At 44.7% G+C, this 959,211-nt stretch overlaps 6 protein-coding genes and 1 pseudogene across 11 annotated transcripts; 4 read left to right on the top strand and 3 right to left on the bottom strand.

Annotated features, from left to right (window-relative positions):
• Positions 1–56,769: 56,769 nt before the first annotated feature.
• LOC126035462 (uncharacterized) lies at positions 56,770–269,637 on the bottom strand. The gene is made up of 2 exons (XM_049794075.1): positions 269,578–269,637; positions 56,770–58,291 (listed from the first exon to the last, which is right to left on the bottom strand). The coding sequence occupies exon 2, from the start codon at positions 58,289–58,291 to the stop codon at positions 56,981–56,983; it is 1,311 nt and encodes a 436-aa protein (XP_049650032.1). The 5' UTR covers positions 269,578–269,637; the 3' UTR covers positions 56,770–56,980.
• Positions 101,832–146,315, top strand: LOC126035585 (uncharacterized; annotated as a pseudogene).
• Positions 155,624–586,598, top strand: LOC126035456 (uncharacterized). Of its 2 annotated transcripts, XR_007504936.1 has the most exons (3): positions 155,624–156,528; positions 318,926–320,267; positions 586,465–586,598. XR_007504936.1 is itself a non-coding variant. In XM_049794064.1 (2 exons), the coding sequence occupies exons 1-2, from the start codon at positions 155,806–155,808 to the stop codon at positions 319,607–319,609; spliced, it is 1,407 nt and encodes a 468-aa protein (XP_049650021.1). In that variant the 5' UTR covers positions 155,624–155,805; the 3' UTR covers positions 319,610–320,424. The 2 variants fall into 2 exon arrangements, 1 of the variants encoding a protein (XP_049650021.1); XM_049794064.1 differs by lacking the exon at positions 586,465–586,598 and having other exon boundaries at positions 318,926–320,424.
• LOC126035584 (creatine kinase S-type, mitochondrial-like) lies at positions 337,653–343,700 on the bottom strand. The gene is made up of 4 exons (XM_049794230.1): positions 343,549–343,700; positions 340,925–341,123; positions 339,374–339,469; positions 337,653–337,901 (listed from the first exon to the last, which is right to left on the bottom strand). Exons 1-4 carry the CDS (start codon positions 343,698–343,700, stop codon positions 337,653–337,655), a joined length of 696 nt encoding a protein of 231 aa, XP_049650187.1.
• On the top strand, positions 378,125–441,540 carry LOC126035465 (creatine kinase S-type, mitochondrial). Its single transcript, XM_049794088.1, has 10 exons — positions 378,125–378,165; positions 393,548–393,721; positions 396,148–396,346; positions 397,802–397,897; positions 399,370–399,591; positions 422,798–422,883; positions 428,048–428,171; positions 432,983–433,117; positions 434,600–434,725; positions 441,306–441,540. The coding sequence occupies exons 2-10, from the start codon at positions 393,570–393,572 to the stop codon at positions 441,423–441,425; spliced, it is 1,260 nt and encodes a 419-aa protein (XP_049650045.1). The 5' UTR covers positions 378,125–378,165; positions 393,548–393,569; the 3' UTR covers positions 441,426–441,540.
• An 89,482-nt stretch (positions 586,599–676,080) lies between the features above and the next one.
• Positions 676,081–861,612, top strand: LOC126035501 (uncharacterized). Its single transcript, XM_049794159.1, has 2 exons — positions 676,081–676,226; positions 860,725–861,612. Exon 2 carries the CDS (start codon positions 860,787–860,789, stop codon positions 861,465–861,467), a length of 681 nt encoding a protein of 226 aa, XP_049650116.1. The 5' UTR covers positions 676,081–676,226; positions 860,725–860,786; the 3' UTR covers positions 861,468–861,612.
• On the bottom strand, positions 700,173–911,271 carry LOC126035472 (single-stranded DNA-binding protein 2-like). Of its 5 annotated transcripts, none has more exons than XM_049794099.1 (17): positions 911,067–911,271; positions 886,084–886,156; positions 873,886–873,947; positions 872,043–872,127; positions 771,136–771,225; positions 743,217–743,276; positions 738,008–738,074; positions 737,752–737,822; positions 734,579–734,670; positions 727,092–727,140; positions 725,281–725,316; positions 717,857–717,911; positions 712,477–712,547; positions 711,152–711,230; positions 708,164–708,192; positions 703,182–703,280; positions 700,173–700,763 (listed from the first exon to the last, which is right to left on the bottom strand). In XM_049794099.1, exons 1-17 carry the CDS (start codon positions 911,123–911,125, stop codon positions 700,734–700,736), a joined length of 1,107 nt encoding a protein of 368 aa, XP_049650056.1. In that variant the 5' UTR covers positions 911,126–911,271; the 3' UTR covers positions 700,173–700,733. The 5 variants fall into 5 exon arrangements, with proteins under 5 accessions (XP_049650056.1, XP_049650057.1, XP_049650058.1 ...); XM_049794100.1 differs by having other exon boundaries at positions 734,579–734,646; XM_049794101.1 differs by lacking the exon at positions 771,136–771,225.
• Positions 911,272–959,211: the final 47,940 nt, after the last annotated feature.

Raw genomic sequence — 959,211 nt, 5'->3', positions numbered from 1 at the left:
CTAATGAAAAAAAAAGTATACAAAAAGAGTGATGCACAGTGCAACTGCTCACCACCCGGGACCCGACGCTCCGCCACTTCCCCCACCGAAAAACAGAGACCACCCCCCGGCCCGCTCCCCATTTATATACTGGGCAGGATGTCACATGGTATGGAATAGCTCCTTGGCTAGTTCAGGTCAGCTGCCCCGGCTATGCCCCCACCTCCCAGGTTCCTGTAAAAATTAACTCTATCCCAGCTGAACCCAGGACAATGCCTTAAACAAAAACCTCTCTGAAGGACTCAATGTCTGCTAGTCCTCTAAAGTGTAATACTCTATTAGCCAGAATCTGTCAAATCAGTGGCTCCAGCACTCGCCAGTACCGTGCCAGTTGCCGTTGGGACGATTCCGGACCCAGCATCAGTGCAAAGCCATGGCTTGACCCACTTAGCTGGGATCCAGCGAATGCCTCAATCTGTAGGCAAACACATATACCCTCTCCCAGTAAGTTTTACTTCTGCGGGTCCACACCATTGCCCGGATTCTGGGTCCTCATAGATTACCATGTTTCCTGTACTTTGTTGCATCCTTTCCACCTGTAAAAGATGTGCATGATGCACTACCATCGGTGGGTCTTTGTGATCACCTGTCAATCTAGGATAATTTAGCACAAATAAGGCTTTGGCCAATCGCTCCTCTGGGAGTAAGCCCTGGGGTCCCCCCTTTTGTTTTTGCAGCATGCTCCTTAGGGTCTGGTTGGCCCGTTCAACAATAGCCTGTCCTGTGCGAAGGTGTGGAATACCCGTACCATGGTGAATTCCCCACAAATTACAAAATCGAGCAAATCGTGTAGAACCATAGGCTGGGCCGTTGTCCGTCTCAATTTCTTTAGGCGCACCCAGCACTGCAAAAGAAGCGTGAAGATGTCGTTCAACATGTAAGGCCTTTTTTCCAGTTTGTGCCGTGGCCCACATGGCAGCAGGATAGGTATCAATACACACATGCACAGAATGCTTTGCACCAAACCACGTGACATGGGTGACATCCATTTGCCACAACTGCAATGGCAAAAGACCTCGTGGGTTAACCCCACAGCCCAAGCCCAGCCCCTCCTTTTGACAATTGGGGCATGCTTTAATGATGCCTTGGGCATCAGTGAGTGGTAAGTCAAATTGCTTTGCTAACATCCTAGCGGGTTGGTGCAAGAACGCATGTGATTGCTGTGCTTGTTGAAAGCAATTCCCTGGAGGAGGTTCCCATGCCGCTGCAACCAATTGGTCAGCTCTGTCATTTCCCTCTGACAAACCTGGTAGCTTTTGATGACTTCTTATATCTGTTATAAAATACTCTACACTCCGAGAGCTCAAGAAACGTAGTAATGACAAAAACAATTCAGCGGCTCCTTTGCCCAATGCTGCAGTGCCCAAATCAACGCTTTTAATTCTAACATCTGTAAAGAATCCCCAGGATCTCCCTTTTCAACATGCTCACACCACTGATTGTTAGCATCTTTCCATGTAGAGGCGGCTGTACCTGTCTTTTTCCCAGCATCAGTAAACACTGTTACCCCGTGTACAGGTGTTTCCGACCTCCATGGTTTTTGCTCTAAGGTTTGCTGTTCCAATAGTGACCACAACTTATGCTTTGGATATTGATTACTTATCGTACCTCCAAAGCCCGCTAATGCCACTTGTAGTGCTACAGAATGTCGAATTCCCCATTCCAAATACCATTTTACCAGAGGTATCAGTAACATTTCTGGTTCCGTCCCTGCAATCTCTACAATCCTCGTTCTTCCCCTAATGATCAGTTGTGCAAATAATTCCAATCGAGTTACAATAGATTTGTCCGGTCACATGGCTAAGAAGATCCATTCCAGAATTCTCAAGGGATCTGAGCGCTTTGTGTCCCACTGACAAATTACCGCATAAGGGTGTTGTCTCTGAGAGTCCCCTGTATTAATGATCATCAACATGATCGGTAAATCCTCATTGCATCTGGATGCAAAGCTAGATGCAATTTTCTTTGATATATATTCTGAGGCTTTTTGCTGTTCTCCTGTCATTTCCCGTTTCTCATCTGCACGTGCGCTCGTACCCAAGAGTTCTACCAGAGGGGCCATATCATCATTAGTGAAACCGCAAAGATTCCACACGCACTGGATATCTCCCACAAGCTTCTGGACATCATGCACTGTTGAAATTTCTGATGTTATTTGAACCTTCTGAGGTTTAACATTGCTAGCATCTATGTGCCACCCCAAATACTTCCAAGGTGCTGCCTTTTGCACCTTTTCAGGAGCGATTATTACTCCACGATGGCTTAAGATGTCCTGCAACTGAGTTAAAATTTCATCCTGTGGCAAGTTCCTTCCCGCTATCAAAATGTCATCCATATAATGATAAATGATTGACTGAGGAAACTGCTTTCTTACAGGCTCTAATGCCCAGGCCACATACACCTGACACATCGTGGGGGAATTCCGCATTCATTGCGGTAACACGACCCAATGGTATCTCTTATAGGGCTCTGCCTTATTAATCGATGGTACCAAAAAGGCGAACCGTTCAGCGTCATCTGGGTGCAAGGGAACGGTGAAAAATCAATCCTTTAGATCTATAATTAACAAATCCCATTCTTCTGGAAGCATAACTGGAGACGGCAAACCCAGCTGCAGGGCTCCCATACTGTGCATCACTAAGGTGGCTTGTGTGCCCCATATCCCTGCAATACCAAAATTTGGATTGATCAATGGCCATGATGGAGGCCAAATGCATCGTGAAATAATGGTAACATCAGCTCCTGTATCAATTGTCATCGGTTTCATGACGATAACACCGTCAGGCCCCTCCAATTGCACTATCTTTTCTGGTTTACCTCTTGTTGTGTCCATGGCAAAGTATACCTGTGGTTTCCCTGTGGAGCCGAATTCACCATCTCCACGTTGTACTTCACCTGGGTTTGGAACACACGACCTGAATGGAACTAATTGTGCTATTCTGGTACCTTTAGGAATAGAAACAGGAGGGATTAAAACATGAATCATAATTTTCACAGTCCCACAATAATCTGCATCAATAAACCCTGGGACTACCAGAATTCCTCCTAGAGCTGTTGAAGATCGCCCCATTAAAAATGCACTAAGTCCAAACCCCAATGGTCCCTTTATGTTGCTATCCACCAAGTGTACCCCTGCATCCATCAACGTAATGTCTACTGCGGTTTCCACATCCACTCCGGAGCTTCCTGCAGTGGCGGATCTGGTAGTTGCGAGGCTGCCTGAGGGCTGGCAGCCCAAACCCCTTGCATTTGTGTCGTTGTGCGAGGGGCCTTCACGCTCAATGTAAAGTTTCCCTTCTTCCTACATTCTTGTTGGTATGGTTATCTTTCTTACAACTGTTGCACCATCTTTTTGTTAGCTGAAACTCTACATTGGCTCCTAATGTGTCCAAGTTTACCACAATTAAAACACTTGACCGAGGGTTTCTTACTGGCTTTATCAATAAGCGGATTCTGTTCTGACTCACAGCAGTCTTTAATTTCTCAAAGCCTGTCCAGTGAAACGCCTCCCATCTTTTTTGTCCATCATTTTGTACAACAACTGGGAATGCTTCGAGCATAGTCCCTTCCACAAGGGCATTATTATTAGTCCCCTCCAATGCTTCTCCCTCTCGTCTGCAGCGGCTACTGCAGGCGACTCCGCGTCTATCGCGGGAGCGGATGGCTTCGGCTTCGAGAGCCAGGATGGATTAAAGAGCGGTGGCGGGGGCGCGGACGGTGCTGCCCGGGGTCCGGCGCTGTCGGGGGCTCTGGCGGCGGCTGCTCCATGGCCGGCTGACAAACGCCGCGGCGGGCGGACGGAGGGGAGGGCGGGCGGGGGGGGAGGGACCGGAGAAGGCGCCGGAGGGGGCGGGAGGGGAGGGGCCGAGTGAGGTGCCGGAGGCGGCGTCGAGAAGGGGGGGAGAGAAAGCGGGGCTGGCATACGGCCAGAATCTTCGTTCTCTTGACTTCTCGGCTCACCCTTTCGGGAGGATGAATATCTCCCCCTCACTTGTGGTTCTTCTGACCGTACTGTCAGTTTTTGTAACTGGTTCACCACCTCCGAGTCTGTCGGCTCCGGACCTGCCGGGCGACAATCGCCCCCCCCTAATTCCTCTGCATCTCGCCGAGTAACAGGCAGGGGGATATCTTCGGCGCCAGCGGCCTGGCTGGGTATAGGCAAAGGCTGTGTCTGTGCAGGCGTCTCAGCATTAGCAGAAATGGATGCTCGGGGGGGTATAGATAGTTGTGTAGAGAATGTCCCCCTAACTGCAGCGGCATAGGCTGACGCGGCAGCCGTGGAGGCAGCAGAAGGGGTCACCGCCGCGCAGACAGCGGCGGCTGCCTGCCGTTCCGCTCTCATTGCCTGCAGCATGACTCGAATTACCTTCCAGTGTGCTGCGTATTTGTTTGCTTCCTTTGCCTTATCCCCCCCTGCTTCTAATAGCGTCCCACAGCACCTTGCTTATATCATCCCAGGTCGCTACTTCAAATGCGACATTTATACTCGGAATAAGTTCTCTCTTCCAAGCCCATAAAAGCAACCCCTTTATCACAGAATTATCGCATTTCAGTCCTCTCTCAGAGAGAAAATATCGAAGGAGTTTTAGGACTGCTTCCTGCTCTTTGTCCAACCCCATCTCCTTTGACCACTCACCTGATCAGGGCGAGATTCAAGCTTGCAAGCGTCTCCTCGTCTTCCCAACTCAGGGCGAGATTCAAACTTATGCGCGTCTCCTCGTTTTCTCAGTTCAGCTGAAGCTCACGTCGCGCTTCCCAGCTTAGCTGAAGCTCATGCCATCCTGCCGGGGCAGCAGGAACACTCTCAGCCGGCTCCTCCGCTTCCTCGTCGGTTCAGCTGCACCAGAAATTCCCACAGAGATGATAAAGTGCTGATCTGAGGGTCCCTGTTCAGGTGCCAAATGTTGCGGAGGATCCACAGGGGACATCACACACAGACCAATGTGATCAAGTGAAGTCCATTTACTACAACTTTTAGCACAGTTATATACCTTATGTGCTTGTGCACGCGCCTTATACAATACTCTAATTGGTACAATACCCCGGTTCACGCGACACTATCTTATCCTCTATTGGCTGTGTAAGCTTCTTCACGAGGTGTCCAGCAGTTACTTATCTCATTCTTCGGCATCCAGGAGTTGCTTGTCAGGCACTTCTTATCTTCCTTTTTCCCAGCGTACAAGGACACAGCGTCCTTGTCCGCTTCAGCACTTCGTAAACTTATGCTTTGTTCCCAGCTAAAGGCTGGATTGCTCACATGCCCTCGCCCAGCCAAGAAATCCTCAACATCCATCATTTACTGGATGCGGAGGGAAACATAGTGACAAAGGATGAGGAAAAGGCTGAGGTACTTAATGCCGCCTTTGCCTCAGTCTTTAATAGTAAGACCAGTTGTTCTCAGGGTACCTAGACCCCTGAGCCAGAAGACAGCGATGGGGAGCAGAATGAAGCCCCCATAATCCAAGGGAAAAAATGGTTGGTGACCTGCTACACTACTTAGACATACACAAAAGTCTATGGGGTGGGATGGGATCCACCCAAGGGTACTGAGGGAGCTGGCAGAAGTGCTCACCAAGCCACTTTCAATCATTTATCAGCAGTCCTGGCTAACCAAGGAGGTCCCAGTTGACTGGATCTTAGCAAATGTGACACCCATCTACAAGAAGGGCCAGAAGGAGGATCTGGGGAACTACAGGTTTGTCAGTCTGACCTCGGTGCCAGGGAAGGTTATGGAGCAGACCACCTTGAGTGCCATCACACAGCATATACAGGACAACCAGGTGATCAGGCCCAGCCAGCATGGGTTTATGAAAGGCAGGTCCTGCTTGACTAACCTGATCTCCTTCTATGACAAGGTGACCCACTTAGTGGACAAGGGAAAGGCTGTGGATGTTGTTTACCTGGACTTTAGTAAAGCCTTTGTCACTGTTTCCCACAGCATTCTCCTGGAGAAACTGGCTGCTCATGGCCTGGACGGGTCTACTGTTCGCTGGGTAAAAAACTGGCTGGATGGCTGAGCCCAAAGAGTTGTGAATGGAGTTAAATCCAGTTGGCGGCTAGTCACAAGTGGTGTTCCCCAGGGCTCAGTATTGGGGCCAGTTCTCTTTAATATCTTTAACAAAGATCTGGATGAGGGGATCGAGCACACCCTCAGTAAGTTTGCAGATGACACCAAGTTGGGCAGGAATGTTGATCTGCTTGAGGGTAGGAAGGCCCTACAGAGGGATCTGGACAGGCTGGATCGATGGGCTGAGGCCAATTGTATGACATTCAACAAGGCCAAGTGCTGGGTCCTGCACTTCGGTCACAACAACCCCATGCAATACTACAGGCTTGGGGAAGAGTGGCTGGAAAGCTGCCTGGCAGAAAAGGACCTGGGGGTATTGGTTGAGCCAGTCGGCTGAATATGAGCCAGCAGTGTGCCCAGGTGGCCAAGAAGGCCAATGGCATCCTGGCTTGTATCAGAAATAGTGTGGCCAGCAGGACTATGGAAGTGATTGTTCCCCTATATTTGGCACTGGTGAGGCCACACCTTGAGTACTGTGTTCACTTTTGGGCCCCTCACTACAGGAAAGACATTGAGTTGCTGGAGCATGTCCAGAGAAGGGCAACAAAGCTGGTGAGGGGCCTGGAACACAAGTCTTACAAGGAGCAGCTGAGGTTACTGGGGTTGTTTAGTCTGGAGAAGAGGAAGCTGAGGGGACACCTTATCGCTCTCTTCAACTATCTGAAAGGAGGTTGTAGGCAGGTAGATGTCGGTCTCGTTTCCCAAGTAACAGGGGATAGGGCAAGAGGAAACAGCCTCAAGGTGCGCCAGGGGAGGTTTAGATTGGATATTAGGAAAAATTTCTTCACCGAAAGGGCTATCAAGCATTGGAATAGGCTGCCCAGGGAAGTGGTGGAGTGACCATTCCTGGAGGTATTTAAAAGACGTGTAGATGTGGTGCTTAGGGACATGGTTTAGTGGTGGACTTGGTAGTGTTAGGTTAACGATTGGACTTGATGATCTTAAGGGTCTTTTCCAACCTAAATGATTCTATGATTCTATAATACCCATTAATTTTTAATGGGAGGAATTCTTTATGGACTGATCTATCATTTTATAATAAAACATTGTCCTGGTTTTAGCTGGGACAGAGTTAACTGTTTTCCTAGTAGCTGGTAGAGTGCTATGTTTTGAGTTCAGTATGCGAAGAATGTTGATAACACTGATGTTTTCCGTTGTTGCTAAGTAATGTTTAAAGTCAAGGGTTTTTCAGCTTCTCAAGCCCAGCCAGCGAGAAAGCTGGAGGGGCACAAGAAGTTGGCACAGGACACAGCCAGGGCAGCTGACCCAAACTGGCCAACGGGGTATTCCATACCATGGAACGTCACTTCTTGTTTAGGAACTGGGGGGTGGGGGCGGGGAATTGCCGCTGGGGGACTAGCTGGGTGTTGGTCGGCGGGTGGTGAGCAATTGCACTGCGCATCATTTGTACATTCCAATCCTTTAATTATTGCTGTTGTCATTTTATTAGTGTTATCATTATCATTATTAGTTTCTTCTTTTCTGTTCTATTAAACTGTTCTTATCTCAACCCACAAGTTTTACTTCTTTTCCTGATTTTCTCCCCCATCCCACTGGGTGGGGGGTGGGGGGAGTGAGTGAGTGGCTGCATGGTGCTTAGTTGCTGGCTGGGGTTAAACCACGACAAACATAGAAGAAATGTACAAGAAAATGGTGTCTTCTGAAAGATACTAGAGTGTTTCTCCTTTCTGATTTGCATTTTCTTCGTAAAGATCCAGGAACTTGATGATTTTCTTGATTATGTGAAGTCTTCACATCCTGCTATTTTTTTCCTGAAAGGATTTAATATTCTTTAGTCTTATTTTAAAAGTATGAAGTTTCACAATTATGGTGCTGTATGAGTATGGAGGCTTTACTGAAAAAACCAGGACCATAAAAACAAGACAAAGGACCTTATTGCCCAGAACATTCTGTGAGAAAGATCAGAGAGAGATGGATCAACATAAGTTATTTTATATATTTAACACTAAGCAACAAAACCACAAAACCAGTAGAGCATAGTACTGAGGCACAAAGTACTGAAGCTGAATTCAGAAGTTCTCAGGGCAGATAAAGAGTTCACAGTTACTGCCAGGATACTGTGTACCCAACTGAAAAACAAAATCCCTATCCCCCAAAATAAAACAAAAAATTCAGTAAAGAATTTGCAGCCTTAAATTACTGTAAGACTCAATACATGAACAAGCTCAAAAGCTTTAAATCTGATTTTACATAGTTTCACTGACCATTTAGTAATCCTAATGATTAATGTGATTGGCCTTTACTCTTCTGAGGAGGCATAAAACTTCAGTCTGGATTTCTTCTTAGTTTGGAAAAACTGGATAGTAAAAATTGGAGAATATCCAAAGGAAATATATCATTCAGTTTATTGTTCCAGTACACATTGTCTCCTTTTAAATGAAAGTTTATGCCCTGCTTATACATTAAGATACCATAAAGAAAAGTTTAAAATAGCGTTTGGCAAATTTTAAATCTTCTCACTAGGTGCTCATGTTGTTCTTTTCCACTGTATAACAGGCATGTGAATTAAAACTTTGATGTTGTAATCAAACTAAGTACATCAAAATTACGGGTGAAATATTTTTGCTAAGGTAATTGGCTGTGAAATTTAGTGATCTCTGTAAATCTCCAGAGATTATGTTGTATTTGCCTTGATGTCCCAATCCAATATCGGGGAGGGTTGTTAAATGATCCTGAGAGCGAGATTAAGACACAAACGAGGTCAGATGCTGTACAACCTTACAACTTTTATTTCCTACAATAACCAATAACTGCGATAGAACAGAGGGAGGAAGGAGAAAAAGAGGCAGACCTAAGCAAGAGAACGGAAGAGAGGTAGCAAGACTAGTTACCACCACCATGAAGCCAGCAACGTCCCGCTGAGTTGGTTCCGATGCCGGTGATGGAGGGTCAGGTTCCTCTGCTGCCAGTCAGGTGTCTCTCCTTCAGAGCCAGGTGTCACAGTCCTTCCGATGTTTTCCAGGTTCAGGTCTTCCGTCCATGAGAGGGGAGTACGCAGTTCTTTTATTGTCCCAGTCCCCACAATTTTTCAGAAAAGTCCACCCATTTCCACAGAACTCATTACCCTATCGGGCAGGCACAGCTTGGCAGGTGTGGGTGTGGTGGTTTCTTCAGGGACGTCTTTGTGCGTACTCCCCTACAACAGCAGGACATTGAGGCAGCATCACCGTGAGTCAGCAGTTCAGCACAGTCCCTCACACTTGAGGACCAAAGATTTGTTCAGTAATTACTTTTAGAATGTTACCAGCTGGCCTAGATGCAGTAGGTGGGAGTAAATGACCCACAAAAATTAGTGTTTCATTTAAAAACAGGTCTCTTTTTTAATTTACTTATGAAGTGACTATAATTGCATTATTTATTTTCTGAAGACATACTTTTCTTGCTAATAAAAATTTAGGAAGCCAAGAAAAAAAAAAAAAGCTTACCTTTTTAATTTATCAAGTTTCACTTGAAACATTAAAATAGATGCCAATAGAGAAAGAGCTGTTATTTAAGATTAGAAATCTTAGTTTAAAGTTGCATAAGGAAATGTATCACAAAGCATAAAGGAATGAAATATGAGCCTACAAAAAGTATTTCAATGAATCTTACCAGAAAAAAAAAAAAAGACTGAGAGCAATTTTAAGAGAGAAGCATTCAAAAATAGCCAGAAAACGGATACACTGATGATTTTTAATTAAACATCTATATTCATATTGATTTATCTTGTTCTCTGCAGCCCATGAAATGACACAGTGTTTAGAGAGACACTATTCCCTACATTTTTGTGTGTGTCCAAAGAATTGTAATTTTGTTATTTTATTATCCTGCCCTGAGTTAGGACAGACTGAGGATTTACATTTTAGACTTAGACCATTAAAAACAAAATTGTTCTTCTGTTCCTCTGTGAGTGGTTCATGGAGACATTGTAAAATACATGGTTATACCATGTTACAAAGCAACACACTTTGAAATAAGTGTTTTAAATAAAACATGAGCTACAGTATGTTGCTCAAACTACTTACAAAATTATAGTCTGGAAGTGGTATTATGGTTCCTATTCATATGACTACATTTATATGGCTACATTTTAGCACAAATGTTCCTGGTGATTAATGAATTCTTAAGTGGATTTTTCAATTAGAGATGCAACAAATTTGCTAGTAACTCATATATTTGGACATGAGGTTGCTCTAACTGATGAGGTGTCAGCAATAGATATTTAAGATCCTTCAGTGATTCAACCCTGCCTGTATTTAAACATATGTAAAAGCAATTAAGTCAAAGTCTCACTTTAGTTATACATCATCTATGTGCTGACAACATCATATGATATACCAGATTCTGATCCTAAGTCATGTGAAGGGTGGTCTTCAGTGTATCACACAGTGTTCATTTATTATTTTTAACAAAGTGGTATAAACATGATTGGTGGTCTGTTCAAATTAGTTTTAAAAGAAAGCTCAACTCAGTTGTTGGCAGAAATAACTTTCTAAAGAGCCTCCACTGACTGAATTTTTGGGATTTTCTTCAATTTTGGACAAATGTACACTTCACAGCCTACTATGAATAAGATGAAATAAATGAGGACACAAAATGTATCCTCCAGCCAGTCTGTTAAAACCTTTTAAGGTTTTTTGATCAAAATTTCAAAATGTTACTGTATTTTCAAAATGAGAAACATCAGTAGCACAATCTAACCAATAAAGGAGTCAATGCTAGAAATCAACTGTGAAATCCCAAAGAGACATGAGAGGTAGCAGTGGGTGCTTGGCACTTTTCATGCATCTGTTGAGGTGGCAAAGAAACCTGGTGGTTATGGGATGGATGAAATTGGTATCTGACTTTAAGTCTGAAGAGTGACTCACTGTTTATCTTACAGAGCCAAATGAATATAAATAGTAAGGAAGAAGTTTACAAACCACCAGAAGTTCAGCTGTGCCATTTGAGGTGTTGCATGATCAGTCCCATTCACTCAGTCTGCAGTATTTGAAGTAAGGAAGGATGTCAGTATCTGAAAGGATGATTTGTGACCAAACACTTCTGGAACACAGACCATCTACTGAGATGCTGAAATATGGAAGTATCAGCCCTAACTTACATTTGCTTTGTTATATTGCATGTAGCTTTCAGGTAGGTGATGGATAAAAAGCTGCTGATGCTACTGGTTGTCTTGGTACAAGGAAGGGTACTTCATGGTAATGCAGTAGTATGCAGAGAAACCTAAAGTTGGTATCTTTTCCCCATTGGGCAGGAGAAAGGAAAATGTGCCATCTCTACCAAGTGCAGGTGGAATAACCCACCTTCAGAAGTGCCAGAAGCACAGGAAATTCCCACTGCAAATTTCAAACTTCAGTCCTCAAAAACATTAAGCATTTTGGAACCTTCCCAGCCAAAACAGCTCCTCTGACTGAAAACAAAGCACAGAAAGGTGCAGTATGTGCCAGTCCCCAAATGCAGTCTATCTGCCAGCCTGATCATGAGTCAGCACACACAAACTGCCACCCTGATCCAGAGCAGCTAAATACAATTTTGTTATTATTAATTACAGAGTAGAAAATAATTTGTATAATTACAAATTATACAAATGGCTCTAAATCATAGTTTAAATAGCCAAAAATTACATTACAAATTAAAGTGTAATTAAACCACTATGCTACAGTGTTTATTTAAACCCAGTTTAGTTACTGCAGATTTTTCAGTCAGGTTCTCAGGCTCATACATAAATGTAATTAGTCTCCAGTAATGACAGCATACTTCCTTTATTAATTAAACATCAATATTGCTGAATAAATTTCAAATTTATTTCAAATAAATTTATTTCTCACTATCCTACTCTGTTACAATTCATTGACAATAAATTAAATTAATTTCCCCAAGTCGAATCTGTTTTGCCCATGATGGTAATTGGTAAGTAACCTCCCCATCTTTATCTTGACCCATGACCTTTTAATCATATTTTTTCCCCCTGTCCTGTTGATGGAGTGGGAGTGTGTTCTGGTGTCGGCTGGGATAGAGTTAATTGTCTTCCTAGTAGCTGGTGCAGCGCTATGTTTTGAGTTCAGTATGAGAAGAATGTTGATAACACTGATGTTTTCAGTTGTTGCTAAGTAATGTTTAGTCTAAAGTCAAGGATTTTTCAGGTTCTCATGCCCAGTCAGCAAGAAAGCTGGAGGGGCACAAGAAGTTGGCACAGGACACAGCCAGGGCAGCTGACCCAAAGAGGCCAATGGGGTATTCCATACCACATGACGTCACATCTAGTGTATAAACTGGGGGGAGTGGGGTGGGGGCAGGGGAGTGCTGCTCAGGGACTAGCTGGGTGTTGGTCGGCAGGTGGTGAGCAATTGGACTGTGCATCATTTGTACATTCCAATCCTTTTATTACTACTGTTGTCATTTTATTAGTGTTACCATTATCATTATTCTGTTCTATTAAACTGTTCTTATCTCAACCCACAAGTTTTACTTCTTTTCCTGATTTTCTCCCCCATCCCACTGGGGGGGGGGAGTGAGTGAGCGGCTGCATGGTGCTTAATTGCTGGCTGGGGTTAAACCACAACAGAGTGATAGAGCGCCTTGGTGGGCACCTGGAGACCAGCCAAGGTTAACCCACCTGTATTGGGTTTGCATGGCAAAGTTTTGGTAGCGGGGAGGGGGGGTTACAGGGATGGCTTCTGTGAGTAGATGTGAGAAGCTTCCCCCATGTTCAATAGAGCCAGTGCCAGCCGGCTCCAAGATGGACCCACTGCTGGCCAAAGCTGAGCCAATCACTGACGGTAGTAACACCTCTGTGATAACATATTTAAGAAGGGGAAAAAACTGCTGCACAACAGCAGCTGGAAGGCAGAAGAGTGAGAATATGTGAGAGAAACAACTCTGAAGACACCAAGGTCAGTGAAGAAGGAGGGGGAGGAGGTGCTCCAGGTGCCAGAACTGCAGCCCATGGGAAGGACCCATCCGTGTTGGAGAAGATCATGGAGGACTGTTTCCTGTGGGTGGGACCCCACACTGGAGCAGGGGAAGAGAGTGAGGAGGAAGGAGCAGTAGAGACAATGTGTGACGAACTGACCGTAACCCCCATTCCCCATCCCCCTGCGCCGCTCGAGGGGAGGAGGTAGACAATTCGGGAGCGAAGTTGAGCCTGGGAAGAAGGGAGGGGTGGGGGAAAGGTGGTTTAAGATTTGCTTTTATTTCTCATTATCCTACTCTAATTTTATTGGCAATAAATTACATTAATTTTCCTGAGTCAAGTCTGTTTTGCCCATGGCAGTAATTGCTGAGTGATCTCTCCCTACCCTTATCTCAAGCCACAAGCCTTTCATCGTATTTTTCTCCCCCTGTCCAACTGAGGAGGGGGAGTGATAGAGCGGCTTTGGTGGGCACCTGGCATCCAGCCAAGGTCAAGCAACCACACACTGAAATGTTGCCATATTCTTTTGTGGGTTTTTTTGTTTGTTTTCTTTATGTTTAAAAGAATCCGGATCTGTTATTAAAATCTGCAGTTGCTTTCAGCAAATCCTGTAAACAATCTGACAGGACTTTGAAAAGCCTCGTACGTTGGACAGGCTGGATCGATGGGCTAAGGCCAATTGTATGAAGTTCAACAAGGCCAACTGCCGGGTCCTGCACTTCGGTCACGGCAACCCCATGCAGCGCTACAGGCTTGGGGAAGAGTGGCTAGAAAGCTGCCCGGCAGAGAAAGACCTGGGCGTGCTTGTTGACAGCTGGTTGAATATGAGCCAGCAGTGTGCCCAGGTGGCCAAGAAGACCAATCACATCCTAGCCTGTTGTCCTGGTTTCAGTCGGGACAGAGTTAACTGTCTTCCTAGTAGCTGGTACAGTGCTATGTTTTTGAGATAGGTATGAGAAGAATGTTGATAACATTGATGTTTTCAGTTGTTGCTAAGTAGTGTTTAGACTAAAGTCATGCAAGAAAGCTGGAGGGGCACAAGAAGTTGGCACAGGACACAGCCAGGGCACCTGACCCAAACTGGCCAACAGGGTATTCCATACCATGTGACGTCCCATCTAGTATAGGAACTGGGAAGTGGGGGCAGGGAATCACCGCTCGGGGACTAGCTGGGTGTCGGTCGGCGTGTGGTGAGCAATTGCCCTGCACATCATTTATACATTCCAATCCTTTTATTACTACTGTTGTCATTTTATTAGTGTTATCATTATCATTATTAGTTTCTTCTTTTCTGTTCTATTAAACCGTTCTTATCTCAACCCATGAGTTTTACTTCTTTTCCCAATTTTCTCCCCCATCCCACTGGATGGGGGGGAGTGAGTGAGCAGCTGCGTGGTGCTTAGTTGATGGCTGGGGTTAAACCACGACAGTCCATTTTGGCGCCCAACGTGGGGCATGAAGGGTTGAGATAACTACAAACCTGACCAGAGCTGGTTAGAAAAAATTTTGTTCTAAGCTTTCATTATGTTGATTTATGTGTTCTTAGAGTTGTTGCTCTGGTCTTTAAAGCTCTGTTATGTATCACCTCGCTTGCTGTATGTAGTTCCTCTTCTGCTGCTTATAATCCGTGGGAGGTGGATTAAGGTTTTCGCTTTGATGTATTGTGTAACACTGGTTTATGGTATCATAAAGTCATCGGCTGTGGTATTAATCTGGTATTTGCACTCAGCATTGTCACCTTTATACTGCGGAAGCCATCTGTGGGAAACTATTAATAATTACACCATTTACCTTTCCTCCATGGAAAACCAGTCTATGGGTGGGGTACCTTTCTTCCCCTCTCCTTTCTCCTTCAGTCCAGTTACAATGGTGTTTGAGAATTTTGAAAAATTTGAATACTCCTGGGATGTTGGGACAAGCACGGTCCTAGCCTTACTGCTAGGAATTAGCATGCTCCTGAATGTGGTTCAGCTCTCGTTTAAGGTTAAACAGCTATTTAAGAAGATCGCCCAAAGATCTGCCCCAAGGCTGGATAATTATGAGTGGCAGGGTGTGTGGGGTAGTATGGGCAAGTACCTAGAAAAGTGGGCACCTCCAATGTTTTGGAAATTCACCCCTGAACAAGTGCAGAATCCAGAAGAACTAGTAAAATATTTGGAAAAGGTATGCTGTCACCCCGGCAGCTCCAGAGAGATACAAATCACTGCAACGTGCTGGGGCCTGGCCCATGCCTATTGAGCCCTGTTCGACACAACTCAGTACCCTCAAGGGGAAGAGAAAGTCTCTGGACCTAACAACAAAACGATGAGCACCACGGCCACCCAAACCTCAGCAACGGGCGCTGCGGCCCCTCCAGCCCCGGCAACGAGCATTGCGGCCACCCAGACCTTGGCAACAGGCACCGCGACCCCTCCAGCCTGGTGACGAGAACTCGGGCTACACAAACCTCAGCAACAGGCACTCCAGCCCCTCCATTCCCGGCAATGAGCACAACAGCTACCGAAACCTCGGCGACAGACACTGCGGTTATCCAAAACCCAGCGAATGATACTGCAACTGAACCTGCGGACCAACCCACACCAGTATCAGTTGCCCCCGTACAGAAAAAGAAATATACAAAAAAATCAGTTCGCTTAGCGAAGGATGAAAGTGAACCAGGGTGATCACGGGAACAGGAGGAAGAGGCAGAACCAGAGGTAATAACACGGTCCCTAACCTTGAGTGATATGCGAAAAGATTTTGGCCGCTGTACAGGTGAGCATATTATCACCTGGCTCCTCCGATGCTGGGACAATGGGCAAATAGCTTGGAATTAGAAGGTAGGGAAGCCAAGCAGCTGGGATCGCTTGTCAGGGAAGGTGGCATTGACAAGGCAATTGGAAAAGGGACACAAGCCCTCAGCCTCTGGAGGCGACTCCTGTCAAGTGTGAAGGAAAGGTATACCTCTAAGGAAGATGTTATATTTCAACCAGGCAAGTGGACAACCATGGAGAGAGGTATCCAATATCTGAGGGAATTAGCCGTGCTAGAGATGATTCATCATGACCCGGACAACCCACAATTACCCAAAGATCGAGACGAAGTCCAATGCACACGACCCATGTGGCGGAAGTTTGTACGGAGCGCACCATCATCCTATGCCAACACATTGGCAATAATGGCCTGGAAAGACGAATAGGCACCGACAGTGCATGAAGTGGCTCACCAACTGCGTCAATACGAAGAAAATCTCTCCTCCTCCCTACAAGCCTGCATCTCAGCTGTGGAGAAGCTGTCCGAGGATTTCCAGCAATTCAAAGAGGATATGTCCCATTCCCCACTTGTAAGGACCAGTGTCTCAGCTATTAGGAGTGAGCGTTCTTCTGCCCAAGAGGGAGAATATAGAAGGTACACACCGCGAGGTGCCCTGTGGTTTTACCTATGTGATCAGGGAGAGGACATGAGGAAATGGGACAGAAAACCTACCTCAGTCCTAAATGCACGGGTACGTGAACTGCGAGGAAAAAACACCACAGAAGGGGATTCTACCAGGAAAAATGCCACTCCAGTTTCCAAACAGGGTAGAAGGGCTGATTTTATTTCCAATCCTCTTGAAGGGAATTCTGAGTCAATTTTATGAGAAGTGAATACTGGATACTCTAACCAGAATTAGAGGGGCCCTGCCTCCAGCCAGGTGGAGGAAAGGGATAACCGGGTCTATTGGACTGTGTGGATTCGATGGCCTGGCACGTCAGACCCACAGGAGTATAAGGCTCTAGTAGACACTGGCACACAGTGCACTCTAATGCCATCAAGTTATAAAGGGGCAGAACCCATCTGTATTTCTGGTGTGACAGGGGGATCTCAAGAGTTAACTGTATTGGAAGCTGAAGTAATCCTAACTGGGAATGAATGGCAGAAACACCCCATTGTGACTGGTCCAGAGGCTCCGTGTATCCTTGGCATAGACTATCTCAGGAGGGGGTATTTTAAGGACCCAAAGGGGTATCGATGGGCTTTCGGTATAGCTGCCTTGGAGACGGAGGGCGCTGGACAGCTGTCTACCCTGCCTGGTCTCTCTCAAGACCCTTCAATTTTGGGATTGCTGAAGGTTGAAGTACAAGTGCCAATTGCTACCATGATGGTGCACCGGCGGCAATATCGTACCAACCGAGACTCTCTGATTCCCATCCACAAATTGATTTGCCAACTGGAGAGCCAAGGAGTGATCAGCAAAACTCGCTCACCCTTCAATAGTCCCATATCGCCAGTGCGGAAGTCTAATGGGGAATGGAGACTAACAGTTGACTATCGCGGCCTGAATGAAGTTACGCCACCGCTGAGTGCTGCCATTCCAGATGTGCTAGAACTTCAATACGAACTAGAGTCAAAGGCAGCCAAGTAGTACACTACAATTGACATTGCTAACATGTTTTTCTCAATCCCTCTGGCAGCAGAGTGTCGTCCACAATTTGCCTTTACTTGGAGGGGTGTCCGGTACACTTGGAATCGATTGCCCCAGGGGTGGAAACACAGCCCCACCATTTGCCATGGACTAATCCAGACTGAACTGGAAAAAGGTGAAGCTCCGGAACACCTGCAATACATTGATGACATCATCGTATGGGGCAACACGGCAGAAGTCTTTGAGAAAGGGAAGAAAATAATCCAAATCCTTCTGAAAGCTGGTTTTGCCATAAAAGAAAGTAAGGTCAAGGGACCTGCACAGGAGATCCAGTTTTTGGGAATAAACTGGCAAGATGGACGTCGTCAGATCCCAATGGACGTGATCAACAAAATAGCAGCTATGTCTCCACCGACTAATAAAAAGGAAACACAGTCCATCTTAGGTGTCACGGGCTTTTGGAGAATGCATATTCCAAATTACAGTTTGATTGTAATCCCTCTCTATCAAGTGACCCGGAAGAAGAATGATTTTAAATGGGGCCCTGAAAAACAACAAGCCTTTGAACAAATTAAATGGGAATTGTTCATGCCGTAGCCCTTGGACCAGTCCGGACAGGTCAAGATGTTAAAAATGTGCTATGTACTGCAGCCGGGGAGAATGGCCCTACTTGGTGCCTCTGGCAGAAAGCACTTGGGGAGACCTGAGTATGACCCCTGGGGTTTTGGAGTCAGGGATATCGAGGATCCGAGGCTCACTATACTCCAACTGAAAAAGAGATACTGGCAGCGTATGAAGGAGTTCGAGCCGCCTCAGAAGTGGTTGGTACTGAGACACAGCTCCTCTTAGCACCCCGACTGCCAGTGCTGGGCTGGATGTTTAAAGGGAGGGTCTCCTCTACACATCATGCAACTGATACCACATGGAGTAAGTGGATCGCACTGATCACACAATGAGCTCGCATAGGAAACCCCAGTCGCCCAGGAATTTTAGAAGTGATCACGGACTGGCCAGAAGGCAAAGATTTTGGAATGTCGCCAGAGGAGGAGGTGGCACGTAGTGAAGAGGCCCCACTGTATAATAAACTGCCAGAAAATGAGAGGCAATATGCCCTGTTCACTGATGGGTCCTGTCACATTGTGGGAAAGCATCGGAGGTGGAAGGCTGCTGTATGGAGTCCTACATGACAAGTTGCAGAAACTGCTGAAGGAGAAGATGAATCGAGTCAGTTTGCAGAGGTGAAAGCCATCCAGCTAGCATTAGATATTGCTGAAAGAGAAAAGTGGCCAGTGCTCTATCTCTGTACTGACTCATGGATGGTGGCAAATGCCCTGTGGGGGTGGTTACAGCAACGGAAGCAGAGCAACTGGCAGCACAGAGGTAAACCCATTTGGGCTGCCGCACTGTGGCAAGATATTGTGTCCCGGCTAGAGAATCTGTTTGTAAAAGTATGTCATGTAGATGCTCACGTACCCAAGAGTCAGGCCACTGAAGAACATCAAAACAACCAACAGGTGGATCAGGCTGCCAAGATTGAAGTGGCTCAGGTGGACCTGGACTGGCAACATAAGGGTGAGCTATTTATGGCTTGGTGGGCCCATGATACTTCAGGCCATCAGGGAAGAGATGCAACATATAGATGGGCTTGAGATCGAGGGGTGGACTTGACCATGGACATTATCAGACAGGTTATCCATGAATGTGAAACATGTGCTGCAATTAAGCAAGTCAAGCGGTTAAAGCCCCTGTGGTATGGAGGGCGATGGCTGAAATATAAATTTGGGGAAGCCTGGCAGATTGACTATATCACACTCCCACAAACTCGCCAAGGCAAACGCTATGTGCTGACAATGGTGGAAGCAGCCACCGGATGGCTGGAAACATATTCTGTACCCCATGCCACTGCCCAGAACACTATCCTGGGCCTTGAGAAGCAGGTCTTGTGGCGACATGGCACCCCAGAAAGAACTGAGTCAGACAACGGGACTCATTTCCGAAACAACCTCATAGACACCTGGGCCAATGAGCATGGCATTGAGTGGGTGTATCATATTCCCTATCATGCACCAGCCTCTGGGAAAACTGAGCGATACAATGGACTGTTAAAGACTACATTGAGAGCAATGGGGGGTGGAACCTTCAAACATTGGGATACACATTTAGCAAAAGCCACCTGGTTAGTCAACACCAGAGGATCTGCCCATCGGAGTGGCCCTGCCCAATCCGAATTTTTATGCACTGTAGAAGGGGATAAAGTCCCTGTAGTGCACATGAAAAATATGTTAGGGAAAACAGTCTGGGTTACTCCTGCCTCAGGCAAAGGTAAACCCATTCGTGGGATTGCTTTTGCTCAAGGGCCTGGGTGCACTTGGTGGGTGATGCGAAAAGATGGGGAAGTCCGATGTGTGCCTCAAGGGGATTTGATTTTAGGTGAAAATAGCCAGAATTAAACTGTATGATATTAGTTGCTATATAACCCTGCTACTGTATGTTATCATTACTATAATTGTTATATGCTATATCCATAGTACTATAGTAAGAATCACTTGGATCAAGCAAGAATGAACTGTGATAAAAGGGAGCAAAGCGCAGTAGTGGTGGAACCAGAACTGACTCCAGCCTGCAACAATCCAACGGTGCACACCATCCTCCTGCTGTGTCAAATGTCTCCTGCTCGTCCCACCACACTGAAGCCCAATCCTGCTCTACCGACTGAGAGGACATTGCACCACCCTTCCTGCCCAGACAGACTGGTATGACAGATGGAGCCCAGAGTCGGAAACTAAATGAACTCAATGAACATTTTATGAGCATAACCCATGAACTAAAGGAATGATATCTCTGTGTGTGTATACATATATACATATATATCATTGTTCATATGTCTCAAAGGGATGGAAAGGTGGTGATGATTGATCAGGATGTAACTGAAGGTATGGGAACTGAGCATGACGTCAATGGTGTAGAGTAAGGGGTGGATGCTGTCCTGGTTTCAGCTGGGATGGAGTTAACTGTCTTCCTAGTAGCTGGTACAGTGCTATGTTTTGAGTTCAGTATGCAAGGAATGTTGATAACACTGATGTTTTCAGTTGTTGCTAAGTAGTGTTTCGACTATAGTCAAGGATTTTTCAGCTTCTCATGCCCAGCCAGCGAGAAAGCTGGAGGGGCACAAGAAGTTGGCACAGGACACAGCCAGGGCACCTGACCCAAACTGGCCAACAGTGTATTCCATACCATGTGACGTCCCATCTAGTATCGGAACTGGGAAGTGGGGCCAGGGAATCGCCGCTCGGGGACTAGCTGGGTGTCGGTCGGCGGGTGGTGAGCAATTGCACTGCGCATCATTTGTACATTCCAATCCTTCTATTACTACTGTTGTCATTTTATTAGTGTTATCATTATCATTATTAGTTTCTTCTTTTCTGCTCTATTAAACCGTTCTTATCTCAACCCATGAGTTTTACTTCTTTTCCTGATTTTCTCCCCCATCCCACTGGGTGGGGGGGGAGGGAGTGAGCGGCTGCGTGGTGCTTAGTTGCTGGCTGGGGTTAAACCACGACAACAGGTCAGGACAGGAAGTTTGATCACAGGTCTGTAGGGTTTAGGGATTATTCCGTGCGGGGCCCGGACGATAGAACACCAATATGATGATTAAAGTCACCACTTTATTGAGCTTAACTGATCATTTTTATACAATTCTCTAAGTCGTTTAGAACTTTGATTGGCTGCTGCATGCTAGCATTTGGTGTCCACGCGCACAAGCATAAGCGGTGATTGGTTACAACAATACTGCCCACGCGCATAAACATAAGATAAAGTTAGTTATACTCATTCTATACACGCGCATAAACACTGAACATAATTGGCTGTGTTAGTTAGGGCATGCAAGACTTGTCTTAGTCCAAGTGGTCAAGATAAGCCCCTGAATTGAGGTTGTTTGTGCCCAGTTCCTTTTATTGTGGAATGTGCACCTGTGTTTTTCTAATTGGGATCTTTCTTTTTCTACCTTCTTGTTTATTCTGTTCAAGGCCTTCTAAAGGTGTCGCTCTTGCGACTGTGAGCTACTTTCAGGCCCGATAACTAAATTCCATAACTGAACCCTACACAGGTCACAAACCAAGACTGCTCCTTTGACATCAGGTACAAAGTCAAACTCCACCCTATGAACAGTGTCATTAGCACAGTAAAAGACATAAAATGCATCTGGATTAAGGTTCTAAGTGCTCTGGTCAGGAATTTGAGACAGACAAAAAGGAAAACCAAAGGTCATTGAAGGCAAGTAATTTTCCTTGCATGTAATTTTACTCGAACACTGGACTTCCAAGTACAAGCTGAGACCGATTTTGTTATGTAACATAACATTATATTTTCCTGGCAACAAGATAAAGTTATCTACAAGAAAAATATGCCAGTGTTCTCAAAATGGTCTGTGGTGAGCTATCATCAGGCTTGCAAACACCCTTCTGGTTGGAAGTCCTTCTTCCTCAAGGGATTCTCATCACGTTTGCAATCCCAAACTGGAAACCACTGCCATAGGGAGTCTAAAATAATTTTTTTTTTCACATTGTCATGGTTTCAGCCCAGCCGGTAACAAAGCACCATGCAGTTGCTTGCTGGCTCACCTCGCCTCCCCACCCCCCACCCCCTCCCCACCCCCTCCCGCCACAGTGGGATGAGGAGAAAATATAAAGGCAAGCTTGTGGGTTGAGATAAGGACTGGGTGGGATCACTCACCACTTATGGTCAAGGGCAAAAGACAGGCCCAGCTTGGGGAAGAAACAAAATCAATTTAATTTACTACAAATCAAATCAAAACAAAACAAGGATATTGGGAAGTAAAACCAAACCTTAGAAAACCTTCCTGGCTCAACTCCATTCCCGGTTCACTCTACCACATCCCCCTGGCGGTGCAGGGGAACAGGGGATGGGGGTTGGGGGTCAGCTTGCCACACATTGTCTCTGCCGCTCCTTCCTCCTCAGGGGGAGGACTCCTCACTTGTCCCCTGCTCCACCGTGGGGTCCCTCCCACAGGAGACAGTCCTTCACGAACTTCTCCAACATGAGTCCTTTCCGTGGGCTGCAGTTCCTCACAAACTTTCCTGGTGTGGGTCCTTTCTGCAGGCTGATCTTCAGTCACAAACTGCTCCAGCGCGGGCTTTCCCATGGAGTCACAGCCATCTTCAGGGGCCTCTGCTCCACTGTTCACCTCCATGGGCTGCAGGGGGACAGCCTGCAATCTCACCACTGTTGCAAATATTCTGGTAAAGAAATCAAAATTTAATCACATAGAAGAGTTAGGTTTGATTAAGAAGTAAAATTGTGAAGCATAATGTATAGGATTGTTAAGTTTGAAATGTAGACATAGAAACTTTAGGAACTGTGTTATGTGTGACTATAGGAACCTTAATATTGTTAAAGTTTGAAATAGCTAACCATAGAAACCTCACCAGGAAGTTACTGGTTTTTCTATGTTTTGTTTCAAGAAACTAAGGAAACCGTCATGGACACCAGTTTGCTGCTTGGAAACCCCTTACCCTTCCCATCTTGATTTGAGTATCAAAGATTCCAATCAGTAGAGCTAAGTGAAATTGACCAATGATTGTTTTTAAATAAGAATATTGATAAGGTTATATAATCAAAGGACCAATCATTATAAAGGTTAAATTTAAGAGCGAGCATAGTATGCATTTTTATGTAAAGAGCTTATGTAACAATGACCTGACAGAAAAAGTCTATAAAAACTGATGGATTTTGATACTAAGTTGGACACGCCTTTGGAGGAGCAATCTCCCATGTCCCCAATGCTGCAATAAATGAAAGTGCCTGCTTCTTAACTTCACATTGGTGTTAAGGAGTTTTATTCCGGATTTCAGTAACACCACGGGCTGCAGGGGCATCAACCTCCTCAGGCACCCCTCCTCCCTCACTGACCTCGGTATCTGCACAGGTGTTCCTCTCACATTCCAATCCCCCTACTCACTACCAGTTCCCATTCTTAAATATGTTATCCCAGAGGTGCTACTACTGTCGCTTATTGGGTCGGCCTGGGCCAGAGGCAGGTCCGACTTGGAGCTGGGGGAGCTTCTAGCAGCTTCTCACAGGAGCCACCCCTGCGGCCCCCTCCCCAATACCAAAAAAACCCCATGCCACACAAACACATAACACATCTGAATTTAGGCACTGGATCCAAGAATCCTCCAGATGCCTTTGTAACCATGTAACCATAGCAGCATCCAATTTCTCACTGGTAAAGTTCTCTAACGCTCTGTTTCTGTGCATCCCCAGAAGCATTTCAGTCTTGCCCAAGTTGAACACAAGGTTACCTACCTCTCATTTAAACTCTACAAGGGATTTACAAAACTAACATTCATCTCTGTCAGCAGGCAGTATCTGGACATGCGCTGCCAGCACAGACCAGGTTCCATGTAAAACAAATTGTTGCTGTGCCTTTTTTTTTCCCCCCTCCAAAACACTGGAGTAGGAAGTGCTGCTATTGCTTCTCCCCTTATTTACAGCTGCCCTAGGATGGGGAAGATGCAAGTTCATTTCCATCCTATGCCTCCGAGGATATAAACCCATCTCCCAAGTGAGTGCCCTAATTATCAGTTAATAGACTAACTCATATGGGAAATGTCCTTCTTTGTCTTTTCTATTACCACTCTTCCCAGTTCACATGGTATAACTTGGATCAGAAGAAAGAAAAATGAGCATGACTAGCAGGAGCAAGGACACCCAAGTTCTGGTTTCTACTCCAAGAATTATTTATGAATATCTAGTGACTGCTTAAAATAAGGCATACGTGTAAAATGTCCTTGAAACAGACTTTCTTATAGAAGTTCCCAATGCCTAAATTACAGTTAACCTTTCTCTTCTTCCTACACATTGGTCATACTTCAAATTGTATCCTGTCCAGTAACGAGCTTCAAGACAAGGAGTTGAAAGTGCCTTCCCTATTCCAGAGCCATCTGTTCATTAGGACACATGGTGGGGAGATGACAGTTTGGAAACCCTTGAAAGAAGAGAACAGAATACAAGTATCCCATCTCCTGGGCCAACAAGCTTAACATCCCACATATGCTTCTAAATTTCAGAGAAATCTCATTATGGAAAGTACCCAAAACTGAAATACCTAGCACTTGAGAGGAAATCTCACAATATCTCTGCAAACAGCTTAAAAACTGAGTCAAAAAAAAATAATCAGAGAGCCCACACCATTTCCCTGTCGATATACATTTGCTTCTTACCACACATGTTCTGGGATCTGCTCAGTCTAGTTTCAAAATTCACCTTTCCTGGTAAAGATTAAGCCATCTAACAGATCTCCCAGTCATGAACATGGAGAGATGTGGCAGGTAATTTTCAAGTGCTGGGCAGTCAACTGTTTAACTAGTTAGCATTCAGTGACCTAATAGCTGAGATGGACAGATTTCTGGAGCAATTCAAAAAGCTAAGCTTTCACATGGATAGATGTGATCATCAATTTACTACTATAGGTTCCTAGTTTAGGATGGTGTCCTGGTTTCAGGTGGGATAGAGTTAATTGTTTTCCTAGTAGCTGGTACAATGCTATGTTTTTGAGCTAGGTATGAGAAGAATGTTGATAACACTGATGTTTTCAGTTGTTGCTAAGTAATGTTTAGTCTAAAGTCAAGGATTTTTCAGCTTCTCGTGCCCAGCCAGCAAGAAGGCTGGAAAGAATGGATGGGGGAGATGATTGGGAAAAAAAAAAAGTAAAACTCATGGGTTGAGATAAGAACAGTTTAATAGGACAGAAAAGGAAGGGAAAATACTACTACTACTACTACTAAGAGAATATACAAAACAAGTGATGCACAGTGCAATTGCTCACCGCCTACTGACCAATGTCCAGCCAATCCCCAAGCCGTGGTGTCCCCATGCCAACTCCCCCTAGTTTATATACTGGGCATGACATCATGTGGTATGGAATATCCCTTTGGCTCGTTTGGATCAGCTGTCCTTGCTGTGTCTCCTCCCAGTTTCTTGTGCACTCCCAGCCTCCGCTGGCAGGGCAATATGAGAAGCTGAAAAGTCTAAACACTGCTTAGCAACAACTGAAAACATCAGTGTGTTATCAACATTATTCTCATACTAGATCCAAAACACAGCACTATACCAGCTACTAAGAAGAATAACTTTATTCCAGCTCAAACCAGGACACTCACCCAAACACCAATAGCAAACACAGGTTCATAAGTGATGCCATGGCTCCGGTGGACTGCCAGGGACACTTGGTGTCCAGGTCATCTGGCAGCAACAGCCAATCGTGCAAATGCCTTTTGAATGCAGGTAAGAGTTGTACCACCCCTTGGCTACACCAATGGCAGTGTGATTTGAGAGAATCATACCTCACATGAATAATGTGGGTGGCATCCTGGCTTCGCTGCCAACGTCAGTCAGGGGACAAGGTGTTGGCAGTCTGTCTAAGCTGCCAATATTGGTCAAGGGGCAGGGTGTCAGGAGGCAAGGTGTCACTTCCACCCCTTGATTCTCTCAAATTATCACTTGACATGGAGTTATAGGCTAGGATATTATTTGGCAGTTCATTAGCTATATAATAGCTATATAATTAGCTAGGTGAGGTTGGTGTTCTAACACCCGCAGGGTATAAATTACATAGTCAAAGCTGTATGCTTTCCACACTAGGCACTGATAATGTCCTGAGTCTGAGGTTGAAAGCTGGTGCATCATGAGATGGGTACCGTAGAATCACCTCTATCAAGTATCAGATGTGCAGGCATCTGGGAGGTGATTACTATGGTGTCCTCCCAATTGCTACAAGAGAGGCTGTGAAACAGATTACAACCAGCATCCGCTGGTTATATCTAGTGGCCCCATCCTGGGTCAGGGAGTGGCTTGACCATGACTGGGAAAATGCTTTACAACACAATCTACAACCCCATCCACTGATACAAAACAAAACATAAACAATGACAATAAACAAGATAATTTTAAAAAGTACAGCCAAACTCTTGACATCTACCCTGAGATCTGGGAACCAAGAGGAACCATGACCACAATTCGCCAATTCCCCAATCAATATTTTTGGTTGCCACCTGATGCAAGGGCTTTAGTTGTTCCTGGATTTTCTTAAGGTCGGTCTCAATGCGTAGATCTTGGTTGACATAGACACAGCAGGTATTATTTACTACTGCATAAATGCCACCTTGCATGGCTAGCAAGTACTCTAAGGCTGGATGGTTTTGAATGGTAGTCTGTGGTAGTTGAGCAACTTCTTGCTGCAGTGCTTGGATGGCATTGGTTATTATGTTTTCTATATTTTTCAGGGTAGCAGAGTGTGGTGGGTTAACCTTGGCTGGACACCAGGTGCCCGCCAAGCCACTCTATCACTCCCCTTCCTCAGGTGGACGGGGGAGAAAAATATGACGAAAGGCTCATGGGCCGAGATAAGGACAGGGAGATCACTCACCAATTACTATCACGGGCAAAACAGTCTCAACTTGGGGAAGATTAATTTAATTTATTACCAATCAAATCAGAGTAGGATAATAAGAAATAAAACCAAATCTTAAAACACCTTCCCCCACCCCTCCCCTCTTCCTAGGCTCAACTTCACTCCTGATTTTTCTCTACTGAATGATGTCCCCCTGTCCTTATCTTGACCCATGAACTTTTCATTATATTTTTCTCTCCCCTGTCCAGTTGAGGAGGGGGAGTGATAGAGCTGCTTTGGTGGGCACCTAGTGTCCAGCCAGGGTCAACCCACCACACTTCCCTAACATGATTTTGTATTACCTAACTAAGTATTTTTAAAAATATGAAGTGTAATTTTCACTGCCTCTAATGAAAATTCACCCTTACACAGTAAAAGTATCCAAACTAAAATTAAGACGTAGTGATAATCAAAGGCAATTTCTGTATTTCAAACTTTGTTTTCTTACTGTAACAGTTCTATTATTAAGAGGTTCCCCTTCCCCCAATACAAATTATTATTATTCTTCCACATAGATATTCTTAAGTTACACTGCCACTTTGGTTTTAGTGTGCATTAAGCTACAGTTAGTAGAAAGTCTACTGCAGAAGCTGCTGTCCCAAGAAATGCAGTTGATATTAATGCAAAGCTTATCTCAATCAGACAGCTCTAAACTCCACATGAGAGTACTAGGAACAGTATGATGAAGTTATTTCTACCCGCCTCCCACCAAATGCATGAGGAAGATTAAGCAAGATGAAATTACTGTGCTCTAACTACTCAACTTTAGTCCAAATTTATCATTTGGAAGATTATTTTTTTCTAACTTTGGACTCCAATAATCTTTGAATAAGTTTTACTGGGTCTATAGCTTGATCTAGCTCCCAAGACAAGCAAACTCTTCATTTTCAACTACAAAAACTTTAGATGTGTGGTGGGTTGTTCCTGGCCAGTGCTCTGCACTGGGGGGCATGGGGTAGGGGTGTGAGGTGAGAGACTGAGAGAGATGTGTCGCGTCCCAAAGTTGGAGCGACTCAGGTTCGTGGATTTCCTTTGTCAGAATTAAGGTGAAACGACACCAGGGGAGTTCAAACAACAACCAACATTTATTCAACCTAGCTAACTTTGTCCAAGTACACATGAATTTGTTAGTATGAACCTTGCAACATGTCACTAAGCCGCTATTTGAGAAGAGGAGGGAAGTACAGGAAAATGAAATGGAAAAAGGAACATGAAATGTACCAGAAGGAGAGCCCTCCCGTTGAGTCACGAGGTTCAGAGCAGACCCCCTTGCTTTCTGGACTCCTTCTCAAAGAGGAGCTCAGGGGCGGCTAGGTCCACTCTTAGTCTCAGACTTGGTCAACGGTTTATGTTTCAAAGGATGAGGGACTGTGGAAAAGAGAGAAGGAAAAGAGGGAGAGAAAGAAAGAAAGAAAGAGAGAAGAGAGGGGTTTCACCAGTCCTGGGTCCAGCGTTGGTCCAGCCAGCCTAGAGATCCAGTTCCGGAGGGCGCGCCCTGAGGATTCGTTCTCTCCTCTTTTATAGTGTGTTAGTTGATGATCTCAACATGCGCAGTTCCCACACCCGGGGTTCACTGGAATCGGTTAGTGAGCTTTGGGGAGGGGTGTTCATTGTGGAGTTGCCTCTCTTTTCCTGCTGGCATGACCACTTAAGATAGAAGCACAGTCCCAACTTCCATGGGGCCTTCTTCCTCCAGGAAGGCATAAATTGTGTTCCTTCTCCTGGTCACTGAAGATAAGGAATTGGGGCTTTGGAGAAGTGCGTTCCCACCCTCCGTGGGGCCCTCTCCTCTGTCCACATTGTCCTGTTCACAAAACTCCAGCATTTTTACAGAGGTTGTTTTGTCCACCAAAGCTCTTTTAGCGGATGTTTGAGACATTGAATTTGTCAGACAGTCACAAGATGGTGCAGGGTTCTTTCTGGATCTCAGCAAGAATGGTCCAGAAACAAATGGCTTAATAAAATAGCTGTTTTAATAAGACAGAATAAAAAGAGGAATATAGATAGACAGTAAATCTCATGTCCCTTCAGATGTTGGGAACCCCCCATTCATGCAGCATTGAATGGACCCCGTATGGATTTCCCCACAGCATGATGTGCAGATTCTGTCCATGAAGAGAAACTCCTCCTTTTTGGTCATTCAAGCTATTATATGATTTTCTTATAAGAAAATAATTCTATTCATAAAGGATGTTCGCATGAGACCTTTTTGCTGTGCTTTTAGATAAAGACAAGACTATGCATGTGGCATAATTGCCGGTACCGAGTGGGAGCTGCCTGCAGGCTCCTCTGTTACAATGAGCTGGCTGAGTTTACCCTGCAGACAAGTAATTTGTGCAGCATGAGAGACCTAAAGGCCAAGCTGTATGTGCAGCATAGCGCAGCACAGCACAGGCCTGGGCTTACTTAGGTTAACTGTTATGTAGATCACTAACTCTTTGATGTACAGTGGTCTCCCGGTCAGGATCACTGCATTCTACCCCTTTTTCCACATACAGTTTATCTTTCCCGAAGATTATAAATTACAGATTATATTAATAACATATGGGCTTCTCAAACTATAAGTATGAGGTCCAATAGAACAGATGTGACCTGGTCAAGATCACTAACTCCTCGAATACAATGTGTTCCACAAAGCTCCCAATATGGTCAGCAACTAAGCACCCACCCAGTTGCTTGCTCACACCCCTCCAGCAGGATGAGGGAGAGAATCAGAAGAACAAAAGCAAGAAAAAACCCAGTGTTTATCTTGAGCCACAAATTAATAGGTGAAGCAAAAGCTGTGCATGCAAGCAAAGCAAAAAAGAGGAATTTATTCACTTCCCAACAGTGTGCAGATGTCCAGCTGCTTCCTGGGAAGCAGGTCCTCGGCACATGTAGCAGTTACTTGGGAAGACAAATGCCATAACCACGAACATCCCCACTTCCTCTTCCTTTCCTTGAGCTTTTATTGTTCAGCATGATGTCGTATGGTATGGAATATCCCTTTGGTCAATTCAGGTCAGCTGTCCCAACTGTGTCCCCTCCCAACTTCTTGCCCACCCCTAACCTATTCACTGGGGAGGGTACAGAGTGGGGGAAAAAAGAGAGCCTTGAGGCTGCAACATTCAGCAACAGCCAAAACATTGGTGTGTCATCAACACTGTTTTAGTCACAAATCCAAAATACATCACTATACAGGCTGCTATGAAGAAAATTAACTCCATCCCAGCTAGATCCAGTACAATCTCCACCCCTTATTCCATACCATTTCTGTCATGCTCAGGTCCTACACTATCCAATACATCCTCATTAACCACCACACCCCTTCTTGTCCTTTGACATTCCCTTAGTCTATGGGCCACATCCATCAAATGTCCATCAAGTTCATTCTAGTCCATGACTTGGGCTCCATCTCTTATGGTGGTCACTCAGGACAGGAGAGGTGGCATACTGTGTTATTAGGCACCAAAGCCAACTCACTCCCCCCACAGTGGGATAGGGGAGAGAATTGGAAGAGCAAAGGTGAGAAAACTCATAGTTCAAGATAAAGACAATTTAATAAGGAAAGCAAAAGCTGTGCACACAAATAAAGCAAAATAAGTAATTCATTCACTACTTCCCATTGGCAGGCAGATGTTTAGCCACTTCCTGGAAAGCAGGGCCTCAGCACGTGCAACAGTTACTTTGGAAGACAAGTGCCATAGCTGTGAACATCCTCCACTTTCTCCTCCTTTCCTCAAACTTTTATTGTTCAGCACTATGTCATATGGTTTAGAATATCCCTTCAGTCAGTTCGGGTCAGCTGTCCCGACTGTGTCCCCTCCCAGCTTCTTGCCACCCCTAGCCTACTCTCTTGGGGGGCAGAGCGAGAAACAGAGAAGGCCTTGACTCTGTGCAAGCACTGTTCAGCAACAGTGAAAATATTAGTGTGTTATCAACACTGTTTTAATCACAAATCCAAAACATAACACCATACCAGCTGCTTTGAGAAAAATTAACTATCCCAGCCAGACCCAGTACAAGATTGAAAGAGTAAAATTAAACTATAAATTTTTGAGACCAAGAACAGCTTAATTTTGTTTTCCTACACACATAAAAAAGCAGCTATATTGGGTTAAATCAAAAGTTCATCTAGCCCAGTAGTATGCCTCTTGTCTAGGTGTAACAAGTGAAAAAGCAGGTGTGGATCCCTCAGGGACGAGGCACAACACCCAGTGAGTGAAAGCTTTGGCTATATTGAAAGCGTAGCATTTCCACAGTGGGAGCCCCAGGCACTGATGCTAGTAAAAATGGAGAAACCTGATGCAGCAGAGCTCTGCTTGGGGTGAGGCTCAAGGGAAAGCACCACAGGGGTGGATAATAAAACTTGCGCTGATTAACATATCATACATATGCAATGTCTTGTTTTGCTCATTAGTGAACTTGCTGATGTAATGCAGGTCCTGTTGTCCAAATTCTGAGATCTGCAGCCGACTGCCACGTTGGCACCCTTGCAAGGGTATGTGCAGATGGGGAGAAGCAAACTATCCTGGGTTACCGTGACAAGTTAAGATGTACTTTGGACTCTACATACTTGGATGAGGGTGACAAAGTCTTCTCCCACCCTACACTGCTGTTGTACAACACCTGAGTAAAAGCACAGCAAGCATATAGTCATTTCTCAACACTGTCTTAATAAGTCCTTCAGCTAGGACAATGAAAGTATCTTGGTTTGTAGGCATCTTCAGTGGATTTTTTTTCCTTTAAGCTATTCAGCCTCTCCTAGAAACTGTACAAAATGTTACCATCTATTATACCCAATCATTTGAAATTATAATCTACTATAATAGAGCTACACAGGGCTGCTAGGATAATACAATATTCCTTTGTCTTAGCTGCCATTTAAATATAAGGAGTCTTCCAATACATTTAAAAATAATTATCTACATTGGTAACCAGATTTTTTTTTTCTTTATTATGGCATAATGTCCTAGTTTCACCTAGGATAGAGTAAATTGTCTTCCTAGTAGCTGGTAGAGTGCTATGTTTTGAGTTCAGTATGCAAAGAATGTTGATAACACTGATGTTTTCAGTTGTTGCTAAGTAGTGTTTAGACTATAATCAAGGATTTTTCAGCTTCTGATGCCCAGCCAGCAAGAAGGCTGGAGGGGCACAAGAAGTTGGCACAGGACACAGCCAGGGCAGCTGACCCAAAGTGGCCAACAGGGTATTCCATACCATGTGACATCACATCTAGTATATAAACTGGGGGGACTGGGGGTGGGGGGATCACTGCTCGGGGACTAACTGGGTGTCAGTCGGTGGGTGGTGAGCAATTGCATTGTGCATCACTTGCATATTCTAATCCTTTTATTATTACTATTGTCATTTTATTAGTGTTACCATTATCATGATTAGTTTCTTCTTTTCTGTTCTATTAAACCGTTCTTATCTCAACCCATGAGTTTTACTTCTTTTCCCAATTCTCTCCCCCATCCCACTGGGTGGAGGGGGAAGTGAGTGAGCTGCTGCATGGTGCTTAGTTGCTGGCTGGGGTTTAAAATAACACTCTGTCATGGCTTATCACTGTAAACAAGTTTAAAACAAGAATGGAAATACTGATTTTTTTTTTTTTTTTTTTTTTTTTTACTTATTTAAAGCAGGGCGGGGGTGTGTGGGAAAGACAGGAGAGGTATATTTACACGGGTTTTTTTGGTTTTTAACTTACTTTCTAATCCTCCATCTCCAATTGGACAGTGGACTAAAAAGACACTCTCCAGACGTGAAGTTTGGGCCAAGCCCTTCAAATTAAAAATAAAAAAAAATTAAAGTTTTAATTGGCTTGAAAAAGCAAGAACACTTGAACAACAACAAGAAATAAAGAGACTGACACACCCAAAATGCTCAGAACACTTTGTGCTTCCCTGCAAGACATCAGAGGGGGGAAGTGAACCTTTAAGCTGGTTGATATTTTTAGCATATGAGCCCTAGCCTGCAGGCAACAAGCAGGCACCTCCTTTCCTAGAAGGCACTCATGAGCTGCTTGGTGCCCCACAGCTTCTCTTCTGTGTACGTGTGAGACAAGGGGAGTCAAAAGAATCTTAGTAGACATAATAAAGGGGGGTGAAAGATGATGTTTAGTGCTTACATTGTTGAAATTAGCTGAGGTAGAGACAGTCCTTGATAAGAAGAGCTGGTGCCAAGAACCAGCCAATGAGGTAGAGACAGTCCTTGATAAGAAGCAGGAGCAGGCCCCAAGAGCCAGCTAAGACTGGTCTTGCAGCTTGGGTGAATACCAAGAAATCACTGAGCCTGTGCAAGGAAAGAGGTTACTAGCGGTGACGAAGAGGAGTCATCTATCTTCATCTCTGCGACCACCAGACGACCACCATAAAGAGGCCCTGCGCAGGCGCAGTTGGGAGGGGACTATGGAAATGACCTCTTGGAGCTAATTTTAATATGGAGCGGGGATAGGTCATGCATATGTATAGGCGTATTGTGAATATGTAATACCTGACTGTATAAACCTGAGGCGAACTGCCGAGTCGCGCGCACACGACTTTGGTGGGACTACCCCCCGTGCCGCCCAGCGCTGAATGAACATACCTACTTTACAATCTCACTGATTGTGGAGTCTGTTTTCCGCTTGTCACATGCACAATAGTTTCAGTCACAAGTTGTATTGGGTTTGTGTGGCAAGGTTTTGGTAGCGGGGGGGGGTTACAGGGCTGGCTTCTGTGAGAAGCTGCTGGAAGCTTCCCCTGTGTCCGACAGACCCCATACCAGCCGGCTCTAAGACGGACCTGCCGTCGGCCAAGGCTGAGCCAATCAGCAATAGTGGTAGCGCCTCTGTGATAACATATTCAAGAAGGGAAAAAAAGTTGCAGGGCACACAGAAACTGCAGACGGAGAGAGGAGTGAGAACATGTAAGAGAAACAACCCTGCGGACACCAAGGTCAGTGAAGAAGGAGGGGGAGGAGATGCTCCAGGCGCCGGAGCGAAGTTTCCCCTGCAGCCCGTGGGGAAGACCATGGTGAGGCAGGCTGTCCCCCTGCAGCCCATTGAGGTCCACGGTGGAGCAGATATCCACCTGCAACCCGTGGAGGACCCCATGCTGGAGCAGGTGGGTGCCCAAAGGAGGCTGTCACCCCGTGGGAAGCCCACGCTGAAGCAGGTTCCTGGCAAGACCTGCGGATCTGTGGAGAGGGGAGCCCACGGAGCAGGTTTTCTGGCAGGACCTGTGACCCCGTGGGGGACTCGTGCTGGAGCAGTGTGCTCCTGAAGGACTGCACGCTGTGTAAGGGACCCATGCTGGAGCAGTTCATGAAGAACTGCAGCCCATGGGAAGGACCCACGTTGGAGAAGTTCGTGGAGGACTGTCTCCTGTAGGAGGGACCCCACGCTGGAGCAGGGGAAGAGTGTGAGGAGTCCTGCCCCTGAGGAGGATGAAGCAGCAGAAATAACATGTGATGAACTGACCGTAACCCCCATTCCCCATCCCCCTGCACCACTGTGGGGGGGTAGGTAGAGAATCCGGGAGTGAAGTTGTGTCCAGGAAGAAGGGAGGGGTGGAGGGAAGGTGTTCTGAGATTTGGTTTTATTTCTCATTACCCTACTCTGGTTGATTGGTAATAAATTGAGTTAATTTTCCCAAGTTGAGTCTGTTTTGCCCATGACGGTAATTGGTGAATGATCTCTCCTGTCCTTATCTCAACCCACAAGCCCTTTGTTATATTTTTCTCTCCCCTGTTCAGCTGAGGAGGGGGGAGTGATAGAATGGCTTTGGTGGGCACCTGGCATTCAGCCAGGGTCAACCCACCATACAAGTATAAATTATATGCCTCAAACACATGGCAGAGTTGCTGTAAGAACCTTCTCATAAGCCCTCATGAATCACGGCAAGGGAAAGTTATGTGATTTTGACAAGTTCAGCAAGACTGAACTAACTTTCTCTCTCTCTCTCTCTCTCTCTCTCTGCAGAATCCATCATATGAGGGAGAATACAAAGATGTCTCAGAGAACAGGCATATCTCCATCTGTGACTAATACATATAAAATTGAGTTGCTGCTTCTCTAGGTTCTAAGCATGGTTTCTTTTATTTGTACACTAATATATTCTCACTTTTGTTAAATGTATTACATCTCTCTCTGTCAGAGGCAACTGCTGCACTTCCAAGTTTTTTACTACATCTGATATACTCACAGCCTTTGACAGATTTGCATAGTTGGCTATAGTCAATCTTTTGATCAAATGGCTGGAATTCTCCTTCTAATTTTTTATATCTGTTGTGCTTTAATCCCAGTAAGCAGCTAAGCACCACATAGCCACTCGCTTGTTCCCCCACCCAGTGGGATGGGGAGAGAATCGGAAGAGTTAAAGTGCAAAAACTCAGGGATTGGGATAAAGACAGTTTAATAAATTTTTAAAAAGAGAGGAAAAAAAAGAAAACAACAAAGAGAAGAAAAAAACCCACAAAACAAAACCAAGAAAAACAAGTGATGCTATAAAAAAGCCCAATTGCTCACAACCAAACAACCGATGCCCAGTTGGGGTCAGCTGTCCCAGCTGTGTCCCCTCCCAACTTCTTGTGCACCCCCAGCCTACTTGCCGACGGAGCAGTATGAGAAGCAGAAAAGTCTCTGACACTGTGTAAGCACTGTTCAAAAATAACTAAAACATCCCTGTTATCAACATTGTTTTCATCACAAATCCAAAAGATAGCCCCATACAAGCTACTATGAAGAAAATTAACTCTACCCCAGCCAAAACCAGTATAATCTCCACCCCTTATTCCATACCATTTACATCATGCTCAGGTCTCACACTATCCAATCCATCATTAACCACCACCCCCCTTCCCATGCTTTGATATATATACACAGATATCATTCCGTTAGTCTATGGGCCAATAAAATGTCCATTGAGTTAATTTAGTCCATGACTTTGGGCACTATCTGTTGTGGGGGTCACTCAGGACAGGAGAGGTGGTGTGTTGTGTTGGACTGTTGCACACTTAAGCCAACTCAGGTTAGGTCACTGCTGCACTTGCACTGCTCCTTTTGAGGTATGTCCTCCATTAGTTCGGGTTGTTCCTGCTATAGCGCTTCCTATAACATGCAACTCAAATAATGGGTTACACTAATTTAAAGGTATATCTGTTACAATCTCCACCCTGTTCCCTTTGGACAAATTTATAGGGTTTAACATTGCAATGAACTCCTCCCCTTGCCCCTGCTCTGGCATGGACTTATCCACAGTCCCTCAGAGGAGTACCTGCTCCAGCATGGACTAATTCATGGACCAATTCATGGACCACAGTCTCTTCAGGGGTATACCTGCTGCGGCCTGGGCTTATCCATAGCCACAGTTGCTCTGAGGTGTACCTGCTCCAGCATTGCCTCATCCATCAGCCACAATCCCTTCAGGAGTGTATCTGTTCCAGCGTGGCCTTACCCATGGCCACAGAGTCCTTTCAGGGGTGTACCTGCTGTGTCATGGCCACAGACACTTTGAGGTGTTCTGGCATGGCCTTATGCACAGCCACTGACACTTCAAGGTGTACCTGCTGTGGCATGGACTTATCTACAACCACAGATGCCTTAAGGCATACCTTCTCTGGCATGACTTATCCACAGGTCACAGATGCTTCGATCTGAGTTCACACTGGAGTTCCATCCTGCCCAGTACAGCAGTACATGAAGACTATCAATGCCCTGGCCATCTGCCAGCCCAGGTGCATGGCCATTGCTGTTACCAAAATGTTCCCAGGCACAGCAGAGTAAGATGATAAGCAGTACAGCAAAAGTAAAAAGCAGTCACTAACGAGCACTAGACTTTAATATACAGTAAGGCAAGCAAGCCCCATGGCAAGCACAGGAGCCTGCCAATTAATAGCTAAACAGCTATAACAGCTATAAATTCGGTCTAGCAAACTCCAGTCAAATCTGTCATTATCTCAAACCCTTCACGCCCCATGTTGGGTGCCAAAAAGGACTGTCGTGGTTTAACCCTGGTAGGCACCTAAGCACCACACAGCTGCCCACTCACTCCCCAACCCAGTGGAATGGGGAAGGGAATCAGAAGGGTAAAAGTGCGAAAACTCATGGTTTGAGATAAAAACAGTTTAATAAATGAAAAAAAAAAAAAAAAAGAGGAAAAAGAAAACAACAAAGAAATAAAACAACCAAGAAAAACAAGTGATGCAATAAAAAAACCAATTGCTCACCACCAACCGACCAATGCGCAGCCAATCCCTGAGCAGTGGCAGGCCTGGCCAACCTCTACCATCCCCAGTTTTAATGTTGAGCACTATGTCATATGGTATAGAATATCCCTTTGGTCATTTGGGGTCAGCGGTCTGTTTTGGCTTTGTGTGGCAGGGTTTTTGGTAGCAGGGGAGGGGCTGCAGGGGTGGCTCCTGTGAGAAGCTGCTAGAAGCTTCCCTGGCTCCAAGTCGGACCTGCCTCTGACCAAGGCTAACCCAATCAGTGATGGCGGTAGCGCCTCTGGGATAACATGTTTAAGAAGGGGAACCTTCAGCAGGGGAGGAAACTGGAAGGTGAGAGAAACACCTATGCGGATACCAAGGTCAGGGAAGGAGGGGAGGGAGGTGTGCCAGAGGAGGCGATTCCCCTGCAGCCCATGGTGAGATGGCAGGCTGTCACCCTGCAGCCCATGGAGGTGAATGGTGGAGCAGATGCCCACTTGCAGCCCATGGAAGACCCCACGCCGGAGCAGTTGGATGCCCCCAAAGATGGCCATGACTCCATGGGAAAGCCTGCGCTGGAGCAGCCTGTGACTGAAGATCGGCCCGTGGAAAGGACCCATGCCAGGGAAGTTCATGAAGGACTGTCTCCTGTGGGAGGGACCCTACGGTGGAGCAGGGGAAGAGTGGGGAGTCCTCCCTCTGAGGAGGAAGGAGAGGCAGAAACAATGTGTGATGAACTGACCCCAAGCTCCATTCCCTGTCCCCCTGAGCTGCAGGGGGGAGGAGGTAGAGAGAACCAGGAGTGGAGTTGAGCTGGGAAGGAGGGAGGGGGGTGTTCTAAGGTTTGGTTTTACTTCTCATTATCCTTGTTTTGATTTGATTTGTAGTAAATTAAATTGATTTTGTTTCTTCCCCAAGTTGAGTCTGTCTTTTGCCTGTGACCATAATTGGTGAGTGATTCCTCCCTGTCCTTGCCTCAGCCCATGAGCATTTCTTTATATTTTCTCCTCCTCATCCCACCGGGGCTGGGGGAGAGGAGTGAGCAAGCAGCTTCGTGGTGCTTTGTTGCTGGCTGGGCTTAAACCATGACACTGTCCCAGCTGTGTCCCCTCCCAACTTCTTGTGCAACCCCAGCCTACATCTTTGATGTGGTAGGTATAACATTAATGTCTTGTGATGCTCTCTACCTGTGTTAAGTGCAGCTGAATGAATGCGGCAGGGGGGGGCACATTTTTATCCCCCCCCCCAGCCCAATGTTCAAACACTAACTGCTGTAAAGTTTTCCTCTTAAAACTTAATTTTGTAACATACAAGGTCTGCCGATTGCTGAAAGCCTTGTACACTCCCTGACACAACACCAAGGAATACAAAGGACTACTCCAAACACTATTTACACCCCCAGAACTACTTGTGAGCTTCTCTACTACTGCAATCAGGCATCTAAATTCTCATAACATAGAATAAAATTAGTGTTTCCCTTAATTTTTGCTCTTGCATACCTTATATACTTGTCTCAGTAAATTTAGGAAAGCTCTTTAAGACATAAGTTTTTGTTACAGATTAGTACCCATATAGCAAAACAGTGCTAACTCCCAAGTAGACTCTCTAAATGCTACTAATGCACAGCTATTAATAGAGTAAATAATTCTAGGGCCTCAACAAGAACACTTGTCAGTAACACTTGTTACTGTCAGACAGTAACATTTGTCTCTAAACAGAGAGCCCAAAAAGGTATAGTTGCTCTTAAGACAGCATTAAGTATTCCACACAGGATATCAAAACATTAAGATTCACATTACCAAAATTTTTTATGTTGTTTCAGATTAGGAAGCTTCAATAATCCTCTGAAACACTCTGCATGTCAGCATGGGACAAGAATCAATGGACAAACACAAACATGTGATGACAGCCATTTCTAAGAATATCACTGAGGAAAAAAAAAATCATTTAAATATTTGTATGACTGAAACTGTAGCAACATTGCACTTAGTTCCTCTACTCCTTTTTTATTTTACCTCTCTGATTTACAAGCATTAGATAATGAGAACATTGTGGTCACAGGAATAGAAATAAATAAATTACAACCCAGTACTTCAGATATGGAAAGTGACCCTCACTTGTAAAGCACCACTGATTTAGGTGGTGTAATAGTGCACAACAGATTAGCCTTTCATCTCCAGGGCTTAAATAATACTATACTCATGGTGGATTTTGTTAGAATAAAATATATCATGCCAGATCCAACAGCCCAAGAGAGGCAAGGCTGCTGCTGCTCCATATCCCCAGGTCTAACCAGTAGGGAGGTTGAAAATGTATACCCATCAGGCACATGCACACAGAGCACGCATATACACCACATGCACATGGCTGGCCATATAGATCACAGACAGACAGAGCCCTCACACGAACACAGCACCAACAGCTTCATCCTGCCCCCCTCTCTGGTTGAGGCAGGATGGAGGTCCACTAGTGAGAATATATATACATATGTACAAGGTGGACGCTCAGTCTGCCCACCCAGAGTTGACCAGGACTCCCCATGTCTCATAGCCAACACTTCTGTGCTCACACTTAGAGACACACAGGCATTCTCACACCCAGAGCTGGCCCTTAGAGACCTACTCATCCCCCTGGCTCCCAGGTCACTTTACTTACTCACCAACTAGTCTGGTTTGATCTTCACTAGTGATCACACACTCACTCACAGACCTGTTATAGACGCTCGTGACAAATTGGAGGAGCCAATTTGTATTAAATAAAAAGATTGAATTTATTAGCAAGCGATAAGAGAGCAAAACAGCACTGGGCGGCCGGGGAGACAGTGCTCCGCCAAAAGCTCGCAACTTTCTGTTATAGTTACATTCCTTTTATACAGTTCACGCACCCCTTTCTTGTAAATCTCTGCCTTGTCTTGCTTCTTCTTTCTTCACTCGTGTAGGTTTGTTATTGGGCGGATTCGGTCAATCTTCTCAAGGGGGAGTGTCTTTTGATGTAGAATGTCTTTTCATGTGGAGAAGTGCAGTCCTGGTAGAGTTAATCCCCTTATCTGGTAAATTATAGCTGTTGTCTTTTTCCCTCCTTATCTAGTAAGTTATAGCCGTTGCCCTTTTCTCGTGACCTTTACGCAACATTTAAGCAAGCCTTGCTATTTACACAAAGCATTTGTTCAATCACAATGTGTGTCTTCCCCCTTCCCGATTGGTATGTAAGTCTTATTGTCTTCTTTTAATTCAACACGAATTACACAATGTCAGGGAACAATTTGGTTCCCTGTCGATTACAGACCCACACTTGCTCCAGTTGCTGGCACACAGGCCCTTCAATTTGTGATCTGATTCCAGTTGCTGGCACTCAGACCCCCATACACACATGTGCACACAGAATAGAGAGCACTCACTCAGGAAAGCGTTAGAATTTCATTTAATAAGAAGTTAGGGCAGACTTCCCTGATCAGGCACGGGGCATATCCAGACAAGTATATTGACCGGCAAACTATTTACATGCCATTACACTATTTATCCGTCCCTTTTTATCCTCTTACCCCTTTATTTTCCCACTTGTTCCTCCCCAAGTCACCTCCTCCTCCAGGAGCATCTCCTGGTGGCCTGCAGGGGTGAAACATTTTATTTGACCTGCAGGACCACTGTATGCAAGTAAATGTATGCATTCCACCGAACACACACAAATAAACAACTCTGATTATACCTGATAAAATATTTTATAATGTTGCACCTGCTCAATATTGCCACGTACCTAGGGAACTACTTAAGTGCTCTGTTTCCCTAACAAAGTACGGCATTAAACCAGCATGAACTGTTCACCAGCAGCCACGGGACTGCGAAAGAAGGGACCAGGAGGCAGACGGTCACTTCCCCCCTCCCCCATACGCACTCCCCCCAAACCGCGCGCGCTCCCTCCTTCCCAGGCTGGGTCTCTGCCAGCCCCAGCGGGCTCCCAGCTGGGCGGCCAACCCCCTCCTCTCCTCTCGCACAAACATGACCACGCAGGAACTACCTGCCGCCTCCTCCAGCCACCATGCCTTAGCCAGCTGAAGCGCGCCGCTGGCCTTGGCACTAATCTCGCGTCTCCCCCACGAGCGCCACAGTGAACTCGAACCGTTAAAGGAAGCGGTCCATCTCCACAGGAGCACTGAGACGCTCCTGTGCATGCGGTGGTTTTCCTGGGATCCCAACCATCCCTAGCCCGCCCTCTGCTCACGTAGACCTTAAAACAAGCACCCCTATTGACAACCAGTTCAGAAGAAGATACCCATCTCCCCCATCTAGCCTTCTGCCTTCATACATTCAAAATTGCCGCGCCCAACAGCCACCCCGCCCCGCCACCAGTTGCGCTTCAGGGCGCTGCGAACCGTTTCGGGGGCACATACGCACGCTCCGCCGCTGTAGCCGTAACTCCTCCGTGACTTGCTCCATGACCGCAGGCGCTTACTGGCTGCAGCGGGAGGGAAGCACTGGCAGCCCGCCGGGCGGACTGCCCTCAGGGGTGGTTGTGGCCCCGTAACCGCGGGCTTCGTGTATGACAGGTACCCCCGGTCCTGCCTAGCCCCAGAGACAGCGACGAGCTTCTTCCTTCTCCAGTCCACCCAGTTCTAGTGTCCGAGCGCCACCTGGTAACAGGGGCAAGCTGGCCCCCCGCAGGCTGGGAGTGGCTGGCCGCCAGTCCCGGCTCCTTCTCAGTCCCGGCAGCTGCCAGCCATAGCCATACACCTTGGAAGTGGCCGGCTTGGTTTGCACCCAAGGCATCTGAGGAGTTAATAAGGTACATTTAGTTATTTTAGTCATTATTACCTCATAAATGCTCATGCTGTAGACAGGGTAAGTTTAATATTTTCCCCCTTGTCCCCACATGAACATCATGTGTTTTTAGACCATAGCAGGAAGCCAGATAAGGGGGATCTGGCAGATATTTTAGAAAGAAATTTTACAGCTAAACAGAAACTAATGTTTTCTAAAAAAACTTTGAATGTAGGGCTAGATGAAAGCACATTTACATGACATTGTCTTTTAATAGGTCTTTATAAACACTGTGCATAACTATTATCAGCAAAATGTGTTATACAAATAACTGGCTCTGTAGATGTTGTAATTTTGATTTATAAGAGTAGCTGCAGTCAGCTAGTCTGATCAGTCTTAGACAGAGGAAATAAATTCCTCCTCCTTCACAGCTACATTTCTCATTAGTTTACTAATTTACTATTTTACTTTAGATAGATCTGACTTCAGTTTAGATCTGAGTTCTCATTACCATTCAGTGGGCAGCATTATAAGGTGCACTGTTTAAGGCAAAATGACTCAAATGTAGTCTATACATTGATCCTAGAATTTGCAATTCATTCATGGATAGGGTTGCCAACAACTTATGAAAATGATTACTACTGTATTGGGTCTGGCTGAGATGGAGTTAATTCTCCCCATAGCGGCCCTCATAGTACTGTGCTCTGCATTGGTAGCTAGAAAGGTGTTGATAACACACCAGTGTTTTGGCTACTGCTGAGCAGTGCTGGCACAGCATCAAGGCTGTCTCTCTGTATTGGTTTTGTCTGGCAAGGTTTTGGTAGCGGGGGGGGGAGGGGTGTTACACGGGTGGCTTCTGTAAGAAGCTGCTGGAAGCTTCCCCTGTGTTCGAGAGAGAGCCCATACCAGCCGGCTCTAAGATGGACCTGCCGCCGGCCAAGGCCAAGCCAATCAGTGATAGAGGTAACACCTCTGTGATAACATTTTTAAGAAGGAAAAAAAGAAGTTGGGATGCGGAGAAACAGCTGACGGAGCGAGGAGTGAGAACATGTAAGAGAAACAACCCTGCGGACACCAAAGTCAGTGAAGAAGGAGGGGGAGGAGATGCTCCAGGTGCCGGAGCAGAGATTCCCCTGCAGCCCGTGGTGAAGACCCTGGTGAGGCAGGCTGTCCCCCTGCAGTCCAGGGAGGTCCACGGTGGAGCAGATATCCACCTGTAGCCCGTGGAGGACCCCACGCTGGAGCAGGTGGGTGCCCAAAGGAGGCTGTCACCCCGTGGGAAGCCCGCACTGGAGCAGGCTCCTGGCAGGACCCGCGGATCTGTGGAGAGAGGAGCCCACGGAGCAGGTTTTCTGGCAGGACTTGTGACCCCACAGGGGGACCCACGCTGGAGCAGTGTGCTCCTGAAGGACTGCACACCGTAGAAAGGACCCATGCTGGAGCAGTTTGTGAAGAACTGAAGCCCATGGGAATGGCCCACGTTGGAGAAGTTCGTGGAGGACTGTCTCCCGTGGGTGGGACCCCACGCTGGAGCAGTTCGTGAAGAACTGAAGCCCATGGGAATGGCCCACGTTGGAGAAGTTCGTGGAGGACTGTCTCCCGTGGGTGGGACCCCACGCTGGAGCAGGGGAAGAGTGTGATGAGCCCTCCCCCTGAGGAGGATTAGCGGCAGAAAATAACGTGTGATGACCGTAAACCCCATCCCTGTCCCCCTTGTGCCGCTGGGGGGGGCTTGGTGAAGAAATCCGGGAGTGAAGTTGTGCCTGGGAAGAAGGGAGGGGTGCAGGGAAGGCGTTCTGAGATTTGGTTTTATTTCTCATTACCCTACTCTGGCTCATTTGTAATAAATTGAGCTAATTTTCCCCAAGCTGAGTCTGTTTTGCCCGTGACGGTAATTAGTGAATGATCTCTCCTGTCCTTATCTCGACCAGCAAGCTTTTTGTTATATTTTTCTCTCCCCTGTCCAGTTGAGGATGGGGGAGTGATAGAACGGCTTTGGTGGGCACCTGGCGTCCAGCCAGGGTCAACCCACCACAACTATAAATTGATAAATAAGAGCAATTTGCTTATTTAACAAGTTATGTTTCTAGTCTTGTTATAGGCAAGAGGATTAAAATATAAAGCTGAGAAAATAAACAGGTTAATGCCCTTAAAACATTGGTAGAATACTGTATGTTCACACAGATGTAATATTACACATAATCTTCAACTAACATTAGAAGCAACTGAAGCACTCTGAGTACTGTAATCAAGTGTGTGAGACTTACATCTGAGGCCACCAGCTTTACAAGGTGTTTCACCATGACATTTTGCAAATTGAACAGAAAAGACAAGCAATACACTGGGCAATAATCAAGCAAATGTCAACAGTAGTTGCTGATTTCTTGACTAGAGACTGTATGACAAAATATACCTGCTGCTTCTCATACCACTGGGTGCCACAGACTGAAATCAAGCAACAAGTAAATCTTCTCAAGAAACTTTACTTATAAGATTTGATGTTTGTGATTAGAATAGAATAGAATAGAATAAATAGACCATTTCATTTGGAAGGGACCTACAACGATTATCTAGTCCAACTGCCTGACCAGTTCAGGGGTGACCAACTTAAAGCATGTTATCAAGGGCATTGTCCAAATGTCTGTTAAACATTGACAGGCTTGGGCCATCAACCACTTCTCTACGAAGCCTGTTCCAGTGTTTCACCATTCTCTCAGTAAAGAAACCTCCCCTGGTGCAGCTTTGAACCATTCCCACGTGTCCTATCACTGGATACCAGGGAGAAGAGATCAGCACCTCCCTCTCCAATTCCCCTCCTCAGAAAGCTGTAGAGAGCAATGAGATCACCCCTCAGCCTCCTTTTCTCTAAACTAGACAAACCCAAAGTCCTCAGCTGCTCCTCATAGAACATGCCCTCCAGCCCTTTCACCAGCTTTGTTGCCCTCCTCTGGATGCATTCAAGGACCTTCACATCCTTAAATTGTGGGGCCCAGAACTGCACACAGTACTCAAGGTGAGGCCGCACCAGCGCTAAATACAGAGGGATAATCACCTCTTTTGATCAGCTGGTTATACTGTGTTGAATGCACCCCAGGATGTGGTTTGCCCTCTTGGCTGCCAGGGCACACTGCTGAGTCCTACTGAGCCTGCTGTCAACCAGCACCCCCAGGTCTCTTTCTGCAGGGCTACTCTCCAGTCACTCCTCTCTCAGTCTATACTTGTGTCCAGCATTACTCTGTCCCAGGTGCAGAATCCAGCATTTTGACTTGTTAAATTTCATCCCATTAATCATAGCCCAATGCTCCCATCTATCTAGATCCCTCTGCAAGGCTTCTTGTCTCTCAAGAGAGTCAGCAGCACCTCCCAGTTTAGTGTCATCAGCAAAATTGCTAATGGTGCATTCAACTTCTGCATCCAGATCATTGATAAATATATTGAAGAGAACTGGCCCTAGAACTGAACCCTGAGGAACACTGCTGGTGACTGGTCACCAGTCAGATGTATCCCCATTCACTATAACCCTTTGCACTCTGCCTTTCAGCCAGATCTTCACCCAGTGCACCATGAACCTGCTCATCCCACAGTTGGACAACTTGTCCAGAAGGATGCTGTGAGGGACAGTATCAAAAGCCTTACTAAAATCCAGAAAAACTACATCTACTGCCTTCCCTTCATGCACTAGGTGGGTGACCTTATCATAGAAGGATATCCAATTAGTTAAACAGGACTTTCCCTTTGTGAACTCATTTTGACTTTGCCTGATATTTAGTGATATTTAGTTAAATCACTTTTTAACAAGCAGAGCTATAATACAACTTCACTGCTAGTCCAGATGCATTTTAAATTTCCTCTTTGATTAATATGTTCTTAATCACTTCTGTATTTCTTTCAATTCCTTCATTCATCTCGTTTCTCTGGACAATCTTTTCACTCAGTTAGGATTTTGCTTTTGTACAGAGAGACAGTTAAATACTCAAAGGTGTGAGATGATAACCACATCTTTTATAATCACTTATGGGTAGAATTTGTAGGCATTTCCCCATTTTCTTTGGGAAATTAATCCAAAATGCTTGATATAATATTTCAGAAGTAATATCTCAGAATTAAGCTATGAAAAATAGAAAGCATCTCTGAAGATTCCTGGAGAGACAGACTTGGTGTCTACAGACATATATTGGAGACTCTCCAGTCTTGCATTCTGTTGTCAGCTGTAGAGACTGGGATTTCAAGATGAATTTTGAATCACAGCAGCACTGTCATTGCCATGTAAATGAAGCAAAAAGCTTTTCTGTGTGCAAGTGATTAGTCGTGTGTTGTGCACCAAGAATAAGCCTGAAATAAAAGCAAGATGAAGAGTGATTAGACTGTTAATATAGTTCTTATTACTTGGTAGCATGTCAAAATTATTCTCCATATCCTTTATTAGATATAGCCTTTTAACAGTCACACTACATCTCTCAAACTGCAGGCTGCATATATCATATTTAAGTTACACTCAAAAGGGAATTTGTCTTGTCAGTAAATAGACATCTCCAAAGCTGAAATTCATGATATTGCAGAGAATCTGTTACAAGTTTCTCCCTGCCAAGCTCCTTTTCTCTACAAAATAGTGCTGAGTGAACCTTTTCCTCAATGTTTGATTCATTGTATTTGCTTTGCATTATACTTATTGCTCTAAATTTTAAGATTTTTTTACAACTCTCTTATTTAAATCAAGTTTTGGTACACATGGCGCAGATCTACCAAAAATGCTGGGTGCTGAGAAAGTGTCAAAAGTGCTCCTGTATATGTGAATCATTGTCAGCTCTACATGCAGGCTTTATGAACTAGACAATAGCAATATGTGTAATGATGAGTCTACAGTTGATGTCTCATTCCAGATCCCAATATTTCATCTGTGGGATTTTCACAGTCTACAAACTAAAGTAATCCTCTTTTATGGCCACTGTAGGCTTTGAAAATAGCATAAAGGCTTGCTGATAATTTAATAAAAGGTTTAATAAAATATTATCATTCATGAACGTTTCTAGATGTCCAGGGGAAAAAAAAAACCAAAAAAACATGAGCAAGCATTGTCCACTTCAACAGTATTATGTGAGCTGAGTATACTACAATCTTGCTTGTTTTGCAAATGATAAAATAAGCCATATTATCTTCCTGTCATACAAAAATATTCTATAGTCTTTTATAGTCACAGGGTTCCATATAGTTATGCTAGTCTCTCATTTGATGTAGAAAGAGCAAATATAAGACAGAATATAAACAAATGCATTAGAGCATTAAAGTTTGCCACATTTGAGACTTAAAAAATGCTTATTCAAGGTACTAGAAAAGAAGCTGAATTTTTGCATACACTTTTTGTGATTGACAAGATACTGACACTAATATTGCATTTTATAATAGTTTTCAAGTATTTCTTGCATTTCTTCATTGGTATATATAGGAGCCAAACTCATCAGCAATGAAGAATTCTTTTTTTACTTTTTAATACCTATCCATACAGTTCAGTAATATTTAAATATTTTTAAGCCTGTAATATATATAATAGCCTTATGTCATGGTTTAACCCCAGCCAGCAACTAAGCACCACACAGCCACTCACTCACTTCCCCCCCACCCAGTGAGATGGGGGAGGGAATCAGGAAAAAAAGAGTAAAACTCGTGGGTTGAGATAAGAGCAGTTTAATAGAACAGAAAAGAAGAAACTAATCATGATAATGGTAACACTAATAAAATGACAATAGTAATAATAAAAGGATTGGAATATGCAAGTGATGCACAATGCAATTGCTCACCACCCACGACCGATGCCCAATTAGTTCCCGAGCAGCGATTCCCCCCCACCCCCACTCCCCCCCAGTTTGTATACTAGATGTGACATCACACGGTATGGAATACCCTGTTGGCCACTTTGGGTCAGGTGCCCTGGCTGTGTCCTGTGCCAACTTCTTGTGCCCCTCCAGCCTTCTTGCTGGCTGGGCATCAGAAGCTGAAAAATCCTTGACTTTAGACTAAACTTTACTTGGCAACACCTGAAAACATCAGTGTGTTACCAACATTCTTTGCATACTGAACTCAAAACATAGCACTGTACCAGCTACTAGGAAGACAATTAACTCTATCCCAGCTGAAACCAGGACACCTTGTAAAAACATGTATTTTAGGACACTTGGGTCTTGGAGTAAGCCATTTTGCTGTATTTCTTCTATTCATGTTCAATAATTGCCAGCGTAGCACTCCTGACAATATTCTGACCACATTGTGAAGGCTATTTATTTAATTTTGTCTCATTAAAGTATTAAAAATCGAGACTTGGAATTTTTACTGTAGTATTTTGTGTTTTCTCTTTGACTAGATTTCTTATTTTTATTTAAAATATCCTATATTTTATAATTGTGAATATAACCTGTGGCCAAACTCCCAACCCTGCTGCTCTCTCACTACCCCTCCTCAACAGGATGGGGCAGAAATAGGATTTGCAAGGATACTGCTTACCAGTTACCGTCAAGGGCAAAACAGACTTAACTTGGGGAAAACTAACTTATTGCCAATTAAGATAGATTTGGCTAGTGAGAAACAAAGAAAAAAATTAAAACACCACCTTTCCCCCCACCACTTTTTCCCAGACTCAACTTCACTCCTTCACTCCCAACTCCTCTATCTCCACCCCTCCTGCCCCGAGCAGCACGGGGGGGAGGCACAGTTCCTCTCTGCCACTCCTTCCTCCTCACACTTTTACCCTCCTCCAGCGTGGGTCCTTCCACGGGCCACAATTCCTTCAGGAAATACCCATCTGCTCTGGTGTGGGGTCATCCATAAGCTGCACTGTGGATACCTGCTCCAGGGTGGTGTCTTCCAGGGGCTGCAGGGGTATCTCTGCTCTGGGGCCTGAAGCACCTCCTCCCCCTACTTCTTCTCTGACCTTGGTGTTCACACTGCTGTTTCTCGCTGTCTTCCCCCCCCCCCCCTCCTCCTCTCTCTGTGTGGCATTTTTTACCCTTTCTTAAGTATGTTTTCACGGAGGCACCACCAACTTGGGTGATTGTCTCAGCTACAGCCTGTGATGGGTCCGTTGCAGAGCCAACTGGAACCAGCTCTGTCTGGCACAGGGCAGCCCTTGACCTCTTCTCACAGAGGCCACCCCTGCAGCCCCTGCCTCCCACTACCAAAACCTTTCCATGTAAAAAAAATGTACCTACTTTTTACTTGGGCCCTATCACAAATCTTTGACATTATGCTGGATGCTGCTTCAAAGGTCACACAGCGCAACTTAGTACATCCATCTAATATCTGTAACTATTTAAAACCCTGAAACAGAACATAGTTTTGGATTCACTGAGCTAGATGAAGCAATTGGGAGGGAGCAGAAAATTAAGGAAGAGTTTTATTATTATTGTTTAAGAACCTGGGAGGTGATAAGTTAATCAGAAACAAAAGAAGGTGTTTATTAGTACTTAAAATATATTCAATATAATCCAAATTAAAAAATTGAACACAAAATAAATAAGGGGGGCTTCATCTGTTACAGTAAACAAACTCACACGACTCACTGAGGATTCTGCAATACTGCTTGAACTTTCTCAAGCTTATGGTTATATAGGAAAATGGAAAACAAGGACTTTAGCAATTAACTGTAGTGTATATATGGTTGATGGAATTTAGAAAACACTAAGAGAAACATCCTGATGTCTCTGCTTAAAAAGTAATATTTTTCAAAACTGTAGCCAAGGACAAGAACACTTTCACAACAGGAACATATAAAGACACAATCACATTTGCCTGCCTCAGAAAAAAAGTAGTGTGGCAGTTTGCTAGTTAGCCTTGCCTGGCTGCCAGACATCCACCAAGCCACACTCTCACTCCCCCTCCTCAATAGGAAGGGGGATAAAATAAGATGGACAAGCTTGTGGGTTGAGATAAGGACAGGGAGATCACTTAACAATTACTGTCATGGGCAAAACAGACCAGAATTAACAGAATTAAAACAACAGAAAATAATGTAATTTATTGCTAATTAAAGAGTAGGTGTGCTGGTTTGGGCTGGGATAATTTCCTTCATAGTAACTAGTATGGGGCTATGTTTTGGATTTGTGCTGAAAACAGTGTTGATAATGCCAAGATGTTTTTGTTACTGCTGAGCAGTGCTTACACAGAGTCAAGGCCTTTTTTGCTTTTCACCCCACCCCACCAGCGAGTAGGCTGGGGGTGCACAAGAAGTTGGGAGGAGATGTTGCCGAAATCCAGAATAAAACTCCTTAACAGCAATGAGAAGTTAAGAAGCAGGCACTCCTTTATTGCAGCGCTGGGCACACGGGGGATCGCTCCACCTATTGTGTGCACCTGTCTAGTCTAACTGTGCAGGTTAAATACACACCTTTATACATATTCACTAAATTTCTGGAAAATGTTATACATAATCATTAACTTTCTGATAAATCATTAGCATATGTAAATGTCTCTTCACGCAGGCTCAGTGAAGGTCTCTGGTGGTCTTCAGGAGCCCTCTGGTGGTCTTCCATAGTCTTCCTCACTTGTCCGCTTCTTGACCTCTCAGGTGATTCTGCGCAGTATGATTCTCACCATCATCTATATTAGTTTACATAAAAATGCATACTATGTCTATTCTTAAATGTAACCTTTCTAATAATTGGTCCTTCAGTCACACCATCTTATTAATATTCTTATGTTAAACCAATCATTGGTTAATCTCACTTAACTCTACTGATTAGAGTCCTCGATAATTAGATCGAGGTGGGAAGGGTAAGGGGTTTCCAAGCAGCAAACTGGTGTCCATAACGGTTTCCTTGGTTTCCTAAAACAAAACACTACAAACCAACAAATCTTTGTCAAAGTTTCTGTGGTTAACTGATTTTAGACAATACTTGAATTCTTATGGTTACACATAGTACATTTTCTAAAGTTCCTATGACTACATTTCAAATGCTCCCACACCTGTGCTTCACAATTTTCTACTTCTTAATCCCATACCTATGCTTCACAATTTTCTACTTCTTAATCAAACCAAACTGTTTTATATAACCAATATTTTAATTTCTTTATCAAAATATTTGCAACAGAGACACAGCTGGGACAGCTGACCCCAACTGACCAAAGGGATATTCCAGACCATATGACTTCATGCTCAATATATAAAGCTGGGGGAAGAAGGAGGAAGGCTGGGGACATTTGGTGTTATGGTGTTTGTCTTCCCAAGTAACCATTACGCATGATGGAGCCCTGCTTTCCTGGAGATGGCTGAACATCTGCCTGCCCATCGGAAGTAGTGAATGAATTCCTTGTTTTGCTTTGCTTGCATGCACGGCTTTTGCTTTACCTATTAAACTGTCTTTATCTCGGCCCATGAGTTTTCTCACTTTTACCCTTCTGATTCTCTCCCCCATCCCACTGTGAGGGAGGTGAGTGAGTGGCTGTGTGGTGCTTAGTTGCTGGCTGGGGTTAAACCACGACAGTAGGATAGTGAGAAACAAAAACAAAACTAAAACCACCTTTCCCTCACCCTTCTTCCCAGGCTCAATTTCACTCCTGACTCTTCTACCTTCTCCCCCCCACCCTGAGCAGCCCAGAGGAATGGGGAATGGGGGTTGCAGTCAGTTCATAACACTTCCTCTATGCTGCTCCTTCCTCACAGTGTTCCCCTGCTCCAGCACGGGGTCCCTCTCATGGGCTGCAGTTCTTCAAGAACTGCTTCAGTGTGGGTCCTTTCCACACGGTACAGTCATTCAGGAATGGACTGCTCCAGCACAGGTTCCCCACAAGGTCACAGGTCCTGACAGAAAACCTGCTCCTGCGTGGGCTCCTCTCCACAGGCCACAGTTCCTGCCAGAAGTCTGCTCTGGCATGGACTCTCCATGGGCTGCAGCTTCCTTCAGGGTACATCCACCTGCTCAAGCGTGGGGTCCTCCACAGGATGCAGTGTGGCTATCTGCTCTGATGTGGAAACTCCATGGGCCGCAGCGGGACAACCTGCTTCACCATGGTCTTCTCCACAGGCTGCAGGGAAATCTCTGATCTTGCATCTGGAGCACTTCCTCCCCCTCCTTCATTGACTTTGGTCTCTGCAGGATTGTTTCTATTACATTTTTCTCACTCCTCTCTCTCACAGCTGCTGCTAGTTTTTACCCTTTCTTAAATATGTTATCACAGAGGCATCACCAGCTTTACTGATTGTCTCAGCTTTGGCCAGCAGTGCGTCTTTTTTGGAGCCAGCTGGAACTGGCTCTGTCCAACATGGGGGCAGCCCCTGGTCTCTCCTCACAGAGGCCTTCCCTGCATCACCCCCCTGCTACCAAAACCTTGCCAGGTAAACCCAAAACAAATATTTTCTATGTTGGTCCATTTCAAAAAACATTTCCAGAGCCTTAATTTGAGTCTGTTAATCAAGAACTGCAATAAAGATCATAGAGATGTGTTAACAGAGTTTTGTGTTCATATGCCACGACAATTTTTTATGAACTTTGACTAGCAAGTATGATGCTTAGATGTAAAATTCTGCAGAACTGCAAAGGCATTCATTATGCTGAATTATCTTCTCATTAAAGCCTCATAAATATTATGTTTCATGAGACAACACTTGAAACCAAGGTTTACCTTTGCAATAAAACCATTATTTTGAATACTGAGGAAAGAAGTTGCTCAATCAATAGGTTTTTTTTCCCTTTTCTTCTATATTAGTATGGACAGTTTGATATTTCAGAGTTTCAGAAATATTCAGAAACATGTCCACTGCAAATAAAAAAATACAGCCTTTAAATTGATAATCTACATTAATGCAGGTCATAAAAAGAATGTGTTTTTTCTCCCACTAAAAACAAAGTCTAATCAATATCTCTATTTAGAAATCCTATCTACTGCTTAAGTATCAATAAATAATGAATAGCAGCATAACATTTATTTTAAATATTAATATGTAAAAGTGTGAGGAGTTCAGTATCAACCAAACAGTGTAACCGTTACAGTATACCTGTTATATGTATTATTCTGTGCATATTTGCAGCATGACTGAAGTTTTCTCTGAACTCAGTTTGTACTCCTGTCTAGGTGGTATAGATGTACAGAAATATATGGAGGAAATGTATCCATTGAGAAAGTTAGTTTTGTTGAAATACCTATATTAGCACACAGGGCTTTACATATATTTATATTACAACTACTACCAGTTAGGACTGCAATCCCAATGTACTAGAACAAAATTACAGGAAAAAAAAAGAAATCCACTCCTAAAATATTGATTGCTGTCTATCCACATGGGTTATAAAGTAGATCTGGTATTAACTTATGAAAAGACACAACAGATGAACAAAGCAGCCAAATAGGGCAATGAAGACAAAAATGGAATGTAAGAGACATTAAGCAAATTATAATAACTAGTATCTAGAGTTTATAACATAGAATTCGAATAATAAATAGAACTCAGTTCAATGCTTGAACTAGAAATCATAAAGGTAAAAAGAAAAAGAATAACTGGGTACTTTTGCAGCAGAAATCCAGAATTAAAACTGTAATTAATTTTTACTTTATGTGATATAGGACACAGTAAATTTGTGAATGATCTGAGGTTAAAACCAAATTACTTCTTTATGAATCTTGGAGAGATATCTCTCTAATGAAACCTCAAAGTGGATGTAAAACCCAATATTTTGGTTTTGCTGGTCTATTTTTTCATTAACTAGCACAAATGACCAAACCAGCAACACGATCATTTTGAAAAGAGTGCAAGAAGTTGATATTTGTTGCTATGAGACCAAAGAAATAGAGGTTTGCTGAACTAATTTTAGGATATCAGGTTGATTAAAAAGGAGATTTCATTAAAAAAATTTTGAACTGAATAGAGAAACATAAGCATAAGTACCAATATACAAGATATACTAGAGAATTTTACCTAATTATGGTTGTTTACGACACTATCACCTTAACGTCGCCCATGAAGAGTCTAGGAGAAAATTTATAAGGATGGATATAATAACCATTAATGTCCGAGATATCTAGCATGTTAGTATTTTGCAGCTGTTTAAAATAATGTAAGCCTAGACTCTAAAATATAGCTCTGTTTGTGCAAAGATAGGATAACGGTTTTTTCTGGGAAAAAAAAAAAAGTCTTATTTAACAAAGAACATGCTAATAAACAGAAAAAAGTGCTATAATCATGAGTACTGATTACAATCTTGAACTCAGAATTTGTTATAAACAAATTCAGCAACTGAGATTAAAATTTAGTTTCTGTGAAATGAATTCATGTGAATGAGCATAAGGATCAGACTTTTAAGTCTTAGAGTACTCTTTGTTACTTAAAATTACAGTAAAGCAAATGACATCAAAAAGTAGATTTGAGGGTAATCAATTTATTAGAAATTGCAACCATGTGGGAATTCCCCAATCACTTGAGAAAAAAAATAAATCATGCTTTTTGAAAGCTATCTGGCAAAATAAATGAAATTTATCACGTGCAAATGGACCAATATTTACTGATTTGTATGATGCACAAAATTTCAGACCAACAGTTAGATTAGTTTCTGAGAACTGATTTTGGGGACTGATGGAAATTTATTCTGATTTAAATTGAAAAATGAACCAAGTGCTATAAAACAGATTCACAAATAGCACAGTAGCATTCGTTGCCTCAAATAATGGGAAAATAATGCAACATTTTAAAAAATCTCTAATTCTATAAAATGTTTCCTTTCTGTTACTTCTTATTTGCCTCTACGATATAATTTTACTTCTTCATTGCTGGGTTAGATGTAAAGAACTGACTCACCTGTAGATCTCTGCATTTTTTCTAGCACTTCAAAAAAGCAAACTCATATTATAAAGGGAAGTCCCTAATTCATTTCTAATCTTCTGGTCTTTCTGTTTGCAACTTCCTGTAATACTGCAAAATAATTATGTTAAATGTCTAAATGGACAATTTAATTACTTAAACTTTAGAGCTAGTCGTACTTGAAGCATCTCAACAAGGATTTTAATTTCATTTGATTTTGACATTTGACAAATTTATCTATGTAGAGTTCAGTTTCTGAAAGAATTTTCTATAGAGACAAATATTTCTAGTCACATGGAATTTCTAGCTAAATTTGATTCTAAGATTACAAGCTATTTCTACCAGGTGTTGATGAAATAACTAGGCCTTCAGCAAGAAGCACAAAACTGTGAGTTTAGGTCATGGCAATTAACAATTTTTAATATATTGCTAAAATATTTATATTAAAATACTAAATACTGCTATCCTTATTCAATGACTACTGAATCTTTATTCAGGCAAATTTGATACAAAAGACAATGTCTATGCTCATTCATCTATCTAGACAGATAGATATGTAACCTTCTTCCTCTCTGTCTCTATAGCTCTAATATTGTCCAACATATATGTAGAGTGCCAATTATTCCTCTCTTAAAATCCATATTTGTTTTGTTTTGATCTGATTACATTTAGGCCCTAACCATTAAATCATTTCCTTAAAGTTGTAATTTATGCAAGGGAAACAAATGGTGACATTTTACAAAAATATTCTGTTTGGTCTGACTGTGGGCCTGGTATCAAGTAAAAAAAAAATTTAAAAAAAACCCAACAAGTTTTAGCTTCAGGATTTTCTCTTTGAACTGTACACCGAACATTTTTCTGACAGCTATTCATATACTAAACTTAGTACAATGCTTGCTTAACACATTGGATAGAAGTAACTTCAGAAGAAAAAGAAACCAAAATGCCAATGATAACATATTATAAAAGGTTTAATTTCTCTTGATTTCATCTTTTTTTGTATTTCAGTTGTCCTAGTTTTGGCTGGAATAGAGTTAATTTTCTTTCTAGTAGCTGGTATAGTGTTATGTTTTGGATTCAATATGAGAATAATGTTGATAACACACTGATGTTTTCAGGTGTTGCCAAGTAGCGTTTAAACTAAGTCAAGGATTTTTCAGCTTCTCATGCCCAGCCAGCAAGAAGGCTGGAGGGGCATAAGAAGGTGGGAGAGGACACAGCCAGGACAGCCTACCCAAAATGGCCAAAGGGGGATTCCATACCATAAGACGTCATGCCTAGTATATAAACTGGAGGGAGTTGGCCTGGAAGGGATCGCTGCTCAGGAACTAACTGGGCATCGGTCGGCGAGTAGTGAGCAATAGCACTGTGTATCACTTGTTTTGTATATTTCATTTCTTGTATTATTATTATTGTCATTGTATTATTGTTATTATTATCATTATTAGTTTCATCCTTTCTGTTCTATTAAACTGTTCTTATCTCAACCCACGAGTTTTACCTTTTTCCTTCCGGTTGTTTCCCCATGCCACTGGGTGGGGGGAAGTGAGTGAGTGCCTGCATGGTGCTTAGTTGCTGGCTGGGGTTAAACCACAACAGTACATTTTGGCACCCAATGTGGGGCACAAAGGGTTGAGATAACGACAAACATGACCAGAGCTGGTTAAAACAAATTTGTTACAAGGATTCATTATATTAGTTTAATAGTCACTGGTCACAACGTTGATTTATGAGCTCTTAGAGTTGTGACACTCGTTCTTAGAGTTCTGTTACGTATCACCTCACTTGCTGTATATAGTCCCTGTGCTGCTGCTTATCATCCGTGGAAGGTGGATTAAGGTTTTCACTTTGATGTATTGTATAACACTGGCTTATGGTACGATAAAATTATCGGTCATGGGACTAATCCAGTATTTGCACTCAGCATTGTCATCACATCTACACTTTGGGAGCCATCTGTGGGAAGCTATTAATAATTATTGTCATTGTATTATTGTTATCATTATCATTATTAGTTTCTTATTTTCTGTTCTATTAAACTGTTCTTATCTCAACCCACGAGTTTTACTTCTTTTCCCGATTTTCTCCCCCATCCCACTGGGTGGGGGGGAGTGAGTGAGCAGCTGCGTGGTGCTTAGTTGCTGGCTGGGGTTAAACCACGACAATCTATTTTTCAGTTGGAGTATAGTGTCGCGGTAGAGACGGACACGACAAGTAATAGATCACACAAAATGGCTACTTTATTGTTCTAACACACCTTTTTATACCCTTCTTTAGAGTATGTGTTAGTATATGATTGGTTTGGTTAGTAACTAACAATTCATGATTGGTGAGTTCGTTAGGACGGTTCTTCTTATCACTATCTTGTTTTTGTACCGGTCTTCTCGGATCTTTCCAGACTCTTCAAGGATATACTACAAGCTGCTCGAGGTCGCGCTGTTCTCGAACTGTCAGGAATTCCGTAGATTCGTTACATTCCCTGACAATTCCCCCTTTTTGTATTTGTGCTAAAAATATTGTCCTGGCCGCCCCCTGCAGGGCCCTTTGCAGAAGACTGAAAAGACAGGGCAACATTAGGAGCACAGTTATCACAACCAAGATAACTACCCCCACAGTCTTGAGCAGAGATACCAACCATCCAGACAATCCCCAACCCTTGAACATCTTTGTTAGCCAATCTAATTCATCGCTTTCTGTCAGCTTCCTGACTCCCTTCTTTAATTGTTGAATACTACTGAAAATGGATTCTGAATGGTCGGACAGATTCATACAGCACATCCCTTCAAACTCATCACAACCGTGTCCTTGTGCTAAAAGCAAAAAATCAATTGCAGCTCTATTTTGTAACGCAGCATGTCTAACACTACCAACATCAGTTAGAAGGTTACTTAAAGCTAAAGAGGTAGCCTTAGATTGCTTACTAAGCCAACATCCTAACTTATTTAAAGTTCTTAAGGCATTTGCAACGCCAACTCCTGGTGCCAATATGGAGGCTGTTAAAATCTGGCCTCGATTCCAAAATTCGATGTCATCTTGACAGGAACTGCTAAACTGATGAACAGACCTTTGGACTCGTCTATGCTTTCGAGTCATGTTCAGAATCGTTAACATATTTGGTGTTAATAACGTGAGGCGTCCGAGGCTACACGGGCCTCCATTCAGTTTAGATGGAATGCCTCCCCAGGCATGATCTCCACAGATTAGAAACACGCCAGGAGGTAGCGCAGGAGGAACAACAGAAGATCGCGAAGCATTAGGTGCAGTATAATTACACCATGCAGTTGCATTGCGATAGAGAATACTAGTTGCATTAACATTTCGACCCTGGTGAGCAATATTGCTATAAGAGTAATTAAAGAACACACGAGCATCCATCATTACAGATCCTAATAATTCTAACTCTTGGGGTTCCTGGGTGACTGGCAAAAGATGTGCATACACACGATCCCAGTTTTTTGTACAACTTTTTGGAGAATCACAGAGATTCGGGATCCGCAGTGGGTTCGGCCAGGTGTCCACGGGTAGTCCCACCAAGCATGTAGAGAATGGATTTTCAGGGGTTGCTGTGGCGAGACACAAGGTGTCCTGATGTGTCATGTTTGCTAAAGTGACCCAGACATTTTGTTTAGGTTGTGAGATCACCCATCCTTCACCCTGAGGCAGGTTCCAATACAGGCCGAACACACCGAGCAGGAACCCAGCGAGGACCAGCATCTGTGGAAACACAAGCATAATCCCTTCCCCAGGTTAATAGCTCACATGGTCCACTCCACTGACCAGTAACTAAATCTTTAACATGTACTTTGATACCCTTTTGTAAATTCTGTGTTGAACAGAGAGAAGAGAAATGTTGAAAAAGAGGAGGTAGGGGAGAATTATCGCTACAATGGAGAAAATTAAGAACATAAACTGCTTTATCTAAACATGCCTGTGGTGGTTCCCCAACCATTCCCCCTTTTTGTTTTTGAAGCTGCTGCTTCAGTGTGCCATGTGCACGCTCAACAATTGCTTGTCCTGTGGGGGAGTGGGGAATTCCTGTGACATGAGTAACACCCCAGAGATTAAAAAATGTTTGAACTTTTCGTGAAGCATATGCCGGGCCATTGTCCGTTTTAATTTGGCGAGGCACCCCGAGCATAGCGAAAGCCTTCTGGAAATGCCGAATTACATCTTTTCCTGTTTCTCCATTATGTGCTGTTGCTACCAAAGCATGAGAATAAGTATCAATAGAAACATGAACATATTTTTGTCTGCCAAATTCATTAATATGAGTAACATCAGATTGCCAAATCTGTAAAGCTTGTATACCTCTGGGATTAGTACCAAAATACACTGGAGTGTGAATTCCTTGACAATCAGGACAAGCAGCTACAATAGAACGAGCTTCAGCATGGGACAGACCAAATTGCCTTCGTAAAGCTCGAAAACCTTGGTGAAAAAATTGATGTGATAATATAGCTTGTTGCTTGATGTTAGGAACAGTAGCCAAAGCCATAGCAGAAGCAAGAGCATCCGCTCTGGCATTACCTTCCGTGTAAAAACCTGGTAAATTGGTATGACTACGGATATGCATGATAAAATAAGGTTCTGTTCATAATTGAATACTTTTCCAAAGTTCTAAAAGCACATCAAATAATAATTGATTGTCTGACATGGTCAAAGCCACTTTGTCTAGTCGAGAAACTAGATTAGCTACATATGCTGAGTCAGTTACAATATTTACAGGAGCAGAAAAAATAGAAAAGGCAACAGCCATTGCACGTAGCTCTACTACTTTTGAGGAACCATTTTGATGTACCGCTTTGCTGTTCCAATTGTTGTTCTCGTACCATACTACTGCTGCTTTACCCGTTTTTCCAGAACCGTCCGTGAAGACGGTAGGACCTTTCACAGGTTCCGGCTGGCTTAAATTTTTCTGACCAAATGGTATATCTCGAGCAAATTTCAGGAGCGGGTGCGACGGTAGATGATACGAGATCTGTCCTTGAAAGCCCGCCATAGCTGCTTGCAGCTCGTAATTGTTCGCCAGACACCATTCAAAGTACCAATTTTGAACAGGTAAAACAATCGTAGCTGGATCACGTCCTGTTAGTTCTACACAGTGTTTCCTGGCTTTTATGATTACATCAGCAATAAGTTCAAACAAGCCAGGAGCAGTTTTTCGTGGTCGGAATGACAAAAACATCCATTCTAAAATATGTAACAGATCATCCCACTCAGAATTCCACTGCACCAAGGCACCAAATGGCATGGTTTTGTCAATTAGTACAAAGAACTGCACCAATTGAGACAGATCAATTTGAGAAACAAATTTCTTGTATATACATTGTTCCACCATGTGAATTACATTTAATGCTTCCTTATTTAATATTCTGGGTTCTGTTGGATCATTGGAATGTTGTAATAAGTCCAATAGAGGTTGTAACTGCGAATTAGTCAGTCCAAGATAGGGCCTGATCCAGTTCAAGGACCCCATTAATTTCTGTACATCATTGGGGCACAACCTGTTTGTTTGTAATTGTCATTCCCAAGTATTTCCAGGGTGCTATTACTTGCACTTTTTCAGGGGCAATAACTAACCCATATTGTTGTAGTGAATTCGTGGTCAAATTTTTCATGTCATTCAACTGCTCCTTGTTGTCTGATGCTAACAGAATGTCATCCATATAATGATAGCAATAACTAGTAGGGAATTTTTCCCGTACAGGTGACAAAGCTTCTGCAACAAACGATTGAAAAATGGTTGGTGAATTTTTCATGCCCTGCGGCAGAACTCTCCATTGATATCTTTTTGCTGGTTCTGCATGATTGATAGAAGGCACGGAGAATGCAAATTTTTCTTTGTCTTGGGCAGCTAATGGAATTGTAAAAAAGCAATCCTTAAGGTCCATGGCAATGATTTCCCAATCGTGAGGGATCATGGCAGGTGAAGGCATGCCTGGTTGCAGAGCCCCCATCGTGGCCATGACAGCATTGACCTGCCGCAGGTCATGCAACAATCGCCATTTACCTGATTTCTTTTTATCACAAACACTGGAGTATTCCACGGACTATGAGATGGTTCAATATGTCCGGCAGCCAGTTGTTCCGCTACCAATTCTTGCAGGGCATTTAATTTTTCAATTGGTAGGGGCCACTGATACACCCACACAGGGTTATTCGTTAACCAGGTTAGAACAAGCGTGGATTGTTTAACACCCTGCAGCAGAGTGGCCCCCGTTAAAAATCCGTGGTAATTTTCACCCCCCATTGCGACAAGCAATCCCTCCCCCATAAAATGAGGGGAGCCGCCGCCACATATGGTTTAAGAACTGCCTGTTGGCCCTTGGGATTGGTAATCAGAACTGGAGTGGCTGCTACCTTTGTAGGCGTGGACCCTCCCAGCCCCAGTACTCCCACACCAGCCTCCTCTGTGGGCCAGGTGGATGGCCACAAATAGTCGGCTATAATAGTCGCATCGGCTCCGGTGTTCAGGAGCCCTGCGAGCCTTACTGTATTTGGCATTCTTCCATGATTCGACACGGTGCACGTCATATGTGGTCGGGATGATGAGACAGTCTGGGACCAGCAGACCTGAGGGGGTCCTGTAGAGCCGAAGCTTCCATCGCATCGCAGTCGCTGTTCTGCTTTCGAAACAGAACTCAAAAAGGGAACAAGTTGAGCAATACGAGTACCTTTAGGGATTGTTACTGGTGGATAGGGGGTTGAAATCATCGCGCAAATTTGACCTGTAAAATCAGCATCAATAACTCCCACATGTACAATTATTCCATTTAACGTGCTACTTGATCTTCCCAATAGTAATGCACTCAGTCCTCGTCCGATAGGACCCCTTGCATTAAGAGGGACCTTAACAATGTCTTTCGTGACTAGAGTTACTGTGTCGGCGGTGGATACATCCAGCCCTGCTGAGCCAGCTGTTGCGGCTGACAGTTGTTCACAGAGGGGAGTTGGCTCGTTGTTGGAGAGGGATTTGATGTCATCGCGTGCCCTCCCGCGCTCGTTTTGCGGTTTCCCTGTAGCGGCTGCCCATTAGCATGAAATTTAGAACGACACTGTTTGGCAAAATGCCCTGATTTTCCGCATTTCTTGCAAATAACCTCCAGTGAGTGGTGTACCGGGTGTTTACGTGGGGATGTTTTGTGTGGAGAAGTTACATCGACACGCCCTTCACTGCCACACCCAGAGCACTTTCCAGAATCTTTGATAGCATTGGCTATGGTGGTCACTGTGTGTACCAGCGTCCCAACTTTAGAACATGCAGCTACCATGTCAGGGACAGAAGGATCTCCTGGCAGAGCCTGTATGATCTTTTGACAGTCCTCATTAGCATGATCTTTTGCCAGCTGTTTGCATAACATTTGTCTTAAGACCTCATCGTCTACCTGTTTTTCCAGGGCGGCAGATATTTTTTCTACAAATCGTAAAAAGGGTTCTGTGGGGCCTTGGCGGATAGTGGCATATTTTTGCTTCGGAGCTGCCAAATCCATGGTTCTCTTTATTGCCAGAAGGCCTATATGTTGTGCCTGTTCGAGAGCCAGTGGAGGCCATGTAGCCTGTAGCTGAGGGTTACTATACTGCCCTTCACCAAGCAAGGCTTCCTCTCCCAGGCCCACTCTCGGGTCGTCCCATGGCAGTCGTGAATTATGCAGCGCTGCCGCGCGTGCCATCTGCCTCCAGGTGGATTGAAATACTTGCAACTGTACGGGCTGAAACAGCACTTGTGCCAGATGCATTATGTCATATGGACACAGCAGATCTGTGCTAATTATACTAAGAAGTTGCATCACCTCAGGAGAATTAATTCCGTATTTTTGTACTTTATTCTGCAAGTCCTGCACTACTCTCCAGCCGATTGGAGTGTGCTCATCTTGCCGGTTTGTGCCCGCAGGAGCTTTGAAAACAGGAAATGTAACAAGAGCCCCTGCTGCGTTATCTAGAGGCTTTAGAAATGCAGGTGTTAGAGAGCACGGGCTGAGGCGTTCTACTAGATCCCAGTTGCCGGAGTCGGCAGCATATCTTCTAACTCCCTCCCAAAATTGATCAGGGGATCTCGGGACCACAGTTACTGTGGACGGAAGGAGAGTCCATGGCAGGGGTTCTTTTGGTATGGTTTTATCTGCGAGCTGCAGGGATCACATAGCCTCAGTTAGAGATTTTTCTGCCTCAGTTTCATTTTTGCTCTCATTTTCCGTGCGGCCCTCACATTCAGTTTGAGTCTCACCATCCTTTCGGCCCTCACGTACGTTACGGCCCTGGTTTTCTGTACGGCCCTGGCTTTCGGTACGGCCTTGGCTTTCGGTACGGCCCTGGCTTTCGGGCTCAGTGTTAATCGCCACTATTTTCTCTTCGGGGGGGGCTGATGGAGTCACCCCTTCTGCCGCCGCACCAGTAGGTGAGGAGGGCCCCTCATCGCTCGGTAAAGTGATTAATGGCATAGGAGGAGGAGGTGAATAAGGGTATGATCTAATTTTGCTCGTGAGGGGTTTTCTACCCGCAACTGCTGAAATTGCAGCATCGGCCGCAGCTGTTGCTTGAGCCGAAGCTGTTTCCATGTTACCATTTACTGATTTCTCATCATTCTTTTGTTGATCTTTCGCATCACATTCTGCTTTCCCGTCCTTCAGAGTCTCAGTTAATAAACGCCATATGACAGCCAACTCGCACAGGTCTGTCTGCCCCTTAGAAATCTCCTCAAACATTTTCAAGGCCACAGATTGCCATGCTCCCACACTAAACGCAGTAAGTGTTGTGGCTTGAAAGCCGTGGGTCTTACACCATAATAAAATCCTCCTCAGGTTTTGTTCGGAGGTTTTAACCCCTTTTCTTTTTAACAGGGCTTTCCAGGTAGACAAAATTGTCTCCTCTTCCTTAGTTAATTGCTGCCCCATTCTAACACTTTTAGTCCCCGGTGGCTCACCTCATTAGGTGTCTAGGCTCAGGTCCGGACCAGGCAGATTCTACTGCTCTCAGCTTCACCGGGCTCCGTCTCCGCAGCTTTTTTCTCGCTGCCGGTATACTCTCTCGCAGCTCTCGTCGCCGCTGGTATACTTCTCTCTAGTGCTGGATTTATCGCCGGTAGATGATCTGTTCGCTCAGGCGCATCGGGGTCACCATTTGTCGTGATAGAGACGGACACGACAAGTAATAGATCACACAAAATGGCTACTTTATTGTTCTAACACACCTTTTTATACCCTTCTTTAGAGTATGTGTTAGTATATGATTGGTTTGGTTAGTAACTAACAATTCATGATTGGTGAGTTCGTTAGGACGGTTCTTCTTATCACTATCTTGTTTTTGTACCGGTCTTCTCGGATCTTTCCAGACTCTTCAAGGATATACTACAAGCTGCTCGAGGTCGCGCTGTTCTCGAACTGTCAGGAATTCCGTAGATTCGTTACATTCCCCGACAGTATAGCGGGCCTCGGATCCTCTGTACCCCGACTCCAAAACCCCAGGGGTCAGCCTTGGGTCTCCCCAGGTGCTTTCTGCCAGAGGCTCCAGGTAGGGCCATTCTCCCCGGCTATGGTATAGATCACATTTTTAACATCTTGTCCTGTCCAGACTAGCTCAAGGGCTACTGCATGAACAATCTCCCCTTTAATTTGTTCAAAGGCTTGTTGTTGCTCAGGGCCCCATTTAAAATCATTCTTCTTCCAGGTCACTTGACAGAGAGGGATTACAATCAAACTGTAATTTGGAATATGCATTCTCCAAAAACCCACAACACCTAAGGCGGCCTGTATTTCCTTTTCATTCATCGGTGGAGACATAGCTGCTATTTTGTTAATCACATCCATTGGGATCTGACAACGTCCATCTTGCCATTTTATTCCTAAAAACTGGATCTCCCGTGCAGGTCCCTTAACCTTGCTTTCTTTTATGGCAAAACTGGCTTTCAGAAGGATTTGGATGATTTTCTTCCCTTTCTCAAAGACTTCTGCTGTGTTGCCCCATACGATGATGTCATCAATGTATTGCAGGTGCTCCGGAGCTTCACCTTTTTCCAGTGCAGTCTGGATTAGTCCATGGCAAATGGTGGGGCTGTTTCCACCCCTGGGGCAATCAGTTCCAAGTGTACTGGACACCCCTCCAAGTAAAGGCAAATTGTGGACGACACTCTGCTGCCAGAGGGATTGAGAAAAACGCATTAGCAATGTCAATTGTGGCATACCACTTGGCTGCCTTTGACTCTAGCTCGTATTGAAGTTCTAGCATATCTGGAATGGCAGCACTCAGCGGTGGCGTAACTTCATTCAGGCCGCGATAGTCAACTGTTAGTCTCCACTCCCCATCAGACTTCCACACTGGCCATATGGGACTATTAAAATGTGAGCGAATGTTGATGATCAGCCTTTGTGTCTCCAGTCGACGAATGAACTTGTGGATGGCAATCAGAGAGTCTTGGTTGGTGCGATATTTCCACCAGTGCAATGTTGTGGTAGCAATTGGCACTCATTGTTCTTCAACCCTAAGCAACCCCACAATCGAAGGGTCTTGAGAGAGACCAGGCAGGGTAGACAGCTGTTCAGTGCCCTCTGTCTCCAAGGCAGCTATACCGAAAGCCCACCGATACCCCTTTGGGTGCTTGAAATACCCACTCCTGAGGTAAGTCTATGCCAAGGATGCACAAAGACTCTGGACCAGTCACAATGGGGTATTTCTGCCATTCATTCCCAGTTAGGCTTACTTCAGCTTCCAATACAGTTAACTCTTGGGATCCCCCTGTCACACCAGAAATACAAATGGGTTCTGCCCCTTTATAACTTGATGGCATTAGAGTACACTATGCACTGGTGTCTACTAGAGCCTTATACTCCTGTGGGTCTGATGTGCCAGGCCATCGAATCCACACAGTCCAATAGACCTGGTTATCCCTTTCCTCCACCTGGCTGGAGGCAGGGCCCCTCTAATTCTGGTCAGAGTATCCAGTATTCACTTCTCGTAAAATTGGTTCAGAATTCCCTTCAAGAGGATCAGAAATAAGATCAGCCCTTCTACTCTGTTTGGAAACTGGAGTGGCATTTTTCCTGGTAGAATCCCCTTTTGTGGTGGTTTTTCCTCGCAGTTCACGTACCTGGGCATTTAGGACCGAGGTAGGTTTTCTGTCCCGTTTCCTCATGTCCTCTCCCTGATCACATAGGTAAAACCACAGGGCACCTCGCAGTGTGTACCTTCTATATTGTCTCTCTTGGGCAGAGGAGCACTCACTCCTAATAGCTGAGACACTGGTCCTTACAAGCGGGGAGCAGGACATATCCTCTTTGAATTGCTGGAAATCCTCGGACAGCTTCTCCACAGCTGAGATGCAGGCTTGTAGGGAGGAGGAGAGATTTTCTTCGTATTGACGGAGTTGGCGAGCCACTTCCTCCACTGTCAGTGCCTCTTCATCTTTCCAGGTCATTATCGCCAGTGAGTTGGCATAGGATGATGGTGCGCTCCGTACAAACTTCTGCCTCATGGGTCGTGTGCTTTGGACTTCGTCTGGATCTTTGGGTAATTGTGGGTTGTCGAGGTCATAATGAATCATCTCTAGCACAGCTAATTCCCTCAGATATTGGATACCTCTTTCCATGGTGGTCCACTTGCTTGATTGAAATATAACATCTTCCTTAAAGGGGTACCTTTCCTTCACGATTGACAGGAGTCACCTCCAGAGGCTGATGGCTTGTGTCCCTTTCCCAATTGCCTTCACAATGCCCCCTTCTCTGGAAAGCAATCCCAGCTTCTTGGCTTACCTACCCTCTAATTCCAGGCTACTAGCCCCATTGTCCCAGCATCAGAGCAGCCAGGTGATAATGTGCTCACCTATACAACAGCTGAAATCTTTTTGCATATCCCCACACCTCACTCAGGGATAGGGATCGGGTGATTACTTCTGGTTCTGCCTCTTCCTCCTGTTCCTGTGATGACTCTGGTTCACTTTCATCCTTCACTAAGCGAACTGAATTTTTGTATATTTCTTCTGTATGGGGGCAACTGATACTGGCGCGGGTTGGTCCACTGGTTCAGTTGCAGTACTGCTTGCCGAGGTTTGGGTAGCTGCAGTGCTCATCATTTTGTTGTTAGATCCAGAGACCTTCTCTTCCCCTTGAGGATACTGAATAGTGTTCAACAGGACTCTATAGGCATGGGCCAGGCCTCAGCACATTGCTGTAATCTGTATCTGCCTGGAGTTGCCAGGGCAACAGCATACCTTTTCCAAATATTTTACTAGTTCTTCCGGATTCTGCACTTGTTCAGAGGTGAATTTCCAAAACACTGGAGGTGCCCGCTGTTCTAGGTACTTGCCCATACTACCCCACACACCCTGCCACTCATAATTATCCAGCCTCGGGGCAGAACTCTGGGTGATCTTCTTAAGTAGTTGTTTAACCTTAAACAAGAGCTGAACCACATTCAGGAGCATGCTAATTCCTAGCAGTAGGGCTAGGACCGTGCTGGTCTCAACATCCCAAGAGTATTCAAACTTTTCAAAAAGTTCCCAAATGCCATTGAAACTGGACTGAAGGAGAAGGGAAAGGGGAAGAAAGGGACCCCACCCATAGATTGGCTCTCTGAGGAGGAAAGGTAAATGGTGTAATTATTAATAGTTTCCCACAGATGGCTCCTGGAGTATAGAGGTGATGACAACGCTGAGTGCAAATACCAGATTGATCCCATGACCGATGACTTTATCATACCATAAACCAGTGTTACACAATACATCAAAGCAAAAACCTTAATCCACCTCCCACGGATGATAAACAGCAGAAAAGGGACTACATACAGCAAGCGAGGTGATACATAACAGAACTCTAAGAATGAGTGTCACAACTCTAAGAACGCTTAAAACATACTGACCAGCAAGTATCAGACCAGTGTAATGAATGCTTTTAGCAAATTTGTTTTAACCAGCTCTGGTCAGGTTTGTTGTTATCTCAACCCTTCGTGCCCCACGTTGGGCGCCAAAATGGACTGTCGTGGTTTAACCCCAGCCAGCAACTAAGCACCACGCAGCCGCTCACTCACTCCCCCCCATCCAGTGGGATGGGGGAGAAAATCGGGAAAAGAAGTAAAACTCGTGGGTTGAGATAAGAACGGTTTAATAGAACAGAAAAGAAGAAAATTATAATGATAATGATAACACTAATAAAATGACAACAGTAGTAATAAAAGGATTAGAATGTACAAATGATGCGCAGTGCAATTGCTCACCACCTGCCGATTGACACCCAGTTAGTCCCCGAGCGGCAATCCCCCCCATCCCCAGTCCCCCCAGTTTATATAATAGATGTGATGTCACATGGTATGGAATACCCCGTTGGCCACTTTGGGTCAGCTGTCCTGGCTGTGTCCCCTCCCACCTTCTTATGCCCCTCCAGCTTTCTCGCTGGCTGGGCATCAGAAGCTGAAAAATCCTTGACTTTAGACTAAACACTACTTAGCAACAACTGAAAACATCAGTGTTATCAACATTCTTCTCATACTGAACTCAAAACATAGAGTTGTACCAGCTATTAGGAAGACAATTAACTCTACCCCAGCTGAAACCAGGACAAGATATTGGCAGCATATGAAGTAATTCGAGCTGATTGGTTCGGCCTTGGCCGGTGGCGGGTCCGTCTTGGAGGTGGCTGGTATTGGCTCTGTCAGACATAGAGGACGCTTCTAGCAGCTTCTCACAGAAGCCACCCCTGTAGCCCCCCTACTACCAAAACCTTGCCACCAAATCCAATACAGACTCAAAATATTTATTCACTTTTCTTTGTTTTAATAAGCTCTTGACTATTTATCTTTTTATTAATTCAATTCTCTGATGTGTAAATTATGGGTAAAACAGGTAATGCAGGCAGTAGTGAAGTTGCTGTATCAGGGGTTTTTTTTGGTCTTGAATCTGGTGTAAAGATTTAAGAGCACAGCATGTATTTGCTTTTCTGAACCAACTACTGACAACTTCATTTGGCATACGTTAAGCCCTATATTTTTTGTCTTTAAATTCTTTTTATGTCTTTATAATCAGCAGCATGCCAAAACCTATGTGGGCCCAAAACTTCATTTTTCAATTATGTGCGTAACAGTTATTTTATTAAAAGATATCATCTATTCCCATACACTTTGCCTCTCTGCAGATGCAAAGAATTTAACATGTATAACTCATGTCATTGTTCTTTCTTTTTCAGCAACTACCAGATTCTGAGAAAACTATGACTTGTAGCTTTGAGTGTGAAATATTGCTGTTGCCATTAGAAATTATGTCTGAATGTTGTGGCTTAATTCCAGCCAGCAACGAAGCACCATGCAGCCGCTCACTTGCTCCCCCCCCTGCCCAGTGGGATGGGGGAAAGAACTGAAAAAATGGTAAAACTCATGGGTTGAGATAAGAACAGTTTAATAGAAGAGATAGGAAGAAACTAATACTGATAATAACAATAATAAAGTGACAATAATAATAATAAAAGAATTGGAATATACAAAACAAGTGATGCACAATGCAATTCCTCACCACTCGCCGACCAGTGCCCAGTGTATTGAGTTTGTGTGGCAAGGTTTTGGTAGCGGGGGGGTTACAAGGGTGGCTTCTGTAAGAAGCTGCTAGAAGCTTCCTCTATGTCCAACAGAGCCAATACCAGCTGGCTCTAAGACGGACCCACTGCCGGCCAAGGCCGAGCCAATCAGCAACAGTGGTAGTGCCTTCTGTGATAACATATTCAAGAAGGAAAAAAACTGCAGGGGGCACAGAAATGGCAGCCAGAGAGAGGAGTGAGAACATGTAAGAGAAACAGCCCTGCAGACACCAAGGTCAGTGAAGAAGGAGGGGGAGGAGGTGCTCCAGATGCCAGAGCAGAGATTCCCCTGCAGCCCGTGGGGAAGATCATGGTCAGGCAGGCTGTCCCCCTGTAGCCCATTGAGGTTAACGGTAGAGCAGATATCCACCTGCAGCCTGTGGAGGACCCCACGCTGGAGCAGGTGGGTGCCCGAAGGAGGCTGTGACCCCGTGGAAAGCCTGCGCTGGAGCAGGGTCCTGGCAGGACCTGCGGATCTGTGGAGAGAAGAGCCCACACTGGAGCAGGTTTTCTGGCAGGACTTGTGACCCCACAGGGGGACCCACGCTGGAGCAGTGTGCTCCTGAAGGACTGCACACCATGGAAAGGACTCATGCTGGAGCAGTTCATGAAGAACTGCAGCCCATGGGAAGGACCCACGTTGGAGAAGTTCATGGAGGACTGTCTCCTGTGGGAGGGACCCCACGCTGGAGCAGGGGAAGAGTGTGAGGAGTCCTGCCCCTGAAGAGGATGAAGTGGCAGAGACAACATGTGATGAACTGACCCCAACCCCCATTCCCCATCCCCCTACGCCGCTGTGGGGGGTAGGTAGAGAATCTGGGAGTGAAGCTGTGCCTGGGAAGAAGGGAGGGGTGGAGGGAATGTGTTTTGAGATTTGGTTTTATTTCTCATTACCCTACTCTGGTTGAATGGCAATAAATTAAGTTAATTTTCCCCAAGTCAAGTCTGTTTTGCCTGTGACGGTAATTGGTGAGTGACCTCTCCTGTCTTTATCTTGACCCACAAGCCCTTTGTTATATTTTCTCTCCCCTGTCCATCTGAGGAGGGGGAGTGTTAGAGTGGCTTTGGTGGGCACCTGGCCTCCAGCCAGGGTCAACCTACCACAGAGTCTTAAAGAGGAGTGCTGTATAGGTTGCATCCATGATGTCATGGTGTGAGAGACTGAAAGAGTTAATGTCTCAAACATTGTGGTGGGGCAAGTTCTGCATAAGGACAAACTCTACATAACAACAAACCCCACATAGCAAGGAACCACAGGTGAAAAGAAGCTGAGTGGTGACACATGGTGAGGCTGCTGAGCCTGGTAAATCCTGTGGACTGTCACCCATTCCTGCTATTTCAAGTAGGGTCGAATGATGCTGCAACAAGGCAACTCAGAAATATCAGAAGAGACTTTATGTCCCTCAGAACTATGTTAAAGAGATTGCGAACACAGGTGGTGTTCTCCTCTATCATCCCAGTCGGAGAAGGGGGTTTGAGAAAAAGGAGATGAATTGAATAGGTGAATGACTGACTGCATAGCTGGTGTGATGCTCAAGGTCTCAGCTTCTACAATCTCAGGCGTACCTTTGAGAAAATGGGTGTGTTAACAGCTGACAGGGCTCAACTGACCAAGTGGGGCAAGAGTATTCTGAGCAATAAGCTGTCTGGATTTATAAACAGAGCTTTAATCTAGGTTTAGCGGAGGAAGGGGATGGTGTTCTAAGCGCTCGAGAAGAGCCAGGATCTGCTGATACATTAGGAAGCAACAGGAAAACACCTGTGAATTGCCTCAAGGGAATTAGGGAAACCTCCTCTAAAAAGGTGATGTGACTGATAGCCCAGCTGAACTGCCTCTATACCTGTCACAACCTGGGCTGGACAGACCAGGGAGTTGTGTTGAGTTCAGATTTCCCTCCTGCTAAATTAAGGTGAAACGACACCAAACAAACAGTTAAACATTTTATTCATGGCAAAAGCAAACTGAACTTGGGAGGCATAACAGTAGGTGGCAGGGTTTCTCTCAACAGGAATTGGCATGAAACTACCTCAGTAACCCATGTAACCCGTGGTAACCATATACCTCAATTCAGGGAATAAGGAGATCCCTCCCATTGAGTCATGAGGTTCAGAGTGGACGCCCTTGCTTTCTAGACTCCTTCTCAGAGAGGAGCCTAGGGGCAGCTAGATCCACTCCTAGTCCCAGACTTGGTCAATGGTTTTATGTCTTAAAGGGATGAGGTGTAGGGATTACGGAAAAGGGGAGAGAGGGAGAGAAAGATTTCACCAGTCCTGGGTCCAGCGTTGGTCCAGTCAGCCGAGGGGTCCAGTTCTGGTGGGCGCATGCACGTGGGGCTTCAGTTTGTGTCCTTTCATCATCCTTGCCACTCCTTCGGGTGGGCACTCAAACTCATTAGGCTAATTAGGTGTCATGCACAGGTTTGTGCTTTCAGAACCTTAGGGAAATGGGTCAGTGGGCTTGGGGGTTGTTTGGGGAGTAACTTCTTCCCTGCAGACGTGACCATTGTTTGATCTTTGGCCATGCATGGTGAGCTGTCCTGCTCAGCATATCAGAACAGGATATCAGAACACAGAGCTGTGCACCCCCTAGCATGCCCTCCCTGGTGAGCTGTCCTGCTCAGCATATCAGAACAGGATATCAGAACACAGAGCTGTGCACCCCCTGGCATGCCCTCCCTGTCCCGTTGCTGATGTCCTGTGCTGATCTGCACTGATTGGCTTCTTTTCATCTGTGGTTCCTTGCTATGCAGGGTTGGTTGTTATGCAGAGTTTGTCCTTATGCAGAAATTGCCCCACCACAATGTTTGAGACATTAACTCTTTCAGTCTCTCACACCTCCCCGTGGCTCAAACAGTTTCTATATAATGTTCATGGATTCTCCATAGTCTTCTCCCAGGCTGGTGATATAGGTGTAAAGAAAGGGGAGAGAGAAAAGGAGAGAGACAGAATGTCCAAAGCCTCAAATGGTAGAAAACTTCACTTAGCAGACAGAAGAGGGAGAGAAGAGAGGGAAGAGATGGCACAGGTAATCATACAGTGAACAATTGCAAGGCCAAGCATTAAGAACAAAAATCCACATAACAACATAAGTCCAATGCTAAGAAGCCATTTTCCCCACCCTGTGAGTCCCAAGGACGTTAGGAGAGAGGTCAGCAACTATCCTCCATTAAGCCAGTCTCTTGGTTTCATCGCTTGGAAAAGTTCTTCAATCTTGTCTGTATCTTCTCTCGTCATCTTTCATGCTTCTTCTAAGGAGGTAGTTGTGTTGTGTATGGTGAGACAGCATTCTCCATCAGTGAGATTTAACATCCCATATACCCCATGTCCTTTTAACAATAACATCACAAGATTCAAGGTTTCCTCCTCAGGGAAGAAAATAAATCTTTGAATCATCAGAGGGAGTTTTTTAGAGCCGTGAAAGGTCCCCTGGAAGGGTTGTTCCAAGAGCAATTTGGTCACAAGATTGGTGATGTTTAGGTTAATGAGGCCAAATTGAATTCCTTTGTACAAACACTTTGATTGCTCTCATTCCAGAGGTGCATAAAACCTTGAATCAAACTCCAAGCTAAATCTGGAGAATCTTTTCCCTGTCCTCCAGTGGAAAGGATTAGGATGAGGGAAAAGGCTCCACAAAGCATCTTTCCCTATAATAACAGACAGAAAGTACAAGTAACAATAAACTGTTAACACAAATAACAATTAATATAGTTAGGACTAACAAGGGTCCCTTGCCGTTTTTCTCTGTTTCTCTTTTGTTCTACAAACTGCAAATATAAAGCATACATAGATTAAACCAAGGGTATTATCCATCGTGTCTGGATTCGGTGGTCTTTAAAGTTTGAGGGAGATAGGGCCCCTTTTATTTTGTCCTAGCTTTCACCAGGCCTTCCAGGTTGGGAGTGGGCAACCAGTCCATCACCTCCCTGGGAATTCCCTTTGAGATACCCTCTGTCCACAGTGTATATCATTTATTGTCAGAAGGCCATGTCGGTCTCGTCGGAGGCAGGGGTCGAGAATTGTACAAGGGCTTAGGTTTTATTTCCCCATTCCCTTCTGTCGTGGTTTCAGCCCAGCCGGTAACAAAGGACCACGCAGCCGCTCGCTCACTCCTCTGCCCCCATCCGGTGGGATGGGGAGGACACAGAGGAGAGAAAAGAAAAAGAAACTGGAACCTCGAGGGTTGAGATAAAGGCAGTTTACTGGGACAAACACAAAGAAATTACAACAACAACAACGGCAGTAATGAAAAAGTACACAAAAAGAGTGATGCACAGTGCAACTGCTCACCACCCGGGACTTCGTCTGGATCTTTGGGTAATTGTGGGTTGTCGAGGTCATAATGAATCATCTCTAGCACGGCTAATTCCCTCAGATATTGGATACCTCTTTCCATGGTGGTCCACTTGCTTGATTGACATATAACATCTTCCTTAAAGGGGTACCTTTCCTTCACACTTGACAGGAGTCGCCTCCAGAGGCTGATGGCTTGTGTCCCTTTTTTAATTGCCTTGTCAATGTCACCTTCCCTGGCAAAGTCTCTCTCGCTGCATTATGTTTTTCTTCCCGCGTTTCCCTTTCGCTTGCGGTTTGAGAGAGAGAGCAGCAAAAGCAGACGCAGACACTTTACGATCTGCTTTCATTTCTTGCAGAGTTGTCTTAATCAATTTCCATAAAGTTGCAAGACCTTTAACTTCTTTAGACCCATCACTAATTTCATCCCATAGGGAGGTTCCAATAGCATTCCAGGTACTAAGCTCAAAAGCTGAACCCACACTAATTGAAAGGTTTCTGTCCTTTTTAATATTTGTCTCTGTTTTTTCAACCAGCCTCATAAATATCTTTCCGGCTGCCTTTTCCCTCGCAGATGCTGCGATACCCATGCCGCCCTTTTTATCAACGTAAGCTTACGATTTTACCTGCTTTTCCCAAGCAGTGTCCTGCCTCTCTCGAGCAGTGTCCGGCGCTGTCTTTCAAGCCACCGTGGTCCGCGGCAATTCCCCTGCCTTTTCAGTAGCGTTGCCTCTTGTTCCTCTTCGGATCACGTCGGAGGTCACCAAATGTAGGGTCCAGCTTGTCTGCCTGCTTCTGTGCCCTTGACTTCTGCTCCACTCCCTGGGACTGCCGATATTAATCAGCCATCTGACAGTTCCCAAGCCTCCCTAACCGTACGATTAAAGGAAACCCTACAGAATCAGGGAGTGAGTAAAAATCCGCCTACAAGAAAACAGCCCCCAGATACCACTGTTCAACATGAACAAATTATACCTAGCATATACCCTGATTCAAATAATGCAAACAAGGACTGGGCTACTCTCATAATAGAACAAAAAGAGACATTGTTAGAATTGTTAAAGGAAATGCAGAAAAGAGACGGGGGTAAAGGTGGGCAGCCGTTGACGAGAAAGTCGTATGAGAAAGCAGCAACTGCGATCGTAGAGTTTTTGAGCGGCGGAGGAATGCACATAAGTCGACCCAATATGAGTGATAGAAGTGATTCAACTTTATTTGCACGGATAGCTCATATTTATACAGTTTGCGATATTATGCCTACTAGTCCTAATATGATTGGTACATTGCTAATGTTTATTCATTACTAAAACACACCCACTTGTGATTTGCAGCTATGCGTGTTCCGTAACTTTCTCATGGGAACTTCTTCAAAAGTTACTTATGAAGTTATGCCAATGTCACACCGTCCCTGTCTTTCTCCTGATAACAGCGAGACCAGCTGTTGTTTTTCTCCTGATATCAGCAAAGCCAGCTATTTTTGCCCAAGGCCTAATCTTGCTGCTCAAACAGACATTCTTTCACACAGAACTCTGCTCGCACAACTTTTCTATAGACCCATGTCCTTTTTCATCAAGCCAATTCCCAACTGTAGAGAGCATGGATTCTTTTGCTAAAGTGGTGGGCAATGAGGAAGAAAAATCCCCCAGGGACAAAATGCAAGAACTGATTGACCTGTGTGTACAAAAGGGGGAATTAATGCCCGATGAGGGGAAAGGGTCTGAAGGGAGATACGAGGATAGATACAAAGGAATGCGACGGCTAACAGACCCGCCCTCACGAAACACGGAACAAGCCCGGGCAGGACCCCCACCACCACCACCCAGCGATCCGTCTTTTTCGCCGGGACAATGCTGGCGCGGGATTATCAAACAAGCCACTATAGAAGGAGTCATACTGCCACCCACTATCAGCTCATTTCCTGTGTTCACTGAACCAGGAGGGAAACGACAATGGGCGCCTCTGGACTGGAAAACGGTTCGAGAACTGCAAAAAGCCATCATGCAATATGGAATAGACAGTAAGTACATACAACAAATGATACAACAATTTTTGAAGGCACAAACCTTAGTGCCAGCGGATATAAAGGTTTTGGTGGAGATGTTCTTCGAACCAACTCAGAGGTTGCTGTTTCACGATCGGTGGAGACAGAAAGCAGAGGAAGCCCAGGTGAGAAATTTAGATGCTGGGGCACAAAATCCACTTGCATTTGTCAGTGTTGATATGTTACTCGGCACGGGACAGTTTGCTACTGGCCCCGTTCAGGCTGCATTAAGACCAGAGGTTTTACAATTGGCACAACAACTAGCTCTGGAAGCTATTTCAGAGGTGCCGCAAGTGGGTAAGCCGGTTCCACCCTATTCTCAAATCATACAAGGGGAAGAGGAGCCATACATGAAATTCCTTGACCATTTGAAAGCTGCTGTCGATGCATCACCCACTTTAACCACCGAAGCGAAAGCTGCGGTTGGAAACGACTTAGCTATTCAAAACGCGAATGCAAAATGCAGACAAATCATTGCGTCGCTTCCACGTACAGCTACATTAGTGGATATCATCGAGGCTTGTAATCGCTTACCTCTAATACAGGAACAAAAGAAAGCTAAAATACATGCTGAAGCTCTTGCTGCAGTGCTCGCGGTAGCATTACAACCAATAGTGCAACAGGGAAAAGGAGACCACGGCCCACACAAAGACCCCTTAGCGTGTTATCGATGTGGTCAACCGGGCCATTTGAGATGTGCATGCCCTCAACGCATAGCAACGCAGCCTCGATCTATGCCAGCACTAACTAACAGCAGTCAGTCAAACTTTCCTGGGGTCTGTAACAAGTGCGACAAGTTAGGACACAAAGCCAGTGACTGTCGATCAAGGTTTAAAAAAGACAGAACACCGTTAACACTATATCCGGGTTTGCAAGTTGCGGAAGCCTCTGTTTGTCCACAAAAGCTGTCCCTACACAAAGACATCTGAAATATACGTGATGTACAAAAACTTGTCAGAGACCTACAGTGGATCCGGCCTTATTGTGGTATCACAAAAATGGACTTAAAACCACTGTTGGACTTATGGCGGGGCAGCAATAGCCTAACTTCTGTACTACAACTAAGTGCACCCAGGTGGCAAGCCTTGACAGCAATTGAGCAGAAAATCACATCATCTATGTCTGGCAGATACATCCCTGATTTGTCCATAAATTTGTATGTATATAACTCAGATAAGGAAGTTGCGGGAATTTTGGGTCAGTGGGATGAGCAACAAAAACAAAACCCATTGGTAATACTAGAATGGATATTCTTGCCTGCTAGCATGTCAAAAACGGTAGTCACTAGAATTGAAGCTCTGGGGATGTGCATTCAAAAAGCAGGGGTAAGGGCGATACAAATTTCAGGGAGGCAAATGGACAAAATCATTTTACCTATGTCACTTGATATTGTGAGTAATGCCATGACGAAAAATGACTGTCTTGCAGTAGCTCTGCTGTACTTCAAGGGGGAAGTGGATAATCACTACCCCCCTCACCCATTATTTAAAACAATGTTAACAATGGAACCACACTCTATCTGCAGCAATAAGCCGCTGGAGGCCATTACCGTTTTTACTGATGCTAGCAGCAAGACAAGTAAAGCAGGATTTGTATATCTTCAGGATGGATCCTGGAAATCCAAAGTCATTCTGTCAGAGGGGTCAGTACAAGTGCTCGAGTTATTAGCCGTATGCTCTGTTTTTAAAAAGTGGGATAAAACACCTGTCAACATTATTTCGGATTCTCAATATGTCGTGGGGATAGTCAAACGTATGCATAGGTCCCTACTAAAAACTGTAAACAATAAGCAGCTGTTTATGACACTTTTGAAATTATGGATGTTATTAGAAAAACGGACAGACTTATTTTTTATCGATCATGTTCGTAGCCATACAACGCTGCCGGGATTCATTGTGGAAGGTAATGCACGCGCGGATCAACTGGTAGTAGCCAATGCAAACATCTATTTTAATACACCCAAACCTGATTTGTTTGGACAAGCACTGCTATCCCATAAATTTTATCATCAGTCGGCAAAAGCGCTGAGTAAACAATTTAATCTTCCATTGCAGCAAACCAGAGCTATTCTTGCTGCTTGCCCAGACTGTGCGAATATTCCAAACTTACAATCACAAGGGGTGAACCCCCGGGGATTATCACCATTGCAAATTTGGCAAACAGATGTTACGGAATATCCCAGTTTTGGGAGATATAAATTTATTCATGTATCTATTGACACATATTCGAACCTTATGTGGGCTACTGTTCATATATCAACCAATGCTAAAGCCGTAATTAAGCACCTTTTGGCAGCATTTGCCGCCATGGGAGTGCCAACAGAAATTAAAACAGACAATGGCCCGGGATATCGCTCACAGTCATTAGAAACATTTTTACAGATGTGGGGGGTAGCTCATAATTTTGGCATACCCCATAATTCCACTGGTCAAGCTATTGTTGAACGTGCACATCGGACCTTAAAGGATCATTTAAACATTTTAAAAATGGGGGAAGACACGCGGCATTTTACCCCCCAAGAGTTAATAAGTAAAGCACTGTATGTTTTGAATTGGCTACAGCCACGTGGTACTGAGGATCAGATCCCAATTAATAGGCATATGTGTGGGAGCAAAAATATTGATAAAAATCAGCCGCAAGTTTCAGTATTCGATCCAGTTTTACAGCAGTGGCAAGGACCTTGCAAATTATTTACGTGGGGAAGAGGGTATGCTTGTGTTTCCACAGGTAACAAACAACCCCATTGGATACTGGCGAAATGGGTCAAGCCGTGGATTGAGCGACCAGATGCCACAGACAACTCAGAAGAGCAAGAGCAAGAGACAGCGGAGACATCAGCAGGTCCTGAAGCCCTAGATAGACCGACTAGACAAATTGTGACCGAGACCGACAGTCAATGTGGAGATTAAGAATGTGTGTAAAAAACATGGAGTATAATATCGGTTTTGGATATGTATTTTAGTGCGAGTGGGTAGAAAAGATAGTGAATCATAAAAAAAAAAAAATAAATAATTTTTGTATGTAACCATTGTAACAGACATTTAACTAATCAACTAACCTACTAACCTATAACTAATTGTATAGAGAATAAGCAGTTTAGAATAAGTGCTTTAGAGAATAAGCAAATATATATATGGTTTAATGTTAATCAGCACTCAGCGAAACATTACTCATAAGAGCCGAGTGTGGAAGTAGTTTTAGTCCAATAGACCTGGTTATCCCTTTCTTCCCCCTGGCTGGAGGCAGGGCCCCTCTGTGACAGTACATTCCTGCCCCCATCCTGCCAGCAGGAAACAAAACTTCTCCAGGAAGGGAGAAGGGGAATGAAACCCTGCAGGCTGCAGGTTGAAATTTGAACTGGCCAATCAAGATGTGCCAGGTACACTCAGGTGACCCTCCTAGGCAATAGAATTAAATGACCACAGATCAGATTTGACAGGGGTATAAATGGGGTCTCGCCGGACTACACGTTGGCAGTCCTCCTCAGAGCAGTGGGTCTGCAGTCAGGGACTCCCCTTCGGGTCGGGGCACTGCCCGAGGTAACTCTTCAAGGGAGAGAGCTCTCAGCTTTTAGGTGAGTGATACATGTATTTTGAGCCATTGCTTTAAATCTTGGGGAGTTTTTGAGTCAGCCATGTAGTATTAATCCTCTTTACATCATTGAGCCTGTGGTTTTATAAAATGTTACCGGACTTCTAACTTCTGATGAAGAATAAATCTGAGTTTTAACACCTGTTGGATTTGGTTAGTTGTGCATCCGTAACATGGACTCTGGTGAGAGTATCCAGTACTCACTTCTCGTAAAATTGACTCAGAAGTCCCTTCAAGAGGATCAGAAATAAGATCAGTCCTTCTACTCTGATTGGAAACTGGAGCAGCATTTTTCCTGGTAGAATCCCCTTTTGTGGTGCTTTTTCCTCGCAGCTCACGTACCTGGGCATTTAGGACCGAGGTACGTTTTCCATCCCATTTCTTCATGTCCTCTCCATGGTCACATAGGTTAAACCACAGGGCAGCTCGCAGTGTGTACCTTCTATATTGTCTCTCTTGGGCAGAGGAGCACTCACTCCTAATAGCTGAGACACTGGTCCTTACAAGCGGGGAGCAGGACATATCCTCTTTGAATTGCTGGAAATCCTCGGACAGCTTCTCCACAGCTGAGATGCAGGCTTGTAGGGAGGAGAGATTTTCTTCATATTGTTGGAGTTGGCGAGCCACTTCATCCATCGTCGGTGCACTCCGTACAAACTTCTGCCACATGAGTTGTGTGCATAGGACTTCGTCTGGATCTTTGGGTAATTGTGGGTTGTCCGGGTCATGATGAATCATCTCTAGCACAGCTAATTCCCTCAGATATTGGATACCTCTTTCAATGGTGGTCCACTTGCTTGATTGACATATAACATCTTCCTTAAAGGGGTACCTTTCCTTCACACTTGACAGGAGTCGCCTCCAGAGGCTGATGGCTTGTGTCCCTCTTCCAATTGCCTTGTCAATGCCACCTTCCCTGGCAAGCGATCCCAGCTGCTTGGCTGCCCTACCTTCTAATTCCAAGCTATTAGCCCCATTGTCCCAGCATCGGAGGAGCCAGGTGACCATATGCTTACCTATACGGCGGCTGAAATCTTTTCGCATATCCTGCAGCTCACTCAATGATAGGGATCGGGTGATTACTTCTGGTTCTGCCTCTTCCTCCTGTTCCTGTGATGACCCTCGCTCATCTTCCTCCTTCACTAAGTGAATTGATTTTTTTATATATTTCTTCTTGTGTATGAAGGCAACTGATACTGGTGCGGGTTGGTCCACTCGTTCAGTTGCAGTACCGCTCGCCGGGTTTTGGGTAACCACAGTGTCTGTCACCGGGGCCGGAAGGGCTGCAGTGCCTGTTGTCTTGGTTTGGGCAGCAGCAGTGCTCATCACCGGGGCTGGAGGGACTGCAGTACCCATCGCTGAGGTTTGGGTAGCCACAATGCCTATCATATTGTCAGATCCAGAGACCTTGTATTCCCCTTGAGGGTGTTACAATACAAAAAACAGTTTTGTACTTACGGGTTAAAATTGTAACTATAAGGAATTGGAATTGTGTTAGGTACAATGAATCAGGATGGGGATAACCATAGATACCTCGTATATTTTCTGCCAAGATTTTGTGTTTAGGACCTAACATTATGATTGAAACAACAGACAAAAGTGTAGCCAGGGGACTAGCTAATAGAGGTAATTACAAGAATGTAGTTAAGTGATTAACTAGTATTTACTCCTAAGTTTTGCAGTTCTTTGCTCTTATGACTAGATGTTCCTGTACACTAGAGGAGAACTATGATGAAATTGATCATATGTGACTGAAATTGCGCTAAGCTTCAAGATCAAAGAACAAGGACAAGAACGAGGACTTCAAGGACAGCCATCAAGAACTTCAAATGGGTCGGCGGTCGCAAAAGCAGCCCTTCGACTCAAATGGATCCTTCATTGCGCATGATCAGATGTAGGCATTACTAGTATAATCAGTTGCAATCATTTTATGTATATGTATACTAATCTGATTAATATGCAATTAGTCATTCTATATAACCTGTTAGTGCTAACACTGTGGTATGCACGCTAGGTGGAACTATCCCCCGTGCATCCAGCACTGCAATAAACTAAGTGCCTGCTTCTTAACTTCACATTGCTGTTAAAGAGTTTAAATCCGGATTTCGGCAGCAAGGGTACTGAGTGGTGTTGGCACTCAGTTGGCACAGGACACAGCCAGGGCAGCTGACCCAAACTGGCCAACAGGGTATTGATGTCACATCTAGTATAGGAACTGGGGGAGTGGGGGATTGCCGCTGGGGGACTAACTGGGCGTTAATTGCCAATGGTGAGCAATTCCACTGTGCATCATTTGTATATTCCAATCCTTTTATTATTACTGTTGCCATTTTATTAGTGTTATCATTATCATTATTAGTTTCTTCTTCTCTGTTCTATTAAACCATTCTTATCTCAACCCATGAGTTTTAATTCTTTTCCCGATTTTCTCCTGCATCCCACTGGATGGAGGTGGAGTGAGTGAGCAGCTGCATGGTGCTTAGTTGCTGGCTGGGGTTAAACGATGACAGTCCATTTTGGCGCCCAACGTGGGGCACGAAGGGTTGAGTTAACGACAAACCTGACCAGAGCTGGTTAAAACAAATTTGTTAAAAGCATTCATTTTATTGGTCTAATAGTTGCTGGTCATTATGTTGATTTATGTGTTCTTAGAGTTGTTACCCTGGTTTTTCAAGTTCTGTTATGTATCACCTCGCTTGCTGTATGTAGTCCCTTTTCTGCTGCTTATCGTCTGTGGGAGGTGGATTAAGGTTTTTGCTTTGATGTATTGTATAACACTGGTTTATGGTATGATAAAGTTGTCGGTTGTGTGATTAATCCGGTTTTTGCACTCAGCATTGTCACCTCTGTACTCCGGGAGCCATCTGTGGGAAACTATTAATAATTACATGATTTACCTTTCCTCCTTGGAAAACCAATCTATGGGTAGGGTACCTTTCTTCCCCTCTCCTTTCTCCTTCAGTCCAGTTACAATGGTGTTTGAGAATTTTGAAAAATTTGAATACCCTTGGGATGTTGAGACCAGCACAGTCCTAGCCCTACTGCTAGGAATTAGCATGCTCCTGAATGTGGTTCAGCTCTTGTTTAAGGTTAAACAACTACTTAAGAAGATCACCCAGAGATCTGCCCCGAGGCTGGATAATTATGAGTGGCAGGGTGTGTGGGGTATTATGGGCAAGTACCTAGAACAGCTGGCACCTCCAGTGTTTTGGAAATTCACCTCTGAACAAGTGCAGAAGCCAGAAGAACTAGTAAAATATTTGGAAAAGGTATGCTGTCACCCCGGCATCTCCAGAGAGATACAAATCACTGCAACGTGCTGGGGCCTGGCCCATGCCTATCGAGCTCTGTTCAACACCACTCAGTAACCTGAAAGGGAAGAGAAGGTCTCTGGACCTAACAACAAAACAATGAGCACTGTGGTCACCCAAACGACGGCCCCTCCACCCCAGCGACGAGCACTGTGACTATCCAAACTTCAGCAACAGGCACTGAAGCCCCTCCAGCACCAGCAATGAGCACGGCAGCTACCCAAACCTTAGTGACAGACACTGCAGTTATCCAAAACCCCTTGAGTGGTACTGCAACTGAACCAGTGGACCAACCCGCACCAGTATCAGTTGCCCTCATACACAAGAAGAAATATATAAAAAAAATCAGTTCGCTTAGCAAAGGAAGAAGATGAGCGAGGGTCATCACGGGAACAGGAGGAAGAGGCAGAACCAGAAGTAATCACCCGATCCCTATCATTGAGTGAGCTGCGGGATATGCGAAAAGATTTCAGCCGCCGTATAGGTGAGCACATGATCACATGGCTCCTCCGATGCTGGGACAATGGGGCTAATAGCTTGGAATTAGAAGGTAGGGCAGCCAAGCAGCTGGGATCACTTGCCAGGGAAGGTGACATTGACAAGGCAATTGGAAGAGGGACACAAGCCATCAGCCTCTGGAGGTGACTCCTGTCAAGTGTGAAGGAAAGGTACCCCTTTAAGGAAGATGTTATATGTCAATCAAGCAAGTGGACCACCATGGAAAGAGGTATCCAATATCTGAGGGAATTAGCTGTGCTAGAGATGATTCATTATGACCTCGACAACCCACAATTACCCAAAGATCCAGACGAAGTCCAATGCACACGACCCATGAGGCAGAAGTTTGTACGGAGCGCACCATCATCCTATGCCAACTCACTGGCGATAATGACCTGGAAAGATGAAGAGGCACTGACAGTGGAGGAAGTGGCTCGCCAACTCCGTCAATACGAAGAAAATCTCTCCTCCTCCCTACAAGCCTGCATCTCAGCTGTGGAGAAGCTGTCCGAGGATTTCCAGCAATTCAAAGAGGATATGTCCTATTCCCCGCTTGTAAGGACCAGTGTCTCAGCTATTAGGAGTGAGTGCTCCTCTGCCCAAGAGAGACAATATAGAAGGTACACACTGCGAGGTGCCCTATGGCTTTACCTATGTGACCATGGAGAGGACATGAGGAAATGGGATGGAAAACCTACCGCGGTCCTAAATGCCCAGGTACGTGAGCTGCGAGGAAAAACCACCACAAAAGGGGATTCTATGAGGAAAAATGCCGCTCCCGTTTCCAATCAGAGTAGAAGGACTGATCTTATTTCTGATCCTCCTGAAGGGACTCCTGAGCCAATTTTACGAGAAGTGAATAGTGGATACTCTGACCAGAATTAGAGGTGCCCTGCCTCCAGCCAGGTGGAGGAAAAGAATAACTGGGTCTATTGGACTGTGTGGATTCGATGGCCTGGCACGTTAGACCCACAGGAGTATAAGGCTCTAGTAGACACTGGCGCACAGTGTATTCTAATGCCATCAAGTTATAAAGGGGCAGAACCCATCTGTATTTCTGGTGTGACAGGGGGATCCCAAGAGTTAACTGTATTGGAAGCTGAACTAAGCCTAACTGGTAATGAATGGCAGAAACACCCCATTGTGACTGGTCCAGAGGCTCCATGCATCCTTGGCATAGACTCTCTCAGGAGAGGGTATTTTAAGGACCCGAAGCGGTATCAGTGGGCTTTCGGTATAGCTGCCTTGGAGACGGAGTGCACTGAACAGCTGTCTACCCTGCCTGGTCTCTCTCAAGACCCTTCAATTCTGGGGTTGCTGAGGTTTGAAGAACAATGAGTGCCAAATGCTACCACGACAGTGCACCGGCAGCAATATCGCACCAACCGAGACTCTCTGATTCCCATCCACAAGTTGATTCGCCAACTGGAGAGCCAAGGAGTGATCAGCAAAACTCGCTCACCCGTTAATAGTCCCATATGGCCAGGGTGAAAGTCTAATGGGGAGTGGACACTAACAGTAGATTATCGTGGCCTGAATGAAGTCACGCCACTGCTGAGTGCTGCTGTTCCGGATATGTTGGAACTTCAATACGAGCTAGAGTCAAAGGCAGCCAAGTGGTATGCCACAACTGACATTGCTAATGAGTTTTTCTCGATCCCTCTAGCAGCAGTGTCATTCACAATTTGCCTTTACTTGGAGGGGCATCCAGTACACTTGGAATCGATTGCCCCAGGGGTGGAAACACAGCCCCACCATTTGCCATGGACTAACCCAGACTGCACTGGAAAAAGGTGAAGCTCCGGAACACCTGCAATACATTGATGACATCATCGTATGGGGCAACACAGCAGAGAAGTCTTTGAGAACGGGAAGAAAATCATCCAAATCCTTCTGAAAGCTGGTTTTGCCATAAAAGAAAGTAAGGTCAAGGGACCTGCACGGGAGATCCAGTTTTTGGGAATAAAATGTTAAGACGGACGTCATCAGATCCCAATGGACGTGATTAACAAAATAGCAGCTATGTCTCCACCGACTAATAAAAAGGAAACACAGGCCTTTTTAGGTGTTGTGGGGTTTTGGAGAATGCATATTCCAAATTACAGTGAGACAAGGGGAGTCAAAAGAGTCTTAGTAGACATAATAAAGGGGGGTGGAAGAAGATGTTTAGTGCTTACATTGTTGAAATTAGCTGAGGTAGAGACAGTCCTCGATAAGAAGAGCTGGTGCCAAGAACTAGCCAATGAGGTAAAGACAGTCCTTGATAAGAAGCAGGAGCAGGCCCCAAGAGCCAGCTAAGACTGGTCTTGCGGCTTGGGTGAATACCAAGAAATCACTGAGCCTGCGCAAGGAAAAAGGTTACTAGCGGTGATGAAGAGGAGTCATCTATCTTCAGCTCTGCGACCACCAGACGACCACCATAAAGAGGCCCTGTGCAGGCGCAGTTGGGAGGGGACTATGGAAATAACCTCTTGGAGCTAATTTTAATATGGAGCGGGGATAGGTCATGCATATGTATAGGCGTATTGTAAATATGTAATACCTGACTGTATAAACTTGAGGCGAACTGCCGAGTCGCGCGCGCACGACTTTGGTGGGATTAACCCCCGTGCCGCCCAGCGCTGAATGAACATACCTACTTTACAATCTCACTGATTGTGGAGTCTGTTTTCCGCACGTCAGTTTGGCGAGCCAGCCAGGAGACTCTCTGCTCAACTGCGGGACCGACTGCGGAGCGGACGCCCCTTGGCGCGCCCTGAGCACTTTCCTCCGAGGAGCCTCCGCTGCCAGCCGCTCACTGCGGGAGCAGACAACAACCTCCTGCGGAGCCGCGGACCAAACAGTATGTTTTACAAGGGGAGCCTGTAAAAGTACGGGCCGGGGCAGCTGGTAAATCGCACAGATACATCTGGCGTGCAGCGTAGTCCCCGTATGGGAGGAGGGTAACCTGTATGGGGGGATTTGCTGACAGATAGAGCGGCCGCTAGCGATCTTGGGGGTAGATCAAGCAAATCCGGGGTGACTGCTGCATCCCAGTATCGGGATCCAGGACGGACCTGTCGATGACTGGTATATAAGAGGCAGGAGAAGGGTAAGCGCACCCCCTCGCAATTGCGCTTGGTTTATGGGGTAAGTGGACTCCCTCGCAATTGTGCTTGGTTTATTTTTGCAGCTGCTGAAGGTTGTCAACTGGAGCAATGCTTGTATGATGTGAATGCTTGGAAATTTATGTTAAAGAATTTGTGTGGGTGTGTAGAAATGATATGTTCAAATTTATAGGTGTATGTATGTTTGTTAATGTGTGAATGTCCTTATGTATCAATAGGGGTGATTCCTTGCTTTGTATGTGGGCTTGCAACTGGACTATATAATAATTAGCATCCAGCTTGGGTTTTGTTGAAGTGTAAATCTTGGGGGAGAAGCTGGTACTGTACATCTCGCAGACGGAAACCAAATTGCCTTGAGTGTTTTCTCCAAATTCCACGCTTTTATGAGTGGGAAAGAGCTCACTAAGAATCCGAAATAGTGAGATTGGTGTGTAAAGGAAAATTTAATTCCAGAAATTTGGGACGTGTGGGAGGAGTTATAAAATGGGAAACAGTCAAGGAGGAATATTGAGGAAAAGTCCTCTGGGTTGTGTAATTGCTCACTGGAAAGATCTTGTTGGGACCGGAGGTACGGAAAGTAAAAAGAACCTTATTAAATACTGCAATCAATGGTGGCCTTTGTATAAGTTAGAAAGTGATGCTAAGTGGTCACTAGATTATAATACTCTATTACAACTAATGCTGTTTTTAAGAAGAGAAGGAAAATGGGATGAGGTTTCGTATGCAGACATGTTTTTCACCCTCCAAAATCATCCGGAGTAGCAAAGGGACTGTGGAATGGTACCCCCACAGGACCCCATGGTGCTTGCACTTGAGCGAGAGAACAACAAGGAGCTTAGAGGTAAACTGAGGCGGTGTTGTTCGGCACGTAGTATTGGACAAAGATGTACAAAGACAAATAAAATTCATCAGGTACTAGAACAAGATCTAACTGATTTGTTTAAGCCTCCCCCTCGACCACAGGAACAGGATGCAGACTCGGACAGAACTCCAACCCCCCCGAGCAGTCCTGTATCTTCCCGTACTAGGAAGAAAACTACCTCAACAGCTTTACAAGCACCTCTCCGAGAGGTGGTGGGGCCAGATGGTGGGACGATGTTAATGAAAGTACCCTTTTCTACTGCTGACCTAGGACAATGGAAAAAGGTTGCAAAAGATTATAGGAGAGATCCGATAAGTGTAGCTAAGCATTTCCAATTTATTGTGAAACAGCATAACCCTGATTGGAAGGATATACAGCTATTATTGGAATATATGACTGAGACAGAGAAACAGCTGATTTTAAAAACAGCAGGGAACCTTGCTGAAGATCATTATAAGATCACAGGAGGGGACATTAAGGAATATTTCCCTCTCCAAGACCCAAAGTGGGATGTTAATAGATCTGCACATATGGAAAGATTGCAGGGGTATCAGGAGTGGATTATAAAAGGAATGGAGAGAGCGATCCCCAAAACTATAAATTGGTCAGCTTTATATGCAGTTAAACAGAGTCCTTCCGAGTCTCCATCTGAATTCCTGGATCAACTGAGGGATGTAATGCGCCGCAGCACACCGCTGGATCCTGGGTCAGAGGTAGGAATACAACAATTAGTCTCCCTGTTTTGGGGTCAGTCTACAGGGGATATAAGGGGCAAACTTCAGAAATTACGCCCTACGGAGAGTAGGAATTTAGAAATATTGTTGGATGAAGCATGGAGGGTATTTAGTAACAGAGAAGAAGGATATAGGCAAGGGCAGAGGAAATTAATGGCTGTTATTCAGGAAGAAAGAGGAAGAGGGCCTAGACGAGACTTGCCCTGACTGGGCAAGGATCAATGCACTTTGTGTAAGAAATTTGGTCATTGGAAAAGGGAATGCCCAAGGAACAAGGAGGATCAGAGGGCTCAAACAGGAAGAACGGTAGCCCCTGTGAAGGGAGACTGACGGGAACCTGGGGAATCTACCCTAGCGGATCCACTGGTTATAATTAAGCTAGGGAAAACACAACAAGAGGTAGAATTTTTGGTAGATACAGGAGCAACATACTTGGTTTTGAATCAGGCTTTGATGCCCCTGGGAAATGATTATGTCACGGTGAAAGGAGCGACTGGCCAAAGTGAAAAGGCATATTTTTGTAAACCTTTAGAATATAAATTAGGAAAACAGTGGGGCATTCATAAATTTTTATATATGCCCAACTCCCCAAAGGCACTTTTGGGAAGGGACTTGTTGGAACAATTGGGAGCAAAAATTGTATTCAAAAAGGGAGAAATTACTCTGGAGGTAAAAGATCAGCAATATATTCAAATACTGAGCCTAACCCTAACTAGTCTCCCCCTAGAAGGAAGCATTAACGAGGACATCTTAAACCAAGTGTATCCGGGGGTATGGGCTACCGATGCACCTGGAAGAGCGAAAAATGCTCCACCTCTTGAAGTTAGGATCAAGGAAGGCCAAAAGCTGGTAAGAATTAAACAATATCCCCTAAAGAAAGAAGACAGAGAAGGAATCCAGCCGGTGATAGAAAAATTTTTGCAGTTGGGATTATTAAAAGAGTGTGACTCTGAATTCAATACCCATATATTACCTGTTCGGAAGCCCGATGGATCATATCGGGTGGTCCAAGACTTACAGGCGCTGAATAAGATAACTGAAGATCTTTACCCAGTAGTGGCGAATCCGTATACCCAGTTAACCGTGTTAACACCTGAATTGACTTGGTTTACTGTTTTAGATTTGAAGGATGCCTTCTTTTGCCTCCCTCTCCATGAAGCCAGCCAAAAGTTATTTGCATTTGAATGGGAAAACACCAAGAGTGGTCGAAAAACCCAGCTCACTTGGACGGTGTTGCCACAAGGATTTAAGAATAGTCCTACCATTTTTGGCAATCAGCTTGCGAAAGACACAGAATCCTGGGAAGCCCCGTCTGAGGAGGGGAAGCTGTTGCAGTATGTGGATGGTATCCTGATCGCCACCAAAACAGAGAAAGATTGTATGACATGGACGGTGAGTCTGTTGAATTTCCTGGGACTCCAGGGGTACCGGGTATCCAAGAAGGTGGCACAGGTAATGCAACGCAAAGTGAATTATTTGGGCTATGAAATTAGTGCGGGACAGAGAACTTTGGGACAGGCCCATAAAGAGGCAATATGTCAAACTCGGAGACCTCAGACAGTGAAAGAGTTACGGACTTTTCTGGGAATGACAGGGTAGTGCCGATTGTGGATCTATAATTATGGATTGCTTGTTAAACCACTGTATGCGTTGACAGCCACTGAGCAGAAACACCTTGAGCGGAATAAGGAGACCGAACGAGCCTTTGAGCTACTGAAAAAGGCTTTGATGTCGGCCCTGGCCTTAGGACTCCCAGATGTGAGTAAGCCTTTTCTTCTTTACTCCCATGAGAAGCAGGGCATTGCCCTGGGAATATTAGCACAAAACCTGGGCCCATATCGACGGGCAGTTGCCTACCTCTCTAAGCAGTTAGACACAACTGCAAAAGGTTGGCCTGGATGCCTGCGGGCGGTTGCGGCTGTGATACTGAATATACAGGAAGCCCGAAAGTTTACTCTGGGCCAGAAAATGACTGTTCTGGTGTCTCACACAGTATCAGCAGTACTGGAAGCAAAAGGTGGACACTGGCTCTCTCCACAAAGATTCCTGAGATATCAAGCTATATTGGTAGAGCAGGATGACGTGGAGATTGTAGTCACTAACATTGTCAACCCAGCTTCTTTTCTCAGCGGGAACACAGGAGAACCGGTACATCATGACTGTTTGGAAACCATCGAAGCAACATACGCCAGTCGCCCAGACCTGAAAGACAGCCCCATGGAAAACGGGGAAACTTGGTTCACAGACGGAAGCAGTTACGTCCTGAATGGTAATCGACATGCGGGATATGCCGTCACCACCAGCCAAGAGGTAATAGAATCAGGGACTTTGCCCATGAACACCTCCGCACAGAAGGCAGAAATAATTGCTCTAACTCGCGCCCTGGAATTGGCCCAGGGCAAAGTTGTGAACATTTATACAGACTCAAAATATGCCTTTGGAGTCGTACACGCACATGGAGCAATTTGGAAGGAGAGAGGACTACTGAGTTCTCAAGGGAAAAATATCAAACACGCAGAAGAAATTCTGAAGTTACTGGAAGCTCTCCAGCTCCCTAAGAAAGTAGCAATTATGCATATTAAGGCACACCAGAAAGTGAGCTCAGATTTGGAAAAAGGGAATGAGCTGGCGGACAGAGAAGCAAAACAAGTGGCCAAAACAGAGGTAAAAACAGAAGGGGCCTTAATTCCCGATAGGCAGATTTCCCTAGAAGGTAAGCCAGAATACACTAAGGAAGATCAAAAGCTCATTACAGCTTTAGAAGGGTCATATAATGAAGAGGGCTGGGCTCATACCCCACAGGGCAAGCTAATTGTTCCCTCTTGCTTATTATGGCATTTGATACGGGAGGAACATAGGAAAAGACATTGGGGAACAGAAGCTCTGTATAATCATTTGATAAGAGAAATTGTGGCTAGAAATTTATACACCACGGTGAGACAGGTGACACAACAGTGTGATCTTTGCCTCCAGACTAATCCTAAGAATACCCCCAAGCTGGAAATGGGCCAAATTGGAAAAGGCAATGGGCCTGGACAACAATGGCAAATTGATTTTACAGAACTTCCAAGAAAAGGGGGGTATTGATATTTATTGGTATTAACTGATACCTTTTCAGGTTGGCCAGAAGCATTCTCAACAAGAACAGCTAAAGCTCGGGAGGTAACTAAAATACCAGTACAAGAGATAATACCACGTTTTGGGGTTCCAGCAACCATATCCTCTGACAGAGGACCACATTTTGTCTCAAAAATAGTACAACAAATTAGCCGCCACTTGGGTATAGATTGGCAGCTTCATACTCCATATCACCCCCAGTCGAGTGGTCAAGTGGAGAAAATGAACCACTTAATCAAACAGCAAATTGTGAAATTAGGACAAGAAGCAAATTTGACATGGCCTCAGTCTCTCTCTTTAGCCCTTCTGCGTATACGAACAAGACCAAGGGCGAAAGAAGGACTGAGCCCCTTTGAAATTCTGTATGGGCAACCCTATGGGATACAGAGAGGGGTGTCTCTACAAGCAGGGGATGAAATTATGACTTCTTACATGGTGGCATTAGGTAAGCAACTTAATAAAATCAAGAAGCATGTGGTAGGGACTCGAGGGAGAGGTTTGGATGGGCCTGTGCATAATATACAACCAGGAGATTATGTGTATGTAAAGTCTCTTACAGAAAAAACTCTGGAGCCGCAGTGGGAATTACCATTTCAAGTATTACTTACCTCCTTCACCGCAATTAAGATCAAGGAACAGAACGCCTGGATCCATCACACTAGGGTGAAGAAGGCACCCAAAGGACAATGGACTTCACAAGAAAAAGGACCTTTGAAGCTCAAATTTGTGAGACATTGATTGTTATGTTCCTGAGTTGGACCTTGTCCAAGGGGCAGGCTTGGGATCGAAATACTTACTTAAATATGACAGAGAGTATCTCGAAAGTACTAAATTTATCAGATTGTTGGGTATGTAATCCCCTTCCTTGAGGGAACATGGAACTCCCCTTTTTAGGAATCCCAACCACAAATTGGACATCTCTCATTAAAGACGGGCCAGACAGGAATGGCTCATGCCCTCATGGAAAAGGGAATACCCAGCGGGGACCCAACTTTGATTTGGAGGTGCCCAACCCTAAAGAGATCTTATTTACTGGCCGTTGCTTAAATATTACTGATAATATTTGGGGAGACATGGATAACTGTAGCCTTGCGGAAAATCTGGGAACTTTCGATAAAGGAAAATTAGAACGTCTTGGGCTAAACTTAAGTATCAGTTTCTATTATATCCGGAAACCAAAGGGTGGGCCAGGAAAGAAGGGGCAAGAGCAAGACAGAAGGGAGATGCATCTTGGTCCAAGATGCAACACAGGGCCAGGATACTAGTGGCTCTGTGGGGATGGCAAGGCCAGAAAGAGTTTACCTCAGAACTGGAGGGACACTGTCTTCAAGGATACCTTGTACCTCAGGCCAGTATATTCGAGGGAGCTTCGCCTCCCCGAGGGTTTTTGAGAACACCTTGGCTCCGTGTAAAACGGGCTGAAAACCCACTAGTTATTCGAGGTACTAGGTACCATAGTTTTGTCCGATGGCTATTCCCCTCTTTAGGGGTAAGCGAGTTGGAGAAAGCTATCGTGAATATATCTGCTACATTAGAGATTATAGAAAGTGCTACAGTTGATGCAGTTCAAGGGTTGCAACTGGAAATACAATCCTTGAGTAAAGTAGTGCTCCAAAATAGAATGGGATTGGACATGCTTTTAGCAAAAGAAGGGGGCTTATGTGTAGTTATCAACCAAACTTGCTGTACCTATATCAATCAAAACCAACGAATTGAAACAGATCTTGAGGAGATATGGGAAAGGACTAAAATACTACATGAAGTTTCCCAAGATGACACTTCCTGGGGCTTGACAGGCATATTAGAAAAATTAACCTCCTGGTTGCCAAATTTGACATGGTTAAAGCAATTGTTTGTCACAATAATAATCATCATTCTGTTGTCTGTGGTCCTTTGCATAGTGGTTCGATGTGGCCTTTTGTGCTGTAAGAGTACAGGAGACTCTTACAGTGAATGGAAAATAAATCAGTTACGACGAAAACTCGAGACCAACAAATAGAGGATGCTAGATAGGGAAACAATGTATTAGAAGTACTAGGATTAAATATAGTAAAAGAATTTACTATTTTCTAGAAAAGGGGGGACTGAGACAAGGGGAGTCAAAAGAGTCTTAGTAGACATAATAAAGGGGGGTGGAAGAAGATGTTTAGTGCTTACATTGTTGAAATTAGCTGAGGTAGAGACAGTCCTCGATAAGAAGAGCTGGTGCCAAGAACTAGCCAATGAGGTAAAGACAGTCCTTGATAAGAAGCAGGAGCAGGCCCCAAGAGCCAGCTAAGACTGGTCTTGCGGCTTGGGTGAATACCAAGAAATCACTGAGCCTGCGCAAGGAAAAAGGATACTAGCGGTGATGAAGAGGGGTCATCTATCTTCAGCTCTGCGACCACCAGACGACCACCATAAAGAGGCCCTGTGCAGGCGCAGTTGGGAGGGGACTATGGAAATAACCTCTTGGAGCTAATTTTAATATGGAGCGGGGATAGGTCATGCATATGTATAGGCGTATTGTAAATATGTAATACCTGACTGTATAAACTTGAGGCGAACTGCCGAGTCGCGCGCGCACGACTTTGGTGGGATTAACCCCCGTGCCGCCCAGCGCTGAATGAACATACCTACTTTACAATCTCACTGATTGTGGAGTCTGTTTTCCGCACGTCAACAGTCTGGTTGTGAGCCCTCTCTATCAAGTGACCCGGAAAAAAATGATTTTAACTGGGGCCCTGAGCAATAACAAGCCTTTGAACAAATTAAACGGGAGATTGTTCATGCAGTAGCCCTTGGACCAGTCTGGGCAGGACAAGATGTTAAAAATGTGCTCCATAACATAGTTTAGCAGAATGGCCCTACTTGGAGCCTCTGGCAGAATGCACCTGGGGAGACCCGAGGCCGACCCCTGGGGTTTTGGAGTCGAGGATATCGAGGATCCAAGGCTCGCTATACTCCAACTGAAAAAGAGATTTTGGTAGCGTATGAAGGAGTTCGTGCTGCCTCAGAAGTGATTGGTACTGAAACACAGCTCCTCTTAGCACCCCCACTGCCAGTGCTGGGCTGGATGTTCAAAGGGAGGGTCTCCTCTACATATCACGCAACTGATGCCACATGGAGTAAGTGGATTGCACTGATCACACAACGGGCTCGCATAGGAAACCCCAGTCGCCCAGGAATTCTAGAAGTGATCATGGACTGTCCAGAAGGCAAAGTTTTTGGAATGTCGCCAGAGGAGGAGTTGGCGCATGCTGAAGAGGCTCCGCTGTATAATAAACTGCCAGAAAATGAGAGGCAATATGCCCTGTTCACTGACGGATCCTCTCGCATTGTGGGAAAGCATTGAAATTGGAAGGCTGCTGTATGGAGTCCTACACGAGAAGTTGCAGAAACTGCTGAAGGAGAAGGTGAATAGAGCCAGTTTGCAGAGTTGAAAGCCATCCAGCTAGCGTTAGACATTGCTGAAAGAGAAAAGTGGCCAGTGCTCTACCCCTATACTGACAAAAGCAATACCCTTTGAAACTAGAAGGCTGAAAAGGGTTAGAAAGCCCAATTAATAATTTTTTACAGCATGCCTCTTACTGGAATGTGAATCAGAATATAACACCCCCATATTACCGGTAAAGAAACCGGATGGAACTTATCGGGTAGTACAGGATTTAAGAGGAGTGAATAAAATCGTTAGATTTACACCCTGTGGTAGCCAATCCTTATACTGTACTCACTAAATTATGAAGACATCAGGTATGGTTTACAGTATCAGACTTAAAAGATGCATTCTTCTGTCTGCCCTTGGCCAAGGAAAATCAAAATTTGTTTGCATTTGAATGGGATCGTCCGACTACTGGTAGGAAACCCCAACTTACCTGGACAGTGTTACCCTAAGGTTTTAAGAACAGTCCAATAATTTTTGGAAACCAATTAGCATGGTGTGGTGGGTTGACCCTGGCTGGACACCAGGTGCCCACCAAAGCCGTTCTATCACTCCCCCTCCTCAGCTGGACAGGGGAAAGAAAATATAACAAAGAGCTTGGGGGTCAAGATAATGACAGGAGAGGTCACTCACCAATTACCGTCACAGGCAAAACAGACTCAACTTGGGGAAAATTAACTGAATTTATTACCAATCAACCAGAGTAGGGTAATGAGAAATAAAACCAAATCTCAGAACACCTTCCCTCCACCCCTCCCTTCTTCCCGGGCACAACTTCACTCCTGGACTCTCTACCAACCCCCCCAGTGGCACAAGGGGATGGGGATGGGGTTTACAATCAGTTCATCACACGTTATTTTCTGCTGCTTCATCCTCCTCAGGGGGAGGATTCATCACACTCTTCCCCTGCTCCAGCGTGGGGTCCCTCCCACGGGAGACAGTCCTCCACGAAGTTCTCCAACGTGGGCCATTCCCATGGGCTGCAGTTCTTCACAAACTGCTCCAGCTTGGGTCCTTTCCAAGGTGTGCAGTCCTTCAGGAGCACACTGCTCCAGCGTGGGTCCCCCACGGGGTCACAAGTCCTGCCAGAAAACCTGCTCCGTGGACTCCTCTCTCCACAGATCCGCAGGTCCGGCCAGGAACCTGCTCCAGCGCGGGGTTCCCACGGGGTCACAGCCTCCTTCAGGAACCCATCTGCTCCAGCATGGGGTCTTCCATTGGCTGCAGGTGGATATCTGCTCCACCGTGGACCTCCCTGGACTGCAGGGGGACAGCCTGCCTCACCATGGTCTTCACCACGGGCCGCACGGGAATCTCTGCTCCGGTGCCTGGAGCATCTCCTCCCCCTCCTTCTTCACTGACCTTGGTGTCCGCAGGCTTGCTTCTCTTACATGTTCTCACTCCTCGCTCCGGCTGCCGTTTCTCTCTGTCCCAACTTTTTTTTCCTTCTTAAATATGTTATCCCAGAGGCGTTACCTCTATCGCTGATTGGCTCAGCCTTGGCCGGCGGCAGGTCTGTTTTAGAGCCGGCAGGTATTGGCTCTGTTGGACATAGAGGAAGCTTCCAGCAGCTTCTTACAGAAGCCACCCCTGTAACCCCCCCCCACTACCAAAACCTTGCCACACAAAGCCAATACACATGGGGACTTGGAACATGGGACCCTCCTTCCAGAGATGGAACCCTTTTACAATATGTAGATGACTTATTAATAGCAACTGAAACAAAACCTGATTGTATACAATGGACTGTAAGTTTGTTGAATTTTGGGGGATTAAACGGATATCAAGTTTCTCCACAGAAGGCTCAGATGGTGCAGCAGCAGGTAACCTACCTCGGGTATGAGCTATCTGGAGGACAACGAGCATTAGGAACAGACTGAAAAGAAGCCATCTGCAGAACTCCTCTCCCTCAGATGATAAAAGAATTCAGGACATTCATGGGAATGACAGGTTGGTGCCAATTATGGATTTATAATTATGGAGTAATAGCAAAGCCTTTATATGAACTTCTAAAAAACAATCCTACTCAATTGACTTGGTCCAAAGAGGCTCAAAATGCATTTGAAACACTTTAAAAGGAGCTAATGAGACCCCCAGCTTTGGGCCTACCTGATGTTACTAAACCATTCTGGCTATTTTCTCATGAGAAGCAAGGCATAGCTCTAGGAGTCTTAGCCCAACAGCTAGGACCTTACAAAAGAGCTGTGGCCTATTTTTCTAAACAGCTTTATGAAGTAAGTAAAGGATAGCCAGGATGCTTATGAGCCGTGGCAGCCGTAGTGCTAAACATCCAAGAGGCTTGGAAATTTACTTTGGGCCAAAAGATCACAGTAGTGGTCTCACATATGGTATCAGCAGTACTGGAACAGAAGGGAAATCATTGGCTTTCCCCATCCTGATTTTTACAATACCAGGCCATTCTGGTTGAACCGGACGATGTTAATATTGAGGTAACTAATGTTACAAACCCAGCTTCTTTCCTCAGTGAGGCAACATCTGAACCATTGATACATGATTGTTTAGAAATCATAGAAACCATGTACTCTAGCAAACCAGATTTGAAAGAACCCCTGGAGGATGCACAGGACTCCTGGTTTACAGATGGAAGCACCTTCATCTGGCAAGGCATTCGAAAGGCTGGGTATGCGGTGACAACAGCAAGTAAGGTAATTGAATCCCAACTGTTACCTACAGGAACATCAGCTCAAAAGGCTGAGATTATTGCTCTGATTAGAGCCTTAGAACTGGCAATAGGGAAAAAGATAAATATATGGACAGATGCCAAATATGCCTTTGGAATTGTCCACGCTCATGGAGCAATTTGCAAGGAACGAGGACTGCTAACTGCACAAGGAAAACGGATCAAACATGCTGAGGAAATACTTCATCTACTAAAGGCAATTCAATTGCCAACCAAATACCATTATGCACTGTTAAGGACACCTGAAAGGTAACACTGACCAGGAAAAAGGTAATAGATTGGCTGATAATGAGGCTAAAAAGGCAGCAGAAAGAACGCAACAGATCGTAACATTAATTCCGGATAATAGAGGTAAGAATTGGGATGAACAGGAAAAAACTGAATATTCTAGAACTGATGAAGATTTAATTAATGAAATAGGAGGATAAATTCGCTCCAAAGGATGGGCCCACCTGAGTGATGGCAGAATTATAGTTCCTGCTTGTTACGGATGCACGCATAACCAAATCCAACAGGTGTTAAAACTCAAATTCATTCTTCAGTAAAAGTTAGTTAGAAGTGTGATGGGTTGACCCTGGCTGGAGGCCAGGTGCCCACCAAAGCCGTTCTATCACTCCCCCATCCTCAGCTGGACAGGGGAGAGAAAAATATAACAAAAAGCTTGCAGGTTGAGATAAGGACAGGAGAGATCATTCACCAATTACCGTCACGGGCAAAACAGACTCAGTTTGGGGAAAATTAACTCAATTTATTACCAATCAACCAGAGTAAGGTAATGAGAAATAAAACCAAATCTCAGAACACCTTTCCTCCACCCCTCCCTTCTTCCCAGGCACAACTTCACTCCCGGATTTCTCTACCAACCCCTCCCCCAGCGGCACAGGGGGACAGAGATGGGGGTTTACGGTCATCACATGTCATTTCCTGCCTCCTCAGGGAGGACACTGCTCCAGCCTGCTTCACCATGGTCTTCACCATGGGCCGCAGGGGAATCTCTGCTCCAGTGCCTGGAGCATCTCCTCCCCCTCCTTCTTCACTGACCTTGGTGTCCACAGGCTTGCTTCTCTTACATGTTCTCACTCCTCGCTCCGGCTGCCGTTTCTCTCTGTCCCAACTTTTTTTTTTCCTTCTTAAATATGTTATCCCAGAGGCGTTACCACTATCGCTGATTGGCTCAGCCTTGGCCGGCGGCAGGTCTGTCTTAGAGCCGGCTGGTACGGGCTCTCTCGAACACAGGGGAAGCTTCCAGCAGCTTCTTACAGAAGCCACCCTTCTAACCCCCCCCATATGTCCAGTAACATTTTATAAAACCACAGGCTCAATGATGTAAAGAGAATTAATACTACACAGCCAACTCAAGAATCCCCAAGATTTAAAGTGATGGCTCCAAAACGCACATATCACTCACCTACAAGCTGAGGGCTCTCTCCCTCAAGGAGTTACCTCGGGCGGTGCCCCGACCCAAGCGGGAGTCCCTGACTGCAGACCCGCTGCTCCGAGGACGACTGCCAACATGTCCTCCGTCGGGACTCCATTTATACCCCTGTCAAAGCTGACCTGTGGTCATTTAATTCTATTGGCTAGGAGGGTCACCTCGGTGTACCTGGCGTATCTCAATTGGCCAGTTCAAATTTTAACCTGCGGCCTCTAGGGTTTAGCTTTTTTTCCTTCCCCTTCTCCCTGCCTGGAGAAGTTTCATTTCCTGCTGGTGGGATGGGGGTGGGAACAATCCACCCCGTGACCAGGCTTGGTTTGGGTGATTAGCCTTAAGCCTTATTCGACATTGTGGGCAAGCTGTGAGGATTGCTTCACAAGTTTTCATAGACACTGGCTAACCCTGAGATCAGCATTCATAACAGAGATCTGCTTTCCCTGAGTGGCCTCGTTTGATATGCAACCATTCTGCTAGTTTATCCCAATCTTCCTTCTCACTGGTGACCATCCTGATTTGGGCCAGGTGGTCCACCTGCTCATTCCATTTTGCAGCTGGGGTCCATCCCAAGCATGTCCCTTCACCCATCCCACCTTTAAAGATCGGGATCTCCCTATTGTCAGGAGACGTTGCCAGTCCTCTGTCCTCCACACTTTTGCATGACCTACCTCCCACTTGTCACGGTAGAGACGGACACGACAAGTAATAGATCATGAAAAATGGCTACTTTGTTCTAACACACCTTTATATCCCCTTCTTCAGAGTATGTGTTAGTATATGATTGGTTTGGTTAGTAACTAACAGTTCATGATTGGTGAGTTCATCAGGACGGTTCTTCTTATCACTATCTTGTTTTTGTACCACTCTTCTCAGGACTTTCCAGACTTTTCAAGGATACACTACAAGCTGCTCAAGGTCACTCTGGTCTCGAACTGTCAGGCATTCTGCAGACCTGTTGCATCCCCCGACAATTCCCCCTTTTTGTATTTGTGCTAAAAATATCGTCCCGGCTGCCCTCTGCAGGGCCCTTTGCAGAAGGTTGAAAAGACAGGGCAACATTAGGAGCATACTTATCACAACCAAGATCACTACCCCCACAGTCTTGAGCAGAGATATCAACCATCCAGACAATCCCCAACCCTCAAACATCTTTGTCAGCCAATCTAATTCATCGCTTTCTGTCAGCTTCCTGAATCCCTTCTTTAAATGCTGACTACTACTGAAAATGGATTCTGAGTGATCGGATAAATTCATACAACACATCCCTTCAAACTCATCACAACCATGTCCTTGTGCTAAAAGCAAGAAATTAATTGCAGCTCTATTTTGTAGCGTAGCATGTCTGACACTATCAACATCTAACAGTAAATCAGATAATACTACAAGAGTCTGTATTCAGGGACCCCAGAATTTGTGAATCCTGGGGTGGCAATGAGGGTGAATGCCCGATCCGTGGAAACCAGGCATTCCCATCCATTGAGTCCATGACCTGCTGCACAGGAGTCTCCATCAAGAAGTTCTTAAACTGCGTTGATGTCAGTGTAACCCCCTATTAAACCTGTGAAAAAGGGATTGTTTGGTGTTGCTGTACTAAGGTATAAGCAATCTTGTCCGGTCACGTCAGCCAGGGTCATCCAGATGTTTTCTTTGGTTTGCGGCAGTATCCATGACTACATCTATCTGAGGACTGTGAGGAAGATGAACCATATGTACATTCTTGTGCCGTCTTGCTCCACAAATTCAGCCCAGCAATCGGTAGGTGACAGCTTGTTGGGAAGTGGCTTGATGAGAAAGGACATGGGTCTATGGAAAAGTTGTGCGAGCAGAGTTGTGTGTGAAGGAATGTCAGCGTGGGCAGCAAGAATAGGCCTTGGCTGAAGACTGCTGGACTTGCTGATATCAGGAGAAAAACAACAGCTGGTCTCGCTGATATCAGGAGAAAGACAGGGATGGTGTGACCTTGGCATAACTTCACAAGTAACTTTTGAAGAAGTTCCCATGAGAAAGTTACGGAACACGCATAGCTGCCAGCCACAAGTGGGTGTGTTTTAGTAATGAATAAACATTAGCAATGTACCAATCATATTAGGACTAGTAGGCATAATTATCGCAAGCAGTATAAATATGAGCTATCTGTGCAAATAAAGTTGAATCACTTCTATCACTCATATTGAGTCGACTTATGTGCATTCCTCCGCCGCTCCAACAAATGGCGCCCAAACGTGGGACCGAAGAAAGGGGAATTGGAGCGACGGACACTGAGAAGCACCGGTAGCAGCAACCGGGGGGCAAAAGATTAACCGAACGCTGATCGTCTTGGTTGGTGTGTTAACTCTCGTGCCTGGACCGTCCAAAAGGGGTTTGCCGTCAGTGAGGGCTACTGGAAAAAGGCTGCAAAGACTTTTTAACTGAGGTGCCTTAATCAAGGAGCACCCAGGAGTATCAAGAAGCTGGCCGGCAATGGATCAAGAGGTAGCCCTAAAATTATTACAGTGCTTTTTAGAAAAGCGGGGGGTAAATTGCGTTAAGCAAGTTTCGGGATTAGTTGCTTTAGATCGTGTTAAGGGATGCTTTAAGAATCCGGATTTATTATTTGAGGAGAGTGAATGGCGTAGATTAGGAGACGTATTATGGGATATGGTAATTGACGATGATAAATCAGCTAAAAAACTAATGAAGCAAGGACAGAAACCTTTCAATTAGTGTGGGTACAGCTTTTGAGCTTAGTACCTGGAATGCTATCGGAACCTCCCTATGGGATGAAATTAGTGACGGGTCTAAAGAAGTTAAAGGTCTTGCAACCTTATGGAAATTGATTAAGACAACTCTGTAAGAAATGAAAGCAGATCGTAAAGCGTCTGCGTCTGCTTTTGCTGCTCTCTCTCTCCAACTGCAAGCGAAAGGGAAAAGCGGGGAGAAAAACATAATGCAGCGAGAGAGACTTTTTGGAGCTTGTTCGCCTGCTCTTGTGCCCTTGACTTCTGCTCCACTCCCTGGGACTGCTGATATTAATCAGCCATCTGACAGTTCCCAAGCCTCCCTAACCGTACGATTAAAGGAAACCCTACAGAATCAGGGAGTGAGTAAAAATCCGCCTACGAAAAAACAGCCCCCAGATACCACTGTTCAACATGAACAAATTATACCTAGCATATACCCTGATTCAAATAATGCAAACAAGGACTTGGCTACTCTAATAATAGAACAAAAATAGACAATGTTAGAATTGTTAAAGGAAATGCGGAAAAGAGACGGGGAAACCAACCGCACCCGCGATAGATGCGGAGCCGCTTGTAATAGCCGCTGCAGAAGAAAGGCAAAGACATTGGAGGGGTGTAATAAAAGATGCCATTATAGAAGGGACTATGCTCCAAGCATTCCCAGTTATTGCATCAAATGGACAGAAAAAATGGGAGGTGTTTGACTGGAAGGTCATTGAGAAATTAAGGAATGCTGTGAGTCAGTATGGAATCAAATCTGCGTTAACTCACCAAATACTGCAATTCATTTTTTCTGCTGATACCTCAAGATATTAAACAGCTAGCACAGTTGGTTTTGACACCCACCCAAATGTTAGTGTTTTTCCGTCAATGAGAGACGTTCTGTGATAGGGAACAAGCAACATCACGACAACAAACAGATCCCCTATGGGGAGTAACCACGCAGATGCTGATGGGTACTGGACCCTTCGCATCAGGGAACGCTCAGTTACAATGTGTCACTGAGGTTCATCATCTATCACAGATCTTGGCGTATCAAGCTTTTCTTACCATACCAGACAATATGCACAGCCATGCTTTTACCCAGGTGAAACAGGAGAATACAATTTATGACCACCCTGACATGAACGAGGGCATGAAAGAAAACATGTTCAAACTACTCGCTTTTGAAAATGCTACTGAAAAGACACGCAAAGCATTGTGTCATTTGCCAAAAAATGCAGATGTCGTTGATATGATAGAATACATGGATCGATCAGTGGACTCACAGAAAGTAGCCTATGCTGCCACAGCTCTCCAAGGAGCTACAAAGAAACACAAGGCCAGTAAGACACCCTTGGTCAAGTGTTCTAACTGTGGCAAACGTGGACACATTAGGAGCAAATGTACAGTTACTGCTAACAGTAAGTGCTGCAACAAGTGTAAGAAAGATAACCATACCACCAGGAATACAGGACACCGACCGCGAAGACCACTCATGCGACGACACGAATGCAAGGGGCTTGGGCTGCCAGCCCTCAGGCAGCCTCGCAACCACCAGATCTGCCACTGCAGGAAGCTCCGGAGTGGATGTGGAAACCGCAGTCACCATAAAGGGACCACTGGTGTTTGGACTTAGTGCATTTTTAATGGGGCAATCTTCAACAGCTCTAGAAGGAATTCTGGTACTCCCAGGGCTTATTGATGCAGATTATTGTGGGACTGTGAAAATTACGATCCATGTTTTAATCCCTCCTGTTTCTATTCCTAAAGGTACCAGAATAGCACAATTAGTTCCATTCAGGTCGTGTGTTCTGAACCCAGGTGAAGTACAACGTGGAGATGGAGGATTCGGCTCCACAGGGAAACCGCAGGTATACTTTGCCATGGACACAACAAGAGGTAAACCAGAAAAGGTAGTGCAATTGCAAGGGCCTGATGGAGTTATCAAGAAACCCATGACAAATCAATACAGGAGCTGATGTTACGATTATTTCACAATGCATTTGGCCTCCATCATGGCCATTGATCAATCCAAATTTTGGTATTGAAGGGACAGAGGGCACACAAGCCACCTTAGTAAGTCAGCTACTGGTTACCCATTTGTGTTCCCCGACAGTGAACATGTTACGATGCGTCCGTATATCATGACTACCCCAACTGAATTGTTTGGCCTCATAGGCCGTGATTTATTGAGCCAAATGAAGGCAATGTTAGTGACCCATCCTTTTTAGGAGCGGTCACTGAGGGGTAGCCAATCCTGAAAATTAGCTGGAAAACAGATGAGCCTGTTTGGATTGATCAGTAGCCGCTAAATTCTGAAAGGCTGCTAAAAATACAAGGGTTAGTTGAGGACCAATTGAGGGCGGGACAAGTTGTTCCTTCTACTAGTCCATGGAATACATCAATATTTACCATTCCCAAGAAAAGTGGGAAGTGGAGACTGTTACATGATCTCAGAGCTGTGAATGCGGTGATACACAGAATGGGAGCCCTGCAGCCAGGTTTGCCATATCCAGTTATGCTTCCAGAAGAATGGGATTTGTTAATTATAGATCTAAAAGATTGCACCCAGATGGCGCTGAACGGTTCGCCTTTTCGGTACCATCGATTAACAAGGCAGAACCCTATAAGAGATACCATTGGGTCGTGTTACCGCAATGAATGCGCAATTCCCCCACGATGTGTCAGGTGTATGTGGCCTGGGCATCAGAGCCTGTAAGAAAGCAGTTTCCTCAGTAACTTGCCACAAGATGAAATTTTAACTCAATTGCAGGACATCTTAAGCCATCGCGGAGTAATAATCACTCCTGAAAAGGTGCAAAAGGCAGCACCTTGGAAGTATTTGGGGTGGCACATAGATGCTAGCAATGTTAAACCTCAGAAGGTTCAAATAACATGAGAAATGTCAACGTTACATGATGTCCAGAAGCTTGTGGGAGATATCCAGTGGGTGCGGAATCTTTGCAGTATCACTAATGGCGATATGACCCCTCTGGTAGAACTCTTGGGTATGAGAACACTGTGCAGATGAGAAACGGGAAATGACAGAGCTGACCAATGGGTTGCAGCGCCACGGGAGCCTCCTCCAGGGAATCATTTTCAACAAAGCACGGCAATCACATGCGTTCTTGCACCAACCCGCTAGGATGTTAACAAAGCAATTTGACTTACCACTTAGTGATGCCCAAAGTATTGTTATAGCATGCCCTGATTGTCAAAAGGAAGGGCTCGGCTTGGGCTGTGGGGTTAACCCACGAGGTCTTTTGCCATTGCAGTTGTGGCAAATGGATGTCACCCATGTCACGTGGTTTGGTGCAAAGCGTTCTGTGCATGTGTGTATTGATACCTATCCTGCTGCCATGTGGGCCACGGCACGAACTGCAGAAAAGGCCTTACATATTGAATGACATCTTCACGCTTCTTTTGCAGTACTGGGGGTGCCTAAAGAAATTAAGATGGACAACGACCCGGCCTATGGTTCTACACGATTTGTTCGATTTTGTAATTTGTGGGGAATTCACCATGGTACGGGTATTCCACATCTTCCCACAGGACAGGCTATTGTCGAATGGGCCAACCAGACCCTAAAGAACATGCTGCAAAAACAAAAAGGAGGGACCCAGGGCTTACTCCCAGAGGAGCGATTGGCCAAAGCCTTATTTGTGCTAAATTATCTTAGACTGACAGGTGATCACAAAGACCCACCAATGGTAGTGCATCATGTTCTTTTACAGGCAGAAAGGACGCAACAAAGTACAGGAATCATGGTAATGTATAAGGACCCAGAATCCGGGAAATGGTGCGGACCAGCAGAAGTAAAACTTACTGGGAGGTTCCGGCTAAGTGGGCCAAGCCATGGCTTCGCACTGATGCTGGACCCGGAATTGTCCCAATGGCAACTGGCACGGCACCGGCGGGTGCTGAAGCCACTGATCCAACAGATTCTAACTAATAGAGTATTACTAGCGGACACTGAGTCCTTCAGAAAGGTTTTTAGAACAGCGTGCCTTATTGTATATAGAACTTGCTTTAGGTAAAAAGTGTGTTAGGCATAATTTGATTAAACATAGCGTGATTACGGTAAGACAGTGTGGGGTAAATGTAAAAGTTAGTTAAAGCCAAAATCAGGAGTAAGATCTATTTCCATTAATAACCTGGGAACCAGGTTATGATTGTGTTTCCACAGATACAGGCCCACGATGTACTCCTGCTCAATTTGTACGACCATCATCATCTGGAGCATCATAGATGATGTGGCAATATGAATACTACCTCAGCCGAAAACTAATGTATAGGTAACCTTGGCTAACATAACAGGTCAAGATTCTCTGTGCCTCGCAACTGTATCGTAAAGCCCACGAACCAATAGACAAGATGGCTATGACTCGTGCAGCGCGCCTGGCCAGCGAGCACATGCGTCATAGATTGCAACTGAGGCGGACTTTTGGCACCCGCTGGCCACGTGTGCTAAAACCCGTTCCTCTGCAAATGTATAAATACCGGGATTTTCCGGAGAGCATCAGGCTGGTGTACGGTGAGGCCATCGTTGCCTCTGTGGGGATGCCCACGGAAAGCTGGCACCTACCGATTGCTGGGCTGAGTTCGTGGAGCAAGATGGCACAAGAATGTATGGATGGTTCATTTTCCTCATAGTCTTCATGGTCTGGGTCATTAGGGGTAACAGGTTGGCTCAAAGAATTATGGGCATTATTGTAGTTTCTGTGATTGTAGCTATTGTAATAGTTTTACCTTGTTCAGCTTATTAAGGAAAATGGCATCCCAAGTGATTAAGCAAGCCTGGATTGCTCAAAAACAAAAAGAGGGAGAAAGATTTAAACAGAGACCTACAGTGGATTCGACCTTGTTGTGGTATTACAAATACAGACTTACAGCCGCTGCTGGATTTATTGAGGGGCAGCGATAGCTTAACTTCTACAAGACAACTAAGTGCACCGGGACGGCAAGCCTTGACAGCAATTGGACAAAAAATCACATCCTCCATGTCTGGCAGATACGTTCCTGATTTACCCATAAATTTGAAACCTTATGCTGAGATTGATATGGAACACACTGACTGTAGTAAGCAGCATGACAGTGACACCGGTGATTGATCCACATCGGTTAACGCCATGGGACTGTAAGAATGTTTGGGTGTCACTAGCTAAAGCTATTAATCAAACCTCTTTTTGTGTGCTTATGTATTTTATTAGGTATAATGTTGTTTTTACTGTGCTTAATTAATTGTGTTCACAGATCTTTGCAAAGGGCAATACAGCAGGTGTTAAAATTTTACCTCAATCTATACACAAACAAATAGATTGGCTGAAGAAACATACACAAAAGATCCAGCAAGAAACTAATTGGTTTGATGGGGTGTTACAGTCAATATTCGGCGGGATAACACCACGGCTAATGTCATTGATTAAAGAAGCCTTATGGTGGTTGGGTATATTGATATTAATCTGTGTAATAGTTAAAATTGCATATGGGTGCATGATGAAAGGAGTCTCAAAGCTGACACACCAAGCTCTACTCGCACAAAAAGAAAAAGGGGGAATTGTTGGGAATTGGCTTGATGAGAAAGGACATGTGTCTATAGAAAAGTTGTGCGAGCAGAGTTCTGTGTGAAAGAATGTCAGCGTGGGCAGCAAGACTAGGCCTTGGCCGAAGACTGCTGGCTTTGCTGATATCAGGAGAAAAACAACAGCTGGTCTCGCTGTTATCAGGAGAAAGACAGGGACGGTGTGACCTTGGCATAACTTCATAAGTAACTTTTGAAGAAGTTCCCATGAGAAAGTTACGGAACACGCATAGCTGCAAACTACAAGTGGGTGTGTTTTAGTAATGAATAAACATTAGCAATGTACCAATCGTATTAGGACTAGTAGGCATAATTATCGCAAACTGTATAAATATGAGCTATCCGTGCAAATAAAGTTGAATCACTTCTATCACTCATATTGGGTCGACTTATGTGCATTCCTCCGCCGCTCCAACAGGTGAGGGGTTAGTGGAAACAGTTGAGTGAGGGACTGGGAGAGAGGGGAGGGATCAGGTGAGGGGCGAGGGATTAGCAGGGGGAGGAGGGGCAAGGGACCAACGGAGGGATGAGGGGCGAGGAGCGAGGGAAAAGAGACGGGCGAGCCACAAGGGACCAGCAGATTGGTGAGGGGCGAGGGACAGCGAGGGGCGAGGGGCGAGGGACAGCGAGGGGTGAGAGAAAAGAGACAGGTGAGGGACTAAGCAAGGGGTGAGGGGCCAGGCTAGGGGCAAGGGACCAGGTGAAGGGAGAGGGAAAAGAGACGGGTGAGGGACCAGGCAACGGGAGAGGGACTAGGTGAGAGGAGAGGGAAAAGAGGCGGATGAGGGGCGAGGGACCAGCAGAGGGACAAGCGGCGAGGGATCAGTGAGGGGTGAGGGAAAAGAGATGGGCAAGGGACTGGGTGAGGGGCGAGGGACCAGGTGAGGGGTAAGGGAAAAGAGATGCGTGAGTGTCCCGATCCAATGTCGGGGAAGGTTTTGATATGATCCGAAGAGAGAGGTTAAGACACAAATGAGGTCAAATGCCATATAGCCAAAACAGCTTTTATTATCAAAAGTATCAAAAGTAGAAAATAGTAACAATAGGATAGAATAGAAGAAAAAGGCAGAAATCAAGCAAGCATTCGGGATAGGGTTGCAAGAATAGTCACCACCATGGATCCAGCAGCATCCCACTGTCCTCAGTCTTCAATTCTTCAGTGATGGGTGCACACCACAGCTTGTCTCCACGGTTTTTATAGGGCATAGTCAGATGCATGCACATACATACTGTTCACGCACTGTTCACATGCTGCAGGTTTCGTCTATTACAGGACCTTGGCATCATCAATACCAGAAGCCAGTACCTTATCTCAAGGACAGTTTCCATGAGAATGGTAGTCTCCACATTCCTGCATGCTTCAGGGGCTCCAGCCCATCTCCTCCCCTGGATGCCTCAGTGGCCTGGTAATTGTCCTTATGGACAGAGGAGTATCCTGCTTAAACAAGCCATCCCAGAGACAAATGGCTCTAGAGAAATAGTTCACACTTCAGTCTCTCACAGCAAACAATCTCTGAGACAAATGGCTTGAGATGACAGTTCAGTCTCACAGCAAGTAGCAAGGGACCAGCAGAGGGGCGAGGGGCAAGGGGCGAGGGACCAGCAGAGGGACAAGGTGAGGGAAAATAGACGGGCAAGGGGCAAGGGACCAGCAGAGGGACCAGAACAGGTTTTACTTAGATAAAAATAGAGTTACACTGTAAACTTGAAATCAAGTATCAGAAGCAAATTTTGAACTTTACTTACTAGTCTTGCTTATATCTTTCTTTCTAAAATTCCACGGCATTATAACCAAGCTTTTTCAAGCAACACAAATCAGTGACTGTACAACAATTTCTATTGCTCCCATATTGTTTTATAAAGAGGCTGTTACATAAAGCAGAGGTAGAAGGTGGGTATACAAGAATAAGGATGCAAATCCAGCTAAATAACACTAGTGGCTTTAAAGATTACTACTCAACTTCTATGACTCAATAGCATTTCTCTTCCATCTGTTAAGTGATTAATGCTTCAGTGCAAATGAATACAACTGCACCTTTGCCATATACCTACAGAGAAGTACAACTAGGTCTTGCAAATAAAAAATAATTATAATTATCAAGATGTAAGTAAAATTAAGACAATCACCCTATATTCAATAAGTGTTCTGAATGCATTTAAGAAGGAATCCATTTGCTACTAGTAAAAATGTACTCTACAAATAAAACAAGCCAGAGATATGGTCAATAATATGTTATGTCTGTTTTTAAAAAAGTCTGTAACCAAAGATTCTGAGAACCAGAACTCAGAAACTAAATGACAGACCACAAAGAAATGATACAGTCTCCATACGAAACTCCTATTTAGTATCCTTTCACAAATCAAACTAACAGATACTAAGGGACTGACAGATGACAGACACTAATAATTTGGCTTTTCAATGCCTGTCTGGTAAAGATTCTCAGAGAAAAAACAGAACTTCATCTCAGGTTCCCTAGAAAGAATAGGATCAAATAAATAAAGATGTTCCACTGATCTATGCATCATTATCCAAAGTTTCTGTAGAAATAGTCACCCTTCTCCAGATTATTGATGGAAGCATAAAGCTTAGGGATTTGCAGATAGCCACACTGTATAGATTAGTTAAAACTGAAAGGATCTGAAGAATTTGAGACAAAGCTAATCAACCATGCAACATACTGGCATATACCTATCAAAGCAGACAACGCAAGATAATGTGAACTGCAAAGATCACACAAAACTTATGATTCTACATTAATCATTGCAAGCCTGAGCAAACAGCCATGAAAAAAATCTCAGGCAAGTCAACAGAAACTATTTGCTCAATAAACAGTAATGCAGAAGATAAAGCAACAAACATTAAATTTTAAAAGGCTATTCAGGACAATGCTTATATTACAGCTGTATACTTTTCTCTTCTTCATTAAAGAGTTTATTTCAGGTCAAACCCAATTATCTCTGAAAAAAAATATATGGAGAAAGGAAGGTCTAGATTACTCAGGTTGAAAAAAAAACTACTCAAAAATAAATCAGGGGTCATACTATAGACAAATGCTATAGGTAGCATTCAGGGTATCCCTGAAGCAAAATAGATTTAAATTCTACCTCAGTTTCCCCTGAATTCTCAAACAGGAAAAAAATTCACCTTCTATCGTAACATCAAATTAAGTGGGTTTTTTAATATTAAATTAATTTTATTTCATTCTATAGTTTTACCAATGTTTTAGTGACAATACAGGGCTGCTAAGTAGAAAACACCAGCAAAAACAAAAGACTAAGGCTAACTGGAATTTTTCCACAGCACATAGCCAAGAGGGAATCAATTCCTACAGACTAAGTACATTATCTGGAGGATGTTACTAAACCTATAACCAGCAAAGCAGCTAAAATAAGCATTTTTATAGGCTTTCTGAAGAGCTTTTTGCTTTTTTTTTTTTTTTGTTTATACTTTTATTCAGTTTCACAATTAACCAACAAATAGCAGACCATGTGGAATAAATGTTTTCTAATTTTAAATGGCTTGTGGAAACATCAATATTTCTACCAATCTTGGTACAGCACTCATTGATCCTCCTACTCTCCAAACCCACTCTTGTAACAGTGTGGGGCTTCTTTTCCTCTGGTATTGATATAATTCCAATAACATCCATTCCTATTTCTACCAGATTCTTTAGCTACAGAAATACTACAATAGCAAGACTAAGGAAAACAACGTTCTTTCTAACAGAAGAAAGTTGCTATCCCTATGACAACAAATAAGAAAATAAATACAGGCTGATTTCTTTCTCTACTGAAACTATTAGTTGGCTATAATTTTTAAATTCAGTGCCAAACAGAATAAAAATTATGCCTAGCTAAGTATCTTGAGAAATGCCACATCTTTGTGCATAATATTTGACACCTGGGAAGGGCATAGACCTACTCCACTCATACGTATTGTGCATAGAGTCATAAATTTTTCTGTTCAGTCAGGCATTCTCCAGCCACTGGATGCATTTTGGATAATGTAACTTAGTTACATTTGGGGGGGGGGGGACCACACCAAGAAAACACACCACACAAATAAAACAAGTTATTCACTTACCTCTTATGCAAAATAACCCTTATTTATAATCCTAAACAAGCATTTTCGAGAACTAACTTACCCAAGTTTCAGCATGTTGATCATATCAAAGTTGACTAAATCAAACAAACACCTTCATTGCTTTGTCATCTCCAAATGAACAGAATAATGCCCCCTCCAAACTAACAGCAATACTCTCAATATCACCTATTAGAGTCATGGTTTAACCCCAGCTGGCAACTAAGCACCACACAGCCACTCGCTCACTCCCCTGCCGCAGTGAGACAGGGGAGAGAATCCAAAGAGTAAAAGTGAGAAAACTCATGCACTGAGATAAAGACAGTTTAATAGGGAAAGCAAAAGCCGCACACGCAAGCAAAGCAAAACAAGGAATTCATTCACTACTTCCCATTGGCAGGCAGGTGTTCAGCCATCTCCAGGAAAGCAGGTCTCCATCATGCATAATGGTTACTTGGGAAGACAAATGCTATCTCTCCAAAAGTCGCCCCCTTCCTCCTTCTTCCCCCCAGCTTTATATGCTGAGCATGACATCATATGATATGGAATATCCCTTTGGTCAGTTGGGGTCAGTTGTCCCAGCTGTGTCCCCTCCCAACTTCTTGTGCACCCCCAGCCTACTCAGTGGTGGGGCGGGAAGCAGATAAGGCCTTGACTATGTAAGCACTGCTCAACAATACGGAAAACATCCCTGAATTATCAACACTGTTTCCAGCACAAATCCAAAACATAGCCCCATACTAGCTACTATGAAGAAAATTAACTCTATCCCAGACAAAACCAGCACAGAAAGCTAACATACTATTAAGACAGGAAAGGGACATCCTTCACTTCAGTATTCCACAGGGGAAAAAACCTACAGGGGTCTAAACCTGTTTCTCAGCTGTTTTGACTTAAAAAAACCTACATGATTTAATTAAAAATTTAAAAAAAAAACAACAAAAAAACCCTCACTTTGTATCCTATCACTGTTTAGAATCAGGTACATGATAACAACCTACATACCATCTACATAAATGAAAGATTACAATTATTTTCATTTAAAATGTTCATTTAAAAATTTGAGAACAACATTATGATAGGGTAAAAAATTATATGCTCTTATGCTTGCATCTCTCAAAAGAGAAAAAGCAGCAGAACTCTATAAACTATTACAGGCCTGCTATTAACACACATAATACTCAAAATTACTCTGCAATTGAGCCTTTCACAAGTTTTTCACAATACTTATTTTTGCTTCATAGGCTTTGTTCTCACATTTTGTTTCTGTATGTAATGAGAAGCTGATAGTTAAGATTAAGAACCCACTGTCCTGGTTTCAGCTGGGATAGAGTTAACTGTCTTCCTACTAGCTGGTACAGTGCTATGTTTTGACTTCAGTATGTGAAGAATGTTGATAACACAATGATGTTTTCAGTTGTTGCTCAGTAGTGTTTAGACTATAGTCAAGGATTTTTCAGCTTCTCATGCCCAGCCAGCGAGAAAGCTGGAGGGGCACAAGAAGTTGGCACAGGACACAGCCAGGGCAGCTGACCCAAACCGGCCTATGGTGTATTCCATACCATGGGACGTCACATCTAGTATAGGAACTGGGAAGTGGGGGCAGGGAATCGCCGCTCAGGGACTAGCTGGGTGTCGATAGGCGGGTGGTGAGCAATTGCACTGCGCATCCTTTGTACATTCCAATCCTTTTATTACTACTGTTGTCATTTTATTAGTGTTATCATTATCATTATTAGCTTCTTCTTTTCTGTTCTATTAAACCATTCTTATCTCAACCCAGGAGGTTTACTTCTTTTTCCTGATTTTCTCCCCCATCCCACTGGATGGGGGGGGAGTGAGTGAGCAGCTGTGTGGTGCTTAGTTGCTGGCTGGGGTTAAACCACGACAGAAGTAAAATTGTGAAGCATAATGTATAGGATTGTTAAGTTTGAAATGTAGACATAGAAACTTTAGGAACTGTGTTATGTGTGACTACAGGAACCTTAATATTGTTAAAGTTTGAAATAGCTAACCATAGAAACCTCACCAGGAAGTTACTGGTTTTTCTATGTTTTGTTTCAAGAAACTAAGGAAACCATCATGGACACCAGTTATGCTGCTTGGGAAACCCCTTACCCTTCCCATCTCGATTTGAGTATCGAAGATTCCAATCAGTAGAGCTAAGTGAAATTGACCAATGATTGTTTTTAAATAAGAATATTGATAAGGTTATATAATCAAAGGACCAATCATTATAAAGGTTAAATTTAAGAGCGAGCATAGTATGCATTTTTATGTAAAGAGCTTATGTAACAATGACCTGACAGAAAAAGTCTATAAAAACTGATGGATTTTGATACTAAATTGGACACGCCTTTGGAGGAGCAATCTCCCATGTCCCCAGCGCTGCAATAAATGAAAGTGCCTGCTTCTTAACTTCACATTGGTGTTAAGGAGTTTTATTCTGGATTTCGGTAACAGGGGAATGAAGGAAGATAGGTAGATATCATTTAATCCCTGACTGCAGTAAATGAATCGCAGAACCCCCGATAAGGAGGGAAAAAAATTGAGTTCCTTTATAGAAGAAAAATCAACTTCTCACCTAAGTAGCTACAGAAGTGTTTAACAAACTCAATCCCTTCTATATTTTTCCAGAATTTTACATGCCCATCATGACTGGTTGTTATGATAAAATCTGTCCTACAATTACAAAAGAAAATAAGACAAAAACCCCCACAAATTATGCACTTGCACAACACTTTCCTAATAACGAAATCATTATATATATATGAGAAGAAAGCTGTCTCCTCAATCTGTGCAGTTCTGCTGAATCATATTTTCTTCAGACTCATTCAGTTTCTCTTATTACTGTAAATATTGCACATTGCAATAAGGATTTTAAGAACTCCTTTTAGTCTATTTAAACAATTTTTATATTGCTTCTCAGTATGCCCTTTCCTCTGCAGTTAGTTTTAAAAAAAATCTTAAAATGCCAGCTTTGGACATAATAACTTTCCATTATTAAACTTCTACAATGAAAACTTCCTAGCATATACAAAAATACATCTCTGACAATGAGATACAGTGTGTGTGTGTGGGAAGACACTTAGTACATACTACATGTGTAATGACATCTCTGTGCATGTAACTGCATTCATACATTGAAGCATATGGTAGATTCTCAAGATAAACATGTTCAAATTCAAGGACTAACAGAATAAGAAGAAAAATGAGGATTTTTTTTTTCATAAAGGTGCATCTGTTCTCCCTTAATTACCCTTGAATAGCTTACTCCCATTTTAGTCAAGAATATGCTAGGATTTTGTGCAAACATAATAAAACGGGTTTCCACTGTGGCTTTGTGCTCCGACTTCTAGATTCTTGGTAGACTAAAGCCACTCAAACTCTGCTTTCGCCCATATAGAGGCTACCTTTTAAAGCAACTATTACCTTGGCTTTCTCAATGTATACAAAGAATTTCAGCACAACAATTTTTAAGGTACTGCCAAAAAACAGAAGATCAACCACACCTCATTTTCTTCCAAAACCAAATGTATCCCTATTGCTGTTAAGAGATTCTGTTGCCGAAATCCGGAATAAAACTCCTTAACAGCAATGAGAAGTTAAGAAGCAGGCACTCCTTTATTGCAGCGCTGGGCACACAGGGGATCGCTCCACCTAGTGTGTGCACTTGTCTGGTTTAATCATGCAGGTTAAATACACACCTGCTATACATATTCACTAAATTTCTGGAAATGTCATACATAATCATCAACTGTCCGATAAATCATTAGCATATGTAAATGTCCCTTTACGTAGGCGTGGTAAAGTCTCTGGTGGTCTTCAGAAGCCCTCTGGTGGTCTTCCATAGTCTTCCTCACTTTGTCTGATAGTTGACCTCTCTTATGTGATTCTGCTCAGTATGATTTTTGCCATCATGTATTTGATTACATAAAAAGTACATTCACTGTTAATTCTTGAATTTAACGTTTCTAGTGATTGGCCCTCAGTCACACCACCTTATCAATATTCTTATACTAAAACATTCATTGGTTAATCTTACTTAATTCCACTAACTGGAATCTTGATCAACGTGGGGTTTCTAAGCAACAGAACTAAGGTCCATAACGATCTCTCTTAGTTTCTTAGGACAAAACACTACGAACTAACAAATCAGTCGAAGTTTCTATGGTTAACTAATTTTAGACAATACTTATTCTTTTATGATTGTATACAGCACATTTTGTATGTTCCTAAGTTTGTATTACTACATTGCGAGCTTCAAACCCCTATATTCTACAATCTTTACCTTTTAATCAAACCCAGCTTATAAAATTTTAACTTTTATCAAAATATTTGTAACAATTCAAGCTCCCACTCAGGTATCATAGACTAAATTCTAAGCACTGGCATCTACCTATTTCATTTTTTAACTAGAACACCTAAAATAATCTGTTTTTCTGGGTTTGTCTCTGATTTTTACATCCTAACTGTTAATACCTGTGCAATAGTTTTTGTTACTGAACTGGCAGGCTTGCATCTGTTGAACAGTGTTAAACTCACATCATACCCACAGAGCTTTGAGTTGCTGGACACATCCATATGTGGACACATCAATACCACATGTCAAAATACAGCCTAGAGGCTTCTCCTACTACTCCAGCTTAGGGCACTGATCCAGAAGACAGTTAATTCCACAGCTATAAGCAGCACAGATACAGCAATACAGATGCTGCAAAGCAGTGCCTCTTAGCCTAAGGGTGTCTTCCCAGTGAAGTAGAAATATGATGTCCCTGTCCTATAATTCTACACAGTGGTCAACTGCACCAGAGGAATCTCCCCACAGCTCCACAGAAATCTCACTCATTTTACGTATGAGACGCCGCTTCAGGCAACAAGTTTCCACCCAAATGCAAACACGTCAACCCGTGCCCCCCCCCCCCTCCCCCCTGCCAAGGGGAGCCAGGGAACTGCCCAAGGGTGCTCCAGCTGCCAGGCACCCCTGGACCGCTACATCTCCCATTCCTGTTGGGGCCTGTGACCCCATGTGAGAGACTGAAAGAGTTAATGTCTCAAACATTGTGGTGGGGCAAGTTCTGCCTAACCACGAACTCTACATAACAATGAACCATGCCTAGCAAGGAACCACAGGTGAAAAGAAGCCGATCAGCACAGGACATCAGCAACAGGACTGGAGGGCATGCCAGAGGCTGCACAGCTCCATGTTCTTATATGCTGTTCTGATATGCTGAGCAGGGCAGCTCACCATGCATGGCCAAAGATCAAACAATGGTCATGTCTGCAGGGAAGAAGCTACTCCCCAAACAACCCCCAAGCCCACCCACCCATTTCCTGAAGGTTCTGAAAGCACAAACTGTACATGACACCTGATTAGCCTAATGAGTTCCAGTGCCTGCCTGAAGGAGGGGCAAGGATGATAAAAGGACACAAACTGAAGCCCCAGGTGCCCGCGCCCACCAGAACTGGACCCCTAGGCTGACTGGACCAATGCTGGACCCAGTGTATGGATTGTCCAGCTCATAGTTCACAAGCAAGTTTCACCATGTCTAGTGCACACAGGTGACTCATGGGGGGGGGGGGTCACAAAAATGACCCAGCCTTGGATTGCCTTGAGGCCCTGTCTCTCTGCAGAGACGACTCACTCACGGGGAGCTGTGTAGATAGCTTAGCCCTGGGTTGTCTGATAAACCCTAAAGTAAACAGGGCAGTGGCTGCACCATTCAAAGAACCAAAACCTGAACTGAGCCTTGAAATCCCTTAACAAATAGTATGCCCTGAGTCTCAATCCAACCACTATTCAGTTACCTAAGGAAGCAAGGTAAAGAAAAGCTGGAGGGTTTCAGCTTCATTTTCAAAGGACAACCTTGTGTACTCAAACAATCACAGACCAGCAAAAGAAAGAAAGATAAGGGGAAACTCCATTCAGATATACATAATCCATTTAGGCCTATATCATAATCCACTCAGACATAGTCATACACACCATTCCACAAGTCAGGGGATAAAAACCCTAAGATTCAGGTTGGAAAAGGGGGAGTCACTTCTCCAACTATACAGTTGGCTTGTGAAGGAGAGCCTTCCCCACCTTGATCGGGATGCTGGTCGAGGTAGCTTCCCTGGGATTGAAAGCCCTTACCTGGAGGGGTAAGTGCATATTGTTCATGCTTTAAGTTTGTAAACATATATGTGCTTGTGGTTGTCTGTGAATCGCTTGTGGTTGCAATAGTGTACTACTCTTGCTTTTAGAATTGCAATAGTGCATTACTCCACTGTATCTGTAAAACCTGCAATAGTGGCATGTTAAGTCTGTGAGTGAAGTTCAAATAATTCATTTGCTTGAACCTTGCAGTTAAGTCTGCGAGTGAAGTTCAAGTCCTTTGCTTGAAACTTGCAGTTAAGTCTCTTTCTGCCACACCCAGGACTGGTGAAATCTTTCTCTTTTATCTTCCTTCTTCTCTCTCTGTCTTGCTCCCTTTCTCTTTCCTTTTCCATAATCCCTACACCTCATCCCTGAATTGGCATAAAACCATTGACCAAGTCTGGGACTAGGAGTGGATGCAGCCGCCCCTAGGCTCTTCTCTGAGGAGTCTAGAAAGCAAGGGTGTCCACTCTGAACCTCGTGACTCAACAGGAAGGCTCTCCTTCTTCCCTGAGTTGATGTATATGGTTACCACAGGTTACATGGTTTACTCAGGTAGTTCCATGCCAATTCCTGTTGAGACAAACCTTGCCACCTACTGTTAACACCTTCCAAGTTCAGTTTGCTTCTGCCACGAATAAAATGTTTAACTGATCGTTTGGTGTCGTTAGCCTGAGGGAATTCCGAATTCACCAGGACCCCTCCCTGGTCTGTCCAGCCCGGGTTGGGACACCCTGAAGTGCCCAGTGCCCAAGACTCAGCCTGAGGCAACGCTGCGGATGCCTCAAGGACCTACACCCCAAAGAAGAGGCAGGTGAGCAAAAGCTCCACTCTCTTGCCTCTCCTTTTTTTCACCTGGGTGGCCTCCCCTGGGCAGAGCTGCCATGGTAATGAGCGGGAAGGAGGCAGGAGCAGCCGCAGGCGTCTAGCCCTCAGGCCAGCCAGGTGTCCCTTTCCCGTGTTTTCCTGTCTCTGGCTGTAGTTCCGGGGTTTATGTTAAGGAGAATGGGAGCTCCCTGTCTAACCATTTTTGTGATGTTATTTGTATCCTGCTTTTATTACTCTCTTTCCGAAGGTGAACTCCTGGTTTTCAGTCTTTTCTCCTATCAGTTTTCCCAGGGCTGCTGTTACTTTCCTTTCTCATCTCTGAATTTCTTCCACTAGTCAGTTGTTTTGTATTTTTTGACATGAGACACTTCCCATAAAGCTTACCTATTCCCTTACCTAGTATAGAGCCCTCTTCAATTCCACAGTCTCTTCTGGTTCTGATGAATATAATGTACTCTTTGCACACTTCTTGTTGATATTCCTTATCCATGAGTGGAAGGTGAAAACTTTAAAGAAATTTTGAAACCGTGAAAGAAAAACATTTTTCCCCTTAGGGGGAATTTTTTTTTTCTTTTGCAAACTAAACTTGTTTGCGAGCTGCCCAATTTGTCCCAAGCTTATAATTCTTTAACAGGAGGCCTTGTTTTTTGAAAACTTTTGTAGGAAGGATTTATGAAATGAAAAAGTCTTCACTTTATTTTTAAACTACAGCAGATAAACCTGCTATTTGAAAGTGACCTACAATGCACAGTTGTCCCTGCATGTATTTTTTACCTAATTATGTAGCTCTAAAATGAGATAAGAAGGAATAACATGTTGAAAGTGGAATGCATTAATATTAATGACACGCAAATAAAATGTCTTAAGTTTTCAGGTTTGGCGTACAGATAGAATTCTAATCTTACCATACAGAAAGAGGGAAATTGCAAGCTATAAAGAAAAACATCTGAACAAACATGACACTTTGTTGTATATACTTTATAAGGTAATTAACAGCATAGTATTAGAGACCACAAGTCAATTTGGCTTGCCGTACAGAGGCCTGTAGTATCTCCTCATAATATGTATATTTTGAAAGTTTGTGTAAAATCAATCATGGAAATTTTGAAGGTCAACTATAATCATTATAATAATTTAAACAATTTGGAGTGTTGGGTTTTTTGGCTGTATATTCAGAGATTTATTTCATATAATGTTTTCATATTGATGGAACGTATTATTGGGGGTGGGGGAGAGAGGGATAGGACTTTTTGTTCCACCCCAACACCCCTTTCCAATTTCCAAAGGTTATATTTTCTTCTTTTTTTTTTCTTTTTTTTTTTGGTTCAGGCCCTCTCAGCTCTGCTGCTGAGCCTTTTTGCCATGATAAAAATTATCTGTTTGGGCTTTTTTGTTTGTCTTCTTGTCAGAGGAAAAAAAAAGTACATCGCATCTCAAGACTGCTTAGTTTCTTTATTAGCCTTCTGTGGGGGACTTTGCTGGAGGCATTTCAGAAGTCTTAATGTATTACATGAACTAGTTCTCTTTTATGTTATGGAGACATTCCAAGACTCCTAAGAAGATAATTATTTTCCTTTGCAAAAAACTGTGCTTGTTAGACCTTATCAGATCATGGCAATCCAGACTTTCTAGTGTTCTGTTTTTAATTATTGATGCAACATATTTGCCAGGAAGGCTTAGTAGAAACCTTTCAGTTCTCTAGAATACTTCCATTGTTCAGTGAGACATACTGATTTTTTTTTCTTAGCCACTCTACTATTGCATACTTGAACTTCGGAAGGACTAGTTGAATATTTCACAGCTTTTAAATTATTCATTTGTTCAACATATTTTTCTCTGCCTCATTTTTGTTCTGAAGATGAACAAAAGGTTGACTTAAGAATTTATGCATCATTAAGAAAGCAGAATGTGGTTTTTCTCTTTAGCTTTTTATCATTTTTAATGTCTCCTTGTAATCTCTACCTATTTGGTGGGTTTAGTGATCCATTCAAGTATTTTTAAAGGCTTCCTGCATCTTGTACAGTTAGGAAATTTCTGTTGGTTGTTTTACCTTAAAAAAAAAAAAAAAAATTCCCTTTGAGTGCCATTTTGGCCCTTCTGTTTTTTCCCCTCTTAATTGCTATTGTCATTTATGCATCTTTTTATAGATTTAACTAGGATTGTATTTCTGAATTTGTATGTGTTTCTATTTGATCCAACAGTTTCTCAAACTTTTAAATTTAACCTGTCATGATTTTTCTCTTGGCTGTCCTGGTGCCCTCTTTACTTGGTCACCTGCATATCTTTCAGGTTCTTTTGTTGTTGTTTTTTTCTAGTAACCTCCAGGACACTTGAATTCAGAGTATTTGATTAACAAATGCAAGTTATCATAAGGAGAATAGATTAAAATATTTATTAGAAGACAGAGTAGAAGTAACTATGCTTAAGAATTTGCAGGTATATGGAAGAAAAGCATGGCTTTGTAGATGTGTACTTATTCTGGCATTGTTTCTTCAATAAAGTTGTCAGAAAATAAAAAAACCACAAGTACAGATGATCAAAGAAGTTTTGAAAATTTAGGACTTTGTGATTCAATAAAAAAAAAAGCTATCAGTGTCTTCAAATTTTACCATAGTAATATGGTTAGCTGATTTTACTGAATAATTGGGTACTAGCTAGACCTATAGGGAGTTAACTGAAAACTTTTGATTCAAAGGGATTGCTCTGTTACATATTTGACCTACAGTAGAAGGTATGATTCAGTAACCCATTAATATTTATTGTAGATCTAGATGGTAACTGTTCTATTTGCTTGTTTATAGGCTGAAAAATTACCAGAAATCATCAGTGACACAGTTTGTCCTGTAGATGCCAAGGAAGAACTCTTGGATGAATGTGAGAGTATTTGAAAGCAGATGGAAGAGGTATGCAAATCACAGGTGTTGGACTAGATTTGTTGTAAACTTTTCTCAGCATTTTTTTGTTCATCTCCCCATCCTTCACTGCATGCTTACCTCACCCCTGTGGAATAACTACTGGAGGTGACTTAGAAATTAAACCTATATTAAAGGTACGGCATTGCTCACACATTAAGGAAAGGCATAACATCGAAGAAGCTCATCATTGGCCTTTGAGAGGGAGACAGGAGAAAAACCAGGAACCCGAATTGATAAAGTTGAGAGCGAAAACAATAAACTTGTGTGTGAGAACAGTCATCTTAAGCAAATTTTGGAAAGGGTGAGTCGGTTATTAGATTATATGCAACCTTCTGTTCCCATCAAACAGATTCGTAGACTAATGCGTAACCCAAATTTTGAAACTTACACTGTAGAAATTTGGCTCAACAGTGATGATGATGAGGTCGAAGGAAACCCAGATTCTGATTCTCAATTAATTCCCTTACAACCTCTGGTTAAAACTGAAACCGCTGTTGATGATGATGATGAGGTACACACTTCTGTGCGTACCATCCCCTGGTCACCATCCGAGTTGATGAAAATACAAGAGAAATATTCAAGGCAACCAGGAGAGTCTGAGGTTGAGTATGTGTGGCGAGTCTCTCTTGAGGGGGGAGACCAAATTATGTTAGATGAGGAAGAAGCAGGAGGCTATTGGGGGCCAGGAGTCTTTTTAAGCACCAAGCCAGGAGGTCTTAATTATTCCTTAACTGCATGAGCGGCATATTGGGCAGGTGGTATTGGTCCTCAGGAGAGAGGGGAACCACTGGAGATTAGAGCTACAAGCTATTCTGATCTGGCTGCAGCAGTACAGAAAGCAGCTTGTATACAAGCAATATATGACAGAAACGAGTTAAGGAAATCCCCAATGTTGGCTCCTGGCATGATTAACCCCTCTCATTCGCAGCCTTCCTGACTGTCTCAAGACATTTGTAGCAAATACTCAAGATCATATAAGAGCTGCCCTTAAAGATGCTAATCACAATTGTAGCCAAAGTCAGCACACCCACATACCCACCTGGAGTGAATTTGTACAAGAAATAGATAGGTATGGACGCCGAATCGGTTGGGTCAGTTCATCCAGTGGAAAAACCCCCAATCAAGCCCTCCGAGTTTGCCAAGTCCATACCTAAAAACTTCAGTCTGGTGGGAGGTTCAGATCTAATTCAGAATGGAGTGAATTGTGGCATAAAGCCCTAGATCTGGGTGTGCCTCAACAATTTTTACTGGTGTCTCTACAGAGGATCTCCGTGCATTAGTTTAGTCTTTATCTAAGAATAACTCAGTCGGGGAGAAATGTTTAACTAGAGAGCTCCCAACCGACACAAAAGGTGTGCCTTCTGCATCAGAACAAAACCTAATTGATTTGACAGAACCCCAGCAAAAAAACTTCCATCCCCGGGGAAGGCAGTGAGCCACCCTACCCGGCAGGTATTAGCAATTCAATGGCTTTCTGACAACCATTCTGAACCTGTCATTGCCATTCCTGCCAGATCCTGGAAAATGTTAATAGAATTTCTCATTGATACTGGGGCACAAATGTCAGTAATCACTAACGAAATGGCACAAACCCTGGGTGTAAGACCTGGCCGACGCAGAGTCAAATTCACAGGGATTGACGGTGTGGTAAAGGAATGCCCTACTGCAAAAATTACCCTCTGGTTGCCAGGGGAGTGGAGATTAACCAGGGCAGAGGTATTAGCAGGTGCCGCACATACTAATCTCTTGGGATTTGACATACTGCGTGGGTGAACGTGGAAACTCCCAGATAGGACTGTGTGGAGTTTTGCACAAAATGGAGAAAAATCAGGCACAATGAGATTAAGTCTGTTAGAAACGTCTATACCTTTACCTTCCTCCAAAATCACCAACATTTGGCAATATCTGTTGCCTGCAGCAGCACTCACAGGGATTGATGGGGTGGTAACAGAATTGGAAAAAAGAGGTATCATTAAAAGGACTCATTCACCTTATAATTCACCAGTGTGGCCAGTGAAGAAACCAGCCAGACAATGGCGTTTCACAGTAGATTATCGACAGTTGACCACTGGAATTCAGTGCTCACTCTTTCAATGATACCAAAAGCAGATATTCAGACCTTAAGAAGGGTTTGCTGTCCCTAGTGCAAGTGCTGAAACGAGCAGAACAAATAAGGAGAGAGCAAAGTGTAATCATTCAGGGACATTTCTGCCTCTTAGATATAGCCCGTAAAGGGATGCCGTGGTTTCAGTCCAGCTGGTAACAAAGGACCACTCAGCTGCTCTCTCACTCCTCCCGCCCCCCTTTGGTGGGATGGGGAGGAGAATCAGAAAGGAGATAAGAAAAAAAACAAAAAAAAATGGAACCTCGAGGGTTGAGATAAGGACAATTGACAATTTACTGGGACAACACAAAAAGAGAAGTTACAACAACAACGGTACTAATAAAAGAATATACAAAACAAGTGATGCACAGTGCAACTGCTCACCACCCGGAACCTGACGCTCTACCACTTCCCCCACTGAAAGCCCAGAGGACGCCCCCATCCCACTCCCCATTTATATACCGAGCATGATGTCACATGGTATGGAATAGCTCCTTGGCTATTTCAGGTCAGCTGTGCCCCCTCCCAGCTCCCTGTGAAAATTAACTATCCCAGCTGAACCCAGGACAAGGGACAGCACCACCAGCTGGCATTGTCCAGAAACCCACAGTCCGTAAGTGGTATGCTTATTTGGAAAGCATCAATGAAATTATGCCAATCACCAAGGGTAATATTAAAATGTCTAAACTGAAAAAGGACATAGATGAAACTCTGTTTTTTCAGTCTCCACCAAGCAAACCATCCCCGATCCAGGAAGCACGTCTGTTGAAGGAAGGCAGTAATCTTACAGGGGTGTGGTTCACCGATGCATCATCTCACCAAGAAAACAATGAGCGGAAATATAAAGCTGTAGCATTGGAAGTGGCAACAGGAGAAAGACTGATTGAAACAGGTAAAGGTAGTGCACAGGTCGGGGAACTTAGAGCTGTCCTATTAGCCATGCAACACGGTACTAGCTATATCTACACCAACTCATATGCTGTTTTTAAAGGAGCCACCGAATGGATAGGCCACTGGGCAGCCAATGATTGGCAAGTGAACAGAGTCCCAGTCTGGGAAACCGATAGTTGGAAACAACTGTTGGAAATAGGAGAATAGAGGGACTTACACATTGGTTGGGTAAAAGGGCATGATCGTTCTAACTTGATTGCTGCTCAGTTCAATCAACAAGTGGACAGCCTCACATGGCTGCAGCAAATTGATGTTATAAACGATGATCAAGAATGGGAATGCTTACTCGAATGGTTACATGTTAAGCATGGCCATACTGGACAGGCTGATTTGTATCGGGAAGGCCTAGCCCGAGGATAGCCTGTGTCAGTCAAGCTATGCGAACAAGTGGTGACTGCCTGTTCGCAATGTCACCTATGACTTAACAAGGACGATCTGAGCAAGGCGCCTCCCCTCCATATTTGGGATAAGAAAACATTGTAGGACTCTTAGCAAATTGACTATATTGGCCCATTGCGCCCATTGGGTGGGAAAAAATATGTCCTGGTAGGGGTAGAAGTTATATCTGGTCTTACCATGGCTGCTGTTTTTGCATTGGCCACTGGAGAAAACACAGTTAAGGGACTTAAAAGATGGTTCAGCACACTTCCCCTTGCAGAGGAAATTCAAAGTGACAACGGCTTACATTTTACAGCTACAATAGTACAGGACTGGGCCAAAGAGGAAGGGATTCGGTGGGTATTCCATACTCCCTACTATCCTTGGGCTAATGGCATCCTCGAACGCACCAATGGATTGGTTAAGCATTTCGCAAAACCTCATGAATCTGGGTGGCATTTGCAACTCAATGATGCCATCTATCAGTTGAATAACTGATGGAGTGGGGATGGCTGCCCCAAAATGAAAGCCTTTTGTGTGTCTGTCTGCTAACACAATCATCCCAAAGGTTCATACCAAACCAGGAGAATATCTTACAGGATTTCATACCAGGCAACCTGTACTGGTGAAAATGCCTCAGATTGGAACAGTACCAATGGTACTAACCACACCCAAAAATCTCTATGCATGGGAAGCTAGAGACTGTTCAGGAAAAATACACTGGATTAGCACCCAGTGGATCTCACCTTCTTTTTAACCCTGTTGGTCAAATAAGACCGAGCAGATTTTTTTTGTGTGTGTTTACAGAAACCCTAAATGAACTGCATGTGGATGGATGGATTGACCTACGCTAACCTTGAGTGTATCCAAGGAATTTTGTCTCTCATCTTGGGTGCAGTATTATTTTATTGTTGCATTATTTTATTGTTGTGTGTTGGTACCTGGAAAACAAGTTTTTAAGATGATGAATCAACAGATTGGATTCATGTGTATCTTGACAATGCAATTTTTTCTGATTTACAGCCAAAGGGACCCAGAATGGCCATGGTCCCAAACTTATGTTAGACACACTGGGATTATGGGAATGCCAGGGAAAAATTTACACTTGGCCACCGTAGTTATGCATAGGACCGAAGTGTTTTCAAAACACGAGTGGATCTGGGATAGGTGGTATCCACTCCTAAGAGGTAAAGCTGGAGACAAAATTCAGGCAGGGTGTAGGATGATTAATGGGTTGACCCATGAAAGCACCACACAAATAATAACAGCCAACACTTTTTTAGACCCAATAGCAACAAAGCATTGAACCACCGATGAACAGGACTGCTGGCATAACTTCACTCTGGTGGAACCCACTATTGTGGTTTGTCTTTGGCAACAACACAAAATAGGATTGTCATTCAAGGTTAAAATAGATATGGTTGGACCTGACCCAACTACACTGCCTAACCTAGTCCCACCTCCTCCATCTGAAACACCTGTCAGTACCCATACAGAGACCACACTATTGAGTGGAATTAGAAATCTACCCCTTCACAACATACCTTCTGCTGATGACCCTTGGAACCATGCACTGTCAAGATACACTGCAAGCGTAGGAACACCACAAAACAAGAGAGATTTGAATCTCTCCACTCTTGTTATACAAGGAAACAAGGTATATTCCAGAGGTGAATGGAGTTGGAAAGACTCTCCTCAGATGGCTAAACTCCAAGCCATTCCAGGAAAAAGAATACAAATCAGCTGCCAAGTGATCAATGGGTCTACCTATCGCAGACCAACCAAAATTAAGACAGTCTATGTTGATTCTACCAGACCGAAAGACTATAACACTGAGTGTTATAAAATAACAGAACCAAATTCAGACTGCTGGTATAACTTTACCTTTATCAAACCTATTGTTGTATATTGTCTTTGGGGTTACAGAGGCACTGAATTATTATTTGAGTTTATGATTGATACAGCAACCTCTGTGCCAATTGTAAAGAGTGAGAAACCTCTGTCCCCACCGACTTTTGAAAATGTATCCACTCGTCCTCTTATTAGTCTAACTCCTTACATCTTTAACATCGGTCCTTATATAATTAAAAATACGGGTCAACAACAAGTATTATTTAATCCATCTTATTTTCTCAAATGAGTGGAATTATGAATGCAGATCAACATCTCTGTGACCAAACCCACCTGCTCACCATTTCTGAGCACGTTTTATGCAGGATGGTCAGCATGGTTGCATGGATGAACCCTCACTCCCTCGAGACGATCAAAGAGAGATGTGACTGGAATCTTAGGAACAGGATTAGGAGTCTTAAACAGCATAGACGCTGAAGTGCTTGCAAATAAACTGGTCACAACAACCAGTGATCTAAACAAGTTGAAACATCCTCTACGATATTCTCTCTTAGCTTTGGGAACCAACCAATGGCTTTTGTCAAACATACTACCTCAGTGGGAAAAGGATCATCAGGTGATCATAAATGCACTTGATGCAACCCAAAACAACATTTCCCCGGCTCTTAGTTGTATCCAAGCTCAACTGTGGATGCAGTCAATGGCAGCCACAATCATAAGGGAAGGTGAAGAAGGCACCTTACCTACTGAAATTCGGAAAATAGTGTGGGACAATGCAACTGAATTGGAGAAGAAATTTCAATCCTGTTGTACCTGGTTAATTTCACTTATGATCCCACTGAGAGTAAAGCCAATGCCTTTGTCTTAATGATACGCAATGCTTCGGTATATACCATATACCGAATCATTGCGCTGGGATTAAACCATGATGGAACTATACTCTATCCATTGGAACATAGAGTATGGGCCCAGCAAAATGAAAATAAATGGCAACTGTTGACGTTGATGCCTGCATCACATGAGAACAACAAGGATTTATTTGTGAGAGCAATACCATCAAAGCTCAAGACGTGTCATGACACTGAACAGAATGTTTGTCATCCTGATGAAACCCTGGAAACTGTACTTGTATATATTGGAAAAAGGTGTGTTTGCATGAGAACTTTTTGTAATTTCATATTGGTAGATAACAATACTGTAGATACAAGTAATCACTCAAATATTTGTGTCTGTAACTTTACTAAAATGATGGGATGTGACTGATTATTCAGCTCCGTTTACCTCTTATCAATTGATACAATCTGACTATATGTTAATTTGTGATTCTGGTAGGTTGACCCTGGCTGGGTGCCAGGTGCCCACCAAAGCTGCTCTATCACTCCCCCTCCTTAGCTGGACAGGGGAGAGAAAATATGACAAAAGTCTCGTGGGTCAAGATAAGGACAGTTTAATGAAGTGAAAGCAAAGGTCACGTGCGAAAGCAAAGAAAAACAAATGATGTTATTCTCTACTTCCCATCAGCAGGCGATGTCTGGCCACTTCCTGGGAAGCAGGGCTTCAGTATGCGTAGTGGCTACTCTGGAAGATAATAGTAAAAGGATTGGAATATACAAATCGAGTGATGCACAATGCAATTGCTCACTACTCGCTGGCCGATGCCCAGTTAGTTCCTGAGCAGCGAACCGCCCCTCCTGGCCAACTCCCCCCCAGTTTATATACTAGGCATGATATCACATGGTATGGACTATCCCTTTGGCCAGTTTGGGTCAGCTGTCCTGGCTGTGTCCCCTCCCAACTGCTTGTGCCCCTCCAGCCTTCTTGCTGGCTGGGCATGAGAAGCTGAAAAATCCTTGACTTAGTCTAAACACTACTTAGCAACAACTAAAACATCAGTGTGTTATCAACATTCTTCTCATACCAAACTCAAAAACATAGCACTATACCAGCTACTAGGAAGACAATTAACTCTATCCCAGCCAAAACTAGGACAATGTAGCAAAGGTTCCATGGAGTCCTGCTACACAATCTCGCAAATGACTAACATAGGCAGCAAAATGGAGGGGTGTGTGACTTTAATAGCCATTTGGACTATTTCCTAATTAATGTATATGTAATTTGTGAAAATGTATATGGATCCCTTCATTTTTGCTCTGGAACTTTGTATTTGCAAACTACAGTTGTTCCCCATTTGTGAATATCATTAAAAAACTGATGTGCTTGAACTGGAAATTAAATGAGCAATGCTGAGTGCGTGAATGTGAGCTCCTGTATCCATCAAATTTTGGGGAACGTGCAAAAAGGTAATGCTGGCTCACTGTTTAGTTGCTTGTAAATTGTAAATAGGAACCTTTAAAATGGAATTTATATGAGGATCCCAAATTTGGAAAATATAATAGTTAAGCATTGACCTGGTTGGGTGAAATATGTAGGTTTTATAAATCTCCATTTTGCATGACTTCATTAAGTGTATTCAGATAGTTAATATATTTTACTGATTAACAAAATGAGTACTTTTCTTCAGAGATATATCTGTTGAATACATTCAGATATTTAGTTACTAGTTAATTACTAACAGTCTCTTGCTAGTAATGAACTATGTTCTAAACTATTATTTAATCAGAACAAATAAAAAAAATGTAGATACATATTCAAATGCATAAAATACAATCTTTTTCTCCCTTTAGGACTTGGGATAAAATCCTAAAAGCAGAAATAAATTTTGTATCATTTTAATTGGGTGTAGATTCAGATTTTTATACTTCTTTGCTGTTTTATTGAACCACATCATACCCTTGCAATTAATATTTAAACTTTGGAGATGTGCTTTTCTTGAAAACTGTCATGACAAGACAATGAATCAGTGGATTGCACTTAGTGATAGAAAGTAGGGAGGAGAGGAAAAGGTCATGTTATACCCTCTGTCAGCAACTTTCATGGGATCTTATTTCAGCCCTAACATAGGCACTTGCATTTTCATTGTAGCTGGTGAAGAAGCTATGGGTTTTTTCATTGCTGTTGACCTTGTCACTAATGTTCACTCCTTAATCACCTCGAGACTGTAATCTTGAAATGTATTCTGTGTGGGTTTATGCTTTAATTTTGGGGACTAATTCTGGTCTACAATGTAATAGTTTACTTACTGAGCAGTATATTTTGCTGGGAATATATAGGGCATGAGAGAGACACATCTGGTGTATGTATTTGCTGTATGCATTTGTCTGTTGAAAAGACTGTCCTTGATTTAAGGTTGCTGAATGGTAGTGTTAATTTAGTTATAAGTTTTTTGTCCAGTTACTGGAATATCCAGAACATTTCATACACCCTTTTTTATCAAGTTTAAAGGATCAAAGAATGAGCTGATGGTATTGTCAACAGTAGTGCTCCAGTATTATGAAAGAGATGACACCACCTGATTTGGAAAACAAGAAATGTTTGTCTAGTGATTATTTCTTTTGTTTTGTGGGTTTTTTCCTTTATTTTAAAAGGTTTTCTTCTGAAGATGCACTTTACAAAATTATTTTGAGTAGTGAAAAGCCAAACTTAAGTTTTCAATTCTTGATATTTTTATTATGAGAACTTGGCTGATGATTCTTAGCACATTTTTCTCTTCAATTTTTTTTAGTTGATGAAAAGCCAAATGCAATCTGCAGTGCCTTTTATGGAATGCTTGACCATATAAGCAGTACCTTTTGTATTTAAATGTATGCTTAATTTCTTATCAGATTACTTGTAATATGATATCTATATGTAACTGTCCTGGGTTCAGCCGCTCGCTCACTCCTCCGCCCCCCTCTGGTGGGATGGGGAGGAGACGGAGGAGAGAAAAGAAAAAGAAACTGGAACCTCGAGGGTTGAGATAAAGGCAGTTTACTGGGACAAACACAAAGAGATTACTACAACAACAACGGCACTAATGAAAAAGTATACAAAAAGAGTGATGCACAGTGCAACTGCTCACCACCCGGGACCCGACGCTCTGCCACTTCCCCCACCGAAAACAGAGACCACCCCCCGGCCCGCTCCCCATTTATATACTGAGCATGCTGTCACATGGTATGGAATAGCTCCTTGGCTAGTTCAGGTCAGCTGCCCCGGCTATGCCCCCACCTCCCAGGTTCCTGTAAAAAATTAACTCTATCCCAGCTGAACCCAGGACAGTAACTTAATGTATTTGAAGAAAAATTATAGGTGCAGGCCCCAATTTCAGGAAATGGAATTGTAATAATGAATATATTGTTTCTCCAGAACATAGTAAGAAATTAAAATAAGTACATTTTTTTAAATCTACAGTCGTTTAGTTTGGGCTTTTCTTCATAAACTTTCCTGAACCGATGTTTTGTCTAATTGCTTCTATATTTTCAGTGATTACAGTGTGCTAGAACAATAGTTCTAAAGGATTTCTGTTGAGTCCACAGATGTGGTTTTGATAGAAGATGTATTTGACTACTGGTTTTTTGGAAGACAGTCTTTTGTTTAGTCATCACACATATCAATCACAGTCCATTTAACCTTAAATTTGTATCGAACATACATCTAAGGAGGAGTGAGGATGTGAAGTATTGTCATTGTTTCTAGTGGCTCATCTTCAGTTGTGGTAATTGTCTGACATTGCAGAGGAAATTAGGGGGGAAATTCCAACTCTAACTACTTCCGATTTCCCCCTTTAAAAAAAAAAAAAAAGAATTAAAATATTTCTTGATCCCTGCAAGTGGCTTTTTGAATCCTTTAAAGAAATAAGTGGTCTTTTGCGATAGGCACTCTTTCATTTTGTGTAAACTTAATAATTGAATTTCTATCCCATTCTGTCTCATTTTACTCCAGTGCAACTCAGCACACTTCAAGAGATGCTTCTTTTCTTGTTATATAGCTTTCCTTGGTAATGATGCGAGTGAAAGCTTTAACAGCGAAGTATAATTAATGGCAAAAAAGAAGTCCTGAAAGTAAGTAACTGCTTACATGTAAGGTATACTCATATAAACTTCTGCAAAGTCCCTTTCATCTAGGCATCTTAATCTGTGTATATATTGAATGTCTGCTAAATTGTACTATTATACTGTAACTACTTAAAATTAAATATTTCCCACAATAGCACGTATGTTTCATTTATATATCCTTTTAGCACTTTAGTTCTAAGTTAATAGAGAATTGAAAGTGAATTTTACTATACCTTAATATTATGATTCTGGACAAATAAATGTATAATTTGTATCACCATTCATCAGTCAGAAAAAAAACTGTTAGCACATCTCCTAAAATGTTTTGCCCCAAATAAAAGTTGATTATGCTGTTACCCTCCCTCAGTTTTTTTTTCCTTTCTGTGCTTGCTTCTTCTCCTTCTTCTGCTTGTACTTCCTTTTTAGGACAGAACTACTTTGGCAAAGAATTTTGTCTTCATTTTGTCTTTTAAGAAGCTGATATATTTTCTATCTTTGCAAGCATTGCTAATAAACTAACAAAAAATTACTCAGACATATTTTTAACCATATGTTGTGGTTTAACTCCAGCCAGCAACTAAGTACCACGCAGCCGCTCACTCACTTCCCCCATCCAGTGGGATGGGGGAGGAAATCGGGAAAAAAGGTCAAACTTCTGGGTTGAGATAAGAACGGTTTAATAGAACAGAAAAGAAGAAACTATAATGATAATGATAACACTAATAAAATGACAACAGTAGTAATAAAAGGATTGGAATGTACAAATGATGCACAGGGCAATAGCTCACCACCTGCCGACCGACACCCCGCCAGTCCCCGAGCAGCGATTCCCTGCCCCCCCCACTTCCCAGTTCCTAAACTAGATGGGACGTCACATGGTATGGAATACACCATTGGCCAGTTTGGGTCGGGTGCCTTGGTTGTGTCCTGTGCCAACTTCTTCTGCCCTGGCTGGCCATGAGAAGCTGAAAAATCCTTGACTATAGTCTAAACACTACTGAGCAACAACTGAAAACATCAGTGTTATCAACATTCTTTGCATGCTGAACTCAAAACATAGCACTGTACCAGCTACTAGGAAGACAGTTAGCTCTATCCCAGCTGAAACCAGGACACCATACCGCCTTTGATTTTTTATTATTATTATTAATATTTCACAGAAGTGTTTTGTATTATGATGTATTAGCTGAAACTTTGAAATAAACCTTTAGTGGTAAACCCACTACACTCTAATAAAATATCTAGGTTGGATTTAACAGGGGTCAAGCTTTCAGATCAAGAAAAAGCAGTAAAAGACACTTAAGTTTATTTTAACAGCACAGGAATCCAGATCACTTATTGATCCCTAGAAGCACAATCCACTAAGACAAGTGGTAGCTTTTATAGTTGTTAGGCATTATCAGTGAAAAGGTATAAATTCCTCAGTTCTTCAAAATGCCTTCTCTACATAAGCATCAGTGCTACCTGATTTCACTCTTGTTGCAAGGCTGATGTGGCTAGACGCTGTGAAAATAAAACCATTCAGAATCTAAGCACGAGTAAAGTAATCTGGTCTTTCAGATGTCCCATTTGGAGACTCCTAAAACAGTTTACACTGCACTATCATTAGTATTTTGGTAGCATTAACTGTTATGTCTCCTGTCAAGGACCTGTTGGTACCTTTCAACCCAGTAAAACTTATTGGTTAATCTTTAAAGTGGATACACTGACTCATTTGAATATATTTATGTGAGAAGAGGCTTGGGCTTTTTTAGTGTTTCCACAATGACAGAAATGTGTTGTAGACAGCAAATGGTGATTTCCAATACTTTCTCATTTGGCCAAATTGGAATGCATTTTTAGATGAACATTAAAGTAACATCTCCAGTTTCTTTCCAAGTTCATGTACTTGCTGAATATTGTGATCAAGTAATAGGAGCTGGAAAAAATATTTCTTCTTTCTTATAAATAGATATTGTTGCTCTATTAGAATAAATTCATAGTTCATGTGCTTTGTAAGCCTGTTTCTAAGAATGGTAAGCTTCAAATGCTTCTTAGAGGTATGTAGACGAAGAGTATGACACAATGAATTTGGGAAATACTTGTTCTTGGCTGCTGTTCATGAATAAGCTGCTGGCTTAAAGCAAAAGAATTGAAAGCACTTACAATTTTTATCTGGGTAAAATACCTGGAGATGTTAGCTTTCCTTATTAAGATATGCAATTATTTTAAACTTTGAGCTATTTGCTTAAAAATATTCTTGGGACTTCACCTATTTTTATTGGCTTGCTGAGTTGCTTCGCTCAACCATTCTTACTTGTTCCCAGCTCATAAAATTTATTATTAGAAATTATAATTTTCTACTAGAGAAATTATCTATGTGTACTGTAATGCAAATAATATAATTTTGCAATCAAAGCTTTGCATTTTTCGCTACCTTTCTGAGGAAAGGAAAAAGAAGTTGCTGCTAAGAATTTCAAGAGTTATACTGCTTGTATGAAAATTAAGAGTTTACTGTGCTTACATCTTCTGTGTCCATCTTTCTAACTGTTGTTTCTTTTGAATGAGGAAATACTTAATTGAAAATGCTATCTGAATCTGTTTTGGGTTTCTGTGGTGGGGTGTTTGGTAGTGGGGGAGGGGGCTGCAGGGGTGGCTCCTGTGAGAACCTGCTAGAAGCTTACCCAGCTCCAAGTCTGACCTGCCTCTGGCCAAGGCTGACCCAATCAGTGATGGTGGTAGCAATTCTGGGATAACATATTTAAGAAGGGGAACCTACAGTGGGGAAGGAGATTGGAATGTGAGAGAAACACCTATGCAGATACCAAGGTCAGTGAAGAAGGAAGAGGAGGAGGACTGGAGGAGGTGATGCCCCTGCAGCCCATAGTGAGATGGCAGGCTGTCCCCCAGAAGCCCATGTAGGTGAACGGTGAAGCAGATGCCCACTTGCAGACTGTGGAGGACCCCACACCGCAGCAGGTGGATGTTCCCAAAGATGGCTGTGACTCCATGGGAAAGCCCGTGCTGGAGCAGTCTGTGACAGAAGATCGGCCCATGGAAAGGACCCATGCCGGGGAAGTTCATGAAGGACTGCAGCCGGTGGGAAGAACTCATGTTGGAATAGTTTGTGAAGGACTGTCTCCTGTGGGAGGGACCCCACGCTGGAGCAGGGTGTGGTGGGTTGACCCTGGTTGGATGCCAGGTGCCCACCAAAGCCGCTCTATCACTCCCCCTTCTCAGCTGGACAGGGGGGAGAAAATATAACAAAAGGCTTGTGGGTCAAGATAAGGACAGTTTAATAAAGTGATAGCAAAGGTCGCGCGCGAAAGCAAAGAAAAAACAAATTATGTTATTCTCTACTTCCCATCAGCAGGCGATGTCTAGCCGCTTCTCGGGAAGCAGGGCTTCAGTACCCGTAGTGGTTGCTCCGGAAGACAAAAATGCCCCCCACTTCCGTCTCCCTTCACTTAGCTTTTATAGCTGAGCTGACGTCATATGGTATGGAATATCTGTTTGGTTAGTTTAGGTCAGCTGTCCTGGTTATGTCCCGTCCCAAGATCTTGCCCTGCCCCAGCCTGCCATTGAGGGGAGGGCAAAAATGTTGGAGAGACAGCCTTGATGCTGTGCCAGCACTGCTCAGCAGTAGCCAAAACACTGGTGTGCTATCAACACCTTTCCAGCTACTGATGCAGAGCACAGTTCTATGAGGGCTACTATGGGGAGTATTAACTCCATCTCAGCCAGACCCAATACAAGGGGAAGAGTGAGGAGTCCTCCCCCTGAAGAGGAAGGAATGGCAGACACAAGGTGTGGTGAGCTGACAACGATATATATGTGGTTACGGTTTACTGACGTAGTTTCATGCCAATTCTTGTTGTGAGAAACCTCGCCACCTACTGTTGTGCCTTCCAAGTTCAATTTGCTTCTGCCATAAATAAAACATTCAACTGATCGTTTGCTGTCACTTCACCTTCATTTAGCCTGACGGAATTCAGAACTCACCATGACCCCTCCTTGGTCTGTCCAGCACGGGTTGTGACACTGCAATAACTGTGTTGCCCCCGTTTCTTATGATCTGCACTGTCCCATCACTAAATTAGGGTTAGTGATTTCTTTCCTGGTATCATGGTTTAACCCCACTCGTCAACTAAGCACCATGCAGCCACTCACTCATTTCCCCCCCACCCAGTGGGATGGGGGACAAAATCAGGAAAAGAAGTAAAACTCGTGGGTTGAGATAAGAACGGTTTAATAGAACAGAAAAAGAAGAAACTCATAATGATAATAATAACAATAATAAAGTTACAACAGTAATAATAAAAGGATTGGAATATACAAGTGATGCACAATGCAATTGCTCACCACCCACCAATTGACGCCCAGTTAGTCCCCGAGTGGTGATCCCCCTGCCCCCATTCCCCCCAGTTTATATACTACATGTGACGTCACATGGTATAGAATACCCTGTTGGCCACTTTGGGTCAGCTGCCCTGGCTGTGTCCTGTGCCAACTTCTTGTGTCCCTGCAGCTTTCTCGCTGGCTGGGCATGAGAAGCTGAAAAATCCTTGACTATAGTCTAAACACTACTGAGCAACAACTGAAAATATCAGTGTTATCAACATTCTTCACATACTGAACTCAAAACATAGCACCGTACCAGCTACTAGAAAGACAATAAACTCTATCCCAGCTGAAACCAGGACAGTATCCACCCCTTATTCTATACCATTGACGTCATGCTCAGTTCCGATACCTTTAGTTACATTAGTTACATTCTGATCAATCATCATCACCTTTCCATCCATTTGAGACATATGAACAATGATATATGTGTATATATATATATGTATACACACACAGAGCTATCATTCTTTAGTTGATGGGTTATGTTCATAAAATGTTTGTTGAGTTCATTTAGTTTCTAACTCTGGGCTCCATCTGTCATACCAGTCTGTCTGGGCAGGAGGAATGGTGCAAAGTCCTCTCAGTCGGTAGAGCAGATTGGGCTTGTGTGCGTGCAGGTGTGACGAGCAGGTGACATTGGACGCAGCAGGAGGATGGTGTGCACCGTTGGATTGTTGCATGCTGGAGTCAGGCTTCCTATTCTGATACTCACACAATCTGCAATACTGTTCAATGGGAATCACATACTCAGGATGAGGTATTTAACACTGAAGTGTTAGAAACCAATAGTGGAAATTGAGAATTCCAGATAGTGAGGGCTTACAATAATCACAGGGGGCAGGGGGAAGAGTCGCATGGGTTTCTTCAAACATGCCAGTGAGTCTGAATAAAAGTGCACCAATTAATTTTATCATGTGTATGAAGGATATTTGTGTCATTAAAAATATTTTGCTCTAATAATAATACAGACTGGTACCTCCCACAACTCTTAAACATAAGCTTAATTTGGGAGCACTCTACTCAGATTTTGTGTCAACATTTAGAGACAATAATTCTCTTTGCGAAAAGAATTTTATTGTAACATATAATGTAATGCACTTTGAACTTAGTAGATTTGCTGATTTTCATCTCTGAACTGCTTTTAAAACTACTAATCTCAAAATTTGTGGAGATTTAAAGCTATATAATTTATCAAAAAAAAGTACTTTTATAAAATTATAAAATCAAATGTACTTTATTTAGGAGACATGTAATGCTTTTATGAGAGAGTTAAGGATTTCCTGACCCAAACTAGCCAAAGGGATATTCCATACCATAGAACATCATGCTCAGTATATAAACTGGGGAGGAGCTGGCTGGGAGGGGCAGATCACTGCCTGGGCATTGGTCAGTGGGTGGTGAGCAATTGCATTGTGCATCACTTGTCTTTTTTCTTGTTGGCTTTGTTTTATTTTTATTTCTTTTCATTACTATTATTATTATATTTTATTATTATTATTGTTAGTATTACATTTTATTTTACTTTAATTATTAAATCTTTCTTATCTCAACCCACAAGTGTTACTTTTTTTCTGATTCTCCTCCCCATCACACTGGGAGGGGGGGAGTGAGTGAGTGGCTGCATGGTGCCTAGTTGCTGGCTGGGGTTAAACCACAACGGTACCATATTTTCCCTTAAGTACTGATGTTGCTCAAGGTTGGAGTTAGAATATTGGCCTTGCTGGACCTTTTGTCTTCCTACGTGTTGCTATTCTTGTGAACAGTAAGGATCCTGCCTTGCTTTGTAAATTCTTTACATCTGATAGATTTTACAATCCTGATCAAGCAGTTGGAAGGCTGTTTTACGAGGAATTGGAAGACTGGAGGAATTTGATTGCCCATGTTGGTAATGTTGATGGAATCTCTTCCACTGAAAAATCAGGCTTGCTTATCTTGAAGTATGACTATACTTCACATTTCAATATTATGTACCTGAACTAGCTCAGGTACAAAAAAGTAACACAGAAGCATTAACACCACAGTCTAATTTAATTAGCTGAAAAGTAACAGTAGATTAGCCCAGCAGGACATCACAAAATGTGGTTAAACTGCTGCTGATAGCCAAGCTAGATTTTTAGAGGCTACACAAGTTTCTCTCTAGCCAGGCTGATTTTCAGTATAAAAAAATCTACATCATACAATGCAAAAAAACCCAATTAATTTTATTTTTCATGGTGCTGTCAGCAGTTCAGTCAAAGGATGAAAAAATTGAAGATGACCTGAAAAGGTAATACAATAATTTGGACTTATGAATGCCGTAAGCTTATTTTACCGCGCCTTATTTTTTTAACTGTCCAGGAAAACTTTATTTATCTATTGTGCCATTTCCTACTTCTCATGTTTCAAAGAGAACAGCAGTGGCATGAGGATCAGGAGCAGATACTAGATGGTCTTAATGGAATCGAAGAAGAGATGAAAAAACAAGTTCTACAATTTTCTGAAAAAAGGTATTTCTAAGGTGTTGAATTTTTTTATATTGAAGAATTTAAATGTCAACAAAAGCAACTGAGCAAACAAACTCTTCGTATTGTCTTTGTGTGGCAAGATTTTGGTAGCGGGGGGGGGGTTACAGGGGTGGCTTCTATAAGAAGCTGCTGGAAGCTTCCCCTGTGTTTGAGAGAGAGCCCATACCAGCCGGCTCCAAGACTGACCCGCCGCCGGCCAAGGCTGAGCCAATCAGTGATAGTGGTAATGCCTCAGTGATAACATTTTTAAGAAGGGAAAAAAGTTGGGACAGACGGAAAAACGGCGGCCAGAGAGAGGAGTGAGAACATGTAAGAGAAACAACCCTGCAGACACCCAGGTCAGTGAAGAAGGAGGGGGAGGAGATGCTCCAGGCACTGGAGCAGAGATTCCCCTGCAGCCCGTGGTGAAGACCCTGGTGAGGCAGGCTGTCCCCCTGCAGTCCAGGAAGGTTCACGGTGGAGCAGATATCCACCTGCTAGAGCAGGTTCCTGGCAGGACCTGCAGATCTGTAGAGAGAGGAGCCCACGGAGCAGGTTTTCTGGCAGGACTTGTGACCCCGTGGGGGACCCACGCTGGAGCAGTGTGCTCCTGAAGGACTGCACGCCATGGAAAGGACCCATGCTGGAGCAGTTCGTGAAGAACTGCAGCCCGTGAGAAGGACCCACGTTGGAGAAGTTCATGGAGGACTGTCTCCCATGCGAGGGACCCCACGCTGGAGCAGGGGAAGAGTGTGATGAGTCCTCCCCCTGAGGAGGATGAAGCAGCAGAAAATAACGTGTGATGAAGTGACCGTAAACCCCATCCCCATCCCCCTGTGCCGCTGGGGGGGTTGGTAGAGAATCTGGGAGTGAAGTTGTGCCCGGGAAGAAGGGAGGGGTGGAGGGAAGGTGTTCTGAGATTTGGTTTTATTTCTCATTACCTTACTCTGGTTGATTGGTAATAAATTGAGTTAATTTTCCCCAAGCTGTGTCTGTTTTGCCCATGACGGTAATTGGTGAATGATGTCTCCTGTCCTTATCTCAACCCCCAAGCTCTTTGTTATATTTTCTCTCCCCTGTCCAGCTGAGGTGGGGGGGAGTGATAGAACGGCTTTGGTGGGCACTTGGCGTCCAGCCAGGGTCAACCCACCACACTCTTAAAAACATACTACTTTGTTACCAAACAAGCCGGTCAAAGAAACTCTCTAAGACTTGATTTTGGAGTTTTAGAAAGCAGGCATTCTTTATTGCAGCGCTGGGTGCACTGGGGGATCGCTCCACCTATCGTGCACATCGTTACCGACAGCAAGCAAAATTTATATTGTTCCAGTCATACATATTCATATTATGATTTACATAGTGTCCACGCTTTGGTCACACTCAGTGTGGGTCATCTCTTTCTCCTAGTTAGCTGGCCTTGGCAATTTTTAATTACAAAAACTCATCAGAACTCAAAGCTTATCATCAGGGCCCAAGGCTTCTTGTCTGTTGGTGCCTTTAGCGCATACCATTGACAAAGCTCAATGTTTTTCTTATCAGTACATACCAAAATTTAGAAGTTATTCAAGCAAGCAGAAAGTTCATTAGTACAGCGATACAGTAACGTTTTTCCTTCTCCTGCCTTTGTTCAAGGCATCAACTTGTTTTGTTAAATAGATGAAATAATAACTAAGAAATGCATATTTGAAACATGGAAAATATTGCTACAATCTGCTTATATCCTGTGGTGGGTTGACCCTGGCTGGATACCAGGTGCCCACCAAAGCCGCTCTATCACTCCCCCTTCTCAGCTGGACGGGGGAGAGAAAAATATAACGAAAGGCTCGTGGGTCAAGATAAGGGCAGTTTAATAAAACGATAGCAAAGGTTGCGCGCGAAAGCAAAGAAAAAAAAACAAATGATGTTACTCTCTAATTCCCATCAGCAGGCGATGTCTGGCCACTTCCTGGGAAGCAGGGCTCCAGTACCCGTAGTGCTTGCTCCGGAAGACAAAAATGTCCCCACCTCCGTCTCCCTTCACTTAGCTTTTATATCTGAGCTGACGTCATATGGTATGGAATATCTGTTTGGTTAGTTTAGGTCAGCTGTCCTGGTTATGTCCCGTCCCAAGATCTTGCCCTGCCCCAGCCTGCCATTGAGGGGAGGGCAAAAATGTTGGAGAGACAGCCTTGATGCTGTGCCAGCGCTGCTCAGCAGTAGCCAAAACACTGGTGTGTTATCAACACCTTTCTAGCTACAGAGCTGCAGAGCACAGTGCTATGAGGGCTGCTATAGGGAGTACTAACTCCATCTCAGCCAGACCCAATACAATCTCCACCCCTTATTCCATACCATTTGCGTCCTGCTCAGGTCCCACATAATTTAATACAGATATCTTCTAACCATACTATTGTATTTAATTCTCATTACTGAAATCCTTTCTTACCAACACTTACAACTGAAACTACATACTTAAACAACTTTTATACCCAACGTACAGATTTATACATTCTTATTAATTACTATCCCTTGTCCTTTAAGAGATAGATATTCCAGGGGCTTCTTCCACTCCTTCAGATGTTCACACACAGGTTATGACTTGGGCCCCATCCATCAAGATGAGTGGTCAGGACAGGAGAAGCAGTACGTTCAATCGTTGGGCACCAACGTCGGCTTGGTTTGGGTCACCGATGCACTTGTCTGGTTCCTTGCGAAGTTCACTCCTCTGCAGTTCAGGTCATTCCTGCTACATTACTTCCTGCAACATACAACTCACATCACAGATTATTTTTCCCCCAAGGTTAAATGTCCTTGAGGCACACACTGGGTCTCCCCATCCTTCTGCATTATCCACCAAGTACACCCAGGTCCCTGAGCAAAGACAATCCCACGAATGGGTTTGCCTTTTCCCATGGGAGGTGCAATCCACACTGCCTTCCCCAGCCACTTCCCCATGTGCACCACGGGGACCTTATCTCCTCCCACAGTATGTAGGGGTTTTGTTTGGGCAGGACCAGGACGGTTAGCAGATCCTCTAGAGTTAACTAGCCAAGTGGCTTCTGCTAAATTTGCATCCCAATGCTTCCATGTCCCATTGCCTAGCGCTCTCAACATACTCTTCAACAGTCCATTATATCTCTCAATTTTTCCAGATGCCTGAGGGTGATAGGGTATGTGGTATACCCACTCAATGCCATGTTTCTTTGCCCAGGAGCTTATAAGGTTATTTCGGAAATGAGTCCCATTGTCTGATTCAATTCTTTCTGGGGTACCGTGTCGCCATAAAATTTGCCTTTCGAGGCCTAAGATGGTGTTTCGGGCAGTGGCATGGTTTACAGGATATGTTTCTAGCCAACCAGTAGTTGCTTCCACCATGGTGAGTACGTAGCACTTGCCTTGGCGTGTTCGTGGCAGTGGTCCAATGTAGTCAATTTGCCAGGCCTCGCCATATTGAAAACCCAACCACCGCCCTCTGTTCCAGGGAGACTTTACTCTGGTGGCTCTTTTGATTGCAGCACATGTTTCACATTCATGAGTGACCTGTGTGATGGCCTCCATGGTCAGGTCCACCCCTCGATCACGAGCCCACCTATATGTTGCATCTCTCCCTAGATGTCCCGATGTCTCATGGGCCCATCGAGCTACAAATAGCTCACCCTTACGCTCCCAGTCCAGGTCCACCTGAGCTATATCTATTTTGGCAGCCTTGTCTACCTGTTCATTATTTCGATGTTCTTCAGTGGCACGGCTTTTGGGCACGTGAGCATCTACATGACGTACCTTTAGAGTCATGTGTTCTACACGGGCAGCAATGTCCTGCCACAATGCTGCTGCCCAGATGGGTTTACCCTTGCGTTGCCAATTGGTCTTCTTCCACTGCTGTAGCCACCCCCATAGGGCATTAGCCACCATCCAGGAGTCGGTATAGAGGTAGAGTACCGGCCACTTTTCTCGTTCAGCAATGTCTAGAGCCAGTTGGATGGCTTTCACTTCTGCAAACTGACTTGACTCGCCTTCTCCTTCAGTGGCCTCAATGACTTGTCGTGTGGGGCTCCACACAGCAGCTTTCCACTTCCGATGGTTCCCTACCACACGACAGGATCCATCAGTAAACAAAGCATAACACCTTTCATCTTCTGATAACTCATTATATGGTGGTGCCTCTTGGGCACGAGTCACCTCCTCAGGTGATGCTCCAAAATCTCTGCCTTCTGGCCATTCCATGATCTCTTCCAGAATTCCTGGGCGGTTAGATTTCCCCAGTCGAGCCCGTTGCGTGATCAATGCTATCCACTTACTCCATGTAGCGCTGGTTGCATGATGTGTAGAGGGGATGTTTCCTTTGAACATCCAGTGTAGCACGGGCAATCGTGGTGCCAAGAGGAGATATGTTTCTGTACCAACAACTTCTGAAGCGGCTCGAACCCCCTCATATGCTGCTAATAGCTCTTTTTCAGTCGGGGTATAGTGAGCTTCTGATCCTCGGTACCCCCGGCTCCAAAACCCTAATGGTCGACCTCGGGTTTCTCCTGGTGTTTTCTGCCACAGGCTCCAGGTGAGACCATGTTCCCCAGCTGCAGTGTAGAGTACATTTTGTACATCTGGTCCTGTTCGGACGGGCCCAAGAGCTACTGCACGAGCTATTTCCTGTCTGATATGCTCAAAGGCTTGTTGTTGTTCAGGGCCCCATTCAAAATAGTTCTTTTTCCGCGTTACTCGATAGAGAGGGCTCACAAGCTGACTATAACCTGGAATATGCATTCTCCAGAACCCCACAAGGCCTAGGAAAGCTTGTGTTTCTTTCTTGTTAGCTGGTGGAGACATAGTTGCTATCTTGTTAACCACATCCATAGGGACATGACGGCGACCATCCTGCCATTTTATTCCCAAGAACTGAATCTCCTGTGCAGGTCCCTTGACCTTACTTTTCTTTATGGCGAAACCAGCTTTCAGAAGAATCTGAATTATTCTTTTTCCCTTCTCAAACACTTCTTCTGCCTTGTTGCCCCATACGATGATGTCATCTATGTATTGTAAATGTTCAGGGGCATCGCCTTGTTCCAGTGCCATTTGGATTAATCCGTGACAAATGGTAGGGCTGTGCTTCCACCCCTGGGGCAGCCGATTCCAGGTGTATTGGACACCTCTCCATGTGAAAGCAAACTGTGGCCTGCACTCTGCTGCCAAAGGAATGGAGAAAAATGCATTGGCAATATCAATTGTAGCATACCATGTGGCTGCCTTTGATGCCAGTTCATATTGAAGCTCTAACATGTCTGGTACAGCAGCACTCAATGGCGGTGTCACTTCATTCAGGCCGCGATAATCTACTGTTAACCTCCATCCTCCATCAGACTTCTGCACTGGCCATATAGGACTATTAAAAGGTGAATGAGTCTTGCTGATGACTCCTTGGCTCTCTAGGTGATGAATCAGCTCATGGATGGGAGCCAGGGAGTCTCGGTTTGTCCGGTATTGCCGACGGTGCACTGTCCTGGTAGCGATAGGCACCTGCTGTTCTTCAACTTGCAGCAATCCCACAGTAAAGGGATCTTCTGAGAGGCCAGGCAGGGTAGATAGCTGTTTGATCTTCTCTGCATTTACAGTGGCTACACCAAAAGCCCACCGGCACCCCTTTGGGTCCTTGAAGTACCCTCTCTTGAGGTAGTCTATGCCAAGGATACAAGGGGCCTCTGGACCGGTCACAATGGGGTGCTTTTCCCACTTGTCCCCTGTCAAGCTCACTTCAGCCTCCAGTATAGTCAATTCTTGGCATCCCCCTGTCACTCCAGAGATCCAGATGGATTCTGTGCCCCTGTATCCTGATGGCATCAGTGTACACTGTGCACCAGTGTCTACCAAAGCCTTATACTTCTGTGGGTCTGATGTGCCAGGCCATCGAATCCACACAGTCCAGTATATCCGATCATCCCTTTCCTTCTCCTGGCCGAAGGCAGGGACCCTCTATTGCTGTTCCTCATCAGAATATTCACTGTCCGATCCTTGCGGTACCAGACCAGAAGTCCCCTCACCAGAATCAAGGGAGGTGTTTTCAGTTCTTCTATGCCTGGAGGATCGCTGAGTGCCTTCTTGGGCCTCTACAGCAACTACACTGACAGCCTTCTTCTTGGGTGACCCCTTCTTAACAGCTGTCTTCCCTCTCAGTTCACGTACGCGGGCTTCCAGCTTAAAGGTGGGTTCACCATCCCACTTCCTCATGTCCTCCCCTTGGTCACACAGGAAGAACCAGAGTGTACCACGTGGCATACGCCTAGGGCTCCCTTTCCCTCTGACTGGGGCAGGGGAGAACTGATTTCTTGGAGCATCCCTAACAGCCAAGGCACTGTCCTGTAGGGATGAGGAGACACAGAGATTTTCCTCAAAGTTTTGGAGCCAAGACGACACTTTCTCCATAGTTGGTGTTTCCATATCTGGACAATACATTGCTGCCAAGCTGTTAGAATACGACGCTGGGGCACCTTGAATCACCTTTCGCCACATGGCTCGTGTGCACAGGACATCCTCTGGGTCTTTGGAAACTTCCTCATCATCTAGATCACTGTAGATGACTTCCACCACTGCTAACTCTCTCAGGTACTGAATGCCTTCATCTGCAGTAGTCCACTTTTCTGATGAATTTACAAGATCTTCCTTGAATGGATATCTTGCCTTCACACTTGAGAGGAGCCGGCTCCAGAGACTGCAAATTGCTGCCTCTTTCCCAATTCCTCTTTCAATTCCCCGGTTTCTAGCGAGGGATCCCAGCTGTTGCGCTTCCTTGCCTTCCAGTAGCTGACTATCAGCCCCGTTATCCCAGCATCGGAGCAGCCAGGCAGCAATCCGCTCACCTGGCTGGCGGCTGTAATCTTTCCGCAAGTCCCGAAGTTCTGAGGACGTCAGGGACCGGGTAGTTTCTGCTTCTTGTTTAAGTTCCCTCACTCCTTCCTCCAATTTCCTTATCGAAGGACCAGCTTCTAAATCAAGCCTTTCCTCTTCTTCTTCTTCCCTCACTAATCGATGGTATGGACCCGTTGATCTCCTTGTCCACTGTTTCCGTTTCACTAGTGGGGCAATTACTGTAGTTGTTGTTTGGGTCCCTATCTCGAGCATCGTGTCCTTAGATGCAGTCTGGGTCCCTGCCTCAACCATGGTCCTCTGAGAGTATTGAACTGTGGCTCGGTAGGCATAGGCCAGGCCCCAGTACAGTGCGAGAAGCTGCTGGTTTTCATTGGGATAGGCAAGGCACCCTTCTATCAGGTGACGTGTCAGTTTGCCAGGGTTACTTGTCTGTTCGGATGTAAAATCCCAGATTATGGGAGGTCATAACCGTCCTAGGAATCTGCCCAAATCCTTCCATATACCCTGCCACCCAGGGACTGGTCACTTGAGGGCACATTTCAATATTGCCTCACCTAAAACTTGCCTCCTCTTATACCAGGAAGAGACCAGGTTCCACAATACCCATAATATGCCACCAGTATTAATTATTAGTATTGAACAGCTCACGTAAGGGTGAACAAGGACCTCGGGAGCCTGCATAATAAAACCATTCACATCAATGCCTGGTAGGGAGAGGGAGATGTGTTCCCTCATCTCCTCCACAAGATAGCTCCCACAACACAGCAAAGCCATCACTGCCAGGACAAAGCACATAGACACTATTTGTATTAGCACGTTCCCACGTTCCTTCATTCTCCACACAAGATAACTCCCACAGCACAACAAAGCCATCAGTGCCAGGACAAAGCACACAGCCATTATTTGCATTAACATGTTCCCAAACTCAGCAAGCTAGAGATAAGCAAGCAGCTAACAAGCTCTGTGACCTGCACAGGAGCTTGCCACTTAATAACTAGCTATAGAACGCTTAATGCAAAACTGCCGTTGTCGTGCCCCACGTTGGGCGCCAAAAAGGACTGTGGTGGGTTGACCCTGGCTGGATACCAGGTGCCCACCAAAGCCGCTCTATCACTCCCCCTTCTCAGCTGGACGGGGGAGAGAAAAATATAACGAAAGGCTCGTGGGTCAAGATAAGGGCAGTTTAATAAAACGATAGCAAAGTTTGCGCGCGAAAGCAAAGAAAAAAAAAACAAATGATGTTACTCTCTACTTCCCATCAGCAGGCGATGTCTGGCCACTTCCTGGGAAGCAGGGCTCCAGTACGCGTAGTGCTTGCTCCGGAAGACAAAAATGTCCCCACCTCCGTCTCCCTTCACTTAGCTTTTATATCTGAGCTGACGTCATATGGTATGGAATATCTGTTTGGTTAGTTTAGGTCAGCTGTCCTGGTTATGTCCCGTCCCAAGATCTTGCCCTGCCCCAGCCTGCCATTGAGGGGAGGGCAAAAATGTTGGAGAGACAGCCTTGATGCTGTGCCAGCGCTGCTCAGCAGTAGCCAAAACACTGGTGTGTTATCAACACCTTTCTAGCTACAGAGCTGCAGAGCACAGTGCTATGAGGGCTGCTATAGGGAGTACTAACTCCATCTCAGCCAGACCCAATACAAAGATGTTCAACTTAGAAAAGTAGAAAATAAGGGATTTTTTACTTAAGAACAACTTTTTAATTATTTTCTTGAATTTCATATTCCATTGCTATGTTTTTACTATTACTTTAGATACTAGAGCATTTCAAGAACTGAAAAATAAAATGTTGAAACTAAGGGCATATAAGGAAGAGCTCTTGAATGCTTTGGGTGAATTCCTAGAAGAACATTTTCCCCTTCCAGAGAAAGGTGGAAGTGCTAAAAAGAAAAAAGTAAGACTTTCTTAACTATTAAATTTGGAATATTCAATTTTTATTTAATTACACATAATATCTTTTTAAAGGCACTAGCATAGAATCTTCAGTTATATTTTGAAATAACTATAGTTCTTACAGCTGATGCTTTATGTTTAATTGTTATTTATCAAGTTGGTTTATATTATTTAAGGCTGTTCCCAGCTGGATATTTTCTTTTTTTAATGCATATATGCTTTGCCAAATAAGATGCATAGCAATGTATTGTATTTCTTACTGAACTGCAAGCTATGCCAAATTTGGAAATAGTGAGGGGTTCACTCCAAATTGTTCCACTTTTTTTTTTTTTTTTTTACTGGACTAGGCAAGTGGATTCATATTTTCCTTGGCAAAGAAAATTTTAATTGTCTAACAATGGTTTTGGAACAATAATAAGGACAAGTGTTTATAATTACAGTGTAGTTTAGAATGTTAACCACCAGTTTCTCTTCAGGCAAACTGGGCCAAAAATTATCTTAAAACTTTAGGGAAAATAGGCAGTCAGGGATTATTTTGCATAATAAATTCAAAGACTACTATTACCATTTGAAAGAATAGTTACAAAATAGCTACAAAAAAGGTGGAGGTTGATTTGTCTTTCAGACACAAGAACACAGAAATAGAAAGGATTTCTTGAATCTGGTTTCCTGCTTGCATTGGTTTTGTCTGGCAAGGTTTTGGTAGCGGGGGGGGGTGTGTGTGTGTGTGTGTGGTGGTTACAGGGGTGGCTTCTGTAAGAAGCAGCTGGAAGCTTCCCCTGTGTTCGAGAGAAAGCGAGCCCATACCAGCCGGCTCTAAGACGGACCCGCCGCCGGCCAAGGCCGAGCCAATCAGTGATAGTGGTAACGCCTCAGTGATAACATTTTTAAGAAGGAAAAAAGTTGGGACGGAGAGAAACAGCCGCCAGAGTGAGGAGTGAGAACATGTAAGAGAAACAAGCCTGCGGACACCAAGGTCAGTGAAGAAGGAGGGGGAGGAGATGCTCCAGGCGCCGGAGCGAAGATTCCCCTGCAGCCCGTGGTGAAGACCCTGGTGAGGCAGGCTGTCCCCCTGCAGTCCAGGAAGGTCCACGGTGGAGCAGATATCCACCTGTAGCCCGTGGAGGACCCCACGCCGGAGCAGGTGGGTTCCCGAAGGAGGCTGTGACCCCGTGGGAACCCTGCGCTGGAGCAGGTTCCTGGCAGGACCTGCGGATCTGTGGAGAGAGGAGCCCACGGAGCAGGTTTTCTGGCAGGACTTGTGACCCCGTGGGGGACCCATGCTGGATTCCACCCCTCGCCTCTGTGCATCACATTTTTAAGAACTATCATTAACCCATCACACTGCTATTGCAGACAACCACATGATTTCTTTCATACTATCATTGAGCTCCATTTTAAAACTAATCATTTTTGTTACTACTGTTTCTATTGGAGTTTATTCTAGTGCCTCAGTACTCTGGTTAGAAACTGTATCCTAATTTCCAGTCTAAATTTATTAGCGCCTAACACAGATCCATGTATTCTTACACCAGTATTGTCCTTAGAATAGCTCACTCTCTTTCTTGTGTTTATTTCTCCTAATATATTTATAGACAGCAATCATATCCCCTCTCTTTCTTTGTTTTGCTAATTGAACTAGGAAAACTTTCTTGTTCTCCTCCTGTAAGATATTTTTTCAGTTCCCTGGCTTATCCTGATGTGAGAGACTGAAAGAGTTAATGTCTCAAACATTGTGGCAGGGCAAGTTCTGCATAACAATGAATCCTGCATAACGCCCGTGCACAACCTGTGCTAGACAGACCAAGGAGGGGTCATGGTGAGTTCTGAATTCCCTCGGGCTAAATTAAGGTGAAGTGACAGCAAACGATCAGTTGAATGTTTTATTTATGGCAGAAGCAAACTGAACGTGGAAGGCACAACAGTAGGTGGCGTGGTTTCTCACAACAAGAATTGGCATGAAACTACGTCAACTGTAACCACATATATATCAGTTCAGGGAAGAGAATAAGAAGACACCTCCTGTTGAGTCACGAGGTTCAGAGTGGACCCCCTTGCTTTCTAGACTCCTTCTCAGAGAAGAGCCTAGGGGCGGCTAGATCCAATCCTAGTCCGACTTGGTCAATGAGTTTGTGTCTAAAAGGGATGAAGTATAGGGGTTATGGAAAAAAAAAAAAAAAAGAAAAAAAAGAGGCAGAGGAAGAGAGAGAGAGAAAGGAAAAGAAAAGAGAAATATTTCACCAGTCCTGGGTCCAGCATTGGTCCAGCCAGCCTAGAGGTCCAGTTCCAGAGGTCACGCACATGTGAGGCTTCAATTCGTGTCCTTTTATAATCTACTTGCCCCTCCTTCAGGCGGGCACTCGAACTCATTAGGCTAATTAGGTGTCACACGTGGTTTGTGCTTTCAGAACCTTCTGGAAATGGGTGGTGGGCTTGGGGGTCATTTGGGGAGTAACTTCTCCCTCCCTGCAGGCATGACCATTATTTGACCTTTGGCCATATATGGTGAGCTTCCCTGCTGAGCATATCAAACATGGAATTGCGCATCCTCCAGTATGCCCTCCGCATCCTGTTGCTGACCAGCTTCTTCACTTGCTGTTTGTTATTATGCAGGTTCGTTGTTATGCAGAACTTGCACCGCCACAATGTTTGAGACACTAACTCTTTTGGTCCTTCACATATGGTGTTGCTATGCAGCCTTGCAAGCAAGTTCCGTTCCTTCCCTCAACTGCAAAAGCCAGGCCCCGGTCTCTGTCCATCACGATGGGTGTTTGAGGCATTAACTAAGTCCAGTCTCTCACAGTCTCTTCAAACACTAACAACTTTCCCAGATGCATTTTAAGTAGTTGTCCATTTTTCCCATATATATCATTATTATTTCCTTAAAAATATATTTCCTATAATGAGATACATCAGTTCATTTGCTCCCATATGTGTAATGTCATTGAAAAATTCAGGCTGGAAGTGACCTCTGGAGATCTTCCAATCCAACCCCATCATCAAGGTAGTGCCAATTTCAAAGCTGGATCCAGTTGCTCATGGTCATGTCCATCCAAGTTTTAAAAATAAGAAACAGTTAATTCCTGTGTGTGTTTTGGAATTCTGCAAAAGATTTTATGTAAAATGTCCTGCCCCAGAACAAAATTCAACTACTTGAATTTTCTCAGCCTATGTTATACTGACTGTCAGAACTTCTGATTAGATACCCTGCCTTCATCTCTTTTCCATGCAATTTTCCTTATTAAAATCTAAAAAAATTATCACCCAAGGTGTTTGGGATTAATCTACCCTTCCCCTCCTCATAGAAGCTCACCTTCTACCTTTTTTTTTTACTTAAAATTTGTTTTGATAAATTTCCAAGCAAGGTCTTATCTTGTATTAGTTTTAATTTTATTTATGCATTTCCTGAACTCTTAAACACAGTTTATTTTCTGATCAGTCTCTTTCTTTCTTTTGACTCCTTTTGCATTTATCGCTGCTTCTATATCTTTTGACTCAGTTGGACCTCACTGGTTCAACTGCAGAATCCCCGTAAACTGCATCTACATGATTAACTGTGAAGGCAGAAGAGACAGCCATTTTCAACTATATTATTTTCTTTAATGTGTCAGAAATACAAATTGTAGGCATTAACAATGACATTTGCTGCTACATTGATTCGGAGGAACCCATTATTCGCATCTATTATCAGCTTTGTTCAACACTCTGGAAGCACAGAACTCTTAACTCTGTATGTCAGTAATTTTGCTTTGCTTCATGGAAGCTTCTTGTGCTCTCAGTAGTTCTATGTGACCATGAAAGTGCAGGGCTGAAGCCTTTAGGGCACAGCTCCACAGCAGTGTGAACTGCTCCAAACCTAGCTGTTCTGGTTCCATCTTCCTTTCACCAGACACCTGCATCTGGGAGTGGGAGGGAAGACTGAATCACAGCAGCCCAGGTTAGCTTCTTTTGCCATGGTCCAACACCTTTTGTATAGGTAGTGCTTGAGATAAGAATTATCTTGCATTTGAAATCATAGAATCATTTAGGTTGGAAAAGACCTCTAAGATCATTGAGTTCAACCATTAACCGAACACTACCAAGTCCACCACTAAACCATGTCCCTAAGCGCCACATCTACACGTCTTTTAAATACCTCCAGGGATGGTCACTCCACCACTTCCCTGGGCAGACTGTTCCAATGCTTGACAACCCCTTCGGTGAAGAAATTTTTCCTAACATCCAATCTAAACGTCCCCTAGCACAACTTGAGGCCGTTTCCTCTCATCCTGTCACTTCTTACTTGATAGAAGAGACTGACACCCACCTTGCTACAACCTCCTTTCAGGTAGTTGTAGAGAGTGATAAGGTCTCCCCTCAGCCTCCTTTTCTCCAGGCTAAACAACCCCAGTTCCCTCAGCCAATCCTCATAAGACTTGTTCTCTAGACACTTCACCAGCTTTGTTTGGACATGCTGCAGCACCTCAATGTCTTTCCTCTAGTGAGGGGACCAAAAGTGAACACAGTAGTCAAAGTGTGGCCTCACCAGTGCAGAGTACAGGGGAACAACCACCTCCCTGCTCCTGCTGGCCACACTATTTCTGATGCAGGCTAGGATGCCATTGGCCTTCTTGGCCACCTGGGCACACTGCTGGCTCATATTCAGCTGGCTGTCAACCAGCACCCCCAGGTCTTTTTCTGCCGGGCATCTTTCCAGCCACTCTTCCCCAAGCCTGTAGCGCTGCATGGGGTTGTTGTGACCCAAGTGCAGGACCTGGAACTTGGCCTTGTTGCACCTCATACAATTGGCCTTGGCCCATCGATCCAGCCTGTCCAGATCCCTCTGTAGGGTCTTCCTATCCTCGAGTAGATCAACCCTCCCTCCCAACTTGGTGTCATCTGCAAACTTACTGAGGGTGCACTCGATCCCCTCGTCCAGATCATTGATAAAGATATTAAAGAGAACTGGCCCCAATACTGAGCCCTGGGGAACACCACTTGTGACCAGCTGCCAACTGGATTTAACTCCATTCACCACAACCCTCTGGGCTCGTCCATCCAGCCAGTGTTTTACCCAGTGAAGAGTACACCTGTCTAAGCCATGAGCTGCCAGCTTCTCAAGGAGTATGCCATGAGACACAGTGTCAAAGGCCTTACTAAAGTCCAGGTAGACAACATCCACAGCCTTTCCCTCATCCACTAGGCAGGTCACCTGGTCATAGAAGGAGATCAGGTTGGTCAAGCAGGACCTGCCTTTCATGAACCCGTGCTGGCTGGGCCTGATCCCCTGGTTGTCCTGCACATGCCATGTGAGCGCACTCAAGATGAACCGCTTCATAATCTTCCCCGGTACCGAGGTCAGGCTGACAGGCCTGTAGTTCCCTGGATCCACCTTCCGACCCTTCTTGTAAATGGGCATCACATTGGCAAGCCTCTAGTCCTCTGGGTCCTCCCCTGTTGACCAGGATTGCTGATAAATGATGGAAAGTGGCTTGGCAAGCTCCTCTGCCAGCTCCCTCAGTACTCTCAGATGGATCCCATCTGGTCCCAGGTGGCGTAGGAGGTCATTAACTGCTTCCTCCTGGATTATGGGGGGTATATTCTGCTCTCCGTCCTTGTCTTCCAGCTCAGGGGGCAGAGTACCCTGAGGATAACTGGTCTCCCTATTAAAGACTGAGGCAAAGAAGGCATTAAGTACCTCAGCCTTTTCCTCATCTCTGGTGGCAGTGTTCCCCTCTGCATCCAATAGAGGACAGATATTCTCCTTGGCTCTCTTTTTGTTGTTAACATATTTGTAAAAACATTTTTTGTTGTCTTTTACAATAGTGGCCAGATTGAGTTCTAGCTGAGCTTTTGCCTTTCTAATTTTCTCTCTGCATGACCTAACAAGATCCCTGTACTCTTCCCGAGTTGCCTGCCCTTTCTTCCAAAGATGGTAAACTGTCCTTTTCTCCCCGAGTCCCAGCAAAAGCTCCCAGTTGTCTTCCCCAATGTTTTGTCTTGCGGTGCATGGGAATAGCTTGGTCCTGAGCCTGTCATAAATTGCGACCACAAGGGATCATAATCCAATTAAAATTTTATTGATTATAGCAAGTAGAATATGAGCAAATACAGCGCTGGATGGCAGGGGAGTCTGCGCTCCACCAACTGCCGTACTGAGCAGTTCAAACAGTCCCTTTTTATACACCTTTATTTCCGTGTTGTGAAGTAGTGGAGATACTCTGCGCATGTTTCGGTTGTTGTTAGGGGGTCGTTGTCTGTCTCTTTGAGGCCGAAGTAAGAAGTCTTTCTCCTTTGTCTCATAGTTAATCCCTTACTCATATGTCCTTATATGGGGTTGTCTGTCCTGTTTCTGTGGGTTCCTGGATACCTGGCAGTTATCTTGCATAATGGTAAACGATTGTGGTTATCTTATCTTATCTTACACAGGTGGTGTCTGGTAGCTGTTTGCATGAGCGATTTCCTGACCTTTACATTGAGCTTAACATAAATCTTAATAACAATACCCTAGTCCATAGTTTCTCACAATCCCCCCTTTTTCTTTTTATCCTATTATTGTTTATTAGATGCTACTTTCATTTTCGGCACTGCAAGCAAATCTTTTTCCACAATCCCAACATTTATCATAACACTCACAAGGTAATACTTCACAATTACAATAGGCATAGTTTTCACGTGGCATAACGCATTCACAACAACTTTCATCTTCATTAATAGATACACTTTTATCTTTTACCTCAGACCTCGTAGTTAAAATAAGCAATTTAGCTATGTCAAACCGTTTTTTAATAAAATGTAAAATATAGCGTAATATACAAGGCCCAAATATAAGTCCTAGAATCAACATAGTAAGCGGTCCTGCTAAAGCAGACAACAAAGTGGTTAGCCAAGGTGAAACATTAAACCAGTTTTCATACCATGACCTGTCCGCTTCACGATTCTTTTTACGTTGATCTAATCTTTTCCGGAGTTCAGACATAGTGTTCTGGACTACTCCCGTATGGTCAGCAAAAGAACAACATTCTTCATTGAGAGTTACACATAACCCTCCTTCTTTTAAGAACAATAGGTCTAATCCTCTTCTATTTTGCAGCACTACTTCTGATAAAGACTTTACTGAAGTGGCTAAATTCTGAATAGATTGTTCTATTTTTGTTAAATCCTCATCTACAGCCATCTGCAAACTTTGTAATTCCTGACCTTTTACTAGGGAGGCTATGCCTGTACCTGCTCCAACTCCGCCCGCTATCAGCAGTGTAGCTAGGGTTACCACTGTAATTGGCTCTCGTTTTTGTCTATTCAGGTCTCCTTCAAAGTGGCGTAGCACCTCCTCAGAGGTGTGATAGATTAGAGGAGGAACAATAATCACCTGTACGCAAAACTGAGATTGATTAAACACGTTTAGGGATAGGCAAGGCCTTACTCCAATGTCTGAACAAACCCATTTAGCTCCCGGTGTCGGGATAGCCCATTTGTCATTTTGATTTTTGTGTTTTTCTATATCGGTGTTAGTGATTGTTCGGTTGCACAAAGGTTGATACTTTTCGGGCACTGTTCCTATACATTTTCCTTGACCCGTTACTAATTGAATAGTAATTCTTTGTGTATGATTCTTCTGGTCATTCCATGGACATTCTCGTGGGTTTGAACCATTAGACCATTGAATCTTACCTGGTTTTCCAATTGCCTCAAAATATGGTGGTCTAACATTATAACATAACCAGCATTCTTTAGTTAAATTTGGTTTGCTTTCATTAAGGGCACGATAAGAGGCTTGCATTAGATTCCATAAGGGGTCTTTGGATTCTGACAACTCTAGATCCCTGGATAAGGAGAATTCAGTCACAGTATCATTAGTTGTTTTTGAAAGAGAGTCTGGAGAAGGGGTTACAACAATTACGGGGGCAACTTTTTCTTCAGAAGAAGTGGGTGGATTCAGGACCAGATTTGGTCCTATTGACAAAGGATCATGAGGAAGTTTTTCTTTAACTATTCTAAAGTAACTTCCCCTATCCATTCCATGTTCCCAATATCTAATTCCCCAGATACGGCCAATTAACCATGTGTCATCTTGGGGTTTTTTTATGGTGATTTCAATTCTTTTACAGGACACTTCGACACAGGGTTTTATAGGGTCTCCACTAAAACCATGTGTTGAGGGAGTGCAGCCTGGGGGTCCCCAAGTTACATCTATATATTTATCTCCCTGTGTTTTCCAACTTGAAGCAATAGTTTCACAACCCCAATAGCCACAGTAAAAATGACCTGGATAATTACAATAACTTTTGCCAGGGTTACTTGCTGGACATATATAAAATGCCTTGCATTGGACTTGAAGCATTGCTGCATCTCGGGGGCCCCCTTCTATAGGTATCAGGGAATATAGATGCACGGAGAAGTTCCACTTTCCTGGACCAATCCGAGTTTGAATTAATTTTGATTCTGGTAAATTATATAATTTCCAGGCCATAGGTTCATGAGGGTTTCCATTTGCTTGGGTTATTATTAATAACCAAACTAATGGTATACCAGGAAAAAGGGTGTCTGTCAATTTTATCAATTTAAGTATAGTTTTACCAGTCCTGGGGAAGTTCGACCATTGCTGCTTTTGCGTCCCATTGTTTTGGTTCTTTTCTCCACAGTTTGTTCCTCCTCTGCCTCGCCCGTCGACTCGGTTGCTTCGAGCCACGGGGTGTACCATCTTCTCGGCAGCAAGGGAATTCTTCAGGAGAACAGCTGTTTCGGGCTTTCTGCCTGTTTATATAGGCTTCCCACTTTGCAGCTTTAACTAATGGGGCAAAGCAAGACACAGTTAGTATTCCCCTTCTGTACTTTATAGCCAAGATTTCAGCTACAAAGGGGATTGGTTCGTTGGAATGGTAACAATAATATTGAAGGTTTATTCTTTTGGTAAAAATTTCCCACCATTCATGGGATTCTCGAATAATTTCTTGTTTAGACTCTAATTGTTTTAGTTTTCATTCAGTGAGAGTTCATTGGATTTTCCAACACTGTGTCCAAACACCTATTGGAGGGTATCCATATTCACAGTGTGTCCACCATTTATTCTGGCATACCTTACACCTGAAACAAGCAAATGGATAACAATTGCAGTTCAAATTATTACACCTAATTCGTACATCTAGAGTGCTCAAATTATTTACACTTGTGTATCCTCTGTATTCAATATTGTGTGGTTGTATAAGTTTAGCAATTTCCTTTAGCACACTTTGTATGCTTCCATATATAATAGTGTAGGGATTGGCGCTCGGAAGATCTCGCGATGTACGGAAAGAGAAGGGTTAAGGGAGGCGGGATGACCGACAGGCAGTATATAAGGGCGTGACGCAGTTGAATAAACGCCATTTGCAGCATCCTCATATTGGTGTCAGTGCTCTGTGGCCCAGGGTATGGTGGACCCTGTGCCGAGTCCCACGGGGTGATCAGACGAATGTCTACAAGTGGTGACCCTGACGTGATTGGACATCGGCGGATTACGCGGGGCGTAATCGAAGGCCTGGCCAGGCATGGAAGGAGTCCTGAAGGTGTTGGACTCGTGCTCTAGAGAGGTAAAAATCCCTATGGGACAAAAAGAAGCGAAAGCTTGCCTAGAGCGGCTCCTGAAAGAGGAAGCGATAGAGCGCCCGGGGGACATATTGTCTCCTGAGTGCTGGCCGAAATGCACCGCGGCTTTAGCGGAACGGGCTATGGCGACGCAGCATGGTCCGGAGTTAAAGACGTGGGGGCGGATTAGGGCGATTTTCAGGAAAGTGCGGGAGGAGGGCTTAACATGGAAGGAAGCAAAGAGATTGATGCACGCGCAGGCGGAGCGGGGCGTGCAGGCGGATGGGGGGGCGCGGACAGAAGGGCTGACGGAGGTAGCGGAGCAGACACCTCTGGTGCTCCCAGTGCAGCCGTCAGCACCGGCCGAACCACCGGGATACCCTTGGGAGGAGTTTGAACGGGAGCGTGAACGGGCGAGAGAGGAGGAGCGGGAGAAAGAGCGACAGTTAATTCAGGAGGCAGAGGAACCCGTGGCGGAGCAAAGGAGACGGGAGAAGGAGAGGCAGAGACTAGAGGAGGCGGAGAGGGCGGTGATGAAGGGATCGGAAAAGGAGCAGGTAGAGGAGGGAGCGGTTCCCCTGTATGATCCGGAGGATTGGGTGCCGGGACGTGTTTTGCGAACCGCGCCACAAGCTCACCCTAAGATGGCGCCGACATCCGCCTTCTCCCCGGATGTCTCTCCGGAGGTTGGGAGAGGCGGAGCACGGCCAAAGGAAGGAGGAAGGAAAGTCAGGACACCCCCTCTTACGCGCGTAGCGGAAGAGGAAGAGAGTGGTCCGGACTCAATCGAGGGGTCGGCTCAACGGTTAGAGGAGGCGTGGCAGCTGGTGGGCGGACACCGCTGTCGTCCGCCGCACGCAGCGGTAAAACAAAAGGCTATCTCCGACTGTAAGGCGCAGTCGGCAGCAGCCAGTGAAAAGGCAACGCCTATGCCTTTAATACCTGTGCCCGACCCAGCTACAGATCCGCTGCAGATGCTGCAGCGAGTAGTAGAGGAGATACGGGAGCAGGTGAAGCAACAGCGGCAGCTGCTACAAGCAGCTGGGGAACAGAAAGGAGTTCCCGATTCACCAAAGATCACGTTGCCAGACTGGAAAATTGTAGCAAAGGAATGTGTTATGGACGGCATACGTTTTGAAGGACCCCCTTTAGTTTGCCCAGTCCGAGCTGGTCCAGGTGGTGTGGGGGTGGAGTGGTCTCTGTTAGATAGCAAGCTTTTGCAACAAGTGAAGAAGACCGTGGATGAATACGGCTTAGGACATCCCATGACAGGCTCTCTGTTAGACGTGGTTTTTTTTTTTCAGGTTCACTGACTCCCTGGGATTCGCGACAGTTTTGCAGTATGATTTTGACTCCCATTTTTTTTTTGATTTAGAAGGAAGCTTGGACAAACAGATTACAAGCAGCACTAGTTGAGACCCAACAGGAAAGTGGGAAGGAGGGTGGCGCTTGGTGACACAGGGAAGAGGGTATACTGCAGTACAGTCATCAGAGCACCCAGACTCACGTGTGCGCTGGGTGCCGTCACGGTGGTTGAAACCAGACCTCAGTCAATAACGATTTGTTGTGAGTTATTTTGCAGGATGCCGTTCAGAAGATCATCTGAGTACCTGCACTGTGGTCGTTGTGACCCTTGGGTGCTTGTCAAGTATGACCGCTGTGGACAACAACTCTGGTGACGCACCAGCCGAACATCAAAATGGTGTGACCGATGTTTTGAACACCGCAGATCCACTTTACAGCAACCGCTGTGTGTACCCCATAAGCGGGGGACTATGATATGCTTTTAGACAAAGCCAATCAATTACAGGAGGCAGGTGACAGTGGCTTGACAATCTCCTCTCGTCGACCTGGCAATGGCTCCTGTCTTTGATTGACTGAAAAACGTTGACCCTATTTGGAATCCTTTTGGTGGTGGTTATTATGGTTTGTTGTGGGATACCAGCACTGACTGTTTGCGTGCGGAAACTCTTTATACAGAGTGCGGGTACCCACCAGTACGCGAATTACTATGAGGTGGTGGGATCACTTATACCTGTAACGCCAGTTTGTACCGTCGGTCATCCGCCATAGTGAGGGGGGAATTGTAGGGATTGGCGCTCGGAAGATCTCGCGATGTACGGAAAGAGAAGGGTTAAGGGAGGCGGGATGACCGACAGGCAGTATATAAGGGCGTGACGCAGTTGAATAAACGCCATTTGCAGCATCCTCATATTGGTGTCAGTGCTCTGTGGCCCAGGGTATGGTGGACCCTGTGCCGAGTCCCACGGGGTGATCAGACGAATGTCTACAAATAGATAAAAGAAGAAGTAATTATAGCAAATATAAACAGCAATATACACTTTATACTAAAAGGTAATGCGGCAAAATAATCAAATAAAGTCTCTATCATTACGTTATCTTTTCAGGGTTATCTTGGTGTCACCTGGAGTACTGATTACTTTCCAGTGGGGTCTTGTCACTGGGCCTTTAATGCGACTGGCATGAGTCCATCCACGTTCAGCAGTCCGGACAGCTGTTTCTGTTGTAAGCAAAACAAGATAAGGTCCCTCCCAATTGGGTTTTAGGGTTTCTTCTTTCCACGTTTTAACCAATATCCAGTCCCCAGGTTTAAAATTGTGAATTTTTAAGTCCAACGGAGGTCGTTGCACAATCAGTCCATGTTCCCAAAGCTTGTTACGATGTTCTGCTAATTGTGAAACATATTCATTAATTACACGATCTCGAATCAAAACATTTGTTTGTGGACTTTCAATTCTATAGGGCAACCCATACACCATTTCAAATGCTGATATTCCTACATCTGCTCGGGGTCTGGTTCTGAGAATTAATAGTGCCATGGGTAGGCACTTAATCCATGATAATTTGGTTTCTATCATTAATTTAGTCAAAATAGTTTTGATTTCTCCATTCATCCTTTCAACTTTTCCCGAACTTTGTGGGTGCCATGGCGTATGGTATTCCCACTTAATACCTAAGCTTTCTGTTAGATCTTTAACGATTTTTGACACAAAGTGTGTTCCTCTGTCCGAGTCGATTACATCAGGTACTCCATATCGAGGTATAATATGTTCAAGTAATACTTTAGTAACCTGATTAGCAGTTGCCTTGGAGGTAGGAAAAGCTTCAACATAATGTGTTAAGTGATCCATCATTACTAATAAATATTTGTAACGCCCTACCCTGGGTAGTTCAGTAAAATCCACTTGTATGTGTGAGAAAGGTCTGTATGCTGGGGAACGTCCTCCAAGAGGTTTTTGTCTCATGTTGTTCCGATTAACCTTCTGACAAGTCTCGCAGGCTGCTGTGACTGTCTTTGCTATGTTATGTACGCCTGTACAGGCAAACTGTTGATTAAAATGATCAACTAACGCCTGGGTTCCCCAGTGTGTTTTACTGTGTATTTTTGAAAATATTTCGAGTGCTATGCCCTTCGGCAAGACTTCTCTCCCATCTGGCAATATGTACTTACCATCCTGTTCCTTAGCTCCCATTTGCTCTAATTTTTCCTTTTCTACAGACTCAAAACTCAAATTTTTACTAACAGGCACTTGTTGCATAGTCAAAATCGTACTATAATTACCTGCTACTCGTTTTGCTTCTGTATCAGCTGCATTATTTCCCCTAACTTGATAACTTGTACCTCGCTGGTGTCCCTTTATATGTACAACTGCTATTTTATTCGGCATTTTTAATGCCTCCAGAACTCGCCGAATTAATTCCGGGTGTATCAGTTCTTTTCCCTGTGAGTTAATAAATCCTCTTTCCTCCCATATTTTTCCAAAGGTATGTACCACTCCGAACGCATAGCGTGAGTCTGTATATATAGTTCCATCCTTTCCCTTCAGTGACACTAATGTTTTCCACAATGCATACAGCTCACAGGCTTGAGCCGACCAGCTGGCACTCAGGGGGCCTGATTCTATTGTTTTAAATTCTCCTTTTTCCAATTTAACGATGGCATATCCGGATAATCGTTTACCTTCCACTATTTGTGATGACCCATCTATAAATAATACTTCTCCACATTGTAGTTCTTCTTCTTCTAAGTCTGGCCTAATGCGTGTCTGCTGTTCAATTGTTTGAAAACAATTGTGCAATAGTTCATTGCCTTCTCCTGGGTATAAAAATTCAGCGGGATTAACTGCTCCAATAGTTTTTAAAGATAGTTTAGGGGATTCTATAAGTATTCCTTCATACTTTAATAATCGGCTATCTGTAAGCCACTTTTCTGCTTTTTGTTGTAGCACTCCCCTGATGTTATGAGGTGCATATAAGACAACTTCTCCATTAAAGGTAATGCGATTCGTTTCCTCAAGTAATAAGGCAGCAGCAACAATGATTTGTAAGCAACTTGGCCAACCCCTGCTCACAGGATCCAACAGCTTTGATAAGTATGCCACCGGTTTCTTTTGTCTGGCCCATTCCTGAGTTAATACTCCAAATGCCGTTCCTTCATGTATGTTAACGAATAAATGGAACGGCCGCTTTAAATCTGGGAGGCTTAAAACCAGTGCTTGACTTAGCTCCCTTTTGAGACTGGCAAACTGCTCTTGATCCTGAGGGGTCCACTTGGGTATTTTGTCTTTAGACAGTTGTTCATATAAAAATTTAACTTTAAAGCTGTAGTTCTCTATCCATTGTCTACAATACCCAAATAGCCCTAATGCCTGCCGAATTTGCCTCTTAGTGACAGGCATAGGTAATTCTAGAATTCCTTTAATGCGCTCTGGATCCAATATCTTTTTGCCGTTAAACAAATAATGCCCCAAATATTTCACTTTTTCCTCCACAAATTGTAACTTTTCTTGTGATACCCGTAGTCCCTTTTGTGCAAGAAAGTTTAGGAGTCGAATGCTTTCTTTTCTTACATCCTCCTTATTATTCCCTGCTATGAGCAGATCATCTACATACTGTAACAGTACGTTTCCTGTTTGTACCTGGTATTCTTTTAAGAGCTCTTCCAGGGCTTGTCCAAACAGATTAGGGGATTCAGTGAACCCTTGGGGGAGCACGGTCCATCTCAATTGCTGTCTACGGCTTGTCTCTATGTCTTCCCATTCAAATGCAAAATAATCACGGCATTCTTCTGCCAGTGGACAGGCCCAAAAGGCATCCTTTAAATCAGTCACACTATACCAGGAGTTATGGGGTCCTAGCTTGCTTAGCAGTGTGTATGGATTTGCTACTACAGGGAACCGGGTGATAGTTCTTTTGTTTATTTCCCTCAAATCATGTACAAGCCGATATTTCCCATTCGGCTTCCTTACAGGCAAAATGGGGGTGTTAAAGGGTGACATACAAGGCTCTAAGATTCCTTGTGCTAACAATCGATCAATTTCTGGTTTTAATCCTCTCCGTCCTTCTAGGGATATGGGATATTGCCTCACCCTCACAGGTATGTGGGGTTCGGAGATTTGAATTTTAATCGGTGGGATTTCCAGTTTACTTATTGTGTCCGGAGAGTACCAGACATCAGGGTTAATTTGTTTTTGATCGTCCACGGTTAAAGGATAAGCAGACACCGTTAGCTCTTGATTTTTTACTTTAATTTCTAATTGTAATTCGACAATTAAATCCCGTCCTAACAGATTAAATTCTGCTTCAGGGACGAGCAAGAGTTCACCCATTCCAAATTTATTTTCAGTTTCGAACACCACATTTTTGATTTTGCTTACTTTAAAGGGTTCCCCTTTTGCTCCAATTACTTGTACTTTTTCAGGGGAAGCTTTACATCCCTCAGGTATTTGCCTAATAGTCGATTTCTCAGCCCCAGTGTCTACTAAAAAGGTGAATTCTTGTTTATGGGGACCTATTTTTAATTTTATCAAGGGCTCATGATGACTCCGGTCCCCTAAGATATAGAGCCCCTGACTTTCCTATTCCGTTTTTAATATTTCCTCATCCCTGATCCTTTCTCTGCAATTCTTCTTTATATGTCCCTTCTTTCCACAGTAAAAACAACATCTCTGTTCCTTCTTTACTACTACGTTCTCTTGTCTCGTTCCAGCAGATCTGTGTTCACCAGTCCGCCCTTTGCGATCCTCTCTGACTGCTGCTACCATCATTTTTACTTGTCGCTTGCTGCTCTCTTCTTCCCGCCTTACGTAGACTTTCTGAGCTTCTCTCAATAATTCGTCCAACCCTCTATTCTGCCAGTCTTCTAACTTTTCAATTTTCTTTCTGATATCTTCCCATGATTTTGCCACAAACTGAGTTTTGAGGAGTGCTTGTCCTAAAGGGTCGTCTGGATTTACCCCAGAGTATAGCTGAAGGGCTTTCCTCAGTCGTTCTAGCCACTCAGTAGGGCTCTCATCTTTCTTCTGCATTTCATTAAATGCTTTATTGATATTCTGGCCACGGGGTACTGCTTCTCTAATCCCCTGAATTACTATAGTTCTCAGGTCCTGCATATGAGTTCTATGCACCGGATCCTGATTATCCCAATTAGGTCTTTGGAGTGGCCATTTAATATCTGCTTGGGGTCCCTGGGCATGCTGAGCATCCCACAGTCTCATTCCTGCTCGTCTAATCATATCTCTTTCCTCGGTAGTAAATAATTGACCAAGGATAGATTGCATCTCATCCCAAGTATAAAGGTTTGGTCCCAAAAATTGATCTAATCTTTCTGCCACTCCGAGTGGGTCCTCAATTAAGTTTCCCATCTCGGTTCTTTTAAAATCTCGTAGATCAACCGAGCTTAGGGGTACAGAAATATATCCAATCACAGGTTGAGGTCCCCCCATGGGCATTTCCCTCAGAGGATACATCTGAGCTGCCCCTTTTTGACTTCTAGTCACGCGTCTAGGAGGAGGGGGGACCCTTGTTCCGACTCTGGTGGGGGAGTGGGCGCTCTGGGGACCTCTGGAGGGGCTGCGGGAGCAGGAGGAGGAATGTAAGGGGGGGGGGGGGTTAGAAGGGTTTCGTCTAACTCCTCCTTCTTTTTCTTTTGTTTAGTTTTTACTTCATTCAGTGGGTAAAGTCTAGCTCCCGGTCTTTCTAGCCACACTTCCGCATACTGACTTTCCTCCGGGTTAAAGGGGTTTTTATTATTAACCCAGAGGTTTAATTGCTGTTTTACCCAATCCTCTTCTGACCCATAGACTGGCCAAAAGACATTTTTAGAAATCTTCTTCCCTCCCCATATCTTAGTACAATATTCTATCATTTTCTGCTTATCTTTCCTTAGGGTGCCAGGGAAATATCTCCAATTGTCTAAGATATATGCCAGAGGGGTATTCTTAGGTACAGTGGGTACCCTTCCCATGGGAGTCGAAGGCTTGCTGCCCTTCGCCCCCATCTTCTGGATTATCCACACACACACACTCACTCGCTCCCCTTGTTCCTGGCCCAGTCCCTCGCGGGAGATGGGAAACGCAGTACTTAAGAGTCCACACTCGCTTGGTTCAGTATATCGAACCTCTCATTTGTTATAATCCAGGAAACCCAATCCCGCCCGAACGGCAAACCCGCGAACAAATTCGCAATATACTTACGCGTCCTGCATCTTCGTCCGGACTCCCGTGCACAGAATTTTTATGGGATTTTACCGGTTTTTCCTTTGCTCACTATTCTAGAATTTAGGTTCGTCTGTAAGGTTGAGGTAGGCTGTCGGTCACGGGGCCGCGGATTGCCGCGGGGCGCCTCCCCGGAGGACAGAAGCCCACCGTTCCTTATCCGAGTCACGGCACCAAGATTGTCATAAATTGCGACCACAAGGGATCATAATCCAATTAAAATTTTATTGATTATAGCAAGTAGAATATGAGCAAATGCAGCGCTGGACGGCAGGGGAGTCTGCGCTCCACCAACTGCCGTACTGAGCAGTTCAAACAGTCCCTTTTTATACACCTTTATTTCCGTGTTGTGAAGTAGTGGAGATACTCTGCGCATGTTTCGGTTGTTGTTAGGGGGTCGTTGTCTGTCTCTTTGAGGCCGAAGTAAGAAGTCTTTCTCCTTTGTCTCATAGTTAATCCCTTACTCATATGTCCTTATATGGGGTTGTCTGTCCTGTTTCTGTGGGTTCCTGGATACCTGGCGGTTATCTTGCACAATGGTAAACGATTGTGGTTATCTTATCTTATCTTACACAGGTGGTGTCTGGTAGCTGTTTGCATGAGCGATTTCCTGACCTTTACATTGAGCTTAACATAAATCTTAATAACAATACCCTAGTCCATGCCTTTCTAATTTTCTCTCTGCATGACCTAACAAGATCCCTGTACTCTTCCCGAGTTGCCTGCCCTTTCTTCCAAAGATGGTAAACTGTCCTTTTTTCCCCGAGTCCCAGCAAAAGCTCCCAGTTGTCTTCCCCAATGTTTTGTCTTGCGGTGCATGGGAATAGCTTGGTCCTGAGCCTTTAAGATTTCCTTCTTGAAGAATGTCCAGCCTTCCTGGACCCCTTTGCCATTCAGGACTGTCTCCCAAGGGTCTCTCTCAACCAGTGTCCTGAAAAGGCCAAAGTTTGCCCTCCGGAAGTCCATAGTGTTGGCTTTCCTGACCCCCTTCCTTACCTCACCAAGAATCAAGAATGCTATCATTTCATGGTCGCTAAGCCTGAGACAGCCTCCGACCACCACATCTCCCACCAGTCCTTCTCTGTAAACAGTAGGTCTAGCGAGGCTCCTCCCCTGGTAGGCTCACCTACCAGCTGTGTCAGGAAGTTATCTTCCACACACTCCAGGAACCTCCTAGACTTTTTGCTCTCTGCAGACGTCTGGAAAGTTGAAGTCCCCCACTAGAACAAGGGCACACGATTATGAGACTACTGCCAACTGCTTGTAGAATGTTTCATCTGTCTCAGTTTGTATCCTTTTATAATCTCCTTGCCCCTTCTTCAGGCAGGCACTCGAACTCATTAGGATAATTAGGTATCATGCCCAGTTTGTGCTTTCAGAACCTTCAGGGAAATGGGTTGCTGCGCTTGGAGTCGTTTGGGGAGTAACATCTCCCTCCTGTAAGCATGACCATTGTTTGGTCTTTGGCTATGTATGGTGAGCTGCCCTGCTGAGCATATAAGAAAAGCATATCAGAACACAGAGCTGTGCACCCTCCAGCATGCCCTCCTGCTCCTGTTGCTGATGGGCGCTGATGGGCTTCTTTTCACCTGTGGTTCCTTGCTAGGCAGAGTTCGTTGTTATGCAGATTTTGTCATTATGCAGAACTTGCCCCACCATGATGTTTGAGACATTAACTCTTTCAGTCTCTCACAGAGCCAAAGAGGAAAAGTGGGGACACCTGTTAGAGTGGTTACATGTGAGATGTGGTCATTCAGGGGTTAAAGATCTTGTCAAAGAAGCCAATGGCAGGGGGTGGCCTATTACCTGGGAACCCTGTAATATTTTCATTTCTGCTTGTAGTCAGTCAGACATCCCTTACAAGAACCCCCTCTCCACCTACCGGGAAGGGACCCTGGGAGACTTGGCAAATTGATTATATAGGAGCCTTCAAGAAGTCAGACAGGAAGCAATATGTTCTTGTCGGGGTGGAAGTGGTGTCAGGACTTACCCAAGCAGCAGCTGTTGCAAGAGCAACTGGGGACAACATGTGTGGAATGATTGCTGGAGGTGACTTATTGATATTATCTGCACAGTTGCTTGTGTTATCTTTGTATGCTATAACAGAACACGATGTTTTGGAAAACCCTTTTCCTCGCCCTTGCCATCCTTGGTGAGAGAAGAGGAAACGAGTCTCCAAACCTTGCCTGGGAATTAATTCAAGGGTTTGTGTGCATTTGGAACCACACTGATCAAGGAGTTTGTGTCCCAATCCCTGAGTCTTCAGGAGAAGGTATTTTCTTTTCTATGATTAATCATAATTTCTCTAAGCCATTAGAAAAAAAAATTGCATATGGCCATTAATAACTGTACCACCAATTGCACCTGGGGCAGGGTGAAAGCTCCATTTGAGAGTCAAATTAACAACACTTTTTATTTGAATGGGGCCTGGAGGGTGAACCAAGATGCATTTTATCAAATTCCCCTGGCAAATTGGACTCATCTTTGGAACAATATATGTAAGAGATGGAATGAGAATAATCCAGTACTTCCTATGTTGGGAGCCCTGTTTAAATTGCCAATATCTCCTTGTCCTAAAGATTTGATGAACATACATAACCTGTCAGGAAAGTGGTGAGGCCAGACCCACTGTATTAATCCCCACAGAATATTGTGTAGCCAAATCCCCTATTGGTTTCCACCTCCTGAAACAGAACCTTTAAAAGACCCCTATACAGTTAAGTAGTCTCCTACATGGTGTATACAGATTCCCGATCACCCAGGCCAAGAATATGGCAAAATTAATGGAGCCAGATATGAGTGGGCCTGGTCTATCAAACATGTAATATATCCTGATAAACCCATTTATGAGAAATATGTTGAGAATCCCCTGGACACTCCCAGTTAATGAACTGTACCACAGGTGCAGGAGATCCCATTGAAACATGGTATATTCCTGAACTCTGAACCCTCATACAAGATATGTGTACTTGCTGGGGAGACCCTTCCCAGGGCTTCCAAAATTCAGACAAGAGGTCCAATGGGACCTGGAGAACGGGAAGAACTGCAATTAGGTGCGGTATTTCCATAAACCATGTTCCAGAACACTGAAAGGTGTGGGATAGGGACCTACAGGGTACCTGGGTACCCAGAGACGATGGTTATCAATGTCGTACAGCATGGTACCCTGCCCCACAAAGGACATTACAGGGATGCTCTAATGGAAAATTATACTCCCATCTTAACATAAGGCAACATGCTGGATTATGGTGTGGAGTGGGAGTTCCTACAATGTGCCCTTCCAAGGTGTTCCAATTCTCAATGCCCCCACAACACAGAAGGCGTCGAGAAAGTGAGGGGCCCAAGGCACGACCTGAATGGGCAGTGAATAGAGTCCAAATCCCCAACTATTATACCTAGGGCATGAGAACATCTCTAATGTTAAAAAATATATTTACCCCATACGTGATCCTTAAAAGACACCAATTTTTCTTAGAAAACCTGACCTGGCAAGCACACGTCTTGAGCAACTGGACCAATTATGCTTTCAGGGAAATGAATATACAAATCCAGCAGGTGTCTAAAATGGCTTTACAAAACAGATTAGCTTTAGATATGTTATTGTTAAAAGAGCAAGGGGTATGTGGAATGTTAAATCGCACTGACAGAGAATGCTGCATCAGCATAAACAATGCAACTACCACCACAGAGGAAGCGTGGAAGAAGATGAAAGAGGTGTCTATCCGGCTCATAGTTCACAAGCAAGTTTCACCATGTCTAGTGCACACAGGCGACTCATGGGGGGGGTCACAAAAATGACCCAGCCTTGGATTGCCTTGAGGCCCTGTCTCTCTGCAAAGACGACTCACTCAGGGGGAGCTGTGTAGACAGCTTAGCCCTGTGTTGTCTGATAAACCCTAAAGTAAACAGGGCAGTGGCTGCACCATTCAAAGAACCAAAACCTGAACTGAGCCTTGAAATCCCTTAACAAATAGTATGCCCTGAGTCTCAGTCTAACCACTATTCAGTTGCCTGAGGAAGCAAGGTAAAAAAAATCCATAACCTGGAGGGTTTCAGCTTGTTTCAAATGACAACCTTGTGTATTCAAACAATCACAGACCAATGAAGGAAAGATAAGGGGAAACTCCATTCAGATATACATAATCCATTTAGGCCTATATCATAATCCACTCAGACATAGTCATACACACCATTCCACAAGTCAGGGGATAAAAACTCTTAAGATTCAGGTTGGAAAAGGGGGAGTCACTTCTCCAACTATACAGTTGGCTTGTGAAGGAAACCCTTCCCCACCTTGATCGGGACACCGGTCAAAGTAACTTCCCTGGGATTGAGAGCCCTTACCTGGAGGGGTAAGTGAATATTGTTTATGCTTTAAGTTTGTAAACACGTGTGTGCTTGTGGTTGTCTGTGAATCGCTTGTGGTTGTAATAATGTACTACTCTTGCATTAAAAAATTGCAACAGTGCATTCCTCCACTGTATCTGTAAAACCTGCAATAGTGGCATGTTAAGTCTGTGACTAAAGTTCAAATAAATCATTTGCTTGAACCTTGCAGTTAAGTCTGCGAGTGAAGTTCAAGTCATTTGCTTGAACCTTGCAATTAAGTCCTTTTCTGTCACAGTGTTGGAACAGAGCAGAGAGTTTTTCCAAGCAATGCAGCCAAAAGACTGGTTTGGCGGCTGGTGCCATGGAACTTGGCTCACCTCTCCTGAATTCACTGTGACATATGAGTTGACGAAAATGGTTGTTAAATATTTTTATGATGTTAGCATGTGGATTCTTGTTTATGATAATAGTCCTAGTGATGGGCAAATGTATGATTTCTTGTGTGCTGTCTTCTGTCTCTTCCTCTACTGTCCGCTATGCACGAAGAAGATCTTGAAGTATCACAGTAACCCTATAGCATTGTATGTTGGGTCTGGCTGAGATGGAGTTAATTCTCCCCATAGCAGCCCTCATAGCGCTGTGCTCTGCATCAGTAGCTAGAAAGGTGTTGATAACACACACGTGTTTTGGCTACTGCTGAGCAGTGCTGGCACAGCATCATGGCTGTCTCGCCAACATTTTTGCTCCCCTCAACGGCAGGCTGGGGCAGGGCAAGATCTTGGGACGGGACATAACCAGGACAGCTGACCTAAACTAACCAAACAGCTATTCCATACCATATGACATCAGCTCAGATATAAAAGCTAAGTAAAGGGAGATGGAAAGGGGGGCATTTTTTGTCATCCGGAGAAACCACTACATGTACTGAAGCCCTGCTTCCCAGGAAGTGGCCAGATATTGCCTGCTGATGGGAAGTAGAGAATAACATCATTTGTTTTTCTTTGCTTTTGCACGCGCGACATTTCCTTTCACTTTATTAAACTGTCCTTATCTTGACCCACAAGCATTTGTTATATTTTCTCCCCCCTGTCCAGCTGACGAGGGGGAGTGATAGAGCGGCTTTGGTGGGCACCTGGCATCCAACCAGGGTCAACCCACCACAGTCCTTTTTGGCGCCCAACGTGGGGCACGACAACGGCAGTTTTGCATTAAGCGTGCTATAGCTAGTTATTAAGTGGCAAGCTCCTGTGCAGGTCACGGAGCTTGTTAGCTGCTTGCTTATCTCTAGCTTGCTGAGTTTGGGAACATGGTAATGCAAATAATGGCTGTGTGCTTTGTCCTGGCACTGATGGCTTTGCTGTGCTGCAGGAGCTATCTTGTGGAGGAGATGAGGGAACACATCTCCCTGTCCCTACCGGCCATTGATGTGAATGGTTTTATTATGCAGGCTCCCGAGGTCCTTGTTCACCCTTATGTGAGCTGTTCAATACTAGTAATTAATACTGGTGGCATATTATGGGTATTGTGGAATCTGGTCTTGTCCTGGTATAAGAGAAGGCAAGTTTCAGGTGAGGCAATACTGAAATGTGCCCTCAAGCGACCGTTCCCTGGGTGGCAGAGTATATGGAAGGATTTGGGCAGATTCCTAGGACAGTTATCACCTCCCATAATGTGGGACTTTACACCCAAACAGGCAAGTGACCCTGGGAAACTGACACGCCACCTGATAGAAGGGTGCCTTGCCTATCCCAATGAAAACCAGCAGCTTCTCGCACTGTACTGGGGCCTGGCCTATGCCTACCGAGCCACAGTTCAACACTCTCAGAGGACCATGGTTGAGGCAGGGACCCAGACTGCATCTGAGGACACCATGCTCGAGATAGGGACCCAAACAACAACAACTACAGTAATTGCCCCAGTAGTGAAACGGAAACAGTGGACAAGGAGATCAGCGGGTCCATACCATTGATTAGTGAGGGAAGAAGAAGAAGAGGAAAGGCTTGATTTAGAAGCTGGTTCTTTGATAAAGAAATTGGAGGAAGGAGTGAGGGAGCTTAAACAGGAAGCAGAAACTACCCGGTCCCTGACGTCCTCAGAACTTCGGGACTTGTGGAAAGATTACAGCCGACAGCCAGGTGAGCGGATTGCTGCCCGGCTGCTCCGATGCTGGGATAATGGGGCCGACAGTTAGCAACTAGAAGGCAAGGAAGCCCAACAGCTGGGATCCCTCGCTAGAAACTGGGGAATTGAAAGAGGAATTGGAAAAGAGACAGCAGTTTGCAGTCTCTGGAGCCGGCTCCTCTCAAGTGTGAGGGCAAGATATCCATTCAAGGAAGATCTTGTCAATTCCTCAGAAAAGTGGACTACTGCAGATGAAGGCATCCAGTACCTGAGAGAGTTAGCAGTGGTGGAAGTCATCTACAGTGATCTAGCTGATGAGGAGGTCTCCAAAGATCCAGAGGATGTCCTGTGCACACAGGCCATGTGGCGAAAGGTGATTCAAGGTGCCCCAGCGTCGTATTCTAACAGCTTGGCAGCAATGTATTGCCCAGATATGGAAACACCAACTGTGGAGAAAGTGTCGTCTTGGCTCCAAAACTTTGAGGAAAATCTCTGTGTCTCCTCATCCCTACAGGACAGTGCCTTGGCTGTTAGGGATGCTCCAAGATATCAGTCCTCTCCTGCCCCAGTCAGAGGGAAAGGGAGCCCAAGGCGTATGCCACGTGGTACACTCTGATTCTTCCTGCGTGACCAAGGGGAGGACATGAGGAAGTGGGATGGTGAACCCACCTTTAAGCTGGAAGCCCGCGTACGTGAACTGAGAGGGAAGACAGCTGTTAAGAAGGGGTGACCCAAGAAGAAGGCTGTCAGCGTAGTTGCTGTAGAGGCCCAAGAAAGCAATCAGCGATCCTCCAGGCATAGAAGAACTGAAACCACCTCCCTTGATTCTGGTGAGGGGACTTCTGGTCTGGCACCGCAGGGGTCAGACAGTGAATACTCTGATGAGGAACAGCAATAGAGGGTCCCTGCCTTCGGCCAGGAGAAGGAAAGGGATGACCGGGTATACTGGACTGTGTGGATTCGATGGCCTGGCACATCAGACCCACAGAAGTATAAGGCTTTGGTAGACACTGGTGCACAGTGTATGCTGGTGCCATCAGGGTACAGGGGCACAGAACCCATCTGGATCTCTGGAGTGACAGGGGGATGCCAAGAATTGACTATATTGGAGGCTGAGGTCAGCTTAACAGGGGACAAAAGGGAAAAGCACCCCATTGTGACCGGCCCAGAGGCCCCTTGTATTTTTGGCATAGACTACCTCAAGAGAGGGTACTTCAAGGACCCAAAGGGGTACCGATGGGCTTTTGGTATAGCCACCATAAACATAGAGAAGATCAAACAGCTATCTACCCTGCCTGGGTAGGCATGAACCAGATGGTATGGTATAAGGGGTGGAGATTGTATTGGGTCTGGCTGAGATGGAGTTAATTCTGCCCATAGCAGCCCTCATAGCGCTGTGCTCTGCATCGGTAGCTAGAAAGGTGTTGATAACACACACGTGTTTTGGCTACTGCTGAGCAGTGCTCACACAGCATCATGGCTGTCTCGCCAACATTTTTGCTCCCCTCAACGGCAGGCTGGGGCAGGGCAAGATCTTGGGACGGGACATAACCAGGACAGCTGACCTAAACTAACCAAACAGCTATTCCATACCATATGACATCAGCTCAGATATAAAAGCTAAATAAAGGGAGACGGAAAGGGGGGCATTTTTTGTTTTCTGGAGCAACCACTACATGTACTGAAGCCCTGCTTCCCAGTAAGTGGCCAGACATCACCTGCTGATGGGAAGTAGAGAATAACATCATTTGTTTTCGCACGCGACATTTCCTTTCACTTTATTAAACTGTCCTTATCTTGACCCACGAGCCTTTTGTTATATTTTCTCTCCCCATCCAGCTAAGGAGGGGGAGTGATAGAGCAGCTTTGGTGGGCACCTGGCACCCAGCCAGGGTCAACCCACTACACTTGCAAGGCACTGCAACAACGTAAGTTCTGCATAGCAACACCATGTGACACAGGACACCAGAGGTGTGTCAGAGGATGCACAGTCCCGCATTCTGATGAACTGGGCAGAACAACTCACCGTATATGGCCGAGATTATCCAGAGTTTATTTGGGGAAAGGGCTCACAACCACCCTGTCCTGGTTTCAGCTGGGATAGAGCTAACTGTCTTCCTAGTAGCTGGTACAGTGCTATGTTTTGAGTTCAGCATGCGAAGAATGTTGATAACACTGATGTTTTCAGTTGTTGCTCAGTATTGTTTAGACTAAAGTCAAGGATTTTTCAGCTTCTCATGGCCAGCCAGGGCACAAGAAGTTGGCACAAGACACAACCAAGGCACCTGACCCAAACTGGCCAATGGTGTATTCCATACCATGTGACGTCCCATCTAGTTTAGGAACTGGGAAGTGGGGGGAGCAGGGAATCACTGCTCGGGGACTGGCGGGGTGTCGGTCAGCGGGTGGTGAGCTATTGCCCTGTGCATCATTTGTACATTCCAATCCTTTTATTACTACTGTTGTCATTTTATTAGTGTTATCATTATCATTATAGTTTCTTCTTTTCTGTTCTATTAAACCGTTCTTATCTCAACCCAGGAGTTTTACTTTTTTCCCCGATTTCCTCCCCCATCCCACTGGATTGTGGAAGTGAGTGAGCGGCTGCGTGGTACTTAGTTGCTGGCTGGGGTTAAACCACGACACACCCCCATGATGGCACCTGCACAGAAAATCGAGAATTACATAAGTCCTTAGGGGCAGTGTGCAGAAAACCAAGAGGGGTATGATTGACATGAGAAAAGGCGGGAACTGGACTATAAAAGACGCAGACACAAGGAGCCCTGCACACCCCCATCACTGGAGAATTACCATGATCGTCAGCATCATCAACTGTTAACTTCATCACGGGATCCAAGGGTGGTGATATCTCTCTCCTTTTTTTGTTTTCCTCTCTCTTTTCTTCTCTTTCTCCTCCTCTACCTTTTTAGACATTTCAATAGGAACCATGTCGCCTACTATTACGCCTTCCAAGTTTAGGTTGCTTCTGTCATAAATAAAACATTTAACTGATTGTTTGGTGTTGCTTCACATTAATTTAGCCCAAGGGAATTCTGAACTCACCACAACCCCTCCCTGGTCTGTCCAGCATTGGTTACGACAGGAATCCATATCAATTTACAGGCAAATGGCTTGATTTGTTTGCTGCAAATCAAAACAAGTACTTTTTTAATGGATTTTTGTACAAATATTTTATCAAGGACTTTCTTTTTTTCCTAACTTTTTATTATTCTATTTCTTAAACTTGGCCAAATTTTTAATTAAAGTCATGGTAAGAGTAAACATATTCATTGGCAAATCATGAAAAAATATTAAGGCACTATGAACTGAAGTCTTGAGATGTGTCAACTTTGCAGCTCATTGTAAACATTTTCTGAAGTTCAAGGAAAACATATTTTTTTCCTAACAGAGCATATTCACAAAATGTACATTTATAAATATGATGTATTTGGTTTTATTCAAATGTAAACCCAGATAGATATACTGTAATCACTTAAGATTAATCTTCTTAACTAATAATTAATTCAAAAAATGTTACATTTAAAGCTTATGATATTGAACTGGTGGATGAATGATTTAAAAGTTACCTTGTATTTGTGTCGTGACTGAACGTAAGTAAAAGTCTTCATCTGTTGTCTACTATGCAATCAAATAATTGTGTGATTATTTTTCTTTGTCAATTAAGACTTTTTCCTGACTATTTAGTTTTGGGTTTCTGTTAATATGGCTGGGGGGTGGTTATCCTTCCAGAATTCTTCTGAAGAGTCAGCTGTACAACTGATAACACTGCATGAAGTTTTAGAGGTAAGATAGCATTATTACATAGAGTTTGGGGGGATTTTCTAATACTCAGACCTGATCATAATATATTAATAAGATAAATAACAGTATATGACATACAGTTAAGATGGTTAAATGAAAAGTAGAAAGTTTAAGAATGTTATGTCAGGTTTCTATTTTAATTCCTATCAAATTAAACCCCCAAATTTTTGAGATGTGGCAATAATTTACATACCTAAATCTTCAGTTTGAGCTGGAGAATTATTATCCCTTATTTCTTAATTTTATAATTATTTTATAGAAGTTTTATAAGCCTTAGTGGTTCATATTAGGGTAGACAAATACTGTGCTTAACAAAAAAAATTAGTGTTCCATTTCATGCTATATTTTGTACTGTTTCAATAAAGTAAAGCCAGTAACAAAGCACCACAAAGCTGCCCGCTCGCTTACTCCTCCCCCTGGCCACGGTGGGATGAGGAGGAGAAAATATAAAGAAAAGCTCATGGGTCGAGACAAGGACAGGGAGGGATCACTCACCAATTATGGTCACAGGCAAAAACCAGACTCAACTTGGGGAAAAAAACAAAGTCAATTTAATTTACTACAAATCAAATCAAAACAAGGATAATGAGAAGTAAACCCCAAACCTTGGAACACCTTCCCCCCACCCCTCCCTCTGTAATGAACGGGTTAACTTTGTTCATGAAATCGCACATGGGGGTAGAGACATTCTCCACAATTACCCCTAAAAGTCTTACTGCTAATCTTGACCTTTGGTCCGTGTATTTTAGATAAAAGTTGTAGCCCTTGTTCAAAGCAGAATAAAATCAATTCGGCTAATGGTGTTAAAACAACAATATGATAATTTACTTACATACTAATCGGGAAGGGGGAAGACACACATTGTGATTAAACGAATGCTTTGTGTAAAAAAAACCAAGAAAAGCAGGGCTTGCTTAAATGTTGCGTAAAAGTCACGAGGGAAAAAATAACAAATATAACTTACTAGATAAGGAAGAGAAAGACAACAGCTATAATTTACTAGATAAGGGGATTAACTCTACCACGACTGCACATCTCCACAACAAAAGACATTCTACATCAAAAAGACACTTCCCCTTGAGAAGATGGACCGAATCCCCCCAATAATGAACCTACACAAGCAAAGAAAAAAAAAAAAAAGAGAAACAAGACAAGGTGAAGATTGACAAGGGAGGGGTGCATAAACTGTATAAAAGGAATGTAACTATAACAGAAAGTTTTGGCGGAGCACTGCCTCCCCAGCCGCCCAGCGCTGTTTTGCTCTCTTATCACTTGCTAATAAATTCAATCCTTTATTTAATACAAATTGGCTCCTCCAATTTGTCACGAGCGTCTATAACAAACTTGGTGCCGTGACTCGGATCCAGGTTCTTTGGTGCGGACCCTCACAAGCCGGGAGGCGCCCTATCCCTGGATAGCCCCGTCTTGAGGAGGTGCCGTCGCCACACCCTGGACCCACGAACTCCTTTGAATTACGATAACTGAGCAAAAGAACCTGCAGGACCCCTTAAATTTTGTGCACGAAGACCAAATGAAGACCTCAGGAGCAGGTGAGTATATAAATTGTGAGCCGTTTGGTTGGGGTGGTTATCCCGAGGTGCGACTGTGTGAGAGGTCTCTCTGAGATCACACGAGTGCGGACCCTCCAGTAGTGCAGTTCTCGTAACCCGCGAGGGAGCGAGTCACGACCGAGGGGAAGTGAGTGTGTGTGTGGATAAAGGGCACCTCGGAAGATGGGACAGAGGAAAAGCAAGTCCTCTGGACCCATGGGGATGGGGAGGAAAGATAAGTTACCACACATACCCCCAGATAGTCCCCTAGGCCTGATGATAAGATATTGGGACAGTTCACCAAAGAGAAAGGAAAAATCTAAGGAGAAGATGATTAATTATTGTATTGAGAATTGGGGTGGGAAACCTCTCAGCAATCCTCATGTACTCTGGCCCGTGTTCGGGTCCTCTGAGGATTGGGTGTGTCAACAATTAAACATATGGGTAAACAATAAGAGACCACCAGACAGCCCAGAGGAGAGTGAATATGCTGCCTTATGGATTCCCCAATCCCGGGGACCGACATGCCTCTTTGCCTTAAGGGAGAACAGACCAGATAAACCTCGAAAAGATGATGAGGACCCCCTTTGGCCCCCTCCCTATACCCCTCAGGCCCCTCCACCTCAGGACCCACCTCAAGGCCAGGAAATAGCCCAGGCCCGGGAAGGGACAGATTTGGAACCTGATTCCCCGACCCCGGCACCCCCTCCCAGAAGGTCTACACGTAATAGAATAAGGCGAGCAGAGGAAAGATTGTTTCCTCTTCGGGAAATGTTAGTGCCTGGTGGGGATGGGCACGGGGGACCGGGAACGGGGTATGTGGCAGTTCCCCTTAATACAGGGGATGTAAAGGAATTTAAGAAAGAAATGGGGAGTTTGTTAGATGATCCCCTGGGGGTAGCCGAGAGGCTGGATCAATTCTTGGGACCGAATTTGTACACGTGGGAGGAATTACAGTCTATCCTGGGCATATTATTTACCGTAGAAGAAAGGGACATGATTAGAGGGGCTGGAATGAGAGTGTGGGACCAGCAACATCAGGCTGGCCCGGTGGCGGATCAAAAATGGCCCTTAGATCGGCCAAACTGGAATAATCAGGATCCGGCTCACAGGAATAATATGTCAGACTTGAGAACAATTATAATTCAGGGGATACGGGAATCTGTTCCCCGAGGACAGAATATTAATAAAGCCTTCAATGAACAGCAGAAAAAAGATGAGACCCCGACAGAATGGCTTGAAAGGTTAAGGAAAAGCTTCCAGTTATATTCTGGGGTAGATCCTGCCACTCCTGTGGGACAAGCATTGCTGAAAACTCAGTTTGTGGCCAAATCATGGGGAGATATTAGGAAGAAGTTGGAGAAAATTGAGGACTGGCAGGAGCGGGGGTTGGATGAATTACTTAGAGGAGCTCAGAAGGTGTATGTGAGGTGAGAAGAGGAAACTGAAAAGCGACAGACTAGGCTGTTGGTTGCAGCGGTAAGAGAAGGACAGAAGGGTGTGATAAGGAGACCCGGTAGGCCTGGTGGGGGAGATAAGGAAAGAATCGAGAGGAAAGGAGATAAAGCCGTAGAATGTTTCTATTGCAGGAAAAAAGGACACATGAAGAGAGAATGTAGAAAAAGGATTCAGGATGAAAAAGCGTTCCAGGAGGATTAGCGGGGTCAGGGGCTCTATGTGCTGAGGACCCCTGGTAAGAAAGAGCCCTTGATAACTTTAAAAGTGGGTCCTCAGCGCCAGGAGGTGACCTTTCTTGTAGATACTGGAGCCGAAAGGTCTACTGTACAATCATTACCTTCGGGATGTAAAATATCCAGGGATAAAGTTAATGTAATTGGAGCAAAAGGGGAACCTTTTAGGGTCCCCGTTATAAAAGATGTGGCGGTGGAATCAAGTTGCAGATACGGAGTCGGAACACTGTTGTTGGTACCTGAAGCGGAATATAATCTATTGGGTAGGGATTTAATCATAGAAATGGGGATTCAGGTGGACGTGGAAAAGGAAGAGTTAAAAATCAGGCTTTGTCCCCTTACAGAGGTGGACGAGAAACAAATTAACCCCGAAGTGTGGTATACTCCCGAAACAGTTGGAAAACTGGATATTGAACCGTTTGAGGTGGTTATTAAGAACCCCGAGATTCCAGTGAGAATTAAACAATATCCCTTATCCAATGAAGGGAGAAGAGGACTAAAACCTGAGATCGAGAGACTATTGGGAAAGGGGGTACTTGAACCCTGCATGTCCCCTTTTAATACCCCAATTTTACCAGTTAAAAAATCCGATGGTAGCTATCGGTTGGTGCATGACCTAAGGGAAATCAATAAACGGACTGTCAGCCGGTTCCCGGTAGTGGCAAACCCACACACCCTGTTGAGTCAATTGGGGCCTGAGAACCAATGGTATAGTGTAATAGATCTTAAGGATGCATTCTGGTCACACCCTCTAAAGGAAGAATGTAGAGACTATTTTGCCTTCGAGTGGGAGGACCCAGACACTCATAGGAGACAGCAGTTAAGGTGGACTGTACTTCCCCAGGGGTTTACGGAATCCCCAAACTTATTTGGACAAGCCCTAGAACGGATTCTACGAGAATACCAGCTGCAAGATGGGGTCGTGCTAGTACAGTATGTGGATGACTTATTATTGGCAGGAGAAAATCAAGAGGCAGTCAGAAAAGAAAGCATACAGTTGTTAAATTTCTTGAGCCTTCAAGGCCTCAGGGTATCACGGTCAAAACTACAGTTTGTGGAAGAGGAGGTAAAATATTTGGGACACTGGATAAGAAAGGGGACTAAGAAGTTAGACCCCGAACGAGTAAATGGCATCTTATCACTGAAAGCCCCGAGGAGTAAACAACAGATTAGACAATTATTGGGGCTATTTGGGTACTGTAGGCAGTGGATTGAGAACTTTAGTGCGAAAGCGCAATTTTTTTATCAAAAGTTAACTATGGATGGATTGCTTAAATGGACCCACGAGGATGAAAAGAGATTGGAGAGTCTCAAGGCCGATCTAGTTAACGCCCCTGTCTTGAGTCTGCCTGATGTGAGGAGACGCTTTTATTTATTTGTGGCCACTGAGGAGGGGACATCATACGGGGTTTTGACCCAGGAGTGGGCAGGGAAAAAGAAACCCATAGGTTATATTTCCAAGTTATTAGACCCTGTCAGTAGAGGGTGGCCCACCTGTTTACAAGCAGTTGTTGCTGTAGCCCTGATAGTGGAAGAAGCGAATAAGGTAACATTTGGAAGTGAGTTAAGGGTGTTCTCCCCCCATAATATTCAGGGAGTTCTCCAACAAAAGGCTGAAAAATGGATCACCGATGCTAGGCTTTTAAAATATGAAGGGATCCTAATCCACTCCCCTAAATTGGAGATTGGAACAACGAGCCTGCAGAACCCGGCACAATTTTTGTATGGGGGTCATGAAGAAGAGTTAACACATAATTGCCTTCAAACCATTGAAGAACAAACGAAAATTAGGCCAGATCTAGAAGAGGTAGAATTGGGAGAAGGAGAAAAGTTATTTGCTGATGGGTCATCTCGAGTAATAGAGGGGAAAAGGAAGTCAGGATATGCAATCGTGGATGGGGGGAGCCTAGAAGTGAAGGAATCCGGACCCCTCAGTCCTAGTTGGTCGGCACAGGCATGCGAGTTATACGCAGTACTTAGGGCATTGGAACTTTTAAAGGATAAAGAAGGAACCGTGTATACCGATTCAAAATATGCATATGGAGTGGTACACACTTTCGGAAAAATTTGGGAGGAACGGGGACTTATTAATTCTCAAGGAAAGGGTTTGGTTCATAAGGAACTGATTGTCAAAATTCTACAAGCAATAAGAGGGCCCAAGCGAATAGCTGTGGTACATGTTAAGGGACACCAAAGAGGAACGACCCCTGAAATCCGAGGGAATAATCTTGCTGACCAAGAAGCCAAGGCGGCAGCACTACTTGCTGTGACCATCACCCCGTCGGCAGGTGAAACGCCGACAAGGATCCTAAGCCCACAGTTTAGTAAACTAGAAATGGATAGATTGAAGGAAATGGGAGTAGTGGAAAAAGAGGGTAATTGGGAACTACCTGATGGGAGACAGGTGTTACCAAAAGCACTAACATGGAAAATAATGAGAGGTATGCACTCAAAGACTCATTGGGGTGTCCAAGCACTGGTCAATCAGTTTGCAATAAAATACATGTGTATTGGGGTTTATAATGTAGCCAAGGGAATCGTACAGGGGTGCCTAACGTGTCAGAGGATCAATAAGCAGCATCTTAGGGAAAAAGTACAAGGGGGACGGAAATTGGCACACCAACCATTCGCCAAAATACAGATTGATTTTACTGATCTCCCTAAAGTAGGGCGATATAAACACTTACTTGTACTAGTAGACCACCTCACACATTATGTCGAGGCGTTCCCTACTGCTAGGACAACTGCCAATACAGTAGTAAAAGTACTTTTAGAGCATATCATACCACGATATGGGAATATTGAAACTATTGATTCAGATAGAGGCCCACATTTCGTTTCCAAAGTAGTAAAAGAAGCTCTAGCCCCCTTTGGAACTAAATGGGAGTTCCATACCACTTGGCATCCACAAAGCTCCGGGAAAGTGGAACGAATGAATGGAGAAATAAAGAAACAATTAACTAAGTTAATGATAGAAACCAAAATGTCATGGGTAAAATGTTTGCCAATTGCTTTATTAAATATTCGGACTCAGCCCCGAGCGGATACTGGAATTTCCCCATTTGAAATGTTATATGGCATGCCCTATGATATGGAATGCCCAGTCAATTACCCTACTTTAGATGAAGATAGTATTAACCCTTACATTGTTCAGCTAATAAAAAGGAGAGAGCGATTGTGGAAGAAGGGAATGGTGGTACAGAGGCCACCCCTAGATATATCCATACATTCAGTAAAGCCAGGTGATATGGTATTAATCAGAGCCTGGAAAGAATCCTCTCTCACTCCTAGGTGGGAGGGGCCCTTTCTTGTTTTACTTACCACAGAAACTGCTGTCCGGACTGCAGAACGAGGATGGACGCACGCCTCGCGAATTAAAGGACCTTTACCCGGAGATCAGTGGGAAGTAGCAAAGACTTCAGAGGACTTAAAACTAGTGATAAGGAAGAAAAAGGAGCTGCATGAATGAAGGAATCCTTTTGGAAGAACAGTAAAGCCTAGTTAATACCAGTGGTTCCAGGTATCCCCTGAAGATAATTTGCAGGTGGTGAACTTTGCTCCCTGACGTACAGAACAGATACCTCATCAAACCGGCGGAACTGATATATATATATATATATATATATATATTAACAGGAACTCCTCAGTACTTACCTTTTTGTTGTAGAGACTGAAATCCCTAGACCACCGGAATATTTTAGCAGGATTCCGTGTTTAAAACATAGTAACCACAACCATTGGAGTTGGGTGTTTTGTAAATGTGTAAGGTACGGTCAGAAATGATATTGTAGTTCTAGAAGGAGATATTATTATTGTATGAAGTGTCAAGAGTACCAATTCCCCCGTGGAGACCAATTGAATAGAGTGAAAATTAATAGACTAATTTGTGGGTGGGAATTATTAGTACCCGAAACCTGGGAAGTATATGAGAACGATTGGCCTAAAACTATAAGGCGGGGTGCTATCACATTCGCGTGGAAGCGAGCTAGACATATCACTAGAATGGTTTCTGCTCTTAAATAAAATTTGTGTAAGGAATGCTGGTGGACACACTGTAGCAACAGCCACCCATTCAGGGACGGCTGTACACAGTATACCCAAAGGAGAAGGGGACTAAACACGTCCGCCTTATGGGGGGGGGGGGGGGGGGTAGCTACAGGAAATCCCTAACCAACCCAAAGCTCCTATGACCCTGAGTCCTGCGAGTGTCTTTGCCATTTCCCAGGTAATATAAAATATTCTGCACAGTTCCTGAGAAGGAGCTAAATCCTATAAAGGCCTTGCAGGTGGAAAACGTGCCCTTAAGAAATACGACTGCTGCCGAGAAGATGAGAAACCTCACTGCTCCAGGCACCGGAGTAGGCGAAGTAGGCAGAGGCGTACGGAAAAGGGAATGTGAGTACACCGTGAGATCATTGGCGGGTAATGGCGAGAAACAGACACTTCGAGAGGAGGAATGGACTCTGGGAACCCGACTGGGTATGCCCTGGCAAAGAGATAATCGGGAATTGACATTGACACCTACTGGTATTCCTTGGGGAACTCCACCAACAATCCATGTTTGGATGATGTTGCTATGGTATTTGCTTGTTGGGCCTACGGTATCTGGCAATATCAGCCATCAACCCTTCAAATGGTCACTAATACAATTAGAACACTCAGTTGTCATACAAAACAGAATTACCCCAGGTGCTCCCTCTTTTACGGCCCACTTAAGTTCCCTAGTAAGGTCATACCATGGATGGGCCCCCATGGATGAGAGTACTCGAAAATATACAGTTCAGCATAAAGCCTTTTATATGTGTCCAGCTAACAATCCAGGAAAAGAATATTGCAATCACCCAGCTGAATATTACTGTGCATATTGGGGCTGTGAAACAATAGCATCAGAATGGGCACCGGGGGGGGGGGGGGAAGACCAATTTTTAACTGTGGGATGGGGACCGTCAGGATGTCAAAAACCCACCTATGGGCCTCAAGGTTCGGTCCGGGGAGGCACATGTTGGCATATTTATCTTAACATTTCGAAACCTGAAGATCTAGGATGGACTATAGGGAGAACTTGGGGAATCAGGTTTTGGGAACCAGGCACGGATACAGGGGGAATAATTTTAATAAGGAAAGAGCCGGTACCCAATGAACCCTCCGTTGTGGGACCGAATCCGGTCATAGCAGAGAAAGAAGATAGTAACAGTATTGTACATACTGTCACAATCTTTCCTAACATAAACGTCACTGAAAACAACACCCCGGGCGTATCAACAAAAATCAAACCCTTGACTCTCGCACCCGGAGTCAGCCCATTGTGGGATATGCTTCAAGCCAGTTATCGAGTATTGAATGCCACCTACCCTAATATAACTGAGCATTGTTGGTTATGCTATGACATTCGACCACCCTTTTATGAAGCTATTGGGGTGGACAGTAGATTTAAGAAGGCCAACGGAACAAATCCAGCTCAGTGCTTGTGGAATAAAGAATCTGGACGTAAGCAAGGGATAACAATGTCCCAAGTATCGAGAAAAGGAAAGTGTATAGGAAATGTCCCAAAAGACAAACGGCACCTGTGTAACACAACTCGCAAATCAGGAAAAATAACAGCTGAGTGGTTAATTCCTGCAGATAATACTAAGTGGATTTGTTCCCAAACTGGGGTGACACCTTGTATATCCCTAAAGGTCTTTAATTGAACAACTGAATATTGTATACAAGTAGCTGTGATACCTAGGCTAATTTACCATCCCGAAGATTTCGTTTATGATTTTCAAACTACTCAGGCCCATCACATACAAAAACGTGAGCCCTTTACAGCCCTCACTGTGACAACCCTCGTGGCAGTCGGAGTTGCTGGAGCTGGTACAGGAATAACCTCTCTCGTACAACAAAATCAAAAATTTCAATCCTTAAGGGTAGCAGTCGATGAGGATTTAGCTAAGATAGAAAAGGCCATGACAGCCCTGGAACAGTCTGTCAGGTCTTTATCAGAAGTAGTATTACAAAAGAGGCGGGGCTTGGATCTAATGTTCATGCAGCAGGGGGGGTTATGTGCAGCCATACGAGAGGAGTGTTGTGTATATGTTGACCATACTGGAGTAGTTAGAAATACAATGGCCAAGCTACGGGAGGGGTTAGAAAAACGAAAAAAAGACTGGGAAGCACAACAGAGCTGGTATGAGTCTACGTTTAATTATTCACCCTGGTTAACCACCCTATTATCAACTGTTACAGGACCTCTTATTTTATTGATCTTATTTTTGACTTTTAGACCATGCATTTTCAGTAAGTTGATCGCTATTGTTAAAGGGCGTTTGGAAACTGCACACTTAATGCTACTACGAAAACAATATGAACAAATCGGGGACGAAAGAATTCCTCCTATCCTCGAGCGGGCAAAAGAAGCATTGGATCAATTTAATGAACAAAATCAGGATAAAATAGAAAGGGGGGATTGTAATGAACGGGTTAACTTTGTTCATGAAATCGCACATGGGGGTAGAGACATTCTCCACAATTACCCCTAAAAGTCTTACTGCTAATCTTGACCTTTGGTCCGTGTATTTTAGATAAAAGTTGTAGCCCTTGTTCAAAGCAGAATAGAATCAATTCGGCTAATGGTGTTAAAACAACAATATGATAATTTACTTACATACTAATCGGGAAGGGGGAAGACACACATTGTGATTAAACGAATGCTTTGTGTAAAAAAAACCAAGAAAAGCAGGGCTTGCTTAAATGTTGCGTAAAAGTCACGAGGGAAAAAATAACAAATATAACTTACTAGATAAGGAAGAGAAAGACAACAGCTATAATTTACTAGATAAGGGTATTAACTCTACCACGACTGCACATCTCCACAACAAAAGACATTCTACATCAAAAAGACACTTCCCCTTGAGAAGATGGACCGAATCCCCCCAATAATGAACCTACACAAGCAAAGAAAAAAAAAAAAAGAGAAACAAGACAAGGTGAAGATTGACAAGGGAGGGGTGCATAAACTGTATAAAAGGAATGTAACTATAACAGAAAGTTTTGGCGGAGCACTGCCTCCCCAGCCGCCCAGCGCTGTTTTGCTCTCTTATCACTTGCTAATAAATTCAATCCTTTATTTAATACAAATTGGCTCCTCCAATTTGTCACGAGCGTCTATAACACCTCCTTCCCAGCTCAACTCTGCTCCCAGTTTTCTCTACCTCCTCCCTTCAGTGGTGCAGGGGGACAGGGAATGGGGGTTGAGGTCAATTCATCAGATGTAGTCTCTGCTGCTCCTTCCACCTCAGGGGGAAGGACTCCTCACTCTCCTCCTACTCCAGCGTAGGGTCCCTCCCATGGGAGACAGTCCTTCACAAACTTCCCCAGCATGGGTCCTTTCCATGGGCCAATCTTCAGTCACAGGCTGCTCCAGCACGGGCTTTCCCATGGAGTCATGGCCATCTTCGGGGGCATCCAACTGCTGCGGCGTGGGGTCCTCCACAGTCTGCAAGTGGGCATCTGCTTCACCGTTCACCTACATGGGCTGCTGGGGGACAGCCTGCCATCTCACTATGGGCTGCAGGGGCATCACCTCCTCCAGTCCTCCTCCTCCTTCTCCTTCTTCACTGACCTTGGTATCTGCATAGGTGTTTCTCTCACATTCCAATCTCCTCCCTCATTGTAGGTTCCCCTTCTTAAATATGTTATCCCAGAATTGCTACCACCGTCACTGATTGGGTCAGCCTTGGCCAGAGGCAGGTCAGACTTGGAGCTGGGTAAGCTTCTTGCAGCTTCTCACAGGAGCCACCCCTGCAGCCCCCTCCCCCACTACCAAAACCCCGCTACACAAACTCAAAACAAAATGTAATACTAAAACCAGTTATCCAATGACCAGTTCATGTGTAGTCTCTTGTATTAACTGGATCATTTTCTCATATGAGGAAATTAATGAATCTGATACATGTATTTCTAATTGATTTTATAAGTATGCCAACATTGCTCAGTGTGTATTTTTAATCATGGTGCAATTTATGATTTTTAATTGCAAGGCATAATTCTGAAGGAGAATTAAAAATCTTTTCACTAGCATTTTTCCTTCTCTTTGAAGTGAAATTTCCCATTCCTCCTCCATCCTCACTCTTCAGACAGTTGTAAGCATTTATGTGTAAGACCTCCCAGAGGGAAGATTTTTTCCTGAGAGAAAACTTGATGAATAACAACTTTCTGGTATTAAGATGCTACGATCCGGTCACTATGACATTGTTGTACTTTAAAGCCCAGACGTTGAATTAGTACTTACATCATCAAAATCATTTTACATGCTTCAAGTATCTCAGCATGCCTATTAATGCCAAGTTAGGCAGAGCTTGAAAAGAGATCAGAATCTAAACTAGCCACATTTCCTATGGAAATAAAATTTTAAAGCTCTTTTAATGCTTTAAAATTGCCCTTCATTTTTTTTTTATAATATTAATCTCCTCAAAATGTGAAAACATCCACATAATGTCTGATTTCAACTTGGAAGAACATACTAGTTCCAGATATTCAGACTTAGTTTTAATTTTAACTATCTTGACATAAACTGTGAATGTCCCTTATCTTTGTTTTATGGTTGGGTTTTTTTGTTGAGCAACTTGGTTCTACCTTCAAGTGCCTGTTAAATTTCAAAACTGTTTTCTTAGTGTCGTAGTCTAACCCTAGCCAGCAACTAAGCATCACGCAGCCGCTCACTCACTCCCCCCCCCCCAGTGGGATGGGGGAGACAATCAGAAAATAAAAAGGTAAAACTCATGGGTTGAGATGAGAACAGTTTAATAGAACAGAAAGGAAGAAAATAATAATGATAATAATAACAATAATGAAATGACAATAATAATAAAAGGATTGGAATATACAAAATAAGTGATGCACAATGCAATTGCTCACCAGTCGCCGACCGATGCCCAGTTAGTTCCTGAGCAGCAATCTGTCGTCCCCCCCCCCCCCGGTCAACTCCCCTCAGTTTATATACTAGGCATGATGTCACATGGTATGGACTATCCATTTGGCCAGTTTGGGTCAGCTGTCCTGGCTGTGTCCCCTCCCAGCTGCTTGTGCCCCTCCAGCCTTCTTGCTGGCTGGGCATGAGAAGCTGAAAAATCCTTGACTCAGTCTAAACACTACCTAGCAACAACTAAAACATCAGTGTGTTATCAACATTCTTCTCATACCAAACTAAAAAATATAGCACTATACCAGCTACTAGAAAGAAAATTAACTCTATCCCAGGTGAAACCAGGACACTTAGGCACAGATAATAGTTTCTTAGAGACAAATGCAAAGTCATCTTTGTATTGTGATTACAGATTTAGGATTTGCTGTTGTACAAATGTAATTAATTCCCAGAATTACAACCATTGCATATGTTCCTAACCATGTCTCCTCAATCCCCATGTGTTTACTTTTTAAATAATGAAAGTATACATTGTCAATAAATCCACTTCGATAAGCTAGGTGTATATATTTATATTATTTAGGTATATCATTACCTACTTCATTAAATTAGTGTAAAAGACACACAGCAAGCAGTAAACTCCTTTTCTCATGCAAACCTCAGAATTTTTTTAATACTACTTTTTATTCCCATAATGAGCTGTATTTCTTTTTAAAAAACATAGCAATTATTTTCCTTTTAAACAGTTTGAGGATTATTCTTATTGTCGTTCCAAAACAGGGTTCATCACCTGGTGTGCGAAGAGCCAATAACACACAGAGCCAAGATATTTGTTTATTTCATGTCTGCACAGAGATGGGTGCTAGGTGGTAACTCCACAAAGCTAGCATACACTTGAAAGGCAAACAGGGTCTTATATACACATCAGGATCAAGGAAAAAGTGGTAACAAGATATGTGCTTGGTTACAAACAATTTATATAACACAAGTAATTCTATGCATGTCTAGATAATTACCTAACTCATTATATTAAGGTGGTCTTACATTTACATAGTCATTATGTGCAAGTGGGTGTCATTTTTAATATTAAAATCAAGCTAAGTTAGCTAAGGACACACTTTTTTCTTGACACTACTCCAGAAGTGGGCACTTGTGATATAAATCAGAAGTAAGGCAATAGCATTGACAGAACCTCATTGTTTCACCTCCTTGCTTCAATGGATTCAATGTAGGGACCTTCCATTCTTGTTCCTATGGTTTCAATAACAGATTTTCCTTCCGACATCAAATTCCCCCCTTTGAGACTTATGGATATGTTTCACATTTCCCATATGTCTCACCTTTAGATTCCTTTTCTTCTATCTTTTTAAAAAAGACATCATCCTCTAATTTAGTCACCATTATCTGCTGAGGTTTTCTGATTTTCACTGTTCGCTTACACAAGTCTGTACATAGAGGCAAACATTGGATCATATAGTAGCATAATACTAGGACCGTTATTATCACGATGATTATCATGAAGAGTTGTTTTAGCCAACTTAGATTGGCTAACCAGGAAGTTAATCAGGAAAAATCTATACCTTCTGTCTCATGGAATTGAAATGCTAACTATTTTAATTTCTGAACTTTTTCCTCTATCAATTGGGAGTTATTTGTTAAATTGAAGCAACACATTCCTTTAAATTCCTCGCATCTATGATTATGCTTTAAAAGCAAATAGTCAGTTGCTGCCTTATTTTCCAGGGTTGCTTCTCTTCTTTGAGCCATTTCTGGACAAGCGTAGTTGACTCTGTAACCTGGAAAAGAACAAAAAGTATATAACCCTTCATTTTATGACATGATTGCACAACAATATTGTCTTTAACAGTCCCACTGAGACAGCTCTCCACTCATCCGTAGCTTCTGGTGGAGGGGCTGGCTTGACCTGTGTGTAATGAATCCAAGATCTGATTCTCTCTACCTTCACTGCTGTATAGATAGTCAACAGGATGATGTAAGGTCCTTTCCACTTTTCTTTTGATGGTTCATCTTTTCAAGTACGAATATAAACCAAGTCTCCAGGTTGAAAGTTATGTACTGGTGAATCCAGGGGCAAAGGAGCTCGCTCATTGAGGTACCTGTGCAAAGACAATAAAAGGTGAAAGAGACAACAAATAATCTCTTAACATTCCCTCCCCTTTAATATGCATTTGATCATTCTGAATTCCTATGCTATTGACTGGGTACCGTTTCCCATACAGTATTTCAGAAGGACTCACCCCTTCCCTAACTCAGGGAGCGATTCTAACTCTCACCAAAGCTATTGGTAAGACATCTACCGATTTGAATTGAGTTTCCTGGCACAGTTTTGAAATTTGTTTTTTAAGGGTTCAGTTCATCTTTTCCACTTTTCCACTTGACTGAGGTCTCCAAGGGGTATGTAAATCCGACTTAAATTGAAGGAATTTAGATACTTCTTGGACTACTTCCGAAACAAAATGAGGCCCATTGTCAGAAGATATTCCTTCAGGAGTTCTGAATCTTGGAATTATTTCTTTTAATGGTGCTTTAACAACCTCTCTAGCTCGATTGGTGTGGCAAGGGAAACCCTTGGGACAACCTGAAAAGTTATCAACTAAAACGAGTAGATGCCTGTACTGTGTACACTTTGGTAACTCAGAAATCTATTTGCCAGTGCTCCCCAGGAGTTATTTCCCTCTTCACTTCATGAGCTGGTGGTTGTCTTTGTATTTTGGGATTATTGACACAGCAAATTTGACATCTTATTATTATTATATTGGCAATTGTCTGCATTTTTGGTCCTATGGCATATCTTTTCATGCTACTTATCATGGCATCTGCTCCCATATTAGTTTCTTCATGTAATCTTTTAAGGAGAGCTTCCATCATTTTGGCTGTGATGAGAACCTGTCGATCCAAAGTCATCCACCATCCTTCAGCACTTTTTGAGCATTTTAACTTTTCTGCCAGTTGATTTTCCTTCTCAGAATATTGAGGGGGCTTCATGTTAATTCTTTTATCGGGTACTGTAATGGACAGGGAACCAAATTGTTCCCTGACATTGTGTAATTGGTGTTGAATTAAAAAGAAGACAATAAGGTTTACATACCAATCGGGAAGGGGGAAGGGACACATTGTGATTGACTAGATAAGGAGGGAAAAGACAACGGACCTGATAAGGGGATTAACTCTACGGTGACTACATTCCTCCACATCAAAAGACATTCCACAGACACTCTCCTTTGAGAAGATTGACCGAATCTACCCATTAACAAACCTGTGAAGAAAGAAGCAGCAAGACAAGGCGGAGATTTATAGGAAAGGGGTGCATGAACTGTATAAAAGGAATGTAACTATAACAGAAAGTTGCGAGCCGTTGGTGGAGCGCGGACTCCCCGGCTGCCCAGTGCTGCTTGCTTGCTATTCTCAATAAATTTATGAATTTTATATAGAATTGGCTCTGTTGATTTATAACAATTTTGGTGACCCCGACGTGATCAGAGTTAAGCTGGTGTGCGACCCCAACTTGGGAGGGCGCCCCCATCTTTGGATGGTCCTGGATTGGCAGGTCCAGCTCCAGACTCACTCTGACCTTCATGGACCCAAATTACCTCAGCGTAGCAAGCAAGGAAAGAAAGATGAGCTCTCCTAACACCCTGTAAAATCGTGCACGAAGGTCCAGGCGGCAGAGATACGTAAGTATAAACCGCTGGTTGGGGATGGGATTCCTTGAGTGTGCGAGTGTGTGAGACGCAGAAAACTCTGCGAAACGAGTGCGGACCTCTTCTAGGTGCGGTTCCAATCTCCCGTGAGGGACTTGGCCACCGAAGGAGGGAAATGAAAGGTATTGAGAGAAAGAAGGCACCTCAGGACGATGGGACAGAAAAAGAATAAAGTTTCTGGCCCGGAAGGGGACTCACAGAGAAGTACCCTCAAAAAGGTGGGACAGAAAAAGAGTGAAGATTCTGGCCCGGGAGGGGACTCACAGAGAAGTACCCTCAAAAAGGAGGAGAGCCATTTACCTGATATACCGGTAGATAGTCCCTTGGGATCAATGATTAAATATTGGGATGATTGGCCATCTCATAAAGAAAAAAATAAGGAAAAGATGATACATTATTGTATGGAAATATGGGGGGGGGAAACAGATAAGGGCTGATAAATTGTGTTGGCCAGTTTTTCGGTCTCTTTGTTACTGATTGGTTATTGATTATGTTATTTGTTATTGAATACTTAGTAGCTTTGATTTGTTATTGATTTGGTAGTAGTTAGAATAAATCATGTTTAATAAGAATATAAAATGGTAAGGAGTAGTGTGTTAACCCAGAAGATGGGAAGCTGGAAACGACCGGTCAGATACTTCTCCAAACAACTGGACACAGTGAGTAAAGGATGGCCAACATGCCTTCGCGCAGTGGCTGCAACGGTAATGATCATACAAGAAGCTCGGAAATTGACTTTGGGAAAGACGATAACAGTCTATGTCCCACACATGGTGAAAACTGTTCTAGAACAAAAGGGGGGACACTGGCTATCTCCGAGCAGAATGATGAAGTATCAGGTAATATTAACACAACAAGATGATGTAATTTTAAAAACAACTAACCTGGTAAATCCAGCGGTATTTTTAAGTTCCATACAGGAAGAAGGACAATTGGAACATGATTGCTTGGCTGCTGTTGAGTATGTGTATTCCAGTCTTGAAGATTTGAAGGACGTACCTTTGGAGAGACCGGACTGGGAATTGTATACAGATAGTAGCAGCTTTGTGGAGCAAGGAGTTTGATACGCTGGATATGCGGTAACAACAGACACCACAGTTATAGAAGCAGGAACATTGACGAGTACCAGCTCAGCTCAGAAAGCAGAACTTATTGCCCTGATTCAAGCTTTACAACTAAGTGAAAAGAAGAAAGTGAATATTTGGACAAACTCAAAGTATGCTTTTGGGGTAGTACATGTCCATGGAACATTGCGGAAAGAAAGAGGATTATTGTCCTCTCAGGGATCAAATATTAAATACCAAGAAGAAATTTTACAATTCTTACAAGCAGTCCAAAAACCAGATCAGGTAGCAATCATGCACTGTAAAGCCCACCACATTGGAAACACAAAGGAAATTGCTGGAAATAATTTAGCCGACCGAACGGCAAGAAATGTAGCAAAGGAATGAGCATTGCAAATGGCATTAATTCCCTCCAAAACAGCAACTCTTCCTAGGGAAGAACCAAGATATTCAGAAGAGGATGACAAGTTAAGCCAATTATTAAATGCTAAGAAAAACCAAGCCAGATGTTAGGTAACACCTAAAGGACAGGTGGTACTTCCACCTGTTCTGATGAGAAAAATAATTCAAACAAAGCATCAGGAATGTCACTGGGGAGGAGAAGCCTTAGTAACTTCTTTACAAAAACAGGTAGTATCGCTCAAAATGTTAGGAATGGTAAAAATGATAACTGCGAAATGTGAAGTATGTTTAAAAAATAATCCAGTGATCAGGAAAAAGGTTCATCTCAGTCGAATAAAATCTGGTACAGAGCCTGGAGATTATTGGCAAGTAGATTTTTCAGAACTACCTAGACAAAATGGGTATCGGTACATCCTGGTGGGGGTTGATACTTTTACAGGATGGCCAGAAGCTCTCCCCTGTCGTTCCACACAGGCAAAAGAAGTAGTAAAGTGGTTACTACAAGAAATAATTCCAAGGTTTGGAGTTCCTATTGGAATTTCTTCTGACAGAGGTCCACACTTTGTTGCAGAGGTAATCCAAAATGTTAGTAAAATCCTGGGTATCACATGGGATTTGCATACCCCATGGAGACCACAATCCAGTGGGAAAGTAGAAAGAATGAACCAAACCCTAAAAAGGCAAATAAGTAAAATTTGTCAACAGACCAATTTGAAATGGCCTCAAGCACTTCCATTGGCATTATTAAGAATTAGAGTACAGCCAAAGAGTGGAACCTCACTCAGTCCTTATGAATTATTGTACGGGAAACCTTATGAGTCCCCAGAACCAAACCCAAACATGTATGTAAAAGGAAAACAAGACGTGTATAACTATTTGCTTTCCTTAGGAAAAACTTTGGCTGTAATTCGGAGGACTGTGGTATGGAATAGACCATTATCCTTGGAAGCTCCGGTCCATGACTTCCAACCAGGAGATTATGTCTATGTGAAAACACGGGCTTCCGAACCCCTGCAGGAACGCTGGAAGGAACCCTTCCAGATACTGTTAACCACCTTCACGGCTATTAAGATTGCGGAATCGAATGCTTGGATACACTACACTCGAGTGAAGGCGGCACCTACTCCATGGAAGATTATTAACCATGATCCACAGACTTTAAAACTGACTTTGAAACATGTTTAATTTTTTATCAGTTTATAATTGTCCTCTTTATATTAGTTTGGCAGATGATGTTGGTGGGAACCTGGGCTGATCTGATGATTCAGAACAAAAGACAACTAGAAACAGAACAATTGATTGGCATTCCTAAAAGATGTTTGAAGAAAATTTGATGTTATTATTGATTAAGGGATTCGCCAGCTTGCAAAATGTTACCCAGATTACTGCTTGTTTGCCAATACCAAGAGCAGTAGGGGAATCTATTCCTTGGGGAATTCTAACTATGAATTTAAGTGTGTGGATACCTCAAGGATAGATTGGACCATTGTTGTATTCATATTCCTAATGTCACTCAGGACGTAGAACATGATTTGGAGTTATTGAACAAAATTGAAAAGGAAACTGAAACCACTCGAGAGGATATGTCAAAAGATTAACTGGGAAAAAATTTTTAACAGATTAGGATGAAATCTGAGCTCTTGGTTACAATCTATAATCAAAACTTTGTTTCTGTTACTAATTGTCTTTTGATGATCATGCTGACATATGCTTGTCTGAAGAAACAATTTACTAATAGAATTGCAGTCAATCGCATGACCATGAGAGAGGTTCCAATTATTCCACCAGAATATGGTCCACCACCACAATATGCTGAAACAAATATTGACCTTCAAAATAGTAGTAGAGAGTAGTAGAGAGAAATATAGTTAATGTGAAAGTATTGAAATAATTTTCAACACTTTCAAAGGAGCAAATGTTACTGATTGGTTATTGATTATGTTATTTGTTATTGACTAGTTAGTAGCTTTGATTTGTTACTGATTTGGTAGTAGTTAGAATAAATCATGTTTAATAAGAATATAAAATGGTAAGAAGTAGTTTAGCAAAAGTATCTTGCACATTTAATTAACAACCGACAGCTGCTGTGAAACCCTTTGTATAACCCGGTACCAAGGCCAAAGAAATTGGCCAAAATCATCTGGTAGGAACATACAAAATGTGCTGTATACAATCACAAAAGAATAAGTATTGTCTAAAATTAGTTAACCATAGAAACTTTGACCGATTTGTTAGTATTACAGTGTTTTGTCTTAAGAAACTAAGAGAGATCGTTATGGACCTTAGTTCTGTTGCTTAGAAACCCCACTTTGGTCAAGATTCCAGTTAGTGGAATTAAGTAAAATCAACCAATGAATGTTTTAGTATAAGAATATTGATGAAGTGGTGTGACTGAGAGCCAATCATTAGAAAGGTTAAATTTAAGAATTAACATTGAATGTATTTTATGTAATCAAATACATGATGGCGAAAGTCGTACTGCGCAGAATCACCTGAGAGGTCAACTATCGGACAAGGTGAGGAAGACTATGAAAGACCACCAGAGGACTCTAGAAGACCACCAGAGACCTTCAATGCGCATGCGTAAAGGACATTAACATATGCTAATGACTTCCCAGAAATCTAATGGATATGTATAACCTTTCTCGGAAATCTAATGAATATGAATGAATAAGTTCAATATAAGGTGTATGATTTTGGTATTCGGGGTGCGTGGTCTTTTGAGAGGACTCACCCACGCACCCGGCCGTTAATAAAGAAGTGTCTGCTTATCTACACTAAATTGGTGTTGATAAGTTCTTTATTCCGAGTTTTTTGGCAACAACTTGAGGATTGGGTATGTCAAGCTCTGAATGTATATGTGAACCAAAAAGAACCTTTTAGTTTAGAAGAAAGTGAATATGCCAGCCTCTGGATAATATCCTCGGCTAGAAGGTATATTTTTACCTTAACCGAAAAGAAAAAGACGAAGGGGCCCCCACGCAAACAGTGGGACCTGACTAACCAACCCTCCCCACCCCCGTATGTCCCGGCTCCAAATCCCCCGCCATCCCCGACTCCATCACCCCCTCCATCCCCACCCCGAATATATCCACAATTACCCACTCACTCGACCCCTTCTGCCCCAGTAGAAACAGAGGGGATGAAAACTCGGAGTAGGACTCGGAGATACCAAGAAACGACACATTTATTGCCCCTAAGAGAAGTTGCTATGGGGGGAAATCAGGGTGGAGTGGGATTTGTATCGGTACCCATAAATTCTGGGGACGTCCGAGAATTTAAGAAGGAAATGGGAAGCTTACTCGAGGACCCTCTAGGGGTCTCCGAAAGACTAGATCAATTTTTAGGCCCTAGTGTTTACACTTGGGATGAAATTCAGGCTATCTTAAGGATACTCTTCACATCTGAGGAAAGGGATATGATTAGGAGATCAGGGATGAGATACTGGGACCAAAGACATCAACATGGGCCCCAGGGGGATGTGAAATGGCCCCTACAGAGACCAAATTGGGACCATCGAGTTGCAGGAGATAGACAAAATATGAGTGATTTAAGAGACATAATAATTCAGGGGATACGAGAAGCGGTTCCCAGAGGTCAAAATATAAATAAGGCCTTCAATGAGTATCAGAAAAAGGATGAAACTCCAACTGACTGGTTAGAAAGATTAAGGAAAAATTTGCAGTTGTATTCTGGAATTGACCCTGATACAGCCGTGGGTCAAACCCTGCTGAAAACACAGTTTGTGGCTAAATCGTAGGTGGACATAAGAAAGAAATTGGAGAAGTTAGAAGACTAGCACGACAGAGGGTTGGATGAGTTGTTGAGAGAGGCTCAGAAGGTGTATGTACGCAGAGATGAGGAAAGTCAGAAGAAGCAGGCCAAAATTTTAATTGCAGCCGTCCAAGAAGGACAGAGAGTTAATAAACCAGGGTCCATGAGGACAGACAACAAAGGACCCAGCAAAGAAAGAAAGCCAATTCGACCAGAAAATAAAGAAGCAGGAATTGAATGCTATTATTGTGGGAAGAGAGGGCACTTAAAGCAGAATTGTAAAAAAAAAAAAACAACAGGATGAGCAGATGTTTAAAAATGAATAGGGGGGTCAGGGGCTCTACTTATTGGGGACTAAAACATCTACGGAGCCCCAAGTAAAATAGAAATTAGGTCCCCAAAAAGAGGAGGTAGAATTCTTAGTAGATACAGGAGCCGAGAGATCCACCATTCAGAAACTACCCTCCGGTTGCACCCTTACTAAAACCACCATAAATATTGTAGGTGCAAAGGGAGAACCGTTTAAGGTATATGAAACTCAAGCTATTGAAATAGAGGCTCCTCAAAACTTTTGCGTGGGTAAATTTCTGATGGTGCCTGAAGCGGAATATAATCTTTTGGGAAGGGATTTAATTGTTAGTTAGTTTAGGGATTAATTTATTGGTGGAGAATGATAATCTCGTGGTAAAGTTGTACCCTTTAAATCCCACTGATGAAGCAGAGATCAATCCTGATGTATGGTATAACCAAGACAATATAGGAAAATTAGATATTCTGCCAATAAAGGTAGCTATCCAAAACCCAAAGAGACCAATACGAGTGAAGCAATACTCGTTGTCCGTGGAAGGAAGAAAAGGTTTAAAACCCATAATACAAAGTTTAATACATAAAAGAACTTTAGAACCCTGTATGTCACCCCATAATACCCCCATATTACCTGTCAAGAAACCTGACGGGTCATTCCGGTTAGTTCAGGACCTACGAGCTGTAAATAGCCATACAGTCACCCGGTTCCCAGTAGTCGCTAATCCACAGACACTATTGAATCAGATCTCCTCAGATTACACTTGGTATAGTGTGGTGGATTTAAAGGATGCCTTTTAAACCTGCCCCCTTGATGAAAGCAGTAGAGACTATTTTGCCTTTGAATGGGAGGACCCTGATACGGGTAGGAAACAGCAGTTAAGATGGACAGTGTTGCCCCAGGGGTTTACGGAGTCACCTGACCTGTTCGGGCAAGCCTTAGAAACCATATTAGAGCAATTTACCCTACCCCCAGGGATTAAGCTTTTACAATATGTGGATGATTTATTAGTGGCAGGAACTAATAAAAAGTTAGAGAAAGCACGATACAGTTACTGAACTTTTTGGGAGACGTCGGGCTTAAGGTTTCTAAATCAAAACTTCAGTTTGCTGAATCAGAGGTAAAATACTTAGGCCACTGGCTAAGCCAGGGAACCAAGAAACTTGATCCTGATTGGGTGGAAAGAATTTTAAGTTTACCACCTCCAAAAACTAAGAGGCAGGTTCGGCAGCTGTTAGGACTTTTGGGCTATTGTAGACAATGGATTGAAAATTATAGCAGTAAAGTAAAATTTTTATATGAAAAATTAACTCGTGATAAAATTTGGTGGACAAGTAAAGATGAAGAACAGTTGAATAAAGTAAAAGAGGATTTGATAAAAGCCCCGGTTTTAAGCTTACCGAATTTAAAGAGACAGTTCTATTTATTTGTAGAAGCAGATAATCACACGGCATAGAGAGTACTAGCACAGGATTGGGCAGGACAGAAAAAACTGATAGGATACTTTTCTAAACTTTTAGACCCTGTGAGTAGAGGGTGGCCTACGTGTTTACAAGCTATAGTAGCTGTGGCTTTGATGGTAGAAGAAACAACCAAGGTAACCTTTGGGGGAAAATTAGAAGTATATGCTCCCCATAACGTTAGGGGAATTTTGCATCAAAAGACAGAAAAGTGGCTGACTGATAGTAGATTGCTAAAATATGAAGCAATCTTACTTCATTCTCCCAATTTACAACTAAAAACTACCTCGGCACAAAACCCAGCCCAGTTTTTGTATGGACATGTAGATGATTTACTCATACATGATTGTATCAGCTTGATAGAGTATCAAACCAAGATCCGGGAGGATTTAGAGGAAGAGGAATTAATTGAAGGAGAAAAATGGTTTGTTGATGGCTCCTCACGGATGGAGGAAGGAAAAAGGAAATCAGGATATGCAATAATAGATGGAAAAAAGGAAACAGTACTGGAGTCTGGCCCCCTTAGCCCTAGCTGGTCAGCACAAGCCTGTGAATTATACGCATTATTAAAGGCTTTGCAAAGGCTAAAAGGAAAAGTAGGAACCATATTTACAGATTCAAAATACGCCTTTGGGGTAGTACATACTTTTGGGAAAATTTGGAAAGAGCGAGGACTTATCAATACCCAGGGTAAGGGTTTGATCCATGAAGAATTAATAAGGCAAATTCTTATTGCAATCAGAGAACCAGAACGGGTAGCAGTAGTGCATGTAAAAGGGCACCAAAAGGGACAGGATTTTTATACCAGAGGAAATAACCGGGCCGACTATGAAGCAAAGAAGGCAACCTCAACCGCCCAAGAGATAGAAGCAATGCCCATTAAAACCTTAACTGAGCAGAAGGAAAAGGTCTTTACTAAAGAAGAAATACAAAAATTTCAGGCCTTAGGGATTGTCCAGACGGATGATAAATGGATCCTCCCGGACGGACGAGAAATGTTACCAAAAGCTTATGCTAAACATATAATTTCTAGACTACATCAGACCACCCATTGGGGAACCCAAGCCTTAGCTGATCAATTTTTAAAATACTATGGGTGCATAGGCATATATGATCTGACAAAACAAGAGGTCCAAGGGTATTTAACTTGTCAAAAGGTGAACAGGTCTAACTTTAGAACAAAATCCCTTGGAGGGAGAAAATTGGCCTGCAGACGTTTTGAGAGGATCCAAGTAGATTTTACAGAGTTACCTAAGGTAGGAAGATATCGATATCTTTTGGTAATAGTAGATCAGCTTACCCATTGGGTGGAAGCCTATCCCACTGTGAAAGCTACTACTAAAACTGTAGTTAAACATTTGCTAGAAGAAGTTATTCCCAGATTTGGTATGGTTATAGCTATCGATTCGGACCAGGGAACGCATTTCACATCCAAAATATTAAAGGAAACAATAGAGGCTCTGGGAATTAAGTGGGAATTCCATACCCCATGGCATCCACAGAGTTCAGGAAGAGTGGAGAGGATGAATGGGCTTATTACTGCACAACTAACGAAGCTAATTGTAGAGACCAAAATGTCATGGGTTAAATGTTTACCATTAGCTTTATTAAACATCAGGACAAGGTCCCAGACTAGTATGAGGTTATCTCCCTATGAGATGTTATATGGGATGCATTATTCCCATGGAATACCAATCCAGCACCCCAAGGTTGAAGATGCATCTATCCATACCTACATAACTACCTTAGCAAAAGTCATAAGAGACAACCGCCAGAAAGGAATAATAGAGCAAACAGTCCCCTTGGGATTTCCTATTCATAAAATTGAGCCTGGGGACCACGTGCTGATAAAAACGTGGAAAGAAACATCTCTAAACCCCCGCTGGGAAGGTCCGTTTCTTGTTCTTTTGACTACAGATACAGCCATCCGGATGGCGGAAAAGGGATGGACCCATGCTACTCGGGTTAAGGGGCCGATCCACACTTCTCATTGGGAAGTGGCTAACAACTCAGAGGATTTGAAGGTTACTTTGAAAAGAAAAAAACAATGAGTAAACCTGTGACCATCAACTGTGTAAATCTAGATTATAATTGCTGACCATTTGTATGTTATAAGTGTATAGTGTGTCAGGGAAAGTGGTGGAGTCATTGCTGTTACGGGTATTCCCCCAGAGGGGTTTGTCAGGAGTGTCACGATCAGGAAAAACAACTGACTAACAAGGCCTTACGCCTAAGGGTTTCAGTAGAGAAAAATTGAGAAGGATTCCACTGAGTGGTAAGAAATATTTGTAAAAGGAATACATCCCGAATGATATTGTTATCATTCAACGAACTTTGCCCTAACGTAACAATAATAACTGACATAAAGTGTAGAAAACGGTCATGGGAGTGAGTTGCTACTTGTGGGAAGTAAAAAGATAAAAATTGGAGCGCTTACAAAATAAGACAGGCCAAGCAGCCTAACAAGTGCTCCCCTGAAGAATACATTTGCTGCAGAGAAGATGATACCCCCGTTGCTCGAAGCAACCGAGTAGACAGAGGAGGCAGAAATGTACTGCTGTGGGGACTGTTGATGACAAGCTGCTTTATATATGAAGCTACAGACCCATATAGTAAGCGCTACCAAGCTGAAAACACCCTAATGTTTCCCACTGACCCAACCTCACTCCACAATGACCTAAAGGATTTAAAAATTAAGGACACAAAAAGGCAAAGATCTTGGGGTATAAAAGAGACACCTTACGATGATATATTAAGTTGGGAAAATAATACCCACAATGGTCCATGGATACCACCACTGTTCCCTAAACGTTGGGATCAAGCTCTAATGTTTTTGCTTTATACAATTTTAGGCCCTAGAACTGTAAAATTATTAGTTTTGATATGGATGGGCTCAGTACAAGGGAAAAATCTCCACCAGCCATACGAATGGACTCTGTCAAGATGGGGAGATTCCGCAATGATCCTAAAGAAAATTACTGCAGGGTCCCCCAGTTTTACCGCCTCACTTTGCACTCTGGCTCCCATAAGTCCATGCTTGGACCTAAGACCCTTTTATTTTTGTCCTAGTTCTAATCCAGGGAAGGGGTATTGCAATACGCCTAACCAATATTACTGTGCTTACTGGGACTGTGTTGCAGTGCAAACGCTTGGACTCCCCCCACAAGAGACAAATTTTTGAAAGTAGAATGGGGACCACACCCCTGTAAACCACCTAAGTACGACTGGAGTGGAGGATCAGTTAGTTATGGAGGATCAGTTTGTAATGAACGGGTTAACTTTGTTCATGAAATCGTACATGGGGGTAGAGACATTCTCCACAATTACCCCTAAAAGTCTTACTGCTAATCTTGACCTTTGGTCCGTGTATTTTAGATAAAAGTTGTAGCCCTTGTTCAAAGCAGAATAGAATCAATTCGGCTAATGGTGTTAAAACAACAATATGATAATTTACTTACATACTAATCGGGAAGGGGGAAGACACACATTGTGATTAAACGAATGCTTTGTGTAAAAAAAACCAAACAAGAAAAGCAGGGCTTGCTTAAATGTTGCGTAAAAATCACGAGGAAAAATAACAAATATAACTTACTAGATAAGAAAGAGAAAGACAACAGCTATAATTTACTAGATAAGGGTATTAACTCTACCATGACTACATATCTCCACAACAAAAGACATTCTACATCAAAAAGACACTTCCCCTTGAGAAGATGGACCGAATCCGCCCAATAATGAACCTACACAAACAAAGGGAAAAAAAAGAGAAACAAGACAAGGTGAAGATTGACAAGGGAGGGGTGCATAAACTGTATAAAAGGAATGTAACTATAACAGAAAGTTGCGAGCTTTTGGCGGAGCACTGCCTCCCCGGCCGCCCAGCGCTGTTTTGCTCTTTTATCGCTTGCTAATATATTCGACCTTTTTTTATTCACTACAAATTGGCTCCTCCAATTTGTCACAAGCGTCTATAACAAGTTGGTTACAGTAATTGTAGACATTTAGTCCTAAATGTCATGTTACCAGAAGACCCCGGGTGGTTACTGGGAAAAACTTGGGGAGTCAGGTATTGGGAACCTTGGCCTAGCACAAACAGAGGAGGGCTAATTCTTATTCAAAAGAGAGAGATTCCCAATTCTCAAGCCATAGGCCCCAATAGAGTTATAAAAGGAACCGAATCAGAACCAAAGAAAGAGCCTAACGGAACTGTATCCAACTTATCCACCTTAGCTCCAGAACCTACCTTAGGGGATATCATTACCAAAGACAGTTATACTGAACCATTATGGAAGTTAGTCCAAGCAGCTTATCAAGCCCTCAACCATACGAACCCTAATGCTACTGTTGCTTGTTGGTTATGCTATGACACTACACCTCCTTTCTATGAAGCCATAGGAATGAACACCACTTATAACCTCACCAACCAGGCCAACCCCCTACAGTGCCGGTGGGAAGAAAGAAGAATTGGCATTACTTTTAAACAAATAAGGGGAAAAGGAGTATGTTTAGGGAGAATCCCCCATGAAAAAAAGGGGCTTTGTAGCTCATGGATAGAGAATATAAGCAACATGACAGATAATAAGTGAGTCATACCAGGTGAAGGAGGATGGTGGATTTGCTCCAAAACAGGCCTCACTCCATGTCTGTCCCTAAACGTTTTCAACAAGAAAAGAGAATACTGTATCCAAGTTACAGTTATCCTGAGGATACTGTACCATCAGGAAAGTAATCTGTATACCTATTGGGAAGATAGAGAACATAGAATCAGGAAGAGAGAACCCATAACAGCCATTACTATAGCCACTCTTATTGGCTTAGGGGTAACCGGGGCAGCAACAGGGATAACTTCCATTATACAACAAAATCAAGGGTTAACCTCTTTAAGGACAGCAGTGGATGAGGACCTGGAACGAATTGAAAAGTCAATTTCATATTTAGAAAAATCCCTTACCTCCCTGTCCGAAGTAGTTTTACAAAATAGAAGAGGGTTAGATTTATTATTTTTTCAACAAGGAGGGTTGTGCGCCGCTCTAGGAGAAGAATGCTGTTTTTACGCAGACCACACTGGGGTAGTTCGGGACTCCCTGGCCAAAGTGCGAGAAGGAATTGCCCAAAGGAAGCGAGAAAGAGAAGCCCAACAAGGATGGTTTGAATCATGGTTTAACCAATCACCCTGGATGACCACCCTAATTTCAACCTTGATGGGACCTCTAATAATATTACTGCTAACCTTAACTTTTGGTCCATGTATTTTAAATAAAGTTATGGCCCTTGTTCAAAGTAGGATAGAATCAATCCGGTTAATGGTATTGAGACAACAATGTAATAACTTAGATGAAATAAGAGAAATTGAATCAGAATTGGAAATTACTCCAATTAAAAGGACTCTTATTAGATTGGAAACACGAATTAATGCTGGTACCAAAAAGGAAAACGGGGGACTGTAATCGACAGGGAACCAAATTGTTCCCTGACATTGTGTAATTGGTGTTGAATTAAAAAGAAGACAATAAGGTTTACATACCAATCGGGAAGGGGGAAGGGACACATTGTGATTGACTAGATAAGGAGGGAAAAGACAACGGACCTGATAAGGGGATTAACTCTACGGTGACTACATTCCTCCACATCAAAAGACATTCCACAGACACTCTCCTTTGAGAAGATTGACCAAATCTACCCATTAACAAACCTGTGAAGAAAGAAGCAGCAAGACAAGGCGGAGATTTACAAGAAAGGGGTGCATGAACTGTATAAAAGGAATGTAACTATAACAGAAAGTTGCGAGCCGTTGGTGGAGCGCGGACTCCCCGGCTGCCCAGTGCTGCTTGCTTGCTATTCTCAATAAATTTATGAATTTTATATAGAATTGGCTCTGTTGATTTATAACAGGTACCAAAGCTCCAATTACTTGATCACACAGTGCCGCTCTTTTGGCTGCCAAATTGGCCTTTCTATTTCCCTGGATTATTTCTCCTTGTCCTCTTTGGTGGGCTCTGCAATGAATTATGGCTACCTCTTTTGGTTTTGAAACTGCATGTAACAATTTCAAGATTTCTTGTCCATTTCAATATTTCATCTGGCCCCTTTATCGCATCATTTAATGGTTTAGCTATTAATCCAAAGTTTGGGATCCAAACATGACAAAATCCAACCATCCCCAAAAACCCCCTTAATTGTCTTTCAGTTTTCGGTACTGCAATCCTGCATATAGCCTCTTTTCTTTCTATTCCAAGTTCTCTTTGTCCTTTTGATACTTCAAAGCCCAGATATTGAACTTTTTCCTCTCTTATCTGAGCCTTTTTCTTGGAAACTTTGCATCCTGCCAATCCCAGATAGTTTAACAAGCTGATTGTTGCCTTCAAACAACTTTCCTCAGTGTCAGTTCATATTAATAGAGTTGTGCTTGAAGATAATGGTGCTATAGAGATGCAGTCTTTTTCACTGATATTTCCTTGTAAATAGCATGAATTCAGATTGCTTACAAATCTCATCTCCTCTTGCAGGAAGAGATCTAAAAACATCTCTAGAAATTACCCTGGGCCATGTGTTCAGTCTAATACCAACCACTTGCCATCATCTCAAGGGCTAAAGAGAGAAGTAGAAGCTATCGTGCCTGGCACATTGTGTTTCAGAGAGAGAATGCATATCAAAGTGTACTTTCAATTGGAAAAATGCACCCCTTTTGAGTTGAGCTGTCCTTGATGGCCCTCTAAAACAAAATTCACAGTGATGCATTTGGCTTCAAGTATGGCCTTGAGGCTACTTCTGCCCAGCAATAGGGATACCACCAAGAATGTCTTCATGTAAATACGAAGAGCCTTACCCAAAGCAAGATGATAGACCATCCTTTTCTCCCTTTGCTCCCTGCAATCAACTGTGTATGTTATGCTGATGTGGGGCTTATAGTCAGCTGAGCCTCCTTGTTTCTGCAAGACCCTGTGAACCTAGCTAACCCGATTATTTTAGTATAAGATTTGGAAATAAAACTGGAAAACTCAGGTCTTGTAAGCTTGGCATCCTCCAGTATGTCCTGGCCAGTTTCCTCCCTGGTGGAACACAGATGAGGCAGGGCAGAGAGAAGATCAGAGAATATGCATGTGGTGAGAGAAACACTCTGAGCTTGCTCAAAAAGTGGAAGAGGTGGACAGTGGGAGGGGTAAGATTAAATATCTTTCCAGTAAACCTGAAATGAAGAATCTTACACCACTAAAACTGATTAGGGAATCCCTATAGCAGAATGGATATTGGCCTCAAATTTTCCAGGCAAATAGATGGAGCTGATCCTATCCTCATTAAGATTAAAGTAGAAAGTACAGAAAAATAATACGGTTCCATACAAGAACAGGAATAGTACTAAACAGAAAACATCCGAGGGAGTTTTTTTAACTTAAAAAAGAGTATTTTTTCCCCGCTTTGTCTAGTTCCAACTTTCCAAGTCAAGAGATAGATACCAGAAAGAAGATTAGCTCAGTAGGCATAACAGCTTGTTTAAAGGAAGCATTTTCCATCTATATTTATTATAGTTTTCTTATGTATTATTGTTATTTTCCTATTTCCAGATAAAGCTGTTCATAAGATCTGAACAATCTGTAAGGGTTATGGAGAACAAAGTTGAGATGAATTGTACAACGTGTGGAAAATGTATATGGAAAATCTCTACAGAAAAAATTGGCAAACAGTATTCCTCAAATATTAGTGTACACACAAACATATATAAGCTATGCAGAAAATCTTAGCAAATACATAAGAATTCAGTTATTTTGATTTTAGAATGAAAAATCTGGAATTAACTCACAAGAAGACTTGGCTATCACCATGCAGAGCACTGCAGCATTCTGCAGTCTGGCACTCAGCTCTAGGAATGACACTCCCAGTGCAGAATTAGGCACCTCCATCTAAGAACCTAAGTGACTTGTTTAGTTTCTGAATTGAAGGAGAATTACGGTACTCATACTGATGAGCATCACAGACTGCTTATTTAGCATCTGCTGAAATATGTGGTGATTCCCCATTTCTTGGTATGCTTTATATAAAAGCATGAACACATACATTAATGTCAGAAATTGTAAAATTGGATCATGAAATGAGCATGGATTTATTTTGAATGGAAAGAATTGGACTTTCCTTTCCATATTCCTGGACTGTATAGCTGGAAAAGATTTATTAAAGACTCAAGAGCATACAGTGCATGCTTTGGACACAAATTACAACTTTGTCTAATTTAGATGGTTTTCTGGCATTCTTTCTACCACAGTGTCTTGCAGCAGTTTATAAATGGAACTATCTTTAATAAAAGCTGTTAATCCAATGGTTCAAAGAAGAATTGAAAAGAAATTATAATGCTCACCTCTCCCCTTGTAACTTTTGTGTATCCCCCCAAAATGCAAAGACTTATTGTAAATGCAGTAAAGATATTATGTGAATGTGGTTAATAAATACATTTATTTCCTCTTATCTCACAGGTAACTTAATTGTTCATTTTCTTACAGGATTACCACAGCACTAACAGCTCCTTGTTTAGGGAAGACAGTGTTCTGCTTGAGGCTTTTTTTAAGGCCCCCTTAAAAAGTCCAGCATTTCCGTTTGCTGCTGGAAGCTTCCCCTGTGTTCGAGAGAGAGCAAGCCCATACCAGCCAGCTCTAAGACGGACCCGCTGCTGGCCAAGGCCGAGCGAATCAGTGATAGTGGTAACGCCTCTGTGATAACATTTTTAAGAAGGAAAAAAGTTGGGACGGAGAGAAACTGCCGCCAGAGTGAGGAGTGAGAACATGTAAGAGAAACAAGCCTGCGGACACCAAGGTCAGTGAAGAAGGAGGGGGAGAAGGTGCTCCAGGCGCCGGAGCGAAGACTCCCCTGCAGCCCATGGTGAAGACCCTGGTGAGGCAGGCTGTCCCCCTGCAGTCCAGGGAGGTCCACGGTGGAGCAGATATCCACCTGTAGCCCGTGGAGGACCCCACGCCGGAGCAGGTGGGTTCCCGAAGGAGGCTGTGACCCTGTGGGAACCTCGCGCTGGAGCAGGTTCCTGGCAGGACCTGTGGATCTGTGGAGAGAGGAGCCCACGGAGCAGGTTTTCTGGCAGGACTTGTGACCCCATGGGGGACCCACGCTGGAGCAGTGTGCTCCTGAAGGACTGCACACCGTGGAATGGACCCATGCTGGAGCAGTTCGTGAAGAACTGCAGCCCGTGGGAATGGCCCACGTTGGAGGAGTTTGTGGAGGACTGTCTCCCGTGGATGGGACCCCACGCTGGAGCAGGGGAAGTGTGTGATCAGCCCTCGCCCTGAGGAGGTGAAGCGGCAGAAAATAACGTGTGATGACCATAAACCCCATCCCTGTCCCCCTGTGCCGCTGGGGTGCTTGGTGGTGAAATCCGGGAGTGAAGTTGTGCCCGGGAAGAAGGGAGGGGTGGTGGGAAGGTGTTCTGAGATTTCATTTTATTTCTCATTACCTTGCTCTGGTTGATTTGTAATAAATTGAGTTAATTTTCCCAAACTGAGTCTGTTTTGCCCGTGACGGTAATAGTGAATGATCTCTCCTGTCCTTATCTCGACCCGCAAGCTTTTTGTTATATTTTTTTCTCTCCCCTGTCCAGCTGAGGATGGGGGAGTGATAGAACGGCTTTGGTGGGCACCTGGTGTTCAGCCAGGGTCAACCCATCACACCCTTTTACAGCTTATTTAGGATTGGCTGGTTATGCATGAAGATAGTTTGTGCGGCAGTAAGGGCTCTGACCTTCATATATGTCCCTAACGTGGAACTGGTTAGACACTGAAGAGTAGAAAGGGGAACTGCCATATATGCTTGCCCTGTTCTTTGCCCAGTTATCCCTAGTTATCCCCTTGTAGCCACTCTTGGAGACAAGACCCAGGACCAAGTTGTAGTTATATGTTTGAGTTACGGCCTAGCGGTGGTGCAATTCAGGGTTAAACATGATGCATTGTCCTTTAAGAAAGACCAGTACTCTATAGCTTCACTATGCAAGCCTGATTACTTTGTATAAACTATGCATGCTTTGCTAACGACTATGTCCTTGAAGAGGGAACTAAAGACTGACAAAAGGAAACAAGGCCCGATGATTGCCAAAGAAGCATAAACTAAGGGAAAGGGAAAGATGGCAGGGGGAGATCGTGACCATCCACTCAATTCAAGGCTGGAAGAACTTGCCTCCCCACACCTGCAAGGAGGATGCATGCTAATTTACATAACAAATGAGGCTAATTTAAATATAACTGACCAATAATTGTTGAGAGGGTGACTACTAACCAATGAATATAAATTTAGGTGGGTTTTTACTAATCATGTAACAGAATAAATACCTTGTAGCTCTTTGGTGTGGGGTGCCAGCTTTGTGGGGTTACCACCTGGCACCCATCTCTGCGCAGACATGAAATAAATAAATATCTCGGCTCTGTGTGTAAGATTGGCTTACTGCACACCGGGTACTGAACCCCACTTGTGGGACAACAAGATGAATCTTTTGGTATGGCCCAGAAGCCGTTTTTATGTTAAGAGCACTCTTCAGCTTCTTCAATACAAATTGTAAGTGGCTTACCTTAAAAGCACTTCCTACTAGTTTCCACTGGAGTCCACTGGCATTCATAGGCATCCACTAGAGTCCACTACACTGTTGAATTTCACACTGAGGCAGCTCAGGAGTGTCCATGTTATAGACGCTTGTGACAAATTGGAGGAGCCAATTTGTAGTGAATAAAAAAGGTCGAATTTATTAGCAAGTGTGATGGGTTGACCCTGGCTGAACACCAGGTGCCCACCAAAGCCATTCTATCACTCCCCCATCCTCAGCTGGACAGGGGAGAGAAAATATAACAAAAGGCTCGCGGGTCGAGATAAGGACAGGAGAGATCATTCACTATTACCGTCACGGGCAAAACAGACTCAATTTGCAAAACATACTCAATTTATTACAAATCAACCAGAGCAAGGTAATGAGAAGTAAAACGAAATCTCAGAACACCTTCCCACCACCCCTCCGTTCTTCCCGGGCACAACTACCCTCCCGGATTTCACCACCAAGCCCCCCCAGCGGCACAGGGGGACAGGGATGGGGTTTATGGTCATCACACGTTATTTTCTGCCGCTTCACCTCCTCAGGACGAGGGCTGATCACACTCTTCCCCTGCTCCAGCGTGGGGTCCCACCCACGGGAGACAGTCCTCCACGAACTCCTCCAACGTGGGCCATTCCCACGGGCTGCAGTTCTTCACGAACTGCTCCAGCATGGGTCCATTCCACGGTGTGCAGTCCTTCAGGAGCACACTGCTCCAGCGTGGGTCCCCCACGGGGTCACAAGTCCTGCCAGAAAGCCTGCTCCGTGGGCTCCTCTCTCCACAGATCCGCAGGTCCTGCCAGGAACCTGCTCCAGCGCGGGGTTCCCACGGGGTCACAGCCTCCTTCGGGAACCCACCTGCTCCGGCGTGGGGTCCTCCACGGGCTACAGGTGGAGATCTGCTCCACCGTGGACCTCCCTGGACTGCAGGGGGACAGCCTGCCTCACCAGGGTCTTCACCACGGGCTGCAGGGGAATCTTCGCTCCGGCGCCTGGAGCATCTCCTCCCCCTCCTTCTTCACTGACCTTGGTGTCCGCAGGCTTGTTTCTCTTACATGTTCTCACTCCTCACTCCGGCGGCAGTTTCTCTCCGTCCCAACTTTTTCCTTCTTAAAAATGTTATCACAGAGGCGTTACCACTATCACTGATTGGCTCGGCCTTGGCCGGCGGCGGGTCCGTCTCAGAGCCGGCTAATATGGGCTCGCTCTCTCTTGAACACAGGGGAAGCTTCCAGCAGTTTCTTACAGAAGCCACCCCTGTAACCCCCCCCCGCTACCAAAACCTTGCCAAACAAAACCAATACATTCCACCCCTCGCCTCTGTGCATCACATTTTTAAGAACTATCATTAAAATCCACATTCATCACACAAAGTCTTCACTCACATCACAAAAATAATTCCCCACACCAAAATCAAAATAATATCATCACAAAACTGACAAAAGTGGACAATTTACACACACAATCCACCCCTCATCCCTTCACCACAATTACAACAATAAAGATTCCCCACTCATCAAGCAGCTCTTAACTCTCTAGCTGCGTTCAGTCCATGTTTTGCCCGTTACCTCTCTCAGTTACTATCCTTATCTCAAATTCCTCACATTGCCCGCATTCTCCACCAAAAAGACTGTGATGGGTTGACCCTGGCTGAACACCAGGTGCCCACCAAAGCCATTCTATCACTCCCCCATCCTCAGCTGGACAGGGGAGAGAAAATATAACAAAAGGCTCGCGGGTCGAGATAAGGACAGGAGAGATCATTCACTATTACCGTCACGGGCAAAACAGACTCAATTTGCAAAACATACTCAATTTATTACAAATCAACCAGAGCAAGGTAATGAGAAGTAAAACGAAATCTCAGAACACCTTCCCACCACCCCTCCGTTCTTCCCGGGCACAACTACCCTCCCGGATTTCACCACCAAGCCCCCCCAGCGGCACAGGGGGACAGGGATGGGGTTTATGGTCATCACACGTTATTTTCTGCCGCTTCACCTCCTCAGGACGAGGGCTGATCACACTCTTCCCCTGCTCCAGCGTGGGGTCCCACCCACGGGAGACAGTCCTCCACGAACTCCTCCAACGTGGGCCATTCCCACGGGCTGCAGTTCTTCACGAACTGCTCCAGCATGGGTCCATTCCACGGTGTGCAGTCCTTCAGGAGCACACTGCTCCAGCGTGGGTCCCCCACGGGGTCACAAGTCCTGCCAGAAAGCCTGCTCCGTGGGCTCCTCTCTCCACAGATCCGCAGGTCCTGCCAGGAACCTGCTCCAGCGCGGGGTTCCCACGGGGTCACAGCCTCCTTCGGGAACCCACCTGCTCCGGCGTGGGGTCCTCCACGGGCTACAGGTGGAGATCTGCTCCACCGTGGACCTCCCTGGACTGCAGGGGGACAGCCTGCCTCACCAGGGTCTTCACCACGGGCTGCAGGGGAATCTTCGCTCCGGCGCCTGGAGCATCTCCTCCCCCTCCTTCTTCACTGACCTTGGTGTCCGCAGGCTTGTTTCTCTTACATGTTCTCACTCCTCACTCCGGCGGCAGTTTCTCTCCGTCCCAACTTTTTCCTTCTTAAAAATGTTATCACAGAGGCGTTACCACTATCACTGATTGGCTCGGCCTTGGCCGGCGGCGGGTCCGTCTCAGAGCCGGCTAATATGGGCTCGCTCTCTCTTGAACACAGGGGAAGCTTCCAGCAGTTTCTTACAGAAGCCACCCCTGTAACCCCCCCCCGCTACCAAAACCTTGCCAAACAAAACCAATACATTCCACCCCTCGCCTCTGTGCATCACATTTTTAAGAACTATCATTAAAATCCACATTCATCACACAAAGTCTTCACTCACATCACAAAAATAATTCCCCACACCAAAATCAAAATAATATCATCACAAAACTGACAAAAGTGGACAATTTACACACACAATCCACCCCTCATCCCTTCACCACAATTACAACAATAAAGATTCCCCACTCATCAAGCAGCTCTTAACTCTCTAGCTGCGTTCAGTCCATGTTTTGCCCGTTACCTCTCTCAGTTACTATCCTTATCTCAAATTCCTCACATTGCCCGCATTCTCCACCAAAAAGACTGTGATGGGTTGACCCTGGCTGAACACCAGGTGCCCACCAAAGCCATTCTATCACTCCCCCATCCTCAGCTGGACAGGGGAGAGAAAATATAACAAAAGGCTCGCGGGTCGAGATAAGGACAGGAGAGATCATTCACTATTACCGTCACGGGCAAAACAGACTCAATTTGCAAAACATACTCAATTTATTACAAATCAACCAGAGCAAGGTAATGAGAAGTAAAACGAAATCTCAGAACACCTTCCCACCACCCCTCCGTTCTTCCCGGGCACAACTACCCTCCCGGATTTCACCACCAAGCCCCCCCAGCGGCACAGGGGGACAGGGATGGGGTTTATGGTCATCACACGTTATTTTCTGCCGCTTCACCTCCTCAGGACGAGGGCTGATCACACTCTTCCCCTGCTCCAGCGTGGGGTCCCACCCACGGGAGACAGTCCTCCACGAACTCCTCCAACGTGGGCCATTCCCACGGGCTGCAGTTCTTCACGAACTGCTCCAGCATGGGTCCATTCCACGGTGTGCAGTCCTTCAGGAGCACACTGCTCCAGCGCGGGTCCCCCACGGGGTCACAAGTCCTGCCAGAAAGCCTGCTCCGTGGGCTCCTCTCTCCACAGATCCGCAGGTCCTGCCAGGAACCTGCTCCAGCGCGGGGTTCCCACGGGGTCACAGCCTCCTTCGGGAACCCACCTGCTCCGGCGTGGGGTCCTCCACGGGCTACAGGTGGAGATCTGCTCCACCGTGGACCTCCCTGGACTGCAGGGGGACAGCCTGCCTCACCAGGGTCTTCACCACGGGCTGCAGGGGAATCTTCGCTCCGGCGCCTGGAGCATCTCCTCCCCCTCCTTCTTCACTGACCTTGGTGTCCGCAGGCTTGTTTCTCTTACATGTTCTCACTCCTCACTCCGGCGGCAGTTTCTCTCCGTCCCAACTTTTTCCTTCTTAAAAATGTTATCACAGAGGCGTTACCACTATCACTGATTGGCTCGGCCTTGGCCGGCGGCGGGTCCGTCTCAGAGCCGGCTAATATGGGCTCGCTCTCTCTTGAACACAGGGGAAGCTTCCAGCAGTTTCTTACAGAAGCCACCCCTGTAACCCCCCCCCGCTACCAAAACCTTGCCAAACAAAACCAATACAGCAAGCGATAAAAGAGCAAAACAGCACTGGGTGGCCGGGGAGGCAGTGCTCCGCCAAAAGCTCGCAACTTTCTGTTATAGTTACATTCCTTTTATACAGTTTATGCCCCCCCCCCCTTGTCAATCTTCACCTTGTCTTGTTTCTCCCTTTTTTTTTCTTTGCTCGTGTAGGTTCATTATTGGGGGGATTCGGTCCATCTTCTCAAGGGGAAGTGTCTTTTTGATGTAGAATGTCTTTTGTTGTGGAGATATGTAGTCGTGGTAGAGTTAATCCCCTTATCTAGTAAATTATATTTGTTATTTTCCTCATGACTTTTACGCAACATTTCAGCACTTGGGTTTTTTCACAATGTGTGTCTTCCCCCTTCCCGATTAGTATGTAAGTAAATTATCATATTTGTTGTTTTAGCACCATTAGCCGAATTGATTCTATTCTGCTTTGAACAAGGGCTACAACTTTTATCTAAAATACACGGACCAAAGGTCAAGATTAGCAGTAAGACTTTTAGGGGTAATTGTGGAGAATGTCTCTACCCCCATGTGCGATTTCATGAACAAAGTTAACCCGTTCATTACAATCCCCCCTTTCTATTTTATCCTGATTTTGTTCATTAAATTGATCCAATGCTTCTTTTGCCCGCTCGAGGATAGGAGGAATTCTTTCGTCCCCGATTTGTTCATATTGTTTTCGTAGTAGCATTAAGTGTGCAGTTTCCAAACGCCCGTTAACAATAGTGATCAACTTATTGAAAATGCATGGTCCAAAAGTCAAAAATAAGATCAATAAAATAAGAGGTCCTGTAATAGTTAATAATAGGGTGGTTAACCAGGGTAAATAATTAAACATAGACTCATACCAGCTCTGTTGTGCTTCCCAGGTTTTTTTCGTTTTTCTAACCCCTCCCGTAGCTTGGCCATTGTTCTATACACTTTCCTTTTCCCGATACATTGTTATCTCTTGCTTACGTCTAGATTCTTTATTCCACAAGCACTGAGCTGGATTTGTTCCGTTGGCCTTCTTAAATCTACTGTCCACCCCAATAGCTTCATAAAAGGGTGGTCGAATGTCATAGCATAACCAACAATGCTCAGTTATATTAGGGTAGGTGGCATTCAATACTCGATAACTGGCTTGAAGCATATCCCACAATGGGCTGACTCCGGGTGTGAGAGTCAAGGGTTTGATTTTTGTTGATACGCCTGGGGTGTTATTTTCAGTGACGTTTATGTTAGGAAAGATTGTGACAGTATGTACAATACTGTTACTATCTTCTTTCTCTGCTATGACCGGATTCGGTCTCACAACAGAGGGTTCATTGGGTACCGGCTCTTTTCTTATTAAAATTATTCCCCCTGTATCCGTGCCTGGTTCCCAAAACCCGATTCCCCAAGTTCTCCCTATAGTCCATCCTAGATCTTCAGGTTTCGAAATGTTAAGATAAATATGCCAACATGTGCCTCCCCGGACCGAACCTTGAGGCCCATAGGTGGGTTTTTGACATCCTGACGGTCCCCATCCCACAGTTAAAAATTGGTCTTTTCCCCCCTCTGGTGCCCATTCTGATGCTATTGTTTCACAGCCCCAATATGCACAGTAATATTCAGCTGGGTGATTGCAATATTCTTTTCCTGGATTGTTAGCTGGACACATATAAAAGGCTTTATGCTGAACTGTATATTTTCGAGTACTCTCATCCATGGGGGCCCATCCATGGTATGACTTTACTAGGGAACTTAAGTGGGCCGTAAAAGAGGGAGCACCTGGGGTAATTCTGTTTTGTATGACAACTGAGTGTTCTAATTGTATTAGTGACCATTTGAAGGGTTGATGGCTGATATTGCCAGATGCCGTAGGCCCAACAAGCAAATACCATAGCAACATCATCCAAATACGGATTGTTGGTGGAGTTCCCCAAGGAATACCAATAGGTGTCAATGTCAATTCCCGGTTATCTCTTTGCCAGGACATACCCGGTCGGGTTCCCAGAGTCCATTCCCCCTCTTGAAGTGTCTGTTTCTCGCCATTACCCGCCAATGAGCTCACGGTGTACTCACATTCCCTTTTCCATACGCCTCTGCCTACTTCACCTAGTCCGGTGCCTGGAGCAGTGAGGTTTCTCATCTTCTCGGCAGCAGTCGTATTTCTTAAGGGCGCGTTTTCCACCTGCAAGGCCTTTATAGGATTTAGCTCCTTCTCAGGAACTGTGCAGAATAATTTTATATTACCTGGGAAATGGCAAAGACACTCGCAGGACTCAGGGTCATAGGAGCTTTGGGTTGGTTAGGGATTTCCTGTAGCTACCCCCCCCCAACCCTATAAGGCGGACGTGTTTAGTCCCCTTCTCCTTTGGGTACACTGTGTACAGCCATCCTTGAATGGGTGGCTGTTACCACAGTGTGTCCACCAGCATTCCTTACACAAATTTTATTTAAGAGCAGAAACCATTCTAGTGATATGTCTAGCTCGCTTCCACGCGAATGTGATAGCACCCCGCCTTATAGTTTTAGGCCAATCGTTCTCATATACTTCCCAGGTTTCGGGTACTAATAATTCCCACCCACAAATTAGTCTATTGATTTTTACTCTATTCAATTGGTCTCCACGGGGGAATTGGTACTCTTGACACTTCATACAATAATAATATCTCCTTCTAGAACTACAATATCATTTCTGACTGTACCTTACACAGTTACAAAACACCCAACTCCGATGGTTGTGGTTACTATGTTTTAAACACGGAATCCTGTTAAAATATTCCGGTGGTCTAGGGATTTCAGTCTCCACAACAGAAAGGTAAGTACTGAGGAGTTCCTGTTAATATATATATATATATATCAGTTCCGCCGGTTTGATGAGGTAATCCGTTCTGTACGTCAGGGAGCAAAGTTCACCACCTGTAAATTATCTTCAGGGGATACCTGGAACCACTGGTATTAACTAGGCTTTACCGTTCTTCCAAAAGGATTCCTTCATTCATGCAGCTCCTTTTTCTTCCTTATCACTAGTTTTAAGTCCTCTGAAGTCTTTGCTACTTCCCACTGATCTCCAGGTAAAGGTCCTTTAATTCGCGAGGCGTGCGTCCATCCTCGTTCTGCAGTCCGGACAGCAGTTTCTGTGGTAAGTAAAACAAGAAAGGGCCCCTCCCACCTAGGAGTGAGAGAGGATTCTTTCCAGGCTCTGATTAATACCATATCACCTGGCTTTACTGAATGTATGGATATATCTAGGGGTGGCCTCTGTACCACCATTCCCTTCTTCCGCAATCGCTCTCTCCTTTTCATCAGCTGAACAATATAAGGGTTAATACTATCTTCATCTAAAGTAGGATAATTGACTGGGCATTCCATATCATAGGGCATGCCATATAACATTTCAAATGGGGAAATTCCAGTATCCGCTCGGGGCTGAGTCCGAATATTTAATAAAGCAATTGGCAAGCATTTTACCCATGACATTTTGGTTTCTATCATTAACTTAGTTAATTGTTTCTTTATTTCTCCATTCATTCGTTCTACTTTCCCGGAGCTTTGTGGATGCCAAGTGGTATGGAACTCCCATTTAGTTCCAAAGGGGGCTAGAGCTTCTTTTATTACTTTGGAAACGAAATGTGGGCCTCTATCTGAATCAATAGTTTCAATATTCCATAAGTAACTCTTTAATAGACACTGTTTCACATTCATTATTGACAAGTTAAGTAGTTTTGTGTATATATAAATTTTCATTTGTCTTAAGTTAATAAATTTAATGAAATATTTTTAAAATATGTACTACAACAACTATCAAAGTATTTGAAAAAAGATGCTGTTATAAATACCTGTGAAACAACCTATAACAGCCATATGAATTCGTTTTTACCTTAATCGCTTACAGTCCTTTTTCAAATCAAGTAAGAAGCAAGTAACTAGTTTAAAAGTTATACATTTTTAACAACTTGAAATGAGTATTACTTTTCAGATAGTTTAGTAAAGTCTTTGAATTTTGCCTATAAACACAATTAGGTATTAACACAGGACTGTATAGTGTTTATATTCTTATTAACCTGCCAACAGGAATAGTTTATTGGCAATTTTAAATATTCAGAGGCAAAACACAATTCCTTGTCACAGAAGTTTTACAGCAGAGTAACATATTTTACTCTTAGAACTATTATATAGGAACATAAAGAAGATTACTATGTTACTTTTGGTGATCTGAGTCCTCAGGGCTGTTTCCTGGGTCTCTCTATTTGACAAATTAATTTTCTCTGATTCTTCTTTTTTTTTTTTTTTTTGTGAGGCTTAATACAGGTGTCTGTATTAATGCCCTTTTTATTTTCTGTAATTTTTGATCATCTTTTGTAGACCATTTAAGTTGGTTATTAGTTAATTTCACCTTTTCACTGTAGTTTTTAAGTCATGGTTTACAATATCTTAGTAATCCCAATATTTGTCGAATTTTTCTTTTTAGTTTGTGGGGGTTTTACAATTTCATAGTCGTTTCTTGGGTTCCTTCTTTAGTTTCTCCCGTTATTAATAGATCATCTACATAATGTAATAACTTGACTTCTCTGGGTAGAAATGAATTCTTGTAAAATTTTCTCTAAAGTTTGTCCAAATATATTTGGTGACTCTGTGAACCCTTGTGGTAGCACAGTCCATCTTAATTGTTTTCATCGATAGCGATACAGCAGTCGCACAGAAAGCCCCACTCTCTTTGGCTGTTTACAGAGTTGACTTTCATTACAGCTCTGCGGCGCGAGGAGAGGCGGCGGCCGTTGCCGGGGGCGGGGGGGGGGGGCTGCCGCTGCCGCCGCTGCCGCCGCCGCTGCTGCCGCTGCTGCTGCAAAAAAGGACGTTGTCCGCTGCCACTGCAGTGCCGGCTCCACCGCGACCGCACGGAGCCGGACTCCTCTCCCTGACCCTAAACGCTCAAGTTCAGTTTCAAAACCAAACCCCTTCTTAACAAACCGTATTCCGCCCCAGGGAGCCAGAGTAAATCACTAAGGGCCTCAAGAGGTTTCCCTTTTGCACCTATAATATTCACGGTGTGAGAAACTATGGACTAGGGTATTGTTATTAAGATTTATGTTAAGCTCAATGTAAAGGTCAGGAAATCGCTCATGCAAACAGCTACCAGACACCACCTGTGTAAGATAAGATAAGATAACCACAATCGTTTACCATTGTGCAAGATAACTGCCAGGTATCCAGGAACCCACAGAAACAGGACAGACAACCCCATATAAGGACATATGAGTAAGGGATTAACTATGAGACAAAGGAGAAAGACTTCTTACTTCGGCCTCAAAGAGACAGACAACGACCCCCTAACAACAACCGAAACATGCGCAGAGTATCTCCACTACTTCACAACACGGAAATAAAGGTGTATAAAAAGGGACTGTTTGAACTGCTCAGTACGGCAGTTGGTGGAGCGCAGACTCCCCTGCCGTCCAGCGCTGTATTTGCTCATATTCTACTTGCTATAATCAATAAAATTTTAATTGGATTATGATCCCTTGTGGTCGCAATTTATGACAACGGTGTTCCCAGCAAGGGTGTAGCCGGAGGGCAGCCCTTGAACGGTGGATCCTTCGGCCCCTGCATCCACCAAAAACTGCACTCCCTCCCGTTGGGGACTCAACTTCAGTTCCACTCGGGGCTCCGTAGATGTTCCAGTCCCCAATAAGCAGAGCCCCTGACCCCCCCATTCACCTCCAAACATTTGTTCATCCTACTGTTTCCTTCCACAACTCTGCTTCAAGTGCCCTCTCTTCTCACAACAATAGCATTCAACTCCTGCTTCTCTACTTTCCAGTCCAATCGGCTTTCCTCATCTCCACGTACATACACTCCCTGAGTCTCTCTCAACAACTCATTTAACCCTTTGTCCTGCCAGTCTTTTAACTTCTCTAATTTCTCTCTTATGTCCACTTACGATCCAGCCACAAACCGTGTCCTCAGCAGGGCTTGACCCACGGCTGCACCAGGGCTAACTCCAGAACACAACTGCAAACCTCTCTCCAACCTTTCCAGCTAGTCAGTCAGAGCTTCATATCCCCTCTGACACTCACCGAAGGCTCCATTTACATCCTGACCTCCGGGAACCGTTTCCCGCACTCTTCAAATCACCATGTCTTTCAAATCACTCACACTCTGTCTATCTCCCGCAACCTGACGGTTCCAACTTGGTTTCTGTAGGAGCTATTTCACATCTCCCTGGGGCCTATGTTGATGTCTTTGGTCCCAGTGTCTCATCTGTGATCTCCTAATAATATCCCTTTCTTCAGATGTGAAGAGTATTCTTAAGATAGCCTGAATTTTATCCCAGGTGTAAACACTAGGGTCTAAAAATTGATTTAGTCTTTCAGAGACCCTTAGAGGGTCCTCAAGTAAACTTCTCATTTCCTTCTTAAATTCTCGGACGTCCCCAGAATTTATGGGTACCGATACAAATCCTACTCCACCTTGATTTCCCCCCATGGCAACTTCTCTTAGGGGCAATAAATGTGTCATTTTTTTTGGTCTTTCCGAGTCCTATTTTGATTTTTCATCCCTTCTGTTTTTACCGGGGCAGAAGGGGTTGGGTGAGTGGGTAACTGTGGATATATTCGGGGTGGGGATGGAGAGGGTGATGGATTCAGGGATGGCGGGGGATTCGGAGCCGGGACATACGGGGGTGGGGAGGGTTGGTTAGTTGGGGCCTACTGTTCGCGTGGGGGTCCCTTCGTCTTTTTCTTTTCGGTTAAGGCAAAAATATAATTTCTAGCCGAGGATATTATCCAGAGGCTGGCATATTCACTTTCTTCTAAACTAAAAGGTTCTTTTTGGTTCACATATACATTCAGAGCTTGACATATCCAGTCCTCAGAAGACCTGAACACGGGCCAGAATACATGAGGATTGCTGAGAGGTTTCCCACCCCAGTTCTCAATACAATAATTAATCATCTTCTCCTTAGATTTTTCCTTTCTCTTTGGTGAACTGTCCCAATATCTTATCATCAGGCCTAGGGGACTATCTGGGGGTATGTCTGGTAACTTATCTTTCTTCCCCGTCCCCATGGATCCAGAGGGCTTGCTTTTCCTCTGTCCCATCTTCCGAGGTGCCCTTATCCACACACACACTCACTTCTCCTCGGTCATGACTCGCTCCCTCGCGGGCTACGAGAACTGCACTACTGGAGGGTCCGCACTCGTGTGATCTCAGAGAGACCTCTCACACAGTCGCACCTCGGGATAACCACCCCAACCAAACGGCTCACAACTTATATACTCACCCGCTCCTGGGGTCTTCGCTTGGTCTTCGTGCACAAAATTTAAGGGGTCCTGCAGGTTCCTTTGCTCAGTTATCGTAATTTAAAGGGGTTCGTGGGTCCAGGGTGTGGTGGCAGCACCTTCTCAAGACGGGGCTATCCAGGGATAGGGCGCCTCCCCGCTTGCGAAGGCCCACACCAAAGAACCTGGATCCGAGTCACGGCACCAAATTTGTTATAGACGCTTGTGACAAATTGGAGGAGCCAATTTGTAGTGAATAAAAAAAGGTCGAATTTATTAGCAAGCGATAAAAGAGCAAAACAGCGCTGGGCGGCCGGGGAGGCAGTGCTCCGCCAAAAGCTCGCAACTTTCTGTTATAGTTACATTCCTTTTATACAGTTTATGCCCCCCCCCCCCCCCCTTGTCAATCTTCACCTTGTCTTGTTTCTCCCTTTTTTTTTCTTTGCTCGTGTAAGTTCATTATTGGGCGGATTCGGTCCATCTTCTCAAGGGGAAGTGTCTTTTTGATGTAGAATGTCTTTTGTTGTGGAGATATGTAGTCGTGGTAGAGTTAATCCCCTTATCTAGTAAATTATATTTGTTATTTTCCTCATGACTTTTACGCAACATTTCAGCACTTGGGTTTTTTCACAATGTGTGTCTTCCCCCTTCCCGATTAGTATGTAAGTAAATTATCATATTTGTTGTTTTAGCACCATTAGCCGAATTGATTTTATTCTGCTTTGAACAAGGGCTACAACTTTTATCTAAAATACACGGACCAAAGGTCAAGATTAGCAGTAAGACTTTTAGGGGTATTTGTGGAGAATGTCTCTACCCCCATGTGCGATTTCATGAACAAAGTTAACCCGTTCATTACATCCATATACTGCATTTTGCACTCTGCTGTGAGAGCAGTGATCTCCCATTGTCATGGTTTAACCCCAGCCAGCAACTAAGCACCACGCAGCCGCTCACTCTCTTCCCCCCCATCCAGTGGGATGGGGAAGAAAATCGGGAAAAGAAGTAAAACTCGTGGGTTGAGATAAGAATGGTTTAATAGAACAGAAAAGAAGAAACTAATAATAATGATAACACTAATAAAATGACAACAGTAGTAATAAAAGGATTGGAATGTATAAATGATGCGCAGGGCAATTGCTCACCACCCGCTGACCAACACCCAGCTAGTCCCTGAGCGGCGATTCCCTCCCCCACTTCCCCATTTCTATACTAGATGGGATGTCACGTGGTATGGAATACCTTGTTGGTCAGTTTGGGCCAGGTGCCCTGGCTGCGTCCTGTGCCAACTTCTTGTGCCCCTCCAGCTTTCTCACTGGCTGGGCATGAGAAGCTGAAAAATCCTTGACCTGAGACTAAACACTACTTAGCAACAACTGAAAACATCAGTGTTAACATTCTTCTCATACTGAACTCAAAACATAGCACTGTACCAGCTACTAGGAAGACAGTTAACTCAATCCTAGCTGAAACCAGGACACCCATGAAAGGAAAGGAATAAAAAGAAGTCCCCAAAAAAACCAGCTTCTGTTGCCCTAGTAATGACCGCAGCTATTTGTCAAATGAACCTCTCAGAGCCCTCTGCCACTTATACAAAGCCTGGGAGCAAGAGCAAATACCACAATGGTTGAAATTTATATAACCCTTTGATAGGACTTAATCCTATGAATCTTCTGATATTCCACTAAATATTCTTGAAATATGTTTAGTCTTGTACTTATCTTTGGTTATTATTTGGTAAAAGGATACTGTTATATTCTAAAGATAAAACTAAAATAAAGAACTTCCAATAAAAGATCAGAGATCACAACATAAGTTTTCCAGTCTCAGAAATGTCTTTTTCACATTTTGCTGAAAAATCAGCTATGCATTAAAATCACAAACAACTTTTTCTTTCTAAGGAGTCAAAAGACTACATTTTAGTTACAGTCCTATATTCTGGGCACAATCTGTGAACTAAAATATGAACTGGGTTTAGCATATTTCTGTTCCTGCTACAGACATTAAGTGATTATTTGCATCAATAGGCAAGTTATACTGAAAAAGGATAAGATTAAATTTTTATCAAAAACATTCAGGAAGCTTAATATTATGGTTCAGCAGACTTGTAGAGTATATGCTATCAGTTTTGCACTCTAACATGAAATAACCATAAAACTATCCAGAGATATGAAGATGATGGTGTGTGGCTGTTCACAGATGTTTGAGGGTAAAGGAGGAGGGAAAAGCAACTTGTTCCTATGTTTGTACTTACATGATGAGCCAAGATCTAAAGAGGCCTCATCCTCCATGTGGTCATCTCTGAAAACTCTGATAAAGATTCAAGCTGATTCTAGCAGCAACCTTCTGAGCTCCTGAAAGACTAATTTCTCCTAAATTCCATTTTGCTTTTCCTTCTTTTGTTTTTTTTTAAACATTCTCTGTATTCCCACCATGCCTGAAACTCAATTAGTGGTAATAACTTCAATGTATTTTTTTTGTAAACTTTGTAATTAATAGTATACTGACAGATTTGTCAGACAAAAGTACTCAAAGCAAATGGAGTAACAGCTAAAGAAATCTACATGCTTGAAGAAAATGCTGGACATATATTTTTAGCTCATTGCATCCACAATTCCAGCCATCTATAAATCTACAGTTTCATCCACAGATTAGGTTATCTGGCAATAAATAGAGTAAGCACTTACATAAATTATTACATAAAAAGTTTTCTGCATAAATTTAATTATAAACATGACACAACTCTTCCAGTACTGCCAGTCTGTATAAAGTTTGGCTAATGGTAAGTACCTACAGCTATTGTGATTTAACAGTGTATTTACAAGGGCAATCGGGTACACACATCATAAGGAGTACAAGCACAGACAGAGATATCCCACTTGCAAATGTGTATCTACAGTGAACTTTTCCTGCTGTCTTTAAAACAAGGACTTAAAGAGGAAGGTTTTCCCATTTCCTAAGCCAGTTAAAGATCATCCTGAGTAGTGCAGAAGTTGACAGTTTAGATTTGTGTTTTACCAGATATGGTTGGTATTTGCCAAAAGATCAAATGGGACTACAAAGGATCTAGATGTAATTAAACATTAATTACTTTATAATTCAAGGTTCTACATAATGCAAATAGTTTAACTAAGTTTGTGCAACATCACACCTTTAGTTCAGCTGATACAAATTTTAGATCAGGCCCAAATTCATTTTAGTAATTATAAAAATGAGGTCATTTACAGCTACCTCCACCCCTGCAAGACGGCTTATTTCCCTAGCCTAGGCTCATAAAGTATCGTTCATTTTATGCATCACCTGTGGGTATAGCCTGTCATTTCTATTTAAAGTCTACACACAGAGCATTTTTATTTCTCATTTTCAAATAGCTATCCCTGGGCCATTCTCTTTCTCTGTCCCCAGATACAATGTCTGACTTTCAGAGGTGAGAAACAGAATTGGGATTGTCTCTGAATAGGCTTAGGGGAGGGTGCAGGGCTAACCTTTGCTCTTGCTTTGCTCTAGATTCTTGGCTTTGCACATGAATGGATACTCCTCTATTGAGGTCTTTCTTTTGGGTGATGAAACAAATTGACTGCAAAAGAATACCAAGGAATTCACTTTGTGCACTATCTCTGCAAAGTTTTTTTCTGAGACTCCATGGAAAAAGGAAATTCAGAAGCTTGAAATGCTTGATGCAAAACTTTCAGAATAGGCAGGGCAGCCCAGTGTTCCTGAAGCGCTGCTCTACAATAAAACTAAACACAAATCTCTTACCAACTATATGGTTTCTTACCAAAGATGGAGTATAAAATATGTTACTATAATTCTTTTGAAGTCCAACTGTAGTTTTGAAGATAAAAAGTTTTGCACTTGGTTTTTTTAGTTCAATAACTTGGGGAGTTTAACAAAATATGATGTGCAGAAAAGGATTTTTTCATCTTGAGAACAGAACTCTGTGTGACAAAATGCCCACACTGTGTAGAGTATGATTATATACAACGATTGTTTTTCTCAAAGAACCTCATTATGCTTGTGCTATTAAATATCTCTTATGTCTAAGTAAATATGCGTGGGTGGACGTGTTGCTACCAAAATGTCTTCTGCCCTTTGCTAACATTTAGGCCTTTAAACATCTCAGTTGTTTCATGTATGTATTTTACATGGAACACAGGAATGAATGTCATATGATTCAATATGAAAAAGCTGTAGAAAAAGATGACCATCACTACTTTTTGTTTTTTTCTCAGTTATGAAGCACTTAAGTATGCAATATACACTCATTGAATCTTATAGTGTTTTCAGGTGAGACAGTGACATTGTGATCAACAATAATGAATGCTGTGCTTTGTCCATCAACAATGAACTACCATCAGCAGTGGAATCAACAATATATCAGGGCTATCCTACTTCTGTCTCCTTCTCTGATCCTATTTAGAGAATGTGAATTCTCCCCCCAACCTCTGAGATGCATTAAGAATATTAATGATAAGTATGTGCAATCCAGCAGGTCATTCCCTTTTAGCTTATTGAACATCTTTTCACAAATGAGAAACATATTACTGTACCTTAGTTGGCAAGGTCACACAAGCTTAGTGACTTAAATGCATATCAAAAAGACTAAACTATTTTATTCAAGTCTATATAGATTTAGAAATAGATTTTTTCATATATATATGAAAACAATATGTATGTTTAAATGTAAAATGTGCATATGCTAGTATTGGGAGGGTGGGCAGGGCTACTATTTTAATTAATTCTTTATAATTTCCATGAAATAATGCTTTGCTATTAAAAAAACAAAATTATCTTGTCTTCTGGTTAGAGTACTGTGAGGTAAACTCAAATTCCTGCCTTTTCTCATCTTTGCTTTTGAATAAGCATTTTCTGAAACATTCAGATGGTTTGATAACAGTGAACTTAAAAGCACTGTAGATTTATAATTAAGATGTTCTTAATACTCACAACTATATTTCTCTCACAAGCTGAGCATAAAGCATAATGGCAGGTGAAGATTCGAGACTGGGTTGTGAGAATTAGCTGAGAAAGGGGAAAGGTGTCTCCTGTTGTTGATACTCTAGTTTAGATTCAGCTTTTCAGACAAGTGTACAGGCCCTCACAACAAATAGTTCTGCTTTTGAGATTGAATAAAAATAGTCTAGATTACCCAAATAATTTTTTAAACACAGTCAAATTTAACTTGGACTAATTAACTGTATAGTTAGAGGGCAATTTGCATGATTAACAAACACTGCCTTTTACCTTTTGGGGGAAAAAAACCCACAATTAAAAGGAATTCCCCTTTTAAAATACAGTTGATTTTGGATATATTTCTTATCCATCTTTCTTCCTGTTATTTTACCAAAATAAACATACTTAATTGTTTTTTTACATAATACTGGTAACAAGATCAGAATCTCCCTACAAATATTACAGCTCTGTCAGAGTAGGTAATTTGTATTTCCCAACTTCACACTTGGTCATCAGGCAATCATCCCACATCAGGCAGCATAATACTTTAAACCCCTGAGCTATAGAGTGGCCAGCTGGAAGCAGAATAGGTTTCCCCTTACCCATTGCCAATGTGCTGGACTCAACCAGTTCCCTGAAGAAAAATGACTATATATTTGGCACACAGCAGCTACTAAATTTAAATTTCTCCTGCCCGTATATACTAAGCTTTCTATTTGGTTCAACACTGAACTCTTATGATTTGGCCAGCTTGGATTCAGAAAGGGATCTTAGCCATGAATAAATTTAGTGAAAATGATGCTTTTCTTTCCTTTCCTTGATAGTACTAAAAGGAAGTTTCAGGAAGATGGAAAAAGTGGCAGATACAGCCAACCTAACATGCCATTGACAATCATTTTGGCTCTATTACCTGCACCAGTCCACACCCGATTGCACTGCTTCATTATTATCAAATTCATTATTCATGAATTACTGTTGTCTGTAGCACTGTGCATGTTTAACCAGCAAATCTGAACTGAATGCAGGTTTTCTAGAAAGGAATGGAAGAGGAAAATAGTCTGAATAGTCACTTTTACTTAATGAAAACAAATTTTAGTTAGGGTTCTCAACTGTTCCTGGGACTTCTATATGAGATTCATCCAACGTTATATGGAAGAATCATTGCATCACACTCTTGTGATTGTTTAAAATAAGTGCAACTAAACTTAGCAAATGTTGGCTGTGTGACTCAGCAGATATTAATTTAACCCAGATGTTTGAGTTCTCTGATGTCCATTTACTCTAGAGAAAACTTAATTGCAGAATTAGTATCTTTATCTCAAATTAGATTATGTTATAAACTAGCCATGTATGTTGTAAGCCTGATGGATACTAGATAGGAGATGAATAAATATGAAGAACTCTGGCTTAAGAGATCAATACAACTATTATAGAAGCAGAAGCACAATTCTCTGATTTTGTAAACAATGACATCGAGGTAATTGTGTTTGGTGTCAATGAAAGCAGGATTGGTTTCTTTATTTTTACTAATCTAATTTTGACACACAACACTGTCTGTCTCCAGTTTCCATTATTCCTACAAACCCTTTTTATGTGGAAGCAAGATGGAACGACCCATTAAAACATCTTGCAGCCACCCTTACTATGTATACTAACATTGAGATGAATGTACACTAACTTGACAGAAAAAGAAAATGATTGTCAGATGTTCAGAATCCTTATGCATATCCCTTAAATTAAATAGAAAATAGAGATTTTTCCATTGTGTTTTTAGACCGAGAACTTTGATATTTTTTTCTGTGTGACATTCATATTCTAATGTCTACCCCATATTAAGTCTAAATATAATGAAGCAACAGAGTTAATATTGCTCACAATATTTCTTGAATAAAATAACAGTTTAGCAGAAAACAGTCTTTTTCTGAGCCAAATGCTTTTCAGGTTGCACTGCCTCCACTGCTGTTTCATTCATTGCCAATACATCATTTGTGTTTGGAGCCATAAAGATCCCTCAAATTTGTGGAATTTGTTTGTAGAAAAAAACAAAAAAAAGCTAGAGAACATATCTTTGGGCTTATATCGACCAGTGATTAGTCTCCTACAGTGGGTCACAGTTTTCATCTCCTTTCTTTGAGTTTGAGAGTTTAGGAATAGTGATGGCGAAGTTGAAAAGGAAGTGGTTTATCTGATTAAAAAAAAAATCATGCATCTTCCCATTTAACAATGAGACAAAATATAGTCTTCTTTTAAATTGTACAACCAGAGCACTTAGCTGAGATGTGAGAGACCCAGTTTCATAACCCTGCTTCAAATAAGTCAATATTACTTAGAGTAACTGGAATGTAAAACCGGGGAGAGACCTATGTTTGACTGGTAAATAGGTTTGTTGTCCTGGTATTCAGTAACACAAATCAAAGTTCACACCTTTGCTTTGCACCAAGGTTTTACACATCCTATCTGGGAGCCCTTATTAACAGATTTTTTTTGGGGGAGGGCGGGTGTCTTTTTTTTGTTTGTTTAGTTTGGTTTTGGTTTTGGCCTTTGTAGAGCTGAGAAACCTTTCCATAAAAAGAAAACAATGAGCCATAGTCTATGGCCTGGATTTTAACTTCCATAAAACTGAAAAAAAAAAAAAAAGGTATTTATTGGTTCCACCTACAATAGCGTATAAGTATTACAAGGAGAGAAAAAAAAAGTCAGTTAAATGGCACACCTTACACTGAAAGATTTCCAACTATTCCATCACTACATTTACAGAAACTTGTTCTGAATTCAACTTTTTGAAAAGTTTTTATTTTCCACAGTTTTCTTTTCATAAAGCTTAAGAGAAGGAACACAATTTGTACTATGCTTCTCTAAATTGATCTGCCAGGATCGAAGAATGTCAGTAATCAGCAAGTGAAGTGCAAAACCTTTGTAAAGAAACTAAGCTCCCTTTCAAACTCTTAACTGGTAACCGTTTTTTAAAAAAATAAGTAAGGATAGATAACAGTAATAAATAAACAGCAAATAGAAATGTAGTACATAGCACATGCTTGATCTTTGATCCACAGTTTTCCTGATATAGAAAGTGTAATGGAAGCTCTAGACAGTCAACACTTAGGCTAGAAACTAAATACAGAACTAAGTGCGCAGCACCAATTTATAATTTTCCTCTAAAATGCTGTTCATCAACCTCTTCCAACAAACTGTTATTTGGTTTTGCAATTGTAATTCCTTTTTCCACCTTCCCAGTTTTGTGTGTGGCAGAGTTTGCCTCATACCAAAATCTATTGTTGGGAAAATTATGTCCTTTTCTAACAGAAAGACATTCTTATGTTCTAGGAACAAAGGACTGAAAGGCCCAACAAAAGCTATGACCTGGATCCCTATAGCCTGTTTGCATGATCTTTTTTTAAAAAAAATATTTTCACTATCAGTGGCTTGTCATCAAGCAGTAGGCTAGTAGGAAGGAAAGCATAACAGAGTCTGAGGGCACCTAGAAGAGAGGTCCACAGCTTTCTGCAGTGGGAGCTGTTTTTGTACTATTTTAGCATTTTCCAGCTGGACCTGGCGTGCAGGTTCACTCACAACGCTTTCAGACTTCCCCTGCAGGGTCCAGATTTCAGTCTCTGTGCAGGTACATGATTACCAGGGTCAGTTGTCCCTCATCTTTTTTCCATATTGATATTGGAACCCAAGGCAGTTTTTCTGTGTAATACTAAATATCTTCTGATTTACCAGTTTCATATGCTAATCTGACAAGTGTTCCACTGAAGATGGGAGAGGGACAACTGAATTATTCACAGAGCTAACTGAACTATCTGCATCTTGCCTCCATCCACAGCTCTTCTTTGTTGCTTTAGCAGCTCAGGTGTGCACCCCTCACAGACAGTTTGATATTTGTGGTGATGACTTGCTTCTTTGGAGTCAGCAACAAGTGGCAGATGAAGAATTATCTCCCCAGGAGATATTGGTACGGTATCTGGATCAAAAATTTTACAGACTTTGTAGTTGCATGGAATGCAACTGTTTGTTCCTCAATAAGGAAACTTACCAGGTCCTCTGGGTTTCCTGGAAGCTGGAAATGGAAGGGGAATGCATCTACCCTTCTCTGAATGTATTTATCTCCTTGCTCTTTGCAGCAGCATCCTGGTCAGATGAAGGCTGACTGCCCAGAACAAGGCGGCAGCTGAAGATCCAAGATGATTCCCAATAGCTGATGGTCTGTTAGAAGGCTGACTCTTTTTCCACTGGTTAAGACATGACATAATGAGCTTCTGGAGGAGGATGCTCTTGCCATATACCTTCTAACATGTTGGGAGGGATACAGCCTTTTTGGTTTTATTCTTTATACAGGGGCTTTTCCTTTTAACATGATTCAGTGAGATTCTGCAGATTTTCTTTCACAGTTTTACAACATAATGGGTTAACTCACACTTGTATTATTGGGAAATAGAATCATAGAATAGTTTGGGTTGGAAGGGACCTTTAAAGGTCATCTAGTCCAACCCCCCCTGCAATGATCAGGGACATCTTCAACTAGATCAGGTTGCTCAGAGCCCCATCCAACCTGACCTTGAATGTTTCCAGGGACGGGGCATCTACAGCCTCTCTGGGCAACCTGTTCCAGTGTTTCACCATCCTCATCATCAAAAAATTCTTCCTTATATATGTAATACTATAATAATATATGTACTAATAACCCCATGTTTATAGGGAAATTTTTGGAAAGCTCTAAAAAAGAAAAACATATCCTAAAATGAGAATTTTTCACTAATTTGAATGAGGAACAACTGCAGGCAGTGCCCTGATCACAAAGCAGATAAAACTCTGCATCTGGTAACATTCTTGACAGGAAAGGGACCATTTCTTGCCCCTTAGCTTCCTCTGGACACTTCTGTAAGAAAAACAGAGATGCATCCCTCAGAACTGCCTCAGAAACCAAATTAAACTTTTTTTTAATGTATTAGCTTTGACGAGAAAAATCTTCAGAGCAAGCTGTGCCACAATAAAGCATCTGGATAGAGGCTCAGAGCCAAAGAGAGGTCTGGTTTGAGTTACAATAGGGCTAGGGAACACTCCGTTGTGAATACTACTTGACCTAGAAGGTACTGATTTTGGAAGGAGAAATGGGAGAAAAAAAGGAAATAGAAAACAGAAAAGAGAAAGTCAAGAACAAAATATAGAGAAAGAAAACTTAAAATGCATATGGAGGAAGATGGAAAGAAGAAACAGACACAAAATCTCTCAAGAAAATCTATCATATGATCTTTTTTAATGGCATGAACTAATGGTGTGAACATGATATAAGAAAAAAAAAGACAAAAATGGCAGTTTTTCCCAAAATAAAATGGTAGTTCTTACTCTAGAATTATTCTATATGCAATATATGGACTGAGATTTTTAACATCACAGCATATAACGTAACAACTATTTTCTTGTTTGTTTGTTGTTTTAATTTAGACTACTAAAGGATACACAAGTGCTTCATATATTGAGTAGTATATAAAAACAGTAGCATGTTATTTGTAATTAATTATGTATTATTATGTCAAAATAGGAAAACAACTTTCTAAAATTGATCACAACTTGTCTTATCCTTTGATTATCAAATGTTTTGGAAAGTAATAGTGATTATAAACAAAAACATTACTATTTTAATATCTAACTGCCATAGAGTATTAGTAAAGCATTAAAATGATTACTTACTGCTTACGTTTAGTTGAAATATACTGTTAATCAACAATGAAATTTTGATCACTATTACTATTGTCAGTAAATTTATGCAAAGGATTTCCTTAACCATCCAAAAAGCAGGCATAATTCTTTGAAATATAACATTTTCATGGGAAAATGTAATATTCTAATATACTAAAAACATTCCATTTGGTCTGAATCAGACTGATTTGTCACTTATGGACAATTGTGTAGTTTGCTAATAATTTGCTAAACTCCCATATCTGATAATGGTTTTTCACATAAGCCTGATCCCTGCCATACTTATGCATGTTTATTGGAAAACCACATACTAATATTAATTCAATATAATTTACTTCTTAAATTGAGTTCTGAACTGCTACCACAAATTAAATGTTTGAAAGTGAAACACATCAACTTCAGTTTGATCATTTCAGTCTCTATTTTTTTCTAGGTTCTCCTGCTTTTTAAAATTGGCAGCAGATTTGTGACCCCTCACAGAATCAAGTGCATTCTGACTACCTTACAGATTGCGTTTTTGAATAATAGCAGCTTGAAAACAACCTTGCTAAAATCTTGCCAAGATAACTTTGTTAAACAATCACAACAATGCTTCTTTGTAAACACTGCTGCTGCAGTAATCCAGTGGGACAGTTTCATCCCTGGTATAGCCCCATGGATAGTCCTATCTCTAATGGAAAAGAATTGCTGCAGGAATTAATTTGGCTGAGTAAAATAACTCTCTCTAGATTTAAGGTGAAGGTTTACACCTAACTCCCGATAGTTCTATATAGAGTTAGCTGATTTGTTTTAGGATGTTTCTGGCATGGTATAGGAGACTTCTCATTGTAAGTACTATTCCTATCATACATCCTACTGGGGCTCTGTCTGTCTGCTCCCAATTTCATTTGCTTTACGTGACTCTTAGCTCCCTAAAAAGTGCTGCTTTTCTTGTGGTAATTCACAGTTGATGTAGAGATGTAGTATTTCATAAAATTAGTATCTGTGTTACATTATAAAATTTGAACACTGCTGCAGCTACACTTTTCTTGACGTAGAACAGTCACTGTTTGACAAATTCAGTCAAGTCATAGTTGTTATTCCCAAGGTCAACTTCAGTGTTCCTGAACTGTAACCCATATGTGAGAGCTTTTTTTCTGAGTTAATCATCCCAAAGTTAGCAGTCAAGAGACTTGCAAATGTTTTTTAAATTCAGTTTTGTTGTTACCACCCACGTCAGCCCTAGCTGTAGGAGGAAAGTTACATACCAATTCGTATGTTGTTCTTAGCAGTGAGAGACTCTCACATATGCAGTTATGGTATTATTTTTATACCTTTGCCAGCTTTTCAATATTTCATCTTCACAAATCAGACTACGTGCAATGTTGCCAGAATCCTGTCATATGCAAGGGTTTTTGATCAGGTTATGCTATTTTTGTCAAGCTTGCGCTCAGCCAAAGAACGCATTGACTGCACAGCGTTACCCTTCATGCACAAAGAGCATCAAAACTAAGCTCTTGTTTGCAGTCAGGGGTTGCCCTGCAAGGTTAGAGCCATCTGGGAACTACCTGATAAAAGTCTAGTTGAATTTTTAGTTTGCAAAATGGGTAGGGGTTTCAGACTATTCTGAACAGACTATCTAACTTTAAATTCAGTTCAGTTGAACAGTTTCACCTTTCCATGATGAAACACAGATCTGTTCCCTTCATTCATGTTGACCTCGGCCTTTGGATTCTTCTCTTAAATACAACAAAGCAGTTACCTAGTTTTCCAGTGTTGCAGTTCAGTGTTGCAGGACTATAACCAACATGTTCCTGGACCTAATGAAAATACAACTGTCAATGCAATGACTGTCACAAAACAAACCCCTCTAATACTGAAATAGACACAAGTCCAAAAAGGAATCATACTAAAATAAAAGCATGCTGCACATTAAAATAAAAACCTAGATGCAACTGCTGATTGGCTCAGCTTTGGCCAGCAGCAGGTCCATCTTGGAGCTGGCTGGCATTGGCTCTATCGAACATAGGGGAAGCTTCCAGCAGCCTCTCACAGAAGCCACCCCTGTAGCTCCCCTACTATAAAACCTTGTCATGCAAACCCAATACAATATGGATAATTTAGTATTCTGGCAAAGATGTCTCTAGAAGATCATGACACCAAGAATAATGACTCACCTCATCACCAATAAAAATTCTCCAGTGTTGTATTAAAAAAATATAAAAACACTTTATAATCTTAAGGAAACTTGAGCAATTGATTGTCGGGGAAATTACTTATTATTTAGTAAAGGCCTGGTTATTTATCAAGTAAACTGCAACATTAATCTATTTTAATTTGTATTTTAAGTCTTTCTGTCTGAAACAGTCTCCAGCAACTTATTTAAATGCAACCTAAATTACAATAGGAATACCACCAAAATTACATTTTTCTTGGCTAAATATATACCAAAAGCTCATTTGGAAGCACTTGTGACATGCGGAAAACAGACTCCACAATCAGTAAGATTGTAAAGTAGGTATGTTCATTCAGCGCTGGGCAGCACGGGGGGTAGTCCCACCAAAGTCGTGCACGCCTGATTTGGCAGTTCACTTTAAATTTATACAGTCAAGTGTTACATATACATAGAGTTTCACAATACGCTTATACATAGGCATTACCTATCCCCGCTTCATATTAAAATTAGCTCTAGGAAGTCATTTCCATAGTCTCCTCTCAACTGCGCTTGCACAGTGCCTCCTTATGGTGGTCGTCTGGTGGTCGTGAAGATGAAGGCTGTATGTCTTCTTCACGGTGAACTCTTAACCTTCTGTCCCTGCGCAGACTCAGTTGTCCCTTGGCATTTGTCCAAATCCCAAGGCCGGTCTTGGCTGGTTCTTGGGGTCGACTGCTGCTTCTTATCAGGGACTATCTCGTGTCCCAGTCAGCCTCAACAATGCAAACATTAAACATCACTTCTCATCCCCTTGGGCCATGTCTACCTCTATTGAAACTTCTTTAACTTCATTATAAGCTAGATAATTATTAAACAATTCCTATCTACATTCATAAATCTACTATATCTACTAAGGTTCCTTTGGTTCCCCGTCTCAGCTGCACATCAGAAAAATACTACTCAGGTGGCCAAATGGAATACTATGGCAGACCACCTAGCCAGTATACATGTGGTAGGATTTTCCTCTGCCTTGAGTATTGAATGGTTAGGTAAATGGCTGCATGAATGGTTGGGACACACTGGTGCATGTTGAGGATTTCTTGGCTGGGCGAGGGCATGTGAGCAATCCAGCCGTTGGGTGGGAACGAAGCATAAGTTTACAAAGTGCTGGAGCAGACAAGGACGCCGTGTCCTTGTACGCTGGGAAAAAGGAAGATAAGAAGAGCCTGACAAACAACTCCTGGATGCCGAAGAATGAGATAAGTAACTGCTGGACACCTGGTGAAGAAGCTTGCACAGCCAATAGAGCGTAAGATAGTGTTACGTGAACCAGGGTATTGTACCAGTTAGAGTATTGTATAAGGCGTGTGCCCAAGCACATAAGGTATATAACTGTGCTAAAAGTTGTAGTAAATGAACTTCACTTGATCACATTGGTCTGTGCGTGATTTCCCCTGTGGATCCTCCGCAACACCCCTAGAAGGAAGCATTAATGAGGACATCTTAAACCAAGTGTATCCAGGGGTATGGGCTACTGATGCACCTGGAAGAGCAAAAAGTGCTCCACCTGTTAAAGTTAGGATCAAGGAAGGCCAAAAGCTGGTAAGAATTAAATAATATCCCCTAAAGAAGGAAGACAGAGAAGGAATCCAGCCGGTGATAGAAAAATTTTTGCAGTTAGGATTATTAAAAGAGTGTGAGTCTGAATTCAGTACTCCTATATTACCTGTTCGGAAGCCCGATGGGTCATATCGAGTGGTCCAAGACTTACAGGCAGTGAATAAGATAACTGAAGATCTTTACCCAGTAGTGGTGAACCCATATACCCTGTTGACCGTGTTAACACCTAAATTGACTTGGTTTACTGTTTTAGATTTGAAGGATGCTTTCTTTTGCCTCCCTCTCCATGAAGCCAGCCAAAAATTATTTGCATTTGAATGGGAAAACCCCAAGAGCGGTCGAAAGACCCAGCTCACTTGGACGGTGTTGCCACAAGGATTTAAGAATAGTCCTACCATTTTCGGCAATCAGCTTGCGAAAGACTTAGAATCCTGGGAAGCCCTGTCTGAGGAGGGGAAGCTGTTGCAGTATGTGGATGATATCCTGATCGCCACCAAAACAGAGAAAGATTGTATGACATGGAAGGTGAGTCTGTTGAATTTCCTGGGACTCCAGGGGTACCGGGTATCCAAGAAGGCGGCACAGGTAATGCAACGCAAAGTGAATTATTTGGGCTATGAAATTAGTGCAGGACAAAGAACTTTGGGACAGGCCCGTAAAGAGGCAATATGTCAAACTCGGAGACCTCAGACAGTGAAAGAGTTATGGACTTTTCTGGGAATGGCGGGGTGGTGCCGATTGTGGATCTGTAATTATGGATTGCTTGTTAAACCACTGTATGCGTTGACAGCCACTGAGCAGAAACACCTTGAGTGCAATAAGGAGACCGAACGAGCCTTTGAGCTTGTAGGGTTCGGTGCCCGGAAGATATCGTGATGTTACGGAAAGACGGAGGGTTAGTCGCATCCCTATGACGTATCCGTAACCCCGCCTACCCTTGTTAATATAAAAGGAATCAAATGCGCAATAAAAGGCGGAAGTTGGCGCTCACACTGTGTGTGTTATCTGTCTCTTCCCCTGGTCCGGGCTGACCAGTGATCTGATCATGGCACCTTGATATGTAGCGAACCCTACATAGTGGTGACCCTGACGTGATCGGTCGCACAGGCGACGATGGAACTTGCGCAGGTGATTAAGGTATTGAAGGTGTTAGCTAATGAGGTGGGTGCCTGTGGAATGATTAGGAAGGGCCCCATGGGCGAATGCATCCAATGGATGTTGCGCCAGGGAGGCATTGGTTCTCTTAGAGAAGTTTTAAACCCCCCAAAATGGGGAGACATTCGGGAGCTTTTGCTCCAGTCTGCGCTCGGGGGCAAGCGCGGAGCTGCAGAACGATTACAAAGTTGGGGAAAAGTGGAGAGGGTGGTTACGGAAGGACAGAAAGCTGGGGCGTGCTGGTTGGCAGCATGAGCTGCTTTGTTTGCAGATGAGGCGCCGCCTCAGGAGCAACGGGAGACTGTGCCCCCAGGGATAGTAAGTCAGACTCAGATGGAGTGGGCGGTCATGGAGCGGGGCTCACAGACTGATCTCTCTCTGATTAAGGGCGGGGACGTGGAAGGTACGGCGGAGATGGAGGTTTTTCTTATTGAAACGGCACCAGAGGGGCCGGATATGCCCCCCCCCTCGGAAGTTTCCTTGGGAAGAATTACGGCAGGTGGTTCGGAAGGACTTAGAGGAATGCCTCTTGGACTGGGTTCCAGGCAGGGATGTTAAGGGACATTTATACCATAAGTTGAGAGAGTGGGAGGAACGGCCACCCGCGGAGGAAACAATTAGGAGGCTGCCGGGGTTGGAGATGGTGGCAGAGAAGGAAACACCCCCTTGTGAGGGAAATCAGGCGCCCTTGCTGGGATAACGGACTGAGCCTCCTGGGATTGAGCCTCCTGTGCCTGCTGAGCCTAAGCCTACTGCGCCTTTGCCGGAACGGGTTAAACCCTCGTCTGGGTCCTTGCGGAAGTGGCGCGAGGTGCCAGCGCAGGGCAATTCCCATAGTTCTGACGAGGAGAAGGGGGATGGTGCAATACGGAGGCCATCAAAACCTGCGCCACAGACTCAAATAGAGGAGGGACCGAACATTTTGCAGAGAGTACAGGGTCTGTTGCGGAGACTTGAGGGGGTCATACAGAATGCGGAGCATATGGTGCCGCTAATGCCCCCCACACAGGGGGCTGGGGATGGCCAGGAAGGGGGCACTAAAAAGGGCACAGACTGGCGACTGGTGGCCAAAGAATGTTGCCTTTCAGGGGTGCAGTTTCAGCCGGTCGTTCTCCCTATTCGGGCGGCAGCGCAGGGAGGGTATGAGTGGACACCTTTTGATGTAAAGACCGTTCGGGAACTCGCGAGTACTGTGCAGGCGCATGGAGTGAATTCCGCGCAGGCGCTCACTTTGTTTGAATGTCTGCTTTCAACGCCTGTTGCGCCCTTTGATGTGATGCAGCTGATGAGAGGGGTGCTGCCCCCATCATTGCTGTTGTTGTTTAAGGAGGAATGGCGAGCTCAGTGCCTTAAGGTCGTGACTGATGCTCAGGCTCCTGGTGACCACCTAGCAGGAGTGACCATAGAACAACTCATGGGGGAGGGGCAGTTTGCGACACCTCAGGCGCAGGCACAGGGCATGCGCGGACGTGAATTTGCGGCGGTCGCGACTACCGCCTTGGCCGCATTTAAATGTGTCGCAGCTATGGACAGAGCAGATCCCCCTTGGGTAAAGATCCGCCAGGGGATTGCCGAGAGGTTTACTGCCTTTTTAGATCGGCTTCAGCTTGCTATACAGGCTGCAAACCTTCCGGAGACAGCCAAGGAAGCGGTTGTGGTTGAGTGTGCTAAGGCTCAAGCCAACCCGCAGACCGCAGCGCTTCTCTCTCATTTGCCAGCGGGCTCATGGCTAGGCGAAATGATACGTCACGTACTGGAAAGGGAGCAACAACAAGAATCGCGTCCAATGGCGGCGCCTTTGGAACAAGTTTTGCAAGGGGGTACAGGCGCTTGTCACCGATGTGGGGGTAGGGGCCATATAGCGAGGAATTGCGCAACCAGACCCGGAGGGTCGGCTCAGGAGGTGGGGGCGGGCAACCTCCATTGTTGGAGATGTGGTAAGCCCAGACACAGAACTCGAGACTGCCGTGTACCTGGGGCTCAGCGGGGGTCTCCGTGGTATGCAAAACAACAAGAACCGATGTCGGGAAATGGGATGGGGGGAGGGATGGGGTCCGGGCTCTCCCCTTTAAATTTTGTACAGGACCCAGCGACAACAACTCAGGATCAAACGGTGCTTCCATGGAACTGACCGCCGAGAAGGAGGGACAGGATCAGGGCAATGTAACAACTGTTCCAGCAGTTCCTCCTGTTGCCCAAATAGCATTGACCATGGGAGATCGTGAGCGGTTTGCCTTCTCTATCCCGGAAAGGAACCATCAAGTGCCCATGCAACGGTATCAGTGGAAAATGCTCCCCCAAGGCATGAAAAATTCGCCAACTCTCTGTCAGACCGCGGTGTCTGCTTTACAGGGTGCATTAGCAGAGTTTATGGGGACAATAGCGGGACATGAGGTCCACCCTTGTGGGGAGATCTTGCATGCCTTACCCATTCTTCCAGCACAGCAGGTGGCGAAACACCCTAATAACGAGTGCACAATTTTTACTGACGCGTCCTCCAAGACCAGCAAAGCCGTTTGTGTTTGGAAAGAAGATGGGGCATGTCACCAGGTAGTCTATACTGAACCAAGTCGCTCAGTACAGTTTTTGGAGGCCACGGCAGTGACCATGGCATTGTTACATTGGCCGACAGAGCCCTTAAATGTGGTCATGGATTCACTGTATGTATATAAGCTTTTGGTTGCAGGGGAATGGGCACTAGCCTCTTCTACGGAGATAGTCGGTATGCTTCTGAACGCCTTACAATTACGTAGTGCACCCGTTTTCCCTATTCATGTTACCAGTCACTCTGGTCTCCCTGGACCATTAGCTGAAGGGAACAGCCGCGCTGACCAGGCAGCACAAGCGTTGTTGGCTGTTGTTGATGAGGATAACATTACACCAGCAAGGGCACGCGTGATAACGTTACACCGCCTTTTGCATTGCGGTCCACGAGGCCTGGTGACACTAACGGGTATTTCTCGTGCTGAAGCCAAAGAAATTGTCGCGGCTTGCCCTCATTGTGCCCAAGGACCCCTTTGGGAAGCTGGGGTCAACCCTCATGGGCCAAATCAGATCTGGCAAACAGATATTACAGAATATGCTCCTTTTAAGCCACAGCAGGATTTACATGTTACAGTAGACATTTATAGTAGATATATTCTTGCTACACCGCACACTAAACGGAATAGTTTGGCAGTTATACAACACTGGCGTGTTTGCATAGCTCAACTAGGTGCACCCTGGAGTATTAACCTTATACATGGCATCCCTTATAATAGCACCGGCCAGGCCATTGTTGAACGAGCACATCGAACCTTAAAGACCTTGCTCGATCGGCTTAGGGAGGGGGAGCAGGAGGAGCCCTCCTGGTTACAGGATAATGCACCTGTTCTCCGTATACAGCATCTTCTGTTAACTGCATTAACTTCATTAAATCAGACAGTTCGAGGGGACCTGGAGCAGACGATGGCGCAGCGACATTTTACGAGCATGGAAAAGAAAGGTCCCTACCCATTGGTCCGCGTGCGTGACTTTCAGACACACCAATGGGAAGGGCCATTTGAGCTGTGTTGTCTCGGGCGAGAGTATGCCTGTGCACAGATGCCTGAAGGGCTACTGAAATGGGTCCATAGTCGTATGGTTTGTCCTGCCCTAACCTCGTAGTGTTTGAGTGTTTTTCTTTACAGATTGCTGTCATCCTATCCTGGCTTGTGACGTCTTGGGCATCCGCTACAAATTTCTGGCAGTGGATGCAGGGCCAGTTGGGGAGTTGGAGTCTGGATGACATCCCTCTCAGAGTCCATCAATGCGTGCCTTTATGGGATCAGGCTGTCAGGGACGGAGTTGCAGAGTTGCAGAGTTACTTACAGCCAGGAATCTGGATGGCCCAGACAATAAGCCTTGGCTTTCCATTTAGCACCTGTGTGGATTACGTTTGCGTGTGTTTGAGATGTAATGTTTGGGTTTAGATATGGAAATGTGCTTGTGTTTATGGTATTTGACACAGTTGGTTCTTTGGGCGAAGCTGTTCGTGACAGTGGAAACTAGTTGGTCATAGGGAGGGGGAGATGTAGGGTTCGGCACCCGGAAGATATCGTGATGTTATGGAAAGACGGAGGGTTAGTCGCAGCCCTATGATGCATCCGTAACCCTGCCTACCCTTGTTAATATAAAAGGAATCAAATACGCAATAAAAGGCGGAAGTTGGCGCTCACACTGTGTGTGTTATCTGTCTCTTCCCCTGGTCCGGGCCGACCAGTGATCTAATGGCGGCACCTTGATATGTAGCGAACGCTACAGAGCTACTGAAAAAGGCTTTGATGTCAGCCCTGGCCTTAGGACTCCCAGATGTAAGCCGTTTCTTCTTTATTCCCACGAGAAGCAGGGCATTGCCCTGGGAATATTAGCACAAAACCTGGGCCCATATCGACGGGCAGTTGCCTACCTCTCTAAGCAGTTAGACACCACTGCAAAAGGTTGGCCTGGATGCCTGCAGGCGGTTGCAGCTTTGATACTGAATATACAGGAAGCCCTAAAGTTTACTCTGGGCCAGAAAATGACTGTTCTGGTGTCTCACACAGTATCAGCAGTACTGGAAGCAAAAGGTGGACACTGGCTCTCTCCACAAAGATTCCTGAGATATCAAGCTATATTGGTAGAGCAGGATGACGTGGAGATTGTAGTCACTAACATTGTCAACCCAGCTTCTTTTCTCAGCGGGAACACAGGAGAACTGGTACATCATGACTGTTTGGAAACCATCGAAGCAACATACGCCAGTCGCCCAGACCTGAAAGACAGCCCCATGGAAAACGGGGAAACTTGGTTCACAGACGGAAGCAGTTACGTCCTAAATGGTAATCGACATGCAGGATACGCCATTGTAGGGTTCAGTTATATGGAACTTAGTTATTGGACCTGAAAATAGCTCATAGTCACAAGACTGTTCCAGGCGCCTTTAGAAGGCCTTGAACAGAATAAATAAGAAGATAGAAGAAGAAAGATCCCAATTAGGAAAACACAGGTGCACATTCCACGATAAAGGGAACTTGGCACAAACAACCTCAATTCAGGGGCTTATCTTGACCAATTGGACTAAGACAAGTCTTGTATGCTTTAATTAACACAACCAATTATGTCTTATGTTTGTGCGTGTGGACAGTACCGATATAACCAATCACCGCTTATGCTTGTGCGTGTGGACACCAAGTGCTTGCATGTAGTAGCCAATCAAAGTCTCTCACCAACTTAGAGAATTGTATAAAAATGATTAGCTAAGCTCAATAAACTGGTGACTTTAATCATCACATTGGTGTTCCGTCGTCCGGGCCCCGCACGGATTAATCCCTAAACCCTACATTTGGCGACCTCCGACGTGATCCGAAGAGGAACAAGAGGTAACGCTACTGAAAATGCGGGGGAATTGCCGCGGACCACGGTGGCTTGAAAGACAGCACCGGCACTGCTCGAGAGAGGCAGGACACTGCTTGGGAAAAAGCAGGTAAAATCGTAAGCTTACGTTGATAAAAAGGGCGTCATGGGTAACGCAGCATCTGCGAAAGAAAAAGCAGCCATAAAGACATTAATGAGGCTGACTGAAGAAACAAAAATAGATATTAAAAAGGATCAGTTAGAGGACTTGTTACAGTGGGGCCAAAGAAGAGGATTTTTTAAGGACTCTGAGGCCCTCTTTTCATTGTCTATTTGGGAGAATTTAGGAAAGGAAACATGGGACTCTGTACAAGAAGGAAATAAAATAGCTGCACGTCTGGCAGCACATTGGAAAAAGTGTCTCCAAATGATGCAGCAAATAACATCAGAAACTGCTGCTCAGGATGCACTAAAACATGCTATAGCGACAGAAATTCGAAACATTAATGCTCCTGCTCCACTAGCGTGCTGTCCGGCAGCGGAGACAGTATACGGAACATCGGAGCCCCCCCTGCTGCCAACGGCGCCACCGTTAGAGGAACAGAAAACACCGGTTGCAGCTTTTCTCGTAGAAGAGCTGAATTTTGGGGGGAAGGGAAATAACGCCGATGTTCCCATGGCCCCATTAACACCCGAGGAACAGGCGGTGATAAATCCTTTGCCAGAAAAGTCGAGTCAGCCGCCGTTACGAGCGGAGGATGTTCCTCTGCCCATGGACACTGAAGATTGGGGGGCCCCACAGGACTTAGAGAATACTGGGGAAGCTCAAAACCAGCTATGTACCGATTCTGATGATACAAACAAGGACTTGGCTACTCTAATAATAGAACAAAAAAAGACAATGCTAGAATTGTTAAAGGAAATGCGGAAAAGAGACGGGGTAAAAGTGGGCAACCGTTGACGAGAAAGTCATATGAGAAAGCAGCAACTGCGATCATCGAGAGTATGGATTCTTTTGCTAAAGTGGTGGGCAATGGGGAAGAAAAATCCCCCAGGGACAAAATGCAAGATCTGATTGATCTGTGTGTACCAAAGGGGGAATTAATGCCCGATGAGGGGAAAGGGTCTGAAGGGAGATACGAGGATAGATACAAAGGAATGCGACGGCTAACAGACCCGCCCTCACGAAACACGGAACCAGCCCGGGCAGGACCCCCACCGCCACCACCCAGCGATCCGTCTTTTTCGCCGGGACAACGCTGGCGTGGGATTATCAAACAAGCCACTATAGAAGGAGTCATACTGCCACCCACTATCAGCTCATTTCCCGTGTTCACTGAACCAGGAGGGAAACGACAATGGGCGCCTCTGGACTGGAAAACGGTTCGAGAACTGCAAAAGGCCATCATGCAATATGGAATAGACAATAAGTACATACAAAAATGATACAACAATTTTTCAAGGCACAAACCTTAGTGCCAGCGGATATAAAGGTTTTGGTGGAGATGTTCTTCGAACCAACTCAGAGGTTGCTGTTTCACGATCGGTGGAGGCAGAAAGCAGAGGAAGCCCAGGTGAGAAATTTAGATGCTGGGGCACAAAATCCACTTGCGTTTGTCAGTGTTGATATGTTACTCGGCACGGGACAGTTTGCTACTGGTCCCGTTCAGGCTGCATTAAGACCAGAGGTTTTACAATTGGCACAACAACTAGCTCTGGAAGCTATTTCAGAGGTGCCGCAAGTGGGTAAGCCGGTTCCACCCTATTCTCAAATCATACAAGGGGAAGAGGAACCGTATATGAAATTCCTTGACCGTTTGAAAGCTGCTGTCGATGCATCACCCACTTTAACCCCCGAAGCGAAAGCTGCAGTCAGAAAGGATTTAGCTATTCAAAACGCGAATGCAAAATGCAGACAAATCATTGCGTCGCTTCCACGTACAGCTACGTTAGTGGATATTATAGAGGCTTGTAATCGCTTGCCTCTGATACAGGAACAAGAAAAAGCTAAAATACATGCTGAAGCTCACGCTGCTGCACTCGCGGTAGCATTGCGACCGATGGCGCGACAGGGGAAGGGAGACTACGGTCCACACAAAGACCCCCCGTGTGTCATCGGTGTGGTCAGCTGGGGCATTTGAGACGTGCGTGCCCTCAACGCATAGCAACGCAGCCTCGATCTGTGCCGACACAGACTAACAGCAGCCGATCCAACTTTCCTGGAGTCTGTGAGAGGTGTGACAAGTTCGGACACAAGGCCAGCGACTGTCGGTCAAAGTTTAAGAAAGACGGAACACCATTAACATTCAGCAATCAGGGAAACGGGATAACGAGCGCCAAGATGAGGGGCGCCAAGACATCAAGTGCCTCTCAGACGGGGGTGATGGAGTACCCGGTTGTCTCTTAAAACTTAAGGCAGCCACCAAAGGAAGCGCAGGAGTCGACCTGGCTGTTGCCGCTGACACGACAATAACTGATGACAAAGTTCATGTTGTTCCATCGAATGCTACTAGGCCTTTGGGTCTTGGACTAAGTGCATTGCTTTTGGGACGCTCTTCTGTTTCTAAACAAGGAATATTCGTCTTGCCTGGAGTTATTGATGCTGACTTCACAGGAAGTATTTCGATTATGGTGAAAGTGTTTGTTCCTCCTGTAACCATTATGGCTGGGACCCGAATTGCTCAATTAGTGCCCTTCAAGGCTAGCATCCCCTGTGTCAGAGATGCTGAACGAGGGGATGGGGGATTCGGATCTACTGACACCCCATTCGTGGCCTTCACAGAAATAATTGGATCTGCCAAACCCGTTCGTCAATTCAATCTATATGGACCTTTGGGAAAATCTCTGCTCGGTAAACGTATGCTCCTCGACACAGGGTCTGATGTGACCATAGTTCCAAAGGAAGAGTGGTTCGAGGGCTGGGAATTACAAAATGTCAACACCGTGGTAACAGGTATTGGAGGCCAGAGTTCCACACAAATTAGCGTAAATTTCATAACGATTGAGGACTGTGAAGACAAGAGGACGGCACATGTAAGGCCTTATGTTTTGAATACTACCGTGTGGCTTTTGGGTCGGGACGCTTTGGCGCAATGGGGGGTTAGATTGACCACGCATTTTTAAAAGCGGCCATTGACAAGCGACCAACCCTAAAATTAAAATGGCTAACGGACAGACCCATTTGGGTTGATCAATGGCCGCTGGTAACAGGAAAGGTCGCTGTTTTAGAGCAACTCGTGGCTGAACAGATGGAAGCAGGACATTTGGTTCCTTCCACAAGCCCGTGGAACACTCCCGTATTTACCATCTTGAAAAAGTCGGGTAAGTGGCGTTTGCTGCAGGACTTGCGTGCAGTGAACAAAGTAATACAAGATATGGGATCCCTACAACCTGGTATTCCAACCCCTACTATGCTCCCCAGAGACTGGCCTTTAATTGTTGTTGACCTTAAAGACTGGTTTTTTACAATTCCGTTACACCCAGATGACTGTGAGAAATTTGCTTTTACCGTCCCAACTGTAAATCGGCATACGCCAGCTAAGAGGTATCACTGGGTCGTTTTACCACAAGGCATGAAAAATTCACCGACTATATGTCAATGGTTTGTTGACATCGCTCTCGAACCATTTCGCAAGAAATGGAAGGAGGCTCTGATATATCATTACATGGACGACCTGCTAGTCTGTGCACAACAACTTTCACCTGAACAAGTGTTAGCTGACCTGACGTTATACCTTGGGGCATTTGGTTTAGTCATAGCCCCAGAAAAGGTTCAGCTGACAGCACCCTGGAAATATCTGGGTTTGCAGGTTGCAGAAGCCTCTGTACGCCCACAAAAGCTATCGCTACACAAAGACATACGAAATGTACATGATGTACAAAAACTTGTCTGAGACCTGCAGTGGATCCGGCCTTATTGTGGTATCACAAAAATGGACTTAAAACCACTGTTGGACTTATTGCGGGGCAGCAATAGCCTAACTTCTGTACTACAACTAAGTGCGTCCGGGCAGCAAGCCTTGACAGCAATTGAGCAGAAAATGACATCATCTATGTCTGGCAGATATATCCCTGATTTGCACATAAATTTGTATGTATATAACTCAGACAAGGAAGTTGCAGGAATTCTGGGTCAGTGGGATGAGCAACAAAAACAAAACCCATTCGTAATACTAGAATGGATATTCTTGCCTGCTAGCATGTCAAAAACAGTAGTCACTAGAATTGAAGCTCTGGGGATGTGCATTCAAAAAGCAGGGGTAAGGGCGATACAAATTTCAGGGAAGCAAATGGACAAAATCATTTTACCTGTGTCACTTGATATTGTGAGTAATGCCATGACGAAAAATGACTGCCTTGCAGTAGCTCTGCTGGACTTCAAGGGGGAAGTGGATAATCACTACCCCCCTCACCCATTATTTAAAACAATGTTAACAATGGAACCACACTCTATCTGCAGCAATAAGCTGCTGGAGGCCATTACTGTTTTTACTGATGCTAGCAGCAAGACAGGTAAAGCAGGATTTGTATATCTTCAGGATGGATCCTGGAAATCCGAAGTCATTCTGTCAGAGGGGTCAGTACAAGTGCTCAAGCTATTAGCCGTATGCTCTGTTTTTAAAAAATGGGATAAAACACCTGTCAACATTATTTCGGATTCTCAATATGTCGTGGGGATAGTCAAACGTATGCATAGGTCCCTACTAAAAACTGTAAGCAATAAGCAGCTGTTTATGACACTTTTGAAATTATGGATGTTATTAGAAAAACGGACAGACTTATTTTTTATCGATCATGTTCGTAGCCATACAATGCTGCCGGGATTCATTGTGGAAGGTAATGCGCACGCGGATCAACTGGTAGTAGCCAATGCAAACATCTATTTTAATACACCCAAACCTGATTTGTTTGGACAAGCACTGCTATCCCATAAATTTTATCATCAGTCGGCAAAAGCGCTGAGTAAACAATTTAATCTTCCATTGCAGCAAACCAAAGCTATTCTTGCTGCTTGCCCAGACTGTGCGAATATTCCAAACTTACAACCACAGGGGGTGAACCCCCGGGGATTATCACCATTGCAAATTTGGCAAACAGATGTTACGGAATATCCCAGTTTTGGGAGATATAAATTTATTCATGTATCTATTGACACATATTCGAACCTTATGTGGGCTACTGTTCATATATCAACCAATGCTAAAGCCGTAATTAAGCACCTTTTGGCAGCATTTGCCGCCATGGGAGTGCCAACAGAAATTAAAACAGACAATGGCCCGGGATATCACGCACAGTCATTAGAAACATTTTTACAGATGTGGGGGGTAGCTCATAATTTTGGCGTACCCCATAATTCCACTGGTCAAGCTATTGTTGAACGTGCACATCGGACCTTAAAGGATCGTTTAAACATTTTAAAAACGGGGGAAGATATGCGGCACTGTACCCCCCAAGAGTTAATAAGCAAAGCACTGTATGTTTTGAATTGGCTACAGCCACGTGGTACTGAGGATCAGATCCCAATTAATAGGCATATGTGTGGGAACAAAAATGTTGATAAAAATCAGCCGCAAGTTTCAGTATTCGATCCGGTTTTACAGCAGTGGCAAGGACCTTGCAAATTATTTACGTGCGGAAGAGGGTATGCTTGTGTTTCCACAGGTAATGAACAACCCCATTGGATACCGGCGAAATGGGTCAAGCCGTGGATCGAGCGACCAGATGCCATAAACAACTCAGAAGAGCAAGAGCAAGAGGCAGCGGAGACGTCAGCAGGTCCCAAAGCCCTAGATAGACCGACTAGAGAAATCACGACGGAGACCGACAGTCAATGTGGAGATTAAGAATGTGTGTAAAAAACATGGAATATGATATCGGTTTTGGATATGTATTTTAGTGCGAGTGGGTAGAAAAGATAGTGAATCATAAAAAAAAAAAAAAAAAAAAATTTTTTTTTTTTAACCACTGTAACAGACATTCAACTAATCATAATCAACTAACCTACTAACCTGTAACTAATTGTATAGAGAATAAGCAGTTTAGAATAAGTGCTGTAGAGAATAAGCAAATATATATATGGTTTAATGTTAATCAGCCCTCGGCGAAACATTACTCAGAGAAGCTGAGTGTGGAAGTAGTTTTAAGATACCTGATATGTAGTCATTCATTCAAAAAAAAAAAAAAAAAAAAAAAAAATTTTTTTTTGCTAACAGTTAGTTAAAACTGAAATTAGAAGTAAAGTCATAGACTCAGTTAACAATCTAGAAATAGGGTGATGGGACAGTCCATTTTTCATTAATAACCTTGGGGCAAGATTATGCTTATGTTTTCACAGGTGCAAGCCCATGATGGACTTCCGTTTGATTTATACGACCATCATCATCCAAAGCATCATAGATGGTGCGGCAATACGAATACCACCTCAGCCAAAAACTAATGTGTAGGTCATCTTAGCTAATATAACAGATTAAAATTCTCAGTGCATTACAGCCGCATCACAAAGCCCATGAACCAATTGATAAGATAACTATGACTTGTGCAGTGTGCCTGGCCAGCGAGTGCATGCGTCATAGGTTTTCAATTGAGGTGGATTTTGGCACCCGCCGGCCACGTGTGCTAAAATCCATTCCTCTGCAAATGTATAAATACCGGGATTTTCCAAAGAGCATCAGGCTGGTGTGCAGCAAAACCATAGTTGCCTCCGTAGGGACACCCACATAAAACTGACACCTACTGATTGCTGGGCTAAGTTTGCGGAACAAGACAGCAATATGCTATCAAAAAAAAAAAAAAAAAAAAAAAAGAGAGAGCGGGAGATACAGGGTTCAGTTATATGGAACTTAGTTATTGGACCTGAAAATAGCTCATGGTCACAAGACTCTTCCAGGTGCCTTTAGAAGGCCTTGAACAGAATAAATAAGAAGATAGAAGAAGAAAGATCCCAATTAGGAAAACACAGGTGCACATTCCACGATAAAGGGAACTTGGCACAAACAACCTCAATTCAGGGGCTTATCTTGACCAATTGGACTAAGACAAGTCTTGTATGCTTTAATTAACACAACCAATTATGTCTTATGTTTGTGCGCGTGGACAGTACCGATGTAACCAATCACCGCTTATGCTTGTGCGTGTGGACACCAAGTGCTTGCATGTAGTAGCCAATCAAAGTCTCTCACCAACTTAGAGAATTGTATAAAAATGATTAGCTAAGTTCAATAAACTGGCGACTTTAATCATCACATTGGTGTTCCGTCGTCCGGGCCCCGCACGGATTAGTCCCTAAACCCTACACGCCATCACCACCAGCCAAGAGGTAATAGAATCAGGGGCTTTGCCTATGAACATCTCTGCACAGAAGGCAGAAATAATTACTCTAACCTGTGCCCTGGAATTGGCCCAGGGCAAAGTTGTGAACATTTATAGACTCAAAATATGCCTTTGGAGTTGTACACGCACATGGAGCAATTTGGAAGGAGAGAGGACAATTGAGTTCTCAAGGGAAAAATATCAAACATGCAGAAGAAATTCTGAAGTTACTGGAAGGTGTCCAGCTCCCTAAGAATGTAGCAATTATGCATATTAAGGCACACCAGAAAGTGAGCTCAGATTTGGAAAAAGGGAATGAGCTGGCAGACAGAGAAGCAAAAGAAGTGGCCAAAACAGGTAAAAACAGAAGGGACCTTAATTCCTGATAGGCAGATTTCCCTAGAAGGTAAGCCAGAATACACTAAGGAAGATCAAAAGCTCATTACAGATTTAGAAGGGTCATATAATGAAGAGGGGTGGGCTCATACCCCACAGGGAAAGCTAATTGTTCCCTCTTGCTTATTATGGCGTTTGATACGGGAGGAACATAGGAAAAGACATTGGGGAACAGAAGCTCTGTATAATCATTTTATAAGAGAAATTGTGGCTAGAAATTTATACACCATGGTGAGACAGGTGACACAATAGTGTGATCTTTGCCTCCAGACTAATCCTAAGAATACCCCCAAGCTGGAAATGGGCCAGATTGGAAAAGGCAATGGGCTGGACAACAATGGCAAATTGATTTTACAGAACTTCCAAGAAAAGGGGGGTATTGATATTTATTGGTATTAACTGATACCTTTTCAGGTTGGCCAGAAGCATTCTCAACAAGAACAGCTAAAGCTCGGGAGGTAACTAAAATACCAGTACAAGAGATAATACCACGTTTTGGGGTTCCAGCAACCATATCCTCTGACAGAGGACCACATTTTGTCTCAAAAATAGTACAACAAATTAGCCGCCACTTGGGTATAGATTGGCAGCTTCATACTCCATATCTCCCCCAGTCGAGTGGTCAAGTGGAAAAAATGAACCACTTAATCAAACAGCAAATTGTGAAATTAGGACAAGAAGCAAATTTGACATCGCCTCAGTTTCTCCCTTTAGCCCTTCTGCATATACGAACAAGACCAAGGGTGAAAGAAGGACTGAGCCCCTTTGAAATCCTGTATGGACAACCCTATGGGATACAGAGAGGGGTGTCTGTACAAGCGGGGGATGAAATTATGACTTCTTACATGGTGGCATTAGGTAAGCAACTTAATAAAATCAGGAAGCATGTGGTAGGGACTCGAGGGAGAGGTTTGGATGGGCCTGTGCACAATATACAACCAGGAGATTATGTGTATGTAAAGTCTCTTACAGAAAAAACTCTGGAGCCACAGTGGGAAGGACCATTTCAAGTACTACTTACCTCCTTCACCACGATTAAGATCAAGGAACAGAATATCTGGATCCATCACACTAAGGTGAAGAAGGCACCCAAAGGACAATGGACTTAACAAGAAAAAGGACCTTTGAAGCTCAAATTTGTGAGACATTGATTGTTATGTTCCTGAGTTGGACCTTGTCCAAGGGGCAGGCTTGGGATCGAAATACTTATTTAAATATGACAGAGAGTATCTCGAAAGTACTAAATTTTTCAGATTGTTGGGTATGTAATCCCCTTCCTCAGGGGAACATGGAACTCCCCTTTTTAGGAATCCCAACCACAAATTGGACATCTCTTATTAAAGACGGGCCAGACAGGAATGGATCATGCCCTCATGGAAAGGGAAATACCCAGCAGGGACCGAACTTTGATCTGGAGGTGCCCAACCCTAAAGAGGTCTTAATTACTGGTCATTGCTTAAATATTACCGATAATATTTGGGGGGACATGGATAACTGTAGCCTTGCGGAAAATGTGGGAACTTTTGATAAAGGAAAATTAGAACGTCTTGGACTAAACTTAAGTATCAGTTTCTATTATATCTGGAAACCAAAGGGGGGGCCAGGAAAGAAGGGGCAAGAACAAGACAGACGGGAGACGCATCTCGGCCCAAGATGCAACATAGGGCCCGGATACTGGTGGCTCTGTGGGGATGGCAGGGCCAGAAAGAGTTTACCCCAGAACTGGAAGGGACACTGTGTTCGAGGGTACCTTGCACCTCAGACCAGTATATTCAAGAGAGCTTCGCCTCCCCGAGGGTTTTTGAGAACACCTTGGCTCCGTGTAAAATGGACTGAAAACCCACTAATTATTCGAGGTACCATAGTTTTGTCCGATGGTTAATCCCCTCTTTAGGGGTAAGCGAGTTGGAGAAAGCTATCGTGAATATATCTGCTACATTAGAGATTATAGAAAGTGCTACAATTGATGCAATTCGAGGGCTACAACTGGAAATACAATCCCTAAGTAGTACTCCAAAATAGAATGGGATTGGACATGCTTTTAGCAAAAGAAGGGGGCTTATGTGTAGTCATAAACCAAATTTGCTGTACCAATGAATTGAAACAGATCTTGAGGATATATGGGAAAAGACTAAAATACTACATGAAGTTTCCCAAGATGACACTTCTTGGGGCTTGACAGGCATATTAGAAAAACTAACCTCCTGGTTGCCAAATTTGACATGGTTAAAGCATTTGTTTGTCACAATAATAATCATCATTCTGTTGTCTGTGGTCCTTTGCATAGTGGTTCAATGTGGCCTTTTGTGCTGTAAGAGTACAGGAGACTCTTACAGTGAATGGAAAAAGAATCAGTTATGACGAAAACTTGAGACCAACAAATAGAGGATGCTAGATAGGGAAATAATGTATTAGAAGTACTAGGATTAAATATAGTAAAAGAATTTACTATTTTCTAGAAAAGGGGGGACTGAGACAAGGGGAGTCAAAAGAATCTCAGTAGACATAATAAAGGGGGATGAAAGATGATGTTTAGTGCTTACATTGTTGAAATTAGCTGAGGTAGAGACAGTCCTTGATAAGAAGAGCTGGTCCCAAGAACCAGCCAATGAGGTAGAGACAGTCCTTGATAAGAAGCAGGAGCAGGCCCCAAGAGCCAGCTAAGACTGGTCTTGCGACTTGGGTGAATACCAAGAAATCACTGAGCCTGCGCAAGGAAAGAGGTTACTAGTGGTGACGGAGTCATCTATCTTCATCTCTGCGACCACCAGACGACCACCATAAAGAGGCCCTGCGCAGGCGCAGTTGGGAGGAGACTATGGAAATGACCTCTTGAAGCTAATTTTAATATGAAGCGGGGATAGGTCATGCATATGTATAGGCGTATTGTGAATATGTAATACCTGACTGTATAAACTCGAGGCGAACTGCCGAGTCGGGCACGCATGACTTTGGTGGGACTACCCCCTGTGCTGCCCAGCTCTGAATGAACATACCTACTTTACAATCTCACTGATTGTGGAGTCTGTTTTCCGCACGTCAGTTGGAGGTCAACTGGCGGGCATGGCACTTAGAGGGAGATCTGGTGCCTAACGACCCCCTAATAGGTGTCCCCATGCGAAGCTTATGAGGCGGATGTGCCGTTACCATGGCCACCTAGTTTGAGCAAAACTGCTGAAAAGCAACTGTAAAGCCCACCAGTGGGACTGCATAAAACAGGTACTAGGCAAGCACAGGCAGAGCTCTCCCCACCGAAGAAGAAGAGGATCAATGGGATGCCACTGGATCCATGGTGGTGAGTATCACTTGCTTTTCCTAAGGAAATCTCTGCTTCTTTTCCCCCTTTTCTATAATTTCCCTCTTTTCTCTTTTTGCAAGCAATAAAATGAATTAACCTTTTGAGATGGGGAACCAAAGGAACTTTAGTAGATATATGAATGTAGATAGGAATTGTTTAATAATTATCTAGCTTATAATGAAGTTAAAGACATTTCAATAGAGGTAGACATGGCCCAAGGGAATGAGAAGTGGTATTTAACGTTTGCATTGTTGAGGCTGGCTGGGGCAAGAGATAGTCCCTGATAAGAAGCAGCAGTCGACCCCAAGAACCAGCCAAGACCAGCCTTGGGATTTGGACAAATGCCAAGGGACAACTGAGTCTGCGCAGGGACAGAAGGTTAAGAGTTCACTGTGAAGAAGACATACAGCCTTCATCTTCACGACCACCAGACGACCACCATAAGGAGGCACTGTGCAAGCGCAGTTGAGAGGAGACTATGGAAATGACTTCCTAGAGCTAATTTTAATATGAAGCGGGGATAGGTCATGCCTATGTATAGGCGTATTGCGAAACTCTTGACTGTATAAATTTAAAGCGAACTGCCAAGTCAGGCACACACGACTTTGGTGGGACTACCCCCCGTGCTGCCCAGTGCCGAATGAACATACCTACTTTACAATATCACTGATTGTGGAGTCTGTTTTCCGCACGTCACTTTGAATATCAACATTTGACCTCATTTGTGTCTTAGTCTTGCTTCAGGTGTATCCGACAGTCACCCCCCACCCCCCCACCCCCCTGTACCTTCAGAACGGGACAGGGTGAGAATTCAACACCCATGTCGTGGTTTAACTCCAGCCAGCAACTAAGTACCACGCAGCCGCTCACTCACTTCCCCCATCCAGTGGGATGGGGGAGGAACTCGGGGAAAAAAAAGGTAAAACTTCTGGGTTGAGATAAGAACGGTTTAATAGAGCAGAAAAGAAGAAACTAATAATGATAATGATAACACTAATAAAATGACAACAGTAGTAATAAAAGGATTGGAATGTACAAATGATGCACAGGGCAATAGCTCACCACCCGCCGACCGACACCCCGCCAGTCCCCGAGCAGCGATTCCCTGCCCCCCCCCCCACTTCCCAGTTCCTAAACTAGATGGGACGTCCCATGGTATGGAATACACCATTGGCCAGTTTGGGTCAGGTGCCCTGGTTGTGTCCTGTGCCAACTTCTTGTGCCCTGGCTGGCCATGAGAAGCTGAAAAATCCTTGACTATAGTCTAAACAATACTGAGCAACAACTGAAAACATCAGTGTTATCAACATTCTTTGCATGCTGAACTCAAAACATAGCACTGTACCAGCTACTAGGAAGACAGTTAGCTCTATCCCAGCTGAAATCAGGACAACCCATCATTCAGAAAACACTGGGTCACTTTGCAGCACTTCCAAGGGAAAGGAATATGGGAAACTGGATGCTGTTGGAGTGGAATTAATCATTACTGAGGCTTGGATACGATCCAAGACCTAGGTCTTCTTTCTCTCTCTCTCCCTAGGAACTGTTGAACTTCTGGATGAATACATGAAAAACTGTCATTTGACCTGCGTACTATGGAAAGTATCCATCTAGAAAGTACACTAAGCATTCCCTGGAACTTTGTTAATACTGACTATGGTGAGGTGTTGACAACATCTAAAAAGACAAGAGCCTTCATGCATTGGAGAATTCTAATCCTCACATTGGGACATCTGGCATTCTGTCACATAAATGTCGATGTAGTATGCAATAATCAAACAAACCTACAGAAGCTGGTAACCTCCGCCATAACATGGACAGTGAGGCCCAACATATCCAACACCTCAGATCAGTGCTGGTGGAATTCTGGCCTACAACTTGGTCCAGACCAATATGGGACACACAGTATACTCTCAAATTGAAGAACAGGAGAACTTAATTGCCAGCTATGAAAAAGCTATTACATACCAAAACCAAGTGACTTGCTATCAAACACGATACCGGCCAAATTGTCAGAATTGCAACAGAAATTGAACAAACTGCTCGACATCACTGGTATGACATTTTTATGGGATATGCAACATCTGCAACTGGCATATTGAATCTTATGTTACATCCTATGATTATTGTGTTCTATTTTATTAGCTTTGCTATCAGTATGCTTGTGTATCCATGTTTATTGCTTATCTCGCCATGTTGAAAGCATGTACCATCAACTGGTACCTGATTAAAAACTGTGAAGCCAGGCTTCAATGAAAGTGCTCAAAACTTTCCCCTACCCTCACCCCCAACAAGGCAAGAGGAGCAACAGTACCTCCACTCACCAAAGCAATGGGTTTGCTAGACATTTGGTCTATACCAAGGGATGGAGTGTGACTGTTCACTCAACTCCTGCTTAGATTTTGGCTAACCCAGCTCATGCTAAGGCCTGATGTATGCTGTGAGCAGCACCATTAGGTCAAAGTGAGAGCACCACATAGGCAGGACAGGTAGCCAGAAAGACCTAAAGGGCCATGATGCAGCCATTATCACCTGCAGATTGCTGTCTCCAGCAGCCATCATCTTTTGTCTAGCAGTTTCCTCAGAATCCACTAATTTATGGAAATGGTATATGTCACGGTAGAGACGGACACGACAAGTAATAGATCACGCAAAATGGCTACTTTAGTGTTCTAACACACGTTTTTATCCCCTTCTTCAGAGTATGTGTTAGTATATGATTGGCTTAGTTAGTAACTAACAATTCATGATTGGTGAGTTTGTCAGGACGGTTCTTCTTATCACTATCTTGTTTTCGTACTGGTCTTCTCGGATCTTTCCAGACTTCTCAAGGATATACTACAAGCTGCTCAAGGTCGCGCTGTTCTTGAACTGTCAGGAATTCCGTAGACTCGTTGCATCCCCCGACAATTCCCCCTTTTTGTATTTGTGCTAAAAATAATGTCCCGGCTGCCCTCTGCAGGGCCCTTTGCAGAAGGCCGAAAAGACAGGGCAACATTAGGAGCATAGTTATCACAATCAAGATCACTACCCCCACAGTCTTGAGCAGAGATATCAACCATCCAGACAATCCCCAAACCTCAAATATCTTTGTCCTTGTGCTAAAAGCAAGAAATCAATTGCAGCTCTATTTTATAGCGTAGCATGTCTGACACTATGAATGTCTAGCAGTAAATCAGATAATACTACACCAGTCTGTATTCAGGGACCCCAGAACTTGTGATTCCTGGGGTGGCAATGAGGGTTAATGCCAGATCTGTGAAAACCAGGCATTCCCATCCATTGAGTCCATGACCTGCTGCACAGGGGTCTCCATCAAGAAGTTCTTAAACTGCGTTGATGTCAGTGTAACCCCCTATTAAACCTGTAAAAAAGGGATTGCTTGGTGTTGCTGTACTAAGGTATAAGCAATCTTGTCCGGTCACGTCAGCCAGGGTCATCCAGATGTTTTCTTTGGTTTGCAGTGGTATCCATGACTACATCCATCCGAGGACTGTGAGGTAGATGAACCATCTGTACATTCTTGTGCTGTCTTGCTCCGCAAATTCAGCCCAGCAATCGGTAGGTGCCAGCTTTATGTGGGCATCCCCACGGAGGCAACGATGGCCTTGCCGTACACCAGTCCGATGCTCTTCGGGAAATCCCGGTATTTATACATTTGTAGAGGAACGGATTTCAGCACACGTGGCCAGCGGGTGCCAAAAATCCGCCTCATTTGCAACCTATGACGCAAGTGCTCGCTGGCCAGGCGCGCTGCATGAGTCATAGCCATCCTGTCTATTGGTTCATGGGCTTTGTGATGCGGTTGCAATGCACAGAGAATCTTGACCTGTTATATTGGCCAAGGTGACCTACACTTAGTTTTTGGCTGAGGTGGTATTCATATTGCCGCACCCTCTGGGATGTTCCAGATGATGATGGTCGTACAAATCAAGTGGGAGTCCATTGTGGGCCTGTATCTGTGGAAACACAAGCATAACCTCGCCCCCAGGTTAATAGCTCACATGGTCCACTCCACTGACCAGTAACTAAATCTTTAACATGTACTTTGATGCCTCTTTGTAAATTCTGTCTTGAAAAAAGAGAAGAGAAATGTTGAAAAAAGGAGGTAGAGAAGAATTATCCCCATAATGGAGAAAGCTAAGAACATAAACTGCATTATCTAAACATCCCTGTGGTGGCTCCCCAATCATTCCCCCTTTTTGTATTTGAAGCAGCCACTTCAATGTGCTATGTGCACGCAGCTCTACTATTTGTGGAGAACCATTTTGATATACTACTTTGCTGTTCCAGTTGTTGTTTTCATACCATACTACTGCTGCTTTACCTGTTTTTCCAGAACCATCTGTGAAGACAGTAGGGCCTTTCACAGGTTCCGGCTGGCTTAAGCTTTTCTGACCAAATGGTATTTCTCGAGCAAATTTCAGGAGCGGGTGCGACGGTAGATGATACGAGATCTGTCCTTGAAATCCCGCCATAGCCGCTTGCAGCTTGTAATTGTGTGCCAGACACCATTCAAAGTACCAATTTTGAACAGGTAAAACAATCGTAGCTGGATCACGTCCTGTTAGTTCTACACATCGTTTTCTGGCTTTTATGATTACATCAGCAATAAGTTCAAACAATCCAGGAGCAGTTTTTCGTGGCCAGAATGACAAAAACATCCATTCTAAAATATGTAATGGGTCATCCCACTCAGAATTGCACTGCACTAAAGCACCAAATGGCACAGTTTTGTCAATTAGTACAAAGAATTGTACCAATTGAGACAGATCAATTTGAGAAAAAAATTTCTTGTATATTGTCCTGGTTTCAGCTGGGATAGAGTTAACTGTCTTCCTAGTAGCTGGTACAGTGCTATGTTTTGAGTTCAGCATGCGAAGAATGTTGATAACACTGATGTTTTCAGTTGTTGCTCAGTAGTGTTTAGACTATAGTCAAGGATTTTTCAGCTTCTCATGGCCAGCCAGGGCACAAGAAGTTGGCACAGGACACAACCAAGGCACCTGACCCAAACTGGCTAACGGTGTATTCCATACCATGGGACGTCCCATCTAGTTTAGGAACTGGGAAGTGGGGGGGGCAGGGAATCGCTGCTCCGGGACTGGCGGGGTGTCGGTCGGCGGGTGGTGAGCTATTGCCCTGTTCATCATTTGTACATTCCAATCCTTTTATTACTACTGTTGTCATTTTATTAGTGTTATCATTATCATTATAATTTCTTCATTTCTGCTCTATTAAATCGTTCTTATCTCAACCCAGAAGTTTTACCTTTTTTTCCCGAGTTCCTCCCCCATCCCACTGGATGGGGGAAGTGAGTGAGCGGCTGCGTGGTACTTAGTTGCTGGCTGGAGTTAAACCACGACAGTCCATTTTGGCGCCCAACGTGGGGCACGAGGGGTTGAGATAACAACAAACCTGACCAGAGCTTGTTAAAACAAATTTGTTCCAAGCGTTCATTATGTTGATTTATGAGTTCTTAGAGTTGTTGCTCTGGCTTTTAAAGCTCTGTTATGTATCACCTCGCTTGCTGTATATAGTTCCTCTTCTACTGCTTATCATCCGTGGGAGGTGGATTTTTGCTTTGATGTGTGGTATAACACTGGTTTATGGTATGATAAAGTCATCGGCTGTGGGATTAATCCGGTATTTGCACTTAGCATTGTCACCTTTATACGGCAGGAGCCACCTGTGGGAAATTATTGATAATTATACCATTTACCTTACCTCCATGGAAAACCAGTCTATGGGTGGGGTATCTTTCTTCCCCTCTCCTTTCTCCTTCAGTCCAGTTACAATGGCATTTGAGAATTTTGGAAAATTTTAATATTCCTGGGGTGTTGGGACTAGCACGGTCCTAGCCCTACTGCTAGGAATTAGCATACTTCTGAATGTGGTTCAGCTCTCGTTTAAGGTTAAACAGCTATTTAAGAAGATCACCCAGAGATGTACCCCAAGGCTAGATAATTATGAGTAGCAGGGTGTGTGGGGTAGTATGGGTAAGTACCTAGAAAAGTGGGCACCTCCAATGTTTTGGAAATTCACCTCTGAACAAGTGCAGGATCCAGAAGAACTAGTAAAATATTTGGAAAAGGTATGCTGTCACCCCGGCAGCTCCAGAGAGATACAAATCACTGCAACATGCTGGGGCCTGGCCCATGCCTATCGAGCCCTGTTCGACACTACTCAGTACCCTCAAGGGGAAGAGAAAGTCTCTAGACCTAACAACGAAACGATGACCACCGCGGCCACCCAAACCTCAACAATGGGTGCTGCGGCCCCTCCAGGCCTAGGAAGGAGCACTGCTGCTACCCAAACCTCGGCAACAGACACTGCGGTTATCCAGAACCCGGCGAGCGATACTGCAACTGAACCAGAGGACCAACCTGGACCAGTATCGGTTGCCCCCGTACAGAAAAGGAAATATACAAAAAAATCAGTTCGCATAGCAAAGGACAATGGTGAACCAGGGTCATCACGGGAAACAGAGGAAGAGGCAGAACCAGAGGTAATAACCCGGTCCCTATCCTTGAGTGAGCTGCGGGATTTGCGAAAAGATTTTGGCCGCTGTGTAGGTGAGCATATTATCACCTGGCTCCTCCGATGCTGGGACAATGGGGCTAATAGCTTGGAATTAGAAGGTAGGGAAGCCAAGCAGCTGGGATTGCTTGCCAGGGAAGGTGGCATTGACAAGGCAATTGGACGAGGGACACAAGCCATCAGCCTCTGGAGGCGACTCCTGTCAAGTGTGAAGGAAAGGTACCCCTTTAAGGAAGATGTTATATGTCAATCAAGCAAGTGGACCACCATGGAAAAAGGTATTCAATATCTGAGGGAATTAGCCGTGCTAGAGACGATTCATCATGACCCGGACAACCAACAGTTACCCAAAGACCCAGACGAAGTCCAATGCACACAACCCATGTGGCGGAAGTTTGTACAGAGCGCACCATCGTCCTATGCCAACGCATTGGCAGTAATGTCCTGGAAGGATGAAGAGGCACCGACAGTGGAGGAAGTGGCTCGCCAGCTGCGTCAATACGAAGAAAATCTCTCCTCCTCCCTACAAGCCTGCATTTCAGCTGTGGAGAAGCTGTCCGAGGATTTCCAGCAATTCAAAAAGGATATGTCCTATTCCCCACCTGGAAGGACCAATGTCTCAGCTATTAGGAGTGAGCGTTCTTCTGCCCAAGAGAGAGAATATAGAAGGTACACACCGCGAGGTGCCCTGTGGTTTTACCTATGTGATCAGGGAGAGGACATGAGGAAATGGGACGGAAAACCCACCTCTGTCCTAAATGCATGGGTACGTGAACTGCGAGGAAAAACCCCCACAAAAGGGGATTCTACCAGGAAAAATGCCACTCCAGTTTCCAAACAGAGTAGAAGGGCTGACTTCATTTCCCATCCTCTTGAAGGGAATTCTGAGCCAATTCTACGAGAAGTGAATACAGAATACTCTAACCAGAATTAGAGGGGCCCTGCCTCCAGCCAGGTGGAGGAAAGGGATAACCGGGTCTATTGGACTGTGTGGATTCAATGGCCTGGCACGTCAGACCCACAGGAGTATAAGGCTCTAGTAGACACCGGTGCACAGTGCACTCTAATACCATCAAGTTATATACAGGACAGAATCCATCTGTATTTCTGGTGTGACAGGGGGATCTCAAGAGTTAACTGTATTGGAAGCTGAAGTAAGCCTAACTGGGAATGAATGGCAGAAACACCCCATTGTAACTGGTCCAGAGGCTCCGTGTATCCTTGGCATAGACTATCTCAGGAGGGGGTATTTTAAGGACCCGAAGGGATATCGATGGGCTTTCGGTATAGCTGCCTTGGAGACGGAGGGCACTGAACAGTTGTCTACCCTGCCTGGTCTCTCTCAAGACCCTTCGATTGTGGGGTTGCTGAAGGTTGAAGAACAACAAGTGCCAATTGCTACCACGACGGTGCACCGGCGGCAATATCGCACCAACCGAGACTCTCTGATTCCCATCCACAAATTGATTCGCCAACTGGAGAGCCAAGGAGTGATCAGCAAAACTCGCTCACCCTTTAATAGTCCCATATGGCCAGTGCGGAAGTCTAATGGGGAATGGAGATTAACCGTTGACTATCGCGGCCTGAATGAAGTTACGCCACCGCTGAGTGCTGCCGTTCCAGATATGCTAGAACTTCAATACGAGCTAGAGTCAAAGGCAGCCAAGTGGTATGCCACCATTGACATTGCTAATGCATTTTTCTCAATCCCTCTGGCAGCAGAGTGTCGTCCACAATTTGCCTTTACTTGGAGGGGTGTCCAGTACACTTGGCATCGATTGCCCCAGGGGTGGAAACACAGCCCCACCATTTGCCATGGACTAATCCAGACTGCACTGGAAAAAGGTGAAGCTCCGGAACACCTGCAATACATTGATGACATCATTGTATGGGGCAACACAGCAGAAGAAGTCTTTGAGAAGGGGAAGAAAATAATCCAAATCCTTCTGAAAGCCGGTTTTGCCATAAAGGAAAGTAAGGTCAAGGGACCTGAACAGGAGATCCAGTTTTAGGGAATAAAATGGCAAGATGGACGTCGTCAGATCCCAATGGACGTAATTAACAAAATAGCAGCTATGTCTCCCCCAACTAATAAAAAGGACACACAGGCCTTCTTAGGTGTCGTGGGGTTTTGGAGAATGCATATTCCAAATTACAGTTTGATTGTAAGCCCTCTCTATCAAGTGACCAGGAAGAAGAATGATTTTAAATGGGGCCCTGAACAACAACAAGCCTTTGAACACATTAAACAGGAGATTGTTCATGCCGTAGCTCTTGGACCAGTCCGGACAGGACAAGATGTTAAAAATGTGCTCTACACTGCAGCTGGGGTGAATGGCCCTACCTGGAGCCTCTGGCAGAAAGCACCTGGTGAAACCAGAGGCCGACCCCTGGGGTTTTGGAGTTGAGGATATCGAGGATCGGAGGATCGCTATACTCCAACTGAAAAAGAGATACTGGCAGCGTATGAAGGAGTTCGAGCCGCCTCAGAAGTGGTTGGTACTGAGACACAGCTCCTCTTAGCACCCCGACTGCCAGTGCTGGGCTGGATGTTCAAAGGGAGGGTCTCCTCTACACATCACGCGAATGACGCCACGTGGAGTAAGTGGATCGCACTGATCACACAACGGGCTCGCATAGGAAACCCCAGTCGCCCAGGAATGTTAGAAGTGATCACGGACTGGCCAGAAGGCAAAGATTTTAGAATGTCACCAGAGGAGGAGGTGGCACGTGCTGAAGAAGCCCCGCTGTATAATAAACTGTCAGAAAATGAGAGGCAATATGCCCTGTTCACTGATGGGTCCTGTCGCATTGTGGGAAAACATCGGAGGTGGAAGGCTGCTGTATGGAGTCCTACACGACTAGTCGCAGAAACTGCTGAAGGAGAAGGTGAATCGAGTCAGTTTGCAGAGGTGAAAGCCATCCAGCTAGCGTTAGACATTGCTGAAAGAGAAAAGTGGCCAGTGCTCTATCTCTATACTGACTCATGGATGGTGGCAAATGCCCTGTGGGGGTGGCTACAGCAATGGAAGCAGAGCAACTGGCAGCGCAGAGGTAAACCCATTTGGGCTGCCGCACTGTGGCAAGATATTGCGTCCCGGCTAGAGAATCTGTTTGTAAAAGTATGTCATGTAGATGCTCATGTACCCAAGGGTCGGGCCACTGAGGAACATTGAAACAACGAACAGGTGGATCAGGCTGCCAAGATTGAAGTGTCTCAGGTGGACCTGGACTGGCAACATAAGGGTGAGCTATTTATGGCTCGGTGGGCCCATGATACTTCAGGCCATCAGGGAAGAGATGCAACATATAGATGGGCTTGAGATAGAGGGGTGGACCTGACCATGGACACTATCACGCAGGTTATCCATGAATGTGAAACATGTGCTGCAATTAAGCAAGCCAAGCGGTTAAAGCCCCTGTGGTATGGAGGGCGATGGCTGAAATATAAATTTGGGGAAGCCTGGCAGATTGACTATATCACCCTCCCACAAACTCGCCAAGGCAAGCGCTATGTGCTGACAATGGTGGAAGCAACCACGGGGCGGCTGGAAACATATTCTGTACCCCATGCCACTGCCCGGAACACTATCCTGGGCCTTGAGAAGCAGGTCTTGTGGCGACATGGCACCCCAGAAAGAATCGAGTCAGACAATGGGACTCATTTCCGAAACAACCTCATAGACACCTGGGGCAAAGACCATGGCATTGAGTGGGTGTATCATATTCCCTATCATGCACCAGCCTCTGGGAAAATCAAACAATACAATGGACTGTTAAAAGCTACATTGAAAGCAATAGGGGGTGGAACTTTCAAACATTGGGATACACATCTAGCAAAAGCCACCTGGTTAGTTAATACCAGAGGATCTGGCAATCGGAGTGGCCCTGCCCAATCAGAATTTTTACATACTGTAGAAGGGGATAAAGTCCCTGTAGTGCACATGAAAAATATGTTAGGGAAAACAGTCTGGGTTACTCCTGCCTCAGGCAATGGTAAACCCATTCGTGGAATTGCTTTTGCTCAAGGGCCTGGGTGCACTTGGTGGGTGATGCGAAAAGATGGGGAAGTCCGATGTGTGCCTCAAGGGGATTTGATTTTAGGTGAAAATAGCCAGAATTAAACTGTATGATATTAGTTGCTATATAACCCTACTACTGTATGTTATCATTACTATAATTGCTATATGCTATATCCATAGTACTATAGCAAGAAAGAACTGTGATAAAACTGAGCAAAACGCAATAGTGATGGAACCAGAACTGACTCCAGCATGCATCAATCCAACGGTGCACACCATCCTCCTGCTACGTCAAATGTCAGCTGCTCTTCACACCGCACTGAAGCCCAATTCTGCTCTACCGCCTGAGAGGACTTTGCACCATTCCTCCTGCCCAGACAGACTGGTATGACAGATGGAGCCCAGAGTCGGAAACTAATTGAACTCAACAAATGTTTTATGAACATAACTCATGAACTAAAGGAATAATATCTCTGTGTGTGTATATATATATATCATTGTTCATATGTCTCAAAGGACTGGAAAGGTGGTGATGATTAATCAGGATGTAACTAAAGGTATGGGAACTGAGCATGACGTCAATGGTATGGAATAAGGGGTGGATACTGTCCTGGTTTCAGCTGGGATAGAGTTAACTGTCTTCCTAGTAGCTGGTACAGTGCTATGTTTTGAGTTCAGCATGCAAAGAATGTTGATAACACTGATGTTTTCAGTTGTTGCTCAGTATTGTTTAGACTATAGTCAAGGATTTTTCAGCTTCTCATGGCCAGCCAGGGCACAAGAAGTTGGCACAGGACACAGCCAAGGCACCTGACCCAAACTGGCTAACGGTGTATTCCTTACCATGGGATGTCCCATTGTGATGGGTTGACCCTGGCTGAACACCAGGTGCCCACCAAAGCCATTCTATCACTCCCCCATCCTCAGCTGGATAGGGGAGAGAAAATATAACAAAAGGCTCGCGGGTCGAGATAAGGACAGGAGAGATCATTCACTATTACCGTCACGGGCAAAACAGACTCAATTTGCAAAACATACTCAATTTATTACAAATCAACCAGAGCAAGGTAATGAGAAGTAAAACGAAATCTCAGAACACCTTCCCACCACCCCTCCGTTCTTCCCGGGCACAACTACCCTCCCGGATTTCACCACCAAGCCCCCCCAGCGGCACAGGGGGACAGGGATGGGGTTTATGGTCATCACACGTTATTTTCTGCCGCTTCACCTCCTCAGGACGAGGGCTGATCACACTCTTCCCCTGCTCCAGCGTGGGGTCCCACCCACGGGAGACAGTCCTCCACGAACTCCTCCAACGTGGGCCATTCCCACGGGCTGCAGTTCTTCACGAACTGCTCCAGCATGGGTCCATTCCACGGTGTGCAGTCCTTCAGGAGCACACTGCTCCAGCGCGGGTCCCCCACGGGGTCACAAGTCCTGCCAGAAAGCCTGCTCCGTGGGCTCCTCTCTCCACAGATCCGCAGGTCCTGCCAGGAACCTGCTCCAGCGCGGGGTTCCCACGGGGTCACAGCCTCCTTCGGGAACCCACCTGCTCCGGCGTGGGGTCCTCCACGGGCTACAGGTGGAGATCTGCTCCACCGTGGACCTCCCTGGACTGCAGGGGGACAGCCTGCCTCACCAGGGTCTTCACCACGGGCTGCAGGGGAATCTTCGCTCCGGCGCCTGGAGCATCTCCTCCCCCTCCTTCTTCACTGACCTTGGTGTCCGCAGGCTTGTTTCTCTTACATGTTCTCACTCCTCACTCCGGCGGCAGTTTCCCTCCGTCCCAACTTTTTCCTTCTTAAAAATGTTATCACAGAGGCGTTACCACTATCACTGATTGGCTCGGCCTTGGCCGGCGGCGGGTCCGTCTCAGAGCCGGCTAATATGGGCTCGCTCTCTCTTGAACACAGGGGAAGCTTCCAGCAGTTTCTTACAGAAGCCACCCCTGTAACCCCCCCCCGCTACCAAAACCTTGCCAAACAAAACCAATACATTCCACCCCTCGCCTCTGTGCATCACATTTTTAAGAACTATCATTAAAATCCACATTCATCACACAAAGTCTTCACTCACATCACAAAAATAATTCCCCACACCAAAATCAAAATAATATCATCACAAAACTGACAAAAGTGGACAATTTACACACACAATCCACCCCTCATCCCTTCACCACAATTACAACAATAAAGATTCCCCACTCATCAAGCAGCTCTTAACTCTCTAGCTGCGTTCAGTCCATGTTTTGCCCGTTACCTCTCTCAGTTACTATCCTTATCTCAAATTCCTCACATTGCCCGCATTCTCCACCAAAAAGACTGTGATGGGTTGACCCTGGCTGAACACCAGGTGCCCACCAAAGCCATTCTATCACTCCCCCATCCTCAGCTGGATAGGGGAGAGAAAATATAACAAAAGGCTCGCGGGTCGAGATAAGGACAGGAGAGATCATTCACTATTACCGTCACGGGCAAAACAGACTCAATTTGCAAAACATACTCAATTTATTACAAATCAACCAGAGCAAGGTAATGAGAAGTAAAACGAAATCTCAGAACACCTTCCCACCACCCCTCCGTTCTTCCCGGGCACAACTACCCTCCCGGATTTCACCACCAAGCCCCCCCAGCGGCACAGGGGGACAGGGATGGGGTTTATGGTCATCACACGTTATTTTCTGCCGCTTCACCTCCTCAGGACGAGGGCTGATCACACTCTTCCCCTGCTCCAGCGTGGGGTCCCACCCACGGGAGACAGTCCTCCACGAACTCCTCCAACGTGGGCCATTCCCACGGGCTGCAGTTCTTCACGAACTGCTCCAGCATGGGTCCATTCCACGGTGTGCAGTCCTTCAGGAGCACACTGCTCCAGCGCGGGTCCCCCACGGGGTCACAAGTCCTGCCAGAAAGCCTGCTCCGTGGGCTCCTCTCTCCACAGATCCGCAGGTCCTGCCAGGAACCTGCTCCAGCGCGGGGTTCCCACGGGGTCACAGCCTCCTTCGGGAACCCACCTGCTCCGGCGTGGGGTCCTCCACGGGCTACAGGTGGAGATCTGCTCCACCGTGGACCTCCCTGGACTGCAGGGGGACAGCCTGCCTCACCAGGGTCTTCACCACGGGCTGCAGGGGAATCTTCGCTCCGGCGCCTGGAGCATCTCCTCCCCCTCCTTCTTCACTGACCTTGGTGTCCGCAGGCTTGTTTCTCTTACATGTTCTCACTCCTCACTCCGGCGGCAGTTTCCCTCCGTCCCAACTTTTTCCTTCTTAAAAATGTTATCACAGAGGCGTTACCACTATCACTGATTGGCTCGGCCTTGGCCGGCGGCGGGTCCGTCTCAGAGCCGGCTAATATGGGCTCGCTCTCTCTTGAACACAGGGGAAGCTTCCAGCAGTTTCTTACAGAAGCCACCCCTGTAACCCCCCCCCGCTACCAAAACCTTGCCAAACAAAACCAATACACCCATCTAGTTTAGGAACTGGGAAGTGGGGGGGGGCAGTGAATCGCCGCTCAGGGACTAGGTGGGTGTCGGTCGGCGGGTGGTGAGCTATTGCCCTGTGCATCATTTGTACATTCCAATCCTTTTATTACTACTGTTGTCATTTTATTAGTGTTATCATTATCATTATAATTTCTTCTTTTCCGCTCTATTAAATCGTTCTTATCTCAACCCAGAAGTTTTACCTTTTTTTCCCGAGTTCCTCCCCCATCCCACTGGATGGGGGAAGTGAGTGAGCGGCTGCATGGTACTTAGTTGCTGGCTGGAGTTAAACCACGACATATATACATTGTTCCACCCTGTGAATTACATTTAACACTTCCTTTTTCAATATTCTGGGTTCTGTTGGATCATTGGAATTTTTTAATAAGTCCAATAGAAGTTGTAACTGCGAATTGGTCAGTCCAAGATAGGGCCTGATCCAGTTCAAGGATCCCATTAATTTCTGTACATCACTGAGTGTCTTAACCACAAGGCTGAGTTTCACAGGTTGGGGAACAACCTGCTTGCTTGTAATTGTCATTCCCAAATATTTCCAGGGTGCTATTTTTTGCTCTTTTTCAGGGGCAATAACTAACTCCTATTGTTGTAGCGAATTCGTGGCCAAATTTTTCATGCCATTCAACTGCTCCTTGCTGTCTGATGCTAACAGAATGTCATCCATATAGTGATAACTATAACTAGTAGGGAATTTTTCCCTTATAGATGACAGAGCTTGTGCAACAAACCATTGACAAATGGTTGGTGAATTTTTCATGCCCTGCGGCAGAACTATCCATTGATATCTTTTTGCCGGTTCTGCATGATTGATAGAAGGCACAGAGAATGCAAAATTTTTTTAATTTTTTTTTTTTTTTTGTCTTGGGAAGCTAATGGAATTTAAAAAAAACCCACCAATCCTTAAGGTCCATGACAATGATTTCCCAATCATGAGGGATCATGGCAGGTGAAGGCATGCCTGGTTGCAGAGCCCCCATCGTGGTCATGACAGCATTGACTTGCCACAGGTCATGCAAAAATCACCATTTTCCTGATTTCTTTTTTTTTCACAAACACTGGAGTATTCCACGGACTGTGAGATGGTTCAATGTGTCCGGCAGCTAGTTGTTCTGCTACCAATTCTTGCAGGGCCTTTAATTTTTTCAATTGGTAAGGGCCACTGATCCACCCACACAGGGTTATTTGTTAACCAAGTTAAAACAAGCATGGGTTGTCTAACACCCTGCAGCACAGTGGCCCCCGGTAAAGATCCTTGGTAATTCTCACCCCCCACTGGGACAAGCAATCCCTCCCCCATAAATTGAGGGGAGCTGCCATCACATATGGTTTAATAACTGCTTGTTGGCCCTCAGGATTGGTAATCAGAACTGCTGTAGCTGCTGTCTTTGCTCGCGCGGATCCTCCCAGCCCCACTACTCCCATACCAGCCTCCTCTGTTGTCCAGGTGGACGGCCACAGATAATCGGCAATAATAGTCACATTGGCTCCAGTGTCCAGGAGCCCTGCAAGCCTTACTGTAGTCGGAGATCTTCCGTGATTCAACAGTGTGCACGTCATATGTGGTTGGGATGATGAGACAGTCTGAGACCAGCAGACCTGAGGGGGTCCCGTGGAGCCGAAGCCTCCATCGCATCGCAGTCACTGTTCTGCTTTTGAAATAGAACTCGAAAGAGGAACAAGTTGAGCAATGTGAGTACCTTTAGGGATTGTTACTGGTGTGTAGGGGGTCGAAATCATCGCACATATTTGACCTGTAAAAGCAGCATCAATAACTCCCACATGCACGATTATTCCATTTAACGTGCTACTTGATCTTCCCGGTAGCAATGCACTCAGTCCCCGTCCTATAGGACCCCTTGCATTAAGAGGGACCTTAACGATGTCTTTCGTGACTAGAGTTACTGTGTCAGCGGTGGATACATCCAACCCTGCTGAGGCAGCTGTTGCAGCTGACAATTGTTCGCAGAGAGGAATTGGCCGGCTGTCGGAAGGGGATTTGATCTCCTCGCGAGCCCTCTCACACTTGTTTTGTGGTTTTCCTGTAGCGGCTGTCCATTAGCATGAAATTTGGAACGACATTGTTTTGCAAAATGTCCTAATTTTCTTTATTTCTTGCAAGTAATCTCCGGTGAGTGGTGCACTGGTTGTTTACCTGGTGATGTTTTGTGTGGAGAAGTTACCGTGATGTGCCCTTCACTGCCACACCCAAAGCACTTTCCAGAATTTCTCATAGCATTGGCTAGGGCAGCCACCGTGTGTTCCAGTGTCCCAACTTTAGAACATGCAGCCACCATGTCGGGAACAGAAGGATCTCTTGGTAAAGCCTGTATGATCTTTTGACAGTCCTCATTAGCATTATCTTTTGCCAACTGTTTGCATAGCATTTGTCTTAAGACCTCATCTTCTACCTGTTTTTCCAGGGCAGCAGATATTTTTTCTACAAACTGTAAAAAGTGTTCTGTGGGGCCTTGGCGGATAGTGAGGTATTTTTGCTTTGGAGCTGCCATATCCATGGTTCGCTTTATTGCCATAAGGCCTATATTTTGGGCTTGTTTGAGAGCCATCAGAGGCCATGTAGCCTGCAGCTGAGGGTTACTATACTGCCCTTCACCAAGCAAAGCATCCTCTCCCAGGCCTAATCTTGGGTCACCCTGTGGCAGTCGTAAATTATGCAGCGCCGCTGTGCGTGCCATCTGCCTCCAGGTGGATTGAAATACTTGCAATTGTACGGGCTGAAACAGCACTTGCGCAAGGTGCATAATGTCATATGGACACAGCAGATCTGTGCTGATTATACAGATAAGCTGCATTACCTCAGGAGAATTGATTCCAAATTTTTGTACTTGTGATGCCTTGACCCTGGCTGAATGCCAGGTGCTCACCAAAGCCATTTTATCACTCCCCCATCCTCAGCTGGACAGGGGAGAGAAAAAAAAAATATAACAAAAAGCTTGCGGGTCGAGATAAGGACAGGAGAGATCATTCACTATTACCGTCACGGGCAAAACAGACTCAGTTTGGGAAAATTAACTCAATTTATTACAAATCAACCAGAGCAAGGTAATGAGAAATAAAACGAAATCTCAGAACACCTTCCCACCACCCCTCCCTTCTTCCCGGGCACAACTACCCTCCCGGATTTCACCACCAAGCCCCCCCAGCGGCACAGGGGGACAGGGATGGGGTTTATGGTCATCACACGTTATTTTCTGCCGCTTCACCTCCTCAGGGCGAGGGCTGATCACACTCTTCCCCTGCTCCAGCGTGGGGTCCCACCCACGGGAGACAGTCCTCCACATACTCCTCCAACATGGGCCATTCCCACGGGCTGCAGTTCTTCACGAACTGCTCCAGAATGGGTCCATTCCACGGTGTGCTTTCCTTCAGGAGCACACTGCTCCAGCGTGGGTCCCCCATGGGGTCACAAGTCCTGCCAGAAAACCTGCTCCGTGGGCTCCTCTCTCCACAGATCCGCAGGTCCTGCCAGGAACCTGCTCCAGCGCGAGGTTCCCACGGGGTCATAGCCTCCTTCGGGAACCCACCTGCTCCAGCATGGGGTCCTCCACAGGCTACAGGTGGATATCTGCTCCACCGTGGACCTTCCTGGACTGCAGGGGGACAGCCTGCCTCACCAGGGTCTTCACCACGGGCTGCAGGGGAATCTTCGCTCCGGCACCTGGAGTATCTCCTCCCCCTCCTTCTTCACTGACCTTGGTGTCCACAGGCTTGTTTCTCTTACATGTTCTCACTCCTCACTCCGGCGGCTGTTTCTCTCCGTCCCAACTTTTTACCTTCTTAAAAATGTTATCACAGAGGCGTTACCACTATCACTGATTGGCTCGGCCTTGGCCGGCGGCGGGTCCGTCTTAGAGCCGGCTGGTATGGGCTCGCTCTCTCTCGAACACAGGGGAAGCTTCCAGCATCTTCTTACAGAAGCCACCCCTGTAACCACCCCCCTGCTACCAAAACCTTGCCAGACAAAACCAATACAGTACTTTATTCTGCAAATCCTGCACTACTCTCCAGCCGATTGGATTGTGCTCATCATGCTGGTTTGTGCCTGCAGCAGCTTTGAAAACAGGAAATGTAACAGGAGCCTCTGCTGTGTTATCTAGAGGCTTTAGAAATGCAGGTGTTAGAGAGCACGGGCTGAGGTGTTCTACTAGATCCCAGTTGCCAGAGTCGGCAGCACATCTTCTAACTCCCTCCCAAAATTGATCAGGAGATCTCGGGATTACAGTTATTGTGGATGGAGGGAGAGTCCATGGCAGGGGTTCTTTCGGTATGGTTTTATCTGCAAGCTGCAGAGATCGCATAGCGTCAATTAGAGCTTTTTCTGCCTCAGTTTCATTTTGGCTCTCACTTTCCGTTCAGCCCTCATATTCAGTTTGACTCTCACCGTCCTTTCGGCCCTCAATTTCATAACGGCCCGCACTTTCCAGCTCAGTGTTAGTTACCACATTTTTCTCCTCAGGGGGGGCTGATGGAGTCACCCCTTCCACTGCCGCACCAGTAGGTGAGGAGGGCCCCTCATCGCCCGGTAAAGTAATTAATGGCATAGGAGGAGGAGGTGAATAAGGGTATGATCTGATTTTGCTCGTGAGGGGTTTTCTGCCCGCAACTGCTGATATTGCAGCATTGGCCGCAGCTGATACTTGAGCAGAAACTTTTTCATTGCTAACATTTTCTGATTTCTTATCTTTCTTTTGCTGATCTTTCGCATCACATTCTGCTTTCCATTCCTTCAGGGTCTCACGTAATAGACGCCATACGATCGGCAACTTACAGAGCTCTTTCTGTCCTTTAGAGATCTCATCAAACATTTTCCAGCCCACTGCTTGCCATGCATCCACACTGAATGCAGTAACTGTTGTGGCTGTAAGGCCTTGCATCTTACACCGTATTAAAATCCTTTTCAGGCTTTGTTCTGGGGTTTTAACCCCTTTTCTTTTTAATAGGGCTTTCCAGGTAGACAAAATCGTCTCCTTTTCTTTTGTTAATTGCTGCCCCATTCTAACAGTTTAGTCCCCGGTGGCTCACCTTATTAGGTGTCTAGGCTCAGGTCCAGACCAGGCAGATTCCACTGCTCTCAGCTTCACCGGGCTCCGTCTCCGCAGCTTTTCTCACTGCCGGTATACTCTTTTGCAGCTCTCGTCGCCACTGGTATACTTCTCACTAGTGCTGAATTTATCGCCATTAGATGATCTGTTCGCTCATGCGCATCGGGGTCACCATTTGTCACGGTAGAGACGGACACGACAAGTAATAGATCATGCAAAATGTCTACTTTATTATTTTAACACACCTTTTTATCCCCTTCTTCAGAGTATGTGTTAGTATATGTTTGGCTTAGTGTCCTGGTTTCAGCTGGGATAGAGTTAACTGTCTTCCTAGTAGCTGGTACAGTGCTATGTTTTGAGTTCAGCATGTGAAGAATGTTGATAACACTGATGTTTTCAGTTGTTGCCCTGCGCATCATTTTTACATTCCAATCTTTTTATTACTACTGTTGTCATTTTATTAGTGTTATCATTATCATTATTAGTTTCTTCTTTTCTGTTCTATTAAACCGTTCTTATCTCAACCCAGGAGTTTTAATTCTTTTCCCGATTTCCTCCCCCATCCCACTGGATGGGGGGGAGTGAGTGAGCGGCTGCGTGGTGCTTAGTCGCTGGCTGGGGTTAAACCACGACAGTCCATTTTGGCGCCCAACGTGGGGCATGAAAGGTTGAGATAACGACAAACCTGACCAGAGCTTGTTAAAAAAAAATTGTTCCAAGCGTTCATTATGTTGATTTATGTGTTCTTAGAGTTGTTGCTCTGGCTTTTAAAGCTTTGTTATGTATCACCTCACTTGTTGTATATAGTTCGTCTTTTACTGCTTATCATCCGTGGGAGGTGGATTAAGGTTTTCGCTTTGATGTATGGTATAACACTGGTCTATGGTATGATAAAGTCATCGACTGTGGGATTAATCCGGTATTTGCACTTAGCATTGTCACCTCTATACGGCGGGAGCCATCTGTGGGAAACTATTAATAACTATACCATTTACCTTTCCTCCATGGAAAACCAGTCTATGGGTGGGGTACCTTTCTTCCCCTCTCCTTTCTCCTTCAGTCCAGTTACAATGGTGTTTGAGAATTTTGAAAAATTTGAATACTCCTGGGGTGTTGGGACTAGCACGGTCCTAGCCCTACTGCTAGGAATTAGCATACTTCTGAATGTGGTTCAGCTCTCATTTAAGGTTAAACAGCTATTTAAGAAGATCACCCAGAGATGTGCCCCAAGGCTAGATAATTATGAGTGGCAGGGTGTGTGGGGTAGTATGGGCAAGTACCTAGAAAAGTGGGCACTTCCACTGTTTTGGAAATTCACCCCTGAACAAGTGCAGGATCCAGAAGAACTAGTAAAATATTTGGAAAAGGTATGCTGTCACCCCGGCAGCTCCAGAGAGATACAAATCACTGCAACATGCTGGGGCCTGGCCCATGCCTATCGAGCCCTGTTCGACACCACTCAGTACCCTCAAGTGGAAGAGAAAGTCTCTAGACCTAACAACGAAACGATGAGCACCGCAGCAACCCAAACCTCGGCAACGGGCGCTGCGGCCCCTCTAGACCTGGCAAGGAGCATTGCAGGCACCCAGACCTTGGCAACAGGCACCATGACCCCTCCAGCCCTGGCGACGAGAACTCAGGCTATCCAAACCTCAACAACAGGCACTGCAGCCCCTCCAGCCCCGGCAATGAGCACAGCAGCTAGCCACACCTTGGCAACGAGCACTACGGTCCCTCCAGCCCCAACGACGAGCACTGCTGCTACGCAAGCCTCGGCAACAGACACTGCGGTTATCCAGAACCCGACGAGCGATACTGCAACTGAATGAGAGGACCAACCTGGACCAGTATCGGTTGCCCCCGTACAGAAAAGGAAATATACAAAAAAATCAGTTCGCATAGCAAAGGACAATGGTGAACCAGGGTCATCACGGGAAACAGAGGAAGAGGCAGAACCAGAGGTAATAACCCGGTCCCTATCCTTGAGTGAGCTGCGGGATTTGCGAAAAGATTTTGGCCGCTGTGTAGGTGAGCATATTATCACCTGGCTCCTCCGATGCTGGGACAATGGGGCTAATAGCTTGGAATTAGAAGGTAGGGAAGCCAAGCAGCTGGGATCACTTGCCAGGGAAGGTGGCATTGACAAGGCAATTGGACGAGGGACACAAGCCATCAGCCTCTGGAGGCGACTCCTGTCAAGTGTGAAGGAAAGGTACCCCTTTAAGGAAGATGTTATATGTCAATCAAGCAAGTGGACCACCATGGAAAAAGGTATTCAATATCTGAGGGAATTAGCCGTGCTAGAGACGATTCATCATGACCCGGACAACCAACAGTTACCCAAAGACCCAGACGAAGTCCAATGCACACAACCCATGTGGCGGAAGTTTGTACGGAGCGCACCATCGTCCTATGCCAACGCATTGGCAGTAATGTCCTGGAAGGATGAAGAGGCACCAACAGTGGAGGAAGTGGCTCGCCAGCTGCGTCAATACGAAGAAAATCTCTCCTCCTCCCTACAAGCCTGCATTTCGGCTGTGGAGGAGCTGTCCCAGGATGTCCAACAAATCAAAGAGGACATGTCCTACTCCACACTTGTAAGGACCAATGTCTCAGCTATTAGGAGTGAGCGTTCCTCTGCCCAAGAGAGAGAATATAGAAGGTACACGCCGCAAGGTGCCCTGTGGTTTTACCTATGTGATCAGGGAGAGGACATGAGGAAATGGGACAGAAAACCTACCTCAGTCCTAAATGCACGGGTACGTGAACTGCGAGGAAAAACCACCACAAAAGGGGATTCTACCAGGAAAAATGCTGCTCCAGTTTCCAAACAGAGTAGAAGGGCTGACTTTATTTCTGATCCTCTTGAAGGGAATTCTGAGCCAATTCTACAAGAAGTGAATACTGAATACTCCAACCAGAATTAGAGGGGCCCTGCCTCCAGCCAGGTGGAGGAAAGGGATAACCGGGTCTATTGGACTGTGTGGATTCGATGGCCTGGCACGTCAGACCCACAGGAGTATAAGGCTCTAGTAGACACCGGTGCACAGTGCACTCTAATGCCATCAAGTTATAAAGGGGCAGAACCCATCTGTGTTTCTGGTGTGACAGGGGGATCTCAAGAGTTAACTGTATTGGAAGCTGAAGTAAGCCTAACTGGAAATGAATGGCAGAAACACCCCACTGTGACTGGTCCAGAGGCTCCGTATATCCTTGGCATAGACTATCTCAGGAGGGGGTATTTTAAGGACCCGAAGGGATATCGATGGGCTTTCGGTATAGCTGCCTTGGAGACGGAGGGCACTGAACAGTTGTCTACCCTGCCTGGTCTCTCTCAAGGCCCTTCGGTTGTGGGGTTGCTGAAGGTTGAAGAACAACAAGTGCCAATTGCTACCACGACGGTGCACCGGCGGCAATATCGCACCAACCGAGACTCTCTGATTCCCATCCACAAATTGATTCGCCAACTGGAGAGCCAAGGAGTGATCAGCAAAACTCGCTCACCCTTTAATAGTCCCATATGGCCAGTGCGGAAGTCTAATGGGGAATGGAGATTAACCGTTGACTATCGCGGCCTGAATGAAGTTACGCCACCGCTGAGTGCTGCCGTTCCAGATATGCTAGAACTTCAATACGAGCTAGAGTCAAAGGCAGCCAAGTGGTATGCCACCATTGACATTGGTAATGCGTTTTTCTCAATCCCTCTGGCAGCAGAGTGTCGTCCACAATTTGCCTTTACTTGGAGGGGGTGTCCAGTACACTTGGAATCGATTGCCCCAGGGGTGGAAACACAGCCCCACCATTTGCCATGGACTAATCCAGACTGCACTGGAAAAAGGTGAAGCTCCGGAACACCTGCAATACATTGATGACATCATTGTATGGGGCAACACAGCAGAAGAAGTCTTTGAGAAGGGGAAGAAAATAATCCAAATCCTTCTGAAAGCCGGTTTTGCCATAAAAGAAAGTAAGGTCAAGGGACCTGCACAGGAGATCCAGTTTTGGGAATAAAATGGCAAGATGGACATCGTCAGATCCCAATGGACGTGATTAACAAAATAGCAGCTATGTCTCCCCCAACTAATAAAAAGGCCTTCTTAGGTGTCGTGGGGTTTAGGAGAATGCATATTCCAAATTACAGTTTGATTGTAAGCCCTCTCTATCAAGTGTCCAGGAAGAAGAATGATTTTAAATGGGGCCCTGAACAACAACAAGCCTTTGAACAAATTAAACGGGAGATTATTCATGCCGTAGCTCTTGGACCAGTCCGGACAGGACAAGATGTTAAAAATGTGCTCTACACTGCAGCTGGGGTGAATGGCCCTACCTGGAGCCTCTGGCAGAAAGCACCTGGGGAGACCCGAGGCCGACCCCTGGGGTTTTGGAGTCGATGATATCGAGGATCGGAGGATTGCTATACTCCAACTGAAAAAGAGATACTGGCAGCGTATGAAGGAGTTCAAGCCGCCTCAGAAGTGGTTGGTACTGAGACACAGCTCCTCTTAGCACCCCGACTGCCAGTGCTGGGCTGGATGTTCAAAGGGAGGGTCTCCTCTACACATCATGCGACTGACGCCACGTCGAGTAAGTGGATCACACTGATCACATAACGGGCTCGCATAGGAAACCCCAGTCGCCCAGGAATTTTAGAATTGATCACGGACTGGCCAGAAGGCAAAGATTTTGGAATGTCACCAGAGGAGGAGGTGGCACGTGCTGAAGAGGCCCCGCTGTATAATAAACTGCCAGAAAATGAGAGGCAATATGCCCTCTTTACTGATGGGTCCTGTCGCATTGTGGGAAAGCATCAAAGGTGGAAAGCTGCTGTATGGAGTCCTACACGACTAGTCGCAGAAACTGCTGAAGGAGAAGGTGAATCAAGTCAGTTTGCAGAGGTGAAAGCCATCCAGCTAGCGTTAGACATTGCTGAAAGAGAAAAGTGGCCAGTGCTCTATCTCTATAATGACTCATGGATGGTGGCAAATGCCCTGTGGGGGTGGTTACAGCAATGGAAGCAGAGCAACTGGCAGCGCAGAGGTAAACCCATTTGGGCTGCCGCACTGTGGCAAGATATTGCGTCCTGGCTAGAGAATCTGGTTGTAAAAGTACGTCATGTAGATGCTCATGTACCCAAGGGTCGGGCCACTGAGGAACATCGAAACAACGAACAGGTGGATCAGGCTGCCAAGATTGAAGTGTCTCAGGTGGACCTGGACTGGCAACATAAGGGTGAGCTATTTATGGCTCGGTGGGCCCATGATACTTCAGGCCATCAGGGAAGAGATGCAACATATAGATGGGCTTGAGATAGAGGGGTGGACCTGACCATGGACACTATCGTGCAGGTTATCCATGAATGTGAAACATGTGCTGCAATTAAGCAAGCCAAGCGGTCAAAGCCCCTGTGGTATGGAGGGCAATGGCTGAAATATAAATTTGGGGAAGCCTGGCAGATTGACTATATCACACTCCCACAAACTCGCCAAGGCAAGCGCTATGTGCTGACGATGGTGGAAGCAACCACGGGGTGGCTGGAAACATATTCTGTACCCCATGCCACTGCCCGGAACACTATCCTGGGCCTTGAGAAGCAGGTCTTGTGGCGACATGGCACCCCAGAAAGAATCGAGTCAGACAATGGGACTCATTTCCGAAACAACCTCATAGACACCTGGGCCAAAGAGCATGACATTGAGTGGGTGTATCATATTCCCTATCATGCACCAGCCTCTGGGAAAATCGAGCAATACAATGGACTGTTAAAGACTACATTGAGAGCAATGGGGGGTGAACCTTCAAACATTGGGATAGACATTTAGCAAAAGCCACGTGGTTAGTCAACACCAGAGGATCTGCCAATCGGAGTGGCCCTGCCCAATCAGAATTTTTACATACTGTAGAAGGGGATAAAGTCCCTGTAGTGCACATGAAAAATATGTTAGGGAAAACAGTCTGGGTTACTCCTGCCTCAGGCAAAGGTAAACCCATTCGTGGGATTGCTTTTGCTCAAGGGCCTGGGTGCACTTGGTGGGTGATGCGAAAAGATGGGGAAGTCCGATGTGTGCCTCAAGGGGATTTGATTTTAGGTGAAAATAGCCAGAATTAAACTGTATGATATTAGTTGCTATATAACCCTACTACTGTATGTTATCATTACTATAATTGCTATATGCTATATCCATAGTACTATAGTAAGAATCACTTGGATCAAGCAAGAAAGAACTACGATAAAACTGAGCAAAGTGCAGTAGTGATGGAACCAGAACTGACTCCAGCATGCAACAATCCAATGGTGCACACCATCCTCCTTCTGCGTCAAATGTCACCTGCTCGTCAGACCGCACTGAAGCCCAATTCTGCTCTACCGCCTGAGAGGACTTTGCACCATTCCTCCTGCCCAGACAGACTGGTATGACAGATGGAGCCCAGAGTCGGAAGCTAATTGAACTCAACAAATGTTTTATGAACATAACTCATGAATTAAAGGAATGATATCTCTCTGTGTGTATACATATATATATATCTCTCATTGTTCATATGTCTCAAAGGGATGGAAAGGTGGTGATGATTGATCAGGATGTAACTGAAGGTATGGGAACTGAGCATGATGTCAATGGTATAGAATAAGGGGTGGATACTGTCCTGGTTTCAGCTGGGATAGAGTTAACTGTCTTCCTAGTAGCTGATACAGTGCTGTGTTTTGAGTTCAGCATGTGAGGAATGTTGATAACACTGATGTTTTCAGTTGTTGCTCAGTATTGTTTAGACTAAAGTCAAGGATTTTTCAGCTTCTCATGCCCAGCCAGGGCACAAGAAGTTGGCACAGGACAGAACCAGGGCACCTGACCCAAACTGCCCAATGGTGTATTCCATACCATGCCATGTCCCATCTAGTTTTAGGAACTGGGAAGTGGGGGGCAGGGAATCGCCACTCGGGGACTAGCTGGGTTTCGGTCGGCGGGTGGTGAGCAATTGCCCTGCGCATCAATTGTACATTCCAATCCTTTTATTACTACTGTTGTCCTTTTATTAGTGTTATCATTATCATTATTAGTTTCTTCTTTTCTGTTCTATTAAACCGTTCTTATCTCAACCCAGGAGTTTTACTTCTTTTCCCGATTTCCTCCCCCATCCCACTGGATGGGGGGGAGTGAGTGAGCGGCTGCGTGGTGCTTAGTTGCTGGCTGGGGTTAAACCACGACACTTAGTTAGTAACTAACAATTCATGATTGGTGAATTTGTCAGGACGGTTCTTCTTATCATTATCTTGTTTTCGTACTGGTCTTCTCGGATCTTTCCAGACTTCTCAAGTATATACTACAATCTGCTCAAGGTCACGCTGTTCTCGAACTGTCAGGAATTCCGTAGACTCGTTGCATCCCCTGACAGTCACTCTTCCTGGCATCGATCGATTGTTGTATTTTTTTTACAGTCTGCATTTGCATTTTCCACGGCCAGTTTTATTATCAATGCTTCTTCGGCATCAGCATTATCTATTTGCTTTTCAATAGCATCTCGCAGACAATCAATAAAGGACATATAAGGTTCTGTATTACCCTGCCTTATACTTGTAAATGATTGTTCTGGCTTTCCAACTTCAGGCAAGGTTACCATTGCCTTCAGAGCTAAGGAAGCTGATTCTTGTAATGCTTCCACTGGTAGCCTTGCTTGCCTATTAACATCTGCAAAGTCACCAGTCCCCATCATTTGTGCAGTAGTGATCATATACTGTGGATCTCATTCTGGGCTGTCCAAATTTCTTAGTTCCACTAAATCACATAATTCTGCCCATTTCACCTTCCATAATAGATGCTGACTCGGGGTTAAAATCATTGTAGCCAATTGTGTACAGTCAAAGCCCGTTAAAATTTGACCAGAAAATATATTCTCCAATAACGCCTGACTAAATGAAGCAGACAGTCCGTTAGCCATTACTGTTTTCCGTACTTCTTTTATTAAACCCCAATTGAAAGGTTGCCACACGTTTGGGGCATTCTGCCTGACTAACTGGAAAAGCCACAGGTTTTAGACCTTTGGTTAACATTTTATCATTTATGTCCTTCCATCGCTTTTTTATAGCTTCTCCTGGGGATGTATCTTCCTCATAGGGAGGTGCAGAGGGGATAGGTCCCTGCTCAAGAGGCAGGTTACTTAAAGGTTGATCATTGCCTCCATTAATGACATCTCCCTCGGTGTTTAATTCCTCATCACTGTCCGAATTATTTACCACCTCGCCACACACACTTTCCTTTCTTTCCGGGGTAACTTCAATTGAAATTTTTGCAGCGGCAGCCACCTCCTTTTCTGCCTTAAGGGCTTTCAACGTTTCCAGCACCGATCTCCACATAGGGGAGATTTTCTGAGCCTTCATGTCCCCACACGATACAAAGTCCCAAATTACTTTTCCCATTTCTTCCCAATTTTTAACTTCAAAGACTTCTACATTCGAAGTGGGGGCACCATGGTCCTTAAGCCACTTCAGCATCATACGTAAAGTATTTTAATCATACTTAATCCCTCTCATGGAAAGGATATGCGAAAGCATTCGTATAATTATCCTTTCTTCCGCAGACATCTGGGCACCCATTTTAATCCTCCTAGCTGCTCACCTTACTTCCAAACGAGCAGGGTGATTGATCTCCCAGGAGAAGGTTGTCCTCTCAGTCTGGCTGGCTAGACAATCATTCGGCTAGAGTCTCCTCCGGACGCACTTCCAGCAATTCCAGCGTTTTCTTGGCCCACAATCACGTCAGGGTTACCATTTGAGGAGATTGAACTAGACGGACGCCTGTAATCTTGAAAGCAGACGACAGATGACCCTTTATTGCTAAAACACACACATATTTATAGTCACATATTCTGCAAAGTCACTGTACACGTGCACAAGCATAAAATATGATTGGTTATATCAACTCTGTACACGCGCATAAACATAAGATATAATTGGTTATATCAACTTAAACATGTGAAGCTTGTCTCAGTCTAATTGGTCGAGATAAACTGCCGAATTGAGGGTTTTTTGTGCCAAGTTCCCTTTATCGTGGAATGCACACCTGTGTTCTAATTGGCTTTATTATCATCTTTCAATTTTTGTCTTCTTGTTTATTCTGTTCAAGGTCTTCTAAAGGTGTCTGCAATGCTCTTGCGACCGACGTTAGCTAAATATGTGTCCACAGTACAGAGCTCCATGATTGTGATGATAAGGTCAAGTGCTTATGGGTAAGGATGAGGGGGAAGGCCAATGTGGTAGGTTGACCATGGCTGGGCACCAGGTGCCCACCAAAGCCACTCTATCACTCCTCCTCCTCAGCTGGACGGGGGGGAGAAAATATAACAAAAGGCTTGTGGGTCAAGATAAGGACAGTTTAATAAAATGATAGCAAAGCTCGTGAGCAAAAGCAAAGAAAAACAAATGATGCTATTCTCTACTTCCCATCAGCAGGCGATGTCTGGCCACTTCCTGGGAAGCAGGGCTTCAGTACACATAGTGGTTGCTCCGGAAGAGAAAATGCCCCCCCTTCCATCTCCCTTTACTTAGCTTTTATAGCTGAGCTGACGTCATATGGTATGGAATAGCTGTTTGGTTAGTTTAGGTCAGCTGTCCTGGCTATGTCCCCTCCCAAGATCTTGCCCACCCCCAGCCTGCCATTGAGGGGGGGCAAAAATGTTGGAGAGACAGCCTTGATGCTGTGTGAGCACTGCTCAGCAGTAGCCAAAACACTAGTGTGTTATCAACACCTTTCTAGCTACCGATGCAGAGCACAGTTCTATGAGGGCTGCTATGGGGAGAATTAACTCCATCTCAGCCAGACCCAATACAGCTATCATGCTGGGAGTCTGTTATAGACCACCGAACCAGGTTGAAGAGACAGATGAAACATTGTACAAGCGGCTTGCAGTAGTCTCACAATCATGTGCCCTTGTTCTCGTGGGGGACTTCAACTTTCCGGATGTCTGCTGGAAATAAAACACAGCAGAGAGCAAAAAGTCTAGGAGGTTCCTGGAGTGTGTGGAAGATAATTTCCTGACACAGCTGGTAGGTGAGCCTACCAGGGGAGGAGCCTCGCTAGACCTACTGTTTACAAACAGAGAAGGACTGGTGGGAGATGTGGTGGTCGGAGGCTGTCTCAGGCTTAGCGACCATGAAATGATAGCATTCTTGATTCTTGGTGAGGTAAGGAAGGGGGTCAGGAAAGCCAACACTATGGACTTCCGGAGGGCAAACTTTGGCCTTTTCAGGACACTGGTTGAGAGAGACCCTTGGGAGACAGTCCTGAATGGCAAAGGGGTCCAGGAAGGCTGGACATTCTTCAAGAAGGAAATCTTAAAGGCTCAGGACCAAGCTATTCCCATGCACCGCAAGACAAAACGTTGGGGAAGACAACCGGCCTGGCTGAACAGGGAGCTTTTGCTGGGACTCGGGGAGAAAAGGACAGTTTACCATCTTTGGAAGAAAGGGCAGGCAACTCGGGAAGAGTACAGGGATCTTGTTAGGTCATGCAGAGAGAAAATTAGAAAGGCAAAAGCTCAGCTAGAACTCAATCTGGCCACTATTGTAAAAGACAACAAAAAAAGTTTTTACAAATATGTTAACAACAAAAAGAGAGCCAAGGAGAATATCTGTCCTCTATTGGATGCAGAGGGGAACACTGCCACCAGAGATGAGGAAAAGGCTGAGGTACTTAATGCCTTCTTTGCCTCAGTCTTTAATAGGGAGACCAGTTATCCTCAGGGTACTCTGCCCCCTGAGCTGGAAGACAAGGACGGAGCGCAGAATATACCCCCCCATAATCCAGGAGGAAGCAGTTAATGACCTCCTACGCCACCTGGACACTCACAAGTCTATGAGACCAGATGGGATCCATCTGAGAGTACTGAGGGAGCTGGCAGAGGAGCTTGCCAAGCCACTTTCCATCATTTATCAGCAATCCTGGTCAACAGGGGATGTCTCAGAGGACTAGAGGCTTGCCAATGTGATGCCCATTTACAAGAAGGGTCAGAGGGAGGATCCAGGGAACTACAGGCCTGTCAGCCTGACCTCGGTACCGGGGAAGATTATGAAGCGGTTCATCTTGAATGCGCTCACATGGCATGTACAGGACAACCAGGGGATCAGGCCCAGCCAGCACGGGTTCATGAAAGGCAGGTCCTGCTTGACCAACCTGATCCCCTTCTATGACCAGGTGACCTGCCTAGTGGATGAGGGAAAGGCTGTGGATGTTGTCTACCTGGACTTTAGTAAGGCCTTTGAGGGAGGGTTGATCTACTCGAGGATAGGAAGACCCTACAGAGGGATCTGGACAGGCTGGATCGATGGGCCAAAGCCAATTGTATGAGGTGCAACAAGGCCAAGTGCTGGGTCCTGCACTTGGGTCACAACAACCCCATGCAGCGCTACAGGCTTGGGGAAGAGTGGCTGGAAAGTTGCCCAGCAGAAAAAGACCTGGGGGTGCTGGTTGACAGGCAACTGAATATGAGCCAGCAGTGTGCCCAGGTGGCCAAGAAGGCCAATGGCATCCTGGCCTGTATCAGAAATAGTGTGGCCAGCAAGAGCAGGGAGGTGGTTGTTCCCCTGTACTCTGCACTGGTGAGGCAGCATTTGGAATACTGTGTTCACTTTTGGGCCCCTCACAACAAGAAAGACACTGGGGTGCTCAAGCATGCCCAGAGAAGGGCAACAAGGCTGGTGAAGGGCCTAGAGCACAAGTCTTATGAGGAGCGGCTGAGGGAACTGGGGTTGTTTAGCCTGGAGAAAAGGAGGCTGAGGGGAGACCTTATTGCTCTCTACAACTACCTGAAGGGGGGTTGTAGTGAGGTGGGTACTGGTCTCTTCTATCAAGTAACAAGTGATAGGACAAGAGGAAATGGCCTCAAGTTGCACCAGGGGAGGTTTAGTTTGGATATTAGAAAAAATGTCTTTACTGAAAGGGTTGTCAGGCATTGGAACAGTCTGCCCAGGGAAGTGGTGGAGTCACCATCCCTGGAGGTGTTCAAAAAACATGTGGACATGGCACTTCAGGACATGGTTTAGTGGGTATGGTGGTGTTGGGTTGACAGTTGGACTTGATGATCTTAGAGGTCTTTTCCAAACTTAATGATTCTATTTTATTGTAATGTGATAGACTAGTCTGGGGAAAAGGGGATCAAACCCCTGTTTGTCATGTTTGTTTATTATATTTGTTAATGAGCTCACGAAATAAAGTTTAAAACAGAGTACTTTTTTCTTCAAAGACAGGATTTGAATTTATACTGATCCAGACTGCATCTTCTTGCCATGAGCAATAAGAGGGAGAGTTTTAATGCCATCCTGACCTTTCCCTTCCTTACACTAACGCAAGAGGTGTGTATATATAGCTTTATGAAAAAGCTATTTAAGAGTTTATGAACTTACATACGTAAGGTACAAAGGTATGTACAATGGTATCTACACCAAACTGCATGCAAAACAGAAATTTTTTCCATGAAGTGGGACAGCATACTCAAGTGACAGATTTAATACTCAGTGTTAGATTTAAACCCACTGTACAGGTCTGCCCTTTCTATTGAGGTTTCTAATCACCAAGACAATTTATCCTAAGTAGCAGGAAATGAGAAAGGAAGCCTGGGGAACATTGAATAGGGAGGAATAAGGTATATGACCTTCATAACCAGCAGTAGAAAGTCAGAACAAATGGGTATCAAAATGCAGCAGCAGCTCAATATAAGGTAACCAAAATGAGTCATTGATTGTTAAATAGGGTTCATGTGGTATGCTCATTAATCTGTTTATAAGAATCTGGAAGACCAAAAGGATGAGATTTAGAAAATTAACAAAACAGATGGATTTTTATCTCCTTTATTACAATAATTTCTACAAATTATTGTAATAAGAGACAGTTCTATTGCCTACGTAAGGAATACAAGGCTACAGGAGAAATACAAGACTTGTTCAAGGTAGAAGTAAAATGAAGAACTTCCAATTAACTTCATTATATTTTTTAATATAAAAATTAGAACCAGAATTCTTCTTTTATCCAGACTGTTTTTCACCATCTGTCAGAAAGTCTTAGTGTATTTTAGGTAGTGTCTAAAAAAATCTGAATGTGAAGGTGGTAAAATCCTTATATAATTAATCTTTAAATCAGAATTTGTCAATTTGGGATTAAAAGCATTAAATAAAGAGGGAAAGCTAGATTTTTTTAAATCACTTGTCTCAAAACCATAGTGACTTACTGCCAACAAATACTCTTTCTCCCTCACTCTTTCAGATTTTAGCAGAGAAGAATGTCCATCTTACAATTTTTTCTAAATTTCATCTCACTATTAAACCAAAAAAAACCTAATAAATCCATCATCTTAGATTGGAAAGAATTCTTTTTAGTTTTCACCTATGAAAAGTTAAACATTGCAGTCATAGTTTACAACTTCACTATTTTTGCACATCAAATCTTTTTGCTCATCTCAAATGTTTTATCCAAATTCTTAATATCACTTCTTGTTTGAGCATGACAAGCACCTTACAACAATTCACCTACTCTTGATACTTCCTTACTTCTTCCTTCCTTATCTAAATATAGTATTAGTTAGTGGAATTAAAAACAAAGATCAGTTTTGACATTCTTTTTCTGTTCTTGGAGACCATGTTTATGCCCTCATAATATTGCTCACAGGGAATACTGCAGACATACCTACAGATTACCCATCTTATGGTGCTCTCTCTATTCATCCCAGATACTTCATCTTTCTACTCAGAGCTTCTAAATGTTCTAGCTTTCCCAATTTCAGTAAATACAAAATATTCTGCCTGCCTCTACTGCTAAAGAAAACCTCATCAAAATCCTTATTACCAGACTTTACTTTTTTTCATCCATTCCTATTTTCAAAAAGAACTGCTCTTCCTTTTTTCAGAACATTCCAAAGAACTCTTCCAGTTTATGTCTGTTATACTTATCTGCCCCAATTCTGAATATTTACTCCAAATACACTATTTAGATGAGCTGTTACTTTTCTGACATCTGATATCCCAAAATAGCCTTTATGGCTATAACTTTACATACATTTGTATTGTAAACATTCTTTCAAATCTTAAACTAGTTCACTAAATTATCAATCAGAGAGTGATGTCAGAAGGACAATCTGTTATTGAAACCATAGGAACAAGAATGGAAGGTCCCTACATTGAATCCATTGAAGCAAGGAGGTGAAACAATGAGGTTCTGTCAATGCTATTGCCTTACTTCTGATTTATATCACAAGTGCCCACTTCTGGAGTAGTGTCAAGAAAAAAGTGTGTCCTTAGCTAACTTAGCTTGATTTTAATATTAAAAATGACACCCACTTGCACATAATGACTATGTAAATGTAAGACCACCTTAATATAATGAGTTAGGTAATTATCTAGACATGCATAGAATTACTTGTGTTATATAAATTGTTTGTAACCAAGCACATATCTTGTTACCACTTTTTCCTTGATCCTGATGTGTATATAAGACCCTGTTTGCCTTTCAAGTGTATGCTAGCTTTGTGGAGTTACCACCTAGCACCCATCTCTGTGCAGACATGAAATAAACAAATAGCTCTTTGCACACTGGGTGATGAACCCCATTTTGGGACAACATATAGTTATTATTTGGACTGAAGAAACAAAAATAAAAGTCATCAAATAAGGTCACTATTTTTATTTGAATGAGGTTCACTGAAAAATTATTTTATGTAATAAAGCAAAACAGGTAAGTCAAACTGTATTGGGAATTCTGTCAGAAATTCTAATCACAGATGATCAGGAATTTCTATTAATATACTAGTTTTGACAAAATTACTATTGGAAACATTTTCTCAGCTCCAGCAGTGGGTGCAAGCAAGAAAATGTAGTTGTCTGGGACAGGGAATAAATAACTTGTTGGTCTGAGCAAGCAGCTGGGTTTTGCAGAGCTCATACATCTTTGCTTTGCTTGATTTAGAGCAGGGAGTTGAACCCATGTGAGGGCCCTAACCAGACAGTGATGAGCTGTCATTCTTTTTAGCTTGATGAGTATTTAATCAGTTACACACAGTGGAGCAGCTCCAGCCATGGAGGCCAGTCTAGCACACCAGAATAGTCCCCAGCCTGGCAGTCAGACATCAACGTGAGCATTCCCGAGTCTGATTCAGGCAGGATCTGATTTGAAGGTGTTGCCGAAAAACTCGGAATAAAGAACTTATCAACACCAATTTAGTGTAGATAAGCAAACACTTCTTTATTAACGGCCGGGTGCATGGGTGAGTCCTCTCAAAAGACCACGCACACCGAACTCCAAAATCATACACCTTATATTAAACTTATTCATTCATATTCATTAGATTTCTGAGAAATGTTATGCATATTCATTAGATTTCTGGGAAGTTATTAGCATATGTTAATGTTCTTTACGCATGTGCATTGAAGGTCTCTGGTGGTCTTCTAGAGTCCTCTGGTGGTCTTTCATAGTCTTCTTCACTTGTCCGCTTCTTGACCTCCTTCAGGTGATTCTGCGCAGTTTGGTCTTTGGCAGGTAACTAACTATTTCTTGGCAAATAACTACAAGTTGCTTCATTCGACTCTTATTAGTTCCCATTAATTTAGAATTCTGACATCTTCTCCATTCTTCTAGGTTGTTATAATATACTCCTACTGACAAACACTATATCAAAATCATCTTAAATCTCAAGCTTGTTACCTTAGTTCTATATGTTCCTATTACTTATTAACTAAGTTCTAAATGTTCCTGTTAAATGATTTTGGCCAATTCCTCCGGCCTTGGTACCGAGTTATACAGAAGGTTTCACAGCAGCTGTCGGTTGTGCAAATACAATAGAGATACCTTTGCTAAACTACTTCTTACCATTTCATATTCTTATTAAACATGATTTATTCTAACTACTACCAAATCAATAACAAATCAAAGCTACTAACTAGTCAATAACAAATCAATAACATAATCAATAACCAATCAGTAACATTTCCCCCCTTTGAAAGTATTGAAAATTATTTCAATACTTTCACATTAACTACATAACATTTCTCTACTACTATTTTGAAGGTCAATATTTGTTTCAGCATATTGTGGTGGTGGACCATATTCTGGTGGAATAATTGGAACTTCTCTCATGATCATGCGATTGACTGCAATTCTATTAGTAAATTGTCTCTTCAGACAAGCATATGTCAGCATGATCATCAAAAAGACAATTAGTAACAGAAACAAAGTTTTGATTATAGATTGTAACCAAGAGCTCAGATTCCATCCTAATCTGTTAAAAAAATTTTCCCAGCCAATCTTCTGACATATTCTCTCGAGTGGTTTCAGTTTCCTTTTCAATTTTGCTCAATAACTTCAAATCATGTTCTACATCCTGAGTGACGTTAGGAATATAAATACAACAATGGTCCAATCTATCCTTGAGGTATCCACACACTCCATGTTCTTTAAGTAAAAGTAGGTCTAAAGCTATTCTATTTTGAAGAGTCATCCTAGAAGTTACCATTGTTTTCTGATGACCGTCACCTGCTCGGACCATTGTATCACTGGCACTTGTTTACAATGAGTGGTTCTGTTTTTATGTTCCAGGATGGTTAAATTCATAGTTAGAATTCCCCAAGGGATAGATTCCCCTACTGCTCTTGGTATTGGTAAACAAGCAGTAATCTGGGTAACATTTTGCAAGTTGGCAAATCCCTTAATTAATTCTAATATCAAATTTTCCTTAAACATCTTTTAGGAATGCCAATCAATTGTTCTATTTCTAGTTGTCTTTTGTTCCGAATCATCAGATCAGTCCAGCTTCCCACCAACATCATCTGTCAAACTAATATAAAGAGGACAATTACAAACTGATAAAAAATTAAACATGTTTAAAAGTCAGTTTTAAAGTCTGTGGATCACGGTTAATAATCTTCCATGGAGTAGGTGCCTTCTTCACTCGAGTGTAGTGTATCCAAGCATCCGATTCCACAATCTTAATAGCCGTGAAGGTGGTTAACAGTACCTGGAAGGGTCCTTTCCAGCGTTCTTGCAAGGGTTCAGAAGCCTACGTTTTCACGTAGACATAATCTCCTGGTTGGAAGTCATGGACCGGAGCTTCCAAGGATAATGGTCTATTCCATACCACAGTCCTCCGAATTACAGCTAAAGTTTTTCCTAAGGAAAGCAAATAGTTATACACATCTTGTTTTCCTTTTACATACATGTTTGGGTTTGGTTCTGGGGACTCATAAGGTTTCCCGTACAATAATTCATAAGGACTGAGTGAGGTTCCACTCTTTGGCTGTACTCTGATTCGTAATAATGCCAATGGAAGTGCTTGAGGCCATTTTATATTAGTCTCTTGACAAATTTTACTTATTTGCCTTTTTAGGGTTTGGTTCATTCTTTCTGCTTTCCCACTGGATTGTGGTCTCCATGGGGTATGTAAATTCCATGTGATACCCAGAATTTTACTAACATTTTGGATTACCTCTGCAACAAAGTGTGGACCTCTGTCAGAAGAAATTCCAATAGGAACTCCAAACCTTGGAATTATTTCTTGTAGTAAGCACTTTACTACTTCTTTTGCTTGTGTGGAACGACAGGGAGAGCTTCTGGCCGTCCTGTAAAAGTATCAACCCCCACCAGGATGTACCGATACCCATTTTGTCTAGGTAGTTCTGAAAAATCTACTTGCCAATAATCTCCAGGCTCTGTACTAGATTTTATCCGACCCATTTGAACCTTTTTCCTGATTACTGGATTATTTTTCAAACATACTTCACATTTTGCAGTTATTACTTTTGCCATCCCTAACATTTTAAGCGATACTACTTGTTTTGCAAAGAAGTTACTAAGGCTTCTGCTCCCCAGTGACATTCCTGATGCTTTGTTTGAATTATTTCTCTCATCAGAAAGGGTGGAACTACTACCTGTCCTTTAGGTGTTACTCACCATCCGGCTAGGTTTTTCTTAACATGTAATAATTGACCTAACTTATCATCCTCTTCTGAGTATTTTGGTTCTTCCCTAGGAAGAGTTACTGTTTTGGAGGGAATTAATGCCATTTGCAGTGCTCGTTCTTTTGCTACCTTTCTTGCCGTTCGGTCGGCTAAATTATTTTCAACAATTTCCTTTGTGTTTCCAATTTGGTGGGCTTTACAGTGCATGATTGTTACCTGATCTGGTTTTTGGACTGTTTGTAAGAATTGTAAAATTTCTTCTTGGTATTTAATATTTGGTCTCTGAGAGGACAATAATCCTCTTTCTTTCCACAATGCTCCATGGACATGTACTACCCCAAAGGCATACTTTGAGTTTGTCCAAATATTCACTTTCTTCTTTTCACTTAGTTGTAAAGCTTGAATCAGGGCAATAAGTTCTGCTTTCTGAGCTGAGCTGGTACTCGCCAATGTGTCTGCTTCTATAACTGTGGTATCTGTTGTTACCGCATATCCAGCGTATCAAACTCCTTGCTCCACAAAGCTGCTACCATCTGTATAGAATTCCCAGTCCGGTCTCTCCAAAGGTACGTCCTTTAAATCTTCACGACTGGAATACACATACTCAATAGCAGCCAAGCAATCATGTTCCAATTGTCCTTCTTCCTGTATGGAACTTAAAAACACCGCTGGATTTACCAGGTTAGTTGTTTTTAAAATTACATCATCTTGTTGTGTTAATATTACCTGATACTTCATCATTCTGCTCGGAAATAGCCAGTGTCCCCCCTTTTGTTCTAGAACAGTTTTCACCATGTGTGGGACATAGACTGTTATCGTTTTTCCCAAAGTCAATTTCCAAGCTTCTTGTATGATCATTACCGTTGTAGCCACTGTGCAAAGGCATGTTGGCCATCCTTTACTCACTGTGTCCAGTTGTTTGGAGAAGTATCCGACTGGTGTTTCCAGCTTCCCATCTTCTGGGTTAACACACCAAGTGCCAAGCGTTGTCGTTCATGAACAAACAGCTGAAAATCTTTAGTTAGGTCAGGAAGGCCTAAAGCAGGTGCAGACATCAAAGCACGTTTTAACTCTCTAAAGGCCCATTGCTGTTTTGAACCCCACTCAAAAGGAGAGTTCTTTTGGGCTTCATACAACGGTTTAGCTATTAAACTGTAGTTCATGATCCAAAGACGGCACCACCCTGCCATTCCCAAGAATGCTCTGAGTTCATGGATATTTTTCGGCTCAGGTATACTACAAATGGTTTCTTTGCGATCTTTTCCCAATTGTCGCTGTCCTTTTGAAATCTCAAAGTCCAGATATATCACAGTCTGACATGTTATTTGGGCTTTCTTCCTGGATACCTTGTACCCATTTAGTCCTAGAAAATTCAAGAGGTCAATGGTTACTTGTATGCAGGTGAATCTTTCTTCTGTAGCAATCATTATGTCATCCAAATATTGTAGAAGTAAATGTTCAGGCCTTGGTTTATCCTGTTTCCAGATTTCAAGCTCCTTTGCCAGCTGGTTTCCAAAAATTGTCGGGCTATTTTTAAATCTTTGGGGTAGTCTTGTCTACGTCAACTGCATCTTTTGTCCAGTTTGTGAATTTTCCCATTCAAAAGCAAACAACTTTCTGCTTTCCTTTTCCAAGGGTATGCAAAAGAAAGCATCTTTTAAATCAAGCACTGTAAACCACTGATGAGTCTCCTTTAACATTGTTAACAACGTATAAGGATTTGCTACTACCGGATATATGTCCTTGGCTATTTGATTCACTGCTCTCAAATCTTGCACTAACCTGTATTCACCCGAGGGCCTTACTTCTGGTTTGATTGGGTATTGTTTAATTTTTACTATACCTGTATTTTCTTTAAATCTATTTTTACAGGTGCTGCTAATTTTGATTTATCAGGAGTATCTGTTTCCCATACTATAGGAATCACTGCAAAATCTACCTCTGGTGGAATTTCCTGCTCCTCCACTTTTTCCTGTATCATCAGGATTTCTCCTGTTTTTTTTTTTTGACTCAGGTATTTTCAAAAGAGTTCTCCTTTCTCAAAAACAATTTGTGCATTTAATTTAGATAACAAATCCCTTCCTAACAAGGGTATCGGACATTCTGGTACATACAAAAATCCATGTATAATTATTTTATTTCCAAATTTCAAATTTAGAGGTTGCAGGAATGGTCTGTTTTCTTTTTTCCCTGTTGCTCCTATTATGTTTGCTGTTTTTGTTCTAATTTGTCCTTTATAAGTGTTTAATACCGAAAATGTCGCTCCTGTATCTACTAAAAATTTAACTTCTTTTTCTCCCAGTTTAATTATGACCAGAGGCTCAGCTGGGTTCCCCTCCGGTCCCCTTCATTCATCCAAAACCATCATTCTGGCTACCTCCTTCCGAATATTTCCTCCTGAACATTGCTCATTTTTAGGACAATCTCTTTTCCAATGTCCTTCCTCCCTACACAAAGCACACTGATTCACTCCTAAGGGGGTGTTAAAATTTCAATTGCTAAAATTCATAAATCCTTCCCGTCCACTGACACCTTGTCCTCTTCCTCTACCTCGTCCTCTGTCTGCTGTTCCTGTCATTATGGCCAGTAATATATTTTCTCTGGTTTTCCTTTCCTCTTTTTCTCTGTTATTATATACTTTCCATGCTGCCTCCAGCATTTTATTCAAACTCCTTGAATCCTCTCCCTCTAGCTTCTGAAGTTTCTTTCTTATGTCTGGTGCCGACTGTCCCATGAAAATCAAAGCCAACTGTATCTGGGCTGCCTCTGTATCTACTCTTAAATCAGTATATTTTCTGGCAGCTTCTTTCAGCCTCTCCAGGAACGCTGAGGGAGATTCATTCTTATCTTGTCTCACCTCATATATTTTAGACCAATTCAGAGATTTAGGCATAGCATGTTTAACTCCATATAAAATCCATTTCTGATACCGTCTCAGCTTTTCTCTATGTTCCACATTATTTGGATCCCACTGCGGATCCCCAGATGGAAAATTCTGCTCTAATGTTCCACCTGTTGTCCCACTTACTACAGCCACTTCTGCCTGTGCTTTCCCAGTCTTTAGTACCATCTGCTTTTCTGTATCATCTAACAAATTATCCAACATCACCTGTAAATCACTCCAATCCGGATTTTGCGTTCTGATTATAGTATCCACCACTCTACCTACTCTCTCAGGATCTTCTCTATATACTCCAGCTGCCTGCTTCCAAGCCATCAAATCTGTAATCGAAAGGGCACTTTTACATACACCGGCCCATCGTTACCAACTCCCTGCCGCAGGGGAGCTATTGTTTGTGCCTACTAGTTAGCTTGCATTCCTTCTGCTAATCCCGTCTCTGCCTTAAGTAAAAGAATAAACCCACATATGATATTTCACTCCATTTCCCTTCTCTTCTACAAAACAACATTAACTGCAGAATGGTGTTATAATTCAGTGTCCCATTCATGTGCCACCTTTCCTGATCCTCTAATGTATACAGAGGCCACCAATGATTAAAGTATTCAATCATCTGAAATCATCATGCAATTCACCCAATGTGCTAATAAACATCCTAATGAAGAAGTTTTTGGGATTTTTTCCATCAGTGGACAAATTTCCCATACTCTTACTCTTAAATAATTTGGCCAATGCCATTATGTTTATACTCAATACCAAATATCTATTAGATATATATCAAATATCAAAAATCAATAATCAATTATCAAATGTCCAATACCAAACCAAATATCAAATGCCAAGTATCAAATACAAAGTTTCAAATACCAAATGTATACATCAAATACCAGATATCAAATAAATGCAAATTACAATTGTTGCCAGGTAATGGAGTCCACCTGCTTGACTAGGGCACGGACAAAGCTGACTTCCCTAGGCAAGAGTCATAACCAATATCCCCTGGCAAATTATATATATATCAAATACCAAATATACAAATTACAATTGTTGCCAGGTAATGGAGTCCACCTGCTCGACTAGGGCACGGACAAAGCCGACTTCCCTAGGCAAGAGTCATAACCAATATCCCCTGGCAAATTATTAACCAACAAAATGTATTCACACTTTATAACTTCCAGCCTCAGTCAGAGCTGTACCATACAATATATAATTACTCAAACCCGACACTTCATTCTTCCAAACTCCACACTCGGTTCGTGCACGTCTCACACTTACAGCACTCACACTCACACCTTTCCACAATTGTTAGTTTAAACAAAGATATGTAACACACTATAACACAACTCTTAATTCTGATTTGTGATACTTCCAAATACACTAAATATCTCACAAAAATACACATATACTCTTAAAGCTTCCTTGGAATTGGGACTCAAACCCAAAGTTTCCAAAATGCTTTTGAAGCTGGAACTCTAACCCAGAATCCTCAAAGTTGTGGGACTCTAACCCACTCCAAAATACTTTTGAAGCTGGGACTCTAACCCAGAATCCTTAAAAGTTGTGGGACTCTAACCCACTCCCAAATACTTTTGAAGCTGGGACTCTAACCCAGAATCCTCAAAAGTTGTGGGACTCTAACCCACTCCCAAATTGTCCAAGCCAGCAATAGCTTTCGCTTATGTCTTACGGGCAGACGCCTAGGCTTCCACTTCCTTCAGTATCCTTCAGTCCAACCCTGCGCAGCTTTCGCCACGTCTGACAGGCAGACGATACGGTGGGACTCTAACCCACCGGTGGGACTCTAACCCACTTTAGTGGGACTCTAACCCACTATCCCTAATATTTCAAAGAAAAGAAGTGTCTTACCAAAATCCAGGGGACGTCGCAAAGAGCCTTATGGATCGGGGATCGATGGGTATCCCCGAGAAATCCTCGGTGCCGGTTGGAACTGATCAGGTCCCCGACTCCTCCGGTCTCTCTCAGCGAGGTCCCATCTGGGTCGCCAAAAACTGTTGCCGAAAAACTCGGAATAAAGAACTTATCAACACCAATTTAGTGTAGATAAGCAGACACTTCTTTATTAACGGCCGGGTGCGTGGGTGAGTCCTCTCAAAAGACCACGCACACCGAACTCCAAAATCATACACCTTATATTGAACTTATTCATTCATATTCATTAGATTTCTGAGAAATGTTATGCATATTCATTAGATTTCTGGGAAGTTATTAGCATATGTTAATGTTCTTTACGCATGTGCATTGAAGGTCTCTGGTGGTCTTCTAGAGTCCTCTGGTGGTCTTTCATAGTCTTCTTCACTTGTCCGCTTCTTGACCTCCTTCAGGTGATTCTGTGCAGTTTGGTCTTTGGCAGGTAACTAACTATTTCTTGGCAAATAACTACAAGTTGCTTCATTCGACTCTTATTAGTTTGTAGGGATTGGCGCTCGGAAGATCTCGCGATGTACGGAAAGAGAACGGTTAAAGGAGGCGGGATGACCGACAGACAGTATATAAAGGCTTGACGCAGTTGAATAAACGCCATTTGCAGCATCCTCATATTGGTGTCAGTGCTCTGTGGCCCAGGGTATGATGAACCCTGTGCCGAGTCCCACGGGGTAATCAGACGAATGTCTACAAGTGGTGACCCTGACGCGATTGGACATCGGCGGATTACGCGGGGCGTAATCGAAGGCCTGGCCAGGCATGGAAGCAGTCCTGAAGGTGTTGGACTCGTGCTCTAGAGAGGTAAAGATCCCTATGGGACAAAAAGAAGCGAAAGCTTGCCTAGAGCGGCTCCTGAAAGAGGGAGCGATAGAGCGCCCGGGGGACATATTGTCTCCTGAGTGCTGGCCGAAATGCACCGCGGCTTTAGCAGAACGGGCTATGGCGACGCAGCATGGTCCGGAGTTAAAGACGTGGGGGCGGATTAGGGCGATTTTGAGGAAAGTGCGGGAGGAGGGCTTAACATGGAAGGAAGCAAAGAGATTGATGCAGGCGCAGGCGGATCGGGGCGTGCAGGCGGATGGGGAGGCGCGGACAGAAGGGCTAACGGAGGTAGCGGAGCAGACGCCTCTGGTGCTCCCAGTGCAGCCGTCGGCACCGGCCGAACCACCGGGATACCCTTGGGAGGAGTTGGAACGGGAGCGTGAACGGGCGAGAGAGGAGGAGCGGGAGAAAGAGCGACTGTTAATTCAGGAGGCAGAGGAACCCGTGGCTGAGCAAAGGAGACGGGAGAAGGAGAGGCAGAGACTAGAGGAGGCAGAGAGGGCTGTGATGAAGGGATCAGAAAAGGAGCAGGTAGAGGAGGGAGCGGTTCCCCTGTATGATCCGGAGGATTGGGTGCCGGGACGTGTTTTGCGAACCGCGCCACAAGCGCACCCTAAGATGGCGCCGATATCCGCTCTCTCCCCGGATGTCTCTCCGGAAGTCGGGAGAGGCGGAGCACGGCCAAAGGAAGGAGGAAGGAAAGCCAGGACACTCCCACTTCCGCGCGTAGCGGAAGAGGAGGAGAGTGGGCCGGACTCAATCGAGGGGTTGGCTCAACGGTTAGAGGAGGCGTGGCAACTGGTGGGCGGAAACCGCTGTCTTCCGCCACATGCAGCGATAAGACAAAAAGCTATTTCCGGCTGTAAGGCGCAGTCGGCAGCAGCCAGTGAAAAGGCAACGCCTATGTCTTTAACACCTGCGCCCGACCCAGCTACAGATCCGCTGCAGATGCTGCAGCGAGTAGTAGAGGAGTTGCAGGAGCAGGTGAAGCAACAGCGGGAGCTGCTACAAGCAGCTGGGGAACAGAAAGCAGTCCCCAATTCACCGAAGGTCACGTTGCCGGACTGGAAAATTGTAGCAAAGGAATGTATTATGGACGGCATACGTTTTGAAGGACCCCCTCTAGTTTGCCCAGTCCGAGCTGGTCCAGGCAGTGTAGGGGTAGAGTGGTCTCCGTTAGATAGCAAGCTTTTGCAACAAGTGAAGAAGGCCGTGGATGATTACGGCTTAGGACATCCCATGACAGGCTCTCTTTTAGATGTGGTTTTTTCAGGTTCACTGACTCCCTGGGATTCGCGACAGTTTTGTAGTATGATTTTGACTCCCACCTTTTTCTTGATTTGGAAAGAAGCTTGGACAAACAGGTTACAGGCAGCACTAGTTGAGGCCCAACAAGAAAGACCCAAACCCATTAGCTAATTCGTCAGTACAGCATCTGCGAGGGTCAGACCCTGGTCAGCTGACACCGCAGCAACAGGCGGGGGCTAGAGCCCTCGGAGTTATGGCAAACTGATTTCACCATGTATCCACCCTTTCAGCCATCCCCTCACATTGCGGTTACCATCGACACCTGCAGTGGCGTTCTCGTTGCGACTCTCCACAGAAAGGTTACGGCCCGTGCTGCGCAACAACATTGGCTGACTGCCATGGCGTGGTTAGGTTGCCCACGCACTATCAAAACAGATAATGGGTCCTATTTTATCGCAGCTTCTACCCAACAGTGGGCAAATCGTTGGGGAATCCGTCTGCTTCACGGTATTCCCTATAACAGTCAGGGACAGGCCATTGTAGAACGTGCACATCGCACATTAAAAGCCAAGCTTGATGTTCTTAGGGAGGGGGAGCAGGTATCCCAAGAGACAGACCTTCTTGACCACAAAAATCATCAGCAACAAAATCCCAAATGCCGACGTTCTGCTCGTGAGACCCCTGTGCACCGTAATGCACGGTTGTTGGCTTTAGCGCTATTTGCACTCAATCAGTTTGCCCGTGGTACAGAGTCACAGAGTCCAATGCAGAAGCATTGGCAACAGGCGATAAGGGGAGTAGGGCCACCAGTATTGGTCTGTGACCCAGAAACAGGAAAGTGGGAAGGTGGGTGGCGCTTGGTGACACAGGGAAGAGGGTATAATGCAGTACAATCATCAGAGCACCCAGACTCACGCGTGCGCTGGGTGCCGGCACGGTGGTTGAAACCAGACCTCAGTCAATAACGATTTATTGTGAGTTATTTTGCAGGATGCCGTTCAAAAGATCGTCTGAGTGCCTGCACTGTGGTCGCTGCGACCCTTGGGTGCTTGTCAAGTGTGACCGCTGTGGACAACAACTCTGGAGACGCACCAGCCGAACATCAAAATGGTGTGACCGATGTTTTGAACACCGCAGATCCACTTTACAGCAACCGCTGTGTGTACCCCACAAGCAGGGGACTATGATATGCTTTTGGACAAAGCCAATCAATTACAGGAGGCAGGTGACAGTGGCTTGACAATCTCCTCTCGTCGACCTGGCAATGGCTCCTGTCTTTGATTGACTGGAAAACGTTGGCCCTGTTTGGAATCCTTTTGGTTGTGGTGGTTATCATGGTTTGTTGTGGGATACCAGCACTGACTGTTTGCGTGCGGAGACTCTTTATACAGAGTGCGGGTACCGACCAGTACGCACGAATTACCATGAGTTGGTGGAATCGCGCTTATAGCTGTAACGCCAGTTTGTACCGTCGGTCATCCGCCATAGGGAGGGGGAACTTGTAGGGATTGGCGCTCGGAAGATCTCGCGATGTACGGAAAGAGAAGGGTTAAAGGAGGCGGGATGACCGACAGACAGTATATAAAGGCTTGACGCAGTTGAATAAACGCCATTTGCAGCATCCTCATATTGGTGTCAGTGCTCTATGGCCCAGGGTATGATGAACCCTGTGCCGAGTCCCACGGGGTAATCAGACGAATGTCTACATTAGTTCCCATTAATTTAGAATTCTGACATCTTCTCCATTCTTCTAGGTTGTTATAATATACTCCTACTGACAAACACTATATCAAAATCATCTTAAATCTCAAGCTTGTTACCTTAGTTCTATATGTTCCTATTACTTATTAACTAAGTTCTAAATGTTCCTGTTAAATGATTTTGGCCAATTCCTCCGGCCTTGGTACCGAGTTATACAGAAGGTTTCACAGCAGCTGTCGGTTGTGCAAATACAATAGAGATACCTTTGCTAATCTACTTCTTACCATTTTATATTCTTATTAAACATGATTTATTCTAACTACTACCAAATCAATAACAAATCAAAGCTACTAACTAGTCAATAACAAATCAATAACATAATCAATAACCAATCAGTAACAAAGGCAAATCTTCCAAATCTCATGAGGATCCCATGAGCATGAGGCAATTGGCTATAATATGTGCCTGTCTGTTCAAAAGGTTATTTTTGGTCCTGATGCAGAATGGGGAAAAAACTCTCTTCACAATCTGTCCTTTCAAAAGAATAGACTCTCCCTGTTCTCCATACCACTGCGTTTGCAGAAAAGGTTGAGCAGAACCTGTCACAATGTCTATCCACGGAGAGAGATGATGCGGCTAAGGTACACCTAGCTGCATCTGCTGCAGAGCTTGCTTGGTGACTGTGGTTTATTCATCTTATAAATGAATTTGCTGCAGAAGCAAGAACTTTGGAATAGTAATAAAAAATACTCATCCATGCTCAACATTACAAATACCTGTTTTAATTAAGTAGACATACCCAGAAATACACACCAAAGCAGCAATTACACATGTGCTCGCTCCCTTGTGTGTCACATGGCAGTGAGCAGCGCTGCAGCGCCCAGGGCACTCTCCCGCGCTCCTTCCCCGCTCGCCGACGCAGGATGGCGCTCTCGGTATAAGCAATTAAACCGGGAGGAGGGGGCGGGGGCAGGTTGACAACGTATTTTGAGAATAAAGCGTTTCTCTCTGAATGCCTGTATTCCTAAAGACCATTGGGTTTACAGCTCCAGTTTTCAATACGGTGATATATTCAGCTACTCCCCAAACCACTGTAACATTCATTTGCCCAAAGACTGTAAAAGGATCTCACAAATAAGTGCTTATTGTATTTAGTGGGAAGTTTCAGTATGACTGATAAAAAATGCAACTAACTTTTTAAGGGGTTGTGCTTATTTTGTCATAACTACTGTTAAAAGAAATTTCACATAGTTATATGTAGAAATCTAATTCCACTATAGCAGTGCTTCATATCATAAAAAGGTGTGCAGCGTTTATTTGAAACAGTGAATGCCAGCCACAGGTCTGACTTCTCCATCTCACATGGCATGCAGCCGGTCCTAAGTGACTATTACTATGAGGACTGTTGACTCTGTAGGCTGATCCTGTTCTTTCAGTCCTTGGAGAAATCCCAGAGTAGCTGTACTCTTTGACCTTTCACTGTGAATCATTTCACAGTTCAGCCAACTATTATAGATTCACCAGAAGAATTATACCTACTACCTCCAGCTCAGGAGTACAATGTGCACACACACCACCTGGGAAATACTGTTAGCAGAAGCTTGAAACCTTAGAACCTAGATTCAGGAAGGATTTCCCCCCCCCCCCCCCCCCCCCCTCTTTTTTGGCTATTGGAAATTAACTTGGTGGTTATGAGAGCGAGTATCAGATTGCACCCTCTCCCTCCCCCAGCAGCTTCTATCCCCACACCACCGTTAGCTTCACTAAACACAAACGATCCGGCAGATCGCCCAGCTACCCTGTGCCATTTACACCTTTCTCCTGCTTCTGACGCGTACACCAGATTGGGCTGGCGATCCCGCGACACGACGACCGCATCCGGATCACCCCGCTCTCCCCCATTTCCGCCCCGCCCAGTGCCACCAGATTCCTCGCAGCAAATGAAAGTGAAAGCGCTACGTGTGGCACCGCGCAGAGTGCGCGGGCAGGGCCAGGTCCACACGGGACCCCCGGCGGGGCCCTGGCCCCGCTGCGCTGCAGCCACGGTGCGGCAGCGCTGCAGCGGTTACTCAGCTGCCGCTCGCTGCGCGGGCTTCAGAAACCGCCTCCCCAGCGCCGGCTGCTCGCCTCCCCTCAGCTGGAAATGATGGGGTTTTATTATTTTACTTTTAGTAAAGCTCGTTATGGAGCGTGAGCCGGGCCGCCGGCGAGGAGGGGGCAGCCCCGGCCCGCCGCCCACCGGCAGCGCCTGCCCGGCGCCAACCGACTGCACACCGGAGCTACAGCAGCTGTAGCACAGCTACCCCAGCACCTCCCTACAGCAAGACTGGAATCCTCGCTGGCGACGCTGCTCCCGCCTCACCCCACAGCACCGGACGGGGGTCGCTCCGAGGACATTACCCCCGCCCCCTCCGCCACGAGGTGCGCGCAACCTCCCCCTTCACTGTTTTTCGTTACCCCGACTGTACCCCTACCCCCCCGCTGCCACGTGACGCGGCGCGCATGCGCAGCCATGCCGCCGGCCCGGGGCATATCTGCAGACTGACGTCAGCGTGCTCTGTGCCGTTCCCCGGGCGAGACTGCTAAGATTCTCTGCTGCTCTACTGCTGCTCTCGGCTTGGCTGGGGGCCGGCAGGGAGAGGAGGTCTGGGGTTGCTTCAACCAAGCTTTCCTCCTCCCCTCCCAACTCAGATGATACTCATATGGTATTTTGCACAGAGGAGACTGCTCAAGAGGAGGGCACCTACCCCAATATAAGCCTGTTCTTCCTTCCTTCCTTCTTTCCTCCCTCTCTCTCTTTTTGTTGGAAAGACAAAACGTGCCGGGTGATAGGTTGGGTGAATTGATGGCATCCTTCCTCCTGCCAAGCTAGACCGTTTTCTAAAAACCCCTTTTAGGAAGGTTAAAGAATTTTATTCTGTTGGAGAATATAACCCTGATGAATGCTTGCACAGAGAGGAAAAGCAGAGAGGAATACGGAAATCGTCCTGTGCAATCTCTATTGTTTGAAACTTAATTTATATCAGAAATTGAAGATGAAAACGGTAAGGAAGATTTCATGCTATTCAATGAAACTTTTGATTTTCTTGTGTCCAGAATAACGGTGCGTGCAGGGCTTTGGGGAGTGGGGGAAGGTTTATATTGCATTAGGCGAGGTGGATTTGGAGTAATTTCAGAGAGAAACCTTTGAGGATGGAAGAAGGAGGTGCGAGGATTTTCAATCGAAAAGAATAGTGTTTTATGAAATACGGTCTCGAAAAGTGAAACTTTTTTAAGATTTTTTTTAATGCTTTAATACTAAATCTTTGGTAGAGGGAGGGGAAAAAAAAGGAAAACCAAAGCAGCCCCCAAACCCCAACGACAACCTACAGCTAATCCGGATTGTTTTAAATTTAAAAAGCCCAGCTTTTTGTCGTGCCGTGTCCGGTGTCCGCTTTAGCGGTCAGACAAGTGCATATTTTGTATCGGAGCTCGGAAGGTCGGCGCGGCCGCGGTCCCGCAGCCCGATGCTGGCGGAGATGTCGGGCTCTCGCCGGGTTTATCAGAAAAATGGAAGCGTGTGGTTTTGATTTACTTCGAGCCGCTTGGGATTTGCCAGACTTTTAACCCCGCGGAGCCGTATCTATCGGTGCGTGTCTGTCTCCGTAGCGGCCCGGGGTTCAAATGGACTTTGGTGGGGGAGGTAAGTGGGCTCTCGCTCCCTGGCGATGTATGTGCGGATTTTGTCTTCGCTAATTTCTTTCATCGTTGTACAAGAGGGGAGAGACAGACTGACTCTTGTTTTTGTTTGGGCTAAACGCCAAGTGTCTGGGTCACACGCGTTTTATCCAAATAGATTCAGCACTGCTGTCTGGAAATGGGCTGCTGAAAGTTAACTTTAGGATCAACTCTACCACAGCAAACAGACTATTCCCTTCAGTCTCTCTAGGGAGGAGGGCGTGGTTTGCTTTTTTGTTTTTTCTTCCCCCTTCCCTTTTGAATATCCTTTGAAGGGTATGTGTCTAGTGACCTCCAACTTCAATACTAGTATTTCCCCCCAAGTTTTGTTTTTTAAAAAACTTTTTGTGTGTGTATAATATACATGTGTATACGAGTTGGGCTGCGTGTGTAGGCATTTTTCTAGCCTGTTGTTTTGGGTATTTTTTTGTTTGCTTTTTCGCCGCCTTTCCCCCCCCCCCCCCCCTTTTTTTTTGTTTTTCCCCCTCAGAAATACAATGATAGCTGATCCCTCAGCAGGGGCAGAGGGGAGGCGTGGGGCAGGCGGAGGGGAGAGTCTGTTCAGACAACGGCAGTCCCGTCTTCTCCGGGGGGCGGCTGGCTGCGCCGTACATCGGGGCACGCACAGCAGCACTTTTATTCTTCACGCCTTGGTTTCTGATTAATACCCGGGGAGGAAAGATCCGTCCTTTCCCTTTGTACGTACGCCCTCCCCCGCTTTCCCCAGCCTCCTCCCCATGACCCCCCGGGCCCCGTTTCTTTTCACCAAGCCCTTCCAAGTGCGGTCTGTGCGTCGCTATTTAAGCCTGGGGAGCTCCCAGGGGCACGGCTAATCCCCGGCTTTTGAAGCCCTATAACGCTTTTCACGGCCAGCTCCGATACCTGTAATTGAATTTGTGTGATTGATGTCCGCCCTCCCTATTTCCTTAGCAACCACTCGTACTGGCGGTGCGGCCGGCCGCGCCTTGACGCAGCGCTCCCCGCCGCCCGCCCGAACTGGGGAAGGCGGTGGGCACCTCGCGGCGGCGGGGGAAGCCCGCGCCCGTCCCCCCCTCCCCCCGTGGGCAGGCGCGGCGCGCAGGCCGGCGGCCGTTGCTCGCGGGGGCCGAGCTGTCGAGGTGGGACGTGGTGACACCCCCCCCGCTGGGGAGCGGCAGAGCCATTTCCCGTGTGACGCGTTTGTCGCTCCCCTCGGTCCGTCGGTTCTGCCCCGAAGCGTAACCCCCGGTTGGTCTGCGTGATCCGGCGCTGTTGTTTCGGCACCTCAGTTGCTACCACGAGACCTCGTCACCGCCAAGCGCGCGAGAGCAGCTGTTCTGTAGTAGACGCCCCTTGTGTAGATACCCCGGGGGCGGTGGGGCCGTGTCTGTCCCTAGGTTCTGTGAGAAACTATGAATATGATATTGTTTATTAAGATTTATGTTAAACCCAGTGTAAAGATTAAACTGCAAAAAGACATGAGATCGCTTATGTAATAAACGGGTTAAATTTATTCAGGAAATCAAGAAGGGGGAAGAGATGTTGAGAGTTAACATATGCCTTGTGTAAATGACAAGACTTGCTCGAATTATGTGTGGAGGTCCCGGGAAGAGGGCACTTGCTATAACTTACTAGATAAGGGGGAAAAAGTAATGGCTATGACTCCCTAGATAAGGAAAGGAAGAACAACAGCTGCATTTCTCCACATCAAAAGACATTCCATATCAAAGGACAGTCATCCTTGAGAAGATCTACCGAATCTGCATGGTAACAGACTTACACCAGTAAAGAAAGAAGAAACAGGACAAGGCGAAGACTTACAAGAAAAGGGTACATGAAATGTATATAAGGAATGTAACTGTAACCAAAAGTTACGGCAGTTGGTGGAGCGCAGACTCCCCTGCCGTCCAGCGCTGTATTTGCTCATATTCTACTTGCTATAATTAATAAAATTTTAATTGGATTATGATCCCTTGTGGTCGCAATTTATGACAATTCTTGGTGCCGTGACTCGGATAAGGAACGGTGGGCTTCTGTCCTCCGGGGAGGCGCCCCGCGGCAATCCGCGGCCCCGTGACCGACAGCCTTCCTCAACCTTACCGACGAACCTAAATTCTAGAATAGTGAGCAAAGGGAAACCGGTAAAATCCCATAAAAATTCTGTGCACGGGAGTCCGGACGAAGACGCAGGACGCGTAAGTATATTGCGAATTTGTTCGCGGGTTTGCCGTTCGGGCGGGATTGGGTTTCCTGGATTATAACAAATGAGAGGTTCGATATACTGAACCAAGCGAGTGTGGACTCTTAAGTACTGCGTTTCCCATCTCCCGCGAGGGACTGGGCCAGGAACAAGGGGAGCAAGTGAGTGTGTGTGTGTGGATAATCCAGAAGATGGGGGCGAAGGGCAGCAAGCCTTCGACTCCCATGGGAAGGGTACCCACTGTACCTAAGAATACCCCTCTGGCATATATCTTAGACAATTGGAGATATTTCCCTGGAACATTAGGGAAAGATAAGCAGAAAATGATAGAATATTGTACTAAGGTATGGGGAGGGAAGAAGATTTCTAAAAATGTCTTTTGGCCAGTCTATGGGTCAGAAGAAGATTGGGTAAGACAGCAATTAAACCTCTGGGTTAATAATAAAAAACCCCTTAACCCGGAGGAGAGTCAGTATGCGGAAGTGTGGCTACAAAGACCGGGAGCTAGACTTTACCCACTGAATGAAGTAAAAACTAAACAAAAGAAAAAGAAGGAAGAGTTAGATGAAACCCTTCTAACCCCCCCCCTTACATTCCTCCTCCTGCTCCCGCAGCCCCTCCAGAGGTCCCCAGAGCGCCCACTCCCCAACCAGAGTCGGAACAAGGGTCCCCCCTTCCTCCTAGACGTGTGACTAGGAGCCAAAAAGGGGCAGCTCAGATATATCCTCTAAGGGAAATGCCCATGGGGGGACCTCAACCTGTGATTGGATATATTTCTGTACCCCTAAGCTCGGCTGACCTGCGAGATTTTAAAAGAACCGAGATGGGAAACTTAATTGAGGACCCACTCGGAGTGGCAGAAAGATTAGATCAATTTTTGGGACCAAACCTTTATACTTGGGATGAGATGCAATCTATCCTTGGTCAATTATTTACTACCGAGGAAAGAGATATGATTAGACGAGCAGGAATGAGACTGTGGGATGCTCAGCATGCCCAGGGACCCCAAGCAGATATTAAATGGCCACTCCAAAGACCTAATTGGGATAATCAGGATCCGGTGCATAGAACTCATATGCAGGACCTGAGAACTATAGTAATTCAGGGGATTAGAGAAGCAGTACCCCGTGGCCAGAATATCAATAAAGCATTTAATGAAATGCAAAAGAAAGATGAGAGCCCTACTGAGTGGCTAGAACGACTGAGGAAAGCCCTTCAGCTGTACTCTGGGGTAAATCCAGACGACCCTTTAGGACAAGCGCTCCTCAAAACTCAGTTTGTGGCAAAATCATGGGAAGATATCAGAAAGAAAATTGAAAAGTTAGAAGACTGGCAGAATAGAGGGTTGGATGAATTATTAAGGGAAGCTCAGAAAGTCTACGTAAGGCGGGAAGAAGAGAGCAGCAAGCGACAAGTAAAAATGATGGTAGCAGCGGTTAGAGAGGGTCGCAAAGGGCAGATTGGTGAACATAAATCTGCTGAAACGAAACAAGGGAACATAGTAGTAAGGAAGGAACAGAGATGTTGTTTTTACTGTGGAAAGAAGGGACATATAAAGAAGAATTGCAGAGAAAGGATCAGGGATGAGGAAATATTAAAAACGGAATAGGAAAGTCAGGGGCTCTATATCTTAGGGGACCGGAGTCATCATGAGCCCTTGATAAAATTAAAAATAGGTCCCCATAAACAAGAATTCACCTTTTTAGTAGACACTGGGGCTGAGAAATCGACTATTAGGCAAATACCTGAGGGATGTAAAGCTTCCCCTGAAAAAGTACAAGTAATTGGAGCAAAAGGGGAACCCTTTAAAGTAAGCAAAATCAAAAATGTGGTGTTCGAAACTGAAAATAAATTTGGAATGGGTGAACTCTTGCTCGTCCCTGAAGCAGAATTTAATCTGTTAGGACGGGATTTAATTGTCGAATTACAATTAGAAATTAAAGCAAAAAAACAAGAGCTAATGGTGGCAGCTTATCCTTTAACTGTGGACGATCAAAAACAAATTAACTCTGATGTCTGGTACTCTCCGGACACAATAAGTAAACTGGAAATCCCACCGATTAAAATTCAAATCTCCGAACCCCACATACCTGTGAGGGTGAGGCAATATCCCATATCCCTAGAAGGACGGAGAGGATTAAAACCAGAAATTGATCGATTGTTAGCACAAGGAATCTTAGAGCCTTGTATGTCACCCTTTAACACCCCTATTTTGCCTGTAAGGAAGCCAAATGGGAAATATCGGCTTGTACATGATTTAAGGGAAATAAACAAAAGAACTATCACCCGGTTCCCTGTAGTAGCAAATCCATACACACTGCTAAGCAAGCTAGGACCCCATAACTCCTGGTATAGTGTGATTGATTTAAAGGATGCTTTTTGGGCCTGTCCACTGGCAGAAGAATGCCGTGATTATTTTGCATTTGAATGGGAAGACATAGAGACAGGCCGTAGACAGCAATTGAGATGGACCGTGCTCCCCCAAGGGTTCACTGAATCCCCTAATCTGTTTGGACAAGCCCTGGAAGAGCTCTTAAAAGAATACCAGGTACAAACAGGAAACGTACTGTTACAGTATGTAGATGATCTGCTCATAGCAGGGAATAATAAGGAGGATGTAAGAAAAGAAAGCATTCGACTCCTAAACTTTCTTGTACAAAAGGGACTGCGGGTATCACAAGAAAAGTTGCAATTTGTGGAGGAAAAAGTGAAATATTTGGGGCATTATTTGTTTAACGGCAAGAAGATATTAGATCCAGAGCGCATTAAAGGAATTTTAGAATTACCTATGCCTGTCACTAAGAGGCAAATTCGACAGGCATTAGGGCTATTTGGGTATTGTAGACAATGGATAGAGAACTACAGCTTTAAAGTTAAATTTTTATATGAACAACTGTCTAAAGACAAAATACCCAAGTAGACCCCTCAGGATCAAGAGCAGTTTGCCAGTCTCAAAAGGGAGCTAAGTCAAGCACCGGTTTTTAAGCCTCCCAGATTTAAAGCGGCCATTCCATTTATTCGTTAACATACATGAAGGAACGGCATTCGGAGTATTAACTCAGGAATGGGCCGGACAAAAGAAACCGGTGGCATACTTATCAAAGCTGTTGGATCCTGTCAGCAGGGGTTGGCCAAGTTGTTTACAAATCATTGTTGCTGCTGCCTTATTACTTGAGGAAACGAATCGCATTACCTTTAATGGAGAAGTTGTCTTATATACACCTCATAACATCAGGGGAGTGCTACAACAAAAAGCAGAAAAGTGGCTTACAGATAGCCGATTATTAAAGTATGAAGGAATACTTATAGAATCCCCTAAACTATCTTTAAAAACTATTGGAGCAGTTAATCCCGCTGAATTTTTATACCCAGGAGAAGGCAATGAACTATTGCACAATTGTTTTCAAACAATTGAACAGCAGACACACATTAGGCCAGACTTAGAAGAAGAAGAACTACAATGTGGAGAAGTATTATTTATAGATAGGTCATCACGAATAGTGGAAGGTAAACGATTATCCGGATATGCCATCGTTAAATTGGAAAAAGGAGAATTTAAAACAATAGAATCAGGCCCCCTGAGTGCCAGCTGGTCGGCTCAAGCCTGTGAGCTGTATGCATTGTAGAAAGCATTAGTGTCACTGAAGGGAAAGGATGGAACTATATATACAGACTCACGCTATGCGTTTGGAGTGGTACATACCTTTGGAAAAATATGGGAGGAAAGAGGATTTATTAACTCACAGGGAAAAGAACTGATACACCCGGGATTAATTCGGCGAGTTCTGGGGGCATTGAAAATGCCGAATAAAATAGCAGTTGTACATATAAAGGGACACCAGCGAGGTACAAGTTATCAAGTTAGGGGAAATAATGCAGCTGATACAGAAGCAAAACGAGTGGCAGGCAATTATAATACGATTTTGACTATGCAACAAATACCTGTTAGTAAAAATTTGAGCTTTGAGTCTGCAGAAAAGGAAAAATTAGAGCAAATGGGAGCTAAGGAACAGGATGGTAAGTACATATTGCCAGATGGGAGAGAAGTCTTGCCGAAGGGCATAGCACTCGAAATATTTTCAAAAATACACAGCAAAACACACTGGGGAACCCAGGCGTTAGTTGATCATTTCAATCAACAGTTTGCCTGTATAGGCGTATATAACATAGCAAAGACAGTCACGACAGCCTGCGAGACCTGTCAAAAGGTTAATCGAAACAACATGAGACAAAAACCTCTTGGAGGACGTTCCCCAGCATACAGACCTTTTTCACACATACAAGTGGATTTTACTGAACTACCCAGGGTGGGGCATTACAAATATTTATTGGTAATGGTGGATCATTTAACACATTATGTTGAGGCTTTTCCTACCTCCAAGGCAACTGCTAATCAGGTTACTAAAGTATTACTTGAACATATTATACCTCGATATGGAGTACCTGATGTAATCGACTCGGACAGAGGAACACACTTTGTGTCAAAAATTGTTAGAGATCTAACAGAAAGCTTAGGTATTAAGTGGGAATACCATACGCCATGGCATCCACAAAGTTCGGGAAAAGTTGAAAGGATGAATGGGGAAATCAAAACTATTTTGACTAAATTAATGATAGAAACTAAATTATCATGGATTAAGTGCCTACCCATGGCACTATTAATTCTCAGAACCAGACCCCGAGCAGATGTAGGAATATCAGCGTTTGAAATGGTGTATGGGATGCCCTATAGAATTGAAAGTCCACAAACAAATGTTTTGATTCGAGATCGTGTGATTAATGAATATGTTTCACAATTAGCAGAACATCGTAACAAGCTTTGAGAACATGGACTGATTGTGCAACGACCTCCGTTGGACTTAAAAATTCACAATTTTAAACCTGGAGACTGGATATTGGTTAAAACGTGGAAAGAAGAAACCCTAAAACCCAATTGGGAGGGACCTTATCTTGTTTTGCTTACAACAGAAACAGCTGTCCGGACTGCTGAACGTGGATGGACTCATGCTAGTCGCATTAAAGGCCCAGTGACGAGACCCCACTGGAAGGTAATCAGTACTCCAGGTGACACCAAGATAACCCTGAAAAGATAACGTCATGATAGAGACTTTATTTGATTATTTTGCCGCATTACCTTTTAGTGTAAAGTGTATATTGCTGTTTATATTTGCTATAATTACTTCTTTTTTTATCTACTATATATGGAAACATACAAAGTGTGCTAAAGGAAATTGCTAAACCTATGCAACCATACAATATTGAATATACACAAATGTAAATAATTTGAGCACTCTAGATATATGAATTAGGTGTAATAATTTGAACTGTAATTATTATCCATTTGCTTGTTTCAGGTGTAAGGTATGCCAGAATAAATGGTGGACACACTGTGAATATGAATACCCTCCTATAGGAGTTTGCACACAGTGTTGGAAAAATCCAAAGAACTCTCACTGAATGGAAACTAAAACAATTAGAGTCTAAACAAGAAATTATTTGAAAATCCCATGAATGGTGGAAAATTTTTTTTTGCTAAAGGAATAAACCCACAATATTATTGTTACCATTCCAACAAACCAGTCCCCTTTGTAGCTGAAATCTTGGCTATAAAGTGCAGAAGGGGAATACTAACTGTGTCTTGCTTTGTCCCATTAGTCAAAGCTGCAAGGTGGAAAGCCTATGTAAACAGGCAGAAAGCCCCAAACAGCTGTTCTCCTGAAGAATTCCCTTGCTGCCGAGAAGATGATATACCCCGTGGCTCGAAGCAACCGAGTCGACGGGCAAGGCAGAGGAGGAACAAACTGTGGAGAAAAGAACCAAAACAATGGGACACAAAAGCAGCAATGGTCGAACTTCCCCAGGACTGGTAAAAATAAACTTAAATTGACAAAATTGACAGACACCCTTTTTCCTGGTATACCATTAGTTTGGTTATTGATAATGACCCAAGCAAATGGAAACCCTCATGAACCTATGGCCTGGAAATTATATAATTTACCAGAATCAAAATTAATTCAAACTCAGATCGGTCCAGGAAAGTGGAACTTCTCCGTGCATCTATATTCCCTGATACCTATAGAAGGGGGCCCCCGAGATACAGCAATGCTTCAAGTCCAATGCAAGGCATTTTATATATGTCCAGCAAGTAACCCTGGCAAAAGTTATTGTAATTATCCAGGTCATTTTTACTGTGGCTATTGGGGTTGTGAAACTATTGCTTCAAATTGGAAAACGCAGGGAGATAAATATATAGATGTAACTTGGGGACCCCCAGGCTGCACTCCCCCAACACATGATTTTAGTGGAGACCCTATAAAACCCTGTGTCGAAGTGTCCTGTAAAAGAATTGAAATCACCATAAAAAAACCCCAAGATGACACATGGTTAATTGGCCGTATCTGGGGAATTAGATATTGGGAACACGGAACGGATAGGGGAAGTTACTTTAGAATAGTTAAAGAAAAACTTCCTCATGATCCTTTGTCGATAGGACCAAATCTGGTCCTGAATCCACCCACTTCTTCTGAAGAAAAAGTTGCCCCCGTAATTGTTGTAACCCCTTCTCCAGACTCTCTTTCGGAAACAACTAATGATACTGTGACTGAATTCTCCTTATCCAGGGATCTAGAGTTGTCAGAATCCAAAGACCCCTTATGGAATCTAATGCAAGCCTCTTATTGTGCCCTTAATGAAAGCAAACCAAATTTAACTAAGGAATGCTGGTTATGTTATAATGTTAGACCACCATATTTTGAGGCAATTGGAAAACCAGGTAAGATTCAATGGTCTAATGGTTCAAACCCACGAGAATGTCCATGGGATGACCGGAAGAATCATACGCAAAGAATTACTATTCAATTAGTAACGGGTCAAGGAAAATGTATAGGTACAGTGCCCAAAAAGTACCAGCCTTTGTGCAACCGAACAGTCACTAACACCAACATAGAGAAACATAAGAATCAAAGGGACAAATGGGCTATCCCGACACCAGGAGCTAAATGGGTTTGTTCAGACATTGGAGTAACGCCCTGCCTATCCCTAAACGTGTTTAATCAATCTCAGTTTTGCATACAGGTGATTATTGTTCCTCGTCTGATCTATCATACCTCTGAGGAAGTGCTACGCCACTTTGAAGGAGACCTGAATAGACAAAAACGAGAGCCAATTACAGTGGTAACCCTGGCTACACTGCTGATAGCGGGCGGAGTTGGAGCAGGTACAGGCATAGCCTCCCTAGTAAAAGGCCAGGAATTACAAAGTTTGCAGATGGCTGTAGATGAGGATTTAGCAAAAATAGAACAATCTATCCAAAATTTAGCCACTTCAGTAAAATCTTTATCAGAGGTAGTGCTGCAAAATAGAAGAGGATTAGATCTATTGTTTTTAAAGGAGGGAGGGTTATGTGTAGCTCTCAATGAAGAGTGTTGTTCTTTTGCTGATCACACGGGAGTAGTCCAGGACACCATGTCTGAACTCCGAAAAAGATTGGACAAACGTAAAAAGGATCGCGAAGCGAACAAATCATGGTATGAAAACTGGTTTAATGTTTCACCTTGGCTAACCACTTTGTTGTCTGCTTTAGCAGGACCGCTTATTATGTTGATTTTAGGACTTGTATTTGGGCCTTTTATATTACGCTATATTTTACACTTTATTAAAGAACGGTTAGACATGGCTAAACTGCTTATTTTAACTACGAGGTCTGGGGCAAAATATAAGAGTGTACCTATTAATGAGGATGAAGATTGTTGTGAAAACGTTATACCACGTGAAAACTATACATATTGTAATTGTGAAGTATTACCTTGTGAATGTTATGATAAATGTTGGGATTATGAGAAAAGTTTGGCTTACAGTACCGAAAGTGAAAGTAACGTCTAATAAACAATAATAGGACAAAAAGAAAAAGGGGGGATTGTGAGAAACTATGAATATGATATTGTTTATTAAGATTTATGTTAAACCCAGTGTAAAGATTAAACTGCAAAAAGACATGAGATCGCTTATGTAATAAACGGGTTAAATTTATTCAGGAAATCAAGAAGGGGGAAGAGATGTTGAGAGTTAACATATGCCTTGTGTAAATGACAAGACTTGCTCGAATTATGTGTGGAGGTCCCGGGAAGAGGGCACTTGCTATAACTTACTAGATAAGGGGGAAAAAGTAATGGCTATGACTCCCTAGATAAGGAAAGGAAGAACAACAGCTGCATTTCTCCACATCAAAAGACATTCCATATCAAAGGACAGTCATCCTTGAGAAGATCTACCGAATCTGCATGGTAACAGACTTACACCAGTAAAGAAAGAAGAAACAGGACAAGGCGAAGACTTACAAGAAAAGGGTACATGAAATGTATATAAGGAATGTAACTGTAACCAAAAGTTACGGCAGTTGGTGGAGCGCAGACTCCCCTGCCGTCCAGCGCTGTATTTGCTCATATTCTACTTGCTATAATTAATAAAATTTTAATTGGATTATGATCCCTTGTGGTCGCAATTTATGACACCTTGGGAGCCTCCATCTAAGCAAAAGGATATATAGTTAAGGCGCCTTGGGCAACTAAAGCGTCCCTTAAACTGAAGGTAGCGTAAGTTTTAGGATAGTCAAGCTGCCAAGAGACCACTATCTCCAGAGCCAGGCAGAGCATCACCACACGTGCCGCCTCCCCCCCCTCCGAACTGTCATAAATTGCGACCACAAGGGATCATAATCCAATTAAAATTTTATTAATTATAGCAAGTAGAATATGAGCAAATACAGCGCTGGACGGCAGGGGAGTCTGCGCTCCACCAACTGCCGTAACTTTTGGTTACAGTTACATTCCTTATATACATTTCATGTACCCTTTTCTTGTAAGTCTTCGCCTTGTCCTGTTTCTTCTTTCTTTACTGGTGTAAGTCTGTTACCTTGCAGATTCGGTAGATCTTCTCAAGGATGACTGTCCTTTGATATGGAATGTCTTTTGATGTGGAGAAATGCAGCTGTTGTTCTTCCTTTCCTTATCTAGGGAGTCATAGCCATTACTTTTTCCCCCTTATCTAGTAAGTTATAGCAAGTGCCCTCTTCCCGGGACCTCCACACATAATTCGAGCAAGTCTTGTCATTTACACAAGGCATATGTTAACTCTCAACATCTCTTCCCCCTTCTTGATTTCCTGAATAAATTTAACCCGTTTATTACATAAGCGATCTCATGTCTTTTTGCAGTTTAATCTTTACACTGGGTTTAACATAAATCTTAATAAACAATATCATATTCATAGTTTCTCACACAAGGTGACTGGTCTGAGCAGTTTGGCTAGCCGCACTCCCCCCCCCACTGCCCCAAAGTAGTCTTCCTGTATGTGTTTATGGCCTCTTTTCCCCTCGTTGAGTTTTAGTGGGTAGAAAGCTCATGGCACCAGTGACAGGACTGCCACTGTCATCAGTGCCTCTGCAGAAATGCCAGTGCCATGCACCTGCTTCGTCATCGGCATCCTGGATTTTGAAAAACATCTTGTACTTTTTCTTTGCTACTTGGCAGAGCTTTTATAATTAGTCAGGAACTATGGTTTTAGGTAAATGTTCAGGAAATGTATCTATACCTGCCCTTACTGTGGGTGAACATGTAGTTCAGCCATAAGGCAGAGGAAATGCTTTTTATTGTAAGCTTAGTGTTGACGAAATGTGTCATCTTTACCACAATCAAAAGCAGAATGCTAAATATGTGCTATCTAGGCAGTTAAAAAGAAAAAGGGTATAGACAGTGGATAGTTTGAGGTTCCTACCTAACTTCATACTGGAAGTACTATATCTGGAGTTGCCGATTTGCTGACAAATTGGAAACTGTTCAGAAAAAAGCTGCAGAAATAATTAGACATCTAGAAACTGGATTGTACGGAGTGAGGTAAACCAAATAGGTTGAGCTGCTTATCAGGAAGTGTCAGGAGGTGCTTGTATCAGATTATAACTATCCATGCAAGGAAAAGAAAGCAGATCATTAGCAGACAGTGACAAAGCAAGATTCAGTGATTGGAATTTGAAACTGGATGTTCTCGGATTAGAAATAAGGAACATTCTTTAGTATATGAATGTAGCTGAAGAGTATGGGATTGATTATGTCTCTTCAAAACTTGTAAAAGTCTAAAAGCTGTAATTAAATATTAGGTAGGAAATAAAGGTTTTACATGGAAGGCCAGACCAGAGATTTTATTAATTTTGTTTGAGGCCTTGCCACGTGTGAATGGCATCACTAAATCCTTATGCTTCCCCAGAAAAAAAATACTACTAAGTCCAAGCTATGCTTGCAAAGTATCTTTTATTCCCTCTACAAACCTGATTAAATCCTGTGTGCTGTCTTGAAAGATATTTAAAAAGTAGGTATTGGAATGATCAGATTAGTCTCATTTACATGTTAATAATTAGATGCATTTCAAATTGGCTAAGAAGTTTCCTGATATTCATTGTGATGTTAGTAAATAAGATTTGCATGATGTTGATTTCTTCTTGAGATGACATGCTTTAACCTTTACAAATAATCCACTGGCTGCAGGGGTATTACCCATCTGAATGAATGTTGTAAATCACTCCCAGAATTTTAGAAAGGCAAATTTATCTGGTGCATGTATAAATGACTATGTATACTTTTGGAAATTTGTTTTTAAATGGTTTTCCTTTCTCTGGTGTTCTGTTTCTCCATTGTCTGCCTCTGCAGAGTTTGCTCTATGCACAGGTGTGCTGAGAGTGCTTAAGAGGACTGATTAGTACCAGCTGACACAACATATTGTTTGGTATTCCATGATGCTGGACTGTTAGTTGGCTGTGTAAAACTTCCATTTAATCCCTGGCCACAGCTAAAGCTGCTTTTCAGTATTACTGCAATAGTGTTTTAAATGCAAAAAAAAAAAAAAAAAAAAAAAAAAAAAAAAGAAAGGGGGGGGAAATAACGTTGAAAATAAAAATATATTCTACTACATCAAATTGTAGTTAATATGTATACAACAAATATTTGAAAACTTAGAATGTGTATGATGAATAGTTTCAAATACAGAAATTTGTTCTTTAGTAAATAACAAAATACATGCTGCAGAAAGATCAGATAACTGTACTACTCTGGATTCTTTCCCAGGTTCTTCCTTTGTCTACCAGTGTATTGGGTCTAGTTATTCACTGCTGAAATCAATGAGTGCATAGCATCGATTATAGCTGGAACAATTCTGAACACAGTATTTGAACAACAAGAAACCTTAATTTTATGATTTCTTATGCCTATTCAACATAAAGCAGATATGTGCATCTTAAGTTGTACGGAACTAGTAGTTCAAGGTTAATGGTAACTTATGGTTTTTGTAAGGTCACTGTGACCTTGGACCATGAAAGCGATAATGGTTGAATATTATTTCAAAATGTTATATTGCGTAGTTCGCTATGATAGCTTAGTGTTTTGCAGTATAGATCTGTTTTAATAAAAAGAATTTGCCTTGACTCATTTTCTTTTGTTTTTCAGGAAAACAAATGGAGCAAGTTCAGTTAACTATCCAGTCTAATGTCTTACTGATATCTTAAGGAATCTTACAAATACTTATTTTGAATTGAGAAAATGACTGCAGATATAGAAGAAAATACAGGTTGTTGGAAAAGAATACCTGTCAAAAAGTGAAACATCCAATAGTTAATTTGGAAGTAGTATAAAATACATATACCTGTTATGGTGTGATTCTGGAGTGGAGTTAACTCTATAGCACACAGGTAGCCCTCCAAGGAGGGGGGGGGGGGGGGAAGCAGCTTTCTGTTTTTCTAAATTATGGAACTTTTTTGGAAGATGTGGACATGGATTTTGAGCCTAGTCATGGTTTCATCGGAATTTCCCAGTGACAACAGGCTTTCATATAGTTCTCAAGGTAGGGGTCAGACCTCTGTAGCTGACAAGAAGCATCGATTTTTGCATTGCATTTGGGTAATATTTTCTAAACTACGTTCGTATAATTAATGAGATCTGCTCTTAGTTTTATCATGATTTATTGTCATGGAAGTTTAAATACAGCAAATCTGATTAAATTGTTGTTTTAATTTGTTTTTGTCTACTTTTAACTGTAGGAAAGCCTTGCAAATTTAAATCTAGTAAAATGTTGTACTTGATAATAGTTTAGAGACTTGTCATAACATCATTAACATGTTTTTAAACTAGGAAGTAAGGATCTAATCTTATTTTGACCCATTAACATTTATAGGTTTTTAATGAAATGAAGAGCAGTTTTACATGTTTTTACAATATAATACTTTTCATTACTACTGTTTTTATTCTTGCAGGTGGATCTAATAGCTTTTGTCTTTGAATGGTATCACTGTGAAGAATACGTCCTTCTTAGGTAGAATTTAGCCCCAAATGTTTACATATTTTGGGTAAATAGGAAAAATATGTAATTAAAAACTTTTGTATTTCCAGTGACATCAGGTTAATAAGAAAACACGTTCAGTTTCATGACTTAGAAAAAGAAAAGAATGTTTTCTTTTATCTAGTAAAACTCTTCATCTTGTTTACCTGAAAATGACTTACTCATGAGGGTGATGAGATTTAGCCAAATATGGTTTATGTTTATACTACTACTTGTTGTTTCCTGTTATATTTTCTTCTCTTCTATGCCCACTCCCTGGATTGTCTTACCTTGTGATTACAAAGAGGAATTCCTGTCGTACCTTGAACACTACCAACTAACAGTCCCAATAAGGGTTGATCAAAATGGAGCCTTCCTCAGCTTTACTGTGAAAAATGCTAAACCTTCAAGAAGGAGGAGGAGTACAGACCCTTATGACCAAGAACTGGCATTATTTTTTAAACTTTCTGCCTATGGCAAGCACTTTCATTTAAATCTGACTCTCAACACAGATTTGGTGTCTAGACATTTTACAGTAGAATACTGGGGGAAAGATGGACCTCAGTGGAAGCATGATTTTTTAGACCACTGTCATTACACAGGATATTTGCAAGACCAACACAGTACAACTAAAGTGGCCTTAAGCAACTGCAACGGTCTGGTAAGTCCACATTACATGTTCTAGTATAATAGCGTGCTTGTCCCTTTTTAAATTACGGAACAACTACTTAATTGGCACATCTTTCAGTTTTTTGAGTCCCTGCAAGAAGCAAGCAGACAGGAAGGTGCGAAAACCCCCTAAAACCTGGTCTGGGTCCTGGGGAAAAGTTTTTCAAGATTACTTGTAAGTACTAAGACCCAATTCTGTAGTCCTTTAGCAGGCAACATTTTCAGTGTTTACAGTGTCTGCACTAGGGCTGCAAGATTAGGTCTGTGCTGAGATCGTTACGGGTTATACAAATGTTACAAACTCAAGGAGGCAGAGGAAAACAGTGGGTCCTTTAGGATGCTGAATCTCTCCAGGGACATTGACTGAACTGAACACCCGCTTGTTGTTTTTGAGAATTTGGGTTTAGAAACTTTGAGTAAATAACAGAGAAGAGGAATTGCTTGGTGTAGAAGTCATCATTGCCATAAATTCAAAGAGTGAAGAGGAGAGTAGATCCTTTGCAAGTACCAGCATCAGAAAGTAATTATTTAACTTTTTTAAAAAGAAATATTTTGTTTACAAATCATAAACAGTTGCATTTAAAAGCAGGATTAGAAATTCTTATCTCTTATTCTCATATCTTCTTTTACTGTTGATCTGTTGATCACATGACAGTAGTACTTGCATGGGAAAAAGCTGCTTTTATTCCCAACAGAAATTAGAAAACAAATGCAAAAAATTAAAACCCAAACTACTGAGTAACAAAATACTAAAATAGAAGGGCGTGACTAGAAAATACTAAATCAAGAGCCTAGTAATCTCTTTCTGAAAAGGCAAATATCTGGCTCCTTCTCCCACAAGGAAGGTGCCAGCTCTGAAAGCTCTTCCTGGTCGTCACCGTCCCCGTGCAGCCTATTCACAGGCACAACGGCATTGGGGATCTGTGCTTTTACACAGACTCAACATCTCATGGTGGTCGTTCTCATCAGAGCCTCTTTCCGAAAAGGCAAACGTCCGGCTCATTTCCCACAACGAAGCTGAGGGACTGAAAGCTCTTCCTGGTCTTCACCATCCCCGTGCTGCCTATACACAGGAACAACAGCACTCGGATCTGTGCTTTCCCAAGGAATTATATCTCGTGGGGCCCTTTCTTGGCAGTGCCACTGGATGGGGGGGAGTGAGTGAGCGGCTGCGTGGTGCTTAGTTGCTGGCTGGGGTTAAACCACGACAATCCCTTTCCTCCACCTGGCTGGAGGCAGGCCCCCTCTAATTCTGGTCAGAGTATGCATTACCCACTTCTTGTAAAATTGGCTCAGAAGTCCCTTCAAGAAGATCAGAAATAAGATCAGCCCTTCTACTCTGTTTGGAAACTGGAGCGGCATTTTTCCTGGTAGAATCCCCTTTTGTGGTGTTTTTTCATCTCAACTCACGTACCCTTGCTCAATAGTACTCAAGTTGAGGCCGCACCAACACTAAATACAGAGAGATAATCACCTCTTTTGACGGGGTGGTTATACTGTGTTTGATGCACCCCAAGATGTGGGTTTTCCCTGTTGGCTGCCAGGGAACACTGCTGACTCATATTGAGCCTGCTGTCAACCAGCACCCCCAGATTCCTTTCTGCAGGGCTGGTCTCCAGCCACTCCTCACCCAGTTTATACTTGTGTCCAGCATTACTCCATCCCAGGTGCAGAATCCAGACTTTGTCCTTGTTAGATTACATGCCATTAATCATTGCCCAATGCTCCAGTCTATCCAGATCCTTCTGCAAGGCCTCTCATCCCTCAAGAGAGTCAATAGCACCTCCCCGTTTGGTATCATCAGCAAACTTGCTAATGGTGCATTCAATTCCTGAATCCAGACCATTGATAAATATATTGAACAGAACTGGCCCTAGAATTGAACCCTGAGGAACACTGTGGGTGACTGGTCGCCAGCCAGATGTAGCCCCCTTCACTACAACCCTTTGAGCCCTGCCATTCATCCAGTTCTTCACCCAGCGCACCATATACCTGCTCATCCCACAGTTGGACAACTTGTCCAGAAGGATGCTGTGAGGGACAGTATCAAAAGCCTTATTAAAATCAAGAAAGACTACATCCACAGCCTTCCCTTCATCCACTAGGTGGATGACCTCATCATAGAAGGATATCCAATTAGTTAAACAGGACTTTGCCTTTGTGAACCCATGTTGACTGTGCCTGAGGATTGTATTGTCTTTAAATGCCTTTCAATAGCACCCAATATGATCTTCATACTTTTTCCAGGAACTGAGGTTAAACTAAGGGGTCTGTAGTTCCCTGGGCCTTCCCTCATGCCCTTCTTGGAAACTGGAATAATGTTAGCTAGCTTCCAGTCAACAGGGAACTCCCCAGACTCCCAAGACCTTTGGTGGATGATCGAGACGGGTCCTGCCATAACATCTGCTAGCTCCTTCAGTGCACTGGGATGAATCCCATCTGGCCCCATGGTCTTATGAACATTCAGCTGATACAGCTGGTCCCTTACAGTTTCAGTGTCCACATATGGAAAAATCACTGCTCCCACTGTCGTCCTCTTACTCAGGGTACCCAACAGCTCATGCTCTATCAGTATTATTAAAGACTGAAGCAAAAAAACCATTGAATGCCTCCACTTTTTCTTCATGCCTATTAGTCAGGTAACCATCTTCAACAAGTATGACTCCATTGTTTTCCATAGACCTCCTCTTGCTATTAACACACTTAAAAAAGCCTTTCTTGTTGTCTGAAACAACACAGGACAGTTTAAACTATAATTGAATATTATAGTCATAGAATCATTTAGGTTGGAAAGGACCCTTAAGAACATCGAGTTCAACCGTAAACCTAACACTGCCAAGTCCACCACTAAACCATGTCCCTAAGCGCCTGTAGGGATTGGCGCTCGGAAGATCTCGCGATGTACGGAAAGAGAAGGGTTAAAGGAGGCGGGATGACCGACAGACAGTATATAAGGGCGTGACGCAGTTGAATAAACGCCATTTGCAGCATCCTCATATTGGTGTCAGTGCTCTGTGGCCCAGGGTATGGTGGACCCTGTGCCGAGTCCCACGGGGTGATCAGACGAATGTCTACAAGTGGTGACCCCGACGTGATTGGACATCGGCGGATTACGCGGGGCGTAATCGAAGGCCTGGCCAGGCATGGAAGGAGTCCTGAAGGTGTTGGACTCGTGCTCTAGAGAGGTAAAAATCCCTATGGGACAAAAAGAAGCGAAAGCTTGCCTAGAGCGGCTCCTGAAAGAGGAAGCGATAGAGCGCCCGGGGGACATATTGTCTCCTGAGTGCTGGCCGAAATGCACCGCGGCTTTAGCGGAACGGGCTATGGCGACGCAGCATGGTCCGGAGTTAAAGACGTGGGGGCGGATTAGGGCGATTTTCAGGAAAGTGCGGGAGGAGGGCTTAACATGGAAGGAAGCAAAGAGATTGATGCAGGCGCAGGCGGATCGGGGCGTGCAGGCGGATGGGGAGGCGCGGACAGAAGGGCTAACGGAGGTAGCGGAGCAGACGCCTCTGGTGCTCCCAGTGCAGCCGTCGGCACCGGCCGAACCACCGGGATACCCTTGGGAGGAGTTGGAACGGGAGCGTGAACGGGCGAGAGAGGAGGAGCGGGAGAAAGAGCGACAGTTAATTCAGGAGGCAGAGGAACCCGTGGCTGAGCAAAGGAGACGGGAGAAGGAGAGGCAGAGACTAGAGGAGGCAGAGAGGGCTGTGATGAAGGGATCAGAAAAGGAGCAGGTAGAGGAGGGAGCGGTTCCCCTGTATGATCCGGAGGATTGGGTGCCGGGACGTGTTTTGCGAACCGCGCCACAAGCTCACCCTAAGATGGCGCCGACATCCGCTTTCTCCCCGGATGTCTCTCCGGAGGTCGGGAGAGGCGGAGCACGGCCAAAGGAAGGAGGAAGGAAAGTCAGGACACCCCCTCTTACGCGCGTAGCGGAAGAGGAAGAGAGTGGTACGGACTCAATCGAGGGGTCGGCTCAACGGTTAGAGGAGGCGTGGCAACTGGTGGGCGGAAACCGCTGTCGTCCGCCGCACGCAGCGGTAAAACAAAAGGCTATCTCCGGCTGTAAGGCGCAGTCGGCAGCAGCCAGTGAAAAGGCAACGCCTATGCCTTTAATACCTGCGTCCGACCCAGCTACAGATCCGCTGCAGATGTTGCAGCGAGTAGTAGAGGAGATACAGGAGCAGGTGAAGCAACAGCGGCAGCTGCTACAAGCAGCTGGGGAACAGAAAGGAGTTCCCGATTCACCGAAGGTCACGTTGCCAGACTGGAAAATTGTAGCAAAGGAATGTGTTATGGACGGCATACGCTTTGAAGGACCCCCTTTAGTTTGCCCAGTCCGAGCTGGTCCAGGTGGTGTAGGGGTGGAGTGGTCTCCGTTAGATAGCAAGCTTTTGCAACAAGTGAAGAAGACCGTGGATGATTACGGCTTAGGACATCCCATGACAGGCTCTCTTTTAGATGTGGTTTTTTCCGGTTCACTGACTCCCTGGGATTCGCGACAGTTTTGCAGTATGATTTTGACTCCCATTTTTTTTTTGATTTAGAAAGAAGCTTGGACAAACAGATTACAAGCAGCACTAGTTGAGACCCAACAAGAAAGACCCAGAAACAGGAAAGTGGGAAGGTGGGAGGCGCTTGGTGACACAGGGAAGAGGGTATGCTGCAGTACAGTCATCAGAGCACCCAGACTCACGTGTGCGCTGGGTGCCGTCACGGTGGTTGAAACCAGACCTCAGTCAATAACGATTTGTTGTGAGTTATTTTGCAGGATGCCGTTCAGAAGATCATCTGAGTACCTGCACTGTGGTCGTTGTGACCCTTGGGTGCTTGTCAAGTATGACCGCTGTGGACAACAACTCTGGAGACGCACCAGCCGAACATCAAAATGGTGTGACCGATGTTTTGAACACCGCAGATCCACTTTACAGCAACCGCTGTGTGTACCCCATAAGCAGGGGACTATGATATGCTTTTAGACAAAGCCAATCAATTACAGGAGGCAGGTGACAGTGGCTTGACAATCTCCTCTCGTCGACCTGGCAATGGCTCCTGTCTTTGATTGACTGAAAAACGTTGACCCTATTTGGAATCCTTTTGGTGGTGGTTATTATGGTTTGTTGTGGGATACCAGCACTGACTGTTTGCGTGCGGAAACTCTTTATACAGAGTGCGGATACCCACCAGTACACGAATTACCATGAGGTGGTGGGATCGCTTATAGCTGTAACGCCAGTTTGTACCGTCGGTCATCCGCCATAGTGAGGGGGGACTTGTAGGGATTGGCGCTCGGAAGATCTCGCGATGTACGGAAAGAGAAGGGTTAAAGGAGGCGGGATGACCGACAGACAGTATATAAGGGCGTGACGCAGTTGAATAAACGCCATTTGCAGCATCCTCATATTGGTGTCAGTGCTCTGTGGCCCAGGGTATGGTGGACCCTGTGCCGAGTCCCACGGGGTGATCAGACGAATGTCTACAGCGCCACATCTACACGGTCTTTTAAATACCTCCAGGGATGGCGACTCTACCACTGCCCTGGGCAGCCTGTTCCAATGCTTCACAACCCTTTTCGGTGAAGACATTTTTCCTAACATCCAATCTAAACCTCCCCTGGCGCAACTTGAGGCCGTTTCCTGTCGTCCTATCGCTTGTTACTTGGGAGAAGAGACCGACACCCACCTCGCTATAACCTCCTTTCAGGTAGTTGTAGAGAGCGATAAGGTCTCCCCCTCAGCCTCCTTTTCTCCAGACTAAACAACCCCAGTTCCCTCAGCCACTCCTCATAAGACTTGTTCTCTAGACCCTTCACCAGCTTCGTTGCTCTTCTCTGGACACGGTCCAGCACCTCAATGTCTTTCTTGTAGTGAGGGCACCAACACCGAACACAGTATTTGAGGGGGGGCCTCACCAGTGCCAAGTACAGGGGGACAATCACTTCCCTAGTCCTGCTGGCCCCACTATTTCTGATACAAGCCAGGATGCTATTGGCCTTCTTGGCCACCTGGGCACACCGCTGGCTCATATTCAGCAGGCTGTGGACCAATACCCCCAGGTCCTTTTCTGCCAGGCAGCTTTCCAGCCACTCCAGTCGTTCCACCCCAAGTCGTTACTTGATAGGCTGTTACTTGTTGTTGCTGACATATTTACTCCAGATGCTGATTTACGTGTACCCTCACCTGATCAGGTCCTTGATCCCTTTCTTGCTGTACATCAAACTCCAAGAAATGTTAATGGCTGTTTTCGATTTTTGCTGATTGCTGTGCTGTTTATCACTTTGCTTTGCTTTACGTGGGAGAGCTATGCTAAAAGTACTTGCCTTGAGCGTAATCTGGTATTTCGGCCCTACATTGCTGTTGTTTCACTACTCCGAGAACCATCTCATGAAGACGATCAGCCATTACATCTTTCCCCTTTTCTCCTCGGAGAGACAACTTGAGGAGGTATACTGTGGGGCTTAGCTGCCTACCGGGGTTAAGCCCCAATCCGTCTAACAGTCTATCCCTCAAATCCATATTTCTCCAATACAGAGGCAAGAATGCTGTGGGAGACCATGCCAAAGGCCTTACAGAAGTCCAGGTAGATGACATCTGTAGCTCTTCCCTTGTCCGCTGATGCAGTCACTCCATCATAGAAGGCCACTAGATTAGTCAGGCATGATTTGCCCTTGCTGAAGCCATGCTGGCTGTCTCTCATCACCTCCCTGACTTCCATATGGCTTCAGCATAACTTCCAGGAGGATCTGCTCCATGATCTTCCCAGGCACAGAGGTGAGGCTGACAGGTCAGTAGTTCCCAGGGTCCTCCTTTCTACCCTTTTTAAAAATGGGTGCAATGTTTCCCTTTTCCCAGTCACCAGGGTCTTCACCTGACTGCCGTGACTTTTCAAATATCATGGAGAGTGGCTTGGCAACTACTTCTGCCAGTTTCCCCAGGACCCTGGGATGCATCTCGTCGGGTCCCATGGACTTGTGTATGTTCAGGTTCCTCAGGTGGTCTCGAACCTGATCTTCTCCTACAATGGGAGGGACTTCATTCCCCCAGTCCCTGCCTTGAGGTCCATCCACTCGAGAGGTGTGGGAAGAGAGATTACCACTGAAAACTGAGGCAAAAAAGTTGTTGAGTACCTCAGCCTTCTCCTCGTCCGTTGTCACCAGTTTGTGAGTTGTGTTCATCAGAGGGGGTACACTTTCTTTGACCTTCCTTTTCTGGCTGACATACCTATAGAAGCCCTTTTTATTATTCTTTGCATCCCTTGACAAGTTCAGCTCGAGCCACGCCTTGGCCTTCCTGACACCATCCCTACACAACCGGGCAGCGTCCCTATACTCTTCCCAGGATGCCTGTCCCTGCTTCCACTGCCTGTGCATTTCCTTCTTGCCCTTCAGTTTGACCAGCAGGTCTTGGCTCATCCATGCCTGTGTCTTGCCTTCCTTTCCTGATTTCTTACACCTAGGGATCAAGAGCTCTTGCGCTCTATGGAAAGCATCCTTAAAGATCTGCCAGCTCTGTTCTGCTCCCTCATTCCTGAGGGCAGTTTCCCAGGGGGACCTATTGACTAACTCCTTGAACAGCTGGAAATTTGCTTTCCTAAAATTCAGGGTCCTGACTTTACTCTTCGCCTGACCCATATCCCTCAGCACTGCAAACTCCACCAGTGCAGGATCACTGTAGCCCAGGCTGCCTCCAATCTCGATGTCACCGATTAGCTCACTTGGTGCTGGTGACCATCAGGTCCAGTATCGCAGCCCCTCTGGTAGGGCTGTCTATTACCTGGCTTAAGAAATTATCCTCAATGCACTCCAGGAGTCTCCTGGATTGCCTGCAGCTCGCCGTGCTACTTCTCCAGCAGATGTCGGGGTGGTTGAAGTCCCCCAGCTGGATGAGAGCCTGCGAGCGCGATGCCTCCTGGAGCTGGAGTAAGAAGGCTTCATCAGTAGGCTCCCCTTGATTGGGCGGCCTGTAGTAAACACCAACCACAAGGTTCCCTTTGTTGCCTCGGTCTCTAGCTCTTACCCATAAGCTTTCAACCTGCTCGTGGCTATTCTTCAGAGACAGCTCTTCACAATCTATCCATTTCTTGATGTAGAGGAAAACCCCTCCGCCCCTCCTTCCTCGCCTGTCCCTTCTGAAAAGCCTGTAGCCATCGATAGCCGCACTCCTGTCATGAGTTTCGTCCTGCCAAGTTTCAGTAATGGCAATTAGGTCATAGCTTTCCAGCAGCACGGTGGCTTCCAGAGGTGGAAAGCTGCTGCGTGGAGTCCCACAGAACAAGTCGTAGAAGCCGTCAAAGGAGAAGGCGAGTCGGGTCATTTGGCAGATGTGAAAGCCATCCCACTGGCCCTAGAGATTGCTGAATGAGAAAAGTAGCCAGTACTCTGTCTCTCTACTGAGTCATGGATGGTGGCAAATGCCCTATGAGGGTGGCTACAGCAGTGGAAGAAGACCAATTGGCAGCACAGACGTAAACCCATCTGGGCTGCTGCATTGTGGCAGGACATTGCTGCCCAGGTAGAGAACCTTGCTGTAAAAGTGCGTCATGTAGATGCTCACGTGCCTAAGAACCGTGCTGCTGAAGAACATTGAAACAACAAACAGGTAGACAAGGTTGTCAAAATTGAAGTGGCTCGGATGGACCTGGACTGGGAGCATAAGGGTGAGCGGACTGGGAGCATAAGGGTGAGCTGACTGGGAGCATAAGGGTGAGCTATTCATAGCTCAGTGGGCCCATGCAACATCTGGACGTCTAGGAAGAGATGCAATGTACAGAGCCAGGGGTGATCCAGGGATGGGCCTGAACACTGAAGCCATCACACAGGTTTTCCGTGAAAGCAAAGCATGCACCATAATCAAGTGAGTAAAGACTCTCTGGTACAGAGAACGGTGGCTGCAATATCAATAAGGGGAGGTGTCCTGGTTTCAGCTGGGATAGAGTTAATTGTCTTCCTAGTAGCTGGTACGGTGCTATGTTTTGAGCTCAGTATGCAAAGAATGTTGATAACACACTGATGTTTTCAGTTGTTGCTAAGTAGCGTTTAGTCCAAAGTCAAGGATTTTTCAGCTTCTCATGCCCAGCCAGCGAGAAAGCTGGAGGGGCACAAGAAGCTGGGAAGGGACAGAGCCAGAGCAGCTGACCCAAAGTGGCCAACGGGGTATTCCATACCATGTGACGTCACGTTGTCGTGGTTTAACCCCAGCCAGCAACTAAGCACCACGCAGCCGCTCACTCACTCCCCCCCCATCCAGTGGGATGGGGGAGAAAATCGGGAAAAAAGAAGTAAAACTCCTGGGTTGAGATAAGAACGCTTTAATAGAACAGAAAAGAAGAAACTAATAATGATAATGATAACACTAATAAAATGACAACAGTAGTAATAAAAGGATTGGAGTGTACAAATGATGCGCGGGGCAATTGCTCACCACCCACTGACCGACACCCAGCTAGTCCCCGAGCGGCGATTCCCTGCCCCCCACGTCCCAGTTCCTATACTAGATGGGACGTCACATGGTATGGAATACACCGTTGGCCAGTTTGGGTCAGGTGCCCTCGTTGTGTCCTGTGCCAACTTCTAGTGCCCTGGCTGGGCATGAGAAGCTGAAAAATCCTTGACTATAGTCTAAACACTACTGAGCAACAACTGAAAACATCAGTGTTATCAACATTCTTTGCATGCTGAACTCAAAACATAGCGCTGTACCAGCTACTAGGAAGACAGTTAACTCTATCCCAGCTGAAACCAGGACACACGTTTAGTATAGAAACTGGGGGGAGTGGGGGCAGGGGATCGCCACTCAGGGACTAGCTGGGTGTCGGTCGGCGGGTGGTGAGCAATTGCCCTGCGCATCATTTGTACATTCCAATCCTTTTATTACTACTGTTGTCATTTTATTAGTGTTATCATTATTAGTTTCTTCTTTTCTGTTCTATTAAACTGTTCTTGTCTCAACCCACGGGTTTTACTTCTTTTCCCGATTTTCTCCCCCATCCCACTGGGTGGGGGGGGAGTGAGTGAGTGAGTGGCTGCGTGGTGCTTAGTTGCTGGCTGGGGTTAAACCACCACAGGAGGCCTGGCAGATCAATTATATCACACTGCCATGAACCCACCAAGGCAAGCCCTGCATGCTTACCATGGTGGAGGTGAGCACCGGAGGGTTGGAAACACCCTGTAGCCAATATCACTGCTTGAAACACCATCCTGATCCCTGTAAAGCAAGTTCTGTGGCAGCACAGCACCCCAGAAAGAATCATGTCAGACAACAGGACTCATTTCCAAAGCAACTTCATGAGCATCTGGGCCACGGAACACGGCATTGATCATAGAATCATAGAATAGTTTGGGTTGGAAGGGACCTTTAAAGGTCATCTAGTCCAACCCCCCCTGAAATAAACAGGGACATCTTCAACTAGATCAGGTTGCTCAGAGCCCCGTCCAACCTGACCTTGAATGTTTCCAGGGATGGGGCTTCTACAATCTCTCTGGGCAACCTGTTCCGGTGCTTCAGCAAACAGGATTGGGTGTACCACATTCCCTATCATGCACCAGCCTCTGGAAAGACTGAAGGATGCAACGGACTGTTAACGACTGTAATGAAAGCGCTGGGTGCTGGGACATAGAAGGACTGGGATGCAAATTTAGCAGAAGCCGCTTGGCTGTTTAATACCAGAGGATCAGATAACTGACCTGGCCCTGCCCAAACAGAACTCCTATGTGCTGTAGAAGGAGATAAGGTCCCTGTAGTGCATGTAGGGAACTGGCTGGGAAAGTCATCATGGGCAAATCCATTTGTGGGATTGCTTTCGGTCAAGGACTCAGGTATAATTGGTGGGTAATGCAGGAGGATGGGGAAATCTGTTGTGCACCTCAAGGAGATTTAACCCTAGGGGAAAATAACCCATGATTTGAGTTGCATATTATAGGAAGTACAACAGCAGGAATCACCTGAACCAACAGAGAATGAGCCTTGCAAGAAGCCAAGCAAGTACAGCAGCGACCCAACCTGAGCTGGCTTTGGCATCCAATAACTCAACACAACACGCAACCTCTCCTGTCCTGAGTGACCACCATAATGAACGGAGCCCAAGTCATAGACTAAGTGAACTCAATGGACATTTTATGGACATTTTACAGGGGAGGCCCATAGACTAAGGGAATGATATCTGTGTATATATCAAAGGACAGGAAGGGGGAGCGGTGATTAATGAGGATGTATTGGAAAGTGTAGGACCCGAGCGTGACGTAAATGGTATGGAATAAAGTGTAGAGGTTGTACAGGGTTTGGCTGGGATGGGGTTAACTTTCTTCATAGCAGCTGGTATGGTGTTATGTCTTAGATTTGTGGCTAAAACAGTGTTGATAACACACTAGTGTTTTGCCTATTGCTGAGCGGTGCTTGCACAAGTATCAAGGCTTTCTCTTTTTTCCCCACCCTGTTCCCTGCAGTGAGTAGGCTGGGGGTAGGAGGGGACACAACCTGGACAGCTGACCCAGACTGACCAAAGGGATATTCCATGCCATACAACATCACGCTCAGCAATAAAAACTGAGGGAAGGAGGGGTTTGGAAGGTAGTCATTGCTTGGAGACTGGCTGGGCATCAGTCTACTTGTGGGAGATGGTGAGTGATTGCCTTTGCATCACTTCTTTTGTTTTCTTCCTCTTTCCTTCGCTTATTAAACTCTCTTCATCTCAATCCATGAATTTTCTCACTTTTGCTCTTCCTATTCTTTCCCCCGTCCCAGTGGGCTGGGAGAGTGAGTGAACAGCTGTGTGGTGCTTAGCTGCTGGCCACACTACTTAAAAAATGTTTCTCTGCTAATTGGTTTATAACTGCATCAATCTTTGTAGAAATTAGTTCTTTCAATGCACCACAAGCGACATACACATTTGGACTTTATTTTGGAAACATATAGGACTGAATGAGTTGCATCTTAATTAGCCCTGATTTTTCATTCTTTAAACATTTCTTCTTTAGTTGTCTAAATGAGGTCTAATTTCTGTGATATTGTACACAACACTTTTTTGAAGTATAAAGCTTAGTAATTTTATATTACATATTTGAAGGACACTTTTAGCATTCGTAGCAAGACACCACAACCATATGGCACTAGGATGATACTCCCATAGTAATAAGACTGTTTTTCCAAAACATTATGGACAGCTTCTTCCTTTATTAACTGGATGACATCAGGGTTTTCAGCTACTAACCCATTTTGCACACTGTATTAGAAATATTCAGGGAAGTGATCTAAAATGAACCGTTTCAGTGTAAGAATGTTGAGTCTAGAGCACTGTATATAGTCTACATGCAGATCAGCAAATGTTTATTAAATGATCTGGATGATGGAGCAAAGTGAACCCTCAGCAAATTTGCAGATGACAGAAAACATGCTTTGGAACGTCCCACCTGGAAAGCAGCTTGGCAGAAAAGGACCTGGGCCTTCTGGTGGACAAGTTGAACATGAGCCAGCAATGTGACCTTGCTGCAAAAAAGGCTAACAGTACCCTGGGCTGCATTAGGCAAAGTCTTGCCAGCAGGTTGTGGGAGGTGATCCTTCCCCTCTGCTCAGCGCTGGTCTGGCCACACCTGGAGTCCTGTGGCCAGTTACTGGGCTCCCCAGTAGAAGAGAGACATAGACATAGTGGAGAGAGTCCAAAGAAGAGCCACGAAGATGATGAAGGGACTGGAGCATCTCTCTTATGAAGAACGGCTGAGAGAGCTGGGACTGTTTAGCCTGGAGAAGAGAGGCTTGAGGGGCATATCATCAATGTATATAAATGCCTGAAGAGAGGGCATAAAAAGACAGAGCCAGTCTCTTTTCAGTGGTTCCCAGTGACAGGACAAGAGGCAATGGGCACAAACTGAAACACAGGACGTTCTGCCTGAACATCAGGAAACACTTTTTGACTGTGAGGGTGACCGAGCACTGGCACAGGTTGCCCAGAGACATTGTGGAGTCTCCCTCCTTGGAGATATTCAAAAGCCATCTGGACATGGTCCTGGGCAGCCTGCTCTAGGTGGTCCTGTGTAGGGTTCAGTTATATGGAACTTAGTTATTGGGCCTGAAAATAGCTCATGGTCACAAGACTGTTCCAGGCGCCTTTAGAAGGCCTTGAACAGAATAAATAAGAAGATAGAAGAAGAAAGATCCCAATTTAGGAAAACACAGGTGCACATTCCATGATAAAGGGAACTTGGCACAAACAACCTCAATTCAGGGGCTTATCTTGACCAATTGGACTAAGACAAGTCTTGTATGCTTTAATTAACACAACCAATTATGTCTTGTGTTTGTGTGCGTGGACAGTACCAATGTAACTAATCACCGCTTATGCTTGTGCGCGTGGACAGTACCGATGTAACCAATCACCGCTTATGCTTGTGCGTGTGGACACCAAGTGCTTGCATGTAGTAGCCAATCAAAGTCTCTCAACAACTTAGAGAACTGTATAAAAATGATTAGCTAAGCTCAATAAACTGGCGACTTCAATCATCACATTGGTGTTCCATCATCCGGGCCCCGCACGGATTAATCCCTAAACCCTACAGCCCTGCTTGAGCAGGGGGGTTGGACCAGATGACCTCCAGAGTTCCCTTCCAACCCACACCATTCTGTGATTCTTTGATTCTGTACATGGGCTTGATCTGCAGTCCATCTCAAATGCTTCTGAATCAATTGCACACTCTCCCATGACAGCTCAGGCATTGCAATACCAATAATGGGCATGGGATGGGAATGCATGATCATGCAATTCTCCTTCCAGGCATGATAATTCTTGTCCTTCTGTGGACAACTCCCCATACCTAGAGAGCTAGGAAGAGCTGTTAGCTCTTTGATGGTCCTGCTTTGGGTGGGATTTCCAAGGTAATGGCTCTCTGGAAACTCCCTTTTGTTCCCAGAAGCAGCCATCTACTATTACCCTGACTCAGCCCAGGATTAACAGCTATCTTTTATTTTCTGCCAGTACTGCCCTCCAAGCAGAGCTTCTAAGTTTGATAGCATATTTCCATACATTCTGTATGGTATATCTAAATATTTTGATGCTTTTAATATTTTGTACCAGCTGTGGAAACTGGTTTGCTACTAGGTGACTGTAAAAGTGAGATATAGTAAATAATTATTAGAAATCTTATACTAACACTATGATTGAAACAATAGACAAAAGTATAGCCAAGCAATTAACTAGTAGAGGTAGTTACTCATAAGTTTGGCAGTTTTTGGCTTTATGACTAGATGTTCCTGTACCCTAGATGAGAACAATGTTGAAACTGACCACATGTGATTGAAACTGCATTAAGCTTCAAGATCAAAGAACAAGGACAAGAATAAAGACTTCAAGAACAGCCAGCAAGAACTTCAAATGGGTCGGTGGTCGCAAAAGCAGCCCTTCCACTCAAATGGATCCTTCATTGCACATGATCGGATGTAGGTAGTACTAAGATAATAAGTTGCAATCATTTTTATGCATATGTATACTCATCTGATTAATATGCAATTAGTTATTCTATATAACCTGTTTGTGCTAAAGCTGTGGTATGCACGCTAGGTGGAACTATCCCCCCATGCATCCAGCGCTGCAATAAAGAATGCCTGCTTTCTAAAACTTCAAAATGAGTCTTAGAGAGTTTCTTCGACTGGCTTTTCGGTATCAGTTAAGACCCATTTTTGTTAACACATGTAAATCTAAGATGACTCCCTAAGAATCATTTTCATATAAATATGGGGTCTACACATAGCAAAACAGAGAGTAGAAGAAAAGAAGAAAGGAAGGCAAGCAAGGAAGTCCAAACATAACACCAGGGACTTTATCTCCACTCATTGCAAAACTTAAGGAGAGGTATAATTCTCCCCACTTTACTCACACGAGAAGATGAAGCTTTCTCTCTTTCACACACACACACATGCTCATTCTTTCTTTCTTTTTTCCTAATGCTTTTAGAGTCTTTTATATTCAGTTAGTCATCCTTGCTGTAAGTTTCTTTAAATTGTAATTGGATAGTCTTCCAGATTCTGGAGGGTCCTTTTGTCAGAGGAATTTCTGGGGATATAGCCCCTATTTGATGAAATTGAGAGTTGCTAAATTAACAAAGGTCTGACTAAAGATACAATTCCTTTCTTGTACTAGAAATCCTGTTCTACCAGCAACTGTTTTTAAGGAAACCTAAAACAAAATACTTATGCTTCTACATTCATGTTCCCATGTTCCTGTATTTTATTTTCTGTCAAATTAGACTCTGACTTTATGAATATCGTGATCTCTGTGTGTGTGTGTATTGCATGGAGAATTTGGATCTTAGCCTGCACGTTTGATGTTGGAAGGACAATCTGTTATTGGAACCATAGGAACAAGAATGGAAGGTCCCTACATTGAATTCATTGAAGCAAGGAGGTGAAACAATGAGGTTCTGTCAATACTACTGCCTTACTTCTGATTTATATCACAAGTGCCCAGTTCTGGAGTAGCGTCAAGAAAAAAGTGTGTCCTTAGCTAACTTAGCTTGATTTTAATATGAAAAATGACACCCACTTGTGCATAATGAATATGTAAATGTAAGACCACATTAATATAATGAGTTAGGTCATTATTTAGACATGTGAAGTACTTTAGTTATATAAATTGTAACTGTCCTGGGTTCAGCTGGGATAGAGTTAATTTTTACAGGAACCTGGGAGATGGGGGGCATAGCCGGGGCAGCTGACCTGAACTAAACAAGGAGCTATTCCATACCATGTGACATCATGCTCAGTATATAAATGGGGAGCAGGCCGGGGGGTGTGTGCTCTCGGCTTTCAGTGGGGGAAGTGGCAGAGCGTTGGGTCCCAGGTGGTGAGCAGTTGCACTGTGCATCACCTTTTTTTGTATACTCTTTCATTAGTACCATTGTTGTTGTTGTAATTTCTTTGTGTTTGTCCCAGTAAACTGTCTTTATCTCAACCCTCGAGGTTCCAGTTTCTTTTCCTTTTCTCTCCTCCGTCTCCTCCCCATCCCACCGGACGGGGACGGAGGAGTGAGCGAGCGGCTGCGTGGTCCTTTGTTACTGGCTGGGCTGAAACCACGACAGTCCTTTTTGGCGCCCAATGTGGGGCCTGAAGGGTTGAGATAACGACAGATCTGGCCAGAGCGTGTTGAAACACATTTGTCATATGCATTTCTTATACTAGATAAATAGATGTTAGTCATAATGTTGTTTCATTTGTTTACATGGTGGCGTTTTGTAAGCTCTTATATGCTCTATGTATTGCCTGTAGTTGCATATCTCATCTCTGGGAGAGTGATTGGGATTATCATTTTGCTGTACTGGGCAATGTCGACTTGTGAAATGATTACATCACTGGTCATGAGGTTAAGCTGGTATCTGTATGAGGCAGTGATATCATTTCCATACTTTGGGCACCTTCTGTTGGATTTCATTGGTAATTACACCCAATCCATGGGGAAGTTAGGGGGGGGCACTTCCCTCCATCCATTCGCCTCCCTTTTCTCCTTCCAACTAATTACAACAGCTTTTGAGAATTTTGAATATCCTTGGGATGTGCAAGCCAGTGTGCTGTTAGTGCTATGCCTCCTGACTATGTTTCAGGTCTTCTTTAGGGCTACAAAAAGGCTCTTTAAGAGTACCACTCAGAGATCTCCCCCAAAGCTGGATATTCATGGGTGGCACGGCATGTGGGAGGATGTGGGCAGGTATCTAGAGAACTTCTCACCGCCAGTGACTTGGAAGTTCACTCCCGAACAACTACAGAACCCTCATGAAGTGATAGAATATTTGAAAGAAAAATGCTGTGGCTATCCCAGAGACGCACAACTCACTATACTGTGCTGGGCCCTGGCCAGTATCTACCAAACACTGCTTGATATTATGCAACACCCTCAGGGGGAAAAGGGGGAAAAGATGGAAAACAGGACAACAGGCACCATGGCTACCCCAACCCCAACAACAGGCACCATGGCTGCCCCTACCCCGAGAACAGGCACCGTGGCTGCCCCTACCATGACAACAGGTACTGTGACTACCCCTACCCCAGTGACAGATACTGCAGCTAAACCAGAGAACCAACCTGTGCCAGTATCGGTCACCCCTGTACAGAAAAAGAAACACAGAAAGAAATCAGTTCGCTTAGTGAGAGATGAAGATGAACCAGGGTCATCACGAGAACAGGAGGAAGAGGCAGAACCTGAAATAATTACCCCTCTATCCCTGAGTTGCGTGACATGCAAAAATATTTTAGCCACCACCCAGGTGAGCACATTGTTACCTGGCTGCTCCGATGCTGGGATAGCGGGGCTAGTAGTGTGGAATTAGAGGGTAAGGAAGCTAAGCAGTTGGGATCTCTGTCTAGGGAAGGGGGCATCAACAAGGCGATTGGGAGAAAAACACAAGTCCTCAGTCTCTGGAGGCGACTTCTGTCAGGTATAAAGGAAAGATACCCTTTCAGGGATGAAGTTACATGTCACCAAGGCAAGTGGACCACCATGGAGAGAGGTATCCAGTACCTGAGGGAATTAGCCGTGCTGGAGGTGATTTATAATGATCCAGAAAATGTGCAGTCACCCACAGATCCAGATGAAGTCCAATGCACACAACCCATGTGGCGGAAGTTTCTACAAAGTGCACCACCAACCTATGCCAACTCATTGGCAGTAATGTCCTGGAGAGAAGGCTATGGACAAACGGTGGATGAATTGGCTGTCCAACTCCGGCAATACGAAGGAAGTCTCTCTTCCTCCCTACAGGCCTGTGTCTCAGCTGTAGAGGAATTGTCCCGAGAGTTCCAGCAATTCAAAGTGGATATGTCCTCCTCCTCACCTGTACAGGCCTGCATCGCAGTTATTGGGAGTAAGCGTTCTTCTGCCCAAGAGAAAGGAGAGAGAAAGTGCACATGACGGGCTAACCTGTGGTTTTACCTGCATGACCATGGAGAGGACATGAGGAAGTGGGATGGAAAACCTACCTCAGTCTTGGATGCACGGGTACAGGAGTTGCGAGAAAAAGCAACCAGAAAAGAGGATTCTTCTTGGAAAACTGCTGCTCCAGTTTCCCGTGAGCAGTCCCCCAGACGCAGTAGATGGGCTGATCTCATTTCTGATCCTCTTGAAGGGACTTCTGATTCACGTGTGCAGAAAGTGAGTAACGGATATTCTAACCAGGATTAGAGGGGCCCTGCCTCCAGCCAGGTGGAGGAGAGGGACAACCGAGTCTACTGGACAGTGTGGATTCGATGGCCTGGCACATCAGACCCACAGGAATATAAGGCTCTAGTGGACACTGGTGCACAATGTACCCTAATGCCATCAAGTTATAAAGGGGCAGAACCCATCTGTATCTCTGGTGTGACAGGGGGATCCCAAGAGCTAACCATATTGGAAGCTGAAATGAGTCTAACCGGGAATGAGTGGCATAAACACCCCATTGCGACTGGCCCAGAGGCCCCGTGCATCCTTGGTATAGATTATCTCAGGAGGGGGTATTTCAAGGACCCAAAAGGGTACCGTTAGGCCTTTGGTATAGCTGCCTTGGAGACGGAGGGCACTGAACAGCTGTCTACCCTGCCTGGTCTCTCTCAAGACCCTTCGGTTGTGGGGTTGCTGAAGGTTGAAGAACAACAGGTGCCAATTGCTACCACGACGGTGCACCGGTGGCAATATCGCACCAACCGAGACTCCCTGATCCCCATCCATAAGCTGATTTGCCAATTGGAGAGCCAAGGAGTGATCAGCAAGACTCACTCACCCTTTAATAGTCCCATTTGGCCCGTGTGGAAATCTAATGGGGAATGGAGACTAACAGTAGATTATCGTGGGCTGAATGAAGTCACGCCACCACTGAGCACTGCTGTGCCAGATATGTTAGAGCTTCAATATGAACTGGAATCAAAGGCAGCTAAGTGGTATGCCACAACTGACATTGCTAATGCATCTTTCTCCATTCCTTTGGCAGCGGAGTGCAGGCCTCAGTTCGCTTTCACTTGGAGGGGTGTCCAGTACACCTGGAATCGACTGCCCCAGGGGTGAAAACACAGCCCCACCATTTGCCATGGACTGATCCAGGCTGCACTAGAAAAAGGTGAAGCTCCAGAGCACCTGCAATATATTGATGACATCATCGTATGGGGCAACACGGCAGAAGAAGTTTTTGAGAACGGGAAGAAAATAATCCAAATCCTTTTGAAGGCTGGTTTTGCCATAAAAGAAAGTAAGGTCAAGGGACCTGCGCAAGAGATCCAGTTCTTAGGAGTAAAATGGCAAGATGGGTGTCGTCAGATCCCTGCGGACATGATTAAAAAAATTGCAGCTATGTCCCCACCGACCAATAAAAAGGAAACACAGGCTTTCTTAGGTGTTGTGGGTTTTTGGAGAATGCATATTCCAAAGTACAGTCAAACTGTAAGTCCTCTCTACCAAGTTACTCGGAAGAAAAACGATGTTAAATGGGGGCCTGAGCAACGACAAGCCTTTGAACAAATTAAGGGGGAGATTGTTCATGCAGTAGCTCTTGGGCCAGTCCGGACAGGACAAGATATTAAAAATGTGCTCTACACTGGGGCTGGTGAGAATGGCCCTACCTGGAGCCTCTGGCAGAAAGCACCTGGGGAGACCCGAGGCCGACCCCTGGGGTTTTGGAGTCGATGATATCGAGGATCCGAGGCTCGCTATACTCCAACTGAAAAAGAGATCTTGGCAGCATATGAAGGAGTTCGGGCCGCCTCAGAAGTGGTTGGTACTGAAACACACCTCCTCTTAGCACCCCGACTGCCAGTGCTGGGCTGGATGTTCAAAGGGAGGGTCTCCTCTACACATCACGCGAATGACGCCACGTGGAGTAAGTGGATCGCACTGATCACACAATGGGCTCGCATAGGAAACCCCAGTCGCCCAGGAATTTTAGAAGTGATCACGGACTGGCCAGAAGGCAAAGATTTTGGAATGTCGCCAGAGGAGGAGATGACACGTGCTGAAGAAGCCCCGCTGTATAATAAACTGCCAGAAAATGAGAGGCAATATGCCCTGTTCACTGATGGGTCCTGTCGCATTGTGGGAAAACATTGGAGGTGGAAGGCTGCTGTATGGAGTCCTACACGACTAGTCGCAGAAACTGCTGAAGGAGAAGGTGAATCAAGTCAGTTTGCAGAGGTGAAAGCCATCCAGCTAGCGTTAGACATTGCTGAAAGAGAAAAGTGGCCAGTGCTCTATCTCTATACTGACTCATGGATGGTGGCAAATGCCCTATGGGGGTGGCTACAGCAATGTAAGAAGGACAACTGGCAAACCCATCTGGGCTGACACACTGTGGCAAGATATCGCTGTTCGGATAGAGAAGCTAGTGGTAAAAGTACGTCACGTAGATGCTCATGTACCCAAGAGTCGAGCCACTGAAGAACATCAAAACAACCAGCAGGAAGATCAGGCCGCCAAGATTTAAGTGTCTCAGGTGGGCCTGGACTGGCAACGTAGGGGTGAGCTATTTATGGCTCAGTGGGCCCACGATACCTCAGGCCATCAGGGAAGAGATGCAAGATATAGATGGGCTCGAGATCGAGGGGTGGACTTGACCATGGACACTATCGCACAGGTCATCCATGAATGTGAAACGTGCTGCAACTAAGCAAGCCAAGTGGCAAAAAACCCTGTCGCATGGAGGGCGATGGCTGAAATATAAACAGTGGGAGGCCTGGCAGATTGACTATATCACACTCCCACGAACATGCCAAGGCATGTGCCATGTGCTTACAATGGTGGAAGCAACCACTGGATGGCTGGAAACATACCCTGTGTCCCATGCCACTGCCCGGAACACTATCCTGGGCCTTGAAGAGAAAATTTTATGGCAACACAGCACCCCAGAAAGAATCAAGTCGGACAACGGGACTCACTTCCGAAACAACCTCGTAGACACCTGGGCCAAAGAACATGGCATTGAGTGGGTATATCACATCCCTTATCACGTACTGGCCTCTGGAAAAATCAAACAATACAATGGACAGCTGAAAACTACATTGAGAGCGATGGGGGGTGGAACTTTCAAGCATTGGGATACACATTTAACAAAAGCCACCTGGTTAGTTAATACTAGAGGATCCGCCAATCGGGCTGGCCCCGCCCAACCAAGAGTTCCACATACTGTAGAAGGGGATAAAGTCCCTGTAGTGCGCATGAGGAGCATGTTAGGAAAGACAGTCTGGGTTAGTCTTCCCTCAAGCAGAGGCAAACCCATTCAAGGGGTTGTTTTTGCTCAAGGACCTGGGTACACCTGGTGGGTGATGCAGAAGGATGGGGAAGTTCGATGTGTACCTCAGGGAGATTTGATTTTGGGAGAGAATAGCCAGTGAATTGGGCTGTATGATATTTAACTGCTAAATAACCTGCCAATGCATGTCATTGTATCTATAGTGTCTATATGCCATACCAAGGGTATTACTGTAAGAATTATCCAAATGACTGCAGGATGGAGTTTTGAAACTGAGCCAAGTACAACAGTGATAGAACTTGAACTGGCACCCAGCAATTTCCTCAAGATCAACATCTTTGACCTGCAGACCAAGGGCGTGGGTTGCACCAAATGTACTAGCCACAAGTTCCAGAGGTAGCATACAACAACCCAACATCTCACACCATCTCTCTTAACCTGAAGAACTGTTACAACAGATAGAGCCCCAAAATCGATGGACACGTTAGAGGAATAGCCCATTGGCTAAAGGAACACCGTGTGTGTGTGTGTGCGAGGTCGGGGGGTGGATTCCATATACTTATATATAAGACAAGGAAAGTAGTAGTGGTTGATTGGGAAAAAATGTAAGATCTGGGCATGATGTAGATGGTATAGAATAAGGGGTGGATAATGTCCTGGGTTCAGCTGGGATAGAGTTAATTTTTACAGGAACCTGGGAGATGGGGGGCATAGCCGGGGCAGCTGACCTGAACTAAACAAGGAGCTATTCCATACCATGTGACATCATGCTCAGTATATAACTGGGGAGTGGGCCGGGGGGGTGCTCTCGGCTTTCGGTGGGGGAAGTGGCAGAGCGTCGAGTCCCAGGTGGTGAGCAGTTGCACTGTGCATCACTTTTTTTTGTATACTCTTTCATTAGTACCGTTGTTGTTGTTGTAATTTCTTTGTGTTGTCCCAGTAAACTGCCTTTTATCTCAACCCTCGAGGTTCCAGTTTCTTTTTTCTTTCCCTCCTCTGTCTCCTCCCTATCCCACCGGAGGGGGGTGGAGGAGTGAGCGAGCGGCTGCGTGGTCCTTTGTTACTGGCTGGACTGAAACCACGACAGTAACCAATCATGTATTTTGTTACCACTTTTTCCTTGGTCCTGATGTGTATATAAGACCCTGTGGTGTGTGCTAGCTTTGCGGAGTTACCACCTAGCACCCATCTCTGCGCAGACACGAAAGAAACAAATATCTCGGCTCTGTGTGTTATCGGCTCTTCGCACACCAGTTGAAGAACCCTGTTTTGGGACAACACGCTTGCTACCCTCAACCGTAGAGATCCCAAATGTGTAGGCACCATTTGAAATAATTTCCCCAAATCAGTTTCATTTTTGCATTTTCTCTGAGTGTAAATGTGGCTCTTATTCACATGCAAAAGCCCTACACGTAACATGGAGTTATACTTACATCAATAAGCTGCTGCTGATCCTTCTCAGACATATTGGTCAAACTGTAGTACTTTCCAGAAAGGTCTCCTTTCAGCCCAGCTAGAGCAGTGACCACAACATTTTCCACTTCTCTTCTCTCTGCCCTGGTACAAGCTGGAGGAAGGCTGAGGCCTCGGATGCTACGACCAGTACGTACACGTGATGAGAGGACATAGCGCTCATCAAATTGACCATGGGTGATCTGAAGGAAGAATGTTTTTTTAATTTACACACAGTCCCCCATTTTGTATACTACCATTTAAAAAACCCATCATACAAAAATGGGGCATCTTTCTGCTCAAGGATCATGACCTCTCCTAGATATCACAGAACATTAGGAACCCCTCAGTGTTTCAGATAATAAGGTTTTTTTAGGAACTCCAAAGTTCTTTTGCTGACTGAATGAGGCAAAGTAACCAGCTGATCCTTCTTAGCTCCAGCATGGAATATGAAAGGATCTGAGTGGCTTTTGGAAATACAGATATGAACATAGAAAGAAGGCCAGGTATGGAAGATCTTTTGAAAGAGGAAAGCCCAAGATGATGCTAATCTACATGGTTATTGAACTATGAAGGAAATACTAAGCAATGGGTAAGATTTGATTGTGTGTGTGCGGGGCAGGGGGGAAATGCTTTCACTCTAATCCTTAAATACATGGTTGTCTTCATCTCATGAACAGACTCACAGTGCCATTAGGCAGAGGCCCAAATGCTTAGTACCAGCTGGGATTAATCCCTCTGTTAAGAACAAGGTAGGGATGCAACTAGCTTGCTGTTAGGGCCATGAGTGCACCAAGGAGCTCTGCAAACCTCTTTCACCCTCTCTCCACTGGGTTTTAGCCAGCTCTGATATTGCACAGCTGTATAACCATGGATCCAACAACTTTGAAAAGAGCTGTCTGAAAAAGATCTGTGAGAAGTTTCATCTGGGGTCTTTACACCTTGGTTTGAGGTGCATTTAATCTAAGGCCCTCACCCTCAGTCCTTGCCTGAGCTACTTTGTATGTATGCCTGTGCCTGGCCTTGTACCTTGTTTAGCCTGACCCTGCCTTGCTGACCTGACCTCAGACTTGCCTTGTCACTATGGGATTCTCTGTCAATTGCTGGGCTGTTGGCTGAACCTGGTTACTTTAACTAGACCTGTTCTCTTCTTGGGTACTGTGGAACTGTGCCCTTGGTGAGCCCATTGCTCTGCCTGTCTTGTTATCGCTCTTGGCTCCTGGCTTGCTCCTTTTGCACAGTCTCGTGCCTCTGACACTTCTGCATGATTTCAGGGTGTAATTGAATAGAGTAATCAGGTGAACACTAGAGTAGTCCAGTGAAAGAGGTTCAGTAAAGAGAGGAAATTAGAAGAGAAGAATAAGGAAGAGAAAGAAAGGCCATGCAGATGCTAGCCTGGTTTGTCCTTTGTCAGATGCTGAAAACCCCATCAGACCTAAGCTGTAAACTAACAGCTTTGCAAAAAGAAAGGACAGAACCAGGCCTCACTTCATTTAGACATACTCCCTGTGGGATGTGCCATTTCAGTCATTTGTGGTATCCCAGTTTCCTTAGCCAGTTTCCTCATTTTCTTTGGAGTTGGATCAGGGGAAAAAAAGTACTTTTACATACAATATCATCATTGTAAGAAGCAGCACTGAATCTTTATTTCCTCATTATTTTATTTAAATCCTACCTTAGATGCATCCAAGTCTGTGTGATGCTTCATTGTGCGTGGATCATAGCCATTATGTCTCACTTTAATGACAGGGTCAAAAATCTCAGCAAATACCTATGGAGTCAAGAGAATATACAAAGAGTCTTCAGTATCATAGAAACACATTAATGCACTAACTTCAGTCACAAGGGAAAGCCCTTGGTACAGGCTCCTGGATGGCAGCCATAAAGGGGACTTTGCAAGTGCTGACAGGGGTATATATGAAGGGAAGGGTCATATGTGGGTTATATCTTTGAAAAGTGGTCTCTGAAAAAATTATCTCTCAAAATCTGATCTATTTTCAATAGAGCTCTCTTTTATGTAGCAGAGGGTAACTGCCAGTTTCTCAGTTGCTCTGAGTTTCTGCTGTACCTCCTAGAAGCAGAACATGGAATTTCACCCTCTGTCTCCTAACAATAAATTGGGAGATTATTGGTGGTGGATTTCAGTCATTTTGACCTAAACAGTGCTCTGTAGTGGTTGCTCATCTTCACAACAAAAATTGCACCTTACCTTACAATTGCACCTTACTTTATTTACAAGCTTATTCTAGTTACCACAGATAGGTACTGAATGTGGTGGCAACCAGATTAGATTTCAGGATTTATTAGCAACTAAAATACACGTTCAGTTCCCAGGCAGCTTGTGTCCTGTTCTTAGGTCGTATGAGAATACCTATGTCTTCACTGCCATTGGATACTGGTGCTAGTTAGAGCCATTTAGCACAGGTATGACAACACTGATCACAATCACACCTTCATTCTGTTGTGTAGCAATAACTCTGGCAGAACTTTTTAAGGCAGTCACCATGTCTAAATAAGTAAAACAAATCACAGAAGCTGGTAGTTCCAGAATACCAAGTGTCATCTTCCATCCTGAGCAGCTCAGCATTTGGGATACTATTAAGAGACTGTATAATAATAGATACCCTTGTATGGTAAGACTGAAGGAAGCAGACCACAGAGGTAAATAAAAATAAGGATTTTCTTCTTTTTCTGTTCTCCTTGTTTCAGAATTACATAAACCTGTCTATCCTAATACTATCTTTGGCTTTTGTTGTGTTCCAATAGCTATGGCTTAAAGATGCCCGGCACTTCACAGAAGACATTTTCTTTTCAGTTCTGCCTCAACTGTTTTACAATGTAATTTCCATATTACCTTTATTTTGATTTGTCTGATTGATTTTCCATAAACTATGTTTAGTAGTAGGAAAGAGAGCAGCTGTTGGAGGCAAATAGAGTATTGGTCCCAAGCAGCCATATTTTATTAACTTTGACTGCAGTAGAGAGGGGTCCTTTAGCAATGCCTCATATTCACTGCATTACCTAATGTAGAATAGCATTCAAATCCTCATAAAGAGCAGGGAAAATACTGTCTGTATGCACATGGCCTGCCCCTTATATATTCTCTGGGATACAATTTCCCTTAGGAGTGCATATTCTACTAAGAATCTGTGTTCATATAACAAGCTCTTGTGAACTATACCATACAAACGGAACCAAATATGATAGCATTGTGAAAATATTTTACCTCATAGGATTCTTCATCACCTGCAACCATGCCCACAGTTTTAATGAAAGGGTGGCCAGGATTGTCAACCCCGGTTTGGATACACTGGTCTAAGGTGTAGCCATTGGGAGTCATCTTGTCCCTTAGCCTAGCATAAATTGCTGGTGTGAGGCATTCAGCCATGCAGTTGTTATGTTTGCGGAGATCAGGATAGTCTGCACTGAAGAGAAAAAAAAATCACAAGCACTTAATGTGATATCTTTAAACAGTAATCCTTGCTAATTTAAGAAACTACTTAAGCGATCAGGAGATATGGAGTACACAGCACAGTTGAAAAATATAATTAGTTCTTGGTTTATACATGTATTGGGTTTATGTGGCAAGGTTTTCGGGGGGGGGGGGAGGGTGATGCAGGAGTGGCTTCTATGAGAAGAGATCAGGGGCTGCCCCCATGTTGGACAGAGCCAGTTTCAGCCTGCTCCAAAATGGACCCACCTCTGGCCAAAGCTGAGCCAATCAGTGAAGCTGGTGGCACCTCTGTGATAACATATTTAAGAAAGGGTAAAAAACACTGCATAGCAAGTTGTGAGAGAGAGAAATGAGAAAAAAATGTGAGAAAAAACAATCCTACAGATATCAAGGTCAGTGAAGAAGGAGGGGGAGGAGGTGCTCCAGGTGCTGGAGCAGAGATTCCCCTGCAGCCCATGGGGAAGACCATGGTGAGGCAGGCTGTCCCCCTGCAGCCTGCGGAGGACCCCACACCAGAGGAGGTGGATATGCCCTGAAGGAAGCTGCAGCCCATGGCAAGCCCATGCTAGAGTAGGCTCCTGGCAGGAACTGCAGGCCATGGAGAGGAGTCCATGCAGGAGCAGGTTTTCTAGCAGGAACTGTGGCCTGTGGAGGACCCATGCAGGAGCAGTCTTTTCCTGAAGGACTGTACCTCATGGAAAGGACCCATGCTGGAGCAGTTCTTGAAGAACTGCAGCTTGTTTTTGGGTTCTTGGGAAGGATCCACATTGGAGAAGTTGGTGAAGGACTATATCCCATGGGAGGGACCCCACAATGGAGCAGGGAACAGTGTGAGGAGGAAGGAGTGGCAGAGATGAAGTGTTATGAGCTGACCGCAACCCCCATTCTCCATTCCCCCGTGCTACTTGGGGGGCAGGAGAGAGAAGAGTTAGGAGTGAAGTTGAGCCTGAGAGGACGGGGGGGTGGGGGACAGGTGGTTTTAGTTTTGTTTTTATTTCTCACTATCCTACTCTCTTACAATTAATTGGCAATAAATTAAATTAATCTTCCCCAAGTCGAGTCTGTTTTGCCTGTGACAGTAATTGCTGAGTGATCTCCCTGTCCTTATCTCAACCCATGAGGTTTTTAATCTTATTTTCTCCCCCTGTCTTGCTGAAGAGGGGGAATAAGAGAGTGGCTGGGTGGGCATCTGGCAGCCAGCCAAGGATAACTCACCACAATACGTTGCACTGAAATTTAGGAAGGGAGGAATATTGAAGTCACGCAAAGTACTCCACACTGCACTGGTGGGCAACTGCACTAACAGACAATAGCAGCTTTCTGTTACTTGGAGCAACCAGAAAAATTAATACTAATGACCTTTGAAAGTGTATTAAACCTTATTGAAACTCTGCTGAGACACTCTTATTCAGAATTAAAAGAGCTCTAACATTGTTTTGTTCAAGTAGGAAATTAATTATGTTTAACTGGATAAGAGCTCTCATTCTGAACCGAGATGTTCTTGCAGCTTTGTGGACATCAGTGGAACTGTCTGATCTATATTAGCTGGGAATCTAACTCTTTTACAATATTTGGGGTTTTTTTTAATGGTTTTATTTACAAAAAGCTGTACAGTATAATGAACCAGAGAAAATGAAGACAACATGCTTTAGTAAAGCATTTTTGCAAGTGAGTCAAATCATATTTACTTTGTTTTGATAACACGTTGCTTTATGCACAACCCCATTATTTTTATGAGAATTTATTTGAACTAAGATACTATTTGCTACATAAAAAAATCTGTCAAAGCCTGGTCCCTTTTTTGTGTGTGTGCTTTGTTCTGTTTTTTCACAAATATGGCCAGCAAAGTCAACTTACATATCTGTAGCTAGTTTCTAATCATCAACAAGCTAGTTTTTAAACAGCATTAGGAATATTTCAAGTACAGTAGTTATATAAGAGGTTTCTTTACTACTTGCATAATTAAAATACTTCCATGATTCCTAATAGTAGAATCTATACAGTCAGGCAGTCCAATAGGCGCTGAAAGCATTCAAGAGCTGACAAGATAAAATAAGAACTAATTTGGTGCTTTGCCTAAAAATGGAACCATTTTTCAGGCTTGTCATTGTTTGGCAATGTTTTTGTGAGTGTGTTGATATGATCTCACACCCCTATTTTCTGGTCTTGAAGGCCATTGTCAGTGCTATCTAAAACTGGGGTTACTAATAAAGGATGCTGGGTTTTAGGTTGTCAGTCAACAGCCCATATGCAGACACATAGATGGTGTGTTTGCATGAGGGAGTAGGTACTCTGCAGCTTTAATGGGATCCTCCTCCCCCAAAGAGTTAAATGCTATGCCTAGCCCAGTTAACTGGGCCCTATGCTTAGCCGGCTACTTAACCCAAAGTGCTTACCTTGGAGGGAAGAGTTTTCGTTTTTCTTGAACAGCAGCCTTAACATTTTGCTTATTGAGGAGGTACCCAGTGGTTAGGACCCCTGTGCCTGCTGCTGCAAAGAGTGCAGCAGTTGCACGGCCAGCCATGAGACGACAGAATGTGCTAGCCATTTGTCTTGGAAAGATACAATTTCTAGAAGAGAAGACAACCTAAAATCAACCCATAAGACCTCATACAATGCAAATGAAAAATAAACCTTCACTTTTAACTGTAGTCCAATAAAAGAAGCAATTAATTTTTATTACTGGTTTGCATTGAAACACTGTTAAGAAAAATGGTTAGCATTTATTGTATTTCTATATATGCACCTTTGGTAGACTTGGAAATCAATTGATTTTTAGTGCTGTATTGAGCGCACAATTCTAAACCCAACACCCAGAATATTTTAATTGTTTTAATGATTTAGGGCCATAAATCAATGCTTTAGCTTGCTTCATAGTAACAATGCATTACATAGAGACATCTTTCCACTGACCAAAAAGGTACAGTATCAGAGTAAGAAACAGCAGACAAAAATATTTAAAATGAAAGGAGTATTTTGGTATTTTGGTGAAAGGAGTAATAGGAAAGGAGGTTGAAACCTTGTGGAGGTTTTGAGTCTGAGGTTTTGAGTATTTCATGGTATAATCAATTATATAATGCTGACTGTAGATTGCAGGGTTTTGTGGCATGGAGTGGGATAAGGCATCCTGCTAAGTCAGAAGTGTGAGTTCTATATTTTTATTGAAAATGCTTCCAGGTGACTCTGCTGTAAGTGGCTGTCTAGTCAGAAAAGTCAAATGTGGCAGGATGTGGCATTAGGTAGGTCGTTCCTTTCAGTGCTATCACCTACAGAAACTCATACACCTTTTCCATGCTAGCCTGACCTGTTAAACACTTTTTGTGCTTTTTTTCCATATGAATAAAGTTGAAGTAGGCCAGAACTCATCAGCCTGAAAAAGAGACAGTTTGGAAGAGGGATATGGTAGGGACCTAAAAATCCTGAGTGGCATGGGAAGCATGGATAGAGATCAACTCTTCACTGCCTTTTCCAATATAAGAATACAGTCCATCAAATGCAACTAGTGGGATCAACATTCAAAACAAACAAAGGAAGGTAAATCTTTACACAATCTGTCATAGACCTATGGAACTCCTTGTCAAAGGATGATGTAGATGCAGGACATGATCTGAAAATAGCTGAAAGCTGTGAGAGTATCAAGGAGTATCACATGTTTGTTCTGCTCTCTTCTCTGAGCATCAACTTATGGCCATTGTTGGACAGAGTACTGGGTTATGAAGACCCCTGGGCTGGATCAGTACTGTTATTCTTGAAATTTAGGATACTATGGAAGTATACAAGCATCTTTCAGAATACCCTCCAGCACGCCCTCCACCCCTCTGCACCCTGTTGCTAACTGACTTCTCACCTTCGGTTCGTTGCTATGTATGGTTTGTCACTATGCATGGTTCATCATTATGCAGAACTTGCCCCACCACAATGTTTGAGACATTAACTCTTTCAGTCTCTTACAGTGAAGAGTCCTCCCCCTGAGGAGGAAGGAGTGGCAGAGACAATGTGTGATGAACTGACTGCAACCCCCATTCCCTGTCCCCCTGTGCTGCTCGGGGGAGGATGTAGAGAAAATCGGGAGTGGAGTTAAGCCCAGGAAGAAGGGAGGGGTGGGGGGAAGGTGTTTTAAGATTTGTTTTTAATTCTCATAATCCTACTCTGATTTGATTGCTAATAAATGATACTCATTTCCCCAAGTTGAGTCTGTTTTGCCCATGATGGTAACTGGTGAGTGATCTCTCCCTGTCATTATCTCGAGCCACAAGCTTTTTCTTATATTTTCTTTCCCCTGTCCATTTGAGAAGGGGAGTGATAGAGTGGCTTTGGTGAGCACCTGGCATCCAGCCAAACTCAACTCACCACACCGTGATTACGCCACCTGCATGGCCTTGCCTTTATATAACAGTGTAGCAAGAAGTTCTCATGAGAATATAATTTCTATTTGCCAGTAGAAATGATGAATAGAGCTGTTTCCCTTTAAGAAAAGCCTGTAATAGCTGGAATGACCAAAATGGGGAAACCCTTTCTATGGACAGGGTCTGCACAGCATGCTGTGTGTGGATCAGAGGCCCGCTGAATGCTGCATAACTCAGGGTTCCCAGCATCTAAAGGGATGTAAGATTGTCCCTTTCTTTCTTTCTTTCTTTCTTTCTTTCTTTCTTTCTTTCTTGTGTTAGCTCTAATAAATAGCATTTAAAATGATACTTTACAGAGTGCTTTTCTTACTGGGATCATAACAAACCAGCACTTCCAGGTGCAAAGCACCAAGTCCCCAAAAATAGAAGCAACAGAACATCTCTACAGCTACTAAATAATTAATGCCTTAAAATATCATATTAGCCGTTTGGGGCCACAGGAGATCACTAGAAGTTCAAGTTCTGTTAATTGCCTGAAAAGTTTTGGCCCCTTTTAAGAATCACAGAATTCTCCATATTGAAAGTATGGAGTGATGACAACAGTCCTCAGCAAAGTATGATTCTGGAGTGACTACAGAGCTCTGGGGGCAGTAGTCAAGGGCATGGGGGCCCAGGTGGTACTCTCCTCAATTCTGCCAGTGAGGGTAAAAGGCATGAGGAGGAGGCTATTACAGGTCAATAATTGTCTGCAGAGCTGTTCTTGGCAACAAACAGAGGTTTGGTTTCTATGACCATGGGACCCTGTTTGAGGATCAGTGTCTGCTTGGTAGAAATGGGAACCACCTCACTAAGTGGGGCAAACGTATCATTGCCAATAGGACGGCTGACTTGGGGCTAACCTGGTAAGGAGGTTTTTAAACTAGGAATGATGGGGGATGGAGAGAGTTACCAGGAGCCCTGTGAGGGAGTGATGGACAGGGTAGATGAGCAAAGGGCCTGGGGTGATATGACCGAAAAGGATCAGAAAACCAAAAAATATGCGGCTTGAGCAGGGTCACCTCCAGCATTTTCATGTAAGCAAGGAAGCATCTACAAGGCACTGTTATGGAGAAATCCCAAAAATCCTTTCTGGGAAATTAGCATGCTGGGGTGCCTCTCTAAAGTGCCTGTACACTAATGCATGCAGCATGGGGAATAAACATGAGGAATTAGAGATCTGTGCACAGTTGCAGGGCTACGATCCTGTTGGGATCACAGAGAATGGCTACCAAGACTGGAGTGTTGCAATGGAGGGGTACAGGCTCTTTAGGAAAGACAGTATGGGAAGACAAGGAGGGGGAGTTGCCCTTTATGTTAGAGAACAACTGGTATGTATGGAGCTCTGTCTGGGGATGGATGATGAGCCTCTGAGAGCTTATGGTATTAAAGAGCATACAGGTATGGGAGACACTGTAGTGGATGTCTGCTACAGGCTGCCTGACCAGGAAGAGCAAGTGGATGAGGCCTTCTACAGACAGCTAGGAGCAGCCTCACATTTGCAGGGGCCTCCTGGGGTACTTTAACCACCCCAATATCTGCTAGAGGGACAACACAGCAGGGCATGAGCAATCCAGGAGGTTCCTGGAGAGCATCAATGACAACTTCCTCACCCAAGTGACAGAGGAGCCAACGAGGAGAGGTGCTCTGCTGAACCTCCTGCTCACCAACAAGGAGGGGCTCGTTGGGGATGTGAAGGTCAAAGGCAGCCTTGGCTGCAGTGACCATGAGATGGTGGAGTTCAGGATCCTGAGGGGAAGGAGGGAGGAGGGTAAAAAGCAAGCTCACAACCTTGGACTTCAGGAGAGCAGACTTTGGCCTTTTCAAGGATATGCTTGGAAGAGTCACATGGGATAAGGCCCTGGAGGGAAGAGGGGCCAAAGAAAGCTGGTTAATATTCAAGGATCTCCTCCTCCAAGCTCAAGAGCGGTCCATCCCAACGAGCAGGAAGTCAGGCAAAGATCCCATGAGGCCTGCGTGGATGAACAGGGAGCTCCTGGCCGAACTCAAACACAGAAAGGAAGCATAAAGAGGGTGGAAGCAGGGATGGGTAACCTGGGAGGAATACAGAGATACTGTCTGAGCATGCAGAGATGCAGTTAGGAAAGCCAAAGCCCACCTGGAACTGAATCTGGGCAGGAATGTCAAAGGCAACAAGAAGAGCTTCTAGAAGTACATAAGTGGAAAAAGGAAGGTTAGGGAAAATGTGGGCCCACTGCTGAATGGAGTAGGGGACCTGGTGACACAGGACATGGAAAAGGCTGAGGTACCAAATGCCTCAGTCTTTACTAGCAAGACCAGCCTTTGGGAATCCCAGGCCCCAGAGACCAGGGGCAAAGGCTGGAGCAAGGAAGACGTACCCTTGGTGGAAGAGGATCAGTTTGGGGAATACTTAAGCAAACTGGACGTACATGAGTCCATGGGCCCTGATGGGATGCACCCATGAGTACTGAGGGAACTGGCAGATGTCATTGCAAGGCCATTCTCAATTATCTTTGAATGATCATGGCGATTGGGAGAAGTGCCTGGGGACTGGAGGAAAGCAAACGTCACTCCCGTCTTCAGGAAGGGCAAGAAGGAAGATCCAGGGAAATACAGGCCAGTCAGCCTCACCTCGACCCCTGGGAAGGTGATGGAGCAGTGAGTCCTGGGAATCATTTCCAGGCACATGAAAGGCAAGAAGGTGATTGGGAGTAGTCAGCATGGATTCACCAGGGGGTAGTCATGCTTGAGCAACCTGATAACCTTCTATGATGAAATGACTGGCTTGGTAGATGAGGGGACAGCAGTGGATACTGTCTACCTTGACTTCAGGAAGGCCTTGGACACTGTCTCCCATAAGATCCTCATAGAGAAGCTGTTGAAGTATGGGCTGGATGAGCAGACAGCGAGGTGGGGTGAAAACTGGCTGGATGGCTGGGCACAGAGGGTGGTGATCAGGGAACAAAGTCCAGTTGGAGGCCAATAAGTAGCGGTGTACCCCAGGGGTCAATACTGGGTCCAGGCCTGTTCAACATCTTCATTGATTGGAGTGTGCTACCTTGAACTTCTAGCCCTTATACCTGTTTGGCTGAGTCATAGAATCCTAGAATCATTTAGGTTGGAAAGGACCCTTAAGAACATCGAGTTCAACCGTAAACCTAACACTGCCAAGTCCACCACTAAACCATGTCCCTAAGCGCCACATCTACACGGTCTTTTAAATACCTCCAGGGATGGCGACTCTACCACTGCCCTGGGCAGCCTGTTCCAATGCTTCACAACCCTTTTCGGTGAAGACATTTTTCCTAACATCCAATCTAAACCTCCCCTGGCGCAACTTGAGGCCGTTTCCTGTCGTCCTATCGCTTGTTACTTGGGAGAAGAGACCGACACCCACCTCGCTATAACCTCCTTTCAGGTAGTTGTAGAGAGCGATAAGGTCTCCCCCTCAGCCTCCTTTTCTCCAGACTAAACAACCCCAGTTCCCTCAGCCACTCCTCATAGGACTTGTTCTCTAGACCCTTCACCAGCTTCGTTGCTCTTCTCTGGACACGGTCCAGCACCTCAATGTCTTTCTTGTAGTGAGGGCACCAACACCGAACACAGTATTTGAGGGGGGGCCTCACCAGTGCCAAGTACAGGGGGACAATCACTTCCCTAGTCCTGCTGGCCCCACTATTTCTGATACAAGCCAGGATGCTATTGGCCTTCTTGGCCACCTGGGCACACCGCTGGCTCATATTCAGCAGGCTGTGGACCAATACCCCCAGGTCCTTTTCTGCCAGGCAGCTTTCCAGCCACTCCAGTCGTTCCACCCCAAGTCGTTACTTGATAGGCTGTTACTTGTTGCTGCTGACATATTTACTCCAGATGCTGATTTACGTGTACCCTCACCTGATCAGGTCCTTGATCCCTTTCTTGCTGTACATCAAACTCCAAGAAATGTTAATGGCTGTTTTCGATTTTTGCTGATTGCTGTGCTGTTTATCACTTTGCTTTGCTTTGCGTGGGAGAGCTATGCTAAAAGTACTTGCCTTGAGCGTAATCTGGTATTTCGGCCCTACATTGCTGTTGTTTCACTACTCCGAGAACCATCTCATGAAGACGATCAGCCATTACATCTTTCCCCTTTTCTCCTCGGAGAGACAACTTGAGGAGGTATACTGTGGGGCTTAGCTGCCTACCGGGGTTAAGCCCCAATCCGTCTAACAGTCTATCCCTCAAATCCATATTTCTCCAATACAGAGGCAAGAATGCTGTGGGAGACCATGCCAAAGGCCTTACAGAAGTCCAGGTAGATGACATCTGTAGCTCTTCCCTTGTCCGCTGATGCAGTCACTCCATCATAGTAGGCCACTAGATTAGTCAGGCATGATTTGCCCTTGCTGAAGCCATGCTGGCTGTCTCTCATCACCTCCCTGACTTCCATATGGCTTCAGCATAACTTCCAGGAGGATCTGCTCCATGATCTTCCCAGGCACAGAGGTGAGGCTGACAGGTCAGTAGTTCCCAGGGTCCTCCTTTCTACCCTTTTTAAAAATGGGTGCAATGTTTCCCTTTTCCCAGTCACCAGGGTCTTCACCTGACTGCCGTGACTTTTCAAATATCATGGAGAGTGGCTTGGCAACTACTTCTGCCAGTTTCCCCAGGACCCTGGGATGCATCTCGTCGGGTCCCATGGACTTGTGTATGTTCAGGTTCCTCAGGTTGTCTCGAACCTGATCTTCTCCTACAATGGGAGGGACTTCATTCCCCCAGTCCCTGCCTTGAGGTCCATCCACTCGAGAGGTGTGGGAAGAGAGATTACCACTGAAAACTGAGGCAAAAAAGTTGTTGAGTACCTCAGCCTTCTCCTCGTCCGTTGTCACCAGTTTGTGAGTTGTGTTCATCAGAGGGGGTACACTTTCTTTGACCTTCCTTTTCTGGCTGACATACCTATAGAAGCCCTTTTTATTATTCTTTGCATCCCTTGACAAGTTCAGCTCGAGCCACGCCTTGGCCTTCCTGACACCATCCCTACACAACCGGGCAGCGTCCCTATACTCTTCCCAGGATGCCTGTCCCTGCTTCCACTGCCTGTGCATTTCCTTCTTGCCCTTCAGTTTGACCAGCAGGTCTTGGCTCATCCATGCCTGTGTCTTGCCTTCCTTTCCTGATTTCTTACACCTAGGGATCAAGAGCTCTTGCGCTCTATGGAAAGCATCCTTAAAGATCTGCCAGCTCTGTTCTGCTCCCTCATTCCTGAGGGCAGTTTCCCAGGGGGACCTATTGACTAACTCCTTGAACAGCTGGAAATTTGCTTTCCTAAAATTCAGGGTCCTGACTTTACTCTTCGCCTGACCCATATCCCTCAGCACTGCAAACTCCACCAGTGCAGGATCACTGTAGCCCAGGCTGCCTCCAATCTCGATGTCACCGATTAGCTCACTTGGTGCTGGTGACCATCAGGTCCAGTATCGCAGCCCCTCTGGTAGGGCTGTCTATTACCTGGCTTAAGAAATTATCCTCAATGCACTCCAGGAGTCTCCTGGATTGCCTGCAGCTCGCCGTGCTACTTCTCCAGCAGATGTCGGGGTGGTTGAAGTCCCCCAGCTGGATGAGAGCCTGCGAGCGCGATGCCTCCTGGAGCTGGAGTAAGAAGGCTTCATCAGTAGGCTCCCCTTGATTGGGCGGCCTGTAGTAAACACCAACCACAAGGTTCCCTTTGTTGCCTCGGTCTCTAGCTCTTACCCATAAGCTTTCAACCTGCTCGTGGCTATTCTTCAGAGACAGCTCTTCACAATCTATCCATTTCTTGATGTAGAGGAAAACCCCTCCGCCCCTCCTTCCTCGCCTGTCCCTTCTGAAAAGCCTGTAGCCATCGATAGCCGCACTCCTGTCATGAGTTTCGTCCTGCCAAGTTTCAGTAATGGCAATTAGGTCATAGCTTTCCAGCAGCACGGTGGCTTCCAGAGGTGGAAAGCTGCTGCGTGGAGTCCCACAGAACAAGTCGTAGAAGCCGTCAAAGGAGAAGGCGAGTCGGGTCATTTGGCAGATGTGAAAGCCATCCCACTGGCCCTAGAGATTGCTGAATGAGAAAAGTAGCCAGTACTCTGTCTCTCTACTGAGTCATGGATGGTGGCAAATGCCCTATGAGGGTGGCTACAGCAGTGGAAGAAGACCAATTGGCAGCACAGACGTAAACCCATCTGGGCTGCTGCATTGTGGCAGGACATTGCTGCCCAGGTAGAGAACCTTGCTGTAAAAGTGCGTCATGTAGATGCTCACGTGCCTAAGAACCGTGCTGCTGAAGAACATTGAAACAACAAACAGGTAGACAAGGTTGTCAAAATTGAAGTGGCTCGGATGGACCTGGACTGGGAGCATAAGGGTGAGCGGACTGGGAGCATAAGGGTGAGCTGACTGGGAGCATAAGGGTGAGCTATTCATAGCTCAGTGGGCCCATGCAACATCTGGACGTCTAGGAAGAGATGCAATGTACAGAGCCAGGGGTGATCCAGGGATGGGCCTGAACACTGAAGCCATCACACAGGTTTTCCGTGAAAGCAAAGCATGCACCATAATCAAGTGAGTAAAGACTCTCTGGTACAGAGAACGGTGGCTGCAATATCAATAAGGGGAGGTGTCCTGGTTTCAGCTGGGATAGAGTTAATTGTCTTCCTAGTAGCTGGTACGGTGCTATGTTTTGAGCTCAGTATGCAAAGAATGTTGATAACACACTGATGTTTTCAGTTGTTGCTAAGTAGCGTTTAGTCCAAAGTCAAGGATTTTTCAGCTTCTCATGCCCAGCCAGCGAGAAAGCTGGAGGGGCACAAGAAGCTGGGAAGGGACAGAGCCAGAGCAGCTGACCCAAAGTGGCCAACGGGGTATTCCATACCATGTGACGTCACGTTGTCGTGGTTTAACCCCAGCCAGCAACTAAGCACCACGCAGCCGCTCACTCACTCCCCCCCCATCCAGTGGGATGGGGGAGAAAATCGGGAAAAAAGAAGTAAAACTCCTGGGTTGAGATAAGAACGCTTTAATAGAACAGAAAAGAAGAAACTAATAATGATAATGATAACACTAATAAAATGACAACAGTAGTAATAAAAGGATTGGAGTGTACAAATGATGCGCGGGGCAATTGCTCACCACCCACTGACCGACACCCAGCTAGTCCCCGAGCGGCGATTCCCTGCCCCCCACGTCCCAGTTCCTATACTAGATGGGACGTCACATGGTATGGAATACACCGTTGGCCAGTTTGGGTCAGGTGCCCTCGTTGTGTCCTGTGCCAACTTCTAGTGCCCTGGCTGGGCATGAGAAGCTGAAAAATCCTTGACTATAGTCTAAACAATACTGAGCAACAACTGAAAACATCAGTGTTATCAACATTCTTCGCATGCTGAATTCAAAACATAGCGCTGTACCAGCTACTAGGAAGACAGTTAACTCTATCCCAGCGGAAACCAGGACAGTATCCACCCCTTATTCTATACCATTGATGTCATGCTCAGTTCCCATACCTTTAGTTACATCCTGATTAATCATCACCACCTTTCCATCCCTTTGAGACATATGAACAAGGAGATGTGTATATATATGTATATACACAGAGACATATCATTCCTTTAGTTCATGAGTTATGTTCATAAAACATTTGTTGAGTTCAATTAGTTTCCGACTCTGGGCTCCATCTGTCATACCAGTCTGTCTGGGCAGGAGGAATGGTGCAAAGTCCTCTCAGTCAGTAGAGCGAAACTGGGCTTCAGCGCGGTGTGACGAGCAGCTGACATTTGACACAGCACGAGGATGGTGTGCACCGTTGGATTGATGCATGCTGGAGTCAGTTCTGGTTCCATCACTACTGCGTTTTGCTCAGTTTTATCGCAGTTCTTTCTTGCTTGATCCAAGTGATTCTTACTATAGTACTATGGATATAGCATATAGCAATTATAGTAATGATAACATACAGTAGCAGGGCTATATAGCAACTAATATCATACAGTTTAATTCTGGCTATTTTCACCTAAAATCAAATCCCTTTGAGGCACACATCGGACTTCCCCATCTTTCCGCATCACCCACCAAGTTCACCCAGGCCCTTGAGCAAAAGCAATCCCACGAATGGGTTTACCTTTGCCTGAGGCAGGAGTAACCCAGACTGTTTTCCCTAACATATTTTTCATGTGCACTACAGGGACTTTGTCCCCTTCTACAGTATGTAAAAATTCTGATTGGGCAGGGGCACTCCGATTGGCAGATCCTCTAGTGTTGACTAACCAGGTGGCTTTTGCTAAGTGTGTATCCCAATGTTTGAAGGTTCCAGCCCCCATTGCTCTCAATGTAGTCTTTAACAGTCCATTGTATCGCTCGATTATCCCAGAGGCTGGTGCATGATAGGGAATATGATACAACCACTCAATGCCATGCTCTTTGGCCCAGGTGTCTATGAGGTTGTTTTGGAAATGAGTCCCGTTGTCTGACTCAATTCTTTCTGGGGTGCCATGTCGCCACAAGACCTGCTTCTCAAGGCCCAGGATAGTGTTCCGGGCAGTGGCATGGGGCACAGAATATGTTTCCAGCCATCCGGTGGTTGCTTCCACCATTGTCAGCACATAGCGCTTCCCTTGGCGAGTTTGTGGGAGTGTGATATAGTCAATCTGCCAGGCTTCCCCAAATTTATATTTCAGCCATCGCCCTCCATACCACAGGGGCTTTGACCGCTTGGCTTGCTTAATTGCAGCACATGTTTCACATTCATGGATAACCTGCGCGATAGTGTCCATGGTCAAGTCCACCCCTCGATCTCGAGCCCATCTATATGTTGCATCTCCTCCCTGATGGCCTGAAGTATCATGGGCCCACCAAGCCATAAATAGCTCACCCTTATGTTGCCAGTCCAGGTCCACCTGAGACGCTTCAATCTTGGCAGCCTGATCCACCTGTTGGTTGTTTAAGTGTTCTTCAGTGGCCCCACCCTTGGGTATGTTAGCATCTACATGACGTACTTTTACAACCAGATTCTGTAGCCGGGACGCAATATCTTGCCACAGTGCGGCAGCCCAAATGGGTTTACCTCTGCGCTGCCAGTTGCTCTGCTTCCATTGCTGTAGCCACCCCCACAGGGCATTTGCAACCATCCATGAGTCAGTATAGAGGTAGAGCACTGGCCACTTTTTCAGCAATGTCTAACGCTAGCTGGATGGCTTTCACCTCTGCAAACTGACTCGATTCACCTTCTCCTTCAGCGGTTTCTGCGACTAGTGGTGTAGGACTCCATACAGCAGCCTTCCACCTCCGATGTTTTCCCACAGTGCGACAGGACCCATCAGTGAACAGGGCATATTGCCTCTCATTTTCTGGCAGTTTATTATACAGCGGGGCTTCTTCAGCACGTGCCACCTCCTCCTCTGGTGACATTCTAAAATCTTTGCCTTCTGGCCAGTCCGTGATCACTTCTAAAATTCCTGGGCGACTGGGGTTTCCTATGCGAGCCTGTTGTGTGATCAGTGCAATCCACTTACTCCACGTGGCGTCAGTCGCATGATGTGTAGAGGAGACCCTCCCTTTGAACATCCAGCCCAGCACTGGCAGTCAGCATGCTAAGAGGAGCTGTGTCTCAGTACCAACCACTTCTGAGGCGGCTCGAACTCCTTCATACGCTGCCAATATCTCTTTTTCAGTTGGAGTATAGCGAGCCTTGGATCCTCGATATCATCGACTCCAAAACCCCAGGGGTCGGCCTCGGGTCTCCCCAGGTGTTTTCTGCCAGAGACTCCAGGTAGGGCCATTCTCCCCAGCTGCAGTGTAGAGCACATTTTTAACATCTTGTCCTGTCCGGACTGGTCCAAGATCTACGGCATGAACAATCTCCCGTTTAATTTGTTCAAAGGCTTGTTGTTGTTCAGGGCCCCTTTAAAATCATTCTTCTTCCGGGTCACTAGATAGAGAAGGCTTACAATCAAACTGTAATTTGGAATATGCATTCTTCTAAACCCAACGACACCTAAGAAGCCCTGTGTGTACTTTTTATTAATCGGTGGAGTCATAGCTGCTATTTTGTTAATCACGTCCTTTGGGATCTGACGACGTCCATCTTGCCATTCTATTCCCAAAAACTGGATCTCCTGTGCAGGTCCCTTGACCTTACTTTCTTTTATGGCAAAACCAGCTTTCAGAAGGATTTGGATGATTTTCTTCCCTTTCTCAAAGACTTCTTCTGCTGTGTTGCCCCATACGATGATGTCATCAATGTATTGCAGGTGTTCCGGAGCTTCACCTTTTTCCAGTTCAGTCTGGATTAGTCCATGGCAAATGGTGGGGCTGTGTTTCCACCCCTGGGGCAATCGATGCCAAGTGTACTGGACACCCCTCCAAGTAAAGGCAAATTGTGGACGACACTCTGCTGCCAGAGGGATTGAGAAAAACGCATTACCAATGTCAATTGTGGCATACCACTTGGCTGCCTTTGAATCTAGCTCGTATTGAAGTTCTAGCATATCTGGAACGGCAGCACTCAGCGGTGGCGTAACTTCATTCAGGCCGCGATAGTCAACTGTTAGTCTCCACTCCCCATCAGACTTCCGCACTGGCCATATGGGACTTTTAAAGGGTGAGCGAGTTTTGCTGATCACTCCTTGGCTCTCCAGTTGGCGAATCATTTTCTGGATGGGAATCAGAGAGTCTCGGTTGGTGCAATATTGCCGCCGGTGCACCGTCGTGGTAGCAATTGGCACTTGTTGTTCTTCAACCTTCAGCAACCCCACAACCGAAGGGCCTTGAGAGAGACCAGGCAGGGTAGACAACTGTTCAGTGCCCTCCATCTCCAAGGCAGCTATACCGAAAGCCCATCGATGCCCCTTTGTGTCCATAAAATACCCCCTACTGAGATAGTCTATGCCAAGGATACACGGAGCCTCTGGACCAGTCACAATGGGGTGTTTCTGCCATTCATTTCCAGTTAGGCTTACTTCAGCTTCCAATACAGTTAACTCTTGGGATCCCCCTGTCACACCAGAAATACAAATGGGTTCTGCCCCTTTATAACTTGATGGCATTAGAGTGCACTGTGCGCCAGTGTCTACTAGAGCCTTATACTCCTGTGGGTCTGACGTGCCAGGCCAGCGAGTCCACACAGTCCAATAGACCCGGTTATCCCTTTCCTCCACCTGGCTGGAGGCAGGGCCCCTCTAATTCTGGTTAGAGTATTCAGTATTCACTTTTTGTAGAATTGGCTCAGAAGTCCCTTCAAGAGGATCAGAAATAAAGTCAGCCCTTCTACTCTGTTTGGAAACTGGAGCAGCATTTTTCCTGGTAGAATCCCCTTTTGCGGTGGTTTTTCCTCGCGTTTCACGTACCCGTGCATTTAGGACCGAGGTAGGTTTTCTGTCCCGTTTCCTCATGTCCTCTCCCTGATCACATAGGTAAAACCACAGGGCACCTTGCGGTGTGTACCTTCTATATTCTCTCTCTTGGGCAGAGGAATGCTCACTCCTAATAGCTGAGACATTGGTCCTTACAAGTGTGGAGTAGGACATATCCTCTTTGATTTGTTGGACATCCTGGGACAGCTCCTCCACAGCCGAAATGCAGGCTTGTAGGGAGGAGGAGAGATTTTCTTCGTATTGACACAGTTGGCGAGCCACTTCCTCCACTGTTGGTGCCTCTTCATCCTTCCAGGATATTACTGCCAATGCGTTGGCATAGGACGATGGTGCGCTCCGTACAAACTTCCGCCACATGGGTCGTGTGCATTGCACTTCGTCTGGATCTTTGGGGAATTGTGGGTTGTCCGGGTCATGATGAATCGTCTCTAGCACAGCTAATTCCCTCAGATATTGAATACCTTTTTCCATGGTGGTCCACTTGCTTGATTGACATATAACATCTTCCTTAAAGGGGTACCTTTCCTTCACACTTGACAGGAGTCACCTCCAGAGGCTGATGGCTTGTGTCCCTCTTCCAAGTGCCTTGTCAATGCCACCTTCCCTGGCAAGTGATCCCAGCTGCTTGGCTTCCCTACCTTCTAATTCCAAGCTATTAGCCCCATTGTCCCAGCATCGGAGGAGCCACGTGATAATATGCTCACCTATACGGTGGCCAAAATCTTTTTGCATATCCCGCAGCTCACTCAGGGATAGGGGCCGGGTTATTACCTCTGGTTCTGCCTCTTCCTCCTGTTCCCGTGATGACCCTGGTTCACCTTCATCCTTTGCTAAGCGAACTGATTTTTTTGTATATTTCTTTTTCTGTGTGGGGGCAACCGATACTGGTCCAGGTTGGTCCTCTGGTTCAGTTGCAGTATCGCTCGCCGGCGTTCTGGATAACCGCAGTGTCTGTCGCCGAGGTTTGGGTAGCAGCAATGCTCATTGCCGGGGCTGGAGGGGCTGCAGTGCCTGTTGTTGAGGTTTGGTAGCCCGAGCTCTCGTCGCCGGGGCTGGAGGGGTCACGGTGCCTGTCCCCAAGGTCTGGGTGCCTGCAATGCTCCTTGCCAGGCCTGGATGGGCCGCAGCGCCCATTGTCGAGGTTTGGGTGGCCGCGGTGCTCATCGTTTTCTTGTTAGGTCTAGAGACTTTCTCTTCCCCTTGAGGGTACTGAGTAGTGTCGAACAGGGCTCGATAGGCATCGGCCAGGCCCCAGCACGTTGCAGTGATTAGTATCTCTCTGGAGCTGCCGGGGTGACAGCATACCTTTTCCAAATATTTTACTAGTTCTTCTGGATCCTGCACTTGTTCAGGGGTGAATTTCCAAAACACTGGAGGTGCCCACTTTTCTAGGTACTTGCCCATACTACCCCACACACCCTGCCACTCATAATTATCCAGCCTAGGGGCACATCTCTGGGTGATCTTCTTAAATAGTTGTTTAACCTTAAACGAGAGCTGAACCACATTCAGAAGTATGCTAATTCCTAGCAGTAGGGCTAGGACCGTGCTGGTCCCAACACCCCAGGAGTATTCAAATTTTCCAAAATTCTCCAACACCATTGTAACTGGACTGAAGGAGAAAGGAGAGGGGAAGAAAGGTACCCCACCCGTAGACTGGTTTTCCATGGAGGAAAGGTAAATGGTATAATTATTAATAGTTTCCCACAGTTGGCTCCCACCGTATAAAGGTGACAATGCTAAGTGCAAATACCGGATTAATCCCACAGCCGATGACTTTATCATACCATAAACCAGTGTTATACCATACATCAAAGCGAAAACCTTAATCCACCTCCCACGGATGATAAGCAGCAGAAGAGGAACTACATACAGCAAGCAAGGTGATACATAACAAAGCTTTAAAAGCCAGAGCAACAACTCTAAGAACACATAAATCAACATAATGAACGCTTGGAACAAATTTTTTTAACAAGCTCTGGTCAGGTTTGTCGTTATCTCAACCGTTCGTGCCCCATGTTGGGCGCCAAAATCGACTGTCATGGTTTAACCCCAGCCAGCAACTAAGCACCACGCAGCCGCTCACTCACTCCCCCCCATCCAGTGGGATGGGGGAGGAAATCAGGGAAAAAAAAGTAAAACTCCTGGGTTAAGATAAGAACGCTTTAATAGAACAGAAAAGAAGAAACTAATAATGATAATGATAACACTAATAAAATGACAACAGTAGTAATAAAAGGATTGGAATGTACAAATGATGCGCACGGCAATTGCTCACCACCCGCCGACCGACACCCAGCTAGTCCCCGAGCGGCGATTCCTGCACCCCCACTTCCCAGTTCCTAAACTAGATGGGACGTCCCATGGTATGGAATACACCGTTGGTCAGTTTGGGTCAGGTGCCCTCGTTGTGTCCTGTGCCAACTTCTTGTGCCCTGGCTGGCCATGAGAAGCTGAAAAATCCTTGACTATAGTCTAAACAATACTGAGCACCAACTGAAATCATCAGTGTTATCAACATTCTTCGCATGCTGAACTCAAAATATAGCACTGTACCAGCTACTAGGAAGACAGTTAACTCTATCCCAGCTGAAACCATGACACCAAGCCACAGGCAGCCAGCTTCTCCAGGAGAATGCTGTGGGAAACGGTGTCAAAGGCTTTACTAAAGTCCAGGTAAACAACATCCACAGCCTTTGCCTGATCCGCTAAGTGAGTCACCTTGTCATAGAAGCAGATCACGTTAGTCAAGCAGGACCTGCCTTTCATAAACCCATGCTGAGTGGGCCTGATCATCATCATCTGTTTGTCCTGTACATGCTATGTGATGGCGCTCAAGATGAGCTGCTCCATAACCTTCCCCAGCACCGAGGTCAGGCTGACAGGCCTGTAGTTCCCCGGATCCTCCTTGCGGCCCTTCTTGTAAATAGGCATCACATTGGCAAGCCTCCAGTCAACTCAGACCTCCCCTGGTTAGCCAGGACTGCTGATAAATGATTGAAAGCAGCTTGGTGAGCACTTCCGCCAGCTGCCTCAGTACCCTTGGGTTGATTCCATCCGGCCGCATAGACTTGTGTGTGTCTAAGTGCTGTAGCAGGTCGCTAACCATTTCCCCTTGGATTATGGGGGCTTCATTCTGCTCCCCGTCCCTGTCTTCCAGCTTAGGGGACTGGGTACCCCGAGAACAATTGGTCTTACTATTAAAGACTGAGGCAAAGAAGGCATTAAGTACCTCAGCCTTTTCTTCAGTCTTTGTCACTATGTTTCCCCCCACATCCAATAAAGGATTCTGCTTAGCCCTGCTTCTGTTGCTAATGTAGTTACAGAAACATTTTTTGTTGTCTTTTACCTCAGTAGCCAGATTAAGTTCTAGTTAGGCTTTGGCCCTTCTAATTTTCTCCCTGCATAAACTCACAACATCCCTGTAGTCCTCCTGAGTTGCCTTCTCCTTCTTCCAAAGGTCATAAATTCTCTTTTTTTTCCTGAGTTCCAACCAAAGCTCTCCGTTCAGCAAGGCTGGTCTTCTTCCCTGCCGGCTCGTCTTTCGTTACATGGGGATGGCCTGCTCCGCACCTTTAAGATTTCCTTCTTGAAGAATGTCCAGCCTTCCTGGACTTCTTTGCCAAAGTCTGGCCTCTGGAAGTCCAAGGTAGCAGTTCTGCTAACCCCCCTCCTGACTTCTCTGAGAATTGAAAACTCTATCATTTCTTTCATCGAGCTTTGGCCTTTCGTGTCTTCTCCTTGCATATATGTACCACAGCTCTGTAGTCTTCCTGCGAAGCCTGACCTCACTTCCAGAGATCATACAATTTCTTTTTCCCCTTGAGCTCCATGAGGAGCTTCCTGTTCAGCCAAGCTGGTATTCTGTCATTCTTGCTTGACTTTTGACACAATGGGATTTCCTGCTCCTGTATTTCTAAAAGGTGTTAAAGACTGACCAGCACTCGTAGACTCCTAGGCCCTCTAAAGCAGATTCCCAGGGTACTCTGCTAACAAGCTCCCTGAGTAGCTTAAAGTTTGCTCTCCTGAAGTCCAGGGTAGCAACTCTGCTGTCCTTTTTTCTCATTACACTGAAAATTTTGAACCCAACCATTTCATGATCACTGTGGCCAAGACAGCCACCTACCATCACATCTCCCAGGAGTCCTTCTCTATTCACAAATAGCAAGTCTAGGAGGGCATCTTTCCTAGTTGGCTCACTGAGTACTTGTGACAGGAACTTCTCTCCTACAAATCTCAAGAATTTCCAAGACCTGCTCGTCACAGCAGTATACCATTCCCAGGTCATGTCTGGGAAGTTGAAATCTGTTGTGGAGGATCCACAGGGGAAATCACGCACAGACCAATGTGATCAAGTGAAGTCCATTTACTACAACTTTTAGCACAGTTATATACCTTATGTGCTTGTGCACGCGCCTTATACAATACTCTAATTGGTCCAATACCCTGTTTCATGCGACGCTATCTTATCCTCTATTGGCTGTGCAAGCTTCTTCACGAGGTGTCCAGCAGTTACTTATCTCATTCTTCGGCATCCAGGAGTTGCTTGTCAGGCTCTTCTTATCTTCCTTTTTCCCAGCGTACAAGGGCACAGCGTCCTTGTCTGCTCCAGCACTTTGTAAACTTATGCTTCATTCCCACCTAACGCCTGGATTGCTCACATGCCCTCGCCCAGCCAAGAAATCCTCAACAGAAATCTCCCATAAGGACAAGGGCTACCCATCCAGAGATTTCTCCCAATTGCCTATAGAGTAACGCATCAGTGCTTACATCCTGGCTGGGTGATCAGTAGCAGACACCCACTACAACATCTCCTTTGTTTTCCATGCCCCTAATCCTCACCCAGAGGCTCTCAACCACATCATCACTAACTGTAAGGGCTGTACAGTCAAACCTCTCCCTTACATTCAGTGCAACTCCTCCACCTCACCTGCCCTGCCTATCCCTCCGGAACAGCCTGTAGCTGTCCATCCCAGCACTCCAATCGTGGGACTCATTCCACCAAGTCTCACTAATACCGAGCTCTGGGAACTGACCAACGCTTCCAGTTCATCCTGCTTGTTTCTCATACTCCGTGCGTTGGTGTACAAGCATTTCAGATGTGCTCCTGAGCCCTCCAGGCTCCCTGGAGCAGTGTAAATGTTCTCACTAGCATTGCCACCCTCAGGCGATGCCATGCCAACCCTTGGCTTACCTACTGCAATCCTGTTGGTATCCCCTTCCCCCATCGATTCTAATTTAAAGCGCTCTCAATCAGTCCCGCCAGCTTACGCCCAAAGACACATTTTCCCCATCAGGACAGGTGGATCCCATCAGGCCCAAGCATATCTTGTGTCGTGAAGGCTCTTCCATGGTTTAAAGACCCAGAGTTTTGGTGGAGGCACCAGTCCTGGAGCCAGGTATTGATATCCTGGGCTCACCTGTTTCTTCTAAAGTTTCCCCCCCATTACTGGGAGGATAGAGGAAAATACTACTGTCCTGGTTTCAGCTGGGATAGAGTGAACTGTCTTCCTAGTAGCTGGTACAGTGCTATGTTTTGAGTTCAGTATGAGAAGAATGTTGATAACTGATGTTTTCAGTTGTTGCTAAGTAATGTTTAGTCTAAAGTCAAGGATTTTTCAGCTTCTCATGGGCAGCAAGCAAGACGGCTGGAGGGACACAAGAAGTTGGGAAGGGACACAGACAGGGCACCTGACCCAAACTGGCCAACGGTGTATTCCATACCATGTGACGTCCCATCTAGTATAGGAACTGGGACGTGGGGGGCAGGGAATCGCCACTCGGGGACTAGCTGGGTGTCGGTCAGTGGGTGGTGAGCAATTGCCCCGCGCATCATTTGTACACTCCAATCCTTTTATTACTACTGTTGTCATTTTATTAGTGTTATCATTATCATTATTAGTTTCTTCTTTTCTGTTCTATTAAACCGTTCTTATCTCAACCCACGAGTTTTACTTCTTTTTCTGATTTTCTCCCCCATCCCACTGGGTGGCGGGGAGTGAGTGAGCGGCTGCGTGGTGCTTAGTTGCTGGCTGGGGTTAAACCATGACACTTGGCAATTTCCTAACCCCAATCTCAGCTTTGTGAAACTTTATAAAACACAGACATCTGTCACAGTAAAAACGGACACGACAAGTAATAGATCATGCAAAATGGCTACTTTAGTGTTCTAACACATCTTTTTATCCCCTTCTTCAGAGTATGTGTTAGTATATGATTGGTTTGGTTAGTAACTAACAATTCATGATTGGTGAGTTCGTTAGGACGGTTCTTCTTATCACTGTCTTATTTTTGTACTGGTCTTCTCGGATCTTTCCAGACTCTCAAGGATACACTACAAGCTGGTCAAGGTCGCGCTGTTCTCGAACTGTCAGGGATTCTGTAGACTCATTGCATCCCCCGACAATTCCCCCTTTTTGTATTTGTGCTAAAAATATCGTCCCAGCTGCCCTCTGCAGGGCCCTTTGCAGAAGGCTGAAAAGACAGGGCAACATTAGGAGCATAGTTATCACAACCAAGATTACTACCCCCACAGTCTTGAGCAGAGACATCAACCATCCAGACAATCCCCAACCCTCGAACATCTTTGTCAGCCAATCTAATTCATCGCTTTCTGTCAGCTTCCTGACTCCCTTCTTTAATTGTTGAATACTACTGAAAATGGATTCTGAGTGATCGGATAAATTCATACAACACATCCCTTCAAACTCATCACAACCGTGTCCTTGTGCTAAAAGCAAGAAATTAATTGCAGCTCTATTTTGTAGCATAGCATGTCTAATACTATCAACGTCTAAAAGTAAATCAGATAATACTACAGTCTGTATTCAGAGACCACAGAACTTGTGATTCCTTGGGTGGCAAGGAGGGTGAATGCCCGATCCGTGGAAACCAGGCATTCCCATCCATTGAGTCCATGACCTGCTACACAGGGGTCTCCATCAGTAAGTTCTTAAACTATGTTTATGTCAGTGGAACCCCCGATTGAACCTGTGAATAAGGGATTGTTTGGTGTTGCTGTACTAAGGTATAAGCAATCTTGTCCGGTCACGTCAGCCAGGGTCATCCAGATGTTTCCTTTGGTTTGTGGCGGTATCCATGACTATGTCCATCTGAGGACTGTGAGGTAGATGAACCATCTGTACATTCTTGTGCTGTCTTGCTCCGCAAATTCAGCCCAGCAATCGGTAGGTGCCAGCTTTATGTGGGCGTCCCCACAGAGGCGACGATGGCCTTGCCGTACACCAGTCCGATGCTCTTCAGAAAATCCCGGTATTTATACGTTTGCAGAGGAACAGGTTTTAGCACACGTGGCCAGCGGGTGCCAAAATCCGCCTCAGTTGCAACCTATGACGCATGCGCTCGCTGGCCAGGCACGCTGCACGAGTCATAGCCATCCTGTCTATTGGTTCATGGGCTTTGTGATGTGGTTGCAATGCACAGAGAATCTTGACCTGTTATATTGGCCAAGGTGACCTACACTTAGTTTTTGGTTGAGGTGGTATTCATATTGCCGCACCCTCTGGGATGTTCCAGATGATGATGGTCGTACAAATCAAGTGGGAGTCCATTGTGGGCCTGTATCTGTAGAAACACAAGCATAACCTCGCCCCCAGGTTAATAGCTCACATGGTCCACTCCACTGACCAGTAACTAAATCTTTAACATGTACTTTGATGCCTCTTTGTAAATTCTGTCTTGAAAAAAGAGAAGAGAAATGTTGAAAAAAGGAGGTAGAGAAGAATTATCCCCATAATGGATAAAGTTAAGAACATAAACTGCTTTATCGAAACATGCCTGTGGTGGCTCCCCAATCATTCCTCCTTTTTGTTTTTGAAGCAGCCGCTTCAACGTGCCATGTGCACGAAGCTCTACTACTTGTGGAGAACCATTTTGATATACTACTTTGCTGTTCCAGTTGTTTTCATACCATACTACTGCTGCTTTACCTGTTTTTCCAGAACCATCTGTAAAGACAGTGGGGCCTTTCACAGGTTCTGGCTGGCTTAAATTTTCTGACCAAATGGTATTTCTTGAGCAAATTTCAGGAGCGGGTGTAATGGTAGATGATACAATATCTGCCCTTGAAAATCCGCCATAGCTGCTTGCAGCTCGTAATTTCTTCCCAGACACCATTCAAAGTACCAATTTTGAACAGGTAAAACAATCATAGCTGGATCACGTCATGTCAGTTCTACACATCGTTTTCTGGCTTTTATGATTACATCAGCAATAAGTTCAAACAATCCAGGAGCAGTTTTTTGTGGCCAGAATGACAAAAACATCCATTCTAAAATATGTAATGGGTCATCCCACTCAGAATTGCACTGCACTAAAGCACCAAATGGCACAGTTTTGTCAATTAGTACAAAGAATTGTACCAATTGAGACAGATCAATTTGAGAAACAAATTTCTTGTATATACATTGTTCCACCCTGTGAATTACATTTAACGCTTCCTTTTTCAATATTCTGGGTTCTGTTGGATCATTGGAATTTTTTAATAAGTCCAATAGAGTTTGTAACTGCGAATTGGTCAGTCCAAGATAGGGCCTGATCCAGTTCAAGGATCCCATTAATTTCTGTACATCACTGAGTGTCTTAACCGCAAGGTTAAGTTTCACAGGTTGGGGCACAACCTGCTTATTTGTAATTGTCATCCACAAATATTTCCAGGGTGCTATTTTTTGCTCTTTTTCAGGGGCAATAACTAACTCCTGTTGTTGTAGCGAATTCGTGGCCAAATTTTTCATGCCATTCAACTGCTCCTTGTTGTCTGATGCTAACAGAATGTCATCCATATAGTGATAACAATAACTAGTAGGGAATTTTTCCCTTACAGGTGACAGAGCTTGTGCTACAAACCATTGACAAATTGTTGGTGAATTTTTCATGCCCTGCGGCAGAACTCTCCATTGGTATCTTTTTGCCGGTTCTGCATGATTGATAGAAGGCACAGAGAATGCAAATTTTTCTTTGTTTGGGAAGCTAATGGAATCATAAAAAACCAATCCTTAAGGTCCATGACAATGTTTTCCCAATCATGAGGGATCATGGCAGGTGAAGGCATGCCTGGTTGCAGATCCCCCATCGTGGCCGTGACAGCATTAACTTGCCACAGGTCATGCAAAAATCGCCATTTTCCTGATTTCTTTTTTTTCACAAACACTGGAGTATTCCACGGACTGTGAGATGGTTCAATGTGTCCAGCAGCTAGTTGTTCTGCTACCAATTCTTGCAGGGCCTTTAATTTTTTCAATTGGTAGGGGCCACTGATCCACCCACACAGGGTTATTTGTTGACCAAGTTAAAACAAGCATGGGTTGCCTAACACCCTGCAGCACAGTGGCCCCCGTTAAAAATCCTTGGTAATTCTCACCCCCCACTACGACAAGCAATCCCTCCCCCATAAATTGAGGGGAGCTGCCATCACATATGGCTTAATGACTGCTTGTTGGCCATCAGGATTGGTAATCAGAACTGGTGTGGCTGCCATCTTTGCTCGTGCAGATCCTCCCAGCCCCACTACTCCCATACCAGCCTCCTCTGTTGTCCAGGTGGACGGCCACAGATAATCGGCAATAATAGTCACATCAGCTCTGGTGTCCAGGAGCCCTGCGAGCCTTACTGTAGTCGGCAATCTTCCGTGATTCGACAGCATGTGTGTCATATGAGGTCAGGATGATGAAACAGTCTGAGACCAGCAGACCTGAGGGGGTCCTGTAGAGCCGAAGCCCCCATCGCATCGCAGTCGCTGTTCTGCTTTTGAAATACAACTCGAAAGAGGAACAAGTTGAGCAATGCGAGTACCTTTAGGGATTGTTACTGGTGGGTAGGGGCTTGAAACCATCGCGCAAATTTGACCTGTAAAAGCAGCACCAATAACTCCCGCATGTACAATTATTCCATTTAACGTGCTACTTGATCTTCCCGGTAGCAATGCACTCACTCCCCGTCCTATAGGACCCCTTGCATTAAGAGGGACCTTAACGATGTCTTTTGTGACTAGAGTTACTGTGTCGGCGGTGGATACATCCAACCCTGCTGAGCCAGCTGTTGCAGCTGACAATTGTTCGAAGAGAGGAATTGGCCGGCTGTTGGGAGGGGATTTGTTCTCCTCGCGTGCCCTCTCGCACTCGTTTTGTGTTTTTCCTGTAGCGGCTGTCCATTAGCATGAAATTTGGAACGACATTGTTTTGCAAAATGTCCTAATTTTCTGCATTTCTTGCAAGTAATCTCCAGTGAGTGGTGCACCGGTTGTTTACCTGGTGATGTTTTGTATGGAGAAGTTACCTTTATGTGCCCTTCTCTGCCACACCCAAAGCACTTTCCAGAATTTCTCATAGCATTGGCTAGGGCAGCCACCGTGTGTTCCAGTGTCTCAACCTTAGAACATGCAGCTACCATGTCAGGAACAGAAGGATCTCCTGGTAAAGCCTGTATGATCTTTTGACAGTCCTCATTAGCATTATCTTTTGCCAACTGTTTGCATAGCATTTGTCTTAAGACCTCATCTTCTACCTGTTTTTCCAGGGCGGCAGATATTTTTTCTACAAACTGTAAAAAGGGTTCTGTGGGGCCTTGGTGGATAGCGATGTATTTTTGCTTTGGAGCTGCCGTATCCATGGTTCACTTTATTGCCATAAGGCCTATATTTTGGGCTTGTTTGAGAGCCATCGGAGGCCATGTAGCCTGCAGCTGAGGGTTACTAAACGGCCCTTCACCAAGCAAAGCATCCTCTCCAAGGCCTAATCTCGGGTCACCCTGTGGCAGTCGTGAATTATGCAGCGCCGCTGTGCGTGCCATCTGCCTCCAGGTGGATTGAAATACTTGCAATCGTAGGGGCTGAAACAGCACTTGCGCAAGGTGCATAACGTCATATGGACACAGCAGATCTGTGCTGATTATACGAATAAGCTGCATTACCTCAGGAGAATTGATTCCAAATTTTTGTACTTTATTCTGCAAATCCTGCACTACTCTCCAGCCAATTGGATTGTGCTCATCGTGCCGGTTTGTGCCTGCAGAAGCTTTGAAAACAGGAAATGTAACAGGAGCCTCTGCCACTTTATCTAGAGGCTTTAGAAATGCAGGTGTTAGAGAGCACGGGCTGAGGCGTTTTACTAGATCCCAGTTGCTAGGGTCGGCAGCATATCTCCTAACTCCCTCCCAAAATTGATCAGGGGATCTTGGGACTACAGTTATTGTGGATGGAGGGAGAGTCCATGGCAGGGGTTCTTTCGTTATGGTTTTATCTGCGAGCTGCAGAGATCGCATAGCATCAATTAGAGCTTCTTCTGCCTCACTTTCATTTTGGCTCTCACTTTCATTACAGCCCACACAGTCAGGTTGGCCCACACTTTCTGGCTCGGTGTTAGTCGCCGGAGTCGCCGTACTTTCCTCCTCGGGGGTGGGCTGATGGAGTCACCCCTTCCGCTGCCGCACCAGTAGGTGAGGAGGGCCCCTCATCGCCTAGTGAAGTATTTAATGGCATAGGAGGAGGAGGTGGATAAGGGTATGATCTGATTTTGCTCATGAGGGGTGTTCTGCTTGCTACTGCTGATACTGTAGCATTGGCCGCAGTTGTTACTTGAGCAGAATCTTTTTTCCTTGCTAACATTTTCTGATTTCTTATCTTTCTTTTGCTGATCTTTCGCATCACATTCTGCTTTCCATTCTTTCAGGGTCTCACGTAATAGATTGCCAACTTACAGAGCTCTTTCTGTCCTTTAGAGGTCTCACCAAACATTTTCCAGCCCACTGCTTGCCATGCACCCACACTGAATGCAGTAACTGTTGTGGCTGTAAAGCCTTGCATCTTACACCATATCAAAATCCTTTTCAGGCTTTGTTCTGGGGTTTTAACCCCTTTTCTTTTTAACAGGGCTTTCCAGGTAGACAAAACCATCTCCTTTTCTTTTGTTAATTGCTGCCCCATTCTAACAGTTTAGTCCCCGGTGGCTCACCTTATTAGGTGTCTAGGCTCAGGTCCGGACCAGGCAGATTCCCACTGCTCTCAGCTTCACCGGGCTCCGTCTCCACAGCTCTTCTCATTGCTAGTATACTCCGCAGCTCTCGTCGCCGCTGGTATACTTCTTGCTAGTGCTGGATTTATCGCCGTTAGATGATCTGTTTGCTCAGGCGCATCAGGGTCACCATTTGTCGCGGTAGAGACGGACACGACAAGTAATAGGCCATGCAAAATGGCTACTTTATTGTTCTAACACACCTTTTTATCCCCTTCTTCAGAGTATGTGTTAGTATATGATTGGTTTGGTTAGTAACTAACAATTCATGATTGGTGAGTTCGTTAGGGCGGTTCTTCTTATCACTATCTTGTTTTTGTACTGGTCTTCTCGGATCTTTCAGACTCTCAAGGATACACTACAAGCTGCTCAAGGTTGCGCTGTTCTCGAACTGTCAGGCATTCCATAGACTCGTTGCATCCTCCGACAGACATCTCTCCTCAAAAGTGTTATGACTTCCTCAGATTAATGAGAGTGCTGTGCATATCCATCATAATTAAAAGCAAAGGAGCCACGTCAAATCAGTGCATCTGGACTACCTAGTATTTGAAGCACCCCCTCTTTACCACACCTGTGCTTTTTATCAGCCCAACACTACATTTTTGGTATTGATCCAAAGATCTCTTGATGTAACATGAGTATAGAAATATGATCACAACAGCAGTTTAAAACAAATCTGCCCTGTGCAGGAATCAGCAATGAAAACAGAAGCCAGCATTTCCTATCATACTCAGCAAAAACTACTTTATGATTGTGTCATATCTTTTGCTCTGGCTATAAGGTCCCCAGTCTGCATTAAGTGCAGAATGTTGTGTACTGACATTTCTTCTGTGCAGGCTGTCATCTCTTTGTTCATAATGCAGTCCCCACCCACACTGTTAGACTCCAGTTCAGGAATTCATGACTGAGGCTCATATTTCAGTTTAAATTTTTAATGAAAGACCTCCTTTTTCATAAAGCCCCTGAACACAAAGACCTTTATCTCAAAGTTAATTGGCTGGTACCATGAACTTAAAGTGCCTTGCCAACTTAAGCAGATGTTTAAGCTATTTGCCAGATCAAAGCCTAAAAGAACAAAGATGCGCACAAAACTGATTGCAACCAACGCTGGAGCATTGCAAGGGGCAGCAACAGCAGCAGCACCAAGCAGCGGTAAGGGACACATGAGGGATACAAGTGGACAAGTAGAGGCTTGTCTGAACAGGGAACATTCCCCGAGCAACTGACTCTGGACCCACTGATTGGAAGAGACAGCAAGGGGCAGAGCCTACAGCCAGCAGCGCAGGAGATTTAAACAGGCTAAAACAATCATCCCAGCTGATTGCAACGGATGAACATATATATTTCCCAGCAGGCAGGTGCACAGCAGTGGGCAGCATGGTGACCACCTTGCAAAAAGCAGTGTCCTCTGCTTCTGAGCTTCTAGCACCCGGTAGAACCAATCCAGCCACCCAGACAGAGCTCCTGTCAAAGCATGCGACCACCCAGGTTTCTGGCTGTGGGATCTGTGTAGGAATATTCCTAGAGATGGAAAGTGATAGCAAGCATGACGTGCGGAAAACAGACTCCACAATCAGTGAGATTGTAAAGTAGGTATGTTCATTCAGTGCTGGGCGGCACAGGGGGTAGTCCCACCAAAGTCGTGCGCGCCCGACTCGGCAGTTCGCCTCAAGTTTATACAGTCAGGTATTACATATTCACAATACGCCTATACATATGCATGACCTATCCCTGCTTTGATGGTTTCCAAACAGTCATGATGTACCAGTTCTCCTGTGTTCCCGCTGAGAAAAGAAGCTGGGTTGACAATGTTAGTGACTACAATCTCCATGTCATCCTGCTCTACCAATATAGCTTGATATCTCAGGAATCTTTGCGGAGAGAGGCAGTGTCCACCTTTTGCTTCCAGTACTGCTGATACTGTGTGAGACAACAGAACAGTCATTTTCTGGCCCAGAGTAAACTTTCAGGCTTCCTGTATATTCAGTATCACAGCCGCAACCGCCCGCAGGCATCCAGGCCAACCTTTTGCAGTCGTGTCTAACTGCTTAGAGAAGTAGGCAACTGCCCGTCGATATGGGCCCAGGTTTTGTGCTAATATTCCCAGGGCAATGCCCTGCTTCTCGTGGGAGTAAAGAAGAAATGGCTTACTCACATCTGGGAGTCCTAAGGCTGGGGCCAACATCAAAGACTTTTTCAGTAGCTCAAAGGCTCGTTCGGGCTCCTTATTCCACTCAAGGTGTTTCTGCTCAGTGGCTGTCAACGCATACAGTGGTTTAACAAGCAATCCATAATTACAGATCCACAATCGGCACCACCCTGTCATTCCCAGAAAAGTCCATAACTCTTTCACTGAGGTCTCCAAGTTTGACATATTGCCTCTTTATGGGCCTGTCCCAAAGTTCTCTGTCCCGCACTAATAGCCCAAATAATTCACTTTGCGTTGCATTACCTGTGCCTTTTTCTTGGATACCCGGTACCCCTGGAGTCCCAGGAAATTCAACAGACTCACTGTCCATGTCATACAATCTTTCTCTGTTTTGGTGGCGATCAGGATATCATCCACATACTGCAACAGCTTCCCCTCCTCAGACAGGGCTTCCCAGGATTCTAAGTCTTTCGCAAGCTGATTGCCAAAAATGGTAGGACTGTTCTTAAATCCTTGTGTCAACACCATCCAAGTGAGCTGGGTCTTTCGACCGCTCTTGGGGTTTTCCCATTCAAATGCAAATAATTTTTGGCTGGCTTCATGGAGAGGGAGGCAAAAGAAAGCATCCTTCAAATCTAAAACAGTAAACCAAGTCAATTCAGGTGTTAATACGGTTAACAGGGTATATGGGTTTGCCACTACCGGGTAAAGATCTTCAGTTATCTTATTCACCGCCCGTAAGTCTTGGACCACCTGATATGACCCATCGGGCTTCCGAACAGGTAATATAGGGGTATTGAATTCAGACTCACACTCTTTTAGTAATCCCAACTGCAAAACTTTTTGTATCACTGGCCGGATTCCTTCTCTGTCTTCCTTCTTTAGGGGATATTGTGTAATTATTACTGGCTTTTGGCCTTCCTTGATCCTAACTTCAACAGGTGGAGCACTTTTCGCTCTTCCAGGTGCATCGGTAGCCCATACCCCTGGGTACACTTGGTTTAAGATGTCCTCGTTAATGCTTCCTTCTAGGGGGAGACTGGTTAAGGTTAGGCTCAATATTTGAATATATTGCTGATCTTTTACCTCCAGAGTAATTTCTCCCTTTTTGAATACAATTTTTGCTCCCAATTGTTCCAACAAGTTCCTTCCCAAAAGTGCCTTTGGGGAGTTGGGCATATATAAAAATTTATGAATGCCCCACTGTTTTCCTAATTTATATTCTAAAGGTTTACAAAAATATGGCTTTTCACTTTGGCCAGTCGCTCCTTTCACCATGACATAATCATTTCCCAGGGGCATCAAAGCCTGATTCAGAACCGAGTATGTTGCTCCTGTAGCTACCAAACATTCTACCTCTTGTTGTGTTTTCCCTAGCTTAATTATAACCAGTGGATCCACTAGGGTAGATTCCCCAGGTTCCCGTCAGTCTCCCTTCACAGGGGCTACCGTTCTTCCTGTTTGAGCCCTCTGATCTTCCTTGTTCCTTGGGCATTCCCTTTTCCAATGCCCGAATTTCTTACACAAAGTGCATTGATCCTTGCCCAGTCGGGGCAAGTCTCGTCTAGGCCCTCTTCCTCTCTCTTCCTGAATAACAGCCATTAATTTCCTTCGCCCTTGCCTATATCCTTCTTCTCTGTTACTAAATACCCTCCATGCTTCATCCAACAACATTTCTAAATTCCTACTCTCCGTAGGGCGTAATTTCTGAAGTTTGCGCCTTATATCCCCTGTAGACTGACCCAAAAACAGGGAGACTAATTGTTGTATTCCTACCTCTGACCCAGGATCCAGCGGTGTGCTGCGGCGCATTACATCCCTCAGTCGATCCAGGAATTCGGATGGAGACTCGGAAGGACTCTGTTTAACTGCATATAAAGCTGACCAATTTATAGTTTTGGGGATTGCTCTCTCCATTCCTTTTATAATCCACTCCTGATACCCCTGCAATCTTTCCATATGTGCAGATCTATTAGCATCCCACTTTGGTCTTGGAGAGGGAAATATTCCTTAATGTCCCCTCCTGTGATCTTATAATGATCTTCAGCAAGGTTCCCTGCTGTTTTTAAAATTAGCTGTTTCTCTGTCTCAGTCATATATTCCAATAATAACTATATCCTTCCAATCAGGGTTATGCTGTTTCACAATAAATTGGAAATGCTTAGCTACACTTATCGGATCTCTCCTATAATCTTTTGCAACCTTTTTCCATTGTCCTAGGTCAGCAGTAGAAAAGGGTACTTTGATTAACATCGTCCCACCATCTGGCCTCACCGCCTCTCGGAGAGGTACTTGTAAAGCTGTTGAGGTAATTTTCTTCCTAGTATGGGAAGATACAGGGCTGCTCGGGGGGGTCGGAGTTCTATCCGAGTCTGCATCCTGTTCCTGTGGTCGAGGGGGAGGCTTAAACAAATCAGTTAGATCTTGTTCTGGTACCTGATGAATTTTATTTGTCTTTGTACATCTTTGTCCAATACTACATGCCGAACAACACCACCTCAGTTTACCTCTAAGCTCCTTGTTGTTCTCTCGCTCAAGTGCAAGCACCATGGGGTCCTGTGGGGGTACCATTCCACAGTCCCTTTGCCACTCCGGATGATTTTGGAGGGTGAAAAACATGTCTGCATACGAAACCTCATCCCATTTTCCTTCTCTTCTTAAAAACAGCATTAGTTGTAATAGAGTATTATAATCTATTGACCCATTAAGTGGCCACTTAGCATCACTTTCTAACTTAGACAACGGCCACCATTGATTGCAGTATTTAATATGGTTCTTTTTACTTTCCGTACCTCCGGTCCCAACAATATCTTTCCAGTGGGCAATTACACAACCCAGAGGACTTTTCCTCAAGATTCCTCCTTGAGTGTTTCCCATTTTATAACTCCTCCTAATGATACTTAAGTTTGATCTTGGTTTCTCCTTTTAATAAGCTTCCATGCAAATTGTTTCTTACACTTCTTTTACAGTCTTCCCCAGTTTTCCTCCCACACGTCCCAAATTTCTGGAATTAAATTTTCCTTTACACACCAATCTCAGTATTTTGGATTCTTAGTGAGCTATTTCCCAATCATAAAAGTGTGGAATTTGGAGAAAACACTCAAGGCAGTCTGGTTTCCGTCTGCTAGATGTACAGTACCAGCTTCTCCCACAAGATTTACACTTCAACAAAACCCAAGCTGGATACTAATTATTATATAGTCCAGTTGCAAGCCCACATATAAAGCAAGGAATCACCCCTATTAATATGTAAAGACATTCACACATTAACAAACATACATACACCTATAAATTTTAACATATCATTTCCACACACCCACACAAATTCTTTAACATAAATTTCCAAACATTCACATCATACAAACATTGCTCCAGTTGACAACCTTCAGCAGCTGCAAAAATAAACCAAGTGCAATTGCGAGGGGGTCCACTTACCCTGTAAACCAAGTGCAATTGCAAGGGGGTGCACTTACCCTTCTCCTGCCTCTTATATACCAGTCATCGACAGGTCCGTCCTGGCTCCCAATGCTGGGATGCAACAGTTACCCCGGATTTGCTCGATCTACCCCAAGATCTCTAGCGGCCGCTCTATCGGTCAGCAAATCCCCCCATACATGGTACCCTCTTCCCATACGGGGACTACGCTGCATGCCAGATGTCTCTGTGCGATTTACCAGCTGCCCTGGCCGTACTTTTACAGGCTCCCCTTGTAAAACATACCGTTTGGTCCGCGGCTTCAGGAGGTTGTTGTCTGCTCCTGTGGTGAGCGGCTGGCAGCAGAGGCTCCTCCGAGGAAAGTGCTTGGGGCGTGCCGAGGGGCATCCGCTCCGCAGTCGGTCCCGCAGCTGAGCAGAGAGTCTCCTGCCTGGCTCGCCAAACTGACGTGCAGAAAACAGACTCCACAATCAGTAAGATTGTAAAGTAGGTATGTTCATTCAGCGCTGGGCGGCACAGGGGGTAGTCCCACCAAAGTTGTGCGCGCCTGACTCAGCAGTTCACCTCAAGTTTATACAGTCAGGTATTACATATTCACAATACGCCTATACATATGCATGACCTATCCCCGCTTCATATTAAAATTAGCTCTGAGAGGTCATTTCCATAGTGCCCTCCCAACTTCACCTGTGCAGGGCCTCTTTATGGTGGTCGTCTGGTGGTCACAGAGGTGAAGATGGATGACTCCTCTTCGTCACCGCTAGTAACCTCTTTCCTTGCGCAGGCTCAGTGATTTCTTGGTGTTCACTCAAGCCGCAAGACCAGTCTTAGCTGGCTGTTGGAGCCTTCTCCTGCTTCTTATCAAGGACTGTCTTTACCTCATTGGCTGGTTCTTGGGACCAGCTCTTCTTATCAAGGACTGTCTCTACCTCATTGGCTGGTTCTTGGGACCAGCTCTTCTTATCAAGGACTGTCTCTACCTCAGCTAATTTCAACAATGTAAGCACTAAACATCATCTTTCACCCCCCTTTATTATGTCTACTAAGATTCTTTTGACTCCCCTTGTCTCAGCAAGCTTGTTGGAGGTGTGACCAGACTGATGAACTGCTCTTCTTGGTGGCCAAGCTGCAGGAGGAGGTGGGCAGACTGAAGAGCATTTGAGAGTCTGAGAGGGAGATTGACCAATGGAGCTCTACTCTGCCATCTATGATGCGTGCAAGCCAACTCAGCGTGGCCACTATGGAGGCAGGTCCAAGATCTGCTTTTTGCCAGGAGGAAGGCAATGTTATGAGGGATAAGGAGGGGCGGAAGAAGGTTACAGCATGGAGTGGTAAGAGAAACCCCCTCCTTACCCTTTAAGATACCATTACAGAATAGGTATGAGGCCCTGGGTATAGTAGATGAAGCGCATAATGAGATATAGGAGGAATCTGCACAAGCAGTCTTGCCAAGGACAGAGAGACCAACCCCTCACAACAAAACCTGCATTAAGACCAGCGCCAAGAATAAACAATGGCAAGTTATGGTCATTGGTGATTCCCTCCCGTGCAGAATGGAAGCACCCATTTGCAGACCGGACCCTCTTTTCAGGAAAGTTTCTTGCCTCCCTGGGGCTCAAATTAGGGACATCACCACAAGACTGAAGAGCTTAGTACAACCTTCAGACTACTATCCATTCCTGCTCTTTCACATGGGTACTAAGGATGTCACAACAAAAAGTTTGAGGTTGATCAAGAGATTTCAGAGGGCTGGGAAGAATGCTAAAAAATTCGGGAGCACAGGTAGTTGTCCTGGTTTAACGCCAGCCAGCAACTAAGCACCACACAGCTGCTCACTCACTCCCCCCCACCCAGTGGGATGGGGAAGAAAATTGGGAAAAGAAGTAAAACCTGTGGGTTGAGATAAGAACGGTTTAATAGAACAGAAAAGAAGAAACTAATAATGATAATGATAACAATAATAAAATGACAACAGTAATAATAAAAGGATTGGAATGTACAAATGATGTGCAGGGCAATTGCTCACCACCGGCCGAACGACACCCAGCTAGAACCTGATTGGCAATCCCCCACCCCCACTCCCCCCAGTTTATACACTAGATGTGGTGTCACATGGTAAGGAATACCCCGTTGGCCAGTTTGGGTCAGGTGCCCTGGCTCTGTCCTGTGCCAACTTGTTGTGCCCCTCCAGCTTTCTTGCTGGCTGGGCATGAGAAGCTGAAAAATCCTTGACTTTAGGCTAAACATTACTTAGCAACAACTGAAAACATCAGTGTGTTATCAACATTCTTTGCATACTGAACTCAAAACATAGCATGCCGCGATTGATAGATGGGACACAGCTTGATGCAAGCAGAGAGTCGTTTTATTGCATATAACACTCGTTTATATAGAAAATTAGAAGATGTGTTTTTTAAACTGATTGGTTATTATGCCTTAAAGTTCTTATCAGCGCGCTAATTGGTAGCTACTTAACTTTAACAATTGGACTGTTAGCAACTAAGCTATTTTTGCAAAAGACTCTAAGTTCCAGCACCTTAATGAACATGACTCATGGGTCAGTAATTCTCCACCACAATGGCGCCTCTCTATTTCCCTTATCAGGCCTCCCAAGGTTTATAGCCTACAAGTTCCAGCAAATCCCTTTCTAACAAGGGAGCAGTACCCTCCGTCCTGATTCCTTCAAACCTTGCCCCACAATAGCACTGTACCAGCTACTAGGAAGACAATTAACTCTATCCCAGCTGAAACCAGGACACCAAGTATAATTCAAGAAATATTAAATGGACAAAGGATAAAGGTTTTTAAAGTCTTGGATTTTTTTAAAAGCTGTTCAGCATTGGCCTCTGTGTTCCTCTGTCAGCCTTGATAAATGTTCAGCTTCAGTGGGAGCAGAGTTTGGTGAACAAAATTGCATTTTCTTTTTTGCACTTCCATCCATTATGTATTATGTCTTCTAGTACTTTACCAATATGCAGCTACAGTAATTCTAAATGGGAGGCTTCAGATATCCTTAACAGTTGTTTTCTATCAGCACATTTACATTTCATGTTTCTGGACTTCTCTGCCAGAAGTCTGTCAAAAATTAATGTAGCGAATTAAAAAGTAAGAAAAAAAATACAGGCCTACTGTGATCTCATCTCATTCTGATAACTTGGCTCCAGTTTCCATCTCTGACCAGCTTCCATTTGGGGTGAGTACACACGGGTTTCTCCTGCTCTTATGTGTATCAAAGGAGTAGTTCAGGCAGGCAAGGCAAACCAGCACAGAAGCTGCTCATGACCTTTCTCCTTTGGCTGTTACCAAATGGGCCCTTGGGGTGAAGCAGTGGAGAAGCAGCTCATTGCAGTTAAGCATCTGGCCAATCATTTGCTGATGTAAACTCTTTCCCCTTGAGAGGCGTTTGAAAGATTATGTTGCTATCACCCAACTGTTACATGGCCCCCTTTTACCACAGCCTACTTAAGTCCTCAAGGGCACCCTTGTGTGAGCAAATGTCATTGACATAACTGAGTGAAATAGGATTGGCCACTGCAGCAATTATTTTCCTTTCCCTCTCCCCTTCCCCCCTCTCATATTACCTGGAATCCTGTGAGCACACCAACTTGTTATTCCCTTTACACTCTGGGCTCACTGCAGGTAGCAGGACGTGTCTACCTTCAGCTTCAAGGTCAGTTTAACTAACTCTATTGCTTATCTTATTCGAGGTAACTCAGATGGTGGCATTTCAAATACAAGACTTATTAAAAATTAATTCAAAGCACCACAGGATGTGATGTAACTTGGTTATAATTTATTGATTTGCGTAACTACTTGGTGCAGGAAAATGTGTCAGCCCACTGTGCAGCTGCTTCAGATGTCAACCCTTAAGTAACAGTTTAAATAAGGGGAAAATAAGTTCCTTTGCAAAGATGTAATAACAGTTCAGAGAAACCATCTTTAATTTGGCAAGTTATTTGACAGTTAGAGAGTTTGTAGCGCTCTGCACTGTGGAGATGAGTTTCTCATATTGTAAAATAGTGGTTGACTGATTCAAAAGGGCAAGCACTCCCAAAACCTTTGACTGGTGTCAGTAAGAGAATTTGGGGTTCTAAATCTCACCAGGTCAAATCTAATGGACCAGATCGTTAGCTGGTAGAAATCAAAAAGAGTGTTGTGACTAAAGGGTAGTTGTTTGACCTATTAAGAGTCACAGTCTTTTCCATATCTCCTCCTTTCATAACAAGGAGTTTGGCATTTTCTGTTTTATTTTTGGGGTTTTTTTTAAGAAGAGGATTAGATTTTTATACCTGTTCACTGACCTCTGGAATTATGAGGAGAAAAGAAACTGAATTTTAGTTTATTTTTCCTAGAGACATTCCATGCTGTGATTAAGACATAATTAGAATGATGTCTGCACTGTCATTATTTCTGCACTCTGGAGATTTTTATCTTAAACAGAGATCGGTCAGAAAGGTTCAGGTCTTGCTCAGGCTGAGCTATTAGAAACTGAAAAAAACCTCACCAATACTGATTTATGAGATTTAATGTTTTAATTTGGATCTTATCCTCTGACCTTGTAGAATGATATAGCAAACCAAGAGCAATGTAAACTGTTTTTTAGGCATCTAAAAATGGTATATCAGGCATTTAGTCACTTATGACATTTCTTGCAGATGTTTCTAAGGTGCCCATAACTGCTGTAGAAGGGCAGAGAGAAATTTCCACTGGCTTCTGTGGGTTCTAGATCAAGCTAAGGATGACTCAAAGGATTTATTTCTCAAATATAAAAGACCAGCATCTTTTGTAACCTATTTCTCCACCACATGGAAAGTTCTGCTCAGTACAGTATCACCATTAGACAACTTAACAGTTTAAAATGTGCATATATATTATCAGTGTTTATGTGTCTGTGTGAACTTTAGCTATGACTCTGCCATTCCTCTAAAATGTCACTTGGGATCACATGGTGTGGCACTTAATATCACCCATGACATGATTCAAATATTTAATCTAGTTCTATTTCTAGAAATGTCACTGTTCAGTCTGTAACCCTTGTACCTTCTTTCCATCCTTGGCTAAAAGCACATGTGCTGCCTAGTATAAAATAAAGGATAATCAATATTTATGTTCAACTACATGAATATCCACCTAAGAAAATAGAGCTGACAGCTTTCTCTTTAAAAGAAGTTCAAGAGAGTAAAGGGGTAATTGTAAAAGAGTTTGTTTATATTAAAAGCAGTAGTAAAGACTGCAAGTTCCTTAAAGGGTAAAGAGGTGGTTTGTGCATTTGTGATGATTCAGTCTTTGAAATGGATGGAATGGTTTCACCTGCATGCAGATCACAGGATCACTGTGTGCAATATGATACTGCTGAAATAGTCTGAAGAAGGTTGTAGCTGTGAATCAAATGTCCTGAAGAATTCTATGCAACCTCTGGTTGGAGTAGCAAGGGGAGTTTTGATATGTCTTGGTTCACTGGAATTTTCATAAGTTATTAATTAAAAAAAGGTATCTTTTTAGTGTTGGTGAGGGACCCGATCTATAAAAATTGTATTTCTTTTAGAACCTACATTGGCCTTTAACAGACGCTGTAATCTTGATGTATTATGAAGAGGGAAAACTGGTTTAATGCCCTAAAAGAGGCATTATTATTTTTTTCATCCTGGGATTCAGACTGTGGCTACTAACAGCAGCTCCACCTTAAATGATATTTGGAATCCTTTGGGCTGTTTCTCAGCCAGCACCACAATTGCTGCAGTGACTTGTACTGAATCTTGCAGCTGGCTTTTGTCTCTGCATTCTGTGCATGGTAGGTTTTATAGAGAGAGTATTAAAATGGAATTTTAAAAACAGAATACAGTCCTGTCAGAGCACTAATATTCTAAAGGCTGGTTGCAGGTAGCTGAGCAAATCTTGGAGAGAGAAAAGAGATAGGCTATGACCGCCAAGATCATGACCTTTCAGATTGTTTTTGCTGATTCACTGGAAGCCATAGCTTATTGAATATTGTTCTAGAAAAGGCAATTCCAATTCGGCTCTGAATTTGCTTACCCTTTATAGTGCTGATGTGGTGGGACATCAGGAATAATTGTGTTCAGCTATGAAGAAAACCTGGTTTTGCAGACACTTAATGCTATATGTTGCATGGCTTAGTGACTTAATTTAAGTCAAGGTAGCATTTATTCCCCTCACAATTAATCACTTCACACATGAAGTGACCACTCCCTATCAACTTGATCCACAAGATGGCTTTTAAGGAATTAATCAAATTTGTTAATTAATCAAATTTGTTCACTACAGGAGTAAACCTGTTGCATGGAAAATTTTGCCAGTATTGCCAGTGACAAATTCCACTCTCAGAACTATTGAGCTGTACTCCAGGCTCTGCCCTTGAGCCAAAAGCATGCATAGTCCTGGAGGGATACAAAAGATATCTTAACTAGTTATCATGAGGCAAATCCAGCATCCAAACTGTGAGCAGAATGACATAATAAAGGCAAAATGTGTAAGGCTATTTGTCCAAGCATTTTGTAAAGCTGTAAGTTGGATTCAAAACCCAGGAGTCATCAAAATGTCCTGCAGCATTCTTAGCATCAAGAGAAAAATCCCTCCACCTTACCCACAGGAAAACCACCTGATGCTGGATACCAGCTGATACATGTATATCTTACACTCCGCCTTCAGCAATTAATGGATATGCAATTGTGGGTACTTCTGAAGCTTGTATCCAAGGCCATGCCATCTGCAATGGAAAGAAAGACAGAAATATTATAGGTGCTGGCTGACAACAGAGCACAACTGAGTGGGGTTTGGGCCAATTACCCCTGGCAGTGGTAAGGAAAACCAGGAGATTAATGACTTGAATAAGACCATCACATTATGACCAGTAACTGTTGCAAGCCACTTGCATTGGAGAGTTGGCGAGCCAAACCCAACAGTGATGCCATGGGCAGTAAATGCAGATGCGCCCTCCCAGTTGCAGCATAGACTGGTATAGCAGTGCACGAGGTACATTTATGTATCTCTGTGACATGCTATGGTATTTGAGAAGCTCCAGCTTTTCTCTACCTGGTATTCTCTGTCTGCCGGTCTTTTCATCAGTCCGCAATAACATCAGTGCTGTCTTAATCTGTGGATCTGAGTTAGTGTTCCAATTTATATGCCCACACTGTGAAATACCAGTCCTCATTTATTCACTTTGGACTGTTGTGTTTCCTGATATGTTAACTTCTACTGATCTGCATGTAGACTATATACAGTGCTCTAATATACAGTGCTCTAGACTCAACATTCTTACACTGAAACGGTTCATTTTAGATCACTTCCCTGAATATTTCTAATACAGTGTGCAAAATGGGTTAGTAGCTGAAAACCCTGATGTCATCCAGTTAATAAAGGAAGAAGCTGTCCATAATGTTTTGGAAAAACAGTCTTATTACTATGGGAGTATCATCCTAGTGCCATATGGTTGTGGTGTCTTGCTACGAATGCTAAAAGTGTCCTTCAAATATGTAATATAAAATTACTAAGCTTTATACTTCAAAAAAGTGTTGTGTACAATATCACAGAAATTAGACCTCATTTAGACAACTAAAGAAGAAATGTTTAAAGAATGAAAAATCAGGGCTAATTAAGATGCAACTCATTCAGTCCTATATGTTTCCAAAATAAAGTCCAAATGTGTATGTCGCTTGTGGTGCATTGAAAGAACTAATTTCTACAAAGATTGATGCAGTTATAAACCAATTAGCAGAGAAACATTTTTTAAGTAGTGTGGCCAGCAGCTAAGCACCACACAGCTGTTCACTCACTCTCCCAGCCCACTGGGACGGGGGAAAGAATAGGAAGAGCAAAAGTGAGAAAATTCATGGATTGAGATGAAGAGAGTTTAATAAGCGAAGGAAAGAGGAAGAAAACAAAAGAAGTGATGCAAAGGCAATCACTCACCATCTCCCACAAGTAGACTGATGCCCAGCCAGTCTCCAAGCAATGACTACCTTCCAAACCCCTCCTTCCCTCAGTTTTTATTGCTGAGCGTGATGTTGTATGGCATGGAATATCCCTTTGGTCAGTCTGGGTCAGCTGTCCAGGTTGTGTCCCCTCCTACCCCCAGCCTACTCACTGCAGGGAACAGGGTGGGGAAAAAAGAGAAAGCCTTGATACTTGTGCAAGCACCGCTCAGCAATAGGCAAAACACTAGTGTGTTATCAACACTGTTTTAGCCACAAATCTAAGACATAACACCATACCAGCTGCTATGAAGAAAGTTAACCCCATCCCAGCCAAACCCTGTACAACCTCTACACTTTATTCCATACCATTTACGTCACGCTCGGGTCCTACACTTTCCAATACATCCTCATTAATCACCGCTCCCCCTTCCTGTCCTTTGATATATACACAGATATCATTCCCTTAGTCTATGGGCCTCCCCTGTAAAATGTCCATAAAATGTCCATTGAGTTCACTTAGTCTATGACTTGGGCTCCGTTCATTATGGTGGTCACTCAGGACAGGAGAGGTTGCGTGTTGTGTTGAGTTATTGGATGCCAAAGCCAGCTCAGGTTGGGTCGCTGCTGTACTTGCTTGGCTTCTTGCAAGGCTCATTCTCTGTTGGTTCAGGTGATTCCTGCTGTTGTACTTCCTATAATATGCAACTCAAATCATGGGTTATTTTCCCCTAGGGTTAAATCTCCTTGAGGTGCACAACAGATTTCCCCATCCTCCTGCATTACCCACCAATTATACCTGAGTCCTTGACCGAAAGCAATCCCACAAATGGATTTGCCCATGATGACTTTCCCAGCCAGTTCCCTACATGCACTACAGGGACCTTATCTCCTTCTACAGCACATAGGAGTTCTGTTTGGGCAGGGCCAGGTCAGTTATCTGATCCTCTGGTATTAAACAGCCAAGCGGCTTCTGCTAAATTTGCATCCCAGTCCTTCTATGTCCCAGCACCCAGCGCTTTCATTACAGTCGTTAACAGTCCGTTGCATCCTTCAGTCTTTCCAGAGGCTGGTGCATGATAGGGAATGTGGTACACCCAATCCTGTTTGCTGAAGCACCGGAACAGGTTGCCCAGAGAGATTGTAGAAGCCCCATCCCTGGAAACATTCAAGGTCAGGTTGGACGGGGCTCTGAGCAACCTGATCTAGTTGAAGATGTCCCTGTTTATTTCAGGGGGGGTTGGACTAGATGACCTTTAAAGGTCCCTTCCAACCCAAACTATTCTATGATTCTATGATCAATGCCGTGTTCCGTGGCCCAGATGCTCATGAAGTTGCTTTGGAAATGAGTCCTGTTGTCTGACATGATTCTTTCTGGGGTGCTGTGCTGCCACAGAACTTGCTTTACAGGGATCAGGATGGTGTTTCAAGCAGTGATATTGGCTACAGGGTGTTTCCAACCCTCCGGTGCTCACCTCCACCATGGTAAGCATGCAGGGCTTGCCTTGGTGGGTTCATGGCAGTGTGATATAATTGATCTGCCAGGCCTCCTGTGGTGGTTTAACCCCAGCCAGCAACTAAGCACCACGCAGCCACTCACTCACTCACTCCCCCCCCACCCAGTGGGATGGGGGAGAAAATCGGGAAAAGAAGTAAAACCCGTGGGTTGAGACAAGAACAGTTTAATAGAACAGAAAAGAAGAAACTAATAATGATAACACTAATAAAATGACAACAGTAGTAATAAAAGGATTGGAATGTACAAATGATGCGCAGGGCAATTGCTCACCACCCGCCGACCGACACCCAGCTAGTCCCTGAGTGGCGATCCCCTGCCCCCACTCCCCCCAGTTTCTATACTAAACGTGTGTCCTGGTTTCAGCTGGGATAGAGTTAACTGTCTTCCTAGTAGCTGGTACAGCGCTATGTTTTGAGTTCAGCATGCAAAGAATGTTGATAACACTGATGTTTTCAGTTGTTGCTCAGTAGTGTTTAGACTATAGTCAAGGATTTTTCAGCTTCTCATGCCCAGCCAGGGCACTAGAAGTTGGCACAGGACACAACGAGGGCACCTGACCCAAACTGGCCAACGGTGTATTCCATACCATGTGACGTCCCATCTAGTATAGGAACTGGGACGTGGGGGGCAGGGAATCGCCGCTCGGGGACTAGCTGGGTGTCGGTCAGTGGGTGGTGAGCAATTGCCCCGCGCATCATTTGTACACTCCAATCCTTTTATTACTACTGTTGTCATTTTATTAGTGTTATCATTATCATTATTAGTTTCTTCTTTTCTGTTCTATTAAAGCGTTCTTATCTCAACCCAGGAGTTTTACTTCTTTTTTCCCGATTTTCTCCCCCATCCCACTGGATGGGGGGGGAGTGAGTGAGCGGCTGCGTGGTGCTTAGTTGCTGGCTGGGGTTAAACCACGACAACGTGACGTCACATGGTATGGAATACCCCGTTGGCCACTTTGGGTCAGCTGCTCTGGCTCTGTCCCTTCCCAGCTTCTTGTGCCCCTCCAGCTTTCTCGCTGGCTGGGCATGAGAAGCTGAAAAATCCTTGACTTTGGACTAAACGCTACTTAGCAACAACTGAAAACATCAGTGTGTTATCAACATTCTTTGCATACTGAGCTCAAAACATAGCACCGTACCAGCTACTAGGAAGACAATTAACTCTATCCCAGCTGAAACCAGGACACCTCCCCTTATTGATATTGCAGCCACCGTTCTCTGTACCAGAGAGTCTTTACTCACTTGATTATGGTGCATGCTTTGCTTTCACGGAAAACCTGTGTGATGGCTTCAGTGTTCAGGCCCATCCCTGGATCACCCCTGGCTCTGTACATTGCATCTCTTCCTAGACGTCCAGATGTTGCATGGGCCCACTGAGCTATGAATAGCTCACCCTTATGCTCCCAGTCAGCTCACCCTTATGCTCCCAGTCCGCTCACCCTTATGCTCCCAGTCCAGGTCCATCCGAGCCACTTCAATTTTGACAACCTTGTCTACCTGTTTGTTGTTTCAATGTTCTTCAGCAGCACGGTTCTTAGGCACGTGAGCATCTACATGACGCACTTTTACAGCAAGGTTCTCTACCTGGGCAGCAATGTCCTGCCACAATGCAGCAGCCCAGATGGGTTTACGTCTGTGCTGCCAATTGGTCTTCTTCCACTGCTGTAGCCACCCTCATAGGGCATTTGCCACCATCCATGACTCAGTAGAGAGACAGAGTACTGGCTACTTTTCTCATTCAGCAATCTCTAGGGCCAGTGGGATGGCTTTCACATCTGCCAAATGACCCGACTCGCCTTCTCCTTTGACGGCTTCTACGACTTGTTCTGTGGGACTCCACGCAGCAGCTTTCCACCTCTGGAAGCCACCGTGCTGCTGGAAAGCTATGACCTAATTGCCATTACTGAAACTTGGCAGGACGAAACTCATGACAGGAGTGCGGCTATCGATGGCTACAGGCTTTTCAGAAGGGACAGGCGAGGAAGGAGGGGCGGAGGGGTTTTCCTCTACATCAAGAAATGGATAGATTGTGAAGAGCTGTCTCTGAAGAATAGCCACGAGCAGGTTGAAAGCTTATGGGTAAGAGCTAGAGACCGAGGCAACAAAGGGAACCTTGTGGTTGGTGTTTACTACAGGCCGCCCAATCAAGGGGAGCCTACTGATGAAGCCTTCTTACTCCAGCTCCAGGAGGCATCGCGCTCGCAGGCTCTCATCCAGCTGGGGGACTTCAACCACCCCGACATCTGCTGGAGAAGTAGCACGGCGAGCTGCAGGCAATCCAGGAGACTCCTGGAGTGCATTGAGGATAATTTCTTAAGCCAGGTAATAGACAGCCCTACCAGAGGGGCTGCGATACTGGACCTGATGGTCACCAGCACCAAGTGAGCTAATCGGTGACATCGAGATTGGAGGCAGCCTGGGCTACAGTGATCCTGCACTGGTGGAGTTTGCAGTGCTGAGGGATATGGGTCAGGCGAAGAGTAAAGTCAGGACCCTGAATTTTAGGAAAGCAAATTTCCAGCTGTTCAAGGAGTTAGTCAATAGGTCCCCCTGGGAAACTGCCCTCAGGAATGAGGGAGCAGAACAGAGCTGGCAGATCTTTAAGGATGCTTTCCATAGAGCGCAAGAGCTCTTGATCCCTAGGTGTAAGAAATCAGGAAAGGAAGGCAAGACACAGGCATGGATGAGCCAAGACCTGCTGGTCAAACTGAAGGGCAAGAAGGAAATGCACAGGCAGTGGAAGCAGGGACAGGCATCCTGGGAAGAGTATAGGGACGCTGCCCGGTTGTGTAGGGATGGTGTCAGGAAGGCCAAGGCGTGGCTCGAGCTGAACTTGTCAAGGGATGCAAAGAATAATAAAAAGGGCTTCTATAGGTATGTCAGCCAGAAAAGGAAGGTCAAAGAAAGTGTACCCCCTCTGATGAACACAACTCACAAACTGGTGACAACGGACGAGGAGAAGGCTGAGGTACTCAACAACTTTTTTGCCTCAGTTTTCAGTGGTAATCTCTCTTCCCACACCTCTCGAGTGGATGGACCTCAAGGCAGGGACTGGGGGAATGAAGTCCCTCCCATTGTAGGAGAAGATCAGGTTCGAGACAACCTGAGGAACCTGAACATACACAAGTCCATGGGACCCGACGAGATGCATCCCAGGGTCCTGGGGAAACTGGCAGAAGTAGTTGCCAAGCCACTCTCCATGATATTTGAAAAGTCACGGCAGTCAGGTGAAGACCCTGGTGACTGGGAAAAGGGAAACATTGCACCCATTTTTAAAAAGGGTAGAAAGGAGGACCCTGGGAACTACTGACCTGTCAGCCTCACCTCTGTGCCTGGGAAGATCATGGAGCAGATCCTCCTGGAAGTTATGCTGAAGCCATATGGAAGTCAGGGAGGTGATGAGAGACAGCCAGCATGGCTTCAGCAAGGGCAAATCATGCCTGACTAATCTAGTGGCCTTCTATGATGGAGTGACTGCATCAGCGGACAAGGGAAGAGCTACAGATGTCATCTACCTGGACTTCTGTAAGGCCTTTGGCATGGTCTCCCACAGCATTCTTGCCTCTGTATTGGAGAAATATGGATTTGAGGGATAGACTGTTAGACGGATTGGGGCTTAACCCCGGTAGGCAGCTAAGCCCCACAGTATACCTCCTCAAGTTGTCTCTCCGAGGAGAAAAGGGGAAAGATGTAATGGCTGATCGTCTTCATGAGATGGTTCTCGGAGTAGTGAAACAACAGCAATGTAGGGCCGAAATACCAGATTACGCTCAAGGCAAGTACTTTTAGCATAGCTCTCCCACGCAAAGCAAAGCAAAGTGATAAACAGCACAGCAATCAGCAAAAATCGAAAACAGCCATTAACATTTCTTGGAGTTTGATGTACAGCAAGAAAGGGATCAAGGACCTGATCAGGTGAGGGTACACGTAAATCAGCATCTGGAGTAAATATGTCAGCAGCAACAAGTAACAGCCTATCAAGTAACGACTTGGGGTGGAACGACTGGAGTGGCTGGAAAGCTGCCTGGCAGAAAAGGACCTGGGGGTATTGGTCCACAGCCTGCTGAATATGAGCCAGCGGTGTGCCCAGGTGGCCAAGAAGGCCAATAGCATCCTGGCTTGTATCAGAAATAGTGGGGCCAGCAGGACTAGGGAAGTGATTGTCCCCCTGTACTTGGCACTGGTGAGGCCCCCCCTCAAATACTGTGTTCGGTGTTGGTGCCCTCACTACAAGAAAGACATTGAGGTGCTGGACCGTGTCCAGAGAAGAGCAACGAAGCTGGTGAAGGGTCTAGAGAACAAGTCCTATGAGGAGTGGCTGAGGGAACTGGGGTTGTTTAGTCTGGAGAAAAGGAGGCTGAGGGGGAGACCTTATCGCTCTCTACAACTACCTGAAAGGAGGTTATAGCGAGGTGGGTGTCGGTCTCTTCTCCCAAGTAACAAGCGATAGGACGACAGGAAACGGCCTCAAGTTGCGCCAGGGGAGGTTTAGATTGGATGTTAGGAAAAATGTCTTCACCGAAAAGGGTTGTGAAGCATTGGAACAGGCTGCCCAGGGCAGTGGTAGAGTCGCCATCCCTGGAGGTATTTAAAAGACCGTGTAGATGTGGCGCTTAGGGACATGGTTTAGTGGTGGACTTGGCAGTGTTAGGTTTACGGTTGAACTCGATGTTCTTAAGGGTCCTTTCCAACCTAAATGATTCTAGGATTCTATGACTCAGCCAAACAGGTATAAGGGCTAGAAGTTCAAGGTAGCACACTCCAATCAATGAAGATGTTGAACAGGCCTGGACCCAGTATTGACCCCTGGGGTACACCGCTACTTATTGGCCTCCAACTGGACTTTGTTCCCTGATCACCACCCTCTGTGCCCAGCCATCCAGCCAGTTTTCACCCCACCTCGCTGTCTGCTCATCCAGCCCATACTTCAACAGCTTCTCTATGAGGATCTTATGGGAGACAGTGTCCAAGGCCTTCCTGAAGTCAAGGTAGACAGTATCCACTGCTGTCCCCTCATCTACCAAGCCAGTCATTTCATCATAGAAGGTTATCAGGTTGCTCAAGCATGACTACCCCCTGGTGAATCCATGCTGACTACTCCCAATCACCTTCTTGCCTTTCATGTGCCTGGAAATGATTCCCAGGACTCACTGCTCCATCACCTTCCCAGGGGTCGAGGTGAGGCTGACTGGCCTGTATTTCCCTGGATCTTCCTTCTTGCCCTTCCTGAAGACGGGAGTGACGTTTGCTTTCCTCCAGTCCCCAGGCACTTCTCCCAATCGCCATGATCATTCAAAGATAATTGAGAATGGCCTTGCAATGACATCTGCCAGTTCCCTCAGTACTCATGGGTGCATCCCATCAGGGCCCATGGACTCATGTACGTCCAGTTTGCTTAAGTATTCCCCAAACTGATCCTCTTCCACCAAGGGTACGTCTTCCTTGCTCCAGCCTTTGCCCCTGGTCTCTGGGGCCTGGGATTCCCAAAGGCTGGTCTTGCTAGTAAAGACTGAGGCATTTGGTACCTCAGCCTTTTCCATGTCCTGTGTCACCAGGTCCCCTACTCCATTCAGCAGTGGGCCCACATTTTCCCTAACCTTCCTTTTTCCACTTATGTACTTCTAGAAGCTCTTCTTGTTGCCTTTGACATTCCTGCCCAGATTCAGTTCCAGGTGGGCTTTGGCTTTCCTAACTGCATCTCTGCATGCTCAGACAGTATCTCTGTATTCCTCCCAGGTTACCCATCCCTGCTTCCACCCTCTTTATGCTTCCTTTCTGTGTTTGAGTTCGGCCAGGAGCTCCCTGTTCATCCACGCAGGCCTCATGGGATCTTTGCCTGACTTCCTGCTCGTTGGGATGGACCGCTCTTGAGCTTGGAGGAGGAGATCCTTGAATATTAACCAGCTTTCTTTGGCCCCTCTTCCCTCCAGGGCCTTATCCCATGTGACTCTTCCAAGCATATCCTTGAAAAGGCCAAAGTCTGCTCTCCTGAAGTCCAAGGTTGTGAGCTTGCTTTTTACCCTCCTCCCTCCTTCCCCTCAGGATCCTGAACTCCACCATCTCATGGTCACTGCAGCCAAGGCTGCCTTTGACCTTCACATCCCCAACGAGCCCCTCCTTGTTGGTGAGCAGGAGGTTCAGCAGAGCACCTCTCCTCGTTGGCTCCTCTGTCACTTGGGTGAGGAAGTTGTCATTGATGCTCTCCAGGAACCTCCTGGATTGCTCATGCCCTGCTGTGTTGTCCCTCTAGCAGATATTGGGGTGGTTAAAGTACCCCAGGAGGCCCCTGCAAATGTGAGGCTGCTCCTAGCTGTCTGTAGAAGGCCTCATCCACTTGCTCTTCCTGGTCAGGCAGCCTGTAGCAGACATCCACTACAGTGTCTCCCATACCTGTATGCTCTTTAATACCATAAGCTCTCAGAGGCTCATCATCCATCCCCAGACAGAGCTCCATACATACCAGTTGTTCTCTAACATAAAGGGCAACTCCCCCTCCTTGTCTTCCCATACTGTCTTTCCTAAAGAGCCTGTACCCCTCCATTGCAACACTCCAGTCTTGGTAGCCATTCTCTGTGATCCCAACAGGATCGTAGCCCTGCAACTGTGCACAGATCTCTAATTCCTCATGTTTATTCCCCATGCTGCATGCATTAGTGTACAGGCACTTTAGAGAGGCACCCCAGCATGCTAATTTCCCAGAAAGGATTTTTGGGATTTCTCCATAACAGTGCCTTGTAGATGCTTCCTTGCTTACATGAAAATGCTGGAGGTGACCCTGCTCAAGCCGCATATTTTTTGGTTTTCTGATCCTTTTCGGTCATATCACCCCAGGCCCTTTGCTCATCTACCCTGTCCATCACTCCCTCACAGGGCTCCTGGTAACTCTCTCCATCCCCCATCATTCCTAGTTTAAAAACCTCCTTACCAGGTTAGCCCCAAGTCAGCCGTCCTATTGGCAATGATACGTTTGCCCCACTTAGTGAGGTGGTTCCCATTTCTACCAAGCAGACACTGATCCTCAAACAGGGTCCCATGGTCATAGAAACCAAACCTCTGTTTGTTGCCAAGAACAGCTCTGCAGACAATTATTGACCTGTAATAGCCTCCTCCTCATGCCTTTTACCCTCACTGGCAGAATTGAGGAGAGTACCACCTGGGCCCCCATGCCCTTGACTACTGCCCCCAGAGCTCTGTAGTCACTCCAGAATCATACTTTGCTGAGGACTGTTGTCATCACTCCATACTTTCAATATGGAGAATTCTGTGATTCTTAAAAGGGGCCAAAACTTTTCAGGCAATTAACAGAACTTGAACTTCTAGTGATCTCCTGTGGCCCCAAACGGCTAATATGATATTTTAAGGCATTAATTATTTAGTAGCTGTAGAGATGTTCTGTTGCTTCTATTTTTGGGGACTTGGTGCTTTGCACCTGGAAGTGCTGGTTTGTTATGATCCCAGTAAGAAAAGCACTCTGTAAAGTATCATTTTAAATGCTATTTATTAGAGCTAACACAAGAAAGAAAGAAAGAAAGAAAGAAAGAAAGAAAGAAAGAAAGGGACAATCTTACATCCCTTTAGATGCTGGGAACCCTGAGTTATGCAGCATTCAGCGGGCCTCTGATCCACACACAGCATGCTGTGCAGACCCTGTCCATAGAAAGGGTTTCCCCATTTTGGTCATTCCAGCTATTACAGGCTTTTCTTAAAGGGAAACAGCTCTATTCATCATTTCTACTGGCAAATAGAAATTATATTCTCATGAGAACTTCTTGCTACACTGTTATATAAAGGCAAGGCCATGCAGGTGGCGTAATCACGGTGTGGTGAGTTGAGTTTGGCTGGATGCCAGGTGCTCACCAAAGCCACTCTATCACTCCCCTTCTCAAATGGACAGGGGAAAGAAAATATAAGAAAAAGCTTGTGGCTCGAGATAATGACAGGGAGAGATCACTCACCAGTTACCATCATGGGCAAAACAGACTCAACTTGGGGAAATGAGTATCATTTATTAGCAATCAAATCAGAGTAGGATTATGAGAATTAAAAACAAATCTTAAAACACCTTCCCCCCACCCCTCCCTTCTTCCTGGGCTTAACTCCACTCCCGATTTTCTCTACATCCTCCCCCGAGCAGCACAGGGGGACAGGGAATGGGGGTTGCAGTCAGTTCATCACACATTGTCTCTGCCACTCCTTCCTCCTCAGGGGGAGGACTCTTCACTGTAAGAGACTGAAAGAGTTAATGTCTCAAACATTGTGGTGGGGCAAGTTCTGCATAATGATGAACCATGCATAGTGACAAACCATACATAGCAACGAACCGAAGGTGAGAAGTCAGTTAGCAACAGGGTGCAGAGGGGTGGAGGGCGTGCTGGAGGGTATTCTGAAAGATGCTTGTATACTTCCATAGTATCCTAAATTTCAAGAATAACAGTACTGATCCAGCCCAGGGGTCTTCATAACCCAGTACTCTGTCCAACAATGGCCATAAGTTGATGCTCAGAGAAGAGAGCAGAACAAACATGTGATACTCCTTGATACTCTCACAGCTTTCAGCTATTTTCAGATCATGTCCTGCATCTACATCATCCTTTGACAAGGAGTTCCATAGGTCTATGACAGATTGTGTAAAGATTTACCTTCCTTTGTTTGTTTTGAATGTTGATCCCACTAGTTGCATTTGATGGACTGTATTCTTATATTGGAAAAGGCAGTGAAGAGTTGATCTCTATCCATGCTTCCCATGCCACTCAGGATTTTTAGGTCCCTACCATATCCCTCTTCCAAACTGTCTCTTTTTCAGGCTGATGAGTTCTGGCCTACTTCAACTTTATTCATATGGAAAAAAAGCACAAAAAGTGTTTAACAGGTCAGGCTAGCATGGAAAAGGTGTATGAGTTTCTGTAGGTGATAGCACTGAAAGGAACGACCTACCTAATGCCACATCCTGCCACATTTGACTTTTCTGACTAGACAGCCACTTACAGCAGAGTCACCTGGAAGCATTTTCAATAAAAATATAGAACTCACACTTCTGACTTAGCAGGATGCCTTATCCCACTCCATGCCACAAAACCCTGCAATCTACAGTCAGCATTATATAATTGATTATACCATGAAATACTCAAAACCTCAGACTCAAAACCTCCACAAGGTTTCAACCTCCTTTCCTATTACTCCTTTCACCAAAATACCAAAATACTCCTTTCATTTTAAATATTTTTGTCTGCTGTTTCTTACTCTGATACTGTACCTTTTTGGTCAGTGGAAAGATGTCTCTATGTAATGCATTGTTACTATGAAGCAAGCTAAAGCATTGATTTATGGCCCTAAATCATTAAAACAATTAAAATATTCTGGGTGTTGGGTTTAGAATTGTGCGCTCAATACAGCACTAAAAATCAATTGATTTCCAAGTCTACCAAAGGTGCATATATAGAAATACAATAAATGCTAACCATTTTTCTTAACAGTGTTTCAATGCAAACCAGTAATAAAAATTAATTGCTTCTTTTATTGGACTACAGTTAAAAGTGAAGGTTTATTTTTCATTTGCATTGTATGAGGTCTTATGGGTTGATTTTAGGTTGTCTTCTCTTCTAGAAATTGTATCTTTCCAAGACAAATGGCTAGCACATTCTGTCGTCTCATGGCTGGCCGTGCAACTGCTGCACTCTTTGCAGCAGCAGGCACAGGGGTCCTAACCACTGGGTACCTCCTCAATAAGCAAAATGTTAAGGCTGCTGTTCAAGAAAAACGAAAACTCTTCCCTCCAAGGTAAGCACTTTGGGTTAAGTAGCCGGCTAAGCATAGGGCCCAGTTAACTGGGCTAGGCATAGCATTTAACTCTTTGGGGGAGGAGGATCCCATTAAAGCTGCAGAGTACCTACTCCCTCATGCAAACACACCATCTATGTGTCTGCATATGGGCTGTTGACTGACAACCTAAAACCCAGCATCCTTTATTAGTAACCCCAGTTTTAGATAGCACTGACAATGGCCTTCAAGACCAGAAAATAGGGGTGTGAGATCATATCAACACACTCACAAAAACATTGCCAAACAATGACAAGCCTGAAAAATGGTTCCATTTTTAGGCAAAGCACCAAATTAGTTCTTATTTTATCTTGTCAGCTCTTGAATGCTTTCAGCGCCTATTGGACTGCCTGACTGTATAGATTCTACTATTAGGAATCATGGAAGTATTTTAATTATGCAAGTAGTAAAGAAACCTCTTATATAACTACTGTACTTGAAATATTCCTAATGCTGTTTAAAAACTAGCTTGTTGATGATTAGAAACTAGCTACAGATATGTAAGTTGACTTTGCTGGCCATATTTGTGAAAAAACAGAACAAAGCACACACACAAAAAAGGGACCAGGCTTTGACAGATTTTTTTATGTAGCAAATAGTATCTTAGTTCAAATAAATTCTCATAAAAATAATGGGGTTGTGCATAAAGCAACGTGTTATCAAAACAAAGTAAATATGATTTGACTCACTTGCAAAAATGCTTTACTAAAGCATGTTGTCTTCATTTTCTCTGGTTCATTATACTGTACAGCTTTTTGTAAATAAAACCATTAAAAAAAACCCCAAATATTGTAAAAGAGTTAGATTCCCAGCTAATATAGATCAGACAGTTCCACTGATGTCCACAAAGCTGCAAGAACATCTCGGTTCAGAATGAGAGCTCTTATCCAGTTAAACATAATTAATTTCCTACTTGAACAAAACAATGTTAGAGCTCTTTTAATTCTGAATAAGAGTGTCTCAGCAGAGTTTCAATAAGGTTTAATACACTTTCAAAGGTCATTAGTATTAATTTTTCTGGTTGCTCCAAGTAACAGAAAGCTGCTATTGTCTGTTAGTGCAGTTGCCCACCAGTGCAGTGTGGAGTACTTTGCGTGACTTCAATATTCCTCCCTTCCTAAATTTCAGTGCAACGTATTGTGGTGAGTTATCCTTGGCTGGCTGCCAGATGCCCACCCAGCCACTCTCTTATTCCCCCTCTTCAGCAAGACAGGGGGAGAAAATAAGATTAAAAACCTCATGGGTTGAGATAAGGACAGGGAGATCACTCAGCAATTACTGTCACAGGCAAAACAGACTCGACTTGGGGAAGATTAATTTAATTTATTGCCAATTAATTGTAAGAGAGTAGGATAGTGAGAAATAAAAACAAAACTAAAACCACCTGTCCCCCACCCCCCCGTCCTCTCAGGCTCAACTTCACTCCTAACTCTTCTCTCTCCTGCCCCCCAAGTAGCACGGGGGAATGGAGAATGGGGGTTGCGGTCAGCTCATAACACTTCATCTCTGCCACTCCTTCCTCCTCACACTGTTCCCTGCTCCATTGTGGGGTCCCTCCCATGGGATATAGTCCTTCACCAACTTCTCCAATGTGGATCCTTCCCAAGAACCCAAAAACAAGCTGCAGTTCTTCAAGAACTGCTCCAGCATGGGTCCTTTCCATGAGGTACAGTCCTTCAGGAAAAGACTGCTCCTGCATGGGTCCTCCACAGGCCACAGTTCCTGCTAGAAAACCTGCTCCTGCATGGACTCCTCTCCATGGCCTGCAGTTCCTGCCAGGAGCCTACTCTAGCATGGGCTTGCCATGGGCTGCAGCTTCCTTCAGGGCATATCCACCTCCTCTGGTGTGGGGTCCTCCGCAGGCTGCAGGGGGACAGCCTGCCTCACCATGGTCTTCCCCATGGGCTGCAGGGGAATCTCTGCTCCAGCACCTGGAGCACCTCCTCCCCCTCCTTCTTCACTGACCTTGATATCTGTAGGATTGTTTTTTCTCACATTTTTTTCTCATTTCTCTCTCTCACAACTTGCTATGCAGTGTTTTTTACCCTTTCTTAAATATGTTATCACAGAGGTGCCACCAGCTTCACTGATTGGCTCAGCTTTGGCCAGAGGTGGGTCCATTTTGGAGCAGGCTGAAACTGGCTCTGTCCAACATGGGGGCAGCCCCTGATCTCTTCTCATAGAAGCCACTCCTGCAGCACCCCCCCCCCCCCCCCCGAAAACCTTGCCACATAAACCCAATACATGTATAAACCAAGAACTAATTATATTTTTCAACTGTGCTGTGTACTCCATATCTCCTGATCGCTTAAGTAGTTTCTTAAATTAGCAAGGATTACTGTTTAAAGATATCACATTAAGTGCTTGTGATTTTTTTTTCTCTTCAGTGCAGACTATCCTGATCTCCGCAAACATAACAACTGCATGGCTGAATGCCTCACACCAGCAATTTATGCTAGGCTAAGGGACAAGATGACTCCCAATGGCTACACCTTAGACCAGTGTATCCAAACCGGGGTTGACAATCCTGGCCACCCTTTCATTAAAACTGTGGGCATGGTTGCAGGTGATGAAGAATCCTATGAGGTAAAATATTTTCACAATGCTATCATATTTGGTTCCGTTTGTATGGTATAGTTCACAAGAGCTTGTTATATGAACACAGATTCTTAGTAGAATATGCACTCCTAAGGGAAATTGTATCCCAGAGAATATATAAGGGGCAGGCCATGTGCATACAGACAGTATTTTCCCTGCTCTTTATGAGGATTTGAATGCTATTCTACATTAGGTAATGCAGTGAATATGAGGCATTGCTAAAGGACCCCTCTCTACTGCAGTCAAAGTTAATAAAATATGGCTGCTTGGGACCAATACTCTATTTGCCTCCAACAGCTGCTCTCTTTCCTACTACTAAACATAGTTTATGGAAAATCAATCAGACAAATCAAAATAAAGGTAATATGGAAATTACATTGTAAAACAGTTGAGGCAGAACTGAAAAGAAAATGTCTTCTGTGAAGTGCCGGGCATCTTTAAGCCATAGCTATTGGAACACAACAAAAGCCAAAGATAGTATTAGGATAGACAGGTTTATGTAATTCTGAAACAAGGAGAACAGAAAAAGAAGAAAATCCTTATTTTTATTTACCTCTGTGGTCTGCTTCCTTCAGTCTTACCATACAAGGGTATCTATTATTATACAGTCTCTTAATAGTATCCCAAATGCTGAGCTGCTCAGGATGGAAGATGACACTTGGTATTCTGGAACTACCAGCTTCTGTGATTTGTTTTACTTATTTAGACATGGTGACTGCCTTAAAAAGTTCTGCCAGAGTTATTGCTACACAACAGAATGAAGGTGTGATTGTGATCAGTGTTGTCATACCTGTGCTAAATGGCTCTAACTAGCACCAGTATCCAATGGCAGTGAAGACATAGGTATTCTCATACGACCTAAGAACAGGACACAAGCTGCCTGGGAACTGAACGTGTATTTTAGTTGCTAATAAATCCTGAAATCTAATCTGGTTGCCACCACATTCAGTACCTATCTGTGGTAACTAGAATAAGCTTGTAAATAAAGTAAGGTGCAATTGTAAGGTAAGGTGCAATTTTTGTTGTGAAGATGAGCAACCACTACAGAGCACTGTTTAGGTCAAAATGACTGAAATCCACCACCAATAATCTCCCAATTTATTGTTAGGAGACAGAGGGTGAAATTCCATGTTCTGCTTCTAGGAGGTACAGCAGAAACTCAGAGCAACTGAGAAACTGGCAGTTACCCTCTGCTACATAAAAGAGAGCTCTATTGAAAATAGATCAGATTTTGAGAGATAATTTTTTCAGAGACCACTTTTCAAAGATATAACCCACATATGACCCTTCCCTTCATATATACCCCTGTCAGCACTTGCAAAGTCCCCTTTATGGCTGCCATCCAGGAGCCTGTACCAAGGGCTTTCCCTTGTGACTGAAGTTAGTGCATTAATGTGTTTCTATGATACTGAAGACTCTTTGTATATTCTCTTGACTCCATAGGTATTTGCTGAGATTTTTGACCCTGTCATTAAAGTGAGACATAATGGCTATGATCCACGCACAATGAAGCATCACACAGACTTGGATGCATCTAAGGTAGGATTTAAATAAAATAATGAGGAAATAAAGATTCAGTGCTGCTTCTTACAATGATGATATTGTATGTAAAAGTACTTTTTTTCCCCTGATCCAACTCCAAAGAAAATGAGGAAACTGGCTAAGGAAACTGGGATACCACAAATGACTGAAATGGCACATCCCACAGGGAGTATGTCTAAATGAAGTGAGGCCTGGTTCTGTCCTTTCTTTTTGCAAAGCTGTTAGTTTACAGCTTAGGTCTGATGGGGTTTTCAGCATCTGACAAAGGACAAACCAGGCTAGCATCTGCATGGCCTTTCTTTCTCTTCCTTATTCTTCTCTTCTAATTTCCTCTCTTTACTGAACCTCTTTCACTGGACTACTCTAGTGTTCACCTGATTACTCTATTCAATTACACCCTGAAATCATGCAGAAGTGTCAGAGGCACGAGACTGTGCAAAAGGAGCAAGCCAGGAGCCAAGAGCGATAACAAGACAGGCAGAGCAATGGGCTCACCAAGGGCACAGTTCCACAGTACCCAAGAAGAGAACAGGTCTAGTTAAAGTAACCAGGTTCAGCCAACAGCCCAGCAATTGACAGAGAATCCCATAGTGACAAGGCAAGTCTGAGGTCAGGTCAGCAAGGCAGGGTCAGGCTAAACAAGGTACAAGGCCAGGCACAGGCATACATACAAAGTAGCTCAGGCAAGGACTGAGGGTGAGGGCCTTAGATTAAATGCACCTCAAACCAAGGTGTAAAGACCCCAGATGAAACTTCTCACAGATCTTTTTCAGACAGCTCTTTTCAAAGTTGTTGGATCCATGGTTATACAGCTGTGCAATATCAGAGCTGGCTAAAACCCAGTGGAGAGAGGGTGAAAGAGGTTTGCAGAGCTCCTTGGTGCACTCATGGCCCTAACAGCAAGCTAGTTGCATCCCTACCTTGTTCTTAACAGAGGGATTAATCCCAGCTGGTACTAAGCATTTGGGCCTCTGCCTAATGGCACTGTGAGTCTGTTCATGAGATGAAGACAACCATGTATTTAAGGATTAGAGTGAAAGCATTTCCCCCCTGCCCCGCACACACACAATCAAATCTTACCCATTGCTTAGTATTTCCTTCATAGTTCAATAACCATGTAGATTAGCATCATCTTGGGCTTTCCTCTTTCAAAAGATCTTCCATACCTGGCCTTCTTTCTATGTTCATATCTGTATTTCCAAAAGCCACTCAGATCCTTTCATATTCCATGCTGGAGCTAAGAAGGATCAGCTGGTTACTTTGCCTCATTCAGTCAGCAAAAGAACTTTGGAGTTCCTAAAAAAACCTTATTATCTGAAACACTGAGGGGTTCCTAATGTTCTGTGATATCTAGGAGAGGTCATGATCCTTGAGCAGAAAGATGCCCCATTTTTGTATGATGGGTTTTTTAAATGGTAGTATACAAAATGGGGGACTGTGTGTAAATTAAAAAAACATTCTTCCTTCAGATCACCCATGGTCAATTTGATGAGCGCTATGTCCTCTCATCACGTGTACGTACTGGTCGTAGCATCCGAGGCCTCAGCCTTCCTCCAGCTTGTACCAGGGCAGAGAGAAGAGAAGTGGAAAATGTTGTGGTCACTGCTCTAGCTGGGCTGAAAGGAGACCTTTCTGGAAAGTACTACAGTTTGACCAATATGTCTGAGAAGGATCAGCAGCAGCTTATTGATGTAAGTATAACTCCATGTTACGTGTAGGGCTTTTGCATGTGAATAAGAGCCACATTTACACTCAGAGAAAATGCAAAAATGAAACTGATTTGGGGAAATTATTTCAAATGGTGCCTACACATTTGGGATCTCTACGGTTGAGGGTAGCAAGCGTGTTGTCCCAAAACAGGGTTCTTCAACTGGTGTGCGAAGAGCCGATAACACACAGAGCCGAGATATTTGTTTCTTTCGTGTCTGCGCAGAGATGGGTGCTAGGTGGTAACTCCGCAAAGCTAGCACACACCACAGGGTCTTATATACACATCAGGACCAAGGAAAAAGTGGTAACAAAATACATGATTGGTTACTGTCGTGGTTTCAGTCCAGCCAGTAACAAAGGACCACGCAGCCGCTCGCTCACTCCTCCACCCCCCTCCGGTGGGATAGGGAGGAGACAGAGGAGGGAAAGAAAAAAGAAACTGGAACCTCGAGGGTTGAGATAAAAGGCAGTTTACTGGGACAACACAAAGAAATTACAACAACAACAACGGTACTAATGAAAGAGTATACAAAAAAAAGTGATGCACAGTGCAACTGCTCACCACCTGGGACTCGACGCTCTGCCACTTCCCCCACCGAAAGCCGAGAGCACCCCCCCGGCCCACTCCCCAGTTATATACTGAGCATGATGTCACATGGTATGGAATAGCTCCTTGTTTAGTTCAGGTCAGCTGCCCCGGCTATGCCCCCCATCTCCCAGGTTCCTGTAAAAATTAACTCTATCCCAGCTGAACCCAGGACATTATCCACCCCTTATTCTATACCATCTACATCATGCCCAGATCTTACATTTTCGAATCAACCACTACCACTTTCCTTGTCTTATATATAAGTATATGGACTCCCCCCCCACCCCTGCACACACACACACACGCAAATGGTGTTCCTTTAGCCAATGGGCTATTCCTCTAACGTGTCCATCGATTTTGGGGCTCTATCTGTTGTAACAGTTCTTCAGGTTAAGAGAGATGGTGTGAGATGTTGGGTTGTTGTATGCTACCTCTGGAACTTGTGGCTAGTACATTTGGTGCAACCCACGCCCTTGGTCTGCAGGTCAAAGATGTTGATCTTGAGGAAATTGCTGGGTGCCAGTTCAAGTTCTATCACTGTTGTACTTGGCTCAGTTTCAAAACTCCATCCTGCAGTCATTTGGATAATTCTTACAGTAATACCCTTGGTATGGCATATAGACACTATAGATACAATGACATGCATTGGCAGGTTATTTAGCAGTTAAATATCATACAGCCCAATTCACTGGCTATTCTCTCCCAAAATCAAATCTCCCTGAGGTACACATCGAACTTCCCCATCCTTCTGCATCACCCACCAGGTGTACCCAGGTCCTTGAGCAAAAACAACCCCTTGAATGGGTTTGCCTCTGCTTGAGGGAAGACTAACCCAGACTGTCTTTCCTAACATGCTCCTCATGCGCACTACAGGGACTTTATCCCCTTCTACAGTATGTGGAACTCTTGGTTGGGCGGGGCCAGCCCGATTGGCGGATCCTCTAGTATTAACTAACCAGGTGGCTTTTGTTAAATGTGTATCCCAATGCTTGAAAGTTCCACCCCCCATCGCTCTCAATGTAGTTTTCAGCTGTCCATTGTATTGTTTGATTTTTCCAGAGGCCAGTACGTGATAAGGGATGTGATATACCCACTCAATGCCATGTTCTTTGGCCCAGGTGTCTACGAGGTTGTTTCGGAAGTGAGTCCCGTTGTCCGACTTGATTCTTTCTGGGGTGCTGTGTTGCCATAAAATTTTCTCTTCAAGGCCCAGGATAGTGTTCCGGGCAGTGGCATGGGACACAGGGTATGTTTCCAGCCATCCAGTGGTTGCTTCCACCATTGTAAGCACATGGCACATGCCTTGGCATGTTCGTGGGAGTGTGATATAGTCAATCTGCCAGGCCTCCCGCTGTTTATATTTCAGCCATCGCCCTCCATGCGACAGGGTTTTTTGCCACTTGGCTTGCTTAGTTGCAGCACGTTTCACATTCATGGATGACCTGTGCGATAGTGTCCATGGTCAAGTCCACCCCTCGATCTCGAGCCCATCTATATCTTGCATCTCTTCCCTGATGGCCTGAGGTATCGTGGGCCCACTGAGCCATAAATAGCTCACCCCTACGTTGCCAGTCCAGGCACACCTGAGACACTTAAATCTTGGCGGCCTGATCTTCCTGCTGGTTGTTTTGATGTTCTTCAGTGGCTCGACTCTTGGGTACATGAGCATCTACGTGACGTACTTTTACCACTAGCTTCTCTATCCGAACAGCGATATCTTACCACAGTGTGTCAGCCCAGATGGGTTTGCCAGTTGTCCTTCTTCCATTGCTGTAGCCACCCCCATAGGGCATTTGCCACCATCCATGAGTCAGTATAGAGATAGAGCACTGGCCACTTTTCTCTTTCAGCAATGTCTAACGCTAGCTGGATGGCTTTCACCTCTGCAAACTGACTTGATTCACCTTCTCCTTCAGCAGTTTCTGCGACTAGTCGTGTAGGACTCCATACAGCAGCCTTCCACCTCCAATGTTTTCCCACAATGCGACAGGACCCATCAGTGAACAGGGCATATTGCCTCTCATTTTCTGGCAGTTTATTATACAGCGGGGCTTCTTCAGCACGTGCCACCTCCTCCTCTGGTGACATTCTAAAATCTTTGCCTTCTGGCCAGTCCGTGATCACTTCTAACATTCCTGGGCGACTGGGGTTTCCTATGCGAGCCCGTTGTGTGATCAGTGCGATCCACTTACTCCACGTGGCGTCATTCGCGTGATGTGTAGAGGAGACCCTCCCTTTGAACATCCAGCCCAGCACTGGCAGTCGGGGTGCTAAGAGGAGGTGTGTTTCAGTACCAACCACTTCTGAGGCGGCCCGAACTCCTTCATATGCTGCCAAGATCTCTTTTTCAGTTGGAGTATAGCGAGCCTCGGATCCTCGATATCCTCGACTCCAAAACCCCAGGGGTCGGCCTCGGGTCTCCCCAGGTGCTTTCTGCCAGAGGCTCCAGGTAGGGCCATTCTCACCAGCCCCAGTGTAGAGCACATTTTTAATATCTTGTCCTGTCCGGACTGGCCCAAGAGCTACTGCATGAACAATCTCCCCCTTAATTTGTTCAAAGGCTTGTCGTTGCTCAGGCCCCCATTTAACATCGTTTTTCTTCCGAGTAACTTGGTAGAGAGGACTTACAGTTTGACTGTACTTTGGAATATGCATTCTCCAAAAACCCACAACACCTAAGAAAGCCTGTGTTTCCTTTTTATTGGTCGGTGGGGACATAGCTGCAATTTTTTTAATCATGTCCGCAGGGATCTGACGACACCCATCTTGCCATTTTACTCCTAAGAACTGGATCTCTTGCGCAGGTCCCTTGACCTTACTTTCTTTTATGGCAAAACCAGCCTTCAAAAGGATTTGGATTATTTTCTTCCCGTTCTCAAAAACTTCTTCTGCCGTGTTGCCCCATACGATGATGTCATCAATATATTGCAGGTGCTCTGGAGCTTCACCTTTTTCTAGTGCAGCCTGGATCAGTCCATGGCAAATGGTGGGGCTGTGTTTTCACCCCTGGGGCAGTCGATTCCAGGTGTACTGGACACCCCTCCAAGTGAAAGCGAACTGAGGCCTGCACTCCGCTGCCAAAGGAATGGAGAAAGATGCATTAGCAATGTCAGTTGTGGCATACCACTTAGCTGCCTTTGATTCCAGTTCATATTGAAGCTCTAACATATCTGGCACAGCAGTGCTCAGTGGTGGCGTGACTTCATTCAGCCCACGATAATCTACTGTTAGTCTCCATTCCCCATTAGATTTCCACACGGGCTAAATGGGACTATTAAAGGGTGAGTGAGTCTTGCTGATCACTCCTTGGCTCTCCAATTGGCAAATCAGCTTATGGATGGGGATCAGGGAGTCTCGGTTGGTGCGATATTGCCACCGGTGCACCGTCGTGGTAGCAATTGGCACCTGTTGTTCTTCAACCTTCAGCAACCCCACAACCGAAGGGTCTTGAGAGAGACCAGGCAGGGTAGACAGCTGTTCAGTGCCCTCCGTCTCCAAGGCAGCTATACCAAAGGCCTAACGGTACCCTTTTGGGTCCTTGAAATACCCCCTCCTGAGATAATCTATACCAAGGATGCACGGGGCCTCTGGGCCAGTTGCAATGGGGTGTTTATGCCACTCATTCCCAGTTAGACTCATTTCAGCTTCCAATACGGTTAGCTCTTGGGATCCCCCTGTCACACCAGAGATACAGATGGGTTCTGCCCCTTTATAACTTGATGGCATTAGGGTACATTGTGCACCAGTGTCCACTAGAGCCTTATATTCCTGTGGGTCTGATGTGCCAGGCCATCGAATCCACACTGTCCAGTAGACTCGGTTGTCCCTCTCCTCCACCTGGCTGGAGGCAGGGCCCCTCTAATCCTGGTTAGAATATCCGTTACTCACTTTCTGCACACGTGAATCAGAAGTCCCTTCAAGGGGATCAGAAATGAGATCAGCCCATCTACTGCGTCTGGGGGACTGCTCACGGGAAACTGGAGCAGCAGTTTTCCAAGAAGAATCCTCTTTTCTGGTTGCTTTTTCTCGCAACTCCTGTACCCGTGCATCCAAGACTGAGGTAGGTTTTCCATCCCACTTCCTCATGTCCTCTCCATGGTCATGCAGGTAAAACCACAGGTTAGCCCGTCATGTGCACTTTCTCTCTCCTTTCTCTTGGGCAGAGGAACGCTTACTCCCAATAACTGCGATGCAGGCCTGTACAGGTGAGGAGGAGGACATATCCACTTTGAATTGCTGGAACTCTCGGGACAATTCCTCTACAGCTGAGACACAGGCCTGTAGGGAGGAAGAGAGACTTCCTTCGTATTGCCGGAGTTGGACAGCCAATTCATCCACCGTTTGTCCATAGCCTTCTCTCCAGGACATTACTGCCAATGAGTTGGCATAGGTTGGTGGTGCACTTCGTAGAAACTTCCGCCACATGGGTTGTGTGCATTGGACTTCATCTGGATCTGTGGGTGACTGCGCATTTTCTGGATCATTATAAATCACCTCCAGCACGGCTAATTCCCTCAGGTACTGGATACCTCTCTCCATGGTGGTCCACTTGCCTTGGTGACATGTAACTTCATCCCTGAAAGGGTATCTTTCCTTTATACCTGACAGAAGTCGCCTCCAGAGACTGAGGACTTGTGTTTTTCTCCCAATCGCCTTGTTGATGCCCCCTTCCCTAGACAGAGATCCCAACTGCTTAGCTTCCTTACCCTCTAATTCCACACTACTAGCCCCACTATCCCAGCATCGGAGCAGCCAGGTAACAATGTGCTCACCTGGGTGGTGGCTAAAATATTTTTGCATGTCACGCAACTCAGGGATAGAGGGGTAATTATTTCAGGTTCTGCCTCTTCCTCCTGTTCTCGCGATGACCCTGGTTCATCTTCATCTCTCACTAAGCGAACTGATTTCTTTCTGTGTTTCTTTTTCTGTACAGGGGTGACCGATACTGGCACAGGTTGGTTCTCTGGTTTAGCTGCAGTAACTGTCACTGGGGTAGGGGTAGTCACAGTACCTGTTGTCATGGTAGGGGCAGCCACGGTGCCTGTTCTCGGGATAGGGGCAGCCACGGTGCCTGTTGTTGGGGTTGGGGTAGCCATGGTGCCTGTTGTCCTGTTTTCCATCTTTTCCCCCTTTTCCCCCTGAGGGTGTTGCATAATATCAAGCAGTGTTTGGTAGATACTGGCCAGGGCCCAGCACAGTGTAGTGAGTTGTGCGTCTCTGGGATAGCCACAGCATTTTTCTTTCAAATATTCTATCACTTCATGAGGGTTCTGTAGTTGTTCGGGAGTGAACTTCCAAGTCACTGGCGGTGAGAAGTTCTCTAGATACCTGCCCACATCCTCCCACATGCCATGCCACCCATGAATATCCAGCTTTGGGGGAGATCTCTGAGTGGTACTCTTAAAGAGCCTTTTTGTAGCCCTAAAGAAGACCTGAAACATAGTCAGGAGGCATAGCACTAACAGCACACTGGCTTGCGCATCCCAAGGATATTCAAAATTCTCAAAAGCTGTTGTAATTAGTTGGAAGGAGAAAAGGGAGGCGAATGGATGGAGGGAAGTGTCCCCCCCTAACTTCCCCATGGATTGGGTGTAATTACCAATGAAATCCAACAGAAGGTGCCCAAAGTATGGAAATGATATCACTGCCTCATACAGATACCAGCTTAACCTCATGACCAGTGATGTAATCATTTCACAAGTCGACATTGCCCAGTACAGCAAAATGATAATCCCAATCACTCTCCCAGAGATGAGATACGCAACTACAGGCAATACATAGAGCATATAAGAGCTTACAAAACGCCACCATGTAAACAAATGAAACAACATTATGACTAACATCTATTTATCTAGTATAAGAAATGCATATGACAAATGTGTTTCAACACGCTCTGGCCAGATCTGTCGTTATCTCAACCCTTCAGGCCCCACATTGGGCGCCAAAAAGGACTGTCGTGGTTTCAGCCCAGCCAGTAACAAAGGACCACGCAGCCGCTCGCTCACTCCTCCGTCCCCGTCTGGTGGGATGGGGAGGAGACGGAGGAGAGAAAAGGAAAAGAAACTGGAACCTCGAGGGTTGAGATAAAGACAGTTTACTGGGACAAACACAAAGAAATTACAACAACAACAATGGTACTAATGAAAGAGTATACAAAAAAAGGTGATGCACAGTGCAACTGCTCACCACCTGGGACCCAACGCTCTGCCACTTCCCCCACCGAAAGCCGAGAGCACACACCCCCCGGCCTGCTCCCCATTTATATACTGAGCATGATGTCACATGGTATGGAATAGCTCCTTGTTTAGTTCAGGTCAGCTGCCCCGGCTATGCCCCCCATCTCCCAGGTTCCTGTAAAAATTAACTCTATCCCAGCTGAACCCAGGACAGTTACAATTTATATAACTAAAGTACTTCACATGTCTAAATAATGACCTAACTCATTATATTAATGTGGTCTTACATTTACATATTCATTATGCACAAGTGGGTGTCATTTTTCATATTAAAATCAAGCTAAGTTAGCTAAGGACACACTTTTTTCTTGACGCTACTCCAGAACTGGGCACTTGTGATATAAATCAGAAGTAAGGCAGTAGTATTGACAGAACCTCATTGTTTCACCTCCTTGCTTCAATGAATTCAATGTAGGGACCTTCCATTCTTGTTCCTATGGTTCCAATAACAGATTGTCCTTCCAACATCAAACGTGCAGGCTAAGATCCAAATTCTCCATGCAATACACACACACACAGAGATCACGATATTCATAAAGTCAGAGTCTAATTTGACAGAAAATAAAATACAGGAACATGGGAACATGAATGTAGAAGCATAAGTATTTTGTTTTAGGTTTCCTTAAAAACAGTTGCTGGTAGAACAGGATTTCTAGTACAAGAAAGGAATTGTATCTTTAGTCAGACCTTTGTTAATTTAGCAACTCTCAATTTCATCAAATAGGGGCTATATCCCCAGAAATTCCTCTGACAAAAGGACCCTCCAGAATCTGGAAGACTATCCAATTACAATTTAAAGAAACTTACAGCAAGGATGACTAACTGAATATAAAAGACTCTAAAAGCATTAGGAAAAAAGAAAGAAAGAATGAGCATGTGTGTGTGTGTGAAAGAGAGAAAGCTTCATCTTCTCGTGTGAGTAAAGTGGGGAGAATTATACCTCTCCTTAAGTTTTGCAATGAGTGGAGATAAAGTCCCTGGTGTTATGTTTGGACTTCCTTGCTTGCCTTCCTTTCTTCTTTTCTTCTACTCTCTGTTTTGCTATGTGTAGACCCCATATTTATATGAAAATGATTCTTAGGGAGTCATCTTAGATTTACATGTGTTAACAAAAATGGGTCTTAACTGATACCGAAAAGCCAGTCGAAGAAACTCTCTAAGACTCATTTTGAAGTTTTAGAAAGCAGGCATTCTTTATTGCAGCGCTGGATGCATGGGGGGATAGTTCCACCTAGCGTGCATACCACAGCTTTAGCACAAACAGGTTATATAGAATAACTAATTGCATATTAATCAGATGAGTATACATATGCATAAAAATGATTGCAACTTATTATCTTAGTACTACCTACATCCGATCATGTGCAATGAAGGATCCATTTGAGTGGAAGGGCTGCTTTTGCGACCACCGACCCATTTGAAGTTCTTGCTGGCTGTTCTTGAAGTCTTTATTCTTGTCCTTGTTCTTTGATCTTGAAGCTTAATGCAGTTTCAATCACATGTGGTCAGTTTCAACATTGTTCTCATCTAGGGTACAGGAACATCTAGTCATAAAGCCAAAAACTGCCAAACTTATGAGTAACTACCTCTACTAGTTAATTGCTTGGCTATACTTTTGTCTATTGTTTCAATCATAGTGTTAGTATAAGATTTCTAATAATTATTTACTATATCTCACTTTTACAGTCACCTAGTAGCAAACCAGTTTCCACAGCTGGTACAAAATATTAAAAGCATCAAAATATTTAGATATACCATACAGAATGTATGGAAATATGCTATCAAACTTAGAAGCTCTGCTTGGAGGGCAGTACTGGCAGAAAATAAAAGATAGCTGTTAATCCTGGGCTGAGTCAGGGTAATAGTAGATGGCTGCTTCTGGGAACAAAAGGGAGTTTCCAGAGAGCCATTACCTTGGAAATCCCACCCAAAGCAGGACCATCAAAGAGCTAACAGCTCTTCCTAGCTCTCTAGGTATGGGGAGTTGTCCACAGAAGGACAAGAATTATCATGCCTGGAAGGAGAATTGCATGATCATGCATTCCCATCCCATGCCCATTATTGGTATTGCAATGCCTGAGCTGTCATGGGAGAGTGTGCAATTGATTCAGAAGCATTTGAGATGGACTGCAGATCAAGCCCATGTACAGAATCAAAGAATCACAGAATGGTGTGGGTTGGAAGGGAACTCTGGAGGTCATCTGGTCCAACCCCCCTGCTCAAGCAGGGCTGTAGGGTTTAGGGATTAATCCGTGCGGGGCCCGGATGATGGAACACCAATGTGATGATTGAAGTCGCCAGTTTATTGAGCTTAGCTAATCATTTTTATACAGTTCTCTAAGTTGTTGAGAGACTTTGATTGGCTACTACATGCAAGCACTTGGTGTCCACACGCACAAGCATAAGCGGTGATTGGTTACATCGGTACTGTCCACGCGCACAAGCATAAGCGGTGATTAGTTACATTGGTACTGTCCACGCACACAAACACAAGACATAATTGGTTGTGTTAATTAAAGCATACAAGACTTGTCTTAGTCCAATTGGTCAAGATAAGCCCCTGAATTGAGGTTGTTTGTGCCAAGTTCCCTTTATCATGGAATGTGCACCTGTGTTTTCCTAAATTGGGATCTTTCTTCTTCTATCTTCTTATTTATTCTGTTCAAGGCCTTCTAAAGGCGCCTGGAACAGTCTTGTGACCATGAGCTATTTTCAGGCCCAATAACTAAGTTCCATATAACTGAACCCTACACAGGACCACCTAGAGCAGGCTGCCCAGGACCATGTCCAGATGGCTTTTGAATATCTCCAAGGAGGGAGACTCCACAATGTCTCTGGGCAACCTGTGCCAGTGCTCGGTCACCCTCACAGTCAAAAAGTGTTTCCTGATGTTCAGGCAGAACGTCCTGTGTTTCAGTTTGTGCCCATTGCCTCTTGTCCTGTCACTGGGAACCACTGAAAAGAGACTGGCTCTGTCTTTTTATGCCCTCTCTTCAGGCATTTATATACATTGATGATATGCCCCTCAAGCCTCTCTTCTCCAGGCTAAACAGTCCCAGCTCTCTCAGCCGTTCTTCATAAGAGAGATGCTCCAGTCCCTTCATCATCTTCGTGGCTCTTCTTTGGACTCTCTCCACTATGTCTATGTCTCTCTTCTACTGGGGAGCCCAGTAACTGGCCACAGGACTCCAGGTGTGGCCAGACCAGCGCTGAGCAGAGGGGAAGGATCACCTCCCACAACCTGCTGGCAAGACTTTGCCTAATGCAGCCCAGGGTACTGTTAGCCTTTTTTGCAGCAAGGTCACATTGCTGGCTCATGTTCAACTTGTCCACCAGAAGGCCCAGGTCCTTTTCTGCCAAGCTGCTTTCCAGGTGGGACGTTCCAAAGCATGTTTTCTGTCATCTGCAAATTTGCTGAGGGTTCACTTTGCTCCATCATCCAGATCATTTAATAAACATTTGCTGATCTGCATGTAGACTATATACAGTGCTCTAGACTCAACATTCTTACACTGAAACGGTTCATTTTAGATCACTTCCCTGAATATTTCTAATACAGTGTGCAAAATGGGTTAGTAGCTGAAAACCCTGATGTCATCCAGTTAATAAAGGAAGAAGCTGTCCATAATGTTTTGGAAAAACAGTCTTATTACTATGGGAGTATCATCCTAGTGCCATATGGTTGTGGTGTCTTGCTACGAATGCTAAAAGTGTCCTTCAAATATGTAATATAAAATTACTAAGCTTTATACTTCAAAAAAGTGTTGTGTACAATATCACAGAAATTAGACCTCATTTAGACAACTAAAGAAGAAATGTTTAAAGAATGAAAAATCAGGGCTAATTAAGATGCAACTCATTCAGTCCTATATGTTTCCAAAATAAAGTCCAAATGTGTATGTCGCTTGTGGTGCATTGAAAGAACTAATTTCTACAAAGATTGATGCAGTTATAAACCAATTAGCAGAGAAACATTTTTTAAGTAGTGTGGCCAGCAGCTAAGCACCACACAGCTGTTCACTCACTCTCCCAGCCCACTGGGACGGGGGAAAGAATAGGAAGAGCAAAAGTGAGAAAATTCATGGATTGAGATGAAGAGAGTTTAATAAGCGAAGGAAAGAGGAAGAAAACAAAAGAAGTGATGCAAAGGCAATCACTCACCATCTCCCACAAGTAGACTGATGCCCAGCCAGTCTCCAAGCAATGACTACCTTCCAAACCCCTCCTTCCCTCAGTTTTTATTGCTGAGCGTGATGTTGTATGGCATGGAATATCCCTTTGGTCAGTCTGGGTCAGCTGTCCAGGTTGTGTCCCCTCCTACCCCCAGCCTACTCACTGCAGGGAACAGGGTGGGGAAAAAAGAGAAAGCCTTGATACTTGTGCAAGCACCGCTCAGCAATAGGCAAAACACTAGTGTGTTATCAACACTGTTTTAGCCACAAATCTAAGACATAACACCATACCAGCTGCTATGAAGAAAGTTAACCCCATCCCAGCCAAACCCTGTACAACCTCTACACTTTATTCCATACCATTTACGTCACGCTCGGGTCCTACACTTTCCAATACATCCTCATTAATCACCGCTCCCCCTTCCTGTCCTTTGATATATACACAGATATCATTCCCTTAGTCTATGGGCCTCCCCTGTAAAATGTCCATAAAATGTCCATTGAGTTCACTTAGTCTATGACTTGGGCTCCGTTCATTATGGTGGTCACTCAGGACAGGAGAGGTTGCGTGTTGTGTTGAGTTATTGGATGCCAAAGCCAGCTCAGGTTGGGTCGCTGCTGTACTTGCTTGGCTTCTTGCAAGGCTCATTCTCTGTTGGTTCAGGTGATTCCTGCTGTTGTACTTCCTATAATATGCAACTCAAATCATGGGTTATTTTCCCCTAGGGTTAAATCTCCTTGAGGTGCACAACAGATTTCCCCATCCTCCTGCATTACCCACCAATTATACCTGAGTCCTTGACCGAAAGCAATCCCACAAATGGATTTGCCCATGATGACTTTCCCAGCCAGTTCCCTACATGCACTACAGGGACCTTATCTCCTTCTACAGCACATAGGAGTTCTGTTTGGGCAGGGCCAGGTCAGTTATCTGATCCTCTGGTATTAAACAGCCAAGCGGCTTCTGCTAAATTTGCATCCCAGTCCTTCTATGTCCCAGCACCCAGCGCTTTCATTACAGTCGTTAACAGTCCGTTGCATCCTTCAGTCTTTCCAGAGGCTGGTGCATGATAGGGAATGTGGTACACCCAATCCTGTTTGCTGAAGCACCGGAACAGGTTGCCCAGAGAGATTGTAGAAGCCCCATCCCTGGAAACATTCAAGGTCAGGTTGGACGGGGCTCTGAGCAACCTGATCTAGTTGAAGATGTCCCTGTTTATTTCAGGGGGGGTTGGACTAGATGACCTTTAAAGGTCCCTTCCAACCCAAACTATTCTATGATTCTATGATCAATGCCGTGTTCCGTGGCCCAGATGCTCATGAAGTTGCTTTGGAAATGAGTCCTGTTGTCTGACATGATTCTTTCTGGGGTGCTGTGCTGCCACAGAACTTGCTTTACAGGGATCAGGATGGTGTTTCAAGCAGTGATATTGGCTACAGGGTGTTTCCAACCCTCCGGTGCTCACCTCCACCATGGTAAGCATGCAGGGCTTGCCTTGGTGGGTTCATGGCAGTGTGATATAATTGATCTGCCAGGCCTCCTGTGGTGGTTTAACCCCAGCCAGCAACTAAGCACCACGCAGCCACTCACTCACTCACTCCCCCCCCACCCAGTGGGATGGGGGAGAAAATCGGGAAAAGAAGTAAAACCCGTGGGTTGAGACAAGAACAGTTTAATAGAACAGAAAAGAAGAAACTAATAATGATAACACTAATAAAATGACAACAGTAGTAATAAAAGGATTGGAATGTACAAATGATGCGCAGGGCAATTGCTCACCACCCGCCGACCGACACCCAGCTAGTCCCTGAGTGGCGATCCCCTGCCCCCACTCCCCCCAGTTTCTATACTAAACGTGTGTCCTGGTTTCAGCTGGGATAGAGTTAACTGTCTTCCTAGTAGCTGGTACAGCGCTATGTTTTGAGTTCAGCATGCAAAGAATGTTGATAACACTGATGTTTTCAGTTGTTGCTCAGTAGTGTTTAGACTATAGTCAAGGATTTTTCAGCTTCTCATGCCCAGCCAGGGCACTAGAAGTTGGCACAGGACACAACGAGGGCACCTGACCCAAACTGGCCAACGGTGTATTCCATACCATGTGACGTCCCATCTAGTATAGGAACTGGGACGTGGGGGGCAGGGAATCGCCGCTCGGGGACTAGCTGGGTGTCGGTCAGTGGGTGGTGAGCAATTGCCCCGCGCATCATTTGTACACTCCAATCCTTTTATTACTACTGTTGTCATTTTATTAGTGTTATCATTATCATTATTAGTTTCTTCTTTTCTGTTCTATTAAAGCGTTCTTATCTCAACCCAGGAGTTTTACTTCTTTTTTCCCGATTTTCTCCCCCATCCCACTGGATGGGGGGGGAGTGAGTGAGCGGCTGCGTGGTGCTTAGTTGCTGGCTGGGGTTAAACCACGACAACGTGACGTCACATGGTATGGAATACCCCGTTGGCCACTTTGGGTCAGCTGCTCTGGCTCTGTCCCTTCCCAGCTTCTTGTGCCCCTCCAGCTTTCTCGCTGGCTGGGCATGAGAAGCTGAAAAATCCTTGACTTTGGACTAAACGCTACTTAGCAACAACTGAAAACATCAGTGTGTTATCAACATTCTTTGCATACTGAGCTCAAAACATAGCACCGTACCAGCTACTAGGAAGACAATTAACTCTATCCCAGCTGAAACCAGGACACCTCCCCTTATTGATATTGCAGCCACCGTTCTCTGTACCAGAGAGTCTTTACTCACTTGATTATGGTGCATGCTTTGCTTTCACGGAAAACCTGTGTGATGGCTTCAGTGTTCAGGCCCATCCCTGGATCACCCCTGGCTCTGTACATTGCATCTCTTCCTAGACGTCCAGATGTTGCATGGGCCCACTGAGCTATGAATAGCTCACCCTTATGCTCCCAGTCAGCTCACCCTTATGCTCCCAGTCCGCTCACCCTTATGCTCCCAGTCCAGGTCCATCTGAGCCACTTCAATTTTGACAACCTTGTCTACCTGTTTGTTGTTTCAATGTTCTTCAGCAGCACGGTTCTTAGGCACGTGAGCATCTACATGACGCACTTTTACAGCAAGGTTCTCTACCTGGGCAGCAATGTCCTGCCACAATGCAGCAGCCCAGATGGGTTTACGTCTGTGCTGCCAATTGGTCTTCTTCCACTGCTGTAGCCACCCTCATAGGGCATTTGCCACCATCCATGACTCAGTAGAGAGACAGAGTACTGGCTACTTTTCTCATTCAGCAATCTCTAGGGCCAGTGGGATGGCTTTCACATCTGCCAAATGACCCGACTCGCCTTCTCCTTTGACGGCTTCTACGACTTGTTCTGTGGGACTCCACGCAGCAGCTTTCCACCTCTGGAAGCCACCGTGCTGCTGGAAAGCTATGACCTAATTGCCATTACTGAAACTTGGCAGGACGAAACTCATGACAGGAGTGCGGCTATCGATGGCTACAGGCTTTTCAGAAGGGACAGGCGAGGAAGGAGGGGCGGAGGGGTTTTCCTCTACATCAAGAAATGGATAGATTGTGAAGAGCTGTCTCTGAAGAATAGCCACGAGCAGGTTGAAAGCTTATGGGTAAGAGCTAGAGACCGAGGCAACAAAGGGAACCTTGTGGTTGGTGTTTACTACAGGCCGCCCAATCAAGGGGAGCCTACTGATGAAGCCTTCTTACTCCAGCTCCAGGAGGCATCGCGCTCGCAGGCTCTCATCCAGCTGGGGGACTTCAACCACCCCGACATCTGCTGGAGAAGTAGCACGGCGAGCTGCAGGCAATCCAGGAGACTCCTGGAGTGCATTGAGGATAATTTCTTAAGCCAGGTAATAGACAGCCCTACCAGAGGGGCTGCGATACTGGACCTGATGGTCACCAGCACCAAGTGAGCTAATCGGTGACATCGAGATTGGAGGCAGCCTGGGCTACAGTGATCCTGCACTGGTGGAGTTTGCAGTGCTGAGGGATATGGGTCAGGCGAAGAGTAAAGTCAGGACCCTGAATTTTAGGAAAGCAAATTTCCAGCTGTTCAAGGAGTTAGTCAATAGGTCCCCCTGGGAAACTGCCCTCAGGAATGAGGGAGCAGAACAGAGCTGGCAGATCTTTAAGGATGCTTTCCATAGAGCGCAAGAGCTCTTGATCCCTAGGTGTAAGAAATCAGGAAAGGAAGGCAAGACACAGGCATGGATGAGCCAAGACCTGCTGGTCAAACTGAAGGGCAAGAAGGAAATGCACAGGCAGTGGAAGCAGGGACAGGCATCCTGGGAAGAGTATAGGGACGCTGCCCGGTTGTGTAGGGATGGTGTCAGGAAGGCCAAGGCGTGGCTCGAGCTGAACTTGTCAAGGGATGCAAAGAATAATAAAAAGGGCTTCTATAGGTATGTCAGCCAGAAAAGGAAGGTCAAAGAAAGTGTACCCCCTCTGATGAACACAACTCACAAACTGGTGACAACGGACGAGGAGAAGGCTGAGGTACTCAACAACTTTTTTGCCTCAGTTTTCAGTGGTAATCTCTCTTCCCACACCTCTCGAGTGGATGGACCTCAAGGCAGGGACTGGGGGAATGAAGTCCCTCCCATTGTAGGAGAAGATCAGGTTCGAGACAACCTGAGGAACCTGAACATACACAAGTCCATGGGACCCGACGAGATGCATCCCAGGGTCCTGGGGAAACTGGCAGAAGTAGTTGCCAAGCCACTCTCCATGATATTTGAAAAGTCACGGCAGTCAGGTGAAGACCCTGGTGACTGGGAAAAGGGAAACATTGCACCCATTTTTAAAAAGGGTAGAAAGGAGGACCCTGGGAACTACTGACCTGTCAGCCTCACCTCTGTGCCTGGGAAGATCATGGAGCAGATCCTCCTGGAAGTTATGCTGAAGCCATATGGAAGTCAGGGAGGTGATGAGAGACAGCCAGCATGGCTTCAGCAAGGGCAAATCATGCCTGACTAATCTAGTGGCCTTCTATGATGGAGTGACTGCATCAGCGGACAAGGGAAGAGCTACAGATGTCATCTACCTGGACTTCTGTAAGGCCTTTGGCATGGTCTCCCACAGCATTCTTGCCTCTGTATTGGAGAAATATGGATTTGAGGGATAGACTGTTAGACGGATTGGGGCTTAACCCCGGTAGGCAGCTAAGCCCCACAGTATACCTCCTCAAGTTGTCTCTCCGAGGAGAAAAGGGGAAAGATGTAATGGCTGATCGTCTTCATGAGATGGTTCTCGGAGTAGTGAAACAACAGCAATGTAGGGCCGAAATACCAGATTACGCTCAAGGCAAGTACTTTTAGCATAGCTCTCCCACGTAAAGCAAAGCAAAGTGATAAACAGCACAGCAATCAGCAAAAATCGAAAACAGCCATTAACATTTCTTGGAGTTTGATGTACACAGCAAGAAAGGGATCAAGGACCTGATCAGGTGAGGGTACACGTAAATCAGCATCTGGAGTAAATATGTCAGCAACAACAAGTAACAGCCTATCAAGTAACGACTTGGGGTGGAACGACTGGAGTGGCTGGAAAGCTGCCTGGCAGAAAAGGACCTGGGGGTATTGGTCCACAGCCTGCTGAATATGAGCCAGCGGTGTGCCCAGGTGGCCAAGAAGGCCAATAGCATCCTGGCTTGTATCAGAAATAGTGGGGCCAGCAGGACTAGGGAAGTGATTGTCCCCCTGTACTTGGCACTGGTGAGGCCCCCCCTCAAATACTGTGTTCGGTGTTGGTGCCCTCACTACAAGAAAGACATTGAGGTGCTGGACCGTGTCCAGAGAAGAGCAACGAAGCTGGTGAAGGGTCTAGAGAACAAGTCCTATGAGGAGTGGCTGAGGGAACTGGGGTTGTTTAGTCTGGAGAAAAGGAGGCTGAGGGGGAGACCTTATCGCTCTCTACAACTACCTGAAAGGAGGTTATAGCGAGGTGGGTGTCGGTCTCTTCTCCCAAGTAACAAGCGATAGGACGACAGGAAACGGCCTCAAGTTGCGCCAGGGGAGGTTTAGATTGGATGTTAGGAAAAATGTCTTCACCGAAAAGGGTTGTGAAGCATTGGAACAGGCTGCCCAGGGCAGTGGTAGAGTCGCCATCCCTGGAGGTATTTAAAAGACCGTGTAGATGTGGCGCTTAGGGACATGGTTTAGTGGTGGACTTGGCAGTGTTAGGTTTACGGTTGAACTCGATGTTCTTAAGGGTCCTTTCCAACCTAAATGATTCTAGGATTCTATGACTCAGCCAAACAGGTATAAGGGCTAGAAGTTCAAGGTAGCACACTCCAATCAATGAAGATGTTGAACAGGCCTGGACCCAGTATTGACCCCTGGGGTACACCGCTACTTATTGGCCTCCAACTGGACTTTGTTCCCTGATCACCACCCTCTGTGCCCAGCCATCCAGCCAGTTTTCACCCCACCTCGCTGTCTGCTCATCCAGCCCATACTTCAACAGCTTCTCTATGAGGATCTTATGGGAGACAGTGTCCAAGGCCTTCCTGAAGTCAAGGTAGACAGTATCCACTGCTGTCCCCTCATCTACCAAGCCAGTCATTTCATCATAGAAGGTTATCAGGTTGCTCAAGCATGACTACCCCCTGGTGAATCCATGCTGACTACTCCCAATCACCTTCTTGCCTTTCATGTGCCTGGAAATGATTCCCAGGACTCACTGCTCCATCACCTTCCCAGGGGTCGAGGTGAGGCTGACTGGCCTGTATTTCCCTGGATCTTCCTTCTTGCCCTTCCTGAAGACGGGAGTGACGTTTGCTTTCCTCCAGTCCCCAGGCACTTCTCCCAATCGCCATGATCATTCAAAGATAATTGAGAATGGCCTTGCAATGACATCTGCCAGTTCCCTCAGTACTCATGGGTGCATCCCATCAGGGCCCATGGACTCATGTACGTCCAGTTTGCTTAAGTATTCCCCAAACTGATCCTCTTCCACCAAGGGTACGTCTTCCTTGCTCCAGCCTTTGCCCCTGGTCTCTGGGGCCTGGGATTCCCAAAGGCTGGTCTTGCTAGTAAAGACTGAGGCATTTGGTACCTCAGCCTTTTCCATGTCCTGTGTCACCAGGTCCCCTACTCCATTCAGCAGTGGGCCCACATTTTCCCTAACCTTCCTTTTTCCACTTATGTACTTCTAGAAGCTCTTCTTGTTGCCTTTGACATTCCTGCCCAGATTCAGTTCCAGGTGGGCTTTGGCTTTCCTAACTGCATCTCTGCATGCTCAGACAGTATCTCTGTATTCCTCCCAGGTTACCCATCCCTGCTTCCACCCTCTTTATGCTTCCTTTCTGTGTTTGAGTTCGGCCAGGAGCTCCCTGTTCATCCACGCAGGCCTCATGGGATCTTTGCCTGACTTCCTGCTCGTTGGGATGGACCGCTCTTGAGCTTGGAGGAGGAGATCCTTGAATATTAACCAGCTTTCTTTGGCCCCTCTTCCCTCCAGGGCCTTATCCCATGTGACTCTTCCAAGCATATCCTTGAAAAGGCCAAAGTCTGCTCTCCTGAAGTCCAAGGTTGTGAGCTTGCTTTTTACCCTCCTCCCTCCTTCCCCTCAGGATCCTGAACTCCACCATCTCATGGTCACTGCAGCCAAGGCTGCCTTTGACCTTCACATCCCCAACGAGCCCCTCCTTGTTGGTGAGCAGGAGGTTCAGCAGAGCACCTCTCCTCGTTGGCTCCTCTGTCACTTGGGTGAGGAAGTTGTCATTGATGCTCTCCAGGAACCTCCTGGATTGCTCATGCCCTGCTGTGTTGTCCCTCTAGCAGATATTGGGGTGGTTAAAGTACCCCAGGAGGCCCCTGCAAATGTGAGGCTGCTCCTAGCTGTCTGTAGAAGGCCTCATCCACTTGCTCTTCCTGGTCAGGCAGCCTGTAGCAGACATCCACTACAGTGTCTCCCATACCTGTATGCTCTTTAATACCATAAGCTCTCAGAGGCTCATCATCCATCCCCAGACAGAGCTCCATACATACCAGTTGTTCTCTAACATAAAGGGCAACTCCCCCTCCTTGTCTTCCCATACTGTCTTTCCTAAAGAGCCTGTACCCCTCCATTGCAACACTCCAGTCTTGGTAGCCATTCTCTGTGATCCCAACAGGATCGTAGCCCTGCAACTGTGCACAGATCTCTAATTCCTCATGTTTATTCCCCATGCTGCATGCATTAGTGTACAGGCACTTTAGAGAGGCACCCCAGCATGCTAATTTCCCAGAAAGGATTTTTGGGATTTCTCCATAACAGTGCCTTGTAGATGCTTCCTTGCTTACATGAAAATGCTGGAGGTGACCCTGCTCAAGCCGCATATTTTTTGGTTTTCTGATCCTTTTCGGTCATATCACCCCAGGCCCTTTGCTCATCTACCCTGTCCATCACTCCCTCACAGGGCTCCTGGTAACTCTCTCCATCCCCCATCATTCCTAGTTTAAAAACCTCCTTACCAGGTTAGCCCCAAGTCAGCTGTCCTATTGGCAATGATACGTTTGCCCCACTTAGTGAGGTGGTTCCCATTTCTACCAAGCAGACACTGATCCTCAAACAGGGTCCCATGGTCATAGAAACCAAACCTCTGTTTGTTGCCAAGAACAGCTCTGCAGACAATTATTGACCTGTAATAGCCTCCTCCTCATGCCTTTTACCCTCACTGGCAGAATTGAGGAGAGTACCACCTGGGCCCCCATGCCCTTGACTACTGCCCCCAGAGCTCTGTAGTCACTCCAGAATCATACTTTGCTGAGGACTGTTGTCATCACTCCATACTTTCAATATGGAGAATTCTGTGATTCTTAAAAGGGGCCAAAACTTTTCAGGCAATTAACAGAACTTGAACTTCTAGTGATCTCCTGTGGCCCCAAACGGCTAATATGATATTTTAAGGCATTAATTATTTAGTAGCTGTAGAGATGTTCTGTTGCTTCTATTTTTGGGGACTTGGTGCTTTGCACCTGGAAGTGCTGGTTTGTTATGATCCCAGTAAGAAAAGCACTCTGTAAAGTATCATTTTAAATGCTATTTATTAGAGCTAACACAAGAAAGAAAGAAAGAAAGAAAGAAAGAAAGAAAGAAAGAAAGAAAGAAAGAAAGGGACAATCTTACATCCCTTTAGATGCTGGGAACCCTGAGTTATGCAGCATTCAGCGGGCCTCTGATCCACACACAGCATGCTGTGCAGACCCTGTCCATAGAAAGGGTTTCCCCATTTTGGTCATTCCAGCTATTACAGGCTTTTCTTAAAGGGAAACAGCTCTATTCATCATTTTTACATATCACCCCAGCCCCCTCCTCCTTCTCTTCCTCGTCTCTTCATTATTTCTAACAGCAATTTACTGTTCTTTATTGATAACAGCTCCTGCCTGACTCCCCCTTAGGCATGGCTCGGCAAACTTTGCTGTTTTACTCTTGCAGCTTCAGATATGATCTTCTGCTTCAGCCAGCATGGCTCTGAGCTGGTGGATTGCCTGGATGCAAGCTGGGGGCTCTGCGATACATCCAGTACTGACACCATCTTCGTTTACTCTCATTTTTGTCTTTGGCTTTCTTTGGTGTACATGCTTTTCTGCATGGCTAAGGAAGATAATCACAGCATAAACTCAGTAGGTAATGGCCTGTCAATATTTTTAGGATGATGGAAAATTGTCAACAGTCTATATTTTGGCTAAATACATACTGTGCAGATCCAAAAAAAATAATTTATGTTCCACATAGGAAGGTCTCTGTCAAATCAAATATATATGGCTATGGCCATGTCTTTGGCCAAATTATAAACCAATTCGGGACTCTTTTTTGGTTATTTCCTTGAGAAAAGATTCATATTTTCTATATTAATAACAAATTAAACTGGTAGTATTACATATTACACTGAGATAAATATTACATATTTTCTGTATTCTAGACTGTCAGGGTGGGGTTTTTTGCTATATTTTTTTAATGTCAAAATGACACTAATTTTAATTTCTCCAAAATGGTTGTAGCAACCTGCATCCAGGTCAACTTTTCCCAGTCCCATAACCGTGTTTAAGGACTTGAAGGATCGGGTCCATAACAATAGTTTTCATTGTCACACAGGTAGGAACACCAGGATTTTCATCATGGGTTTTGTTGCATCATCTCATTATTCATTTCCTGCAGAGACATGTTTGAGAGGATTGAAGTTTCCAAGTGTTTTCATGACAAAACTGGACAACAGTCAACTATTTTGAAAGTCCATAACAGGGATTCATATTCTGTAGGGATTGGCGCTCGGAAGATCTCGCGATGTACGGAAAGAGAAGGGTTAAGGGAGGCGGGATGACCGACAGACAGTATGTAAGGGCGTGACGCAGTTGAATAAACGCCATTTGCAGCATCCTCATATTGGTGTCAGTGCTCTGTGGCCCAGGGTATGGTGGACCCTGTGCCGAGTCCCACGGGGTGATCAGACGAATGTCTACAATATTCAGACTTTTAAAAATGCAAAAATCTAGAAGATTGCTTCAAAAAAACCAAAGCTTGAATGTGCATTTTAAATAGCCAAAGGCATGGCCATACCTTGTTAGCTATATTCATAGCACATTAATCCATAACATCAACCAAAAAGGAGCTGATGAAATAACATAACTATTTATAATCTTGCAACTAGGTGTCACACTCTGGATTAACTAGGAGTTAAGAATTTATGTAAGATCAGAAACTTTTTTCATTGAATGTCCTTGGTAATATGGTTATTGACAAGATATTGATTACCTATCTTAGGTTTTATTTCATTGCCTTCTTCAGCAGTAGAGAGCTCTTCAAGAAGCACAGGTCAAAATAAGAGCACTGAGAACATAATTCCTTCATGGTTTACCAGTTAAGTTCTTTGGGAAGTGGAATAGGCTTTGCTGATACATCATTTTGCCTTGTTTGGTTTGTTTTCACAGTAATGCAAATTTATGAAAATCAGGGCATTGAATGTTGCAAACACAGATTCCATCTTTAACTCATATCATTGCTTACTTCCTTCAGTATTTTAGGATCTCGAACCTCTAAGATGTCAGTCTTTCTGCTGACCATTAATAAGCACCATTTGATTTCTGTAAACTCAAATCAGTGAGAGTTGAATAGCATTCAACACAGGAGGCATTCAGTTGTTTGCATATTTGCGCCATAGGCATGTAAGGGAAACTAATAGTGCTCGTCTGATTTCTTGCAGAAGGAGGATTTTTTCTCTGAAACAAAAATGAAGAGTGGAGCAAATTGAGGAAATAAATGTTGTGTCCCTATGATGAGCAGAGAGAACTCTCATTTTTTTCTGTATGGTTGGTGTTTGGGCTGCATCATGCCCATCACAGGGCATTCAAAGATGAAGGCCTAAATTTCTTAATTGAGGGGGAAAAGGCAAAGCTTATCAACTTGTCTACCTTGTCATATTTATTCTGGATAGCTTGCTTCCCTATTCTCAATTAAATCCTAAGAAAAACCCCACATTTGATATGACAGCATTTGAGGAAATAAGAACTAATAAATTTTCAACACACACATGAAAATCAATACTTATTTGCTTGGGAAAAAAACCAGCCAAGTGAAAACAAAATGATTTGGAATATGGCAAGTCTGTGGCACACCAAGTGATGCATTTATTAAATCAGAAATTGAATCTCTGCTTCCTCACTGAATTGAGGAATAGAACAAGTCTGTGATTCCAAAAGATCAAACTTAGCACCAATTTAATTCCTACCTTGATTCACATTCAAAATAAACTGCTACATCTCTATGCTAGAGAAATCTCTTTTCAGATCTAGCATTGGATATTTGGCTATCTTTAAGGACTCGTTGCCTTCTCCTACCCTGAAATTTGTCTGTATGCAGATGCACATTTCTGGTTATAGTGGTTAAGTCCATCCACAATCCCCTCTGTTGTGCATATGTGGTATTAGGTCCCCACCTCTATACAATTTAAAAATGTTTTTTCGCAAAACTTAAGTCATATTACCAGTGTCAGTGAGAATCTGCAAGAACCTGCCCTCTAAGAAAGTCACCTGGGTAAAGTGCTTTTAGTTTTCAGTCAGGAAGGAACCAGGTTCACAAGCCATGCTATGTGACTTACTTGTATTGATTACCTTCATATTAAAAGCATAAGACAGTGTCATACTGCTGCCCTGAATAAACTTCAATTTTGTTTTGTTTCTTCTCTTTCTCTGTTTGTGTCTCTCTCTCTGGTCCTATTTCGGTGTCCAGGATCATTTTCTCTTTGATAAGCCAGTGTCCCCTTTGCTAACATGTGCTGGGATGGCACGTGACTGGCCGGATGCCAGAGGAATCTGGTATGTTGTGTGACACGTAGAAGCTTGTGTCATGTTTAAAAGACCGTATTACAAGTGTCCTTGCTTGTCCTAACCCCACAGTCACTCTGCACTGATACTCACAGCATGTTCAGGGTTGGTTTTTTAAATTTTTTTGCAATGTTTTAAATGATTAATTAAAAAAAAAAAATTAAAATTTAAGACCTTTATATTCATATAGGCAAAGACAGCAAAGATGCAAGGGTTATCGATGTGTTAGAAACCATGGAAGCGCCTGAAAACAGACACATAGGAATTAGGGCTTCTCCCCCCAAAAAGGTGGCAGGATCAATAGCCCAACTGAAGTACATCTACACCAATGCACACAGCACAGGCAACAAACAGGAGGAGCTGGAAGCCATTGTGCAGCTGGAAAACTATGATATAGTTGCAATCATGGAAACACGATGGGGTGACCTGCAAAACTGGAGTGCTGTAATGGATGGCTATAAACTCTTCAGAAGAGATAGGCAAGGAAGGAGAGGTGGAGGGGTAGCCCTGTATCTTAGGGAGAATTTTGACTGTCTAGGGTTTCACGATGGTGATGAAGTGGTTGACTGTTTATGGGTAAGAATCAAGGGGAAGGCCAGCAAGGCAGATATCATAATGGTCTTCATCCAACCAGGATGAAGAGACAGATGAAATATTCTGTAAGCAGCTGGGAGAAGTCTCATGATTGCTAGACCTTGTTCTCATGGGGGACTTCAACTTACCAGATGTCTGCTGGAAATACAATACAGGGGAGAGGAAACAGTCTAGGAGGTTCCTGGAGTGTGTGGAAGATAACTTCCTGATAGCTGGTGAGGGAGCCAACGAGGGAAGGCGCCCCGCTGGACCTGTTGTTTGCAAACAGAAAAGGACTTGTGGGTAATGTGGTGGTTGGAGGCCATCTTGGGCACAGTGATCATGAAATGACAGAGTTTTGGGTTCTCGGAGAAGTAAGGAGGGGAGTTAGCAGAACTGCTACCTTGGACTTCCAGAGGGCAGACAGGGAGGCAGGGCAAAGGATGGGCAAAGGAGTCCAGGAAGGCTGGACATTCTTCAAGAAGGAAATCTTAAAGGTGCAGGAGCAGGCCATCCCCATGTGACAAAAGACAAGCCAGCAGGGAAGAAGACGAACGACCTGGCTGAACGGAGAGCTTTGGTTGGAACTCAGGAAAAAAAGGAGAATTTATGACCTTTGGAAGAAGGGGCACACAACTCAAGAGGACTACAGGGATGTCGTGAGGTTATGCAGGGAGAAAATTAGAAGGGCCAAAGCCCAACTAGAACTTCATCTGGCTACTGAGGTAAAAGACAATAAAAAATGTTTCTATAACTACATTAGCAAAAGAAGCAGGGCTAAGCAGAATCCTTTATTGGATGTGGGGGGAAACATAGTGACAAAGGCTGAGGTACTTAGTGCCGCCTTTGCCTCCATCTTTAATAGCAAGACCAATTGTTCTCAGGGTACCCAGCCCCATGAGCTGGAAGACAGGGACGGGGAGCAGAATGAAGCCCCCATAATCCAAGGGGAAATGGTTAGCGACCTACTACAGCACTTAGACACACACAAGTCTATGGAGCTGGATGGAATCAACCCAAGGGTACTGAGGCAGCTGGCGGAAGTGCTCACCAAGCTGCTTTCAATCTTATCAGCAGTCCTGGTCAACAGGGGAGGTCCCAGTTGACTGGAGGCTTGCCAATGTGATGCCTATTTACAAGAAGGGCCGCAAGGAAGATCCGGGGAACTACAGGCCTGTCAGCCTGACCTCGGTGCTGGGGAAGGTTATGGAGCAGCTCATCTTGAGCGCCATCACATAGCATGTACAGGACAAACAGATGATGATGATCAGGCCCACTCAGCATGGGTTTATGAAAGGCAGGTCCTGCTTGACTAACGTGATCTGCTTCTATGACAAGGTGACCCACTTAGCGGATCAGGGAAAGGCTGTGGATGTTGTTTACCTGGACTTTAGTAAAGCCTTTGACACTGTTTCACACAGCATTCTCCTGGAGAAGCTGGCTGTCCGTGGCTTGGACTGGTGTATTCTTCGCTGGGTAAAAAACTGGCTGGACGGCCGAGCCCAAAGAGTTGTGCTGAATGGAGTTAAATCCAGTTGACGGCCAGTCACAAGTTGTGTTCCCCAGGGCTCAGTATTGAGGCCAGTTCTCTTTAATGTCTTTATCAAAGATCTGGACAGGGGGATCGAGTGCACCCTCAGTAAGTTTCCAGATGACACCAAGTTGGGTGAGAATGTTGAGCTGCTTGAGGGTAGGAAGGCTCTACAGAGGGACCTGGACAGGCTGAATCGATGGGCCAAGGCCAACTGTATGAGATTCAAAAAGGCTAAGTGCCAGGTCCTGTACTTGGGTCACAACAATCCCATGCAGTGCTACAGGCTTGGGGAAGAGTGTCTGGAAAGCTGCCTGGCAGAAAAGGACCTGGGGGTATTGGTCCATAGCCTGCTGAATATGAGCCAGCGGTGTGCCCAGGTGGCCAAGAAGGCCAATAACATCCTGGCTTGTATCAGAAATAGTGGGGCCAGCAGGACTAGGGAAGTGATTGTCCCCCTGTACTTGGCACTGGTGAGGCCCCCCCTCAAATACTGTGTTCGGTGTTGGTGCCCTCACTACAAGAAAGACATTGAGGTGCTGGACCGTGTCCAGAGAAGAGCAACGAAGCTGGTGAAGGGTCTAGAGAACAAGTCCTATGAGGAGTGGCTGAGGGAACTGGGGTTGTTTAGTCTGGAGAAAAGGAGGCTGAGGGGGAGACCTTATCGCTCTCTACAACTACCTGAAAGGAGGTTATAGCGAGGTGGGTGTCGGTCTCTTCTCCCAAGTAACAAGCGATAGGACGACAGGAAACGGCCTCAAGTTGCGCCAGGGGAGGTTTAGATTGGATGTTAGGAAAAATGTCTTCACCGAAAAGGGTTGTGAAGCATTGGAACAGGCTGCCCAGGGCAGTGGTGGAGTCGCAATCCCTGGAGGTATTTAAAAGACCGTGTAGATGTGGCGCTTATGGACATGGTTTAGTGGTGGACTTGGCAGTGTTAGGTTTATGGTTGAACTCGATGTTCTTAAGGGTCTTTTCCAACCTAAATGATTCTAGGATTCTATATAAACAGTCATTTATATCAGCAACACAACATAGCATCATAAGCATGGCTCCTTCTTTTGGTTTTATATATCTTTTTTTCCTATTTCAAGATAACAAGTTGATTTGAGAAAGAGCCAGTGATTCACCCTAAAATCAGCAGAGTGAGGTTAGAAATACAGCCTAAAACTCGACTGTAGCCTTCTGGGCTGTGAGTGCGCATTGTCAGCTCATGTCCAGCTTTTCATCCACTAGTTGAATTTCCTTTTTGTTTTAGGTCTGTTTTTTCTTTTATAACCTTGATATTTTGTGTGCTTGAATAGAATATTTTTAGAGAAAGGGATAATATCCCCCATTACAGTGCACACACCCACCCTATCACATGATGGAGGCAGCTGTGCAATGCCTAGCATCTGAATCCATCCTGGTATATTTCTAGGGATTAATAGATGTTATAATTCTGGAAAATTAGGCTAAAAGGGATTCTGAAAAGCCTTCTATCCTATCTCCTTGCCCTAGGCAGGTTCCAGACTTTCAGAGAGGATGTCATAATGTATACTCTTTTAGACAACAATTTCTGGTAAAAGAAGGGTACGTTTTCAAATCTGGCTCACTGAGATATTTTCCAATCCCACTAACTCATTTTTTTTTCTTTCTGCCTGATATTTCACATGTAAGACAAGCCCACATCAGATCTGTTTTATTCAGGAGATCCCTGGATAGTAGTTACATTGTTGGTGCTTTTTCTGTTTGGTTGTAGAGACAATGAACAGAATGCCTCAGATTTATCATTTTCCTAGAACAAATCTCTTCCTCAGATTTAAATAGGCACTGGGGAACTAATTGGAAGATCACTGAAATAAAAAAATCCTCACAGATTTCCAGCAGGCTTTTGATCAGGTTTCACAGTGCCTGCTCCCTGACGAAGCAGGTTTAACTTATCCAGAATAATACTGGATATGCTTCTGAATACAATCCAGTATTGCCATAGAACAGATTTTTTCCTCAGCATTGTCTCACTCTGCATTCCTTAAAGCAGTGGGAAGACTCATTTAATTAAAGGGGGAGCTGAGTCAGGCCAACGTCAATCTCTTTGGAAAATCCTACTCTGAATATTTGTACGTGACTGAAAATGAAATAACTGGACCTCTCTGTAACTCTAATGTCAGGCCACAGGATGTTTGGACCTGTTTGTTTGGTTTTGCACTGGCAAACTCCAAGTGTGAAAAGTGAGTTGCAGTAAAAGACAAGCTGCAAGTTAGGCTCTCAGTGAAGTTTCAAATTTCATGTGTTTCAAACTTGGTAATATTCCACTATTTGTATGAACAAGTCTAATCTTATCAATCACCTTCTACATTCTGTAGAAAGACTGTTGTAAAAGACAGAAAAAATGGAGAAAAGCCAGGAAAAGCAACCTCAGGTTTGACCTAGCCCTTTATAAACCTAGTCATGACTGATCTGTCTGAAGCAATAGTAGATAACTTCTCTTTAGGCATTTTTATCTTGATTGACAAGCCAGCATCTTTAATGAAGTGTCTGGAAGCAACATGTAGCTGTTTTCCTCAGACATATAATTTGACTGATGTGGCAATCCAGTGTTACTAAGTGATATGAAGGGCACTGGGATTTGATTTAGAAGACAATACAATTAAGTAAGGTCATATGACTGAGCCCCTGAGTTAGGTTTTTTTCTAACTGCGCAATTTTCTAAGAACAGTAAAAAACATCCCCAGTGACTGAATATGCAGAATTTGGCTTCTCCCTTTGCCTGTTCCCTTAGCAGCTGTACCTCCCAACTGTGTTCATGTTTGAAGACATGTTCTTCATAGCTCAGCTTTGGGGCAGCATGATATGATCAGAGAAAACTGCTCTTCTCACCTGCATAATTCCACTGGCATGGGGGATCAAGCTCTGAAAATAGCTCATGTCCTTAACTGTGCAGAGCAATGTTATTTTGCAGTGCTTAACCTCTTCACAGTCCTGAAAGACTGTAATAAAACTAAGGATACTGAGAGTTATTTTTCAGGGTTTATCTTGTGCTTTAAAGCTACTAATTTTTCTCTCAACCAGGCATAACAATGACAAGACATTTCTTATCTGGATTAATGAAGAGGACCACACCAGGGTGATCTCCATGGAAAAGGGTGGCAACATGAAACGGGTGTTTGAAAGATTTTGCCGTGGTTTGAAAGAGGTAATAACTCAATGAATTTATTATGCCTGTTTGTTTATTGTTGGGCTGTTGTCATCACTACTTAGCATGGTTAACACTAAACTGACATCTCCAGAAGGAACAAAATAACGTAACACCAGTTCAAATAGCAACCCACATTAATGGCAGTTAAAGAAGGAAACAAAGGCAAATTGTTAGCCGAGTTGTAGGAAAAAATAGATGAAATGTCATTTTAGCTTTTCTATTACAATCTTCAGCACTGGCTGGCTAAAGAAATATTTCTTCTTTGCCACCTCGTGTCTGCAGGCTGTAGGAGTTCATAAATAAAGCCTTTTATTTTGGAAGACTAGCTTACTGGTTCTCATCCCTGATTCTGGGAGTGGACTGGATGTTGCTGAGGTTGTACGCAGGACTTAGGACATAGGACTCCTGAGCTCACTGCCAACTTTGGGGACATACTGGGTTTTGTGACTAGAATACTAAGGACTGATAGCCAGGGCTCCTGGATTTTATTCTGGTCTAGCTATTCATAAAGAAAAAAAAGCCTTCGTAGAATGATCTGTGGGTTAAAAAAGTTTTGTCTAGACAGTCCAGGTATGACAGCAAGTTGGCTCTGGGCCCAATGCAGGCCTGTATACTGCTCTGGCAAAGAAAAAGTTGCTTTAACAGAGAAAAAGGATTACCATGAGCAATACTAGCAAAAAAAGGCAGAGCGGGATAGGTGATGTGTCAGAACTCTGTTTTCCCCTGTTCTTGTCCACATCATTCATGGATGGATTGGATAGAATCATAGAATCATTTAGGTTGGAAAAGACCTTTAAGATCATCGAGTCCAGCCGTAAACCTAACACTGCCAAGTCCACCACTAAACCATGTCCCTAAGCACCACATCTACACGGTCTTTTAAATCCCAGAGGTTAACTTATGTAAGGTTGAAACTGGGTTCAAATTGTCTCCAAGACTGTAAGAATACTCAGGCTGCATACAACAATTGTTTTTCCCCACTGGAGTCCTTGACATGCTCAGTTCATCTGCACTGTAGAGGAACAGTGTTTATATCCATCATACTGCTTTAGTTCCTTGGAACACTTGCTTCATTCCTCTCACTCTGGCAAAATAGCTTTCATTCCAGCTTCTCTGGCTTTCTAGAGACTCCCCTGTCTCAGGGAATCCCCAGGTGCTGTAGAGCTCATACAACTGTGCACTCTCATATCGCTTCAAAGCCACCAGCACAGGCCCTGGCCTGAAAAAAAAAAAAAGGCAAAGTAGGGAGAGCAGGGAACTATAATCTCAGATTGTGGAAGTGGTCCCTGAAAACCAGAAGAAGGTAAGTTCAGAGCATCTCTAAGAAATTTTGAGTATGTAGTAAGTTTGGAAACATGGAAAAACAAAAGTGCCTAATGGATGCTTCTTTGGCATCTGGATGGTTCACTGGGATCTGGTATACTTCTCAGGCATACCCATGAGACTGAATAATGTACAGGATTGTGGCCTGTTATGGGTTTGTGTGGCACGGGGTTTTTTGGTAGCGGGGGAGGGGGCCGCAGGGGTGGCTCCTGTGAGAAGCTGCTAGAAGTTCCCCTGGCTTCAAGTCGGACCCGCCTCTGGCCCAGGCTGACCCAATCAGTGATGGTGGTAGCACCACTGGGATAACATCTTTAAGAAGGGGAACCTGCAGTGAGTAGGGGGATTGGGATGTGAGAGGAGCACTTGTGCAGATACCCAGATCAGTGAAGAAGGAGGGGGAGGAGGGGCACCTGAGGAGGTGGATGTTTCTGCAGTCTGTGGTGAGATGGCAGGCTGTCCCCCTGCAGCCCATGGAGGTGAATGGTGGAGTGGAGGCCCCCCAAGATGGCTGTGACTCCATGGGAAAGCCCACGCTGGAGCAGTTTGTGACTGAAGAGCAGCCTGCAGAAAGGACCCATGCCAGGGAAGTTCAGGAAGAACTGAAGCCTGTGGAAAGGACCCATGTTGGAGAAGTTTGTGAGGAACTGCAGCCTGCAGAAAGGACTCACATTGGAGAAGTTCGTGAAGGACTGTCTCCTGTGGGAGGGACCCCACGGTGGAGCAGGGGACGAGTGAGGACTCCTCCCCCTGAGGAGGAAGGAGCGGCAGAGACAACGTGTGGCGAGCTGACCCCAACCCCCATCCCCTGTTCCCCTGCGCCGCCAGGGGGAGGAGGTAGAGAGAACCGGGAGTGGAGTTGAGCCGGGAAGGAGGGAGGGGTGGGGGGAAGGTGTTCTAAGGTTTGGTTTAACTTCTCAGTATCCTTGTTTTGATTTGATTTGTAGTAAATTAAATTGATGTTGTTTCTTCCCCAAGTTGAGCCTGTCTTTTGCCCGTGACCATAAGTGGGGAGTGATCCCTCCCAGTCCTTATCTCAACCCATGAGCCTGCCTTTATATTTTCCCCTCATCCCACTGTGGCAGGGGTGGGGGAGTAAGCGAGCGGCTGCGTGGTGCTTTGTTACCGGCTGGGCTGAAACCACGACATGGCCTAAGCGACATAGCTTGTGGATGTTGTTTCCAGGTTTGCCTCTGCTACTGTGCTTAGCTCTTGTTCAACAGAAGTGGACCTATGGACCTTGCTACGAGAAATGGTCAGATAGCTTTGGGAACTGTAACCAGAGCGGGTGTCTGAGGCAGGAAATCAGGTCTAGATTCTTACCAGCAATTTCTGTGTCCTCACACAATATAGAAATGATGTCAGGGGAGTCCATTATTTTGTATCTTTCTGCAGAATGGAATTATTTGCCTATATTGCAGAGGTCTTGTAAACGTGAGCTGGCATATGTATCTGATTTTCTTCTGACAGTGAATTTACTGAACTGAAATTGTATTGGGATCACAGAAATAAGTCTCGGAAGTGTAGCTGAGTGGACAGAATAGTGGCTTATTCAAAGGTCAATAGATCTTTGTGATATTTCTGAGGATAATGATTTCAGTCTCCTTTGTAATTGTGTTTTAGAACTACTAATGAAAAGCATTATAGAGAAGCTATGTAGTCTTTTTATGGTGGAATCAGGGCTGTGAAATTTAAGCATTTAGAAATCAAGTGTCCTTCAACTAGCATGATGGAATCACCTTGAAAATTATATAAAACAAGGCTTTGGCTTCTTTTGTTTGTTCCACAGCGTTTGAGATGTTTGGGCTTGTGTCATGAAAGGGAGTGGTTTGGACTGCTTAAAGGATCACTTCCAGTAGTATTAGCAAAAAAAAAAAAAAAAAAGATGTAATATGAATTTATATAAAAGTGTGACTTCACAGAATTTAATGGCAAGGTTCACTCTATTACTTAATACATGGCTGAAACGCACACAGGAAAATTAACTTAGAATCAGGCTAAAATTAGGGTACAGAGACCCAAACCATAGCAAGTTAAAAAAGAGGAATATACAAAGAAAAATCAAGTTAGAATTGATTTCTTGTGATTTGTACAGAGATCGGGAATGTAAAAAGGGTAAGGGAGACCCTCCTGTTGAGTCACGAGGTTCAGAGAAGACCCCCTTGCTTTCTAAACTCTTGTCAGAGTCTAGGTGCAGCTGGATTGACTCCTAGTCCCAGACTTGGTCAATGGTTTATATCTAAAGGGATTATGAGTATAATAGCAGCCTGAGATTCATTCAGTTGAATGAAGTTCACGACAGTAACTTATGTATAGATTTGAAAAGCAATATTTGCAATATACTTGCTATAGAATATTCAGGTTAGTACACACACACGTGCACAAAGACACTGAGAGAGATACATAAGCAAGTAAAAGAGGTATACCTGTTAAAAATTCCCCTCGAGTTCGGTGAAAATATTCACGTCAAATGCTTCGGCATCTTTCTCGACGGGCGAAGGGTCGAGCCTCAAGAAGCAAAGAGTATCAGCCCAAGTCTTCTTGGCTTTCGGCGACAGACCTCCGATCTTCACAAACAGGAAAGTTTGCGAGCTCTGAGAGGCATCCCACTCAGAGGGAGATGCTGGTCACAGCCCACTGCAGTCCAGGAGATCTCAAAGGGCCTCACTTAGTACCGCTGCTTATAGGTTCAGGAGATGATTGACTTTTGTCATCAATGAATTGCTGGAATCCCAGCTGCGCTGGTACCATTTCACCTGAGTGACAATTCAGATAAGGAAGGCTCCGGGGCTGTTGGAGAATGACTTAAGATTCAGATATGGGATGCTCCAAGGTTGTCAGAGGAGGGCTGGGATGTCTCAAGTTTATGAGAGAACTAGTTATCTCTACCTTCATTTGTTTTGTTTTTGCTGGACAACAGGGGTCCTTGAGACAGTCCGCATGACTCCCTGTCTTAGCCGTGTGAGAGTTCCTGGTACGGTCAAGGGACGCTTAACCGTCTGACTCATTACACTTATGCTAAGGCCTGGTGAGACATCCCAAGTTTGTAGATCAGCCCAGAGAGGGGGAAAGAAATGCACCACCACAGCTTGTGCTTTGCAACCTTGCTCTAAAAGCACCAAGGCTAGAAATTAATTTATATTCTAGGTAAAATCCATAATTATTATGTAAACATATGGCTTCATGGGCTAAGGCCATGTGATAAAGTGCCAAAGAGCCTTCAGGTTTGTAGTAGTGAGAAAATGATGAAGAAATCCTTGTAATAATCACTGGGGAATTTGGTGCCTGATGAATGCAAAGGTTCACACCAGAGCCAAACCAGACTCTACGTTGGTATGTATTTATGCACCTCCATTGGTGAATAGCAAAGTTCATCATCAACATAGATACAAGGTGAAAAGAATTTCAGCTATAAAAAACTGTCAGAAGATGAGACATTTGTATGCAGCTCTTTCTTTTTCCTTTCTCTTTTTTTTTTGCCTTCATAGGTTGAAAGATTAATTAAAGAACGAGGCTGGGAGTTCATGTGGAATGAACGTCTTGGATATGTTCTGACTTGTCCTTCCAACCTGGGAACTGGTTTACGTGCTGGAGTCCATGTTAAGCTGCCAAAGCTTAGCAAGGTACATAAGTTATTTAAAACGCCAGTGACATAAATCAAATCTTCATCTGATTTATAAAGGAACAAATAAAAAATGACAGTTACGGCAATCGGATGTATTGGTTTTGTTTGGCAAGGTTTTGGTAGCGGGGGGGGGGGGGGGGTTACAGGGGTGGCTTCTGTAAGAAGCTGCTGGAAGCTTCCCCTGTGTTCGAGAGAGAGCGAGCCCATATTAGCCGGCTCTGAGACGGACCCGCCGCCGGCCAAGGCCGAGCCAATCAGTGATAGTGGTAACGCCTCTGTGATAACATTTTTAAGAAGGAAAAAAGTTGGGACGGAGAGAAACTGCCGCCGGAGTGAGGAGTGAGAACATGTAAGAGAAACAAGCCTGCGGACACCAAGGTCAGTGAAGAAGGAGGGGGAGGAGATGCTCCAGGCGCCGGAGCGAAGATTCCCCTGCAGCCCGTGGTGAAGACCCTGGTGAGGCAGGCTGTCCCCCTGCAGTCCAGGGAGGTCCACGGTGGAGCAGATATCCACCTGTAGCCCGTGGAGGACCCCACGCCGGAGCAGGTGGGTTCCCGAAGGAGGCTGTGACCCCGTGGGAACCCCGCACTGGAGCAGGCTCCTGGCAGGACCTGCGGATCTGTGGAGAGAGGAGCCCACGGAGCAGGTTTTCTGGCAGGACTTGTGACCCCGTGGGGGACCCGCGCTGGAGCAGTGTGCTCCTGAAGGACTGCACACCGTGGAATGGACCCATGCTGGAGCAGTTCGTGAAGAACTGCAGCCCGTGGGAATGGCCCACGTTGGAGGAGTTCGTGGAGGACTGTCTCCCGTGGGTGGGACCCCACGCTGGAGCAGGGGAAGAGTGTGATCGGCCCTCGTCCTGAGGAGGTGAAGCGGCAGAAAATAATGTGTGATGACCATAAACCCCATCCCTGTCCCCCTGTGCCGCTGGGGGGGCTTGGTGGTGAAATCCGGGAGGGTAGTTGTGCCCGGGAAGAACGGAGGGGTGGTGGGAAGGTGTTCTGAGATTTCATTTTACTTTCTCATTACCTTGCTCTGGTTGATTTGTAATAAATTGAGTATGTTTTGCAAATTGAGTCTGTTTTGCCCGTGACGGTAATAGTGAATGATCTCTCCTGTCCTTATCTCGACCCGCGAGCCTTTTGTTATATTTTCTCTCCCCTATCCAGCTGAGGATGGGGGAGTGATAGAACGGCTTTGGTGGGCACCTGGTGTTCAGCCAGGGTTAACCCATCACAGCATGATATGCAACAACTAGGTCCCAGGCATAATGCATGACTAATTGAGCATATTTTTATTCTGCAAATTATTGTATTTGTTATGGAAATTAATCTACTCAGCAGACAGCCACCAAGACAGGCTATAATCTGAAGACAGAGAAAACTGTCTCTGCCCGTCTTTCTGGAGGTGCTATTAGATCAGGGATAATAACAATAAGCAAGGCAAAAGGCAATATGCACAAACCTATTTCTTCTGTTAGGATCCTAGGTTTCCAAAAATCCTGGAGAACCTGAGGCTGCAGAAGCGTGGCACTGGTGGAGTGGACACAGCAGCTGTAGCAGATGTGTATGATATCTCCAACCTGGACCGCATGGGTCGATCAGAGGTAACCTGTTTGGTTTTTTTCCTTGCTTTTAAACTCAGATCTGTACCGATATAAGTCAGTTTCCCTCCATTTGGGTTCACTCTGACTTTAGAGTCACTTTTGAGAGCTATGGCAGTTTTTTCTCCTGGTGAATTTGATCCAAGGGAAAGGCTTACACAACGAAAAATTACTACTGTGCGTGCAGTGTTTGCCAAATATGACAATGAAAAAACCCCAACCCTGAGCAAGCTCCATAAATATGACTTGTTTACACCATGTGCTGAGGCTTTTTGTTGAAAGTGTGCAGGTACTGGAAGCATTTGGCTGTGGTAACAGAATTCCCTTGGGATGATGTTTCTCAGCGTCACAGCACAAACTCTTATACTTGACTACCTGCTGGAGTACACAGCTATGAGCTAGGTGTCCAGGTTCTCTCTACAGTGCTGGACATGAGTTAGTTATCTATGAATGGGGTTCACTGAAGTTGTACACTGGGAACAGAGCTAGGTACTGTACATTGGGCAGGTACCTGCTGTACCCAGTGCAAAACACTGAGGAAAGAAGCAGGATTTGAGGACTAACCCACCCAGGGAATGAGGCACTGAAATCAAGACTGGATGAACATGCAGTTTTCCTTTTAGGATTCACAGTCATGTACTTTCTCTACTGTATTGGGTCTGGCTGGGATGGAGTTAACTTTCCCCATAGCAGCCCTGGTAGTGCTGTGCTTTGTATTTGTCGCTAGAAAGGTGTTGATAACACACCAGTGTTTTGGCTACTGCTGAGCAGTGCTACCACAGCATCAAGGCTGTGTCTCCACAGTAGGCTGGGGGTGGGCAAGAGGTTGGGAGGGGACAGAACCAGGACAGCTGACCCATATCCCATATGAACAACGTGATCAGCAATAAAAGCTAAGAGAAAGGAGGGGGGGGGGGGGGGGGGCATTCGTTATTAAGGCTATGCGTACTAGCTGGATGTCACCTGCTGATGGGAAGTAGAAAATAATTTTTTTGTTGTTTCCTTCGCTTCTGCATGCAGCCTTTGCTTTTCTTTATTAAACTGCCTTTATCTCAACCCATGAGTTTTTCATCTTATTTTCTCCCCCCTTGTCCTGCTGAGGAGGGGGAATGATAGAGCAGCTTGGTGGGCACCTGGCAGCCAGCCAAGGTCAACCCACCACATCTACAGTTAGATAGCAGGACTAAGCCAGTCCTTTCACAACAAAATAATGGAGGAGGATGAGTTGGTGCCATCTTACCATGTCCAATGTCACACCCAGTACAGGATGCAAGAGAGCTGGGTTTAAATCAGTCCTCTGCCTTCTGTAGAGCAGAGATTTGAATTGTCATGTCTGAGCCCTCCCTGTTGGGCTGTAGGCTAAGACGAAATGGGTTAGCCTCAGACACTTCTTTTGAAGCTATTTCAGTTTGAATGCATATTCACTGAGCCAGAAAGAGAGTGGAAATGACCCTACAGTCTGGTGGTGTCCCCTTAGTGTCGTGTGACAGATGGTGAAGTTGCTCTCCTGGAAGACTCAGGTCCCAGACCTCTTTCCAGTTTAATATTTAAGTATTTTATAAAGCAAAACAGCTCCAAAGAGCAAATCTACAGGTGAATGAGGGAAAATAACAGCAGTGTGAAATAGTTGTAGCCCACTTCCATCAGCTCTACCTGAGCCAAATCCTTACTCCAAGTCATATACTAAACCCTATAGCACAGCTATACAGCTTCCCTTTCCTCACTGAGATCAGGGCTGTGTTCATCCTTGGACATGTCAAGAACAACTGAGATGAAAATTAACCTTGCAAGACCCTGTAAGCCCAGTGATTCGAGCACTTTTCTAGTAAATAGAAAATATAGGTTCAAATCTTCTGTCAAACATATCTTTTACTTCCCATGAGTGCTCTAACCTCTCAGTTATGCTCCATTGGGTAGGCCCTAGTGGGATAGATGTCTCCCAAGGACTCTTACTCCACTGGACTCTACTAACAACACAAAACAGGGTTTTGTCTCAGATGCCAACCTGCTTGCATGGGTCAGGATTTGAAAGGCTGCCTTCCTGCATAGCAGCAAAATTTTAATTGCCTTGGGGACTGCTGCAAGTTAAAACTCCATTGCAAAATAGAGTGTACTGTCAAGGTATATTTATACAGACCAGCATAGCACTGAGAGGCTTTAGCAGCTTAGGTATGTATGCAGTTTGGTCCTATTACTGCGGCACAGCACCCGAGTTCAGACTGATTCTTGCCAGGATTTTGTAACACAAATAGAACCCTGGGCTAATGCACTTAGACTGCAACTAGATTAAAACTGGTTCACAACCATCCAGTTGGATTCCCTTTCTTGCTCACTATCGTGGTTTAACCCCAGCTAGCAACTAAGCACCACACAGCCACTCACTCACTCACTCCCCCCCACCCAGTGGGATGGGGGAGAAAATCAGGAAAACAAGTAAAACCCATGGGTTGAGATAAGAACGGTTTAATAGAACAGAAAAGAAGAAACTAATAATGATAATGATAACAATAATAAAATGACAACAGTAGTAATAAAAGGATTGGAATGTACAAATGATGTGCAGGGCAATTGCTCACCACCTGCTGACCGACACCCAGCTAGTCCCTGAGTGGTGATCCCCTGCCCCCACTCCCCCCAGTTTATATACTAGACCTGACATCACATGGTATGGAATACCCTGTTGGCCACTTTGGGTCAGTTTCCCTGGCTCTGTCCTGTGCCAACTTCTTGTGCCCCTCCAGCTTTCTCGCTGGCTGGGCATGAGAAGCTGAAAAATCCTTGACTTTAGACTAAACACTACTTAGCAACAACTGAAAACATCAGTGTGTTATCAACATTCTTCGCACACAGAACTCAAAACATAGCACCGTACTAGCTACTAGGAAGACAATTAACTCTATCCCAGCTGAAACCAGGATGCTCACCCTGCATTTTCTGCCTATGGGACAGAGCAAATTCAGGTCTTCTGTCCTTTCTTATTTGGACATCCTCTTAAATGTCTTCACAGCCAAGGTATATTTTGATAGGGGTTTGGAAAATTTAAATTTTGGATTTTGATGCCTATGCTGGCAAGTAGGTAGCTAACTTCCTTTAGATCTAGTCCTAAATACATAGGTGTTTATTAAAATCTGAAGCATCACCATGTGTGCTTTATACTACAATAATGCTAATAATATAAAAAGGATTACATGGCATGATTAATTAATGAGTTCTACTGACAGATGACTTGAACCTATAAATTTTGCTTATATGAAGACCTCTACTGAAGTCAGTGGTGCCTCATATAGTGAGGATTCAAAGAATTAAGCCAATAGATAAGATACAATCCCTACCTTGTAGATTTTTAAATCTAAATAGGACAAGACAAACTCAGAGGAATAGAAATGTTTATTATTGGACATCTTTTTCAGTATATAATAAAATCAATCTCATTATGTGGTAAATGTGTTTACAGAACTGAATTGTATTCCTAAAGGTGCAAGATAAAATTGTTTGCATTTTTCCTTTGTTTCAGTTACTGGTCAATGCAAACTTAATATGAAATTATTTTACTCCTGGAGGTTGCAAATTCAGACCTCTGATTTCCCAACACAGCTGGTCTGCAAAAGACAGTAAAATAAACTGCTAAGCCACTGAATACTTTATAGTAAAAACAAATCCCTTGAAAATAAGTCACTGTCACAATAAAGAGACAATGGGATTTAGTCTTTGTGTTAAGTTTTAACAAACCAGTCATTAAAGATTGCTAATGAACCATTTCACAGAGATTAAGAAAAATCAGTAATATAGCTTGCTGGCTACTGTGAAGCTAACAATGCCATGGGGTCTGGAGTCCTAGCATGTCACTGCCTGTGGAGGAATTATGCTGGGGACAAGATATCTTGTATTCTTCAGTAATTTCGAAAAAGATTACAAAGATACCACTATGCTGTGCAATATAAAATTGCAAATTTTGCTGCTGCTCTGCGTCTGAATCCAATTCTACCAGTGCCAGTGTACATCAAGAGGTGAGCTGGCCTTCTGCTGAGAGTCCAGAAAACAGGGGAGTTAAGCACTTTTTCCTCTTTGGAATTTGTATGGACTCAAGAGGGTGTTACAATAATGACTATTCCTGAAGCTGCAGCTGGAAACACAGCTCTTGGGGGATTCCTTCCAGTGTTTTCCAGGGGAGGAGCATATGCCTTCCCGGTGACAGTGGAATGTCGGCAAGCAGTACAAGGGCCAGTTTGTGCTCTAGGGCCACTGAGAGCTGTGCTGGCAATCTGCAAAGACTGGTACAGAAAATGAGAGGGGTTAAATGCCAAACAGGGCCTATGATTTAGGTTCAGTGAGCACAGGGCAGCAGAGTAAAAAATGCAGAAAGGCAAAAAAGATGCAATAGTAAGAAATTGTGAAGGAATGCTGAGGGAGAAACTTCTGTATCAGAACCCTGGGATTCACAGCTATGCTGCGACTCCTTTACATATGTGGAGCCCAAACAAAGACTGTAGTAAATTGGAAAAAGAATATAAAGACATTCCATGTAGTCTGGTATCTGATACAGGCAAGACTGTGCAGCTGAATATGTCACAGTGTCAAGTTCTTTAGAAAGTTTGAAAAGTCACTTTGTTTTTGTTCTGGCTGATAATATTTATAATCCTCAAACCCCCAAAAGAGAAGTTTTGTCTGCTGAAGAAGTGTCAGAGTCTTTAGTTGTACTTACGTGTGACTGATGGTATCTTTGTTCACTCTATTTTTGTCTATGATCTTCGGATAGTTAATATTAATTGCCAGAGTGTCAGGATAACATTTTTCTGGTTGTTACAATTTTGATTTAAGCCTGGGGAGAGAAAGGAACAAGGAAGGCTTGCTTTTGCTTAAATTCTTTTGTATATATAGCATTCTGAGGGTTCCTGTACAGGGGGCTATTTTGGCTTTTTAACCATAAACTGAACAAATTACTGATCCTTTTCTTTTTGGCTTCCTTGTCTTTTTGTAGTAAGTGTTTACATATTCTATATCTAATCTCAAATATTAATGGGTTTTAATTGTTATGCCCAAGGATGCACAGTCTTCAGTAAGCCTGCTCAGCTGACCATATCCTCGTATTACTTTCATGAGGCTATGTTGCCTGTGGCTCTGATTCTTCAAGATATTTAAACAAGTGCTTAAATGTGTTGCTAGATCAACTCACATATTTAAAGGTTTATATTTTGGCAAGTGTTTAAATGCCTGGATGAACTGAAGCCTTTAAAGGTTAGCCCGTGGTTGCCTATTTTATTAGTTACTTTACACAGTGAGCAAACAATGCTCTTTAATATTTCTGTATCAAAATGAAAATCCGAAAAACATTGTTCAGGTGAAGTAGGATTATTAGACACACATTATCACGATAGCAAAAGAATTTTCCCTCTTGTTAACTTTGATGGGTCCCTGTTAAAAAAACCCAGTGTTTTCTCATAGGAGAACATAATTTTTGCTTTTTCAGAAACACACAAAGAACTACATGGCTTTAAACTTAAATGGCACAGAACTACACTAGTATCTTAATACCATAGAATAAGTTTTAGTTTCTACAGTTGATGATGTACAGAACATGTAAGAATCGATTATCCTCTGCATTTCACTGGTGTCCACTTTGATGCGGTTCATTCTTTCTTCTACAGTACTGACTGTATATTGAATAAAGCTGTTGTGCTTCACAGAATATAGGAAAACAACGGTCTAAAACATCGAGAAGTAAGCACATATGTACAGATTCTTTAGGCATGCTAAACAGTAAGGGAGGGCTCTGCATGTTTCTTTGAATCATTTCAGTGCTACTCATCTCTCTCATTCCTATCCATCAAGAAAATACAACTCCCCCCCCCCTTTCTACAGAAGAAAGACAAAGTGCCAGTAGTCTCTGCAGTCATTTGCCAAATGTCAGACCAATGTTCAATAGCTTTTAAGCCCAAAGGCATTTGGGTAAAGGCATTAATCCAAACCTCACAAGATGCTGTTGGCAAAACACCAGAGCCTCTTTACTTACGCTGGCATTTGTTGCTTCAGAGAGAACTGCCTGATGACTCTGAACATCCATGACACTGCCTTTTCAGTTTCTTTGTCCTAATATGTGAATGCTGAGAACACAGCAGATGGCAACTCATGGCTGTGCCAGGCTGTAGTTCTCAGCAAATGTCTGGGGAGGATCTTGTACCCTCAGAGTGGTCACATTGGAAATAGGTCTCTAAACTCATGCCTAAACATTTTATTTAAGCACTTCTGTTTGTTTGTTTATATAAGGATATGTGTAGGAGCAGAATTTGGTGGAAATACCTTTAGGGGCCTATTTGAAAATTTCTATTGTCAGAAGGCCAAACTCAGCACGAACAAGAGAAGGAGTAGGGAGAAGGGAATTACTATGGGCTTCCACTGGACCAGTGCATGACCCATACTCCCTGTGCCACAGTATGTGTGATCTCTATGCCAAGGTCTCTATGGCCCTCCTTGGGTCCGGCTTTACTTGCTGTCTTTGCCGTACAAGCCAATTTTTTCCTTCCTCTATTAACAGCGTTACCTAAATCTTTTATTCTTATTGTTTTCCTTGTTGTTGTTGTTGTAGGTAGAACTAGTTCAGATTGTCATTGATGGGGTCAACTATCTAGTTGACTGTGAGAAGAAACTGGAAAGAGGTCAAGACATTAAAGTACCACCACCATTACCTCAGTTTGGCAGGAAGTGATCTTGCGGCTGATGACTGTTAATGATGGTAAATATGGCTGCCATTTTGACAGAAAGGCACCTCTGTATATCTCTGTATAAATACCTTGTGTAATAAAACACTGCCTAATACCTAATGTCTCTCTAGATGCCTGGTTGCACTGATAGAAACTAGTCTTAGTGCAGCTTTAGTAGGACAACCACTTTGTAGGGGCTGCTTCCCTTTTCCCTTTGTCATCTCAGCAAGCTTTACCAAGGCTTTGAACCTTTCTTTCTTGGCTGGTGATAAGGAAAGTATTACTTGAATAATGCAAAAAGCACAAACCCTTAATTCTAGCCTGTATGTGCACTTATGGCCATATTTACGCAGTCTTCTATGAGCAACTGATTTTTATTCACAGAAGCACTTCTCTCAAGTGACTGTCCAGACAGCCAAAATCTGTCAGTCTGAAGGGCAGGTGCTGCAAAGCGCTCATTACTTTTTCAGCATTCAACACCATGGTAAGTTCAATAGTTAACTAGAGTAGGTAGCTGCAAATGGCTTCAGTCTCTGAAGTCTGCCACTTGACCTGTCATCTGGAACCCATTGGTGTCTCTGTATGGGAGCTGTCTCTTCTCTGTCCAGGACTGGTTTGCAGACAAACTTCTTTACCACGTCATCCCAAACCCTCAGTCTTTCTTAGCCCTGGAGAGATCACCAGGTCACATCTCAGGTGTTTTCCTCAGGCACCACCTCTGGCCTGTGGCCTTAGGCTGCAGCAAGCTGGACCAAAAATCAGCAGTAACAAATATCAGTTTGCTGATACTCTGTATCCAACAGAAACCTGTCCAGCATGGCCTATTCCAGTCTTTTCCTGCAGCTTTCAGGTCCCAGGTAATGGGGACCAGGCTCCAGCACTAGTCATCCAAGCGCCTAGGATGTACTGCCATCCTGAATAAAATCTTCTCAGTGCTCACTGCTATTCCATGTGGTGAGCAGTTTGGAAAAATAGCAGACAGTTATAGTCCCTTTGCTTCTCTTTTGCATATTGAAATGTAACCTTTCAAAACACCAGTTTTTCTCTGAGGAAAAATATCAAAACATGCTCTGCTGAATGTGCTGTCTGTATTGCTGTTGAGCTGGGAGTAGTATCTGTAAGGGTATGTAGAAGAGGGTATCTGCTCATGTATTGGGCTTGCGTGGCAAGGTTTTGGCAGTGGGGGGGAGCTACAGGGGTGGCTTCTGTGAGAAGAGACAAGAAGCTGCCCCCATGTCGGACAGAGCCAGTTCCATCCGGCTCCAAGACAGACCCGCTGCTGGCCAAAGCTGAGCCCATCAGCAATGGTGGTAGCACCTCTGTGATAACATATTTAAGAAGGGGGAAAAAAACCCTGTGCAACAGCAGCTGGAAGAGAGGAGTGGGAACATGTAAGAGAAAACTCTGCAGACACTGAGGTCAGTGAAGAAGGAGGGGGAGGAGGTGCTCCAGGTGCCAGAGCAGAGATTCCTCTGCAGCCTGTGGTGAAGACCACAGTGAAGCAGGCTGCCCCCCTGCAGCCCATGGAGGTTAATGGTGGAGCAGATATCCACCTGAAGCCCATGGAGGACCCCACGCCGGAGCAGGTGGATGTGCCTGAAGGAGGCTGTGACCCTGTGGAGAGCCCGCGCTGGAGCAGGTCTTCTGGCAGGACGTGTGACTCTGTAGGGGACCCATGCTGGAGCAGTCTGTTCCTGAAGGACTGCACCCTGTGGAAAGGACCCACGCTGCAGCAGTTCGTGAAGAACTGCAACTCCCGGGAAGGGACCCCCCATTGGAGAAGTTCCTGAAGGACTGTCTCCTGTGGGTGGGACCCCACGCTGGAGCAGGGGAAGAGTGTGAGATGGAAGGAGCAGCCGAGACAATGTGCGATGAACTCACCGCAACCCCCATTCCCTGTCCCCCTGCGCCGCTCAGGGGGAGGAGGTAGAGAAATCAGGAGTGAAGTTGAGCCCAGGAAGAAGGGAGGGGGTGGGGGAAAGCTGTTTTAAGATTCATTTTAATTTCTCATTATCCTTCTCTGACCTTTGATTGGCAATAAATTTAAATTAATTTCCCCAAGTTGAGTCTGTTTTGCCCATGACGGCATTTGATGAGTGATCTCCTGTCGGGGGGGGGGGGGGGGGGGGGAATGAGAGAGAGAAGAGGGGTTTGGATCGCTTAAAGAATCACCTCCAATTGTATTAGTAATAGGAAAATGATTTAATAGACATTTATATGAAAATGTGACTTCACAGAATTCGATGGCAAGGTTGACTCTATTACTTAGTACATGGATGAAATGCACATACAAAAATTAAGTTAGAATGAGACTCAACTTATGTATATAGAGACCGAAACCGTAATAGGTTAAAAAGAAATATTACAAAGAAAAATCAAGTTAGAATTAATTTCTTGTGATTTGTGCAAAGGTCTGGAATGTGGAAAAGTAGGGGAGACCCTCCTGTTAAATCACGAGGTTCAGAGAGGACCCCCTTGCTTTCTAAACTCCTGTCAGAGTCTAGGTGCGGCTGTATTGACTCCTAGTCTCAGACTTGGGCAACGGTTATATCTAATAGAGTTAAAGGGTAGGGGAAACCCTCCTTTTGAGTCACAAGGTTCAGAGAAGACCCCCTTGATTTCTAAACTCCTATCAGAGTCTAGGTGCAGCTGGATCGACTCCTAGTCCCAGACTTGGTCAACTTTTTATATCTAAAGGGGTTATGAGTGTAATAGCAGCCTGAGATTCATTCACAGTTGAATAAAATTCACAACAGTAATTTAAGTATAAATTTGAAAGTAATAACTTATAATATACTTGCTGTAATATACTTACTATAGACTATTCAAGTTAGAACACGCACATGCGTAAAGACACTAAGAGGTATACCTGTTAAAAATTCCCCTCGAGGTCAGTGAAAAGATTCACGTAGAATGCTTCGGCATCTTTCTCAACAGGCAAAGGGTCAAGCCTCAAGGAATGGAGAGTATCAGCCCAGGTCGTGTCAGCTTTCAGTGACAGACCTCCCATTATCACAAACAGGAAAGATTGCGAGCTCTGAGAGGCATCCCACTCAGAGGGAGATGCTGGTCACAGCCCGCTGCAGTCCAGGAGAGCTCAAAGGGCCTCACTTAGTACCGCTGCTTATAGGTTCGGGAGATGGTTGACTTTTGTCATCAACGAATTGCTGGAATCCCAGCTGTGCTGGTACCATTTCACACGCAGATAAGGAAAGCTCTGAGGCTGGCTGAGAATAACTTAAAACATAGATATGGGATGCTCCAAGATTGTCAGGGGAGGACTGTAATCTCTCAAGGTTGTTATGAGAGAAAAATGGCTGTAGGTTGTTATGAGGACTGGCTATCTCTACTCCCGTCCCCCACCTCCGCTGGGCAGCAGGAGTTCTTGAGATGCACGGCCTAACTCCCTGTCTTAGCTGTGTAAGAGTTCCTGGCACAGTCAAGGGTCGCTTAACTGCCCAAATCATTACACTTATGCTAAGGCCTAGCAAGACTTCCCGAGTTCATAAATCAGCCTGGAGAGGGGGAAGAAATGCACCACCACATCTCCCTGTCCTTATCTTGACTCATGAGCCTTTTGTAATTTTTTTTTTGTTCTCCCCCCTGTCCATTTGAGGAGGGGGAGTGACAGAGCGGCTTGGTGGGCACCTGGCATCCAGCCAAGGTCAACCCACCACGGCTCCCTTAAGGGTATCTGGTCAAGGACCTTTTCAATGCAAAAGGGGATAAAAAGAAAGGGGGGAAGCAAGGAACAACACATAGAGATACAAACCTGAGCAACAGATGATAAGGGAGGCAGTAGCAAGAACCAAACCTGGTAGGTCACACTAACCGATAACAGTAGGTGGAAGGTGAGAACATTTATTTCAGTAAGATTATCTGATCAAGGACCTTGTCAAAATGGGATAAGGAAAAGAGGGAGGCAATAAACAAAACATCCAGAGGCACAGACCTGACAAACAAACAATAACAGAGACAATGACCAGAAGTCACACTAATTGAGGGGCTACCAAGAAACTGCAGGGAAATGGGGAGTTTGCAACTGATAAGGATGCAAACCTGAGGGTCCAGGATATTGCAGGGCATGGAGGAAAGGCTGGGAGGGTGGAACTATACAAAATGATGAAGGAATGTGCAGGGGGAGGGGATCAGGGAGGAACAAAGGGAGGAACAGACAGAAAGGGGTGTAAAAGGGGCCAGTTGTGTGCAAAACATCTGCTTGTCTGACCCAGCCCTGTGCCTGATCACTGCAGTCTGTCCTATCTTCTCAATAAATCTTCTCTTAACTATCTCTCTGTGTAATCTCACACTCTGTCCTGTGTATGAGCACTGCAAGAACTAAGTGCCATCTACTGGTGAGACCTATGTGAGTGGATATGGGGCCAGCAACTGGAGTCAGATTGGGGGTGTAGGTGCCCCAGGCCTGTGGTGCCATTAACTGGAATGAGTGGTGGTCTCAGTTCCAGTCACTGAGGCAGGACTGGTGTGTGTCCTGGGTGCATCTACTGGAGGGACCAGTGTGTGTGAGGAGAGTGAGGGGCTCAGCATGTGCGGCTGGAGTGTGACCACAGGTGTGCCTGGTACCTGGTGCTGGCTGCTGGGGCCCAGGTGAGTGCTTTTATCTTCCCCAAACCAGGTGTGCACGGGTGTGTGCATTTCTAATTCACTAGCAAGCTTCAAGCTGGACTAGCTGGTGAGTAGGAGGCCCCAGGTCCAGGCTGAGGTATCAGGCGGGCAGAGGGTCTGCTGGTGTTCGGGGGGATCTGTGAGTGTGAAGCGCCTGTGAGACGAGTGTGCGAGTGCATGCGTCTGTTTGCTAGCAAGCATCAAACTGGACTAGCCAGTGATTAGGAGACCCATGGAACAGGTAAGAGGGCTCAGGATCTGGGCAGGGGTATCGGACAGACAGAGGGGCCGTGCCCGTACCTGAGGGTTGTGCATGTGTTTGTAAATCTAGAGAGTAGGGTCATGTGTGCTTTCACTATTGAACTTCAGTCCTTACCAGCCCAAGAGGAGGAAGTGGACTTGGCTGTCTATGCTTATGTTTTATGTGAGTCCTATATGTAGGTGCTGTTGAAGGCAGTGCCTTGTCCGTAGCAGTCTGTGTAGCCGGCCGTGTCAGAGTCCTGTGTGTGTTTCTGTGTGTGTGTGTGTGTGTCTGGGATACATGCTCAGCTTCACTACTGGTTGAACCTGCAAATGGGAAAGCATCAGCCACATCCATCAGACTGGGATGGAGGCCCCTGGGTGCACCGTGCTGGCCTCCAGCATTTGGGCAGGAGGAATTTCCGGGCCCGAAGCTGCTGGAGGAGGCAGACACTTATATCATCCCTTAACAGCATCAGCAGAACACGTTTCAGATCTTACAAGGGCAGGCAAAGGACACTGCCAAGGTGCCCGTTGCTACTGTAGGTGTCGGGGGATGCAACGAGTCTACGGAATTCCTGACAGTTCGAGAACAGTGTGACCTTGAGCAGCTTGTAGTATATCCTTGAGAAGTCTGCAAAGATCCGAGAAGACCAGTACGAAAACAAGATAGTGATAAGAAGAACCGTCCTGACAAACTCACCAATCATGAATTGTTAGTTACTAACTAAGCCAATCATATACTAACAAATACTCTGAAGAAGGGGATAAAAAGGTGTGTTAGAACAATAAAGTAGCCATTTTGCATGACCTATTACTTGTCGTGTCCGTCTCTACCGCGACAAATGGTGACCCCGATGCGCCTGAGCAAACAGATCATCTAACGGCGATAAATCCAGCACTAGCGAGAAGTATACCAGCGGCGACGAGAGCTGCGAAAGAGTATACCGGCAGCGAGAAAAGCTGCGGAGACGGAGCCCGGTGAAGCTGAGAGCAGTGGAATCTGCCTGGTCCAGATCTGAGCCTAGACACCTAATAAGGTGAGCCACCGGGGACTAAACTGTTAGAATGGGGCAGCAATTAACAAAAGAAAAGGAGACGATTTTGTCTACCTGGAAAGCCCTGTTAAAAAGAAAAGGGGTTAAAACCCCAGAACAAAGCCTGAAAAGGATTTTGATACGGTGTAAGATGCAAGGCTTTACAGCCACAACAGTTACTGTATTCAGTGTGGATGCATGGCAAGCAGTGGGCTGGAAAATGTTTGATGAGATCTCTAAAGGACAGAAAGAGCTCTGTAAATTGGCGATCCTATGGCGTCTATTACGTGAGACCCTGAAGGAATGGAAAGCAGAATGTGATGCGAAAGATCAGCAAAAGAAAGATAAGAAATCAGAAAATGTTAGCAATGAAAAAGTTTCTGCTCAAGTATCAGCTGCGGCCAATGCTGCAATATCAGCAGTTGCGGGCAGAAAACCCCTCACGAGCAAAATCAGATCATACCCTTATTCACCTCCTCCTCCTATGCCATTAATTACTTTACCGGGCGATGAGGGGCCCTCCTCACCTACTGGTGCGGCAGCGGAAGGGGTGACTCCATCAGCCCCCGCCCCCCCCTCCCCCCCCCCCCCCCCCCAAGGAGAAAAATGCGGTGACTAACACCGAGCCGGAAAGTGTGGGCTGTAATGAAATTGAGGGCCGAAAGGATGGTGAGAGTCAAACCGAATGTGAGGGCCAAACGGAAGGTGAGAGCCAAAATGAAACTGAGGCAGAAAAATCTCTAATTGACGCTATGCGATCTCTGCAGCTCGCAGATAAAACCATAACGAAAGAACCCCTGCCATGGACTCTCCCTCCATCCACAGTAACTGTTAGTCCCAAGATCCCCTGATCAATTTTGGGAGGGAGTTAGAAGATATGCCGCTGACTCTGGCAACTGGGATCTAGTAGAACGCCTCGGCCCGTGCTCTCTAACACCTGCATTTCTAAAGCCTCTAGATAAAGTGGCAGAGGCTCCTGTTACATTTCCTGTTTTCAAAGCTTCTGCAGGCACAAACCGGCACGATGAGCACAATCCAATTGGCTGGAGAGTAGTGCAGGATTTGCAGAATAAAGTACAAAAATTTGGAATCAATTCTCCTGAGGTAATGCAGCTTATTCGTATAATCAGCACAGATCTGCTGTGTCCATATGACGTTATGCACCTCGCGCAAGTGCTGTTTCAGCCCCCACGATTGCAAGTATTTCAATCCACCTGGAGGCAGATGGCACGCACAGCAGCGCTGCATAATTCACGACTGCCACAGGGTGACCCGAGATTAGGCCTTGGAGAGGATGCTTTGCTTGGTGAAGGGCCGTTTAGTAACCCTCAGCTGCAGGCTACATGGCCTCCGATGGCTCTCAAACAAGCCCAAAATATAGGCCTTATGGCAATAAAGTGAACCATGGATACGGCAGCTCCAAAGCAAAAATACATCGCTATCCACCAAGGCCCCACAGAACCCTTTTTACAGTTTGTAGAAAAAATATCTGCCGCCCTGGAAAAACAGGTAGAAGATGAGGTCTTAAGACAAATGCTATGCAAACAGTTGGCAAAAGATAATGCTAATGAGGACTGTCAAAAGATCATACAGGCTTTACCAGGAGATCCTTCTGTTCCTGACATGGTAGCTGCATGTTCTAAGGTTGAGACACTGGAACACACGGTGGCTGCCCTAGCCAATGCTATGAGAAATTCTGGAAAGTGCTTTGGGTGTGGCAGAGAAGGGCACATAAAGGTAACTTCTCCATACAAAACATCACCAGGTAAACAACCGGTGCACCACTCACTGGAGATTACTTGCAAGAAATGCAGAAAATTAGGACATTTTGCAAAACAATGTCGTTCCAAATTTCATGCTAATGGACAGCCGCTACAGGAAAAACACAAAACGAGTGCGAGAGGGCACGCGAGGAGAACAAATCCCCTCCCAACAGCCGGCCAATTCCTCTCTTCGAACAATTGTCAGCTGCAACAGCTGGCTCAGCAGGGTTGGATGTATCCACCGCCGACACAGTAACTCTAGTCACAAAAGACATCGTTAAGGTCCCTCTTAATGCAAGGGGTCCTATAGGACGGGGAGTGAGTGCATTGCTACCGGGAAGATCAAGTAGCACGTTAAATGGAATAATCGTGCATGCGGGAGTTATTGGTGCTGCTTTTACAGGTCAAATTTGCGCGATGATTTCGACCCCCTACCCACCAGTAACAATCCCTAAAGGTACTCGCATTGCTCAACTTGTTCCTCTTTCGAGTTCTATTTCAAAAGCAGAACAGCGACTGCGATGCGATGGAGGCTTCGGCTCTACAGGACCCCCTCAGGTCTGCTGGTCTCAGACTGTTTCATCATCCTGACCTCATATGACACACATGCTGTCGAATCACGGAAGATTGCCAACTACAGTAAGGCTTGCAGGGCTCCTGGACACCGGAGCTGATGTGACTATTATTGCCAATTATCTGTGGCCGTCCACCTGGACAACAGAGGAGGCTGGTATGGGAGTAGCGGGGCTGGGAGGATCCACACGAGCAAAGATGGCAGCCACTCCAGTTCCGATTGCTTATCCTGAGGGCCAACAAGCAGTCATTAAACCATATGTGATGGCAGCTCCCCTCAATTTATGGGGGAGGGATTGCTTGTCGTAGTGGGGGGTGAGAATTACCAAGGATTTTTAACGGGGGCCACTGTGCTGCAGGGTGTTAGGCAACCCATGCTTGTTTTAACTTGGTCAACAAATAACCCTGTGTGGGTGGATCAGTGGCCCCTACCAATTGAAAAAATTAAAGGCCCTGCAAGAATTGGTAGCAGAACAACTAGCTGCTGGACACATTGAACCATCTCACAGTCCGTGGAATACTCCAGTGTTTGTGAAAAAAAAGAAATCAGGAAAATGGCGATTTTTGCATGACCTGTGGCAAGTCAATGCTGTCATGGCCACGATGGGGGCTCTACAACCAGGCATGCCTTCACCTGCCATGATCCCTCATGATTGGGAAAACATTGTCATGGACCTTAAGGATTGGTTTTTTATGATTCCATTAGCTTCCCAAGACAAAAATAAATTAAAAAAAAAAAAATAAATTGCATTCTCTGTGCCTTCTATCAATCATGCAGAACCGGCAAAAAGATACCAATGGAGAGTTCTGCCGCAGGGCATGAAAAATTCACCAACCATTTGTCAATGGTTTGTTGCACAAGCTCTGTCACCTGTAAGGGAAAAATTCCCTACTAGTTATTGTTATCACTATATGGATGACATTCTGTTAGCATCAGACAACAAGGAGCAGTTGAATGGCATGAAAAATTTGGCCACGAATTCGCTACAACAACAGTAGTTAGTTATTGCCCCTGAAAAAGAGCAAAAAATAGCACCCTGGAAATATTTGGGGATGACAATTACAAATAAGCAGGTTGTGCCCCAACCTGTGAAACTTAACCTTGCGGTTAAGACACTCAGTGATGTACAGAAATTAATGGGATCCTTGAACTGGATCAGGCCCTATCTTGGACTGACCAATTCGCAGTTACAACCTCTATTGGACTTATTAAAAAATTCCAATGATCCAACAGAACCCAGAATATTGAAAAAGGAAGCATTAAATGTAATTCACAGGGTGGAACAATGTATATACAAGAAATTTGTTTCTCAAATTGATCTGTCTCAATTGGTACAATTCTTTGTACTAATTGACAAAACTCTGCCATTTGGTGCTTTAGTGCAGTGGAATTCTGAGTGGGATGACCCATTACATATTTTAGAATGGATGTTTTTGTCATTCTGGCCACAAAAAACTGCTCCTGGATTGTTTGAACTTATTGCTGATGTAATCATAAAAGCCAGAAAACGATGTGTAGAACTAACAGGACGTGATCCAGCTACGATTGTTTTACCTGTTCAAAATTGGTACTTTGAATGGTGTCTGGCAAACAATTACAAGCTGCAAGCGGCTATGGCGGATTTTCAAGGACAGATCTCATATCATCTACCATCGCACCCGCTCCTGAAATTTGCTCGAGAAATACCATTTGGTCAGAAAAGCTTAAGCCAGCCGGAACCTGTGAAAGGCCCTACTGTCTTCACAGATGGTTCTGGAAAAACAGGTAAAGCAGCAGTAGTATGGTATGAAAACAACAACTGGAACAGCAAAGTAGTATATCAAAATGGTTCTCCACAAGTAGTAGAGCTGCGTGCACATGGCACGTTGAAGCGGCTGCTTCAAAAACAAAAAGGGGGAATGATTGGGGAGCCACCACAGGCATGTTTAGATAAAGCAGTTTATGTTCTTAGCTTTCTCCATTATGGGGATAATTCTTCTCTACCTCCTTTTTTCAACACTTCTCTTTTTTCAACACAGAATTTACAAAGAGGCATCAAAGTACATGTTAAAGATTTAGTTACTGGTCAGTGGAGTGGACCATGTGAGCTATTAACCTGGGGGCGAGGTTATGCTTGTGTTTCTACAGATACAGGCCCACAATGGACTCCCACTTGATTTGTACGACCATCATCATCTGGAACATCCCAGAGGGTGCGGCAATATGAATACCACCTCAACCAAAAACTAAGTGTAGGTCACCTTGGCCAATATAACAGGTCAAGATTCTCTGTGCATTGCAACCGCATCACAAAGCCCATGAACCAATAGACAGGATGACTATGACTCATGCAGCGCGCCTGGCCAGCGAGCACATGCGTCATAGGTTGCAAATGAGGCGGATTTTTGGCACCCGCTGGCCACGTGTGCGGAAATCCGTTCCTCTGCAAATGTATAAATACTGGGATTTCCCGAAGAGCATCAGACTGGTGTACGGCAAGGCCATCGTCGCCTCTGTGGGGACGCCCACATAAAGCTGGCACCTACCGATTGCTGGGCTGAATTTGCGGAGCAAGACAGCACAAGAATGTACAGATGGTTCATCTACCTCACAGTCCTCGGATGGACGTAGTCATGGATACCACCGCAAACCAAAGAAAACATCTGGATGACCCTGGCTGACGTGACCGGACAAGATTGCTTATACCTTAGTACAGCAACACCAAGCAATCCCTTTTTCACAGGTTTAATAGGGGGTTACACTGACATCAACAAAGTTTAAGAACTTCTTGATGGAGACCCCTGTGCAGCAGGTCATGGACTCAATGGATGGGAATGCCTGGTTTTCACAGATCTGGCATTAACCCTCATTGCCACCCCAGGAATCACAAGTTCTGGGGTCCCTGAATACAGACTGGTGTAGTATTATCTGATTTACTGCTAGACATTCATAGTGTCAGACATGCTACGCTATAAAATAGAGCTGCAATTGATTTCTTGCTTTTAGCACAAGGACAAAGATGTTCGAGGTTTGGGGATTGTCTGGATGGTTGATATCTCTGCTCAAGACTGTGGGGGTAGTGATCTTGATTGTGATAACTATGCTCCTAATGTTGCCCTGTCTTTTCGGCCTTCTGCAAAGGGCCCTGCAGAGGGCAGCCGGGACATTATTTTTAGCACAAATACAAAAAGGGGGAATTGTCGGGGGATGCAACGAGTCTACAGAATGCCTGACAGTTCGAGAACAGCGCGACCTTGAGCAGCTTGTAGTATATCCTTGAGAAGTCTGGAAAGATCCGAGAAGACCAGTACGAAAACAAGATAGTGATAAGAAGAACCGTCCTGACAAACTCACCAATCATGAATTGTTAGTTACTAACTAAGCCAATCATATACTAACGCATACTCTGAAGAAGGGGATAAAAAGGTGTGTTAGAACAATAAAGTAGCCATTTTGCATGACCTATTACTTGTCGTGTCCGTCTCTACCACGACATGTAGGTACGGATACGTCTAGGGCATGCAGTCCGGTAATCCCCAAACAAGTACTTGGAGCTCATTCCTACACCTCGTGCAATGTAACTTCATCACTGGTAGCCATGCACCAGGACTGAGTAGCTGGGCTAAGCAGACCACATGCAGTCCTAAGCTAATGTGTTCATACTGCTTTCAGAACCTCAGCTAGTTCCTCTGCAGGGCTATGCACATATTTATTCAGAGATCTCTAACATGGCAGGATTTCACTGTGTATATGTTCCTGAAGTGCCAGATACAGCATTCAGACATGATTTTGTCCATTAAAAATCCTACTGTCCCCTATCCCTGGGTTCTTCCATCATTAATTAAAACTAAAACATACCAAGTTGTCCACAGTTCTCTAGCAGTCATGGTGACATTTTGCCCTTAGGGGTGTATTGGCTTTGTGTGGCAAGGTTTTGGTAGCGGGGGGGGGGGGGGGGGTTACAGGGGTGGCTTCTGTAAGAAGCTGCTGGAAGCTTCCCCTGTGTTCGAGAGAGAGCCAATACCAGCCGGCTCTAAGACGGACCCACCGCCGGCCAAGGCCGAGCCAATCAGCGACAGTGGTAATGCATCTGTGATAACATTTTTAAGAAGGAAAAAGTTGGGACAGAGAGAAACGGCAGCCGGAGAGAGGAGTGAGAACAATTAAGAGAAACCACCCTGCGGACACCAAGGTCAGTGAAGAAGGAGGGGGAGGAGATGCTCCAGGCGCCGGAGCAGAGATTCCCCTGCAGCCCGTGGTGAAGACCATGGTGAGGCAGGCTGTCCCCCTGCAGTCCATGGAGGTCCGCAGTGGAGCAGATATCCACCTGCAGCCCGTGGAGGACCCCATGCCAGAGCAGGTGGATGCCTGAAAAAGGCTGTTACCCTGTGGGAAGCCCACGGTGGAGCAGGGTCCTGGCAGGACCCTGAGGATCCATGAGAGAGGAGCCCACGCTGGAGCAGGTTTTCTGGCAGGACTTGTGACCCCGCAAGGGACCCACGCTGGAGCAGTGTGCTCCTGAAGGACTGCACGCCGTGGAAGGGGCCCATGCTGGTGCAGTTCGTGAAGAACCGCAGCCCGTGGGAAGGACTCATGTTGGAGAAGTTTGTGGAGGACTGTCTCCCATGGGAGGGGCCCCATGCTGGAGCAGGGGAAGAATGAGGAGTCCTGCCCCTGAGGAGGAAGGAGCAGCAGAGACAACATGTGATGAACTGACTGCAACCCCCATTCCTCCCACTCGGGGGAGGAGGTAGAGAATTCGGGAGTGAAGTTGTGCCGGGGAAGAAGGGAGGGGTGGGGGGAAGGTGTTTTAAGATTTGGTTCTATTTCTCATTACCCTACTCTGGTTGATTGGTAATAAATTGAGTTAATTTTCCCCAAGCTGAGTCTGTTTTGCCCGTGACGGTAATTGGTGAGTGATCTCTCCTGTCCTTATCTCGACCCACAAGCTCTTTGTTATATTTTCTCTCCCCTGTCCAGCTGAGGAGGGGGAGTGATAGAATGGCTTTGGTGGGCACCTGGCATCCAGCCAGGGTCAACCCACCACAAGGGGTGAATGTCAGATCATGCCAGAGAAATGGTCTTATTGCTAAGTCTCTTGAAAAACATCTCCCATTTCTAGTCAGCTCCTGAGAAAGCTAGAATCAAATGGCATTAGTTATGCTAACCATATTACCAGAGGTTGGGAGCAGGGGGTTCTGGTCACACTTGAGGTTCAGGTGCTTGAGAGATGTGGGAAGAGTGATTACCATTGAAAACTGAGGCAAAAAATGTGTTGAATACCTCAGCCTTCTCCATGTTGCTTGTCACTAGATCTCTTGTCTTATTTATTGGGGGTGGGGGGGTAGGGGGTGTACATTTTCTTTAATATTCCTTTTCTGACCAATGTACTTGTAGAAGCCCTTCTTATGATTCTTCAAATTTCTTGCCAAATTCAGCTCCAGCTGTGCTTTAGCTTTCCTGAGCCCATCCCTACACATCCAGGCAGCGTCCCTCTGTTCTTCCCAGGATACACATCTATTTTGGGTTTGTGTGGTGGGGTTTTATGGTAGAGGGGGAGGAGCTGCAGAGGTGGCTCCTGTGAGAAGCTGCTAGAAGCTTCCCCAGCTCCAAGTTGGACCTGCCTCTGGCCAAGGCCAACCCGATCAGTGACGGTGGTAGCGCCTCTGGGATAACATCTTTAAGAAGGGGAACCTGCAGTGGGGGAGGAGATTGGAATGTGAGAGAAACACCTATGCAGATACCAAGGTCAGTGAAGAAGGAGGGGGAGATTCAGACGTTTTGGGAGATGGTCCTGAAGGGCAAAGGGGTCCAGCAGGGCTGGACATTCTTCAAGAAGGAAATCTTAATGGCTCAGGACCAGGCTATTCCCATGTGCCACAAGTCGAACCGCCGAAGAAAATGACCGGCCTGGCTGAACGGGGAGCTTTTGCTAGGAGTCAAGAAAAAAAGGAGACTTTATCATCTCTGGAGGAAAGGGCGGGCAACTTGGGAGGAGTACAGGGATCTTGTTAGATCATACAGAGAGAAAGTTAGAAAGGCAAAAGCTCAGCTAGAACTCAATCTGGCCACTACTGTAAGGGACAACAAAAAATGTTTTTACAAATATGTTAACAGTAAAAAGAATCCCAAGAAGAATATCTTTCCTTTAATGGATACAGAAGGGAACATAGCAACCAGTGATGAGGAAAAGGCCGAGGTACTTAATGCCTTCTTTGCCTCAGTCTTTAATAGTGAGTCCAGTTATCCCCAGGATACTCCACCCCTTGAGCTGGAAGGTAAGGATGAAGACCATAACATGCGGGAGCATAATCATGGACTCAACGACAGATCAATATGCTCATAGTTGAAGACCCTTTACTAGAGCATCAGACATCATTTTATACATTGGTTACATCCGTACATGCGTTTAGCTATTTTACTATTGGTTACACACATTATTCATGCGCTGTCCATGCGCCTAGTTACACTTAATGATTGGTTATATCAACACTGTACATGCGCATAAACATAAGACATAATTGGTTATACTAACTAAAACATGCGAAACTTGTCTCAGTCTAATTGGTCAAGATAAACTGCCGAATTGAGGTTCTTTGTGCCAAGTTCCCTTTATCGTGGAATGTGCACCTGTGTTCTAATTGGCATCTTTCTTTTTTTGTCTTCTTGTTTATTCTGTTCAAGGCCTTCTAAAGGCGTCTGGAATGCTCTTGCGACCGTTACCTAAATATGTGTCCACAATAACATTACCCCCCTTAATCCAGGAGGAAATAGTCACCTACTACCCATCTGGACACTCAGAAATCTATGGGACCTGATGGGATCCATCCAAGCGTACTGAGGGAACTGGCAGAGGTCCTTGCCAAGCCACTCTCCATCATCTATCAGCATTCCTGGTCAACAGGGGAGGTCCCAGAGGACTGGAGGCTTGCCAATGTGACTCCCATTTATAAGAAGGGTCAGAGGGAGGATCCGGGGAACTACAGGCCTGTCAGCCTGACCTCGGTACTGGGGAAGATTATGGAATGGTTTGTCTTGAGTGCACTCACATGGCAAGTCCAGGATAAGAAGGGGGTCAGGCCCAGTCAGCATGGGTTTATGAAAGGCAGGTCCTGCTTGACCAACCTGATCTCCTTCTATGACCAGGTGACCCGCCTAGTGGATGAGGGAATGGCTGTGGATGTTATCTTCCTTGACTTCAGCAAGGCCTTTGACACTGTCTCTCATGGCATACTCCTTGAGAAGCTGGCGTCTCGTGGCCTGGATAAGTGTACTGGGTGAAAAACTGGCTGGATGGCCGAGCCCAGAGGGTTGTGGTGAATGGGGTGAAATCCAGTTGGCAGCGGGTCACAAGTGGTGTTCCCCAGGGCTCGGTGTTGGGCCCTATTCTGTTTAATATCTTTATCAATGATTTGGATGAGGGGATTGAGTGCACCCTCAGCAAGTTTGCAGACAACACCAAGTTGGGAGGCAGGGTTGATCTGCTTGAGGGTAGGGAGGCTCTACAAAGAGATCTAGACAGGCTGGATCAATGGGCTGAGGCGAATCGTATGAAGTTCAACAAGGCCAAGTGCCGGGTCCTGCACTTGGGTCACAGCAACCCCATGCAGCGCTACAGGCTTGGGGAAGAGTGGCTGGAAAGCTGCCTGGCAGAGAAAGACCTGGGCGTGCTGGTTGACACCCGGCTGAATATGAGCCAGCAGTGTGCCCAGGTGGCCAAGAAGGCCAATGGCATCCTAGCCTGTATCAGAAATAGCGTGGCCAGCAGGAGCAGGGAGGTGGTTGTTCCCCTGTACTCGGCACTGGTGAGGCCGCACCTCGAGTACTGTGTTCAGTTTTGGGCCCCTCACTACAGGAAAGACATTGAGGTGCTGGAGCGCGTTCAGAGGAGGGCAACCAAGTTGGTGAGGGTGCTGGAGCACAAGTCTTATGAGGAGCGGCTGAGGGAACTGGGGCTGTTTAGTCTAGAAAAGAGGAGGCTGAGGGGAGACCTTATAGCTCTCTACAACTACCTGAAAGGGGGTTGTAGTGAGGTGGGTGTTGGTCTCTTCTGTCAGGTGGCTGGAGATAGGACAAGAGGAAATGGCCTCAAGTTGAGGCAAGGGAGATTTAGGTTGGATATTAGGAAAAAAATTCTTTACTGAGAGGGTTGTCAGACATTGGAATGGGCTTCCCAGGGAACTGGTTGAGTCACCATCCCTGGAAGTATTCAAAAAGCGAGTGGACGGGGTACTTCAGGACATGGTTTAGTGGGCATGGTTGATGGTTGGACTCGATGATCTTGAAGGTCTTTTCCAACCTAAATGATTCTATGATTCTGTGATTCTAGATGTAAGGAAGAAATTTTTTACGATGAGGATGGTGAAACACTGGAACAGGTTTCCCAGAGAGGTGGTAGATGCCCCATCCCTGCAAACGTTCAAAGACAGGTTGGATGGGACTCTGAGCAACCTGATCTAGTTGAAGATGTCCCTGATCATTGCAGGGGGGTTGGACTAGATGACTTTTAAAGGTCCCTTTCAGCCAAAACTATTCTATGATTCTATTATTATATGTTTCAGATATTAATAAATGCCTATATATTTAGGGCTAGATCCAAAGGAAGTTAGCTACCTACCTTAACTACCTACTAATATCAAATGATTCAAACCATAATATTCCAGGATATTTCATCCTGAGCAAGTGTGGCACTGTGCTCCCCCCCACAACCTGACCTGTATTTCCCGTAATCCTGCTCAAGTGATAACTACCAGTGGCAGTCATAATGGATGCGTCTGGTTGGGATGGCTGCATCAAAGTGGATTCGGGGGAGACAGATAGCAACACAACAGCCAAGGGCTAATTTGAGCAATGCGCCCACCTAACCACAGTGTTGGTCAATATCCGACTGTGAGAGACTGAAAGAGTTAATGTCTCAAACATCGTGGTGGGGCAAATTCTGCATAATGACGAACTCTGCATAACAACGAACTACAGGTGAGAAGCCAATCAGCACAGATCAGCACAGGACATCAGCAACAGGACAGGGAGGGCGTGCCAGATACGCTGAGCAGGACAGCTCACCATGTATGGCCAAAGATCAAACAATGGTCACGCCTGCAGGGAAGGAGAAGTTACTCCCCAAACGTCCCCCAAGCCCACCGACCCATTTCCCAAAGGCTCTGAAAGCACAAACCGGGCATGACACCTAATTAGCCTAGTGAGTTCGAGTGCCTGCCCAAAGGAGGGACAAGGAGATTATAAAAGGACACGTATTGAAGCCTCGCATGCATGCGCCCTCCGGAACTGGACCTCTAGACTGGCTGGACCAACGCTGGACCCAGGACTGGCGAAATCTTTCTCTCTTCCTTTTTCTCTCTCTGTCTTCTTCTCTCTTTCCTTTTCCACAATCCCTACACCTCATCCGTTTCAAGCCATAAACTGTTGACCAAGTCTGGGACTAAGAGTGGATCCAGCCGCCCCTAGGCTCTTCTCTGAGGAGGAGTCTAGAAAGCCAGGGGGTCCACTCTGAACCTCGTGACTCAATGGGAGGGGTCTCCTTATTCCCTGAATTGATGTATGTGGTTACCACGGGTTACACGGTTGACTGAGGTAGTTTCATGCCAATTCTTGTTGTGAGAGACCACGCCAGCTACTGTTATGTCTCCCAAGTTCAGGCTGCTTCTGCCATAAATAAAACATTCAACTGATCCTTTGGTGTCGTTTCACCTTATTTTAGCCCGAGGGAATTCCAAACTCACCATGACCCCTCCCTGGTCTGTCCAGCACGGGTTGTGACACCCACACATACTCTTTTAGCTGGATAGTAATTGAATATCTAACAGATATCAATGAATCCATTTGAATATTCGTTTGAACTGGATCTGTCCTTTCTGATGTTTTACAGTTCCAATAAAAGTATTCAGGGCATAGTTTCCTACGAAAAATATGATAATATTTAGGGCAAATTTCCCTTTTGTTCCTCTCATTTTCAATAATGCCATGTTTGCATCTTTATCATGAACACTGTAAATGAGATCACCATTTAGCATTTTAAATAAGAGCAAATTATTCTTAATGAAATTACGAAGTCATTTGAATATATTAGTCTATTAAAAAGATGTACCATTCAGTTAGCAACAGATAATTGCATGTATTGACTACGCTTAGTACTGCTGAAGATACTAAATCCCAGTTCTGCAAACCCTTAAGCTGCACCTACACTGTAGATTCTCTTCTGGCATGTCTGTAAAGGTCAGTGACACAGTGGGTTGTTGGAATTCCCAGTGTAGATGCCACAGCACTGCAAAACTATTCACTAAGTGTGGCAAAGGTATCCTTGCCATTAGGATGTCTGACTTCATAAGGAGGGCTTTAAACAAAGAATGATGGGAGAGGGCGAGAGTAACCAGGAGCTCTGGGGGGGAGTGTCAGGGCCTTTGTTCAGAAAAGGAATGAGACAAGGGGAGTCAAAAGAATCTCAGTAGACATAATAAAGGGGGGTGAAAGATGATGTTTAGTGCTTACATGGTTGAAATTAGCTGAGGTAGAGACAGTCCTTGATAAGAAGAGCTGGTCCCAAGAACCAGCCAATGAGGTAGAGACACTCCTTGATAAGAAGCAGGAGCAGGCCCCAAGAGCCAGCTAAGACTGGTCTTGCAGCTTGGGTGAATACCAAGAAATCACTCAGCCTGCGGGAGGAAAGAGGTTACTAGTGGTGACGAAGAGGAGTGTCCTGGTTTCAGCCCAGCCGGTAACAAAGGACCACGCAGCCGCTCGCTCACTCCTCCGCCCCCCTCCGGTGGGGTGGGGAGGAGACGGAGGAGAGAAAAAAAAAAAGAAACTGGAACCTCGAGGGCTGAGATAAAGGCACTTTACTGGGACAAACACAAAGAGATTACAACAACAACAACGGCACTAATGAAAAAAAATGTATACAAAAAGAGTGACGTACAGTGCAACAGCTCACCACCCGGGACTCGATGCTCCGCCACTTCCCCCACCGAAAACAGAGACCACCCCCCGGCCCGCTCCCCATTTATATACTGAGCATGATGTCACATGGTATGGAATAGCTCCTTGGCTAGTCCAGGTCAGCTGCCCCGGCTATGCCCCCACCTCCCAGGTTCCTGTAAAAATTAACTCTATCCCAGCTGAACCCAGGACATTATCCACCCCTTATTCTATACCATCTACATCATGCCCAGATCTTACATTTTTTCCCAATCAACCACTACTACTTTCCTTGTCTTATATATAAGTATATGGAATCCACCCCCCGACCTCGCACACACACACACACGGTGTTCCTTTAGCCTATGGGCTATCCCTCTAATGTGTCCATCGATTTTGGGGCTCCATCTGTTGTAACAGTTCTTCAGGATAAGAGAGAGATGGTGTGAGATGTTGGGTTGTTGTACGCTGCCTCTGGAACTTGTGGCTAGTACATTTGGTGCAACTCATGCCCTTGGTCTGCAGGTCGAAGATGTTGATCTTGAGGAAATTGCTGGGTGCCAGTTCAAGTTCTATCACTGTTGTACTTGGCTCAGTTTCAAAAGTCCATCCTGTAGTCATTTGGATAATTCTCACAATAATACCCTTGATATGGCATATAGACACTATAGATACAATGACATGCATTGGCAGGTTATTTAGCAGTTAAATATCATACAGCCCAATTCACTGGCTATTCTCTCCCAAAATCAAATCTCCCTGAGGTACACATCGAACTTCCCCATCCTTCTGCATCACCCACCAGGTGTACCCAGGTCCTTGAGCAAAAACAACCCCTTGAATGGGTTTGCCTCTGCTTGAGGGAGGACTAACCCAAACTGTCTTTCCTAACATACTCCTCATGCGCACTACAGGGACTTTATCCCCTTCTACAGTATGTGGAACTCTTGGTTGGGCGGGGCCAGCCCGATTAGCGGATCCTCTAGTATTAACTAACCAGGTGGTTTTTGTTAAATGTGTATCCCAATGCTTGAAAGTTCCACCCCCCATCGCTCTCAATGTAGTTTTCAGCAGTCCATTGTATCGTTCCATTTTTCTGGAGGCCGGTGCGTGATAAGGGATGTGATACACCCACTCAATGCCATGTTCTTTGGCCCAGGTGTCTACGAGGTTGTTTCGGAAGTGAGTCCCATTGTCCGACTTGATTCTTTCTGGGGTGCCGTGTTGCCATAAAATTTTCTTTTCAAGTCCCAGGATAGTGTTCTGGGCAGTGGCATGGGACACAGGGTATGTTTCCAGCCGTCCAGTGGTTGCTTCCACCATTGTAAGCACATGGCACTTGCCTTAGCGTGTTCGTGGGAGTGTGATATAGTCAATCTGCCAGGCCTCCCCCTGTTTATATTTCAGCCATCGCCCTCCATGCGACAGGGGTTTTTGCCGCTTGGCTTGCTTAATTGCAGCACATGTTTCACATTCATGGATGACCTGTGCGATAGTGTCCATGGTCAAGTCCACCCCTCGATCTCGAGCCCATCTATATCTTGCATCTCTTCCCTCATGGCCTGAGGTATCGTGGGCCCACTGAGCCATAAATAGCTCACCCCTACGTTGCCAGTCCAGGTCCACCTGAGACACTTCAATCTTGGCGGCCTGATCCGCCTGCTGGTTGTTTTGATGTTCTTCAGTGGCTCGACTCTTGGGTACATGAGCATCTACGTGACGTACTTTTACCACTAGCTTCTCTATCCGAACAGCGATATCTTGCCACAGTGCGGCAGCCCAGATGGGTTTACCTCTGCACTGCCAATTGCCCTTCTTCCATTGCTGTAGCCACCCCCATAGGGCATTTGCCACCATCCATGAGTCAGTATAGAGATAGAGCACTGGCCACTTTTCTCTTTCAGCAATGTCTAACGCTAGCGGGATGGCTTTCACCTCTGCAAACTGACTCGATTCACCTTCTCCTTCAGCAGTTTCTGCGACTAGTCGTGTAGGACTCCATACAGCAGCCTTCCACCTCCGATGTTTTCCCACAATGCGACAGGACCCATCAGTGAACAGGGCATATTGCCTCTCATTTTCTGGCAGTTTATTATACAGCGGGGCTTCTTCAGCCCGTGTCACCTCCTCCTCTGACGACATTCCAAAATCTTTGCCTTCTGGCCAGTCCGTGATCACTTCTAACATTCCTGGGCGACTGGGGTTTCCTATGCGAGCCCGTTGTGTGATCAGTGCGATCCACTTACTCCACGTGGCGTCAGTCGCGTGATGCGTAGAGGAAACTTTCCCTTTGAACATCCAGTCCAGCACTGGCAGTCGGGGTGCTAAGAAGAGCTGTGTTTCAGTACCAACCACTTCTGAGGCGGCTCGAAGTCCTTCATACGCTGCCAAGATCTCTTTTTCAGTTGGAGTATAGCGAGCCTCGGATCCTCGATATCCCCGACTCCAAAACCCCAGAGGTCGGCCACGGGTCTCCCCAGGTGCTTTCTGCCAAAGGCTCCAGGTAGGGCCATTCTCCCCAGCTGCAGTGTAGAGCATATTTTTAATATCTTGTCCTGTCCGGACTGGCCCAAGAGCTACGGCATGAACAATCTCCTGCTTAATCTGTTCAAAGGCTTGTCGTTGCTCAGGCCCCCATTTAAAATCGTTCTTCTTCCGAGTAACTTGGTAGAGAGGGCTTACAATCAGACTGTAATTTGGAATATGCATTCTCCAAAAACCCACAACACCTAAGAAAGCCCGTGTTTCCTTTTTATTAGTCGGTGAGGTCATAGCTGCTATTTTGTTGATGACGTCCACAGGGATCTGACAACGCCCATCTTGCCATTTTACTCCTAAGAACTGGATGTCCTGCGCAGGTCCCTTGACCTTACTTTCTTTTATGGCAAAACCAGCCTTCAAAAGGATTTGGATTATTTTCTTCCCTTTCTCAAAAACTTCTTCTGCCGTGTTGCCCCATACGATGATGTCATCAATATATTGCAGGTGCTCTGGAGCTTCACCTTTTTCTAGTGCAGCCTGGATCAGTCCATGGCAAATGGTGGGGCTGTGTTTCCACCCCTGGGGCAGTCGATTCCAGGTGTACTGGACGCCCCTCCAAGTGAAAGCGAACTGAGGCCTGCACTCCGCTGCCAAGGGAATGGAGAAAAATGCATTAGCAATGTCAGTTGTGTCATACCACTTAGCTGCCTTTGATTCCAGTTCATATTGAAGCTCTAACATATCTGGCACAGCAGCGCTCAGCGGTGGCGTGACTTCATTCAGCCCACGATAATCTACTGTTAGTCGCCATTCCCCATTAGATTTCTGCACGGGCCATATGGGACTATTAAAGGGTGAGTGAGTCTTGCTGATCACTGCTTGGCTCTCCAATTGGCAAATCAGCTTATGGATGGGGATCAGGGAGTCTCGGTTGGTGCGATATTGTCGCCGGTGCACCGTCGTGGTAGCAATTGGCACCTGTTGTTCTTCAACCTTCAGCAACCCCACAACCGAAGGGTCTTGGGAGAGACCCGGCAGGGTAGACAGCTGTTCAATCTCCTCCGTCTCCAATGCAGCTACACCAAAGGCCAACGGTACCCTTTTGGGTCCTTGAAATACCCCCTCCTGAGATAATCTATACCAAGGATGCACGGGGCCTCTGGGCCAGTTGCAATGGGGTGTTTATGCCACTCATTCCCGGTTAGACTCATTTCAGCTTCCAATACGGTTAGCTCTTGGGATCCCCCTGTCACACCAGAGATACAGATGGGTTCTGCCCCTTTATAACTTGATGGCATTAGGGTACATTGTGCACCAGTGTCCACTAGAGCCTTATATTCCTGTGGGTCTGATGTGCCAGGCCATCGAATCCACACTGTCCAGTAGACTCGGTTGTCCCTCTCCTCCACCTGGCTGGAGGCAGGGCCCCTCTAATCCTGGTTAGAATATCCGTTACTCACTTTCTGCACACGTGAATCAGAAGTCCCTTCAAGGGGATCAGAAATGAGATCAGCCCATCTACTGCGTCTGGGGGACTGCTCACGGGAAACTGGAGCAGCAGTTTTCCAAGAAGAATCCTCTTTTCTGGGTGCTTTTTCTCGCAATTCCTGTACCCGTTCATCCAAGACTGAGGTAGGTTTTCCATCCCACTTCCTCATGTCCTCTCCATGGTCACGCAGGTAAAACCACAGGTTAGCCCGTCGAGTGTACTTTCTCTCTCCTCTCTCTTGGGCAGAGGAACGCTTACTCCCAATAACTGCGATGCGGGCCTGTACAGGTGAGGAGGAGGACAGATCCACTTTGAATTGCTGGAACTCTCGGGACAACTCCTCTACAGCTGAGACACAGGCCCGTAGGGAGGAGAGAGACTTCCTTCGTATTGCCGGAGTTGGACAGCCAATTCATCCACCGTTTGTCCATAGCCTTCTCTCCAGGACATTACTGCCAATGAGTTCCAATGAGTTGGCATAGGTTGGTGGTGCACTTCGTAGAAACTTCCGCCACATGGGTTGTGTGCATTGGACTTCATCTGGATCTGTGGGTGACTGCGCATTTTCTGGATCATTATAAATCACCTCCAGCACGGCTAATTCTCTCAGGTACTGGATACCTCTCTCCATGGTGGTCCACTTGCCTTGGTGACATGTAACTTCATCCCTGAAAGGGTATCTTTCCTTTACACCTGACAGAAGTCGTCTCCAGAGGCTGAGGACTTGTGTTTTTCTCCCAATCGCCTTGTCGATGCCCCCTTCCCTAGACAGAGATCCCAACTGCTTGGCTTCCTTACCCTCTAATTCCAAACTACTAGCCCCGCTATCCCAGCATCGGAGCAGCCAGGTAACAATGTGCTCACCTGGGTGGCGGCTAAAATCTTTTCGCATGTCACGCAACTCACTCATGGATAGAGATCGGGTAATTATTTCAGGTTCTGCCTCTTCCTCCTGTTCTCGCGATGATGCTGGTTCATCTTCATCTCTCGCTAAGCGAACTGATTTCTTTGTGTGTTTCTTTTTCTGTACAGGGGCGACTGATACTGGCACAGGTTGGTTCTCTGGTTTAGCTGAAGTGTCTGTCACCGGGGTAGGGGTAGTCACGGTACCTGTTGTCGGGGTAGGGGCAGCCACGGTGTCTGTTGTCGGGGTTGGGGTAGCCACGGTGCCTGTTGTCCTGTTTTCCATCTTTTCTCCCTGAGGGTGTTGCATAATATCAAGCAGTGTTTGGTAGATACTGGCCAGGGCCCAGCACAATGTAGCGAGTTGTGTGTCTCTGGGATAGCCACAGCATTTTTCTTTCAAATATTCTATCACTTCATGAGGGTTCTGTAGTTGTTCGGGAGTGAACTTCCAAGTCACTGGCGGTGAGAAGTTCTCTAGATACCTGCCCACATCCTCCCACATGCCGTGCCACCCATGAGTATCCAGCTTTGGGGGAGATCTCTGAGTGGTACTCTTAAAGAGCCTTTTTGTAGCCCTAAAGAAGACCTGAAACATAGTCAGGAGGCATAGCACTAACAGCACACTGGCTTGCGCATCCCAAGGCTATGCAAAATTCTCAAAAGCTGTTGTAATTAGTCAGAAGGAGAAAAGGGAGGTGAACGGACGGGGGGAGGTATCCCCCCCCTAATTTCCCCATGGATTGGGTGTAATTACCAATAAAATCCGACAGAAGGTGCCCAAAGTATGGAAATGTTATCACTGCCTCATACAGATACCAGCTTAACCTCATGACCAGTGATGTAATCATTTCATAAGTCGACATTGCCCAGTACAGCAAAATGATAATCCCAATCACTCTCCAGGAGATGAGATACGCAACTACAGGCAATACATAGAGCATATAAGAGCTTACAAAACGCCACCATGTAAACAAACGAAACAACATTGTGACTAACATCTATTTATCTAAGAAGTGCGTTTGGCAAATTTGTTTCAACACGCTCTGGCCAGATCTGTCGTTATCTCAACCCTTTTGCCCCACGTTGGGCGCCAAAAAGGACTGTCGTGGTTTCAGCCCAGCCGGTAACAAAGGACCACGCAGCCGCTCGCTCACTCCTCCGCCCCCCTCCGGTGGGGTGGGGAGGAGACGGAGGAGAGAAAAGAAAAAAGAAACTGGAACCTCGAGGGCTGAGATAAAGGCACTTTACTGGGACAAACACAAAGAGATTACAACAACAACAACGGCACTAATGAAAAAAAAAGTATACAAAAAGAGTGATGCACAGTGCAACTGCTCACCACCCGGGACCCGACGCTCCGCCACTTCCTCCACCGAAAACAGAGACCACCCCCCGGCCCGCTCCCCATTTATATACTGAGCATGATGTCACATGGTATGGAATAGCTCCTTGGCTAGTCCAGGTCAGCTGCCCCGGCTATGCCCCCACCTCCCAGGTTCCTGTAAAAATTAACTCTATCCCAGCTGAACCCAGGACAAGGAGTCATCTATCTTCATCTCTGCGACCACCAGACGACCACCATAAAGAGGCCCTGCACAGGCGCAGTTGAGAGGAGACTATGGAAATGACCTCTCGGAGCTAATTTTAATATGAAGTGGGGATAGGTCATGCATATGTATAGGCATATTGTGAATATGTAATACCTGACTGTATAAACTTGAGGCGAACTGCCGAGTCGGGCGCGCACGACTTTGGTGGGACTACCCCCCGTGCTGCCCAGCGCTGAATGAACATACCCACTTTACAATCTCACTGATTGTGGAGTCTGTTTTCCGCACGTCAGTTAGATTAAAGAAAATGTACCCCCCTGGTAAATAAGACAGGAGAACTGGTGACAACTAATATGGAGAAGGCTGGGGTACTCAACAATTTTTTTGCCTCCATTTTCACTGGAAGCAGCTGGGAAAGAGGAGTGAGAATATGTGAGAGAAACAACTTTACAGATACCAAGGTCAGTGAAGAAGGAGGGGGAGGAGGTGCTCCAAGTGCTGGAGCAGATATTCACTGGAAGCAGCCTGTGGAGGACCCCACACCAGAGCAGGTGGATATGCCCTGAAGGAAGCTGTGACCCTGTGGAGAGCCTGCACTGGAGCAGGCTCCTGGCAGGAACTATGGCCCTGTGGAGAGAAGTCCACACTGGAGCAGGTTTTCTGGCAGGACTTGTGACCCCGTGGGGGACCCACGCTGGAGCAGTCCATTCTTGAAGAACTGCAGCCCGTGGGAATGACACATGATGGAGAAGTTCATGAAGGACTGTGTCCCGTGGGTGGGACCCCACGCTGGAGCAGGGGAAGAGTGTGAGATGGAAGGACCAGCAGAGATGAAGTGTTATGAACTGATCACAACCCCCATTCCCCTGCACCACTTGAGGGGAGGGGGTAGAGAATTCGGGAGTGCAGTTGAACCCAGGAAGAAGTGAGAGGTGGGGGAAAGGAGTTTTTCTAGATTTGTTCTTATTTCTCATTATCCTGCTCTGTTTGATTGGCAGTAAATTAAATGAATTTCCCCAAGTTGTGTTGGTTTTGCCCATGACAGTAATTGCTGAGTGATCTCCCTGTCCTTATCTCAACCCATGAGCCTTTCATTGCATTTTATCTCCCTGTCTCACTGAGGAGGAGTGATAGAGTGGCTTGGTGGGCACCTGGCAGCCAGCCAAGGTCAACCCACCACACTTCGGCAGCAGAATACAGGCCACAGTCTTCTATCATGTGCTGGAAGGGTAGCCAGTACACCTAGAACCAACTGCCCCAGGAGAGGAAGCACAGCACCACCATTTGCCATGGGCTGATCCAGACTGCAATGGAACAGGGTGATGCCCCTGAACACCTGCAATACATTGATGACATCATTGTGTGGGGCAACAAGGCAGAATTTTTTGAGAAGGGGAAAAGAATATTTCAGATTCTTCTGAAAGCTGGCTTCGCCATAAAAAGATGCAAGGTCAAGGGACCTGCACAGGAGATCCAGTTCTTAGGAATAAAATGGCAGGATGGACGCCATCATGTGCCTATGGATGTGGTTAACAAGATAGCAACTGTGTCCCCACCAGCTAACAAGAAAGAAACACAAGCTTTCCTAGACCTTGTGGGATTCTAGAGAATGCATATTCCAGATTATAGTCAGCTTGTGAGCCCTCTCTATCGAGTGACCTGAAAGAGAAACTGGTTTGAATGGGGCCCCGAGTAACAGCAAGCCTTTGAGCAGATCAAACAGGAGATAGCTTGCGCAGTAGCCCTCGGGCCTCTCCGTACAGGACCAGCTGTGCAAAATGTTCTCTACACTGCAGCTGGGGAGCATGGCCTCACCTGGAGCCTCTGGCAGAAAACACCAGGAGAACCCTGAGGTAGACCATTAGGGTTTTGGAGCTGGGGGTATTGAGGATCAGAAGCCCACTATACCCTGACTGAAAAGAGATACAAGCAGCATATGAGGGAGTTCAAGCAGCTTCAGAAGTTGATGGTACAGAAGCATATCTCCTCTTGGCACCGTGATTGCCTGTGCTATACTGGATGTTCAAAGGAAACATCCCCTCTACACATCGCACAACCGACGCTACATGGAGTGAGTTGATGCCTTGAACAAAGGCAGGAGAAGGAAAATTTTACTGTATCGCTGTACTAACGAACTTTTGCTTGCTTGAAAACTTCAAAATTTTGGTATGTACTAATTAGATAAGAAAAACCTTGAGCTTTGTCAATGGTATGTGTTGGAGGCGCCAACAGACAGGAGGCCTCGGGCCTGATATGCATCAACAGACAAGAAGCCTTGGGCCTTGATGATAAGCTTTGAGTTCTGCTGAGTTTTTGTAATTAAAACTTGCCAAGGCCAGTTAACTAGGAGAAAGAGATGACCCAAACTGCGTGTGATCAAAGGGTGGACACTATGTAAATGATAATATGAATATATATGACTGGAATTTTGCTTGATGTAGGTAAAGGTGTGCACAATAGGTGGAGTGATCCCCCAGTGCACCCAGCACTGCAATAAAGAATGCCTGCTCTCTAAAACTCCAAAATCGAATCTTAGAGAGTTTCTTTGACTGGCTTTTTTGGAAACAATTTGGCAACCCAGACGGGACACTGCCTTTGAACATCGACAGCTCCGTGGGATCTCTGGACCTCCAGCTGGCACCGAGGATTTCTCGGGGAGAACCTCTGATCCCTGTGTCACAACCCAGACTGTACAGACCAGGGAGTCATGTTTAATTCAAAATTCCCTCGGGCTAAATTGAGGTGAAACGACACCAAACGATCAGTTAAAGATTTTATTCATGACAGAAGCAAACTGAACATGGGAGGCCTGATAGTAGGTGGCAGGGTTTCTCATAACAGGAATTGGCATGAAACTACTTCTGTAAACTCTGTGTATTGGGTCTGGCTGAGATGGAGTTAATTCTCCCCATAGCAGCCCTCATAGCACTGTGCTCTGCATCAGTAGCTAGAAAGGTGTTGATAACACACCAGTGTTTTGGCTACTGCTGAGCAGTGCTGGCACAGCATCAAGGCTGTCTCTCCAACATTTTTGCCCCCCCTCAATGGCAGGCTGGGGCTGGGCAAGATCTTGGGAGGGGACATAGCCAGGACAGCTGACCTAAACTAACCAAACAGATATTCCATATGACATCAGCTCAGATATAAAAACTAAGAAAAGGGAGACGGAAGGGGGGGCATTTTTGTCTTCCGGAGCAACCACTACACGTACTGAAGCCCTGCTTCCCAGGAAGTGGCTAGACATCGCCTGCTGATGGGAAGTAGAGAATAACATCATTTGTTTTTTTCTTTGCTTTCGCGCGCGACCTTTGCTTTCACTTTATTAAACTGTCCTTATCTTGACCCACGAGCCTTTTGTTATATTTTCTCCCCCCTGTCCAGCTGACGAGGGGGAGTGATAGAGCGGCTTTGGCGGGCACCTGGCGACCAGCCAGGGTCAACCCACCACAGTCCTTTTTGGCGCCCAATGTGGGGCAAGACTATGGCAGTTTTGCATTAAGCGTGCCATAGCTAGTTATTAAGTGGCAAGCTCCTGTGCAGGTCATGGAGCTTGTTGGCTGCTTGCTTATCTCTGTCTTGCTGAGTTTGGGAACATGGTAATACAAATAAGAGCTACGTGCTTTGTCCTGGCACTGATGGCTTTACTATGCTGTGGGAGCTATCTTGTGGGGAGAATGAAGGAACTTGGGAACATGCTAATACAAATAATGTCCATGTACTTTGCCCTGGCACTGATGGCTTTGCTGTGTTGTGGGAGCTATCTTGTGGAGGAGATGAGGGAATACATCTCCCTCTCCGTACCGGGTATTGATGTGAATGGTTTTATTATGCAGGCTCCCGAGGTCCTTGTTCACCCTTATGTGACCTGTTCAATACTAATAATTAATACTGGTGGTATATTACGGGTATTGTGGAATCTGGTCTTGTCCTGGTATCAGAGAAGACAAGTTTCAGGTGAGGCAATACTGAAATGTGCCCTCAAGCGACCAGTCCCTGGGAGGCAGGGTATATGGAAAGATTTGGGCAGATTCCTAGGACGGTTATCACCTCCTGTCGTGGTTTACCCACAGCCAGCAACTAAGCACCACGCAGCCGCTCACTGACTCCCCCCGATCCAGTGGGATGGGGGAGAAAATCGGGAAAAAGAAGTAAAACTCCCGGGTTGAGATAAGAATGGTTTAATAGAACAGAAAAGAAGAAACTAATAATGATAATGATAACACTAATAAAATGACAACAGTAGTAATAAAAGGATTGGAATGTAAAAATGATGCGCAGGGCAATTGCTCACCACCTGCCGACCGACACCCAGCTAGTCCCCGAGCGGCGATTCCCCGCCCCCACTTCCCAGTTCCTATACTAGATGGGACGTCCCATGGTATGGAATACACCATTGGCCAGCTTGGGTCAGGTGCCCTGGCTGTGTCCTGTGCCAAATTCTTGTGCCCCTCCAGCTTTCTCGCTGGCTGGGCATGAGAAGCTGAAAAATCCTTGACTATAGTCTAAAAACTACTGAGCAACAACTGAAAACATCAGTGTTATCAACATTCTTCTCATACTGAACTCAAAACATAGCACTGTACCACCTACTAGGAAGACAGTTAACTCTATCCCAGCTGAAATCAGGACATACACCCACTCAATGCCATGCTCTTTGGCCCAGGTGTCTATGAGGTTGTTTCGGAAGTGAGTCCCGTTGTCTGACTCAATTCTTTCTGGGGTGCCATGTCGCCACAAGACCTGCTTCTCAACGCCCAGGATAGTGTTCCGGGCAGTGGCATGGGGCACGGAATATGTTTCCAGCCATCCGGTGGTTGCTTCCACCATTGTCAGCACATAGCGCTTGCCTTGGTGACTTTGTGGGAGTGTGATATAGTCAATCTGCCAGGCTTCCCAAATTTATATTTCAGCCATCGCCCTCCATACCACAGGGGCTTTAACCGCTTGGCTTGCTTAATTGCAGCACATGTGTCACATTCATGGATAACCTGCGCGATAGTGTCCATGGTCAGGTCCACCCCTCGATCTCGAGCCCATCTATATGTTGCATCTCTTCCCTGATGGCCTGAGGTATCATGGGCCCACCAAGCCATAAATAGCTCACCCTTATGTTGCCAGTCCAGGTCCACCTGAGCCACTTCAATCTTAGTGGCCTGATCTGCCTGCTGGTTGTTTCATTGTTCTTCAGTGGCCTGACTCTTGGGTACGTGAGTATCTACATGACGTACTTTTACAACCAGATTCTCTAGCTGAACAGCAATATCTTGCCACAGTGCGGCAGCCCAAATGGGTTTACCTCTGCGCTGCCAGTTGCTCTGCTTCCATTGCTGTAGCCACCCCCACAGGGCATTTGCCACCATCCATGAGTCAGTATAGAGATAGAGCACTGGCCACTTTTCTCTTTCAGCAATGTCTAACGCTAGTTGGATGGCTTTCACCTCTGCAAACTGACTCGATTCACCTTCTCCTTCAGCAGTTTCTGCGACTAGTCGTGTAGGACTCCATACAGCAGCCTTCCACCTCCGATGTTTTCCCACAATGCGACAGGACCCATCACTGAACAGGGCATATTGCCTCTCATTTTCTGGCAGTTTATTATACAGCGGGGCTTCTTCAGCACGTGCCACCTCCTCCTCTGGTGACATTCTAAAATCTTTGCCTTCTGGCCAGTCCGTGATCACTTCTAACATTCCTGGGCGACTGGGGTTTCCTATGCGAGCCCGTTGTGTGATCAGTGCGATCCACTTACTCCACGTGGCGTCATTCGCGTGATGTGTAGAGGAGACCCTCCCTTTGAACATCCAGCCCAGCACTGGCAGTCGGGGTGCTAAGAGGTGCTGTGTCTCAGTACCAACCACTTCTGAGGCGGCTCCAACTCCTTCATACGCTGCCAATATCTCTTTTTCAGTTGGAGTATAGCGAGCCTCGGATCCTCGATATCCTCAACTCCAAAACCCCAGGGGTCGGCCTCGGGTCTCCCCAGGTGCTTTCTGCCAGAGGCTCCAGGTAGGGCCATTCTCCCCAGCCCCAGTGTAGAGCACATTTTTAACATCTTGTCCTGTCTGGACTGGTCCAAGGGCTACTGCATGAACAATCTCCCGTTTAATTTGTTCAAAGGCTTGTTGTTGCTCAGGGCCCCATTTAAAATCATTCTTCTTCCGGGTCACTTGATAGAGAGGGTTTACAAGCAGACTGTTATTTGGAATATGCATTCTCCAAAACCCCACAACACCTAAGAAGGCCTGTGTGTCCTTTTATTAGTCGGGGGAGACATAGCTGCTATTTTGTTAATCACGTCCATTGGGATCTGATGACGTCCATCTTGCCATTTTATTCCCAAAAACTGGATCTCCTGTGCAGGTCCCTTGACCTTACTTTCTTTTATGGCAAAACCGGCTTTCAGAAGGATTTGGATTATTTTCTTCCCCTTCTCAAAGACTTCTTCTGCTGTGTTGCCCCATACGATGATGTCATCGATGTATTGCAGGTGCTCCGGAGCTTCACCTTTTTCCAGTGCAGTCTGGATTAGTCCATGGCAAATGGTGGGGCTGTTTCCACCCCTGGGGCAACCAGTTCCAAGTGTACTGGACACCCCCTCCAAGTAAAGGCAAATTGTGGATGACACTCTGCTGCCAGAGGGATTGAGAAAAACGCATTACCAATGTCAATTGCGGCATACCACTTGGCTGCCTTTGACTCTAGCTCGTATTGAAGTTCTAGCATATCTGGAACGGCAGCACTCAGCGGTGGCGTAACTTCATTCAGGCCGCGATAGTCAACTGTTAGTCTCCACTCCCCATCAGACTTCCGCACTGGCCATATGGGACTATTAAAGGGTGAGCGAGTTTTGCTGATCACTCCTTGGATCTCCAGTTGGCGAATCATTTTCTGGATGGGAATCAGAGAGTCTCGGTTGGTGCGATATTGCCGCCGGTGCACCGTCGTGGTAGCAATTGGCACTTGTTGTTCTTCAACCTTCAGCAACCCCACAGCCGAAGGGTCTTGAGAGAGACCAGGCAGGGTAGACAGCTGTTCAGTGCCCTCCTTCTCCAAGGCAGCTATACCGAAAGCCCATCGATGCCCCTTTGGGTCCTTATAATACCCTCTCCTGAGGTAGTCTATGCCAAGGATACACGGAGCCTCTGGACCAGTCACAATGGGGTGTTTCTGCCATTCATTTCCAGTTAGGCTTACTTCAGCTTCCAATACAGTTAACTCTTGGGATCCCCCTGTCACACCAGAAATACAAATGGGTTCTGCCCCTTTATAATTTGATGGCATTAGAGTGCACTGTGCGCCGGTGTCTACTAGAGCCTTGTACTCCTGTGGGTCTGACGTGCCAGGCCATTGAATCCACACAGTCCAATAGACCCGGTTATCCCTTTCCTCCCCCTGGCTGGAGGCAGGGCCCCTCTAATTCTGGTTAGAGTATTCGGTATTCACTTCTCATAAAATTGGCTCAGAAGTCTCTTCAAGAGGATCGGAAATAAAATCAGCCCTTCTACTCTATTTGGAAACTGGAGCGGCATTTTTCCTGGTAGAATCCCCTTTTGTGGTGGTTTTTCCTCGCAGCTCACGTACCCGTGCATTTAGGACAGAGGTGGGTTTTCCGTCCCATTTCCTCATGTCCTCTCCATGATCACATAGGTAAAACTGAAAAAGAGATACTAGCAGCATGTGAGGGGGTTCGAGCTGCTTCAGAAGTTGTTGGTACAGAAGCATATCTCCTCTTGGCACCACGATTGCCCGTGCTGCACTGGATGTTCAAAGGAAACATCCCCTCTACACATCATGCAACCAGCGCTACATGGAGTAAGTGGATAGCATTGATCACGCAACGAGCTTGACTGGGGAAATCCAACCGCCCGGGAATTCTGGAAGAGATCATGGACTGGCCAGAAGGCAGGGATTTTGGAGCATCACCTGAGGAGGTGGCTCGTGCCCAAGAGGCACCACCATATAATGAGTTTTCAGAAGACAAAAGGCGTTATGCTTTGTTTACTGATGGATCCTGTCGTGTGGTAGGGAACCATCGGAAGCGGAAAGTTGCTGTGTGGAGTCCCACACGACAAGTCATTGAGGCCACTGAAGGAGAAGGTGAGTCAAGTCAGTTTGCAGAAGTGAAAGCCATCCAACTAGCCCTAGATATTGCTGAACGAGAAAAGTGGCTGGTACTCTATCTCTATACCGACTCCTGGATGGTGGCTAATGCCCTATGGGGGTGGCTACAGCAGTGGAAGAAGACCAATTGGCAACGCAGGGGTAAACCCATCTGGGCAGCTGCATTGTGGCAGGGCATTGCTGCCCGTGTTGTCGCGGTCAAGACGGACAAACGACAAGTAAGCATTCTTATAGTACAAGCAAAGAAGGGTTTTTTTTATTACTACAAGCCAGCAAATTTATACCCATTATACTTGTTACCTTGTACATATGTCTGTCCCTTATTGGTCAAAAAGTTGTCAGAAGTTGTTTTTCTCACCCCTCGTTGGGTGACTTTTTCAGGTTACTTATCACAACTGCAAACGGTCAACACATTCCTTAAACTTAGTTTCCCACGCATGCTTTTCATTCTTTCTTGTTCTCTCATGGGAACACTGTAATCTTGTCAAAGTCAATATCCTCCCCAGGCCCCTTGGTCCAGCCGAGGTCCTCCACAGTTCCCCCTTTTTGTTTTTGCGCCAAATATGCCATGTGAATTGTCCGCTTCAGGGCCCTTTGCAGCAAGGACAGCACACATGGGAGGATGCTCAATACAATGATAATAATTGTCAATATTAATAATCCTGGTTTTGATACTCCCTTTAACCACCCTCCAATCCCCCATTGGGAGAACAAGCCATCCAACCCAAAAAACCCAACATCTTCTGTCAGCTTCTGCACCTCCTTTCGCAGCTGTTGGATACTCTGGGACACTGACACTGAATGATCTGATAGGTTCATACAACACATACCATTAAGGTTTTCACAACTGTGGCCATGGGCCAACAATAGAAAATCAATAGCTGCTCCGTTTTATAGCGTAGCATGGCATATAGAATCTATATCTAGCAATAATCCAGAAAGAGCTTGTGATGTAGCATTGCTTTGAGTGCTTAGCCAGCATCCCTCTTGGCCCGTAGCTTTTGCAAGCGTTACCCATACGTTCATCTTGGGCTGCGATGGTACCCATATTGCAACCACTACTCTGAGGAGACTGCAGCAGGCGATGACACTTCTAAGTAGGGTTTTACCAGTCATGCCGGCACCCATCGCGGTCCAGTATCTGTGGAGACACAAGCATAACCTCGACCCCAGGTTAATAAGTCACAAGGTGCAGACCATTGACCCGTCTGCAGGTCCCGTATCTGAACCTTAACCCCGGGGTCACACCAGATATACTTGTCAATGACCCAAAATGATGCAGCATTGGTGGTTGTTGAACATCATCAGTGACCTGCAGAAAATTTAAGACATACGTGGCCTTGTTAAGTCGAGCCTCCGGGCCCTCACCCATCATTCCCCCTTTTTGTTTTTGAAGCATATGCTTTAGAGTTCCACAGGCACGCTCTACAATGCCTTGTCCTGTGGGAGAATGAGGGATACCGGTGACATGGGTAATTCCCCAAAGCTGCAAAAAGGCAGTCACCTTGGTAGAAAGATAGGCTGGACCGCTGTCAGTCTTAATTTGCTGAGGTACACCAGCCACAGAAAACGCTCGTTGCCAGTGTCAAATAACATCCCTGGCGGCTTTACCTGTATGAGCGGTGGCAATAACAACAGAAGAAAAAGTATCAATAGACACATGCACATATTTCAACCGCCCAAACTCAGGAATATGTGTCACGTCAGTCTGACAGATTTGCAAGGCTCGAAGGCCTCTAGGGTTGTTTCCATAATAATGAGGTACATGGTGGCCCTGACAGTCAGGGCACGCGGCGACGATGGCACGAGCCTCAGAGTTTGACAATCAAAATTGCCGCTTTAAGGCCCGATGTCCTTGGTGAAAAAAACGATGAGCTTCGATCACCTGTTGTCTCACATTTGGTACTGGACCTATTGCCACCCCCGATACGAGAGCATCTGCATGAGCATTCCCTTCCACAATAAAACCAGGCAAGCTTGTGTGGCTTTTAATATGCATGACATAATATGGGGAGCGGCGTTCCTGAATCTCCATCCATAACAGCTTCAACACCCCAAATAACTTTTCATTTCCCACCTGACCAAGCACAGCCTTATCCAATCTTTGGACCAAACCCGCCACATAAGCTGAATCGGTGACAACGTTTACAGGATCTGGAAAATGTTGAAACACCATCACCATTGCTCGAAGTTCTACAACTTGAGGGGAGCCTTCTTGCTGTTCTATCTTCTGTTGCCATTGCCGGCCATCATGCCACACAATGGCTGCTTTTCCTGTTTTTCCCGAACCGTCAGTGAACACCGTGGGACCAATCACCGGCTCTGATTGACTTAGTTGCTTTTGTGCAAAGCGTATTTGACTTCCCATTTTAATTAACAGGTGAGAGGGAAGCTGATACCCAATTTGCCCGGTATAATTTGCCAAGGCTGCTTGCAATGCGGAGCTGTTAGCGAGACACCATTCAAAATAATCGGTTTTAACAGGCACAGTGATACATTCCAGGTCCCTGGCTATCAATTCCATACATCGAACTTGGGTCTTCATGATAATTTGGGCTAAAAGCTCAAAAAGACCTGGGGCGGTTTTGTTTGGTCTGAACGGTAAGAAGGCCCATTCTAACACATGCAATGGATCCAGCCAATCAGAATTCCATTGTGCGATCATGGCAAAAGGTACCAGTTTGTCTATTAATACAAAAACCTGAATTGAAACTGTCAGATCAATTCTCCACACATGTCTATGCACAATTGCTTGCTCTACTTCTGTAATTACTTGTTTTGCCTCAGGGGTTAATGCCCGTGGTGCAGCAATGTCTGTATCACCCTTCAATAAATCCAAAAGTGGCTGTAATTTCGATGATGGCAACCCTAAATAGGGTCGAACCCAATTGATCACTCCGGCCAATTTTTGTACGTCATTTAAAGTTTTTATCTCCAATTGTAACTGAATGGGTTGTGGTGCGACCGTCTGATTTAATACTTTCATACCTAAATACAGCCACGGCTGTTGATGCTGTACCTTTTCAGGTGCAATAACTAGGCCTAATTGCTGCAGTGAATCATGTGCTGTGACTTCCATTTCGCTTAACATCTGTTGAGATGGAGCGGCTAACAAAATGTCATCCATATAATGATAACAATAACATGTTGGGAATGCAGCACGAACTGGACTTAAGGCCTTTGCCACAAACCACTGACAAATTGTGGGAGAATTTTTCATTCCCTGAGGCAAAACTTTCCAATGATACCTTTTCGACGGCTCACTGTTGTTCACTGAGGGTACAGTGAAAGCAAACTTCTCCATATCAGGTGCGGCTAAAGAGATGGTGAAAAAACAATCTTTTAAGTCCATTACAATAATTTCCCATTGCATTGGAATCATAGTTGGAGAAGGTAACCCTGGCTGCAATGCCCCCATGGTTGCTACTACCTCATTAATCTTCCGTAAATCATGCAATAGCCTCCATTTTCCAGATTTCTTTTTGATCACAAACACTGGTGTGTTCCATGGGCTATGAGAGGCCTCAATATGTCCTGCGGCCAATTGTTCTGCAACTAAAGATTTCAAGGCTAGGAGTTTTTCTTGATTGAGGGGCCACTGATCCACCCACACTGGTTTATCTGTTAACCAGGTCAGTGCCAGCGTTGGGCGCTCCATGCCCTGCAGCACAGTCGCCCCTATGAAAAATCCATGGTAAGACGCATCCCCCATTGATCCAACACATCTCGACCCCATAAATTAAGTGGCAAAGTGGTGACATATGGCCTCACAGTGGCTTTCTGTCCCTCTGGGTTGCTTATTAGCACAGGTTTTGCTACAATAAAACTATTTGAAACTCCACCTACACCCAACACTCCTTCCGCATTTACAACCAATGGCCACGAGGAGGGCCAGGTACGCTGCGCTATGATGGTCATATCAGCCCCAGAGTCCAGCAAACCTATCAATTTTATCTGTGATGAGGATGCATTTGCCATAGTGAGGGTACAGGTCATTTCTGGCCTGCTTTCCGTAATGCGTTGCGACCAAAATACCTGCGGCTTTCCAGTGGACCCAAAACCTTGAGTACCACGAGTTACCTGTTCTGTCGCAGGCATGCAGCTCATAAATGGTACGAGTTGAGCAATTCGTGTGCCTCCTTTTATAGTGACTGGAGGGGTTGCAGTAGATACCATTGCACATATTTGTCCGTGATAATCAGCATCAATAACTCCCACATGCACACTTAACCCTTGCAAAGTACTACTTGATCGTCCTGTTAGTAAGGCACTTAATCCTTTACCAATCGGTCCCCAGGCTTCCAGAGGCACTTTATGCACTCCTTGGGCAGATAAAGTTACTGTGTGGGCAGTGCATACATCCATCCCTGCTGCTCCTTGGGTTTGTCCCTGTAACTTGTCACAAAGGCTTGTGGTGTCTGCGCTGGCTGTTGTACCAGAAAGGGGTTGCTGGAGTGGTAGGGCATTTGTGTCTGCACGCGCCCCTTCGCGCTCTTTCTGCCGTTTCCCGACTGGAGGGGTTGACTGTTAGCATGAAATTTAGATTTACATTGCTTTGCAAAGTGTCCCAGCTTTCCGCACTTAAGACATGTAGCTGCTCCCACGGCCACCTGCCCGGCTCCTCCTTTTCTATTTTTAGTGGGACAGTTAGCCTTGTCATGTCCAGTCTGTCCGCAGCAGTAACATTTCTGATTAGACGTATGCATTGCAGACATAGCTGTAGCTAATGCAGACATTTTGTGTTCAACAGAGCCCACCTTCCCGCAAGCAGTAATCATAGCTTCTAGGGTTGGATCCCCAGGGAGCGTCTCAATCACCTTTTGACAATCTGCGTTAGCATTGTCACGGGCTAACTGTTTTACCAGCATTTCTTGTATATGTGCATCAAATACCTGCCGCTCTATAGCCCCCATCAATTTCTCTACAAACGACAGAAACGGCTCTTTAGCCCCCTGTTTAATCATGGTATATCTTGCCTTAGGCTCCGCCAGCTCTGCCGTTTGGAGCAAAGCTTCTACACCAATAGTCTTTACTTGCTCCAATACAAGCAGATGCCTTTGAGCCTGATGTTGAGGATTATTAAATTGACCAGTCCCAGTCAGAACATCAGCTCCGTTACCATAATGTGGATGGGTTTGTGAAAGCTGCAAATTGTGTACTGCTTGCACCTCTGCTCTCTGAGTCCAGATACTACGAAAAATGGTGCATTGCACAGGTTGGAAAATAATTTGAGCAATTTGAGCAAAATCATAAGGTGTCATTTCTTCCATAGTGAATAGGCGTATTAATTGCATAACTGCGGGGGAGTTGGGACCATATTGCGCAGTTGCCTTTTGAAAATCCTGTATAACTTTCCATGAATATGGTCTATGTTCATCCATAATTCCTTGTCCTGGATCACCCCGTACCACGGGGAAAGCCATCGCCCCAGTCCCCCTTAAATTCGTTTCACCGGAGTTGCCTGCTGTTACAGGAACGTTAATTTGCTCGGATAGGTCCCAATTTCCTTCTTGCAGAGCTCGAGCTTTCACCTGCTGCCAGAATTTCAGGGGGTTGTGGGGACTGACAGTAATTTGAGCCGGCGGAAGGACCCAGGGCTGTCCTCAGCAACGCAAGCCTCCTTGTAATTGTCCCTTTTTCGGTGTTCCCGCAGACCCCCCAGATTCAGGATTCCCCATATTATTGTCCATGGGATCATCCCAATCCTCTGATGTTTCGGCTGGCAGAGGGGGGTACAGGCACGAGGTCCCCTGTTCCCCTCCCTGGGCTCGGGGTGGGGGGGGGGGGCGCTATTCATCCCTTCTCGATCCTCTGAATCAGGCGGCAATGGGGAAGCGGACGGGTTAACCGGGGCTTCTGCCGTTTCAGCGGGGCATACGTCACTACCAGGAAGCAAGTCCTGGGGCCGCTTATATGTTCTATCTTTAATAGTCCAAGGATGTCCTGAGGGCCGCTCATCATCAGAGTCATCAACGAAAGGGTTCTTTTGTCGGCCCCGTGGCTTTGGCCACCCTGCACGCTTGCCAGAGGACTAGGCAACAGACCCCACGTCCTCTGTGGGAGAGGACTGTCCTCCCCCCACGATAGGGACGTCTGGCTCCTTCATCCTATCCCTTTGTTCTTTAATGTCTTTGACGGTTTCAAGGAGCAGGCACCACGTCTCCAGGAGGCTGGCTGCCTCCTTAGACCCTCGGGACGCACTGTCAAACAGCTTGTCCCCGAGTCCTTGCCACACAGGCACACTAAAGGCAGTCACTGTATCTGCTTTATATCCATGTTGCTTGCCCCATAAGAGCATTTTCCGCAACATCAACTCTTCTACTTTAAGTCCTCTCTTTTGCAATATTACTTTCCACATATTTACAATTCCGGCGTCCTCTTTACTGAGGGTCCCGCCCATGTTCCCGGCAGCTCACCTGTTTATCTCCAGGTGTCAAGTATCAGTCTGGACTAGCAGCTCTTCCCGCGGCTCTCAAGCTATGCCGAGCTCCGTCTCCACTGCTCTCCTCGCAGTCACAAGCATTATTTACAGCATCACTTCGGGGTCACCAATTGTCACGGTCGAGACGGACAAACGACAAGTACGCATTCCTATAGTACAAGCAAAGAAGGTTTTTTTATTACTACAAGCCAGCAAATTTATACCCATTATACTTGTTACCTTGTACATATGTCTGTCCCTTATTGGTCAAAAGGTTGTCAGAAGTTGTTTTTCTCACCCCTCATTGGGTGACTTTTTCAGGTTACTTATCACAACTGCAAACGGTCAACACATTCCTTAAACTTAGTTTCCCAGGCATGCTTCTCATCCTTTCTTGTTCTCTCACGGGAACACTGTAATCTTGTCAAGGTCAATATCCTCCCCAGGCCCCTCGGTCCAGCCAAGGTCCTCCACAGGCCCATGTTACTGACCCTCCCTTGTTTAGACCAGTAACATGGTTACTGTTACTGTTACATGAATCCCATTCAGAGATTCCTGTCTCTAGTAATGACACAAAATGGACGGGAGGGATATGGTTACTACCTCCTGGCCCACTAGAAGAAAAGAAAGAATGGATCCATGTCAATGACACACATGCTTATTACTCCCTGAAATGGTCCGAGGGAGGATTGTCTCGGCCAGTATTGCAAGCTCAGTATAATAATAATACTGGACCTTTTTTCATGAAGTCATGGGTGATAGGTATGCCATTTATAAAATGACAAATAGCTCATGGTGATTATCAAAAGAACAATTCCTTGTATAAGTTTGAACCTGACACAGAATCACAAAGATTCGGTGATGATATGTACTTCGCATCCTTATGCTTTTGTAGCAGCTCAATTTCTAGATATCGCTTTACATAACCATGCTTTTGAAACTAATCTGAATTAACCTTGGTATTTTAGCTGTTTTACTCATAAGAATATATCTGAACTAAGTCTTACAGTAATCATGCCAATGCGATGTCATGCTGAATTGTGGATCCCTGTAAATAGGACTAGATTGTGGGAAGGGGAATCAGGATTAAGTCAATTATCAAGGCTTTTAAAGTGGACAATTAGTCACCCAAAACGATTTATAGGATGGCTAATTGCCTTTATAATATCAGCTATCATTATTGCAGCTACTGCCACCATTGCTACCATGGCACTTGCGAAATCTGTTCAGACTGCTCACACAGTAGCTAATGTATTAGAAAATGTTACAGCTGAAATGAATACCCAGGTACAAATTGATCAACAAATATTAGCATGATTGGATGCTTTAGAAGCAGTGGTAATTTGGCTTGGAGTGTATTGGGCTTGTGTGGCAAGGTTTTGGTAGCGGGGGGTTACAGGGGTGGCTTCTGTGGGGGCTGCTGGAGGCTTCCCCTGTGTCCAATGGAGCCAATGCCAGCCGGCTCTAAGACGGACCCGCCGCTGGCCAAAGCCAAGCCAATCAGCGATAGTGATAGTGCCTCTGTGATGACATATTTAAAAAAAAAAAAAAAAAAAAAAAAAGGGAAAAGGGGTTGCAGGACACACAGAAACGGCAGCTGGAGAGAGGAGTGAGAACATGTGAGAGAAACAACCCTGCAGACACCAAGGTCAGTGAAGAAGGAGGGGGAGGAGGCGCTCCAGGCGCCAGAGCAGAGATTCCCCTGCAGGCCTTGGTGAAGACCATGGTGAGGCAGGCTTTCCCCCTGCAGCCCATGGAGGTTAATGGTGGAGCAGATATCCACCTGCAGCCCGTGGAGGACCCCACGCCGGAGCAGGTGGATGCCCAAAGGAGGCTGTGACCCCGTGGGAAGCCCATGCTGGAGCAGGCTCCTGGCAGGACCTGCAGATCTGTGGAGAAGCCCACGGAGTGGGTTTTCTGGCAGGACTTGTGACCCCGCAGGGGACCCATGCTGGAGCGGTATGCTCCTGAAGGACCGCACGCCGTGGAAGGGACCCATGCTGGAGCAGTTCGTGGAGGACTGTCTCCCGTGGGAGAGATCCCACGCTGGAACAGGGGAAGAGTGTGATGAGTGCTGCCCCTGAGGAGGATGAAGCGACAGAGATAACGTGTGATGAACTGACCGCAAACCCCATTTCCCGTCCCCCTGTCCAGCTGAGGAGGGGGGAGTGATAGAATGGCTTTGGTGGGTGCCTGGCATCCAGCCAGGGTCAACCCATCACATGGAGATAGACAAAGTGCATTACAAAATAGAATGAAATTACATTACAATTGGGAATTTCAAAAGCAAGGGCTGTGTGTAACTCCTTTAAAATGGAATGAAAGTGTATGTGACTGGAATCAGGTGAAGGTGCATTTACAAGGTACATTTGCTACTAATGATGCAGGAGAGATCTAAGATCTTGCACAGATATTACAAGATCAAATGGGAAATATACAAAATTAGCAGAACAAGATGTTTTTTGAAGAACTGTCTAATAGGGTTAAATCGTTAAATCCAAAAACATGGTTTGAAGGTTTAAATCTGTGTATGTGAATTTGTATTGCTGTTGGAGGGTTATTAATCATTTGTATGTTTGTAGCAATCAGAATCAGCTGAGGAGCAGTATGAGGATTGCATCGATCCGAAATTAGAGTCCTCACTGCCTTCCTCGTGAATCTGATGTTCCTAAAGCAAAAAGGGGGAGATGTGGGAGCAGCTCGGAACACCTGGCTTTTGAATCAAGGGTGAACGTTAGAACTTGTGCTGCATGTTTGCCAAGCCTTTGAAGAACTAGTTTTACAAGGTCAGGTCGGAGGATTGCCCGGTGTGTGCCTGGGAAGAAGTGGCTGAAGACAGTCACAGTATGGGTGTGGAGTGTGTTTATCTTTAAGTGTTCTGAGGACTGGCAAACATCCCAGCCGAGCCAGATATGTGCTCCTGTTTTAGTAACATATAAATGTGCTGTAAGAGACAATAAAGAGGTCTTTTTGCCATTGCTTCGGAACCACCTCGTTGTCATCCCGAGTGCCTCTTTCATCACTGCAACCCACACTGTGCGTGACCAAAGGGTAGACGCTATGTAAATGATAATATGAATATGTATGACTGGAATAATATAAATTTCTGCTTGTTGTAGGTAACGGTGTGCACGATAGGTGGAGCGATCCCCCGTGCACCCAGTGCTGCAATAAAGAATGCCTGCTTTCTAAAACTCCAAAATCAAGTCTTAAAGAGTTTCTTTGACTGGCTTTTTTGGTAACAGGGTAGTGTTAATCACGCAACAGGCTCGACTGGAGAGCCAGAAGGCAGAGATTTTGGAGCATTGCCTGAGGAGGTGGTTCGTGCCCAGGAGGAACCACCATAAAATTAGTTATCAGAAGATGAAAGGCATTATGCTCTGTTTACTGATGGATCCTGTCGTGTTGTAGGAAACCATCGGATGTGGAAAGCTGCTGTGTAGAGTCCCACTGATACCAAAAAGCCGGTCGAAGAAACTCTCTAAGACTCTTTTTGGAGTTTTAGAAAGCAGGCATTCTTTATTGCAGCGCTGGATTCACGGGGGATAATTCCACCTAGTGTGCATACCACAGCTTTAGCACAAACAGGTTATATAGAATAATTAATTGCATATTCATCAGATTAGTATACATATACATAAAAATTATTGCAACTGGTTATCTTAGTACTGCCTACATCCGATCATGCGCAATGAAGGATCCATTTGAGTCGAAGGGCTGCTTTTGCGACCACCGACCCATTTGAAGTTCTTGCTGGCTGTCCTTGAAGTCTTTATTCTTGTCCTTGTTCTTTGATCTTGAAGCTTAATGCAGTTTCAATCACATGTGGTCAGTTTCAACATTGTTCTCATCTGGCGTACAGGAACATCTAGTCATAAGAGCCAAGAACTGCCAAACGTATGAATAATTACTAGTTAATCACTTGACTAGACTTTGTAATTATCTCCCCGGTTACCCTTTGTCTATTGTTTCAACCATAATGTTAATATATGATCATTTATCAAATCTCACTTGCACAGTCACCTAGCAGCAAACCAGTTTTCATAGAAGGTACAAAATATTAAAACCATAAAAGTTTGAACAAACCACACGAAATGTATGGACATATGCTATCACCACATGACAAGTCGTTGAAGCCGTTGAAGGAGAAGGAGAGTCAAGTCAGCCTGCAGAAGTGAAAGCCATCCAACCAGCCCTAGAGATTGCTGAATGAGAAAAGTGGACAGTACTCTACCTCTGTACTGACTCCTGGATGGTGGCTAATGCCCTGTGGGGGTGGCTACAGCAGTGGAAGAAGACCAATTGGCAGTGCAGAGGTAAACCCATCTGGGCTGCTGTATTCTGGCAAGACATCACTGCGCAAGTAGAAAACATCGCTGTAAAGATACATCATGTAGATGCTCACAAGCCCCAAAAATGTGCCACTCAAGAACATTGAAACAATGAGCAGGTAGACCAGGCTGCCAGAATTGAAGTGGCTCGGGTGGACCTGGACTGGGAACGTAAGGGTGAGCTATTTGTAATTTGATGGGCCCACAAAACATCGGGACATCTAGGGAGAGATGCAACATACAAATGGGCTCATGATCGAGGAGTGGACCTGACCATGGAGGCCATCACACAGGTCATTCATGAATGTGAAACATGTGCCGCAGTCAAGCGAGCCACACAAGTAAAGTATCCCTGGAATGGAGGGTGGTGGCTGGGTTTTCGATATGGGGAGGCCTGGCAAATTGACTACATTGGACTACTGCCACAAATCCGCAAAGACAAGCGCTACATGCTCACCATGGTGGAAGCAACTATTGGTTGGCTAGAAACAAGCCCTGTAAACCATGCCACTGCCCGAAACACCATCTTAGGCCTTGAAAGGCAAGTTCTATGGTAACAGGGTACCCCAGAAAGAATGGAGTCAGACAATGGGACTCACTTCCAAAGTAATCTCAGACTCCTGGGCCAAGAAGCACAGGCACTGAGTGGGTGTATCACATCCCCTATCACCCTCAAGCCTCTGGAAAGCTTGAAAGATATAATGGATTGTTAAAGACTATGCTGAGAGTGTTGGGCAATGAGGCATGGAAGCACTGGGATGTAAGTTTAGCAGCAGGCACTGGGCTGGTGTCGTGGTTTCAGCCCAGCCGGTAACAAAGGACCACGCAGCCGCTCGCTCACTCCTCCGCCCCCCCTCCGGTGGGATGGGGAGGAGACGGAGGAGAGGAAAAAAAAGAAAAAGAAACTGGAACCTCGAGGGTTGAGATAAAGGCAGTTTACTGGGACAAACACAAAGAGATTACAACAACAACAACGGCACTAATGAAAAAAAAAAGTATACAAAAAGAGTGATGCACAGTGCAACTGCTCACCACCCGGGACCCGACGCTCCACCACTTCCCCCACCGAAAACAGAGACCACCCCCCGGCCCGCTCCCCATTTATATACTGGGCAGGATGTCACATGGTATGGAATAGCTCCTTGGCTAGTTCAGGTCAGCTGCCCCGGCTATGCCCCCCACCTCCCAGGTTCCTGTAAAAATTAACTCTATCCCAGCTGAACCCAGGACAGCTGGTTAACAGCAGACGATCTGCTAACCATCCTGGTCCTGCCCAAACAATACCCCTACATACTGTGGGAGGAGATAAGGTCCCCGTAGTGCACATAGGGAGGTGGCTGGGGAAGGCAGTGTGGATTGCTCCTCCCTTGGGAAAAGGCAAACCCATTCGTAGGATTGTCTTTGCTCAAGGACCCCAGTGTACTTGGTGGGTAATGCGGAAGAATGGGGAGACCCAGTGTGTACCTCAAGGAGGTTTAACCTTGGGGGAAAATAATCCGTGGTGTGAGTTGTATGTTGTAGGAAGTAATGTAGCAGGAACTACGTGAACTAATGAAGAGTGAGCTTTGCAAGGAATTGGGCAAGTGCAGCAATGACTTAAACCAAGCTTGTGCCCTGGGAGAGAAGGAGCCAGGCAATCTTTAGATCATGTCCTATTGTCTACCAGCATAAAATGGTGCATTTGTACACTTTTTGGGTGTGTGCAACAGTTATATAGACCTTGGCAATTTCTAAACTGGACCTGCTGTACTTAAGTATTGTGGTAGTCATGGAAGAATGGATAAATGTGCAATTAGATGAACAGGTTTTTTCCTCTGAAAAGAACAAGGGTGTAGATACTTCACTATTGATTTAAGAGAGAGTTTCATACAGAACATAAAAAATTACTCTTAAGAGAATCTATTAACAAGTTGTGCCTTAAGCAGCATAAGATGCATCTCCTGCAGATTTATGTCCCTATGTCCTGTTTTTTCCTTTCCCAATGACATTAATTCCAGTGCCCATCCCTCCTCTCTGTTCCTTTATTGTTTTGTCACTGGGCAAGGCCAAGTGCATTGCCTGATTAGTCTGGAACTATGCATGTGCTGATTTGCCAATGAGGTGTTGCTAACCAGAATATTTTAAAAACTGAATTCTGCTGTAGAGAAACTGATTTGGGTCTTTCTCCTTTACCCAGATACTAACTTTCACAAAACTTTTGGGGATTTTATCATCTCTGGTATTTCAATGTCTCTTTCTAAATTAAATTTGTAATGCTAAAAGTATGTGTGGGGTGGCATGGTGATACCAACAGACACGTGAACAGTGAAACAGCATAAACTTTGTTTCTGTGAGAAATGAAGGTGAAAATATATATTCATTCCTAGATACACTGCATCAAACTGTACATGATTCTGGCTTGGACATGCTAGGCCTCTGTCATAAAATAAATAGTGATGAATCTGAACTTATTTGAATATATATATATGTATGTGAGAGACTGAAAGAGTTAATGTCTCAAGCATTGTGGTGGGGAAGTTTTGCTTAACCACAAACTCTGCATAGCAAGGAACCACAGGTGAAAAGAAGCCGATCAGCACAGGACATCAGCAACAGGACAGGGAGGGCGTGCTGGAGGGTGCGCAGCTCCTGTTCTGATAATGCTGTTGTGATATGCTGAGCAGGACAGCTCACCATGCATGACAAAAGATCACATATGCAGGGAAAGGGAAGTTACTCCACAAAGGACCCCCAAGTCCCAAAGGCTCACAAACTGCTCATGACACCTAATTGGCCTAATAAATTCAAGTGCCTACCCGAAGGAGGGGCAAGGATGATAGAAGGACACAAACTGAAGTCCCACGTGTGCAAGCCCACCGGAACTGGACCCCTCGGCTGACTGGACCAACGCTGCACCCAGGACCAGTGATATCTTTCTCTCTTCCTTTTTTCTCCTTCTGTCTTGTTCTCTCTTTCTTTTTCCTTTTCCACAATCCCTACACCTCATCCCTTTAGACATAAAACCGTTGGCCAAGCCTGGGACTATGAGTGGATCCAGCCACCCCTAGGCTCTTCTCCGAGAAGGAGTCTAGAAAGCAAGGGGGTCTGCTCTGAACCTCGTGACTCAATGGGAGGGCTCTCCTCATTCCCTGAATTGATGTATATGGTTACCACGGGTTACACGGTTCACTGAGGTAGTCCCATGCCAATTCCTGTTGTGAGAGACCACGCCACCTACTATCACGCCTCCCAAGTTCAGTTTGCTTCTGTCATGAATAAAATCTTTAACTGATCGTTTGGTGTCATTTCACCTTAATTTAGCCCGAGGGAATTCCGAATTCAACACGACTCCCTGGTCTGTCCGGTCCGGGTTGTGACAACATATACCCTAAATGTTGTTTCAAAGTGGAATTTTTGTGGTCAAATTTTCATTGAAGTTAGGCTCTCAGTGGTTTCTAGACATTTTACTGGATCTTTTTCTATTACATCTAAAAGTCAATAAATAATAGTTGGAGATTTATAATGCAAGAAGTGATTTGCTATTATGAGTGGCATCACCATGAGAATTTGAATCCTGTGAACACAAAATGTCTTTTCTGCAAGACAATAAGTATAAATATGGCACGTGTACTGGTTTTGGCTAGGAGAGAGTTAATTTTCTTCACAGTAGCTAGTATGGGGCTATGATTTGGATTTGTGACCAAAACAGTGTTGATAACACACCCGTGTTTTTGCTATTGCTGTATGGTGCCTACACAGTGTCAAGGCCTTTTCTGCTTCTCACACTGTCCTGCCAGCGAGTAGGCTGGGGGTGCACAAGAGGTTGGGAGGGGACACAGCTGGGGTGACAGCTGACCCCAACTGACCAAAGGGATATTCCAGACCATATGACATCATGCTCAGCAGTAAAAGCTGGGGGGAAGGAGGAGGAAGGGGGACATTCAGAGTTATGGCATTTGTCTTCCCAAGTAACCATTACACGTGATGGAGCCCTGCTTTCCTGGAGATGGCTGAACACCTGCCTGCTGATGGGAAGTAGTGAATGAATTCCTTGTTTTGCTTTTCTTGTGCACACAGCTTTTGCTTTCGCTATTAAACTGTCTTTATCTCAACCCACAAGTTTTTCTCACTTTTACCCTTCCGATTCTCTTCCCATCCCGCTGGGGGGGGAAATGAGCAAGCAGCTGTGTGGTGCTTAGCTGCTGGCCTGGGGTTAAACCATGACAGCACGCAGTATTAAAAATGGTTTAATCAATTTTATTTAATATTAAATTAAAATGTGTTATTAAAGGCTTCTTAAACTGTATATTTTTTGTAAAACTTTTAAATGAGAACTCCATCCGCTGTAGTCAAGCATAAATAACAGGCATATTTGCACTTTCTCTGCTCTGTGCCTTCTGTGTAAATCGACTGCCAAGATAGTCCGCAGCTTGATAGTAATGAAGATGTCAATTTTCTAGTTGATTTTAATTACTTATGAGGAAAATGGAAAAATTAAATGACAGAGAGCACTCATGGTGGAAAAAAAAAGCTTAAACAGTCAGACTGAAACATTAAATATTTTCCTCAAGCGCCTGCTAAGGCTTTGTTATTGTCCATGTGAAACTTCCTTTCTACTTTCAGTGAAATTGCCATGATCACAATTTCTTTCATAATCTTAAATGCTTGAAACCTGTAATAGAACTGTTACTGATTTGTTATTGATTTGTCAGAATTAATCATATTTAATTTTAATAAGAATATAGAATTGTAATCGACAGGGAACCAAATTGTTCCCTGACATTGTGTAATTCGTGTTGAATTAAAAAGAAGACAATAAGGTTTACATATCAATCGGGAAGGGGGAAGGGACACATTGTGATTGACTAGATAAGGAGGGAAAAGACCATGGACCAGATAAGGGGTTTAACTCTACCTCGACTGCATTCCTCCACATCAAAAGACATTCCACAGACACTCTCCGTTGAGAAGATTGACCAAATCTACCCATTAACAAACCTGTGAAGAAAGAAGAAGCAAGACAAGGCGGAGATTTACAAGAAAGGGGTGCATGAACTGTATAAAAGGAATGTAACTAGAAGAGAAAGTTGCGAGCCGTTGGTGGAGCGCGGACTCCCCGGCCGCCCAGCGCTGCTTGCTTGCTATTCTCAATAAATATATGAATTATATATAGAATTGCCTCTGTTGATTTAAAACAGAATTATAAGAATTTTAACAAAACGATACATATCTATTGCATATTATATATTTGGCCATGGGAGTGTTAAGTTAGAGATGTAGTCATAGGAACAAAGGAACTTCAGAGTATTGTCCAAAATCATTTAACCACAGAAACTTGGACAGAGATTAGTAGATTGGTAGTGTTTTGTTTTAAGGAACTAAGGAAACCGTTATGGACACCAGTTTGCTGCTTGGAAACCCCTTACCCTTCCCACCTCGATCTAATTATTGAGAATTCCAATCAGTAGAGTTAAGCGAGATTAACCAATGATTGTTTAAACATAAGAACATTAATAAGATAGTGAGACTAAGGGCCAATCACTAGAAACACTAAATTTAAGAATTAACATTGAATGTACTTTTATGTAAATCTCATATATGATGGTAAAATCGTACTGCGCAGAATCACATAAGAAAGGTCAACTATCGGACACAGTGAGGAAGACTATGGAAGACCACCAGAGGGCTACTGAAGACCACCAGAGACTTCACCACGCCTGCGCAGGAGGACATTTGCATATGTTAATAACTTCCCGGAAATCTAATGTATATGTACAACCCTTCTTGGAAATCTAATGAATATGAATGAATAAGTTTAATATAAGGTACATGATTTTGGTGCTCAGGTGTGTGTGGTTCGTTAGAGGACTCGCCCACGCACCCGGCCGTTAATAAAGAAGTGTCTGCTTATCTACACTAAATTGGTGTTGATAAGTTCTTTATTCCGAGTTTTTCGGCAACAGAACCAGCACAAAATGTTGTGAAGAAATTGCTTCATATAAAAAATAATGCACATTCTGGATGACTTTCTAAACAGCATGATGCAATTTTTCTCTCTCAGGAAGCCACCAGCTATCTTCTTCCATTACTGGAGTGTCGTGGTTTAACCCCAGCCAGCAACTAAGCACCATGCAGCCGCTCACTCACTTCCCCCCTCCCCCCCCCCCTCCCCAGTGGTATGGGGGAGAGAATCGAAAAAAAAAGTAAAACTCTTGGGTTGAGATAAGAACAGTTTAGTAGGACAAAAAGGAAGGAACTCATAATGATAATAATAACAATAATAAAATGACAATAATAATAAAAGGATTGGAATTTACAAAACAATTGATGCACAATTCAACTGCTCACCACTCTCCGATCGATGCCCAGTTAGTTCCTGAGCAGCGATTCCCCCCAGCCCCACTCCCCTCAGTTTATATACTGGGCATGACGTCATATGGTATGGAATATTCCTTTGGCCAGTTTGGGTCAGCTGTCCTGGTTCTGTCCCCTCCCAACTTCTTGTGTCCCTCCAGCCTTCTTGCGCCCCTCCAGCCTTCTTGCTGGCTGGGTATGAGAAGCTGAAAAAAATCCTTGACTTAGTCTAAACATTACTTAGCAACAGCTGAAAACATCAGTGTGTTATCAACATTCTTCTCATACTGAACACAAGACACAACACTATACCAGCTACTAGAAAGAAAATTAACTCTATCCCAGCTGAAACCAGGACATGGAGTTTGGTACTTTCTCCCCTTTTTGTGCATCTTAAATAATGTTGACAGTAAGATCTGCTTCTAAGTCACTTTGGCATTTTCTGGTCAAAAATCTTGAGCAGCTATTTCCAGCTGCACCTTCATCTAATTGAAGTAGATATCTTAAATCCAGTAAAATCTTAGCTCAGGCAGGACATAGGACACAAATCATACTGATGCTGTCAATGGATGGAGAGCAGCCATCCGTTCCCATTCTGCTGGACCTTTCTGCATAATTTAATGTTGTCAATCAATAGATATTTCTTAAAGATGTGGCAAGGATCCAGAGTAGTTGTGATGGGTTAACCCTGGCTGAACACCAGGTACCCACCAAAGCCGTTCTATCACTCCCCCATCCTCAGCTGGATAGGGGAGAGAAAATATAACAAAAGGCTCGCGGGTCGAGATAAGGACAGGAGAGATCATTCACTATTACCGTCACGGGCAAAACAGACTCAGTTTGCAAAATTAACTCAATTTATTACAAATCAACCAGAGCAAGGTAATGAGAAGTAAAATGAAATCTCAGAACACCTTCCCACCACCCCTCCGTTCTTCCCGGGCACAACTACCCTCCCGGATTTCACCACCAAGCCCCCCCAGCGGCACAGGGGGACAGGGATGGGGTTTATGGTCATCACACGTTATTTTCTGCCGCTTCACCTCCTCAGGACGAGGGCCGATCACACTCTTCCCCTGCTCCAGCGTGGGGTCCCACCCACGGGAGACAGTCCTCCACGAACTCCTCCAACGTGGGCCATTCCCACGGGCTGCAGTTCTTCACGAACTGCTCCAGCATGGGTCCATTCCACGGTGTGCAGTCCTTCAGGAGCACACTGCTCCAGCGCGGGTCCCCCACGGGGTCACAAGTCCTGCCAGAAAACCTGCTCCGTGGGCTCCTCTCTCCACAGATCCGCAGGTCCTGCCAGGAACCTGCTCCAGCGCGGGGTTCCCGCGGGGTCACAGCCTCCTTCGGGAACCCACCTGCTCCGGCGTGGGGTCCTCCACGGGCTACAGGTGGATATCTGCTCCACCGTGGACCTCCCTGGACTGCAGGGGGACAGCCTGCCTCACCAGGGTCTTCACCACGGGCTGCAGGGGAATCTTCGCTCCGGCGCCTGGAGCACCTTCTCCCCCTCCTTCTTCACTGACCTTGGTGTCCGCAGGCTTGTTTCTCTTACATGTTCTCACTCCTCACTCCGGCGGCAGTTTCTCCCCGTCCCAACTTTTTTTCCTTCTTAAAAATGTTATCACAGAGGCGTTACCACTATCACTGATTGGCTCGGCCTTGGCCAGCGGCGGGTCCGTCTTAGAGCCAGCTAGTATGGGCTCGCTCTCTCTCGAACACAGGGGAAGCTTCCAGCAGCTTCTTACAGAAGCCACCCCTGTAACCCCCACCCCCCCCCGCTACCAAAACCTTGCCAAACAAAACCAATACAGTAGTACACTACATTTTCTGAAAGGATGTTCAGTGGAATGGAAGAATGAACAGTGTTAGCAAACTGTACTTCCAACTGTAGGGCATTTTGGTAGTTGTGTACCATTTCTCCATAAGTAAGTCAGTCTTTTTGCTCTTATTGAACATCTACTTGCAGGTACAAGGTAGACTGCTGGCACAGCTTGGATGTCAGCAGCAGACAGAGGTGTGAGAGACTGAATTGTTATCTCAAGCTATTTGTCTCAAAGATTGTTTGTTGTGAGAGACTGGACTATCATCTCAAGCCATTCCTCTCAAGGATTGTTTGCTGTGATGAGCCTCTTATCTTATCCCAGAAATGGCTTGTTTAAGCAGGACACTCCTCTGCCCAAAAGGACGATTATCAGGCCACTGAGGCATCCAGGGGAGGAGAGAGGCTGGAGCCAGCAAAGAATGTGGAGACTACCATTCTCATGGAAACTGTAGTCTTTGAGATAAGGTACTGGTTTCTGGTGTTGATCACGTGGAGGTCCTGTGATAGACAAAACCTGCAGCGTGTAAACAGTGCGTGAACAACACATATGTGCATGCATCATCGAACTATGCCCTATAAGAAACCGTGGAGACAAGCCGTGGTGTGCACCCACCACCGAAGAATTGAAGTCTGAGGACCAACGGGACGCCGCTGGATCCATGGTGGCGACTATCCTTGCAACTCTATCCCGACTGCTTGCTTGATTTCTGCCTTGTCTTCTATTCTATCCTATCACTACTATTTTCTACTTTTGATAATAAAAGCTCTTTTGGGTATACGGCATTTGACCTCGTTTGTGTCTTAATCTTGCTCTTGGGATCATATCGAAACCTTCCCCGACATTGGATCGGGACAATAGGGTACACTTGTCCCTTGCTGTATGTGACTGTATGATTACCCAGAATTTAAGCCACTAGGTGGATGAGATTTGCTCTTCAGCAAACCATTCTTGGACAAAGTGGTGGTTCTGTTTATGGACAGAAATGAGCCAGTCTCCTCTGGCTTTACCTGTCTAGCTCCTCCAAACAAATTTATGTGTCCTTGGATCCCCAAATGCTAGTATAGATGCAGCTCAAAGGAATGCTTTCTGCCATCTCCAGTTAATGAAACTTATCATCTTGGCAAATGTTGATCGGGTTCACTTTTCACTGGTTCATGCTCACTTTTGTCACCTCTACTGAAGTTTAGTAAACATGGGCATAAGGGAGTATCATTAGGAAACTATATCTAGTTCAGAACATTACATCATGTTTCCTTAGCAGTTGCAGGCCACCACATGCAGACCATAACTATCCTCTGTTCTCTGCACTGCCGTCTCATTTCAGATTGGGCAATGTACAAGGTCTCGATCCTCATATTTAGGGTATTCAGTGGTGTAAGCACAGAACACCTACTTAGCCTTCTCTGATATAAATGTATAGGAGCATCTCCACTGAAACAAAACTCTTCAGTGTCCATGAAATGGTTTCTTGGGAAGAGGATAAAAGAACGTACAGTAGGAATTAGTAGTGCTGACCAGTGTGTTGCCTGAAGGCAATCATACTAAGGGAAAAGAGATTGTCAAAGACATTAGACTGAACATTATTTTGGGGATGAAATATTCTAGTAGGTAGAGTTTACAAAGCAACGTGTGCTTATCCATAAGCAGAGGATTTGTGCCCTTTTCCCTGGAATTAAAATGACCCCAAGTTGATTGAAATATCTTCAGGGTAGAAAGTTATACTATGAACACTTTGACATAGAGCCACAAGACTTGTAGGTCTATGTAATAGCCAAACTTTGCCTCTGTTCACTTAGCAGAGAGCTACACCTCTGTTGTTGGTTAACCTCGGTAGGCAGCTAAGCACCACACAGCCGCTTGCTCATTTCCTTCCCCCCCCCCCCCCCTCCAGCAGGATGGGAAGAGAATCGGAAGGGTAAAAGTGAGAAAACTTGTGGGTTGAGATAAAGACAGTTTAACAGTGAAAGCAAAAGCTGCATGCACAAGAAAAGCAAGTGGCAAATGTTTCACTATTCAGTTTCAATATTCAGTACCGCAGCTGTCAATGGACCGGTATTTGCATTAAGTCTGTGATAATGTACAGTCAATCTCTGCTTGCCATCAGGTTTTCACACTGGCCACACCAGGGAGTTAAAAGGAGAATGGGTCAGAATCACGATTCCCTGTCCCTTTAAGTCCTCTAACACAGGCCCTTTTCCCTCTCTGGCCCCCAAGGGTATCGGGTAGGGCTTAACATTCATAAGCTTTGAAGGGAAGCAGCAGCGTGGCTTGTAACAGCCGAATATCTATTGTGAGAGAGCCAAATGACCACTGTCTCCCTTTATTATCAATCCAGGTCTTCCCCTTTAAAACATCGAGTCCTAAAAGGTTAAGTGGAAGCTCCCCCACAACCATTGTCACTGTAGTGGCACTATCTTCTCCTCGCAAATGCAGGCTGACCTTTGCTAATGCCTGTGGCTGAACAATGCCGAATGCATCTGTTACTGATTGATCATTGATTAAGTTATTGATTTGTTATTGATTGGTTGGTAACTTTAATTTTTACTGATTTGATAGTGGTTAGAATAAATGATGTATGATAAAAATCGTAAAATGATAAGAAACAGTTTAGCGAAGATACCTCTATTGCATTTTGCACATTTGATTAATAACCGACAGCTGCTGTGAAACCCTTTGTATAACCTGATACCAAGGCCGAAGGAATTGGTCAGAATCATTTAGAAGGAACATTTAGAACTTAGCTGACAAGCTTGAGATTTAAGAATGATTTTGACATAGTGTTTGTCAGTAGGAGTAGATTATAGCAAACTAGTGATGAAGTGTTTGTCAGCAGGAGTATAGTATAGCAAACTAGTGATGTAGTGTGTGTCAGAGGGAGTATAGAATAACAAACTAGAAGAATGGAGAAGATGTCAAAATTACAAATTAATGGAATTGATAAAGGTCGAATAAAGTGACCTGTAGTAATTTGCCAATAATAGTTAGTTAGTGATTTACCAAGGATCCAACTGCGCAGAATCACCTGGAGAAGGTCAAGAAGCGGACAAGTGAGGAAGACTATGAAAGACCACTAGAGGACTCTAGAAGACCACCAGAGACCTTCAATGCGCATGTGTAAAGGACATTAATATATGCTAATGAAGGCTAATGATTTCTTGGAAATATAATGAATATGAATGAATAAGTACAATATAAGGTGTATGATTTTGGAGTTTGGTGTGCGTGGTTCGTGAGAGGACTCACCCGCGCACCCGGCCGTCAATAAAGAAGTGTCTGCTTATCTGCACTAAATTGGTGTTGATAAGTTCTTATTCTGAGTTTTTTGGTAACAGTTTTTGGCGACCCAGATGGGACCTTGCTGAGAGAGACCGGAGGAGTCGGGGACCTGATCAGTTCCAGCCGGCACCGAGGATTTCTCGGGGATACCCATCGATCCCCGATCCATAAGGCTCTTTGCGACGTCCCCTGGATTTTGGTAAGACACTTCTTTTCTTTCTATATTAAGGATAGTGGGTTAGAGTCCCACTAAAGTGGGTTAGAGTCCCACCGGTGGGTTAGAGTCCCACCGTATCGTCTGCCTGTCAGACGTGGCGAAAGCTGCGCAGGGTTGGACTAAAGGATCCTGAAGGAAGTGGAAGCCTAGGCGTCTGCCCGTAAGACATAAGCGAAAGCTATTGCAGGGTTGGACAATTTGGAGTGGGTTAGAGACCCACAACTTTTGAAGATTCTGGGTTAGAGTCCCAGCTTCAAAAGCATTTTGGAGTGGGTTAGAGTCCCACAACTTTTGAAGATTCTGGGTTAGAGTCCCAGCTTCAAAAGCATTTTGGAGTGGGTTAGAGTCCCACAACTTTTGAGGATTCTGGGTTAAAGTCCCAGCTTCAAAAGCATTCTGGAAATTTTGGGTTTGAGTCCCAATTTTAAGGAATCTTTAATAATATATGTGTATTTCTGTGAAAAGGTGTGGGTGTGAGTGCTGTAAGTGTAAGACGTGCACGAACTGAGTGTGGAGTGTGGAAGAATAAAGTGTCGGGTTTGAGTAATTATATATTGTATGGTATAGCTTTGACTAAGGTTGGAAGTTATAAAGTGTGAATATAACTTGCCAGGGGATATTGGTTATGACTCTCGCCTAGGGAAGTCGGCTTTGTCCGTGCCCTAGTCGAGTAGGTGGACTCCATTACCTGGCAACAATTTTAATTGGTATATCTGGCATCTGATATATAACTTGCCAGGGGATATTGGTTATGACTCTTGCCTAGGGAAGTCGGCTTTGTCCGTGCCTTAGTCGAGCAGGTGGACTCCATTACCTGGCAACAATTGTTATCAATATTTATTTGATATCTGGCATTTGATATTGGTTTGGTATCGGACATTTGAAAATTGAATATTGATACTTGATATTTGATATATATAATAGTTACCTGGTATTGGGCATTAACATAATGGCATTGGCCAGAATATTCAAAAGTAAGAGTATGGGAAATTTGTCCACTGATGGAAAGATACCAAAAAATTCTCCGTTAGGATGTTTATTAGCACACTGGAAAGATTTTCAGGATGATTTGCGGAAAAATCAAATAATTGAATATTGTAATTATTGGTGGCCTCTGTATACATTAGAAGATCAGGAAAGGTGGCCCATGAATGGGACACTGAATTATAACACTATCTTGCAATTAATGTTGTTTTGTAAAAGGGAAGGGAAACGGGGTGAAATGCCATATGTGGATTTATTCTTTTACTTAAGACAGAGACGGGATTGGCAGGATGAATGTAAGCTAACTAGTAGAGACAATTTGGTGATGGCTATAACATCTGATAATAAGAAAGGGAAGAAATGTTGTTTGGAGTGTGACACTGGAAAAGAGTGTGTAAAGGAGAAAATTGTCCCCAGAGAAGATGAAGGGCCGGAGTTGGATATATCCCCTCCTAGGAGGGGAAGGAATTGGAATCAAGGGCACAGGGAACAGATAGAAGCAGAAAGTAGTGGAATAGAAGATCTGGGGGAAGGACCGTCTGAAGTTGTAATTCATACCCCCATTTCTCGGAGGACTCGACAGCAGGCACAGACAATAGCTCCCTTGCGTCAGGGGGTTGGTAATGATGGGCCGGTGTATGTAAAAGTGCCCTTTTCGGTCACGGACTTGATGGCTTGGAAGCAGGCAGCTGGAGTATATAGGGAAGATCCTGAGAGGGTAGGTAGAGTGGTGGATACTATAATCAGAACGCAAAATCCGGACTGGAGTGATTTACAGGTGATCTTGGATAATTTGTTGGATGATACAGAAAAGCAGATGGTACTAAAGACTGGCAAAGCACAGGCAGACTGGCAAAGCACAGGCAGAAGTGGCTGTAGTAAGTGGAATAACAGGTGGAACATTAGAGCAGAATTTTCCGTCTGGGGATCCGCAGTGGGATCCAAATAATGTGGAACATAGAGAAAAGCTGAGACGGTATCAGAAATGGATTTTATATGGAGTTAAACATGCTATGCCTAAATCTTTGAATTGGTCTAAAATATATGAGGTGAGACAAGATAAGAATGAGTCTCCATCAGCGTTTCTAGAGAGGCTGAAAGAAGCTGCCAGAAAATATACAGATTTAAGGATAGATACAGAGGCAGCCCAGATACAGTTGGCTTTGATTTTTATGGGACAATCGGCACCAGACATAAGAAAGAAACTTCAGAAGCTGGAGGGAGAGGATTCAAGGAGTTTGAATAGAATGCTGGAGGCAGCATGGAAAGTATATAATAACAGGGAAAAGGAAGAAAGGAGAATCAGAGAAAATAGATTATTGGCTGTGATGACAGGTACAGCAGACAGAGGAAGAGGTAGAGGAAGAGGGCGAGGTATCAGTGGACGGGAAGGATTTAGGAATTTTAGCAATCGAAATTTTAACACCCCTTTAGGAGTGAATCAGTGTGCTTTGTGCAGGGAGGAAGGACATTGGAAAAGAGATTGTCCTAGAAATGAGCAATGTTCAGGAGGAAATATTCAAAAGGAGGTAGCCAGAATGATGGTTTTGGATGAATGAAGGGGACCGGAGGGGAACCCAGCTGAGCCTCTGGTTATAATTAAGCTGGGAGAAAAAGAAGTTAAATTTCTAGTGGATACAGGAGCGACATTTTCGGTATTAAATACTTGTAAAGGAAAAATTGGAACAAAACCAGCAAACATAGTGGGAGCAACAGGGAAGGAAGAAAACAGACCATTCCTGCAACCTCTGGATTTGAAGTTTGGAAATAAAATGATTACACATGAATTTTTGTATGTACCAGAATGCCCGATACCCTTGTTAGGAAGGGATTTGTTATCCAAATTAAATGCACAAATTGTGTTTGAGGAAGGAGAACTCTTTTTGAAAATACCTGAGTCAAAAACCGGAGAAATCCTGATGATACAAGAGAAAGTGGAAGAACAGGAAATCCCACCGGAGGTGGAATTTGCAGTAATTCCTACAGTGTGGGAAACAGATATTCCTGGTAAATCAAAATTGGCAGCACCTGTAAAAATAGATTTAAAGGAAGATGCAGGAACAGTAAAAATTAAACAATATCCAATTAAACCAGAAGTTAGGCAGGAGCTGAAGAAATTGATTGATAAATTCATAGAGTACAAAATTTTGGAAGAATGTGAATCGGAGTATAATACTCCTATTTTACCAGTTAAAAACCCCACAGGTGGATATAGGTTGGTGCAAGATTTGAGAGCAGTGAATCGGATAGTCAAGGATATATATCCTGTGGTAGCAAATCTTTATACGTTGCTAACAACGTTAAAGGAGACTCATCAGTGGTTTACAGTGCTTGATTTGAAGGATGCTTTCTTTTGTATACCTTTGGAGAAAGAAAGCAGAAAGCTGTTTGCTTTTGAATGGGAGAATCCACAGACAGGGCGAAAGATGCAGTTGACATGGACAAGATTACCCCAAGGATTTAAAAATAGCCCGACAATCTTTGGAAACCAACTAGCAAAAGAGCTTGAAATTTGGAAACAGGACAAACCAAGGCCTGAACATCTACTTTTGCAATATGTGGATGACATCCTGATTGCTACGGAAGAAAGATTTACCTGCATACAGGTAACCATTGATCTCTTAAATTTTCTGGGACTAAATGGGTACAAAGTATCCAGGAAGAAAGCTCAAATAGCACGCCAGACTGTGATATATCTGGGCTTTGAGATCACAAAAGGGCAGCGACAATTGGGAAAAGATCGCAAAGAGACAATTTGTAACATACCTGAGCCGAAAAACATCCACGAACTCAGAGCATTCCTGGGAATGGCCGGGTGGTGTCGTCTCTGTATCATGAACTACGGTTTAATAGCTAAACCGTTGTATGAAGCCCTAAAGAACTCTTCTTTTGTGTGGGGTCCAAAACAGCAGAGGGCCTTTATGGAGTTGAAACGTGCTTTAATGTCTGCACCTGCTTTAGGCCTTCCTGATTTAACCAAGGATTTTCAGCTGTTCGTCCATGAAAGACAACGCTTGGCACTTGGTGTGTTAACCCAGAAGATGGGAAGCTGGAAGCGACCGGTCGGATACTTCTCCAAACAACTGGACACAGTGAGTAAAGGATGGCCAAATTGCCTTCGAGCGGTGGCTGCCACAGTAATGCTTATACAAGAAGCTCGGAAATTGACGTTGGGAAAAACAATAATAGTCTATGTCCCACACATGGTGAAAACTGTTTTAGAACAAAAGGGGGACATTGGTTATCTCCGAGCAGAATGATGAAATACCAGGTAGTACTAACTCAACAGGATGATGTAATTTTGAAAACAACTAACCTGGTAAATCCAGCAGTGTTTTTAAGTTCTATACAGGAAGAAGGACAATTGGAGCATGATTGCTTGGCTGCTATTGAGTATGTTTATTCCAGTCGTGAAGATTTGAAGGATGTACCACTGGAGCAACCGGACTGGGAGTTGTATACTGATGGTAGCAGCTACATGGAACAAGGAATCCGATATGCTGGATATGCGGTAACAACAGATACCACAGTTATAGAAGCAGGAACATTGGCAAGTAATACTTCAGCTCAGAAAGCGGAACTTATTGCTTTGATTCGAGCCTTGGAACTAAGCGAAAACAAGAAAGTGAATATTTGGACAGACTCAAAGTATGCCTTTGGGGTGGTACATGTCCATGGAGCATTGTGGAAAGAAAGAGGATTGTTGTCCTCTCAGGGATCAAATATCAAACATCAAGGTGAAATTTTAAAATTATTACAGGCAGTTCAAAAACCAGATCAGGTAGCAATCATGCACTGTAAAGCACACCAGATTGGAAACACAAAGGAAATTACGGGAAATAATTTTGCCGATAGAGCAGCAAGAAAGGTAGCCAAGGAACGAGCATGGCAAATGGCACTAATTCCCTCCAAAACAGTAACTCTTCCCAGGGAGGAACCAAGATATTCGGAAGAGGATGATAAGTTGGGTCAATTATTAAATGCTAAGAAAAATCAAGCCGGATGGTGGGTAACACCTACAGGACAGGTGGTACTTCCACCCGTTCTGATGAGAGAAATAATCCAAACGAAACATCAGGAATGTCACTGGGGAGCAGAAGCCTTAGTAACCTCCTTACAAAAACAAGTAGTATCGCTCAGAATGTTAGGAATGGTAAAGATGATAACTGCAAAATGTGAGGTATGTTTGAAAAATAATCCAGTGATCAGGAAAAAGGTACAAATGGGTCGAATAAAATCTGGTACAGAGCCTGGAGATTACTGGCAAGTAGATTTTTCAGAATTACCTAGGCAGAATGGGTATCGGTACATTCTGGTGGGGGTTGATACTTTTTCAGGATGGCCAGAAGCTCTTCCCTGTCGTTCTACACAAACAAAGGAAGTAGTAAAGTGGTTACTACAAGAAATAATTCCAAGGTTTGGAGTTCCTATTGGAATTTCTTCTGACAGAGGTCCACACTTTGTTGCAGAGGTAATCCAAAATGTTAGTAAAATTCTGGGTATAACATGGGATTTGCATACCCCATGGAGACCACAATCCAGTGGGAAAGTACAAAGAATGAATCAAACCCTAAAAAGACAAATAAGTAAAATTTGTCAGGAGACTAATTTAAAATGGCCTCAAGCACTTCCATTGGCATTATTACGAATCAGAGTACAACCAAAGAGTGGAACCTCAGTCAGTCCTTATGAATTGTTGTATGGGAAACCTTATGAGTCCCCGGAACCAAACCCAAATATGTATGTAAAAGGAAAACAAGATGTGTATAACTATTTGCTTTCCCTAGGAAAAACTTTGGCCATGATTCGGAGGATTGTGGTGTGGAATAGACCATTATCCTTGGAAGCTCCGGTCCATGACTTCCAACCAGGAGACTATGTCTATGTGAAAACGTGGGCTTCTGAACCCTTGCCAGGACGTTGGAAAGGACCCTTCCAGGTACTGTTAACCACCTTCACGGCAATTAAGATTGCCGAATCAGAGGCTTGGATACACTACACTCGAGTGAAGAAAGCACCTGCTACATGGAAGATCATCAGCCGTAACCCGAAGACTTTGAAACTGACTCTGAAACATGTCTAATTATACATATCAGTTTGTGATTATTCTTTTTATAGTGGTTTGGCAGATGGTGCTGGTGGGAACCTGGACGGAACTGATGAATAGGAACAAGAGACAAGTAGAAACAGAGCAATTGATTGGCATTCCAGAAAAATTGGTTGAGGAAAATTTGATGTTAGGATTGATTAAAGGATTTGCCCATTTACAAAATGTTACTCAGATCACTGCTTGTTTACCAATACCAAGAGCAGTAGGGGAAACTATCCCTTGGGGAATTTTAACCATGAATTTAACCACCCTGGAACACAAAAACGAAACCACTCACTGTAAACAAGTGCCAGTGACACAATGGTCCGAGCAGGTAAAGGTCATCAGAAAACAATGGAAATGGATGGGCAGGGAAGAAGATTGTCTGAAATTATTGAATCATCAATTCACCCCGGCCTCCCCTTTAGGAGATATGTTTGCTATGGGTAGTCCTGTGGGTTGGTGCTCGTATGATGTACAAGTCAAAACTAACGGAAGTCGGAGTATTATGGAATGGAGATGTAATGAGACTAATCAGGCCGTCCCAGAAAACACAGTTAGCTGGGATTCGATATGGTCTATGGCCATAATGTTTCAATTTCAATATATGGCCAAAACTTCTTGGTGTATTACTTGGGATGGATTAGTTGTTACAGCCTGGCCATCTATAAATGACAGAAAGAGTACACTGCGGATAAAAGAGAAAATGGTACCTTGGTGGAAATGCGAGAATGTTTATAATTGTAGTACTACAGACCCAGCAATAGAAAGAATTCCCCCTTTGGCTGCGGCCTTGAAATATGGCTGCTTGTGTAGAGGACTTAAAAATGATCTCAAATTAACTGAAACATTCCTACCTAAAAGGGGAACCTTTTTTAGTTGCAGAAAAACTACCATTCAGAGTCCAGGACGTTTAGTTTGGGCACTAAGTGATGGAACCTGGACAACTCAATTATCACTGGATGGTACAGTAAAACAAATTATTTTAGGCATGCCAACATTGTGTCCGATTTGGAAGAAATCACCATTTAAAGGGCCTTTGGAGAATTTAAGGTTAAAACGGACCAAGAGATCTGAGACAGATGAAGAGATATGGAACGAACCATCATCGGGAGTAAAAATTGGCTGGGCTCTTGAATCTCTTTTGAACCCCATAGCTTCATACAGAAATAGAGAATGGCTTTATCATCTAACAGGCCAGGTAGAAAAATTGGCGAACATTACAAAGAAAGGGTTTAAGGAATTAAATATCCAGCTGCAGGCAACTTCCAGGATGACTCTTCAAAATAGAATGGCCCTAGACCTACTCTTACTTAAAGAACATAGAGTGTGTGGATATCTCAAGGATAGATTGGACCATTGTTGTATTCATATTCCTAATGTTACTCAAGACGTAGAACATGATCTGGAGCTATTGAGCAAAATTGAGAAAGAAACCGAGACCATTCGAGAGGATATGTCAGAAGATTGGCTGGGAAAAATTTTTAGCGGATTAGGGTGGAATCTGAGTTCTTGGTTAAAATCCATAATTAGAACTTTGTTTCTGTTACTAATTGTCTTTTTGATGATCATGCTGACATATGTCTGTTTAAAAAGACAATTCATTAATAAAATTGCAGTCAATCGCATGATCATGAGAGAGGTTCCAACTGTTCCACCAGAGTACAGTCCACCACCACAATATGCTGAAACAAATATCGATTTGTCAAGTACTAGTAGAGAAATGTTATGTAGTTAATGTGAAAGTATTGAAATAATTTTCAACACTTTCAAAGGGGGGAAATGTTACTGATTGATCATTGATTAAGTTATTGATTTGTTATTGATTGGTTGGTAACTTTAATTTTTACTGATTTGATAGTGGTTAGAATAAATGATGTATGATAAAAATCGTAAAATGATAAGAAACAGTTTAGCGAAGATACCTCTATTGCATTTTGCACATTTGATTAATAACCGACAGCTGCTGTGAAACCCTTTGTATAACCTGATACCAAGGCCGAAGGAATTGGTCAGAATCATTTAGAAGGAACATTTAGAACTTAGCTGACAAGCTTGAGATTTAAGAATGATTTTGACATAGTGTTTGTCAGTAGGAGTAGATTATAGCAAACTAGTGATGAAGTGTTTGTCAGCAGGAGTATAGTATAGCAAACTAGTGATGTAGTGTGTGTCAGAGGGAGTATAGAATAACAAACTAGAAGAATGGAGAAGATGTCAAAATTACAAATTAATGGAATTGATAAAGGTCGAATAAAGTGACCTGTAGTAATTTGCCAATAATAGTTAGTTAGTGATTTACCAAGGATCCAACTGCGCAGAATCACCTGGAGAAGGTCAAGAAGCGGACAAGTGAGGAAGACTATGAAAGACCACTAGAGGACTCTAGAAGACCACCAGAGACCTTCAATGCGCATGTGTAAAGGACATTAATATATGCTAATGAAGGCTAATGATTTCTTGGAAATATAATGAATATGAATGAATAAGTACAATATAAGGTGTATGATTTTGGAGTTTGGTGTGCGTGGTTCGTGAGAGGACTCACCCGCGCACCCGGCCGTCAATAAAGAAGTGTCTGCTTATCTGCACTAAATTGGTGTTGATAAGTTCTTATTCCGAGTTTTTCGGTAACACATCTGCCACAAAAAGCCGCTGTTTGGAGGGTGTAATTCCACATTTAGCAGCGTCTTTGGTCTTAATAGCTGAAATTTGAGCTCTGGTATCTACCAAAAAGGTGACCGGGCTTGTCCTGGCCCCACAATGCCTGTAATTAGTAAATCACCTCGGCCGTTTTCAGTGAGCTGTCTGATATATATCCAACCCTTGCCCCCCCCTCCCCCTGCCCGCTCACCACCGAAAGGCGAAGGATCTAGTTTCCCGCTGGCTTTTGGGGGGCATTTGGTTCTGATAAATCAATCAGGGAGGGTGTGCTGTGAGTAGTATTATCAAAATATACTTTTCTATTTGCTGATTTATCAGGCCACCCTGTTACCAATTTTTCCAATTTGTCTGTTGGCTGCCCGTCCATTAAGTCACACGGGATCCCCTTCTGGTGTCCCTGTGCCCACAGTCTATTATGTTTGTTCGGGATATCTCTCCCCCCCAGCGGTTTAGCGAGAGTTGTTCTCTTATCACGCCCAGGGCATGGAACTATTTTTACTTCATCCTGCCTCAAGCCCCTGGAGTCCACTTTGGTGGCTGGAGGGTTAACGGGACCATAGTTGCGCCTGTAACTAACTAATTCCTGGGCCACTTCTCCCCAAGTCCAAATTTTCCTATCTGGGGATTGGCAGTGCAGATCAGGCCTGAATCCTGCTAAAGCAGCCGCAAGTCTCTTGCCCTGGGGCATCGCATGTATCTTTCCTTGTAATTGTATACTAATCCGTTTCAGAGAATCAGGGAGTCCCCGTATAAGGGGAGTCATTCGCTCAGGATTCACTGACATCATCATCGGGAACTGGTGTGTAGGCTCCAATTTTCAATCATACATCATTTGCAGACAAGCTGCCTTTTGCACACTCTCCACTAACTGATTAACAGTCCCCGTAATCGCGAGGGGATCCCCCCTCTCCAAGGAGTTCAAACCCCGGCCCAATAGGCTGCCCGTTGGGTTAAAGACCAGGGGGCACGGTAATCCCCAGTAGTTAAAAACACTCCCGGTCCCCAATACCCTTGCGCCTCCTTTTCGCTTAACAGAATATGGTCGTCGTCCCCCCCGCGACAATGATACTCTCCACACATACTCCGTTTCTGACTCCTTAAGGGGTTCAGCAAAATTCCTTTTTTAGTTTTGCCAACTCAGTGGCAGTATAGGGGACCTCTTAAGTTGTAACTTGGGGGAACTGGTCCTGCTCATCATCATAAATATATTCAGTTTTGACTAAGGTCACAATGAAGGCAGCTCCAACTTCTCCACTCTCTCTTGTGCTGCCTGCAGGTCATTAAAGGGGTAGCCAATTTCTGATCTTGGAGGAATTTCCTCATGGACAGTATCCACAAGGAGCTGCTCCTTAAGAGCAATTTGCAAATGTTTCACTTGGTTCTTTTCTGCTTCAAGTTGTGCTTTTAATCCAGCCGCTTGTCCCAGAAGGGACTGAACAAGGTTTTGGAGGAATTCAATAATTTGAGATTCTGCAGTGAGGTGGCAATCCCTATCCTCCACTGCTGCGGCCAGACTGGCACTGAGAATGGCACAGACAATCGCTTTTCCTTTCCCTGACCGCACTCTAGCATCTTCCTGTAAAGCGACCATCCGATCAACAATGCTCTGCAGATTATACCAATTTCCCTGAGCCCAGTCTGCCCCAGGCACAGAGGGTTGTGCTTTATGTTTTTCTAAAAAATCAGACAAAACTTCTTTCCCCAAAGGGGCAATTTTACTATCACTCATCTTGTATAAAGCAGGGAAGCAGTCATCTCAGGAAGGCAACACGTAAAGTTTCAAACGCAGCACAAGACAAGCCTGCACAACACAAGCCTTTGGAGGGTGGAATTACACCCTCCAAACAGCGGCTTTTTGTGGCAGATGCATTCGGCATTGTTCAGCCACAGGCATTAGCAAAGGTCAGCCTGCATTTGCGAGGAGAAGATAGTGCCACTACAGTGACAATGGTTGTGGGGGAGCTTCCACTTAACCTTTTAGGACTCGATGTTTTAAAGGGGAAGACCTGGATTGATAATAAAGGGAGACAGTGGTCATTTGGCTCTCTCACAATAGATATTCGGCTGTTACAAGCCACGCTGCTGCTTCCCTTCAAAGCTTATGAATGTTAAGCCCTACCCGATACCCTTGGGGGCCAGAGAGGGAAAAGGGCCTGTGTTAGAGGACTTAAAGGGACAGGGAATCGTGATTCTGACCCATTCTCCTTTTAACTCCCTGGTGTGGCCAGTGTGAAAACCTGATGGCAAGCAGAGATTGACTGTACATTATCACAGACTTAATGCAAATACCGGTCCATTGACAGCTGCGGTACTGAATATTGAAACTGAATAGTGAAACATTTGCCACTTGCTTTTCTTGTGCATGCAGCTTTTGCTTTCACTGTTAAACTGTCTTTATCTCAACCCACAAGTTTTCTCACTTTTACCCTTCCGATTCTCTTCCCATCCTGCTGGAGGGGGGGGGGGGGGAAGGAAATGAGCAAGCGGCTGTGTGGTGCTTAGCTGCCTACCGAGGTTAACCAACAACAGAGGTGTAGCTCTCTGCTAAGTGAACAGAGGCAAAGTTTGGCTATTACATAGGCCTACAAGTCTTGTGGCTCTATGTCAAAGTGTTCATAGTATAACTTTCTACCCTGAAGATATTTCAATCAACTTGGGGTCATTTTAATTCCAGGGAAAAGGGCACAAATCCTCTGCTTATGGATAAGCACACGTTGCTTTGTAAACTCTACCTACTAGAATATTTCATCCCCAAAATAATGTTCAGTCTAATGTCTTTGACAATCTCTTTTCCCTTAGTATGATTGCCTTCAGGCAACACACTGGTCAGCACTACTAATTCCTACTGTACGTTCTTTTATCCTCTTCCCAAGAAACCATTTCATGGACACTGAAGAGTTTTGTTTCAGTGGAGATGCTCCTATACATTTATATCAGAGAAGGCTAAGTAGGTGTTCTGTGCTTACACCACTGAATACCCTAAATATGAGGATCGAGACCTTGTACATTGCCCAATCTGAAATGAGACGGCAGTGCAGAGAACAGAGGATAGTTATGGTCTGCATGTGGTGGCCTGCAACTGCTAAGGAAACATGATGTAATGTTCTGAACTAGATATAGTTTCCTAATGATACTCCCTTATGCCCATGTTTACTAAACTTCAGTAGAGGTGACAAAAGTGAGCATGAACCAGTGAAAAGTGAACCCGATCAACATTTGCCAAGATGATAAGTTTCATTAACTGGAGATGGCAGAAAGCATTCCTTTGAGCTGCATCTATACTAGCATTTGGGGATCCAAGGACACATAAATTTGTTTGGAGGAGCTAGACAGGTAAAGCCAGAGGAGACTGGCTCATTTCTGTCCATAAACAGAACCACCACTTTGTCCAAGAATGGTTTGCTGAAGAGCAAATCTCATCCACCTAGTGGCTTAAATTCTGGGTAATCATACAGTCACATACAGCAAGGGACAAGTGTACCCTATTGTCCCGATCCAATGTCGGGGAAGGTTTCGATATGATCCCAAGAGCAAGATTAAGACACAAACGAGGTCAAATGCCGTATACCCAAAAGAGCTTTTATTATCAAAAGTAGAAAATAGTAGTGATAGGATAGAATAGAAGACAAGGCAGAAATCAAGCAAGCAGTCGGGATAGAGTTGCAAGGATAGTCGCCACCATGGATCCAGCGGCGTCCCGTTGGTCCTCAGACTTCAATTCTTCGGTGGTGGGTGCACACCACGGCTTGTCTCCACGGTTTCTTATAGGGCATAGTTCGATGATGCATGCACATATGTGTTGTTCACGCACTGTTTACACGCTGCAGGTTTTGTCTATCACAGGACCTCCACGTGATCAACACCAGAAACCAGTACCTTATCTCAAAGACTACAGTTTCCATGAGAATGGTAGTCTCCACATTCTTTGCTGGCTCCAGCCTCTCTCCTCCCCTGGATGCCTCAGTGGCCTGATAATCGTCCTTTTGGGCAGAGGAGTGTCCTGCTTAAACAAGCCATTTCTGGGATAAGATAAGAGGCTCATCACAGCAAACAATCCTTGAGAGGAATGGCTTGAGATGATAGTCCAGTCTCTCACAACAAACAATCTTTGAGACAAATAGCTTGAGATAACAATTCAGTCTCTCACACCTCTGTCTGCTGCTGACATCCAAGCTGTGCCAGCAGTCTACCTTGTACCTGCAAGTAGATGTTCAATAAGAGCAAAAAGACTGACTTACTTATGGAGAAATGGTACACAACTACCAAAATGCCCTACAGTTGGAAGTACAGTTTGCTAACACTGTTCATTCTTCCATTCCACTGAACATCCTTTCAGAAAATGTAGTGTACTACTGTATTGGTTTTGTTTGGCAAGGTTTTGGTAGCGGGGGGGGGTGGGGGTTACAGGGGTGGCTTCTGTAAGAAGCTGCTGGAAGCTTCCCCTGTGTTCGAGAGAGAGCGAGCCCATACTAACTGGCTCTAAGACGGACCCGCCGCTGGCCAAGGCCGAGCCAATCAGTGATAGTGGTAACGCCTCTGTGATAACATTTTTAAGAAGGAAAAAAAGTTGGGACGGGGAGAAACTGCCGCCGGAGTGAGGAGTGAGAACATGTAAGAGAAACAAGCCTGCGGACACCAAGGTCAGTGAAGAAGGAGGGGGAGAAGGTGCTCCAGGCGCCGGAGCGAAGATTCCCCTGCAGCCCGTGGTGAAGACCCTGGTGAGGCAGGCTGTCCCCCTGCAGTCCAGGGAGGTCCACGGTGGAGCAGATATCCACCTGTAGCCCGTGGAGGACCCCACGCCGGAGCAGGTGGGTTCCCGAAGGAGGCTGTGACCCCGCGGGAACCCCGCGCTGGAGCAGGTTCCTGGCAGGACCTGCGGATCTGTGGAGAGAGGAGCCCACGGAGCAGGTTTTCTGGCAGGACTTGTGACCCCGTGGGGGACCCGCGCTGGAGCAGTGTGCTCCTGAAGGACTGCACACCGTGGAATGGACCCATGCTGGAGCAGTTCGTGAAGAACTGCAGCCCGTGGGAATGGCCCACGTTGGAGGAGTTCGTGGAGGACTGTCTCCCGTGGGTGGGACCCCACGCTGGAGCAGGGGAAGAGTGTGATCGGCCCTCGTCCTGAGGAGGTGAAGCGGCAGAAAATAACGTGTGATGACCATAAACCCCATCCCTGTCCCCCTGTGCCGCTGGGGGGGCTTGGTGGTGAAATCCGGGAGGGTAGTTGTGCCCGGGAAGAACGGAGGGGTGGTGGGAAGGTGTTCTGAGATTTCATTTTACTTCTCATTACCTTGCTCTGGTTGATTTGTAATAAATTGAGTTAATTTTGCAAACTGAGTCTGTTTTGCCCGTGACGGTAATAGTGAATGATCTCTCCTGTCCTTATCTCGACCCGCGAGCCTTTTGTTATATTTTCTCTCCCCTATCCAGCTGAGGATGGGGGAGTGATAGAACGGCTTTGGTGGGTACCTGGTGTTCAGCCAGGGTTAACCCATCACAACTACTCTGGATCCTTGCCACATCTTTAAGAAATATCTATTGATTGACAACATTAAATTATGCAGAAAGGTCCAGCAGAATGGGAACGGATGGCTGCTCTCCATCCATTGACAGCATCAGTATGATTTGTGTCCTATGTCCTGCCTGAGCTAAGATTTTACTGGATTTAAGATATCTACTTCAATTAGATGAAGGTGCAGCTGGAAATAGCTGCTCAAGATTTTTGACCAGAAAATGCCAAAGTGACTTAGAAGCAGATCTTACTGTCAACATTATTTAAGATGCACAAAAAGGGGAGAAAGTACCAAACTCCATGTCCTGGTTTCAGCTGGGATAGAGTTAATTTTCTTTCTAGTAGCTGGTATAGTGTTGTGTCTTGTGTTCAGTATGAGAAGAATGTTGATAACACACTGATGTTTTCAGCTGTTGCTAAGTAATGTTTAGACTAAGTCAAGGATTTTTTTCAGCTTCTCATACCCAGCCAGCAAGAAGGCTGGAGGGGCGCAAGAAGGCTGGAGGGACACAAGAAGTTGGGAGGGGACAGAACCAGGACAGCTGACCCAAACTGGCCAAAGGAATATTCCATACCATATGACGTCATGCCCAGTATATAAACTGAGGGGAGTGGGGCTGGGGGGAATCGCTGCTCAGGAACTAACTGGGCATCGATCGGAGAGTGGTGAGCAGTTGAATTGTGCATCAATTGTTTTGTAAATTCCAATCCTTTTATTATTATTGTCATTTTATTATTGTTATTATTATCATTATGAGTTCCTTCCTTTTTGTCCTACTAAACTGTTCTTATCTCAACCCAAGAGTTTTACTTTTTTTTTCGATTCTCTCCCCCATACCACTGGGGAGGGGGGGGGGGGAGGGGGGAAGTGAGTGAGCGGCTGCATGGTGCTTAGTTGCTGGCTGGGGTTAAACCACGACACTCCAGTAATGGAAGAAGATAGCTGGTGGCTTCCTGAGAGAGAAAAATTGCATCATGCTGTTTAGAAAGTCATCCAGAATGTGCATTATTTTTTATATGAAGCAATTTCTTCACAACATTTTGTGCTGGTTCTGTTGCCGAAAAACTCGGAATAAAGAACTTATCAACACCAATTTAGTGTAGATAAGCAGACACTTCTTTATTAACGGCCGGGTGCGTGGGCGAGTCCTCTAACGAACCACACACACCTGAGCACCAAAATCATGTACCTTATATTAAACTTATTCATTCATATTCATTAGATTTCCAAGAAGGGTTGTACATATACATTAGATTTCCGGGAAGTTATTAACATATGCAAATGTCCTCCTGCGCAGGCGTGGTGAAGTCTCTGGTGGTCTTCAGTAGCCCTCTGGTGGTCTTCCATAGTCTTCCTCACTGTGTCCGATAGTTGACCTTTCTTATGTGATTCTGCGCAGTACGATTTTACCATCATATATGAGATTTACATAAAAGTACATTCAATGTTAATTCTTAAATTTAGTGTTTCTAGTGATTGGCCCTTAGTCTCACTATCTTATTAATGTTCTTATGTTTAAACAATCATTGGTTAATCTCGCTTAACTCTACTGATTGGAATTCTCAATAATTAGATCGAGGTGGGAAGGGTAAGGGGTTTCCAAGCAGCAAACTGGTGTCCATAACGGTTTCCTTAGTTCCTTAAAACAAAACACTACCAATCTACTAATCTCTGTCCAAGTTTCTGTGGTTAAATGATTTTGGACAATACTCTGAAGTTCCTTTGTTCCTATGACTACATCTCTAACTTAACACTCCCATGGCCAAATATATAATATGCAATAGATATGTATCGTTTTGTTAAAATTCTTATAATTCTGTTTTAAATCAACAGAGGCAATTCTATATATAATTCATATATTTATTGAGAATAGCAAGCAAGCAGCGCTGGGCGGCCGGGGAGTCCGCGCTCCACCAACGGCTCGCAACTTTCTCTTCTAGTTACATTCCTTTTATACAGTTCATGCACCCCTTTCTTGTAAATCTCCGCCTTGTCTTGCTTCTTCTTTCTTCACAGGTTTGTTAATGGGTAGATTTGGTCAATCTTCTCAACGGAGAGTGTCTGTGGAATGTCTTTTGATGTGGAGGAATGCAGTCGAGGTAGAGTTAAACCCCTTATCTGGTCCATGGTCTTTTCCCTCCTTATCTAGTCAATCACAATGTGTCCCTTCCCCCTTCCCGATTGATATGTAAACCTTATTGTCTTCTTTTTAATTCAACACGAATTACACAATGTCAGGGAACAATTTGGTTCCCTGTCGATTACAATTCTATATTCTTATTAAAATTAAATATGATTAATTCTGACAAATCAATAACAAATCAGTAACAGTTCTATTACAGGTTTCAAGCATTTAAGATTATGAAAGAAATTGTGATCATGGCAATTTCACTGAAAGTAGAAAGGAAGTTTCACATGGACAATAACAAAGCCTTAGCAGGCGCTTGAGGAAAATATTTAATGTTTCAGTCTGACTGTTTAAGCTTTTTTTTTCCACCATGAGTGCTCTCTGTCATTTAATTTTTCCATTTTCCTCATAAGTAATTAAAATCAACTAGAAAATTGACATCTTCATTACTATCAAGCTGCGGACTATCTTGGCAGTCGATTTACACAGAAGGCACAGAGCAGAGAAAGTGCAAATATGCCTGTTATTTATGCTTGACTACAGCGGATGGAGTTCTCATTTAAAAGTTTTACAAAAAATATACAGTTTAAGAAGCCTTTAATAACACATTTTAATTTAATATTAAATAAAATTGATTAAACCATTTTTAATACTGCGTGCTGTCATGGTTTAACCCCAGGCCAGCAGCTAAGCACCACACAGCTGCTTGCTCATTTCCCCCCCCAGCGGGATGGGAAGAGAATCGGAAGGGTAAAAGTGAGAAAAACTTGTGGGTTGAGATAAAGACAGTTTAATAGCGAAAGCAAAAGCTGTGTGCACAAGAAAAGCAAAACAAGGAATTCATTCACTACTTCCCATCAGCAGGCAGGTGTTCAGCCATCTCCAGGAAAGCAGGGCTCCATCACGTGTAATGGTTACTTGGGAAGACAAATGCCATAACTCTGAATGTCCCCCTTCCTCCTCCTTCCCCCCAGCTTTTACTGCTGAGCATGATGTCATATGGTCTGGAATATCCCTTTGGTCAGTTGGGGTCAGCTGTCACCCCAGCTGTGTCCCCTCCCAACCTCTTGTGCACCCCCAGCCTACTCGCTGGCAGGACAGTGTGAGAAGCAGAAAAGGCCTTGACACTGTGTAGGCACCATACAGCAATAGCAAAAACACGGGTGTGTTATCAACACTGTTTTGGTCACAAATCCAAATCATAGCCCCATACTAGCTACTGTGAAGAAAATTAACTCTCTCCTAGCCAAAACCAGTACACGTGCCATATTTATACTTATTGTCTTGCAGAAAAGACATTTTGTGTTCACAGGATTCAAATTCTCATGGTGATGCCACTCATAATAGCAAATCACTTCTTGCATTATAAATCTCCAACTATTATTTATTGACTTTTAGATGTAATAGAAAAAGATCCAGTAAAATGTCTAGAAACCACTGAGAGCCTAACTTCAATGAAAATTTGACCACAAAAATTCCACTTTGAAACAACATTTAGGGTATATGTTGTCACAACCCGGACCGGACAGACCAGGGAGTCGTGTTGAATTCGGAATTCCCTCGGGCTAAATTAAGGTGAAATGACACCAAACGATCAGTTAAAGATTTTATTCATGACAGAAGCAAACTGAACTTGGGAGGCGTGATAGTAGGTGGCGTGGTCTCTCACAACAGGAATTGGCATGGGACTACCTCAGTGAACCGTGTAACCCGTGGTAACCATATACATCAATTCAGGGAATGAGGAGAGCCCTCCCATTGAGTCACGAGGTTCAGAGCAGACCCCCTTGCTTTCTAGACTCCTTCTCGGAGAAGAGCCTAGGGGTGGCTGGATCCACTCATAGTCCCAGGCTTGGCCAACGGTTTTATGTCTAAAGGGATGAGGTGTAGGGATTGTGGAAAAGGAAAAAGAAAGAGAGAACAAGACAGAAGGAGAAAAAAGGAAGAGAGAAAGATATCACTGGTCCTGGGTGCAGCGTTGGTCCAGTCAGCCGAGGGGTCCAGTTCCGGTGGGCTTGCACACGTGGGACTTCAGTTTGTGTCCTTCTATCATCCTTGCCCCTCCTTCGGGTAGGCACTTGAATTTATTAGGCCAATTAGGTGTCATGAGCAGTTTGTGAGCCTTTGGGACTTGGGGGTCCTTTGTGGAGTAACTTCCCTTTCCCTGCATATGTGATCTTTTGTCATGCATGGTGAGCTGTCCTGCTCAGCATATCACAACAGCATTATCAGAACAGGAGCTGCGCACCCTCCAGCACGCCCTCCCTGTCCTGTTGCTGATGTCCTGTGCTGATCGGCTTCTTTTCACCTGTGGTTCCTTGCTATGCAGAGTTTGTGGTTAAGCAAAACTTCCCCACCACAATGCTTGAGACATTAACTCTTTCAGTCTCTCACATACATATATATATATTCAAATAAGTTCAGATTCATCACTATTTATTTTATGACAGAGGCCTAGCATGTCCAAGCCAGAATCATGTACAGTTTGATGCAGTGTATCTAGGAATGAATATATATTTTCACCTTCATTTCTCACAGAAACAAAGTTTATGCTGTTTCACTGTTCACGTGTCTGTTGGTATCACCATGCCACCCCACACATACTTTTAGCATTACAAATTTAATTTAGAAAGAGACATTGAAATACCAGAGATGATAAAATCCCCAAAAGTTTTGTGAAAGTTAGTATCTGGGTAAAGGAGAAAGACCCAAATCAGTTTCTCTACAGCAGAATTCAGTTTTTAAAATATTCTGGTTAGCAACACCTCATTGGCAAATCAGCACATGCATAGTTCCAGACTAATCAGGCAATGCACTTGGCCTTGCCCAGTGACAAAACAATAAAGGAACAGAGAGGAGGGATGGGCACTGGAATTAATGTCATTGGGAAAGGAAAAAACAGGACATAGGGACATAAATCTGCAGGAGATGCATCTTATGCTGCTTAAGGCACAACTTGTTAATAGATTCTCTTAAGAGTAATTTTTTATGTTCTGTATGAAACTCTCTCTTAAATCAATAGTGAAGTATCTACACCCTTGTTCTTTTCAGAGGAAAAAACCTGTTCATCTAATTGCACATTTATCCATTCTTCCATGACTACCACAATACTTAAGTACAGCAGGTCCAGTTTAGAAATTGCCAAGGTCTATATAACTGTTGCACACACCCAAAAAGTGTACAAATGCACCATTTTATGCTGGTAGACAATAGGACATGATCTAAAGATTGCCTGGCTCCTTCTCTCCCAGGGCACAAGCTTGGTTTAAGTCATTGCTGCACTTGCCCAATTCCTTGCAAAGCTCACTCTTCATTAGTTCACGTAGTTCCTGCTACATTACTTCCTACAACATACAACTCACACCACGGATTATTTTCCCCCAAGGTTAAACCTCCTTGAGGTACACACTGGGTCTCCCCATTCTTCCGCATTACCCACCAAGTACACTGGGGTCCTTGAGCAAAGACAATCCTACGAATGGGTTTGCCTTTTCCCAAGGGAGGAGCAATCCACACTGCCTTCCCCAGCCACCTCCCTATGTGCACTACGGGGACCTTATCTCCTCCCACAGTATGTAGGGGTATTGTTTGGGCAGGACCAGGATGGTTAGCAGATCGTCTGCTGTTAACCAGCTGTCCTGGGTTCAGCTGGGATAGAGTTAATTTTTACAGGAACCTGGGAGGTGGGGGGCATAGCCGGGGCAGCTGACCTGAACTAGCCAAGGAGCTATTCCATACCATGTGACATCCTGCCCAGTATATAAATGGGGAGCGGGCCGGGGGGTGGTCTCTGTTTTCGGTGGGGGAAGTGGTGGAGCGTCGGGTCCCGGGTGGTGAGCAGTTGCACTGTGCATCACTCTTTTTGTATACTTTTTTTTTTCATTAGTGCCGTTGTTGTTGTTGTAATCTCTTTGTGTTTGTCCCAGTAAACTGCCTTTATCTCAACCCTCGAGGTTCCAGTTTCTTTTTCTTTTTTTTCCTCTCCTCCGTCTCCTCCCCATCCCACCGGAGGGGGGCGGAGGAGTGAGCGAGCGGCTGCGTGGTCCTTTGTTACCGGCTGGGCTGAAACCACGACACCAGCCCAGTGCCTGCTGCTAAACTTACATCCCAGTGCTTCCATGCCTCATTGCCCAACACTCTCAGCATAGTCTTTAACAATCCATTATATCTTTCAAGCTTTCCAGAGGCTTGAGGGTGATAGGGGATGTGATACACCCACTCAGTGCCTGTGCTTCTTGGCCCAGGAGTCTGAGATTACTTTGGAAGTGAGTCCCATTGTCTGACTCCATTCTTTCTGGGGTACCCTGTTACCATAGAACTTGCCTTTCAAGGCCTAAGATGGTGTTTCGGGCAGTGGCATGGTTTACAGGGCTTGTTTCTAGCCAACCAATAGTTGCTTCCACCATGGTGAGCATGTAGCGCTTGTCTTTGCGGATTTGTGGCAGTAGTCCAATGTAGTCAATTTGCCAGGCCTCCCCATATCGAAAACCCAGCCACCACCCTCCATTCCAGGGATACTTTACTTGTGTGGCTCGCTTGACTGCGGCACATGTTTCACATTCATGAATGACCTGTGTGATGGCCTCCATGGTCAGGTCCACTCCTCGATCATGAGCCCATTTGTATGTTGCATCTCTCCCTAGATGTCCCGATGTTTTGTGGGCCCATCAAATTACAAATAGCTCACCCTTACGTTCCCAGTCCAGGTCCACCCGAGCCACTTCAATTCTGGCAGCCTGGTCTACTTGCTCATTGTTTCAATGTTCTTGAGTGGCACATTTTTGGGGCTTGTGAGCATCTACATGATGTATCTTTACAGCGATGTTTTCTACTTGCGCAGTGATGTCTTGCCAGAATACAGCAGCCCAGATGGGTTTACCTCTGCACTGCCAATTGGTCTTCTTCCACTGCTGTAGCCACCCCCACAGGGCATTAGCCACCATCCAGGAGTCAGTACAGAGGTAGAGTACTGTCCACTTTTCTCATTCAGCAATCTCTAGGGCTGGTTGGATGGCTTTCACTTCTGCAGGCTGACTTGACTCTCCTTCTCCTTCAACGGCTTCAACGACTTGTCATGTGGTGATAGCATATGTCCATACATTTCGTGTGGTTTGTTCAAACTTTTATGGTTTTAATATTTTGTACCTTCTATGAAAACTGGTTTGCTGCTAGGTGACTGTGCAAGTGAGATTTGATAAATGATCATATATTAACATTATGGTTGAAACAATAGACAAAGGGTAACCGGGGAGATAATTACAAAGTCTAGTCAAGTGATTAACTAGTAATTATTCATACGTTTGGCAGTTCTTGGCTCTTATGACTAGATGTTCCTGTACGCCAGATGAGAACAATGTTGAAACTGACCACATGTGATTGAAACTGCATTAAGCTTCAAGATCAAAGAACAAGGACAAGAATAAAGACTTCAAGGACAGCCAGCAAGAACTTCAAATGGGTCGGTGGTCGCAAAAGCAGCCCTTCGACTCAAATGGATCCTTCATTGCGCATGATCGGATGTAGGCAGTACTAAGATAACCAGTTGCAATAATTTTTATGTATATGTATACTAATCTGATGAATATGCAATTAATTATTCTATATAACCTGTTTGTGCTAAAGCTGTGGTATGCACACTAGGTGGAATTATCCCCCGTGAATCCAGCGCTGCAATAAAGAATGCCTGCTTTCTAAAACTCCAAAAAGAGTCTTAGAGAGTTTCTTCGACCGGCTTTTTGGTATCAGTGGGACTCTACACAGCAGCTTTCCACATCCGATGGTTTCCTACAACACGACAGGATCCATCAGTAAACAGAGCATAATGCCTTTCATCTTCTGATAACTAATTTTATGGTGGTTCCTCCTGGGCACGAACCACCTCCTCAGGCAATGCTCCAAAATCTCTGCCTTCTGGCTCTCCAGTCGAGCCTGTTGCGTGATTAACACTACCCTGTTACCAAAAAAGCCAGTCAAAGAAACTCTTTAAGACTTGATTTTGGAGTTTTAGAAAGCAGGCATTCTTTATTGCAGCACTGGGTGCACGGGGGATCGCTCCACCTATCGTGCACACCGTTACCTACAACAAGCAGAAATTTATATTATTCCAGTCATACATATTCATATTATCATTTACATAGCGTCTACCCTTTGGTCACGCACAGTGTGGGTTGCAGTGATGAAAGAGGCACTCGGGATGACAACGAGGTGGTTCCGAAGCAATGGCAAAAAGACCTCTTTATTGTCTCTTACAGCACATTTATATGTTACTAAAACAGGAGCACATATCTGGCTCGGCTGGGATGTTTGCCAGTCCTCAGAACACTTAAAGATAAACACACTCCACACCCATACTGTGACTGTCTTCAGCCACTTCTTCCCAGGCACACACCGGGCAATCCTCCGACCTGACCTTGTAAAACTAGTTCTTCAAAGGCTTGGCAAACATGCAGCACAAGTTCTAACGTTCACCCTTGATTCAAAAGCCAGGTGTTCCGAGCTGCTCCCACATCTCCCCCTTTTTGCTTTAGGAACATCAGATTCACGAGGAAGGCAGTGAGGACTCTAATTTCGGATCGATGCAATCCTCATACTGCTCCTCAGCTGATTCTGATTGCTACAAACATACAAATGATTAATAACCCTCCAACAGCAATACAAATTCACATACACAGATTTAAACCTTCAAACCATGTTTTTGGATTTAACGATTTAACCCTATTAGACAGTTCTTCAAAAAACATCTTGTTCTGCTAATTTTGTATATTTCCCATTTGATCTTGTAATATCTGTGCAAGATCTTAGATCTCTCCTGCATCATTAGTAGCAAATGTACCTTGTAAATGCACCTTCACCTGATTCCAGTCACATACACTTTCATTCCATTTTAAAGGAGTTACACACAGCCCTTGCTTTTGAAATTCCCAATTGTAATGTAATTTCATTCTATTTTGTAATGCACTTTGTCTATCTCCATGTGATGGGTTGACCCTGGCTGGATGCCAGGCACCCACCAAAGCCATTCTATCACTCCCCCCTCCTCAGCTGGACAGGGGGACGGGAAATGGGGTTTGCGGTCAGTTCATCACACGTTATCTCTGTCGCTTCATCCTCCTCAGGGGCAGCACTCATCACACTCTTCCCCTGTTCCAGCGTGGGATCTCTCCCACGGGAGACAGTCCTCCACGAACTGCTCCAGCATGGGTCCCTTCCACGGCGTGCGGTCCTTCAGGAGCATACCGCTCCAGCATGGGTCCCCTGCGGGGTCACAAGTCCTGCCAGAAAACCCACTCCGTGGGCTTCTCCACAGATCTGCAGGTCCTGCCAGGAGCCTGCTCCAGCATGGGCTTCCCACGGGGTCACAGCCTCCTTTGGGCATCCACCTGCTCCGGCGTGGGGTCCTCCACGGGCTGCAGGTGGATATCTGCTCCACCATTAACCTCCATGGGCTGCAGGGGGAAAGCCTGCCTCACCATGGTCTTCACCAAGGCCTGCAGGGGAATCTCTGCTCTGGCGCCTGGAGCGCCTCCTCCCCCTCCTTCTTCACTGACCTTGGTGTCTGCAGGGTTGTTTCTCTCACATGTTCTCACTCCTCTCTCCAGCTGCCGTTTCTGTGTGTCCTGCAACCCCTTTTCCCTTTTTTTTTTTTTTTTTTTTTTTTTTAAATATGTCATCACAGAGGCACTATCACTATCGCTGATTGGCTTGGCTTTGGCCAGCGGCGGGTCCGTCTTAGAGCCGGCTGGCATTGGCTCCATTGGACACAGGGGAAGCCTCCAGCAGCCCCCACAGAAGCCACCCCTGTAACCCCCCGCTACCAAAACCTTGCCACACAAGCCCAATACACTCCAAGCCAAATTACCACTGCTTCTAAAGCATCCAATCATGCTAATATTTGTTGATCAATTTGTACCTGGGTATTCATTTCAGCTGTAACATTTTCTAATACATTAGCTACTGTGTGAGCAGTCTGAACAGATTTCGCAAGTGCCATGGTAGCAATGGTGGCAGTAGCTGCAATAATGATAGCTGATATTATAAAGGCAATTAGCCATCCTATAAATCGTTTTGGGTGACTAATTGTCCACTTTAAAAGCCTTGATAATTGACTTAATCCTGATTCCCCTTCCCACAATCTAGTCCTATTTACAGGGATCCACAATTCAGCATGACATCGCATTGGCATGATTACTGTAAGACTTAGTTCAGATATATTCTTATGAGTAAAACAGCTAAAATACCAAGGTTAATTCAGATTAGTTTCAAAAGCATGGTTATGTAAAGCGATATCTAGAAATTGAGCTGCTACAAAAGCATAAGGATGCGAAGTACATATCATCACCGAATCTTTGTGATTCTGTGTCAGGTTCAAACTTATACAAGGAATTGTTCTTTTGATAATCACCATGAGCTATTTGTCATTTTATAAATGGCATACCTATCACCCATGACTTCATGAAAAAAGGTCCAGTATTATTATTATACTGAGCTTGCAATACTGGCCGAGACAATCCTCCCTCGGACCATTTCAGGGAGTAATAAGCATGTGTGTCATTGACATGGATCCATTCTTTCTTTTCTTCTAGTGGGCCAGGAGGTAGTAACCATATCCCTCCCGTCCATTTTGTGTCATTACTAGAGACAGGAATCTCTGAATGGGATTCATGTAACAGTAACAGTAACCATGTTACTGGTCTAAACAAGGGAGGGTCAGTAACATGGGCCTGTGGAGGACCTTGGCTGGACCGAGGGGCCTGGGGAGGATATTGACCTTGACAAGATTACAGTGTTCCCGTGAGAGAACAAGAAAGGATGAGAAGCATGCCTGGGAAACTAAGTTTAAGGAATGTGTTGACCGTTTGCAGTTGTGATAAGTAACCTGAAAAAGTCACCCAATGAGGGGTGAGAAAAACAACTTCTGACAACCTTTTGACCAATAAGGGACAGACATATGTACAAGGTAACAAGTATAATGGGTATAAATTTGCTGGCTTGTAGTAATAAAAAAACCTTCTTTGCTTGTACTATAGGAATGCGTACTTGTCGTTTGTCCGTCTCGACCGTGACAATTGGTGACCCCGAAGTGATGCTGTAAATAATGCTTGTGACTGCGAGGAGAGCAGTGGAGACGGAGCTCGGCATAGCTTGAGAGCCGCGGGAAGAGCTGCTAGTCCAGACTGATACTTGACACCTGGAGATAAACAGGTGAGCTGCCGGGAACATGGGCGGGACCCTCAGTAAAGAGGACGCCGGAATTGTAAATATGTGGAAAGTAATATTGCAAAAGAGAGGACTTAAAGTAGAAGAGTTGATGTTGCGGAAAATGCTCTTATGGGGCAAGCAACATGGATATAAAGCAGATACAGTGACTGCCTTTAGTGTGCCTGTGTGGCAAGGACTCGGGGACAAGCTGTTTGACAGTGCGTCCCGAGGGTCTAAGGAGGCAGCCAGCCTCCTGGAGACGTGGTGCCTGCTCCTTGAAACCGTCAAAGACATTAAAGAACAAAGGGATAGGATGAAGGAGCCAGACGTCCCTATCGTGGGGGGAGGACAGTCCTCTCCCACAGAGGACGTGGAGTCTGTTGCCTAGTCCTCTGGCAAGCGTGCAGGGTGGCCAAAGCCACGGGGCCGACAAAAGAACCCTTTCGTTGATGACTCTGATGATGAGCGGCCCTCAGGACATCCTTGGACTATTAAAGATAGAACATATAAGCGGCCCCAGGACTTGCTTCCTGGTAGTGACGTATGCCCCGCTGAAACGGCAGAAGCCCCGGTTAACCCGTCCGCTTCCCCATTGCCGCCTGATTCAGAGGATCGAGAAGGGATGAATAGCGCCCCCCCCCCCCCACCCCGAGCCCAGGGAGGGGAACAGGGGACCTCGTGCCTGTACCCCCCTCTGCCAGCCGAAACATCAGAGGATTGGGATGATCCCATGGACAATAATATGGGGAATCCTGAATCTGGGGGGTCTGCGGGAACACCGAAAAAGGGACAATTACAAGGAGGCTTGCGTTGCTGAGGACAGCCCTGGGTCCTTCCGCCGGCTCAAATTACTGTCAGTCCCCACAACCCCCTGAAATTCTGGCAGCAGGTGAAAGCTCGAGCTCTGCAAGAAGGAAATTGGGACCTATCCGAGCAAATTAACGTTCCTGTAACAGCAGGCAACTCCGGTGAAACGAATTTAAGGGGGACTGGGGCGATGGCTTTCCCCGTGGTACGGGGTGATCCAGGACAAGGAATTATGGATGAACATAGACCATATTCATGGAAAGTTATACAGGATTTTCAAAAGGCAACTGCGCAATATGGTCCCAACTCCCCCGCAGTTATGCAATTAATACGCCTATTCACTATGGAAGAAATGACACCTTATGATTTTGCTCAAATTGCTCAAATTATTTTCCAACCTGTGCAATGCACCATTTTTCGTAGTATCTGGACTCAGAGAGCAGAGGTGCAAGCAGTACACAATTTGCAGCTTTCACAAACCCATCCACATTATGGTAACGGAGCTGATGTTCTGACTGGGACTGGTCAATTTAATAATCCTCAACATCAGGCTCAAAGGCATCTGCTTGTATTGGAGCAAGTAAAGACTATTGGTGTAGAAGCTTTGCTCCAAACGGCAGAGCTGGCGGAGCCTAAGGCAAGATATACCATGATTAAACAGGGGGCTAAAGAGCCGTTTCTGTCGTTTGTAGAGAAATTGATGGGGGCTATAGAGCGGCAGGTATTTGATGCACATATACAAGAAATGCTGGTAAAACAGTTAGCCCGTGACAATGCTAACGCAGATTGTCAAAAGGTGATTGAGACGCTCCCTGGGGATCCAACCCTAGAAGCTATGATTACTGCTTGCGGGAAGGTGGGCTCTGTTGAACACAAAATGTCTGCATTAGCTACAGCTATGTCTGCAATGCATATGTCTAATCAGAAATGTTACTGCTGCGGACAGACTGGACATGACAAGGCTAACTGTCCCACTAAAAATAGAAAAGGAGGAGCCGGGCAGGTGGCTGTGGGAGCAGCTACATGTCTTAAGTGCGGAAAGCTGGGACACTTTGCAAAGCAATGTAAATCTAAATTTCATGCTAACAGTCAACCCCTCCAGTCGGGAAACGGCAGAAAGAGCGCGAAGGGGCGCGTGCAGACACAAATGCCCTACCACTCCAGCAACCCCTTTCTGGTACAACAGCCAGCGCAGACACCACAAGCCTTTGTGACAAGTTACAGGGACAAACCCAAGGAGCAGCAGGGATGGATGTATGCACTGCCCACACAGTAACTTTATCTGCCCAAGGAGTGCATAAAGTGCCTCTGGAAGCCTGGGGACCGATTGGTAAAGGATTAAGTGCCTTACTAACAGGACGATCAAGTAGTACTTTGCAAGGGTTAAGTGTGCATGTGGGAGTTATTGATGCTGATTATCACGGACAAATATGTGCAATGGTATCTACTGCAACCCCTCCAGTCACTATAAAAGGAGGCACACGAATTGCTCAACTCGTACCATTTATGAGCTGCATGCCTGCGACAGAACAGGTAACTCGTGGTACTCAAGGTTTTGGGTCCACTGGAAAGCCGCAGGTATTTTGGTCGCAACGCATTACGGAAAGCAGGCCAGAAATGACCTGTACCCTCACTATGGCAAATGCATCCTCATCACAGATAAAATTGATAGGTTTGCTGGACTCTGGGGCTGATATGACCATCATAGCGCAGCGTACCTGGCCCTCCTCGTGGCCATTGGTTGTAAATGCGGAAGGAGTGTTGGGTGTAGGTGGAGTTTCAAATAGTTTTATTGTAGCAAAACCTGTGCTAATAAGCAACCCAGAGGGACAGAAAGCCACTGTGAGGCCATATGTCACCACTTTGCCACTTAATTTATGGGGTCGAGATGTGTTGGATCAATGGGGGATGCGTCTTACCATGGATTTTTCATAGGGGCGACTGTGCTGCAGGGCATGGAGCGCCCAACGCTGGCACTGACCTGGTTAACAGATAAACCAGTGTGGGTGGATCAGTGGCCCCTCAATCAAGAAAAACTCCTAGCCTTGAAATCTTTAGTTGCAGAACAATTGGCCGCAGGACATATTGAGGCCTCTCATAGCCCATGGAACACACCAGTGTTTGTGATCAAAAAGAAATCTGGAAAATGGAGGCTATTGCATGATTTACGGAAGATTAATGAGGTAGTAGCAACCATGGGGGCATTGCAGCCAGGGTTACCTTCTCCAACTATGATTCCAATGCAATGGGAAATTATTGTAATGGACTTAAAAGATTGTTTTTTCACCATCTCTTTAGCCGCACCTGATATGGAGAAGTTTGCTTTCACTGTACCCTCAGTGAACAACAGTGAGCCGTCGAAAAGGTATCATTGGAAAGTTTTGCCTCAGGGAATGAAAAATTCTCCCACAATTTGTCAGTGGTTTGTGGCAAAGGCCTTAAGTCCAGTTCGTGCTGCATTCCCAACATGTTATTGTTATCATTATATGGATGACATTTTGTTAGCCGCTCCATCTCAACAGATGTTAAGCGAAATGGAAGTCACAGCACATGATTCACTGCAGCAATTAGGCCTAGTTATTGCACCTGAAAAGGTACAGCATCAACAGCCGTGGCTGTATTTAGGTATGAAAGTATTAAATCAGACGGTCGCACCACAACCCATTCAGTTACAATTGGAGATAAAAACTTTAAATGACGTACAAAAATTGGCCGGAGTGATCAATTGGGTTCGACCCTATTTAGGGTTGCCATCATCGAAATTACAGCCACTTTTGGATTTATTGAAGGGTGATACAGACATTGCTGCACCACGGGCATTAACCCCTGAGGCAAAACAAGTAATTACAGAAGTAGAGCAAGCAATTGTGCATAGACATGTGTGGAGAATTGATCTGACAGTTTCAATTCAGGTTTTTGTATTAATAGACAAACTGGTACCTTTTGCCATGATCGCACAATGGAATTCTGATTGGCTGGATCCATTGCATGTGTTAGAATGGGCCTTCTTACCGTTCAGACCAAACAAAACCGCCCCAGGTCTTTTTGAGCTTTTAGCCCAAATTATCATGAAGACCCAAGTTCGATGTATGGAATTGATAGCCAGGGACCTGGAATGTATCACTGTGCCTGTTAAAACCGATTATTTTGAATGGTGTCTCGCTAACAGCTCCGCATTGCAAGCAGCCTTGGCAAATTATACCGGGCAAATTGGGTATCAGCTTCCCTCTCACCTGTTAATTAAAATGGGAAGTCAAATACGCTTTGCACAAAAGCAACTAAGTCAATCAGAGCCGGTGATTGGTCCCACGGTGTTCACTGACGGTTCGGGAAAAACAGGAAAAGCAGCCATTGTGTGGCATGATGGCCGGCAATGGCAACAGAAGATAGAACAGCAAGAAGGCTCCCCTCAAGTTGTAGAACTTCGAGCAATGGTGATGGTGTTTCAACATTTTCCAGATCCTGTAAACGTTGTCACCGATTCAGCTTATGTGGCGGGTTTGGTCCAAAGATTGGATAAGGCTGTGCTTGGTCAGGTGGGAAATGAAAAGTTATTTGGGGTGTTGAAGCTGTTATGGATGGAGATTCAGGAACGCCGCTCCCCATATTATGTCATGCATATTAAAAGCCACACAAGCTTGCCTGGTTTTATTGTGGAAGGGAATGCTCATGCAGATGCTCTCGTATCGGGGGTGGCAATAGGTCCAGTACCAAATGTGAGACAACAGGTGATCGAAGCTCATCGTTTTTTTCACCAAGGACATCGGGCCTTAAAGCGGCAATTTTGATTGTCAAACTCTGAGGCTCGTGCCATCGTCGCCGCGTGCCCTGACTGTCAGGGCCACCATGTACCTCATTATTATGGAAACAACCCTAGAGGCCTTCGAGCCTTGCAAATCTGTCAGACTGACGTGACACATATTCCTGAGTTTGGGCGGTTGAAATATGTGCATGTGTCTATTGATACTTTTTCTTCTGTTGTTATTGCCACCGCTCATACAGGTAAAGCCGCCAGGGATGTTATTTGACACTGGCAACGAGCGTTTTCTGTGGCTGGTGTACCTCAGCAAATTAAGACTGACAGCGGTCCAGCCTATCTTTCTACCAAGGTGACTGCCTTTTTGCAGCTTTGGGGAATTACCCATGTCACCGGTATCCCTCATTCTCCCACAGGACAAGGCATTGTAGAGCGTGCCTGTGGAACTCTAAAGCATATGCTTCAAAAACAAAAAGGGGGAATGATGGGTGAGGGCCCGGAGGCTCGACTTAACAAGGCCACGTATGTCTTAAATTTTCTGCAGGTCACTGATGATGTTCAACAACCACCAATGCTGCATCATTTTGGGTCATTGACAAGTATATCTGGTGTGACCCCGGGGTTAAGGTTCAGATACGGGACCTGCAGACGGGTCAATGGTCTGCACCTTGTGACTTATTAACCTGGGGTCGAGGTTATGCTTGTGTCTCCACAGATACTGGACCGCGATGGGTGCCGGCATGACTGGTAAAACCCTACTTAGAAGTGTCATCGCCTGCTGCAGTCTCCTCAGAGTAGTGGTTGCAATATGGGTACCATCGCAGCCCAAGATGAACGTATGGGTAACGCTTGCAAAAGCTACGGGCCAAGAGGGATGCTGGCTAAGCACTCAAAGCAATGCTACATCACAAGCTCTTTCTGGATTATTGCTAGATATAGATTCTATATGCCATGCTACGCTATAAAACGGAGCAGCTATTGATTTTCTATTGTTGGCCCATGGCCACAGTTGTGAAAACCTTAATGGTATGTGTTGTATGAACCTATCAGATCATTCAGTGTCAGTGTCCCAGAGTATCCAACAGCTGCGAAAGGAGGTGCAGAAGCTGACAGAAGATGTTGGGTTTTTTGGGTTGGATGGCTTGTTCTCCCAATGGGGGATTGGAGGGTGGTTAAAGGGAGTATCAAAACCAGGATTATTAATATTGACAATTATTATCATTGTATTGAGCATCCTCCCATGTGTGCTGTCCTTGCTGCAAAGGGCCCTGAAGCGGACAATTCACATGGCATATTTGGCGCAAAAACAAAAAGGGGGAACTGTGGAGGACCTCGGCTGGACCAAGGGGCCTGGGGAGGATATTGACTTTGACAAGATTACAGTGTTCCCATGAGAGAACAAGAAAGAATGAAAAGCATGCGTGGGAAACTAAGTTTAAGGAATGTGTTGACCGTTTGCAGTTGTGATAAGTAACCTGAAAAAGTCACCCAACGAGGGGTGAGAAAAACAACTTCTGACAACTTTTTGACCAATAAGGGACAGACATATGTACAAGGTAACAAGTATAATGGGTATAAATTTGCTGGCTTGTAGTAATAAAAAAAACCCTTCTTTGCTTGTACTATAAGAATGCTTACTTGTCGTTTGTCCGTCTTGACCGCGACAACACGGGCAGCAATGCCCTGCCACAATGCAGCTGCCCAGATGGGTTTACCCCTGCGTTGCCAATTGGTCTTCTTCCACTGCTGTAGCCACCCCCATAGGGCATTAGCCACCATCCAGGAGTCGGTATAGAGATAGAGTACCAGCCACTTTTCTCGTTCAGCAATATCTAGGGCTAGTTGGATGGCTTTCACTTCTGCAAACTGACTTGACTCACCTTCTCCTTCAGTGGCCTCAATGACTTGTCGTGTGGGACTCCACACAGCAACTTTCCGCTTCCGATGGTTCCCTACCACACGACAGGATCCATCAGTAAACAAAGCATAACGCCTTTTGTCTTCTGAAAACTCATTATATGGTGGTGCCTCTTGGGCACGAGCCACCTCCTCAGGTGATGCTCCAAAATCCCTGCCTTCTGGCCAGTCCATGATCTCTTCCAGAATTCCCGGGCGGTTGGATTTCCCCAGTCAAGCTCGTTGCGTGATCAATGCTATCCACTTACTCCATGTAGCGCTGGTTGCATGATGTGTAGAGGGGATGTTTCCTTTGAACATCCAGTGCAGCACGGGCAATCGTGGTGCCAAGAGGAGATATGCTTCTGTACCAACAACTTCTGAAGCAGCTCGAACCCCCTCACATGCTGCTAGTATCTCTTTTTCAGTTTTACCTATGTGATCATGGAGAGGACATGAGGAAATGGGACGGAAAACCCACCTCTGTCCTAAATGCACGGGTACGTGAGCTGCGAGGAAAAACCACCACAAAAGGGGATTCTACCAGGAAAAATGCCGCTCCAGTTTCCAAATAGAGTAGAAGGGCTGATTTTATTTCCGATCCTCTTGAAGAGACTTCTGAGCCAATTTTATGAGAAGTGAATACCGAATACTCTAACCAGAATTAGAGGGGCCCTGCCTCCAGCCAGGGGGAGGAAAGGGATAACCGGGTCTATTGGACTGTGTGGATTCAATGGCCTGGCACGTCAGACCCACAGGAGTACAAGGCTCTAGTAGACACCGGCGCACAGTGCACTCTAATGCCATCAAATTATAAAGGGGCAGAACCCATTTGTATTTCTGGTGTGACAGGGGGATCCCAAGAGTTAACTGTATTGGAAGCTGAAGTAAGCCTAACTGGAAATGAATGGCAGAAACACCCCATTGTGACTGGTCCAGAGGCTCCGTGTATCCTTGGCATAGACTACCTCAGGAGAGGGTATTATAAGGACCCAAAGGGGCATCGATGGGCTTTCGGTATAGCTGCCTTGGAGAAGGAGGGCACTGAACAGCTGTCTACCCTGCCTGGTCTCTCTCAAGACCCTTCGGCTGTGGGGTTGCTGAAGGTTGAAGAACAACAAGTGCCAATTGCTACCACGACGGTGCACCGGCGGCAATATCGCACCAACCGAGACTCTCTGATTCCCATCCAGAAAATGATTCGCCAACTGGAGATCCAAGGAGTGATCAGCAAAACTCGCTCACCCTTTAATAGTCCCATATGGCCAGTGCGGAAGTCTGATGGGGAGTGGAGACTAACAGTTGACTATCGCGGCCTGAATGAAGTTACGCCACCGCTGAGTGCTGCCGTTCCAGATATGCTAGAACTTCAATACGAGCTAGAGTCAAAGGCAGCCAAGTGGTATGCCGCAATTGACATTGGTAATGCGTTTTTCTCAATCCCTCTGGCAGCAGAGTGTCATCCACAATTTGCCTTTACTTGGAGGGGGTGTCCAGTACACTTGGAACTGGTTGCCCCAGGGGTGGAAACAGCCCCACCATTTGCCATGGACTAATCCAGACTGCACTGGAAAAAGGTGAAGCTCCGGAGCACCTGCAATACATCGATGACATCATCGTATGGGGCAACACAGCAGAAGAAGTCTTTGAGAAAGGGAAGAAAATAATCCAAATCCTTCTGAAAGCCGGTTTTGCCATAAAAGAAAGTAAGGTCAAGGGACCTGCACAGGAGATCCAGTTTTTGGGAATAAAATGGCAAGATGGACGTCATCAGATCCCAATGGACGTGATTAACAAAATAGCAGCTATGTCTCCCCCGACTAATAAAAGGACACACAGGCCTTCTTAGGTGTTGTGGGGTTTTGGAGAATGCATATTCCAAATTACAGTCTGCTTGTAAACCCTCTCTATCAAGTGACCCGGAAGAAGAATGATTTTAAATGGGGCCCTGAGCAACAACAAGCCTTTGAACAAATTAAACGGGAGATTGTTCATGCAGTAGCCCTTGGACCAGTCCAGACAGGACAAGATGTTAAAAATGTGCTCTACACTGGGGCTGGGGAGAATGGCCCTACCTGGAGCCTCTGGCAGAAAGCACCTGGGGAGACCCGAGGCCGACCCCTGGGGTTTTGGAGTTGAGGATATCGAGGATCCGAGGCTCGCTATACTCCAACTGAAAAAGAGATATTGGCAGCGTATGAAGGAGTTGGAGCCGCCTCAGAAGTGGTTGGTACTGAGACACAGCACCTCTTAGCACCCCGACTGCCAGTGCTGGGCTGGATGTTCAAAGGGAGGGTCTCCTCTACACATCACGCGACTGACGCCACGTGGAGTAAGTGGATCGCACTGATCACACAACGGGCTTGCATAGGAAACCCCAGTCGCCCAGGAATGTTAGAAGTGATCACGGACTGGCCAGAAGGCAAAGATTTTAGAATGTCACCAGAGGAGGAGGTGGCACGTGCTGAAGAAGCCCCGCTATATAATAAACTGCCAGAAAATGAGAGGCAATATGCCCTGTTCAGTGATGGGTCCTGTCGCATTGTGGGAAAACATCGGAGGTGGAAGGCTGCTGTATGGAGTCCTACACGACTAGTCGCAGAAACTGCTGAAGGAGAAGGTGAATCGAGTCAGTTTGCAGAGGTGAAAGCCATCCAACTAGCGTTAGACATTGCTGAAAGAGAAAAGTGGCCAGTGCTCTATCTCTATACTGACTCATGGATGGTGGCAAATGCCCTGTGGGGGTGGCTACAGCAATGGAAGCAGAGCAACTGGCAGCGCAGAGGTAAACCCATTTGGGCTGCCGCACTGTGGCAAGATATTGCTGTTCAGCTAGAGAATCTGGTTGTAAAAGTACGTCATGTAGATACTCACGTACCCAAGAGTCAGGCCACTGAAGAACAATGAAACAACCAGCAGGCAGATCAGGCCACTAAGACTGAAGTGGCTCAGGTGGACCTGGACTGGCAACATAAGGGTGAGCTATTTATGGCTTGGTGGGCCCATGATACCTCAGGCCATCAGGGAAGAGATGCAACATATAGATGGGCTCGAGATCGAGGGGTGGACCTGACCATGGACTCTATCGCGCAGGTTATCCATGAATGTGACACATGTGCTGCAATTAAGCAAGCCAAGCGGTTAAAGCCCCTGTGGTATGGAGGGCGATGGCTGAAATATAAATTTGGGAAGCCTGGCAGATTGACTATATCACACTCCCACAAAGTCACCAAGGCAAGCGCTATGTGCTGACAATGGTGGAAGCAACCACCGGATGGCTGGAAACATATTCCGTGCCCCATGCCACTGCCCGGAACACTATCCTGGGCGTTGAGAAGCAGGTCTTGTGGCGACATGGCACCCCAGAAAGAATTGAGTCAGACAACGGGACTCACTTCCGAAACAACCTCATAGACACCTGGGCCAAAGAGCATGGCATTGAGTGGGTGTATGTCCTGATTTCAGCTGGGATAGAGTTAACTGTCTTCCTAGTAGGTGGTACAGTGCTATGTTTTGAGTTCAGTATGAGAAGAATGTTGATAACACTGATGTTTTCAGTTGTTGCTCAGTAGTTTTTAGACTATAGTCAAGGATTTTTCAGCTTCTCATGCCCAGCCAGCGAGAAAGCTGGAGGGGCACAAGAATTTGGCACAGGACACAGCCAGGGCACCTGACCCAAGCTGGCCAATGGTGTATTCCATACCATGGGACGTCCCATCTAGTATAGGAACTGGGAAGTGGGGGCGGGGAATCGCCGCTCGGGGACTAGCTGGGTGTCGGTCGGCAGGTGGTGAGCAATTGCCCTGCGCATCATTTTTACATTCCAATCCTTTTATTACTACTGTTGTCATTTTATTAGTGTTATCATTATCATTATTAGTTTCTTCTTTTCTGTTCTATTAAACCATTCTTATCTCAACCCGGGAGTTTTACTTCTTTTTCCCGATTTTCTCCCCCATCCCACTGGATCGGGGGGAGTCAGTGAGCGGCTGCGTGGTGCTTAGTTGCTGGCTGTGGGTAAACCACGACAGGAGGTGATAACCGTCCTAGGAATCTGCCCAAATCTTTCCATATACCCTGCCTCCCAGGGACTGGTCGCTTGAGGGCACATTTCAGTATTGCCTCACCTGAAACTTGTCTTCTCTGATACCAGGACAAGACCAGATTCCACAATACCCGTAATATACCACCAGTATTAATTATTAGTATTGAACAGGTCACATAAGGGTGAACAAGGACCTCGGGAGCCTGCATAATAAAACCATTCACATCAATACCCGGTACGGAGAGGGAGATGTATTCCCTCATCTCCTCCACAAGATAGCTCCCACAACACAGCAAAGCCATCAGTGCCAGGGCAAAGTACATGGACATTATTTGTATTAGCATGTTCCCAAGTTCCTTCATTCTCCCCACAAGATAGCTCCCACAGCATAGTAAAGCCATCAGTGCCAGGACAAAGCACGTAGCTCTTATTTGTATTACCATGTTCCCAAACTCAGCAAGACAGAGATAAGCAAGCAGCCAACAAGCTCCATGACCTGCACAGGAGCTTGCCACTTAATAACTAGCTATGGCACGCTTAATGCAAAACTGCCATAGTCTTGCCCCACATTGGGCGCCAAAAAGGACTGTGGTGGGTTGACCCTGGCTGGTCGCCAGGTGCCCGCCAAAGCCGCTCTATCACTCCCCCTCGTCAGCTGGACAGGGGGGAGAAAATATAACAAAAGGCTCGTGGGTCAAGATAAGGACAGTTTAATAAAGTGAAAGCAAAGGTCGCGCGCGAAAGCAAAGAAAAAAACAAATGATGTTATTCTCTACTTCCCATCAGCAGGCGATGTCTAGCCACTTCCTGGGAAGCAGGGCTTCAGTACGTGTAGTGGTTGCTCCGGAAGACAAAAATGCCCCCCCTTCCGTCTCCCTTTTCTTAGTTTTTATATCTGAGCTGATGTCATATGGAATATCTGTTTGGTTAGTTTAGGTCAGCTGTCCTGGCTATGTCCCCTCCCAAGATCTTGCCCAGCCCCAGCCTGCCATTGAGGGGGGGCAAAAATGTTGGAGAGACAGCCTTGATGCTGTGCCAGCACTGCTCAGCAGTAGCCAAAACACTGGTGTGTTATCAACACCTTTCTAGCTACTGATGCAGAGCACAGTGCTATGAGGGCTGCTATGGGGAGAATTAACTCCATCTCAGCCAGACCCAATACACAGAGTTTACAGAAGTAGTTTCATGCCAATTCCTGTTATGAGAAACCCTGCCACCTACTATCAGGCCTCCCATGTTCAGTTTGCTTCTGTCATGAATAAAATCTTTAACTGATCGTTTGGTGTCGTTTCACCTCAATTTAGCCCGAGGGAATTTTGAATTAAACATGACTCCCTGGTCTGTACAGTCTGGGTTGTGACACAGGGATCAGAGGTTCTCCCCGAGAAATCCTCGGTGCCAGCTGGAGGTCCAGAGATCCCACGGAGCTGTCGATGTTCAAAGGCAGTGTCCCGTCTGGGTTGCCAAATTGTTTCTAAAAAAGCCAGTCAAAGAAACTCTCTAAGATTCGATTTTGGAGTTTTAGAGAGCAGGCATTCTTTATTGCAGTGCTGGGTGCACTGGGGGATCACTCCACCTATTGTGCACACCTTTACCTACATCAAGCAAAATTCCAGTCATATATATTCATATTATCATTTACATAGTGTCCACCCTTTGATCACACGCAGTTTGGGTCATCTCTTTCTCCTAGTTAACTGGCCTTGGCAAGTTTTAATTACAAAAACTCAGCAGAACTCAAAGCTTATCATCAAGGCCCAAGGCTTCTTGTCTGTTGATGCATATCAGGCCCGAGGCCTCCTGTCTGTTGGCGCCTCCAACACATACCATTGACAAAGCTCAAGGTTTTTCTTATCTAATTAGTACATACCAAAATTTTGAAGTTTTCAAGCAAGCAAAAGTTCGTTAGTACAGCGATACAGTAAAATTTTCCTTCTCCTGCCTTTGTTCAAGGCATCAACTCACTCCATGTAGCGTCGGTTGTGCGATGTGTAGAGGGGATGTTTCCTTTGAACATCCAGTATAGCACAGGCAATCACGGTGCCAAGAGGAGATATGCTTCTGTACCATCAACTTCTGAAGCTGCTTGAACTCCCTCATATGCTGCTTGTATCTCTTTTCAGTCAGGGTATAGTGGGCTTCTGATCCTCAATACCCCCAGCTCCAAAACCCTAATGGTCTACCTCAGGGTTCTCCTGGTGTTTTCTGCCAGAGGCTCCAGGTGAGGCCATGCTCCCCAGCTGCAGTGTAGAGAACATTTTGCACAGCTGGTCCTGTACGGAGAGGCCCGAGGGCTACTGCGCAAGCTATCTCCTGTTTGATCTGCTCAAAGGCTTGCTGTTACTCGGGGCCCCATTCAAACCAGTTTCTCTTTCAGGTCACTCGATAGAGAGGGCTCACAAGCTGACTATAATCTGGAATATGCATTCTCTAGAATCCCACAAGGTCTAGGAAAGCTTGTGTTTCTTTCTTGTTAGCTGGTGGGGACACAGTTGCTATCTTGTTAACCACATCCATAGGCACATGATGGCGTCCATCCTGCCATTTTATTCCTAAGAACTGGATCTCCTGTGCAGGTCCCTTGACCTTGCATCTTTTTATGGCGAAGCCAGCTTTCAGAAGAATCTGAAATATTCTTTTCCCCTTCTCAAAAAATTCTGCCTTGTTGCCCCACACAATGATGTCATCAATGTATTGCAGGTGTTCAGGGGCATCACCCTGTTCCATTGCAGTCTGGATCAGCCCATGGCAAATGGTGGTGCTGTGCTTCCTCTCCTGGGGCAGTTGGTTCTAGGTGTACTGGCTACCCTTCCAGCACATGATAGAAGACTGTGGCCTGTATTCTGCTGCCGAAGTGTGGTGGGTTGACCTTGGCTGGCTGCCAGGTGCCCACCAAGCCACTCTATCACTCCTCCTCAGTGAGACAGGGAGATAAAATGCAATGAAAGGCTCATGGGTTGAGATAAGGACAGGGAGATCACTCAGCAATTACTGTCATGGGTAAAACCAACACAACTTGGGGAAATTCATTTAATTTACTGCCAATCAAACAGAGCAGGATAATGAGAAATAAGAACAAATCTAGAAAAACTCCTTTCCCCCACCTCTCACTTCTTCCTGGGTTCAACTGCACTCCCGAATTCTCTACCCCCTCCCCTCAAGTGGTGCAGGGGAATGGGGGTTGTGATCAGTTCATAACACTTCATCTCTGCTGGTCCTTCCATCTCACACTCTTCCCCTGCTCCAGCGTGGGGTCCCACCCACGGGACACAGTCCTTCATGAACTTCTCCATCATGTGTCATTCCCACGGGCTGCAGTTCTTCAAGAATGGACTGCTCCAGCGTGGGTCCCCCACGGGGTCACAAGTCCTGCCAGAAAACCTGCTCCAGTGTGGACTTCTCTCCACAGGGCCATAGTTCCTGCCAGGAGCCTGCTCCAGTGCAGGCTCTCCACAGGGTCACAGCTTCCTTCAGGGCATATCCACCTGCTCTGGTGTGGGGTCCTCCACAGGCTGCTTCCAGTGAATATCTGCTCCAGCACTTGGAGCACCTCCTCCCCCTCCTTCTTCACTGACCTTGGTATCTGTAAAGTTGTTTCTCTCACATATTCTCACTCCTCTTTCCCAGCTGCTTCCAGTGAAAATGGAGGCAAAAAAATTGTTGAGTACCCCAGCCTTCTCCATATTAGTTGTCACCAGTTCTCCTGTCTTATTTACCAAGGGGGTACATTTTCTTTAATCTAACTGATGTGCGGAAAACAGACTCCACAATCAGTGAGATTGTAAAGTGGGTATGTTCATTCAGCGCTGGGCAGCACGGGGGGTAGTCCCACCAAAGTCGTGCGCGCCCGACTCGGCAGTTCGCCTCAAGTTTATACAGTCAGGTATTACATATTCACAATATGCCTATACATATGCATGACCTATCCCCACTTCATATTAAAATTAGCTCCGAGAGGTCATTTCCATAGTCTCCTCTCAACTGCGCCTGTGCAGGGCCTCTTTATGGTGGTCGTCTGGTGGTCGCAGAGATGAAGATAGATGACTCCTTGTCCTGGGTTCAGCTGGGATAGAGTTAATTTTTACAGGAACCTGGGAGGTGGGGGCATAGCCGGGGCAGCTGACCTGGACTAGCCAAGGAGCTATTCCATACCATGTGACATCATGCTCAGTATATAAATGGGGAGCGGGCCGGGGGGTGGTCTCTGTTTTCGGTGGAGGAAGTGGCGGAGCGTCGGGTCCCGGGTGGTGAGCAGTTGCACTGTGCATCACTCTTTTTGTATACTTTTTTTTTCATTAGTGCCGTTGTTGTTGTTGTAATCTCTTTGTGTTTGTCCCAGTAAAGTGCCTTTATCTCAGCCCTCGAGGTTCCAGTTTCTTTTTTCTTTTCTCTCCTCCGTCTCCTCCCCACCCCACCGGAGGGGGGCGGAGGAGTGAGCGAGCGGCTGCGTGGTCCTTTGTTACCGGCTGGGCTGAAACCACGACAGTCCTTTTTGGCGCCCAACGTGGGGCAAAAGGGTTGAGATAACGACAGATCTGGCCAGAGCGTGTTGAAACAAATTTGCCAAACGCACTTCTTAGATAAATAGATGTTAGTCACAATGTTGTTTTGTTTGTTTACATGGTGGCGTTTTGTAAGCTCTTATATGCTCTATGTATTGCCTGTAGTTGCGTATCTCATCTCCTGGAGAGTGATTGGGATTATCATTTTGCTGTACTGGGCAATGTCGACTTATGAAATGATTACATCACTGGTCATGAGGTTAAGCTGGTATCTGTATGAGGCAGTGATAACATTTCCATACTTTGGGCACCTTCTGTCGGATTTTATTGGTAATTACACCCAATCCATGGGGAAATTAGGGGGGGGATACCTCCCCCCGTCCGTTCACCTCCCTTTTCTCCTTCCGACTAATTACAACAGCTTTTGAGAATTTTGCATAGCCTTGGGATGCGCAAGCCAGTGTGCTGTTAGTGCTATGCCTCCTGACTATGTTTCAGGTCTTCTTTAGGGCTACAAAAAGGCTCTTTAAGAGTACCACTCAGAGATCTCCCCCAAAGCTGGATACTCATGGGTGGCACGGCATGTGGGAGGATGTGGGCAGGTATCTAGAGAACTTCTCACCGCCAGTGACTTGGAAGTTCACTCCCGAACAACTACAGAACCCTCATGAAGTGATAGAATATTTGAAAGAAAAATGCTGTGGCTATCCCAGAGACACACAACTCGCTACATTGTGCTGGGCCCTGGCCAGTATCTACCAAACACTGCTTGATATTATGCAACACCCTCAGGGAGAAAAGATGGAAAACAGGACAACAGGCACCGTGGCTACCCCAACCCCGACAACAGACACCGTGGCTGCCCCTACCCCGACAACAGGTACCGTGACTACCCCTACCCCGGTGACAGACACTTCAGCTAAACCAGAGAACCAACCTGTGCCAGTATCAGTCGCCCCTGTACAGAAAAAGAAACACACAAAGAAATCAGTTCGCTTAGCGAGAGATGAAGATGAACCAGCATCATCGCGAGAACAGGAGGAAGAGGCAGAACCTGAAATAATTACCCGATCTCTATCCATGAGTGAGTTGCGTGACATGCGAAAAGATTTTAGCCGCCACCCAGGTGAGCACATTGTTACCTGGCTGCTCCGATGCTGGGATAGCGGGGCTAGTAGTTTGGAATTAGAGGGTAAGGAAGCCAAGCAGTTGGGATCTCTGTCTAGGGAAGGGGGCATCGACAAGGCGATTGGGAGAAAAACACAAGTCCTCAGCCTCTGGAGACGACTTCTGTCAGGTGTAAAGGAAAGATACCCTTTCAGGGATGAAGTTACATGTCACCAAGGCAAGTGGACCACCATGGAGAGAGGTATCCAGTACCTGAGAGAATTAGCCGTGCTGGAGGTGATTTATAATGATCCAGAAAATGCGCAGTCACCCACAGATCCAGATGAAGTCCAATGCACACAACCCATGTGGCGGAAGTTTCTACGAAGTGCACCACCAACCTATGCCAACTCATTGGAACTCATTGGCAGTAATGTCCTGGAGAGAAGGCTATGGACAAACGGTGGATGAATTGGCTGTCCAACTCCGGCAATACGAAGGAAGTCTCTCTCCTCCCTATGGGCCTGTGTCTCAGCTGTAGAGGAGTTGTCCCGAGAGTTCCAGCAATTCAAAGTGGATCTGTCCTCCTCCTCACCTGTACAGGCCCGCATCGCAGTTATTGGGAGTAAGCGTTCCTCTGCCCAAGAGAGAGGAGAGAGAAAGTACACTCGACGGGCTAACCTGTGGTTTTACCTGCATGACCATGGAGAGGACATGAGGAAGTGGGATGGAAAACCTACCTCAGTCTTGGATGCACGGGTACAGGAATTGCGAGAAAAAGCACCCAGAAAAGAGGATTCTTCTTGGAAAACTGCTGCTCCAGTTTCCCGTGAGCAGTCCCCCAGACGCAGTAGATGGGCTGATCTCATTTCTGATCCCCTTGAAGGGACTTCTGATTCACGTGTGCAGAAAGTGAGTAACGGATATTCTAACCAGGATTAGAGGGGCCCTGCCTCCAGCCAGGTGGAGGAGAGGGACAACCGAGTCTACTGGACAGTGTGGATTCGATGGCCTGGCACATCAGACCCACAGGAATATAAGGCTCTAGTGGACACTGGTGCACAATGTACCCTAATGCCATCAAGTTATAAAGGGGCAGAACCCATCTGTATCTCTGGTGTGACAGGGGGATCCCAAGAGCTAACCGTATTGGAAGCTGAAATGAGTCTAACTGGGAATGAGTGGCATAAACACCCCATTGCAACTGGCCCAGAGGCCCCGTGCATCCTTGGTATAGATTATCTCAGGAGGGGGTATTTCAAGGACCCAAAAGGGTACCGTTGGCCTTTGGTGTAGCTGCATTGGAGACGGAGGAGATTGAACAGCTGTCTACCCTGCCGGGTCTCTCCCAAGACCCTTCAGTTGTGGGGTTGCTGAAGGTTGAAGAACAACAGGTGCCAATTGCTACCACGACGGTGCACCGGCGACAATATCGCACCAACCGAGACTCCCTGATCCCCATCCATAAGCTGATTTGCCAATTGGAGAGCCAAGCAGTGATCAGCAAGACTCACTCACCCTTTAATAGTCCCATATGGCCCGTGCAGAAATCTAATGGGGAATGGCGACTAACAGTAGATTATCGTGGGCTGAATGAAGTCACGCCACCGCTGAGCGCTGCTGTGCCAGATATGTTAGAGCTTCAATATGAACTGGAATCAAAGGCAGCTAAGTGGTATGACACAATTGACATTGCTAAAGCATTTTTCTCCATTCCCTTGGCAGCGGAGTGCAGGCCTCAGTTTGCTTTCACTTGGAGGGGCGTCCAGTACACCTGGAATCGACTGCCCCAGGGGTGGAAACACAGCCCCACCATTTGCCATGGACTGATCCAGGCTGCACTAGAAAAAGGTGAAGCTCCAGAGCACCTGCAATATATTGATGACATCATCGTATGGGGCAACACGGCAGAAGAAGTTTTTGAGAAAGGGAAGAAAATAATCCAAATCCTTTTGAAGGCTGGTTTTGCCATAAAAGAAAGTAAGGTCAAGGGACCTGCGCAGGACATCCAGTTCTTAGGAGTAAAATGGCAAGATGGGCGTTGTCAGATCCCTGTGGACGTCATCAACAAAATAGCAGCTATGACCTCACCGACTAATAAAAAGGAAACACGGGCTTTCTTAGGTGTTGTGGGTTTTTGGAGAATGCATATTCCAAATTACAGTCTGATTGTAAGCCCTCTCTACCAAGTTACTCGGAAGAAGAACGATTTTAAATGGGGGCCTGAGCAACGACAAGCCTTTGAACAGATTAAGCAGGAGATTGTTCATGCCGTAGCTCTTGGGCCAGTCCGGACAGTACAAGATATTAAAAATATGCTCTACACTGCAGCTGGGGAGAATGGCCCTACCTGGAGCCTTTGGCAGAAAGCACCTGGGGAGACCCGAGGCCGACCTCTGGGGTTTTGGAGTCGGGGATATCGAGGATCCGAGGCTCGCTATACTCCAACTGAAAAAGAGATCTTGGCAGCGTATGAAGGACTTCGAGCCGCCTCAGAAGTGGTTGGTACTGAAACACAGCTCTTCTTAGCACCCCGACTGCCAGTGCTGGACTGGATGTTCAAAGGGAAAGTTTCCTCTACGCATCACGCGACTGACGCCACGTGGAGTAAGTGGATCGCACTGATCACACAGCGAGCTCGCATAGGAAACCCCAGTCGCCCAGGAATGTTAGAAGTGATCACGGACTGGCCAGAAGGCAAAGATTTTGGAATGTCGTCAGAGGAGGAGGTGACACGGGCTGAAGAAGCCCCGCTGTATAATAAACTGCCAGAAAATGAGAGGCAATATGCCCTGTTCACTGATGGGTCCTGTCGCATTGTGGGAAAACATCGAAGGTGGAAGGCTGCTGTATGGAGTCCTACACGACTAGTCGCAGAAACTGCTGAAGGAGAAGGTGAATCGAGTCAGTTTGCAGAGGTGAAAGCCATCCCGCTAGCGTTAGACATTGCTGAAAGAGAAAAGTGGCCAGTGCTCTATCTCTATACTGACTCATGGATTGTGGCAAATGCCCTATGGGGGTGGCTACAGCAATGGAAGAAGGGCAATTGGCAGTGCAGAGGTAAACCCATCTGGGCTGCCGCACTGTGGCAAGATATCGCTGTTCGGATAGAGAAGCTAGTGGTAAAAGTACATCACGTAGATGCTCATGTACCCAAGAGTCGAGCCACTGAAGAACATCAAAACAACCAGCAGGCGGATCAGGCCGCCAAGATTGAAGTGTCTCAGGTGGACCTGGACTGGCAACGTAGGGGTGAGCTATTTATGGCTCAGTGGGCCCACGATACCTCAGGCCATGAGGGAAGAGATGCAAGATATAGATGGGCTCGAGATCGAGGGGTGGACTTGACCATGGACACTATCGCACAGGTCATCCATGAATGTGAAACATGTGCTGCAATTAAGCAAGCCAAGCGGCAAAAACCCCTGTCGCATGGAGGGCGATGGCTGAAATATAAACAGGGGGAGGCCTGGCAGATTGACTATATCACACTCCCACGAACACGCTAAGGCAAGTGCCATGTGCTTACAATGGTGGAAGCAACCACTGGATGGCTGGAAACATACCCTGTGTCCCATGCCACTGCCCAGAACACTATCCTGGGCCTTGAAAAGAAAATTTTATGGCAACACGGCACCCCAGAAAGAATCAAGTCGGACAATGGGACTCACTTCCGAAACAACCTCGTAGACACCTGGGCCAAAGAACATGGCATTGAGTGGGTGTATCACATCCCTTATCACGCACCGGCCTCCAGAAAAATGGAACGATACAATGGACTGCTGAAAACTACATTGAGAGCGATGGGGGGTGGAACTTTCAAGCATTGGGATACACATTTAACAAAAGCCACCTGGTTAGTTAATACTAGAGGATCCGCTAATCGGGCTGGCCCCGCCCAACCAAGAGTTCCACATACTGTAGAAGGGGATAAAGTCCCTGTAGTGCACATGAGGAGTATGTTAGGAAAGACAGTTTGGGTTAGTCCTCCCTCAAGCAGAGGCAAACCCATTCAAGGGGTTGTTTTTGCTCAAGGACCTGGGTACACCTGGTGGGTGAAGCGGAAGGATGGGGAAGTTCGATGTGTACCTCAGGGAGATTTGATTTTGGGAGAGAATAGCCAGTGAATTGGGCTGTATGATATTTAACTGCTAAATAACCTGCCAATGCATGTCATTGTATCTATAGTGTCTATATGCCATATCAAGGGTATTATTGTGAGAATTATCCAAATGACTACAGGATGGACTTTTGAAACTGAGCCAAGTACAACAGTGATAGAACTTGAACTGGCACCCAGCAATTTCCTCAAGATCAACATCTTCGACCTGCAGACCAAGGGCATGAGTTGCACCAAATGTACTAGCCACAAGTTCCAGAGGCAGCGTACAACAACCCAACATCTCACACCATCTCTCTCTTATCCTGAAGAACTGTTACAACAGATGGAGCCCCAAAATCGATGGACACATTAGAGGGATAGCCCATAGGCTAAAGGAACACCGTGTGTGTGTGTGTGCGAGGTCGGGGGGTGGATTCCATATACTTATATATAAGACAAGGAAAGTAGTAGTGGTTGATTGGGAAAAAATGTAAGATCTGGGCATGATGTAGATGGTATAGAATAAGGGGTGGATAATGTCCTGGGTTCAGCTGGGATAGAGTTAATTTTTACAGGAACCTGGGAGGTGGGGTCATAGCCGGGGCAGCTGACCTGGACTAGCCAAGGAGCTATTCCATACCATGTGACATCATGCTCAGTATATAAATAGGGAGCGGGCCGGGGGGTGGTCTCTGTTTTCGGTGGGGGAAGTGGCGGAGCATCGAGTCCCGGGTGGTGAGCTGTTGCACTGTACGTCACTCTTTTTGTATACATTTTTTTTCATTAGTGCCGTTGTTGTTGTTGTAATCTCTTTGTGTTTGTCCCAGTAAAGTGCCTTTATCTCAGCCCTCGAGGTTCCAGTTTCTTTTTTTTTTTCTCTCCTCTGTCTCCTCCCCACCCCACCGGAGGGGGGCGGAGGAGTGAGCGAGCGGCTGCGTGGTCCTTTGTTACCGGCTGGGCTGAAACCAGGACACTCCTCTTCGTCACCACTAGTAACCTCTTTCCTCCCGCAGGCTGAGTGATTTCTTGGTATTCACCCAAGCTGCAAGACCAGTCTTAGCTGGCTCTTGGGGCCTGCTCCTGCTTCTTATCAAGGACTGTCTCTACCTCATTGGCTGGTTCTTGGGACCAACTCTTCTTATCAAGGACTGTCTCTACCTCAGCTAATTTCAACAATGTAAGCACTAAACATCATCTTTCACCCCCCTTTATTATGTCTACTGAGATTCTTTTGACTCCCCTTGTCTCATTCCTTTTCTGAACAAAGGCCCTGACACTCCCCCCCAGAGCTCCTGGTTACTCTCGCCCTCTCCCATCATTCTTTGTTTAAAGCCCTCCTTATGAAGTCAGACATCCTAATGGCAAGGATACCTTTGCCACACTTAGTGAATAGTTTTGCAGTGCTGTGGCATCTACACTGGGAATTCCAACAACCCACTGTGTCACTGACCTTTACAGACATGCCAGAAGAGAATCTACAGTGTAGGTGCAGCTTAAGGGTTTGCAGAACTGGGATTTAGTATCTTCAGCAGTACTAAGCGTAGTCAATACATGCAATTATCTGTTGCTAACTGAATGGTACATCTTTTTAATAGACTAATATATTCAAATGACTTCGTAATTTCATTAAGAATAATTTGCTCTTATTTAAAATGCTAAATGGTGATCTCATTTACAGTGTTCATGATAAAGATGGCATTATTGAAAATGAGAGGAACAAAAGGGAAATTTGCCCTAAATATTATCATATTTTTCGTAGGAAACTATGCCCTGAATACTTTTATTGGAACTGTAAAACATCAGAAAGGACAGATCCAGTTCAAACGAATATTCAAATGGATTCATTGATATCTGTTAGATATTCAATTACTATCCAGCTAAAAGAGTATGTGTGGGTGTCACAACCCGTGCTGGACAGACCAGGGAGGGGTCATGGTGAGTTTGGAATTCCCTCGGGCTAAAATAAGGTGAAACGACACCAAAGGATCAGTTGAATGTTTTATTTATGGCAGAAGCAGCCTGAACTTGGGAGACATAACAGTAGCTGGCGTGGTCTCTCACAACAAGAATTGGCATGAAACTACCTCAGTCAACCGTGTAACCCGTGGTAACCACATACATCAATTCAGGGAATAAGGAGACCCCTCCCATTGAGTCACGAGGTTCAGAGTGGACCCCCTGGCTTTCTAGACTCCTCCTCAGAGAAGAGCCTAGGGGCGGCTGGATCCACTCTTAGTCCCAGACTTGGTCAACAGTTTATGGCTTGAAACGGATGAGGTGTAGGGATTGTGGAAAAGGAAAGAGAGAAGAAGACAGAGAGAGAAAAAGGAAGAGAGAAAGATTTCGCCAGTCCTGGGTCCAGCGTTGGTCCAGCCAGTCTAGAGGTCCAGTTCCGGAGGGCGCATGCATGCGAGGCTTCAATACGTGTCCTTTTATAATCTCCTTGTCCCTCCTTTGGGCAGGCACTCGAACTCACTAGGCTAATTAGGTGTCATGCCCGGTTTGTGCTTTCAGAGCCTTTGGGAAATGGGTCGGTGGGCTTGGGGGACGTTTGGGGAGTAACTTCTCCTTCCCTGCAGGCGTGACCATTGTTTGATCTTTGGCCATACATGGTGAGCTGTCCTGCTCAGCGTATCTGGCACGCCCTCCCTGTCCTGTTGCTGATGTCCTGTGCTGATCTGTGCTGATTGGCTTCTCACCTGTAGTTCGTTGTTATGCAGAGTTCGTCATTATGCAGAATTTGCCCCACCACGATGTTTGAGACATTAACTCTTTCAGTCTCTCACAGTCGGATATTGACCAACACTGTGGTTAGGTGGGCGCATTGCTCAAATTAGCCCTTGGCTGTTGTGTTGCTATCTGTCTCCCCCGAATCCACTTTGATGCAGCCATCCCAACCAGACGCATCCATTATGACTGCCACTGGTAGTTATCACTTGAGCAGGATTACGGGAAATACAGGTCAGGTTGTGGGGGGGAGCACAGTGCCACACTTGCTCAGGATGAAATATCCTGGAATATTATGGTTTGAATCATTTGATATTAGTAGGTAGTTAAGGTAGGTAGCTAACTTCCTTTGGATCTAGCCCTAAATATATAGGCATTTATTAATATCTGAAACATATAATAATAGAATCATAGAATAGTTTTGGCTGAAAGGGACCTTTAAAAGTCATCTAGTCCAACCCCCCTGCAATGATCAGGGACATCTTCAACTAGATCAGGTTGCTCAGAGTCCCATCCAACCTGTCTTTGAACGTTTGCAGGGATGGGGCATCTACCACCTCTCTGGGAAACCTGTTCCAGTGTTTCACCATCCTCATCGTAAAAAATTTCTTCCTTACATCTAGAATCACAGAATCATAGAATCATTTAGGTTGGAAAAGACCTTCAAGATCATCGAGTCCAACCATCAACCATGCCCACTAAACCATGTCCTGAAGTACCCCGTCCACTCGCTTTTTGAATACTTCCAGGGATGGTGACTCAACCAGTTCCCTGGGAAGCCCATTCCAATGTCTGACAACCCTCTCAGTAAAGAATTTTTTTCCTAATATCCAACCTAAATCTCCCTTGCCTCAACTTGAGGCCATTTCCTCTCGTCCTATCTCCAGCCACCTGACAGAAGAGACCAACACCCACCTCACTACAACCCCCTTTCAGGTAGTTGTAGAGAGCTATAAGGTCTCCCCTCAGCCTCCTCTTTTCTAGACTAAACAGCCCCAGTTCCCTCAGCCGCTCCTCATAAGACTTGTGCTCCAGCACCCTCACCAACTTGGTTGCCCTCCTCTGAACGCGCTCCAGCACCTCAATGTCTTTCCTGTAGTGAGGGGCCCAAAACTGAACACAGTACTCGAGGTGCGGCCTCACCAGTGCCGAGTACAGGGGAACAACCACCTCCCTGCTCCTGCTGGCCACGCTATTTCTGATACAGGCTAGGATGCCATTGGCCTTCTTGGCCACCTGGGCACACTGCTGGCTCATATTCAGCCGGGTGTCAACCAGCACGCCCAGGTCTTTCTCTGCCAGGCAGCTTTCCAGCCACTCTTCCCCAAGCCTGTAGCGCTGCATGGGGTTGCTGTGACCCAAGTGCAGGACCCGGCACTTGGCCTTGTTGAACTTCATACGATTCGCCTCAGCCCATTGATCCAGCCTGTCTAGATCTCTTTGTAGAGCCTCCCTACCCTCAAGCAGATCAACCCTGCCTCCCAACTTGGTGTTGTCTGCAAACTTGCTGAGGGTGCACTCAATCCCCTCATCCAAATCATTGATAAAGATATTAAACAGAATAGGGCCCAACACCGAGCCCTGGGGAACACCACTTGTGACCCGCTGCCAACTGGATTTCACCCCATTCACCACAACCCTCTGGGCTCGGCCATCCAGCCAGTTTTTCACCCAGTACACTTATCCAGGCCACGAGACGCCAGCTTCTCAAGGAGTATGCCATGAGAGACAGTGTCAAAGGCCTTGCTGAAGTCAAGGAAGATAACATCCACAGCCATTCCCTCATCCACTAGGCGGGTCACCTGGTCATAGAAGGAGATCAGGTTGGTCAAGCAGGACCTGCCTTTCATAAACCCATGCTGACTGGGCCTGACCCCCTTCTTATCCTGGACTTGCCATGTGAGTGCACTCAAGACAAACCATTCCATAATCTTCCCCAGTACCGAGGTCAGGCTGACAGGCCTGTAGTTCCCCGGATCCTCCCTCTGACCCTTCTTATAAATGGGAGTCACATTGGCAAGCCTCCAGTCCTCTGGGACCTCCCCTGTTGACCAGGAATGCTGATAGATGATGGAGAGTGGCTTGGCAAGGACCTCTGCCAGTTCCCTCAGTACGCTTGGATGGATCCCATCAGGTCCCATAGATTTCTGAGTGTCCAGATGGGTAGTAGGTGACTATTTCCTCCTGGATTAAGGGGGGTAATGTTATTGTGGACACATATTTAGGTAACGGTCGCAAGAGCATTCCAGACGCCTTTAGAAGGCCTTGAACAGAATAAACAAGAAGACAAAAAAAGAAAGATGCCAATTAGAACACAGGTGCACATTCCACGATAAAGGGAACTTGGCACAAAGAACCTCAATTCGGCAGTTTATCTTGACCAATTAGACTGAGACAAGTTTCGCATGTTTTAGTTAGTATAACCAATTATGTCTTATGTTTATGCGCATGTACAGTGTTGATATAACCAATCATTAAGTGTAACTAGGCGCATGGACAGCGCATGAATAATGTGTGTAACCAATAGTAAAATAGCTAAACGCATGTACGGATGTAACCAATGTATAAAATGATGTCTGATGCTCTAGTAAAGGGTCTTCAACTATGAGCATATTGATCTGTCGTTGAGTCCATGATTATGCTCCCGCATGTTATGGTCTTCATCCTTACCTTCCAGCTCAAGGGGTGGAGTATCCTGGGGATAACTGGACTCACTATTAAAGACTGAGGCAAAGAAGGCATTAAGTACCTCGGCCTTTTCCTCATCACTGGTTGCTATGTTCCCTTCTGTATCCATTAAAGGAAAGATATTCTTCTTGGGATTCTTTTTACTGTTAACATATTTGTAAAAACATTTTTTGTTGTCCCTTACAGTAGTGGCCAGATTGAGTTCTAGCTGAGCTTTTGCCTTTCTAACTTTCTCTCTGTATGATCTAACAAGATCCCTGTACTCCTCCCAAGTTGCCCGCCCTTTCCTCCAGAGATGATAAAGTCTCCTTTTTTTCTTGACTCCTAGCAAAAGCTCCCCGTTCAGCCAGGCCGGTCATTTTCTTCGGCGGTTCGACTTGTGGCACATGGGAATAGCCTGGTCCTGAGCCATTAAGATTTCCTTCTTGAAGAATGTCCAGCCCTGCTGGACCCCTTTGCCCTTCAGGACCATCTCCCAAAACGTCTGAATCTCCCCCTCCTTCTTCACTGACCTTGGTATCTGCATAGGTGTTTCTCTCACATTCCAATCTCCTCCCCCACTGCAGGTTCCCCTTCTTAAAGATGTTATCCCAGAGGCGCTACCACCGTCACTGATCGGGTTGGCCTTGGCCAGAGGCAGGTCCAACTTGGAGCTGGGGAAGCTTCTAGCAGCTTCTCACAGGAGCCACCTCTGCAGCTCCTCCCCCTCTACCATAAAACCCCACCACACAAACCCAAAATAGATGTGTATCCTGGGAAGAACAGAGGGACGCTGCCTGGATGTGTAGGGATGGGCTCAGGAAAGCTAAAGCACAGCTGGAGCTGAATTTGGCAAGAAATTTGAAGAATCATAAGAAGGGCTTCTACAAGTACATTGGTCAGAAAAGGAATATTAAAGAAAATGTACACCCCCTACCCCCCCACCCCCAATAAATAAGACAAGAGATCTAGTGACAAGCAACATGGAGAAGGCTGAGGTATTCAACACATTTTTTGCCTCAGTTTTCAATGGTAATCACTCTTCCCACATCTCTCAAGCACCTGAACCTCAAGTGTGACCAGAACCCCCTGCTCCCAACCTCTGGTAATATGGTTAGCATAACTAATGCCATTTGATTCTAGCTTTCTCAGGAGCTGACTAGAAATGGGAGATGTTTTTCAAGAGACTTAGCAATAAGACCATTTCTCTGGCATGATCTGACATTCACCCCTTGTGGTGGGTTGACCCTGGCTGGATGCCAGGTGCCCACCAAAGCCATTCTATCACTCCCCCTCCTCAGCTGGACAGGGGAGAGAAAATATAACAAAGAGCTTGTGGGTCGAGATAAGGACAGGAGAGATCACTCACCAATTACCGTCACGGGCAAAACAGACTCAGCTTGGGGAAAATTAACTCAATTTATTACCAATCAACCAGAGTAGGGTAATGAGAAATAGAACCAAATCTTAAAACACCTTCCCCCCACCCCTCCCTTCTTCCCCGGCACAACTTCACTCCCGAATTCTCTACCTCCTCCCCCGAGTGGGAGGAATGGGGGTTGCAGTCAGTTCATCACATGTTGTCTCTGCTGCTCCTTCCTCCTCAGGGGCAGGACTCCTCATTCTTCCCCTGCTCCAGCATGGGGCCCCTCCCATGGGAGACAGTCCTCCACAAACTTCTCCAACATGAGTCCTTCCCACGGGCTGCGGTTCTTCACGAACTGCACCAGCATGGGCCCCTTCCACGGCGTGCAGTCCTTCAGGAGCACACTGCTCCAGCGTGGGTCCCTTGCGGGGTCACAAGTCCTGCCAGAAAACCTGCTCCAGCGTGGGCTCCTCTCTCATGGATCCTCAGGGTCCTGCCAGGACCCTGCTCCACCGTGGGCTTCCCACAGGGTAACAGCCTTTTTCAGGCATCCACCTGCTCTGGCATGGGGTCCTCCACGGGCTGCAGGTGGATATCTGCTCCACTGCGGACCTCCATGGACTGCAGGGGGACAGCCTGCCTCACCATGGTCTTCACCACGGGCTGCAGGGGAATCTCTGCTCCGGCGCCTGGAGCATCTCCTCCCCCTCCTTCTTCACTGACCTTGGTGTCCGCAGGGTGGTTTCTCTTAATTGTTCTCACTCCTCTCTCCGGCTGCCGTTTCTCTCTGTCCCAACTTTTTCCTTCTTAAAAATGTTATCACAGATGCATTACCACTGTCGCTGATTGGCTCGGCCTTGGCCGGCGGTGGGTCCGTCTTAGAGCCGGCTGGTATTGGCTCTCTCTCGAACACAGGGGAAGCTTCCAGCAGCTTCTTACAGAAGCCACCCCTGTAACCCCCCCCCCCCCCCCCCGCTACCAAAACCTTGCCACACAAAGCCAATACACCCCTAAGGGCAAAATGTCACCATGACTGCTAGAGAACTGTGGACAACTTGGTATGTTTTAGTTTTAATTAATGATGGAAGAACCCAGGGATAGGGGACAGTAGGATTTTTAATGGACAAAATCATGTCTGAATGCTGTATCTGGCACTTCAGGAACATATACACAGTGAAATCCTGCCATGTTAGAGATCTCTGAATAAATATGTGCATAGCCCTGCAGAGGAACTAGCTGAGGTTCTGAAAGCAGTATGAACACATTAGCTTAGGACTGCATGTGGTCTGCTTAGCCCAGCTACTCAGTCCTGGTGCATGGCTACCAGTGATGAAGTTACATTGCACGAGGTGTAGGAATGAGCTCCAAGTACTTGTTTGGGGATTACCGGACTGCATGCCCTAGACGTATCCGTACCTACATGTCGTGGTAGAGACGGACACGACAAGTAATAGGTCATGCAAAATGGCTACTTTATTGTTCTAACACACCTTTTTATCCCCTTCTTCAGAGTATGCGTTAGTATATGATTGGCTTAGTTAGTAACTAACAATTCATGATTGGTGAGTTTGTCAGGACGGTTCTTCTTATCACTATCTTGTTTTCGTACTGGTCTTCTCGGATCTTTCCAGACTTCTCAAGGATATACTACAAGCTGCTCAAGGTCGCGCTGTTCTCGAACTGTCAGGCATTCTGTAGACTCGTTGCATCCCCCGACAATTCCCCCTTTTTGTATTTGTGCTAAAAATAATGTCCCGGCTGCCCTCTGCAGGGCCCTTTGCAGAAGGCCGAAAAGACAGGGCAACATTAGGAGCATAGTTATCACAATCAAGATCACTACCCCCACAGTCTTGAGCAGAGATATCAACCATCCAGACAATCCCCAAACCTCGAACATCTTTGTCCTTGTGCTAAAAGCAAGAAATCAATTGCAGCTCTATTTTATAGCGTAGCATGTCTGACACTATGAATGTCTAGCAGTAAATCAGATAATACTACACCAGTCTGTATTCAGGGACCCCAGAATTTGTGATTCCTGGGGTGGCAATGAGGGTTAATGCCAGATCTGTGAAAACCAGGCATTCCCATCCATTGAGTCCATGACCTGCTGCACAGGGGTCTCCATCAAGAAGTTCTTAAACTTTGTTGATGTCAGTGTAACCCCCTATTAAACCTGTGAAAAAGAGATTGCTTGGTGTTGCTGTACTAAGGTATAAGCAATCTTGTCCGGTCACGTCAGCCAGGGTCATCCAGATGTTTTCTTTGGTTTGCGGTGGTATCCATGACTACGTCCATCCGAGGACTGTGAGGTAGATGAACCATCTGTACATTCTTGTGCTGTCTTGCTCCGCAAATTCAGCCCAGCAATCGGTAGGTGCCAGCTTTATGTGGGCGTCCCCACAGAGGCGACGATGGCCTTGCCGTACACCAGTCTGATGCTCTTCGGGAAATCCCAGTATTTATACATTTGCAGAGGAACGGATTTCCGCACACGTGGCCAGCGGGTGCCAAAAATCCGCCTCATTTGCAACCTATGACGCATGTGCTCGCTGGCCAGGCGCGCTGCATGAGTCATAGTCATCCTGTCTATTGGTTCATGGGCTTTGTGATGCGGTTGCAATGCACAGAGAATCTTGACCTGTTATATTGGCCAAGGTGACTTACACTTAGTTTTTGGTTGAGGTGGTATTCATATTGCCGCACCCTCTGGGATGTTCCAGATGATGATGGTCGTACAAATCAAGTGGGAGTCCATTGTGGGCCTGTATCTGTAGAAACACAAGCATAACCTCGCCCCCAGGTTAATAGCTCACATGGTCCACTCCACTGACCAGTAACTAAATCTTTAACATGTACTTTGATGCCTCTTTGTAAATTCTGTGTTGAAAAAAGAGAAGTGTTGAAAAAAGGAGGTAGAGAAGAATTATCCCCATAATGGAGAAAGCTAAGAACATAAACTGCTTTATCTAAACATGCCTGTGGTGGCTCCCCAATCATTCCCCCTTTTTGTTTTTGAAGCAGCCGCTTCAACGTGCCATGTGCACGCAGCTCTACTACTTGTGGAGAACCATTTTGATATACTACTTTGCTGTTCCAGTTGTTGTTTTCATACCATACTACTGCTGCTTTACCTGTTTTTCCAGAACCATCTGTGAAGACAGTAGGGCCTTTCACAGGTTCCGGCTGGCTTAAGCTTTTCTGACCAAATGGTATTTCTCGAGCAAATTTCAGGAGCGGGTGCGATGGTAGATGATATGAGATCTGTCCTTGAAAATCCGCCATAGCCGCTTGCAGCTTGTAATTGTTTGCCAGACACCATTCAAAGTACCAATTTTGAACAGGTAAAACAATCGTAGCTGGATCACGTCCTGTTAGTTCTACACATCGTTTTCTGGCTTTTATGATTACATCAGCAATAAGTTCAAACAATCCAGGAGCAGTTTTTTGTGGCCAGAATGACAAAAACATCCATTCTAAAATATGTAATGGGTCATCCCACTCAGAATTCCACTGCACTAAAGCACCAAATGGCAGAGTTTTGTCAATTAGTACAAAGAATTGTACCAATTGAGACAGATCAATTTGAGAAACAAATTTCTTGTATATACATTGTTCCACCCTGTGAATTACATTTAATGCTTCCTTTTTCAATATTCTGGGTTCTGTTGGATCATTGGAATTTTTTAATAAGTCCAATAGAGGTTGTAACTGCGAATTGGTCAGTCCAAGATAGGGCCTGATCCAGTTCAAGGATCCCATTAATTTCTGTACATCACTGAGTGTCTTAACCGCAAGGTTAAGTTTCACAGGTTGGGGCACAACCTGCTTATTTGTAATTGTCATCCCCAAATATTTCCAGGGTGCTATTTTTTGCTCTTTTTCAGGGGCAATAACTAACTCCTGTTGTTGTAGCGAATTCGTGGCCAAATTTTTCATGCCATTCAACTGCTCCTTGTTGTCTGATGCTAACAGAATGTCATCCATATAGTGATAACAATAACTAGTAGGGAATTTTTCCCTTACAGGTGACAGAGCTTGTGCAACAAACCATTGACAAATGGTTGGTGAATTTTTCATGCCCTGCGGCAGAACTCTCCATTGGTATCTTTTTGCCGGTTCTGCATGATTGATAGAAGGCACAGAGAATGCAATTTATTTTTTTTTTTTTAATTTATTTTTGTCTTGGGAAGCTAATGGAATCATAAAAAACCAATCCTTAAGGTCCATGACAATGTTTTCCCAATCATGAGGGATCATGGCAGGTGAAGGCATGCCTGGTTGTAGAGCCCCCATCGTGGCCATGACAGCATTGACTTGCCACAGGTCATGCAAAAATCGCCATTTTCCTGATTTCTTTTTTTTCACAAACACTGGAGTATTCCACGGACTGTGAGATGGTTCAATGTGTCCAGCAGCTAGTTGTTCTGCTACCAATTCTTGCAGGGCCTTTAATTTTTTCAATTGGTAGGGGCCACTGATCCACCCACACAGGGTTATTTGTTGACCAAGTTAAAACAAGCATGGGTTGCCTAACACCCTGCAGCACAGTGGCCCCCGTTAAAAATCCTTGGTAATTCTCACCCCCCACTACGACAAGCAATCCCTCCCCCATAAATTGAGGGGAGCTGCCATCACATATGGTTTAATGACTGCTTGTTGGCCCTCAGGATAAGCAATCGGAACTGGAGTGGCTGCCATCTTTGCTCGTGTGGATCCTCCCAGCCCCGCTACTCCCATACCAGCCTCCTCTGTTGTCCAGGTGGACGGCCACAGATAATTGGCAATAATAGTCACATCAGCTCCGGTGTCCAGGAGCCCTGCGAGCCTTACTGTAGTTGGCAATCTTCCGTGATTCGACAGCATGTATGCCATATGAGGTCAGGATGATGAAACAGTCTGAGACCAGCAGACCTGAGGGGGTCCTGTAGAGCCGAAGCCTCCATCGCATCGCAGTCGCTGTTCTGCTTTTGAAATAGAACTCGAAAGAGGAACAAGTTGAGCAATGCGAGTACCTTTAGGGATTGTTACTGGTGGGTAGGGGGTCGAAATCATCGCGCAAATTTGACCTGTAAAAGCAGCACCAATAACTCCCGCATGCACGATTATTCCATTTAACGTGCTACTTGATCTTCCCGGTAGCAATGCACTCACTCCCCGTCCTATAGGACCCCTTGCATTAAGAGGGACCTTAACGATGTCTTTTGTGACTAGAGTTACTGTGTCGGCGGTGGATACATCCAACCCTGCTGAGCCAGCTGTTGCAGCTGACAATTGTTCGAAGAGAGGAATTGGCCGGCTGTTGGGAGGGGATTTGTTCTCCTCGCGTGCCCTCTCGCACTCGTTTTGTGTTTTTCCTGTAGCGGCTGTCCATTAGCATGAAATTTGGAACGACATTGTTTTGCAAAATGTCCTAATTTTCTGCATTTCTTGCAAGTAATCTCCAGTGAGTGGTGCACCGGTTGTTTACCTGGTGATGTTTTGTGTGGAGAAGTTACCTTTATGTGCCCTTCTCTGCCACACCCAAAGCACTTTCCAGAATTTCTCATAGCATTGGCTAGGGCAGCCACCGTGTGTTCCAGTGTCTCAACCTTAGAACATGCAGCTACCATGTCAGGAACAGAAGGATCTCCTGGTAAAGCCTGTATGATCTTTTGACAGTCCTCATTAGCATTATCTTTTGCCAACTGTTTGCATAGCATTTGTCTTAAGACCTCATCTTCTACCTGTTTTTCCAGGGCGGCAGATATTTTTTCTACAAACTGTAAAAAGGGTTCTGTGGGGCCTTGGTGGATAGCGATGTATTTTTGCTTTGGAGCTGCCGTATCCATGGTTCACTTTATTGCCATAAGGCCTATATTTTGGGCTTGTTTGAGAGCCATCGGAGGCCATGTAGCCTGCAGCTGAGGGTTACTAAACGGCCCTTCACCAAGCAAAGCATCCTCTCCAAGGCCTAATCTCGGGTCACCCTGTGGCAGTCGTGAATTATGCAGCGCTGCTGTGCGTGCCATCTGCCTCCAGGTGGATTGAAATACTTGCAATCGTAGGGGCTGAAACAGCACTTGCGCAAGGTGCATAACGTCATATGGACACAGCAGATCTGTGCTGATTATACGAATAAGCTGCATTACCTCAGGAGAATTGATTCCAAATTTTTGTACTTTATTCTGCAAATCCTGCACTACTCTCCAGCCAATTGGATTGTGCTCATCGTGCCGGTTTGTGCCTGCAGAAGCTTTGAAAACAGGAAATGTAACAGGAGCCTCTGCCACTTTATCTAGAGGCTTTAGAAATGCAGGTGTTAGAGAGCACGGGCCGAGGCGTTCTACTAGATCCCAGTTGCCAGAGTCAGCGGCATATCTTCTAACTCCCTCCCAAAATTGATCAGGGGATCTTGGGACTAACAGTTACTGTGGATGGAGGGAGAGTCCATGGCAGGGGTTCTTTCGTTATGGTTTTATCTGCGAGCTGCAGAGATCGCATAGCGTCAATTAGAGATTTTTCTGCCTCAGTTTCATTTTGGCTCTCACCTTCCGTTTGGCCCTCACATTCGGTTTGACTCTCACCATCCTTTCGGCCCTCAATTTCATTACAGCCCACACTTTCCGGCTCGGTGTTAGTCACCGCATTTTTCTCCTTGGGGGGGGGGGGGGGGGAGGGGGGGCGGGGGCTGATGGAGTCACCCCTTCCGCTGCCGCACCAGTAGGTGAGGAGGGCCCCTCATCGCCCGGTAAAGTAATTAATGGCATAGGAGGAGGAGGTGAATAAGGGTATGATCTGATTTTGCTCGTGAGGGGTTTTCTGCCCGCAACTGCTGATATTGCAGCATTGGCCGCAGCTGATACTTGAGCAGAAACTTTTTCATTGCTAACATTTTCTGATTTCTTATCTTTCGTTTGCTGATCTTTCGCATCACATTCTGCTTTCCATTCCTTCAGGGTCTCACGTAATAGACGCCATAGGATCGCCAACTTACAGATCTCTTTCTGTCCTTTAGAGATCTCATCAAACATTTTCCAGCCCACTGCTTGCCATGCATCCACACTGAATGCAGTAACTGTTGTGGCTGTAAAGCCTTGCATCTTACACCTTATCAAAATCCTTTTCAGGCTTTGTTCTGGGGTTTTAACCCCTTTTCTTTTTAACAGGGCTTTCCAGGTAGACAAAATCGTCTCCTTTTCTTTTGTTAATTGCTGCCCCATTCTAACAGTTTAGTCCCCGGTGGCTCACCTTATTAGGTGTCTAGGCTCAGATCTGGACCAGGCAGATTCCACTGCTCTCAGCTTCACCGGGCTCCGTCTCCGCAGCTTTTCTCGCTGCCGGTATACTCTTTCGCAGCTCTCGTCGCCGCTGGTATACTTCTCGCTAGTGCTGGATTTATCGCCGTTAGATGATCTGTTTGCTCAGGCGCATCGGGGTCACCATTTGTCGCGGTAGAGACAGACACGACAAGTAATAGGTCATGCAAAATGGCTACTTTATTGTTCTAACACACCTTTTTATCCCCTTCTTCAGAGTATTTGTTAGTATATGATTGGCTTAGTTAGTAACTAACAATTCATGATTGGTGAGTTTGTCAGGACGGTTCTTCTTATCACTATCTTGTTTTCGTACTGGTCTTCTCGGATCTTTGCAGACTTCTCAAGGATATACTACAAGCTGCTCAAGGTCACACTGTTCTCGAACTGTCAGGAATTCCGTAGACTCGTTGCATCCCCCGACACCTACAGTAGCAACGGGCACCTTGGCAGTGTCCTTTGCCTGCCCTTGTAAGATCTGAAACGTGTTCTGCTGATGCTGTTAAGGGATGATATAAGTGTCTGCCTCCTCCAGCAGCTTCGGGCCCGGAAATTCCTCCTGCCCAAATGCTGGAGGCCAGCACGGTGCACCCAGGGGCCTCCATCCCAGTCTGATGGATGTGGCTGATGCTTTCCCATTTGCAGGTTCAACCAGTAGTGAAGCTGAGCATGTATCCCAGACACACACACACACACACAGAAACACACACAGGACTCTGACACGGCCGGCTACACAGACTGCTACGGACAAGGCACTGCCTTCAACAGCACCTACATATAGGACTCACATAAAACATAAGCATAGACAGCCAAGTCCACTTCCTCCTCTTGGGCTGGTAAGGACTGAAGTTCAATAGTGAAAGCACACATGACCCTACTCTCTAGATTTACAAACACATGCACAACCCTCAGGTACGGGCACGGCCCCTCTGTCTGTCCGATACCCCTGCCCAGATCCTGAGCCCTCTTACCTGTTCCATGGGTCTCCTAATCACTGGCTAGTCCAGTTTGATGCTTGCTAGCAAACAGACGCATGCACTCGCACACTCGTCTCACAGGCGCTTCACACTCACAGATCCCCCCGAACACCAGCAGACCCTCTGCCCGCCTGATACCTCAGCCTGGACCTGGGGCCTCCTACTCACCAGCTAGTCCAGCTTGAAGCTTGCTAGTGAATTAGAAATGCACACACCCGTGCACACCTGGTTTGGGGAAGATAAAAGCACTCACCTGGGCCCCAGCAGCCAGCACCAGGTACCAGGCACACCTGTGGTCACACTCCAGCCGCACATGCTGAGCCCCTCACTCTCCTCACACACACTGGTCCCTCCAGTAGATGCACCCAGGACACACACCAGTCCTGCCTCAGTGACTGGAACTGAGACCACCACTCATTCCAGTTAATGGCACCACAGGCCTGGGGCACCTACACCCCCAATCTGACTCCAGTTGCTGGCCCCATATCCACTCACATAGGTCTCACCAGTAGATGGCACTTAGTTCTTGCAGTGCTCATACACAGGACAGAGTGTGAGATTACACAGAGAGATAGTTAAGAGAAGATTTATTGAGAAGATAGGACAGACTGCAGTGATCAGGCACAGGGCTGGGTCAGACAAGCAGATGTTTTGCACACAACTGGCCCCTTTTACACCCCTTTCTGTCTGTTCCTCCCTTTGTTCCTCCCTGATCCCCTCCCCCTGCACATTCCTTCATCATTTTGTATAGTTCCACCCTCCCAGCCTTTCCTCCATGCCCTGCAATATCCTGGACCCTCAGGTTTGCATCCTTATCAGTTGCAAACTCCCCATTTCCCTGCAGTTTCTTGGTAGCCCCTCAATTAGTGTGACTTCTGGTCATTGTCTCTGTTATTGTTTGTTTGTCAGGTCTGTGCCTCTGGATGTTTTGTTTATTGCCTCCCTCTTTTCCTTATCCCATTTTGACAAGGTCCTTGATCAGATAATCTTACTGAAATAAATGTTCTCACCTTCCACCTACTGTTATCGGTTAGTGTGACCTACCAGGTTTGGTTCTTGCTACTGCCTCCCTTATCATCTGTTGCTCAGGTTTGTATCTCTATGTGTTGTTCCTTGCTTCCCCCCTTTCTTTTTATCCCCTTTTGCATTGAAAAGGTCCTTGACCAGATACCCTTAAGGGAGCCGTGGTGGGTTGACCTTGGCTGGATGCCAGGTGCCCACCAAGCCGCTCTGTCACTCCCCCTCCTCAAATGGACAGGGGGGAGAACAAAAAAAAAATTACAAAAGGCTCATGAGTCAAGATAAGGACAGGGAGATGTGGTGGTGCATTTCTTCCCCCTCTCCAGGCTGATTTATGAACTCGGGAAGTCTTGCTAGGCCTTAGCATAAGTGTAATGATTTGGGCAGTTAAGCGACCCTTGACTGTGCCAGGAACTCTTACACAGCTAAGACAGGGAGTTAGGCCGTGCATCTCAAGAACTCCTGCTGCCCAGCGGAGGTGGGGGACGGGAGTAGAGATAGCCAGTCCTCATAACAACCTACAGCCATTTTTCTCTCATAACAACCTTGAGAGATTACAGTCCTCCCCTGACAATCTTGGAGCATCCCATATCTATGTTTTAAGTTATTCTCAGCCAGCCTCAGAGCTTTCCTTATCTGCGTGTGAAATGGTACCAGCACAGCTGGGATTCCAGCAATTCGTTGATGACAAAAGTCAACCATCTCCCGAACCTATAAGCAGCGGTACTAAGTGAGGCCCTTTGAGCTCTCCTGGACTGCAGCGGGCTGTGACCAGCATCTCCCTCTGAGTGGGATGCCTCTCAGAGCTCGCAATCTTTCCTGTTTGTGATAATGGGAGGTCTGTCACTGAAAGCTGACACGACCTGGGCTGATACTCTCCATTCCTTGAGGCTTGACCCTTTGCCTGTTGAGAAAGATGCCGAAGCATTCTACGTGAATCTTTTCACTGACCTCGAGGGGAATTTTTAACAGGTATACCTCTTAGTGTCTTTACGCATGTGCGTGTTCTAACTTGAATAGTCTATAGTAAGTATATTACAGCAAGTATATTATAAGTTATTACTTTCAAATTTATACTTAAATTACTGTTGTGAATTTTATTCAACTGTGAATGAATCTCAGGCTGCTATTACACTCATAACCCCTTTAGATATAAAAAGTTGACCAAGTCTGGGACTAGGAGTCGATCCAGCTGCACCTAGACTCTGATAGGAGTTTAGAAATCAAGGGGGTCTTCTCTGAACCTTGTGACTCAAAAGGAGGGTTTCCCCTACCCTTTAACTCTATTAGATATAACCGTTGCCCAAGTCTGAGACTAGGAGTCAATACAGCCGCACCTAGACTCTGACAGGAGTTTAGAAAGCAAGGGGGTCCTCTCTGAACCTCGTGATTTAACAGGAGGGTCTCCCCTACTTTTCCACATTCCAGACCTTTGCACAAATCACAAGAAATTAATTCTAACTTGATTTTTCTTTGTAATATTTCTTTTTAACCTATTACGGTTTCGGTCTCTATATACATAAGTTGAGTCTCATTCTAACTTAATTTTTGTATGTGCATTTCATCCATGTACTAAGTAATAGAGTCAACCTTGCCATCGAATTCTGTGAAGTCACATTTTCATATAAATGTCTATTAAATCATTTTCCTATTACTAATACAATTGGAGGTGATTCTTTAAGCGATCCAAACCCCTCTTCTCTCTCTCATTCCCCCCCCCCTCCCCCCCCCCGACAGGAGATCACTCATCAAATGCCGTCATGGGCAAAACAGACTCAACTTGGGGAAATTAATTTAAATTTATTGCCAATCAAAGGTCAGAGAAGGATAATGAGAAATTAAAATGAATCTTAAAACAGCTTTCCCCCACCCCCTCCCTTCTTCCTGGGCTCAACTTCACTCCTGATTTCTCTACCTCCTCCCCCTGAGCGGCGCAGGGGGACAGGGAATGGGGGTTGCGGTGAGTTCATCGCACATTGTCTCGGCTGCTCCTTCCATCTCACACTCTTCCCCTGCTCCAGCGTGGGGTCCCACCCACAGGAGACAGTCCTTCAGGAACTTCTCCAATGGGGGGTCCCTTCCCGGGAGTTGCAGTTCTTCACGAACTGCTGCAGCGTGGGTCCTTTCCACAGGGTGCAGTCCTTCAGGAACAGACTGCTCCAGCATGGGTCCCCTACAGAGTCACACGTCCTGCCAGAAGACCTGCTCCAGCGCGGGCTCTCCACAGGGTCACAGCCTCCTTCAGGCACATCCACCTGCTCCGGCGTGGGGTCCTCCATGGGCTTCAGGTGGATATCTGCTCCACCATTAACCTCCATGGGCTGCAGGGGGGCAGCCTGCTTCACTGTGGTCTTCACCACAGGCTGCAGAGGAATCTCTGCTCTGGCACCTGGAGCACCTCCTCCCCCTCCTTCTTCACTGACCTCAGTGTCTGCAGAGTTTTCTCTTACATGTTCCCACTCCTCTCTTCCAGCTGCTGTTGCACAGGGTTTTTTTCCCCCTTCTTAAATATGTTATCACAGAGGTGCTACCACCATTGCTGATGGGCTCAGCTTTGGCCAGCAGCGGGTCTGTCTTGGAGCCGGATGGAACTGGCTCTGTCCGACATGGGGGCAGCTTCTTGTCTCTTCTCACAGAAGCCACCCCTGTAGCTCCCCCCCACTGCCAAAACCTTGCCACGCAAGCCCAATACATGAGCAGATACCCTCTTCTACATACCCTTACAGATACTACTCCCAGCTCAACAGCAATACAGACAGCACATTCAGCAGAGCATGTTTTGATATTTTTCCTCAGAGAAAAACTGGTGTTTTGAAAGGTTACATTTCAATATGCAAAAGAGAAGCAAAGGGACTATAACTGTCTGCTATTTTTCCAAACTGCTCACCACATGGAATAGCAGTGAGCACTGAGAAGATTTTATTCAGGATGGCAGTACATCCTAGGCGCTTGGATGACTAGTGCTGGAGCCTGGTCCCCATTACCTGGGACCTGAAAGCTGCAGGAAAAGACTGGAATAGGCCATGCTGGACAGGTTTCTGTTGGATACAGAGTATCAGCAAACTGATATTTGTTACTGCTGATTTTTGGTCCAGCTTGCTGCAGCCTAAGGCCACAGGCCAGAGGTGGTGCCTGAGGAAAACACCTGAGATGTGACCTGGTGATCTCTCCAGGGCTAAGAAAGACTGAGGGTTTGGGATGACGTGGTAAAGAAGTTTGTCTGCAAACCAGTCCTGGACAGAGAAGAGACAGCTCCCATACAGAGACACCAATGGGTTCCAGATGACAGGTCAAGTGGCAGACTTCAGAGACTGAAGCCATTTGCAGCTACCTACTCTAGTTAACTATTGAACTTACCATGGTGTTGAATGCTGAAAAAGTAATGAGCGCTTTGCAGCACCTGCCCTTCAGACTGACAGATTTTGGCTGTCTGGACAGTCACTTGAGAGAAGTGCTTCTGTGAATAAAAATCAGTTGCTCATAGAAGACTGCGTAAATATGGCCATAAGTGCACATACAGGCTAGAATTAAGGGTTTGTGCTTTTTGCATTATTCAAGTAATACTTTCCTTATCACCAGCCAAGAAAGAAAGGTTCAAAGCCTTGGTAAAGCTTGCTGAGATGACAAAGGGAAAAGGGAAGCAGCCCCTACAAAGTGGTTGTCCTACTAAAGCTGCACTAAGACTAGTTTCTATCAGTGCAACCAGGCATCTAGAGAGACATTAGGTATTAGGCAGTGTTTTATTACACAAGGTATTTATACAGAGATATACAGAGGTGCCTTTCTGTCAAAATGGCAGCCATATTTACCATCATTAACAGTCATCAGCCGCAAGATCACTTCCTGCCAAACTGAGGTAATGGTGGTGGTACTTTAATGTCTTGACCTCTTTCCAGTTTCTTCTCACAGTCAACTAGATAGTTGACCCCATCAATGACAATCTGAACTAGTTCTACCTACAACAACAACAACAAGGAAAACAATAAGAATAAAAGATTTAGGTAACGCTGTTAATAGAGGAAGGAAAAAATTGGCTTGTACGGCAAAGACAGCAAGTAAAGCCGGACCCAAGGAGGGCCATAGAGACCTTGGCATAGAGATCACACATACTGTGGCACAGGGAGTATGGGTCATGCACTGGTCCAGTGGAAGCCCATAGTAATTCCCTTCTCCCTACTCCTTCTCTTGTTCGTGCTGAGTTTGGCCTTCTGACAATAGAAATTTTCAAATAGGCCCCTAAAGGTATTTCCACCAAATTCTGCTCCTACACATATCCTTATATAAACAAACAAACAGAAGTGCTTAAATAAAATGTTTAGGCATGAGTTTAGAGACCTATTTCCAATGTGACCACTCTGAGGGTACAAGATCCTCCCCAGACATTTGCTGAGAACTACAGCCTGGCACAGCCATGAGTTGCCATCTGCTGTGTTCTCAGCATTCACATATTAGGACAAAGAAACTGAAAAGGCAGTGTCATGGATGTTCAGAGTCATCAGGCAGTTCTCTCTGAAGCAACAAATGCCAGCGTAAGTAAAGAGGCTCTGGTGTTTTGCCAACAGCATCTTGTGAGGTTTGGATTAATGCCTTTACCCAAATGCCTTTGGGCTTAAAAGCTATTGAACATTGGTCTGACATTTGGCAAATGACTGCAGAGACTACTGGCACTTTGTCTTTCTTCTGTAGAAAGGGGGGGGGGGAGTTGTATTTTCTTGATGGATAGGAATGAGAGAGATGAGTAGCACTGAAATGATTCAAAGAAACATGCAGAGCCCTCCCTTACTGTTTAGCATGCCTAAAGAATCTGTACATATGTGCTTACTTCTCGATGTTTTAGACCGTTGTTTTCCTATATTCTGTGAAGCACAACAGCTTTATTCAATATACAGTCAGTACTGTAGAAGAAAGAATGAACCGCATCAAAGTGGACACCAGTGAAATGCAGAGGATAATCGATTCTTACATGTTCTGTACATCATCAACTGTAGAAACTAAAACTTATTCTATGGTATTAAGATACTAGTGTAGTTCTGTGCCATTTAAGTTTAAAGCCATGTAGTTCTTTGTGTGTTTCTGAAAAAGCAAAAATTATGTTCTCCTATGAGAAAACACTGGGTTTTTTTAACAGGGACCCATCAAAGTTAACAAGAGGGAAAATTCTTTTGCTATCGTGATAATGTGTGTCTAATAATCCTACTTCACCTGAACAATGTTTTTCGGATTTTCATTTTGATACAGAAATATTAAAGAGCATTGTTTGCTCACTGTGTAAAGTAACTAATAAAATAGGCAACCACGGGCTAACCTTTAAAGGCTTCAGTTCATCCAGGCATTTAAACACTTGCCAAAATATAAACCTTTAAATATGTGAGTTGATCTAGCAACACATTTAAGCACTTGTTTAAATATCTTGAAGAATCAGAGCCACAGGCAACATAGCCTCATGAAAGTAATACGAGGATATGGTCAGCTGAGCAGGCTTACTGAAGACTGTGCATCCTTGGGCATAACAATTAAAACCCATTAATATTTGAGATTAGATATAGAATATGTAAACACTTACTACAAAAAGACAAGGAAGCCAAAAAGAAAAGGATCAGTAATTTGTTCAGTTTATGGTTAAAAAGCCAAAATAGCCCCCTGTACAGGAACCCTCAGAATGCTATATATACAAAAGAATTTAAGCAAAAGCAAGCCTTCCTTGTTCCTTTCTCTCCCCAGGCTTAAATCAAAATTGTAACAACCAGAAAAATGTTATCCTGACACTCTGGCAATTAATATTAACTATCCGAAGATCATAGACAAAAATAGAGTGAACAAAGATACCATCAGTCACACGTAAGTACAACTAAAGACTCTGACACTTCTTCAGCAGACAAAACTTCTCTTTTGGGGGTTTGAGGATTATAAATATTATCAGCCAGAACAAAAACAAAGTGACTTTTCAAACTTTCTAAAGAACTTGACACTGTGACATATTCAGCTGCACAGTCTTGCCTGTATCAGATACCAGACTACATGGAATGTCTTTATATTCTTTTTCCAATTTACTACAGTCTTTGTTTGGGCTCCACATATGTAAAGGAGTCGCAGCATAGCTGTGAATCCCAGGGTTCTGATACAGAAGTTTCTCCCTCAGCATTCCTTCACAATTTCTTACTATTGCATCTTTTTTGCCTTTCTGCATTTTTTACTCTGCTGCCCTGTGCTCACTGAACCTAAATCATAGGCCCTGTTTGGCATTTAACCCCTCTCATTTTCTGTACCAGTCTTTGCAGATTGCCAGCACAGCTCTCAGTGGCCCTAGAGCACAAACTGGCCCTTGTACTGCTTGCCGACATTCCACTGTCACCGGGAAGGCATATGCTCCTCCCCTGGAAAACACTGGAAGGAATCCCCCAAGAGCTGTGTTTCCAGCTGCAGCTTCAGGAATAGTCATTATTGTAACACCCTCTTGAGTCCATACAAATTCCAAAGAGGAAAAAGTGCTTAACTCCCCTGTTTTCTGGACTCTCAGCAGAAGGCCAGCTCAGCTGCTCTTTAATGGTCACTTGCAGCTGCCAAGAGAGGCAGTCTTACCTTCCTTGCTGTTTGTTTCCAGTTCCCAAGCCTGTACCTCCCTTGTGCTTGCAGGAGAATTTATGTGAGCACAGTCAGCTGAAAAATAATTGGAATGGGGGTGCAAGGAGGGGAAGAGACACACTCATTTCCCCAATGCAGTGGTACCATGAGCCCTGAATGCTGCTGGATGCATGGGGTAGGAGGGAAGAGGGGGTTCTTTCACATGACTGGGAGTTCCAGCGGCAACTGGCACGGCACTGGCGGGTGCTGCAGCCACTGATCCGACAGATTCTGACTAATAGAGTATTACACTTTAGAGGACTAGCGGACATTGAGTCCTTCAGAGAGGTTTTGAGAACAGCGTGCCTTATTGTATATAAAACTTGCTTTAGGTAAAAAGTGTGTTAAGCATAATTTGATTAAACATAGTGTGATTACGGGAAGACAGTGTGGGGTAAATGTAAAAGTAAGTTAAAGCCAAAATTAGGGGTAAGGTCTATTTCCATTAATAACCTGGGAACAAGGTTGATTGTGTTTCCACAGATACAGGCCCACGACGGACTCCTGTTCGATTTGTACGACCATCATCATCTGGAGCATCATAGATGATGTGGCAGTATGAATACTACCTCAGCTGAAAACTAACATATAGGTCACCTTGGCCAACATAACAGGTCAAGATTCTCTGTGCATCACAACTGTATCATAAAGCCCACGAACCAATAGACAAGATGGCTATGACTCGTTGTCCTGGTTTCAGCTGGGATAGAGTTAACTGTCTTCCTAGTAGCTGGTACAGCGCTATGTTTTGAGTTCAGCATGCAAAGAATGTTGATAACACTGATGTTTTCAGTTGTTGCTCAGTAGTGTTTAGACTATAGTCAAGGATTTTTCAGCTTCTCATGGCCAGCCAGGGCACAAGAAGTTGGCACAGGACACAACCAAGGCACCTGACCCAAACTGGCTAACGGTGTATTCCATACCATGTGACGTCCCATCTAGTTTAGGAACTGGGAAGGGGGGGGGGGGAGGCAGGGAATCGCCGCTCGGGGACTGGCGGGGTGTCGGTCGGCGGGTGGTGAGCTATTGCCCTGTGCATCATTTGTACATTCCAATCCTTTCATTACTACTGTTGTCATTTTATTAGTGTTATCATTACCATTATAATTTCTTCTTTTCTGCTCTATTAAATCGTTCTTATCTCAACCCAGAAGTTTTACCTTTTTTTCCCGAGTTCCTCCCCCATCCCACTGGATGGGGGAAGTGAGTGAGCGGCTGCGTGGTATTTAGTTGCTGGCTGGAGATAAACCATGACAGTCCATTTTGGCGCCCAACGTGGGGCTCGAGGGGTTGAGATAACAACAAACCTGACCAGAGCTTGTTAAAACAAATTTGTTCCAAGCGTTCATTATGTTGATTTATGAGTTCTTAGAGTTGTTGCTCTGGCTTTTAAAGCTCTGTTATGTATCACCTCGCTTGCTGTATATAGTTCCTCTTCTACTGCTTATCATCCGTGGGAGGTGGATTTTTGCTTTGATGTGTGGTATAACACTGGTTTATGGTATGATAAAGTCATCGGCTGTGGGATTAACCCGGTATTTGCACTTAGCACTGTCACCTTTATATGGCAGGAGCCACCTGTGGGAAGTTATTGATAATTATACCATTTACCTTACCTCCATGGAAAACCAGTCCATGGGTGGGGTATCTTTCTTCCCCTCTCCTTTCTCCTTTAGTCCAGTTACGATGGTGTTGGAGAATTTTGGAAAATTTGAATATTCCTGGGGTGTTGGGACTAGCACAGTCCTAGCCCTACTGCTAGGAATTAGCATACTTCTGAATGTGGTTCAGCTCTCGTTTAAGGTTAAACAGCTATTTAAGAAGATCACCCAGAGATGTACCCCAAGGCTAGATAATTATGAGCGGCAGGGTGTGTGGGGTAGTATGGGCAAGTACCTAGAAAAGTGGGCACCTCCAATGTTTTGGAAATTCACCCCTGAACAAGTGCGGGATCCAGAAGAACTAGTAAAATATTTGGAAAAGGTATGCTGTCACCCCGGCAGCTCCAGAGAGATACAAATCACTGCAACATGCTGGGGCCTGGCCCATGCCTATCGAGCCCTGTTCGACACCACTCAGTACCCTCAAGGGGAAGAGAAAGTCTCTAGACCTAACAAGAAAACGATGAGCACCGTGGCCACCCAAACCTCAACAATGGGCGCTGCGGCCCCTCCCGGCCTAGGAAGGAGCACTGCTGCTACCCAAACCTCGGCAACAGACACTGCGGATATCCAGAACCCGGCGAGTGATACTGCAACTGAACCAGAGGACCAACCTGGACCAGTATCGGTTGCCCCCGTACAGAAAAGGAAATATACAAAAAAATCAGTTCGCTTAGCAAAGGACAATGGTGAACCAGGGTCATCACGGGAACCGGAGGAAGAGGCAGAACCAGAGGTAATAACCCGGTCCCTATCCTTGAGTGAGCTGCGGGATTTGCGAAAAGATTTTGGCCGCCATGTAGGTGAGCATATTATCACCTGGCTCCACCGATGCTGGGACAATGGGGCTAATAGCTTGGAATTAGAAGGTACGGAAGCCAAGCAGCTGGGATCACTTGCCAGGGAAGGTGGCATTGACAAGGCACTTGGAAGAGGGACACAAGCCATTAGCCTCTGGAGGTGACTCCTGTCAAGTGTGAAGGAAAGGTACCCCTTTAAGGAAGATGTTATATGTCAATCAAGCAAGTGGACCACCATGGAAAAAGGTATTCAATATCTGAGGGAATTAGCCGTGCTAGAGGCGATTCATCATGACCCAGACAACCAACAGTTACCCAAAGACCCAGACGAAGTCCAATGCACACGGCCCATGTGGCGGAAGTTTGTACGGAGCGCACCATCGTCCTATGCCAACGCATTGGCAGTAATGTCTTGGAAGGATGAAGAGGCACCAACAGTGGAGGAAGTGGCTCGCCAGCTGCGTCAATACGAAGAAAATCTCTCCTCCTCCCTACAAGCCTGCATTTCAGCTGTGGAGAAGCTGTCCGAGGATTTCCAGCAATTCAAAAAGGATATGTCCTATTCCCCACCTGGAAGGACCAATGTCTCAGCTATTAGGAGTGAGCGTTCTTCTGCCCAAGAGAGAGAATATAGAAGGTACACACCGCGAGGTGCCCTGTGGTTTTACCTATGTGATCAGGGAGAGGACATGAGGAAATGGGACGGAAAACCCACCTCGGTCCTAAATGCACGTGTACGTGAACTGCGAGGAAAAACCACCACAAAAGGGGATTCTACCAGGAAAAATGCCGCTCCAGTTTCCAAACAGAGTAGAAGGGCTGACTTCATTTCCCATCCTCTTGAAGGGACTTCTGAGCCAATTCTACGAGAAGTGAATACTGAATACTCTAACCAGAAAAAGAGGGGCCCTGCCTCCAGCCAGGTGGAGGAAAGGGATAACCGGGTCTATTGGACTGTGTGGATTCGATGGCCTGGCACGTCAGACCCACAGGAGTATAAGACTCTAGCAGACACCGGTGCACAGTGCACTCTAATGCCATCAAGTTATAACAGGACAGAATCCATCTGTATTTCTGGTGTGACAGGGGGATCCCAAGAGTTAACTGTATTGGAAGCTGAAGTAAGCCTAACTGGGAATGAATGGCAGAAACACCCCATTGTAACTGGTCCAGAGGCTCCGTGTATCCTTGGCATAGACTACCTCAGGAGGGGGTATTTTAAGGACCCGAAGGGGTATCGATGGGCTTTCGGTATAGCTGCCTTGGAGACGGAGGGCACTGAACAGCTGTCTACCCTGCCTGGTCTCTCTCAAGACCCTTCGATTGTGGGGTTGCTGAAGGTTGAAGAACAACAAGTGCCAATTGCTACCACGACGGTGCACCGGCGGCAATATCGCACCAACCGAGACTCTCTGATTCCCATCCACAAATTGATTTGCCAACTGGAGAGCCAAGGAGTGATCAGCAAAACTCGCTCACCCTTTAATAGTCCCATATGGCCAGTGCGGAAGTCTAATGGGGAATGGAGATTAACTGTTGACTATCGCGGCCTGAATGAAGTTACGCCACCGCTGAGTGCTGCCGTTCCAGATATGCTAGAACTTCAATACGAGTTAGAGTCAAAGGCAGCCAAGTGGTATGCCACCATTGACATTGCTAATGCATTTTTCTCAATCCCTCTGGCAGCAGAGTGTTGTCCACAATTTGCCTTTACTTGGAGGGGTGTCCAGTACACTTGGAAGCGATTGCCCCAGGGGTGGAAACACAGCCCCACCATTTGCCATGGACTACTCCAGACTGCACTGGAAAAAGGTGAAGCTCCGGAACACCTGCAATACATTGATGACATCATCGTATGGGGCAACACAGCAGAAGAAGTCTTTGAGAAAGGGAAGAAAATAATCCAAATCCTTCTGAAAGCCGGTTTTGCCATAAAGGAAAGTAAGGTCAAGGGACCTGCACAGGAGATCCAGTTTTTGGGAATAAAATGGCAAGATGGACGTCGTCAGATCCCAATGGACGTAATTAACAAAATAGCAGCTATGTCTCCCCCAACTAATAAAAAGGACACACAGGCCTCCTTAGGTGTCGTGGGGTTTTGGAGAATGCATATTCCCAATTACAGTCTGATTGTAAGCCCTCTCTATCAAGTGACCCGGAAGAAGAATGATTTTAAATGGGGCCCTGAGCAACAACAAGCCTTTGAACAAATTAAACGGGAGATTGTTCATGCCGTAGCTCTTGGACCAGACCGGACAGGACAAGATTTTAAAAATGTGCTCTACACTGGGGCTGGGGAGAATGGCCCTACCTGGAGCCTCTGGCAGAAAGCACCTGGGGAAACTCGAGGCCGACCCTGGGGGTTTGGAGTTGAGGATATCGAGGATCCGAGAATCGCTATACTCCAACTGAAAAAGAGATACTGGCAGTGTGTGAAGGAGTTCGAGCCGCCTCAGAAGTGGTTGGTACTGAGACACAGCTCCTCTTAGTACCCCGACTGCCAGTGCTGGGCTGGATGTTCAAAGGGAGGGTCTCCTCTACACATCACGCGACTGACGCCACGTGGAGTAAGTGCATCGCACTGATCACACAACGGGCTTGCATAGGAAACCCCAGTCGCCCAGGAATGTTAGAAGTGATCACGGACTGGCCAGAAGGCAAAGATTTTGGAATGTCACCAGAGGAGGAGGTGGCTCGTGCTGAAGAAGCCCCGCTGTATAATAAACTGCCAGAAAATGAGAGGCAATATGCCCTCTTTACTGATGGGTCCTGTCGCATTGTGGGAAAACATCGGAGGTGGAAGGCTGCTGTATGGAGTCCTACATGACAAGTCGCAGAAACCGCTGAAGGAGAAGGCGAATCGAGTCAGTTTGCAGAGGTGAAAGCCATCCAGCTAGCATTAGACATTGCTGAAAGAGAAAAGTGGCCAGTGCTCTATCTCTATACTGACTCATGGATGGTAGCAAATGCCCTATGGGGGTGGCTACAGCAATGGAAGCAGAGCAACTGGCAGTGCAGAGGTAAAGCCATCTGGGCCGCCGCACTCTGGCAAGATATTGCGTCCCGGCTAGAGAATCTGGTTGTAAAAGTACGTCATGTAGATGCTCACGTACCCAAGGGTCGGGCCACTGAAGAACATCGAAACAACGAACAGGTGGATCAGGCTGCCAAGACTGAAGTGGCTCAGGTGGACCTGGACTGGCAACATAAGGGTGAGCTATTTATGGCTTGGTGGGCCCATGATACTTCAGGCCATCAGGGAAGAGATGCAACATATAGATGGGCTCGAGATCGAGGGGTGGACTTGACCATGGACGCTATCGCGCAGGTTATCCATGAATGTGAAACATGTGCTGCAATTAAGAAAGCCAAGCGGTTAAAGCCCCTGTGGTATGGAGGGCGATGGCTGAAATATAAATTTGGGGAAGCCTGGCAGACTGACTATATCACCCTCCCACAAACTCGCCAAGGCAAGCGCTTTGTGATGACGATGGTGGAAGCAACCACCGGGTGGCTGGAAACATATTCTGTACCCCATGCCACTGCCCGGAACACTATCCTGGGCGTTGAGAAGCAGGTCTTGTGGCGACATGGCACCCCAGAAAGAATCGAGTCAGACAATGGGACTCATTTCCGAAACAACCTCATAGACACCTGGGCCAAAGAGCATGGCATTGAGTGGGTGTATCATATCCGCTATCATGCACCAGCCTCTGGGGAAATTGAGCGATACAATGGACTGTTAAAAGCTACTTTGAAAGCAATGGGGGGTGGAACTTTAAAACATTGGGATACACATTTAGCAAAAGTCACCTGGTTAGTCAACACCAGAGGATCTGCCAATCGGAGTGCCCCTGCCCAATCAGAATTTTTACATACTGTAGAAGGGGATAAAGTCCCTGTAGTGCACATGAAAAATATGTTAGGGAAGACAGTCTGGGTTACTCCTGCCTCAGGCAATGGTAAACCCATTCGTGGGATTGCTTTTGCTCAAGGGCCTGGGTGCACTTGGTGGGTGATGCGAAAAGATGGAGAAGTCCGATGTGTGCCTCAAGGGGGTTTGATTTTAGGTGAAAATAGCCAAAATTAAACTGTATGATATTAGTTGCTATATAACCCTGCTACTGTATGTTATCATTACTATAATTGTTATATGCTATATCCATAGTACTATAGCAAGAATGATCTGTGATAAAACTGAGCAAAACGCAATAGTGATGGAACCAGAACTGACTCCAGCATGCAATAATCCAACGGTGCACACCATCCTCCTGCTACGTCAAATGTCAGCTGCTCTTCACACTGCACTGAAGCCCAGTTCTGCTCTACCGCCTGAGAGGACTTTGCACCATTCCTCCTGCCCAGACAGACTGGTATGACAGATGGAGCCCGGAGTCGGAAACTAATTGAACTCAACAAATGTTTTATGAACATAACTCATGAACTAAAGGAATAATATCTCTGTGTGTGTATATATATATATCATTGTTCATATGTCTCAAAGGACTGGAAAGGTGGTGATGATTAATCAGGATGTAACTAAAGGTATGGGAACTGAGCATGACGTCAATGGTATGGAATAAGGGGTGGATACTGTCCTGGTTTCAGCTGGGATAGAGTTAACTGTCTTCCTAGTAGCTGGTACAGTGCTATGTTTTGAGTTCAGCATGCAAAGAATGTTGATAACACTGATGTTTTCAGTTGTTGCTCAGTATTGTTTAGACTATAGTCAAGGATTTTTCAGCTTCTCATGGCCAGCCAGGGCACAAGAAGTTGGCACAGGACACAACCAAGGCACCTGACCCAAACTGGCTAACGGTGTATTCCATACCATGTGACGTCCCATCTAGTTTAGGAACTGGGAAGGGGGGGGGGGGGGGGCAGAGAATCGCCGCTCGGGGACTGGCGGGGTGTCGGTCGGCGGGTGGTGAGCTATTGCCCTGTGCATCATTTGTACATTCCAATCCTTTTATTACTACTGTTGTCATTTTATTAGTGTTATCATTATCATTATAATTTCTTCTTTTCTGCTCTATTAAATCGTTCTTATCTCAACCCAGAAGTTTTACCTTTTTTTCCCGAGTTCCTCCCCCATCCCACTGGAGTGAGCGGCTGCATGGTACTTAGTTGCTGGCTGGAGTTAAACCACGACACTCGTGCAGCGCGCCTAGCCAGCTAGCGCATGCGTCATAGATTGCAACCGAGGCGGACTTTTGGCACCTGCTGGCCACGTGTGCTAAAACCCGTTCCTCTGCAAATGTATAGATACCGGGTTTTTCCGAAGAGCATCGGGCTGGTGTACGGTGAGGCCGTCGTTGCCTCTGTGGGGACGCCCACGGAAAGCTGGCACCTACCGATTGCTGGGCTGAGTTCATGGAGCAAGATGGCACAAGAATGTATGGATGGTTCATCTTCCTCATAGTCCTCATGGTCTGGGTCATTAGGGGTAACGGGTTGGCTCAAAGAATTATGGGCATTGTTGTAGTTATTGTGATTTTAGCTATTGTAATAATTTTACCTTGTTCAGCTTGTTAAGAAAAAATGGCATCCCAAGTTATTAAGCAGGCCTAGATTGCTCAAAAACAAAAAGGGGGAATTGTTGAGGATTTCTTGGCTGGGTGAGGGCATGTGAGCAATCCAGCCGTTAGGTGGGAACGAAGCATAAGTTTATAAAGTGCTGTAGCAGACAAGGACGCTGTGTCCTTGTACGCTGGGAAAAAGGAAGATAAGAAGAGCCTGACAAGCAATTCCTGGATGCCGAAGAATGAGATAAGTAACTGCTGGACACCTCATGAAGAAACTTGCACAGCCAATAGAGGATAAGATAGTGTTGCATGAACCGGGGTATTGTACCAATTAGAGTATTGTATAAGGCGCGTGCACAAGCACATAAGGTATATAACTGTGCTAAAAGTTGTAGTAAATGGACTTCACTTGATCACATTGGTCTGTGCGTGATTTCCTGTGTGGATCCTCCACAACAGTACCTCTGCACAGCTCTTTACTGTACATGTGGTTGTATCAGTTTGCTAGGTGTTGTATGGAGATGCTCGCTGTTACGTATTATATATTCATTACCAAGACTATTTGTCTACATCTATATATATATTGCCCAATTAATACTAATTTAAATTTGGAAAGAGGTAAAAAACTGATTATGTCTGAGAACATAAGCATTTGGAAACAAAAAGATAAGTATTCGTCTCCATTTAATGTAACTTTTATAAAAGGTACCTAAGTGTTGACAGAAGTCAGTAAAATTTTATTTTGCATTTAAATTTCTTAGCTGTGAGAGTACTGAACTTTTGTCCAAAGTATTGGGAATACATATTTTCCTTACAACCTGAACACTAATCTTTCATTTCTGCTCAAGAAATTAGATTGTTTCCCACAAGGCAAACCAGACTACTTTACTAGGATGTCTATTTGTTTGCATGTGATAGATACCATCCTTATTCTGCACACACACCGAGTATCTGCTTCAGTATTAAAACTGGCTCCTCTTCTAATTACATGTTCATTATAGGAATTTATCACCTTCGTTACCTGTCAATACAAAATTTGTCATGAAACTGACAAATCTATTTTGCAGAACTTGTGTTAAACAAGACATTTTTCAAAGAAGATCCTATGTTAAAAAAAACAGCTCAAAGCAAGAATTATTCCCTTTTAAATAAATTCTAAAGAGTTTGTACAACAGAACTTGCCATGATTAGCTAGAAGAAAACTTCCATGCATGATCAAAAATACTATTTCAATTGAGAGGAATAAGTAAGTCTGAATACCTCTGAACAAGGTAGATGTGACGGTGTGCTCCCCCCACCAACCTGACCTGTATTTCCCGTAATCCTGCTCAAGCGATAACCACCAGTGGCGATCCTAATGGATGCGTCTGGTCGCAATGGCTGCATCCGGCTCAAAGTGGTTTCGGGGAAGACAGATAACAATACAATACCCAAGGGCGAATTTGAACAATGCGCCCACCTAACCACAATGCTGGTCAATGTCCGACTCAAGACAAATTTGGAAGAAACTAACACCTGTAGTCGCTATGCAAATATGACTATGAGTCAATTATCTTACTCCATAAGCAGTGGACAGCCCAGGGCCCGCTGAGCTCCCCTGCATGGCAGCGGGCTGCACGCCAGGATCTCCCCTTGAGCAGGGACGCCTCTCAAGGTTATTCCTCAAGGTTGAGAGTCCTTGCTGCAACAGCTTCTCAGTAAGTGATTAATAGCATGCTAAACTTTGAAATCTTAGCTAAGTGATATAAAGGATTGATTGTGCACATATAATCCTTTAGGCATAAACCGTCAACCAAGTCTGGGACTAAGCCTGGATCCAGCTGCACCTAAACTCCCCTCTGAGAAGGAGTTTAGAACGCAAGGGGGTCCATTCTGAACCTCGTGACTCAACGGGAGGGTCTCCCTAACAGTTTTGTCTGACCCTGTCCTCTGTGCAGTAAATATCAAGTGAACCTTGCCATCGAATCTTGTTAAACCACTGTCGCATTTACTATCAAACTTTGTTAAATGGCTGTTGTATGTCAATAAACATATTGCTACTTCTCTCTTGCGAGTGAAGTGCATCACTCCATACACAACAGTAGACTCTCAGTGGTGGGTTGGTTTTTTTGGTCTTGTAAGGTTAAAATATGCATTAAGCTTAATGCAGTTTACTATCGAGGGAAGGGGAGTTAAGGGAATCTTAGTAGATATGGATGTAGATTGGAATTGTTTAATAATTATCTAGCTTGTAATGAAGTTAAAGGAATTTCAATAGAAGTAGACATAGCCCAAGGGGATGAGAAATGATCTTTAAGGTTTACATTGCTGAAACTAACTAAAGAGATAGTTCCTGATAAGAAGCAGAAGTCGACCCCAAGAACCAGCCAAGACCGGCCTTGTGATTTGGATAAATGCCAAGGAGTGACTGAGTCTGCACAGGGACAGAAGGTTAAGAGTTCACCGCGAAGAAGACATACAGCCTTCATCTTCACGACCCCCGACGACCACCACAAGGAGGCACTGCACAAGCGCAGTTGCGAAGAACTTAGGGAAATGACTTCTTGGAACTAATTTTAATGTGAAGCGGGGATAGGTCATGCATACGTATAGGCGTATTGTGAAACTCTATGTATATGTAACACTTGACTGTATAAATTTAAAGCGAGCTGCTGAGTCAGGTGTGCACGACTACCCCCCCATGCTGCCCAGCGCTGAGTGAACATACCTACTTTACAATCTCACTGATTGTGGAGTCTGTTTCCGCACTTCACTATTACGTTGTTTTGTTAAAGCTCAAGTAAGCAAATTGTAATAAAAACTACACTTTGGCAAAAAAGATTTTTTTTGAAGTGCAAGCAAAGCACCACCTTTAGGAGATCACCCTTAAAAATACACGCTAAAAGATTTCAGAGAAACTGCTGATCTCTTTCACCATCTAACAGTTATCCTAAAGCCCAACTTTTCACTTGGTATCCACCTTCCAACATACATAGCCAGAAAGAATGTGTTCCCATAATTACACCCCAAAGAGATACCCGACTACACCAGTTTACATTTCAGAGAGTCTACTACATAGTAAATAGTGAAGTAATCTAGAGAGCTGCAATCAAGCAGAAAAATCACTCACAGAACAGCCTGGAAACTGATTACAGAATACAAAAGCTTTTCAGCCTCTAGTCAAGTTACCCTTCCCCCCCCCCCCCCCCCTTTTTTTTTTAAAAAAAAAAAAAAGAGCTCATATGACTGGTTTTATATGAAAAGTAAATATTAAAGTAGTTTGTATTAGAAAGCTAATAATCCAGATAGTTTTACTCATCTCATTATATTTCCTTAGAGGTTTTTTAATACAGCTTCTATCAATTTCCACATGAACGAAGAGGTTACAGCATGCAAATATATTCATAGTTTCTAAGGTCCTGTAACAAAGTCCTTAGTTTAGCAGACAGTTTTGCATAATTTTCTTAAGTTTTATAGTAAGTCTCATCTAGACATGCGGTATTTTTACATTCATCTCTAAGCTTCTACACAGCAATAACATCAAGTATAGCTAAAGACTTACACAAGAAGTTGGGAGGGGACACAGCCGGGACAGCTGACCCCAACTGACCAAAGGGATACTCCAGACCATATGTCATCATGCTCAGCTTATAAAGCTGGGAGAAGAAGGAAGGACTTTTACTCTTCCAATTCTCTCCCATGTCCCATTTTGCGGGGGGTGAGTGAGTGGCTGTGTGGTGCTTAGTTGCCGGCCTGGGTTAAACCACAACAGAAGGCTCCGGGGAGACCTTATTGCAGCTTTCAATACTTAAACAGGGCTTATAAGAATGATGGGGACAGACTTTTTAGTCAGTTCTGTAGTGATAGGACAAGGGGTAATGGTTTTAAACTAAAAGAGGGTAGATTCAGACTAGATATAAGGAAGAAATTCTTTACAATGAGGGTGATGAAACACTGGAACAGGTTGCCCAGAGAGGTGGTAGATTCCCCCATCCCTATAAACATTCAAGGTCAGGTTGGACGGGGCTCTGAGCAACCTGATCTAGTTGAAGATGTCTCTGATCATTGCAGGGGGGGTGGACTAGATGACCTTTAAAGGTCCCTTCCAACCCAAACTATTCTATGATTCTATCATTCTATCATTCTATGTCAGGAAGGTATTTTGGGGCGATAAACCTTTGTGAGCTTTGTCATGCATTGTATAATGTGAAAGGCAAGATGCTAACTGCAGTATGACTTGCTTAGAAAAAACACTACCTGAGACTATGAGCTTTTACCTCAGGGTCAATGTGACCTGAAGACCCAATGTAAGTAGGCTCTTACAGGCTGAGAACGTCCCACACTGACGATAAAACAATAGAAGATTTACCTTTCAAAAAAACCAGGCATATAACCATAGCCAGAACAGCAATCGACCAGAAATCAAGGATAAACCCACACATACCTGCATGGGACATCGGCTTAGAACAATGAAGATTAACACACCACTGACCATACATCCATACCACCTGCACAGGACAAGCATGTACTGATCCTGCATGGGACAAGTACATACTGATTATGCAAGCAGTAATATGATCTCCCCCTTGAGCCGCTTGCTGCCGTACAGGAGAGCTCAATGGTCTCGGGGGGCTACAGATATTTATAGCGTAAAGTGATTGACTTATAGTCAACCCACGCTTTGGTGTATGTGCAAGTGTGCAGCTGTAGCAGTTTTAGTTTTGTCTAGTCCCAGCTCAGGCTGGGACTGTTAGCTCCTGAATAAGACATGGCCTAGATTCCTTAGTCCCTGAGAACATGTAGCCTAGCACAGTTCTCACAGTTTGCACAGCATGGCTGATTTCAGTCAGGCCCACTTGTTGGTGATACCTGAAGCAAAGTATTGTTCACTCAGTCAGAGTGGGTGCATCTGTCACATAAGGGTATGTGGGAATGTTTATTTCAGTAAGATTATCTGATTGAGGACCTTTTCAAATGATATACTAAGGAAAAGGAGGAAATTATAGCCAAAATATACTGAAAAACAAATCTGACAGGCAAACCATAACAGAGACAAAGAAAAGAATCAAAGCCTCAACAGTCACACTAATTGATGGGCTACTGTGGTGGGTTGACTTTGGCTGGACACCAGGTGCCCACCAAGCTGCCTTATTGCTCCCCCTCCTCAACTGGACAGGGGGAGAGAAAATATAATGAAAGGCTCATGGGTTGAGATAAGGACAGGGAGAGAACACTAACCAATTACCGTCATGGGTGTCATGGTTTAATCCCAGCCAGCAACTAAGCACCACGCAGCCGCTCACTCACTTCCCCCCACCCAGTGGGAAGGGGAAGAAAATCGGGAAAAGAAGTAAAACTCATGGGTTAAGATAAGAACAGTTTAATAGAATATAAAAAGAAGAAGAAACTAATAATGATAATGATAACACTAATAAAATGACAAGAGTAATGATAAAAGGATTGGAATATACAAATGATGCACAGTCCAATTGCTCACCACCCACCAATCGACGCCCAGTTAGTCCCCGAGCAGCAATCCCCCCACCCCCACTCCCCCCAGTTTATATATTAGATGTGACATCACATGGTATGGAATACCCTGTTGGCCACTTTGGGTCAGCTGCCCTGGCTGTGTCCCCTCCCAACTTCTTGTGCCTCTCCAGCTTTCTTGTGTCACAGGAATCTTAGCAACCTGTACATTGTTCAGAATGTTTTTTGCCAGGGTAAAAAGAACTGTACCATCATTCTCAATATGAAATATATGGTGTTATTTATGAACCTCTGAGTTTACCTCCAGGTTGTGTCCCTAACCAGGCAGATGTATCCTGGCAAGGCCCTGTTATTTTTAGAAGCATTTTAACATGCTACAAGGGCACAATATGGATACCTAGTACCAATTTGAATGCTTGTAACCCTGAGGCTTTTAGCAGTCATTCATTTACATATTGAAAAAAAAGTTCACCAATAGAGAGGAGCTGGACTGACTCTGTGGGTTGCTATTGGTGCAGACTCAGGAGCATAATGCCCTAGTGTCTGAAGAGTAACCTGTCCCTCCTGGAGCTGTTGATCTGGTCCTCCCCCCACAGGGGAAAGCAATACTCTGCTCTGCTTCTGATGACCTAATAAAGGCCATTTCTGAAATTTCCCTGAATACCTTGAAGAGGAACATTCCATTAACATCCCACCAGACAGGCATACTGAAAAAAGGGCTGCAAAAAGCCAACTGTATCTTGGGCTGCACCAAAAGAAGCATGACCAGCAGGTCGAGGACCAGAGGCTTGGTGAGCACTTCTGTCAGCTCCCTCAGTACCCTTGGGTGGATCCCATCCCACCCCATAGACTTGTGTGTGTCTAAGTGCTGTAGCAGGTCGCTAACCATTTCCCCTTGGATCATGGGGGCTTCATTCTGCTCCCTGTCCCTGTCTTCCAGCTCAGGGGGCTGGATACCCCGAGAACAACTAGTCTTACTGTAGGGAACGGTGTTCGGAAGATCTTGTGATGTCACGGAAAGATGGAGGGTTAGTCGCAGCCCTATGACATGCCTGTAATCCCGCCTACCCTTGTTAGTATAAAAGGAATTGACTGCGCAATAAAAGGTGGAAGTTGGCGCTCTGTAGGGATTGGCGCTCGGAAGATCTCGCGATGTACGGAAAGAGAAGGGTTAAAGGAGGCGGGATGACCGACAGTCAGTATATAAGGGCGTGACGCAGTTGAATAAACGCCATTTGCAGCATCCTCATATTGGTGTCAGTGCTCTGTGGCCCAGGGTATGGTGGACCCTGTGCCGAGTCCCACGGGGTGATCAGACGAATGTCTACAAGTGGTGACCCCGACGTGATTGGACATCGGCGGATTACGCGGGGCGTAATCGAAGGCCTGGCCAGGCATGGAAGGAGTCCTGAAGGTGTTGGACTCATGCTCTAGAGAGGTAAAAATCCCTATGGGACAAAAAGAAGCGAAAGCTTGCCTAGAGCGGCTCCTGAAAGAGGAAGCGATAGAGCGCCCGGGGGACATATTGTCTCCTGAGTGCTGGCCGAAATGCACCGCGGCTTTAGCGGAACGGGCTATGGCGACGCAGCATGGTCCGGAGTTAAAGACGTGGGGGCGGATTAGGGCGATTTTCAGGAAAGTGCGGGAGGAGGGCTTAACATGGAAGGAAGCAAAGAGATTGATGCACGCGCAGGCGGATCGGGGCGTGCAGGCGGATGGGGAGGCGCGGACAGAAGGGCTAACGGAGGTAGCGGAGCAGACGCCTCTGGTGCTCCCAGTGCAGCCGTCGGCACCGGCCGAACCACCGGGATACCCTTGGGAGGAGTTTGAACGGGAGCGTGAACGGGCGAGAGAGGAGGAGCGGGAGAAAGAGCGACAGTTAATTCAGGAGGCAGAGGAACCCGTGGCTGAGCAAAGGAGACGGGAGAAGGAGAGGCAGAGACTAGAGGAGGCGGAGAGGGCTGTGATGAAGGGATCGGAAAAGGAGCAGGTAGAGGAGGGAGCGGTTCCCCTGTATGATCCGGAGGATTGGGTGCCGGGACGTGTTTTGCGAACCGCGCCACAAGCTCACCCTAAGATGGCGCCGACATCCGCTTTCTCCCCGGATGTCTCTCCGGAGGTCGGGAGAGGCGGAGCACGGCCAAAGGAAGGAGGAAGGAAAGTCAGGACACCCCCTCTTACGCGCGTAGCGGAAGAGGAAGAGAGTGGGCCGGACTCAATCGAGGGGTCGGCTCAACGGTTAGAGGAGGCGTGGCAACTGGTGGGCGGAAACCGCTGTCGTCCGCCGCACGCAGCGATAAAACAAAAGGCTATCTCCGGCTGTAAGGCGCAGTCGGCAGCAGCCAGTGAAAAGGCAACGCCTATGCCTTTAATACCTGCGCCCGACCCAGCTACAGATCCGCTGCAGATGTTGCAGCGAGTAGTAGAGGAGATACAGGAGCAGGTGAAGCAACAGCGGCAGCTGCTACAAGCAGCTGGGGAACAGAAAGGAGTTCCCGATTCACCGAAGGTCACGTTGCCAGACTGGAAAATTGTAGCAAAGGAATGTGTTATGGACGGCATACGTTTTGAAGGACCCCCTTTAGTTTGCCCAGTCCGAGCTGGTCCAGGTGGTGTAGGGGTGGAGTGGTCTCCGTTAGATAGCAAGCTTTTGCAACAAGTGAAGAAGGCCGTGGATGAATACGGCTTAGGACATCCCATGACAGGCTCTCTTTTAGATGTGGTTTTTTCAGGTTCACTGACACCCTGGGATTCGCGACAGTTTTGCAGTATGATTTTGACTCCCACTTTTTTTTTGATTTGGAAAGAAGCTTGGACAAACAGGTTGCAGGCAGCACTAGTTGAGGCCCAACAAGAAAGACCCAACCCATTACCTAATTCGTCAGTACAGCGTCTGCGAGGGTCAGACCCTGGTCAGCTGACGCCGCAGCAACAGGCGGGACAACTTACAGCTAGGGAATTAACAACGTCGACGCGGGCAGCGCGTGCAGCCTTGACAGCTGTTGCACCCCTGATGACTCCAAAGGAGCCATGGACGAAAATCAAACAAGGGGTAGCGGAGGAATTCCCAAAATTTTGTGACCGGTTACAGGGAGCCATAGAGCAGGCGCATCTCCCTGATTCAGCTAAAGGACCAGTGTTGTTGGAGTGTGTTAGACAGCAGGCGAATGAAACTACAAAAGCGATCTTACGGACAGTGCCTCTGGGGGCATCCCTTGGAGTGATGGTAGAGGCAGTATTGAAGAAGCAGCGGGAGGTTCCTGATTCAGTGGTACAGTCAGTTGTGGCTGCAGTAAGGGCTCCGGAGCTAAAAGGTAGCTCCGGACAGGTGGTTTGCTACCGTTGTGGTCGCAAAGGGCATAAGAGAGATCAATGCAAGGCAGAGAAGCGTGAGTCAGGAGGTCCTCCGGGGCCTTGTTGGAAATGCGGACAAACAGGACATCTGGCAAAGACCTGCCAAGCGGGAAACGGCTTTCGGGGGAGACAGCGGGGCATGCCTCCCCCCACCTCACAAGAGCCCCGCAACGCGTCCTCCGCAACGGCGATGGAGCAGTCGCGGAACCCCAAGTGGCCTTGGTGTTAGATTGCTGGGACAGGCCGCATGTACAGGTCTGTATATGGATAGTGGCCGACAACATCACACCACGTGAGCTGTGGTGTTCTGCACTCGTGGATACAGGTGCTGATGTCTCATGTCTTCCTCATGGTATGTGGCCAGATTCTTGGCCTACTGTACAAAGCCGCTTAGAAGGACTGGGTGGTAACTCTCTGTCAGAACATTCACTGCTGGCTTGTTGGGTTTCTGCCCAGGACTCCGACGGGTCAGTCTTGGTTGCTAATGTCAGACCGCATAAGACACAGGTGTCTGAGCCTTTACTTGGCCGTGACGTGTTGCAACAATGGGGTGTCCGCTTGTCAAATTTTTGAGTGGGGCCACTGTCTACCTGATGCGCCGCGAGCTTGCGGTATGTATGAAGTGGAAAACCACTGATCCGGTTTGGGTAGAACAGTGGCCCCTCACGCAAGAAAAATTACTAGCGGCGACTGAAATAGTAAATAGAGAACTCAAAAAGGGACACCTTGTTGAGAGCACTAGTCCATGGAATACACCCATTTTTGTTGTCCCAAAGAAGGACAAGAACAAATGGCGGCTACTACAGGACTTGCGGGCCGTCAATGCGGTATTGGAAGACATGGGGCCTTTGCAACCCGGCCTGCCTATTCCTTCTGCCCTGCCAGATGGCTGGCCAATTTTGATCATGGACATTAAAGATTGTTTTTTCTCTATCCCGTTGGCACAGGAAGACCAAGAAAAGTTTGCTTTTACACTCCCAGCAACCAACCTGGCTGAACCAGCAAAGCGGTATCAGTGGACAGTTTTGCCGCAAGGCATGAAAAATTCACCAACCTTGTGTCAAAGGGCAGTGGCCCTTGCCCTGCAGCCGGTAAGACAAAACAATTCTCAGTTGGTCATCTATCACTACATGGATGATATTTTGGTGGCAGCGCCTTCGGAGGAGTCCCTCCGTTCTGGTGAGCAACAAATTTTACAGGCTCTGCAAGCGGAAGGCCTAGAAGTGCAAGAGGCTAAGACGCAAAAAGGGCCAGCCTGTAAGTATTTAGGGCTCAGCATTGGCCCTCATGCAGTCCGAGCACAACAGCAGATCTTGGAGCCAGTCGTTAATACTTTACATGACTTACAGAAATTAGTTGGAGCTTTGCAGTGGTTAAATGGTGTCTTGCCCATTCCTCCCGATTGGATGAGTCCTCTATATGAGCTCTTGAGAGGACACCACCCGTGGGAGAAAAGGACTTTGACTCAGGAAGCAAAGAACTCATTGAATAGAATTGCAGAACTCATGAGTGTAGAAAGCTTGCACAGATGGCAGCCAAAAGAACCATTGCAACTGTATTTGAGCCTGACAAAGAAGGGTGCTATTGGACTAGTAGGCCAAGGTGAACCCTCGAAGCCTAGGGCTCTATGGTGGATTACATCCACCCAGATAAAAACGGCTTTTCAAGCCTATTCAAAGGCACTGGCATTGTTGATTTTGCGGGGCCGCGAAGTAACCCGTAGAGTGTTTGGGAAAGAGCCAGACAGAATCTGGCTGCCGGTACGTGCGGAAACATGGCAAAGGAACCTGAGCCAACAGGACGAACTGGCTTTGGCCTTTGAGGGTTTTGTGGGACACCTAGCGTATGGGCCCACTCTTGAGGCAAAGACCTTTTTGCCATTACTGTGTCTGAAGCCAGTCCTACGCATCAGTGAACAACCGGTGCAAGGTCCTACTCTGTTTACAGATGCGTCTTCACAGACGCAGCGAGCAGTAGTTGTGTGGCAAGAAGGCACTGATTGGAAAAGAATGGTATACCAGGATGAATCGTGCTCAGTGCAGAAACTTGAAGCCCATGGGATTCGCGTGGCTCTTTGCTTGTTTCCTGAACAGCCCTCGAACATCGTAACAGATTCGATATATGTGGCGAAACTGATACACACTATGGCAGAATCTGGCTGGCCTATTTCAGACGTAGCCGTCATGTTGGAAGCAGCGCTTACGCGACGTTCTGCGCCCGTATCAATTATTCATGTGACAGCGCACACGAATCATTCAGGGTTCTATTATGATGGAAATCGTCGCGCTGACCTAGCTGCTCGTCAGGTGAACACTCTACAGCAGGCCCGGCAGTTACACCATGACTTACACATTGGGGCAAAGGCACTGTCACGGCACTGTGACATTCCCTTACACCAGGCACGGGACGTTGTGGCTACTTGTCCTCACTGTCAGCATGCTCCTTTGTGGCTCGCGGGAGTGAATCCGCGGGGGCTAGAGCCCTCGGAGTTATGGCAAACTGATTTCACCATGTATCCACCCTTTCAGCCATCCCCTCACATTGCGGTCACCATCGACACCTGCAGTGGCGTTCTCGTTGCGACTCTTCACAGAAAGGTTACGGCCCGTGCTGCGCAACAACATTGGCTGACTGCCATGGCGTGGTTAGGTTGCCCACACACTATCAAAACAGATAATGGGTCCTGTTTTACCGCAGCTTCTACCCAACAGTGGGCAGATCGTTGGGGAATCCGACTGCTTCACGGTATTCCCTATAACAGTCAGGGACAGGCCATTGTAGAACGTGCACATCGCACATTAAAAGCCAAGCTTGATGTTCTTAGGGAGGGGGAGCAGGTACCCCAAGAGACAGACCCTCTTGACCACGAAAATCATCAGCAACAAAATCCCAAATGCCGACGTTCTGCTCGTGAGACCCCTGTGCACCGTAATGCACGGTTGTTGGCTTTAGCACTATTTGCACTCAATCAGTTTGCCCGTGGTACAGAGTCACAGAGTCCAATGCAGAAGCATTGGCAACAGGCGATAAGGGGAGTAGGGCCACCAGTATTGGTCCGTGACCCAGAAACAGGAAAGTGGGAAGGAGGGTGGCGCTTGGTGACACAGGGAAGAGGGTATACTGCAGTACAATCATCAGAGCACCCAGACTCACGTGTGCGCTGGGTGCCGTCACGGTGGTTGAAACCAGACCTCAGTCAATAACGATTTGTTGTGAGTTATTTTGCAGGATGCCGTTCAGAAGATCATCTGAGTACCTGCACTGTGGTCGCTGTGACCTTTGGGTGCTTACCAAGTATGACCGCTGTGGACAACAACTCTGGAGACGCACCAGCCGAACATCAAAATGGTGTGACCGATGTTTTGAACACCGCAGATCCACTTTACAGCAACCGCTGTGTGTACCCCATAAGCAGGGGACTATGATATGCTTTTAGACAAAGCCAATCAATTACAGGAGGCAGGTGACAGTGGCTTGACAATCTCCTCTCGTCGACCTGGCGATGGCTCCTGTCTTTGATTGACTGAAAAACGTTGACCCTATTTGGAATCCTTTTGGTGGTGGTTATTATGGTTTGTTGTGGGATACCAGCACTGACTGTTTGCGTGCGGAAACTCTTTATACAGAGTGCGGGTACCCACCAGTACACGAATTACTATGAGGTGGTGGAATCACTTATAGCTGTAACGCCAGTTTGTACCGTCGGTCATCCGCCATAGTGAGGGGGGACTTGTAGGGATTGGCGCTCGGAAGATCTCGCGATGTACGGAAAGAGAAGGGTTAAAGGAGGCGGGATGACCGACAGTCAGTATATAAGGGCGTGACGCAGTTGAATAAACGCCATTTGCAGCATCCTCATATTGGTGTCAGTGCTCTGTGGCCCAGGGTATGGTGGACCCTGTGCCGAGTCCCACGGGGTGATCAGACGAATGTCTACAGCGCTCACACTGTGTGTGTTATCTGTCTCTTTCCCTGGTCCGGGCCGACCAGTGATCTAATCGTGGCACCTTGATATGTAGCGAACGCTACATAGTGGTGACCCCGACGTGATCGGTCACACAGGTGACGATGGAACTTGCGCAAGTGATTAAGGTATTGAAGGTATTGGCTGATGAGGTGGGTGCCCGAGGAACGGTTAGGAAGGGCCCCACGGGCAAATGCATCCAATGGATGTTGCGCCGGGGAGGCATTGGATCTCCTAGAGAAGTTTTAAGCCCCCCAAAATGGGGAGAGATTCGGGAGTCTTTGCTCCAATCTGCGCTCGCCCGCGAGTGCGGAGCTGCTGAACGATTACAAACTTGGGGAAAAGTGGAGAGGGTGGTTACGGAAGGACAGAAAGCTGGGGCGTGCTGGTTGGTGGTGCAAGTGACTATGTTTGCGGATGAAGCACCACCTCAGGAACAGCGGGAGATAGTGCCCTCGGGGACAGTGAGTCAGACTCAGACGGAGTGGGCAGCCGTGGAGCGTGGTACACAGAGCAGTCCATCTCTGATTGAGGGCGTGGACGCGGAGGGTATGGCAGAGATGGAGGTTTTTCCTGTAGGGGCGGCACCAGCGGGGCCAGATGTGCCCCCTCCGAAGTATTCATGGGAGGAACGGCCACCCGCGGAGGGGATAACTGGGAGGCAGCGGGGGTTGGAGACTGTGGCAGAGGAGGAAACACCCCCACCCCACCCCACCCCCGTGGGGGAAATCAGGCGCCCTTGCCGGGAGAGCGGACTGAGCCTCCTGAGCCTTTGCCTGCTGAGCCTATGCCTGCTGAGCCGTCATCTGCACCCCCCTGTGGCGCTTCCTCCACCGCCCCCTTCCTCCTCCCCTCCCTTTCCACCGCCCCTCCGCCCACTTGCAGCGGCACGTGTCAGCCGGCCATGGAATGGCCGCCACCGGTCGCGGCCGGCTCCCGGGCAGAAACATCCGCGACCCCGTCACTGCCCGTTAGTCCATCCCGCCTCTCGGAACCAGAGACGGTGAAAACAACTGCCCCCACGATAGATGCGGAGCCGCCTGCAGTAGCCGCTGCAGACGAGAGGGAGAGGCATTGGAGGGGAGTAATAAAAAATGCCCTTGTGGACGGGACGATGCTCCAAGCATTCCCAGTTGTTGTACAAAATAATGGACAAAAACATGGGAGGCATTTCACTGGAAAGTCGTTGAAAAATTAAAGACTGCTGTGAGTCAGTACGGAATCCGCTTATTGATAAAGCCAGTAAGAAACCCTCGGTCAAGTGTTTTAATTGTGGTAAACTTGGACACATCAAGAGCCAATGTAGAGTTTCTGCTAACAAAAAGGCAGTGCAACAGTTGTAAGAAAGATAACCATACCACCCAAGAATGCAGGAAGAAGGGAAACTTTACACCAAGCGCAAAGGCCCCTCGCGCGACAGCACAAATGCAAGGGGCTTGGGCTGCCAGCTGTCAGGCAGCCTCACAACTACCAGATCCGCCACTGCAGGAAGCTCCGGAGTGGAGGTGGAAACCACGGTACACATTCAACATAAAGGGGCCATTGGGGTTTGGGCTTAGTGCATTTTTAATGGGGCGATCTTCAACAGCTCTAGAAGGAATTCTGGTAGTCCCAGGGCTTATTGATGCAGACTTTTGTGGGACTGTGAAAATTATGATTCATGTTTTAATCCCTCCTGTTTCTATTCCTAAAGGTACCAGAATAGCACAATTAGTTCCATTCAGGTCGTGTGTTCCAAACCCAGGTGAAGTACAACGTGGAGATGGTGGAATCGGCTCCACAGGGAAACCGCAGTGCTGGGTGTGCCTAAAGAAATTAAGACGGACAACGGCCCAGCCTATGGTTCTACACAATTTGCTCGATTTTGTAATTTGTGGGGAATTCACCATGGTACGGGTATTCCACATCTTCCCACAGGAAAGGCTATTGTTGAACGGGCCAACCAAACCTTAAAGAACATGCTGCAAAAACAAAACAGGGGAACCCAGGGCTTGCTTACTCCCAGAGGAACGATTGGCCAAAGCCTTATTTGTGCTAAATTATCTTAGATTGACAGGTGATCGCAAAGACCCACCGATGGGGTAGTGAATCATGCTCTTTTACAGGCGGAAAGGACCCAGAAGCCAGGAAATGGTGTGGACCAGCAGAAGTAAAACTTACTGGGAGAGGGTATATGTGTCTGCTTACAGATCGAGGCATTCGCTGGATCCCAGCTAAGTGGGTCAAGCCATGGCTTCACAATGATGATGGACCCGGAATCGTTCCAGCGGCAACTGGCACGGCACTGGCGGGTGCTGGAGCCACTGATCCGACAGATTCTGACTAATAGAGTATTACACTTTAGAGGACTAGTGGACATTGAGTCCTTCAGAGAGGTTTTTAGAACAGCGTGCCTTATTGTATATAGAACTTGCTTTAGGTAAAAAGTGTGTTAAGCATAATTTGATTAAACATAGTGTGATTACGGGAAGACAGTGTGGGGTAAATGTAAAAGTTAGTTAAAGCCAAAATTAGGGGTAAGGTCTATTTCCATTAATAACCTGGGAACGAGTTTGATTGTGTTTCCACAGATACAGGCCCACGATGGACTCCTGTTCGATTTGTACGACCATCATCATCTGGAGCATCATAGATGGTGTAGCAATATAAATACCACTTCAGCTGAAAACTAACGTGTAGGTCACCTTGGCTAACATAACAGGTCAAGATTCTCTGTGCATTGCAATCGCATCATAAAGCCCACGAACCAATAGACAAGATGGCTATGACTCGTGCAGCGCGCCTAGCCAGCGAACGCATGCGTCATAGATTGCAACCGAGGCGGACTTTTGGCACCCGCTGGCCACGTGTGCGGAAATCCGTTCCTCTGCAAATGTATAGATACCGGGATTTTCCGAAGAGCATCGGGCTGGTGTACGGTGAGGCCATCGTTGCCTCTGTGGGGACGCCCATGGAAAGCTGGCACCTACCGATTGCTGGGCTGAGTTCACGGAGCAAGATGGCACAAGAATGTATGGATGGTTCATCTTCCTCATAGTCCTCATGGTCTGGGTCATTAGGGGTAACGGGTTGGCTCAAAGAATTATGGGCATTGTTGTAGTTATTGTGATTTTAGCTATTGTAATAATTTTGCCTTGTTCAGCTTGTTAAGTAAAAATGGCATCCCTTATAATAGCACCGGCCAGGCCATTGTAGAACGAGCACATCAAACCTTAAAGACCCTGCTTGATCGGCTTAGGGAGGGGGAGCAGGCGGAGCCCTCCTGGTTATGGGATAATGCACCTGTTCTCCGTACACAGTGTCTTCTGTTAACTGCGTTAACTTCATTAAATCAGACAGTTCGGGGGGACCTGGAGCAGACGGCAGTGCAATGACATTTTACAAGCACAGAAGAGAAAGGTCCCTACCCGCAGGTCCGCATGCGTGACCCTCAGACACGTCAATGGGATAGGCCGTTTGAGCTGCGTTGTCTCGGGCGAGGGTACACCTGTGTACAGACGCCTGAAGGGCTACTGAAATGGGTTCCTAGTCGTATGGTTCGTCCTGCCCTAACCTCGTAGTGTTTGAGTGTTTTTTTCCTTACAGATCACTGCCATCCTTTCCTGGCTTGTGACACCTTGGGTATCTACTACAAATTTCTGGCAGTGGATGCAAAACCAATTGGGGGGCCCGATGTGTATCTGGATGACATCCCTCTCAGAGCCCATCAATATGTGTCTTTATGAGATCCGGCTGTCAGAGACGGAGCTGAAAACAGTGTGTATGAACAAGTGTCAACAGAAGAGTTAGAATCACTCACAGCCGGGAATCTGAATGCCCCAGACAGTAAGCCTTAACATCAGCATACCAACGATAAATTTTATAAAGTAATAGAAGTTATTCTTTCCTAGCCTTAACTTTCCATTTACCACTTGTGTGAATTACATTTACGTGTTTAAGATACAGTGTTTCAACTTAGTTGTAGAAATATGCTTATGCTCATAGTACTTTACACAGTTATTTCTTTGCGTAGAACTGTTCATAACCATAGAAGCTAACTAGTCATAGGGAGGGGGAGATGTAGGGAATGGCGTTCGGAAGATCTCGCGATGTCATGGAAAGATGGAGGGTTAGTTGCAGCCCTATGACGTGGCTGTAATCCCGCCTACCCTTGTTAGTATAAAAGGAATTGACTGCGCAATAAAAGGCAGAAGTTGGCGCTCACACTGTGTGTGTTATCTGTCTCTTTCCCTGGTCCGGGCCGACCAGTGATCTAATCGTGGCACCTTGATATGTAGCAAATGCTACACTTACTATTAAAGACTGAGGCAAAGAAGGCATTAAGTACCTCAGTCTTTTCCTCAGCCTTTGTCACAATGTTTCCCCCCTGCATCCAATAAAGGATGGAGATTCTCCTTAGCCCTCTTTTTGTTACTAATGCAGATATAGAAACATTTTTTTATTGTCTTTTACCTTAGTAGCCAGATTAAGTTCTAGTTGGGCTTTGACCCTTCTAATTTTCTCCCTGCATAACCTCATGACATCCTTGTAGTCCTCCTGAGTTGCCTGCTCCTTCTTCCAAAGGTCATAAATTCTCTTTTTTTTCCTGAGTTCCAGCCAAAGCTCTCTGTCCAGCCAGGCTGGTCTTCTTCCCCGCTGGTTTGTCTTTTGTCACATAGGGACAGCCTGTTCCTGTGCCTTTAAGATTTCCAGGCCCCTAAACAGGGCAATGTCTGTACTCCAGAAGTCCAAGGTAGCAGGTCTCCTAACCCCCCTCCTTACTTCTCCAAGAACCCAAAACTCTATCATTTCATGACCGCTGTGCCCCAGATGGCCTCCAACCACCACATCACCCACAAGTCCTTCTCTGTTTGTAAAAAACAGGTCCAGAGGGGTGCCTTCCCCAGTTGGCTCACTCACCAGCTGTCAGGAAGTTATCTTCCACACACTCCAGGAACCTTCTAGACTGTTTCCTCTCTGCTGTATTGTATTTCCAGCAGACATCTAGTAAGTTGTAAGACCCCCATGAGAACAAGGGCTAGCGATCATGAGACTTCTCCCAGCTGCTTATAGAATATTTCATCTGTCTCTTCATCCCACCATGATATCTGCCTTGTTGGCCTTTCCCCTGATTCTTACCCATAAACATTCAACCCTATTGTCACCATCATCAAGCTCTAGATAGTTCTCGTGGTTTAACCCCAGCTGGCAACTAAGCACCATGCAGCCTCTCACTCACTTCCCTCACAGTGGGATGGGGGAGAGAATTGGAAGAGTATAAGTGAGAAAACTCATGGGCTGAGATAAAGACAGTTTAATAGGGAAAGTAAAAGCTACACATGCAAACAAAGCAAAACAAGGAATTCATTCACTACTTCCCATCAGCAGGCACGTGTTCAGCCATCTCCAGGAAAGCAGGGCTCCAGCACACGTAACAGTTACATGGGAAGACAAATGCCATCACTCCAAACATCCCCCCCTTCCTTCTTCTTCTGCCAGCTTTGTATGCTGAGCATGATGTCACATTGTCCTGGTTTCAGCTGGGATAGAGTTAACTGTCTTCCTAGTACCTCGTACGGTGATATGTTTTGAGTTCAGTATGCGAAGAATGTTGATAACACTGATGTTTTCAGTTGTTGCTCAGTAGTGTTTAGACTATAGTCAAGGATTTTTCAGCTTCTCATGCCCAGCCAGGGCACAAGAAGTTGGCACAGGACACGGCCAGGGCACCTGACCCAAACTGGCCAACAGGGTATTCCATACCATGTGACGTCCTATCTAGTATAGGAACTGGGAAGTGGGGGCAGGGAATCGCCTCTCAGGGACTAGCTGGGTGTCGGTCGGCGGGTGGTGAGCAATTGCCCTGCGCATCATATGTACATTCCAATCCTTTTATTAATACTGTTGTCATTTTATTAGTGTTATCATTATTAGTTTCTTCTTTTCTGTTCTATTAAACCGTTCTTATCTCAATGCACAAGTTTTACTTCTTTTTCCTGATTTTCTCCCCCATCCCACTGGATGGGGGGGAGTGAGCGGCTGCTTGGTGCTTAGTTGCTGGCTGTAGTTAAACCACAACACACATGGTCTGGAATACCCCTTTGGTCAGTTGGGGTCAGCTGTCCCAGCTGTGTCCCCTCCCAACTTCTTGTGCAACCCCAGCGTACTTGCTGGCGGGGCAGTGTGAGAAGCAGAAAAGGCCTTGACTCTGTGTAAGCACTGCTCAGCAGTATCGAAAACATCCCTGCGTTATCAACACTGTTTTCAGCACAAATCCAAAACATAGCACCGTACCAGCTACTATGAAGAAAATTAACTCTATCCCAGCCAAAACCAGCACATTCTCCACCCCTTATTCCATACCATTTACATCATGCTCAGGTACCACACTATCCAATACAACCTCATTAACCACCACCCCCCTTCCCATCCTTTGATACAAACACACAGATATCATTCCCTTAGTCTATGGGCCTCCCCTGTAAAAAGTCTTCAAAATGTCCACAAAATGTCCATTGAGTTCATTTAGTCCATGACTGGGCTGCATCTGCTATAGTGATCACTGAGGACAGGAGAGATGGTGTGTTGCATGGAGTTATTGGGCACCAAAGCCAGCTCAGGTCAGGTCACTGCTGCACTTGCACTGCTTCTTGTAAGGCTTGTCCTCCATTGGTTCAGGTGGTTCATGCTATAGTAATTCCTATAACATGCAACTCAAATCATGGGTTACAACAATTTAAAGGTATTTCCATTACAATCTCCACCCTGGTCCCTTTGGACTAGGCCTTAAGTTTTAACATTGCAATGAATTCCTCCTCTTGCCTCTAGCTTACCTAGCAGTGAGAGTTTCCTGCTATAATACCTTTGATATATGGCAGTCACAGCAGCGGTGACATGCAGCATCATGTATTGGACTCCCCTATCCTTCTGTATTACCCACCAAGTACACCCTTGTCCTTGAGCAAAAACAATCCCACAAATAGGTTTGCCCTTTCCTGAGGAAGAAATAATCCAGACTGTTTTTTCCAGCCAGTTCCTTATATGAACTACGGGGATCTTATCTCATTCCACAGTGTGCATGGGTTTTGATTGGGCAGGGTCAGGTCAACTGGCAGATCCTCTAGTGTTAACTAGCCAAGTGGCTTCTGCTAAATGTGTATCCCAATGCTTGAATGTCCCAGCACTCATTGCTCTCAGGGTAGTTTTTAACAGTCCACTGTATCGTTCAACTTTCCTGGAGCGGGATAGGGGATGTGACACACCCAGTCAATGCCATGCTCCTTGGCCGAGGTGTTCATGAGGTTGTTTGGGAAATGAGTCCTATTGTCTGATTCATTTGTTTCTGGGGTGCCATGTCACCATAAAACTTGCTTTTCAAGGCCCAGGATAGTATTCCGGGCACTGGCATGGGTCACAGGGTATGTTTCCAACCATCCAGTAGTCACTTCCACCACTGTAAGCACATGGCGCTTGCGGTGGTGGGTTCATGGTAGTGTGATATAACCAATCTTCCAGGCTTCCCCATATTGATATTTCAGTCATCGTCCTCTACACCAGAGAGGCTTTAGCCGCTTCGCTTGTTTGATTATGGCGCATTTTTTACATTCATGGATAATCTGTGCAATAGCATCAATGGTCAAGTCCACCCCTTGACCACAAGCCCATTTGTATGTTGCATCCCTTCCTAAATGTCCCGATGTGTCATGGGCCCATTGAGCTTGTCGTGGTTTAACCCCAGCCAGCAACTAAGCACCATGCAGCCACTAATTCACTCCCCCACCACCCAATGGGATGGGGGAGAAAATCAGGAAAAAAATGTAAAACTCGCGGGTTGAGATAAGAACAGTTTAATAGAACAGAGAAGAAGAAACCAATAATGATAATGATAACACTAATAAAATGACAACAGTAGTAATAAAAGGATTGGAATGTACAAATGATGCGCAGGGCAATTGCTCACCACCTGCCAACCAACACCCAGCTAGTCCCTGAGCGGCGATTCCCTTCCCCCACTTCCCAGTTCCTATACTAGATGGGACGTCCCATGGTATGGAATACCCTGTTGGCCACTTTGGGTCAGGTGCCCTGGCTGTGTCCTGTGCCAACTTCTTGTGCCCCTCCAGCTTTCTCGCTGGCTGGGCATGAGAAGCTGAAAAATCCTTGACTATAGTCTAAACACTACTGAGCAACAACTGAAAACATCAGTGTTATCAACATACTTTGCATAATGAACTCAAAACATATCACCGTACCAGCTACTAGGAAGACAGTTAACTCTATCCCAGCTGAAACCAGGACAGAGCTATAAATAATTCATCCTTATGTTGCCAGTCCAGATCCACCTGAGCCACTTCAATCTTGGCAGCCTGATCCGCCTGCTGGTTGTTTTGATGTTCTTCAGTGGCACGTCTCTTGGGTATGTATCTACATGATGTACTTTTACAACCAGGTTCTCTACCCAAGCAGCAATATCTTGCCATAATTCAGCAGCTCAGATGGGTTTACCTCTGCACTGCCAGTTGCTCTTCTTCCATTGCTTTAGACCCCCCCACAGAGTATTTGCCACCATCCATGAGTCAGTAGAGACATAGAGCACTGGCCACTTTTTCAGCAATATCTAAAGCCAGTGAGGTCCTTCAGCCTGCTCCATGATGTGCTGAGTACACTGAAGCACATTTGAAATGTTTTTATAATAATGCATGCAGCATGAGGAATAAGCAAGAGGAGCTAGAAGCTTTGGCCCAGTCTCAGAGGTATGACATCACTGGCATAAGCAAAACCTGGTGGGATGAGTCCTGTGACTGGTATTTTGTGATGGATGGTTATAGGCTCTTCAGGAAGGATAGGCAGGGCAGGCGAGGCGGGGGGGTGGCGCTGTATGTAAGGGAGGGATTGGATTGTATGGCACTTACAGTTGTTGACGACAGAGTTGAGAGCCTCTGGGTAAGGATGAAGGGGAAAGAAAATAAAGCAGATGTTGTTGCGGGAGTCTACTATCAACTACTCAGCCAGGATGTTGACACCAATTAATTATTCCACAAGGAATTAAGGGTTATCTTTAGATCAGCTGCCCTTGTCCTTATGAGTGATTTTAACTTCCCAGACGTCAACTGGGAACATCATACAGCAGGCACAAACAAGTCCAGGAAATTCCTGAAGCATGTTGAAGATAACTTCTTGGTGCAGGTACTAAAGGAGCCGACTAGGAAAGGTGCCCTCCTGGATTTGTTATTTGTAAACAGAGAGGGACTCATGTGTGAAGCGGTGATTGGTGGCTGCCTTGGTCACAGTGACCACGAAGTAGTTGAGTTACAAATCATTGGTGATGGGAGAAAAACTGCCAACAAAACTTTTTGTGGCAGAAAAAGACTTAACTGCAAGGTTCAAGCAAACGACTTGAACTTCACTCACAGATTTAACTGCAAGGTTCAAGCAAATGATTTATTTGAACTTCACTTACAGACTTAACACGCCACTATTGCAGGTTTTACAGATACAGTGGAGGAATGCACTATTGCAATTTTTTTAGGCAGGAGTAGTACACCATTACAACCACAAGCGATTCACAGACAACCACAAGCATACAGGCGTTTACAAACTTAAAGCATAAACAATATTCACTTACCCCTCCAGGTAAGGGCTCTCAATCCCAGGGAAGTTATCTCGACCGGTGTCCCCATCAAATGGGGGGAAGGGTCTCCTTCACAAGCCAACTGTATAGTTGGAGAAGTGACTCCCCCATTTCCAACTTGAATCTTAGAGTTTTTATCCCCTGACTTGTGGAATGGTGTGTATGACTATGTCTGAGTGGATTATGATATATGCCTAAATGGATTATGTGTATCTGAGTGGAGTTTCCCCTTATCTTTCCTTTGTTGGTCTGTGACTGAATACACAAGGTTGTAATTTGAAACTGAAGCTGAAACCCTCCAGGTTTTGGTTTTTTTAACCTTGCTTCTTCAGGCAACTGAATAGTGGTTGGATTGAGACTCAGGGCATACTATTTGCTAAGGGATTTCAAGGCTCAGTTCAGGTTTTGGTTCTTTGAATGGCACAGCCACTGCCCTGTTTAGTTTAGGGTTTATCAGACAACCCAGGGCTAAGCTGTCTACACAGCTCCCCGTGACCTGTCTCTGCAGAGAGACAGGGCCTCAAGGCAATGCAAGGCTGTGTCCCTTTTGTAACCCCCCATGAGTTGCCTGTGTGCAGTAGACATGGTGAAACTTGTTTGTGAACTATGAGCCGGTCAGTCCATACACTTTGACCCTGTATATGGGGAGAACAGACTTTGGGCTGCTGAAGAAGCTAGTTAGTATGGTCCCCTGGGAATCTGCTTTTGAAGGTATTAGGGTCCATGAATGCTGGTTACTTCTTAAGAGCCATCTCTTAAGAGTGCAGGAGCAGGCAATTCCAAAGTGTCAGAAGTCAAACAAGCGGGGCAGAAGGCCAGCTTGGCTGAGCAGGGATCTTCTTCTAGAACTTAGGCAGAAAAGGAAAGTGTATGGACATTGGAAGCAAGAACAGGCAACACAGGAGGACTATAGAGATGCTGTTCACTACTGTAGGGAGAAAATTCATGCTGCCAAAGCTTGATTAGAGTTCAAACTGGCCAGCACTTTGAAGAACAACAAAAAGGGCTTTTAAAATATCTTAACAGCAAAAGGAGGATCAGAGATAACATTGGTCCATTGCTTAATGGGATTGGTCACCTCACAAATAAGGACATAGACAAAGCAGAGCTGGGCAATCCCCAACTGTATGAAATTTAAGAAGAGCAAGTGCCAGATTCTGCACCTGGGACCGGGTAATCCTGGGTATATGTAAAAGTTAGGGGATGAGAGGCTGGAGAACAGCCCTGCGGAAAGAGATCTGAGGGTTTGGGTTGATGGCAAGTTGAATATGTCAACAGTGTGCCCTGGCAGCCAAAAGGGCCAACTGTGTCCTGGGGTGCATCAAGCACAGCATAGCTAGCCGGTCGAGGGACGTGATTGTCCCACTCTACACTGCACTGGTGTGGCCCCACCTCGAGTACTGTGTGCAGTTTTGAGCACCTCAGTATAAGAAGGACATCAAACTATTGAGTGTGTGCAGAGGAGAGCAACCAAGATGATGAAAGGTCTCGAAGGCAAGACTTATGAGGAGTGGCTGAGGTCACTTGGTGTTGCAATTGAAAAATGGACTCCAAAGCTGGTTGCAAATGAAGACCCTTTATTGAACAAAATGAGTCCTTATATCTGCTAGCTGTGTCCAACGCAGCAGCCAGCAATCATGGGCAGAAGCTTTTCAAAATTTTCCACTCAGCAGCAACTATCTTATCTCTACACTATTCTTGGCTCCGTGTCCTTCCAGCATGATTACTTCGCTGGGAACTTCACTGTTCCCATAGCTTTCTGCCAACCAGAGCAATAATATTATTGTTTCCACAGGTGGTCACTGAGTCAAGTGCTCCCACAACTTGGCTTGTTCAGCTTGGAGAAAAGAAGCCTCAGGGGTGACCTCAACTTCCTCAAGGGGGCAGCAGAGGGGGAGGAACTGATCTCTTTCTGGTGACCAGCGATAGGACACAAGGAAAGGAAATGAAGCTGCACCAGGGGATGTTCACATTGGACATTAGGAAAAGGTTCTTCACTGAGAGGGTGGCCAGTCACTGGAACAGGCTCCCCAAGGAAGTGGTCACTGCACCAAGCCTGTCAAAGTTCAAGGAAGGCCTGGACAACGCTCTTAGTCATATGGTTTAGTGTTAGGTAGTCCTGCCGAGGAGCAGGTGATGTACTTAAGCCACCTTAAAAAGGCCACAAAAGTCTTGTGAAACAGGATACCCTTTGTATAAACAAGGCATGCCTTGCTAAGGACTGTGCCCCTGAAGAAGAAATAAAAGACTGATAAGAAGGGAACATCCTACCCCAGGAGGCACCTAAAAGTTGAATAATTGCTAATAGGCATGAAGTCAGCAAAAATCTTTGATAACTGGAGGAAAGGTAAAGGCGGTAGGGGGAGATCACAACCACCGACTCAATTCAATACCAAAAAGATTTACACCCCCCCCCCCTTGAGCATGCACTGTAGAATAAAAGAACACTGTGCCTTTAATTTGAAGCTGGGAAACTACCCCAATAGAAACTGGTAGATAAGCAACTACCAATAATATTTTTGGGGAAGAACTTTGGAAACTAAATATGTAAAACTAAACTGTATAAATTGCTTGCCCATTTAGGTACGAGAGGTGCTAGCTTTGTGGATTACCACCTAGCCCCCATCTTTGCGCAAACATGAATTGGAATAAAATACTTCTGCTCTGTGTGTATATTGGCATTTCCCACACCGGGTAAATGACACCACTTTTGGGACAACAGGGAGTTGGACTCGATCATCCTTATGGGTCCCTTCCAACTTGAGATATTCTACGATTTTACCAAGAAAATAATTTCAGTTTTTATATTTTTTTAATTAACTTTTCAACAGCCACACAGAGTAAAAGAGTAGCTAGCAGTATTTAGAATTATCTGCAATTTTCAAGAAACTTAGCTGAAGTACAGTGGTGGAGTATTGCACAAGATCTAATGCTCTTCTAAATAAAGTTACTACTGATACCACTTTCCTTAAACTGAGCATCACTGAGATGTATTAGCATCAACTGAGATGCATTACAATCAACTGAGATATTAACATGCAGACTCCTACTAAATAAAAGTCAAGTTAATGTGGGCTTAAGTCTTACTTTCGTGGAGATTGCTATGTGAAAGACCTAGATCTAAGGCAGCATCATACAGAGCACTAGCAGAAGTACAGAGAAACCTATTGGAATTACACTGTTGTCATAACATCTTCTCACTGTGTCGTGGTTTAACCCCAGCCAGCAACTAAGCACCATGTAGCCGCTCACTCCCTCCCCCCCCCCCCCCCCAGTGGGATGGGGGACAAAATCAGGAAAAGTAAAACTCATGGGTTGAGATAAGAACAGTTTAATAGAATATAAAAAGAAGAAGAAACTAATAATGATAATGATAACACTAATAAAATGACAACAGTAATGATAAAAGGATTGGAATATACAAATGGTGCACAATGCAATTGCTCACCACCCGCCAATCGACACCCAGTTAGTCCCCGAGCGGTGATCCCCCCACCCCCACTCCCCCCAGTTTCTATACTAAACGTGACGTCACATGGTATGGAATACCCCTTTGGCCACTTTGGGTCAGCTGCCCTGGCCGTGTCCTGTGCCAACTTCTTGTGCCCCTCCAGCTTTCTCGCTGGCTGGGCATAAGAAGCTGAAAAATCCTTGACTATAGTCTAAACACTACTGAGCAACAACTGAAAACATCAGTGTTATCAACATTCTTCTCATACTGAACTCAAAACATAGCACTGTACCAGCTACTAGGAAGACAGTTAGCTCTATCCCAGCTGAAACCAGGACACACTGACGCTGCTGAAACAAATAAAGAAGAATTATGTGGCTTAGCATACTGCAGTATGGAGAGAGGATAGTGGGGACTTGCTGTAAAGGAGAGAAATAAGCAAAATATATGGAAATAGTTTGATCAAAATACTAAAAATGGCTAAAAAAAGCAAGGGAAAGAGGAAACTAAATTGTAATGAGCAGTAGTACCTTTATTTGATTTAATTCACTAGCTTTATTTGATTTTATTTGAAGACATGCTTGAGCAACCTGATAAGCTTCTATGATGAAATGACTGGCTTGGTAGATGAGGGGAGAGCAGTGGATATTGTCTACCTTGACTTCAGGAAGGCCTTGGACACTGTCTCCCATAAGAACCTCATAGAGAAGCTGTTGAAGTATGGGCTGGATGAGCAGACAGGTAGGGTGAAAACTGGCTGGACGGCTGGGCACAGAGCGTGATGGTCAGTAGAACAAAGTCTAGTTGGAGGAGGCCAGTAACTAGCGGTGTACCCCAGGGGCCAACACTGGGTCCAGGACTGTTCAATATCTTCATTAATGATCTGAATGAGACAGCAGAGTGTACCCTCAGCAAGTCTGCTGATGACACAAAAGTGGGAGGACTGGCTGATAGGCCAGGGGGTCATTCTGCCATCCAGAGGGACCTTGACAGGCTGCAGAAATGGGCTAACAGGAACCTGATGCAGTTCGATAAGGGGAAGGGCAAAGTCCTGCACCTGGGGAGGAACAACCCCAGGCACCAGTATATGCTGGGAGTCACCCAGCTGGAAAGCAGCCTGGCAGAAAAGGACCCGGAGCTCCTGGTGGACACCAAGTTGAACATGAGCCAGCAATGTGACCTTGCTGCAAAAAAGGCTAACAGTACCCTGGGCTGCATTAGGCAAAGTATTGCCAGCAGGTTGTGGGAGGTGATCCTTCCCCTCTGCTCAGCACTGGTGAGGCCACACCTGGAGTCCTGTGGCCAGTTCTGGGCTCCCCAGTAGAAGAGAGACATAGACATAGTGGAGAGAGCCCAACAAAGGACCACGAAGATGATGAAGGGACTGGAGAACCTCACATATGAGGAAAGGCTGAGAGAGCTAGGACTGTTTAGCCTGGAGAAAAGAAGGATCGGGGCGAGCTCTTCAATGTATATAAATACTTGATGGAAGGGTGTAAAGAAGATGGAGCCAGGCTCTTTTCAGTGGTGCCCAGTGACAGGACAAGAGGCAATGGGCACAAACTGAAACACAGGAGGTTCTGCCTGAACATCAGGAAACCCTGTTTTACTGTGAGAGTGACTGAGCACTGGAAAGGGTTGCCCAGAGAGCATGCGGAGTCTCCCTCCTTGGAAATATTCAAAAGCCATCTGGACATGGTCCTGGGCAACCAGCTCTAGGTGGCCCTGCTTGAGCAGTGGGGTTGGACCAGATGACCTCCAGAGGTACCTTCCAACCTCAACCATTCTGTGATTCTTTGATTACCAATGCCATCCAGCGTGACCACTTCCTGCTGCCCAGCTGTGTCTTTGTAGAACAGCCCCGCGAAGAAGTGCATGGACACTGTCACAGCTGTAATTGCATAGAAACTCAGTGAAGGTGTGGTATGAGTAGCAGTTGTTGCTCTGGCTTTTCAGTCAGTCCCCCAGCATAACGTCCAGTTGGCTGAAAATAGAGACCACCTTCCCAAAGTGAAATGAGATGTGCTTGTTCTGGTCAGTCTTTTTTTCAATGCTGATGTGCTGACAGTTTACTGGCATGTAGTGCAGTTTATCATATGTCACTGTAACGATCTTGTTACTACCACCTGTTGGGACACAGTGCAATAATGGAATTGTAGCGTTCGCTACATATCAAGGTGCCGCGATTAGATAACTGGTCGACCCGGACCAGGGAAAGAGACAGATAACACACACGGTGTGAGTGCCAACTTCCGCCTTTTATTGCGCAGTTAATTCCTTTTATACTAACCAGGGCAGGCGGGGTTACAGGTGTGTCATAGGGCTGCGACTAACCCTCCATCTTTCCGTAACATCGCGAGATCTTCCGGACGCCGAACCCTACAGGAATCACAAAGTCCCAGAAAAGCTGGTGCTCTACAAGATCCCTGTAGAGGTAGAGTGAGTTAAACCCTCCAGTGATGTCTGCCACAAAGGGAAATTTCTTAGCAGTGACCCCTGGAGAAGTCCCCAAAATATGTGCTAGAGCCCCTGTTGTAGAAAAAGTGTGTATTGGGTTTACGTGGCAAGGTTTTGGTAGCACAGGGGCTACAGGAGTGGCTTCTGTGAGAAGACATCAAAAGCTGCCCCCGTGTTGAACAGAGGCAGTTCCCACTGGCTCCAAGACGGACCTGCCACTGGCCAAAGCTGACGCAGTCAGTGACGCTGGTGGCACCCCTGTGATAACATATTTAAGAAAGGGGAAAAACTGCTGCGCAACAGCAGCTGGGAGAGAGGAGTGAGAACACATGAGAGAAAAAACTATGCAGACACCAAGGTCAGTGAAGGAGGGGGAGGAGATGCTCCATCCTGCAGATATCCACCCTACAGCCCATGGAGGACCCCACTCCTGAGCAGGTGGAAATGCTCTGAAGGAAGCTGAGACCCTGTGGAGAGTCCATGCTGGAGCAGGCTCCTGGCAGGAACTATGGCCCCAAGGGGAGGAGTCCACGCAGGAGCAGGTTTTCTGGCAGGACTTGTGACCCCTGCAGGGGACCCATACTGGGGCAGTCCATTCATGAAGGACCACACCCTGTGGAAAGGACACATGCTGGAGCAGTTCTTGAAGAACAGCAGCCTGTGGGAAGGACTCACATTGGAGAAATTTGTTAAGGACTGTCTCCCATGGGTGGGACACCACGCTCAAGCAGGGGAAGAGCATGAGGAGGAAGGAACAGCAGAGACAAAGCATTATGAACTGACCGCAACCCCCATTCCTTGTCCCCCTGTGCTACTTGGAGGGAAGAGGTAGAAAACTCTGGAGTGAAGTTAAGCCTGTTCAGATAGAGGGGTGGGGGGAAGGTGTTTTAAGATTTGGTTTTGTTTCTCATTACTGTTAAAGAATTTTCGAACGTGGGTTTCTCTAGGTTTGCTTTATTAACAACTCAGAGTTGGACCACCACCGCGGTGAATGGCATACTTCCAAAAATTTCCCAATCTTATATACCTTTTTACGACCCATTGTCCCAGTTCAGAGTCTTTGTAATTTTCCAGTCGATGTCTGTTCTCATATCGTTATCATTCATCATCTTCTTTCATCCATTCTCGTGTCTTAGTTCTTCTGAAGTTAGTGGTCATAGGCAGAAGATCCTCAGTCACTACAATCAATTATCTTCTTACACTTCAAAGATACCTTTGAATTTCTAAAAATCACTCAGGTTATTTTATTAATTTATCTTGTTCTAAAGTTAATCACTTATTCACATGTCTTAGGTCTAAGATGTATGATCCTTTGTCCCGGTTTCAGCTGGGATAGAGTTAACTGTCTTCCTAGTACCTCGTACGGTGATATGTTTTGAGTTCAGTATGCGAAGAATGTTGATAACACTGATGTTTTCAGTTGTTGCTCAGTAGTGTTTAGACTATAGTCAAGGATTTTTCAGCTTCTCATGCCCAGCCAGCGAGAAAGCAGGAGGGGCACAAGAAGTTGGCACAAGAAACAGCCAGGGCACCTGACCCAAACTGGCCAACAGGGTATTCCATACCGTGTGACGTCCCATCTAGTATAGGAACTGGGAAGTGGGGGCAGGGAATAGCCGCTCAGGGACTAACTGGGAGTCGATTGACGGGTGGTGAGCAATTGCCCTGCGCATCATTTGTACATTCCAATCCTTTTATTACTACTGTTGTCATTTTATTAGTGTTATCATTATCATTATTAGTTTCTTCTTTTCTGTTCTATTAAACCGTTCTTATCTCAACCCACGGGTGTTACTTCTTTATTCCTGATTATCTCCCCCATCCCACTGGGTGGGGGGAAGTGAGTGAGTGGCTGTGTGGTGCTTAGTTGCTGGCTGGGGTTAAACCACGACAGTCCATTTTGGTGCCCAACGTGGGGCCTGAAGGGTTCAGATAACGACAAACCTGACCAGAGCTTGTTAAAACCAATTTGTTCTAAACATTCATTATATTGGTCTAATAGTCGCTGGTCATTATGTTGATTTATGTGTTCTTAGAGTTGTTGCTCTGGTCTTTAAAGCTCTGTTATGTATCACCTCGCTTGCTGTATGTACTTCCTCTTCTGCTGCTTATCATCAGTGGGAGGTGGATTAAGGTTGTCACTTTGATGTATTGTATAACACTGGTTTATGGTATGATAAAGTCATCGGCTGTGGGATTAATCCGGTATTTGCACTCAGCATTGTCACCTTTATACTGCGGGAGCCATCTGTGGGAAACTATTAATAATTATACCATTTACCTTTCATCCTTGGAAAACCATTCTATGGGTGCGGTACCTTTCTTCCCCTCTCCTTTCTCCTTCAGTCCAGTTACAATGGTGTTGGAGAATTTTGAAAAATTTGAATACTCTTGGGATGTTAGGACCAGCATGGTCCTAGCCCTACTTCTAGGAATTAGCATGCTTCTGAATGTGGTTCAGCTCTCGTTTAAGGTTAAACAACTATTTAAGAAGATCACCCAGAGATCTGCCCCAAGGCTAGATAATTATGAGTGGCAGGGTGTGTGGGGTAGTATGGGCAGGTACCTAGAAAAGTGGGCACCTCCAATGTTTTGGAAATTCACCCCTGAACAAGTGCAGAATCCAGAAGAACTAGTAAAATATTTGGAAAAGATATGCTGTCACCCCTGCAGCTCGAGAGAGATACAAATCACTGCAACGTGCTGGGCCCTGGCCCATGCCTATTGAGCCCTGTTCGACACCACTCAGTATCCTCAAGGGGAAGAGAAAATCTCTGGACCTAACATCAAAACAATGAGCAACGCGGACACCCAAACCTCGACAACGGGCACTGCAGCCCCTCCAGCCCCGGCAAGGAGCATTGCAGGCACCCAGACCTTGGCGACAGGCACCATGACCCCTCCAGCCCCGGCGATGAGAACTCGGGCTACCCAAACCTCAGCAACAGGCACTGCAGCCCCTCCAGCCCCAGCAACAAGCACGACAGCTACCCAAACCTTGGCAACGAGCACTGCGGTCCCTCCAGCCCTGGCGACGAGCACTGCTCCTACCCAAATCTCGGCGACAGACACTGTGGTTATCCAAAACCCGGCGAGCGATACTGCAACTGAACCTGCGGACCAACCTGCACCAGTATCAGTTGCCCCCGTACAGAAAAAGAAATATACAAAAAAATCAGTTCGCTTAGCGAAGGATGAAGGTGAAACAGGGTGATCACGGGAACAGGACGAAGAGGAAAAACTACACGTAATCACCCAATCCCTCTCCCTGAGTGAGCTGCGGGATATGCAAAAAGATTTTGGCCGCTGTATAGGTGAGAATATTATCACCTGGCTCCTCCGATGTTGGGACAATGGGGCTAATAGCTTGGAATCGGAAGGTAGGGAAGACAAGCAGCTGGGATCACTTGCCAGGGAAGGTGGCATTGACAAGGCAATTGGAAGAGGGACACAAGCCATCAGCCTCTGGAGGTGACTCCTGTCAAGAGTGAAGGAAAGGTACCCCTCTAAGGAAGATGTTATATGTCAGTCAAGCAAGTGGACCACCATGGAAAAAGGTATTCAATATCTGAGGGAATTACCTGTGCTAGAGACGATTCATCATGACCTGGACAACCCACAATTACCCAAAGATCCAGACGAAGTCCAATGCACACGGCCCATGTGGCGGAAGATTGTACGGAGCACACCATCATCCTATGCCAACACATTGGCAATAAAACCCTGAAAGGACGAAGAGGCACCAACAGTGGAGGAAGCGGCTCGCCAACTCTGTCAATACAAAGAATATCTATCGTCCTCCCTACAAGCCTGCATTTTGGCTGTGGAGAAGCTGTCCCAGGATGTCCAACAAATCAAAGAGGATATGTCCTACTCCACACTTGTAAGGACCAATGTGTCAGCTATTAGGAGTGAGCATTCTTCTGCCCAAGAGAGAGAATATAGAAGGTACACACCGCGTGGTGCCCTGTGGTTTTACCTATGTGATCATGGAGAGGACATGAGGAAAAGGGATGGAAAACCTACCTCGGTCCTAAATGCACTGCTATGTGAGCTGCGAGGAAAAACCACCACAAAAGGGGATTCTACCAGGAAAAAAGCCGCTCCAGTTTCCAAACAGAGTAGAAGGGCTGATCTTACTTCTGATCCTCTTGAAGGGAATTCTGAGCCAATTTTATGAGAAGTGAATACCGAATACTCTGACCGGGATTAGAGGGGCCCTGCCTCCAGCTATGTGGAGGAAAGGGACAACCGGGTCTATTGGACTGTGTGGATTCAATGGCCTGGCACGTCAGACCCACAGGAGTACAAGGCTCTAGTAGACACCGGTGCACAGTGCACTCTAATGCCATCAAATTATAAAGGGGCAGAACCCATTTGTATTTCTGGTGTGACAGTGGGATCCCAAGAGTTAACTGTATTGGAAGCTGAAGTAAGCCTAACTGGAAATGAATGGCAGAAACACCCCATTGTGACTGGTCCAGAGGCTCCGTGTATCCTTGGCATAGACTACCTCAGGAGAGGGTATTTTCAGGACCCGAAGGGGTATCGATGGGCTTTCAATATAGCTGCCTTGGAGAAGGAGGGCACTGAACAGCTGTCTACCCTGCCTGGTCTCTCTCAAGACCCTTCGGTTGTGGGGTTGCTGAAGGTTGAAGAACAACAAGTGCCAATTGCTACCACGACGGTGCACCGGCGGCAATATCGCACCAACCGAGACTCTCTGATTCCCATCCACAAGTTGATTTGCCAACTGGAGAGCCAAGGAGTGATCAGCAAAACTCGCTCACCCTTTAATAGTCCCATATGGCCAGTGCGGAAGTCTGATGGGGAGTGGAGACTAACAGTTGACTATCGCGGCCTGAATGAAGTTACGCCACCGCTGAGTGCTGCCGTTCTGGGTATGCTAGAACTTCAATACGAGCTAGAGTCAAAGGCAGCCAAGTGGTATGCCACAATTGACATTGCTAATGCGTTTTTCTCAATCCCTCTGGCAGCAGAGTGTTGTCCACAATTTGCCTTTACTTGGAGGGGTGTCCAGTACACTTGGCATCGATTGCCCCAGGGGTGGAAACACAGCCCCACCATTTGCCATGGACTAATCCAGACTGCACTGGAAAAAGGTGAAGCTCCGGAACACCTGCAATACATTGATGACATCATCGTATGGGGCAACACGGCAGAAGAAGTCTTTGAGAAAGGGAAGAAAATAATCCAAATCCTTCTGAAAGCCGGTTTTGCCATAAAAGAAAGTAAGGTCAAGGGACCTGCACAGGAGGTTCAGTTTTTAGGAATAAAATGGCAAGAGGGATGTGATTAACAAAATAGCAGCTATGTCTCCCCCAACTAATAAAAAGAAAACATAGGCTTTCTTAGGTGTCATGGGGTTTTGGAGAATGCATATTCCAAATTACAGTTTGATTGTAAGCCCTCTCTATCAATTGAGCAGGTAGAAGAATGATTTTAGATGGGGCCCTGAGCAACAACAAGCCTTTGAAAAAATTAAATGGGAGATAGTTCATGCCGTAGCCCTTGGACCAGACCCGGCAGGACAAGATGTTTAAAATGTGCTCTATACTGCAGCTGGGGAGACCCGAAGCTGACCCCTGGGATTTTGGAGTTGAGGATATCGAGGATCCGAGGCTCGCTATACTCCACCTGAAAAAGAGATATTGGCAGCATATGAAGGAGTTGGAGCTGCCTCAGAAGTGGTTGGTACTGAGACACAGCTCCTCTTACCACCCCGACTGCCAGTGCTGGGCTGGATGTTCAAAGGGAGGGTCTCCTCTACACATCACGTGACTGATGCCACGTGGAATGAGTGGGTTGCACTGATCACACAACGGCCTCGCATAGGAAACCCCAGTTGCCCAGGAATGTTAGAAGTGATCACAGACTGGCCAGAAGGCAAAGATTTTGGAATGTCACCAGAGGAGGAGGTGGCACGTGCTGAAGAAGAAGCCCTACTGTATAATAAACTGTCAGAAAATGAGAGGCAATATGCCCAATATGCCCTGTTCAATGAAAGGTTCTGTCGCATTGTGGGAAATCATCGGAGGTTGAAAGCTGCTGTATGGAGTCCTACACGACTAGTCGCAGAAACTGCTGAAGGAGAAGGTGAATCGAGTCAGTTTGCAGAGGTGAAAGCCATCCAGCTAGCATTAGATATTGCTGAAAAAAAAATAAAAGTGGCCAGTGTTCTTTCTCTATACTGACTCATGGATGGTGGCAAATGCCCTATGGGGGTGGTTGCAGCAATGGAAGCAGAGCAACTGGCAGCGCAGAGGTAAACCCATTTGGGCTGCTGCTCTGTGGCAAGATATTGCGTCCCGGCTAGAGAATCTGGTTGTAAAAGTACGTCATGTAAATAATCACGTACCCAAGAGTCGGGCCACTGAAGAACAATGAAACAACCAGCAGGTGGATCAGGCTGCCAAGATTGAAGCGTCTCAGGTGGACCTGGACTGGCAACATAAGGGTGAGCTATTTATGGCTCAGTGGGCCCATGATACTTCAGGCCATCGGGGAAGAGATGCAACATATAGATGGGCTCGAGATCGAGGGGTGGACTTGACCATGGACACTATCACGCAGGTTATCCATGAATGTGAAACATGTGCTGCAATTAAGCAAGCCAAGCGGTTAAAGCCCCTGTGGTATGGAGGGCGATGGCTGAAATATAAATATGGGGAAGCCTGGCAGATTGACTATATCACACTCCCACAGACTCACCAAGTGCTATGTGATGACAGTGGTGGAAGCAACCACCGGATGGCTAGAAACATATTCCGTGCCCCATGCCACTGCCCGGAACACTATCCTGGGCCTTGAGAAGCAGGTCTTGTGGTGACATGGCTCCCCAGAAAGAATTGAGTCAGACAACGGGACTCATTTCCAAAAGAACCTCATAGACACCTGGGCCAAAGAGCATGGCTTTAAGTGGGTGTATCATATCTCCTATCATGCACCAGCCTCTGGGAAAATTGAGCGAAACAATGGACTGTTAAAAGCTACTTTGAAAGCAATGGGGGGTGGAACTTTAAAACATTGGGATACACATTTAGCAAAAGCCACCTGGTTAGTCAACACCAGAGGATCTGCCAATTGGAGTGGCCATGCCCAGTCAGAATTTTTATGTACTGTAGAAGGGGATAAAGTCCCTGTAGTGCACATGAAAAATATGTTAGGGAAAACAGTCTGGGTTACTCCTGCCTCAGGCAATGGTAAACCCATTCGTGGGATTGCTTTAGCTCAAGGGCCTGGGTGCACTTGGTGGGTGATGCGAAAAGATGGAGAAGTCCGATGTGTGCCTCAAGGGGATTTGATTTCAGGTGAAAATAGCCAGAGTTAAACTGTATGATATTAGTTGCTATATAACCCTGCTACTGTATGTTATCATTACTATAATTGTTATATGCTATATCCATAGTACGATAGTAAGAATCACTTGGATCAAGCAAGAAAGAACTATGATAAAACTGAGCAAAGTGCAGTAGTGATGGAACCAGAATTGACTCCAGCATGCAATAATCCAACGGTGCACACCAACCTCCTGCTGCGTCCAGTGTCACCTGCTCGTCAGACCGCACTGAAGTCCAATTCTGCTCTACCGACTTAGAGGACTTTGCACCATTCCTCCTGCCCAGACAGACTGATATGACAGATGGAGCCCAGAGTTGGAAACTAAATGAACTCAACAAATGTTTTATGAACATAACCCATGAACTAAAGTAATGATATCTCTGTGTGTGTATACATATATATATATATATATATATATCATTGTTCATATGTCTCAAAGGGATGGAAAGGTGATGATGATTGATCAGGATGTAATTAATGTAACTAAAGGTACGGGAACTGAGCATGACATCAATGGTATAGAATAAGGGGTGGATACTGTCCTGGTTTCAGCTGGGAGAGTTAATTGCCTTCCTAGTAGCTGGTACAGTGCTATGTTTTGAGTTCAGTATGCGAAGAATGTTGATAACACTGATGTTTTCAGTTGGTGCTAAGTAGTGTTTAGATTGAAGTCAATGATTTTTCAGCTTCTCATGCCCAGCCAGTGAGAAAGCTGGAGGGGCACAACAAGTTGGCACAGGACACAGCCAGGGCACCTGACCCAAACTGGTCAATGGGGTATTCCATACCATGTGACGTCCCATCTACTATAGGAAATGGGAAGTGGGGGTGGGGAATCGCCGCTCGGGGACTAGCTGGGTGTTGGTTGGCGGGTGGTGAGCGATTGCCCTGCGCATCATTTGTACATTCCAATCCTTTTATTACTACTGTTGTCATTTTATTAGTGTTATCATTATCATTATTAGTTTCTTCTTTTCTGTTCTATTAAACCGTTCTTATCTCAACCCACGGGTTTTACTTCTTTTCCTGATTTTCTCCCCCATCCCACTGTGTGGTGGGGGAGTGAGTGAGTGGCTGCTTGGTGCTTAGTTGCTGGCTGGGGTTAAACCACGATATGCGGCCTTGTGAGAGACTGAATTGTTATCTCGAGCTGTTTGTCTCAAACATAGTTAGTTGTGAGAGACTGTACTGTCATCTCAAGCCATTCATCTCAGGAATTGTGAACTGATTATCTCAAGCCCTTTATCTCTGAGATGGCCTGTCTAAGCAGGACATTCCTTCGTCCATAAGGACAATTACTAGGCCACTGCAGCATCCAGGAAAGGAAAGGGGCTGAAGCTGACGAGCATGCAAGAATGTGGAGGCTACCATTCTCTTGGAAACTGTAGTCGTTGAGATAAGATACTGGTTTCTGGTGTTGACCACACGAAGGTCGTGTGATAGACAAAACCTGCATCATGTGAACAGTGCATGAACAATACATATGTGCATACATCATTGAAATATGCCCTATAAAAAAACATGGAGACAAGCCGTGGTGTGCACCCACCACCAAAGAATTGAAGACTGAGGACCAATGGGACGCCGCTGGATCCATGGTGGTGACTATCCTTGCAACTCTATCATCCCGACTGCTTACTTGATTTCTGCATTTTCTTCCATTCTATCCTATCGCTACTATTTTCTACTTTTGATAATTTTGATAGTAAAACCTCTTTGGGGTATAAGGCATTTGACCTTGTTTGTGTCTTAATCTCGCTCTTGGGATTATATAGAAACCTTTCCTGACATTTGATCGGGACAGGCCTGAACAAAGTGACACCACCACTGACTGCTGCTGTACCAGACATGTTAGAGCTCCAGTATGAACTGGCATCAAAGGCAACCACGTGGTATGCTACAATGATATTGCCAATGTGTTTTTCTCCATTCCTTTGGCAGCAGAGTGCAGGCCACAGTTTGCTTTCACATGGAGAGGTGTCCAATACGCCTGGAATCGACTGCCCAAGGGGTGGAAGCACAGCCCTACCATTTGTCACGGATTAATCCAAACTGCACTGGAACAGGGCGATGCCCCTGAACATTTACAATACATAGATGACATCATCGTGTGGGGCAACAAGGCAGAAGAAGTGTTTAAGAAGGGAAAAAGAATAATTAGGATTCTTCTGAAAGCTGGTTTCATCATAAAGAAAAGCAAGGTCAAAGAACCTGCACAGGAGATTCAGTTCCTGCGAATAAAATGGCAGTATGGACACCGTCATGTGCCTATGCATGTGGTTAACAAAATAGCAACTATATCTGCACCAGCTAACAAGAAGGAAACACAAGCTTTCCTAGGCCTTGTGGGGTTCTGGAGAATGCATATTCCAGGTTATAGTCAGCTTGTGAGCCCTCTCTATTGAGTAACGCAGAAAAAGAACTATTTTGAATGGGGCCCTGAACAACAACAAGCCTTTGAGCATATCAGACAGGAAATAACTCATGCAGTAGCTCTTGGGCCTGTCCGGACAGGACCAGATGTACAAAATGTACTCTACACTGCAGCTGGGGAGCATGGTCTCACCTGGAGCCTGTGGCAGAAAACACCAGGAGAAACCCGAGGTCGACCATTAGGGTTTTGGAGCCGGGGGTGCCGAGAATCAGAAGCCCACTACACCCTGACTGAAAAAGACATACTAGCAGCATATGAGGGGGTTCGAGCTGCTTCAGAAGTTGTTGGTACAGAAACATATCTCTTCTTGGCACCACGATTGCCCGTGCTGCACTGGATGTTCAAAGGAAACATCCCCTCTACACATCATGCAACCAGCGCTACATGGAGTAAGTGGATAGCATTGATCACGCAACGAGCTTGACTGGGGAAATCCAACCGCCCGGGAATTCTGGAAGAGATCATGGACTCGCTAAAAGGCAGAGATTTTGAAGCATTATCTGAGGAGGTGGCTCGTGCCCAAGAGGCACCACTATATAATGAGTTATCAGAAGATGAAAGGCATTATGCTTTGTTTACTGATGGATCCTGTCGTGTGGTAGGGAACCATCGGAAGTCAAAGCTGCTGTGTGGAGTCCCACATAACACGTCGTTGAGGCCACTGAAGGAGAAGGCAAGTCAAGTCAGTTTGCAGAAGTGAAAGCCATCCAACTAGCCCTAGATATTGCTGAACGAGAAAAGTGGCTGGTACTCTATCTCTATACAAACTCCTGGATGGTGGCTAATGCCCTATGGGGGTGGCTACAGCAGTGGAAGAAGACCAATTGGCAACACAGGGGTAAACCCATCTGGGCATCTGCATTGTGGCAGGACATTGCTGCCCAGGTAGAACACATGGCTCTGAAGGTACTTCATGTAGATGCTCACGTGCCCAAAAGCCGTGCCACTGATGAACATCGAAATAATGAACAGGCAGATAAGGCTGCCAAAAATAGAAATAGCTCAGGTGGACCTGGACTGGGAGCATAAGGGTGAGCTATTTGTAGCTCAATGGCCCCATGAGACATAGGGACATCTAGGGAGAGATGCAACATATAGGTGGGCTTGTGATTGAGGGGTGGACCTGACCATGGAGGCCATCACACAGGTCATTCATGAATGTGAAACATGTGCTGCAATCAAACAAGCCACCAGAGTAAAGTCTCCCTGGAACAGAGGGTTTCAATATGGTGAGGCCTGGCAAATTGATTACATTGGACCACCGCCACGAACACGCCAAGGCAAGCGCTACATACTCACAATGGTGGAAGCAACTACTGGTTGGCTAGAAACATATCCTGTAAACCATGCCACTGCCCGAAACACCATCTTAGGCCTCGAAAGGCAAATTTTATGGCGACACGGTACCCCAGAAAGAATTGAATCAGACAATGGGACTCATTTCCGAAATAACCTCATAAGCTCCTGGGCCAAGAAACAATGCATTGAGTGGGTGTACCACATCCCCTATCACCTGCAAGCATCTGTAAAAATTGAGAGATATAATGGACTGTTGAAGACTATGTTGAGAGCGCTAGCCAATGGGACATGGAAGCATTGGGATGCAAATTTAGCAGAAGCCACTTGGCTAGTTAACACTAGAGGATCTGCTAACCGTCCTGGTCCTGCCCAAACAAAACCCCTACATACTGTGGGAGGAGATAAGGTCCCCGTGGTGCACATGGGGAAGTGGCTGGGGAAGGCAGTGTGGATTACACCTCCCATGGGAAAAGGCAAACCCATTCGTGGGATTGTCTTTGCTCAAGGACCTGGGTGTACTTGGTGGGTAATGTGGAAGGATGGGGTGACCCAGTGTGTGCCTCAGGACATTTAACCTTGGGGGAAAAATAATCTGTGATGTGAGTTGTATGTTGTAGGAAGTAACGTAGAAGGAATGACCTGAACTGCAGAGGAGTGAACTTCGCAAGGAACCAGACAAGTGCATCGATGACCCAAACCAAGCCGGTGTTGGTGCCCAATAATCGAACATACTGCTTCTCCTGTCCTGACCACTCATCTTGATGGAATGGACCCAAGTCATAACCTGTGTGTGAACATCTGGAGGAGTGGAAGAAGCCCATGGAATATCTATCTGTTAAAGCACAGGGGATAGTAATTAATAAGAATGTATAAATCTGTACGTTGGGTATAAAAGTTGTTTAAGTATGTAGTTTCAGTTGTAAGTGTTGGTAAGAAGAGATTTCAGTAATGAGAATTAAATACAATCGTGCGGTTAGAAGATATGTGTATTGAATTATATGGGACCTGAGCATGACGCAAATGGTATGGAATAAGGGGTGGAGATTGTATTGGGTCTGGCTGAGATGGAGTTAATTCTCCCCATAGCAGCCCTCATAGTGCTGTGCTCTGCATCAGTAGCTAGAAAGGTGTTGATAACACACCAGTGTTTTAGCTACTGCTGAGCAGTGCTGGCACAGCATCAAGGCTGTCTCTCCAACATTTTTGCCCTCCCCTCAATGGCAGGCTGGGGCTGGGCAAGATCTTGGGAGGGGACATAGCCAGGACAGCTGACCGAAACTAACCAAACAGATATTCCATACCATATGACATCAGCTCAGATATAAAAACTAAGTAAAGGGAGACGGAAGGGGGGCATTTTTGTCTTCCGGAGCAACCAGTACGCATACTGAAGCCATGCTTCCCAGGCAGTGGCTAGAAATTGCCTGCTGATGGGAAGTAGAGAATAACATCATTTGTTTTTTTCTTTGCTTTCGCGTGCGACCTTTGCTATCACTTTATTAAACTGTCCTTATCTTGACCCACGAGCCTTTTGTTATATTTTCTCCCCCCTGTCCAGCTGACCTGGGGGAGTGATAGAGCAGCTTTGGTGGGCACCTGGCGCCCAGCCAGGGTCAACCCACCACAGTCAGCAAAAATCTTTGATAACTGGAGGAAAGGTAAATGCGGCAGGGGGAGATCACGACCACCGACTCAATTCAAGACCAAAAGACTTACCCCCCACTCTCCTTGAGCATGCGCTGTAGAATAAAAGATCACTGTACCTTTAATTCAAAGCTGGGAAACTTTAACCCAATAGAATCTGTGCTATATAAGCGACTACCAATAATAGTTTTGGGGAAGAACTTTGAAAATTGAACATGTATAACTGAACTGTATAAATTGCTTGCCCACTTTAGGCATGAGGTGTGCTAGCTTTGTGGATTACCACCTAGCCCCCATCTTTGTGCAAATATGAATTGGAATAAAATACTTCTGCTCTGTGTGTATATTGGCATTTCACACACTGGGTAAACAACCGCATTTTGGGACAACACTCCCTTTGCCCATTATTGTGGGGGATCTTACAGCTACCTGTAAGACCATTATGGGGGGCAGGCTGGTGTTATATGTGTTTCCTTATCCTTCATTTGATGACCGGACAGAACATCTTAAAAAGCTCTGTTGGACTGACTGAGGAGGGAGAAATCAAAAGTGTGCCATGATTTGTTTGCATTCCAATCCTGACTTGCAGTAGCCAGAGAAAACAGAATGGGCATAGAAGTGACAGTCACGTTCAAGGCAAAAAAAAAAAAAAAAAAAAAGGCTGGAGAAGCCTGACTGACTGGCAACCAACTGCACTCACACCCTGTTAATAAAGTTTCTCTGTTTTTGAGTTAAATTGATTGTCCAGTGTTTCATTTCATACATGTGCATAGTAGCAGCGTGTTGGTAGACATGTCTACACCACTGCTTCTGTTAAAAGACATTTACTATGCTCCTGGGGAGATGGGAAGCTTTGGGGGTATAAAATCCCTTTTTGAAGCTGCTAAAAGGCAAATTGCTGATCTGAACAGATGCCAAGTGGCAACCTGGTTTGCAAGCCAGGATGCTTGCAGCTTACACAAGGTTGCAAGAAAGCACTTTAAAAGAAACAGTGATTGTGGCAGGGGTGCATGCACAATGGCAGACAGACTTGGTGGATACGAGACAAACACAAAGATGGTGTTCAGTACATCTTGACAGCGATAGACATATTATCCAAGCATGTCTGGACCATTGATCTAAAAGGCAAAACAGGTTCTAAAACAGCTGGGGCTTTTAAAACAATTTTTAGCAGTGGGCACAAGCCTCAGAAATTACAGGGGAAAAGAATTTTTAAACCAGCCTTTAAACAAGCTGTTAAAGAAGTGTAATGTTCACCACTGTTACTAATTGTATTGGTTTTGTGCAGCAAGGTTTTGATGGCAGGGCGGGGGGGAGTTACAGGGGTGGCTTCTGTAAGAAGCTGCTGGAAGCTTCCCCTGTGTTCAAGAGAGCCAATACCAGCCAGCTCTAAGATGGACCCGCCGCCAGCCAAGGCCGAGCCAATCAGCGATAGTGGTAACAACTCTGTGATAACATTTTTAAGAAGGAAAAAAAAGTTGGGACAGGGAGAAACAGCCACCAGAGAGAGAAGTGAGAACATGTAAGAGAAACAACCCTGCGGACACCAAGGTCAGTGAAGAAGGAGGGGGAGGAGGTGCTCCAGGCGCCGGAGTGGAGATTCCCCTGCAGCCCGTGGTGAAGACCCTGGTGAGGCAGGCTGTCCCCCTGCAGTCCAGGGAGGTCCACGGTGGAGCAGATATCCACCTGCAGCCTGTGGAGGACGCCATGCTAGAGCAGGTGGATGCCCGAAGGAGGCTGTGACCCCGTGGGAAGCCCCGCACTGGAGCAGGCTCCTGGCAGGACCTGGCAATCTGTGGAGAGAGGAGCCCACGGAGCAGGTTTTCTGGCAGGACTTGTGACCCCGTGGGGGACCCACGCTGGAGCAGTGTGCTCCTGAAGGACTGCACACCGTGGAAAGGACCCATGCTGGAACAGTTCATGAAGAACTGCATCCCGTGGGAATGGCCCATGTTGGAGAAGTTCGTGGAGGACTGTATCCCATGGGTGGGACCCCACGCTGGAGCAGGGGAAGAGTGTGATGAGCCCTCGCCCTGAGGAGGTGAAGCGGCAGAAAATAACGTGTGATGACCGTAAACCCCATCCCCGCCCCCCTGTGCCGCTGGGGGGGGGGGGGTTGGTAGAGAAATCCGGGAGTGAAGTTGTGCCCGGGAAGAAGGGAGGGGTGGAGGGAAAGTGTTCTGAGATTTTGTTTTATTTCTCATTACCTTGCTCTGGTTGATTTGTGATAAACTGAGTTAATTTTCCCCAAGCTGAGTCTGTTTTGCTCGTGACGGTAATTGGTGAATGATCTCTCCTGCCCTTATCTTGACCCACAAGCTCTTTGTTATATTTTTCTCTCCCCTGTCCAGCTGAGGAGGGGGAGTGATAGAACGGCTTTGGTGGGCACCCGGCGTTCATCCAGGGTTAACCCATCACACTAATAACAAAGTAAAAGCTGCTGTCATAGAGCATTTTAACATGACGCTCAAAACTAAGATGTGAAGATATTTTACTGCACACAACATTTTTGCAACATTGATGTGTTGTCAGAGTTTATAAAGAGCTACAACCATAGCTTCCACAGAACTATCAGAGCCAGGCCTTTGGACGTGAACACTTCAAACTCTGTGAGGGTCTGGAAAACCATATATGAGAATGTGTTTAAAATTAAAGAATCTTCACCTCTGCTCAAAAAGGGAGACCACGGCAGGGTGTCTAGAACAAAAGAGAGATTTGAGGAAGGTTATGAGCAGATGTTCACAGGTAAAATTTTCATAGTAGCTGAAATAGTGAGAAGGGGATAGATACCCATGTACCCCTGAATAGACTATGGTTATGAAGCAACTGAAGAGACATTTCACCCAAAAGAACTTCAAGAAGTGAATCCTGATGAGGACAGAATCTAAAAAATTGAGAAGATCCTTGCTGCAAAAGGGAAAGGAAGTACGAAACAGCTGCTGGTGAAGTGGGGTGTTCAGACTCAGAAATTTAACAGTTGGATAGAACCCAAGTCCAGGACATCTAGTGATTGGCAGTGGAGTGGGGGAAAAGCAAAGAATGGCAGAAGGGAGTTTCTACTTCACAATATCCAGCAATGCCAGTACCAGAATCTTCCCACAAAACACCAGCTCAGACTTCACTGTACAGCTGGTGAAGCCCCTGGAGCTCTTAGGCAACTGGGAGGTGGGGGCTAGGAGAAATACAGTACCTGCACAGCTGTATTAACATCAGTGAAGATGTCATCTTTGAAATAGCGCTGCATGGTAAGACATGGCAGTATACTGTGCAGATAGGTGATTATCTATTCCCCTACATGCTGATGGAATGTATGAACCATCTTATTAACCCCCACAACAAAGCTTCAGCTGTCGACTCTCCAGCAGTGAGTCTGGTCATTAACCCTGTAATAAGGAAAACACAGCTCAAAATGGATGAAAAGCATGACACTTTGTGGTGGGTTGACCTTGGCTAGCCACCAGGTGCCCACCAAGCCGCTCTATCACTCCCCTCCTCAGCTGGACAGGGGGAGAGAAAATATAACAAAAGGCTTGTGGGTCAAGATTAGGACAGAGACTTCACTCAGCAATTACCATCACGGGCAAAACAGACTCGACTTGGGGAGATTAATTTAATTTATTACCAATCAAATCAGAGTAGGGTAATGTAAAAGGAACTAGGCCTTAAGCCTTATTGTTTTAAGACTATTCATATTAGACATATAACAAATTATTAGAAATTGTTTTAGATATGATTAATAGAATGCAGGTGCTTATAAAACAATATGTATGAGTTGCTTAATTGTCCTATGTGTCTCCCCCTCCGTGGCTGGCTTAAAACCCAGTCAAGCTGAATCAACAGAAGAAGGATGTTGTGGTTTAACCCCAGCCAGCAACTAAGCACCACGCAGCTGCTCACTCACTCCCCCCCATCCAGTGGGATGGGGGACAAAATCAGGAAAAGAAGTAAAACTCATGGGTTGAGATAAGAACAGTTTAATAGAACAGAAAAGAAGAAACTAATAATGATAATGATAACACTAATAAAAGGATTGGAATGTACAAATGATGTGCAGGGCAATCGCTCACCACCCGCCAACCAACACCCAGCTAGTCCCGGAGCGGCGATTCCCTGCCCCCACTTCCCAATTCCTGTAGTAGATGGGACGTCCCATGGTATGGAATACACCGTTGGCCAGTTTTGGTCAGGTGCCCTGGCTGTGTCCTGTGCCAACTTCTTGTGCCCCTCCAGCTTTCTCACTGGCTGGGCATGAGAAGCTGAAAAATCCTTGACTTTAGTCTAAACACTACTGAGCAACAACTGAAAACATCAGTGTTATCAACATTCTTTGCATACTGAACTCAAAACATATCACCGTACGAGGTACTAGGAAGACAGTTAACTCTACCCCAGCTGAAACCAGGACACTGCGATAATCTACTGTTAACCTCCACCCTCCATCAGACTTTTGCACTGGCCATATGGGACTATTAAAAGGTGAATGAGTCTTGCTGATGACTCCTTTGTTCTCCAGTTCATGAATCAGCTCATAGATGGCAGCCAGGGAGTCTCGGTTTGTGCGATATTGCTGCCAGTGTACTGTCCTGGTAGGGATTGGCACCTGCTGTTCTTCAACTCGCAGGAATCCTCCAGCAAAGGGCTCTTCCAAGAGGCCAAGCAGGGTAGATAGCTGTTTGATCTTCTCTGCATTTACAGTGGCTACACCAAAAGCCCATGAGTAAAGCTTTGGGTCCTTGAAGTATCCTCTCTTGAGGTAGTCTATGCCAAGGACACAAGGGGCCTCTGGGCCGGTCACAATGGGGTGCTTTTCCCACTTGTCCCCTGTCAAACTCACCTCGGCCTCCAATACAGACAATTCTTGGCATCCCCCTGTGTCGTGGTTTCAGCCCAGCCGGTAACAAAGGACCACGCAGCCGCTCGTTCACTCCTCCGCCCCCCTCCGGTGGGATGGGGAGGAGACGGAGGAGAGAAAAGGAAAAAGAAACTGGAACCTCGAGGGTTGAGATAAAGGCAGTTTACTGGGACAAACACAAAGAGATTACAACAACGACAACAACAACGGCACTAATGAAAAAAAAGTATACAAAAAGAGTGATGCACAGTGCAACTGCTCACCACCCAGGACCCGACGCTCCGCCACTTCCCCCACCGAAAACAGAGACCACCCCCCGGCCCGCTCCCCATTTATATACTGAGCATGATGTCACATGGTATGGAATAGCTCCTTGGCTAGTCCAGGTCAGCTGCCCTGGCTATGCCCCCACCTCCCAGGTTCCTGTAAAAATTAACTCTATCCCAGCTGAACCCAGGACATTATCCACCCCTTATTCTATACCATCTACATCATGCCCAGATCTTACATTTTTTCCCAATCAACCACTAATACTTTCCTTGTCTTATATATAAGTATATGGAATCCACCCCCCGACCTCGCACACACACACCCCCCGTGTTCCTTTAGCCTATGGGCTATCCCTCTAATGTGTCCATCGATTTTGGGGCTCTATCTGTTGTAACAGTTCTTCAGGATAAGAGAGAGATGGTGTGAGATGTTGGGTTGTTGTACGCTGCCTCTGGAACTTGTGGCTAGTACATTTGGTGCAACTCATGCCCTTGGTCTGCAGGTCGAAGATGTTGATCTTGAGGAAATTGCTGGGTGCCAGTTCAAGTTCTATCGCTGTTGTACTTGGCTCAGTTTCAAAAGTCCATCCTGTAGTCATTTGGATAATTCTCACAATAATACCCTTGATATGGCATATAGACACTATAGATACAATGACATGCATTGGCAGGTTATTTAGCAGTTAAATATCATACAGCCCAATTCACCGGCTATTCTCTCCCAAAATCAAATCTCCCTGACGTACACATCGAACTTCCCCATCCTTCTGCATCACCCACCAGGTGTACCCAGGTCCTTGAGCAAAAACAACCCCTTGAATGGGTTTGCCTCTGCTTGAGGGAGGACTAACCCAGACTGTCTTTCCTAACATACTCCTCATGCACACTAGAGGGACTTTATCCCCTTCTGCAGTATGTGGAAGTCTTGGTTGGGTGGGGCCAGCCCGATTGGCGTATCCTCTAGTATTAACTAACCAGGTGGCTTTTGTTAAATGTGTATCCCAATGCTTGAAAGTTCCACCCCCCATCGCTCTCAATGTAGTTTTCAGCAGTCCATTGTATCCTTCAAGTTTTCCGGAGGCCGGTGCCTGACAAGGGATGTGATACACCCACTCAATGCCATGTTCTTTGGCCCAGGTGTCTATGAGGTTGTTTTGGAAGTGAGTCCTGTTGTCCGACTCGATTCTTTCTGGGGTGCCGTGTTGCCATAAAATTTTCTCTTCAAGTCCCAGGATAGTGTTCTGGGCAGTGGCATGGGACAAAGGGTATGTTTCCAGCCATCCAGTGGTTGCTTCCACCATTGTAAGCACATGGCACTTGCCTTGGCGTGTTCGTGGGAGTGTGATATAGTCAATCTGCCAGGCCTCCCCCTGTTTATATTTCAGCCATCGCCCTCCATGCGACAGGGGATTTTGCCGCTTGGCTTGCTTAATTGCAGCACATGTTTCACATTCATGGATGACCTGTGCGATAGTGTCCATGGTCAAGTCCACCCCTCGATCTCGAGCCCATCTATATGTTGCATCTCTTCCCTGAAGGCCTGAGGTATCGTGGGCCCACTGAGCCATAATTAGCTCACCCCTACGTTGCCAGTCCAGGTCCACCTGAGACACTTCAATCTTGGCAGCTTGATCCGCCTGCTGGTTGTTTTGATGTTCTTCAGTGGCTCGACTCTTGGGTACATGAGCATCTACGTGACGTACTTTTACCACTAGCTTCTCTATCCGAACAGCGATATCTTGCCACAGTGCAGCAGCCCAGATGGGTTTACCTCTGCACTGCCAATTGCCCTTCTTCCATTGCTGTAGCCACCCCCATAGGGCATTTGCCACCATCCATGAGTCAGTATAGAGATAGAGCACTGGCCACTTTTCTCTTTCAGCAATGTCAAACGCTAGCTGGATTGCTTTCACCTCTGCAAACTGACTCGATTCACCTTCTCCTTCAGCAGTTTCTGCGACTAGTCGTGTAGGACTCCATACAGCAGCCTTCCACCTTCGATGTTTTCCCACAATGCGACCGGACCCATCAGTGAACAGGGCATATTGCCACTCATTTTCTGGCAGTTTATTATACAGCGGGGCTTCTTCAGCACGTGCCACATCTTCCTCTGGCGACATTCCAAAATCTTTGCCTTCTGGCCAGTCCGTGATCACTTCTAACATTCCTGGGCGACTGGGGTTTCCCATGCGAGCTCGCTGTGTGATCAGTGCGATCCACTTACTCCACGTGGCGTCAGTCGCGTGATGCGTAGAGGAAACTTTCCCTTTGAACATCCAGCCCAGCACTGGCAGTCGGGGTGCTAAGAAGAGCTGTGTTTCAGTACCAACCACTTCTGAGGCGGCTCGAAGTCCTTCATACGCTGCCAAGATCTCTTTTTCAGTTGGAGTATAGCGAGCCTCGGATCCTCGATATCCCCGACTCCAAAACCCCAGAGGTCGGCCTCGGGTCTCCCCAGGTGCTTCCTGCCAAAGGCTCCAGGTAGGACCATTCTCCCCAGCTGCAGTGTAGAGCATATTTTTAATATCTTGTGCTGTCTGGACTGGCCCAAGGGCTACTGCGTGAACAATCTTCCGCTTGATTTATTCAAAGGCTTGTCGTTGCTCAGGCCCCCATTTAAAATCGTTCTTCTTCCGAGTAACTTGGTAGAGAGGGCTTACAATCAGACTGTAATTTGGAATATGCATTCTCCAAAAACCCACAACACCTAAGAAAGCCTGTGTTTCGTTTTTATTAGTTGGTGAGATCATAGCTGCTATTTTGTTGATGACGTCCACAGGGATCTGACGAAGCCCATCTTGCCATTTTACTCCTAAGAACTGGATCTCCTGTGCAGGTCCCTTGACCTTACTTTCTTTTATGGCAAAACCAGCCTTCAAAAGGATTTGGATTACTTTCTTCCCTTTCTCAAAGACTTCTTCTGCCGTGTTGCCCCATACGATGATGTCATCAATATATTGCAGGTGCTCTGGAGCTTCACCTTTTTCTAGTGCAGCCTGGATCAGTCCATGGCAAATGGTGGGGCTGTGTTTCCACCCCTGGGGCAGTCGATTCCAGGTGTACTGGACACCCCTCCAAGTGAAAGCAAACTGAGGCCTGCACTCCGCTGCCAAAGGAATGGAGAAAAATGCATTAGCAATGTCAATTGTGGCATACCACTTAGCTGCCTTTGATTCCAGTTCATATTGAAGGTCTAACATATCTGGCACAGCAGCGCTCAGCGGTGGCGTGACTTCATTCAGCCCACGATAATCTACTGTTAGTCGCCATTCCCCATTAGATTTCTGCACGGGCCATATGGGACTATTAAAGGGTGAGTGAGTCTTGCTGATCACTGCTTGGCTCTCCAATTGGCAAATCAGCTTATGGATGGGGATCAGGGAGTCTCGGTTGGTGCGATATTGTCGCCGGTGCACTGTCATGGTAGCAATTGGCACCTGTTGTTCTTCAACCTTCAGCAACCCCACAACCGAAGGGTCTTGGGAGAGACCCGGCAAGGTAGACAGCTGTTCAATCTCCTCCGTCTCCAATGCAGCTACACCAAAGGCCAATGGTACCCTTTTGGGTCCTTGAAATACCCCCTCCTGAGATAATCTATACCAAGGATGCACGGGGCCTCTGGGCCAGTCGCAATGGGGTGTTTATGCCATTCATTCCCAGTTAGACTCATTTCAGCTTCCAATACGGTTAGCTCTTGGGATCCCCCTGTCACACCAGAGATACAGATGGGTTCTGCCCCTTTATAACTTGATGGCATTAGGGTACATTGTGCACCAGTGTCCACTAGAGCCTTATATTCCTGTGGGTCTGATATGCCAGGCCATCGAATCCACACTGTCCAGTAGACTCGGTTGTCCCTCTCCTCCACCTGGCTGGAGGCAGGGCCCCTCTAATCCTGGTTAGAATATCCGTTACTCACTTTCTGCACACGTGAATCAGAAGTCCCTTCAAGGGGATCAGAAATGAGATCAGCCCATCTACTGCGTCTGGGGGACTGCTCACGGGAAACTGGAGCAGCAGTTTTCCAAGAAGAATCCTCTTTTCTGGGTGCTTTTTCTCGCAATTCCTGTACCCGTGCATCCAAGACTGAGGTAGGTTTTCCATCCCACTTCCTCATGTCCTCTCCATGGTCACGCAGGTAAAACCACAGGTTAGCCCGTCGAGTGTACTTTCTCTCTCCTCTCTCTTGGGCAGAGGAACGCTTACTCCCAATAACTGCGATGCGGGCCTGTACAGGTGAGGAGGAGGACAGATCCACTTTGAATTGCTGGAACTCTCGGGACAACTCCTCTACAGCTGAGACACAGGCCCGTAGGGAGGAAGAGAGACTTCCTTCGTATTGCCGGAGTTGGACAGCCAATTCATCCACCGTTTGTCCATAGCCTTCTCTCCAGGACATTACTGCCAATGAGTTGGCATAGGTTGGTGGTGCACTTCGTAGAAACTTCCGCCACATGGGTTGTGTGCATTGGACTTCATCTGGATCTGTGGGTGACTGCGCATTTTCTGGATCATTATAAATCACCTCCAGCACGGCTAATTCTCTCAGGTACTGGATACCTCTCTCCATGGTGGTCCACTTGCCTTGGTGACATGTAACTTCATCCCTGAAGGGGTATCTTTCCTTTACACCTGACAGAAGTCGCCTCCAGAGGCTGAGGACTTGTGTTTTTCTCCCAATCGCCTTGTCGATGCCCCCTTCCCTAGACAGAGATCCCAACTGCTTGGCTTCCTTACCCTCTAATTCCAAACTACTAGCCCCGCTATCCCAGCATCGGAGCAGCCAGGTAACAATGTGCTCACCTGGGTGGCAGCTAAAATCTTTTCACATGTCACGCAACTCACTCATGGATAGAGATCGGGTAATTATTTTAGGTTCTGCCTCTACCTCCTGTTCTCGCGATGACCTTGGTTCATCTTCATCTCTCACTAAGCGAACTGATTTCTTTGTGTGTTTCTTTTTCTGTACAGGGGCGACTGATACTGGCACAGGTTGGTTCTCTGGTTTAGCTGAAGTGTCTGTCACTGGGGTAGGGGCAGCCACGGTGCCTGTTCTCGGGGTAGGGGCAGCCACGGTGTCTGTTGTCAGGGTTGGGGTAGCCACGGTGCCTGTTGTCCTGTTTTCCATCTTTTCTCCCTGAGGGTGCTGCCTAGTATCAAGCAGTGTTTGGTAGATCCTGGCCAGGGCCCAGCACAATGTAGTGAGTTGTGTGTCTCTGGGATAGCCACAGCATTTTTCTTTCAAATATTCTATCACTTCATGAGGGTTCTGTAGTTGTTCGGGAGTGAACTTCCAAGTCAATGGCGGTGAGAAGTTCTCTAGATACCTGCCCACATCCTCCCACATGCCGTGCCACCCATGAGTATCCAGCTTTGGGGGAGATCTCTGAGTGGTACTCTTAAAGAGCCTTTTTGTAGCCCTAAAGAAGACCTGAAACATAGTCAGGAGGCATAGCACTAACAGCACACTGGCTTGCGCATCCCAAGGCTATGCAAAATTCTCAAAAGCTGTTGTAATTAGTCGGAAGGAGAAAAGGGAGGTGAACGGACGGGGGGAGGTATCCCCCCCTAATTTCCCCATGGATTGGGTGTAATTACCAATAAAATCCGACAGAAGGTGCCCAAAGTATGGAAATGTTATCACTGCCTCATACAGATACCAGCTTAACCTCATGACCAGTGATGTAATCATTTCATAAGTCGACATTGCCCAGTACAGCAAAATGATAATCCCAATCACTCTCCAGGAGATGAGATACGCAACTACAGGCAATACATAGAGCATATAAGAGCTTACAAAACGCCACCATGTAAACAAACGAAACAACATTGTGACTAACATCTATTTATCTAAGAAGTGCGTTTGGCAAATTTGTTTCAACACGCTCTGGCCAGATCTGTCGTTATCTCAACCCTTTTGCCCCACGTTGGGCGCCAAGAAGGACTGTCGTGGTTTCAGCCCATCCGGTAACAAAGGACCACGCAGCCGCTCGCTCACTCCTCCGCCCCCCTCCGGTGGGGTGGGGAGGAGACGGAGGAGAGAAAAGAAAAAAGAAACTGGAACCTCGAGGGCTGAGATAAAGGCACTTTACTGGGACAAACACAAAGAGATTACAACAACAACAACGGCACTAATGAAAAAAAAAGTATACAAAAAGAGTGATGCACAGTGCAACTGCTCACCACCCGGGACCCAACGCTCCGCCACTTCCCCCACCGAAAACAGAGACCACCCCCCGGCCTGCTCCCTATTTATATACTGAGCATGATGTCACATGGTATGGAATAGCTCCTTGGCTAGTCCAGGTCAGCTGCCCTGGCTATGCCCCCACCTCCCAGGTTCCTGTAAAAATTAACTCTATCCCAGCTGAACCCAGGACACCCTGTCACTCCAGAGATCCAGATGTGTTCTGTGACCCTGCACCCTGATAGCACCAGCGTACACTGTGCACCAGTGTGTACCAAAGCCTTATACTTCTGTGGGTCTGATGTGCCAGGCCATGGAATCCACACAGTCCAGTATATCCGGTCATCCCTTTCCTCCTCCTGGCCGAAGGCAGGGACCCTCTATTGCTGTTCCTCATCAGAGTATTCACTGTATGACCCTTGCGGTGCCAGACCAGAAGTCCCCTCACCAGAATCAAGGGAGGTGTTTTCAGTTCTTCTATGCCTGGAGGATTGCTGAGTGCTTTCTTGGGCCTCTACAGCAACTACGCTGACAGCCTTCTTCTTGGGTGACCCCTTCTTAACAGCTTTCTTCCCTCTCAGTTCACATACGTGGGCTTCCAGCTTAAAGGTGGGTTCACCATCCCACTTCCTCATGTCCTCCCCTTGGTCACGCAGGAAGAACCAGAGTGTACCACGTGGCATACGCCTTGTGCTCCCTTTCCCTCTGACCGGGGCAGGAGACGACTGATTTCTTGGAGCGTCCGTAACAGCCAAGGCACTGTCCTGTAGGGATGAGGAGACACAGAGATTTTCTTCAAAGTTTTGGAGCCAAGACGACACTTTCTCCACAGTTGGTGTTTCCATATCTGGGCAATACATTGCTGTTAGAATACGACACTGGGGCACCTTGAATCACCTTTCTCCACATGGCCCGTGTGCACAGGACATCCTCTGGATCTTTGGAGACCTCCTCATCATCTAGATCACTGTAGATGACTTCCACCACTGCTAACTCTCTCAGGTACTGAATGCCTTCATCTGTGGTAGTCCACTTTCCTGGGGAGTTCACAAGATCTTCCTTGAATGGATATCTTGCCCTCACACTTGAGAGAAGCCGTCTCCAGAGACTGCAAATTGCTGCCTCCTTTCCAATTCCTCTCTCATTTCCCTGGTTTCTAGTGAGGGATCCCAGCTGTTGGGCTTCCTTGCCTTCCATTTGCTGACTGTCGGCCCCGTTATCCCAGCATCGGAGCAGCCAGGCAGCAATCCACTCATCTGGCTGGCAGCTGTAGTCTTTCCGCATGTCCCGAAGTTCTGAGGACGTCAGAGAACGGGTAGTTTCTGCTTCTTGTTTAAGTTCCCTCACTCCTTCCTCCAATTTCTTTGTAGAAGGACCGGCTTCTAGATTAAACCTTTCCTCTTCTTCTTCCCTTACTAATCGATGGTATGGACCTGTTGATCTCCTGTTTCTTTTTCACTACTGGGGCAATTACTGTAGTTGTTGTTGCTGTTTGGGTCCCTAACTTGAGCTTGGCGTCCTCAGATGCTCAGATGCAGTCTGGGTCCCTGCCTCAACCATAGTCCTCCGAGAGTGCTGAACTATGGCTCGAGAGCCATAGGCCAGGCCCCAGTACAGTGCGAGAAGCTGCTGGTTTTCATTGGGATAGGCACCCTTCTATCAGGTGGCACTTCAGTTTGCCAGGGTTGCTTGCCTGTTCGGGTGTAAAGTCCCACATTATGGGAGGTGATAACCATCCTAGGAATCTGCCCAAATCCTTCCATATACCCTGCCTCCCAGGGACTGGTTGCTTGAGGGCACATTTCAGTATTGCCTCACCTGAAACTTGTCTTCTCTGATACCAGGACAAGACCAGATTCCACAATACCCGTAATATACCACCAGTATTAATTAGTAGTATTAAACAGCTCACATAAGGGTGAACAAGGACCTCGGGAGCCTGCATAATAAAACCATTCACATCAATGCCCGGTACAGGGAGGGAGATGTATTCCCTCATCTCCTCCACAAGATAGCTCCCACAACACAGCAAAGCCATCACTGCCAGGAGAAAGCACATAGACATTATTTGTATTAGCATGTTCCCAAGTTCCTTCATTCTCCCCACAAGATAGCTCCCACAGCATAGTAAAGCCATCAGTGCCAGGACAAAGCACGTAGCCCTTATTTGCATTACCATGTTCCCAAACTCAGCAAGATAGAGATAAGCAAGCAGCCAACAAGCTCCATGACCTGCACAGGAGCTTGCCACTTAATAACTAGCTATAGCATGCTTAATGCAAAACTGCCATTGTCGAATCCCATGCTGGGTGCCAAAATGGACTGTGGTAGGTTGACCCTGGCTGATCGCCAGGTGCCCACCAAAGCCGCTCTATCACACCCCCTTGTCAGCTGGGTCAAGATAAGGACAGTTTAATAAAGTGATAGCAAAGGTCGTGCGCGAAAGCAAAGAAAAAACAAATGATGTTATTCTCTACTTCCCATCAGCAGGCGATGTCTAGCTGCTCCTCGGGAAGCAGGGCTTCAGTACACGTAGTGGTTGCTCCAGAAGACAAAAATGCCCCCCCTTCATCTCCCTTTACTTAGTTTTTATATCTGAGCTGATGTCATATGGTATGGAATATCTGTTTGGTTAGTTTCGGTCAGCTGTCCTGGCTATGTCTCCTCCCAAGATCTTGCCCAGCCCCAGCCTGCCATTGAGGGGAGGGCAAAAATGTTGGAGAGACAGCCTTGATGCTGTGCCAGCACTGCTCAGCAGTAGCTAAAACACTGGTGTGTTATCAACACCTTTCTAGCTACTGATGCATAGCACAGCGCTATGAGGGCTGCTATGGGGAGAATTAACTCCATCTCAGCCAGACCTAATACACTGACTTCATGACTATTAGGAATTATTCAACTTTTTGGTGCCTCCTGGGGTAGGATGTTCTCTTTTTATCAGTCTTTTAGTTCTCCTTCAGGGGCACAGTCGTTAGCAAGGCATGCCTTGTTTATACAAAGGGTATCTTGTTTCAGAAGACCTTTGTAGTCTTCTTAGGGTGGCTTAAGTACATAATTTCCTAAGTACATCATTTCCACCCTTTGAGACTATGAGATCTCTTCATATGAGTCTCATAAGTCTCACTACTTTGTTTTATCATCATTACATGTGAGGTAGTCGTGGCTTGCAAAACCAGTCTCTTGATACAACTTAAAACAACACAAAGTACGATTGTAATAATTACAACAGTGATCAAAGTTTGAATTAGGTTGCCAGCCATCAAGTAAGGGACAATCCTATTCCATGTAATATTTTATTTAACCACCCTATTTCCATTGTTGTTCAAAACTTTTTCTAAGAAGTCCAAAGTTAATATTCCCCAATTTAAAGGACTGTCTGCTTTCTCAGGTGGAGGGAGAAAAGCGGTTACACTGCTAACATTCTGGATTCGGCCAAAGGCCTGGATAAGCTGTAAAACCAAATTCTCTTGACCTAGTGCTAGTACCAAATGGGATATTATAATAATCAGGTTCTCAAAGTTCAACGGTCTCTGATTAGCCAAAATTTGAGTTTCCCAGTCTGTGTGGCTGTCCACTTTTCCTGATCTTGTTCTGGTGCTCTTTTCACTCGCATGTAATGAATCCAGGAGTCAATTCCTTCTACTTTGACTGCAGTATAAGTTTTCAACAACATGGTGTAAGGTCCTTTCAGCTTTTCCTTTAGAGATTCATCCTTCCAGGTCCGTACAAAAATGATGTCCCCTGGCTGGAATGGATTAACTGGTGTATCCAACGGGAGAGAGACCTTCTGATTTAGATGCCTGTGCAGTGAAGATAAAGTCTGTGAAAGAGAAATCAAATACTCTTTAACATCAGCCTGCCCTTTTATATGCATTTGGTCTCCTGTGACGTTAGAAAAATTCATGGGATATGCTTTTCCATACACAATCTCAAAAGGACTTACTTTCTCTTTGACCCTAGGAGTTATTCGAATTCGTAAAAGAGCTATAGGTAAAATTTCTATCCATTTAAGGTGTGTTTCTTGACACAGTTTAGCAAGTTGCCTTTTAAGAGTTTGATTCATTCTTTCTACCTTCCCGCTTGATTGTGGCCTCCAAGGGATGTGTAATTCCCACTTAATCTGTAAAAATTTAGAAATCCCTTGTACCACTTCTGCAATAAAATGAAGCCCATTATCAGAGGATATTCCTTCTGGAATACCAAATAAGGGTATTATTTCCTTCAGTAAGATTCTAATTACCTCTCTAGCTTTGTTGGTATGGCAAGGGAAAGCCTCTGGCCAGCCAGAAAAGGTATCTACCAATACCAATAAATATTTATATTGATTATACCTAGGTAGCTCTGAAAAATCTATTTGCCAGTATTCCCCAGGAGTTATTCCTTGTTTCACAATTCCTCCTATAACCTTTTTCCCAATTTTTTGATTATTAGCACAGGAGATGGTACACTTTTTTACTATTATGTCTGCTACCCTTTGCATCTTTGGTCCAAAAAAAATTCTTTTTGCAGTTATTGTCAATTCATCTGCTCCTGTATGAGTCTCATGATGTAATCTCTTGAGCAAAGTTTCCATCACTGTTTCAGGAATCAAGAATTGCTTTAACAGTGTTATCCACCAACCTTGTTCACTTTTGGAGCACTCTACTGATGTGCAGAAAACAGACTCCACAATCAGTGAGATTGTAAAGTAGGTATGTTCATTCAGCGCTGGGCGGCACGGGGGGGTAGTCCCACCAAAGTCGTGCATGCCCAACTCAGCAGTTCGCCTCAAGTTTATACAGTCAGGTATTACATATTCACAATACGCCTATACATATGCGTGACCTATCCCCACTTCATATTAAAATTAGCTCCGAGAGGTCATTTCCATAGTCTCCTCCCAACTGCGCCTGCGCAGGGCCTCTTTATGGTGGTCGTCTGGTGGTCACAGAGATGAAGATAGATGACTCCTCTTTGTCACCGCTAGTAACCTCTTTCCTTGCACAGGCTCAGTGATTTCTTGGTATTCACCCAAGCCGCAAGACCAGTCTTAGCTGGCTCTTGGGGCCTGCTCCTGCTTCTTATCAAGGACTGTCTTTACCTCATTGGCTGGTTCTTGGGACCAGCTCTTCTTATCAAGGACTGTCTCTACCTCAGCTAATTTCAACAATGTAAGCACTAAACATCATCTTTCACCCCCCTTTATTATGTCTACTGAGATTCTTTTGACTCCCCTTGTCTCACTATTTGTTCTGCTAATTAATCTTCCTTCTCAGTATATTTTGGTGGTCGTAATTCTACACGAGGCCCTGGGATTAAAGTTCCTTCAAATTTTGGTTCCTTTAGAGCTGTCTTTTTAGCAAGACAATCAGCCTTCCGATTTCTTTTTATAATTTCACTGTTTCCTTTTTGGTGGGCTTTGCAATGCATTATTGCAACCTTCTTTGGTAAGAGAATTGCTTGCAGCAGTCTTATAACTTCGGTCCCATATTTTGTTGGAGTTCCTTGTGAGTTTAACAGTCCTCTTTCCTTCCAAAATGCCCCATGTGCATGTACCACCCCAAATGCATATATAGAATCTGTATATATATTAACTCTTTTTCCGTGACTTAATTCTAGAGTTTGCATCAATGCTATTAATTCAGCCTTTTGAGTGGATGTGTTGCTAGGCAGTGCCTTAGTGGTTGGGCATTTGTTACCACTGTGTATTCAGCATTTTGTTTTCCTTCCAGCATATAGCTGCTGCCATCAGTGAAGAGCTCTACTTCTGCATCAGGCAAGGATTCATCCTGTAGGTCTGGTCTGCTGGAATATACTTGTTCAATAGTGGTTGGACAATCATGTTGTAATTCATCAGATACCGAGATTGGGAGCAAGGTGGCAGGATTCAAAGTGGAGATCAAAGAAAGTGTGACATCATCTTGTTCCATTAACACAGCTTGATATTTTGTTAATCTACTTGGGGAAATCCAGTGATGCCCCTTATTGTCAGGAGGGATGATACAGCATGAGGTACAAACATGGTAATTGGTTGGCCCAGTGCCAGTTTTTGAGACTCCTCAATCAAGGTTATAGTTGCCGCTACTGCCCTCAAGTAAGCAGGCCAACCTTTGGCTGATCTCATCCAATTGTTTGGAAAAGTATCCCATTGGTTTCTTTTCATTCCCCAGTTTCTGTGTTAATACTCCCAGAGCCACCTGCTGTCTCTCATGTACATATAATTCAAAGGGTTTTCTTAAATTTGGTAGTCCCAAAGCGGGAGCTTCCATCAACTTTCTTTTAATTCCATCAAAACTTGTACAGCATTCTGCTGTCCATTCCAAGATTCCCTCAGGTCCTTTTAGAGCAGCACATAACTGTTTAGCAATCAGTCCAAAATTAGGAATCCATAGCCGGCACCATCCAGCCATTCAAAATATCCCCTCGATTGTTTCTTTCTTACTGGTTGGGCTCCTGGGTTTAATTCGACTTTTGCCAGAGCAGCATTCTTGGCTCATCCAGGTTTCTTGGAGGCCCATACCAGAAGTATTACAGCATCCAAAATTTCCTCTGGGATTCTGTTCTCTTGTTTCTTTTCAGTCAATAAACACAATTGAGCTCTCCATGCTCTCTCTTCAGGCATGTGTAGCTGAATAGACTTATCAAAAAATGTTAGCTGTGCTTTCAGTTTACACAATAGATCTTGACCCAAACATGGGAGGGGGGGCATTCTGGCATATATAGAAATTCATGAGCCAAAGTAGTATTTCCAATTGTACGTTCCATAGGGTTTCTTTTTAAAATGGCCTAAAAGCTCGCTTTCCCATGACCCCAACAATTGGCATATACATTTTACTTAAAGGCCCCTTACAGCTAGTTGCTACCAAATGGGTTGCCCCACTATCTATCAGGAAATTTATAACTTTATTCCCCAGCTTTATGGGAACCAGGGGATTGGCTGGGGAAATCTCAACATTTTCCCCAGTCCCCTTTACTCAGTATCAGATGTCCCTAGCATAATTAGGTTAGTATTTGATTCTGCCCCCCTTATCCTGAGGATTCAGCAAATAATTTTTCTTTCTGTGGACATTCTGTCTGCATCTTCTGGGTAGGACCCCACTGATTGCTTCCAATTCAATAGATCTGAGGTAGTGAACAGAACATGTACAAATACTGGCTGTCCCTCCACCCCTATTGCCTGTCTCAAGGGATCTTGTAAAATGGGAAGCTGTCCCCTCATTTTCCCTGACATTGAGCTAAAATTCTCACTCCCTGCTCTTGAGCTGGAAGTGGGCTGGTCTTCATAACAACACATTTAATTTTTCTAGTAATTTTCTGTTCTTCTCCCTTTCAGAATTTAATTCATCTTTCAAAAATATCTTTTCAACCTCCAATTCTCCATTATGAACACTCAAGGCTGCACTTATCTTCCATTCTGCCTCTAAAGCAGTTTTGGTCACTTCAACTTCAGTTTCTAATGCACTAAATTTTGTAGCTTTGTTACCAAAATCTGGAATAAAACTCCTTAACAGCAATGAGAAGTTCAGAAGCAGGCACTCCTTTATTGCAGCGCTGGGCACATGGGGGATCACTCCACCTATCATGTGCACCTGTCTAGTCTAACTGTGCAGGTTAAATACACACCTGTTATACATATTCACTAAATTTCTAGAAAATGTTATACATAATCATTAGCTTTCCGATAAATCATTAGCATATGTAAATGTTTCTTCACGCAGGCGCAGTGAAGGTCTCTGGTGGTCTTCAAGAGCCCTCTGGTGGTCTTCCATAGTCTTCCTCACTTGTCTGCTTCTTGACCTCTCTTAGGTGATTCTGCGCAGTATGATTCTCACCATCATCTATATTAATTTACATAAAAATGCATACTATGTCTATACTTAAATGTAACCTTTCTAATAATTGGTCCTTCAGTCACACCATCTTATTAATATTCTTATGTTAAAACAATCATTGGTTAATCTCACTTAACTCTACTGATTGGAATCCTCGATAATTAGATCGAGGTGGGAAGGGTAAGGGGTTTCCAAGCAGCAAACTGGTGTCCATAAGGGTTTCCTTAGTTTCCTAAAACAAAACACTACAAATCAACAAATCTTTGTCAAAGTTTCTGTGGTTAACTGATTTTAGACAATTCTTGAATTCTTATGGTTACACACAGTACATTTTCTAGTGTTCCTAAGTTCCTATGACTACATTTCAAACTTAACGCTCCCATACCTATGCTTCACAATTTTCTACTTCTTAATCAAACCAAACTCTTTTATATAATCAAATTTTAATTTTTTTATCAAAATATTTGCAACATTTCCCCCCTTTGAAAGTTTTGAAAATCATTTCAATACTTTCACTATAATTTTACTAATCATTCACTGTATCCTGGAGGAAACTCTGGGATTGATTGTCCATCTTCTTGTCTTTCTACAGCTTGGATAATCATACGATTAAAAGAAGTTTTGAAGTTCTAGGATCTCTTTATACAACTTTCCAAGGTGATGGAGCTTTCTTCACCAGAGTATAGTGGATCCATGTATCTGATTCAGCAATCTTGACAGCGGTGAAAGTAGTCAGCAATATTTGAAAGGGTCCTTTCCAGTGTTCCTGAAGAGGTTCAGAAGTCCATGTCTTCACATAGACATAATCACCTGGTTGGAAATCATGTACTGGATTTTCCAAAGACAGAGGCCTGCTCCAAACAACTGCACTCCAAAGCACAGTTAAAGTTTTTCCTAAAGAAAGCAAATAGTTATATACATCTTGTTTTCCTTTTAAATGTATGCTCAAATTTGGTTCGGGAGATTCATAAGGTTTTCCATATAATAACTCATAAGGACTAATTAATGTCCCACTCTTTGGTTGGACCCGAATTCGTAAAAGGGCCAGTGGGAGTGCCTGAGGCCATTTTAAATTAGTTTCTTGACATATTTTACTAACTTGCCTTTTCAATGTTTGATTCATTCTTTCCACCCTTTCACTAGATTGTGGCCTCCAAGGTGTATGCAAGTCCCACGTAATTCCCAAAATTCTACTAACGCCCTGGACCACTTCTGCAACAAAATGGGAACCTCTATCAGAAGAGATTCTAATAGGTACTCCAAATCTCGGGATAATTTCTTGTAATAACCATTTAATGACCTCCTTTGCTTGATTGGTCTGACAGGGAAAGACTTCTGGCCATCCTGTAAAAGTATCAACCCCCACCAGAATGTATTGATACCCATTTTGTCGAGGTAACTCTGAAAAATCTATTTGCCAATAATCCTCTGGTTCCATTCCTGACTTCAGTATTCCTATTTGGACCTTTTTCTTTACAACTGGATTGTTTTTCAAACATATCTCACATTTTGCAGTTGTCATTTTAGCTATTTCTAGCATTTTTACTGATACCACTTGCCTTCTCAAAAGAGTTACTAATGCTTCTGCTCCCTGATGACATTCCTTATGTTTTGTCTGTACTATTCCCCTCATTACAAATGGTGGGACTACTACCTGTACTTTTGATGTCACCCACCATCCTTCCAGATTTTTCCTTGCATTTAATAATCTTCCCAATTTCTCATCTTCCTCTGAATATTTAGGTTTTTCCTTTGGTAATGCAATAGTTTTTGTAGGAATTAATGCCATTTGTAAGGCATTCCTTTTGGCTGCTTCCCTAGCTGCTTTATCTGCTAATCTGTTCCCTACGATCTCTTTTGTATTCCCTGATTGATGTGCTTTACAGTGCATGATTGCTACTGCAGCTGGTTTCTGAACTGCTTGAAATAAATGCAAAATATCCTCTTTATATTTATTGTTGGACCCCTGAGAGGATAATAATCCTCTTTCTTTCCATAAAATCCCATGGACGTGCACCACACTAAATACATATTTCGAATCAGTCCAGATGTTTACTTTCTTTTCTTCACTCAATTCTAGATCCCTTGTCAAAGCCACTAATTCCGCCTTCTGAGCTGAAGTTGTCCTCGGCAAAGCATTGGCTTCTATAACTGATTTTTCAGTTGTTACCGCATATCCTGCATAGCGGATTCCATTTTCAACGAAACTGCTACCATCTGTGTACAATTCCCAGTCCGGATTGTCCATAGGTAGATGCTTCAGATCCTCTCAACTGGAATATACATATTCAATGGTAGTTAGGCAATCATGTTCCAGTTGTCCTTCTTCCTGTACAGAACTCCGAAAGACTGCAGGATTCGTTAAGTTAGTGGTTTTCAAAATCACATCATCTTGCTCCATTAAAATTACCTGATATTTCATCATTCTGCTCAGGGATAGCCAATGGCCCCATTTTGCTCCAACACTGATATCACCATGTGTGGCACATATACCACCATCATTCTTCCCAAAGTCAATTTTTGATCTTCCTGTATTATCATCACAGTGGCTGCTACCGCTCTCAAACAAGCAGGCCAGCCCTTACTTACAAAGTCCAATTGTTTGGAAAAGTATCCAACCAGTTGCTTCCAACTTCCCATCTTCTGAGTCAGCACTCCCAGTGCAATATGTTGTTTCTCATGTACAAATAACTGGAAGTCTTTAGTCAAATCCAGAAGTCCCAAGGCTGGTGCTGTCATCAGGGCCTGTTTTAAACTCTTGAAAGCTCTCTGCTGATCTGGACCCCATTCAAATGGTGGACCTTTAAGACCTTCATACAATGGTTTAGCCAACAGACCATAGTTCATTATCCATAGCTGACACCACCCAGCCATTCCCAAAAAGGTTCTCAATTCATGGGTATTTCTTGGCTCCAGGATACTGCAAATTGCTTCTTTGCAGTTTGTTCCCAACTGTCTTTGCCCTTGTGAGATTTCAAAACCCAGATATATCACAGTCTGTTTTGCTATCTGGGCCTTAGTTCTAGAGACTTTGTATCTGCTTAGCCCCAAAAAGTTCAAAAGATCAATTGTTACCTTTATACACGCTGGTCTCTCTTCTGCCACTATCAATATGTCATCTACATACTGTAGGAGCAAATGTCCAGGTTTGGGACCATCTCGTTTCCACATCTCAAGTTCTTTTGCTAATTGGCTCCCCAAAATTGTTGGACTATTCTTGAACCCTTGCGGCAATCTTGTCCATGTCAATTGTGGTTTTTGTCCTGTTTTTGGATTTTCCCACTCAAAAGCAAATAATTTTCAACTTCCTTCTTCCAGGAGTACACAAAAGAAAGCATCCTTCAAATCAAGCACTGTAAACCACTGATGATTCTCCCCTAGAGCTGTTAAAAGTGTATATGGATTGGCCACTACAGGATGTATATCTTTCACTATCTGATTTATCACCCTCAGATCCTGTACTAATCTATATTCTCCTGATGGCTTTTTCACTGGTAAAATTGGACTATTATATTCAGATTCACATTCCTCTAAAATTCCATATTCCAAAAATTTATCAATTAATTTCTTGATTCCCAAACTAGCCTCAGGTTTAATTGGATACTGCTTTAGTCTCACTGGCTTCACATTTTCCTTCAGTTCTACCTTTACAGGATGTGCCATCTTAGATTTTCTCTGTGTTCCAAACTGTAGGGATCACAACATCATCAGCTTCTTGCCGCATCTCCTGAATCTTAACCTTCTCCTGTAATATCAATATTTCTCCTGTCTTTGATTCTGGTATTTTTAAAAGAATTTCTCCTCCCTCAAAAGCTATCTGTGCATTTAATTTGGATAACAGATCTCAATCCAACAAGGGTATCGGACATACTGGCACATACAAAAATTGATGTGTAATTGCCTTATTTCCAAATTTTAAATCAAGGGGTTGAAAGAATGGTCTATTTTCCTGTTTGCCAGTCACTCCAATTATGTTAGCTGTTTTATTTCCCAATTTCCTTTTATAAGTATTCAAAACAATATACTGCTCCTGTATCTACAAAAATTCAAGTTTATCATTTCCCAGCTTAATTGTAACCAGAGGTTCAGCTGGATTCCCCTCCAGACCCTTCATTCATTTAAAGTCATCATTTTTGCAGCCTCTTGCTGATTTGTTTGCAATTTAGGGCAATTCTTTTTCCAATGTCCATACTCCCTACAATATGCATTCTTTATCAAAATAGTTGCAACAGCTTCAATGAGATCGGCTGTACCCATTACCTTTGCCATCTCAGATTTCAGTGCCTCCTCCTGTGCACAAGTTAGACACGCTCCAAACATAGTGCACAGGAACTGGGCTTCAGTGCACTGTGACAAGCAGGTGACATTGGACGCAGCAGGAGGATGGTGTGCACCGTTGGATTGTTGCATGCTGGAGTCAGTTCTAGTTCCATCACTACTGCGCTTTGCTCAGTTTTATCGTAGTTCTTTCTTGCTTGATCCAAGTGATTCTTACTATAGTACTATGGATATAGCATATAGCAATTATAGTAATGAGAACATACAGTTGCAGGGTTATATAGCAACTAATATCATACAGTTTAATTCCGGCTTTTTTCACCTAAAATCAAATCCCCTTGAGGCACACATCAGACTTCTCCATCTTTTCGCATCACCCACCAAGTGCACCCAGGCCCTTGAGCAAAAGCAATCCCATGAATGGGTTTACCTTTGCCTGAGGCAGGAGTAACCCAGACTGTCTTCCCTAACATATTTTTCATGTGCACTACAGGGACTTTATCCCCTTCTACAGTATGTAAAATTTTGAATGAGCAGGGCCACTCCGATTGGCAGATCCTCTGGTATTGACTAACTAGGTGACTTTTGCTAAGTGTGTATTCCAATGTTTGAAGGTTCCACGCCCCATTGCTCTCAATGTAGTCTTTAACAGTCCATTGTATCGCTCAATTTTCCCAGAGGCTGGTGCATGATAGGGGATATGATACACCCACTCAATGCCATGCTCTTTGGCCCAGGTGTCTATGAGGTTGTTTCGGAAATGAGTCCCATTGTCTGACTCAATTCTTTCTGGGGAGCCATGTCGCCACAACAACCGCTTTTCAAGACCCAGGATAGTGTTCCGGGCAGTGGCATAGGGCAGAGAATATGTTTCCAGCCATCCAGTGGTTGCTTCCACCATTGTCAGCACATAGCGCTTCCCTTGGTGACTTTGTGGGAGTGTGATATAGTCAATCTGCCAGGCTTCCCCAAATTTATATTTCAGCCATCGCCCTCCATACCACAGGGGCTTTAATCGCTTGGCTTGCTTAATTGCAGCACGTTTCACATTCATGCATAACCTGCGCGATAGTGTCCATAGTCAAGTCCACCCCTCGATCTCGAGCCCATCTATATGTTGCATCTCTTCCCTGATGGCCTGAGGTGTCATGGGCCCACTGAGCCATAAATAGCTCACCCCTACGTTGCCAGTCCAGGTCCACCTGAGACACTTCAATCTTGGCTGCCTGATCTGCCTGCTGGTTGTTTTGATGTTCTTCAGTGGCCTGATTCTTGGGTACGTGAGTATCTACATGACGTACATTTACAACCAGATTCTCTAGCCGGGATGCAATATCTTGCCACAGAGCAGCAGCCCAAATGGGTTTACCTCTGCACTGCCAGTTGCTCTGCTTCCATTGCTGTAACCACCACCGCAGGGCATTTGCCACCATCCATGAGTCAGTATAGAGACAGAGCACTGGCCACTTCTCTCTTTCAGCAATGTCTAACGCTAGCTGGATGGCTTTCACCTCTGCAAACTGACTCGATTCAACTTCTCCTTCAGCCGTTTCTGCAACTTGTCATGTAGGACTCTGTACAGCAACCTTCCACCTCCGATTCTTTCCCACAATGCGACAGGACCCATCAGTGAACAGGGCATATTGCCTCTCATTTTCTGGCAGTTTATTATACAGAGGGGCTTCTTCAGCATGTGCCACCTCCTCCTCTGGTGACATCCCAAAATCTTTGCCTTCTGGCCAGTCCGTGATCACTTCCAAAATTCCTGGATGACTGGGGTTTCCTATGCGAGTCCGTTGTGTGATCAGTGCGGCCCACTTACTCCATGTGGCATCAGTCACGTGATGTGTAGAGGAGACCCTCCCTTTGAACATCCAGCCCAGCACTGGCAGTCGGGGTGCTAAAAGGAGCTGTGTCTCAGTACCAACCACTACTGAGGCAGCTCCAACTCCTTCATATGCTGCCAAGATCTCTTTTTCAGTTGGAGTACAGCAAGCATCACATTCTCGATATCCTTGACTCCAAAACTCCAGGGATCCACCTTGGTCTCCCCAGGTGATTTCTGCCAGAGGATCCAGGTAGGGCCATTTTCCCAGGCTTTGGTATAGAGCACATTTTTAACATCTTGTCCTGCCAGGTCTGTTGCAAGGGCTACTGCATGAACATTCTCCTGTTTAATTTGTTCAAAGGCTTGTTGTTGCTCAGGTCCCCATTTAAAATCGTTCTTCTTCTCAGTCACTTGATAGAGAGGGCTTACAATCAAACTGTAATTTAGAATATGCATTCTGCAAAACCCCACGACACCTAAGAAGGCCTGTGTGTCCTTTTTATTAGTTGGGGGAGACATAGCTGCTATTCTGTTGATCACATCCATTGGGATCTGACGACGTCCATCTTGCCATTTTATTCCTAAGAACTGCAACTCCTGTTCAGGTCCCTTGACCTTACTTTCTTTTATGGCAAAACTAGCCTTCAAAAGGATTTGGATTATTTTCTTCCCTTTCTCAAGGAATTCTTCTGCCGTGTTGCCCCATACAATGATGTCATCAATGTATTGCAGGTGTTCCAGAGCTTCACCTTTTTCTAGTGCAGTCTGGAGTAGTCCATGGCAAATGGTGGGGCTGTGTTTCCACCCCTGGGGCAATCGATTCCAAGTGTACTGGACACCCCTGCAAGTAAAGGCAAGTTGTGGATGACACTCTGTTGCCAGAGGGATTGAGAAAAATGAATTAGCAATGTTGATTGTGGTGTACCACTTGGCTGCCTTTGACTCTAGTTCGTATTGAAGTTCTAGACTATCCAGCATGGCATCACTCAGCGGCGGCGTGACTTCATTCAGGCCACGATAGTCAACTGTTAGTCTCCACTCCCCATTAGACTTTTGCACTGCATCTCCAGTCGATGAATCAACTTGTGGCTTGGAATCAGGGAGTCTTGGTTAGCACGATATTGCCGCCGGTGCACCATTGTGATAGCAATTGGCACTTGTTGTTCTTCAACCCTCAGCAACCCCACAATCGAAGGGTCTTGAGAGAGACCAGGCAGGGTAGACAGCTGTTCAATTCCCTCCATCTCCAAGGCGGCCCTTTGGTGTAGCATTTGCTACATATCAAGGTGCTGCAACTAGATCACTGGTCTGCCTGGACCAGGAAAATAGACGAATAACACACACGGTGTGAGCGTCAACTTCCGCTTTTTATTGCGCAGTTAATTCCTTTTATACTAACAAGGGTAGGCGGGATTACAGATGCGTCATAGGGGCTGCGACTAACCCTCCATCTTTCCGTGACATCGCGAGATTTTCTGAACGCCATACCCTACATCTCCCCCTCCCTATGACTAGTTAGCTTCTATGGTTATGAACAGTTCTACGCAAAGAAATAACTGTGTAAAGTACTATGAGCATAAGCATATTTCTACAACTAAGTTGAAACACTGTATCTTAAACACACGTAAATGTAATTCACACAAGTGGTAAATGGAAAGTTAAGGCTGGGAAAGAATTACTTCTATTACTTTATAAAGTTTATCATTGGTATGCTGATGTTAAGGCTTACTGTCTGGGGCATCCAGATTCCCGGCTGTGAGCGATTCTGACTCTTCTGTTGACACTTGTTTGTACACAATGTTTTCAGCTCCGTCTCTGACAGCCGGATCCCATAAAGACACGTATTGATGGGCTCTGAGAGGGATGTCATCTGGATACACATCGGGACCCCCAATTGGTTTTGCATTCACTGCCAGAAATTTGTAGCGGATACCCAAAGTGTCACAAGACAGGAAAGGATGACAGCGATCTGTAAGGAAAAAACATTCAAACACTGCGAGGTTAGGACAGGACGAACCATACGACTAGGGACCCATTTCAGGAGCCCTTCAGGCGTCTGTACACAGGCGTGCACTCGCCCGACACAACGCAGCTCAAACGGCCCATCCCATTGGCGTGTCTGAGGGTCACACACGCGGACCAACAGGTAGGGACCTTTCTCTTCCGTGCTCGTAAAATGTCATTGTGCCACCGTCTGCTCCAGGTCTGTATTGGGTCTGGCCGAGATGGAGTTAATACTCCCCATAGCAGCCCTCATAGCACTGTGCTCTGCATCAGTAGCTAGAAAGGTGTTGATAGCACACCAGTGTTTGGGCTACTGCTGAGCAGTGCTGGCACAGCATCAAGGCTGTCTCTCCAACATTTTTGCCCTCCCCTCAATGGCAGGCTGGGGCAGGGCAAGATCTTGGGAGGGGACATAACCAGGACAGCTGACCCAAACTAACCAAACAGATATTCCATACCATATGACATCAGCTCAGATATAAAAGCTAAGTGAAGGGAGACGGAGGGGGGGCATTTTTGTCTTCTGGAGCAACCACTGCGTGTACTGAATCCCTGCTTCCCGAGGAGCAGCTAGACATCGCCTGCTGATGGGAAGTAGAGAATAACATCATTTGTTTTTTCTTTGCTTTCGCGCGCGACATTTGCTATCACTTTATTAAACTGTCCTTATCTTGACCCACGAGCCTTTTGTTATATTTTCTCTCCCCCGTCCAGATGAGGAGGGGGAGTGATAGAGCAGCTTTGGTGGGCACCTGGCATCCAATCAGGGTCAACCCACCACAAGGTCCCCTCGAACTGTCTGATTTAATGAAGTTAACGCAGTTAACAGAAGACGCTGTGTGCGGAGAACAGGTGAGTTATCCCATAACCAGGAGGGGTCCGCCTGCTCCCCCTCCCTAAGCTGATCGAGCAGGGTCTTTATGGTTCGAAGTACTCATTCTACAATGGCCTGCTCGGTGCTATTATAAGGGATGCCATTTTTACTTAACAAGCTGAAAAAGGTAAAATTATTACAATAGCTAAAATCACAATAACTACAATAATGCCCATAATTCCTTGAGCCAACCTGTTACCCCTAATGACCCAGACCATGAGGACTATGAGGAAGATGAACCATCCATACATTCTTGTGCCATCTTGCTCCGTGAACTCAGCCCAGCAATCGGTAGGTGCCAGCTTTACGTGGGCATCCCCACGGAGGCAACGATGGCCTCACCGTACACCAGTCCAACACTCTTCGGAAAATCCCGGTATCTATGCATTTGCAGAGGAACGGGTTTCAGCATACGTGGCCAGCGGGTGCCAAAAGTCCGCCTCGGTTGCAATCTATGACGCATGCGCTCGCTGGCCAGGCGCGCTGCACGAGTCATAGCCATCTTGTCTATTGGTTCGTGGGCTTTATGATGCGGTTGCGGTGCACAGAGAATCTTGACCTGTTATGTTAGCCAATGTGACCTATACATTAGTTTTTGGCTGAGGTGGTATTCATATTGCCGCACCATCTATGATGCTCCAGATGATGATGGTCGTGCAAATCGAACAGGAGTCTGTCGTGGGCCTGTATCTGTGGAAACACAATCAACCTCGTTCCCAGGTTATTAATGGAAATAGACCTTACCCCTAATTTTGGCTTTAACTAACTTTTACATTTACCCCACACTGTCTTCCCGTAATCACACTATGTTTAATCAAATTATGCTTAACACACTTTTTACCTAAAGCAAGTTCTATATACAATAAGGCACGCTGTTCTAAAAACCTCTCTGAAGGACTCAATGTCCACTAGTCCTCTAAAGTGTAATACTCTATTAGTCAGAATCTGTCAGATCAGTGGCTCCAGCACCCGCCGGAGCCGTGCCAGTTGCCATTGGGACAATTCCGGGTCCAGCATCATTGCGAAGCCATGGCTTGACCCACTTAGCCGGGATGCAGCGAATGCCTCGATCTGTAAGCAGACACATATACCCTCTCCCAGTAAGTTTTACTTCTGCTGGTCCACACCATTTCCTGGCTTCTGGGTCCTTATACATTACCATGATTCCTGTACTTTGTTGCGTCCTTTCCGCCTGTAAAAGAGCATGATGCACTACCATTGGTGGGTCTTTGTGATCACCTGTCAATCTAAGAGAATTTAGCACAAATAAGGCTTTGGCCAATCGTTCCTCTGGGAGTAAGCAAGCCCTGGGTTCCTCCCTTTTGTTTTTGCAGCATGTTCTTTAAGGTTTGGTTGGCCCGTTTGACAATAGCCTGTCCTGTGGGAAGATGTGGAATACCCGTACCATGGTGAATTCCCCACAAATTACAAAATCGAGCAAATCGTGTAGAACCATAAGCCGGGCCATTGTCCGTCTTAATTTCTTTAGGCGCACCCAGCACTCCAACAGAAGCGTTCAGATGTCATTCATTATGTAAGGCCTTTTCTCCAGTTTGTGCTGTGGCCCACATGGCAGCAGGATAGGTATCAATGAACACATGCACATAATGCTTTGCACCAAACCACATGACATGGGTGACATCCATTTGCCACAACTGCAATGGCAAAAGACCTCGTGGGTTAACCCCACAGCGCAAGCCCAGCTCTTCCTTTTGACAATCCGGGAACGATACCTTGGGCATCAGTGAGTCGTAAGTCAAATTGCTTTGCTAACATCCTAGCGGGTTGGTGCAAGAACGCATGCGATTGACATGCTTGTTGAAAACGATTCCCTGGAGGAGGCTCCCATGCCACTGCAACCAATTGGTCAGCTCTGTCATTTCCCGTTTCTCGTCTGCGCGTGTGCTCGTACTCAGGAGTTCTACCAGAGGGGCCATATCGTCATTAGTGATACCGCAAAGATTCCGCACCCACTGGATATCTCCCACAAGCTTCTGGACATCATGCACCGTTGAAATTTCTGATGTTATTTGAACCTTCTGAGGTTTAACATTGCTAGCATCTATGTGCCACCCCAAATACTTCCAAGGTGCTGACATTTGCACCTTTTCAGGGGCAATTATTAATCCGCGATGGCTTAAGGTGTCCTGTAATTGAGTTAAAATTTCATCCTGTGGCAAGTTCCTTCCCACTATCAAAATGTCATCCATATAATGATAAATGATTAACTGAGGAAACTGCTTTCTTACAGGCTCTAATGCCCAGGCCACATACACCTGACACATCGGGGGGGAACTGCGCATTCCTTGTGGTAACACGACCCAATGGTATCTCTTATAGGGCTCTGCCTTATTAATCGATGGTACCGAAAAGGCGAACCGTTCAGCGTCATCTGGGTGAAAGGGAATGGTGAAAAAACAATCTTTTAGATCTATAATTAACAAATCCCATTCTTCTGGAAGCATAACTGGAGACAGCAAACCTGGCTGCAGGGCTCCCATACTGTGCATCACCGCATTCGCATCTCTGAGATCATGTAACAGTCTCCATTTCCCACTTTTCTTGGGAATGGTAAATATTGGTGTATTCCATGGACTAGTAGAAGGAACAACATGTCCCGCTCTCAATTGCTCCTCAACTAACTCTTGTATTCTTAGCAGCCTTTCAGAATTTAGCGGCTACTGATCAATCCACACAGGCTCATCTGTTTTCCAGCTAATTTTCAGGATTGGCTGCCCCGCAGTGACTGCTCCTACAAAGGATGGGTCACTAACATTGCCTTCATTTGGCTCAATAAATCACGGCCTATGAGGCTAAACAATTCAGCTGGGGTAGTCATGATATACGGATGTGTCGTAACGTGCTCACCGTTGGGGAACACAAATGTAATCGGTAGCTGACTTACTAAGGTGGCTTGTGTGCCCCCTATCCCTGCAATGCCAAAATTTGGATTGATCAATGGCCATGATGGAGGCCAAATGCGTCGTGAAATAATCGTAACATCAGCTCCTGTATCAATTGTCATCGGTTTCTTGACGATAACTCCGTCAGGCCCTTCCAATTGCACTACCTTTTCTGGTTTACCTCTTGTTGTGTCCATGGCAAAGTATACCTGCGGTTTCCCTGTGGAGCCGAATCCACCATCTCCACGTTGTACTTCACCTGGGTTCGGAATACACGACCTGAATGGAACTAATTGTGCTATTCTGGTACCTTTCGGAATAGAAACAGGAGGGATTAAAACATGAATCATAATTTTCACAGTCCCACAAAAGTCTGCATCAATAAGCCCTGGGACTACCAGAATTCCTTCTAGAGCTGTTGAAGATCGCCCCATTAAAAATGCACTAAGCCCAAACCCCAATGGTCCCTTCATGTTGAGTGTGTACTGCGGTTTCCACGTCCACTCCAGAGCTTCCTGCGGTGGCGGATCTGGTGGTTGCGAGGCTGCCTGAGGGCCGGCAGCCCAAACCCCTTGCATTTGTGTCGTTGCGCGAGGGGCCTTTGCGCTCGGTGTAAAGTTTCCCTTCTTCCTGCATTCTTGGTGGTATGGTTATCTTTCTTACAACTGTTGCACTGCCTTTTTGTTAGCTCTTTATGTGTCCAAGTTTACCACAATTAAAACACTTGACCGAGGGTTTCTTACTGGCTTTATCAATAAGCGGATTCCGTACTGACTCACAGCAGCCTTTAATTTCTCAAGGACTTTCCAGTCAAACGCCTCCCATCTTTTTTGTCCATTATTTTGTACAACAACTGGGAATGCTTGGATCATAGTCCCGTCCACAAGGGCATTTTTCATTACTCCCCTCCAATGCCTCTCCCTCTCTTCTGCAGCGGGTATTACAGGCGGCTCTGCATCTGTCGCGGGCACGGATGGTTCCACCGTCTTCGGCTTCGAGAGGCGGGATGGATTAAAGGACGGTGGCAGGGGCGCGGCCGGTGCTGCCCAGGGGCCGCCAGCGCCGGCGGCTGGCGGTGGCCGCTCCATGGCCGGCTGACACACGCCGCAGCGGGTGGGCGGGGGGGGTGGGTACGAGAAATTCTATGAGAATTTCTAGTGCAACTGAACCGGCGAGGGAGCAGAGAAGACGGTCGAAACGATCCCTGCTGCCCCGGCAGGATGGCTTGAGCTTCTGCTAACCTGGCAAGGACAACATGAGCCTCAGCTAAACTGGGAAGAACAACATGAGCCTCAGCCGAGCTGGGAAGACGAGGAAGCTTGCGCAAGCGAATAGAAGGTTGGAATCTCGCCCTGATCAGGTGAGCGGTCGGAGAAGGAGATGGGGTTGGACAAAGAGCAAGAAGCGGTCCTAAACCTTGTTGGAGCGGCGGAGGAATGCACATAAGTCGACCCAATATGAGTGATAGAAGTGATTCAACTTTATTTGCACGGATAGCTCATATTTATACAGTTTGCGATAATTATGCCTACTAGTCCTAATATGATTGGTACATTGCTAATGTTTATTCATTACTAAAACACACCCACTTGCGGTTGGCAGCTACGCGTGTTCAGTAACTTTCTCATGAGAACTTCTTCAAAAGTTACTTGTGAAGTTATGCCAAGGTCACACCGTCCCTGTCTTTCTCCTGATAACAGCGAGACCAGCTGTTGTTTTTCTCCCAATATCAGTAAAGCCAGCTATTGTCAGCCAAGGCCTAGTCTTGTTGCTCAAACTGACATTCTTTCACACAGAACTCTGCTCGCACAACTTTTCCACAGGCCCATGTCCTTTTTCAGCAAGCCACTTCCCAACAATTCCCCCTTTTTCTTTTTGTGCGAGTAGAGCTTGGTGTGTCAGCTTTGAGACTCCTCTCATCATGTACCCATACGCAATTTTAACTGTTACACAGATTAATATCAATATACCCAACCATCGTAAGGCTTCCTTAATCAATGACATTAGCCGTAGTGTTATCCCACCAAATATTGACTCTAACACCCCATCAAACCAACTAGTTTCTTGCTGGATCTTTGTGTATGTTTTTTCAGCCAATTTATCTGTTTGTGAATAGATTGAGGTAAAATTTTAACACCTGCTGTATTGCCCTTTGCAAAGATCTGTGAACACAATTAATTAAACACAGTAAAAACAACATTATACCTAATAAAATACATAAGCACACAAAAAGAGGTTTGATTAATAGCTTTAGCTAGTGACACCCAAACATTCTTACTGTCCCATGGCGTTAACCGATGTGGATCAATCACCGGTGTCACTGTCATGCTGCTTACTACAGTCAGTGTGTTCCATATCAATCTCAGCATAAGGTTTCAAATTTATGGGTAAATCAGGAACGTATCTGCCAGACATGGAGGATGTGATTTTTTGTCCAATTGCTGTCAAGGCTTGCCGTCCCAGTGCACTTAGTTGTCTTGTAGAAGTTAAGCTATCGCTGCCCCTTAATAAATCCAGCAGCGGCTGTAAGTCTGTATTTGTAATACCACAACAAGGTCGAATCCACTGTAGGTCTCTGTTTAAATCTTTCTCCCTCTTTTTGTTTTTGAGCAATCCAGGCTTACTTAATAACTTGGGATGCCATTTTCCTTAATAAGCTGAACAAGGTAAAACTATTACAATAGCTACAATCACAGTAACTACAATAATGCCCATAATTCTTTGAGCCAACCTGTTACCCCTAATGACCCAGACCATGAGGACTATGAGGAAAATGAACCATCCATACATTCTTGTGCCATCTTGCTCCACGAACTCAGCCCAGCAATCGGTAGGTGCCAGCTTTCCGTGGGCGTCCCCACAGAGGCAACGACGGCCTCACTGTACACCAGCCCGACGCTCTTCGGAAAATCCCGGTATTTATACATTTGCAGAGGAACGGGTTTTAGCACACGTGGCCAGCGGGTGCCAAAAGTCCGCCTCGGTTGCAATCTATGACGCATGCGCTCGCTGGCCAGGCACGCTGCACGAGTCATAGCCATCTTGTCTATTGGTTCGTGGGCTTTACGATACAGTTGCGATGCACAGAGAATCTTGACCTGTTATGTTAGCAAAGGTGACCTATACATTAGTTTTTGGCTGAGGTGGTATTCATATTGCCACATCATCTATGATGCTCCAGATGATGATGGTCGTGCAAATCGAACAGGAGTCCGTCGTGGGCCTGTATCTGTGGAAACACAATCAAACTCGTTCCCAGGTTATTAATGGAAACAGACCTTACCCCTAATTTTGGCTTTAACTAACTTTTACATTTACCCCACACTGTCTTCCCGTAATCACACTATGTTTAATCAAATTATGCTTAACACACTTTTTACCTAAAGCAAGTTCTATATACAATAAGGCACGCTGTTCTAAAAACCTCTCTGAAGGACTCAGTGTCCGCTAGTAATACTCTATTAGTTAGAATCTGTCGGATCAGTGGCTTCAGCACCCGCCGGTGCCGTGCCAGTCGCCATTGGGACAATTCCGGGTCCAGCATCAGTGCGAAGCCATGGCTTGACCCACTTAGCTGGGATCTCCCAGTAAGTTTTACTTCTGCTGATCCGCACCATTTCCCGGATTCTGGGTCCTTATACATTACCATGATTCCTGTACTTTGTTGCGTCCTTTCTGCCTGTAAAAGAACATGATGCACTACCATTGGTGGGTCTTTGTGATCACCTGTCAATCTAAGATAATTTAGCACAAATAAGTCTTTGGCCAATCGTTCCTCTGGGAGTAAGCCCTGGGTTCCCCCTTTTTGTTTTTGCAGCATGTTCTTTTAGGGTTTGGTTGGCCCATTCGATAATAGCCTGTCCTGTGGGAAGATGTGGAATACCGGTACCATGATGAATTCCCCACAAATTACAAAATCGAGCAAATCGTGTACAACCGTAGGCTGGGCCGTTGTCCGTCTTAATTTCTTTAGGCACACCCAGTACTGCAAAAGAAGCGTGAAGATGTCATTCAATATGTAAGGCCTTTTATCCAGTTCGTGCCGTGGCCCACATGGCAGCAGGATAGGTATCAATACACACGTGCACAGAACGCTTTGCACCAAACCACGTGACATGGGTGACATCCATTTGCCACAACTGCAATGGCAAAAGACCTCATCGGTTAACCCCACGGCCCAAGCCCAGCCCTTCCTTTTGACAATCAGGGCATCCTTTAACGATACCTTGGGCATCAGTAAGTGGTAAGTCAAATTGCTTTGTTAACATCCTAGCGGGTTGGTGCAAGAGCGCATGTGATTGCCGTGCTTTGTTGAAAACGATTCCCTGGAGGAGGCTTCCGTGGCGCTGCAACCAATTGGTCAGCTCTGTCATTTCCCGTTTCTCATCTGCACAGTGTTCTCATACCCAAGAGTTCTACCAGAGGGGTCATATCGCCATTAGTGATACCGCAAAGATTCCGCACCCACTGGATATCTCCCACAAGCTTCTGGACATCATGTAACATTGAAATTTCTCATGTTATTTGAACCTTCTGAGGTTTAACATTGCTAGCATTTATGTGCCACCCCAAATACTTCCAAGGTGCTGCCTCTTGCACCTTTTCAGGAGTGATTATTACTCCGCGATGGCTTAAGATGTCCTGAATTGAGTTAAAATCTCATCCTGTGGCAAGTTACTGAGGAAACTGCTTTCTTACAGGCTCTGATGCCCAGGCCACATACACGTCCACAAGGGCATTTTTCATTACTCCCCTCCAATGCCTCTCCCTCTCTTCTGCAGCGGGTATTACAGGCGGCTCTGCATCTGTCGCGGGCACGGATGGTTCCACCGTCTTCGGCTTCGAGAGGCGGGATGGATTAAAGGACGGTGGCAGGGGCGCGGCCGGCGCTGCCCAGGGGCCGCCAGCGCCGGCGGCTGGCGGTGGCCGCTCCATGGCCGGCTGACACACGCCGCAGCGGGTGGGCGGGGGGGGTGGGTACGGGGCAGGGGGGGTGGGCAGCGGGGCTGGCATACGGCAAAAATCTTTGTTCTCTTGCCTTCTCGGCTCACCCTTTCGGTAGGATGTATATCTCCCCCTCACTTCTGGTTCTTCTGACCGTAACCAAAAGCAGACGCAGACGCCTTACGATCTGCTTTCATTTCTTGCAGAGTTGTCTTAATCAATTTCCAAAAAGTTGCAAGACCTTTAACTTCTTTAGACCCGTGACTAATTTCATCCCATAGGGAGGTTCCGATAGCTTCCCAGGGACTAAGCTCGAAAGCTGTACCCACACTAATTACTCGGAATAAGTTCTCTCTCCCAAGCCCATGAAAGCAACCACTTTATCATGGAGTTATCGCATTTCAGTCCTCTCTTAGAGAGAATATGAAGGAGGTTTTGTTGGGAAGTGGCTTGCTGAAAAAGGACATGGGCCTGTGGAAAAGTTGTGCGAGCAGAGTTCTGTGTGAAAGAATGTCAGTTTGAGCAACAAGACTAGGCCTTGGCTGAAAATAGCTGGCTTTACTGATATTGGGAGAAAAACAACAGCTGGTCTCGCTGTTATCAGGAGAAAGACAGGGACGGTGTGACCTTGGCATAACTTCACAAGTAACTTTTGAAGAAGTTCTCATGAGAAAGTTACTGAACACGCGTAGCTGCCAACCGCAAGTGGGTGTGTTTTAGTAATGAATAAACATTAGCAATGTACCAATCATATTAGGACTAGTAGGCATAATTATCGCAAACTGTATAAATATGAGCTATCCGTGCAAATAAAGTTGAATCACTTCTATCTCTCATATTGGGTCGACTTATGTGCATTCCTCCGCCGCTCCAACAAATGGCGCCCGAACAGGGACCGAAGAAAGGGGAATTGGAGCGACGGACACTGAGAAGCACCGGTAGCAGCGACCGGGGGGCAAAAGATTAACCGAACGCTCATCGTCTTGGTTGGTGTGTTAACTCTCGTGCCTGGACCGTCCAAAAGGGGTTCGCCGTCAGTGAGGGCTACTGGAAAAAGGCTGCAAAGACTTTTTAACCGAGGTGCCTTAATCAAGGTAGCACCCAGGAGCATAAAGAAGCCGGCCGGCAATGGATCAAGAGGTAGCCCTAAAATTATTACAGTGCTTTTTAGAAAAGCGGGGAGTAAACTGCATTAAGCAAATTTCGGGGTTAGTCGCGCTGGGTCGCATTAAGGGATGCTTTAAGAATCCGGATTTATTATTTAAGGAGAATGAATGGCGTAGATTAGGAGACGTATTATGGGATATGGTAACTGATGATGATAAATCAGCTAAAAAACTAATGAAGCAAGGACAGAAACCTTTCAATTAGTGTGGGTACAGCTTTTGAGCTTAGTACCTGGAATGCTATCGGAACCTCCCTATGGGATGAAATTAGTGACGGGTCTAAAGAAGTTAAAGATCTTGTAACTTTATGGAAATTGATTAAGACAACTCTGTAAGAAACGAAAGCAGATCGTAAAGCGTCTGCGTCTGCTTTTGCTGCTCTCTCTCTCCAACCGCAAGCGAAAGGGAAAAGCGGGGAGAAAAACATAATGCAGCGAGAGAGACTTTTTGGAGCTTGTTCGCCTACTCTCGTGCCCTTGACTTCTGCTCCAATCCCTGGGACTGCCGATATTAATCAGCCATCCGACAGTTCCCAAGCCTCCCTAACCGTACGATTAAAGGAAACCCTACAGAATCAGGGAGTGAGTAAAAATCTGCCTACGAAAAACCAGCCCTCAGATACCACCGTTCAACATGAACAAATTATACCTAGCATACACCCTGATTCAAATAATGCAAACAAGGACTTGGCTACTCTAATAATAGAACAAAAAGAGACAATGTTAAAATTGTTAAAGGAAATGGGGAAAAGAGACGGGGAAACCAACCGCACCCGTGATAGACGCGGAGTCGCCTGTAATAGCCGCTGCAGAAGAAAGGCAGAGACATTGGAGGGGTGTAATAACAGATGCCATTATAGAAGGGACTATGCTCTAAGCATTCCCAGTTATTGCATCAAATGGACAGAAAAAATGGGAGGTGTTTGACTGGAAGGTCATTGAGAAATTAAGGAATGCTGTGAGTCAGTACGGAATCAAATCTGCGTTAACTCACCAAATACTGCAATTCATTTTTTCTGCTGATACGCTGATACCTCAAGATATTAAACAGCTAGCACAGTTGATTTTGACACCCGCCCGAATGTTAGTGTTTTTCTAGCAGTGGGAGAAGCTCTGTGATAGGGAACAAGCAACATCACGACAACAAACAGATCCCCTATGGGGAGTAACCACGCAGATGCCGATGGGTACTGGACCCTTCGCATCAGGGAACGCTCAGTTACAATGTGTCACTGAGGTTCATCATCTATCACAGACCTTGGCGTATCAAGCTTTTCTTACCATACCAGATAATATGTACAGCCATGCTTTTACCCAGGTGAAACAGGAGAATACAATTTATGACCACCCTGACATGAACGAGGGCATGAAAGAAAACATGTTCAAAATACTCGCTTTTGAAAATGCTACTGAAAAGACACGCAAAGCATTGTGTAATTTGCCGAAAAATGCAGACATCGTTGATATGATAGAATACACGGATCGATCAGTGGACTCACAGAAAGTAGCCTATGCTGCCACAGCTCTCCAAGGAGCTACAAAGAAACACAAGGCCAGTAAGACACCCTTGGTCAAGTGTTCTAACTGTGGCAAACGTGGACACATTAGGAGCAAATGTACAGGTACTGTTAACAGTAAGTGCTGCAACAAGTGTAAGAAAGATAACCATACCACCAAGAATACAGGAAGCAGGGAAACTTTACACCGACTGCGAAGGCCCCTCGCGCGACGACACGAATGCAAGGGGCTTGAGCTGCCAGCCCTCAGGCAGCCTCGCAACCACCAGATCCGCCACTGCAGGAAGCTCCGGAGTGGATGTGGAAACCGCAGTCAACATAAAGGGACCACTGGTGTTTGGACTTAGTGCATTTTTAATGGGGCCATCTTCAACAGCTCTAGAAGGAATTCTGGTGCTCCCAGGGCTTATTGATGCAGATTATTGTGGGACTGTGAAAATTATGATTCATGTTTTAATCCCTCCTGTTTCTATTCCTAAAGGTACCAGAATAGCACAATTAGTTCCATTCAGGTCGTGTGTTCCGAACCCAGGTGAAGTACAACGTGGAGATGGTGGATTCGGCTCCACAGGGAAACCGCAGGTATACTTTGCCATGGACACAACAAGAGGTAAACCAGAAAAGGTAGTGCAATTGGAAGGGCCCGATGGAGTTGTTGTCAAGAAACCGATGACAATCAATACAGGAGCTGATGTTATGATTATTTCACAATGCATTTGGCCTCCATGATGGCCATCGATCAATCCAAACTTTGGTATTGCAGGGATAGGGGGCACACAAGCGACCTTAGTAAGTCAGCTACCGATTACATTTGTGTTCCCCGATGGTGAACACATTACGACGTGTCCGTATGTCATGACTACCCCAACTGAATTGTTTGGCCTCGTAGGCCATGATTTATTGAGCCAAATGAAGGCAATGTTAGTGACGCATCCTTTTTAGGAGCGGTCACTGAGGGGTAGCCGATTCTGAAAATTAACTGGAAAACAGATGAACCTGTTTGGATTGATCAGTAGCTGCTAAATTCTGAAAGGCTACTAAAAATACAAGGGTTAGTTGAGGACCAGTTGAGAGCGGGACAAGTTGTTCCTTCTACTAGTCCATGGAATACATCAATATTTACCATTCCCAAGAAAAGTGGGAAATGGAGACTGTTACATGATCTCAGAGCTGTGAATGTGGTGATGCACAGTATGGGAGCCCTGCAGCCAGGTTTGCCATCTCCAGTTATGCTTCCAGAAGAATGGGATGTGTTAATTATAAATCTAAAAGATTGCACCCAGATGGCGCTGAACGGTTCGCCTTTTCGGTACCATCGATTAACAAGGCAGAACCCTATAAGAGATACCATTGGGTCGTGTTACCGCAATGAATGCGCAATTCCCCCACGATGCATCAGGTGTATGTGGCCTGGGCATCAGAGCCTGTAAGAAAGCAGTTTCCTCAGTAACTTGCCACAGGATGAGATTTTAACTCAATTCAGGACATCTTAAGCCATCGCGGAGTAATAATCACTCCTGAAAAGGTGCAAGAGGCAGCACCTTGGAAGTATTTGGGGTGGCACATAAATGCTAGCAATGTTAAACCTCAGAAGGTTCAAATAACATGAGAAATTTCAATGTTACATGATGTCCAGAAGCTTGTGGGAGATATCCAGTGGGTGCGGAATCTTTGCGGTATCACTAATGGCGATATGACCCCTCTGGTAGAACTCTTGGGTATGAGAACACTGTGCAGATGAGAAACGGGAAATGACAGAGCTGACCAATTGGTTGCAGCGCCACGGAAGCCTCCTCCAGGGAATCGTTTTCAACAAAGCACGGCAATCACATGCGCTCTTGCACCAACCCGCTAGGATGTTAACAAAGCAATTTGACTTACCACTTACTGATGCCCAAGGTATCGTTAAAGGATGCCCTGATTGTCAAAAGGAAGGGCTGGGCTTGGGCCGTGGGGTTAACCGATGAGGTCTTTTGCCATTGCAGTTGTGGCAAATGGATGTCACCCATGTCACGTGGTTTGGTGCAAAGCGTTCTGTGCACGTGTGTATTGATACCTATCCTGCTGCCATGTGGGCCACGGCACGAACTGGATAAAAGGCCTTACATATTGAATGACATCTTCACGCTTCTTTTGCAGTACTGGGTGTGCCTAAAGAAATTAAGACGGACAACGGCCCAGCCTACGGTTGTACACGATTTGCTCGATTTTGTAATTTGTGGGGAATTCATCATGGTACCGGTATTCCACATCTTCCCACAGGACAGGCTATTATCGAATGGGCCAACCAAACCCTAAAAGAACATGCTGCAAAAACAAAAAGGGGGAACCCAGGGCTTACTCCCAGAGGAACGATTGGCCAAAGACTTATTTGTGCTAAATTATCTTAGATTGACAGGTGATCACAAAGACCCACCAATGGTAGTGCATCATGTTCTTTTACAGGCAGAAAGGACGCAACAAAGTACAGGAATCATGGTAATGTATAAGGACCCAGAATCCGGGAAATGGTGCGGATCAGCAGAAGTAAAACTTACTGGGAGATCCCAGCTAAGTGGGTCAAGCCATGGCTTCGCACTGATGCTGGACCCGGAATTGTCCCAATGGCGACTGGCACGGCACCGGCGGGTGCTGAAGCCACTGATCCGACAGATTCTAACTAATAGAGTATTACTAGCGGACACTGAGTCCTTCAGAGAGGTTTTTAGAACAGCGTGCCTTATTGTATATAGAACTTGCTTTAGGTAAAAAGTGTGTTAAGCATAATTTGATTAAACATAGTGTGATTACGGGAAGACAGTGTGGGGTAAATGTAAAAGTTAGTTAAAGCCAAAATTAGGGGTAAGGTCTGTTTCCATTAATAACCTGGGAACGAGTTTGATTGTGTTTCCACAGATACAGGCCCACGACGGACTCCTGTTCGATTTGCACGACCATCATCATCTGGAGCATCATAGATGATGTGGCAATATGAATACCACCTCAGCCAAAAACTAATGTATAGGTCACCTTTGCTAACATAACAGGTCAAGATTCTCTGTGCATCGCAACTGTATCGTAAAGCCCACGAACCAATAGACAAGATGGCTATGACTCGTGCAGCGTGCCTGGCCAGCGAGCGCATGCGTCATAGATTGCAACCGAGGCGGACTTTTGGCACCCGCTGGCCACGTGTGCTAAAACCCGTTCCTCTGCAAATGTATAAATACCGGGATTTTCCGAAGAGCGTCGGGCTGGTGTACAGTGAGGCCGTCGTTGCCTCTGTGGGGACGCCCACGGAAAGCTGGCACCTACCGATTGCTGGGCTGAGTTCGTGGAGCAAGATGGCACAAGAATGTATGGATGGTTCATTTTCCTCATAGTCCTCATGGTCTGGGTCATTAGGGGTAACAGGTTGGCTCAAAGAATTATGGGCATTATTGTAGTTACTGTGATTGTAGCTATTGTAATAGTTTTACCTTGTTCAGCTTATTAAGGAAAATGGCATCCCAAGTTATTAAGTAAGCCTGGATTGCTCAAAAACAAAAAGAGGGAGAAAGATTTAAACAGAGACCTACAGTGGATTCGACCTTGTTGTGGTATTACAAATACAGACTTACAGCCGCTGCTGGATTTATTAAGGGGCAGCGATAGCTTAACTTCTACAAGACAACTAAGTGCACTGGGACGGCAAGCCTTGACAGCAATTGGACAAAAAATCACATCCTCCATGTCTGGCAGATACGTTCCTGATTTACCCATAAATTTGAAACCTTATGCTGAGATTGATATGGAACACACTGACTGTAGTAAGCAGCATGACAGTGACACCGGTGATTGATCCACATCGGTTAACGCCATGGGACAGTAAGAATGTTTGGGTGTCACTAGCTAAAGCTATTAATCAAACCTCTTTTTGTGTGCTTATGTATTTTATTAGGTATAATGTTGTTTTTACTGTGTTTAATTAATTGTGTTCACAGATCTTTGCAAAGGGCAATACAGCAGGTGTTAAAATTTTACCTCAATCTATTCACAAACAGATAAATTGGCTGAAAAAACATACACAAAGATCCAGCAAGAAACTAGTTGGTTTGATGGGGTGTTAGAGTCAATATTTGGTGGGATAACACTACGGCTAATGTCATTGATTAAGGAAGCCTTACGATGGTTGGGTATATTGATATTAATCTGTGTAACAGTTAAAATTGCGTATGGGTACATGATGAGAGGAGTCTCAAAGCTGACACACCAAGCTCTACTCGCACAAAAAGAAAAAGGGGGAATTGTTGGGAAGTGGCTTGCTGAAAAAGGACATGGGCCTGTGGAAAAGTTGTGCGAGCAGAGTTCTGTGTGAAAGAATGTCAGTTTGAGCAACAAGACTAGGCCTTGGCTGACAATAGCTGGCTTTACTGATATTGGGAGAAAAACAACAGCTGGTCTCGCTGTTATCAGGAGAAAGACAGGGACGGTGTGACCTTGGCATAACTTCACAAGTAACTTTTGAAGAAGTTCTCATGAGAAAGTTACTGAACACGCGTAGCTGCCAACCGCAAGTGGGTGTGTTTTAGTAATGAATAAACATTAGCAATGTACCAATCATATTAGGACTAGTAGGCATAATTATCGCAAACTGTATAAATATGAGCTATCCGTGCAAATAAAGTTGAATCACTTCTATCACTCATATTGGGTCGACTTATGTGCATTCCTCCGCCGCTCCAACAAGGTTTAGGACCGCTTCTTGCTCTTTGTCCAACCCCATCTCCTTCTCCGACCGCTCACCTGATCAGGGCGAGATTCCAACCTTCTATTCGCTTGCGCAAGCTTCCTCGTCTTCCCAGCTCGGCTGAGGCTCATGTTGTTCTTCCCAGTTTAGCTGAGGCTCATGTTGTCCTTGCCAGGTTAGCAGAAGCTCAAGCCATCCTGCCGGGGCAGCAGGGATCGTTTCGACCGTCTTCTCTGCTCCCTCGCCGGTTCAGTTGCACTAGAAATTCTCATAGAATTTCTCGTACCCACCCCCCCCGCCCACCCGCTGCGGCGTGTGTCAGCCGGCCATGGAGCGGCCACCGCCAGCCGCCGGCGCTGGCGGCCCCTGGGCAGCACCGGCCGCGCCCCTGCCACCGTCCTTTAATCCATCCCGCCTCTCGAAGCCGAAGACGGTGGAACCATCCGTGCCCGCGACAGATGCAGAGCCGCCTGTAATACCCGCTGCAGAAGAGAGGGAGAGGCATTGGAGGGGAGTAATGAAAAATGCCCTTGTGGACGGGACTATGATCCAAGCATTCCCAGTTGTTGTACAAAATAATGGACAAAAAAGATGGGAGGCGTTTGACTGGAAAGTCCTTGAGAAATTAAAGGCTGCTGTGAGTCAGTACGGAATCCGCTTATTGATAAAGCCAGTAAGAAACCCTCGGTCAAGTGTTTTAATTGTGGTAAACTTGGACACATAAAGAGCTAACAAAAAGGCAGTGCAACAGTTGTAAGAAAGATAACCATACCACCAAGAATGCAGGAAGAAGGGAAACTTTACACCGAGCGCAAAGGCCCCTCGCGCAACGACACAAATGCAAGGGGTTTGGGCTGCCGGCCCTCAGGCAGCCTCGCAACCACCAGATCCGCCACCGCAGGAAGCTCTGGAGTGGACGTGGAAACCGCAGTACACACTCAACATGAAGGGACCATTGGGGTTTGGGCTTAGTGCATTTTTAATGGGGCGATCTTCAACAGCTCTAGAAGGAATTCTGGTAGTCCCAGGGCTTATTGATGCAGACTTTTGTGGGACTGTGAAAATTATGATTCATGTTTTAATCCCTCCTGTTTCTATTCCGAAAGGTACCAGAATAGCACAATTAGTTCCATTCAGGTCGTGTATTCCGAACCCAGGTGAAGTACAACGTGGAGATGGTGGATTCGGCTCCACAGGGAAACCGCAGGTATACTTTGCCATGGACACAACAAGAGGTAAACCAGAAAAGGTAGTGCAATTGGAAGGGCCTGACGGAGTTATCGTCAAGAAACCGATGACAATTGATACAGGAGCTGATGTTACGATTATTTCACGACGCATTTGGCCTCCATCATGGCCATTGATCAATCCAAATTTTGGCATTGCAGGGATAGGGGGCACACAAGCCACCTTAGTAAGTCAGCTACCGATTACATTTGTGTTCCCCAACGGTGAGCACGTTACGACACATCCGTATATCATGACTACCCCAGCTGAATTGTTTAGCCTCATAGGCCGTGATTTATTGAGCCAAATGAAGGCAATGTTAGTGACCCATCCTTTGTAGGAGCAGTCACTGCGGGGCAGCCAATCCTGAAAATTAGCTGGAAAACAGATGAGCCTGTGTGGATTGATCAGTAGCCGCTAAATTCTGAAAGGCTGCTAAGAATACAAGAGTTAGTTGAGGAGCAATTGAGAGCGGGACATGTTGTTCCTTCTACTAGTCCATGGAATACACCAATATTTACCATTCCCAAGAAAAGTGGGAAATGGAGACTGTTACATGATCTCAGAGATGCGAATGCGGTGATGCACAGTATGGGAGCCCTGCAGCCAGGTTTGCTGTCTCCAGTTATGCTTCCAGAAGAATGGGATTTGTTAATTATAGATCTAAAAGATTGTTTTTTCACCATTCCCTTTCACCCAGATGACGCTGAACGGTTCGCCTTTTCGGTACCATCGATTAATAAGGCAGAGCCCTATAAGAGATACCATTGGGTCGTGTTACCACAAGGAATGCGCAGTTCCCCCCCGATGTGTCAGGTGTATGTGGCCTGGGCATTAGAGCCTGTAAGAAAGCAGTTTCCTCAGTTAATCATTTATCATTATATGGATGACATTTTGATAGTGGGAAGGAACTTGCCACAGGATGAAATTTTAACTCAATTACAGGACACCTTAAGCCATCGCGGATTAATAATTGCCCCTGAAAAGGTGCAAATGTCAGCACCTTGGAAGTATTTGGGGTGGCACATAGATGCTAGCAATGTTAAACCTCAGAAGGTTCAAATAACATCAGAAATTTCAACGGTGCATGATGTCCAGAAGCTTGTGGGAGATATCCAGTGGGTGCGGAATCTTTGCGGTATCACTAATGACGATATGGCCCCTCTGGTAGAACTCCTGAGTACGAGCACACGCGCAGACGAGAAACGGGAAATGACAGAGCTGACCAATTGGTTGCAGTGGCATGGGAGCCTCCTCCAGGGAATCGTTTTCAACAAGCATGTCAATCGCATGCGTTCTTGCACCAACCCGCTAGGATGTTAGCAAAGCAATTTGACTTACGACTCACTGATGCCCAAGGTATCGTTCCCGGATTGTCAAAAGGAAGAGCTGGGCTTGCGCTGTGGGGTTAACCCACGAGGTCTTTTGCCATTGCAGTTGTGGCAAATGGATGTCACCCATGTCATGTGGTTTGGTGCAAAGCATTATGTGCATGTGTTCATTGATACCTATCCTGCTGCCATGTGGGCCACAGCACAAACTGGAGAAAAGGCCTTACATAATGAATGACATCTGAACGCTTCTGTTGGAGTGCTGGGTGCGCCTAAAGAAATTAAGACGGACAATGGCCCGGCTTATGGTTCTACACGATTTGCTCGATTTTGTAATTTGTGGGGAATTCACCATGGTACGGGTATTCCACATCTTCCCACAGGACAGGCTATTGTCAAACGGGCCAACCAAACCTTAAAGAACATGCTGCAAAAACAAAAGGGAGGAACCCAGGGCTTGCTTACTCCCAGAGGAACGATTGGCCAAAGCCTTATTTGTGCTAAATTCTCTTAGATTGACAGGTGATCACAAAGACCCACCAATGGTAGTGCATCATGCTCTTTTACAGGCGGAAAGGACGCAACAAAGTACAGGAATCATGGTAATGTATAAGGACCCAGAAGCCAGGAAATGGTGTGGACCAGCAGAAGTAAAACTTACTGGGAGAGGGTATATGTGTCTGCTTACAGATCGAGGCATTCGCTGCATCCCGGCTAAGTGGGTCAAGCCATGGCTTCGCAATGATGCTGGACCCGGAATTGTCCCAATGGCAACTGGCACGGCTCCGGCGGGTGCTGGAGCCACTGATCTGACAGATTCTGACTAATAGAGTATTACACTTTAGAGGACTAGTGGACATTGAGTCCTTCAGAGAGGTTTTTAGAACAGCGTGCCTTATTGTATATAGAACTTGCTTTAGGTAAAAAGTGTGTTAAGCATAATTTGATTAAACATAGTGTGATTACGGGAAGACAGTGTGGGGTAAATGTAAAAGTTAGTTAAAGCCAAAATTAGGGGTAAGGTCTATTTCCATTAATAACCTGGGAACGAGGTTGATTGTGTTTCCACAGATACAGGCCCACGACAGACTCCTGTTCGATTTGCACGACCATCATCATCTGGAGCATCATAGATGGTGCGGCAATATGAATACCACCTCAGCCAAAAACTAATGTATAGGTCACATTGGCTAACATAACAGGTCAAGATTCTCTGTGCACCGCAACCGCATCATAAAGCCCACGAACCAATAGACAAGATGGCTATGACTCGTGCAGCGCGCCTGGCCAGCGAGCGCATGCGTCATAGATTGCAACCGAGGCGGACTTTTGGCACCCGCTGGCCACGTATGCTGAAACCCGTTCCTCTGCAAATGCATAGATACCGGGATTTTCCGAAGAGTGTTGGACTGGTGTACGGTGAGGCCATCGTTGCCTCCGTGGGGATGCCCACGTAAAGCTGGCACCTACCGATTGCTGGGCTGAGTTCACGGAGCAAGATTGCACAAGAATGTATGGATGGTTCATCTTCCTCATAGTCCTCATGGTCCGGGTCATTAGGGGTAACAGGTTGGCTCAAGGAATTATGGGCATTATTGTAGTTATTGTGATTTTAGCTATTGTAATAATTTTACCTTTTTCAGCTTGTTAAGTAAAAATGGCATCCCTTATAATAGCACCGAGCAGGCCATTGTAGAATGAGTACTTCGAACCATAAAGACCCTGCTCGATCAGCTTAGGGAGGGGGAGCAGGCGGACCCCTCCTGGTTATGGGATAACTCACCTGTTCTCCGCACACAGCGTCTTCTGTTAACTGCGTTAACTTCATTAAATCAGACAGTTCGAGGGGACCTTGTGGTGGGTTGACCCTGATTGGATGCCAGGTGCCCACCAAAGCTGCTCTATCACTCCCCCTCCTCATCTGGACGGGGGAGAGAAAATATAACAAAAGGCTCGTGGGTCAAGATAAGGACAGTTTAATAAAGTGATAGCAAATGTCGCGCGCGAAAGCAAAGAAAAAACAAATGATGTTATTCTCTACTTCCCATCAGCAGGCGATGTCTAGCTGCTCCTCGGGAAGCAGGGATTCAGTACACGCAGTGGTTGCTCCAGAAGACAAAAATGCCCCCCCTCCGTCTCCCTTCACTTAGCTTTTATATCTGAGCTGATGTCATATGGTATGGAATATCTGTTTGGTTAGTTTGGGTCAGCTGTCCTGGTTATGTCCCCTCCCAAGATCTTGCCCTGCCCCAGCCTGCCATTGAGGGGAGGGCAAAAATGTTGGAGAGACAGCCTTGATGCTGTGCCAGCACTGCTCAGCAGTAGCCCAAACACTGGTGTGCTATCAACACCTTTCTAGCTACTGATGCAGAGCACAGTGCTATGAGGGCTGCTATGGGGAGTATTAACTCCATCTCGGCCAGACCCAATACAGACCTGGAGCAGACGGTGGCACAATGACATTTTACGAGCACGGAAGAGAAAGGTCCCTACCTGTTGGTCCGCGTGTGTGACCCTCAGACACGCCAATGGGATGGGCCGTTTGAGCTGCGTTGTGTCGGGCGAGTGCACGCCTGTGTACAGACGCCTGAAGGGCTCCTGAAATGGGTCCCTAGTCGTATGGTTCGTCCTGTCCTAACCTCGCAGTGTTTGAATGTTTTTTCCTTACAGATCGCTGTCATCCTTTCCTGTCTTGTGACACTTTGGGTATCCGCTACAAATTTCTGGCAGTGAATGCAAAACCAATTGGGGGTCCCGATGTGTATCCAGATGACATCCCTCTCAGAGCCCATCAATACGTGTCTTTATGGGATCCGGCTGTCAGAGACGGAGCTGAAAACATTGTGTACAAACAAGTGTCAACAGAAGAGTCAGAATCGCTCACAGCCGGGAATCTGGATGCCCCAGACAGTAAGCCTTAACATCAGCATACCAATGATAAACTTTATAAAGTAATAGAAGTAATTCTTTCCCAGCCTTAACTTTCCATTTACCACTTGTGTGAATTACATTTACGTGTGTTTAAGATACAGTGTTTCAACTTAGTTGTAGAAATATGCTTATGCTCATAGTACTTTACACAGTTATTTCTTTGCGTAGAACTGTTCATAACCATAGAAGCTAACTAGTCATAGGGAGGGGGAGATGTAGGGTATGGCGTTCAGAAAATCTCGCGATGTCACGGAAAGATGGAGGGTTAGTCGCAGCCCCTATGACGCATCTGTAATCCCGCCTACCCTTGTTAGTATAAAAGGAATTAACTGCGCAATAAAAAGCGGAAGTTGACGCTCACACCGTGTGTGTTATTCGTCTATTTTCCTGGTCCAGGCAGACCAGTGATCTAGTTGCAGCACCTTGATATGTAGCAAATGCTACACCAAAGGGCCGCCTTGGAGATGGAGGGAATTGAACAGCTGTCTACCCTGCCTGGTCTCTCTCAAGACCCTTCGATTGTGGGGTTGCTGAGGGTTGAAGAACAACAAGTGCCAATTGCTATCACAATGGTGCACCGGCGGCAATATCGTGCTAACCAAGACTCCCTGATTCCAAGCCACAAGTTGATTCATCGACTGGAGATGCAGTGCAAAAGTCTAATGGGGAGTGGAGACTAACAGTTGACTATCGTGGCCTGAATGAAGTCACGCCGCCGCTGAGTGATGCCATGCTGGATAGTCTAGAACTTCAATACGAACTAGAGTCAAAGGCAGCCAAGTGGTACACCACAATCAACATTGCTAATTCATTTTTCTCAATCCCTCTGGCAACAGAGTGTCATCCACAACTTGCCTTTACTTGCAGGGGTGTCCAGTACACTTGGAATCGATTGCCCCAGGGGTGGAAACACAGCCCCACCATTTGCCATGGACTACTCCAGACTGCACTAGAAAAAGGTGAAGCTCTGGAACACCTGCAATACATTGATGACATCATTGTATGGGGCAACACGGCAGAAGAATTCCTTGAGAAAGGGAAGAAAATAATCCAAATCCTTTTGAAGGCTAGTTTTGCCATAAAAGAAAGTAAGGTCAAGGGACCTGAACAGGAGTTGCAGTTCTTAGGAATAAAATGGCAAGATGGACGTCATCAGATCCCAACGGATGTGATCAACAGAATAGCAGCTATGTCTCCACCGACTAATAAAAAGGACACACAGGCCTTCTTAGGTGTCGTGGGTTTTTGGAGAATGCATATTCCAGATTACAGTCTGATTGTAAACCCTTTGCTGGGTCGGGGAGAAGTGAGTGAGTGGCTGCGTGGTGCTTTGTTGCTGGCTGGAGTTAAACCACAACAGTTTCTCCCCCAGTGAGTTGAAAAACTGAGGAGGAATTGCCCCAGTGCCCCACTCCTGTGGATCTTAAGAAATGTTTAGTGAAGCAAGGGGTAGAATGGGGCAGAAGCAACGAGATCTAAGTAGTATCAGGTTATTTTTAACCTGCCTTTGGCTACAGGGGGAGACCTTAGTGATCAAATGAAAACAAGGGAATTCCAAGCAAAACTGGAAAGTCTGGAGACCCGGTTGCTCTCGGATAAACTGAAAGCCCTGGCACAGTGTGATATATTGGAAACCCAAGTTTGCACAACGAGGAAGGGGCAGAGTGCCTGTGCTGGGTGACAGGGGCACAGGGGTTGAGTAGTGAGTTACCCCAGTCATTATTGGGATGGTGGAAGCTGGGATACCTCTACCAAGGAATGGACTGAAGGCTCTGAGGATGTAAATGTTAGAGTGGTCCCATCCCCATGTGCCTTTTGGTTTTTAAGAAAGCAAAAGTACACATGCACACGCGCACACGTACTCTCCCTGGGCACCACAGCATACAATATCAGCGTGAGACTCAATATCAATGCAAGATAATACTCAGACCCAGCTGCAGAATGTGGCAGACTTGTATTGACAGAAGCCTAGAGAAAGAATAGGACAACGGTATTCTGTGAGTGTAGGACCAAGGAGAGCACAGTATACAACTGAGTCCGCAAGAAGTGATTTGTCTGGGAGCTATTTCCCCAAATCCAATGGTGATGTAATCATTAAAAGGGGCTCAGGTAAATGGAAATGTGATTTATTCACTTTGGGAATGATTGCAGGGTATGTAAAGCTATTTCATCCCTCCCCATTTCAGTGGAATGATATTTTATCATGCCATTTGTTGTTGGGCCTTTCTTAATGAAATCCAGAAAGAACCCTGCAACATGTCTCTCTCTCTCTCACCACCCCCTCTCTCTCCTCCCCTGCCAGTGCAGAACACTGTTTCTGCTGAATTTCAAATCAATACAATCCTGCTTGCTTTTGCTGTCTGTTCTCACGCTTTTCATCAGTGTTTATATTTTGCTACTTAGCTCACATTCTTTTTACTCATACTATTTATCTAGTGCCACCTTTTATTTTATGTTATGTCTGAAATGTGTCTGTCCAGACTGAGTATATTATTTTCAATGCTGCAGAATATATTTGAGTCAGACTTCCTGCACCCAGGAAGTTTACAGCAGTCCTGTTTAGTATGTCTCAGGGCTGCTTCTGCATCACTTAGTGTACTTAAAAAATTAATTTAAAATTTTATTTCAGTGTGGATGTTGGTGTTTGTTTTGAAACTTTTAACTGTGAAGAATGGATCAAGGACTAAGCATAGCATATTAACAGTGCTTTTCTCATTTTTATTACTGCAAATGACAAAGAAGAGCTGCTCACCTTCCCCTGAGTTAAAGCTACTTACAAAGGTGAGCTCTCATCCTCAGGAGTAGGATGAATGCATTCCTGCAGTTATGTAGTTCAGTCCAGCACACTCCATGTCACACAGCCAGCCACTGACAGCTTTCCTGGGAAAACAAGGCCTAAACAAGACTGTGCACTGATAAGCATCTTTCGGGGGAAGAGAAAGCCTCTAAATGAATGTTTGCCTCTGAGTGAGAGATTCGTCATACTTAACTTCAGCCATCCAAAACTGAGAAGTCTAGTGGAGGGTAGTCATCGTTTGAGCTTCTTCTGTAGTTGATGGAGAGGGAGGAAGAATCTGCCTTTTAGATGCACCTGTCTGTACAGGTCTTGTACAATCTCCACTGACTATAGAAGATGCAAGAAATTGACTGAAACTCTTAAATGTTAAATGGATGAAGTTACTTCTATAAACCCTTAATGAAGACAAAAAAATACGAGTTAGTAAAGTAGTCTGTGGGAATAACTCCCGTGGCATGGGCCAGCTGTCCAGTTCCTTTGATATGGAGATATCAGCATGTGCTTCCCTGTAAGTGGTGCACTAAGCACTCAGACCAGTGTGAATACTGTTGTTGAATTATTTGCTCTGATGTCACCTGTCATTAACTTATTGTTCCAATTATGGGATTTTAAGAGAGCCAACATAGACAGAAATGAAATGATTATTTACCATCAGTGAACTTACATTTTGTAGTACGGCACCTGGACAAATAAATCAAGGTGTACTATGTACTAGATAAGGCAGTAAGGTTCACTAGTTCCCATAAATTATGGCAAGAGGAAAGATTGACTCTTCTTCTTCTTTTCAAAAATTAAAAAAAAAGCCACAGCAGCTTAGCTTCTTCCAAAAAAACAGTGCTTTCCTTAAAGATCTGCTTAGAGGGACATCCACAAATTAAACATCAAGTTAAAAACATGTACACCCATTCCTGCACAGTCAAGCAAACAAATCTGGGAAACATTCTCAAAGTAATTTAAACTTTCAGTGGTCTGATATGGCAATGCTCAACAAAATGGTAAAGAGATGTCTTCAAAAAATATTAGGTGGTCCTTGGATTAAAGAAGGTTGAGATGCACTAATCTGGAGATCCCGCTTATTCCAGTAAAACCTGTATGTCATCCCTTAAAAGCAAAGAAAAAGAACCTTTTTCCAAAATGGTATGCCTTTCAGGATAACAAGCCCTGTTGACTTTTGGTGCAATTTGTGCTTTTGCATCACTTATATGCTTCCAAAAAATTCCACCCTGGGCTAGAGTAATAATAAGGGAAGGGACAGACATGCCACCTTGAAGGGCAGATCACATCCATTTGTACAGTGCTTGCCTCTGATTTCCTATAGCTATGATCTGTTCCCCAAATCAATGTGCACTAAAACAGGAATTCTTCCAAATTTCCTTCACGATTTGAACACTAGATAAAGGTGAATTGGATTAATAGTTTATCTAATAGATGGCATATTTGGAAAGAATAAAATGTTCTGTGTAGCGCTGCGCTGCCCAGCTGTCTGTGGGCTAGGACTAAAGTGCTAGGAGTATGCTACTGTGATAGCACTTTTTTATTGGATTGTTTTTGCCAACTTAAAGGGATATTGTCAAGTTAAAAGTAAATCACTGACTTGGGTTAATCTGGGGAAAGTCTAATGTACAAAGTACAGGTCTTTACTTATTTTTAATACATCTCCAGCATTTTTCCACCTATAAGAAATAATTTTTAGATGTTTTTATTAGTGGCACAAATTTGTCAAAATAGAATGTGTCCTAACTTAATCAGGTGTGTCACTGTCTGGTTTACTTTTTATAAAGGATGGTATGAGGTGATATTGTGGAACTATTGCACAAAGGAGAATTCAACTAGCCAGGTGTAGCTGGGCTACAAGGAGAACTTGATTTTGAAAAACTATTTTTTTTAATGTATCCTTTGAAAAGGTGATCATTTGCTAAGTGGTCAAAGACTGTTCAAACATAACTGTTATGCTATTGTACTAGGTCTGGCTGGGATGGAGTTAACTTTCTTCATAGCAGCTGGTATGGTGCTGTGCTTTGCATTTGTGGCTAAAACAGTGTTGATAACACATCAATGTTTTGGCTATTGCTGAACAGTAATTGCACAGCATCAAGGCCTTCTCTAATTCTAACTCTGTCCCCTCCCCAGTGAGTAGGCTAGGGTAGGCAAGAGATTGGGAGGGGACACAGTCAGGACAACTGAGACAGACTGACCAAAGGAATATTCCATGCCATATAACATCATGGTCAGCAATAATAAACTGGGGGTTTGGCCTTTCCAAAGTAACCATTGCTCAAAGACTGGCTGGGCATCAGTATGCTTGTGAGAAGTTGTGATGGTGTGCTCCCCCACCAACCAACCTGACCTGCATTTCCCGTAATCCTGCTCAAGTGATAACCACCAGTGGCAATCCTAATGGATGCATCTGGTCATGTAGATTTGGGGGAGACAGATAACAACACAATACCCAAGGGCTAATTTGAACAATGCACCCACCTAACCACAGTGCTGGTCAATGTCCGACTCAAGCCAAATTTGGAAGAAACTGACACCTGTAGTTGCTATGCAAATATGACTATGAGTCAATTATCTTACTCCATAAGCAGTGGACAGCCCAGGGCCCGCTGAGCTCCCCTGCATGGCAGCAGGCTGCACGTCAGGATCTCCCCTTGAGTAGGGACGCCTCTCAAGGTTACTCCTCGAGGTCGAGAGATTCCTTGCTGCAACAGCTTCTCAGTAAGTGAATTGGGAATAAGCGTGCTGAAACTTTGAAGTTTTAGCTAAGCAATATAAAGGATTGATTGTGCACATATAATTCTTTAGGCATAAACTGTCGACCAAGTCTGGGACTAAGTCTGGATCCAGGCACACCTAAACTCCCCTCTGAGAAGGAGTTTAGAACACAAGGGGGTTCATTCTGAACCTCGTGACTCAATGGGAGGGTCTCCCTGATGGTTTTGTCTGACCCTGTTCTCTATGCAGTAAATAATCAAGTGTACCTTGTCATCGAATCTTGTTAAACCACTGTCACATTTACTATCAAACTTTGTTAAATTGCTGCTACTCTCTTGCGAGTGAAGTGCATCACTCCACAACAGAACTGGTGATTGATTGCTTTTGCATCATTTGTTGTTTTTTTCCCTCTTTCCTTTGCTTATTAAACTGTCTTTATCTCAACCCACGATTTTTCTTGGTTTTGCTCTTCCTATTCTCTCCTCGCAATCCCACTAGGGTGAGGATGAGCGAATGGCTGTGTGGGTGCTTAGCTTCTGGCCAGGGTCAACCCACCACAGTCTTTTTTGGCACCAAATGTGAGGCTTGAGGCGCTGTGGTAGGTACACCCACCCCAACAGGAAACAACTTCTCCGGACAGGGAGGAGAGGAAAAAAAAAAACAAACCCTAGAGGTCACACGTTGAAAGTTGAACTGACCAATCAAACATGCCAGGTACACGGAAGTGTTGACCTTTTGGCCAATGGGGATTAAAATGACCACAGATCAGATTCAACAAGGATATAAATGGGGCCCTGCTGGAGGACATTTTAAGTCAGTCCTCCTCGGAGCAGCGGGTCTGCAGTCGGGGACTCTCCCCTTGGGTCAGGATGCCAGCCTAGGTAACTCCTAGAGGTTGAGAGCCCTCATCTTTTAGGTGAGTGATATGCGCGTTTTGAGTAATCATTTTTAAATCTTAAGAATTCTTAAGTCGGCTGTGTAGTACTCATTGCCCTTACATCATTGAGCCTGTGGTTCACTAATGTTATCAAACTTCTAAGTAAATTTTTTTACTGAAGAATAAATCTGACTTTTAACACCTGTTGAATTTGATTGTGTGAGCCTCTGTAACAGGGGCCTGAGATAATGACAAGTTTGATCAGATTATACTAGACTGAATTTATAGCTGTCATACCTGTTTAGCAGTTACTTGCCGTTGCTGGTCATGATGTTGACTTGTTTGGTCTCAATATTGATTTATTTGTTCCCTCACCTGCTCCATTGCTTGCTCCCTTTCTTGCTGTACATCAAATTCCAGGGCTTCTTAATGGCTGCTTTCAGCTTTTGCTGTTTGCTGTATTGTTTATCATTTTGTTTTGCTTTGCCTGGGAGAGCTATGATGACAGCATTGGCCTTGAGCCTCATCTGGTATGTGGCCCCTGTATTGCTGCCATCTCGGTACTCTGGGAACCATGTCTTGCAGACAGCAATTGAACCTTTCTCCTCTTCTCCATAAGCCACTTTGTAGGGGAAATGAAGAATGGCACCTCCCTCTTCTTCTCCTCTGTGATAGATGTTTCCAGCCTTGCTGCAATGGCCCTTCAGTTTCTTGAACACCCCCGCATAACCAGAATGCCTGTAGTGGTGTGCACCATGAATCTGATTTTGGCTTCTCATAAGGTTAATCAATTGGAATGGGGACGTCACACAAGAATTTGCCCTGAGGTAACTGATTCTTGAGTGTCAAAGTGTGTTACTCATTTAAACATTGTTAAAGATCTAGCTTTAAACAAAAATAGCAGGGAAAATTTGAATTTTAACCAACCTGTCTTGCCAAGATGGTTTCTCAGTGCAGCAGGGATTTTCTTCCCACATGATCTGTGCTATCACTGCACTATAGCAAGATCTTTGTTTCTTTGTCACATACTCTTTTAACAAGCAACAAGATGGCTGTACTGTCACACTAGATACATTCCAGAGGGTACTGGCTCTGAAAACCAGCATGTTGTGCTATTCCCTAAATTTACTTTTATTCTGTGGCTTCAGAACAAAGTTTGATCTGAATTCTCTTTCCCTCTGACTGTCTTCTGTGAAGGAAAGAAAGAGACTCTTGGAAGTGGCAGTGGCATAGCTCAGACTTACTACCTGAACAGGGCTTGTAAATGGTATGCAGTTGGTATTCTTTTTTCCTTCCTCATCTGCTCCATACAGATGACAAAAAGTCAAGTATCAGCTTCTCACACCATGGATCCTGGATCTTAGAAGGAATAGTCTTTAAACTGAACTAAACATTTTGTTATTTAAAAGAAAATTAACTTGTCTTTTGCCTGCCTATGCCAATAATCTGTAAATTTGTTTTCCGGTTTACCTTGTCACTGTCATTATCTAGGCTTTCTCTAAGACTATGCTTATTTGTTGTTCTCACAGGTAATTTTCACCTCCATTTAACATAGTCCCAGTGATTAGGTAGTTGGCCCATAAGATATCTCTTGTCTGCTGTGAGATTAGGAGCTACAAAGCTGTTAGCATCACAGGTAAATGTAAAACATAAATTTGCTCAAATCTAAACATTTATGAAGTGCCTGGAGGACTACATGCATGTTGCTTAGTTGCTGGCTGCGGTTAAACCACGACAGTTTCCTAAGTCTGCATTGGAGTAACTGAGTATTTTAGAATCTTCAGTGTATTTATCCTCAGAAAATACATGCAAGTTTAGTCAGCTATATTGTTCTCCTTTTACAACTGAAAAATTACAGAAAATAAGTTACTGGTCCAAGTTCACAGAGGAGATCTGTGCTGCAGCTTAAGTTTCCCAGTTGGAAAGTGCCTTTTTTAGCACAGCAGCCTGTACCAGAATCTCCAGTGTCACTACACAGAAGAAGGTGGCTGGATCAACTCTACATGGTTAAGGCAGGCTCTGAGAAGCATCTTTGTGAGCCATTAAATTTGCATTTATTGATCTCTGTTGTGGGGAGAGGAACAAATGGTCAAAGGCAGATAGAATATGCCTTACATACAAACATGAGTCTTCAGTGAAATAGTTGTTTTGAAATGAGGATTGGTGGTGAATTAGAGTGTGTTTTAAAAATTTGGGTAACCGAATAAGAAATTGGCTTCCCTTTAGAACTGTTCTTTTCTAATGTCCTTTTAAAAAGTTTTTGTCAATAAATAAGTGATACTTCTTGAGGCTTCTTGTGCTGAACCAAAGCAGTAAAAACAACAACAAAAACAGGTGTAGTACTGTTTTAAATACATTTACAAAGAAAAGCCACAAATGGATAATAGATTTTTTATCTCCTGATAACATGCATTTGTAATTGAAGCAACATAATTTTACAAGCTTTGTGTAGCACAATAACATACCTCATGAGTGCTGTGAAGAACAAGACACAGCACAACAGCTTTAAAGAAATTGTGCCAGAAGAGGTAAAGTGCTTTATTAATAAAAGATTAATTCAGTATTAGATGTGAATAAATATTTTATAAAGTAAAGCCATTAGAGCTAGCAAGAAATACTACTTACTTGTACAATATGTAGAGAGTTAGCAACCAGCTCAACAAACCATGTAACTGCTCCTGACCAGAATTTCAGCCAAAGTAGAATTTATTCCAAGAATTTTACATAATTTAAAAGGCTGCATTCTAGAATAGTGTTTTAGGTTTCTACCAAAATTCTTTCAATATTTATACGGATGTAAGATTGGAGAGTTTTAGTATGACTTACAGACTAACATGATAATTGTGACTTTGTAAGGTGTATAAAAGGCCTTGCAAATATTTTTTTACCAATATCAGCAGCTGTAGGGCATGCCTCAAAAATGTTTTAAATACAGATGTCAGTTACTGAAATAAATTGACTACAATATTGTCCTGGTTTCAGCTGGGATAGAGTTAACTGTCTTCCCAGTAGGTGGTACAGTGCTATGTTTTGAGCTCAGTATGCGAAGAATGTTGATAACACTGATGTTTTCAGTTGTTGCTCAGTAGTGTTTTGACTAAAGTCAAGGATTTTTCAGCTTCTCATGCCCAGCCAGTGAGAAAGCTGGAGGGGCACAAGAAGTTGGCACAGGACACAGCCAGGGCACCTGACCCAAACAGGCCAATGGTGTATTCCATACCATGTGATGTCCCATCTAGTATAGGAACTGGGAAGTGGGGGCAGGGAATCGCCGCTCCGGGACTAGCTGGGTGTCGGTCAGTGGGTGGTGAGCAATTGCACTGTGCATCATTTGTACATTCCAATCCTTTCATTATTACTGTTGTCATTTTATTAGTGTTATCATTATCAATATTAGTTTCCTTTTTTTTGTTCTATTAAACCGTTCTTATCTCAACCCAGGGGTTTTACAACTTTTCCTGATTTTCTCCCCCATCCCACTGGATGGGGGGGGAGTGAGTGAGTGGCTCCGCGGTGCTTAGTTGCTGGCTGGGGTTAAACCACGACAGTCCTTTTGGCGCCCAACGTGGGGCTCGAAGGGTTGAGATAACAACAAACCTGACCAGAGCTTGTTAAAACAAATTTGTTCTAAACATTCATTATATTGGTCTAATAGTCGCTGGTCATTATATTGATTTATGTGTTCTTAGAGTTGTTGTTCCGGTATCTAAAGTTCTGTTATGTATCACCTCGCTTGCTGTATGTAGTCCCTCTTCTGCTGCTTATCATCCGTGGGAGGTGGATTAAGGTTGTCACTTTGATGTATTGTGTAACACTGGTTTATGGTATGATAAAGTCGTCAGCTGTGGGATTAATCCAGTATTTGCACTCAGCATTGTCACCTTTATACTGCGGGAGGCATCTGTGGGAAACTATTAATAATTACACCATTTACCTTTCCTCCATGGAAAACCAGTCTATGGGTGGAGTACCTTTCTTCCCCTCTCCTTTCTCCTTTGGTCCAGTTACAATGGTGTTGGAGAATTTTGGAAAATTTGAATATTCCTGGGGTGTTGGGACTAGCACAGTCCTAGCCCTACTGCTAGGAACTAGCATGCTTCTGAATGTGGTTCAGCCCTCGTTTAAGGTTAAACAACTATTTAAGAAGATCACCCAGAGATCTGCCCCAAGGCTAGATAATTATGAGTGGCAGGGTGTGTGGGGTAGTATGGGCAAGTACCTAGAAAAGTGGGTGTCCTGCGTTCAGCTGGGATAGAGTTAATTTTTACAGGAACCTGGGAGGTGGGGGCATAGCCAGGGCAGCTGACCTGAACTAGCCAAGGAGCTATTCCATACCATGTGACATCATGCTCAGTATATAAATGGGGAGCAGGACAGGGGGTGGTCTCTGTTTTTGGTGGGGGAAGTGGCGGAGCGTCGGGTCCCGGGTGGTGAGCAGTTGCGCTGTGCATCACTCTTTTTGTATACTTTTTCATTAGTGCCATTGTTGTTGTAATTTTTCTTTGTGTTTGTCCCAGTAAACTGCCTTTATCTCAATCCTCGAGGTTCCAGTTTCTTTTTCTTTTCTCTCCCCCGTCTCCTCCCCATCCCACCGGAGGGGGGCGGAGGAGTGAGCGAGCGGCTGCGTGGTCCTTTGTTACCGGCTGGGCTGAAACCAGGACAGTCCTTTTTGGCGCCCAACGTGGGGCAGAAGGGTTGAGATAACTACAGATCTGGCCAGAGCGTGTTGAAACAAATTTGCCAAACGCATTTCTTAGATAAATAGATGTTAGTCACAATGTTGTTTCATTTGTTTACGTGGTGGCATTTTGTAAGCTCTTATATGCTCTATGTATTGCCTGTAGTTGCGTATCTCATCTCTGGGAGAGTGATTGGGATTATCATTTTGCTGTACTGGGCAATGTCGACTTGTGAAATGATTACATCACTGGTCATGAGGTTAAGCTGGTATCTGTATGAGGCAGTGATAACATTTCCATACTTTGGGCACATTCTGTTGGGTATTATTGGTAATTACACCCAATCAATGGGGAAGTTACGGGGGGGACACTTCCCTCCATCCGTTCGCCTCCCTTTTCTCCTTCCAACTAATTACAACAGCTTTCGAGAATTTTGAATATCCTTGGGATGCACAAGCCAGTGTGCTGTTAGTGCTATGCCTCCTGACTATGTTTCAGGTCTTCTTTAGGGCTACAAAGAGGCTCTTTAAGAGTACCACTCAGAGATCTCCCCCAAAGCTGGATACTCATGGGTGGCACGGCATGTGGGAGGATGTGGGCAGGTATCCAGAGAACTTCTCACCTCGAGTGACTTGGAAGTTCACTCCCGAACAACTACAGAACCCTCATGAAGTGATAGAATATTTGAAAGACAAATGCTGTGGCTATCCCAGAGACACACAACTCACTACACTGTGCTGGGCCCTGGCCAGTATCTACCAAACACTGTTTGATATTAGGCAGCACGCTCAGGGGGAAAAAGGCGAAAAAATGGAAAACAGGACAACAGGCCCCATGGCAACCCCAACCCCGACAACAGGCACCGTGGCTACCCCAACCCCGACAACAGGCACCGTGACTACCCCTACCCCGGTGACAGACACTTCAGCTAAACCAGAGAACCAACCTGTGCCAGTATCAGTCGCCCCTGTACAGAAAAAGAAACACACAAAGAAATCAGTTCGCTTAGTGAGAGATGAAGATGAACCAGGGTCATCGTGAGAACAGGAGGAAGAGGCAGAACCTGAAATAATTACCCGATCTCTATCCATGAGTGAGTTGCGTGACATGTGAAAAGATTTTAGCCGCCACCCAGGTGAGCACGTTGTTACCTGGCTGCTCCGATGCTGGGATAGTGGGGCTAGTAGTGTGGAATTAGAGGGTAAGGAAGCTAAGCAGTTGGGATCCCTGTCTAGGGAAGGGGGCATCGACAAGGCGATTGGGAGAAAAACACAAGTCCTCAGCCTCTGGAGGCGACTTCTGTCAGGTGTAAAGGAAAGATACCCCTTCAAGGATGAAGTTACATGTCACCAAGGCAAGTGGACCACCATGGAGAGAGGTATCCAGTACCTGAGGGAATTAGCCGTGCTGGAGGTGATTTATAATGATCCAGAAAATGCGCAGTCACCCACAGATCCAGATGAAGTCCAATGCACACAACCCATGTGGCGGAAGTTTCTACGAAGTGCACCACCAACATATGCCAACTCATTGGCAGTAATGTCCTGGAGAGAAGGCTATGGACAAACGGTGGATGAATTGGCTGTCCAACTCCGGCAATACGAAGGGAGTCTCTCTTCCTCCCTACGGGCCTGTGTCTCAGCTGTAGAGGAGTTGTCCCGAGAGTTCCAGCAATTCAAAGTGGATCTGTCCTCCTCCTCACCTGTACAGGCCCGCATCGCAGTTATTGGGAGTAAGCGTTCCTCTGCCCAAGAGAGAGGAAAGTACACACAACGGGCTAACCTGTGGTTTTACCTGCGTGACCATGGAGAGGACATGAGGAAGTGGGATGGAAAACCTACCTCAGTCTTGCATGCACGGGCACAGGAGTTGCGAGAAAAAGCACCCAGAAAAGAGGATTCTTCTTGGAAAACTGCTGCTCCAGTTTCCCGTGAGCAGTCCCCCAGACGCAGTAGATGGGCTGATCTCATTTCTGATCCCCTTGAAGGGACTTCTGATTCACGTGTGCAGAAAGTGAGTAACGGATATTCTAACCAGGATTAGAGGGGCCCTGCCTCCAGCCAGGTGGAGGAGAGGGACAACCGAGTCTACTGGACAGTGTGGATTCGATGGCCTGGCACATCAGACCCACAGGAATATAAGGCTCTAGTGGACACTGGTACACAATGTACCCTAATGCCATCAAGTTATAAAGGGGCAGAACCCATCTGTATCTCTGGTGTGACAGGGGGATCCCAAGAGCTAACCGTATTGGAAGCTGAAATGAGTCTAACTGGGAATGAGTGGCATAAACACCCCATTGCAACTGGCCCAGAGGCCCCGTGCATCCTTGGTATAGATTATCTCAGGAGGGGGTATTTCAAGGACCCAAAAGGGTACCGTTGCGCCTTTGGTATAGCTGCATTGGAGACGGAGGAGATTGAACAGCTGTCTGCCCTGCCGGGTCTCTCCCAAGACCCTTCAGTTGTGGGGTTGCTGAAGGTTGAAGAACAGCAGGTGCCAACTGCTACCAGGACAGTGCACCGGCGGCAATATCGCACCAACCGAGACTCCCTGATCCCCATCCATAAGCTGATTTGCCAATTGGAGAGCCAAGGAGTGATCAGCAAGACTCACTCACCCTTTAATAGTCCCATATGGCCCGTGCAGAAATCCAATGGGGAATGGCGACTAACAGTAGATTATCGTGGGGTGAATGAAGTCACACCACCGCTGAGCGCTGCTGTGGCAGATATGTTAGATCTTCAATATGAAATGGAATCAAAGGCAGCTAAGTGGTATGCCACAATTGACATTGTGTCCTGGTTTCAGCTGGGAAAGAGCTAACTGTCTTCCTAGTAGCTGGTACAGTGCTATGTTTTGAGTTCACCATGCGAAGAATGTTGATAACACTGATGTTTTCAGTTGTTGCTCAGTATTGTTTAGACTATAGTCAAGGATTTTTCAGCTTCTCATGGCCAGCCAGGGCACAAGAAGTTGGCACAGGACACAACCAAGGCACCTGACCCAAACTGGCCAATGGTGTATTCCATACCATGTGACGTCCCATCTAGTTTAGGAACTGGGAGGTGGCGGGGGGCAGGGAATCGCTGCTCGGGGACTGGCGGGGTGTCGTTCGGCGGGTGGTAAGCTATTGCCCTGTGCATCATTTGTACATTCCAATCCTTTTATTACTACTGTTGTCATTTTATTAGTGTTATCATTATTAGTTTCTTCTTTTCTGTTCTATTAAACCGTTCTTATCTCAATGCACAAGTTTTACTTCTTTTTCCTGATTTCCTCCCCCATCCCACTGGATGGGGGAAGTGAGTGAGCGGCTGCGTGGTACTTAGTTGCTGGCTGGGGTTAAACTACGACACATTGCTAATGCATTTTTCTCCATTCCTTTGGTACTGGAGTGCAGGCCTCAGTTTGCTTTCACTTGGAGGGGCGTCCAGTACACCTGGAATTGATTTCCCCAGTGGTGGAAACACAGCCCCACCATTTGCCATGGACTGATCCAGGCTGCACTAGAAAAAGGTGAAGCTCCAGAGCACCTGCAATATATTGATGACATCATCGTATGGGACAACAGGGCAGAAGAAGTTTTTGAGAAAGGGAAGAAAATAATCCAAATCCTTTTGAAGTCTGGTTTTGCCATAAAAGAAAGTAAGGTCAAGGGACCTGAACAGGAGATCCAGTTCTTAGGAGAAAAATGGCAAGATGGGCGTCGTCAGATCCCTGCGGACGTGATCAACAAAATAGCAGCTATGTCTCCACCGACCAATAAAAAGGAAAGACAGGCTTTCTTAGGTGTTGTGGGCTTTTGGAGAATGCATATTCCAAATTACAGTCAAATTGTAAGTCCTCTCTACCACGTTACTCGGAAGAAGAATGATTTTAAATGGGGGCCTGAGCAGCGACAAGCCTTTGAACAGATTAAGTGGGAGATTGTTCATGCAGTAGCTCTTGGGCCAGTCCGGGCAGGACAAGATATTAAAAATGTGCTCTATACTGCAGCTGGGGAGAATGGCCCTACCTGCAGCCTCTGGCAGAAAGCACCCAGGGAGACACAAGGCTGACCACTGGGGTTTTGGTGTCAGGGATATCGAAAATCCGAGGCCTGCTATACTCCAACTGAAAAAGAAATCTTTGCAGCATATGAAGGAGTTCGAGGCACCTCAGAAGTGGTTGGTACTGAGACACAGCTCCTCTTAGCACCCCGATTGCCAGTGCTGGGCTGGATGTTCAAAGGGAGGGTCTCCTCTACACATCACGCGACTGACACCACGTGGAGTAAGTGGATCGCACTGATCACAGAGCCGGCTCGCATAGGAAACCCCAGTCGCCCAGGAATGTTAGAAGTGATCACGGACTGGCCAGAAGGCAAAGATTTTGGAATGTCGCCAGAGGAGGAGGTGACACGGGCTGAAGAAGCCCCGCTGTATAATAAACTGCCAGAAAATGAGAGGAAATATGCCCTGTTCACTGATGGGTCCTGTCGCATTGTGGGAAAACATCGGAGGTGGAAGGCTGCTGTATGGAGTCCTACACGACTAGTTGCAGAAACTGCTGAAGGAGAAGGTGAATTGAGTCAGTTTGCAGAGGTGAAAGCCATCCAGTTAGCATTAGACATTGCTGAAAGAGAAAAGTGGCCAGTGCTCTATCTCTATAATGACTCATGGATGGTGGCAAATGCCCTATGGGGGTGACTACAGGAATGGAAGAAAGGCAACTGGCAGCGCAGAGGTAAACCCATTTGGGCTGCCGCACTGTGGCAAGATATTGCTGTTCGGATAGAGAAGTTAGTGGTAAAAGTACGTCACGTAGATGCTCATGTACACAAGAGTCGAGCCACTGAAGAACATCAAAACAACCAGCAGGCAGATCAAGCCACCAAGATTGAAGTGTCTCAGGTGGACCTGGACTGGCAACGTAGAGGTGAGCTATTTATGGCTCAGTGGGCCCACGATACCTCAGGCCATCAGGGAAGAGATGCAACATATAGATGGGCTCGAGATCGAGGGGTGGACTTGACCATGGACACTATCGCACAGGTCATCCATGAATGTGAAACATGCGCTGCAATTAAGCAAGCCAAGCGGCAAAAACCCCTGTCGCATGGAGGGCGATGGCTGATTATAAACAGTGGGAGGCCTTGCAGATTGACTATATCACACTCCCACGAACATGCCAAGGCAAGTGCCATGTGCTGACAATGGTGGAAGCAACCACTGGATGGCTGGAAACATACCCTGTGTCCCATGCCACTGCCCAGAACACTATCCTGGGCCTTGAAGAGAAAATTTTATGGCAACACAGCACCCCAGAAAGAATCGAGTCGGACAACGGGACTCACTTCCAAAACAACCTCGTAGACACCTGGGCCAAAGAACATGGCATTGAGTGGGTGTATCACATCCCTTGTCAGGCACCGGCCTCCGGAAAAATGGAACGATACAATGGACTGCTGAAAACTACATTGAGAGCGATGGGGGGTGGAAATTTCAAACACTGGGATACACATTTAACAAAAGCCACCTGGTTAGTTAATAGTAGAGTATCCGCCAATCAGGATGGCCCCGCCCAACCAAGAGTTCCACATACTGTAGAAGGGGATAAAGTCCCTGTAGTGCGCATGAGGAGCATGTTAGGAAAGACAGTCTGGGTTAGTCCTGTCTCAAGCAGAGGCAAAGCCATTCAAGGGGTTGTTTTTGCTCAAGGACCTGGGTACACCTGGTGGGTGATGCAGAAGGATGGGGAAGTTCGATGTGTACGTCAGGGAGATTTGATTTTGGGAGAGAATAGCCAGTGAATTGGGCTGTATGATATTTAACTGCTAAATAACCTGCCAATGCATGTCATTGTATCTATAGTGTCTATATGCCATATCAAGGGTATTATTGTAAGAATTATCCGAATGACTACAGAATGGACTTCTGAAACTGAGCCAAGTACAACAGCGATAGAACTTGAACTGGCACCCAGCAATTTCCTCAAGATCAACATCTTCGACCTGCAGACCAAGGGCATGAGTTGCACCAACTGTACTAGCCACAAATTCCAGACACAACATACAACGACCCAACATCTCACCATCTCTCTCTTATCCTGAAGAACTGTTACAACAGATGGAGCCCCAAAATCGATGGACACATTAGAGAGATAGCCCATAGGCTAAAGGAACACTGTGTGTGTGTGTGTGCGAGGTCAGGGTGCGGGAGTCCATATACTTATATATAAGACAAGGAAAGTAGTAGTGGTTTATTGGGAAAAAAAGTAAGATCTGGGCATGATGTAGATGGTATAGAATAAGGGGTGGATAATGTCCTGGGTTCAGCTGGGATAGAGTTAATTTATACAGGAACCTGGGAGGTGGGGGCATAGCCGGGGCAGCTGACCTGAACTAGCCAAGGAGCTATTCCATACCATGTGACATCATGCTCAGTATATAAATGGGGAGCAGGACAGGGGGTGGTCTCTGTTTTTGGTGGGGGAAGTGGCGGAGCGTCGGGTCCCGGGTGGTGAGCAGTTGCACTGTGCATCACTCTTTTTGTATACTTTTTCATTAGTGCCATTGTTGTTGTTGTAATTTCTTTATGTTTGTCCCAGTAAACTGCCTTTATCTCAACCCTCGAGGTTCCAGTTTCTTTTCCTTTTCTCTCCTCCGTCTCCTCCCCATCCCACCGGAGGGGGGCGGAGGAGTGAGCGAGCTGCTGCGTGGTCCTTTGTTACCAGCTGGGCTGAAACCACGACAGTGGGCACCTCCAGAAATTTGGAAATTCACCCCTGAACAAGTGCAGAATCCAGAAGAACTAGTAAAATATTTGGAAAAGGTATGCTGTCACCTCGGCAGCTCCAGAGAGATACAAATCACTGCAACGTGCTGGGGTCTGGCCTATGCCTATCAAGCCCTGTTCAACACCACTCAGTAGCCTCAAGGGGAAGAGAAGGTCTATGGACCTAACAATAAAAGGATGAGCACCGTAGTCACCCAAACCTCGGCAACGGGTGCTGTGGCCTCTCCAGCCCCGGCAACAAGCACTGTGGCCACCCAGACCTTGTCAACGGGCACCGCTACCCTTCCAGCCCCGGCGATGATAAATCGTGCTACCCAAACCTCAGCAACAGGCACTGCGGTTATGAAAAACCCGGCGATCGATACTGCAACTGAACCTGCGGACCAACCTGGACCAGAATCAGTTGCCCCCGTACATAAAAAAGAAATATACAAAAAAATCAGTTCGCTTAGCAAAGGATGAATGTGAACCAGGGTCATCACGGGAATAGGAGGAAGAGGCAGAACCAGAGGTAGTAACCCGGTCCCTATCCTTGAACAGAGCTGCAGGATATGCAAAAAGATTTTGGCTGCCGTATAGGTGAGCATGTTATCACCTAGGTGTTGTGGGGTTTTGGAGAATGCATATTCCAAATTACAGTTTGATTGTAAGCCCTCTCTATCAAGTGACCAGGAAGAAGAATGATTTTAAATGGGGCCCTGAGCAACAACAAGCCTTTGAACAAATTAGACGGGAGATTGTTCAAGCAGTAGCCATTGGACCAGTCCAGACAGGACAAGATGTTAAAAATGTGCTCTATGCTGCAACTGGGGAGAATGGCCCTACCTGGAGCCTCTGACAGAAAGCACCTGGGGAGCCCCGAGGCCGACCCCTAGGGTATTGGAGTCGAAGATATCGAGGATCTGAGGCTCACTATACTCCAACTGAAAAAGAGATATTGGCAGCATATGAAGGAGTTGGAGCTGCCTCAGAAGTGGTTGGTACTGAGACACAGCTCCTCTTAGCACCCCGACTGCCAGTGCTGGGCTGGATGTTCAAAGGGAGGGTCTCCTCTACACATCACACAACTGACGCCACGTGGAGTAAGTGGATTGCACTGATCATACAATGGGCTCGCATAGGAATCTCCAGTCGCCCAGGAATGTTAGAAGTGATCACGGACTGGCCAGAAGGCAATGATTTTGGAATGTCGCCAGAGGAGGAGGTGACACGGGCTGAAGAAGCCCCGCTGTATAATAAACTGCCAGAAAATGAGAGGAAATATGCCCTGTTCACTGACAGATCCTGTCGCATCGTGGGAAAGCATCGGAGGTGGAACTGCTGTATGGAGTCCCACACGACAAGTTGCAGAAACTGCTGAATGAGAAGGTGAATCGAGTCAGTTTGTAGAGGTGAAAGCCATCCAGTTAGCATTAGATATTGCTGAAAGAGAAAAGTGGCCAGTGCCCTATCTCTATACTGACTCATGGATGGTGGCAAATGCCCTGTGGGGGTGACTACAGCAATGGAAGCAGAGCAACTGGCAGCGCAGAGGTAAACCCATTTGGGCTGCCACACTGTGGCAAGATATTGCGTCCCAGCTAGAGAATCTGGTTGTAAAACTATGTCACGTAGATGCTCACGTACCCAAGGGTCGGCCACTGAAGAACATCGAAACAACGAACAGGTGGATCAGGCTGCCAAGATTGAAGTGTCTCAGGTGGACCTGGACTGGCAACATAAGGGTGAGCTATTTATGGCTCAGTGGACCCATGATACTTCAGGCCATCAGAGAAGAGATGCAACATATAGATGGGCTCGAGATCGAGGGGTGGACTTGACCATGGACACTATTGTACAGGTTATCCATGAATGTGAAACATGTGCTGCAATTAAGCAAGCCAAGTGGTTAAAGCCCCTGTGGTATGGAGTGGGATGGCTGAAATATAAATATGGGGAAGCCTGGCAGATTGACTATATCACACTCCCACGAACTTGCCAAGGCAAGCGCTACGTGCTTACAACGGTGGAAGCAACCACCGGATGGCTGGAAACATATTCTGTGCCCCATGCCACTGCCCGGAACACTATCCTGGGTCTTGAAAAGCAGGTCTTGTGGTGACATGGCATCCCAGAAATAATTGAGACAGACAACGGGACTCATTCCGAAAACAACCTCATAGACACCTGGGCCAAAGAACATGGCATTGAGTGGGTGTATCATATCCGCTATCATGCACCAGCCTCTGGGAAAATTGAGCGATACAATGGACTGTTAAAGACTACATTGAAAGCAATGGGGGGCGGAACTTTCAAACACTGGGATACACATCTAGCAAAAAGCCACCTGATCAGTCAACACCAGAGGATCTGCCAATCGGAGTGGCCCTGCCCAATCAGAATTTTTACATACTGTAGAAGGGGATAAAGTCCCTGTAGTGCGCATGAGGAGCATGTTAGGAAAGACAGTCTGGGTTACTCCTGCCTCAGGCAAAGGTAAACCCATTTGTGGGATTGCTTTTGCTCAAGGGCCTGGGTGCACTTGGTGGGTGATGCGAAAAGATGGAGAAGTCTGATGTGTGCCTCAAGGGGATTTGATTTCAGGTGAGAATAGCCAGAAGTAAACTGTATGATATTAGTTGCTATATAACCCTGCTACTGTATGTTATCATTACTATAATTGTTATATGCTTTATCCATAGTACTACAGTAAGAATCATTTAGATCAAGCAGGAAATAACTGTGATAAAACTGAGCAAAACGCAGTAGTGATGGAACCAGAACTGACTCCAGCATGCAACAGTCCAACGGTGCACACCATCCTCCTGCTGTGTCCAATGTCACCTGCTTGTCACACCGCACTGAAGCCCAATTCTGCTCTACTGACTGAGAGGATTTTGCACCATCCCTCCTGCCCAGACAGACTGGTATGACAGATGGAGCCCAGAGTTCGGAACTAAATGAACTCAATGAACATTTTATGAACATAACCCATAAACTAAAGTGATGATATCTCGAAGTGTGTATACATATAAATATATATATCATTGTTCATATGTCTCAAAGGGATGGAAAGGTGGTGATGATTGATCAGGATGTAACTAATGGTATGGGAACTGAGCATGACGTCAATGGTATAGAATAAGGGGTGGATACTGTCCTGGTTTCCGCTGGGATAGAGTTAACTGTCTTCCTAGTAGCTGGTACAGTGCTATGTTTTGAGTTCAGTATGCGAAGAATGTTGATAACACTGATGTTTTCAGTTGTTGCTCAGTAGTGTTTTGACTAAAGTCAAGGATTTTTCAGCTTCTCATGCCCAGCCAGCAAGAAAGCTGGAGGGGCACAAGAAGTTGGCACAGGACACAGCCAGGGCAGCTGACCCAAAGTGGCCAACAGGGTATTGCATACCATGTGACGTCCCATTTAGTATAGGAATGGTGTAGCGTTCAATTATATGGAACTTAGTTATTGGGCCTGAAAGTAGCTCGTGGTCAGAAGAGTGTTCCAGATTCCTTTAGAAGGCTTTGAACAGACTAAACAAGAAGATAGAAGAAGAAAGATCCCAATTAGAAAAACACAGGTGCACATTCCACGGTAAAGGGAACTTGGCACAAACAATCTCAATGCAGGGGCTTATCTTGACCAATTGGACTAAGACAAGCTTTGCATGCTCTAAATACCATAGCCAATTATGTCCTGTGTGTATGCGCGTGTACAGAGTGAGTATAACTAACATTATCTTATGTTTATACGCGTGGACAGTATCGATGTAACCAATCACCGCTTATGCTTGTGCGCGTGGACACCAAATGCTTGCATGCAGCAGCCAATCAAAGCTTCTAAACAACTGTCGTGGTTTCAGCCCAGCCGGTAACAAAGGACCACGCAGCCGCTCGCTCACTCCTCCGCCCCCCTCCGGTGGGATGGGGAGGAGACGGAGGAGAGAAAAGAAAAAGAAACTGGAACCTCGAGGGTTGAGATAAAGGCAGTTTACTGGGACAAACACAAAGAAATTACAACAACAACAATGGCACTAATGAAAAAGTATACAAAAAGAGTGATGCACAGTGCAACTGCTCACCACCCGGGACCCGACGCTCCGCCACTTCCCCCACCAAAAACAGAGACCACCCCCTGTCCTGCTCCCCATTTATATACTGAGCATGATGTCACATGGTATGGAATAGCTCCTTGGCTAGTTCAGGTCAGCTGCCCCGGCTATGCCCCCACCTCCCAGGTTCCTGTAAAAATTAACTCTATCCCAGCTGAACCCAGGACAACAACTTAGGGAATTGTATAAGAATGATCAGCTAAGCTCAATAAAGTGGTGACTTTAATCATCAAATTGGTGTTCTATCGTCCGGGCCCCGCATGGAATAATCCCTAAACCCTACAGAACGGGGAAGTAGGGGTGGGGAATCACTGCTCGGGGACTAGCTGGGCGTCGATAGGCGGGTGGTGAGCAATTGCCCTGCGCATCATTTGTACATTCCAATCCTGTCATTATGACTGTTGTCATTTTATTAGTGTTATCATTATCATTATTAGTTTCCTTTTTTTTGTTCTATTAAAGTGTTCTTATCTCAACCCATGGGTTTTGCTTCTTTTCCTGATTTTCTCCCCCATCCCACTGGGTGGTGGGGGAGTGAGTGAGCGGCTGCGTGGTGCTTAGTTGCTGGCTGGGCTTAAACCACGACAAATATGTATCTCTGTATCTTTATAGACTATATACTTCTCTATTTAAAAAAAAAAAAAAGTTTTACTGCCTGAAGTCATAAATGCTTTAGAGGTTTATATGTTTCTGTCATAACCGCATTTACTCCTGGAAAAAAGGGGGGGCGTTGACACAGTTTTTGAAAATAGAACTACTTCTTGTAAAATGAAACTTTATTCTAAAATGTATCCAAAATTGCAAGACACAAGCACCATTAAACAGATAAATAATCATTTAATTATGTACAGAGAGCATTGAAACACAAAACAATCATTAATATAATTCTTATACCATTTTAATGAGTATCCATCAATAAAACTTTACAATTTAAAGACTTTTCAGTTGCAAAACAGTTGTAAAATCATATGTATAAATTATGTTTACTTACAATTCTAACAGAGGCAAAGTAAAATACAAAAAGAATCGATACTCCAAATTCAAATACAAAACCCAAAGTAATGCTGCACAGATACCTATGTACACTGGATGAATTCATGCAGCTAGGCAGTGCAACTCTTTAACTTATCATAAAATGGAAACACCATGTTGTCAAACAGAAGAAAATGTATTTTTGTAATAATTCATAGTGCATTTTGACTTTATAAAATGATTGTTGTGTGATATACTTCTAAAATGCCCCATAAGATCTGAGATGCCCCAACTCCTCTGCTGCAAAATAAAATAGAAACAAGAAAAGCTAAAAAAGCCACTGTAGTACAGAGTCTGATATACTGGTACCATCTTGATTTTTTTTATTCTTGGTATCAGACTTGTTTGCAAGTGTCCATGTCCATAGGGACATACATTACTCTTTGCTATCAAAAGTAAATCTTTCACGCTCCAGTGCTTTCTCTATAAACTGAATCTCACATGATTCTTAGACTGCACTGTTTTACAGAGACACAGCTGAGCTTTGAAAAAAGAACTCTTAAATCCCTATGAATTAGACAAAGTAAAATGGTAGAGAGATCTATTCCTAAAGCTCCTATCCCTAATTGCTTTGATTACATAAACACAGAACACTATAAAAGTCTTTTATGGCTTGGATGAAATTTCTGCTAATTTGTTGGGCAGGCACGAAGCCCATGTTTCTCCACAGAGCTTGCCTTTCACAGTGTAGAAGGCTAAAGACTATTTTGGTTGGTGAAAGGAAGCCAAGTCTCAGGTAACTACATAGAAAAATATTTCAGTGGTGAAAATATTTCAGAAATAATGGAACAAAATCTAAAAAGAACCTCTTGAAAACTGATATCTTGTGTAGCTGTGATACTAAAACATGGCTGTTCACCTTTCAGTTTTGCATTGGTTGGTATATCATAATCGAACATGTAGATACAACTGAGATTCATACCTCATCAACTATTACTCATTAAGTGTCAAAATTAGATAAGATACAATTACACAGTAACAGTTTTATCTTAAAATCTTGAGTGATAAGCCCACTCAGTGTTTTCACCAGGAAGTCACTGCTAAATGGCTACATTTCTTTGATTTCTGAAAAGGTATTAGTTTACAGCAGCCTGTAAACTAATACAGAGTTGCTCCCTGATCCTTTGCACTTCCAAAACTCCCTTTCAGGCCAGCAATAACTTTTAAGTTAATGGGAGTTTTGAGCAAAGAAGGGATGCAGAACACCTGAATTGGGTGAACAGCATAGCAATTTATTTATACAGCAGCATTTCTAAATTTTTGTTATGCAATCACATAGAGAGAAGCTAAAAGACAGCATGCACTGCAATGACATGACATTGTGATTGTATCTGGTGGCAAATACTAAAGCATTTTCATCTGGGAAAATATAAACATTAGCCCCAGAAGACTCAAATATCCAGTATTAATGAAGCCATCAGCTATTAGGTAGTAAAGAATACCCCAAAAGAGGGAAGAAATTTGTATGCTCATAGCTTAGATAATGAAGTTGAAGAGAATTACAAAAGCACAACACAAGCCTATATTTCTTGTAAATTATTCATATACTTTTGCTCAAACCACCTCAAAATGCTGAATGATAAAATAATAACTGAAAATATAAATGTTAATTCTAAGTTAAGCACTAAAAACTCACAAAATAAAATTACACCTACTTTTTGTGATGAATATGGTACCTTTGGAAGCAGCTGCCTTGTCTCAGGACCAGAATGTGGACACTTCATGAAGGTGAAAAGGTACAAGTTACAACATTCATATTTTTCAACCTCAGCTGTTCCTCAGCTTGCAACAAGAACTGGTACAATCATTGTTATGATGTACCAACACTTAATGAAGAAGGATAGCAGGTCAACTAGAATTAGGTAGATGTATGGTGCAAGCCTGATGTGGAACTAGCTATAAATGGGCTTTGATAATCCAGACAGTAACACTGTCTACAAAGAACTGGTCTATCTAAATCTAGTCACTTTCCTCATCTGCAAAGCAGGATGTGAAATCATATATATATATATTTACAAGAAGCTTACAAAACCCATAAACTACCATTACTGCCTTGATTCTCACAATCCCAAGTTATGAGCTTCTAGATTTATTCTTTAAAGCTCTTAGGAAAGGTATATTTACCCACTCCTAGAAAGAATATACATTAATATATTTAATTTAAAAGAAGCATATGCTATTGCTGGTGTCGATTCATCTATGCAATGGTTTCTTCATGTGTTGCTTTAAGTGAATGAATCTGTTCAAAGACTGCTCATGTAACAAATAAAGGTCAGAATTTCTAGGCAGGGGTAAACCCTCCAGAAATGTTCAAACAAGTCAATTGAATTTGTACCTGTTTATAAAAAAAAAAAAGGAAGTAAAGGAGGAGAGAACAGCAAACTATGGGGGTGGAAATTTCATGTTTGAGATTGAAGGATTCAGAAAATTATCTGGAAGTCACACAGATTCAAATTCTTAATAATTGCATTATTCTTGCCCATTTGAGCCCATATGAGGTTCAAATAAATAGACTTTTGTATACAGGAATATGAGGCTAAACATAAACTCTTGAATTCATTTCACCTAATTTTAGGCCCTTAAAAGTGTTCAGGATTCATCAATGGAGAGGGCAATTGATACCATAACACAGTCTTCTGGAGACATCTTTTTTTCTGTCCCTCCAGTGACTTACTGAGGTAACCTAGGCAGCTAATTTTTAGACAGCTAAAGTTAGGGTAGGGTGAATCAGGACACAGTGTGGACTAAAACCAAATACGGTCTAGTGGTATAATATTACCATTACAAAACAGCCTGTAATAGTGTTAAAGTCTGAGGCTCCAACCCAGATATGCTTTGTGGTTAGTGACCCATGTGATCCATGTCTTTGCAACTCCCCAATCTTGCCAGGAACGTTTTAAAGATAAATGAATGAAGCTTGATTTTATGACCTTGTTTCCCTTATTTGGTCCTTAGACAAGGAGGTTTCTTTGAACACCAGAGATTCCCAAGAGCTGTGCTATACTAGACTTCAGAAGCACTTTCTGCAGGGATGCTTTCTGAATATACAAATGCAACATCAGAGTTGTATTTTAGTATAACAGAACTAGCATCACCAAACCTCTCAGCGCTTTAACAGCTGTGGAAAATAGCTGTATATTTCAAAAAAAATGCTTCGAAAAGGGAAGCCTTCAGTGGAAGGTCTGTTTTCTGACACAGTCAAAGGGCTTCAAATAAAGATGGTACAATTCCTTCCAGGGATTGCAGCTGGCATAGTGTCGGTAAGTCATTTGGAATATGATTGTTGTCAAGCAGCTTGTTGGATCTTTCATCAACAGACTGCTGCACTTCTGAAATTATTTAAGAGGCTGTTTTTAAAATTTACAAACATGGTCTGGAGAAGTTTGCAGTCCAAACACAGGACACACATTGGCATATTTATGAGGTTGTGGGAATTTTGTATTGCCATGCTTTTGAACTCTTTTGGTATGGCATGGATTGGCTCTTGGCTGTAGCTGTCAATAATGAAGCACTCACTGAGGACAGGTAACAACTGTTCTGAAATAGACAGAGTTGGTGAGACTCCCTCAATATTATCAATATTATTGCTTAAGGTCAGAGGCAGCATCGAGATTTCTATATATTTTTATACATTAATTTTTATATTGACAAATTTAATTCCTGCTGATTTGGAATATTACTGAGGTTTTCTTTACTTTTAAAGACTGGATTTCTACATTAGTTTCACTTATTATGGTGAAAGTAATTCTTTGTCTAAAATACACCTACCTAACCATTTAAATATGACCTGCAAATACTTCTCTTTAATTGGGATTATGCCCTGTTGTTCTCCATAAAGAGCTCAAGTAATCTGTCAGAACATTTTTTTTTACCTTAGCAACACAAGGAATTTATCTACAGTTTGTCTTGAAGGTGTGAGGAATATTTATTGTAAGTACCCAAAGTTTTATGTGAAAGGGTGAAGGTGCAAAGTCACTAACGAAGACTGTCTTTATTCAAAAGGTTAACCTAGTAATTTAAACTATCAACAAAACCAAATAAAACACAGAACTTCAAATAATCCAAGAATCCCTTTCAACTTTTGCAGGTTGTGATGTCAGCTTTTTCACTCTTTTCCAGTCATCATGAAGTCTTTCAGTCTAGATGAGATTTGAATTTCTGATGTTAGAAACAAGCAAAGAACTTGTATATATTTTCAGGTCTTTGTTGTATATCATAAAATAACAGTATAAATGAATTAATAATTGGAGTTCTTTTCTTTCTAAGTAAACAGATAAATAATGAAATTCTCCTTAAGACTGCCTCACATAAAGTCTGTGGTAGCTGGAGACAAGGGTACAATATGGAGAAATTGCTTCCTTACCTCCTGCATACCCCAGAGCTGAATTTCTGTTCTGGCACCAACATAGAAATGCAAAAAAGAGATGACAGAGGAAAAGCTAGTATATCTATGCTTACTTAGTGCAAGGAAGCCTGTACATTGGAAAATTTCTCTGAGACAGTCTGCTGAAGTTCTGTAGCTTGCCTTGGGAAGGGGACAGTAGGAAGAAAGACTTTCCTTGTTGTGTAGTGCCCTGCACAGCCTGATTACTCAGGCTTTACATAGGCAGCTGCAGCTTGAAAGCATGCACTGCACACATTGCACTGAGTCATGAAATGTGCTAAACTGCAGCTGCCTATCGTCTGCTAAAATCTAACCCCAAGCTCTCAAAAAGGATATGAACTGGGTTGAATTTTCTTATGTTACATTTGATTTAATATTCCTGTAAATGGCTTATATATTCGCTGTTTGAAATAAATTATGAAACCACTAAGTGTGCTTAACAAGGCTTTACCTATATGTGAACAGCAAGTTTTGAGGACAGAACAAGTACTATTGTAGTATATAATACAGTCAAGCCACCTCTTGCTTCAAAACAAGAATTTACAGTATTTACAGCATTTACAGCAATGGTGACAATGTTTCTTACACATAACTTACAAGAATTTACAAAATATGAATGGATGACTGAGGTTATAATGCCAGCAGTAAAGTAAATCTCTACATAGAATATCTTCTGCAATGTGAACAAAGTTGACAATAGTTTACCAATGCTTTAAGTAATTCAGATAAATATGATAACCCACCAGCTATCAAAACTTCTTTCTTTCCCCACCAGAAATGAGTGTTTGCCAAATGCATGTATGGCAATCCATAAAAAGTTATTTTGTTTTTGTGGCTTTTGACAAATATGCACAAAACAGATGCACTGCAATATTTTTGCGAGTGGATACTTGCCACAAAAAAGCCCTCAAATTTGGTCTTTAAACATATACAGAATATTGATTTACACTTCTCAAATAGCCACTACAAGGCTAAGAAAGCTTCTTGTAAGGATTCTTTTCATCTTGAAAAAAAAGAAGTTACTTGATTCTCAAATAATAGAATGCTCCAGTTTCCTCTTTGCTCATGCCACTGTTCAAGTCTGTATTTCAGGCCCTGTTTAGGATTTTGTATTACTCTTCCTTAACAAACAGTATAAATTGTAAATCAAATCAAAACTAGGAGTTAATTAGAAAAATGAGAATACATCTGGGAACAGGTTACAACCACTTTTGAATGTCATGTTTCTAGACAACAATTTAACAAACTGCTATTTCTTTTTGCTAAACTTTTCAACATTCTATGTGTTCTTGTTAGAGATGGACTTTGACATCTGCTGAAAGGGTACTTGTACTTTGATCATCTGTAACAAAAGGTGTGGTCTGTGGATATTGCAGCCCTTTGTCCATAACCTTCTGTCTAGATCAAGAATCCTAACCCTCATGCAGTCTCTTAGCTGGGATGTACAGACTCTGCAGGCTGCACCTCCACATTAAAAAATAGAGGAACTACTGAATCGTAGCTCTCAGTTTTGTTGCTGTCTGCTGCTAACAAGCTTATATTGAATAACATACTTTTCAAATACTCTTGGTAAATTATATCTTTGGTAAATTTCTAATTCAATTAAATATGCTTTATGTGGATTTTATTTTCTTCCATTCTACGTGCCAAATATCAGCATTTGTTTCAAGTCATTTTATGTTATTGTTAGAAATCATCTTGACTAATGCATAAGCCTGTGTGATGCTAACTTTCCTAATATCTGACACTGAGGGTTCTCAGGATATTGCACAGTCAGTCCTTATTTGCTGTTATGCACAATATCTCTAATGAAATAAACTATCTGTAGTAGGACTCTATTTACAGATCTGAAGAACTTTCCATATGTTTGGCATGGTATAATTAATGGGAAAATCTAAATGAGAGAGAAGAAAACATGAAGATTAAACAACAGAAATAAAGCCTGCAAATATTCGGTTCATGCAGTTGATAATTTGGCTCCTCACTGATTGGAACAGGATTCCATAGCAATAATTCTTCATATCAAAAGTAATTACTGATGATTTCATTCTATAGGGACAAACATAGTTTTGGTCATGGTTATTGTTATAATTCTTTCCTGTTCTGAGGAACTGTAAATATCTCTGTAACACACCAAATGTTTAAATTGTATGGTCTATTTTTGAGTTGTGGTAGGTTGACCCTGGCTAGCAGCTAAGCACCCACACAGCCCCTTGCTGACTCTCCCCCAACCTGCCAGCAGGATGGGAGAGAGAATAGGAAGAACAAAAGGGAGAAAACTCATGGGTTGAGATAAAGACAGTTTAATAAGTGAAGGAAAGAGGAAAAAAAGAAGTGATGTAAAGGCAATCACTTACCACCTCCCACAAGCAGACTGATGCCCAGCCAGTCTCTGAGCAACAGACACCTTGGAAGGCAAAAAACCCCAACCCTTCCTTCTTCCTCTGCCCTCATTTTTTATTGCTGAGCATGAAATTACATGGCATGGAATATCCCTTTGGCCAATTCATATCAGCTATCCTGGCTGTGCCCCATTCCAACTTCTTTGCCCAATCCCAGACTACTCACTGGGGGGCAGAGTGGGAAGAAGAAGAGAAAGCCTTGCTGCTGTGCAAGTACTGTTCAGCAATAGCCAAAACATTGGTGTGTTATCAACACTGGTTTAGCCACAAATCCAAACCAGCACCATACGGGTTGCTATGAAGAAAGTTAACTCCATCCCAGCCAGACCCAGTACACTAGTACACCAGGGTATTGAGAAAATGTGCAGCCTTTCAAAAAACACATTTTCAGATGATTCCCTATGAAAACTAGTGCTAAACTACCAGAATTTTCTGTTAGAAAAATTAAGCCTCTTGTTTTGTCATTGTAAAACCTTATGGGAGCCCCTAGACCTAATTGCACTACTGAAGAGGTTCTTAAGAGAATAGTGAGGTAGTGTAAGAATACCTTGTTACTGAATGAACAATTGGGTACACTTTGCAGATATATTATCCAGTGCTTAATTACCAGACTCTGAACAAGCCTGCTTGACCATTCAATTACTTTTCTGAGAGATACAAACACAGAAACTTACACAGCTGAGGGGCACACTGAATCATCCATTAAATACAATGAAAAAACAGAGTAAACAAATGAAACTTGACTTTTTGTGAATTGAGCTCTTATGAAGTCATACATATCAGATGTTAGGAAATCCAATTTTGGGGATGTGGAAGGAGCTTTCAACATAAAGTCCACTTTTGTTATTCATAGAAGATATGTAGTAAATCTTGTTTTGATCTGATTTCCCAAACCCCATGTCTTTCAGCAAGTATTTATGATGCTGAATTCAAATGTAAAAAAGGTAATTTGTTTTCTTAATTTCTTATGCACATAGAAATTAAATAGTGGCTAGAAGTGACCATTTCAAATTATAAATGAAAACTGTATTTTTATTAAATGTGAAAACATGTTCAAGAAAACCTTTATACACTTTTATGGCAGGTTTTCCCATTACATGAGAGGCTTCCTTACATATTTCAAGCTTAAATGAAGAATGACTAAACAGAAGTTTGGACTAAAATTGCAAATGTTAGCTATATTGAGGGAAACTATGACTATACAATTTAAAACAATATGAAACAACAAGTTCACAGAAATAGTTCATGTAGTAGTGAACAATGCTCTAATAAAATAAGAACGAGAAGAAAGCCAAATCTGTTCCACATATCAATACTTTCAATACATAATCATACTCCTGCATTGGCAAAATCTTAAAAATAAAAAAAATAAAATAAAATATCTGTTCAGGGAAGACTTGAGCTTCTAGACTGTCCATGCTCAAACATGGTTTAAGCCTATTAGAAGTCCCGCTGTTCTGAAAGAAAGTACTTGTATTCTTAAAATATGTTTAAAATTAAGCATGTATAAGCTTTATTTCAAATGAATGTGAATGTGTTTGCAGGATCAGAGTTTTAATGTGCTGAGTAGATCATTCATTTATGTGCTCTAAATTTGTTACCATAATGTAATATTTCCAATGTCACAGCACTAGCAGACAACTTACATGCATGCACTCAAAGCAATATTTTAGATAAGGACTTTTTGCCTCTTTTTCAGGTTGAAACATAATTTTGTTCATTTTTGCACACCTTTTGCATTTTGCTCTGTACTGTATACATCTGCCAAATAATGTCACACCTCAAACTATATATTTTGTTCAGTTCAGGGTGAAATCTTGCAAAAAAATGACCTTATGCTAGTAGTTTCATCAAAGTTTCAGTAGACAACTGGAATGAACAGCAGCTTATAGGATTAAGCCAATAACGTCTGGAAAGTAGAGGAAGCTGCACACACTAAAAGTTTAAATCTAACTCATATATACTTGAGCGTACTGAATTTTTATAGTTGTTTCATACCATTAAATGCTGACTCAGGTCCTTAGTGTGATCAGTTTGAAGAGAAATGAGCTGTCACTGTGGTAAGAGTTTTTTGGGTTTTTTATTTGCAAGACATGCTTCTTTCCTTAGGGCCCAATGAAACCCATGCCTATTTGGAATGGGAACTGTGGTTATACCATCACTTACAGTGAATTAAAGAAAAAAAAATTTACCTATACAGATCTTTTTTCATCACTAAAGTCTATTTTATGATATTCTTCAAATGCAAATGTGTACGGTCATATCTTGAAGAATTTAGCCCATATTTAGCAACAACAACATCTAGAGATATCTAGGAACAGGAGATAATACTTAAAAATAATTAACTGATCTGAGAAATAGAAATCAGTGCAACATTTATCAGCTGAAAATTCATTTTAACTAGTAAAGGGGGAAAAAAAAGAATAAAATGTACAGTGCTAAATATTGTAACAGCTGGTCCCTCATTAAATTACCAATCTAATTCCAAATCTTCTTAACATACATTATTTCATTTGCTAGCTACAGAACAGGGGAAAATTCAAATGATTTTTAGCCAGATCAAGAAGCTATCCTTCTGATGCAGAGATTTTAAATTGATATCCATAAAGAAACAAGCTTCTATTCACTTCTTCCTAATTTGAAGTATTTAAAATAAATAATTAGTCTACATATTTCCCATTGTGTTTTAAAGGGAAAGTGATGGCTGGGTGTCTTCAGAGAACTGGTCATGGGATATGGAGAACAGGCTGCTAAGTCTGAAAGATGTTGCAGTATTTGATTACATAACACATTGGTGGCCTAGTCTCCAATCAGAAGGCTTCCAAATAAAAATTGGCAAATGTAGCCACAAGCAGACTGCATGACAACTTACTGATCTGGGAACTGACCTGTTCTGTCACTTTGAAAAGCCAGTCACTCCTAGTCAAGGTTGCGGCACATTCCTGGGCAGCGTAAGGTGTCAAAGACTAGACTCGAGGTTATTGCCATGTTTTTCACATGCACCAAATTCAGTCTGCGATAAAGGGGGGAGAACAATGAGTTCAATTGCAGTTCTTCCTCATACTCAGGCTATTAATAAAATAATACAACCTATACATACAAATATCTATGTATTTTTTAAATGCACGTCGGGCCACATGTTTTACTTGTGATTCATACAGCTGCTTCTTTGCCCTGTTCTTGTCTATACAAAACTTACATATGGAAATAAAATCTCACTATCAATACTCCTTTTTGTGGGCTTATGCAGTAAGTAAAATACTGGATTCATTGTAGCAAATCACAACTTCAGCTGATTTCTACAAGGCCAGAATTTTTGCCAGAATTCTTACAGTAAGAGAGCGCCATTATTATGCTATTTCTGCTATTCTAATATTTCATCACTTCTGTTTTAAAAAGCCTTATTTTAACCTTGCATAAAAGATCCATTTACAGAATCATGATCTATTTATTTCTACATTAAAGAAAGAAATCTATTTAAAAACCCAGTGTGGAAAAATTATCCTGTACCACTTAAATTAATATTCCTCACAGAGCTGGATAAATTCTGACATTATCAATAATGTTGTTGCATAAAGACAGAAATAAACAGCAGTTAAATTATGTGTTGATATCTAGTGCATTAGAAATGTAAGCAAAAATATCACTGCTTAGAAATAATCTTTCTTTCCATAGTAATACTCCTATATACAATGAAAAACCTACAGGATTTATAAGCAAAAGAAAGAGAACAAATGAAAACAAAAAGCTCTATGTGAATTAAAAATCCAAAGGGTTTGCTCGTAGTAAGTGGAATATTTAACACATAAAATTGTTTTCTATGGTTCAGCTGCAGAACCTATGTATAGTTATAATCGCCTGATCTTACCAATGTACATGTAAATAACGTCACTCATGTATGTAAGCATAGGTTCATTCCCTACAAAAAGCAAGGTAATTAGGCTTACTTATATCTGATAAAAATTCTAATAATAAGATATGCACTGAATATTCAAGCAGATGTCCCGAAACTAAAATTTTGCAAGCTTACACATATTTTATCCCACCAGTCTGTGGGGCTACCTAGGTATGAAAAGTGCTGGGCATACTTAGCAACTTGCTATATCAGGGCATAGAATGCTAGCCTACAAGAAGCAGGGCTCAATCCTATTCTTTTTGAAGCCATCAGCGTATATACTGCGATTAATGCTGTAAGATCAATGCAATGATGTTAAATTTAATATAAATATTTTGGAAAGGGGAAACAAAGATATGCTGGCAGTTAGAAAAATTATGTAGAAGGGAGTTCAAAAGAATTACTGAAGAAAAATTGTGACTGAAAGGATGTTATGCTCTTGTAGTTAAATTAGGATAACATATTTTGATAATACTATTCAGTATGTGTTGGCAGTTCCATTTTAAAGGGCATATTATATTCTGTGCTCTTATTTGCCCATTTTTAATTTAATGATCAGATTTTTTTTCCTTAACAGGTGCCTATAAGCTAAACTATTGCAGATAGCAGCAAATTCTAAAAGAAAAAAAGTTCAGTTTCTGATTAGTACTAGATCCTGATTCTGCTTAGTTTTGCCAGTGTGAGAAGTTCCAGTGGTGGCATGCACTCTGTTTTGTAAGAGAGCCCTAAGTGATGCCATCAAGGCCATTTGTTGCATGATCACTGGACACGCTGCTTGCCTGCAGGAGCCCTGTCTTGGCTTGGGACAGTACAGGGTGTTCCCCTAGGGATATACATCAGACCCCAGATGTACTCAACAGTTAAAGAGCTCACTTGAGGGCACACTTACCTGGTGTGTGAATGGGCTTTGACACTTGATGTGTAGTCCAGACATATCCATCTATCTTAGTCCAGTTGCAGTGACATCATATGACTGAATCTGGGCAGAATAGAGCCCTAAAGTCCTTCTTAGAGGGCTACCAACAAGGATAATATAGATGCCAAATGTAGGCTGCAAGCATGCCTGAACTTTGCACTACTTATGGTAGAAGCTGGGGTGCACAGGAGACATAAGCCACTAAAACCAGAGGTATTAGTGACAACAGTCAAGTTCAGGATCTCAGGTACTGAAATCTCATTTTATCTTTTTATAAATCAAATCAATAGTAGGGGCTTCTGGCATCTTTTGAGACAGCAAAAAACCGTTTTCCAAGGACAAACAAATGAATTCAGCCTTCACAATCACTGGGAATAAAATCAACAAAATCATATAATGACTATCTAGTTTATGATTACAACTGATCAAATTAGTTATCATTAACAAAAAGTAATGCCACCAAAATCTTTGACATTTTAACAGAATTTTAAGACCCTGTCTCCAAGAGTTTAATTTTCGAATAGTCCTAATAAGAATAAAATGTATTACATCTTTTTATTTTCATATATACATTATATATAAAAATAAAAATTAGTTAGGAGATTGTAGTTCACCTTACACATCCGGTTATGTGTATCTACCTTCACAATGAGCCCATTACATACACCTCTTCATCATGATTTCATGAAAAAAAAGTCTCCTTACAAGACTGCATAGACATATCATATCTCAGAACTGTTTCCTCTATGTAAGTGGCTCTTCTGTATGCAAAATCCAAGGTAAGATCTTTGCTTTGTCTTTGGCATGAATTTTAGATCAGCCACTTTGTGTCTGCATTGCTGACCATCAACCTTTTGGCCACTACACAATTGTGAGCTTTCATTTCCGTGGGGGAGCTGGAAGTCATTAGGAACTAAATTTACTATAATCTTGGTTTTAGAACTTTGCTTGAGGAGACAGGGGACTGCTTCTAGAATATTTTCCTTTAAGGCCATATACCTTTTCTCCATTCTGTCCCAGGCTTTCATGTCCAATACACCAACCTCTTTATGAAATGGCTCAGACCTTTGTTCCTCTTATGTTTACAGCAAAAGATAGGACCCCTCACAAGGCTAGTAGTCATAAAAAGATCACCCAAATATTTTGGTTCACAAAAATGACTGCTTACTGGAAAGTTGTGGGGGTAGGGTGTTTCAGCCTGATAAAACTAGTAAAACAGTGACGTACCAGGTTGATCTGATTTTCTAAATAGGCTTGGGAGATGCTGTTTATAATCAGGCTTATGGATTGTTATGATTCAGTTGAGAATCTTTGAAAAGGGGAAACATAATGGTAAACTGTTAGAAAATATTTCAGTAATAAGGACTCTACTGTATTTCTACTACCAACCCTATGGAAGATCATGCTAAATAGAAAACTCATTTCCAAGGGCAGAAGAAGCCCTGAGACATTATTTGTCGATTCTATAGCAATTTGAGCTCACTTACAATAAATTTATAGTACTCTGTATAAGCTGAGAAGCTTGTATCAAATTCAGGCTTCCATTTAAAATAGATATTGCAGATATTAGACTTCAATTAAAGAAGAAAAATAACCTTCAGTGCTTCTTTTTCTAAAGGCAAAGTATAAAAAGAAAATCACGAAACTAGGTGAAAATTATTAAATTTCTCCAAAAATTATGCTTCTATTTCTTGAGACAATACAGTTTGTGGTTCACAGGGTAACTGGTATCAAACACAAATTAATGAGAGCTCTTATAAGCAATTTTATTTCTATCAATAATGGCAGACATTTACAAAATCAGAAGAATTTATCATTTGAGTTCACCTTAAAAAATAACTTATAAAGCAGAGATATATGCAACATAAAACAGTTCAGGAGGGAAGAAGGAAAGCAAACTAATAATTAAAATGTAAGCATGAAAAAAAAGATGGAATAAAAGTCCCTACTCATTTCTACTTAAGATGTCATGTGACAGTATTTTACAATGTCTTGCAGGTTTATATATGTATGTGTGTATGTCTATATCACACACACACGTACATATACGTTAACCCATATATTTCCATAGACAGATAATTGTTTGCAATTCCATCTTAGGCAACTCTGTTACGTCACTACTGTTGTCTCAATCATGTTTGGGACCTAATTTCTTGACAAAACTGGGGAGATGGTAGGAAAAAAATGGTGGTTCTGATTGTGTCTGATATCCTTTTGTTAAACTGTACACTGGGACAAATAATTTTCTTCTGTAGTAGCTCTTTGAAGAGAGCCAACTCACTGTGGTCTTCTTCATGAGGAGACTTGGTAACAGGTCACACACTCATTGTCAAACCAGGGGAGTACTGAAAAAAGAGGAATCCACATTTTAACAATAGTTCTTTCCCAGGCAACTAAAACCACTTTTGGACAAGAGCAATGAGTTTAAATGTCAACATGCTATTTGAATTTTCTCCTAAATTTGTACTATAGCACATGTGAAGGCTGTAGTTCATTTTGTGGTATCATAACTTCTGTTATACTTCTATCATTATGTAAAAATATAGCTATTGCTGATGAAATCAATTCACTTGACACTTTCAGTATTGGGCACTGCTACCTGGGTAGTGTGATGAATCAGTATTTCACTGATGCTTTTCATGCCTTTTACTGGTCAATGTTGGCTACTGGAGGGATTTAGCTGGGCAAGATACCTAGTCTCAAACAGACCAGCTACATTTTTGGTCACTTGAACCACATAACTATTTTGAAGGGCTTTTTACTACTTGATGGGAAAAAGGTAAAGATACATCTGACTGGAATTAAACTAGGTTTTTGGCTTATTTTTAAAGTCTGTATTATAGATTTTATGAGGCAAGCTGAATCAAGTATCAGTGGTTATTCTTCATGTGAACTGAAAATTCAATCACCATATTACATTATTATTGTAACACAAATTGAACTGCAGCCCTTATACAAGCTATAGTTGCCCTCGTTAGCAATACTTCATTACAAATAATCAATGGGACACCACAATGCCTAATACAAATGCACATTTATATGCTTATTTTAAATTGTATTTCAATTGAAACTTATAGACTGCAGAAATACTTAATTGGCTTAAAATCTTCTAAGCAGAGGAAAATGTTCAAATGCAAGAAATATTAGTGTTATGAAAACTGACACAAGGAACAGAAAGATATTCATTTGCCTTGGCAAAAACAGATATGTAATAAAAAAAAACCTACCACAGCTAGATTTTTGAGGTGGCCATTTCTAAGTGTCAAAACATATTCAGAAAAAGCATTTTGGATGAGCCTTCTCTGTCATATAAACTGCATAGAATGGACCACTTGGGTAAAATCCATTTTGTCCCATATCATGTCTCTGATGGTTTGTCTGCTTTAGGGCTTACTCCTGTCATGTGCTGAGGCCTCTCAGTGGGCCCAGCAAAGCTTATCTTACTAGTTGGGTCCCAAATTCATTCAGGTAGGAAAACTAGGAGTATCTAGAATCCAGTAAGTAGTAAGTGTCTGAGAAAACTAATTTTCTTTTGAGTACAACTGATGTCCTTCTTTTAATGAGTTTGTTTTGGTGAGCTGGTCTGCCTGCTGAATCAGATTGTTTGTCCTCAGCACAAGTAAAGCATGCTGAGTTGAGACCTAACAAGGATCACATTTAATGGAGATTTTGTGGTTACTGCTTTTTTTGCAGATTTTGAAACATCAGTCTTTTTACTTTGTACAAATCAATTTTCTCCAATACTCCAAACAATCTGAACGTGTGCCCACTTTATGAAGACACAAACAGCTAACATGCAGAAAATACTCCCTCTTCCTTTTCACTAGTTTAAGAAGCAACAGCCCCCCCCATCTGATTTTAATGAAATTTGCCATGAACTTTGACTGTTGTGTGAACTAAAAGAAATTGTTTAGTCTTTATAATTTCTGAGCTAAATAACACCACTGGCATAGTTAATGGAGTTGCACTCACTTCTGAACAGCAGTGATTTCCAGTAAGAATAGAAGTGATGAAGTCACTCAGCACTTCTGAAAAATCAGGCCACTTCTATATAGGAACCTAAACATGGATTTAGAAACCCAACTTCAGGCACATGAGTATTAAAATAATAGTCTTGCTTTGTAATGTATTTTATACCATGTTTTGCTGCCTCAAACATTCTCAATTTTAAAAAATATCATTTTTCCCAGAATGAACACTAGAGGGCATCTTGGCTTTCTCTGCTCTAAAAGGATGCTACATCTTTTCATTGTGATCTCTTGGTGCTCTAATTATATACTTCAGTGTGAATCCTGATCTAAAAGACATTACTGCCCTGCAAAATACATGGTTCAGGAATCAAAGTTTGAAAAACCAAAAATTGAAACACTCAAATGTAAAGATCTGCCTACTATGTGTATCTAGGCTGTTCAGATATTGCCTGACAAATGCCCATTGTGCATTACTTAATATGTATGGTGTAATTATTGCTGCTTGACAGATTTATCTTTCATTGACAATTGACCTCTTGATCTAGAAAAAGAACTTCTGCAGTAAATCTACACCTTCCACATTTTTCAGTTTCAGCTCAACTTCTAACAGTATTTGGCACAATTTGTTAGTGAATCAATACTATAATTTTATAAGCTAGTAAAAATCTACATAAGGCATAGTACTGTATTATAGGTACAATACAAAACTTTGTTCTGGCTGTTATTTTTCTTTTTTAAAATAAAAGATCAGGAATAAAGTTTTGCCAAGTAAAAAACTACTTAAATACTTACGCTCTCACTCTGAAAAGGGTTTAGGAAGTTTCCACCCATCTCACCATCATCCCTGGGAGTGCCAGGCTGATTACTCATGCTCATATTACTGGGAGAGTTCTGTTAAACAAGATTTCAAAATACTGATGAAACGTTGAAGATTTCAGTTCCTTTCCCAGCTTCACCTAGCATGTTAAAAGAGTATCTATACAATGCACTGGAATTTCTGAACTTGAAAGATAAGTCTCTGTAGAGTTCTGTATGTTTCAATTACTAATTTTAACCTGCAAAGTTTTAACCTGCAAGTATTTTCTCCTCTGAAGTAACAACTACCTGTAATTCTTGTTTTCAGGCTATAGCCAGCATGTTCTCTTACTAAAGTTGGGAAAAAGTATAAATGGTAGGAATAAGTATTAGCTCTAAAACTACATTAAATCAGTATGGTCAAATCAGTGGTATATGAGCATGTGCCTTGAAATATGCGAGTTCAGAATACATAAAGGAAGATGTGGACAGATCTGGTCTACACAGACCTTCGCAAATCAAGGCCTGTATTTGAAGTATTTGTTCATAGTGTTTAGTCTGTTGAAATAACTTCTAGTTCTAATGTTGAGTTGCTAAACCACTTCACCAAGAGCAGTTATATACAGAGTTTATAGATAAATGAGTTAACAAGAGTATTAGATTAAAGACTCATGAATAACAGCCAGCGACAGGATTGGCCTTGCAAACATTTTCAGGAGGAGCTGTACTTTTGCTATTTGCTTGCACAGAGCATAATGCAGTAGGGTCTTCACCTACTTTTTGAATGTCTAGGTGCAAGTGAAATGCTAATAAATAATAACAATACAAAGATTCCTGAAGGTAAATTTTTTTCTTATGGAAGTGCTCCTGCACAACCACCTCTATAATGTTCAGAAAATGCTTTCAAGATTCATTTAGTCACAGAAAGAATAAAACCAGATAATTGTCACAGACATTATTCAGCATCAATAATCAATACATGATTATTGTAATACTAAAAGTAGTTAGCTGTGTTTACAAAGTTGATTTATGGTACCCTACCATGCTTGGGGCATGGATGATTCTCTTTCCATCACAGTTAGACTCCTATTAATACGGGCTTTGTGATAGAAAAGGAACAGTGAGGGAAAAGGGGGAGTGAAACTATGAACTTCATCATAAAATATTTACTATGTCTATCACGGTTCTTCCCTTGAATTTTTTTAATCTAGAAAAAAACCCCACAAGAATTACAAATACAGGATATACATATGGACATATCTGTACATATACAAATGCATCAGACTTAAAGTTTGAGCAGGCTTAACACAAACCTAGTATAGTCAATGGGTAGGCTAACAAAATGCAACTCAAAGTAGTGCATTTGATCAAAGTGACCAAATGATAACATCTGTAAGGATCATAAATTAATTTCTCCTGTTAATTCTCAATTACAATCCTAATACAGCATTTCTGTTAGCTTACAGATTTATGAAGCTTCTTAAAAAAATCAAAATATATCATACTTTGAAAATACCTGCCTGCAGTCTTCATTTAGTATAACTAAGGCTGCAATGGGGCAAACTTTGAGTGAAAAATAGGAAATATTAAATTAAGAGAAAGTCTCCTTATTGAAAGGCTGCTGTTAAGTTTCAACCATATTCCCCTGAAGGAAGATTACCATTTCCACCTGAATAGGCAAATATGTTTGTGGGTTCAGCCTGGTGTATTTATTTTCAGTTATAGATGAAATGTAAAATTAATTACATAACTGCCATGAAGACATAACTTTTTCATTGGCATCTGAAATGCATCTTATAGAGTAGGGTCAAGACCCCTGCCTTAGCCCTGTTTTCTTCACAATCTAGTTCACTGGTTTTCAAACTGTGATCCTCAGATCTCCAGGAATCACTGGACAGCAGGTGAAGGGTCCATAAAAGGCAACTAAAAATTAACTAGCTAATTAACATCAGACAATTAAGTTTTCTATTTAGTAAAGTCATTATACCAAATATTTAGGAATCTACAGCTTGAAAAAAGTTGAAAACTATTGATTTAGTTCAACCACAGCTATTGTACCTGAAGCAGGAATTAATTCAGGGAAGTCCTGTTGCATGTGTTATGCAGGAGGTCATACTAGATAATCACATCAGTCCCTTCTGCCCTTAAAATCTATGAATATATAGTTTAAAACCCACTAAGGCCTTGTCACATTTATTTTATATGATGCTTCCAGACTTTTGTTCATTCCTTGGGGATTTACTCCTACTTTCTCTTTCTCTGTGTAGTACTAAGCTTTGAAATTCTGCAATTGCTACAGTGCATCAGGCCCAAAGATTCAAATTCCTGACATAAATGCTTTTATAGAAACTTTCTCGACTGCTTTTATTGCCAGTACGGAGTCTAGCATTGTAGCACTAGCTGAGTTTTTCCAAAGCAAATATTTCTTTGACGACTGCAGAAATTCCACAGGCACTGCAAGAAACACTGGTTATTAATGTTTATTTAATATGCATCATTTCAGTTCATTTACTTTCCCCGTCTCAGTCTATTTCATGTCGATTCATCAATTCATATTTATAGTTTTAAAAAAAGTCACGTTTTGTCATTCAGCCAAATTAAATTAAAATCTCTGGAAAATGTAGCTATGAATTCTGTCAGCTGTAATGATTCTACCAAGACTGGATTAATGCATTTTACTCCATTGAAATCCTGTGCCTGGCCTTGAGCATCTAGCAATGTGTACCCCAAACTGTGTTAATTTCAATGAACAATTTCTGTCACGTTAATTAGTAATCTGGAAATCTACTTGTGAAAAAGCCAGTTGAACAACTAGCTGGTGATGTATAAAGGGAGACTGTTGCCTTATCAAGAAGAATCCTGGCAAACTATGTGCAAAATTGGAAGGCAGCCACATATTAATTTTGCATGCATCAAACCCCAGAAATTTCCTATTCCTTGCATGCAAAACTTTTCCAATCAAGTTCCAAAGGTATTATATGCTATCATCTACCTGAAATCGCTAATGCTATATACAAGACTGCCCACACACTTTTACTAGTATCAATTAAGGCTGCATATTGGGCACAGTGCTACTCAGAAAAAGATATTTAAAAGCTATTATATATAATGGTATAACAATAGAACACTTAATTCCCAAGTAAACTTCATTTTTCTTTTAGCTATTTGAAAAAGACTTGCATCAAATATAATTTCCATGATGTATTTTTTAAGTTTAACAAATTACAAGACTTCTAGGTAAGTTTTTGGATCAAGGTTTTTCTAATAATCATATTAGCACATATGCTGATACTTAATACCAGTGGGTTGAATACAGGTTTTAAAAAATAATTTTAGTGGCAAGCTAATAGAAATGTTTTCTACTTCAAAAATGCTGCATTAAAAAAAAAAATCGGAAGAAAAATTATAGACACTGATTAAAAATGTGCTGTATGCTTATTATCTCATTGGAGGTGTATATTGAGTCTACCACTGTACACCTGAGCACAGTGCAGCTAAGGCAACATGGTCATTTCAATCCACTTTTGTGTTCTTCACAGGGCCTGAACATGATATAGATCTTCAAAACTTACAAAAATGTAGCACTGCTATAGATATTTTTCCCTCATAGCCCCAAAATGGCCTAAGAGGCATACTGCTGTGGTCCTACTCTCCATGAAAGGCCATGGAAGGTTATTCTGAGGCTATAATCACCTATGTAATATTAAAAGGACTGTATCACTAACTGAAGAATGCTTCCTGTTTTTTGAACATTTGAAAGTGTATTTTAAATGAATTCATACTAGAAGCTTCTATTTTAACACACATGAATTTAGGCCAATATTTTCTTTCCTTTTGACATGTGTTTACATCTCATCATATCTCAGCGCTAGCCTGAGAGAGCATCTACAGTGACATCCTTAGTATAACCAGAACATGTGCAGACAAGCCTTAGCCAGATTCAAAGTGGCAAAGTCTGTACTGAGATCGATCTAGCTACAACGCTGTAGCACTTAGTCCTGTGTCAACCAAAAGATGTAGGCAATTAATTCATTCAAACTCTCATTCCTTTTTTTTTTTTGAAGATCAATAAGAATTTTGTTACAGAAATTTCAAATTAATGAGTTATAAAATTTTAACTGAAACAATCCCTTCATCAGTTCCATATTTATAGATCAAACCCACAAACATACAGGAAGACAATTTTAGTGATATTTTTATTAATTTTAGTTAGTTACATCTGAAGATGCTGAGTACAAACCACAGTATTTTACAAGGACAAGCTTCTACCACTTCATCAACACTGAATAAGCTCATTAATTCCTTATTTGAATAAGTCCCTAAATTAGTAATGATTACAGATGTAGCAGATTTTTATTTTTATGGAAAAAATGACACATTCAAGCACAATATTATTTTTGAAGCTGCAAAACCCCTATGGGTTAAACTCACATTCATTTTGCATATACTGTTTTATGGTTGTGTTTACTATTTAATGTTTGTTTAACAGTTGTATCAAAACAGTGCTTTTTTTTGCAACTACTTTTTAATCTAGCTTTTAGGGACTTAGACTAGTGATTAAGATATTAATGTTGCCTTACAGAGGTAACAAAAGGAATCATGCAGTGCATAAATGTAACACCCTAATGACATTTTTCCAAATTTGCATTCAATTAGAATTTATTATTAGAACTATATTCATTTGTCTTAACAGTATGGAAGATTATAACATGATCAATCAGATTATGAACTGGATATATGTTAATCACATTCATTAATACACATTGTTATGCAGTAAGAAATGAGTCTACTTATACTCCCTATTGATTATAGATATTGTTTTTAAACTTTCAATTGATGCTAATTCTGTCTGCACAGCCTCCAAAGAGTTCACAAGCAGAAAATGTACATACATAATAAAAAGTTTAATAGAGACAATGAAAATATGTTTAGAGTGAAATATTATTCTAAAAGTTCCAAATATTTTACTAGATACTCACTTTGGAAATACTGTCCATGTCTCCTGAGCCTTAAATTAAAATAGATAATTATTCAATTAGTTTTGAGCTGAAATTAATCTAAGAGCTTTTTTTCATACTAAAATATATAGTGTAACAGCAGTATGTCAAAACATAACTGTGCTTGATCTCCCTTCCTTCCCACTGTGTCTCTGAATAAAAGTTTACAGTCAGTAGTGAATAATGTTAGTCCTTTCTCTGTGTACACACCTAATGCAAAAAAAAAAAAAAGGAGAAAAGAATAAAGGACACATATCTGATATGTACCAGTTCCTTGAATGGCATCTGTTAGGATGAGACAGCCTGAAACAACTCAGGAAAGGATATGTCCAACCTCCCTGTCCTTTTAGCCAGGTACTGCAATTCATTTTGGGTACATACACCTGAGAAAGATGTTGCTTCAGCTTAAGGGGGGGGGGGGGGGAAGCAAAATCATGTATAACTAGTAAAAGTTAATGTTGGTGACAAAAATGATCACCATTTTTACTGAACTTCAGCTACCCAAAAGTCCATAGAAGACTGTTAATGAAATATCTCTAGGGTCAGCTGGGGGGTGTTTCGTCAATGTCTTTGCCCCCAGAAGCAGAAGCCTACTACTGAAATTTGCTAAAATGACATCAATTTTGGATGCATTACAAATACTGATGATGATAATATCTTTCAGAAGAAAGTAGGTGATCCTGAGGACTGGAGTAATAGAAACCAAAAATATTAAGTATAATGAGTGCAAGTCTAACAAAAAGAATTTTTCTCATATGCTGTAGCTCTCACTTGGTTGAAGCCAAGTATAAATGAAATATAATTTAAGGATGGATGTATCACGAAAAGCATTTTTAGCAGCAACAGACAGTAAACAATTCTAGTCACCTATTTTCAGGAAAGACAAATTCAAACTGGAATAGTGTCAGAGAAAAACAATCAAGAAAATGGAGTTATGGGAGGAGACTGAAATAGCTTTGTATACTTAACTAGGCAAATTAAGGCTGAGAAGGAATATGATTTCTCACTATAAATACACCAGATACATAAACATTAGGAAGAGGAAAAGTCATTTTGTCATGGACAAATGGAAAAATTTTGTTGGAAATCAGAAAAAATTTTCTTTCTAACCATCAGAACAGATAGCCAGTAGAAGGGTTGTAGTCAGAGAAGCTAGAGAAGTTCAAGATGGAGCTTGACCAATTTATGCCTGTGATTATGAGACATAACTGCCTACTACAGCATGGAACTGTCTTACATTCCTAAAATAACTCAGGTTCCATTTTAGAAATTAAATTAACCTCAGAAAAGAAGTTGTTGTTAATTTGACTAAACATGACATAATTTTCACTAGAGAAACTAACTAACCAACTAGGTACATATAAAATCCATCTTTAACTGTTTCAATTGTAATTTTTCTTTTAGCTGAGAAATAATTCCTGGGCTATAATAAGTGACAGAAAAAGATGCAATTATCATTTACAGGTTTTCATTTACTTGAACATAATGTGCATCATTATTAATTAAAACAACAATCCATTTTAGGATTGTAATATGTAAAGAAAAGCTATAAACTCACAAGATGGCCTTATGCAAAGTAATATAGGAATTTCAGACCTGCTTCACAAGAAAAGAGGACAATCCTATTGGGAGTTACATGCATTTTGTTGAATTTTAATTGCTCAGAATATATCTCCTAAGTGAGTTTTGATGGTTTAGTTTTTTCTCATCTTGGCATAGCCTTTTCCAATTTCTCCCTTCTTCTTACCTGTCTGTACTTCCTCTCTCACAGTCTCCAGCTTCTAGGCTATAACTACTAATTTTCCATCCACCATGGTAGTATGGATAGAAGCAGGGGGAACAGTGACAGCTTGGCTTCTGCTTGCCCATCACGTATTTAGCTTGCTTGGGTTTTTCCACATAAAGAAAAATGCTATTCAGCAGTGTTGCAGGTGCCCTGTGTTATAGGGCCAACTCCCAGATGTAAAAGAGAACCTTGCTGGTCAACAGTGGGGACAGAAGAGGAAAGAGATATGAAGTCTTTGCAGACTGAGGTTCCCCCCTGTTGTTGCCCGTATGAATGACACTCCTTGGTGCAGATAGAAGTGAAGAACAGAATATAGAAACTGTATTCAGAGTTACTGGCTTGGTGTTATGGTATGAGTACAAATAAATACAAGGTATTTATTTACCTTGTGGGTACAGAAGAGGAAGGCATACATGCAATTTATTTATCTGCAGATTGTTGCTTAAATCCCTTTCAAGTGTCTAGCATGCATCCAGCAAAGAGAGCAGAGTTTGCTAGGATAGTCAGGGGATAAAGCAGTGCATGTTTTGTAGAATTGTGTAAGGCTTCTCCCTTAGATAAGAGTCTTTCGAAACCCAGTGTTGAAAGACAGGAAGTACACTATTCTTCCTGCCTCTGCATGCCCTGACAAGAATGCATGTTCTTTCTTGGTGCACTAAAATGGCAACTGTTTATGGGGATGGAATAATAAAAATAATACTTAACAGACAGAAAGCTAATTATAGAACAAATAAGGATATCAAAATATAAGATAAAACCAGCTTAACACATACATCAATATATGTAATAACTTACTTCCATGTACTTGATAAGAACTCAGACCAGCATGTCATAATGACACCTTCTAAAGTTTTTGGAAGAGGAAGAGAGGTAAAGAAAAATGGGTCTTATGCCATCAGTTCTACATTACTATGATGGTATGCTTATAGAGTGGTTTGAAACAACTGGATTAAAATTATACTGTTATATAAATAACATACAGTACTTTTCTTCCAGAGGTGCATTATATAATCCAATTCATATACTTAAAAAGTATCTTAATATTTCTTATTAATGTATATACAGCTTTTTTACTTTTTAAAATATTTTAACATATAGTGTCTCACATAACTTAGAGAACTAGTCATAGAAAATGGCACTGGTCATTGTAAATTTGCAATGTTCATAATATTTACTATTATTACCTAATGATCCATTCATATGATGTGAATCCATTCCACCCAGTCCACTCATAGGTCCATCTGACCCTGGTCCCATTGGAAACTATAAAAGGATCAGACATTAAAAAATATTATTGCACAATTTTTTAAGATTATATAATGAAAAAGAAATTCCTCAGAAAAAAAAAATGGTAAAGGAAAAATGCACAGTCCCATCTCCGAATGTGAAAGTCAAGTGAAAGTCTTCCACGTGATGACTGCAAAAAGTGTAATTTATTTTTTTTTTCCTTTTTCCAATGCTTCCTTCATTATTTTTTGAGAAATTCATTTCTGTAGGCTGGCTAATCTACTTTAATACTTTGTACATGATTTTCAAACCTGCAAGTGCTGACTTATCTCTACTCCCACTGAAGTTACAGAGAATTTTACTATTCACTTCATTTAGTAGGTGAATAATTAACAGTTTTCAAACCCCACCCTATCTATACTGACAGTCAGACTACTCTGCATTACCTTTGCAATATGATCAGTTACTTACAGATTTAAGATATTAACCTTAAATCCAGTTCTTCAGAAACTTAAAGGCTTTAGCATTACAGAACATTTTCTAAAATTCACTGCATACCGATTTAGCAATATCTAAATATATATATTCTTAAAGTTTTATTGTCCTTTTTTTCAAAAGGCCCACAATATGGACTGTAATTAGATGAAATATGGTTGTAATCCGATAAATACGACAAAATTGAAGGCATAGATAGAGATCAGAAAAGAAACAAGTTCTATCTAATAATTCTGATTTTTGTCAGTTCTAGAACTACTGAAGTTTGGGCTAAAATAGTCACTAGTGTGGTAGTTAATGAGACAAATACCTAAATGTTATCATTAGCTTCCATTCTTGACACCTTATTTAGATAAACAGGGAAGTTTGTTTCTTCTTAAAGGTATTGGTTTTATCCTTTTTTACAGAATAGCAGGGAAATATAATACTGAGCCACTATCAACAGTTTTCTTCTCCCTCTTCAGTCATAGAGACTTTTTAATAATGAAAGTTTAAAGTTAGCAGAAACTAATGCTTGGTGGCAGTTCCTAGGATGGTGTCATATGGTACAGAAATCTTTTGCACTGTAGTATGACAAACTAAGTCATCCCGAATATCCACATGCACATGCTTCTCAGGTCTTTTCTGTGTAGAAAAATAGGCCCCAGTCATTATTTTGCACCTACTGGCATGATCGATTTGCGAAACATTAAAAAAACTAAAATGGACACGGTGTGATGGAAATGCAGTGATTTGGATAAAAAAAGGCTGTATAATTAGAAAAAAATATAACTAGATTCATATTTACATTAGGTCTGTTGGGTCCAGGTGGTACTGCATTCATTAAAGTGTACATGTTGTCTCCAGAGTTGGTTGAATCTGTAATAAGAGATTATTTTAAGTGCTAATATATACCTTTCAATAAAACTACTCATCTAATACATTTCTTGTCATTTAGTTCATATTATTTCTGTTCCTGAATCACTGATACACAGTGGAATATAATGGAAGATTTCATTCCCTTTTTACCTATTTCTACCACACAACAGAGCTATCGGAAATAATTGAAGTTGTCCCTACGTGACTATTTCTAGACTCTACTTTTATACATGACTGTTAAAAGGTTTATCAATCACCAAGTATCTGTAACTATTTAATTCCTTAAACCCTTTTTCCTGGAGTTCCAAATTACTTCACTCATCTTCAATACTCTATAAAAAAGGAGTTTCTCTCTTATCAACACTTCCTGTAATTTGTTTTTCATCTGTAACAACCAATAAATAGCTTCTTTTATATAGCCTTCAGGTTAGTGTAGTGAATGAAAATCTTTTCTTCACATCTGTGTCAGTCTATTAGATTTTGAATGTATCTAACTATTCAGTGGAATATTGTGTAAAGATCCCCTCTCTAAGGACAGCTTTAGCTAATGAATCTTTGCAGACAACACCAAGTTGGGAGGGAGGGTTGATCTGCTCAAGGGTAGGAAGGCTCTACAGAGGGATCTGGACCGGCTGGATCAATGGGCTGAGGTCAATTGTATGAGGTTCAACAAGGCCAAGTGCCGGGTCCTGCACTTGGGTCACAACAACCCCATGCAGCGCTACAGGCTTGGGGAAGAGTGGCTGAAAAGCTGCCCAGCAGAAAAAGACCTGGGGGTGCTGGTTGACACCCGGCTGAATATGAGCCAGCACTGTGCCCAACAGCATCCTAGCCTGTATCAGAAATAGTGTGGCCAGCAGGAGCAGGGAGGTGATTGTTTCCCCTGTATTTGGCACTGGTGAGGCTGCACCTTGAGTATTGTGTTCAGTTTTGGGTCCCTCACTAAAGGAAAGACATTGAGGTGCTGGAGAATGTCCAGAGAAGGGCAACAGAACTGGTGAGGGACCTGGAGCATGTGTCTTATGAGGAGCAGCTGAGGGAACTGGGGTTGTTTAGTCTGGAGGAAAGGAGGCTGAGGGGAGACCTTATCGCTCTCTACAACTACCTGAAAGGAGGTTGTGGTGAGGTGGGTACTGGTCTCTTCTATCAAGTAACTAGTGATAGGGCTAGAGGAAATGACCTCAAGTTGAACCAGGGGAGGTTTAGATTGGATATTAGAAAAAAATTTCTTTACTGAAAGCATTGTCAGGCATTGGAACAGGCTGCCCAGGGAAGTGGTGGTGTCACCATCCCTGGAGGTGTTCAAAAAACACGTAGATGTGGCACTTCAGGACATGGTTTAGTAGACATGGTGGTGTTGGGTTGACGGTTGGACTCGATGATCTTAAAGGTCTTTTCCAACCTAAACAATTCTATGATTCATGGTACAGTGTGGTGCAATGCTTCAAAACCAACCTGAATCCAAAAACAACAAACCCATGTTGGCACAGTGTGATGCCTAAGCTATAAGTTCTGCCAAGAGCTTCATTGGGCCTTGCAAGAAGTTGACACAGCTATACTGCTTCTCAGTCTGGGATTACTTCACATAGAACAAGAGGACAGATATGCCCTTTCCCGCCAATCAATGTACGTGAATTTTCAGACTGGTGCACCTCCAGAACTGAAATGCAAGATTTAAATAATGACATATGCAATACAACCCACATAACTCTTCTGGTTAAACTTAGGAAATCAATGCCTGAAACGTACTAGTAGATACAAATTATTCATTCCTAGCTCCGACTTATCCCTACTGCTAACACACACAAAGTCTTAATACCCTTCATCAATATTTGTAAGAAGGAGAAGGCAAAAAATGCAGCAGATAGGTACACAAATTAGGAAAAAAACTTTCATAAGGGAACTTGACAAGAGATAGGCCATGTAACAAAAAAGTTTATTGAGACGAGAATGACCTCAGAAAAGTCTAAATAAATCCCTAAGGGGACAGCATATCTTTAAAAAATATAGGCAACTCTGGAAAAACACTACCCTCTATAGTACCTACAAAAAGAGTAGAAGAATAGCTAAGTAGCTCTATACCTAGTTCTTCCAAAACACTATTCCATCTCTTTGAACTGTGAGTTTTGAGCTTAACAGCAGACACAAAAAAACACTGCTGAGCTGTAAATCTTTTTCCAAAACAAGGGACTTCTGAGTCAGAAGTAGTGAAAGCAAGAAAGCCTAGACCAGACTGATATGTGTTGGAACTGGGAATGCAGCCTGACCTCATGCAAAAATATATTTGTACATACATGGGGCAGTTAAAATCAATGTCTTTGTCTATTCCTTTATCTTTCTGATACAGTTTTCCAAGCATTAATTAATGTAACCTTGGTGAGTAAATAATTGCATTATATGCAAAGAACTATGCATCACTAGGACATTCAAATATATTGTTTTAAAAAGAGGGAAACTAAAAGCTTTTAGCCTAAAGTTAGCAAAAGTAAAATTAGCATATAAAAAGTTATTTTTAATGTTCAAGCAGGTAGGCAATAAGTTCTTTAACCACCAGATCCTTTTGAAACATACAACCCTGGCTCACCCTAAGTTCTACTGCCTCTTGTAAAAACACATAAAGATTCATTGGGCCATGGGAACATTCAGAGCTGGAAGGGTTTTCAGAGGTGAGTGAGTAGCTTTGCAAAATTCTCAGGTGGCCAATGTCTAAGTGTTTTTATACTTTGGAAAGCAGAGGCCTTAAAACACCTTAGAGTCTCTTTAATTGAAAATAGAAACAATTCCTCAATAGGTGCTTTATTTTAAGCACACACAGACAGCTTAACACATGCCATAGCTACAGTGCTGACTACTTTTAAAAGTGCAGGCTGTCTGTGTGTTTGTTTTTATGTTAAAAGAGTGTGATGGGTTAACCCTGGCTGAACACCAGGTGCCCACCAAAGCTGTTCTATCACTCCCCCATCCTCAGCTGGATAGGGGAGAGAAAATATAACAAAAGGCTCGCGGGTCGAGATAAGGACAGGAGAGATCATTCACTATTACCGTCACGGGCAAAACAGACTCAATTTGCAAAATTAACTCAATTTATTACAAATCAACCAGAGCAAGGTAATGAGAAGTAAAATGAAATCTCAGAACACCTTCCCACCACCCCTCCGTTCTTCCCGGGCACAACTACCCTCCCGGATTTCACCACCAAGCCCCCCCAGCGGCACAGGGGGACAGGGATGGGGTTTATGGTCATCACACGTTATTTTCTGCCGCTTCACCTCCTCAGGACGAGGGCTGATCACACACTTCCCCTGCTCCAGCGTGGGGTCCCACCCACGGGAGACAGTCCTCCACGAACTCCTCCAACGTGGGCCATTCCCACGGGCTGCAGTTCTTCACGAACTGCTCCAGCATGGGTCCATTCCACGGTGTGCAGTCCTTCAGGAGCACACTGCTCCAGCGCGGGTCCCCCACGGGGTCACAAGTCCTGCCAGAAAACCTGCTCCGTGGGCTCCTCTCTCCACAGATCCGCAGGTCCTGCCAGGAGCCTGCTCCAGTGCGGGGTTCCCACGGGGTCACAGCCTCCTTCGGGAACCCACCTGCTCCGGCGTGGGGTCCTCCACGGGCTACAGGTGGATATCTGCTCCACCATGGACCTCCCTGGACTGCAGGGGGACAGCCTGCCTCACCAGGGTCTTCACCACGGGCTGCAGGGGAATCTTCGCTCCGGCGCCTGGAGCATCTCCTCCCCCTCCTTCTTCACTGACCTTGGTGTCTGCAGGCTTGTTTCTCTTACATGTTCTCACTCCTCACTCCGGTGGCAGTTTCTCCCCGTCCCAACTTTTTTTCCTTCTTAAAAATGTTATCACAGAGGCGTTACCACTATCACTGATTGGCTCGGCCTTGGCCAGCGGCGGGTCCGTCTTAGAGCCAGCTAGTATGGGCTCGCTTTCTCTCGAACACAGGGGAAGCTTCCAGCAGCTTCTTACAGAAGCCACCCCTGTAACCCCCCCCCCCGCTACCAAAACCTTGCCAAACAAAACCAATACAAAGAGTTTCTACCTTTTAACTGCCAGCTCACATTAATTATCTTTTTCACTAATGATATGAACAAGGAAGCCCTACTTTTTATTTCAGGTCACATTTTAAAGCCCTGGAATTGTATTTAATTAAGATTTTACATCAGTGCAGTTAGTTTTCATGGGAAGTCAGAAAACTTCCCTACCCTCATGCTGTAGAAGACAGCAAGAATATGTAGTACGTGAGGACTGAGGATGCTATTGCATCATTGAGGTGAACAGGTCCCTCTTAGCTGGTCAAAGTGGGCCAAAAGATGTTGGCCAAAAGGAGTCTGAATATCTGCTGAATATTGAGTTACACAAAAATTAATTAGCTTCTTTTTAGCAGATGTCTCATAATATCCATGGGAGAAAAGCATCCTCCATATCTTGCAGTTCCTCCTTCATGTCAGATACTTTGCTGAACATCCATGGAGAGAACTACTTAGATCTAGTTGACCAACTTTAAGCCTTGAGAAGCTAGCTAGCTGTCCTGAATGCTCCCATCCTCCTTCTCGATTCTTTAAACCTTAATAGGAATGGTGGCCAATCTGTATGGCCAAAATCTCCATGTGGTCAGAATTCCAAGATACAGATCATGTAACTTGGAGAAACAATAGGACAGCAAAGTTCTGGGAACAGATCACAAATAGGACATGACAGTGGTTCCTCTGGGGCCTTACTCCTCCATTGCAGGATAGAGGAGAGCAGTCTGCCCAGCATAACCATGCTGCCAGTCAGATGACATAGCCATGTGATGCAGCCATGCTTCTGAGTCATGCATAGCTAAAGAGCCATATATCGGTAAGGTCTATCACATAGGGTACTATAGAGGAAGTTTCACAGGATTCAAAAATCTCCTGATTTCAGAACTGGAAGAACTGTCCTGAACAACATTAGCAAAACCAAATACACATTCTGTTTTCTTTCTTTTTTTTCTTGATATTTCTAAAATCATGCAAGAAAGATGGGCTCAAGAGCCAGAGTAATGAATTGCTTTGAACTGCACAGATACAAGGCTTTGTATCTCTGCAACACAGCAGGGAGAGAAAGAAAGGGAAAGAGCAGAAAAAAACCCCTGATACAGAAAGTACAAAACTAATGCCTTCTCATTAGCTGATCCTTCATGAAAAATGTATCAATTGGATCTAGCAGTTTGTCTGCATTAATAGCACAGAAAAATCTGAAAAAAAATAATTTGAGTACTTCCTAAAATCCCTTATAATTTTCTTTCATTTTTTTCTGAGTAGATTTCAATACCTGCTGGACTTGGCATGATAGGTGTTCCTGGTGGCCCTCCACCTCCTGGAGGACCCTAGAGAGGGTAGAAAATAACAGTTAGCATGAAAGGAAAAAAATACCACAGTCAAGAATGAATATGGTACAAAAAAAAGTATCATGAATGTCATGAGTTACTCTGGTAAAAACATGCATATTTTCTGGTAAGCTAGCAAAACAGCTCATTAAGACAGCATCATTGATCAGCAGGCTCTGGCACAGAGTTCTGATATATGTAGATCTATGGATCCAAGAAGATCCATTAGTCAAAAGCTCTGAACCATGCTATGAGTCAGACAAGAAGGATACTTAGATCAAGGCCTAAGACAATTATATTTAATTCCCTCAACCTACTTTTGTTAATACCAGTTTTCCAATTGTCATTTCTCTTTCATTGCTCTCAGTACATAGTCAATGGCAGAGTAACTAATGTTTGCTAAGCACAAAATATGGGGATGCTTTGTGGGGACAGAAGAGGCTAATCACCTGAAGAAAGCTTTCTTTCTGAGGCAGACTTGGTACCTCAGTATCATGTCAATCTTAATTCAGTCTGTATAACATTCCACAATTCTTTTTTAATAGCACCTGTGTGTATATATATATATATATATATGGACAGGCTGGATCCATGGGCCAAGGCTAATTGTATGAGATTCAATAAGGCTGAGTGCCAGGTCCTGCACTTGGGTCACGGCAACCCCATGCAACGCTACAGACTTGGGGAAGAGTGGCTGGAAAGCTGCCCGGCAGAAAAGGACCTGGGGGGTGTTAGTCAACAGCCAGCTGAATATGAGCCAGCAGTGTGCCCAGGTGGCCAAGAAGGCCAAGAGCATCCTCACTTGTATGCAGCATGGTGTGCTGTTCATGGATTGGAGGGCCGTTTGATGCTACACGACTTGGGGTTCCCAACATCTAAAGTGACATAAATTTATCTATATTATTCTCTTTCTTTACAGTGTTAGCTCTAATAAACAGCATTTTAAATGATACTTTACAGAGTCTTGAGTGCCTTTCTTAATGGGATTATAACAGACCAGCACCTCCTGGTGCAAAACATTTGGCATAGTCAGCAGGATCCAGTGAGAAATGCCTTTCAGGAGAAAGAATAGTGAAGAAGAGGGAAACTGGGTGCCTGGCTGGCTGGCCCTGCAAGCAGCCGGGGGGGGGGGGGGGGGGGAGGGGAATTTGCAAGGTATTTAGCCCAGGTAGCTTCACCAATATGTTGGGAAAGTGAGGAGGAATTGTCTGAATACCCCACCTCAGCTGAAGTATTATCTTGTCTTAGAAAGCAGGGGCTGGGGAAAGGAAAAGGCAAGGAATATTTGCGCTGTCTTTGGTTGTTACTAACATGCTTGATACAGACATGGGGGCATTTAGAGTTGATGCAAAACGAAGTGCGTGAGCTGAAGGCACAGCTCCTCATGGCAGCCCCCAGGCAGCAAGTGGTGGTGCAGGTGCATGCAGTGCAGGGAGGGGTGCATGGAGCAGCCCAGGAAGAGCAGTGCTGAGGTACCAGCTATTCCCCAGAGGGATGAATGGTAGGATGAGGTACCCTGGTTCTCTTATGAGGACGAATGGACATAGGGGTCAGAGGATGAGTGCAGCAACTGCATTTCATCTGGCCATTAGTGAGTCACAAAGCAAAGGGCCTCCATGGGGCATCCCAGCAGGCTGTCTCAGTGTGTGATTTTACACAGCCTAAGTTGCAAGATTTAGCAAAAGCATATTGGCAAAAGCAGGGAGAAAGGCTTTTGCACTGACTATTGCGAGTATGGGACTTTGGAGGTGATAGTATAAATTTAAATCCCAAAGAATTAAAGTGGTTTGGTGTCATCTCACAAAACCCTATGATTACCCAGCAGCTGAGAGGAGTGCTGAGAGGTAATGTATCCCATTCCCTGTGAGAATGGCTCCAGGAAGCTTTAAAAGTAGAGTACCCCTCACCTACCATTTGGGACGATAAAGCAGAATCCTGGAAAAGTATAGCTGAGGCTGATCAGTATTTATGGGAATCGGCCACATGGCAAGGCATGTATTTGCATAACTTGTAAAATCCTGATATGGAACCTTTTGCTCCCAGCATGAAAACCTGCATGTTAGAGGGTGCCCATTTGCCTTGAAAGGACCAATAATTTCCTTGCTAGGGGATGCTGTGGGAAGAGCAGTGGGGGATGTTATCCTATCACTAGGACAGCTTGGTGATTATCAGACTGAAAAAGAGGAGATGAAGCCTGACACATTTCAAATGCAACAGCTGAAGGGAAAAGTTATGCAGAAAGAGATGTTTCTTGCACTAATGCGGGCATGAGTGCCTAGGGAGCAGATAGATGGCAAATCAACTCCTTATTTTTGTAGTTTGCATATGAAAGCAAAAGAAAAGAGGAAGGGGTGAAGGGAAGTGTGGAGCACCAGGACATCAGTCCCATCCCATCACCCTCTGTCGACAGTGAAGATGCATCCTCCCCAGCTGCCTCTACCCTGACCTTTCTCCTTGGAAACAAGAATAGGAAATGTGTGATCCCTCTCCAGTATGGATAATAAAAGGAGCTAGCTGGGAGGACCATTGCCCACACATTCTGCTTGTAATACATTGGAGCTGGCATGATAAGCAATGGGTTATGGCCCTGCTGTATACTAGGGCAGAAGTAACCCTAATTCGTGGAAATCCACCCCATTACCCCAAGAATAAACTGATGAATATTAATGTATTTGGGGAGAGGGGACAAGAGCCAGCTCAATGAGTTTCTCTGATCTTACAATTAGAAAGATAACCACCATTTTTGGCTCAAATATGGATTACAAGAGTGCCTGAATATATCATAGGGCACAATCTGTTAGCAGGCAAGACCTTTTATACCACTAGGGGAAGATATTCTTTTGGTATCTGTCCTGGTTTCAGCTGGGATAGAGTTAACTTTCTTCCTAGTAGTTGGTATAGTGTTATGTCTTGCATTCAGTATGAGAAGAATGTTGATAACACTGATGTTTTCAGTTGCTGCTAAGTAATGTTTAGACTAAGTCAAGGATTTTTTCAGCTTCTCATGCCCAGCCAGCAAGAAGGCTGGAGGGGCACAAGAAGTTGGGAGGGGACATAGCCAGGGCAGCTGACCCAAAGCGGCCAACGGGGTATCCCATACCATGTGACATCATGTCTAGTATATAAACTGGGGAGAGTTGTCCTGGGGGGGATCACTGCTCAGGAACTAACTGGGCATTGGTTGGCAAGTGGTGAGCAATTGCATTGTGCATCACTTGTTTTGTATATTCCAATCCTTTTATTATTATTATTGTCATTTTATTATTGTTATTATTATCATTATTAGTTTCTTCCTTTCTGTTCTATTAAACTGTTCCTATCTCAACCCACGAGTTTTAGCTTTTTTTTTCCAATTCTCTCCCCCATCCCCCTGGGTGGGGGTGAGTGAGTGAGCAGCTGCGTGGTGCTTAGTTGCTGGCTGGGGCTAAACCATGACAGTATCCAATCAGCTCAGATCTGGAAACTTATGGTAGGGAGGATTATGACCCATTGTGCTGACATCCCCCCCCCCCCCCCCCCCCCAATCCTGTAGCCTTAAAACTATACTGGTTGCCTGGGGAGCATGCTGAAATTTCTCAAACTATTAAATAGTTGCTAGAAGCCAGTTATCAGACAGACATATTCACCATTTAATAGCCCTATTTGGCCTGCAAAGAAACCAGATGGGTCCTGGCATATGACTGTAGATTACCAGCTTTTGAACAAAGCCACCCCTCCCATGGCTGCGGTTGTGCCAGACATCTTCACCTTGTTTGAGCCGCTGGAAGCTGAGGCAAGCGCCTGACATGCTGTTATTGACTTGGTGAATGCAATATTCCTATTGCTGAAGAGTCACAGGAACACCTTGCCTTTTCCTGGGAAGGCCAGCAGTACACATTTACAGTGCTGCCTCAGGGATACCTACATAGCCCCACAATTTGTCACGGGATTGTGGCTCAGCACTTGGAGGAGCACAGCCTGCCCCCAGCGTCAACTGTTCCTTTATACTGATGACATCCTGCTGACTGGATCTACGGAGCAGGATGTTGGAGAGGCACTGAGCACTGTCGTGGACACCGTGAGGGGGCATGGTTGGGAAGTCAATCCACAAAAAGCACAAGGACCAGCAGCTGAAGTAAAATTTTTAGGCTTCATCTGGCAAGGACCTTGCTGGATTATGCCTGAAGCTGCAAAACAAACAGTACTTCATATAGCTGAGCCCCAAAGCAAGGTTGATGTGTAGTGCTTTGTAGGATTATTGGGGTACTGGACAGTTTATCCCACACAGCACAGATTTTAAGACCCCTGCATAATGTAGCAAGAAAGAGGAACCAGTTTGTATGGGGGGGGGGGGAAATGAAAAAAGAGCTTTCAAACCAACTAAGCATGCTGTGCCCTATGCTGTTGCACTGGGTCCTAAGCAATCTCACAAACCTTTTGAGCTGGAAATCCTAGTTTCAGGAGATGATATTGCTAGCACATTGGAGCTTGTGGTAAAAAGGTGAAGGGAGGTGAATCCTGCTTAGCTTCTGGTCATGTCGGCTCCCCCCATGCCCCCTGCACAGAACTACATGCCTTTTGAAAAACAACTACTGGCTGCATATTGTGCTTTAGTAGAAACTGATTGAGTCATTGGGGGAGAGACCATTACTCTGAATGTGGGCTTGCCTATATTGCACTGGGTTTTGTCTAATAATACCAACTATAGAATTGGAAATGCACAACATTACAGCACTGTAAAAGGGAAATGGTATATTCCCATGCAGGCAAAGCTAGGTCCCCACAAAATCAGTGCCTTGCAAGAAAAAAATAGCCCAACTAGAATTGACAACTGTATCTCAACCTAGTTTGGAGCCATTAACCCCTGCCTGGGCTCAGGAAGCCCCACCATACAAACACCTCACTCCTGAGCAGCGACAGTGTGCCTGGTTCATGGATGGGTCAGCAAGATATCTTAAGGGGGAGAGGTGGTGGAAGACTGCCACCTTTAATTCTGCCAAGCAAATCTCTGACTCAGCAAGGCAAAGGGGGCAGCAGTCAGTATGCGGAACTAATGGCTGTGCTCATGATATTAGAAGAGACCTCTAGTCCCAAGCTATGCATATATATATCTCAACTCCTGGGTGGCATATAAGGGATTAACTGCATGGGTTAGTAAGCAGCAAGCAGACAATTGGACAATAAACAGGAAAACACTGTGGGGTCAGGACTTATGGAAACAGCCCAGAAATGTGTGAATTTGAACCTGTGGGTTCAACATGTTGATGTCCATGTCACCTGGGGTGTCAGGGAGGGTTGGGAGCACAATGCCACAGTTGATCGATTAGCTCGAATTAATAGTGCTACTTTACCTCCTGATATCCCATCCCCTGATGCTCTATTATCTGATGAGTAAGCCCTTGGTAAATGGACCCACAAAAAATCTGGGCACCTGGGTGTCGATGGTACATACAGATGGACCCAAAGTTGGGGCCTCCCATGTACCTGGGAAGCCATTCGGGAGCTAGTGCACCAGTGTGCAGTCTCTAAGGTATTGAAAGATAAAAAGTTGCCTCAGCAGTCTTATGGGCAGATTCAACAAGGCCCTGTCCTTGGCTATACCTGGCAAATAGATTACATCAGGCCCTTACCAAAAGCACAGCAGTTATAGTACATATTGATAATGGTTGACACATATACTATCTATGTTGCTGTTGTCCCCAGCTACACATGCTGACCAGAAAGGGACACTGAAAGGCCTGTGATTACTTAGCTAGTGGATAGGCCCACCCACCTGTATCCAGTCGGACAATGGGTCTTATTTTACAGGCCAAAAGGTTCAACATTGGGCTGCCGAGCACAAAGTACACTGGATATACCATGTACCTCATCATCCCAGGGGAGCTGGCCTACTCAAGCAGACCAATGCCTTACTGAAGGAACAGTTACACATGCTGTTCCTCTCACACTGCGTTACTGGCCAACAGTGCTACAACAAGCTGTAATGAATTTGAATAATAAAGCATACTTTCAAGGCTATACCTCCTACCAGCTTCTATTAGGTCACCAGCCCTATGAGGTACAATCTGAGATGCTGATAGTCTCATGACTCACTGCAAGTGTACTGTGTGTACTAGACTCCTCAAGGGATATTCATCCCTGCAGAGATCCTGGCAAAGGGACCAGAGGCCATGTACCTAATCCTAGAGGAACAGTCAAACACACCTCATTATGTGCCTCGACATATGCTGTACATAAAATAATGCCTTTGATTTATCTCATGCAGAACTTCTATGTGGAGCCTCACACTGCTGCTTTTGTTTGCTGCATGCTATGTATCAACAAACATGAAGTGTTGGATGCCCCTGCCCACTGGCTGCACTAAAGCTCCTTCCTGTCTACTACACAAGTAACTGGACTGTTTGGTGAAATTTGCACCACCATTGTCTTACAGGACATCGGAGGAGGGGTGGAGCCCAATGGCAGGACATCTTCAGTAGTCCTAGCTGTAATATTACTGTTCTGCACTTATTTTCACAACCAGTATTTGTTTTACTTGTCATTATCCTTGTACTATTATTATTCATAGTGACTAGCTTATATATAAGAAACTTTCTATTAGCTGAACCGCTTACTAATATAATCTGTAACTTATAATATATTTAAGAAAGGTAAACTGCATGTGGATTAAAGGGTGGAATAAAGTGATCCTGACCAGGAGACCACTGTACGTAGAGGACTTAGTGATCCACACAACAGTTAACCTGAGTAGGCCTAGGCCTGCATTGTGCTGCACTGTGCTGCGCTGTGCTGCACATACAGCATGGCCTTCAGGTCTGTATTGTCACCTGGGGTTGAATGACAGTTAATACTAGAAAAAAGAATACCAACTAATCCATAATAAATTAAGACAACATTTGTGAAATAAAACCAAAACAAAATATGGAGGGAAAAAAGTTTTCAAGTCTCTAGAAGGCAATTTTAAGAATAAAAATATCCTTTAAAATGTTAGCTATAGGGACCCATTTATACATCTTTGGGGAGATAAAATCCTATTCTAAGTCTTCAAATGCTTTTTTTCCTGAAGAAGTTCAGAAATTCATGCACAATATCGTATCACCAAAGCAGCTGGGTTTTTTCGTCCTTTATTATTGAAGACAATATATTTTGTTGGTTATGGAAACATATGCTGAAATAAAAGATAGTACTTAGAGCAATTTAGAACACTGATAATGATTCTAGTAATGAATATCAACATATGCACCACAGATGGCAGACAAAACAGCTAATTGCAGTTCAGATGTTCAGTTCTTAACCAACACACAAGGGTTCTTCATGTGGACAATGACTTCTTTGCTGAAATAAAATGTAACATCTATTTTAATGAGCAAATATATAACAGTGTACTTACTACATAGTTCCCAGGAGATGCTGAAGAATAAGGTATCTGTAATATCAACAGAAACAAAACAGTAATTTCTTCTGCAGAGAGATGGTATCCATGCCTACATTTATTGACAGTCATATGTTAAAGCATATTTGTATAATTAATTTTAAAGACAAAGTTAAAGATTATGGGAAAATGCTATTGTTAACAAACACACAGAACCTTTTCTAACTAAGAGTTTATTGTATGTTCAAGACTAAAACTTGCAATAGAGTCATAAACAGAATTTAATACCAAATATTTCAAATCAAAATATTTCTGTTTAAGATTACTGTGTCCTGGAATCCACTTTACTGAAATCAACAGGAATAACATAATTCATATACATAAATGTATGCAAGTTGAGGTCTGATATCTATTCTCTATTATTTCATACTAAGTGATGCATGCATGTTGAACAGCCAACATCACTCTTGTAAGACACCAAGTTACAAACTCTAGTACCAATGCCAGTCCTTGTGTCTATCACAAGAATCTTCTCATTCATAGTGTGGGAGGCACAATAAGCTCTGTAATGATCTTGTAAAAGGTTCAGCTGTAAGACTGTTAATGTAATATGCTTTATAAAGATCTAAGCTCAAGTAGCACATACTTGCATTTAAGTCGACAGGACTTCGGAGTCATACTGAACAGGGACTAATTTTCTATGTTCTTATATGTACTGAATCTTGATTAAAATCCAGACCATAAAAGGAAAAGCATCTCTCCATTTCTTTCAGCTGCGAAGATACTCATTTTATGTCTTTGCATTATTCTTTCTTTTTTTTTAAAAAAAGGACAGTTTCCTAATTTAATTTCAATTTTGGTATTTGTTACAAAGGATATTTGGAGAAAAACAGTTGTCTGCAAATAATCAATCCATTTTTATTCTTTATGAAATAGTCTTTGTGATAATTGTCTCAAGGAGCAGGGAGTGATACCATTATAGGAGGATGGGGTAAGATTAAGAAACTCGGTTGAGAAATGACAAAATTATTTTGTAGAATAAGCATTTTCCATGGTTGTAGACCACTTGCCAGCCAACAAATTTTTACAAATGTATGTAGTACTGGACTTCTCAATTAATTTCATAGAGTGAAAATGTTTCAACTTTCAGTCAAAAAATGCCCTAATGCCCATTTTAGTTGAGTGCATGCAAAAATAAAGAGAGATAGAGTTTCAGCTCTTTTTTTTCCTAATTGTAATTCAGTAGAAATAAAAAAACAAAACTGAGGACAACAAAAAGAACCAATACCATCTGGCCAGCCAGACCCATCTTATCCAAATGCAAATGCTGATGTCTTGCAAACATTTGCTCTATGATTCTGTGTTCCCTAGTTAACAGGAGTAAATATGCTTTTGTTATGTAAAATATATAAGTGCATGTTAGGATAAATCTTCTCAAGCTATGATTTCTGTAGAGCTTGCTAGCCAGATAGTATTGACCTAACTCTTCTTACTTGCACTAAAGGAAGCTAAAATATATTTTAAATATGCTCCAGGAAAACTTTTTTGTTAAGGAAGTTCTATAACTGATGTAGAGCTGTGTGTTTATGAACAGAGCTGGATATTTGCAGTAAAAAATGGTCAATGAGTTCTCTGTTAAGACATGGTCCTCACTGTACCTTCTCTGCATTAGGGTTAAAAGGAACATAATATAATGGGGAAAAAATATAAAGCATGCAATGTTCTATCTGTTGAATAAAGTAGATTTTGTTTCCTATGGTTCGGTGTATTGATGAAAAACAACTCCCTTAATATAAGATGATGTCTAATATATTTAAATATTTACTTACAGAATTGGCACTGGTTGGGTTTGGCCAAGGTCTACCACTGCCTGGACCCCTGTAATAGAAGATGAAAGATGAGAAACAGAACAATCCCCCTAGCTTCTGATCAATTATGAGGAAGCAAATGTTTTCAAGAAATCTGTTCCCAGATTAAGTTAAGATATAGCTTTTTAAATTGTAATAAAGTGTGATTATAAACCGTAACTATACCAAGTTATAATGGTATAGCAAACTTATCATTGTTGCACTACCTTCTTCATTTAATCAGTTTATGAGATGATTAAAGATAATTTATTTGTTATTAGAACCTTGCCATTTTCATTTAAGACATTTCAGTTCTTAACTCATTCTATGGCCTTTTTAGGACACTACCTGCTAGAACTGCATCATAACAAGTCTTTCATCAGTAGCCACACTGCCAGAGATGATCTAGTTTTGCATCAGTGTCAGAACACTTGCAGATTTAGGAAGTGTCAGATATTCCCCTACCATATTCTCAATGGAACAATTTGAAAGACGCTGCAAATTTGCGCCTCTTACAGTGTTTTCTTCTTGTTCAGGGAGAATTTAACTCTATGTTACATAGAGATGATGTTTTATTGTGGCACAGAAGTTTTAAAGAGAGTAAAATACAAGTTGCAAAATTCTTTAAAGTTATCATGAGGAGTGTATTTCTTTGTACTTTGTTCACATTTTAAAAAATATTTGGAGGAAGTATCACATATTCCGCAAAAGTTTATTTACAATATAGACCAAAGCAGAAATTACTATACTGTAAGTGCAATTTCAGCTATAGAAATATACTCTTGCTTACATAATTAAATACCTTCCTGAAAGACTGTAGCAAACATTTATTGAGTATGGGTCTAGAATACTGCAAGTATAGTAAGGTTTCATTAGTAAAAGTAATGCTAGTTCCTTATTAATCTTTTGATTAAAATTATTTTTTAGAAAAACAAGCCATTTGCTATAATACGTATCTAAGAATAACAACTATATTTCTATAGGGATATATTTATGTATTTTATATATAAAAAATTGAAACCATGCCATTTTATACATACATTTTAAGCATATATTTAGACACCTATCTGTCGTGGTTTAACCCCAGCCAGCAACTAAGCACCACACAGCCACTCGCTTACTCCCCCCCACCCAGTGGGATGGGGGAGAGAATCAGGAAAAAAAAAGTAAAACTCGTGGGTTGAGATTAAGACAGTTTAGTAGGACAGAAAAGTAAGGGAAAATCCTACTACTACTACTAGAATATACAAACCAAGTGATGCACAATACAATTGCTCACCACCCACTGACCGATGCCCAGCCAGTCCCCAAGCTGCAGTTTCCTCTGGCCAACTCCCCCCAGTTTATATACTGGGTATGACATAATATGGTATGGAATACTGCTTTGGCTCATTTGGGTCAGCTGTCCTTGCTGTGTCCCCTCCCAGTTTCTTGTGCACTCCCAACCTCCACTGGCAGGGCAGTATGAAAAGCTGAAAAATCCTTGACTTAGTATAAACACTGCTTAGCAACAACTAAAACATCAGGGTGTTATCAACAGTATTCTCATCCTAAATCCAAAACACAGCACTATACCAGCTACTAAGAAGAAAATTAACTTTTTCCAGCGGAAACCAGGACAGTATCTAAAATTAGTTTGCTACTTGACTGACTTAGGCTACATTATCTCCACAGAAATCACATAAACATGAAATTTACCATACAGCAGGCAAAATGGAAATTTCAGACTTTTCAGACATTCTTTTGTTGCACTTTGCCCAAATGGTGTATTTATGATTAAGTGGCAATTTCCTAGCAGGTGGGAGAAGAATACAACAGGCAAAAGAAGTCTTTGAAAAGCTAACTCAGACTAAACATCAGACAGATACTAAAAGCAAAATGAGGGAAAGGAAAAAGGAAAAAACTCCTTTCCTGACACAGCAGGTTTTTCTCACAGCTCTTGCTGTTATATTAACTTTCTTAATCTTATCTGAGCTCAGAGAAGTTTGGTGGTTAGGGTTCTTACTTTAAAAGTCTTGAGGGAACTAAACCATATGGAAGGTAAAAATCTCAGTGTTTACAGTCATAACATATGAATAACTACAATTATTCCTGGTAGCATTAGCACTCCTGTTTATTCAAAATGAAAATAAAATGACTTTTTGAAGGTCCTGAAAACATAAAGGCAGAGCAGATGACAAAATTTCTGCATTTAAAATGGCACTCTGGTCTCCTGGGCTTTAGAAAAGCTACATTAGCCACCACAGATTGCTAGACATGGGAAAATTATTTAAATACAGCATAAAAAGTAGGCTTTATAAATGAGTTAAGGAAGTTTTCTATCTATTTTAAAGTTTTGCAGAAATAAAAACTTTCAAGTATATATGTTGCCTCAGGGTTTTAGTATTGAAACTCTGTTATTTTTTATTACATTGTTGATAAAACTATAAAGAAGTTGGCTAAAACAATCAACTGAAATAAAGTGAAAATTAAGTGAATAATTTCATTTTATGCCGCTGTGGTGGGTTAGCCTTGACTAACAGCCAAGCTCCTACCCAGCTGCTCACTCACTCACACCCCTCCTCAGTGGGACAGGGGAGAAAATAGGAAGAACAGGAAAGAGAAAGATCATGGGTCGAGATAAAGACAGGGAGATTGCTTACCAATTACTGTAGTGAGCAAAGCAGACTTTACTTGGGGAAATTTAATTTATTGTCAATTAAAATAGATACTGATTTGGGTAGTGAGAAACAAAAAGACAAACATTAAAACACCACCTTTCTTCCCCCCCTTTCCCAGGCTTAACTTCAATCCTTCACTCCAGACTCCTCTACCTGCCCCACCCAAGTGGCACAGGCGGGATGGGGGGATTGGGGGTTATGCTCAGTACATAATGATTACTCTCTGCCATTCCTTCCTTCTCACATTTCCTCTGGTCCTGTGTGGGTCCTCCACAGGGTGAACTCTTTTAGAAAAATCTGCTCCAGCATGGGTTCTCCACAGGCTGCAGTTTCTTTAGGAATATCCGTCTGCTCTGGTGTGGGTCCTCTATGGGTTGCGGTGTGGATATCTGCTCCACCATAGAGCTCTGACATTGGTGTTCCCTTTGCTGTTTCTCACTCTTTTTGTTCCATCTTCTGCTCTTTCTGTGGCATTTTTGCCCTTTCTTAAAGATGTTTTCACAGAGGTGCCACAGGCTTTGCTGATTAAATCAGCTTTAGCCTGCAGTGGGGTGATTCACCACTGCAGCACCCCCCCCCCCAAAAAAAACCCACCCTTGCCGTATACACCCAATACAGCTGCTGGCATTATTTTTGGAAGGTTGGAAATGCAAAAGTGTTGGAGAAGATCTTTTTGTGTACTGGGTCTGGCCAGGATGGAGTTAACTTTCTTCATAGCAACCCGTATTATGCCGTGCTTTGCATTTGTGGATAAAACAGTGTTGATAACACACCAATGTTCTGGTTATTGCTGAACACTGCTTACACAGCATCAAGGCTTTCTCTTTTTCTTCTCACTCTGCCCCCCAGTGAGTAGGCTGGGGGTGGGCAAGCAGTTGAGGGGGGACATAGCCAGGACAGCTGACCCAAATTGGTCAAAGGGGATGTTCCATGTCATATAATGTCATGCTCAGCAATAAAAACTGGCCAGTCATCAATTTGCTTTTGTATTTGCTTCAAATAGTATGCAAAAGCTCTTGGGTTGAGATAAAGATAGGGAGATTGCTTACCAGTTACTGTCATGGGAAAAACAGATTCAACTTGGAAAAATTAATTTTTTTTTTTTGCCAATCAAAATAGATTCGGGTAGTGAGAAACAAAGACAAAAATTAAAACAACACCTCCTCCCCTTTCCCAGGCTCAAACTTCACTCCTTTCTTCCTGAGTCCTCCTGCTAACTTCCCACCTGCTCTGGTGTGGGGTCCTCTATGGGCTGCAGGGTGGATATTTGCTCTGGTGCCATGGAGCACCTCCTCCCCCTCCTTCTTCTCTTACCTCAGTGTTCCCTCTGCTGTTTCTCAGTCTTTCTTCTTCTTCTTCTTCTTCTTCTTCTTCTTCTTCTTCTTCTTCTTCTTCTTCTCCTTCTTCTCCTTCTTCTTCTTCTCCTTCTTCTCCTTCTCCTTCTTCTCCTTCTTCTCCTTCTTCTCCTTCTCCTTCTTCTTCTTCTCCTTCTTCTTCTTCTTCTTCTCCTCCTCCTCTTCCCCCCCCCCCCCCCCCCCCCAACTGTGTGGTGGTTTTGCCCTTTCTTAAATATGTTTTCACAAAGGCACCACCAACTCCACTGAAGAGCTCAGCTGTGGCCTGATGTGGGGCTGTTGCGGAGCCAGCTGGAACTGGCCATGTCTGGCACAGGGCAGCCCCTGACCTCTTCCCACAGAGGCCACCCCTGCAGCCCCCCTCCCACAGCTCCCCTCCTGCTACTGAAACCTTGCCACATACACCTAATACAACTAAATTTATTATGTATATGCTCCTGGATTGAAATACCGTCTATGACCTCTCAGGCTGGTTGTTGCCATTTTTAACAATAAAGGATACTTTTTCATCCAGAAAAATGTAAAATTATATTTGGCAGATATTTTGCTCTTAACCAGAATGGCTTCCTTTAGATCTTTCATGGGAGAAAAAGCTGGATTTTAACATGACAACTGTTTTTGTAGAGTACACATATTTTTATATTTTAACATAGCCAAAAATCCAAAATCATTGAATAAAACACAGGAAAATTTTAATGTAAGAAAAAGATACGTCTATGTGAAGACAAATGTAAATGAATATGCACAATACATAAGGCAATAAGGAAGTTATCTTTTATAGAAATGCAAGTACTATGTGACTGATATTTCTTAGCATTATATTATCCCTTACAATTTATTTGATGTACAAAGTATGAATTCTAACATATTTGAGTCCATTTATTGCCCATGGGTTATCCTTAGATGCACTCTGACTGATTTTGAATATTGGAATTGATCAGACAAGTCTTTACTAAGATTTCACAGTATAAGGACTTCAGTATTATCAGATTTCAGACAAATTTGACAGCAATAACTTTACAGTAAGAAATCAAACTGATGTCCTGGAAATACAGTTAAAAGAAACCCAAACCACAGTGTATGTTACTCCATTTGAAAGAGGAAAAAATATTTTTTGACAGTAAAAAAAAAGTTCTAAAAAATTATTCACATAGAAGGCATGCAATAATGGAACTCCTTACAAAGGTCTGTAATTCAGCATATAACACAGATCAATATATGCTCCAGCATAATATTCCAACATTAGCACCTTGGACTCTCTTAAGCCTTTAATGTGCATTATATGGCAAGGGACAGTGTGAAGTCCTGTTCGAAAACAAGAAACAGTATTCTGTTCCCACTTCCAGCTGAACTGGAGTAAAGATGAGTTTGTAAGAAATGTAAAGGAGTGCAGCATATGCCTGATTGATAGACATAGAGATAGCTATGGTTACCTACTTCATAATTACTACTTTATTTAATATTGCTCTCAGAAGAAATCATACACTGTCTCAAAGCTCATGAATTTCCTGAGTAAAAGACTGCAGTTCATGGTATCCCCTTCAACAGAACACACAAGTTCAAAGAATAATGCACTTTCCCACATTACTGAATTAAAAGAACATGTACATTTACTGATTCAATGCAAGATGAAATGTGCTGCTTAAATTCTGCAATAATGAAATATTAGTATTTCAACCCATAACCATATTCTTCTTTCTGGCAGAGAAGGAGTTCTTTTTTTCATCCAGGAACCCATTTGCCAACATTTTATGTAAATACCGATTTATGTGGATAACTATCCTCAAAATATCTTACCTATCTTGATTTTTACTTATACAACATTTTATTTTAGGAAGTTGTATTTCCTTTTTCTATCATAAAATCTCCTTCTGAGGACAATCTATGTACTGCTTATATACTCGCACTGAATGTCAAATATTTAAATATTTTTTCTACATTGATTCTATTTAAAAGAAGAAATGCCTACCCTTGGGAAGGCTCCTAGAATTGTCTTGAATCCAATATATGCTGTCTATGATAGAGTAACAACCAACTTTAGATTTTATTTGCTTCAAGAATTCAAGTTTTATCTGGAAATCAGAATAAAGTAAGGATATGTTGGATTAGATATTTTTCTAAAACTCAGTACCTCTTTTACTTTTTCAGGTTGGTAACTTTATTTGAAATGAAAATTATCCTCTCCTGCTTATGTATATGAGCCTATAAACATAAAGTAAAATTGAAAAATAAGAGTAAAAATTAATATCAATAATATAGTGATAACAAGCATATATAAATCTTGACTGTTTTCTGTGTTGATCTGCTGCAAACTCATTCTTGAAAGACAAAGTTGTAAAAGGAGTAAGAAAATAAAATGTTCTCTGCTTTAAACTGTAATATCATTTCTGTGTCTTGATATCCTGACTGACATGCTGCCTTCTGTGACCAGCCAGGGATTGCAAAATGCTGGTTAAAAACCAGTGTAGTAATTTATGTGGAGGCAGGGCCAAGATATAAGAATCACTTGATAACCTCTGGCCTGTGTTATGTTGAATGTAATTATAACAGCCCCTTAAAATTTCTGAATCGCTTAAGAGAGAAATCTAAATAATGCAAGGAGCACCTTATTTTTTTCCCAGGCTTGCTAATCATAGAAATATCTCTTAGTGAGCAAAGGATTTATCATAACTGCAGAAGATTCCTCATTTTGGGCTATTTGCTATCCTAGAATCCTTAGTTTAAATCTAGTCTACTGTAGATACAGTAATTTTACATCTGAAATTTTTCTACATGCTTAGGAAGGGTGTGTGTCTCTACAGGTATAAAAGGAATAATGCATTCCAATGACCGCACCTGGAATAAATTCATATAGCTTAACTGAACTCAGCCAATTTACACTAATTGACAAACCAGCCTGAGAAGTACACAGAAATACTGAAGAACTTATATCTGTAATACTGTTCTATCCAGTTAGAGTGGAAATGTAGTTACAGAAATAAAAACAGCAACAGAGGGGAAATCATCCACACTCTTTTTTTCAAATACGTGTCCTTTTTATAAATATAGACAATGGTTTTATTTTGCTAAAATAATGTATTTATTTTGCAGAAAAGAAGCATACTTGTACTATTCTTGGCAAAATAATCAGAAAAAAAAAAGGAAAACAATGTCATTAAAAAACACATACAAGGAAATATCAGTGACTATACTGACAAAATATTACCAATATTTGAATTTTGATCTGTAAAAGAAACTCAGTATTTGTACAGACTTGGAAGGAAAACAAAAGAGCCTGTAAGAGATGTGTGCAGAAGAATCGCTGTTGGTTCACTTCTTTTAATTGCAGTTATTATCCATCAAAGCATGTTTACTAACCAAAGCATGTTCTCCCTTGTCTTATGTTTATCAAATGTTACTTTTTCAATTGAAATAATGTTTTTTTCTAAATATAAGATTTTATTATTACGCTTACATGTTCATTCCAGGCATCCCTGGGCCACCTAAAGCATTCAGCGGGGGTCTCATTGCACCTCCATAGTTCTGCAATGATAACCAAGGGTCAGACTACCACAAAACAAAAAAACAAAACCAAAGAGGAGGGGGAAAGAAAGGACAGCAGGTTAGTGATATCCCTACATAATTGCCAACTAGATAGGCCAATGTAATTAATTCTCTCAGGAGTTTCCATTGTTGACTTAAAAAAATAATAATGTTATTCCCAAGGAAAAAGAACTACATGTACTACTCAAACAATATAAACACGCTAAGAATACTTAAAATGTCAGTTGTTTCAGGAGGAATTATTTACACATATAGAGATCAAGTCAATGGCCAGTGAGGGGCAGGTTTTATAATGTATTCAACTTTTAAACCAAGGAAGCTCAATCAAAATAAGAAATCTGGACTGTTCTGAGATTTCTACATTATAAAAATGTAAATAAAATTATTTTAAATTAGATTTTGTTAATGAACAGTGTATCAATAAATGCTTGCATGAAATTACACCACGTGATATCACTTTTATAAAATATAAAATAGCCATTACATTTATCTTCTAATCAGTCTATTCTAATAAATCTAAGGTAACTAATATGAAAATTATTTAATATGATAATGAATGTCATAACAATGGTAATAAACATATTGCCCAAGGCCTATAAAATCAGTTTGTGCTTTGATAATATTATGGCAAAACCCTAGCAACTGTACTATTTATATGAAAAATTAAATTATATCTATTTTAATTTAAATGAATGCAGAGCAATTTATCTCACCTCACAAACATAATTTACTCTGTAATGTCTGTTAATCCTGCTAAATTTTTCTGATATTCCAAAGGAATGGATAATAGCATATTCTCTAAAATGAACAGCTGTGCACTTTGGGGGGGGGAATTATTTACTTTAAAAAAAATCCTAAATTATTGTTGCTATTTTCCAATACTAGAACTAATACACTCTACTTATACTATAAACTACTTATACTATAAACTATGACTCAAGTTTATGGGTATGGGTGTTCTCTATATTGGTCAAATTCACAAACCCATGTCAAAATGAAATCATGAAGACCTGGGAGAACTCCAACAAGATTCAAAGTATTGGTCTGATGCTGTATATACATTGAGTGATACGAGACATATCAGTTACCTAGAACTGATCTAGAACTATGAGAGGATGTTCTGTTGCTGCAAACAAAGCCCCCACACTTATAATTTCTTTCATTATTAGAAACTCCCAAAGGTGTCCCATAGATAGGTGGTTTGCAATAATACGTCCAAAGGCTGCAAACTGATGTCATCTTCTAGATCCAGCTGTGCCATCTGAAGATTCATAGCAGCTATTCATCAAGCACTACTCATTCCTGCCTTTTTTTGTAGTGCTGGCAGACTGATTGGTGTGCATGCTCAGGCAAAAGTCAGCCAGATTAACTCAAACCACCTGTTTAACCTGAGTTATCCTAGATAATTTTGCCTGGTATAGATTAGAGGATGCTCACAGTAGCAACTCCTCTGTCAGAACTGTAGGGCAGTAACTGGTGGGTAGCCAAAGCAGCTAGGCATAGTAACATCTTCAGTTGGCACTACTGGATCTGGAAGAGGACAGTCTTACTGTAACAAAACAGTAGTTCTGTATCTATTTTATTTCATTTTCACATCTTGATTTGGAGGGCTGACCCATTCTCCTTATTTGGTCTGTCTGGTATCTCCCCTCTTTACTTTAGTTCAAGAATCATTTGTGAGGACCTGGGTTAAAGATCTTTATGGAATCCTGCAGGGCTAGAAGAATTCTACTCAAATGTACTTCTTGGTCATAAAGTATTTTCATTAAGGCTACTGATACATAGGTTCCTTCAGCTGCAGCTATGCTCTCTGCAGAAGTTATTGCCCTAATTTTTTGCTTACAACTTTTTAATCCAAGTCACCATCTCCACTGTTTATCTGGTGGTTGAGTTGTTCATAAGAGTGCTCCCTAACTTCTGGTGGTCAAAATGAGCCAGATTAGCCAAGACTTATTTTTTAAATATTTAAGATAACCCAATTGTTTTTGACTAGAATGCATTAGGGAGCATGTGAGAAGCTCACCAGCAGAGGGGACTTGGAATAAGTAGCCAGTCACAGATTGTAGGTAGCAGCCTGTTCAGCTGGCATAACTGCAGCTTGAAAGAGCCTGAACCAAAGCCTTTGGAGCTTTTCAAAGACTCAGGCATTTACAACTGTATACCACTTCTTCCTTCAAGTTATTTAGTTTGAAACAGTCTAGAATCACAAAATATAAAACTGAGGTAACTTTTCTGGGTTTGGAGGACTTAAGTCACACTATGTATGTCTTTACACTGAATAAAATTGTTTACAGTCATGGTTTATATTGACATAATTATATGACACAATCATATAGGCATCAAAGTATTTCTACTGGTAATAGTTTATATCAGTTGGGAAACAAACATATAAATGCTATATTTGAAGAAGCATTTCTATACCAGCACATTAAGGGTTTCCCATTTACTGCCTGTGCAGCAAGGCAGCAGGCTGATTATTGCAATTCAAGGTTGCTTCGCTCCTTGAAAACAGAGCTAGAGAGATGCTTATGATTGATAAGGAGGAGAAATGGCAGCGTGAACTTCAAATTTTACATTAAAATCTCTCTGTCACTCAACAAAAATCTAGATCAATAGTGGATGAAGAAAAATCTTTAAAGAATATTTTTGGGATTTTTTACTACAAAGAGTTTGACTAACTTAATTGTATTAGATTAATTCTTCCCTCCTAAACAGTGCAATCAATTAGGTTGGGAGGATAAGGAAACACCTACTCAGTCCTTGAGCTCCTTTAGCCTTGAGCTCCTCTTAGCCTTTAGTTATAACATACACTGTCTGGGGGACAAACATAACTTTTCTGAAACAAGCAACTTACTTAAGAAAGTTTTAATGTCAACTGTTATTTAAAATAATTTATTCTTGAATTTGAGACTTTGTACAGCTGCAACTCAGAATTAATTCTATAAAAGAGATAAAATTTATTTTTAAATGGGATTAGAAGAACAGGTCCTGGCACATTCTATCTTCAACTCGCAGAAAGCCAGAGTAATATAGTATAAGTACAGATCCTGTCAATAAAAAGAGATATATATCCATGAAAGGTACCTGTGGTCCTAAAGGAACCATTCCTCTTGGAGGAGTCATTCTCTGCATTGGCCCACCCATGTTTGGATGCCCTGGAAAGAAAATTATGCAACTTGAACAGCTATGCAATATACAAGCACCTTCTAAAACAACTTTAACAAATAATCCTTTAGTTTAACAAAGAGCTTACAAAGTTGCAGTAAGCTTTGAAACATAAAGACACAAGTTTGAGATCACAGTCCTTTTCAACATTCCAAATAATTATTTCATGCTTCACCTTGCTGCCGTGTTGGGTCCATCCCACTAGGCAATAATGGCTGACTTCCTGGGACACCTCCAAGTGCCTGCAGACATAGAAAGAGTATTAAAAGGAGATAATACACTATAATTTGTGTTAAACACATAATACAGGCATTTCGTTTTTAATTCTCAGATGTTTCTTCCGAATCAGGAGCAATCTGGAAGAGTTAACTCTCCTAAATGCCTAAGACCCTGATTATGGATTTGCACAAAAAAAAATCATGGGCTTTCATGGAATCATGTATAAATAATCTCCAAAATATACTCCTGACAAATTTTCTTTCTTTTTCCCCCAATTCTTCCTTTAATTTACCTTACCTATTTTTTTAACCTCAGAACATTACCTATTTCTTGGTTACTTGGTAATTTATCCTTATTTTAGTTGCCACTCTGCCTTACTCTTGAAGGACATCAACGCTAAAATAAGCTTATTATCAATCTATAGAAGAGTAGTACAAGAGTCACAAAACTTGATCCTAAATCTTGCCTTCAAGCATGAAGATCTATCATGTTGTTACCTCACCTCTGGTCCAAATCAGACATATTTTTTTTAAAATCCCCAGTTTTTTATTTGCCCTTTGAGTTTATAGTAACCTTTAGGTCTAAGGCTAATTTCTACAGTCTCTTACCTATAGTTTAGTCAACTAGAAAAATGTTCTTATAAATGGATCTTTGAAGCTGATCCATAAATTGCTATATAACATTTCAGAACAACACCACATTTTCAGTAAAAATGTGTCTGGATATCCTGGTTTCAGCTGGGATAGAGTTAATTGTCTTCCTAGTAGCTGGTATAGTGCTATGTTTTTGAGTTAGGTATGAGAAGAATGTTGATAACACTGATGTTTTCAGTTGTTGCTAAGTAATGTTTAGACTATAGTCAAGGATTTTTCAGCTTCTGATGCCCAGCCAGTGAGAAAGCTGGAGGGACACAAGAAGTTGGGACAGGACACAGCCAGGGCAGTGTGAGAGACTGAAAGAGTTAATGTCTCAAACGTTTTGGTGGGGCAAGTTCTGCTTAAAGACAAACCCTGCACAGCAAGGAACTAAGGTGCAAAACCCATCAGCTCAGACATCAGCAACAGGAGGGGGAGGGTGTGCTGGAGGGTGCACAGATCCCTGTTCTGATACAAAGATCAAACAATGGCCATGTCTACAGGGAAGGTGAAGTTACTCCACAAAGGACCCCCAAGCCCAAAGGCTCACAAACTGCTCATTAGCCTAATGAGTTCAGGTGCCCTTCCAGAAGGAGGGGCAAGGATGATAAAAGGACACAAACTGAAGCCCCAGGTGTGCGTGCCTACTGGAACTAGACCCTTAGGCTGACTGGACCCCTAGGCTGACTGAACCAACACTGGATCCAGGACCAGTGAAATCTTCCTCTTTTCCTTTTTCTCTCTCTGTCTTGCTCTCTCTTTCTCTTTCTTTTTTCATAATCCCTATACCTCGTCCCTTTACGACATAAAACCACTGACCAAATCTGAGACTAGGCGTGGATCCAGCCACCCCTGGGCCCTTGTCTGAGAAGGAGTCTAGAAGGCAAGGGGGTCTGCTCTGGACCTTGTGACTCGACGGGAGGGATCTCCTTTTTCCCTGAATTGATGTATATGGTTACCCTGGGTTACACAGTTCACAGAAGTAGTCTTATGCCAATTCCTGTTGTAAGAAACCCTGACACCTTCTCCCATGCCTCCCCAGTTCAGTTTGCTTCTGCCATGAATAAAATCTTTAACTGATCGGTTTGGTGTCGTTTCACCATAATTTAGCCCACGGGAATTTTGAATTAAACACACGGACTCCCTGGTCTGTCCAGTCTGGGTCATGACAGGTAGCTGACCCCAAGTGGCCAACGGGGTATTCCATACCATGTGACGTCCCATCTAGTATATAAACTGGGGGTAGTGGGGGTGGGGGCATCGCTGCTCGGGGACTAACTGGTGTCGATCGGCAGGTGGTGAACAATTGCACTGTGCATCATTTGTATATTCCAATCCTTTTATTATTACTGCTGTCACTTTATTAGTGTTATCATTATCATTATTAGTTTCTTCTTTTCTGTTCTATTAAACCGTTCTTATCTCAACCCACGAGTTTTACTTCTTTTCCCAATTTTCTCCCCCATCCCACTGGGTGGGGGGGGAGTGAGTGAGCGGCTGCATGGTGCTTAGTTGCTGGCTGGGGTGAAACCACGACACTGGAGTAAATATATCTGGTATTATGAAAGTAATCTACTCGGGCAATACAGTTATTGCTTACTGAGGGAACAGTTCATTTACTCTTGGCTTGGAAATACTGTTGTATTTTGGGACATATACAAAGGGGAACCATCTGCAAATATTCCAAGGTTTATTTCCACAAGAGGTAGGAAATTCAAAATTAAGATCTACATTGTTACCTCATTTTAACATCTACTCAAAAGGTATTCTATTGTAGTATTTGTGGAATATATATTAATCTGAGACTACATAATTTAAATCAGAGTTTTATATTTACTTCAGTGGCTCTAAGTCAGGACAATATGCAAGAACAACGCATGAAATACTCGGAGAAGTTCCAAATTCTAGTGAAGCAAGAAGTGTTCATTTCTGTCAGAGATGACAGGTGATAAATAAGGGCAAGGAGGGAGGAACTGCTGAAGCCTATTTGACTGAAGACTTAACTCATGTAGTAATTAGTGTGGATAGTTACATAAGAGACTGCAGTTCCTTTCCAATGTATCATATTACTTTTCAAGAAAACTGCACAGCACAATGCATTGCCAAGAGCAGATGCTCTTGTAGGACTAGATGACTGAGTACTAGAGGCACTTTAGGTGCATTAGTGTGATACTCAGTATATGCTAACTTCCTTTGCTAAAAAGCTTAAAACTATCATCTCAGATATCCTTACACAGCACTGCACTGTGCTATGTACACATGCCCTTTGTTACACTTCCTTGCATAAGTAATATAATCCCTACTGCAATGAATTAAGGGATAGAATTATATTACAGTGGGAACTTTAACTCTGATTTTTGCTGACTTTCATGTAATCAAAATGTCAACATTAAAGCTGCATTACAATAGTTTATTACTTTCACACACTGCCCATATATACTGTAACTTACAGTATGGCAGCATTGCCAAAAGCAATAATTCATGAATGCAGTACAATGTAAATGAATTGCAAGAGCTGTAATTCACTAAGATTATGTTACAGCTGTAATCTGAAAATAATTTAATGTATAGACAAAAATAGCTGAAAAATAGTTCTGAAACTAAAAATGCAGGTGTCCTGGTTTCAGCTGGGAAAGAGTTAATTGCCTTCCTAGTAGCTGGTACAGTGCTATGTTTTGAGTTCAGTATGAGAAGAATGTTGATAACACTGATGTTTTCAGTTGTCGCTGAGTAATGTTTGACTAAGTCAAGGATTTTTCAGCTTCTGATGCCCAGCCAGTGAGAAAGCTGGAGGGGCACAAGAAGTTGGGAGGGGACACAGCCAGGGCAGCTGACCCAAACTGGCCAATGGGATATTCCATACTATGTGACGTCACATTTAGTATATAAACTAGGGGGAGTGGGGCCGGGGGGATCACCGCTCGGGGACTAGCTGGGCGTCGATTGGTGGGTGGTGAGCAATTGCACTGTGCATCATTTGTATATTCCAATCCTTTTATCATTACTGCTGTCACTTTATTAGTGTTATCATTATTGGTTTCTTCTTTTTATATTCTATTAAACCGTTCTTATCTCAACCCATGAGTTTTACTTCTTTTCCTGATTTTCTCCCCCATCCCACTGGGTGTGGGGGGGAGGGGAGTGAGTGAGTGAGCGGGTGCGTGGTGCTTAGTTGCTGGCTGGGGTTAAACCACGACAGCAGGTTGGTAGCGCTTTTATAGCATTTACCACATCCAGTTTTTACCTGCCAGTATTTATACAATTCAGAAACGTAGAAAGAGAAATAAAAAAAGTGAAAGCCAAACGCTTGCGTATCTTTGGCTAGCATTATTGAAAAGTGCAAAAAGAAGGAAGATATCTGATACTTAGCTACAGTATATCTATAACAAATATTGAACTAAAGCCCTAATATTGCATTCTTATAATGTCCATTGATGATCACTTCAGGAATGTTAAGTCACCTATTTGCCTTGTGAGAAAGTAGCTATGCTATAGATAACTTAACCTGCTCTCAAACATCAAGAGGAACATTTGAAGAAGTCTTGCAACCTGATGTGTCAAGTTCACTAAAATTTAAACTTCAACTTTTTGTCAATGTTGTGCCAGTGCTCAAGATCATTTTGTTGACATTGTGCCATATAGACATAAACAATAGCCAGAACTGAGGTTGGAGCAAAAGAGTCTCCTCATCAAGGTGTGACCACAAGAAAAGCAGTCCTGGAAGTCTAAGCTGCACAAAAAAACCCTCTTCCAGCTCTCCTATTAACCTTTCCCAATCTTTTAATTGACTCAGTTTCACTTTCAGAGCTCAGCTGATAATTTCCATCTGCTTATTTCTAACTTTTTATTTGCTAACTGCTGTGTTCTCCTCATCTATCTACACTAAGGAGAACAAAAATATAAAAATTTGTAAAAATGCAAAAGTTATCTGCTTCTAGAACCATCTTTTCACAGATAGGCCAATAAAGGTCTCTGCTGACAAACAGCAGCTCATTACTCATTCTGTAAGAGGCATAGTGTACTTTATGATATCTTTACCTCACCAATAATTTCCATAACTGCAAAATAAAAATACTTTACACATCTAACAAGGAATAGAAGGGAGTGATGCATTTTATGCATAATTTATTCAAAAAAATCTCGGTGCTAACTGCTTCATGTGGTTAGGAAAGTTTACAGAATATAATAACCATGGAGACATTCTGCTGCCTTCTCAGAGAAGACAGCACCGATTGGCTAAGGTTAATGAAGCACTGCACAAGACAACTATATACTCCCTTTGTAGACAGGCTTAATACACAATAAATTTTGAGGTGTAGACACTAAGCATCGGAAAGTGAGCTGAGAGTGGTGTGTCTTATCACACACCATATCAAAATAACCATTTAATGGTAAGACAAAATGGGGTAGAGACAAACTAAGTGAGTTTTGTATGTCAGAGAAATTGTTAGCCAACAAGAGAACATTCCCTGTTCTCAGTACTGTACCATGCCCCTGGAACACAAATGTGCATCAGTGATAAATTCTTACCTGATTTGGTATTCTTAAAGGTGGCCTTGGACCTCCAGGGTATCGAGGGGACATGAAAGGCTATGGAAAAAAAAAGTAGTGCTGAATAATTCAAGTTAGCTTGTAAATACTGTGTTGAGTCATTGGGCATATGGCTTGTTTCATGCTCAAACCTCAGGAATCCAGCTTACATGCTTCCACAGAGCATCCAGTACATTATTCTGCAATATTTAGCTATAACTAAATAAATTAACAGATTCTTAGTGTATCTATCTACTAAGATACATTATTTTAAATATAAAATTTTTCTACAGCTATGCGAACGCAGAGATAAACAACTTAATGGACTTAATCAACTATGAAGAATAAGAAACCATTTAGATCATATAATCACACATCCAATTTTTTGACTGGATAAGGGGGAATAAAAAGAAAAATGTTCTGGGAAGACTCAAGAGGTAAATAACAGTAAAATAGTTAGCAAATACTTTCACTTCTATACTGGTTTCAGCTGGGATAGAGTTAATTGTCTTCCTAGTAGCTGGTGCAGTGCTATGTTTTGAGTTCAGTATGAGAAGAATGTTGATAACACTGATGTTTTCAGTTGGTGCTAGGTAATGTTTAGTCTAAAGTCAAGGATTTTTCAGCTTCTCATGCCCAGCCAGTGAGAAAGCTGGAGGGGCACAAGAAGTTGGCACAGGGCACAGCCAGGGCACCTGACCCAAAGTGGCCAACGGGGTATTCCATACCATGTGACGTCCCATCTAGTATAGGATGGTTTCGTTATTGCTGAGCAGTGCTTACACAGAGTCACGGCCTTTTCTGCTCCTCATACCGCCCCACCAGCGAGTAGGCTGGGGATGCACAAGAAGTTGGGAGGGGACACAGCTGGGACAGCTGACCCCAACTGAATACTGTGGTGGGGCAAGTTGTGTATAATGACGTACTCTGCATAACAACGAATCACAGGTGAAAAGAAGCCAATCAGCACAGTACATCAGCAACAGGACAGGGAGGGCCTGCCAGAGGGTACGGCAGCTCCGTGCTCTGATATGGTGAGCAGGGCAACTCACCATGTATGGCTAAAGATCAAACAATGGTCACGCCTGCAGGGAAGGAGAAGCTACTCCCCAAATGACCCCCAAGCCCACCAATCCATTTCCTGAAGGTTCTGGAAGCACAAACCGTGCATGCACCTAATTAGCCTAATGAGTTCGAGTGCTTGCCTGAAGGAGGGGCAAGGATGATAAAAGGACACAAACTGAAGCCCCAGGTGTGCGTGCCTACTGGAACTAGACCCTTAGGCTGACTGGACCCCTAGGCTGACTGAACCAACACTGGATCCAGGACCAGTGAAATCTTCCTCTTTTCCTTTTTCTCTCTCTGTCTTGCTCTCTCTTTCTTTTTTCATAATCCCTACACCTCATCCCTTTACGACATAAAACCACTGACCAAATCTGAGACTAGGCGTGGATCCAGCCACCCCTGGGCCCTTGTCTGAGAAGGAGTCTAGAAAGCAAGGGGGTCCACTCTGAGCCTCGTGACTCATCGGGAGGGATCTCCTTCTTCCCAGAATTGATGTATATGGTTACCCTGGATTACATGGTTTACTGAGCTAATTTCATGCCAATTCCTGTTGAGAGAAACCACGCCACCTACTGTTAACGCCTTCCAAGTTCAGTTTGCTTCTGCCATGAATAAAATCTTTAACTGATCGTTTGGTGTTGTTTCACCTTAATTTAGCCCGAGGGAATTCTGAATTCACCACGACTGGTCTGTCCAGCCTGGGTCATGACACAAGGTCCCTCTGGATGGCATTCCATCCCTCAGGCATGTCAACTGCACCGTATCAAAGGCCTTACAGAAGTCCAGGTAGATGACATCCTTAGCTCTTCCCTTATCCAACACAGTCACTCCATTGTAGAAGGCCACTAGACTAGTGAGGCATGATTTGCCCTTCGGGAAGCCATGTTGGCTGTCTCTCATCACCTCCCCGTCTTCCATATGCTTTGACATGTCTTCCATGATCTTACCAGGTACAGAGGTAAGGATGAATGGTCAGTTGTTCCCAGGGTCCTCCTTTTTACCCTTTTTAAAAAAATGGGTGTGATGTTTCCATCTTTCCAGTTACTGGAGACTTTGCCTGACTGCCATGACTTTTCAGATATCATGGAGAGTGGCTTGGAAACTATATCAGCCAATTTACTCAGGACCCTGGGATGTATCTTGTTGGGTTCCATGGACTTGTGTATGTTCAGGTTCCTCAGGTGGTCTCGAACCTGATCTTCTCCTATGATGGGAGGGACTTCATTCCCCCAGTCCCTGCACTGAGGTTCAGGGGCTTGAGAGATGTGGGAAGAGAGATTGCCAGTGAAAATGGAAGCAAAAAAATTGTTGAGTACCTCAGCCTTCTCCATGTCTATTGTCACCAGATCCCCTGTCTCATTTATTGGGGGGGTCTTACAAATTTTTTTGTCTTCCTTTTCTGACCAATGTACCTGTAGAAACCCTTCTTATGATTCTTCACATCCCTTGCCAAATTCAGCTCCAGCTGTGCCTTAGCTTTCCTGAGCCCACCCCTACACATCTGGGCAGCGTCCCTATATTCTTCCCAGGATGCATGTCCCTGGTTCCACTGCCTGTGCATTTCCTTCTTACACTTTAGTTTGACCAGGATGTCCTTACTCAGCCATGCTGGTCTCCTGCCTTCCTTACCTGATTTCTTACATGTGGGAATCAAGAGCTCTTGTGCTCCAAGAAAAATGTCCTTAAAGAGCTGCCAGCTCTGTTCTGCTCCTTTATCCCTGAGGGCAGTTTACCAGGGGTTTCCACCCACTAATTCCTTAAACAACTGAAAGTTCACTTTCCTAAGTTTTAGGGTCCTGACTATACTTCTCACCCAGCCTATATCCCTCAAGACTATTAATTCCACCAGGGCATGCTACAGCCAGTCTTGTCCTCTACAGTAAGTTCCTCTGCATTAGTAAGCAACAGGTCCAGTAACGCTTCTCCTCTGGTTGGGCTGTCTATCACCTGGATTAGGAAGTTATCCTCTATGTTCTCCAAGAGTCTCCTGGACTGCTTGCAGCTTGCTGTACTGCTTTTCCAGCAGATGCCAGGGTGATTGAAGTCCCCCAGCAGGATCAGGGCCTGCAGGCATGATGCTTCCTGTAGTTGAAGTTAAAATTCTTCATCAACAGGCTCCCCTTGATCGGGCAGCCTGTAGTAAACAGCAACTACAAGGTTTCTTTTGTTGGCTTAGTCACTAATTTTCACCCATAAGCTCTCAACCTGTGCACTGCTGGTTTTCAAGGACAGCTTTGTGCAATCAATCCATTTTTTTATGCAGAGGGCAACCCTCACTCCCCCACCTCTACTTCCTTGCCTGTCCCTCCTGAACAGTTTATAGCCATCTATTGCAGTGCTCCAGTCATGTGATTCATCCCACCAAGTTTCAGTGATAGCAATCGGATCATAGCTTTCCAGCTGCACAGCGGCTTCTAGCTCCTCCCGCTTGTTACCCATGCTGCATGCACTGGTATAGAGACACTTCAGTGGTACCATTGACTGTCTCACCATTTTGGTGGAACCTTTTTGGAGGGTTGGGGGGCATTCCTTGCTAATCCGCTAGGTGTGTTTATCCACCCTGTTGCTTGTGAGTACACAAGTGTCAAAGCTTTGGACACCATCTCCCAAGTTCATTAGTTTAAAATGTGATTCACTAAGTCAGCCAATCTACCAGCAAAGATTCTCCTTCCTCTTCTAGATAGGTGGATCCCATGTCTCCCCAATAACCTGTATTCATTGAAGGACATCCCATGATTGTAGAAACCAAAGCCCTGGAGATGATACCAGCCACAAAGCCAGGTGTTGATCTGCATGATGCATCGACTTCTGCCCACACCCCTATCCCTTACTGGCAAGATAGAGGACAAGATCACTTGGGCTTCTGTCCCCTTCACTTGTGCCCCCAGGGCTCTGAAGTCCTGCTTGATCTTGCCCAGGTTATGCTTTACCATGTCATTGGTGTCCACATGGAAAAGTAGGGGATAGTAGTCTGTGCTTTTTACCACTTGTGGCAGTCTCTCTGTGACATCCTGGATCTTGGCTCCTGGCAAGCAGCAAAATCTTCCCTTGACTGTATATCAGGCCTGCAGATGGATGTCTCGGTTCATCTCAGCAGAGAGTCACCCACTACTAGCACTCGCCACTTCCTTTTGCAGCTTTTAGTGTGTGCAACTGGTGCAGTTTCTCCCTGTGTGTCTTGCTCGTTGGCTTCATCCACTGCTAAGATTTTGCACCTGTTGCTGGTTGGTACATATGAGGAAATGGGATGAAGTGATATCCTTTTCCCATGGGTCACCAGAGACCATGGTGCCTCCTTCTCCAAGGTGCTGTCTGTTTGCTGTTGATGCTCTTTGTCTGGTAGTCCTTGGAGATCAGTGCCACAGGGCCCTAATATTTCATCTTGCAATGCCTCAAATAGTATTCTATTTCTTGTTCCCCATCCCTAATACAGCATAACCTGCTGACTTCCTCTTGCAGCTCCTCCACCCACTGCCTCAGTGAATCCACCAGAGCACACCTTGCTCAGGTGGAGCTTCCACCCTCCTCCACCCAGGAGTGTGGGGTACAGACTTTACAGCCCTCCACCTGGACAGCAGCTTCCCTGATAGGTATCTCTGTCTGGGTGGCTGCCTCCACTCATCCCAGGCTAGCCTGGCTAGGTAGATGGTTCCCAGCTGCTGCAGAGCACAGACCTCACCTAATCTCTGCCACCATGCTTCCAATGATTTCAAAGCACTGCTTAATATACCTTTTTAATTCCCTGGAGGCCTCAAGCTGCTGGGCAGGCATGTACAGCTAGCAGCTAGCTATCTGGGGAGACCATCGGTGCTGCAGGTGAGCAGAGCAGGCAGCAGCCCGACAACTGGTAGAGTGCGCCGCCCTTCTGCGCAAACTGCTGCACTGCTCCCTGTTTGCAGAAGCGAACTACCACGCTATGCCCTAGTCGCTGACGCTCTCTAGCGGTTTGAACTAACCGCGGAGACCGCCAGAACCGCCTAACTGTCTTCCATCCCTCTAGCGAGACGTGTCACCTGCCGGCCGGTCCCTCCACACATAGAGCCCAAGGGTGCCGGGTGCCCAGAAACCCCCTCAGACTCCTCCGGGGGACCTCACAAGCCTCTCACTCTTCTCAGCACTCGGCAACAACTGCTGCCGCTGTTCTATTAGAACCTTGTGTAAAACTTTGTGTGCAGTTATTATATGCATCCTCTAATATCCAGACCTGAAGGTAAATAATTGCTACATTCTTATTTCACTCCTACTGAACTCCTACTATTTCAGTATCAGATAGGGCTGCAAAAACAGAGATGAAGACTAGGTCATGTTGATCTCTGTGGACAGGTGTATTGGTTTTGTGTGGCAAGGTTTGGGTAGCAGGGGGGGTTACAGGGGTGGTTTCTGTAAGAAGCTGCTGGAAGCTTCCCCTGTGTTCGAGAGAGAGCAAGCCCATACCAGACAGCTCTAAGACAGACCTGCCACCAGCCAAGGCCGAGCCAATCAGTGATAGTGGTAACGCCTCTGTGATAACATTTTTGAGAAGGAAAAAGAAGTTGGGACAGAGAGAAACAGCTGCCGGAGTGAGGAGTGAGAACATGTAAGAGAAACAAGCCTGCGGACACCAAGGTCAGTGAAGAAGGAGGGGGAGGAGATGCTCCAGGCGCTGGAGCGAAGATTCCCCTGCAGCCCGTGGTGAAGACCCTGGTGAGGCAGGCTATCCCCCTGCAGTCCAGGGAGGTCCACGGTGGAGTAGATATCCACCTGCAGCCTGTGGAGGACCCCACGCCGGAGCAGGTGGGTTCCCGAAGGAGGCTGTGACCCCGTGGGAACCCCGCGCTGGAGCAGGTTCCTGGCAGGACCTGCGGACCCGTGGAGAGAGGAGCCCACGGAGCAGGTTTTCTGCCAGGACTTGTGACCCCGTGGGGGACCCATGCTGGAGCAGTGTGCTCCTGAAGGACTGCACACCGTGGAATGGACCCATGCTGGAGCAGTTAATGAAGAACTGCAGCCCGTGGGAAGGGCTCACGTTGGAGAGGTTCGTGGAGGACTGTCTCCCGTGGGTGGGACCCCACGCTGGAGCAGGGGAAGAGTGTGATGAGCCCTCGCCCTGAGGAGGTGAAGCAGCAGAAAATAACATGTGATGACCGTAAACCCCATCCCTGTCCCCCTGTGCCGCTGGGGGGGGGGCTTGGTGGAGAAATCCGGGAGTGAAGTTGTGCCCAGGAAGAAGGGAGGGGTGGTGGGAAGGTGTTCTGAGATTTTGTTTTATTTCTCATTACCTTACTCTGGTTGATTTGTAATAAATTGAGTTAATTTTCCCAAACTGAGTCTGTTTTGCCCATGACGGTAATTAGTGAATGATCTCTCCTGTCCTTATCTCGACCCACAAGTTTTTTGTTATATTTTTCTCTCCCCTGTTCAGCTGAGGATGGGGGAGTGATAGAATGGCTTTGGTGGGCACCTGGCATTCAGCCAGGGTCAACCCATCACAACAGGCATACCAAGACATTTACAAATTACTAACTCTGATGCTTAAAAATGGTGCAGAAAATGTCCTGAACTATTTTATTAACATAGTAGCTAAGTGCTTTCCTCACATTGTAACTCCATATACAGCACAGATCATCAATGAAATGAACGTGGTTGTAATGAGTGCAGATAGCAAGGTTTTGGTAGCAGGGGGGCTGCAGGGGTGGCCTCTGTGGGAAGAGGTCAGGGGCTGCCCTGTGCCAGACATGGCCAGTTGTAGCTGGCTCTGCAACAGTCCCACTTCAGGCCACAGCTGAGCTCTTCAGTGGAGTTGGTGGTGCCTCTGTGAAAACATATTTAAGAAAGGGCAAAAATGCTGGACAGAGAGAGAAGTAGGGAAAAAAAGTATGAGAAACAGCAGAGGGGACACCAAGGTCAGAGAAGGAGGAGGAGGAGGTGCTCCATGGCACTGGAGCAGATATTCCCTGCAGCCCATGAAAGAGCCCACGCTGGAACAGATTTTTCCTGTGACCTGGAAGCAAGATTATTTTAGACAAGAATTTCAGACATGTATATAGTCATCCTTATGGAATCTAAGAGTTTTATCATTTCTATTGCCAAAGCAATTCATAATCTTTAAAAAGGATTTTCTTTTATGACATTCCTTTTTGTTTGTGGAAAAACAAGAAAAAAGAGAAATGAAATTACTTGTATCACCCAGGAGAAATGTATATAACTTAGGAATGAACTGCACACATGGTTTTAAGATTCAGTCTAGCATTCTGATTACCAACCATTAGCTTTCTCTGAGGCTTCTTATCTAAGAAAGGAACTTTCAGATGTGCTGACTCTTCAGAAATCCCAGTCATTGAACTGCATTTGACCCACCATTGCAGCCAGATACAAAGTCAACTCTAAAATTTGTTTAGGTTCTCCTATTTGGGATTTAAGAGCTTCATATCACAAAACTGTTCTCTTTTCCAGTAGTCCCAGACATTGAGTTTTGCAGCAAATGAAGCAGAAGCAGATTCAGTTACTGTTTAACACCAATTTATTTCCAGAGTATAACCTATCCTATGTACTGAAGGAAGACAAGGTCCTGTGGATAAAAAAATATGTAGCTCTGAAATTAAAAATTATATTAAAATACATACTTTACTGGGTCTGGCTGGGATGGAGTTAACTTCCTTCATAGCAGCTGGTATGTTGCTGTGCTTTGCATTTGTGGCTAAAACAGCATTGATAACGTTTTGGCTAGTGCTGAACATTGCTTGCACAGCATCAAGGCTCTCTGTTTCTCACTTTGCCCCCTCAGTGAGTAGGCTGGGGGTTGTAGTGGTCTTGACCAGAAGACCATTTTACATCAAGGAGTTAGGGATGCACATAAGTTAACCTGAGCAGGCCCAGGCCTGTGCTGCACTATGCTGGCCCTAATATCATTGTTGTTCTACAGTTATTTTTCACAACCAGTATTTGTTTTACTTGTCATTATCCTTGTACTATTATTATTCATAATGACTAGCTTATATATAAGAAACTTTCTATTAGCTGAACTGCTTACTAATATAATCTGTAACTTATAATATATTTAAGAAAGGTAAATTGCATGTGGATCAAGGGGTGGAATGTAGTGATACTGACCGGGAGACCACTGTACATCGAGGACTTAGTGATCCACATAACAGTTAACCTGGGTAGGCCTAGGCCTGTGCTGTGCTGCACAAATCCTTTGGCTGCAGGATAAACTCAACCGGCTCAGTGTAACAGAAGAGCTTTCAGGCAGCTCCGCTTGCTGCGATTACGCCATCTGCCTGGCCTTGCCTTTATCTAACAGTGCAGCAAGAATTTCTCATGAGACCATCCTTTCTGTTTGCCAGCAGAAATGATGAATAGAGTTGTTTCCTTGTAAGAAAAGCCTATAATAGCTTGAATGACCTAAATGTGTGAGTCTCCTCTATGGACAGGGTCTGCACAGCATGCTGCATGTGGGTCAGAGTCCTGTTCGATGCTACACCACTTGGAGTTCCCAGCATCTAAAGGGACATAAGATTATCTATGCTTTTCTCTTCTTATAGTGTTAACTCTAATAAATAGCATTTTAAATGTTACCTTACAGAGTCTGAGTGCCTTTCTTGCTGGGATCATCACGGACCAGCACGTCCTGGTGCAAAACAGTGGTATGTAAGAAGCTGGGAGGGAACACAACCTGGACAGCTGACCCAGATTGACCAAAGAGATATTCCATACCATATGATGTCATGCTCAGTAATAAATGGTCAGGGAAAGGAGGAGGAAGTGAGGATGTTTGTGATTATAGCATTTGTCTTCTAAGTAACCATTATGCATGCTGAGGCCCTGCTTTCCAGGAAGTGGCTAAATATCTGCCTGCCGATGGGAAGTAGTAAATTAATTCCTCTTTTTCCTTTGCTGGCACGTGCAGGTTTTGCTTTCCTTATTAAACTGTCATTATCCCAATCCATGAGTCTTCTCCCTTTGATTTTCTCCCCATCCTGCAGAAGAGGATCTAGAGTGGCTGGCTGGGAGTTTGGTTGTTGGCTGGGGTCAACCCACCACAGTCAATTTGTCACTCAACGTGAGACCCAAGATAACAACAGTTTTGATTTAAGCACACTATAGCTGTGTACTGGGTCTGGCTGCAATGGAGTTAATTTTCTTCATAGCAGCCTGTAGGGTATTGGATTTGTGACTAAAACAGCGTTGACAGCACACCAGTGTTTTAGCTGTTGATGAACGGTGTTTGCACAGCATATGATGTTGTGCTCAGCAATAAAAGCTCAGGCAAAAGAGGAGGAAGCAGAGATGTTTGTGGTTATGGCATTTGTTATCCCAAGTAACTTAACGTGTGCTGAGGCTCTGATTTCCTGGCCATGGCTAAACATCTGATTGCCAATGGGAAACAGTGAATGAATTCCTTTTTTTCCTTTCCTTAAACGCACAGCTTTTACTTTCCCTAATAAACTGTCATTATCTCAACCATGAGTCATCTTGTCTTCCTTCTATTTTTTCCCTGTCCCACAGGAGAGGGGACTGAGTGAGAGGCTGTGTGGTTGTTTGGCTGTTGGCCATGGTCAACTCACTACATTTAGCAAAGCTTCCAGTGTTTGACTATAGGAGCGATTACTGTGTCATACTAGTGTACTGGATTCTCTTTCTTTTATAAAAAATAAAGGACAGAATTAACAGCAGTGGGCAGCAGTTCCAGCGAAACTGGAACTCGTGTAAGATTTCTTGGTTCCTAGCACAGTCCCTACCTAATTTCCACCTTCCTCTGAATTGTCTGACGAGAAGCAACTGCTGTAGCAAGAGGATCCATTTTGCTTGTGTCCTAGTTAGTAGTTTGCACCACACACTGAAATCAAGTTCCAGTGCAAAACTAAGAGCCAGTACTGATGAAAAATGAAATTAATTTAATTCACCTAGCAATTCAGAGTTAGCCAAGTAGAGCTAGAAGATAGTGCTTGTTGACAGCTGTAACTTAGACCAATCCAAACTTTTTCATGAATGCAACAAAAAGCAGCTTTATCATTCCAGGATGATCTTCCAAATTAATTGTAGTTTGCAAAACATTGAACTGTTACAATGTTTTTGTAATTGAAAGTCTTAGTAAACTAAATATAGTCTTAGTGAACCATTCTACCACTATTTCTATAATCTTCCCACTCTTTAAAACCCAGAATTTTTCACTTTCATAATCTAGGAGACAATTGCAGGTCCAAGTGTAAATTCTCATCCCTCAGTGAAAGAAGACTGGTAATTTATAGGAAAGGGACTGGAGTTCCTCAGTATACAGGCTAAGACAGGTGAACATATTTTATGTGGTTTGGTTTACTCTTGTGATCAGTCAGGATCAGTGGAGTTGCGGAACAGTATATGGAAACTGATGTACTAAAGATGTACTAGAAAGACAGCATCTATTAAGAAATTAGGATGTTTTGCCTATGAGTTTGTCTTTATTTGTCTTTTCACCTACTTTTTACGAAACAAATGATGCCTCTCAATTTTCAAGGTCTACATTACAGGGCTGATGTCTGCCAATATATTTTCTTGTCCTCAGATAAATTGATATCGGTAAGATTCAGCTCTGAAGGCATTACAACCAGATATTAACTGCTTCTTGACAATAGACACTCATCCCAACACCACAACACATTATCATGGACTATCTGTACATATTTGCTTTATACACACCTTACAGTTTCCGTACATTGATATGTAACTGACTTAATTTTGGCTTAAATTACTTTTGGCAGGATTGCTCCCAAACATATTAATATATTTAGTATCTAACTTACATTGGATTTGCTAACTAAAATGTTAATTCTTTATATATTGTTAAACATTTAACTACAGAGAAACATAATAGTCTCTTGAAAAATGTTTGTTTTGTTAACTAGGCCATTCAACTGAAGAAAGTAGGATTCTTGCAACTAAAACTATAAAGGACTCATTTCAGGTCTTGCATGTTACAGAGATACATGATGACAAGAACTTGGGAATTTTAAGAATAGGTGAACGGTAATCTCTGGAGCAGTCCAAACTAATTGGACTGCATAGATCAGTTCTTGAAACCTGCCTTGCAAAAGATTCATCAGACATATTCTTTAGTTCATTATAGCTCTAATTAATGTTACAAAATGTTAGTGAAAATAGATTTTTCTCAGTTTATTTTCACTCCCAGGCCTTGGAAAAAGAGCAAGCTCTCTGTGGGGCTTCAAATAAGACTGAATTCAGATACTGACAAACAAGAATCTTTTTCTTCTGAGATATGAAGCCAGTACGGAGGCTTTTTGGGGAACAGAATGGAAGCTTTAGTGGAACAGTGTCCTGGTTTCAGCTGGGATAGAGTTAACTGTCTTCCTAGTAGCTGGTACAGTGCTATGTTTTGAGTTCAGTATGCAAAGAATGTTGATAACACTGATGTTGTAAGTTGTTGCTCAGTATTGTTTAGACTATAGTCAAGGATTTTTCAGCTTCTCATGCCCAGCCAGGGCACAAGAAGTTGGCACAGGACACAACCAGGGCACCTGACCCAAAGTGGCCAATGGGGTATTCCATAACATGAGACGTCCCATCTAGTATAGGAACTGGGGGTGGGGGCGGGAAATCGCCGCTCGGGAACTAGCTGGGTGTCAGTTGGCGGGTGGTGAGCTATTGCCCCGCGCATCATTTGTACATTCCAATCCTTTTATTACTACTGTTGTCATTTTATTAGTGTTATCATTATCATTATTAGTTTCTTCTTTTCTGTTCTATTAAACCGTTCTTATCTCAACCCAGGAGGTTTACTTCTTTTCCCAATTTTCTCCCCATCCCACTGGATGGGGGGGAGTGAGTGAGCGGCTGCATGGTGCTTAGTTGCTGGCTGGGGTTAAACCACGACAGTCCATTTTGGCGCCCAACGTGGGGAACGAAGGGTTGAGATAATGACAAACCTGACCAAAGCTTGTTAAAACAAAGTTGTTCTAAGCGTTCATTATGTTGATTTATGTGTTCTTAGAGTTGTTGCTCTGGCCTTTAAAGCTCTGTTATGTATCACCTCGCTTGCTGTATGTAGTTCCTCTTCTACTGCTTATCATCCGTGGGAGGTGGATTAAGGTTTTCGCTTTGATGTATGGTATAACACTGGTTTATGGTATGATAGAGTCATCGGCTGTGGGATTAATCCGGTATTTGCACTTAGCATTGTCACCTTTATACTGCGGGAGCCATATGTGGGAAACTATTAATAATTACACAATTTACCTTTCCTCCTTGGAAAGCAAGTCTATGGATGGGGTACCTTTCTTCCCCTCTCCTTTCTCCTTCAGTCCAGTTACAATGGTGTTTGACAACTTTGAAAAATTTCAATACTCCTGGGGTGTTGGGACTAGCATGGTCCTAGCCCTACTGCTAGGAATTAGCATGCTTCTGAATGTGGTTCAGCTCTCGTTTAAGGTTAAACAGCTATTTAAGAAGATCACCCAGAGATGTGCCCCAAGGCTGGATAATTATGAATGGCAGGGTGTGTGGGGTAGTATGGGCAAGTACCTAGAAAAGTGGGCACCTCCAATGTTTTGGAAATTCACCCCTGAACAAGTGCAGGATCCAGAAGAACTAGTAAAATATTTGGAAAAGGTATGCTGTCACCTGGCAGCTCCAGAGAGATACAAATCACTGCAAAGTGCTGGGGCCTGGCCCATGCCTATCGAGCCCTGTTCGACACCACTCAGTACCCTCAAGGGGAAGAGAAAGTCTCTAGACCTAACAACAAAACAATGAGCACTGCGGCCACCCAAACCTTAGCAACGGGTGCTGCACCCCTCCAGGTCCAGCAAGGAGTATTGTAGGCACGCAGATTTTCACGACAGGCACTGCGGTCCCTCCAGCCCCACTGACAAGCACTGATGCTACCCAAACCTCGGCGACAGACACTGCGGTTATCCAAAACCCGGCGAGCGATACTGCAACTGAACCAGCAGACCAACCTGCACCAGTATGAGTTGCCCCCGTACAGAAAAAGAAATATACAAAAAAATCAGTTCACTTAACAAAGGATGAAGGTGAACTAGGGTCATCACAGGAACAGGAGGAAGAGGCAGAACCAGAGGTAATAACCCGGTCCCTATCCTTGAGTGAGCTGCGGGATATGCGAAAAGATTTTGGCCGCCGTATAGGTGAGCATATTATCACCTGGCTCCTCCGATGCTGGGACAATGGGGCTAATAGCTTGGAATCGGAAGGTAGGGAAGCCAAGCAGCTGGGATCACTTGCCAGGGAAGGTGGCATTGACAAGGCAATTGGAAGAGGGACACAAGCCATCAGCCTCTGGAGGCGACTACTGTCAAGAGTGAAGGAAAGGTACCCCTCTAAGGAAGATGTTACTTGTCAATCAAGCAAGTGGACCACCATGGAAAAAGGTATCCAATATCTGAGAGAATTAGCTGTGCTAGAGATGATTCATCATGACCCGGACAACCCACAATTACCCAAAGAACCAGACGAAGTCCAATGCACATGACCCATGTGGCGGAAGTTTGTACGGAGCGCACCATCGTCCTATGCCAATGCATTGGCAATAATGTCCTGGAAGGATGAAGAGGCACCAACAGTGGAGGAAGTGGCTCGCCAACTCTGTCAATATGAAGAAAATCTCTCCTCCTCCCTACAAGCTTGTATTTTCGGCTGCGGAGAAACTGTCTCAGGATGTCCAACAAATCAAAGAGTATATGTCCTACTCCCCACTTGTAAGGACCAATGTCTCAGCTATTAGGAGTGAGCGGTCTTCTGCCCAAGAGAGAGAATATAGAAGGTACGCACCGCGAGATGCCCTGTGGTTTTACCTATGTGATCAGGGAGAGGACATGAGGAAATGGGACGGAAAACCTACCTCCGTCCTAAATGAATGGGTACGTGAACTGTGAGGAAAAACCACCACAAAAGGGGACTCTCCCAGGAAAAATGCCGCTACAGTTTCCAAACAGAGTAGAAGGGCTGATTTTATTTCCGATCCTCTTGAAGGGACTTCTGAGCCAATTTTACAAGAAGTGAATACCGAATACTCTAACCAGAATTAGAGGGGCCCTGCCTCCAGTCAGGTGGAGGAAAGGGATAACCGGGTCTATTGGACTGTGTGGATTCGATGGCCTGGCATATCAGACCCACAGGAGTATAAGGCTCTAGTAGACACCGGTGCACAGTGGACTCTAATGCCATCAAGTTATAAAGGGGCAGAACCCATTTGTATTTCTGGTGTGACAGGGGGATCTCAAGACTTAACTGTATTGGAAGCTGAAGTAAGCCTAACTGGAAATGAATGGCAGAAACACCCCATTGTGACTGGTCCAGAGGCTCCGTGTATCCTTGGCATAGACTATCTCAGGAGGGGGTATTTCAAGGACCCGAAGGGGTATCGATGGGCTTTCGGTATAGCTGCCTTGGAGACGGAGGGCGCTGGACAGCTGTCTACCCCGCCTGGTCTCTCTCAAGACCCTTCGATTGTGGGGTTGCTGAAGGTTGAAGAACAGCAAGTGCCAACTGCTACCACGACGGTGCATCGGCGGCAATATCGCACCAACCGAGACTCTCTGATTCCCATCCACAAATTGATTCGCCAACTGGAGATCCAAGGAGCGATCAGCAAAACTCACTCACCCTTTAATAGTCCCATATGGCCAGTGCAGAAGTCTAATGGGGAATGGAGATTAACAGTTGACTATCGCGGCCTGAATGAAGTTACCCCACCACTGAGTGCTGCCGTTCCAGATATGCTAGAACTTCAATACGAGCTAGAGTCAAAGGCAGCCAAGTGGTATGCCACCATTGACATTGCTAATGCGTTTTTCTGAATCCCTCTGGCAGCAGAGTGTCGTCCACAATTTGCCTTTACTTGGAGGGGTGTCCAGTACACTTGGAATCGATTGCCCCAGGGGTGGAAACACAGCCCAACCATTTGCCATGGACTAATCCAGACTGCACTGGAAAAAGGTGAAGCTCCGGAGCACCTGCAATACATTGATGACATCATCGTATGGGGCAACACGGCAGAAGAAGTCTTTGAGAAAGGGAAGAAAATCATCCAAATCCTTCTGAAAGCCGGTTTTGCCATAAAAGAAAGTAAGGTCAAGGGTCCTGTACAGGAGATCCAGTTTTTGGGAATAAAATGGCAAGATGGACGTCATCAGATCCCAATGGACGTGATTAACAAAATAGCAGCTATGTCTCCCCCAACTACCTAAAAGGACACACAGGCCTTCTTAGGTGTCATGGGGTTTTGGAGAATGCATATTCCAAATTACAGTTTGATTGTAAGCCCTCTCTATCAAGTGACCCGGAAGAAGAATGATTTTAAATGGGGCCCTGCGCAACAACAAGCCTTTGAACAAATTAAACGGGAGATTGTTCATGCAGTAGCCCTTGGACCAGTCTGGACAGGACAAGATGTTAAAAATGTGCTCTACACTGTGGCTGGGGAGAATGGCCCTACCTGGAGCCTTTGGCAGAAAGCACCTGGGGAAACCCGAGGCCGACCCCTGGGGTTTTGGAGTCGAGGATATCGAGTGTGGGACAGGATTTGTCTGGTCTCAGTAAAACCCCCAGCAATGCTAAATTGATAGAAGGAGGTGTGCTGGAACTTGTCAGCCATAAGCCCTGGGAAAGATAAGAACTTTGATTAGAAGAGACAAAGACTGCTCACTCTATGTTTGTACAAGGATTGTGAGCTGGTGAGACTGGAAAACAATCACCCTGTAGAAGAGGAACTATTGTTCTTGCTCAAGATAGATTGCTGTAGATAGAAGAAGTAAATGTTTAGAAAAATGCCTTTAGCATTAGCCAATCTGTGAATGCTTAATGTATCTGTAAATGCTTAACGTAGAATTTGGACCAATCAGCTTAGAACACGCTAGCTTGAACTAGTATAAATGTATGTGAAGAATCATAATAAAATCAACATTTTGCTTGCATCAAGCTGTGTCCCGTCTCTCAATCGCGCCAAATTGGTGACCCCGACGTGATACCAGGGCTTAGGAACCACCTATCTGCGTGGCATGCTGCGAGTCCCACAGAACGTTGAATGAGCTGCTGAAAGGAAGCAGGAGCCGGCCGGCCTGAAATCCCTCCGGAGTAGAGAAGTGAGCTGTGGGAAATATGGGGAATCAAGCGTCTTCCCCGGAAAGAGACGTATATGAGCTTATGAAAGCTCTTCTTCAAAAGCATGGAAAGAATATTTCTGGGCATGATCTTAAAGCAATGCTTAAATGGGTACAAGTGAAAATACCCACTGTAACTGCATCTACTATTTTTACGCGGGAACTTTGGGATGATGTGGGGGTGAAACTATGGGATGCGGCGACTACGGGGAATGCCGAAGCACAGCGCATGCTTCCATGGTGGAGAGGTATTTTTGAGACTTTAAAAGCCCAGGAAAAAAGTCACAAGGACAAAGCAGAGAGAGAGGAAGACTCTCCTGCGATACCTCTGTTACCATCAGAGGGTCAAAAATCCATTGCGCCACTAGAGGTGTGTGCCGCGGGGTACCCCCCAGAAGAGGATCCCTTTGATCCGGGACCAGTGGACTCTGAAAAGGAGCCAGACCTCAACCCCCCCAACCCACATAACGTGTGGGCTATCATAAGGCGCCAAGCCTTAAAGGAAGGAGAGCTGGAAATTGCTAAAACGATAGTAGCCCCCGTGATTTATCAAGGTCGGGGGGCACAGTGGGAAGCTCTATCTTTTCCAGTGATTAAGGAGTTGCGCCGTACTGTCACTGAACATGGACTTTCCTCCCTGTATTTTGCAAGCTTATTATCCTCTGTTTTTGATACCTATGTGATGACTCCGCATGATTTAAAATCCTTAGCGCAATTGTTACTGACACCGACACAATATACTTTGTGGGAGGCACATTGGAGGGGGGGACTCCAAGCACTCCTCTTAACTTTCATAGGTCACGGCAATGCAGCTATAGCTGCACTGACTATAGAGCACCTCACAGGCACAGGTCAGCACACCAGTCCTGTGGATCAGGCTCGAATTCCATGGGAAGCCCTTGAGGCAACTCGTGAAGAAGCAAAAAAGGCCTTTTTTAAGGTTCCTGACTCACAGAAGCCGCAAAAGGCTTTTACTACTATTACCCAGGAACCCCGAGAGTCTTATATGCAGTTTATCAATAGACTGAAACAAGCTTTGGAGTGCCAAATAGATAATACGGAGGCACGGGAAATTTTGTTGTTAAAATTAGCCATCGAGAATGCTAATGTGGATTGTAAAAAGTTGTTAAAGTCTCTCCCGAATCCGAATCCTACATTGGTTGAAATGGTAGAGGCTTGTAATAGAATTGGTACTGTGGATCATAAATTTGAGGCCATGGCTGCTGCCTTTGCAGCCATGCGCGGTCCGTCACATTTGGGGAATTGCTATGGCTGTGGTAAACCAGGGCATTTAAAAAAGAACTGCCTGTCTATGAATATGGGAGCCAGGCACCAAGCCCCTGGGGTTTGCCCTAGATGCCAAAAAGGGCGTCATTATGCTAATCAATGTTGGTCTAAGTATGATTTCCAGGGACAACCGATACAGGGAAACCGATCACGGAGCACGGAGCAGCGACGCGTGCAGACACAAATACCGCAGCCGACATCTCAACCCCCACGGAGGGAAGCATGAGTGCCTCAAGTCTCTGTCCAGCAACAGCCGGGAGTGCCAGATTGGACCTGGCAACCGCCCACACAGTAACGTTACTTGATTGTTCAGTTCACTTGCTGTCAACAAATATTTCGGAACCCTTGCCCCCCCAAACACAAGCGCTGTTGTTAGGAAGATCATCTACCACATTGTCGGGGCTTTTTGTGTTACCAGGGGTTGTTGATTCTGATAGTACTGATGAAATTAAAATTATGGCATGGACCTCGTTTCTTCCCTGCACCGTACCGAAAGGTAGCCGTATAGTGCAATTGATACTAATTCCCACGGGAACGGACTCCCCGGTTCCTAGTCAGCCCCAACAAAGGCAGGGAGGGTTCGGATCTACGGGGAACCCACAAATTCTATGGGTACAGTCTATCTCTCAGAAACGACCTATATGTCAATGCACCCTTATTCGTGGGGGACAGCAAGTAGTGCTAAATGGGATTATTGATACCGGGGCTGATGTTACAGTAATATCTTTGGCTAAGTGGCCCCCACAGTGGCCTCTGGCCAATGTTTCCCAAACATTGGCAGGAATCGGCAGAACTGGCAGCAGCCACCAAAGTGTGGAATTAATCCAAATTCAAGGTCCGGAGGGGCATATAGCCTCCGTTAAGCCTTTTGTGCTGCCTGTTCCCATGATTTTATGGGGGCGTGATGTACTGTCCCGGTGGGAAATGTCCATTCGGACCCATTTTTAGGTGGGGCCATTGAAGTGCGCGACACCCTAAGATTAACCTGGAAAACCAATACCCCTATTTGGGTAGATCAATGGCCCCTACCACTGGAAAAGCTTCGTGCCCTCCAAGAATTAGTCACGGAACAGTTAATGAAAGGACACATTGTGCCTTCTACTAGCCCCTGGAATTCACCTATTTTTGTTATTAAGAAACAAACTGGCAAGTGGCGCTTGCTCCATGACCTTAGAAAAATTAATGACGCTATGGAAGACATGGGAACCCTACAACCAGGACTCCCGTCCCCCACTATGATTCCTTGAGATTGGCATTTGACTGTTATTGACCTCAAAGACTGCTTTTTTAATATCCCCCTGCATCCAAATGATGCTCCTTAATTTACTTTTTCAGTTCCAAGCGTCAACATGCAAGCCCCGTTGCAAACATACCAGTGGGTTGTGCTGCCACAAGGAATGAAAAATAGCCCCATGATATGTCAATGGTATGTAGCTAAAGTGCTTAGTCCTGTTAGGACCGCAATGTCCAGTGTCTTACTGTACCACTATATGGATGACATCCTGGTGGCTGCACAACATCACGAGGTCATGGAGGAAGCTGTAGCCCTTGTCACGGCTGCCGTTAGTTCAGCAGGCCTCTGTATCGTGCCGGAAAAAATTCAGAAAATACCACCGTGGAAATATTTGGGCTGGTGCATAAGAGCTCAAACTATAGTTCCTCAACCTTTACAGATACAGACAGATATAAAAAACTTGCATGATGTGCAAAAATTGCTGGGAACAATCAATTGGGTCTGATCGCTGTTGGGAATTTCTAATGCGGACTTGGGTCCTCTATTTGAACTGTTAAAAGGAAGCACTGACTTGAGTTCCCCCCGCAGCCTTGGCCCGGAGGCTATCGACTCTTTGCAAAAAATTGCCACAGCAATTGCTCATAGGCAAGTACATCGCTGGGCTCCTGAGTTACCTTTTTATCTAATTATTTTAAACCCTGCTCGACAGCCTCATGCCCTAATGTTTCAATGGGACCCTCAGAAACCAGACCCACTGTTAAGTATCGAATGGGATTTCCTGTCAAACCAACCTACGAAAACTATCTTGACACAGCATGAGATGTTTTCCTTTTTGATCATTAAAGCTAGGCAACGCTTGTTAACATTATCAGGAGTAGATTTTGTATATATTTGTTTACCAGTGACAAACATATACTTACAGTGGCTTTATCAGCAATCAGATGCCTTTAGTATAGCATTGGCAGGCTATACGGGTCAACTTACATCTCACCCACCTCCACATAAGCTGTTTAATAGTGATTTTTCCCTGATACCCAAACCAAAAAGGAATGATTTGCCATTACAACCTCTCACTGTATTTATGGACGGGTCCGGGAAATCACATAAATCAGTCATCTTATGGTGGGATGACCAGCAGAGACAATGGGACTCAGACGTAAAAAACATCCCCAATTCTCCTCAGATAGTAGAATTGACTGCGGTCGTTCAAGCTTTCCAGAGATGGTCTATACCGCTTAATATGATTACTGATTCTGCTTATGTTGCAGGAATTGTTGAACGAGCTGAAACATCTGTACTGTGTGATATCTCGCATTCTGACTTATTTGCTTTATTACAAGAGCTCATTTTTCTTTTAGATTCGAGCCCACATCCCTATTTTATCATGCATGTCAGGGCACATACTTCTTTGCCTGGTTTTATTCCAGAAGGGAATCGACGAGCTGATTTGCTGATGTTACCAGTACAAGTACTGCCGGATCGTATAGTACAGGCAAAACTCAGCCATTCCTTTTTTCACCAGAATACTGGAGGTCTCAAACAGCAGTTTGGGCTTACCTCCCAACAAGCATCTAATATTATTGCTGTATGTCCTGACTGTCAAAGACATTCTTTCCCGTCAATAGCAGGAGGAGTCAATCCCAGAGGACTGCAGAGCCTGCAACTGTGGCAAACAGACATTACGCATTATCCGGAGTTTGGTAAATTGAAATATGTCCATTCCTCTATTGACACCTTTTCAAGCGCTTTGCTTCTTGCCACACAGGGGAGAAATTGCGTGATGTTCAAAAACATTTGATGCGTGCTTTTGCCACCCTGGGCATACCCTCTCAAATAAAAACGGACAATGGCCCTGCATATGTCTCGGCTGCAACAAAAACATTTTTTGACTCTTGGGGGGTGACCCACATTACTGGCATCCCTCATTCCCCTACAGGTCAATCCCTGATTGAACGCTCTCACCAATCTTTGAAATGTTTGTTACAACAACAAAAAGGGGGAGTAGGGACTGCCACTCCTGAGGAACGTCTACAGAAAGCTTTGTATGTTTTTAATTTTTTGAATTGCTCTTTGTTAGATAGCAACCCTCCGATAGTCCGACATTTTAACACGAATGCTTCACTTGAGACGCGAGTTAAGGTCCCAGTGTTGGTTCGTGATCCGGAAACAGGTAAAGTCATGGGACTGTATCCCCTTATCACATGGGGCAGAGGCTATGCTTGTGTCTCCACAGAGAAAGGCCCCCAATGGATCCCGGCAAAGAGTGTACGACCTTTCCGTGAATCCCTACCACAATCATCCGGTGAAAACTCCAATCACCATCCGGACCAGTCTTTCGAGCAACAGACTGGTGAATCTCCTGAGGAGGACCAGGACAACAGGGACTGAATGCCGGCAAGGCATGGCGTCCATACATATACCCCCAATTGTAATGACAATGTGGAGTTTTGGTCTTTTAGCCAACGCTTTGTTGCCTCTCTCTAATTACCCGGGGCTGCTGCTGCAAGAGCATTAGCAACTTTGGATAAGCTTGGCTGTTGGCTTGCTAAACAAACAAATGCTACTAGTAATGCACTATCTGGTCTTTTATTAGATGTAGATAGTGTGCGCCATGCTACCTTGCAAAATAGAGCTGCTATAGATTTTTTGCTTTTGGCACAAGGACATGGCTGTGAGGATTTTGAGGGTATGTGTTGTATGAATATCTCAGACCATTCGGAATCTATTCATGCTAGCATCCAGCAGCTTAAAGCTGGAGTCTCTAAGCTTCAACAAAGCGACAGTTGGGATTGGTTATACAAACTGTTTGAAGGATGGGGATTGTCGGGGTGGTTAAGGAGTTTTGTGAAAATAATTGTGTATGCTTTGGCTGTCTTTGTTCTCTTGTTACTTTTTTTGCCGTGTTTGTTACAATGCTTACAAGGATTGATAGCACCCTCCACAAAAAGAGTTCTTATTGTGCAACAGGTAGGGGGAGATGTGGGACAGGATTTGTCTGGTCTCAGTAAAACCCCCAGCAATGCTAAATTGATAGAAGGAGGTGTGCTGGAACTTGTCAGCCATAGGCCCTGGGAAAGATAAGAACTTTGTTTAGAAGAGACAAAGACTGCTCACTCTATGTTTGTACAAGGACTGTGAGCTGGTGAGACTGGAAAACAATCACCCTGTAGAAGAGGAACTATTGTTCTTGCTCAAGATAGATTGCTGTAGATAGAAGAAATAAATGTTTAGAAAAATGCCTTTAGCATTAGCCAATCTGTGAATGCTTAATGTATCTATAAATGCTTAACGTAGAATTTGAACCAATCAGCTTAGAACACGCTAGCTTGAACTAGTATAAATGTATGTGAAGAATCATAATAAAATCGACATTTTGCTTGCATCAAGCTGTGTCCTGTCTCTCAATTGCAGCAATCAAGGATCCGAGGCTCGCTATACTTCAACTGAAAAAGAGATACTGGCAGCGTATGAAGGAGTTCAAGCCACCTCATAAGTGGTTGGTACTGAGACACAGCTCCTCTTAGCACCCCGACTGCCAGCGCTGGGCTGGATGTTGAAAGGGAGGGTCTCCTCTACACATCACGCGACTGATGCCACGTGGAGTACGTGGATCGCACTGATCAGACAACGGGCTCGCATAGGAAACCCCAGTCGCCCAGGAATTTTAGAAGTGATCACGGACTGGCCAGAAGGCAAAGATTTTGGAATGTTGCCAGAGGAGTAGGTGGCATGTGCTGAAGAAGCCCCGCTGTATAATAAACTGCCAGAAAATGAGAGGCAATATGCCCTGTTCACTGATGGGTCCTGTCGCATTGTGGGAAAGCATCGGAGGTGGAAGGCTGCTGTATGGAGTCCTACACGACAAGTTGCAGAAACTGCTGAAGGAGAAGGTGAATTGAGTCAGTTTGCAAAAGTGAAAGCCATCCAGCTAGCATTAGATATTGCTGAAAGAGAAATGTGGCCAGTGCTCTATCTCTATACTGACTCATGGATGGTGGCAAATGCCCTGTGGGGGTGGCTACAGCAATGGAAGCAGAGCAACTGGCAACACAGAGGTAAACCAATTTGGGCTGCTACACTGTGGCAAGATATTGCTGTTCGGATAGAGAATCTAGTTGTAAATGTACGTCATGTAGATGCTCATGTACCCAAGGGTCGGGCCACTGAAGAACATCAAAACAACAAAAAGGTGGATCAGGCTGCCAAGATTGAAGTGTCTCAGGTGGACCTGGACTGGCAACATAAGGGTGAGCTATTTATGGCTCAGTGGGCCCATGATACTACAGGCCATCAGGGAAGAGATGCAACATATAGATGGGCTCGAGATCGAGGGGTGGACCTGACCATGGACACTATCGCGCAGGTTATGCATGAATGTGAAACATGTGCTGTAATTAAGAAAGCCAAGCGGTTAAAGCCCCTGTGTTATGGAGGGCGATGGCTGAAATATAAATATGGGGAAGCCTGGCAGATTGACTATATCACACTCCCACAAACTCGCCAAGGCAAGCGCTATGTGCTGACAATGGTGGAAGCAACCACCGGATGGCTAGAAATATATTCTGTACCCCATGCCACTGCCCGGAACACTATCCTGGGCTTTGAGAAGCAGGTCTTGTGGCGACATGGCACCCCAGAAAGAATTGAGTCAGACAACGGGACTCATTTCCGAAACAACCTCATAGACACCTGGGCCAAAGAGCATGGCATTGAGTGGGTGTATCATATCCGCTATTATGCACCAGCCTCTGGGAAAATTAAGCGATACAATGGACTGTTAAAGACTACACTGAGAGCAATGGGGGGTGGAACTTTCAAACACTGGGATACACACTTAGCAAAAGCCACCTGGTTAGTCAACACCAGAGGATCTGCCAATCGGAGTGGCCCTGCCCAATCAGAATTTTTACATACTGTAGAAGGGGATAAAGTCCCTGTAGTGCACATGAAAAATATGTTAGGGAAAACAGTCTGGGTTACTCCTGCCTCAGGCAAAGGTAAACCCATTTGTGGGATTGCTTTTGCTCAAGGGCCTGGGTGCACTTGGTGGGTGTCCTGGGTTCAGCTGGGATAGAGTTAATTTTTACAGGAACCTGGGAGGTGGGGGGCATAGCCGGGGCAGCTGACCTGAACTAGCCAAGGAGCTATTCCATACCATGTGACATCATGCTCAGTATATAAATGGGGAGCGGGCTGGGGGGTGGTCTCTGTTTTCTGTGGGGGAAGTGGGGGAGCGTCGGGTCCCCGGTGGTGAGCAGTTGCACTGTGCATCACTCTTTTTGTATACTTTTTCATTAGTACTGTTGTTGTTGTTGTAATTTCTTTGTGTTTGTCCCAGTAAACTGCCTTTTTCTCAACCCTCGAGGTTCCAGTTTCTTTTTCTTTTCTCTCCTCCGTCTCCTCAGCGTTCCACTGGAGGGGGGCGGAGGAGTGAGCGAGCGGCTGCATGGTCCTTTGTTACCGGCTGGGCTGAAACCACGACAGTGGGTGATGCGAAAAGATGGAGAAGTCCGATGTGTGCCTCAAGGGGATTTGATTTTAGGTGAAAATAGCCAGAATTAAACTGTATGATATTAGCTGCTATATAACCCTGCTACTGTATGTTATCATTACTATAATTGCTATATGCTATATCCATAGTACTATAGTAAGGATCACTTGCATCAAGCAAGAAAGAACTGTGATAAAGCTGAGCAAAGCGCAGTAGTGATGCAACCAGAACTGACTCCAGCATGCAACAATCCAACGGTGCACACCATCCTCCTGCTGCGTCAGATGTCATCTGCTCGTCACACCGCACTGAAGCCCAATTCTGCTCTACCGCCTGAGAGGACTTTGCACCATTCCTCCTGCCCAGACAGACTGGTATGACAGATGGAGCCCAGAGTCGGAAACTAAATGAACTCAACAAATGTTTTAAAACCATAACTCATGAACTAAAGGAATGATATCTCTGTGTGTTTATACATGTATATATATATCATTGTTCATATGTCTCGAAAGGATGGAAAGGTGGTGATGATTGATCAGGATGTAACTAAAGGTATGGGAACTGAGCATGATGTCAATGGTATAGAATAAGGGGTGGATACTGTCCTGGTTTCAGCTGGGATAGAGTTAACTGTCTTCCTATTAGCTGGTGCAGTGCTATGTTTTGAGTTCAGTATGCAAAGAATGTTGATAACACTGATGTTGTCAGTTGTTGCTCAGTATTGTTTAGACTATAGTCAAGGATTTTTCAGCTTCTCATGCCCAGCCAGGGCACAAGAAGTTTGTACAGGACACAACCAGGGCACCTGACCCAAAGTGGCCAACGGGGTATTCCATACCATGTGACGTCCCATCTAACATAGGAACTGGGGGTGGGGGCGGGGAATCGCTGCTCAGGGACTAGCTGGGTGTCAGTCGGCGGGTGGTGAGCTATTGCCCTGCGCATCATTTGTACATTCCAATCCTTTTATTACTACTGTTGTCATTGTATTAGTGTTATCATTATCATTATTAGTTTCTTCTTTTCTGTTCTATTAAACCCTTATTATCTCAACCCAGGAGTTTTACTTTTTTTTCCTGATTTTCTCCCCCATCCCACTTGGTGGGGGGGGAGTGAATGTGCAGCTGCATGGTGCTTAGTTGCTGCCTGGGGTTAAACCACAAGAAACAGAAAAGGAAAGACTTTCCCCTATGGAGGAATCCTTAACAACACAAAAATTTTTCCTGTCTACTGGCCTCACTTCTGCCAGCTCCTGAAGATTATGTGACTGACAACTTGCACGTATCTTTTCACTCATGTATTAAATGTATTGATGGAGTGCCTACATCAGTGGACAAGGGAAGAGCTATGGATGTCGTCTATCTGGACTTCAGTAAGGCCTTTGACACGGTCCCCCACAACATCCTTCTCTCTAAATTGGAGATAAATGGATTTGATTGATGGACTGTTTGGTGGCTAAGGAATTGGCTGGATGGTCAGCTTCCAGAGGGTAGTGGTCAATGGCTCAATGTCCGGATGGAGATCAGTGACAAGTGGTGTCCCTCAGGGGTCTGTACTGGGACCAGTACTATTCAATATCTTCATCAATGACATAGATAGTGGGATTGAGTGCACCCTCAGCAAGTTTGCAGGTGACACCAAGCTGAGTGGTGCAGTTGATTTGCTTGAGGGAAGGGATGCCATCCAGAGGGACCTCGACAAGCTTGAGGAGTGGGCCTATGGGAACCTCATGAAGTTCAACAGGGCCCAGTGCAAGGTCCTGCACCTAGGTCGGGGCAACCCCCGGTACCAGTACAGACTGAGGGATGAATGGATTGAGAGCAGCCCTGTGGAGAAGGACTTGGGGATATACCGGTGGATGAAAAATTGGACATGAGCCGGCAATGTGTGGAGGCAGCCCAGAAAGCCAGTGGTATCCTGGGCTGCATCAAAAAAAGTGTGGCCAGCAGGTCGAGGGAGGTGATTCTGCCCCTCTACTCCTCTCTGGTGACGCCCCACCTGGAGTACTGCGTCCAGCTCTGGAATCCTCAGTACAGGAAAGACATGGACCTGTTAGAGCAGGTCCAGAGGAGGGCCACGAAAATGGTCAGAGGGCTGGAACACCTCTCCTCTGAAGAAAGGCTGAGAGAGTTGGGGTTTTTCAGTCTGGAGAAGAGAAGGTTCCAGGGACACCTTATTGCAGCCTTTCACTATATGAAAGGGGTTTATAAGAAAGATGGAGAGAGACTTTTTACCAGGGCCTGCAGTGACAGGATGAGGGGCAACGGTTTTAAACTGAAAGAGGGTAGATTTAGATTGGACATAAGGAAGGCATTTTTTACGATTAGGGTGGTCAGATACTGGAACAGGTTGCCCAGAGAGGTGGTAGATGCCCTATCCCTGGAAACATTCAAGGTCAGGTTGGCCCAGGCTTTGAGAAACCTGGTCTAGTGAAAGATGTCCCTGCCCATGGCAGGGGGGTTGGACTAGATGATCTTTAAAGGTCCTTTCCAACCCAAACCATTCTATGATTCTATGATTCTAAAAACCACACTTCAGATTCTGAGTCAGTCAAGGAAACAACATGTTCATGCCAGGTTTTGGATTGCTCTAGGTAGGTATCAATACTGCAACACAGCAAGCACTCTTTCCCCCTGTGACTGTGGGAAAAGGAACACCACACAAATAATCCGTTGTCACTTACATACAGAAGAAAAACATGAAATAAAGACTGCTGATATCCTGCCATTTTTTACATTTTAATAAGACAATAAAGAGTTGTAAAGATGTAAGAGTGTAAAACATCTCTTTTTTCAGATTAAATAGCTTTTTTTGACTATGCGTCTCATGGAAAAAGGAAAATTATGCTAGCCTGTATCTCTACCTGGATTTCAACACTTGTTTTTTATGGAACAGAAGCTTTCTATAATTATCTTCTCCCCAAACTATACTCCTGGAAATCTGAATTGTTCCTTTCACATTATGAGCTCAAGTATGTGAAGTGGAAATCTCTGTTGTGCCCCATCTTAAAGGACTATTTCAGTTCCAGAACAGCATTTGTTCCTACTGCTGCACAGAGTGATTTTGCTAGTGAGGAGAAAAAGAACTGGGCTTTTGTGACCAGGAGATGCAAGCTCACTCATATGAGCAATCCAATCTTTGACTACAACTGTAGTTTGGCCTTACACTATTAGTTGCAATTTTTTCCAACCTAGTATTCTGTACTGCTAGTATCCAAAGTGGTAACTGGCTACTTAATTTCATTTATGAAAAAACTCATGAGAGGCAACATATGCTCTAATTCCTTGGCTTGTTTTTAGGCATTGGGGTTGAGATCTTCAAAGTAAAGAGATGCTCAGTAAGATATTCTTAATTTTCTAGGTCTAACTTTCATTGAAATTTAAACACCTTAAATGTCTGGCTTGTGGCATGACCAACAAAGTTCTTATTTCAATTCTAATATTTTATCATAAGAAATTGTTATAAAATTATATTCAAGCATTTTCAAGCTCCAACTATCAATTGATACCATTTCTTATTCCTGAAATTTTGAAATTAGTTGTGCTGTACTATTTCACAAACTGAATATTTGTCGGTTAGAGACATCCCTTCCTTTCCATCTATTTACTTCTGTTAAAAAAACCCCTCTCAAGTATTGTACTGTATAATGACATCTAGTTTCAAGAGGACCTTTTCTACAAACTTTTAAACAGTATTATGGAGGACTTCCTATCCTAAAATTCCTGTAATCATAATTTTTCTGAATACCTGAAAAAAACCAGGTGGTACAGGACCTACTGGCATGCCATCTCCTGGGGGAATGTTTCCTAGCACTGGACTGGGAGCTGCTGCAGCACTCTGAAAAGAACAAAGGGAAAATAAACCTTTGTCATTGCATGGTAGGCATAAAAAAACAAAACAAAAATCCCCAAAAAACCTGCCATGATCAAAATGCAGAAAGTAATTCTCCAGATATGTCATAATGTCATTGTTTCATCTAAAGGTAAATTAAAATTGTATAGTATTTAGTCTTACTTTATACAAGCAGAACTATTTGTTAAAGATGACAAGTGTATGTTGAGGGGATGGATGCTAGAGATTGTATGGGCATACAAATATATATTGACAAGATAGATCTTGACTAGATTTATTTTTTTTTTAAATGGATCTCAGTGTGTCTATATATACACAAGCAAGAATGTAACTTGCATACTTTTTTTTAATTATGTGTATAAACATTCCCACACATGCATACAGATATATATGTAACATAAGGAAATTAATTTATGCATTTTATGAGCAATTTCCAAGCACTTTAAAGATAATTTCAGCAGCCTGTAATATTCTTTCAGAATTATATCAAGCTTCAAAACATGATTCTGTTACAAATAGTACAAGAAGGAATGTTCAAAATACTACTAGTAATATTCATGATTTTACCAAACCACAAAATAAACACCACGATAAATTAGAAGAATTTAGGTTATACTTTTGGAAAGGAAAAAAAAAGGTATTTCTAAGAAGTGAATCAAAGAATGAAATTAGTTACCTTTGTAAATCCTTCATATGTAAAAAGCAAATAAAGAATATTGCTTCTGACAATTTATAACCAGAATACCACAAAAAGGAAAGCCAAATCATTACAGTTGTCATGTATTGGAACCTCAGTCACTTTTAATTGACAGCAGTCTTTCTTCCTGCAATATGTTTCTGTTAGGGTACTGTCCTGGTTTCGGCTGGGACAGAGTTAATTTTCTTTCTAGTAGCTGGTATAGTGCTATGTTTTGGGTTCAGTGTGAGAAGAATGTTGATAACACACTGATGTTTTCAGTTATTGCTAAGTAGTGTTTAGTCTAAAGTCAAGGAGTTTTCAGCTTCTCATGACCAGCCAGCAAGAAGGCTGGAGGGGCACAAGAAGTTGGGAGGGGACACAGCCAGGGCAGCTGACCCAAAGTGGCCATCAGGGTATTCCATACCATGTGATGTCACATCTAGTATATAAACTGGGGGGGAGTTGGCCTGGGGGGTGGATCGCTTCTCAGGAACTAACTGGGCATCTATATTGGATTTGCATGGCAAAGTATTGGTAGCGAGGGGGGCTACAGGGGTGGCTTCTGTGAGAAGCTGCTAGAAGCTTCCCCTGTGTCTGACAGAGCCAATGCCAGACAACTCCAAGACGGACCCACCACTGCTCAAAGCTGAGCCAATCAGCAACAATGGTAGTGCCTCTGTGATAACATATTTAAGAAGGGAAAAAAAGTTGCTGAACAACAGAAACTTCAGCCAGAGAGAGGAGTGAGAACATATAAGAGAAACAACCCTGCAGACATCAAGGTCAGTGAAGAAGGAGGGGGAGGAGGTACTCCAGGTGCCAGAGCAGAGATTCCCCTGCAGCCTGTGGTGAAGACCATGGTGAGGCAGGCTGTCCCCCTGCAGGCCATGGAAGTTAATGGTGGAGCAGATATCCACCTGCAGCCTGTGGAGGACCCCACACTGGAACAGGTGGATGCCCCCGAAGGAGGCTGTGACCCCATGGGAAGCCCATGCTGGAGCAGGCTCCTGGCAGGACCTGTGGATCCATGGAGAGAGGAGCCCATGGTGGCGCAGGTTTTGCTGGCAGGACATGTGACTCTGCAGGAGACCCACGCTGGAGCAGTCTGATACTGAAGGACTGCACGCTGCGGAAGGAACCCATGCTGGAGCAGTTCATGAAAAAATGTAGCCCATGGGAAGGGCTCATGCTGGAGAAGTTGGTGGAGAACTGTCTCCCATGGGAGTGACACCATGCTGGAGCAGGGGAAGAGTGTGAGGAGTCCTGCCCCTGAGGAGGAAGGAGCGGCAGAAACAATGTGTGATGAACTGACCGCAACCCCCATTCCCCATCCCCTTGTGCCACTGGTGGGGAGGAGGTAGTGAATTTGGGAGTGAAGCTGTGCCCGGGAAGAAGGGAGGCATGGGGGGAAGGTGTTTTGAGATTTGGTTTTATTTCTCATTACCCTACTCTGGTCCACTGGTAATAAATTACATTGTTTCCCCAAGTCGAGGGTGTTTTTATCTGTGAAGGTAATTAGTGAGTGATCTCTCCCTGTCCTTATCTTGACTCATGAGACTTTTGTTATATTTTCTCTCCCCTGTCAACCTGAGGAGGGGGAGTGATAGAGCGGCTTTGGTGGGCACCTGGCACTCAGCCAGGATCAACCCACCACAGCATCGGTCAACAAGTGGCAAGCAATTGCATTGTACATCACTTCATTTCTATATTTCATTTGTTTTGATATTTTTGTAATTTTATTATTATTATTATAATTATTAGTTTCTTCCTTTCTATTCTATTAAACTGTTCTTATCTTGACCCACGTGGTTTACCTTTTTTCTTCCAATTGTCTCCCCCATACCACTGGGTGGGGGGAAATGAGTGAATGGCTGCATGGTGGTAAGTTGCTGGCTGGAGTTAAACCACGACAGTCCATTTTGGCACCCAACGTGGGGCATGAAGGGTTGAGATAACAACAAACCTGACCAGAGCATGTTAAAACAAATTTGTTACAAGCATTCATTATATCGGACTAATAGTTGCTGGTTACTATGTTGATTTATGTGTTCTTAGAGTTGTTGCTCTCGTTTTTAATGTTCTGTTATGTATCACCTTGCTTGCTGTATGTAGTACCTATTCTACTGCTTATCATCCATGGGAGGTGGATTAAGCTTTTCACTTTGATGTATTGTTGTGATGGGTTGACCCTGGCTGAACACCAGGTGCCCACCAAAGCCGTTCTATCACTCCCCCATCCTCAGCTGGATAGGGGGGAGAAAATATAACAAAAGGCTCGCGGGTCGAGATAAGGACAGGAGAGATCATTCACTATTACCATCACGGGCAAAACAGACTCAGTTTGCAAAATTAACTCAATTTATTACAAATCAACCAGAGCAAGGTAATGAGAAATAAAATAAAATCTCAGAACACCTTCCCACCACCCCTCCCTTCTTCCCGGGCACAACTACCCTCCCGGATTTCACCACCAAGCCCCCCCAGCAGCACAGGGGGACAGGGATGGGGTTTATGGTCATCACACGTTATTTTCTGCCGCTTCACCTCCTCAGGACGAGGGCTGATCACACTCTTCCCCTGCTCCAGCGTGGGGTCCCACCCACGGGAGACAGTCCTCCACGAACTCCTCCAACGTGGGCCATTCCCACGGGCTGCAGTTCTTCATTAACTGCTCCAGCGTGGGTCCATTCCACGGTGTGCAGTCCTTCAGGAGCACACTGCTCCAGCGCGGGTCCCCCACGGGGTCACAAGTCCTGCCGGAAAACCTGCTCTGTGGGCTCCTCTCTCCACAGATCCGCAGGTCCTGCCAGGAGCCTGCTCCAGCGCGGGGTTCCCACGGGGTCACAGCCTCCTTCGGGAACCCACCTGCTCCGGCGTGGGGTCCTCCACGGGCTACAGGTGGATATCTGCTCCACCGTGGACCTCCCTGGACTGCAGGGGGACAGCCTGCCTCACCAGGGTCTTCACCACGGGCTGCAGGGGAATCTTCGCTCCGGCGCCTGGAGCATCTCCTCCCCCTCCTTCTTCACTGACCTTGGTGTCCGCAGGCTTGTTTCTCTTACATGTTCTCACTCCTCACTCCGGCGGCAGTTTTCTCCCCCGTCCCCACTTTTTTTTCCTTCTTAAAAATGTTATCACAGAGGCGTTACCACTATCACTGATTGGCTCGGCCTTGGCCGGCGGCGAGTCCGTCTTAGAGCCGGCTAGTATGGGCTCGCTCTCTCTCGAACACAGGGGAAGCTTCCAGCAGCTTCTTTACAGAAGCCACCCCTGTAACCCCCCCCCCCCCCCCGCTACCAAAACCTTGCCAAACAAAACCAATACAATTGTATAACACTGGTTTATGGTATGATAAAGTTATCAGTTGTGGGATTAATCTGGTATTTGCACTTAGCATTGTCACCTTTATACTGCGGGAGCCATATGTGGGAAACTATTAATAATTACACCATTTACCTTTCCTCCTTGGAAAGCCAGTCTATGGATGGGGTCCCTTTCTACCCTTTTCCCTTCTCCTTCAGTCCAGTTACAATGGTGTTTGACAACTTTGAAAAATTTGAATACTCTTGGGATGTTGAGACCAGCATGGTCCTAGCCCTACTGCTAGGAATTAGCATGCTTCTGAATGTGGTTCAGCTCTCGTTTAAGGTTAAACAACTATTTAAGAAGATCACCCAGAGATGTGCCCCAAGGCTGGATAATTATGAGTGGCAGGGTGTGGGGGGTAGTATGGGCACGTGTTGGAGCGGCGGAGGAATGCACATAAGTCGACCCAATATGAGTGATAGAAGTGATTCAACTTTATTTGCACAGATAGCTCATATTTATACAGTTTGCGATAATTATGCCTACTAGTCCTAATATGATTGGTACATTGCTAATGTTTTATTCATTACTAAAACACACCCACTTGTGGCTGGCAGCTATGCGTGTTCAGTAACTTTCTCATGAGAACTTCTTTAAAAGTTACTTGTGAAGTTATGCCAAGGTCACACTGTTTTCATTTTTCTCCCGATAACGGCAAGACCAGCTGCTGTTTTTCTCCTGCTATCAGTAAAGCCAGCTATTTTCGGCCAAGGCCTAGTCTTGCTGCTCAAACTGACATTCTTTCACACAGAACTCTGCTCGCACAACTTTTCTATAGACCCATGCCCTTTTTCATCAAGCCAATTCCCAACAGGCAAGTACCTAGAAAAGTGGGCGCCTCCAGTGTTTTGGAAATTCATCCCTGAACAAGTGCAGAATCCAGAAGAACTAGTAAGATATTTGGAAAAGGTATGCTGTCACCCCGACAGCTCCAGAGAGATAGAAATCAACGTGCTGGGGCCTGGCCCATGCCTATCGAGCCCTGCTCGACACCACTCAGTACCCTCAAGGGGAAGAGAAGGTCTCTGGGCCTAATAACAAGACAAAAGGCACTGCGGCTATCCAAACCACGGCAACCGGCACTCCAGTCCCTCCAGCCCCGGCGACGAGCACTGCAGCTACTCAAACCTCGGCAAGCAGTACTGCAACTGATCCAGCAGACCAACCTGCACCAGTATCAGTTGTCCCCGTACAGAAGAAGAAATATACAAAAAAATCAGTTCGCTTAGCGAAGGATGAAGGTGAACCAGGGTCATCACGGGAACAGGAGGAAGTGGCAGAACCAGAGGTAATAACCCAGTCCCTATTCTTGAGTGAGCTGCGGGATATGCAAAAAGATTTTGGCCGCCGTATAGGTGAGCATATTATCACCTGGCTCCTCCGATGCTGGGACAATGGGGCTAATAGCTTGGAATTAGAAGGTAGAGAAGCCAAGCAGCTGGGGTCGCTTGCCAGGGAAGGTGGCATTGACAAGGCAATTGGAAAAGGGATACAAGCCATCAGCCTCTGGAGGTGACTACTATCAAGAGTGAAGGAAAGGTACCCCTCTAAGGAAGATGTTACTTGTCAATCAAGCAAGTGGACCACCATGGAAAGAGGTATCCAATATCTGAGGGAATTAGCTGTGCTAGAGATGATTCATCATGACCTGCACAACCCACAATTACGCAGAGATCCAGACGAAGTCCAATGCACATGACCCATGTGGCGGAAGTTTGTACGGAGCGCACCATTGTCCTGTGCCAACTCACTGGCAATAATGTCCTGGAAAGACGAAGAGGCACCAACAGTGGAGGAAGTGGCTCGCCAACTCTGTCAATATGAAGAAAATCTCTCCTCCTGCCTACAAGCTTGCATTTCGGCTGTGGAGAAGCTGTACCCAGGACATGCAGCAAATCAAAGAGGATATGTTCTACTCCCCACCTGTAAGGACCAATGTCTCAGCTATTAGGAGTGAGCATTCTTCTGCCTGAGAGACAGAATATAGAAGGTACACACCACGAGGTGCCCTGTGGTTTTACCTATGTGATCAGGGAGAGGACATGAGGAAACGGGATGGAAAACCTACCTCGGTCCTAAATGCACAAGTACATGAGCTGCGAGGAAAAAACACCACAAAAGGGGATTCTACCAGGAAAAATACTGCTCCAGTTTCCAAACATAGCAGAAGGGCTGATCTTATTTCTGATCCTCTTGAAGGGAATTCTGAGCCAATTTTACGAGAAGTGAATACCGAATACTCTAACCAGAATTAGAGGGGCCCTGCCTCCAGCCAGGGGGAGGAAAGGGATAACCGGGTCTATTGGACTGTGTGGATTCCATGGCCTGGCACGTTAGACCCACAGGAGTATAAGGCTCTAGTAGACACCGGCACACGGTGCACTCTAATACCATCAAGTTATAAGGGGGCAGAACCCATTTGTATTTCTGGTGTGACAAGGGGATCCGAAGAGTTAACTGTATTGGAAGCTGAAGTAAGCCTAACTGGGAATGAATGGCAGAAACACCCCATTGTGAGTGGTCCAGAGGCTCTGAGCATCTGTCCTGGTTTCAGCTGGGATAGAGTTAACTGTCTTCCTATCAGCTGGTACAGTGCTGTGTTTTGAGTTCATTATTCGAAGAATGTTGAAAACACACTGATGTTTTCAGTTGTTGCTCAGTAGTGTTTAGGCTAAAGTCAAGGATTTTTCAGCTTCTCATACCCAGCCAGCAAGAAAGCTGGGGGGGCACAAGAAGTTGGCACAGAACACAGCCAGGGCACCTGACCCAAACTGGCCAACAGTGTATTCTATACCATATGACATCCCCATCTTGTATAGGAACTGGGAATTGGGGGCAGGGAATCGCTGCTCGGGGACTAGCTGGGTGTCAGTCAGCGGGTGGTGAGCAATTGCCCTGCGCATCATTTTTACATTCCAATCCTTTCATTATTACTTTTGTTATCATTATCATTATTACTTTCTTCTTTTCTGTTCTATTAAACCGTTCTTATCTCAACCCACGAGTTTTACTTCTTTTTCCTGATTTTCTCTCCCATCCCACTGGATGGGGGGGAGTGAGTGAGTGGCTGCGTGGTGCTTAGTTGCTGGCTGGAGTTAAACCACGAAAGCATCCTTGGCATAGACTACTTCAGGAGAGGGTATTTTAAGGACCCAAAGGGGTATCGATGGACTTTTGGTATAGCTGCCTTGGAGATGGAGGGCACTGAACAGCTGTCTACCCTGCCTGGTCTCTTCCAAGACCCTTCGATTGTGGGGTTGCTGAAGAACAACAAGTGCCAATTGCTACCACGATGGTGCACCAGCGGTAATATCACACCAAGACTCCCTGATTCCCATCCACAAGTTGATTCGTACATTGGTGTGAGAGACGGAAAATGTTATCATGTCTCAAACATTGTGGTGGGACAAGTTCTGCTTAACGATGAACTCTGCTTAACAACAAACCCTGCATAACAAGGAACTACAGGTGAATAGAAGCCAGTCAGCACAGAACATCAGCAAGAGGAGGGGAGGGTCTGCCAGAGGGTGCGCAGCTCCCTGTTCTGATGGCATGTTCTGATATGCTGAGCAGGGCAGCTCACCATGTATGGCCAAAGATCAAACAATGGGCACGCCTGCAGGGAAGGAGAAGTTACTCCCTAAACGACCCTCAAGCCAATTTCCCAAAGTTTCTGGAAGCACAAACCAGGCATGACACCTAATTAGCCTAATGAGTTTGAGTACCCACCAGAAGGAGGGGCAAGGATGATAAAAGGACACAAACTGAAGCCCCACATGCATGTGCCCATGGGAACTGGACCCGTAGGCTGACTGGACCCTAGGCTGACTGGACCAACACTGGATCCAGGACCAGTGAAATCTTTCTCTTTTCCTTTTTCTCTCTCTGTCTTGCTCTCTCTTTCTCTTTCTTTTTTCATAATCCCTACACCTCATCCCTTTAAGACATGAAACCATTGACCAAGTCTGGGACTAGGAGTGGATCCAGCTGCACCTAAGTTCTTCTCTGAGAAGGAGTCTAGAAAGCAAGGGGGTCCACTCTGAACCTCGTGACTCATCGGGAGGGATCTCCTTCTTCCCAGAATTGATGTATATGGTGTGGGAGTACACCCCCCCACAACAGGAAATGAAACTTTTCTGGGCAGGGAGGAGAGGAAAAAAACCCAAACCCTAGGGGCCGCAGGTTGAAAATTGAACTGACCAATCGAGATGTGCCAGGTACATTGAAGTGACCTTTTGGCCAGTAGGGATTAAAATGACCACAGATCAGATTTGACAAGGGTATAAATGGGGTCCTGCCAGAGGGAAGCCCTTAACACTCTTAAAGATGAGCCTAAGGCTTATCAGAGACTAGGCCCGTTGCACCCACGAGATCCCTTAAAGGTGGAATGGGTATTTACCACACATGCCTCGTACTGTGACGTGTTTCAAAAGGGACCATCTAGGCCTTTATTATTCTCTTCCACTTCATTTAAGGAGACTGAAAAATTATACTCAGATTGGGAAAAGTGGGTCCTCTCCCTCACTAGAGCAGTTAAAGAGGCTGAAAAGCTGTGTACTTCACAGGATGTTATAGTACAGGGTCCTTTCCCTCTCTTAAATTCAATCCTCAATGGGTCACCTCCTCCCAAGGGAGTAGCCCAAAAGGCCACAGTTAGGAAATGGTATGCATACCTAGAAGGGATAAGCCAATTGCTCCCACTAAAGGAGGGTCTCGTTAAGTTTTTCAAACTACAGCAACCTGTAAACCCTGACCCATCCTTGCTGGGTCAACTGTATAAACCTTCTCCAATTGAGGAGGCACCTGAATTCATGGCAGGCTCAGATATGCAGGGAGTGTGGTTCACTGATGCATCTGCCCATCGAGTGGGATCAAAATGGCAATATAAAGCAGCAGCATTGGATATCAGTACTGGGAAGACAGTCGAGGAAGAGGGTGAATGTAGTGCACAAGTAGGAGGACTACAGGCTTTATTACTAGCTGTAGAGAATGGTGCTACCATTGTCTATACTGACTCTTATGTGACCTTTAAGGGCACTACAGAATGGATATGTCAGTGGGAATCTAGTAAGTGGGAAGTAGGTCATGCGAAAGTGTGGAGGACAGAGGACTGGCAATGTCTCCTGGCAATAGGGAGATCTCGACCTTTAAAGGTGGGATGGGTAAAGGGACATGCTCAGGATAGAACCCTAGCTGCGAAATGGAATCAACAGGTGGACCACCTGGCCCAAATCAGGATGGTCATCAGAGAGAAGGAAGATTGGGATAGACTAGCAGAATTGTTGCATATCAAGTGAGGCCACTCAGGGAAAGCACATCTCTGAGTGCCGATCTTGGGGTTGGCCAGTGTCTATGAAAACCTGTGAGGCAATTCTCACAGCTTGCCCGCAATGCCGAATAAGGCTTAAGGCTAATCACCCAAATCAAGCCCTGGCCCAGCATATCAGACAAGGCAAGGCTCTTTGGAGCATGTGGCTGGTTGATGACATTGGTCCTCTGAAACCATCCCATGGGAGGAAATATATTTTGGTAGGAGTGGAGGTAGTATCAGGATTGTCTATGGCAACAGCCGTTGGCACAGCTACTGGAGACCAGACAGTCCAGGTTTTGCGAGAATGGTTTGGTATTCTACCTATTCCTGAATGTATTCAAAGTGATAATGGGTCGCATTTCACAGCCACAGTGGTACAAGACTGGGCTCCAGAGGAAGGCATCAAATGGGTGTTTCACACCCCATATTACCCCCAAGCCAATGGTATAGTTGAGCGAACCAATGGCTTGATCAAAAGACATGCTGATGTCTCACACCATAACTGGGACACACAATTACCACAGGTAGTTTTTACTGTTAATAACCAATGGGGAAATTATGGAACTCCAAAAATTTGAGCATTTTGTCCTATGGGACCATTAAGGGGCAATGACTCTATACCAGAGGATCAGAGATGCCAGTTCCCACTGGAGACATACTTGGGCCGACCTGTCATGGTGAAACTGCCCTCCATTGGCATTGTTCCTATGACCTTAGCAAAACCCAGAGGCTTGTATGCCTGGGAAGCCTTAGATGGCAGTGGAAAGTCTCACCACATCAGTGCCTGGTGGATAATCCTGGACTTCTAACCCTGTGACCCGGTTTTAAGACCAAGGCCTAGCTTTCTGCTTTCTTACAGGACAATGAAGAAATGAGCCATTCCAGTGCTTCTACTGGTAGCGATGATAGTGGCAGGCATGGATGGTGAAGATCTGGATGACAATGTCGTGGCAAAAATGATGGACATCAATATATCGTGAGCCCTTGAGCTCACATGGGAGCAATGTAACAATTACAGCTGGAGGTTCAGATTGGATGGGGAAGAGGTTATACTCATGTTGTTTATAGTTGGTCACCAGGTGCAGTAAATGCTAGTTCGGTATGGAACACCAGATGTGACTATATCCTCCAACTAACCCATGAGATCACAGGGTGGAGTTGGAATGGTACACCATGCCCTGAAATTCCATGGGGGCGACTGCATATGGTACCCAAGGGAACACCTATAGAGCATTCTAGAACTGAGTTTACAACTATCAACCTTTAGCCAATGTTATATCTGTCAGTTTGGGACCCTTGAACAATCAGTTACAACATACCAGTAAGATGACCATCCATAATTGAGCCATATTGGATTTGATGCTACTGAAAGAGAAAGGTGTATGTGGAGTTTTGAACCTGTCCATGGACGACTGCTGTGTTCACTCCAAATGCATCAATGTAGCTTCAAGATCAAATCAACAAAAGAAAGAAAGTAGCAAGAGACTCAGAGGCAATTACTTCTGCACCAGGGACTAATTGGCTGGGAAAGGTTTTGATGTGTTCAGATTGTCTTTGATGGGGTGGATGACCAGCCTTCTCCAATCTTTAACAATGCTTGTAGTTATGATTATTGTCATCTATATTGCAATAAGTTCTATCAAACACGTGGTAGTGAAGTCTGTACTAACAGTTAAGTATACTCCCTTAAAACCTGTTCGTGCACTGAATATTCCTGTGTCCAATATTCCACTTAAATTCTAGACCAGAATGGAATGATGACCCACAATGAGCATCAAATTCATCAGACTGTGCTCCCTTTTAACTTTGGAGGCAATAGGTGACTGTACCACCACTCCAAGGAAAACAGTCGAAACGTGACTGTGGTCACAGGGTGGATTGTGTGGCAGTACACCTGCCCCAACAGGTGTCACGACCCAGACTGGACAGACCAGGGAGTCCGTGTGTTTAATTCGAAATTCCCGTGGGCTAAATTAAGGTGAAACGACACCAAACCGATCAGTTAAAGATTTTATTCATGACAGAAGCAAACTGAACTGGGAAGGCATGGTAGAAGGTGGCAGGGTTTCTCACAACAGGAATTGGCATAAGACTACTTCTGTGAACTGTGTAACCCAGGGTAGGTAACCATATACATCAATTCAGGGAATAAGGAGATCCATCCGGTCGAGTCACAAGGTCCAGAGCAGACCCCCTTGCCTTCTACACTCCTCCTCAGACAAGGACCCAGGGGTGGCTGGATCCACTCTCAGTCTCAGACTTGGTCAATGGTTTATGTCTTGAAACGGATGAGATGTAGTGATTGTGGAAAAGGAAAAGGAAAGAGAGAGGAAGACAGAGAGAGAAAAAGGAAGAGAGAAAGATTTCACCAGTCCTGGGTCCAGCGTTGGTGCAGTCAGCTGAGGGGTCCAGTTCCGGTGGGCTTGCGCACCTGGGGCTTCAGTTTGTGTCCTTTTATCATCCTTGCCCCTCCTTCAAGTGGGCACCTGAACTCATCAGGTTAATGAGCAGTTTGTGAGCCTTTGGGCTTGGGGGTCCTTTGTGGAGTAACTTCTCCTTCCCTGCAGACATGGCCATTGTTTGATCTTTGTATCAGAACAGGGATCTGTGCACCCTCCAGCACACCCTCCCCCTCCTGCTGCTGATGTCTGAGCTGATGGGTTTTTCACCTTGGTTCCTTGCTGTGCAGGGTTTGTCTTTAAGCAGAACTTTCCCCACCACAATGTTTGAGACATTAACTCTTTCAGTCTCTCACAACAGGAAACAAAACTTCTCTGGATAGGGAGGAGAGGAAAAAAACCCCAAACCCTAGAGGCCACAGGTTGAAAATTGAACTAACCAATCGAGATGTGCCAGGTACATTGAAGTGACCTTTTGGCCAATGGGGATTAAAATGACCACAGATCAGATTCGACATGGATATAAATGGGGTCCCGCTGGAGGTCATTTTGATATCAGTCCTCCTTGGAGCAGCGGGTCTGCAGTTGGGGTCTCTTCCCTTAGGTCGGGACGCCACCCTAAGTAACTCCTCGAGGTTGAGACCCCTCATCTTTTAGGTGAGTGATATGCGCATTTTGAGTCATCATTTTAAATCTTAAGAATTCTTAAGTCGGCTACATAGCACTAATTCCCCTTACATCATTGAGCCTGTGGTTCACTAATGTTATTGGAGTTCTAATTACCTTTATACTGAAGAATAAATCTGAGTTTTAACACCTGTTGGATATCATTGTGCGTGCCTCTGTAACATATGTTTACCATGGGTTACATGGTTTACTGAGGTAGATTCATCACATAAAACTATTGACCAAGCCTGGGACTAGGAGTGGATCCAGCTGCCCCTAGGCTCTTCTCTGAGGAAGAGTCTAGAAAGCAACGGGGTCCACTCTGAACCTCATGACTCGACGGGTGGGGTCTCCTTATTCCCTGAATTGATGTATATGGTTACCACGGGTTACATGGTTGACTGAGGTAGTTTCATGCCATTTCCTGCTGAGAGAAACCATGTCACCTACTGTTAATGCCTTCCAAGTTCAGTTTGCTTCTGCCATGAATAAAATGTTTAACCGATTGTTTGGTGCCATTTCACCTTAATTTAGCCTGAGGGTATTCCAAACTCAACACAACTCCCTGGCCTGTCAAGCCCAGGTCGCGGCATTTTTTGGTGTAGTCGGCAGGATTCCCTTGGTGTTGCTAAAGTGATCATTGGGACCAGGTCCTTACTGTGGACCCTCTCTGAGAGGAGTCATACACAAGGGGAACTAGTCCTCAGAGGACTCTAATAAAAAGGATCTGATCTCATTACAGCCTCCCTGGGAGGTCCAACTGTAGAGATAGTCCTCAGAGGACTACTAAAAGCATCTGATCCCTGTAATTGCGTGTTCATTATAGCCTCCCTGGGAGGTCGGACCGTAGACTGTACCTCTCTCCTGGAGAGATTAGAGGGCTACAATGCCCGGCCCTCTCCCCCTGGTATGACTTGGGCCCATAACAATTGGCATGATCCGCAAGCTGTAGTGGACAGAATTTTTGTTTTGGCTAAAGAACGAAGGTTGAAGCAAGGAAAAGGGAAGGCGTTGGTTTGTGCGGTTTTAGGAGCCGCTTTGGTGGCAGCACAACAGGATAAATGTGTGGCCCAACAAGCAGAAGGGGAGATGATAAAATCCCTTCAAGACTTGATGAAGGCTTTGCATGAGCAATTGGAAAATGAGACAAGGAGCCTCTCTGACCGACTCGCCAACACGCAAGTGGCTAACCAGAGACTACATACTGCTTTGATGGAGGCTCTGGAGCGGGAAAGGGTATTAAGGGAGCAATTAGATGAGACCCGCTCCCAGATCACTGTAGAAAATGTGCGTGCAGACTCTGACGGGGAAAAGGAATCAAAATCGTACCCTTTTGAAGACCTAGGACAGGTAAGGGAAATACATTCTCTTGGGATGGGGGAAGCCATGATGAGACCCTTGATTAAGACTGAGACACTGGGTGGTGGTCAAGGAGGAGCCCAACAAGTTACCACACGCATCGTCCCCTATTCCCCCCCCCATTTGGCCAAAATTCAGGAAAAATATTCCCGGGGACCCTGAGAAACAGAACCCGAGTATGTGTGGAGAGTAGCCCCCTTACTAGGGGCTACCGTATCCTCCTAAGCGAGGATGAGGCAAGGGGATATTGGGGGCCAGGGGTTTTCCTAACTACAAATAACAATAGAGAGCCATGGTCCCTGACCCAAAGAGTAGCACATTGGGCAGGTGGATTGGATCCTTTGGAGAGGGGAGACCCCTTTTCAATTAAAACGCCTACAGTGGGTCAATTTTGGAGACTGTACAAAAAGCTGTGTGTCTCCAGCTGATGCATGATTGATTCCTGGTTCCGCAACAGCCCTCCCCCATGCAATATGTGGCAGACCCCGAAAGGTTGCATCCTCTTATAAGGGGACTGCCCAATGCCTTGAAATTGTATGCAGTGCAATTACACTTGAGAGCACCCTGACCCCAAAGAAGGGGAGACCCCCCTGGGAGATGACATGTGGAGAAGTAGTACAGGAATTGATTAATTATGGGAGACGGATGGGATTCACGACTCAGGGAGAGACAAAATCCAAAGCAGACCTTAGGAGGGTGGAAGACAATGGGGGAATAAAAGTTAAGCCCCCGTACAATTCTCACCCCCCCTGCTCCAATAAGGCCGATATGGCCTCCTGACAATAAAAGATATACACTGTGGACAGAGGCTATGTCGAAAGGAATCCCCAGGGAGGTGATGGACAGGTTGCCCACTCCCAACCTGGTATGTGTGGTGAAAGGCTGGTACAAAATAAAAGGGGCCCTATCTCCCTCAAACTTTAAAGCCCACCGAATCCACACGCATGGAGAATACACTCATTTTAGTCTATGTAAACAAATTGTAGACTCATGTCAAAAGGACAACAGTTTGCCAATCTCAAGGAAGGTAAACTACTCTGGGGAACTTGGCAAGTAGATTATATCAGTACCTTAAAGCAAACACCTGAAGGCTTTGAAATACATCCTCACAGGAGAAGAAATAGTTAGTGGTATGGGGAACATGCACCCCACCAGAGCTGCAACTGGTCTAGCAACCATTGCTGGTTTAAACCGGTGGTTTGCTACTTTTCCTTTTCACAGAGAAATACAATTAGATAATTGATCACATTTTAAGAAAAAAGAAGTGCAATCTTGGTGATCTTCAAATGGAGTACAATAGACTTTTCACCTACCGCATCTACCTCAAAATAATGGGATAGTAAAATGATGGAATGGACTACTAAAGCAACAGCTACACAAGAGCAAATCTATTAATACCTCTAAGTGGGGAATCCATTTGTGGGGAGTTGTAAGTTGGCTAAATAAGCAGCAAACTCCTATGGGAAGTCCCATAGATAAGCGATTCATGTCAGTAGCTGCACGAATTCCTGTTAAAACAGAAGTAAAACCCTATCAAAGTCTTGGAGATGAGTTTGTGGTTAAACACCCAACTCAGGGATCAATATGGGGCACTGTTTTCCTCTACAAAGGAAGAGAAGTATGGGATGCTGTAGACAATAAAGGGAGTAAGTTAACAAAAAATGAGGCTTGGATTATGTCCAAGACCTAGATGTCTTCTTTTGCAGGAAAATGTGGGACTACCTTATCACTGTGGAAATACTGATAACTGGAACATACACCAGACCTGTCTCTAACAGGTTCTGCCTTTTCATGTTGCCCATGGAACAACTCGTGTTGAACACCAGTCAGAACCCATCTTTGAAACTACAGTTACAGGATGAATATCATCTGTATTAACATGATGTCAAGGATTGATAGTAGGTGTTAATGTTACACTAACCCTAAGATCTAAAGTTAACCTGAATTTTACTATATGTGATAACGCTGGATGGGAAGCTGCACATGGTTTTAACAATAAAATGAAATGGGTATTACAGACATGTAAGGTGAATAATCATAGGTTAGTGGCTCATAAGAATTACACTTTAACTATAAACAATAAGAACAATAAAATAATATACAGCAATTTTTCCATAAACACCAGTAATAACCAATAGGCAAGTCAATGTGAATGGACAAAATTAAGATACCACTTGTTCCTGATTCTGTATCTTATAAAACATCCCAAACAACCTTTAACAAAAGTGCCCTCCACTTAATGCAATTGCATCATGGACAAGAGCCCATGATTATGGCTCCAAAATTAACGCCAATGAATATACATTTGAACCTCACCAATGTGCGCACTAGTGCATGGAATAAGACTTGTGCTGATTATAGTGACCTTCTCTATGATTGGTGTCTACAAAATCCTAGACTAATTGGGCACAGAACTGAGAGATATCATCCAAACTTTGTTGGGTGGAAGTAGTAAGGGAACAGAAATATTTAATTCATTCAGTATTGAAACCCTAGAAAATAAATTGTCAGTATTGGGAGAATCTGAAGCTGGTGTAACCAGAATGACTGCATGCTGGCTATCAACAGCTTTACAAACTTCAGTACAAGACTGGCAAGGCAATTGGCACCTCTGGCAACATACTAATGTATTGCTATGATCCCAATTACTAACCACCAAAAATATATCACAAGAAGTTGTGTCTCCTTTTTCTTATACTGTGTTTCACTTAAATAGTATATCATGTTATGTCAGATTTGAGTAGCTATTGAAAGTAGTTGTTTTGGGTTTGTGTGGCAGAGTATTTGGTAGTGGGGGAGGGGCTGCAGAGGTGACTCCTGTGAGAAGCTGCTAGAAGCTTCCCCAGCTCCAAGTCAGACCCACCTCTAGCCCCAGCCGACCCAATCAGTGATGGTGGTAGCGCCTCTGGGATAACATATTTAAGAAGGGGAACCTACAGTGGGGGAGGAGATTGGAATGTGAGAGGATCACCTATGCAGATACCAAGGTCAGTGAAGAAGGATGGGAAGGAGGTGCACTGGAGGAGGTGATGCCCCTGCAGCCTCTGGTGAGATGGCAGGCTGTCCCCCTGCAGCCCACGGAGGGCGGAGCAGATGCCCATCTGCAGCCTGTGGAGGACCCCACACCAGAGCAGGTGAATGCCCCCAAAGAAGGCCATGACTCCGTGGGAAAGCCTGTGCTGGAGCAGTTTGTTCCTGAAGGACTGCCGCCTGTGGAAGGGACTCACACTGTAGCAGCTCGTGAAGAACTGTAGCCCGTGGGAAGGACTCACGCTGGAGAAGTTTGTGGAGATCTGTCTCCCGTGGGAGGGAACCCACGGTGGAGCAGGGGAAGAAGGTGAGGAGTCCTCCCCCTGAGGAGGAAGGAGCAGCAGAGACAATGTGTGGCGAACTTACTGCAACCCCCATCCCTGTCCCCCTGCGCCAACGGGGGGGGGGGGGGGGGGGGGGGGGGAGGAGGTAGAGAAAACCGGGAGTGGAGTTGAGCCAGGAAGGAGGGAGGGGTGGGGGAAAGGTGTTTTAAGGTTTGATTTTGCTTCTCATTATCTTTGTTTTGATTTGATTTGTAGTAAATTAAATGGATTTTGGTTTTTCTTCCCCAAGTTGAGCCTGTCTTTTGCCCGTGACCATAGGTGGTGAGTGATCCCTCCCAGTCCTTGTCTCAACCCATGAGCTTTTCTTTATATTTTCTCCTCATCCACTGGGGAGGAGTGAGCAAGCAGCCTCGTGGTGCTTTGTTACCGGCTTGTCATGGTTTAACCACAGCCAGCAACTAAGCACCACGCAGCCGCTTACTGACTCCCCCCCATCCACTGGGATGGGGGAGAAAATCGGGAAAAGAAGTAAAACTCGTGGGTTGAGATAAGAACGGTTTAATAGAACAGAAAAGAAGAAACTAATAATGATAATGATAACACTAATAAAATGACAACAGTAGTAATAAAAGGATTGGAATGTACAAATGATGTACAGGGCAATTGCTCACCACCCGTTGACCAACACCCAGCTAGTCCCTGAGCGGCGATTCCCTGCCCTCACTTCCCAGTTCCTATACTAGACATGACGTCCCATGGTATGGAATACCCTGTTGGCCACTTTGGGTCAGCTGCCCTGGCTGTGTCCCCTCCCAACTTCTTGTGCCCCTCCAGCTTTCTTGCTGGCTGGGCATGAGAAGCTGAAAAATCCTTGACTTTAGTCTAAACACTAGTTAGCGACAACTGAAAACATCAGTGTTATCAACATTCTTCTCATAGTGAACTCAAAACATAGCACTGTACCAGCTACTAGGAAGACAGTTAACTCTACCCCAGCTGAAACCAGGACACGGCTGGGCTTAAACCACAACAGTAGTCAAGGACAAACCTTGGAATGAATGTTCCCTGACTTGGTTAGAGTTAAATTCAAAGAAGGATGGCCTAAAATCATTGAGGGCCCTTATTATAATGCAGCTACAGATGAGTTAATATTCCAATTGCTAGGAACTGGACAGATGAGGGCCAGTCATACAGAAATAATACCTTTATGCTGATTTGCTGTCATTCCTAGAGTCTTTAATGAGAGTATATGGGTACATACAGTAGCAGGAGAGCATTTGCATTGTAATATTAATGACACTTATGAAATTAGTAAACATTAGTACATCATTGGTCACCAGAGAGAGGAGATCACCACCTCCCCTTCTGCTGCCCCCCTTGAGGAATTTGTAGACTGTGATGAGGTCACCGCTCAGCCTTCTCTTCTGCAAGCTGAACAAACCAAGTGTCCTCAGCTGCTACTCATAAGTCTTGCCCTTGAGACCTTTCACCATCTTGGTCATGCTCCTCTGGATACACTCTGTTTGATGTCCTTCTTTTATACTGAGGTGCCCAAAACTGCACACAGTACTTGAGGTGGGGCCGCACCAGTGCAGTGTAGAGTGGGACAATCACCTGTGTCGACTGGCTAGCTATGCTGTGCTTGATACACCCCAGGATATGGTTAGCCCTTTTGGCTTCCAGGGCAATGATCTGGATGACAGGACAGAGTGTAGCTTCAGCAAGTTTGCTGATGATGCAAAAGTGGGAGGACTGGCTGATAGGCCAGAGGATTGTGCTGCCATGCAGAGGGACCTCGACAGGGTGGAGAAATGGGCTGACAGGAACCTCATGAAGTTCAACAGAGGGAAATCCCAAGTCCTGCCCCTGGGGAGGAACAACCCCAGGCACCAGTAAATGCTGGGACCCACCCAGCTGGAAGGCAGCCTGGCGGAAAAAAGATCTGGGGCTCCTGGTAGACACCAAGTTGAACATGAGCCAGCAATGTGACCTTGCCGCGAAGAAGGCTAATGGTATCTTGGGCTGCACTGGGAGGAGTGTTGCCACAGGTCAAGGGAGGTGATCCTTCCCCTGTACTCAGCACTGTTGAGGCCACACCTGGAGTCCTGTGGCCAGTTCCTGGGCTCCCCAGTACAAGAGAGACATAGACATACTGGAGAGAGTCCAGCACAGGGCCACGAAGATGATGAAGGGACTGAAGCATCTCTCCTATGAGGAAAGGCTGAGAGAGCTAGGACTATTTAGCCTGGAGAAGAGAAGGATCGGGGGGAGCTCTTCAATGTATATAAATACTTGATGGAAGGGTGTAAAGAAGATGGAGCCAGGCTCTCTTCAGTGGTGCCCAGTGACAGGACAAGAAGCATTGGGAACAAACTGAAACACAGGAGGTTCTGCCTGAACATCAGGAAACCCTGTTTTACTGTGAGGGTGACCGAGCACTGGAACAGGTTGCCCAGGGATGTTGTGGAGTCTCCCACCTTGGAGATATTCAAAAGCCATCTGGACATGGTCCTGGGCAACTGGCTCTAGGTGCCCATGCTTGAGCAGGGGGGTTGGACCAGATGACCTCCAGAGGTCCCTTCCAACCTCAACCATTCTTCGATTCTTTGTTTTCTGTGACACCCCTCCACATGAACATAAACTGTCCTGCACTCTTGCTGCTGAAGGAATTGAGAACACATTGGGAATATCAGTTGTGGTATACCACTTGGAAACCTTCAACTCCAGTTCATGTACAGCAGCGCTCAGTGGCTACCAATGTACTGTAACTGATGTTACATTCTATACATGTATTGTTATTAATCATTATATTGTTATTTGTTGCAATCTTGATATTGATCTGTTACATTAAAAATCAAATAGTACACATGAATGATATAGTAACTCAAGTGGTGGCTTGATCTTGTCAAGCTTTTTACAAAGACTGACAAAAGCAGAGACATGTAAGGAATGATGTGAAGGAGAACACAGGGAAACTATAGCTGCTGTTAGTACTAAGTTTAAAACACTGATAACGGCATACTGTTGGCAGGAAAAGCAGATGATAATTAATTTCTGGTAGATATCTCCTTGAACCCCATGCTTAAAACTCATACTAAATTTAAATAAGACTCTGCTAGTCAGTTGAAAGCTCTGAGATGAATGTACATGTTCATATGAAAATCAAATGTCTCTCCAAATCAGTATTGCTTAATTCATCACAGCCAGTGATGCAAATTAAAAGAACTGTAAATAAACACAGGAACAGAAGAGTAGTAGAGGCCATTATGTTTAGCTGTGATCAGTCTCTGATGCACCAAAATAGGAGTATTAACAGCAAAATAATCCAAAAGCCAACTGTCTATTTTCATTACATTCTCATACCCTCCTTTTTCCAACATTTTTTTTTAAGTTAAGCACAGCTTTCTGGTTGTTGTGTCCTGAAAGCATGGATATATATAATGCACCAAAAATCTAACTACTGATTACCTACTTACTACTTATTATCTTAAAGAATACAGAATCAAAGAATCATAGAATGGTTGAGGTTGGAAGGGACCTCTGGAGGGGCCACCTAGACCCAGTTGCCCAGGACCATGTCCAGATGGTTTTTGAATGTCTCTAAGGAGGGAGAGTCCACTACCTCCCTGGGCAAATTATTTGAGTGCTCAGTCACCTTCCCAGAAAAAAAATGTTTCCTGATGTTCAGACAGAACCTCCTGTGTTTCAGTTTGTGCCCATTGCCTCTGGTCCTGTCATGGGGCACCACTGAAAAGAGCCTGGCTCCATCTTCTTTACACCCTCCCTTCAGGTATTTATAAACATTGATGAGATCTCCCCTGAGCCCTGAATGGCTGATACGACCCTCTGGACTATTAGCCACTCCTCCCAGTTTTGTGTCATCTGCAAACTTGCTGAGGGTACACTCTGCCCCATCATCCAGATCATTAATGAAGATGTTAAACAGGACTGGACCCAGTATTGTCCCCTGGGGTACACGACTAGTCAGTAGCCTCCAACTAGACTTTGCACCACTGATCACCATCTTCTGGGCAGGGCCATTCAGCCAGTTTTCAATTCACCTCCCCACCCTCAGGATCCTGAACTCCACTATCTCATGGTCACTTCAGCCAAGGCTGCCTTAGATCTTCGCATGCCCGAGCCCCTCCTTGTTGGTAAGTAGGAGATCCAACAGAGCACCTCTCCATGTTGACTCCTCTATCATGTCCGATTCTCTCTATACCTTCTAATTCACAGAATTTCATGCATTCTCCAACTTTATGCAAACAGATAAAAACCAGATGAACAGACAGATGCAAAAAGTGCATATTAAGTTTTATTATATTTTACAGAATATTTTTCGTACAAATATGTTGTCTTCTTTGAGACAACAATTAAAAACGTGCCCTTTTTTTTTTCCCCTGAAGGACATAGGATAAATATTTGGTACTATTTTTTCAAGTTCATGACAAGGGAATTTAAACCTTTTTTTCCCCTGCAAAGACAAATTATCAATGATTATTATTTCCAATTTCATTTACCCCCTGGCCATTGACAGCTTCACTGCCTGATGTACTATAGTCAATATTGTAACAAGATCAGCAAATTTCCTTTTGTAAACATTTCAACTTGTAACTTATCGAGTATTTCTAAGTTTTTAGCTATTTACTATGATAGTGCTTCATTATTTTTATCTACAAATCAGACAATGAAATATTAAGAGATACTACATTAATTCTCCACTAAAAAAAACTTCTCATTTTCTTTAAGACAGAACATAAAACTACTCACAATTCTGAACAAAAAAATAAAAAAAGAACTAGCAATAAATTATTATTCCTTCTGTACAGCCCTTGAATGTTCAGCTGTATACACTAGAACCATATCCAGATTTGGACTGAAAAAACATGATCTATTTAGAATGATTTGAAGATCTTGCCCTAAAAGGCAGATTCATCACATCCATCCAAGCAAGCCATTTGAAAAATCTAGCTCACAAGACCTAATTAATTCTTAGTATAGTTTCACTGATATATATAGATCTACAATATTTAATTTCTGTTCTGTAACAGAAAGGCACTCACACTGCAGTAATAGTCTTAAAAGTGTAATTGTAAAAGGTATTTATAACTGCTCAGTTTTTATCAAATTGCAACTCCTTACAGTTTTGTTGCCTCAAGCCTTCAAAAGACTGATTAACAAATAAGAAGGCGGTGATATCTTAAAGAAAAAAAAACCAACTAAACCATGAGAAGCATGGTATGTTTGCTATTCAAGGACTGTTTAGATTATGTGTGCTCAAGGTAAAGCTTATCTAGTTTAAGATTCTGCTTACAATAGAGGATGCTTAAAGAGTCACAGACTTGCTAGTTAAGGACATACATCCTCCTCCAGCACTGAGAAACAAGGGGTTGGCAAGAGAAACAAAGACCCTGGTGTCCTCACATGACCCATGACCATAAAAGGACAAAAGGAGTAGGGGTATTCTTCCCCAAAGGACCATCAAAGACCACCAGAGACATCCCCCCCGCCCCCCCCCCCCGTGCAGGTGTAGAAGACTCTGGGATGATTGCTCAAGAGAACAACACGTCATGCTTGTTCAACATAATGAATATGCAATAGTTAGGTGGAACATATGTATTAGATAGGCGTGGTGTTTTAACTGTAGTGTATAAGTATGGACTGAAAACCTTAGTAAGTGTGCTTGATTTGTGGAAATCTTCCACCTTGCACCCTGCTCAGAATAAAGCAGTGTCTCCTCTTGAAACATACTTTGTGTGTTTCGGGAGTTAATTTCTGATCAGGTAACAGTTTGACTTGGATTCTGAAATTGTACTTCTGTTCGCTCCATCTTGTACATCATTATGAGTAATAAAAAAAATGTAGTCAACTATAATAATAATTCTATTAATATCCAAGTGTCCTGGTTTCAGCTGGGATAGAGTTAATTTTCTTTCTAGTAGCTGGTATAGTGCTATGTTTTGAGTTCAGTATGAGAAGAATGTTGATAACACTGATGTTTTCAGTTGTTGCTAAGTAGTGTTTAGTCTAAAGTCAAGGATTTTTCAGCTTCTCATGCCCAGCCAGCAAGAAGGCTGGAGGGGCACAAGAAGTTGGCACAGGACACAGCCAGGGCACCTGACCCAAAGTGGCCAGCAGGGTATTTCATACCATATGACGTCCCATCTACTATAGGAACTGGGGGGAGTGGGGACAGGGGATCGCCGCTCAGGGACTAGCTGGGTGTCGGTCGGCGGGTGGTGAGCAATTGCACTGCGCATCATTTGTACATTCCAATCCTTTTATTACTACTGTTGTCATTTTATTAGTGTTATCATTATCATTATTAGTTTCTTCTTTTCTGTTGTATTAAACCGTTCTTATCTCAACCCAGGAGGTTTACTTCTTTTCCCGATTTTCTCCCCCATCCCACTTGGTGGGGGGGGGGAGTGAGTGAGCAGCTGCGTGGTACTTAGTTGCTGGCTGTGGTTAAACCACGACACCAAGTTACAGATCTGTTATCAGAAGGAAAAGAATCACATTTCATGTTCTGAAAAAAAATTGGGTTTGAGTCAGTTTACTTCGAAGTATCAAAGCTGTTCACTAATATGGTATACTCTGGGAATACATCTGCCTGAAAGATAATTCTTCTCTCCCCATGTGGTAATCCTACCCCCCAAAACAACCTTGCTGTAAGTAGAGCTTCCCGGTATCTGAAGTAGGATTATACTTTGCTTTACTATATCCTAGTGTCCAACCTGGGGTTTTCATTCTACTTAGCTGATATAGTGAAATTCTATTACAGAACTGAAAACTATATATTAGTTTGGAAATAAACCGTTAAGTATAACAAAAAAGATTTTTTAAGGAAACCTTTGCTGTCAATGAATAAAAAGATTTCAAAGTCCTGTGCAAAGACAGCATTTCAGTCCTATCTCTTAGCTCTTCTTCCCTTGGATTATTTATAACACATTTTCCAGTGTAGGATTTCTCTAAAGTATGATTATAAAGAAAAGCTATTTTAAAATCAACCTTTATTATTTATTGAAAGTTATTAAAAATTGCTATTACACAAAGGTATCAAGAGAATGTTGGGTTTTTTTCATAAAATAAAGTTCAAAAATAACTTGTGTTTTAAATATGGAAATACACTAAACTACCAAATTATTGTCTATTCTGTTTTAGAACTTAACAGAACTATACTTAAAAGCTGATTAGTTGTCTTTTCCTATTTCATTATGAAAATATAAAAATGAAGAGTAATATTTCAAGTGTTTTCAGACAATTTTCTACTGAAATAAGGGCATTTATTTCAGCTTAATTCCAAGTACTTTCCTATTTAATAATGTATATCTATGTACAGAACCAAAATACAAAATGCTATCCCACTGACTCATGTTGTAGTCATATGTTTGAGTTATGGCCTAGCAGTAGTGCAATTCAGGGTTAAACGTGATGCATTGTCCTTTAAGGAGGACCACTACTCACTTGATAGCTTCACTATGCAAGCCTGATTACTTTGTATAAACTATGCATGCTTTCCTAACGACTATGTCCTCGAAGAGGGAACTAAAGACTGACAAAAGGATACATCCTGCCCCAGAAGCATGGAAGGTGAGATGATTGCCAAAGAAGCATGAACTAAGGGAAAGGTAAAGGCAGCAGGGGGAGATCACAACCACCCACTCAGTTCAAGGCTGGAAGAACTTCCCCCCCCCCCCCCCGTGCAAGGAGCATGCGTGCTAATTTACATAGCAAGCAAGGCTAATTTAAATATAACTGACCAATAGTAGATGAGAGGGTGACTACTAACCAATGAATGTAAATTTAGGTGGGTTTTTACTAATCATGTAACAGAATAAATATGTTGTAATTCTTTGGTGTGGCGTGCCAGCTTTGTGGAGTCACCACCTGGCACCCATCTCTGCATAGATATGAAATAAATAAATATCTTGGCTCTGTGTGTAAGATTGGCTCATTGCACACCAGGTACTGAACCCTGCTTGTGGAACAACGTTACACTTTTGTTAAATCATTTAATTAAGCCAATTACTAAACCCATTTTATTTTTCAAAGATTTTAAGATTGCTATGCTATTGTATTCTGGTTTTGATACTACTGCGCTCCACACAATAGTCAAGTGCTTTCCCATTTTAAAAATATAGGTATTAATAATGGTAAGATTAAAGTTTCTCTACAGTTCTCTGTTTTCTCTAAGTCATGAAACACAAAAGAGCAAACATGCTATGAATAATTATGCGAAAAAAGTATGTTGAAAGCCTGAATTTTGAATATGAAATGGAAATTAGAGAGGTTTGAGGTTATCCTTAGGTCTCTGTAATCGACAGGGAACCAAATTGTTCCCTGACATTGTGTAATTCGTGTTGAATTAAAAGAAGACAATAAGGCTTACATACCAATCTGGAAGGGGGAAGACACACATTGTGATTGAACAAATGCTTTGTGTTGCGTAAGGGTCAGGAGAAAAGGGCAACGGCTATAACTTACTAGATAAGGAGGGAAAAAGACAACAACTATAACTTACTAGATAAGGGGATTAACTCTACCACAACTGCACTTCTCCACATCAAAAGACATTCTACATCAAAAGACACTCCCCCTTGAGAAGACTGACCGAATCCGCCCAATAACAAACCTACACAAGTGAAGAAAGAAGAAGCAAGACAAGGCGGAGATTTACAAGAAAGGGGTGCATGAACTGTATAAAAGGAATGTAACTATAACAGAAAGTTGCAAGCCGTTGGTGGAGCGCAGACTTCCCGGCTGCCCAGCGCTGCTTGCTTGCTATTCTCAATAAATTTATGAATTTTATATATAATTGGCTCTGTCGATTTATAACAGTCTCCTAGGAGTGATTCAGCAGTGTTGGCTGAGATGGGGAGCCAAAGGAACCTTAGTAGATATATAAGATATATGGATGTAGATAGGAACTGTTTAATAATTATCTAGCATATAATAAAGTTAAAGAAATTTCAGTAGACGTAGACATGGCCCAAGGGGATGAGAGGTGATGTTTAACGTTTGCATTGTTGAGGCTGGCTGGGGCACGAGATAGTCCCTGATAAGAAGCAGAAGTCAACCCCAAGAACCAGCCAAGACCGGCCTTGTGATTTGGATAAATGCCAAGGAGCGACTGAGTCTGCGCAGGGACAGAAGGTTAAGAGTTCACCGTGAAGAAGACATACAGCCTTCATCTTCACGACCCCCAATGACCACCACAAGGAGGCACTGCGCAGGCACAGTTGGGAAGAACTTAGGGAAATGACTTCTTGGAACTAATTTTAATATGAAGCGGGGATAGGTCATGCCTATGTATAGGCGTATTGTGAAACTCTATGTATATGTAACACTTGACTGTATAAATTTGAAGTGAACTGCCAAGTCAGGTGCACACGACTTTGGTGGGACTACCCCCCATGCTGCCCAGCACTGAACGAACATACCTATTTTACAATCTCACTGATTGTACAGTCTGTTTCCGCACGTCATGGCAATATCTGTATAACTTCAGAAAAAAAATCACAGCCAATCTCAGTAATTCCTTCTCTATCCAAATTGGATTTTTGTCTCTATAGGTAGTAGGCTGAAAAAGAAAGCATACAGATAGAAATCTAAATGCTATTTCAGAAGGAGTTGAACTGCAGAATTCACATCATGATGAAACTGCTCCTCTGCTCAAGAAAGAGTACATTCAGGTGTTGTTTGGACCTTCGTATCTTGATATGTATTACTCTTTAATAACTGCTACTAAAATACTAACTAAAGATATATCTCTGTCTTTTTTAAGACCATGTTGTGAATATTGCTCTGTCCAAAAAAACAAAAATGTGTGACTTTACAGATATTTTAATACTAACACCAAATTTTCGTAGATGGTACATGCTGAAGAAACCGTTTGGCTTTTTGAACATTAGCTCTATTCTCAATAGAGTTAGTGGTGTGTAACACAATACCAATATATACTTTTCTTTAAAGTCTCAAGCCTGAATTTTGCAACTTTAAAATTAGTGGTATTTCTCATGTATATGGGTGTTGAACCATAAATCCTTAATTCCATAACAAGTATGTAGTAATTTTAAGCCATTGAGCAATTGGAATTTTTAAAAACCCACCTATTTTATTATTCTTGCAGATTTAATTATTTTTCTTAAGAGTGAAGCTGTTCTATAAACTTCCTGAAGTTAATTTCATAAGCAGAAGTGTCAGCACAAGACCAACATTTTCAGAAAAATAACAAGCATATGAAAAATAGAGATATATGCTGAAATATCTCAATTTACATATAACACTGAATGAAGCCTTTATGAATGGCTACCATGCAAGACTAACTAGTCCAGTGAGGCTCATCTCCTCAGGCTCCCTCTATAGCCAACACAAAGAGAAAGCTGCTCTACGTCATCCTATAGAGTACATCTTTTTTCATCAACTACAAAGGAGAGACACCATCCTTACCAAGACTGAAGCTAGCCTTTGTGAAAATCCTCTGTATATTCAAGCATTTTTAGTTTAACTAACTGAAATGTTACATGCAATGTATAGACTGCATCATTTATAATAAAATACTCCACTACATAAGATTTTTGAGACATATGCATGTAGCTTGGATTTTCAAAAACAGCTATGATGCTTAATCTTTAACATTAGAGTCTGAGAAAAGTCTTGCCAATTTGAAGAAAAAATGGGATAAAGTTAAAACTAATTGAAAACTAGCCTATAAAATATATAATTTTTCTTACATTAACTGAACATCTACCTTTGGATAAATGCAAATTTTTAGGACAGAGTTAACATCTCTAAGTGTTAAATCAGAATTAAGTGCTGTGTCTAAGACCACCTAACATTTTTATGCTAACAGCTGTTCATTATAAAGTAATTATCTTGGATAGTCTAACAATAACAGGAGTCCTGCATGCTACCTCATATGATATTAGTATTCAAACGAGGATATTAGTATTCAAAAGAGAGATAACAGTCCCAAACTCAAAGGGCAGCTGAGGTAGAAGGCTCAGTGCTCAGGGGACATGACTGTATAAGGCTTTTCAGATGTTCTTCTAAGAGCTTCAGTGTTTGAAATATTCTGTTGGAAATATTCTCAAGCACTTTCCATCTGGAACAATGGTCTGGATATCACAGATATATTTTTTAAATTTAGGATATTAAAAAAAACCCTACCATCTGCACGCCCACAAAGGAGCTCTGAAAGACAACAGCAGAAGGGGGACTCCAAATAATACCCTGCTGGCTCCTTCCAGGCCCATCACAGGGGCCATCAGCCCATCAAAGGCCTATCTGCACAAGCCCAGAGGAGCACCGAGGCACAATGGCAGATAAGAACGCAAATCAAGGACTCCCAAGGAATGAACACCTTGTACCAAGCCTCTCCAGGGGCTGTCCCAGCAGAGCCATCAGCCTCATTGTCCAGGCATGAAACCCATCAAGTCATCAGGAGCATGACCTTTCAGACTAAGTGGGGTCACTGCCTAGGGGTGGGACACATTATGGCATGCAGAGGAAAAGCAATTCAGGATCATACAGGACTTATTATGGGATGTTTATGGGAGGAAACAAAGGTGGGAAAAGGGAGGGGTTTAGGTGATATGGGGGAGAAGAAGTGTGGGAAAATAGGGCTGGATGTGGGTAAATAGGCTGCTCGTCAGTATGCTTGTCTGGCTATGCCCTATGCCTGATCACTGCAGTCTGTCCTACCTTATTAAATTCCTTTCTAACTCTTTCCTGGGTGAGGGCACCATGTGTATGGGGGTGTGAGTGCCAGCAACTGGAGTCATACCCATGGGTCAGATGCCCGTGTGTCTGTGATGCCAGCAACTGGAGTGAGTGTGAGTGTGCAAATCAGTGTGTGATTGCTGGCAAATGTCAAGCTGGACAAGATGGTGAATAGGTGAAGTGGCCTGGGAGCAAGATGGTGAGTGGTTCTCTAAGGGCCAGCTCTGGGTGTGATATTGCCTGTGTATCTCTATGCGTGGGAGCACAGGGGGGTTGGTTATTGGGACCTGTAAAGTCCTGGCCAGCCTGTGTGTGTGTGTGTGTGTGTGATGGTCTGTACCAGCAACTGGAGTAGGGCTGCAGCCTCAGGGGCTCATATGTCCAGGTGCCAGCAACTGGGGAGACTGAGTGTCTGAGCCCAGCAGCTGGAGGGATCCATCTTGTACATACATGTATATGTATTCTCATTAGTTGACTTCCATCCTGTCCAGCCAGAGAGGGGAGCATGGGTGCTCTGAGTGTCTGTCTGTAATCCGTGTGGCCAGCCATGTATATATGTGTGCTCTGTGTGTGTGTCTGCTGGGAATACATGTTCAGCTTCACTACTGGTTGGACCTGAGGATATAGAGCAGCAGCAGCAGCCTTGCCTCTCTCCAGCTGTTAGATCCACCATGATATATTTTCATCTAACAAAGACTAAAAATCCTCATTTCTCTGGGAATTAAGTACAGTACCTCATATGAGGAAAAGAACTCTGATAGTTCCTAGTGTTACAATACAAAAATCAGTTTTGTACTTATGAGTTAAAATTGTAACTACAGGGAATTGGAATTGTGTTAGGTACAATGAATCAGGATGGGTATAACCATAGAAACCTCATATATTTTCTGTCAAAATTTTGTGTTTAAGAACTAACATTATGATTGAAACAATAGACAAAAGTGTAGCCAGGAGACTAGCTAATAGAGGTAATTACAAGACTGTAGTTAAGTGATTAACTAGTATTTACTCATAAGTTTTGCAGTTCTTTGCTCTTATGACTAGATGTTCCTGTACACTAGATGAGAACAATGTTGAAATTGATCACATGTGACTGAAATTCTGCTAAGCTTCAAGATCAAAGAACAAGGACAAGAACAAAGACTTCAAGGACAGCCAACAAGAACTTCAAATTCGTCGGTGGTTGCAAAAGCAGCCCTTTGACTCAAATGGATCCTTCATTGCGCATGATCGGATGTAGGCAGTACTAAGATAATCAGTTGCAATCATTTTTATGTATATGTATACTAATCTGATGAATATGCAATTAGTTATTCTATATAACCTGTTTGTGCTAAAGCTGTGGTATGCACGCTAGGTGGAACTATCCCCCGTGCATCCAGCGCTGCAATAAACGAAGTGCCTGCTTCTTAACTTCACATTGCTGTTAAGGAGTTTTATTCTGGATTTTGGCAACACTAGCATACTCCTTATAGATTCCTTATGATGTTAAGATGCTTCTCTTCAGGGAACCAATTATTTTACTCCTTATGGTGACTTAATATCTGTGATAATGAGAACTTTAGTATTTTAGGGTTAACTAGCTATTAAAGCTTTTAAATATACTTTGAAAACCTTAATCTTTATGTAGATTTTTGCTTATTTTATTATTACATTTATTTTAAGTAATGTACACACATTGATGTAGAATGCAGGAAAAGGCACAGCCCTTTGCTCTCAGTTTTAAAGACTTCTAAAACATTAATGTGTGAGTAAACACACAAACTTAAAGGATGCATTGCTTCTTCAATCTCTAATTTAGGGGAAATCTCAAAATCTCAGAGTGGCATCACATCCACAGTCATCTGAAAGAAGGAGACATACTCAAAGAGCTGGTTCCACCATGGCTCTAATGCTCAGGGTAGTTATGACCATTCCTCCACACTGCCAGCAAACTCTAGACATATAAAGCGGAGTCAAGGTACCTCCTTTTTTGTAAGAATAATGATTCACACATGCTGACACCTTATGCGAACAGGTATCCCACTGGGCTTTCTCTCTTTCCTGTCCTTCTGTGGACTGCCAGGACACCCATATGGGTAGCTATCTGAGGGGAAAATGCTAATATTGATAGTAAACCAATTTTTTTTTACTTTTTTAAAAGTGCTTTTAAATAATGGCATTATACACACAGTACATATGTAAGCAGCCACTACAGTCAGTCTTAACGATGCATATTTCTCTATACATAAAAAACTGTTTTCCTCCTCTCACCTAACACTAAGAAGCTTGTAGGAAGAAAAGTACAGATCCAGCTTAGCTCTGCTCAAGTGGAAGAGAGCAACAAAAGGCACTAATGTGTCACCTTAATAATTCCCACTACATAAAGCTCTTAAAAGTTACTTTAAGACCAGGTTAAACTACAGCAGTCTAAGAACTATATAATGTATAGGCTGGTAGCAGAGTGTCTGCAATGTGCTGCCTATTGGAACATAAGATAGTTGGCTGATTTCCTCAGCTGAGAAAGAACTACAGACCCAGGTCTTTTCTGAGGCAGGTGAAGTATCTAAAGTCAAAACTCAGACACACACCCCTAAAAATAAAAATAAATAAATAAATAAAGTTTTCTTTTCATCCTAAACTATGACAGCCAGAGGTATTTTCCCTTTCATCCTCCTGACCACAGCCTATATTTCTATGATACCATTTCCCTTCATGCTGATAGAGAAAACCTAATAATTTCCCAGCCAGCTTGGTTAATTAGAGAGCTGGCTGACCCCAAAGTGCTGTGCTACAGGAGCATAATACAAACTATAAATGGCTAAACCAAACCAGCATTCTAGCTGTGTCCCTTACCATCAGGTAAATAGCCTATATTACACTGGGGAAGCTAGCAATGGTAATACAGACTTTTGATGGGAAATTATAGAGCTCTCACTATAATGATAAGATTCAAATCAATAAAGTACTGGAAAGCTAACATTCTTCTCTAAATCTTAAATTGGAGAATTTTGACAAAATAAGACCCACTTCTAAAAGACAGCAGCTGAGCTGCCAGATAGCAAGTTTACATCCAAGTGATATTTTGTTAAAGGAATGAGGAAAATGCAACATTTATTGGGATTTCCTCTGAGCAATGGCCAAGATAAAGAAATTTAAAGCTAATCTATCCTACAATTTCTTTTTCTTTGCTGCCATTTCTAAGTTTTCAAATCCCTGGAAACAATTCTAGTTTTTTTGTTCTCCAGGGAGTTCTGCTGTTTTCTCAAAAATTATCAAGTTTCTGTGGGTAGAGTGTCTCCACAGACACTACAATGTTCCCAAGAGAGGGATATTATATTTAGCGCAAAGGAAAAGCTGACAAAACTGCAAAGTGTAAGGTTACAGTAGATAATTAAGTCCCATAGAAACAGTACTATATTCAATTGTTTAATTTAACCTAGTAGCCTGATCTTTAGGTAGTAACAGCTGATGAAATGAAAAGGACCTAGATTTACAGGACTGTAAGGTCAGTTTCTTTTGCAAATTATTTCATTGTTACAGTATATTGGGTCTGGCTGGGATGGAGGTAACTTTCTTCATAGCAGCCAGTATGATGCTGTGCTTTGGATTTGTGGCTAAAACAGTGCTGATAACACACCGATGTATTGTCTATTGTTGAACAGTGCTTGCAGAGAATCAAGGCTTTCTCCCTTTCCCACTCTGCCCTGCCCCAGCAAGCCAGTCCTTCAGTGACAGAAGTCACCCAAGAAGTGGAAAACACCTGGGTCCTAACCCTGAGGGAACTTCAAGATATGCAGAAAGATTACAGCTGCCAGCCAGAGGAGCGGATTGCTGTCTGGTTGCTCCAATGCTGGGATACTGGGGACAACAGTCAGGACTTAGAAGGTAGGGAACCCCAGCAGCTGCGATCCCTAGCTAGGAACTGGGAAATAGAAAAAGAAATTGAATCAGAGGTGACAATCCACAGCCTTTGGAGGTGGCTCCTTTTAAGTGCAAGGCAAGGTATCCCCTCAAGGAAGGTCTTGTAAACTACCTAGGTAAGTGGACCACTGTTGAGGAAGGTGGCCAGTGTCTGAGAGAATTGGCAATGGTGGTCTACAGTGACCTGGACAAAAACCAGGCCTCCAAAGATCTGGATGGTGCCCAGTGCACACGGGCCACGTGGAGGAGGTTTGGGTGAAACGCATTAGTGTCATATGTCAACACTCTGGAAATGATGGATGAGCCAGACCTCGAGATACCAACTGTGGAGAGAATGTCCCGCTGCCTCCAGCATTTCAAAGAGAACCTCTCTTCCTTCTCGTCTCCATGGGCCAGCGTCTCAGCTGTGAGGGGTGCCCCACAGAGCCAGCCTCCCCCTGCTGGAGGGAAAGGGAGCCCCAGGTGAGCCTAACGGGACAAGTGGCAGAAGCCCCCTATTGTGACTGGCCCAGAAGCCATGTGTATCCTTGGCATAGACTACCTCAGGAGAGGGTACTTCAAGGACTCTAAAGAATACCAGTGGGCCTTTTGTGTAGCTGTCCTGGATACATAGAAGATTAAACAGTTGTCTACCTTGCCTAGCCTCTCAAATGAATGATCCCTCTGTTGTGGGGTTGCTGTGTGTTGAAGAACAGCAGGTACTAATTGCTACCATGATGGTGCACTGACAGCAGTATCGCACCAAGACTCCTGGGTTAGCACTTGTAAGTTGATTAATCAAATGGAGAGCCAAGCAGTGATCAGCAAGACTCACTCACCCTTTAACAGTCCCATATGGCCAGTGTGAAAGTCTCACAGAGGGTAGAGGTTAACTAAACTATCGGGGCCTGAATGAAGTCACGCCACCATTGAGTGCTGATGTACGTGAGCTGGAGTTGAAGGCGGCCAAGTGGTATGCCAAGATTGATATTTCCAATGTGATCTTCTCAATTCCTTTATCAGCAGAGTGCAGGCCAGTTTACATTCACATGGAGAGGCATCACAGTGTATTGGGTTTGTGTGGCAAGGTTTTGGTAGCGGAGGGGCTACAAGGGTGGCTTCTGTGAGAAGCTGCTAGAAGCTTCCCCTATGTCTGACAGAGCCAATGCCAGCTGGCTCCAAGACAGACCCGCCGCTGGCCAAGGCTGAGCCAATCAGTGATGGTGGTAGCACCTCTGTGATAACATATTTAAAGAGTGAAAAAAAAACCCTGCACAACTGCAACCAAAGAAAGGAGTGAGAATATGTGAGAGAAACAACTCTGCAGACATCAAGGGCAGTGGTGAAGGAGGGGGAGGAGGTACTCCAGGCGCTGGAGAAGAGATTCCCCTGCAGCCTGTGGTGAAGACCATGGTGAGGCAGGTTGTCCCCCTGCAGCCCATGGAAGTTAATGGTGGAGCAGATATCCACCTGCAGTCCATGGAGCAGGTGGATGCCCCTGAAGGAAGCTGTGACTGTGTGGGAAGCCCAGGATGGAACAGAATTGCTGGCAGTACCTGTGAACCCATGGAGAGAGGAGCCCATGCTGGAGCAGGTTTGCTGGCAGGACTTGTGACTCTGCGGGGAACCCACACTGGAGCAGTTTGTTCCTGAAGGACTGCAGCCCATGGGAAGAACTGCAGCCTATATGAAGGTCCCACATTGGAGAAGTTCATGGAGGACTGTCTCCTGTGGGAGGGTCCGCACGCTGGAGCAGGAGAAGAATGTGAGGAGGAAGGAGCGGCAGAGACAATGTGTGATGAACTGATCATAAGCCCCATTCCCCATCCCTCTGCACCACTCGGGGGGAGGAGGTAGAGAAAATCAGGAGTGAAGTTGAGCCCAGGAAGAAGGGAGGGGTGGGGGGAAGGTGTTTTTTAAGATTTGATTTAATTTCTCATTACCCTACTCTGATTTGATTGTCAATAAATTAAATTAGTTTCCCTGAGTTGAGTCTGTTTTGCCTGTGACGGTAATTGGTGAGTGATGTCTCCCTGTCCTTATCTCGACCCATCAGCCTTTTGTCATATTTTTCTCTCCCCTGTCCAGCTGAGGAGGGGGTGTGATAGCGTGGCTTTGGTGGGCACCTGGCATCCAGCCAAGGTCAACCCACCACACACAAAGAATCATAAAATGGCTGAGGTTGGAAGGGACCTCTGGAGGTCATATGGTCCAACCATGTCCAGAAAGCTTTTGAGTATGTCCAAAGAGAGAGACTCCACAAGCTCTCTGGGCAACCTGTTCAAGTGCTCGGTCACCTTCACAGTAAAAATGTGTTTCCTGATGTACAGAAAGAACCTCCTGTGTTTTAGTTTGTGCACATTCCTTCTTGTTCTGAAAATCACCAAAAAGAGCCTGACTGCAGTCCATTCATCATCTTTGTGACCCTTTACATAACTCTCCAGTATGTCCATGTCTTTCTTGTACTGGCGAGCCTAGAAACAGCCTCAGGACTCCAGGTATGGCCTTACCAGTGCTGAGTACAGAGGAAGGATCACCTCCCTCAACTTACTTGCAACACTCCTCCTAATGCAGCCCAGGATACCATTAGTTGTCTTTGCAGCAAGGGCACATTGCTGGCTCATGTTCAACTTGGTGACCACCAGGAGCCCCAGGTCCTTTTCTGCCAGGCTGCTTTCCAGCTGGGTGGTCCCCAGCATTTACTGGTGCCTGGGGTTGTTCCTCCCCAGGGGAAGGACTTGGCACTTCCATCTGTTGAACTTCATGAGGTTCCTGTCAGCCCATTTCTCCAGCCTGTCGAGGTCCCTCTGGATGGCAGCACAATCCTCTGGCCTATCAGCCAGTCCTCCCACTTTTGTCATCAGCAAACTTGCTGAGGGTACACTCTGCCCCTTCATCTAGATCATTAATGAAGATGTTGAACAGGCCTGGACCCAATATTGACCACTGGGGTACAATGCTAGTCACTGGCCTCCAACTAGATGCCACCGATCACCACCCTCTGGGCCGGTTTGTCCAGCCAGTTTTCAATCCACCTAACTTCTGCCCATATTTCATTAATCTTCTCTATGAGGATCTTATGACAGACAGTTTTGAAAGCCTTCCTGAAGGCTAGGTTGACAATATCAAATTTAAATGCAATAAATTTCAGAAAGACAACTAATAAGTTTAATAGTAAACTTTGTATTCTATAATAGCAATGTTAAGCATAACTAATAAGGCTTTCTCCAAGAAGTTTGAAAATATATAACATTTTATTAAGAAGGGAAAACTGAAGCGGTTAAACTATCAACAGAAATTAATCTAAAATTCCAAAACAATTTTGCTACCATATTTGAACTGCATATCATACAACATTAAAATGGTAAACAACTTCCTAACACAAACAGCATATTGAGCAACAGCTAAAATTGCCCACAGGAGGAAGGAAAGAAGGAAATAAAAAATGGGTCAAGAGGTCATTTCATTTTAATATAACTGGTGGAATCTGTATTGAGGAAGGTCTCTTTGGAGAAGAGGCACTCCACATGTAAACAGTGTATTCAGCCAATTGAGATATGAAAAACTGGTGGGAGAGTGTGTAGCTAAAGGAAAATGGAGTAAAAAAAAATAATTTTGTCTTGTTTTTAAAGATGAGAGGGACTGAAAAACTTCTTTTCAAAGTTAAACATCAGATGGGAATGGAGATTAAGAACAAAAGAAAGGGAAAGTATTTATACAAAGAAAGCAACAGATGAGAAGGATTGAAACAATGGAGCAAGTGAGAAGCATTACTGAAGTAGAAGCCCTTCCCAAATCTGTGACAGAAGAAAACTGAACAAGGAAAAGGGGAAAAAAAGACAAACCAGGGAAGGGGAAAGGTCACACTATGTTATTGTTTATTTTTCTTTTTAAGAAGTCATTGAGATCCTACATGGAGAAAGAAGGGAGGGAGGAATCAAAGATTTGAGCAGTGATTCAAAAGCAGAGAAGAGGCAACTGAGATTGCAAGTATGGAATCTGATTATGTCTGAGTATAATGTTGTTCTGCTACAAAGATGGCAGAGCTGAAAAAAAAGGAAATCAATCTATAGCAAAAAGAAAGCCAGGCTGGTTACAGTCTGACTTTCACAGGAGACCTAACTCCTTCAGTGAACTGAGATACTGTGCTACATGAGAGGAGGATTGGAGGAAGCGGATGTTGTGAGACAGCCAGGGCCAGGTGTTGGTAGGGGAAAAAGAGGAAAATCTAGTTTACCTAAAATCTCTGTTCAGATATATGATTAGACCAGAAAAAACTCAGAAGTTAGAACAGAGGTCGGGACCTGCAGTGTTTGCTTCTGCAGAACAGAATTTGCAGGGGCTACCTAAAAACCTCACAGGCTGTCTTACCGGTTTAGTCTCGCTCTCAGACTGAAAAACATGGAAATGATTGGTGAGCATGTAGAAAACTGAAATGTTAATTACTTTAAAATAGATTAATTATCTCCAGGAAATTTCTCTTTGACTTGGAGAATCCCAGCTTCCCAACAGCTATGTGCAGAACTGGAGGTTTATGAGATATTATTGCATGCCTAAATTACTGGTCCCTTGATTTAGAAATGGTTTAGATCCAGTATTCATTATAACAAGTTCTCAGCATGACTAGTGACTTTTCAATCTTCAGTTTTACATACCAGCATGACAACATTCAAGTAGGTCCTGCTTACATCAACCATATAGTTGCAGGCTTAAAGATATGCCTCCTCCTTCACTGAGAAATAGGAGCAGTAGTATAATATGAACTCTGCAACATGTAATTGATTTTAACACAAGTATTAATGTTGAAAATATATTCATGATGTCATTTCACCAATTAAGTCTTGAAATTAGATACAGCTCCATTTTGAGACATACAGATTATAATGCCTATATTCATCAGATATATTTACATGCATATGTTTATACATCTTGCAAATCTGGTGCCAGTTTCACTGCAGTACAATCCAGCAGTCAACTCTACCCTAAAAAATAAAAAGCATTTCTAAAGAACTACCCCCCAAAAAATCTTTCAGTAATCACCTACTGTACCTTGAAAAATTATGTGAAATGCTGTTTTTTTAAAGAAGGCTATACATTATTTTTATACATTCTGTGGAAATTATTATCTTAGATTTTCATCAACTGTACTGGGAGTCTAAATTGCATTCTTTTCTGAATCCTCCCAACCCTCAAAGAACCTTGTAGAATTATCCCTGAATCCCCATTACAGTGGTAATAAATTAACAGATATGCAAATTAAACCCAAGTCCTGACAACTTCAGTCCTTATTTACTCCATAATCCCCCTAAAATTCCTAAGAATTTTACCAGGGTAACAGGAAATCAGATTTTGCTGGAGAGCAACTGATTTAAAAATTCTTTTACATGTTAGATTTCATATTAGGAACACTGTTTCAGGTCTAGGTACATATAGAGTACAGTTTAGCAAACAAAAGGGGGTTTTATACTAAACAGTTGTATACGGAGGGGTTAAAAGGTGGAATTTTGGTCCATGGATGAACACGGGGGGAGAAGTAGATAGCCGAGAAAAACGCAGTCAGAACAGAAAATGGATGGTTTGTTGCCCGTTGCTTGGAATGCCAACCACAGAGATAAGTGAGCTGAGCAATACTGGGGGAGGACGGGCAGCAGGCTGTTGCACGGTACAGCTGTGAGCATGGTCGGCGCGTGACTGCTGGATTATGACAGTATGCTGTGTACACAAAGCCCATGAACCAATAGACAGGATGGCTATGGCGCGTGCAGTGTGCCTGGACAGCAAGCGCATGCGTCATAGGGTCCCTATGTTACAATCGAGGCGTGTTTTGGCACCCGCTGGCCACGTGTGCCGAAACCCGTTCCTCTGCAAATGTATAAATACCAGGATTTCCCAAAGAGCACCGGGCTGGTGTATGGCAAGGCCACCATTGCCTTCGTGGGGACGCCCATGTAAAGCTGGCACTGCGGCGCAAGATGGCACAAGAATGTATGGATGGTCCATCTTCCTCACGGTCCACGGGTCGGTATGTTAATTTGCTTTACAAGATACCCTTAGCATAATGCATGTCTGTAGTTAATAAATGCTTGCTTTTTCCCTTATAGTCAGTGTGTGTGTGTTTGCCTTCTCGGGAATCCTCAAAACCACCCTAAAACAACAGTAGATGAAAGCTTGGTTCTAGAACTCAATACAGAAGTAATGCATCATCTGAACTACTTACCACAATTAAATATTTTATTTTGTATCTAAAGAAAAATGTACCATAGAGACACAGTGTGTGCTAACTGCATATCTTCAGAAATAAAAGAAAAAAAAAATACTGAAAGAACTCAAGTATAGAAAAAAATAGCACCTATTTAAAGAGCAGATACAATTTTCTGGATTTCATGGTGAATTGAATCATTTTTGGCTTGTTGTTTAATTAAAAAGCTACCAAAATGTTCACAGATAAAAACAAGCTGTAAAGAATGTGGTTTTACTTAAACTTTACCCCACATAGAAATGAGAAGAAAAACATTTTGCCATAATACAACAGTCTCTCCACAATATTAAACTGCAAACTGCTGAGAAACCAGACCAAAGAATATTGACAACAGTGTTACATTCAGAAACTAGAGTAACTGAAAATGAAAATTGAACCAGTTCTATGGTTCATCAAACATATGCAAGAATATATTGATTATAGTGCAGTTACAGGCAATTAATCTGAATGTCTGTCAGGTCAGAATAAAAAATTAAAGCAGAGGTCTTGGCATGTCAGGAATTGAACCTGTTTTCTGAAACAGTCAGTAACACTAGAAGGGGTTCAGAGGGAAGGCATAACTCATCACAAGGTCTCTTGTGAAGAAATATGCAGGGTTGCGTCTTTGCCTATATCAGGTGTGAACCAAAAGGGAATGTTAAAGGAGTTCCAATTAAAAAATATAAATCACTTAGCAGTGGGGAATTATCAGAACAATGGTGATAGTGGGTTGAGAAAAGAAGATGAGACAAGCAAGAAAAATTTGCATACTTCATCAAGGCTGATAGCCAGTTTTGAGATGGACACTTGAGACTGCTAGAGAACAGTATTTCAGTCTTGGTTTCATCTTTTTTTTTATACAGGATACTAAACACTTGTACAGAAAGTGAAAATATAATTTTAAAAACAGAATCAAAGAGCTCAAGGGATTTATTCTGTTGTGCACAGCTTGTGACTGTTCACTCAATTCCTGCTCAGGTTTTGGCCTAACACACAGATCATGGTAAGGTCTGATATATGCTGGGAGCAGTGCCATTAGGTCAAAGTGAGAGCAACATATAGGCAAGACACAATGGACAGGAAGGGATAAGGGCCATTCTGCCACCATTATCACCTGCAGCTTGCTGTCTCTTGCAGCTATCATCTCCTGCATTTTTGCATAGTAACTGTTTGGCAGTTTCTTCAGAATCCACTAACTTATGGAAATGGTATAGACCAAACTTCCAAGCTGGAAGGTATAAATATGTCAGCTAATTCGAAAAGCTTTTGAAGCAGATCCAACAGCAGCCAGACTGCTGAGGCTTTCTGCTTCCCAGTGTAATACAGGGGACGCTCGCACTGTGACGGAGGAGGAAGAATGAGCGCTCTCATCATCAGCTAGGTAACTATTTTGCTCATAGGCACGTGAGTTAGAAGTTAGAAAATTTGAAAGTGAGAGAATTTGCAAGCTTAAGAATTAATGAATTAATGAAGTAATGAATTTGAGATTTCATGTGTTCGACTATTCTGTACAAAGAGGTTTGATCCCTTGTTTGATTTTTTTTTTTTACTTTATGGGCTCATGAAATACAGTTTAATTTACAGAGTATGTTGTCCTGTAAATCTGAGAGATCCAAATGGACTGTGACACAACCCCAAGAGCATAGATTCAGTTTGCAGAATGTTAATTGTGCCAGCAAGTTGGTATCATCTAGCTGATACTAGACAACTTACTAAAAAAAGGATGGTTACATGTCTCAACAGTATGATTAGACATCTGTCCACACACAGTGTCGTCATTTAACCCCAGCCAGCAACTAAGCACCACGCAGCCACCATGAAGTATTAATTGACTAATTTTAAAATAGTTTCAGAGAGGTCAAAATTAAGATATAGGTTAAATGTAAATAAATGCAGACATATGATACTGTTAAACATGGAATGAAAATGCAGTTAAAAAGATTCTGTACCTTGGATAATGTAGTAGGTACACACAGAAAGGATGCTCAGAGTGATCTTATGTTCTTTATATTTCCAAGCATTATTTCAAATATCTTTTTCATTGAAATAATGTACAGATTAAATTATTATGTTTCAGTATTTCACTAAACTCAGGAATAAAACTCTCAAATAACTTGTGATTTCTAAATCAGAACTGTTAGTTTAATTCTTGATCTTTGCAGAACACTATTAACTTTTTTTTAAAAAAAACACACATTTTTTAATGTGAAAATGTGTTTGCATGCCTATATTGATGCAATTAATCATACAATTATTTTTTCCTGAAGAAGACACAATGATACAATGAAAAGTAAACCAAGCTGAAGTGAGTAGTTAACAGAAAACTGTGCACTGTCACTGGACTAGCACTTTTCAATAATACATATTCTGTGTCCACAGATCTGGAGATCAGAAGTTGACAGATACTAGGTTATTGAAAATGGTGTATTTTATGAATCTAAAGGTAAAAGCTATTTGTGATTTTTACCAGCTGCTGCTACCTGATCCATAAAGCAACACAAAAATATCTGCTCTAGAGACAGACATATTTGATTGATTTCCCAAACTGTCCCGGTTTCAGCTGGGATAGAGTTAACTGTCTTCCTAGTAGCTGGTACAGTGATATGTTTTGAGTTCAGCATGCGAAAAATGTTGATAACACTGATGTTTTCAGTTGGTGCTCAGTATTGTTTAGACTATAGTCAAGGATTTTTCAGCTTCTCATGCCCAGCCAGGGCACTAGAAGTGGCACAGGACACAACGAGGGCACCTGACCCAAACTGGCCAACCGTGTATTCCATACCATGTGACGTCCCATCTAGTTTAGGAACTGGGAAGTGGGGGGGCAGTGAATCGCCGCTCGGGGACTGGCGGGGTGTCGGTCGGCGGGTGGTGAGCTATTGCCCTGCGCATCATTTGTACATTCCAATCCTTTTATTACTACTGTTGTCATTTTATTAGTGTTATCATTATCATTATTAGTTTCTTCTCTAATGTTCTATTAAACTGTTCCTATCTCAACCCAGGAGTTTTGCTTTTTTTTTCCAGATTTCCTCCCCGATCCCACTGGATGGGGGGGAGTGAGTGAGCGGCTGCGTGGTGCTTAGTTGCTGATTGGGGTTAAACCACGACAGTCCATTTTGGCGCCCAACGTGGGGCTCGAAGGGTTGAGAAAAAGACAAACCTGACCAGAGCTTGTTAAAACAAATTTGTTCTAAGCATTCATTATATTGGTCTAATAGTCGCTGGTCATTATGTTTATTTATGTGTTCTTAGAGTTGTTGCTCTGGTTTTTAAAGCTCTGTTATGTATCACCTCGCTTGCTGTATGTAGTTCCTCTTCTGCTGCTTATCATCCGTGGGAGGTGGATTAAGGTTTTCGCTTTCATGTATTGTATAACACTGGTTTCTGGTATGATAAAGTCGTTGGTTGTGGCATTAATCTGGTACTTGCACTCAGCATTGTCACCTTTATACTGCGGGAGCCATCTGTGGGACACTATTAATAATTACACCATTTACCTTTCCTCCTGGGAAAACCAGTCTATGGGTGGGGTACCTTTCTTCCCCTCTCCTTTCTCCTTCAGTCCAGTTTACAATGGTGTTTGAGAATTTTGAAAAATTTGAATACTCTTGGGATGTTGAGACCAGCATGGTCCTAGCCCTACTGCTAGGAATTAGCATGCTTCTGAATGTGGTTCAGCTCTTCGTTCAAGGTTAAACAGCTATTTAAGAAGATCACCCAGAGATGTGCCCCAAGGCTGGATAATTGAGTGGCAGGGTGTGCGGGGTAGTATGGGCAAGTACCTGGAAAAGTTGGCACCTCCAATGTTTTGGAAATTCACCCCTGAACAAGTGCAGGATCCAGAAGAACTAGTAAAATATTTGGAAAAGGTATGCTGTCACCCCGGCAGCTCCAGAGAGATACAAATCACTGCAACGTGCTGGGCCCTGGCCCATGCATATCGAGCCCTGTTCGACATTACTCAGTACCCTCAAGGGGAAGAGAAAGTGTCTAGACCTAACAACAAAACGATGAGCACTGCGGCCACCCAAACCTCGACAATGGGCGCTGCGGCCCCTCCAGGCCTGGCAAGGAGCATTGCAGGCACCCAGACCATGGCGACAGGCACCATGACCCCTCCAGCCCCGGCAACGAGAACTCGGGCTACCCAAACCTTAACAACAGACACTGTGGTTATCCAGAACCCGGCGAGTGATACTGCAACTGAACCAGAGGACCAACCTGGACCAGTACCGGTTGCCCCCATACAGAAAAGGAAATATACAAAAAAATCAGTTTGCTTAGCAAAGGATGATGGTAAACCAGGGTCATCACGGGAACCGGAGGAAGAGGCAGAACCAGAGGTAATATCCCGGTCCCTATCCTTGACCGAGCTGCGGGATTTGAGAAAAGATTTTGGCCGCCGTATAGATGAGCATATTATCACCTGGCTCCTCCGATGCTGGGACAATGGGGCTAACAGCTTGGAATTAGAAGGTAGGGAAGCCAAGCAGCTGGGATCACTTGCCAGGGAAGGTGGCATTGACAAGGCACTTGGAAGAGGGACACAAGCCATCAGCCTCTGGAGGCGACTCCTGTCAAGAGTGAAGGAAAGGTACCCCTTTAAGGAAGATGTTACTTGTCAATCAAGCAAGTGGACCACCATGGAAAATGGTATTCAATATCTGAAGGAATTAGCTGTGCTAGAGACGATTCATCATGACCCGGACAACCCACAATTACCCAAAGAACCAGACGAAGTCCAATGCACACGACCATGTGGCGGAAGTTTGTACAGAGCGCGCATTCGTCCTATGCCAACGCATTGGTAGTAATGTCCTGGAAGGATGAAGAGGCACTAACAGTGGAGGAAGTGGCTTGTCAACTGCGTCAATACGAAGAAAATGTCTTGTCCTCCCAACAAGCCTGCATTTCAGCTGTGGAGAAGCTGTCCGAGGATTTCCAGCAATTCAAAAAGGATATGTCCTATTCCCCACCTATAAGGAACAATGTCTCAGCTATTAGGAGTGAGCGGTCTTCTGCCCAAGAGAGAGAATATAGAAGGTACACACCGCGAGATGCCCTGTGGTTTTACCTATGTGATCAGGGAGAGGACATGAGGAAATGGGACGGAAAACCTACCTCGGTCCTAGAAGCACGGGTACGTGAACTGTGAGGAAAAACCACCACAAAAGGGGACTCTCCCAGGAAAAATGCCGCTCCAGTTTCCAAACAGAGTAGAAGAGCTGATCTTACTTCTGATCCTCTTGAAGGGAATTCTGAGCCAATTTTACAAGAAGTGGGTAATGGGTACTCTGACTGGGATTAGAGGGGCCCTGCCTCCAGCCAGGGGGAGGAAAGGGATAACCGGGTCTATTGGACTGTGTGGATTCAATGGCCTGGCACGTCAGACCCACAGGAGTATAAGGCTCTAGTAGACACCGGTGCACAGTGCACTCTAATGCCATCGAGTTATAAAGGGGCAGAACCCATTTGTATTTCTGGTGTGACAGGGGGATCTCAAGAGTTAACTGTATTGGAGGCTGAAGTAAGCCTAACTGGAAATGAATGGCAGAAACACCCTATTGTGACTGGTCCAGAGGCTCCGCATATCCTTGGCATAGACTATCTCAGGAGGGGTTATTTTAAGGACCCGAAGGAGTATCGATGGGCTTTCAATATAGCTGCCTTGGAGACGGAGGGCACTGAACAGCTGTCTACCCTGCCTGGTCTCTCTCAAGACCCTTCAATTGTGGGGTTGCTGAAGGTTGAAGAACAACAAGTGCCAAATGCTACCACGACGCTGCACCGGCGGCAATATCGCACCAACCGAGACTCTCTGATTCCCATCTACAAATTGATTCGCCAACTGGAGATCCAAGCAGTGATCAGCAAAACTCGCTCACCCGTTAATAGTCCCATATGGCCAGTGCGGAAGTCTGATGGGGAGTGGAGACTAACAGTTGACTATCGCGGCCTGAATGAAGTTACGCCACCGCTGAGTGCTGCCGTTCCAGATATGCTAGAACTTCAATACAAGCTAGAGTCAAAGGCAGCCAAGTGGTATGCCACCATTGACATTGCTAATGCGTTTTTCTCAATCCCTCTGGCAGCAGAGTGTCGTCCACAATTTGCCTTTACTTGGAGGGGTGTCCAGTACACTTGGAATCGATTGCCCCAGGGGTGGAAACACAGCCACACCATTTGCCATGGACTAATCCAGACTGCACTGGAAAAAGGTGAAGCTCTGGAACACCTGCAATACATTGATGACATCATCGTATGGGGCAACACAGCAGAAGAAGTCTTTGAGAAAGGGAAGAAAATAATCCAAATCCTTCTGAAAGCCGGTTTCGCCATAAAAGAAAGTAAGGTCAAGGGACCTGCACAGGGCGTTCAGTTTTTGAGAATAAAATGGCAAGATGGACGTCGTCAGATCCCAAAGGACGTGATTAACAAAATACCAGCTATGTCTCCCCCAACTAATAAAAAGGACACACAGGCCTTCTTAGGTGTCGTGGGGTTTTGGAGAATGCATGTTCCAAATTACAGTTTGATTGTAAGCCCTCTCTATCAAGTGACCCGGAAGAAGAATGATTTTAAATGGGGCCCTGAGCAACAACAAGCCTTTGAACACATTAAACAGGAGATTGTTCATGCCGTAGCCCTTGGACCAGACCTGGCAGGACAAGATGTTAAAAATGTGCTCTACACTGCAGCTGGGGAGAATGGGCCTACCTGGAGCCTCTGGCAGAAATCAACTAGGGAAACCCGAGGCCGACCCCTGGGGTTTTGGAGTCGGGGATATCGAGGATCCGAGGCTCGCTATACTCCAACTGAAAAAGAGATCTTGGCAGCATATGAAGGAGTTGGAGCCACCTCAGTAGTGGTTGGTACTGAGACACAGCTCCTCTTAGCACCCCAGCTGCCAGTGCTGGGCTGGATGTTCAAAGGGAGGGTCTCCTCTACACATCACGCGACTGACGCCACGTGGAGTAAGTGGATTGCACTGATCACACAATGAGCTCGCATAGGAAACCCCAGTCGCCCAGGAATTTTAGAAGTGATAACGGACTGGCCAGAAGGCAAAGATTTTGGAATGGCTCCAGAGGAGGAGGTGACACGAGCTGAAGAAGCCCCGCTGTATAATAAACTGTCAGAAAATGAGAGGCAATATGCCCTGTTCAGTGATGGGTCCTGTCGCATTGTGGGAAAACATCGGAGGTGGAAGGCTGCTGTATGGAGTCCTACACGACTAGTCGCAGAAACTGCTGAAGGAGAAGGTGAATCGAGTCAGTTTGCAGAGGTGAAAGCCATCCAGCTAGCGTTAGACATTGCTGAAAGAGAAAAGTGGCCAGTGCTCTATCTCTATACTGACTCATGGATGGTGGCAAATGCCCTGTGGGGGTGGCTACAGCAATGGAAGCAGAGCAACTGGCAACACAGAGGTAAACCCATTTGGGCTGCCGCACTCTGGCAAGATATTGCGTCCCGGCTAGAGAATCTGGTTGTAAAAGTACGTCATGTAGATGCTCACGTACCCAAAGGTCGGCCCACCGAAGAACATCGAAACAACGAACAGGTGGATCAGGCTGCCAAGATTGAAGTGTCTCAGGTGGACGTGGACTGGCAACATAAGGGTGAGCTATTTATGGCTCGGTGGGCCCATGATACTTCAGGCCATCAGGGAAGAGATGCAACATGTAGATGGGCTCGAGATCGAGGGGTGGACCTGACCATGGACGCTATCGCGCAGGTTATCCATGAATGTGAAACGTGCTGCAATTAAGAAAGCCAAGCGATTAAAGCCCCTGTGGTATGGAAGGCGATGTCTGAAATATAAATTTGGGGAAGCCTGGCAGATTGACTATATCACACTCCCACAAACTCACCAAGGAAAGCACTATGTGCTGACAATGGTGGAAGCAACCATCGGATGGCTGGAAACATATTCTGTGCCCCATGCCACTGCCCGGAACACTATCCTGGGCCTTGAGAAGCAGGTCTTGTGGCGACATGGCACCCGAGAAAGAATTGAGTCAGACAACGGGACTCATTTCCGAAACAACCTCAGAGACACCTGGGCCAAAGAGCATGGCATTGAGTGGGTGTATCATATTCTCTATCATGCACCAGCCTCTGGGAAAATCGAGCGATACAATGGACTGTTAAAGACTACACTGAGAGCAATGGGGGGTGGAACTTTCAAACATTGGGATACACATTTAGCAAAAGCCACCTGGTTAGTCAACAACAGAGGATCTGCCAACCCAATCAGAATTTTTACATACTATAGAAGGGGATAAAGTCCCTGTAGTGCACATGAAAAATATGTTAGGGAAGACAGTCTGGGTTACTCCTGCCTCAGGCAAAAGTAAACCCATTCGTGGGATTGCTTTTGCTCAAGGGCCTGGGTGCACTTGGTGGGTGATGCGAAAAGATGGAGAAGTCCGATGTGTGCCTCAAGGGGATTTGATTTTAGGTGAAAATAGCCAGAATTAAACTGTATGATATTAGTTGCTATATAACCCTGCTACTGTATGTTATCATTACTATAATTGTTAAATGCTATATCCATAGTACTATAGTAAGAATCACTTGGATCAAGCAAGAAAGAACTGCGATAAAACTGAGCAAAGCGCAGTAGTGATGGAACCAGAATTGACTCCAGCATGCAACAATCCAACGGTGCACACCATCCTCCTGCTACGTCAAATGTCATCTGCTCGTCACACCGCACTGAAGCCCAATTCTGCTCTACCGACTGAGAGGACTTTGCACCATCCCTCCTGCCCAGACAGACTGGTATGACAGATGGAGCCCAGAGTCGGAAACTAATTGAACTCAACAAATGTTTTATGAACATAACTTATGAAGTAAAGGAATGATATCTCTGTGTGTGTTTGTATATATATATATATATATCATTGTTCATATGTCTCAAAGGAATGGAAAGGTGGTGATGATTGATGAGGATGGAACTAAAGGTATGGGAACTGAGCATGACGTCAATGGTATAGAATAAGGGGTGGATACTGTCCTGGTTTCAGCTGGGATAGAGTTAACTGTCTTCCTAGTAGCTGGTGCAGTGCTATGTTTTGAGTTCAGCATGCGAAGAATGTTGATAACGCTGATGTTTTCAGTTGGTGCTCAGTATTGTTTAGACTATAGTCAAGGATTTTTCAGCTTCTCATGCCCAGCCATGGCACTAGAAGTGGCACAGGACACAACCATGCACCTGACCCAAACTGGACAATGGTGTATTCCATACCATGTGACGTCCCATCTAGTATAGGAACTGGGAAGTGGGGGGGCAGTGAATCGCCGCTCGGGGACTGGCGGGGTGTCGGTCGGCGGGTGGTGAGCTATTGCCCTGCGCATCATTTGTACATTCCAATCCTTTTATTACTACTGTTGTCATTTTATTAGTGTTATCATTATCATTATTAGTTTCTTCTCTTCTGTTCTATTAAACCGTTCTTATCTCAACCCAGGAGTTTTGCTTTTTTTTTCCCGATTTCCTCCCCCATCCCGCTGGATGGGGGGGAGTGAGTGAGCGGCTGCGTGGTGCTTGGTTGCTGGCTGGCGTTAAACCACGACACAAACAGAATGTCAAAGTGACAGTAGTTGTAAAGGGAAGACTAAAATGTACTACAGCTGTTATAGTATGCAAGTCTAGGAGACAAAGAATTCCCCTAGTAAGGAAAGATTCAGGGATTAAGTAGGCCACGAGCTTACTAATTTACACCAGGGAAGGAAACACTAGATAATGAAACACCTCCAAGTCTACATTAATAGGTGATACCCAAAGAAACAATTTAGTATAAAATGTCTTAAGCGGCATATTGCTTAATTTTTCTTCTTGAGTTTTTTTTAATTTAATGACCTTGCAGATTAGATACTTCCAAAAACTACATGTAGAAAAAGGAAAACAGAGAAAATTGACACATGATAAATAATTACAACCCCTTAGCTCCTCTTCCTTTTCTTCATTCAGCTCTCCTGATGTCCAACTAACTCATTCACTAGCTATGTTCTAGAGGGCTCGGTTCTTTTTTCTCATGCGACCCTCTGTGGAATGATTGCTGGAGGTAAATTATTGATATGTCCCCCTTTTAAGGGAAGGTAAACCTCCAGAGTGGAATGAGGTGGATATACACGAAATCTGTTCCATAATAATTCCCTAAGCAACAGAACCTGCAACCTTAGATGTTAGCAACACTGGGGGAGTTTGGTATGCTGACTCTGAGAGAAACAACACGGAGGGTGGAGCGGAGTGGAGACACCGCGGCCAGGCTCTGTGATATCACTGCAGGGATGGGGAACTGGAACTACTGGAACAAGAATGGAAGGTCTGTGCATTGAATCCACTGAAGCAAGGAGGTGAAACAATGGGGGTTCTGTCAACGCTATTACCCTACTTCTGATTTATATTATAAGTGCCCGGTTCTGGAGTAGTGACACACTAAATCATGTCCTCTGGGTGAACTGTGCTCATTATAATCTCATTATAACACCAAAACACATCTCCATCCCAAAAGCTACCTGCTTCCGAGGTGCAACCACCCCTCACTCAGCACATGCTCTGAATTTTCTCTAGCATATACCTTTAAAAGCAAAGCGAGATAACTTTATACCAATCATAATAAAGGTATGCATGACTAGAGTCACTCAAGCTCCACCTAAAAAATAAGGAAATATAAAAGGGCTTAAGAGAGGAGGACTGCTAGGGAAGACACCATCATATACAAGCTGGGAGGACATCGCTGACTTCTGGGATCAGTCGATGGGCTGAACCTCTCTTCCCGCCCATAGGGATGCCTATTGGGTAAAATTCAAACCCTCGGTTATACTGAGTGCTTCCCCGGGAAACCTAGAATTCTTTAGAGCTCTTTCTTTCATAATTTTATGTGCTTGTACTCGACTGTATTATCATTTGCACATACTTTGCAGACAGTGTATTTATTACTGGCAATCCCAAAGAACCTGTACTGTTGCTTTAATAAACTGCACTGCTCATTAATTTAGTCGTGATAGTTTGTTAACACAACAGAACTCCTTAAGTCTGGTAATTCTCATGCATTGAACGTGGCTAAGCAGAGAGTGCAGTATGCTATCAGTGCATCTGTTGTAGTGATAATTGAGTTTATTAAATGCGGCTGGACTTACAGCACTGAACTGGACATTACTCAGAATTTAAACCTAGTTTCCCCAGCCCCTCGGACATCTGAGGATAAGCTGGAATGCAAAAGGGTTTATTTTCTACCAAATTTTGTTACACTTTAACGCAACAACCTCAGAGCACTTTTGGAGCACAGTTAGATGGTCCACAGCAGTGGTCTCCAAACTTTTTTGATCATGCATCCTTATGATTAAAAAGCTTTCAACACACACCTGCAATATATTTATATTTATTTATAAATTATATGCATATACAAAATATATGTATATTTATTTATAAATTATAAACGTATATGACTGTACTAATATATTATGTACATTATAAAACACACACAAAAATAGTAGTTAAAATTATGAGATAAAAATTAAAAAACCACTATTTTAAAAAATATTCTTTTATTTTATTTATTAACAGTACAAAAAATATTTTCTTCTGTAGTGGTTAAAGCCCAGCTGGTAACTAAGCACCACGCAGCCGCTCACTCACTCCCCCACCACCCAGTGGGATGGGGGAGAAAACTGGGAAAAAGAAGTAAAACTTGTGGGTTTAGATAAGAACAGTTTAATATAACAGAAAAGAAGAAACTAATAATGATAACGATAACACTAATAAAATGACAACAGCAATAGTAAAAGGATTGGAATGTACAAATGATGCGCAGGGCAATTGCTCACCACCCGCCAATTGACACCCAGCTAGTCCCTGAGTGGCGATCCCCTGTCCCCACTCCCCCCAATTTCTATACTAGACATGACATCACATGGTATGGAATACACGGTTGGCCAGTTTGGGTCAGGTGCCCTGGCTCTCTCCTGTGCCAACTTCTTGTGCCCCTCCAGCTTTCTCACTGCCTGGGCATGAGAAGCTGAAAAATCCTTGACTTTAGACTAAACACTACTGAGCAACAACTGAAAACATGAGTGTTATCAACATTCTTCGCATACTGAACTCAAAACATAGCACTGTACCAGCTACTAGGAAGACAATTAACTCTATCCCAGATGAAACCAGGACAGTATCCTCCCCTTACTCTATACCACTGACGTCATGCTCAGTTCCCATACCTTTAGTTACATCCTGGTCAATCATTATCAACTTTTCCAGCCCTTGCAGACATATAAACAATGATATATATATATATATATATGTTTATATGTATACACACACAGAGATATCATTCCTTTAGTTTATGGGTTATGTTCATAAAACGTTTGTTGAGTTCATTTAGTTCCGAACTCTGGGCTCCATCTGTCATACCAGTCTGTCTGGGCAGGAGGGATGGTGCAAAGTCCTCTCAGGCGGTAGAGCAGAATTGGGCTTCAGTGCGGTGTGGATTAGTACAAGGGAAATGGTGGGGCTGTGTTTCCACCCCTGGGGCAATTGACTCCAAGTGTACTAGGACACCGCTCCAAGTAAAGGCACATTGTGGACGACACTCTGCTGCCAGAGGGATTGAGAAAAATGCATTAGCAATGTCAATTGTGGCATACCACTTGGCTGCCTTTGAGTCTAGTTTGTATTGAAGTTCTAGCATATCTGGAACAGCAGCACTCAGCGGTGGCATAACTTCATTCAGTGTCCTGGTTTCAGCTGGGATAGAGTTAACTGTCTTCCTAGTAGCTGGTACAGTGCTATGTTCTGAGTTCAGTATGAGAAGAATGTTGATAACACTGCTGTTTTCAGTTGTCGCTGAGTAGTGTTTAGACTAAAGCCAAGGATTTTTCAGCTTCTCATGCCCAGCCAGCGAGAAAGCTGGAGGGGCACAAGAATTTGGCACAGGACACAGCCAGGGCACCTGACCCAAACTGGCCAACCGTGTATTCCATACCATGTGACGTCCCATCCAGTATAGGAACTGGGAAGGGGGGGGCAGGGAATCGCCGCTCAGGGACTAGCTGGGTGTTGGTCGGCGGGTGGTGAGCAATTGCCCTGCGCATCATTTGTACATTCCAATCCTTTCATTATTACTTTTGTTATCATTATCATTATTAGTTTCTTCTTTTCTGTTCTATTAAACCGTTCTTATCTCAACCCAGGAGTTTTACTTCTTTTTCCCGAGTTTCTCCCCCATCCCAGTGTGTGGGGGGGGAGTGAGTGAGCAGCTGCGTGGTGCTTAGTTGCTGGCTGGGGTTAAACCACAACAATCCATTTTGGCGCCCAACGTGGGGCACGAAGGGTTGAGTTAACGACAAACCTGACCAGAGCTTGTTAAAACAAATTTGTTCTAAGCATTCATTATATTGGTCTAATAGTCGCTGGTCATTATGTTTATTTATGTGTTCTTAGAGTTGTTGTTCTGGTTTTTAAAGCTCTGTTATGTATCACCTCGCTTGCTGTATGTAGTTCCTCTTCTGCTGCTTATCATCCGTGGGAGGTGGATTAAGGTTTTCACTTTCATGTATTGTATAACACTGGTTTCTGGTATGATAAAGTCGTTGGTTGTGGCATTAATCTGGTACTTGCACTCAGCATTGTCACCTTTATACTGCGGGTGCCATCTGTGGGAAACTATTAATAATTACACCATTTACCTTTCCTCCTGGGAAAACCAGTCTATGGGTGGGGTACCTTTCTTCCCCTCTCCTTTCTCCTTCAGTCCAGTTTACAATGGTGTTTGAGAATTTTGAAAAATTTGAATACTCTTGGGATGTTGAGACCAGCATGGTCCTAGCCCTACTGCTAGGAATTAGCATGCTTCTGAATGTGGTTCAGCTCTCGTTTAAGGTTAAACAACTATTTAAGAAGATCACCCAGAGATGTGCCCCAAGGCTGGATAATTATGAGTGGCAGGGTGTGGGGGGTAGTATGGGCAAGTACCTAGAAAAGTGGGCACCTCCAATGTTTTGGAAATTCACCCCTGAACAAGTGCATAATCCAGAAGAACTAGTAAGATATTTGGAAAAGGTATGCTGTCACCCCGACAGCTCCAGAGAGATAGAAATCACTGCAACGTGCTGGGTCCTGGCCCATGCCTATCGAGCCCTGTTCGACACCACTCAGTACCCTCAAGGGGAAGAGAAGGTCTCTGGGCCTAACAACAAAATGATGAGCACTGCGGTCACTCAAACCTCGGCAACAGGCACTGAGGCCTCTCCAGCCCCGGTGATGAGCACTGTGGCTACCCAGACCTCTGCAACAGGCACTGCAGCCCCTCTAGCCCCGGCAATAAGCACAGCAGCTACCCAAACCTCGGCAACGGGCACTGAGGTCCCTCCAGCCCCAGCAACGAGCACTACTGCTACCCAAACCTTGGCAACAGACACTGCGGTTATCCAAAACCTGGCGAGCGTACTGCAACTGAACCAGCGGACCAATCTGCGCCAGTATCAGTTGCCTCCGTACAGAAGAAGAAATATACAAAAAAGTCAGTTTGCTTAGCAAAGGATGAAGGTGAACCAGGGTCATCACAGGAATCGGAGGAAGAGACAGAACAAGAGGTAATAACCCGGTCCCTATCCTTGACTGAGCTGCAGGGTATGCGAAAAGATTTTTGCTGGCCTAGAGGTGACCAAATTATCACCTGGCTCCTCCGATGCTGGGACAATGGGGCTAATAGCTTGGAATTAGAAGGTAGGGAAGCCAAGCAGCTGGGATCGCTTGCCAGGGAAGGTGGCATTGACAAGGCAATTGGAAAAGGGACACAAGCCATCAGCCTCTGGAGGCTACTCCTGTCAAGACTGAAGGAAAGTTACGCCTCTAAGGAAGATGTTATATGTCAATGTATTGGTTTTGTTTGGCAAGGTTTTGGTAGCGGGGGGGGGGGGGGGTTACAGGGGTGGCTTCTGTAAGAAACTGCTGGAAGCTTCCCCTGTGTTCGAGAGAGAGCGAGCCCATATTAGCCGGCTCTGAGACGGACCCGCCGCCGGCCAAGGCCGAGCCAATCAGTGATAGTGGTAACGCCTCTGTGATAACATTTTTAAGAAGGAAAAAAAGTTTGGACGGAGAGAAACTGCCGCCGGAGTGAGGAGTGAGAACATGTAAGAGAAACAAGCCTGCGGACACCAAGGTCGGTGAAGAAGGAGGGGGAGGAGATGCTCCAGGCGCCGGAGCGGAGATTCCCCTGCAGCCCGTGGTGAAGACCCTGGTGAGGCAGGCTGTCCCCCTGCAGTCCAGGGAGGTCCACGGTGGAGCAGATCTCCACCTGTAGCCCGTGGAGGACCCCACGCCGGAGCAGGTGGGTTCCCGAAGGAGGCTGTGACCCCGTGGGAACCCCGCACTGGAGCAGGCTCCTGGCAGGACCTGCGGATCTGTGGAGAGAGGAGCCCACGGAGCAGGTTTTCTGGCAGGACTTGTGACCCCGTGGGGAACCCGCGCTGGAGCAGTGTGCTCCTGAAGGACTGCACACCGTGGAATGGACCCATGCTGGAGCAGTTCGTGAAGAACTGCAGCCCGTGGGAATGGCCCACGTTGGAGGAGTTCGTGGAGGACTGTCTCCCGTGGGTGGGACCCCACGCTGGAGCAGGGGAAGAGTGTGATCAGCCCTCGTCCTGAGGAGGTGAAGCGGCAGAAAATAACGTGTGATGACCATAAACCCCATCCCTGTCCCCCTGTGCCGCTGGGGGGGCTTGGTGGTAAAATCCGGGAGGGTAGTTGTGCCCGGGAAGAACGGAGGGGTGGTGGGAAGGTGTTCTGAGATTTCATTTTACTTCTCATTACCTTGCTCTGGTTGATTTGTAATAAATTGAGTTAATTTTGCAAACTGAGTCTGTTTTGCCCGTGACGGTAATAGTGAATGATCTCTCCTGTCCTTATCTCGACCCACGAGCCTTTTGTTATATTTTCTCTCCCCTATCCAGCTGAGGATGGGGGAGTGATAGAACGGCTTTGGTGGGCACCTGGTCTTCAGCCAGGGTCAACCCATCACAGTCAATCAAGCAAGTGGACCACCATGGAAAGAGGTATCCAATATCTGAGGGAAATAGCTGTGCTAGAGACGATTCCTCATGACCCGGACAACCCACAATTACCCAAAGGTCCAGATGAAGTCCAATGCACACGACCCATGTGGCAGAAGTTTGTACGGAGCGCACCATTGTCCTATGCCAACTCACTGGCAATAATAACCTGGAAAGACGAAGAGGCACCGACAGTGGATGAAGTGTCTCGCCAACACCGTCAATACAAAAAAATGTCTCCTTCTCCCTACAAGCCTGCATTTCGGCTGTGGAGAAGCTGTCCCCAGGACATGCAGCAAATCAAAGAGGATATGTCCTACTCCCCACTTGTAAGGACCAATGTCTCAGCTATTAGGAGTGAGCGTTCTTCTGCCCAAGAGAGAGAATATAGAAGGTACACACCGCGAGGTGCCCTGTGGTTTTACCTATGTGATCAGGGAGAGGACATGAGGAAACGGGACCGAAAACCTACCTCGGTCCTAAATGCACGGGTACGTGAGCTGCGAGGAAAAAACACCACAAAAGGGGATTCTACCAAGAAAAATGCCGCTCCATTTTCCAAACAGAGTAGAAGGGCTGATTTTATTTCCGATCCTCTTGAAGGGAATTCTGAGCCAATTTTACAAGAAGTGAATACCGAATACTCTAACCAGAATTAGAGGGGCCCTGCCTCCAGCCAGGGGGAGGAAAGGGATAACCGGGTCTATTGGACTGTGTGGATTCCATGGCCTGGCACGTTAGACCCACAGGAGTATAAGGCTCTAGTAGACACCGGCGCACGGTGCACTCTAATGCCATCAAGTTATAAAGGGGCAGAACCCATTTGTATTTCTGGTGTGACAGGGGGATCTCAAGAGTTAACTGTATTGGAAGCTGAAGTAAGCCTAACTGGGAATGAATGGCAGAAACACCCCAATATGTCTGGTCCAAAGGCTCCGTGTATCCTTGGCATAGACTATCTCAGGAGAGGGTATTTTATGGACCCGAAAAGGGTATCGATGGGCTTTCAATATAGCTGCCTTGGAGACGGAGGGCACTGAACAGCTGTCTACCCTGCCTGGTCTCTCAAGAGCCTTTCATTGTGGGGTTGCTGAGGGTTGAAGAACAACAAGTGCCAATTGCTACCACGACGGTGCACCGGCGGCAATATCGCACCAACCGAGACTCTCTGATTCCCATCCACAAGTTGATTTGCCAACCGGAGAGCCAAGGAGTGATCAGCAAAACTCGCTCACCCTTTAATAGTCCCATATGGCCAGTGCGGAAGTCTAATGGGGAGTGGAGACTAACAGTTGACTATCGAGGCCTTATTGTTTTGGTTTAACCCCAGCCAGCAACTAAGCACCACACAGCCGCTCACTCACTCCCCCCCAATCCAGTGGGATGGGGAAGAAAATCGGGAAAAAGAAGTAAAACTTGTGGGTTGAGATAAGAACAGTTTAACATAACAGAAAAGAATCTAATAATGATAATGATAACACTAATAAAATGACAATAGTAGTAATAAAAGGATTGGAATGTAGAAATTGTGCGCAGGGCAATTGCTCACCACTTGCCAACCAACACCCAGCTAGTCCCCGAGCAGCGATTCCCTGCCCCTCCTTCCCAATTCCTATACTACATGTGACGTCACATGGTATGCAATACACCGTTGGCAACTTTGGGTCAGGTGTCCTGGCTCTGTCCTGTGCCAACTTCTTGTGGCCCTCCAGCTTTCTCGCTGGCTGGGCATGAGAAGCTGAAATATAGCCTAAACACTACTGAGCAACAACTGAAAACATCAGTGCGTTATTAACATTCTTCTCATACTGAACTCAAAACATAGCACTGTACCAGCTTCTAGGAAGACAGTTAACTCTATCCCAGCTGAAACCAGGACAGTATCCACGACTTATTCTATACCATTGACGTCATGCTCAGTTCCCATACCTTTAGTTACATCCTGATCAATCATCATCACCATTCCATCCCTTTGAGACATATGAACAATGATATATATATGTATACACACACAGAGATATCATCCCTTTAGTTCATGGATTTTGTTCATAAAACATCTGTTGAGTTCATTTAGTTTCCGACTCTGGGCTCCATCTGTCATACCAGTCTGTCTGGGCAGGAGGGATGGTGCAAAGTCCTCTCAGTCGGTAGAGCAGAATTGGGCTTCAGTGCGGTGTGACGAGCAGATGACATCTGACGCAGCAGGAGGATGGTGTGCACCGTTGGATTGTTGCATGCTGGAGTCAGTTCTGGTTCCATCACTACTGCACTTTGCTCAGTTTTATCACAGTTCTTTCTTGCTTGATCCAAGTGATTCTTACTATAGTACTATGGATATAGCATATAACAATTATAGTAATGATAACATACAGTAGCAGGGTTATATAGCAGCTAATAGCATACAGTTTAATTCTGGCTATTTTCACCTAAAATCAAATCCCCTTGAGGCACACATCGGACTTCTCCATCTTTTCGCATCACCCACCAAGTGCACCCAGGCCCTTGAGCAAAAGCAATCCCACGAATGGGTTTACCTTAGCCTGAGGCAGGAGTAACCCAGACTGTCTTCCCTAACATATTTTTCATGTGCACTACAGGGACTTTATCCCCTTCTACAGTATGTAAAAATTCTGATTGGGCAGGGGCACTCCGATTGGCAGATCCTCTGGTGTTGACTAACCAGGTGGCTTTTGCTAAATGTGTATCCCAATGTTTGAAAGTTCCACCCCATTGCTTTCAATGTAGCTTTTAACAGTCCATTGTATCGCTTGATTTTCCCAGAGGCTGGTGCATGATGCGGGATGTGATACACCCACTCAATGCCATGCTCTTTGGCCCAGGTGTCTATGAGGTTGTTTCGGAAATGGGTCCCGTTGTCTGACTCAATTCTTTCTCAGGTGCCGTGTCACCACAAGACCTGCTTCTCAAGGCCCAGGATAGTGTTCCGGGCAGTGGCATGGGGTACAGAATATGTTTCCAGCCATCCGGTGGTTGCTTCCACCATTGTCAGCACATAGCGCTTGCCTTGGCGAGTTTGTGGGAGTGTGATATAGTCAATCTGCCAGGCTTCCCCATATTTATATTTCAGCCATTGCCCTCCATACCATAGGGGCTTTAATCACTTGGCTTGCTTAATTGCAGCACATGTTTCACATTCATGGATAACCTGCGCGATAGTGTCCATGGTCAGGACCACCCATCGATCATGAGCCCATCTATATGTTGCATGTCTTCCCTGATGGCCTGAAGTATCATGGGCCCACTGAGCCATAAATAGCTCACCCTTATGTTGCCAGTCCACGTCCACCTGAGCCACTTCAATCTTGGCAGCCTGATCCACCTGCTCGTTGTTTCAATGTTCTTCAGTGGCCCGACCCTTGGGTACGTGAGCATCTACATGACGTACTTTTACAACCAGATTCTCTAGCCGGGATGCAATATCTTGCCACAGTGTGGCAGCCCAAATGGGTTTACCTCTGCGCTGCCAGTTGCTCTGCTTCCATTGCTGTAGCCACCCCCATAGGGCATTTGCCACCATCCATGAGTCAGTACAGAGATACATCGCTGGCCACTTTTCTCTTTCAGCAATGTCTAACGCTAGCTGGATGGCTTTCACCTCTGCAAACTGACTCAATTCACCTTCTCCTTCAGTACTTTCTGCAACTTGTCATGTAGGACTCCATACAGCAGCCTTCCACCTCCGATGCTTTCCCACAATGCGACAGGACCCTTCAGTGAACAGGGCATATTGCCTCTCATTTTCTGAAAGTTTATTATACAGCGGGGATTCTTCAGCATGTGCCACCTCCTTCTCTGGCGAAATTCCAAAATCTTTGCCTTCTGGCCAGTCCGTGATCACTTATAAAATTCCTGGGCGACTGGGGTTTCCTATGCGAGCTCATTGTGTGATCAGTGCAATCCACTTACTCCACGTGGTGTCAGTCGCGTGATGTGTAGAGGAGACCCTCCCTTTGAACATCCAGCCCAGCACTGGCAGCTGGGGTGCTAAGAGCTGTGTCTCAGTACCAATGACTTCTGAGGCGGCTCGAACTCCTTCATATGCTGCCAATGTCTCTTTTTCAGTTGGAGTATAGCGATCCTCACATCCTCGATATCCTCGACTCCAAAACCCCAGGGGTCGGCCTCGGGTCTCACTCAGGTGCTTTCTGCCAGGGGGTCCAGGTAGGCCCATTCTCCCCAGCTGCACTGTAGAGCATATTTTTAATATCTTGTGCTGTCTGGACTGGTCCAAGAGCTACTGTATGAACAATCTCCCGTTTAATTTGTTCAAAGGCTTGTTGTTGTTCAGGGCCCCATTTAAAATCATTCTTCTTCCGGGTCACTTGATAGAGAGGGCTTACAATCAGATTGTAATTTCGAATACGCATTCTCCAAAACCCCACGACACCTAAGAAGGCCTATGTGTCCTTTTTATTAGTCGGTGGAGACATAGCGGCTATATTGTTGATCACTTCCTTTGGGAACTGACGACGTCCATCTTGCCATTTTATTCCCAAAAACTGGATCTCCTGTGCAGGTCCCTTGACCTTACTTTCTTTTTGGCAAAACCACCCTTCAAAAGGATTTGGATTATTTTCTTCCCTTTCTCAAAGACTTCTTCTGCTGTGTTGCCCCATACAATGATGTCATCAATGTATTGCAGGTGTTCCGGAGCTTCACCTTTTTCCAGTGCAGTCTGGAGTAGTCCATGGCAAATGGTGTGGCTGTGTTTCCACCCCTGGGGCAATCGATTCCAAGTGTACTGGACACCCCCTCCAAGTAAAGGCAAATTGTGGACTACACTCTGCTACCAGAGGGATTGAGAAAAACGCATTAGCAATGTCAATGGTGGCATACCACTTGGCTGCCTTTGACTCTAGCTCGTATTGAAGTTCTAGCATATCTGGAACGGCAGCATTCAGCGGTAGTGTAACTTCATTCAGGCCGCGATAGTCAACTGTTAGTCTCCACTCCCCATTAGACTTCCGCACTGGCCATATGGGACTATTAAAGGGTGAGCGAGTTTTGCTGATCACTCCTTGGCTCTCCAGTTGGCAAATCAACTTGTGGATGGGAATCAGAGAGTCTCGGTTGGTGCGATATTGCCGCCGGTGCACCGTCGTGGTAGCAATTGGCACTTGTTGTTCTTCAACCCTCAGCAACCCCACAATGAAAGGCTCTTGAGAGACCAGACAGGGTAGACAGCTGTTCAGTGCCCTCCGTCTCCAAGGCAGCTATATTGAAAGCCCATCGATACCCTTTTCGGGTCCATAAAATACCCTCTCCTGAGATAGTCTATGCCAAGGATACACGGAGCCTTTGGACCAGACACAGTGGGGTGTTTCTGCCATTCATTCCCAGTTAGGCTTACTTCAGCTTCCAATACAGTTAACTCTTGAGATCCCCCTGTCACACCAGAAATACAAATGGGTTCTGCCCCTTTATAACTTGATGGCATTAGAGTGCACCGTGCGCCGGTGTCTACTAGAGCCTTATACTCCTGTGGGTCTAACGTGCCAGGCCATGGAATCCACACAGTCCAACAGACCCGGTTATCCCTTTCCTCCCCCTGGCTGGAGGCAGGGCCCCTCTAATTCTGGTTAGAGTATTCGGTATTCACTTCTTGTAAAATTGGCTCAGAATTCCCTTCAAGAGGATCGGAAATAAAATCAGCCCTTCTACTCTGTTTGGAAAATGGAGCGGCATTTTTCTTGGTAGAATCCCCTTTTGTGGTGGATTTTCCTCGCAGCTCACGTACCCGTGCATTTAGGACCGAGGTAGGTTTTCGGTCCCGTTTCCTCATGTCCTCTCCCTGATCACATAGGTAAAACCACAGGGCACCTCGCGGTGTGTACCTTCTATATTCTCTCTCTTGGGCAGAAGAACGCTCACTCCTAATAGCTGAGACATTGGTCCTTACAAGTGGGGAGTAGGACATATCCTCTTTGATTTGCTGCATATCCTGGGGACAGCTTCTCCACAGCCGAAATGCAGGCTTGTAGGGAGAAGGAGACATTTTTTTGTATTGACGGTGTTGGCGAGACACTTCATCCACTGTCGGTGCCTCTTCGTCTTTCCAGGTTATTATTGCCAGTGAGTTGGCATAGGACAATGGTGCGCTCCGTAAACACTTCTGCCACATGGGTCGTGTGCATTGGACTTCATCTGGACCTTTGGGTAATTGTGGGTTGTCCGGGTCATGAGGAATCGTCTCTAGCACAGCTATTTCCCTCAGATATTGGATACCTCTTTCCATGGTGGTCCACTTGCTTGATTGACATATAACATCTTCCTTAGAGGCGTAACTTTCCTTCAGTCTTGACAGGAGTAGCCTCCAGAGGCTGATGGCTTGTGTCCCTTTTCCAATTGCCTTGTCAATGCCACCTTCCCTGGCAAGCGATCCCAGCTGCTTGGCTTCCCTACCTTCTAATTCCAAGCTATCCCATTGTCCCAGCATCGGAGGAGCCAGGTGATAATTTGGTCACCTCTAGGCCAGCAAAAATCTTTTCGCATACCCTGCAGCTCAGTCAAGGATAGGGACCGGGTTATTACCTCTTGTTCTGTCTCTTCCTCCGATTCCTGTGATGACCCTGGTTCACCTTCATCCTTTGCTAAGCAAACTGACTTTTTTGTATATTTCTTCTTCTGTACGGAGGCAACTGATACTGGCGCAGATTGGTCCGCTGGTTCAGTTGCAGTACGCTCGCCAGGTTTTGGATAACCGCAGTGTCTGTTGCCAAGGTTTGGGTAGCAGTAGTGCTCGTTGCTGGGGCTGGAGGGACCTCAGTGCCCGTTGCCGAGGTTTGGGTAGCTGCTGTGCTTATTGCCGGGGCTAGAGGGGCTGCAGTGCCTGTTGCAGAGGTCTGGGTAGCCACAGTGCTCATCACCGGGGCTGGAGAGGCCTCAGTGCCTGTTGCCGAGGTTTGAGTGACCGCAGTGCTCATCATTTTGTTGTTAGGCCCAGAGACCTTCTCTTCCCCTTGAGGGTACTGAGTGGTGTCGAACAGGGCTCGATAGGCATGGGCCAGGACCCAGCACGTTGCAGTGATTTCTATCTCTCTGGAGCTGTCGGGGTGACAGCATACCTTTTCCAAATATCTTACTAGTTCTTCTGGATTATGCACTTGTTCAGGGGTGAATTTCCAAAACATTGGAGGTGCCCACTTTTCTAGGTACTTGCCCATACTACCCCCCACACCCTGCCACTCATAATTATCCAGCCTTGGGGCACATCTCTGGGTGATCTTCTTAAATAGTTGTTTAACCTTAAACGAGAGCTGAACCACATTCAGAAGCATGCTAATTCCTAGCAGTAGGGCTAGGACCATGCTGGTCTCAACATCCCAAGAGTATTCAAATTTTTCAAAATTCTCAAACACCATTGTAAACTGGACTGAAGGAGAAAGGAGAGGGGAAGAAAGGTACCCCACCCATAGACTGGTTTTCCCAGGAGGAAAGGTAAATGGTGTAATTATTAATAGTTTCCCACAGATGGCACCCGCAGTATAAAGGTGACAATGCTGAGTGCAAGTACCAGATTAATGCCACAACCAACGACTTTATCATACCAGAAACCAGTGTTATACAATACATGAAAGCGAAAACCTTAATCCACCTCCCACGGATGATAAGCAGCAGAAGAGGAACTACATACAGCAAGCGAGGTGATACATAACAGAGCTTTAAAAACCAGAACAACAACTCTAAGAACACATAAATAAACATAATGACCAGCGACTATTAGACCAATATAATGAATGCTTAGAACAAATTTGTTTTAACAAGCTCTGGTCAGGTTTGTCGTTAACTCAACCCTTCGTGCCCCACGTTGGGCGCCAAAATGGATTGTTGTGGTTTAACCCCAGCCAGCAACTAAGCACCACGCAGCTGCTCACTCACTCCCCCCCCACACACTGGGATGGGGGAGAAACTCGGGAAAAAGAAGTAAAACTCCTGGGTTGAGATAAGAACGGTTTAATAGAACAGAAAAGAAGAAACTAATAATGATAATGATAACAAAAGTAATAATGAAAGGATTGGAATGTACAAATGATGCGCAGGGCAATTGCTCACCACCTGCCGACTAACACCCAGCTAGTCCCTGAGCGGCGATTCCCTGCCCCCCCCTTCCCAGTTCCTATACTGGATGGGACGTCACATGGTATGGAATACACGGTTGGCCAGTTTGGGTCAGGTGCCCTGGCTGTGTCCTGTGCCAAATTCTTGTGCCCCTCCAGCTTTCTCGCTGGCTGGGCATGAAAAGCTGAAAAAACCTTGGCTTTAGTCTAAACACTACTCAGCGACAACTGAAAACAGCAGTGTTATCAACATTCTTCTCATACTGAACTCAGAACATAGCACTGTACCAGCTACTAGGAAGACAGTTAACTCTATCCCAGCTGAAACTAGGACATCTTCCCACACCTTGTGTACCTGCCCCACTTTGGAGACCACTGGTCTACAGAGAGTCAGCTATGCACTCATTCTCAAAAGTTATTCATAGTGAGTTTTTGGCAAAGCTGTTATAAAATATTATAAATACATACAGTATTTAAAAATCACTAGATCAAGTTTAGGTATTCAGCAATTAAGTTATTCCATTTTACTCTTGCAGTTTTTACGGTACCAATTAACTAGTATAGAAACATTTTTACAGAGCAGGGAAATTCCTATTTAAGTTCCAGTGAACCACAGAGCTATCATAACAGCATAAGGTTCAAAACTTACTTTTCCCCCATATTATGAAAGCACTTTGAAATGCAAGAATCATTTTTTATTGAAAACTCCTTCTGACAGTGAAAATATAAAGTTCCAGCATTAGAGCAAAAGGTACGTGAACTATAAGGCCTCATGTCTGTGAAAGAGTAGAGAGTACTAGGTAACAATCTTTTGGCCAAGGAAGACTTAGAGCTCATCCAAAAGGAAATTTAAGGATCGACAGATTCAGTGTCATAGGAAATAAAAATAGCAAGCAGTTAGGAGAATTATAGCAGGATTGTAGGACTACATGATGTTTTAAAAAGTTCAAATAAGGCATCTTCTCCACAATATAAAAATGGAGGCATTTTACAGTTTTGCTGCTTCAATAGGTGTATCCAGCAAAAATATAACATAGAAATAACTATTAAAAAAACCAATATTACTGACAATTCTTTTACCAGAAGAATACATAATATACATGTTTAGGTAATGGTGGTTTGTAATTGCTTACAATAAGCACAAAAATAATAATTCGATTTTTACTGTTATCAAGGCATTATCTCAACTGCTGCAACATTTGTCAGGCCCTATTTAATAAAGTTAGAACACATTTTTCTGACACAGCTTCTAGTCATTAATAAATATGATATCCAATACATAAGTGCTTTATAATCTCTCTCTTGAAATATTTACCTTATTCTTACCCTGAAACTGAAAACTGTGAGCAATCTGAAAACAAAATAGACTAGGTATTGTCCTGGGTTCAGCTGGGATAGAGTTAATTTTTACAGGAACCTGGGAGGTGGGGGGCATAGCCAGGGCAGCTGACCTGAACTAGCCAAGGAGCTATTCCATACCATGTGACATCATGCTCAGTATATAAATGGGGAGCAGGCCGGGGTGGGGGTGTGTCTCTCTCTCGACTTTCGGTGGGGGGAAGCGTTGGGTCCCGGGTGGTGAGCAGTTGCACTGTGCATCACTCTTTTTGTATATTCTTTCATTAGCACCGTTGTTGTTGTTGTAATTTCTTTGTGTTTGTCCCAGTAAACTGCCTTTATCTCAACCCTCGAGGTTCCAGGTTTTTTTTCTTTTCTCTCCCCCGTCTCCTCCCCATCCCACTGGAGGGGGGCAGAGGAGTGAGCGAGCGGCTGCGTGGTTCTTTGTTACCGGCTGGGCTGAAACCACGACAGGTATTCAAATTATTATGTTTTACTCTAATTTTTTTAAACCAGGAAATTTTTTACAGAACCAGGATATACCAAGTCTTTTATGTCACCAGTTTATCAAATCTCCTCAATTCATGTTGTATTACCCCTGTATCAAGAAACGTTTTTTAAAAAAAGAAAGATTACTATTGAAACATGTATAAACTGAGCCATAATTTAAAAAAATAAAACCCAAGATTTAAAAGAATAAGTATCCTAGTACCATATGCGCACTCAGCCTCCTAAATAGGTAGCCTTATTTATGACAGTTGGAGCACCTCTGGAATTCATCTGGCTTCAATAAAAGCTGCTGCATACTCAGAGGTTTTGAAAAAATAATAATAATCAGGCTAACTATATTGGCATGAACTTTGGAGCCAATCTTTAGGCACCCATAGCTGAAATTGAATTCATCAGGGCCCAAATTACTAGCTCTCAGCTCCTCCTAGGTTTAAATGTATTTTTAAAGCAGAAAACAAAACCAGAGGTTTTAACAGTCATTGAAACCTAGGCTCAATGGTAATAATATTAATAATGTTAACTGGTGTGACAGATCAACGAACCCCTACAATGGAGGAAGGCTTAGAGGAGATGGGCACAAGCCATGTGCTCATGAAGCTCAGGGAAGAATATAGGGAGTAACCACAGCTGTTGCAAAGAAAGCTGAACTTACCTCAACACAAAGGGGATTGGAAGGTAGCCTTTGTTTTAGATAAATGGCTGTACCAGTTGAGTGGATCAACTGGTTGTGTACATGGCCTTCCCAAAGTTAACAATAAAGGTTCTGAATATCTTCCTGAGCTAGCCAGACCAGGACAGGGGAAGTGCATATGTGGCTCAGCCCAACATAAAGTATAAAAACTAAACCAACAACAAAGTTAACTTTGAAGAGAGCAACAGGCTTGAGGTAACTTCAACCCATGCATTCCTTTCTGGCAACTGGGGGCACCCAGTGTTGTGACAGTGAGCATCCGTGATGATGAAAGACTGATAATGGGAATCACATTTGTATTGTGATTCAACTGTATAATTGCTCTATTATGCTTGTATTGTGATTTCAGTATATTGCTGTCTCACTCTGCTAAAACAAAAACCTGTGTAACATCAAATATCTTCAAAGAAGTAAATTTGGTATTAAAACATTAAATCCTCCTTGTGTGGAATGTCTAAAAGAACCTGGTCAGAGAGTATTGGACTCTGACAACCAGGCCATTCCTAGCTAACATTATTAAACAAATCACCCTCTTATCTTTCTGCCAGCCATATTTTTGAACTACTGTGGGACTGAGTTACACAAAAATTCTACTCTTCAAGAACTGGAGAACAGGAATATCCTTAATATGAAACTCCTACTGGTTCACAAGAACAGAATAGCTAAGATAGTTGCAATACATTGCAATGTGCATAGCATCATTCAGCTACACTTTTCTTTGAGATCAATTTATTTTGCATTCTGGGTAGCTGACGAATTAAAAAGATACAACAAAATAAACATATCAAGATTTTTTTTCTTCTATGTATTTTGAAGTTTTTAAGTCACAGGTCTATCAACAGTAAATACACCAATTGTTAGGGATGTCTAAACTACAAAAATGTGGACTAGCCCAAACTGTCATTGAAGGACACTTTAAAGACTCTGATAGAGTTGAAGAGGGTCTTGTAGTAGAATGTGAAGGTTCCATCCAAAAGAATTTGCATGCTTAACATGGGATTTAAATAGGATATACCTATTTAATAAAAAATGCCTTCCAGAAAAACCTAACTCTCATACCATCTAACTTCACAAATGTCTAACTGATATCACAGCCCCTCCCCTTCCTTTAGACAAACATTCCAACTGAGGACTGTACTTTATGGAAAGTGTAGTGGTGACCACTGTTTTCTCGAACTACTGCTGGTGATGTCACATCCCCACTCCCCCCCACACCCTTTAAAAAGAACAAAACCAAACCACCAATTAGCCTCACAGCACTCACTGAGGAGCTGAAGCATGCAGGCTCAGTAACTCATAAGCCTGGGGATATCAAGCACGCATCTCTATGACATCACTCAGCTTCGATGACACCAAGCCGAGTGGTGTGGTTGATGCCTGAGGGATGGGATGCCATCCAGAGGGACCTGGACAGGCTTGAGAAGTGGGCCTATGGGAACCTCATGAGATTCAACAAGGCCAAGTGCAAGGTCCTGCACCTAGGTCGGGGCAACCCCCGGTATCAATACAGGCTGGGGGATGAAGGGATTGAGAGCAGCCTTGCGGAGAAGGACTTGGGGATATATTGGTGGATGAAAAGCTGGACATGAGCCAGCAATCTGCACTTGTATCTCAGAAAGTCAGTCGTATCCTGGGCTGCATCAAAAGAAGCAAGGCCAACAGGTCGAGGGAGGTGATTCTGCCCTTCTACTCCTCTCTGGTGAGGCTCCACCTGGAGTACTGAATCCAGCTCTGGAGTCCTCAGTACAGGAAAGACATGGACCTGTTGGAGCGGGTCCAGAGGAGGGCCACGAAAATGGTCAGAGGGATGGAACAACTCTCCTATGAGGAAAGGCTGAGAGAGTTGGGGTTGTTCAGCTGGGAGAAGAGAAGGCTTCAGGATGACCTTATTGCACGCTTTCAATACTTAAAGGGAGCTTATAAGAATGATGAGGACAGACTTTTTAATAGGGCCTGTAGCGATAGGACAAGGGGTAATGAATGGTTTCAAACTAAAAGAGAGTAGATTCAAACTAGATATAAGGAAGAAATGCTTTACAATGGAGATGGTGAAACACTGGAACAGGTTGCCCAGAGAGGTGGTAGATGCCCCCATCCCTGGAAACATTCAAGGTCAGGTTGGATGGGGCTCTAAGCAACCTGATCTAGTTGAAGATGTCCCTGCTCATTGCAGGGAGGTTGGACTATATGATCTTTAAAGGTCCCTTCCAACCCAAACTGTTCTATGATTCTATGATCTCCCACTTCCAAGAAGACTGCCTTGACTTCTAAGTTTAATTCTAGCCCCATGCCTGTAAGCATGGTGACATACTCTTCAATTACATGATCATGCATAGCTTTTTTTCTGTGGGACCCACAGGATGGGCTGGACTGCACATTCCTCCAGCTTCAATTTTGTAGCAGATGAGGATGGTAAGGGAGAAGCATACTGAGTATAAGGACAAAATTTACAAACATAATATATAGAACATTTACAAAACAATGATGCCAGTCTCTAATAATGCTTCCATTATGCAGAAACATCATATTGCCATAGATTATTTTGGCCATGGTGGGTGAGCTACCTCATCCCTTTCTTCTACCCCAGCAAAACATAATGGTTCCACCAAAGGAAAGAACAGTTGTGTCAATTTGTTTGTTTGGTTGAGACATATCTCTATAAATGCTCTGAGAAATACTTTTGCTAAAAGTTCCTAAGAAAAAAGAATTTGTTCTGAAGCAGACACCTTGAATAGACAATTCAGATGGAATTGCTGTAGTTTAACAAAATTGTAAGCAAATAAAACCATTTTTTAAAGAATCTTAATCTACAGATTCCACTTCATAAAATTATTATAAATATTGTAAGAAAACAAAAAGTTACATTTGTTAGTGTACTTCTTTCAGTGGCAATAAAAAAGATGTATATTTATTAACTATAAAGGTTCTATAATTACCACTATGGGACGAGATGACATATGATAACACGGTAAAGCTTTAATAAACAGTGTAAAGCTCTCTTTTGAAATCACCCTTTTGGATACACCTTTAATACCATTTTATTATGGCAATTTGGATTTCAAAAAACAGAATATGTCATCTTTATTACGGATTATTTTTTTTTTTGGTGCCTAATCATTTTCCATCTTTGGCTCAGGTTATATTTTCTAAGCAATCAAGGAGGCTAGAGAATAATGAAAGCTGAGTTCTTCATATAGTTTAAGGAAAATGATTTAGGGAGCAGAGGCTTCAATCTCAAACAACCCTGTGGCAGGTGCACCCACCCCGACAGGAAACTAAACTTCTCTGGACAGGGAGGAGAGGAAAAACAAATCAAACCCTAGAGGGCGCAGGTTGAAAGTCAAACTGACCAATCCAACATGCGTCAGGTACATGGAAGTGTTGACCTTTTGGCCAATAGGGATTAAAATGACCACAGATCAGATTTGACAAGGGTATAAATGGGGCCCTGCTGGAGGACATTTTGAGTCAGTCCTCCTCGGAGCAGCGGGTCTGCAGTTGGGGACTCTCCCCTTGGGTCGGGATGCCGCCCTGGGTAACTCCTCGAGGTTGAGACCCCTCATCTTTTAGGTGAGCAATATGTGCATTTTGAGTCATCATTTTTAAACCTTAAGAATTCTTAAGTCGGCTGTGTAGTACTCATTCCCCTTACATCATTGAGCCTGTGGTTCACTAATGTTATCAGAGTTTTGACTAACTTTTTTACTGAAGAATAAATCTGATTTTAACACCTGTTGGATTTGATTGTATGAACCTCTGTAACAACCCCTCCCCCCTACACTATAGAGCTGTAAAAAACAATTTACAATATCAAGGGAGGAGTGTAGTTACTGGAACTGCTAAATTAAACTATCCAACTAGCAGAAAGTAAACTATTCTAAATGAGTGAAAGCCAAGACAGCAACTTTATCCAATTTAGGAGTGGTAGGAACTATACTAACCCACGAAATGTCCTCCATATAATAGTGGGGGAAAAAAAGCTGAAGCAAGAAATATAAAATAGTTGGCAATTGGAGTCAGAAAACACTATGTTGGTGTACACAGAATAGAATAATGTAAAACCATAAAAATAGTGGGAAAATAAAATGTGATAAATGAACTGTTGGGACTGAATAAAAAGCCTGCAATGATACATGAGAGTTATCTGAGGGACCCCTCCTCAACAGAATTTTGTCCTTATAAACAGAAATTTAGAGGTTTTCTTCACAACTGAGCGAATCAGAAAAAGTGTCTTTGCACATGAGTATTCAAGAAGAAAAAACAGAATAAATAACTGAAGAGTTGGTTTCTATATTGTGAAATAAGTAAAATTGGACAGTAAACAAGAATGATCCCTTGCTTTTGTACTGTTTCATATGATCCTAATACTGCATAATACATATAATACTCCCCATACCTAATACTCCTATACCTAATACTCCCTAATACATATGTGGGAGTTTAATAAGAATATTCACACATACAATGCTACTCAACCATGAAATTGTTTACCAGATTAGGGCAAAAGACCCGGTCCTGCTATCAGATCTGTACAGGCAGGTTTCAATATCTGTGTAGGTCTGTGATAAACTCAGTGAGGTTATATTGCACAAGGATTCAAGCACCTGTCTTTACAAGTCTTACTGCAAATCTCATTCATGTAAAATTGATTTATGAAGTTTAACATGTTACTCCACTATATGCACTATCTAACCTAGTGGCCTTCTAAGATGGAGTGATGTGGACACATATTTAGCTAACGGTCACAAGAGCATTCCAGATGCCTTTAGAAGGCCTTGAACAGAATAAACAAGAAGACAAAAAAAGAAAGATGCCAATTAGAACACAGGTGCGCATTCCACAATAAAGGGAACTTGGCACAAAGAACCTCATTTCGGCAGTTTATCTTGACCAATTAGACTGAGACAAGTTTCGCATGTTTTAGTTGTTATAACCGATTATGTCCTATGTTTATGCGCGTGTACAGAGTTATTATAACCAATTATATCTTATGTTTATGTGCGTGTACAGTGTTGATATAACCAATCATATTTTATGCTTATGTGCGTGTACAGTGACTTTGCAGAATATGTGACTATGAGTATGTGTGTGTTTTAGCAATAAAGGGTCGTCTGTCATCTGCTTTCAAGATTACAGGCGTCCGTCTACTTCAATCTCCTCAAATGGTGACCCCGATGTGACTGCGGGCCGAGAAAACGCTGGAATTGCTGGAAGTGCATCCGGAGGAGACTCTAGCCGAACAATCGTCTAGACAGCTGGACTGAGCGGACAGCCTTCTCCTGGGAGATCAATCACCCTGCTCATTTGGGAGTAAGGTGAGTGGCTAGAAGGATTAAAATGGGTGCCCAGATGTCTGTGGAAGAAGGGGCAATTGTATGAATGCTTTCGCATATCCTCTCCGTGAGAGGGGTTAAGTATGATTCAAATACTTTACGTATGATGCTGAAGTGGCTTAAGGACCGTGGTGCCCCCACTTTGAATGTAGAAGTCTTTGAAGTTAAAAATTGGGAAGAAATGGGAAAAGTAATTTGGGACTTTGTATCGAGTGGGGACGTGAAGGCTCAGAAAATCTCCGCTACATGGAGATTGGTGCTGGAAACGTTGAAAGCCCTTAAGGCAGAAAAGGAGGTGGCTGCTGCTGCAAAAATTTCAATTGAAGATACCCCGGAAAAAAAGAAAAGTGTATGTGGCGAGGTGGTAAATAATTCAGACAGTGATGAGGAATTAAACACCGAGGGAGATGTCATTAATGGAGGCCACGATCAACCTTTAAGTAACCTGCCTCTCGAGCAGGGACCTATCCCCTCTGCACCTCCCTATGAGGCAGATACATCCCCAGGAGAAGCTATAAAAAAAAATGGAAGGACATAAATGATAAAATGTTAACCAAAGGTCTAAATCCTGTGGCTTTTCCAGTTACAGTCAGGCAGAATGCCCCAAATGTGTGGCAACCTTTCAATTGGGATTTAATAAAAGAAGTACGGAAAATAGTAATGGCTAATGGACTGTCTGCTCCGTTTAGTCAGGCGTTATTGGAGAATATATTTTCTGGTCAAATTTTAACGGGCTTTGACTGTACACAATTGGCTACAATGATTTTAACCCCGACTCAGTGTCTATTATGGAAGGTGAAATGGGCAGAATTATGTGATTTAGCGGCACTAAGAAATTTGGACCGCCCAGAAGGAGATCCGCAGTATATGATCACTGCTGCACAAATGATGGGGACTGGTGACTTTGCAGATGTTAATAGGCAAGCAAGGCTACCAGTGGAAGCATTACAAGAATCAGCTTCCTTAGCTCTGAAGGCAATGGTAACCTTGCCTGAAGCTGGAAAGCCAGAACAATCATTTACAAGTATAAGGCAGGGTAATACGGAACCTTATACGTCCTTTATTGATCGTCTGCGAGATGCTATTGAAAAGCAAATAGATAATGCTGATGCTGAAGAAGCACTGATAATGAAATTGGCCGTGGAAAATGCAAATGCAGATTGCAAAAAAATACTACAGTTGATGCCAGGAAGAGTGACGCTAGTAGTTATGATAGAGGCCTGTAACAAAGTTGGGTCTTTGGAGCATAAAACTGCATTAATGGCCAATGCTTTTGCTGTAGCCATGCGAATGGATACAAAAAATGTTAAGAAATGCTATAAATGTGGACAACCGGGACATTTGCAATTTCAGTGTAAAGAGGGGCGAAACAAAGTGGAAGTTGGGCCTAAAATATGTCCTCGTTGTCATAAAGGGAGACATTATGCTAACCAATGTAGATCTTGTTTCGCAAATGAAGGTGTAGCTCTGCCACCTCGAGGTACCCCGTCGCCGGGAAACTACAAGAAGAGTGCGAGGAGCGGTGTGATGACCCCAACAGCTCTGAAAGGATCCCAGAATGGCGCCAAGAAGGATGTCTGGCAGAATCACCAGCCCATACAGCTGGAAGTGCCAGAGTGGATGTCTCAACAATAGAAACCATTCTACTATGGAACTCTCAGGTACACCATGTGCCAGTAAATGCACAAGGACCATTAGGTAATGGGCTTAGTACCCTGTTGTTGGGACGGTCTAGTATAACATTACAGGGAATTTTTGTGCTTCCCGGGGTGATTGATGCGGACTACACAGGTCGCATTTATGCTATGATTTGGACACCGTCTCCACCAGTATCAATACAGGAAGGAAGCAGAATTGCACAGCTAGTCCCTTTTAAAGCAAATATACCATGTAAGGTTAATCAACAGCGTGGCAATGCAGGGTTTGGATCTACGGGATTAGAAGCTCAAATTATGTGGTCAACGGAGATCGATAAAACAAAACCTAGTATATCAGTAGAGTTACAAAATGCAAAGAACGGGCCAGAAAAAATAAAATTACAAGCATTAGTGGACACTGGAGCAGATGTAACGGTTCTGTTGTGGGAGGACTGGCCTGTCACTTGGGAGCTTTCTGAGATGGATTCGAAACTGTTTGGTGTGGGAGGATTATCAAAAACTCAACAAAGAAAATATATGATTCAATTGATTTGTCAAAATTCAGTTTCTTATATCAAACCTTATGTAACCAATATCCCTATGAACCTGATAGGCAGGGATGCATTAAGTCAAATGGGATGTGTGCTTAGTACAGGAGACAATTTTGTGGCGCGGCCATTGACGGGCAGCCATGCCTAAAACTGAAATGGAAAAGAGAGGAACTGGTTTGGGTAGATCAATGGCCGCTGACTGAATCTAAGGTCGCCATCTTGAAACAGTTAGTACAGGAGCAATTGGAACAAGGGCAGTTGGTGAATACCACGAGCCCTTGGAATACACCAGTTTTTGTCATTCCAAAAAAATCTGGGAAATGGAGACTGTTGCATGATTTAAGAAAAATAAATGAAGTAATGGAAAATATGGAAGCCCTTCAATTAGGGTTACCCACGCCTACTATGATTCCACAAGGATGGAACATTTTGATTATTGATTTAAAGGATTGTTTCTTTACAATATATTTAGACCCGAAAGATGTGGAAAAATTTGCCTTTTCTATCCCCACCATAAACAAACAGGAACCCATGGAACGTTATCATTGGGTAGTTCTGCCACAAGGAATGAAAAATTCTCCAACCATATACCAATCCTATGTATCCCAAGCTCTAAAAGGTTTAGACAACAAAATCCAGACTTGATGATTTATCACTAGCTGGATGATATCTTGATAGCAGGGAAAAGAGAGTTATCCGAAAAGCTCAAAGAATTGACTACACAATTGTCTGATTTTGGTTTAAAAATAGCACCAGAAAAGGTACAAAAAATGCAACCATGGAAATATTTAGGCTGGAAGATTTTAGAAAAAACTATAGTTCCACAAAAACTGGAAATTACAGACAAGATTGAAACATTGAATGATGTGCAAAAATTACTGGGGACAATCAATTGGGTTCGAACACTGTTGGGAATAGATAATGAGCTTCTGACCCCTTTATTTGAAATGTTACGAGGCGACACTACCTTAATGGCACCTCGACAATTGACCCCTCAAGGTAAACAAGCATTGCAACAGATAGCAGATATAATATCCCAGAGTCAGGCTTTTAGGATTAAAGAAAACCTTGACATTAATCTTAGCATTTTAAACCAAGAAAAACAACCCCTCGGGATCATATATCAATGGGAGGGGAGTCACAAAGACTTGTTAATAATAGAATGGATCTTTTTAGCTCACCAGGCCCGAGAAACCATACTTTCTCGAACTGAAATTATTTCAGAATTAATTATAAAGGGGAGACATCGGATTATTGAGATTTGTGGACAAGAACCACACACGACTGTCGTTCCTTTGACTCAAGGTTATTTACAATGGTGTCTACAGAATAGCTTAACTTTACAAATTGCTTTTGCAGATTTCGAAGGAAAGATAGATATTTATCTTCCTGCACACAAAATGTTTACTTTGCTACAGAATATACAACAAGAAGAAAAAGAATTGTGTGCAGAGTTACCTACTGATGGTCCTACAGTATTTATGGATGGCAGTGGAAAAACAGGAAAGGCAGTAGTAGTTTGGAAAGAAGGTCAAGTATGGAAAAATCACATTGTCACACGTGAAGGCTCCCCCCAAGTGGTGGAACTTCAAGCTGTAATAGAAGTAATTAAAAAGTGGCAGGATGTTGAGGTCAGTATTATTGCTGATTCTTTATACGTGGTAGGTGTAGTAAAACACTTCAGATGGGCTTATTTGAAAGAAATTGATAACATCACATTGTTTGAAAAATTTAAGGTGTTGCTATTTCTGTTAAACCGACGGACAAAGTGTTATTATATAATGCATGTGCAAAGTCACAACAGTTTGCCTGGATGGATCACAGAAGGGAATAAACGAGCTGATTTACTAGCTAATCCTGTATGGACTGGGCCACCCCCCAATAAACTTCTACAGGCACGTGGAGCTCATGGTTTTTTCCACCAACCAGCGAAAGTATTAGCCAAACAGTTTCAAATTTCTATAGCAGATGCCAAAGCCATCATTCAATCCTGTGCTGAGTGCCAGAAATTATCTGGGCACAGAGATGATGCTGTAAATCCTAGGGGTCTGCAATCCTTGTAATTGTGGCAGACTGATGTGACTCATGTAGCAGCTTTTGGAAAATTGTGTTATGTTCATGTTTCTGTTGATACATATTCCTTGATGATATGGGCCACAGCACTTGCGGGTGAAACAAGTCGACATCTACAAACAGACTTACGACAAGCATTTGCAGTAATGGGTGTCCCGGCCCAGATAAAAACAGATAACGGACCATGTTTTATAGCACAACGGACTCAGGAGTTTTTTCAGTGATGGGGAGTTACTCATATTACCGGCATTCCTCATTCTACCACAGGTCAAGCTATAATCGAACGTACTCATAAAGTATTAAAAGATTTTTTGGAAAAACAAAAACTGGGGGAATTAGGGGAACCTCCTTCAAATAGACTCATGAAAGCAATATATGTGATGAAATTTTTCACTCTGCATGGAGACTCAGTTGTTCCCCCTGTAGTTAGGCATTTTCAAACAATGAATAGTGGGATTCAAAATACTGATAATGGGTGGAAAGTCTGGGTTAAAAATATTGAGTGTCAGCAATGGGAGGGACCTTTAAAAATAATAATGGGGGGGCGGAGGTTATGCTTGTGTCATTACAGAAAATGGGCCAAAGTGGATTCCAACTTGTCCTGGTTTCAGCTGGGATAGAGTTAATTGTCTTCCTAGTAGATGGTATAGTTCCATGTTTTGAGTTCAGTGTATGAAGACTGTTGATAACACTGATGTTTTCAGTTGTTGCTCAGTAGTATTTAGAATATAGTCAAGGATTTTTCAGCTTCTCATGCCCAGCCAGCGAGAAAGCTGGAGGGGCACAAGAAGTTGGCACAGGACACAGCCAGGGCACCTGACCCAAACTGGCCAACCGTGTATTCCATACCATGTGATGTCCCATCTAGTATAGGAACTGGGAAGGGGGACAGGGAATCGCCGCTCGGGGACTAGCTGGGTGTCGGTCGGCGGGTGGTGAGCAATTGCCCTGCACATCATTTGTACATTCCAATCCTTTTATTACTACTGTTGCCATTTTATTAGTGTTATCATTATCATTATTAGTTTCTTCTTTTCTGTTCTATTAAACCGTTCTTATCTCAACCCACGAGTTTTACCTCTTTTTCCTGATTTTCTCCCCCATCCCACTGGAGGGGGGGGAGTGAGTAAGCGGCTGCGTGGTGCTTAGATGCTGGCTGGGGTTAAACCACAACAATCCATTTTGGCGCCCAACGTGGGGCACGAAGGGTTGAGTTAACGACAAACCTGACCAGAGCTTGTTAAAACAAATTTGTTCTAAGCATTCATTATATTGGTCTAATAGTCGCTGGTCATTATGTTTATTTATGTGTTCTTAGAGTTGTTGCTCTGGTTTTTAAAGCTCTGTTATGTATCACCTCGCTTGCTGTATGTAGTTCCTCTTTTGCTGCTTATCATCCGTGGGAGGTGGATTAAGGTTTTCGCTTTCATGTATTGTATAACACTGGTTTCTGGTATGATAAAGTCATTGGTTGTGGCATTAATCTGGTATTGCACTCAGCATTGTCACCTTTATACTGCGGGTGCCATCTGTGGGAAACTATTAATAATTACACCATTTACCTTTCCTCCTGGGAAAACCAGTCTATGGGTGGGGTACCTTTCTTCCCCTCTCCTTTCTCCTTCAGTCCAGTTTACAATGGTGTTTGAGAATTTTGAAAAATTTGAATACTCTTGGGATGTTGAGACCAGCATGGTCCTAGCCCTACTGCTAGGAATTAGCATGCTTCTGAATGTGGTTCAGCTCTCGTTTAAGGTTAAACAGCTATTTAAGAAGATCACCCAGAGATGTGCCCCAAGGCTGGATAATTATGAGTGGCAGGGTGTGGGGGGTAGTATGGGCAAGTACCTAGAAAAGTGGGCACCTCCAATGTTTTGGAAATTCACCCCTGAACAAGTGCATAATCCGGAAGAACTAGTAAAATATTTGGAAAAGGTATGCTGTCACCCCAGCAGCTCCAGAGATAGATACAAATCACTGCAATGTGCTGGGGCCTGGCCCAGGCCTATCGAGCCCTGTTCGATACCACTCAGTCCCCTCAAGGGAAAGAGAAGGTCTCTGGGCCTAACAACAAAATGATGAGCACCGCGGCCACCCAAACCTTGGCAACGGGTGCTGCAGCCTCTCCAGCCCCAGCAATGAGCATTGCGGCCACGCAGACCTTGGCAACAGGCACCCTGACCCCTACAGCCCCGGTGATGAGAACTTGGATACCCAAACCTCAGCAGTGGGCACTGAGGTCCCTGCAGCCCCAGCGACGAGCACTGCCGCTACCCAAACCTCGGCGATAGACACTGCGGTTATTGAGAACCCGGCGAGCGATACTGCAACTGAACCAACAGACCAACCTGCACCAGTATCAGTTGCCTCCGTACAGAAGAAGAAATATACAAAAAAGTGAGTTCGCTTAGCAAAGGATGAAGATGACCCAGGGCCATCACGGGAATCGGAGGAAGAGGCAGAACAAGAGGTAATAAGCCAGTCCCTATCCTTGAATGAGCTGCGGGATTTCCGAAAAGATTTTTGCTGGCCTAGAGGTGACCAAATTATCACCTGGCTCCTCCGATGCTGGGACAATGGGGCTAATAGCTTGGAATTAGAAGGTAGGGAAGCCAAGCAGCTGGGATCGCTTGCCAGGGAAGGTGGCATTGACAAGGCAATTGGAAAAGGGACACAAGCCATCAGCCTCTGGAGGCTACTCCTGTCAAGACTGAAGGAAAGTTACGCCTCTAAGGAAGATGTTATATGTCAATCAAGCAAGTGGACCACCATGGAAAGAGGTATCCAATATCTGAGGGAAATAGCTGTGCTAGAGACGATTCATCATGACCCGGACAACCCACAATTACCCAAAAATCCAGGCGAATTCTAATGTACACGACCCATGTGGCAGAAGTGTTTACGGAGCACACCATTGTCCTATGCCAACTTGTTGGGAATTGGCTTGATGAAGAAGGACATGGGTCTATAGAAAAGTTGTGCGAGCAGAGTTCTGTGTGAAAGAATGTCAGTTTGAGCAGCAAGATTAGGCCTGGGCCGAAAATAGCTGGCTTTGCTGATATCAGGAGAAAAACAACAGCTGGTCTCGCTGTTATCAGGAGAAAGACAGGGACGGTGTGACCTTGGCATAACTTCATAAGTAACTTTTGAAGAAGTTCCCATGAGAAAGTTACTGAACACGCATAGCTGCAAACTACAAGTGGGTGTGTTTTAGTAATGAATAAACATTAGCAATGTACCAATCATATTAGGACTAGTAGGCATAATTATCGCAAACTGTATAAATATGAGCTATCCGTGCAAATAAAGTTGAATCACTTCTATCACTCATATTGGGTCGACTTATGTGCATTCCTCCACCACTCCAACACCAACTCATTGGCAATAATGACCTGGAAAGACAAAGAGGCACCGACGGTTGATGAAGTGGCTCGCCAACTCCATCAATACTAAGAAAATCTCTCCTCCTCCCTACAAGCTTGTATTTTCGGCTGTGGAGAAGCTGTCCCCAGGACATGCAGCAAATCAAAGAGGATATGTCCTACTCCCCACTTGTAAGGACCAATGTCTCAGCTATTAGGAGTGAGCGTTCTTCTGCCCAAGAGAGAGAATATAGAAGGTACACACCGCGAGGTGCCCTGTGGTTTTACCTATGTGATCAGGGAGAGGACATGAGGAAACGGGACCGAAAACCTACCTCGGTCCTAAATGCACGGGTACGTGAGCTGCGAGGAAAATCCACCACAAAAGGGGATTCTACCAAGAAAAATGCCGCTACAGTTTCCAAACAGAGTAGAAGGGCTGATCTCATTTCTGATCCTCTTGAAGGGAATTCTGAGCCAATTTTCTGAGAAGTGAATACCGAATACTCTAACCAGGATTAGAGGTGCCCTGCCTCCAGCCAGGTGGAGGAGAGGGACAACCGAGTCTACTGGACAGTTTGGATTCGATGCCCTGGCACATCAGACCCACAGGAATATAAGGCTCTAGTAGACACTGGTGGACAATGCACCCTAATGCCATCAAGTTATAAAGGGGCAGAACCCATTTGTATTTCTGGTGTGACAGTGGGATCTCAAGAGTTAACTGTATTGGAAGCTGAAGTAAGCCTAACTGGGAATGAATGGCAGAAACACCCCATTGTGACTGGTCTAGAGGCTCTGTGTATCCTTGGCATAGACTATCTCAGGAGGGGGTATTTTAAGAACCCAAAGGGGTATCGATGGGCTTTTGGTATAGCTGCCTTGGAGACGGAGGGCACTGAACAGCTCTCTACCCTGCCTGGTCTCTCTCAAGAGCCTTTGATTTTGGGGTTGCTGAGGTTTGAAGAACAAGTGCCAACTGCTACCATAACAGTTCACCAGGTGGTGAGCAATTGCACTGCGCATCAATTGTACATTCCAATCCTTTTATTACTACTGTTGTCATTTTATTAGTGTTATCACTATTAATTCTCTTTTTTTCTGTTCTATTAAACCATTCTTATCTCAACCCACGAGTTTTACTTCTTTTTCCCGATTTTCTCCCACATCCCACTGGGTGGGGGGGAGTGAGTGAGCGGCTGCGTGGTGCTTAGTTGCTGGCTGGGGTTAAACCACGACAAAAATCCCTACACCTCATCCCTTTAGACATAAAACCGTTGACCAAGCCCAGGACTAGGAGTGGATCCAGCTGCCCCTAGGCTCTTCTCTGAGGAAGAGTCTAGAAAGCAACGGGGTCCACTCTGAACCTCATGACTCGACGGGTGGGGTCTCCTTATTCCCTGAATTGATGTATATGGTTACCACGGGTTACATGGTTGACTGAGGTAGTTTCATGCCATTTCCTGCTGAGAGAAACCACGTCACCTACTGTTAACGCCTTCCAAGTTCAGTTTGCTTCTGCCATGAATAAAATGTTTAACCGATTGTTTGGTGCCATTTCACCTTAATTTAGCCTGAGGGTATTCCAAACTCAACACAACTCCTTAGTCTGTCCAGCCCAGGTCGTGGCATTTTTTGGTGTAGTCGGCAGGATTCCCTTGGTGTTGCTAAAGCGATCATTGGGACCAGGTCCTTACTGTGGACCCTCTCTGAGAGGAGTCATACACAAGGGGAACTAGTCCTCAGAGGACTCTAATAAAAAGGATCTGATCTCATTACAGCCTCCCTGGGAGGTCCAACTGTAGAGATAGTCCTCAGAGGACTACTAAAAGCATCTGATCCCTGTAATTGCGTGTTCATTATAGCCTCCCTGGGAGGTCGGACCGTAGACTGTACCTCTCTCCTGGAGAGATTAGAGGGCTACAATGCCCGGCCCTCTCCCCCTGGTATGACTTGGGCCCATAACAATTGGCATGATCCGCAAGCTGTAGTGGACAGAATTTTTGTTTTGGCTAAAGAACGAAGGTTGAAGCAAGGAAAAGGGAAGGCGTTGGTTTGTGTGGTTTTAGGAGCCGCTTTGGTGGCAGCACAACAGGACAAATGTGTGGCCCAACAAGCAGAAGGGGAGATGATAAAATCCCTTCAAGACTTGATGAAGGCTTTGCATGAGCAATTGGAAAATGAGACAAGGAGCCTCTCCGGCCGACTCGCCAACACGCAAGTGGCTAACCAGAGACTACATACTGCTTTGACGGAGGCTCTGGAGCGGGAAAGGGTATTAAGGGAGCAATTAGATGAGACCCGCTCCCAGATCACTGTAGAAAATGTGCGTGCAGACTCTGACGGGGAAAAGGAATCAAAATCGTACCCTTTTGAAGACCTAGGACAGGTAAGGGAAATACATTCTCTTGGGATGGGGGAAGCCATGATGAGACCCTTGATTAAGACCAAGACACTGGGTGGTGGTCAAGGAGGAGCCCAACAAGTTACCACACGCATCGTCCCCTATTCCCCCCCCCATTTGGCCAAAATTCAGGAAAAATATTCCCGGGGACCCTGAGAAACAGAACCCGAGTATGTGTGGAGAGTAGCCCCCTTACTAGGGGCTACCGTATCCTCCTAAGCGAGGATGAGGCAAGGGGATATTGGGGGCCAGGGGTTTTCCTAACTAGAAATGACAATAGAAATCCACTCATCGTTCAGCCTGTATTTGTGCTTGGGATTGCCCCAGCTCATGCGCAGGACCTTGCACTTGGCCTTGTTGAACTTCATTAGGTTCACATAGGCCCACTTCTCAAGTCTGTCAAGGTCCCTCTGAATGGCATCCCTTCCCTCCAGCTTGTCGACCGCACCACTCAGCTTGGTGTCATTGGCAAACTTGCTGAGGGTGCACTCAATCACTCTGTCCATGTTGCCAACAAAGATGTTAAACAGCGCCGGTCCCAATACCGACCCCTGAGGAACACCACTCGTCACTGTTCTCCACTCGGACATCGAGCCGTTGACCGCAACTCTCTGAGTGTGACCATTCAGCCAATTCTTTATCCAATGAGTGGTCCACCTGTCAAATCCATGTCTCTCCATTTTAGAGACAAGGATGTTGTGCAGGACAGTGTCAAATGCTTTGCACAAGCCCAGGTAGATGATGTCTGTCACTCTTCCCTTGTCCACCAGTGCTGTAACCCTGTCATAGAAGGCCACCAAATGTGTCAGGCATGATTTGCCCTTAGTGAAGCCATGTTGGCTGTCACCAATCACTTCTCTGTTTTCCATATGCCCTAGCATAGTTTCCAGGAGGATATACTCCATGACCTTGCCAGGCACAGAGGTGAGGCTGACTGGCCTGTAGTTCCCTGGGTCTTCCTTTTTTCCCTTTTTTAAAATGGGGGTTATGTTTCCCTTTTCCAGTCAGTGGGAACTTCAGTGGGTTGCCACAACTTCCCAAATATGATGGATAGTGGCTTAGCCACTTCATCCGCCAGGACCCACGGATGCATCTCATCAGGTCCCATGGACTTGTGCACCTTCAGGTTCCTTAGATGATCTCAAACCTGATCTTCTCCTATGGTGGGCGGTTCTTCATTCTCCCAGTCCCTGCCTTTGCCTTCTGTGACTTGGGCAGTGTGGCTGGAGCACTTGCTGGTGAAGACTGAAGCAAAAAAGTCATTGAGTACCTCAGCCTTCTCCATGTCCCAGGTAACCAGATCTCCCTTTTCCTTCTGCAGAGGGCCCACATTTTCCCTAGTCTTCCCTTTATCACGGACATACCTATAGAAGCTCTTCTTGTTGCCCTTGACATCCCTGGCCAGATTCAATTCTATCAAGGCTTTAGCTTTCCTAACCTGATCCCTGGCTGCTCAGACAATTTCTCTGTATTCCTCCCAGGCTACCTGTCCTTGCTTCCACTCTCTGTAGGCTTCCTTTTTGTGTTTGAGTTTGTCCGGGAGCTCCTTGTTCATCCATGCAGGCCTCCTGGTGCTTTTGCCTGACTTCCTCTTTGTTGGGATGCATCACTCTTGAGCTTGGAGGAGGTGATCCTTGAATATTAACCAGCTTTCTTGGGCCCCTCTTCCCTCTAGGGCTGTATCCCATGGTACTCTACCAAGCAGATCCCTGAAGAGGCCAAAGTCTGCTCTCCTGAAGTCCAGGGTAGCGAGCTTGCTGTGCACCCTCCTCGCTGCCCTAAGGATCTTGAACTCCACCATTTCATGGTCACTGCAGCCAAGGCTGCCCTTGAGCTTCATATTCCCCACCAGCCCCTCCTTGTTGGTGAGAACAAGGTCCAACATAGCACCTTTCCTTGTTGGCTCCTCTATCACTTGGAGGAGGAAGTTGTCATCAATGCATTCCAGGAACCTCCTGGATTGCTTATGCACTGCTGTGTTGTCCCTCCAGCAGATATTGGGGTGGTTGAAGTCCCCAGTGAGGACCAGGGCTTGTGAATGTGAGGCTTCTCCTATCTGTCTATAGAGGGCCTCATCTACTTGGTCTTCCTGGTCGGATGGCCTGTAGCAGACCCCCACTATAATGTCACCTGTCCCTGCCCTCCCTTTAATCCTGACCCATAAGCTCTCGGTTGGCTCCTCATCCATCACCAGGCAGAGTTCCATGTACTCCAGCTGGTCATTGACATAGAGGGTGACACCCCCTCCTCATCTCCCCTGCCTATCCTTCCTAAGGAGCCTGTATCCTTCCATTCCAACACTCTAGTCATAGGAGCCATCCCACCACATCTCCATGATGCCAATAAGATCATAGCCCTGCAGGCATGTGCATGCTTCTAACTCCTCTTGTTTATTCCCCATGCTATGTGCGTTTGCATAGGAAGCATTTAAATTGGGCCTCCAATGAAGCTGACTTACTGGCTGGAGTAGCTGGAATTCCTTTGTGCTGCTCTTCAGGTGCTTTCCTGCTGACCTGTAATCCCTCTCCAGGCTCTGGGCATCTTTTGCTGGCACTGGCATCAAACTGGTAGGAGTGGGATGGATTGAGGTTCCTTTACCCCATCAACTTCAGTTTAAAGCCCTCTTCACCAGTTTGGCAAGCCTATGACCGAAGATGCTCTTCCCCTTCTCTGACAGATGGACCCCATCAGCCCCCAGTAGACCAGGTTTCTTGAAGCGAGTCCCATGGTCTAAGTAGCCGAACCTCTGGCTGTGGCACCAGTCCCGTAACCATTTGTTGATTCACCAGATTCGACTGGCCCTTTCAAACCCCTTCTCTTTGACTGGGAGGACTGATGAAAAAAGCTAGCTGTGCTCCAGAGTCCCTTACCACCACTCCCAAGGCTCTGTAATCCTTCTTGATACTCCTCAGACTGCTCCTGGATGTATCACTGGTGCCCATGTGAAACAACAGCAGCGGATAATAGTTGGTCGACTGTACGAGGCTTGGTAGTCTTTTAGTGACATCCCTGATATGAGCCCCTGGTAAGCAGCACACCTGTCTAGAGGGTGCATCAGGTCAGCAAATGGGTGCCTCCGTACCTCTCAGAAGAGAGTTGCCTACTACTATCACCCATTGCCTTTTCTTAGTTGCATTGGTTGTTATACGGGGAGCAGATCAGGCTGCCTCACTCAGCTCCAGCGCCTCTCCTGATGTGATAGGTCTTTCCTCTTCAGTCTGCAGAGCAGTGAAACAGTTCTGCAAGGGCACCTCGGGCTTCAGGGGAAGTCCCTTCCTCCTGCTGGTCCTTGCTGTTGCAAGCTTCCATTCTTCTGCATTATTGGCCACCGTCCCTTCTGTGTGTGCAAGTGGGGGAGTTTTTGGCTGTTTGGCCATGGGCTGTGGGTCCACTGCAGACTGCACTTGGAACCAGCTATCTAACTCCCTGATGCTACGCAGCCTTCTCACCACCTCCTGTGGCTCAGCCACCTGCTGCAGGAGGTCCTCCACCTGGGCACACCTTTTGCAGGCAGGTCTGCTGCCTATCCCTGCCCCAAGAGAAAGGTTTAGGCACTTCCTGCAGTCTGAGGTCTGCACTGCAGCCTCTCCCTTCAGCAGCTCCATCTGGGTGGGGGCATGGGCCACTGCTGGGGTAGATGGTGCAGATCCCCCCACCGGAGCTGCAGCCTTTGCTCTCAGGTGAGTGTCCACCATTCTGCCTTGAGGGTCAGGTAGGATGAGTGCCCTTGACCTGTGCAGATGGTCACAGAATGGTGCTGGGTTGCTGGGTTATGTGGACTTCAAGCCTCTCCACACAGCCAGTGGAATGTCCCTCCTTTGAAGAGGTGCGCTCCCTTTGCGCCCTCCCATGTGAACTGCCACGCCATGCCCTGGCTGACACACCACACTGTTTGCCCATCCTGGTTGCAGCGCTCCCTAGGGCTGCCTTTTGTGGGAGTGGGGGGTGGCCAACGTTACTCCTTGTAACTCTTGTGAGAGCTGCCAGCTCCTGGTGGGTCTCTGCGCTCTCCTGTGGTTTCCCCAGCTCAGGAACCCCCCCCATATGCCATGATCCCCTGCTCTGCTGTGGAACACACCTGCACTGAAGCTCATCACCTTGATGATATGTTCTGATATGGAATGTCAGAGCAAATTACAGGTTTCCTTAGTCTCCTCCTAGATTTCATATCTAAGTATTGGGTGTACATGGCAAGGTTTTGGTAGCAGTGGGTGGGGGGCTGCAGGGGTAGCCTCTGTGAGAAGAGATGAGGGACTGCCCAATCCCAGACACAGCCAGTTCCAGCTGAGTCAGCAACAGACCCACCACCGGCAAAAGCTGAGCCAATCAGTAAAGTTGGTGGAGTGTCTATGAAAACATTTAAGAAGGGGGGGGGGGGGGGGGGGGGGGGGGAAGTGAGCAACAGCAGTACAAACACCAGGGCCAGAGGAGAAGAAGAAGGGGAAGGAGGTGCTACTGGTGCCACAGCAGATATTCCACTGCAGCCCATGGAAGAGACCATGCCAGAGGAGATATCCACACTGCAGCCCATGGAGGACCCCCATGCCAGAGCAGCTGGATATTTATTGAAGGGATTCTGTCCAATGGAGAACCCAAACCAGAGCAGGGGAAAAGTGTGAGGAGGAAGAAGTGGCAGAGAGGAAATGTTATGTACCAACCATAACCCCTCATCCCCCCTGAGCCACTTGCAGGGGGAGGTAGAGGAGTTGGGAATTAAGGAGTAAATTTGAGCCTAGGAAAAGGGGGGTGGGGGGTCATATTTAATTTTTTATGTGTTTCTCACCATCCACATCTATTTTAATTAGTAATAAATGAAATTAATCTTTCCCAAGTCGAGCCTGTTATTCCTGTCATAGTAATTGGTAAGTGATATCCCTGTCTATCTCGACCCACAAGCTTTTTCATCCTATTTTTTCCCCTGTCCTGTTGAGGAGGGGGAGTGAGAGAGAGGATGGGTGGGCATCTGGCAGCTGACCAAGGTTAACCCAGCACAATATTTTACTACAAATATACCTAAAGAACAGGAATTAAAACATATCTCTGCAGATTGAAATAGCAGGAAAGAAAGGCATTTCATTCATAATCAGAAATGAACACCAATTCTACAAAAAAGTAAATTATATTGTTTTAAAACTGATAATAGGGAAAGAGATGTGTTTCATAGAACCACAGAATCATAGAATGAATCATAAAATGGTTTGGGTTGGAAAGGACCTTTAAAGATCATCTAGTCCAACCCCCCTGCCATGGGCAGGGACATCTTTCACTAGACCAGGTTTCTCAAAGCCTGGGCCAACCTGACCTTGAATGTTTCCAGGGATAGGGCATCTACCACCTCTCTGGGCAACCTGTTCCAGTATCTGACCACCCTAATCGTAAAAAATGCCTTCCTTATGTCCAATCTAAATCTACCCTCTTTCAGTTTAAAACCGTTGCCCCTCATCCTGTCACTGCAGGCCCTGGTAAAAAGTCTCTCTCCATCTTTCTTATAAACCCCTTTCATATAGTGAAAGGCTGCAATAAGGTGTCCCTGGAACCTTCTCTTCTCCAGACTGAAAAACCCCAACTCTCTCAGCCTTTCTTCAGAGGAGAGGTGTTCCAGCCCTCTGACCATTTTCGTGGCCCTCCTCTGGACCTGCTCTAACAGGTCCATGTCTTTCCTGTACTGAGGATTCCAGAGCTGGACGCAGTACTCCAGGTGGGGCGTCACCAGAGAGGAGTAGAGGGGCAGAATCACCTCCCTCGACCTGCTGGCCACACTTTTTTTGATGCAGCCCAGGATACCACTGGCTTTCTGGGCTGCCTCCACACATTGCCGGCTCATGTCCAATTTTTCATCCACCGGTATATCCCCAAGTCCTTCTCCACAGGGCTGCTCTCAATCCATTCATCCCTCAGTCTGTACTGGTACCGGGGGTTGCCCCGACCTAGGTGCAGGACCTTGCACTGGGCCCTGTTGAACTTCATGAGGTTCCCATAGGCCCACTCCTCGAGCTTGTCGAGGTCCCTCTGGATGGCATCCCTTCCCTCAAGCAAATCAACTGCACCACTCAGCTTGGTGTCACCTGCAAACTTGCTGAGGGTGCACTCAATCCCACTATCTATGTCACTGATGAAGATATTGAATAGTACTGGTCCCAGTACAGACCCTTGAGGGATACCACACGTTACTGGTTTCCACTTGGACATTGACCCCTTGACTGTAACTCTTTGGATGTGGCCATCCAGCCAGTAACTTATCTATCTAACAGTCCATCCATCAAACCCATATCCCTCCATTTCAGGGGGAAGAATTTTGCGGCAATTTCATTAAGAGGGCAGTATTGATTATGAAAAGAATGTTATGACCACTTAATATTCTTTTTTTTCTGTTTTTAAGAAATACTCTGTTCTCCAGGTGGACAAAGGCAGTATCTACATAGTATGTACAATTGTACGTCTCAAGAACATACTCAAAAGGTGAAACTACAGACATATTGATGACTGGAAAACATGTAAAGGGCCTTCCACAAGTTCTACAGAAGTCCCATAAGAAATTATTAAATAACTTGGAACAGAAGCATTGTTTTTTGTAGAACAGTCCTTAAACATTACCAGATAAAGTAGGCCAAGTGCAATATATGCAGGGTATCACATATACTCCACAACGAAAAGAAATTACACTTAAGCACAGAATTGTGCTTGGGAATCTCTGCTTTTAATCACAGAATAGTTTAGGTTGGAAAGGACCTTTAAGATCGAGTACAACCTGTCCTGGGTTCAGCTGGGATAGAGTTAATTTTTACAGGGACCTGGGAGGTGGGGGGCATAGCCGGGGCAGCTGACCTGAACTAGCCAAGGAGCTATTCCATACCATGTGACATCATGCTCAGTATATAAATGGGGAGCGGGCCGGGGGGTTGGTCTCGGCTTTCGGTGGGGGAAGTGGCGGACCATCGGGTCCCGGGTGGTGAGCAGTTGCACTGTGCATCACTCTTCTTGTATATCCTTTCATTAGTACCGTTGTTGTTGTTGTAATTTCTTTGTGTTTGTCCCAGTAAACTGCCTTTATCTCAACCCTCGACGTTCCAGTTTCTTTTTCTCTTCTCTCCTCCGTCTCCTCCCCATCCCACCGGAGGAGGGCGGAGGAGTGAGCGAGCGGCTGCGTGGTCCTTTGTTACCGGCTGGGCTGAAACCACGACAGTCCTTTTTGGCGCCCAACGTGGGGCAAAAGGGTTGAGATAACAACAGATCTGGCCAGAGTGTGTTGAAACAAATTTGTCATACGCATTTCTTATACTAGATAAATAGATGTTAGTCACAATGTTGTTTCATTTGTTTACATGGTGGCGTTCTATAAGCTCTTATATGCTCTATGTATTGCCTGTAGTTGCGTATCTCATCTCTGGGAGAGTGATTGGGATTATCATTTTGCTGTACTGGGCAATGTCGACTTGTGAAATGATTACATCACTGGTCATGAGGTTAAGCTGGTATCTGTATGAGGCAGTGTTAACATTTCCATACTTTGGGCACCTTCTGTTGGGTATTATTGGTAATTACACCCAATCCATGGGGAAGTTACGGGGGGGACACTTCCCTCCATCCGTTCGCCTCCCTTTTCTCCTTCCAACTAATTACAACAGCTTTCGAGAATTTTGAATATCCTTGGGATGCACAAGCCAGTGTGCTGTTAGTGCTATGCCTCCTGACTATGTTTCAGGTCTTCTTTAGGGCTACAAAGAGGCTCTTTAAGAGTACCACTCAGAGATCTCCCCCAAAGCTGGATACTCATGGGTGGCACGGCATGTGGGAGGATGTGGGCAGGTATCTAGAGAACTTCTCACCTCCAGTGGCTTGGAAATTCACTCCCGAACAACTACAGAACCCTCATGAAGTGATAGAATATTTGAAAGACAAATGCTGTGGCTATCCCAGAGACACACAACTCACTACACTGTGCTGGGCCCTGGCCAGTATCTACCAAACACTGCTTGATATTAGGCAGCACCCTCAGGGGGAAAAAGGCGAAAAGATGGAAAACAGGACAACAGGCACCGTGGCTACCCCAACCCCGACAACAAGCACCGTGGCTGCCCCTACCACGACAACAGGTACCGTGGCTGCCCCTGCCCCAGTGACAGATACTGCAGCTGAACCAGAGAACCAACCTGTGCCAGTATCAGTCACCCCTGTACAGAAAAAGAAACACACAAAGAAATCAGTTCACTTAGTGAGAGATGAAGATGAACCAGGGTCATCGTGAGAACAGGAGAAAGAGGCAGAACCTGAAATAATTACCCAATCTCTATCCATGAGTGAGTTGCGTGACATGTGAAAAGATTTTAGCCGCCACCCAGGTGAGCACATTGTTACCTGGCTGCTCCGATGCTGGGATAGTGGGGCTAGTAGTGTGGAATTAGAGGGTAAAGAAGCTAAGCAGTTGGGATCTCTGTCTAGGGAAGGGGGCATCGACAAGGCGATTGGGAGAAAAAAACAAGTCCTCAGGCTCTGGAGGCAACTTCTGTCAGATGTAAAGGAAAGATACCCCTTCAAGGATGAAGTTACATGTCACCAAGGCAAGTGGACCACCATGGAGAGAGGTATCCAGTACCTGAGGGAATTAGCCGTGCTGGAGGTGATCTATAATGATCCAGAAAATGCACAGTCACCCACAGATCCAGAGGAAGTCCAATGCACACAACCCATGTGGCAGAAGTTTCTACGAAGTGCACCACCAACCTATGCCAACTCATTGGCAGTAATGTCCTGGAAAGAAGGCTATGGACCAACGGTGGATGAATTGGCTGTCCAACTCTGGCAATACGAAGGAAGTCTCTCTTCCTCCCTATGGGCCTGTGTCTCAGCTGTAGAGGAATTGTCCCGAGAGTTCCAGCAATTCAAAGTGGATCTGTCCTCCTCCTCACCTGTACAGGCCCGCATCGCAGTTATTGGGAGTAAGCGTTCCTCTGCCCAAGAGAGAGGAGAGAGAAAGTACACACAATGGGCTAACCTGTGGTTTTACCTGCGTGACCATGGAGACGACATGAGGAAGTGGGATGGAAAACCTACCTCAGTCCTGGATGCACGGGTACAGGAGTTGCGAGAAAAAGCAACCAGAAAAGAGGATTCTTCTTGGAAAACTGCTGCTCCAGTTTCCCGTGAGCAGTCCCCCAGACGCAGTAGATGGGCTGATCTCATTTCTGATCCCCTTGAAGGGACTTCTGATTTACGTGTGCAGAAAGTGAGTAACGGGTATTCTAACCAGGATTAGAGGGGCCCTGCCTCCAGCCAGGTGGAGGAGAGGGACAACCGAGTCTACTGGACAGTGTGGATTCGATGGCCTGGCACATCAGACCAAAGGACTATAAGGCTCTAGTAGACACCGGTGCACAATGTACCCTAATGCCATCAAGTTATAAAGGGGCAGAACCCATCTGTATCTCTGGTGTGACAGGGGGATCCCAAGAGCTAACCGTATTGGAAGATGAAATGAGTCTAACCGGGAATGAGTGGCATAAACACCCCATTGCGACTGGCCCAGAGGCCCCGTGCATCCTTGGTATAGATTATCTCAGGAGGGGGTATTTCAAGGACCCAAAACGGTACCGTTGGGCCTTTGGTGTAGCTGCATTGGAGACGGAGGAGATTGAACAGCTGTCTACCCTGCCGGGTCTCTCCCAAGACCCTTCGGTTGTGGGGTTGCTGAAGGTTGAAGAACAACAGGTGCCAATTGCTACCACGACGGTGCACCGGCGACAATATCGCACCAACCGAGACTCCCTGATCCCCATCCATAAGCTGATTTGCCAATTGGAGAGCCAAGCAGTGATCAGCAAGACTCACTCACCCTTTAATATTCCCATATGCCCTGTGCGGAAATCTAATGGGGAATGGCGACTAACAGTAGATTATCGTGGGCTGAATGAAGTCACGCCACCGCTAAGCGCTGCTGTACCAGATATGTTAGAGCTTCAATATGAACTGGAATCAAAGGCAGCCAAGTGGTACACCACAATTGACATTGCTAATGCATTTTTCTCCATTCCTTTGGCAACGGAGTGCAGGCCTCAGTTTGCTTTCACTTGGAGGGGTGTCCAGTACACCTGGAATCGACTGCCCCAGGGGTGGAAACACAGCCCCACCATTTGCCATGGACTGATCCAGGCTGCACTAGCAAAAGGTGAAGCTCCAGAGCACCTGCAATATATTGATGACATCATCGTATGGGGGAACATGGCAGAAGAAGTTTTTGAGAAAGGGAAGAAAATAATCCAAATCCTTTTGAAGGCTGGTTTTGCCATAAAAGAAAGTAAGGTCAAGGGACCTGCGCAGGAGATCCATTTCTTAGGAGTAAAATGGCAAGATGGGCGTCGTCAGATCCCAATGGACGTGATCAACAAAATAGCAGCTATGTCCTCACCGACTAATAAAAAGGAAACACATGCTTTCTTAGGTGTTGTGTGTTTTTGGAGAATGCATATTCCAAATTACATTCAAATTGTAAGCCCTCTCTACGAAGTTACTCGGAAGAAGAAAGATTTTAAATGGGGGCCTGAGCAACGACAAGCCTTTGAATAAATTAAGCAGGAGATTGTTCATGCAGTAGCTCTTGTACCAGTCCAGACAGGACAAGATATTAAAAATGTGCTCTACACTGCGGCTGGGGAGAATGGCCCTACCTGGAGCCTTTGGCAGAAAGCACCTGGGGAGACCCGAGGCCGACCCCTGGGGTTTTGGAGTCAGGGATATCGAGGATTCGAGGCTCACTATACTCCAGCTGAAAAAGAGATCTTGGCAGCATATGAAGGAGTTCGAGCTGACTCAGAAGTGGTTGGTACTGAAACACAGCTCTTCTTAGCACCCCAACTGCCAGTGCTGGGCTGGATGTTCAAAGGGAAAGTTTCCTCTACACATCACGCGACTGACGCCACGTGGAGTAAGTGGATTGCACTGATCACACAACGGGCTCGCATAGGAAACCCCAGTCACCCAGGAATTTTAGAAGTGATCACGGACTGGCCAGAAGGCAAAGATTTTGGGATGTCACCAGAGGAGGAGGTGGCACATGCTGAAGAAGCCCCTCTCTATAATAAACTGTCAGAAAATGAGAGGCAATATGCCCTGTTCACTGACGGATCCTGTCGCATAGTGGGAAAGCATTGGAGGTGGAAAACTGCTGTATGGAGTCCTACACGACAAGTTGCAGAAACTGCTGAAGGAGAAGGTGAATCGAGTCAGTTTGCAGAGGTGAAAGCCATCCAGCTAGTGTTAGACATTTCTGAAAGAGAAAAGTGGCCAGTGCTCTAACTCTATACTGACTCATGGATGGTGGCAAATGCCCTATGGGGGTGGCTAGAGCAATGGAAGAAGGACAACTGGCAGCGCAGAGGTAAAGCCATCTGGGCTGCCACATTGTGGCAAGATATTGCTGTTCGGATAGAGAAGCTAGTGGTAAAAGTACGTCACGTAGATGCTCATGTACCCAAGAGTCGGGCCACTGAAGAACATCAAAACAACCAGCAGGCAGATCAGGCAGCCAAGATTGAAGTGTCTCAGGTGGACCTGGACTGACAACGTAGGGGTGAGCTAATTATGGCTCAGTGGGCCCACGATACCTCAGGCCTTCAGGGAAGAGATGCAACATATAGATGGGCTCGAGATCGAGGGGTGGACCTGACCATGGACAATGTCGCACAGGTCATCCATGAATGTGAAACATGTGCTGCAATTAAGCAAGCCAAGCGATTAAAGCCCCTGTGGTATGGAGGGTGATGGCTGAAATACAAATATGGGGAACCCTGGCAGATTGACTATATCACACTCCCACAAACTCGCCAAGGCAAGCGCTATGTGCTTACAATGGTGGAAACAACCACTGGATGGCTGGAAACATACCCTGTCTCCCATGCCACTGCCCAGAACACTATACTGGGCCTTGAAGAAAAAAATTTATGGCAACACGGCACCCCAGAAAGAATTGAGTCGGACAACGGGACTCATTTCGGAAACAACCTCATAGACACCAGGGCCAAAGAGCATGGCATTGAGTGGGTGTATCATATCCGCTATCATGCACCAGCCTCTGGGAAAATCGAGCGATACAATGGACTGTTAAAGACTGCATTGAAAGCAATGGGGGGTGGAACTTTCAAACATTGGGATACACATTTAATAAAAGCCACCTGGTTAGTTAATACTAGAGGATACGCCAATCGGGCTGGCCCCACCCAACCAAGAGTTCCACATACTGTAGAAGGGGATAAAGTCCCTGTAGTGCGCATGAGGAGCATGTTAGGAAAGACAGTCTGGATTAGTCCTCCCTCAAGCAGAGGCAAACCCATTCAAGGGGTTGTTTTTGCTCAAGGACCTGGGTACACCTGGTGGGTGATGCAGAAGGATGGGGAAGTTTGATGTGTACCTCAGGGAGATTTGATTTTGGGAGAGAATAGCCAGTAAATTGGGCTGTATGATATTTAACTGCTAAATAACCTGCCAATGCATGTCATTGTATCTATAGTGTCTGTATGCCATATGAAGGGTATTACTGTAAGAATTATCCAAATGACTGCAGGATGGAGTTTTGAAACTGAGCCAAGTACAACAGCGATAGAACTTGAACTGGCACCCAGCAATTTCCTCAAGATCAGCATCTTCGACCTGCAGACCAAGGGCGTGGGTTGCACCAAATGTACTAACCACAAATTCCAGAGGCAGCATACAACAACCCAACATCTCACACCATCTCTCTCTTATCCTGAAGAACTGTTACAACAGATGGAGCCCCAAAATCGATGGACACATTAGAGGGATAACCCATAGGCTAAAGGAACACCATTTGCGTGTGTGTGTGTGTGCGGGGGCAGTGGGGCGGAGTCCATATACTTATATATAAGACAAGGAAAGTGGTAGTGGTTGATTGGAAAATGTAAGATCTGGGCATGATGTAGATGGTATAGAATAAGGGGTGGATAATGTCCTGGGTTCAGCTGGGATAGAGTTAATTTTTACAGGAACCTGGGAGGTGGGGGCATAGCCGGGGCAGCTGACCTGAACTAGCCAAGGAGCTATTCCATACCATGTGACATCATGCTCAGTATATAAATGGGGAGCAGGCCGGGGGGGGGGTGGTCTCGGCTTTCGGTGGGGGAAGTGGCGGAGCGTCGGGTCCCGGGTGGTGAGCAGTTGCACTGTGCATCACTTTTTTTGTATACTCTTTCATTAGTACCGTTGTTGTTGTTGTAATTTCTTTATGTTTGTCCCAGTAAACTGCCTTTATCTCAACCCTCGACGTTCCAGTTTCTTTTTCTTTTCTCTCCTCCGTCTCCTCCCTATCCCACCGGAGGGGGCAGGAGGAGTGAGCGAGCAGCTGCGTGGTCCTTTGTTACCCGTTGGGCTGAAACCACGACACAGCCGTAAATCTAACACTGCCAAGTCAACCACTAAACTATATACCTAAGCACCACATCTACACATCTTTTAAATACCTCCAGGGATGGTGACTCAATCACTTCCCTGGGCAGCCTGTTCCAATGCTTGACAACCCTTTCGGTGAAGACATTTTTCCTAACATCCAATATAAACCTCCCCTTTCGCAATTTAAGGCTGTTACATCTGGTCCTATTGCTTGTTACTTGGGAGAAGAGACCAGCACCCACCTCACCACAACCTCCTTTCAAATAGTTGTAGAGAGCAATAAGGTCTCCCCTTCAGCCTCCTTTTCTCCAGACTAAACAACCCCAGTTCCCTCAGCCGCTCCTCATAGGACTTGTTTTCTAAACCCTTCACCAGCTTCATTGCTCTTCTTTGGACATGCTCCAGCACCTCAATGTCTTTCTTGCACTGAGGGGATGAAAAGTGAACACAGTATTCGAGGTGCGGCCTCACCAGTGCCAAGTACAGGGGGACAATCACCTACCTCAACCTGTTGGCCCCACTATTTCTGATACAAGCCAGAATGCTATTAGCCTCCTTGGCCTCCTGGGCACACTGCTGGCTCATATTCAGCTGTATGTGAACCAATACCCTGTGAGAGACTGAAAGAGTTAATGTCTCAAACATTGTGGTGGGGCAAGTTCTGCTTAACAGGACGGGGAGGCCATGCTGGAGGGTGCACAGCTTCATGTTCTGATACGCTGTTCTGATATGCTGAGCAGGGCAGCTTACCATGTATGACCAAAGATCAAACAATGGTCATGTCTGCAGGGAAGGAGAAGTTACTCCCTAAATGACCCTCAAGCCCATTTCCAGAAGGTTCTGGAAGCACAAACTGCGTGACACCTAATTAGCCTAGTAAGTTGGAGTGCCTACCCGAAGGAGCAGCAAGGAGATGATAAAAGGACACAAACCGAAGCCCCACATGCATGTGCCCACTGGAACTGGATACTTAGGCTGAATGGACCAACGCTGGACCCAGGATCGGTGAAATCTTTCTCTTTTCCTCTTCCTCTCTCTCACTCTCTCTTTCCCTTTCCTTTTTCATAATCCCTTGTCCTGGTTTCAGCTGGGATAGAGTTAATTGTCTTCCTAGTAGCTGGTATAGTGCTATGTTTTTGAGCTAGGTATGAGAAGAATGTTGATAACACACTGATGTTTTCAGTTGTTGCTAAGTAGTGTTTAGTCTGAAGTCAAGGATTTTTCAGCTTCTCATGCCCAGCCAGCAAGAAGGCTGGAGGGGCACAAGAAGTTGGCACAGGACACAGCCAGGGCAGCTGACCCAAAGCGGCCAATGGGGTATTCCATACCATGTGACGTCACGTCCAGTATATAAACTGGGGGGAGTGGGGGTGTGGGGATTGCTGCTCGGGGACTAACTGGTTGTCGATTGGTGGGTGGTGAGCAATTGCATTGTGCATCATTTGTACATTCCAAACCTTTTATTGTTGCTGTTGTCATTTTATTAGTGTTATCATTATTAGTTTCTTCCTTTCTGTTCTATTAAACCCTTCTTATCTCAACCCAGGAGTTTTACTTCTTTTCCTGATTTTCTCCCCCATTCCACTGGGTGGCGGGGGGAGTGAGTGAGTGGTTGTGTGGTGCTTAGCTGCTGGCTGGGTTTAAACCACGATATCCCTACACTTCATCCCTTTAGACATAAAACCGTTGACCAAGTCTGGGACTAGGAGTAGATCCAGCCACCCCTGGGCTCTTCTCTGAGAAGGAGTCTAGAAAGCAAGGGGGTCCACTCTGAACCTCATGACTCAATGGGAGTGAGGGCTTTCCTTATTTTCTTCCCTAAATTGATGTATATGCTTACCACGCGTTACACAGTTTACTGAGGTAGTTTCATAGCAATTCCTGTTGAGAGAAACCTGCCACCTACTGTTAATGCCTTCCAAGTTCAGTTTGCTTCTGCCATGAATAAAATGTTTAACTGATTGTTTGGTGTTGTTTCACCTTAATTTAGCCTGAGGGAATTCTGGACTCAACATGAGTCCCTGGTCTGTCCAGCCTGGGTTGTGACATACAGGTCCTTATCCACCAGGCTTCTTTCCAGTCACTCTTCCCCAAGCCTGTAGCATTGTGTGGGATTGTTGTGACCAAAATGCAGGACCTATCACTTGGCCTTGTTGAACCTCATACAATTGGCTTCCGCCCATCAATCCAGCCTGTCCAGATCCCTCTGTAGAGCCTTCCTACCCTCAAGCAGATCAACACTCCCACCCAACTTGGTGTCAGCTGCAAACTTATTGAGGCTGCACTTGATCCCCTCATCCAGATCACTGATAGAGATATTAATTGATAAAGATATTAATTACAGCCCATAGGAACATGGAGAAACTTGAAAACATAAACAGAGGATAAAGCAATGGACAGAGGTTCTTCTGAGTTTGCAGGAAGGCTAATAGCTCAGAGAGTTGCAAACTTCTTTTCATCTCAGTCATTGTGGAGGTGTGCTCCCCCCTCCGCCCCAACCAGACCTGTGTTTCCCATAATCCCGCTCAAGTGATAACCACCAGTGGGGATCGATAACCACCAGTGGGGGATCGTAATGGATGTATCTGGTCATGATGGCTGCATCTGGCTCAAAGTAGAATCAGGGGAGACAGATAACAATACAATCAATACCCAAGGGCTAATTTGAACAATGAGCCCACCTAACCACAGTGCTGGTCATTGTCCGACTCAAGCCAAATTTGGAAGAAACTAACACCTGTAGTCGCTATGCAAATATGACTATTGAGTCAATAATCTTACTCCATAAGCAGAGGACAGCCCAGGGCCCATTAAGCTCTCCTGCATGGCAGCGGGCTGCACACCAGGATGTCCCCTTGAGTAGGGATGCCTCTCAAGGTTACTCCTCGAGGTTGAGAGATTCCTTGCTGCAACAGCTTCTCAGTAAGTGATTAATAGCATGCTAAACTTTGAAATCTTAGCTAAGTGACATAAAGGATTGATTGTGCACATATAATCCTTTAGGCATAAACTGTTGACAAAGTCTGGGACTAAGTCTGAATCCAGCCTGTATTGGGTCTGGCTGAGATGGAGTTAATTCTCCCCATAGCAGCCCTCATAGTGCTGTGATCTGCATCAGTAGCTAGAAAGGTGTTGATAACACACCAGTGTTTTGGCTACTGCTGAGCAGTGCTCCCACACCATCAAGGTTGTCTCTCCAACATTTCCCCCTGCCCCCTTCACTGGCAGGCTGGGGCTGGGCAAGATCTTGGGAGGGGACATAGCCAGGACAGCTGACCCAAACTGACACAAGAGATATTCCATACCATATGATGTCAGCTCAGCAATAAAAGATAAGTAAAGGGAGGAGGAAGTGGGGGCATTCGTTACTTATGTTTGTCTTCAGGAGCAAACATTACGTGTACTGAAGCCCTGCTTCCCAGGAAGTGGCCAGACATCACCTGCTGATGAGAAGTAGAGAATAAAATCTTTTGTTTTCCTTTGCTTTAGTGCATGACCTTTGCTTTTGCTTTATTAAACTGTCCTTATCTTGACCCACGAACCTTTCATTATATTTTCTCTCCCCTGTCCAGTTGAGGAGGGGGAGTGATAGAGCAGCTTTGGTGGACATGTGGCATCCAGCCAGGGTCAACCCACCACCTAGACACCCCTCTGAGAAGGAGTTTAGAACGCAAGGGTGTCCATTCTGAACCTCATGACTCAACAGGAGGGTCTCCCTGACAGTTTTGTCTGACCCTGTCACCTATGCAGTAAATATCAAGTGAACCTTGCCATCGAATCTCATTAAACCACTGTCGCATTTACTATCAAACTTTGTTAAATCGCTGTTTTATATCAGTAAACATATTGCTACTTGTGTCTTCTGAGTGAAGTGCGTCACTCCATCCGTGACAGTCATGGATCTATATATTTCACGATTTTATGGTGACAGAATTTGGCATTCTCCTCATGAATGAAACTGAATTGAGCATTTTGTACATTCTCTCTGACTCTCGGTCTCTCTCTGCCTGTACTTGCTTCTTGCTCTTCACTTTGTTGTTTTATAAGCAAAAGGGTTAAACATGCATTTTCCATGCCCTGTTCCATGGAGCTAGAAAACCCGAAACCAGATCTAGAATACAATTTTCAGCAAGAAAGCTGGGAGGACCCAGAACTACAAGCTGTCTATCTAGGCTCCCTGCAGAATATCACAGTAGCAAGAGCTGGGGAAAATGAACAGCTTAAGTTGGCTACGAATTCCTCCTTCCCTGATACGCATGAGTGGCAGAAAATGAGGTTCTGTGCCTGATTGCCTGGAAAGCATTATGACTGCTCTTAACCATAGACTCAGACCACCTGGAGAACACAACAAGAAAACCCATTTTTCAAAAATTATCCTGAAATAGAACAGGCTTCCATGTGTTTAGTTAGGTCAACAAAAATCTTCACCTAAAGACAATTTTGTGTGAATTTCAGTATTAAAACAAATAGTTTTATGAAATTAGAATAAAGCAGTCCTCATTGCAGAATACATTTTCATTGAGCTGTGGAACAAAAGTCTTCAAGTTGATGGCCACGTCTAACAAACATTCACTGATGCATTTTGAGAATATTTTCCCATAGACCTTTCATGGTAATCTTCAGTCTTCACAAGAAGATGTAAAAATATTCATAGACCCTCAAATTCTCTGTACTATTGATGACAAATTATGGTCTTTTGGGCATTTAGGGCAAAGAACTGCCTCTTAGTTCTACTGAAGGATGCTGGACACAGAGAAGAGGGGGGAAAAGTGGGGTTTTTTTCCCCTTAAACCATCAGAATAAATCCAGAGACCAAACTTGTTCTTATGAAAAACTAACATAAAGAAATTGAACAGCCATCTCAAATGCCCAAATACTATGCCAAATAGCCTCTAGAGAAATTTGATTCATATCACTAAGATCTTCAAAAGGAAAAATCTGTACAGAACTGATTATAGCATAGTCTTTACTAATTTAATAATTTGGTTAACCTTAACACCTCAGTGGATGGGAAACTTCCTCATAATGTTGTCCCCAACTTCTCTCTCATGCATTTTTTTCATTGATTATGATAAGTGAGCAATCAATGCAGCATAGACACTACTGTGCAAAACTATCCAAACTCCTCTACCAGTCAGCCTCAAAATCTAACCACCAAGGACAGGGTATTAAAGTGTCATTAGTCTATAAGTAAAATATGCTTAACAGTTCTAATTGTGTTAATGGTGCATTTGTAACATAGTCTTTGTTAACTACAAATAAGGCAAGATCACCATTAGTTCACATATTAAAGGATGCTGAGCCATCATCAGATTATGACAATTTGTGTCAGCATCTTGAAATTAAATAGACAGTGGAAAATGATCACTTGGTTGATTTGTCTAATTTTTTCCAAATTTCTTTTCATAAGGCATTGTGGTATGGTAGCCTACTTTTAATTTTATGTGTAGAAATATTTTTCTTCAATACTTAGAAAATATTTTTAAGACAGACCTAGAAAACACTCAAGGAAAGAGGTTTCAGAATTATATAATTGGGGAGTGTTTATATTCCTTCTTTATATTATATGAACGGCCCAAAGGAACGATAAATCCAGCTCAGTCAGCCTCCTGAGGATTTCATTGGTAAAAAGGAAATCAACAGATGAAGAAGAGCTGTCATAGTAAATGTATCCCAAATTCCATTCCAACTCTGCAATGCAGTTCCAGAGTGCTGGAGTTCTCCATTTACATTATAATATAAAAAAAGGAATGGAAAACTGTTACAGTGTTGTTGTCATCACTAGTTTCTAGAACTTTTTTTGGCCCTTGCAAGCAAAACACCGCCAAAGTTCTTGCTGTGTTTTGAACTGGAACTCAGTTGCATCAAAATCGGCATAATACTTTTGTCCTTTCCCCTTTTTCTTTTGCTCTAGTAGACTAGATGATTTATATTTAACTTGTTCTATGATGCATAAGTGTTTACTACTGTAACAAAAATACTTATTTCAGGATACCAAAATATCACATGTTAAATCAGTATGGTCCTGCCAGAAGCCATGGAATCAATTCCATCTACTGAACTGTCTTTTCTTTAGCATTGACAGGATATGGTTATTTGGACAGCACATATCTGTGCTTCTATTTGGCCTGGGCCTTTGTGACTGAGACCAGGCTGATGTGTCCATGGGGGAGAGAGAGAAGGACATCCTTCATTCTGTATTAATATATGGGACAGTACTTTGACCTGTGAGATAGATTCCAGGAGTTTCCTATGTGACACTGGGTAATCACAGGATTAGACAGTGCTAATTCTAAAGCATCCCTGGAAAGCAAATGAGTTACTTATATATGATGGACTCCTGCATTTTTGAGTCACCATCCCGCAGAAATATTTCTCTATCACATTCGTACATACAATTAATAGAAACATGATAAAGATACATAAAACTTACATAGTCATGAAAGGCTTTTGCTTCACTTGAATGTTCACATGTTTCTCGTCTTTCTGGAGCTGCACAGTAAAGATCCCAAAATACACTGCAAGTTAAGAAGTAACAGATATGGTGAGAAAATCATTGTAATTCTCATAGATTTTATGATGTACACACACCACACATATATATGTGTGAAATAGACATATCACTTTCTAGCCAAGAGCTGAAAACACCCCTATGAAAGAATTCAGCTTTGTAAAACATCTGTGAGGAATCGAGTCCTGTTATCTGATTCTCTGAAGCAAGCAGTGCTTGTTTTTCTTTAAAACCATTGTAGTATAAACCAAGAAGCTAGACTAATATACAAGTTTTCAGAGTATAAAGCAAATTAATAAAGCTCTGCATTTAACCTCATACCTCTGCAACTGCTGCAATTTACTACCACAAAGCACTGGAAGGCACAGATTCATACAGTAATACTGTGATGTTGTGAAAAGGCAAGAAAATTAAGAGAAAACTGGGAGTTCTTCCAAGTTCCAATACTGTCCTTTAAACAAAAGTATGGATAAGACTAGGAAATAAAGGGTATGCTATCCTATAGCTCTTGGTTGATGAAGAATGAAAGAGTAAAAGGAAATTACGATACTCCAATAGGCCTTCCCCTGCCTCAAATGGAGTTATACATGAATTGATTCTAACACACTACAAGTATCTCTGAACTGTTAAGAAACAGTATATAAGATATTTCATTATGGCAGGAATGTTAGCCTCAAAGTTTCTAGAATGAAATTATCTATATGCTAGAACAATTAAAAGAATAAAATTTGTTAGTTTCATTTTGTTTCTTTACTGGTTTAGACTTAACCCTCTAACTTAGCCCAGCACCATAATTCAGAATTGTGGAAAATTTGACCACTCTGCTGCCGATGAACAAAATTAAGGATAATGCAGACATCAGAGATACAAGGAACAAGTTCTTCTTGTCAGGCTTCCATCAATTAAAAGCAGAAACGTCAATGAAGAATATGTCATCTTCTATACAGCGGTACAAATCACATGGGGTTTTATAGTCAAGTGGGACTACTTTACAACTTATAGCTTAATTTTTGTACAGAATTCTTGTATGGATGGTTGTCCATATTCTCCATAATTTTGAATTCTTGCAAATGTAGCCATATCGTATATATTCAAATCACTGCTAAATAGCAGTCTCTTTTTGCCTTGGGAATTTTATATATACAAATGTGCATATATACATAAAAGTTGTGTATTTTCTGTAGACACCAATATATATAAGTAAGGAGCATCATGCCTAAAAAATTACAAGTCAGCTCTGTGTCTTACCCATATTCTGAGTGGAAAGAAATTGCAAAAGCAGCTACTACAACTCCAAGCTCATGCTAACATACACTGCCTCTCAAAAATGCTGGTAGCTTGGGTTCAGCTAATGGCTTTCATATGCTATTCCCGTGACTAAAATGTGCACTAAAGACTGAGGAAGCTCACATCTATTTCCAGAGTCTCTGTATACATTTCTTTCAAATGTAGTTATTCAGGATATAGAGAATGATCTCTTAAATGCACAATTTGATAAAAGATGGTAAACAAAGAAATGCAGGCCATCTTCTTTCAAAGATGGTGCCTTATCAATCCATTATTCAATATTTCTTTTCCTATATCTAATATCTATATACTCTCCTATATCTAATTTTTTGTTCTTTCAACACTTTACGAGAAAATAGTTCTTGATACTCATCTTCACATTCTTTTTACAATGTTCACCTGAATTTCTTGCCTCCAGATGTTGGAATTCACAATGAACATATTCTAAAAATCAGAGGAAAAGAAAACTGACACTTACCACCACCAGGAGTGCAAGAATCCTGGGGGCTCCCCTAGTGTGATGTTTTTTTCCCATCTTATCTAAAGAGAAACAGTAAAAACAGTCTGTACTCTTTTTGTGATCACTGTGACTAAAAAGCATTGCATAATTTATTCAGGTAGTAAAAAAGGAAGAATAAAAGAGTTTTTAGTTATGAAAAGCTTTATCATCATCAGTCTGGGTGGTCATATTACTTACTTTATCACACTGTGGTGGGTTGACCTTGGCTAAGGGCCAAATGCCAACCCAGCAGCGCTTTCACACCCCCTGCTCAGCGGAACAGGGGGAGAAAATAGGATGGGTTGAGATAAAGACAGGAGATCACTTACCAATTACTGTCACAGGCAAAACAGAGCCAACTTGGGGAAAATTAATTTAATTTATTGCCAATTAAAAAATAGAGTAGGATGATGAGAAAAAAAAAAAGAAAATAACACCTTTTCCCCCACTCCCCCTTTTTCCCAGGCTCAACTTTGCTCCTTCATTCCCATCTCCCTTTATTTCCCCACCCCCTACATCACCCCCCATCATCCCTGAGCCTCTGGGGCAGTTACAGTCAGTACATAACAATTCCCCTCTGCCACTCCTTCCTCATCAAACTTTTCCCCTGCTCCAGCATGGGTCCTTCCATGGGCTGAAGTCTTTCAGGAAAAAAATCTGCCCGAGCATGGGTTCTCCACCGGCCACAGTTTCCTTCAGGAAATATCCAACTGCTCTGACATATGGTGCTCTACAGGCTGCAGTGTGGATATCTGCTCCTCTGTGGTCTCTTCCACAGGCTGTAGGGGAATCTCTGCTCCTGTGCCTGGAGCCCCTCCTTCTCCTCCTTCTTCTCCAGTCTTGGTGTTTGTATGGTTGTTTCTCAGTTTTTTTCTTCACTTCTCTACTTATCTGGCATTTGCGTCCTTTCTTAAATATGTTTTCACAGGGTGCCACAGGCTCCGCTGATTGGCTCAGCTTTGGTCTGCAGTGAGGATGTTGCGGAGCTGGCTGGAACCAACTGTGTCCAGCGCAGGGCAGCCCCTGAACTCTTCTCACAGAGGCCACCCCTGCAGCCCCCACCACTGCTACCAAAACCTTGCCACATACAACCAATACACACACTTATTAATTTAGCTGATGCCTCTTATTTTAGCAAAGCATGGTTTAGATTTATTTTTAAAAGATTTTGAATACAATTTTATTTTGCCATTATGACAGGGGTTTAATTAAGTTCAAAAATGCATAACAAAGGAGTGTTAAAAAACACCCTTAAAGTTATCTAAAAGATTTTCCAAGAATAATTCCTAAGAAAAACATACAAGACACAGGACTAATGTTACTGATTCAGCAGGTGGCAGTCTTCTCTCCACATCTGAAGTGAGCAATCGTTTTAGAATCCTCAAGGAGTACTTTACTGTTAGAGGTAATGTGACAAATCTGACTAACATCAGAGTAACAACAGAGTTATAACCCATTCTCTCACCATGCAATGAAAATGTAAAACTACTTTGGCTTGATTTGTCTGCACTGGCAAACTCTGTTGAATAGAGATATACTATCTATGCTTCCTTTCTTACCTGAGAATTCTGGTTTATTTAACAGTTTTCAAAGGAAATGCAGTTTAAGAATTGTTACCTTTGACTTCACACTTTTATTGTTGATCAACTAACACATTAGACAACAAAAACACACTGTGAAAGCATTCTGGCTCTTTGCAATTCTTTACAAGTGTTGTATCTTACCCATTACCACATGATCATTTTATTAATGACATAGTCATCAGCTTGTCCTTAACTACAATACTAAAGAGTTTGAACTATAATAAAGCCAGTGTGATTGTTTAAGGAAATAAATCACTTAAGATTCTGCAGAAATCACAAATAAATCACTTAAGATTCTGCAGAAATCCATACAACACTGTTAGGAAGGTATGACAGTCTGACAAATTATAGTCAATGTCTCAAGCATTCATTAAAGAACTTTGGTGGAGAAGATGGCCTCTGTAAAAATGCTGGAGTTTTGTGAACAGGACAATGTGGCCGGAGGAGAGGGCCCCACGGAGGGTGGGACCACGCTTCTCCAAAGCCACCATTCCTTATCTTAAGTGACAAGGAGCACAGCATATGCGCCTGGAGGAGGGGGCCCCACAGAAGATGGGACTGTGCTTCTATCTTAAGCGGTCATGCCAGCAGGGAAAGAGAGGCAACTCCCCAATGAAACCCCCAAAGCTCACCGACTGATTCCAGAGAACCCTGGGAACATGAACTGTGCATGTCTAGACCACCAACTAACACACTATAAAAGAAGGGAGAGCGAGTTCTCAGTGCGCGCCCTCCGGAACTGGATCTCTATGCTGGCTGGACCAATGCTGGACCCAGGACTGGTGAAACCCTTTTCTTCTTTGTCTCTCTCTTTCTTTCTTTCTTCTCTCTTTTCTTTAAACATAAACTGTTGACCAAGTCTGGGACTAGGAGTGGATCTAGCTGCCCCTGGGCTCCTCTTTGAGAAGGAGTCCAGAAAGCAAGGGGGTCTGCTCTGAACCTCATGACTCAATGGGAGGGCTCTCCTTCTGACACAGTTTCATGTTCCTTTTTCCGCTTCTTTTTCTACACCTCCCTTCTCTTTTTAAACAGTGGCTTAATGACACAATGCAAGGTTCATATTGATATGTTCACTTGTACTTGGGCAAGGTTAGCTTGGTAGAATAAATGTTGATTGTTGTTTGAACTCCCCTGGTGTTGTTTCACCTTAATTCTGACAAAGGAAATCCACGAACCTGAGTTGCTCCAATTTTGGGACATGACATAAGGCCAGCTCATCTTAAAACAAGGTGGAAACCAGGGCATTCTATATACTCCAAATTCCTCCAGTTACAACTACACATAGCATTATTTCCTGCAAAAATTGATAAAATTTTTTGTTTATATACATACCATATTCTGCTCTAGAGACAGAAGTAATGACAGATGAAAGGAGCATTATTTTAATGAAATGCTTAAACAGCTTTAATATGAAATGTATATAAAGATATATATAAAGGTATATAAATACTTAATATAAAAAGTAGTGTTCATACTACAAGAGGCACTGGCAAAGCTGGGATTTTTTCAAAATAAAATAAAACTTTGATTCTCAGCTCCAACTTGATTTCCACTCTGGATCCAACAGCCCAAGAGCGGCAAGGCTGCTGCAGCTCCACATCCCCAGGTCTAACCAGTAGCAAGGCTGAAGATGTATTCCCAGTAGGTATACACACACAGAGCGCACGTATACACCACATATATACATATATACATATATACATGGCAGGCCACACAGATCACAGACAGACACTCAGAGCACACACATGAACACAGACAGCACCAACAGCCTCATCCTGCTCCCCTCTCTGGCTGAGCAGGATGGAGGTCCACCAGTGAGAATATCTATACATATGTATAATGTGGATCCCTCCAGCAGCTGGGCTCACACTCTCAGTCTGCCCAGTACCTGCCTCTGAATCCCTGTCTCCCCAGTTGCTGGCACCTGGATATATGAGCCCTCTAGGCCACAGCCCTACTCCAGTTGCTGGAACTGATTGTCTCACACACACCTCCAGAGCTGGCTGGGACTCCCCTGGTCCCCCAGTAGCCAGTTGTGGAATGATTGCTGGAGATGACTTATTGATATGTCCCCCCTCTTAAGGGAAGGTAAACCTCCAGGGTGGAATGCAGTGGATATACACGAAATCTGTTGCATAATAATTCCCTAAGCAACAGAACCTGCAACCTTAGATGTTAGCAACACCAGGGAAGCTTGGTATGCTGACTTTGAGGAACAACACGGAGGGTGGAGCAGAGTGGAGACACTGCGGCCAGGCTCTGTGATATCATCACAGGGATAGGGAACTGGACTGATAGGAACAAGAATAGAAGGTCCCTGCATTGAATCCACTGAAGCAAGGAGGTGAAACAATGAGGGTTCTGTCAACGCTATTGCCCTACTTCTGATTTATATTATAAGTGCCCAGTTCTGGAGTAGTGACACACTAAATCATGTCCTCTGGGTGAACTGTGCTCATTATAATCTCATTATAATACCAAAACACATCTCCATCCCAAAAGCTACCTGTCTCCAAGGTGCGACCACCCCCACGAGCATGTGCTCTGAATTTTCTCTAGCATATACCTTTAAAAGTAAAGCGAGGAGATTTTACACCAATCATAATAAAGGTATGCATGACTAGAGTCACTCAAGCTCCACCTAAAAAATAAGAAAATATAAAAGGGCTTAAGAGAGGAGGAACGCTAGGGAAGACACCATTATAGACAAGTAGGGAGGGCATCGCTGACTTCTGGGATCAGTTGATGGGCTGAACCTCTCTTCCCCCCCATAGGGACACCTATTGTGTAAGATTTGAACCCTCGGTCATACAGAGTGCTTCCCCAGGAAACTTAGAAATCTCTATAGAGTTTTTCCATAGTTTTATGTGCTCGTAGTCGACTGTATTATTATTTGCACGTGCTTTGCATACAGTGTATTTATCACCAGCAATCCAAAAGTACCTGTATTCTTGTTGCTTTAATAAACTGTACTATTCATTAAAATCTAGCCGTGATAGTTTGTTCAACGCAACTAAATTGAAAGTACAATACACTATTGGTGCATCCGTAATCGTGGTAGTTCAATAAATTGATCGCAACTGGACTTATAGTACTGAATTGGACATCACTCAGAATGTAAGCCTGGCCACCCCCAGCCCCTCTATCTGAGGACAAGCTGAATGCAAGGGGGTTTATTTTTTGCCAAACTTCTTTACACTTTAACGCAACACCTATCCCCAGTGGTCTTTTACCCTTAGAGACACACACACACACCCCTGGCTCCCAGGCCACTTCACCTACTCACCAGCTAGTCCGGCTTGATCTTTGCTAGTGCTCATACACTCACTTGCACACCTGCACTCACTCCAGCTGTTAGCATTACAGACATATGGGCCTGTGACCCCTGGTCCCACCCCAGTGGCTGACACTTGGTTTCACTCACTCTGGTCTTTCCATTCACTGGCACCCAGGCACCCAGTCCCTCCAACCTGCAGTCCCAACCCAATTGCTGGCACCCAGACCCTCACTCACTCCAGTTACTTGCACCACAGACACACAGGCCGCTATGACCCAAGGTCTCACTCCAGTTGCTGGCAGTCAAGTCCAGTCACTCTAGTCTCTCCAGTCACTGGTACCACAGCCACACAGGCCCTCTGACCCATGGTCTGACTCCAGTTGCTAGCACTCAGGCCCCAATACACACTCACACACATACACAGCACATAAAGAATCCCTCACCAAGGAAAGATTAAGAAAGGAATTTAATGAGAAGATAGGACAGACTGCACTGATCAGGTGCAGGGTATGACTAAACAAATGCACCAATCAGCACCTATTTACATGCAATTGGCCCTTTTATCCTCTTATCCCTCTATTTTCCCCACACTTGTTCCTCCCCAAATCACCTAAATCTCTCCCCTTTCTCACCATTGGCTCCTCCCTCAAACAAACCATAATAAATCCTGTGCAATCACAAAATGCTCTTCCCCTGCATCCCATAATGTGTCCCATACCTCTAGGCAGCAACCCCTCTCAGTCCGAAAGGTGCTCTAGTGTTGACTCATCTTGATGGGTGTCACATCTGGACAATGGGGCTAAGGGTCTCCTGGGAGAGGCCCACACAGGGTTTCTGTTCCTCCTTAATTTGGGTTCTTGCCTGCCCTGGGAGCTCTGTGCTCCTCTGGGCTTGTGGAGATAGGCCTTTGATAAGGCCCATCACAGAGTTGATGATAGCTCCTGTGATGGACCTGGGAGGAGCTGGGGCAGGGTATTATTATTTGGGCTTCCCCCCCTTGTCTTTCTGGGCTCCTTTGTGGGTTTGCAGACAACCTTTTATCACAAAACCTAACAGTGTTCATACTGTAAAAGTCACTGGTAAAGCTGGGATTTTTCAAAAGAAAATAAAACTTTGATTCTCAACTCCAACTTGATTTCTGCACCCAGCTCTTAAGAAAGTTAAGCATATATACTTTGTCAGTAGCTTGCAGGAGAGGAATACATAATTAGCACACCTAAAAAGTTTTCTTCACTCTCATATGAAGTTACCTAACATAATTTTGATGTATTATGTAAATGGGCACAACTATTCAAAAATCATTCTGCTGTTTAAAAATTATTTTAAGAGATAACCTAGAGTCACCATAATTTCTGTCAGCAAAGTTGGCAGAATGAGCCAACTGCATGGAGCTTCATACACACACACCCACCACCACCCCTGCCATGTAACAACAGTTAAGATATAAAAAGGACTTTTTAAAATGCGGAACTCTTGCCTAAACTCTGCCAGATAAAAATGTTAATTAAAATGAAAAATATAAACCCAAAGCTACTAAAAAGGTATTTCAAACTCTTCAAATGCACTCCTCTGAGGCATGAGTGCTCCTCACATCCATTGGAAATGGCTTGGAAGGACCTGTGTTTATCACCAGGAATACACAGTACTTCTGGGATGTTTCAAAAGCAACATACTGAAGAAGAGATGCAATATATAGTCAATACCAAAAATTGTTTCTGAAGTTGGAAAATCATTGTTAGAGTAAAAATTATGTCTGTGTAGAAAGCCCTCACTATGTCTACACAGTATTCAAGCTCTTCAAAGCAGGGCTTGATGAGGAAATTACCTGATTCACAGTTCTTATGCTGGTCCTTTTTATTGGGACCCATTTCATCTTGATAAATGTATTCAAAGAAGGAGCCTGAAGGGAATATGGAAGTTCGGGGGTTACTTGAGGGTTTTCTTTTCTTTCTTCTGTTTTTTTAAAAAATATGCATTCTGTTTCATGTGGTAGATGTCAGTCTTTCTAATCATAAAAAGAATTAATATTAAAAGAATTAATCTTAAAAAGAATTATGAAGAATTATTAATTTAAAAAAATACCCACGTTGTCAACTGTACCAATTAAGTTCATAACTGATGATCTGTTAACTGGGAAATGCCTACCTTCCTGGTCCAGCCAAGCTAATGGAATTATTCCTTCAAGGTTGGAACCTAATTTCCAAGGATACTAAAGCATTAAAATATGTGGGCTAAGGATCAGCTCTTGAAGAAAAATGTAGCAGCTTGGACATCAAAGGAAAGATTCTGGAACAGCTTCTGTTTCAAAAATTTGGGTACCTCATCTGAATAGCCTGTTTTAACCCTCATAAGAAAATTACGTTCTTCACATGAAATCTAGTTGTGCTGCCTCCTTGCCATTTTGCTAGTTGTACAATAACTACATATTTAGGCATGAAATAGCTTTTGAGTTACTTCAATCAATTACTTCACACCATGTCTCTAGAAAGGAAGTAATTTGCAGACCAAGAGACTAGAGCTATAGTTAATAAACTAGAGGTCTCTGCAATCCAGAGATCCAGGAAAAGGCTAGTTGAATATGAGGTCCTACATTTTAGATATGAAGGCAACAAAGCTTTGAAGGCTGTACTCAATAGGAAACACAAAGACATGAAAACCATAGTGCATCTTGTAAGTGAGAAAGACCAGCAGAGGGCTTCTGGAATTTACTGATCTGTGAATCAGTTCTATGAAATTTAAACTACACACAATGCATTACAAAAATGTAGAAATGCTTAAGACAACCATCTCTAAGTTATCTAATAGAGTGATTTCATGATATCCAACTTAAATTTTCTTTTTTCTTAATTTTGTTCCATTAGTCACTTTCCCCAGTAGAACTTTAAGGAAGGGATCTTAATCTCTGTCATTTATACTCTTTAGATATTACAGATAGCTATATTGCTCAGATTATATATGCTTGCTTCTTTTATGCTTCGATAGTCAGTTTTAAATCTACTCTGAACTATTTAATCTTTTAAAAAAAACCACCCAAACTGTTCTGGCAGCTACGGACTGCCAGAGCTGAGAGGGCATTGAGCCCAGACAGCCATGCTCTTTCATGAGCGACCAAAACAATTTCAGTTTCCTCCTATGCCACCTGGATATCTCCTAAAACTGAAGCATTCTCACAACTAATTCACTGCAATAGGGCAGTTGCTTCTCAACAGGCATGAGTCAGAAAAGTACAAAGACAGATGGAAAATCGTAACTTTCGTAATATCGTAAATTATTTGTCTAGAAGACTTTTTTTGGACTTCTCTCAACTGCTGTTCTGTCATTTTCATCCTGTATGCCAATAATAATTTTCTAACAAGTACAACTGACTCACATGGGGTGGGGGTGAGGTGGGTGGGGTAGAGCTATTATTTTGTGGTTTACAGCCCACAAGTGCTGCTTTTACCACTTGCCATTTAACTTGTGTCTTTTAGATAATTTCCTCCAAGTTGTATTAGTGTATAATTTTCTCAATTTGAACCTCATTTTATGACTTTCAGACCAAATATCAGGTTTTTTCCAGATTTCTCTGTATTAGTGATAACTTCCTTTTCTTCCAACATACAACCATTTACAAACATTACCAGCATAGACTTTGCCCCTCTGCATTGCTAATGATTGGGATAAACAAGCTCACAGCTCTGTGTGAAGCCTAGTAACAGACACCTCAAACCAATCCAATACATTACTAATTATCTCTGCCTCGTACTCATCATCTTTTGGCTAGTCTCAGTCTGAATTTGAAAGCTATGATATATTCTCAAGTTGCATTAGTTCAGATCTGACATTTTCTCTATAGTCCAAGTTTTAATTAGTTTTAAGAGAAAAGTGTCAAGACACTATATTGAATATTTTTCTGAAATCCAAATGTCACAGAAGTTAAAATGTCAACTACTCATTTTGCAACTATATCCTAAAATCAAAATGAGCAAAATGAATCCTGCACAGTGTATTATTTGACAGCTGTTTTGTGAAAGACAAGACTGTATTCTCCATGATTTTCTTTTTCCTCTTATTTTTACATTGCTTTACTAAAAGAAAAAACAGTTGTCAAAATCACACTTTAATATAAACATAAATTGATACTGCCACTATTTTTACCCCTTTTACCTAGCTGTTATGTGAATTTTCCATGATATCTACCTGAAACAACCCTCCTGTTCTCATACTTCCCTCTCCCACCTTCAAAATATCATCATTAGCATATACTTCTATTATATTTTGGAGGAGTGTGGTGGGTTAACCTTGGGTGGCTCCCAGACGCCTAACAAGCTGCTCTCTCACTTCCCCTCCTTAACAGGACAGGGGGAGAAAATAAAATGAAAATGCTCATGGGTTGAGATGAGGACAGGGATATCACTCACCAATTACCATCACAGGCAAACCAGACTCAACTTGGGGAAAATTAATTATTTAATTTATTGCCAATTAAAAATAGAGTGGGATGGTGAGAAAGACAGACAAAACTAAACCCTTCGCCCCCACCACCTTCTTCCCATGCTCAACTTCACCCCTCTGTTCCCGACTCTTCTACCTGTTCCACCCACCCCGAGTGGCGCAGGGGGGATGGGGAAAGGGGGTCAGCATGTCCTGGTTTCAGCTGGGATAGAGTTAACTGTCTTCCTAGTAGCTGGTACAGTGCTATGTTTTTGAGTTAGGGATGAGAAGAATGTTGATAACACTGATGTTTTCAGTTGTTGCTAAGTAATGTTTAGGTTAAAGTCAAGGATTTTTCAGTTTCTCATGACCAGGCAGCAAGAAGGCTGGAGGGGCACAAGAAGTTGGGAGGGGACACAGCCAGGGCACCTGACCCAAAGTGGCCAACGGGGTATTCCATACCATGTGATGTCATGTCTAGTATAGAAACTGGGGGGGAGTGGAGGTGGGGGGGATTGCCACTCGGGGACTAACTGGGCGTCGATTGGCAGGTGGTGAGCAATTGCACTGCGCATCATTTGTATATTCCAATCCTTTTATTATTGCTGTTGTCATTTTATTAGTGTTATCATTATCATTATTAGTTTCTTCTTTTCTGTTCTATTAAACCATTCTTATCTCAACCCAGGAGGTTTACTTCTTTTCCTGATTTTCTCCCCCATCCCACTTGGCAGGTGGTGGGGGAGTGAGTGAGCGGCTGCGTGGTGCTTAGTTGCTGGCTGGGGTTAAACCATGACAGCATCAGTTCATAACACTTTGTCTCTGCTGCTCGTTCCTCCTCACACTTTTCCCCTACTCCAGCGTGGGGTCCCTCTCACAGGATACAGTCCTTCACAAACTGCTCCAGCATGGGTCTTTTCCATGGGGTACAGTCCTTCAGGAAAACACTGCTCCAGCATGGGCTCCTCTCCATGGGTCACAATTCCTGCCAGGTGCCTGCTCCAGCATGGGCTCTCCACAGGCTGCAGCTTCCTTCATGGCATATCCACCTGCTGCAGCATGGGGTCCTCTACAGGCTCTGGCGTGGTACTCCATGGACTGCAGGGGGACAACCTGCTTTTTCCATGGTCTTCTCCACGGGCCTGTACAGTTTTGGCTGGGATAAAGTTAAATTTCTTCATAGTTGCTTGCATGGGGCTATGTTTTAGATTTGTGGTGAAAACAGTGTTAGTAACACACCCATGTTTTAACTATTGCTGAACAGTGCTTACACAGAGTCTAGGCCTTTTCTGCTCCTCACACCACCCTGCCAGCGAGTAGGCTGGGGATGGGCAAGAGGTTGGGAGGGGACACAGCCAGGACAGCTGACCCCAACTGACCAAAGGGATATTCCAGACCATATGATGCTGTGCTCAGTATATAAAGCTAGGGGAAGAAGAAGGAAGCGGGTGACATTTGGAGTGATGGAGTTTGTCTTCACACTGTTACGCATGATGGAGCCCTGCTTTCCTGGAGATGGCAAAACACCTTCCTGCCAATGGGTAGTAGTGAATGAATTCCTTATTTTGCTTTGCTTGCATGCGCGGCTTTTGCTTTACCTATTAAACTGATTTTATCTCCACCCACGGGTTTTCACACTTTTATCCTTCCAATTGTCTCCCCCACCCCTCTGTGGGGGAGTGAGTGAGCAGCCATGTGGGGCTTAGCTGCCTACCGAGGTTAAACCATGACAGGGCTGCAGGGGAATCTCTGCTCTGGTGCACCTCCTCCCTCTCATTCTTCACTGACCTTGGTGTCTGCAGTGTTGTTTCACATTTTTTTCTTGCTCCTCTGTCTCACAGATGCTGCACAGTGTTTTCACCCCTTTCTTAAATATGTTATCACAGCGGCACCACCAGCTTTGCTGACTGACTCAGCTTTGGCCAGTGGCAGGTCTGTCTCAGAGCCAGCTGGAACTGGCTCTGTCTGACATGGGGAAGCTCCTGATCTCTTCTCACAGAGTCCACCCCTGCAGCCCCTCCACTACCAAAACTTTGCCATGTAAACCCAATACAAGAAGTATCATTTGAAGCAGAAAATTATCCTAGTACAACATTCTGCCTTTTTTTTTCTCACTTCTGCTCACTACTCAGTTGTTATTATCATCATCATCATCATAATCTTAAATATTCTCATCAAAATAAAGATTTATTAAAAACAATATTGTGAAATACTTCAGTATGTTTGGTACACAGGTGGTTTTATATTCCAGAATAAATATAAAATGCTAAAGAGATATCATTTATTCAATCTTCAAAAGATATATACAAGTCTTTAAAAGACCATGAAAAATACTAACTATTGTGTAATAGTAAAAATTCTACTAGCAGTTAAAAAGTGTTTAAGAATCAGGACCTAAATGGTTATAGTCATATTAGATTCACCAGATGAAAAGAAATGAAGTGGTTAGAAGCATGGTAAGACTATATATGGAGATTAACAATGCTCAAGAGAATGAGAACTGCACGTATATGACAGTAGGATGTAAAATACTTGACTGCTGTGTATTTAGGATGGCTCCGTTATTCACAATTGGAGGTATCAACAATAAGTTAGAAGATCATCAAAAAGGAGCACCATTGATGCATTGTCTAACATGCATATTTATTAGAGAAAATAGGGGAATCTTTCTCAGTGTAGTAGCAAATCAGAGAACGGGGTAACAAATCATAGAAAAAATAATTATACTACAGCATGTAAAATGACATAGCAAACTGGCTTTCGCAGGATTAGAAATCTATGCTGATCAATGTAAAGTGATACTCAAGGTTGTCACTGCTTTTTATTTTAAACCAACATACTTATTTCACTTTCACATGCTTGAAAGTTAAGGAAGAAGAAAAAAAAAAGATGGGGAAAACATACCTCTGATAAAAATGTCTGGGCTGATTTCTGTGCTCCTACATGGAGCAGATATTCATATACGTACAGTGCTAATCTGAAAAATAAACAAGACAATATTTAGTATTGTGCATTTGTTTGTTCCTCTTTTTGGAAACAAAGATTTTTCAGAAATCAGTGTTGCACACTGTTTCCTTTCAGAAACCATTATGCACCGAGCATGTCAAATCTATTATCTATACTGAACTTTTAAAACTAGAATATGTAGGTCAATCTGAGCAGAGGTGTTTAAATAGTAGTTAATTAAATATTATTAAAAAAACACATTACTTGATGTCAATATTTTAAAGATATTTGGACAGGTGCCCAGTTAGCTAACAACTGACCTACTGCTGCCTATTTGCCCACTATAGCATGCTTACTGTAAATATAATATATTCATACTGCAACCCTGATTATTTTTCCAGTGCAAAATTTTTACATGTAGAATGTGTCAAGCTGTGAGCACATGTGAATAATAATCTATGTTTATTGAAAGAACATGCAAACTTCAAGCTGCATCAGAAAAAGTAATTACAGAATCCACAACACTACTGTAGTATAACCACATCTCTTAAGCAGAGTGTAAACATATTTTTAGATTTATTCAGACATGCATCTTTGAGTTCTGATGACATCACAGCTACAAATTATTGTCACAGTTCCAGAAGGAGCTTCAGAAAAAGTGATCTTCAGCAGGCAGGCAAATCTCCACGTAAATCAATAGAGCTGGCACAAGGATCTCATTGCAAAAAGAGGGACTCATACCCTGAATGGCTATCCACTAGACCTTGGGCTGAGAATGCCTTTTTAAAAAACCAAGGACAGGTGAGCAGTAACAAATACCAATTTCTATTAATATAGGCTATATCTGAGTTAGAAAACTAAACATGTAGCACTTCCTATTCTGCAACCAATTCTCTAGAGACATTCCTGTCTGTCTGCATTTTTCAAGTCTTTCAAAATGAAATCTCATTTACTGAGATTTTCATCTCTGTTTAAAATAATGATTTAATAATAATGCTTAGAAATTATAATTCTAGTATTTTACAAAACAGTTGTCTATTAGTTTGTATTAAGACATATGAATAAATACAAATAAATGCAATAAATACATATGAATAAATACAAATAAATACAAACAATGTGATAAGGAGAAAGCATTTAAGTTATTCTAATGGAGCATGGTACTGTTCATTGCTCAAATGCCTAACAGCTCAGACATGATACAGTGATATGCTTTTTCCAAGTACTGTGAAGAGAGAGAGGATCACTTATTCTAGCCTCTCATCTCAAAAGCACAATGGATCTTTCACCAAAAAAAAGAAAAGTCAAATCTTGTTGACTTAATACTTTCCAGTTCAACTATGATTCAATTTTTAAGCAATAAATGGTTATAGACAAAATCTAAGATCAGAAAGATGTAAAAGACAGAGGAAGAACTCTCCATAATAACCAAGATGACTTATATACCTAGTAACACTTTAAAATATTTCATTTGTCTTCCAAGATGCACATTTTTTTGCTCTTATCAAAACATGAAGCCTGCAGTCCAGATAAAAGGATTTGTGTGATCATATGCTTTCTATCCCACAAAGGAAAGCAAGAAAGCACCAGAACCAGGTGTTTATTGCAGATACACCACCTTCATAAGTCTGCCATCTATTAAGAACTTTATCAAATACTGCACTATAATACCCAAATCGACAGCACAATACTTTGATATCATAAAAGATTTGTGAGTATCATCTAAGGACTCCTGGATTCTATCTGCAAAACACATCACATGCCAGCAATCTTCCAGTATAACTGAATATCACTACCCTGCATCCATCTTAGTTGCACAGCATCTAAAAAAAACCAATATTTTTTTAACAAGACAAAAAAGACAACCCTAGAGGTTTGATGTAAGCATATGGAATGTGCTAATTAAACTGTAATTAAAATTATAAAGTCTTCTACACTTTGACATACATTATTACATCCTGGTCTAAATATACTAACTATGAAATGAAATGGTGAAACAACTTCGGTTTTTAAGCAGAGGGTGGGAGGAGACAGATTTCAGGAAAAGATAAAATATGTCACATTTTAGGCTTCCGAACTGATTCAACTGTGATAAATTAAGAGTGGGACCACATTAGCAAAGGAACTCCATAACTCCTCTAACAGGAAAGTCAGGACCACCTTCCACAAACAGATGCGAAACAGAAGGCAAAGTAAAAACTAATCTGATTTGTTCATTTTAAATCTAAATTGTTTGACCATCCTAGTTATTATTCTGTCAGGAAGTCTTTACAAAAGTTAACAACATTATAGTTCCATTCAGAAATAAATGCATTTGTCACAGAGATCGAAAAAAAGATACTAATATTTTACTGCATTAGTCACAGCAAAAAGATCAATTAAAACATGCTCTGAGGAAAGATAGCAAAAAAATCAAAAAAGATTCAACACAGTGTAACAAGTAGGATTAATGGATATACTGACTTTAACTATGACATCAGAAAGACAAGAACAAAATAAAAATGGCCACAGTCTGAGTATGTAAAATTAATAGAATAGAATAGTTCAGTTAGAAGGGACCTACAATGATCATCTAGTCCAACTGTCTGACCACGTCAGGACTGACCAAAAGTTAAAGCATGTTATTAAGGGCATTGTCCAAATGCCTCTTAAACACTGACAGGCTTGGGGTATTAACCACATTTCAGCTGGTCCCTTACAATTTTAGTGTCCACAAATGGAAAGTCACTGTTCCCACACTTGTGGTCCTGTGATTCAGGGGACTGGGCAGCCCAAGGTCTATCAGCATTATTAAAGGCTGAGGTAAAAAAAGCATTCAACGCCTCTGCTTTTTCTTCATCCCTATTAGTCAAATGACCATCTTCAACAAGTATTGGTCCAATGTTTTCTTTAGAACTCCTCTTGCTATTAACATACTTGAAAAAGCCCTTCTTGTTATCTGACACAACACTGGCCAGTTTCAACTCTAATTGAGCTTTGGCCTTTCATGTCTTCTCCCTGCATATATGAACTACGGCTCTGTAATCTTCCTGCAAAGCCTGACCTCCCTTCCAGAGATCATACAATTTCTTTTTCCTCTTGAGCTCCATGAGGAGTTCCCTGTTCAGCCAATCTGGTCTTCTGCCCTGCTTGCTTGACTTTTGACACAATGGGATTGCCTGCTCCTGTGCTTCTAAAAGGTGGTTCTTAAAGACTGACCAGCACTTGTGGACTCCTAAGCCCTCTAAAGCAGATTCCCAGGGCACTCTGCTAACTAGCTCCCTGAGTAGCTTAAAGTTTGCTCTCCTGAAGTCCAGGGTAGCAACACTGCTGTCCTTTTTTCTCATCACACTGAAAATTTTGAACCCAACCATTTCATGATCACTGTGGCCAAGACAGCCACCTACCATCACATCTTCCAGGAGTCCTTCTCTATTCACAAATAGCAAGTCTAGGAGAGCATCTTTCCTAGTTGGCTCCCTGAGTACCTCTGACAAGAAGTTATCTTCCACAAACTTCAAGAATTTCCAAGACCTGCTCATCTCAGCAGTATGATATTCCCAGCTGATGTCTGGGAAGTTGAAATCTCCCATAAGGACAAGGGCTACTGAGCCAGAGATTTCTACTAATTAATTGCCTATAGAGTAATGCATCAGCGCTTACATCCTGGCTGGGTGATCAGTAGTAGACACCCACTACAACATCTCCTTTGTTTTCCATGCCCCTAATCCTCACCCAGAGGCTCTCAACCACATCATCACTAACTGTAAGGGCTGTACAGTCAAACCTCTCCCTTACATTCAGTGCAACTCCTCCACCTCGCCTGCCCTGCCTATCCCTCTGGAACAGCCTGTAGCCCTCCATCCCAGCACTCCAATCGTGGGACTCATTCCACCAAGTCTCACTAATATCGATGACATCATAGCTCTGGGAACTGACCAACGCTTCCAGTTCATCCTGTTTGTTTCTCATACTGCGTGCATCGGTGTACAAGCATTTCAGATGTGCTCCTTATCCCTCTGTGCTCCCTGGAGCAGCGTCAATGCTCCTGTTAGCATTGCCACCCTCAGGTAGTAAAATGTCAATCCTTGGCTTAGCTACTGTAATCCTGTTGGTATCCCCTTCCCCCACTGATCCTAGTTTAAAGCCATCTCAATCAGTCCCACCAGCTTATGAGCAAAGATACATTTTCCCCATTGGGACAGGTGGATCCCCTCAGGCCCTAGCATACCTTGTCTCTCAAAGACTCTTCCGTGGTTATAAAACCCAATGTTCTGGTGGAGGCACCAGTCCTGGAGCCAGGTATTGATGTCTTGGTATGAGAGACTGAATTGTTATCTCAAGCTGTTTGTCTCAAAGATTGTTAGGTGTGAGAGACTGGACTGTCATCTCAAGCCATTCATCTCAAGGATTGTTTGACTGAATTGTGAACTGCTTATCTTGAGCCCTTTGTCTCTGGGATGGCATGTTTAAGCAGGACACTCCTCTGTCCATAAGGACGATTACCAGGCCACTGAGGCATCCAGGGGAGGAAAGGGGCTGGAGCTGACGAAGCATGCAGGAATGTGGAGACTACCATTCTCATGGAAACTGTAGTCTTTGAGATAAGATACTGGTTTCTGGTGTTGACCATGGGAAGGTTGTGTGATAGACAAAACCTACAGCACGTGAACAGTGCATGAACAGTATGTATGTGCATGCATCATAGGACTATGCCCTATAAAAAAACGTGGCAACAAGCTGTGGTGTGCACCCACCACCGAAGAATTGAAGTCTGAGGACCAATGGGACGCCACTGGATCCATGGTGGCGACTATCCTTGCAACTCTATCCTGACTGCTTGCTTGATTTCTGCCTTTTCTTCCATTCTATCCTATCGCTACTATTTTCTACTTTTGATAATAAAAGCTCTTTGGGGTATATGGCGCTTGACCTCATTTGTGTCTTAATCTCGCTCTTGGGATCATATCAAAACCTTCCCTGACATTGGATCGGGACACTTGGGCACACCTGTTTCTTCTGAAGTCTCTCCCCATTACTGGGAGGACTGAGGAAGACACTACCTGTGCTCCTGAATCCTTTAGCATTCTTCCCAGGACCCTGAAATCTCTTCCGATTGACCTTAGACTTTTTGTTGCGACATCATTAGTACCCACGTGAAAGAGCAGGAATGGATAGTAGTCTGAAGGTTGTACTAAGCTCTTCAGTCTTGTGGTGACATCACTAATTTGGGCCCCAGGGAGGCAGCAAACTTCCCTGAAAAGACCGTCCAGTCTGCAACTAATAGAGGTATAAACTATTTCACATCTGAGCAGAAGACTAAGAAAATAATAGTGAGATATTCTTCAACACCAAAGGACTTGGCATTTTCAAAGAGAGTATGCAATAAAAGGATGTGAGAAATTTTGTAAAAGCAGCAATTAAACATATGTTAAAATTTCATATTTACATACTTGTTGCCATCCTATGACATCCTATGCTAATCAATTTATGTGAAGTCTCTAGTAATTTTTTATAAAGACAGGCCATAGGCCAGGATTCCCCCCTCCAAGACAAATAAATTAAACACATAGTGACAATGAGGAACAATAAGACAAACATTAAAGCACCTTTCCTACCCCCTTTCCCAGGCTTCACTCCAGACTCCTCTCCTCCCCCCTCTTATAATCGTTGCAGCTTACACTCAGTCCCATCAGCGAGGCCACAAGCAGTACAAAGCAGGGGTTTACAGTCAGTACATAGCACTTTCTCTCTGCCACTCCATTCTTCTTACACTGTTTTTCTGCTCCGGGCTGCAGGGAATATTTGCTCCGCCATGGAGCACCTTCTCCTTCTACAACCTTGGTGGCTCCCTCTGTTATTTCTCACTCTTTTTGTTCCCTCCTCCTCTGCCTGTCTGGCATTTTCTGCTCTTTCTTAAATATGTTTTTACAGAGGCACCACTGACTTAGTTGATGGGCTCAGCTCTGGCCAGCAGTGGGTCTGCTGCAGAACCAGATGGAACCAGCTGTGTTCAGAACAGGACAGCCCCTGACCTTCTCCCACAGGGGCCACCTCTGCAGCACCACCAGCCCCCCCAAAACCTTACCACATACACCTATTACACTGTGGTGGGTTGACCCTGGCTGGACACCAGGTGCCCACCAAAGCCGCTCTATCACTCCCACTCCTCAGCTGGACAGGGGAGAGAAGATATAACAAAGGGCTCATGGGTCAAGATAAGGACAGGGAGAGATCACTCAACCAATTACCGTCACGGGCAAAACAGACTTGACTTGGGGAAAATTAACTTAATTAATTGCCAATCAACCAGAGTAGGGTAATGAGAAATAAAACCAAATCCTAAAACACCTTCCCCCCACCCCTCCCTTCTTCCCAGGCACTGCTTCACTCCTCAATTCTCTACCTACACCCCCCCCAGCAGTGCAGGGGGATGGGGAATGGGGGTTACGATCAGTTCATCACATGTTATCTCTGCCACTTCATCTTCTTCTGGGGCAGGACTCCTCACACTCTTCCCCTGCTCCAGCACGGGGTCCCTCCCACAGGAGACAGTCCTCCACAAACTTCTCCAACGTGGGTCCTTCCCACGGGCTGCAGTTCTTCACAAACTGCTCCAGCATGGGTCCCTTCCACGGCGTGCAGTCCTTCAGGAGCACATTGATCCAGCATGGGTCCCTGGCGGGGTCACAAGTCCTGCCAGAAAACCTGCTCCATGGGCTCCTCTCTCCACGAATCCACAGGTCCTGCCAGGAGCCTGCTCCAGCACGGGCTTCCCACGGGGTCACAGCCTCCTTCAGGGGCATCCACCTGCTCTGGTGTGGGGTCCTCCATGGGCTGCAGGTGGATATCTGCTCCACTGTGGACCTCCCTGGGCTGCAGGGGGGCAGCCTGCCTCACCATGGTCTTCATCACAGGCTGCAGGGGAATCTCTGCTCTAGCACCTGGAGCACCTCCTCCTCCTCCTTCTTCACTGACCTTGGTGTCTGCAGGGTTGTTTCTCTTACATGTTCTCACTCCTCTCTCTGGCTGCAGTTTCTGTGCCCACTACAACTTTTTTCCTTCTTAAATATGTTATCACAGAGGCACTACCACTGTTGCTGATTGGCTTGGCCTTGGCCAGCGGCGGGTCCGACTTAGAGCTGGCTGGCATTGGCTCTGTCGGACACAGGGGAAGCTTCTAGCAGCTTCTCACAGAAGCCACCCCTGTAGACCCCCCACTACCAAAACCTTGCCACACAAACGCAATATATACAGATACCTAAAAACAAATAGATATTTTAACTGAAGGTATAGTTGTGTATAACCATTATCCAGAAAGTAATAAAATCAGCGTGGTAGAGTGAAAGCCTGAAGCTCCCCAAATTTGGCAGTGTGTCAAAGCACATTCCAAGAAGTATACTCTTTCAGAAAATCTTTGACAGAGAATTAGTGCAATCGGGGGCTAACTGGGTGTCAGTCAGCGGGTGGTGAGCAATTGCATTGTGCATCACTTGTATATTCCAATCCTTTTATTATTATTGTTGTCATTTTATTAGTGTTATCATTATCATTAGTAGTTTCTTCTTTTCTGTTTTATTAAACTGTTCTTATCTCAACCCACGAGTTTTACTTTTTTTGTTCCGATTCTCTCCCTCATCTCACTGGGTGGGGGGGAAGTGAGTGAGCGGTTGTGTGGTGCTTAGTTGCTGGCTGGGGTTAAACCATGACAATATAAATCTCATTCTCTAAACTAAGAGACAGTAGCATTGAGCCCATATTTAAAATATAACACAACAGCTAAAAAAGATTTCAAATTTGAAGTTTCTCAAAGAAACTTTCACAAACCCATCACTTCAGTAGATTTAAAACTGCTCTGAAGCTCTTGACAGCAAGCTGGTATTGGTCAGTTTCAACTAACAAGGGTAAACAACTTTTTGGAAGGTTTCATATTTTCAACAATCATGTATCCCATGGCCAAACCATCCTTTCTTCCTTATTTTATCATACTGATAATCATAGAATAGCCCAGGTTGGAAGGGACCTTGAAAGATCATCTGGTCCAAATTTTAATCATTTTCCTAGTACCTGAGATTAAGGTGATTCAGTCAGCTCTCAATTATCCATGATAATAGAGGACTGGGATAAGAAATAATAAGGGCTGTGCTGGATGTAGAAGAGCTATGCTGCACAAAGTCAACATAGTAGAGTCACCTGTGCCTATCTCTACTCAGCTGCTTTGTACTGTGGGAAGATCAATTTGTTTAGATGCAGCATCAAACTCAAGCTATATCCAAGAATTTGCTTATGATTTTTCATTTGCTTAGGCAGGTACATTAATGATGGCCTCAACTTCACAATTATTTTTCTGTACACACACCTTTGTGCATTAGCTCTCCCAGGCATGCTGTTTCATCTACACGTAGTTTACATTTTTGTTTGCTTAGCTTGAGGCCAGCTGTCCTGGTTTCAGCTGGGATAGAGTTAACTGTCTTCCTAGTAGCTGGTACAGTGCTATGCTTTGAGTTCAGTATGCGAAGAATGTTGATAACACTGATGTTTTCAGTTGTTGCTCAGTAGTGTTTAGACTATAGTCAAGGATTTTTCAGCTTCTCATGCCCAGCCAGCGAGAAAGCTGGAGGGGCACAAGAAGTTGGCACAGGACAGAGCCAGGGCACCTGACCCAAACTGGCCAATGGTGTATTCCATACCATGTGACGTCCCATCTAGTATAGGAACTGGGAAGTGGGGGGGCAGGGAATCGCCGCTCGGGGACTAGCTGGGTGTCGGTCGGCGGGTGGTGAGCAATTGCCCTGCGCATCATTTGTACATTCCAATCCTTTTATTACTACTGTTGTCATTTTATCAGTATTATCATTATTAGTTTCTTCCTTTCTGTTCTATTAAACCGTTCTTATCTCAACCCACAAGGTTTACTTCTTTTTCCCAATTTTCTCCCCCATCCCACTGGATGGGGGGGAGTGAGTGAGCGGCTGCGTGGTGCTCTAGTTGCTGGCTGGGGTTAATCCACGACACCAGCAGACTGCTTGTCCTGGTTTCAGCTGGGATAGAGTTAATTGTCTTCCTAGTAGCTGGTACAGTGCTATGTTTTGAGTTAGGGATGAAAAGAATGCTGATAACACTGATGTTTTCAGTTGTTGCTAAGTAGTGTTTAGACTAAGTCAAGGATTTTTCAGCTTCTCATGCCCAGCCAGCAAGAAAGCTGGAGGGGCACAAGAAGTTGGGAGGGGACACAGCCAGGGCACCTGATCCAAAGTGGCTAACGGTGTATTCCATACCATGTGATGTCCCATCTAGTATAGGAACTGGGAGGTGGGGGCAGGGAATCACCGCTTGGGGACTAGCTGGGTGTCAGTTGGCAGGTGGTGAGCAATTGCCCTGCGCATCATTTGTACATTCCAATCCTTTTGTTACTACTGTTGTCATTTTATTAGTGTTATCATTATCATTATTAGTTTCTTCTTTTCTTTTCTATTGAACCGTTCTTATCTCAACCCACAAGGTTTACTTCTTTTTCCTGATTTTCTCCCCCATCCCACTGGATGGGGGGGAGTGAGTGAGCAGCTGCATGGTGCTTAGTTGCTGGCTGGGGTTAATCCACGACAATGTGTTAGTGCTAACTTTACAACAGCAGGACTAAATTTCATGCTTAGTAAACTGGAACTGAAGATTTACATGAGACACTTGTAACAACTGGTTTTACTGAGCACTCTACTTCTCCAAAGCTCAGCACAGTTTTGACCTTTCTGGTACCAGAATGGGTGATTATCTCCCATTCGTTGTATGTGGGCTAACAAGTTACATTAATGCTTGCATGAGACTATGCATTTTATATAAATAAATACATATACACATACACGCTGTGGTGCGTTGACCTTGGCTGGCCACCAGGTACCCACCAAGCTGCTCTCTCACTCTTCCTTCTCAACAGGACAGGGGGAGAAAAATATTATTAAAATCTCATGGGTCAAGGTAAGGACAGGGAGATCACTCACCAATTACCATCATGGGCAAAACAGACTCCGCTTGTGGAAATTAATTTAATTTATTGCCAATCAAAACGAAAAACCGCCCACCATAGGAGAAGATCAGGTTTGAGACCATATAAGGAACATAAATGTGCACAAGTCCATGGGACCTGATGAGATGCATCCACGGGTCCTGAGGGAACTGGCGGATGAAGTGTCTAAGCCACTATCCATCATATTTGGGAAGTTGTGGCCGCCCGCTGATGTTCCCACTGACTGGAAAAGGGGAAACATAACCCTCATTTTAAAAAGGGGAAAAAAGGAAGACCCGGGGAACTACAGTGCAGTCAGTCTCACCTTTGTGCCCAGCAAGATCATGGAGAGGATCCTTCTGGAAACTGTGCTAAGGCACATGGAAAATAAGGAGGTGATTGGTGACAGCCAACATGGCTTCACCAAGGGCAAATCGTACCTGACACATTTGGTGGCCTTCTACGACGGGGTTACAGCATTGGTGGATAAGGGAAGAGTGACTGACGTCATCTACCTGGGCTTGTGTAAAGCATTTGTCACTGTCCCACATGACATCCTTGTCTCTAAATTGGAGACGTGGATTTGATGGATGGACCACTCAGTGGATAAGGAATTGGCTGGATGGTCGCACTCAAAGAGTTGCGGTCAATGTCTCGATGTCTGAGAATATTGAAATATTAAAGAACTACATCAAACTAAGCCAGGCAATCAATAAAACAGTAACTTTAGGAATAAGACAGAGCATCCTGCTGCTCAAAAGATCCTTGAAAAAAATGAGGAACAAGGTTTTTCATATTATTTATGAATATAAATATTTTATGATTCTTTGATCCTTTTAGTTTATTTACTTCTAATTTGAGTGGGGTTTTGAGCAGAATATCAATTACATACATTTTTAGTACTAAATACATTCTCTTAAAAATAAAGAGGAAGATTCAATTAAAGTCTTTTTCTAACATCTGTTACAGTTTATACGAGGACCCAAACTTGCCCAAAAATTCTGAAGTTTTCAGATTCCTGGAAATAAGTACAGGCAATTTGGCAAGCATGCTCATGAATATATTAACTAATAAGAGCCATTTTTTTCCCCAGTTAATATATTATCAGGGGAAAAATATATAAAGAGGCTTACATATCTAAATACTTCAGGCAAAAATATCAAGAACTCCCTCGGCTAGAAGTTGTTAACAGAGCTCTAATAGAAATAAAGAACCAAACCAGCGTAAATTCTTTCCCTTCCCTGCCAAAGATAAACTACATTAGGGAGGAAAGTATTCAAAACATAGTAACAGAGGTGACTCACCCATATGAACATATTTTGCACACTGGAAACGGGCGGGGGGGGCGACACACCCAATAATGCAGTTCTGATGGGAGGAGAAAAACATTTCCCCTCTCCCTACACCACCGAAATACACAGTTGCTGCCCATCACGTAAATCTGAAACAGTTACTACAACAGTTTTGTAATATATGCAGTACTCCTGCCCTGACATATGACCTGTGGAGTTTGAAGGTATTCAGAGAAAGATAAATGAGCAAAGTGAGTAAATGATTGCTCCTTTTCTGCTCTGGAGCTTTCTGCCAAGTCTAACTTTTCCCCTCAGCTGGGATGCTCCTCTAGAAGGTTGCTAACACAGATACTGCAGGGATTGAAAGGCTATAGATATTTTCTTCCATTGGTTCTAATCCAAAAGGAATCTTGTAGCCAACAAGATTCCCAGATCTGAACTGTACCATTATTTCTTACATATTTTTCAAACTGAAAGTGACTTAGTCAAATGGGCAAATCCAACTTTATTTTGGTTTGCAGGTACACACACACACATCATTAAGTTTGTTTCATTTCTGTAAGCAGGCAAGGTACTGAAATGCAAGCAGAATCCGCCTACATTTAACTGCCTTCTGTACTCAGAAGAATAAAGAAGGCCAGCAGAATGGGATTATGTCAACTATAAAATAAACATAGCAACCATGATGTTTTAGGACAATTATCCCAGAAAATAAGCTAGTATTCAATAAACTTGCATTACTTAATTTTGAAAGGAAAATTCTTAGAATGCTGGAAAAACTGCATAAAGAGAAATGATCTTTCTAAAGCGTACAACACTATGCTTTATCATCTTTAATCACATATTTGAAACTTGCACATCATATTGGATCATACTACATTACAGAGACACTCAAACTGAACAGTTCAAGAGATTGTCAGTGGGAGTCATAACCTTCACTTCTAAGACAGTTTCAGATTCAGCAGAGGAGCTTTATTATTCCTCATACACCTGATGTAATTTCATTAACTCATCCGTACTCCCTCTATAAATAGATTTTATCAACTCACACACACACCCCTCAAATCAAAGGATTACCTAATCTGAAATAATTGGAACCTTCCATGACTAGCCCCCTATTCTTTGACAGTTGGGAGAAAAGAACAGTAAATAAAATATTTAGCATTTAAAAATCAAAGGAGTTTTTTGTTTTATCAAATCTTACTGTTATAATTACAAATATTTGATAAAGCACCACAACTTTTATAGTCCTAGCTTTGGGTGGAATCTTTACTTTCACTCTCATAAATCACTGAATATTTATGACACAATCATACAGCCCATCAGCCACATGATCCATTTTGAACTGAGACTGTGAAGAGGCAACATATTTATTAAGGAATTATAGTTCCACTTTTGCACTCAAATATTTTCTTCAGAAAACACAGCCCTTCCAAATGAAAGGCTGTGTTATGCCAATAGGACAACACAGCCAAGCTTAGGTTGCCATTGATTTTGATGTAACATTTTTTTTTTAAACCAATAAAAAGTGGTAGACTATTAGTCTTTGAGATTATTTCTATGAGCATTAAGTTGATTATCACAGAAAATACACTATAGATAATATTATCTTTCTCTAGCTACTAGTAAAAACAATCCCAAGAATGGAACATTATTAATTTTCCAAACTCATTAAATGAATTTCAAAATACATCTGCTAGTAAAAGACATTTTCAATATTAATATGTCATGGTTTAAGCCCAGCCGGTAACAAAGCACCACGAAGCTGCTTGCTCACCACTCCCCCCTGGTAGGATGGGGAGGAGAAAATATAACGAAAAGCTCATGGGTTGACACAAGGACAGGGAGGGATCACTCACCAATTCTGGTCATGGGCAAAAAACAGACTAAACTTGGGGAAAAAACAAAACCAATTTAATTTACTACCAATCAAATCAAAACAAGGATAATGAGAAGTAAAACCAAACAAAACATCCTTGTCTCTAAATTGGAGAGACGTGGATTTGACGGATGGACCACTAAGTGGATAAGGAATTGGCTGGATGGTCACACTCAAATAGTTGCGGTCAATGTCTCGATGTCTGAGTGGAGAGCAGTGACAAACGGTGTCCCTCAGGGGTCCGTAGTGGGACCAGTATTATTTAACATCTTTGTCAGTGACATGGAGGGTGGGATTGATTGCACCCTCAGCAAGTTTGCTGGTGACACCAAGCTGAGTGGTGCAGTTGATGTGTATTGGGTCTGGCTGAGATGGAGTTAATTCTCCCCATAGCAGCCCTCATAGTGCTGTGCTCTGCATTGGTAGCTAGAAAGGTGTTGATAACACACCAGTGTTTTGGCTACTGCTGAGCAGTGCTCCCACACCATCAAGGCTGTCTCTCCAGCATTTTCACCCCCCTCAACGGCAGGCTGGGGCTGGGCAAGATCTTGGGAGGGGACATAGCCAGGACAGCTGACCCAAACTGACCAAAGGGATATTCCATACCATATGACGTCAGGTCAGCTATAAAAGCTAAGTAAAGGGAGGAGGAAGGGGGGCATTTTTTTCTTCTGGAGCAACCACTACGCGTACTGAAGCCCTGCTTCCTTGGAAGTGGCTAGACATCACCTGCTGATGGGAAGTAGAGAATAACATCATTTGTTTCCCTTTGCTTTCATGCGCACAACCTTTGCTTTCACTTTATTAAACTGTCCTTATCTTGACCCACAAGCCTTTTGTTATATCTTCTCTCCCCTGTCCAGCTGAGGAGGGGAAGTGATAGAGCGGCTTTGGTGGGCACCTGGTGCCCAGCCAGGGTCAACCTACCATAATACGCTGGAGGGAAGGGATGCCATGCAGAGGGACCCTGACAGGCTAGAGAGGTGGGCTCGTTGCAAACCTCTTGAAGTTCAACAAGGCCAAGTGCAAGGTCCTGCACCTGGGTCGGGGCGATCCCAAACATGGATACAGGCTGGGCAATGAGTGGACTGAGAGCAGCCCTGCGGAGAAGGACTTGGGGCTATTGGTGGATGAAAAACTGAATATGACCCGGCAATGTGCATTTGCAGCCCAGAAAGCCAATTGCATCCTGGGCTGCATCAAATGAAGTGTGGCCAGCAGGTTGAGGGAGGTGATTGTCCCCCTCTACTCTGCAGTTGTGAGACCCCACCTGGAGCACTGTGTTCAGCTCTGGGGCCCCCAGCATAAGAAAGACATGGACCTGTCAGAGCAGGTCCAGAGGAGGGCCACAAAAGGTGAGCTGGGGCTGGAGCACCTCCACTATGAGGACAGCCTGAGAGAGTTGGGGTTGTTTAGCCTGAAGAAGAAAAGGCTCCGGGGAGACCTTATAGTGGCCTTACAGTACTTAAAGGGGGCCTATAGGAAAGATGGAGAGGGACTCTTTATCAGGGAGTGTAGTGATAGGATGAGGGGTAATGGTTTTAAACTGAAAGAGAGTAGCTTTAGATTAGATGTAAGGAAGTTCTTTACTGTGAGGGTGGTGAGACACTGGAACAGGTTGCCCAGAGAAGTTGTGGATGCCCCATCCCTGGAAGTGTTCAAGGCCAGGTTGAATGAGGCTTTGAGCAACCTGGTCTAGTGGAAGGTATCCCTGCCCAAGGCAGCAGGGTTGGAACTAGATGATCTTTAAAGGTCCCTTCCAACCCAAACCATTCTATGATTCTATGATAAAATAACCAAGTCTGCAGCAAACCAGCAATTTCATTAGCAATTTGGACTTTATAATTCCCTTGAGAGTTTTGGGTTAACATCAAGGGTTGTGTTTCAACCAGACTTATACAAGCTCAGCAAAAAGTATTTGGTTACATCATAGTCAGCTCTCGGTTAAATGTGTCTACCTGAAAGACTGAACTTTAATTTGAAATTAGTCTAAAGGCAAACTGTAAAGTCAAACAAGGATGAGATCAAAAATCTGTGAATTCTATTCTAGGGGACACTGAAGAGCTAGAAAAATGTAACAATCCGCAACTACAGCTGACAAACTGTACCTACAATCAGAAGTTTGATTTCTGACACATACATTTTTACAAATTGATATTTTACTAATTGTTATTTGCACAGGAAATGAGGAAAAAAGGAAAAAAAAAAGCATCCTCTCAATACACTCAGAAGGAAATCCATCCAGTCACTGTTCTTGCACAGATGGGTCAAACTTGAAACAAAAGAACAAAAAAAAACCACTTCAGCACATATGTCCTAAAATAGACTTTAAGTAATTTGAAAGAGATACAGGAAATAAATGGACAACAGAAGTTAGCTTTATTTATATTTTCACTCCATTGTCACAAATTAAGCTGGTTTTCCCAAGGATGATATGTGGATATCAAAGCAGTGTGAAAGTTTGGTTTTGGAGGAGTGGACAGCTTAGTACACTAAAAGGCTCAGGTCATTTCGTGTATGGGGAGTAAAGGCACAAAGCTAGGCAGAAGACAAAGTGGAAGAGGGCCAGACATAAAGAGGGACTTAAAGCGGTGCTTTGAAAAATAAAGCTATATATACAACTGTGATAAGGTAAGCAATAAGCCTAATTGTTTTCCTCCTTTTTCCCCAGCTGGAACCTGTAGTTCTCTGTTTTCTAAAGCTTGGCACCTTTTTCATGCCTAAGCTACATGGAATCCACAGTTTGACAAGAAGCTGCCCTTAAGTCCCCTGAAGGGCCTGCTCCAAGGACTGCAGTCATATCTATACTTCTTAGAATGTGGCTGCTAAAACAACAATGAAAGTTTTCTCACATTGTTATACAGTAGAGAATCACAGAGTCATTTATGTTGGAAGGCACCTCTTGAGTTCATCTAGTCCAATCCCCCTGCTCAAGCAAGATCAGCTACAGCAGGTTGCCCAGGACCATGTCCAGATGGCTTTTAAATATCTCCAAGGAGGGAGACTCCACAACATCCCTGGGCAACCTGTTCCAGTGTTTGACCACCCTCATACTAAAAAAATGTTTTCCCATGTTCAGATGGAATTTCATGTGTTTCAGTTTGTGCCCACTGCCTCTTCTGCTGTCAATGGGCACCACTCAAAAGAGCCTGGCTCCATCCCCTTTGTACCCTCCTTTCAGGCATTTATACACATGGATAAGATCCTGCCTGAGCCTTCTCTTCTCTGGACTGAACAGTCTTAGCTCTCTCAGCCTCTCCTCATAGGAAAGATGCTCCAGTCCCTTAATCATCTTTATGGCCCTGAACTGGGCCTGCTCTAGGAAGTCCATATCTTTCTTGTAATGGGGAGCCCAGATCTGGACACTACTCCAGGTGTGGCCTCACCAGTACTGAGTAGAGGGGAAGGATCACCTCCCTCGACCTGCTGGCAACAGTCTTCCTAACGCAGCCCAAGATGCTGTTGGTCATCTTTGCTGTAAGGGTGCATTGCTGGCTCATGGTCAGCTTGTTGTGCACCAGGACTGCCAGGTCCTTCTCAGCAAAGCTTCTGTCCAGCTGGGTAGACCCCAGCACATTTTAGTGCCTGGGATTATCCCTCCCCAGGTGCAGGACTTTGCATTTCCTTTGTTGAACTTCATGGGATTCCTCTCTGACCAATTCTCCAGCCTGTCCAGGTGCCTCTGAATGGCAGCACAGATATCTGGTGTATCATCCAGCCCCCTCAAGTTTTGTATCATCTGTGAACTTGCTGAGGGTGCACACTGTCCCATCATCCAGGTCATTAATGAAGAGGTTAAACAGTATTGGCCCCAGTATCAACCCCTGGGGTAGACCACTAGTGACTGGCCTCCAACTGGACTTTGTGATGCTGATCACAACCCTCTGGGCCTGGCCATTCAGCCAGTTGTCAATCCACCTGTCAACATCTCTAACCCTGTGGTGGGTTGACCCTGGCTGGACGCCAGGTGCCCACCAAAGCCACTCTATCACTCCCCCCCCCTCAGCTGGACAGGGGAGAGAAAATATAACAATGGGCTCATGGGTCAAGATAAGGACAGGGAGAGATCACTCACCAATTACCATCACAGGCAAAACAGACTCGACTTGGGGAAAATTAATTTAATTTATTACCAATCGACCAGAGTAGGGTAATGAGAAATAAAACCAAATCCTAAAAACACCTTCCCTCCACCCCTCCCTTCTGCCCAGGCTTAACTTTACTCCCAAATTCTCTACCTACCCCCCGAGCGGCGCAGGGGGACGGGGAATGGGGGTTACGATCAGTTCATCACATGTTATCTCTGCCACTTCATCTTCTTCTGGGGCAGGACTCCTCACACTCTTCCCCTGCTCCAGCACGGGGTCTCTCCCACAGGAGACAGTCCTCCACAAACTTCTCCAACGTGGGTCCTTCCCACGGGCTGCAGTTCTTCACAAACTGCTCCAGCATGGGTCCCTTCCACGGCGTGCAGTCCTTCAGGAGCACATTGATCCAGCATGGGTCCCCGGCGGGGTCACAAGTCCTGCCAGAAAACCTGCTCCATGGGCTCCTCTCTCCACGAATCCACAGGTCCTGCCAGGAGCCTGCTCCAGCACGGGCTTCCCACGGGGTCACAGCCTCCTTCAGGGGCATCCACCTGCTCTGGTGTGGGGTCCTCCATGGGCTGCAGGTGGATATCTGCTCCACTGTGGACCTCCCTGGGCTGCAGGGGGGCAGCCTGCCTCACCATGGTCTTCATCACGGGCTGCAGGGGAATCTCTGCTCCAGTGCCTGGACCACCTCCTTCCCCTCCTTCTTCACTGACCTTGGTGTCTGCAGGGTTGTTTCTCTTACATGTTCTCACTCCACTCTTACAGCTGCAGCTTCTGTGCCCACCACAACTTTTTTTTCCCTTCTTAAATATGTTACCACAGAGGCACTACCACTTATCACTGACTCGCTCAGCCTTGGCCAGCAGCGGGTCTGTCTTGGAGCCGGCTGGCATTGGCTCTGTCGGACATAGGGGAAGCTTCTAGCAGCTTCTTACAGAAGCCACCCCTGTAACCCCCCCCGCTACCAAAACCTTGCCACACAAACGCAATACAAACCCATACTTTGTCAGTTTGTCTATGAGGGTGGTATGGGAGACAGAGTCAAAAGCCTTACTAAAGTCGAGATAAGCAGCATCCACTGCACTGCCCTCATCCACCAAGCTAGCCACCTCATTGTAGAAGGCTATCAGGTCGGTCAAGCCTTATTTCCACTTTGTAAAACCATGCTGACTAATCCTGATCACCTTCTTGTCCTTCATGTGCCTGGAAATGGTTTCCAGGATTAGGTGCTCCATCACCTTCCCAGGGATCAAGGTGAGGATGACTGGCCTATAGTTCCCCAGATCTTCCTTGTTGCCCTTCTTGAAGATAGGAGTGACATATACTCTCTTCCAGTCTTCAGGAACCTCTTCCAAACACCATGACCTTTCAAGGGTAAAGCAAAATGGACTCACAATGATATCAGCCAGATCCTTCAGCACTTGTGAGTGTAATGTCCAGTTTGTTTAAGTATTTCCTAACCTGGTCCTCCTCCACCAAGGGTAAGTCTTCCTTTCTCCAGAGTTTCCCTATGGTCTCTGGGGCCTGGGATTCCTGAAGGCTAGTTTTACTGTTAAAGACTGAGGCAAAAAAAGCATTGAGTAGCTCAGCCTTTTCTGTGTCATTTGTCACCAGGTCCCCTGCCCCATTCAGCAGCAGGCCCATGTTTTCCCTCATCTTCCTTTTGCTTTTTATATACTTGTAGAATCCTTTTTTGTTGCCCTTCACAGCCCTCAACAGATTCAACTCCAGGTCAGCCTTGGCTTTCCTAATCCTGTACCTGCATGATCGGACAGCAACTCTGTGGTGGGTTTATCCTGGCCAGCAGCCAATCACGCACACAAACACCCTCTGCGCTTCCCCACCTGCGCAGCAGGATGGGAGAGAAAATAGGCAGAACAGGAGCAAGAAAACTCATGGGTTGAAATAAAGACAAGGAAATCACTCACTCATTGCTGTCATGGGCAAAACATACTCAACTTGGGGAATTTAACCTAATTTACTGCCAATTAACATAAACATTTAATTACTGATTCAGGTATTGTGATATCATTGGTATTAGTGAGACTTGGTGGAATGAGTCCCACGATTGGAGTGCTGGGATGGAGGGCTACAGGCTGTTCCGGAGGGACAGGCAGGGCAGGCGAGGTAGAGGAGTTGCACTGAATGTAAGGGAGAGGTTTGACTGTACAGCCCTTACAGTTAGTGATGATGTGGTTGAGAGCCTCTGGGTAAGGATTAGGGGCATGGAAAACAAAGGAGATGTTGTAGCGGGTGTCTACTACTGATCACCCAGCCAGGATGTAAGCGCTGATGCATTACTCTATAGGCAATTAATTAGTAGAAATCTCTGGCTCAGTAGCCCTTGTCCTTATGGGAGATTTCAACTTCCCAGACATCAGCTGGGAATATCATACTGCTGAGACGAGCAGGTCTTGGAAAATCCCGCTTGTGTGCCTCTGCCCAGGTGCTGCTTCAGGGATCCCCTGGTTTGCAAGGTAATGAAAATAAATTTAATCTTTGCATTTCATCTGTGGTTTTGTGGTTGTCCCTGCATCCTGCCTGTGTCGACTCACACAGTCTTGAACCTGATCTTCTCCTACGGTGGGCAGTACCTCATTCTCCTAGTCCCTGCCTTTGGATTCTGTGAGTTGGGTGTGATGGCTAGAGCACTTGCTGGTGAAGACTGAGGCAAAGAAGTTGTTGAGTACTTCAGCCTTCTCCATGTCAGTTGTAGCCAGGTCTCCTATTTCGCTCATCAGAGGGGCTACAGTTTCTTTCACCTTCCTTTGTTATCCTATGTACCTAAAGAAACCCTTCATGTTATTAGGTAAGAATCAGGGGAAAGGCCAACAATGCAGATATCATGGTGGGAGTCTGTTATAGACCACCCAACCAGGATGAAGAGGCAGATGAAATATTCTATAAGCAGCTGGGAGAAGTCTCACAATCACTAGCTCTTGTTCTCGTGGTGAAATTCAACTTACCAGATGTCTGCTGGAAATACAATACAGAAGAGAGGAAACAGTCTAGGAGGTTCCTGGACTGTGTGGAAGATAACTTCCTGACACAGATGGTGAATGAGCCAACTAGGGAAAGCACCTCCCTGGACCTGTTGTTTGCGAACAGAGAAGGACTTGTGGGTGATGTGGTGGTTGGAGACGGTTTTGGGCACAGCGGTCATGAAATGATAGCATTTTCGATTCTCGGTGAAGGAATGTGGTTAGCAGAACCACTGCCTTGGACTTCCAGAGGGCAGACTTTGGCTTGTTTAGCAGCCCGGTTGATAGAGTCCCTTAGGAGGCAGTGCTGAAAGGCAAAGGAATACAGGAAGGCTGGACATTCGTCAAGAGGGAAATCTTAAAGGTTCAGGAGCAGGCTGTCCCCATGTGCTGAAAGATGAGACGGCGAGAAAGAAGACCAGCCTGGCTGAACAGAGAGCTTTGGAAGGTTATGGCACAGCTCATCTTGAGTGCCATCATGCGGTACATACAGGATGCCCAGATGATCAGGCCCAGTCAGCATGGGTTTATGAAAGGCAGGTCCAGCTTGACTAACCTGATGTCCTTCTATGACAAGGTGACCTGCCTAGTGGATGAGGGAAAGGCTGTGGATGTTGTCTACCTGGAATTTAGTAAAGCCTTTGACACCATTTCCCACAGCATTCTCCTGGAGAAGCTGGCTGCCCGTGGCTTGGACGGATGTACTCTTCGCTGGGTAAAAAACTGGCTGGATGGCCGAGCCCAAAGAGTTGTGGTGATGGAGTTAAATCCAGTTGGTGGCCGGTCACAAGTGGTGTTCCCCAGGGCTCAGTATTGGGGCCAGTTCTCTTTAATATCTTTATCAATGACCTGGACGAGGGGATCGAGTGCACCCTCAGTAAGTTTGCAGACGACCAAGTTGGGTGGGAGTGTTGATCTGCTTGAGGGCAGAAAGGCTCTACAGAGGGATCTGAACAGGCTGGATCGATGGGCCGAGGCCAATTGTATGAGGTTCAACAAGGCTAAGTGCCGGGTCCTGCACTTAGGTCACAACAACCCCATGCAATGCTACAGGCCTGGGGAAGAGTGGCTGGAAAGCTGCCTGGTGGAAAATGACCTGGGGGTATTGGTCAACAGCCAGCTGAATGTGAGCCAGCATGTGCTCAGGTGGCCAAGAAGGCCAATAGCATCCTGGCTTGTATCGGAAATAGTGGGCCCAGCAGGACTAGGGAAGCGATCATCCCCCTGTGCTCGGCACTGGTGAGGCTGCACCTTGAGTACTGTGTTCGGTTCTGGGCTCCTCACTGCAAGAAAGACATTGAGGTGCTGGAGCATGTCCAAAGAAGGGCAACGAAACTGGTGAAGGTCTAGAGAACAAGTCTTATGAGGAGCGTCTGAGGGAACTGGGGTTGTTTAGTCTGGAGAAAAGAAGGCTGAGGGGGAGACCTTATTGCTCTCTACAACTATCTGAAAGGAGGTTGTGGTGAGGTGGGTGCTGGTCTCTTCTATCAAGTAACTAGTGATAGGACGAGAGGAAATGGCCTCAAGTTGTGCCGGGGAGGTTTAGATTGGATGTTAGGAAAAATGTCTTCACCGAAAAGGGTTGTGAAGCATTGGAACAGACTTCCCAGGGAGGTGGTTGAGTCACCATCCCTGGAGGTTTTTAAAAGACGTGTAGATGTGGCACTTAGGGACATGGTTTAGTGGTGGACATGGCAATGTTAGATTTACGGTTGGACTCAATGATCTTAATGGTCTTTTCCAACCTAAATGATTCTATGATTTTTACGTCCCTAGCCAAGTTCAGCTTCAGCTGTGCCTTAGCTTTCCTGATCCCCTCTCTGCACTCCCAGGCTATATCCATATAATCTCCCTAAGATGTGTATCCCTGCCTCCACTGCCTATGCATTTTGGTTTTGTGTTTTAGTGTGGCTAAGATGTCTTGACTTTGCCAAGCTGGCCTCCTGCCTCCTGCCTCCCCTGTCTGACTTCTTGCACATCGGGATTGAGAGCTCTTGCGCCTTAAGAAAAATGTCAGCAGAACTTGGTAAGAAAAGTCAGCTAAAAAGAAAAAAGACTGAAAATATTTTATCGTTTCAGCCTGTCGTGGTTTAACCCTGGCTGGCAACTGAGTACCACACAGCCGTTCACTCACTCCCCCCACAATGTTATGGGGGAGAGAATCAGAAGAGTAAAAGTGAGAAAACTCATGGGTTGAGATAAAGACAGTTTATTTTTAAATAGGTAAAGCAAAAGCCACACAAGTAAGCAAAGCAAAACAAGGAATTCATTCACTACTTCCCATTGGCAGGCAGGTGTTCAGCCACCTGCAGGAAAGCAGGGCTCTATCACATGTAAAGGTTACTTGGGAAGACAAATGCCATCACTCTGAAATTCCCCCCTTCCTCCTTCTACCCCCAGCTTTATATTGCTGAGCATGATGTCATATGGTATGGAATATCCCTTTGGTCAGTTGGGGTCAGCTGTCCCATCTGTGTCCCCTCCCAACTTCTTGTGCAACCCCAGCCTACTCACTGGCAGGGCAGTGTGAGAAGCAGAAAAGGCCTTGACTCTGTGTAAGCACTGCTCAGCAATAACGAAAACATCCCTGTGTCATCAACACTGTTTTCAGCACAAATCCAAAACATAGCTCCATACTAGCTACTATGAAGAAAATTAACTCTATCCCAGCCAAAACTAGCACACAGCCCTAGAATCAAGAGAGTTTTGTGTATAGCTTGAATCAGGTAGACTTTGCAAAGTGGAATTAAAATAAACCTATAGGGCTACTGTTTATCCAGGCAGATGAATCTCATATTCTCTTATCTATTCCCTAAAATAGTGTAGAAAAACCCACCTCCCCCCCAAAAAAAACAACAACAAAAACCCCAAACCAAAACAAACAAACAAAAAAAACCCACAAAAATCCAAACCCAAAACACTTCTAGTTGAAGGTTCAAGACAAACTGCCTGAAGGAAAACTCATCAGTCATGTTTGGACTATTCATTGTCATGTTAAATGTAATTCTGAAGCAATACTATTTTTACAGAAGACACATGCAAACATATTTTCAGTTAGAGGTCACCAGACCCTCTCAACAGCCTCTCTCAACCTTCTACAGGCTGCAGCAGACTGACTCAGTAGCCTTAACCAGGCTAAAGCCACTTAAACGCTTCCTCCTCCCCCTTCGCTGTATTCAGCTTTTCCTCCTTCACAACCATTACCTCCTGCCTGTGCTAAACCAGTCTCAGTAATCCAAAGCAAAGCTGCAACTACAGCAAACTTAGAGACACTACTCAAAAGTCATTTTTCCTTCCAATTATTTTGCACCTACTATATCTGCAAGTAATGTATAATGTTATACTATCTGAAGGAAATAATCCTAAAACCCTGCTCAACCAAACAACACTGTTCATTGTCCCACCACTGCCACTATATTTACTGTGGGCATTTGACTGCATGTGCTACGTTGTCAGTTTTCAGCATTTCTCATGTGCACTGCCAAGTTTCTCCCAGTCTGAAGTCTTCTATTATTTTTTCTTCCCATGTATATTTAAATAAAGAAATCCTTACATGGCTTTAACAGATTTTATTTATCATATTATCATATTTCTCACATATCACAGTGCCAACACCTAAAAAAGTAGTTCTTGCAGACTATTTCAGCATTAGCCAATTTTGACAAAGTTCTAGCGTTTGGTGTCCTTTTTACACACACACACATGCACGATGACCGTTTGCTTTCTTCTAACACCTTTGCTGTTTTGGTTTTTTTAACGGACGAAAAATAAACGAAACGATGAACACACTACTGCTTTCCCACGTATCTTGAAACACAATATCCCTCGCAAATAATCCTTCCCCCCCGCCCCCGCTTGCAGTAACCCCATTTTAACTCCTGGAGAACAATGCACTTCATTCCGTGCCCCCTCCCCGGCCTGGCCGCTGCCTGCACCCCGGGCCCGGACACGGCAGGCAAGTCCGTCCAGGCGGAGAACAGGAAGACAAACAGGGAGGGGGCAGGAAGATATGCGGTCCCGATGAAAAGTTGAGAGCCAGAGAGTTATAAAGCAGCGGTGGGAAGCTCCCGATGCCCCCGCCCCCACCCGGCGGCAGCACCGTCCCCAGCAGCCAGGCTGAGGCTCTTTGTTATCAAAGTTGTCCCAAAACCTTGCGCTGCCACAAACACCCCCTGGCCCCGCTGGGGCCAGGAGGAAGGGACGTCCAAGTGCACTCCTCCGTCCTCGCCCTAGCGCGCCGACGGCTCAACGGTCACCCTCTGACCCCACGTCCCGCCACGCTGAGGAGCGGGGGAAGGGGGAGCGAGCGATGGTTCCCGCCAGCACGACTTATGTTTTCCTCCTTCCCACTCAGGCAGCCCCTGCCAGCCCCTCCTGTCCCGCCACCTCTCCTGCCGCGGGGCACTGAGGGACACCTTCCCGGACCCTTCTCGCCCACGGCGCAGAGGGCAGCCTCGATCACCTCCCTCCACGTCTCCCCCAGCCCTCGTGTCGGGCCTCCCTACCCACCGCGGTGCGAGAGCAAGGGCCCCCGTGGTCCAACTCCTCCCTGCCTCCCGCCGCCCCGACCCGTTCCCGTTCGGTCCCTTCCGCTCCCCACGGGCTCCCCCTTCCTTTCCCAGAGCGCGCACCCGGCCATATTACCCGCGAGCAGGAAAGTTACGTTGTGCAAGGTATGTACGCGTGTAGACGCCCGGTCAGGCAGGTTCTACTCACTTCTCCCTAGCCTGGGTGTCGGACGGGACGCTGCTGTTGCTCTTGCCTTTGCCGTACATGCCTGCAGAGAGCTCCGACTGTCACGCACCTGTCAACCCATCACACCCTCCCCGGGAACAACCCCGTCACCATGGAGACACTGCCACACACACACACCATTGGCCTGCCGCGCAGGAGGGCACACCCCACACACGATGATTGACAGGCAAAGAACAGGACAAACTGCTTCCTCCTCCACTCTCTCACCCACCCTCTCGGCTCCTCCTCCTCCTCCTCCTCCTCCTCCTCCTCCTCCTCCTTCTTCTTCTTCTTCTTCCTCCTCCTCCCTCCCTCCCTCCCTCCCCTCCCCTCCCCTCCCCTCCCCCGCTTGCGTTCTCCCTTCCCCGGTACAAGGGGGAATTAGAAACGGTTCTAGAAGGATTTTAAACAACTCGCTGTTCCGAGCGCGCGCTACCCGCCCTCCGTTGCTACCGGCGAGAGAGAGCACGAAGGAGAGAGGGAAAATGCGGACTGGACTCAGCAGCTAGCACCACCAGGCAGCTCCCAGTCTCCCCGTTGTTCAGCCAGCTGCACAGACCACTACGCACTGCCGCCCTCCCCGACACCTCTTCCCCGCCCCTAGCCCATTCAACCAGCTGTGGAGTGCGCTGCGCCCCCCATCCCCCGCAGGCTGGGGGCTCAGCCGGCACGGAGTTGCCTTTGCCACCCCCCTGGGATCTAGAGCGGCCCTGCGGCTGCCTTCGTCCCCTCCTTCCCTCCACCCCAAGTGCCCTCGGCGTCCACGGTGACCCCACTCCCTGCATAAGTCCTTTCAGCAGCTGCAGGGCCCTGACACCCAGCCCCAAACTACCTTAGGGTCTGCCACCCCTTTTGTGCCTCCTCTGGCCCACTGGAGATGCTCCACACACCCTGCACTATGTGGGGGCCTGCACCAAGGTGCGGGGTAGGAAGACAGCTCTTGAGAAGTTCCTTCCTGGCCTGGAAGGGAATCATGTATGATTATGACAACTTACTTAATTCCAGACATTGGTAAATAAACAGAGATGTGGAAGGCCATGTATATGAAACAGGAGGACTTTTTAATTTCACAAGCTGTCCACAGGGGTTTTGTTTCAGAAACAGACAGAAATTATATAGAATTTCCAGAGTACAGCTGGTGCACCCATAACTACATTGACTATGATAGGATTCTTTACTGTGCTAGGAATGAAATATCAGGCTGTCATTGTTATCTTTCCTTGTGCAGCTTTAGAGAATTTATTTGTGAGTTTTATAATATCCAGATGTGGTTCCTTTGTGCCCTTTTTCAATAAAGTTGAAATTTCAAAAGTTTCTTAGTTTCATATTATCCTCTTTGCCCAGTACAAAACCCTTGTAGCAATCCTGAGGCTGGCATGCCTGTCTTATCTGGAATCATTTCTGAAAGAGACCATTTTAATTTCCCTGCATAGCTGTTTTTTCTAACACCATTTTTAGTTAGCCACAGTGAGTCTTTTCCAGCATGTTGAGTTCAAGAGGCCCATGCCAGACTAGTGAGACATTTATTGATGTTTCTAAAATCTTACATTATTTTATCTGTTCTTGACAAGACTCTGAGACATACCTCAGATTTTAGGCATTCTCTGTTCAACATATTGAAATTGTTCAGCATATTGAAATTTCTTGTAAGTCTTATTGAAATTTCTTATAAAAGTCATATATGAATGTGGGAAGAAAAAACTTTCACTATAAGAAGATATCTAATTGTCCAGAATGCAAAGGAATCAGGGACCCATTTAATTTACATGTGCTAGCTTTCCCTCTGAATTTTTTTTTTTTTTTAAGATTACAATTTTTTAAAGAGTTTGGACCTGATTTCTCATTGCCTTAAATGGAAGCAGGACTAAGCACTTGGTCTGACTTCCCAAATACTCCATTTTCCATCATCAGTTGGTGGCTGCTCATGAGAATTGTTCTGGATTTGGTACTTCTGTTTAAATATATTCAATCCTGACAAGTGTATTCCTTTTTTTAAAGCTGTCGGTATTAAAGATAGCATTAATGTTAATGGAAATGAGAAATTAATCCCACAAAGAAATGCACAATGATAAAGTGTCCAATTTAGATTATTTTTGTCTTTCTCCCTGCACACGGATTCTTTAATATTTATTTTAAGAAATAAAATTTTTTTGAGACTTTTTTTCCTTTTTCACTGTCTTTTATGAATCCCCTTTCTCTTCCATAGATGCTTGTAATGTCTAAGGAAACAATAAATTTTAAATTCAGGTTTAGCAGGTCTGATCATATAGTCCATTCATGAGCAAGTTTCCCATTGAAACCAAGAAGGATCAAGATATAGGACTAAGCATTACTGCTAAGAAGTAAGGAAATAACAAATTTCAAATTTTGGAAGGACATGAGGGAAACTGAATAAAATCTTTCTCTTAACTCCTTCCAGTGAATCTAACACATATATATCTCCAACAGCTATTACCCAAAAATCTCCTTATTCAAGAAGTACTTGGATAGATGGAAGTCAAAACAATAGGGGACTAGCAAATTATTTCCAAGTTCCCAAATTAGGTCTGCTTAAAAATAAATAATGGATTTATAAATGCTAGCATCCAGTAGGGCTGTCGCCACTGATTTCAGTGGTTCTGGCAGTATATGGCTCCTAACACAAATGCCAATGTCGTCATTTGTTCTCCATCCTCTCTGATGTCAATGTAAACAGTCTTTTGGAAGGATTTGGATATTTCTCTGCAGGAGTATGAGGCCTAACTCAAAAGTATTGTGTCAGTTTATCAGAAGCAGAAGGGAAATCTGACAAGTTTAGTGACATTGTCCAAGCTATGTGAAACACAGAAAATGTCTTACATAATGAAAAGCATATTAAAGTTTTAATTATGTTCTATATTCATTTAAGTGTACATTTGAAGCCAAATATGTAGAAACTTGAGCTAAAAATGACCAAGTCAAAGAAAAAAGCATAACAATAGTCAACATATTTCATGTAAGTCAATGTCTAAATCTTCAGTTGCACCAGGGGAGGTTTAGACTGGATATTAGGAAAAATGTCTTCACCAAAAGGGTTGTCAAGCATTGGAACAGGCTGCCCAGGGAAGTGGTTAAGTCAACATCCCTGGAGGTATTTAAAAGACCGTGTAGATGTGGTGCTTAGGGACATGGTGTAGTGGTGGACTTTGCAGGGTTAGGTTAACAGTTGGACTCAATGCTTTTAAAGGTCTTTTCCAACCTAAATGATTCTATGATTCCATTTAAATATTTCTGGATGATATCATGTTTTATCTTAAGATTTGTGAAAAATGTCAGTCTGTATAGCAACACATGCAATACTCGAAGAAAACAAGATTCGCTGCAGTCTTTCCTATTTTTAAAAGAATAATCTGATGCATCTTTCCCTGAATATATTAAATTTCAGATTGAGTAGCTGCCTGCTGTGAAGAGGTTTATGGTAGAATGTCTCACCTGACTGCCAGAAGTTGCCTAGAATCTTTTCATACACAAGCAACATTTTAAAATATGTGCTTTCTTAGGCACATTATTATTCTAAATGTCTTGAAGTTATGTTCTCACTTTTTGTCACCACAGAGATTATTATACACTTACTTACCGGTTTTTCCAAAGAAGGACTGCCTATGTATCTGGATATGGATACCATGGCTCTCCAAAGCATTGAAGGATTATTTGATTACAAATAATCATAGATCATAGAATCATAGAATGGTTTGGGTTGGAAGGGACCTTTAAAGATCATCTAGTTCCAACATCCCTGCCATGGGCAGGGATACCTTTCACTAGATCAGGTTGCTCAAAACCTCATTCAAACTGGCCTTGAACACTTCCAGGGAGGGGGCATCCACAACCTCTCTGGGCAACCTGTTCCAGTGCCTCACCACCCTCACAGTAAAGAATTTTTCCTAATATCTAATCTAAATCTAACCCCTTTCAGTTTAAAACCATTACCCCTCATCCTATCACTACACTCCCTGATAAAGAGTCCCTCCCCATCTTTCCTATAGGCCCACTTTAAGTACTGGAAGGCCAATATAAGGTCTCTTCCTTCTCTTCTCCAGGCTAAACCACCTCAATTCTTTCAGCCTATCCTCATAGGAGAGGTGCTCCAGCCCCCTGATCATCTTCGTGGCCCTCCTCTGGACCCGCTCAAGCAGGTCCAAGTCTTTCTTATGTTGGGGGCTGTCACGAATGAGTAGTTTGGGCCGCTTAAAGAATCACCATCAAGGGTATTAGCAAAAGTGATTTAATAGGAGTTTATAAAAGCACGACTTCACAAAGTTCAATGGCAAGGTTTACTCTATTACTTAATACATAGTTGAAGCATTGTCCTGGGTTCAGCTGGGATAGAGTTAATTTTTACAGGAACCTGGGAGGTGGGGGCATAGCCAGGGCAGCTGACCTGGACTAGCCAAGGAGCTATTCCATACCATGTGACATCCTGCCCAGTATATAAATGGGGAGCGGGCCGGGGGGTGGTCTCTGTTTTCGGTGGGGGAAGTGGCGGAGCGTCGGGTCCCGGGTGGTGAGCAGTTGCACTGTGCATCACTCTTTTTGTATACTTTTTCATTAGTGCTGTTGTTGTTGTAATCTCTTTGTGTTTGTCCCAGTAAACTGCCTTTATCTCAACCCTCGAGGTTCCAGTTTCTTTTTCCTTTTGTCTCCTCCGTCTCCTCCCCATCCCACCGGAGGGGGGCGGAGGAGTGAGCGAGCAGCTGCGTGGTCCTTTGTTACCGGCTGGGCTGAAACCACGACAGTCCTTTTTTGGCGCCCAACGTGGGGCAGAAGGGTTGAGATAACGACAGATCTGGCCAGAGCGTGTTGAAACACATTTGCCAAACGCATTTCTTAGATAAATAGATGTTAGTCACAATGTTGTTTCATTTGTTTACATGGTGGCGTTTTGTAAGCTCTTATATGCTCTATGTATTGCCTGTAGTTGCGTATCTCATCTCCTGGAGAGTGATTGGGATTATCATTTTGCTGTACTGGGCAATGTCGACTTATGAAATGATTACATCACTGGTCATGAGGTTAAGCTGGTATCTGTATGAGGCAGTGATAACATTTCCATACTTTGGGCGCCTTCTGTCGGATTTTATTGGTAATTACACCCAATCCATGGGGAAATTAGGGGGGGATACCTCCCCCCGTCCGTTCACCTCCCTTTTCTCCTTCCGACTAGTTACAACAGCTTTTGAGAATTTTGAATATCCTTGGGATGCGCAAGCCAGTGTGCTGTTAGTGCTATGCCTCCTGACTATGTTTCAGGTCTTGTTTAGGGCTACAAAGAGGCTCTTTAAGAGTACCACTCAGAGATCTCCCCCAAAGCTGGATACTCATGGGTGGCACGGCATGTGGGAGGATATGGGCAAGTATCTAGAGAACTTCTCACCGCCAGTGACTTGGAAGTTCAATCCCGAACAACTACAGAACCCTCATGACGTGACAGAATATTTGAAAGAAAAATGCTGTGGCTATTCCAAAGATGTACAACTCGCCTCACTGTGCTGGGCCCTGGCCAGTATCTAGCAAACACTGCTTGATACTAGGCAGCACCCTCAGGGAGAAAAGATGGAAAACAGAACAACAGGCACCGTGGCTACCCCAACCCCGACAACAGACACTGTGGCTGCCCCTACCCCGACAACAAGCACTGTGGCTGCCCCTACCCTGACAACAGGTACCGTGACTACCCCTACCCCGGTGACAGACACTTCAGCTAAACCAGAGAACCAACCTGTGCCAGTATCAGTCGCCCCTGTACAGAAAAAGAAACACACAAAGAAATCAGTTCGCTTAGCGAGAGATGAAGATGAACCAGGGTCATCGCGAGAACAGGAGGTAGAGGCAGAACCTGAAATAATTACCCAATCTCTATCCATGAGTGAGTTGCGTGACATGCGAAAAGATTTTAGCCGCCACCCAGGTGAGCACATTGTTACCTGGCTGCTCCAATGCTGGGATAGCGGGGCTAGTAGCGTGGAATTAGAGGGTAAGGAAGCCAAGCAGTTGGGATCTCTGTCTAGGGAAGGGGGCATCGACAAGGCGATTGGGAGAAAAACACAAGTCCTCAGCCTCTGGAGGCGACTTCTGTCAGATGTAAAGGAAAGATACCCCTTCAGGGATGAAGTTACATGTCACCAAGGCAAGTGGACCACCATGGAGAGAGGTATCCAGTACCTGAGAGAATTAGCCGTGCTGGAGGTGATTTATAATGATCCAGAAAATGCGCAGTCACCCACAGATCCAGATGAAGTCCAATGCACACAACCCATGTGGCGGAAGTTTCTACGAAGTGCACCACCAACCTATGCCAACTCATTGGCAGTAATGTCCTGGAGAGAAGGCTATGGACAAACGGTGGATGAATTGGCTGTCCAACTCCGGCAATACGAAGGAAGTCTCTCTTCCTCCCTACAGGCCTGTGTCTCAGCTGTAGAGGAGTTGTCCCGAGAGTTCCAGCAATTCAAAGTGGATCTGTCCTCCTCCTCACCTGTACAGGCCCACATCGCAGTTATTGGGAGTAAGCGTTCCTCTGCCCAAGAGAGAGGAGAGAGAAAGTACACTCGACGGGCTAACCTGTGGTTTTACCTGCGTGACCATGGAGAGGACATGAGGAAGTGGGATGGAAAACCCACTTCAGTCTTGGATGCACGGGTACAGGAGTTGCGAGAAAAAGCAACCAGAAAAGAGAATTCATCTTGGAAAACTGCTGCTCCAGTTTCCCGTGAGCAGTCCCCCAGACGCAGTAGATGGGCTGATCTCATTTCTGATCCCCTTGAAGGGACTTCTGATTCACGTGTGCAGAAAGTGAGTAACGGATATTCTAACCAGGATTAGAGGGGCCCTGCCTCCAGCCAGGTGGAGGAGAGGGACAACCGAGTCTACTGGACAGTGTGGATTCGATGGCCTGGCACATCAGACCCACAGGAATATAAGGCTCTAGTGGACACTGGTGCACAATGTACCCTAATGCCATCAAGTTATAAAGGGGCAGAACCCATCTGTATCTCTGGTGTGACAGGGGGATCCCAAGAGCTAACCGTATTGGAAGCTGAAATGAGTCTAACCGGGAATGAGTGGCAGAAACACCCCATTGCGACTGGCCCAGAGGCCCCGTGCATCCTTGGTATAGATTATCTCAGGAGGGGGTATTTCAAGGACCCAAAAGGGTACCGTTGGGCCTTTGGTATAGCTGCATTGGAGATGGAGGAGATTGAACAGCTGTCTACCCTGCCGGGTCTCTCCCAAGACCCTTCGGTTGTGGGGTTGCTGAAGGTTGAAGAACAACAGGTGCCAATTGCTACCACGACGGTGCACCGGCGACAATATCGCACCAACCGAGACTCCCTGATCCCCATCCATAAGCTGATTTGCCAACTGGAGAGCCAAGGAGTGATCAGCAAGACTCACTCACCCTTTAATAGTCCCATATGGCCCGTGCAGAAATCCAATGGGGAATGGCGACTAACAGTAGATTATCGTGGGCTGAATGAAGTCACGCCACCGCTGAGCGCTGCTGTGCCAGATATGTTAGAGCTTCAATATGAACTGGAATCAAAGGCAGCTAAGTGGTATGCCACAATTGACATTGCTAATGCATTTTTCTCCATTCCTTTGGCAGCGGAGTGCAGGCCTCAGTTTGCTTTCACTTGGAGGGGCATCCAGTACACCTGGAATCGACTGCCCCAGGGGTGGAAACACAGCCCCACCATTTGTCATGGACTGATCCAGGCTGCACTAGCAAAAGGTGAAGCTCCAGAGCACCTGCAATATATTGATGACATCATCATATGGGGCAACACGGCAGAAGAAGTTTTTGAGAAAGGGAAGAAAATAATCCAAATCCTTTTGAAGGCTGGTTTTGCCATAAAAGAAAGTAAGGTCAAGGGACCTGCGCAGAAGATCCATTTCTTAGGAGTAAAATGGCAAGATGGGCGTCGTCAGATCCCTGTGGACGTCATCAACAAAATAGCAGCTATGTCCTCACCGACTAATAAAAAGGAAACACAGGCTTTCTTAGGTGTTGTGGGTTTTGGGAGAATGCATATTCCAAGTTACAGTCTGATTGTAAGCCCTCTCTACCAAGTTACTCGGAAGAAGAATGATTTTAAATGGGGGCCTGAGCAACGACAAGCCTTTGAACAGATTAAGCAGGAGATTGTTCACGCAGTAGCTCTTGGGCCAGTCCGGACAGGACAAGATATTAAAAATATGCTCTACACTGCGGCTGGGGAGAATGGCCCTACCTGGAGTCTTTGGCAGAAAGCACCTGGGGAGACCTGTGGCCAACCTCTGGGGTTTTGGAGTCGGGGATATCGAGGATCCGAGGCTCGCTATACTCCAACTGAAAAAGAGATCTTGGCAGCATATGAAGGAGTTCGAGCTGCCTCAGAAGTGGTTGGTACTGAAACACAGCTCTTCTTAGTACCTCGACTGCCAGTGCTGGGCTGGATGTTCAAAGGGAAAGTTTCCTCTACGCATTCACGCGACTGACGCCACGTGGAGTAAGTGGATCGCACTGATCACACAGCGAGCTCGCATAGGAAACCCCAGTCACCCAGGAATGTTAGAAGTGATAACGGACTGGCCAGAAGGCAAAGATTTTGGAATATCGCCAGAGAAAGAGGTGACACAGGCTGAAGAAGCCCCGCTGTATAATAAACTGCCAAAAAATGAGAGGCAATATGCCCTGTTCACTGATGGGTCCTGTCGCATTGTGGGGAAACATCGAAGGTGGAAGGCTGCTGTATGGAGTCCTACATGACAAGTCGCAGAAACTGCTGAAGGAGAAGTTGAATCGAGTCAGTTTGCAGAGGTGAAAGCCATCCCGCTAGCGTTAGACATTGCTGAAAGAGAAAAGTGGCCAGTGCTCTATCTCTATACTGACTCATGGATGGTGGCAAATGCCCTATGGGGGTGGCTACAGCAATGGAAGAAGGGCAATTGGCAGCGCAGAGGTAAACCCATCTGGGCTGCCGCACTGTGGCAAGATATCGCTGTTCGGATAGAGAAGCTAGTGGTAAAAGTACATCATGTAGATGCTCATGTACCCAAGAGTCGAGCCACTGAAGAACATCAAAACAACCAGCAGGAGGATCAGGCCGCCAAGATTGAAGTGTCTCAGGTGGAATTGGACTGGCAACGTAGGGGTGAGCTATTTATGGCTCAGTGGGCCCACGATACCTCAGGCCATCAGGGAAGAGATGCAACATATAGATGGGCTTGAGATCGAGGGGTGGACTTGACCATGGACACTATCGCGCAGGTCATCCATGAATGTGAAACGTTCTGCAATTAAGCAAGCCAAGCGGCAAAAACCCCTGTCGCATGGAGGGCGATGGCTGAAATATAAACAGGGGAGGCCTGGCAGATTGACTATATCACACTCCCACGAACATGCCAAGGCAAGTGCCATGTGCTTACAATGGTGGAAGCAACCACTGGATGGCTGGAAACATACCCTGTCTCCCATGCCACTGCCCAGAACACTATCCTGGGCCTTGAAGAGAAAATTTTATGGCAACACGGCACCCCAGAAAGAATCGAGTCGGACAATGGGACTCACTTCCGAAACAACCTCGTAGACACCTGGGCCAAAGAACATGGCATTGAGTGGGTGTATCACATCCCTTATTACGCACCAGCCTCCGGAAAAATTGAATGATACAATGGACTGCTGAAAACTACATTGAGAGCGATGGGGGGTGGAACTTTCAAGCATTGGGATACACATTTAACAAAAGCCACCTGCTTGTTTAATACTAGAGGATCCGCCAATCGGGCTGGCCCCACCCAACCAAGAGTTCCACATACTGTAGAAGGGGATAAAGTCCCTGTAGTGCGCATGAGGAGTATGTTAGGAAAGACAGTCTGGGTTAGTCCTGTCTCAAGCAGAGGCAAACCCATTCAAGGGGTTGTTTTTGCTCAAGGACCTGGGTACACCTAGTGGGTGATGCAGAAGGATGGGGAGGTTCGATGTGTACCTCAGGGAGATTTGATTTTGGGAGAGAATAGCCGGTGAATTGGACTGTATGATATTTAACTGCTAAATAACCTGCCAATGCATGTCATTGTATCTATAGTGTCTATATGCCATATCAAGGGTATTATTGTGAGAATTATCCAAATGACTACAGGATGGACTTTTGAAACTGAGCCAAGTACAACAGTGATAGAACTTGAACTGGCACCCAGCAATTTCCTCAAGATCAACATCTTCGACCTGTAGACCAAGGGCATGAGTTGCACCAAATGTACTAGCCACAAGTTCCAGAGGCAGCATACAACAACCCAACATCTCACACCATCTCTCTCTTATCCTGAAGAACTGTTACAAGAGATAGAGCCCCAAAATCGATGGACACATTAGAGGGATAGCCCATAGGCTAAAGTAACACCATGTGTGTGTGTGCGAGGTCAGGGGGTGGAGTCCATGTACTTATATATAAGACAAGGAAAGTTGTAGTGGTTGACTGGGAAAAAAATGTAAGATCTGGGCATGATGTAGATGGTATAGAATAAGGGGTGGATAATGTCCTGGGTTCAGCTGGGATAGAGTTAATTTTTACAGGAACCTGGGAGGTGGGGTCATAGCCGGGGCAGCTGACCTGGACTAGCCAAGGTGCTATTCCATACCATGTGACATCGTGCTCAGTATATAAATGGGGAGCGGGCCGGGGGGTGGTCTCTGTTTTCGGTGGGGGAAGTGGTGGAGCGTCGGGTCCCGGGTGGTGAGCAGTTGCACTGTGCATCACTCTTTTTGTATACTTTTTCATTAGTGCTGTTGTTGTTGTAATCTCTTTGTGTTTGTCCCAGTAAACTGCTTTTATCTCAACCCTCGAGGTTCCCGTTTTCTTTTTCTTTTCTCTCCTCCATCTCCTCCCCATCCCACCAGAGGGGGGGCGGAGGAGTGAGCGAGCGGCTGCGTGGTCCTTTGTTACCGGCTGGGCTGAAACCACGACAAGCATACAAAGGAAAAACAAGTTAGAATCATACTAGAATGATTTATACAAAGGAAGATCGAGTTGGAATTGATTTTTCATGATTTGCACAGAGATCAAAAATGCAAAAAGGTAAAGGAGACCCTCCTGTTGAGTCACAAGGTTCAGAGAAGACCCCCTTGCTTTCTAAACTTCTGATGGAGCTTAGGTGAGGCTGGATCCACTCCTAGTCCCGGACTTGGTTAATGGTTTATGTCTTAAGGTATTATATGTGTGTAGCAGCAGTCTAAGGTTCATTCAAAGTTTAAGGTGAATCATAAGATTTAGCAGCTCTTAATCATTGACTAATTTAACATTTAATTTTTATTTTTTTCTTAAATCCATCTGTAAATTCTGATGTCATATTTCTCTTCAAATTACCTGAATGACATATCTTTAGCTAGTTTACAAAATCCCAACCTACAAACAAGAGCAAAGTTGTGGGTACAAAATTACTAATGATCTTTCTTTGATCCAGTGTTGGTCAGAGAGTTTTGCAGATGATCTGTCACCAATGGAAACGTCTTTAGAAATATTGCAGTCTGCAACAAGGGTAGAAGGGCTATGAATAGTACTAATATTGTACAATTTAATTCTGTTTTTGTCAATGAATCAGCAGTATTAGGAGAACAGTAAATCCCTGTAATTCTTGCACCCTCCCTGCTGACAATGCAGGATAGTGTGCTGAGTGTCAGTGCCTCTCTAAAAAGGTGGTTCTGTTCTCACTGTTGAAACACAGAATCGCTGAGTGGTTCAGGTTGGAAGGGACATCTGGAGGTCATCTGGTCCAACCCCCCCCCCCCCTCAAGCGAGGTTACCTAGAGCATGTTGCCCACGTCTATGTCCTGGTTCAGCCAGTGCTTTGTTAAAAGACCTCAGGATTCTTGCCATCAGAGTCAGGGTCAGACTCAAGAAATATTCCTTGGTGAAGTAAAATCTAGCATAACAGGGAAGGACTGGTGGGAGGTGTGATGGTCGGAGGCTGTCTTGGGCTTAGTGACCATGAAACGATAGAATTCTCAATTCTTGGTGAGGCAAGGAAGGTGGTCAGCAAATCCACCACTGTGGACTTTTGAAGGGCAAACTTTGGCCTCTTCGAGGAACTGGTTGAGAGAGTCCCTTGGGAGACAGTCCTGAAGGGCAAAGGCGTCCAGAAGGGATGGACATTCTTTAAGAAGGAAATCTTAATGGCTCAGGACCAGGCTATTCCCATGTGCCGCAAGTCGAACGGCCGAGGAAAACGACCAGCCTGGCTGAACGGGGAGCTTTTGCTATGAGTCAAGAAAAAAAGGAGAGTTTATCATCTCTGGAAGAAAGGGCGGGCAACTTGGGAGGAGTACAGGGATCTTGTTAGATCATGCAGAGAGAAAATTAGAAAGGCAAAAGCTCAGCTAGAACTCAGTCTGGCCACTATTGTAAGGGACAACAAAAAATGTTTTTACAAATATGTTAACGGTAAAAAGAATCCCAAGGAGAATATCTATCCTTTAATGGATACAGAAGGGAACATTGCCACCAGAGATGAGTAAAAGGCCGAGGTACTTAATGCCTTCTTTGCCTCAGTCTTTAATAGGGAGACCAGTTTTCCTCAGGGTACTCCACCCCCTGAGCTGGAAGACAGGGATGAAGAGCAGAATATACCCCCCTTAATCCAGGAGGAAATAATTAGCGACCTACTACACCATCTGGACACTCACAAATCTATGGGACCAGACGGGATCCATCCAAGAGTACTGAGGGAACTGGCAGAGGTGCTTGCCAAGCCACTCTCCATCATCTATCAGCGTTCCTGGTCAACAGGGGAGGTCCCAGAGGACTGGAGGCTTGCCAATGTGACTCCCATTTACAAGAAGGGTCGGAGGGAGGATCTGGGGAACTACAGGCATGTCAGCCTGACCTCAGTACTAGGGAAGATTATGGAATGGTTTTTCTTGAGAGCACTCACATGGCAAGTCCAGGACAAGCAGGGGATCAGGCCTAGTCAGCATGGATTTATGAAAGGCAGGTCCTGCTTGACCAACCTGATCTCCTTCTGTGACCAAGTGACCCGACTAGTGGATGAGGGAAAGGCTGTGGATGTTATCTACCTCGACTTCAGCAAGGCCTTTGACACTGTCTCTCACAGCATACTCCTTGAGAAGCTGGCGGGTCATGGCTTGGACAAGCGTACTCTTCACTGGGTGAAAAACTGGCTGGCTGGCTGAGCCCGGAGGGTTGTGGTGAATGGGATGAAATCCAGTTGGCGGCGGGTCACAAGTGGTGTTCCAAAGGGCTCGGTGTTGGGCCCCGTTCTGTTTAATATCTTTATCAATGATTTGGATGAGGGGATTGAGTGCACCCTCAGCAAGTTTGCAGATGACACCAAGTTGGGAGGCAGGGTCGATCTGTTTGAGGGCAGAAAGGCTCTACAGAAGGATCTGGACAGGCTGGATCAATGGGCTGAGGCCAATCGTACGAAGTTCAACAAGGCCAAGTGCCAGGTCCTGCACTTGGGTCACAGCAACCCCATGCAGTACTACAGGCTTGGGGAAGAGTTGTTGGAAAGCTGCCCAGCAGAAAAAAAAGACCCGGGGGTGCTGGTTGACAGCCAGCTGAATATGAGCCAGCAGTGTGCCCAGGTGGCCAAGAAGGCCAATGGCATCCTGGCTTGTATCAGAAATAGTGTGGCCAGCAGGAGCAGGGAGGTGATTGTTCCCCTGTATTCGGCACTGGTGAGGTCGCACCTCGAGTACTGTGTTCAGTTTTGGGCCCCTCACTACAGGAAAGACATTGAGGTGCTGGAACGTGTCTAGAGAAGGGCAACCAAGTTGGTGAGGGGCCTGGAGCATAAGTCTTATGAGGAGCGGCTGTGAGAGCTGGGGCTGTTTAGTCTAGAGAAGAGGAGGCTGTGGTGAGACATTATAGCTCTCTACAACTACCTGAAGGGGGGTTGTAGTGAGGTGGGTGCTGGTCTCTTCTGTCAGGTGGCTGGAGATAGGACAAGAGGAAATGGCCTCAAGTTGTGGCAAGGGAGATTTAGGTTGGATATTAGGAAAAACTTCTTTACTGAGAGGGTTGTCAGACATTGGAATGGGCTGCCCAGGGAAGTGGTTGAGTCACCATCCCTGGAGGTATTCAAAAAGTGCATAGACATGGCACTTCAGGACATGGTTTAGTGGGCATGGATGATGGTTGGACTCGATGATCTTGAAGGTCTTTTCCAACCTAAATGATTATATGATTCTATGACCTTTCCCCCATGGACGACCCACGCTGGAGCAGTATGTTTCTGAAGGACTGCATGGTGTGGAAAGGACTCATGCTGGAGCAGTTCATGAAGAACTGCAGCCCATGGGAAGGACCCACATTGGAGAAAAGCGTGAGGAGGAAGGAGCAGCAGAGGCAAAGCATTATGAACTGACCAGAAACCCCATTCCCTGTCCCCCTGTGCCACTTGGAGGGAGGAGGTTGAGAAATTGGGAGTGAAGTTGAGCCCGGGAAGAAGGGAGGGGTGGGGAGAGGATGTTTTTAGATTTGTTCTTATTTCTCATTATCCTACTCGGATTTGATTGGCAATAAATTAAATTAATTTCCCCAAGTCGAGTCTGGTTTGCCTGTGACAGTAACTGCTGAGTGATCTCCCTGTCCTTATCTTGATCCATGAGCTTTTTGTTTCCTCTGTCCAGTTGAGGAGGGGATTGATAGAGCGTCTTGGTGGGCACCTGCCAGGCAGCCAAGGTCAACCCACCACAGCTCCAGAAATACTTAGAGAAGATATTAAGAAAAATTGGGTGTGGTGGGAGTGATGGCAGTTGGAGAGCCTTTCAGCATCTTGTGGAAGTAGATTTTCTACCAGATATTTGTAAAGAAAGAAAAAAAAGCATATTTTGACTCTATTGAATCATCATCTGTGTAAAAATCTTTGTTTTCTGAAAAGCCCCTTAAGCAATTTCTCTGGATGAAATATTAAGAGGAACTTTTAGTAGTTAGTTTCATTTTTTCCTTTAGATAATAAAGACTAGGTCTGGAAGCTTCTCAGAAAATTTTCTAATGATTTGCAGAAATGGTTCCTACATCCAGAGTTTTTCCAGAACATTACCACCTAGGGTCTGATAGTGGTTTTAAGATTAGTAAAAGATGTTGCTTATAATGCAGAAGCCTATCACAAAATTATTTGAAAAATATCAGAAGAATATATTTTAATGCAACTGATAATTGCAATCACTTAGTAAGAGCAAAAGCAAATGAAATGCTCATGGAAGAATTTGCTTTCTCTCTAGTCAGGCTTTACTGAAGTAAGATGTTGAAACTCTGTGATGATCACATGTGTAATTGCTGCTGCTGCTGCTGTTTTTCAATGCTTCCAGTTTATGTTACATTTCTAATGAAAACCAATACACAGCAGTCACCATGAATAAGTCAACATTTACCAACAATTACCATACAGTGCCATCTGAAATATTACAGTTATCACCTGCCTAACATACAAAAAAATATGGAGACAATTCAGATGAGATGTGAAAATCAGAGGGTCTATCCTTCTAAGTAACTTCAGGGGATCTTAGACCATGGTTACACATTTGATGGCAGAGCTGCTTAAGTCAGTGTAAACAGCTCTCCCACCCCTCCAGCTGCTTCTTCTCCGCCCTGTGGGCCACCCACATCCAAACAGCTGTGCCAGCACAAAGCAGTGGGTGGTACAGGAACGAGGGCTGGGAATAGAGGGCTGCTTAAATCACTGAAATACATGTGATAGCAACATAAAGCATTTAAGGTGTTTAGGTTCTGTAAAAAAATTTAAAACTAGCTCAATTCAATCAGTCAGCACACTCTGTACCATTTAAATGTCAGTTATGCCTATCGTTTCTTGGGTGAAGCCTCAAGATAATGGAAGGAAAAAATATCAAATGGCCAGTTGTGACTTTGTATTCGGTTTGAGTGGCAAGGTTTTGGTAGCGGGGGGGCTACATGGGTGGCTTCTGTGAGAAGCTGCTAGAAGCTTCCCCTATGTCCCATGGAGCCAATGCCAGCCGGCTCCCAGACAGACCCACTGCTGGGCAAGGCTGAGCCAAACGGTGACAGTGGAAGTGCCTCTGTGATAATATATTTAAGAAGGGGGAAAAGTTGCTGCACAACAGCAACTGCAGCCAGAGAGACAAGTGTGATGGGTTGACCCTGGCTGGACGCCAGGTGCCCACCAAAGCCATTCTATCACTCCCCTTCCTCAGCTGGACAGGGGAGAGAAAATATAACAAAAAACTTGTGGGTTGAGATAAGGACAGGAGAGATCATTCACTAATTACTGTCACAGGCAAAACAGACTCAATTTGGGAAAATTAACTCAATTTATTACAAATCAACCAGAGCAAGGTAATGAGAAATAAAACCAAATCTCAGAACACCTTCCCACCACCCCTCCCTTCTTCCCGGGCACAACTTCACTCCCGGATTTCTCTACCAACCCCCCCCCAGCGGCACAGGGGGACGGGGATGGGGTTTACGATCATCACACGTTATTTTCTGCCGCTTCACCTCCTCAGGGGGAGGGCTCATCACACTCTTCCCCTGCTCCAGCGTGGGGTCCCACCCATGGGAGACAGTCCTCCACAAACTTCTCCAACATGGGCCATTCCCACAGGCTGCAGTTCTTCACGAACTGCTCCAGCATGGGTCCTTTCCACGGTGTGCAGTCCTTCAGGAGCACACTGCTCCAGCGTGGGTCCCCCACAGGGTCACAAGTCCTGCCAGAAAACCTGCTCCGTGGGCTCCTCTCTCCACAGATCCGCAGGTCCTGCCAGGAACCTGCTCCAGTGCGGGGTTCCCACGGGGTCACAGCCTCCTTCGGGAACCCACCTGCTCCAGCGTGGGGTCCTCCACGGGCTGCAGGTGGATATCTGCTCCACCGTGGACCTCCCTGGACTGCAGAGGGACAGCCTGCCTCACCAGGGTCTTCACCACGGGCTGCAGGGGAATCTGCGCTCCGGCGCCTGGAGCATCTCCTCCCCCTCCTTCTTCACTGACCTTGGTGTCCGCAGGGTTGTTTATCTTACATGTTCTCACTCCTTACTCCAGCAGCTGTTTCTCCCTGTCTCAACTTTTTTTTTCCTTTTTAAAAATGTTATCACAGAGGCGTTACCACTATCGCTGATTGGCTCGGCCTTGGCCGGTGGCAGGTACGTCTTAGAGCTGGCTGGTATAGGCTCTCTCTCAAACACAGGGGAAGCTTCCAGCAGCTTCTTACAGAAGCCACCCCTGTAACACTCCCCACCCCCCCCCCCCCAAAACCTTGCCACACAAAACCAATACAACAAGTAAGAATATGTGAGAGAAACAACTGCAGACACCAAGGTAAGTGAAGAAGGACGTGCTCCAGGTGCTAGAGCAGAGATTCTCCTGCAGCCTGTGGTGAAGACCATGGTGAGGCAGGCTGTCCACCTGCAGCCCATGGAGGTTAACGATGGAGCAGATATCCACCTGCAGCCCATGGAGGACCCCACATAGAAGCAGGTAGATGCACCCAAAGGAGGCTGTGACCCTGTGGGAAGCCTGTGCTGGAGCAGGCTCTTGACAGGACCTATGGAGAGAGGAGCCCACGCTGGAGAAGGTTTTCTGGCAGGACTTGTGATCCCTGTGGGGGACCCACACTGGAGCTGTGTGCTCCTGAAGGACTGCACCCTGTGGAAAGGACCCACGCTGCAGCAGTTCGTGAAGAACTGCAGCCTGTGGGAAGGACCCACATTAGAGAAGTTTGTGAAGGACTATCTCCCATTGGAGGGACCCCACGCTGGAGCAGGGGAGGAATGTGAGGAGTCCTCCCCCTGAGGAAGAAGGATGAACTGACAGCAACCCCCATTCCCCTTCCACCTGTGCCGCTCGGGGGGAGGAGATGTTGTGTTAAAGCATAATGAAGTTTGGCAGAAAATAAACCCCCTTGCATTCCAGCTTGTCCTTAGATGTCAGAGGGGCTGGGGGCGGCTAGGCTTAGATTCTGAGTGATGTCCAATTCAACACTATAAGTCTGGTTGCGTTCAATATGTTGAAGTATCACGATGATGGATGCACTAATAGCATACTGCACTCTGAGCTTAACCGCATTCAACACACTAGAATTACCAGACTTAGGTAGTTTGGTCCCATTCAACTAACTATCATGGCCAGATTTCAATGAATAGTACAGTTTATTAAAGCAACAAGAATACAGGTTCTTTTGGATTGCCAGTCATAAATACACTGTATGCAAAGCACGTGCAAATAATAATACAGTCGACTACAAGCACATAAAATTATGGAAAAACTCTATAGAGATTTCTAAGTTTCCTGGGGAAGCACTCTGTATGACCGAGGGTTCAAATCCTACCTAATAGGTGTCTCTATGGGCAGGAAGAGAGGTTCAGCCCGTCAACTGATCCCAGAAGTCAGCGATGTCCTCCCAACTTGTCTATGATGGTGTCTTCCCTAGCATTCCTCCTCTCTTAAGCCCTTTTATATTTTATTTTTTTAGGTGGAGCTTGAGTGACTGTAGTCATACATACCTTTACTTTGATTGGTATAAAGTTCTCTCGCTTTGCTTTTAAAGGTACATACCAGAAAAAATTCAGAGCACATGCTCATTATTTCACCTCCTTGCTTCAGTGGATTAAATGCAGGGACCTTCCATTCTTGTTCCAGTAGTTCCAGTTCCCCATCCCTGCAGTGATATCACAGACCCTGGCCACGGTGTCTCCACTCCGCTCCACCCTCCATGTCATTTCTCAGAGTCAGCATACCAAGCTCCCCTGGTGTTGCTAACATCTAAGGTTGCAGGTTATGTTGCTTAGGGAATTATTATGGAACAGATTTCATGTATATCCACCGCATTCCACCCTGGAGGTTTACCTTCCCTTAAGAGGGGGGACATATCAATAATTCACCTCCAGCAATCATTCCACAGGAGGTAGAGAATTCCAGAGTGAAGCAGTGCCCAGGTAGAGGGGAGGGGTGGGGGAAGGTGCTTTAAGATTTGGTTTTATTTCTCATTACCCTACTCTGATTGAATTGATAATAAATTGAATCAATTTCCCCATGTTGAGTCTGTTTTGCCCATGATGGTAATTGATGAGTGATCTCCCCCTGTCCTTATCTTGACCCATGAGCCTTTTGTTATATTTTCTCTCCCCTGTGCAGCTGGGGAGGGGAGGGATGGAGTGGCTTTGGTGGGCACCTGGTGTCCAGCCAGGGTTAACCCACCACAGACTTCTTTGCCATATCAGTCAATGTTGAAGAATAATTTGTGTCCAAATACACTAAGAAAAGTTCAGATCACTGGGAGAAACTATAAAATCAAAGCTAGTAGCGCACAAACCTCCTATGGATATTAGAGCAGGTTTTGATTTGGTGAAGATATACTGGAGTATTTTGCACACATCATTAGTTTAGTGTGTTGATAAAAAGTATAATCCTGTCACCCTTCATCATCACAGAAAAAATCTCACTAATGACTAACTGGATATGATAAGCAACAATCTTGTGACCTGTAATTGTGAACTTCTGTACTGGATGTGGCTGTGGGGGAAGTTAACTTCATAGCAGCTAGTATTGTGCTGTGTTTTGTATTTGTGACTAAGAGTGTTGATAACACACCAATGTTTTGGCTATTGTTGAGCAGTGCTTGCACAGCCTCAAGGCTTTCTCTCTTTCCCACTCTGCCCCCCTCCAGTAAGGAGTTTTGGGGCATGCAAGAAGTTGGAAGGGGACAGAACTAGCAGAGATGACCAGAAATGACCAAAGGGATATTCCATGCCATAAAACATCATTCTCAGCAATAAAAATGGAGGGGACAGTTTTTTTGGGAAGGTAGCCATTGCTCAGAGACTGGCTGGCCATCGGTCTGTTTGTGGGAGGTGGTGAGTGATTGCCTTTGCATCACTTGTGGTTTGTTTTTTCTTACTTTTTTCCTTTCTTCTTCCTCTTTCCTTCACTTATTAAACTATCTTTATCTTGACCCATGAGTTTTCACACTTACTCTTCCTATTCTCTCTTCCATCCCACTGGGAGGGGGGATAATGAATGAGTGGCTGTGTGGTGCTTTGCCACCTGGGTTCAATCCAGCACATCTTCAAAGACTGCATTTTGAAGAGCGCTAAAATGTTTATCTCTGTGATGAGCAGGTGACATTGGGCGCAGCAGGAGGATGGTGTGCACCGTTGGATTGTTGCATGCTGGAGTCAGTTCTGGTTCCATCACTACTGCGCTTTGCTCAGTTTTATCGCAGTTCTTTCTTGCTTGATCCAAGTGATTCTTACTATAGTACTATGGATATAGCATTTAACAATTATAGTAATGATAACATACAGTAGCAGGGTTATATAGCAACTAATATACAGTACAATTCTGGCTATTCTCATGTAAAATCAAATCCCCTTGAGGCACACATCGGACTTCCCCATCTTTTCGTATCACCCACCAAGTGCACCCAGGCCCTTGAGCAAAAGCCATCCCACAAATGGGTTTACCTTTGCCTAAGGCAGGAGTAACCCAGACTGTTTTCTCTAACATATGTTTTATGTGCACTACAGGGACTTTATCCCCTTCAACAGTATGTAAAAATTCTGAATGGGCAGGGCCACTCCAATTGGCAGATCCTCTGGTGTTGACTAACCAGGTGGCTTTTGCTAAGTGTGTATCCCAATGTATGGAAGTCCCATCCCCCATTGCTCTCAGTGTGGTCTTTAACAGTCCATTGTATCGCTCAATTTTCCCAGAGGCTGGTGCATGATAGGGGATATGATACACCCACTCAATGCCATGCTCTTTGGCCCTGGTGTCTATGAGGTTGTTTCGGAAACGAGTCCCGTTGTCTGACTCAATTCTTTCTGGGGTGCCATGTCGCCACAAGACCTGCTTCTCAAGGCCCAGGATAGTGTTCCGGGCAGTGGCATGGGGTACAGATTATGTTTCCAGCCATCCGGTGGTTGCTTCCACCACTGTAATCACATAGCGCTTTCCTTGGCGAGTTTGTGGGAGTGTGATATAGTCAATCTGCCAGGCTTCCCCCTGTTTATATTTCAGCCATCGCCCTCCATACCACAGGGGCTTTAATCGCTTGGCTTGCTTAATTGCAGCACATGTTTCACAATCATGGATAACCTGCACGATAGTGTCCATGGTCAGGTCCACCCCTCGGTCTCGAGCCCATCTATATGTTGCATCTCTTCCCTGATGGTCTGAAGTATCATGGGCCCACTGAGCCATAAATAGCTCACGCTTATGTTGCCAGTCCAGGTCCACCTGAGCCACTTCAGTCTTGGCAGCCTGATCCACCTGCTGGTTGTTTCAATGTTCTGCAGTGGCCCGACACTTGGGCACGTGAGCATCTACATGACGTACTTTTACAACCAGATTCTCTAGCCAGGACGCAATATCTTGCCACAGTGCGGCAGCCCAGATGGGTTTACCTCTGTGTTGCCAGTTGCTCTGCTTCCATTGCTGTAGCCACCCCCACAGGGCATTTGCCACCATCCATGAGTCAGTATAGAGATAGAGCACTGGCCACTTTTCTCTTTCAGCAATATCTAATGCTAGCTGGATGGCTTTCACCTCTGCAAACTGACTCAATTCACCTTCTCCTTCAGCACTTTCTGCGACTAGTCGTGTAGGACTCCATACAGCAGCTTTCCACCTCCGATGCTTTCCCACAATGCGACAGGACCCATCAGTGAACAGGGCATATTGCCTCTCATTTTCTGGCAGTTTATTATACAGCGGGGCTTCTTCAGCCTGTGTTACCTCCTCCTCTGGTGACATTCCAAAATCTTTGCCTTCTGGCCAGTCCGTTATCACTTCTAACATTCCTGGGTGACTGGGGTTTCCTATGCGAGCCCGTTGTGTGATCAGTGCAGCCCACTTACTCCACGTGGTGTCAGTCGCGTAATGTGTAGAGGAGACCCTCCCTCTGAACATCCAGCCCAGCGCTGGCAGTCGGGGTGCTAAGAGGAGCTGTGTCTCAGTACCAACCACTTCTGAGGCAGCTCAAACTCCTTCATATGCTGCCAATATATCTTTTTCAGTTGGAGTATAGCGAATCTCGGATCCTCTGTATCCCCAACTCCAAAACCCCAGGGGTCGGCCTCGGGTCTCCCCAGGTGCTTTCTGCCAGAGGCTCCAGGTAGGGCCATTCTACCCAGCTGCATTATAGAGCACATTTTTAACATCTTGTCCTGTCCAGACTGGTCGAAGTGCTACTGCATGAACAATCTCCCATTTAATTTGTTCAAAGGCTTGTTGTTGTTCAGGGCCCTATTTAAAATGATTCTTCTTCCGGGTCACTTGATAGAGAGGGCTTACAATCAGACTGTAATATGGAATATGCATTCTCCAAAAGCCCATCCCACCTAAGAAGTCCTGTGTTTCCTTTTTATTAGTCAGTGGAGACATAGCTGCTATTTTGTTAATCACATCCATTGGGAACTGAAAACGTCCATCTTGCCATTTTATTCTTGAAAACTGGATCTCCTGTGCAGGTCCCTTGACCTTACTTTCTTTTATGGCAAAACCACCCTTCAAAAGGATTTGGATTATTTTCTTCCCTTTCTCAAAAACTTCTTCTGCCGTGTTGCCCCATATGATGATGTCATCAATGTATTGCAAGTGTTCTGGATCTCCACCTTTTTCCAGTGCAGTCTGGATTAGTCCATGGCAAATGGTGGGGCTGTGTTTCCACCCCTGGGGCAATCGATTCCAAGTGTACTGGACACCCCTCCAAGTAAAGGCAAATTGTGGACGACACTCTGCTGCCAGAGGGATTGAGAAAAATGCATTAGCAATGTCAAGTGTGGCATACCACTTGGCTGCCTTTGCCTCTAGCTCATATTGAAGTTCTAGCATATCTGGAACGGCAGCGATAGTCAACTGTTAGTCTCCACTCCCCATTAGATTTCTGCACTGGCCATATGGCACTATTAAAGGGTAAGTGAGTTTTTCTGATCACTCCTTGGCTCTCCAGTTGGCGAATCAACTTGTGGATAGGAATCAGAGAGTCTCGGTTGGTGCAATATTGCCTCCGGTGCACCGTCGTGGTAGCAATTGGCACTTGCTGTTCTTCAACCTTCAGCAACCCCACAACCGAAGGGTCTTGAGAGAGACCAGGCAGGGTAGACAGCTGTCCAGCGCCCTCCGTCTCCAAGGCAGTTATACCAAAAGCCCATCGATACCCCTTCGGGTCCTTAAAATACCCTCTCCTGAGATAGTCTATGCCAAGGATACACGGAGCCTCTGGACCAGTCACCATGGGTTTTTTCTGCCATTCATTCCCAGTTAGGCTTACCTCAGCTTCCCATACAGCTAACTCTTGAGAACCCCCTGTCACACCAGAAATACAAATGGGTTCTGCCCCTTTATAACTTGATGGCATTAGAGTGCACTGTGCACCAGTGTCTACTAGAGCCTTATACTCCTTTGGGTCTAACGTGCCAGGCCATCTTTTTGCATATCCCTCAGCTCACTCAGGGAGAGGGATTGGGTGATTACTTCTGGTTCTGCCTCTTCCTCCTGTTCCCGTGATGACCCTGGTTCACCTTCATCCTTTGCCAAGCGAACTAATTTTTTTGTATATTTCTTCTTCTGTATGGGGTCAACTGATACTGGTGTGGGTTGGATCAGTTGCAGTGCCTATTGCTATGGTTTGGATAGCTGCAGTGCTCTTTGCTGGGGCTGGAGGACCTGCAGTGCCCGTAACCAAGGTTTGGGTAGCCGCAGTGCCTGTCATCTTGTTGTTAGATCCAGAGACCTTCTCTTCCACTTGAGGGTACTGAGTGGTGTTGAGCAGGGCTTGATAGGCATAGGCCAGGCCCCAGCATGTTGCAGCAATTTGTATCTATCTCCCTGGAGTTGCCAGGGTGATAGCATGCCTTTTCCAAATATTTTACTAGTTCTTCCGGATTCTGCACTTGTTCAGGGGTGAATTTTCAAAACATTGGAGGTGCCCACTGTTCTAGGCACTTGCCCATACTACCCCACACACCCTGCCACTCATAATTATCCAGCCTCGGAGCAGATCTCTGGGTGATCTTCTTAAATAGCTGTTTAACCTTAAACGAGAGCTGAACCACATTCAGAAGTATGCTAATTCCTAGCAGTAGGGTTAGGACCGTGCTGGTCACAACATCCCAAGGGTATTCAAATTTTTCAAAATTCTCAAATGCCATTGTAACTGGACTGAAGGAGAAGGGAAAAGGGTAGAAAGGGACCCCACCCATAGATTGGCTTTCCAAGGAGGAAAGGTAAATGCTGTAATTATTAATAGTTTCCCACAGATGGCTCCCAAAGTATAGAGGTGACAGTGCTAAGTGCAAATACTGGATTAATCCCACAACCGATGACTTTATCATACCATAAACCAGTGTTATACCATACATCAAAGCGAAAACCTTAATCCAGCTCCCACAGATGATAAGCAGCAGCACAGGGACTACATAAAGTAAACAATGTGATACATAAAAGAACTTTAAAAACCAGAGCAACAACTTTAAGAACACATAGATCAACATAATGAATGCTTAGAACAAATTTGTTTTAACAAGCTCTGGTCAGGTCTGTCGTTATCTCAACCCTTCGTGCCCCACATTGGGTGCCAAAATGGACTGTCATGGGTTAACCCCAGCCAGCAACTAAGCACCACACAGCCGCTCACTCACTTCCCCCCCACCCAGTGGGATGGGGGAGAAAATTGGGAAAAGAAGTGAAACTCCTGGGTTGAGATAAGAACGGTTTAATAGAACAGAAAAGAAGAAACTAATAATGATAACACTAATAAAATGATAATAGTAATAATAAAAGGACTAGAATATACAAGTGATGCACAATGCAATTGCTCACCACCTGCCAATCGACGCCCAGTTAGTCCACAAGCGGCAATCCCCCCACCCCCACTGCCCCCAGTTCCTATACTAGATGTGACGTCACATGGTACGGAATACCCCTTTGGCTACTTTGGGTTAGCTGCCCTGGCTGTGTCCCCTCCCAACTTCTTGTGCCCCTCCAACCTTCTTGCTGGCTGGGCATGAGAAGCTGAAAAATACTTGACTATAGTCTAAACACTACTTAGCAACAACTGAAAACATCAGTGTTATCAACATTCTTCTCATCCCTAACTCAAAAACATAGCACTGTAACAGCTACTAGGATGACAATTAAGTCTACCCCAGCTGAAACTAGGACAGAAAGATACTCATGCTTGTTCCATAAAAACACTTTTGTATGTCTCCTACATAAGGGTGTGGATTGAAGACAAGATGTAGTGGGCAGGACCAGTTGGACCAAGAGAGAGCTAAAAAACTAGAGGATGAGGGAGGCCACAGTTTGTAAGGCTGCAGAAATGCACTTGCACTTTTGCCAACCATGTTCACAGTCCAGCACAGTATACACTGTGGAGTACAGACTTTGAACCAGCATGAAAGAAAGTAGAGCTGCTATGTTAACCCCCGCGCAGGGGTAGGCAGACAGTTGGGTAATGTATTATCTCAGGCTACCACAGCTTCGTTTGCTCAGTTGAGTGGGTTGACTTCCCGTCCTGGGTTCAGCTGGCATAGATTTAATGTTCACAGGAACCTGGGAGGGGGGTCACAGCCAGGACAGCTGTCCTAAACTAGCCAAGGAGCTATTCTATACCATGTGACATCATGCTCAGTATATAAATGGGGAGCGGGCTGGGGGTGTGTGGTCTCAGCTTTTGGTGGGGGACGTGGTGGAGTGTCGGGTTCCGGGTGGTGAGCAGTTGCACTGTGCATCACTCGTTTTGTATATTCTTTTATTAGTACCGTTGTTGTTTTTGTAACGTCTCTTTCTGTGTTGTCCCAGTAAATTGTCCTTATCTCAACCCTCGAGGTTCCGTGGTTTTTTTTTCTTTTCTCCTTTCTGATTCTCCTCCCCATCCCACCGGAGCGAGCGGCTGCATGGTCCTTTGTTACCGGCTGGGCTGAAACCATGACAGTCCTTTCTGGCGCCCAACGTGGGGCAGGAAGGGTTGAGATAACGAAAGATCTGGCCAGAGCATGTTAAAACAAATTTGTTATACGCATTTCTTATATTAGATAAATAGTTGCTAGTCACAGTGTTGGTTCATTTGTTCACGTGGTGGCATTTTCTAAGTTCTTATATGCTTTATGTATTGCCTGCAGTTACGTTTATCACCTCTGGGAGAGCGATCGGGATGATCATTTTGCTGTACTGGGCAATGTCAACTTATGAAATTATTACATTGCTGGGCATGAAGTTAAGCTGGTATCTGTATGAGGCAGTGATATCATTTCCATATTTAGGGCACCTTCTATCGGAATTTATTGGTTAATCGCACCCAATCCATGGGTAAGTCGGGGGGATACTTCCTCCCATTCGTTCACCTCCCTTCTCTCCTTCTGGCTAATTACAACAGCTTTTGAGAATTTTGAATATCCTTGGCATGCGCAAGCCAGCATGCTGTTAGTACTATGTTTCCTAAATATGTTTCAGGTCTTGTTTAGGGCTACAAAAAGGTTTTTTAAGAATACCACCCAGAGATCTGCCCCAAAGCTGGATATTCATGGGTGGCACGGCATGTGGGAGGATGTGGGCAGGTATCTAGAGAAATTCTCACCTCCAGTGGCTTGGAACTTCACTCCTGAACAACTACAGAACCCTCATGAAGTGGTAGAATATTTGAAAGGAAAATGCTGTGGTTATTCCAGAGACGCACAACTCACTGCACTGTGCTGGGCCCCGGACAGTATCTACCAAACACTGCTTGATATTAGGCAGCACCCTCAGGGGGAAGAAAGGGAAAACAGAGCAACAGGCACTGTGGCTACCCCAACCCTGGCAACAGGCACCATGGCTACCCCAACCACCGTGAGAGGTACTGCAGCTAAACCAGAGAACCAACCTGTGCCAGTATTCGTCGCCCCTGTACAGAAGAAGAAACACACAAAGAAATCAGTTCACTTAGTGAGAGATGAAGATGAACCAGGGTCATTGCGACAACAGGAGGAAGAGGCAGACCCTGAAATAATCACCCAATATCTATCCCTGCGCCAGTTGCGTGACATGTGAAAAGATTTTGGCTGCCCCCCAGGTGAGCACGTTGTTACCTGGCTGCTCCGATGCTGGGATAATGGGGCCAGTAGTTTGGAATTAGAGGGTAAGCAAGCCAAGCAGTTGGGATCTCTGTCTAGGGAAGGGGGCATCGACAAGGTGATTGGGAGAAAAACACAAGTCCTCAGCCTCTGGAGGCGACTTCTGTCAGGTGTAAAGGAAAGATACCCCTTCAGGGATGAAGTCACATGTCACCAAGGCAAGTGGACCACCATGGAGAGAGGTATCCAGTACCTGAGGGAATTAGCAGTTTTGGAGGTGATTTATAATGCTCTGGAAAATGGGCAGTCACCCACAGATACGGATGAAGTCCAATGCACACAACCGATGTGGTGGAAGTTTCTACGAAGTGCACCACCAACCTATGTCAACTCATTGGCAGTAATGTCCTGGAAAGAAGGCTATGGACAAACGGTGGACGAACTGGCTGTCCAACTCCGGCAATACGAAGAAATTCTCTATTCCTCCCTACGAGCCTCTGTCTCGGCTGTAGAGGAATTATCCCGGGAGTTCCAGCAATTCAAAGTGGATATGTCCTTCTCCCCATCTGTTCAGGCCCGTGTCGCGTCCCAAAGTTGGAGCGACTCAGGTTGGTGGATTTCCTTTGTCAGAATTAAGGTGAAATGACACCAGGGGAGTTCAAACAACAATCAACATTTATTCTACCAAGCTAACCTTGCCCAAGTACAAGTGAACTTATCAGTATGAACCTTGCAACATGTCATTAAGCCACTGTTTGAAAAGAGAAGGGAGGTGTAGAAAAAGAAATAGAAAAAGGAACATGAATCTGTGTCAGAAGGAGAGCCCTCCCATTGAGTCACGAGGCTCAGGGCAGACCCCCTTGCTTTCTGGACTCCTTCTCAAAGAGGAGCCCAGGGGTGGCTAGATCAACTCCTAGTCTCAGACTTGGTTAACAGTTTATGTTTAAAAGGATGAGGTGTAGGGACTGTGAAAAAGAGAGAAGGAAAAGAGAGAGAGAGAAAGAAAGAAAGAAAGAAAGAAGGAAGAAAAGGGTTTCACCAGTCCTGGGTCCAACCAGTGTAGAGATGCAGTTCCGGAGGGTGCTCACTGAGAACTCTTTCTCCCTTCTTTTATAGTGTGTTAGTCGATGGTCTCGACACGTGCAGTTCCCATTCCCGTGGTTCTCTCGAATCGGTTGGTGAGCTTTGGGGGTTTCATTGCGGAGTTGCCTCTCTTTTTCTGCTGACATGACCGCTTAAGATAGAAGCACAGTCCCATCTTCTGTGAGGCCTCCTCCTCCAGGCTCATACGCTGTGCTCCTTCTCCTGGTCACATAAGATAAGGAATGGTGGCTTTGAAGAAGTGCGGTCCCACCCTCCATGGGGCCCTCTCCTCCGGCCACATTGTCCTGTTCACAAAACTCCAGCGTTTTTACAGAGGCCGTTTTCTCCACCAAAGTTCTTTAACGAATGTTTGAGACATTGACTATAATTTGTCAGACCGTCACACCACCCCGTGGCTCAAACAGTCGCTGGACTTTGATTCTCATTTATGTCATCTTCATCTGTGGTGATTTTAATATAGCGGACAGTAGGAGAAGAGAGACAGACAGCTGAGGATAGTAAGTGGCTAATCATACATCTTACTATGGCAAGGCTTGCTATTAAACATATAAATCCAATTAATATCATAAGTCCAATATTTACAAGCCATTTTCCCCATCCTGTCAGTCCCAAGTATCCCAAAATGGAATGTAGCCATGAGTTTGGATTCCAGCCATCAAACCAGTCAGCTGGTTGCATGGTGTGTAAGAGTTCCCCCGTCTGGTCGGCAATCTCCTTCATCTTTGCCCAAGGTTATTCAATTGAGGTTGTGGCATTATGAATGGTAATACAACATTCGGATTCAGTCAAGTTCAACATACCACACACACCTTGTTCTTTTAACAATAACATATCTAAGGCTAAATGATTCTGTAATGTCATTTTTGATACCTGTTGCACTTGCAGATTTAGTTCCCCAAAGGCATATCGAGTCCAATTACTTAATACATGTACTTGCCAAGTTAGGTTTTCTAGCACCCATTGGTGCCGAACAATATACCCAGATGGCACAAAGAATGATTCTAGCTCTAACGATACCTTTTGTCCCCAGGTATAATAATCAGGTTTTAGAATGCTTTGAATCCACTTCTGGGTGCTACTTGGGTCATCAAGTTCTCGTTTTTTTCCATTGAATAGGTGGTGTGGTATATTCAAAGATTCATCTGGGACACATAGTAGGAACTCCCAAACCACACCGCAATCCAGCCTGTTTGATAACATTCAAGTGTGAGTACATTTTCCCATCTGAACACCCCCAGACGGTCCCCTTAGGGGCAGCATACAAAGTGTTTTGACAAGTAGCTGCGTCTCCCCAGTGTATCTGATTATCCTACCCCACCTTATGCCTTGGGAAGTGGTTAATGGGAATTCCACATATTAGCCAGATATTAACATTATTGGTGATCTGATTACATTGGCTATCTTGGTTTTGGTATCCAAAATTAGGATATCCCCAACAGGTGCACATATCTCAAATTAAGGTTCTAACTTCCAAACTGATCCACGTTTTGATGGGATTGCCAGCACCTGTGGTACAATCTGTAGTGTGGGTACAGTTTAAGAAATGGGCATTATTGGGGTTGGGCGTGCCCACGAATTCTTTCTTTAATAAGTGAAGAGGTTGGTTTTTAACATATGTTTCACTGACCATCCTCAAGCAGTGTGGACATCATTCATTAGAAGATATTGTCCCTTCCTGTCAGGTATGTGAACACACCAAGCCGAATCCCATCTTACATTATATTGTAATTCAAAAGGGGTAATTTCCAGGGAAGCAGGCCAAAAGGGAACTAGATTACAAGATATATTGTGATAGGAAGGGCAGCCTGTTATTCTCCACCAGGATGGAGAAGGTGGGAATTGTCTGGAATAGGCTTCCTTGAATCCTGGAGGACACAGTGGGCTATGACTAATACTGATTTCGTGACTGACCTCCAATCTCCATCGCTTACAAGTTTTGGTTATTAAGTCAGGCCACCCCGTGTCCCGAGGGATCTCATAGAAGGCTGCTTCATCTCGCCACCATCTCCCAGAAGAGGTATAATCACTTCAATATTGATACTCAAAAGGAGCATCTACTAACCCTATAATGCCATTGCTCATATTATATTTTCCAATATTGAGCCTTGTTGGGAATCGGCTTGATGAAAAAGGACATGGGTCTATAGAAAAGTTGTGCGAGCAGAGTTCTGTGTGAATGAATGTCAGTTTGAGCAGCAAGATTAGGCCTTGGCCGAAAATAGCTGGCTTTACTGATAGCAGGAGAAAAACAGCAGCTGGTCTTGCCGTTATCAGGAGAAAAATAAAAACGGTGTGACCTTGGCATAACTTCATAAGTAACTTTTGAAGAAGTTCCCATGAGAAAGTTACGGAACACGCATAGCTGCAAATCACAAGTGGGTGTGTTTTAGTAATGAATAAACATTAACAATGTACCAATCATATTAGGACTAGTAGGCATAATTATCGCAAACTGTATAAATATGAGCTATCCGTGCAAATAAAGTTGAATCACTTCTATCACTCATATTGGGTCGACTTATGTGCATTCCTCCGCCGCTCCAACAAATGGCGCCCGAACAGGGACCGAAGAAAGGGGAATTGGAGCGACGGACACTGAGAAGCACCGGTAGCAGCGACCGGGGGGCAAAAGATTAACCGAACGCTGATCGTCTTGGTTGGTGTGTTAACTCTCGTGCCTGGACCGTCCAAAAGGGGTTCGCCGTCAGTGAGGGCTACTGGAAAAAGGCTGCAAAGACTTTTTAACTGAGATGCCTTAATCAAGGTAGCACCAAGGAGTATCAAGGAGAATAGAGAAGCCGGCCGGCAATGGATCAAGAGGTAGCCCTAAAATTATTACAGTGCTTTTTAGAAAAGCGGGGGGTAAATTGCGTTAAGCAAGTTTCGGGATTAGTTGCTTTAGGTCGTGTTAAGGGATGCTTTCAGAATCCAGAATTATTATTTGAGGAGAGTGAATGGCGTAGATTAGGAGACGTATTATGGCATATGGTAATTGACGATGATAAATCAGCTAAAAAACTAATGAAGCAAGGACAGAAACCTTTCAATTAGTGTGGGTACAGCTTTTGAGCTTAGTACCTGGAATGCTATCGGAACCTCCCTATGGGATGAAATTAGTGATGGGTCTAAAGAAGTTAAAGGTCTTGCAACTTTATGGAAATTGATTAAGACAACTCCGTAAGAAATGAAAGCAGATCGTAAAGCGTCTGTGTCTGCTTTTGCTGCTCTCTCTCTCCATCCGCAAGCAAAAGGGAAAAGCGGGGAGAAAAACATAATGCAGCGAGAGAGACTTTTTGGAACTTGTTCGCCTGCTCTTGTGGCCTTGACTTCTGCTCCACTCCCTGGGACTGCAGATATTAATCAGCCATCCGACAGTTCCCAAGCCTCCCTATCCGTATGATTAAAGGAAACCCTACAGAATCAGGGAGTGAGTAAAAATCTGCCTACGAAAAAACAGCCCCCAGATACCACCATTCAACATGAACAAATTATACCTAGCATATACCCTGATTCAAATAATGCAAAGAAGGATTTGGCTACTCTAATAATAGAACAAAAAGAGACAATGTTAGAATTGCTAAAGGAAATGCGGAAAAGAGACGGGGAAACCAACCGCACCCGCGATAGACGCAGAGCCGCTTGTAATAGCCGCTTGTAATAGCCGCTGCGGAAGAAAGGCAGAGACATTGGAGGGGTGTAATAAAAGATGCCATTATAGAAGGGACTATGCTCCAAGCATTCCCAGTTATTGCATCAAATGGACAGAAAAAATGGGAGGTGTTTGACTGGAAGGTCATTGAGAAATTAAGGAATGCTGTGAGTCAGTACGGAATCAAATCTGCGTTAACTCACCAAATACTGCAATTCATTTTTTCTGCTGATACGCTGATACCTCAAGATATTAAACAGCTAGCACAGTTGATTTTGACACCCGCCCAAATGTTAGTGTTTTTCCGGCAGTGGGAGACGCTCTGTGATAGGGAACAAGCAACACCACGACAACAAACAGATCCCCTATGGGGAGTAACCATGCAGATGCTGATGGGTACTGGACCCTTCGCACCAGGGAACGCTCAGTTACAATGTATCGCTGAGGTTCATTATCTATCACAGATCTTGGCGTATCAAGCTTTTCTTACCATACCAGACAATATGTACAGCCATGCTTTTACCCAGGTGAAACAGGAGAATACAATTTATGACCACCCTGACATGAACGAGGGCATGAAAGAAAACATGTTCAAAATACTCGCTTTTGAAAATGCTACTGAAAAGACACTCAAAGCATTGTGTAATTTGCCGAAAAATGCAGACATCGTTGATATGATAGAATACATGGATCGATCAGTGGACTCACAGAAAGTAGCCTATGCTGCCACAGCTCTCCAAAGAGCTACAAAGAAACACAAGGCCACTAAGACACCCTTGGTCAAGTGTTCTAACTGTGGCAAACGTGGACACATTAGGAGCAAATGTACAGGTACTGTTAACAGTAAGTGCTGCAACAAGTGTAAGAAGGATCACCATACCACCAAGAATACAGGAAGCAGGGAAACTTTACACCGACCGCGAAGGGCCCTCGCACAATGACACGAATGCAAGGGGCTTGAGCTGCCAGCCCTCAGGCAGCCTCGCAACCACCAGATCCGCCACCCCAGGAAGCTCTGGAGTGGATGTGGAAACCGCAGTCAACATAAAGTGACCATTGGGGTTTGGGCTTAGTGCATTTTTAATGGGGCCATCTTCAACAGCTCTAGGAGGAATTCTGGTGCTCCCAGGGCTTATTGATGCAGATTATTGTGGCACTGTGAAAATTATGATTCATGTTTTAATCCCTCCTGTTTCTATTCCGAAAGGTACCAGAATAGCACAATTAGTTCCATTCAGGTCGTGTGTTCCAAACCCAGGTGAAGTACAACGTGGAGATGGTGGATTCGGCTCCACAGGGAAACCGCAGGTATACTTTGCCATGGACACAACAAGAGGTAAACCAGAAAAGGTAGTGCAAATGGAAGGGCCCGACGGAGTTGTCGTCAAGAAACCGATGACAATCAATATAGGAGCTGATGTTACGATTATTTCACGATGCATTTGGCCTCCATCATGGCCATCGATTGATCCAAATTTTGGTATTGCTGGGATAGGGGTCACACAAGCCACCTTAGTAAGTCAGCTACCCATTACCCATTTGTGTTCCCGATGGTGAACATGTTACGACGTGTCCGTATGTCATGACTAACCCAACTGAATTATTTGGCCTCATAGGCCGTGATTTATTGAGCCAAATGAAGGCAATGTTAGTGCCGCATCCTTTTTAGGAGCGGTCACTGAGGGGTAGCCAATTCTGAAAATTAACTGGAAAACAGATGAGCCTGTGTGGATTGATCAGTAGCTGCTAAATTCTGAAAGGCTGCTAAAAATACAAGGGTTAGTTGAGGACCAATTGAGAGCGGGACATGTTGTTCCTTTTACTAGTTCATGGAATACATCAATATTTACCATTCCCAAGAAAGGTGAGAAGTGCAGACTGTTACATGATCTCAGAGCTATGAATGCGGTGATGCACAGCATGGGAGCCCTGCAGCCAGGTTTGCCATCTCCAGTTATGCTTCCAGAAGAATGGGATTTGTTAATTATAGATCTAAAAGATTGCACCCAGATGGTGCTGAACTGTTCGCCTTTTCGGTACCATCGATTAACAAGGCAGAACCCCATAAGAGATACCATTGGGTCGTGTTACCGCAATGAATGCGCAATTCCCCCACGATGTGTCAGGTGTATGTGGCCTGGGCATTAGAGCCTGTAAGAAAGCAGTTTCCTCAGTAACTTGCCACAGGATGAAATTTTAACTCAATTGCAGGACATCTTAAGCCATCGCGGAGTAATAATCACTCCTGAAAAGGTGCAAAAGGCAGCACCTTGGAAGTATTTGGGGTGGCACATAGATGCTAGCAATGTTAAACCTCAGAAGGTTCAAATAACATGAGAAATTTCAACGGTACATGATGTCCAGAAGCTTGTGGGAGATATCCAGTGGGTGCGGAATCTTTGCGTTATCACTAATGGCGATATGACCCCTCTGGTAGAACTCTTGGGTATGAGAACACTGTGCAGATGAGAAACGGGAAATGACAGTGCTGACCAATTGGTTGCAGCACCACGGGAGCCTCCTCCAGGGAATCGTTTTCAACAAAGCATGGCAATCACATGCATTCTTGCACCAACCCGCTAGGATGTTAACAAAGCAATTTGACTTACCACTTACTGATGCCCAAGGTATCGTTAAAGCATGCCCTGATTGTCAAAAGGAAGGGCTGGGCTTGGGCCGTGGGGTTAACCGATGAGGTCTTTTGCCATTGCAGTTGTGGCAAATGGATGTCACCCATGTCATGTGGTTTGGTGCAAAGCGTTCTGTGCATGTGTGTATTGATACCTATCCTGCTGCCATGTGGGCCACGGCACGAACTGCAGAAAAGGCCTTACATATTGAATGACATCTTCACGCTTCTTTTGCAGTACTGGGTGTGCCTAAAGAAATCAAGACGGACAACGGCCCAGCCTATGGTTCTACACGATTTGCTCGATTTTGTAATTTGTGGGGAATTCACCACGGTACCGGTATTCCACATCTTCCCACAGGACAGGCTATTGTCAAATGGTCCAACCAAACCCTAAAAGAACATGCTGCAAAAACAAAAGGGGGGAACCCAGGGCTTACTCCCAGAGGAACGATTGGCCAAAGACTTATTTGTGCTAAATTATCTTAGATTGACAGGTGATCACAAAGACCTACCAATGGTAGTGCATCATGTTCTTTTACAGGCAGAAAGGACGCAACAAAGTACAGGAATCATGGTAACGTATAAGGACCCAGAATCCGGGAAATGGTGCGGATCAGCAGAAGTAAAACTTACCGGGAGATCCCGGCTAAGTGGGTCAAGCCATGGCTTCGCACTGATGCTGGACCCGGAATTGTCCCAATGGCGACTGGCACGGCACCGGCGGGTGCTGAAGCCACTGATCCGACAGATTCTGACTAATAGAGTATTACTAGCGGACATTGAGTCCTTCAGAGAGGTTTTTAGAACAGCGTGCCTTATTGTATATAGAACTTGCTTTAGGTAAAAAGTGTGTTAAGCATAATTTGATTAAACATAGTGTGATTACGGGAAGACAGTGTGGGGTAAATGTAAAAGTTAGTTAAAGCCAAAATTAGGGGTAAGGTCTATTTCCATTAATAACCTGGGAACGAGGTTGATTGTGTTTCCATAGATACAGGCCCACGATGGACTCCTGTTCAATTTGCACAACCATCATCATCTGAAGCATCATAGATGATGTGGCAATATGAATACTACCTCAGCTGAAAACTAATGTATAGGTCACCTTGGCTAACATAACAGGTCAAGATTCTCTGTGCATCGCAACTGTATCGTAAAGCCCACGAACCACTAGACAAGATGGCTATGACTCGTGCAGCGCGCCTGGCCAGCGAGCGCATGCGTCATAGATTGCAACTGAGGCGGACTTTTGGCACCTGCTGGCCACGTGTGCTAAAACCCGTTCCTCTGCAAATGTATAAATACCGGGATTTTCCGAACAACATCAGGCTGGTGTACGGTGAGGCCATTGTTGCCTCTGTGGGGACGCCCACGGAAAGCTGGCACCTACCGATTGCTGGGCTGAGTTCGTGGAGCAAGATGGCACAAGAATGTATGGATGGTTCATTTTCCTCATAGTCCTCATGGTCTGGGTCATTAGGGGTAACAGGTTGGCTCAAAGAATTATGGGCATTATTGTAGTTACTGTGATTTTAGCTATTGTAATAATTTTACCTTGTTCAGCTTATTAAGGAAAATGGCATCCCAAGTTATTAAGCAAGCCTGGATTGCTCAAAAAGAAAAAGAGGGAGAAAGATTTAAACGGAGACCTACAGTGGATTCGACCTTGTTGTGGTATTACAAATACAGACTTACAGCCGCTGCTGGATTTATTGCAGGGCAGCGATAGCTTAACTTCTACAAGACAACTAAGTGCACCGGGACGGCAAGCCTTGACAGCAATTGCACAAAAAATCACATTATCCATGTCTGGCAGATACGTTCCTGATTTACCCATAAATTTGAAACCTTATGCTGAGATTGATATGGAACACACTGACTGTAGTAAGCAGCATGACAGTGACACCGGTGATTGATCCACATCGGTTAACGCCATGGGACAGTAAGAATGTTTGGGTGTCACTAGCTAAAGCTATTAATCAAATCTCTTTTTGTGTGTCATTGGCATTACCTGAACAGTCTTTTATTCTTATGTATTTTATTAGGTATAATGTTGTTTTTACTGTGCTTAATTAATTGTGTTCACAGATCTTTGCAAAGGGCAATACAGCAGGTGTTAAAATTTTACCTCAATCTATACACAGATAAATTGGCTGAAGAAACATACACAAAGATCCAGCAAGAAACTAATTGGTTTGATGGGGTGTTACAGTCAATATTCGGCGGGATAACACCATGGCTAATGTCATTGATTAAGGAAGCCTTACGATGGTTGGGTATATTGATATTAATCTATGTAATAGTTAGAATTGCGTACGGGTAGATGATGAGAGGAGTCTCAAGGCTGACACACCAAGCTCTACTCACACAAAAAGAAAAAGGGGGAATTGTTGGGAATTGGCTTCATGAAAAAGGACATGGGTCTATAGAAAAGTTGTGCGAGCAGAGTTCTGTGTGAATGAATGTCAGTTTGAGCAGCAAGATTAGGCCTTGGCCGAAAATAGCTGGCTTTACTGATAGCAGGAGAAAAACAGCAGCTGGTCTTGCCGTTATCAGGAGAAAAATAAAAACGGTGTGACCTTGGCATAACTTCATAAGTAACTTTTGAAGAAGTTCCCATGAGAAAGTTACGGAACACGCATAGCTGCAAACTACAAGTGGGTGTGTTTTAGTAATGAATAAACATTAGCAATGTACCAATCATATTAGGACTAGTAGGCATAATTATCGCAAACTGTATAAATATGAGCTATCCGTGCAAATAAAGTTGAATCACTTCTATCACTCATATTGGGTCGACTTATGTGCATTCCTCCGCCGCTCCAACAGAGCCTCATGGGTATCAAACCGAATCTAATCCCCTGCTTGGCAGAAGTCGGAATCTGAATACAGATCCCCTGATCCGTTCTATTCCAGACAGGTATTGTAGGGTTTAGGGATTAATCCGTGTGGGGCCCGGACGACGGAACACCAGTGTGATGATTAAAGTTGCCACTTTATTGAGCTTAGCTGATCATTTTTATACAATTCTCTAAGTTGTTTAGAAACTTTGATTGGCTGCTGCATGCAAGCATTTGGTGTCCACGCGCACAAGCATAAGCGGTGATTGGTTACAGCGATACTGTCCACGTGCATAAACATAAGATAAAGTTAGTTATACTCACTCTGTACACGCGCATAAACACAGGACATAATTGGCTGTGTTAGTTAGGGCATGCAAGACTTGTTTTAGTCCAATTGGTCGAGATAAGCCCCTGAATTGACGTAGTTTGTGCCAAGTTCCCTTTATCGTGGAATGTGCACCTGTGTTTTTCTAATTGGGATCTTTCTTCTTCTATCTTCTTGTTTAGTCCGTTCAAGGCCTTCTAAAGGTGCCTGGAACGGTCTTGTGACCATGAGCTATTTTCAGGCCCAATAACTAAGTTCCATATAACTGAACCCTACAGGTATGAATCCTTGTATCACTTCCCAAGCTAAATTGGAGGCCTTTCTCCTTGTCCAGATGCACCAAAGGTAAGAAAGGCAAGGAGGAATGAGTTCCCAACCATCTTTCCCTGTTATACCATGAGAATATCACAATGAAAATCAAACAAACAATACAGATAATGGCCCACTCATCAAGTGAAAACATAAGACCTGCCGTGGGCTTCTGATAACCTGCAAAATATATACAAAAATAAACAATGATTAGAGGGATGGGATTGGAGGAGATGTCAAGCAGTGCTGCTAGTGGTTGGGATCCACCTGAGAGGCTGAGGTGCACTCTGCAAGGTGCTCATGCAGCTTCTATAAAACAACCTCGTACAGGCCATGTGCAGGATGTGTTACTTATCATAGATGCATACAAACTAGCCTTAAACTTCAAGCTCTCTTGACTGGAATTGCTCTGATTAAAGCATCCATAGATCAGCAAAATGTGCTCATTTTGTGTAAAAAGGCTAATAAGTTTATAGCAACCTCTTGCTCTTGCATGGCATCAAAGGAACATTGTCTGAACTTTGTGGTGAAGGAACCACATCCTAACCAGGTAAAAAAGCAACCTCTTGCTCTTACATGGCATAGGTGCCACTGCAAGAACTCCAACATGGTCTGCTGCCAAGCTCCCTATGTCCTGCCCCCAACTCAGGAATCCTGAGAAGTCAGCACAGCATCACTAGTCAGAAATACAAAAGTAACAAAGACATAAGCAAGCAACCAAGCAGCTATGGTCTTGGCACTATAGCAAAGGGTTGGGGTTATATTGTGCATCTTAACTGATATGCTTGTTAGAATCCAGCTAGTGGGATACAGAAAAAAACATACTCCCATCAGCCATTTAACATCAGAACAACTTTAATTCGGGTCATGAAGGCCCACTTAGAAGGATGGGACAATCCATCGGGTATTGATACAATGCTCCTTCCCATGGGAATCTGTGGCCACCCAGGAATAAAGGTTAAGGGGCATCTTTAGGGTTAGGGGCACTTGCCCCACAGTGGGCAGTTCCACTAATACTGGTTGTCCAGCATAGTGGAGCAAGCATACAGGGTCTTTGCCACCTTTTGTCCCTGGAACAATAGAAGGAGGTGTGGGACAGAAGGCTAGGAGTCGGGGGGCAGCCATTTGCCCCCCACTGGCTATTGATTCGGTATACTGCTTCTGGTACTCGCAAGGCCCACCCTGGGTCATGGGGCCTCAGAGCTCATTTTAGAAGTCTGTTCATTCTCTCCACAATACCATTAGCTTGAGGGTAGTAAGGGGTGTGAAAAACCCACTGGATTTCCTCACCCTTAGCCCATTCTTGCACTACTCCAGCGGTGAAATGGCTCCCATTATCAGACTGAATTGTTTGAGGCTTGGGTAAACAGCTAAACCATACTTTAAGACTTTTTACTGTATTTTCTCCTGTTGCTCTGGATACAGCTTCAGCTTGTGTTAGTCCTGATACCACCTCTACTCCTACTAACACATATCATTTTCCCTCTGATACCCAAAAGGGACCAATAGAGTCAATTTGCCACATTTGCCATAAACCTTTGTTTGTCCTTAAATGTAAAGGGTTATATTTTTCCAAACGAACTCGACATTGACCACATGCAGAAATAACAGTGTTACAAAATTCTCGTGTAACAGCCCATCCTCTGCTAATAGCCTTTTTGTACAGGTCTTTACTCCCTGAATGGCCACGCTTCACGTGCAGCCACTCCAGAAGGTGTTCCCATTTCTCTGCTTCACCATCTATGGCAAGACTGGCTAGACGTGTTAAGGAATCTACTTGGTTATTTAGGAGGTGAGCTGGGTTATCCCCTGCCTGGTGTGCAGCAACCCAGCCTACCAAGAAAGATCTCTGCTTGGCAATATTCAGTATTTCTTCCCATTTGTCTCGTTGCCACACTGGCACTTGGTTTACTTCCCATTGGTTTCGTTCCCAAAATGGTAACCATTCAGTACATCCTTTAAACACCACATAGGAGTCAGTATAAATGTGTACTGGTTCTGTTGTCTCAACTTCCTTAACAACTACGCTCCACACAGCAACTAACTCCCCTACTTGGGTGGGCGCTACCTTCCCTCAGTTATCACATGCTCCCCTGAATCAATATGTAATGCTACTGCTCGATACTTCCACGTCTTTCCTTCCTTTTTTGCAGAAGCATCAGTGAACCACACATTTGTTAAATGGCATTTAAAATGAGGAGCCACTTTGATGTACGATGGAGGGGGTTCTGTATCTGGGTGATCAGAAGGGGGATCCTGTATTTGGAGGATTTTGGGTGTTCCCTCCTCTATCTGTCTAGTGTGACAGTAGTGGTCTAGCTGGGCATACCACTTCCTTACTGTTTCTCGTTGAGCTACTCCTACAGGGGGAGGAGTTCCAGCCAATATTGGTTTCAGGATCTTAAAGGGCCCTCATAAGATGATGGGCTGCTGCCATATAATTCTCTCTGCTTCCTGTAAGGCTAGGTTAACCACAAAGAGTCCTTTCTCCCAAACTGAATACCGTTTTTCAGCATCCTTAAAGCTACGTGAGAAAAACCCTATAGGACGAGTAGGACCTTCAGGTCCACGCTGCCACATATGTATAGATAACCCATGAATTGCAAAACCCCATTCTATGTGGAGTGGGTCTGTTGGATGTATCGGCCCTAGGGCCTGGTAAATCCCTGCTTCAAAAATTAATAATTTCAGAGCCTCTTCATGGACAGGTGTCCAGTCCCAAGCAGTTCTTTTACGGGTTAAATCATGTAAAGGGCGAGCTATGATAGAAAAGTCGGGGATGTGTTTTCTCCAAAACACTAGCGAGCCTAGGGCATGCTGCAATTCTTTCTTATTTTCAGGCATTTTTACTTGTTCGAGGGTGGACAAGGTTTCGGGAGGTATACACACACAGTCCCTCCTTTCCACCAGATACCTAAAAATTTTACTTCAGGTGATGGGAGTTGTACCTTTTCTGCAGGAATTTGGAGCCCTAAATTCTCTAAGTGGCTAATGATTTGTCTCTGGGTTTGCCCCACCACAGTGGTGTCTGGTCCTCCAATTAGCACATCATCAATTTATTGATATACTTTTACTCCATCTTTAGGAGTGATCTGATTTAGTTCCTGGGCCAATGCATAGTGAGCAATGGTTAGTGAGTGGCAATAGCCTTGGGGAAGTCGTGTAAATGTATATTGTACACCTTCCCAGGTAAAGGCAAAGTGGTCCCTATCTGCTTCTTGCAAGGGAACCATAAAGAACATGTCTTTCTCATCAATGGTTGCTAAAATCTGGTGACCCTGTTCTTGTATGGTTGCAATTAATTCTGCTATATTGGGAACTGCATCTGTTAATGGGCCAGTATTGGCATTCAAGCATTGATAGTCAATTGTCAATCACCACTTCCCATTTGGCTTGTGAACCGGCCATACTGGGGAATTATAGGGTGAGTGAGTAGGAATAACTATCCCCTGTTCCCGTAATTCAGTTATCACTGAAGTGATCCCTTCCCTTGCTTCCAAAGGCAAAGCATAAGGTTTGACATTAACTATCTTTGAAGGTGGAGAGTTGGTGCAAACTGCAAAAGCCTCACAGAGATTGCGGGACACCCAAATTTCCATTCTCTTCCCTTAGAGTCTACGCATGACTGGGCCTTTAAGAGGTCGAGTCCTAGAATATTGGTGGGTAGAGGACCTAGTATCATAGTAACCTCAACAGGGGATGAATCCCCTGGCAGCCAACATTTAACTTTAGCTGTTGGCTGTAGTTGGGAGCTTCTGAAAACGTCTGTGACCCATATCTGCTTCTTATCTGCAATTATTCCATTGCAGTTAGCAACATCCGCCTGGAGTGCTGACATCTGAGCACCTGTATCAACTAAAAAAGTTACTGGGGTCTTAAAGGGACCGAGGGGAAAAGTAATCAACAGGTCTCCTGTCTCATTTTCAGTGAGCCTCCTTAAATAAACCCACTGGCCATCCCCCGGCTCACTTACAGGGGATGGCCTGTCTAGTTTCCCATCCTGCGGACAGTCATACCTTCCTCTGGGGCAGTAGGCGTTTGAGGAGTGGGAGTTGCCAGCAACTGCAGATTCACCCCCTTATAGCCTTGAATGTCTAACTCAGTATGGGGAAGCTCCTTGTTCTTGTCTTTCCACCCTAGGTCCAACTTTTCTAGGACAGAGGTGGGCATGCCATCCATCACATCCTGGGGAATTCTCTTTTGTATCCCTTCTGCCCGCAACAAGTTCCGCTGACCCCCATACGGCTTTTTGGTGTTTACAGTCTTAGATGGGGGAGGTCGGCCAGGTCCTTCTATTCGGCGGATAGCAGGCTTAGCCCTGCTTTCTTCCCTTGTGAGACCCATTCTCCAGCCGTAGTTAATCAATTCCTGTGCCACTTCTTCCCAGGTCAGGGCCCCTCCTGCATTCCACCTGCCTCCTCTAGGTGCTATCGCATCGCGTAATCTATCCTGCAGCTGGACAGCATATAATTTCAAAGAATCTGGTAAACCTCAGATTAGAGGAGTCATTCTATTGGGACTGGCATTTAACAACATCGGGGAGGGCTGTTGTGGCACTAATCGCCTATCATGCATTAATTGGAGACAAGCAGTTTTCTGTAAGCTCTGGGTTAACTGGTTTATAGAAGGGGTGTCTATCTGTGTTGGCTCTCCTCATTCCATTTGGTCTATTCCTCCTGCCCAGTAAGCTGCCCGCTGCATCTGAGACCATGGTTCCCTAGGATCATCAGTAGTTAGGAACACTCCAGGCCCCCAATATCCTTGGGCTTCGTCTTCTGACAATAAAATCCGGTCACCACCAGTTAATGATATCCTCCACACATATTCTGTTTCGGTCTCCTTTGCTAGTCGGATATACTTTTCCTGAATTTTATATAATTCAGTGGTGGAATATGGTATCGTCTTAATGGTCACGTGTGGTGCTCCGCCAATTTGGCCATTGTCGATGGTTTCTGTTTTAATTAATGGCCTCATTGCTATCTCTTCATCCTCAGGGTAAAAAACTTTTCTGGTACATTCTAACTCTTGATTTGGGTATAAAGATTTTTGCTATTTCACCTGAACTACCTCTAGACCTTCCAGGTCTAAGTCCGGGTCAGATCGTTCATCCACCTCGGCTCGCAAAATTCTTTCCCAATCTAATGCATCAGACAAGGCAGCATGAAGCCGCTGCGTTGTATTATGCTCAGCAGTTAACTGCTCTTGCAGGACTTTAACTAAATCCTGCAGGGACTGAATCTTCTCCTTATCTGCCTGCTCAGCTCTCATTGTTTCCTGTCTGTCTTCCTGGGCTGCTATGAGTGCGGCCCCTAAAACTGCACACACTACAGCCTTCCCTTTTCCCAGGTGAAACCTGCCTTCTTTTGCTAGCTTCTCAGTTCTTCCTACAATGGATTTTGGGTCATGCCAGTGGTCTCATGCCCAGGCTACTCCTTGTGGGGAAGGGTGGGCTTTGTAGGCAATTAGCTTCTCTAAAACAGGGGAACAATCAGACACAGATGTTTCCCGGGTCACCATGCCTGCCACTGCTCGGATCCCTCCCGACTTATTGTTGAGAGATCCTTCCCAGATCCTCCCTGCCCGTTCTCCGAGTGGAGGTCCAGCATCCCGATAGAATCTCCCTTCCAACAAGGGAAATCCCGTATAGGCAGTTAGCCTCTCTAAAACAGGGGAAGAGTCAGACAGATATATTTCCTGGGCCTCCATGCCTGCCACTGCTCGGATCTCTCCTGACTTATTGTTGAGAGATCCTTCCCAGATCCTCCCCGCCCGTTTTCCGAATGGAGGTCTGGTATCCCATTAGAAACTCCCTTCCAACAAGGGAAATCCTGTCCGTGATGCCAATTAAGATGTCGCGTCCCAAAGTTGGAGCGACTCAGGTTGGTGGATTTCCTTTGTCAGAATTAAGGTGAAACGACACCAAGGGAGTTCAAACAACAATCAACATTTATTCTACCAAGCTAACCTTGCCCAAGTACAAGTGAACTTATCAGTATGAACCTTGCAACATGTCATTAAGCCACTGTTTGAAAAGAGAAGGGAGGTGTAGAAAAAGAAATAGAAAAAGGAACATGAATCTGTGTCAGAAGGAGAGCCCTCCCATTGAGTCACGAGGCTCAGGGCAGACCCCCTTGCTTTCTGGACTCCTTCTCAAAGAGGAGCCCAGGGGTGGCTAGATCAACTCCTAGTCTCAGACTTGGTTAACAGTTTATGTTTAAAAGGATGAGGTGTAGGGACTGTGAAAAAAGAGAGAAGGAAAAGAGAGAGAAAGAAAGAGAGAAAGAAAGAAAGAGAGAGAGAGAGAAGAAAAGGGTTTCACCAGTCCTGGGTCCAGTGTTGGTCCAGCCAGCACAGAGATGCAGTTCCGGAGGGTGCTCACTGAGAACTCTTTCTCCCTTCTTTTATAGTGTGTTAGTCGATGGTCTCGACACGTGCAGTTCCCATTCCCGTGGTTCTCTGGAATTGGTCAGTGAGCTTTGAGGGGGCGTTTCATTGCGGAGTTGCCTCTCTTTTTCTGCTGACATGACCACTTAAGATAGAAGCACAGTCCCATCTTCTGTGAGGCCTCCTCCTCCAGGCTCATACGCTGTGCTCCTTCTCCTGGTCACATAAGATAAGGAATGGTGGCTTTGAAGAAGTGCGGTCCCACCCTCTGGGGGGCCCTCTCCTCCGGCCACATTGTCCTGTTCACAAAACTCCAGCGTTTTTACAGAGGCCGTTTTCTCCACCAAAGTTCTTTAACGAATGTTTGAGACATTGACTATAATTTGTCAGACCGTCACAGCCCACATTGCACCTATTAGGAGTAAGCATTCCTCTGCCCAAGAGAGAGGAGAGAGAAAGTACACATGACAGGCTAACCTGTGGTTTTACCTGCGTGACCATGGAGAGGACATGAGTAAATGGGATGGAAAACCTACCTCAGTCCTGGATGCACTGGTACGGGAGTTGTGAGAAAAAGCAATAAGAAAAGAGGATTCTTCTTGGAAAACTGCTGCTCCAGTTTCCTGTGAGCAGTTCCCCAGTCAGAGTAGAAGGGCTGATCTCATTTCCGATCCTCTTGAAGGAAACTCTGAGCCAATCTTACGAGAAGTGAATACTGAATACTCTGACCAGAATTAGAGGGGCCCTGCCTCCAGCCAGGTGGAGGAAAGGGACAACCGGGTCTATTGGACTGTGTGGATTCGATGGCCTGGCACGTCAGACCCACAGGACTATAAGGCTCTAGTGGACACCGGTGCACAGTGCACTCTAATGCCATCAAGTTATAAAGGGGCAGAACCCATTTGTATCTCTGGTGTAACAGGGGGATCCCAAGAGCTAACCGTATTGGAAGCTGAAATGAGTCTAACCGGGAATGAGTGGCATAAACACCCCATTGCGACTGGCCCAGAGGCCCCGTGCATCCTTGGTATAGATTATCTCAGGAGGGGGTATTTCAAGGACCCAAAAGGGTACGATTGGGCCTTTGATATAGCTGCCTTGGAAATGGAGGAAATTGAACAGCTGTCTGCCTTGCCTGGCCTCTCTCTGGAAGCTTCGGTTGTGGGGTTGCTGAGGGTTGAAGAACAACAGGTGCCAATTGCTACCACAGTGGTGAACCGGCGGCAATATCGCACCAAACGAGACTCCCTGATTCCCATTCATAAGCTGATTTGCCAACTGGAAAGCCAAGGAGTGATCAGCAAGACTCGCTCACACTTTAATAGTGCCATATGGCCCATGCGGAAATCTAATGGGGAGTGGAGATGAACAGTTGACTATTGTGGCCTGAATGAAGTCATGTTGCTGTGCCAGATATGTTAGAACTTCAATACGAACTGGAATCAAAGGCAGCCAAGTGGTATGCCACAATTGACATTGCTAATGCATTTTTCTCAATCCCTTTGCAGTGGAGTGCAGGCAAAAGTATACTTTCACTTGGAGGGGCGTCCAGTACACCTGGAATCGACCGCCCCAGGGATGGAAAAACAGCCCCACCATTTGCCATGGACTGATCCAGACTGCACTGGAAAAAGGTGAAGATCCAGAACACCTGCAGTACATTGATGACATCATCGTATGGGGCAACACGGCAGAAGAAGTCTTTGAGAAAGGGAAGAAAATAATCCAAATCCTTTTGAAGGCCAGTTTTGCCATAAAAGAAAGTAAGGTTAAGGGACCTGCACAGGAGATCCAGTTTTCAGGAATAAAATGGCAAGATGGACGTCATCAGATCCCAATGGACGTGATCAACAAAGTAGCAGCTATGTTTCCACCGACCAATACAAAGGAAACACAGGCCTTCTTAGGTGTCGTGGGGTTTTGGAGAATGCATATTCCAAATTACAGTCTGATTGTAAGCCCTCTCTATCAAGTGACCCGGAAGAAGGATTATTTTAAATGGGGCCCTGAACAACAACAAGCCTTCGAACAAATTAAATGGGAGATTGTTCATGCCGTAGCTCTTGGACCAGTCCGGACAGGACAAGATGTTAAAAATGTGCTCTATAATGCAGCTGGGTAGAATGGCCCTACCTAGAGACTCTGGCAGAAAGCACCTGGGGAGACCCGAGGCTGACCCCTGGGGTTTTGGAGTCGAGGAAATTGAGGATCCGAGGCTCGCTACACTCCAACTGAAAAAGAGATCTTGGCAGCATATGAAGGAGTTCAAGCCGCCTCAGAAGTGGTTGGTACTGAGACACAGCTCCTCTTAGCATCCCGACTGACAGCGCTGGGCTGGATGTTCAAAGGGAGGGTCTCCTCTACACATCACGCGACTGACGACACGTGGAGTAAGTGGGCTGCACTGATCACACAACGGGCTCGCATAGGAAACCCCAGTCGCCCAGGAACGTTAGAAGTGATCACGGACTGGCCAGAAGGCAAAGATTTTGGAATGTCGCCAGGGGAGGAGGTGACACAGGCTGAAGAAGCCCCGCTGTATAATAAACTGCCAGAAAATGAGAGGCAATATGCCCTGTTCACTGACAGATCCTGTCGCATTGTGGGAAAGCATTGGAGGTGGAAGGCTGCTGTATGGAGTCCTACATGAGAAGTTGCAGAAAGTGCTGAAGGAGAAGGTGAATTGAGTCAGTTTGCAGAAGTGAAAGCCATCCAGCTAGCATTAGACATCGCTGAAAGAGAGAAGTGGCCAGTGCTCTATCTCTATACTGACTCATGGATGGTGGCAAATGCCCTGTGGGGGTGGCTACAGCAATGGAAGCAGAGCAACTGGCAGCGCAGAGGTAAACCCATCTGGGCTGCCGCACTGTGGCAAGATATTGCTGTTCGGCTAGAGATTCTGGTTGTAAAAGTACGTCACGTAGATGCTCATGTACCCAAGGGTCAGGCCACTGAAGAACATCGAAACAACGAGCAGGTGGATCAGGCTGCCAAGACTGAAGTGGCTCAGGTGGACCTGCACTTTCAACATAAGGGTGAGCTATTTATGGCTCAGTGGGCCCACGATACCTCAGGCCATTAGGGAAGAGATGCAACATATAGATGGGCTCGAGATCGAGGGGTGGACCTGACCATGGATACTATCGCACAGGTCATCCAGGAATGTAAAACATGTGCTACAATTAAGAAAGCCAAGCGGTTAAAGCCCCTGTGGTATGGAGGGTGATGGCTGAAATATAAATATGGGGAAGCCTGGCAGATTGACTATAACATACTCCCACAAACCTGCCAAGGCAAGCGCCATGTGCTTACAGTGATGGAAGCAACCACCGGATGGCTGGAAATATATTCTGTACCCCATGCCACTGCCCAGAACACTATCCTGGGCGTTGAGAAGCAGGTCTTGTGGTGACATGGCACCCCAGAAAGAATTGAGTCAGACAACGGGACTTATTTCCGAAACAACCTCATAGACACCTGGGCCAAAGAGCATGGCATTGAGTGGGTATATTACATCCCCTATCACGCACCAGCCTCCGGAAAAATCGAACGATACAATGGATTGCTGAAAACTACAGTGAGTGCAATGGGGCGTGGGACTTTCAAACATTGGGATACACACTTAGCAAAAGCCACCTGGTTGTTTAATACTAGAGGATCTGCCAATCAGGCTGGCCCCACCCATCCAACACTTCCACATACTGTAGAAGGAGATAAAGTCCCTGTAGTGTGCATGAAGAATACGTTAGGGAAGACAGTCTGGGTTAGTCCTGCCTCAAGCAGAGACAAACCCATCCAAGGGATTACTTTTGCTCAGCGACTTGGGTATACTTGGTGG

This window comes from Accipiter gentilis, chromosome W (genome assembly GCF_929443795.1).
Source record: "Accipiter gentilis chromosome W, bAccGen1.1, whole genome shotgun sequence".
Lineage (NCBI taxonomy): Eukaryota > Metazoa > Chordata > Aves > Accipitriformes > Accipitridae > Astur > Astur gentilis.
Note: the sequence above shows the minus strand (reverse complement) of the source record. Positions and strands in the feature narration are given on the sequence as shown.

Coding starts and splice junctions, on each gene's coding strand:
- LOC126035462 (XM_049794075.1), bottom strand. CDS start 58,291: ATGCTGGTCCTCGCTGGGTTCCTGCTCGGTGTGTTCGGCCTGTATTGG.
- LOC126035456 (XM_049794064.1), top strand. CDS start 155,806: ATGGAAGGAGTCCTGAAGGTGTTGGACTCGTGCTCTAGAGAGGTAAAA. Junction 156,529..318,925: donor CCCCGGATGTCTCTCCGGAG/GTTGGGAGAGGC, acceptor GTCTCTCCGGAG/GTCGGGAGAGGCGGAGCACG.
- LOC126035584 (XM_049794230.1), bottom strand. CDS start 343,700: ATGGCTAGCACATTCTGTCGTCTCATGGCTGGCCGTGCAACTGCTGCA. Junction 341,124..343,548: donor CGAAAACTCTTCCCTCCAAG/GTAAGCACTTTG, acceptor TTTTCTCTTCAG/TGCAGACTATCCTGATCTCC. Junction 339,470..340,924: donor GTGATGAAGAATCCTATGAG/GTAAAATATTTT, acceptor TTGACTCCATAG/GTATTTGCTGAGATTTTTGA.
- LOC126035465 (XM_049794088.1), top strand. CDS start 393,570: ATGGCTAGCACATTCTGTCGTCTCATGGCTGGCCGTGCAACTGCTGCA. Junction 393,722..396,147: donor CGAAAACTCTTCCCTCCAAG/GTAAGCACTTTG, acceptor TTTTCTCTTCAG/TGCAGACTATCCTGATCTCC. Junction 396,347..397,801: donor GTGATGAAGAATCCTATGAG/GTAAAATATTTT, acceptor TTGACTCCATAG/GTATTTGCTGAGATTTTTGA.
- LOC126035501 (XM_049794159.1), top strand. CDS start 860,787: ATGGAGAGAGGTATCCAGTACCTGAGGGAATTAGCCGTGCTGGAGGTG.
- LOC126035472 (XM_049794099.1), bottom strand. CDS start 911,125: ATGTACGGCAAAGGCAAGAGCAACAGCAGCGTCCCGTCCGACACCCAG. Junction 872,128..873,885: donor TTCTTGCACTCCTGGTGGTG/GTAAGTGTCAGT, acceptor CTTAACTTGCAG/TGTATTTTGGGATCTTTACT. Junction 717,912..725,280: donor CATCTCCTGGGAACTATGTA/GTAAGTACACTG, acceptor TACCCTCTCTAG/GGTCCTCCAGGAGGTGGAGG.